Consider the following 862,296-nt stretch of genomic DNA (forward strand, 5'->3'; position numbering starts at 1 on the left):
ACTCTGAACTTAATGGATTGTAACACGGACCTATGTAATAAATTACAAATATGAACTCAGAGTTCAAAAGCAAAAAGCAAACTGCACTTAAAAAATTTAAGGGTAAACACATGTGCAGATTTTGAGGCCAGAAAACATGTCTAAATAAAACAAAGTAAGCACGGGAAACTCACTTTAAAATATTTCTCAGGGTCCACATTTGACAGCATAAATTCTCCAAGAAGCAGATAAGTGAACAAGGTCCAGTTAGCAACAGCTGTTGATGGACTCCAAGTGCCTAGGTTCCCCAACTAACCCACAACACACCGTAAGTACTGCTGACACTGGCTAAAACAACAACCACTTCGCGGGGCATTTGCTAGGCTTATACTGCCCACACCTCTCTCCAGAGAGCCCTTTTCTCTGTGCCAGATTACACCACTTCTTGCTCAAGTAGCAATCAACAACCAAAGATCAAAACGAGGCAAGGATCGATATCAGGAGAGATGCCATGGCTCAATTGTTTCATCAAAAACAACTTGTAACACTATTAGACACACTCACAATGTGTACTGTTGCCATTGTCCTGTATGAAATAACTGTAGGTCTTTTACTTAGTTGTTAGCTCTCTGAAAAAAAAAAGTCTTTTGTTCACTAATGTATCAAAATTTATGGTTTAGTATGAAGAGATCTGTCCAATAATTTTGTTGCACTAATTGCATATCACACTACTAGTAGTGTTTTTACATCATTCTGAGAGTCTTGGTCTTTGTGTAACTGATGAGGATTTTCAGAACTTCACTGTTGATTGTTCTGCAGTTTCACATACACTGATAAAGACTGTAATTCTTCATCGAAAAAGGAGCATTTTAGGATTAACCTCTCCATCATGAACAAACTGCAACAGCCAGTTGCTGTACTGATGTCAAACAACAGAATCTAAATTGTCAGTCAATGCACTACCATTCCTTTGTAAGTTTTTTTCTTTGAGGTTGTGCATAGCTCTGTGAGGAGATGGTGCTGAACAGCAGCCTGAAGTGATAAATGGTGTAATGATTTCAAAGTTTCTTTCCTAGACCTCTTGTGACCTACATGGATCCAGTCTCTCGAAATTTCTTTACTAATATGCGTACCATTGAATCTTCGGAAACATGTCCTGTGGAAAATTTTCATATGAAAGTAAGCTGACATTCCATATACAACTCTGTTCTTGCACAGTTTAAAGCAAGAAAAACGTGTCAACCCTTAGTGTATAGCAAATGGAAACTATACAACAACATAGTCGAAAAAAGTTCTCTTGGTCACTCAAGAACTGTTCACCAATATGTCACATGCCGCACTGTCCGAGTACTGGGCTGGATCAGTGCTCGGTGATCAGAGCTGGCCACTGCCTCTGGTGATATTGACTCCCATGCAATACCAGAGAAGGTGAAATCCTGTCTAAGAATACCTTGTGCATTCAGCATGCTGAAGAGGCTGTTCCGGTGGCCATTGAGGAAACAGGTTGTAACCTACTGCAGATTGTTGTGCATGTTGGAACAAAATGAGGTCTGTTGTCTGGTCTCTGAGGTTGTACTTGGATCATTCCAGCAACAGGCAGAGAAAGTTTATAAGACTGGCATTCCTCCCAAAGTTACGAGGAGGCTCATAGTTAGCAGCATTGTCTCTAGAACTGATCTATTTGTAGCTTTGAAACTTCACTTCTCCATTACACAACTGCACTGAATTCCATAACAAGTACTACTGAAACTCTTCTCTTGCATTCATTCTCTGCCACTACTCTCCTCTTTCTTTGTGGTTGTAGCTGCCGTCACTTATATAACATTTTGACAATATAAACGATCATAGGTAATATGTGAAATGGTATTTTAAGCACTTCACAGTAAAGAGCTGTAAAAAATCATTTAAACAAGACAGGACGCTCAATACAAATTCCATAAAATAAAGATTGTTTCATTGTTAAACATTACATGATGAGTATTTTTAACAATCAATTTTACAATATGCCAATTTTGTTCAGAATTATATTAATATTTCATTTGCCGAGAACAGGACTAGTTCGTCATCAACACTAATTAATCTGTACACAATTAGCTACCCCATCGTGTATTTAAAGCAAGTACTTCATGAACATTTGTCAGCATAATTTTATAAGGCGGAATAAAAATTCCATTAGACTATTTTCTACAGTATCTTAAATGTTGTTAAACAATAGAGGCACGGTAATAAATAGATAACCATGAAATAAAATTACAGTGTATCGTGATGTGTTGTAATTATATGTACTGTATACTACAACAAGTGGATCTCGATCAGTTACATTACAATCAATGGCAACAGATAGACCTGACCTCTGATAATTATGTCCAGACTGAAAATGGTATTAGTGACGATGAGCCAATTATAGTAAAATGACTTCGAAAACATAAAGGGCAATAAAACAAGTAGAAAAGTTTATTTGCTCGAATAATCAATGAGGAATTTTAAATGTTTAGCTCTAGAAAGGAGCACATAGAAGAACTATGGCTTAAGTTTGAAAGAAAAGTTGACTGTGTATTGATAGATATTTAGCAAGTAGAATGGTTCGTAATGAGAGGGATGCTCCACGATATAAAGTCACTACAAAGAAACTTCTAGAGAAACAGACTACTGCCAATAGGTGTAAAACTCAGATACAGCTACAAATAGAGAGATGCTGAAGGAAATATGTTTGACTGTCAAGAGGGTAATGTGTGAAGCCTTCAGTAACTACAGGCACAACATATTATTGAAAGAACTCTTAAAAAAATCTAGTAATATGTAAAGGCAGTTAGTGCCACCAGATCCAGACACTCATGCATTGTACAAGACTTGAGACTGAGGGTAGCAAAGAAAAACCATTCCTTGAAAGCCTACTAAGTAAGTTTCAAGAAGCCACTGTAAGTGATGAATCTAGGCAAGTACTTTCTCTCTACATAGCGCTCCTATAGGGATGCTGAAGACAAGGTTAGACTAATTACAGCACACAGAGATATTTAAGCAATTGTTCTTCCTGCAATACATATATGAATGTAATGGGGAAAAAGCCCTAATAATTTCTACAGAGAAAAGTACCATCTGCCATGCACTGCACAGCAGTTAGCAGAGAATGGATGCGAATTTAAATGTGTGAGGCCCAGTATGCTGCTGTGTTCACTCAGTTGTGGATGGAAAAAGTATCAAATATCATGAGATATTCTGGACAGTATTATTTGAAAATTGGTCAAAAGCAAGCATTTTTCAGATAACATAGTATGATGGAAGCTCATGGAATTTCATGAAGCTGCACAAGGAGAGTAGAGTACGCAATTTTTGTTGCTTTCAAGAGTAAGGCCAGTTTCGACTAGTAAAAATTACATTTGTGGCTGTCAGTCAGAAGAAAATCAATGTATCATGGTTTGAGACAAGTACTGATGTGAATATCCACAGGCAAGGTCATTAAAGTGTTATAATGCAGTGGCACATGACTCAGTGGTAGCTGATATAAATCCTGATGATTAAAGAAAGTTTCGTCACCAGTGTTTCACTTGGAAGAGAAGTACTCCAGAAATTCTTTATCACTACTCATGATTGCTTCGTTTGAATCCCAAATCTGAGCACATCATAGAGTGAGGCCATCTGACACAGTTGATGGTGATCTGTCTGTTTGAAAGAGAGACACTTTCACGAGTAAAATATGCCATTGTGTGCAGAGAAATAAAACTCTTCTGTTCACATACACAGTCCTTCTTCTTAGGACCATCCAACTAATAAGACAACATAAAACTACCTTTTGCAAAAATAACTCAAAACTATTTTGACAATAGCCTGCAAGCATGCTACATCCAATTCAAGTTGTCTTTCCGGTGGATAACTTATCCATATGTACTAAATGCTGATCATTATGAAGAGCTTCAAAGCAAACTTGGCTGGAGTACACTGCAAGATTTTTTTTCCTGAAATAAGGAACATTAATTGTGAATCATCTTACTAAGGCTCAAAGCTTCTCTTGTGGTTTGTCTGTGTTTGCGATTTAATATTTGGGTTGTTTTGAAAATCTGTCATATGCAAACACTATTTATTTCTTTTTATTCAGTCAGACATGTTTTGACACCTGTGTGCTGTCTTCTGAGGATCAAATTTTGTTTCTGTAAGGTACAATATAAAGTTTATAATAGATAAATGATTATAAACTTTATATTATACTTTATGGAAATAAAATTTGATCAACAGAGGATGATGCATAGGTGTCAAAACATATCTGGGTGAATAAAAAGAAAGAAATAATGTGTGCATTAATCGATTCTCATTATCATAGTATGACAGTTTATTTCACAGCTACTGAGAACAACAGTGTAGAAAATGTCCCCCAGAATATAGCCTTATTAGTGAGTCTGTCTGAGGACGTGTTGACATAAGGGGACGTTGACACAGCAAAAGAGCATTTCATTTTGATTGTACTAGAAGCACAACAAGAACAATCTTTCCTGTGAACTGATAAAAGAAATGACCTACTGCCAAGAAAGGTTCCAATCCATTCATAAAGTGATTAGAATTTTCACTTAAAAGTTTGAAAGGGGAAAAACAGAGAGAAAGGAGGAAATGAAGCCCTGCAAGGAGAGTGAATTTTGACACGGATCAAGTAAGGGTATTTTTCACGATTCAGAATGAAATGTTGAAGAAAATACACAAGTTACACTGGATTAACGTACGACAATGATTTGCTTACGTGTCGCATTTAGGCTGTTTTATGGATTTATGCTTAAGTGATGGATAGGCACTCTCAATGTGATCACTCCAAAACATGCGATAAAACTGTTACTTGAGAACAAACTACATGAAAGTGCATGCACTTGAGAATGAATGATTAGGAGGTAGCACAACTTGACATTTGTTAAACAGAGTGCAGGGATCCTTTCAGGGGTGAAGATGTGTGCAAATAATCTATTCATCATTGCTTCTCAATATGGCAAGAATTTCAATTGCAATAAAAAATTAATATTCCAGGTCAAGATCAAACTGTTTTATGTTAATTTTTGGGGATGTGTGAGATTTCATATTGACTTCTTCCCCAAAACACAAAATACACTGCCTTTAAAAATATTATGGGAAATAAAAAAAAGTTTACATTATAATTTTTTCAACAACGTTGTTGAAATAATTAATTCTCAGAACCCCACTCTAATTTAGGACCCCTGAAAAACATTTGATCCTAAAATTCAGAAATACAGATTCATCAAACAAATGGAAAAGATGTGGTAAAGAAGGAAATGCTTTGGGTGATGTGTAATTAAATGTTGGTACTTACTTAGCATTCACAGTTGAGTGAAATTTATTTTGTTTGTGTAACTGTCATCAGTAGTTTTATTGTTATAAACTTGTTAGTGTGCATAACTTTCTGCTATAGGCAATGGACTTTAAATGGTGCACCTTACCTGCGACTGGGTTGCCAAAGCCAGATGTAGTTTTCTTTCTGGATATGAACATGGAAGCAATGGAAAAGCGTGGTGGATTTGGTTCAGAGAGATATGAAACAACAAATTTCCAAAGATCAGTTTATAACAACTTCAAGAAGCTAATTGATAAGAGCTGGAAGGTAACCATTTCATTTTCACTCAATGATCCTAATTATGTAATTTATCATAAGGTATGTAAAACTTCAAAAGTTGTCATGTCTGTATTGCTAGTATGAACAGTTTTTGAAACTAGAAATATAAAAGATGTTCTATGTAATGACAGATACTCCAAATATTTTGTAAATTAAGTTGAGGTACCTAAGTGAGTTCCAGCTGTGATTGTATGCAACAGAATAAGTATTTAGCTGTATTGTTTGCTACTTACTTCTTTTCTGTCTCCTTTCTTAAACCCACAAGTGGAATGTCCTTTATTGTAATGACATTTTAGAGCTCTTGAAAACATGAATTAGTAATGTAATGCATATAAAATTTTTCACAAAAATCAGCAGAAAATAATCTCTGCGAGGGTCACAACATCAGTTCAGATCCTGTTATAGCAATGGAGATGAAACTGCACATTGCTTAATTTGTAAGATGTTTCACTGGAAAAATAGGCAAGTATTATGTGATTGGCTTTTTTGTACATCATTTCACAAAAAGAAAGAACATATTCATCAGTAGATTGGTAAATTAACAGGCGATGCATAACATTACTTTTTGGAAGCCTTGTTTCGAAATCTTGAATCATTTATGAATCACTTAACATGCAGTTGGGAAACACTTGATCTCCAAATGTCATCTTTCCCTATATAAGATAATGTCATCAACTGATGGGTGGTGAATGTTTTCTTGAAGCATGGATCCAGTTGAATTGGAATTAGTAGAAGTAGTGTATCTGAAAGTAAATGAAATGTTATATGTTTAAATAGTTGAAAAGGTCCTATGTTGTTTGACTACACAACAGGCAGTTGGCCATAAGCACCATGTGTAACTGTGTGTCTGAAGCATTTTAAGGTGGGATGACCATATAAATCTAGAAGTGGAGAAGTTTTATTGGCTGATTTCAGAGAAAAAGTAATTAAAATTCCTGATTATTTTGTGAATGTCTTGAGATTTTTTGAACTTGAATAAAAAACAGAAAAAAGGGGGGGGGGGAGGCTGCACACTTCCTTATGGGTTTGGGTTTATTCAGTTTGTAGTGGACTGACAAGGCAGCCAGTCCACAGTGACGGGTAACCGAAAGGCACGCGTACACACACGCCGACTGGCGTTAAGTCTGAAACAGGATACGTGATGAAAGCTATAAAGAAAAGAACGGAGCTTCTCGTATACTTAACTTTAATTCATTGTGGTACATTTCTCTTGATAATACAAGTGAGACTCTCTCCAGATATGGTTAATGCGCCTTGCTAGGTCGTAGCCATGGACTTAGCTGAAGGCTATTCTAACTGTCTCTCGGCAATTGAGAGAAAGGCTTCGTACGTGTAGTCGCTAGCAATGTCGTCCGTACAACTGGGGCGAGTGCTAGTAAGTCTCTCGAGACCTGCCGTGTGGTGGCGCTCGGTCTGCGATCAATGCCAGTGGCGACACGCGAGTCCGACATGTACTAATGGACCGCGGCCGATTTAAAGCTACCACCTAGCAAGTGTGGTGTCTGGCGGTGACACCACATTCCTCCACCGCAAATCGGCGGACAGTCGTGTGATAAGGCTTCCGCCCGCCGCGGGGAGGACCCCATGTTGACGTATGCGATGAGGTGGGGAGCCTAACAACAGGCGAGGCTGTGCCACCCGCACCCTGCCATTCGGTCCGAGGGGAGCTAGGAAACGCCTGAAAACCTAGTCCAGGGTGCACGTCAACATGCGGTGTATGCGCCCGTAATGAGACAGGAGGGGCCGAAGGGTCGACCTCCATTGCGTTGGGGCATCCGACGCGCGATGACGACATCTGGTTCGGAGCGGGCAAAAGTTCCATGGCGGAGGACATCTGGTCACGGGAAGCTATCGGCGGCGCGTGACCCAGGGAGGCGCCAGGCGGTTGCAGCGATGCGTCCACTGCGGGCGGCACCGGCGGGAGAACAGGCGGCGGCGGCGGCGGCGGCGGCGGCGCGTCGCCATGAGGCAAAATGGAAGGCAGCGTCGGTAACACCTGGGGATGAGGCGAGCCAGTAGATGGGTCCCCAGGGTGCTGACCGGACGGCACCGTCGCTGAAAGCAGACGGGGAGCGGCAGAACCCAGGCGACGACAGAGGCGCAGCTGATTGAGATGCCGACGCACCTCACCAGAGGCCCCCAAAACCAAATACATCGCGCGGCCGAGGCAGCGAAGAATGCGCCCTGCGAGCCAACGCCGTGAACCTCGATAGTTGCGATAGAATACAACGTCGCCCGGAGCTAAAGCAAGTGTCTGCCGCTGCACAGGAACCTGATGCGGCGGATGCAGCAAAGACATCAAGGTTCGATGAGGACGACCGTGGAGCAACTCAGCCGGCGAGCGACCATCTCGGGGCTGAGAGCGATACGAAGACAAAAAGAGCAACAACGCGTCCTCCCGAGAATGCGACTCTGTCAACTTCAACATCTGTGACTTGAAAGTCCGGACCAATCACTCAGCGGCACCGTTTGACTGAGGCGAAAATGCCGCGGATGTCAGATGTTGAATACCATTGGCCTTGCAGAATGACTGAAATTCTGCGGACATGAATTGTGGGCCATTGTCGGAAACAATAGTCTGCGGAAGACCTTCAATGCAAAAAATAGCGGATAACGCTTGGATGGTGGCAGAAGACGTCGTGGAAGACATCCGGACAACAAAAGGAAAATTACTGAAGGAATCTACCACAACCAACCATCGAGCATTCCAGAATGGACCAGGAATATCGATGTGTAAGCGTTGCCAAGGGGAAGTGGCTTTTGGCCATGCAAAGAATTTCCGCGGTGGTGCGGATTGTTGTTCGGCACACGCCATGCAAGAAGAGCACATATTCGTAATCGCAGCATCGATTCCGAACCAAGTACAGTGCTGACGAGCAAGTTGTTTCGTTCTCACTATACCCCAATGTCCTTGGTGGAGAAGCCGTAAGACAGAGGACTGTAACGAACGTGGGACCACAACCCTGGACTGATCATTATCAGAACGCAACAGCAAAACACCACGTCGTACAAAAAGTCTCTCCTTGTGAGCAAAAAATCGGCGAACCAACGGATTCTCGATCCGTGACTTCGACAAGGGCCATTGCGTAGCAACAAAACACAAAAAAGTATCAAGGACAGGGTCAGCAGCTGTGGCTGTAGCTACACGACGAAAATCAATCGGAAACGATTCGACCATGTCATCGGTTTCCGAGTCAATGAACATGCAAGCAAGTTCGTAAGAATCGAATGCTTTATCCTCAGCAACAGGCAAACGGGACAACGCATCAGCGTTTCCGTGCTGAGCAGTGGACCGATACAAGATATCGTAGCGGTACAGCGAGAGGAAAATAGACCAGCGAATGAATTTCTGCGCTGTACGTGGAGGTACAGGCTTGTTCGGATGAAAAAGCGATGTCAAAGGTTTGTGGTCTGTGATTACGGTAAAGTGACGACCATACAAGAAATCATGGAACTTAGTAACACCAAATACGAGAGCCATAGCTTCTTTCTCGATCTGTGAATAATTTCTTTGCGCAGATGAGAGCAATTTGGACGCAAAGGCAATAGGGCGATCATGCGATCCATCTTTGTGCGCAAGCACAGCACCGATCCCGAAATCCGATGCATCTACCATCAACAAAAGGGGTGTCTGGGGATCGAATGGCGTAAGGCAAGTATTAGAAAGCAACGCCGATTTCAACTGGCGAAAGGCGCGTTCGCATTCCGTCGTCCAGACAAACGGAACACCGTTACGGCGTAAGCGATGAAGCGGAGCTGAAATGGAAGAGGCATTGCGCAGAAAGCGGTGATAATAATTTATTTTACCCAACACACTCTGCAGCTGCTTCAAAGTCTGCGGCGAAGGCAATTCTTGTATGGCACGGAGGTGCTCTGGACTCGGATGGATGCCTTGGGCATTGATTACATGTCCCAGATATGGTAAGTCACGAGCAAAAAACACACATTTGTCCTTCCGCAAGCGAAGACCATTTTGTCGCAAGACCTGAAATAATGTGCGGAGGTTGGCTAAATGTTCGGCTTCTGTCTTTCCGGAGATCACAATATCGTCCAGATAGTTTGCTGCAGTAGGGACCGACGCACAAATAGTTTGTAAATATTGCTGAAACAATGCAGGGGCGGATGCACACCCGAATGGCAGTCTTTTGAATCGGTACAAACCAAGATGCGTGTTAACCACCAAGACGCGCTGGGATTCTTCGTCCACAGGTATTTGCAAGTACGCATCTGCTAGGTCCAACTTTGAAAAGTATTTACCCGGGCACAGTTTGTCAAAAAGATCTTCCGGGCGGGGCAAAGGAAAAGTTGCAGTCACAAGTTGTGGATTCACTGTAGCTTTGAAGTCCACGCAAAGTCTCAATTTTCCGGAAGGTTTTTGCAAAATTACTAAGGGTGAGGCCCAGAGAGAAGCCTGCACACGTTCAATGACACCTTGTGATTCTAAATCGTTTAATGTTCTGGCGACCTCATCACGCAATGCGTGGGGAACATTGCGCGCTCTGAAAAATTTCGGTTGCGCGTTCACTTTCAGTTCCAAATGTGCTTCATAGTTCTTAGCGCAACCAAGGCCCGGTGCAAAAATGTCTGCAAATTCTTCACATAGACTAGAAACACTGGCTGAAGGCACAGTCTGGTTCACTGATAGGACCTGATTGACTATAGACAAGTTAAACAACTGAAATAAATCTAAACCAAACACGTTCACTGCAGTAGAAGAACGAAGTACGTAAAATGACACAAGTTTTGTTTGTCCCTTGTATGTGGCAAGAAGAGTGCACCATCCTAACACAGGGATAGCTTGTCCTGAATAACTATTTAACTTAACATTTGCGGCACGCAACGGAGGTTTGCCCAGTTGTTTGTACGTGTCGTGATTGATCAGTGAAACAGCAGCTCCGGTATCAAGCTGGAATGGGATCACTTTGCCTTCAAATTCCAAGTCTACAAAAAGTTTATTGTCCTGCTGACGACAAGAGCGACTGTCTCGTGCAATTTGAACTGATACAGGTACAGAAGCACTTGCAACTTGACGGGATTTCCGGCGACGTCGACGCACACTGTTTGTGGGACGAACACAGTCACTGTTTGAGATAGTGGCACCGGACAGGGTGGAATTAACTACATGAATGTCCATGGGCGAAGGGTCACGAGCCTGAGTGTCCTTGGTTCGATTCCGGCGCGAAGCAAAGGGCCTGGAATGGTTGCGATTGTCTGATCTGAGCTTTTTCTGGCAAACACTTTGAACATGTCCTTTCTTATGACAGTAAAAGCAAATAGCTTGGCGTGACGGGCAATTGTCACACGAATGTCTAGTTGCACACTGCGGGCATGATTTCACTGCATTTGCTTGCCTATGCGGCACACGTGGAGAGCTAGGCGGCGGCTGTGCGGGCGAGTGCGAGGGCTGTTTAGCGTTCCGTGCAGCGGGCCCGGCAGGCCGGTTAATGTGACACACGGCCGGCGAAGTTTCAAATGATTCCTGAGCAAAGTCAAGTGTGTCTTGCCTGTCCAATATGTCTATCACTTGTTGAAGGGAGGGATTGACTAGTTTCAAAATCTGTTCCCGTATGCGAACATCAGAAACGTTCTGTGCAATTGCATCACGCACCATTGTATCTGAATAAGGGAGTCCACATTCACACTCAAAAGTACAATCCCTAGTAAGTCCTTGCAATGTTGCAACCCACTCCCTATTAGTCTGACCGGCCGTACGTTTTGTACGAAAGAACGTATACCGTTTTGCAACTACATTGACTGTGTCTTTGAAATAGGCATCTAAAGCAGACAAAATGTCTTCGTATGACAGAGTTGCTACGTCGCGCCGGGGAAACAATTTCACTATCACACGGTAGGTGGACACACCTACACACGAAAGCAAAAACGGCTGCCGCTCATTACCTTGAATTCTGTAGGCGGCGAGATGAAATCCAAATTGTCGTGACCATTCCGTCCAAGACTCCTCGTCCGCTTTATACGGACGAAACGGTGGTGCAACTGCGTGTTGTGGCTGCGGTAGCGATGAAGCGACGGCGGCCGCATCGGTTTGCAGCGCACGTTGACCCTGGACGAGCTGTCCAAGGGCATCCAATAACGCCTGCGTCTGCTGATTCTGCAAGCGATAAAATTCGGACAGTACATCTGGAGAATGTGGCGAAGCCATGACACAGGCAAATTAGTGCAAAGTAGAAAGAACACGTTTACACTCGTCGCCAATGTAGTGGACTGACAAGGCAGCCAGTCCACAGTGACGGGTAACCGAAAGGCACGCGTACACACACGCCGACTGGCGTTAAGTCTGAAACAGGATACGTGATGAAAGCTATAAAGAAAAGAACGGAGCTTCTCGTATACTTAACTTTAATTCATTGTGGTACATTTCTCTTGATAATACAAGTGAGACTCTCTCCAGATATGGTTAATGCGCCTTGCTAGGTCGTAGCCATGGACTTAGCTGAAGGCTATTCTAACTGTCTCTCGGCAATTGAGAGAAAGGCTTCGTACGTGAAGTCGCTAGCAATGTCGTCCGTACAACTGGGGCGAGTGCTAGTAAGTCTCTCGAGACCTGCCGTGTGGTGGTGCTCGGTCTGCGATCACTGCCAGTGGCGACATGTACTAATGGACCGCGGCCGATTTAAAGCTACCACCTAGCAAGTGTGGTGTCTGGCGGTGACACCACACAGTTAGTATAGGAATGCCACAGAATTGCTCAACAAATTTCTGTGGCAGTCAATACAAGGAAGATATTGAGCCTCACAGAAAACCGTACAGCATTTCGAGAGCCCACATTCCCAAATGAGTCAAGAAACAATATGGGCCCACGGTTGTTATGTTTAAATACTGTCACTGTCATGTAGGGAAATGGCATAGTGCCACATCAGAGGTGCACACAGTTGTTGGGTTATGACAGGTGTAGTGTGTTCATTCAGCTGTGACATGGAGGCAAGCAAAGAAGAGAAGAGATGAGTGGTTCACTCTATGGCGGCTGAGAGTGCTGGAGTATGCAAAATTTGTCATTACTTCTCCTCTGTGTATGGTGAACGCTGCATGCCCCTGATGTATGTGCACAAGTGGCAGAGGAGATTCCAGGAAGGGCGCCCATCATTGCAAGGCGATCCGCACCCAGGACAGGTCCATCGAGCCGTTAACCCTGATGTCTTGGGCGAATAGATGGCCTCATCAGGGGAGACTGACTGATCACGGAAGATAATATTCATGTTATGGCGAGCATTAGCCATGGCTCTGAGCATGCCTTCATCAAAGATCACATGCATTACTGCAAATTTGCACACAGTGGGTGCTGTATCACTGTACAGAGGGCCAAAAGATGGACAGAATGCTATAAAGTCTGAGTCATCTGCTGTAAAGCCATGAGAAAGAGCAAGCATTTGTGTTCTGTATTGTCACAGGGAATGTGGTGCCAACATTTCAAGCCTGGGGGTAAATGGCAAAACCAACAATGGAAACAGCCAGCATGTCCTCTGCCAAAGAAATCCACAGCTGTTCACACTAGTTCTGGTAGGGTCCTGATGAACTACTTCTTGGACTGGGGGCCCCTTTGCTCCTTGAGTTCCTTGAGTGTAGAACCACAATCAATGCGCAGCGCTATGAAGACACTTTGCAGAAATTGCAGCATGCCATAAAGTCAAAATACCCGGGAATGCTTTCGGGCAAAATCATCCTTTTGCACGATAATGCCTGCCCCCACATTGCCAATCACATGAAGGCTGATTTGGTTGCGAAACACTGCAACCTCCTCATTACAGCTTGGATATTTCACTGTATGATTTTCACATTTTTGGTGACTTGAAGAATGATGTGTGGACATCAGTTTTAGTCAGATGAGGAAGTGCAAGTGTGGATGTGGTTGTGGATCCGTCAGCGGCCGATTGCATTCTACAAAATGGGAATTGATCGTCTACCACTGGGATGAGTGTTTCAACGTATGTGATGGTTCCTTTTGAATGAAGCCATTCCATGGTACTGTAATGACGGGTGTAGACAGGCAAATTGAGTATGTGCCAGATTTCAAGGTAGATGTGTGTATCTTTCTTTCTTCATTTAGCTGTACACTCTAGCTCATTTCAGAGGTTTGTTATTTATTTCATCTAGAGTGCATTGATAGGTGAGGTAAGACGGCATAAAACAAGTCGTACGAGCCAAACATGCATTGTGGTAGCTGAATCCAATCAGTTGGAAGAGCCTTCAGAGATGTGGAACAAGTCATGTTCAACATCTACATCTACGTGATTATTCTACGAGTCACAATTAAGTGCTTGGCAGAGGGTTCATCAAAACCTCCAAACTGTTTCTCTATTGTTCCAAATGGTGCATGGGAAAAACGAGAAATTAAATCTCTCCCTGCTTTCCATTCTTTTATAAATTGACGGCCAGAAGCAGCCACTGCAGGTAAATTCTGTAAAGTATATTAACAACTAATTATAGCTGGTGCTATCATACTCACACTTTTAATTATGTGAGTCACATCTAAATTACTTAATGTATATTAGGATAAAAACTACTTTAGTGCTTTGGAAAAAGCCACTAATCCTCCTCCTCCTCCTCCTCCTCCTCCTCCTCCTTTTCCTTTTCCTTTTCAAATCAGTCAATGATTTTACTAATGATTCGGACAAAGCATTTATGTAACTTTATAGTCCATTATCAACATACAAATGTTAGGGGCATAAACTATGTGTAACTCTAATTCCAAATACTCTGATAAATTGTTGGAATGGATGTTGAGGTATTCTTTTATTCTCTTCTGGAATATTATCAGTTTTCTGCTGGTATGTGATACAGACTTTTGCTCCAGAATATAAAACTCCTTTCTCAACTTTCGATGAGAATGCAGAAGTCTATCTGAAAATTGATCAATCAGGTCTTAATAGTGTGCTAGAGTGCTTTTGTGTATTCAGCTGAATTGCCAATTCCATTTTTGTGCACGGTATTTCGATGACCAATCCAATTATCTTCTTCTGGTGCTGCAAGTTGAGTTGGTATGCATTCTTGCTGTCTGATTGGACTCCAACCAGGCAGCAGTTATGCATCATTATGCCGTTCATGGCACCTGAAGATAATGACTGGGTCAGTAATAAAAATGTTATGGAAAAACAAGGGAAACTGCAACTCCGCTGAACACTCAAAAGCAAACTGCTGTACCAAGGCTTAACACCTGCAGTGTCAGCAACCAGTGACACTTCAGTGCTCTGAAGATGCCTTACACACAGGGGAAAATTTTCTGGAAGATTGATGGCATGCTCTGATCGTCCACCATGAGGCAACCCAAGTGCCGCAAGAAGCCATGGGCCGCATGGAGCTATTCTCTTCCGTAAGACACGTGATCGAAAACAGGCCCAGCTGAACCTAGCGGCAAATGGTATTTAGGGCAACGTTTAGGCCAGAGGAGATGAGTTCACTCTGAGTAAGTTTCCCTCTGCCAGATGTCGATTCCACAAGGATTCCACCAATCCAATTTCTCACTTGAGAGCTGCCTCCATGACACTGCTGCCATTCATATCTGACTTTGTAAACCTGTGAGCTGTCATCTGTGGACTTAGGTTAGGTTAGATTAGGTTAGGTTAGAGTGTTCGTGGCCTCCTCATCAAAGAAGATGGAGCTCTGTCATCGTGGAAGATTGTGGACTTGTAAATACATTCCTGTTTAACTTTCAAATGGCTACTGATGAGCTTAGTTTATCTCCCTATGGGACTTAAACCTTATTCATTCAGTTTGTTCTGTAATACTGAGCATCCTAGGGGACTTTGACTTTTTGTTGTGTTCATTGAAATTAGACTCGGTGACAATCTAACCGGTCTTCAGCCGCCAGAAGTGTTGCTGTTATATATCAAGAAGTGCTCCACATCTTGGATAAATAAATGTGTTCGGTCATCACTACATGGATATTTTTTGTGCCACCTTTGGCAGACCCATGACAAACCAATATATGAAAATTGTGTTCATCCTCGATATTAACCACAAACACCATTAGGGACTGTATTTATTGGCATGTAAGTTTAAGAACTTTGTCAGTAGAGAACCCTTTACAGAAGCCAAATTGGGCTGCTGTTAAAATGTTATTCTCAGAGTGGTAGTTCAGTGTACTGTTGTGAGGTGCCTTCTCAAGAACTTTTCAGTATAGAGGAAGGACAAAGAAGTACCTGTAATAACATTACTTGCTTACATCCAATTTTACAATCACATGTTAGTACTGCACAGTTTAGTCTTTCAGGAAATACACTTTGATTCATTGACTGGTTACAAAGGTAACACAAGCAAATAATACCAGTGTTTTACTGTTTCAATTGAAATACCATAATAACCAGATGACTTACTGATTTTCAGTGACCTAGTGACTTTGTGACTTTCGTGATCTCTGTAACAGATGATTTGGAAAATCCAGCCATTGTTAGGAAAATTGACTAAATAAAGTCTAGAAAATTGTTTGGACTGGAGTGCATTGGCTGTTGTGTAGATTTTTCAACCAAACTATCCTGAAACAAGCATAAATATATTTACCAGCATTTTTATTTGGTAAAATAGTTTTAAGTTCAGTGCTTTTTGCAGATGTTTGATGTAAATATGGTACATCACCAACCTGATAAAATTATCGAGCTAGGACTAGTAATTTGTAGACAGTACAATTACAAAAAAAAAAAAAAATGAGCACACTGCATAGTTATCTGAGCAGCAGATAAGCACTTCAAAATTGCTGTTACTTTGCCAGAGACAAGGAACTTGTGTTATTAACTCCCCATCCCTTTCAACTCTACACACGCCCAGTTACTCTAAATATATGTCTATGTACATACGCCACAAGCCTCTACATAGTGCATGGCAGAGGGTTCCTTGTACCACAGCTGGTCTTTCCCTTTCATTGCAAATGGAGTGAGGAAAAAACAACTCTTCATGAGCCTTAATCTGTCTTGTCTTGTCTTCAAAGCCCTTTCACAAAAAGTATGTTCGTGGTTTTTCACCAGAAGAATGTCGCCTTACCTCCAGAACTTCCTATTTCAGTTCACAAAGCATCTTTGTTATACCTGCGTGTTGATCAGACCTACAAGTAACAAAAGTAACAAATCTAGGAGCACACCTACGAATTGCTTCAATGTCTGCCTTTAATCTGACCTCGTAGGGATCCCATAACACTCAAGCAGTACTCAAGAATAGATCACACTAGTGTTCTACACATGGTCTTCTTTCTTAAAATTCTCCCAATAAACTGTAGTTGAGCATTCACCTTCTGTACTATAATACCAATGCCCTTGTTCCATTTCATATCCCTTTGTAACATTATGCCAAGATATTTAATCAACATGACTGTATCAAGCAGCACACCACTGATACTGTATTCAAACATTACTGGATTCCTTTACCTAGTCATCTGAAATATCCTTCCATTTTTCTACTTTTAGAGCAAGCTGACATTCATCACACCAAATAGACATTCTAAGTCATCCTGCATCCTTCTGTCAACCTCTTCTGTCCCTTTTTCAACCCTTTACTTATTGGATAAAAATATTAAACTGGGAAGCAGAGTGATATTGATTTGTATAGTTACTACAAAACCAATTTGACACACAATATTTTTTCTTTTGTTTGCTACTCTTTTTAAAAATTAATTTATTTTTCAGGTTTTGAATGCTGACCAAAAGAAAGACGTTTTACATGAAGAAATACTTACAAATGCCCTAAGTATCACAGAAAATGTGAAAAATTCTGAAATTGGTTATCTGTGGTAGCTTTCAGTTCCAGAGAAGGGTGATTGTCATAGTTCTCCAGTTGCTGATAATGAGAATCTCACACAGTTAATATACGTGTAATGTAATTTGCTCATTTTTATATATTGTTATTGTTTGCCCTTTCTGCTGAAAGGCAAAGTGATTTTTAATATGTAAGTGTTGAATTAAAGAGAGAGAGAGTATGTGGCAGTGGAGACAGTACATCTAATAACAGGAATCATCTTCCAATTCTCCTCTGTGAGAACTTTTTTAAGTATTTTGTCACAGTTATGAAGCATGCGTAAAAAAAGAATAACAACAGTCACCTTTGTAAGTCTGTTGGTAAAAAACACCTGCTTCTAATTCTACGTACTTCATTGACAAATTTGCTCAAATTATTAACTAACATTTGCTCATCTTATGTGTGATGTCCCCCCATGAACCATGGACCTTGCCGTTCGTGGGGAGGCTTGTGTGCCTCAGCAATACAGAAAGCCATACCATAGGTGCAACCACAACGGAGGGTATCTGTTGAGAGGCCAGACAAATATGTGGTTCCTGAAGGGAGGCAGCAGCCTTTTCAGTAGTTGCAGGGGCAACATTCTGAATGATTGACTGATCTGACCTTGTAACATCAACCAAAACGACTTTCCTGTGCTGGTACTGTGAACGGCTGAAAGCAAGGGGAAACTACAGCTGTAATTTTTCCTAAAGGGCATGCAGCTTTACTGTATGATTAAATGATGATGGCGTCCTTCTGGGTAAAATATTCCAGAGGTAAAATAGTCCCCCATTCGGATCTCCGGGTGGGGACTACTCAGGAGGATGTTGTTATCGGAAAAAGAAAACTGGTGTTCTGTGGATCGGAGTGTGGAATGTCAGATTCCTTAATTGTGAAACAAATACTAACAAAGAGATGGAGGGGCTGGCCAGTACTTACCTCAGCTCAGTACAGCCGATAGATACACAAAAAACAGAACTGAAAATTTACGTTCCTAGCTTTCGGAACAAATGTTCCTTCAACAGGGAGGAGAGAGGGGAAAGAAGGGAAAGTGGATTCAGTTACTCATAACCCAGGTCATGAAGCAACAGGGAAAGGAAAACAGGGAGGGTTTCCTTTCCCTGTTGCTTTATGACCTGGGTCATGAGTAACTGAATCCACTTTCCCTTCTTCCCTTTCTTTCCCCTCTCTCCTCCCTGTTGAAGGAACATTTGTTCCGAAAGCTAGGAACGTAAATTTTCGGTTCTGTTTTTTGTGTATCTATCGGCTGTACTGAGCTAAGTACTGGCCAGCCACTCTATTTCTTTGTTAGTATTTGTTTCACATCTTTATATGAGATTTTCCATTAATCATTTAGATTCCTTAATTGGGCAGGTAGGTTAGAAAATTTAAAAAGAGAAATGAATAGGTCACAGTTCGATATAGTGGGAATTAGTGAAGTTCGGTGGCAGGAGGAACAAGACTTCTGGTCAGGTGAATACAGGGTTATAAATACAAAATCAAATAGGGGTAATGCAGGAGTTAGTTTAATAATGAATAAAAAAAAGTAGGAATGCAGATAAACTAGTATGAACAGCATAGTGAACACATTATGGTAGCCAAGATAGACCTGAAGCCCACGCCTACCACAGTAGAAAATGTTTCTATACCAACTAGCTCTGCAGATGAAGAGATTGAAGAAATGTATAATGTGATAAAAGAAGTTATTCAGATAGTTAAGGAAGAAGAACATTGAATAGTCATGGGGGATTGGAATTCAATAGTAGGAAAAGGAAGAGAAGGAAAAGTAGTAGGTGAATATGGACTGGGGTAATGAATGAAACAGGAAGGTGCCTGGTAGCACAGCATAACCTAATCATAGCTAACACTTGGTTTAAGAATCATGAAAGAAGGTTGTATACGTGGAAGAGGCCTGGAGACACTGGAAGGTTTCAGACAGATTATATAATGGTAAGACAGAGATGTAGGAACCAGGTTTTAAATTGTAAGACATTTCCAGGGGCAGATGTGGACTCTGACCATAATATATTGGTTATGAACTGTAGATTAAAACTGAAGAAATTGCAAAAAGGTGGGAATTTAAGGAGATGGGACCTGGATAAACTGAAAGAACCAGAGGTTGTACAGAGTTTCAGGGAGAGCATAAGGGAACAATTGACAGGAATGGGGGAAAGAAATACAGTAGAAGATGAATGGGTAGCTCTGAGGGATGAAGTAATGAAGGCAGCAGAGGATCAAGTAGGTAAAAAGACGAGGACTAGTAGAAATCCTTGGGTAACAGAAGAGATATTGAATTTAATTGATGAAAGGAGAAAATATGAAAATGCAGTAAATGAAGCAGGCAAAAAAGGAATACAAACTTCTCAAAAATGAGATTGACATGAAGTGCAAAATGGCTAAGCAGGGATGGCTAGAGGACAAATGTAAGGATGTAGAGGCTTATCTCACTAGGGGTAAGATAGATACTGCCTACAGGAAAATTAAAGAGACCTTTGGAGAAAAGAGAGCCACTTGTATGAATATCAAGAGCTCAGATGGAAACCCAGTTCTAAGCAAAGAAGGGAAAGCAGAAAGGTGGAAGGAGTATATAGAGGGTCTATACAAGGGCGAAGTACTTGAGGACAATATTATGGAAACTGAAGAGAATGTAGATGAAGATGGAATGGGAAATATGATACTGTGTGCAGAATTTGACAGAGCATTGAAAGACCTAAGTCTAAACAAGGCCCTGGGAGTAGATAATATTCCATTAGAATTACTGATAGCCTTGGGAGAGTGAGCCATGACAAAACTCTACATCTGGTGAATAAGGAGTATGAGACAGGCGAAATACCCTCAGGCTTCAAGAAGAATATAACAACTCCCATCCCAAAGAAAGCAGGTGTTGACAGGTGTGAAAATTAACGAACTATCAGTTTAATAAGTCATGGCTGCAAAATACTAACATGAAAATTTTACAGATGAATGGAAAAACTTGTAGAAGCCGACCTCGGGGAAGATCGGTTTTGATTCCGTAGAAATGTTGGAACATACGAGGAAATATTGACCCTATGACTTATCTTAGAAGATAGATTAGGGAAAAGCAAGCCTATGTTTTTAGCATTTGTAGACTTAGAGAAAGTTTTTGACAATGCTGACTGTGATACTCTCTTTCAAATTTTGAAGGTGGCAGGGGTAAAATACAGGGAGCGAAAAGCTATTTACAATTTGTACAGAAACCAAATGTCAGTTGTAAGAGCTGAGGGCCACGAAAGGGAAGCAGTGGTTGAGAAGGGAGTGAGGCAGGGTTGTAGCCTATCCTCGGTGTTATTCATTCTGTATATTGAGCAAGAAGTAAAGGAAAGAAAGAAAAAAAAAACTGGAGTAGGAATTAAAATCCATTGAGAAGAAATAAGAACTTTGAGGTTTGCTGAGGACATTGTAATTCTGTCAGAGACAGAGCAGTTGAACGGAATGGACAGTGTCTTGAAAGGTGGAGATAAGATGAACATCAATAAGAGTAAAATAAGGATAATGGAATGTAGTCGAATTAAATCAGGTGATATGGAAGGTATTAGGTTAGGAAATGAGACACTTAAAGTAGTAGATGAGTTTTGCTATTTGGGTAGCAAAGTAACTGATGTTGGTTGAAGTAGAGAGGATGTAAAATATAGACTGGCTATGGCATGAAAAGCATTTCTGAAGAAGAGAAATTTGTGAACATCAAGTATAGATTTAAGTGTCAGGAAGTCTTTTCTGAAAGTATTTGTATGGAATGTAGCTGTGTATGGATGTGAAACGTGGAAACAAATAGTTTAGCCAAAGAGAGTATAGAAGCTTTTGAAATGTGTTGTTACAGAAGAATGCTGAAGATTAGATGAGTAGATCACGTAACTGATGAGGAGGTATTGAATATAATTGGGGGCAAGAAGAATTTGTGGCAAACTCAACTAGGAGGAGGTCTCGTTTAGTAGGAGAGATTCTGAGGCATCAAGGGATCACCAGTTTAGTACTGGAGGAAAGCACGGAGAGAAAATCATAGAGGCGGACCAAGAGGTGACTACACTAAACAGATTCAGCAGGACATAGGCTGCAGTAGTTACTCAGAGATGAAGAAGCTTGCACAGTATAGAGTAGCATGGAGAGCTGCACCAAACCAGTTCTGGAATGAAGACCACCACCACAACAACAACGTGTGAGGTGGTGAATATTGTACATAAAATAATTAATAGCTAGTAGAGTTTTCACATGAGTCATTGAGAATGTATCGTGGGAAAAATATCCAAAAACAGAGATGATGTGACTTACCAAACGAAAGCGCTGGCAGGCGATAGACACACAAAATTCAAGCTTTCGCAACAAACTGTTGCCTCATCAGGAAAGAGGGAAGGAGAGGGAAAGACGAAAGGATGTGGGTTTTAAGGGAGAGGGTAAGGAGTCATTCCAATCCCGGGAGCGGAAAGACTTACCTTAGGGGGAAAAAAGGACGGGTGTCTGTATATGTGTGGATGGATATGTGTGTGTGTGCGCGAGTGTATACCTGTCCTTTTTTCCCCCTAAGGTAAGTCTTTCCGCTCCCGGGATTGGAATGACTCCTTACCCCCTCCCTTAAAACCCACATCCTTCGTCTTTCCCTCTCCTTCCCTCTTTCCTGATGAGGCAACAGTTTGTTGCGAAAGCTTGAATTTTGTGTGTATGTTTGTGTTTGTTTGTGTGTCTATCGACCTGCCAGCACTTTCGTTTGGTAAGTCACATCATCTTTGTTTTTGGATATATATATATATATATATAATAGAGGGAAACATTCCACGTGGGAAGAATATATCTAAAAACAAAGATAATGTGACTTACCGAACGAAAGCACTGGCAGGTCGATAGACACACAAACAAAAACAAACACACACACAAAATTCAAGCTTTCACAACAAACTGTTGCCTCATCAGGAAAGAGGGAAGGAGAGGGAAAGACGAAAGGATGTGGGTTTTAAGGGAGAGTGTAAGAAGTCATTCCAATCCCGGGAGCGGAAAGACTTACCTTAGGGGGAAAAAAGGACGGGTATACACTCGCGCACACACACACATATCCATCCACACATATACAGACACAAGCAGGGGGGGTGGGGGGGGGGGTGAGTGAAGGTTTGTTAGTTATCAGGAGCTCTAACTTCAGTTGCATTAAGCAGTCCCTTAGAGAAATAGTGTTCTGGGCCAGAAAGAAAGCAAGTGTGTACTCGATATGTCTGCTGAAGCCCCTTATCTGAGATGTGGAGGAGGCCGTCCTGCTGCTGTCAAGCGCTCAGGGTGCAGTCATCTGCAAGTTGTTGCTCAAACTGGCACCAATGATGCCTTTTGCATGGTTAATAAGGCTGTCTTCATTTCATATGAAGAGCTGTTGGAAGTGGTGATGCTGCTGGCTTTACAGGCGGGTTGCAAACAGAGCTCTTAGTTAGAAGCATTGTTTGATGGTTTGGGTCTTTTGGTTTTGAGGTTAGAGGAGGGTATCATCCAAAGGCTTTGTTAACACTATAATAGTCTTGGCTGCAGATTTCTGAGCCTACATTATAGAGAGGAGAATTGTAAGACTCCCCAGGATAGGTCACGGGTGCAATACACAAAAGAAGCAGCTGTTCATGTAGCTGAGCACTTGTGGAAGGCACACAGAGTGGATTGAGGTACTCTGATGAACACTCACCAGCCAACATGCAGATAGTGAAATTGGACTGTGTTCAGAGTAAAGATACTTTGACTGTCAAAATTTTTTCAAAAAATTGATGAACTGTTTGTAACAAAGTACCCTAATTTACTGCCGTCCAGGAAATTTCTTACACTCACATTACTATAGTGACTGAAAATGGCCAAAACCTGAAGTACAAAGTTCTGCAATATTTAGCGAGTCATGAAATATCTATCAGAAAGACAGATTAAATGCCATAGGAGAGGGAGTGTTCATTACAGGTGACAAACATATTGTCTTTATGGAGGTCAAATTTGATTCTGACAATAAATTTATCTGGTCACATATACCAAGTCTAGGTGAAACCGGGTTAATTGTTGGATGGTCTTACCAGCAACCCGATTGTGCTGTGATAGTTTTAGATCATACAAAGAAAGCCTACAGTCAGTAGTGCAGAAATACCCAGATCATGCAGTATTAGTTGGAGGCGACCGTAATCTACAGAGTATATACTGGGATGTCTATAGATTAACTGCAGGGGATGTAGACAGACAATCTTGCAAGGTACTTTTGAACATGTTTTCCAAAACCTGTCAGTAGCAGCTATTTCAGACATTGTAGCTACAAACAGGCCTGACCTTACCAATGGTGTCAGTACAGAGACAGAGATTAGTGATCATGATATCACCATAGTGATGATAGTTACTAAAGTTAATGAATCAGTCAAGAAGGCTAGGAGAGTATTTTCGCTAGAAAGGGCAGATAAGCAGCTTTTAACATCACACTCGGATGATTAATGGACATCGTTTAGTTCCATTATGATGAACTTAGAAGAATTATGGAAAAAGGTTAAACACATTGTAAATCATACCATGAAGAAGTATGTGCAGAGTAATTGGATTAAGGACAGAAAAGATCTCCCATGGTTTATCAACAACATTTGGAAAATGGTGAGGTTCAAAAGGGAACATGCAAATGATGACAGGCATAGTTAGTAGAGATTATTGTGTCAGTAAAAAGACAGATGCATGAAGCATATAACAACTTCCACTGTTATACCTTAGAAAAAGATCTCGCCAAGAACCTACGAAAATTATAGTCCTATGTAAAATAGCTAAATGGGTCAAAGGCTTCTGTCTAGTCACAAAATGATGAGTGTGGAGTGGCAGCAGAAGATATCAAAAGGAAAGCTGAAGTTTTAAATTTTGCATTTAATAAATGCAAGAGAATCAAACAAACATAACATTGTTTGACTTTTTCACAGACTACAGTAAGGAGGACATAGTGAAATGACTGAAAGAGTTGGAAACAAGTCACCAGGTTTATATGGAATCCCAATTCGATTTTACAAAGAGGACTCTGCAGTAATGGCCCCAACTTAGCTGCCATTTTTTACAAATCTCCAACCAGTGCAAAGTAAAGTGACTGTAAAAAAGGCAGGTGATTCCTGCATATAAGAATGGTAAAATAATAGATCCACAAAATTACCGACAGATATCCTCCTTAACATTGGTTTGCCGCAGGCTTCTTGAATATATTCCCAATTCGAATATAATACACTACTGGCCATTAAAATTGCTACACCACGAAGATGACGTGCTACAGACACAAAATTTAACCGACAGGAAGAAGATGCTGTGATATGCGAATGATTAGCTTTTCAGAGCATTCACACAAGGTTGTCGGCGATGGCGACACCTACAACGTGCTGACATGAGGGAAGTTTCCGACCGATTTCTCATACACAAATAGCAGTTGACCGGCGTTGCCTGGTGAAACGTTGTTGTGATGCCTCGTGTAAGGAGGAGAAATGCATACCATCACGTTTCCGACTTTGATAAAGGTTGGATTGTAGCCTATCACGATTGTGGTTTATCTTATCGCGACATTGCTGCTCGCGTTGGTCGAGATCCAATGATTGTTAGCAGGATATAGAATCGTTGGGTTCAGGAGGGTAATACGGAACACCGTGCTGGATCCCAACGGCCTTGTATCACTAGTAGTCGAGATGACAGGCATCTTATCCGCAAGGCTGTAACGGATCGTGCAGCCACGTCTCGATCCCTGAGTCAACAGATGGGGACGTTTGCAAGACAACAACCATCTGCATGAACAGTTCGACGACGTTTACAGCAGCATGGACTATCAGCTCGGAGGCCATGGCTGCGGTTACCCTTGAGTGTTTATGGAAAAAGTTCAAGGCAATCGTAAAATGCGTTTTAGACAGGTACGTGCCGAGTAAAACTGTGAGGGACGGGAAAAACCCACTGTGGTACAACAACAAAGTTAGGAAACTACTGCGAAAGCAAAGAGAGCTTCACTCCAAGTTTAAACGCAGCCAAAACCTCTCAGACAAACAGAAGCTAAGCGATGTCAAAGTTAGCGTAAGGAGGGCTATGCGAGAAGCGTTCAGTGAATTCGAAAGTAAAATTCTATGTACAGACTTGACAGAAAATCCTAGGAAGTTCTGGTCTTACGTTAAATCAGTAAGTGGCTCGAAACAGCATATCCAGACACTCCGGGATGATGATGGCATTGAAACAGAGGACGACACGCGTAAAGCTGAAATACTAAACACCTTTTTCCAAAGCTGTTTCACAGAGGAAGACCGCACTGCAGTTCCTTCTCTAAATCCTTGCACAAACAAAAAAATGGCTGACATCGAAATAAGTGTCCAAGGAATAGAAAAGCAACTGGAATCACTCAACAGAGGAAAGTCCACTGGACCTGACGGGATACCAATTCGATTCTACACAGAGTACGCGAAAGAACTTGCCCCCCTTCTAACAGCCGTGTACCGCAAGTCTCTAGAGGAACGGAGGGTTCCAAATGATTGGAAAAGAGCACAGGTAGTCCCAGTCTTCAAGAAGGGTCGTCGAGCAGATGCGCAAAACTATAGACCTATATCTCTGACGTCGATCTGTTGTAGAATTTTAGAACATGTTTTTTGCTCGAGTATCATGTCGTTTTTGGAAACCCAGAATCTACTATGTAGGAATCAACATGGATTCTGGAAACAGCGATCGTGTGAGACCCAACTCGCATTATTTGTTCATGAGACCCAGAAAATATTAGATACAGGCTCCCAGGTAGATGCTATTTTTCTTGACTTCCGGAAGGCGTTCGATACAGTTCCGCACTGTCGCCTGATAAACAAAGTAAGAGCCTACGGAATATCAGACCAGCTGTGTGGCTGGATTGAAGAGTTTTTAGCAAACAGAACACAGCATGTTGTTATCAATGGAGAGACATATACAGACGTTAAGGTAACCTCTGGCGTGCCACAGGGGAGTGTTATGGGACCATTGCTTTTCACAATATATATAAATGACCTAGTAGATAGTCTCGGAAGTTCCATGCGGCTTTTCGCGGATGATGCTGTAGTATACAGAGAAGTTGCAGCATTAGAAAATTGTAGCGAAATGCAGGAAGATCTGCAGCGGATAGGCACTTGGTGCAGGGAGTGGCAACTGTCCCTTAACATAGACAAATGTAATGTATTGCGAATACATAGAAAGAAGGATCCTTTATTGTATGATTATATGATAGCGGAACAAACACTGGTAGCAGTTACTTCTGTAAAATATCTGGGAGTATGCGTGCGGAACGATTTGAAGTGGAATGATCATATAAAATTAATTGTTGGTAAGGCAGGTGCCAGGTTGAGATTCATTGGGAGAGTGCTTAGAAAATGTAGTCCATCAACAAAGGAGGTGGCTTACAAAACACTCGTTCGACCTATACTTGAGTATTGCTCATCAGTGTGGGATCCGTACCAGATCGGGTTGACGGAGGAGATAGAGAAGATCCAAAGAAGAGCGGCGCGTTTCGTCACAGGGTTATTTGGTAACCGTGATAGCGTTACGGAGATGTTTAGCAAACTCAAGTGGCCGACTCTGCAAGAGAGGCGCTCTGCATCGCGGTGTAGCTTGCTCGCCAGGTTTCGAGAGGGTGCGTTTCTGGATGAGGTATCGAGTATATTGCTTCCCCCTACTTATACCTCCCGTGGAGATCACGAATGTAAAATTAGAGAGATTAGAGCGCGCACGGAGGCTTTCAGACAGTCGTTCTTCCCGCGAACCATAAGCGACTGGAACAGGAAAGGGAGGTAATGACAGTGGCACGTAAAGTGCCCTCCGCCACACACCGTTGGGTGGCTTGCGGAGTATGAATGTAGATGTAGATGTAGATGTAGACGCTGCATTACAGACAGGAGCGCCTGCAACGGTGTACTCAACGACAAACCTGGTGCATGAATGGCAAAACGTCATTTTTTCGGATGAATCCAGGTTCTGTTTACAGCATCATGATGGTCGCATCCGTGTTAGGTGACATCGCGGTGAACGCATATTGGAAGTGTGTATTCGTCATCGCCATACTGGCGTATCACCCGGCGTGATGGTATGGGGTGCCATTGTTTAAACGTCTCGGTCACCTCTTGTTCGCATTGATGGTACTTTGAACAGTGGCCGTTACATTTCAGATGTGTTACAACCTGTGGCTCTACCCTTCATTTGATCCCTGCAAAACCCTATGTTTCAGCAGGATGATGCACAGCCGCACTTTACAGGTCTTGTACGGGCCTTTCTGGATACAGAAAATATTCGACTGCTGCCCTGGCCAGCACATTCTCCAGATCTGTCACCAATTGAGAATGTCTGGTCAATGGTGGCCGAGTAACTGGTTCGTCACAATACGCCAGTCACTACTCTTGATGAACTGTGGAATCGTGTTGAAGCTGCATGGGCAGCTGTACCTGTACACACCATCCAAGCTCTGTTTGACTCAATGCCCAGTCGTATCAAGGCCATTATTACGGTCAGAGGTGGTTGTTCTGGGTACTGATTTCTCAGGATCTATGCACCCAAATTGCGTGAAAATGTAATCACATGTCAGTTCTAGTATAATATATTTGTCCAATGAATGCCCGTTTATCATCTGCATTTCTTCTTGGTGTAGCAATTTTAATGGCCAGTGGTGTAAATTTCCTTGAGATGGAAAAGATTCTGTGCACAAATCAGCAAGGTTTTAGAAAACATCACTGATGCGAAACTCAGATTGTCCTTCTCTCACATGATATACTGTGAACTATGAATGAGGGGCAACAGGAAAGATTCCAAAATCTTGGATTTCCAAAAAGCATTTGACATGGTGCCCCACTGTTAAATACAAGATGACTTAGACAAAATTTCTAATTGGTGTGAAGCGTGACAGCTAGCTCTAAATGTAAAAAAATATAAGTTAATGTAGATGAGTTGGAAAAACAATCCCAAAATGTTTGAATACGGGATTAGTAGTGTGCTACTTGACACAATGAAGTCAATTAAATATCTGTGCATAACATTGCAAAGCAATAAGAAATAGAATTAGCATGTAAAGATTGCAGTAGGGAAGCTGAATGGTTGACTTTGGTTTATTGGGAGAATTTCAGGAAATGTGGTTTATTTGTAAAAGGAGACCACATATAGGACACTAGTGTGACTCATTCTGGAGTATTGCTTGAGTGTTTGAGATCCGCACCAGGTCAAACTGAAGGAAGACATCAAAGCAATTCACAGGTAGGCTGCTGGATTTGTTACTGGTAGGTTTGAACAACACGCTGGCATTATGGAGACACTCAATTGGGAATCCTTGGAGGGAAGATGGCATTCTTCTCGAGGAACACTACTGAGAAAATTTAGTGAACCAGCATTTGAAGCTGACTGCGGAACGATTCTACTGCTGCCAATGTAAATTTCGCATAAAGACTGTGAAGTTAAGATTAGAGAGATTAGGGCTTGTATGGAGGCTTGTAGACTGTCATTTTCCTCTCTCTGTTTGTGAGATGAACAGGAAAGGAAATGACTAGTAGTGGCACACGGTACCCTCTGCTACGTACCGTACAGTGATTTGCAGAGTATGTATGTAGATGTATAAATAACACAACCAAGCAGCTGTACATCCAGTATGGGTTACAGGAAGACAACACTTAGCAAGTAACATCCTAGGGAGATACTAGAGGAGATATCACCAGGCTGGTAACTCCATTGAATGTGCATAATTCTATGAATCGGGGTCTGCCAAGAAAGAATTCATCAGATTGGCAAAGGTCAGTGCTGGTCAGGAGCTACTCCGAATGAGGAATTGCGGAGAGGTTGGTACAATTGCCCACCATAACTTCTGACAATATCTAACTTCTCGGAGTTCATGCACTGGTCTAAGTGCTGCTGAGGGAGAAATTGCCTTGTGCTGGCTGTGGCTCCTGTTGTCAATGGAAATGCCTCCAGACAGTGAGAGTAGCACTTGCAGTAGTGGCATTCTGAGTTTCCGGTGATAACTAGTCATGTTGTTGTTGTTGTTGTCATCACTGTCATCTTCGTCATAACTGGCTTGCAGAAGCCTCTACTTATAACTGGTGATAAATGAGGCTAAGCCACCCGTGAGACAAGAGCGTGTTTGCGAATGCGGCCCTGTCAGAGAGTAGCAGATACTGCACATGTCACCTTATGTTACATGGGATTGTCATTTTGCATTACATGGTCTTTTTCTGTGGCACTCATTCAAAGGTGTGAATTGTATTGTGAAGTAATTTTAATTGTTAGGTTTAATTTAACTAAATTTTGATTGGAAATTCAGTAGTTTGTTGCCATTCAGTATATTAAAAATGTTTTAAACAATCTATGTTTCTGTGTAAACTCTGAAATATTTGTAAAGATGCTCCCCCTAAACTACCCACCTTTTCACTGTTAGGATTTTTTCCACAATAAAGAACATCCTATTGTAAGACATGCCCATAAGGCATCCTCTATGCCTGCCATACCATTGTTACAGATGACTGCAGTCATTGTTTGTGATTCCCAACTGCTGTGAAGAGTGCTGTATGCCACCACAGCCCCTCTGCCCTGGAGTTCCATGGCCCATGTATGGCTCCACCACCCCCAGGAACAATCCACACCAGTTGCACCAAATTTTAAAGAGAAAGGAAAAAAAGGATTTTTTGTGACAACCATTGTAAATTTTGCTTAACTGGCTTGAAAATCTCAATACAGATGTTACCCATTAATACTAAACCCCCTTATAAACATTCTTGTATGTAATGTAATGTTCAGACTCCCATAGTTTTTAAGTTCCCTATCTGGACAACCTGCCTTTCCACAGAATTGTGTGGAACAACTAGACGTTTTGGACACAAGCCACCACCCACTGAACTGATTAACAGGAATTTGTTAGCAGTTTACTGGAAGTTGAGAATTATCTTCCCTGTTCAGTATAAACAACCATACTTGATACACTTTCCATGCTTACATGGCAGAGCCATCCTGTATTTCAGATCAGATATGATTAGAACCACAGACAGGCTCACTGTGTGAAGGGTGTCTTCAGCAACCAATAGGAAGTGTGGTAGAGTGCAGTGCTGGGGGTTGCAAGCTGGAGGAGCTGCCCTCTCTCTGTCTGCTCACATGCTCCAGACTTGCAGCATGCATTTCTCCTCCCTGCTCCTTCCCTACTTTTTGGACTTTGATCCACCTTGTATCAACCTGCAATGGCTCCTCTAGATGGTTTGTGGCATGTATGCCTGTTGCTAGGTTGCACCCCATGGAACCCATTTCAGAAAGTGTATTACAGTCTTACCCACTAAAATGTTTTCTTGTTTAAACAGTATACAGATGCTCCCCTAATTTTCTGCACTCTGGCATTATTATCCTTACTCAGCCTCCTTTTTACTGTACATAAGACTAAACGGGGATATTGAACATTTGCTGCCCTTTGGCAATGCAACCGCCCATCTTTCCCCCCACTGCTCTCCTCTTTTTTTCCCTCCACTCCTCCCTGCCCATCAACCTTCTATTGCTGAGGCTGTTGGCAGTCTAGTCCCTTCACCTGTACACTGCTATCCCTTCCGCTTCCCCTACCCTGCCTGCTTCAGACTGCTGCTTCCATTCCACATGATAGTTGCATTCTGGTCCAAGCTGCCAGAGTTGGCAGTCATGTTTGCATGAGGTATGCTTGCTTGTGTGAATGAATGGTGTGTTTTGAAGTCTGCAACCGAAAACTTACGTGTAAGTCTCTTTCAATTGTACCTGTCTGCAACTTAACTTGTCATCTTTACAGTAAGTAGCAACCTGTCTTTTCCTACATTGTGGATATTGAACATATACGGAAAAGGGGAGCACATACAGTCTCGGATTTGTTTCATCCGTGGGAGAGTACCATGGAGGTGCTGAAGAAACTTAACTGCAGATACTTCAAGATAGACAAAAAGAAGATGAGACTCAAATGTCTTGAGGAAAATTTAATTATATCCACCTTACAAAGCTTCAAGAACTAGAGATGGGGGATCCGCTCCTGAACTAATTCATAGAGTTGAATCTTTCAAAGGAGTGAACAATCAGTGATTCAGAAAAAAAGAACGGTAGCTCCAAACGTTTCCACAGCAGAGAGAGAGAGAGAGAGAGAGAGAGAGAGAGAGAGAGAGAGAGTCTGAGCAGACCAGTGGGGCCTCTGCTGGTCAGAGCACACTGCACGCCACACAACACAGCCAGCGCCGGCCTCTACCCTGCTTCTCCCTTGGCTGCCTGCATTGTGCAGTGCCCCATTGGATTTTGTGTTTCACATATGCCGTGCCCTCTCTGTGCTTCCTCTGCCGCGTGCAGCTAACTTAGCATCGCACTCCGTCGGCGATTGTTTCAGTCGCACGTCCTGCCCTCTGGGCGGTTGATGCGAGCAACAAGACAGAGAGCCTCCTAGCGGAGAACATAAGAACTACTTGCAACAACCTGCTCGCAAGAGAGCGGACGATTTGTCTCGGAGCGGGTGACTGGTGGCCGCTCACCGCTCCCCCCACCCTCGGAACTCGCCCGCTCAACGCTCACCCCACCGTTCTTGACTCTAGCCAGAGCGTTGAGCAAAGCAACTCAGGTGTCACTCTGGTCTCTGCGGTCTTAGCTCACGCAGTAATACAGCTCGCAGCTCGACCTGCTTGACTCAGCGCCTCTGCATCGGAGTTCGTCTCTACTGGATATTGTTCTTCGTAGTAATACCGTTATGTATATTACATAATTATGTTATGTATACATCATTTGTTTTTATTTTATTTTTATTTGTTTAAACTGATCAGATTAGGTTCCTGACGGTTCCTCTTACTATAGCATTTTTTATTGTGGTCACTCGAATTTACGCTTTAATTACGAGCGAACCGATAAACATATAGCAAAAGTGATACAACAATATTTTCCTTGTTTTATTCTGCGGAATGCTATATGCAGCACTTTGGTCTTACAGTCAAATTTAGATATTTTTTTCTTATTGTAGTACGGATTTTGCGATTTTAGGCGTCTTCGGAAGGAAACGTTCACTTTAAAAATATATGGCTTGCGATGTATTTGTACGAGGTTAATGAAATTTTAATACATTGTAGCCAAATATATTGTTAATGTAAATCTCTAGTTACAACATTTTCCGATCACCCAAAAAACCACGATAGTGCAAAATAAATCAATAATCAAAAACTTTGTCATATCGTGGAAATTTCAATCAACAATACAAAATTCTTACTCATTATCTGTGTTACTTCAAAATAGGATCAAATAAGATCAAAATACAGGTATAGTACTGGAATAAACCAAGTTTAAAGGGCAATGTGCCTTCCATTTATTTTCTATTGTGAATGAGTGGTGAGTCATGAAAAAGAGCTAGTTCATTTCAGGGAGTGAACAGTTCTGATCCGATCTCTGAAAAGAACAGTTTTTCCCATCTCTATCAAGAACCAGCTTTAAATGATGAATCTTGGGATACACTACAATTCCTGATTTATAGGTCCCATAGTGATTGCAGGACAGGATTTGATTAGATACAACATTCACAGAGTTGTTTAAACTGTCATTCTCCCCACAGTCCATTTGTGAATGGAACGGGAAGAAGCCCTAATAACTAGTACAATGGGAAGTATGGACGTAGATTAGTTTATCTGACTTTGCAATGTAGTTTGACGCTGACAAAGTGCCACATTCATTTGACTCAATTTGTATTGGTGGCCATTCCAGATAGTCAGTATTGCTCCAGTCCTTGACGAGTGACTGATAATGAAAAGCAATGTGTGAATACCACCAGAAGTAGATGGTATATAGTGATTGCTTGAGCTAGAAGTGCATTTCTTGTTGTGTAAATGAACATAGGTAAAGATGGATAGTGATTGCATCTGTTCTGAATGGGTGCAGTGGGAATTGGCTACTGTCTTAAACAGTTGAAAGCTGTTATGGTCGCAGTGGACAGACTACAGGCTGCTGCTGTAGATTTGCTGGTGTGACAACAATTGTGGTACCTCTGGTGCCTGTAGTGTCACTTGGGATACCTGATGTCACAGCACTTGCTGCTACAGCTGACTTGGCCAGTTTACACTCACCAGAGAGCTTACAGCAAACAGTGGTGTCGTAAATCTGTAGACAGAAAGCAAAAGTGGGTATTGGCTGCACAGTAGTTACCTTACACCTTCAAACGTATCTCAGAGAGGCAACTAGAAATTGGCATGTGCTATTCATGCATGACATGACTGAAGCTTTACAAACTCCACATTTTGCAATTGTTGACATAATACTTATCTTAATACTTGATATTGAACTCCAGGTTCTAATTTCCTCCACGTAATTCTTGCAAAAAATGGACCTGTCTTGTCATAAATAGAAGCACTGGCCATATAATTCAATTGAAGTCTTTTTTATTTATTAAATCAACCGGTTCACTCTAACTTAGTATGATAAATCATTCACCACAAAGGTACTGTTGTGCAGAAAATCATGTGACATAAACTCATGTTTGCACTATGTCACATGTGAACCACTACTGTCCCCCTTGCATCTCAGTGACAGACACGGCAGACATAGTCGAAAGCCAAATAAGCAATTACATTTTATGTCCTTATGCAGATGACAAAATGGAAGTCAATATATGTGATAAAACTAAACAAGTATAGGTTTTCTTTTATTGAATAATTCTACATTTATGTAATGTGCATTAATTCTAGAAACATAATTTGTAGTTCCTATGTTTAACTGTGTCGTGCATTTTGCAAATATCGCTGTCATTATGGTTCATTAAAAACTTCTTTTCTTTGCTAACTGTAAGACTATAATCTGAAAATTATGACATTGTACAAGTAAAGTTATCAAAGATAGTATTCCATGTTTAGCGTAATGTATCATTTTGGTCAAGTGATGGCATTGCACAACTGACTAATGATGATCGCCTCTATAAAAATTTCATTTTCTTCATGAATTAGCTGATCTACTGTTTGAATGTATATTTTATTTATATATCATGAAATGCTTGGATGTAGTGTATCTGCAGGCCTTGATGATGATAAACATCATGTCAAGTACCACATTTGTGGTACCTGGTGTTTGGGTGATTTATTCCGTGTCATCGGGTCCTGCATTGGAGATATGGTGCATGTGATAGACGAAGAGTGGCCACAACAATGCATATGGCATCGTGGGGACAAGAGAAAACTTAATATTCATTCCCTCATTTGGAATCTGTTAAATGAGACACACCGTCTGTGCACTTAATCCTTATCAATGCAATTGTCGTGTTCAAAATTTGTAACAGTTTTGTAAGTAATGGTGAATTGGTGACTGTACACACGAGGACAATGTATGAAATGCTGATTATCAGAAGCAATGTATTTATTTTGAGAATTGGACATTGTATTTGTACCATAACTTCAAGGAGTAAGTGCAGTACTTCGAGAAGTGAGGTTTGGCCGGAAGAGGTTGGTGAGTGTGCTGAACTAGTAAGGTGAGGAAGATTGAATGATAGGAGCTTTTATCTCCTGATCAGACTTTACTTTGCCATCCAGTATCACGATAAAGAACCAGCAGAAAATTGTACAAAGTTTATTATTAAAATTATGAATTTTATAGATCGAGAGCCGAGTGTGGAAAATAAGTAAAGGACCTTATCAACAGCAACAGGTAATGAATGCACTCTTCGATATCTGAGTGGATTCTTTATTGAAATAACTAATACCTAGCCTAAAACATTATGGCCTCAAAAACAGATCTGAGGTCATGAGCATTGCTGTGAGTACATTTGAGGCAGTACAAAACACCTCAGTTGGAGAGGCTAGGACCTATCCCCCTGAAGGCTCTGGAGAAATTCAGAGGGTAGGCTTTCTGGTCACTGGGAGCACCTGGTCGGTGACAGCCTGTACAATTATGGCTCATGTTGGTACAAATGAAGCCTCCATTGATAGTCCATCCTTAGTTCCTACAGGTAACAGGCTGAATTGGTGAAGACAGCTGGGCTCACTCACAGGGTCAAAGATATGTTAGCATTTTGCAGCATTGTTTCCATAACTGAGTGCAGTCATTTGGTTTGGAGCCAGGTGGAGGGCTTAAAACAGGATCAGGCTATACTGTGACAATTTTGGATGTTTAGTTTTTGACCTCTGCTATTGCATAAAGAATTGGAACCCCATCCCTGTGTGTCCCCCTTCCCTTAATAGGTCAGGTGTACACAAAGTGCAGGAAGTGGCTACTAGTGTAGCAGAGTACATGTGATAAGTACTTTTTTGAGGAAATAGAGAAATGCCCCTATAGATCTAGTAACAAATTGTATATTAATATTGAACTGAGTTAACTACAGAGGGCAGTATATATTATTTAGGTTTAGACTAAGGGAAAAATGTTGATATACTATCTGTTTACTTCAGAAGCATACATGTAAAACAGTCTGAAGGGAGAAGTGTATAGCGGTAGAATTATTGATGCCAATTGGATTGTGTATTGCACAATTAGGATGGACACCAGTTGTGGATGCATGTTTATAGCTGTAAATAATACAATAAAATCTGGTGAAGTTAGTACAGAATTTGAATGCAAAATAATGTGTGTGAAGTTAAGTTTTAAAGTTGGATCAAACATTGCCATAGAGTGGTTTTATAGGCTCACTGCCATTTCTAAAACCTGTAGAAGGTCCCGCATAAATTTCCTGTTCATATTATTATATTGGGGGAGCCTCCAAGTTACCAGCTATAGATTGGGAGATGCAGGTGGTAGAAGTCCGCCTGCTTAGCAGAGTGGTAACATGGTTGCCTACCAGATAGCGGCCCTGGGTTCAATTCCTGGCCAGGTCGGAGATTTTCTCCACTCATTGACTGGATGTTGTGTTGTCCTCATCATTACCGACATGCAAGTCACCCAGTGTGGCGTCACCTGAAATAAGACTTGCAACGCAGTGGCCGAACTTCCCCGGATGGGGCCTCCTGACCATCAGTGCCACATGATCATTTCTTCTTTTTTCCCCAGGTGGGAGAGATCAGTAGCAGATACATATGGGGGGCGCATGTCCCCCCCCCCCCCCCCCCCAATGCGGGGCTGCCCGCATTGCCGCTCGCGCCACCCTCGCCAGTCAGCCCACAACCTATTCGTTCGTTTCTTTCATCAGCAGACAAAGACACAGGGAAAACTGCAATCATAATGATGATGCTATGACATATTGGAAAAGAACTGTTTTTATTCCAACACTGGACCATGTTACGACTGACGTGGGAGAACGTTACACTGAAGAAAATATTTATCATTTAAAATTCAACATACTTTTGCTCTCACAACTACTGAAACGTGACTGTAATGATCTAGCACATAAATTGAATCAGTGCTTAACTGAACTACCGTTCATTGAAAAAGAATCACTCATTGTGATTAAAAAGAGATTCTTCAATACAAGCAAACAACCATAAACAGCCTCAGTGATCATGATTCTGTTATGCAAGTATTGTCTGTTTCTCCTAGATCTGACTAACTTACTTTGCACACACTGTACAAAATATTTGCTTGTCTACCTGCATCTATTGCTACAGTGGAAAGAAGTTTTTCAACATTGCAGCATACAAAAACATGGCTGAGGTCAACAATGGAGGAGGATCGACATAATGGCTTAACTCTGTTGAGCACTCACCCTGACATTGATTGTCCTATTGACGATGTAATTAACCAATTTGCCAGGAAGAATAGACACATAGAATTCATCATATAACTGGACATGAATGAGGTGAGACATTGTTACATCAGGTATGAGGTGGGTATGAGATACCCAATACACTGATGATGCATTTTTGATACTTTAACCCTGTATTAAGTATCATTTTACTTGGGAAATTAATAATGGTGTCTATTAAACAAGATGAGTATGTAAAATACTATATTTAAGATATAAAACCTTCTTTTTTGGGTGAAATAATGAAGTGTGTATATTTTCTCAGAAAAAGTACAAGTTTCAGAAGTTTAACAGTTTTTCATACAAAATTCGAACAAAATTAGTTTCTTTGATTAATTAACATAATGATATTATCTTATAATACCTTTTATGCCTGGAGAATTGGTAATAATATTCTCTGAACAAATACAAACTCTTTGGCTAGGACAATTCTTCATCCATTTTATACCATCTTTGGCTGTATAAAAAAATCACATGTACCTCAGGTGATCAACTAGGAGCCACTAACGTACATTGTGGCTCTTTCAAATCATACAATACGCTCTTGCACCAAATCACTTTCTTCACCTCCTTGAGAAACTGTGTCAGTCTCTTCTTGGCACTCGGAGTCACAGGAACTAATATTTGAACAATTTTCTAAAACTACTACTAGTAGTTCTTGTAGCTGATGTACATTTTCTTCACAAGGCTTCTTGAGAAATATAAAGTCTAAAAATAAATCAAAGAATACTATAAATCAGGGCTTCCCAACGTGTGGTCCGCGGACCTCTTAGGGGTCCGCCGGCTCTTTCTAGGGGGTCCGCGGCCACCTTCCACCAAATCGTGTGTAATAATGAGTAAAATTGTTGAATAAACATGTGAAAATCAAATTCATCACTATTTTTTTTGTGAAAAACATGTACTTTTACATCAGGTCGTATTCCCAAGCAGCCTTTGTGGTTCCTAAGTGAGAACACATACACAGTTTAGTGCCGGAGAATACGGCTTCACTGATCGACTGTTTCGCAACAATACGGGGAACGTTTGTGCGCCGGCTCACAGCGCTAGATGCGCTGAAACCTTTTACGCATGCGCGGAGCGAGCTTTGTCGACCAATTACAGTGCTTGCTGGCACGTATGCGGCCCCAGGCATCATCAAATGTTAAACTTGCTTTGTCAGTGCACTAACTATTTCATAAGTCGATTTTTGACCAGTTTATTACTTCTAACATGGATCGGTGGCTGAAGTCAGGATCATTGAAGAAGGGCACAGTTTCTCCATCGCCTTCACAACAAGGGAAGTTTCCAGTTGTAATGAATGAGGAGGGAGGACGACCAAAGGAAGAACATCACAAGAAGCTCCACAGCCAGATTTATTATGTGAAAAGGCTGCAAGTACTCCATTGGTTGCAATATCCTGTGGAAGTGGAATAACCAAGAAGCGTAAGTACAACGAAAACTATTTAGAAATGGGCTATGGAGACAAAGGAGGATAAAGCTCAGTGTGTAATTTGTGCTCGAGTCCTTCCGAAAAGTTCAATGGTTCCAGTTAAATTGCGCCGTCGTTTTTAAGGTACTCACCCGGATTTCCAGGCTAAAGACATTGATTTTTTCAAAAGGAGGGGTGCTGAACTAGCTGCTTCGCAGCATTGCATGACAACTCATGCAAAAACAATTAATGAAAATTCATTAAAAGCTTCTTTCTTGGTTAGTTATCGAGTGGCAAAAACAGGCAAAGTTCATACCGTTGCAGAAAATCTCATAAAGCCATGTGTTAATGATATTGTTTCTTGCATGCTAGACGAAAAGACAGTAAAGCTTGTATCTTTGGTGCTGTTATTAAACAGTACTGTCAAGAGACGCATTGTTGACATGTCAAATGATGTGAAAGACACTCTTGTTTCTCGCATCCAACACAATTCATTTTTGCTGCAGGTAGATGACTCCACTGATGTTGCAGGATTAGCGATTTTATTGGCTTTTGTCCGTTATGAATATTCTGGATGTTTTGAGGAGGATCTCTTATTGTGCAGACCACTACCTGCCAACACAACAGGTGCTGAAATATTCCGTCTATTGATTGGATGATTTTTTAAGGAGTAATGAAAGTTTCATGGTCTAATTGCATAGATGTGTGCACAGATGGTGCAAAAGCTATGACGGGTCCTACAGTCGGAGCAATAACGAAAATAAAAGAAAACGCCAAGAATTGCAGCAGTAGTCATTGTGCTCTCCACAGATACGCTTTAGCTACGAAACAAATGCCTGTTTCATTCAAGAAAGTTTTAGACGAATCCATTCAGATCATTAACTACGTAAAATCAAGGCCGTTGAAGTCAAGACTTTTCACAATACTGTATGAAGATGTGGGAAGCCTTCATCATTCCCTGCTTCTCCACACAGAATTGAGGTGGCTCTCTCATGTGGGAATGCACACTCTAGGTTGTACGAATTAAGATTGGAAGTCTTATCTTTCCTTTTGGAGCATAACACCAAAGTAGCAGACTTTGTTAATGATGAAAATTGGCAGTGTATCCTTGCCTAGTTGTCAGATATTTTCTCCAAAATGAACGAAATGAATATTTCACTCCAAGGGCAAAGTGAAACAAAGGTCACTGCTATCGATGAAGTTCGAGCATTCAAGCGGAAAATCAATTTTTGGGCAGAGAGTGTCGAGGAGGGGGAGGTCAAGTGTTTTCCTCTTCTCGAGGAGTTTTTGAAAAACAAAACATTGGCGCTTGGGAAGAATTTGTTTCATCAAATCCTGGAACATCTCCGAAGCTTGATGTCATTGTTGGAGCATTATTTCCCAACAGCTGAAGATGAGAAGCTACAGAAGTACAAATGGGTAGTCAAACCATTCACTGTATCCAAAAAGCCGAACATTCTATCCTCAAATGAATATGAGTTGTTGATAGAAATTGCCACAGACCCTACCTTGAAATGAAGTTTTGACATTGACGGTTACTCACAATTTTGGATCCTTTTGGATAACAAGAAATACTACCCCCGTGTTGAAAAGGCAAAACGTGTAGTTCTTCCGTTTGCCACAACATACATGTGTGAATCTGCATTCTCGATCCATGCTGCCCACAAAACTAAGTACCGAAGCTGTCTAGATGCAGAAGCAGACATCCGTCTCCAGTTGTCAAGAAATGAACCCAACTTTTCAAAATTGTGTCAGCAGAAGCACCCTCAACCATGAAATTAGGATTCCATTATTATTCCTACAGACTCATCCATAGTAGGTGCTCAGTGAACGTACCTGAAATGTAACTCTGTAGCAATTTTGTTTCTGTCTTCTATCATTTACAAAATAATTATAAATTGAATTCTGTTGGCATTGATATTTTTGTTACAAAAATTAAAATGATCTCTAAAGCTAATTTCTTTTCTTTATAATATATTCCATCCTCTCAATTAAAAATATGGCCTGCCTAAACTTCAATTACAATTACTTGCTATTACTTTGACACTATATTGTGGCAACTGGCTGCGAGCGTAAACAAATCAAGTCTTATGTTCTATGAAATGCTTTGTCTTCTTATATTGAAATAAGAGAGTCTGTTTGTTTGTTTTCCTAATTCGTTTACAGTTGAGGCTGACTGCCACGATATAGTGTCCAAGTAGTAGTTGAAGTTGTCAACTGTGGCTAAATTGTTGCCACGCCGCCTGCCAGTTGCCAGCTACTAACTGACAGTACACTGTTGCAACGCCGCCTGCTAGCTGCCGGCTGTGGACTGGCAGCTGCCGTTCAGTTGGTATGCAAAGACATAAAAATAACTAGACTTTCTGAGATGTTTACATGGGCATGAAAATCGATTCTGGAACTGGAAAACGGATTTATAAAAGCATATTTCCAGAATCGATTTTGAAGTATTTACCTGACCAACTGAAAGCGGAACTGGGACATCGGCTTACGAAACCCAGTTTTGGAAACGCATGTAAACTGGGTGAATGTACTCCAACACATTGCAAAACAGATGTCACAATAGTCCTTTAAAGGCAATTCCTTCGCCTCTTTTCTTTTGTGATGTGTTTGTATCCCGAATCATGGGTCTGCCTCTTTTCTTCACAGCCGCAAGGAATGGCCGCGCAGTCTAAGGCGCCATGTCGTCCCGCCGGAGGTTCGAGTCCTCCCTCGGGCGTGTGTGTGTGTGTGTGTGTGTGTGTGTGTGTGTGTGTGTGTGTTGTCCTTAGCAGAAGTTAAACTTAGGTTAATAGTGTGTAAGACTAGGGACTGATGACCTCAGCAGTGCGACTGTTAGGAAATATGCATGTTCCTTACACAACAGTAGCCAAACAGTGGAAGTGAACAGACCACAAGCGGCGGCTAGTCAACAGCGAACAGTTTGGACGTGACGTTGATTGCTCTTGGAGGAAGGCAACTCCAACGTGTGAAATGTCAATTACCAAGAAATTTTAATCAGGCTATAGTGTTTTGAACAAAGGGAGTAAATCCACTAGGAAGTGTCTGGATATAGTGGGAATTCAAATTCGATCATTAATTTCAAGTTAAGTTGTTTTCATTCATCTCTAAACCGAAGACTATTGCTAATTCTGGGGTGGGGGGGGGGGAGCTGAGGCCATTGGGAACACGGCACTTGCATTAAGAAGGTTTCAGTTCCCAATGGGTTTCGCTTTGAAATTTAAAGTTACTGTGCTCTTGACTGACTAGGGGTCCGCCATGTATTTTCGACTGAAGAAGGGGTCCGGCAGCTGAAAAGGTTGGGAAGCCCTGCTAAAAATATATATCATAAACTTGCTGACAGCCAAAAATGTAACACTGTGAGGTCAGGTATGACGTACCCTAGCCACCTCTGCATACGTGTATCTCCCTCTGATGCTGGCACAACAATAAACTCAACACTGCATGTTGCCCCATCTCCCTTACCTCCAGTTATGGTGACAGCAAGATTTGTGTGGCAACAACAACAGTCAATAATCAGCACTTCAAAACACCTTGGGTATGACATCAGAACTCACTCACACTGGAAGAGAACCACAATTGTAACTTTTGTTATTTCATAAGATGGCATTGTCTTGTATATGTGAATAATTAGTTTAAATAAAACTTTCTTCGACTTTGCATGTGACTTGATTATTTTTTATTATAGTAAAAGTAAAGGTAGCTCAAGATATCTTTAGCACTCCCTCCTTGAGGTTTTCCTGTATCCGCCAGGTTTCATGTGATATTGTTCTAAATGGTTTATCCAAAAATTACCTTGAGCAATGTTCAAAGAATGACTGCTGGAGACAAAGTCTTGGATCTCAAGGATACACACAGGCCAGAAGTCTTTGATTCACTAACCAAAGCAGGGAATCAGTTATAAAGGGGTTAAAGCATCACTGTGAGTGTCAGTATGAATGTTAAGAAAGGTAGGAAGAAACTTTTGCATAGTTAGTGTGACAAGAAACAGATTTCATTCTTTTTGAGATTAGAAATGTTGAGTACAGGTGGACAAAATTCAAGAGTACTGTACAATATGCCCCGGACAGGTGCATGTTTACGATGTTGTGAAGGATGGGAAAGGCCTGCTGCAGTTTAACAGCACTGTTAGACAGTTGCTCCGAAAACTGGGAGATTTAAACAGCCAAAGAACTGAATTAAGCCTGGATGAGTTCAAGGAGAGATCCATGATTTTTTTGTTCAACAAATTTGAAAGTAAGACCTAATCTGCTGGTTTGACAAACAATTCTAAGAAGTTTTGGTCTTACTTTAAGTGAGTAAACAGATATAAACCACATATGCAGTGACTCTTATATTACTGGCACAAGAATGGAGAATGACAGAAAACTGAAACACTAAATTCCTTTTCCCAAAATTGTTTTAGTGAGAAATGTGGTACCACAGGTCCCCCTTTCAGTCATGCATTAACACCAAAATACATATCTCAGAAATTAACAGTGGGATAGAACATGAATTAAAATTGTTCAGCAAAGGAAAGGGGTCTAAATCTGACAGGATACCATATGATTCTACATACAGAACACAAATGAAGCTGCTGCATTTTCAGCAACAGTTGCTGGAGGCTGCTGCCACCTTGTGAAACCCAACTCATTCTTTTTATCCAAGAGACTTTTTTAGTCATCAATCTTCTGACTGGTTCAACATGGCCCACCCCACATTCCTGTCTAGTGGCAACCTCTTCATCTCAGAACAAGTGTGTACAACTTCCCCAGTTATTTGTGTGATACGTTTCAGTCTCTGTCTTCCTTTAACATTATTGCCCTCTACAGCTTGTTCTCGTACCCTGATGTCTTAACACATATCTTACCATCCTGTCCCATCATGTAGTCAGTGTTTTCCACATGGTCCTTTCTTCTGTGATTCGGTGGAGAATCTCCTCATTTCTTATTTTATCAGTCTACCTAATTTTCAACATTCTTCTATAGCACCACATCTTAAACATTCAGATTCTTTTCTTTTTCAACTTTCCCACAGCCCATGTTTCACTACCATACAATGCCGTGCTCCAAGAATACCGTACAGTCTCGTAGATTTCTTCCTCAGATTAAGGCTAATAATGATATTTGCAGACTTCTCTTCTCCAGGAATGCCCTCTTCACTGGCACTAATCTGTTTTTTACGTCTTCCTTGCTTCGTCCGTCATGTTTTATTTTTCTTTGATGGTAGCAGAATTCCTTTATTTTGTCTACTGCATAGTCCTCAATTTTGATGTTAAGTTTATTGGCACTCTCATTTCTGTGCTACCCCTTTCATTAATTTCATATTTCTTCAGTTTACTCACCATATACTGTATTCATTAGACCGTTCATCCTATTCAACATATCCAGTAATTTTTCTTCACTCTGTGAGGATGTCAATGCCATCATTGATATCATTTTACCCTGAATTTTAATCCCACTCTTGAATCTTCCTTTTATATCTGTATTGCTTCTTCAGTGTACAGATTAAGAAATTTACGTCCCTAGCGTACACCATTTCTCATAAGAGCACATCGTTCTTTTTCTCTAATTCTTATTGTTCCCTCTTGTTCTTGTACATATTGTATTTTGTCCATCTCTCCCTGTAGCTTACTGCTGGTTTTCAAAGTCTTGCTTTCATTACTAGTTGAAATGTCATCTACATATGTGGTGCCCTTACCTTTCTGAAAGCCAAACTGATCATCATCTTACAGATCCTCAGTTTTATTTTCCATTATTCTGTATATTATTCTTGTCAGCAACTTGAATGCATGAGCCGTTAACCTGATTGTGCTGTCTTTGGGATTGAGGGGTTGATATTTTTCGGAAACTCTGATGGTATGTCCGCAGACGGAGATTCTACACACGAACTTGTATAGTTGCTTGATTCCCATTTCCTCCACGCCCCAGGGGGCTCACCACTCTTTGGTGGGTTTGTGCTTGGCTGCCAAGGGGCCCAGCCTTTGCAGCATCTTTTCCCTTCCGTGCTGCATGTCTATCCTCTCTTGTTATTCTCCCTACCTCCCCCCCCTCTCCCCTCCCCCCTCCCTTGGGGAACATGTCTGGAGTGTTACTGGGAATGTTCCGCATTGTCTGTCACTGACTTAAGAGCAGTCTCACCACTGTTTTTCGTTCTCTTTTCCTCTCTTTGTTTCCCTACTCCTCTTGTTCCTCCGCTCCTGTATTTGAGGTTCGTCTTTATCTTCTTTCTCCCTGTGTGCTCCTGATGGCTGGCCCATGCATCTGACATATAACAGGTGACTGGGTAACTCGTAATTCCCAGTCCCGGGTTGACAGGTAAGGTTAGCACACAACCCCTGGTACAGGCCAGGCACAGGGAGGGGTGATTGCCTGAGCTGTTACCTTCCCAAATTGCCGATTGGTCCCTCTGTCAGGAGATTGGGAGGTGTGACCTGAGGTGTGAAGAATCACCTACGGCCTCGTGAAGCCCCCCCCCCCCCTCCCCCAGTTGGAAGCAGTGCGCCATCGGAGATGCTGGCAATGGTGGGGGAGAGCCTTGCAATGAGCCAATCATCTTCCTAATCAACATGTACAAAATGTAAATGGAATGAGGCTAACAATTCAAAGACCCTTCCAGCTGCACCACAGTTCGTCATGGTTTTATTATTCAGAAAATTGTTGATGCCATTGCCGTCCCTGTGAAATCCTGCTCTCGTTTATGGAATGGCACTTTGCTTTTGGAGACTACTTCTGGTTTTCAATTGCAACAACTGCTTGCTGCCTCACTTCTCCATGGCTATCATGTTTGTGTTCATGTCAGCAACTTTGATGCATGAGCTGTTAAGCTGACTGTGCTGTCTTTGGGATTGTGGGGTTGATATTTTTCGAAAACTCTGATGGTATGTGTGCAGTCTGAGATTCTACACACGATCTTGAATAGTTGCTTGGTTCCCATTTCCTCCATTCTCAGGAGGATTGCAGCTCATTGGTGGTTTTGTGCTTGTGTACCACAGGGCCTCAGCCTTTGCATCATCTTTTCCCTTCCGACTGCATGTCTATCTTCTTGCTATTCTCCCTCCCCCCCCCCCTCCCCCCTCCATTGGGGAACATGTCTGGGGTGTTATTGGGAATTTCCACATTGTCTGTCACTGACATAAGAACAGTCTCACCACTTTTTTTGTTCACTTTTCCTTCCTTTGTTTCCCTACTTCTCTTGTTCCTCCACTCCGGTATTTGAGATTCCTCTTTTTCTTGTTCCTCCCTGTGCGAACCTGATGGCTGGCCCGCAAATCTGACGTATAAAAGGTGGCCTGAGGTGTGAAAAATCATCTATGGTGGGTGCGCTCCCTTGTGAAGGGGACCCCCAGTTGAAAGCAGTGCGCCATCGGAGATGCTGGCAATCATGGGGCATTTCCTCGCAATGAGCCAATCATCTTCCTAATCAACATTTACAAAAATGTTAGTGGAATGAGGCTAACAGTTCAAAGACCCTTGCAGCTGCACCACAGTTCCTCATGGTTTTATTATCCAGAAAGTTGTTGATGCCATTGCTGGCCCTGTGAAATCCTGCTCTCGTTTACGGAATGGCACTTTGCTTTTGGAGACTACTTCTGGCTCTCAAGCACGACAACTGCTTGCCGTCTCACTTCTCCATGGCTATCCTGTTCGTGTCGAGGCCCATACAACTCAGAATTCTTCCCAAGGTGTTATTTACACTAGGTTGCTTGACGGACTGACCGAGGCTGAAATCCAATCTTACCTCTGGTCAGAGTGTCATTGCCGTCCATCGGGTGATGAAGAAGGTAGATTCCTCCGTAGTGCCCACCCGCACTCTTTTTTTCTCACCTTTGATAGAGTGGTGCTTCCATCCAAGATCAAAGCAGGCTATGAAATTATCACAGTCTGACCATACATACTGACCTGATGCACTGCTACCTGTGTCATTGTTTCAATCACATGAGAATGTCTTGACAACACCCAGCCAAATGCAAACCTGTGGTGAGGATGAGCATGAGAGCAATTCTCTGCCTCCTTCTCCCCACTGTATCAATTGCAATGGCAGCCGTGCCGCCTCCTCATGGGATTTTTCCATGTAACTTGATGAGCGGCCTGTCCAGGAGATCTGGGTAAAGGAAAAAGTGCCTTACCCAGTCGCTTGCAAGTTATTGGCTAGTCGCAAATCTTGTGTTCTCACATCTGGCACTTGTAGTTCTGTTCTTGTTAACTCTCACTCCATGTAGGACAAGGCCACACAGACATGCAACCTCAAAATCAGCTCTGAGGTTGTGAAATCAACCAGTGTCTCAAGGTAGCATCGCCATCCTCCCCGTCCAGCTGTGCACCAAGTCATCAAACTCTCGCCACAAGGGGCGAAGCTACCAGCTACACAACTGGTAGGCTGGAAAAGACAAGACGAGCATTCCCCTGAACACTTCCTACGTCCCTCCAGCCAAACATCATCTGGGTCCTCCTCTGCTAACTGGAAAGGATGGAAGAAGTCCAGCAGAGGCAAATGGTCTTCTTCTTCTTCTTCTTCTTCTTCTTCTTCTTCGCCAACTCGTTGATCCTCTTCGACGGTTTTGCCATGTGATACCTTAGCCTTGTCAGCCTCTGTGTTGCTGGTGTGCACCACCAACCAGTTTTCTGTGTTGGACTCTACAGACTGGCAGCACAAGCAAGCCAATGCTTCTGTGGACCTTCTGCTTCTGTGCCCTGTAGCAGTGAGTCTTCACAGGCTCTCACTCGGCATCCGCTGAGGTGACACCCCTCCATTTCTTCCTCATCATGACTCTCCTCCAATGGGATGTTCGAGGCCTTTGGACCCACAAAGAGAATTTACAGCTGCTTTTTGCATTGCAGCATCCCTTTTTCCCGTTTTATTCTGCTTTCAGGAAACAAAATTGCGTCCTCAGGACCGTTTTGAGCTTCCACATTTCTTCCCGGTTCGCTTTGACCTCCCCCCTGAGATAGGCATTCCCTCTCACGGGGGCATCATGTATGTTGCTCATCAGGATGATGTTCATAGTCAGTCCATCTCCCTGACTACCCATCTTCAGGCAGTTGCAGTTCGTCTTTTCCTTCCTCACCTGACATTTTCCCTCTGTACCATTTATGTCCGTCCATCATTCGATGTCGCCAGAGCAGACCTCCTTCAGCTTATTGGGCAGCTACCTCCCTCATTTCTGCTACTCTGTGACTTTAATGTGCATCATCCCCTGTGGGGTTCCCCCACATCCTCTCAGAGAGTGATCTTAATCAATGCAACCTCTTCTGCCTTAACACTGGAACACCCACATTCCTTTCTGATTCCTTGCACGCCTATTCCAATTTGGACCTATCCTTCTGCACTGCCCTGCTTGCCCATCATCTTGAGTGGTCTGTTCTTTCTGACACCTACTCGAGTGACCATTTCCCATGTGCTATCCGTTTGCTGACACTCCTACCCCATCTGCGTGCGCTCCCAAATGGCAACTTATGAGGGTAAGTCAATTATTATCTGCAAAGTAGTTATAAAATTGTATTGCAATCAAATAGGAAACTTACAAGAACATCATTTTTCGACATAGTCTCCTTGCATTTCAACGCACTCGGTCCACTGTTGTACAAGCTTCGTGGTGCCCTCATAAAAGAAGGTTCTCGGTTGAGCTGCGAGCTAGGAATGCACCGCTTCTTTCACTGCTTCGTCCGAGACAAATCGACAGCCCCTTAATGCCTGTTTGAGTGGACCAAACAAGTGATAGTCAGAAGGGGCAAGATCAGGACTATATGGAGGATGATCCAGTACTTCAAATTTGAGTTTCTGGAGCGTTTCAGACGTGTGGGCAGCAGGTATGGACGGGAATTGTCGTGCAACAACACAACACCTTTTGACAGCAATCCTCAGCGTTTGCTTCGAACTGCAGGCTTTAGCATATCACTGTAAAGTACACTGTTTATTGTTGTGCCCCTTTCCCCATAACATTCCAGTACAGGACCTTGTGCATCCCAAAAAACCGTATTCTTCAGAATGGTAAAAAAGCTAGCTGGATTTCATTCACTGGAACTTTTAACAGTTCCACCCCTTCCTCTGTCTTGTGAGCCAACCTCCCGCAGCTCTCTGGGACAAAGATCCGTTCACCAGTTTCTGGCCTGACAGTAGCAGATGATATCATTGTTGACCCTAATGCTATCCGCAACACCTTGGGCTGCCATTTTGCGGAAATTTCGAGCTCTTCCCACTATCATCCTGCCTTCCTCCATCGGAAACAAGCGGAGGAGGTATGGGCAATACACTTTTCTTCTCAGAAAAATGAGTGCTACAATGCCGCGTTTACTATGAAGGAACTTGATCAAGCTCTCAGTTCATCCTGATCCTCCGCCTGAGGACCAGACACTGTCCACACTCAAATGTTGCAGCACCTTTTTCTTGTGGGCAAGCATTTTTTGCTTAACACATACGACCGCATCTGGGCAGTCATACCCATACCTAAGCCCAGCAAGGACAAAAACCTTCCTTCTAGTTACCACCCCATCTGTGGTGCAGGATGATGGAACGTATGATTCATGCCCGGCTGGTATGGTGGCTCTACTCTCGCAATTTACTAATGACTGCACAGTATGGATTTCAAAGGCACCGTTCTGCATTTGACCATCTTGTTACTTTGTCCACCCATGTCATGAATGGTTTTCTGCAGAAATTCCAGACTGTGGCCATGTTTTTCAATTTAGAGAAGGCCTACGACACCTGCTGGAGAACTGGTATCCTCTGTACTCTTTACACGTTGGGTTTCTGTGGCTGTCTGTCCTGTTTCCTTCAGGAATTTTTAAAAGACCGAGTTTTCAAGGTGCATGTGGGTTCTGCCTTGTCAGACACTTTTATCCGGGAAACCGGTGTACCTCATAGTTCCATCCTGAGTGTCGTCCTCTTTACTATCACCATTAACCCTATAATGGCCTGCCTTCTGCCGGGCATCTCCGGCTCCTTTTTGTTGATGATTTCACCATCTGTTGCAGTTCTCCACAGACCTGTCTCATTGAGTAGTGTTTTTAGCAGTGTCTCGATCATCTTTACTCTTGGAGCATCGATAATGGTTTTTGTTTTTCAGTTGAGAAAACTGTCCGTATGAATTTCTGGTGGCGCAATTGGTTTCTCCTACCATTTTTTAATGCTCTTCCATTTGTTGAAACTACAAAATTCCTGTGGCTCATGCTCGATAGGAAACTCTCATGGTCCTCCCATGTGTGTTACCTTGCAGCCCACTGTATGCAGTCCCTCAGTGTCCTAAATGTCCTCAATGGTGGGTTTATGTGTCTACACATCCTTCCATCTTATGCCATCTCAACACAATTCACCATTGTGGCATCTGTTTGGCCACTGGCGCCTTTTACACTAGCCCAGTTGAGAATCTGTGTGCTGAAGCTGCTGAACTACCACTGTCCTACTGCCGTGACTTTCTCCTCAGCAGGTATGCATGCTGTTTGTCTGTCATGTGTGACCACGCATCCTATGCGTGCTTCCTTCTTCGATGATTCCTTTGATCACCAGTATGGGGAATATTCTTTTCCTCTGTTACCTTCTGGAGTCCGCTTTTGGCACTTGCTCCAGCAGCTTAACTTATTTCACACTACCTGCAGCTTTCCTGGTGGGTGTGAACTCTTCACCACCTTGGCTTCGTGCAGTGGCTCGTGTTAACCTTAGCCTTCATTCGCTTCCTAAGGTCACTACTCCAGCCTTACTCTATCTCCTTCAGTGTCACAATCTTCATATGGAACTTTGCGATAGTGCCTTTTTTTACACCGATGGCTGTCATATTGACCGTGGTGTCGGGTGTGCCTTTGTAATTGGCACCCATGTCTTTCAATATCGGCTTCTGGCACACTGCTCGTTATTTACAGCCAAGATCTGCGCCCTGTATCAGGCCATGGAGTACATTCGGCAACACAGGCTTTCCAATTGTGTCCTCTGTTCAGACACTCTGTGTCCTTCAAAGTCTATGTGTACTGTACACTGCCCGTCCCTTAGTGCAACGGGTCCAGGAAAACTGTCGCTTGCTCATTCTTGATGGAACCACTGTGAAGTTTATGTGGGTTCCCGGTTTGTCGATCTGCCAGGAAACGAGGCCGCAGGCGCTGCTGCCAAGGCTGCAGTTCCGTACCTCAGACCACTGTTTCCTATATTCCCTCCCATGATATCTGTGTTGCCATCTGTTAGGAGGTGGTGTTCCTTTGGCGTTGCCATTGGCCCTCCCTTCATGGGAATAAACTCTGCATTATTAAGCCTCTCCCAGTGGCTTGGACAACCTCCTCTCAGCCCTACTCCTGGGAAGAGATCATTTTAACTAGATTGCATATTGGGCACTGCCTTTTTAGCCATTGTCATTTGTTAAGTGGCGCTCCCCCACCACTTTGTACGCATTGCGCCCAAGTTGTAACTGTGTGCCACTTCCTGACGGAATGCCCATTTTTTAACTATTTACTTTCCCTCTTGGGTTTGCCATCTGAGTTATCGACCGTTTTAGCAAATGACGCGGGGGCTGTTGACTGCGTTTTACTTTTTATCTGTCAAAGCAATATGGCGAAGGCCATTTAATTTTTAGTTTTGGATCTCTCTTTTTTTATGGTGTCCTTTGTAGCCCTTTCTCCACATCCCTGGTTTTAGCTGTCTACTCTTCTGCCAATTGGGACTGATGCATAGTCGTTTTTGTACTTCTCTCTGTCTTCATGTTTTGACTTGGGTGCGTTTGATGACCCCACTTGCTTTTGCGCCCTAAAACAAAACAAACAAACTCACTTTTGCCAGTGATTTTAGAAATTTCACAAGAGTGTTATCTATCCCTTTTGCCTTATTTGGTCGCAAGTCTTCCAGAGCTCTGTTAAATTCTGACTAATACTGGATCCTCTATTGTCTTATGTATTGTCTCCCATTTCTTCCTCAGTCACATCACCAAACAAGTCCTCTTCCTCATAAAAGCATTTAATGTACTCTTTTCATCTTTCTGCTCCCTCCTCTGCATGTAACATTGGAACTGCCATTGCACTCTTAATGCAGAGTCCCTTGTTTTTAATTTCATGGAAGGTTATTTTGACTTTTAGTATATAAGCTGAATCAGACCTTCCGACAACCATTTCTTTTTAGATTTCTTCACATTTTGGTGCAATCATTTTGCCTTGTTTTCCCTGATCTTCCTATTTATTTTATTACTAAGTGACTCATATTTCTGTATTCCTGAATTTTCTTGAACATTTCTGTACTTCTTTTGTTGATGAGTTGAAGTATTTCTTCTATTACCCAAGGTTTCTTTGCAGTTACCTTCCTTGTACCTATGTTTCTATCCCTGAATTCTGTGCTGGCCCTTTTTAGAGATGTCCATTCCTCTTCACCTGAACAGCCTTTCATAGTGTTAATCATTCAGTATCTAACTGCTTAAGAACTTCAGTACCCCACTTCTTTGCACAGTGATTCTTCTGGCTTTTGGATGACTTCATCATCTTGAACTATTGTTGCTGGTATTCTTTTGCTGTCTATTTTTATGAAGACAACTCTCTCACTGTCATATTAACTCAAGCTCTGCCCTACCTTCCTGTTAATAAAGAATCACACTTGTGTTATACAATTTGCTGCTGCCGCCACTGCTGCTGCTACTGATGTTGTTGATATTATCCTATATTCGCCTCACCAGAAATACTTACTTCTTTCCATTTCAGTTCACTGACCCCGACTATATCTAGACTGAGCCTTTGCATTTCACTTTTCAGATTTTCTAGCTCCCCTAACATGTTCAAACCTGTTACATTCCATGCTCCAACCATTTCATTGGTTGTTCAGTCTTTTTCTTGTGGTTATGTTCCATTGGGAAACACTTCATGGAGTTCTGAATTGAGGACTCATCCAGAGTATTTTGCCAATGGAAAGATCATTGTGACACTTTTCAATTACAAGCTCATGTCCTGTAAATACGCATTATGTATCTTTAATGCAGTTGTTTCCATTGCCTTTTCTATCCTTCATGTCATTGACCATTGCTGGTTCTTCCACCTTTTAGGGGCAGTTTCCCATACTAAATGCAAGATTTTACCATGAAACTCTTTCTGCTCCCTCTCTCTCTCTTTGACAAGGCCCTTGGCAGAATAAGGGTGACTTGTTATACTGGGTTAAGCTCCATTGCTATTTATTTTTATTCAAAATTTAAGTAGTGGACGGGTTCAAACCACAGGACCCAAGGTATTTTGATTACTAGTCAGAGATGCTGCTGCTACATCATGGATCTTATCCAAATCCAGAAGGCAGTAAATGCTACCACCCACATTGATGCCATGTTCCTTGCCTTCCAGAAGGTGTTTGATAGTTCTGTACTGATACATAATGAACAAGATAAAAGTGTACAGGGTATCAGACCAGCCTTGTGACTGGATTGTAGAATTCATGGTAGATATAGGGTTAGCAAGTTTGTCAGATTTCAAAGCTCTGTTTATTTACAAACATACAATGCACAAAGATGTATGATATATGAAAAGATAGACACACTTACCAAGTTTCTGATACATTATACAAATGTTCAATGTGCGCCCTTGGTTACCCGGCATGCATCCAAATAGTAATCCATTTCTGTCCATATATTCACCAGCGTGTTTCTGTCAGTGTCTGTCACAACAGCAGTGAGGTGTTCCTGCAGTTCTTGCAACATTGTTGGCACTGGGCATACAAGAATTTTGTCCTTAACATAACCCCACAGGAAGCAATCACATGGCATGACATATGGCAACCTGGAGGACCAAGAGTTTCAACTCTTTGCCTTTACATATGTCTGCTTGTGTCTGTATATGTGCGGATGGATATGTGTGTGTGTGTGAGAGTGTATACCTGTCCTTTTTTCCCCCTAAGGTAAGTCTTTCCTCTCCCGGGATTGGAATGACTCCTTACCCTCTCCCTTAAAACCCACATCCTTTCGTCTTTGGGTTGCGAAAGCTTGAAATTTGTGTGTGTGTTTGTGTGTTTGTTGTCTCTATCAACATACCAACGCTTTCGTTTGGTAATTTACAGCATCTTTGTTTTTAGATATATTTTTCCCACGTGGAATGTTTCCCTAAACAAAGATGATGTAACTTACCAAATGAAAGCATTGGTATGTTGATAGAGACACAAACACACACACAAAATTCAAGCTTTCGCAACCCACAGTTGCTTCATCAGGAAAGAGGGAAAGACAAAAGGATGTGGGTTTTAAGGGAGAGGGTAAGGAGTCACTCCAATCCCGGGAGCTGAAAGACTTACCTTAGGGGGAAAAAAGGACACGTACACACACACACACACACACACACACACACACACACACACACACACACATATACAGACACAAGCAGACATACCTGCTTGTGTCTTAAGGAGAAAACATTAAAACCTAGAACAGAAGTCATTATCTGTGGTGATTGCAGTATAGGAAGGCAGATATTGATAAACATGTTCCAAGAACATTTTTTCAATCTCACAAGATCATTGAATTTACTGTGTACAAACTGCAGCCCCATGTGGAGTAATGATTGTTCAGATAATATTAATCTTTGAAAGATATGTGTGATGTCAGACTTGCTGGTTGAGCTAGTGCATTTCATGTATCATTACTTTTCACTGTATACTGTGAACAACATTCTGAGTCGGACACATCATTTAACACCAAACCTAATGTGACATGGATAAGATGGCAGAAGGAAGAATATATTAATTAATTTATTGTCAGAGTAGCAGATGTAATCTGGGCTTTCTTTTGTAACATGGAAACTGGGACAGTTGGTGGTGCACACAGTTTTTTTGATAATTTCAATTTATTGCTCATAACATGTAATTTTTCACGCATGTGCATTTTCAGCTAAGTGTAAAGTTTTTACAATTACAATTTCTTTTAGTTTACATTATTTGTTATTGCATTACAATTCATGAGAAATTCAAGTTGTTATGGCATTTTTGGATATGCCACTGCTTGACTTGCTTTTTATAAGTATCCCCTGCCAATATATTAACTTCATTTGGTAACAAGTTATTAAAAACAGCTCCTTTTACATAGGGGATTTTCACTGTTAAAGTTAATCATCTTTTAATCATTTGAAAGTCTATTCTATGCCTTGTTTCATAGTTGTGAATATTCATGTTTCTCTTTGGGAACTTAGTGTCTTCTTTCAGTAGTATTATAGTTTCTAGTATATAAATGGCACAGATGGTAAGAATATTGTGCCTAATGAATAATGTTTTGCAAGACGTTCCTGCTCTTACTTTTGCCATGATCCTCAAGGCTTGCTTCTGCAGTATGGAAATCCTTTTCATATTAGTTTGGCATATCCCTCCCCACAGTACTATTCCATAAGACAAGAAAGGGTAAACTAATCCATAATATACAGTCCGTAGGGTTTCAGAATTAAGATTTGGTGATACCCTTCTTAATACATATAGGCTGGGTGTAATTTTTTTACAGACATAATCAGTTTGCTGGTTCCATGAAAATCGATCATCTATGTATAAATGCAAGAATTTACACTCTACAGGTTTTTGGTAGAATTTCATCAATCACAGTATTTTGTCTGTTTGGACCACTTGGTTTAAAATGAATAGTATTAGTTTTTTTTTCTATGTTTACTTTTAGCTTGTCTCTTTCAAAGTGAGCTCTTGCCTTTTCAATAAATTTATGTATCTGTTTAACTAGGCTGGGCTCACTTGCTGCATACCAGACACCAGATGTTTCATTTGCATACATAATAATCAATTGCTTACTGTCAAGAGAACTTGGGAGCTCATTTACGTAGCATATGAATAGGATTGGACCTCAAATGGAGCCATGACGAATAACAAAATGTATATTTCTTATACTTGACCTTCCCCTCTCCAGTAATTCTCCATTAGAGTTGCAACCTCCGTGCGCTGCTGTCTACCCTTTAAATATGTTTCTAGCAGTTGCACGAGTTTTCCAGTGCCACCACTCTTCGCAATTTTTGATAAGAGCACATCATGATGTATTCCATCAGAAACCCTTGAGAGGCCCAGAAATACTTCTGCTGCTTGGGATTTTTCATTTATTTTTTCAAGTACATGGTGGGCAAATTTTACTGCTGTTGACGACGTACTTCGACCTCTTCTGAAACCATGCTGGAAATAACCTAATATGTCCGCATTTTTGTAATGTTCCAGGATTTTTTTAAATACTATTTTCTCTGTCAGTTTGCTGAAAGTTGAGATTAGGGCAATGGGTCTGTAGTTCTGTACATGCTTTATTTCCCCCTTTTTGTGTATTGGTTTAAGTACAGCCATTTTCAGCTTGTCAGGAACACACTGTCTTCAAGAACACAGTTTATTAGATGAACTAGTGGTTTTATTAGTTGTTGTCTGCATATATTCAATAGATACGGAGAAATTTCATCTAATCTTGCTGATTTTTTTTGTTTCTGAGGCTATCAATAAGCTGCAGAATGTCATATGTGCTTACTGCGGGTAGTGTACTGCAGTTCTGTTTGTTACTGGAATCAAATGTGTGGTGTATACCCTGTTTTATTTTGCTGAAAACAGTCAGAAATGATCCTCTTGTTTGCCGTTAATTAAAACTTCCCTAAACAAAAACATAAATAAATAAATAAATAGATGGCTAAAATGGTATATTGATGGTTTGGATCACATGTAGAGGAGATGCTCAGACTATGCAGAATTTACAGGGTGTTCCAGGAAAAATGGTCAGTATTCAGGAATATGTCAGGAACGATTATTTGTGTGTGTGTGTGTGTGTGTGTGTGTGTGTGTGTGTGTGTGTGTGTGTGTGGAGGGGGCGGGTGATTTAGTAATCATGGTCTCTAAACTGCATACTTTTAAGAGCTATGACCATTTCTTCATCTTCAAAATCGTGAAACAAATCTCTTCTACTGCAAGCTCTTTGCTGTCCATATTCCTGCTTAAGGGAAGTCTCTCTAACAAAGAAACCACTTTCTACAAAGCTTGGGTATCCGATTAATGAGGGAATTAGTATATTTCATCAAAATATACAAGGTATTAGAGATAAAGTTAGTGAACTGCTTATAGATGTTGACTCTGAAATTATTGGTATATCTGAACACTTCTTAAATAAGGAGATAATTCAGAGGCTTCCTTTACCAGGATACAGGTTGGCTGGCAGCTTTTCTAGGAGCTCTTTGCGGTGTGGGGGAGTAGCCATGTATGTGAAAAACGGTATCCCATTTGAGTCAATTGATGTTTCAAAGTACTGCACTGAAAAGGTGTTTGAATGTTGTGCAGGTGTGGTTAAATTTAGTGGAGCTAAACTTCTTACTGTTGTTATTTATAGATCCCCAGACTCCGATTTCACAACATTTTTGCTAAAGCTAGAGGAGGTTCTTGGTTCACTTTATAGGAAATACAAAAAGTTAGTTATATGTGGTGACTTCAATATTAATTGTATAAGTGATTGTGCAAGGAAAAGGATGCGGGTAGACCTCCTTAATTCATATAATCTTATGCAAACCGTATTCTTTCCAACGAGAGTGCAAGGGAACAGTAGAACAACCATAGACAATATTTTTGTTCATTCGTCATTATTAGAAGGGCATTCTGTTAGCAAAAAGGTGAATGGCCTTTCAGATCATGATGCACAAATTTTAAGTCTAAAAGATTTTTGTGCTGCAACACATGTTAAATATAGTTACCAACTTTTTAGGAAAGCTGATCCAGTTGCTGTACAGACTTTGGTAAACCTTATCAAGGAACAAGAGTGGCAAGATGTTTATAGTGCTGATACAGTAGACGATAAATATAATGCTTTCCTCAAGACTTTTCTCGTGCTCTTTGAAAGTTGCTTTCCGTTAGAACGTTCAAAACAGGGTACTAGCACAAACAGGCAGCCTGGGTGGCTGACCAAAGGGATAAGAATATCTTGTAGAACAAAGTGGCAATTATATCAAAATGTTAGAAACAGTCACAATCTAAATGCAGCAGCCCATTACAAACAGTATTGTAAGGTGCTTAAAAAAGTTATTAGGAAGGCAAAAAGTATGTGGTATGCACTTAGCTATTCTAAGTCTCAGGATAAAATTAAAACCATATGGTCAGTCGTAAAGGAAGTGGCTGGTCTGCAGAGACAGGTCGAGAATATAGAATCAGTGCGTAGTGGGGATGTCCGTGTTACTGATAAGTCGCATATATGTACAGTACTTAATAATCACTTTCTGAATATAACAGGTGAACTAAATAGAAACCTAGTCCCAACAGGGAATCATATAGCGCTCTTAGAAAAAAGTGTTCCGAGACTGTTACCTGAAATGCTCCTCCATGATACTGACAAGAGGGAGATTGAGTTAACAATTAAATCACTAAAGACCAAGAACTCTCATGGATATGACGGGGTATCTAGCAGAATACTGAAGTATTGTTCCACATATGTTAGCTCAGTACTTAGCCATATCTGTAACTTTTCCTTTAGGAGTGGTCGGTTTCCTGACCGATTAAAGTACTCTGTAGTGAAGCCACTTTATAAAAAGGGAGACAGGGATAATGTTGACAATTATAGACCTATTTCTATGCCATCGGTGTTTGCTAAAGTTATCGAGAGGGTTGTATATACAAGGCTACTGCAGCATTTAAATTCACATAATTTGCTGTCAAATGTACAGTTTGGTTTTAGAAATGGCTTAACAACTGAAAATGCTATAGTCTCTTTTCTCTGTGAGGTTTTGGACGGATTAAATAAAAGGTTGCGAACGTTAGGTGTTTTCTTTGATTTAACAAAGGCTTTTGACTGTGTTGACCACAAAATATTACTGCAGAAGTTGGAACATTATGGAGTAAGGGGAGTAGCTTACAATTGGTTCGCCTCCTACGTTAAGAACAGAAAGCAGAAGGTAATCCTCCGCAATATTGAGAGTGGTAATGATGTTCAGTCCCAATGGGGCACTGTTAAATGGGGCGTTCCCCAGGGGTCGGTGCTGGGGCCACTGCTGTTTCTTGTTTATATAAATGATATGCCTTCTAGTATTACAGGTGATTCAAAGATATTTCTGTTTGCTGATGACACCACCTTGGTAGTGAAGGATCTTGTGTGTAATATTGAAACATTATCAAATAATGTAGTTCATGATATAAGTTCATGGCTTGTGGAAAATAATTTGATGCTAAATCACAGTAAGACTCAGTTTTTACAGTTTCTAACTCACAATTCAACAAGAACTGACATTTTAATCAGACAGAATGGGCATGTTATAAGCGAGACGGAACAGTTCAAGTTCCTAGGCGTACGGATAGATAGTAAGCTGTTGTGGAAAGCCCATGTTCAGGATCTTGTTCAGAAACTAAATGCCGCTTTATTTACCATTAGAACAGTATCTGAAATAAGTGACATTTCAACACGAAAAGTAGTATACTTCGCATATTTTCATACGCTTATGTCATATGGTATTATTTTTTGGGGTAATTCTTCTGATTCAAAAAGGGTATTTTTGGCTCAAAAACGGGTTGTTCGAGCTATGTATGGTGTAAGTTCGAAAACCTCTTGTCGACCCCTATTCAATAGTCTGGGAATTTTGACATTGCCCTCACAATATGTATTTTCTTTAATGTCGTTTGTTGTTAGCAATATTAGCTTATTCCCAAGAGTTAGCAGCTTTCACTCAGTTAATACTAGGCAGAAATCAAATCTGCATGTGGAATGCACTTCCTTGACTCTTGTGCAGAAAGGAGTGCAGTATTCTGCTGCATCCATTTTCAATAAGCTACCACAAGAACTCAAAAATCTTAGCAGTAGCCCAAACACTTTTAAGTCTAAACTGAAGAGTTTCCTCATGGCTCACTCCTTCTATTCTGTCGAGGAGCTCCTGGAAGAGCTAAAAAATTAAGCAAATTCCAGTGTTACATTCTTGATTTTCTTTATTTAAACTAACGACTTGTCGCCTGAATATGTTTCTTATATTTCATCTGTTTCTACAATCGTGTTATAATTTCATGTATTGACTCGTTCCATGACCATGGAGACTTCTCCTAAATGTGATCCCACGGAACAGTAAATAAATAAATAAAATATTGTGGACTAAAAGAAGAAGAAATTCTGTATATACATGGGTTCTAAAATGTGTACCTTAAGAGCTTTGAGCATGTATTCATTAGTAGAGATGTGTTTCACAGCAGTGAAGATGAACAATTACTCATAACTCTCAAGGTATGCATTTCAGACCCCATGTTTACTTTTTTTGTTTCAAATGGTCATTCCTGTCATATTCCTGATATTGACTGTTTCTTCTGGGACACTCTTTATTTTAAAAAAATCTTATAAACAAGAGCTTGAATTGGATGGCAGTGTTTAAAAAGCTTATTTAAAATGTAAAATAATCTACAGACAAACTGTTTCTGGAAAGAAGTTACACTTATTAACAGTACATAGAAGATGCTCCCAACAAATGAAAGGCAGCAGAGGACCCTACCAAAAAAGAAATCTTAAATCCACAAACAAGATGTAGTTCTGGACCGAGAACAAGCGAATGATTACTTCCTAACAACGGTAAGTGAGCTGAAAACAAAAGTGTTCCATGTCCCAAAGGCCAGCCGTTGTGGCCGAGCAGTTCTAGGCGCTTCACTCTGGAACCACACTGCCACTACGGTTGCAGGTTCGTATCTTGCCTCAGGCATGGATGTGTGTGATGTCCTTAGGTTAGTTACGCTTAAGTAGTTCTAAGTCTAGGGGACTGATGACCTCAGATGTTAAGTCCCATAGTGCTCAGAGCCATGTTCCAAAGAAAAGCTTTCACTCCCAGGAATATTATGAAAACTGTGTCCAACTTCAGAAGTGGAGTGTTATTGGTTCTCAAATTGTGTAATTAAAAAAAGAAAGAAACATGTTATTTGTCAATTACTTACTTTCATTTCTAATAAATGTTTAGAATGTGGAGTTTTCTCTGATGTACAAGACATCTAAAGTTATACCAATCTTCAAAACGGAGCTCACTTAAAAACTACTGACCACTTCGTCTTGTTTGTTTTCTCATACTTTGAGTTTCTTGAGTGCAGCCAGCTATAAGGAAATTTTATCTGTCCATTTAGTGATCTCAGTAAAGTATTTTTATTCACTTTAACAACCTACCTACAAGACTGGAATTTTATGGCATACACAACTCATCTTTAACTGTAATTAAGTTCTAAGTAAGCAACAATAGACAGTTTGTCTTACTTAAAACAGACACATACTGCTGATGGAAGTTTGAACCAGTGTGCCATAGAGCTCTGTCCTGGGTTCATTTCTTTTTATTGTTGCAACTACAGTTAAACCTCTTTATAATGTTCCTCCATATAATGTTTTCCTCTATATTACGTCCGTTTTTTTCGGTCCCATCTAAAAGCCCATATAAACAATGTTAAATTTTCCTCTTTACTGAGTTTCCTCTATATTACAATTTCCTCCATGTAATGCTCATATTTTTGGAACCCTGGTCAATTATTTATCTCTTTATAACGTTTAAGTGACTGGATGTAGACACACAGTTTTCCGTTCTGTGGATTCACAATTTTCACTGGCTCAGAAAGCCTGCGCTCAGCATGTTTCATATGTCAGTGGCAGAACCTGGTCACATGACATGTGACGCACATTCTGCTTGCGATCTTTGTGGTGCCATTTCAGTCGATGCTTTGTATTCATAGCGTGTTGTGTGAGCTGAGCAGCAAACAGTTTGTGTGTCTAGTGAGAGTGTGTCTTCGATATAACTTTTTTTTTCTTAAGCTTTCATCAGTGGACATGAGTGAAAAGTGGAAGAACATTTCTCTGGAAGAGAAGTTTTCTGTTATTAAAAAAGTGGAGGCATCTCCTGGTGTGAGTCACGTGGAGCTAGCGAAGCAGTTTGAACTGGCCCCCTCAACACTACTATGAAAAACAGATCGTCGATAATGGATGGGTTTGAGAATTGTGGAAATTCTAAATGTATGCGTGTGAAACCATCGACTTACGATGAAATGGAGGAAGTTTTAACAACTTGGTTTCAGCAAGCATGCGCTGCAAACTTTCCTATAAACTGAACTATTCTGAAGGAGAAGGTGCTTCAAATATCACTGCAGTTAGGAATGGAAAATTTTAAGGCATCCAATGGATGGATTGATAAATTTTGACAGCATCATGGTGTTGTATACAAAGCAGAATGTGGAGAAAGTAAAAGTGTGGATGAACCAACTGTAACTCAGTGGATGCAGCCTCTCCCTAATCTGATACATGGCTACAAAGTGCGTGACATTTATAACACTGACGAAACTGGCATGTTTTTCAATTTAATGCTGGAGAAAACATTTACTTTTTGTGGGGAAAATTGCCATGGCGGTACGAAGAGCAAGAAATGTCTTACCATTTTGTTGTGTACAAACGCCGATAGCAGTGAAAAACTGAAACCTTTGGTTATCGGGAAACCAAAAAATCCGAGGTGCTTCAAAAACATTTCCACATTTCTGTGCAAATATACAAACAATGCCAAGGCGTGGATGACAAGTGATATATTTTTACGTTTTCTCAGAGAATTTGTTGCCAAAATGGGGAGTGCTACAAGAAAAGTGCTGCTGTTTGTGGATAGATGTGTGACACATCCATCAGACGTATCCTTTCTGAGAAATGTGAAAGTAATTTTCCTGCCACCCAACTGCACCAGCCATCTGCAACCTTTGGACTTGGGAATAATACATGCCCTTAAGGTTAAATATAGGACAGCCCTTGTAAAAAAGGCCTTGAATTTGATGGACCAAAGAAAACCGAGAAGCCAGCAGAGCTCACAACTGAAGCTGAATATTTTACAGGCAATGAATTTAATTATGTACTCATGGAGGGAAGTCAGTGCTGAAACTATTAAAAACTGTTTCACAAAAGTGGATTCTTTGAGAACGAGATGGCAGCTCCTGTGGAAGATGTTGCAAGTGATTTGCAAGAGTTTCAGGAATTAATAGGCAGTGATTCTGTCACTTTTGAGGACGTTGTGGCTGTGGATGACAATGTGGCAACTACAGGAGTACAAAGTATTGAGGAGCTGACTGCAGAGAGAAGCGTGGAGAATAATAGTGGTAGTGAAAGTGATGGTGACAAGGAAGATGACCCTGTGCCCTCATATACTAAGGCAGCTGAAGCCTTTGAAACATTCAGGAGATATATGATGGCCCATAGACCTGGGGACAGAATGAGCAATAAATGATTACCTTACATTCAAGGAGAAATAGGAAACAAACATGCTTGCTTGAATATTTTAAAAAACCATAGGTATATGATTTTCAGATTGCATAGGTTCCTTGAGTTTTGTTCAAATTTAAGTTCCATTTCATAATTTTATTATTAAAGGAATTTTTTTGTAACTAATTCTTTTTTAATCTGTACCACTTACTGTGTTTTTATGTGATATGTGCAGTATATCATAAACAAAATTTGGCTCATATTCTATAATTGGGTCAACTGAAGAACAGAATACCACTTGTCAGCTTTGGACAATGATGTCATATCTTAAGAATCTGTTGTAACTTTTTACAGTACAAACTGATCCACTTACTTTCACCCATCCACCTACCAGGCCCCATGTTTTAATTACAAAAAACTAACCATTTGATACATTGATCATTTTGCAATGAATACCATATTACGGTATTGTGAAAATTTAAAATGTCATCTATGGCACCATTTGTCAAAGCTGATTTTAGTGGTATCCCTATCTTCAGTAATGCCCTATAATTATTATTTGGAAGCCTTCCTCTTTATAGTGTTTTCCTCTATACAGTGTTCAGAATTTGTGGTTCCTTGAAAAACATTATATAGAGGTTTCACTGTAATGGCATACCTTCCCATGTGGAAGTTAATTCAGTAGTATGTTATGCATACAACGCCAAGCGGTATAATACTCATGATAATACCTAACTACTGAGCACTACTAGACTTTTAAATTGTTTTATATTTTAATAGTTTTAACATCTGGTACACTGTATGGACTGGTCAATTGATTATGTTTAACTAAAGATGTACATAGTAAATCAGTAGAACTGTTAGGCTTTCACACTGATACCATGTTAAACTGGGACAAGTGTATTAATTATTTCTGCAAGAGAGCAGCTTGAGTGTGCTATCTGATGTGGACACTGACAGATCAGTATCATAAATGACATACTTTGGTCCCTTCCAGTTAAACATCTCCTGTGGTTTACTGGTATGGTGACATTCCTGTTACATCTGTAAAATTCTGAAAACTAAAATAAAAGACTGAGAATAATGAACAAAATCTATCCTAAAGAAAGCTGTCATCCCCCACCCCTCTCTGTCAACCTGAAAGAACAGACAGGCCTTTGGGAAACTTTGAGTGACTGGAACACACCATAGTTTTCAGCTCATATATCTTGGGGTCACTCTTTCCATACACTGACTATCAAGCAACTATGTCTAAATGTAAAAAAAAAAAAAAAAAAAAAAAAACACACACACACGTATCTGCAAGAAACTACACAAAATTATGGAAATGTCCTGAGGGTACAACAGCAAAAACAGTTAAAACTGCAGCTTTATATTACATTGCAGGTGAAGGTGCTAGCCCTGATCGGTATAATTCTGCCCATGTTAAACTAGTGAATATTGTTTCTAATGTAATGAGTCATGTAGACTCTGAAGCCTAAACCACAGGACAAGTGCTGCCATTTAGCTGGAATTTCCCACCAGAAATTAGCATGACATAGCTGCTTGCAGAGAGGGGCATAAAGTATCTACCTCCTATAAACCATCCTCCTCCTTCTTCACTGACATCAAGGAAAAGTTTCACAAGGATAACAGATAACACTGTCCAGTGATGTGTTCCTAATTATCTATGTGAATGGTGAGGTCTGAACACTGCTAGATGATACCATGCTGGTTTCACCAAAGAATAGCCTGTGTGGAAAATTCTGAACAGGCTTAGAACTGGAGTCACAAGTTCAAAACACAGTTTGCAGAAATGGGATCGCCCCACATCATCAACCCTTTGTTACTGTGGAGTTCAGCAAACTGCGAAGCACTTATACCAACGTAGAATATGTCCTCCAAGATACATTATTGATGACCTGATGTCTGCAAGCTCTGAATCATTGTGATTGGCAAATACTGGGCTAAAGTTGCTTAGATTGTCATATTTGTCTTTTTCCCTTTGTTTACCATTCTTTTAATGTATATCGGTATAGACTATGATCTATAAGATGTAATGTTAACTTCAATTTTTTAAATGAGCAATTAGTTTATAAATGTTATATATGTACATGTTTTTATCTTGTATTGTATGATCCTTTGACATGAATAAATAAAATAACCTGAAGATACTGAGTGTTGTAAACCTGTATATCTTTACAGCATTACTTTGGGCTGAAAGCAGCTTGAGAGAGATTAGTACCAAAGAAAACATACACCATTACAAATTAGAAGCAAACTGGACTTCATTATATCAGAACACAAACCAGCAAAGACTGGATCTCTCACAAAAAAATGTGAAAGTTTTTTTTAATATATAGGGTGAGTCATGAGATTTTTCCCCATTTGCTGGAGGCTATTCCTTAGGTTATTTGGGAAAAAAAGCATAAGTACAGTAATGTGATCAGATCCATAATTAAAGAGCTATAACAGAGTTCCGAAACATGCCACGGCGTATGGAGTGCTACATTTGTGTTCACAGGACACACGATCAGTCTTAGATAGACGTTCAATAATCTACCACTAAAATTCAAAAATCTTAGCACTAATCCACATGCTTTCAAATCTAAGCTGAAGAGTTTCCTCATGGGTTACTCCTTCTATTCTGTTGAGGAGTTCCTTGAAAAATAAAGCTGATTATTATTGTATTGTTGATTGTGTTTACTTAAACGTATGAAGTGACTTTTTTTGGTTTCATAAACATTTATTTTTTTATGTGTTATTACTTTTATGTTGCAAATTCATGTACTGACACGTTCCATGACCTCAGAGGTTTGCTCCTCAATTTGGTCCTACAGAACTTGACGTGTAAATAAAAAATAAAAAATCAAGTGCAGCGAGTGGTACATTTGCATAACAACCATGTTGTTGATACTGCAGTCAGTGTTTAATGTTATTGTTTCCAGTGTGCAGTACACTTTGCAATGCCACACAAGTTTTCATCATAGGAGTATGGAGAGATGGTGTAAATTTTGAACTTCTGTGATATTAATGTGAAACTGCTGTTGCTGAATATCACTGTTGGTATCCTAATTGTAGGATTCAGAGTGCCAAAACATTTAGTGGAACGTATTGAACGTTGCTAGAAACTGGTACTCTTCCCATTATTCATATTCACTTCAAAAGACATTGTGACGTTAAAGAAGAGGAAAACATTCTTAATTCAGTAGAGCACAGTTCTCGTTCAAGTACAAGACACCTAGCTATCCAACTGAACGTTTCACTGTCTAAGGTATGTAGGATTCTTCATGAGCGTGGACTGTATCCTTTTCATGTGCAGAAAGTTCACCACTTAGAGCCACATAATTGTGTCAACTGTTTGCACTTTTGTAACAGATTAAATGGAAATCGGCAGCTCTATCACTTCATAATGTTCAATGATGAGGCAACCGTTACAAGAAATGGTGTCAACAACATGCATGTCTGGGCAGACAAAAATCCCCATGCCACAGTAGTATCTCAATTTCAATGCAGATTCAGTGTCAATGTCTGGTGTGGTGTTGTGTTGTGTGTGACCAATTACCAGGGCCATATACTCTCCCGGGAAATTTAAATGGTCATATGTATGGTAACTAATTGCAAGAAGACTTACTGCAGCTTCTTGAAGATGTTCCTCTGGAAACAAGACACCACATGTACATCCAACATGACGGGGCACCTGCACACTTCCACCACGTGGTAACAGCTTATCTTAATCAGAAATTCCCTTATCGATGGATAGGTCGCTGGGGCCCTATCATCTTGCCTGCCAGATCCCCATTTAACACCCCTATATTACTGCATCTGGGGGTGGATGAAAGACATCATGTATGAAATTAAGATGGAAACACGAGAAAAATTGATGCTACGCATTTTCGATGTTGCAGCGTCAATAAGGAACGAGCATGTGAAATTACGAAATGCTTCTTGCGTGGTTTACTCCCATGTGAATATTTGCCTTCAAAATGCAAGGAGGAAATTTTGAACACTTGCTTTAAATCCACTGTGAATGCAAGAGACTGCTACAAAATTGTTTAATTATTATGCACATTTTTGAAAGTGAAATCCTACAATAAATTTTTTTTGCCATTTTCCTGAGACTTTCAATTGCTGTAGCTACTTAATTATGGATCTGATCCCATTACTTTATTCACATTTTCTGTTCCAAATAATGTAAGGAATACCCCCAGAAACCAGGGGGGAGGGGGGGGGGAATCTCATTACTCACCCTGTATTTCACAAAACTGCTTGATCATACCTCTACATTGTTTTTAAAGTTAAGATGCTACAAGGTAACAGAACTTTTTTGAAATGAAACGTCAATTTGAGATTTTATAGATACTGATAAAAATACTTTTGTTATCAATAGTAGATTAATGACTAAACTTTTCTGCTGTAAATGGTCTAAGGTTGATACAGAATTGGTTTCATGTTGATAAGTGTCACAGATAGAAAAGATCATATTTTCTTCAATCACTGTAATTACCTATGAAGGGCCTCTGGTAAAGGAAAAGCAAGATACAATGGTAGACAAATTAATATAAAGCCCACCCTATCTGGCAAACACTGACATCCAAAACTAGCAAAACAAGACATTGTGCACAAATTTTGGTTGCAAGCCCAGTGATATTTTCAATGTCTTTTTCAAAATTCTGCCCAAAAGTTGATCTTTCATTATCACTGCCAGTTACAGTAGGACAGCCTAGCTAACTTTCAGAGGTAGTTAATTTGATATGTTTGTTTGCTTATGCTAACTGCTCAAGATGTTTATGGACCTTCTGTAAGAACAACATGGATCAGCATGCGGAAAAACCACCTATGTTCCATCTAAATTTGTTCTGTTAAGTGCATTTCGTATCCAGTACAATAGTTCTTGCACTTCCTCTGCAACTTCAATAAAAGTCATTTATCATACTCAACTGCACCCAGTATTTGGTAAATTTGTATCAGAATTTAATGTCTTTGAAGGCCAACTAATATCTGTCACTGTTCCACATAGCAGTACAAACATATGAGTAGAGAGAATAAGGTGAGAGGAGGAGTTGCCATATATGTCAAAAATTATCACTGTAAAAAGCATAGATACAAAAAAGTTTTGTCTAAAGCAACATATAGAAGCATGTGCCTGTCAACTTAAACTGAAGGAGGGCTCTTTTATAATTGTAACAGTAATAGGTCCACTTCAGGAAACTTTCATTTATTCCTGGAAAAACTTGGATGCCTTGTTGTGCTGTCTGTCAGATAGGGGAAAGCAAATTATAATTTGTGGGGACTGATTCACTGAAAGAGTGTAATAGCAAGAATGACCTGGAAGTCTTGCTCGGTTCTTTCAATTTGACATCTGTCATTGATTTTCCTACTCAGGTAGTAAAGGACAGGAGCACATTGATAAATAACACTTTTATAGACCAAGATAAGTTTAAAAACAAATTCTTGTCCTGTTGAGAATAACCTTTCTGATCATGGTGCTCAGCTAGTTACAGTGTATGACATAGCTCCACTCAGTAATTCAAAACTACCCTCCAAAGCTGTGCGTTCAATTAATGACTCAGCAATTACAAATTTCAGGGAAAATCTTTGGCAGTTAGACTGGGATGAGGTGTACAAGGAACCCGATGCTGTTTTAAAATATAACTTATTTCATGATACACTTGTAAGAGAATTTGAAAACTGTTTCCCCGAGAAAGTAGTTAAATCTAATTATTAGAAACCATGCAAAAACCTTGGCTTACTAAAGGAATAAAAATATCTTGTAACCACAAAAGGGAACTGTATCTAACAACAAGAAAGGTTAATGACCCAGAAACAGCCAAATATTATAAAACCTACTGTGCTACATTAAGAAAGGTCGTTAAAAAGTCCAGAAGCATGTGCATCATGTCTGAGATTAATACCTCTGATAACAAAATCAAAACAATTTGGAACATTATTACAAGGGAGACAGGGCAACCAAGAGTACAGGATGATGGCATTACCGTCAAAGCAAATGGAAACTTGACAAACAACAAAAGGCGGAAGCCAAAAACATTTTGAATAATAATTTTTTAAATGTTGTAGAGAAAATAGGATCTAAATGTTCATTAGAAGAAACAAGGCAGTTAATGGAAGAGGCTTTACCCACACAATTTGATACAACTGAAATTCCACCCACCTCTCCTTCTGAAATTAGGAAGATAATAAGCTCACATGGAATTGATGGCATTTCCAGCAGGATAATAAAAGCTTGTTCCCAAGAGATAAGTGGGATTCTTAGCCACATATGTAATAGCTCTCTGAAGCAGGGTATTTCCAAGATAGACTGAAGTATGCCATTGTTAAACCATTGCATTAAAAAGGGGATATGTCTGATGTCAACAACTAACATCCAATCTCTTTTCTGACTGCCTTATCCAAAATACTTGAGAAAGTAATGTATTGTACAGTAGCTTCACACCTTTGTAAAAATAAAGTTTTAACAAAATGTCAGTTTGGTTTCCAGAAAGGTTTTTCTATGGAAAATGCTATATATACTTTCACTAATGAAATATTAAATGCTCTGAGCAACCGGAAGTCATCCGTAGGGATTTTTTGTGATCTCTCAAAGGCTTTTGATTGTGTAAATCATGGAATACTTCTAGATAAGCTCAAATACTGTGGTATGAATGGGACAGTGCTCAAATGGTTTAAATCATACCTAACTGGAAGAGTGCAGAAAGTTGAAATAAGCAGTTCACATAATATGCAAAAACTGGTGATTTCTCAAACTTGGGAACAATCAAGAATGGGGTGCTGAAAGGTTCGGTCTTGGGTCCTCTGCTGTTCTTAATATATGTTAATGACTTGCTATTCTATATCCATGAAGATGCAAAGCTGGTACTTTTTGCCGATGATACAAGTATAGCTATCACACCAAATCATTAAGTGGTTCTCTGCAAATGGGCTCTCATTAAACTTTGACAAAACACAGTACATACAGTTCCACACAGTAAATGGAATGACACCATTAATAAATATAGACTTCGATCAGAAATTGGTAGCTAAGGTAGAATATTCAAAATTTCTAGGTGTATGCACCAATGAGCAGTTGAACTGGAAAAAAACACACTGAAGATCTGCTGAAACATTTGAGTTCAGCTACTTATGCTATTAGGGTCATTGTAAATTTTGGCGATATACATCTCAGTAAATTAGCTTACCAAGCTTATTTTCATTCTCTGCTTTCGTATGGCATCATATTCTGGGGTAACTCATCATTGAGTAAAAGTGTGTTCATTGCACAAAAGTGTGTAATCAGAATAATTGCTGGAGCTCATCCAAGATCATGCTTCAGACACTTATTTAAAGAGCTAGGGATCTTCACTGTAGCCTCACAACATGTATATTCACTTATGAAACAATCTGAACAGATTCAAAAGTAATAGCAGTTATATGGCTACAACACTAAGAGAAAGGATGATCTTCACTACTCGACGTTAAATCTAACATTGGCTCAGAAGGGGGTAATTATGCTGCCACAAAAAGTCTTTGGCCACTTACCTAACAGCATCAAAAGTCTGACAGATAGCCATGTAGCATTTAAAAGGAAATTAAAAGAATTTCTGAATGGCAACTCCTACTCATTAGATGAATTTTTGGATGTAGTAAGTGGGTAATTTCCCCACCCCCACAAAAAAATAAAAATATTGAGTGTCATGTAATATGTTGTGTAATGTAATATCTTGTATAGACACCTTTTATTAACCTGACACGTCCCACATCATTACGAAGTGTCTTATTCATGATCTATGGAACAAGTACTAATCTAATCTACTGGCTCTTGCCCTGTTCTTTGACAGCACTCCCATTGCAGGTCATTTTTGTGATAATGTAAAAACTGGGCTGATGTATGAAACCATGTTTTCCTGAAGACTTTGTGCAGACCATCTGCAAGGCGAACTTAATGTGTAGTGTGTTTTCATGTACATCTTGTGAGTCGCGCGCGCACACACACACACACACACACACACACACACACACACACACACACACACACACACACACACACACACACACACACACACATATATATATATGCTTGTGTCTGTATATGTGTGGATGGATATGTGTGTGTGTGTGCGAGTGTATACCTGTCCTTTTTTCCCCCTAAGGTAAGTCTTTCCGCTCCCGGGATTGGAATGACTCCTTACCCTCTCCCTTAAAACCCACATCCTTTCGTCTTTCCCTCTCCTTCCCCTCTTTCCTGATGAGGCAACAGTTTGTTGCGAAAGCTTGAATTTTGTGTGTGTTTGTGTGTCTATCGACCTGCCAGCGCTTTCGTTTGGTAAGTCACATCATCTTGTATATATTATGCACATCGTTTTCTACCTACACTATTTCACCACAGGATCAACATAACCCAGCTCCAACCAACCCCTTTTCGCCTCTTTTCACACCAGATCTCCATTTGCTTTCTACTTCACCTTTATCTCTCCCCACATATTTTTATATTCATTTTCATTTCAGCCTCACGTTACACTTTCGACCTTCTAGTACCATGTCACCCGCACAACACCCCCACAACGACCCCATTAAGTTTTATTTACATTCCCTCCGCAGACATGCCTTCGCCCTAGCCAGATTACGCTCCCATATTCTATTTTCTCAGGCTTGTCTGACATTTGGCATTACCCCCAAAGGCCTCACACTTAAAGTTCCCATCTCTGGCTGCAACCCTTCCTTCCATCAGTCCCTATACCAGTTCCAAACTGAACAATCCATTGCCCTCACCCACCTAATCCTTCACCTACACATCAACTCAGCCAATGAACACACCCGTCAACTCCTATCCTTAAATCCCCAAACCACCTTCCCTACCCTCTGGCTCCTATCCTTGTAACCGCCCCCGGTGCAAAACCTGTCCCATGCACCCTCCCACCACCACCTACTCCAGTCCTGTAACCCGGAAGGTGTACACGATCAAAGGCAGAGCCACGTGTGAAAGCACCCACGTGATTTACCAACTGACCTGCCTACACTGTGATGCATTCTATGTGGGAATGACCAGCAACAAACTGTCCATTCGCATGAATGGACACAGGCAGACAGTGTTTGTTGGTAATGAGGATCACCCTGTGGCTAAACATGCCTTGGTGCACAGCCAGCACATCTTGGCACAGTGTTACACCGTCCGGGTTATCTGGATACTTCCCACCAACACCAACCTATCCGAACTCCGGAGATGGGAACTTGCCCTTCAGTATATCCTCTCTTCTCGTTATCCGCCAGGCCTCAATCTCCGCTAATTTCCAGTTGCCGCCACTCATACCTCACCTGTCTCTCAACAACTTCTTTGCCTCTACTCTTCCACCTCGACTGATGTCTGCTTGTGTCTGTATGTGTGGATGGATATGTGTGTGTGTGCGAATTTTGTGTGTATATTTGTGTTTGTTTGTGTGTCTATCGACCTGCCAGCGCTTTTGTTTGGTAAGTCTCATCATCTTTCTTTTTAGATATATTTTTTCCACGTGGAATGTTTCCCTCTGTTATATATATATAGTTTATTATTTTATGTGTACGTACTTCTACACATTGATCTTGCCAAAAGCCGAGAAGCGATTCTTGGTGTTTTAGCTCACTGGGGCACTCTGGGATGATCACTGGGGCACTCTGGGATGCCCTCTGGGGCACTCTGGGATGCTCTCTGTCTCATTGTTTATTTTATTATTTAGGTTAAAGTTGCGAACCATCCTTATCTATCCCGTGAGATTTTTTTTTTAAAAAGTATATCTCTAATTTTATTTAAAATTTTTATCTACGAGTTGCAAGTGTTGAGACCTAATTACCTTTGTTAATTTTTAATATTAGGTACACATTTCTTATTAATTAAAAAAACCTGTGATCAACAGTAATAAATGGTAAAAAGGACCACTTAAGCTGCACTGTACAGAAACTATGGTTCAGTAGTTTTGGTACTGTACACAGATGACGTAGTAAATGGTAGGATTACCGGCAATATTGGTAGCATTGGTAAGGAAATAAACATAAATGAATGTGTAAGAGAGAAACAGAGTCAATGGTTTCTTTTTTCCTTTTTCTTTTTTGCAGATAATTATGAGTAGAACTGCACATCATTCAATGTATTTTGTATCCTTACAACAATTGTATGTACTTTATAAGTAATAAAAATTAGTTGATCACATAATTTCTGAATTTTTATGTAGGTTGGTTAAAGCAGTTATCTTCCATGCAAGTACAGTTTACACGCACAAACAAAAAAAAAGTCTTTGTGATTAATGTTGTTATTTTGTCCTCAATAGAATGTTCATTGCCATGATCAAAGGCAATATGTTCCTGTTGATAATAATAATAATAATAATAATAATAATAATATTGTTATTATTATTGATGATAAGTATGAAAGTGTTTACGAGAAACAGAAACAAGTTTCATATAAGCTCGATGAAGTATTGAAGTGATGTTTGACATGTTTATATTTTGTGTGTTTCTTGACGAAATTGCATTTTCTAGTGCTATGTGATAATGTACTTCTAGTTTTCTATTTTTGCTACAGTATCCCTCTGTTTCACATTGAAATCAACAATTTTTGAATAAAACTTGAAGTAAACATCGAAATTGTCAATCTTACTATACATACAGTTTATTTTTATTAACAGATGGGAGGATAACTATGTAGAACAAAAATATTCCATAGGTTATAGAACTCTTTATATATCCTCACTCAGTTTCTACCCAGTTCACCACTTCCAGATTGTAGAGGGTTTACTTCAGTAGGCCACAGTAGTTTCACAGCTCTTATGATGACTGTTGTAACTATTAGGATTTATTTATTCACAAGTAGACCTGAGCTTCTCACTGATTAGGTAATTTATAGCAATAAAGTATCCTGGAAATTTTTGTACAGGTATTTTCCTGTAGCCTCTTTATTTCTTATAAAAATTAGTCCTTTTACTCTGAATAGTTTATAGTGAGTGGTAAATGTCTGTTCTACTACCAGCACAAATGTGACAAGAATAATATCTATTGACACAAAATTTCGTTTCTCTTTGGGGCGGGGGGGGGGGGGGGGGGGGAGGGGGGAGTGAACTGCTACACTCTTGTATGAATGAGAGTGCTTTTGAAGTGGAATGCGAAGGACTCCTATCTAGTGAAAGAGAGATCACAGGAATGGGCAAGGACACAAATCCTGTGGATACAACTTAGGGGAAAGTATGGAGCTTTTATTAATAAAAACATGGGCCATCACATTTTAAAATATGTGTCTTACGTTTTATAAGTGTTATTTGAAGTTGCGCAATGTTAAAATTGTGTTTGCGGGAAACAAACAGAATTGATTTTTTATTGTCCCTAAAATATTTTATTTTTCTGTTTAAAATACAAGCTTGAATATAAAAGTTGTTCACATAATAATGTAGTTTTTTCTGTTTACTTCATACACATTTTTATGCTACAATTAGGAACAAGACTGTTTCTGTCTAAAGTAAAAGTTATTGAACTACAATATGTATACCAACACCAGTATATATAATTTGTTTACACTGTCTGCAAAGATGCAGGTAAGTCTTTGACATCTTTCCTCTATTTTCAGTTACTGTTAAGAACCCTTCTCATGTTTCAGTATTTCAATAGTGATTTAAATGATTATTATTTAAGACATTTTACAATATATTCGGTTACAGATTTTATATAGGAGTCCTACTTCTTTATAGTAACAGAAACAAACATTGAGTCAAATTTATATGGTTTTTGTAAACATCTGGCTTTAAATGGCTCTTTTCTGTAGTTGTAAGCTACAATAAACTAATACTCTCAAATCATTAATGAAAAATTTGCCTCACAATAAGAAATAATCAAGACTTTAAAAAACTGATTAAGAATATATATGAATCATCTTCATGGTTATGCATATTTCATCTCCTCGTAACATTAGCTTTTGTGATTTTCATTTTTATCTGATTCCAATACTTTTGGACTTTTATATTTTGCATACCTTATTAGCTTTTAAGTTTACTGGCATGATCAGAATTGGTATTAGTTCTTCACATCCATACACTAAGCACAATTTTGTGTAAGTATATTATTCGTTAACCTCCATATTTACCATACATATTTATCTTTCTCTGTGAATATTAAATTAATCAGATAACTTATTTAAAATTACAGTAATATTCACTGTGGTTCTTATAAACATATACTCATGAAATACATCATCTCAAAACTCATTCTAAAAGTAGCTGAGATCATTTAAAAAAATAAAATGACTTTGTAATTCAAAGTTGGCAATACTTTGAAATCATTGTGAGAATTTTGTTGAAGCTAGTTTTCATGGTCGAAATAATCATTATGGCGCACACATGTTAATTTCACAATCACATTCAAGCTTTAAGCTACTATTACACTTGTCTCAGGTGTATTTTGGTGAGGGTATAGAACAAGGATTTTAATTTTATTACTGGTATTGCCACAGTTGCTTTCGATGAATATCAGGTGTGATACAGTAAATTATACTTTCACTCTACATATAGCGAAGAAAAAATAATTAAGTAATTGATCACATTTTAGATTAAACTGCAATAAAGTACAGAGTGAGGACAGTGGCTACTGAATAGACAAGAAAATTTTTTACACATCGAAGACAAAGCAACTATTTGGTTGGTGTGTGCTTAGATTATCGTCATAAATCACAGTCATACTCTGACTATGGAACAAGAGTCATCTAGCACATTTATTGTGGCTGCTTAGTAATGGTTGCACCCCTGCCAAGGTCTAGTCTGCAGTCTAAGGTTCCTAACTACATATTTAACATGTCAATTACCACCTGTAGATCTGAACATAATTTAACCACAGTATGAATAACTGCATGAATTTTTACAAAAAGGACATTATTTCATATAAATATGACATGTTAGATCAGAAAATGACAAGAAAATATGACAGTTTGAAGAGTCTAAGTTCACAGTCCTTTATATTAAATGTAGCTACAAAACTATGGGCCTGTAATTAAACATTTTAATGAAAATATGGTTTTACATTATTGGAGGTAATTATTATGTAGGAGCTATATCAGTATGAATCTTATACTGATGTAATTTTTTTCAGAGCTTGTATTTGTCATTTGTTTTAGTTAATGGATTTACCTGTAGATATTTCTGAATTCTGTTGCTTGAGTGTGTGAAACATTCAGTTTTAATCTAATAAGAATTCCTGCGACAATTGTGACACATCTGGTCAAAAAAAAAGTATTTTCATGCACCTAATCAAAATTTTTAGCCAATTATTAACAAAAGAATAAATTATGTTTTACAGATGTACTTGTTATAGAATTGCAGCCTTTTAATATTTTAGTACAGATAAGTTTACATGAGCTTTTAATGACATTTATCGACGCCGTGCCCCGACCTTCCCTGCACTGGTTCTAGCAGCAGGTGTAGGTTTCTTATTATGCTGCATGTTGGCACATCGGGGGATGTGCCGTTCAGCAGCAGCCTCATTAAACCGCCGCTGGCAGTGAGGGCACTGGATGTAGTCAGATGTGTCAAGCGGTGGTGGTGGAGGCAAATCTGACAGCTTCCCTCCAGCTGCCAAATGTGCCTTCATCTCCTTTGCTGCACGAATTGTTGCGATGAATTCCTCATGCTTTTTTCTCCAGTCTGGCTTTTTTGCTTGAGTTTCCTGAAAGAGAGGCATTTCCAAGTTGTTGTAGTCTAAGTAATTTATCATTTATCTGAATGAACCACACTTAAAAGTAAATAGAAAGAAAAGAGCAACCATAGCAAATGTTCAGTCAAGTCATATGAAGGGGTTAGTCATACTAAAAGTTAATCTAATGGTAGCAGGTAAGACAGTGGCACAAGAAGAATGCATTAAAAGTCCATCCTGTTTGCAAAACATTTGGAGGAGGAATGGTTATAAGGTAACAAAAAAGAAAATTAAAAAAAATTAGCATATATACAGGGTAGCAAGAAGCAATGTAGTGCAACACATGGGCAGAAGAGGATGGTTAAAATGTAGGAGTGGTTTACAAAATTCAGTACATCAACAATAAAGAAAGTGTAGTAAGAGAACACTATTTGGAGATGGGATGGTGTGGAGGGAGCAGAAGATAAGAATTGTGACAAGAAACCCTCACTTGTGAACTCCCAAAGCACTATGAAAACTGATTCAAAACTTTTCACTGACACAAAAAAGGGAAACCCCCCATCACACCCCCTCATATTTAGTAGTGAGATTTCCCAGTAGATAGCCCTTAAAAAACTGAACCGAGATCAAGCATTAAAACCGGAAGAATGTGTGCTGAACTGTGAAGAAAGAAGCAAAATAGAAACAGAGAATGGTCCAAGCTCAAGATATGCAACATTAAGGTAATAACAAGAACTAGGGCATTGTGGTAGTGTGGTCACTGTGTTGGACTACAAAGCCGGAGATCTGAACATGAATCTCCTTCATGCACCCCCGCCCCCCTTTTCCATGTGATCATTGACATATGTGTTCACTGTGTTCAAATTTGAGTGTGTAATGATGTAATGTCCATTTGGAACACCGAGATGTAACAAAGGGACCTCCAAAAGTATTTACCTCATATTTGTTCTACACAGGTACCACATGTTATGACTCGTGTGCTCTGTTTTGGAAGTTTTGACTCTTAAATCCCTTTGTTGTAACATAGTTCACACCCGTTTATGTGTTGTTTTCATTTCTGTGAGAGGTCTTGCCTGCTCTCACTTTTCATTACATTTACGTGCAGTGCTAATATATTCTTACCATATGACTCACATTCTATAATCAATTGACAATTGCCAAGATTACAGAAGGAGAACAGATATGTCAATGACTAAGTGGACAATTCATAAATTTGTGTGGAAAGGGGGGGGGGGGGAGGCATGAATTAGATTTGAACACGGATCTCCCAGTTTGCAGTCCAACACCATGACCACACAACCACGATGACATGGTTCTTGCTATTCTCTCAATGTTGCATATCTTGAGCTTGGACCATTCACTGTATTTTTCTTCTTTTTTCATCATTCAGTACACATTCTTCATGTTTTCATGCTTGATCTGTGTTCAGTTTTTGAGGGCTATCTGCTGGACCTTTCACCACTAAATCTGAGGGGGTGCAATGGGGAGTTTCCCTTTTAAGTATTCAGGCCATCAACAAAGTGTTGCACAACAAGGTAACCATTTGGAGTTTTAGAATATACAAAAGTAAACCATGACAATAAAAAGCTCTGACAAGAAGAGAATATTTAGAAATGTGGTGCTATGGAAGAATGGTGAAGATCAAATGCTTAGACTGAATAACTAATAATGATATACTGAACTGAATTTGAGAGAAAAGAAATTTATGGCACAGCTTGTCTAAAAGAAGAAACTGGTTGACAGGGTATATCCTGAGGCATCAAGGAATTGTGTTGGGTAATGACAGGAATTGTGGGGAGTACAAATTGTAGAGGGAGATTAAGGCCTGACTGCAGTAAACAAGCAGAAATGGATTCAGGTTGCAATTTAGTCTTGTACCTGTTAAGAGGTCTGCAAAGGATAGATTGCAGTGGAAGGCTATTCTTTGGAATGAAAACTATAAAAACAACAACAAATTCATTTTTTCAGTAGTTTAAAGATATTTTATTTTGCAAGAAATTCTACTTTGAATCCTCAACTCTCTGGAGACCAAGACTGAGCATAGCTCAGACCACAACTCTGTGTTAAAGAGACCATGTTGGAGTAAAGGTTGAGCTATGTTGTCTTGACGCACGGGTTACCTAATGCTCGAAAACTGGACTCATTTCATATGAGAACGATGTAGGGACATCTTGCTACCTGTCCCTTGACTGATGCTGCCATCTGTTGTCAATTTCTACAACTATTTTGAAAGAAACATTAGTGAATGTAACAGCTGCTGTTGCGAATGGCTGAGCCAATATCATTGGATTTCATGTGTGTACTTGTTAGGTTTTGCAGTTTACTATAATTCTGCTCCAAAAGCATCACATTTGGTTGAGCGAGAAAGAAAGTCAGGAAGCTCAAGAGTAGGAAACTGCTCGACAGCTGATCTTGCACTTTTATCTTGGGAAAATAATTATACTTCCTGTTATTATTTTAAAATTTATAATCTATCAAAGCACTAAAGTAAATATGAAAAATAAATCTTGAAGATTTGTCCTTTTTATTATGTATGTCTCTTGAAGATACATCAATTACATATCTGCCAATAATTATTTAAAGAACAGGATAAATGGCTGATTTCCTGGGTTCATTAGTCTTCTAATCGGCTGGTCTCCGAAATGTTAATCCTGCCCACTTCCATAAAACTTGTATGAAGTGCTTCTGACCAGGGCACAGTTTACCAGTCGTCAAGCGTCCGACCTATAAGGTCACGAGCCCAGGAGAGGTGCTGCAGGTGATGTCATGCTGTTAGCAAAGGCACCCGCGATGGTTGTCTGCCGCCATAGCCTATTAACACCAAATTTCTCCACACTGGCCTAATGGATACATTAGTCTTAAGCCCCACAGTTATTTATGTGGTTACTTCATGCAGTGTTGTTTGTCTGTTGGCACTGACAACTCTATGCAAATGCCGCTGCTCTCAGTTGTTTAGTGAAGACTGTTGCCTACTGCATAGTATGTTGTGAGAAGTAATACCTTAAATGCACCCTCTTGACACCATGGATCTCTGAATACGAATTCCATAATGATTTCAGAAATGGAATGTCTCATACACCTGCCTCCAACTACCATTCCGCATTCGAAGTCTTAATTCCAGTTGTGCAGTCATAATCACTTCGGTAACCTTTTCACATGTATCACCTGAAGACAAATAACAGCTTCACCACTGCACTACCCTCTTACTCTTTGTGTACATGATGCTACCACCAACTATATATATGCATATAGCTGTTGCAGGACTTCTGTCACCATAATATAAATGGGGTGTAGAATTTCTGTAAAATAAACTTTCTACATTTGCACACAGATTTTTTTCCTGCAAACCTTTGTAGCTGTTAGCAATGAACTGAGTTAAAGCTTCAAGCAAACATTCTTACTGTGGAACATTAGAATTTCTTGTTTAGAGAGACTGATGAGATACCTTACGAAAGAAAAGCATCCTCATACCATTTCAGCAAATAAAGTGACATAAAAATGGATTTGAAATATTTTTCAATGTAGTAATCGGATAAAAAGTTCTCAGTTAATGTGTTGCAACAATTTAACTGAGATTTTTTAATCAAAATGAATCAATTTTGTAATGTGTTATCATTTCTTTTATGATTATTGTTTTGATGAAAAAGTAATATGATTATTTTGATATTTGAAGCAAATGTTTGATTAATGTTACAGTGAGGTGAGAAAACTCATGAGACAGTTATAGGCACTTCCACAGGACAGGCAGTAGTACTGATGCTCAAGGTATAAATGGGCAGTGCATTAGTGGAGCTGTCATTTGTACTGAGGTGAGGTTTTCAACGTGACTATGGCCGCATGATGAAAATTAAGGAATGGTAGTTGGAGCTAGACACATAGGACATTCTAGTTTGGAAATTGATAGGGAATTCAATATTTTGAGATCCACTGGTGAGTGTGCTGTGAACACCAAATTTCAGGCATTACCTCTCACCACAGACAATGCACTGGCTGATGTCCTCCACTTAATGACCGAGAACACCGGCGTTTTCTTAGAGTATGGGGCATATGACAAATGTTCTGCTAGCATAGTGCAATGAAATTTGGCATTAACGGGTTACGGCAGCAGACGGCCGATGCAAGTGCTTTGCCAAGAGCAGGACATTGCCTGCAGTACCTCTCCTAGACTCTTGACATATCGGTTGGACTCTAGATGACTGGAAAACCGTGGCCCAGTCAGATGAGTCCCGATTTCAGTTGGTAAGAGCTAATGGTGCAGACCTCCCAAAAACCGTAGACTCAGGTTGTACTGAGCAAACTAGTGGTGGCTCCTTAATGGTGTTTACATGAAATGGACCGAGTCCTCCGGTCAAACTGAGCCAATTGTTGGCTGGAAATGGTTACGTTCAGCTACCTGGAGACCATTTACAGGGATTCGTGGAGTACACTTTCCCAAACTACAATGTTATGTCACCGGGCCACAATTATCTGTGATCGGTTTGAAGAACATTCCAGACACTTTGAGTGAACAACCAAATCACCCGACACGAATTCTGTCGAACATTTGCGGGGACATAATTGAGAGGTCAGTTCGTGCTCAAAATTCAAAATCTTGGACGTGCAACACTTTTACAATTACAGATGGCCGCAGAGGCGGCACGGCTCGACATTTCTGCAGGCACTTCTGACAACTCGTCGAGTCTGGGCCCCGTCGAGTTGCAGCACTGTGTTGCGGAAAATGAGGTCCGACACGACGTTAGGATGTTTCGGTTTTATTAATATTCACTACGTATTGAAAATAATATCATTAAGAGTTTATTATTATTTTGTATCTCGGAAATGCGACGTGGTAGAGAAAATCTCGTCGCATCTCTGAATTCGGCATCTGAGAATTAGGGAAATCCACCCACTTAGAAGTCTGATTCAGAAAAACGTTAGTTACCTTCTTTGTTGGCGGGCCCTTGAGCAGCATCTTCCTGACGAAAGTCTCTGCCTCGGTGCCCTTGACGCGCTGCTTGACCGGGTCGAACACCTTGCGCTTCTTGGTGGTGGTGCGCCGGCAGATCTCCTCGTGCTTGGCGACGCGGTCCGTGGCGAAGTGGCGGCCGCAGTTGGAGCACGCGACCAGGTCGTCCCGCGGCGGCGCCGACGCCACGGCGCGGAGGGACCCGCCGCCGCGCTGGCGGCCGCTGCCCGACGACGACGAGGCGGCCGACGGCGTCGGCGTCGGAGGCTTCTGCCGGCACAGGGAACAGGCCACTAGTCACTCGCGCCCGTCTGGCAGTCCCAGCTTTATTGTTCGAGCAAAGTCGGAATTTTCTGGAAACTGACATCTATAAACGTGCTCATTTCGTTAGTATTAGGTCGGCGCATAAGTTCGCAGCGATTTTGTACTGCATGTTGCTATGGGTTTATTTATCGATTCTCTTTTTTTGTGCTTCACAGTTGCTATTTGAATTTACATATTGTCATTTAGAGATAGTGAGTTGAGCTGTTAACGCTAGAAAATGGAGAGCTAAATGGAGAAATCGGAACATTTCCGACATATTCTTCTGTCTGAGTTCAGTAGAGGGGTGACAGCAGCGGAGGCAGCCGGAAACATTTGTGCATTGTATAGCAATGATGCCATTCGACAGAGCGCGACAGCAGAATGGTTTTCTCGTTTTAAGGACTCTCCACGTTCAGCAAGATCTCCTGGGAATGATGAAGATCCTTTAAATGTATTAATCCACAATGATCGACGCCATTGTACTCGAGAGCTGGCAAATGTGATGAACTGTGATCATTCCACCATCGTGCGACATTTGCATGCAGTGGGCAAGATTCAAAAATCAAGTACATGGGTACCGTAAGCTCCAAGCCAAAATCACAAAAATCTGCGGGTGGCCAAATGCGCATCTCAGATTGCTCGTCATCAATTGGCTCGTGGAAAACACCGACAATTCCTATACTATATCGTTACTGACGACGAGAAATGGAGTCTCTATGCTGACTTGAGGAAAAGAAAAGAATGGCTGAGCCCAAACAAAGCAGCAACTCCCCATACAAATACCTGTGCACATCTACAAAAAATAATAATATGTATCTGGTGGCACAGCGACGGTTTGGTGCTTCCCCGAGATGTAGCCATCATTGCTGACATTTATTCTCAAAAACTGAGACGTCTTGCAGACGCAGTCCAAGAACAACGACCAGGAAGGCTGCATGAAGTGGTTGCAGCTTAGTCGCATTCAACACACTTATACCAATGTTTACCAGAGGCAGTTCATCCATAGCACATGCTTGCTACGGGTCTCGTGCTGCCAGGAGCCTTTGCACCGTACTGCCTATTTTTTCTGGGGAACATTAAACCTAAGCAGTTTTAATTTGTATACAATATGTGAACAGAATTGTGCAGTGACCTTTGAAGCGCTGGAAACAATAGTCACTCACATGAAATTGCATATTTTCGAGCGTTTAAAGAATGCATTCGGAACAATTTTATTTTATCAAACCACACTTCACGTATTACAAACTGACTCAAGAGTTTTACTTACATATTTTGTTCCACCATAGTCTGCTGTGGATTATTACGGACTTGTGTCAAAATATTGCCATTACAGATTTTTTGCGTTACACTGTTAATGGACAGTCTCAAAATGTTTCTTTATATGTCCTCGCGCCATACTGCCACTCAGTGAAACAGTCTCACAGCCAACATACTGTCGAAGTCTGTCAGCTTTTCGTTTGAATTACAGATGATAATCTAGCTCACACTGTACTGTTTTTGTGGTCCTGTTTCATGTCCTTTTCATAAATTCTGAGTTCAGACCGAGTGTCTTTACGGTGACTTTGTTGGTGAGACTTATTACTGATAAACGGCGAGTTTTCTTATACGTAAGAAAGTAATAAGAGTCAACTGTGACGTGTAGTTTTAGTGTCCTCTGTGTTGATCATATTGCTCAGAGAACGGTTCAAAATTGATTGTGCATAAAATCTGTTACTGCTGAATTTAGTAAAATAAAATGTCGTTAGGCTATCCATTCATTCATACACACTATCAGTTCACGTGACATGTTCCCTGGTTATCTGCAACAGGTTTCTTAAACACGTTATAATGGTATTACATAAGTATTTGTGATGCTATGTTTAGATGGTTCAAATGGCTCTGAGCACTATGCGACTTAACTTCTTAGGTCATCAGTCGCCTAGAACTTAGACCTAATTAAACCTAACTAACCTAAGGACATCACACACATCCATGCCCGAGGCAGGATTCGAACCTGCGACCGTAGCGGTCGCTCGATTCCAGACTGCAGCGTCTAGAACCGCACGGCCAATCCGGCCGGCACTATGTTTAGAAATTTATGATATTTCAGCTTCGTATACTATACTATACTATACTATACTACTACTACTACTACTACTACTAATAATAATAATAATAGTAATAATAGATGAAAAAGGTATAATGACTGGAAGAAAAGATAAGAAATTCCAGCAATTATACGCAAATATAAAGTACGAGTATACTGTGTGTACCTCCTAAGAAGCGTTAGGCGCATTTTCTCTCATATTTCGGCAGATATTTACAACTTTGTTTTTGCAGTGAGTGGTTGGAATCAGTCCAAACAAATACTGCTCATCACGTCTTTCGTGCGACGCACAGTATCAACGGAAAGCGTCTTGTTTGTTTCATTTTGCAAAAAGATGTTTAAAAAATAAAGCGGTCCCAGATTAGTCTAGTGTTATATTCGTTTTATGTTATGTATTAACGGGGACAGAGAAACACAAAGAATAACCAGTACTCTGTCAGCGACAACACCGCCATGCAGCAGCGCTGGTCAGTGGCTGCTGGACTACTGGTTATTGTTGGTATTTTACTGTCGCTGTTCATACACATCGACAAAACGAATATTGCACTAGACTAAACTGGGTCTGCTCAATCGAATGGACACTTAAAATTTCGTTTAAAAAAAATCTTTTTGTAATGGAAAACAAAACGATGCTTTACGTTGACACTGGGTGTCGCGCGAAAGATTTGATGAGCAGAATTTGTTTGGACTGATTCCAACCACTCACTGCAAAAACAAAGGTGCAAATATCTGCCGAAATATAAGAGAACATACGCCTGACGACGCTTAGGAGGGACACGCAGTATACACACATCTTTATCATTTCTCACAGAATTCTGACTCTAACTGTATTATACATCAGATCCGTTCGGGTCTCAGTAAAACTCTAGCCACAGCACGCTCTGTGCGTGATAACAATTTCAATTGTCCACATGAAGTCCTATGCTTTTGTGGGACTCAGTAGGACTCGAGTCGCCGCCTCGCATGTTGGTTACCAGTTATTTAGTTATATGGTCTACAGCATGAACGAAATTTATGAAGTAAATAGGACTTATTGCGTCTTTTAAGTCTCTCTACAGTAAAAATAAACAACATCCATACGAACTAAAAAACGTAATATAAGATATAAAAGCCTGCTCAACGTATGTTCTTAATATATTAGGCAATAATGGTTGTTCTTACTGTTATCTGAAAATGTGACTACAGTAACTTTTGAGGTGCTTGACGCTTTAGCTGTATGCATTCTTTATGCCCTGAACCTCGGAAGTTCCCTGTCGGATTTTTGTTTAGAATATTTCTAGTTGCCCAGGAATCAGGGTTTCTTGATACAAGTCCATCTACAGCGATGTTGCCCCTGCTATCACTGTTTAGAAAACTATGTAGTACAATATCAGGTGAACAGATTTCTACATTCGCATCTGATTGACGTTTGCCTATTCTATGCAGCCAGCCGGGGTATGCTCCACGTCCAATTATGAGATGGATCATGCCTCTACTTGGGCTCATATAATGCAGTTTCTTCCTTTCTCGAATGTCATCGAACAATTGATACATACGACGTCAGTGCCATTGTCCCAGTTCCTCTGCCATGTACCGGTTCTGCAGGTCCTAAGTAGTTGGATTCCCCAGTGATCTGCCTTACTTGTCAAGGTCCACTTTCCGCAACCAGTAGCACGTAGCTCTGTAGCTGATGATTATTTTTGCAAATATGTTCGCAAAATTACTAAAAAGTGCTACTATTGGTGTTATACCAAGTGCTTCCGTAAGTCTTGGTTGCATGCTTTCCTGCATACGACTTAGGTTTGGTTTCAAACGATGAAAGCGTAGCGCGGCTGCTGGGCCCACACCCAACAATGCCACAAAGATGGCAATATTATACAGTTTCATTGCTGATAAAGATAATTACTAAGTCACAGCCCCAAGCCGGGTCAGCTTGTGCACGATTTTGCAGTCTTTCTCTACTGAGATGAGCTGAGAAATTTCGTTTTTCCGTCTAGGTTCGATCCTAAAGATCTACACACATGACTTCTGTGGATATAATTTGCTCCTAATTTGAGAGTAGCAGCAAAAAAGCTTTCTTGTGGGCAGCTGTTTTGAGTTCTTCGTTAACGCACCATAGCTGCAACCGTGATAGAACTCTTGATTTTGCCTCCGGTTTTGCCCAACTACTAGAACGTCGTCCGCATCGCTACGACACTATCTACATGAGAAGTAGTCAACCTTTTTTTACCTGCAGCTCGTTTTAGCTTCTCCGTTAGCAGTAAAATTTTCTAACCGCTCAATCCTTTCAAATAAGGGGAAATCCCCGTTGCACCCCATCTGATTTAATGGTAAGATGGCCCGATGGATATCCCGTCAGAAACTGAACATAGATCAAGCATGGAAACAAGGAGGCGGTGTACTGAACTGTGAAAAAAGAAGCAAACAGAAACAATGAACCGTCAAGCTCAAGATGTGCAACATCGAACGAAAATGAGTAGCCATGGCGTCGTGGTTATGTGATTAGGCTAATGGACTGCAAAGTGGGAGATCCAGGTTCCGATCTCCTTCGTGAGCCATATATATATATTCACAAAGTTATTAACTGTCCGTCCGGTTATTGACTTATCTGTTCGCTATGTTCAATTTTGTGTCGTGGTGTAACGTCCCTTTGCAACAGCGACGTGTAACGAAGGGACCTCCTTGCGTACGTACCTCCTATTTGTACTACACAAGTACCCCATGTTATGACACTTAACGTTACGTTTTGGAAGTTTTGACTCTTGAGTTCCTTTGTTGTAATATAGTTCACACCCGTTTATTTGTTGTTCGCATCTCGCCTGCTCTCACTATTCATCACATTTACTTGCGACGATAATACACTCTTACGACTTGACTCATTCTATAACGAATATATAGTATGACAACTGTAAAGACTACTATTGCCAGGATAATTTGTAGAAATAAAAAAAATATAATAATTCATTACACCTTCTTCCAGTTTTCATGCTTGATCTGTGTTCAGTTTTTGTCGTACTATCCACTTACCATTAAATTTGCGGGGGGTGTGGGGGGCGATGGGGGAATTTCCCTTGCAAGTAAAGGTGATTTAGTAAAGTAGGGAAGTAACTTTACCTTTCGAAGTTTATGAAGCAGAGTTGCAGCAAATTAAAGGTTATAATAATAATTAGTTACCACATACTTTACGTCAAATTTTATGGAAACTCAGTGGAAATGTTTTAAAAACCCTACCATTTGCCGCCCACCATGAAAGCTGGAACGCGCATTAGTGGGCGGTAGTGACCAGGCTGAATACCACTGATCTGCATCATCCTTCCTATCCATCACGGCTAGCAAGGGCACACTGGTTAGATTTAAAAAAAAATTGGGACTTATCTTCACATATTACAAGAAAGTATAATATATTTAAAATCTTACGTGCAATTACAATATATTTAAAACCTCAGTAAATATTGCTAAAATAACGGCTATGGGCCCCACGCTGCCTTAAACTGGCCCTATTGATCACAGAACAGAAGAACACTTTCGAGTTTCCGTGTTCTGATGAAGGTAGAACAAGTAACCATTTGGTAGCATTTGTACACAGTTGAGCAAGTCACACGCAGTGTTACTGTGAGTACACCAGCGTGGAATTATTGCTAGAAGGCTGGAGTGTTATTAAGTGATCGGGACAAACACTTTATGCAAAGACGCAGCCTGGTTGGCAAGTGAGAGTTATGATGGGACAGGTAAAGGGCTAGAAGTGGATGACTCAAGTAGGGCAAGGTCTTTCGTCCAACATATTTTGTACAGAGTGTAACGAAAATGATACCGACAATCTTCGAGTAATTGTAGAGGACGTCTTGAACAAATTGAAGACAGGAACCCATGTTCAGAAACGTTGCCCAATGACGCCGTACAGCTACTGGGAACCCGTACAAGACATGTCTGAGCTTGAACATATGATGGACGGCAAGCAGTGTCGTCGTTACAGGCGAGGATGCGTTCCAGTCCATCTAATATCCTGAGTGGCATCAGGCCTATCGCTAGGAGGTCAGTACTCAGTCCATTAGTGCAAAAAATTATGCGTGGTGACCTATCGGCAGGCGCCTACAGACGCTCGAAGTCCGTCGGCATCGCTTTGTACTATCCTGTGTTGTGACATGAGTCACGAAGGAGATTTGTGCGCTGAACTCCCACTTTGCAGTCCAATAGCGTAATCATACTGTATAACCACGAGGCCAGGGCTACACATTTTCGTTCGATGTTGTACATCTTGAGCTTGACGGTTCATTGTTTCTATTTGTTTCTCTTTTCACAGTGCAGTACACTACCTCCTCGTTTCCATGCTTGATCTATGTTCAGTTTCTGACGGGGTATCCACTGGGCCATCTTACCATTAAACCTGAGGGGGTGCAATGCGGATTTCCCCTTATTTGAAAGGATTGACCGGTTAGAAAATTTTACTGCTAACGGAGATACAAAACGAGCAGCAGATTAAAAAGGTTGATTACTCATGTAAACACTGTCGCAGCGATGCTGAAGACATTCTGGTAGTTGTCTCAGAAGACACTATGGCAAAACCGGAGTTCTTAATGTGCGACAAGAAGTCGCGCACGGGCCTGCGACCATGACATGAACTTGAAGAGACTTATGCCACTGCTGAATAGGTCACTGGAATAACTAGTCACTTGCTTTTCAAAAAGTCTTATTTATTGACGCGTTTCTCAAGTTGATTTCTGATATTGAAGGCTGATACATATGAATATGATCTGAACTAAGACCTTTATGATGTTCTCGCAATGGGCTGTGACTGAAACGCATCAATAAATAAGATTTTTTGTATAGCAAGTAACCTGTTATTCTAGCGACCTACTCCTAACGCGTATGAGTGAGTAGTTTCGGTGAGAATTTAAGTCGAATGGATGGCGTGAAAAATTAGGAGAGCAGAGACAAAAAGTGAAATATTAAGAAGGAAATGAAACTGGATAGGACAAATTAAGAAAGATGGAGGGGCTTATAAAATGTGTTAGAGGGGTTTGTGGAAGGGGAGACGAGGAAGAAAGATATATCAGATCCTTGACGATGTGCCGTAAGGCAGCACATACAGCAGCATTAAGAAGGAAGCGGGAGATAGCCCGAAATTGAGACCGAAAGGACTCGCTAACACAATAGCAAAGTTTTTTTTTACGGCCATCGTATTCACCGTTGCCTGTAGAAATTATTTATTTCACACTTACGGTCTCGGCTTTGGGCTATTATCAAGTAATAGTGATAGTTTTTGCTCCAGCACACGTCAAACTTTAAAATCTTTCGACATGTATACATGTCATCGCCTTCGATGAGTGTCGTCTTATACCAGCAGCAGAATTTGACAGTGCCTCATCATGTGTGCACCCCGATCCCCAACGTCGCATGTGATAAGGATGCACTTGGGTTTAATTTGAGGCCATTTTGATGGCCTGCTAGAGGAATGTTTATGTAGTACTTATATTAAAAGAAAAAACTCATTTTCACGATCACTAGATTTAATTTCAATGTTCTTGGCAAGAGTGCAGGAGTCAGAGGAAAGGGAATTAATGTCCGAGGGAAGCGAGGGGGGCGGGGGGCATCAAGTGCAATACCGCTATTGTGGAAGATATTCTGGAATCGGTCGTGGCGGTGGAAGCTCACCTTGGCTGCGGGCGTAGTCTTGCTGGCGGTGGAGGCGTTGGAGGCGGTGCGGGTGGCGGTGGTCTGGTGCTGGGGGCTGGTGACGCTGCCGCCGCTGGCCCGCGACGTCGAGGAACGCTTCGAGCCCGTCGAAGCGTTGGACGCGGCTGCCGGCGGACTCGCCTTCACCTGTACACAGCCGCCTCTTTCAGGGAACATCCACAAAACGTTCTATCATCGCGCGTTGTGAGACATTTTGTCGCAATTCGTGTAATTCCACGAGAGAACTCATTTTTCTGCGTAATCTGTTTCTGTTTTGAAATAATCACTTTATCTCACGATTTAGCTATTAGCTAAATTGCCCCCCTCCCCCACCGCCCCAGGGCATTGTCAAGCCACCTCTGTTGCTCGCGTCACAGTAAACATTTGTAATCAATCAAACAGCGTGTTTCAGGAGGAACGATCGGTTTTGAGAGATATGACAGGAATGATCATTCGAAGCATGTAAGTCTAGTAAACATGGGCTCAAAAATGTGTACCTTAAAAGCTAAGAGCACTACATCTTCGATACTGTGAAACAAATCTCTCTTAACTGCAAGCTCTTTGCTTTCCGAATTTTTAGAGGGGGTAGTATGGACAAAGAGAAGAAAAAATTGTACAGTAAACATTAGCGCTAAATGGGATGCCTTAAGATCAATAAGTATTTGTTCAGTGGAAGAGATGTGTTTCACAGTACCGAAGATGGCGTGCTCATAGCTTTTAAGGTATGCATTTTTGAGCCCATGTTTACTAAACTTTTTGGCTTCGAATGAGCTTTCCTGTCATATCCCTGAATGTTGACCATTCCTCTGTGACACCCTGTAAGGCATATTTTACACATCTATGTTGTACGCTAGCACTGATAAAACCCCGCACATGGGCCGCATTTTTGTCTTTTTACATACGAACTTTACATCTGAGACAGTTGTATCCGTAACTATCATGGTCGTAACCAACCGTTATTAAGGACGCCATCAGCTCTTGCTTCTTTCACACATCTGTGTGGAGTATTAGATGCTATATGACCACAAATTTTTACTGTGTGCAAGTAAGAAAGGTAGCTTGAAAAAGATCGAAGGAGGCGGAATTAGCTAAAAGTTAATCCTGAAATAATGTCATTATTTCAAAATAAAAGCAGCCTTACGCAGGAAAATAATTGCCCTCAAGAAAAGAATTCACAGCAGTTTTGGGAGCATGAATACAAAAGACTACTGATATTAATTCTTAGTGGCATCAGGCTGGAAGACTGACGTACAATTTGACACGTGCGAGCTCGGCCGCCACTTTTGACGGTAGCTCAGCCTCCAGAAGTAGGTGGCTTTGGTACAAGTAACAGCTAGTTGAGAGTTTTAGCCTAAGGAATGGAGTCAGCTAGCTTTAACTGAAATTACAATAAACTGTGAGATGGCTTTTCGAAAATTAATGTACTTCTGTTCATGTGATTGTGGGCTCTCTTGTTCCTGAAGATTATCTTGAGACTTCACAATCCAAACATTCAAGGTCGTTGACTGAAGTCAGTTAGCAGTTATCTGAAGTCGAGAAGAGGCATTTAACTCCCTGTCTAATAATCACATTACAGTGTTTGGGTGCAGTCACACAATAACAGCGCAAAAATCAGAGCTGCAGGTTAACGGAAGGCTGACGAAAAATGTGCATACTGGTCATCGTCTAGATAGTGGAGACTGTGGCAACGAGTGCTCTTTGTCGATCACGTGGAAGGAAGTGATATTTCCTACAAAATCGAAGAAATTATCAAATAAACATTTTCAGTTTCATGTATATACAGGAACTATCAGACGTGCCACTGTTATAATGAGATGTTTGTAATAGTTTTGTGGTACTGCTGATCACACTGTGGTCAGTATGATCTCCAATGCCGTTACGTACGTGAAGGTCCAATGTTCAATAGGACTGGTGTTTGATAAGTCTGGGGGGCACTCACGATGATGAAACCTAAAGCTTTATTCTTTCGAAGTGTTTTCTGCAGAAGACGTTCGCGAGGTGGGTAAACGTATTGTAGTCTTTCAAAATACCAACGTGTGTCTGCAAAAGTGCACATTGCCGCATGCACCCAGACTGCAGCCCTTTATTGATGCCAGTTTTGTGCGCAGTACCCTCCGTGAAAATGCTTATCATCTGTGAAGTACTTATAATTAGAACGAAACACCATTTCTGAAATTTAAGGACGGATACTGCCTCTATATTTGCGAAATTGTTACCGACATAACTAAAACAACGTAAGATTACGACAACTTATGCAGCAGAGCAATCATCGTTTGTTGACAACAGAAAGTTTTTTACTCACCCGACTATCTCAGTTTACAATAACTACATCACTGTAAACATTCGGGCTTGCCTTTGCACGCAAATGTTATTGCTACAGCTGCACGATCCTTCCTTCCTTTGCCATTTCAGTCATATTGCAGAATGCTGCATCAGAGATCGCTGTCTGCATTACCTTTGACTCAATATGTAATTTTGCTTGAGGTTTATTCATAATCTTCCACAATCTTGAAAATCAGTAACAACTTAATTTTAGTGACTCAAAATTTTAAACAAAAATAGACTACTGCCTCTGGCGTTGAGATTTTGATCAAAGAGTGTTAATATAACACGAATAAAATGAAAGAAATTTACATTTCTGCGGATCTTCCACTCAACATCGTTGATTTCCTTTTGTTTATGTAAATTAACACTTTTATGATGTAATACAATTCATTTGTGTTTTATTTCTGGCAAAGGTTTGGATACTGATTGCATCTACTCAAAACATCAGAAAAATATCGTACGTCAGTATCTGACAGCATGAATGTAACTGAGAATGGACAAAAAACTAATTTTATTTGGACTGCTGAGGTGGCATTGGGTCAGCTGGTTAACTTTCTATAGGCTACCACTAGATACGAAGCTATCAGAAATAAATATGTTGCAATCAGTTTAGAGCACATTCATCCTACAGTGATGGTTCATTCTGTTAAAAAATATAATTAAAAGTGACTACTTCAAAAAACTGTTACAGGTAAATGTTTTGAATAAGGTAAGGGAAAGATATCATCAAAAAGATGATTAGTTTATCTGTGTTAAATTATAACTCTGTATCAGTTTCTGACTAACTTTTATCTCTGCTTTGGACAGTTACACGATTGAAGAAGATAAGCCAGAATTAAGGCTAAGCCGTAGTCTGCAGAGGCAAAGATTCCGCATGCGCTCTTATTGATTTGTCTTCGTTTGAAAGCGTTATAATGCGCCTAACATTGTTAACCCAAATTAAATATATTCTATTGCCCACTGTGCCATATTGTTTACTGGTGTGTGATCCGAGACGTCGCTCTTAACTTACTATACAGAAAAAAACTGTAACTGCTTTCCCGGCTTGATAACTTCGCCGGATGTTCTGTTGGAACTCAAAGCTAACTGATATATTATTTCAGCGGTTCAACTGACCACCATCTTCGCCAAATTGATCGCCTCAACAATCTCAGCTGAACTTAGCTGTCTGCTGGATCGTTGATATATTAATTATTATTAATTATTATTATTATTATTAATATTATTTTTTAATTTTAAGGTCCATCTGTAAACCCAACAAAACTACACTTTCCCACAGGATAATTGTTCTTGAAGGTAAATATGAATAAACAACTATCGCAATCCGCACAAAGTGTCGCCATGACGTAAAATAAGAACAAATGACAGTTTTATCGCTTTCTGCTTAGTCGACACCTACTACTACATAAGTACAGGGTGCCCGGTGAAAGAGGTCTTACTTCAAAATTAAATACCTCGAAATCTAAGATCGAAAGACGAGTGCAACCATCGGTATGTCTATTGCGAAAGCTGTAAAAAAATTTATATGGAAGTTTCCAAATAGTTCGAAAAGATGTTAACAGATAGCGCTGTAATCGCAATACGTGTTGCCTATAAATAGTGCGCCGCAGCTCAGGGCGATCAGTACATCGATCACATTTGCAACACAGCCACCTTCCCGCTTCACCAGACCTGCCCGCATATCAAAAGTCGTTCTTACACCATCAGGACTAAACTTTGTATATACAAAGTTTTACTACTCCCCAAAATCACTTACGCCTCCGTAACCTGGTTCCTAGCAGCAAACACTAATTTCAAGAAAACACAAATCATCCGGAACAAATTTCTCCGAACTGCAATTAACGCGCCCCGTTCTCCATCAAACTCTGTCATTCATTTTTACCTTTAAATTCCGAAAATACGTAACATTATTCAACACCAAGTCCAAAAATTTTATGATAAAACTCATTCTCCGCCCTCTCTTCTCATTAGGTCAGCCCCCCCCCCTCCCCCCGATATCTCATTCAGATTTTCCCAGGATGATACTGGACCGCCAAATCGACTTCTAAGCCTCGCTCATTTCGACTTCTTACCATCCCCTCATTTCAAAGACGAATATTCGCGCCCCCGGTGCCGTAACTTGCTCGTTTCGAAACCCAAGACTCAGACATAAGGAACGGAACGTTATTGTTCCGGTCCTTTAACAAATTAGTTCTAGCGCCCTTCACAACGCGGCTCGGTTCGTCTTAGAGCGATCAGTTCTACCGTTGAAACGTGAAAGGAGGTTAGAGTACTGAAAAAGAAAGAGGTTGAAATCATGTATTCCATTGAACAACATGTTTTTCTTGTCTGGAATACCACAGGTCAGAACACAATTCCACTGCAACAAGGAGCAGTTTTCCTTTCTAAAAGGAATCGATGCGAAAACCATTCGCAAGCTCTTTGCCAAATATCAGCGTAAAGCCAGCGTCGCGTACGATGTAGCGGGGAGTGTTGGCCCCAAACGGTGGTTACTCCTGAAAATGTCGCCACGGTTTCTGGAATTATTCAGCAAAATCAAAGGAAATCCGCCCGAAGAATTGCAGCAGAGACTGATTTGAAACGTTCGAGAACCTAGAAAATGCTAAGACAGAGCCTACACGTTTCCACTCAAAATGTAAAGCCATCAGGCCACACCTGTACGAACTGTGCGACGGAGAACTGACTTTGCCGACAAGATTCCCACAATGATTGATGTAGAAGATTTTGTTGGCTTCATCTGGCCTGAATGGAATCGCGAATAAACAAAACTGGCTGTTTTGGGGTTCCGAAAATCCCATTTTGTGTGAAACGAAGAGTTTCTGTTTGGGCTGTAGTATTCAGCGTAGGCATTTATTGGTCCTTTTTTGATGCGAGAAACGATCACTAGTGAACGTTAAGTTGCAATTTTGGAACAATTTGTCGTCACACAGGACAAGGCACCGAGTTGTTCATGCAAGAGATCGCAGAGAACATGTGCTGGGCATTCTAGATAAATACATCGGGGGTAGAGTATCTGCGTTGGATTATTGCATATTTGCGCGACGTGACACCTCGTGACTTCTTTTTATGGGGCACGTAGAAAGAAACGTCTCCCGGAACCACTCCCCCCCCCCCCCCCTCCACGGTGGACAAACTTGAATTGGCGATCTGTGTGGTATCTGACCCATGTCCGTTGAGACACTTTAGGATGTGATGGAAAATGTCACTGTTCGTTTGCTCCATCTCTGTACTGCGAGTGTAGGACATTTCAAAAAGATTGCGTTGTGACTGAAAAACTGCTTGCAGAGGATGAGTTTAATTATGCACGCTGATACTGTACGAGCTGCACAGCTTAGAGCACCATCTGTTAGCAGCTTATCGAACTATTTCGAGACATCTGTATAACTTCTGTGTAAAATTCTTACAGCTTTCACAATAAACATACCTTTCGTTGCACTCGTCTATCGATCTTAGTTTTCGAGATATTTAATTTTGAAATAATTTATAATGAAACAGCATTAAAATTTTAACCGAAGGGTGTCACTTGACACACACACATCAAAAAAAGTGTTTCATCACCTCGGTTCCCCCGCCGGCCGCGGTGGTCTCGCGGTTCTAGGCGCGCAGTCAGGAACCGTGCGACTGCTACGGTCGCAGGTTCGAATCCTGCCTCGGGCATGGATGTGTGTGATGTCCTTAGGTTAGTTAGGTTTAAGTAGTTCTAAGTTCTAGGGGACTGATGACCACAGCAGTTGAGTCCCATAGTGCTCAGAGCCATTTGAACCATTTGAACCCCGGTTCCCCGAACTCCTCAAGATATTCGTTGACTGTGAATGTTGTATCACAGACACAGTCCCTTTGATTGTTCAGAGATGTCGCTAAACCTACCCAAAGATGTAAACAACCATACAAAAGCAGCGCCTATTAGACGGAGGGGATCCGATAGCCGATCAGTTCCAGTCATTCCACCAGGAAGAAGGCACACGGCTCATGTTGTCTGTAGTTCAACCATGCCTAGACGGTCAATACAGAGGTTCGATCGCGTCAGAATTGTTACTTTGTGCCAGGAAGAGCTCTTAACAAGGGAACTGTCCAGGCGTCTCGGAGAGAACCAAAGCGGTGTTGTTCGGACATGGAGGAGAAACAGAGAGACAGGAACTGTCGATAACATGCCTCCCTCAGGCCGCCCAAGGGCTACTACTGCAGTGGATGACCGCTACCTACGGATTATGGTTTGGAGAAACCCTGACAGCAACGCCACCATGTTGAATAATGCTTTTCGTGCAGCCACAGGACTTTCTGTTACGACTCAAACTCTGCGCAATAGGCTGCATGATGCGCAACTTCACTCCCGACATCCATGGTGAAGTCCATCTTTGTAACCACGACACTACGCAGCGCGGTACAAATGGGCCCAACAACATGCCGAATGGACCTCTCAGGATTGGCATCACCTTTTTTTCACCGATGAGTGTCGCATATGCTTTCAACCAGACAATCGTCGGCGACGTGTTTGGTGCCAACCCGGTCAGACTGAATGCCGTAGACACACTGTCCAGCGACTGCAGCAAGGTGGAGGTTCCCTGCTGTTTTGGAGTGGTATTATGTGGGGCCGACGTACGCTGCTGGTTGTTATGGAAAGCGCCGTAACGGCTGTACGATACGTGAAAACCATTCTCCGACCGCTAGTGCAAACACATCGGCAGCATATTGGCGAGGCATTCGTCTTCATGGACGACAATTCGCGCACCCATGGTGCACATCTTGTGAAAGACTTCCTTCGGGATAACGACATCGTTGGACTAAAGTGGCCAGCAAGTTCTCCAGACATGAACCCTATCGAACATGCCTGGGATGGTTTGAAAAGGGCTGTTTAAGGACGACGTGACCCACCAACCACTCAGGAATCTACACCGAATGGCCGTTGGTGAGTGGGACAATCTGGACCAATAGTGCCTTGATGAACTTGTGGATAGTATGCCATGACGAATATAGGCATGCATCAATGCAAGAGGAAATGCTACTAGATCTTAGAGGTACCGGTGTGTACAGCAATGTGGATTGCCACCTGTGAAGGTCTCGCTGTATGGTGGTACAACATGCAATGTGTGGTTTTCATGAGCAATGAAAGGGGCGGAAATGATTTTTATGTTGGTGTGTATTCCAATTTTCTGTACAGGTTCCGGAACTCTAACCGAGGCGATGCAAAACTTTTTTTGATGTGTGTAGAATAGTGTTCGATAATGAAGATTTTTGCTTTCCGTAGGCTCTGTGTGTAATATGCAGTTTACGTATCGAAGCGACACGAGTATGCAGCACTAGTGAGAACGGAATCAGTATGCGCAAGAGTTAATGGGGGCCAATAATACAGGTCTGCGAGATTTTTCCATCATAATTAGCTTATCGCCTTTTCATTTTATGAAAAACACATTGAATGTGTCTGTACACAGACATTTATATTTTGTTACTCCTATAGTTTCAGTTTATTGCATGTTTGCTGAAATTTTCTTTCAGTTTATCATGTAGTGTAATGCGCTGGAACGAGTCCACTTGCTGACTGAACTATCGTTACTCTTAGATACAGGCGAACTAGGGCTTGGTTTGTAGGCTACTTTTCACACTCTTATAGGTGACTAGCAGGTTATTCCTGACCCCAGTACACAAACGGTTGGTACATAAAACATAGAACAAATTGACAGAGTGACAGACTGACAGCGTGCACCTTAGAATAAAATGCGTTGTGCCGAGGAAGGGCATCGGGTCATAGAAACAATTTTCAGATCCACTGCGATGAAAGCAGACCAAAAAGTTGTAGTTGTTGTTTACGACAGTTGCCGAGAACTTAACTGAAGCAGTGAGGAAGAACTATGACTAACTCTTCTAGATCTCCTGAAACCGATAGACAATCAACACAGTCCGGAAAACGACCCGAAACATAGGTGGCGATTGGAGTCTGGCTTTCTGTTATCGGTACACGTATAACGTTGGACGTCACGAGAGAGAGAGAGAGAGAGAGAGAGAGAGAGAGAGAGAGAGAGAGTGCTTTGTACTTTATAATGGGATTATTAGCATTTAATTGCTCCCTTGAATTATTAACATAAGTAGGGCCGGTTTAAAGCTCAAGCAACACAAGTCGTCGCTTCAGGCACCAAACTGAGAGTGGTACCAGAGACGCCATAACTGTAAGATTTCTATGCAGGATGTTATCACAATAGTCTAATAGTACCGGCCGCTTGAGGGCGCCAGGAGCGCCCAAGCGGAAGACTTAAATACGGTACATATCACAATTACTAGCGAAAACTGAGGACGACGAAAGTGTACGAGGGAAATGGTTGGGGTGAGAGGTTGGGGAGGGGGGGGGGGGAGCGCTGCCAAATGATATATTGCTTTTGTGGAAAAATGTTCTCCAACCGGTTTTGACCATGACTGTCATTATCCCTCGCAGATAATTTTGTTAGAACACTTAAGCCGTAGGTTTTCTGTCCCGTGGTCCTATTTAAGAGGTCATATCCTACTCTACTGCATGTTTCAGTTATGCGTTGTACATATTTGTAGACTATTATTAAGATAAGTTTTAGTGTAGCATATGACTGACTTTTCACTGTACGTCTAGGCATTTCCTTTATGATGCAACGCAATTTACAAAAATTTTAAGCATGATTGTGCTAATAAATTTTCCTGGACTTTCATTTCTGTTGAATTTTAGGTAACTACTCAACTCTTCATGCGAAATTTTTGTTTGCTCCGGCCGTCAATGGGTTGTTTTGGATTTTGTTCAGTACTTTACTGTGAGTGTATTTTTTGCAACATATTAGACAGCTAAGAGAGATAATCCAAATTTTAACTATCGCATAGAAAAAAAGTAAAGTTCTGTTACTAATTAGGGTTCCGTGCCTCAATCTGTGAAAAACAGAAGTCTTCTAGGATCGCTTTGTTGCCCATCTGTTTATCTGTCTGTCTCTGTCTGTGCAGCTGTTAAGAACCCTTCTTCTCAGGAATTGGTATAGGTATCAAGTTCAGATTTATGTCACGTATTAAGGTCCATGGTCCCTTGGCAGTACAGATATTTTAAGCCTCTAAGTCAACGTGTTATAGTCGGCGCACGAGCGATGGGACACAGCATTTTTGAGGTAGCGAAGAAGTGGGAATTTTCCCATACGACTATTTCCCGAGTGTGCCGTGAATATCAAGAATCAGACTAAACATCAAATCCCCAACATCGCTGCGGTCGGATAAAGATCCTGCAAGAACGGGACCAATGACGACTGAAGAGAATCGTTCAACGTGACAGAAGTGCAACCCTTCCGTAAATTGCTGCGGATTTGAATGCTGGGCCATCAAAAAGTGTCATCGTGCGAACCATTCAGCGAAACATCATCGATATGGGCTTTCGGAGGCAAAGTACTTGATGACTGCATGACACAAAGCTTTACGCCTCGCGTGGGCCCGTCAACACGGACATTGGACTGTTGATGACTGGATACATGTTGTCTGGTCGGACGAGTCTCGTTTCAAATTGTATGGAGCGGATGGACGTGTATGGGTATAGAGACAACCTCATGAACCCATGGACCCTCCATGTCAGCAGGGGACTGTTCAAGCTGGCGGACGCTCTGTAATGGTGCGGGGCGTGAGCAGTTTGAGTGATATGGGACCCCTGATACGTCTAGATACGACTCTGACAGGTGACACGTACGTAAGCATCCAGCCTGATCACTAGCATCCATTCATGTCTACTTTGCATTCGGACAGACTTGGGCAATTCCAGCAGGACAATGCGACACCCCACACGTCCAGTATTGCTACAGAGGGGCTTCAAGAACACTCTTCTCCGTTTAAACACTTTCGCTGGCCACCGAATTCCCCAGCCATTAACATTTTTGAGCATATATGGGATGCCTTGCGTCGTGCTGTTCAGAAGAGATTTCCACCCGCTCGTACTCTTACTGATTTATGGACAGCTCTGCAGGATTCATGGTGTAAGTTCCCTCGAGCACTACTTCAGACATTAGTCGAGTCCATGCCATGTCGTGATCCGGCTCTTCTGCGCGCTCGCGGGGGCCCTACGCGATATTAGGTAGATGTACCAGTTTCTCTGGCTCGTACATCTACGTCTACATTTATACTCCGCAAGCCACCCTACGGTGTGTGGCGGAGGGCGCTTTACGTGCCACTGTCATTACCTCCCTTTCCTGTTCCAGTCGCATATGGTACGCGGGAAGAACGACTGCCGGAAAGTCTCCGTGCATGCTCGAATCTCCCTAATTTTACATGCGTTATCTCCTCGGGAGGTGTAAGTTGGGGGAAGCATATATTCGATACCTCATCCAGAAACGCACCTACTTGAAACCTGAACAGCAAGGTACACCGCGATGCAGAGCGCCTCTCTTGCAGAGTCTGCCACTTGAGTTTGTTAAACATCTCCGTAACGCTATCACGCTTACCAAATAACCCTGTGACGAAACGCGCCGCTCTTCTTTGGATCTACTCTATCTCCTCTGCCAACCCAACCTGTTACGGATCGCACACTGATGAGCAATACTCAAGTATAGGTCGAACGAGTGTTTTGTAAGCCACCTCCTTTGTTGATGGACTACATTTTCTAAGGACTCTCCCAATGAATCTCAACCTGGCACCCGCCTTACCAACAATTAATTTTATATGATCATTCCACTTCAAATCGTTCCGTACGCATACTTCCAGATATTTTACAGAAGGAACTGCTACCGGTGTTTGTTCTGCTATCACACACTACTGGCCATTAAAAGTGCTACACCACGAAGATGACGTGCTACAGACGCGAAATTTAACCGACAGGAAGAAGATGCTGTGATATGGAAATGATTAGCTTTTCAGAGCATTCACACAAGGTTGGCGCCGGTGGCGACACCTACAATGTGCTGACATGAGGAAAGTTTCCAACCGATTTCTCATACACAAACAGCAGTTGACCGGCGTTGTCTGGTGAAACGTTGTTGTGATGCCTCGTGTAAGGAGGAGAAATGCGTACCATCACGTTTCCGACTTTGATAAAGGAGGAGGAGGAGGAGGAGATTAGTGTTTAACGTCCCGTCGACAACGAGGTCATTAGAGACGGAGCGCAAGCTCGGGTGAGGGAAGGATGGGGAAGGAAATCGGCCGTGCCCTTTCAAAGGAACCATCCCGGCATTTGCCTGAAGCGATTTAGGGAAATCACGGAAAACCTAAATCAGGATGGCTGGAGACGGGATTGAACCGTCGTCCTCCCGAATGCGAGTCCAGTGTTTGATAAAGGTCGGATTGTAGCCTATCGCGATTGCGGTTTATCGTATCGCGACACTGCTGCTCGCGTTGGTCGAGATCCAATGACTGTTAACAAAATTTGGAATCGGTGGGTACAAGAGGGTAATACGGAACGCCGTGCTGCATCCCAACGGACTCGTATCACTAGCAGTCGAAATGACAGGCATCTTATCTGCATGGCTGTAACGGGTCGTACAGACACGTCTCGATCCGTGAGTCAACAGATGGGGACGTTTGCAAGACAACAACCATCTGCACGAACAGTTCGACGACGTTTGCAGCAGCATGGACTATCAGCTCGGAGACCACGGCTGCGGTTACCCTTGACGCTGCATCACAGACAGGAGCGCCTGCGATGGTGTACTCGACGACGAATCTGGGTGCACGAATAGCAAAACGTAATTTTTTTTTCGGACGAATCCAGGTTCTGCTGGTCGCATCCGTGTTTGGCGACATCGCGGTGGACGCACATTGGAAGCGTGTATTCGTCATCGCCATGCTGGTGTATCACCCGGCGTGACAGTACGGGGTGCCATTGGTTACACGTCTCGGTCACCTTTTGTTCGGACTGACGGCACTTTGAACAGTGGACGTTACATTTCAGATGTGTTGCGACCCGTGGCTTTACCGTTCATTCGATCCCTGCGAAACCCTACATTTCTGCACGATAATGCACGACCGCATGTCGCAGGCCTTCTACGGGCCTTTCTGGATACAGAAAATGTTCGACTGCTGCCCTGGCCAGCACTTTCTCCAGATCTGTCACCAATTGAAAACATCTGGCCGAGCAACTGGCTCGTCACAATACGCGAGTCACTACCCTTGATGAACTGTGGTATCGTGTTGAAACTGCATGGACAGCTGTACCTTTACACGCCATCCAAGCTCTGTTTGACTCAATGCCCATGTGTATCAAGGCCGTTATTACGGCCAGAGGTGGTTGTTCTGGGTACTGATTTCTGAGTATCTGTGCACCGAAATTGCGTGAAAATGTAATCACATGTCAGTTCTAGTATAATATATTTGTTCAATGAATACTCGTTTATCGTCTGCATTTCTTCTCGGTGTAGCAATTTTAATGGGCAGTAGCGCATAAGCATATAATAAAGGATAGTTCTTTCTATGTACTGCGAAAGCGAGCAGTAATGGGTGCTTTCGTACAGTGAGAGCCGCGGAGCGACAGAGTGCGGGGTGCGTACTGACCTCGGACCTGCGGACGGTGGTCTTGGCCGGCTGCGGCCTGCGCGCCGCTGGAGCCGCTGTGGGAGCCGCCCCCTTGGCCCTGGCCCCCGGCGCCGCCCCCGGCTTGCCCGCGGCGTACGTCTTGAAGCGGTCGGGCCGCTCCTCGGCGAGCTGCACCGGCGCACGCGCCGGGCCGCCCACGTTGGGCAGCTTCTGGAACACGAACGACGTGCTGGCGTCCACGGCGGCGTCCAGCTCCGCTCCGGCCTCGGGCTCTCCCTCGTCCGGCTCGTCGTCGAAGGGCGGCGGCGTCGCCGGCGGCGAGAAGTCGTCCAGGTAGCGCTGCAGCTCGGCGTCCTGCTCCTCCGCGGTGTCTGCGGCCTGTGGCTCGGGCTCCGGTTCTGGCTGTGGAGGGGGGCTGGGCGCCTGCGGTGGCGGCGGGGGCGGCCGCGCCTGGCTCTTGGCCCTGCGCAGCGGCTGGTGCGCCTGCGGGGGCGGCGCCGCGGCTCTGTGGCCCGAGCCGGCGCCGGCGCCGTTGCGGTCCAGGCTCACCGCGCCACGGGACTTGGACACCGTCTTGTGCGCTGCTGCGTTCCTGCCACGCAGTAATAATAATGAAAACCTCATATTAGGAACACCTCGTACACTTTAATATTACTGTCAAACAAAGACAGAAAAACAGGGTGACACACGGTTTTTAATGAAATAATACTCAGCCAACTTTAAAATTAATGCATGTTTATTTACACAAAATCAAAGCTCATTATTTGCCATTTTAGTTAACAAAGTTATTTGTGAAAAATAATGTCGTGCAGGTGATGTCTATCATTTTGAATGTAGGACTCAAGTATCTTCTCAAAATCCTCCATCACACAGACTAAACTCTCTGCAGGGATGGCAGCAATTTCTTGAATGATTTCACTCTTCAACTCGTCCATATTTCGTGGTTTGTGGTTATAGACAGAGTTCTTAAGGTACCCCCACAGAAAAAAGTCACATACTGACAAGTCGGGAGACCTGGGAGGCCAATGAACATTGCCAAAACGTGAGATAATCCGGCCAGGAAACATGCGTCTAAGAACTGTCATTGAAGTGTTTGCGGTGTGCGATGTTGCCCCATCCTGCTGGAACCAAACGTGTTTTAAAGGGATTCGTCGTCTTCTTAGTTCTGGTTTCAAGAATGTTTCAAGCATACGAATGTGACGAACCAAATTAACAGTAACTGTGGCCCCATTCTCTTCAAAAAAATTAGGGCCAATAATGCCAACAGAGCCAAGAGCACACCAGACTGTTACTTTTTCTGAGTGTAGAGGACGCTGGTGGATAAGGTGTGGATGCTCTGGAGCCCAGTAACGTAGGTTTTGCTTATTCACGGTCCCGTTTAAATGAAAATGAGCTTCATCGCTCATCAATAAAATTTCATTTTCATTCGATCCCAAAATCACTTGCATTCTGTAAGCGAAGTCTTCTCGTACAGCAAAATCAGTTTCCCTAAGTTGTTGGACAATGAGCATTTTGTAAGGATGGAATTTTAATTCTTTATGCAAAATTCGTCTAACCGATTCACGATTGATTCGTAACTCACTAGCATGACGTCTAGCTGACCGTCCTGGGCTTCCGACTGCCGCTTGCCTTACCCTTTCAACATTTTCTGCTGTCGTTATTCTGCGTCTCGGGCCAGGATGCTTCTTATCCAGTATGTTTCCAGTTGATCTGAAGTTTTCCACCGATCTGTGTTACGGCTCGGAACAGCTCCATGTCGACCGACATTAAACCGCGCACGAAACAATCGCTGCGTAGCAATAATAGACTCACCACTTTTCACGAAACTGTCATAGACAAACACTCGACGTTGCAAGTCCCACTGCTCCATAGTGACTGAGTAAATGAAATGGCGTCTTGTGTGGATCAGAACTATCATAACCACGACCACCTCCCACAACCGCGCCCTCAGTACTACGCAGTTCAAAATCGTCCGTCTCCCGTGTGTCACCCTGTACACCATGTGTCAGAAATTTAGTGTTGCACTGAAAAGATGGACAGCAAATAATGAAAATTTACATCCAGTTTAATTCAGGAGGAAAATCACACACACTGGTGTCCACAATTAAACAGATGTAAATAACTGCAACATGCATAACGGTAGACAGAAACTTTCTTTCTTTTTCTCCAACTTAACCGACGCGCGGTCCAAGGCGAATTGCCACGTATTGCGCGGCTCCCCCCGTTGCAAGTTCAAGTCCTCCCTCGGGCATGGGTATGTGTGGCGTCCTTAGCGTAAGTTAAGTAGTGCGTAAACCTAGGGACCAATGATCTCAGCAGTTTGGTTCCATAGGAACTTACCACCACCACCACCACCACCACCACCACCACCACCCATCTTAAGGGATTTGTACACAAATTCTGACAACTGGTTTGTGTGCCCACTATGGGTTGTGACCACCTCTGGCAGCAATGCAGGCCTGACAACGACGGGGCATACTGTGAATGATGTCATAAATCTCATGTTGAGGTAATAAGGCCCATTCTTCCTGCAGAACTGCTCCCAACTCTTAGAGAATGGCTGCTGACTGCTGACGTGATGGAAACCGTCTCCCCAGTGCATCCCATACATGCTCTATGGGATTCAAATTGGGAGAGCAAGTTTAATTCAGTAGGAACAGCACACACACTGGTGTCCAAAATTAAAGCGACTGACGGGAATTTTGCAGCGTTGCGTTTATTTTCACACAAAACAATATAAACATGTGATAGTAAAGTAGAAACAATGTGAAGTATACAGATGTAAACAACTGCAACATGCATAACGGTAGACAGAAACGTTCTTTGTTTTTCTCCAACTTAACGGACGCGTGATCCAAGGCGCCTTGCCACGGATCGCGCGGCTCTCCCCGTCGCAAGTTCAAGTCCTCCCGGGCATGGGTATGTGTGTCGTCCTTAGCGTAAGTTAGGTTAAGTAGTGTGTAAACCTAGGGACCGATGACTTCAGCAGTTTGGTTCCACAGGAACTTACCACCACCACCACCACCACCACCACCAGCCAACTTAACGGATTTGTACACAAATTCTGACAACTGTTTTGCGTGCTCAGTAAGGGTTGTGACCATCTTTGGCAGCAAGGCAGGCCTGACAACGACGGAGCATACTGTGAATGATGTCATAAATCTCATGTTGAGGCAATAACGCCCATTCTTCCTGCATAACTGCTCGCAACTCTTAGAGAATGGTTGCTGAGTGATGACGTGATGGAAACTGTCTCCCTAGTGCATCCCAGACATGCTCTATGGGATTCAAATTGGGAGAGCGAGCAGGCCACGCCATGCGTGCAGCTTCTTCCATTTTCAAGAAAACATCAACCAACCGTACTCATGAGGTCGATCATTATCGCCCATCAGTAAGAAGTCTGGGTCCACAGCACCTCGTGACAACCGCACGTCAGGTCCGAAGATCTCGTCACAATACCTGACAGCAGTTAAACCTTGCCAACTTGTACAGTTTCACGAAGAGGTGTTCGACCTGTCACCACAATCCCAGTCCACAACATTAGGGATTCTCCTCGATATTGGTGTCTTCCACAATGTCTGAGTCCCAAAATCGTGTTCCTTCGGATGTTAATCCGTCGAAAATCACTCTCCAGTCGAAATCGGGACTCATCTGTGAAAAAAACATTGGTCCACTGCTCGACCATCCAGGTGGCATATTGATGACTCCATTCTTAGACGTTCCCTTCTGTGAAGACGCGTCAGAGGTACACATACAGCATGTTTCCAACAATAAAGGCCACTCTGCCGGAGAGTTCTGTACACCATTTGGTTTTCTTGCGAGAAGCACGCAGAGGAGACTACGAAGCGGTCGTGGTCTCCTTAATTGTCCTCAGTTTGTTTGGGGAGATCGGGGCAGACCATTCTGATTTCCAGACTTCCAGCAATCTACTGCGTATAAACGACCAAAGGCCCGGTTCTGGGACCCCATTTCCAGAATCGGCATCCGAGTGGCCAGCTTTGCCAACTGGTCAGCTCGTTCATTTCCCGAAACATGTGCTAATAGACGTTTCTCCTTATTACAAGAGGCATAAAACGATATTCTCAGTAACAACAAATATTCGAATGAAGTTTTGAATGAGGAACTCACTGCATTATCTTTCCTCATACACAGAATGCAGATGACACAATTCCTATCTATATTGTGAGGCTGTGCTTGATTGCTAATCAATTGTTTATCCAAATATATAGTACAGTTCTTGCTAATTCGTTGCACGCTACCGTCATAGTGTACCGATTTCAGTAGCTATCAGTGTACTTTCAAAAGTTTATGGAAGGCATTTTGCACATCAAAATCGACAAACAGATATTAACGAAAGTGTATTTACCGTGCGTGCATGGGTACAAGTAAAATTTAGTCTTATGGCATGATTAACCGGTGCGGCGTAACAGAATACGTGAGCTGTCACAAAGATATTTTACCGACCAAGCGTATGTAGGTGACAAGAGACAAATTGTAAGTAAGTGATTGAAAAGTTGTTTATAATCTGTTTTAAATAATTGTGATCGTATATTGCATGAACGTTTGTTTTCTTTTGTTACACGTTGATATCTATGGCGACACAGTATACTGAAGGTGGTATCTTCGCTGCGACTGCCAAAGATGCTGCAGTGACCACTGCCACAACGGAAGGGGAAGGCGAGCGTTTTCAAGAAGATCCTGCCGCCGACTGTTGCCGCCCTCTGAAAATTGTCAAATGTTAACTGAACCCATACTAATTGAATAAAAAGGAACAAGATATGTTTGCAATTAAACGTATTGGTATATTAAGTTAGTCTGTCTTCTGACATCTGTCAGTTGATGTCTGTCCGTTGACATCTGTATGTTTTTATTTGACGAACATAAAATAGTTGTTAAATTAACGGTACTTCTAAGCGTGCTTACACAAGAAGTATAAAGTGTTAATAATTTGTCAAGAGAAAGTTTACCTGTTAAGACAAAGAAATTTTATAATATTAGCGGGAGAATTATTTCAATTTCTGAGTTGCTTTGAGGTCCATAACATATGATGATGATGATGAGGTCCCATACTCCGCGGAGCGTAGGGGACGATGCATGGGACCCACACCGCTGTACTAGGCAAGGTCCTAGTGCAGGTGGTTTGCCATTGCCTTCCTGCGACCGTAATGGGGATGAATGATGATGATGAAGACGACACAACATCCAGTCATCTCGAGGCCGGAAAAATCCCTGACCCCGCTGGGAATCGAACCCGGGACCCCGTGCGCGGGAAGCGAGAACGCTACCGCAAGACCACGAGCTGCGGACCCATAACGTATACAAAATGTAAAACAAAATATAAAACAAACATGGAGGTAAAAATTTTTATCTTAATGAAAACAAGCTTCAGAGAGATACATAACCCGTTGCCGCTTGTTGTGGAAAGTAGCAATTTTAGAAGAAGAACTGAAGGATATTTTTCCCAATACAGTGTCTTTCTGATAATAAGAATCTACTAATTGAAAAAAAAGAGAATTTAACGATAAAGCAATATTTAGTTGCGGCTTAAGTTTGGGCTGAAAGAAATCCGAACATGGCCGAACTGATTAATTGAAAATTCAATTATCTTAAAACTTGTAACTTCGTAGCCGGGCCACAACGCCGCACTGGGATATTCTGAAGGTTCGGTTCAGCCGCCCAAGTGGAAACGTTGTCTTCTTTAGTGCTCGCTGGAACGTTTCCTTCGAGAAATGAGTGTTGCGCAGTAAGTGCGTCTGTTGCGCGTAGGTGTTTAAAATGTGTGTACATATACTGTGGTGCAATCTCTGTGAAGTATGACAATGAGAGAAGGCAAAAGGGTGACACTTGGGAGGGGACACTAAGGGTTCGTCAGAGCTTTACATTCCTATCCGACGGATCGCCATTAACATTGCCACATCATTCAGTCCATGAGGCAGCGTACAAGAGTTTGTATTTTAACCCAGGATATGGTGTACAGCCCGTGACCGTCATACTTGGGCCCTAATAACTTTATTCTCTGACGCAACGATGGAAATTTCGTCCACCGCCAGGATATGAACTGGCTTTCGCGTAGTCGTAGGTGTGCGTTAGTGACCCCACTCTCCAAGGCGGGTGCGTTTGTACGCAAAATTCGTCAGCTTAAGTTTGTAACCTATAACTACTTTTCTTTCAATAAATAATCGCGTGATGTCTGACGTCTGCCGATTCACTCATTATATCGTCGATTGCGAAGTTTTTATGTAGAGACATATTTAATTTGACATTTGTGAACGCTTGACATTAGCCTACGTTGCATGCGTGTAGTAATTGTGAGTTAGCGTGAGAGAACATTCATTTCTTGAACAACAGATACAATTTTTATACACAGCCGCGTAAATGGTAATTGGTGGGGCGCTGTACGACTATCAAAACCAGTTTCCAGGTAGGAGACACTCGACTCACGCAATCTTTAATGTGATCGTGATATCTGTAGCACCGCGCACGATGGATAGAGGTAGACTACGATTCGCTTGTAACCTTGGACAGGAAGAACACACTATGTCCTTTGTCATTACAAGCGTAACATGTACATCATCTTATAGTAGGGCATGGAAAGTACTTTAAGGCCTTTCATGTTTCCGTATTATCTTCAAAATTTACGGGATGGTTTTGCCCGCCCACCATCGACAGTGGGAGAACTGTAGCTTATTGTTGGTTGCATATCTGCTATTTATGTCTTCAGTATTGTTTACAGAGGCGTCAGCATTCAGGAGAAATAGAACAGAAAATTTCCACAACTGGCGTATGTGGACAGATGATATTCCTTACGGCACAGTACTGGTAAGGCGCCATCTGTAGTATATGATTAACATGATGGCTGGCATCTTAGACGGAATAATTTTCTGGGGTAGCTTGTCACTTAGAAAGAAAGTAATGATTGCAGAAAAGCGTGTTCACTCAAGGGCGGCATGTAGATACCTCTTCAAGAAGCTCGACATTTTAACTGTGCCGTCACAATATATATTTTCGTTAATGAAATCCGTCATAAATAACCATCACAATTTGAGAATTATTCATCCATTGTGGACGCGGGACAGTGGTTGGTCAAATATTTAACAAAGAAATTCGTCAAACAGCCGCGCAAACTGAGAAGTTATTTTATTGTATTTGCATACCGGCGCCATCTGTTTATAGATGATGTGAATTCTCAAGTGCTTTCTTCGAAAACTTGACTCAAAGACTGACTCAAGGCACCACCTTGTACAACTTGTACAAGACTGAATCAAATCATCGAAGGAAACACTTGAGAGTCGACGACATTAGAAACAGATGGTCCAAGTATGACAATATCGATAATCTTTGAGAAGTGCATATGGGGCCTGAAGATGGCATATTGAATTGCCGAAACTGGTAGCGAAAATAACTTCTCAGTTTGCACGACTGTCTGGCTAATTTCTTTGTTAAATCACATAAAATGTCTGACAGAGAATCAAGTTTGAAACCCAATTTAAAATCATTTCTCGTGGACAATCCCTTCTATTCCACTGACGAATTTCTACTTAGAAACTGGTAGCCAGTAGCACTAACCATGTGTACATATCCTGCAAACGGACTCTTTCCACATCATTTCTATAACAGAATCGTCCAAATGTCTATGGAATATGTTGAAAGGGTACAGTACTGCCCGACATTATTTTTGTCAGAACAACACTTTTTTTTGTAAAATAACTCAATTTCAATTAATACAACGAAGCCGGATACCAGTGTGGGAAAGAATGACAATTTATTTATTTAATTGATCACATGTGCACTCCCACAAAGTAAATCCCTACATCCAATTTGGTGAGATCTGTGAAATGAATGAATGTATGGTCGTCTGCTAACTGCAGATAGTGAATGTGAATATATGATCATCTTTGAGTCGATCCTTTGGCCACCTTTGGTGGGACCAAAGAGATGAAATTTACCTGAGCTTTGAGCGCCTGAAATGTGGCTGACCAATACGGTAGCATGGTCTTCCCCCACCTCGACAGAGGTGCGAGATGACCTAGAGAACGGCCATGTTTCAGCACTCTGCCGCTGGATCTTGTGCTATTAAGACCTGTTTTAGTTGTGCTCCGTAATGACGAAAGAGTGGAGACATGGTATGCATGTGGAATATTTAAGAGTAGTTTGAAATAATAATATCTCTATTTCAGGAACTTTTGTGGGGAGAATTAAATGTCAGGCAGGTAATATTAATGGGATTGTAGTAATCTTCGGAAGTGACCAACGGTCACAATGAAACCACGTGTAGCAATAAGTTGAAATACTTCCGTGTGCTTAAGTTAAGCTGAATTACTAGCGTGTGTACAATAAGTTGAAATATTTAAGAAATAGCGTGTGTACCATAAGTTGAAATATTTAAGAAATGGCGTGTGCAGGACTTGAAATTAGAGACGAGTACTTCCACGTGGTGAGTACTGTGTGAGTCTCAAACTGTGTATGAGACAAAAGATAAAGAGAAGTACTCGTCCATGGTATCAGTTGAGGACTCGCGTGTGTGATGAATACGTTCTTAATATTACTTTGCGTGATATGATTCCGTGTGACGCTAGATTCAAACTCTGAGAGAGAAGCAAGGTGAGTCGGCCGTCTATCCAGCAACGCCACTTGGCTTGCATTGCACAGGAAGACGTGCATATATCTCCAGAGTTCATAGTAGGAAAGTAGAATTACGAAGTGGGGCAGTGTCGTGTGAAACTGGGATAAATATTAATTGAAGTGGGAAAGCTGAAAGTGATAGTGTTGTGACTATTTAGTGTTTTGTATTTCATGTCGTAGTGTGGTGTATGTCATGTAATTTGGGTATGTGTGGTTTGCGTGGGAGAGTAGCAAGGTAGTTTCAAAAGATTAGTAGGTTATGCCTGTTCCTTCTGTACCGCTCGGTCTGGAGGATAGTTTCGTGATGATGATTGTGTGAGTCGAAGTGTGAGAAATAATAAAAGATCCACCATCCTATCCAGAAAGTGCACTGTAGCGTTAAATAATTACGAGACCATAATATAGAGATTCACCAATGTAAAGCCATGCCCACTGGGCGGAATTTCTCATGTGTTATTGTTGTAGGTTATAGAATTTGTGTGTTTAGGTTAGAGAATTTATCGGAATAAATAAGATAGTGAAAAGAAAAAGATTGGTGGACTTTTCCTTCGAATTGTATGTTGTCATAATGTCCCAAATTTATAATGTGTGCGCCATTCATATTCAGTGCGGTGGCCACGTGTTGACAAAAAGCCGTTAAATAAAAAAAAGAAAGAAAATGTGGTATTGCCAGTGCGTAGTGTACAGTCAGAGTTCTGTAAATTACTGATAGTCAGATGCGTGTTTCCGTTGCGTATTAATCATATAGGAGGATAACTTGTAACTTAAGTGTGAGTACTAGAGTTCATGTTACTCGATAAATAAGAATGAATCCACTCGCTTGGCAGACCACTCATCTTGCAGGCCTGACTGCGTGATGCCACAGTATGAGCAAGGCATGTGGGTGCCTCTCAATGTAACGAATTAACTAACTAGCTATCCCTCTTCAAGGCGCGCAGTTCGACCGTAACGTCCATTTCCTTACCTTACCATACTGAATTACTCAGTTCCCTAAACCTAGAAGAAAGCTTGTCCAACCTGAAAAACAAGAAGACAGAAAAGAAGGAAAAAAGTAGATACTACAGCCTCCTCTCTGTGATTTACAAGATATTATTAAAATTATCATCAAATCTCATAAAAGATATATTGACTTAATCACACAAAAGAACAAAGTGGCGCCGCGCGAAGTGGACGCACTGTCTCTGGCGCCATGTCACGGACTGCGCGGCCCTTCCCGTCGGAGGTTCGGGTCCTCCCTCGGGCACGGGTATGTGTGTTGTTCTAATCATAAGTTAGATTAAGTAGTGTGTAAGTCTATGGACCGATGACCTCAGAAGTTTGGTCCCTTAGGAATTCACACACATTTGAACATTTGAACAAAGTGGCTTTAGAACTGCAGGTAGCACAATGGATCACTTGTAGATTGTGAATGACATTACAGAAGCGAGAAATGAGTGTCGATTACCTCTTTGTCTGGCATTCAAAGAGTTCGAGGAAGTTTTTAACTAATCTGCAACAAAATGCGTTGTTCAAATGGCTCTGAGCACTATGGGACTCAACTGCTGAGGTCATTAGTCCCCTAGAACTTAGAACTAGTTAAACCTAACTAACCTAAGGACATCACAAACATCCATGCCCCAGGCAGGATTCGAACCTGCGACCGTAGCGGTCTTGCGGTTCCAGACTGCAGCGCCTTTAACCGCACGGCCACTTCGGCCGGCAAAATGCGTTGTAACAGGCTTTGTGAAACAAGGCACTGACTCAGCTTACGTTAACATAGTGAAAAATATTTGCTGCCTGAGAAAGTGAACCATCCAGAAGACGAGGAAAAAACGAAACTTCACTGTTGAAAGGAAGTATCATGTTATCTAGTGCTTCAGCTCCTACATGTGACACTGGGAAAGATTTGACGTCCGAGCTGGTCCCACCCATGTTCAATCGGGGACAAATTTCAGTACCTCTCTAGCCACGGAAGTACCTCAACATCACGGAGATAGTTCACAGACTCGTGACGTGTAACATTGTTCTACTGAAAAATGGAACCACGATATTTTTGTATGAGAGGTAAAACATGGAGGAGAAGGAGGAGGAGGAGGAGGAGGAGGAGGATGAGGAGGATGTCAGTGACGTCAGAATTTGTTCGAACACAACCAGCATGAGCTGAAGTCATAGCAAACTGCTCCTCACACCACGTCAGGGGGAAAACGGCTGTGCCCTTTCAAAAGGTAGGAAATATGGGACCCCCCCCCCCCCCCCCAGGTCTCCTCCGTACTCGTTGAGGATGGTCATTTGGTGTCGTGCAGAACCGCGATTCATCTGAACACAATGCGACACCGTTCACCACCAGTCCACGCTTTCCAGTCACGGTACCACTTCAAACGCCGCCGTTTGTGTTCTCGGCTGCCTACACCTGGGACGGTAATCCACTGGTCTGGCTGCTGCTGATCTCCGACCAAATGGCAAAAAATGTTGCGGGGAGCCCATTAATTTTTCTCGTATCGCAGACACAGATGTGAGGGGGTTACGATGAGCCTAGTGCACAACACGGTAATCCTCCGTTGTGATGGTCATAAGTGGCCGACTGGAACCTTGACGATGATAATGCCCACCATCACGTTCCCATGCAGTCCAACGTTGGGCCACAGTCACAACCGAATGCCTCACAAACCTGGATATTACACAATTCGACCAGCGGGCGGAACAGGGAACCACAATGAGGCCCTGTTCAAACTGTCAGCTGCTGATAACGTTGTCTCATCTCAGTACGCGGCATTCCGTATCCTTCGCAGTCATCTGAGGCTGACCGTTATCAGGCCTGGTAACAACGCTAAACTCAAACAGCAATAATGTACTACGGTGGCCATTCTAGTTGTCATAGAGAACTGCAACTCTAATCATTTACATACTCGCTGATGGTGTGAACATGTACGAAGTTAACACTGACATGTGTCCATGTATTCTCGGTGCTTCACGTTTTCTTCTGTCAGGCGCAGTATTTGTCAAAAGCAAATCTTTCATCAGATTTCTTCAGGGTGGTGAGTAATTTCGGACTGAGTGAGGAGTTAAACAAGGAGACTACATAAAAACAAAACTAGTCAACAGCTCTAGTAGTAGTTTTCAGATCCTCTGACTAGAAACGAAGGTACATCCATAAATGGAACGTACACCTCGACCACTTTCGTTTTGCTGCTAACGCTTAGAAGAACTAAATAGAGAAAATTTGAATCTGGACATGGAAATAAGTTGTAGTGAGACTAACCTAAAGTATAAGTGATTAGGCCGGCCGCGGTGGTCTAGCGGTTCTGGCGCTGCAGTCCGGAACCGCGGGACTGCTACGGTCGCAGGTTCGAATCCTGCCTCGGGCATGGGTGTGTGTGATGTCCTTAGGTTAGTTAGGTTTAAGTAGTTCTAAGTTCTAGGGGACTTATGACCTAAGATGTTGAGTCCCATAGTGCTCAGAGCCATTTTTGAATAAGTGATTAGTAGTGACGACAGAGATAAATTATAAATGAAATCATGGAATAAATTGACGATTATTGTATGTAGCGCAGCGAGAAAAGTAAGCAGAGAAGTAATAATGACACTGGAAGCTTTTGATTACTTTTTCATGGCTTGGGTTCGCAACTGCGTAGAACTTTTTTTAAAGACATTTTCGCCATTGACTGTAGATTGCAATTTCGGCCTTATGGCCATTATCAGGTGGTCCACTGCAGACGACTGCTTCAGAACACGTCAGACTTTAAAAATCCTCCGACATGTACGCATGTCCTGGCACTCTTATCCTTAGCTATTTGCTCTTATACGATGAAACTGCAGCATTGTTATCAGGTTCAGGTACAACGATGAAGTGTGCCTCGGAAAGTTGTTAAACTTTGACATAGCCGCGCGGTCTGGGCACCTTGTCACGGTCCGAGTGGCTCCTCATGTCGAAGGTTCGAGTCCTCCCTTGGGCATGAGTGTGTGTGTTGTCCATAGAGTAACTTAGTTTATGTTAGATTAAGTAGTGTGTAGGCTTAGGGACCGATGACCTCAGCAGTTTGGTCCCATAAAACCTTACCACAAATATCCTTTGACATGTGATGAAGCACATTCGTTTGTAGCAGACCACCTGGTAATGGCTCTAAGGCCGAAATTGCATTTGTGAAAATAAATTCTACAGACAGTGGCGAAAATAATGTCATTAAAAAATGAGTGCTTTTGTTAAATTTAATTTTTGGAGGGTCAGCTTCTAATGTGTCTGAAAAGGAAGGTTTACAGTGGATATTACTGTTTATGACTCGTGAGAGTCAGACATGAACTTTCACTGGGAAAACCATTACAAAAGTTAGGGTTGTCGACACATGCTGAGAATGATTAAACTGGCAGGAAAACATGTGAATGGATCACAGAACAAACTGACTGCAGTTAAAATGAAAGTTAGGGTGGTAGGGCATGGAGCAGGAAGGAATGAAGGAGGAAAGGAAGAAAGGAAGAAAGAAGGAAAGAAAGGAAGAAAGAAGGAAAGAAAGAAGGAAAGAATGGAAGAAAGGAGGAAAGAATGGAAGAAAGGAGGAAAGAATGGAAGAAAGGAGGAAAGAATGGAAGAAAGGAGGAAAGAATGGAAGAAAGGAGGAAAGAATGGAACAAAAAAGGAAACAATGGAAGAAAAAAGAAAAGACTGGAAGAAAAAAGGAAAGACTGGAAGAAACAAGGAAAGAATGGAAGAAAAAAGGAAAGAATTGAAGAAAAAAGGAAAGAATGGAAGAGAAAAGGAAAGAATGGAAGAAAAAAGGAAAGAATGGAAGAAAAAAGGAAACAATGGAGGAAAGAAGGAAAAAATGGAGGAAAGAAGGAAACAATGGAGGAAAGAAGGAAACAGTGGAGGAAAGAAGGAAACAGTGGAGGAAAGAAGGAAACAATGGAGGAAAGAAGAAAAGGACAGAAGAAAGACGAAAAGCACGGAAGAACGAAGGAAAGAACAGAAGAAAGAAGGAAAGAACAGAAGAAAGAAGGAAAGAATGGAAGAAAGAAGGAAAAAATGGAAGAAGGAAGGAAAGAATGGAAGAAGGAAGAAATGGAAGAAGGAAGGAAAGAATGGAAGAAAGAAGGAAAGAATTGAAGAAAGAAGGAAAGAATGGAAGAAAGAAGGAAAGAAGAAAAGAACAGAAGAAAGACGAAAAGAACAGAAGAAAGAAGGAAAGAACAGAAGAAAGAAGGAAAAAATGGAAGAAGGAAGGAATGGAAGAAGGAAGGAAAGAATGGAAGAAAGAAGGAAAGAATGGGAGAAAAAAGGAAAGAATTGAAGAAAAAAGGAAAGAATTTTAGAAAAAAGGAAAGAATTGAAGAAAAAAGGAAAGAATTGAAGAAAAAAGGAAAGAATGGAAGAAAGAAGGAAACAATGGAGGAAAGAAGAAAAGAACGGAAGAAGGAAGGAAAGAATGGAAGAAAGAAGGAATAAATGGAAGAAGGAAGGAATGGAAGAAGGAAGGAATGGAAGAAGGAAGGAAAGAATGGAAGAAAGAAGGAAAGAAAGGAAGAAAAAAGAAAAGAATGGAAGAAAAAAGAAAAGAATGGAAGAAAAAAGAAAAGAATGGAACAAAAAAGGAAAAATGGAAGAATGAAGGAAAGAATGGAATAAAGAAGGAAAGAATGGAATAAAGAAGGAAGGAATGGAATAAAAAGGAAAAAATGGAAGAAAGAAGGAAAAAATGGAAAAAAAGGAAAAAATGGAAGAAAAAACGAAAGAATGGAAGAAAAAACAAAAGAATGGAAGAAAGAAGGAAACAATGGGGGAAAGCAGAAAAGAACAGAAGAAAGACGAAAAGAACAGAAGAAAGAAGAATGGAAGAAAGAAGGAAAAAATGGAAGAAGGAAGGAAAGAATGGAAGAAGGAAGGAATGGAAGAAGGAAGGAATGGAAGAAGGAAGGAAAGAAAGAAAAGGAAGAAAAGAAAGGAAGAATGGATGAATGTTTGTATTGACCGATTGATGCTGGATGGATGGATATTTTAATCGATTGATGCTGGACGGATATATTAAATGAAGAATGCTGGATGGATAGATGGATGATATGGTTGAATGATGATGGATCGATTGGATGATGGATCTTATAAAAATGGCGACCCTCATTAAGTCTTCTAGATACAGAATGTCTACAAATGATTGGATTTTTGAGACGTACTTGTTGATGGGCTCTAGCGGGTAGCTGCGGTCCCAGCCGGGTGCGGCGGGCGCCGAGTTGTTCGGCTTGCGGCGTTCGTCGAACATCTGGCGCACGCGGCCGCCGCCGACGGCGCCGTTATTGTTGTTGTTGATGCCGTTGCTGAGGCTGGTGCGTACGCTGTTGTTGTTGGTGGAGGTAAGCGTGCTGAAGGAGGCGGTGCTGAGGCTGGAGCTGAGCGAGGTGGAGCGCGTGACGACGCGGTCGAGGGCGCGCTGCTGCTGGCTCTCGTACAGCTGCAGCAGCTTCTGCTCCTTCTCCTGCAGCTGCCGCTGCTGGATGCGCGCCTGCGGACAGAGGGCAGTCGTCGTACAGCGTAACAAGAATACTCACAAACACACCACGGCTCTAAGCGTTTTATATTTCTTACATTTAAGTGGGATTAGTTGCGCGACAACGAGAGAACCAAATATATGATCATCTCACGCCGACACCATTTTCCTACCACTATCAATATAGATGGACACACTTTTAACAAAATTGAAGGAAGGTAATGTCTTCGGTGCTTGTGCTGACATGCGACTCATTGCTCTACAGTAGTAGCATCAAGCACATCAGTACGTAGCATCAACAGGTTAGTGTTCATCACGGCCGTGGTTCTGCAGTCAGTGCAATGTTTACAAATGCGGAGTTGGCAGATGCCCATTTGATGTAAGGATTAGCACGGGGCAATAGCCGGGACGCGGTACGTTTGTATCGAGACAGATTTCCAGTACGAAGGTGTCCCGACAGGAAGAAGTCCGAAGCAATTGATCGGCGTCTTAGGGAGCACGGAACATTCCAGCCTATGACTCGCGACTGGGGAAGACCTAGAACGACGAGGACACCTGCAATGGACGAGGCAATTCTTCGTGCAGTTGACGGTAACCCTAATGTCAGCATCAGAGAAGTTGCTGCTGTACAAGGTAACGTTGACCACGTCACTGTACGGAGAGAGCTACGGGAGAACCAGTTGTTTCCGTACCATGTACAGCGTGTGCAGGCACTATCAGCAGCTGATTGGCCTCCACGGGTACACTTCTGCGAATGGTTCATCCAACAATGTGTCAATCCTCATTTCAGTGCAAATGTTCTCTTTACGGATGAGGCTTCATTCCAACGTGATCAAATTATAAATTTTCACAATCAACATGTGTGGACTGACGAGATTCCGCACGCAATTGTACAATCACGTCATCAACACAGATTTTCTGTGAACGTTTGGGCAGGCATTGTTGGTGATGTCTTGATTGGGCCCCATGTTCTTCCACCTACGCTCAATGGAGCACGTTATCATGATTTCAAACGGGATATTCTACCTGTGCTGCTAGAACATGTGCCTTTACAAGTACGACACAACATGTGGTTCGTGCACGATGGAGCTCCCGCGCATTTCAGTCGAAGTGTTCGTACGCTTCTCAACAACAGATTCGGCGACCGATGGATTGGTAGAGGCGGCGGACCAATTCCATGGCCTCCACGCTCTCCTGACCTCAACCCTCTTGACTTTCATTTATGGGGCCATTTGAAAGCTCTTGTCTACGCAACCCCGGTACCAAATGTAGAGACTCTTCGTGCTCGTATTGTGGACGGCTGTGATACAATACGCCATTCTCCAGGGCTGCATCAGCTCATAAGGGATTCCATGCGACGGAGGGTAAATACATGTATCCTCGCTAACGGAGGACATTTTGAACATTTCCTGTAACAAAGTGTTTGAAGTCACGCTGGTACGTTCTGTTGCTGTGTGTTTCCATTCCATGATTAATGTGATTTGAAGAGAAGTAATAAAATGAGCTCTAACATGGAAAGTAAGCGTTTCCGGACACATGTCCACATAACATATTTTCTTTCTTTGTCTGTGAGGAATGTTTCCTGAAAGTTTGGCCGTACCTTTTTGTAACACCCTGTATATACTTTCACTAATGAAATATTAAATGCTCTGAGTAACCGGAAGTCACCCGTTGGGATTTTTTGTGATCTATCAGAGGCTTTTGATTGTGTAAATCGTGGAATACTTCTAGATAAGCTCAAGTACTGTGGTATGAATGGGACAGTGCTCAAATAGTTTAAATCATACCTAACTGGAAGAGTGCAGAAAGTTCAAATAAACAGTTCACGTAATATGCAAAAAACTGGTGATTTCTCAAACTGGGGAACAATCAAGAATGGGGTGCCGCAAGGTTCGGTCTTGGGTCCTCTGCTGTTCTTAATATACACTCCTGGAAATTGAAATAAGAACACCGTGAATTCATTGTCCCAGGAAGGGGAAACTTTATTGACACATTCCTGGGGTCAGATACATCACATGATCACACTGACAGAACCACAGGCACATAGACACAGGCAACAGAGCATGCACAATGTCGGCACTAGTACAGTGTATATCCACCTCTCGCAGCAATGCAGGCTGCTATTCTCCCATGGAGACGATCGTAGAGATGCTGGATGTAGTCCTGTGGAACGGCTTGCCATGCCATTTCCACCTGGCGCCTCAGTTGGACCAGCGTTCGTGCTGGACGTGCAGACCGCGTGAGACGACGCTTCATCCAGTCCCAAACATGCTCAATGGGGGACAGATCCGGAGATCTTGCTGGCCAGGGTAGTTGACTTACACCTTCTAGAGCACGTTGGGTGGCACGGGATACATGCGGACGTGCATTGTCCTGTTGGAACAGCATGTTCCCTTGCCGGGCTAGGAATGGTAGAACGATGGGTTCGATGACGGTTTGGATGTACCGTGCACTATTCAGTGTCCCCTCGACGATCACCACTGGTGTACGGCCAGTGTAGGAGATCGCTCCCCACACCATGATGGCGGGTGTTGGCCCTGTGTGCCTCGGTCGTATGCAGTCCTGATTGTGGCGCTCACCTGCACGGCGCCAAACACGCATACGACCATCATTGGCACCAAGGCAGAAGCGACTCTCATCGCTGAAGACGACACGTTTCTATTCGTCCCTCCATTCACGCCTGTCGCGACACCACTGGAGGCGGGCTGCACGATGTTGGGGCGTGAGCGGAAGACGGCCTAACGGTGTGCGGGACCGTAGCCCAGCTTCATAGAGACGGTTGCGAATGGTCCTCGCCGATACCCCAGGAGCAACAGTGTCCCTAATTTGCTGGGAAGTGGCGGTGCGGTCCCCTACGGCACTGCGTAGGATCCTACGGTCTTGGCGTGCATCCGTGCGTCGCTGCGGTCCGGTCCCAGGTCGACGGGCACGTGCACCTTCCGCCGACCACTGGCGACAACATCGTCGTACTGTGGAGACCTCACGCCCCACGTGTTGAGCAATTCGGCGGTACGTCCACCCGGCCTCCCGCATGCCCACTATACGCCCTCGCTCAAAGTCCGTCAACTGCACATACGGTTCACGTCCACGCTGTCGCGGCATGCTACGAGTGTTAAAGACTGCGATGGAGCTCCGTATGCCACGGCAAACTGGCTGACACTGACGGCGGCGGTGCACAAATGCTGCGCAGCTAGCGCCATTCGACGGCCAACACCGCGGTTCCTGGTGTGTCCGCTGTGCCGTGCGTGTGATCATTGCTTGTACAGCCCTCTCGCAGTGTCCGGAGCAAGTATGGTGGGTCTGACACACCGGTGTCAATGTGTTCTTTTTTCCATTTCCAGGAGTGTATATTAATGACTTGCCATTCTATATTCACGAAGATGCAAAGCTGGTACTTTTTGCCGATGATACAAGTATAGCTATCACACCCAACAGACAAGAATTAACTGGTGAAATTGTAAACGATGTTTTTCAGAAAATCATTAAGTGGTTCTCTGCAAATGGGCTCTCATTAAACTTTGACAAAACACAGTATATACAATTCCACGCAGTAAATGGAATGACACCATTAATAAATATAGACTTCGATCAGAAATCGGTAGCTAAGTTAGAATATTCGAAATTTCTAGGTGTATGCATTGATGAGGGGTTGAACTGGAAAAAACACACTGAGGATCTGCTGAAACGTTTGAGTTCATCTACTTATGCTATTAGGGTCATTGCAAATTTTGGTGATATACATCTGAGTAAATTAGCTTACCACGCCTATTTTCCTTCTCTGCTTTCGTATGGCATCATATTCTGGGGTAACTCATCATTGAGTAAAAGAGTATTCATTGCACAAAAGCGGGTAATCAGAATAATTGCTTGAACTCATCCAAGTCATCCTGCAGACACTTATTTAAAGAGCTACGGATCTTCACTGTAGCCTCACAATATATATATTCACTTATGAAATTTGTTATTAACAATCCGAACGGATTCAAAAGTAATAGCAGTTATATGGCTACAACACTAGGAGAAAGGATGGTCTTCACAACTCAAGGTTAAATCTAACATTGGCTCAGAAGGGGGTAAATTACGCTGCCACAAAAGCCTTTGGTCACTTACCTAATAGCATCAAAAGTCTGACAGATAGCCATATAGCATTTAAAAGGAAATTAAAAGAATTTCTGAATGGCAACTCCTTCTACTCATTAGATGTATTTTTGGATATAGTAAGTGGGTAATTTCCCCAACCCCCACAAAAAAAAATTAAAAATATTGAGTGTCATGTAATATTTTGTGTAATGTAATATCTTGTATAGACACCTATTATTAACCTGACACATTCCACATCATTATGAATTGTCGTATTCTTGATCTATGGAACAAGTACTAATCTAATCTAATCTAACGAGTAGAGAAATTTAAGTACTTGGGATCGATTCTATATAATGAAGGCGAGGTTGAGAAAGATATTCAATAGAGAATAATTAATGCTAATCGTCCCGTCTTTAGTCTCAATAACTTATTCAAGTCACGCTTGGTCTCACAAAACAGCAAGATCAAACTTTACATGGCACTGGTAAAACCGGTTCTGTTATGTGGCAGCGAGACATGGGCGACTTCACAAACACTTAAAGAGCGCATTTGCGCATTTGAAATAAAAGTGCTCAGAAAGATCTATGGGCCTACAGTCAACAGAGAAAATGGAAGATGAAAAAAGGAGGCAAAAAGAGGACTTGTACCAATGTTTTGGGAAAGCAGACGTTGGTAAGGCCATCAGGGGACGACGACTCCAGTGGTTGGGACATTTCTTAAGAGCTGGAGAATCTATCCCCAACGAGTGTTCAATCCCAGATGATTGGAAGACGCCAAATAGGTCGTCCAAGGACTAGGTGGAAAGATAGGGTGATGAGGAAGTTGCAGATGCTGCACAAAACATGCCATCCGCTTCCGAATTTATTAGGGGTGGTGGTTCCACTGAAAGTCCTGCACCCCCTGCAAACCCCCCCCCCCCCTGCCCCGCTCTGTCACTACTACCACCCCAAGAAACTTACCGAGCGAGGTGGTGCAGTGGTTAGCACACTGGACTCCCATTCTGGAGGAGGACGACGGCTCGAACCCGCGTCCGTCCATCCAGATTTAGGTTTTCCGTGTTTTCGCTAAACTGATCCAGGCAAATGCCGGGATGGCTCCTTTCAAAAGACACGGCCGATTTCCTTCCCCATCCTCGACACAATACGAGTTTGTGCTCCGTCTCTAATGAGCTCTATGTCGACGGGACGTTAAACCCAGTCTTCCTTGCTTCATTTTCCCAAGAAACTTTCGCCACAACTGGAAACCGCCGATACGTTGGGTGTAACAAATTAAAATTCTCGAAGTAGTTCTACAGCTACATTATTTTCTATTCTTATTTACGTCCGTTTCTTTGCTCTTAGTTTCGGGTAGCAGCTCCATTCTGAACAACGCCGTAAAATATAGAAACAGTTTCAGCATAAAGACACAAAGTTTGGTAAAATATAACAGCGTTATAGGTAATCATTTATGTAAAATACAAAAGAAATGTTCAAGAGTGGGATTAAAATTCAGGGTGAAAGAATATCAATGGTAAGATTCGGTGATGCCGTTGCTATCCTCAGTGAAAGTGAAGAAGAATTACAGGATCCGCTGAATGATATGAATCGTATAGTGAGTATAGAGTACGGATTAAAATCAAAGAAAGACGAAAGTAATGAGAAGCAGCAAAATGAGAACAGCGAGAAACTTAACATCAGAACCGGAGATCGCAAAGTAGACTAAGTTAAGGAATTCCGCTAACTAGACGGCAAAATAACCCATGAAGGACGGAACAAGGACATAAAACGCAGACAAGCAGAAGCAAAAAGAGGCATTCCTGATCAAGAGAAGTCTGCTCATATCAAACATAGGTCTTAATTTGAGGAAGACATTTCTGAGAATGTACGTTCGGAGTACAGCGTTGTATGGTAGTGAAAAAAGGAGTGCGGAAAAACCGGAACAGAAGAGAATCGACGCCTTCGAGATGTTATGCTACAGAAGAATGCTAAAAATTAGGCGGACTGATAAGGTAAGGAATGAGGAGATTCTCCGGTGAATGAGTGAGGAAAGGATATATGGAAAACACTAACAAGAAGAAGGGACAGAATGGGAGGACATCGGGTAAGAATTTACGGAATAACTTCCATGGTAGTAGAGGGAGCAGTAGAGGGTATAAACCGTAGAGGAAGACAGAGATTGGAATACATCCGGAGGTAATTGAGGACGTAGGTTGCAAGTGCTACTCTGAGACGAAGAGGTTGGCACAGGAGAGGAATTCGTGACGGGCCGCATCTAACCAGTCAGAAGACTTATGGAAAAAAGGTGCCAAGACGCAATAATTAGGAGGTTATGCATCCTAAATAAAATATATGACTAACATTTGTTGTTCAGAGCAGAAATGCTCTTGGAAACCTAATTTATACAACTATAAAAATCACGGAATACATCTTATGTCCAGGCTTAACATCTATTACAAGAATGCAATGATGGCGTGCTTATGCTGAACCGGTCAAGTAAATCTGTGAACATTGTTTGAGTAATTGGATCACGCAGAATGAAGAGAATGAAAATGAACAGAATAAAAATACGTACTTTATCAGTCACAGACCCACACATAAAAGAATGGAGAAGATAATGGAAAATGAAACAGAATAGTCCTCTGATGATTAACACGTCTGTTCGAAACCGTTAACGGTGTTATTTATTTGTAATAAATAGCATTATTACAGCGGGTGGTTGCTTGTTTTTACTTGTAATAATTAACCCATATTTTTACACAGCCATCGGCTCGCCACAAAACAGCACTTAAATTCATGTTCGCTGTCGACGTACGAGGGCAGTTCAATAAGTAATGCAACACATTTTTTTTCTGAAACAGGGGTTGTTTCATTCAGCATTGAAATACACCAGGTTATTCCCCAATCTTTTAGCTACACAACACTATTTTTCAACGTAATCTCCATTCAATGCTACGGCCTTACGCCACCTTGAAATGAGGGCCTGTATGCCTGCACGGTACCATTCCACTGGTCGATGTCGGAGCCAACGTCGTACTGCATCAATAACTTCTTCATCATCCGCGTAGTGCGTCCCACGGATTGCGTCCTTCATTGGGCCAAACATATGGAAATCCGACGGTGCGAGATCGGGGCTGTAGGGTGCATGAGCAAGAACAGTCCACTGAAGTTTTGTGAGCTCCTCTTGGGTGCGAAGACTTGTGTGAGGTCTTGCGTTGTCATGAAGAAGGAGAAGTTCGTTCTGATTTTTGTGCCTACAAACACGCTGAAGTCGTTTCTTCAATTTCTGAAGAGTAGCACAATACACTTCAGAATTGATCGTTTGACCATGGGGAAGGACATCGAACTGAATAACCCCTTCAGCGTCCCAGAAGACTGTAACTATGACTTTACCGGCTGAGGGTATGGCTTTAAACTTTTTCTTGGTAGGGGAGTGGGTGTGGCGCCACTCCATTGATTGCCGTTTTGTTTCAGCTTCGAAGTGATGAACCCATGTTTCATCGCCTGTAACAATCTTTGACAAGAAATTGTCACCCTCAGCCACATGACGAGCAAGCAATTCCGCACAGTGGTTCTCCTTTGCTCTTTATGGTGTTCGGTTAGACAACGAGGGACCCAGCGGGAACAAACCTTTGAATATCCCAACTGGTGAACAATTGTGACAGCACTACCAACAAAGATGTCAAGTTGAGCACTGAGTTGTTTGATGGTGATCCGTCGATCATCTCGAACGAGTGTGTTCGCACGCTCCGCCATTGCAGGAGTCACAGCTGTGCACGGCCGGCCCGCACGCAGGAGATCAGACAGTCTTGCTTGACCTTGCGGCGATGATGACACACGCTTTGCCCAACGACTCACCGTGCTTTTGTCCACTGCCAGATCACCGTAGACATTCTGCAAGTGCCTATGAATATCTGAGATGCCCTGGTTTTCCGCCAAAAGAAACTCGATCACTGCCCGTTGCTTGCAACGCACATCCGTTACAGACGCCATTTTAACAGCTCCGTACAGCGCTGCCACCTGTCGGAAGTCAATGAAACTATACGAGACGAAGCGGGAATGTTTGAAAATATTCCACAAGAAATTTCCGGTTTTTCCAACCAAAATTGGCCGAGAAAAAAAATGTGTTGCATTACTTATTGAACTGCCCTCGTATTTCTTTTTTGTTTCATGACAACTTTTCTTGCTGTTAGCAGTCCGCATTTTTATTCACTATTTCTGCACTGGTTTTCTACTGCAGCAGCAAATCTCAACACCTTGCCACAGCACGAAAACGATCTCGACTATTTTTTTGCGATTACAGATGCCGAATCTGTCCGTGTGTCTCTAGTCGTATTGCTGGTACTGCTGGTGCCGCTGCGCTTGACCTATATCGAGTAGTTTGGTTTGTGTCTCCTGGCGTCCCACGGTCGTCCCACACCTGAGACCTGCGCCAATAGGCTTCTCGCAACCGTAACGGGTTCGGCCCTAGACGGAGCAGGCAGCGTGGGCAACACCAGGACGTGGGACGGAAGCATCACCTTGAACCGACGGCTCCCCGAACTGCGGAGACCGAAGCGCTCCTGGAACGCCCGTCTATATTGCTTTATTGCTGACAGGGGGTCTCGCAGCCGCGAATCGCTTCACAAAACGGTGACCCACTTTCTATGTAGGGCAAGGCCCGACGTACAAATTCTAAATAAAACTCCGGACTGGCCGAATGGTGGTCGGCTGTTTCTCTTACGATTAAACGAAACTTCAAGTCACGAAAGAAACTGATTCATTAGCATCCATTAGCAAGTCAAAACTGAACGAAGAGACCTCCAAAATTTAGTACATTATTTATTTATTTACTACTATTTATGAGACACTCTCATGTTACGTTGAGACAGTTTCAGTCTTACGTAAGAGAGCTTTTTTTTTTTTAACGAGTCAAATCTGTCTAGTCATTTGTACCACCCATCTTCGTACACGCATTACGTTCACCCTTATTACAAGGTGATATATATCGTACATCCCCTAGCTGCAGTCTAGGAAAACTTGTGCAAGAGTTTTGGAAGCACTCGCTCGTGCAAAACTGCAGTTTCTCAGTATTCTACCAATGGGTCTAAGTCTTTACCTGCACCCGAGCCATCGTGAACGTTCCACCGCCCTCGGCCTCATGTATTGTTACTCGCAAGTACATGTCAAACATGTGTGATAGCAGTTGTAAATCTTGTAGCAGAAGCTGGTAAATCAATCTACAATCTGAATAAGCAACTGTACAGTGCATGCCGAAGGGTATTTTGTACCACTGTAAATCATTCCGTTTCTAGTTGCACAAACAAATGAAGAAACGTAAAAACAATCGCTTATGTGCCTTTGTGCAAGTCCTAATCCGCCTTGTTTGCTCATCGCAGTTCTTAAGCGAAACGAACTCTGGAGCAAATAAAATCTTTCAGCAGTCTGTCGGAAACTGTGGTACTCTGAACTTCATTAGTGTTTCGTGAAAAGATTATCTTTCGCCCTCTCTGTTCCCATCCAAGCTCAAGATGCATTTCCGTAACACTTTTTACCAGCCCAACCGACTGGTAACAAATCTAACTGTTGATTTTCTTCGATTTACTCCTTCACTCCGACCTAGTAGCGATCCAAACTATAGTGTAGCGCTCAGTACTGGGCCGCACAAAGGTTCTGTACGCCGTCTTTTTTTCAGTCTTTTATTTTTATAAGCGAACAGGTGCGGTCCTACCACACTTTCCTGGGGCTCCCCTCGCGTTACATTTTTACGTATCGTGAAATACACATATTTAAATTTGTATTGATTACCACCTATTCGAAAATCATTCACCAAGCTGGTGCTGCCGCAAGCTGTGATGCATGCAGTGTCGTATACTAATTAAGGCAACGCCAATTAGTTGGTGCTGGTTAGAGGCGCTAGCTGACGTGTGTGGGCCACCTGTTCAAATCCGACCACCAACTATTGTTTCTTATTTATCATTCATTATTTCTGGAAGATTCTTGTAATGTTTGTAATGTTTGTAGGAGGGTTGCCCAGAAAGTAGTGCACTATATTTTTTTTTCTCAGCTTGAAATAATGCTACGAATGCGAAACGTAACGTATGTATTATTTGAAGTCTCCTGAGTGAGCGCGCCAAGTTTCCGTCACTTCCGACAGATAGCGTAGCTGCAGGACAGTTACAAAATGGCGTCTGTAGGTGATGTACGTCACTAGCAACGTCCCGTCATTGAATTTCTCACTGCGGAGAAAGAAACTGTGGGGAACATTCACAAACGATTGTGCAAAGTCTATGGAGCGTCTGCTGTCGACAGAAGTTAGTCGCTGGGCACGGAAGGTGAGGTCATCAGAAGACGGTTCGGCGAATCTCAACGATTTTCAGCCATCGGGGAGACCATCCAAGGCTGTCACACATGACATGTTGCAACGAGCTGTTGATGTCACTCGCGAGGACAGACCCATTACGGCTCGGTTGTTGGCGCTACATCTGTCAATCAGCAAAGGAAATGTGGATGCAGTTATCCGCACTCTTGGATATTCAAAAGTGTGTGTAACATGGATCCCGCGGTGTCTAATGCTGGATCACAAATCGCACAGAAAAAGCATTTGTCTTGATTTGTTACAACGTTTTGAAGTTGAGGGGGAGGGCCCGTCTTGTCCCGGATTGTGACAGGTGATGAAACCTGGGTTCACCAGTTTGAGCCCGAAACGACAGTCGATGAAATGACGCCATACCCACTCCCCACAGAAGAAAAAATTCAAAGCAACTGCTTCCACCGGTAAGGTCACGATCACCGTGTTCTGGGACAGTAAAGGTGTGATTCTCATTGATGTGATGTCAAGAGGCGGTACCATTAATTCAGAAGCATATGTCAACACATTAACAAAACTCAAGACGCGCTTCCGGTGACTTCGGCGCCACAGCAACCCAGGAGATGTTTTGCTGCAACACGATAACGCTCGGCCCCACGCAAGTCTGAGGACAGCTCAACATGTCGCAAACCAAGGTTGGACAGCATTACTCCATCCACCCTACTGCCCTGACATAGATCCCTCGGACTTCCACTTGTTTGGGCCACTGGAGGATGCCATTCGTGGAAGACATTTTGAGGACGCCGAGGAGGTGATTCACACAGTGAAGCACTGGCTCCGCCACCAGGGCAACGATTGGTACCGACAGGGCATACACGCCCTTGTTTCGCGCTGGAGGAAGGCCATAGAACGGGATAGAGAATACGTGGATAAATAGAGTGGGTAGATGAAACACCATTCTTTCGTGTGTGTAATTCACCTTATGTTCAATAAAGAAATGTTGAAGGAAAAAATGCGGTGTATTACTTTCTGGGCGACCCTTGTATATTCTGGAGTAATAGGTGCTTCTATAAGTAACAGCATTCTGGAATATCCGATGTTTCTATAAATAGCTTCACCCTCCGTGCAGGAGGTCCGTTCTATTCTGGACGTAGGTTGGTGTCAATGATAAACGTTCTTTCAGTTCTAAGCGTTTTATTTCATTGGACGGCCCTGCTTTCGAATCTGGACTTTATTGTGGTTCCGACGTGAGAATATTCTATCACGATTTGATTCGATATCACTGTAATTTTTAATCGGATAGTACTGATTCCTAGGTAACTATCCCACGGTCGGAAACCCTTGAAATTGCAATTAATACGAGGGCCGTTCAGAAAGTAACCTCCGGTTGGTTTAAAAAAATACACCAAGTTAAATAAAAATATTTTAATATATACATCTTACAACTACATTTTGCACTATTTTTCTACATAGTCTCCATAGCGATTGAGGCACTTATCGTATCTCTTCATAAGCTTTGAAATTCTTTCTGCATAAAAATCACCCGCTTGTGCCTGGAGCCAGCCTGTGACCGCATCTTTGAGCTCTTCGTCGTCATCAAACCGCTGTGACCCGAGCCATTTCTTCAAATGCATGAAGAGGTGATAATACTTGGCGCCAGGTCTGGGCTGTAAGGTGGATTGTTGATAACGTCCCACTTGAAGGACTCAAGAAGGGCCGTTGTTCTGCGAGCAGAGTGAGGACGGGCGTTATCGTGCAAAAAAACGATACCGGAAGTCAGCATACCACGGCGTTTGTTCTGTATAGCCCGTCGTAACTTTTTTATTGTTTCACAGTACACGTCTTGATTAATGGTCGTACCACGTTCCATGAATTCAACCAACAACACCCCTTTGGCATCCCAAAACACCGTTGCCATCAGTTTTCTGTCAGAAAAATCTTGCGAGGCTTTTCTGGGTTTGGTAGGCGAATTTGAATGTGCCCACATCTTTGATTGTTCTTTTGTCTCAGGGTTCACGTACTTAATCCAGTAGACAAGTCCGACATTGAGAAACGTCGATTTTCACGAACTTTTGCATCAACTGTCTGAACGAGTTCGTCAGTCACCAATGATGGTCTACCACTCCTCTCTTCATCATGAACGTTTTCTCGTCCACTTTTAAATAAACGTACCCATTCACGGACAAATCCTTCACTCATAACTCTTGGTCCGTACACGGCACAAAGCTCACGATGAATAGCTGCTGCAGAATATCCTTTGGCTGTAAAAAACCTTATGACAGCACGCACTTCACATTTGGCGGGGTTTTCTATTGCAGCACACATTTCAGACTTGATGCCGACTGACCTGTTGAGTGCGTGAACGCACAGATGGCGTCGCTACTCCCCCCACAACCCGCACTGTGACCAATCGGAGGTTACTTTCTGAACCGCCCTCGTATATGCCCATACCATTAAATACTGAGTATGGTTGGGAGTCATTAGACGTTTATATGTTTATTGAAAACATTAGTTAAGCTCTATAGGTCAGAAACAGTTAGAACCCTAGCTGTGAGGAAGTCACGTACAGTATGGGATTTACTGCATTTTACAATGGTTCACAGCTTCTTGCGCAAAGTGTTCAAAGTCTGAATACAGGCTGCACCTCGTCGCCGCAAAGAGTTTACTTTTTCATTCTCTAGGTAGAGCGAGCTGTCCGAATAACTACATACTGAAGAGCCACAGACGTTTCAATCAAATGGCTGGCAAGCTGGCAGTGGGGCGTAGGTAGACGTGTGCGAGTCTATGGATACCATCCACAGTAACAATTACTTCATAGATAAAAGCCCACAACTATGAGCATATCTGAAGGTGTATCTCTCAGCAAAAGAAGTTCATTACTTTGTGGTTGAAAGTTAAATAATAGTGTCAACATTAAGATTTTCATCTTTTTAGATTATGTACGATCGAGAATGTAGTCATTGTTTTAAATCACTGTTATTACCCTTTCGTAGTCGAGTGTACCACTTTCTTGGCTGGAATGCACTGTGTCCTGGCAAGGACAGAGTTGTAGCTGATATCTGAAAGTACTAAAGATGGTCTTCCAGTCTTTTTTCTTTCCAACACAGTTACACATATATCCTATTTCGAATCCATTAACAGTTGTCACCTTACGTAATTACCGAGCGCTGCCACGAAGCAGCACGAAGGCTAATCTAGAATATTCTACACTCCTGGAAATTGAAATAAGAACACCGTGAATTCATTGTCCCAGGAAGGGGAAACTTTATTGACACATTCCTGGGGTCAGATACATCACATGATCACACTGACAGAACCACAGGCACATAGACACAGGCAACAGAGCATGCACAATGTCGGCACTAGTACAGTGTATATCATACCTTTCGCAGCAATGCAGGCTGCTATTCTCCCATGGAGACGATCGTAGAGATGCTGGATGTAGTCCTGTGGAACGGCTTGCCATGCCATTTCCACCTGGCGCCTCAGTTGGACCAGCGTTCGTGCTGGACGTGCAGACCGCGTGAGACGACGCTTCATCCAGTCCCAAACATGCTCAATGGGGGACAGATCCGGAGATCTTCCGGAGATCTTGCTGGCCAGGGTAGTTGACTTACACCTTCTAGAGCACGTTGGGTGGCACGGGATACATGCGGACGTGCATTGTCCTGTTGGAACAGCAAGTTCCCTTGCCGGTCTAGGAATGGTAGAACGATGGGTTCGATGACGGTTTGGAGGTACCGTGCACTATTCAGTGTCCCCTCGACGATCACCAGTGGTGTACGGCCAGTGTAGGAGATCGCTCCCCACACCATGATGCCGGGTGTTGGCCCTGTGTGCCTCGGTCGTATGCAGTCCTGATTGTGGCGCTCACCTGCACGGCGCCAAACACGCATACGACCATCATTGGCACCAAGGCAGAAGCGACTCTCATCGCTGAAGACAACACGTCTCCATTCGTCCCTCCATTCACGCCTGTCGCGACACCACTGGAGGCGGGCTGCACGATGTTGGGGCGTGAGCGGAAGACGGCCTAACGGTGTGCGGGACCGAAGCCCAGCTTCATGGAGACGGTTGCGAATGGTCCTCGCCGATACCCCAGGAGCAACAGTGTCCCTAATTTGCTGGGAAGTGGCGGTGCGGTCCCCTACGGCACTGCGTAGGATCCTACGGTCTTGGCGTGCATCCGTGCGTCGCTGCGGTCCGGTCCCAGGTCGACGGGCACGTGCACCTTCCGCCGACCACTGGCGACAACATCGATGTACTGTGGAGACCTCACGCCCCACGTGTTGAGCAATTCGGCGGTACGTCCACCCGGCCTCCCGCATGCCCACTATACGCCCTCGCTCAAAGTCCGTCAACTGCACATACGGTTCACGTCCACGCTGTCGCGGCATGCTACCAGTGTTAAAGACTGCGATGGAGCTCCGTATGCCACGGCAAACTGGCTGACACTGACGGCGGCGGTGCACAAATGCTGCGCAGCTAGCGCCATTCGACGGCCAACACCGCGGGTCCTGGTGTGTCCGCTGTGCCGTGCGTGTGATCATTGCTTGTACAGCCCTCTAGCAGTGTCCGGAGCAAGTATGGTGGGTCTGACACACCGGTGTCAATGTGTTCTTTTTTCCATTTCCAGGAGTGTATTATTTGGACCCTCCCCTCCGTGATCTGACTCACGTTTATGTTTCACACGCTACATAAATAATGTACAGTATAAAATCAGTGAATCAACATTTCCTCCTAAACATATTACTAAGTTCACACCGTATGTTACCAAGAAGATTAGAACGTTAATGTGATTTAATATCCTGTTGAATTACTGTTAATTTTATAGGCGAACTACAGTATGCAGCATGGGTCCGTATGCAACATGTGACACCTTTTAACGACGTCATTTGACTTCCCAGTGTTTTGGAAATGCTCCGCAGATAAAGCCACAAACTCAGTTTCAAGATTACGGACAGGAGGCACTAACTTACGTGAAGTATCCAGAATATGAGAGGCCGTATTGGCGCCTCTCCCGTCATCTTTAGTTGAGCTCCCATGTAACGTATTCACATCATCTGAGAAGCTGGTAGTAAGTCGAAACCGATAACTGTACTATTTGTATGACCTGAGGCAGAAATATATAACTAAAAAAATTAAAAGACTGTTTCCCTACGGCAGCATACTAAGTCTATGTTAGTGTCAAAGTAATTTCAGATGGGCAAATCACCATCCTTTCACCTCTCCCATGGGGTTCTATTGAATGTGCAAAGCTAAGAGAAAGCATAGTTCAAAGTTGTCTACGTTGAGAGTAGATCAGGTGGATCGTCAGCCAGCTGATTTTCAGGACGCACTGCAGCTAATGGTAACTAACTATCATGTCCCTCACTGTTTAGACGCCAACAAGCTCGATGTGTTCCCTTGAGAAGATCTAACTTGAATTGGTAATGATTGTGTACGATGGTCACGCGTAATTTGAGCGCCTTCCTCACAAAAGGAAGTCAGCACCATTTTGAAATGTATGCAGCTCTTTAACATGCTGATACTTTTTGCGGTATCCCGTACGTTGCCACGCTCTTTTTCTGAGTGTATCTAGCATAATAGATATTCGTGTTCACCTGCGGACTCCCAATTACACTATTAGTCCAAATCCCCGATTGATGGTCTTTCTTCTGTTCTTTACTAGTGGCACAAGTCGCGAAGGACAACTGGACACCACGCAGCCGACTTCCCTACAGTTCGTGCATGTACACAGACGACACCGGATGCCCTCGACGGTCATCTCAACTAGCTAACAGTCGAACCTGGTCTCCTCTGCACTGTTACAGGGATACCTCGTTCTTGGCGTGGCGTTTCACCCTCGGTCGAGCTGTCCTCGTATGGTCTGTCACATCAGTGTTCTCACTATACCTTTCCCATGCCCTGTGCATTGCTTTTTGGTTCACCCCAAGAATGCATAATGTTGCTCCCAAGGTACGTCCGCCCTGAATCAATGCCACAGTTCTGGTCAAATTAAGTAATACGTATTGCATATTAAACCTAAACACTAACTCTAAGTCTTACAGCACTCTATGCATTAATGTTAGATCAGCATGTGAAATTGTTATAGATGTGTCGCCATCCCCTCCCCCTCTCTTACTGTGTCACCTCCTGTACCGTAAACAAGAAGTTATATCACTTGTTTATAACCACCACCACCACCACCACCACTTACTATTTCCTTCTCCTCCTCCTCCTCCTCCTACACGCCTAGTCACGCAACACACCTAATCCCACAACATTACAAAAAATTCTTTGTGCTTAATTTGTAGGGTGTAATGGCTTCGTTTACAAAACAGCGGTTTCTCATTTGTTATCTGTGAGAAACTTTCAACATTTTCTGAATTTCAGTTACATTACACGACTTAATAATTCCTTCAACCAGTTTCAATAGGCTATTTCTCTGAAAGTTGACTTGAGACTTATAGTTTACATCAAATAGTGATGGGTACAAACATTTGCGACAAGTTATACATTCTTCGATGTTTTGCTCAGATTTTCGGGATATGGAACGACTGTGGTTTATCTGGAATGTAGCCGGCCGGAGTGGCCGAGCGGTTAAAGGCGCTACAGTCTGGAACCGCACGACCGCTACGGTCGCAGGTTCGAATCCTGCCTCGGGCATGGATGTGTGTGATGTCCTTAGGTTAGTTAGGTTAAAGTAGTTCTAAGTTCTAGGGGACTTATGACCACAGCAGTTGAGTCCCGTAGTGCTCAGAGCCATTTGAACCATCTGGAATGTATTATGTCCCGTCCAAGAGGGCAATTGTAAGATATTGATGTCACGGTGTGCTGCTTTGAATACCAATGCGCCACTTAAATCATCGCTACCATCTGAGGACGCTTCCGCAAGTCTTTAATTGACGATGCAACGAGCTGACCTTTCCATGAGATCAGCTGTGGTTGGCAATGTGTGTGTGCTGAATTACACTACGTGTTCTACGGGCACCCTACTAAATGCGACTTGTCTAATGTCAGATTACATATCAAAAGGTAACGCAGCAAGTATGGGTACATTCTGTCTATATCAGAGACATGTTTTCTGATAGCGAAGGCCGACGGAGAGACAAGAGGTACATGTCTCCTGGTCCACCGTTAGCGATTTTATTGTGAAGTAGAGATAACAAGAAAGAAGAAAACCGAGCAACGACTTTGACAGGACTAACAAATTAACAGATAAAACTGCTGAGCTCTAAAGTGTACTCTACCGGTACGAAACAATCATCGATGCACATTCTTCTCAAGTGTAGTAACCTTTGCAGAGAAGTCAGTAAGGGGCCGGTACGTCGACAAGTGACAGGGCTGTCGTCATGGTCATGCTGCCACCGAAGGAATGCACGAAGTCCTTTAGTGCTGCGACCAACGATGTGGTTCATTTTTAGAAACTATTGTGGAGAGACGAGTCGTCATACGTAACGCGGCAGCAGACGCTTGTACAGAAGTTGTGACACGGGGTGGGGGGGGGGGGGGGGGTCGGGGGCGGTGCTATGAGGTCATGATCCCCTCCCCCCACCAAAAAAATAAAAGTCACTGTATTAATAACTATGTAAACAAGTTATTACGATTATATTTTTAACATTTTATATAATTAGTTGTTAGGTATATCAAAATCTTAGACATCTCTGTCACGTTAAATGTGAGGGGACGACAGAGCGAAAAACTGGTACGCTGTGAGATCGCTCTATTCCATGCCGTGGAAGCTGCAGCGGTTCTTTAATCTGTTCCGTGCCTCTCCACGCAGCACAGTCGCCGAGGCTCGGGGGATTATCATTTCTTGGGAGAAAGGAGAAAAACGCTGTCAGCGCCCCCGCCCCCCTCCTGAACTCTTCATCAGAACAGATTAAAACAAATGTTTCCTTCTCTTTTCCTCAATGTTGCTCCTTCACGACTGTTATCCGCAAGTAACTTATTGCGCGAGATTGCAGTGTGGCAGTTTAAGGCTTCATTTTCCGCTGTTCTTATGTTTTGCAACATAACTATGTTTTATTATTATTCATTGGCCTAGACTTCCCCACAAAAGAATTTATAAGCTATATCGCTCGTTAAATCGTGAAAAACTCTCTTTAACGCCCTGTGAAAGGCAATGATAATGAATGCCCCTCGAGATTTCATCAACGTGACACAATCGCAAATTTATTTTGTTTTTGACATCAAGTTAAGTAGCCGAAAAATTCTCGATGCTTACATTTGACTGAGTTTTTCGATTTATAGCGCTTGCAACGCCTTTACACATACGTATACACTACGCAAACCATTATTAAGTGCACGACAGAGGGTAATTTTTATTTTACTGTATGCTAAAGCTTGCTGTGGGAAGAATGATCCCTCACACGCTTCTTTCCGAGCGGCCAGTTTCTTTATTTTACCTTAATTATATCTGCTAAAGTGATACATACGAGGTTTAAGGTTATTCGCAGATACAGCCGTGAAAAACGATTCTTGAAATTTTCTGATCTACACCTGTCTTCTAATGCCATTTCTGTTACACTCTCGTCAGCTAAACAAGCCTCTAATTATTCGCACTTCCTATTGTAATAGACTCTATATCTTTAGTTAGTCTGATCTGATAAAGATTCTGATAAAGATATCTTGTGCCTCAGCAATATCCCAGGGTGGACTGAGACAGTGTTTACATAGCGATGTCTTTTGTGGAGTAGAGAACTGCAGTTGCACAACGCTCTAACAACGAAGCGAGTACTAGTAATAGTTCAGCTTACCTAAGAATGGGTCTATAAGGTGGTGATAAATCCACTTCATATCTTCAGACACTTTCATTTCCAGATATTTGACATTATTGACTATGGTTGTGGGCGATTCGTTTAGTCAAAGGTTACTACACTTTTACATTTCGTGCAATGCAAATTTCACATGTTGTAAGGTGGCAGAATAAATGAAGATCAGTTTCGCACCCTACATAAGATCTTTATACATTGCACGGAAAGGTGATATGACACCTAACTTAATTCGGCGGTAATGAGAAAATTTGCCTTTCAGTATGTAATGCAAAAAGGGATGACACTCAATTGACGGTATTAACACACCAATCCTTTATAATGCATGTCTATGAGTAGAAGGTGGGACAAGCAGTGAGAGGAAACATTTTGGTTTGGAAGGAAGGGAGAGCAGTGGCAAATGCTGCACCACAGGGGTTACCATGGAAACCACTTAAGGGGCATCCCAGGTGGGAGTCAATGACCGAACGACCAGGTGACTCAGACGGGAGAGAGAGTAACGGGCCGGACCACAAGGAGGAGGACAGAAAAAGCTTTAGAAATCTGTGTTTCAGAAATCCAAATGGATATGAACAAAACCAGTGACGCATTCGATCACGTGGACTGTGAGTGGTACACACGTGATAGACACATGTAACTTTTTAGGCGTATGCAGTGGGCACAAAATGTCCGATTGGTGGAAACGCACTGGGAAGGAGTAAAGTGCCGAGATTTCGATGCAGTTTAATGGTAGGACCCTTGCGATTGGTAGAGAGAGTTTCCACAAAATAAGAGGAACGCTCCTATTGCTCGAAAAAAGGCGTGACGTGGAGAACGAAAGAACCCAGGTGGGGAGACAGTTCGGCTATGAGAAAGACAAGACGGAAATTTTCAGGGTGTTTTCTCTGAATGGGCGTCTAGTGCAGAACAGGACGCATAACGCTCTGTACGATGCAGAGGAGAAATTTGTGTGAACACTGTGCTCACAGCGACTGACATCCAGCTGGAAATTAGCTGTAGCTTCGTTGAGCTCCAACTGTGGAGAAACGAACCAGCCAGTTAGTTAATTGTTCTTGAGAGAACTGAGAGGGCATTATAATATGCATGCTGTTCCAGCCAAGTGCGTGTATATCGTCATAGTCTGACACTAGGGATGAGTTCATGTTTTCTCGCATATCGAGAAACATAGGGAGAGGACTGCTGGAAAATTCAGCAAAGGTTTAATTAGTTTTATAGAAATTTCAGAAGGCGAGAGGAGCCAGGCAGACGACAGCTCATCACAGCAAAGGTAAATACCGCGTGCAGAGGCGTAAACTTGTTGGTTCACCAGCTTGCGTCCACTGTAAACTCGAGCGACCTTGGGTAATCTTTTGCTCAGCTGGTCACAAAACTAACCATCCTCTGTAGACTTGACTGTTATTCTAAAAATAGTGCCAAACTTTGAACCGGAATCTGATGGTTTATCGTAGTACTGGCCAACATCATAATGTAATCGTAAGAATAATTTTGTAAAGAAACTTCTAGTTAAAATTTAATATTGTTGTTTTTAGGATTACTTAACTTTCTGAGAGTTTAAATTTAATATTGTTGTGTTTAGGATTAGTTCACTTTCAGAGCATGAAATGCGTCATTTTGACAACTATCTTAACATTGTCACCTTGTAAACTGTGTAAAAGCGTGTATTTCCGTAACAAGATTGCAATATTAAACAATATCATTACAGCTTACACAGTTGTGTTCAGTCATAGAATAAGAAACCACCTAACCATAACCTTACAATGTGTATACATTGTTATTTACCGCCGGCTGCGGTCGCAGGTTCGAATCCTGCCTCGGGCATGGATGTGTGTGATGTCCTTAGGTTAGTTAGGTTTAACTAGTTCTAAGTTCTAGGGGACTGATGACATCAGATGTTAAGTCCCATAGTGCTCAGAGCCATTTGAACCATTTGTTATTTACCAGTCTTGCCATCGGATGATTCTATGTTAAAATCTAACTTGGTATACTAGAGTTTTTCAAGAGCTAATTCTACTCATAGACAACTGTGTCGTATGTGTGAGGTCTACTGATACAGCTTATACTTATCGTTACTTAGTGGTAGCGAAGTAGATGAAGCAATTCTGTTAATTACGAAGCAAAATATTGCATGAATAAATATGGACAGCATAAAAAGAGGACTAGCATTGGTAGCGGATGCATTTTTCGCCAAAGGAAGTCACCTGGTATCAAATTAATTTGGGAAAGAAGTTTTTGGGAACGTACTTCTGGAGTACAGCATGTATGGAAGTGATTCATGAACAATTAGAAAATAAAAAAGGACTGAAACGTTTAGGATGTGGTGTTAGAGAAGGTTAAGATAAGAAATGAGGAGGTTCTCGACAGAACTGGCGAGGTAAGGGATGTGTGGAAACACGAACTAGAAGGAGTGATAAGAGGATAAGAGACGAATTAAAACAAATGGTTCAAAAGGTTCTGAGCGCTATGGGACTTCGGAGGTCATCGGTCCCCTAGAACTTAGAACTACTTAAACCTAACTAACATAAGGACATCACACACATCCATGCCCAAGGCAGGATTCGAACCTGCGACATTAGCAGTCGCGCGGTTCCGGACTGAAGCGCTTAGAACCGCTCGGCCACCACTGCCGGCCGTATTAAAACACCGGGGAATAACTGCCATGATGTAGAGAGAGGTGTAGGAAAATAATAATAACAACAATAATAATAATAAATAATAATAATAGAGGTAGATACAAAAAATACTTAAGGACATGATCAGGAATTAATGAACTAATGTGATAAATATAGGCGAAAATTCGTGACTGACGTTGAACGTTTTTGGTGACCATAAAGTTATTTGCATCTGGATTTGTACCTCGGAAAAATGCTTGGACTGTGCCGACTTTACGAGTGTACGTAAACTGTGGTAAAGCATATGGTGTAGTAAAGCGTATGATGTCTAGTGAACAGTATGCTTTATGGACAGCGCGGAGTGGCATTAAAAAAACGCTATATATATATGATGGCTCGCCGTAAAATTCTATAGCTGTTTTAAGAAAAGTGGAGGTCAACTGATACTTTGATGATAATATTCCTCGAATATCTCAGAACGACAAGATTTCAGTGTTGACCTGTGAAATTCGGTAGGCAGACTCTTCTGCGGGCAGTCAGGCAGTTTGTAAGTTTTTTCTAAAAAGTGGTTCAGCTTTGTAACACGAATGACAATAAATTATATTGCCGAAAATGATTACACGACTCATCTAGATTCTTCCATTGTGATATAGCACTTACGAGTCATGGTTATCGCATGACAGACGCGCTCTGATCCAGTAGCTAGCTGTAAGTGTTACGACTGTGGCCCAAAGGTGTTGGCTTCTTACGGACTATGAAATTATCAAGTAGTTAAAACATATTTTGGAAACATAACTAGTTATTGTGATTCTTACGATTGTCATTAATTATTGCTAATTTGTTTATTAATGTTAATGATGCTGTGAATGGAAAGTAAGATATTAAATGACCATTGTTATATCTATTAACTGAGTACACATTATCGTGAGAACTGTGACTGTACAGAAACAGTGAATTATACTCTCAGGGGAATTTTGGAATGTACAGTTAGCCAGTTTACAGGATAGGCAATACAATAAGCATTTTACGATAATTCTGTCATTAACAGAGAGAGTTAGAAATGGTTCAAATGGCTCTGAGAACTATGGGACCTAACATCTGAGGTCATCAGCCCCCTAGAACTTAGAACTACTTAAATCTAACTAACCTAAGGACATCACACACATCCATGCCCGAGGCAGGATTCCAGACTGAAGCGCCTAGAACCGCTCGGCCACACCGACCGGCCATAGAGAGTTATTTCGCTATTTGTTCATTTAGTAAGCTGTTCATGAAAGATATTAAAGTGCGATTGGGCAAATGTAAAAGACGCGGGATTACGCGGTTTAGTAGTAATATCGGCTTGGCTGTGATGTGTATCAGCTAATCAGAGGACAGTACGTTCGCGTATATTTTGTGGCTACAGGTTTGTTTTGTGAAGTCTGAGTTCATCCATCATTGTGTTCAGATGAGGATATAACGAGCTCTAAACAGATGTGATAATTTTACAAAATAATGATTAAAACTTGGCCGCGGAGTGCTGCAAGGTAGATGCGAACGTGAGAGGAAAACGAACACATGAAATTCCAATTTTAATATATATTTTTGAATAACGAACACGTGAAATTCCAATTTTAATATATATTTTGAATAACGAACACATGAAATTCCAATTTTAACGTGTTTTTCTGAATAATCAAAATTCGCGTGGCGCGTTATACAAGCTGTGACCATAAACTGAACATTTGTAGTGGTCAAATTGTGTAACATTTGAGCGAGCACTTTGTCGCAGATAATCTGTTTGGTACTCCTGCTGGTAATGGATTCCGTTAGTTACCATAAGCTGGCTATGATGAGTGACTGTGACTACATGTGAGTACTGACACTAGAACTTGTGATTAGCAACGTTTTTGTATCAAACAAGTTTCAAAATATCGAAGTTTTCACACACAAATTGACTTTCAATCAATCGCTCGGTTAATCTGATTCTGAAAAACACTTGTTGCAACTGTTGGATCCGTAAGACGATACTGCTTCCTGTACAGATTTTTCAGTATAGGAACATCGTTAGTTTTTAATAGGGAAGGCGTGTGGACCGGACTGCAGAAGAAGATATCATCGCAAGGTGAGTAAACATCATTCCTGTACGACGATCACAAAGCAAACGCAACATTCAACCATGGTCTACTTAGTATGTGTGACGGTATGGTCACCGTCACCAAAGGTTGACCTACTCAGAATTTAAACCTTAGTGCGTTTAGATTGTCTTTGTATCTGTAGGAACATGTTAAACAGGCTACGGAGAAAATCACGGAGAACGAAATGCAGTAGTGAGATAAGCCGTAGGTATATGGTAGAGGTACTGTGTGAAGGTGTCAACGCTGGCATCTGTGGGAAAGGGAGCCGACGCGACGGTCACTTGACTGTGTGATTCCCAGCTGCGCCACGCACGGGATACGCCCACGCAGTGCCTGGTACGCCACACGCCGTGGCGCAATCGATGAGGAGGGCCGCGTAATTAGAGCTTTTTACGCGCGACTTTGCGCCACCTTCATCTGATATCCCGAACTGTGACATTAGCAAAACGGTCAGACACCTCCGCCATCCAAATGTCCATGTGGAGACCAGATCTCAAACGTCCGTCACCGAACTTCAGTAAGTCAAAGTTGGGTTGGGTTGTTTGGGGAAGGAGACCAGACAGCGAGGTCATCGGTCTCATCGGATTAGGGAAGGACGGGGAAGGAAGTCGGCCGTGCCCTTTGAAAGGAACCATCCCGGCGTTGGCCTGAAGCGATGTAGGGAAACCACGGAAAACCTAGATCAGGATGGCCGGACGCGGTAAGTCAAAGTCATTTCGCGGGTGAAAATACACCAGTCTTTCAAAAAAAAAAAAAAAAAGATGCATTATCGTTATCTACAGACTTTTAAATGTGCATTTAGACATCGTGACGTCTCACGAGATCACAGTCTGTATTTACAAAGTGAGCGATTTTCCATTTCACCAGCGCGGAGTCGCTGAATTCCTCGTTAAAGAGGAAAATTTGCTGCTGTAATTCAGAGGAATCAGAGGACGACATGGATTGCAAGTGCTACTCTGAGATGAAGGGTTTTGCACAGGAGAGGAATTCGTGGCGGACTGCATCAAACCGGTCAGGAGACCGATGACCCAGAAAAAGAAACCTCGGAGACAAGTCTAGATGTATGCATGAGCACCATAAGTGTTAAGAGATAGGTAAAGCATTTCAAACAAGAGGATACGAATAACCAAGAAGAGCATCGCCCTGAAATTACCTCTACGTTAAGCAACAAGGAAGGAGTTGACGAGTTCATTAGAGAAGATGGATTTTTCATAGTAACCAAAATCTTATTAAATTTGCTATGGGGCGTAGTGCAGTGCAGGATATGATTAAAACCTTGCGATATCCAAAATTTTCTGCTAGGTGTATCCTACGTTTATTGACCAACACCACTAAGTTTAGGCAAGAACCATCACGCAAAGCCTTCTTGAGAGATTTCTTAATGTTTAATGTGTAATGTGAATAGCAATGAAGGCCTGTTTCATCATTATGAGTCTGAAACAATATGTCAGAGTCTAGAATGGCTCCAACTGAATTCACCATCAAAAAAGAAATCAAGGATAGATATCTTCTGGGAAATTTATGACAAGCATTTTCTGGTAAAGAAGGTTACTTTCTGGTGATTTTCTTTAAACTACACACTGCTCTTCACTACTTCCAAATACTGGGTAGCTCTGTCGTGCATTGCACAGTAAACGTCTTGCGAAGAATATCCCGCTGTACGATAACGAGCAGATACATACGACTCAAGTAAGTGTGGAGAAAATTTGGACTTTTGGATGGAAAAGTCTTCTGTATCTTTCTTGTTGCTCTGATTTGGCGCGCAATGACAACAGTATTTTCTGGTAGGTGAAAGAATTATTGTGAGTTCATCTCTACGGAATACTGAACGAAATAGAAACAGTGGTGCGTCAGAGTCCTCAGTCAGTAAGAACAGACTACACCTACAAAGTAAATTTAGGCTTATACACCGTCTGACAAAAAAGTGACTCACCCAGGAGGAGGGGGCGGGGGGAGGAAATGAAACGGAACTTCGTGTGTTCAGACAGCATGTGATGTTATTTCAGTGATTACAACATGCGGTCAAAATACAGAAAACTTGGCAGTATCAGCCCACTTATCAGCATGACGTTGCACCCCCTCCGGCATGAATACATCTACTGATTCGGCTGGGAAGAGTGTCAAAGCTATTGTATCCTCTCCTGAGGCCACTGTTTTAAGTAGTCCTTGATATCCTGGACATTGCCACTGGGGTGGACTTTATGTGCGAGCTGGTCCCATATCATTTCCATCGGAGACAGATCTGGGAATCTTGCTGGAATCTGAAGCACCTCAGTATCACGCAGACAGTTGATAGAAACTTGCGGCCTGTATAGACGAACATTATTCTGTTGGAAACTGGCATAAGAATAATATCACACGAGAGGTAACACATGAGGACGTAGGATGCCCGTGGCCTACTGTTGCGCCGTCACAATTCCTTAGGTCACTAACAGCCAAGATCTGAAGTCATACCTGATGGTTCTCCATGCCATGGCACCTATGTGTCTCTCTAAAATATTGGAAGAAGGGGGGCCTCTTTCGAAGTCCCCACCACACTAGTCATACGGGATAGTGCAGAACAGCTATTTACTGTTGAAGGAAACGCGACTCAACATTCGTCAGCAGCCCAGGCTTCTCGGCTGCGGCAACACTCCGAATGCAGCCGTTTGTGTTGCGATGTTATTGGCAGCCTAGTCATGAGATGGTAATGCTCTAGTCCGGCTGCTCCTAGTCTCCGACCAATAGTGCTGGATGCCACACAAAGTTGCAGGAAGTCCGAGACAGGATGGCAAGAGCAGGTGTGAAAGATTTACAATGTGCTTGGTGCACAATATGCCAATCTTCCCTTGTGTTGTGAGACGTGGTAGACCGGAACCATGACGACCATTATATCTCCCACGCAGTCCAACATCGGACTACTATCTCATCCAAATGCCCCACAAATGTGGATATTCGACCAGCCGGCCAAATGAAGACTCACAATGAGGCCCCGTTGAAATTCTGTTCGGTGCTGATAAAAGCTGTCTCACAAGAGCATGCGGCATCTCCATATATTTCAACAGTTTCCACTCAACATCTGACGCTGTCCACGCACATTACATGTCCTAGCAGGCCTGGTAACAACACTAAACGCCGACAACACTAATGCACTCTGGTGGCCGTTCAACTTGTCACAGAGAATTGGAAATTTAATAAATTACATACCAAGCCACGATGCGTGCGTGTACGAAGTTACATCGACATCCAGTCATATCCTCTGGGTGCTTGTCTTTTTTTTTTTTTTATCAAGCAGTGTGGAACGATGGGAAAAATGTGTGGACATAAGTGAAGACTATGTTGAAGTGACAGAGAAGTCGGTAGATGGTGTACAAGGTCTTCATACAAGATAAAAATTTATATCGACGTTGACTTGCTCAAGACTTACGGTATGATTCTCGTATATCAGGACCATCTCGCTGAAACATAATCTTGGTGGTGTATCCACTAGCCATAGTAATTGGGGCACGCAGTCGTCAAAATGTACGAAATATTCAGAGAGATTAAAACTGTGTGGTTGAAGTATAGACGTACACTGATCAGCCAGAATATGATGACCACCTACTTAATAGACGGTACGTCCACCTTTGGCACGGATAACAACGGCGACGCGTCGTGGCATGGAAGCGATGAGGCCTACATAGGTCACTGGTGGAAGCTGGCACCGCATCTGCACACCGAAGTCACCTAATTCCCGTAAATTTCAGGGAGGGAGGCCGACGGGCTCTAATGGCATGTTCAGTCACATCTAAATGTGTTCGATGCGGTTCATGTCTGCCGAGCCGGGGGACCAGCACATGAATTGGACCTCGCCACTGTGTTCCTCGAACAGCTCCATCGCACCCCTGGCTTTGTGACATGGCGCATTATCTTGTTTAAAAATGCCGCTGCCGTCGGGAAACATGATCGTCATGAAGGGTTGCCCCTTGACCGTCGTGGTGCCTTGCAGAGCTCCACTGGACCCATGGATGTCCATGTGAATGTTCCCAGAGCATAATGGAGCCGCCGCGCACACGGCAAAATGACCACTTTAGGCGGCCAAAAATCGATTTTCACACTTATAGATTAGGTCTAAACGTCCTTGTATTCTTCACCTCAGGTAACTGGTCAATCGCACTGCCGTAAAATATCCTTAGTTATGTTAATAATAAAGGCGTGTGAGAGTCTGACAGGCAAGTTACATTCGAAACTCGAAAGTATTATAACGTGAATTTTTTGATCACCTCATGTGAAAATCTCAATATTTATCATGGAGGCGGAAGCCACAGGTGTGTTCATTAAACAGACAACGTTACAATTCATTTTTTACCTTAAATGACGATTTTATAAAAAAATATTTTTCCTTAGACTTTAAAAAAAAGTTCCCCTTAGTACCGCTATATGTCCTAAATATTTACACTTGTGCATTTGTTGACTATTAGTATTGTAAACTCTAGGAACTCAAACCAACGCATTGTGACACCAGAATCTTTTTTTTACAGGTAGTCGGAGTGGACCAAGTCACTCGGAATTAAATATGAGGAAAATGGATCTAGTTTTAGTGTTAAAAAAGGAGAACTTTTACAAACAATCACAGTCTAAGTGTGTAGAACGATTAACGACACACATATTGGATAAATTCAGTGCATATAAACAGTCAAAAGACAGTGTATGTAAAATTAAGTCAATTTTAAAAGTGTTGTCTCAAAATTGCTAAGTGGAAAAAATCCAATTGGAATATGGAAAGATTTACCAAATCCAATTCAGAATGGTTAAAAAACGACTTGGTCTTGCCAGCTCTAAGCACTACAACCACAACCGAAGATTGACACGTGAAAAAACCCAGAGGAAGACCTGCAAAATCTTTTGAAGAGAGCTCTCAATGATCAAAACGAAGAATAGTGCAACCAACACGGATATTGTCCACTGGATGCTGATAGCTTCAGATCCTATCATTGCGTTCAAGAGGAGGAGGCACATTAAAAAAAGAAAACGCTTTCCTAAGGAGGTACTGTTAATGTTAGAAGAACCTGTTGTGAAAATGCTTGAAGATAATGGTGACGAAGAAACAATGGATGATGATGATGATGATGATGATGATGACGACGACGACGACGACGACGACGACGACGACGACGACGACGACGGAATAATGGATGATTTTGATGAGAGATACTAACTGGCTTACTGTCTGTAAGGCGGCCGATGTGGCCGAGCGGTTCTAGACGCTTCAGTCTGGAACCGCGCGACCCTACGGTCGCAGGTTCGAATCCTGCCTCGGGCATGGATGTATGTGATGTCCTTAGGTTAGTTAGGTTTAAGTAGTTCTAAGTTCTAGGGGACTGATGACCTCAGATGTTAAGTCCCATAGTGCTCAGAGCCATTTGAACCATTTGAACTGTCTGTAAACTTTAAGTAAAATATACTAATTTGATTTTCATTCTACGTTTTCATTTTTAGCTACCTATAAATCACCTTTTAGGTTGATAGAAACTTTCAGAATATTGTCAAGTCTGAAAACACATCAACCCTAAGGTCAGAAGCCTTTCTAAGTATAAATGGACATATTATTTAACATATTTGAATTTTGGCCGCCTAAAGTGGTCATTTTGCCGTGTGTGCGCCGCTACCTTGACTCAATCATACAGTACAGGTGTCAAGTAGCTCTCCTGGAAGACAATGCATTTATGCCCTCCCATCAGCATGATGTAGACATCGGAACTCACCAAACCATGCAACGCTCTGCCACTACGCCAACGTCCAGTACCGATGGTCACGTGTCCATTTGAGTCATAGCTGTCGATATCGTGGTGTTGACATTGGCACATCCATGGGGCGTCGGCTTTGAAGGTCCATCGTTAGGAATATTCGTTGCCTTGTGTGATCAGACACACTTTTACTCTGCTCAGGCCGGCCGGTTTGGCCGAGCGGCTCTAGGCGCTTCAGTCTGGAACTGCGCTGCTGCTACGGTCGCAGGTTCGAATCCTGCCTCGGGCATGGATGTGTGTGATGTCCTTAGGTTAGTTAGGTTTAAGTAGTTCTAAATTCTAGGGGAGTGATGACCTCAGATGTCAAGTACCATAGCGCTCAGAGCCAATTGAATTGAACTCTGCTCAGAATTAAAGTCTGATGTTAATTCCGCCACAGTTCACCGCCTGTCTTGTTTTACCAGTCTGCCCAGCCTACGACGTCAGACATCTGTAATGTGGGGTATCGCCCAATCCCACGACAGCCCGACGTTGTTTCACCTGGTTTCGCCACCTGTTGAAGTCACTCACCACAACACTCCTCGAATACCCAGTAAGTCGTGCACTTTCCGAATTGCTCGTGCCGAGCCTCCAGACCAACACAATCTGCTCTCAGTCAAACTCAGATAGATCACGCTTCTTTCCCATTCTACATGCGGACAGCACGCTCACTGATACTACAGGGTGTTTCAAAAATGACCGGTATATTTGAAACGGCAATAAAAACTAAACGAGCAGCGATAGAAATACACCGTTTGTTGCAATATGCTTGGGACAACAGTACATTTTCAGGCGGACAAACTTTCGAAATTACAGTAGTTACAATTTTCAACAACAGATGGCGCTGCAAGTGATGTGAAAGATATAGAAGACAACGCAGTCTGTGGGTGCGCCATTCTGTACGTCGTCTTTCTGCTGTAAGCGTGTGCTGTTCACAACGTGCAAGTGTGCTGTGGACAACATGGTTTATTCCTTAGAACAGAGGATTTTTCTGGTGTTGGAATTCCACCGCCTAGAACACAGTGTTGTTGCAACAAGACGAAGTTTTCAACGGAGGTTTAATGTAACCAAAGGACCGAAAAGCGATACAATAAAGGATCTGTTTGAAAAATTTCAACGGACTGGGAACGTGACGGATGAACGTGCTGGAAAGGTAGGGCGACCGCGTACGGCAACCACAGAGGGCAACGCGCAGCTAGTGCAGCAGGTGATCCAACAGCGGCCTCGGGTTTCCGTTCGCCGTGTTGCAGCTGCGGTCCAAATGACGCCAACGTCCACGTATCGTCTCATGCGCCAGAGTTGACACCTCTATCCATACAAAATTCAAACGCGGCAACCCCTCAGCGCCGCTACCATTGCTGCACGAGAGACATTCGCTAACGATATAGTGCACAGGATTGATGACGGCGATATGCATGTGGGCAGCATTTGGTTTACTGACGAAGCTTATTTTTACCTGGACGGCTTCGTCAATAAACAGAACTGGCGCATATGGGGAACCGAAAAGCCCCATGCAGTCCCATCGTCCCTGCATCCTCAAAAAGTACTGGTCTGGGCCGCCATTTCTTCCAAAGGAATCATTGGTCCATTTTTCAGATCCGAAACGATTACTGCATCACGCTATCTGGACATTCTTCGTGAATTTGTGGCGGTACAAACTGCCTTAGACGACACTGCGAACACCTCGTGGTTTATGCAAGATGGTGCCCGGCCACATCGCACGGACGACGTCTTTAATTTCCTGAATGAATATTTCGATGATCGTGTGATTGCTTTGGGCTATCCAAAACATACAGGAGGCGGCGTGGATTGGCCTCCCTATTCAAAAAAATGGTTCAAATGGCTCTGAGCACTATGGGACTCAACATCTTAGGTCATAAGTCCCCTAGAACTTAGAACTACTTAAACCTAACTAACCTAAGGACATCACACACACCCATGCCCGAGGCAGGATTCGAACCTGCGACCGTAGCAGTCCCGCGGCTCCGGACTGCAGCGCCAGAACCGCTAGACCACCGCGGCCGGCCCTCCCTATTCGCCAGACATGAACCCCTGTGACTTCTTTCTGTGGGGACACTTGAAAGACCAGGTGTACCGCCAGAATCCAGAAACAATTGAACAGCTGAAGCAGTACATCTCATCTGCATGTGAAGCCATTCCGCCAGACACGTTGTAAGTAGGCTGTTTAGGTTTTTTTATTGTTAACGCCACCTCTGTATGAAAATCACTGGCTGTGCTGTGTGCAGTCTGTGGCTGCTTTGCATTGTTGTAATACTCAACCATTGTAGTGTTAGGCAGCTGGCTGTGAACAGCGCGTAGCGCTGGGCAGTTGGAGGTGTGCCGCCAGCAGTGGTGGATGTGGGGAGAGAGATGGCGCAGTTTTGTAATTTGTCATGATATCAAGGTAAATACATTGTTTGTTCTCTATTAATATCTTTCATTTGCTAACTATCCCTATCAGTAGTTAGTGCCTTCCATAGTTTGAATCTTTTATTTAGCTGGCAGTAGTGGCGCTCGCTGTATTGCAGTAGCTTGAGCAGCGAAGATTTTTGTGAGGTAAGTGATTTGTGAAAGAGATAGTTTAATGTTAGTCAGGGCCATTCTCTTCTAGAGATTTTGAAAGTCAGATTGCGTTGCGCTAAAAAAAAAAAAAAAATATTGTGTGTCAGGTTAAGCACAGTTGTAAAAAAAAAATGTTAAAAGGGGACGTTTCATATGTCGACCCTTAGCCGAGGATACCTCACTGGAATCTTCTGATTTTTTCTTATAGTTTGTGTAATTAGTGTAGCTTTTGTTTATTGCTAGCGCGTAATTGTAGAGAGAATTTCCATTGTAGTTGTAGTTTTTCATTGTTGTACAGTAAAACAGTTGTGGTATGCATGTAGATTTGCACCAAGTATTTCGCAGCTGCAATTAACTAGATATTATTTTCAGTGTTATGTTAATGTGTTCTCTTATTTTTGCTCTTCAAATTGAGTTTTTCTGTGTTGTCGTGTGAAATACTGTGACAATAATGGCGTGTGAAAAACGTAACACTAGGCTCCAAAGTAAATTGAGAAATGACAGTGAAGACGAAAGCAATATGTTAGCGCCGCAGAATAATGAATTAACTAATGTTGATAGTAGTAATTTGGTAATTGCGCATAGGGAAATGGAGCGGGTTTCAAACAATGGCGTGGACAGTGAAACAATTAGTGAAGAGGGAAGCATTATCGATCGATCGGTCGGCAATAGCTCGGCTCAGGAATCCGAAATGACGCGACACGATCTCGCAAATACTGTAGATTCAGGTTTTGGATCCTCACCGTTTTCTCAAATAAGTCAAGACACATTTTCTGCTTGTCAAAATGTGAATGTTTCCGGTGCAAATTCACTGCCGAAAAGCACTGAGGAACATGTTCCAGACACCAGTGCATTGTTATTACAATTAATACAACAAATGGGACAAACACAACAAAAGCTTCAAAAGTTAGACACAATGGAACAAAATCTTCGAAAGTTAGACACAGTGGAACAAAATCTCAAAAAGTTAGACACCACACTTGAACAAACACGTGAGGATTTAACTAATGAGTTACATCACATTGAATCGAAATGTCAAAAAGTCTGTAATGACGTAAAAACACAAATTTGTGAGCATTTCCAACCTATTTTTTCGCGTCATGAAAATGCACTACAGAATCACGAAGCAGCCATAAAAGAACTGCAAACTATTGTTCATGAAAATCATGAGACCTTGCAAGCTAAATTTGACTCAGTTGCATCTACCGATTCGGTTACGCAACTTGCAAAAACTCAGGAAAACTTGAAGGACACAGTAGATTCGATTTCAACACAAATGGACACTCTGAAACTTGGTTCAGAAAAACACACTGAGGAAATGTGTTCACTATCGGAGAAAGTAGCCGAACTTTCGGATCAGGTCACTAATTTATCTACAAAGGTAGATGATGATCTGAATGACACAAAACCGGTAGTCTTTAATGACACAGAAGAGAGCGAACAAATTAGGAAACTGAAACAAAATCTGAATCAAATTAATACGCAACACCAAAGAGAAATCCGGGAAGTACAAGATCAGCTGACACAGATAATACAAGAATTACGTATTTCAGAGGACACTCGCGCTCCAACATGGGAAGAGGGACATAGAAATACGGAAAAGCCGCAACATAATAACACAGGGCATTTCGGAAGTTATGAAAGAAAATGGCAAGGTACAGCGAATTTTGAGATGAAACCGCCGAAACGACGTAACAATGACCGATATGCTACTCGCCGACACGATGATTTTTACTATAAGCTGTTCGTAAAAAAAAAAAAAAAAAAAAAAAAAAAAAAAAAAAAAAAAAAAAGGGAAGCAGAATAACTTCAGACGCAACAGTTCGGCGCACAGTGACGATTCAGGGAGAAATTCTCCACCACATGACCGACAAACAAGAAACTATGTAAACTACCGACACAACGACAGACCTGAATTGCATCAGAACTGGCGGGATTTAAACACGGCAGGGCCCTCTCGGCAAGGCGAATTTGTAGAAGTTCGGTCTCCGAATCCCATTAACGACGCGCGCCAACAAAGAGGCAGGCACTGACCCGCACAGCAGGCAGCCGCGTGCGCCAGCTGGCTCAGGGAAAAATAACATAGCGCTAACCTTGAGAAAAATTCCAGTATTCTTTACCGACTTATACCGCATTCTGCACCACATTTCACATGTAAAACCGTTCATTGAAAGATAATCTGCTTTTTTTTAACGCAACATTTTGGTTTATTTGAAAATACATTCTGAATTTAAAGTGCTTTCTGAGAGATACTAGATGACACAGTGGTTAGTTTATGTGACAGCTACACGATTTTATCACGACGCTACTAATGAGTGACAATTTACAATGTTGCTTTTGCGGTGTATCTGTTTTATATCTGTACAGTTTTCTGAATTCTTCAGGAAAGAAAAACATGTTTTAGTAGTAACTTTTGTGGTATGGCAACAATGAGACAGCCTTTTTCGTGGCACAACAATACGTTACAGCACAGTACTTTCTTCATCACAACAATAAGCGTAATAACTAAGATATCTATACGCAAAGCATTTCACTTTTGTTTAGCATGAGGTAAGTACATTGACTTCTGCAGAACTTAGCTTTCGGAGGACGATAACTACGACACTTCCACAGAGATTATGTTGCGACAAGACGCACAGTTTAGCGCTACAGTACACGCATTTGAGTGATTAATCTTATACTTAAAACACTTACTTTTAAAGATTTTTTTAATTACAAAGAAGGTTTTCCGTGATACATTTCATTCCATTGCTGTAATCTGTAACACCTGAGGGTATAATTACATTAATCCTCAGGGGGGTACACGCCTACTTTGTGTACCATGTGTTTGGCAAGCACAAGGAGCCCTAGCTAATATGGTATTTGCTTATACAACTTTACACTTCGGTACCATATTTCTCTAACACATAAATTACACAGCTATCTGATCATTTAACTGAGAGAGACAAACATTTTTCTTACTACATCAGAGACTCATGCTTACGCAATTACACAGTTGGATAACTTCACACTTATGAAATTGTATTTTGTCTGTACTTTGGGGAACTGTTCATAATTTTTCGGAACCATTGTGATACAATGTGAGCTTTGAATGATGTATTTGGTAAGGGAGCATGATTTTAAAGTACGTTTGAGGCAGATGACACTTTTGACATGAGCAGAGAATTTTTTTAGGTTTTGAAATTAGAAAGCTACGACGATTTTGAGAGTTGACTGAGGTGTTATGATGTTATTATTACGATGACTATGTGTATTATGCTGTTGCAGTATATTTATGATCAATAAGCTGATGCTATATGAGGAATTTGATTATGTGTCGACGATATGTATATGTATAATAAGGTAAGGAGTAATGAATAGTGATTAGGGCACTCTGATTTGTGGAAAACGTTGTTGGAAACCAAGATCGTACTTTAAAAGTTATGAAATGTGTGTAAATGCGTGAATGTATCACAATGCCGACGAAAATTTTTTTGGACACTGTTATATCAATAAGATTTTGTTTCTACAGATTTGCAACGCTAATTCTTGACCTGTGAAACATTTTTATATAAGACTGCCATTGTAGCAAACTGCTGTCGTAAATATTTCCGTACGAAAGTTAAGTGACCACCTGCACGTAATACGTCGTGGGAACACAGCTGTGTCAGACACCTGGGCGACGGCCGCCCGGGGAAAAAAAAAAAAAAAAAAAAAGCCATTAGCCTTCCAACAGCACAGAACGACACGGACGAACTTGAAAACGATGAGAAACATTTCACGGCTATTGTCGTGCTAATTGAGAGAAATGCCATATGGCTAGTGAATGACGTTTCACGCCTTGCTTTGCCCATTTTGTTTAATATCTAGTTTCTAGATGCACTGCAGCACTGGTTAAAATAAAATTTTATAGATGTACTAATATAAATATTTTCTGTCTGCAGATCTATTAAATAATAATTTTGTAATCCACATTCTTCGAAAAAGGAGCTCTTGGAATGGAAAGAACAATAAGAAGGGACTAATACCAGGAACTGCATACATAATTTTCTTTTCAACTACTAATTTTTTGTAGAATTAGTTTTTGTGGTGCACCACTTTAATTACATAGACATTAAGATGTGATTATACATTTCCCTTATCTGCATTGTTGTCTTTACTGTAATATTTTTCTGCTTGAGCGTTGTCATGTTTAGATATAATTTATTGCTTTTGCTTCTGCTGTTTGCCAGGCATAATGTTACTGAATTTGATTTTGTATTACGCTGTTAAGCCAGTTTTACTAATGATTATTTTATTGTTTGCTGCGCATTGCCTCATATTAGTTGTAATGTTGAATTGCTTGGTAATTTAGATTTACTGTAGCTTGCTTTGCCAGTTTGAAATATTTGTCATTGATGTTTATTGTTTTATGTGATGCTGCATTGCCTCGTCCCTTGGTATATATATCTGAGCTCAGTAGATTTAAGTTAGCTTAAGAGGGGGTAGACTATATAAGAGACTGCGTTGTGATGAATTGGAAGAAATGCATTTAGAAGTTATACGAAAAAAATACAGAAAAGAGGTACAGATAGGACTTTTTGGGAATAATGACGAACGAAGGGAGATCTCCAAGAACAAACAAAAGGTTTTGTTCGCAAAATACTGCAGTACCAAAAGTTACACTGAAAACGAACCCTGTCCTTTCCATTGTGTTATCCCCCTATGTGTTTGTGTTCCCTTGTGTATTTATGTTTTTCCTGTATTTATATGTATATCTGATAAGACTTATGTTGTTGAATTTTTCTAATACTAAGCTACATTCACTATGATGAGGAATACTGTTATCCTCAAATATAATTTGCATTGATAATATGTTATTTACTTTGTAAAGATGTTAGACATTAGTAATTCTGTTCTATTTTAATGCTCATGTGTAAAGTTGATGTTTCAAAAGCTATTCTGATCTTTTATGTATGTACTTATGTCATTATTTTTGTAACACTAATGTATATGTTTATTTCTATTCTTTTGTAAAGCCTGTTTTACTACAAATGTTATCTGTATTGTTATGTTCTTTACTAATGTATTTTGTACCTTTGTAATTGTATTCTTATGTTATAAAATTGTAATTGACACCAGTTCATCATATTGTTAACTTGTAAGTTACATTTCACTGCACACGTTTCTGTTGGTCATAGTATATGGACAATATGTGAGAAGTAGGGACTGTTAGTGTTTGTATGTGTGTTAATAATTCAGCAAGGGACTGGATAACAGCATTGCTGGTTCTAAGGACAATTCCAAAAACTTTGTGAGTGCACAAGTGGTGGTTATGGACATGCTATATTATCCGCAAGACTCTTCAATTGTGATTGTGCACCTGCACAGTCACAACGGATGGCTGCTGGCCGTCTCTACGAGGACTACAGTGGGTCTACGTCGTTGCTGACTCACCAGTACCATAATCTCTACAAGGACTACAGTGGGTCTACATCTTTGATGATCCATCAGTACCATTATTTCTACAAGGACTGCAGTGGGTCTGCGCCTCTGGTGGCCCACCAATACCGTAATCTCTACCAGGACTACAGTGGGTCTGCTCTGTGATGACCTACCCACCAATACTCTTCAAAACTTCGATTGACTCCGCTGTGGGTTTGCTCTGTTGTGGCCCATTACCTGTCTGCATGTCGAGTCAGCACTGTCTTTCCGTTGGAAGGACAACGCTACTTCTTCAAGACTGCATGGAAATCCACTACTTCCGTGTCCATTTTCTTTTACTGCTCAGACTTTGAGAAAAACACTGCAATGTGATGAATGATCAGGACTGTCTTTATGGACTGTGAGAAAATTTTAGCTTTTGACCAACATTGTATCAATAAGTGTGTGCATTTGATTTCTTTGTTATTGTAATTGTGAAAAAAAATTTTTACAAATATGTATTGGCCAGTGCCCAACAAAATTTGTAAAATTTTTTGTGGGGAGCATGGGGGCTATGTAAGTAGGCTGTTTAGGTTTTTTTATTGTTAACGCCACCTCTGTATGAAAATCACTGGCTGTGCTGTGTGCAGTCTGTGGCTGCTTTGCATTGTTGTAATACTCAACCATTTTAGTGTTAGGCAGCTGGCTGTGAACAGCGCGTAGCGCTGGGCAGTTGGAGGTGTGCCGCCAGCAGTGGTGGATGTGGGGAGAGAGATGGCGCAGTTTTGTGATTTGTCATGATATCAAGGTAAATACATTGTTTGTTCTCTATTAATATCTTTCATTTGCTAACTATCCCTATCAGTAGTTAGTGCCTTCCATAGTTTGAATCTTTTATTTAGCTGGCAGTAGTGGCGCTCGCTGTATTGCAGTAGCTTGAGCAGCGAAGATTTTTGTGAGGTAAGTGATTTGTGAAAGAGATAGTTTAATGTTAGTCAGGGCCATTCTCTTCTAGAGATTTTGAAAGTCAGATTGCGTTGCGCTAACAAAACATTGTGTGTTGAAAGTCAGATTGCGTTGCGCTATAAATATTGTGTGTCAGTTTAAGCACAGTTGTAAAAAATTGTTAAAAGGGGACGTTTCAACGTTGTCAAAGGTTTCGGGTAATTTCATTCAGAGACTACGCCATATTATTGCTACGCATGGTGGATATGTGGAAAATATCCTACTATAGAGTTTCCCAGACCGCAGCGCCATCTGTTGTTGACAATTGTAACTACTGTAATTTCGAAAGTTTGTCTGCCTGAAAATGTACTGTTGTCCCAAGCATATTGCAACAAACGGTGTATTTCTATCGCTGCTCGTTTAGTTTTTATTACCGTTTCAAATATACCGGTCATTTTTGAAACACCCTGTACATGCACCGTGCGTATGTCTCACTAGCAGTCATTTCTCGCCAGGTGGCGTTGCTATCGGCTGGACTGGTTTATATCGATAACGGGTCGGTAGTCATAGTGTTCTGGCTGATAAATATATACTCAGAAGTACAGTTATCATCATAAGCAAAAGCGAGTAGAGCTCTGGTGCAGCAGGAAAATGGCGTCAAGCTGGTTACCTCGCTCAGTACAGCGCTTTCCGCAGAACATGCTCGCTACGAGTTGTTTACATGGGTTCAGCGTATCAGTTTCGGTGCTGGGTCATGAGACGGCGCTGCCTTCGTGGTGTTGGTCGGCCGCTCCTTGTCCACCAGGCAGCCACGTCGCTGTGGAGTGGAGTGGGACGGCGCGACCGCAGGATCCGGCTCCACAAACTCGCCTGCGGTTTTCCGCGTCGCCTCCTTACGTCACGCGGGGCGCACAGTTTTGGTTTCAGTGTCACCGGACCAGCTCTGGATCCTCCGCTCTCATTCCCAGCAGCTCACGGAACACCGGCTACTGCTCTCCACCCCTTTCCAAATCCTTCACATCCCTCGCTTACGCCTTTTAACTACCGATGTTTTTGCTTTAGATATCTAACACACGTTAAACTGTGGCTATCGTCAAAATTAAGTCTGTGTGTTTTGCTCGAGAGAATGCTGCGGGGTATCTGAACCTCCGCATTTCTTAGCAATGAAATCTGCTGCTGTAAAAGGGCGCTGAATGTAGCGCATTGAAAGACATGGCAGCGGAATGAGTGCCTCGATACTTACAGCCCTAGATATGTCATGTGATTGTTCTCCTTATTGATGTTAATTGGAGGGCTAAACACAGTGTGATCAGGAAGTCCGAAAAGCTTGTAAGATTGTTGCAGGGTGAAGATGTGCTGAGAAATAATGGTTACGAAAAAAATTTGATACGTTTTGCTGTTTCCGAATTATTTAGCAATGAAGTTACCTGGCACGCAAATTTAAGCGGCTTGACAGAAACAGTCTCAGTGTAGATGATAGTTCAAGGGACTGCTCAGCCTTTGGCTCGGGTTCAATCCTTACTACCATCCCACGCCCAACGTTTGTATCCCTCACTTGTTCGGTTTTAGGAAATCAAACAAAGAACACGTTTGGAGACACCGTTTCTGGCGTGCCCCTAGAATTTACGCGCGCAACGGACTGATTGGCTAACTTCAATGTTAATTAACTCCGAAACCGTGCAACGAATCTAATTTTTTTCGTAAAAGTTATTTCTCAGCACAATCTACCCAGCAACACCCTTTAAAGCTTTTCACACTATTTTTGACCACCCCGTACGATATTGGATTTCGTAGGTATCAATTTCCACGTTGAAAACAATGTTTCGGTACGTTAATTTGCATAGTCAGTAGCTACTTGGCCACGAGAAACCTGCAACGAGACAATGAAAAAAGTGCACGTAGTAACGGGGACAAATTCCCGATAGACTTTCATGTGCCTTCCGACACCATTATAAATTAAAATTCCCCGAAGAGGATGTTAATGCACTATGTCAGAAATATCTCAGTCCAGTTTTATTTGTGATACGGACGGTGATTAATTTTTGAATACTAACCTTAAAAATTTTCGGGGCCATTAAATATATTAAAACATAATGTCCGAAAGTAATAATACGATTGCCCAGAATAAATTTTTCACTCTGCAGAGGAGAGTAGGCTGTTTTGAGACTGCTGGCAGATACATTTGACGAAATGGTGTAGACTGTAGTAGTTCTTCTGTGGTGATTTTGTTAGCAATTCTGTAATCACCAATACGGTTGTGATGCCCAAGACGGAAAACTACTGTCCTTATGCATTTAAGAAAATTTCGAGTAAGTGAAGCGGTGAAACACGATGTATGAACTTCCGTGGTTTATGATTTACTACACTAGCAAAGAGTAATCTCGCAGCTGCAAATTTCCAATGCTTTAAGCACGAGAGAGCAAATAGTAGCTTTGTAACTCATTCTTGTAATCACTTTCTTTCTAAAAACACTGTACCGGGTGATTAAAAAAGAAAGAGCAGATTCCAAGCGTTGATTACAAACTATGAAAGTTAGAAACACTTTGCGCATGTCACTGGATAGAGGGAGGTTTGAAGTATTGACACAGCTGCGACACAGCAACATGGCGACTGCACCACAAGAGAAATCATTTTGTGTTGGAATTTGGGCGAAGTCACTGTGTTGTTCAAATACAGCGTGCATCCCGCCGTCGGTTCAGCAAGCAGAATTATGACTGGCATACAAAATTCTTGGAAGTTGATGGCATATGCAAAATGAAGAGCACGGGTCACTTTCAAGTTGAGGTGCGGCGTTATCTCAACAGCACCATTGCAGAAAGTTGGATTTGGAAGACGTGGACAAAATCTTGTTCGTTGCTTTTGGCCTCCCAAGTCAACAGACCTCACACCTTTCAATTTTTTTCTGTGAGGAGTACATAAAAACCTTTGTCCCACCTACTGCAGATGCTATTCAAGAGCTGAGAAATCAGACGGATGAAGCTGTCGGTTCAATAAAGAGGGACTTGTCGATTCGTGTTTGGAATGAAATAGACTTACGTTTCAAAGTCTCTCGAGCAACGATTGGTGCTCATGTTGAGTGTGTATTATAACGTCTGTGTGGACATAAAACTCTGAACCTTCCTCTATGCAGTGATGTGCCGTCGTGTGATTCCGTCTTTCATTATTTGTCTGCGATAAAAAATTGAAATCTGTTCTTTTTGAGCCGGCCGCGGTGGTCTCGCGGTTCTAGGCGCGCAGTCCGGAACCGTGTGACTGCTACGGTCGCAGGTTCGAATCCTGCCTCGGGCATGGATGTGTGTGATGTCCTTAGGTTAGTTAGGTTTAAGTAGTTCTAAGTTCTAGGGGACTTATGACCACAGCAGTTGAGTCCCATAGTGCTCAGAGCCATTTGAACCATTTTTGTTCTTTTTGAATCACGCTGTAAGTGAATTCAATTGATGTCAGAACTGAACTGAAAAGCTGCAATTAATTTTTCTCACTCCAGATTTCATCTCCATGATCTGTCGTCCATCAGTAGGAAGCTATCTTTACTTTGGGAGATCCAAGTTATTTCTAGAGTATATCAGTGCCACGATCACTTTTAAGAGATCGCGGCCGTTCGCCTAATAAGTTGATTACTCGAGCCCGAATTTACCCCGACCCTCTGGCAGGAAGAACTCATACGTGTCCTGTGTTCTATTTGTCTTCGGGATATCCCAAAACTAGTCGCAGCCGAATAGCGCCTGAGCACCTTAGCGGAAGCAGAGCACGAGGCGCCACGAATACTGTGTAGGGCGTCTCTGTGTAGGGCGCTGCTATCCATCGGCAGGCGCTCTTTCTTTGTTCGCCTTCTGGAGGCGCCGAGTGTTGAACTTTGGTGGCGGCGCCGGATGTGGCGTAACGCCTCGGGCGGAAGCTGGCCCGGCCCCCGTTTCGCATGCGGCTGTGTCTCCTGCTTTCTAGGCGCTCCTGTGGTCCCCAGCCCCTCCTGTCACGTCCGTCATTGCTACCTAGATCGTGGCCCACTTAGGACGACAAGGAACTGCTTGCCACGCGAATGGCAGCTTTCCCATTACCCGATATGGAGCGTCTGCCTTCTACCGAATCTGTCACCGGCTGAGTTGTTGCCGTACACTAAGATGCAGCACCACACACTAGTCTAACCCGTGTAAGTTTCCATCTCTGATAACTACTGCAAACTAGGTCCACTTGGAAATGCTTACTGTAAGCAAGCGTCTCTACCCCCCTCCCCGCCCCCCCCCCACCCCAAACACAAACACACACCGTCAATTTCACAATTCTTTTAGACAAGTTCTGCAATGAGATTCCCCAGATGTATTCAATTCTTCTTGTTCCGTTATCTCATCTTATCAGCAGCACTGTTTTATAGCATCACATTTCAGATCCACTCTTGTCTTTTATGTACTGTTTATCATTTAAATTGCCTTGTATCAACTGTATATTGTATAAAATCACCATACGATTAAATAAATAAATCATTTACATTTCACTTCCTTATAAGGCTACACGACTAATTAGTCATAAAAATACTTCCAAGCAGTGAAATTTAAATTACTTTTCTCAAAAGTTTTTATGCTGTTGCCAGTCTACATTTTATTTTTTCTCATCCCCTAGTTATCCGCCCAAATAGCCAAACTCGTCTACGAAGGAACTTCAGAAAGGAAGTTATGGATTACTACGGCAAGCCAATTAAAATTTGTTGAGCGCTGCACTAGATTTTATAGTGACAGATATATGACACTATTTGTCAACATAACCACGAAGTCTCTCTGAATAGAAGTCGGAAAGTTCTATAACTTGTGCAATTCCTCGACGATAGAAATCCGCTCCTTGGTCACGTACTCGACTGAAATCCAATCTGCATTTGGATCGGACTTCCTTAACTGTTGTGCAGAAAGGTGTGCACTATACTGCTGCATCCATTTTCCCTAAGCTATCACTAGAATTCAAAAATCTTAGCAGTAATCCACGCGCTTTCAAATCGAAACTGAAGAGTTTCCTCTTATTCTCTTGAGGAGTTCCTTGAAATATTAAGCTGATTCTTATATTGTTGTTTGCGTTTACTTAAACTATTGCTTGACTTTTGTTGGGTTCACAAACATTTTATTTTTATCTGTTATTACTTTTATGTTGTAATTTCATGTAGGCTACTGAAACATTTCATGACCTTGGAGATTTGTTCCTCAATTTGGTCCTATGGAACTTTACGTGTAAATGAATAAAAAATAACATGCTTCGTACTGTCCCACAGATTTCAACTATGCAGTATATTACATTTACACGCGTCATTTCACTCCCACGCCGTGATCAAATTATTATCAGTAACACAGCAGAGCTGTGTGTGCAGAAAACTCAAAAGATGTACTCTCTCCATGCAATACACCATTCATATTGCGCAGTGGTCTTGAGCTAGAACAACATGTATAACTTACTTTTTGAAGTCCTCTCGTAGTACTTTCAGAGTCACTTCCTGATTTAACTCCCCCAGCATCACCTGATACATTTCGATTACATACCATTAAGCTTATTTACATTTTACGGTCTCTTTTAAAGTCACTGTTCATTCCTATCCATTCTATTGATGTTGCAAGTCATTTGTAATTTCTGGCAGAATTACGAGGGCCTGCTGAAAGTATGCCCCCGAATTTATATGAAAACTCTTATGGCTTTTTAAATAAAACAAACATTACAAACATTCTACGTCTTTATTCTTCATGTCTACATATTTGCAGCCCTCTGCCGCTACAAGGCTCCGAATTGTAGCGTGTTGCATGGCGGTGTGTAAAGTAACTATGTGGTGAGTGAGAAACAGCGATCTGTAATCGAGTTCCGAATTAGAAGAGCTTGTTCACACTTGGAGCACTGTCACCTCCAGCATGACAATGTCAGATCACACACGACTTCTGCAACAATCCAACGCCATGAGTTCACTGTCATCCATCATCATCCATACAGTACCGGCTTGGCTCCATGCTATTTTCATTTGTTTCACAAAATTAAATAACACCTTCGAGCACTTCATTTTGATAGTGATGAAACGGTGCAAGCAAGGGGATGGTTATGGTTCCGCCAACGAGGTTAAACATGAAACTTCCTGGCAGATTAAAACTGTGTGCCGGACCAAGACTCGAACTCGGGACTTTTGCCTTTCACGGGCAAGTGCTCTACCAACTGAGCTACCCAAGCACGACTCACGCCCCCTGCTCACAGCTTTACTTCTGCCAGTTCGCAGGAGAGCTTCTGTAAAGTTAGGAGTATCTTCCAAACTTTACAGAAGCTCTCCTGCGAACCTTGCAGAACTAGCACTCCTGAAAGAAAGGAAACATCCCCCAGGCTGTGGCTAAGCCATGCCTCCGCAATATCCTTTCTTTCAGGAGTGCTAGTTTTGCAAGGTTCGCAGGAGAGCTTCTGTAAAGTTTGGAAGGTAGGAGACAAGGTACTGGCAGAAGTAAAGCTGTGAGGACGGGGCGTGAGTCGTGCTTGGGTAGCTCAGTTGGTAGAGCACTTGCCCGCGAAAGACAATGGTCCCGAGTTCGAGTCTCGGTCCGGCACACAGTTTTAATCTTCCAGGAAGTTTTATATCAGCGCACATTCCGCTGCAAAGTGAAAATATCATTCTGGAGGTTAAACATTTTGCTCTGGCGGTATCGTTAGGAGAAATGTGAGAAGGTGACTAAGTTGAGAAATAAATATGTACACATGAAGAATGTTGTTGTTGTGGTCTTCAGTCCAGAGACTGGTTTGATGCAGCTCTCCATGCTAATCTACCCTGTGCAAGCTTCTTCATCTCTCAGTACCTACTGCAACCTACATCCTTCTGAATCTGCTTAATACATTCATCTCTTGGTCTCCCTCTACGATTTTGCCCTCCAATACATGAAGAATAAAGATGTAAAATATGAAAATCGTTCGTTTTATTTACGAAGCTTTAAGAGTTTTCATATAAAAAGTTCGGAGGCATTACCTTTCAACACGCCTACGTACAATGCCATCGGCAAAACTTCGAAAGTTAAGTATTTATTTTATCTCCCGGAACTTCAATCACCGTTGCAAATTTCTCCTAAATTTCCTTTACTGCTTGCTCAGCGTATAGAGGGATACGCTATAACCCTGCCTCATTCTCTTATCTATTCCTGCCTCTCATTCATATCCCTCGACTCTCGTAACTGCAGTCCATTTACTGTTCAGCGATTTCTTGTCAGTCTGGAACACGTATCTGATAGGATTTATAGCAGATATGGAGAAGATTCGAAGGAGGACGGCGCGTTTTGTCAAGGGTTACTCAGCACGCACGAGAGAGTCACTGAGCTGCTCGACAGACTAAAGAGTTAGACACGTGAAGGTTTACTTTTGAAATTTCGAGAACAGACAAGTCAGTGACGTATTAGTTTCTTTGATGCATTTCTCCGCGGAATAACCATGCAGTGAAAATCTTAGAAATTTGAGTTCATACAGAGAGATAGTCTTTCTTCCCGCACATCATTCGCAGTTTTAACCAAGAATGGGGTAAATAATACTCGCACATGAAGGTCGCTCTACACAACAGTAAATGTCAAATGGTTGTGGATGACAACGCCCTGTTCACATTTTATTCCATGTAAAGCACTTATATGTAGACCACAGGACGCCATTTTGCTACTGACATGGAAAACGCCAGTAATGTTAAGAAAGAACTGGCTCACGCAGAAAGTGTTACTTTGGTTTAGTGGAGCACTTAACCAACAGCTCTGATCCAGACTGGACTGTCTGTTCAGAGAAATTCCTGATACCATATGCATACCTACAGCAAGTACCATCCATCTGAGCACGCATGCTGAATTCGGACATTGGTTCCCCTATACAATATTTACCGCACAGTACTTCCCACCATTATCACACTATTACTTGATGACGCAGGACGTGTCCTACGAACGGATCCTTTCTTTTGATCAGTTTTGTTCATAAGATTCTTTTCTCGATATTTAGAGTTAATACTTCGTGATTATCTGAGCGATCTACGTCTACATTGTGATTCTTCAATTTCTCCAGGCGTATTTTATGACGAAATAAATCTCGGGTGAACAGCCTGGTATGAGCGTGCATAGGACACAATATTTCGGCAATCGACCACGTTGCCATCATCAGGTGCGCGGGACGTATATGGAGGAAGTAATATGCTGCCAGACTTCTTCGATTGTACACAATCGAATTTTCATTACTAAATCGGCGAAGGAGTTTTTTGAGCATCTCCTTGACGCTCTTGCGTTTACTAAACGATCCACTGACGAGACGTACTGCTCTCTATTTTATCTCATATCTCTTCCATTAATACAATTTGGTGGGGGCCCTAGACCGATGAGAAGCGCTCGAGAATCGGCTCACAAGTATGTTGTCAGCCACTCCTCTCCTGGATGAATTTCACTTCCGCAAGATTCTTGCAATGAGTCTCAGGCTGGTATCTGCTTTTTTTACTACTAGTTTAATATAGTTAATTCCACTTTTGGTCGCTCCGGACAGTCACTCCTACGTATTTTACGGTTGTTACGGTTTCCAATGATTTTTCGCCAATAGCGTAACCGAGCAACAATGCATTCTTCTCTCACGCTCAGTAGGCCACATTTATTTAAGTCCACGCTCAACTCTCAGTCCCTGCTTCAATGATCAATCCTCCATAGATGTTCCTGCATTTCGCTACGGTTTTCCGCTATTGCATGCTTTGCATAGACAGTGGCATTTCCTGTTAACAACCTCATGCAGATTCCGACGTTATCCACTAGAGCAGTTACGTATGTTACACGGTCCAGCCAGATTAATGTGATCACCTTCAACGTACAATAACCACTCACAGGATGCAGGTGGCAGCACTAGCTGCTGAGGGTACATAAAGCGAGTCGAGGGGATGATGAAAACAGCGCAGTCATTGTCGTAATACAGAAACAGGCGTCCAAAAGGTCATGACCACTGGCATTTGCGCCAAGGGCGGAAGCATTTCCGAGACGGATATGTTTGTAAACCGTTCGCATGGCTCTGAGCACTATGGGACTTAACTTCTGAGGTCATCAGTCCCCTAGAACTTAGAACTACTTAAACCTAACTAACCTAAGAACATCACAAACATCCATGCCCGAGGCAGGATTCGAACCTGCGACCGTTCGCATGGTGCCGTGGTTAAAGTACAAGGTGATTCTAAAGTCGCTACACATTTCAGTGATATAGTAACGGAACATTTGTTTCTTGCAGGTACTACGACAGAATGCTAATCAAAGAAGAACGAATCGCTGTTTTTTCTGCTCGTCTTCGTGGAATGATGTATGAACAGGTGCGGACAGACTTTGCCCGTCGATTCCGGAAAACAGGCTCCACCAGGCTTGCTATGAAGACCTTAGTCAGTAAATTCCAGCGTACTGGTTACTGGTAGTGTTGCAGATGAAGAACGTCCAGGGAGGCCGGCCATAACGCCAGACACCGTGCAAAGTGTGCAGGATGCGATCACACCTAGCCCTTCTACTTCTACCAGGAGACTTACTAGGGAGCTTGGTATTCCTCAAACCACTGTATGGAGAGTTCTTCGTTACAAGCTGCACAAACGTGCGTCCCATATCCAGGTCATACATAAGCTTGAAGCGTAGGACTACGCAGCCAGATAAGCTATGCGTCATGACCTGCTACAAGCTGTGGAAAATGATAATTTGATGCAAAATGTCTTGTTCAGTGATGAAGCTACATTTCATACCTGTGGACATGCGAACAGACACAACTGTAGGAGCCGGCCGTGGTAGTCTCGCGGTTCTAGGCGCGCAGTCCGGAACCGTGCGACTGCTACGGTCGCAGGTTCGAATCCTGCCTCGGGCATGGATGTGTGTGATGTCCTTAGGTTAGTTAGGTTTAAGTAGTTCTAAGTTCTAGGGGACTGATGACCACAGCAGTTGAGTCCCATAGTGCTCAGAGCCATTTTTGAACAACTGTAGGATCTCGACAGACGAACAACCAAGTGCGCTGCAGGAGTGGCAACGGGACACAGCAAAAGTAATTGTGTGGTTAGGAATAACGAGGTCAACAGTGTACGGGCCTTTCTTCTTCGCAGGACAAGCCGTTACTGGAACCACATACCTAGATATGTTGGAACAGTTTTTGGAGCCCCAGTTGATATCTGATGGGATTATGGATATTGTTGATTTTGAACAGGTTGGTGCGCCACCACATTTTGCCCTCGTTGTTGGGGATTATCTGAATCAAGCATTTCCCGGCAGATGGATTGGTCGTGGCTCTCCACGGATGTGGGCACCCCGCTCTCCTGACTTTGACACCCTTAGACTTTCTTGCATGGGGGTTTATCAAGTCTGAGGTATACCAGTTGAAGATCCGCAGCACTGAACACTTAACACAGCGGATATGCTCGGGCAGGTTTTTCGGTCTACAGTGGAGCGCAGGGGGGTTCTTCAAAAATGGTTCAAATGGCTCTGAGCACTATGGGACTTAACAGCTGTGGTCATCAGTCCCCTAGAACTTAGAACTACTTAAACCTAGCTAACCTAAGGACATCACACACATCCATGCCCGAGGCAGGATTCGAACCTGCGACTGTAGCAGTCGCGCGGTTCCGGACTGCGCGCCTAGAACCGCGAGACCACCGCGGCCGGCAGGAGGGTTGTGCCTAGCCATGGAATGAAGTCGCACTGAAATGTACTGAAATTATGTCCTATTGTAACATAAGTTACAGTGCCATTACATGTTGGTTAATAAAATTTGTTGAAGTACAAAATGTATAGTGACTTTAGAATCACCCTGCATACCGTGCATGACAAAATGGGCTCTATCCAAACCCGACGTCGACGTACCTGCGGCGCACCACGGGCCGTATAAGACAGGGGTGAACGACAGTTGAGGAGATGAGTCCCGGCAAATAGGACGTGAAACTCTTCAAGCAACTGACCTCCCAGATGAACCAAGGGGACTACCAACACTGTCTCAGCGACCGTTCAGCGAACGTTGCTGCTTATACGCGTCTACAACAGATGCCTGGTTCATGAACCCATAGTGACTGCTGTTCATCGGCAATGACAGCTATTGGACATCCACAAATTGCCGACAGATGGCCTTTGTTATGGTCTGGGGAATATTTTGCTGAAATTCCCTGGTCGATCTCTTCATTCTGAAAGACACCACGGATCAACACAAATATTCACCTATCCTTGGGGACCATGCCCACCACTACACGCAGTTTATTTTTCCTCGGCACGATGGCACCTACCAGCAAGAGAATGAAAGGTGTCACAGAGTTCGCAGTGTACGTGCGTGGTTCTAAGAGTACCAGCATGAGTTTGCCGTACGCCCCTGGACACAAAAAATCCCGGATTTAAACCCAACGGAGACCAGCTCGACCGGGATGTTCGCCTAATGGATTCTCAACCGAGAAACATGGTCACGGCTCCGGAGTCTGCATAGCTCCACATCCCTCTCGACACCTTCCAGAAACTCTGACACTAACAGCACGTTTCTAAGCGATCAGCGCCACGAAAGGTGGTTATTCAGGCTTTCGACACATGGTCGCATTGATGTGACTAGACAGTGTACAAGCAGTAACGGGCCTGTAACAATCCCTTGGAGTTCTTTCGATTTTATCTTTATGTCTATTTCGTCCCCCCACCTAATCTTCAGCATTCTTCTATGTCATATCGAAAAAATTTCCATTCTCTTCATATGCGTACCGTTCATCACCAACGTTTCACTTCCGTGTAAGACAACGCCGATGCCAAGTCCCTTAGGAACGAATCCTTTACACTTAAGGGGAGGTTCACTATCATTTGGTTAAAAAATTGATTTTTTTAAATTGCATTTTTGGATCCATAAAAGTGTCTAGAATCCACCCCTGAAACGGTTCTTCCGAATACGCAACGAAATGAAACTTTTTGGTAGATTAAAACTGTGTGCCGGACCGAGACTTGGACTTGGGACCTTCGCCTTTCGCGGGCAAGTGCTCTACCAACTGAGCTACCCAAGCACGACTCACGCCCGTCCTCACAGCTTTAATTCCGCCAATACCTTGTCTCCTACCTTCCAAACTTCACAGAAGCTCTCCCGCGAAACCTTGCAGAACTAGCACTCCTGGAAGAAAGGATATTGCGGAGACATGGCTTAGCCACAGCCTGGGGCATGTTTCTAGAATGACATTTTCACTCTACAGCGGAGAGTGCGCTGATATGAGAGGAGAGCTTCTGTGAAGTTTGGAAAGTAGGAGACGAGGTACTGGCGGAATTAAAGCTGTGAGGACGGGGCGTGAGTCGTGCTTGGGTAGCTCAGTTGGTAGAACACTTGCCCGCGAAAGGCAAAGGTCCCGAGTTTGAATCGCGGTCCGGTGCCACAGTTTTAATCTGTCAGAAAGTTTCATATCAGCGCACACTCCGCTGTAGAGTGAAAATTTCATTCTAAGGAACGAAATGTTTGCTATTCGCGGTTGAACAAAAAAAAATGCACCTGCCTGAAATCGGCATTTTTCACGCACCAGTTTTTTTTCTTTCGGAGGACGAGTTATTTTACCGGTGCTTGGGAGGAAACACAAAAAATTCAAATGAACGTTTGAACGCTTGTGTTTGGAAGTTAGCCCCCAAGCATTTGCATTCTGGTGCGAAGACTGTGGAGATTGCGACTTTCCTAGCAGTGAGCAGCTTCAACGAAGGGTATTCAGCAATTCTGAAGACCATAACAACGATGGACGTCACCCTGGGACTCTATTCGACGCAGTTCGCCAAGCATTCGGACGACTACCGGATTCAAGCGGCCGAAAACCGCTTGTCACCGGCCGTACGAGCGGCTCTGGAGCAGCGCAGGATGGCCCAGATCGAGCAGAACGTCCTCTATGAGGAAGAGGAAGGACTAGTTTATCGACCCGGAATAGCAGATTGAACGTAAGTTGCATAATATTGCATTTATATGTAGTCAAAATTTCAAACGCGTTTTCCTCGACACGATTTTTTTTTCGCGCAGTATGGTAACTTCAAATCTACTGAACCGATTGGCATTATTCTTTGTTTCCGACAAAGCTAATTAAATTGTCTAGGAGTTTTACCACATTTATTCCGATCCATCAATTATAAATATATTTACTTGCCCGACGAATCGAAAAATTGATGAGAAACCCCTATTTTTTTTTCTTCAAATGGCCGCCATTTTGTTTCCTATGGTCCAAATAACTTAAGCGAGGTACAACTCCTAAAGATTCTTATATACTGCGCTAACGTCAACTCAAGTTTGATTTGAGACGAGCCGGCTGACCTGTGGCATACCGCACGTGGAGGTCTACATCGAAATTTTGGCCGGCCGGTGTGGCCGAGCGGTTATAGGCGCTACAGTCTGGAGCCGCGCAACCGCTACCGTCGCAGGTTCGATTCCTGCCTCGGACATGGATGTGTGTGATGTCCTTAGGTTAGTTAGGTTTAATTAGTTCTAAGTTCTAGGGGACTGATGACCTCAAAAATGGTTCAAATGGCTCTGAGCACTATGGGACTTAACATCTATGGTCATCAGTCCCCTAGAACTTAGAACTACTTAAACCTAACTAACCTAAGGACAGCACACAACACCCAGCCATCACGAGGCAGAGAAAATCCCTGACCCCGCCGGGAATCGAACCTGGGAACCCGGGCATGGGAAGCGAGAACGCTACCGCACGACCACGAGATGCGGGCTGACCTCAAAAGTTAAGTCCAATAGTGCTCAGAGCCATTTGAACCATTCGAAATTTTGTTTCGTTCCGACGGCACTTCCGCCTTTCCTCTTCGACACTTCCGGTTTGTAGAGCAAATATCATTAAACATTTTGACCAAATTTGACATGAATATCTATAATACATCCAGAGAAAAACAAATTCTCAAAGAACATGATTTTTCGGGCCAAAGATAGTAAACCTCCCCTTAAGTTTATATTCGACGTAAACATATTTCTCTCGTCTACTGATTTTAGTGTCTCATTTGGTATCTAATTCCATCAGCTTCACCTGATTTAATCTGACTACATTCCATTACCCTTGTTGTACTATCTTCTTTGCAAGACACTGTCCATTTCGTTCAACCGCTCCTCCGAGTCTTATCACCTCTGATAATTACAATGTCATCGGCAAACCTCAGATTTTCACTACTACTCGCTGAATTTTAATTCACTTTGCAAATTTCTCCTTAGCGTCCCTTAATGCTTGCACTATGTACAGATTGAATACATGAAGGCACAGGCTACAACCCCTTCTCACCCCTTTAATTGTCACCTCCCTTTCATGCCTTGCCGGCTCTCAGAACTGCAGTCTGGTTTCTGGAGAATTCACAGCCAGCAGTAAAAGGCGGCTTCCCCGACGCGGCTGTTTCATTACTTTGGAAACGTCAGACGGCGATTAAGAGCGGACCCCCTGCCGTGCAGGGAGCTTTCGGGGAAGAAGCGAGCCGACCTTGCCAGTGTGCGGAGGCCCCGGTGGCTGTGGCGCGGCTGACCACAAATAGCCGCGTGGCGCCCCCAATGCGGGTATTAGCCTCGGGTCGGCCATCGACAGAATTATGGGCTCCGCTGGCCAGCCTTATGCTAATGGAGTCGCGCCCACCCACGGCCCCTCCTGCTTTCCCGACTTCTGGGTCACGGGGCGACACGCCCCCAGCTCAGCACTGCAGCCCAGTCTTTGCCAACAGTTCCGCATCGTCACCGAACAGGGTAAGCGCCATCTATGGAATTTGTATATCCCAGCAGTAAACTCGTGATTTAGAGAACACTACTGCTTAGCTACTTTAAGAAATTTTCCCATCTCTGTTCACCAGCTTCGCATCTCTTACTTGCAGCAGCACATACCCTTAATTCTCGTAATTTTTATTGTATCCCCGATGTGTTGCCTTCGAGGGCAAGTAGAAAATTTCTCAGCCTGGTTTTCGTCGTCAAAGAATCATTTATTTTTCATGTAGACTAGGCATCGATCCAAAGAGGGCTATGACCTACACCCCCCAAAAACAACACACATTTTAGTAAAAGTGTGTGTGGTTTTTACTTGTATGTTTCGATAATGACAGCTAAATTTAGAAGTGCGAAGTAACACGAAATTTAAGAGTCTCGTAAATTGTAAGGTAATCCAGACAATTTCGAGTGATTTTCAAAATTAAAGCGATGTTCTAAGAACTGGTGTAAACAATATATATCTACATTTCGTTTCGCCCTCTAAGGAGAATGTGGAAAAACTCCCTAGCACCAGCTTTCCTGTTGTTCTTATCTTCCCAAAATTCATCATCTTTTCACTTTGGGCATGTCTTCTTTCGTGCGTCCACGCGACTTCAAGCTTCAGATTCCTTCTTGTTGGGTTCTTGGGTATGAAGTTATGTATACCGATTTTCTGCCGGTAGGTAGTCCGCGTTGTCGCCAGTGGGCAACACAGATTTTTGTGACGTCACTTTGGGTGTCTATCAGGCAAGGTTTTTTGGATTCTCGCATTCCGCTGATGACGTGGAAGATTTTATTGGTCAAGCGAGAGCGGGTGGGGTCCCGGCAAGTTCAGTTTGTAGAGTAGGCGGGGGAGGACGGGATGGATCTAACAAACTGATTCCTCTACTCCCCCCCCCCCCCCAAAAAAAAAGAACTGCCTCCACACACGTTCTTATAAGGTAACATCACTGAATATTAGTGGTCTGCTATTTTCGTATGGTATTGCATTGATTGGAAATACATTTTGGGGCATAAGGTGGCGTGCTACGTATGTGTATATGTATGTAATGATCCAGACGTGGTTGGCGTGCAGTGGTATGCTGAACTGACTCACTGAAGGGGTTTTACATGGGGCAACTGCCACCTAGTTGCGTCTATCAAGCCCACAGCGGTAGCGGAAACGGTGACAGCGTACAAAACAACGTCAGTGCTAAGTGGTAGAGCAAGCAGGAAACTTACGAGAATTTTTCCGTTGAACCACGTGGCCAGTTGAATACTGATGTCAGAGTTTACTCAGCCTCGGTCACAATCTGACGAGTAACCACAGACAGACAAACTGCCTTAACTCAACATGCCCTCGCAGTCTACAATCTTGAAACATCTGATTGCCTGTCTTTTTCCGTGTGATAGCCCGTCGACATGTTGTTGTAGAGGTCGGAGGTGGACTAGCCACTTGCTCCAGAAAGTAGAAAAATATTTGCTAAACTCGGGCCACTGACTATCGGTCCTAGAAGCACACCCAGTAGCCTAATAACACGGGTAATTTCACCTTCATTTGATGATCGTGTTGTCGACACAGAAGTCAAGATATGCCTGAAATGGTACAGGTATAATAACAAAATGAATTCTTTTGAAAAAAATGTGCATTAGAAATCTTTGGTATAGTGGTTCTTCGAAGATACAGAGGGAACAAAGCGCAGTGTTAAGAACATAGTCGACGGCACAACAGTCACTTAATCTACTACGATAACCACGATTAGTATTCCTTACACGTGCTTTATTTGCCAAAAAACAATAGAACGTGTAGGAAAAATGAAAATATCAAACAAACGCGATTAAGACATTGCATGTGATGATACCACCTGGTCGTAAATGGAAAAAAATTCAAAATACTTTTACCCAAACAGTCTATGGATTTTTATCAGGGGAGAGCGAGAGAGAAATTACACTGGGCAACTGCAATATGTGCAACTAGTGTTTTCTTATCTGCCCATATTTGGTGTTGTGCCTGTTTATCTGTGTTCAACGACGGGATCTTCTCCTCCCTCGAATCAGCGATTAACTACACGAAATCATAGAGCTTTTTTTTTTCAAAATAATCTAAGCTTCTTATGAATTCAAGCCTTAGGCGCTAATCACGATGACCAGTGACAGCAACGTATTTGTTACTTAAGGTCTGCACTGAACTCAACTGGATCTATCACAGAGCTAGTAACATAGGACGAAGAAGTAGAATAAAGATGAATACACCGCGCCCGTCACTCACATGAGCCTCACAGTGAAAGTAAACAGCAGACAGACAATCCAAATATACCATTTCGTGTTACAAACATAACTGCTATCTACCCGAGAAACGTCGCCCTTGCTGAGTTCTCTCCTTTTCCAAGAGGAAAATAGTAAAAAGTTGCCACCCCTGTATTTCCTTGCCACTAACAGGCGACAGGGCAAAGAGTGTGACTGTGCCCAACTGGGATGACATACAGACTTTGTTTTAACGGATAACTGCTATTTTAATCAAAATAATGAATTGAAAAACTGAAATTAATATCATGAAGTAAATTACATCGTCTGCCAACACATTAATTAAATAATAATTTGTCTGTCTGTTATCTGTTTAAGATGAAAATCAATTAAAAAGCATTTTAAATCAGGAAGGAAACCAGTTTTATTCGTGGCAAAGACTAAACAATCAGTCTGAATTAAATCAGTACAAAAGTGATTAATCAGTCATGGTATATCATACAACTGTCTAGAGTGCAGCGTTACAAATAAGCTGCAAGAAACGGTGTAGAAACTCGCAAAATTGACCAGCTGCGATTGACGTAGGGTAATGTAGTCCGATGGGGGTGAAAGCTCAGCCTGTCTCCAACAAACGGCCAGACTGTGATACCAAAAGCGGCGTATGTATAGGATTAACTAACATTCTATCGTCAAAAATGCAGCGCTTCTGCTACAGCGTATGCCACATTCACGAAATCCATTGCTCCTGTTACTGATCTCCGAAGATGAATTATGGCCAAGGACAACGTGGACACTCCAGTTTAATTAAGTACGAGGGTGATTCGAACCAAAACCACCACCACCACAACCACCACCACCAACACCATGAAAATAAGGTAGTACGGAAAAATTACAGGTGCTTCATTTTTCGACATAGTCCTCATGACGTGAAATGCACGGATTCCACCGTTTCGGAAGCGCAGAGATACCGCGAGTCAAGAATTTTTTTAATTGTGAATGCAGCCTCTCTAGTACCGCGATTTTCCCCCTCTATTGCTTCTATACTATTTGTCTCCCAGCACTTTTTTGAGTCTTCCGAACACACGAAAGTCACTCGAGGAGAGGTCTGGTGAGTAATGTGTGTGTTCGTGACATTCCAGTTTCATATCCTGTACTGTAACTATAGATGAGCGGGCAGTGTGGGGTCGAATAGTCAGAAGTACTCGTCTTTTATTTCTGATTGCAGCGCGTAGCTGATTTTGTAGCAGACGTATGAATTACTTGTCAATAGTAAACCCATTTACATTTAATGCTCCTAACTTCCCGCATTTGGATCCCAAACAAGAGTGAACATGGCTTTTTCCTGCCAATATTTGACAGTGGATTTTTTTGTTTTTGTTTTGGCGAAGAGCTATGACGCCAATCCTTGATCGATTTTTTCGTTTTAGGTTGGTGACAGTGCATCCAGAACTTCCTCACGGGCATTGTATCTCAATTTCGCAGTCAGCTCACGTGACACCAATGTTGCTGACAATTAATTGAATTGCAGCTGATCGTGGAAAATTTTGTGTGCTGAACCAACAGTAATATCGAAAATGATGGCTTTTTTCTTTTTTACAGTAATACTCCTGTTTTCCTTCACAAGCTCTTCTACTGTAGCAAGGTTTTTTTTTTTTTTTTTTTTTTTTTTTTTTTTTTTTTTTTTTTTTTTTTTGTCAATACGTGGTGTGCCTGGTCCGGGTGTGGAGCATCTTCCAAGGAAGTTAATCTGTTCAAATTTCTTTTCCACTCCTACTCATGCTGCAGGGACGCACAAGAATTATCGTACTGTGATTTCATCCAGCGATGAATTTTCACAGTTTTAACAGCTTCACTACTCAAAAACGATATCACAGATAGCTGCTCCAAAGCGGTGCAAATCGACAATGACACTCATCTTTGCACGGACACTGCTTCCATTTCTGCGGTGCAAGAAAAGGCTGAAACTGTTTGTCGTTTGTAGAAGTGCAAGGATAACTCTTATCATCTACCAAATCAATAGCACAACTCTTAAGAATTTTATTGTACTTTTAAGGTTTTAATTCGGAGCACTCTCGTATACCATACAGGCACATTTGCCGTTTTTCAGCATAGAAATACCTCACTTTAGATAGCTCTGTTAAGGCGTGGGTCGAAGTGCAGATGAAATACATGGCTATTAAAAATGATTCATTCGTTTTCAGAGCTTTATATTTGCCAAAGTACTACATGTACAAATATGACATGCGTGAATAGAGCCGTAAAATCGCCAAATTTGGATTTTTCCCTTCATAAATGTTCTATGAATGCCCCTCTGACCATACGACACACGGTCGTCATGTTAGTTCCATACCTTATATAGCAACATCCTGTCAGTAGTCACCACAACAATGATGCATTCTCTGAACTGTTCCGTTGTTCTTGGCAGTGGGTTGGTTGGTTGGTTTTGGGGAAGGAGACCAAACAGCGAGGTCATCGGTCTCATCGGATTAGGGAAGGACGGGGAAGGAAGTCGGCCGTGCCCTTCGAAAGGAACCATCCCGGCATTTGCCTGGAGCGATTTAGGGAAATCACGGAAAACCTAAATCAGGATGGCCGGACGCGGGATTGAACCGTCGTCCTCCCGCTTGGCAGTGGGGGTACGTAAACAACATCATTAATGTACCGTCCCCTACCCTCCCCCAATGGAAAAAAAATCACAAGTCGTTATGTCAGATGACTTGAAGGGCCAAGGGAACAGAGCCAAATCTTCACCACTGCGCTCAGTCCAGCAACGCATAAGTTCATCGTTCAGTTAGTGACGCACATCGGTGCTCCAGTGAGTGGATGCCCTGTTGTTGGAAGATGAAATTCTCGGAATAACCAGTCAGTTAGTTGTGGAAACGACCATAAATATAACATATCAAGTTAACTGCTATTCGTCACAGTCTTCTCACAGAAGAAAAACGCACGTACAACTTCGGCTGTGACACAGCACAGAAAACATTAAACTTCGGTGAATCTCGTTCACGGCCACAATTTTTTGGGAACTTTCAGGGCTCCACACTCTCAGCGTGCGATTAACCTTACCATTTAAATGGAAGGTTGCTTCGTGGCTGAATATCAGCCTCGAGACGAAACGTTCATCCCTCAAGTGTTTTCTGTATTGTGATGCAAAATCCAAGGCGCTGGCCATAATCTCCAGATTGTAATTGTTGCACGAGCTGCGGGCGGTACAATTCGAAATGGAACAGCCGCCACAAAATCCTCCACAGAGTTTGCCCCGGAATTCTAAGTTCGTGGCTTGCGCGGACCGTTGATTTTTTTGGGCAGCGTACGAATCTTTCCCTTATCCTCTTCGCTGTGGTATCTGAAAACATGGTCGACAGGACTTATCTGAAACTTCCTGGCAGATTAAAACTGTGTGCCGGGCCGAGACTCGAACTCGGGACCTTTGCTTTTCGCGAGCAAGTGCTCTACCAAGCACTGCAGAAGTAAGGCTGTGATGACGGGGCGTGAGTCGTGCTTGGATAGCTCAGTTAGTAGAGCACTTGCCCGCGAAAGGCAAAGGTCCCGAGTTCGAGTCTCGGTCCGCCACACAGTTTTAATCTGCCAGGAAGTTTCATATCAGCGCACACTCCGCTGCAGAGTGAAAATCTCATTCAGGACTTACCTGCTTACAGAGATAATCAGTGTCCCAAAGTTGTCGATACCAACGCACAATGCTCCGTTTACATGGAGGATTATTTTCATAATTACTTCTGAATGCGCACTGCACTATTGTAGCAGATAAACATCTCGCATACTCCGACACACAAAAATTCTTCTCTTGCTTTGGCGCCATTTTGTCTTGGCACTGCATTCGAAACGCCAGTTGGTGGACACAACGCAAACTCGCCAAGTTTACGGTTCTATTCATGCACCAATCACACTTGTATCTGTAGTACTGTGGAAAATGCAGAACTCTAAAAACTTATTAATCATTCGTAGCACCCACGTACAACAGATGTCTTAGCACGTCCAACCTCTCGACTTTCACATTCTTGAAGAGCTGTGTTCGTTTTTATAGCAGGGAATCCTCCACTATCATTGCTGACAGAATTCATACCAATTCAAAAGTTGTAGTGTCCCGTTTCAATGCAAATGGCAGATGGGTGACAGGGTAGAGGCACTCCAGCGCGTGACAATGTTTGCTCATTCGTTTCGATTATTTTGAGAGAAATGCGTAACTCACTACGTATTAAAGAAGTTGTTCAAGAGGCAGAGACGCAGTACATGGACACAATACATGGACAATGTAACGGTCTCTGACAGCTGTCATGGTATCGGACCGCGGTATTGATGTTATAATGCGTGTTGCGTCACGCTGACCTAGAGACACGCCAAGGCTTTCCTCACCGTCGGTGGTTGATCATTTATTCAGACCTGCCGACACGTCCCAGAAGTATAACTCAATATTTCGAAGCACCACGAACCGTGCTTTTCTGTTTGTGTTAGGCCTCTGTAAAGTGTATTTACGACATAACTTCACGATAATGGTCTTTAAGGATGTGTTAAGTGTTCAGAGACAGGGCCAGTTTATTAAACGATTTCGTGTCTGTGCTGCACGATGTTTACGTTTGTCGCTAACTGAAATAAATTTAGTGGCTGAAAGTTTTGTTTGGATATTGATGATTCTTAATTCATATTAAAATTTCAGGGAACTACAAGACTGCTTAGTTTTTAAGAAGAAATTCTCTTAATTTCGCTGTCGCACACGCACACAAGAACAAATATTAATCCCTTAGTATTTGTCTAAATATCTCTGAACACGTCTAGATTATGGGTGAGTAAGTGGGACAGCGGGAAAGCAGTCAAGAAACAAAGCAATCACAAGCTTCTGTTCCCTATAAATATTCCGACAGAACCTTAAAATGAAAACGTAGGCAATCTTGTCCGGCCCCATCGGTTAATAAAGACTTAGCTTTATTTCTAGCCAATGCTTTTGCAGTTCCAGTATTAAGATCATGTTGAAGAGAAAGGTATATTTTATCTTATTACTGACCAGACTACTGTGGATTGTGGCAACTATTCTCGTATAAGCGGCTGTGGACTAGGGCAAATGTACAGTGACATACACTTTACGTCTGTGACATGTTGCTATCAACTATCTTCTGAATGATTTTTCCACAGACAATTACGTATCTCCATTGAAACTCTCTTTTTTTCCTTTCAACTCGCTACAGAGGGAACACAAACACACGTAGATACCCGGTGGTTATAATTAAACTGACGGGGTCCTGAGTACTGCACAACGCAGGACGCTGATACATCGTGGATATCTTCACTAACCGGTGTGCTAGTGCAGTATGCTGAAAAAATTACTAGTTCCACATTCTGCCACCAGGTGAAAATATGACACTTCAAGCAGTCAGAACGTGGCGTGGATGCAGGAAAAGGGGAGGAATGATCGGAAACATTATAACTGTGGTTTTGGCCAAGTTACAACATGGGATTCCCGACCCAGCAACGTGCTGCATCCGAACACGACATGGTCGAAAGTTCAAATGGGTCAAATGGCTCTGAGCACTATGGGACTTAAATTCTGAGGTCATCAGTCCCCTAGAACTTAGAACTACTTAAATCTAACTAATCTAAGGATATCACACACATCCATGCCCGAGGCAGGATTCGAACCTGCGACCGTAGCGGTCCCGCGGTTCCAGACTGTAGCGCCTAGAACCGCTCGGCCACACCCGCCGGCGTCGAAAGTTCCTTGCAGCATATTCAGAGTAATCAGATTGATATGTCATTATATACTATCTTTCAGATGAGGAAGAGACCGGCTACATCGCTGAACGACACGATTTTCCAGATATTCCCGCAACCAGAAGTTACATGGATTTAGGTCGGGGGATGTGGAAGGCCACTCATTTTGAAACCGCCTACAGATGGTGCGGTCGTCACCGAAAGTTTCTTGAAGCAAATCTTTGACCTGGGAAGCGACATGTAGTGTCGCACCAGCTTGCATGAAAATACTGCTGTGGACACGTTGCATTCTTGCAAAGCTGCAATCACATGTTAACCAGGGAGGTCCTTACAACGTGCAGATGTCAGTGCACATCTAACAGGACCACGAGGTATCATCTCCTCGAAGAAAAAAGGACCGAGAATGAAGGGGCTCTTGAAACACAATCACACAGTCACGTAAGCTGAGGGCGTTGGATGTTCCTGCTCAGAATCAGTTCTGCGCATTCACGCCACCGCACAGAGAAAGGTGTGCCTTGTTCATCCAAAGAATATTTCCGGGCCATATGTTATCTATTTCTGTGCGTGTCGAAAGACTAAGAGCAAAGTCACGGGGTTGGAGTATACCCCTTCAGGCTTCATTTACATTCTGAGTCTTTTAGGGATACCAATGTAAAATGCGGTGCAAAATCTTTTGAATTGTTGACCAGGGGAGAGAGAATCCCCGTGACACGGTTCGAGCACTGGATGCAGAATTTGAGTCATGTACGGCACGGTCAGCTGCAGCTATAGCAGCTTCAACCACAACTGTACGGGAAGGGAGCCTCCTCTCCCTCACTGCAGCACCACTTAATTCACCGGTCCCTTCAAATTTCTCGGTCATATTCTGTAACTCATTTAATGGGGGCCTCTTCGCAGCTGTTCTGTCGCCGATATTCCCGCAATACAGCGCTGTCATTACTGCTGTTCCGATAAAGCAACTTTACCGCCAGTACAGGGACTACTTCTCAATAGCCGTTACGTTTAGTACTGAAAACTTCGACCTTCTTAAGGGGCTCCGGAAAGGCTCAAAATCATGAAAAGTTCAATTTTTACTTTTTTGCGTTTTCAGAACCTTTTAATAGATATATAATTTATTCAATTCCGAAGACTACAACTATTTTTAAATTTTTTTTGAAATGTGTTCTACATGGGCGTGACCCACTGTGGCGCTGTTAAACTGCTGTCAAATGGTGTTATTATTAACGTCCATGTTCATCAGGTACATTTTAGTGATGTGAGATAAAGTATGTGTTGTGGCTAACCTGTGATGGTTCAATATATATCGCTGGTGTGATTGTCGATTGTTTCATGTTTATTTACTCTGTCGTTATCTCGAAAATATTCGTAATTAATTCTGTTTCTTGAGTCTCTGTTTTGTTGAAGTATAATAATGAGTAAAAGTAAAGTTATTAGAAATCCTCTGAAGGCTTTTAAGAAAAGGAGAAATGTTGGAAAGCCAAAGGTATGTGTTATTACTGTAAACAATAAAGACGATGAAAATCCCCAACATAGCTTGTGTCCCAAAGAAGAAGACAGTTGGTGTAAATATAACAAAGGATTGCTAACTGGTGAAGTGTACACTCATAAGCATAGTCTGCCTCATGCAATAATGGAGGTGATAAAACCTATTTTCAGAGACTTAGCAGCACCTGAACTGTTGAAAAAGTGTATTCACGGAAAAACTCAAAACCCCAATGAAAGTGTAAATAGTGTTATATGGTCGAGAATCCCCAAGACTGTATTTGTTGGAATAGAAACACTTCGCTTTGGTGTGTATGATGCTGTTGCGACTTTCAATGATGGCAACATTGTAAGGCGCAAGGTATTTAGAAATATGGGAATGAAGATAGGTTCTAACATGGTACGAGCGATGCTTGCTTTAGACAAGGAACGCCTTCGGGCTGCAGACAGGGCTGTAAAGAGTCTAGAAATGCAAGCAGGAGTAAACAGGAGGAGGAACAAGAGGAAGCTGGAGGAGGAGTTTGCAGAGGATGAAGATAATCCATCCTATGGACCTGGAATGCACTAAAAAGTTAATCCAATCTTTGTCGCTCGATTCCCAAAACTTTTATTTTCTCATACTAATTACATGTTTTCTAAGGATCTTCCAAACATATTTGTTTCAAACTTTCAGTAAATGTTACACAGTACCTTCTGCATAACTTAACACAGCCTTTTTCCAAAAAACTGTATATTTTTGAATATATAAATAAAAAATTGCAAAAAATGTTGTGAATTTTCATTACAATTGAAAAAAAATCATCTTTAATAACTGAACTAAAATTTTGTAAAATCCCTGTGTTTTGTAGCCCATATTCCAATAAATAATCTGTAAAAAGTTCAACTTCCTACCTCAAATACTTTGTGAGGAAAGATGTAATTTATAAGCGTTATCTTAACATTGCAAGTATAGGGCGTTCCGGAGCCCCTTAACCCGTTACACCAACAGTCACTTAGAAATCAGCATGCGTCGCCAAGCGACAAACTGTATACTGACGTGCAAACAGAAACATTTCACATTTTGATTGCTTACAGCACCATATTTTCGCCTGGTGGTAGAATGTGGAACCACTGCTTTCTTCAGCACACTCCGCAAGCGCACCAGTTAATGAACGTACCTATGATGTTTCAGCAGCGTGCTAGTACACAGCCCGCACTGCAACACTCAGAACACCGTTAATTTAATTATAACCAGCAGGCAAAACCGCACAATAGGACATCCAATGCTGCGTTCAGAAGTGCTCGTCCTCCCCCATAAGGTGCTTATGGAGTATATATGTACAGGGTGTAATCAAGAACTACGTGTATTAAATTTTAGATTGTTTAGAGGAGATAAAAAATTATTTTATCTGATACGAATGTCACAGGTGCATCCCTTCCCTGCTAGGGGTCCTTGAAAGATTTGATTCTGCACTTCCTTAGGTCAACTTTCGCAATTGTATTCGTTGCTTCGTACACAACAGGTTCACATTAGAGTGTGATATACGTGTAACACAATTACATCTTACTGCCAGGAAGGGTAAATTCTGTGTTAGCTCGCATTGTTCACGACTACCTGATCGTATCTTCCGTTAAACAAGCTCAGTGGAGGAAATAACCGTATGTTTCTCCGTGAAGTATTAACGGAAATGTTGAAGGATGTTCCTCTAGCAGTTGGGCAACGATCGTGGTTGCAGCCTGACGCGGCTCTACAATACTTCGCTGTTGATGTCAGGACATTTAGACAATGTGTTCCCCAACTGCTCGATTGGGAGAGGTGGACCAATACCGTGACCACCACATTCTTCCGAACTTACTCCCAAGAATTTCTTTTTACTGGGAAAGGAGAAGGGGGAGGGGAAAGGGAGGCGTAGATGAAGTGTTTGGTGTACGAGACATCGATAGACATTCCAGAAAATCTGCTTGCCCCTTTGACTGACTCTGAAGTTATTATTCGTGGAACACCTAAATCATTAATCGTGGAACACCTGATTGTTTCGGCCATATTAGACTATCATTAGCATGAAGATGCAGGGTGTGCATTAATGTAAATAGACGAATTTTAAGCAACATATCTAAAACTATATTAATCACAAGACAGTTTGAACACCGTCTCTGAACCTCACCGGCGTCAAAACCTTCACAGACAAACGGTAGAGAAATGGTGCACCTATAACACATGTCACAGGAAAAAGGTGTTTCCTTTTACCTCCTCTTAACACTCTAAAACTTTGTATCTGGCTTTTTTTTTCATCATGTACATTGCTCTAATCGATTGTTCCATCAGAGAAACCAAGATGTACAAAAAGCAAAATAATTGCAAAGAAAGAAAACTTTTGAGTCATGTCGCTAACATGTTTTTGGGTTTCATAACTGATATTAACAATTGCATGCATTGTTTGTTGCGTTACTTCACATGCACTAGTGTAAATACAAATTATATTTCTGTATAGTAACTAAAAATGAAAATATAATCACTCACTGAACAGACTTCTTTGGTTTCCTTTCAACAAATCAAGAACACGTAATTCAAAAATTTTGGAAGCGTAATTTACAGAACATTACAATACACACACACACACACACACACACACACACACACACACACACACTACTTCAAAGGGAAAACTAATCTTCGATGCTGTATCAGTAAAGACGATTGTACGTAAGAATTTTTCTCCTTCCTGGATTTAATGTTTGCTCTTTTTCGCTTGGAGATATATAAACAGTGATTCTTCGAACTTTTCATCCGTGAAAGGAACTTAAAGTAATTGTAATAAGCTGTACAAAACAGTACCTCCCCCCCCCCCTCATCATACATCTTACAGTTATCTGCAGAATACAGATGCGTACAGGTTCTAAATGCACTGAGTGTACATGCGGTGTTTTAAAACCTTAAAGGAACAAACTGGTCCTATGTAGAAGTTATTATAATAACATAATAGTGCATATTATGTACTGTATATATTATATAATGATATAATAAAATATAATAACATTATAAAACTTAATACATCATAACATTCCTTTTTCTAAATTAGAACTAGGCATGTCTTAAATTTCAGCTGCTTATGACAGAAGCACGACATAGATCGATGATTTCTTTGTGTTTTTCTTTCGGACGTTCAACAATGTGTTGATCACACAGCATGCTCAGATCGATATCAATCGAATGAAGATGACAGATATGAAGCGAAGGCGACGGAAGACCAATTAATAACAAAGCTATACACCTCTATTCATTATGATGAGTAGAAATTAAGTTACAAACACAGAGAAAACTTTTCGTCACCAATAATAATAATAACACTTTTGCCCGGATCTTTGATGATGATTTTGCTCTACAGTCTGCAAGTCTAACATGGGGGCGATGTAAATGTAGACCATAAAGGAAGTACCTAACAGAACAGGTTTAACAAATTCTACAGAAAAAAATGTGGATATAAATTCTCCAACACCTGTAGTAATAGATATTGGTCAAACAGAAAAAAAGTGGAAAACCTAAAATATTTGAGAGAAATAACTGAAGCAAATTTCAAGAAAACTATACTGCGGGGGATAGGACAAGCAAGATGGAAAAAGTCTGGTACCACGGAGTAATACTTACCACACAAGTATCTGTCACCTTAAAATAAAGAACTGCAACGCAATGTCGCCGAGTGACTGGAGTGGGATACAGTATGGCTTAGACAAAATTTCTAATTGGTGTGATGAATGGCAACTAGCTCTAAATGGAGAAAAAAATGTAAGTTAATGCAGATGAGTAGGATAAAGAAACCCATAATGTTCGAGTACAGCGTAAGTAGTGTTCTGCTTGACACAGTCACGTCGTTTAAGTATCTGGGCGTAACGTTGTAAAGCAATATGAAGTGGAATGATAATACAAGGATTGTAGTATGGAAGACGTATGATCGACTTCGGTTTATTGTGAGAATTTTAGGAAAGTGTGGTTCATCTTAAAGGAGACCGCATATAAGACACTGGTGCCACCCATTGTTGAGCACTGTTCGAGTGCTTAGATCGGTACCAGGTCGGATTAAAGACGTCGAAACAATTCAGAGGCGCCCTGCTTCATTTGTTACCAGTAGGTTCGAACAACACCCAAGTACTGCGAAGATGCTTCGGGAACTCAATGGGAATCACTGTAGCGGAAGGCGACGTTCTCTTCGAGGAACACTATTGAGAACATTTAGAAAACCAGCATTTGAGCCTTACTGCAGAACGATTCTAGTGCCGCCAACGTACGTGTCACGTAGGGGCCGTGAAGATTGGATTAGAGATATTAGGGCTCGCATATGTAGACAATCGTTTTTTCCTCGCTTTGTTTGCGAGTGGAAGAGGAAAGGAAACGATCAGTAGTGCTGGTGCACGGTACCCTCTGCCACGCAGTATACAGTGACTTGCGGAGTGTGGATGTAGATGTAGAATGGTGTAGCTAGAGTGTCTATATGCAAGTGAACATAAACAACTATACGTTAGTTAAAATACAAATACTATAACAAACAATTCTTGATCTACTGAAAATGGCTGTCTTGGAAATTGTGGTGTAATGTTTAAATATATCACAATCTAGAAAATATAAGATAAATAAAATGAAAGAGGTCCCAGACATATGTACCAAATGGATCAAACAGATAACAGATTAACCAAGCAGATCTGCAGAGAAAGAAGTGAACCAAGTGGTCAAGAAAAACTTACAAACAACGTAACAGAACAATGAAAAAAGGCAGAGAAACAGTTTTAGAATGAGTGTGGTATGAATGGATTCCTCTCAATCAAGAAAGGAAAAGAACCATCAGATTCAAAGTGGACCGGGGTGAGAAGGGAAAATATTAAACGATGAAAGAACAATGGATGTGAAAGAATGCAAGTTAATAGAATGTGAAGAACTGGCTTTGGTGAGTGGTCCTAACAAGACATCAAAGGGAGATTAAGATTACATTGTTGCCTTATTACAAGCGAAGTCTTTTCAGACACATATTTAGTCTTGCAAATACACATATAATGATACAGGGTGTAATAAACTCCGGGAACACTTTCAATTATTTATTGCACAATAACTAAACCTTGTACAGATGTAATACATAAACTCTTAATTTTCTTTTAAACATTCGATAAGCGACCCATGAGTGACCCGGCAGACGTCAATACGGTAGTCGAATTCTTGCCATACCCGTCCCAGCATGGCATCGTCGACTGTGGCACTGGCTTCCCGTATTCGCTCCCGGGCTCTGCTACATCACGTGGTTAGAGGCGGTACATACACCAGATCTTTTATGTGTTCCCACAGAAAAAAGTCACACGGAGTGAGATCTGGTGATCGGGGAAGCCATTTCATGAAACAGCTGTCCCCCTCCGTAGCACGGCCGATCCATCGATACGGCAGCTCCGTGTTCAGGTAATCACGAACTTCGCGATGAAAATGGTGTGGAGCCCCATCCTGCTGAGAGATGAACGGAGAGTCCGATTGCATTTGCAATATCAGCCATAGCTGCAACATGTCCAAGTAGAAATATCCATTGACAGTACTCTCGGCAAAGAACATTGGCCCGAACAGTTTTCGACGTGACAAGGCACAAAAAACATTTACCTTTGGGGAATCACGCTCAAATTCAGTGCATTCGAGTGAATGCTTTGTACCCCAGATTCGACAATTATGCCTGTTCACTTTCCCATTAATGTGAAAAGTGGCTTCGTCGCTAAAAATTAAGCAATCAACAATGCCATCCCCGCCCTCATTCAATTGTTGTGACTGCGAACAAAACTCAAAACGCTTCTCTTTGTCGTTGTCATTGAGCTTCTCCACTAGCTCCAATTTGAATGGTTTCATAGACAGCTTCTGTAGCAGGACTTTCCACACAGTCATTGGAGCCTTTTCGAGTTCACGGGATGCACGATGCATAGATTTCTTTGGACTTCTTATGAATGTGTCTCGTACACGCTCCATATTCACTTCACTCACACTGGGACGTCTGCTTCTCTGGCACAAGCAACCCATCGTAAAAAATTTGTTGACCCAGTGGTAAATGGCCTTCCTTGTTGGTGGCTTCTTACCGTACTTGGTTCTAAACATCCGTTGAATAGCTGTAGCACACTTGTTTTTGTCGAACTCCAACACACAGAAAGCTCGCTCCGCACCTGAACCCGCCTTGTTTGCGACTAGCGCTATCGGAAAATTATAAGTACCCTGGGCGGTATACATGAAAAAAAAAAAGAACTCCCTGCATTACGTCTATAATTCTCATCACTACATCTATTTTTAATTAGTCGAAAGTATTTCCCCTGGAAACATTTCATGGCGTAGGACTGGCGTCGATTCAGGTAGAGACCACGTCTGCGGAGAGTCGACCTCATTTTGAGCTTATTCGCCAGGATGATAAATTATGTAGAGGTTAATGCCCCAATGAGTTAAAGAGGGCGCGAAGGAAACGTTTCATTTGATTCCGCGCTGTCAAAGCAGGTTCTCTCTATCAAGTGCCAGTTATCGAGCCTCTAATTTTGTGGGAACGGCGCGTGATATTATACGCCAGGGTTCGCTGAATTTCCTTCGATAATGAACAGCTGCCGTGACACGGCCTGTGGTATGCTGTGCGCTGCAGAACATATCACCGTATCCTGCGAATAGCTTCCCCACGCCTACATGCTTGCCGAGGTGAGTACTGGACGCTGCAGTTCTCTGCCCTCCGTCTCAGCATATATACATCTTATATGAAAATCACTCATCCGATTTAAAAAAAATCATAACTATCATGTTATTTGACACATGTGCGTGAACAACGTACTGTTGGAAACAGCAGACTATCGAATTTTACATTTTTCTCGATAGGTAGCAGCAGTGTGCGTCCACTTCACTTCTGGTAAAAATAGTGTCAGGACAACAGAAAGCGTTTTGTGTTTTACGTTTTGCGCAATGCGGGTCAGTAATAACTGTTCAGCGTGACTCTCGTACTAGGTACGGTGTGGATCCTCCTACAGCACAGAGCATTAGACGATGGCATGAACAATTCGGAGAAATAAGTTGTTTGCGTAAAGGCAAATTTCCGATCGGTCCCCGAGTGCCTGACACAGATGTCGAACGCCTCCGCTATAGTTTCACAAGGAATCCGCAGAAATCTGTTCGCCGACCGGCTCTACCGCTCAACACGCTCCCGATATCCGTCAGGCGTGTGTTGCGTCAACGTTTACACATGAAACCATACAAAATTCAGCTACTGCAAATTCTTCGTGAAAGTGACAAACAACAACGCGTGGAGTTCTCTAATTTCGTTCTTGGCAAGATGGAGGATGACAGTTTTCTTCCACATTTAGTGTTTAGTGACGAAGCAACATTCCATTTAAACGGAATTATTGAAACTTTGTAAGGTTCAGTTTTTAGGTTGTATTTGGTACCGACAGATTTTGTCTCTGGTAACATACGATAGCAACAATTTTACCTATTGTTACGCTGTATTGCTGTAGGTGTGAAACTAAAATTTTACTGGTGAAGAGTAAAAATAAACTACGCAGCCTGAACAGTTTAATTTGGAAATTTACCGTGGTTTACTGGAAGTTCTGAAAGACTGTTGAACGAAATGTAACGTTTTACAGACTTACAAAATATGAAGTAGGCAAAGATAACATATTGCTGTACTTTCTACCTCTTTGTGTACAACGTAAAGAGATAGCGTATAAAAGAACGACACGTTTTCAAAATTTTAAAAGTTTGATTAAAGATAAATCATAACATACACATCTACTGAATATATATCAAAGATTACGGAAAACAATTTACGAAAGTCGAATAGTATTTTAGGAGCCGTGAAAACGAGGAACTGATCTCTGGTTAACGCTATAGAAACGAAAAGAAAAACGAATCCGATACTGTTAACCTCAAGGAGGTTCCTTGAGTTAAACCATGTCCTCGAGGAAGTTATAGTAGTCTCTGGCAACTAATAACAAATATTCCCGACGAGAACACATTTGCAAATGTAGTTACATGAAAAATGATGTTCACGGTAGGCGAGCACACGGTCATATAACAACGAGGCGTTTCATAACAATGTCTCTGAAATAGTGCGATGTATAATAACTAAGGACTACAGATCCCTACAATGAGTCTTTTAGAAGATTTGCACTTTGCTAGAATTCCCCCACCGTATGTCACAGTGTAACTCTGTTGGACAGTAAAGAAATTGGAAAATCAGCTAAATAGAATGAATAGCGTTTCGGAAAGAGTTTATACGATGGTTATCATCAAAAGTATATATATGTATAGGGTGGTCCATTGATAGTGACCGGGCCAAATATCTCACGAAATAAGCATCAAACGAAAAAACTACAAAGAACGAAACTCGTCTAGCTTGAAGGTGGAAACTAGATGGCGCTATGGTTGGCCCTCTAGATGGCGCTGCCATAGGTTCAAAATGGTTCAAATGGCTCTGAGCACTATGGGACTTCTTAACATCTGTGGTCATCAGTCCCCTAGAACTTAGAACTACTTAAACCTAACTAACCTAAGGACATCACACACATCCATGCCCGACGCAGGATTCGAACCTGTGACGGTAGCGGTCCCGCGGTTCCAGACTGAAGCGCCTAGAACCGCACGGCCACACCGGCCGGCCTGCCATAGGTCAAACGGATATCAACTGCGTTTTCGTAAATAGGAACCCCCAGTTTTTATTACATATTCGTGTAGTACATAAAGAAATATGAATCTTTTAGCTGGACCACTTTTTTCGCTTTGTGACAGACGGCGCTGTAATAGTCACAAACGTAGAAGTGCGTAGTATCACGTAACATTCCGCCAGTGCGGACGGTATTTGCTTCGTGATACATTATGTTAAAATGGACCGTTTACCAATTGCGGAAAAGGTCGATATCGTGTTGATGTATGGCTACTGTGATCAAAATGCCCAACTGGCGTGTGCTATGTATGCTGCTCGGTATCCTGGACGACATCATCCAAGTGTCCGGACCGTTCGCCGGATAGTTACGTTATTTAAGGAAACAGGAAGTGTTCAGCCACATGTGAAACGTCAACCACGACCTGAAACAAATGATGCCCAAGTAGGTGTTTTAGCTGCTGTCGCGGCTAATCCGCACATCAGTAGCAGACAAACTGCGCGAGAATCGGGAATCTCAAAAACGTCGGTGTTGAGAATGCTACATCAACATCGATTGCACCGGTACCGTATTTCTATGCACCAGGAATTGCATGGCGACGACTTTGAACGTCGTGTACTGTTCTGCCACTGGGCTCAAGAGAAATTACGGGACGATGACAGATTTTTTGCACGCGTTCTATTGAGCGACGAAGCGTCATTCACCAACAGCGGTAACGTAAACCGGCATAATATGCACTACTGGGAAACGGAAAATCCACGATGGCTGCGACAAGTGGAACATCAGCGACCTTGACGGGTTAATGTATGGTGCGGCGTTATGGGAGGAAGGATAATTGGCCCCCATTTTATCGATGGCAATCTAAATGGTGCAATGTGTGCTGATTTCCTACGTAATGTTCTACCGATGTTACTACAAGATGTTTCACTGCATGACAGAATGGCGATGTACTTAAAACATGATGAATGTCCGGCACATAGCTCGATTGCGGTTGAAGCGGTATTGAATAGCATATTTCATGGCAGGTGGATTGGTCGTCGAAGCACCATACCATGGCCTGCACGTTCACCGGATCTGACGTCCCCGGATTTATTTCTGTGGGGAAAGTTGAAGGATATTTGCTATCGGGATCCACCGACAACGCCTGACAACATGCGTCAGCGCATTGTCAATGCATGTGCGAACATATGGAAGGCGAACTACTCGCTGTTGAGAGGAATGTCTTTACACGTATTGCCAAATGCATTGAGGTTGACGGACATCATTTTGAGTATTTATTGCATTAATGTGGTATTTACAGGTAATCACGCTGCAACAGCATGCGTTCTCAGAAATAAGTTCACGAAGTTACATGAATCACATTGGAACAACAGAAATAAAATGTTCAAACGTACCTACGTTCCGTATTTTAATTTAAAAATCCTACCTGTTAGCAACTGTTCGTCTAAAATTGTGAGCCATATGTTTGTGACTATTACAGCGCCATCTATAACAAAGCGAAAAAAGTGGTCCAACTGAAACTTTCAAATTTCTTTACGTACTACACGAATATGTGATAACAAATGGGGGTTCATATTTAAAAAAACGCAGCTGATGTCCGTTTGACCTATGGCAGCGCCAACTAGCGGGCCAACCATAGCGCCATCTGGTTTCCCCCTCCATGCTAGACAAGTTTCGTCTTTGTAGTTTTTTCTTTTAACGCTTATTTCGTGAGATATTTGACCCGCCCCTGATCAATGGACCACCCCATATATAATATGAAAATTTGTACAAAGGCTAGAATTCGAATTCGGGTCTTCTGCTCACTAGGTTGGTTCAAATGGCTCTGAGCACTATGGGACTTAACTTCTGGGGTCATCAGCCCCCTAGAACTTAGAACTACTTAAACCTAACTAACCTAAGGGCATCACACACATCCATGCCCGAGGCAGGATTCGAACCTGCGACTGTAGCGGTCGCGCGGCTCCAGATTGTAGCACCTAGAGCCGTTCGGCCACTTCTGCCGGCTGTTCACTAGGCAGAGATGCGCTAACCACTACACCACCCAGGCACAGTGGCTTTACACAACTGCACGGACTATTCTAGAATGCCTCCCTCCTCAATCCAAATTCCCATTCACACCCGAGCCCACTTTTGGATTTTAGGGGGAATATCAAGTGGGCTGAGGCGTGAACGGGGGGTTTGAGGAGGAGGAGGAGGAGATTAGTGTTTAACGTCCCGTCGACAACGAGGTCATTAGAGACGGAGCGCAAGCTCGGGTGAGGGAAGGTTGGGGAAGGAAATCGGCCGTGCCCTTTCAAAGGAACCATCCCGGCATTTGCCTGAAGCGATTTAGGGAAATCACGGAAAACCTAAATCAGGATGGCCGGAGACGGGATTGAACCGTCGTTCTCCCGAATGCGAGTCCAGTGTGCTAACCACTGCGCCACCTCGCTCGGTACGGGGGGTTTGACTGAAGAGGGAGACGTACTAGGGTGGCCCGTGCAGTTGTGCAAAGCCCCTGTGCTAGAGAGGTGTAGTGTTTAGTGCATCCGCCTAGTCAGCAGGAGACCGGGTTCGAGACCCAGACTTGGTACAAATTTTCCATTAGTTGTTTCAGTCTGCATGCATACAACACTGATGTTTGAGATTTGGAAAGCCCTCTAGGTTAGCAACCGCAGCTTTACGTCCGAACGTTATGAGGCCATCACGTAACAGTCGAGGCACTTAGGAGTGGACATACAAGAAAACGAAAATCAGACTGAGCTTTACATCAGAGGGCTGTTTTCAATTTTGATAGGTTACGTTTAACGCGTAGCTTTACAGTTTGTTCTTCACGAGCCAATGACAGCGCCAACTGAGGCTTGCAAGCAACCCGAAATCACATTGTTGAAACCTGCTGCATGCTGATATTTTAGGAAATAATTCGAGTTGCGGTAATGTATTTTAATAATATTAATAATTTTTGTGGTCGGCGTTTAGCAGTTGCTAATTTTTTTTTATTTCATGGTTGTATCATTCAGTAGTTGTAAGATCCGTCCCTCCTTTTTGTGAAATAAAATTTACATTCTGTGCACCTCAGAAAAAGCAATTAGCTAAGTGTGGGGCAGATCTTATACAAATGATTTCGACTTGCGGAGTTGAAACGGGATCTGGGAACAACTTTTAATGGGCTAGCATGATTTATGAAATAATAATAACAGGAAGGCACTATATATTTGTTGTTTCCAAGACTAGCACCACAAAGTTTTGAGTAAGCAACGTCTAATCTTTTACCATAAAATTAATCAGTCTTAATTAATATCATGCAGGTCCGTTTAATTCTACATCTACATCTCCGTGATTACTCTGCTATTCGCAATAAGTGCCTGGCAGAGGGTTCAGTGAACCACCTTCATGCTGTCTTTCTACCGTTCCACTCTCGAGTGGCACGCGGGGAAAACGAGCACTTAAATTTTTCCGTGCGAGCCCTGATTTCTCTTATTTTATCGTGATGATCATTTCTCCCTATGTATGTGGGTGCCAACAGAATGTTTTCGCAATCGGAGGAGAAAACTGGTGATTGAAATTTCATGAGTAGATCACGTCGCAACGAAAAACGCCTTTGTTTTAATGATTGTCACTCCAATTCACGTATCATGTATGTGACACTATCTCTCCAATTTCGCGATAATACAAAACGAGCTGCCCTTCTTTGTACTTTTTCGATGTCATCCGTCAGTCCCACCTGTTGCGGATCCCACACCGCACAGCAGTACACCAGAATAGGACGGACAAGCGTAGTGTAATCAGTCTCTTTGGTAGACATGTTGCACCTTCTAAGTGTTCTGCCAATGAATCGCAGTTTTTGGTTTGCTCTGCCCACAATATTATCTATGTGATCGTTCCAATTTAGGTTATTTGTAATTCTAATCCCTAAGTATTAAGTTGAATTTACAGCCTTCAGATTTGTGTGACTTACCGCGTAAGGCTATTTACAATTTGTACAGAAACCAGATGGCAGTTAAAAGAGTCGAGGAGCATGAAAGAGAAGCAGCGGTTGGGAAGGGAGTGAGACAGGGTTTTAGCCTCTCCCCGATGGTATTCAATCTGTATATTGAGCAAGCAGTAAAGGAAACGAAAGAAAATTCGGAGTAGGTATTAAAATCCATGGAGAAGAAATAAAAACTTTGAGGTTCGCCGATGACATTGTAATTCTGTCAGAGACAGCAAAGGACTTGGGAAGAGCAGCTGAACGGAATGGACAGTGTCTTGGAAGGAGGATATAAGATGAACATCAACAAAAGCAAAACGAGAATAATGGAATGTAGTCAAATTAAGTCGGGTGATGCTGCGGGAATTAGATTATGAAATGAGACACTTAAAGTAGTAAAGGAGTTTTGCTATTTGGGGAGCAAAATAACTGATGATGGTCGAAGTAGAGAGGATATAAAATGTAGACTGGTAATGGCAAGGAAAGCTTTTCTGAAGAAGAGAAATTTGTTAACATCGAGTATAGATTTAAGTGTCAGGAAGTCGTTTCTGAAAGTATTTGTATGGAGTGTAGCCATGTATGGAAGTGAAACACGGACGATAAATAGTTTCGACAAGAAGAGAATAGAAGCTTTCGAAATGTGGTGCTACAGAAGAATGCTGAAGATTAGATGGGTAGATCACATAACTAATGAGGAGGTACTGAATAGAATTGGGGAGAAGAGGAGTTTGTGGCAGAACTTGGCAAGAAGAAGGGACCGGTTGGTAAGACATGTTCTGAGGCATCAAGAGATCACAAATTTAGCATTGGAGGGCAGCGTGGAGGGTAAAAATCGTAGAGGGAGTGCAAGAGACGAATACACTAAGCAGATTCAGAAGGATGTAGGTTACAGTAAGTACTGGGAGATGAAGAAGCTTGCACAGGATAGAGTAGCATGGAGAGCTGCATCAAGCCAGTCTCAGGACTGAAGACCACAACAACAACCGCGTAATCGAAATTTAGCTGATTTCTTTTAGTACTCATGTGAATAGCTTCGCACTTTTCTTTATTCAGGGTCAATTGCCACTTTTCGCTCCATACACATATCTTATCTAAATCATTTTGCAAGTCGTTTTGATCATCTGATGACTTTACAAGACAGTAAATGACAGCATCATCTGCAAACAATCTAAGACGGTTACTCAGATTGTCTCCTATGTCGTTAATATAGATCAGGAACAATAGAAGGACTATAACACTTCCTTGGGGAACGCCGGATATTACTTCTGTTTTACTCGATGACTTTCCGTCTATTACTACGAACTGTAACCTTTCTGACAGGAAATCACGAATCCAGTCGCACAACTGAGGCGATACTCCATAGGCAAGTAGTTTGATTAGAAGACGCTTGTGAGGAACGGTGTCGAAAACCTTCTGGAAATCTAAAAATATGGAATCAATTTGACATCCCCTGTCGATATCACTTATTACTTCATGAGTATAAAGAGCTAGTTGTGTTTCACAAGAACGATATTTTCTAAATCCGTGCTCACTATATTTCAATAAACCGTTTTCTTCGAAGTACTTCATAATGTTCGAATACAGTATATGTTCTAAAACCCTACTGCAAATCGACGTTAGTGATATAGGACTGTAATTCAGCGGATTACTCCTACTTCCATTTTTGGGTATTGGTGTGACTTGTGCAATTTTCCAGTCTTTAGGTACGTTTCTTTCTGTGAGCGAGTGGTTGTATATAACTGCTAAATATGAAGCTATTTTATCATCTTACTCTGAGAGGAACCTGACTGGTATACAGTCTGGACCGGAGGCCTTGCCTTTATTAAGTGATTCAAGCTGCTTTGTTACACCGAGGATATCTACTTCTATGTTTCTCATCTTGGCAGTTGTTCTCGATTGGAATTCAGGAATATTTGCTTCATCTTCTTTGGTGAAGGAGTTTCGAAAAACCGTGTTTAATAACTCTGCTTTAGTGGCACTGTCACCAGTGACTTCACCGTTGTTATCGCGCAGTGAAGGTATTGATTGCGTCTTGCCACTGGTGTCCTTTATGTATGACCAGAATCTCGTTGGGTTTTCTGCCTGATTTCGAGACAGAATTCCGTTGTGGAAATTATTAAAAGCATCTCGCATTGAAGTACGCGCCATTTTTCGAACTTCTGTAAAACTTTGATAATCTCGGAGATCTTGCGTTCTTTTAAATTTGGCATGATTTTTTCGTTGCTTCTGCAACGATCTGACCCGTTTTGTGTACCATGGGGGATCAGTACCATCACTTATTAATTTATGTGGTATATATCTCTCAATTGCTGTTGATACTATCTCTTTGAAAACATTCCACAACTTTTCTACACCTACATGATCAGATCGGAAGGAATGAAGACTGTCTCTTAAAAAGGCATTAAGAGCATTTTTATCAGCTTTTTTAAATAGATATAGTTTGCGTTTCTTTTTGATGGTTGTAGGTGTTACGGTATTCAGCCTAGCAGCAACTGCCTTGTGGTCGCTAATCCCTGTATTCGTCACAACACTCACTATTTGTCGTGGACTATTTGTTTCTAAAAGGTCAAGTATGCTTTCGCAACCATTTACGCTTCGAGTGGGCTCATGAACTAATTGTTCAAAATAATTTTCTGAGAAAGCATTCAGTGCAATTTCGGATGATGTTTTATGCAGTTCGATGCAGTGGCGACTACAGACCATTTGCATGCGCTTCTCTTTAGCGGCGGAATCTAACTTCCTGTCAAAAAATAAATTCACATCGTCATTACCTAGAAAAGAGAAAACTTCAGGTAACCAGAGACGGACATTTGATCTTTATCCGTAACTTTACTTAATATCAGGTCGTTGTTACTCACTGAATTTCTACCGACGATGAACGGCGGGAAACATACGCGATATTACAGTGTTCAGACGAAATGATCTTCATTACACAAGCGGTTGTGCAACAGGGACTGTTTCATCTGAAAAACAGTGTGATACAATCATGAAGTAAAAAAGAAATGTTTTAGTTACGTGCAAAATAAGTTGACTGCGTATTAGATTCCAAGTGCGATTAATTTTTACGACACGAAATATTAAACATGTGTTACGGATCAGGAAAGGTAGCGGAAAATAATCATCGTCGGAACCTTGATATATTCAGCAAAAAATGGTTCAAATGGCTCTGAGCACTATGGGACTCAACATCTTAGGTCATAAGTCCCCTAGAACTTAGAACTACTTAAACCTAACTAACCTAAGGACATCACACACACCCATGCCCGAGGCAGGGTTCGAACCTGCGACCGTAGCAGTCCCGCGGTTCCGGACAGCAGCACCAGAACCGCTAGACCACCGCGGCCGGCGATATATTCAGCACAACACATAGTACAATAGTTCACGAATACCGTGACTTAATGCTGACAAGTTTACACAGAGGTGGTATGAACATGGCATGATTTCTCTCACTTTTGTGATAGGCATAAGCTGTCATTGATGTGGACATCCAATACATATACGAAGTATATAAGACGTCTACAATTAAAGTCTTTGGTTTCAACGAATTGATAAAATTTCCTTTAAGTGTAATCTTTGAACTGCTTTGAACATGGATCCAAGTGTACACCAAATTTTCGTACTTCCTATACTTCACCATAGTTGTGCTGTAGATGGTTTATGCAGAACAACGCGAAGCTTTGTTCGGATTTCGGAGGTTACGGCATAGGAAATTTCATCGCTTGTATCAAAGGCAGCATCCAATAAAATATTACCAAACTATGGTTAATGAAACCTTGAGAGGACGCGATAGAAGGTCGCAAGTTTTGTTTCTGACAAGCAATAGAAGATCCTGGCGGGGCATTCAGTCGCTGAGTTTTCAGGAAATGTTGATATGACAAGTAACTTTTATGCAAACACGTTACACGGTCTGCAGAAGCTGGCAGACATGTTAATGCAGCTTTCTACGTGAGTAGAACCATGAATACTTGTGTGCGTTACTTCTGGAACATCCGTTTATTTGTTCATGTCAGAGCTTCACACGCCTAGTTAGGTTGGTTGTGGCCAGACACGTTACGTGAGTAACACACGCCACGTGTACTTCATCGGCTCCTTAGTGCGCATGCACCCAGTACCTCGGATGCGAGTTAAGTACCCATCATTTCACCATAAATCAAATACAAGGTCTCAGCTACCTAGTATCCTAGCTATAAGAAACTGAATCACCTCCTTCTATCACTCTCGTAAAGTTTTCTCAAAAATTAACGTCTATAACCAGCTGTCCCCTCTTCCAAACAGTAAAACAAATGCTCTCCAGTTACGTCACCTTCTCTCTTCATTTCTCAATCATTCACGTCCCTTTCTTTTCCCCTTTCCTCATTAATTGTGCTTTATCACTTCCGCATTCTCTCGCTCTTTACCATTTCTCACATATCCCCTGCTGCTAGCTCTCATAGTTTAAATCTATCTTCCTGTGATTTATGTTTATTGTTTTACCACTCATAAATGAATGTATTTGCTGTGTTTCTTCTCGTACTATAGTAATCTATAAATGTTGTATTGTACTTTAGATATAACTTATAACATGCTTATCGCAATGTATACGATGTAAAATTGAATGACGAAAGATAATCGCAACACCAGAAAATAATTAACGTAGAGTGATGAAATTGCATGAATACATTCGTCTAGATAATGTATGTAAGTAATTAACTTTAGAGAATTAAAGAGAGTAGTTGAAAGTATTCCAACAAGAAATATGAGAATTACCTTAGAGGAATTTAATGGAAAAATAGGTAAAGAGGATATGTTAATCGCCACAATAGGAAAACATAGCAAGCACTCGACCACAAACGAAATGGATTAAAAATGATCAACTTTGCACTGTCAAAGAATATAAGAATTTGCTCGACGATGTTCCCTCACAAAGATATACACAAAGGTACATGGTGCACACCAGATGGCAAAACAGTATCAGATTGACCATGTGATGACAGATCAACGTTTGACTTCATTTATAATATATGTCAGAACGTACAGAGGAGCTGAAATTGGCTCAGATCATTTCCTAGTAGTAGGAAAGATGAAAATCAAGATGATTTGGAATCAACAACCAAAAGCCACACCAAAATCTAATTTAGACATCGAACGACTGAAGGAACTGTCTATTAAAGAATCCTATGCGATTGAAATAAATAACCGATTTACAGCATTGCAAGAAGCTGAGGAGGAAAATAGTGTATAGAAGGCTTGGGAAAGAATAAAGACTGTAGTAACAGATGCAGCAGAAAAAAAAAAACACTGGGCAAGAGAAAGAAAACGAAGAAATATAATAGTTCAACGGAAAGTGTCAGAGAGCAGTAGAAAGGAGGAAAGAAGCCAGGATGCTGTGGCTGCATAATAAGGAGAGTGAGGACAGGAGAGAAACCTTCAGGGCGGTTAGAAGAGAAACAGCAAGAGTTCTACGAACAGAGAAAAGGAAATATCTAACTGGAATACTAGAATCTATAGAAGTGGAAAGCAGGAATGGAAACTCAAAGAAGTTGTTTCAGTATACAAAGAAAAGTAAGTGAGGTTATCAAAGTGAAAACCTATTCATAAAAGATAAAAATCAAAATATGCTAATGCATATCCTAGAAAGATGGAAAGAGTATTTCTCAAAAATGTTAAATTGCACTGATCCGCACATAATCTTCAATTACGCAATGTCAGAGTGACAGCAGTAATAATGACGAATGTAGAATCACAGAACAGGAAGTGATCCACACCATTCAAAAGCTCAAAAACAACGAGGCAGCAGGCGAGGACCAGATATCAGCAGAGATGTTCAAAGAGGGCGGAAGAAAAACTACACAAAGAAATTTATAACCTTATCACAATGATCTGGAAAACTGAAACACTGCCGGAAGATTGGAAAACTGCAATAATTTGTCCAGTACACAAGAAAGGAAACAGAATGGAATGTGGAAATTACAGAGGAATCAGTTTGCTGAACATAACATATAAAATCCTCTCAATGATCATTCTGGAAAAATTTAAACCTTACGCAGAAAACATTATTCAAGATTACCAGACCGGCTTTCGTACAAACCGTTCCACAACTGACAATTTGTTTACTATACGACAGATCTTTGAGAAATACTGGGAATTTAACAAAAACATTCACAGTCTCTTCATTGACTTCCAGCGAGCCTACGACATTATCCACGGAAGTAGCCTCTACAACACATTACGAGAATTTAGTGTGCCCAGTAAAATCATTAGGACGATACAACTGTGTATGGATGGCTCCCAGGCAGCAGTGAAGTTCAGAGGATCCATATCCCCCACCTTTCCAATTAAAACAGGCTTACGACAGGAAGACGCTCTTTCATGTGTCCTCTTCAACCTTGCATTAGAGGAAGTGGTTCGGGAGAGTAATTTACTTCTATAAAATGGTCTCCGATTCGAACACAGTGAAGTAAAACTCCTGGCTTATGCAGATGATATAGTGTTGCGGAGTGAAACTAAAGAAGAACTGGAAGACACGTACAGATCTCCCAGGCACAGTGCCAGCAAAATAGGGCTTTTGACTAACCAAGAGAAAACCGAATATATGGAAATAGGTCGAGTCATAAGCCCAAATCCTTACTTTGAAATTGACCAGCATTCTAAATTCAGAAAAGTTCTCCAGTTTAAATACCTTGGATCACGTTTCAACAGTAAAAATATCATAACAATGGATAGAAATGAAAGAATAGCCTCTGGGTCAAGATGTCTGTACTCACTAAGCAACCCACTCAAAAGTAAAGCTTTGTCAATCACCACAAAGATGAAGATAAACAAACACTATCATCTGCCCCATAGTACTGTACGGTTCAGAAAGCTGGGCGCTTACAAAGAATGAAAGAGAAAAACTGAATGCTTTCGAAAGAAAAGTAATGAGAAAAATTTGGGGACCTGTGTTGGAGAATTCGAAAGAACAATGAAATTTATCAGTTAATGAAGCAACCCACTATCATCCAGATATTAAAAATCAGGAGACTGCAATGGGCTGGACATGTGGCTAGAATGGAAAACAACAATCACCGAGAAAGCATTTGAAGGAACTTTCCAGGCAACAAGACCATTGGGCCGACCCCGTAGAAGGTGGAGGAATTTCCACAGGGTGGAGAGAGGTTGCGAGAGACAGAAGACGGTGAAAGCAGATCGTTGATGCAGCGCGTGGTCTACAGGGCCTGTGATCGCTGAGAAGAGAGAGAATTAACTTTGCAAGATCACAGGTTAATGTAAGCGAGAGATAACCCACCCCAAATGTGAAATACTGGTACATTAACGACCAGTATTGAATGCAAGAATGCAAATGCGCATGTATTCTGTTGTACGGGTGCCGGATATCAGTTTGTGTTGTGGAGTTCCATGACTGTTGCACTTGGTCGGTTAACACAGGGACGATTAATGCTGTATGTGGATAATGCTGGAGTTTTCGTCCGACGGTGTTCCTGTGCTCGATTGGAGACAGATCTGGTGATCGAGTAGGCCAAGGCGACATGTTGACATTGTGTATAGCATTTAGCGTTACAACAGCGCTACGTGGGAGAGCGTGATCCTAGAATGCTGTTCATGAATGGCGGCACAGAAGGTCGAATCACCGAACTGACGAACAAACTTGCAGTCATGGTGCGTGGGATAACCACGAGAGTGCTCCTGCTGTCATACGAAATCGCACTCCAGACCGTACCTCCAGGTGTAGGTCCAGTGTGTCCAGCACGCAGACAGGTTTTCTGCAGGCCCTCAACTGGCCTACTTCCAGCCAACCTACGGCCATCACTGGCACCAAGCTAGAAGCAGCTTTCATCAGAAAACACACGGAATACGATGGTCTTCCCTCTCGGTGGTGCCACGTGGCCGTACATTCGCGTGACCACTGCTACCAGCATGATGTGCAGTGGCTACATTCCTGCCAAGTCTCTCTGCATTATCGCAAAGGAACATACCAGCCCTATAACACGACCTTCTTCAAACGCCGTGAGGTGTTGATAATGTCGTTTTTGTCGCCTTAAAGGCATTCTTGACTAACATCAACTCACCAATCTTAGGTAACTAACGTTCGTGGCCGTTACATCGTGTACTTAAGGCAAGCGCTACTAGCGCCATTGTTTTGCGACTCGCGAGAAATTTTAACAGACTCGTTTCAAATGTAGAAACAAGCATAACAACTTTCGTTTATCTCGCAAAACTCCTTCTTCGTGTTCCGATTTGCGATTTTTTCCCCTCAGTGTATGTAGAATGCCTGGTTAGATGTAAGGGAGATACTAATGACAATAATCTTAAGTAATAAATAAATGTTATCGCAGCGAATCGCCTAGGAAGCAAATTAAGACAACGACGACGACGCTCCTCGTAACAATGGTTGGAACAGATTGCTCCACGTAGCTATTGCCACTTTACGTGGTATTTTCGAAATACCTGGAACTGAGACCGCGGCTATTCTTCAGATGACGCAATATGACCTATTTTCTTAGCTGACTGAAGGCCATGGACACTATTTGAACAGTTTCCCAGCGCTGTTCCGAACATCATCCGAACACTGACTTGTTTGAGTAGACATTTTCATCAATACATCAATACCCAATGATATGTGGCGGAGGGTGCTTTTGGTACTACTAACTGACCCCCTTCCCTTTCCCTATACCACTCGCGAATGACGCATGGGGAGAAGGTTGTCGATAAGCCACTGTATTAGCTCTGATTTCTCAGATTTTCTCGTCGTGGTCTTTTAGTGAGAGGTATGACATATCAACTAAATAGCAGAAACAGTTCTTGAAAAGAAACATTGCACCAACTATCAGACTCCTTCAACTGAATATTGAAAGCACTAGCAGGGCAAAGTGTGATTACCTGTCAAAATTTTTGTTGGACAACAATATCGATGTCGTCGCCATTTAGGAAACTCGTGTTTCCAGCGAAGAAATATTCCGAAGCCGAGTTCGAATTCCTGGATATTCTGCACTTGGTGTAACTTACCACGAGGTGTATGGAGTTGATACTTATGTCCGTAACAACATAAACGAAGCTTCACCGATTTCTGTAAGTGTGGAGGCAGATATACATACGGTTGTCATACAATTGCACGCTAATACTATTACAAATGTTTACAAACCACCCAAAACAACATGGCCCGATTTTGTCCGACACACAGCAGAACATCTTGCAATTTACATAGTGAGAGGTATGTGGAAGGAAGTAATGTGTTGTCTGGCTCTTCCCAGAAAGATCTCTCTCGAAATTTCGGTACACTGAGTGATGTACAACGCCACTATTGTAAAGTCTGCCACTGGAGCTTGTTAAGCATCTCTATAAGCCTTTCGCGCCAACTAAACGATCCCATGACGAAATCTGCCGCTCTTCGTATGATCTTCTCCATATCTTCTATCAATCCCACCTGGTAAGGATTCCAGATAAATCATTAATACTCAAGGATCAGTGGAACATGCGCCTTGTATGCCAGTTCCTTCATGGATGAGTTACATTTCTTTAAGATTCTTCCTATGAATCTCAGTCTGACTTCTGCTTTTCCTACCATTTGTTTTATTTGGTCATACCACTTAAGGTCGCTCTGGATAGCTACTCTTAGATATTTAACAGTAGATACGGTTTCCAACAATTTGTAATCGATAGTGTAACTGTGCAGTAGTGGACTTCTTTTCCTATGTGTGCGCAATTTGATACATTTATTGACGTACAGAGTCAACTAACAGAACCTGCACCGTTCATCAAACCTCCGCACGTCACTCTCTGTCTTCTGGTGTTGTTACTTTCTTATGGACAATCCAATCCTCTGCGAACAGTCTTAAAGAGCTTTCGACCCTTTCTACTACATCATTCATATACGTTGAAAACAGTAACGGTCATATTACACTCCATTGGAGTACTCCGGAAATTACGTTTACAGTTGTCGATTCTATTCCGTTAAGAGCGATATGTTGAGATCTGTCTACAAAGAAGTCTTGAATCCAGTCGCAAATCTATAGATAACTTGCACTACTACATCATTTACACTTGTGTAATTCCATTACTTCTGTGGCAGCTGCTTTCCTGACGATGATAGCGGTGGACATTGTCGAAATCTCTGACTTTTATAAGGAATTAATAAGAAAAATGCACTGTGAACTTGTAATACGAGGACAACACATTCGTCGCAAGGTGATTGTTTTACTGTGAAGATGTTAACGATAATTGCTCATACTGCAGATGCTAACAACTGTGTTAGTGATTTTGATACTGGTTTATTTTACTGCAGTTAGGCTTGTCGCTGAAAAGATCGTCACATTGCAAATCAGTGGCTACTAGAAAGAGAACTGGAACAAATGTAGGCTTGTTTTCATTCTCGTGGTGTACATCGCATGACCGATCGAATGTATGTGCTGATACGACTGCCAATGTGTTTGACACTTCATTTCAGTTTATTATTTTCATGTATATTCTCGTTCACATTTAATGAGTGGTATTATGAACAGCGTTTTCTTATTTTTTACTTTGTGTTGTCCTGAGTAATATGTAATGGTAAGTAACTAAAGATGTTGGTATACTGAGATTGTGACTATCCATTACTGATTCATTTTTCCACTGTAACACGTGCATCGTCCAATTTAACTGTAACGAATCTCACTGTGATACTCTTGATAACCTGAATGGTTACAAAATCTGTAGTGCCGTACGTCAAAGTGATTAATTACACAAATCTGTGTAGTAGTTGTGAAAAACATTCAATTTTGAAAGAAACGTGCGCCGAGGTCGGCATGATTTGGGGCGCTGTTATTAAGCAGTTTGAGCTTGAAGTCAGTCGTCTTGTTTTACAACTGAAGTGCGCCTGGTGCAGAGTTACCCAGTACGAATCCGGTAATGGAAGAAACTTATGTTACAATTATTTGTCGTAAGATAAAAAGACAGTTTCGCCAGACGGTGCACTAACGTCTTCGATTAGATTACTTATCGGCCCATTGCTTCTCATTGAGTAATACCATGTGAGGCTGCAGTGTTATCGGTCCGCAAGTTGGTGACGAACTCGATGGTTCCCTTCGGTTATGTGCTGCACGGGAAAAGCCTAAGTGCTGACAACGAGTTGGGATGCACACTTGACACTTGTAAGGCAAATGAAAATTACCTCCATCAGGACCTTGTCAGTGATAGCGTTGCATGGTTCCCAAATTATACTGGCGGGTCAGAGGGTTGTCTGATGTTTCCTGTCCCTGTCTAGCTGCAGCTCGAGGTGTTTGAGCTCCGAAACGAAATGGCGCCTTTACTTTGTCGATTTTCGTGGCAATTTGAAGAAGAGAGAACGTAAATGTTCGGGATAGATAGCAGGTATGAATACGTGTATATAGCGCGTGAGGATTCCTTTGTAGCTGTCAGCGAAAGTTTTAATAGTTTGAAGCAGTCCTGGTCGAGCAAGTTGGCTTCCGGCCAAATGAAGTTGCACAGATCAGCTTCTGTCATTCACCACGTACATCAAGGCAGGATTTCAAAGAAAACTTAAAACTGCAGGTACCTTCATTGAGCTATCAGCGGCCTTCGATGGTGTCTGGAAAAAGGCGTGACAGAAAGCTTCTTCGCATAATTCTTTGCAAACCACTCGACTAATGAACGGTATACGAAGCGACAGAGTGTTCCAAGTTGTCATGAGATCCTAAATCAGTTCCTCAAGAACATTAAAGAGCGGTCTACCACAGGGATAAGTTGTTTCTCCACTTCTCTTCAGCTTGTACATTGCAGACGCTGGAAGCAAAATTTAGGAACTTTTGTTACGCCGACGACTGGGGATTAGCAACAAGGTGTAGCTTAACTGAACTATCAGAAGAAATCCTAACGCTAGACCCGTATGCAGTGCGGAAGTACGTTCACAAGTGGAGACTTCAACCAAACGCCAAAAAACAATTATTTCCCGCTTCCAACTAAGCAATAAACTCACTGGAAGATAAGTAAACCCGTGCGACTGCTACGGTCGCAGGTTCGAATCCTGCCTCGGGAATGGGTGTGTGTGATGTCCTTAGGTTAGTTAGGTTTAAGTAGTTCCAAGTTCTAGGGGACTTATGACCACAGCAGTTGAGTCCCATAGCGCTCAGAGCCATTTGAACCATTTTTTGATAAGTAAACACACAGTTTGAAAACACTACACTTACTATAAAAGATCTTCCAATAACTGTGTCGTACAGCCTGGGGAGCATCGGGACGTACCCTACGTTCTTCTACTCTGGGTCTTGTCTTCTCAACCACTGAATATTTCGTCCCCTTTTGGCTTAGAAGGCCATAAGCACAAAAGGTAGACGTCAAGGTAAATACCACCGTAAGAATGACCGGAGGTGTCAATGCTAAACAGAATTAGAATCCAACATGGCAGGTATTTTATTTCTCTCAAATAGGGTAAGCAACCATTCGCACGACTCTGAAGTCGATCGACTACATAAATAACCTAGATGTTTGTGAAGTTTTTATATTGTCCTCTATAATCTATATATTCTTCAGTGTGTCATAAAACCATGCGATACATAAATAAATAAGTAAATAAATAAGCTGTGAAAGGTGAAGTTTAACATCAACATGTAGCTGCGTGATGTAGACGCTCCATTAGAGACACGAATCAGGGAGTATACGATCCGAAGTATCGTGTGGCTTTAGAACGATAGCCAACACATCTCCGTAGCTTAGGGACGTCAGACTCTGAAGTCGGAGAGAACGGACTTCACATAAAAGAATTTCTGAAAAGGTAATTAGCGACGGAGTAGGTGGTCAAACGAAGAGCTGGTAATCACGCCACTGGCGACCGCATGACGTCATCCTCCTGCACTGCCGGTAAAACACACTGTCGTCGGTTCGATACAGCAGCAGCGTGCTACGGGGACACACGTCCGGATATCGGAGCCCGCTGTCGCGAACTGCCCCACGCGTTGCGTGCCAGCCTAGCCAGGACCGAAGTGGGTCGTCGATAGCGCTTTGTGTGTGTCTGCCGCCCGCATCACTATGGCTACAACCGGCGCCATTCCCGTATCTCCGAGTCGTCACCGATGTCCGTTAGACTGGAGTGTTCGAGCCGACGACCCGTACCCTTCACAACAGGCATCTTGCAAAGTATACCTCACTCTAGGCTGTTGATACACTAGGCAGAAGACTTCTGTGACGTCGGACTAGAAAAGCTTCTATCAAAGCGGCGATGTTTATGTGAAAAAGATAACTAATAGTATTTCCTCAGACCAAATGAAGTTAATACGAAGAGATTCCAAAATATTTGATGTAGTTGGCACTTTTGTTTTGTGATTCAACCTGCTAATTTCACTTTACTGTATTCAAACAAACAGAACAACGGATCTTGTAATTATCAAAATTTATTTTAAAAAACGCTTCGTTCAGTTTGTCGATCACACTATGATTTCAAACTCACTGACTTCCAGCACTGTCGGCCATCTTCGGATTCGTAGTTACAGTAACGTGTCTTACAGAAACTCCAGTTGTTTCAGTTTTTATATAAAAAGTTGTATCAGTTTACAGCGAGAACTGAAACACGTGAAAGTACGTGGTAACAGCAGCAAAAACGTTCCAGTAAACTAGGGTCCGCAAATGAACCGTTTTCGACATAATTGTGAATTCGTGATTGCGAGATGTGTCTGATTTTAGTATCAAATACTGACCTAGTTAGTACAAATGTATTTGAAACATAAATCCATGTAACCGATCTAAAATCTAATGTAAACGCTAATGCTGTTTATGAGTTATCACACGAACAAAGTTTCTAATTGACTGAGTTGTTACACGGTACATACTAGGTGCTCGTCTCATTGGGCCATATATTCTTCCAAGTAAATCACATGGACGTAGGTATCTTCGGATTTTGCAGCAGGATCTTCCAGGACGGTTTGATGTTCCCCTTGCGCAGGGTTGGGGAATATACTCCGTGGATGACGCGGCGCAGGCGCATTTCACTGCTCGTATAAGACGGCATCTGTCGCACCATTCTGCTCCGTAGTGGACAGAGCAGATCCGTTTTCACCTTGGCCCGTGAGATCACTGAGGATTGATTTGCAGAGATACATATACTAGAGTGTTATTATTTCTAATATTTTATACTTTCACCCGTACCAGTTTGTGTTACTGTAAGACGGCTTACTGTGTAACTACGAATTACGAATGTGATATGAACATTGCCGACAGTGTCTGAAACAGGTAATGTTGAAATAATAAACAGCGGTCAGCCGGCTGAGAAAATGTTTTCTTTGGTAGAAATAGGGATCGCGGTTCACATCTTACCGCAGCGTATGAAAGTATATACAGTTCTCTGTTTCTCGAACCACTCCATCACACTCCCGCCTTGTGACATGGCGCACTATCTTGTTGAAGCGTGTGAAGCCACTACCATCGGGGAACATGATCGTCAGGAAGGGATGTAGGTGGTCTGCGACCAGTATACGATACTCCTTGGCCGTCATGCCGCCTTGCACGAGCTCCACTGGACCCCTGGGTGCCGAAGTATACGTTCTCCAGAGCATAATGGAGCCGCCGCCAGCTTGCCTCCATCCCGCATTACAGGCGTCAACGAGATGTTCCCCTGGATGACTACGTATTCCAGCCCTCCCATCAGCATGATGAAGATGATGTCGGGGTTCATGAGACCGTGCAAAGCTCTGAAACTGCGCCGACGTTCAGTGCCGGTGGTCACGTGCCCATTTCAGTCGTAGTTGCCGATGTCGTTTTGTGAACAATGACACATACATGGGTCGTCGGCTGCGGAAGCCCATCGTTAGGAGTGTTCGGTGCACTGCGTGTTCAGACACACCTTTAATCTGCCCCGCATTAAAGTCTGATGTTAGTTCCGCCACAGTTCGCCGACTGTTCTGTTTTACGTCTGCCCAGCCTACGTCGTCAGACATCTGTAGCGAGCGGTGACCACCCAACCCAATGATGTCTGGACGTGGTTTCATCTCTGTTCCGCCACGTGTTGCAGACACTCACCACAGCACTCCTCGAACACAAGTCGTGCAGTTTCCAAAATGCTCGTGCCGAGCCTGTGAGCCATCACAGTCTGCTCTTGGTCAAACTTAGATAGATCGTGCGCCTTTCCCATTCTACATACGGACTGGACGCTCACTGATACTACATGCACCGCATGTGTACCTGGCTGTCATCCCTCGCCAGGTAACGTTGCTAAGCCGGCCGCGGTGGCCGTGCGGTTCTAGGCACTTCAGTCCGGAACCGCGAGACTGCTACGGTCGCAGGTTCGAATCCTGCCTCGGGCATGGATGTGTGTGATGTCCTTAGGTTAGTTAGGTTTAAGTAGTTCTAAGTTCTAGGGGAATGATGACCTCAGATGTTAAGTCCCATAGTGCTCAGTCATTTTTTTTTCTTTTTTTGACGCTGCTATCGCCCGAACGGGTTTATATCTATACTGGGTTGGAGGTCATTATGCTCCGGCTGATCAGTGTAAGCAGTAATTTTCCCTCGCTCATTTTGCGGGTGGAACAGGAAGAAAATGACTAGTAGTGGTATAGGATACGCTCACCCATACACTGTGCGGTGGTTGGCGGAGTCTGCATGTAGATGTAGAAAAAGGGGGGGGGGATGAAAAGGCTGTTTCTCAGGTGAGAAGATCGTAGGTAATGTTGCTATGAGGGTGAGTTAAACGCAAACCTTAAATTTTGTTTTAATATTATTTATTGTGCAGATGTGGTACGAAGATGTATCAGTTTTCAACATAATCTTCCCCACGTTCAATGCAAGTCCTCGAGCGCTTACAAATTGCATAAATTCCTTTAGAAAAAAGTTCTTTTGGTAGTCTGCGCAACCACTCATGCACCACGTGGCGTACCTCTTCATCAGAACGGAACTTCTTTCCTCCCATTGCGTCTTTGAATGGTCCAGACATATGGAAATCACTTGGGGCAAGGTCTGGTGAGCATGGTGGATGAGGAAGACGCTCAAAATGCAGGTCTGTGATTGTTGCAACTGTTGTACGGGCAGTGTGGGGCCTTGCATTGTCATGTTGCAAAAGGATGCCTGCTGAGATGACAGCAATCCACGTCGCTTTGATTTGATTGCAGGCCGCAGATGATTTTTAGGAGATCTGTGTATGATACACTTGTGACAGTGGTCCCTCTAGCATGTAATGCTCCAAAATGACGCCTTTTTCGTCCCAAAAGAGAGTCAGCATACCCTTCCCTGCTGATGGTTCTGTTCGAAACTTCTTTGGTTTTGGTGATGAGGAATGGCGCCATTCCTTGCTCGCTCTCTTCGTTTCCGGTGCTGGAAGTGAACCCAGGTTTCATTCCCAGTAACGATTCTTGCAAGGAAGCCATCACCTTCTCGTTCAAAGCACCGAAGAAGTTTTTCAGAAGCATCAAAACGTCGTTCTCTCATTTCAGGAGTCAGCTGCCGTGGCACCCATCTTGTAGACACTTTCTGAAACTGGAGTACATCATGCACAATTTGGTGTGCTGAGCGATGACTAATCTGTAAACATGCTGCAATGTCATTCAGTGTCGCTCGGCGGTTTTCCTTCACTGTGGCTTCAACTGCTCCAATGTTCTGTGGAGTCAGAACTCGTTGTGCCTGACCTGGACGAGGAGCATCTTCCACTGAAATCACACCATTTGCGAACTTCCAACTCCATTCGTAGACTTGCTGCTGTGACAAACATGCATCACCGTATTTAACCTTCATTCGTCGATGAATTTCAATAGGTTTCACAGCTTCACAACGCAAAAATCGAATAACAGAACGCTGTTCTTCCCTGGTGCAAGTTGCAAGTGGGGCAGCCATCTCTCTACTGACGCTGCAACGGCATGTGTGCATCTGCACTATGCTGCCACCTACAGGGCATTCTGCACTCTGTTTGTAGCACGCTTACCATCTTACAGGATAACGGTGCGAAATTTCGATTTATTATTACAAATTTAAGATTTTCATTTGACTCACCCTCGTACTTTAGGAGGCAAAAAATATTCCCCTAGTTTGTTCAGGACTAGAAACGCGGGATATTATCAACTCCTTCGACAGAGCCACAAAACTGGTCTCTGAAGTTGGACCGGTATCGTTAGCGCGCCCTCACCGTTCTTAAGCAGCACAAAGGAAAATCCCGCGTTGGGTATAAACTGCGCCCTTGTCGCAAGTCGCCAGGTTCCTCGCTCATTATCTCGGCAGAGGCCCGCCGTAATTGCTCGCCTTTCCGGAGACTGCCTGCGCTGCGCTGCGCTGCTCAGCTCAGTAGACGCTCAAGCCGTGCCCTGCAGCTGTCTCCTCCCCGCCGTGACCTAGCATACTGCACGCCTCCGCCACACTACGCGGAGGTGTACTGGGGAGCAGCACCAGGCGCTACGGGAAATGGCTTCTTGCTTCAGTACACAGCATACAGTAGAACTACACTAAGTCGTCAGTGTGAAACCCTGGACCATCATTAAGCCCTGATTAGCATACGGAGCATAGAGTGTTTCCCGTACGGCAGCGCAGGAACCAGATCTGCCACAGGAAAGCTCCCATCGCGAGTGACTCTCCGGTTCGTTCTTCGGACTGTACGAGGTGGATTACCAATTTCGTCAGAAGACGAACTATACGAGTTAGGAGCGGCCTTGGAAAGAGGATCTACCGTAACTGCCCTACCTTCAAAGACACCTCTTACAAGGGGAAACTCCCCATCGGACCTCTGTCAGATTTAGTGGTAAAATGGTCCAGTGGACAGCCCAGCAAAAACTGAACACAACTCAGTCATGAAAACAGGAAGAAGCTGTACTGAAATGTGACAAAAGAAGCAAAATAGAGACAGTGAACGGTCCAAACTGAAGACATGCAACATCGAGCGACTGGAAAGAAACACGGCGTCGTGGTTGTGAGACCAGGGTGTTGGACTGCAAGGCGGGAGATTCGTGTTCAAATCTCCCTCGTGCCCCATTTTTTTCATAAAATTATTAACTTTCTGTCTGGTCGCTGACGTGTCTGATCTCCCCCTGTAGTCTTGGCAATTATGATACTATACATTGACTATGGAATATGAATCAAGTGGCAAGAATACAGGGTGGTCCATTGATCGTGACCGGGCTAAATATCTCACGAAATAAGCGTCAATCGAAAACACTACAAAGAACGAAACTTGTCTAGTTTGAAGGGGGAAACCAGATGGCGCTATGGTTGGCCCACTAGATGGCGCTGCCATAGATCAAACGGATATCAACTGCGTTTTTTTAAATAGCAACCCCCATTTTTCATTACATATTCAAGCAGTTCGTAAAGAAATATGAATGTTTTAGTTGGACCACTTTTTTCGCTTTGTGATAGATGGCGCTGTAATAGTCACCAACATATGGCTCACAAGTTTAGACGAATAGTTGGCAACAGGAAGATTTTTTAAATTAAAATACAGCCCGTAGGTACGTTTGAACATTTTATTTCGGTTGTTCCAATGTGATACATGTACCTTTGTGAACTTATCATTCCTAAGAACGCATGCTGTTACAGCGTGATTACCTGTAAATACCACATTAATGCAATAAATGCTCAAAATGATGTCCATCAACCTCAATGCATTTGGCAATACGTGTAACGACATTCCTCTCAACAGCGAGTTGTTCGCCTTCCGTAATGTTCGCACATGCATTGACAATGCTCTGACGCATGTTGTCAGGCGTTGTCGGTGGATCACGATAGAAAATATCCTTAATCTTTCGCCACAGAAAGTAATCCGGGGACATCAGATCCGGTAAACGTGCGGGCCATGATGTGGTGCTTCGACGACCAGTCCACCTGTCATGAAATATGCTATTCAATACCGCTTCAACCCCACGCAAGCTATGTGCCGGACATCCATCATGTTGGAAGTACATCGTCATTCTGTCATGCAGTGAAACATCTTGTAGTAACATCGGTAGAACATTACATAGTAAATCAGCATACATTGCACCATTTAGATTGCCATCGATAAAATAGGGGCCAATTATCCTGCCTCCCATAATGCTGCACCATACATTAACCCGCCAAGGTCTCTGATGTTCCACTTGTCGCAGCCATCGTGGATTTTCCGTTTCCCAGTAGTGCATATTATGCCGGTTTACGTTACCGCTGTTGGTAAATGACGCTTCGTCGCTAAATAGAACGCGTGCAAATAATTTGTCATCGTCCCTTAAATTCTCTTGTGCCCAGCGGCAGAACTGTACACGACGTTCATAGTCGTTGCCATGCAATTCCTGATGCATAGAACTATGGTACGGGAGCAATCGATGTTGATGTAACATTCTCAACACCGACGTTTTTGAGATTCCCGATTCCCGCGCAATTTGACTGCCACTGATATGCGGATTAGCTGCCACAGCAGTTAAAACACCTACTTGGGCATCATCATTTGTTGCAGGTCGTAGTTGACGTTTCACATGTGGCTGAACACTTCCTGTTTCCTAAAATAACGCAACAATCCGGCGAACGGTCCGGACACTTGGTTGATGTCGTCCAGGATACCGAGAAGCATGCATGGCACACGCCCGTTGGGCATTTTGATCACAATAGCCTTACATCAACACGATATCGACCTTTTCTGCAATTGGTAAACAGTCCATTTTAACACGGGTAAGGTATCACGAAGCAAATACCGTCTGCACTTTCGGAATGTTACGTGATACCACCGGCCGGAGTGGCCGTGCGGTTCTAGGCGCTATAGTCTGGAACCGCGGGACCGCTACGGTCGCAGGTGCGAATCCTGTCTCGGGCATGGATGTGTGTGATGTCCTTAGGTTAGTTAGGTTTAAGTAGTTCTAAGTTCTAGGGGACTGATGACCACAGCAGTTAAGTCCCATAGTGCTCAGAGCCATTTTTTTTTACGTGATACCACGCACTTATACGTTTGTGACTATTAAAGCACCATCTATCACAAAGCGAAAACAGTGGTCCAACTGAAACATTCATATTTATTTACGTACTACACGAATATGTAATAAAAATGGGAGTTCCTATTTTTAAAAAATGCAGTTTATATCCGTTTGACCTATGGCACCGCCATCTAGCGGGCCAACTATAGCGCCATCTGGTTTCCCCCTTCAAGCTAGACGAGTTTCGTTCTTTGTAGTTTTTTCGTTTGATGCTTATTTCGTGAGATATTTGGCCCGGTCACTATAAATGGACCACCCTGTATATTACCGTTGCAAGTAAATGTGATCAGTAGTGAGAAAAGGCGCGACGCAGCATAGACCTCTCACAGAAATGAAAACAAACAAACAGATGTGAACTTTGTTAAAACAAAAGAATCAGGACTCAAAACTTCCAAAACGGAACCCAAGAGTCATAACACGTGGTATCATAACATGTGGTACTTGTATAGAATAAATAGGAGATGCGTACGTCTGGATGTACCTTCCTTACTTCGCTGTTGCGAAAGGACATTATACACGACACAGACACAAATTTGAATACAGCGAACAGGCGCATCAGTGACCGGACAGACAGTTCTTAATTGTGTGGAAAAAAAAAAAAAATGGGGCACGAGGGCGAGTTGAACACGGATCTCCCCAGTCGCAATCCAACACCTGGACAACATAACCTCGACGCCACGGCTATTGGCAATCGCTCGCTGTGGCACATTTTGAGATTGGACCGTTCACTGATTCTATTTTGCTTCTTTTTTCACCTTCTTCGTGTTTTAATGCTTGGTCTGTGTTGAATTTTGATGGGCCATCTTACCACTAAATCTGAGAGGGATGCGATGCGGAGTTCCCCTCGTTAGTGCTCTAATACATGCATCGGTAGTGTGTGTTCTTGCTGGAGTCATGCTTTGGCGGAAAAAGATAGGAACAATAATTCCTGTCACACTAACTGCACATCACACTCCTGTTTTCACGTGGTACGGAGGCTCTTGATGCAATTGATGAGGATTTTCAAACCTTTAGCGCTATCTTATCTTCGACTCCACGTATTATGATAGATGAATCCATGCTTCACGAGGAATAAAAAATGGGATCAGTCTCAATCATGTACAGATGCAGTGGCCAACAGTGTCTGAATTGGTCAATCAGTGCACCCAGTCAGTGCACCACGGTTACTTTGTAATGTTTGTACACAGCTCAGTGAATAGATACTTCTGATACACCAGACAGGAGCGCTAAAAGGCGAAACGATTAACTCAGGACTTCTTTCCAAAACCGCTCCTATCTCGTCAAGTTTATTTTTCGGCCTAAACCCAGACATCATGTACCACAGCCAGAACAACGTTCCAGAAGGTCACCGAACACACCGCTCATATCGCATCTGATATAAAATTTAAAAAAAAAATGATTTGGAGATTTTAAAATTTTATTGTGAACAAAGTTAAACACTCAAATCATCAACATCTGCAGGAGACATTTGTGCCTATTGTGTATTTATTTGATGCACGAAAACCAAAAGCCATGAAATCTGCGGAAATATATGGCAAAAAAGGAAAAAAAACGTTTTGTGACTACTCCACGATGTCTACTCTTCCAAGTTTTTATATTATGATGCAAGAGAGGAAGATTAAACTTTCATCGACGACGAACTCATTGGAGACGGGGAACAAACAGGAAGAAACAAGTATGGGGAAGATACCGACGTGTCCCATGCCAAGAATCCATCCCGATAATGACCTTAATCGATTTAGAGAAACCCAAGGAAACCTTAATCCGGAGCGTCAAGCAGGGATTTGAACTCAAATCCTCCAGAATGAGAGTCCAGTGTCTTAACCACAGTTATACTTGCCTCGCTCCATTACATCATGGTGACTAATCTAATCTGATAGATGGAAAGCAATTGTGACGTAATATACGACCATCATTCCTTTTCCCGTCACCGTTCCAAATGGACCAGTGCTATAAACCGCACACACACTGCAGTTAAGCGGCAGCTATCCTAACATTTACAAAGTATAATGCAGCTTTTGAAGGTACGCTAAACAAGTGTTACGTGTGGTCCTACAACATTTTTTAAAATAATAAAAAAATGAAATCTGCTCTCCCTTTTAAACCTCCTTTATAAGTTCATGTTAGCTTTAGTGACTAATTTAGACATAACAGATACTGAAAAGAATGGAAACCTTATTAATAAAGCCTGTCTGCTGTCTTTTCAATAGTGAAGGACCTACAGTGTAATGTCAGTGATACAGGAACTTTCATCTTAGAATTTTGGTGCTGAAAGCAACCCAGTTTCTATCGTGTTGACACCACAATGAAGAAATGTGATAGTCTACACAGGGCCTGAAAATGAACCTGCGCTACAAAATGAAACTCCGGCGAATGAAATACTCTATTGAAAAGACAGCATTATCCACACCCTATAATGTTAGAAATGATCATTCTGAAGTGATTACAATCTGACGACTTTTCTGTCCACGTCCGACGCGAAAGCGGAAGCCACAAACAGAGTAATAGTCACCATAAGTATACCAATAGCGAAAGCAAGACAGTTCAGTAACTAAGCAGGGTTGTTGTAGTCGCAAGCACTTGCCCGCGAAAGGTAAAGGTCCCGAGTTCGAGTCTCGGTCCGGCAAACAGTTTTAATCTGCCAGGGAGTTTCATATCAGCGCACACTCCGCGGCAGAGTGAAAATCTCATTCTGAAAACAGCAGAATGCCGGCCGACAGCCTGCCCTAGCTCTGTGCGAGGTGCGCGGGCCAAGCGACACTCCGGCACCACCCCTTGTAGCTACAGGCAGCGATTGTCATAGCGAATAGTAGCATCTGCATCGCTACCGATACCTGCTGTAGGCAGAGCTACTAAAATGACGTTCTAGTCTTTTTCCATTTTGAAATTGCACAAGAGCTCTTTGTTCATAACCAGTGCTGTGGTGCAGTGGTTAAGAATCATGGGTTGCATTTGGAGCAGGTTTCAAAAATCCACATCCTGCCATTCAGATTTAGATCTCCAATGCTTTCTCTAACTTGATTAAGATATGAATTCTTTTGTGAAGGACACGATCCACTTCCTTCTCCATCATTCTCCAATGACGTCATCGTCAATGTGACGCTAATCCTCCTTTACTTCACCCGTGTTCTTTCACATTTAATTCCTCAAGATATATCTCGTCCCCCCCCCCCTCCCCGTCCTCTCCACCTCTCTCCTTGTTTTATGGTGGATAACGGCTAGGGAATGACATGTTCAAAAGTTTTTGAAAGCATCACGTGTCGAAGTTCGCGATCACGGGACACGGGACGGAGTTACGGCCAAGTTTACGGCTGGCATTGAAATTCACTGGAGTGTATCGACCCCACAGCGGTTGCTTCAATCGTGGAAGCCTTCTGCTAACATTTCTTTGTAGCGGCGTCGCTCCTTTGTTTCTTATGTGGCTTTCACGTACAGCAAATCCAGGGCGCTTTGAACGTGATGAATAACGCTGCGGAGAACTGCCTCTCAATAGCTTGTCCTACATGGTCCGCATAATAAAGAGTTATTTCCTGTCCCATTATTATGTGATTCTGACAACGATTTCTCATGAACATTGGACTTCTATGTGATTTTGCAGATAGCAGTTGCTCTAAACGCAACTACTGCTAATGATTTATGTAATAAAGTATTTCACCACTTACGAGTTTTCGAGCAATGTTCCCAGTTTAGAATTCTGTGAGAGGTTACAATAGTGTTGGATGTAATGTCTGCGTGTGTCTTGTTTCAGCCTCTCTTATCCTGCAGCGACTTTTTTTATGTTTTTACTGCATTCTAATAACAGATCTTTTCGTTTAGATGCTGATATTTTTGGATAGTATTTTTTTGTGTTCTGCTTACAGGAGTTGTGCCTCCCCCGTCACGCAAAAATTCACATATATCTACATCTACATGGATACTCTGAAAATCACATTTAAGTGCCTGGCAGAGGGTTCAACGAACCACCTTCACACTTCTCTATTATTCCAATCTCGTATAGCGTGCGGAAAGAATGAACACCAATATCTTTCAGTGCGAGCTCTGATTTCCCTTATTTTATCGTGGTGATCGCTCTGCCCTAAGTAGGTCGGTGTCAACAAAATTTTTTCGCATTCGGAGGAGAAAGTTGGTGATTGGAATTTCGTGAGAAGATTCCTTCGCAACGAAAAACGCCTTTCTTTTAACGATTTCCAGCCCAAATCCTGTATCATTTCTTTGACACTCTTTCCCATATTTCACGATATTACGAAACGTGATGCCTTTCTTTGAACTTTTTCGTCGTACTCCGTCAGTCTTATCTGGTAAGGACCCACACCGCGCAGCAGTATCCTAAAGAGGACGGACAAGCGTAGTGTAGGCAGTCTCCTTAGTAGGTCTGTTACATTTTCTAAGTGTCCTGCCCACAAAACGCAGTCTTTGGTTAGCCTTCCCCACAACATTTTCTACGTGCTCCTTCCAATTTAAGTTGTTCGTAATATGCACAAACAGTTCCCAGTACTCGTTTACGTTAAATCGTAACATGGTATAAATATATGGCTTCGGAGTTGCTGGCAAGTATCAACTTTTTGTCAAGCACTATGAACTCAGTACAGTAATTCTTATTACCGGTTAACATCACTGAATTAGAAACTAAGGATAAAGAACTGCAACAGAATTTTTAGTTCCTTTCTGGATATGAAAACTGAGGAAACCCGAATCGACGAAGTGAGAAGGGACCAGCAAGAGAGAGGATACTTATTGAAGACACACCCAGAGCGCAAAGCACAAATAAAGGCACTGCAATAATAGTAGAGTTTCCCGAAAAAGACTTAAAACTTGATAGCTGTAAACAAGGGAGATGGAAGTAAGGCACCAGCGAGGAAAACAATAACGCGGCCCTCCACTGACTGGGAACAATAAAGGGTACAATGACCTACGAGTTTTTCGAGGCGATATTCATCATATAACAACAATAGCATCCCCTTATGGCGACTGATGAAATTATGTATCTCTTTGGCTGTAACAATACTTACGTGACAAGGAAAGCGGTCCAAGAGTCCCAACTCCGACGCGAAAACAGGTTAACACGAGTCGTAAGTTCCAGATATCCATGTTGTATTTGGATTGTTTTCCTTTGTTTTCTTGTAAAAGATTATTTTGATCTGTCAGAGGAAGAATGAACTAATTTAAGCCTTGTTTGGAGCCACTATTTAGATACCCAGTAAAATTTTCTTATCTAGCTTCTGTTCAACTTACTTTATTATGCATTGTACTTAATGTCGTGTTAACTAACTTTGTGCGATTAGACCAGTGACTGATATCTGTTTTGACACGTAGTTCAGGTTTTAGACTATTTCAGTTCCTGACAGAACATTTGGATAACGATTTTTCTTTACCTCAAGAGCAGGCTGTAGCTAGAAATGGGTAGTGTTTTTTGTTGAAGAGCGGCATTTTTCACGGCCCTAGCTGACAAATACTCAGAACAAACGCAACAAATATTATGTTTGCGTCTACTGGCACATCTGATCGGGTAAACTGCATGCGGGTAAAACGTTTTCGACTGGTTTCAACCTCAAACTGCATGTGCTTTAAAACCCGACGAGTGTTTTGTTGAATGAGACGGCAATTTAAAATTGCAAAAGAGAATTCCAACTAGTAAGCACCACATTAGTTGTCTCATCTTCAAAGTGCGATTCTAATTTACTATTATTATTATTATGCCAATTTGGCATTAGGGTATAGCTTTCTGGCATTCATTCTTGGTTTACTGTGCTCTGAAAAGTTTTTTAATTTAAATTACAGATTCTTGGCTATTTGTCACGCATCCTGCCTATGCATATTTCTGTTCTTCCAGTATCTGCCTCACTTTTAAGAGTCCTCTACCGTTTGCTGTTGTGGGCAAGTACAGCCTGTCGACGTCACTGCACGGGTGGAGTGCTTGGTGAATTGTCGCGAGTTTTCTTGTTTTCATGTCCACACTATTCAATTTATTTGCGTCCAGCTCACAATGCCTACAGTGTAGATAATGAAGAGTGTGGCCCTTGCATTGAGTGCTTTTTCAGTTATTGCCACCTTTCAGTTTGCTTTTCAAAATTTTTCTGGTCCTCTGGGTGTACTCTTTGCTAACAAAATTTTTTGTATGTCCACTCTGCTCAACTGTAAAAGCCCTAGGTATTTGTAGGTTTCGGGCTGATGACACTTCTGGTTTGCCTATTTGGCGTTTCGACACCTTCACTTTCTGAGGTTTTGCCCTTCTCTAGTGCATAGAGTGCATTTGTCTAACAAGGGGAGGCCGCCAATTGTGAAATTCAGATTCGATTCATACTGCGCATAATAAAAGCTCATGGCCAGAGGTGTAACGTGGCAAAGCACCAAGATGCACTTCTCAGCCGTTGTCGAGAAAATCGACAGTTAAAAGAAACGGTTGCCGTGAAATACTCTCTACGATTAATAGCTTTCTACAGCGTCGTGGTGCAGCGGTAAGCGCTCGGCTTCGTAATCCAAAGGTCTCCGGATCGAATCTGGCGCCATGCAACCTTTTTTTTTTTTTAGTATTTGTTTTTTGTAATTCAAATGTTCATATATATATAATTCCCGGCAATCAGTTGCAACAATTATGCATATAATAAGTTGCTGAAAGTCGTTTGTCGTGGAAAAACTGGCGACTTCGAACATCATTATGTTTTTCGTAAACAAAGTTGTATTTCACAAATGTTATTAATTGTCTTCATAATGTTATCCACGTATAGTTAACGGAAGACGTAGAAACGATATTCCGAAACGAATACGTATAGCGTAAAGTCAAACGTTCGAATTAGAATAGACACCCCACGAACACAAATTTGCTGTGGCAGGTATGAAATATAAACTCCGTTACTCGCTCGTTACACTTGAAGAACAGACGTTGAATGGGCCGAAACGAGCCGCCGCATAACTAGCGTAGTTGCCTGCTAACTTCGAAAGAAGGTAGATGCGGTCCCTAGCGCAACTTATAACATTGTCGAAAATCAGTGCGGACGGGAGAGCTTTGGTACACCCTATTAAACAAACGGAAAAATGGAGGCGGTACAATTGAAGAGCGATCCACCTTCACCAACATGCATAAGCAATTCATTAATAGTGTATTTATATATTTATTTATTTATTTATTTGAATTACAAAAAACTAATTATAAAAAAAATTGCATGGCTCGAGATTCGATCCGGCGACCTTTGGATTACGAACCCGAGCGCTTACCGCTGCGCCACGACGCTCGAGAATGTTAGTAATCGTAGAGAGAAATTTGACCGCAACGGTTTCTTTTAACTGTCGATTTTCTCGACAACGGCTGAGAAGTGCATCTTGGTGCTTTGCCACATTACACCTCTGGCCATGAGCTTTTATTATGCGCAGTATGAATCGAATCTGAATTTCACAATTGGCGGCCTCTCCTTGTAAGTCGAATTCCACGATCATGTCATTGCTGAAGATTTTGACTATTCGTAAGAACCCAGATTTCAATTTCAGATTTCCCGTAGAGCTTCCAGCAACCCATGGACGGCAGGTGGGATATTTTCTGAGAAATTCTCTCTGTTTTATTGCCCACATTCCTTTCCTGTAAGACGCATCAGTGCAATGATGAACAAGATCATTCTCCTCCTCCTCCTCCTCCTCCTCCTCCTCCTCATTTGTGCCTACAGAAGACCACGGGGCTCTTTTTACACTTGTCGCCTGCCTGTTTCTTCTTAGGCAGGAAAGCTTTTATTTTCTAACTTGGAGAAGCTTCCTCTTTACTGTCCACTTCGATCTGTTGGTTCTTCTGTCCATTTGCTGGTAAGGGACAGTGGGAATTCCATAGCGATCTGAAGGTATTTGAACCGGTTTTGCAGGGCTTCTAGTATAGTTTCAAGTTACGCCGGGTCTGATTTCACTGTGGTGATCCTTTTGTTCTTGAAGTCTTTCGTTCCGCATGTCGTGGGGATGATCCTGTTCGTGAGTCTGCGAGGGTACATAGAACCGCTCAGTTTTACGTCGCAGATGCGATTATGCCTTCTTGGAGATGGTGCAGCTCACTGTTGTGTCTGATCCTGTTGGCGCCTTCGTCTTCTGTTTGGTCCTGGTATTTTCCTTAGTATTTTCCATTCCTTGAGCCCTTGACTCCTGAGTGGTCCCTTCCTGTTACTCGACAGCCGCAGAATACGGAATCCCTTATCACTGAATTGTAATGTTTGAGTTTAAGATTCTTGGGAAGGGAATTGGACATGTAAATGTTCTTGCATTAGTGGTAGACTCTCACCAACTTTCATGTAAATGGTGTCAAGTTCTCACTCTCATGTGCGGAAATCCGCTCGCTTAAGTACTTGACTGCAACGTAACGAATGATGCCTTCTAGTGGAAATGCAGATGGGCCTCACTATATGTTAATAACGAACTCAGTGTTTACTATACTGGTCCTCAAACCGGTCTTAGATGATATACTGCAGTGGCTCTGTAGTTGGTGAGTGGCTTCCTCTATATTGTTTGCTGACAAGACAAGGTCATATGCCTTAATTAGAAACTTCCATTGAGTATTGTGGGCGTTGTGTAAACAGCATGCTAGTAGCCACTCTTATCTGATGGAGTGGCAGCTCTTGCTAGCAACTTTGCATAAATATCCGTTACTGCAGAGTCAAAGATCAGCACTTATGTCAATTTCCGTTCTAAGTACAATGATTTTTAACGTGTTTTTCCTTGTACAGAAACAACACACATTGTTACTGTATGGTGATCTACGGAACTAGAGAAATACGTTTAAAAGTAGGTGTACCATGTTACATAAGTAATACAATAAAAACACCTTGAAATAACGAAATAAATTGTATAACTGAATATTTCAAACTTTCTGCAAGATAGAATTGAGTGCTGAACCAGGAACTCCAAGCCGATACACTTCGCATATAGCGGGCGATGCTCTTACCGATTAAGATACCCAACCGTGACTCACGACCTGTCGTCATAGCTCCAGTTCTGTCGGTGTACTTTTCACCTACTTCCCAAGTGAACGAGACATATAGGAAACAATCACTAGGCTATAGCTGAACTATTTCTCCACGACTTCCTTCATTTCAGGACTGCTAGCACAGTAGGTTTTGTACCTGAAGAGAGGGGAGACGAGAGAGAGAGAGAGAGAGAGAGAGAGCAGAGAGAGTGGGGGCGGGGGACAATACTAGAGCTGAAAACGAACCAAGAAACGTGATTGGATAGCTCAGACGGAAAGAAAATTCGAGTCCCAGCCCGGCACACACTTTTAATCTACCAGGAAGTTTGAAAGCAGCACACTCTCCACCACAGAGTAAAAGATTAATTCTGGAAACAGCGTTTTTTATTTCTTATGGAACGATTTGTCTTTTTAACAGAATTAGACAGACCCTATAAACAGTATGCAGTATACTGATTGTCAGCGAAATCTGTTAAACATTTCGCAAGAAACAGACAGGAAACTAGCTAAATGTGGAACAAAGCCTCAGGGGAAAAAGACAGGTTCTCCCCGTTACGCAATATTTGTTTGTCGATGTACACGTCATACCTACAGACTTTAGCGCGATACTTTGCATAGATTCCTGATATATCTGCGCCGGCCGGGGTGGCCGTGCGGTTCTAGGCACTACAGTCTGGAACCGCGAGACCGCTACGGTCGCAGGTTCGAATCCTGCCTCGGGCATGGATGTGTGTGATGTCCTTAGGTTAGTTAGGTTTAAGTAGTTCTAAGTTCTAGGGGACTGATGACCTCAGAAGTTAAGTCCCATAGTGCTCAGAGTCATTTGAACCATTTTGCTATATCGACAAATTTTCGCTTTTGTCTGCCTTGACTGCCTTGCAAGAACCATCGCCCTAGTCTTTCACATACTTATCTTCACTCTATATTCTTTGCAGTTGGTGTTCAGTTTTTGTAACATTTTATTAATTATCTTTTCATTTTCACATTTTAATTACATATCATCAGCATATCTCATACATGAGATTGTCTTTTCACCTATTACACCACTCTTTTGTTGGAAGAATTTTTATGTAAATTACGTAAGGAATTACAAACAGATTAGGTGAAAGACAACAGACTTGTCCTGCCGCTCTTCTAGTTTTAATTCCTTCTGGCATCTCACCTCCGTCAACATTTCGGTTCACGAAAACGATTACTAGAAAAGTTACGAATATTAACCACAAACAAAATATTCATCTCTTCGCTTACTATAGACAGAAAAAAATGCCTTTTTCATATATACAACCACTTGTGAAATTTAGGGGTGAATACTTTGTGACGGCAATATTGCGTGACCATGGGACTGGGTTGTTGGAGAGATAATTAATCATTTGATCCAGATTTCAGTCCCGGGAATAATTTTACGTGCTTTAACTACGGTGCGTCAATAGTTGTAGTCGATACGTGCGCGTAGCTCGGCGGCATTTGTGAAAATCGGTCCGAAACGCAAGAAAGCAGAAATACTCACTTTGTCGGTAGCCTTAGGACAATGATGATTAGTTGTTTAGGGGCTAAACGGCGAGGTCATCAGAGTCCAGCGACGGGAAGATATTTCCCAAATATGAGGTCACATCTAGCAGTGGGGAATACTTTCACTGCACAGTTTCCGGTAAACCCACACGACGTTCCTGTCCATTGGCTGAATGTCGTTACGAATTTGGTGCTATTAGCTATATAAGGGTCTGAAACAATGAAATTCCTGTGGAATCATATGTACAAGTATTCTGCATCTGCTGCGCTAATTGTCTAAGAAGAGTAAATGTTTAAAACATTTAGTATGTTTCCATGAACTCTCAAACTGTGCCAGTGACTGATGGAAGCAAGGAGATAGATCCAGCGAGACCGGGACGCGGGGCGATGTCCGTAGTTCCGAATTCCGCAGACATAACTATTTAAGCTCTGGCGTGTATGATTTTATGGAGGCAGCGTTGACTCAGAGTCGTGTGTACAGTGATCTAGGCCAAGCTGGTGACAGATCTATGTTTGCCCATTGAGCTAATAGTTCGAGGAAGCGCCGATAGAAGGTAAGTGCTGGACTATGTTTATTAAAGTAGGCCATAATTTTACTGTTTCCGTGGAAACTGGAGTGCTTGGTTTTGGTTTGAGATTGTCACCTGTTACCCTAAAACCTTCTTCTATGCTGAGATGGACTTGGACGTTGTAAAGAGCCAGTTGCAGAGCAAACGGAGATTGTTAGCATCGGGTGTGTTAAGTCCAGCGGTCAGATCTTGCAACTGATGTAAGTGCTACTGGAAGCGATCAGTCGTGTTAGAGTTGTGACTTTTTTTTGACTTGTCAAGCGGGTTAAAGTGAGAATATATATATATATATATATATATATATATATATATATATATATATATATATATATATATATATATATATATATTGTTTCGCTGCCATAATAGGGCAATGGGATGATTCGCTTCCGTCGGCTAACTGTTTCTTCGCCAACAGAATATTTGCGACGTTAAGGTGTTAGAGGGACCGCGTGTGTTGCATATACTTGGGGCCTTGGGGCGCCTGAACCGAAGCACGGATATGTTTCCGCGGCATCGCGCCTATAAAAAAAGAGAAGACTGTTGTTGTAGGTTTACAGTTTATGTACGAATCCTCCCCCAGGGGTGTAAGCGAGACATGATTCCAGCCACATGAACTCCAGGGAGAGTTACATTTGACCACCTCAACTTACAAACCCTGAGATAATGTTCGGAACAAGGTTCTTATCAGTCGGCAACACAAACCGAAACATTGCACCAAAACAAGTGTTCAGTTCCTAGTGCTGTGAAGTGTGAAGAACAAAAACCCCAAATGGCAATTATAAGAAGAGGAACAGCACCAAAAATGGATAAGAAATATGACATGTAGAAAATTGTCCACGTAACCAGCCACTGAAGATGACTTGCAGAGAAGAAAGGCGAAACGCATATGGCACGAAAACTGTGTTTCACTCGGTTGTAGTTAGACGGTCCAAAACTAAAAATTGTCAATATACCGTAAGAAAACTGTTATCTGTGTAAGTCACTTGTTTCGTTCCAGAACGTGTTTCGAAGACTTTGGATCAGTGGTTTACTAAGTTAGGCAGTAAAGAGCTTCTTCACTACAAAATAATAACTTTCTATTCAGCCAATATTTATGCAAGTAGTAATATCATATGCGATCGATTTCGTCGCAAATATAAAGCACCTTTGCTTTATTAAATCGTGACTCGCTTTCGTGTAAATCAGGGTTAACATGGGCAAACACATCGAACTTGTTTAATTCCCCAACTTCTAACAGTCTGGATATATTTGACTTTTTATTCCCCTGTAACTCAAAGTGTTGGACTAGAATGGTGTATTGAAAAATTAGCTGTGTGATGGAATAAGGGCTGCTAGTGGTGGGAAATTATTTTATGAATTGGTAATGGAAAATCTGTTACGTGCTAAGAACGTCCGATTCGGCACCCGAAGGCACACTCGACAGAAGGAAGGACCTAGACAGAGGGTGGGTAGACGGTGGAGGCGACGAACAATGAGTGAGAAGGTACACAGTCTACGGACGCTGTTTCCGTTTCCAAAGATTTCATTCCAACTACGTACACGCCAGTCTTTGTTTTGTATTCATTCCTGACTGACGTATGCCCCCATCTCGTGGTCGTGCGGTAGCGTTCTCGCTTCCCACGCCCGGGTTCCCGGGTTCGATTCCCGGCGGGGTCAGGGATTTTCTCTGCCTCGTGATGGCTGGGTGTTGTGTGCTGTCCTTAGGTTAGTTAGGTTTAAGTAGTTCTAAGTTCTAGGGGACTTATGACCACAGCAGTTGAGTCCCATAGTGCTCAGAGCCATTTTTTTTGACTGACGTATTATTTTATTTACATCAGGCCACAATTATTGCTATTAATATTGACTGATATCGTTTAAAAGCCGGTGGACGATCAGATATTACGAGGCGCAGAGACTACAAACGTTTTTGCGCAATATATGCAGAATATTTGTTTTCAACAATTGTATTTCTTTTTCGTACTGTCGGAATATGTGTGAGTACGCTATATTTATTTTCAATTGAGTGCAATGCGTTTCTTTCTCTTTTATTAAGTAACTGGGGCGTACAGCGTCAGAATTAATTACTGCTTCGAGTGAGTGCTGAAAAGTGATTCATCCGAATTTTTAATGTGGAAACTCTTCAAGTTCTTTAAAAAAAACAAACGTTATTCTTCGTATCTACATATCTGCAGTCCACTACTGCTAGAGGGCTCCGAATTGTAGCGTATAACATGGCGGTGTGTAACGCACCTGTGTCGATGTGTGAGAAATGGTGTGCTGAAATCGTTTCGAATTTGAAGAGTTCATTCACACAGAGCACCCTCTCCGGCAGCGCGAGAGTGCTGGACCACACACGAACGCTGCAACATCTGCAACAATCCGACGCCAGTCATCCACCATTCAGTCTCGACCTGCCCTCATCCGATTTTCATCTGTTTCCAAGACTTAAAGGACACCTTCGAGGACTTCACTTTGATGGTGATGAAGCAGTACAAGCAAAGGTGAGCGTGTGGTTCCGTCAAGAAAGCCAAATATTCAACAGTGACGGTATCAACAAACGGGTCTCTCGTTGAGAGAAATGCGTTCGTCACCAGGGTGACCACGTTGAAAAATAAATATGTAGACACGGAGAATAAAGGTGTAGAATGTTTATAAAGTTTGTTTTATTTAAAAAGTTTTAAGAGTTTTCGAATAAAATTTCGGAAGCATTACTTTTCAGCATGCCCTCGTAAAATTGACACGGAGTACACACTGCTCTTTTTTAACGCCCGGCACGGCGGAAATTAATTATATTAACCGTCAAAAGGAGATGGACTGTTGAAATCTCATTAATCTTTTAGGAACATCACGTATACAAGTGATTTAATGTGAAACTAGACACTTTTTCTTTGGGTGATTAAATCATGACCCCGTTCTCACGGCAAAACAGGTATACACGCATACACTTCAAACGTACACCTGCATTTCCACCAGTGAACGTCTAGATTCCATCAAGCACATTAAATTCGAATTGGACCGCATATAATATTTTTGCATCAATAAATACAGCTGAAAAAGTTATCATGAGCAGCTAAAGGCTGTATATCCTCCAGTGTAGCAGAAAGAAGAATTGGGGCACGTGCAGCCGGTGTCGTACATACGCACTACGCTACGGACGGGCGGCATTTAACAACTGTTAAAAGAACACTATTACTAAATCGTACCTAGCAATCAAATACGTTACATGCTGGACCATATTTACTTTTTGATAGGGTAGAGTTTACCAACAAAAACGAGTTTTGACGGTTCTCCTCGTTTTTGGACGGTAGCGATGAAACTGTTCAGCTTCCATTAGAATGTTTTTATTCCTGATATGAAAATTTCCGTAATTTTAAAGACATCAGTAGTGCTAGTGCCTTGTTACTGCGACTGTCAGCATCAGCGTTCCGTCTCGCAATGTACACTACATCACTACATGATCAGAAGTATCCGGACAACCATACGTAATGCTGAATGACCACTAGATGTCACGAGGGGTGGACCCATCAGTATAAAAGGAGGCGGGGAGTGTCGTGTTGTCAGCAGAGATGGAGCAACAGCTGAATGGGTCGGTCAAGAGGCTTTAGTGGCTTCGAACATGGATTAGTCATTGGATGTCACCTGAGTAACAGATCCATCGGCGATATTCCAGACCTTCTGAAGCTGCCCAAGTCAACTGTTGGTGATGTTATTGTGAAGCGGAAAGGCAAAGGAGCAACCACACCGAAACAACGACCAGGGATATCTGGTGTTCTGACGGACAGGGACCGCCGATGATTGCAGAGGGTGGTTGTAAAAAGTCGCACGAAATCGCCGCAAGGAATCACTGGTTAGTTCCAGAGTCCAGCTAGCACAATGACTGTGCATAGGGAGGTCAAAATACTGGGGTATAATGATCTAGAAGCTCTTTATAAGCCAAACATTTCTGTAATCTGCTAAGCGAAGCTTGAGGTGGTATAAAGAGCGACGGTAGCGAATGATGGATGACTGGAAACGAGTGACGTGAAGTGATGAATCACGCTATACGCCGTGGCAGCCCGATGGAAGGGTTTGGCTTTCAGGTATGCCTGGAGAATTTACCTGCCATTACGTGTACTACCAACAGTGTAGTACGGAGATGATAGTTACCATATGGAAGTATTTTGCGTGCGTAGGGCGTGGCCCCCTATATCGCTTGAGAAAATGCTAAACGCGGAAGGATATGAACACATTTTACAGCGCTGGGTGCTGGTGCAGTACAGGAACTCTACGGCGACGATACTGTTTCAGCGTGACAAAGGACCTTTTTATAAAGCAGCATCTGTGAGGCAATGATTTGCGAACAGTAAGATTCCTGAAATGTACTAGCATGCCCACGGTCTCGACCTGGACCCAACGGAACATTCTATGGGACGAGTTGGAACTTTCTTCTTCGCTCCTGACCCCGAGTCCAACATTACTAATTTCTCTGGTTTTGAGCCTTGAAGAAGAATAGATTGCCACTCCTCCACAGACATTCAGACACCTACTGAAAGTGTTCACAGCAGATTTCAAGCCGACATGAAGGAGATGGGTGGAGACACCCCACATTAATGTCCACTAATAGGCGTTCAGATACTTTCGATCAGACAGTGCATCACGCACAGATAGCACCGTGCGATCAGTGTGTTACGTGCGGCTGGGGCGTATTCATTTGTCTGATAGCTGTTATGTAACAGTGGCCTGCCGAACGCCGACTCGTCGCATTACACAAGCAGTGCCAGCATTCCAGCGCGGAAACTGAATCAGGTTTACTTCTCCTCTCCTTGTGTCTTGATCGTTCTTGATCGCAGTCCCCTATTTGCACTATCCAAGTATGACACGCTGCGTGAAAGTTACGTATGAACATCTTTCATTCACCTGTGTGTAGCTGCGTGTAGTTGTCAACAATGAATAAAAATGTAGTTAATTGTGGGGATATTTTTAGGTTAGAGAGACAAGTAACATAACAACAACGTGCGATATTTTTGATCCAATATTACGCTCCAAAACGGTTGTGGTTAACCTGAGAAAATACGAAGTGTTCAGAAATTCCCGTTACAGACTTCTAAGACTTGTAGAGCGGAGTGAGTAGATAATACTTTGAATTGGAGTTCATATCTGAAACGTTCCTTTCCCGTGCTACAACCATTTGAAAACATGTTGGTAACGCGGCCACTTTCACAAGTTAGGCGTGACCCAGTACAATTCCACTCATTAATAGCCAAAGATATTGCTCTTGTTCTCGTCGACGGGTTCTCTTCAGCGTGATGCAGTGCGGCCTCTTGCAATTCTGGTGTTTGGCGTCTTCTTGGAGCACCACAGTCACGACTGCTGACGGTGAAGATACCGTTTCTCGAAGTCGTTGCGTAATAGTGACGAAAAGGGCAAGTGATGGAGTCGGACGTTGTGGGAAATGATCTTGACAAAGGCGACGAGTAGCTCTTCCGTTACCGTGAAATTCGTCCGTCAAAAAGATCGTGTCTGCGTATTCTGCAAACGTCTACTTAACCATTGTCATATACTGACGACATAATAACTTGTACGTTGTTACGCTTGGGACAGTTTGGAGGCATCAAGGGCTCTCGAGAGACACAATACAGAGAGCAGGCAAAAGTGGTAGCATTTAGGTTACCATAGATAAATAGTAACACTAGAGCCGTTCAAATTGCAGACTGACCTTAAACCGCCTGTCTTCCCTCTAACCTACTTCAGGACGCGACACCAAGTCGCGTGATGTCGCTGTAACACTTGTAAGTAGGCTGTTTAGGTTCTTATGTTGGTAACGCCACGTAGCGCTCTGTATGAAAATCACTGACTGTGCTGTGTGCAGTCTGTGGCTGGTTGGACTCATTGTTGGTATATTCGCTTGTGTAGCGTTGGGCAGTTGGATGTGAGCCGCCAGCAGTGGTGGATGTGGGGAGAGAGATGCCAGAGTTTTGAGATCTGGACGTGTGTCCGCCAGAAATAGGCAATTTGTAAAGATGGATGTCATGAATTGATTATATATATATATATATATATATATATATATATATATATATATATATATATATATATATATGATGACTTTTGAACATTATTAAGGTAAATACATTGTTTGTTCTCTGTCAAAATTTTTCATTTGCTAAATATGTCTATCAGTAGTAAGTGCCTTCAGTTTGGTTTGTTGGTTTTGGGGAAGGAGACCAAACAGCGAGGTTATCAGTCTCATCGGATTAGGGAAGGACGGGGAAGGAAATCGGCCGTGCCCTTTGAAAGGAACCATCCCGGCATTTGCCTGGAGCGATTTAGGGAAATCACGGAAAACCTAAATCAGGATGGCCGGACGCGGGATTGAACCGTCGTCCTCCCGAATGCGAGTCCAGTGTCTAACCACTGCGCCACCTCGCTCGGTAAGTGCCTTCAGTAGTTAAGAGTCTTTTATTTAGCTGGCAGTATTGGCACTCGCTGTATTGCAGTAGTTCGAGTAACGAAGATTTTTGTGAGGTAAGTGATTCATTAAGGTATAGGTTATTGTTAGTCAGGGCCATTCTTTTGTAGGGATTATTGAAAGTCAGACTGCGTTGCGCTAAAAAAATATTGTGAGTCAGTTTGGTGATGATCAGAATAAATAAAGAGAGAACTGTCCGAGTACGTTCAGTTTTGCTCAGCTGTTTGAAAATCAAATAACGTAAGAGGTTCACCAGCACAGTAATTTAATAATTTTGCAAAGGGGACGTTTCACACTCACAGGCATTTGAATGGGGTTCGAACCATGTCAGAGAGATAGGGCCGACGTCAAATGACATCAGCTGATCCGACATAACTATCACCCAACATAACTACACTGTTGCGTACCTACCTAGCAAATATGTTTCCAAAAGGCTGTAGCGCGGGAACGTTAAGTTTCCAGACGTGGGTTCCTATTCAAAATAATATTTACTCACTGTCATCTATAAATCCTAGCAGTCTGTAACTGAAATTTCAGAATAACCTGTATATGGAATGAAGGAATTCAACGACTAGTTTATGAATTCACAGAGAGTTTCGTTTGTTCCTGTGTTGTCACGGCCAAATGAAACTTTGGTACTGGAACTTTGTTAACTGAATACTGGTAGTTAATACGGGGTGGCGCACGAAATGTGTTACCAATTGTTTCTTTCAGAATTTACGACGCACATTAGATATCCCGCTGGGATCTCTACAGCAGTACCAGCAGAGCTTGGAAAAACAAATGAGTTACGAAATGACGTGTAATTCACGATACTGCCGCTAGGAGACAAGTAAGCAGCAATGGCTGACAATGGAAGACTGACGACACAGCAACGATCGGCAGTTGTGTTACATTTTCATGAAACGAAAAGTCTTGTTGTGACTCAGAGGCATTTTCGACAACAGTTTAACACACGTTGGGTCCCTTGCAAGAAGACCAGGTTGTACGATAAATTTGTACAGGAAGGAACAGTATTGGAAGCGAAGCGACCTCGGCCTAAGCCTGTTTGTTCGCCGGAGAATATTGAAGCCGGCACGGGTTGCAGTACAGAGAAGTCCCGGGAAATCGTGTAGAAGGGCAGCAGTGCAACTGGGAATATTCAGACGCTCCGTTCAACCCATTCTTAAAAGTGACCACCATATGTACCCATACAAGACGACCTGTGCACAGAAGCTCACTGAAGAACACAAGCAGCACAGACTACTGTTTCGTCAGCGGGCGGAGGATAGGGAAGAAACTCTCAACAACGTTTGGTTTTCAGACGAGGCGCATTTTCATTTAGACGGTGTGGTTACCAAACAAAATGTACGCTTTTGGACCACTGAAAACCCACAAGTGTTTCACGAACGACAAGATTATGCTCCGAGGATTACAGCGTGGGCAGTAATTTCAAGTCACAGACATATTGGACCCTTTTTCTTTGAAGAAACAGCGAGCGTTATTTGAGCATGCTTCGCAATAGCTTCATTCCACAGCTTCTTGCTACTGCCTTGCCCTTCAACATGTAGTGGTTCATGCAAGATGGAGCAAGGCGTCTTGGGAGGTAGAAGAGGCTGGACGCAGAACTTTCCAGTTCATACCTGATGTAAGGGAACGCTTGGAATTGAAATACTTTGAGCACACACGAGGACTGATCCATTTTCTCACTGGCCATGGACCCTACCCGACATACTTACGTCGATTTGGGAAGAGGGCTACACCAGCGTGTGACCGTGGCGATCCGGAGGGTACATCCGAACATGTAGCTTACGAATGCCCCCTCTTCAACGATGTTGCGAACACACTACGAGACAGACTACCAAACTATGATACATATCAACTACTTAGACGAGAGGAAACTTTTCAGACCTTAAACACATTGGCTAACGAGGTACCGCGAAAAGTTTTAACTGAATACTTAAGAGAGATAAACTAAATAACCAAGACAACAACCACTGATTGCGTCCAGCTATTCCCATGCCGCCTGTGCGTGGACTGCCCGACTTTTCATCTTAGTTGGAATCCGCTACGCGCAGGATTAGGGGGAGTAGGGGTCAACACCACCGATAATGACACGCACCTGAAATGACGTAGGATAAGTTAGTTTGTAGGACTTAGTTTTTAGGAAACTACGTTAGGAACTGCAGCGAATTAACATCGAGGCCTGCCCAGTGCCAGGGGCACGCTCTTCAGGATTAGCTCGAAGAGCAAGGCACTTTAAAAGTAGGTTTATATCTTCCACTGGCACACATGTGACGCTGCAGAATATAGAAATTAGTTATAGGAATTAGATATAAACTGTAGATATCAGAAATTAGATGTCCATTGTATGTTAAAATCAACTGTAGCTCACTCAAAAACTGAAAATAGCTGCGAACTAAGTGTAAATGTGTAAGTATTATGACCCACTAATGAAATAAGGAAGTGGGTTAACTTTGTATAATTATAATGGTTTGTTAATATATAATTTAAAAAAAAAAAGATGGAGCAAGGCCACATACTGCAAATACTGTGTTGGAGTTTCCACACGAGCATTTCGACATGCGGATCATTTCACTCAGGTTTCCAGGTCGCTTCAATGACGGACAAAATTGGACCCCCAATAGTCCAGACCTCAATCCGTGTGACTTTTTTCTTTGGGGGTACCCAAAGGAAAAAATTTTCCCGAAACGTCCACGTGATTTAATGGAGCTCAGAAGACTTATTCTTCAAGCTTACAGTGAAATTACGGAAGACATGTGCCGTAGGGTAATCACTAACTTCAGTGTTCGTTTGAAGGAAGTTAGGAACCGAAATGGTGGACATATTGAGCATGTGCTGAGTTAGGACAAATCTCCATGGACGGCTCTTCATTGTAGTACATGTTCCTTTCAGATTGTATTGACAAAGTTTATATTCAAAAACAAAATGGTAACACATTTCGTGCGCCACCCTGTAGTTTAGGGCAGGCCACCCCCGGTACGCACCCAGGCGTGTCGCTCCTGCAGCGACTCGTTGAGGTAGTCCCTGTCCCGCTGCCCGTAGCAGCCGGCGGCCCACGTGGAGGCCAGGCCGTGGGCGGGCACGTGGACGGGGGGCACGGCTATGGGCATGCTGACGCTCATGCTCGAGGTGAGCGGCGGCCCGCGGTTCCTCCGCATGCCCCCTGCGAAGCGCCACGCCGACAAGACGCGCTGACGCGACGCACCGCCCGCACCAGCCACCGGCCACTGCGTCCGCACTGCGCGCCACTCGCGCGTCGGACGTCCGCCTTGTTGTGGCCGCTCTGCGCACGCGTCGCCCCGCGCCGCGCCCGCTACAAGTTCACTGCCACCCGTACGTTCGATCGGAACTCTGCAGAGGTGCCGAATGACCCCATTGACAAAGACTGCTCGTAAATTGTTCGGCTTCACAGTGCCCGTCGCATTTGACTCTTACCTCGGGTCGCCTTCCGTCACATCACCTGGGACCGGCAGCGGAATGCGCAAACGTAATAAAAAAATTAGTCGTCCTCAGAAGACATGAAGGTAACAGCGTGCAACACCGCATCTAACATTGATAATAGTCTCAGTTCGAGACCAGATGGATGGATGGCAGTTGACTAAAGTGCGCGTCATTTATGACGGCGGCCGAGTTTAGGTTCGTTCTGCGCATCTGACGTCACAAAACACTGTCAGCCAATGAACAGAGAACGACGTTGCCAGAGCTTGACTGCAGTACAGAGCACGGACGAGTGTCTTCAGTTTTAGAAACGTTCAGTCATAAATAAAGTAACTGAACGAAAGCAATGTCTTGATACCAGAATTTCTTGTATAGAAATTTGGAAAAAGCATTTTTTATACCATTGCTTCATATTCTATTAATTAATTAAACCAAACGAGCAATAAGCCTCCTAATTCAGGCGATAGCAAGGAAAGGCGTTCGTATCATTCTCGCTAACCGCTTTTTCGCAATAAAGAACAGCGGTAATGGTTTATTTCCTGTTGTACTTCGACGAAACGTGAGTAATTCATAGTCATACCAACAGTGTTTCTCGATATTTTGCGTCCTATTTTAAAGTCCTCCAGGAACTATATTGACTGATAAGCTGCGTTAGCGTAATGGCGAAAATGTTTGGCTGTTAAGTGAAAGGTTCCGAGTTCAAACCTTGTTCTGTGTGTAATATTTTCTTTATTTAAAAACAATATCGAAGTGTCTATTTCATGAATTTTATTCGTTTGAATGTAATTTTTTGAAATTTCTAGTGGCAACTCAGATCAACCATATGGAAAGTATACGCTATGGACTTTTACCTCTGAAAACTCTTCAAAATTTCGTTCAGTGGTTTACATTTAATGCTGCACAATAACTTCATTGAACATCGAAACAAAATTAAGTCATTTATGGGGGGGGGGGGGGGGGGAAGGTATCAGTCAAGAAGATGTGTAAAAATCAAATTTTTGGGCCAAATAGTTTTTGTGAAATCAAACGATAAGTATGTCAGAGCACTCGGAACACCAGTGTCTGCACAGGCGAGCAGCGAAATGATGACAAAATCGCGCACAGCGCGGAATGCGGGGAGCACGTCTCTGTAGCAGCGAAAGGGTTAATGCGGCCGTGGTGGCTTTACTTCATAAACTGCGCGCTCCCCCCTAAACGTAAGTTTGCTCGCCGCGTGCAACTGGCAACGCAGCAATCTCCCGCGTCTGGGCGGGCATGCGCGAACCGCCAAGATAAAAGAATTCAACTATAGTTTTCTAGGTATACGATGTACACCTGGAGCCATGCTATCGGCGACAAGTGTTAATAGAAATATGGTTCAAATGGCTCTGAAAACTATGGGACTTAACTTCTGAGGTCATCAGTCCCCTATAACTTAGACCTACTTAAACCTAACTAACCTAAGGACATCACACACATGCATGCCCGAGGCAGGATTCGAACCTGTGACCGCAGCGGTCGCGCGGTTCCAGCCTGTAGCGTTTAGAACCGCTCGACCACCCCGGCCGGCTAAATAGAAATATCGGATGGCATTGTTGGCTGAGAGATTTCACAGCGTGGGTTCAGTCGCCTAGCGGGAAGTGTGTTCTTCGTCCGCGCACATTGACCCATTTCCTTGCGAATATGAGAGCTTTGTATCGTACCTGTATTTGTAGAGAGCAGTTGAGTGTAAAGGATGCGTGTATATTGTAAAAGTCCGATCCCGGCGTATAGTCTATTACTCCCGAATAGCACCAAGTGGGCCTCCAAGCTTATCTTCCCATCCGAGGATGGATCACCATCAAAAACTTCACGTGCCACCAGTTCATCAGAGACTGCGGAGGGGCTTCGAATTTACTCCAGGACATCGGCGCAAAGGCTGGTCATGTCCTTGCGTTACCATCTCTCGTCCTTTCGCCGGACAGAACTAACAGTTATAAATTCATCCATCACCGGGATTCGAAACGGCATACTTCCAAGTAGAATGCAACCGTGCAGGCGACCTCGGCTACGAAAGCGGGTAACTGGTACCCCGTAGAAATACCAAACTGAGCAGATGTTGATGGCTAAGTTTCCTCATCTGTCCCAAATTATCACGGGCATTTTCTATAGCATTGAAAACAGGTGATTTAGCTGACCAGTCGAGGTTCGACAGGGTGTCTGGGTGCCGGCCGGAGTGGCCGTGCGGTTCTAGGCGCTACAGTCTGGAGCCGCGTGACCGCTACGGTCGCAGGTTCGAATCCTGCCTCGGGCATGGATGTGTGTGATGTCCTTAGGTTAGTTAGGTTCAAGTAGTTCTAAGTCTAGGGGACTGATGACCTCATATGTTAAGTCCCATAGTGCTCAGAGCCGTTTGAGGGTGTCTGGGTGTTTGTCAAACTAGCAGCGTTTTCATGGAGGAGCACTGTGAATATAATTATCTTGCAACAAGAGTGCCCACGGGATATTCATCATGAAGATGATGAACACTTGGACGCCGAAAATGTCGAAATAAGCATCTTCACAGGTGCTAACATCATTGGGCCGTCTATGTACTCATCGTCTTCCATAATTTGGAAAGAGACAAAACTACGTCTCATCAGACCACACTACACGCCTCCAACTTTCTACTAACCAGTTTCTGTGTTTTGATCTGTTGAGAAAACGGTACTTCACATGCCGCTGTGAGCAATAGTCTTCTGTGAGCTAAATTACAAATGTTCATTATGTACAGTTTCCGCCCCAATGTTTGCTTCGAAACTACTGCGATAGATCTCCATTCACTGGCACCGGTAGTTTATGTGGGATTTGAAACTGATCATCACTGACAGGGTATGGGACTCGTCTCTGGTCCCAGTCGCTTACGACATTGCTGCGACTACTCATATTACCCTTTGTTAAATTGTTGCGACTGGCGCACCACTTCTTCTTGACACGTTAGAGAGTCCGCGTTGATTAGAGTTTCCTCGTTGATACACTCTCAAATGGAGCAATTTCATTCAACAGTGTTGTTATGGGCATATCCAAAATCGACAGCCATTACGTCACATCTTCCATCTATCAATCTTAATGCACTGTTTCCTTACAACAGACCGCCACATACACACTGCTTCACTACCATGACCTACATCGGCGGTGTGAGGCCATGGTGTGTTATATACAGGGTGTCGCAGGAGGAATGGTCTATATTCAGTTGTATGACAGAAACAATCATTCGAAGCTGAAGTCTAGTAAAGATGATGTCTAAAATGCATAGGTATGAACTCTTGTTCAGTGGAAGAGACGTGTTTCACATACGCGAAGATGTAACTCTTTAGGTATGCACTGCAGAGCTCATGTTTACTTTTTTTTCTTGTTTTGGTCCGTACTACCATATATCAAAATACAGAAAGCAAAGAGCATGGACGAGAAGAGATTTCTTTCACAGTATCGAAGAGGAGATGCTCGTGGCCTTACCTTAAGAGGTATGCATTTCAAAGCCCATAATTACTACACTTTCTGCTGCGAATGGTTGCTCCTATCATGTGCTTGAATATTGACCACCTACATCTACATGCCTACTCTGCAAATCACATTTACAGGGTGTTTCAAAAATGACCGGTATATTTGAAACGGCAATAAAAAGTAAACGAGCAGCGATAGAAATACACCGTTTGTTGCAATATGCTTGGGACAACAGTACATTTTCAGGCAGACAAACTTTCGAAATTACAGTAGTAACGATTTTCAACAACAGATGGCGCTGCGGTCTGGGAAACTCTATAGTACGATATTTTCCACATATCCACCATGCGTAGCAATAATATGGCGTAGTCTCTGAATGAAATTACCCGAAACCTTTGACAACGTGTCTGGCGGAATGGCTTCACATGCAGATGAGATGTACTGCTTCAGCTGTTCAATTGTTTCTGGATTCTGGCGGTACACCTGGTCTTTCAAGTGTCTCCACAGAAAGAAGTCACAGGGGTTCATGTCTAGCGAATAGGGAGGCCAATCCACGCCGCCTCCTGTATGTTTCGGATAGCCCAAAGCAATCACACGATCATCGAAATATTCATTCAGGAAATTAAAGACGTCGGCCGTGCGATGTGGCCGGGCACCATCTTGCATAAACCACGAGGTGTTCGCAGTGTCGTCGAAGGCAGTTTGTACCGCCACAAATTCACGAAGAATGTCCAGATAGCGTGATGCAGTAATCGTTTCGGATCTGAAAAATGGGCCAATGATTCCTTTGGAAGAAATGGCGGCCCAGACCAGTACTTTTTGAGGATGCAGGGACGATGGGACTGCAACATGGGGCTTTTCGGTTCCCCATATGCGCCAGTTCTGTTTATTGACGAAGCCGTGCAGGTAAAAATAAGCTTCGTCAGTAAACCAAATGCTGCCCACATGCATATCGCCGTCATCAATCCTGTGCACTATATCGTTAACGAATGTCTCTCGTGCAGCAATGGTAGCGGCGCTGAGGGGTTGCCGCGTTTGAATTTTGTATGGATAGAGGTGTAAACTCTGGCGCATGAGACGATACGTGGACGTTGGCGTCATTTGGACCGCAGCTGCAACACGGCGAACGGAAACCCGAGGCCGCTGTTGGATCACCTGCTGCACTAGCTGCGCGTTGCCCTCTGTGGTTGCCGTATGCGGTCGCCCTACCTTTCCAGCACGTTCATCCGTCACGTTCCCAGTCCGTTGAAATTTTTCAAACAGATCCTTTATTGTATCGCTTTTCGGTCATTTGGTTACATTAAACCTCCGTTGAAAACTTCGTCTTGTTGCAACAACACTGTGTTCTAGGCGGTGGAATTCCAACACCAGAAAAATCCTCTGTTCTAAGGAATAAACCATGTTGTCTACAGCACACTTGCACGTTGTGAACAGCACACGCTTACAGCAGAAAGACGACGTACAGAATGGCGCACCCACAGACTGCGTTGTCTTCTATATCTTTCACATCACTTGCAGCGCCATCTGTTGTTGAAAATTGTAACTACTGTAATTTCGAAAGTTTGTCCGCCTGAAAATGTACTGTTGTCCCAAGCATATTGCAACAAACGGTGTATTTCTATCGCTGCTCGTTTAGTTTTTATTGCAGTTTCAAATATACCGGTCATTTTTGAAACACCCTGTAAGTGCCTGCCATCGAACCACCTTCCTCCTTGATAATTCTCTATTATTCCGCTCTCGAACAGCGCGTGGAAAAAACTAACACCTATATCTTTCCTTCAGAGCTCTGATTTCCCTTACTTTATTATAATGATCGTTTCTGCCTATGTAGATTGGCGTCAACAAAATATTTTCACATTGAAGGAAAAAGCTGGTGACTGAAATTTCGTGACAAGATCCCACCGCAATGAGAAACGCCTTTGTTTTAATAATGTCCACCCCAAGTCCTTTATCATGTCAGTGACTCTCTCTCCTCTATTTCTCGATAGTGAAAAACGTGCTGCTCTTCTTTGAACTTTCTCGATGTACTCCATTAATCCTACCTGGTAAGGATTCCACACCGTGCAGCAGTACTCCAAAAGAGGACGGACGGACGTAGTGTAGGCAGTCTCTTTAGCAGATCTGTTGCATCTTCTAAGTGTTATGCCAATAAAAAGCAATCTTTGGGTCGCCTTCCCCACAACATTTCCTATGTGTTCTTTCCAATTTATGTTATTAGTAATTTTAATTCCTAGATATTTATTGAATTTACTGCCTTCGGATTTGATTAATTTATCGTGTAATAGAAGTTTAACTGATTCCTTTTAGCACTCGTGTGGATGACCTCACACTTTTCATTATTTAGGGTCAATTGCCAATTTTTGCACAATACAGATATCTTTTCTAAATCGTTCTACATTTTTTGTCTACGGATGACTTAATGACACGATAAACGACAGCATCATGTGCATAGAACCTAAGACGGCTGCTCAGATTGTCTCGTAAGTCGTTTATATAGATAAGTAAAAGCAGAGAGCCTATAACACTAACTTGGTGTACGCCAGAAATCACTTCTATTTTACTCGATTACTTTTCGTTAATTACTACGAACTGTGGCCTCACTGACAAGAAATCACGAATCCAGTCGTAACTGAGCCGATATTCCATAAGCACGCAATTTGATTACGAGCCCCTTTTGTGGTTCAGTGTTAAAGCCTTCTGGAAATCTAGAAATACGGAATCAATTTGAAATCCCTTGTCAGTATCACTCAACCCTTCGTGTGAATGAAGAGCTAGTTGTGTTTCACATTCCTCCTGGGTCACCCTCCATAGCAGCACTAAGCGACAGTGAACTCATAAAGGGGTCTCCAGTATTCTGTAGTCGTATTTATTTCCTGTCTGAGGAAACTCCGCTGGACAATAACCCTCTACCCTGCTTAGCTGTCTAATGTATAAAATTCTACACTCACGCACGGCACTATCAGACTATCAGAGGCTGATGGGAATACATTCGCTAATTCTGTACACAGTGGTATGATATATTTTTTTAGTTTTGCTATTATTTACTTATTACTGAGTTTATTTCTGAATCATACAGCCAGCAGCTCGATACAAACACAGAACATATGTACAGAGAAATCACAACATAAAATGTTTAAACAAAGATTTCAAGTTATTTAACTCTACATAGGGACAATACTTACAGCTAAGGAAACTTAACTAACAGAGACAAAATCGAAATCAAAAAGAATCGGACAGCGCTGTGGAAGCGTACACCTTGAGCTTCGAATATTAATGCCACCATAGATAGAACCCCAAATTTCGGGTACACACGTTGCAGTCTCGTAGAACACAAAAGTGGGGCTTGTATATTTGAGGATCTTCACGACTTAATAAAATAGGAGCATTTGCTGAAACGGACACTTTCAATTTCACAAGGTTTTGCGGTAAACTGTTTTGCACTACTTCGAAGAAACTGTAGGAAAGCAGCAAGTGGGTGACATCACGTTCGTCTTTCTTCTTATAGAGGCAGAAAGAAATATCCTTAATACCTATGCGATACAAGCGGGAGGAAATTGAACCGTGCTTTGTGCGCACTCGTACAAAAGTACACTACTGGCCATTAAAATTGCTACACCAAGAAGAAATGCAGATGATAAACGGGTATTCATTGGACAAATATATTATACTAGAACTGACATGTGAATACATTTTCACGCAATTTGGCTGCATAGATCCTGAGAAATCAGTACCCAGAACAACCACTTCTGGCGTTAGTAACGGCCTTGATACGCCTGGGCATTGAGTCAGAGCTTGGATGGGAATGTACAGGTACAGCTGCCCATGCAGCTGGCCAGGGCAGCAGTCTAACATTTTCTGTGTCCAAAAAGGCCCGTACAGGACCTGCAACATCCGGTCGTGCATTATCCTGCTGAAATATGGGGTTTCGCAGGGATCGAATGAAGGGTAGAGACACGGGCCGTAACACATCTGAAATGTAACGTCCACTGTTCGAAGTGTCGTCTATGCGAACAAGAGGTGACCGAGACGTGTAACCAATGGCACCCCATACCATCACGCCGGGTGATACGCCAGTATGGCAATGACGAATACACGCTTCCAATGTGCGTTCACCGCGATATCGCCAAACATGGATGCGACCATCATGATGCTGTAAACAGAACCTGGATTCATCCGAAAGAATGACGTTTTGCCATTCGTGCACCCAGGTTCGTCGTTGAGTACACCTTCGCAGGCGCTCCTGTCTGTGATGCAGCGTCAAGAGTAACCACAACCATGGTCTCCGAGCTGATAGTCCATGCTGCTGCAAATGTCGTCGAACTGTTCGTGCAGATGGTTGTTGTCTTGCAAACGCCCCCATTTGTTGACTCAGGGATCCAGACGTGGCTGCACGATCCGTTACAGCCATGCGAATAAGGTGCCTGTCATCTCGACTACTAGTGATACGAGGCCGTTGGAATCCAGCACGGCGTTCTGTATTACCCTCCTGAACCCACCGATTCCATATTCTGCTAACAGTTATTGGATCTCGAGCAATGCGAGCAGCAATGTCGCGATACGATAAACCGCAATCGCGATAGGCTACAATCCGACCTTTAGCAAAGTCGGAAACGTGATGGTACGCATTTCTCCTCCTTACACGAGGCATCACAACAACGTTTCACCAGGCAACGCCGGTCAACTGCTGTTTGTGTATGAGAGATCGGTTGGAAACTTTCCTCATGTCAGCACGTTGTAGGTGTCGCCACCGGCGCCAACCTTGTGTGAATGCTCTGAAAAGCTAATCATTTGCATTTCACAGCATCTTCTTCCTGTCGGTTAAATTTCGCGTCTGTAGCACGTCATCTTCGTGGTGTAGCACTTTTAATGGCCAGTAGTGTAGATATCAGCTTCCTGTTTGCCTCAAATTTGAAACCAGAGAGTGCCTCTAGTTACTGGTTGGATCGCAGAATTGTACTGATCTTTACAGCAGACAAAGGCGCTTATACCTTGCCCATTCTTCCTGTGCCATTTGCCGCATCCATAACTTGAAACCGGAGGAGGAGACACTGACGTTCATCACACGACCAGAAATGCTGTCCTACATCGCCAACTGATCAACCTCGTAATTGTAGTTCTGTCCTACTTGAGCTGGGGTCCATATGAACATCTTTACTCATCCACAAGGGTTTTAGCCATTCCACTGCTGAAAATGTTGGAGTACAATATTGGTCAGCAATCATTGCACCTCTTTCCGGAACTCAAGTGGTCTAGATGGTTGTAATAAAACAGTTCCGCGCGCATTAATTGGCTTAGACAAAATTTTTAAACGTCTCTTCTTGAAAAATATCATTTTACCAGTTTACAGACATCCATAAGGGAATCTTTGTCACACATATTATGATAATGTGAGAACATCACTTCATCACGGAAAAGAAATTAAAGCTGATTTACAGACATCATACGAGCGAAGAACTACAGTATTAAAACAGATATTTGAAGCTGCTAGCAAAATCGATTCGTTTCGAACATCTAAACACAGTGAAAACCGTCTTTGGAAATTCGATGTTGGTGCTCCACATGTAGAGTCGCATGTAAACGTACACTACTGACCATTAAAATTGCTACACCACGAAGATGACGCGCTGCATACGCCAAAATTAACCGACAGAAAGAAGATGCTGTGAAATGCAAATGATTAGCTTTTCAGAGCATTCACACAAGGTTGGCGCCGGTGGCGACACCTACAACGTGCTGACGTGAGGAACGTTTCCAACCGATTTCTCATACACAAACAGCAGTTGACCGGCGTTGCCTGGTGAAACGTTGTTGTGATGCCTCGTGTAAGGAGGAGAAATGCGTACCATCACGATTCTGACTTTGATAAAGGTCGGATTGTAGCCTATCGCGATTGCGGTTTATCGTATCGCGACATTGCTGCTCGCGTTGGTCGAGATCCAATAACTGTTAGCAGAATATGGAATAGGAACGCCGTGCTGGATCCCAACGGCCTCGTATCACTAGCAGTCGAGATGACAGGCATCTTATCCGCATGGCTGTAACGGATCGTGCAGCCACGTCTGGATCCCTGAGTCAACAGATGGGGACGTTCGCAAGACAACAACCATCTGTACGAACAATTCGACGACGTTCGCAGCAGCATCGACTATCATCTAGTAGACCATGGCTGCAGTTACCTTTGACGCTGCATCACAGACAGGAGCGCCTGCGATGGTGTACTCAATGATGAACCTAGAGCGAGGTGGCGCAGTGGTTAGACACTGGACTCGCATTCGGGAGGACGACAGTTCAATCCCGCGTCCGGCCATCCTGATTTAGGTTTTCCATGATTTCCCTAAATCGCTCCAGGCAAATGCCGGGATGGTTCCTTTCAAAGGGCACGGCCGACTTCCTTCCCCGTCCTTCCCTAATCCGATGAGACCGATGACCTCGCTGTCTGGTCTCCTTCCCCCAAAACCAACCAACCAATGAAGAACCTGGGTACACGAATGGCAAAACGCCATATTTTCGGATGAATCCAGGTTCTGTTTACAGCATCATGATGGTCGCATCCGTGTTTGGCGACATAGCGGTGAACGCACATTGGAAGCGTGTATTCGTCATCGCCGTACTGGCGTATCACATGGCGTGATGGTATGGGGTGCCATTGGTTACACGTCTCGGTCACCTCTTGTTCGCATTGACGGCACTTTGAACAGTGGACGTTACATTTCAGATGTGTTACAAGCCGTGGCTCTACCCTTCATTCGATACCTGCAAAACCCTACATTTTAGCAGGATAATGCACGACCGCATGTTGCAGGTCCTGTACGGGCCCTTCTGGATACAGAAAGTGTCCGACTGCTGCCCTGGCCAGCACATTCTCCAGATCTCTCACCATTCTCAAGGGTGGCCGAGCAACTGGCTCGTCACAATACACCAGTCACTACTCTTGATGAACTGTGGTATCGTGTTGAAGTTGCATAGGAAGCTGTACCTGTACACGCCATCCAAGCTCTGTTTGACTCAATGCCCAGGCGTATCAAGGCCATTATTAGGGCCAGAGGTGGTTCTTCTGTGTACTGATTTCTCAGGCTCTATGCACCCAAATTGCGTGAAAATGTAATCATATGTCAGTTGTAGTATAATATATTTGTCCAATTAATACCCGTCTATCATCTGCATTTCTTCTTGGTGTAGCAATTTTAATGGCCAGTAGTGTAGTTTGCATGGTTCTCTCTCGTAACCGCTTCAGCGTACGTATCTGTAGGCGACAGGTCTTAGTTACTGGTGAGCTTTGTTTCTAATTTTGTTCTATAAAACGTGGTATGGTATTAGAGAGAGGAACAATTTCAGAAGGTAGTTATTCGATCGTAGAAGAGATAGACACTGATAAGCGAGACGTGTGAATATCTATGGACCTTGTTGTGATAAACACACTCGAACATGCGTAGAGTTCGTCAGGGAAGGCCAATGATGGCAAATATATTCCTTGAGTGCTTCACACGGTATAAAACTGTTCGTAAATTACAGATGTGGAAATCTCGTTAAGTAGTACAAGGTAAGGTGGGTTTTTATGAAGTCTTCAAGGATTCATCTGCTGTAACGGTAAAATCCTGCAATTTGTGCAGTAACTGCCTTTTCTCTGACCTACGGATGTTCCATTATATCACCCAAAGCGAAAGACAGAATTAAGGAATTTCTGTCGAATAACTTGCGATCATTCGAAGTCCTTAGAGAATAGTTACCAACATGGTGAAGGTTGCAATAAATGTGAATGCATTTTCTGCATCTGTCAGCACAAAGAAATTTCTGCTCCATCCATCAACAGTGTCTGGGACGTGCCTGAATAAGTACTGCTGTACGCCAACACTATTATAGCCTGAGCTGCGAAGTGCTTGAGCGGAAAAACTGCAGTGTCGGTCTTGTTGGGGCTTTCCATCAGAAGTAAAAGACTTGGTGCAACATGAATACATCCCAACTTTCTTACCACCATGTAACACTTCATATAGTCAGCCAAGATCTTGGGTACTTCGGTATACAGGGTGTCGCAGGAGGAATGGTCAATATTCAGAAATTTGACAGGAACGATCATTCAGAGCAAAGAAATCTAGTAAACATGGGTCTTAAAATGCATATCATGAGAGCTGAGAGCACTTGTTGAGTAGAAGAGATGTGTTTCACTACAGCGAAGATGAGCAAGTGCTCATAGCTCTTAAGGTATGCGTTTTAGATACCGTGTTTACTAGACTTTTTTTTTGCTTCGAATGACCTTTCGTGTCACATCCACGACTATTGACCATTCCTCCTGGGACACCCTGTGGATCCAAACCTGATCGCCTTTCCTGCTCCCTAGCTACAAGGGAAAAATAAGGACGATAAGGATATAGCGTCCCGTCGATGACGTTTTCGTTAAAGATAGTGCAGATGAGTATCTTTTGACAAAGGAATTAAAATGATCCCAGTGTTAAACAGTTTAACGAAACCACGATAAACCTATATTAGAGTGATTGGACGGTGAACGAACCCCAATTCTTACCAAATACGAAATCAATACCTATCAACCACGACACCTCTGTCACTAAGACTCAGATGAAAATAAATGAAAACATGTACAACAGTGAAAGTTCTCTCCTTCAAGTCATTGTTGAACAGGTACATATAAGTTCATAATATCTAAATAGTTGTCTGATAAATCAAAATCGGTCATCTTTGTACATGTTTGCGATCAACAAATATTTTTATATATGATGTCTGTGTTCTGTAAGCTTTTCTGTATTTGTGGAACATGTGCTGCTCTCTGGTACGATGAAAACTTTGGAGGCTGCACAACATCTCTGTAATAATCTGATACAACTAAAGTAACTGTGACATAATTATTATTTGCGATTCATTTAAATGACGTGGCAGGTAACGGGGAAGTAGGGGCTGGGGGAGGGGGGCGGCGGCGGCCCTGTTTGCTTATGAATGTCCTTAGAAAATTGTGCAATGCAAGTAATATCTGGAGATCTGTAATTTGTAATGTCTGGCAGCGAATCATGAACTTTTCACACCATTGCTACTGTATCGCTGGAATCGGTCATAATCGTTGAATACCTATCCGGACGCGATTTGAAGAGGAATAGGGTAAATATATTTATGGAGAATGAAGGTAACAGCTTTGGTGCTGTTCGTGTCTGGGATCCTTACCAAGTTTGTTCGACGAAGCAGACAAAGTGTCAGCTGTGTGATTCTTATCCACTTTGTTTAGCATCACAGAAATGCTGAACTATCTCTCATGAGAGATGCAGTTGAGATGACGTCCCTTACCATAGAAAAACAATCTTTGAACTAAGGCTAGAGGTAGACAGAGACTGATCTATGAAGTTAGAGCAGTTGTGTAAAAACAGTTCCATTTTGAACACCAAGATTTTTTTCATTGATCTCAGGCTACGGAATTTCTCCTTTACAGTGATATGATGGTGATCATCACTATCATCATACAGTGATATACAACACACATGTATTATTGCCTGATTTTTGGTTTATTTGCTCATTTAAACTAAACACTGTGCAGGCGTGACCATGTACAGGGCAATTCTTTAGGAGATGGGGACTCAAAAGCTTTCGGACCAATTGAGAAAGAGAAGCCACGTGGAGAAAATATAGCTATCAGTAAACTGGAGTGCATAGGCAATATACGAACAAATGTGTAGGAGGCTGTGACGTCTGAAAACTGCATACAAGGGAAAGGAATTTGAAGATGACAGAGGATCAGATGGCAAGGAATCTATCAGAAACAAAATTCAAAATTTTTATCGCATGGCCATCAGGCATAATGTTGGCAACGTAGAAGATATGAGGGAAGCTGTATGGGCAGTTTTGTTTCATTTCTCTTAAACAGACGATAAAACCATTGTAACCTATGGCCTCCAGAAAGTGATTCATGGTGCAAATACAACAGATCACAGCAAAACGGTGAGGAATATTTTCTCAAATCAGCTATACCGTTTGCCATTGTGGAGGTCTTCAAAGAAACTTTCAAAGATTTGTCAGATGTAAGATTATTGAAGAAATATCTTCACGGTCGCACCCAGAATCCTAACGAGTCCATCAACAGCGTAATCTGAAGGAAATTTTGCAAGATGTGAAATCCTGAAAAGACTGCTACAAATTGTTGGTCGTCTCACAGTAAAAAAAAAAAAAAAAAAAAAAAAAAAAAAAAAAAAAAAAAAAGACTTACGGCATCAGAGAGAGTTGTTAGAGATCTTAAAACAAGGGCAAGATAGTGCAGATGAGAAGGAAAAAGGAAACTGCAAGATGAGATGGATGCAGACAACCCATCATATGCACTGATAACTTAAAAGGTTGTTTTCCGCAAGCTGTAATTTTTAAGAATAGAGTTTACTTTTTCTCAGCATCTACGTGCCGGAATTAGTTCAGACTTACAGGATAAACTCTTTGGAGTACTGTGCATATTTTAACATAGGAGGATTTTTCTGATTTTGCAAATCTCAAAAAAAAAAAAAAAAGTGGACACTTTTTATTTTATGACAATTTCTTACAAAAAAATTATTATCTTGAAACTAATCAATATCCTTGTGTTAAAAGTGGTTAGGAAAGGGCAACCTACAAGTCATATATTTGTTCTATATTTTATTCCCAACAGTTTTTGAGAAAAGGTAGGTTTTATATGACTAAATTTTACATTTTTTAATAAGTGGATTTTCAAACCTGTCCGTAGCCCCTTTCCACTGCATTGCTTTTAGGCTTGATCCCATTGGAGGGGATGTACTTTCTCTTCGTCGCATTACAAACTGACATATCCAGTCCGTGAGAGTGCAATGCGAGTAGTGACAGAGAAAGGACCTAAAACCGATTGGGTATGATTATTCAAATTTTAAATTTATGGTTTCAAAATTGCCTCTGGAATGACGCAATATGTAATCTACTGTCTTTGTATTCTGTGAAACTGTCTACTTAGTACGGAATGGCGGTTTGTTCAATGACGAGTCGACATTGATGCTGAAAGGAAAATATAGATTGGGGTTTAACGTCCCGTTGACGACGAGATGAAGGTATGGAGCACAAGATCGGATTGACGAAAGGTGGGGTAAGAAATCGGTCGTGTCATTTCTACAAGAACCAATCTGACATTCACATCAAGCGATTTTAGAAAATCGGTATCTGGATGAGCGAATAGAGATTTAAACCGCTGTCCTTCAGAATAGGAGCCCAGTGTGATACTACTGCCCCATATCGCTCGGCGCCGTTAAATGTGTGCGCGCAGAATGGGTTGCAGCACCATTTTATTTTTACTCTGTGAAGAGCAAAGCAAACCTCCAACAAATAGTGCCTAAGGCAGGCTTGCACACGTCGTAGACGAAAATATGTGGGAAACTTATGACAGAATAACTATTAAGCTCAGCTAAAGATGGAATACAGGGTAACTTCACAAGGATCTTCCTCCACACACACTTTGGAGCGGTCATTTTGTTATCAAGGGCCCCTCATTCACAGAATAGTATGCAGAGTAGCATGGAGTTACTACAAAAAAGAGGTTTATCACCATTTTAACGAAGCAGTTATTGTACCTGAAGCTTTATACGTCTGAGAAACTATATCTCTTCAAAGTCAGTGGAAATTTCTAGAAACTGGGAATTAAGAACGGAAATTTCGCAGGAAAATACATACCCCGACCGAAAAAATGGACTATGAGCGAAACACAGTACAGGCCACTTTATTAGTTGCAATAACCGGTTTCGGTCCAGTTAAGCCATCTTCAAAATGTGAGTTATAAAGACGCGCATCAGCTAACTGCTGCAATAACAACCGCATATTAGATCTGAAGGTGGTCTAAACTTGACCGAAACCAATTATTACAGTTTTTAAAAAATGTGATATAAACTGTGTCATGTTCACAAAGCTGTAAAACAGACTATTTATCTTCTGCGGCACAGTGAAGACTTTCTCAAAAAAAGGAATTTGGTTCAGTACGAGAACAGCAGAAGGCCATAGTTTACTACAAAGTTTTTGGCTGTCGTGGATAAAATTAATTTATATGTACTTATCTACACAATAGACGACAACACGATCACCAAAAGGCTGTTTATGGTAAAGTGTTTCAAAAAAATAATAAAAGCAATTACCTATGAAAAGCTAATGAGGATTTACACGCAATCAACATCACAGAAGAGTTTGTAAGAAATAATACGGCCTTTGGAAAGTTACCATCAATAACATATTCACAGAACGACATAAAAATACTTATAAGGAACATTTGCAAGAGGATAAGAAATAAGTGAGTTTACGAAGATTTTAGAAGTATATGCTGTTTGCTGATGACGCTTTGGTGTACAGGCAGGTGTCGTCGTTGGGTGACTTAGTCGAAAGTTCTTCTCTAATTGTAGAAAACTAAGTTAGTACCGATGAGTAGGAAACATGGTCCTGTAACGTTCGAGTACGGCATTAATATCGATTAAATATCTAGGCGTAACGTTGCTCAGCGACATGAAATAGAATGAGCACGTCACGTTGGTAACAGAGAAGGCGAAACTTTCGACTTCAGTTTTATTGGGAGAATTTCGAGAAGGTGAAGATCATCGATAAAGAAGAGGGCGTATAGAACGCTGGTATGACCCATTCTCGAGTGCTGTTCGGGTGTTTGGGGTCCACACCAGATCGGATTACAGGAAGACAACGACGCAGTTAAGAGGCGGGCTCTAGATTTGTTACCGGTAGGTTCGATCAGCACGCAAGTATTACGGAGACGCTTCGTGAACTAAGATGGGAATACCTAGGGGGAAGACGATGCTCTTTCCGCAAGGCAATATTGTATAAATTTAGAGAAATGGCATCTGAGGCCGACTGCAGAACAATTCCACCGCCACCAACGTATATTTCACGTAAGGACAATGAAGATAAGGTGAGAGAGATTAGGGCTCTTACGGAGGCATATAGAGCGCCGCTTTTCCCTCGCTCTGTTTGCGAATGGAACTGCAAAAGAAATGACTAGTAGTGGTACAGGGTACCCTCTGCCACTCACCGTACAGTGCTTTGCCGAGTATGTATGTAGATGTAGATATAAACCATCAGATCACCTGGCACGTTCATCGCTTCGGTAGGAAGAACTTGAGTTGTAAATAATAAAGTAGGCTACATGGTAGCAAGAGAGGTCGTTCCTCCTAAGGTCCCAGTAGAGAGCAAAAACGAAATTTCTTCTGAAGTCCCTCTTCGCGCATTGGCATATTTCAGGAGAGCCTGCAGGGAACTGGAAACGGCGATCCGCAACGCGGGCGCCACTATCCCGTTGGAAAGACGGATGGCTTCCGCCGCATCGGCTCCGCTAGGGAGAGGAGGTCCAGCCGGTGTTGGCGCCGGGTCAGCGACCGATAAAAATGAAGGAGCAGAGCTAAGCGCCGGCGGAACAGGCGCCGTGGTGGGGGACGCGGAGGGCAGATAACTCCGTGCTGGAGGCCGGCCGCAACTGCTGTACCTCCTCAAAGCGAACACTGCACATGGTGGATCAGGACGCCGCCGACGAGGGACGGAAAGCATCCTTTTTATCCTGACATTTATTAGTTGCGCTCATGGGACTTCTGTAAGGACACAGTAGGCAGCACTCTCTTCAACAGTTCGGTTTTTGCATGGTATGAAGGAACTAATGCTAGTATGGAAGGGTTTTCCAGAGACTGTTTCTAGTCACAAAATTTGTTGACTTATTTAAATTATTTAACGAAGCAACACGTTTTGAGATACCTCATCTCCAGACTAAAATGGAAATACAAAAACATTTTGCTAAATCATACATGGACACTGAAGTTGTATTTTTTACCATGTGCTATGGTCGTCCTGCAGAGGAAGATAAGGAAAATCTAACACGAGGGAATATCCACATCGTTTCTTCGTCTGCTGTTCAAGTTAATTGAATAATCACTCCCTTCAATATTTCGTCCATAAAGAACGGCAGCGTGAGGTCTGCGACTGTTGGTAAATACTGGATTGGTGCATAAGTTCGTAGCGTTTTATCCACAAGTTTAATAAACACAACAGATACATATAACAAACACTTTAGTCACCAAAAATATATTCTCCTCCGCTGTTTATAAGAGTCTGCCAACGCTAGGCTAACTTTTCGATTCCGCGAGAGTAGAAATAAAGCGGTTTTCAGGCCAAGAACTGGTCCATCCATGTTCGGAACGCACTTTAATCCAGAATGGAAGTACCTTGAAGGTGAAAATTTGAAGGGGCAAGATCAGTTAAATAAGGTGGATGCGGAACGATTTCAACCTAATTCCTGCATAGTGTTTTTGTCAGTCCAGCAGAATGCGAACGGTCGTTACCGTTGAGTAACATAACTTCACACACATTTCCTGGTCGTAGTTCTCGGCCTGAGTCTGTAGGACGTCTCAGTTGTTGACAATAATATCACAAGTGATGGTTACAGCTCTAGGAAGTACACTACTGGCCATTAAAATTGCTGCAACCCGAAGCTGACGTGCTAAAGACGCGAAATTTAACCGACAGGAAGAAGATGCTGTGAAATGCAAATGATTAGCTTTTCAGAGCATTCACACAAGGTTGGCGGCGGTGCGACACCTAAAACGTGCTGACACGAGGGAAGTTTCCAACCGATTTCTCATACACAAACAGCAGTTGACCGGCGTTGCCTGGTGAAACGTTGTTGTGATGCCTCGTGCCAGAAGGAGGAATGCGTATCATCACGTTTCCGACTTTGGTAAAGGTCGGATTATAGCCTATCGCGATTGCGGCTTATCGTATCGACGTTTGCAGCAGCATGGACTATCAGCTCGGAGACCATGGCTGCGGTTACCCTTGACGCTGCATCAGAGACAGGAGCGCCTGCGATGGTGTACTCAACGACGAACCTGGGTGCACGAATGGCAAAAAGTAATTTTTTCGAATGAATCTATGTTCTGTTTACAGCATCTTGATGGTCGTATCCGTGTTTGGCGACATCGCGGTGAACGCACATTGGAAGCGTGTATTCGTCATCGCCATACGGGCGTATCACCCGGCTTGATGGTAAGGGGTGCCATTGGTTACACGTCTCGGTCACCTCTTGTTCGCATTGACGGCACTTTGAACAGTGCACGTTACATTTCAGATGTGTTACGACCCGTGGCTCTTCCCTTCATTCGATCCCTGCGAAATCCTACATTTCAAAGGGCTCAAATGGCTCTGAGCGCTATGGGACTTAACTTCTAAGGTCATCAGTCCCCTAGAACTTAGAACTAATTAAACCTAAATAACCTCAGGACATCACACACATCCATGCCCGAGGCAGGATTCGAAGCTGCGACCGTAGCGGTCGAGCGGTTCCAGAGTGTAGCGCCTAGAACCGCTCTGCCACCCCGGCTGGCAAACCCTACATTTCAGCAGAACAATGCACGACCGCATGTTGCAAGTCCTGTACGGGCCTTTCTGGATACAGAAAATGTTCGACTGGTGCCCTGGTCAGCACATTCTCCAGATCTCTCACCAATTGAAAACGTCTGGTAAATGGTGGCCGAGCATCTGGCTCGTCACAATACGCCAGTCACTACTCTTGATGAACTGTGGTATCGTGTTGAAGCTGCTTGGGCAGCTGTACCTGTACACGCCATCCAAGCTCTGTTTGACTCAATGCCCAGGCGTATCAAGGCCGTTATTACGGCCAGAGGTGGTTGTTCTGGGTACTGATTTCTCAGGATCTATGCACCCAAACTGCGTGAAAATGTAATCACATGTCAGTTCTAGTATAATATATTTGTCCAATGAATACCGGTTTATCATCTGCATTTCTTCTTGGTGTAGCAATTTTAATGGCCAGTAGTCTACATTTGTTACCGGTAGGTCCGAACAATACGTAAGTGTTATGGGGATGCTTTCAGAACTCCAATGGGAATCTCTGGAGGGAAGGCGACATTCTTTTCCAGAAACACTATTGAAAAATTTGGAGAATCGGCATGTGAAGCTGACTGCCACACGATTTTGCTGCCGCCAACATAAATTGCGCGTAAGGGCGATGAAGATAAGATACGAGAAATTAGTGATCATACGGAGGCATACAGATTGTCGTTTCTCCCTCTCTCCATTGGCGAGTGGAGAAGGAAAGGAAATGACTGGTAGTGGTACAGAGCATCCTCCGCTACGCACCGTACAGTGGCTTGCGGAGTATGTACGTAGATGTAGGTGTAGATGATACAGCTAAGCGAATCTCCAAACACAGCGTAGTAAGTAATTGGTGAACTGTACGAACCCACAGTGTATTACGCTACGAGTGAATGCACGCATACTAAACTCACGAGTTCATTCGTTGTGCGATACGGGCTTTCACTGTCTGATGCACTATGTTGACGTCTTGGGAGTAAGAAGTTTGGTTGGGGTTGATGGCACGGGGGGAGAGGATTTGTGGAGCGACAGGCGTCTAGAGCTGTGGAGCGTTGCAGGGTAAGCGGGTCCCGAGGGCGCCACGCTATGCAACACTGGGGCACAGGTTGTGCGAGACGTGCTCCGGATTAACAGAGCGAGACTGCGAGAAGTACTGGCGGTAGAAGTGGCGGCGGCGGGCTTCAGCGTGCAGACCCTCTGGTGTCTGCTGGGTTCCGCGTGGCGGACCGCGCGACGTTGCCGACTCTGCGGTACCACCCTGCCACCAGCACTGCCGTTTCTGCTTGACGCCACATTAAAGGGAACTGCAAGAAATGCCGTACTTGATGCTGGCGTTTCCAGCGATGTGGGCCGATGATAGTACACCTGACCGTAATACCGAACTCACCAATAAGAACACTGCTGAAAGTAGAGAGAGCCAGGGGAATCAACATGGGTTCAGGAAACAGCGATCGTGTGAGACCCAACTCGTTTATTTGTTCATGGGACCCAGAAAATATTACATACAGGTTCCCAGGTAGATGCCATTTTCCTTGGCTTCCGGAAGGTGTTCGATACAGTTCCGCACTGTCGCCTGATAAACATAGTAAGAGCCTACGGAATATCAGACCAGCTGAGTGGCTGGATTGAAGAGTTTTTAGCAAACAGAACACAGCATGTTATTCTCAATGGAGAGACGTCTACAGACGTTAAAGTAACCTCTAGCGTGCCACGGGGGAGTGTTATGGGACCATTGCTTTTCACAATATATATAAATGACCTAGTAGATAGTGTCGGAAGTTCCGTGCGGCTTTTCGCGGATGATGCTGTAGTATACAGAGAAGTTGCAGCATTAGAAAATTGCAGCGAAATGCAGGAAGATCTGCAGCGGATAGGCACTTGGTTCAGGGAGTGGCAACTGACCCTTAACATAGATAAATGTAATGTATTGCGAATACATAGAAAGAAGGATCCTTTATTGTATGATTATATGATAGCGGAACAAACACTGGTAGCAGTTGCTTCTGTAAAATATCTGGGAGTATGCGTACGGAACGATTTGAAGTGGAATGATCATGTAAAATTAATTGTTGGTAAGGTGGGTGCCAAGTTGAGATTCACTGGGAGAGTCCTCAGAAAATGTAGTTCATCAACAAAGGAGGTGGCTTACAAAACACTCGTTCGACCTATACTTGAGTATTGCTCATCAGTGTGGGATCCGTACCAGGTCGGGTTGACGGAGGAGATAGAGAAGATCCAAAGAAGAGCGGCGCGTTTCGTCACAGGGTTATTTGGTAAGCGTGATAGCGTTACGGAGATGTTTAATAAACTCAAGTGGCAGACTCTGCAAGAGATCTCGGTGTAGCTCGCAGTCCAGGTTTCCAGAGGTGGCGTTCCTGAATGAGGTATCGAATATATTGCTTCCCCCTACTTATACCTCCCGAGGAGATCACGAGTGTAAAATTAGAGAGATTCGAGCGTGCACGGAGGCTTTCCGGCAGTCGTTCTTCCCGCGAACCATACGCGACTGGAACAGGAAAGGGAGGTAATGACAGTGGCACGTAAAGTGCCCTCCGGCACACACCTTTGGGTGTCTTGCGGAGTATAAATGTAGATGTGGATGACGATGGTTGCTGATGGTGGTGACTTCAGAACTCTTCGAGTATCGATAACAAACGGTACGCTATTAAATTGTTTATAGGGGCAGCAGTCTAGTCAAATTGCAGAATTACTGGAAGTAAGATGGGTTCAAGTGGCTCTGAGCACTATGGGACCTAACTTCTATGGTCATCAGTCCCCTAGAACTTAGAACTACTTAAACCTAACTAACCTAAGGACAGCACACCCATCCATGCCCGAGGCAGGATTCGAACCTGCGAACGTAGCGGTCGCGCGGTTCCCGACTGTAGCGCCTAGAACCGCTCGGCCACTTCGGCTGGCTGGAAGGAAGATTTTCGCTGTTATTTAGATCTCTAAATTGTGGTAGTAACGGAAGTGATAATAATACCGAAAGCTGTTACGTAATAGACAAAACGGTGGTGGTGGTAGTGGTAGTGTAGGAACTCAGGGCAGAACGACATAGCGAAGGACAATGGGATTGCCCTGTTTTCTAAACTGGAGAGGGCTGCAACCTACTGTAGTGACGTGTAACGATGCTTCTGAATCGAAGGAAAGGTCCGACAGCCTTATGACATGGTTTGGACTACGACTTGTTAGGAGCGGTTGTCCTTCACGTTTACAGTTGGGTTTTTATAATGTTTGGTGAATTTTAACGAAAGATAAGCCGTTAAATGTTAATTGTAGGTCCTCAAGTGACATGTAATCTTAAAGTGAATGCCATTCACTGTATCCTAGTTTGAATGCGTCAGTTCTTATGCTCCACAAAAGTTATGAAGCTGAAACGTGCTCTTGGTGCAGAACGGGTCTGGGCAGAATGAGATAGTGTCCTGTTCTGCCCAGTCATTTTTTGATCCGAATAGATTTCAGACTATATATTTCTTTTCTCCCTTGCTTTTCCAGATGGTGTGAACTCACGTTAGAAAGACAGACAGCAATCGGATATCAAATCAATGGCAATGGGAGTTTCAGTCATTTTATCTTCTGAAATGGGATTTTTAGAAGCATCTAAGGAGTTCAACTTAACCCATCAGCGCTGGAAAGAAATGTTCATAAAGCTAAGAATAATACCAACTACAGAGCTCACAAATCGGATGGCTAGTTTAAAAGTGTGTTCGCTGCAGAACAAGAAAACAGGCTGGCAGTATACCTGTAGTCATTGAAGAGCAGACTCTTTAGTACAAAGGTGAAACATCTAATTTTCAGATCATTAACCAGTCAAATAGCAGAAGGAATGTGTTTATCACTCAGATTTGACAAAGAAACTTGTCTAGTTTGGCAGGACTGTGTTATAGGAATTACTACTAGGATCCTACGGTGTCTATTCGCAAGTCAGAAAATACATGTGCTGCAAGAGCGATGAGATTCAATGAAGTAACAGTAACTTGGTATTAAGCATTAAAAGTAGTAGTATTTTTCAAAATCACATTACAATATTTTCTTATCGTTAGCGATTTTTTGAAGACACCATATTCTTTAGTCTAAACTGTTCATTAAACAACTTTATGTCTTAGTTTTGAGATGACATTCGCAATAATTTCGACGTTTATGCAATAATTTTATGAAAAAATAGCCTTATCCCAGCGGGAAATATACAAGCATTTTTTTTAAAGTAAAAATATACGTAACGTACAGTTTTAAGTGATTTTCAAGTAACGTACTTATACTACAAGATGATTTTTTAGTACTTTTAAGTAATATTTTCTTGTTTCCATTTATTCTACAAAAATTGTGAAACATTAAGTATCCTTTTCTGCCCCGAGTTCCCGCAGCAGCAGTAGTAGTAGCAGAAGCAGCAATGTATTAATACTAGATTTTGCAAATGAAGCAATGACTATCGTACAAAAAATATAGACCACATCATTGTGATACATGTGAGGAAGAAGTAACATCAGTTCTCTTATGAAGTTCAACTATAACCAGTAGGCATCATACTCCCTATTTTACCAATGTTGATTATTAGCCTGTAATTGTGGAATGGTACATACAGGGTGGCGCAGTTAAAAGTGGCCCTGTTTCTCTTTGAATGCGAAAGTAATATTTCGACTTCCGTAATCGAGTAAACAGTTACAACGATGGGCAGTTTTATGCAGTTATCGATTGTTAGCATTCTTCTGTCAGAATTCCAGCTTATTTAATCAGTGACGTTAGATGTTTATCTTTGCGGTCTGTAAAAGACTTTTTCGATAGAAGAATTGAAATTGTGGAAGCATATCTGAAAACAGGTTCGATTAAGGAAATTCGCGAAATTTTCGGGGTCAAATATCCGGACAGAGGACTACCAGCAAAGAGAGCAATACAGATTCTGTATAAAAACTGGCGCACCTACGGATCTGTGCAAAATGTAAAACGACAAAGAATTCCTTCAGTTCGCACACCAGAAGTTACTGCAGACATTTGCCGAAGAACTATTCCGAGCCCAAAGAAGTCTACAAATAAAATGACCCAACAGGCGCATGTAAGTAGGAGGAGCTGCCAGCAGATACTGGAAAGTCTTAATCTGAAGCCATATCGTTTGACGGTTGTGCAGCAGTTACTGGAGGATGACATTCAGAAGTATGTGGATCACTGTCCATGGCTTTTGAATAACATCAGTTTGAATAACAATAATTTGTTAGATCCTTTCATGACATCATGAGCGATTAAGCATGGTTTCATCTTTCCGGTCAAGTGAATTCACAGAACACGAGGTACTTGGCAACGTTGTGTGTCAACAACCACTCCATGATGAAAAAATAAGCTTTTGGTGCGATGTAACAGTGACGCTACCCCCACCACTGTTGCATAAAAGGAAATTTTTGCTACCTTTTGTGTTCAGCCTACTGAATAAGGAAGACAATACTGCTTCTTCCAGCAAGACGGGGCTAGTAACACACGTGTGAAGTATCCTTGGAACGAGTTCGTGATGTCTTTACTGAGGAACGAACTGTCAGCAAACATTTATGGCCACCAAGTTCACCGGATCTAACAGCATGTGATTTTTTTCCCTGTGTGAACACTTGAAGAACGAGGCCTATGAAACACATCCACACAAAATACAGGAACTGAGAGACAACATCAGCCGTGAAGCTGCTACCATCGATGCCCGAACTTTACGCCGGGTGTCTCTGAAGATCCTTAGAGACGTGCACTGCTCTGTAGTGATGTTGCAGGGGAGCCACTTTCATCATCTTCTATACATGTATTTTTCACTGTATTTTTCATTGTAAACAAAAGGTAAGTCCCTTTCAGCTCCGTTTCTGTAATTTCGCTGCATTTCGGATACTTTTATTTGCACCACCCGTTGCAAACGACATTAGAAGCCATTCGATAGAGAACATACTCGTATGCCAGAATGTAAAGGAAATATGAATTGATAAGTTTCTAAAAGGCAGACAAGAATTTTCCATCAACACGTAAATGACTTCCATATCTTTCCATAAACCTGTGGTACGGCCACTTCTCTCAAATTTTTCGCGGATTTTGCATTGCCTGTGTTGAGTTATTCGATAAAAATTTCTGTAATATCCAGCTATCTCTCGACAGAATAGGAACGCAGGTGAAACGATGAAATAGTAACTCTCACCCCACAACAGTTCCGTAGAATTACGGACGTGAAATTTTCCAAGTAGAAACATTGGCCCCTCCGAAGAAAGACTGGGGTTTAAAACTCCGCCGACGACATCGTTGGAGAAGTCGTGCAAACTCCCAGGAAGGATGGGAGCGGATGAGGAAGGAAATCAGTCATTTCGTTTTCAAAGGAATCATCCCGGTATTCACTTTCAGCAATTTGTGGAAACCACGGAAAATCTAAATCTGATTAGGCTGATGAGGATTTGAGAGCTGCCGGCCGGAATGCGAGTGCAGCGTCTTACCTCTACGTCAGCTCGCTCGCTTCGATCCTTTGGAAATGTCAATGCATGACGCATACGATTTATGCACTGAAGCCACATTTGTTTCCATGAACTAAATACTGATCATTTGATTACCATACAATTTTTCCTCACATGCAATACCCTTGTTACCAACTCAGTTTATACTTTCCACTGCAATTGATCCATCAATCGTCCAAACAGGTTATACGTCGGAAAATTGTGCTGTTTGTTGTACCTGAAGTATGTAGCATGTGTTCTTGCATTAGCTTGTACAACTTTATGTCTGTTTCTTCTAGCTCTGTTCAACTTTTTTCGAGAGCCAACAAAATCCTCCTTTTATAATGATCGTTCCATATTCGAGAAAGTCCACAAAAATCACACCTACCTGTGACTGCAAAAGAATGCTGCCATCAATTTCTCGTGTGGCACAGTAAGTCGAAGCATCTTAGGAGGCAGAGATGCCGTATGTTTTTATTTACTTTCATTGACTGCCTTTTGCTTTCAGGATTGAAACGAAACAGCCAGTTTTCATCAAGGTCGATAACCAGTGTAGCATTGTGGATAACAACTTGATAAATTTCGCAGGATATTATCCCAAACTACTCTTTCCAATTTGTACCCTATGCTTTATAAAAACGCACGGATCTCTGCGAACACAAAACGTTGCGTGACCCAGCCGTTCGAGTAACGTCAACAAGGATCATTTTATCATACTTGTGTGCGGCACGATTGGTCTCAGTGATTTAAGTGTCATTTTTGACGACTCAGTTAGCGCCTGATGCTTTTTCACTGTTCGTGACTAGACCTAGAAGCTGTGGTCGCCATGCCTGAGTATCGGAACCCAACGAAAAATTACTTTGATTCACTTTGCTGTACCTACAGACTGGAAGCACTTTACTATAAATTGATATTTCGGTGGAATTCCATCACTGCATGTTGGCGTAGCAGGACGTCGGGATCATCGTCCACGGTGGTTTACCTGAAACAACAGAAAACAAAAATTAGATGCAGCTCGGAGACACAAAACGAATGTCTCTACAAATAAAATTTCCTTTACCTAGAGCTTGCCATTACAGTGTTGCAGTGGATTGTGTGTTACTTTTTGACCGACCTTTACGTGAGCCCAGTGCAAGGACTAGCAATTACTAACTCTTAATGGAGACGTGTGTAAAGCTGTGTACTTGACGAAACGCAAAAGTGCTATAGCCTTTGAATCTACAGTTCATCAGCCACAAAGAGAGGCAGCCATGGCATAGTATTCAGGACAACCATATGTACTTTGTTGTAAGTAAAGAAATGGAAAGATTTTATTAATTCGTTCGAATCTAGATAGCTGCAGTACTTCGAACAAAGATATGGCCTATAACACACTTGTTCGAGCAGTACTGGAAGCACTTTTACATTATATCGATGTCTGGCTCGCGTCTACAAACAGCACTGTCAATGCTAGAGTGTAATGTAACTCGTGGGAAGGGGGAAGTGGGAGGAACTGAGACATTCGATAAAAGCAGAATTTCTGACGCCAGGTGACGATAGACGCCTTTAACTGAGTGAATTATAAATTTCGGAGAGCTGATTATCAGGGCAGACCCACAAAAATTCTTCAGCTTCTCGAGCATACAAATGATTTGTATCGGCAATCTTTTCCAGACTGCATTTCTACTCTGCAGACGACTATGTAAAATTTTCCTGAGACACAAATGTGGGATCGAATCCGGACCATTTCATTTCGTGGGGAGCGCTCTTGTCGCATGAGCCGTCGAGAAATAAGCTGCCGTCACAGCTCTGATTCTGCACAGTGCCTGTTTCCTGCTTTCGAGAGTCACAGGAACTCTCCTGCATACCTCTCTGGACTAGGAGTCTGGGACAAATGTACCTGTAGGCTGTGGCTAAACTATTCTCCACGGTTCCTTTCTTCCGCGAGTGCCAGCTCTGCAAGGTTTCTTACGTGAAATCGGGAAAGTAGGAGCAGTAGTGACGGAACTGAAGCTGTACGACGGCGGTTAGTCATGACTGGACAGCTCAGGGAGTGCGGGCACTGTCCGCGAATGGCCAGGGCCTGGAGTCGAGTAGGGGTCCGATATACACACTACTTTATATGTAGGGCAACCACAGCCGGAATGTTCCACGATTTGAATAAACAAGGCCGCTGCGACTGTTAGAATTCTTTATTAGAAAACACGACCGGTTTCGCATATTAAATTTGCATCTTCGGGTTCTTCAAGTCGAAAGATTAAAGGTTCTGTTTAAACCGTACAAAACCATTCCCAACATTTATATCCAGGTATATAAAATTTGTGACTCACGAATGTGCGAGCTTCTATGATAAAACCGCTATCAGCGGTTAGTTGGCGCCGGTAACAGCAGCGCTTCCTCACCAGACTTCCAACAATAGAGGTTAGCCACCAATACCTTTTGTCATAGGCGCACGCACATTCGTTGAGTCATACCTTACGTTGGGAAAGGCTTTATCCGGTTTAAATAGACTCTTTAATCTTCTGACTTGAAGCACACGAAGATGCAAATTTTATTTGCGAAACCCGTCGTGTTCTCCAATAAAGAATTCTAACAGTCGCAGCGGTCTTGTTTATTAAAATCACCGATATACGGCCTCAATCTGTCAGCAATTCTCCTAAGCAGTCAGTCTTCGAATTATGAACCAGTGAATGGGACGAGTGTAGTCTTTAATGCGAGGTACACTGTCACGCATTTTCCAGTACGCCATTGAGACCGTGGACGCAGCTTTAGCAGAGTGATCGCCACGTAAATCTTTCACGATATTTTAAAGTTCTGGGATACTTCGTTTCAGCAGATCGTGCTCTTTCCGTTCGTGCATCTGAGGTGGCATCAGATATTGGTACATGCTCATAGATGTTGACTCTGAAACTGTAGGTATATCAGACCACCACTTAAATAATTTGACAATTCAGAGGCTTCCTTTACCAGGATACAGATTAGCTGGCTGTTTCTCAAGGAGTTCCTTGCAGGGTGGGGGAGTGGCTATGTACTAAAAAACAGTATTCCATTTGAGTCCACAGACGTATCACGGCACTGCACTGAACAGATATTTGAATGTTGTACAGGGGCAGTTGAATTTAGTGAAACTAAATTTCTAATTGTTGTTGTTTTTATGTCCCCTAACTCTGACTTAAGAGCATTTCTGCTCGAGCTAGAGAGGGTTCTTGATCACTTTGTAGGAGGTACCAGAAATTAGTTATCTGTGGTGACTTCAATATAAATTTGGTCTATGATGGTGTTAGAAAAAGGCTGTTGGTAGATCTCATAAATTCATATGATCTAATGCAGACTATGTTTTTTTCAACTAGTGTGCAAGGAAACTGTAGCACAGCCATAGACAGTATTTTTATTCATTCGTCATTACTAGATGCGCATTCTGTTAGCAAAAGGGTGAATGGCCTTTCAGACCATGATACACAAATTTCAACGTTAAAAGGCTTTTGTACTCAAACAAATGTCATATATAATTACAAGCTATGTAGGAGAGTTAATCCAACAGCAACAGAGAGTTTTTTCAACCTCGTCACGGAACAAGAGTGGCAGGATGTTTATAGTGCCGATAACATAGACAATAAATATAATGCTTTCCTTAACAGAACGTTCTAAACGGGGTATTAGCAGTAATGGGCAGCCCAGGTGGCTGACTAGTGGGATAAGGATATCATGTAGAACAAAGCGGGAATTATATAAAAATGTTAGAAATAGTCACAATCAAGCTACAGTTGCCCATTACAAACTGTTTTGTAAGATGCTTAAAAATGTTATTAGGAAGGCAAAGAGTATGTAGTATGCAAATAGAATAGTTAATTCACAGGATAAAATTAAAACCATATGGTCAGATGCGAAGGAAGTGTCCGGTCAGCAGCACAAGGTCGACGATATAAAGTTAGTTCGTAGTAAAAATATTTCGGTTACTGATAAATCAGATAATGTACGGTATTCAACAATCATTTTCTGAGCATTGCTGGTGAATTAAACAAAAATTTAGTTTCTACAGGGAATCATATAATTTTCTTGGCAAATGCCTTTCCGAGGTTGATGTCTGAAATACTCCTCTGTGACACAGACAAGTGGGAGATTGAGTCAATAGGTAAATCACTGAAGACTAAGGAGTCTCACGGATATGATGGAGTGCCTAGCAGAATATTAAAGTACTGTGCTGCACATGTTAGCCCTGTATTTAGCCATATTTGTAATTTTTACTTTAGGAATGGTCAGTTTCGTGAACGATTCAAGTACTCAGTAGTAAAGCCGCTTTATAAAAAGGGATAAAAGGGTAACGTAGACAATGTTAGACCTATTTCCATGCCATCAGTGTTTGCTGAAGTTATTGAAAAGGCTGTGTACTTAAGGATAATTGATCATTTTATGTCGCACGATTTGCTGTCAAATGTACAGTTCGGCTTTAAAAGTCGTTTAACAACTGAAAATACTATATTCTCTTTTCTCTGTGAGGTGCTGGATGGGTTAAACAAAATGTTTCGAAAGCTAGGCATATTTTTTGATTTAACTAAGGTACTTAATTGTTTTCATCACAAAATATTGCTCCAGAAGTTGGACCATTACGGAATACGGGGAGTAGCTCACAATTGGTTCACCTCTTACTTCAGCAACAGACAGAAAAAGGTCATTATTCAATATGTTGAGAATGGCTGTGATGTGGGGTCTGAGTGGGGTACAGTCAAGCGGTGGGTGCCCCAGGGATCAGTGTAGGGGCCACTCCTATTCCTTATTTATATAAATGATATGCCCTGTAGTATTACGGGTAACTGTAAAATATTTCTGTTTGCTGATGACACTAGCTAGATAGTAAAGGATGATGTGTGCAACATTGGCCCAGTTTCAAATAGTGCGGTTCATGACCTAAGTTCATGGCTTGTAGAAAATAAACTAATGCTAAATCACAGTAAGGCTCAGTGTTTACAGTTTCTAACACACAATTCAACAAAAACTGCCGTTTTAATTTCACAGAATGGGCATATGATTAGTGAAACTGAACACTTCAAATTTCTTGGTGTTCAGATAGATAGTAAACTGTCATGGAAAGCCCACGTTCAAGATCTTGTTCAAAGACTTAATGCTAGCATTTTGACTATTCGAACAGTATCTGAAGTGAGTGATCGTTCGGCACGAAAATTAGTCTACTTTGCTTATTTTCATTCGCTTATGTTGTGCGGTATTATATTATGGGGTAACTGACCCAGTCTAAAAGGATATTTTTGGCCTGGAAACTGGTGGTTCGGGCAATAAGTAGTGTTAGTTCACGAACCTCTTGTCGACCACTGTTCACGAGTCTGGGTGTTTTGACAGTGGCCTCTCGATATTCCTTACTGTCATTTCTTGTTAACAATATTAGCTTATTCCCAAAAATAAGCAGCTTTCACTGAGTTAATACTAGGCAGAAATCCAATCTGCATTTGGATCGCACTTCCTTGACTCTTGTGCAGAAATGTGTGCAGTATACTGCTGCATCCATTTTCAATAAGCTACCGCTCGAATTCATAAATCTTAGCAGTAATCCAAGCGCTTTCAAATCGAAATGAAGAGTTTTCTCATGGGTCACTCCTATTCTGTCGGGGAGTTCCTTGAGAAATTGAGCTGATCCTTGTCGTACTGTTGATTGCGTTTTCTTGAACTTATGGACTGACTTATTTTGGGTTCATAAACATTTTATTTTTATCTGTTATTATTTTTATACTGTAATTTCATGTACTGACATGTTCCATGACCTTGGATATTTGCTCCTCAATTCGGTCCTACGGAATTTGACGTGTAAATAAATAATAAATTAAACCGTGGTACTAGGGCCTTGGGCAGCGGGCGAAGCCATGCACTGTTAGCGAGGGAAATTAATCGACGTATTGGTCTGAGATTTACCTGGGAACATTTGTTACCTGACCCGGGTTAATTATCTGCACTGCTGCACTATTAAAAGCCAGTCGAAATAAGGGGCGCCGGTCTCGCCTTGACTTGCGAGACAGTATTGAGCTTCTCACTAATCCGAAGTCAGTAACTGAAGCCCTTCAGCTATTTAAGAAAGATTCCGAGACCACTCGAGTGCATGAACTATCAGTTCATACATTGTCTCCAGCTGGCTCCTAGCAGATTCCGCCAACAATCTAAAAAACCAGCTCGAAGTCAACAGATTAAAAAAAAATAAACACAAAAACACTGCACTCCAAGTTTCCACAGAAGCGACCACCACCACTTCTAGCCATGAAGCCATTTTTTGTTTTGCCTGTTACAGTACCTATTGCTTCCTCAGTCTTCCTTGACTACTTCTCCGAACTGGCTTAAATCTTACCTGGAGAGGTAATTCTTCTCCACTCATTCTTTGAAGATGTTCACTCTAGTTTCTTCTTCTTTCTTGAAGCTTATTGAGGATGTCACATATATTGAGCTCTTCCCTAATTTCCAAATTTCTAAATCTTTCGGCCCTTGTGTGTCCCTTTACTACTCTTAGAAACCTTGCTTGTATGCGACTTTCTTAACGTTTAGTTGAAATGCCAGTGTGTCGTAAAATCTCAATCTTGTTTCTTTCCTCGTTTTATTTTTTAGACATATTTTAACTGTTCCACATATATTCCCAAAATTTGCTGATTTCTTCTCTCTGTCTCCTTCATACTCGCATGTAACGTCACAACTTAAATAATTAAAATGTTTAACCTGTTCTACTGTTGAACAATTTTTGTCTGTACAGGATATTTCCCTTTGAAAGACAATGATTTTTTTCTTTTCTGAAATCGTCAAATGGTGCTCGTCCCCATTGTGAGTCGTCGTCCCCACAAAGTGGACACCGCCGTTACGGAGCGCTGTCCCTACGGGCTATGCTGGCGGTAGCTTAGCTGCCAGAAGGGTCACCGAAGCTGGAAAGGCCGAAGGGGAAGAACCACACCAAGTGTGTCCCACAACGGCCTACTAGTCCTTTTCTTCTAGTCTAAGCCTTTCTTTCCCATATCTCTTTTCCCGTCGTCTCCAGTTACGAATGTGTAGGGAGGACTCTTAGGTGGAGGGAAGCCACCTTCCCTAGGGGAGTAAACCCTTAAAAGAAATTGAGGCAGGTTGGAAGGCCGCGAAGTGATATCCCCATTCTCTAACTATACTTGCAAAGCCCTCGTAAGGCGGCAAGGTGAATTTTCCCAATTATTGCTAGTATCCACGGAAACAAATGTGACTTATTGGCTTCATTTGGACCAAAAAAAGTCGTCTTGTTCTTAAACTCCACCGACCAGCTAGGTAAAGATTGCTCGCTCTGATATGAGGCCACTTCCCACCCAGCGTGTGCACGTTCACCAAATCTCACACTCACCTGGAAAACGGGAACGTGACTAGCACAATTCTACGTTGCCTATTAGTAACGGTCACTAATTCCCGACTCGTGGGACGTCAGAGCCTTCAAAAAATCCGCTCTGCCCTGGGCGTACACGACTCGCCTCCTACACTAGCGAGGGCTGCCAGCTGACTCAACCTAGCGAGCTCCCAGCCGCCGTATTAACTTGTCTATCATTCAGCCCTTCCAGTCAATCAGCAGCAGGATGGAGACTTTTCATTGGCCATTTGCTGCCGCCAATAAAAGCTGTTCTCTGCATTGTGTTGTTTTATGCCTATATTATTCTGAACAGGAGTTGGAAAGCACCTACCTTCATGGCAAACGCACCAGCCTTTAAGCCAGCCAAGTGGGTTCCGAGCACAAACCACTCTAGAGGTCCAAATCGTCATTTGCAGCCTGGTCAAAGCCCCCCCCCCCCCTGCCACCCACCGCTCCATTACTGGATGCCGATATCTGGCTCTGAGGCTCTCAACTGTCAAGAGCATGACGCCACTGCATGGACAGGAATGATACTCTATATTACGAGGGCTATCCACTAAGTACATTACGTTTTGGAATTAAAAATAAATAAAGTATTGGAAATTTTTTTTACTATATACAGATGAAAGCCACACTTAAATACTACTTTTCTACATAGTTGCCATTTAAATTAAGGCACTTATCGTAGCGATGGACGAGCTTGGAAATTCCTTCGTCGTAAAATTCGGCCGCCTGCGCCTTCAGCCACGTGGTTACCTCTTTTGGGACAGAAAAGGTGTGATTTTTGTGGATTTCCTGGAAAGAGGCACTACAATAAACTCTCAAAGGTATTGCCAAGCTCTGCACAACCTCAGAAGAGCAGTACAAAACAAGCGCAGGGGAAAGTTGGGCTCAAATATCTTGCTGATTCACGACAACGCCCGGGCCCACACGGCAAATGCCACTCGTGAAGTTCTCGAATCTTTTAAGTGGGAGTTGTTTCCTCATCCGCCGTACAGTCCCGACCTGGCACCGAGCGACTTCCACTTATTCCCAGCAATGAAGAAGTGGTTGGCTATGCAGCGTTTTGATGACGACGCACAGCTTCAAGAAGAGGTAAGCACGTGGTTGAAGGCGCAGGCGGCCGAATTTTACGACGAAGGAATTTCCAAGCTCGTCCATCGCTACGATAAGTGCCTTAATTTAAATGGCAACTATGTAGAAAAGTAGTATTTAAGTGTGGCTTTCATCTGTATATAATAAAAAAATTCCAATACTTTATTTATTTTTAATTCCAAAACGTACTTTGTGGATAGCCCTCGTATAAATACTGCCTGAAGAGAAATTCGTTTCAGCAAATATTTTACACTGGCTTTAGTGGGAAGGCACTACAGAAGACCAGAAGTGGAGTGTGGGGATCCGCATTTTGTCTTTGTTACCCCTGTTACTGTTTGAAACTCCGAACGTTGCAGAGGTAAAATACAGTGAGCGAAGGGTTATAATAGCTTGTACAGAAGTCAGACTGCAGTTACAAGACGCTAAGGCCACAAAAGAGAAGAAGCAGTTGGGGAGGGAGTAAGACAGGGTTGTAGCCTATCTCCTACATTATTCCATCTCTACATTGAGCAAGCAGTAAATGAAAACAAAGAAAAATATAGAGAAGGAATTACAGTTGAGGAAAAAGAAATAGAAACTTTGAGACTTTCCACTGACATCTTAATTGTGCCAGAGACAGCAAAGGACTGTAGAGCAGCTGAACAGAACGGTCAGTGTTTTGAAAGGAGGGTATAACGAGTATCAACCAGAGCAAAACAAAGGTTTCAATCACGTTAAATCAGGAGGCACTGTGGGAATTAGATTACGAAATAATATGCTAAAAGTAGACGAGTTTTGCAATTCACGTAGCAAAAAACTGATCATGTCAGACGTAGAGGCGATATAAAATGTAGACTAGCAATAACGAGAAAAGAATTTCTGGAAAAAAAGGAATTTTAAATTTTAGAAAGTCTTTTCTGAAGGTATTTGTCGCAAGTGAAACGTGGTCGACAAGCAGTTGCGGCCAGAAAAGAGTAAAAGCTTTTGAAATGTGGGCTATAGAAAAATACTGAGGATTAAATGAGTAGATCGAATAATAAATCAGGAGATACTGAAGCGAATAGTGCGGAAATAAATTCATGGCAAAACTTGACTAAATGAAGGAATTGATAGGTATGAGCCATTCTAAGGCATCAAAGAATTGTCAGTCTGGTACAGATGGGAAGGTTTTACAGGAGTAGAATTGTCGATGACCGAAGGATGAATACAGTAAGCAGGTTCAAACGGATAAGTGTAACACATGGCGAGGATATAATAAATGGATGGAAACCTCAAAATTCTTGAAGTTCCATACTGACGAGAATTTAAACTGGAAGCAGCACATGTTGGAACTAAGACAACTTAGTTCAGCAACATTTACTCTTGGAATCATTGTAGATCTTGGGGAGAGACGAATCAGTAAGTTGACATACGCTCTAAAACAAAATAAACGACGCACCACTGAGTTATGCGAATTGGTCACAAATTGATATTCATACAGGTATTGATGGAAAATGCAAAATTGTAAATTTTGTGGCCGTTGAACGCTGCAGCGCAATTTCATCGCGCAGCTGGCAAGAATAGTAAACAGGGGTATGTTAATACCAGGAGATGACGTCTTTGCGTATTTCATTCTGTGTACTCAGTTGGACAGTAACTATGCGTCGAAAACAGGCGGGTGTACAGTATAAGCACACGTCCGCATTCGAGAGGGGACGTGTAGTTGAGCTCAAAGAAGCCTGTTGAAGCAATCTGCGAATCACTCGACATTTGAATAGGAGTGATCACTATTCGAGAATGTTGGCAGCAGTGGATGAACCATGGCCGAACACAGCATCAGGAAGGAAGCGGTCGGCCTGCAGAGAGGATAGCACTCAGAGCCCTGGATTCAGCATCGTCGCCGTCTTCGTTGTCATCTGCCTCATCATCGTCATCTGCATCATCGATCCGACGTGCAACTGTTGCTTCAGTGAGCGCATGGGCCATTAATAGGCGTCTCACAGAAAGGAGGCCGAGTGCACGGCGCCCATTGCCATTGACCTCTGTACGTCACTAACGAAGGGAGGCGACGACGTTTGGAACGCGGATTTACTGCAAACTTCGTACACTCGTACTACTCCATTAGGAGAACAAAATGTGTAAGCACTAGGGCGTACTTCTCAAGCGTTATTAAGAAAACTGCAAGATAATTTCGGTCGTCAAATATATACCTCTGCGTGGCCACTTTTTCGCCGGCAGAGTAGCTCAGCGTGTTCGGTCAGAGGGTCTAGCTACCCTCTGCAATAAAAAAACTGAGTAAACGGATCAACGAAGAACCTGAACGAGTGTCATCGGACGTCCGCCACGAACAAATTTAACGAACAATATACAACAAAATCAGATTTAAAAAAAAGTGGTTATCGTTCAAGCCCCGTAATCGCTGGGTCGCTGGATCTGGTCCCGCTCGTCAGTTTTTTTTTTTATTTCTAACACAGTCATTTTCTTTACTATTTATATTACAATTGATGTAATGGGAAAAATACGAATAATCGGATGAACTTTTATTAAATTTACAATGTTATTTGGCAGTCTACAAATTTTTATTATCAAAAATAATATAATATTCATAACTACCGACTAGTAAACGACCAAACGCATAAAGTGATACTGAAAATGTATGCTTGTCCGTGTCTTCAAAATAGTTCGTATTTAATCGAAAGAGAAATTGCTTCTCGTGAAGACGCTATTAAAATACACTCGATACTGCATGACCAAAGATCAGCGCCGATATTTAAGGAAATGCTGCGTTATGCATGGTTTGCTTCCAAATTACCGGCTGAAAGAGATGTTTTTGAAAAGTTAGCGAGGTTTGTTCTTCCACGGAAAAGTGCCGTTTAACAGTGTTTTTCATGTTTTTACGAAAAATACCATCCCACAACTTGTACTCGTAATGTCGAAAGCGACGATTAATTGTACATCTTTCGAAAGCCGTCTGTGCCTTTCAAAACTTGGAGGTAACAAGTCGTTTCGGGCTCCTTCCAGGTATAAGGGATTTCTCAAATCACGGACAAGCATTAGATCAATTGTAATACAAATAGTAAAGAAAATGACTGTGATAGAAATTTAAAAAAAAAGAAACTGACGAGCGGGACTCGATTCAACGACCCAGCGATTCCGGGGCTTGAACGCTAACCACTTTTTTTTTTCGTTGTCGATCGTTGTGTTTGGTTGTTGCGGACTTCACATGACATCTGTTGAAGTGCGTTGTTGATTCTTTCGCTTGAATTTTTTATCACACAGGCCAACTAGCTCTCTGGCCGAACAATCTGAGCTACTGTGCCGGCGACCACTCGGCTGCCGCCACTTCATGGTAATAATGCCACGCACAGGGATATATATTTGACGACCGAAATTCCGAAATTATCTTGCGATTTTCTCAATAACAGTTGAGAAGTACGCGCTACTGCTTACACATTTTGTTGTCCTCGTGGAGTACTACGAGTGTACGAAGTTTGCAGTAAATCCGCGTTGCAAACGTCGTGGCCTCCCCTTGTAACTCCGTTTGCAGTGGTGTCGCCCACATTCTGCCTGGAATCTCATTGACAGGAATAGAACTGTTTTCAGTGATGAATCCTGCTTCGAATGCGCCACGACGATCAGCGAAGAGCGTCTGGACTGGACGCGCCCCAGACGGTGGTGGGATACCAACCTAACTGTCGCCCGCCATACGACCCCACAACCAGGAGTGATGATCTGGAATGGCATTTCTTTTCATAGGAGGACCCCTCTGGATGTCATCTGCGGCACCCTTACAGCCAAGTGATACGTCGACGATATTCTACGCCCCGATTTGTTGCCCTTCACGGGAAGCCATCCTGGGCTTACTTTTCAGCAAGATAATGCCCGCCCGCACTGCTTGTCTTTGTTCTCGCCAAACCGTACTTTGGCCAGCGAAGTCGCCGCATCTCTTCCAAATGAGAATTTTTGTAGCATTACGGGCGGGGCCCTCCAACCAGCGCGGGATTTTAACGATCTAATGCGCCAGTTGGACAGAACTTGGCACAATATCCGCCAGGAGGACAGTCAACAACTATCTATCAATTACAAGCCGAATAGCTGCTTGCATAGAGGCCATAGGTGGACCAACGCGTTGTTCTCTTGCTAAATTTGTGAAGCCCTTTCTTCTGAGTAAATCAGCCAGTTTCCCTGAAATTGTAATGATTTGTGTGTTTGTACACGTACACTCCTGGAAATTGAAATAAGAACACCGTGAATTCATTGTCCCAGGAAGGGGAAACTTTATTGACACATTCCTGGGGTCAGATACATCACATGATCACACTGACAGAACCACAGGCACATAGACACAGGCAACAGAGCATGCACAATGTCGGCACTAGTACAGTGTATATCCACCTTTCGCAGCAATGCAGGCTGCTATTCTCCCATGGAGACGATCGTAGAGATGCTGGATGTAGTCCTGTGGAACGGCTTGCCATGCCATTTCCACCTGGCGCCTCAGTTGGACCAGCGTTCGTGCTGGACGTGCAGACCGCGTGAGATGGTGGTGGTGGTGGTGGTTAGTGTTTAACGTCCCGTCGACAACGAGGTCATTAGAGACGGAGTGCTAGCTCGGGTTAGGGAAGGATTGGGAAGGAAATCGGCCGTGCCCTTTCAAAGGAACCATCCCGGCATTTACCTGAAACGATTTAGGGAAATCACGGAAAACCTAAATCAGGATGGCCGGAGACGGGATTGAACCGTCGTCCTCCCGAATGCGAGTCCAGTCCGCGTGAGACGACGCTTCATCCAGTCCCAAACATGCTCAATGGGGGACAGATCCGGAGATCGTGCTGGCCAGGGTAGTTGACTTACACCTTCTAGAGCACGTTGGGTGGCACGGGATACATGCGGAGGTGCATTGTCCTGTTGGAACAGCAAGTTCCCTTGCCGGTCTAGGAATGGTAGAACGATGGGTTCGATGACGGTTTGGATGTATCGTGCACTATTCAGTGTCCCCTCGACGATCACCAGTGGTGTACGGCCAGTGTAGGAGATCGCTCCCCACACCATGATGCCGGGTGTTGGCCCTGTGTGCCTCGGTCGTATGCAGTCCTGATTGTGGCGCTCACCTGCACGGCGCCAAACACGCATACGACCATCATTGGCACCAAGGCAGAAGCGACTCTCATCGCTGAAGACGACACGTCTCCATTCGTCCCTCCATTCACGCCTGTCGCGACACCACTGGAGGCGGGCTGCACGATGTTGGGGCGTGAGCGGAAGACGGCCTAACGGTGTGCGGGACCGTAGCCCAGCTTCATGGAGACGGTTGCGAATGGTCCTCGCCGATACCCCAGGAGCAACAGTGTCCCTAATTTGCTGGGAAGTGGCGGTGCGGTCCCCTACGGCACTGCGTAGGATCCTACGGTCTTGGCGTGCATCCGTGCGTCGCTGCGGTCCGGTCCCAAGTCGACGGGCACGTGCACCTTCCGCCGACCACTGGCGACAACATCGATGTACTGTGGAGACCTCATGCCCCACGTGTTGAGCAATTCGGCGGTACGTCCACCCGGCCTCCCGCATGCCCACTATACGCCCTCGCTCAAAGTCCGTCAACTGCACATACGGTTCACGTCCACGCTGTCGCGGCATGCTACCAGTGTTAAAGACTGCGATGGAGTTCCGTATGCCACGGCAAACTGGCTGACACTGACGGCGGCGGTGCACAAATGCTGCGCAGCTAGCGCCATTCGACGGCCAACACCGCGGTTCCTGGTGTGTCCGCTGTGCCGTGCGTGTGATCATTGCTTGTACAGCCCTCTCGCAGTGTCCGGAGCAAGTATGGTGGGTCTGACACACCGGTGTCAATGTGTTCTTTTTTCCATTTCCAGGAGTGTATATCACATCTACCGATTTCGTACCACTCTGATAATTCCTTCGTGGTGCGCCTTTTTTGTCTTAATGTGTATTTAGCATGTTTTCTTTCAGTAATGTGATACAGAATTATGTTATGGGGTAACTCATCTTGTAGGAAGAAAGTTTTCATTGCTCTAAAACGTGCTGTAAGATCACTTGTAGACACCTGTTTAACGAATTGGACATTGTGATTTTTGCTTCACAATATATTTTTTTCTCTCATTAAGTTTATTGTTAATAGCCCACTGAAGCGCAAGAGGAACAATGATGTACATAATTACAATATCAGAAGGAAAAATTACATTCATTACCGCACATTAAGGTTGTCAAACACAAAAAGGGGTGCACAATGCTGCAACAAAAATTTTTGGTCACTTACCCGGCGATATAAAATTCCTGACAGCAAAGCAAAATTTGAAAAAAAAAACCCTGAAAAAGTTACTCACTGAAAAGTTATTCTCTTCCGCAGAAGAATTAATATGTAAAAGGTGGTGAGTAAAAAATTACTCTCACCTGTGTATTAAAATAAAATCGGCAAGGAGCGAGTAGGACTCGCGCACTGAGGTTTCCGTACAAACTTAATTGTGAATATAGGCTATTCATCTGTTACGGGAACGGAGGGTCTTGGCCATTTTTGTCTGTTATCGGCATTCATGCTGACAGGATACCGTTCCCATGGAAAAAAAATGGTTCAAATGGCTCGGAGCACTATGGGACTTAACATCTGAGGTCATCAGTACCCTAGACTTAGAACTACTTAAACCTAACTAACCTAAGGACATCACACACATCCATGCCCGAGGCAGGATTCGAACCTGCGACCGTAGCAATCGCGCGGTTCCCGACTGAGGCGCCTAGAACCGCTCGGACACACCGGCCGGCGTTCCCATGGATTCCAGGATTTCCGGGAACGTTTTAATTTCAAATTTGACGTCTGATAGCAAACGAAAAAAGACATTTGTTCGTGTGATATAATTGCAAATTTAAAATGTTGGGATTTTTTTCCTTTGGTTTTGATGTAAAAGCTTGTTATTGCCAATTTTCATGATTGTGGACCAAGGACAAGTATCCTGTATGTTTTGAGGACTGAGCTTGCGACTTTGAAAATGTGTTACACAAAGGGCCGTATCGTTTCATTGCATTTACCTAGAGCTTCAATTTTTTACGCTGCCAAAGGACCGTAGGCCTTAGTGCGTGACATAAATTTCAACTTGATACGTTCACTCATTCCTGATGAAAACGGACGGATAGACAGGCAGACAGCCAACAAAGTGATCCTTTAAGGGTTCCGTTTTTACCGACTGAGGAACGGAATCCTAAAAATAATGTAGCCATATTTACAAATTAATTTGCGATGTGAATGCAAAATGAATCGTTCCACATCATTATGATTTACCGTGCGAAATGATCCATGGAAGATGACACTAACAGATGTAGGTGGCAGCAGTTACTCGGGGATGAAGAAGCTTGCACAGCACAGGCTCGCGTCGGGAGTTGCATCAAACCAGTCTTCGGATCGAAGCCCACGACAACAAAAACAACACCCCCGCCGTAGCTGAGGTCACCGTTGCTCGGCCGAACCGGAGGTAACCGGTTCGAGCCCTGGACGCGGAGCGAATCACCATCATCAAAGGCTGGAGGGGAGGTAGAGTACAGTTTTTCGTCTTCTGGTTTTGTTCCAGCATCATAGATGTGTTCAAAATTTGTAATCAGTGTCTTTGTTGTTTGAGCCATGAGTTTATTATAGATGATTACTTATGGTGATACGTTTGCCTTAGGACTGCAGTTTCCCCGGCCCTCTTTTTGTTGTTCGAGGAGAGACTATATGACAGAACAGACTTTCAACTACCTTTCACTAACTCACCATCAACGCAAAGAAAACCACACATAAAACGCGTTCGTGGCAATGATAGTACATTGAGGTGACAAGTTGCGCCAAAGAGAAACAGACATACAGATGGCAGTAGTATCGATAGACAAGGTATAAAAGGGCACTGCATTGGACAAGCTGTCACTTGTACTGAAGTGATCCACCTGAAAATGTTTCCTACGCGATTATGGCTGCACGAAGGGAATTAACAGATTTTGAACGCGGAATGGTAGTTGGAGCGAGACGCACGGGGCATTCCATTTCGGAAATTGTTAGTGAATTCAATATTCCGCGATCCACAACGTCAAGAGCGTGCCGAGAATACCGAATTTCAGGCATTACTTCTCATCATGGCCAATGTAATTGCCTACGGCGTTCACTTGACGATCGTGAGCAGCGGCGTTCGCCTAGAGTTATCGGTGCTAACAGACATGCAGCACTGAGTGAAATAACCGCAGAAATCTGTGTAGCCGGCCGGAGTGGCCGAGCGGTTCTAGGCGCTTCAGTCTGGTACCGCGCGGACGCTACGGTGGCAGGTTCGAATCCTGCCTCGGGCATGGATGTGTGTGATGTCCTTAGGTTAGTTAGGTTTAACTAGTTCTAAGTTCTAGGCGACTGATGACCTCAGAAGTTAAGTCCCATCGTGCTCAGAGCCATTTCAATCAAATCTGTGTAGGATGTAGGAAGAATGCATGCGTTAAGGCAGTACGATGAAATACGGCGTTAATGGACATAGACAGCAGAGTGCGACTCGAGTGCCTTTGCTAACAGCACGACATCGTCTGTAGCGCCTCTCCTAGGTTCGGAGCGATATCGGTTGGACGATACACTGGAAAACCGTGGCTGGTCAGATCAGTACCGATTTCAATTGATAAGAGCTAATGGTAGGGTTCGAATGTGACGCAGACCCACGAAGCAATGAACCGAACAGATCAACACGGTAATGTGCAAGCTGGTGGTGGCTCCGTAATGGTGTGGGCTGTTTACATGGAATGGACTGGGTGCTCTGGTTAAACTGAACCGATAATTGACTGTAAATGGTTACGTTTGGCTACTTATTCCCAAAAAAATGATGGAATTTTTTGGATGACACTGCGTCATGTCACCGGGCCACAATTAGTGACTGGTTTGAAGAAAATTTTGGACAATTCGAGCAAATGATTTGGCCACCCGGATCGCCCGATGTGAGTCCCATAGAGCGTTTGTGGGACATGATCGAGAAGTCAGTTCGTGCACAATATCCTGCACTGCCAACACTTTCGCAGTTGTGGACAGCCAGAGAGACAACATGGTTCAGTATCTCTGTAGGGGACTTTCAAAGACTTATGTCCAAGGCGCGTCGGGCTGCTGCACTATGGCTGGTGAAAAGACGTCCGCCGGCCGTTGTGGCCGAGCGGTTCTAGGCGTTTCAGTCTGGTACCGCGCGAACGCTACGGTGGCAGGCTCGAATCCTGCCTCGGGCATGGATGTGAGTGATGTCCTTAGGTTAGTTAGGTTTAAGTAGTTCGAAGTTCTAGGGGACTGATGACCTCAGCAGTTAAGTCCAATAGTGCTCAGAGCCATTTGAACCATTTTTGAAAGGACGTCCGACACTACATTAATTTGTTACATTAAGCAGCTACAGTTAGAACATGACCCTCACTGCTCGCGGAAAAAAGATGCTAATGCGCAAGAAATGTCAATAGTTTTCCAATTAAGCGTCTGAATAACAACCTCAGTCTTTCTCAGCCAACAGTTGCCAACACGACGTGAGATTTTCTCCTCGGCAGACGTTAGTCTGGCAGACAATACCTTGAGACAGAGCCGTTATCACGTAAGGGAGACCACCTGGTTGTACCCAGACAGTCGCTGGTGGTGTGTCCGGCTTCTCCATTGGTCAGCTTTTCTGCACAAGGTGTCGTCACGGCTGAGCGGCACAATGGACCGCCAAGTGAGTGCGGAGGACGCCGGGTTGAACGACCCGGCCGCCGTTTCCGTGAGGAGCAAACAGGTTGGGCCGGTGATTCAGCGCGCGGACTCGCGGTGCATCCGCCGTCCAGCGGGAACTGCAGGCAGCCTCCGCGTCAGACCCAGACTCCCCGGGAACACACGAGCCACGCTCGGGAAATCGGAGGTCACGGGGAACAGTATCTCGGAGAGTCCCCTTGGGACGCTGTGGAGGAGCCGTAATTCTGACTGAACTCTATCTCTTATGAAAGTCTACCATATATTCCGTGTGACTTACACTGACAGAAAAAAACCGCAACGCCGAGGAGGAGTCGTGCGTCGTAAACGAAAGTTGGTAGGCGTATTTGTACGTCTGAAAGGTGATGTCTGTTTAAATTTCGCGCCAGTCGCATAAGAGTGGCGCTAATAGCTTTGTTTTAAATAAACGCTATAATGCTCGTGAGCGTTAGTTACCCTTGAAATTGGAAGTCACATCTACATCTACATACATAATCCGCAATCCACCATACGGTGCGTGGCGGAGGGTGCCTCGTACCACAACTAGCATCTTCTCTCGCTGTTCCACTCCCAAACAGAACGAGGGAAAAATGACTGCCTATATGCCTCTGTACGAGCCCTAATCTCTCTAATCTTATCTTTGTGGTCTTTTCGCGAAATGTAAGTTGGTGGCAGTAAAATTGTACTGCAGTCAGCCTCAAATGCTGGTTCTCTAAATTTCCTCAGTAGCGATTCACGAAAAGAACGCCTCCTTTCCTCTAGAGACTGCCACCCGAGTTCCTGAAACATTTCCGTAACACTCGCATGATGATCAAACCTACCAGTAACAAATCTAGCAGACACCCTTAGTCCGACCTGATAGGGATCCCAAAAGCTCGAGCAGTACTCAAGAATAGGTCGTATTAGTGTTTTATAAGCGGTCTCCTTTACAGATGAACCACATCTTCCCAAAATTCTACCAATGAACCGAAGACGGCTATCCGCCTTCCCCACAACTGCCGTTACATGCTTGTCCTACTTCATATCGCTCTGCAATGTTACGCCCAAATATTTAATCGACGTGACTGTGTCAAGCGCTACACTACTAATGGAGTATTCAAACATTACAGGATTCTTTTTCCTATTCATCTGCATTAAATTTCATTTATCTATATTTATAGAGTTAGCTGCCATTCTTTACACCAATCACAAATCCTGTCCAAGTCATCTTGTATCCTCCTACAGTCACTCAACGACGACACCTTCCCGTACACCACAGCAACATCAGCAAACAGCCGCACATTGCTATCCACCCTATACAAAAGATTATCTATGTAGATAGAAAACAACAGCAGACCTACCACACTTCCTTGGGGCACTCCAGATGAAACCATCACCTCCGATGAACACTCACCATCGAGGACAACGTACTGGGTCCTATTACTTAAGAAGTCTTCGAGCCACTCACATACTTGGGAACCAATCCCATATGCTCGTACCTTAGTTAGGAGTCTGCAGTGGGGCACCGAGTCAAACGCTTTCCGGAAGTCAAGGAATATGGCATCCGTCTGGACGTGGTGAACTGACGTTAGTCAAATGGTCTGCAAGGCGACGAAGAAGCCATTAGCAGACCTCACTGAGTTAAGGTCGTGTAATAGGGCTATGACAAGCTGGGTGTTCCTTCTGTGATATTGCAGAAAGACTTGACAGGAATGTAGTTACTGTATACGATGGCTGACAGCGGTGCCCACCAGAATGTATGATCGCAAGAAGATCGGACTCCAGACGGTACTATCGAGAGGGAAGACCATCGTGTTCTGAGTATGGCTCTGGTGCATCGTACCGCGCCTGCAGCAGCAATTTGATCAGCTGTTGGTACCATAGTGACACAACGAACTGTTACAAATCGGTTACTTCAAGCACAGATCAGAGTCAGACGCCGTGTAGTGTACATTACACTGATCGAAAATCAGAGTCGTTTTCAATATCAGCGGTGTGAAGTGAGAGCTCTTTGGAGGGCAAGGTGCTGCCTGTGTTTTCTGATTCAAATGGTTCAAATGGCTCTGACCACTATGGGACGTAACATCTATGGTCATCAGTCCCCTAGAACTTCGAACTACTTAAACCTAACTAACCTAAGGACATCACACAACACCCAGTCATCACGAGGCAGAGAAAATCCCTGACCCCGCCGGGAATCGAACCGAGGAACCCGGGCGCGTGTGTTTTCTGATTAAAGCTGGTTATACCTCGGTGTCAGCGATGGCCATGTGTTGGGATAGGAGGCCAGGTGAGCTCCTGCAACCAGCTTGTCTGCAAGCTAGACACACTGGAACTACATCTGGAGTTATGGTCTGGGGTGCGATTTCATGTGGCAGCAGGAGCTCTCTCGTGGTTATCCCACACACGCTGACTCCAAATTTGTCAGTCTGGTCATTCAACCTCTTGTGCTGAAATTCATGAAGAGAGTTTTTCTTCCAACGGGGCAATCCTACCCCACATAGCGCTGTTGTAAACCAGCATGCTCTACTAAGATCCGACATGTTCCCTTGGCGTACTCGGTTGCTCGGTTGCCAAACCTATCTCCAATCGAGCACATATGGGACATCATCGGACAACAACCCCAGCTTCATCCACAACCAGCATTAACCGTGCCTGTATTGACCGACCAAGTGCAACAGGCGCTTCAACCCACAAACTGACATCCAGCGACTGTACGACACAATGCAGGCACGTTTGCGTGCTTGAATTTCACATTCTGGCGGTTGCACCGGTTATTAATTTAGCAGCAGTTCATATTTGCAAAGGCTTATCTCGCGCTGACATTAACCTGCGATCTTGAACTATAATCATTTAAATATGTTACCCACACGAAATTTCATTACTGTACTAAATTATTTTTTGTGTTGCGTTTTTTTTTCTGTTCGTGTATTTTGGAGTTAGAGCCGATGCGCAGTGACCAATGTTCGTTCAATGCGCTGGGCGAGTTCATTCGTTTGTTCGGAAGAGGCGATCGACTATCTGCCACCATTTTATATGTCATGTTCATGATGGTGTTCCCTTCATTTCGTTAATGATCACAGTTATTGTCATATTTACGTGGATGTAAAACACTGTGAGAAATTCGAAATAGTTTTCAGTGAAAAATAGGGGGTCGCTATGATTTTGCGTTTGGTGCGTATTACTTAATATGTTTCTGTGTATGAAATTTAGCCAATATACTGAAGTTTTCTTTAGACTTGGGTCGAAGGAGGAGGAGGAGATTAGTGTTTAACGTCCCGTCGACAACGAGGTCATTAGAGACGGAGCGCAAGCTCGGGTGAGGGAAGGATGGGGAAGGAAATCGGCCGTGCCCTTTCAAAGGAACCATCCCGGCATTTGCCTGAAGCGATTTAGGGAAATCACGGAAAAACTAAATCAGGATGGCCGGAGACGGGATTGAACCGTCGTCCTCCTGAATGCGAGACTTGGATCGAAGTCTCTATCTGTCACCAACTTTGAGGAAATTGATCTGACATAGCACACTTATCTGCGATTGCGTCACTTCATCGAGAAAGCCAGAATGATACATCCACAACATTCCTCATGTTTCATAAACAGATTGAGATATCAAAATAAGATTTTGGAAAATGTTAGCAAGCAAAGAGGAGACTATTTTTCCATATGGTTATTATGAAAAACGTCATAATCTAACATGTTACCCACTAACTACAGACTTTTTCGATGAGAGAATGTAATTTTTAAGGGTAATCGATAGCTTGTGTTTTCGAACAACATAAGTGATTACCTCACACATTTAGTTAGTACCGAGGATGTGCTTTTTCATGAAATACTGACCTTACTTTTCCTCGGTTCCTCACTTAATAAACCACTGTCTCAGAATTCTCTCGCAACTGCATCTGCACAGCATTTTAGTGATGTGAGATTGTGTAAACTCCGCTGCATTTTGGCAAAAGGGGCAGATTTTAACATAGCAACAACAGACATGTGTAGATGTTACTCGAAATCCACATTCATGATGATTCTCTGAAAGTTAAAAATCGTTAACAAATCAGGCGAAAATAAATCGCTAGATTTTCGACTGAATTCTTTTTGGATACTAACCACAGCAGGGGTGACAAATCTTTTTTGAGTGGTCACCATGCAGACCTGTGCACTGAAGAGCCCCACTTAATATTTACAAAAAACGTAAGTGTAGGCTTCAGATTAGAACGGCACTTCCCCTCTAGCGCTCGGAATTTCCCCTGAAACGTCTTGCTGCAATCCCCACCACGTGTGCCCTGCCATCTGCCCATCTACTGGCCACGGTGTTGTGTGCAGACTACTATGGACACAGACTTCGCAGCAGTAAATTATCGAGTTGCTTTTTTAAACTAAGCAGTGGTTTTTACATACCGGTTGATTATAATTGAAGTGCAGCTACTGATGTTGGCTCAGTGTGGGGTGTAATTATCGTGTGGCAGCGAAATTTGGTAGATATGCTAATGCGTTAATGAGGAACAGATTTACGCTGGGACAAAATTAGTTCAAATTTTGACCACCAGGTGCAACTCTGGTGCTCCACCATGTTTGTATGATGGTATGACATCCACGGTGTAATCTGACAATCCGTGAAGTGAGTGAACTGTATTGCTACAGTGAGCAGAAACCGTGCACTGTTTGTGAAACTTTTATGTGAACGGCAGTTACTGTATTCCATTAACTGAGTACCGCCGACTGAAAAGTTTGAGGAGAGGCCTGATGTCACTGAATGGTTTAATGAAGATGATAATGAAATTCGAAATCAGGCATGCTTGGTGTGGGACCTGGGGGAGGAAGGCGTCCTGTCCCAGTGGAAGTTAATGGCGAGGTTGCTGTTGCTGTAACTGAACATGCAGCACGTGCCCCGACTAATGCTCGTGCTTGTGGAACGTCACGAGAATTTTGCATCCTATGGTGAACAGTATAGAAAGTTTTGCGGTCTAATTTACAATGGTACCCGCTCAAGACCCAGACGGTGCAGCAAGCGAAACCTCGTGATCCGCAGCAGTATTCTGAATTTTCTTTCTGGCACAGGTCGAAGATGGCTGGACAACATTCTATGGAGTGACGAGGCATGTTTTACACTACAGTGTCTAGTGAATAAACAGAACTGCCGAATTCATGACACTGTCAAACCATGTATTGTGCACGAAGAGCCATTGCACTCGCCGCATGAGAGACTGTGGTGTGAATTCACAAGTACCTTTATTCTCGGTACGTTCCTCTTTGAAGAATACACCCAGAGGGTCTGTCATGTGTACCGTGACGTTTTCGCGTTTTCGAGACCACTTTGTGCAGGATTCCTGCTTTGGAAGAGCGCAACTGTGTGGAAACTGTTTTCTTAGAAGATGGGGCAACACTTCATGTCGCTCGCCCAGTGAGATATATGCTTAATGTAACCTTCCACGAACGTGTTGTCTCTAGAGGTTTTCCAGATGCAAGATCACCTGATCTGAAGCCATTCGACTTTTGGCTTTGGGGATAATTAAAACGCACTGGTCACACCAATATTCAAGAAATGTAGTATGAGTAATCCACTAAATTACTGGCCCATATCGTAAACGTCGATATGTAGCAGGATTTTGGAACATATATTATGTTCGAACATTGTGAATTACCTCGAAGGAAACGGTCTATTGACACACAGTCAACATGGGTTTAGAAAACATCGTTCCTGTGAAACACAACTAACTCTTTATCCACATGAAGTGTTGAGTGTTATTGACAAGGGATTTCAAAAAAATGGTTCAAATGGCTCTGAGCACTATGGGACTTAACTTCTGAGGTCATCAGTCCCCTAGGACTTAGAACTACTTAAACCTAACTAACCTAAGGACATCACACACATCCATGCCCGAGGCAGGATTCGAACCTGCGACCGTAGCGGTCGCGCGGTGCCAGACTGTAGCGCCTAGGACCGCTCGGCCAAGGGATTTCAGATCGATTCCGTATTTCTGGATTTCCGGAAGGCTTTTGACACTCTACCACACAAGCGGCTCGTATTGAAATTGCGTGCTTATGGAATATCGTCTCAGTTATGTGACTGAATTTGTGATTTCCTGTCAGAGTGTTCACAGTTCGTAGTAATTGACGGAAAGTCATCGTGTAAAACAGATGTGATTTCTAGCGTTCCCCAAGGTAGTGTTATAGGCCCTTTGCTGTTCCTTATCTATATAAACGATTTGGGAGAGAATCTGAGCAGCCGTCTTCGGTTGTTTGTAGATGACGCTGTCGTTTATCGACTAATAAAGTCATCAGAAGATCAAAACAAACTGCAAAAAGATTTAGAAAAAATATCTGAATGGTGCGAAAAGTGGCAGTTGACCCTGAATAACGAAAAGTGTGAGGTCATCCACATGAGTGCTGAAAGGAACTCATTAAACTTCGGTTACATGATAAATCAGTCTAATCTAAAAGCCGTAAATTCAACTAAATACCTAGGTATTACAATTACGAACAACTTAAATTGGAAGGAACACATAGAAAATGTTGTGGGGAAGGCTAACCAAAGACTGCGTTTTATTGGCAGGACACATAGAAAATGTAACAGACCTATTAAGGAGATTGCCTACATTATGCTTGTCCGTCCTCTTTTAGAATACTGCTGTGCGGTGTGGAATCCTTACCAGATAGGACTGACGGAGTACATCCAAAAAGTTCAAAGAAAGGCAGTACGTTTTGTATTACCGCGAAATATGGGAGAGAATGTCACAGAAAGCATACAGCATTTGGGCTGGAAATGGCTAAAAGAAAGGCTTTTTTTTTGCGACGGAAACTTCTCACGATATTCCAATCACCAACTTTCTCCTCCGAATGCGAAAATATTTTGTTGACACCGACCTACATAGGGAGGAACGATCACCACGAAAAAATAAGGGAAATAAGAGCTCGTACGGAAAGATGTAGGTGTTCATTCTTTCCGCGCGCTATACGAGATTGGAATAATAGAGAATTGTGAACGTGGTTCCATGAACCCCCTTCCAGGCACTTAAATGTGATTTGCAGAGTATCCATGTAGATGTAGATGTAGATGTAGAAAGCGTTTCCCAGGGATACGTTCGGTATCCACGTGATCAGAAGACTCGTATCAGGACACGTTGCTCAGATTCCACCAGAAATGCTGCTAGCAATTGATGTTTACGTCGTTTTACAGATGCAGCATCTCGTCGACGTCTCCGGTGCTCATATTGAACAAACTGTGTAAGTGGCAGTTAATAATAAAATGAACTCTACGCCTTCCTCCCTTGTTTGGCCTTTTCTGCCCACGTACGGTTCCTAATCCATTAAATGTGGAAACAATTCTATACGTGTATCTTGCATCCACAGCGCCATATTTGCACTTGGTGGCCAAATTGGAACTGGTTTTTCCCAGTGTAAATCGGTTCCGCAGTAACGCATTAGAATATCTACCAAGTTTTGCTGCCATACCATAATTACAGGCCACACTGGACCTCTGCGAATAGCTGCACTTTAATTCTAACCACCAGCTGCATTACATATGGCGCCTTGAGGCCTCAGTAACCGGGACATGGGTTTTTACCGCCCGGAAGACAGCGACTAGTGGGTAAGGAGATTTTTCCGCCGAGTTTGCAGGAGTCGGCGCACCGTTATGACTGTCCTCCATTGTAGCCGTTGGCTAGTGAATGGATAAGCGACCTCTAGTCAGAGGAAGAAAGGAACGAAAATGAGGTCATAAGTGACTGAGTAAAAACTGATTGGTCGGAAACGGAAAACGTGCCTTTCTAAAAAAGTTCCGGAATTTACCTTCATCTATTTACATGTTGTTGTTGTGGATGATGATGATGATGAATGTTGTCGGCTGCATGAAATCCGTCTTTAGCGCCCTTACGAAAATATTTCAGGGACTAATCTATTTAAAAGAAACCCATAAAATCTTTGACATGAATGAAACATACCAGGTCCCTGTTCCACAGCCCGCAGTTGAGGCCTCCGTCCACTCCACTCATTGACACATGAATTTGTAGCCCAATAACGTTAAGGGAAGTGGCGCATTGTTCAGCTCTGACACCCATACAGGCCTCCTTGGCCGCTCCAGCAGCCAGCTCGTTTCCAGTTATTCGTAAACACCAAGGCACCCAGCAAAATACCTCCACCTTTGCATGTTGTTACAGAAAGAGAAGAGCATGTTGCACAGCTTGGCTGATGTTTGTGAAGTGGGAAAATAAACAAAACAGGACTGAAGTTTGAACAACCATGCTGGAGGTCGAGGGGTCAGGACTTACACTACTGGCCATTAAAATTGCTACACCAAGAAGAAATGCAGATGATAAACGGGTATTCATTGGACAAATATATTATACTAGAACTGACATGTGATTACATTTTCATGCAATTTGGGTGCATAGATCCTGAGAAATCAGTACCCAGAACAACCACCTCTGGCCGTAATAACTGCCTTGATACGCCTGGGCATTGAGTCAAACAGAGCTTGGATGGCGTGTACAGGTACAGCTGCCCATGCAGCTTTAACACGATACTACAGCTCATCAAGAGTAGTGACTGGCGTATTGTGACGAGCCAGTTGCTTGGCCACCAATGACCAGACGTTTTCAATTGGTGAGAGATCTGGAGAATGTGCTGGCCAGGACAGCAGTCGAACATTTTCTGTATCCAGAAGGGCCCGTACAGGACCTGCAACATCCGGTCGTGCATTATCCTGCTAAAATGTAGGGTTTTGCAGGTATCGAATGAAGGGTAGAGCCACGGCTTGTAACACATCTGAAATGTAACGTCCACTGTTCAAAGTGCCGTCAGTGCGAACAAGAGGTGACCGAGACGTGTAACCAATGGCACCCCATACCATCACGCCATGTGATACGCCAGTATGGCGATGACGAATACACGCTTCCAATGTGCGTTCACCGCGATGTCGCCAAACACGGATGCTGTAAACAGAACCTGGATTCATCCGAAAAAATGACGTTTTGCCATTCGTGCACCCAGGTTCGTCGTTGAGTACACTATCGCAGGCGCTCCTGTCTGTGATGCAGCGTCAAGGGTAACCGCAGCCATGGTCTCCGAGCTGATAGTCCATGCTGCTGCAAACGTCGTCGAACTGTTCGTGCAGACGGTTGTTGTCTTGCAAACGTCCCCATCTGTTGACTCGGGAATCGAGACGTGGCTACACGATCCGTTACAGCCGTGCAGATAAGATGCCTGTCATCTCGACTGCTAGTGATACGAGTCCGTTGGGATCCAGCACGGCGTTCCGTATTACCCTCCTGAACCCACCGATTCCATATTTTGCTAACAGTCATTGGATCTCTACCAACGCGAGCAGCAATGTCGCAATACGTAAACCGCAATCGCGATAGGCTACAATCCGACCTTTATCAATGTCGGAATCGTGATGGTACGCATTTCTCCCCCTTACACGAGGCATCACAACAACGTTTAACCGGGCAATGCCGGTTAACTGCTGTTTATGTATAAGAAATCGGTTGGAAACCTTCCTCATGTCAGCACGTTGTAGGTGTCGTCACCGGCGCCAACCTTGTGTGAATGCTCTGAAAAGCTAATCATTTGCAAATCACACCATCTTCTTCCTGTCGGTTAAATTTCGCGTCTGTAGCATGTCATTGTCGTGGTGTAGCAATTTTAATGGCCGGTAGTGTAATAGGTGGGCGCGATGTAGATTTTTAAAGGAAATAGGCAATCTGGTCAAAACAGTGTATACTTCAGTACAAGGGGAACATATACACTAAGTGATCAAAACTATCCGGACACATCCAAAAACATACGTTTTTCGTATTACATGCATTGTGCTGCCACCTACTGCCAGGTACTAAATATCAGCGAACCGAACAGTGATTAGACATTGGGAGAGAGCACAGTGAGGTGCTCCGCAGAACTCACGGACTTCCAGCGTGATCAGGTGATTGGGTGTCACTTGTGTCATACGTCTGTACGCGAGATTTCCACACTCCTAAACATCCCTAGGTCCATTGTTTCAGATGTGATAGTGAAGTGGAGACGTGAAGGGACACGTACAGCACAAAAGCGTAAAGGCCGACCTCGTCTGTTGACTGATAGGGATCGCCGACAGTTGAAAAGGGTCGATTGTGTAATAGGCAGACATCTATCGAGACCATCACACAGGAATTCTAAACTGCATCAGCATCCAGGCGGGATTTTGGCTTAAACTAGAGTTGCAGTTTTAGAGGGAGGCATGTTCTGTTGGCTGTGGTGCTCAGTCCAGTGGCTTAGCATTTCGTTCATACATTTCATCTGGTTACTAACTCAAACCTAAGTTAGTTGAACAACGAGCAATTTTCCGAAATGATTCCGCATTTACACGAGCAGTTGTCACAGTGGTTTCACTAACACCCAGACCACGCTAAATGTCAATAATGCATTGAAATGGAAAGTTCTCTATCTTATTTCTAATAAATACGACCATAAAACATGCTTCTCTTCCTCGACATGCACACTTACTTTCATTCTACCCCACATTTTCAATATACATCCTGTCAAGTGCGACTTCACAGCCCTACTAAACAGAACTGACAAATCACGTCTCGAGAAACACAACAGATGATGTGCTTTGCGATGTGCTAAAGAAGCATTACTGCTTCCGCTTGCTGCTAAGAGATGGTAGCAATAGGCTTAAAGCTAAAATCGCGTATATGCGAAAACGCAAATAACGAATCCGCATATAACAAGGTCTACCTATAGCCATGCGAGTCACGAAGATGGTGCAAAACATTTTTCTGAGCAATTAATGACATGAAAACGTCACTTAAGGACCTAATAGCAATTCAGGGCAGAAAAAATACAAGCTTTCGATAAAAATTTAGTTGCAAATGGTTCAAATGGCTCTGAGCACTATTAGACTTAACTTCTGGTCATCAGTCCCCTAGACTTAGAACTACTTAAACCTAACTAACCTAAGGACATCACACACATCCATGCCCGCGGCAGGATTCGAACCTGCGACCGTAGCGGTCGCGCGGCTCCAGACTGTAGCGCCTAGAACCGCTCGGCCACTCAGGCCGGTATTTAGTTGTATTTGTTGAAACATTTTGCAGCCACTAGGCATCCGAAGACACATATTTCATGTTTAATACTTGCTACAAAACAGTTCTCGCGCTGCAAGGATCAAGATACTTGTAAGTAGGCTGTTTAGGTTTTTATATTGGTAACGCCACGTAGCGCTCTGTATGAAAATCACTGGCTGTGCTGTGTGCAGTCTGTGGCTGGTTGGCATTGTTGGAATATTCGCTATTGTAGTGTTGGCCAGTTGGATGTGAACAGCGCGTAGCGTTGCGCAGTTGGAGGTGAGCCGCCAGCAGTTGTATATATAATGACTTTTGAACACTATTAAGGTAAATACATTGTTTGTTCTCTATCAAAATCTTTCATTTGATAACTATGCCTATCAGTAGTTTGTGCCTTCAGTAGTTAGAATCTTTTATTTAGCTGGCAGTATTGGCGCTCGCTGTATTGCAGTAGTTCGAGTAACGAAGATTTTTGTGAGGTAAGTGATTCATGAAAGGTATAGGTTATTGTTATTCAGGGCCATTGTTTTGTAGGGATTATTGAAAGTCAGATTACGTTGCGCTAAAAATATTGTGTGTCAGTTTAGTGATGATCAGAATAAGTAAAGAGAAAACTGTTTGAGTACGTTGAGTGTTGCTCAGCTGTTTGGAAATCAAATAACGTAAGAGGTTTTCCAGCACAGTGATTCATAAAATTTCCCTAAGGGGACGTTACATACTGATTGACCGAGGCGCTCGACTGTTTACCTCGCGCTTGTCTTCGGAAGTCGCGCAGAGCTTCCAGCAGTTTTGTAAGGCACCGCTTCACGCGGCTGTCGCCACTACGTTTCCATTCTCGGCGCGCCGACGACAGCGCCTTTCCCGGAAACCTGGAAGTGTCAGCACGTACCGAGTGGGAGGCCTGCGAAAACACGCGCCTCCAGCGCTAGAACATCCAAGCGGCGAGCTAGCGCTGCCGAAATTATACACCTCTTCTAAGCAGACACTCTAGTTCTCAGAAACCATTAAGAGGCACAGCAGGGCGTTGTTCTAAAAGGAGACTCATCAAACATAGAGAGAAGTATCTTTGGCTCTGCATCACGAAAGGTGCAGCCACTACTAATGCTTACTTTGTCTACATTGACAAAATAAAGTATTTCATACTACGAAAATGCAGTTCGGCTAGTACAATTAGGTCTGCACAGTCCGATCGGTTAGATTGAAGGATGTCCTGCGTATAAGCCACTGCAGTCTTATTCACCCTGGTATCTCTGAATGCGGGACCTCCCAGTAGCTACAGAGCACAGTGGCAAAACACTGGACTCTCATTCGGGAGGGTGGCGTTTCAAGTCCCCGACTGACTATCCAGATTTGGTTCAAAAAATGGTTCTGAGCAATATGGAACTTAACATCTATGGTCATCAGTCCCCTAGAACTTAGAACTACTTAAACCTAACTAACCTAAGGACAGCACACAACACCCAGTCATCACGAGGCAGAGAAAATCCCTGACCCCGCCGGGAATCGAACCCGGGCGCGGGAAGCGAGAACGCTACCGCACGACCACGACCTGCGGACCCAGATTTGGGTTTTCCATGATTTCCCCAAAACCGCTTAAGGCAAATACCAGGATGGATCCTGGCGGATTTCCTATCCTATCCTTTCACATCTGCCTTAAATCGTCGGCACACGGGACAAGTCTGCTAACCGTAACATGGCGTTCTACGAGTTTTGTGACGGCACTTCATTTCACTTTGAGGAGCCATTTCGTCACGCGAGACAAATTCTGCTATATCTCGGCGACGGGTCACAGTTAGTAGAAACAATAAGAGGGAAGAAAGTTGTCTACGTCACAAGCAGAAAGGTTGAGACCCACAGAAAGCAAGGCACCATAACGTGTTTCTTTGAATATCTCGAGAACGAAGTGTTACTGGTACTATTTGTTGTAAAACGATGGTAAACGCCGTATTGGCCAAAGAATTTTCGTATTTATTTATTATCGCGGTACAACTTGCGTGTCATGAGAGTAAGAAAGGCGACGCAGGCACGGAATACCTCGGACGAGGATAACAATCAGTAGGACGATCCATAAGAAGCGCGGCGCTGCAGGGATAGGACTAATTGCTGTGAAGAACCAGTTAGATATCTCGCTGCCAGTCTGACAGCTTAAGTACTCTAGGCTTGCTCAAATCACAATGGCCACCTTACTGATAATGGAAGTTTGCGTTTGAACAGCAACGAACGTTACCTACGCAGTGTCAATCGATACTTTCCTATTACGCTATCGCAACACTTACAGGAAAAGATAATCTTGTCGGCACAGCGACACCTCAAAGCAGCTGTGTTACAGATTCAAGTAGGCACTTAATTGATATACGAGCCAATTTTGTAACGATATATTACCAATAGATTCTTAAACCTTTCTTTGATAGCAAATTTATTTTCTCAGGTCCTGTGCCCTAAACATCTTTTAAATTACGTTTTTAAGGGTTGAATTTTAGTATCACTTTTACTATTTTTCGTTTCAAGGTACCACTGACAGTGTGATTACCCGAGCCAGACGTATAACATTTCGAAATGATGCGTGTTGAAACAAGCGCGAGATTGCTGACGAACTTAAGCCTTCATTCGTTTTAATATTTAGGAGAGCTACAGAAAATATCAATTAGAATGACATACGGCTCTGGACTTCTCCTCCTTGGACAGTAGATTCCTTATTTTACTACAATCTTCACTCGTTAGTGATACTGTACGTGCAGTGAAAGCAGGGAGCTGAAATAAAATTGTGGTTGGAATCATCATCTTGTGTGTGTCCCATTTGGCTCTACGTCTGGCGTCTCAGTACAAAATAGCAAAACTTTTAAGGAAATGTAGACAGGACACACAGGCACAGTTGTAATAACTCCGCGGCAATTTGTGACTGATTACTGAGCAGCGTACTGCATTGGTTAAGGCTCGGGAACTGTACTTGGGGGTCATGACCGCTTAACTGTATTCAAAACTCCTCCCACTCAACAGATCTTTGTTTCTTATATCCATTTAGATGAATGCTAGGACTGTTCGTTTTAAGAGTGTATGAGATGCATTCAAGTTCTAAGGCCTCCGATTTTTTTTCTCCGGATTGGGAAGAGATAGAAACATGCGCATTGTTTTAAAATGAGGCCGCGTTCATTGTCAATACGTCCCAGAGATGGCAGCACCGTACGGCAGATGGAATTTTACCGCCAGCAGCGAGAATGAGAACTGTTTTAAATACTTAAAATGGCAACGTTTTCCTTACTTGAACAGAGTGCAATCATTCGTTTTCTGAATTTGGGTGGTGTGAAACCAATTGAAATTCATCGACAGTTGAAGGAGACATGAGGTGATGGAGTTATGGATGTGTCGAAAGTGCATTCGTGGGTGCGACAGTTTAATGAAGGCAGAACATCGTGTGACAACAAACCAAAACAACCTCGGGTTCGCACAAGCCGGTCTGACGACATGATCAAGAAAGTGGAGAGAATTGTTTTGGGGGATCGCCGAATGACTGTTGAACAGATCGCCTCCAGAGTTGGCATTTCTGTGGGTTCTGTGCACACAATCCTGCATGACGACCTGAAAATGCGAAAAGTGTCATCCAGGTGGGTGCCACGAATGCTGACGGACGACCACACGGCTGCTCGTGTGGCGTGTTGCCAAGCAATGTTGACGCGCAACGACAGCATGAATGGGACTTTCTTTTCGTCGGTTGTGACAATGGATGAGACGTGGATGCCATTTTTCAATCCAGAAACAAAGCGCCAGTCAGCTTAATGGAAGCACACAGATTCACCGCCACCAAAAACATTTCGGGTAACCGCCAGTGCTGAAAAAATGATGGTGTCCATGTTCTGGGACAGCGAGGGCGTAATCCTTACCCATTGCGTTCCAAAGGGCACTACGGTAACAGGTGCATCCTACGAAAATGTTTTGAAGAACAAATTCCTTCCTGCACTGCAACAAAAACGTCCGGGAAGGGCTGCGCGTGTGCTGTTTCACCAAGACAACGCACCCGCACATCGAGCTAACGTTACGCAACATTTTCTTCATGATAACAACTTTGAAGTGATTCCTCATGCTCCCGACTCACCTGACCTGGCTCCTAGTGACTTTTGACTTTTTCCAACAATGAAAGACACTCTCCATGGCTGCACATTCACCAGCCGTGCTGCTATTGCCTCAGCGATTTTCCAGTGCTCAAAACAGACTCCTAAAGAAGCCTTCGCCGCTGCCATGGAATCATGGCGTCAGCGTTGTGAAAAATGTGTACGTCTGCAGGGCGATTACGTCGAGAAGTAACGCCAGTTTCATCGATTTCGGGTGAGTAGTTAATTAGAAAAAAAAAAAAAAAATCGGAGGCCTTAGAACTTGAATGCACCTCGTACTACTGGTTATCCTCTACATCCTCATCCAATACTAACTTTTGTTCTGTCGGTTGTGACCTCATTGCCGACGGGAATAATTTCCGCCATCTCCATTCCTTATACTTTAAAATAATAAACTCGTTTGCTTAAGTACATGCATGTTATGAAGCTACTATAAAAATCGACAAAATTACGATAAGAAAATGAAACACCTGCAGCCATCCTTATGATGTCATTTATTGTGTAGCTACCAGCTTCGGCGCTTCAGTGCACTATCTTGAGGCACTAGTTGATGCTAGAGGGATTATCACGATCCATATATACGATGCATCAGCGGTCAACATAACTGGTTTACGCAGACTACCTGTAACTGTGATGTCGTCTCCCAAACCGTCAACTGTCAGTTCAGCAACGATGTCAACAGAAACGAGCAACAAACACATGGCATTAGAATTGTTATAGCATTGCTGAGACAGTAACGTCTCCGTTGCCATGAGTCTTGACTTAAGATACGCGTGTACGTGTAGCGTGCAAGATATGCCCCCACCTGGTCTTCATGGTAGTTCCCGCTGTCGCCAGTCATCAGTTAACAGTTGATGGTTGGAGAGACGACATCTCAGTTACAGGTAGTCTGCGTAAACCAGTTATGTTGGCCGCTGATGCATCGCATATATGGATCGTGACAACCCCTTTAGCATGAACTAAGGCCTGAATATGGTGCAGTGAAGCGCCGAAACAGGAAGCGCCGAAACTGGAAGCGCCGAAACTTGGAAGCGCCGAAACTTGGAAGCGCCGAAACTTGGAAGCGCCGAAACTTGGAAGCGCCGAAACTTGGAAGCGCCGAAACTTGGAAGCGCCGAAACTGGAAGCCCCGAAATTGATAGCTACACAATAAATGACATCATAAGGACGGCTGTAGGAGTTTCGTTTTCTTACAACAGTGAACGACCGTATTGTCCCAGACCTCCAGTCAGAAGTATGGGCATACAAAAACTCGACGCAATTACGTCCACGTAACAGGGACGCGAAACCCTTCATGCTTGGCTGAAGGAAAGAGAAATGGACGAAAATCATAGACATATGTCTCTAGAATCTGTAAATTTGAACAATATTTAGGACAGAAAACGAGCTTGAAGAGAAGGGAATACAATATTTTACGTGAGTAATTGTTGAAAAATCTCGTAAGGATGGTCGCAATGAGATAACAAAGAGGGCCATTACAAATTATAATTTTTATTGCCTTTATAAACTGGTAGAAGTGGAAAGTAAAAGGACAGATAATGATGAAAGGATAATTTTGATTGATCAATAAGAGAGGCTTATTAGTGTAAGTCATCTAGATCCAAGTATAGTCGCCGGCATCTGACAAGACCGAGAACGACTGAAGAGTCCGCACAGACCGGCCGACCGGCCAAAGGCCGTCAGCATTGAGTCGAGTATGAACTGGAAGACAAGACAGAGATGGACAACGCTGATGACATGGCAGAAAACAACTCCAAACGAGTAAACCAAGAGCGAAAATCGAAGCCATAGCTATCCTGAATAGGGATGCGAAAAAATGCCCAGTTAAAACCGATACCAGTATTTTTTTCTGACATTTGTTTGATCTCGGTTGTAACAGGTGTTTATTTTTGACTAATAACTGAGTAAAAAAAACCGATATATCAATATTCTACAGCAGCAGTGACAAATTTTTTCGTTTACCAACACACGTTTTTAAAGAAAAACAGTAATTTTTATTCGTAAAATTTGAACTAGTTTAAAATGTTGCGGTATTATAGAAAATTGGAAAAGCGATCACTGCTATTTCAGCAATAATGCCAACAGAAACGAACGACAAACGCATGGCGTAAGAACTGTTAAAGCATTGCTGAGAAAATAGTGCCCTTGTCGCCGTGTGTCTTGAATTACTTCACGAGTGTACGTCTAGCGTGCAAGACTTGCCCCCACCTGGTTTGTGGGTAGTTCTCGCTGTCTTCGCTGAACATCCGTTGTACTGCAGAATGGCGCAAATTCTAGTCAGGAAATATTTTTACAAAGTGACGTAGCAATGAATTACAATGCTTCATCTGCTTTAAAAGATTAAAGATCTGTCTGCCATTTCTATGAAATAATGAAAGAGGAAGGAAGTTACGGTAACAGTAATAAGTTAAAATTGAACAACAATTCATTTGTAGTATACAATAAAAATGGAAAGTAGCTGATTTGCTGCCTTATAACATGCCTTTATCCGCTTGTAGCCCTTGAAAACGGACAAAGTAACACGAAAACAGTTCTTCAACGTCAATTTTGACCCTATGGCACCGACTGTTCCTAATCCTCTAACGATTGTGTTATCCCCGACTACATGATTTCTGAACAGAGTTTCAAAAAATTAAGATCTAAACATCTTGCTTAAGCGATAGTCAACAGCATGTACAAAATTTTACAAACTGACAACACTCTGCTGTTTGTGATAATGTTATCTATTCTGCTACAGGTTTCTGGTCTAACCATTAGCGGTAGAAAAGTTATCACAGATATATCACATGTCATACATGCTTTTCCATAAGTTACCACTGAAAACCATAATTGTGACAAGATTAAAATATGATGGTCACGAATGTTAACTGACCGAAAAGATGGACACGGCTGTGTTGCAAGCGCTGCGACTGTGCGGCCGATCCCGGCGGAGGTTCGAGTCCTCCCTCGGGCATGGGTGTGTGTGTTTGTCCTTAGGATAATTTAGGTTAAGTAGTGTGTAAGCTTAGGGACCGATGACCTTAGCAGTTAAGTTCCATAAGATGTCACACACATTTGAACATTTTTTGCAAGCGCTGCAGCGGCGATACTAGCGATCGCAGACCCGCCTAGCGGCAGTCATTGAGTGTCATGTCCTCCGGCAGGCTTTCGAAACAACCGGGCCTGTATATCAGACTGTTTATATGAATTATTCACATTGTAATGTGTAGGAATCCGGGTTTTGGCGAAATAAACCACTGATCCCTTTAAATCTGGTACTTTTTTTTTATTAATGTGTGTGAATTCCTAAGGGATCAAACTGCTGAGATCATCGGCCCCTAGACTTACACAATACTTAAACTAACTTATGATAACAACAATACACACACCCATGCCCGCGGGAGGACTCAAACCTCCACGCAGTCCGTGACATGGTGCCTCAAACTGCATGTCCTTTTGTAAATATTCTAATACAGTATGCCTGGAAACTACATAGTCTAATTCACAAATGACGACTCTTTTACTAGCGCATTTTTAATACTACATTCCAAAGTCAGAACAATATTTCTGATCTTACTTGCTAGTTTTGAAGTCTAGTTGTGTGCGACAAAAGCAGCGGGGCTTTCACAATGTTTATATTTTCTTGAAATGTTCGTAATATCGTATAAACTGCTGCGTAATAACAAATTAATCCACTTCGTGAATATGCACAACTTCGACTTACTCAGCTTAAACGTTTTGCTTGCACGTCCCTCCGCCTTCTCCGTTTGCGTTGGCACTGCTTTCTGTTCCACATCGTCACTAAAAATCTCATAAAGTCAGTAGAAAATATTTGCGACTGTCTGCGAAGACTTTTCTACACTTGCTGTGCTTGCACTGCGTGGTAACAACGGACACTGCTTTGCACTGGAACGCGGCTGCACCCAGTTTTCTTCCTCCTACGGCCGTATCTGCGGCTCGCTTTGTGAGTCGACAATGTGTTGTGGCTTCTAATGCCTTTCGAAATCCAGTAATGAAGAAGTTGCATGTTCGGTATGACAACATGCTGTGTGTACAAACACAAGACGTACTTGAAATAAATGACATAAATGTCCTCTAGGATCCTGCCGACAGAAAAGTTAATTTCATGCATCTATTTAATCTTTCTCATTCTCATTCTAAGCACTTTTGGGGTACTAGGGACTGCTCGCTGTGCGAGAAACTAGATATAAATTTAAACTACGAAAAGGCTTGATTCTGCAGCGCGTCCAGTGGAAAACCTGTCAAAATATCTACGATTCAGTTCGGTATTTGTGTGAGATCTGGGTCAAAATGAGGTTGTACAATTCAATCTTTCAGCTTGCATGTTTTGAATACAGAATCTAAAGTTTCGATTTTCTCTTTGGTCTCAAATGGTTCAAATGGCTCTGAGCACTATGCGACTTAACTTCTGAGGTCATCAGTCGCCTAGAACTTAGAACTAATTAAACCTAACTAACCTAAGCACATCACACACATCCATGCCCGAGGCAGGATTCGAAACTGCGACCGTAGTGGTCGCTCGGCTCCAGACTGTAGCTCCTAGAACCGCACGGCCACTCCGGCCGGCTCATTGGTCTCTTTCGACACTAAACACACCAACGAAAGATTACATAGAAGTTCCCGATCTGCTAAACGACTCTACATACCGTATCTTTTGCAAGGATATTGGACATGTCATGATATCACAATTTAAGAACAAGAAAAATAAAGTAATTCAAATATACATTTACATAATTAGAGGTCTAATATGACAAAAGTGGGACAGGTAGTCGACCGTGGCCCTATACTCGTAATATGAGCCATCCCGGCATTTAACTGTCGTAATTTAGGGAAACCACGGAAAACGTAAATCAGAATGGCCTGACGAAGACTAGAGCCTCCACCCTCCCGAAAACAAAGTCACTCTGTTTAAAACCGCGTTATCTTAGTGTATTTGTCCCTAGTATACAACACTGGTTTACAGATAAGTTATTTCATAATGCTGCACTGACTATCCATTCCTCACTCCAAGTCACAACGCACCCCATACACACATTGTTTCGCCACACTATACACACTATCAGTTGAAGTCAGGAACAATTTGTGCACCGCACCGCAACTTTCCATTAGCTAGCCTGAAAAGTGAGTCTTCATCCCTCTATACTGAGTGAGATGTTAGAACTTAGAGAGTGAGTTGTTGGTATTATACACCGCATAGCTTTTGGAGTACGTTTTTCCAGAAAAGAAAGAAAAACAAGGAAAAATATACTGTTGAAGTGTTACGTGGAATATTAGATGTTTCATTATCGTTACTATTATTTGTATTACATTTTTTACCAAATCGCTATTCTGTATTATCTAAGTAATGTTACACTTTACAGAGTATATTGCTTAAAAGGTATTTTTTTAACTGCCTTTTTAAGTGAGTGAGTTCTGACAATTTCTTTCATCTCCTTGTACGATATATCGTGAAGTTTATTCCTTTATAGAAAACGAGTTATGTTTATTCGTTCTTGGTAGATATAAGTTCAATATAGAGCCTGTTCCATGATCTGTACAGCGCTGTTTGTGCAGTAATTATCAATGCTATTTTTGATGTGTACAACTGACCGATAAATGCACAAGTATTCACATGGTACAGTTAAAATACCCAAGTTTTTAACGGATCTTTACAATCAGATCGACTACTATTTTTTGTTATTATTCTTAAGGCATTTTCTGCAGTGTGAAAGCTGTGTTCGTATTTTTTCCACTTGTTCCCCAGAAAAGAATGCCATAGCTAAGAACTTGGGTCAACTGAAGAGTGGGATACAACCCATCGCCTTTGACCAATGACGTCATCGTTTATTCAGAGATATTAATGTCTTTATTTTCGAGCCTTAGGTAGTACATCGGTTGTCTTCTGTGGCGAGGAGTCATCACTGTAAATTGGAGCAAATAAATGTGTTTTTAAAGGACAGGGCTAGGCATTCTGTACGATTTTTGTCGCTTGTAGTAATTTAAATCATTTGTTCATTTCAATTCATTCGGTACTTATTTTCATTCTTTGTGACTTTGAGGTATTTTGGAAGAACTGGTTTTCATTCTGGACAATTTTTACTTTTTGATTTTCATTTGTAGGTATGGATTTATTCATTCCTATGAATATGGAAGAGTTGAAGCAGAGTTCGTCAACTGCAGTACGGAATACAAATTTTACAGTTGTTGCTATTTTTCGACTTCGCTAGCGCATGTATTCTATTCTTCAACTGAAGTATGGGATACAAATTTTACGTATGTAGGTCTTTTCGTCTTCACCAATACTAGTATCAGTTCAAGAATAGGATGCTAGTAGTAGCGAAGGCGAAAAAAGTAACACCTGTAAAATTTGTATCTCGTACTTCAGTTGATCGACATAGATCAACTGAAGAATAGGATACTAGTGCTGACGAAGGCGAAAAAGTCGACTACGTTAAATTTGTATTCCGTATTGCAGTCAATCTATACAGATCAGCTAAAGTTCGGGATATAGCTCATATGTTAACTGAGGTATTCCATGCTAATATTACTACTTTTGTCCTTTATTTTTGGACTCAGAGAAGCGATACACTTAACGTTATGTTCGAAATTTGAATGTAGGTGATATATGTCTACCATCTGTTTTCTCTGTCCTGCATTCCTTTGTTTCTCAACATTTTGTCTTTGCTCTTAAATCAGTGCAATACATCATCTGTGGTATCTTCTGACCTCATTGGTCAACGCCGAAGGGTTGAATCCCATTCTTCAGTAATCCCCAGGACTTTAGGGGCATAACAGTCTGATGACATCATGTTTGTAGACATCTTTGTGTCTTTCGGTCTAGCTCCGTGCAGCTGCCAAGTTCGTGTACTGCATCTGTCCACATTCCACCCAGCAGTGTGTGAACGCTTCGCTTGTCCCTGGTGTGCAGACGTACGCCCACGCCTGTAGCGGAGGTTGTGACTCACCTAGTGCAGCGACTGTGCGTTCCGCGAACCCATCGACTTGTGGTGCCAAGTCTCGTGCACCGTATAAGGAATATCAGCCCTTTCCTCGCTTGGACGTGTCCAGCATGCCTCGTAGACTGCACAACGCATTCGTGGCGACGGTGACAGATAACGCGCACTCTCCGCGACATATACAAACCGTAGCAACGGAACAGACTTGGGACGAAGGCAACGCACTAAATAATCAGGAGCGCGTCCTGTAGTGTCAGTCAGTCAAAAAATGCTTTCTGCCAGAAAACTTGTATTATTTCGCAATTGAAAATATAGACCACTAATGTAATGTTCGCATTTCACTCATTTTTTTTATACATTTACTTCATCTTCACGGCACCCGCTCCTGTTGTTCTTGGCTTAAGATATCTTCGGTTTTCTATATCGTCATTATATAAATCCCCCTAATCGATGCAGAGACGATTAGCATACTAATGTGTAACAGACCATGGCCAGGGGACCTGAGATAATGAAGCGTATTATACCGATCTTATATTTCTAATAACGAACCCGATCCACGAAGCTAAAATGTCAAACTACGTAAATTTCATGTTTGCGTATGATATTTGACAACCAAACGTAAAGTCACCAGATAATATCCATCCTATTAATTGTACACTGAAACAGTCGAAGGAACATTAGCATGACAAAACAACTAATTTACTTTTAAGATAATAATATTTAGGTTCAAAGAAAACACGTGTGCTTATGGATTTCAAAATCTGTTCCGTAATGTTTCCAGTAATTCGATAGTTAAGATGAGATCATCTGATTGTAAAAACGTCCGTAACTTCACTAAAAATTTTGTCATACAAAAAATTTACTTTTTCAAAATTTAACCAAAATTTGAGTCAAATATCGTGAACATTCATTGGTACTCTGGTGTTGTGTAAACTTTTTACTATCACAAATATGATTTACAGACTTTTTAAGAACCAATTGTGTATTTTGTTCCTTTATTTTCACTGTTTGTAATTAATGGATATTAAATACGTAAATTAATTTGATAATATTATTCGAGAATATTCTACAACAAAGCAATTTATTATATAGACTAGCACTTGGCTCCAAAGAGTTAGTCCTAATCTTTGACAGTCATTATGCAGATCTCTGTTGTACTATGTATTCATCCGAATGAAAGGGTCTGTTAAACTGTGTTGTTACCTTCTATATGCTCTTGGAAAGCTGAGGAAATGCTTTGGAAAAGATGTTATGGAAAATGGCGGGAGTAATACTGTTGTGAGCCCGCATCTCGTGGTCGTGCGGTAGCGTTCTCGCTTCCCACGCCCGGGTTCCCGGGTTCGATTCCGGCGGGGCCAGGGATTTTCTCTGCCTCGTGATGGCTGGGTGTTGTGTGCTGTCCTTAGGTTAGTTAGGTTTAAGTAGTTCTAAGTTCTAGGGGACTTATGACCACAGCAGTTGAGTCCCATAGTGCTCAGAGCCATTTGAACCATTTTTTAATACTGTTGTGACGACGTTTTCATTTTCACGTCTGAATAATTCTTAAAATAATCACGTGATAGTTTTGTCATTTGCTGCCAGTATCACTTGAGGACCTCGTGAATTACGATGAAGTACGACTGTCACAAAAATATTCTAATGAGATGAATATTTTATTTTCTGCATTGGAATGGTACACTTCACCATGTCAATAGATGCACAAGATCTTAGTTGCTATACTGAGGAAGTGCATGATAAACATCGATTTAAACTTTCTGTATTCAAACAGCTGGTAAAGAGTGCATTTCAAGTGGTACACTTAAGACAGAACGTTGGTGAGCTGCCAACGCCGATCCGCCATATTCTGCAGCTGTCGTTTATTATTGTAATGAATGAAGTTAGTCAGATTGGCTTGTATGATACATTTTAGGATAAATTACCTAAGGACATAAAAGATTAATAAAACGAATCTATTTAAATAAACAGTTAAAAGTATCTGTTAACTAATATAGTCTATAGGTGAAGTATTACTTAGGTATCAAAGAGCAGCGGTTTGGTAAAAAATGTAACAAATAAAAAACAGTAATAATAAAACGTCCGTCATTTCACAGCAGACATTCGTACTATAAAGTTTCTTTTTCTTTCCCGAAAAATCTTTCTTCGAAGTTCTGCGATAGATAATAATAACACCTAATCCTCTTTCTGAGATGAAAATCTTACTCATTGTGGCGGGATGCTGAACTTTTGTTTCAGGCTAGCAACTGTAAAACTGCATTGCACAGACCTGAAGCCTGATATCGTCGCCGTGGTCCTGATTCCAGCTAATGGTGTGTATAGTGTTGTATTATGAAATAATGTATGTACAGTGTGTGTTGTGATCGGAACCTAGAAATTAATGAACAGAGTAGCCTTAGCTCTTCACATTATTAAACTATTTCATCGCAAAACAGTAATTTATACTAGGGATAAACCGAATGTAGTTAGGCTGATTTGCGCAGCCTGGCCTTGAAATCTGGAGAATGGACATGTCATGCTTTTTGTTCTTAAACTCTAATACGATGACATGTCCAGTGGCCAGTGGCCTCTTGAAAGTCATCCACAGGTAAATAAAAACAACAACAACAACTACTACTACTACTACTACTTCTACTACTACTACTATTTGGATCTTTAGGAGTCTCAGTCTGAACCCAACTCGGTGTCAAACTCGTTTCTGTCATGTATGCCAACTTCAAATATGCCGTTAGTGTCTGTGTACTCCATACTTGCACGACTTAACTATGTTTGCTTTTCATCACAGCTGAAATATGAACTGAAACAAAAAAATATTTATCAGTGTGAGGTATAAACAGAAAGGTGACAGCATGCAAAGTACTTGCAATGACTGCATGTCCTAACATTAAAATAAATAAAGTTCCTCAGCAGTAATGTATGAGAACCTGCTTACTCAGTTATTATCAGACTCCAGTTCAAATGACCAAACATGAATCGATTAATGGGATATCCAAAGCTCTTATCGTTACCAGAAACGCGTTAGGAAGGTTAGAGTTTATTCATCATATTTTCCTTAACAAAGATATTTGACGTGGCGCAATTGGGGGTATTACCACAGATATACATTCCTAAACTGGTAATACCATATACAATATCATTGGTGGCACTTCAGAGTAGCGATACGGCGGCGAGCGCAAAGGACGTATTATAAACAGCTGTTTACTTACTTATAAACCAGTCATAATAAACGGAAATAAACTGATGTAACTACGTTACGTTTCAAGTTTTGTCATAATGTGTCTTTTCTATAATTTTCCGTACAGCAAGGAAAGGAACAAGTCTCAACGCAAGCATTCCTAGAAACGTATTTTTGCTTTCGTACTGTATGTAAACCTAAATAATTACATTACAGATTGTCTTATCTGAAATACCGGCAGTGTTTAACTATTTTATGTACATTTAAAGTGGTTTAATAAATCGAGTGTTAACAGACGTAGCTTAATGATGGTATAACACTGTTCTACAATGTATGTGTTAAACATCACCTAGTATGCAAATATTTACTCAACAAGGACTTGGTTGAACCACCTCGTGAAGCTTACAGCGTTATTTAATTTGAGAAAATCGTATTTTACCACACACAAATTTTCTAACGAATCCGTCTTGCTTCACCAAACGTCTGGCTACTTTGCTAGTTTAGTAATTTACTACTATACGCGCAGACTTAGGTTGACATTCGGCACGGTGGTTGGTGGGTGCGACCATAAAGGCATTTCCCATTCATAGTCGCTCCCATCAGCCATTGCGTCGAGTGTCAACTTAATTTCCCCGCATATTAAGTCTGGTTATTACATTGTCATCACATTTTCTTTGATAAAGATCATTGCCGTCACAGTTTCTTCAGAGTGCCCGACGAAGACTTATTACTGCACTCTGCAGTTGTGTGTACCATCATTGCATTGCATTTAAATTTGGAAGAGCAGCAGAAGAAAAAAATTACTTGGTTGAAGCCGTGGCTTCCACGGTGAGATGCTGAAAGCATCCAAAAAAACCTGTTATGGTAGCTGCAAAGTCGGGGACATAGAGTTGTATAAAATTACTTGCGAATGGACGAGATATGTGCTCTATAAAGTGGCTCCTCATCTTACGAATCTTAACACTCACCTCAGAAATACACTCCTGGAAATTGAAATAAGAACACCGTGAATTCATTGTCCCAGGAAGGGGAAACTTTATTGACACATTCCTGGGGTCAGATACATCACATGATCACACTGACAGAACCACAGGCACATAGACACAGGCAACAGAGCATGCACAATGTCGGCACTAGTACAGTGTATATCCACCTTTCGCAGCAATGCAGGCTCCTATTCTCCCATGGAGACGATCGTAGAGATGCTGGATGTAGTCCTGTGGAACGGCTTGCCATGCCATTTCCACCTGGCGCCTCAGTTGGACCAGCGTTCGTGCTGGACGTGCAGACCGCGTGAGACGACGCTTCATCCAGTCCCAAACATGCTCAATGGGGGACAGATCCGGAGATCTTGCTGGCCAGGGTAGTTGACTTACACCTTCTAGAGCACGTTGGGTGGCACGGGATACATGCGGACGTGCATTGTCCTGTTGGAACAGCAAGTTCCCTTGCCGGTCTAGGAATGGTAGAACGATGGGTTCGATGACGGTTTGGATGTACCGTGCACTATTCAGTGTCCCCTCGACGATCACCAGTGGTGTACGGCCAGTGTAGGAGATCGCTCCCCACACCATGATGCCGGGTGTTGGCCCTGTGTGCCTCGGTCGTATGTAGTCCTGATTGTGGCGCTCACCTGCACGGCGCCAAACACGCATACGACCATCATTGGCACCAAGGCAGAAGCGACTCTCATCGCTGAAGACGACACGTCTCCATTCGTCCCTCCATTCACGCCTGTCGCGACACCACTGGAGGCGGGCTGCACGATGTTGGGGCGTGAGCGGAAGACGGCCTAACGGTGTGCGGGACCGTAGCCCAGCTTCATGGAGACGGTTGCGAATGGTCCTCGCCGATACCCCAGGAGTAACAGTGTCCCTAATTTGCTGGGAAGTGGCGGTGCGGTCCCCTACGGCACTGCGTAGGATCCTACGGTCTTGGCGTGCATCCGTGCGTCGCTGCGGTCCGGTCCCAGGTCGACGGGCACGTGCACCTTCCGCCGACCACTGGCGACAACATCGATGTACTGTGGAGACCTCACGCCCCACGTGTTGAGCAATTCGGCGGTACGTCCACCCGGCCTCCCGCATGCCCACTATACGCCCTCGCTCAAAGTCCGTCAACTGCACATACGGTTCACGTCCACGCTGTCGCGGCATGCTACCAGTATTAAAGACTGCGGTGGAGCTCCGTATGCCACGGCAAACTGGCTGACACTGACGGCGGCGGTGCACAAATGCTGCGCAGCTAGCGCCATTCGACGGCCAACACCGCGGTTCCTGGTGTGTCCGCTGTGCCGTGCGTGTGATCATTGCTTGTACAGCCCTCTCGCAGTGTCCGGAGCAAGTATGGTGGGTCTGACACACCTGTGTCAATGTGTTCTTTTTTCCATTTCCAGGAGTGTATTATATCCGCAAAAGACAGGCTTGCCATAACAATGCAATTTCTTGCAATAGGGGAAAGCTACCGCTGCTCTAGTTTACTGTGGAGCACCCAAATACCGCACTACACATTGTTGAAAATAATACCAGAAACGTTTGAAGCTCTTTATAAAGCACTGAAAGAGGAAAATCTGCAGCATGTAACTGTCTAGTACATACCATAGTCATTAAGAAGTTTTTTATTTCTACAAGAGTTGTAGATATTCTCCTTTACATGCTCTGGGGTACGTCCTGGCCCTACTTCATGGCTAATGGCTTCTGCATTTTTTTAAATAGCTCTCTCTTCTTCTTAGTCTATTTTTGTATTCGAGATGCCACAAGTTATACAGTGCTTCATCTGGTACGTACATTTCTACCAATTTCGTTGTAGATGCGACACACCATATAAATTTCGAAGCCATGTTGATAACAGTAATTATCAGATAGCTGTAGCGATGCTGGCGCTCCAAGCGGTGACATTTCTCCATGAAGTAAACTGAAGACGAACGCTTTCTTTGATCAACTTTGTCGAAGTAAATCTGATAGCGTAATATCGGCCAAAGCAACATTTACGTGACGTGATACAGGGGAAACCAAGAAAACCTAAATCACGACGGTAGGATAGGATTTAAACAAATGGTTTCCAAATACGATTCCAGTGCTTCAACGACCTTGTTACATCGCTCAGTAAGAAGGGATGTAGATGCTGCTGGTAAAATATGACACGAAAATACGATGGTTCTGAGACACACTTAGTCCGATGAGTCGTCCAAGCTCACTAATGTTATTCCTAAACAGATTATTATTTTCCAGTATGCAATGCCTTATTTCTGACGACTGTGTTTCGACGTCAGTACTATAACGCGCAATCTCCTGTCCCTCTTGCACTTCCCTTTACAGAAGATGTTGACCTACGGGGTGGACATGCAACAGGCGAACTCGACCGCCATTAATAATAATTTCCTTCAATGGCGCATGATGCGCAACAGAGACTCGCAAACTTTTCCTAACGATTCAGAATCAGAAAGTGATATAAATAATATTCTGTCCGTGCGAGTGGTATAGCAATCAGCAAGTAGTTTTATGTACGAGACTAAACGAACTGGAACACTAGTTAACCGCTAATATTAACCATATCCTAGGTCCAGATAATACGAACACTTACAAAATAACCACGGAATATTTAAGTGACTGGAATCACGCATGTAATTATGAGCTACTGCATAATCTGCACGTATTAACCATTTTTTTACAATCACTACTTCTAATGTACTATATGTAGAGCTGGCCGCGTGGTATGTACGTCAGATACCAACAAAATAAAACGGAAAAACTGCGACACACAAATAAATTCGACTCGTTATGAGATACTTTATGATTTTATAATAACGTATTCAGTGTATGATGATATGGACACTGGCAAAAGGAATGAAGTACTGAGTGGTGTAAAAAACAAAAAAAAAAAAGCAAAGACTCGTATTTCCTTCGAAACCAATTCAGGAGTTGCAGACCATCCATAACACTGGTGAATGCTACATTAAATACAAGACAGTGTCATACGGGGCAGAAGTAAGGACACTGATTAAGAAAATGAAAGAATTGGCTCGACTTGACGAAAATGATGCGATGGAGAAGCTGCTCGAAAACCATAATAATGGATAGGGTCAAATATGAAGACATCGGGCGAATCATGGATCAACATTAGTAAAGTGGTTGGAAAGGAAGCAGAACGGTGTGGCCACAAGAGACTTATGTTAGTAATAAGGATACCCCAGGAAGTACGAGCGTGGAAACCCTCAAGACGGCGGAATAAAAAGATCTAGCAAGGACTGGAGGGCAGGAATTGCAGCGCTCATACAGCTGGTAGAAGATACTTGCACACATAAAGAGGTATGGAGACTAGTTTTACGTGTTTTGGTAGAGGGCCAACGATGCTGTAAAACAATTGCTGCAACAAACGAGGAGTAAATTATCACCACGAAAAGCTAAACGTACATAATGAAATTTTAGTTTACTTACACCGGCTGGTTTTAATTAAAGTGCAGGTATTCAACAGAAGTCCAGTGTGGGCTGTTGTTATCGTACGGCAGTGAAACTTACATTACCGAGGAACCAATTTACACTGGAAAAACTTATATCCAATTTGGCCACCAGGTGCAAGATAGATGTATGGAAATGTTTGCAAATGGTTCAAATGGCTCTGAGCACTATGGGACTTAACATCTGAGGCCATGAGTCCCCTAGAACTTGGAACTACTTAAACCTAACTAACCTAAGGGCATTACACACATCCATGCCCGAGGCAGAATTCGAATCTGCGACGCAGCGGTCGCGCGGCTCCATACTGTAGCGCCTTGAACCCCTCGGCCACACCGGCCGGCCAAATGTTTCCACATGTAATGATTTAGGAACTGGAAGTGGGCACAAAAAGTCAAACGAGAAATGCGTAACTATTTTATTAGTAACTGAGCTTACACAGTTTGTTCAAATCGATATGAACACCAGAGACGTTGAGGAGTTGCTATACGGCGCCAGATTTGCACCTGGTGGCCAAAATTGGAACTATTATTTTATCAAGCGTATATCAGTTCCGCTTTAACTCATTAGCAAGTTTCGCTGCCATACGATAATTACAGCGCACACTGGACCTCCGTGAGTAATTGCACTTTAACTATAACCACCCAGGATGCATGGAGTGTTTTTGAAATTTTCGCTTCCCTTAGGTGAGACATAATAAAATGGAGCAGCCCATCTCCACTCTGTCGATGGGCTGCACAAATTTGTTTTTGCCCAGTAACGGCGCGCTGTTGTGGTTAGGAGATTTCAGCATGTACAAGGACAGCAGATATGTACCTGCAAACACATTAAAAAAATTAATTGGAAGGCTTGTACGTTTCCATTAGCGTAGTAACTGTTGGCAGCGTTACGAAAACTACTTGCTGAGATTCTTTCCGATCGATCGGTGGCTGAAAACCGTAGGTAGTGATGCGTTCTTCCCTTCTTCACGGCAGCTGGCGTGCCAGTAATGTGTGTACAGCCGCAGACGGCGACGCTTCGCTGGCTGGCAGGTGCTGGAGCGGCCAGGACACAAAAGAAAGTAATTACGGCTTCCTGCGGCCTTGGCGACGCGTCGCAGCAGACGCCGCCCGTGTCCGCCTTGCCTACATCCGCCACAGCCACAGACACCGCCCGGAGCCATCTTTCGCCACCGTCTTGTCCCAACGGACGTCGGCACAGCACCGAGCCGCAGAGGGTGGGACGATTGGTCCGAGGCTGGAAGAGGGGGGGGGGGGGGGACTGCATAAACAGCGCACAGCGCGTAGTCTTGCCGCTTGCTGCATCCGGCTAAACATTATATTTCAGCGGTCTGCATGGTCGTCTCTCTCAAATAAGTTTTTGTTATAAACTGATTATACAAAAGCAATCTTTAATTGTGAAAATGGAAAATAACTTACAGAAATGTTTCATACAGCACTGAATACAGTGTAGCTTCATGTCTTATTCCCACTTTTGTAGTTTCCGACGCTCCCTCTAGGTGGCGTCACGAATGAGTTACTCAAATGGTTCAAATGGCTCTGAGCACTATGGGACTTAACATCTGAGGTCATCAGTCCCGTAGAACTTAGAACTACCGGGTGATCAAAAAGTCAGTATAAATTTGAAAACTGAATAAATGATCACGATACACTTGCGACTTCAGATAACCACAAAGCAAATAATCGCACGGACTGAGGTCTGGGGACCTGGGAGGCCAAGCATGACGAAAGTGGCGGCTGAGCACACGATCTCACCAAACGACGCGCGCAAGAGATCGTTCACGCGTCTAGCAATATGGGGTGTTTTCTTTTGTTCTAATAAAACCCCATGTCATTCCAAGCATGTGTGTCAATTTTTACCTCTCTATGTACATTATTCCGTGGTTTATTATTTTTTCAAATTTATACGGACTTTTTGATCACCCGGTGTATTAAGCCATCACCTCAAAGACAAACTGTTGTAATTGGTACAACCGTTGCACCGAAACTGGCTGTGTACCACATATGGCCGACCAGCCGTCCCTCACGCAGCAATTGAACAAGTTCGGCAGTCTTATATTCGTAGTCCAGGTAAATCAACGAGACGTGCTAGCCCAGAATTGACATGCTTAGTGTTGCGAAGTGGAAGGTATTACAGAAACGCGGATCATTCAAACCTTACAAACTGGAACTGTAGCAAGCTTTAAGATAAAGTGACAATGAAAAGCGAGCTGTGTTGTGTAGAAACGTTTAACAAACTGCAGACTGAAGATGATTCTCTTAGTAAAATTGTGTTCAGTGACTAATCCACCTTCCATACCTTCAGTAAAGTGAATCGGCATAATGCTCGGATACGAAGTGAGCAGAAACCACGTAACGTAATCGAACATGTACAACACTTGCGTAAGGTGAATGTTTTTTTTAACAAGATTTACACTCCTTTCTTTTTTACCGAGTCATATTATACCTGGCATGTTACACCTGGACATGCCTGAACATTATCTAATGCTTCAGTTATAATAGGATATGGCGAAAGAATTTTTTTTCAAGATGGCGCGCCACCACATTATCATCATGAAGTTGTCGCGTATCTCCTTAGGAATGTGCCGTCCTGGATTGGATGTGGTGGAACAATGTCCTGGCCATCACAATCACCTGTTTCAACCCCAGTGGACTACTGTGTATGCGGTTACTTCAAGGACACCTACAGCGATACTCCGCAATCCAGTGTACGGCGCGTCGCGGAGGGTACCCCGTACCACAACAGTCATATCCTTTCCTGTCCACTTGCAAACTGAGCAAGGGTAAAACGACAGTCTGTATGCCTCCATATGAGCCCCAATTTCTCGTATGTTATCTTCGTAGTCCTTACGCGCAATATATGTTGGAGGCAATAGAGTCGTTTTGCAGTCAGTTTCAGATGCCGGTTCTCTAAATTTTCTCAATAGTGTTCCTCGAAAAGAATGTCGCCTTCCGACCAGGGATCCCCATTCGCGTTCCCAAAGCATGTCCGTAACACTTGCGTCTTGTTCGAACCTACTATTTACAAATCTAGGAGGTCGCCTCCGAGATTCTTCGATGTCTTCCTTTAATTTGACCTGTACGCATCCCAAACAAATCCCAACAAATAGGTCGTACTATCGTCCTATACGCGCAGAGTGTTTCTCCAGCCGCTTTCGGGAAACGTAGAAGAGCTGTGACAACGGATAACACAAGCAGTTGCCGCCATACATCAAGATTTACTTGATAGAATTTGGAAGGAAACTGATTACAGATGGGACATTTGTCGTGTTACGAAAGGTACCCGCAGTGAATATTTGTAAATAAAACTTGGAGATGTGCTGCATTCAGTGCTGTATGAAACATTTCTCTGAATTATATCCCTTTTTAACAATTTAGGGTTACTTTTCTATAACTAATTTATAAACACCCTCTACATTACGCTTTGTGGCACTGAACTAATGCCACACAGTTGTTTTCCCAATCATAATTTCATTTCCTCGTTCAAATGTGTGTGAACTGCTATGGGACCAAACTGCTGAGGTCATCGGACCCTAGACGTACACACTACTTAAACTAACTTACACTAAGAACAACACACACACACATCCATGCCCGACGGACGACTCGAACCTACGGCGGGAACGGCCGCGCAATCCGTGACATGGCGCGTCAAACCGCGCGGCGTTTGCTCGTTCCAGTGGGCGAAGGTAAGCTGGCACGAAGAACATATTAAAATACTCACTCCTAACTTTTTACCTCTACATTTACAACAACATATTCTGCAAGACACCATACGGCATAGGGCGGAGAGTACAGGGTTATTACAAATGATTGAAGCGATTTCACAGCTCTACAACAACTTTATTATTTGAGATATTTTCACAATGCTTTGCACCCACATACAAAAACTCAAAAAGTTTTTTTAGGCATTCACAAATGTTCGATATTTGCCCCTTTAGTGATCCAGCAGACATCAAGCCGATAATCAAGTTCCGCCAACACTCTGCGCAGCATGTCCCCATCAATGAGTTCGAAAGCATCGTTGATGCGAGCTCGCAGTTCTGACACGTTTCTTGGTAGAGGAGGTTTAAACACTGAATCTTTCACATAACCCCACAGCAAGAAATCGCGTGGAGCTAAGTCGGGAGAGCGTGGAGGCCATGACATGAATTGCTGATCATGATCTCCACCACGACCGATCCATCGGTTTTCCAATCTCCTGTTTAAGAAATGCCGAACATCATGATGGAAGTGCGGTGGAGCACCATCCTGTTGAAAGATGAAGTCGGCGCTGTCGGTCTCTAGTTGTGGCATGAGCCAATTTTCCAGCATCTCCAGATACACGTGTCCTGTAACGTTTTTTTCGCAGAAGAAAAAGGGGCCGTAAACTTTAAACCGTGAGATTGCACAAAAGACATTAACTTTTGGTGAATTGCGAATTTGCTGCACGAATACGTAAGGATTCTCTACCGCCCAGATTCGCACATTGTGTCTGTTCACTTCACCATTAAGAAAAAATGTTGCTTCATCACTGAAAACAAGTTTCGCACTGAACGCATCCTCTTCCATGAGCTGTTGCAACCGCGCCGAAAATTCAAAGCGTTTGACTTTGTCATCGGGTGTCAGGGCTTGCAGCAATTGTAAACGGTAAGGCTTCTGCTTTAGCGTTTTCCGTAAGATTTTCCAAACCGTCGGCTGTGGTACGTTTAGCTCCCTGCTTGCTTTATTCGTCGACTTCCGCGGGCTACGCGTGAAACTTGCCCGCACGCGTTCAACCGTTTCTTCGCTCACTGCAGGCCGACCCGTTGATTTCCCCTTACAGAGGCATCCAGAAGCTTTACACTGCGCATACCATCGCCGAATGGAGTTAGCAGTTGGTGGATCTTTGTTGAACTTCGTCCTGAAGCGTCGTTGCACTGTTATGACTGACTGATGTGAGTGCATTTCAAGCACGACATACGCTTTCTCGGCTCCTGCCGCCATTTTGTCTCACTGCGCTCTCGAGCGCTCTGGCGGCAGAAATCTGAAGTGCGGCTTCAGCCGAACAAAACTTTATGAGTTTTTCTACGTATCTGTAGTGTGTCGTGACCATATGTCAATGAATGGAGCTACAGTGAATTTATGAAATCGCTTCAATCATTTGTAATAGCCCTGTACCTTCTACCACCTCTAATTATTCCCTCTCTTGTTCCACACACGAATGTAGCGAAGGAAACACGACAGTCCACTTGCTTCCATACGCGCCCTGATTTCTCTTACCTTGTAATTGCGGTCCTTAGTGAGCTGTATGATGTTGGAAGCAGGGTAGTTCTGCAGTCTGTCGCAAACGCCGGTACTCTGAGTTTTCTCAATTTCGCGTAAAAAAGTCTTCATTTCTCTTGACATTACCATTTGAGCTCACGAATCATCTTCGTAAACTCACGTTTTGATCGAACCTACCTGTAACAAATCTAGCAACACACCTCTGAATTGCTTCGATGTCTTTCCTTTAATCCGAACTTTTGGGAATACCAAACATTCTGGCAGCACTCAAAAATAGGTCCGACAAGAATTTTCTATCCGGTCTCCTTTACAGATCAGCTGCGCTTTCCTAAAATTCTCTCAGTAAACCGTTGTCTGCAATTCAGCCTTACATGAGGGTACATGTTCGTTTCATTTCGTCTCTCTTTGTTCGTGTGTTAAATCTTATGGTACTTAACTGCTAAAGTCATCAGTCCCTAAGCTTACACACTACTTAACCCAAATAATCCTAAGAACAAACACGCACACCCATGCCCGAGGGAGGACTCGAACCTCCGCCGGGACCAGCCGCACAGTCCATGACTGCAGCGCCTGAGACCGCTCGGCTAATCCCGCGCTCTCTCTTTGTAACGTTGGACCTAGATATTCAAATACGTGGCTGTATCAACTACCACACCACTATTACTGTATTAAAAATTACAAGATTTTTACTGCTTATCTCCATTAACTTACATATTTCCCTTTTTAGTGCTAGCTGCCATTAATCACACCAAATAGAAATTCTGTCCCAGTCATCTTGCATCCTCCTACAGTCACGACACTTTCCGGCACTCTACAGAGTCATCAGCAAACAGCGGCAGACTGCTGCTCACACTAGGCGTCAGATCGTTTATAATGATTAAATATTTACACGTTGTTTTTAATTATTAAAAAGGGACGATTAGACATTGATAGCAAAATTCTGATGGAAGTCCTTATGCTCAGTATGAGGCACTGTACCGCACTAAAAGCTGTAGGATATGCACCGAGAGACGATAAGTCAGGAATAAGACGGTTGGGTGGTGCTGTAACGGAGTTGTTGGCTTTGTACGTGAGAATATCTGGCGTAGGATACTGGGTAGTGGAAGATGTGTGGGAGAGGGGTAATTACGATGAAAGTCAAGCTAATGAGTGGTAAGGAAAGACAATATGCGAAGGACGAGAGAAACCCTGATTTGGTAAAGTATAGGAAGGAATGTGTGAGACTTGATAGGAAAGGTAGATGCCAGGGCGGATTTTATGGTTTTGGAGTGGGAGGTTGTTGAAGTTACTTTGGAGGAGGACATGGAAGGTATTTGGATGTGTATTCTTATCGCCTGGACAGTGTGTCTGGATTGATAACTATGGAGAAATATACAGGATGGTTGTTGAGTTCTCGGTATGTGTACGATGTACTGAGATACTCAGGGGGAAGGGCTAGCAGAACTTGTAAACGAGACGGAGATGTCAGGCCAGAGTCGGCCCTCGTCTACAGGCTCCCTCCAGACACAGAATACCCCGAAATCTGTATCAATGTCGCCCGTTACCCATAGTGTAATCTAGTCACGCACATATGCAGCGCCAGTCTGAAACGTGTACAATGACGGATTACTTCGGGAAACCTTATGTCTCGTGAGTGATCAGGCAGCCACATTTTCCCATTTATTATTTTGGCATCGTTTGTTGTAGTGATAGTATTTCAACAGCGGATTTTAAAAGACTAGTATATGCATAAATTTTGACTTAAGAGGATAACATGGCAAGTGCCATAACCTGACTTCCCGGCAACTACGCTCAGAGCAAGAGGGGTCAAAATAAGCGAACAAGTGCCTCGGCTTACCCGTCGATACTCCACCGTTTCCGAGAAAACGACGCTCAAAATTTTAGAGTAATTTTATGTGCCTTTTAGCGTGTAAATGGTTCAACCGAAGCGGTGGCACAGTGGCTTCACACTTTTGCGCCTCATGTTCGAAACCCGATCATTATTTTTATTTTTGTTTTTCATTTATCTACCCATGTCCGAGAAGATTGCTACACAAACGTTTCCGAGTGTATATTGGAAAGACGTTCTCCTTACTCGTCTACTACACTGATGAAAAAAAATCGCAACACTAAAAAACAATGTAGGGTAATAAAATTTCGGATTACATTCATCTAGGAAACATATTTAAGTGATTAACATTGCAAGATCGCAGGTTCATGTAAGCGCGAGATAAGCTATAGCAAATGGGAAATGCTGGTACATTAGTAACCTGTGTAACCGCCAAAATGTTGAATGAGCCTGCAAACGTGCATGCATTGTGTTGTAAGATACCGGATGTCAGTTCGTGGGATCGAGTTACATGCCTGTTGCATTTGATCGGTCAGTATTGGGACGGTTGATACTGTTTGTGGATGACGCTGGAATTGTCCGATGATGTCCCATATGCGTTCGATTGGAGATACATCTGGTGATCGAACAGGCCAAGACAACAAGTCGACACTCGGTAGAGTATGTTGGATTACAACAGCGGCGTGCGGGCGAGCTTATCCTGTTGGAAAACCCCCTGGGTATGGTGTTCATGAATGACAGGACAATAGGTCGAATCACTAGACTGACGTATAAATTTGCAATCACAGTATGTGGGATAACCACGAAAGTGCTCTTGCCGTCCTACGAAATCTCATCCCAGACCATAATCTTCAGTTCTAGGTCCAGTGCGTCTAATACGCAGACAGATTGACTGCGGGCCTTAACTGGCCTCCCCCTACCCAACACACGTCCATCACAGGCATCGAGGCAGAAACAGCTTTCATAGAAAACAACAACAGACCGCCACCATGTCCTACAATGAGCTCTCACATGACACGACTGAAGTTGCAAATGGTGGTGGCTTGGGGTCAGTGGGATGCACGCTACAGGGAGTCTGGCTCGGAGTAACCGGTTTGTAACAGTTCGTTGTGTCACTATGGTGACAACTGCTGCTCAAATTGCTGTCACAGTAAAAGTGTCACGCTGGAATTCATTCGTGAGAGAGAGAGAGAGAGAGAGAGAGCGCTAGCTCTTCATCCCAGCAGACAGCAACAGGTTTCTCGTAAAGGGCAGATTGCGGACACCACGCAGCGGCCCAGAAATGTCTGTCTGGTGTTTGCTCGCCTCTATTCCAACACTTAGCGAATCCTACATGTAGGCAAGTTCGTCATATAATGTATGCTGGACGAAAGCAAAGTGGCAGCCCCTAAAGACACACAGACAACAAACTTGTATGGGGTCTGATAAACAGACGGCGAAGGTCTTGGATTTTTACGCGCTGTGTTGTAGACGGAGAAAGCGTCTTTAGCATGAAAAAGCTACGCCGAGCCCGTAACAACTGCGTTTTGAAATTTTAACAGCTGTAGTTTCCCTTAACTTTCAGCCCCCTCTCATATTTCTATCTTACGATTCTCCTCTCTAGTTGCATGCGGTGGAGGGTTGCTTTTCCTTAACACGCGTACTTCCCACGCAGCGTCTCTCGTCACCCGGGTGGGCCGGTGACAGGCGGGCTCTGTGGAACTGGAGAGAGTTAAGCCGACGTGTGTGAGGCAGTCGAGTGAATGCTTTTCAGACGCCGACATTGTCAAGAGACACGCCCGCTGGGGTGTGAAGTAGCGGCTGGGCTAGAGGTTCCGTTACTTCAGAGAAACTTTGCGAAAACACTTTCTGGCGGGCTACCAGCGAGGCGTGGGAATGACTTGTGTACCCACGCAGTTGTGGCGGGAAAATTCCCGCACTTTCTGCAAAATCAGCACAGAAATTGGCGCCAAGAATCTCCATTGGTGGAATGGTAGTGCTCCGGCAATGGAGTGGAATTTCCGCCGGTTTTCGAGTTGCTGATTGGAACGTAACCACGGCCACTGTCGTGGGGGCGGGAATGTTCGGTGTTCGGCCTGTGCGGGTGCTCTGGGTAGTCGGCAGTCGCCTTTCGGTCGAGGACGTCGGAGCAACCAGCCCTCGCCTGCGGTACGCCAGATCGTGTTCTGGGAGATAAGAAGACTGTTGGTAATGTACGTCCGCAGCACCGGCAGATAGGGATTTTCCTAGGTGATAATCAGAGCTCAGCAGAGCGCGCCTGTTCATCCTTTTCTAACTTTGTTCAGTTTCGAGTAGCAGCAATTACTATTGGGTTAGCTGTGTGTCTCTCTTGAGATTTGAGTGGAAAGGAATTGGCTCCACATACCACTTCGTCTTAAACCTCACGATCTAAGTTAGGGACAACTTCACCTTTACTGTGTTTGTATGAATCTCCAATTTTAGCCAATTTGATGTTTTATATTTCCTGTGTCTCTTTTACTATTCTGCGTTTAATCTTAATAAATCATATTGTTATTTTGGACAGAACTTTCTTTCTGTTAATCAATAGAGCAACCCTATCATTCCTCACTATGCTAATGAAACCTTTGTTTATTTAACTTATTTATCAAATTAAATTATTGCAGATGCCAAACTCTCTTCTACTCCATTAGCAGGGTTGATTAGAGTCAGTTCGCGTATTTGTTTTATCCTTGTGCAACAGCAAAAGTCGGAGTTAGAATAGGGGGGGCTTAGAGCATGATTTACACATGTGGATTCTAGTAGAATTTAGTGATAAATACACTACTAGCCCCGGCACCTCGCATAATATGGCGACCCTGCCAGGATCTTTCCTGTGAATCTCTGATAAACAAACAGGATTCTTAGTAGGAACATTCAATTTTTTTTTCTCTCTATTTTTTTTAATGATTAATACCCAAGTTTTTTTTGGTAGTTCCGCGTTTAGTTTTAAGTAGCGGCGCATGACTACAGTTTTTGTTTTCAGTGTATATATTTTTTGTTCATTGTTTTTTTTGTGTTTCGCTGATGTGGTGTCTGTACCGCATCGCACTTCGTCGGATTTGTGTGCGGTTTCTGTACCACATCAAATTGTGTTTGTGATTACAGCGTTGGAACAGCGTTGTTGAAATTTTATGTTTATGTGTAAAAAATATATGGAGTAGATTAATTTTATTGTGCATTTTAGATGAATTTGTTTTTATGAATGATAACGAGAAGTAAGGCACGACTATTATCGGGCGAAGCTAAAACAAAAGAGGATAGCATAATGGATAAGGGGCAGTTTACTGACGGGAATAGGTTCGGAGATGAGATGGGCACATTTTTAGCAGGACAGGACGCCAGGGGCATTGATGAGGAAGGTGATTTGGACGCGATCTCAGAGCAGCGTTGCGGCCGTGATTATGATAGTGAAGTAGAGGATGAAACAGAGACAGGCACACAGGTCGAGACGGTAGCAGAAGTTTATAGTCAAACGAACGAGTGCAGACAGAGGCCAGCTCGGTCACGTCAGAGCTCTAGCGCCCAGGTGTCCAGAGTTACATCGCCCATGTTTGAAGAGGATCAAGAAGATGACGTAAACCCAATACTGAGCTTCCTACGATCGATGAAAGAAGAAGCTGACGAACAACGTAAGAAGGAGAAGGAAGAAGCTGACGAACAGCGTAAGAGGGAGAAGGAAGAAGAGGAGAAACAACGTAAGAAGGAGAAGGAAGAAGCTGACGAACAGCGTAAGAAGGAGAAGGAAGAAGAGGAGAAACAACGTAAGAAGGAGAAGGAAGAAGAGGAGAAACAACGTAAGAAGGAGAAGGAAGAAGCTGACGAACAGCGTAAGAAGGACACGGAGGCAATAATTTCGCATATAGGGGAAATTCGTGGGGAATTATTAACAATAAAGAAAGAATGTGGAGAAGCAAAACAAATGTCAACGGTAGCACAAAAAGTAGCAGGCCTTGCCAAAACTGCAGCAACAGGGGCAATGAAAGTCGCGGAAGCAACTTCTAAACTCGCAGGGCGCTTGCGACGTACAACACAATCCCACTCAAAATCCCTAGCATTCTTAAAAACTCAAGGTAATATCGCGGTTGCGAACTCCACGAAACGAATGGAAGAAGTAGAGAGTCGGATAGCAAAACTAGAGCAAAACGGGCACACGAGCACTGCGCGTTCGGATACCCATGATGGAGTACACAGAATTGTGTCTCCGAGGAAAAGCCCGCCGTGCTCTAGCCCAGTGACAGAGTGCGGAACTAACAATGCACACGCAGAAACAGCAAGTAATAGCTCCAATAATTATAGCCCACTTAGGAGAGTGAATTCTGAGTGCCACTTCCACTGTGATACAGAGGTTGCACATCACAGTTATCAGCAAGATAGAACAGGACACTCAGCAGACGTGCAAGTATCGGAAACGAGTGACAACACCAGTGCGAGGATCAGACAGGATTTTGATCACAATCACTTCCTGTCGATACTGAAATTCCAGAAGTTCAAAGAAAATGGAGGGTCGATGCATCCGAAGAGCTGGGTGATGCAGTTTACAAATTCATTACCGGCATCATGGCCAACCCAGGCAAAATTAGAATTCATGTGTGGACACATCGAAGGCCAAGCCGCGGAAAAGATGCGGGGTGTGGCAGTGACGTGTCGGACTTATCAGGAATTTGTTGGTGCATTCCTGCGGACCTACTGGTCAAAGGAAACGCAAGATAGGATTAAAGAGGAAATAATATTTTGTCCTGAACTGGAAGTGTCCGGGCATAGGAGCGCAACCAAATTTCTTGATGATTTACTCAAGAAGAATCAATTTTTAGATAGTCCATATAGTAACGGAGAAATCATTAAATTTTGCTTTTCCAAATTGCCAGTTAGGTACCAACAGACACTTGTCGGCAAGTGTGGAGCTGACATAGAAGCATTCAAGATTCTATTGCGCGAACTCGAAGTAGTCTTTGATAAACAAGACGCAAAGGACAGGAAGAAGGGGCAAAGTAACAAATACCACCGGCCAGGAACAGAAGACGACAGCAGATTGCATAAACGCACTGGTCAGTTAGGAAACCAGGGTTACGGAAGTCAAGGTTACGCTATTCAAGGTTATGGAAACCAAAGACACGGAAACCAGAACGTCAGGGAGCAGGGTCAATCTAGACAAGGAATCTGGGATAGAAGGAATAACGAACGGCAAAGCGACCGTAATTGGAGAGAGCGAAACCAAGGACAACGGTGGAACCAGGAGATTGAAACCAGACCCGCAAATCCTAATGCACGTCAGAGGAGGGGGAGCCTAACTAGGGATTGACGCCAGACTAGTGCGAACACAGGCCGCCGGAATTTCGCACGTAATCTCGGACCTGGCCAACTACGGATGATACATTACGAAGATTTATCAGAAATCCTGCTCGAGGAACATAAAGCAACTCCTCGACATGATCGGCAGCCTCTTATCACAGTAGCAATAGCTGAAAAGAGTCTGAATGCGATAATAGATAGTGGAAGCTACATAACAGCAATATCTGAGGCAGCATACAAGAGGTGCTCTCAAGAGATGGACTGGCCTGTCCTATCGGTTAAGAAAACCAAAATAAAAGGGGCATTAGCGGGTAAATGTACGGAGGTCACCCAACAAACAAGACTGGAATTCTCCTGCCAAGGACACAAAATAGAGTCTAACTTCTGGATCGTGCCAAATCTGGCGATCGACATGATAATAGGAACGGACTTCCTAAATGAACATGAAGCGATAGTTGATCTAGGACGAGGTGAAGTGGTTTTGAGGAAAGGGAATCCCGTCCACATTAAGTTCGACGATCAGCTGATCCCAGCTCAACTACCGTCTAACTGTGTTCGGATAAACTATGCGTGTCTGAAAGACAGAAAGGAAGAACAGGACGACGTTGCGGATAGGGGAGAGGACACGGATGAGAATGAAGTCGGAATAATGGGAGAAATAAAGGAGAAAATAGGAGAGAAAGTGGAAGCAATAAAGAATATAAGGGGCGAACACCGCAAAGAACTTCATAAATTACTAGTAGAACATGCGGAGGTCTTCCTTCCCAAGACAGGATCAATAAAGAACTTCCAATATGAATTTCGTGTACGTCCGCACAACCAGTTTCGTGTGCCACCCTATCCAATCCCCTTGGCATATCGACAGAAAGTAGCAGCTGAAATTACGCGAATGCTGAGTGAAGGAATAATAGAACCTACGGCTTCAGCCTATAATAACCCGTTAAGAGTAGTCGAGAAGGCAGATGGTAGTATTCGTTTAGTCTTGGACTCGCGACAAATTAATACCATAATAGAACCCGAAACAGACAGACCGGAACGATTAGAGGAACTCTTACAAAACTTCCATGGAATATCAATCTTCTCATCAGTTGATCTAAAATCGAGTTTCTGGCAGATCGAGCTCCATCCAAATTGCAGACAGTACACAGCCTTTTTAGCATTTGGAAGATGTTACCGGTTTCGTCGTCTACCATTTGGTTTGAACGTTTCATCTGCCGCATTCATTCGGGGGCTGGACGGCATACTAAGCGATAATTTGAAACGTCATGTCACCAGCTATGTGGACGATTTGCTGATCGCGGAGAAATCTTGGGGAGAGCACAATGCGGTCCTCGGTGAACTCCTAGCGACATTCAAGGAATACGGTGTGACTATCAATATCGAAAAATCGAATTTTGGGACGTCCTCTGTGAAATTTCTAGGACATATCATCACGGGTGAGGGCATTGCGCCAAATCCCGAAAAGATCGAAGCGATTGAAAAGTTTCCCATTCCTACGACAAAGAAGCAGTTAAGGGGGTTCTTGGGGATCATAAATTTTTACAACCGCTTTATACATGTCAAAACTCAGAGCAGTCCTCGGTTGCATCAACTTACAGGAAAGAAGATTCCTTGGGAATGGGATGAGGCGGCCGAATCCGAATGGAAAACATTAAAATTCGCATTATTACAAGCACCCATCCTATCACACCCTAATTTAGCTGAAGAGCTTTGCATAGTAACGGACAGTTCATACTCCGGTCTGGGTGTCATGGTGTTCCAAGACTATGTACATGAAGGAAACAGGGTGTGGAAGACAATTGCGTTTGCTAGCAGAGTACTAGCCAAGAGTGAGAGGAATTACTCAGTAACCGAGTTAGAGGCGCTGGCTATTGTATGGGCGTTTGAAAAATTCAGATACCTTCTGTTTGGTCGCCAGACGAAAGTCTACACAGACCACAAGGCACTCGAGTTCTTGATGACTGCAAAGCTTAATCACAGGCGGCTCATTAGGTGGGCATCATATCTACAGCAGTACAACTTTTCGATAGAATATATCCCCGGCAGTCAGAACATTATTGCAGACGCCTTATCACGGTCACCGATCGGATTTGAGCACAACATGGAAGAAGATCTAGAGGAAAATCACTACTGCCTTTACTATATGCAGAAAGTAGCCTTTGAGAATTTTATTACCTGTAGTATGCAGGACATCAAGAAGGAGCAAGACAAGGACCCTGCCCTAGTGTTATTGAAGCAGAAATGGATAGACAGAAGACACGCCACCATCAGGCAGTTCTACCTCTTGCGTAAAGGCATAATTTTCCACCGAAATTATACCAATGACACTGAATGGGGGGTATGCATCCCTGAACACCTAATAAACAAGGTTATATGGCATACTCACCTTAGCTATGGACACTTCGGACCACGCAAGTGCAATCTCAAGCTAAGGACCATGTGTTACTTTCGAAACATGGAGCGTCGAATTCGGAGGGTACTGTCGGTGTGTAAAGACTGCCAAAAGGCTAAGCACACTACTGTGAGCATGCAGGCACCATTATACCCAATCGTACCGACCAAATTAAGACAATTAGCAGCAACAGATTTGATGGGACCTTTGCCAAGAACAAGAAGAGGATATACTTACGTATTAGTGTTTGTTGAACTAACGTCCAAATACGTTACCTTTACGCCACTGAAGAGGGCGACAGGACGAACTGTATCACGAGCCCTCATCCGGGATTTCCTACCACAGGTTGGTCATGTGAGTAGAATCATTTCTGATAACGGGCCACAGTTTAAGTCAAAAACATGGAAGGAGATGTTGCGTCGATGTAAAATTGATCCCATTTTTATATCTTCACACCATCCGAGCTCGAATGCTGCAGAACGGGTTATCAAAGAACTCGGAAACTTGTGCCGGTTGTACTGTAACAAACAGCACACGACATGGGACGTTTTCCTTAAAGACTTCCAGGAGGTGATCAATGAGGCACCCCATGGGATAACAAAATTGGCACCCATTACAGTACTGAAAAACCGGATTCCTAAGGACTTGATAACCAAGGTCGTAAACTTCCCACCAAGGGCGCGAACGCAGCACCAAGCCATAGTGGATTTGGCTCTCAAGAGGATACGGGCTGCAGCAGAGGTCAGGAAGAGACGTGCCGACAGGGGAGCTCGTCTACGACACTTCCAAATTGGACAAAAGGTGCTCGTTAAGTCTTTCCGACTTTCGAACAAACAAAAAATGAAATGCCAAAAATTCTATTCTGTTTACAACGGCCCGTACCGTATAAGGAGAGCAGCTCACCACAATGCTTATGAATTGGAGACGCTGAAAGGAAAGAAGTCCATAGGACTCCACCACATATCTCACATAAAGGAGTTCGTAGAATAGTAGTAGTGTAAGAAATGTACATAGTAGAATAGGCAAATATATGAACCTTTGTTCGGGGAACAATAATCGTTACATTAATAGATTAAGATTGCTAAAGTATTAACACGCTGCGTTGTCTTGCATAAGAATTTACTGCTGCTATCCTCTTTTTGTTTATGTTTGCGATCTCCAATGTCGATGGAGTAGGAGACACTACCTTTTCATGAGCAATGTTTTTGTCCTTTCCTATCTGGTGTCCATGTTAAGGGATAAGGATGAGTGACGAGACGTCGCACAAACGGGCGCATACAAGAACGTGCTCTTAGAAGCGTTCTGAGAGGTCGTGATACGCTCCATAGCGGCCACAACCAGTTCGTGAGACGTTCATACCAATGCTTGCAGGCACGCGTCAGTGCACTGCACGATTGTGGTATATTGCGCGATTTCGAGGGTGAATATGGGCAGTATAGTTTTTGCAGAGCTGCGCCGGTATCGTTGTCTTGCAAGTCGGGGTGAACCTGTGAGCATTTGACTCTAATGGTGCCCTAGACGAGAGAAATGAGGGCATAAAAGCCTACCATGCTAATGTGCTGGTTGGGGATTTAGCGTGCTGCTCGTTTTTGTCACAGATGAATCACCAAGGAATTGTACTTGGATATTCGTGACATACTGTGTAGCTGGCGTGTGTTGGGTGTCTGAATCCTCAACAGGAACCAGTCCTGGCTTGGTCATATTACATTGCTTCTGGAAAGGTGTACTTCGATCGCGAAAACCGCTTCACATAGAGAAGGAAGTTGCAACTATAAATTTATTGTCGTGTATAGCCATGGCTAACCCAGTCTCTGGAGTTTCAGTGAGGCGCAATGAAAACTCGGAGGTCATGTCGTACGGCGCGCACATCACTGTCGTCAATAGCGGCGAGCAGCAAGACATCTCAGCGTAACAGGAACTATGTAAGGGTATTGTATAAGGTAAATAAAAAATAAATAAATAAATAAATAAATAAATAAATAAATAAATAAAATAAAATAAATAAATAAATAAAGGGAAAGTACGATACTAGGATAAGTTAAACTGTAGGATTTAACAATAACTAGATTAATATTGTGGGGGTTTTCTACCACAAGTGTGGCGCGCGCCTGTTGAGTTGCTATGTTTCAGGTCACCAAACCACAGACCCGAGATGGAGGGACGACGGGCGAGCGAAAGTAGCGTAGTTGCATGTTCTTTATAGCACAGTAAAACTTAGACCTGCATAACAACATAATTTAATTAAAAGACGTAGAATGTAGATCGTTGGGATATGGTAGTTAATTCTTGAAGCATGTCTACTGTCGATCTATATAATTAATAGTAATATTAGTGCGGGCCCGCACATTTAGTTGTTCATCCATTACAAAGCATCAGTTATCACACACCATGTACTTACTGAGATCGGTCTCTACACGTATATCAAAATAAATTATTTCCATGTCTAGATTAGATGTTATAATGATTGCCATAGATTAATAACTATAAAAGTAAAATAAGAGTGTCTGAAATGACAGACCATCAATGTTTCATTAGGTAAATTTATTATAACATAGAAGGTCATGGGAAAAAGTTAGGCATAAGACGTTTGTAAGAATTGTACAGATGACGAGGAACGTGGCAATGCAGAGGCCAGCCAGCGCAAAAACAAGAGGTCTTCGGCTACCTGCTAGAGGGCGAGCGTCCCGTCCTACACGCTGACAGTCACCCGGCTGCCTACCTGAGGGATTACACGGGACCCTTGCCCCGCCACAAGCGAAAGTGGGGCTGGCCGTTGACCCTGACACGCGACAGCCTGCTAGCTCTCCGGACGCGGCAGCCGCTTGGAGGGATTCCCTGCGGCAGACCACGTTGTCGTGAGTACACGAAGAAGATCACATATCGTGTCAGAACCTGCGCCTCATGTGCCTCAGGACAGAAAGGGACGCTCTATACTCACCTGTTTGGGTTTTTACAACTCACTAGCATTGGCCGATCTGCATACACAAAGCAGTATCGTGCCACACTAACAAATGTATGGTCTCATGTCTTACTTCTCCTCTCTATTAGAGAGCAGTTTTTAACAATAGTCGCTCCTAGTTCGATCCTGTATGGATGACCTCACACACTTGTGGAGTCACTCCACGTGCCATCATCCCTCGTCGAACTGCAATATTGGGAAACGTAAAGTTCTGTCCAGCGAGAGAAGAGACCTAGACTAGTGATGTATCCCAACAAGGAGATCTCAGAGACAATTAATCGACGTGAGGAGAACCTATCACTGTGTCTTCCTACCGTACTGCCGTGATCATATGCGTGGGTCTGACTACAATCTCAACAGCGTACTGCAGACACTCCAGAACTCCCTATTGCTGTTGCCACAACGTAGCAACTACACCCGACGTTTAGCCTTATGTGATGTCAGTACGGTGGAATTTGTGAAGTGCCACGGATATTTCTAACAATGTGATTTAGTGCCTCATTCTCAGCACAGTCGTGAACTTTGTGCAATGTGCACGCACAATTTGATGCCCCATGAACCTTGTTTTTTTGTTTTTCTTAAATTTCTTTCTCTTATGTTGTTTCTGTAATGTATGTTATACCTTGTATGCGTTTGTGTTTTACACTGTAATTCTTATTACAGATTACTGTATTGTTCTCCACATCATGTTTTTTTTGTATTTTGTGTTTATTGTTGTGTGTATGCTAACAGTGTGCCTGAAGTCCCCATAAACTGAAGCAGATACCACCACTGTCATTGTGAATGGACCATCAGTTCAGGGAACATTTTGTAAAGGTTATTCTTGCTGCAGGGAGACAGAATGAATCGGAGGTTGTAACTAGATTCTGAAAACTCACAAAGAGATTGTTAACTTAAATATTATCATGTGTGAGTGAGGTCAGGTTAGTTTAATGATTAAAATTGTTGTAACATCTTGGGCATTTAATTGCGGAGCACTCCAACTCTGATTGTAAAGAATAAACTGCTCCATATTTGGCTCAGATGCCCGGGCCATGTTTAGAGCGTGAATGTCTGCGTGAATCGGTGTTTGGAAGGGGCTCCCTGGGTATGGATGTGTGATGTGAGTGTTAGTGTTCCATATTAAGAAGGTGAAGTTGGCTACATCATAAATAATCCTCCCTCTATGAGTTGCATTTTTCAGTTGCAATGATCTTTTTTATAGAGTGCGGTATGTGGAGTCACTTTGTAAGATTGTTCTTGGGCGATTGACTCACTACCTTGCTCCTAAGTGAGCCAACCGCTCACCAATTACAATCTAAAATGGCGTAGGGGCAATGAGAGGTGGCATGAGCCCCCTCTCATATTTCTATCTTACGATTCTCCTCTCTAGTTGCATGCGGTGGAGGGTTGCTTTTCCTTAACACGCGTACTTCCCACGCAGCGTCTCTCGTCACCCGGGTGGGCCGGTGACAGGCGGGCTCTGTGGAACTGGAGAGAGTTAAGCCGACGTGTGTGAGGCAGTCGAGTGAATGCTTTTCAGACGCCGACATTGTCAAGAGACACGCCCGCTGGGGTGTGAAGTAGCGGCTGGGCTAGAGGTTCCGTTACTTCAGAGAAACTTTGCGAAAACACTTTCTGGCGGGCTACCAGCGAGGCGTGGGAATGACTTGTGTACCCACGCAGTTGTGGCGGGAAAATTCCCGCACTTTCTGCAAAATCAGCACAGAAATTGGCGCCAAGAATCTCCATTGGTGGAATGGTAGTGCTCCGGCAATGGAGTGGAATTTCCGCCGGTTTTCGAGTTGCTGATTGGAACGTAACCACGGCCACTGTCGTGGGGGCGGGAATGTTCGGTGTTCGGCCTGTGCGGGTGCTCTGGGTAGTCGGCAGTCGCCTTTCGGTCGAGGACGTCGGAGCAACCAGCCCTCGCCTGCGGTACGCCAGATCGTGTTCTGGGAGATAAGAAGACTGTTGGTAATGTACGTCCGCAGCACCGGCAGATAGGGATTTTCCTAGGTGATAATCAGAGCTCAGCAGAGCGCGCCTGTTCATCCTTTTCTAACTTTGTTCAGTTTCGAGTAGCAGCAATTACTATTGGGTTAGCTGTGTGTCTCTCTTGAGATTTGAGTGGAAAGGAATTGGCTCCACATACCACTTCGTCTTAAACCTCACGATCTAAGTTAGGGACAACTTCACCTTTACTGTGTTTGTATGAATCTCCAATTTTAGCCAATTTGATGTTTTATATTTCCTGTGTCTCTTTTACTATTCTGCGTTTAATCTTAATAAATCATATTGTTATTTTGGACAGAACTTTCTTTCTGTTAATCAATAGAGCAACCCTATCATTCCTCACTATGCTAATGAAACCTTTGTTTATTTAACTTATTTATCAAATTAAATTATTGCAGGTGCCAAACTCTCTTCTACTCCATTAGCAGGGTTGATTAGAGTCAGTTCGCGTATTTGTTTTATCCTTGTGCAACAGCAAAAGTCGGAGTTAGAATAGGGGGGGCTTAGAGCATGATTTACACATGTGGATTCTAGTAGAATTTAGTGATAAATACACTACTAGCCCCGGCACCTCGCAAACCAACACGCCAAAGCCAGATATGTCAATCATCCAGACTGTTGCTCTTTCAACTACTGTCTGTAGGTATATGATCCTATGACAAGAAACGTGTTCAATGCACGTCCTGTCTGAGACCTTTCATATGAAATAACTGACATCTAAGGCTGATTTTTCATTTTCCACTATTGTAATAGAGATGAAGTTAAGAATTTTTTTTTTTACTTTTGAGACAGGTGGGGTGTGCAAAAAGTGTCGTGGAACTTCTTTTTAAAATCTAGCTTCATCACCACGAGAAAAATATATAATTTATTCGAGAATTCTTTGACGCGATTTGAAGATAGCCTTTGTCCCAAAAGTGGGTAAATGAATTGTTTCTTAAAGGATATCATTTAAAAATCATGAGCTGCACTTAAAATGTTTAATAGCCAATGCGGTATTTGGGTGTATAACCCATCGTCAGTAGCAACTGATGTAGAGGGCAACAAACAATTTAATGAATGTCGATATCTACAACACGATAGTTTCATACATAACAGCAGGAACGTAAGTTTACTTGCATTATGTATCTCCATATCAAAAACATGCATGTCACTTATAAATTTTTTGCAATGTTCAACTTTATGTTCATTTAGAAAGCAAACAACCATGTGGACACCTTGAACCCAATTACAACTACGTCTATGTTAATATGTTAGGATATGAAATCCATCCTATCTCAAACAACACAGGTTGTCCTTTATGTCACTGCTCTCAGTTCTTAAGCAGCGACATTTCTTGGCCACATTTGACACAATTGTCACATTGTGTAAACATAGAGCTGACAGAAAGGCCAAAGGGTCAGTGTCCTTTGTTATTTCTGAGATCAAATTGATATGCATCTCCAAAATACATTCATATGTTTCAAGTACCATATTTAGACAATTAGTATGTAATTGTAGAATTTCTTTTTCTTCTTCTTCTTCTTCTTCTTCTTCCTTTGTCCCGCATCGGCATAGGGTCTGTTATGGGGTAAAGTCAAGCGCCGACACGCCAGTCGGAAATGAGGGAGCAGAGAGGGCTGTGAAGAAGAGGTCAGCCAATTGCATGCGGGCTGACCCCTCTCAAGGACGACGATGCGACGGTAGCGGCCTCTATATGAAGAGGACATAAGTGCCGCGCCGACTGGTCGCGGACCAGTTCAGCAGAAGCCTCAAGACTAGCGACCTGAATAGAAGTGTCAACTGTATTATTTCACTCATATTAAGAGTTGTATATACTGAAGAGATTTCTTCTTTTGCGTGTCGCCCTTTGCTTGCAACACATCTATGTACTTCTCAAAGATTAAGTATTGTCATTTATCTTATTGTAGTAAAAACTCTTTTATACGATTTTTTTTAATGTTGTCTAGTGATCCGAGAAAGCAGGTTTCCTAGGCTCCCAGTAGTTGACGACTTGACAGGATTCAACAGACAGATTTGGCATGGTTAATTTAAAGGGCGACAGATGACCTTCCTGTTTTCATCCTGTTACTCCTGGAATATATCCATATCCCAACCGCCTGCGTTTAATGTTATTCGTGAAAGTGAACGAAAATTTTCTAAACGTTTGCGAATTGCGTAACGGTGTGGGAATCAAGTGTCAACCCGGTATTCACCTTGTGGGATGTGGAAAACTGCCTAAAAACCACATCCAGGCTGTCTAGTACACCGACTGTCGTCGTTAAACCTCTGGGCCGATTCCATCCGGTGCCGGCGCACTTCCCCGTCCCGGGAACTGTGTTTTCTGGCGCACGGCTATTCAGGCCGGTATCTAAGTGTAGAACATACAAAATTATAAAAGTATACAATACTGGGATCTCATTTCCGATAAAATAAGTCGTTCGTTTCGAAAAACTAGGCTGCAGATTGGCTTCAGGACAGAACACATTGTAACATCACGCATTATACGCAACACAGATGAGAGCCAAGCATATAACATTTCCGGGTATATAAAAATAACACGGTGGATGTGATAATTTTAATGTTGGATAAATAGGGAGAAACTTCGAAACGAGGTTTAGAGAACATATTAATGTTAGTGAAGCCAATCCCTCAGCATTCAGTGTGAAACACTCCCAATTAGTAGGATGTCGATTGTTATTAATCGAAGCAGCAGACTAGCTTCAGTTTTGATGTGAGCATGGCCTAATAGAAAAATGCTAATCGGATTTAGCTGCTTCGGACTTCAGGTGTCTTTTATAATCAGGGTGCGGCTGCTCAATAACGTTCTCCCAATGATAATGGATGTGCAATAACCATTGCCAAAATGTTTTTTACACTGTTTGAGTGAGACAATCTGATTAAACAGAATATGAGGCAGAAACTGCTTTCATCTCAAATTTCTAATTACATTTAATCTCATCACAGGTTAGTATTTTTGGTACTGCGTCACACGTTATAACAACGGAGAATACACATACAAGCCTCGCTGCAATCCAATTTGCGGCTGACGCGAATACGGATCTTCGCCGCACCGTAAGCATTTAAGAAATTTGTCAAAATATAATTTTTCACGAATTTCCAACGTTTTGCTGAGAGTCGATCACTCAGTTGGTTTGACACGGCGTGTGGCTCACGGCTCTGCCCGCAATCGACGGACTCTAGACACTATGGACTGACTGACTAACCAATTCATTGCCGAAGCGCTAGCGGTGCTTGGCACTCTATTTTGCCTACCATCGACCTGTGTGAGGCAAATATGTATTTATTGTAGGGTAAGAGATAGGGGACCCCTTACAAGACAATATAACAATTCTGCTAATGGCATTAATAAAGAAATCGCCATTCTTCATAAAGCACGGAAAGGTAAATTATTAAAAGCTCCACAAGAAATTGCGACGCACAGTAATATGACGGAACACCATGACAACATACTTAATGAACGAAAATAATTACAAAGTGAGATGTCTATACTAAACTTCAACATTGAAACTTCCTGACAGATTAAAACTGTGTGCCGGACCGAGACTCGAACTCGGGACCTTTGCCTTTCGCGGGCAAGTACTCTACCATCTGAGCTACCCAAGCACAACTCACGCCCCGTTATCACAGCTTTACTTCTGCCAGTACCTCGTCTCCTAACTTCCAGACATCACAGAATCTGTTGCATTCTGGAAACATTCCCCAGGTTGTGGTTAAGCCATGTCTCCACAATATTCTTTCTTCCAGGCGTGTTAGTTCTGCAAGGTTCGTAGGAGAGCTTCTGTGAAGTTTGGAAGGTAGGAGACGAGATACTGGCAGAAGCAAAGCTGCGATGAGGGGGCGTGAATCGTGCTCTGGTAGCTCAGTTGGTAGAGCACTTGCCCGCGAAAGGCAAAGGTCCCGATTTCGAGTCTAGGTCCGGCACACAGTTTTAATCTGCCAGGAAGTTTCATATAAGTTCGGTTTGGAGTGTCTCCATCTCCTGAATGAAAACTTGTCTATTTTAATATGATATGTTGGATCACCATTGAATCCAAGTCCGAACTGACAACCCATGTTATACGACAGACACAGATTTTCCATTAAGGGCAGTTTACTCAACGTGTAGTTCGTGACAATTAACATCAGTTCTGTTTTTGTATGTACACTCAAGAGTCAGAGAAACTGGTACACTTGCCAAATATCGTGTACGGCCCTCGCTAGCATGCAGAAGTGTCGCAACACGAAGTGGCATGGACTCGACTAATGTCTGAAGTAGTGCTGGAGGGAATTAACGCTATGAATCCTGCAGGCCAGAGTACGAGGGGGTGGAGTTCTCTTCTGAAAAGCACGTTGCAAGGCATCGCAGATATGCTCAGTGATCATATCTGGAGAGTCTGATGGCCTGTGGAAGTGTTTAAACTCAGAAGTGTGCTCCTGGAGCCACTCTATAGCAATCCTGGACGAGTGGGGTGTCGTATTGTCCTGCTGGAATTGCCAAGTCCGTCGGAATGCACAACGGACATGAATGGATGCATGTGATCAGACAGGATGCTTACGTACGTGTCACCTGTCAGAGTCGTATCTAGGCATATCAGGGGTCCCATATCACTCCAACTGCACACGCCCCACACCATTACAGAGCCTCCACCAGCTTGAATAGTCCCCTGCTGACATGCAGCGTCCATGGATTCATAATGTTATCCCCATACCCGTACACGTTCAACCACTCGATACAATTTGAGATGAAACTCGTCCGACAAGGTAACCTGTTTCCAGTTGTCAACTGTCCAGTGTCGTTGTTGACAAGACCCGGCGAGGCGTAAAGCTTTGCGCCGTGCAGTCATCAAGCGTACGTGTCCGAAAGCCCATATAGATGTTGTAAGTAGGCTGTTTAGGTTTTTTTATTGGTAACTCCACCTCTGTATAAAAATCACTGGCTGTGCCGTGTGCAGTCTGTGGCTGCTTTGCATTGTTGTAATACTCAACCATTGTAGTGTTAGGCAGCTGGCTGTGAACAGCGCGTAGCGTTGGGCAGTTGGAGGTGAGCCGCCAGCAGTGGTGGATGTGGGGAGAGAGATGGCGGAGCTTTGTAATTTGTCATGAACTGCTACATTTATAAATGATGATATAAAGGTAAATACATTGTTTGTTCTCTATTAATATCTTTCATTTGCTAACTATCCCTATCAGTAGTTAGTGCCTTCCATAGTTTGAATCTTTTATTTAGCTGGCAGTAGTGGCGCTCGCTGTATTGCAGTAGCTTGAGCAGCGAAGATTTTTGTGAGGTAAGTGATTTGTGAAAGGTATAGTTTAATGTCAGTCAGGGCCATTCTTTTGTAGGGAATTTTGAAAGTCAGATTGCGTTGCGCTATAAATATTGTATGTCAGGTTAAGCACAGTCGTGTAAAATTGTTAAAAGGGGACGTTTCAATGTTTCTTTGAATAGTTCGCACGCTGACACTTGTTGATGGCCAAGCACTGAAATCTGCAGCAATTTTGGGAAGGGTTGCACTTCTGTCACGTTGAACGATTCTCTTCAGTCATTGTTGGTCCCGTTCTTGCAGGAACTTTTTCCGGCCGCAGCGATGTCGGAGATTAGATGTTTTACCGGATTCCCAATATTCGCGGTACACTCGTGAAATGGTCGTATGAGGAAATCCCAACTTCATCGCTACCTCGGAGATGCTGTGTCCCAACTCTAGTACACCGACCATAACGCCACTTTCAAACTCACTTAAATCTTGATAACCTGCCATTGTAGCAGCAGTAACCGATCTAGTAACTGCGCCAGACACTCGTGTTATATAGGCGTTGCCGACCGCAGCGCCGTACTGAGCCTGTTTACATACCTCTGCATTTGAATATGCATGCCTATACCATTTTCTTTGGCGCTTCAGTGTATTTTACAATGTTATACTTTTGGTATATTCTACACTTTCATACAGACTGTCCGTATACAGTGTCTGACATATGTAAGTGCACCTCATGCTGTTCAGAAGCCGTCCTTTAACAAATATTTACAAACCACAGATCATCATGCATTCAAGGTTTTTAAATAAATTGTTCATTCAACGAAATTGTGACTAACTGAAATTTTCTTCTTTTTCCTAGTCATTACAATCTCGGACAGTCAGTTCTTCGATGACCACCAACAAACAAATTCAGTATAATTATTGCAATAGCCAGTATATATGCGTCTTTACATTGCCAACCGGAAGACCTCCGAAGGCCAGCCGGTGACAAAGGAAATCAATTCACGCGATACCTTGGGGAAAGGAGTCTCGGGATTGTCTGCGCATTGTTAGAGAGCTCTTTCTTCCGTGTCAGATGGACACTTAGCAGGCCAGCAATTACTGGAATGAGGATAACAGCCGCCAACTGCTGCTATCGTGTCTCCGCTCCCTGCCGGAGGGACAGGCAAACCGGCAATTATGTGAGCGTCAGGAAACCGCACGAAACCTCGGCCGCCTAGAGGTACCATCTCTGCTGCTTTATGATGCGTACAGCAGCCAGACCGCCGATGACAAAGAAAGACATTGCACGTGAGCAGCTCTGTACCTAAGCTCAGCGCTGTCTGTTGTCACCGTGTGCACGAAACAGGGAACAGGAGGCTGAAGAAGGTAGCGACGACAACGACTAAAACTAAACAAGGCTGAGTTCATTTGGAAATAACTCTGAAACGTGCCAGATTATTGGATTACAAATTTTGAGGTTTATTCCACAAGATTTCGGGATTGCAGCCGGATCTCATCGACTTCTTTCCACGATATTTCGGCTGACAACCTTACAGCCATCTTCAGGCGAGTGTTTGACACTTTTATATGGAAGACTTTGACGAGAGGGCTCTCGATTCGGCGATGTTGAAACCAACAGTCTTCTGGCGGTACGTCGACGATACCTTTGTAGTGTGGCCTCACGGTGAAGAAGAGCTTTCACGGTTTTTACAACATCTGAATTCCATCCACACAAACATTCAGTTTACGATGGAAGTTGAAAAGGATGGTTGCCTACCATTTCTGGACGTCATGGTTAAACGCAGGGTGGATGGGTCATTGGGGCATTCTGTCTATCGAAAACCCACGCATACGGACCTGTACCTGCAGGCGTCAAGCTGTCATCACCCGTCACAAACTATGGGCGTCCTTCGAACGTTGGTGCATAGGGCACATGTCGTGTCTGATAAAGACAGCCTTTCAGACGAATTAGAGCACTTGAAATCTGTATTTCAACATAATGGATATTCTGCACATCAGGTCAGTACTGCTTTAAGGAGGAAAAAACGTGACCACCCACAAGATCAAGAGGAAAAGGAGGTGTTTAAGTCCAGAGCATTTCTCCCATATGTCGGGAACATTTCATCGAAAGTAGGCAGAATTTTAAAGAAACATCGTGTGAAAGCAATCTTCCGGCCACCTACAAAGGCTCGTGCTCTTCTGGGCTCAGCCAAGGATAATCTGGGATTACGGAATGCTGGAATTTATAAAATACCTTGCGAGTGTGGGAAAGCCTACATTGGTCAGACCACACGCACAGTACACGACCGCTGCCTTGAACATGAGCGCCACACTCGCCTTTTACAGCCCAGTAAGTCGGCCATAGCCGAACATTGTATTTCCACAGGACATACTATGGATTATTCGGCCACGAAAATCTTGGCCCCATCGAGATCTTTCTGGGATTCAGTTGTGAAGGAATCCGTGGAAATACGTTTAGCGGAAAATCTCATTAAGCGTGATGGCGGCTTTTTATTGAATAAGGCCTGGGACCCGTTGATCTCTTTAATTTCAACCAAAAGAAAACTTTTTATGGCTTCTGACATGTCGAGCGACAAGTAATTTTAATTTTAATATTGAAATTTCGCATTTTATTGTTTTGGACACATCTGCGTGCATGTTTTACTTTTTTCACGCATTCGTTTGTGCTCCATAGATGCAGTAATATTGTAGAGGGCCTTGGAATCGACAGGTGGCGCGCATGCTACGGTAACTTGCGCATGCGCGCCGGCGTCACTTTTACGTGTAAATAGAGCGACTTGCACTAGCAATCTCAGGCTGAAGAGCGGCATACTAAGCTGCTGCCAGCCCGCCCCCTTCGGGGGGAATTGAAATTCAATAAAGGAAAAAAACAAAAATAGCAATCTCCAGTGTCGAACACTCGCCTGAAGATGGCTGTAAGGTTGTCAGCCGAAATATCGTGGAAAGAAGTCGATGAGATCCGGCTGCAATCCCGAAATCTTGTGGAATATTCGATACGCCGGGAAAATTTCAAGAGTCACAATTTTGAGGTTAATATGAAAAAATGAGAGTTTATTATAAAGCCCTGTAAAAGAACTGCAAGTTCAAACTTTACATCAGTTAAAGAGCTGAGCTGAATCTTCCTAGCAGATTAACACAGTTTCTCAAACCTGGTTCTTAGCCAGCGCGGATAATGCTCCATGGCCTTGGCCTGAACAGCCTGTGTGTGCCGTACTAACCGACTCGGCACAACTCCCCTGATTACAGTGGTTGAATGACTAAGCAGTGTTCTTCTGGTTAGCCATGTCATCCTTTGGTTGGCTATACCATCAATTCCATAAAACGTCAGTTTATATAGGAGTATTTACTAAAGATGATGATGTTGCTGAGTTGGGATCCTATTCGGATACATGAGCTTCTCAAAAAATTTTGGAAATGTCAGTAGCGGAACAGGTCGATAGTTATTGACATCTCCTTTATCACCTTTCTTATAGAGTGGTGTAACAGTGGCGTATTTCGGTCTCTCTGAAAAAATGCCTTGAATAAGTGGTGCACTACGTACTTCAGATAAGACATGGCTTATTACACCGGAACAAATCTTTAGTACTCTGTTGGAAACACAATCAATCCCACATGAGCTTTTATTTTTTATTTTTTCTTAATTCCGAGGGAGAAGTTGGTGATATTTTCTTATGACAGGATTTTATGAAAACTGCTTTTTCAGCAAACTGCTCTGCTTTGCCGCTATGTTTTCTACTATATTCAACAAATAATTATTAAATGCATTTTCTACCTGTGACTCATCATTTATAACCCTTCCATTAATGGCAACAGTGATATTATTCTGTTCTTTGGCTGGTTGCTCTGTGTTGTTTCATTGCGTTCCATATAGCCTTAAGTCTTTTATTGGAATTACCGACTAGTGACATAATCTGCATATTCCTTTTATTTAACAACTTTTCTTAGTAATTCTGATTAGTTTTTGCGGTATGCAGCTACTGCAGAATCTTTACTTGTTATTGCCAACAGAAACAATCCCCTTTTCCTTTCACAACATACTTTAATCCGTCTAGAGAACCACAGTTTTTTACATGTCCATTCGACGTCCTTTCTGATTAGTTTATGGGGAAAGCTATTTTTCAAATAATGATATGGATTTATCATGGTACAGTTTCATTTTTATGTCAGCATTTGGTTCATTATAAATTTAATCGCAGGCCGTCTCTTCTAAATTATTCTTAAAAACATTTGTTCTCCACGTAGAGGTATGTTATATGTGAGTGCAGGCTTTCTCGGCGAATTTCATATATGAAGTCTTCACGGGTTGTAATCCGAGTAGCGTTGTCGTCTCGTAGAAACGTTTCGATGGAATGCGTCTCCATCATCTTCAGACGAAGATGATGGAGACGCATTCCATCGAAACGTTGCTACGAAACGACGACGCTACTCGGCTGACAACCCGTGAAGAGTTCATATATTTATTCTCCAGTCAATTATTCCAACTCATTTCCACCATCTCATTTATCCTAATGGTGTATCATGGTCAAAGAGCATTTGTTACTGAATATATAGTTATTTCCTTGCTTCGAGCTTCATCAGACAAAGTATTATCTGTTATGGTCCTACTGGCTTTATCCGCTCGCGTTGGAAAGTTAAAGAAAATCTTCATTGAAATCACCACATACTACTAACTGCTTGGTGCTGTCTGACAGATGGCACAGTCAGGAATCCAGATTTCTCATAAACGGTTCAAAATTTATCAGTGGGGATTTATATACAGTTACAATCAAAAATGAATTATTTCTGAGTATTAATTCATATGCACACATTCTGTGTGCTGATCGCCAAAAATTTACTTGTCTCGGCATTTTTGGACCTGTGTTCCATCTTAATACAGGATTATTCAAAATGATCTAGGCACATTCAGGTGATTGTAATTTTTTTGTGATGAGTTATTATATGTATAAATACAACAACTCAAGAAGTTTTTTGGTTACAGTGATTTTATAGCAACACCGCTGCCGGACCAACGGAGGAGACGATTCTGTAACTGCACTGCGTTGGAAATTCAGGACCACATCTAACAAGATTCCACCTAACAGATATTCCATTTACGAATGGGTACAGAAGTTTAAGGAAACAGGACGTCTCTGTAAAGGCGGACGTACCAGGGCAGCTGTGACTCACATCGATACGAATATCTTGGGGTAAGTATGAGCCGAACAGAACGATAGACTGGATGTGTACCGTGCGACTAACGATTCATACATTGAATATTTGTGAACATGATACAAAAATCTCCTTGAATTGCTGTTTCTATACCGATAATCATGTTTAATATCTTACCTGAACACAAACATTTTTACAGTCTGTTGAAAGTATCTCTTATTTTGAATAACCCTGTATATGTAACAACTCCTTTTCCCATGTTAGTTCTACACGAGTAAGTGCTAGAGTGTAATTTTTTATATTTAAATTCTCTAATCCTGTGGTTATTTGGCGATCAAGTAGGTACAGGATGCCTCTTGTTTCCAGAGAACTCTACATTTTCTAAACAGGCAAGGAGCTGTTCTACCTTGTTATTCACTCCGCTAATATTCTGATGAAATAAGCTGACGTTACTTTTCCGTGCATGTAGCACGTAATTCGAAATATGAAGGCAGGGGTAAACTTTCCTTTATTGCGCAATTTTGAGACAATTTTTACTGAATCCTTGACATTATAGTATCGAGGGAAACGAGGAAGGCATTGGTGCTTTCGCATTGAACTATATACGAGAATTCTGAAGAGTGAGCAGAAGTTTTACGTAGGAGGCTTTGAAGTTCCAGTCTGTTCTGTTACATACACTCCTGGAAATTGAAATAAGAACACCGTGAATTCATTGTCCCAGGAAGGGGAAACTTTATTGACACATTCCTGGGGTCAGATACATCACATGATCACACTGACAGAACCACAGGCACATAGACACAGGCAACAGAGCATGCACAATGTCGGCACTAGTACAGTGTATATCCACCTTTCGCAGCAATGCAGGCTGCTATTCTCCCATGGAGACGATCGTAGAGATGCTGGATGTAGTCCTGTGGAACGGCTTGCCATGCCATTTCCACCTGGCGCCTCAGTTGGACCAGCGTTCGTGCTGGACGTGCAGACCGCGTGAGACGACGCTTCATCCAGTCCCAAACATGCTCAATGGGGGACAGATCCGGAGATCTTGCTGGCCAGGGTAGTTGACTTACACCTTCTAGAGCACGTTGGGTGGCACGGGATACATGCGGACGTGCATTGTCCTGTTGGAACAGCAAGTTCCCTTGCCGGTCTAGGAATGGTAGAACGATGGGTTCGATGACGGTTTGGATGTACCGTGCACTATTCAGTGTCCCCTCGACGATCACCAGTGGTGTACGGCCAGTGTAGGAGATCGCTCCCCACACTATGATGCCGGGTGTTGGCCCTGTGTGCCTCGGTCGTATGCAGTCCTGATTGTGGCGCTCACCTGCACGGCGCCAAACAGGCATACGACCATCATTGGCACCAAGGCAGAAGCGACTCTCATCGCTGAAGACGACACGTCTCCATTCGTCCCTCCATTCACGCCTGTCGCGACACCACTGGAGGCGGGCTGCACGATGTTGAGGCGTGAGGGGAAGACGGCCTAACGGTGTGCGGGACCGTAGCCCAGCTTCATGGAGACGGTTGCGAATGGTCCTCGCCGATACCCCAGGAGCAACAGCGTCCCTAATTTGCTGGGAAGTGGCGGTGCGGTCCCCTACGGCACTGCGTAGGATCCTACGGTCTTGGCGTGCATCCGTGCGTCGCTGCGGTCCGGTCCCAGGTCGACGGGCACGTGCACCTTCCGCCGACCACTGGCGACAACATCGATGTACTGTGGAGACCTCACGCCCCACGTGTTGAGGAATTCTGCGGTACGTCCACCCGGCCTCCCGCATGCCCACTATACGCCCTCGCTCAAAGTCCGTCAACTGCACGTACGGTTCACGTCCACGCTGTCACGGCATGCTACCAGTGTTAAAGACTCCGATGGAGCTCCGTATGCCACGGCAAACTGGCTGACACTGACGGCGGCGGTGCACAAATGCTGCGCAGCTAGCGCCATTCGACGGCCAACACCGCGGTTCCTGGTGTGTCCGCTGTGCCGTGCGTGTGATCATTGCTTGTACAGCCCTCTCGCAGTGTCCGGAGCAAGTATGGTGGGTCTGACACACCGGTGTCAATGTGTTCTTTTTTCCATTTCCAGGAGTGTATATCACTCACACTTGTAGCTCGTGGCAAGTGGAGGAGGACGAGGACGAAGGTTTAAGTGAGAACGTATTCAACTCCATGCGTCATTACTATCTAAAACGTGATGCCGTGGGCTGATCGTCACAGCCAAATATTTCACACGGCTGTTACAGGTGGACATGTGTGCTTGATGTACGTGTTCTGTCAGCTCACCTTGTGTCTTCAAAAGTTGGATCCCTTCGGTAGAAGATATCGCAAGGTCTTAGGTGCGATGACAGCACTCACCTTGACAGTCAAGAGGATCGCTGTAAGTTTCAAGGGCTGCTGATTCAAATGGCTCTAAGCACTATGGGACTTGACATCTGTGGTCATCAGTCCCCTACAACTTCGAACTACTTAAACCTAACTAAGCTAAGGACATCACACATATCCATGCCCGAGGCAGGATTCAAACCTGCGACGGTAGAGGTCGCGCGGTTCCAGTCTGAAGCGCCTAGGACTACCGGGCACAGCGGCCGGCCAAGGGCTGCTGGGCTTTAGATAATGTGCATATAAGTGATTCTTTAGGGATGCCACGATAGTTTTTATTTGCCCTAAGAATTATCCTTGCGGAATGTGTAGCACTCGTAATCATAAGAACATTGAAAATAATGACACGCACAAATGAAGTAGAATAAAGCACACACTCGCACTAAGTATTTTTTCTCCATGCATGTTCACGCTCTGACTGACGCCACGCCATTGTTCTGGAGTCTCTGATTTCGAAAACTAGCAAATCAGAAAAGGAAACGCTTCTTTACACGTACGTGCTCTGGACAGCCATTGCGAAACGAGAAAACTTATTTGCAGTCGTTTCACATGACCGAGTGCTCAACCAGAGCGTGATCACGACGCAGTGTGTCTCACTCAGGTAATTTAATACTGTGATGTACAAAATTATTGTGTCCCGCATTGATTGGCTGACATAACTGTCTTCCAGTAAATCAACATGATTGAGATTTGGAACATCTCTGAATAGGGACACAAGGAAGACTTAATTCATTTTTGCCTGTCTCCTAGGAATCGGAAGAGAGTATCCGATTGTTTGCGTTACGTTGTGAACCAAAGACAAGCGTCCATTTGTTCCAATACAAACTCCTTGTTAAAAGTTTCTTTGGCGTTCTTAATAATACCAGGATGCGTCAGATGACGAGAACGCTGAAAGGCAGTTTAGCGGTGCCTGGAGACCCGGAATCTGTGGCCGCGGTCTCGTAATTGGCTGGGCGCGGTAACTGGCCCACGAAAGAGGAGCAAGGCTGGGAGCAGCCTCACAGCCCACTTACCGACAGGGCAGGGCCCCGTATCCTCTGCTAGCGGACATCCACGGAAAGCGAGACTACGGCATTCGTTCCAGTGTTCCGAAGACTGAGCCAGAAATGCACGTCGGTAAACAATTCATGACCGAATTACAGACGTGGACAGGTAGATTTCTTTGTTGTTGTTGTTGTTGTTTCAAACCAGTAGCCCCATATGTGCAGTTGGGGATGGGGGGCGAGGGAAGGGGGGGGGCTGTCAGCGATACTGATTTTCCGCTTTGCAGCCTGTAACGGAACTGGCCAGTGGACTTTTTTTTTATACACAGTGTTCATTTTAACTGAGAACATAAAAATATCTCGAAAACTACACATAGGATCTAAAACGTTATAATTCTAGTTTGTTTGTCTCGGAGGGAGACATCCAACGATACCATACTTGACCCGCCACCCCATCCTTTGCATGGTTGGCGGGTGGGGTGGCAGGGGGCAACTTTGAAATCTTCAATAAGAACACCCGTTTTTCACTGCAGATAGCGATTCCACGGCAAAATCTACAAACATACGTTTTGTCTGAAGCATTTTTTTCTTTTCGCCACAGACGGCGCTGTAATCGGAGGAACAGAAATGGGTACACAATCGTAATTTACGGCGTCTACTCAATGGCCCTTTAATATTCAATGGCACGTGGGACCCCACCTCTACGCTGCGAGGACAGGACACGCCAGTATTTCATAACTTTTAATTGGAATTTTATTCCCCCGACATGTCGAACAAGGGACTAGTCGACGCGCCACCGTGGCCATGTAGCGAACTACGGACTATCGAAACAGGCACTACACTGCGACCGGAGCTCACGTATCAGGCAGACGTAGAACAGACAGCGGCTCTAAACACTACAATATTTGCGCAGTGTTTATTGACTGCACCCCTATGTATGATTTTGAGACTAGACGTGCAAGTGGACGATGGATGTTGCAACCACAGAAGAAAAAATTGAAATGATCCTGATTTACGGAGGATGTAGGAGAAATGTTGAGGCTGCTGTTGTCTGGTATTCCGAGCGTTTTCCTAGAAAGTTCTCTCTCCTTCGTTCGCTTTTACAACTAAGATCCTCAATATCGGAGGCTGCCAATACGGGAAAAAACGCAAAGGAAAGACATAACGACAAGGGCAGATGAAGAAAAGGATTGAGCGGTGAGAAGTTGAAGGGATTACCGAAAAAAGTGAACAAACAAAATACGAACTGAAATCTCTACGTGAACCCCATTGGTGAGTACGAAGGTAAGACGAAAAAGTAAAAGAATGCTATTTACGTTCGTGTGTGCCACTGACGTTTACAGATGATATAGGCGCCTCAAAAACTGCTACGAATGAGCGAAACCTGCCCCTCTCTGGTGACCAGTCGCCCTCCAGCCTGGTGTCCGTCTACGGTACAACAATCGGCGGAAGGCCTAGCGAGAAGGCAGCGAAGCGACTGTTCGGTAGCAAGTAATTCCAGAAACGCGCTCGGACTGCAGCGTTTAATTTAAAGGGAGTGCGACAAACAATGGCGGCGACTCGTGTCCCTGGGAATACGGTGGGCGCGCCTACCTGTGCCTCCGTCAGCCACGCCCCCTCAACGCCCTCGCAGGCAGACACCAGAGACGGACAGACTGCTGTTTACGTGGCCGCTGGAGCGGATAATGGTCCGACAGGTGCGTGTCATGGCTGTGGCTGGCCCCGGAAAGAGTTTCTCACAGCCTGACATAGGTTGGAGGTGGCTCCTTTGTCTTCTCCAGAGCCCTCTCCTTTGTGTCTGCGACCCATATTTAAGAACGTGTCTGAGTGCAATCTCACTTTTTTTGGTTTGTCAACTCATCCATCATGTAGGACAAAATCATATCAGACGTACTCAACGAAATCTCTAGCTCATTTTCGCCACTAGACGTGTACATTTATAACTGAAAATTTTTAAAAAATGCGTTAACCTCTTCATGAATCATTATCCGTGTTTTTAACATCTGTAGATGGTCTTCTCTGTCATATGACCAGTAAATGGAAAGTTCTGCGATCATATGAACTGATCTGCAAAATTCAAGAGCGGAAGTAACTTTTGCATGCTGTGTCTTTTTCAAGTAACATAGCTCGACGATCGACCATACATTAAAAGAACTGCTGCAGTATATACGAGGGTAAGTCAATTATTATCCACAGTTTAGTTATATTCTTGTTTATTTTGGTAGTACTGTCGTTTTACGTTGACGACGCATGCTTTGTTGGTATATCTTTGCAATTTTCAAGCTTCTAGGTTAGTTTCGTTATCGCTGCCGTGCTGTTAATCATGGCTGCTCCGCTGCCTATTTGCACCAAAGAAGAAGAACGTTCACTGATCTATTTTTTGTGGTCAGAAGGCGTATCAGGGGCCGAAATTCATCGAAGACTTTGGATACAGTACGGGAACAGTGTTTCGCCACAATGGAGTGCCTACGTATGAATTGAAAAATTCCGAAATGGTCGCGTAAGTGTTACGCACAATGAAGGAGCCAGACGACCGCTTACCGCCACAAATGAAAAAACCATTGAGCGTTCACGTGAAATGATTCTCTTAGACAGACAATTAACTATTGACGAAGGGGCACATCGTCTGCAAAATAGTCACGGTTCTGCCTACGAAATCATCCGGAACGGACTTGGGTTTCATAAAATTTGTGCAAGATGGGTCCCAAAACAGCTCACACAGTTGCATAAACAAACGCGCTTGGACATCTGCAAAAAACATTGGATCGCTATGGTAACGAAGGGGACAACCTCTTAGCCAGGATCATTACTGGTGACAGAACATGGATCCATCATTACGAGCCGGAGAGTTCAAAAATGGCTCTGAGCACTGTGGGACTTAACATCTATGGTCATCAGTCCCCTAGAACTTAGAACTACTTAAACCTAACTAACCTAAGGACAGCACACAACACCCAGTCATCACGAGGCAGAGAAAATCCCTGACCCCGCCGGGAATCGAACCCGGGAACCCGGGCGTGGGAAGCGAGGGACGCACTACCACAAGAATTCTTTGCCAAGCTAGTGTCCAGCAGGAGAGCACGTAGCAGAGCATGCATTACTGTCTGTGGTGATCACACATCCTACTGAAAAGTATGTCCGTCTGTTATAAGCAGGGGGCTCTCATGGATCGGACCATCACGAATCACGCTGACTTCAGCGTAAGCACCATCTTTGAATGAAAGTGTCATTTCTGTTTACCTCATTACGTATTTCTTTCAGTTACTTTCTGTGTCACACCGTAACATCTCTTCCTATACGAGGGGAGTTTGAAAAGTCCGTGCAAAGTGCGAGAGATGGTACCACCGGCGCGTATCGAGGTCATGTTTAGTTAGAAGCTTCTTTGGAAAGAACGCACACCAAGTTCCAGCCATATTGGTCTATTTCTTTGTGTTTGACATTCGTGTGAATCAAGCAAGTCGAGTGATTGTCAAAAAATACACGAAAAAGAATTTCGTGTGGTGATTAAACATTACTTTATGAAAGGCAAAACGCCTCAGGAGACTAAAAGCAGCTTGATAAACATTACAGTGATTACAACAGTTTATAAGTGGTTTCAAAACTCACGGAGTGGCCATATGGGAACAAGTGATGCTGAACGTTCTGGACGCCCTGTGGAGGTTACGACTCCAGAAATCATCGATAAAATCCATGATCTGCTGATGGACGACAGAAGAATTAAGGTGCGTGAGGTTGCTAGTGCTGTGGGAATCTCGAATGAATGGGTACATAATATTTTGCATAAACATTTGGACATGAGAAAGCTATCCGCAAGATGCTGAACGTTCTGGACGCCCTGTGGAGGTTACGACTCCAGAAATCATTGATAAAATCCATGATATCGTGATGGGCGACAGAAGAATTAAGGTGCGTGAGATTGCTAGTGCTGTGGGAATCTCGAATGAACGCGTACGTAATATTTTGCATAAACATTTGGACATGAGAAAGCTATCCGCAAGATGGGCTCCGCGATTGCTCACGCTTGACCAAAAACGGAATAGTTTGAGGCGTTGCAAGGATGGTTTGCAGCTGTTTAGGAAGAAGCCGCAGGACTTTAAGCGTCGTTTCGTCATTGTGGATGAAACATGGAGACATTAATACACTCCTGAGACCAAAGAACAATCTAAACAATGGGTTACCAAGGGAGAATCTACACCAAAAAAGGCGAAGACCACTCCTTCGTTCGGAAAGGTTATGGCGACTGTCTTTTGGGATTCGCAAGGGATAATCCTCGCCGACTATCTGGAAAAGGATAAAAACTATTACAAGTGCATATTATTCATCGTTATTACACCTTTTGAAAACCGAGCTGCAAGAAAAACGCCGGCGATTGGACCGCAAAAAATACCTTTTCCATCACAATGCACCAGCACACACCTCAGTAGTTGTGGTCGCAAAATTAATGGAAATAGGATTCTAGCTCATTTCACACCTCCCTATTCTCCAGACTTGGTTCCCTCGGACTACTATTTGTTCCCCAATTTGAAGAAATGGCTGACTGGACAAAGATTTTATTCAAACGAGGAGGTGTTGCAGCAAATAATAGCTATTTTGCAGACTTGGACAATTCCTATTATTAGAAAGGGATCAACAAATTAGATCAGCGTTGGACGAAGTGTATAAGTCTAAAAGGAGACTATGTCGAAAAATAAAAAAGGTTTTCCCCAAACACGTAAGTAGTTTTATTTTTGCACGGACTTTTCAAACGCCCCTCGAATATGGTGCAAGTTCCATCGAGCAATGTTATCGGCAGTGACAGATCATGCCAAAGTTACGAGTACTTTCGTCCTTAAGTTTTACACACCAGCGGATTAATGTTGTTGCTGTCGTTTTCAGTCCAAAGACTGGTTTCATGCAGCTCTCCATGCTAGTCTATGCTGTGCAAGCCCTCTTCATCTCCGTGTAAATACTCCAACTTACACCCTTCTGAATCTGCTTACTCTGTTCATCTCTGGGTCTCCGCCTACGACTTTTACCCCCCATACTTGACTCCATACTTGATTTCTCAGAATGTGTCTTATCAACGATTTCTTCTTCCAGTCAGGGTGTGTCACAAATTCTTCTCTCCCCAATTCTATTCAGTACCTCCTCATTAGTTATGTGATCTACCGATCTAATCTTCAGCATTCTTCTGTAACACCACATTTCAAAAGCTTCTATTCTCTTCTTGTCTATTCTGTTTATCGTCCATGTTTCACTTCCATACATGGCTACACTCCTGTACATATTTTAGAAGGCTTCCTGACAAATCTGTATTCGAAGTTAACAACTTTCTCTCCTTCAGAAACACCTGTCTTGTCATTGTCAGTCTATGTTTTATATCCTCTCTACTTCGGCCATCATCAGTTATTTTGCTGCCCAAATAGCAAAACACATCTACTACTTTAAGTGTCCCGTTTCCTAATCTAATTCCCTAGTCATCGCCTGATTTAATCTGACTACTTTCCATTATCCTTGTTTTGCTTTTGTTGACGTTCACCTTATATCCTCCATTCAAGACACTGTCGATTCAGTTCAGTTGCTCTTCCAAGTCCTTTGCTGTCTCTGACACAATTACAATGTCATCGTCAAACAAAGTTTTTATTTCTTCTCCCTGAACTTTAATTCCTTCTCCAAATATTTCTTTGGTTTCCTTTAATGCTTTCTCATTGTATGAGTTGAATAAAATAGGGAATTGGCTGCAACTCTGCCTCACTCCCTCATGAATCACTGCTTCCCTTTCATGCCCCTCAACTCTCATAACTGCCGTCTGGTGAATTAATATACTGAATATTTCAAGAAGATTAAAATGATATCACAAAATTGTCTTCTAAATAAATGAAAATAAAAACTTGTGATGAATTTTAACGTATGGAGACTAAAGGTTTACCTTGGCCTCAGTTTTAAGGTGACGGTTCAAGTCGTTGCTCGCTCTCTCATTACCCAATGAGCATCGAATCGACATGGCAACAACACAGCAAAGAAATGCGTTTCGCGTTCTCCGTTTCAACAACTGCAATTCAGTTGCAACTGTGCGTCGTGGTTTTCACCAAGAATACGGAACTGCACGTCCCACAGCGAAAGGGCGCATGAATCTCGCACTGGATCATTTAACTTCAAGATCACCTGATATCATGGTACGGAACTTTTTTTTGTGTTGGTCTGTGAAAGACTCCGTCATTGTGTTTCCCCTTCCGTGAACTGTGACGTCGCAACATGCTCGTAAATGTATGGGGCGAGTTTGGAGTATTGACTGGATGAAACTTCCTCACAGATTAAAATTGTGTGCCACACCAAGACTCGAACTCGGGAACTTTGCTTTTCGTGGGCAAGTGCTCTACCGGCTGAGCTATCCACACATGACTCACGACACGGAGGATATGAGGTACTGGAGGACGTACAGCTATGAAGACGGGTCCTAAGTCGTGCTTAGGTAGTACAGTCGGTGGAGCACTTGCCCACGAAAGGCAAAGGTCCTGAAATCCAGTCTCGGTCTGGCACAAAGTTTTAATCTGCCAGGAAGTTTCACATCAGTGCACATTCCGCTGCAGGCGAAAGTGTCACTATTGTTTACATATTTGTCTTGTGTCTGATGGAGGTCACAGTGAACATTTCTGAATGATAAAATAAAAATTTGATCTTAAACCTAATTGTAATACGTACCCCTACGTTATATCTGCATACACGTGAAAGATATATCCTTGTAAACTGGAATTATTGTTATGACAAAAATAATTTTGGTTAAAATTTACCGGAGTTCCAATCTTCATTCACATGCAAGATTTTTTCTTGTGAAATCGGAAGAAGCACACTGTATACGTAAAATCTAGAAAGGAAACAGTCAGTTGTTGCAGTTTGATGTAAAAAAGTGGACTGTAAATCTGATGAGAAGTTATTCCTTCTCCATGAGGTGGGTTAGGCTATGTGTGGTAAAAAAGGCTTAGATGAGTGAGTGTTCGTTTGTCAGTTACTTGAATTTGCGAAAGTCAGAAAAATACGGCTGAACTGTTCAGGCGCCTGTTTGCTAAAATACCCAATGTGTTCAAAAATGGCTCTGAGCACTATGGGACTCAACATCTTAGGTCATAAGTCCCCTAGAACTTAGAACTACTTAAACCTAACTAACCTAAGGACATCACACACACCCATGCCCGAGGCAGGATTCGAACCTGCGACCGTAGCAGTCCCGCGGTTCCGGACTGCAGCGCCAGAACCGCTAGACCACCGCGGCCGGCTACCCAATGTGTGCCATGGTCTCGTTTGGCGAAGCAGCAGACTCTGTTGGCTGAGCGAGAAGAGGTCGTAGAACGAGTGACACTGGACACCTTAACATTTAGGTGTTCTTTCACAAGAAGACTTATTCAGCACACTGACATTGCCGAAATCTCTGCCCGAAGCTACTGAAAGAAGTTGCGACACCATTACAGTTGAAAACATTCGTAATTATTTAAAATACATAAGGAAATATATGACGTTGCATCTGTAACAGTAATAGAATTCTGATTGAGAACAAAAAGAAACAAATTTATTACTCTTCCTACAAATCAAAGTAATCAATTCTCAAGTATCTGATTGCGAATTTTAAAATATTTTCTTATAATTCTTAAAAACTGTTCTGCAATGCCCCTGCACGCAACGGACAACTTACCTTGTCTTGCCGCTACAACTGCATAATCAATCCTGCGATCTACAGAGAGTGCAATGCATGGTCGTAATAATTGCAGTAACTACGGCCATATACTTTTTTAACAGAAATTGAATGATCAGGAGGGGCGTAAAGAAAATGAAAGAAACCAATACAGATTTTAATTCACTATACTCGCAAAATAGATTATTTAAACACTGACGAACTTTACGCAGATCTTAATTATTCCCCAGTATCTATACTCAATAAACAAGTCTCTGGCGACGACAAAGATACGAATATTACTCTCAGTGTATGCATACACAAATCTGACAAAATCCCCCCCAGTGCACAAGCAAGCAAGCAATTAACAACTACGTGCAACAAGAAGGCAAATTACCATAAATCCTCAAATAATACCCAAGTCTCCTCTAGCGCTACTAGCAAGATCACGGCAGGCTGCGATGTCTCATGTCGTGCGGCTTCTCTCCACCGCAGTCTGCGTCCAACCACTTCAGACTTCCCTCAACAACTGTTCGCTCGTACTACTCGCGATAATAATATCTCACAGTCTGAGTTTGTGTATGCACACCAAAGCAGAATATTTGGTCAACTCTGTAAAGAAGTATTTACGTCCAACTTTTACAGTACTGCCAAGGCTGTAACGTTGCTAATAGGAGGGGAAAGCTGGGGGGCAATGATGTCACGGTTGCTCAGCAGTCGCACTTTGGGCCTCGATTTTTGTTTTTTGTTTTTGTGAGTTAGAGGGCGAAACTGCTACCCTTTCAAAAACAGCAGCAGGCCAGTCTCGCATATATACCGTTAGTTCCAGACAAGCAGCTAGCTACGAGGTGAGGTCCAGGCTGGTCTACGATTCGACATGGATCAGGAAGCTGCCACTGTCTGACCGTGCCTCCGTTACCAGCAGGGCTGCTGTCTGCACTAAGTCTAAATACTGCCGACTTGGCGGATGAAAACCGATGGCCACTCGCTGGTTAAATTTCATCTCTGTTGGACACTGATTCCGGAGGTACACGGTTCATGGCCGTGCTGTTCTAGGCGCTACAGTCTGGAGCCGAGCGACCACTACGGTCGCAGGTTCGAATCCTGCCTCGGGCATGGATGTGTGTGATGTCCTTAGGTTAGTTAGGTTTAATTAGTTCTAAGTTCTAGGCGACTGATGACCTCAGATGTTAAGTCTCATAGTGCTTAGAACCATCTGAACCATTTTTGAGTCTATGAAATTGCTGTTTCCATGATGAAATGCTGGACAGCTACCCAGTAATCATCTGTCACACCACTGCCACAGCATCTGCATGATGTGTTGCAGGCTGTCCTGACAACTAGCAGCCCAGTTCAACCAACTACCATAGAGGTCATTCACTGAAGACAGCTGCACTGAGAATTTTGAAACTTATCATTCTTAGCTCTTTTTGCTGCACATTCAAAACTAATGTTTCCTAATAAAGTTATACAACGACACTAAGAACAATATAATATACAATAATAGTATACAATAAAAATGATAGTGACTGGAAGTTAGGGCAAACGTTTTCCCTTCTTGGTTCGCATACAATGCTCAGTGTAACAGAAAATCACAAATTCATAACTTACTGAAACTGCAAGACAATGATTGACAAATGGATCCGTGGCTGTAAATGTGAAGCAAAAATGGGCAAGAAATCTGAGGAAATCACCTTCATTATAGGCATCGCCATATCCAACAAAATTTTCGAGCAACCTGCAGTAACAAGAAGGCCCAATATAGTGGTCTCACAAATCAAAGAAAAGCTAAAAGGACACAAAAGCGTTGCACATCATACCAATAGACAGGTCATAAATCATTGGCCCAGAACCCTCTACGCTCCACTACTGAGGGAGACCTAGGTATGAATACATACAAGGACGTTCAAATGGGCCGGCCGCGGTGGTCTAGCGGTTCTAGGCGCGCAGTCCGGAACCGCGCGACTGCTACGGTCGCAGGTTCGAATCCTGCCTCGGGCATGGATGTGTGTGATGTCCTTAGGTTAGTTAGTTTTAAGTAGTTCTAAGTTATAGGGGACTGATGACCACAGATGTTAAGTCCCATAGTGCTCAGAACCATCTGAACGTTCAAATGGGTGTAGATTGCAATAATTATTCAGAGATGAAGAGGCTTGCACAGCATGGACCAGAATGGAGAGCTAACTGCTCTTCCTCCACTACATTTTTTTCGCATGAGCATGGAAATTTTACGACATTTAGTTTACTCAGTTTATACCATTTATAACTTTACAATGTTGGTAACTAATGAAGGTAGGTAATGTCTGGTGTTACGGCTTTGCTTTCGTGTACGATTGTAGTAAACAAAGGAACGTCATGTCCGACATCTCTGAAGAAAAAAACAAAGTAAATTGCTTAACAGACGCAGCACTAGTGAAAGTATCTCATGCTCTTTCATAAAATTCTGTGGGCACGATCGGGATTTAACTTCTGACATTAGCGATTAATGTAGCGATAAGTAAGTGGGATTTGGATAGTCTAGTTCTTGTTCTAGCGTCATTTAGGGGTGGTTGTCTGGAAGCTAGTCAAATTTATTCACAATATATTTTAAGAGGAACAAATAATAAAAAAAGAAATGCAAAGACTCAGTAAATGTTGCGGACTTTACAGCGAATGCATGAAAGCATAACGTTCATTTCAACTTTAGAGGACTTGCTAAACGCAAAGGAAAATGTGTTCCTTAACAGATCGCACTCTCCTTCGTGGGGGTATTCACTGTTTACAACTCTGCACGCTACTCTGTGCGAGAGATGGAGATGGCGCATGGAAGCTGAGTGCGTTCGTCGTTCCGCTGCAGTGAAGCCGCAGCAGAGTTTTAATTACCGTGGGCACCGCTGCCGCTGCCGCTGATGAAACAGTCGAGTGGTGCACAAAAAGCACAGTCGTTGGGCATCGGTTTTTGCGTAGCAGAGGACTGACTCACGGGGACGACATCTTAACTCCGCCCTCAGCGGCCTGGGAGATAGGGCTGCGCTCTCGCGGCCACAACGGAACAGTCACCAATGTGGTGGTTACCGAAAAGGTTCCGGTTGTGAGCACTACCTTAGAACAACTACGGCGATCATCGGCGATCGTTTCGTGGGTGTAGGTTCACTTCAAATAGAAGGGTTCATATAACTAGCCATACCGAAAATTTTTACCGTTTTTTAATGTTGTTTTATCAAGCTTTTGTTAACTTGACACTATTGTAGAAAACTGCATGCTGTAATACCATAATAATAAATATTTATGCTGTATTATGAAACAACAAAGTAAAACAAAATTATTTTTTCTTCAACAGCCTGAAGTGTTTACGTCTCTTATGATTCTCGTTTTACTATACGCGAGCTGACTGGCGTTCAGCGGTCGGTTGTGCAAGCTGCCTGCCACACTCACGAACTCAGCACGCAGATAACTAAACAAGCGAAGATAGAATCTTAACACAATTGTACAAATATTAAATTGATAAGTATTCACGCTGGTAAGCGCTAAAGCAGCAGAGGTTTCGTTATCCAAAGAACAATTTTTAATTCAATCCATGTAATTAAAAAGAATGCAGCTAACTTTACAGATTAAAATAAAAGAATATGTTTCTCGTAATGGCGCCCATATTACAATGGAAACACTGTCACAGGGAGTCTGCAGTTCAGTGGGCAAGAATTCTCTGATGATATTTATTTTTCGCGGAAAGGGCCACCTCATCAGAACGTTGTGGGAGGAAATGACGGAATGAGAAAAAATGATCTCAAAAATACTAATTTGTTTGCTCTCAGTCAACGTTGTTAAAGTTGCATTGATTTACAATTAGTTTCATCAAATGGTTCAAATGGCTCTGAGCACTATGGGACTCAACTGCTGAGGTCATTAGTCCCCTAGAACTTAGAACTAGTTAAACCTAACTAACCTAAGGACATCACAAACATCCATGCCCGAGGCAGGATTCGAACCTGCGACCGTAGCGGTCTTGCGGTTCCAGGCTGCAGCGCCTTTAACCGCACGGCCACTTCGGCCGGCCACAGTTTCATCAAAAAGTGTAAATAGCAATATATGTACAATGTTAAGATTTTTATGAATTACCAACGTGATAATATCCAGACTTATAAACAATGTATCTGTGCAGAAGGCATCAAAATGCTCTCTAAAGGACCGTAAATTGAGATGCAAGTCACTTTCCAAAGTCTGGAAACTTACAAAAGGGACATATACTTGGTAGCATCGACTGTTGATCCCAGTGTAATAGAGAGCTAATGATAAAAAGCAGTTCCAAGTTGTGAAACAGACTCGGAAACCGTGTGTTATGCATTGCAGGGTACCGAAGAGAGACTCTCCAAAAATATGACATGAACCGCCACCTTGTGCCCATCTCAAAATCGACTGCTGGCTGCCTGTCCTGACACACTACAATTACCGTAGGAGGAGACGAAATCAAAAGGTCTGCCACAGTGACAACTGAAAATTTCCCTCTCTCTTTCTGCACGCAGGGAAAACTTCCAGAGTTTGCTCTGTCAGACGGAAATCTGGCAGTGTACTGGCCCTCGCCAGAACGATGTCTGGGCATATAAATGCGGCTCCCTTCCCGTGCTGTTTACAGAAACGTAGCAGTGGCTGTGTTCTCTGCTTCTGCTGTTTCGACAAGCTATGGGCTTTTGTTGACGTCCCTTGGGAGCTGACATGACTCGCACTGCTCTGAAGGGCGGTTTTGAAGTACTGCAGTTAAGAGGCACCCAAAGCGGCTTACTCGCACAACTGCCTTTGGGAGCTCCTGGTGGAAAATCACCCGAGTTTCTGCCATTGTTTACCCACGGCCAAAAACTTGCAGGTGGTGCGTCTCACCATTCCAATATTGGGAGGAACGTTACATTCAGAAAGTTTGCGAGATTGTAACATAAAATGGTTATATATTTTGTCTCTTAGTGACATGACCCAAACCAGTGTCATCACAAGCCTTTTGGCTGGTCTAATGCAATCCACTATGATGACCTCTCACCTGCCAATATCTTTACTTCGAATAGTACCATCATATCCCTACGAAGACAACGTTAAAATTTCTCTTCTTCTGTAAGGCTTAATAATGGCCAAGGAAAGGCGAAACGAAGCGCGAACAATCCTGCCATTCACATCAAATGATTTCTGAAGCTCCACACCGTAATGAGTGGATCACGTAATCATACCCGAATCGTCGTTACAGGAACTACTTTTCTTACACGACAACTCATTTTAGTAGATCGCTTTAACCCAACCAACTCAATGTAAACTGCTTATACAGAGTGATTCTGTGATGATGTTACAAACTTTCAGTGATGTTAGAGAAGGGAAAATGTATTAATTTACGGTAAGGGACCCTGGTCCTGAAACGACTAAGTGGAAAGTTATAAGCGAAAATCGTTCTGGTACCTCTGATGGTGCTAGCGCTGTTGACGCTAACTTTGCAGAGTGGGTAACTTCGAAACGTGGTACTATGGACCAAAACAAGAAAAAAAGTCTGGTGAACACGGGCTGTAACATGCATAACTTGAGAGCTATGAGCAACATTTTTTTTCTTGTTTTGGTTCATCGTAACATCTCTCAAAGTTAGCCGGCCGAAGTGGCCGTGCGGTTAAAGGCGCTGCAGTCTGGAACCGCAAGACCGCTACGGTCGCAGGTTCGAATCCTGCCTCGGGCATGGATGTTTGTGATGTCCTTAGGTTTAACTAGTTCTAAGTTCTAGGGGACTAATGACCTCAGCAGTTGAGTCCCATAGTGCTCAGAGCCATTTGAACCATTTCTCTCAAAGTTGCTTACCTTACAATATTAGTGAGAACAGTACCAGTACTGTAAGAGGTATCAGAACGATAACTTTCGACTCTGTCGTTTGTGGGCCAGGGCCCCTTCTCTTAAATTGGCACATTTACGTTTCTCCGTCATCCCTGAAAGTTTTTATCATTATCACGTCATCACCCTCAATATAAACACTATTAGTTACTATAGCATTAATTTTTCGCGCAACGGAGTTCAATACACTTACGATTATAGAAGAGGCAGTCAAATGAAAACCGGATACCCAACATAACAGGGCCATAGAATTTTTCCATTCAAAAGTAATCACTACACGCGTTAAGACATTCAGCCCACTGGTACAGACGAGACGGTCAGTTCCTGTTTCGTAGAACGCGGTCGGCCGCTGGCGGATCCACAACCGCATCATTCTTGCTCTGCCTCGTCCGACGGAAACCTAAGTCCATCGTTGTCTTTCTTCTGGTCGCTAAACATGTGAAAATTACACAGTTAAGGAACCAGGCTATACGCAGCTGCTACGGTCGCAGGTTCGAATCCTGCCTCGGGCATGGATGTGTGTGATGTCCTTTGGTTAGTTAGGTTTAATTAGTTCTAAGTTCTAGGGGACTGATGACCTCAGATGTTAAGTCCCATAGTACTTAGAGCCATTTGAACTCCAGAAATTACGTTTACATCTGTCGATTTCATCCCAATAAGAATGTGTCGTCCAGCCACAGATCTGGGCTGTTACATGCTAGGCTGTTATTATGCTGACCTAGCGACAGAGCAAAATTGTATCTAATGTCTTCCAGAAGTGACCAAGCGACAGAGCAAAATTGTATCGAATGTCTTCCGGAAGTTAAAGAACTCGGTATCAAGCTCGGCGCTCTTATCTCGTGTTGTAAATATTCCTTCCAGATGTAATATTCTTACTGTGTATTACAGTTAGGTTTCCGACCACCTGTGATTGTAATATTTAATAGAAATTGACTTCGAAATATGTACACTGACGCTTACGCTGGCGTGACTAAAGCTGCTCTGGTGTTATAATGCTGATAAAGTTACTATGAGTATAGGTGTTATACATGAACTTTCAAATGTCACGCCGCGTGTGATTAGCCGAGCGGTCTAAGGCGCTGCAGTCATGGACTGTGCGGCTGATCCCAGCGGAGGTTCGAGTCCTCCCTCGGGTGTGGGTGTGTATGTTTACCCTTAGGATAATTTAGGTTAAGTAGTGTGTAAGCTTAGGGAATGATGACCTTAGCAGTTAAGGCCCATAAGATTTCACACACATCTGAACATCTAATGTCACATTAGAACCAATTATTTAAACTATTTTGGAACATGTGCTATGCCCAGTCCGCCAGAGATACACCAAATATACGATATGCACTTTTCAGTTTTTGTCATATAGTTTATAAATTATGTAAGCCAAAAAATTGATGTAATTTCATTTCTGTTAAATTACCCGATCATAGATGACATTTCGCCACCTAGCCTAACTGACATAACCAGAAAAAAAAATATTGCTTCTGGAAAGAACGTGTGCAAAATATGCCGGCCGGTGTGGCCGTGCGGTTCTAGGCGCTTCAGTCTGGAACCGCGTGACCGCTACGGTCGCAGGTTCGAATCCTGCCTCGGGCATGGATGTGTGTGATGTCCTTAGGTTAGTTAGGTTTAAGTAGTTCTAAGTTCTAGGGGACTGATGACCATGGATGTTAAGTCCCATAGTGCTCAGAGCCATTTTTGCAAAATATGGTAAAATAGTGCAAAAAAATGGTTCAAATGGCTCTGAGCACTATGGGACTCAACTGCTGTGGTCATAAGTCCCCTAGAACTTAGAACTACTTAAACCTAACTAACCTAAGGACAGCACACAACACCCAGCCATCACGAGGCAGAGAAAATCCCTGACCCCGCCGGGAATCGAACCCGGGAACCCGGGCGTGGGAAGCGAGAACGCTACCGCACGACCACGAGATGCGGGCTAAAATAGTGCAGTTATTTCTTTGTTGCTGAAGAAGGCAGCATGGAACCTAAACATGTCGTGAAGGCTAATTTTGCACAAAAAATATAAGAAAGTAACTTAAGTTGGAAAGTTGCATGTTCAAAGAAATATCGGATATCTCTAACAAATTGCAGACAGTCTTCAACAATTTGTGCGGAAGATTGCAGAGAACAATGACGTTGTCAGTTGGAATTGCAGTTTCAGCCCCAAAGGCATTCTGAACACTGCAGTGCATTACTAGTCATGGACCTATGGAGGGTGCCTTTCTGCCACTTAAAAGGATAGCCTACAGTTTAAAATCTTTTTTCAGGCAGTGTTTTTTTTTCCTTTTTTTCTTTATTGTTATTTTAAAACCTGTACAACAGGCAGGCTGTCAGCAGCATTCTACGCTGTTCTTCAGCCAGCAGTGTGTAACTAGATCTGCATTTTTCAAATACACAAAAGCGTGACTGAGTTAAATTGACAGTCTGAAACAAATCCTCAGACCGACAGGAAACTGATTCCTAAACATCGAAAGTTGTGTAGTCATCAAGCAACCGACAAATGTATTTGCTTAAATAACCTTGATGTTCTTTGAAGTGTCTTCTGCGACCTAGCGCCACACTCAACTCTCCAGAGCTGAGGAACTTCTCGATAATCAGCTACTGGCAGCGGTAGTTCGCTCTTCTGCCGCCAGGCAGCGTCCACTGCCACTGGGCTGGCTGAATAGCCTCTGCCTCTCCGGTTTGCAGGGCGCTTCGGAAGTTCCACAGTGGAAGGCCGCTGGCTGTAGTCTACGCGTACTCTTCACGCTCCCTGGTCTTCACACCTCAACTGCACCCTCCAGTTCTTAGTTCGTCTTTCGTGAAACTAATTTGTCCATCGCATAGCACTGCCGCAATGCACGAGTTTTAAACATATTCCTCAGTTCCTAAGAATTATTTCTCCACATAAGGGATGTAATGATATCAGTGATTTAGAGAGCTATAGAATTGAGCTGTGTATCGATTCTTCCGCTCATCTGCAAGTGGTAACCTAGTGGACTGCAGAAATATTCAAATTTTATCTGATTTTACGAAGGTCAGTCAAAAATATGCTACAGCTCCGAAAGGGAAAGAACTGTTGTTGTTGTTGTGGTCTACAGTACTGAGACTGGTTTGATGCAGCTCTCCATGCTACTCTATCCTGTGCAAGCCTCTTCATCTCCCAGTACCTACTGCAGCCTACATCCTTCTGAATCTGCGTAGTGTATTCATCTCTTGGTATCCCTCTTCGATTTTTACCCCCGCATGCTGCCCTCCAGTACTAAATTGGTGATCCATTGATGCCTCAGAACATGTCCTACCAACCGGTCCCTTCTTCTAGTCAAGGTGTGCCACAAATTTCTCTTCTCTCCAATTCTATTAAATACCTCCTCATTAGTTATGTGATCTACTCATCTAATCTTCAGCATTCTTCTGTAGCACCACATTTCGAAAGCTTCTATTGTCTTCTTGTCCAAACTATTTATCGTCCATGTTTCACTTCCATACATGGCGACACTCCACACAAATACTTTTAGAAACGACTTCCTGACACTTAAATCAATATCGATGTTAACAAATGTCTCTTCTTCAGAAACGCTTTCCTTGCCATTGCCAGTCTACATTTTATATCCTCTCTACTTCGACCATAATCAGTTATTTTGCTCCCCAAATAGCAAAACTCCTTTACTACTTTAAGTGTCTCATTTCCTAATCTAATTCCCGCAACATCACCCGACTTAATTCGACTACATTCCATTATCCTCGTTTTGCTTTTGTTGATGTTCATCTTATACCCTCCTTTCAAGACACTGTCCATTCCGTTCAACTGCTCTTCCAAGTCCTTTGCTGTCTCTGACAGAATTACAATGTCATCGGCGAACCTCAAAGTTTTTATTTCTTCTCCATGGATTTTAATACCTACTCCGAACTTTTCTTTCGTTGCCTTTACTCCTTGCTCAATATACAGATTGAATAGCATCGGGGAGAGGCTACAACCCTGTCTCACTCCCTTCCCAACCACTGCTTCCCTTTCATATCCCTCGACTCTTATAACTGCCATCTGCTTTCTGTACAAATTGTAAATAGCCTTTCGCTCCCTGTATTTTACCCCTGCCACCTTCAGAATTTGAAAGAGAGTACAAATGCTAGAAAGAAAAAGCAAAATAAAATCTGGAAAAAAACCATTTGGTAATGGAGAACTGACATTTTTATTGTACATTTAAAACTTTGTTTGGCTCAATCACAGAAAATATTTTATATTATTCACCAGTATGGACAACCATCAGAACTGTAAAATGAATAGAATATGTATTTCACTTTGTCAACTTTACGAATACGGGCCAACTTAAAAAAGTAGGACGAAAATTACTTTTCATACCGGTTCAAAGCACCGTCAGATAGTTGCCAAGTGACGTTTTGTCAGATTGTATAAATCGAGGGTCGCAAGAAGTACATGTGCCCCAGTTCTACACTTCTTATGCGCATCAGTTTCACTTCATGTTGTGCCATATGAGTTGTAGCCGCCCCTGGTAGCGGAGTGGTCAGCGCGACGGAATGTCATACCTAACGGCCCGGGTTCGATTGCCAGCTGGGTCGGAGATTTTCTCCGCTCAGGGACTGGGTGTTGTGTTGTCATCATCATTTCATCCCCATCAACACGCAAGTCGCCGAAGTGGCGTCAACTCGAAAGACTTGCACCAGGCAAACGGTCTACCCGGCGGGAGGCCCTAGCCACACGGCATTTACATTTAGTTAAATTGTCAAAGTGAAGTAAATGTTTTTTTTTCTTTTATAGTTCTGATGAACTACAATGGCGGAATAGTGAAATTCACGTAATGTGACACCCATTTGATTCAACTGATCTACCTTTGTTTCATGACAGCCCGTAATACTATTGACACACCAGGTACGATCTCTAGTTTTTCCTCTCAAGCAACTGCACATTTGTCCCAGGTTCGAAATGAATCAGTTGGGTTTCGTAATATACTGACAGAAAAGAAAAAAAAATTGTAACACCAAGAAGGAACTGTGCGACGTAAACATAAGTTGGTACGCGTGTATCTACATCTGAAAGACGATGTGTACTCTGATTTCGCGCCATTCGCATGAGAGTGGTGCTAGTAGAGGATGCAATCAAGTTTGATTTAAATACACGCTATAACGGTCGTGAGCGTTAGTGTCTTTCAGACTGGACGCAATGAGCTGATGTTAGTCAACAAAGTCTTTAAGGCGACAATGAGGACTGCTCACCGAAGTTGAATGAGGTCGTGTAATGGGGCAACAAGAAACTGCGTGTTTCTTCTACGATATTACAGAGAGACTTGGAAGGAATTTAGCCTCTGTACGTGACTGATGACGGCGATGATCACCAGAATGGACGGTTGCAAGAAGACCGGTCGCCTGACGGCCACGTGGCACTACCGAGAGGGAAGACAATCTACATTCGGCCTGTCTCTGTCGCGTAGTACTGCATTTGCAACAGTAATATGAACAGCAGTTGCCAACACTGTGACACAACTAACTGTTACAAATCGGTCACTTGAAGGACAGCTCGCCGGCCGGTGTGGTTCAAATGGCTCTGAGCACTATGGGACTCAACTGCTGAGGTCATTAGACCCCTAGAACTTAGAACTAGTTAAACCTAACTAACCTAAGGACATCACAAACATCCATGCCCGAGGCAGGATTCGAACCTGCGACCGTAGCGGTCTTGCGGTTCCAGACTGCAGCGCCTTTAACCGCACGGCCACTTCGGCCGGCCGGCCGGTGTGGCCGAGCGGTTCTAGGCGCTTCAGTCCGTAACCGTGCAACTGCTACGGTCGCAGGTTCGAATCCTGCCTAGGGGATGGATGTGTCTGATGTCTTTAGGTTAGCTAAGTTTAAGTAGTTCTAAGTTCTAGGGGACTGATGACCTCAGATTTTAAGTCCCATAGTGCTCAGAGCCATTTAAACCATTTGAACGTAGGGCAGCTCAGAGCCAGACGCCATGTAGTGTGCATTCCACTGACCTCAAACCACCGCCGTTTGCTACAGCAGCGGTGTCAAGCGAGATCTCACTGGAAGGCGGAATGGAGGTCTGTTGTGTTTCCTGGTGGAAACCAGCTCTGCCTCGGTGCCACTGATGGCCCTGTGTTTGTTAGGAGGCGGCCAGGTGAGCGCCTGCAACCAACCCGTCTCCGTGCTAGACACTCTGGACCTACACCTGGAGTTAGGGTCTGTGGTGCGATTTCATATGACAGCAGGAGCACCCTCGCAATTATCCTACACTTCCTGACTGCCAATTTGTACCTCAGTCTGGTAATTCGACCTGTTGTGCTGCCATTCATGAGCACCATTCAAGGGGGTGTTTTCCAACAAGATTACGTTCGCTCACACACCGCTGTTGCAACCCAGCATGCTCTACAGAGTGTCGACATGTTGCCCTGGCCTCCTCGGTCACCAGATCTGTCTCCAGTCGAGCACATATGAGATATCTGCGGACGACAACCCCAACGTCATTCACAGCCAGCATTAATTGTCTCTGTGTTGGCAGACCAAGTGGAACAGGCATGGAACTCCAAAAAAAATGGTTCAAATGGCTCTGAGCACTATGGGACTTAACATCTGAGGTCATCAGTTCCCTAGAACTTAGAACTACTTAAACCTAACTAACCTAAGGACATCACACACATCCATGCCCGAGGCAGGATTCGAACCCGCGACCGTAGCGGTCGCGCGGTTCCAGACTGAAGCGCCTAGAACCGCTCGGCCACACCGGCCGGCTGCTGGAACTCCATCCAGCAAACTGACATCCGTCACCTGTATAAGACGATGCGTGCGCTTTTGCATTGTTTGCATTCAACACTCTGGAGGTTACACCGGTTGTTAGTGTACCAGTATTTCACATTTGCGTTGGCTTATCTCGCGCTTACTTTAACCTGTCATCTTGCAATGTTAATCACTTAAATATGTTGCTCAGACAATCGCAAAAATTCCATTACCCTACATTAATTATTTTTTGGTACTCCGATTTTTTCGTCAGTGTACTTAGCTAATTAATGGAAACATTGCAGATAATCCCCACAGAAACTTTTCAGAACATCGCCACAAACATTTAACTAGAGCCGTTGGATCAAGAGAGAACTAATGTTTCAAAATCGTTGTAATTAAATTAATAGTGTTGATACAAATCTATTTGACAGACCTGCGTGTGCCATGATGTGTTATTTTGGTCAGTTCATTAGTTACAGAAATGTTTTCATCAGTTCTCCTGCATTTTCCTGTCATTTACTTCCGTTAAGTCGTCATACCGCTCTATTTCTGAGCCCACCAAAGTCTATTCACCTGGCTACGTGTCTCGTTCACTTTCATTTCACGATCATTAAATCACTCCAGTTTTCTACCTGAGCCATTAATTTGTTTTATTTTTTCCTTAGTAATTCCTGTTGTTTCCCCATTGCTACATGAGCTGCCTTCGATTCTTAAAAAGTTTTTCATTGAATGTCCATGTCTCATTACCGTAACTCAAAACTGACAAAGCACCCTAATCGTTAACTATCTGTATTTAGCATAATGGAAGTCTTTAAAGTTGAACTGTTTACCATATTATCCATGGATTTACAGAGGAAACAGATCACTGCAGTTAGCGTCAACGGCGGCTTACCTGAAACAATAGAAAAGAGACATTAAAAATAGGATAGGTAGCAGGGACACGCACTACTTCCTACAAAAACATTACTTTTGTCAGAGTTTATTATTACTGGAGTGTGGCACGTTAAGCATTACTGATATTGGTATTTCCAACAACAAATGAACTAAGCAGTAGAGTTTCATGTATAGAAAAACTTGAAAAGAAACATTCGAACCAGATCTGTAAATAATACCATACCAAGGAACACGCAGTGCTTTATTTTTTATTACTTCTTTTAAGAAATTTCCTTTAAGCGTAAACTGCAGAGGTTTATTTCTTTCTTTGAGCTGATTGATCGTATGTAGGCTTACCTAACAAAAGATATCCCTCTTAAATGAGAACTGGAACACATTGAAAAGTATTTCTAATTGTACTGAATACAACTTAATGCAATGGTTTACAAGCTGAAACAGACAATGCTAAAATGTAATTAACACTGAGATTAAATTGACCGACAACACAAAAATCAACAATTTGCAATTTTATACATTTAATATACAATAATTCAATTTACTGAATAAATGATGACTAACTGACAACCTCAGCTGCCGACAGGTGTTGTTGATATACCTCGATGTGGACAGCTGAAAATGTGTGCCGCGACCGGGACTCGAACCCGGGATCTCCTGCTTACATGGCAGACGCTCTATCCATCTGAGCCACCGAGGACACAGATGAATAGCGCGACTGCAGGGACTTATCCCTTGCACGCCTCCCGTGAGACTCACACTTCCAACCGTCCACAATTCTACATATGTATTGTACCTTATAGACATTTGCCCACCCACTCATTACTCGCACACGCTTTGGTGATTCCCGTAAGAGTTTGGGCAACCTGTGCGCATTCGCACAGACGAAGGTCAATGGCTGGTTAGCCTATAACTATATATACGAAGACAGTAACTTGTTCTCGAAAGAACAGTTACTGTTAGTCATCATTTATTCCAGGGAAAAGCTGCACGGTCATCAACAGTAACTGTTCTTTCGAGAACAAGTTACTGTCTCCGTATATATCAATTTACTGAGGCTGCATTTTGAATACGCTTGGTCACAATGTTCAAGAAAGGCAGCTTTAAAACTGCCACGCAAATTCGCTTGGCTAACAATATTAAAATTACAAGAATAAATTAAGTATGGTTTATTTAATTTATGCCATCTTTAGATAGCTGGGCACAATCTTAACCAAATTTTTCTAAAATTAACAAAAATTCTTTAACAGTTACCACAATGAGTACTTGCAAATATTTGCAAATTTTATTATTGAAAAACGATTTTTAGCCACTGTTTTTTGTAGAGTAGATTATATACACGTGCCACACATGCAGTTCGAGGCAGCCGTGTTTTGGAAGTGACACTCTGAGCATCTCGTGGATGATGTTCCACCTACACTTTTTTGCTGATAGCTGGGTAGTAGAAGGCGACCTTTTAGGCACTCGTCTCGTGCTGTTATTGTGGTCAATAAAACACTGAACACCATCATGTAAATCCGTTTCGAAACACACGCGCTATCTGATCGAAAGTATCAGGACACCAATTAGTGGTCCACACTTCGCCTTTATGACAGCTTTAACTCTGCTGCAGACGCTTTCAGTTCTGTGTCCGAACAGCTGGAGGAACGGCAGTTCGTTCCTCCTCGCGTGCTGAAACCAGGGAAGTAATAATGTTGGACACTGCGGCCTGGAATGAAGTCGACGATTGAAGCCATTCCAGAGGTGTTCTATTGGTTTTACGGCGGGACTCTGGGCAGAGCAGTACTTTTCAGGAATGCTATTGTCCACAGGCCATTGCCTCAAACACGCTGCTTTATGACAAGATGCTTCGTCCTGATACGAACATTATCTCCGATCTATTCCTCTATGCACGCAGTACACAGAGCTGTAAAATGTATTTATATCCTTGCGCATTTAGTGTCTTCTTAAGTGCAATAAGTGGGCTACATCCTAGCCACGAAGAACATCCCTATAATATAACAGCACCTCCTCCATACTTCGCTTTGGACACTTCGTATGACGGCAGGTAACGTTCTCGAGGCATTCGCCAAAGCCAAACCCTTCCATCTAATTCTGACAGGGTGTAGTGTGATTCCACTCCAGATCACTCGTTTCCAGCCATCCACTGACCAGTGGCGTCACTATTTACATCGCCATAAGCATCGCTTAGCTCTGACTACAAAAATGTGTGGCTTATGCAGAGCTGCTCGAGCAACGTACCTCAGTATTTTTAACTTGCTTCGCTCCATCACTGTGCTAGCTGGACAGCTGGTAGCACTTTGGAACTCACGAGTGATTCCTTCCGCTGATATCACGCGATTTCGCGTCCTCCCATTTCACAGTCACACCATCAACAGTAAATCTGACTACTTTAAACGTGTTTATATGTCCCTGATTGACTCGTTACTCAATTGACGTCTAATGACTAGTCCACGTTCGAAGTCACTAAGCTCTGCTGACCGCTGTTGTTGCTTCTCTGCTAACACACTACTCCTCGCCTCCTTTTATAGCTGCAGGTCCGCCTCTCGTGACATCTAGTAGTCAATTCAGCATTGCATAGGGGTGCCCTGCTAATTTTGATCGTATAGCGTACATAAAGCTGTACGAGGTATAGCAGTGGTACAATACTGGACTGTTACTCGAAATGACGGCGCTTTAAATACTTGTCCGTCAAAAATGTTCAAATTATCCTAAGGACAAACACACACACCCATGTCCGAGGGAGGATTCGAACTTCCGCCGGGACCAGCCGCACAGTCCGTGACTGCAGCGCCCCAGACCGCTCGGCTAATCCCGCGCGGCACTTGTCCGTCCACCCAGATTCAGAAATTCCGTAATTTCGAGAAAATGCTTAAGGCGAATGCCGAGACAGTTCTCCAGTCCGAGCTAGTCCTCCATCTCTAATAACCTCGTCATCGACGAGAGGTTAAGCCCCTCTCTTACTTCCATCAACCAAGCCCCCTATAGGATGGCGACAAGACGTATATAGACACAGGTTGATACTCGTTCCAGCGAAGAACATCTTTACTCTTAGAACGACAGTTTTCTATTTATTCACACTTGGGCATCTGACGTTGTTTAGGGGAAAATATTAGAAACCTAAACCAAAATGTTGATACTAGGTTAGAGCTATTAGGAGGGAAGGCTTCTTGTCTTCAGTGTTACGCCAGCGGTGGCGAATTATCTTCTTACGAAAGTCAGACCACAATGCTATCCTTTTCTCATTCAGAACAGATTTGTTTTGCCAGGTTCTGCACTAACCTAATGTTCAGATGTAAAAAATGGTTCAAATGGCTCTAAGCACTATGGGACTTAACATCTGAAGTCATCAGTCCCCTAGACTTAGAACTACTTAAATCTAACTAACCTAAGGAATCACACACATACATGCCCGAGGCAGGATTCGAACCTGCGACCGCAGCAGCACCGCAGTTCCGGACTGAAGGTCCTAGAACCGCTCTGCCACAGCGGCCGACTGTTCAGATGTCACTTCGCGATGTGTCGTCACTTTAACATCATTCAGGTTTTCCTGGCTGTCTCGATTCTCACTTGTAGTGCTACGCTATGAGCATAAATGGTGACCAACAAGGAAGTATGACTGCTGATTCGATATCTACTGGTGGCTAAAAGTTACTCTGTACTCAAAACTGCATGAGACTGCCTCATTAGGGTGTCTCATGAGATGAAATCAAAGAATGTTGTGTATTTATAGAATTCTGCTGGAAGAAAAGACAGTTTGCTGATAGTTAAAAAGTACTACTCACTCTTTGCGCAAGTCGTAATACCCGTCGATTGATTTGCAATGAAAATGTAAAATATTATCCTCGTAGACGCTTCGACCTTATAGCAATGATACATAATTTATATGAATATTGCGACCCGACGTTTTATACTGTAATTGTCCTCTGGCGTAAATAAACAAAAAAAGTAACATTAGTTTAGGTTTTAAAACATTTACTTGCCTGCTGACCAACTTTCGAGTCGCCGCAGGCTCATAATACGAGCTGATGAGTATTTACAGATACTTTCATCCGTAAGAATTTCATCGTTGTTTCGGAACATGAAGTCCATGAATGGCTGCAACTGTTCTCCAGATAGCCGAACATAACCATTTCCAATCGATGATCCGTTCTGTTGTACTAGAGGACCCAGTTCATTCCATGTAAACACAGTCCACACCATTTGGAGCCACGACCAGCTTGTACAGTGCCTTGTTGACAACTTCGGTTTGTAAAATATACTGGCGCTTCTGACACCAATTGTAAATGTATACAAGGTTTGGGAAAGGGGGAGGCGGTTGTTACATGTGCCTCGTGGCGGCAGTGTGCAGGAGGTCGAGCGGTCAGGATTAGAGAGTGGGCATCCAGGGCTGCCGTTAAATGACAAAACAGGAAATTAAGTACAATAAAGAGGATATATTTCAATATACGGAGTACAAAAGGCGTGCCTAGGGTCGGAAGTTAGCAGGTTTAGGCCAGTCTAGGAGGTCGAACAATTACATGAAATGGGCAACGGAAGGGCAAGCGGTTCATGTTGACTTACGTTGGTAGCTGGTCGCGAAGAGCAAAGCCAGAGGCTCTGCCTTCCGAGAAGACGTCTGTGCTCCTCGAAGTCTGGATTCCAAGAGAGAGAAGCAAGTGTGTTCTGCACCGCGGAACACTCCAGCGTCCACACACGTGATCGGTATCCCGCGCACGCTATTGGCTAAAACCAATGGCGTGAATTCGCTAGCAGTTTCAGCAGAGGGCTCAGGGCGTCTCCTGTCAGCAGCTTTAACTGGACAGAACCGCCTCGGTTTTGAAAGAAAAGCGACTTATGTCACGTGGACACGGTGTGAATTACACTTGGAGAAAACTTGTAGAGATTACACTGGGCCTTTGAAATCAGTTTTTTAAACTAATTCCCTAAAGTATTCCTTGACTGGCTGCCATCCTGTACAGGTTCATGTCTCTGTCGGATCTGCTCCACCAGATCTTAAATCGGGACTCATCTGACCAGGCCACTGTTTTCCAGTCGTCTGGGGTCCAACGGGTATGATCACGAGCGCAGAAGAGACGCTGCAGGGGATGCCATGCTGTTAGCAGAGACACTCGCGTCGCTCGTCTGCTGCCACATCTCGTTAAAGCCAAATTTCGAAGCACTCTCCTAACTGATACCTTCGTCGTACATCCCACATCGATATCTGTGGTTATTTCACGCGGTGTTGCTTGTCTGTCAGCACTGACAAGTCTACACAAACGCCACTACTCTAGGTCTTTAAGTGAAGGCCATCGGCCACTGCGTTGCCGTGGTGAGAGGCAATGCCTAAAATCTGGTATTCCCGGCACGCTCTCGACACTGTGGATCTCGGAGTATTGAATTCTCTAACGATTTCAGAGATGGAATGTGCCATGCGTCTAGCTCCAACTACCATTCTTAATTCCCGACGTGCGGCCATAATCATGTCGGAAACCTTTTCATATGAATCACCTGAGTACAACTGACAGCTCCGACAATGCACTGCCCTTTTATATAGGGCTATTACAAATGATTGAAGCGTTTTCATAAATTCACTGTAGCTCCATTCATTGACATATGGTCACGACACACTACAGATACGTAGAAAAACTCATAAAGTTTTGTTCGGCTGAAGCCGCACTTCAGGTTTCTGCCGTCAGAGCGCTCGAGAGCGCAGTGAGACAAAATGGCGACAGGAGCCGAGAAAGCGTATGTCGTGCTTGAAATGCACTCACATCAGTCAGTCATAACAGTGCAACGACACTTCAGGACGAAGTTCAACAAAGATCCACCAACTGCTAACTCCATTCGGCGATGGTATGCGCAGTTTAAAGCTTCTGGATGCCTCTGTAAGGGGAAATCAACGGGTCGGCCTGCAGTGAGCGAAGAAACGGTTGAACGCGTGCGGGCAAGTTTCACGCGTAGCCCGCGGAAAATTGGCTCATGCCACAACTGGAGACCGACAGCGCCGATTTCATCTTTCAACAGGATGGTGCTCCACCGCACTTCCATCATGATGTTCGGCATTTCTTAAACAGGAGATGGGAAAACCGATGGATCGGTCGTGGTGGAGATCATGATCAGCAATTCATGTCATGGCCTCCACGCTCTCCCAACTTAACCCCATGCGATTTCTTTCTGTGGGGGGTATGTGAAAGATTCAGTGTTTAAACCTCCTCTACCAAGAAACGTGCCAGAACTGCGAGCTCGCATCAACGATGCTTTCGAACTCATTGATGGGGACATGCTGCGCCGAGTGTGGGAGGAACTTGATTATCGGCTTGATGTCTGCCGAATCACTAAAGGGGCACATATCGAACATTAGTGATCGCCTAAAAAAACTTTTTGAGTTTTTGTATGTGTGTGCAAAGCATTTTGAAAATATCTCAAATAATAAAGTTATTGTAGAGCTGTGAAATCGCTTCAATCATTTGTAATAACCCTGTACTACCGCCATCTGTATATGTGCGTATCGCTATCGCGTAACCTGTCTCACTTCAATGTGTATTTTGTACCTGGTGCAGCCAGGCGCCGGGAGGTACAAGTTGCCACTTGTTGCGGTTTCCATACCACTCAGACAACATTTTAACCACTGTCGCCGTGTTCCTCGAGCCAATTGGTAAGACAAAGATAGAAAGTAGTGTTCAGTGCTGTAGACTATTTGTAGCTACTACAGTTCAGTTACTTAATAGAATGACGAGAAGTACACTACTGGCCATTAAAATTGCTACACCACGAAGATAACGTGCTACAGACGCGAAATTTAACCGACAGGAAGAAGATGCCGTGATATGCAAATGATTAACTTTTCAGAGCATTCACACAAGGTTGGCGCCGGTGGCGACACCTACTACGTGCTGACATGAGGAAAGTTTCCAACTGATTGCTCATACACAAACAGCAGTTGACCGGCGTTCCCTGGTGAAACGTTGTTGTGATGCCTCGTGTAAGGAGAAGAAATGCGTACCACCACGTTTCCGACATTGATAAAGGTCGGATTGTAGCCTATCGCGATTGCGGTTTATCGTATCGCGACATTGCTGCTCGCGTTGGTCGAGATACAATGACTGTTAGCAGAATATGAAATCGGTGGGTTCAGGAGGGTAATACGGAACGCCGTGCTAGATCCCAACGGTCTCGTATCACTAGCAGTCGAGATGACAGGCATCTTATCCGCATGGCTGTAACTGATCGTGCAGCCACGTCTCGATCCCTGAGTCGACAGATGGGGACGTTTGCAAGACAACGACCACCTGCACGAAGAGTTCGACGACGTTTGCAGCAGCATGGACTATCTGCTCGGAGACCATGGCTGCGGTTACCCTTGACGCTGCATCACTGACAGGAGCGCCTGCGATGGTGTACTCAACGACGAACCTGGCTGCACGAATGGCAAAACATTTTTTCGGATGAATCCAGGCTGTGTTTACAGCATGATGATGGTCGCAACCGTGTTTGACGACATCGCGGTGAACGCACATTGGAATCGTGTATTACTACATACTGGCGTATGACCCGGCGTGATGTTATGGAGTGCCATTGGTTACACGTCTCGGTCACATCTTGTTCGCATTCACGGCACTTTGAACAGTGGGCGTTACATTTCAGATGTGTTACGACCCGTGGCTCTATCCTTCATTCGATCCCTGCGAAACCCTACATTCCAGCAGGATAATGCACGACCGCACGTTGCAGGTCCTGTACGAGCCTTTCTGGATACGGGAAATGTTCGACTGCTGCCCTCACCGGCACATTCTCCAGATCTCTCACCAACTGAAAACATCTTGTCAATGGTGGCCGAGCAACTGGCTCGTCACAATACGCCAGTCACTACTCTTGATGAACTGTGGTATCGTGTTGAAGCTGCATGGGGAGCTGTACCTGTACACGCCATCCAAGCTCTGTTTGACTCAATGCCCAGGCGTATCAAGGCAGTTATTACGGCCAGAGATGGTTGTTCTGGGTACTGATTTCTCAGGATCTATGCACCCAAATTGCATGAAAATGTAATTACATTTCAGTTCTAGTGTAATATATTTGTCCAATGTATACCCGTTTATCATCTGCATTTCTTGTAGGTGTAGCAATTTTAATGGCCAGTAGTGTATATGCTAAAAGACTATGGCGACGGTTTCAAGGAAGACGTAGGATGTTGTAGAGACTGTAATCACCGAGCAGGACGGCCAGAAGAAGACTGGGAGATTTCCGTACTGCGTGCTCTCAGCTTAACACTGCCTACACAGGGGCTCATTGTGTGCAAGAAGGCCCATTCACACTCCACAACGAAAGGAGCTCCTTGTCTACAACCTCTCCTGGTCGGGGAGCGGCGAGACTACATTATTCTTCTCCCGAGCTGGCCTACATTTTCCTGGGATAGGCAATAAGGAGCAAGTACCGTCTAAGAATGGTCTTCTTGAAATTAATGTAGGACATTCAGAGAAACGCCTCTGGTCCAAAATACCCAGTTTTTTATCGGCAAGAGCGATTCTGTAATAATATGACAGAGAAAGCATCTGTATTTGATTGCTATGCTTCAAACGAAACCAGCAGATGTACATTATGAAGTTCGCAAGATGCGCAATATCTTCGATACTTATGAAATGGTATGTACCTTACTGGACTGCAATATTTAAGATTCCATTCCTGGTTCAGCGCACAACTTTAACTTTCCACATTCTGTTACAACAAAGCATTCCTCTACTATAACACAAAGATTTACGAAATGCAGATAGACATGGCCATCACAAAATTTGAACTATTTCATAAAACTACAGTATTATAATTTTCCACTTCAATGTATGGATGTTACCACTGCATCAAAGTGTACAGTTCGAAGGGTCGATGTTTGCATGTGAATGGGTATCATTTAGTGGGAAAAATAGCAGATAGTTTCGTAAGAATATGGCGACTTTCCTCACCAATTGTAACTCGTGTGAGCTCGAATACCCACAGAGACAATGTTGTTGCGGTTAGAGGGATATGCAGAAAACTTTTGTCAGTTTGTATATCCTGTGACGCAAGTCCGAAGGCGGTATGAATAAGTTTGAGGGTGACGCTTGTGGTGTAACATATAACTTCGTTAAAGTGATGCGTTACCCAACGTCTACTTAACCGACGAATGATGATCCCACCTGTGCGACACACTTTTATTAGTTAAATAGTTTAGAACTGCTAACTGTTTATAGATTTTTGTGATAGATTGCGCATGTGAACGGATACTGCTGAATGAAGTGCGTCTTCAAGGGGGGGAGGGGGGGGGGGCAGCGTGATTACGATTTACCACGAGTGCTTTTGCTTTTGCGCATGGCGTTTGTTCCACGCTTTCACGTCTCGGCTTTGAGAAGCAGAATGCATCACCGAATAAAGGGTGCGCTGTGACAATGATCATTATGATTACGTCACTGCCGACACAAATCTAGAGTTAAGCGACTATTGCAGTCTTCCTTCTGAGGAAATATTAATATGAAGTTTACTATATTTGAGAGCAAGAATACGTGTCACATTAACTGAAGAAGTGTCGTATTTACGATATTGCGTATTATGCTAAACTGTATACTTCCAGCGACTACTGCGGAATCTGGAGGTGATGTCCGAGCTTTTTGGTATTTACGGTCAAGAAGAAATAAAAAGGTGAGTTAAGAAATATTTAGTAATAATAGCTCATGAGAAAATTATTCATCTACGTTGGGGAACACAGCATGCTATATCAGTCATTAAGAAACAGGGAGAGTTGGTAATCTACGAACAGCTGAAGATACAGTGGACAAGTGCGTTTTTCTTTTTATTGCAGAAAACCTTGTGAAATCTAATTTATCCAATGCGAATGGAAGCAAATACAATCTGACAATTTCATGACATTCACTACGTTTTGCTTCTATCTATGAACGTGTTTACTGTAGAGGAAAGGGAAGAACACAAGACACGAGATAACGAGTATAGCCTGTGATTACTACGTTACTGATTTTTAGCGCTACTAATCGGCATACAGGATACAGCACTATATAGCCACAACGCAAAACTTTCATATATATTCAGAAAGGATTATTTTACATAGAGCACACACTATTTTTGACAAGTAGGCAAACTAGTGTAGGAAAACAAGAATATAGGTGCCTGAATTTGTAAGCAAGCCTGAAGCGTATGGAAGTGTTGCACGTAACACTAAATTGCAACTCCAGCTTTTCTTAACATTATTCCAAAATTTTGAACCTATGTCAGATGATTCTTTTGGCTGGATTTTCATTACAATTGAGGAAAAAATTACGAGTAAAGTCAGAACACTGATTACCGATGATAGCATAACTGAAAAAAGGCTGACATTTACAGGTATGCTCTGGTTATTAGCAACCAGCTGAATGCTACTTGATAAAATCTGCCATATAGTTTGTTAGAGGTCAGATATCGCGATCGTCAGTAAAACACTTTTAAATTTCATCAAAAATCTTTAACACAACAGTGATACATCAGCCATGTTATACAGCTACCATGAACGTAAGCTAAGAGAATTATCAAGTTTTTTACACCATCATCATCATCATCATTTAAGACTGATTGTGCCTTTCAGCGTTCAGTCTGGAGCATAGCTCCCCTTGTAAAATTCTTCCATGATCCCCTATTCAGTGCTAACATTGGTGCCTCTTCTGATGTTAAACCTATTACTTCAAAATCATTCTTAACCGAATCCAGGTACCTTCTCCTTGGTCTGCCCCGACTCCTCCTATCCTCTACTGCTGAACCCATGAGTCTCTTGGGTAACCTTGCTTCTCCCATGCGTGTAACATGACCCCACCATCTAAGCCTGTTCGCCATGACTGCTACATCTATAGAGTTCTTTCCCAGTTTTTCTTTGTTTTCCTCATTGTGGACACCCTCCTGCCATTGTTCCCATCTACTAGTACCTGCAATCATCCTAGCTACTTTCATATCCGTAACCTCAACCTTGTTGATAAGGTAACCTGAATCCACCCAGCTTTCGCTCCCATACAACAAGGTTGGTCGAAAGACTGAACGGTGCACAGATAGCTTAGTCTTGGTACTGACTTCCTTCTTGCAGAAGAGAGTAGATCGTAGCTGAGCGCTCACTGCATTAGCCTTGCTACACCTCGCTTCCAGTTCTTTCACTATGTTGCCATCCTGTGAGAATATGCATCCTAAGTACTTGAAACCGTCCACCTGTTCTAACTTTGTTCCTCCTATTTGGCACTCAATCCGTTTATATCTCTTTCCCACTGACATTACTTTTGTTTTGGAGATGCTAATCTTCATACCATAGTCCTTACATTTCTGATCTAGCTCTGAAATATTACTTTGCAAACTTTCAATAGAATCTGCCATCACAACTAAGTCATCCGCATATGCGAGACTGCTTATTTTGTGTTCACCTATCTTAATCTCACCCAGCCAGTCTATTGTTTTCAACATATGATCCATAAATAATATGAACAACAGTGGAGACAGGTTGCAGCCTTGTCTTTCCCCTGAAACTACTCTGAACCATGAACTCAATTTACCGTTAACTCTAACTGCTGTCTGACTATCTATGTAAAGACCTTTAATTGCTTGCAAAAGTTTGCCTCCTATTCCATAATATCGTAGAACAGACAATAACTTCCTCCTAGGAACCCGGTCATATGCCTTTTCTAGATCTATAAAGCATAGATACAATTCCCTGTTCCACTCATAACACTTCTCCATTATTTGTCGTAAGCTAAAGATCTGGTCCTGACAACCTCTAAGAGGCCTAAACCCACACTGATTTTCATCCAATTGCTCCTCAACTAATACTCGCACTTTCCTTTCAAGAATACCTGAGAAGATTTTACCCACAACGCTGATTAAAGAGATACCTCTGTAGCTGTTACAATCTTTTCTGCTTCCATGTTTAAAGATTGGTGTGATTACTGCTTTTGTCCAGTCTGATGGAACCTGTCCCGACTCCCAGGCCATTTCAATCATCCTGTGTAGCCATTTAAGACCTGACATTCCACTGTATTTGATGAGTTCCGACTTAATTTCATCCACCCCAGCTGCTTTATTGCACAGCAATCTACACTCCTGGAAATGGAAAAAAGAACACATTGACACCGGTGTGTCAGACACACCATACTTACTCCGGACACTGCGAGAGGGCTGTACAAGCAATGATCACACGCACGGCACAGCGGACACACCAGGAACCGCGGTGTTGGCCGTCGAATGGCGCTAGCTGCGCAGCATTTGTGCACCGCCGCCGTCAGTGTCAGCCAGTTTGCCGTGGCATACGGAGCTCCATCGCAGTCTTTAACACTGGTAGCATGCCGCGACAGCGTGGACGTGAACCGTATGTGCAGTTGACGGACTTTGAGCGAGGGCGTATAGTGGGCAAGCGGGAGGCCGGGTAGACGTACCGCCGAATTGCTCAACACGTGGGGCGTGAGGTCTCCACAGTACATCGATGTTGTCGCCAGTGGTCGGCGGAAGGTGCACGTGCCCGTCGACCTGGGACCGGACCGCAGCGACGCACGGATGCACGCCAAGACCGTAGGATCCTACGCAGTGCCGTAGGGGACCGCACCGCCACTTCCCAGCAAATTAGGGACACTGTTGCTCCTGGGGTATCGGCGAGGACCATTCGCAACCGTCTCCCTGAAGCTGGGCTACGGTCCCGCACACCGTTAGGCCGTCTTCCGCTCACGCCCCAACATCGTGCAGCCCGCCTCCAGTGGTGTCGCGACAGGCGTGAATGGAGGGACGAATGGAGACGTGTCGTCTTCAGCGATGAGAGTCGCTTCTGCCTTGGTGCCAATGATGGTCGTATGCGTGTTTGGCGCCGTGCAGGTGAGCGCCACAATCAGGACTGCATACGACCGAGGCACACAGGGCCAACACCCGGCATCATGGTGTGGGGAGCGATCTCCTACACTGGCCGTACACCACTGGTGATCGTCGAGGGGACACTGAATAGTGCACGGTACATCCAAACCGTCATCGAACCCATCGTTCTACCATTCCTAGACCGGCAAGGGAACTTGCTGTTCCAACAGGACAATGCACGTCCGCATGTATCCCGTGCCACCCAACGTGCTCTAGAAGGTGTAAGTCAACTACCCTGGCCAGCAAGATCTCCGGATCTGTCCCCCATTGAGCATGTTTGGGACTGGATGAAGCGTCGTCTCACGCGGTCTGCACGTCCAGCACGAACGCTGGTCCAACTGAGGCGCCAGGTGGAAATGGCATGGCAAGCCGTTCCACAGGACTACATCCAGCATCTCTACGATCGTCTCCATGGGAGAATAGCAGCCTGCATTGCTGCGAAAGGTGGATATACACTGTACTAGTGCCGACATTGTGCATGCTCTGTTGCCTGTGTCTATGTGCCTGTGGTTCTGTCAGTGTGATCATGTGATGTATCTGACCCCAGGAATGTGTCAATAAAGTTTCCCCTTCCTGGGACAATGAATTCACGGTGTTCTTATTTCAATTTCCAGGAGTGTATTTTTACACAATATTTTTAATTTCAGTCAGCAGAGTACATACATAATTGCACTTGTTTACATTCAAGATATTTTAATGAGTTTTTACTTTGTGGCAAAAAGAAATACAAGGCTTGTGCTTATCTACCATGTTACCTGTCTGATGCAAGCAACTAATGAATTTATCATCTTTCTCACGTTCCCAGTTGGACCTTTGAATGCTTCAGCGAATTTCTACCAGTCATATATATTTTCCTTTGGAATTTGTGCAGTGAATCTCTTGGATCCCAGAAGCACCTATGGTAATCTACATTCTTCTGTCAGCAGTCTACCACTCTCCACTCTCTTCATACCACTTTATTACCTACACATTTCATGTCAATAACAAAGTAGACAAGACAGCAGATTGGCTGGTTGGTTGAAAAGAGGGGGGAAGGGATCAAATTACGAGGTCACCGCTCCTTCTCCTAATAAAAAAAGGCCGAAGGTGTGAGAATAAAACAGACGAGAGCAATAACACAAAACGGAAAGAAAGGAAAAACCAGAAGAACGAAGGAAAGGCAACGAACACTAAGAGGAACAAAAGATGACAAGAAAACAACAGAGAGTCGCTAGAAACAAAAGGGAGTAACACAAGAAAGCAGGTTACAGTGGCTGGCCGACCACGAGAATAAAAAGGAAAATCCAGCCACTGTGCAACACATTAAAAACCTCCACCCTAAAAGCACTAGGGTGGAGGACACAGAGGGACAAAGGAGATGCGCTAAAACTTAGAACAAATGATAAAACCCTCCCTCACGAATAAAACGTAAAAGTAAGTGAGCCAATGAGGTGTTGTCAGATAAAATGAGCGGCAACGGGTCCGGTAACCCAAGATTTCGTCGCTGGGCAGTCAGAGTGGGACAGTGCGCCAGAATATGGGCCACTGTCAACCGGGCGCCGCACGACACTGAGGTGGGTCTTCACGGCGCACGAGGTAGCCGTGGCTCGCCCAAGCGTGGCCAATGCGGAGACGGCAGAGGACAACTGATTCCCTACGAGAGGCCCGGAATGAAGACAGACAGCAGACCAAAGCATTCTGTAGTGCTAGCACTGAAGCGTGGTTGGCTCGCTTGCCTAATAGATCGACAACCAGAGGAACGCTTGCCGGACTCCGGCGAATGCAGCTTGCTCATGCTCGTCTACCATTAACGCCGGTGAGAAATCTCGTTCACCTGTGTCTACTTCGTTATAAAGCAGGCGTGGCAGTAACGTTAACGGTGTGGTTGGAGTCTAGGAAAATGATTACAATGGGTTCTGTAACGGGTAAAACTGCAGGTTAATGATTTTGAAAAAGCCGGCCGAAGTGGCCGCGCGGTTCTGGCGCTGCAGTCTGGAACCGCGAGACCGCTACGGTCGCAGGTTCGAATCCTGCCTCGGGCATGGATGTGTGTGATGTCCTTAGGTTAGTTAGGTTTAACTAGTTCTAAGTTCTAGGGGACTAATGACCTCAGCAGTTGAGTCCCATAGTGCTCAGAGCCATTTGAACCATTTGATTTTGAAAAAGGACATTACATGTGATAATTTAATGCCAATTAAATTAAGGTTTGTGAGAAATAATTATGTGCTATAGTTACACGTTTAATTTACTGAAAAACCAATAAGCAAGTATGACACGCATTTCTTTTCAAAAGAGAATTTCACAGAATGCATATATCTGTCCAATGGAAATTGTTCATTTCACGGCATCACAGCCGCAATGTACGTGTCTACCCATGCTCTCGACGCTGTACCAGTCTGCTGAGAGCTGCATTTTGAAGCGCAACGGAAGGGCAGCCAAATGATGTTGCGTTGGAGACGTGATAGCCGCAAAAAAATTTAACATTTAACTGCTCATAGACCTGGTGAATCAAATCAGCTTTTCCGTACCCTACTTAGTATAAAAATGAAAATTTGAATTAACTTGTTTTCAGTTTCTCTCTATCCCACTGTCATTGATCCACTCCTAGCTTTTCTTGAATGTTAGTGTTTTAATCGATATGAGAATACTGATATAAGAGTAAATATTTAAATCTCACTAAAAGAAAAAGGCGACAGAATATGCAATAGTGGTTTGCTATTACTAATAGCACCATATTAATATGTCCAGTTTTCTTTCTTTCATAGAGATGGCAACGATATGTTGTGTTAATAACCACTGCTGCAGAAAAAATAGACTAAACAGATCACACAGTGACCGGTAACCAGTCTACATTTATCAGAGCTACTTATCTTTGCCACAGACTAGTGTGATATAACTGGCTTGATTAGAAAGTTCATTTCATACAGTAGGCTAAACCCAGTTATATGTTGCTAACGTAATTTGTTGACAATAAGAAGTGTAGTTATCTATGTATACGTAGATTAAAGTATATATCCTTTGCAGTTATGATTTCCGATCAAATTAATCTTATCACTATGTAAAAAACCTAACATTGTAATTACGCTGTAATTTTATCGATGAAACCACCTTCTCGATAACATTAGCTTCACAGCCATTTATTACAACCTCTTGCTTTATTTTTGACAATAATTTTCTATATCGATTGAAAATTACTTATTTCTGCCTCAAAGGTTATTTCTAGATGTGCTACTAACAAGTATTGGAAAAGCAGAAAATCTTTGTGATATATTAGTTGGTTTTATGAAAAACTGGGGTTTAGAATTATTTGCATATTATAATAGGGGATTATCAGGTAACCAGACAGCTGCGTTATAATATGGCATCATATTTTATTTGACTGCATAAACGCTTTATAAAGTAACTATTGTTTATATATTTTACAATTTTTTTAAATGTGGAAAATGCACCAGTTAAAAAATCTGCATCCAGATTTGAAGCAGTTCTTAAATTCAGTAAGGCCAGCATCTCTCGTCCAAGCCGAACTATAATAAGTAATGTTAGTTCTTGGAGAGGTTAACTTTATCTAAATTTTATCAAATAATGTATATAAAAAACTCAATACATGTAAGGAACAATTTATTGTAACTCAATTCGGCAAAATCTCAAGTACCTAAATTCAGATAAACAGGAGAAATCACCCAGTCCTCAGTATTAAATTGTGAAAAAAACGGAGATAGTCTCTTAATTAAAAAAAGATTATAGAATGACCGCGAACAGATAACAAAAAATCAGGGTCCAGGGTCACACAAACTCAGTATTTAAACTGCAAACATTATGTGCATCGTAACCCTTTGTAATTGGGCGTAGGTCTAATTTAAGAGTTACAGAGACACGAAATAAAAATTCTAAGGAAAAGCTGATGCCTCAATTCGCATACTTGAATTTGAATGAAAAGGAAATTTCAGGAGCTGTATTGGAATCTTAAGAAAATCTAACACTTTCGGAAGATTAAAATTTATTTTTATAGTGTCAGAACACATGAGAGGGGGTTGACCAAACAACATTTATCTCGTCATTTTATAAAAATTAAGAATAACTGGATGCTTGAAATTAAACATCTTGAGGAAATTGGGATCACAAACGACACGGTGCAGGATGGACTTACATTCAAAGCATTTCTTGAGAATTATAAATTTGCAGACAATCCGAGAACTGGAACCAACAGGATTTCGACGGAAGAACGGAAGAGAAACTTCGGCAATAGCATGGGATTTTCATAGATGGAGAAAACTAACTTGTCAGGTAAACGAGTTCGATAGCCGTGCCAACAAAAGTAGAACAAGGGTAAGGAAATATTTTAGAATTAAATCGGTTAATGCTGCAGGAATTAGATTAGGAATTAAATGTCATGTGACTAGGGCCTTCCGTCGAGTAGACCGTTCTCCGGGTGCAAGTCTTTCGATTTGACGCCACTTCGGCGACTTGCGCGTCGATGGGGATGAAATGATAATGATTAGGACAACACAACACCCAGTCCCTGAGCGGAGAAAATCTCCGACCGGGAATCGAACCCGGGCCCTTAGGATTGACATTCTGCCGCGCTGACCACTCAGTTACCGGGGGCGAACAGATTAGGAATTGAGAAGGTAGAAGTAATCAATGAGTTGTTATTTGAGTAGCAAAATAACTATAGATGACTGTATTAATGAGGATATAAAATGCATAGTAGCAACAACAAGGAAAACATTTATGAAATAGAAACTTGTTAAGGTCTATTAGAAATTTAACCGCTAGGAAGTCTTTTTTGTGAAAGTATTTGTCTGTGGGGTATCCTTGTACGAAAGTGAAAAGTATACGACATACAGCAGACACCAGAAGGAAATAGCAGATTTCAAATTAGGTGCTACAGAAGAATGTTGAAAATTAAATAGGTAGATCGAGTAGCTAATGAGATGGTACTGAATCGAATTGGGAGAAATAAGAAATTTTTGACACGGAAGTAACGGATTTGTTAATAGACCACGTCCAGAGGCATCAGGGAGTCGTCAGTTTGTAGGGGAAGGGGGGGGGGATGGGGTACAAAGTATAGAAGGAAACAACAGGGCTTGAAAATAGCTAGCATCTTCGAATAGGTGTAGGAGGCAATTGTTAAGCAGAGATGAACAGCCTTGCAGCAAATGGACTGTAGGCAAGAACCGCATTGAATGTCTCCGGACTGAAGGTAACAACATCAACATCCCTCAGTTGAGCGTAACGATTCAGCATATAATGTATTTTAAAATTCTCTTCATTGCAACTTCCGCCTTTTTGGGTAGTTTGTTATGGGCATCATATCACCTTCAGAGTGGTAGTGTGCTCTCAGGTATAAGTTATTGTATAAATTTATTTGCTGGTTGAAGATGGAATGGTAAGTCACACAGGCGATCTCTCCGTGGCTGCTGCATTTCCATGAGAAGCGGCAGCTGCAGGCTGCAGCATCGACCGGCCTGCAGCATCCCCGCCCCCTTGCCACCTGCACCCACCCCGCATTTCCCACCCCCTTCACCAAAGCAAAGCCAGAAAGCAGAGAGGAGCAGAGGCGCGTCCCTCGTCAGCAGTAATTAGTGAGCCCTCGCGGCCGCCACTCGAGAACCGGCGAGTACTTCCCCACCGCCGCAATCTCCGCTTTACTGCCGCTGCCCTCGCCTGTTAGCGCTTCATTTCGCTACGGCGGGTTAAACGATCCCCCCTCCTATTTCAAACGAGATGGAAGGCGAACCGCTGTAGCTCTCCTGTCTGTATCAGACAGGGGAAAAAGTCGATTTTCGTTTCAGTCTGCTAGTGCTCCGGGGACTGGAATTCGGAATCTTGAACGAATATGTGTGAGCACAGCCCAGGTACACCGCAACCGCTGATATTTTAATAGGCGGATCTGATTTATTCTATCACTTCGCAACGCCTACCCCTTTTGACGCGCATAACTGTTTACTTGAAACAGAAATTTCATTGAAGTGTCTTGTTAAATGAAACAACAAGTTTACTGTTACCAGTCACCTTTTTATTTATTTCCACGACGCGTTTCAAAGGTTTAAACCTCCATCATCGGGTGGATTTAAATTAGTTAGTATGACATTTGTGTGTATGTTGTGTTACGAGTTTTTTGGAGGAACTTGTGGCACTGTCTCCAGTGGTCACAGGTTCCTTTCACTGTCGTAACACATCACATGTGTACTGTCATATTTTTAGACAAATATGGCGTCTGGAATCCAAGTTTTTTAGAAGTAAAATAGGTCGGACGGAGCAATGGTCTTCCCACGCCGTACACAGTCACGTCATACGGACCTTTCTTTCTTTTTTTCCTTCCTGTGTTTAATTGCTGACACTTACCTTCTGTTTCTGTACGTACGTACTCTATTTTAATTAGCGACTATCACGTTTCGATCCATATCCATAATGAGATACAAACTGAAGACAGTGCTCTTGTTTAGCTTGAGACTCATTTGTGACAATTATAGCAACGTCTTCACTTGAGAGAATGTAATGTGCACTCTTTCAATACGTATTTGATAATGACTAGGCCAAAATATGTCATGTGGCGGGTATTAAGTTAAAGGGGATACTCTAGAAGGAAATCGACCAGAAAAATGTTCGCCGACTCGTATCGGTTTTATTTCATTCATTGTACATATGTAAGTTACACTCCTGGAAATGGAAAAAAGAACACATTGACACCGGTGTGTCAGACCCACCATACTTGCTCCGGACACTGCGAGAGGGCTGTACAAGCAATGATCACACGCACGGCACAGCGGACACACCAGGAACCGCGGTGTTGGCCGTCGAATGGCGCTAGCTGCGCAGCATTTGTGCACCGCCGCCGTCAGTGTCAGCCAGTTTGCCGTGGCATACGGAGCTCCATCGCAGTCTAACACTGGTAGCATGCCGCGACAGCGTGGACGTGAACCGTATGTGCAGTTGACGGACTTTGAGCGAGGGCGTATAGTGGGCATGCGGGAGGCCGGGTGGACGTACCGCCGAATTGCTCAACACGTGGGGCGTGAGGTCTCCACAGTACATCGATGTTGTCGCCAGTGGTCGGCGGAAGGTGCACGTGCCCGTCGACCTGGGACCGGACCGCAGCGACGCACGGATGCACGCCAAGACCGTAGGATCCTACGCAGTGCCGTAGGGGACCGCACCGCCACTTCCCAGCAAATTAGGGACACTGTTGCTCCTGGGGTATCGGCGAGGACCATTCGCAACCGTCTCCATGAAGCTGGGCTACGGTCCCGCACACCGTTAGGCCGTCTTCCGCTCACGCCCCAACATCGTGCAGCCCGCCTCCAGTGGTGTCGCGACAGGCGTGAATGGAGGGACGAATGGAGACGTGTCGTCTTCAGCGATGAGAGTCGCTTCTGCCTTGGTGCCAATGATGGTCGTATGCGTGTTTGGCGCCGTGCAGGTGAGCGCCACAATCAGGACTGCATACGACCGAGGCACACAGGGCCAACACCCGGCATCATGGTGTGGGGAGCGATCTCCTACACTGGCCGTACACCACTGGTGATCGTCGAGGGGACACTGAATAGTGCACGGTACATCCAAACCGTCATCGAACCCATCGTTCTACCATTCCTAGACCGGCAAGGGAACTTGCTGTTCCAACAGGACAATGCACGTCCGCATGTATCCCGTGCCACCCAACGTGCTCTAGAAGGTGTAAGTCAACTACCCTGGCCAGCAAGATCTCTGGATCTGTCCCCCATTGAGCATGTTTGGGACTGGATGAAGCGTCGTCTCACGCGGTCTGCACGTCCAGCACGAACGCTGGTCCAACTGAGGCGCCAGGTGGAAATGGCGTGGCAAGCCGTTCCACAGGACTACATCCAGCATCTCTACGATCGTCTCCATGGGAGAATAGCAGCCTGCATTGCTGCGAAAGGTGGATATACACTGTACTAGTGCCGACATTGTGCATGCTCTGTTGCCTGTGTCTATGTGCCTGTGGTTCTGTCAGTGTGATCATGTGATGTATCTGACCCCAGGAATGTGTCAATAAAGTTTCCCCTTCCTGGGACAATGAATTCACGGTGTTCTTATTTCAATTTCCAGGAGTGTATATGGCTCTGAGCACTACGGGACTTAACTCCTGAGGTCATCAGTCCCCTAGAACTTAGAACTACTTAAACCTAACTAACCTAAGGACATCATACACATCCATGCCCGAGGCAGGATTCGAACCTGCGACCGATGCGGCCGCGCGGCTCCAGACTGTGTAAGTTATATCTTTCGAATAAACAAAGTTGGGCGTATTTCAAAACCAAGTCTTTGCTCTATCCCTCACTTTATCCTACGAGGGAACAAAGAGCCGATTCAAGAGTGCCAACAGTACAGCAGTAAGTTGATACTTAAACTCCTAATGTTCCTTCTTTGTCTGTATTCTAGGCGAATACCAGGCATGGTTCCACTGATGAAAATCCAAACAATCCAAGAAGAAAAATACAATTTGTATCATACAGGTCTAACGCAAAAAGGAAACAAATGAAACGCTAGGTAAATGTCTGTGGCACATCCAGTAACCCCTACTGGTACAGCAAGACATCGATCGAGACGTGTCTGCATCTACGTAAATATTGTACAAGATACTGTGTAGCGCATGGCGGAGGGCACATGGCGCCAATTTATCAGTTTTATTTCCTATTCTATTCGCTTATTGAGAAACTGAAGAACGACTGTCTAAATTCCTCCATACATGCCCTAATCTCACTCATACTTTCCTTATGATCCCAACGCGAATTGTTGGCAGAGTAAAGGACACGCAGTCAGCATCGAAACTGCTTTTGTAAATTTGCGAAACAGTTTTTGCAAGATCCGTCACCTTTCTTCCAAGGATTGTCTTACGTAGTAACCTGAAGCCAAGCGTTACGGCCAGAAGACGATGTGAACAGTGTTATGCCTCAAGAACGGTTCTCCAAAACACATGAGACATAACGAGAACTAGATGACTGCCGCCAAGAACCGAAAAAGCTGCGCCCCAACGCCACTGCAGCTAACACAACTGGAAGAGTGGTAGGAAAGTGTCATACAACTCAACTTCAATAAATAAGTACACTACTACATGTTCAACATGTAACATCCCTATCTACATGGAGTGGACAAAAATATGGTAACACCAAATACATAATGCATTACCATGGCTAATACCGTATATACACTACTGGCCATTAAAATTGCTACACCACGAAGATGACGTGGTACAGACGCGAAATTTAACCGACCGGAAGAAGATGCCGTGATACGCAAATGATTAGCTTTTCAGAGCATTCACACAACGTTGGCGCCGGTGGTGACACCTACAAAGTGCTGACATGAGGAAAGTTTCCAACCGATTTCTCACACACAAACAGCAGCTGACCGGCGTTGCCTGGTGAAACGTTGTTGTGATGCCTCGTGTAAGGTGGAGAAATGCGTACCATCACGTTTTCGACTTTGATAAAGGTCGGATTGTAGCCTATCGCGATTGCGGTTTATCGTATCGCGACATTGCTGCTCACGTTGGTCGAGATCCAATGACTATTAGCAGAATATGGAATCGGTGGTTTCAGTAGGGTAATACGGAACGCCGTTCTGGATCCCAACGGCCTACCAGTCGAGATGACAGGCATCTTATCCGCATGGCTCTAACGGATCGTGCAGCCACGTCTCGATCCCTGAGTCAACAGATGGGGACGTTTGCAAGACAACAACAATTTGCACCAACAGTTCGACGACGTTTGCAGCAGCACGGACTATCAGCTCGGAGACCACGGCTGCGGTTACCATTGACGCTGCATCACAGACAGGAGCGCCTGCGTTGGTGTACTCAACGACGAACCTGGGTACACGAATGGCAAAACGTCATATTTTCGGATGAATCCAGGTTCTGTTTACAGCATCATGATGGTCGCATGCTCTAGTTTACTAGAGCAGCAGTTTATTATTTCGTTAATGCTCTGTAGACTTACACTAGTTACGCTTGGTTATAGCCCTATATGCTTGAGTAACGGAGCCGTCCGGAGTGGCCGTGCGGTTCTAGGCGCTACAGTCTGGAACCGCGCGACCGCTACGGTCGCAGGTTCGAATCCTGCCTCGGGCATGGATGTGTGTGATGTCCTTAGGTTAGTTAGGTTTAATTAGTTCTAAGTTCTAGGCGACTGATGACCTCAGAAGTTAAGTCGCATAGTGCTCAGAGCCATTTGAACCATTTTCTGAGTAACGGAGGTCGACCCTTCAGACCGACGGGAGAAAGCCGCAATTGAAATCTTACTTTTCCGTCTACTTCTTTGATAGGGATTATCATCTGGTTGATATCGGATAATAATGTGTCCACACAGAGTATGGTGGCGACCCTTTACAGTTGCCGAGTGCTACCGCGTTTTATTTTCAAGGACTGGTTTCTGTCTCAATCCGTTGCGTTACAGGGACGGGTGACGGCTCTAAGAGGAGTATGTGGGACAGAGGCACAAACAAAATGGTTCAAATGGCTCTGAGCACTATCGGACTCAACTTCTGCGGTCATTAGTCCCCTAGAACTTAGAAATAGTTAAACCTAACTAACGTACGGACATCACAAACATCCATGCCCGAGGCAGGATTCGAACCTGCGACCGTAGCGGTCTTGCGATTCCAGACTGCAGCGCCTTTAACCGCACGGCCACTTCGGCCGGCCAGGCACAAACAACTCACATACAAAGTTTCGTAACAGCGGACAGTGGTTTGAGAATGTAAGAAATGCGATGGTACACATTGATTTGGAGTCACTCTTGTAACTAGCTGGGTAAGTCAATATAAGGGCTACAGAAAGCGAAGGACATATCGCCTCCAATAGAGCCGTGTTAGTAAAGCACTTCTACACTGAAGAGCCAAAGAAACTGGTACACCTGCCTAATATCGTGTAGGGCCCCCGTGAGCATGTGGAAGTGCTGCAACACGACGTGACGGACTCGACTAACGTCTGAAGTAGTGCTGGAGGGAATTGATACTATGAATCCTGATGGACTGTCCATAAAGCCGTAAGAGTACGAGGGGGTAGAGATCTTTTCTGGACAGCAAGTTGCAATGTATCCCAGATATGCTCAGTAATGTTCGTATCTGGGGAGTCTGATGGCCAGCGGAAGTGTTTGAAGTCAGAAGAGTGATCCTGGAGCCACTCTGTAGCAATTCTGTACGTATGGGGTACCGCATTGTCCTGCTGGAATTGCCCAAGTCCGTCAGAATGCACAATGCACATGAATGGATGCAGGTGATCAGACAAGATGCTTACGTACGTGTCAGAGTCGTATCTAGACGCATCAGGAGTCCACATCACTCCAACTGCACACGTCGCACACCATTACAGAGCCTCCACCAGCTTGGACAGTTCCTTGCTGACATGAAGGGTCCATGGATTCATGAGGTTGTCTCCATACCCGTATATGTTCATCCACTCGATACAATTTGAAACGAGACTCGTCGGACCAGGCATCATGTTTCAAGTCATCAACAGTCCAATGTCGGTGTTGACAGGCCCAGACGAGGCGTAAAACAGTGTCGTGCAGTCATCAAGGGTACACGAGTGGTCCTTGGTCCTTCGGTTCCGAAAGCCCATACCGATGATGTATCGTTGAGTGGTTTGCACGCTGACACTTGATGGCCTCCGGGTAGTGATCTGTCATGACTAATTCCGAAGTCCGACAAAATAAGGTAAAAGAAATGAGTAGGACATTGCCCACATCAGTGAAGCATTGAACCTGCCGCTCACTGTCTCGTATGCGATAGTGTCGGTGGGGATGGCAGTGACGAACACAGCGGCTAGTACACAGGTTAGAGATCCCGCAGCTGTGGGGCGGCATCGCAGCGGTATGCCCGTGACCGCTCCGCGTATGGGCATGTGTGCCAAGAGCCGAGGCGAGGACAAGCTAGGCTGGCTTTCTGGCTTTCCCTGGCGGCGCGGAAGCTGCCTCTGCAGAGTGCCTACATACACTCCGCTCCCTCCTCGGGACTCGAGCCGTGTGCTCCGTGAGTCACCAGCTGCAGCAGCCTTCCTCGCTTAACAACCAATGAAATTCAGTTTAAGAGAAGCCTAAAGGATTTATTGGTGGCCAACTCCTTCTACTCCATTGATGAATTTCTTAGTAAAACCAACTGATTTGTATATAAGTACAACATAACTTCTGCACAATTTCAGTGCAGTAATGTGTTCATTGAAAATTTGTGTGTGTGTGTGTGTGTGTGTGTGTGTGTGTGTGTGTGTGTGTTTTAGTATAATCTAACTTCTGCACCATTTCAGTGCAGTAATGTGTTCATTGTAAATAAGTATTACAGTAGTTGTATTACCTTATAAATAAATAAAAAACTTTTTTATTTTAAATTCAGTGCATTAGTATTTGTAAAATGACTCTTAGTGTTCATTAAAAAATGACGATCATTCCACTTGGGACCTGTGGAATGGTACATTAGCTTATTTGTTCTAGTTGTAAATATTTGTCATGTATTGTTGTTTTTCTGACATGTTCCACATCCTGGAGGACCTCCTCACTACGGATCAATTGGAATGAAAGTAAATCTAATCTAATCTAATCTAATATAGCAGAGTGTCCGTGCGGATCAAGTACTAAGTCAGCTTTTTGCGTGGCATCTCACATAAATTTCGCTAACCGCAAAACGGCCTCCTATTCCTTCAAGGGGACCGCGCCTACTATTCGCCAACGATTACGTACAAGTTTACGGTATATGAGGGTTTGGCCAGAAGTGAAAGTGGCAAGTGGGATCTCCAGATGGCGAAGCGCTTAGAAAAATAAAAATAATATTTTTGTCTCGGGTCGGACAAGGCATGATCTATCTATATTATCGTAGTTTCCAGGCAGCGGTTGGTGCAGCGGAAAGAGTATAGACGGGTAATCTGAGGGTCATGGGGTCATGTTCCTATGTGGAACACTTTTTCCTTTCTTTTATTTTAAATTTTGACATTACGTACACTTGCAATAAACCGAAGCAGTGCACAATACACTGTATTTATTAATGTTTTAATAAAAGGTTTGAAAACGCAAAGGAAAATTTGAGCTTGCAAATATTTTCCCGGGCAGGAATTGTAAGGAGCGCAGGAGAAAATTATGTATAAAATTACACACTTATTATTTTACAATTGATTTAAACGTGCTATGGTGATATTCATCGTGAAACAGGTAAGCAGTAATTTTCTTGGCATGTTGCGCACGTTAGATTCGCCGCATTTTTACAAGTAAAGCTCGTTTTAAGAGGGGATCTTCATGAAAATGATCAAAAATGTCAATTTTCAATTTGTCTTTTGTTTATTAAAGTTCCCAAAGTTTCAATGATGAAATCGCATCCGAAGTGCCTGAAACATACTTAAATGTGTTAAGTGACCTTATAGCCACGCTCACTCTTTGAAGCAACATTTCAATACTAACACTGTGAACAACGATTCCATGGTTTTGAAAGCAAAATTGCACGGGATACATCTAGAAGACTGTCATACATACCCTTTGGTTTTATAACTTCCAACTTCCAAAAAGGTGTGTTTTAGTAAAATCAAGAATCCAAATGAGTAATTTCACTTATATGGAAACGAAGCCCTAAAACTACTGCTACAGTTGTCAGAATTGCAACTTAAGATACAGTTCTTGTATTTAATGATGAGAATGTAAGGCGGATGAAGGTATGAGAGAGAAGGTGCTTTAAGATAGGAAATATCAGTGAAGTCATCTTGAGAAAAATAGATTTACAGCGCCTCTCTGTAGCTGAAAAGTCAGTTGAAGAACTGGTAAAGGAAAGATGGCAGAAAACAAGGAGACAGAAGAGAACCTCGAAAGGAAAGAGGACCATGAGTACAAATCAAAGGTCTACTGAAGAGGTGACATTAGAAAAAGCGTTAGGCAGAAGTTTAAAAAAAATTCGGGAAATGCAATTCAAACTTTATGTTCCTTTATCTCAGAATCTTTGAAGGCTAGAATTATGCAATTCTGTACGCTTATTTTTATGAATGCAATAAATGTTGCCTCAAGAGTAAATTTTGTTCTGATTGTGAGCTGAGATGTGAGGCATAGTGCATGGAATTTTTCATGAATTTTACGTTGTATGTACAGAATTATAAATAAAAGTTATTAAAATTCTTCTTTCCGATATATTAAACAAACCTCATGAGAGAAGTTTACTATGTGCAAAGAGATTAATCTGATAACTTTTGTAGAAATATCTTTAACAGTTTCTGAGGAGAAGGTACATTATTATTTTTCCAAAATGCAAAAAAGTAACTTAACAGTAAATGCGTTTATTTCATTAAGCACGATACAAAATTTCGTTGGCGTATATTCAAAATTGTGAATTTGGTGCATCTTTTGAACAGTATATGTCTTTCATGAACATCCCCCCCCCCCCCTTAAAGTTTCTATAGAAATAAAAACTTTGTTTACATTCATTAAAATTTTTCTCTCATCACACGTTTAACGCATCATATTAGTGATAGTAGCTTGAGATGTACAATGGAATGTATTTTGATGCAGTCTTCTTCGACTGTGATTTCTTTTTCTCTCTAGATAAGAGCAAATTTGAAGCTTTTTGGTCAAATTCTTTAAAATCTAAAAAACAAACGATAAAAACAGACATCGCGGGATTGCACTAGCGGGCCAGTCTGGGGCACTCACATGAATACTGTACCATGGAAATCCTCCATATTCAGAAATCTCGTTGTATAATTGTGGATTTGTTTGTCCTCCGCACGAATAAATTAAGAGATTTGTTGTTCTGCACGTGCGGCTTCATCACATCATTCAAAAAATTCGTTTTCATACCTTTTATGAAAATATTAATAAATGCAGAGTACTGGGAAGAACTGCAACAAGCCCTGGTCAGAACAGCAAAGGAAACTGTTCCGCTTCTGAAACCGAAAAAGCATGCTTGGTGGAGCAGTGATTGTGAGCCAGCGGTGAAGCAGAGACAGCATGTGTGGCAGAGATGGAATGCCAAGAAAAATGAAGCTAACAAAACTAACTTCCAGGATGTTAGAAAACACGCTGCAAAAATCATACGGGGAGTGAAGCGAACATTTGAGAAAATGCAGTTGGCACAAATTGAACAAGACTTCCAGAAGACAAATACACGAAACTTCTATAGCACTTTTAAGGCCAATCTCATTAACTACAATGTTCCAAGCCTACACTCCTAAGCTCCAAACGGGAAGCTACCTCACAATGATAAAGACAACTGCCAGGTATTAGCGAATTACTTTACAGCTCTTCTGAGTTGTGAACCTCCAAACTCCTTATTTCCCTTTACCGAATATGTAGAAGTACATCCAAATTAATCACTACCCACGAAAGAGGAAATCAAGCTAAATATTCACTCGCTTAAAAACAACAAAGCATCAGGAGAAGATTCTGTAATTGCTGAGCTTTGGAAGTATGCAGGGGATAAGGCAGTAGATAAACTAACAGAAATTATCAGCCACATTTGGGAAACTGAAAGACTCCAGCATGGCTGGACTTCTGCTCTAATTCATCCTCTTCATAAGAAAGGCGACAGAACAGATGTAAATAACAACCGTGGTATCTCTCTCCTATCACAACCTGTAATATTCTGTCGAAAGCTCTGCAAACTTGGACAGAAGAACTGCTAGACCCACAGCTAGGAGAGTATCAAGGAGGTTTCATGTGTCGAACAGATAATGAACTTCAAATCCATCCTTTCCTACCTGAAGCTCAGGAATAAGAATTTTGTTGTGACCTTTCTGGATTTCAAAAAGGCATACGACTCGATTAATCGTAAAACCCTGATCAGAATTCTAGAAGAACTTGGCCTAGACAAGAAGACCAAAGCGATAATCCAGCAAACACTAGCCAACACAACCTCAAAAGTGAAATTTAGAGGAGAAACATCAGAAGCTTTTGAAATAAAGGCTGGAGTGAGGCAAGGAGATGTGCTCTCACCTCTGCTCTTCAACTGTGCCCTCGATAAGGTGATTCGTGAGTGGCGCAAAGAACTCGAAAACCAAGGAATTACAAATGGTGTCAGGTTGGGTTACAAGAAACCTAACCTTGAAATCGATTGTCTCGCTTTTGCAGACGATCTTGCAATTTTTTCTGATTCTATGGAAACAGCTGAGAACCAGATTAATGAGCTTAACGTGCAAGCACAGAAGACTGGCCTCCAAATTTCATTTGAGAAAACCGAGTTTATAACGAACATAAATTCACCACCAAGGAAGCTTGTAGTGGGTCAAGCCAAAATTAAGCGAGTTGAAAAGTTTAAATTTCTCGGAGAATGGACAACAGCCACCTTATCAGAGAGAGAAGCCTTCATATCACGCATGAACAAAATGGAAATGGCATTCCATTTAACCAAAAACATCTACAACAAAAGGTCAGTATCATTTAATGCAAAATTAAGGCATTACTGCAGTGTTATTCGTCCGGAGGTCTTGTACGCTTCTGAATGCCTAGAAAGTGAACAAAAAAGGCCTAATCGAAAAACTGGAGGCCAAGAAAAGGAAGATTTTGAAAAAGATCTTAGGTCCCATCAAAGAGAATGGGGAATATAAAAGACGTCATAATCATGAACTGTATTCCCCCATAGAGAAGACGACCGTTACCATCCGATTGTGTTTTATGGACATATGACCCGAATGAGCCCTGGAAGACTCACCAATCGTATGATCACCTATTTTCAGGAGAAGAAAACAAAATGGGCCTGGTTCACAGAGGTGGAGAAAGACCTTAAAGAAGTGGGGATGACATGGTGGAGGGTGTCCCCATCAAGGAGAAACTTATGGCGTGGCAGGGTTTCCAAGAAAAGCTAAAACTAAAAACAAGAAAGGCTTGGACCTAGGAGAGGAAGTAGCAACACCGAGAACGAATGCGGGAGCACTGGGCAAACATCAGAACACGTAAAGCAAGGTAGCTGAAATAATGTGGTCGAAAGATGGCCTATATGAAATGAATGAAATGCAGTATATTGAGCATTATTCCAGTTCATTTGCGGCGTAAGTGACGTAAGAATTAACAGAAAGAAAACAAATTTCCACATAAGAACTCGACCGCATGACCCTCGGATTACAATTCTGTACTCTTACCTCTACGCCAGCCGTTGCCTGGAAACTACGCTAGCAAACATCTCGTACCTCGCCCGACCCGTGCTGAAATTGCTGCTCTTTTTTTCCTAAAAGCTTGATCGTCTGGAGCTCCCTGTTCTCTCATTTTCATCTCTGGCCAAGCCCTGCCACTTCATAAATTTGGGTAAAATCGGTGGTTACGAATAGATACCGTCCCCTTGTTACCAGTGGTTGAGATGGACGCAGTTAGTAATCAACGTCTGTGCAAAATTTAGCCAGTGTCAGTGCCACAGTTAATGAGCACAATGTATGAGGAAGTTTCCCTCTCAAGAGGAGCTGTTATTTGATATAATTTTGAAAAGGCTTCGTTTCAAGTGGCACGTTAAGCGATTTTAAACTTGCAGGTGTGTGTGTCTGGTACACTGTTTGCCACTGAACACATGAGAGAGTAACACATCTCTCCTGACCTCACCCGTCATCTCTGTCCCCCGGCTCTTGTGTACGCCAGGGCTTGTTTCCGGTGCCAACGAAATGGATTTTGTCCTTTTGTCCAGTCTGGAGGTGATGGCTCAGTCTTTCTGTAATCGTTCTGAATGGGTTGTGACTGCAACCTGACATTCAAGTGATTTTTCCGGGATGGACAGTGTACTCCAGCACCTGTTGCAAATAAACTTTGAAAAGCCCCGACAGGAAGCAGCTCTTTGCTGAAGAGCATTGTTAGTGGGAGCAGGAGACGGCCCTGAGGCTGACAGCCTGAAAGGGCTGAATATTGAACCAAATTTCATGGATATGTTCGGAGCTCACGAAATCTAGAGTGAGCCGTCCGACAATCTCCACGAGAGTATGGGCAAATAGTGGGTAATGTAAGAGACTTCAGTATAACGAGTCGGGAGTGCGAGTTGAGTGACGTTGGTCAGCCAGTACGAGAGGCTTTGAAAGAGCTGGCATGTGCGTTCCAGTGCAAGGGCGTTGGAATTCTGCTTTTGCCTCCGTCTTCTCGGTGAGTGTTTAGCGAAGTTAGTGAACAGGCCCGTTCTTGGTAGAAAGAGACCTCATGGCGTAGCTTGGTGGTGGTTATTGATGAAAGTGACGGACTTGATGGTGTTTAATTGAAGCCAGTAATTTACCCATTTTCCATGCATACTACAAATGTGGCGTTTTTATCGAGTTAGAACTACTGTCCTACTTCTGTGGAGGTTATTGGCGACGTTTGTAAGTAGCCAGCAGTTACGGTTGTGACGACACTCGTTTGTCACAAGTCGCTAAGCAACAATATCTCTCGTAAACCTTGAGAGGAAGAGCAGGGCTGTGAATTCTGAAGTTTATTTAGTGTTTTTCCCACTTATTTGGATGTGGCCAAAGGGACAGCTGCAAGCTTTAGGCATTGGGTAGACAATAGCAGAAATCCGAGAAGTTTCCCACCCTCAACTCCCACGGGTAGTGGGTACTTTGCGTATCTCCTAAAGTAGATTACTTCAAAAGCCGTTTCAAAGCAGTGCAAGCCACGTGAGTTCCGATGAGACTTTCAAAAAAGCCCACAGGTTTTTCTAGGAGTGGATGCAGAGAGAGAGCCACCGCAGTGTTTCCAAAAACAGCATGATAAGTGAACTGCATTTTAGTGTCCAGTCATCTTTCCTCCAATCATGAGAGCCAACACACCGCTATCCTTTAGTTCGTTAACAGAGAATACAAGCCCTTGAGGAGTAAATTCTGAAGGGTTTCCTTGCATGCAGGACGAGAGAGGGAAACTTTCAGTCATCACTGTGGCAAACCTCGCAACTTCCTCCCTTCCTGCCATAATTCCGGCCGGTGTGGCCGAGCGGTTCTAGGCACTACAGTCTGGAACCGCGTGACCGCTACGGTCGCAGGTTCGAATCCTGCCTCGGGCATGGATGTGTGTGATGTCCTTAGGTTAGTTAGGTGTAAGTAGTTCTAAGTTCTAGGAGACTGATGACCTCAGAAGTTAAGTCCGATAGTGCTCAGAGCCATTTGAACCATTTGAACCTGCCATAATTATGAGAAGTGTGCGAGAGTCGGCGGCCCATGAGTAGTCGCTTTGAGGCGAATACACTGCGACTGTTCGCGTCTCGGCGTTGGAGAGTAGGTGTTCGGTGCCCGGTTTCAGCGTGGTGCTTCTGCAACTGTTTTAGAATAAGTGTGGCGTATGGCACTTACGTTGTCTTTGCAGTGCATACCTCACAATTTGCGAGTCTACTTGGCAACTTGTAACTGCTTTTTCTCAATAGTCCTCTATCATACCGAGAGCAAGAGTCGATGCTATCCAATATACGCACCTTTTGCGCGTTTTCAGACTTTGGAACGTGATTTTCGTCTCAGTTTACAGTCTTCCCGAGAATCTTCAGGTGCCTCCTGCACAGATATAGTGTGTCTGAATTAGAGCAGCATCACGCTGGTGATTCAAAAGAAATCGTGTTACGCATACTAATATTTACCTTTTTGATGAAAGTAATTATAAATTACTCAAACCTCAACTTGAACAATATTGATTGAGGGCAAATAAATTAGTATTTTGAAGATAAATTTTTCTCACTCCGTCATTTCGTCACACAACATTCTGATGAGGCTACCCTTTCCATTATAATAAATACCGTCAGAGGCTTCTACCTCACTGAATTTTAGTTTCACTGTGACGGAGTTGCCAATGGAATACAGGTGCCATTACGAGAAACGTTCTTTGCTTTTAATCTGGAAAATTAGCTGTGTTATTTTCTATTATAAGAGTTAAATTAAATTCTATTTTGTTGATTATGAAACTAGAGCTGCATGAGCACTTAAAAGCGTGAATAATTATCATTGCAAGAGGTGTACGACTGTTGGGTAGTTCGATGGATGATTAAAAAGGACCGAACTACTAGGTCGCCGGCCGCGGTGGTCTAGCGGTTCTGGCGCTGCAGTCCGGAACCGCGGGACTGCTACGGTCGCAGGTTCGAATCCTGCCTCGGGCATGGGTGTGTGTGGTGTCCTTAGGTTAGTTAGGTTTAAGTAGTTCTAAGTTCTAGGGGACTTATGACCTAAGATGTTGAGTCCCATAGTGCTCAGAGCCATTTGAACCATTTTTTGAACTACTAGGTCAACAGTCTCTATTTCCTCGAACAGACAGGTCTAAATGACTGTGGATAAGAGAGAGCCTACCGCGCAAAACCCAAGGGAAGAAAACCCCAACTGGCCGAAGTGGCCGAGTGGTTCTAGGCGCTTCAGTCTGGAACCGCGCGACCGCTACGGTCGCAGGTTCGAATCCTGCCTCGGGCATGGATGTGTGTGATGTCCTTAGGTTAGTTAGGTTTAAGTAGTTCTAAGTTCTAGAGGACTGATGACCTCAGAAGTTAAGTCCCATAGTGCTCAGAGCCATTTGAACCATTTTGAACCAAGAAAACGCCAAGGTCTACGAAAGGTCAACTAAGGCGAGATAAGGGACGAAAAGAAGAAGAAGAAGAAGGAGAGAGAGAGAGAGAAAGACAGATAAGGTGTCCTATCTAGGGAGCAGCCGGAGCCACCAAAAGCACAGTACAATGAGGGGACATACCAGTACTTCGCACAGTCTCCGCCACTTATCAGAGGTACCTGCAAGACGGACAGGGCAAGAGAAGCACAGAGAGACAAAAGATGAACCAGTGCAACAGACCACGTGAGGGGGGGAGGGGACTGTACGATTGTGGTGTTTCCTATCAAAGCATATAATTGCTTGTTTAGTCATTTGTTTGTTGAGTTCGCAACTGTGGCATGCAGCTTACACGAACGATTGCTGAATCCCGGTCGACTCGCATATCGCACAAGACAAACGTACAGAGAGACAATATTTAACATTACATGTTGTATATTTTCCTGCATTTTACAGTGCAGTGTTTGGAACTCGGTATCTTTTCGAAAGTAGGATGTTGCAGGACGTTTTAGTGGTAAGGGTTTAGTGACAGTATTAACCCTGCCTAGCCGGCCAAAGCGAGACTGGCGACCGTTGTTTAGGCTTATTTTGCAGGTGTAGCAGAGCGGGAGATTAAGCCAAGCCCACCACCAAACGTTTCCGCGAAAATCTGCGCTGTAGTACGCCGTGTCTAACTATAGCTAACAGCCCCTTCAACAAATCTCGCTTGTTATTAATTGTGTGCGCATGACAGCATAAGCCACTATCTACGACGATTTCGACTGCAGCTAAATGCATACGAGATAACTTTACACGCTTCATTACTTAGGAACAAAATCGTCTAGGTCACAGGATTATACAGATACACAAGGACACAGACAGTGTTACCTGCGTCTTGATGTCACTTAATGCAACGAGAACCGTTGTATCAAAACAAGCGAGCAAGCGAGGAAGCGAGGAAAACGAGGAGCTGTGCCAACCTGCTGCTTGTTATTCACATAAATTATCCGTTTTGCTCTGACGGTCGAGGGTAGCAGGTTCCATACATTTGCCGGCCGGAGTGGCCGAGCGGTTAAAGGCGCTACAGTCTGGAACCGCCCGACCGCTACGGTCGCAGGTTCGAATCCTGCCTTGGGCATGGATGTGTGTGATGTCCTTAGGTTGGTTAGGTTTAAGTAGTTCTAAGTTCTAGGGGACTTATGACCACAGCAGTTGAGTCCCATAGTGCTCAGAGCCATTTGAACCATTTGAACCGTACATTTCCATTATCGAAAATTTGGTCGCGACTAGTAATCATGTGGCGACCACAATCAGCGGCCAACAAAGAAGTAGTCGATGTAACGAAGCAGAGGCTCTCAGTTTTATTACTTCGACAAGCTGCTTAAGAACTGACAATTTCAGAAAAGGGCTACGCTGCCAAAAACGTTCTTTATTTACGTTGATAAAATTTTCAGGAAAGTGTTTAACTCGATGCACCGTCGCCTTAAATGTTGACAAGATGGGTATCATAAGCTTTCTCCAAGCACACTTCAATGCAAGCTAGGTTGTGCCTTCTGTCCAACAGGGACATGAGTCAAAAAAACAACAACATTGAAAAGAATACACAGAATATTCCCACAATATGGTAGTTCACAAAACGGCAGGCACAGCTATTTCCTTGGCTGATATAATTTAAAAGTAAGGGCAATGATGGTGATTAACATAAGACTGGGGTGAAAGAGAAGAGAGAATAGGAAGGAAGAGAGATGAGCGTTTCCCGTACCGTCGACAACTTCATTAGAGAAGGAGCATACACACCCGTGTTAGACAGTCGGCCGCTGCTTCTTTCAAGAAACCATGCCATCATTTGATTTATGAGATTTATGGAAACCACGAAAACTTAAAGCTGGATGGACGGACGGGGATCTGAAACGCAGAGAATGGAGTGCGTTGTCCCAAAACGCAGGAGAAGAGTTGGAAGTTTATTCTGGAGAAAACATGGAAGGAATGATCCTGTATAATGTTTCAGTGACAGCAAGTCATCAGAGCTGCAGCACTAGCTCATTCGGATAAAGATAGAAGGAAATCGGCCGTGAACTTGTTTGACGAAACTTGACGACCCATCCTGGGATTAATTGTAGTCATGGATTTGAATCCCAGCCCTCCAGAAAACCAGTCGAATTTCTTACGCCCTGCGTAATCATACTAGAGGAGATGTGCTTTTGTCTTCCTTTGCTCTTAGAAGCAGGTAAGGCATTTAGTAAATTGGGTTGCTATTTGACATGTGATCTAACCCACAGTGGTTCTCGGAATTTTTCACATTTACATCTACATCTACACGATTACTCTGTAATTCAGAATTAAGTTCCTCGCAGAGGGTTCACGGTATTTCCTTCAAGCTATTTCTGCACTGTTCCACTCTATAACGTGGCGCGGGAAAAACCAGCGCTTAAATCTTTTTGTGCAAGCTCTGATTTCTCTTATTTTATGGCGCTGATCATTTCTGCCTATGTAGGTGGGCGCGAATAGAACCTTTTCTTACTCAGAGGAGGAAGTAGGTGATTGAAATTTCACGAGAAGATCCTGCCGCAACGAAAAACGCCTTTGTTTTCATGATTGCCACACCAATTCACGCAGCATGTCTGTGGCACACTTTCCCCATTTCGCGATAATACAAACAAAAAGAGCTGCTCTTCTTTGAACTTTTTCTATGTCCTCTGTCAGTTCCATCTAATGCGGATCCCACATCGTACAGCAATACTCCAGAAGATGGCGATAAGCGTAGTGAAAGCAGTCTCTGTGGTAGAACTGTTGCACTGTCTGTGTGTTCTGCCAATAAATGGCAGTCTTTGGTTTGCTTTCCCTAAAACGTTATCAATGTGATCGTTCCCGTTTAAATTGTTTGCAATTGTAATCCCAAAGTATTTAGTTGAATTTATGATCTTTAGATTTGTGTGATTTGTCGGGTAACAGAAATTTAATGGACTTCTTTAAGTACTCATATGGATGACTTCACACTTTTCATTGTTTAGAGTGAACGGCCACATTTCGCGCCATATAGATATCATGTCTAAATCATTTAGTAAATTTATCAGATGATCAAAACCGATTACAAGACAGTAAATGACAGCTTCACAGATTGTTTCATATGTCGCTTATGTGGAACAGGAACAGCAGAGGGCGTACAAAACTTCCTTGGAGAACGACAAGTGTTACTTCTGTTTCACTCGATGACTTTCCGTGAATTACTACAAACGGTGACTTTTCTGGCAGAAACTCACGAACCCAGTCATATAACTCAGGTGATACTCCATAGGCACGCAATTTAATTAGAAGACGCTTGTGAGGAACGGTGTCAAAAGCCTTCCAGAAATCTAAAAATATGGAATCTATTTGACATTCCATGTCATAGGAGTCATTACTTAGTGCAAGACACAAGCGCAAGTGTGACAGCTCTGAAACACCAGAAAAAAGAGAACTAACCTACGACCCTGTATTATGACTGACGAGTACACAGGGTAACGTATTTGAATTTGAGAGTTTGAGCTTGTGTGTGAGCCCAGTTAACCAACTGTATATCTTATGTTGACTTCCAATCAGCTGGTGTACATAGTCCCTGTACTTAGGGTATATTTATGGATTTATTTTTGAACGAGAGCCTTGTGGCTGTTTAATGCAATAGCATGGTTCCTACAGCGCACTATGAGATGACCACATATTCGAAAGTCACCATATCATTCACAGTGTTATTAATCGCAAAATAAACTGCTGTATACGTCAAAAACACACACTGAACCCAACGCCATTTTATATAGCAGTTTGATAAGATAAACCACTTGTAAGAAAAGGAAATTGTTTAGAAGAATGTTGTACTCATCGGTGCATCATATGAAGCCCGGTGGTGCAATCGATGGAAAGCAGAACGATGGACAAAAGGAAGATAAATCGCTGGGCAGGGGACGCCAGGGCAACGTCGGTAGCAATAGAACAGACCAGAGAGGCGAGGAACAGAGGGACGAACATGGCGGGCGAAAGAGTGACGACAGTGAAACATAAGGGATTACTGTAGCTGTAGTGACACATCTAACTGTTTTAGAGAGAATACTCAGGGCATAAGATCGGAGGAGTACTGAATAACAAAATTAAGGAGCAAATTTTCTTTTTACGAAGTGAGGAACAGAATAAAATAATATGGTGCAACCAGTGGTAAGGGTGTACGACAAAAACTGATACTAAGAAACAAACTAGAAATAAAATGTCATAGCTCAAAAGGTATAACTGTAGGTCTATTTTTTACGTAATCATCTGCCTACAAACCACCTTCAAGATAAAATCGACACAATCTGAGCTCATCATCATCTTAAAGGTAATACAAAGATTATACATGCTTGCAGCAGAGTAACCCTTCCAAGATACTGACTCGGTAATTACAGTGAACAGAATTAAAAGTATGCACGCAGCAGATTCTTTTAGTAATATTGCACAACAGATTACATCGTTCAAACAAATGTAAAAATCTGTTGCACAAATAAGCATTTAAAGGAAAAGTCCGCGAACAGTTTAATAAAGTACCTGACATGATGTCTGGCTTCCCATGCCAGGAGGGATAAAACCCAAACGCCTTACTTGGTTTCATACGCCAGGGTTGAGAGAGAAACAGTGTGAACGGTTTGCACTGAGGTGACAATGGTCGTGGGATACCTCCTAATATTGTTTCGGACCACCTTTTGTCTGGCATAGTGCAGCAGCTCGATGTGGCATGGACTCAACAAGTCCCCTACAGAAATATGGAGCCATGTTTCAGCTAAAGCCGCCCAAGTGCTGCCCAAGTGCTGCCCAAGTGCTGCCCAAGTGCTGCCCAAGTGCTGCCCAAGTGCTGCCCAAGTGTTGACCAAGTGTTACCAGTGTAGGATTTTGTGGATGACCTGGCCTCTCGATTATGTCCCATAAATGTTCGATGGGATTCATGTCGAGCGATCTGGACAGCCAAACCATTCGCTTGATTTGTCCACAATGTCCTTCGAACCAAACGCTAACAATTGTGGTACTGTGACATGGCGCATTGTCATCCATAAAAATTCCATCATTGTTCATGCACCTGAAGTACGTGAATGGTGCAAATGGTCTCCAAGCAACCGAACATAATCACTTCGAGCCAATGATTGGTTTTGTTGAACCAGGGGACACAGTCCGCACTATTGCACAATGTCTTGTTGACAAACTGGGTCCATGGCTTCGTAGGGTCTGCGCTACACTAACCCCACTATCAGCTCCTAGCAAGGAAATCGGGACTTACCTGACCAAGTCACAGTATTCCAGTCGTCTAGGATCAAACCGGTATGTTCTCGAGCACAGGAGAGTGGGTGCGGGCAATGTCATGCTGTCAGCAAAGGCAGTCGCGTCGGTCGTTTTCGACCGTCGCCCATTAACGCCAAATTTCTCTGAATTGTCTTGAAGGAGACCTTCATCGTAATTCCCACATGTATTTCTGCGGTTGTTTCACGCAGTACAACTTGTCTGTTAGCACTCCCAGCTCTACGCAAACGCCGTCGCTCTCGGTCGTTAAGTGAAGGTCGTCGGCCACTGCGTTGTCCGTGGTGAGACGTAATGACTGAATTCTACGAGTAGTATTCTCGTCACACTCTTGACACTGTGGGTCTCCGAATATTGAATCCCCTAAAGTTTTCTGAAATGGAAAGTCGCATGCGTCTAGCTCCAACTACCATTCCGCGTTGAAAGCCCGTTAATTGCCGTCGTGAGGCCATAAATACGTCGAAAACCTTTTCACATGAATCAGCCGAATAGAAATGACAGCTCCGCCAATGCACTGCCCTTTTGTAACTTGCCATACGCGATACTACCGCCATCTGTACATGTCCATATTGCTACCCCATGACTTCCGCTACCGCAAGGTATAATTAAAGGGCCCGTCGGAATCTGGCGTTTTCTGTTTCAGAATGATAATGAACAAAGTAAAGAACATTGTACTGTGCACTGAAGATAAACAAGTAGATTAAGTGAAGTTAGGTGCGTAACGTCACGAGCTGACCCCCATAAAACATTTTTGTGCTGAATCAAAGTAACTGTTGCGACTCAGATGAATCTTACAATTAACTTAGCAACAAGTATTCTATGTGCTCTAGGAAGAATGAAAGAAGGAAGATTTGGGTTTAATGTCCCACTGGTCCGCCTCCATAGCTGAATGGTCAGCGGCTGCAGAATGCCATGGGAGGGGCCTGCATTTGATTCCTCGACAGATCGTAGATTTCCTCTGCTCGGAGACTAAGTTCTGTGTTGTCTCCATCATGACTTCATCTTCACCGACACGCGAGTCGAAGTTTTGTCAACTAAAAAGACAAGACCAGGCGGCTGGGTTCCCCGCGTGTGTGGCTCCCAGCCTCGCCACTCAACACCACCACCACAATCACCCACACCACCACCATGTCCCAAATGGTTCAAATGGCTCTAAGCATTATGGGACGTAACATCTGATGTCATCAGTCCCCTAGACTTAGAACTACTTAAACATAACTGACCTAAGAACATCACACACATCCATGCCCAAGGCAGGATTCGAATCTGCGACCGTAGCAGCAGCGCGGTTCCGGACTGAAGCTCCTAGAACCGCTCTGCCACAGCAGCCGGCACCAATGTCCTATCGATGGAGAACTCAATGGAGATGGAGTTCAAGTTCAGACAGGCAATATGGGGAGGGAAATCGGTCCTAGACATTCGCCTTCATCGATTGCCCGTCACTGGAACAGGTTGGCCGTCTTTGGAAGAGACAGTATTGGTGATCGAGAGAACTTTCACCACACAGAGAGAGATCTTTTTATAACAGGAAAGTGTCTGCGGCTAGGTGAGTGAGCGCGCAGAGGTCGGCTGAAGGCCAGCCAGCAGCGAGCAGCCAGCCTGGCCAGGTGGGCCGCTCCGCCGCCGCCGCCGCCGCCGCCGGCCTTGTTGGGCGCCGGGCGCCGCGCTGCGCTGCAGGCTGACTCACGGCGGGGTCGCAGCCACCTCCGCGCTGACTCACCAGCCGCCTCCAGTTCCACCTCCAGCTCCAGCCCAGTCCAGCCCAGCCCAGGACCCTCGCCAACTGACACGCGCTTGCCCACAGCGCGCCTCCCCTCCCACTGCGCCGCCATCGTACCGTCCGCTGTTACGCTCTCCACCTCCCTCTCTCCAAAAATGGGAAGGCAAAGCTCCGCGCCTCTGCTTTGTTGACTTTCTGACAGCGCGCTTTCGTTGTCAGCTATTTAAAATCGAAGCCGACTGATCTCTGGAGAGCCGCGCGGGATTAGCCGAGCGGTCTTAGGCGCTGCAGCCATGGCCTGTGCTACTGATCCCGGCGGAGGTTCGAGTCCTCCGTCGGGCATGGGTGTGTGTGTTTATCCTTAGGATAATTTAAGTTAAGTAGTGTGTAAGCTTAGGGACTGATGACCTTAGCAGTTTAGTCCCATAAGATTTCACACACATTTGAACATTTTTGATATCCGGAGAGCATCTTCCACTAGTAAGTTAAGTTCTACATGAGATGAGATTTCCTGACTGCTAGCCAGATTTGAACTCTAAACCAAACCCTTGGGCACCATTGCCTGGAAACATCTGATGATTCTGCTTCGTTCTTCTCGGCATAATAGTGTCTTCCACGAGGTTTACAGTGAACAAGGATTCCTGAAGAGCCTTAAGTTTGGAAAGCAAGAGAGGGAATGGCGGAGCAGTTGTGTAGAAGACCTTAAGATGTGCCTCGATAGGTCAGCCGATATGAGCACCTACGAGCGATAGATAACAGTCCAAGACAGTGATCCAGTCCAAAAAAGGATTTAATCTGTCGAAGTATTAGTGCAATGTGCACATCATAGCAGAACAGAAAATTATTCTGGAAAGAACATATGCTCCATAAATAAAGCATTCTCAGTCATATATTTGCTCCCAGGGATACTAGATTGGCAAGCTAACCAAGACAACCACTGTAAGTAGGTTGATTGATTGATTGATTGATTGATTGGGGATTAAGGGAATAAACCACAAGGTTATCAGTCCCTCGTCCGCCCCTGGTAGTTGAGTAGTCAGCGCGATGGAATGCCATACCTAACGGCCCGGGTTCGATTCCCGGCTAGGTCGGAGATTTTCTCCGCTCAGGGACTGGGTGTTGTGTTGTCCTTATCATCACCATTTCACCCTCATCGACACGCGAGTCGCCGAAGTGGCGTCAACTCGAAAGACTTGCACCAGGTGAACGGTCTGCCCGACGGGAGGCCCTAGTCGCACGGCATCAGTCCCTCGATCCATCGGTAGTTCGTCCAAAATAAGTGATGTCCGCTAAGTACATTGATGATGGAAGTACTTAGGAGTGGTAACACCTAGCCACTGAAGGCAATACTGATGCCAGAGCTGAGAAAACATTAATGGAGAGGAATCTGTATCAGGCTGGTATGTAGGTCAGAGCAGACAAGGGGTCTCTCAGGGCTCATCCAATGGCGAGAGAAGTCCCACCCCCGCCAGCCCAATGAAGGGCAAAGGCAGTTGCACAGCAAAGAATGTCTTCTAGCTGGCAGATTTAGAACAGTGAAAGTGAGGAGGCTAAAAGTGCAATCGTCATCAGTTGTCTGTCAATAATAAAAACATGATGAGTAAAATAGGTGAGTCAGTGGGTGAGATTCACTGGTGCTCTTCATGTGAGAACAGGTGTCCCAGCTCTATTGTAGTCAAGCCATTAAAGAGCAACCACTGTAAATAGAGTGCTACCCTTAAATCGAAAATACGGCATGGCAGAAAAGGAGGGAAATCGCATCTAAAAACAATTGAAACCGAGTAAAAGGGAGATGAGAGATGAGCGCCCTGCTCAAGGAGGTAGGGTCAGGGATCCCCCAGACCAGCACGCAGTGTGTGACACCCACACCAACCCAAAACACCTCACCACTGCCCCAAAGGTAAAACTTTATATCCGAAAATAAAAACCACCTTAATGGAGAACCAGTTCAAACGTCCATGAATCGCCTGCCAACGTTTGAGGCAAAGAATTCAGAAAATCATGCTTAGAATGGAGAGGCAGGAGGAGGTCGCATTCCATCAAGATATGAGCAACTGTCTGTAAGGTTCCACAGCTACAATGTGGACGTGGAGAACCACTTTGTAGAGTTTAGAAGAGAGGAGCTGTTGAGACACTGTAGCTTTGACACGTGCGACCAGTCACATTGAGATGCCTTGTCACACGCATCAGAGCTCTAGCGTCTCAAAAGCAGATAAACGCATTACCTGTAGAAGCCTTGTATTCTGTTGAGTCGATGCGTTTATCGTATTCGAAGATTGTAAAATGCCGGTCAAGCCCATAGCTGCCGGGACATGGTGCACTTGGTGAATGAGGAAGCCGCCACAGGAGAGGCTTCAAGTGCCACTGTCGGAGTGAATGAGGAAGCTGCGCATTCAGCACGTGTTTCAGCTGTCTACAAGGATGCACACATCTGAAGAATACGTGCTGGTCGAACAGGGCTGACAAACGGGCACGCAGCGCGAAGTTTGTAGCTACAGGAGAAATAAAACCTGAATCGCGATGCTGAAAAATGATTTCAGAGATGAAATTTCATGAAATGGACGTCTGTCCATGTGCATGTTATTTAGTCTTCGGGTAGAATGTGTTATAGAACAAAGCTTTTTTCAAATAATTCTGGAGGCGAAACAAAGAACCCGAGATGGTCAATCAGATGGATGGATACATTCACAGAAAACTTTACTCAGCACTAGGGCGAGACTTCAGTGCGAGTTCTCATGGGAGCCATTGCTAGGACTTTAAACTTAAACTAATGCTCAGGGGTCGCTCAGGACTTTCCCTCGGTGCCCATCGACAGTCAGTAGGAGTCACAGCTGCTACACCGGCAGTCGCTCCACACAGGAACGTGAACGCGCTGGCGCTACCACGCAGCACGCAGGCGCCATCTTCGCGCAGCCAGCTGACACTATCAAGAGAGCAATCACGGCCTGCCAATGACAACACATTCGGCATACTCCACCTGCCAATATTCCATCTGTTCCCTAATAATAAATCTAGAATTTTTTTATTAATGTGCAAGAGTAATTTTTGGTTTGTTTTAATCCTCATGATAGAAAAATATTGTTTGGTAATTATGGTTTGAGTAGGATAACTGGAAGTAATTAGCCATGGTCTGAATAGGATATTTTATGAAAATGAAACAATAGTAATATATTTACGCTACTGCAAGCTGTTTATTGAAATAATTACAAATGACGCACTCTTTACGTTACATTAGTCTTATTCCACAGGTACCACAGAGAATGATCTCTGGAATGGTAAACAACTTAAACATGTAAATTTCACTTAATATAAGTGTAATTATTTTACATTGCTCTATTATAATGCGAATTATAATTAAACAATAAACCTCGTAAACGGAAAAATTAAGTTTCAGAGTTGGTGTGAAGATACTCCCCTCAGTGGAGTAAGAGAAATTGAGCAAAAGAAAGTGCAGTAATTCAATCTTAAACTCCAGTACGTTATTTACACGGCACTTAGTGTGCTCTGGTAGGTTGTTGAATACATGTGTACCGAAGTACTATATCTGTCTCCTTTTTGTACCAATATTAATTCCTTGAAGTCTTTGTAGAGGTTGTTTGTGATCCTAGTGTTATATCCATGTTTCCGCTATTGGTAACGACAAAGGACACTGCAAAACAAATCTATTCTACTACAAGGTCTTTAGTTTCGATATTTTGGGGGGAGGTAGTGTGGACCAAAACAAGAAAAAAAAATTGGAAACATGGGCTCTAAAATGCATTCCTTAAGAGTTATGAGCACTCTTTTAATAGACGATATGCTTCACAGTAATGAAGATGAACAATTGCCGGCCGCGGTGGCCGTGCGGTTCTGGCGCTGCAGTCCGGAACCGCGAGGCTGCTACGGTCGCAGGTTCGAATCCTGCCTCGGGCATGGGTGTGTGTGATGTCCTTAGGTTAGTTAGGTTTAAGTAGGTCTAAGTTCTAGGGGACTTATGACCTAAGATGTTGAGTCCCATAGTGCTCAGAGCCATCTGAACCATTTTTGAAGATGAACAATTGGTCATACCTCCCAAGGCATGCTGTTTAGGGCCCGAGTTTACTAGACTTTTTTGATTCGAACTATCGTTCCTGTCACATCTCTGAACACGGACCACTCCTCTGGGATACCTGTATGTATAGAGTATTGATATACCACCCGTCCAAAAAGTTCCGTGAATTATTTTATTTCTGGTATACAAGCAACGTCATCGCAGTAACTATGACGATAACTTGAACTAACAAGTACCGTAAAGAAACGTGTGCATTTGACTAGACTCTTGTGAACAGGCAGTGTACGTGTGACAGAAGTGTAAGACCGTTGTGTCACAAATTGCAACGAAGCAACATCTCTAAAGCAAGGGTTCAAGAAATTTTTTAGAATGTTTTGAAGAAGAGAAACGTGTTGTGCCAAGTTTTTCCCGCACCCCTTGACTCTCGAACGAGAACAAAGACGCGTGAACGCCTGCCACTACATGACTGAAATGGAAAACGCGGACAGCTCTTTCCTGGAAAAAATCATCAGAGGTGATGAGACTGTGTGTTATCAATACGAACCTGCCACAACACGTCACAGTGCAGAATGGGTATCTGTTTTTCCGCAAAGACCGAACAAGTGCCAATGTGACGGGCGAGTTGAACAACATACCAAAGTAGGACCGTTCTGGTAGTTTCGGATGGTTGTATGTAAGTAACAATAATCAAGCGCACTACGAACATGCAGATTCAACTGCTGTCGTGTAATAATCGATAGCTTTAATCCACATTAGTTATCTTCACAATGTGAGGCTAATAAAATCCATCGCTACAATAAATGGCGCCCATCTGGGGGCTATCAAATTCCACCACCATAAAGACGATTAACGGGTAGTCCTTTTTGAAAACTTTTTTGGCTTAAAATCTAATCTATTGTAGTGTTCATCCCAAGTTCGCCAGAAATTCACTTATCGACTTACAAGGCTATTTGTGAAAAAGTGCCTCCGAAAACCATTCACAGCGCAAAAAGAAAAAAAAAAAATAGTCGACATCGCGGCTAATGTTCAAGCATATAATTTCGGCGACAACGTAACGGGCATTGCGAAAATTGAACGTGCTCGAGTTTGAGATCAGACCAGCCTGTTAAGCTTCTGCACAAAAGCGGACGAAAAGCCTATCGAGCTAACAGAACAGCAGATGACAGAAGCTACCACAGAGGCCCACAGGACCACCATGACCACGAAGAAGAAGGAGAATGACCTCCTTTGGGATGTGGAAGGATTGCTGTATGGTTCAGGGATCGCTGACTAGAGGTATGGTTAACTCAACTAAAAATAATAAAACCCAAAAGTTTAAAAGCGTTTTTCTCGAAACCATATTTTTCAAACTGACGGGAAACACAACTTGCGAACGGTACATACGCTTTTGATCTGAATTCGCTTACAGTATTCTAAACTGAATACTCTTTCAGCGTACGAAACTATTTTACTGTATCTTCAAAAGTCTATTTTCGGTGCACGCTTTTACCTCGATTTTGAGAGCGAAGAAAATTACTTTTGTTTCAAAATGTTACCATTTTGTTAGAACTCAATATTTTTCAAATATCCTATGTACGCTGATAGAAAATATATTGGGAAAGGCTTTTATAAAATTATTTTGTTACAGGTCGCCGGCCGGGGTGGCCGAGTGGTTCTAGGCGCCACAGTCTGTAACCACGCGACCGCTACAGTCGCAGGTTCGAATCCTGCCTCGGTCATGGATGTGTGTGATGTCCTTAGGTTAGTAAGGTTTAAGTAGTTCTAAGTTCTAGGGGACTGATGACCTCAGACGTTAAGTCCCATAGTGCTCAGAGCCATTTGAACCATTTGTTACAGGTCCAATAGGAGGGCTTCGGGAATTCCTACCGATGACCAGTGTTCCAGTTACAAAGGAGGTCAGATTTGGACAAAAAAGTGTAAAGAATAAAACTGTATCATCAGATGTAGCGTTACTTTTTATTTTACTTGAAAAAATTACGAAAATCAGCTGTTTTTCGTGTTTTCCAAGAGAGCAACCTCCTTAAGCTATGAAACGTGCGTATCAGTGCCGGGGTGCGTTGTACAAAACCTTTGCTGGAGGCTATGTAAACTACTGGTGTCGTATAAAAGGAGGCCACAGGAGCACGGTCTTGGCCCTAGCGAAAGCGGACCACTTGTGGTGGGCGCACCCAGCAACGCAGCGCGTGTGCGTCGCCTGGCGACGTCGAGCCGGCGCACGGCCGCGGCTCTGCAGGAGGAATAGCGGCCTTGAACTTGGCGTGCAGACCGGCCTCGGCCCGTCACGCGACGCCACTCACTCACCTCGCTGCAGGGCAAAGCCAATAAGTCTTCCGCAGGACAACGATTATCCCTCTTCCCCGTTTCCAGGAACCCACTTATTTACGAAATGCCAGAACTCTGTGCTGCACCGTCCGATGGCAAATACCGGCACTTGGCCAGTAGGGCTTCAAATCTCACCTGCGTTCACCAGTAGATCTCGAGCCTATCTTCCATCTAACAGACTTGCGGTAAACAACGTTCAGTATTGTAATTTGCTCCGAGACGAATAATAAATCCACCATCTTTGTTCATTAATTCCTCTGCCCGAAACCGTCCAAGTTACTAGAACTCGTTAGGGACCTTATTTTCAATACTTAAAGTAACGTGCAACACAGAGGATCACTTTTCGAAATTTCGTAATTTCCCCCTGTTGCGACGCTTAAGTTTTATAAAAATGGTTCAAATGGCTCTGAGCACTATGGGACTCAACTGCTGAGGTCATTAGTCCCCTAGAACTTAGAACTAGTTAAACCTAACTAACCTAAGGACATCACAAACATCCATGCCCGAGGCAGGATTCGAACCTGCGACCGTAGCGGTCTTGCGGTTCCAGACTGCAGCGCCTTTAACCGCACGGCCACTTCGGCCGGCTTAAGTTTGAAATTTGGTTCAAAGGTGCGTAGAACTTTCCTCTGTAACAGAGCAAAAGCGTGGTGTCCTGTGCCAATACCCTCGGGCTCGACGGCGCTTCAAACAACCAGGCGTCGATATATGCAAGGGGAAAAAAAGAAAAAAAAACACAGCTCGGAAGTAGATACGATGTGCAAGGGTGGGGGTTAATGATGTCACGTTGGCAACAAACTTCACATGGGAAGGTCGTCACAGCCCTGTCACCCATATTTCAAAAAAATGGTTCAAATGGCTCTGAGCACTATGGGATTTAACTTCTGAGGTCATCAGTCCCCTAGAACTTAGAACTACTTAAACCTAACTAACCTAAGGACATCACACACATCCATGCCCGAGGCAGGATTCGAACCTGCGACCGTAGCGGTCGCGCGGTTCCAGACTGTAGCGCCTAGAACCGCTCGGCCATCCCGGCCGGCGTCACCCATATTTCACCACTTCCTTTGTCACCTCAGCGGTGGAGGTCAGAGTATCGACGCCCAGTGTTGAAATCACGCAGCTTTCTTATAAATGGCCGAGGAAAACATTCCAGACACACCGCCGCTCAGAACTGACTCGAAAAAGCCGCCAGGTAGTCAATGAAACCACGCGTTTCCCTGGGGCGTTGATTGCCGCACATTTTGCGGTCGAGAACTACAGTTCACAATGCGAAAAGAGCAGCAGGAAGACGCTCTTGACAGCCTTTGACGCTGCTAACACTCTCTGACGTTTCAACATTTTTCTAAGAACATAGTGTGTCTGCATCCCCGTCGAACGTCATCGCATCTATTTGGACCAATGCGACGCAATTTTTGCTCTCGTGTACTGGTGGCAACCACTACGGACCGTTTAAGACCATTCGACATTTTGTTTTTGGATCATAGTCCAATATTCTATGTACTGCCTCCTGCTCCAGCTACACACTTTTGATTTTACCTTCAGTTTAGTGATAATTGGGACAAGTTCTGATCCATTAAATGCATTCATCGCACCTAACCTGACCAGTCTATCAGCTTCTCAGGTTCTTCTTTGTCACTGATTTCTGGGTGACGAAGACCCACAGCATGTTTACCCTGTTGCATTCCCCTACTCTCTCAAAGGCTTCATGGCACTCTGCTGGTGCTGTCGCTATTACTGATCTCTGTAAGTTTGAAGGTCATCTGAAGCAGCTAAGGGTACTTACGCTTTTTCAGCGCTCCTATTTTTTGTCGTCATGTCGCATGATCACTGGGCGGGGGGTATGAGATATTGAAACATCCATGAAAAGGCAAAGGGTCTCTTTTGATCGCTCAGTCTGGCAAAAACCTCGTTGCTACTCGTCCCCCTTTATTGAGGATTTTGAAGGGCGAGGCGCTTGCAGACCGGCAACCCCTTCCACATACTCCGATTGCGGAAGGACTACTATCAGACGCAAGAATAGCAGTTTAGCCTACCTGCAGGTGCCTGGTACTTTCGCTACAGTTATGCTCCTACAAGTATATTCTTAAGGTGCTCAACAAATGCAGGTGGGTGGCACCGGCGGTTTAGTCGAACTGGGGGGGGAGGGGTATTACGCATAAGTTAATGCCTCATCAACACCCCCACCCCCTCCCCCTGTGACCACGCCACAGGACGTCAGACAAAAGGAGCGCCGCAAAAGTGTAAGTACCCTTAGCTGCTTAGGAAAACGTTCAAATTTCGTCGAATGATTTTGAATGGTTCCTAGCGGTTCCAACCTGTACACGAGAGCAAAAGCTGCGGTCATTCCGCGCTCCAAACGCGTGCGATCACGTTCGGTGGGGATGCAGCCCCACAATGTCCTCGGAGAAGAGATGATAAGCCCGAGGGTGTCAGTAGTGTCAAAGGTTGTGAAGAACGTCCTGTTGCCCACAGCACTAAAAACCATCTCTTTCGACCGCGGAGTGTGCGGGAATCAACGACCCAGGGAAAGGAGTGGTTTCATTAACGCCTTTTACGCGACCTCGTGCGGTCTGATTGTGCCGATTGTGAGCGGCTGTGTGTCTGGAATGTTTTTCTTTCTCACTCATAAGAAAACTACAGGATTCCAACAGTGAGCGGAGCGGTTCTGACCTATATCGCAGAAGCGTCAAAAGAAGGCGTGAAGTGAGGTTAAGGGGAAGCGTGACGACCTCCGATCCTGTGACACGTCCGCGGTGGTATTGTGAAGAACTTTGGTGCAATTTTGTGCCAGTATGACATCATTAACCCACCGTACGAGTCACATGAACTTCTGAGGTGTGGCCTATCTCTAGCATGTGTCGATACCTTGCTGTTTGAAGCGCCATCGACCCTGAGGCGGTAAGTCGCAGGGCGCCACGCCTTTGCCCCATTACAGAGGAAGGTTTTACGCCTCTTTGAGCCAAACTGGATGGAAATTTTAGGATTTCCAAAACGCAATCCTTCACTTGTGTTGGGGAGTGTAGTTGTCACACAAGGAAACACGTAAACAGGGTGTTCATTTTAATTGAAAACAATGGAATATCTCTAAAACTACACACTAAAAGTTATAATTCCAATTTGTTTGTCTCGGAGGGGTACTTCCAGTGATACCACACTCGACCCCCCACTCCACGCCACGTGGGTGGCGGGAAGGGGGGCGGCAACTTTCAAATGTTCAGTGGGAACCCAGTTTTTTTATTGCAAATTACGATTCTACGGCAAGATGTACATAGTTTTGCCTGAAGCATTTTCTTCGTTTCGCCACAGATGGCTCTGTAATCTGAGGAATAGAAACGGGTGCACAATCGTAGTTTACGACATGCTACTCAATGGCCGTGGAACCCCACTTCCATGCTGCGAGGATAGGGCAAGCCAGAGTTTCATAACATCTAATTGGAAACCCCATTCGCAACGATATACTCCTCCGACACATCGAACAGGGGACTACTCGACGCGCCATTGTGGCCATGGCTCAAGGCGAACTGCACTTTCCCAATTAGAGTAAGTGTTCAGATATAGTACCGTTAACTTCTATAGACTTAGTGGTCTGTTTTTCAAAAGACCGTACACTGGACAGAAGCATATCTGCGGGAATGTCAGCAAAGGTGTTTATCATGCGGTCGACTACGTCTTCACGGCCTCTTCGCACTTGTTGGTACACCTTATCTTCTAAAAATCCCCACAGAAATAAACCCAGCGACATCAAATTTGGGATCCTAGCGGGCCAATTAACAGGGCGACATCTGCCGATTCACCGACCGATGTAGACACGGTCTAATACCTCCCATGTTTCAGTTGCTTAAGGCGCTGGGCAACAGTCATGCTGAAACCACATACGTTATCGAATGTGCAGGGCAACATGCTGCAGTAGTACCGGTAGTTCCTGTTTCAAATACGTTAGATATTTACGTCCATTTAACGTGCCGTCGATAAAATACGAACCAATGAGTTTGTTCTCCATTATGCCACACCATACGTTAACCGATCAAGGGCGTTGATGGACAAACTGCCGTAACCAGGTGAGGGGGTTGTCTACACTCCAATAATGTATGTTATGCCGGTTAACGCTATCATGGTTTGTGGATGTAGACTTATCGGGAAATAGTACCTCGGCAAAGAAGGTGGATGTCATTTGCAGTTGTTGACATGCCCATTCACGAAACACTAGTCGGTTATGGAACTCGGCGCCATGAAGTAGTTCATCGTGTCGCACGTGGTTTGAACGATACTTACGACGATAGATACTATATCAATTCAACATACGGACATACCAGAATGGCGGTGTTATTGCCGGGCTCTTATCTTTGGGTTGCGGTGTACTGTCGGTATCACAGCTATTGCATTAGCTTCTCCTGTAACTTGGTTGCTTCGTTATTGTTTGCTTCGTTTCCTTTTAGCGATTGTAGGCTGCTATCAGACACAAAGGCGATCACAACCTTGCAAAAGAACGAACGTACAAGAACTAGTTTTCTCTGGAAAATGCTAGTCCTACAAGGCAACAGCAGACTCAACGTTTCTCCTACATTATCCGTAAATCAGGATCGTTTAAATTATTTCTTTTATGGTTGCAACACCGATCGTATAGTTGCATGATGTTCTCCAAATGATAGATAGGTGTGCAGACAATAAGCAGTGAGCAAATATTATAATGTTTAGAGCTGCTATCTGTTTTACGTCTGCACGATACGCGAGCTCCGTTCGTAGTGTACTGCCTGTTACGGTATGTCGTAGTTAGCCACCGTGGCATGTCGAGTAGTCTCCTGTTCGATATGTAGGAGGAATACAACGTTACCAATGGAGTTTCCAGTCAGAAGTTATGAAATACTGGCCTGTGCCACTGGATATTCAAGAGCCATTGAGTATGATGTCAAATTAAGATTGTGTACTTATTCCTATTCCTCCGATTACAGCGCATCTATGGCGAAACGAAGAAACTGCTTCAGACAAAACGTTTATAGGTTTTGCCGTAGAATCGTAATCCGCAATAAAAAGCGGGGGTTCAACTTGAAGACTTCAAAGTTACTCCCGCCACGAACGCACGGAGTGGGATGGTGGGTCGAGTGTTACATCTGGATGTCCCCATCCGAGACAAAAGAATCTGAATTACAATTTTTTGACATATTTCAATGTCTTCACTTAAAATGAACTCTCTGTATAGTCGTCTCAGCTTAAGTTCTTGCACCGCTTTTGTCACTGGTACTCATACTTTCGCTGTTCGATAGCACTACATATTTAGAAGTTCAACAATATACCCTCTTTTGCAAAACTATACTTTTTTACCAGTTAACTCAGTCAGTCACATCATCGCTACTAACGTCTTTTGTAATAGTCACACTTTCGGTCACTTAGCGTCAACGCCTCTGTAAAAAGAGAAGCACTTTACCCGAGGGTTTTCTCCCAGCTTTATACGCACTCGATAGCGAAATAGTTGTGTAAGCTTCACGATGAGGCGAAAATTTGCGCACTGTACGAAAAAACGAAAAAATCTGCAATGAAACTAGCTTATTCTTGAAGTTGAAAATTAAATAGCACACTTCTTTCGTAGGAACATAACAGTCTGCTCAAACGAATACAGAGCAACCTCATCTATAGTTGACAGATCCTCGCAACATTAAAGGCAAATCCAGAGCAAATCTCCCACTCCGTACAGATTAAAACATACTGCGGGACCAGCGCAACTGGTGCGTTAATAACTTTATTACTAGTCATTTGGTATTGTTTATTATTGTGTAAGTATTGATATAATGCAAGTATGTTTTTGCATAATTACAAATAAACGTCGATATCATCGGACGCAATCAAGATTTAAACGATTTGGTGAAATTAATGGGCAACATAGTTTGCAAAGAATATGGCTTAAAAATAATCAAAGCAAAGACGACAGTGGTGAATAGTAGTAGAAAGGAGAATGAGAAGTTACTTAATGTCAGATGTGGTAATGGCAGAGTAGTCGAAGAAATATGTTTAGGAATCAAATTTACACAGAACGCGAGAAGCAAGGAATTATCAAAAATAGACTGGGAGAGTTGCAATAAAGCTTTCTTTAGTAAATGAACATCACAGTTACAGGATATTGATATGGAAATGATGAAGTTATTGGAAATGTACGTCAGTAGTACAGTACTGAGTGAAAGTGTGTCCCTGAGCATCAGAAATCCGGAGAGGGAGAAACTGGAAGAATCGAGCACATAAAGCGCGAAATTAAGAACTCCTAAAAAGAACAGTTGAGCGAAGTCTATTGGACACCCTTGCCAGAGGAAGGTAAAGGTTAGTGGGCCATTCTGCTGTGCCATCCACTAATAGAGTTAACCTATTATTGGAAAGAGTAGTAGGCCTACTGTACGTAAACTGAAGGGCGATGAGGAGGGGGAGGGGGGGGGGCACAATAGCGACAACGTCAAACGAGGATTAGAATATGTTAAACAGATCATAGAGGATGTTGGATGTGGTAGTTGCGTACAGATGAGAAGATTACCACAAAATAGGAAAACATGAAGGAGAGAGTAAAACATGGTCGACTTGATAATATGGGCAACGTTGGTAGCGCGAAAGAAAGGGAAGACAGTGTTTTTCGTCTCGTTGACAGCCGAATAGTTAAAGACGGTGCGCTGTCTCATTTGGAGTCTGAATCACGAAGGAATCGGCTGTGGTTTGTAGAAAAACCAAACCGGTGTTTTCATGAAGTGGCTTCCAAAAACTGCCGGTACCACAGTTCACGGTGGCCAAATGGAGGTTTGAACTCTACTAGTGAGAGACATTTATTTTCCTTATTCGGACTATTTCGGACATAATCGACAACTTTCATTATCTTTTCGCTTATACTGTACAATACAGAACCTTCAGAAAGAACACTGTTCTTTATAGGTTCAGAGAAAAAGTAAGCCACTAACGATTGAATAGGATCTGGAAGCGTTGGCGCAGTATAGGCCCTTCTCCACGAATCTAAAGAATTTGTTAACGAAATAGAACCTGAAAGAGAGAAATTAGGCATTCTGTTAACAATTACCTCTCCCAATTTTGGAAAAGCCAACTTTTCTGTGTGCAGGTAGTTACAATTATGTTTTCTACAGGCAAAAATAACTAAGATTTTTGAAACATTCTTCAAAACACCATACTTTATCTTTTAAGGGAATTACGGTGGAACTGAGATACCGCATTTGTTTGGTCTAAACTCCAAATGTAGCGATTTACTCATATTAACACTAAAGCTGTTAACTCTTTGAAAATCTCTTCTTGAAAACGGATCATTCATCTTCCGTAACATATTCCCAAATTCGGCGCGATTGATGCGGTCAGTTTCTCTGATTCCGTCACAGAGCCGAAACTGATTTCGTGTAATTGCAGTCTCTTTCGCATAACATTGAGGCAGTTGATTTATTTAGGGAGTGAAATATCTAGGGATGGAAGAATAACTGACGAAATTAATAGGAGGTTACAGAAGGGAGGCAATTTCTACCAAACAATAAAACGCCTGATTTGGAATAAGGAAGTTTCAGAAAAAGTTCAAAATGGTTCAAATGGCTCTGAGCACTATGGGATTTAACAGCTGTGGTCATCAGTCCCCTAGAACTTAGAACTACTTAAACCTAACTAACCTAAGGACATCACACACATCCATGCCCGAGGCAGGATTCGAACCTGCGACCGTAGCAGTCGCACGGTTCCGGACTGCGCCCCTAGAACCGCGAGACCACCGCGGCCGGCTCAGAAAAAGTAAAACTCCTTATATATAAGAATAATTACTTCCCTATTGTCACCTATGGTGGAGAAACATGGACAATGACAGAAAGGGACTGGAACAGACTGCAAGCAGGGAAAATTAAAGTTCTCAGAGCAGTTAAGGGAAAAACAAGAATGGACAGAGTGAGGAATGTACAGATTAGAAAGGACCTTAATCAAGAAAGTATGAGAGAAGAAATTGAAAAAAAAAGAGATTAAGATGGTATGTGCATGTTAAGAGGATACATGGGCAGAGACTCCCCAAAATTGTGGAACAACTGAAGATGGAAGAAAAAAGACCTAGGGGTGCCCAAGAACACGGTGGAAAATGGGAGTCAGAATATCTGTGGAAAGGAGAGGTGTGACCTGGCAGCAAGTAGAGGAAGAAAAGTGGTGGGAGGACCGAGCCAAGTGGAGAGGACTCGTCAGCACCCAGACCAGGCAGTAGCTGGAGCGGGATTCGGATATAGATAGATAGATAGATTTCACGCTGGAAACAACTGAGGGTAGTGGATTCATTTGGATTCTAAATGCATGACACCCTCTTGATTCAGACCGATTACGTATTATCGACAGTCCAGATTTGCTTAAACGTGCGAAACCATGTTCTTATGTTAGTGCTGTTCGACTATTCATTTTTCTGATCGCAAACTGGACTGCTACGAAAATATAAGTTTAGCTAAATTTAACTCATATCCGGTTTACTTGTAGAAAACATTAGCAATTGCCAGTGGCAATGACACCGTACATGGGTAACTACATGGCACCGATATCAATTTCATAATCTCCAACACAAAAACCCCGCATATTCCTCAGATTTCTACTGAAGAGGTTGTAGTTCTCTTTTGGAACCCCTGTACATGGGCCGCCCAATGATGAGAGCGGCAGGACTTTGTGTGTGGACAGAGGGGCGCCTGAGTGAGTCAGGAGCCATCTAATCAGCGGCCGTTCTTTGTGCAACAGAGTCGTGCAAGTATTGATCGACGTCCGTGACATTATGGGGACACGCCCATCGTCGCTGCTGGAGGCCGTCCGTACAGAGTACGTGGTAAAAGTTTAACCAGGCGACGGCCACCAGAGAAGTTATGGCTTCGATGACGGGAACACGAAATTCTCGAGGTCATCGTCAGCTGACAACAGCAAGCTTCTCTTCAAATATTTGGGCGCGTTCGACCCTGAGTTACGACAGCACAACTGTGATATTCATAGGGTTATGCCGAACTTCAGCTCAAGCAGACAGGCGCTCTTCCACGAGATTCTAGACATGCAACGTAAGTGATATCTACCACACGTTAGAGACTGCTATGGATCTAGGCAGTAATTACACAGCAACACACACTGATTGATAAGGAAGTTATTCGTATGTAATAATCTTAATCTCTGTATCTGAAAGTCAGTGCTCTGACTGACTGACTCATCTTCGCCTAGCTCAAAACGCTAAGGGTAGAAATTGAAATTTGGAGACGGTGTGGATCTTATGCTACAAACATCGTTTGAGAAGGGACGTGAAATAGGGAATGAAAGGCTTTTTGAAGGTATGTCGCTACTAAGGGAATTTTGAAGCTAGAACTATGAAAACTGGTATTTGGTTTCTCAGCCAGAAAATTAAAAAAATACATGTTTCATAATTTTCGGAAATTCAGCCACTAAGGATGCAAAATAGTGCGTGAAAGTTGAAACTAAATTATTACTAAAGAACTACTGAAGGACTTTTAAGGCTACATCTATGACAACTGGTATCTGGCTTCTCGGTTGGAAATAAAAAAAAAGGAAAAATGTGTTTCATTGTTTCTGGAAATTCGACCCCAAAGGGAATGCAATAGGAGTGAAATTTAAGAAAGTTAAAGCTAAATTTATGAAAATTGGTATTTCACTCCTCTGTTAGACACACTATGTGATCAAAAGTATCCAGACACCCCAAAAACGTACGTTTTTCATAATAGGTGTATTGTGCTGCCATCTACTGCCAGGTACTCCATATCAGCGACCTCAGTGGCCATTAGACATCGTAAGAGCAGAATGGGGCGCTCCGCGGAACTCACGGACTTCGAACGTGGTCAGGTGTTTGGGTATCACTTGTGTCATACGTCTGTACGTGAGATTTCCACACTCTTAAACATCCATAGGTCTACTGTTCCCGATGTGATAGCGAAATGGAAACGTGAAGGGACACGTACAGCACAAAAGCGTACAGGCCGATCTCGTCTGTTGACTGACAGAGACCGCCGACAGTTGTAGAGGGTTATAATATGTAATAGGCAGACATCTGTCCAAACCATCACACACAAATTCCAAACTGCATCGCCCTTTGTTTTTAGATCATATAAAATGATAATTTTACTGTGTATTTTAATTTTGACAAGTACAGATTTTAACCTTGACATCTACAGTTTTTATTTCAGTATTTTTAGAGATAAAAGTAAATTACAAAAATCTACTTAATACAGTATGTGCATATGTAATGTAACTTATGTACAAGATGCCAGCCGCCGGCCGCGGTGGTCTAGCGGTTATAGGCGCTGAGTCCGGAACCGCGCTACTGCTACTGTCGCAGGTTCGAATCCTGCCTCGGGCATGGATGTGTGTGATGTTCTTAGGTTAGTTAGGTTTAACTAGTTCTAAGTTCTAGGGGACTAATGACCTCAGAAGTTGAGTCCCATAGTGCTCAGAGCCATTTGAACCATTTTTGAAGATGCCACCTGTGGGTAATAGTGTTATAATTACTATAAATGACGTGTATTCTGCCAACCATTTTTATGTGACGCAGCATGTGAAGGTTGCTGTGTGTGGACGGGTTACTCCTGTAACCGAAATTGCAGGTATGTTCTGGTACATTTGGTGTTGATGGGATAGGATGAAAAAGGTTTACATTCGTGAAATAGTAAATTAGTATCATTATCGTTACAGATTTGGAGATGGTTCTAGAGGAACCGAAACCGGTCATGTGAATAAACATTTTTGCACTCAAGACGGATTGTAAGTAACATTGCAAACCCCATTTGTTTCCGTGAAAATTCGTGTGTTGTGTTTTTGTTTGTCTTTTCTCCAACAGGCTGAACAGTATTTGTTACGTTACTCATATTTAGGCGAGCTAACCGGCCGCCTAGTAATGGTACGTGATGAGATGAATTTGTTGTACACCTGAACGCGAGTGTGTCCAGCGGCTCAGGGCAGGCCGCGGCAGGTCCGTCTGTAGAGACCGCCCCGGGCGTGACCACGTGCAGAGCCGAGCAGCGTCACCGGAAACCGGTAAATACCGACGCTGGGAATTTGGACGGCAGTCGCTCGCATGGCCTTTGTGGAGGAGACAATGCTCCAAGAAATGGGGAGATGTCAGACAATCTTAAAGATGGTGAAGTTACAGCTCTTTGACATTCGACATTAACTCACATCAATATCAATGCAAATTTGAGTACATCTGCGATCTCAGAAAAATAACGCGCATCCAATGACAACAATATCTCAATAACTTTAAAACTACAGAAGTTAATATTTCACAATGAATAAACATTTACTCAATGAACCTCTGAATTAAAAGCTTTTAACACTACATGCGATTTCAACAAACGGTATCTCAGATGATAGCATTGCGTTATAGCTATCATCTATGAAAGCTATGTATCTGTATCTATTTTATTTCTTGATTTATGATGACTTACGATTTTTTTTACACAAATGGTTGTCAGAACATCATATTATCCACATTTACACAGTAAATGAACACATCATCAATATCTCATATTTTGTCATACTTGTGTATTTATTCAATTAACAATTTATTATTTTGCCAGCAACTTTATTGAAGTGTTGCTTGCAAGTGCTGTTAAAAACTATGCTAAGTGGTCAGTCGCATGTGTTAGCGGTCGCCACTACTAAAAAGAGAACCAAAAGAAGCTTATGTCAAGAAGGCGTAAATAATTGTTTCAATGATATTTAACGACAAAACGTTGTCATTTAAGGCGAGCGCACATGCACAAAACACTAACATATTTATTTATGAACAATCATTTACTTGTAATTTTATTGTGTATGATCTGAGTCCGACTGAATATTTACGACCTTTTTGATTTGAATATTGTTGTAATATATTAATTTAGTCCAGGAAGTGGTCAACTTGAATCTAATAATGTCTGTAGAGTGTAAGGATGATTTATTTGTGTGTGTGTGTGGGGGGGGGAGTGCAATCAGTGGAGAAGCAAACAGTAGCAGAACACTACGGAAGTCAAGTGGAGACTGGGACTTGACGAGTGAAGAGCTCAAGGGAGGTATTTTGCACTTTCACGTTCGTTCTTGAAGAAGGCAAACCTGCCTGTGGTACAGTGCTTTATTCGGTCGAGTGGCTGATAAATTCTGGGTGATGAACGGCCGCTATGAGACAAACTTTCGGACACTTTTATGCGAGTTCTTGTAAAAGGGAGACCTGGGTCGAGTAAAAGGCGCGATTCCGTCGTCTAAGTGATTGATTCTGGGCTGTTAATGGCGTCAACCATACTTTTACTCCTGTAGGGACTTTACATTTCGAGAGGTCCGGATGGCGGGCTAACTATTTTTGCTTTTATTAAGGAACTGAGAGTAGAGTATGAGTTACCATTCTGTGCATTGTATGTGTTAATTTGTGAATGATCATGTTCAGCCGGCCGCGGTGGTCTAGCGGTTCTGGCGCTGCAGTCCGGAACCGTGGGACTGCTACGGTCGCAGGTTCGAATCTTGCCTCGGGCATGGGTGTGTGTGATGTCCTTAGGTTAGTTAGGTTTAAGTAGTTCTAAGTTCTAGGGGACTTATGACCTAAGATGTTGAGTCCCATAGTGCTCAGAGCCATTTGAACCATTTGATCATGTTCAACTCTGAAGTTTTTTCAGCTGGTGAATATTGTGTGTACTGTGATTACGAAATTGACTTAATTTTAGCGTATCTTCGATGACTATTTAGTTTGGGGATTTTGCTATTATTCTCTTAACGCTCTCGGCTTAACTTTACTGCATTGGCTATGGGCATTTTCTGTCTGTATTTTAAGTGAATGTCTTAAAACCACTTTCCGTTTATTTGAGATGACCTTTCTAGGATAAACATTGTCCACCGTAATTCTGTGTCGTCTGCATCAATTAAAGACATTAGAATAGAGCCCTTGTTCTTAAATTATTCATTTACGTTCCATTTCAAATTTCTGTGTATTTTATTAACTCGCAATTCTTGCCAATGCATAGATGATGTGACTGCTGGATCACAGGTTCAGGTTATTATTTGCAGCGAATTAGCTGCAGGGCATGAAAGCAGACGCGCGCGGCTGACCCTACGACTAGACCGAGCTATTCTTTTTAAAGAAAGCCATGCATAGTCCAAGTACCTAAACTACGAGCAATATCAAAGTCGCAAAGGATTTGCTCATATGGGATGCTGTTTGGGGAGTGTAACTACTCAGCAGTAACCGTTAGCTACCGCCGCATATTTCTGTTTTTGTTGTTGTGGAGATTACTGGTATATGTTGTTAGGAGCCTTATGGTGGTGATGTATGAAGTATAACGTTGTGCATTTTCCAGTCCAGTGGCCAGTTGGGTCTTAGAATCTTTCCGAAAGTAGTTAGATTGCTACAGACTTTTAACGACTGATTTTATAACCGGGAGAGGGTTAATCCTGTCACAGGGGTCAAAGCGAGGCTGATGACGCTTATTTGGAGTGATATAAGAGTGTAGAAATGCCCAGAATTAATCTTGGTCCGCCAATAACCGTTTACGAATAAATGGTATGTGCAAAACGTCACATAATTTGTCTAGCGTTCAGGACACAGAAAATCGTGTGGGAATACTGAGAGTGGGCGCTATTGTGACTTCGCACAATGTCACGTGAACTCCGAGGACGGACGACAGTAACTTTCCACCTGGCAACCCTGCCAGGATTTGACCGTATAGTGTACAAGAAGCTAACGCGCAAATGTTTAAACTTTTGTTGGTATTTAGTGGTGGCACATTGCTTTCGCTCCATTTTGACTTTGATGTAATTGAAACTTTGTGTGTGTGACGTGAAAGTAGCGACAGGCGCGTTCCAAAACGTCGCTATCGCCTTGTCATACGGCCTGAAGCTTTCCAGTCCGCCGCCAGCTGCTGTGTGGCGGAGCCTCCAACTTTTTGAAATAAAAGCCACGCCCGCAGGCGACGCTGGTCCGCCGCCGCAGGTGCGCGCGCTGTTGGGGCCGGCTTCCACAGCAGTCCAGGCAGAAGCCGGCAATAAAAGCGGACTTCTTTAAGCTTCGGCTCTGACAGAGTGGTCATAAACTAAACAAAGCGAGCGCACTCGCAATGCAAGTCTCCGCCGCCATACAAAGCACCGCCTGGCAACCACCGTTCTCTGAAACACAGAATTTTCTGGAGAAACTCCTCGTAAAAATGATCGTGCAACAGAGACCTGAGGGATGGAGGAACAATTCCGGTACATGCTGCCCTCTGCGTCGCTAGCGGTACAGAACGACTGCGGCGGGTTCTTGGTACCGGAACTGTTTAGAATCTGCAGTAACACACAACAGGGGTACCCGAGGAAACTGCTGCAACCAGTCAAAAAGCAATAAATCAGCTCGGATCAACGCGTTTCACTAGACAGAACATCATTAGGAATACATTTTTATCCGCAATGTTCGAACTTAGCACCCTTTTTTAGAAATTGGTTCGGTAAGTAGTCAAACAAATAGGTAAAGAGAGGAAAAGTTTTTGGAGATGCTGTTTCACTGGAAGTGAGTACGGAGAAGTAATACAAATGGAGGTTGCAAAATCATTTAAAGGAAGTCTAATGAGTAAAATAGTTCTTCAAAACTGGAACAACGCTGTTATTGGTTTTTTTCACACGAAGAGAAATACGCTCTACAAGGCCTATCAGGCTCCTCTGCTTCTACATGGACATTCTTACTCCACAAGTCATCATTCGGTGTCTGGTGGAACTATTTATTTATTTATTTATTTATTTATTTATTGTCTCTTTCAGACCTACTCCCTCTCTGTGTGTATATGTAACTGGCCGCATTTTTTAAAAAAAAGTTGTTACACGTTTTTATTGATTCCAAAGATGTCTCAGCATAAAAATACGAATAATAACAATAAATAGTATTTACATATCAAGTTTAAAATATCAGACTTTCTTAGCGCCCTTATCAAAAATAGACATTATTTTCTTTCTGAAATGCAATTTAAAACAACCCCACAACAACACAGCAAAATTATTTTCAGTATGTCCATCTACATTCTAAATAGCCTCTGAGTCATCTGAATCAGAAGAATCTGATGGTGTTATAGTAAGTTCAGTTTCCGTGACTGATTTCCTTACATGAAAATCCTTTATAGGTGAAGTTTTCTCGCTAGGCGCTTGATATTAATTTGAAGTGCCATACCGTTTTGCAATGTAGCCATTTCCTGCCACAATTTCTTTAAACGTCGTCTTAAATTCCTCGGCTCCAAATTCAACTACTGCAGCTGTTTCTCTTGTCATTTTAATGTAACGAAGCCACAACGATGCTTGAAGCGATCAAACCAATCTGAACTGGCAGAGAAACATATTCGTTCGTCGTCATCTTCTGTTAAGGGGGGAAACCACATTAAGAGGTTCAAAAAATCCGATTTTTGTATTGTATAAATCGTTAGCTTAACTGTCCAAGAATAAGCTGCCAAATTTCAACGCGAAATTCGCATTCGTTTAGATTTCATGAGCATAGATTTGAATCGTTATGTTGATCATCATCAAGTTATAAAAAGCGAATGCATAGGTCACGTCCAGGAGAGAAGGGTGACTCGACTGCGAAACATTCGAAAAACTAAAAAGCTTGGTGGAAAAGGCAAACTCACAGAGTCATTAGTGAAAAAGCTTAGCTCTTATTATGGACCAGCGATTGGAAAACACATAGATAGTGTGCAAGACATGAAAAAAGCAATTATGGTGACATACTATCATATGATTTCCACGGATGAAAACCCTCGACACGAATATTGCCCAGAGGGAGAATATAGCTGGTGAGAGTGGCAGAAACGAACAACCCCTGAAATGGAACGTGAACCGCACCCTACTCCCTTGTACCCCGACTTCAGAAGGAAATTCTTCCAATATATGAAGATTTATCAAGGGATGAAATACTGGAGAGATGTTTACGTGGCCGCACACAAAATGCGAGTGAAAGTTTTAATTCCACTATTTGGCGATTAGCTCCTAAACCCTTGCACTCCAGACTAAAAGTCGTTGAATTGGCATCGTATTTAGCAGCGGGTTTATTCAATGAAGGAAATTCATCCCTTCTGTTGGTCATGAACGAGGCAGGAATTTTGGTAGGCACGCAAAGCTTCAATTATGCCGAACAAATGAATAACCAGTGCATGGGCAGGCAGAATCGACGTAGTTCATTGGAATCGAAGAAAGGTCGGAAGGCCGGAAGGCACTGCTGCAAGCGCAAAATGAAGCCTATGAGGAAGGAGGATTACTATACGGTGCTCGAATCGCAGATTAATCGGTAAGCATTTTACATTATTGTTACTTTCAATGTATTTCTTCAGAGAATTTCTTTTTCAGACGCGTTTATATCGAAATGACTTTCTTCACATTTGGGTGCAGTCTAATTCAAAATGTACAGAACCGATCATTATGAAAATTGATAGTATGATTCTTTATAAAATTACGAATTATATGAACCAACTTGTGAGATGATAGGATTTTAAGGGTATTTTTCTTTGCGTAATTAGAGAAAAAAATCGTGAAAATCGAAGTAAATTGTCCCAACGCCTGAAAAATTTTTATTTTCATTATTTTCACCTGTATTGACGTTCATATTCGTAGAATATAAGTTGTTAACGTAAAATCAAAACCTTTTTGATTTCAGATGAAAATCTGAATGGCTACACTGCACGCAATTGGAGAACTATACTCACAACCTTCAGCGGACATCACAGTGTAACTTAGTAATTTTTGGCTTAAATTATTCAAAAAATTCACAAAAACTGTTCGAAATATGAAAGAAATGTCAACATTTGATTAAATTCTCATTAATTCTTCCTACCCAAAAAATCTCAAAACATTAGCGTCAAACAGCCTCCTAATGTGGTGTCCCTCCTTATATCTGCTTGCAGGCTCTTAGCTTTAGGTTGAATAGCAGCTCCAGAAAGAGGCATGTGATGTTGGTTGTGGTACTCAATCCTATGTTTTAGCATTTATTCCATTATTGCCATCGCATCCATGCGACGTTTAGTCACTCTAGTCTTGCTTCAGACTGTTAAAGGCTGAACAGTTTTTCGAACTAATTCCGCACTTGTGTGATATAATTAAATATGGTGATACCGCAGTCAGGAGCAGTTCTCACAGTGGATTCACAAAGTCTCAACGTACTCTGAATCTTAACAGTGTTTTCTCATAGTGATCCCAAAATTTCGTTGGTTTCTTTTCTTTTATCCGACATTTTTAGTACAAATCCTGTCAAGCGCAAGTTCACAACTCTACTGACCTGAACTGACGATTCACGGCAAACATGACAGAAGATGCACGTCGTAATACGTTAACGCTTTACTGCTTCCGCTGCTATTAACTAAAATAGTTTATGTGCGAAATCGCGGATAAAGAAGCTGTGTATACTCGGGTAAGTGAGAGTGTGAGTGCAGCAATGTAAAGGGATGGATGGTACAGTGGAGCAGCGAGTGTTCGTTGTGGAAAGTTATGTGCCAACAAACTCATGGCATCAGTGTGGTCAGTTGTTTGCTGAGATGTTTAATGGTGTCAAAGTGCCAGCAGAGAGCGTCATGCAACACTTAGTCCGAAAACACCCTCAGATGTGATCTGTTTTTAGCAAATCAAATTCCGAAAAGTGCCCGCATACCAGAAAATGCGGCCGCAGTTCACCAGAAAATGCTTCAGAGCTCTGCCAGAAATACCCGACGCCTGTCGCAAGAGACCGGCATATCTCGTCGACCATGCGAATGAATATTCCACCTGGACCTGCACATGCGTCCCTACCGAGTGTTTGTTGTTCGTGCATTGAAACCAGCAGACGTTCCTCAGCGCCTCCAGTTTTGAGAGTCACTGTTGACTGAGATGACAATGAATGGCTTGGACATGGATCCGTTCTTTATGTCTGATGAAGCTCGGTTTCACATGAGTGGTTGCATCAACTCACAGAATCGCAGATTTTGGGTAGCGGAGAATCCGCGTAACTTCCACGAAAAACCATTCCATGATCATAAAGTTGGGGTTTGACATGCAGTGTCTGCACGTCGCATTATTGGTCCCACCTTGACATTTTGAAACCATTTGTGGCAGCATTTACGGAGGAGAGAAACACCTACTGCTATTTACAAGAGGATGGAGCAACTGCCCATACAGTCGGCCGAAACTTGGAGCACATTTACATAATCTTTACGCCTTACAGAGCCGTTAGCAGAGGTCAGCCTGGTAGCAGTCTTAGCTGGCCAACCAGGTCATCTGGTCTGACAGTCTAGGTGTATCGCAACAACGCTCAGTCTTCAAAAACAGCAGCAGAACATTTCGGATGAGTCTGCACCAATTCCAGCAGTTTAGCTTCCGTTCGTCTTCAGCAACTTACTGACCAAGTCTAAAAGTGCCAAGTGATGACTGGTGATTACCTTCAACATCTAGTATAGTCAGGTTAGTACTGTATTTCCTTTCCTCTGCTTTGTTTCTTTGTACCCTGGAACTCTATTTATACATATCTCCTGGCAGACTAAAACTGTGTGCCGGATCGAGACTAGAATCCTGGACCTTTGCCTTCCGCGGGCAAGTGCTCCACCGACCGCGCTATCTAACGACGAGTCACGAGCCTCCCTCGCAACTTTATTTCTTCCGCTACCTCATCTCCCACCTTCCAAACTACACAGATGTTATTCTGCATACCTTGCCGGACTAGCGCTCTTGAAACAACGTATATTGTGGAGACATCGCTTGGTCACAGCCCGGGACATTTTTTCCAGAATGCAATATACCTTCTTCCAGGAGTCCTAAAAAATGGCTCAAATGGCTCTGAGCATTATGGGACTTAACATCTATGGTCATCAGTCCCCTAGAACTTAGAACTACTTAAACCTAACTAACCTAAGGACATCACACAACACCCAGCCATCACGAGGCAGAGAAAATCCCTGACCCCGCCGGAAATCGAACCCGGGAACCCGGGCGTGGGAAGCGAGAACGCTACCGCACGACCACGAGCTGCGGGCTCCAGGAATCCTAGTCCTGCAAGGTGCACATGAGAATTTCTAAGATTTGGAAGGTAGGAGATCAGGTACTGACAGAAGCAAAGCTGTGAGGATGGGTGATGAGTCTTGTTCGGTTATAGCTTTTGCCAGCGGAAGGCAAAGGTCACAGGTTCGAGTCGCTGTCCGACACACACACTTAATCTGACAGGAAGTTTCACTTCAGCGGACTCTCCACTGCAGAATGAAAACTCATTCTGCACCACTATGGCTTTGCCCTTTCCCGTAGGAGTTGCGTATAAGACTGTCGTACGCCTCTGTATTTGTCTAATTTCCGCATCGCGGTCTTTACGCGAGATCAATACTGGAGGGAGGCAGTATGTGCGGCTTTTGCCTCCTTTGAGTAATGCTCTTCGCTATGCAAATCGTCCCTCTTCTAGCGCCGTCCACTGCAATTTAGCATTTCAGACCGCTCATGTCGACCAAATCTGTGATGATTCGTGCCGTTGATTTTTGAAAGTGAGATTTCAGTTTTTTTGTAAGAATGCATTTTACATTTGATTCAGTTTAAACAGTTTCCGCGCATTGCGTTCACGTAGGAACGAATTTTACGTGTTACATTTAGTTCGACTTTAAACCATGGTACCTCGACAACGAATAAAGATTATTGGATAAAAATTTCGTTTTGACTTTATCCATTATCTACACGTTCGTGCAAAGTTTGAACCGATTCGTACAAGTTTAAAGTAATAGAAATGGAGCGCTTTGAAACCTCCCAGGAAAACGCTTTTTGCAATTAAAATTTAGAGGAAGCAAGATTTTTTTCAAACCGTCAAAACCTATCTTAGACCAGGGTTTGATACACCGATGGACCAAATTTGAAGCATCAGCCTCGCTCCATTCCGGAGTTATATAAGGACGACTGTTTTTGCATGTAAAATTCGAAAGGTACGCATGCTAATGGTGCCGTTAGGTGTGCATTAAATTCACCCCAGTTAAAATCTTTTGCGAAAGGAATTAATGGATTCGGACAGTTTGCCTGTGAGCCAGCTCCGGTTTGTCGTTCAAACCTTGCTTACCACACTATAACATAGCCACAGTAAGACAGATGATCAAATGCTATACAAATGGCTACTGGTCTGCACAAAACGAAAAGCTTTTTATCCGCATCTTCCTAGCTCAAACAGGTACGAGCACCAAGAAGCCAACCGCAATTCTGCGCGCGGCCTTTTCATACACTACTGGCCATTAAAATTGTTACACCAAGAAGAAATGCAGATAATAAACGGGTATTCATTGGACAGATATATTATACTAGAACTGACATGTGATTACATTTTCATGCAATTTGGGTGCATGGATCCTGACAAATCAGTTCCCAGAACAACCACCTCTAGCTGTAATAACGGCCTTGATACGCCTGGGCCTTGAGTCAAACAGAGCTTGGATGGTGTGTACAGGTACAGCTGCCCATGCAGCTTCAACACGATACCACAGTTCATCAAGAGAAGTGACTGGCGTATTGTGACGAGCCAGTTGCTCGGCCACCATTGACCAGACGTTTTCAGTTGGTGATAGATCTGGAGAATGTTCTGGCCAGGGCAGCAGTCGAACATTTTCTGTATCCAAAAAGGCCCGTACAGGTCCTGCAACATGCAGTCGTGCATAATCCTGCTGAAACGTAGGGTTTCGCAGGCATCGAATGAAGGGTAGAGCCACGGGTCGTAACACATCTGAAATGCAAAGTCCACTGTTCAAAGTGTCGTCAATGCGAACAAGAGGTGACCGAGACGTGTAACCAATGGCACCACATACCATCACACCGCGTGATACGCCAGTATGGAGATGACGAATACACGCTTCCAATGTGCGTCCACCGCTATGTCGCCAAACACGGATGCGACCATCATGATGCTGAAAACAGAACCTGGATTCGTCCGAAAAAATGACGTTTTGCCATTCGTGCACCCAGGTTCGTCGTTGAGTACTCCATCGCAGGCGCTCCTGTCTGTGATGCAACGTCAAGGGTACCACAGCCATGGTCTACGAGCTGATAGTCCATGCTGCTGCAGACGTCGTCGATCTGTTGGTGCAGATGGTTGTTGTCTTGCAGACGTCCCCATCTGTTGACTCAGGGGTCGAGACGTGGCTGCACGATCCGTTACAGCCATGCGGATAAGATGCCTGTCATCTCGACTGCTAGTGATTACGAGGCCGTTGGCATCCAGCACGGCGTTCCGTATTACCTTCCTGAACCCACCGATTCCATATTCTGCTAACAGTCATTGGATATCGACCAACGCGAGCAGCAATGTCGCGATACGATAAACCGCAATCGCGATAGGCTACAATCCGACCTTTATCAAAGTCGGAAACGTGATGGTACGCATTTGTCCTCCTTACACGAGGCATCACAACAACGTTTCACCAGGCAACGCCGGTCAACTGCTGCTTGTGTATGAGAAATCGGTTGGAAACTTTCCTCATGTCAGCACGTTGTAGGTGTCGCCACCGGCACCAATCTTGTGTGAATGCTCTGAAAAGCTAATCATTTACATATCACAGCATCTTCTTCCTGTCGGTTAAATTTCGCGTCTGTAGCACGTCATCTTCGTGGTGTAGCAATTTTAATGGCCAGTAGTGTATATATTTGTTATAGCGGTTTCACGCTGTACCGATATGTAAATTTATATATTAAATATATTAAAACATACATCCTATGCCTTTCTCAATGTTTATTAGAGCACCGTGCAAAAAATTTGAAGTTAATCGGTCAATAACTTTTCGTGATATTTGGTAACAACGTTGAACAACGTCTTGTTTTTATATAGTAGTATAGATAATTGGCACATTGCTCAATGTGTTTGTTATGCATTTACGAATCCAAATCTTAATATATAAGGCTACCTAGACTATGTCAATGAAGAGCATTTTTATTCAGAGAAGCGTCCTAAACATCAGCAAAGTTTCCAGAGATATTTAATTATCCTTTTAAATCCAGAAAGATATTTCAGTTTATGATTTTTTTTGTCAAAGCAGCACTGCTTCTTAAGTACGAGTCTTTACCAAAATTATTTTTCACTTTTCCTTCATGTGTATATTAAATTTTTCACTTTGACGGGAACATAATTATTTTTGGTTTCACGAACGTATAATAGTTACACTGCAAATGTAGCTCAGTCGGTGAGATCACTGTCTGCGAAGCGTCAGGGTGTGGATTCGCGTGCTGGTCCGGTACACTGCTTTTAGCTACCAGGATGTTTCAAAACACAGGATACGGCAAAGCTCACACAAAGGAATAACCTGGTTTTGGGAGTGGGTATAACACAACTGACCATTATTAAGTCCTGAACAGAATTTTAGAACGGAACGCGAATTACGTTTCACAATTCCGATTTCCAGAAAGCTTTAGACACAATCTTAACAAAATCAGTGCTGAGAGTCGCTCAGAGACAAACTGATTACTCCTGTGCCAATATGCTAAATAATACGTAAATTGCTGCTGCAGGTTCCATTACCCTTCAAAAGGATAGTGGGAAATTCAGATTTGAAAGAGAAATCAGGTAATGAGTTGTCACTCAAACTATGCTCAGATGCCCCAGAAGTAGTTTTCAGATTTATAAACTAAAAAAAGGGAGTACTAATTAATGGAAGATCTCGACCATAATCTTTATCTGTGGTATCGTCAACTAATGGAAGAATTTAATTGGGCATGTTTGAAAGTAGGATTGAAAATCGGCTGCAGTCAGACTAAAAATCTATGGTCAACACATCAAATTAAAAAACTGTACATATAGAAAGTATTACTTTTGAATGCATTACGGGAACAGCAGTGATCAATGTCTTATAAATAATTACTGTTAAAAACAATCTTGATCACGATTTATTTAACAAGGTGACCGGTTTCGACCACTACTGTGGTCATCTTCAGACCTATAAGTTGTATACAAAGCTCTAATTAGAGGGTTACATACATTAAATAAAATACATAAAGTTATAAAGCTATAAAACGTTGAATTACCATTGAGTAGGAACCTCTTTCTGTTGGAGAATCACTACTTAATTATAAAGACTTTTAGCAATTTACATTGTAATTGTCTTTTACCAAACATTATTTTATGATTGACTATCTGTTTTAGAATTTTTGCTTTTATGCTTTTAGACTGCATATTGCTAATTCACATCGTTTTATTTTTGACACTGGCTCATAATTTTATAATTTTAAATTCTTTCATTTTTATTTGCTTATATGACTGGCATATAACTTGAGGAATAGCAATGCCTTAAAAAAAAGAAAAGCACATGTAATCTACATATCAACTACATAGATAATATTTCATATATACGGACAACTACTTCGTATCGTATTTGGGCAGCATGTAGTATACATGTCAGCTACAGATTATTGTAGCTTACTCTTTTCGTTTCAATAAAGACAAGTTGCTGCTCAATAATATATCGTCTGACGCCACAGTCTTTGCCATTCTACTTCGCAACAACTTCGTTGGAAAGAAGCCTGCTGCCACATCTTTGCACTGGCGTTTGTCCTCACCATGGCAACCACTAGTTCGACTATCGACTTTACAACAACTTCAGTGAAAAAAGCCTGCTGCTTCATTTTTGCAACGGCGTCTAACTTCACCATAGCAACCACTGGTTCCAAATGGTTCACTGACAGGGCAACCCATGTACTGCCAAACCGAAGTTCATTTTCCTACATATTTAAATATTTTTAACGCTTCTTAATTGACAATAGCTGTTTAATAAGCTAAGTTTAGTGTGTATTTATTTCTAATTCTTGACAATGTTCTTTTAACTAAGAAATTTTAAATTGTAATTCGACTTATAAGTCATTGGTTAATAATGACATCATGCAGTCAGAAGTGGGTGGAGCCCCATTATATATAGTAAGACGTGCACTGGTTTCTCCAGTAGTGATCCTCCAACAGAAAGAGGTTCCTACTCAATGGTAATTCAACGTTTTATAGCTTTATAACTTTATGTATTTTGTTTAATGTATGTAGCCCTCTAATTAGAGCTTTGTATACAAGTTATAGGTCTGAAGATGACCACAGTAGTGGTCGAAACTGGTCACCTTGTTAAATAAATCGTGATCAAGATTGTTTTTAATAGTAATTATATAGAAAGTAGTCACCGAATCAGTTGTTGATATTCTGTGTTTAAGGCAGCTGACTGAAGGGAAAGAAATACAGACAAGGGCAAAATTGGCCCAGAGGGCTTTTGGCAAGATAAACAGTTTTTAATCGCCAGTTTTGACTAATGGCTGTGAGACGTGGGAACAGAACGGTGAACAGTCTAGAGGACACGTTTATCCAGCAATTGATGATGGACGACATCGTAATGTTTGCAAACCAAAAATATTGGGGCAAATTTGTTTTAGTTTTGGGGGCGCTAAGCACGAGTATATTATTTCACTCTGTTCTAGAACGCTTTAACATACGAATATAGAGATGACACTTGTGATAATTTTAGAGACAATTCTCGCAAAGCTTGCCAGTCGGTGCGATAATAGTCAAGCTGAAGGTCATACGTGAAACCCAGATTCTCTAACGTTGGCACGTAAATAGACAACAAAGCTGAAACTGCTGAATAGCAGATACGGTTTCCACTCTTAACAATTCGGAGGGCTACTCTCTTAAAACTTTACGCTTCAAGAATTAACAAGCTCCTCTTCTCAATAGCTTTCGACTGCTGTTAGCTACAGAACATTATTTTTCTCGGTTACAATGTAATAATCTCACTAACTCTGCAAAGGAAACAGTTACGAGTTACCTATGGAGAAACTCAATTGTTGCTTTGGATAGCACCCCTCGTCAAGTACATTGTTTATCCTTAACCGTCTGTAAAACGTCTGGTTACACCGAAGCTACCGTCAGAGAGTACCATGCCATCTGCTTTAAGGGGAGACTATGCGTGCCGCATGAATGAAGAACGTGACTCAACGCAGAATATACGCAGATAAGAATCTCTCGTGCGAGATGAAACTGAGTGACTGACGTAAATAGAACACAGGGTGTGGTTGCAACAGCACCACTTCATTCATGGGAGCGAATACGGCCAGCGCAAACCCCAACGCTCGGTTAGTAGCTTCTGTCTCCATCTTCGCTTTTTTTTTTTAAATCGGAATAGCCAACAATGTGATTTGTTCAAGCCACGTTCCATAACAGTTTTTGGAATCAGGGCAGGGGTAGAGAGAGAGAGAGAGAAACATTACAATGAAGCGTACTTTTCGTTTACAGTATTTCGTTTTAGAGGTGTATGCGATCCAAGAAGAGAAGGCATAACATTAATAACAGACAACAACAGGCCTTTCTGAGCGTTGGGAAAACGCCTAAACACACGCCCATCATTTCTTCATGCGATACAGTGAAACAGAAGCTATCTCCACTTCCCTACGATAGTCCGAATAAACACTCTTACAGGGAAAACTCTGAAGCTGTAGTACATTATTCGTAAAATTAATTTGCAAATGAGTGGACTTTTGAGTATTTAGACCTTCACCGAATGGAAAAATAAAATTTTGCTTATAAGGTATTCCTCGTAGGTGCTTAGCCTTGTAAAAACCATTTTACATCTGACAGGACAATCTAGTCTCAAATCTCCGCCCATTCAGTCTTGCTGTAATCGATTGTGCCAAAAGAATACTAATGGCCAGTTAGCACGCGAGTTTTATTAGCAGTCTCTTTCAGGGACAGTTTTTGCTGCGATTTTAATATAGCGAGGCTAAATTTTGACCTTCGCTACTGAATTTATGAGTGTCACTTCTGAACACACAGAAGCTTAAGCGACATTACGGGCTGCAATGGCGTGTAGTGCAACCATTACCATCACAAGTTTTCCGGCATTACACTTCGGCATTCTTGTCAAACTATTCTAGAAACAGCACCGGTGCTTCGCTCTTCCACGAGACAGACAGAGAGCGGAGCGTCAGGATCCAACGTCTATATCGAGAACTCTTCCAGACCCTATATCGCTAGAAGCAAGTTATGGAGTAATTTCACTGTACTGCTTTACTGGCCAGCAATCGAGACACAGCTTACAGTGACGGCCGTGAATATCTTATGACCAAAGGAGACAGTCATCGATGTAACCGGTGAAAAATAAATCGTCCATAATTTCTACGTCATGTTCACCCCACTTGGTCGTAATTTCAAACTATAGTCTAAAAGGTGATACGCAAAAAGCAATGTCTTCTAATAAGCAATGTTTGTTGAAAACAAACTAAAATCTACTGGAATTTTTTGGAACAAAATATTTTCAAGATTTGTTAAAATATTGTATACTCTAAATTTTTGTAAGTAACGATAAGCCAAACGTTTCCTCTGTTGGTTTAATTTTATTTCCAAGTAATTCTGCTACAGAATACTTAAAAGTTGTCAGTTTCCTCGTTTCTGCAACTTCCACTTATTTAACAAAAAAATTTAGTGGAATAACGAAATAATTAGTAGAAATGAAAATCATTAATATGTTAAAATAAGAGCAAAATACAGAGAAATTGTGGAAATTAGAAATTAGTTTAAACTACAATAGTTTCAAGCGCAGCAATGTGATTCTTCTTACTTATATGAGGCTGTTTTGGAAAATATGAAATATTGCTGATTTTTCGCATGTTCTGATGTTTTTAATTTGTGAACTTTTAATGCAGGACTATTCAGACTTTTTGAGGATTGTTTAGAATTTGGGAAAAAATGTATGCAATCTAGTTCTGTTTTCAGAGTACAGGGGCAGTTTTTAATGAAACGAGTAAAAACTCAACTTAAGTGCGCTACGTCTCTAAGACACGCGTCTGGTATATGTACACTGGGTATAACCAGTTTAACGACGCAAATATTCGTAAATGTATAACCAGAATGAAAATAATGAAACAATCTGAGTAACTCGCCATAACAGATTTTTCACTTCTGTTCAGTGCATACTGATTCTGGAAACTAGCAGTTCAGAATGTTGACCAGAATATACGTGCCCGTCAGCAAATCAGATAATCCTACATAAGCAGAATGATATTTTAGGTGGTGCCTAGGCTAACCACGTATAGGAACACCATGACTGGAACTTTTTTCCCCAAGTTTCGCATAAAGGAAATTATAGAAACTTTAGGTATTCAAAATTAATTTTGCCAATTTTTTGCACCGATATGCCGGCTGCGTATCTTCCTGTCAGTTTCGAAGACTATTACCGGCGCATTATGGCGAATGTAAAATACTGAAGTGTACCCTACAGCGGCAGTTTCAGATTGGCTCAGGAGAGAGAGTAGTGGAAGCATGTCAGAAACATTCGAGATCACTCAGTACATTCGAGAAACGTGATAACTGACAGCTACACAAGTATGTGATCTAGCAACTACTGAGATGTCTACCTCGGATGCGTCAGCTCACAAACTCGTATGCAAGAATTGGTTTAGTTCGTGTAACGAAACAAATTTTATTTAATTGAAGGAAACGGCAGCTGTTCCACAAGACAAAGGAAACAAGATAATAAGAATTAAACTTATCAGTTACAAATTCGGCATGAAGCTACGCAAGTGGTATCATAATTGGTTTCAGGTTATTACCAAGTCTTCACCAAATCTGTTTAAACACCGACGTTACAATATTCTCAAGAGCGAGCATCGAAACGTCTGCTCGTGTGGTCTACATAAAATTTCAGGCAGGAGTCACATTTTGATGTACGTTTACGAGAACATTCCAGGTTTAGTTATAATAACACAGCTTTTGGTTCCCTTTCAAAAACAGACGTAAGCATGGACAACACTTTGATTTCTGTCGTTATATACCTAAAGAATGCCATTTGGACACACTTTAAGATTCTGAAATTTTTACAGATTAAAAAATGTTAAATGAAAGAAGGATTTCCGTAACCACCTTTCCTGTTGTGTTTTCTGATCAGTGATGATGTCTCTTTTCCCTATTTTTTGTCCTTTCCCTTTGTGTGGCTTCCTTTTACGTGGCAGCTCGCACGTATCAATACTCTCATTTTGATTTTTTTGTGTGCACTTTCGACAAGCAGCTAATGGTTTTCTCTACTCGACGGTCGCGTCTGCAGGTGGGAATAAACTATCCCGCTATAATAATGCACGTCTAGTTGAACTACACCAGTGGTATAGTCATTTTTAAAACTAATTTTTACTTAGAGAAACGCTTCTCTCAGTATCAGTTTTACGTCGCAAATATACTTAACCTTATATTTGCGATTTAAGAGTTGGAAAATTATGCTCTCTCGCAGCTCAGTCTAGCACTCAGTTCCGGCAATCAGAATGCAGATGCCTTGACGTTGTGGAAAAAAAATGGCTCGGAGCACTATGGGACTCAACATCTGTGGTCATAAGACCTCTAGAACTTAGAACTACTTAAACCTAACTAACCTAAGGACATCACACACATCCATGCCCGAGGCAGGATTCGAACCTGCGACCGTAGCAGTCGCGCGGTTCCTGACTGAGCGCCTAGAACAGCTAGACCACCGCGGCCGGCGACGTTGTGGACATCTACACAGACCTCTTCTGTTCAAGTGCGTATTGCTGTGCACAGAGCTAGTGTCTACATCTGTATTCACATGATTACTCTGCAAGCCACTATTAAGTTTTTGGCCAGTGGTTCACAGAACAGTTTTCAAACTATTTCCCTACAGTTTCGCTCTGGATTAGCGCTTGGAAATAATGAACACTTAAATCTTTCCATGTGAGTTCCTATTTATCTTATTTTATTAACATGGTCATTTCTCCCTGTGTAGGTGGGAGCCAATAAAATACACTCCTGGAAATGGAAAAAAGAACACATTGACACCGGTGTGTCAGACCCACCATACTTGCTCCGGACACTGCGAGAGGGCTGTACAAGCAATGATCACACGCACGGCACAGCGGACACACCAGGAACCGCGGTGTTGGCCGTCGAATGGCGCTAGCTGCGCAGCATTTGTGCACCGCCGCCGTCAGTGTCAGCCAGTTTGCCGTGGCATACGGAGCTCCATCGCAGTCTTTAACACTGGTAGCATGCCGCGACAGCGTGGACGTGAACCGTATGTGCAGTTGACGGACTTTGAGCGAGGGCGTATAGTGGGCATGCGGGAGGCCGGGTGGACGTACCGCCGAATTGCTCAACACGTGGGGCGTGAGGTCTCCACAGTACATCGATGTTGTCGCCAGTGGTCGGCGGAAGGTGCACGTGCCCGTCGACCTGGGACCGGACCGCAGCGACGCACGGATGCACGCCAAGACAGTAGGATACTACGCAGTGCCGTAGGGGACCGCACCGCCACTTCCCAGCAAATTAGGGACACTGTTGCTCCTGGGGTATCGGCGAGGACCATTCGCAACCGTCTCCATGAAGCTGGGCTACGGTCCCGCACACCGTTAGGCCGTCTTCCGCTCACGCCCCAACATCGTGCAGCCCGCCTCCAGTGGTGTCGCGACAGGCGTGAATGGAGGGACGAATGGAGACGTGTCGTCTTCAGCGATGAGAGTCGCTTCTGCCTTGGTGCCAATGATGGTCGTATGCGTGTTTGGCGCCGTGCAGGTGAGCGCCACAATCAGGACTGCATACGACCGAGGCACACAGGGCCAACACCCGGCATCATGGTGTGGGGAGCGATCTCCTACACTGGCCGTACACCACTGGCGATCGTCGAAGGGACACTGAATAGTGCACGGTACATCCAAACCGTCATCGAACCCATCGTTCTACCATTCCTAGACCGGCAAGGGAACTTGCTGTTCCAACAGGACAATGCACGTCCGCATGTATCCCGTGCCACCCAACGTGCTCTAGAAGGTGTAAGTCAACTGCCCTGGCCAGCAAGATCTCCGGATCTGTCCCCCATTGAGCATGTTTGGGACTGGATGAAGCGTCGTCTCACGCGGTCTGCACGTCCAGCACGAACGCTGGTCCAACTGAGGCGCCAGGTGGAAATGGCATGGCAAGCCGTTCCACAGGACTACATCCAGCATCTCTACGATCGTCTCCATGGGAGAATAGCAGCCTGCATTGCTGCGAAAGGTGGATATACACTGTACTAGTGCCGACATTGTGCATGCTCTGTTGCCTGTGTCTATGTGCCTGTGGTTCTGTCAGTGTGATCATGTGATGTATCTGACCCCAGGAATGTGTCAATAAAGTTTCCCCTTCCTGGGACAATGAATTCACGGTGTTCTTATTTCAATTTCCAGGAGTGTATATCGGCATTCGGAGGAGAAAGTTGGCAATTGAAACTTCATGAAAAGATCTTGCCGATATGAAAAACGCCCATTTTTAACGATTACTGCCTCACGCACTACCTACACACTCTCCCCTATTCCGCGACAATACACAACGGGCTGCCTTTCTTTGAATTCTCTTGATGTTCTCCGTCATTACTATGTAGTAAGGATCCTACAACACGCAGCAGTACCCAAAGAGGACGGACAAGCGTAGTGCAGACAGTCTTTTAAGTAGACTTGTTGCATCTTGTAAGTGTTCCGGCAATAAATCGCAACCTTTGGTTGCCTTTCTTCGAGATCTCCTAAGTTGTGGTTCCAATTGAAGTAGTTCGTTATTGTAATACCTAGATATTTAGTTGAATCTACAACCCTTAAATTTGTGCCATTTATTGTGTAAACGAAATTTAAAGAAATTTGTTGTACTTTTGTTGAGTATCCTGCTCATTTCATTGTTTAGTGTCTATTGCCACCTTCCGCACCTTGTGGATATCTTGTCTTACTTTGCATTTCGTTTTAATCTGTTTTTTTTTTTTTTACTTGAAAGTGCCAGGTGCAAATAATGTAAGAGGGCTGCTCAGATCCTCTCCTAATTAATTTATAAAGACTGAGAGCAGATAGGGCCTCTAATGCTTCCTCGAGGAAACCGAATTATAACTTCAGTTCTTCTAGATAACATCCCATCAGTTAACATCGAATTATGACGTTTCTGACAGGGAATCACTAATTCAGTACACAGGTCAGACAATATTTCCGTAAGAACACAATTATATTGTTGATTTACACTACTGGATATTAAAATTGCTACACCAAGAAGAAATGCAGATGATAAACGGGTATTCATTGGCTAAATATATTATACTAGAACTGACATGTGATTACATTTTCACGCAAAAATGGTTCAAATGGTTCAAATGGCTCTGAGCACTATGGGACTCAACTGCTGAGGTCATTAGTCCCCTAGAACTTAGAACTAGTTAAACCTAACTAACCTAAGGACATCACAAACACCCATGCCCGAGGCAGGATTCGAACCTGCGACCGTAGCGGTCTTGCGGTTCCAGACTGCAGCGCCTTTAACCGCACGGCCACTTCGGCCGGCATTTTCACGCAAATTGGGTGCATATATCCTGAGAAATCAGTACCCAGAACAACCACCTCTGGCCGTAATAACGGCCTTGATACGCCTGGGCATTGAGTCAAACAGAGCTTGGATGGCGTGTACAGGTACAGCTGCCCAAGCAGCTTCAACACGATACCACAGTTCATCAAAAGTTGTGACTGGCGTATTGTCACGAGCCAGTTGCTCGGCCACCATTGACCAGACGTTTTCATTTGGTGAGAGATCTGGAGAATGTGCTGGCCAGGGCAGCAGTCTAACATTTTCTGTATCCAGAAAGGCCTGTACAGGACCTGCAACACGCGGTCGTGCATTATCCTGCTGAAATGTAGAGTTTCGCAGGGATCGAATGAAGGGTAGAGCCACGGGTCGTAACACATCTGAAATGTAACGTCCACTGTTCCAAGTGCCGTCAATGCGAACAAGATGTGACCGAGACATACCATCACGCCGGTTGATACGCCAGTACGGCGATGACGAATACACACTTCCAATGAGCGTTCACCGCTATGTCGCCAAACACGGATGCGACCATCATGATGCTGTAAACAGAACCTGGATTCATCCTAAAAAATGACGTTTTGCCATTCGTGCACCCAGGCTCGTCGTTGAGTACGCCATCGCAGGCGCTCCTGTCTGTGATGCAGCGTCAAGGGTAACCGCAGCCATGGTCTCCGAGCTGATAGGCCATGCTGCTGCAAACGTCGTCGAACTGTTGGTGCAGATGGTTGTTGTCTTGCAAACGTCCCCATCAGTTGACTCAGGGATCGAGACGTGGCTGCACGATCCGTTACAGCTATGCGAATAAGATGCCCGTCATCTCGACTGGTAGTGATACGAGGCCATTGGCATCCAGCACGGCGTTCCGTATTACCCTCCTGAACCCACCGATTCCATATTCTGCTAACAGTCATTGGATCTCGACCAACGCGAGCAGCAATGTCGCGATACGATAAACCGCAATTGCGATAGGCTACAATCCGACCTTTATCAAAGTCGGAAACGTGATGGTACGCATTTCTCCTCCTTACACGAGGCATCACAACAACGTTTCACCAGGCAACGCCGGTGAACTGCTGTTTGTGTATGAGAAATCGGTTGGAAACTTTCCTCATGTCAGTACGATGTAGGTGTCGCCACCGGCGCCAACGTTGTGTGAATGCTCTGAAAAGCTAATCATTGCATATCACAGCATCTTCTTCCACTCGGTTAACTTTCGGGTCTGTAGCACGTCATCTTCGTGGTGTAGCAATTTTAGTGGCCATTAGTGTACTTTCCCAACATTTTACTATCTCTTTTTCGTTCCTTTTTAAACAAAGCATCTGATGACGATTTGGCAATAATTCGAAAGCGTTGTGTGACCTGCGGTTGAAGTATGAAATTAAAAAATTACAAGGTCGTCATTGTTTCGGTAAAGTAGTGTATAAAAAAAGCCACGGTTCAGTAGCAAGTGAGCAAAACACTGGCTGACGTTGTTGCTAGGAGCAGCAGCAGCGGCGGCGGCGGCACGGCCCGCCAGGTGCGCGGCGTGGCGTTGCGGAAGGCCGGCTCGCTGGCACGTGGGCGGCGCCGCCCAGCCACTCGCTGCTGCGGCTGTCGCAGCCCACGTGCTCCGCGGCCCACGGCCCAGCCAGGCTTGTTTTGACAGATAGCGAGAACCGGCCGCCGCCCAGCGCCCAGAACGCCGCCCACGCCTGCGTCACTATTCCGCAACTTGCGCAGCCACTGCTGGAAACTGACTGACTCACGTACTGCGCGCCGTCTCTCCGTTCCACCACCTCAACGCAGCCAACACGTCGCCTTTTAGCCGCCCTCGACCCTCTTAGATGTTGATCTCTCCATTGTTGTTACCTTTGTTTGGCTCCTCTGAGGCATGCAGCTGCAGTGTATTTTACTTTTGTTGATATTAGAGACTTCTTCAGGCTCGAAACTGAAAAGCTGCCATTTATCAACAAGACAATGCACGACCACACGTGTCTTCTTGGTGTCACAAGATGTCAGCCCTTTTCCCTGGCCCGCCATGTTACCAGACTTGTAGCCAACTGACAATATGCGGGATATGGTGAAATGGGTGCAGCGCTGTGACCCAATGCCAACCACTACACATTAACTTTGTAACCAGGTGACTGCAGCATGGACGGCTGTATCACAGGACGCCATTCGCGCCTTATACGCATCGATGCCGTCATGTTATCAGTGCCCATGGCACGCCCTGTGCCTACTAGCCAAGAACACACATGCTGATCGAGGTGACTGAAACGCGAATTATTTCTGCGGAACATACCAATGTACAGGTCCTGTGAATATGAACGTCCTGTCTCTGGTTATTCAAGCTGTTCTGTTTTTTTTCTGAAAGTGAACGTAGTTGCACAGTAGCTGATCTGTGCCCGTTATTTATTTCTCACTGGCATGCGTAACAAGACATCGTCATGGCACTAGATCGCTGAGGTTGCTGACAGTGAAAACAAAAGTCGTTATGCGCCGTTCACCGTGAGAGAGAGGTCCCATGCCTCTGCCCATAGCATCACGTTGGTGACCTACTGTCTTTCAAGACACTATCCATGACGTTCAAGAGAGCTTCCCAGTCTCTAACAGGATTAGAATGTCATCCTTAGCTGAATATAATTGCCTTGGGGCATTTACAGTCTGCGTGGACATTCCCATAGCCAAAGGTGTATGTGTGGGCCAAAGAAGGAACGTATTTCTACGTCATCAACGTAAAAATTGCCATTTGGGCCAGTGCTAATACAAGTTGCTGTCATGAGAGAAAGGAGTGACATCTTTGTGGAGTCTGAGGTATGGATGGGCAGTAGGTTACTATTGCACAATCAATTTTTTGTAGTAACGATAATGACGAAACAACGAAAGAATTGTAATTAACATTCCATGAACGATGCCATCATTAGAGAAAGAACACAATCTCGCTTTGAAGGAGTGCTCGATTGAATCAGCCTTATCCTTTTCGAAGAATCCTTGCCATTAGCCTTACGCGATTGAGAGAGAAGAGGCAAAACCTAAATCTTGCTGGCAGGACGCGGTTTCGATTCCTCTCTTTCCGAATGGGAGTTTAGTAACTTAAGGTATGAATTGCCTCACTTGTCGGTAATGGTTGGAAGACTGTTAGAATACAAGAGGTGTTATGACAGGAGGCAGTTTTGGGTGACCTTCTACATGCTCCATCGATGAATAGTTTTAAGAAGTAATGAACTTCCATTGAGATTTATCATACCTTTCACGACTAGGTCATTAGCGACTAAGCGCAGTCCGTGAGTTGTCGAAGATGGCGTAGGAGATAGGAAGTAGCCCAGCCTTACCTTTAAGCGATCTAGGAAAACCATAGGTGACAAATTTGGGCAGCGTGGAGATTTGAATGTTGAGCCTCTAGATATGCTCGAATTTTTTTTGACATACTTACTGCGACAGTATAGCCGCCTATACTGTCGCAGTAAATAAAAACTAAATTTACATCCATATCGACAGATAAGCTATAGTCATGGCGATACACTAAAGTGTGATCCATCTTTCTGCCATAGAGCCAGCACCCAGCATTATGCTACTACCAGTAATGATGTAACTTCCCGAAACCATCTGAAGATAAATCTGAATAGGTTCGAAAACCGGTTCATGGAATAAAACGTTATTATACATTAAGTGACTGGTTGCAGTTCTGCATAACTTATTTACATTCAATATACAGTCACGGTTCTAAAATATCCGTAATGGATAAGTATAATAATAAAAGCTTTGAGGTTTGCCGCGACATTGTAATTATGAAAGAGACTGCAAATGACATGGAAGAGGAGTTTAATGGAATGGATGTCTTGAAATGGGGATATGAGATGAACATCAAAAAGGCAAAACAAGGATAATGGAATGTTGTCACATTAAATCAGGTGTTGCTGAGAGAATTACATCAGGAAACGAGACAAAAAATGGTTCAAATGGCTCTGAGCACTATGGGACTTAACTGCTGAGGTCATCAGTCCCCTAGAACTTAGAACTACTTAAACCTAACTAACCTAAGGACACCACACACATCCATGCCCGAGGCAGGATTCGAACCTGCGACCGTAGCGTAGCGCGGTTCCAGACTGTAGCGCCTAGAACCGCTCGGCCACAATGGCCGGCGAAACGAGACACCCGAAGTATTAAATGAGTTTTACTATTTGGACACTAAAATAACTGATGACTGCCGAAGCAGAGAGGTTATAAAATGTAATGTGCCAATGGCAAGAAGAGCGTTTCTGAAGAAGAGAAATTTGTTAACACTGAATATGAATTTGAGTGGAGCTTTTTACGGAAGTGAAACGTGGACGATTAACAGTTCAAACAAGACGAGAACAGAAGCTTTTAAAATGTGTTGCCACAGAAGAATGCTGGAGATTAGTTGGATAGATCGCTTAACTAATGAGGGGGTATTGAATAGAATTTAGGAGGGAAGAACTTTTTGGGGTAACTTAACTAAAAGAAGAGATCAATTGATAGAACACATTCTGGGATGTCAAGGAATCGTCAGTTTAGTATTGGGGGAAGAGTGGAGGTAAAAACTGCAGAGGTAGGTCAAGACACGAGTGCAGTAAGCAGGTTCAAATGGATATGAGTTGCAATAGTTGTTCGGAGACGAAAAGGCTTGCGCAGGACAGAACAGCTTGGGGGAGCTACATCAAACCAGTGTTCGGACAGAAGACCATGGCAACATTACCGCGATAATGAAACCTCCTGGCAGATTAAAACTGTGTGCCGGACCCAGACTCGAACTCGGGACCTTTGCCTTTCGCGGGCAAGGCAAAGGTCACGAGTTCGAGTCTGGGTCCGGCACACAGTTTTAATCTGCCAGGAAGTTTCATTATCGCGGTTGTGTAACGCAATTTTTGATTAGTACAGTATTTTGCAGACAAAACATGTCCACAAAACATTTGTATATTGAACACGATTATATTTCTGACTTCCGGAACTACGATTATACTGATGTCTGGAACCCACATCACGTCGTTATAGCAGTAGGCAATGACAGTATAGAAATAAGAGATCAGCGGAAGGTCGCTGGTTTATTAGCCGAAAGTAACAGAGAAATTGTTAAACCTGAAAGCTTCCGAAAATTTCGAGAAACTAAACTTATCTGTTAAATCAGTTACCCTAGAAGTTTCATAATCCCATTAATACGTTAAGATAATAAACTGAAATACAGAGACAGTGCTGGAGGAAGACAATCGACATACTCTACATTAGGTGCAATATTTCTAACAAATGTGGTTTAATTTTTGCTAATTTATGGAGAACGTGAACGACCGTTTGTTTATTCTAATATTTAGATAAAATACTGTTTTTACGTAAAATATCCATTTTTCTACAGTCAATGGTCGTAATTTCTGCCTACAAGATCGCTACGAAGTTGACATACGCAAAGAAATGATTGGCTCACCCGCTCGGAAGTTCATAGGTTTTGGCGAATGCCTGTCGCATCCTCAAAAAATCTTGCGAGCAGCTTATCATGAGTATTGACGTCCGCGCACTCATCGCTGATTGGCTACCGTTTTAGGTCTGTCGTTACCTGAAGGCATATTTCCGGCCCGTTGTTATGTGTTAAGTTTTTCTCCATCCGGCGTCCCTTATGCTGATCTGAAATATATATATATTTTTTTAATCCGGTACCTTGAAACCTAGTAGCTGGTGTACGTATTTAATGAAACATACTTTCCGAGAGTAACATATAAGCATAATCTTGTGGGAAATGGCTGTCAGAAATGTGGCGAATTTAATTGAGAAGGAGACTCAATGGACGGTACGACTCAAATGATGAAACTGTGCAAACGTGTAATCCTTTGAATTAAGCTTTAATGGTTAAAATTTATTTTACATACATTTGAAAAGAAAATGTCCAAAACTATCTTCCGTTATGGTAAACAATACAGTTCTGCAATAAAAATTTTTTTTAGTTTCTGGTTTTGAAAATCGGGGAGGTGGGACACATGCGTCCCATGACCATACCCGGGTTCCCGGGTTCGATTCCCGGCGGGGTCAGGGATTTTCTCTGCCTCGTGATGGCTGGGTGTTGTGTGCTGTCCTTAGGTTAGTTAGGTTTAAGTAGTTCTAAGTTCTAGGGGACTTATGACCACAGCAGTTGAGTCCCATAGTGCTCAGAGCCGTTTGAACCATTTTGAGCCATGACCATAACAGTGTCCATATAATGGTGTGAACCTAGATTTTCTACGTTAGATATTTGTTCCTAGAGTGATTTTATCAGGACGGCAAGTATGGAAAAACTTTAACAGACCAGTACTAAACTTTTATTTTTGTGACAGCAAAAACATGAAATATCATAAATGTTCAACATAAAATTTGAAAATGGTTTCGACGTATCACATACCAACATTTTCTACATTCTATGGAGTTTGCTGGGGGACTTACAGATTATGTACATACAAGCAGAATTACGGAGGAGTGTAATAATGTTTCAAGAACATGTTCATGGAAAAATAGTTAGTTACTTCAGTAATGCTTGGGACGGAGAAGATGGCGATTTGACCCAATTTTCGTGAAAGAGTCCATTGTTCCAGTTGTAAACATACCAATGTGATCGCTCGCAGCCTTCTGTATGCCCATCCCTTGGTCCGTCCTGTTTTTACCAAATTCCGACACTTGGATGGTAACGTTAGACAGATATGGGATACAGACGTTTCAACGCTCAAAACTGCGGATAACGTTAGTAGGACAAGTGCCCTATCAACCATTAAATGTTCAACATTTGTGGCAGTAATCTGAACACTGTTTCCGTAAAATTGTTCCTATCTTCACATTTGAATCTCTACGTGGAGGACAATGCAATCAGCTGCAAGGCCACTTTTCTTAGCAGGTTTACTAGACTACTGTGAATGATAAACCGATTCACCAAGTTTAAGTGATGTTTTTTGCCGTGACAGGCAGTGCATATAGTCTGTCAAATAATGAAACTTACAGTATCACACTGACGTAAGTTACCTACATCTCATTCTGCATAGCCACCAATACGATTACAACGTCTGTACACACACGAAAACATCTTAAGAATAGAAGCATGCCATTACGCTGATGGAGGTTTCGTAGCTTCAACAATCTATTATTATGTAATGTCATACATTTCGGTTATCTCATACAGAAATAGTCAGCTACTTGCATTTGGTGGGTGTAATTTTCTTAAGAGCTTTGGGATAACTTGCGTTTATCTGTTTTGGACTTTTCTCGGACGAGGTAAGTATGGAACTACCTCGCACACTATCGATTTCCGTTCCATAAATGTCTGCAAGGTGGAGGGCGGTTCCATGTGGAGTCAAGGTCTCGGGTGACGTATGCTGCAGCGGTTGGCGAAATCCGCGCACTTACGTACGCGTTTCTGTCCCCTGTTCACAGTGACGAGTGGAGCAATATTAATGAAACTCATCAGCAATCTATTTTATACGTCGTTTTACTTTCATTCGTGACAAATTTGTAGGAAACTGTTGTTCAATGAAAATTAGCCAGTTACGAAAAGCACGCGCGTTTCAGTGATTGGTGTATTGCGTAGCATATGCGTTCAAAGTAAGTGTAAAGGAATTTCTTGTTTGGGTCGACTTTAACAGGGGAAGCTGCATAACTAAATATTCTTCTGTAAGGTTGGCGTAAAAAATACCACAGGAACTGAAATTTATATAGAATTCTTCGCCTGAGAGTGGTGAAGGGGGGATAGTGGACAGATGAGACTGTTTCAAACTGTTGAATTAACTGACCACTCATCATCCGCGTCGAAGCATCAAATAGATCTAAATGCCTTTTTTCGTGAACATTGTTTTATTTGTTCGGCGATATTGCAGTTGCTGGCGTAATACAATAATGTGATAACTTCAAGCTTTTGTCAGAATACTGTTACCAAGTGTTGTCCCTACCGAAGACAGCATAACAGGTTACAACTGACGTTAAAACAATATTTTCTTTGACATAAAGTGGATGGATTGCGATGAATTTGTTCCATAATGCACCACAGTTATCCAACATTGCTATATTGTAAAGTGGAAGTCAATTTATAAGGGCCAGTGGAAAAAAAAAAGTTTGTACTGTGGCGATCGAAAAAGTGGCTACTCCACGACGATAACACTACCAGATTACACGACGTTGTGTTTAGAAGGTTCTGGAAAAAAACAATGGTTTTGCAAACACCCTACACATTCTGTCTGGTCCTTCTGTGAATTAGGCCTGTTGCGCTGAATGAGAACAGACCTAAAATACAACAGTATTATGACACAGGAGCTCAGTCGAAACCGAGAAACACCGTTTACGAAAACAAATACTACGGCCCAACTGTCTCCTCAGCGTGAATGCAAGATGACCAATTGTTTCAAAACCGAGTAGGAAAGGCAACTACGAGAAAAACCCCTCAATAACACCGGTCTGCCCAGAGGAAAGAAACTCTAATTACTATTGGAGTTCCTATCGTAATTATTTCAGTTTATCGAATTGTATACTGGGACAAACAGAGTTCGATCTTTTCAACTGCTGAAGGGGGTGGCAAAAACATTGGAGGAGTGAGGGCAGACAGACATAGGAAACGGAATTTGGTGTAGCACTTTCTGGTGAGAAAAAGCGATAATGGTTGGGAGACGCTTGACAAACAAATTGTCGAGCCACCTAATCGAAAAGTCTCTTATTCAGGTTAAACGTCACCTTTTGTCCGCAGCTCGTGGTCGTGCGGTAGCGTTCTCGCTTCCCGCGCCCGGGTTCCCGGGTTCGATTCCCGGCGGGGTCAGGGATTTTCTCTGCCTCGTGATGACTGGGTGTTGTGTGATGTCCTTAGGTTAGTTAGGTTTAAGTAGTTCTAAGTTCTAGGGGACTGATGACCATAGATGTTAAGTCCCACAGTGCTCAGAGCCATTTGAACCATTTTGAAACGTCACCTTTTCCTTTACAAAGAGCGCGCGCGTGCGTGTAACTATCATGAATGAGAGTAGAGTGGCGATAAAAAAATTTCCATTACGAGGAGTCGAGTTTGTTGCGCCCGAATCAAGCGCTATCGCAATGTGCATCAGCGAACTCTGTTACCCTGGCAGGTTTCTTGCAGATGCTCAACCTATAACTAAACATCCACTATTCGTCTGAAATATGCGGGTTCGCCTATGTGTCTGTAATATCAATATCGTTTACTGTAACAGCCCTAGAACCTGGACACTTGGCTTGGAGAGCTCAACAATGGAGGCCATCGCTTTAATTTCACTTCGAAGAGTAAACATCCGCGTCGCTCATTGTCTTTCCATTCAGATTGCACGAAAACCCTCGCAGCAAGCTTTGAGACTAGCACTTTAATTATTCATTTATTTTATTGTTTTATATTTTCAGTCTCTACTTTGAAATGTTGACCCAGGCTCTTAGATATCTGGGCCATTGTATAGCTTTTTTATTTTCAGTCAGCTCGCTCAGCATAGGGGCAGAGGGCCCCAATTGGAAATAATTTGGAGAGGTTACAAGTTCCGGTATTTGCCTTGCAATGAAAGGAGACCTTCTAAATATCTTAGAATCGGAGTTTGAACAATTTTTGTTTTGATTCTGGGACCATACCTGCCAGATAAAAATTTGAAAGTTATGCGGCGTAGCGTTCGGAAACAATTTATAACAACTCTTTCTGTATAGTAACGTACACTTGTGTCGCTCTTCATCCAAGATGGTTCAACTTCGCGCTGAAATCGACAAAACGAGAGGTGAGAATGAATAGTTGCTGTTGTTGTGTGAGGTGTTACTTGTGGATATTAAGCTAATACAGGACCTGTCCTTGCAGCTTTTTAGCGCCAGGCTGGGGAATATTCGGGATGACGCGGGCTGCGATAAGCGAGGAACATTAAGCAGCTGGGGAATGTGGCGGGCACCCGCTAAAGCAGTTAGTTAGAGCGTGACGTCAAGAGCAGCCGGAGCTTGCGCTGTGACTCATTTGCCGTGTCTTCTTCACAGTGCACCCAACTCCCAAAGTGGGGAACAGCAAATATGCTGTCAACATTGTGGTACGTCTTTATCTACTCACACTCTCCGTTCTGAGTAACGACATGGGAAATACGGCCTGGCGTGTTTTATTCCGGTAGACGGCCGCGGTGGTCTAGCGGTTCTAGGCGCTCAGTCCGGAACCGCGCGACTGCTACGGTCGCAGGTTCGAATCCTGCCTCGGGCATGGATGTGTGTGATGTCCTTAGGTTAGGTAGGTTTAAGTAGTTCTAAGTTCTAGGGGACTGATGACCACAGATGTTAAGTCCCATAGTGCTCAGAGCCATTTGGGCCATTTATTCCGGTACTTGAACAAAGTAGCAAACCTTGTAAAAACTCAACTTGTCAAATGAGTTTAATTTCTTTCTGAATGACCAACAGAGCAACGATCGTTGTTGATAGTGTGGGCATTCTTCCTATTGCATCTCATTCGCATCTAAAAAAAGTTCAATGATTTCAGAATAAAACTGACTTGTAAAGTTTTTATTATTCACGAGCCGTAGTAATTTAATACCACCACCACTTCTGTGGTGCCTGCCTGTACCTGACAGAAGTGGTTCATAGTTCGGAAACAAAGGCCAGAACATACGTAATTTGCGCTTGCTCAAAATGATCACGTCGCTGTTAAATGATCTGCGAGTAATCCCAGGGAGGCGCTTTACTCGTAGCAGAATGAAATCAATGATTGGGCGCGAACTGCATTCGGCTCATTGTCTCTTTGTGTCATGATCTGCTGAGTTCGCGGTTCCACCTAGTTATTCTGGAACAACTATTACGAAAACCATAATTAATGTACAACTCAATAATTGCGAGGAGAACTAATAGTTATAATAAGATTAAAACTCGTTTTAACATAATTACAAATCTAATCTATATCTACTACACAGACACGTACACAAATTGCGTCTGCTCAGTTAGATGGAGACAAGAAAAGTGGGGAAAATTCACTTTGCTCAGAGAAGATTCGCAATGGCCTTTTTTTAACTCATGAGAATACAATTCCTTCGATTTGTTTCAGCCACGGGCCCATTTCTGTGATATCGTTGATTTGAATTTACAGTTAAGACACGTTTTACTGCATTTTTCATAGACAACCTGAAACAAATTTACAGTTAATGTCCCTTTTATTCTATTTTTACAGACTACATCAAATATTTCTATAATAAAAGAACGCACATTACTCTGAAATACTTTACACATAAAAAGAGAGGGCATTCTTCAAGTAATGCTTTAAGCCATATAAGTATGCAGAGATGTGTACTTATATCACTTCAGACCGCGACTTTGCACTTTTCACAGTTGCAAGTCCTTCTCAGAAGTTTAAGAAACGATAATACTGCAGAGATAAATGCAGAGAACATTTTTCTTTTTGGTCCTCAGTCCCCTGACATGTTTGATGCGGCCCACCGCGAATTTCTCTCCTGTGTCAACCTCTTTATCTCACAGTAGCATTTGCACTTCAATTACTTCAGTTACTTGTTATATTCCAATGTGTTCCCTTACAATTTTTACCCTCTACAGCTACCTCAGGTACCATGGAAATTATTCCCTGATGTTTCAACAAACTTCCTGTCACGCTGCCCCTTCTTGTCAGTGTTTCCCACGTGTCCTTTCTTTGCCGATTCTTGCATAGCTCCGCACATCAAACACTTCTATTCTCCTTTTTTTCACCGAGCGGAGTAGCGCAGTGATCGGCACACTGGGCTCGCATTCGGGAGGACGTCGGGTCAAACCCGCGTTCAGCCATCCTGATTTAGGTTTCCGTAAGTCGCTTAATGCAAATGCTGGGATGGTTCCTTCGAAAAAGCACGGCCGCTTTCCTTCTCCGTCCTTTCCTATTCCGAGCTTGTGCTCCGTCTCTAATGACCTAGCTGTCGACGGGACTTTAAACACTGGTCTCCTCCTCTTCTTTTTCGGTTTTCCCACAGCCCTCAAGTCATTTCGATGCGGTGTTGTGCTGCAAACCTAGACTCTCAAATATATCTTCCTCCAATGAAAGCCTATGTTCGATACGACAAGACTGCTTTTGGCCAGGAATGCCGCATTTGCCTTCTGCTTCGGCCATGTGTAATTTTACTTTCAAAGCAGCAGAATTCATTCACTTCCTCTGCCTCGTGGTCCCTTATTCTCATGTAAAATTTATTGGTAACTTGCTTTCTGCTGCTGGTAATTACCTTAGTCTTTCTTTGGTTCTCTCTCGGCCCTTAATGTGTATTCATTAGACTGTCCACATTTATGCAGAGAATGCAGACAGCCCAACCAACGCCACCCCCTAGCTGGCTGTGTGTACATCAGTTTTAATAAGGAAGTACAGCAGTTTGTAAAGTCCTTGGTCGGACATTTGATGCTGAGAAGTTCTTGTAGTTTTGAGAAACAGGATGCTGATTACGGAGCGGCAAGACGGCGGCATTTGTTCAAACATTCCATACGAGTAAACAGTTTGTTCCGGCTGATCGAACAGATTGAGAATCGTCGCCTCTGAAAACAAACCGCGCTTACGTGGCTAAATTAGCGAGTGAAACATCCGCGCTGCCATATGCCATACACAAATTATCACAACATTGGGCAGCGCGCAAAATTTCGAGCCATCGCCTTTTTATATGTAGAACAAAGTTGTCTGCTACAACACTTTCAGACTCTGCTTGAAAAGTGTCAGAAAGGGACGGAATACACAGTCTGCGGAGTGGTGCACAGTGAAAACGAGAAGAGCCGTGACTGGGAGGCGCGAAACAAGGGTGGCAGTGTGTGAACGAGAGGGCGATGGTCGCGGTCACAGCAAGGAGCATCATATTCGGTTACAATAAAAAGTTCAGAAGATTGGCTATGATCGAAAACTGCCACGAGATGTATGTGGTTTTTGTACGCAACTTATTTTCTGTGGAAAGTTTCTAAACACAGAAGTCTTTGATGAATTGCTGCCACGTCCTGTTTGTTTATTTATTAAAATGTTCAGTGAGACCCTGCTTTTTTCGGGACGACCGACATCATTTGCTCAACTTATTCGCTTAGCGATTTAGCAGCAGATTAAGGTATGTGCGCCAAACAAGGCTATAGTCCCCAGTAAGGGTACACCCCTTTACTTTACAAACATACTGTCAAATCCGTCAGATAGCAGCACCTACATTACCGTAAATGGCGTCCTGGTTACAAAAGACAAGTCGAGGCGCCACGTTTCACGTTTCTCAATTGCAGACATGAGTCTTTGGTTTTGAAGGCTTTTAGCTAAGCAACTAAATAAGTTTTTACTTAACTCTTGAGTAATTAATTTTTGTGGGTGCTTTACAGACTGCTGATTCTTTTGAAGTACTCTCGTAGCAGATTTGAAACCGTTGAGTAATTTTAAGATGAGTTTTAGAAATGACAGAGTGCACGGGAAGGATGAAAAGTTGTGCGCAGACAAGTAAGACCACTTCCAGGGAAAGTCCTTAAGCAGGCCCCAGCACCTCAAAATCAGATGAATCTACGACTTGGTATTGCTTCATCGGCACTGAGAACTTGTCAGAAAATACGATTCTTTGTCCACTCTGAACTATAAGTTCACAAGCTCTGTACCAGGATCGACAAAAGAGACAGTGTAAGAATTATTTATGCCCCTACTGTGAAATAGTGTGGTTCAAATATCAATGTGAAAATCTCAATTTTTCTTACAGCTTTTCTCTTGACTCTTTATTCAGCATTTGATTGTCTCAAACAAATAATTTCCTAGACATGCCTTATTGTGATACATGGGGTGGCTTATTGGGCACCCAGCTTACCCCAAATAGGCCATTTACAACGTTTTTGAAATTTCAGTTTAGAACATCAACTGATTTGAAGACCAGATTTTTTCCCTTATTAGCTCGAGAGCTATTCAAAAGGCAAGCAAAGTTTCTAGTTAACTTGCTGTGAAGTTTGACGATGAGAAATCGTTAAACGTTAGTAAGGTGGCCTTATTTGGCGCACCTACCTTATAATGAATCTAGCAACAGCAAAGAAACGAAAGTAAAGAAGGAAGCGAGTTTAGGTTTTAACGTGTCATCAACAATGGGTCATCAGAGACGGAGCACAAAATCCGTTTCGATAAGAAATGTAAATAAAATCGGTGGTGCCCTTTCAGAGGAACTATCCTGACATTCGTCTTAAATAGTTTGTAAAAATGGTGGAACACCTTAATCTGGATGTCCAGACATGGATCTGAACCGTCGTCCTCCGGAATGCGAGTCCATTGTGTCTGAACACTGTGCAACCTCGCTCGGGTTAAGCAACAGCAGTGGCTTCGACTTGACCACACGAATTCATGACCTCAGAAAGTCAACACAGCCTCCAGCTGCATCTGTAGGTCACGCTTGTTTCTGCGGATTGGCAAAATTCTCCGTATAGTCTCCTCTCCTATATAGGATGGTCAGAAACAGTCTGCAAAGCTTTCAGGGTGTGGGAGGAGAGGTTGTGCAGAGAAATAATCGCTAAGAAAAAATTCTATACGTTGTGCCATTTCTGACTTATTTAGCAATGACGTTAGTCAATCAAATCGTTGTGCACGAAAATTCAAGTATTTGCACGCATTAAATTGCGGTAATTCACAGACATACCTGAGTCTGTGAGTTAGCATTTGTCGAAATGCTTGTTACCAGTTAAAAGGTGCCTTTTTCGGAAGTGATAGGTTTAAGCTAGGTTAGCAAATGCTCCGTTTTTTCTGTCTGAGGAAACCAAACAGAGAACAAGTTTGGCGACACCGTCTCTGGCAAGCTGCTTGAATTTGCGCGGGCGACGGCCTGATTGGCTTCATTGCCGGAGTATGGTGAAAGTTATGGTGATTCTCGTGTATGACTGTGATGGTGTTATCCTGACGCATTACGTTCCTCCACGGCAGACCGTCAATGTACAGTATTACTGTTCGTATTTGGAGCATCACGTGCGACCAGCTTTGCGAAAGAAGCGGCGACACTTTCTGCACAACCCATCCATCATTTTGCACGACAATGCGCGGGCGCCTAGAGCGCAAGCTGTGGCTGCTCTGTTCGGTCGATGGGACTGGGAAGTACTGTACCATCCACCATACTTCCCTGACTTAAGTCCTTGTGACTTTGATTTGATTCAGAAGATGAAGGAACCACTACGTGGCATTCGCCTCAGATTTGTTCCACAGGCAGTAGACCTTTCCACTCGCACCATCAACAGAACAGGCTCTGTTAACGCTATACTACGCCTTCCACATCGCTGACAACGGGTTCTACCCAATACTGGTGACTCCTTTGAAGGACAGTAACAGGTGCAAACATGTAACTCTTTTGCATCGGTTGTGAATAAATAGTTGCCACTATTTAAGTTCCAATCCTCGTATAATAGCCGTTACTCGTCTTAAGTCAAGGGAGTTTAAAAACAGGAGTCGCAAAATTCAGAGTGAACGTGGTTAAGTGGGGTTACTCTGAAAATGACCAGTGTGAATTCGGAAAATCACAAACTATCGAACATACGCTTTTATGCCCACGATGGAATTTGCTTGCACAGTGGACGTATGCTCGTACTTTTATGGAATGACAAGACCATTAAAGCTACAGAATTTTAGATGTTCTCGCCCGGACACAGAAAGTAAAGTAAGCAAATATGGACTCTAATCTTTCATTTTCCAGTTGTGGTCCTCTCTCGCGATGTGTGTGTAAGGAAATATTTTGTACGTCTCTTCTTGGATTGTATGCTCTCTAAATTTTAACAGTTATTCTCTCTGTGGTGCTCAACCAACCAGTCACTGGACTGGTAAATGAATCGGCGACGAAAGGCGCCGCCCTTCATTGGGGTTCTTACTTCGTGAGGGTCGTAGGTTGACGGGCAATACTCAATAATTTGCCGACTAAAGATTTTGTATGCTACCTCTTTCGGACAGTCACATTAATGTGACCACCTGCCAAAAGCCTGAATAAACACTGGACTACTGCGTGATGTGCGGGAAGAGAATCAGTGAGGTTCTGGAAGGTACAGACAGGGATGTGCAGCCATGCCGGCGCCAGTGCGCTAGGTTTCTCGGTCGATGATTTATGGCGCGAACAGCCTGATCGAAGTGGTCCCGCAGATTCTCTACTGGGTTTAAATCCGGGGAGTTTGTTGGCGGAGGGAGTGAGATAAGCTCATCCTGCCGCTCTTCCAACCACATACGTACACGGCCAACTGTGTGATATGTTTCATTGCCCTGGTGGTAGATGCCGGCCGCCGGTGGCCGAGCGGTTCTAGGCGCTTCATTCTGGAACCGCGCGATCGCTACGGTCGCAGGTTCGAATCCTGCCTCGGGCGCGGATGTGTATGATGTACTTAGGTTAGTTAGGTTTAAGAAGTTCTAAGTTCTAGGTACTGATGACCTCAGATGTTAAGTCCCATAGTGCTCAGAGCCATTTGAACTGATGGTAGAGGCTATAGTGGCGAAATGCATGTAGGGTTGTACAGTGTCCCCTAGGATAGAGTCATACTTGTGTAGATCCATTATACCTTCCACAAAGATGAAAACGTTCCCCATGCCTTAACGCTTCTTCCTCCAGTCTGGATCCTTTCGACGTTTGTTGTAAGGTGTTTGCTTTAAGGCCTTTCACGTAGTATTCGTCAACGACCATCTGTCGGGTGGAGGATAAAACGTGATTCATCTGAAAAGGCCGCCTGTCACCACTCAGTGGACGTCTAGTTGCGGTACTGGCGTGCAAATCAGCCTTCATCACCGATGAAGGACAGTCAGCATTGGTGCATGAACCAGGCGTCTGCTGAACTGCCATTGATTGAAGTGACACTGTTGGTAGACCCTTCGTTCATCTGGGCGGTTTGTTGCTCACCGCTGCACGTTTGTTCGCCCATTCAGATCTCCACAGCCGTCTTTCACCCTGTCATCAATGGCCCGTAGTGATATACGTTTGCCTTGACCCCGGGTTTGGACAGCACACGAACGGTTTATAGACTTATTCGTTTCGGAAATGGTTCCGCCCTTGGGCCCGAAAGCAAATGATCATGCTCTTTTGGATATCAGATAAATCGCCCCATTTCCGCTTTGCGACAACGACTGCACTGTTTTCCGCGCCTCCCCGACACGCCTTATATATCTTCCACTGATAGTAATGCCACCTGCCGTCTGTGAGTGGTTACTGCACGTTGATGTCGAACATAAGCGGTAGTGACGTTAATGTGACTGGACCGCATATTTTCTTGTACTCTTCCAATGAATTTCCTTTCTAACCTCGGCATCTTCTCTTCCTCTTTTGCGCGATCGTTCCACTTTACGTCGCTTCGGCCAGCTACTTCCAGATGTTTTACAACTGTTACTGTTTCATGTGATGTATCACAAGTCGTGTAACTTAACAATAAGGGGGTCTTTCTCCCTATTTATGAATAAAACATTATACATTTACTTACACTGAGGATCAACTGCCAGTTCCTGGACTACATGTCGATCCGCCCTCGTTCATCCTGGTTTGCGCTTTCTCGTATATAACAGTATTATCCGCGAACAGCCTCGAGAAGTTTCCGACGTTGCCCACCAGTTCGTTTGTATACACCTGTATCTTGAACAGCAAGGAATCCGTCAAGATAGGCGAGCGCGTTAAGTCGTCGCTTCCGGGATACAGGGAGGCGAGCCTGCCCAGGATCAAATCCACTCCGCGGATCGATGACGAGAGCTGGTGAGCCGGTCAGCTTGGATGTGGTTTAGAGGTGCTTTCTGGCATCCGACTAGATGGATACCAGGATGGCGCCAACGTCCCATCTCTGACACACGCCACGTTAATGTTCAGAAAACGTCCTCCCTCTTGTACACGGATTTACCCTAGACACAGACATTTGGGGTAAACTAAATCATGCTCCGCGGTGAGTGGTGGCGTCAGGAAAAGCATCCGGTCACCAACACTAACATTGCCTCTTCTGACATGACGCTGATCACATGTAAGAAACGGGAAGGGGAAGAGGAGGAGGAGGAGGAGGAGGAGGAGAAGAAGAAGAAGAAGAAGAAAACTATGAACAGCAAGTGCCGTGTAAGACTCCACGGGCCTACACCACAAAATGTTTCCCATCGAGACCTTCACCCCGTTGTGATGCCACAATTTTTTTTATTACTTTTTTTTGTTTTGTTTCAGTGGTTGCTCTCAAAAGTGCGAAAGTTGTAGGAAAGGGCATTAAGGACCCTGTACTCGAGTGCTCTAAAACCAAATTCCAGTCTTTCATCATAGAGGGTGACAATTATTGAGCTATATGAAAAAAACCGTAAATTAGTTACAAATTATGGGGTACACACTCTTTATTCATCATGTAAACGTCTCTACAGATATTCGGATTTAGGTTGTGAAATATTCGATATGCTCACCATCATTGGCAATGACGTGGCTCAGACGAATAGCGAAATTCTGCTTGACCCGCTGAAGCGCCGGAATATCGATGCTGTCGATGTCCTGAATCGCTGTTTTCCGCTCACAATGGTTTTGGAGTTATTGCTGTACACCTTGTCTTTAATATAACCCCCACAAAAACGAGTCGCATGTGTTCATATCCGGGGAATATGATGGCCAATCTAGGCCCATGCCAGTGGCCTCTGGTTACCCCAGAGCCAGAATGCGGTCCCCAGAGTGTTCGTCCAGGACATCAAACACTCTCCTGCTTCGTCTTGCATGAACCATACCTTGTCGAAATCAGGGTCACTTTGGATAATGGGGATGAAATCATCTTCCAAAACCTTCGCGTAGCGTTCGGTAGTCACCGTGCCATCAAGGAATATCGCACCGATTATTCCGTGACTGGACAATGCACGCCACAAAGTCACCTGTTGAGGGTGAAGAGACTTCTCGGTTGCGAAATGTGGATTCTCAGTCCCCCTGAAACATCCCCTTAGAAAAATTAAGAATGACTGTGCTGGTAAACCTCTACGTTATTTTATTTTCAAACGGCTGAGCAAAACTGAACGTACTCAGACATTTCTCTCTTTACTTATTCTGATCAACACTAAACTGACACACAATATTTTTTTAGCGCAACGCAGTCTGACTTTCAATAATGCCTACAAAAGAAAAGCCCTGACTAACAATAACCTATACCTTTCACGAATCACTTACCTCACAAAAATCTTCACTAAAAGATTCTAACTACTGAAGGCCCTAACTACTGATAGGCATAGTTAGCAAAAGAAAGATTTTGACGGAGAACAATGTATTTACCTTAATAGTGTTCAAAAGTCATTATACATATATATCAGTTCATGACAGCCAGTCTTACAAATTTCCTTTTTCTGATGGACACACGTCCAGATCGTCCGCTCTCAAAACTCTCCCATCTCTCTCCCTACATCCTTCACTGCTGGCGGCTCACCTCCAACTGCACAACGCTACGCGCTGTTCCCATCCAACTGCCCAACACTACAATAGCGAACATTCCAACAATGTCAACCAGTCATAGACTGCACACAGCACAGTGATTTTCATACAGAGCGCTACGTGGCGTTACCAACATAAAAACCTAAACAGCCTATATACATAACAGCACAGTCAGTGATTTTCATACAGAGCGCTACGTGGCGTTACCAACATAAAAACCTAAACAGCCTACTTACACCCCTAACGGGCCAATTTTGCCTATTCTCGAATCCATCCAAATGAAAGTGGGCTTCATCAGTAAACCAAACCGCGCATGCCCATACTAATTCCTATCATGCCCTGCGGCCAAACGTGCAGTTTGAACGTCATAACGCAAACCGTTCAGAAGTTTTAACTATTTTATTTCATGTGGTTCAATAATTGTCATCCCGCAAATGAAATACAGATTTTGGACTTCTCGTTATTTTAGTAGTTTTTGCTTGAGTAATCCAAATTAGAATATAATGGAGTCAGTTGTGCGGAATGAAGTGCAGTCAGCTCCAGAAAACAATGTGTGATAGAATTGTGAATACATGAGGGAGTTATTGCCGATCGCAGTGTCGCGAGGATTTTACACAAGTTTAACGTAATGTTCATGTTCAGAGTCGAATACCGAAATGTACACTACTGTCCATTAAAATTGCTACACCACGAAGATGACGTGCTACAGACGCGAAACTTAACCGATAGGAAGAAGATGCTGTGATATGTAAATGATTAGCTTTTCAGAGCATTCACACAAGGTTGGCGCCGGTGGCGACACCTACAACGTGCTCACATGAGGAAAGTTTCCAACCGATTTCTCTTACACAAACAGCAGTTGTGATGCCTCGTGTAAGGAGGAGAAATGCGTACCATCACGTTTCCGACTTTGATAAAGGTCGGATTGTAGCCTATCACGATTGCGGTTTATCGTATCGCGAAATTGCTGCTCGTGTTCGTCGAGATCCAATGACTGTTAGCAGAATATGGAATCGGTGGGTTCAGGAGGGTAATACGGAACGCCGTGCTGGATCCGAACGGCCTCGTATCACTAGCAGTCGAGATGACAGGCATCTTATCCGCATGGCTGTACCGGATCGTGCAGCCACGTCTCCATCCCTGAGTCAACAGATGGGGACGTTTGCAAGACAACAACCATTTGTACGAACAGTTCGACGACATTTGCAGCAGTATGGACTATCAGCTCGGAGACCATGGCTGCGGTTACCCTTGACGCTGCATCACAGACAGGAGCGCATGCGATGGCGTACTCAACGACGAACCTGGGCGCACGAATGGCAAATCGTCATTTGTTCGGATGAATAGAGGTTCTGTTTACAGCATCATGATGGTCGCATCCGTGTTTGGCGACATCGCGGTGATCACATATTGGAATCGCGTATTCGTCATCGCCATACTGGCGTATCACCCGGCGTGACGGGATGGGGTGCCATTGGTTACACGTCTCGGTCACCTCTTGGTCGCATTGACGGCACTTTGAACAGTGGACGTTACATTTCAGATGTGATACGACCCGTGTCTCTACCCTTCATTCGATCCCTGCGAAACCCTACATTTCAGCAGGATAATGCACGACCGCATGTTGCAGGTCCTGTACGGGCCTTTCTGGATACAGAAAATGTTCGACTGCTGCCCTGGCCAGCACATTCTCCAGATCTCTCACCAAATGAAAACGTCTGGTCAATGGTGGCCGAGCAACTGGCTCATCACAATACGCCAGTCACTACTCTCGATGAAGTGTGGTATCGTGTTGAAGCTGCAAGGGCAGCTGTACCTGTACACGCCACCCAAGCTGTGTTTGACTCAATGCCCAGGCGTATCAAGGCCGTTATTACGGCCAGAGGTGGTTGTTCTGGGTACTGGTTTCTCAGGATCTATGCACCCAAATTGCGTGAAAATGTAATCACATGTCAGTTCTAGTATAATATATTTGTCCAATGAATACCCATTTATCATCTGCATTTCTTCTTGGTGTAGCAATTTTAATGGCCAGTAGTGAATTTCAGCTGCAACGAAGCGCTACGCGGCTCCCCGTGGCTGGGGCGTCGCCAGGGCCCCTGCGGCTCGAGTGCCCAACCGCCTCCCAATAAGGCAAGGCCGTGGCTCAGGGCGAGGGTCCGGCTGCCGACAGCGCGCAGTCTGCGCACCGGACGTCATTGGCTGCCGAGAAAGGCGTGTTGCTGTGCGCAAGGTTCTCCCCATTCTATTTACATTCGCCCGAGCGCGATTTATGGGACATCTCGACGAGAAACGTACGTATCTATGAAAGGACACTCGGTTTCTGCGCGTCACGTCAGAAAGCAGCGAGTGGCGGTCTAAGATAGGTCAGTGCTTTCAGGAAAAAAATTGTAAGGATTACTTCTTTATCATTTTTCTAAATAGTCACCAACATCCAAAAACCACTTTCGATACCGTGGAGCAGTCTTAACTCATCCACGCAGAAAATTCGACTTTTGTGACCAGCATAGGATCTCCTGGGTTCGCAGCTTCGATGTTTCTGTGTCGCAACGGTCGCTGCTGCGGCCTACCGTCTTTTTTCACTGGCTCGTTCACCGATCTCTTGAGGACGCGAGCGATCGCGCTAACACCTTGACCTTGAAGTGGCGTCTGGTTTTCAGTGCAGACAGAAGCCGAGACACTATCACCCGTCGGAGCATCCCAACAGACTACAGTCCGTACACGTAAACTGAAGTCTAGTGCGAAGCAGCAGAACTGCGCGTTACCTCTGCCTCTTGTTGGTGACCGCACGTCCAGTAAGTGCGACAGAAGGCTCTGGGTATCCTCAAATGCCTTTAGCCGCTACTAAAACATCAACGATAAAAGAAAGCCTTGGCTTCACAGGGTAATGAGAAGAGAGATGACGCATTTTTCGAAAACACTGTATAACTGCCGTAAAAGTCTATATGTAAAAGTATATGTTCGCCACAGATTTCTCATCTATGTAAAAACATCAATGAAATTGTGAACCGTAGCTACAATAGACTATTTTACCAACTCTCCTCCTAGTATAGGTAAGATGACGCACCGTGTGTAGGGGAGATGCCTCATGATTGTACTTTGGGACTGGTTCGCTTAATTATAAAGACAAGTCTAGCTTAATGGTTTACAACTGGCGTAAGAAGCTTTTATCACAATTTCAAACCAATGGAAACAATGAAGGAGTCAGAATAGCGTTTAACTATGATAAAAGCATATCATTAAAAAGAATGGTCGTCTTCAGGCCACGAGTGGCCTACCGGGACCATCCGACCGCCGCGTCATCCTCAAGAGGGATGCGGATAGGAGGGGCGTGTGGTCAGCACACCGCTCACCTGGTCGACATGATGGTATTCTTGACCGAAGCCGCTACTATTCGGTCGAGTAGCTCCTCAATTGACATCACGAGGCTGAGTGCACCCCGAAAAATGGCAACAGCGCATGGCGGCCCGGATGGTCACCCATCCAAGTGCCGACCACGCCCGATAGCGCTCAACTTCGGTGATCTCACGGGAACCGATGTATCCACTGCGGCAAGGCCTTTGCCTAAAAAGCATGTCATAACTGATACAAAAGTAAAAACTAAATGAAACTGTTCCTATATAGGTAACAAGAGACCAACAAAGAAATTACAAGATAGGAAGTATTATTCTTCTTTTGTACAACTAATTTTTGCCACTTTTTCTTTACATTTCTTCCACAAAGGGCACAGATGTCGTAAATTGAGCAATTTACATGTAAACGCCGTTTACACCCTACACGTTATAACTAACCAGCTGTATTGAATTTTCTCATTTTGATGGAAATGAAGGGCGAAATGCCTAATTGTCAAAACCCAAAAAAATGGCTCTGACCACTATGGGACTTAACTTCTAAGGTCATCAGTCCCCTAGAACTTAGAACTACTTAAACCTAACTAACCTAAGGACATCACACACATCCATGCCCGAGGCAGGATTCGAACCTGCGACCGTAGCGGTCACGTGGTTCCAGACTGTAGCGCCTAGAACCGCACGGCCACTGTCAAAACACATTCAGCAGCCAAGATCGCATAAAATATCTTTATTTAAGACAACCGGTTTCAACAGACTACGGTGTTATCTTCAGTTCTGTAAGAAAACGCATATACGTGGAATATGTCTCGTAGCAGAGAAGACATATCTCATGTATATGCACTTACTTTCCAGACCCGAAAATGACAGCATAGTCTGTTGAAACCGGTTGTCTTGAATAAAAAATATTTTATGCCATCTTGGCTGTTGAATGGTTTTTAACAGCCAGCTTTAGACGGATTTCAGACTAATGTTCCACAAATTCTGCACAATCGTCTTCATTGTATTCCTCTGAGTCATTACAGGTTTGGCAGCATTCCTCAAATCATCTTAACACCAAGAAGCTTGATTCATTATCCGATTATACATATTCGGCGTATTGCATTTAACCTTCTAGCATAGTACTGGTGATTTAGACGAACTATAGTACACTGTAAGCGCGAAATTTCCGTACTATAAACTGACAACCGTTATAGGTTTGCGTCTTTTCTGCTTCTGCTTTCAGGTATCAGCTGTGCTAAAGCTGTAGTGAAGAAGACGCACCTTGTCTTTCAGGTGTAAAAACGTCTGACTAGCATTCAGCGGCAATTACCATTATCCTGTCTAAGGTCTTTACGGGTCACATGCAAATCTTCGTGTTGCTTAATACGCGTGCACAAACTCGCGAGAGAGGAGGTAAGGCAGCTCCGAATAAAAAGTAACTTCGGAGTGAATAACGGCAGGAGCCCCAAGACGCTGAAAGCGGATGGTGCTGCTATCTATAGAGAAGTCGCAATGTTACAAAACCATAGCGAAATGCAGGGAGACGTGCAAGGACCGGGCTTGACGCTCAACGGAATCAAATTAACGTGCATCATTGGAAGCATTTACATGTATTAGTATCTGGAATTCTGTGTACGGAGAAATTTCATTTGCAATGGCCACCTAAAACCGGTTTTAGAAACAGCAATGCCAGACTGGTTTATTGGAAGAATCCTTAGAGTGTACTACCTACGAATGAGACGGTTTACAAAAGACTCGTTTGATCGATACTTTGTTCGTCAGCCTTGGACCCATACCGTGAAGGGTTGATGCAGGAAATAGAAGAAATCCAACGACGAGCAGCGCGTTTCGTCACAGGTTCGTTTAGCGAGCGTGAAAACGTCTTGGAAATATTATCCAGGTCCTGTAGGAGATGCTACAAAAGCGTGCGTTCCAAGGAGTCAACCAAAACATGGCTTCCTCGTAAGCATATCTCGCATAGTGACTATGAATGTAAAATTAGAAATACTCCGGCTCATTCGAAGGCTTATCAACAATCATCTTCCCGCGCACCATTCGCGACTGGAACGGGAAAGGGCGTAAGTGACAGTAAACACGAAAGTACCTCCAGGCGCCACATGATGGCTTGCGGAATGAATATCTAGACTGGATACCACGCCGCGGATTGTAGGTAACTGGTGCGTCACACCGGGTAGCCTGCGTGGTTTCTAGACTTTCCTCAAACACAGACGCTGCTTTGCTACTCAAACTGCGTCTCAGAAAAGAAACCGCAAACAGTTAAAGTAGATATTCATCATTTGGTTTTGCTGCTCTTGCGCTGGCCGTGTTTACAGATAAAACTACTGGAGGTAGGGCGCGCCTCTAATGCCAAACACTGTTTTTTCATGTAGATCCAAACATGTTTCAGCACCTTTCTGCCACTGTTAGTTAATTTTCGATATTCAAATTTGTAAAATGTGAACATGTTTTAACTAATACTTGATCTACGAAAATTAAGCCTAAGAACAGCTTTTTTGTTTGCTCTTTAGAAAAATTAAGGTAATGACGATCCAAACAAACACTTTTCTATTTCTAATTTTCGTATATTAATCGCCACTTAAAACACGTTCACACTTTACACATTTGAGAAAAGAAAATCCACTGACGGTGGCACAAAGACGCAGAAACATGTTTGGATCTACACGAAAAAAAAAACAGTGTTTTGCGTAACAACTAAACACCGTCCGAAAAAGGCCTCGGAAAGCCTAACGGTATCGACCGACCGCCGTGTCATCCTCAGCTGTAGTCGTCAATGGCTGCTGACATGGAGGGGAATGTGGTCGGAAACTGCTCTCCTGGCCGTTCTCGGTTTTCGTAACCAAATCCAATACTTTCCAGTCAAGTAGTTCCTTAATTGGACTCCCAAGGACTGAGTGTACCCCGCTTGCCAACAGCATTCGAAAGGCCCGTACGGAGCCGGCCGCGGTGGCCAAGCGGTTCTAGAAGCTTCAGTCCGGAACCTCGCGACTGCTACGGTCGCAGGTTCGAATCCTGCCTCGGGCATGGATGTGTGTTATGTCCTTAGGTTAGTTAGGTTTAAGTAGTTCTAAGTTCTAGGGGACTGATGACCGCAGATGTTAAGTCCCATAGTGCTCAGAGACATTTGAAACTTTTTTTTTTTTTTGCTTTCTATTCTTACTCTGACGGTCACTGTCGATTGTGGCGCCAAGAAGGGCAGTCAGCCACATAACTAAACAAGTGAAAGTTGCCAAGCTGCCAAGTAGTGGATGGCTGGTTGCCCACAACCAAAACACCCTACCGTGGTGGGACAAGAAAGATAAGTACGTTCCCGTCCACTTATTAAGGACCATTACGCTAGAAGTTCGAAGAAAATCATTTAAAGCCTCGCTTAATTTTGTCGACCATACGTGGAATGAAGTTGGTCGTCAACTGCACATGACCTAGTAGCAAAAAAACCTAGACACCATTCATTGCATGACTCGTCTCAAACTACCTACGAATGAGACGGTTTACAAAAGACTCGTTTGATCGATACTTTGTTCGTCAGCCTTGGACCCATACCGTGAAGGGTTGATGCAGGAAATAGAAGAAATCCAACGACGAGCAGCGCGTTTCGTCACAGGTTCGTTTAGCGAGCGTGAAAACGTCTTGGAAATATTATCCAGGTCCTGTAGGAGATGCTACAAAAGCGTGCGTTCCAAGGAGTCAACCAAAACATGGCTTCCTCGTAAGCATATCTCGCATAGTGACTATGAATGTAAAATTAGAAATACTCCGGCTCATTCGAAGGCTTATCAACAATCATCTTTCGATTCCCGGCGGGGTCAGGGATTTTCTCTGCCTCGTGATGGCTGGGTGTTGTGTGCTGTCCTTAGGTTAGTTAGGTTTAAGTAGTTCTAAGTTCTAGGGGACTGATGACCATAGATGTTAAGTCCCATAGTGCTCAGAGCCATTTGAACCATTTGAACAATCATCTTCCCGCGCACCATTCGCGACTGGAACGGGAAAGGGCGTAAGTGACAGTAAACACGAAAGTACCTCCAGGCGCCACATGATGGCTTGCGGAATGAATATCTAGACTGGATACCACGCCGCGGATTGTAGGTAACTGGTGCGTCACACCGGGTAGCCTGCGTGGTTTCTAGACTTTCCTCAAACACAGACGCTGCTTTGCTACTCAAACTGCGTCTCAGAAAAGAAACCGCAAACAGTTAAAGTAGATATTCATCATTTGGTTTTGCTGCTCTTGCGCTGGCCGTGTTTACAGATAAAACTACTGGAGGTAGGGCGCGCCTCTAATGCCAAACACTGTTTTTTCATGTAGATCCAAACATGTTTCAGCACCTTTCTGCCACTGTTAGTTAATTTTCGATATTCAAATTTGTAAAATGTGAACATGTTTTAACTAATACTTGATCTACGAAAATTAAGCCTAAGAACAGCTTTTTTGTTTGCTCTTTAGAAAAATTAAGGTAATGACGATCCAAACAAACACTTTTCTATTTCTAATTTTCGTATATTAATCGCCACTTAAAACACGTTCACACTTTACACATTTGAGAAAAGAAAATCCACTGACGGTGGCACAAAGACGCAGAAACATGTTTGGATCTACACGAAAAAAAAACAGTGTTTTGCGTAACAACTAAACACCGTCCGAAAAAGGCCTCGGAAAGCCTAACGGTATCGACCGACCGCCGTGTCATCCTCAGCTGTAGTCGTCAATGGCTGCTGACATGGAGGGGAATGTGGTCGGAAACTGCTCTCCTGGCCGTTCTCGGTTTTCGTAACCAAATCCAATACTTTCCAGTCAAGTAGTTCCTTAATTGGACTCCCAAGGACTGAGTGTACCCCGCTTGCCAACAGCATTCGAAAGGCCCGTACGGAGCCGGCCGCGGTGGCCAAGCGGTTCTAGAAGCTTCAGTCCGGAACCTCGCGACTGCTACGGTCGCAGGTTCGAATCCTGCCTCGGGCATGGATGTGTGTTATGTCCTTAGGTTAGTTAGGTTTAAGTAGTTCTAAGTTCTAGGGGACTGATGACCGCAGATGTTAAGTCCCATAGTGCTCAGAGACATTTGAAACTTTTTTTTTTTTTTGCTTTCTATTCTTACTCTGACGGTCACTGTCGATTGTGGCGCCAAGAAGGGCAGTCAGCCACATAACTAAACAAGTGAAAGTTGCCAAGCTGCCAAGTAGTGGATGGCTGGTTGCCCACAACCAAAACACCCTACCGTGGTGGGACAAGAAAGATAAGTACGTTCCCGTCCACTTATTAAGGACCATTACGCTAGAAGTTCGAAGAAAATCATTTAAAGCCTCGCTTAATTTTGTCGACCATACGTGGAATGAAGTTGGTCGTCAACTGCACATGACCTAGTAGCAAAAAAACCTAGACACCATTCATTGCATGACTCGTCTCAAACTAACACCGTAAGTGTCTGAAATCTTTGGGTCTTACAAAAAAAGCAAAGACGCGCCACGAAAGAATCCGAATCGGACAGAAATCGGTAGATCTGATTTACTTATACAGACAAACAGCTGATTACAGTTTCAGAAAAAATTGGATGATTTATTCAAGAGAAAGAGCTAAATTAATTGAACATATCAGTAATGTGTAGGTCCGCCGCTGGCCCTTATCCAAACAGTTATTCGTCTTTGTATTGACTGATACAGTTGTTTAATGTCCTCCTGAGGGATATTGTGCCAAATTGTGTCTAACTGGCGCTTTAGGTCGTCAGAATTCAGAGCTGGTTGGAGAGCCCTGACCATAAAGCTCCAAACTTTATCTATTTCGGAGGGATTCGGCGACCTTACTGGTCAAATTAGGGTTGGCAAACACGAAGACAAGCAGTAGAAACTCTCGCCGTGTGCGGGCGGTCATTCTCTTGCTGAAATTTAAGCCCAGGATGGCTTTCCATGAAGGGCAACAAAACGGGGTGTAGAATATCGTCTCATGGACTGCGCGGCTGGTCCCGGTGGAGGTTCGAGTCCTCCCTCGGGCATGGGTGTGTGTGTTTGTCCTTAGGATAATTTAGGTTAAGTAGTGTGTAAGCTTAGCGACTGATGACCTTAGCAGTTAAGTCCCATAAGATTTCACACACATTTCAACAATTTTTTTAGAATGTCGTCGACGGACCGCTGTGCTGTAAGGGTGCCGCGAATGAGAAGCAAGGAGCCCTGCTATGAAAAGAAAAGGGCAGCTAGACCGTTGTCGGACCACATGAAGGGCGACAGTCAGGTTGGTATCCCACCAGTGTCCAGGGGCGGCTGCAGACACGTCCTCGCTGGTTATAAGCGGTCAGCTCGAAGCGGTACTTATCACTGGAGAAAATCCTACTCCAGTCAAGGAGATTCCAGCCCGAAATCGTGCCTTGAGATGCCCCGGACAGCAGTGGAATAACAACTTCACTGTCGCCCACCATACGGTCCGACAACCAGGAATCATGGTCTGCGGTGCCATTTCTTTTCACAGTAGTGTTCCTTTTGTTGTCATCCGTGGGACCCCTACAGCACAGCGGCACGTAGACAATGCGCTACGCCCCGTTTCGTTGCCCTTTCTGGAGAGACCATCCTGGGCTTACATTTCAGCGAGATAATGTCCATCCGCAAACGGCAACAGTTTCTTCTGCTTATCTTCATGCTGGCCATACCCTACCTTGGCCAACAAGGTCACCGGATTTCTGGCTAAATGAGATCGTTTGGCGCATAATGGGCAGTGCCCTCGACTCAGCTCACGATCTATCGCCCTAATTGGATAGAATATGGCACGCTATCCCTCAGGAGGACATCCAAGAACTATGAGGCAATGCCAAGCCGAATAACTGCTTGCACAAGGGCCAGATGTGGGTCAACGTTTTATGGACTTGCTCAATTTGTGGATCTCTTTCTCTTGAATGAAACGTACAATTTTTATGAAATTGTAATTATTTGTTTGTTTATGTACATCACATCTACTGATTCCCGTTTCATTCGGGCGATTCCTTGGTGGTGCGTTGTATTTTTTATTTTTTGCCTTAGAGTGTATTGCGAATTTTATGCATTCAAAAGCTAGACTACAGACGCAGAAGTCTGGGGTTCGGCCGCCGGTAGGATTTTTATACATTACTTATCACTTTCTCTCATATGGAACTGTTTGTCAATGTGCCGAATCGCACAGAGGTTCAGTGTAAATCTTCAACCTCATCGGTTGCGTAAGTCACTTCAGAGGTCCTGAGGGGGCAACGGCGCACAACCTCCACGAGTACAATACCTAGTAAAGATTACTGACAGCGTTACCTATGATAGTACTGGGATACTTTTTTAAACACATTTCATTCTCTGTCCAATGTACAGCTCAGTTCCTTTCAGGCAAATTCCTGGCTAGCCGGTAGTGGCTCACAGGGTTTCCTAAATGGCTTCTGATGTCATTAGTCCCCTAGAACTTAGAACTAGTTAAACCTAAATAACCTAAGGACATCACACACATCCATGCCCGAGGCAGGATTCGAACCTGCGACCGTAGCGGTCTCGCGGTTCCAGACTGCAGCGCCTAGAACCGCACCGCCACTTCGGCCGGCCAGGGTTTCCTAGTTGGGAATATTTAGGAAGGGATTTACCTCACCACCAAGAGAAACTTCCGTGGCACATTGGTTGGAACCGGGCGACTAGAACGTTTTCATTTCTGGGACAATGTGATCCAGATAAAAATATTAAGGCTCCGTACATATATGACTTTGTGGGTGTAAGACAACAAAGCCGTTTATTTGTTTCACATTTGCTGCGTCCCTTTCCGCTCGTGCCTTTTGTATCTTCTTTAAGTTCCCTACAGCGCCTGGATCTCGGTATCTAATTGCGGGTTACAGTATCCGCATGGTCGACGCGATCGCCTAGGATGTTCGGAGGAACACTGCGCTCTGCCAGCCCCAGTCTTGCTGATGTCGACATTTGACAATCACGACGTACTCCCGCATTTCACTGCACAAAGTGTGCGGTCGCGGGCCCTTTCGGTAGCCTGCAGCTGCTGGACTCTGGTTGGCCTTTATTGGATTCGCCAGGCAGCACTCCGCTAGAGAGAGACTGCAGATGTGTTGGCGCTATGCCCGCGAACCACTGTGGACTGGGACAGGCTCTGTTATTTGAATTGAATGAGCGACGAAACTGTACAAAGAACCTCATGAATCTGACAGCATTCCTCCGCAGGGTTGCAATGAATATTAAATGAGCGCAGGTACATTTGCGGCGGCGGCAGCAACAATACCACTGCGTCGTGGGATTATGGTGTGTGGTATATTAATAAGACTCCTCTTACAGGGCAGTAGACATCTAGTGCTGCTAGCTGAGTTGGCGTAATATAAATGATGAAGACGTATAGAGAAGTGGGTAGGCTGCTTCCAGTTTGTACACTCTCCGCCTACAATATGACATGTCGGGAAAATTTAGTCCCACATGAATACATAGAGCGGCCTTCCTGGTGCTTGTACAACGATGCCGTATCTGGATTGAAAATTAATGATACCTGGACAGACTGAGGGTACAGGGGAAATATGTAGTTATGGCTGTAGATAATTAAAATGGCGATAAATGGGTTATACAGGGTGGTCCATTGATAGTGACCGGGCCAAATATCTCACGAAATAAGCATCAAACGAAACAACTACAAAGAACGAAACTCGTCCAGCTTGAAGGGTGAAACCAGATGGCGCTATGGTTGGCCCGCTAGATGGCGGCGCCATACGTCAAACGGGGTATCAACTGCGTTTTTATTAAATAGGACCCCCCATTTTTTATTACATATTCGTGTAGTACGTAAAGAAATATGAAGGTTTATTTGGACCACTTTTTTCACTTTGTGATAGATGGCGCTGTAGTAGTCACAAACGTAGAAGTACGTGGTATCACGTAACAGTCCGCTAGTGGGGACGGTATTTGCTTCGTGATACATTACCCGTGTTAAAATGGACCGTTTACCAATTGCGGAAAAGGTCGATATCGTGTTGATGTATGGCTATTGTGATCAAAATGCCCAACGAGTGTGTGCTATGTATGCTGCTCGGTATCCTGAACTACATCATCCAAGTGTCCGGACCGTTCGCCGGATAGTTACGTTATTTAAGGAAACAGGAAGTGTTCATCCACATGTGAAACGTCAACCACGACCTGCAAAAAAAGATGATGATGCCGAAGTAGGTGTTTTAGCTGCTGTCGCGGCTAATCCGCACATCAGTAGCAGACAAACTGGGCGAGAGTCGGGAATCTCAAAAACGTCGGTATTGAGAAAGCTACATCACCATCAGTTGCACCCGTACCATATTTCTATGCACCAGCAGTTGCATGGCGACGACTTTGAACGTCGTGTAGTCGTCCTGCCACGGGACACAAGAGAAATTATGGGACGATGATAGGTTTTTGTACGCGTTCTATTTAGCGACGAAGCGTCAGTCACCAACAGCGGTAACGTAAACCGGCATAATATGCACTATTGGGCAATGGAAAATCCACGATGGCTGCGACAAGTGGAACATCAGCGACCTTGGCGGGTTAATGTATGGTCCGGTATTACGGGAGAAAGGATTATTGGCCCCCATTTTATCGATGGCAATCTAAATGGTGCAATGTGTGCTGATTTCCTACGTAATGTTCTACCGATGTTACTACAAGATGTTTCACTGCATGACAGAATGGCGATGTACTTCCAACATGATGGATGTCTGGCACATAGCTCGCGTGCGGTTGAAGCGGTATTGAATAGTATATTTCATGACAGGTGGATTGGTCGTCGAAGCGCCATACCGTGGCCCGCACGTTCACCGGATCTGACGTCCCCGAATTTCTTTCTGTGGGGAAAGTTGAAGGATATTTGCTATCGTGATCCACCGACAACGCCTGACAACATGCGTCAACGCATTGTCAATGCATGTGCGAACATTACGGAAGGCGAACTACTCGCTGTTGAGAGGAATGTCGTTACACGTATTGCCAAATGCATTGAGGTTGACGGACATCATTTTGAGCATTTATTGCATTAATGTGGTATTTACAGGTAATGACGCGGTAACAGCATGCGTTCTCAGAAATGATAAGGTCACCGAAATAAAATGTTCAAACGTACCTACGTTCTGTATTTTAATTTAAAAAACCTACCTCTTACCAACTGTTCGTCTAAAATTGTGAGCCATATGCTTATGTCTATTACAGCGCCATCTATCACAAAGTGAAAAAAGTGGTCCAACTAAAACATTCATATTTCTTTACGTACTACACGAATATCTAATAAGAAGTAGGGGTTCCTATTTAAAAAAAAACGCAGTTGATATCCGTTTGACCTATGGCAGCGCCATCTAGCGGCCCAGACATAGCGCCATCTGGTTTCCCCCTTCAAGCTAGGCATGTTTCGTTCTTTGTAGTTTTTTTCTTTTGACGCTTATTTCGTGAGATATTTGTCCCGGTCACGATCAATGGACCACCCTGTATACTGAGAAGCTGCGAGAGATAGAACAGCCATCAGTAACCTTTTTTCTATAGGGCATGTACATAATTGCGCGCACCAACGTTTGATGACGTACTAGCTACTCTAACATTACATAAATAGTTCAATGCATCTTAAAATTACGTAAAGTCGCTAAGATATGAACAAAATGTGAAGCCTTTTGCCAGGACGTATGGTTTCAGTCCTATTTTTGCGTGTATTTGAAACTGGGATTGCAGGCTTTTCATACCAAACACTAGCCAAATCTCCACAACGATGTATCGATCGTTGATGTAGAGACAATTCTGGAGTAAAAAGGAAGCTTCCAATTTCTGAACGGAAAAGAGAAACGTCAACAGTTAACGGTTTGTACCATAAACGACATCCGTATTCTTACTAGCGTTAGAAACTAGTTTTACTTACGCTAAATCGATTAAACGATTAAAGTTATTAGAATAGTTAGCCACAAGACATTTCAGTCCATTTCAGTTAGCAAATCGAATAGACACACTAGTTCTAACGAGAAGATGAAACCTGAAATTGGGAAAAGAGTGGCAGCAGGAGTCTGCTTCATTGACGGAAATTGGTGAAACATAGTAACACTACATAGTAACGCGAGAAATTGAAAATGATTTTATGTAAATTTGCCTGTATCTCGAATCTGAGCCGTAGATGAGACTCCCGCGCAGTAAGAAAAGAAAAAAACCAAATTTAAGTAGCAGAGAAGACAAACCTCCCGGAATTAAATACTTGGAGAGGAAGGTCGACGGAACTGTCATCTGTGGACAATAAGCGAAAAATCTCAATAGAAGACGAAAGACCAGCAGCTAAAAGGACATGTCTGAAGCTCTCTTGTTGGCTTAAAGTGATAAGGAAGTGACAAAGCCGAGGAAGTCGTGAGAAGATCGAATTGAAGTAACAATAGTCGGAACTATAAACGGGAATAGGTTGAAATACTTCACTCTTTCTACACCGAGAGAGATGTGTCCTGATTAAAGTGAAGTTCTGAAATGGATAGCTCTCACTACACTTACAATTACTAATGTTGCCACTATAAAAATGGCTGATTTTCCGATACCATTATTTAGTTGCTGTTCACGTCGAAGTTTCAAGTTTCTGTATATATATGTGCCTGTGGCTACATTTATGTGAGGTACATTAGCAGCTTATTTTACTGAGTACATTACCATATTGGTTTCTAACGGACGCAATTCGTATTTAGAACGCCATTTAACCTACAGAAGGAATAGTAGCATAGGTTGTAGTAGCCTATGATTAACGTACGACCCACGTTTCTTACAAGTTCACGATTCAACAACCGTTGGCGGCTTGTTAATGACTTCTGCACACAAATAAAGAATTCTGTTTGATCATTGTAGCAGTAGCAGAACATCTGGAAATGTGACAGCTGCACTTCCCACCCCCAATCCCTGAAACTGATATCATGGAAAGAAGATACACTGGTGAGCAAGCGTGAACAACAAATGAATATTGCTATTTAGCTATCGAGTTGACCTAAGATTCTAGTTATTAACTTAGATATCATAACTTTTCTAAGCCTTTTTGGTTACCTTACGATAGAGCGACGTCTCTTCCTCTGACATTTTTGTGCCAAAGAATATGCGTCTTTTGATTATATTTATGATGCATCTGCACCGAAACGGAATATTTACTTCCTATACACGATTACATACAAAAACTAGCAATTACGGGACTTTTGTCCCACAAACATGTAAATCAATACATCGTCTGTTCGGTTTGCTTGTATCAGTCAAACACAGCACAGTGAGTGTGAATCCACACAAACCAGCGTCCATCGATAAAACAGTTTTATCTCAATCTGTAATCGTTATTTCTTACTATTTCGTGAAATGATGTTAAAAAAATTAGTAGCAAGTTACATGTCCATTCACTTATTATTGTGGATGTGCGTGGAGTCGCATATTATTCTGACGAAAGCTTGAGTAGATTTTTACATCTAAATGGACGTGTTGGCCAGTTGGCGTTGTTTCTGTCACTTAATCCGTGTTGATTTGGTGCGAGCAATTCTTTCAAGAAATGTCAATAACTAGCCTTCCAGCGGTGCCCCAGGGAAACTGTTACGATACTATTACCTGTTTCTGAAGTATAGCGCAAGTCCAGTCTGTTTGCTGGTGGTAACGTAAAACAGTTATCACTTAGTGACAACGAGAGGAAATACCGAGCTCATACTACGATCCGCGCGGCTCCAAAATGGTTCAAATGGCTCTAAGCACTACGGGACTTAACATCTGAGGTCATCAGTCCCCTAGACTTAGAACTACCTAAACCTAACTAACCTAAGGACATCACACACATCCATGCCCGAGGCAGGATTAGAACCTGTGACAGTAGCAGCAGCGCGTCTCCCTCCGTCGGAGGTTCGAGTCCTCCCTCGGGCATGGGTGTGTGTGTTGTCCTTGGCGTAAGTGCGTCTCCTGGGCTCGTGACCATATCGTTTGGATCCTAGACAACCGGAAAACTGAGGCCCGATCAGATGAGCCCCGATTTCAGTTGGCGAGAGCTGGTGGTAGGGATCGAGTGTGGCGCGGACCCCATGAAGCCCTGGGCCCTTGTTGTCAATAAGGCACTGTGCAAGCTGGTGTGTGCCGTGTTTACATGGCTGGACTAAGTCCTCTTGTTCAACTGAACCGATCACTGACTGGAAATGGTTACGTTCGGCTACTTGCAGACCTGCAGCCTTTCATGGACATGTTCCCAAGCATGTGCCATGTCAGGACATTCTGGACAATTCAAGCGAATGATTTGGCCCCACATGAATCTCATAGAACATTTGTGGGACATAATCGAGAGGTCAGTTCGTGCACTAATTTCTGCACTAGCAACACTTTCGAAATTATTGACAGCTATAGAGGCAGGCACGATTCAGTATTTCTGCAGGGGTCTTCTGAAGACTTGTTGAGTCCATGCCTCGTCCAGCTGCTACACGATATTATGAGGTATCCCATAAGTTTTGTCACATCTGTGTATACGAGATTTTTTTCTTTTTTCGGCAAACGTCACTCTCGAAATTTTCTAGGTATCAGTGGAGTAACAGCGTTATCTTTAAGCGACCTTTCGAAACTGAAGATGACAAGCAGAAAATTTGTTGACATTCAGGATATTGCAGTTTGTCAGCCGATGACAAACCGTGACTTTTCTTCCCCTTTCTGAATTATAATCCACTTGTAAAGTTGATACGCCAATGGAAGAACCCGTCATTATGTGGTTACTCACAGAGGAACTGGCAACAGAAAGTGTCGGAGGCGAGTTTCACTTTCAAACGGTCACCAGCACGGGGAGAGCAGCCGCGTCGTGCCTGCTTTGTTTAATCGCCACGAGCGGCCGGCCGTTACTGATTGTGAGTCACACACAGCAGTCGCCGTCCACCTGTGACGTCACGAGGCGGGCCGCTGAGCGCGCATTCGGCATTCCTCGCTCGTCTACTGCTGCGGTGTTGTCGCCGTTCCAGCAACATCCATCCCTTCCCAGACTTCCAGCAGGGCCTTATTTGACTTATCTCGGGAACATGAGGCAGACATTGGCTGCTCTACCCAGGACGCCCTTTAACGTGCCGTCGACGACGAGGTCATTAATGAATAAGCTCGATCTCGGAATGGGAGATCTAAACTAGCTGCATCGTTTTCATAGGAAGCAACCTAGCATTTAGCTTAAGTGTTTTAAGAAACCACGGGATCATGTCTAACGTAGAGCACTCTTTTTCCATTTATTTTGTGCTCTGTGATTTATAACATAGTTGCGTACAATATTGGTGGAACGACCACGGTTTTATTAAAATTTCAGTTGTTATGGAACGGAGGCAATATTTGGAAAAACAAAAATGGGACGCTGTTTGTCTGATTATCTATGGCTGATGAAATGCGTAACTAACGGTTGTGCTTGATGCAGAGAACTGGGTTCAAAATGGCTCTGAGCACTATCTGACATAGCTTCTGAGGTCATCAGTCGCCTAGAACTTAGAACTAATTAAACCTAACTAACCTAAGGACATCACACACATCCATGCCCGAGGCAGGATTCGAACCTGCGACCGTAGCGGCCACTCGGTTCCAGACTGTAGCGCCTAGAACCGCACGGCCACTCCGGTTGGCCATGCAGAGGACTGAATCTTAAGTTTCTAGCCTGAGCATACGGTTACACTAAGGTACTGGGACGTTCCTTTCGTCCCTACCTGGAAACTACCGTAGCGTCGCGTGATATCACACTCGCGGCATTGGCTAGAAACCACATCCTCTTTAGTGTAGGTTTTGCTGCACCTCGATTCACACTGCTGTCACATGGCACCTAACGGCTTGACGGGCGCCTCGTTCATTTACGCTGCAGCCTCGCTACTCGCTGCCTGCCGGGAGTAATTACCCCGCAAGCCGTTCACGTACCGAGTACAGTGCTAGCAGTCCAACGCGGCGCCGCTGCAATAACCTTGTAGCAGCTTGTCAGCTTTAGGACATGCGGCGATGGTCGCAGCGCGAAATACAAACCAGCTAGATATCATAGCCTGTCGACAATCACAGCGAGCAACGGCGGTGTTAGGCTCGATGCACGCGAGCAACAGCAGCGCTTGCTCGCAGCGAGACAGCGGCGGCGTCGCAGCGGTAATCGCGAGCAGCAGTGCTGAGTCGGAAGCCAACGAGTTGGCACGTGGGCGGAAGAAAGCAGGCACTGTTCGCTTATTTCATTTATGAATACAGTGAGGAACGCAACAGAAGGTTTTGTATTCACCCTGCAGTTATTTCATGTCTGCTAAAAGGAGCGTTTGCGACACTGTTCAAAAATGTATGTGACATCTTATGGGACTTAACAGCTAAGGTCATCAGTCCCTAAGCTTACACACTACTTAACCTAAATTATCCTAAGGACAAACACACACACCCGTGCCCGAGGGAGGACTCGAACCTCCGCCGGGACCAACCGCACAGTCCATGACTACAGCGCCTCAGACCGCTCGGCTAATCCCGCGCGGCTGTTTGCAGCACTGTTTACGGGTTTGAGATGAAAGTAAATCCCTTATTTTCGAAAGCAGGTACAGTCGTTTGATGAATTACCAGTAAAATAACAGTGTAGCCTCACCTTCTCATCTTTTCCAGATATCCGGGTAATGGCTGCACTCTAATCCGCATTATCAATACAGAATCGGCCACACAACACGGCAAAATAGGAATGCTTGTAAATCTGTGTAGGAACTCTTGCACATACCGAAATTCACAAAAGGAATGTGGCTGAAATGCTACGGTATTTGAAAAGCATGTTATGTGATTCTATCGCTATCGCTTGCGCCTGTGTCCCGCATTGTCCGTGGGGTTGGTGTGCTTAAATCGGATTTGGCATGTTAATGTGAAGGGTGGCCGGATACCCTTCAAAAATGGTTCAAATGGCTCTGAGCACTATGGGACTTAACATCTATGGTCATCAGTCCCCTAGAACTTAGAACTACTTAAACCTAACTAACCTAAGGACAGCACACAACACCCAGCCATCACGAGGCAGAGAAAATCCCTGACCCCGCCGGGAATCGAACCCGGGAACCCGGGCGTGGGAAGCGAGAACGCTACCGCACGACCACGAGATGCGGATACCCTTCCTGCCGCCACCCCGTACCCCCCAGGACGGAATCGGAGTACGCCATCTGTCTGCGTCCACTGTAAATCGTGGAAAAGTGTCGATGTGTTGCTAATGTCCGTGGGTCGTGTAACTGAGGCGGGACGTGGAGACCAGGCCGGTATTCACCTAGGGGATGTGGAAAACCGCCTAAAAACCACATCCAGGCTGGCCAGCACACCGGCCCTCGTCGTTAATCCGGCGGGCGGATTCGATCCGGGGCCGGCGTGCCTACCCGAGTCCAGGAAGCAGCACATTAGCACTCTCGGCTAACCTGGCGGGTCAAAAGCATGCTATGTGATCTGGACAATGAAATCCCATATCCCACAGATGCAGTTCACCCGACAGCAGAAGAATTGTTTTCCCCGATTACTTTATAGACAATGCTAGAAATGTACCACGGCAAGACAAATGTATCTAAATCAGATCCATAATAATCTTCGTGAACGCTGAATTAATTTATTCCCGACCCTCAAAGACTTTTCATTTTATAAAACTACTGAAACGTGAGCAATTATACATTTTGTGGTTGCAATAGAATAAAGCCTTTATTTCATTGAAACAGCTCAGGTAACAGAATTTATTTTAAATTGTTATTGTTAATTTCAGATGAAAGGGTCCTCGCCAGGGAGCAGAGCTTTTGCTGCTTACCGCTACTTCATGTTTTAAATGGCCATATTCAAATAACTACGCCACCTCTTGAACACGAAAACAACATAGTTCAACAGTGATGTTTAACTACATCATTACTCCTCTGATTTTCGAAAGAAAACCCTCACAAAACTTTGGACACACTTTAAACCATGTGGGTCTCTTCTTAACCCTTTCTTGACACTGCTCTCGAGGTGTGTCCCATATTTCATGGTATTTTTTCACCGCTTCAATGAACTATTCCACGTCCAAAGCGGCCGAATCCATGGCAGGCTGACGGCAGCAGCTGCAGCTGGTGCTACGAACGTGTGTGTATTGACGCATTCATTTAGCCTGCTACGACTGCTGCTTTACGGCGATCGGCGAGACCGTTGCCATGCAGCAGCGGCTGCGAACACTATCCTTCCGCCGCGTTCACGTGGCGCAGCATCACCGTAGTGTGCGCGGCTCCATTGGTTCACACGCTGTGCTGAAACGCGCGACCAAGTCTCTGCAAGCTCGCGACAATAAATCGCTTGTATGCATCGAGCCTTAAGCGGTGCCAGGCGCACGCGAGACAAATTACGCAGCGTCCTGCTCCGCAGATGTAATGGGAAATGTTTATTGGTGGACCTGAATTAATTCTCTGCACTGCTGCACGCGTCCAACCAATCAAAATAAGGGTCTTCAGCCCCGTTTTGACCAGCGTGACCGGGTTTAATGTCTCAATACTCCAAAGTCGACATTTAATGGCCCAGTAGTTTTCTAACTACTTTCAGGAAAGATTCGGAGGTCCGAACACTCTAGTGAAAGATGTTCTAGTGAACAGTTCGGAACACTGCCCCCAACTATACACTAGCAACTCCAGCCGATCACCACAACAACAAACCAGGAATACGTCCAAAGTCAGTAGCCAAAGGTCACACGAAACACCGCACTCCAATTTGCAAGAAAACAATTTTATTTGTTTCTGTTAAGTTTCGTCAAGTCCGTCGCTTTTTCTCAAACACCATCTGGAGCTAGCTAACACCACCACGCTCTGCTCAGAGACATTTCTATCGAACAAGTCCACGTTCAGCAATCCGCGACATTTGGCGAGCAAAATAGCGTAGTTCCTGAGCAGAATTCGACGCCTAAGCAATGGAACACACTGTAGGCTTTCCTTACCGAAAACGCAACGTAACTGATAGCGAAAGATCACCAACTCCACACTTCCCAAACGATAACCGCTTCAAAACAGAAGAAAACATGCATCACATGGTCAACGACTCTCACGTGAATCCAAGCAAGACACCGTCACAGGACTTCACTCTAAAAGACACTAACTTTATCGACCCCTTCTGTGGCGGCAGGTACAATCGCTCACCAGTAATGCCACAAGCTCAGCCGCACTCTTGTATTATTTAACACAAGTCACTTGTTTACGGCCTTCCATCTTTCTGAAAAGGGTCCTTTCACTCAGATATACTAAGGATTAAATTATAAATGTTCACAAATGCCAAGTCAGCTCAGTATCAGACAACGTGTTAAAAGCACTCAGCATTCCGTCTTCAGGCCACAAGTGGCCCATTGGGACCATCCGACCGCCGTGTCATCCTCGACTGAGGATGCGGATAGGAGGGGCGTGTGGTCAGCACACCGCTCTCCCGGTCGTTACGATGGTTTTCTTTGATCGGAGCCGCTACCATACGGTCGAGTAGCTCCTCAATTTACATCACGAGGCTGAGTGCACCCCGAAAAATGCCAACAGCACATGGCGGACCGGATGGTCACCCATCCAAGTGCCGGCCACGCCCGACAGCGCTTAACTTCGGTGATCTGACGGGAGCGTGTTAAAAGAAGTTCGATATTTTGATAGGCTGTAGTGTGGACCAAAGCAACACAAAAGTTTCTGTACAAATGAACTGTAAAATGTGTATCTTAAGAGCTATGAGCACTTGTTCATCTTCACTATTATGAAACATTTTTTCTACTGCAAGCTCTTTGCTATTATGAACGATCTACAGAACGCAGTAGACAAATGTGGACACATTCCTTTGCTACTGTCCGTGGATACAAAAAAAATGGTTCAAATGGCTCTGAGCACTATGCGACTTACCTTCTGAGGTCATCAGTCGCCTAGAACTTAAAACTAATTAAACCTAACTAACCTAAGGACATCACACACATCCATGCCTGAGGCAGGATTCGAACCTGCGACCGTAGCGGTCGCTCGGCTCCAAACTGTAGCGCCTATAACCGCACGGCCACTCCGGCCGGCTCCGTGGATACAGCATGCAGTAAACATCTGTTAGTGTTGTTACTTAAAACTGTATTCGCAGATCTGGGTAAGTGCAGCGCATATGTCAGTTTTAATGGAACCATACCGTACTTTAATAGATTTGTCGAATGACTTTACCTCTTAGTCTTGTAAGAGGCGATCAAAAAGTTTCCGTTCGAAAGCAGGACAGTCCAGAATCTGTATGCCAGTCACTCAAAATCGCAGCCATCCCGCCAACGCACCAGGCTAATGATATCCGTTTGATAGAAGACCGTGGGAAGTGGTCCGTAAGTGCCTGCTATACGTTCTCGTCCGACAGGGATGGTCGACCCTTCAAGGCCTTTTTTAAGGGACCGAAGGCGTGATAGTCCCATGGGGAAACATCAGGGCTATAGGGCGGGTGCTCGATTGCGTCTCACTTGAATTGGCGTAACTTTTACGTTATGACATTTGCGATTTGGGGACGTGCGTTATCATGAAGCAGCAACACCCCTTGGTGCAGTTTTTGATAGACATTCCGTCCCATATACATTCTTCATTCTCCGAGGTATGTCTACCGGTGTTTGTCCTTCGACAGCTAAGAAAAGAATAACAGCACATTGCTCTTGTTTGGGCACATTTGGTATTAATGACGTCCTAGTTCACATTTCCGCATTTACCGCACGCATGTCGGAAAGACACGAATGCCACACTAATCCATTGCCTATATGTCATTGCTTATATACCCGCATCGAAGTCGCGCATTATATGGTAAATGCACTTACCACCAGAATGGAAGCGTATTATTATTTTCCAGAATGCAGGACATGGGATCGATAGCTGCCTCAGTTTGTCATACCATAAAATAAGATCGCCAACGGCGTCGCTGCATGGTAGCACCGGTTCCCGTCAGATGACCGAAGTTAAGGGCTGTGGAGCTTGGATAACACTTGGCTAGATCACCGGCCGGGTCTGCCGAGAGCTGTTGGCAAGCGGGGTGCACTCAGACCTTGTGAAGGCAGTTGAGGAGCTACTTGACTGAGAACTAGCGACACCGGTCACTGACAGCTGCCGGGAAAGCGGTGTGCTGACCACGTGCCCCGCCGTATCCGCGTCCGGAGAGGCGTGAGGGCTGCGGATGACACGGCGGTCGATCGGTTCCAGTGGGCCTTCATGGCCTGTTCAGATGGTGTTCGTATAATATCATAACTGCAATTTCCAGTGTGGAATAATACGCATCCATTATGGTGCTAAATACAAAGACAGGACCACAATGTGAACCTATTTAAAAAGTAATGAAAACACAGACTGGTTCCATTAGAAGCAACGTATGCGCTGCATGTATTCAGAGCTGTTAACAAGGTTTACAGTAACTGAGTGCTGTATCCATGGACAACAGAGGAATGAATCCTCATTTGTTTACCGCATTCTGTAGTTCGTTTGTAATCGTAAACAGCTCGCAGTAAAAGATATGTTTCACAGTATCGAAGAACTCATAGCTCTGAAGGCATACATTTTAGTGACCATGTTTACGGGAGTTTTTTTCTTGTTGTGGACCATACTCAGGACCGTTGCCAGGTGTTTTGAGTCCCTAGGAGAAAACTGAAAAAAAAAAAAAATGACGTCGCCCTCCACCACCAAGACCACCACCACCACCACCACCACCACCACCACCACCACCACCAAGAACAACAAAATCCAATGGCACAGCAATACAAATCTCCTATTACAATTTTAATCATTAAACTAAAGCGACCAGACGTCCTCATGTTGTGGGGACAGTCCTCATTTTGCCGGCCGGAGTGACCGAGCGGTTCTAGGCGCTACAGTCGGGAACCGCGCGACCGCTACGGTCGCAGGTTCGAATCCTGCCTCGGGTATGGATGTGTATGATGTCCTTAGCTTAGTTAGGTTTAAGTAGTTCTAAGTTCTAGGGGACTGATGACCTCAGATGTTAAGTCCCATAGTGCTCAGAGCCATTTGAACCATTTTTTTGAATATGCCTTCATTAATGACAAGTTGCGCCAGACCACGGTCGAACCCAGAATAGCTGCTTTTAGCGGGCGGTTTCCTATTGAGTTGAGTACGTCTCCAGGGTTGACTCAAAACTTCGTCATTGTTTTCAGGTTCGAGCCGCAGCCTGGCACAAATTTTCAACAGTCGTAACGTATATCTCACTCCAGTTTCAGCACTTGTGACCTCCTTTCGCTTATGTCATTTCTTGTGATTGTGTCTTTTTGATTTAACCCCCAGCCATCCGTTTGATTTAAGAGACTCTGACGCCCCTGTTGGATCGACAGCAGAGCCCGGCATCCCCCGCCGTGTCACTGCCCCGTGCCTCGCCCTTGAGGCCAGCGGTAAGCGGACCTGTCTCTGGTGTCACATGGAGGCGACGCCCGGCTGCCACGCCGCCACAGAGGCACGTCCCCACGTTCGCGCGGCCCGCAGCTGCTGCAGTGTCAGCATCGCTTCCGGGAACGGCGCGGCCGCAAACGGAGACCGCAAGCATCCGCAGGCCGCAGCCGCGCCTGTTGCCCACGCTCACACACACAGCTGTTCCTGCCGACTAGATTCGGTCTGGTGTCACGCGCGCGTGGTAGTTGTGGTGTGGTGGTGGTGTTGGCACCATGCCCACTCCCCATCCCTGCCACCCCAATATATATATATATATATATATATATATATATATATATATATATATATATATATATATATATATGGTGAGTCACCTAACATTGCCGCTGGATATATTTCGTAAACCACATCAAATACTGACGAATCGATTACACAGACAGAACGTCAGGAGAGGGGCTAGTGTAATTGATTAATACAAACCATAAAAAAATGCACGGAAGTATGTTTAACACAAACCTACGTTTTTTTAAATGGAACCCCGTTAGTTTTGTTAGCACATTTGATCATACAAACGAATACGTAATCAGAGCCGTTTGTTGCATTGTAAAATGTTAATTACATCCGGAGATATTGTAACCTAAAGATGACGCTTGAGTACCACTCCTCCGCTGTTCGATCGTGTTTATCGGGGAGCACCGAATTACGTAGGGATCCAAAGGGAACGGTGATGGACCTTAGGTGCAGAAGAGACTGGAACAGCACATTACGTCCACATGCTAACACCTTTTTATTGGTCTTTTTCACTGACGCACATGTACATTATCATGAGGGGTGAGGTACACGTACACACGTGGTTTCCGTTTTCAATTACGGAGTGGAATAGAGTGTGTCCCGACAGGTCAGGCCAATAGATGTTCAATGTGGTGGCCATCATTTGCTGCACACAATTGCAATCTCTGGCGTAATGAATGTCGTACACGCCGCAGTACATCTGGTGTAATGTCGCCGCAGGCTGCCACAATACGTTGTTTCATATCCTCTGGGGTTGTAAGCACATCACGGTACACATTCTCCTTTAACGTACCCCACAGAAAGAAGTCCAGAGGTGTAAGATCAGGAGAACGGGCTGGCCAATTGATGCGTCCTCCACGTCCTATGAAACGCCCGTCGGACATCCTGTCAAGGGTCAGCCTAGTGTTAATTGCGGAATGTGCAGGTGCACCATCATGCTGATACTACATACGTCTACGCGTTTCCAGTGGGACATTTTCGAGCAACGTTGGCAGATCATTCTGTAGAAAAGCGATGTATGTTGCAGCTGTTTGGGCCCCTGCAATGAAGTGAGGACCAATGAGGTGGTCGCCAATGATTCCGCACCATACATTTACAGTTCACGGTCGCTGTCGCTCTACCTGTCTGAGCCAGCGAGGATTGTCCACGGACCAGTAATGCATGTTCCGTAGATTCACTGCCCCATGGTTTGTGAAACCCGCTTCATCGGTTAACAGGTAGAACTGCAACGCATTCTCTGTTAATGCTCATTGACAGAATTGCACTCGATGATTAAAGTCATCACCATGTAATTGCTGATGTAGCGACACATGAAACGGGTGAAAGCGGTGACGATGCAGTATGCGCATGACACTACTTTGACTCAGTCCACCGGCTCTCGCAATGTCCCGTGTACTCATGTGTGGGTTCATGGCAACAGCAGCTAACATACCAACTGCACCCACTTCTCCTGTGACGGGCCTGTTACGGACCCGTTTGCGTGCTACGACCATACCTGTTGCATACAGTTGGCGGTAGATGTTTTGCAATGTGCGGCACGTTGGATGCTCTCTGTCCGGGTACCGTTCTGCATACACCCTGCAGGCTTCAGCTGCATTTCGTCGACACTCGCCATAGATGAGTATCATCTCCGCCTTTTCAGAGTTCGAATACACCATGGTCACAGTTCCTACAACACTACACTATCACAGACGTCTGGTAACACGGTGTACTACAGTTGGTCTGCGTGCGGAGACGAATGCAGAATAACAATAGCAGCAAGCGCTACATGCGGACACTGCGACAGCTAGACCAAACCACAACAGTGCAGTACAGCCACACTCGTAAACACGGTCGTCATCGTAAACATGTCCCTGCAGATGCTGCTCGCCGACCGTGGCCCGTGTTTGTTACAACACGCAACTGAACGTCGGAGGTTTCAAGCGTCAACTTTAGGTTCCAATATCTCCGGATGTAATTAACATTTTACAATGCAACAAACGGCACTGATTACGTATTTGTTTATATGTTCAGATGTGCTAACAAAACTAACGTGGTTCCATTTAAAGAAACGTAGGTTTGTGTTAAAAAACATACTTCCGTGCATTTTTGTATGGTTTGTATTAAACAATTACATTGGCCCCTCTCCTCACGTTCGGTCTGTGGAATCGGTTCGTCAGTATTTGATGTGGTTTACGAAATATATCCAGCGGTAACGTTAGGTGACTCACCCTATATATATATATATATATATATATATATATATATATATATATATATATATATATATATATGGTGTTACAAAAGGTACGGCAAAACTTTCAGGAAACATTCCTTACACACAAAGAAAGAAAATATGTTATGTGGACATGTGTCCGGAAACGCTTACTTTCCATGTCAGAGCTCATTTTATTATTTCTCTTCAAATCACATTAACCATGGAATGGAAACACACAGCAACAGAACGTATCAGAGTGACTTCAAACACTTTGTTACAGGAAATGTTCAAAATGTCCTCCGTTAGCGAGGATACATGCATCCACCCTCCGTCTCATGGAATCCCTGATGCGCTGATGCAGCCCTGGAGAATGGCGTATTGTATCACAGCCGTCCACAATACGAGCACGAAGAGTCTCTACATTTGGTACCGGGGTTGCGTAGACAACAGCTTTCAAATGCCCCCATAAATGAAAGTCAAGAGGGTTGAGGTCAGGAGAGCGTGGAGGCCATGGAATTGGTCCGCCTCTACCAATCCATCGGTCACCGAATCTGTTGTTGAGAAGCGTACCAACACTTCGACTGAAATGTACAGGAGCTTCATCGTGCATGAACCACATGTTGTGTCGTACTTGTAAAGGCACATGTTCTAGCAGCACAGGTAGAGTTCAAATGGTTCAAATGGCTCTGAGCACTATGGGACTCAACTGCTGAGGTCATTAGTCCCCTAGAACTTAGAACTAGTTAAACCTAACTAACCTAAGGACATCACACACATCCATGCCCGAGGCAGGATTCGAACCTGCGACCGTAGCGGTCTCGCGGTTCCAGACTGCAGCGCCAGAACCGCGCGGCCACTTCGGCCGGCGCACAGGTAGAGTATCCCGTATGAAATCATGATAACGTGCTCCATTGATCGTAGGTGGAAGAACATGGGGCCCAATCAAGACATCACCAACAATGCCTGCCCAAACGTTCACAGAAAATCTGTGTTGATGACGTGATTGCACAATTGCGTGCGGATTCTCGTCAGCCCACACATGTTGATTGTGAAAATATACAATTTGATCACGTTGGAATGAAGCCTTATCCGTAAAGAGAACATTTGCACTGAAATGAGGATTGACACATTGTTGGATGAACCATTCGCAGAAGTGTACCCGTGGAGGCAAATCAGCTGCTGATAGTGCCTGCACACGCTGTACATGGTACGGAAACAACTGGTTCTCCCATAGCACTTTCCATACAGTGACGTGGTCAACGTTACCTTGTCCGAGTTATGGTTCAAATGGTTCTGAGCACTATGGGACTCAACTGCTGAGGTCATTAGTCCCCTAGAACTTAGAACTAGTTAAACCTAACTAACCTAAGGACATCACAAACATCCATGCCCGAGGCAGGATTCGAACCTGCGACCGTAGCGGTCTTGCGGTTCCAGACTGCAGTGCCTTTAACCGCACGGCCACTTCGGCCGGCTCCAACGTTACCTTGTACAGCAGCAACTTCTCTGACGCTGACATTAGGGTTATCGTCAACTGCACGAAGAATTGCCTCGTCCATTGCAGGTGTCCTCGTCGTTCTAGGCCTTCTCCAGTCGCGAGTCATAGGCTGGAATGTTCCGTGCTCCCTAAGACGCCGATCAATTGCTTCGAACGTCTTCCTGTCGGGACACCTTCGTTCTGGAAATCTGTCTCGATACAAACGTACCGCGCCACGGCTATTGCCCCGTGCTAATCCATACATCAAATGGGCATCTGCCAACACCGCATTTGTAAACATTGCACTGACTGCAAAACCACGTTCGTGATGAACACTAACCTGTTGATGTTACGTACTGATGTGCTTGATGCTAGTACTGTAGAGCAATGAGTCGCATGTCAACACAAGCACCGAAGTCAACATTACCTTCCTTCAATTGGGGCAACTGGTGGTGAATCGAGGAAGTACAGTACATACAGACGAAATTAAAATGAGTTCTAACATGGAAATTAAGCGTTTCCGGACACATCTCCACATAACGTCTTTTCTTTATTTGTGTGTGAGGAATGTTTCCTGAAAGTTTGGCCGTACCTTTTTGTAACAGCCTATATATATATATATATATATATATATATATATATATATATATATATATATATATATATATATATACTCTACACCTGGGGTTCCCAAAACAATTTTCTCGAGGGCCCCTCATCGACCATGATTGGTACCTTGTCGAATCACAATATCAAGTACCTAAAAAAGCCAAATTAAGAGTCTTTTTTACGTTTTCTATTTTTGGTACTTAGAAAAAACATTGACATATTCTTTATTGAAAAAATATTGAGGTTAAAACTCTTCCAATTTAGCCATCATTGTTACTGTTAAATTGTTGATTATTGCCCAAAAGCTTTGTCTTCAAATCTGGGTGTTTAGTATAATAAACTACTTGAAAAAATAAAAATTGAGTATGAACTGAAAAGGGACAGGAAAGAATTAAAACTGAGCGTACTGGTCTTTCAAGTGTACTACACTTGAGATTGCATTGAGTTGACATGTGTGAAAAATAAGAAAACACTCATTTCATACAAGGTATTATTTATTTGAAAAATACAGTTACAACAGACTACTTCATCAGTATACAGTTAGTTTTAATTTTCAGTTCTTAATGAGATGAGTTCAATCTGACCTTGGAGTCCATTATTTCTGAAATATTAGGTTCTAAACTTGAAACTTTCACTCTGAAATCCGACCGCATGTTGAGCCAGTCCATTTTTAACGACACGACTGTAGCTTCCGCGAAAAACAACGCTTCACAAACACTATTGTTTTAATACAGAATATTGAATATGTAAACAACACGGCCTGTGAAAGCACTGACAATAAATTAACAATGGCCGATTGTCGTCTGAAATGTGAGTTTCTGTGTAAAGTGACTGTCAATTGTCAGCTGCAAAGAGGCAGCACGCGCAGTATAACGGCATACAGCAGAACTATTTGCCTCTATCTAATTCTAGTTTTGCGCTAGTGTGTGCTAGTGTCAGCTGGCTCTAGGAAGACGCTAGGCGCAGAAGCTAGCGTTCGCTAAAGCTCTGCTCAGGAAGCGTCCAAAACAAAAAATCTGTTATCATACGAAATATATTTAATATATATGTTTTATTCTAATAGCATCTTGCGGACCCCTCTGGCGTAGCTCGCGGACCTCTGGGGGTCCGCGGACCACCTGTTGGGAACCACTTAGCCGGCCGGAGTGGCCGAGAGGCTCTAGGCGCTACAGTCCGGAACCGCGCTACCGCTACGGTCGCAGGTTCGAATCCTGCCTCGGGCATGGATGTGTGTGATGTCCCTAAGTTAGTTAGGTTTAAGTAGTTCTAAGTTCTAGGGGTCTGATGACCTCAGAAGTTGTTCCATAGTGCTCAGAGCCATCTGAATCATTTGAACCACTGTATACACTACCGGGAAAAATTAGTATACCCTTATAGAGGCTTCAAATTCACACAAGGTTACTACAACAGTGCATGTGCACTACATGAAATCATCACATTTACTGATCAATAGCACAAGCGATTCTGAGGTACCAGGTGTCGACCCGTGCTGAAATACCCATATTAGTACGTGTTGTAGCCTCCATGTGCGACAATGCAGGGGCTGACACTGACATCCAGTCGATCGTGCGGATGGCGAGTACTGTCCCGGGATACGTTTGCCATGCCTATGCGATCAGTTCAAGTAATTCTCTAGGACTTGGTGGTTGACGAGTCGCACGAATCACTTTTCGTCCCATCGTATCCCACTCGTGTTGGATTGGAGCCAGGTCTGGAGATCGTGCTGGCCAGTGAAGTTGCTGCACGTCTCCAAGAGCACGTTCAGTTTCACGGGCAGTGTGTGGGCGAGCATTATCCTGTTGGAACAACACATCACCTTCCCGTTGCAAGAGCGGCAAAGGAACGGGTGTGACAACATTCTGCATGTACCGAGAGCTGGTTAGCGTCCCTTCCAAAATCACCGAAGGTGAGTGAGTGTTGTAGCTTGTCGCACACCAGACCATTAGATCTGGGGTGGCGCTATTGTGTCTTGAATGAATGGACTAAGAGACAGTGCTCACTAGGCCTACGTTGGACGCGAAAATGACCATCACTTGCGTGCAGTCAGCTTTCACTGCTGGAAACCATAGCGCGCCATTGCATCTTCCAAGTGATTCTCTGACGGGACCAGTCGATCTGTGCATGTCGATGCTGTCGCGTGATTGGAGGACGGGCTAGAGGGGTGCGAGGCCGTAGTCCCACTGCTAATAACCGATTCGCAACGGTTCGCGTTGACAGGTCTGGACTCGCAAATCCTCTTATCTGTGCTGTGGTAACTGTACGATTTGCCACTGCTGCCCTTACAATACGACGATGCTGGAGAACTTCCGTGCTGCGTGTATGTTCAGAACCCGTCTACGGGTGTGTAGATGTTCATGTGACCACCGACAACAGCATCGCTGTGTACCTGACACCGCACGTCCAACTTTGTGGCAATTCTCCGAAAGGCCCATCCCCTCCAATGGGAAAGCCACAGTTTGACCTCTTCCAAGTACGCTCAGTTGGCTGTAGAAAACACGAGTGCGACCCCGTGGCACGGTTGCCTGCTTGCTTCGCACGTTTGCACCACACTGAGCGAGCGAGGTGGCGCAGTGGTTAGCACACTGGACTCGCATTCGGGAGGACGACGGTTCAATCCCGTCTCCGGCCATCCTGATTTAGGTTTTCCGTGATTTCCCTAAATCGTTTCAGGCAAATGCCGGGATGGTTCCTTTGAAAGGGCACGGCCGATTTCCTTCCCAATCCCTCGTTAACCCGAGCTTACGCTCCGTCTCTAATGACCTCGTTGTCGACGGGACGTTAAACACTAACCACCACCACCACCACACTGAGCCTTCTCGCTGTGAGCATTCCCTGTTAAAGGGTAGACACAGATGGCGCTCTGGTAGTTATGTCACTATGCTATCTGTTGGCGAACGAGGTTGAAACTATTATCAGTGCATCTACCATACCCCAGGCAGCATATGCTCGTCATCGGATCAAAATGGCAGTGAGTTATATTAACTACAAGCTACGCGTAACGCGGTATACTCTTCAGTAGGCTGCGTGAGCACCTGTTCACGGGGATGGGCTTGCGGCGTGATCCGTAACATTGTAGTCAGGTAAAGGCGAATATTCACAGGCTGACCGCATCTGCTAGCAACAACAAATCCGGTTGTTCGTAGGTCCACAAGTGGAACGGGCAAACGACGGAAAGTTGAGGAAGGAAAGACGAAGGGGAAAACCCTCCACTAAGGAAAAAAGTAACGGAAATACTGGCTTCCCAGACGACTGAAAGAAACAGTATTTCTCTCTATAAGCAGATGTGTGTTTATACTCGTAGTGCTAAGTGAAATACTGATAGTAATGGGCCAAAAATTCTCTTTTACGCTGTGTAAATTATGACGTCGAAGTTTTGAAAGTTCGTTAGTATTATTTTCTTCTTTTATTGAGTATTAATTCTGCTTTTAGTGCGGGGTCCGCTGTACTCGAGTTTTGGTAAATTTATATCATTGACCGTTGAAGCCGGATGCTCTTCCCGTCGACGAGTCGTCAGTTACCTAAAGGGAGCGAAGTCGTGCGCACCACCTGTTTCTTAAAGTCAAAGTAGTCCCACGATGAGGGAACGAGCGCAAGGAAGCAGACGCCCTTCTATACAAGCCACCTGTGTGAATCGTGTAAACTTTGTTCCGTGTATACTAATATTTTAACTATTTGCATATCGTCTTTTCTGAGTCAGAAATTGGGGACCAGCTCAGCATTGGCCTAAATGAGCGAGGGAAGCCGCCTAAAATCCCACATTCATGTTGACCGGTGCACCAGCCACAGTCGTTAATCTGTAGCGCTGATTCGATCTTGGTCTGAGTTCCCCTCCTCACTCGCAAGCTAGCGTGGTGTGCGTTAGGCAGTATGAACAAGTAGTTTGTTACCAGTACAGTTTCTAAATGAACTGCACGACACATTTTCAATTTGTGGACGAACGCTTTTCAAATATTTCTCTAAATTTCACTTTTTTGGAAGTTGCGCCAAACCGACATATTGAGTACTGATATATACACATTATTATTGCCATATTAAAATAGTTCAGTTTTTAATAATAATAACAATAAAATATACGAAGTATCTGTGGCAAGTAAAAAGTGTGGGTGATCGCAAGTAACACTTTCAGGGAACAGGAAGGGGGTAGTGGAGGGTCACAAGAAATTTCCTTAATCACCAGTGATAACGAGACTTCCTGATCTTCAAACTGCATCAATGCATATACCAAATCTTCAACGTCTCTGTCATTTGTGACACCTGTGAAGCCGTCGATAGTGTTGCGTCCACTAGAAGGGGGGGGGGGGGGGGCGGGGGCAAGTTCGGCGATTCCCTTGATGCCGCTGGCTGCGCAGTAGCGTCGGATTACACTCTCCTTCACTCTCCCCCTCTTTTTTATTCTTTACACTGCACTATTCTCCAAATGCACTCATGACGTATTTGGACGAGTTAAATTTAAGACTTTTCTCACGCACTTCGAAATAAATGAGAGTCAGATGTTTGCAAATAAAGAAAGTATTCGTGATGTAGGTTACTGAACTCCGAGAAAAACATTCTAGTGAGCACTGCTGTACGTCAATTCTAAAGTGATCACACAGTCATAACTTCACGCAGCTCAGTCATTCATCACAATTACTCACTCCAGACATCGTCACACCTGACTCTGAAGAAGTAGGAAGGGCCTCATCATTTTAATACGTCCCACGAACGCTTGCGAGAATGAAAGAACTTCAGGCTTCGAAAGAAGGAATGGGTGTCTACTGGAAAATACTTAACGTATGAAGAGAGGCACAACTCCTCGGTTTGGCAGAATAATTTTCAGCGAATAATTATAGCGTTAATGCAAACCACATTAAATAGAATACTATGTCGACTTAGACAGTAGTCTACAGTACTTTAACATTCACTTCTATCCGAGATACTAAGCCAATAGATTACAGGAGATATATTAATGAGCTGCTGACGCTCCATTGCTAGTGCAAGCAAAATTCCTTCCAGTCCACCTGTGTGAATTCGTATATTAAATTACAATATCACTTATGCAGACACAAAATACTACAGATAATGTTTTGCCTTAATCGCTACGGTCGCAGGCTCGAATCCTGCCTCGGGCATGGATGTGTGTGATGTCCTTAGGTTCGTTAGGTTTAAGTAGTTCTAAGTTCTAGGGGACTTATGACCACAGCAGTTGAGTCCCATAGTGCTCAGAGCCATTTGAACCAATTTTTGCCTTAATCCATTATGAAACCTATTTTCTTCAAAGCCAAAGAATACATTGTGGCACAAAATTCGCCTTTCTCTCAATAACGATTTTCATCTATTCAACACATGACAAGTATCGGAAAATTACACATATTTTCACAGTTCGGCATCTTAAATGGCATACTTGCTACGCGTAAACGATATAGCAGACCACTTAAAGCGGGCATAGCATTTGAAATATTTTAGTGTAATTTTTAAGAATGTTAGACATCAGATGAACCGGTGTAGTAGATAGGAATGACGTACTAGAATGAATAGATAACTAGCCCCTGGAAAACACTAGGCGCGGACACGCAGTAGTTGGAGATGTACCAATGACTCCAGGAATGATAAACCTGTTACTGGAGGAAGCTGTAGGAGACAAATAGTGCCGAGCCAGCCAAACATTATAAGATGTAAGGCAGATTGTCGGGGCCCTGATTAAAACAGCACTCATCCTCAAACGAAGGAATCCGTGTTCTGGTCGCGGTGTGACACAGTATAAACCCACCAGAGATAATCAGTATTGCTTATTTTTCTCCTCAAGTAAACGCAGTCAAAGATAATTTCAACGGCAGTCTTAATACTGCATTTAATGTTACTGCGACATTTAAGAAGATTTATTGTGCTAAACACACCACTCTCTTAAATTCCCTGACAGCTGAAAGGAAACATGCAATTGGAGGTAAGACAGCTTTTCTCTTATCTCTTACTAGTTGTTTCCGGTCGCTGTATAACCGGCAACATGGGCGTCGGCCGTTACGAGGCAGACAGACGGTCAGCGGCTATCACGGCCAACCATCTCCACCACTTTACGTGCACTCCACTCAGCAGAAAGAAGCCTTTCTCAGGGTATAAACAACAGATTCAGATCTAGCGCTCTTCATATGCAGCGTGTATTTGAAGAAAATAGGGACAGCTTAGAGGCACTCGTTGATCTGAATAATTATTAAGGTAATTCACAATATAAATATAAACTATTGTGTCAAAGGCTGTAGACAGACAGACAGTTACCGAAAAGGACGTGTTTGCCATTTCGGTCATTGCTGTAATCGACTGACGATTACTGTGTAGTTAAAGCCTGAAGTCTACACATGCAAAAAAGTATGAATCGGAGAACACTTTACGTGTTGTCTGTTAGCCATCGGGTTTTCAGTACTATATTCTGACGTCTCGCCAGCAAGAGTGGCTAACAATATGAGAGATTCACATCTATTACAGCAGATTATTACTAAGCAGAGTGAGCCGGCCGCAGTGGCTGAGCGGTTCTAGGCGCTACAGTCCGGAACCGTGCGACCGCTACGGTCGCAGGTTCGAATCCTGCCTCGGGCATGGATGTGTGTGATGTCCTTAGGTTAGTTAGGTTTAAGTAGTTCTAATTTCTAGGGGACTGATGACCTCGGAAGTTAAGTCCCATAGTGCTCAGAGCCATTTTGAACTAAGCAGAGCCTTTGAAACAAGTATCTCCAAAACGGAGAAGCTGTTCGAATGTTCACGTGCTACTGTCGTGAACAGCTACGGAAAGAGAGAGACGGACAGTGAAACGACCACTAGGCGCAAAATGGTTGGACGTCTACAACTCTTCATGGCGTTCGGAGGCATGTCTGCTCTGTAAAATAGGATAGTTAGTCATCAGTACCATCTCTGCCGAAAGAGCGCATTGCTGGTGCACCCGTAAGTGTTTCGGAGCACACCATTCATCGCACATTTCTGAACATGGAGCTCCACAGCCGGCCACCAGTATGTGTTCACATATTGACCCTATCATCAATACGATTATAATGGACACGGGACCATGGGGATTCGACCGTCGATCAACGTAAACTTCTCGGCTCTTCCGGTGAATGACATTTTTGTTACACTAGGTCGCTGGTCGTCTCCACAAACGCCGCCATCGAAGTGAACAGCGACTCGAAACGAGCAGCTGGTGAGAGCAGTATTATGCTGTGGGAGACATTCTCCTGTACTTGAAAGCGACCTGCGGTAGTTATCGAAGACACGCTGACAGCTGCGAACTATCTGCATCCCTTCATGCTTGATGTCTTTCAGCAACAGAATTATCCATATGTCTGAGGCAGAACCGCGCTAAAGTTTTTTGAGGAGCATTACAGTGAGCTCACGTTGATATGTCGGCAACCAAATTCGCCTGATGTGAATGCTATGGAATCCATCTGGGTCGCTATCGGGTGCCATTACCGCGTACGCAGATCAGCGGCCCGTTGTTTACCGAATTACATGACCTGTGCGTAGATATCTAATGCCACATGCCACCACAAACATATCAACAAAATGTCGGATCCCTGATACACAGAATCGGTGATGTACAGTATTTTGTCCCAAAGACGGACAAACAAGCTATTGAGCTGGTGGTCATAATGATTTGGCTCAGTGTATACAGATGGCAGCAGTATCGCGTTTACAAGGTATAAAGGGGCAATGTATTAGTGGGGCTGTCAGCTGTACTCAGGTGATACACGTGGAAAGGTTTCCTACGTGATTATGGCCGCACGACGAGAACTAACAAATTTTAAAGTGGAATAGTAGTTGGAGCTAGACGCATGGGACATTTCGTTTCGTAAATCGTTAGGGAATTCAATATTCAGATACCTACAGTGTCAAGAATGTGACGAGACATTACCTCTCACCGCGGACAACTCAGCGCTCGACGACCTTCAGTTAACGACATAGAGCAGCAGATTTGCATTGTGCCGTCAGTACTAACAGACAACCAACAATGCATGACATACAGCGATCGTATCCCTAAGGACAATGCTACGAAATTTGGCGTTAACAGGCTATGTCAACAGACGATTCACTCGAGTGCCTTTGCTAACAGGACCTGGTCAAATGAATCCCGATTCCATTTGGTAAGAGCTGATTAGGGTTCGAGTGTGACGCAGACTCCACGACGCCATTGACCCAAGTTGTCAACAAGGCACTGTGCAAGCTGTTGGTGGCTCTATAATGGTGTGGGCCATGTTCACATGGAATGGAGTGGTCCTCTCGTCCAGCTGGACCGGTTATTGACTGGAAATGGCTACGTTTGTCTACTTGGAGGCCATCAGCAGCCATTCCCGAACAATGATGACATTTTTGTGGATGACAATACGCCATGTCAGAAGATTGTGAACAATTAGAGCGAATGATCTGGTCAGCCAGATCGCCCTCCATGAATCCCTTCGAACATCTCTCGATCATAATCGAGAGGTGAGTTGGTGCACAATATCCTGCAACGGTCACACTTTCGCAATTATGGCTGGCTATAGAGGCAGCATAGCTCAATATTTCCGCAGGGGACTTCCAACAACTTGTTGAGTCCACGTCACGTGGAGTTGCTGCACAACTCCGGGCAAAAGGAGGTCGACATATTAGGATGTATCCCATCAGGTGGGACTGACGGATGACATCAAAAAAGTACAAAGAAGGGCAGCTCGTTTTGTAGTATCGCGAAATACTGGAGAGAAAGTCACAAACGTGATACGTGAATTGGAGTGGCAATAATTAAAACAAAGGCGGTTTTCGTTACGACGGGATCTTCTCACGAAATTTCAATCACCAATTTTCTCCACCGATTGCGAAAACATTCTGTTGGCACCCACATACATAGGGAGAAACGATCATCACGATAAAATAAGAGAAATCAGGGCTCGCACAGAAAAATTTAAGTGCTCGTTTTTCCCGCGTGCCGTTCGAGAGTGGAACGGTAGAGAAACAGCTTGAAGGTGGTTCGTTGAATCCTCTGCCAGGCACTTTACTGTGAATAGCAGAGTAATCACGTAGATGTAGATCCCATGACTTTTGTCACCTCAGTCTACACCCACGGTGAGGCACACACCAAGTGTTTCTCAACTTATATATGAAAATCCCGGTTTTCTCAGTCATTTCTAACTTCCAGAAGCCGACTAAAAATCATTCACATGCAAATGTTTTCTCTCACTTTTAGTGCCGTGCGGGGTAGCCACGCGGTCTGAGGCGCCTTGTCACGGTCCGCGCGGCTTCCACCCTTCGGAGTTTCGAGTCCTCCCTCGGCATGGGTGTGTGTGTTGTCCTTAGTGTAAGTTAGAATAAGCTAGATTAAGTAGGGTGTAAGCCTAGGGACCGATTACCTCATCAGTTTGGTCCCATAGTCCTTACCACAAATTTCCAAATTCTCTTTCAGCGTCAAGAGTGAATTCTTCAGTTCCACTTGAATCAGACTATATTATAAGAGACAGATCCCATTACGAAGTATATTCACAGCGATAACTAAGATAGAATCCCGAGATGCTTTTTCAGCGTTGCCTCGTTTGCTGATTAGTTCAAATGTGTGTGAAATCTTATGGGACTTAACTGCTAAGGTCATCAGTCCCTAAGCTTACACACTACTTAACCTGAATTATCCTAAGGACCGAGGGAGGACTCGAACCTCCGCCGGGACCTTGCTGATTAGTGGATCGCCATCTAAACAACAATAGGAATTAATGACGTGAATAAATAACCAAAGTATAGAGGCTTCACACAGTGTCAGAGAGTGGAGGTAATTCTTCTGCTCAAGACAGCAGCAACCAGAATTTTTATTTGATACTTTTAAAGCTTCTTGGATGCTTTTAACCACAGGAAATTAAAATTAGAATGTTTTCTTCCTTCTGCTATATTGATAAGCTCGACAAACTGCAGTGAAGGACGACGTAAGAGAGATTTTGCATTGCAGGAAGACTTACTCAGATAATCCCAAGAATCCACTTTCGAAAATGACTCAGGAAATATCTACCTCCTCCATAATACAGCTTTTGTAGTTACCATGACGATATGAGTATAATTATGGTCTATGTGGGAGGATAATAGCTGTATAGATCATCTGAGTGGAATGAGATGAGTCAGGTACACTATGTAACCGTCGCCAAACACCACATCGTGGCTTGAGGAGTACTTACCTAGGGCTTTACGTTCTAGACGTTTTTATAATCTTTTAAGCAACAACTTCTTAGACATATTAGAATACACTGGCCTAGCAAGAAACTGGACTTCGATCTTCGCTGTTATCGTTCAGAAGCTGCTGAAAGCAGTTTATTTCTTCCGCAGTTGTGGAGGAAGTGTTACGAAGCAGTGCATTTCATTTATGAAGCCTTGTGAATACAAAGAGTGTTTCATTTTTTGCTAAAATGAACCATAATTATTACAATAATGGTCGAATGTGTTAGGGACAGTTAGTGTTCACAATTATGAAATGCACGCCATTAACGTTGATACATTGCAAGCATTCTCTGCCCTGCTGGTAGGGCGCGGTAAGGCTAGAGCGTTAAAGCTGAGTTGCTGCTCACCTGCATCTGCGCCAGCCTCGACACGGGGGCGGCGGGGGCGGTGGTGGTGGCGGCACCTGGCAGACCGGGCTGCACCAGCGCCATTTCACGTCCTCTCGTCCTGCAACACGACATCATGGTAGGTAAAGAAAGTAGCTGCAACCAAGTAAACTGCAGTTTCAGCACGTGCCTTTACATTAGCCAGGCACCCTTTCTAACAGTGCCTAAAATCGTGGAATGCCTGAGGATGGGCAGCGTCAGCACCAGTCGGGGAAATGAGCGTTTTTGATAGGACACACGCGCACGTCTCTTAACCACAATGAGAGCGTGTGCACGTTTTCCTAGAGCACGGTGCTATCGTGTGTTGCGAAATAGAATTGGTTACATGGTGTGATTTACACTATTACGTGGGTTTGGTGTTCGGGTATGTACTTTACGGTAGCATGCAGGTCACTGTCTGTGTCAATGCGTTTTCCAAAGCACAGTGATATTAAGTCTTACGAAATCCAGTTATTTGAGTGTGTTATTTCCACAACGACGTGAGCTGTGGTTTGGTGCTGTACATTTAGTGTCGCGTACAATCAGCCTGATAACCCAGTTGCTAGTTGCATTGTCGGTTAGTTGCATTTGTCTGTGTGAACTCTCCACTATTAATTGATGATGATTTATCATTGAAATTGGCGTCAGAGAATGATGGTATTTTTTTGTGGTAGTTGTGAGTTCTGTGGAGGCTGTCTGTCGGTGAAGAGGTCTCCTGCATGCTGTGCAAGGGGAACGTCATGATCTGTTGGCTGTTACTATTTTGAGAAACTAACAGCGTTCCGACTGTTGTCACACAACCGTTGCTCTTCAGTGCAAGTGGTCCCTGCCTGTTATCTGAGAGAGGCGCATTGTGAATGCTACGTCTGAGGGACGTGAGGTTTTAAGTGGCTTGGTTTCTTCTTTCGACTTGTTTTATCTACTTTGTCATGAGAAACTATATACCTGTGGCTGGAAAAAATTATTATTGTCTGGATGTGACTGCTTAGTTTGCTGCAGTCAGTCCGTTCTTAGAAAAATTTTCTCGAACTGTACTCGCCGGTTTGTTACACATGGCATATATTAGTTGCCGTGGTTAGTTCCTATTGGATGTCATGAAACAGGTGCTGTAGCACAAATGGTTTGCTGACTAGTGTCTAGTTCCAATGAAGGTTATACTTCAAGAATTATTTGAATCATACTAAGGTCTGTGTGGGAAGAGAGAAGCTAATCCCCACCGTTAACAAAAGTAAAATTAGTATCGCACACTAGAATAAATGGGTTAGTGCCCGATAACATAAGTAAAACTATTAACGGCTAGTGCCGTATGATTAGAGATATTTAGTATTAAGCTTAGAACTATTTTAAGCGGGCTATAGGTTTTGTTTCAGCTATGTTACGATTACGCAATAATTAATTGTGTGAGCTCGGTACACTTTGCTGGGAGCCCTGGATCTGGAGGCCTCGGCAGTCCTGTACTGTCGGCAGACGGCTTTTCACGGCTCTTAAAAGTAGGGAACAGCTTCTCCTCGAAGACAGCTAATTTTCCCGGAAACTGGTGCTGTTTCCCGCAATGCTTATTGTAAATAGTTCCTGGCGCTAATTCGCTTGCTACGGGCAAGGTGTGGCTGATCGCCACAGTTTTCCCCTGAAGGCACTTGAGGGTGAAATTTGCTTCTCTCACCGGACATGAAACACGAGGTCGTCTACCAGTGCCTCCCTGACGTGAGGAAGCTCGTTTCTTCCCTCCAAAATTACAGACTGTTGGATCCAAAGTAACGCCCCTGCCATCAGGCACGGCGAGAGCAGTGCTGATCAATGCAGAGAAACTGTTCGAAACAAGTACCAACTATATTAATCATTTTGAAGCATTTTGCAAGGTTTGAATGAGAAGTTTCTCGCGCTTTCCCCGGTTTTTTAGTAAAATAGGGAACATTTTGTCCATCAGACTGGCAGCAGCTATCAATCTCCCCTCCAAGTGGAGCTTGGGGATTACGAGAATTGAAATGAGAAATTAAGAGTGGAGAGGATTCGCTTCCCAGCTAAAATCTAGTACAGACTGGACTCATCTCTCTGTAGTTTGACGTATGTTCAGCTCCGGCAATAGCGTAAACCATTTTCTGTGCAGCTCACATTTAATTCATTTGGTTGTACATCTTTAATACTAAGTTATCTAGATAAATATTTGTCTCATTTACCTTGTTTTTGCGAGCTGCTCAGACGCGGAAGTCTTATTTTTACCTTGCAGTCTTACAATTAAACACGAGTCCAAAGAGGTTTAGAGTTATTTTATTTTAGTTTGCTACAGTTTTCAGAACATTGCTCTGTATTATTCATTGTCAGTTCTTCACTAGATTAGGTTAAATAAAAGTTCTGTCTTCTCGATATGAGTTACATTTTGTGATCCCTAATGTCCTGCAACTTCCCTGTGGTTAGGAGACCCTTAAATGATAAATATAATCAGCTATATTTCTAGAATGTCTGCGTCAGTGTGACGAGTTTCCGCTGTGTACAGTCGCCAAGCACTCTTTTTAAAGACATAAGAGATAGCAACGAATGTCGAACACTCGCTTGTTTTTGTAACGGGAGTAGTTGGTGCAAAAGCTACTGACCCCTATTTCTGTCTCTTTCAGGTCTGTTTATTTGTGTCATGCATCCTATATACAATTTTTTTTCGCATTTAATTTCTATAAACACTAAATCAGCTAACTATACGATGATATATGTCTTCTTTACAACGTGAGGTACGCCATTTTCAATATAATTCTAAAATCGAGAACATATCGCACATATGAACAGCAAAAATAAAGACAGCCGATTGGAACATGTCAAACACATTCTAAACTTTTTTATGTCAACCCTGTCCAATGGTAGCCTACTCCTAGATATTAAACGTCGTCAGGAATGTCACCGAGCAGGACAGCACCCCTCAACACCATGGACTTGACGCTAATATTACTAGTTTTCGATTACTTACCTTCTCTTCACTCAAATGCTGCGCCCCTAAAGGGTGCCAGGAATGTATTATACTAACAGCATTTTTTTTTAGTAAGCTGTGTCGTATCTTGTATATATTTATATCGTCAGGTGAGATAAGGCGTTCATAAGTATGTAAATGAACCAGAAGTAAGAAACGTAAAGAAGGATCTACGATTTATAACACAGCATTTACTTAAAATATTTAGCAACTGTTAGTCTGAGACGAAAACAGAATTATTGTTTTTAACTATTTATTGCGTCGCAACTATTATATGGGCAGTAAGTCTTTTAGTGCTTTCACTGTTACAGTTTACCCCGATCATACCTGAAACTGGATATTAAAAAGGAGAAAATACGACAATACTACAAAGCCTGCACGAAGCAGGGCAGAGAAACAGCCTCGTTTGGGAAGAACCCCGTGGCTACCCCGTTGGCCGTGAGAGCTCAAGCCGATAGTCCTTGGGCAGGTTCTCGGCCCACGTCACACCTACGTTGAACGAGACAGGAAAATGTCGCATTAATAAGCGGTTATGGACTGACACCATTCTCAGCCCACGCTCGCCTCCGGCGGCAGGTAGAACGATTTTCCGTTACATTTCTCGCTGCGCACCAGTGTCTCTAATCTGCAGTGCGCGCATTTTTTTTTTTTTTCTGTTTCTGTTAGACGCGCTCGTCGTCCCACTGCGTAGAGTAAAACCTCCAGTATTACGATTTCTCCCCTCACAGAGAGAAAGCTTTTACGACAGTATCCGTGACAGCTGAACATCGACAATAACCCTGTTTACGACGACTGTTGTATGTAAGCTCTGCATCACTCACGCCCCGCTCGAAACTGACGACATCCAGTAGCCGTTCTGCGAGGTTTCACCTGCAGAAGCTGCATCGTTATTAAAATCTGCGGTGCGTAGCCGGTTCTAATTGCTTTAGACGAGGTCGCAGTGACATTTTCGCTGCCGCCTCCTGTCGTTCCTCTGAGCGCACCTCGCCGGGACGCAAACAACACACCGGCGTCACGTTACGTGCTGCCTTTCCCATCCTCTGTTGTTGCTGTCCTCTGCTGAACGTAGTGCTCATCACAGATTCCTTTATTTATAACTTAATTTAGTTTTGTTGGGACTCGCTGCATTCCTAAAGAGTTTAACTCCTCTTTACAACATACGAGGGTAAGCCAATTATTATCCGCAAAGTAGTTATAAAATTTTATTGTAATCAAGAATGAGATTTTCACTCTGCAGCGGAGTGTGCGCTGATATGAAACTTCCTGGCAGATTAAAACTGTGTGCCCGACCGAGACTCAAATAGGAAACTTACAATAACAACATTTTTCGACTCAGTCTATTTGCGTATCAACGCACTTGGTCCATCGTTGTACAAGCTTCCTGTTGCCCTCATAAAAGAAGGTTCTCGGTTCTTTCACTGTTTCGTCCGAGGCAAATTGACGGCTCTTTAATGCCTGTTTGAGTGGACCAAACAAGTGATAGTCAGAAGGAGCAAGATCGGGACAATATGGAGGACGATCCAGTACTTCAAATTTGAGTTTCTGGAGCGTTTCAGCAGTGTGGGCAGCAGCATGCGGACGGGCATTGTCGTGCAACAACACACCTTTTGACAGCAATCCTCGGCGTTTGCTTCGAATTGCAGGCTTTAGCCTGGCAGTAAGCATCTCTCTGTAACGTACACTGTTTATTGTTGTGTCCCTTTCCCCGCAACGTTCCAGTGCTGGACCTTGTGCGTCGCAAAAAACCGTAAGCATCAGTTTTCTTGCGGGTGGTTGGGACTTGAACTTTTTCTTGCACGGCGAATTTTGATGTTTCCATTCCATACTCTGCCGTTTATTCTCCAGCTCGTAATGATGGATCCATGTTTAGTCACCAGTAATTATCCTGTCTAAGAAGATGCCCTTTCGTTAATATAGCGATCCAAATGTTTTTTGCAGATGTCCAAGCGCGTTTGTCTATGCAACTGTGTGAGTTGTTTTGGGACCCATCTTACACAAACTTTATCAAACACAAGTCTGTTGTGGATGATTTCGTAGGCAGAACCGTGACTAATTTGCAGGCGATGTGCCAATTCGTCAATAGTTAATCGTCTGCCTAAGAGAATCATTTCACGTAAACGCTCAATGGTTTCTTCACTTGTGGCGCTAAACGGTCGTCAGGCTCCTTCATTGTGCGCAACACTTGTGTGAACATTTCGGAATTTTTCAATCAAAAATGTTCAAATGTGTGTGAAATCTTATGGGACTTAACTGCTAAGGTCATCAGTCCCTAAGCTTACACACTACTTAACCTAAATTATCCTAAGGACAAATACACACACCCATGCCCGAGGGAGGACTCGAACCTCCGCCGGGACCAGCCGCACAGTCCATGACTGCAGCGCCTAAGACCGCTAGGCTAATCCCGCGCGGCTTTTTCAATCCATTTGTAGACACTCCGTTGTGCAAAACACAGTCACCGTACTGTACCGAAAGTCTTAGATTAATTTTGGCCCCTGATACGCCTACTGACCACAAGAAACGGATCACTGAACGTTGCTCTTCTTTGCTGCAAATAGACAGCGGAGCAGCCATGGTTAACAGCACGGCAGCGCTAACGAAACTAACCTAGCAGCTTGAAAATTGTAAAGATATAACAACAAATAAACAAAGCATGAGTCATCGCCGGCCGCGGTGGCCGAGCGGTTCTATGTGCTTCAGTCCCGAACCGCGCGACTGCTACGGTCGCAGGTTCGAATCTTGCCTCGGGCATGGATGAGTGTGTTGGTTAGCTTTAAGTTCTAGGGGACTGATGACCTCAGATGTTGAGTCCCATAGTGCTCAGAGCCATTTGAACCATTTTTGAGCCATTCGTCATCAACGTAAACGACAGTACCAACAAAATAAAAATATAAGTAAATTGCGGATAATAATTGACTTACCCTCGTATGTATTGATACGAATCCCGACACTATCTTTTTCCTTTCTCTCCAAGGTAGCTTTTAGCTCATTAGTATCGGTTTGAAATGGCCCCTAAGGCGCTAAATATCAAGTTTTCAACAAAAAGCCTGCAGGACCGGAGGAACCGTAGTTTCAAGGTTTAAAACGTTAGTGGCGTCTATGGAGTCTAACGTAAAGAAGTTTGTTAAATCTAAGAGTGTTTATCGACGTAAATTACATGGTACCAGCACTTCACATAAATACGGTACCGCCTCATCAACCAATGTCACTGACCGTTATAAACAATGTGTTTATCCAGTGTAGCTGCTGTAGTCATGTCGTTTAGTCATTCTGCTCAAAACATTTAGTAGGCAAGTTTCTAGATCGAGTTCACCCATCGAGCATTCCGATCAGTTCAAACCACGTTAGTTCGTTGTTATTCGGCCATTTATACCCCTCGCCAGCCACCAGCTCGCCAGATTAAATGCAGCAATATTGTGCTATAGTAGACCGTTTAAAAATATACACTCTAGACGTAATGTGTAAAGGTAACATTCGCCGTCACGTAAAAAAATATTGTAGTGTATTTTTCGAGCTTGAAAATCACAAACAGCATTGCAACCCGTTCAAATCATCTGACGACGACTCGTAAAAAGGATTGAAAAATGTAATAAAAGAATTTAATTTCAAAATAGTTTCCAACTAACGGGGAAAAAACGGCAAGTGCCATAACCCGATTTTCCAGAAACTTTCCTCAGTGGAAGGAGAGCCATAATAAGCGAACACGAGTTTTTGCTTATCCGTAGCCACACGGCCGTTTCCGAGAGAACGACCGTCAAACTTTTCGAAGTAATTTAGATGCCTTTTGTCGTGCCACCTGCTCAGCTGAACCGGTGGCGAGTAGCCAGCGTCATAGCCTGTCACCTTAGCGCTCAGTGTTCGTAAGTCGATTACTGTTTTTAATTTTTTTTTCATTTATCTTCCGGTGTCCTTAGAAGGTTACTACACGAATGTTTTTATCAAGTTAGGGGATACAAGAGCGTTATATTAATTGTAAAATTACAGTTGGGTTTCACAGTAAGTGTCATATATTTATCGTATATTATATGTGTGTATGGTATTTTCAGAGGTTACAGTCTTTTTTAAATTCTCACATTCCTGTATTTCAGTCTCGCATCAGCTCATATATTTTATTCTTATGTTTATTCTTCAGGAAGATTTGATGCAATTCCTTGGATGATACCAAACATAGAAACATTTGAAACGTAGAAATTCCGAACACTACGAACGTTTCACGAAAGCATTTTTTTCACAGTGACATTTGTTGGTATGAATCTCGCCCGGCAAAAAATGTCGTTAACACTGCTGAAGATTTCATGTTGGCAATAATTTCACGGCATACCACAGATAACGGATCACTTTTCCGAAAACTGATGTTTGCAACTGATTGTGAATCAAGATACAAACTAAAGGAATTTCACCAAAAACAACTTCAAAAAATTTTTACATTAATTTATTGTTTCTTTAATTCATTCAGAAGACACCCAGTTAGTAGACGAATGAGGGAAACGTTATTTGAATATACATTTGAAACCATTGTTTAATATTATTCTACGGAAATAGGTAGATCAATGAAAAATAATACAATAACAATAATAATAATAATAATAATAATAATAATAGGGTTTCGAACACGGGGCGCAAAAGTGTGAAGCTGCGACGCTAGCCACTGGGCGATCGCTTCAGCTGAACTAACTGTTCGCTAAAAAGCACACATTACCTCGAAGACGTTGATCGTCGTTTTCTCAAAAATGGTGGAATATCTGCGGAGAAGCCGGAATACGCGTTCGCTTATTCTGGCCGCTTTTCCACTGAACGAAGTTTCTGGGAAATCGGGTTATGGCACCGTCGTACAAAATTCCATATGAAGGTCATAGAAATAGGCATCCCTAGATTTGAAAAACAGCTCAAAGAGCTTGAAACAAAGAAGTCGCCAGGTCCAGACGGAACTCCATTTTTCGGCACTGGTCCCTTACGTAGGTCGGATTTCTCGCGAATCTCTTGCCCAGCGGAACGTCCTAAGAGACTGGATGATGGTATTATAGGGACTAAGCATGTTGGCTATCAGTCCCTCTTTCCACCGGAAATTCATGGAAAATGTGTAGTAACGCGAAGAGAATAACGGTCACTTCAAGGATCTTTGACCTTGTGGTCCAGGTTGAAAATTTGCGTAGCAGTATCTTAAGTCGATGGTTAGAAGTGAGTGGAGTTGTACACTGCCGCAGACTACCGTACACTACCATAAGTAAACACAGACCATGCAGATTTCCTAGTAGCTTTGGTCAGTTACGGTTGTACCTGCGCTACCTGTACATTGAGTCTGCAGCATACATATTGGACGTTACCTCGTAACTATCGCTTTCTTATGTGTGCGATCAGTGTATTACTGGATTCCAGGAGCAGTGAACGGTCTAGTAACTGAGCGAGGTTATATAAACGGCTGGATAACCTATGGAACATTTTTCTTCTACATAGTTATCTTCCTGTCTGTTGTGTATTGTGGGTGTATTGAATCGGGGACCTAGGAACGACGGAGAGGCTTCGTCACGCCGTAGCCCTCAATGGTTCACAACCCCACAACAGGCCACAGCAGTCCACCCACCCCACCGCCGCCTCACACCGAAACCTGGATTACTGTGCGGTTCGGACGGACCCCAGTGGATTTCCCCCCCCCCCCCCCCCCCCGATAACGTCTCATACCAGACGAAGACGAGTGTAACCAATGATGGTGTACGCGTACGTGAAGACAGTGTTTGCACAGCAATCGCCGACATAGTGTAACTAAGGCGGAATAAGGGGAACCAGCCCGCATTCCCCGAGACAGGTGGAAGACAACCTTAAATACCATCCACAGGCTGGCCGGCACACCGGACCTCGACACTAATCCGCCGGACGGATTCGTGCCGGGCACCGGCACGCCTTCACGCTCGGGAAGCAGCGCTTGAGACCGCGCGGCTAGCCGGTCGGGCTTCCTGTCTGTTACTTAAGAATAAACAGTATTTGTAGCAAAACTGAAATTGTCAATGTTTAATTCAGATTTTCATCGAATTTGTTGATTTATAACATGAGAGGGACGGTGTTGTAAAAACAACAAAAAAGTAAAATAAAAAAACCTCAGTCTAAAAATATATCAAACCGTTTTAATACTTTGTCGAACTTACATAAAACGACTACCATAGGCTTCCGCGATCGTATTCTAATTATAACATCCACTTGCAAACTTCTAAAAATCTTTTTCAGTGGAGAAATGAGTATTCTTCAGTCCCTTGCGTATAGTAATACCAGCTCACACAGAGGCATATCGAGTAATAATAGTAATAACAAAATAATAAAAAATTAATTCCCACGCTCAACCTACATGCATATCTAACCTCTGCAACCAACAGAAGGTCATGACAGAACAGCGTCCATTGAACAGCGTGTTTGGGCTTCTTCCCGTTGTATTCGTGTATGGAGCCTGGAAGATGACTGCCAAATGACTGAGCACGTTGTAATTAGTCTAATACTGTTTTTGCGATCCCTCCCACAGTGATATGTAAGGAGTTTTTGTATATTCCTCGATTCATCCTTTATAACTGGTTGTCGAATCTTAGTGAGTCGGTTTTCTGCTGACAGTTTGCGTCATCTTCAAGTACCTTCCAGTTCAGCTTCGTCAGCATCATTGTTATGTTCTGCGTCGGTGAAACAAACCTGTGTCCACCATTTATGCTGCCCATCTTTGTATACGTTCAATATCCACTCAATCTTATCTAGTACTGATCTTTCTCACACTTTGGTAATATTCTAGGATGGGTCGAACGAGAATTTTATAAGTAAATCCTGTGTAGACTGGCTGTATTTTCCTAGTATCCTGACAACGAACCGATGTCTGTCGCCTGCTTTACTTATGACTGAACTTGCGTGATAATTCCATTTCATATTTGTTCAAAATGTTACACTCACGTATTTGAAATGGCCGACTGCAACTGGGACTCATATTTTAGTGATGGGACACTATTTTTTGTTTCAGGTCCCATGAATGTAACCGACTCAAAGTGTGGCTCTGAGCACTATGGGACTCAACTGCTGTGGTCACAAGTCCCCTAGAACTTAGAACTACTTAAACCTAACTAACCTAAGGACAGCACACAACACCCAGCCATCACGAGGCAGAGAAAATCCCTGACCCCGCCGGGAATCGAACCCGGGAACCCGGGCGTGGGAAGCGAGAACGCTACCGCACGACCACGAGATGCGGGCGACTCAAAGTGTAACATATGATTTAGAGAAAAGTAATTTTCGCACTTTTAGCGTTTCGTGCCTTAATCTGTGAAAACGAAACCGCAAATAGAATTGCTTTGTTGTCCGTACGTTCGACTATTAAGTTTATGTCACATATTTTGATACTTGCAAACTCGCTCATCAAAACGTATAGGGTACTTCCAGTTGAGTAGAATAATGAAATTTAGTAGAAACCAACGTTTCACAGTACAAGCAAAGTAAAAAAAACTCAATTGTTATACTGTAATTATATCACATAAAAATATCTTCTTTTCCATTAGAATGTACATTGAATTCTTCGTCCGTCAAAAGCATAACTGCTTGCAAACATAAAATGTAAGTAAAAATAAAAATATTTTATTAAATCTTCTATATCTACGTATATGAACTGAATTCCTCTGCTAACTTCTTTTTCTATGTCCGGGCTAGTCTGAGGAACCACTGTAGAGATTTTGATACAGTCTTGGAATATCCCGTACCGATATCGTGCCAGCATTTATATGGAAAACGGGCAAAAATCGTTCAGATTCTCTATTTCCAGGATGTATGAACTACACATATGAACAATTAAGTTTGCACGGAGCTCTCAGTGCGCGAGTGCTACTCGCACCTGGCCAATTTTTTGGTCATTGAGAGAATATAGTATTCGATGTGGATGAAGTTAGTAACGCTTAAAACATATTTATCGGAAAGTAGTGGGCTGAGGATGATTTAGGTGTACAGCTGCTCTTCTGGTTTGTTTTCCGAGGAAATTATGACCACTTTTTCTACAAAGTACGTCTTTACTCACGTAGTAAACGACTGGACTCAAACTCAACAAATGCTATAAATGGACATCACAAAAATCAGTTCGCTCTTCTACACGCCATCCAGCTAAAATACATCTCCTTTATTTGTATTCGCTGTATTATTATTGAGCAGTCAAGCCGCACATTTACCACTTCTGTTTTAGCCGGTAAATGACCGGTATTCTGTGCGCACGAAAGCGATATTGCGCTTTGGCAATATTAGCAACACCAGTGTACCCGTTATAAACGTAAAATTAATAGACACATATAATAATCACGCTAAGATTTTAATAGTATGAACATGTAAGGTCATCCTTGGACGCCAGCTGCGAAGGAATAGCTTGGAACATTCTCGGTATGTTACGACCTAATCGTTCAAGTGCGCATCCATCGGCGCAGCTTGTGGAGGTATGCTTATGTAGGTCAGCTGCATCGACCGCCGTGCGTTCGCGAGGTGTGAAGTGTTTCCTTGAGCCTAACGATTACCGAACCCTCGAGAAGATAGGTAGAGGCGTGGGAAATCTGGCGTGTAGCCGGGGAGTGGGACAAGCCTTCGACGCGCCGCTGGCGGACGGGTTGCATCTCCAGCATACTCAGAGGTCCTCCCTTGATATCTGCTGCAGAGAAGCAAGGACTGATCGGCTGCTAGCGTGCCTCTCTGAGTCTAGCACTGCTGTCGTCTAACCCAGCTATATAGTTCTCTTCACTTTTGAGATCCACGAAAATGTTACACCTTTTTTGAAGCCTTACCACTGTACACACACATTTTAGCGCAAATAGCAGCAAATTAGAACTACTCTGTGGACATTCTCTGACAGCTGATACACAAGGAAATGTAAAAAGATTGGCTGCGACACAAACTTTTCTGAATCGTCGGTCCTTAAGAGTGAGGACTTGAGAACATCTTTCTGAGCCAATAACACAAAGCCAGCAAGTGTGTGTGTTTTTTTTAGACTGGTTCTCGAGCTCTGTTAAGGGATTATACGAATATTTCAGATTAACGTGCTATACAGAGTACTTTCTGTTATTTAAAATGGATGCTAGGTATCTTATGATCGACAAAATAATTTTAGCCCCAACCTCTCTCTCTCTCTCTCAAAAATAAGGGGAGGGTAGACAGAAGTTTGGGAATAAGTTTCTTGGGAGACAGTGGAAATGGCTTTAAAGAGAAAATTGAGGAAAACAGTTCTGGCCTAAAAAGAAGAGGAACATAATGGCTTTAGGAGGGATCGTGTACCGACTATTCTATATTCACAAAAAGAAAGAAAGCGGAAAATTGAGATCTTCAGAACAATCTAGAAATCATATTCTCTGACAAATAAAAATATTATTTCAGAATTAATAGAGAACGATATGTACAATAAGACTTGACCGATAAAAATTAAGATGCTACGAAATAAATCCTACAGTTGTTTCCAAACAGAAAATTGTCAGTCAGAATAGTCAAAGAAAGATAGCGCTAGAAACTGCACTTTCGTTCAAAACAGCTACAGATCACATTAAAGAAAGTATATAAAAATTGTTAATGGGTGAAAAACCATAGTATGAGAGCAAGAAAAATTACAAGACTCCCTTGATATTTGCAACAATACATCCGAAGATTAAATGAAACAGCAAATCTAAAGCATTATTGACGACTATCGAAAATCACGTACGATTTGAACATCCATTAGTCTCTTATCTTCGAAGGGTCCCATCAAAGCACAATGCGAGAAGACAGAAGAATCTCACGAATGTAATTCACAAAGCATTAAACTTAAATATTTTCGGAAAACACATAAGACATCAAAATACCACGAGACGGAAAGTGAGGTTTGTGACGCTCAACCCATGAACGGGCTTCCGGCTTGCCTGCATGTAGAGTACAGCCTTCGGTTCACCGCGGCGGGCCGGCCGAGGTGGCCGAGCGGTTCTAGGCGCTACAGTCTGGATCCGCGCGACCGCTACGGTCGCAGGTTCGAATCCTGCCTCGGGCATGGATGTGTGTGATGTCCTTAGGTTAGTTAGGTTTAAGTAGTTCTAAGTTCTAGGGGACTGATGACCTTAGAAGTTAAGTCCCATAGTACTCACAAGGGAACCTCCCCATCGCACCCACCTCAGACTTAGTTATAAATTGGCACAGTGGATAGGCCTTGATAAACTGAACACAGATCAATTAAGAAAACAGGAAGAAGTTGTGTGGAACTGTGAAAAAATAAGCAAAATATACAAACTGCGTAGTCCATGGGCCACATAGGCAATACCACGGAGAATGTGAGCTCAGGAGCGCCGTGGTCCCGTGGTAGCGTGAGCAGCTGCGGAACGAGAGGTCCTTGGTTCAAGTCTTCCCTCGGGTGAAAATTTTACTTTCTTTATTTTTGCATAGTTATTATCTGACCGTTCGTTCATTGACGTCTCTGTTCACTGTATAAGTTTAGTGTCTGTGTTTTGCGACCGCATCGCAAAACCGTGCGATTAGTAGACGAAAGGACGTGCCTCTTCAATGGGAACCGAAAACATTTGATCGCCAGGTCATAGGTCAACCGATTCCCCCACAGGAAAACACATCTGATATATTCTATACGACACTGGTGACGGCATGTGCGTCACATGACAGGAATATGTTGTCGACCCACCTAGCTTGTACACTTGGCGAATGGATAAAAAGATTCTTCTACCTTGCCCGATTTAGGTTTTCTTGTGGATCTGATAATCATTCCCAAAAAGTGATGAAAACATAAGAGTTTGTCACGTAAACTAAAAATAAAAAATTAAACTTTTTACTCGATGGAAGATTTGAACCAAGGACCGTTCGTTCCGCAGCTGCTGACGCTACCACGAGACCGCGGCGCTCCAGCGTTCCCAGTGTCCTTGATGTTACTTATCGTCTCATGAACTATTCAGTTTGAATATTTTGCTTATTTTTTCACAGTTCCACACAACTTCTTCCTGTTTTCTCAATTGATCTGTGTTCAGTTTTTCAAGGCCTATCCACTGTGCCAACTTATAACTAAATCTGAGGGGGGTGCGATGGGGAGGTTCCCTTGTCAGAGCCGTTTGAACCATTTTTCACCGTGGCGGTTGGAGGGGAGGGTGGCGAGACCAATAGCCCTATCGCCATTTACCCCCGATAAGGATCGCCTGTACTCAGATTGATAGCGTGCCGAGTTCAACTGAGGCCATCCTGGAGGGACTAGAAAGAGGGAAAATACTAGCCCCTGCCCGGATTGAACCCACGACCTCAACTGCCACAGTCTATGGTTCTACCCGACAGACCATCAAAACCAAAAAATACTACGAGAAGCAGAAACTAATGCTGCTGGAAACTCATTCCGCCTCGCCTAGTTTTCTTCTACCAGTTTGTCCAATCAGAGGTTTTGGTCCTTCCCCAGCTAACTCTCAGTCTAAGAGGGCGACAGACATTAACCTACCTTCCTTTGTAGCTGTCACGGCAAAATAAAAGTCTGTAGCTGCTTTTCGCTCCAGTATCGCAGTCAGCAAGTGCGACAGCCCGACTTCGTCGTGAACGCAGCAAAGGAATTTAGTTTTCGCTGCCGGACCGGTAACGGATATGACGCAGCACAGCTGCCTACCACTCACAGCCAAGGTGCCACTGTTCGCTGTCCCAGATGACGTCAGGACTTCCAAGATTCTCACGGGCGGTCCTATTACTGCGTGATGTTCACACAGCTGGGCGGGTGCACTGAAGTTATTTCGACATCATCCCTCACAAAAACTGCAACCTAGAAAGTATAAATGAGTCGAACGCCAAACTGATATTTCATAGTAAAGAGAAACATCGACCATTTGACGAATATATTTGCTGACGTCATAAAAATTGCATTTATGTTTTTTAATGAAGGGCTTTATCAGGAGCTATAGTCATAAATACATATCTCCACATTATCGTTATTGTTAGTCGAGATTAGTAATACTGAAAATGTACTTGATAAAGAACTGTGTCATTTGAAACTTCCTGGCAGATTAAAACTGTGTGCCGGACCGAGACTCGAACTCGGGATCTTTGCCTTTCGCGGGCAAGTGCTCTACCAACTGAGCTACCCAAGCACGACTCACGCCCCGTCCTCACAGCTTTACTTCTGCCAGTACCTCGTCTCCTACCTTCCAAACTTTACAGAAGCTCTCCTGCGAAAATTGCAGAACTAGCACTCCTGGAAGAAAGGATATTGTGGGGACATGGCTTTGCCACAGCCTGTAGTTCACAGTATCTACTTGAGCACTTGCCCGCGAAAGGCAAAGGTCCCGAGTTCGAGTCTCGGTCCGGCACACAGTTTTAATCTGCCAGGAAGTTTCATATCGGCGCACACTCCGCTGCAGAGTGAAAATCTCATTCCGGAAACATCCCCAAGGCTGTGGCTAAGCCATGTCTCCGCAATCTCCTTTCTTTCAGTAGTGCTAGTTCTGCAAGGTTCGCAGGAGAGCTTCTGTAAAGTTTGGAAGGTAGGAGACGAGGTACTGGCAGAAGTAAAGCTATGAGGAGGTGGTGTGAGTTGTGCTTGGGTAGCTCACTTGGTAGAGCACTTGCCCGCGAAAGGCAAAGTTCCCGATTTCGAGTCTCGGTCCGACACACAGTTTTAGTCTGCCAGGAAGTTTCATATCTTCATTATATGGTATCAGGTATACAATAACTACAGGTATGCGTGTGACCCCAGTAATAAAGCGCTATAAGAACTGAGAAACACCGAATATGAGAGACAAGATTTTTGTAAGGTGGATGAAAGTCCGGCTCTTTTAGTTCTTTTCGACCGTCCAGCTCATTGCGCCAGAACCCCAGTGTGTTCAGTTTTTGACTGGATAACTGTTTAAAATGATGAAGCTCTTATGATCCATTCCCTCGTATTGTACTTCTTTTGATGCGAAAAAGGTTTTTCGAAAAATGGCACTCATCTGTTGCAGGTTTCTTCGGCTGCAATTACTTTCGAGAGTCAGTGCTTGTCTCAACTTTAATTTAACGCGGAAAAAAAATAATACTTGTGAAATTATGGTATAGAAACAGCTTAGTTTCATGGAGCATAGATATACAGCGGCAGAAAAAAAAGACAGAGAGGTGGCGCAGCGGTTAGCACATTGGAATCTCATTCGGAAGAACTCCTGTTCAACTTCCCGTCCGACTACCCAGATACAGATTTTCTGAGGTCTTCCTAAATGGCTTCAGCCTGGTTCCGGGATGAATCGCTGCCGACGTTTTCTCTTCCTTCACCCGATCGCAGCCTGTGCTTAATCTGTAATGACACTGTTAACGAGACGTTAAATTCTAACGTTTCTCCCTTCCTTTTCACGGCTGTGCGTCCGCAGAGCGAATGACGGAATGCTGACTGTAACGTAACAACAGCATTCACTTGCGGAAAGACAAATTGTAGATCTTTGCCCGCAAATCACAAAATGAGAAGTAGTACCCACGGATAATTTTGCGATATAACAAAGTGTGGTTTCATTTATAGTTTCTGTAAAATGTTGAAGACTGCGTTTAAAGATATAGGGACACGTTTGTCATCACAAATCTTTCAAGAGACGTATACAAAAGAATTGATGAAAAATGTAATCTTATCGCCTTGAGCTGCTGGTAAAATACTTATACAACCACTTTCAGTCGTCTGATATCATTAGGTTCACATATACCAAATGAAATAATACATAAGTAACATTACAGGCTCTGACTGTCACGAATCTGTTAACTGATGTAAATTTTAACACCAACACACGTAATGGACTTTCACATTCTTACATAAATGTATTTAAAGCGAAATATAAAATCCATGAACAATATACTGTAACATTCATTACGAGAACCACACATCATGAAGACGTAAATAATTCACATTTGAACACAATCACCTATCGTCACATCGTAATGTAAATTAAGTCTTATTAAGTCTTCAATTTATAAAAACTGTGTTATGGTATGTACACATTCATATTGGAACTGTAATCGGCGTTAACTCTGAACCGATTCATACTACGCAGAGGCGACTCAGCGGCTGATCACTGGATCGAATATGTACGAGAGCTCTCTACACATCCTTAGTGAGTAGAATTTTGCGATTACTAAGCTGCGTGTCGTCTGCTACGATAAGTAGATGTGACAGTCCTAACAGATGTTCTATATGTTGCATCTAATAGCAGTTTGCACTTGTTACAATCACAATTACAGTGACAGAAAACAAAATGCATAGACGTAATGGCTTACACGTACTCATAGGCACTAATGTGAAACATTCATACGTGCACTACTTTCATCGTGCAGAAACTTTTATGGACCAGGCCGTACAGATACATACAACGTACGCCTAGCCGACTCATCTAAATGTATACAGTATAACATTGTAACAAGCTCGATTTCATGGACAAATAGTTATGTCAGCATCTCACATAACACACTAAAGCGGCAGTTGCGGTAATGCATCACCAATTGAAGATTTTTACAGAGACATATGTGGACTGAAGTCTGTTGTATGAAGTGTTCAGCTGCTGTAGGTTCACAATTATAATATTTCATATTACAACATATACACTGAAGAGCCAAAGAAACTGGTACACCTGAGTGACATCGTATGGGGCCCCCGCGAAGACGCGGAAGTGCCGCAACACGACGTGACATGGACTCGACTAATGTACGAAGTAGTGCTGAAGGGAACTGACAGCATGAAACCTGTTGGGCTGTCCCCTCTTCTACGAGGGGGTTGAGATCTCTTCTGAACAGCAAGTTGCAAGGCATCCCGGATATGACCAATAATGTTCATATGTGGGGAGTTTGGTGGGCAGCAGAAGTGTTTAAACGGAAAAGAGTGTTCCTGGAGCCACTATGTAGCAATTATGGACGTGTGGGGTGTCGCATGTCCTCTTGGAATTACCCAAGTCCGGCGAAATGCACAATGGACATGAACGGATGCAGTTGATCAGACTAGATGCTTATGTACGCGTCACGTGTCAGAATCGTATGTATCAGAGGTCTCATATCACTCCAAATGCACACGCCCCACACCATTACAGAGCCTCCACCGGCCGTAACAGTCCGCTGCTGACATGCAGAGTCCATGGATTCATGAGTTTGTTTCCATACCCGTACACGTCCATAAGCTCGATACGATTTGAAACGAGACTCGTCCGACCAGGCAATATGTTTCCAGTCATCAACAGTCTAATGTCAGAGTTGATGGACCCAGGCGAGGCGTAAAGCTTTGTGTTGTGCAGTTAGCAACGGTACACGAATGGGCCTTCCGCTCCGAAAGCCCATATCGATGATGTTTCGTTGAATGGTTTGCATGCTGACACTTGATGGCCCAGCACTGAAATCTGCAGCAATCTGCGGGAGGGTTGCACTTCTGTAACGTCGAAGTATTCTCTTCAGTCTTCACGGTACACTCATAAAATGATCGTACGGGAAAATCCCCACTTCATTGCTACTTGTGATATGCTGTGTGCCACTGCTCATGCGTCGACTATAACTCACTTAAATCTTGATAACCTGCCATTGTAGCAGCAGTAACTGATGTAACAACTGCGCCAGACACATGTTTCTTATATAGGCATTGCTGACCGCAGTGCCGAGTTCTGCCTGCTTTCATATCTCTGTATTTGAATTAACATGCCCATACCAGTTTCTTTGGCGCTTCAGTTTGTAAGCTCTTATGTAGACAGAAATATCAGCAGGGCGTTAGACACAACAAGCTTATTAGCCTAACTAGGTTTATCTTGTATACAGTGAGGTAACGTAGTGTTACACATATAGCAGCTTCGTTTACAGACGTATAAAAAGGATAAATAACAGTACTGCCGCTATTTAACAGACATCAGCTATTTACAAACTTTAGAACGTAGGTGAAAGCAAAGATATATTATTTATTGTTCTTACAATAGCTCATTGAGCATACCGCGTGGAAAAATAGTTGAGTAATTTGGTACAAATATATAAATAAGGTCAAACATATTGATATCTCTATAGGAACAATTACATGGTCTGTAAAATTTTGATGAAATTCCAATTTTTTGGGTCAGTCTTATCAATTAAAATAGTACAAGGAATTTTTAAAGAAAAATATGCGTAAATTTCCCGTTCTTCTAGTAGTATTGTACAATGGCTGCAGTGAACGTATGAATCTGACTATAACTCGTTCCACAATAGTGGCTGTGATACGTACAACCCATTACTTCTATGCACTGTTTTCTGTTACTGCAACTGCGATTGTAACAAGTGCAGGTTACTATTAGATCCAGCATATAGAACATATGTTAGAACTGCCAAATGTACTTATCGTCGCAGACGACACATAGTACCTTAAGATTCTAGTAACTATCGATGTACACTATGTGAGCAAAAGTATCCGGACACCTGGCTGAAAATGACTTACAAGTTCGTGGCGCCCGCCATCTGCAATGCTGGAGTTCAATATGGTGTTGGCCCACCCTTAGCCTTGATGACAGCTTCCACTCTCGCAGGCATACGTTCAATCAGGTGCTGGAAGGTTTCTTGGCAGCCCATTCTTCATGGCATGCTGCACTGCGGAGAGGTATCAATGACGGTCGGTGATGCCTGGCACGAAGTCGGCATTCCAAAACATCTCAAAGGCGTTCTATAGGATTCAAGTCAGGACTCTGTGCAGGCCAGTCCATTACAGGGATATTATTGTGCATTATGAACAGGTGCTAGATCGTGTTGAACGATGCAATCGCCCTCCTCGAATTGCTTTTCAACAGTGGGAAGCAAGAAGGTGCTTAAAACATCAGTGAAGGCCTATGCTGTGATAGTGCCACACAAAACAAGAAGGGGTGCAAGCCCCCCCCCCCCATGAAAAACATGACCACACCATAACACCACCGCCTCCGAATTTTACTGTTATCACTATACACCGTGGCACATAACGTTCAGCCGGCATTCGCCATAACCACACCCTGCCATCGGATCTCCACATTGTGTACCGTGATTCGTCATTCCACACGTTTTTCCACTGTTCAATCGTCCAATGTTTACACTCCTTACACCAAGCTAGGTGTCGTTTGGCATTTACTGGCGTGATGTATGGCTTATGAGCAGCCGCTCGACCACGAAATCAAGTTCTCACACCTCCCGCCTAACTGTCATAGTACTTGCAGAGGTTCCTGTTGCAGTTTGGAATTCCTGTGTGATGATCTGGACAGGTGTCTGCCTATTACACATTACGACCCTCTTCAACTCTCTGCGGTCTGTGTCAGTCAACAGACGAGGTCGGCCTGTACGCTTTTGTGCCGTACGTGTCCCTCCACGTTTCCACTTCACTATCACATCGGAATCAGTGGACCTAGGGATGTTTAGGAGTGTGGAAATCTCGCGTACAGATGCATGACACAAGTGACACCCAATCACCCGACCACGTTCAAAGTCCGTGAATTCCGCGGAGCGCCCCGTTCTGCCCTCTCACGATGTCTAATGACTACTGATGTCGCTGACATGGAGTACCTGGCAGTAGGTGGCAGCACAATGCACCTAATATGAAAAACGTATGTTTTTGGGAGTGTCCGGATACTTTTGATTACATAGTGTATGTAGCTCTCTATGACCATCTTTGGCCCTGCCAGTAAATGGTGGTCATCTGTTGAGTCGCCTCTGCGTAATATGAATCTGTCCACAGCGTTAACGCTGATTAAAGTTTTAACATAAATGATGTTTTGGAGGTTCCATGGTACTATAACTGCACGCAATAACTGGTAGCAGAATATGTTAGGAGCTCCTTAACACAGTTTTTATAGAGTGACGAATTAAAATTAATTCGATATGATGACAGGTAACTCCGTACAAATATGAACCATTTACTTCAGTCTGTTACGTAGTTTTCGAACTGAATCAGATCACATAAATGTATAATGGTATACTTTAATTTTTAATGTGTTGTTCATGGTTTTATCACCTGACGATAACTTTTTTATATTTCGCCTAACATGATGCTGTGAATACTTTTATGTATGTAACATTCCATTGCGTAGGTCTTTGTTTTAACATGTACATCAGTTAACAGATTTGTGACAGTCTGAGCTTCTAATATTATTTGTGTACCAGCTGAGAAGCCCGGCGTGCCCCGGGTATTTATTTATTCCAGTCTTATTAGTCCATCTCGTCCTCCCTCCTCTCTTTGTCTGTCTCCTCCTATCCCCTTTCTCTGTCCACCTCCTCCTACCCCTTCTCTACCAATCCCCTCTCTCTCTATGCACCTCTCAACTCTCCTCTCTGTATCCATCCCCCCTGTCCCTGTCTATCACCTCCACCCCTCCCTCTCTCTATCCATCTGAACCACCACCACCTCCTGTCTTTCTCCACCTAAATAAATCCCCAATCTCTGTCCATCTCCTGCTGCCCCCCTCTCTGTCCATCTTCTCCTCCCTCCTCTAATTCCATTTCCTCCTCTCACTCTCTGTCAATCACTACCTCCTCTTCTTCGCCTCTCTCTCTGTTCATCTTCTCCCCTTTCCGTACTGTGTCTATCTCCTCCTCTCTCTCTGCCTTTCTCTTTCCTTTCTCTGTTCTTTCCCCCTCCTCTATTTGTCTATCTCCTCCCCCTCCTCCTCCTCCTCCTATCTGTGCCTATCTCCTTCGTCCCCCTCGCTTTCTTAACAATATCCTTGTCCTCCCTTCTTTCTCCACGTTATCACACTCAATGAGTAAGACGCTGGCGGTTCTTACCCTTACACTATTTTTTTCCAGACAAACTGATATGTGTACCAAATTTGACTGAAATCGTTCCAGAAATTTAGGATGAGTTTCTTACCCGTGGCTTTGCTCGCATACAAAAATAAAGACCATTGTCGAATTCCAGAACATAAAGGCTTCGAATGGTCCACAATGTTCCAGGATTCCAAAACATTCAGTTGTGTTCTGGAATGTTCCAAAATGACCTGGGATGTGCCGCGATTTTCCCGAACATTCTGGAATCTTCCCGAACTTTCCACACTATTCCCGAGCATTCCAGAACATCCCGGATCATTGTAAAACATTCCGGTACATTCTGGAATGCTGTCGAATACACTCGAATGTTCTGGAATTTTCTCGAACAGTCTAGAATACTCTGGAACATTCTAGAAATTTCTAGTGGGCGAAACTTCCCAGCCCTTGCGTCTTCAAAAGCATGCCCTTCATGTAAAAACGGGGAACCTCCTTCATGGATGGGGGATAGAGGGCTACCACACCATATAACTCTCTTTATAATACCGGGACTCGTTTCTGAATTTTAGCAACACGCACATTGTACATTCAGCTTTAGAATATAATATTGGTTATTTTATTTGGCGTATATGAACCTAATGATAAACGACTGGAAGTGCTTGTGCAAAAAGTGTTTTACCAACAGCTCAAGGCGGTAACATGACTTTTTTTCAAATATTTAATATATGTGGGGCACTACCTTCAGAAAATAAGGTTAGATGTTAACATCGAAACTACACATGAGTTCCTTTCCAAAAAGAGCTAAGAAGGATGTATAAATGAAAAAGTGGAAATAGAACAAAATTTGGTATTTTCTCCCTATTCTGCCCATTCGCACTTATCTAGCAAAGTACCGTCTCTGTCGGCGAGATTAATGTTTGGGATATTTGTATATCTGGTTGACATAATTAGCTCGGGTAGAGCGAGGATATTCGTGCCAAGTATCTCAATTTCCTCGATTGGCCTACAGAATATTGGCTTGGCGAGGTTCCATGGCGCTGTAACTGCACGCAATAACTGGTAGCAGTGTATTTTACGAGACCATTTTTGCGGAGCTGCTGCAGAGCCCTAATCGTTCCACCGAATGGAAATCTGCCGCTTGTCTTGCCTTTAATTCGACTCTCCTTGCCTTTGCACTTCCTACGGCACATGTCCTATTGGAAGATCTGACTTCCTGCTAGGAACAATTAACGTCCTACTGAATGGACACAGCCACTTAAATTCCTTTCCTATATAGTTGACAGCAGTTACCTTATTCTTTCAGTACGTCCATACAGCTAGGCTGGTAACCTGGATGTATGACCATCCGAACCATTCTAGAAAGTGCACCATGTTTTATTGTTTGAAGTACGGCAGAGAACAAAGACTTGTGGGCTGATATTACGTTTCCATAAGTCTGTTTTTTGATTCTTGTCGGAAGCTAGAGCACACTTTTAATCATTCAATTCGCGCGAATTAAAAGACATTTGATTATAAAAGTTTCACTATGTTTTATTCACGCAGCCCCTACTTACCCTATTTCTGCGTGTGTATTTTAAACCTAACATTTGTGGAACCGCTCTTCTTAGATGGTGTTAAATGTTTATTTGTCGTTTAGCTCCCACATCGATGCCAACCTTTATAATCAAACCATTTTAGCGACTGACCCGTCATTGTCACTGAGTTACTTATTTGAGTCATTTCCCATTTGCTCTCATGAAGTTGAGCAGAACGCACTCCGGAACTTAACAGATAAAATAAGGGGTACGGGGATGACCACTTTCGATAGAACCCAGGACCGTCGCAACAATCGATAATCAATAACGCAAATCACCGGGCCATGGAGATAATCTCTTACACCGTCTTCTATCACGAAGTTTAGCGTTCTTGCTGCTATAATGTACAGTGAAGCCGGTCGGCGTAGTGGAGCAGTTCTAGGCGCTACAGTCTGGAACCGCGCGACCGCTACGGTCGCAGGTTCGAATCTTGCCTCGGTCATGGATGTGTGTGACGTCCTTAGGTTAGTTAGGTTTAAGTAGTTCTAAGTTCTAGTGGAGTGATGACCTCAGAAGTTGAGTCCCATAGTGCTCAGAGCCCTTTGAACCATTTTTGTACAGTAAACATAATTCTCCCATTATCACAGTACGAGTATGTGGTCATGACACTAACATCAGTACGAGGGCTATCCAGAAAGTAACAGACGTTTTGGTCTCTCGCGGCCCTGGGCGGGGCTACAGCTGTTATCTTGGTGTCATAACGTTCCCACACTCAGTACGCATCCAGCGGTGGTAGCGTGTGGTATTTTTCTGCTACTTTGCATTCTGTGACATGATAAAATTTGCGTTGCATAGAAAATCCCGCCATTTGTGAGTTGCGTTTTGTGATTAGGTTTCTGTTGGCAAAAAAATGGCAAACCAGTTGAAATTTTTAGCGGGTTTTGATAGGAATACGGGAAATGAATAAAGAGTGAAATCCGAATGAGGCAATGGTACACTGATTTTAAGAATGGTCGTACTAATCACGATGGGGACAGCCTGGCCTAGTGACTGACGAACTGGTGACGAAAATCAGCGACAAAATTCGTGAAAATCGCCGTTTCACGATTACGGAACTTTCGGAACATTTTTCCCAAATTTTATGTAGTTTGGTGCATGAAACTGTGGCGAAGAAGCTCGGTTACCACAAATTTTGTGCCAGGTGATTTATCAAAATCCTCATGGAAGACCACAAAAAGCAGACTGGCTGTAGCACTGACCTTCCTCGAAGATTAGGAGAAAAACGGTAACAAAATTATCGGTGGTCTTAACTGGGGACGAGATTTGGGTGAAGCATGACGGATGTGAAAGAAAAAGGCAGTTGGTGAAATGGGGACACACAAATTCCCCCAAGAAATCAAAACATGGCTCGCTACACAATGCTTTGATACTGACGTCCAACTGCATGCCAGTATAAACAAGTGATTGCAATCGTTGGCGAAAAATTTCTACAGAGACGGTATTGAAAAACTTGTGCCACAATATGACAAATGCCTCAATCTGAAGGGCTGTTATGTAGAAAAATAGCTTAGGAGTGTACCTTTAAGATATGTGTAATAAAATTTGGTTTTGCCATATTGTCAATTTTTTATTTCAAAACGTCTGTTACTTTCTGGATAGCCTTCGTACAGGGTTTCAAATTTTAGAGTACAATGGAGCAATTAAATGCTGGATATTTACACTAGAGCGTTTATGTTATTTTGCCCAACTCTTGTAAGATTGAGTGTTTCTCATATCCCACATCACCCGTGAGTCATCTCTAATTTCGTTGGAGCGCCTCATTGATGACTACACTTTTGTCGAGATGGTGTTTAGAGAGAGCAGTGTAAGGCTGTTTACTCATGCTGACCACTGCGTCACATGTGTAGAAGGACTACGAGGCCATCCTCACTTCGTTATGAAAACAACAAAAGAAGAACACTTCTTTGGTACAAATCCTTTACTTCTTTTTCTCAAGTATTCACCTGCAAAATTCATATACTTTTGAATGTGTTCGAACCAATTCTGGAAACATTTTCCATGCCGTAAAATCGTTGTCCACGCATATTTCTTTCTTTATTTTTTTTAAACATACGGAAACAAAGATGTCGTTAGCCAGTAAGTAAGGCGGACACGTGGAATGAGTGTGGCTCGGCTGGTTAGTGGTAAAGCGCCAGACTACGGATCCAAAGGTCTCAGGTGCGATTACCGGTCTGTCCCAGGATTTTTATCTGTCACTTATCACTTATCAGTTCTTTAACATGTGTCAATGTTTGTTAACATGAAAAATGTCTAGCTGCACTGTGGTTTGGAGTCCACACTAAATCGTGGCCCCTCCCCCCCCCCCCCTCCCTATAACTATTTGGGTAAGTCAGTTCAAAGGTCGGATGAAGACGACAGCATACCACCTGTAACAGGACCATGCTTCACGCTAAGCTACCGTGCCGGCGTAGTGTTAGATATTATTCAGCATAAAACGTACTTCGCTCTTCTAAAGCTATACATTGACAAGTCGAGTATAGTCACAGAAACAAGTTATTTTCTTGGATGTTCTTCACGAACAAACTATTTTTGGTTTTGATTTTTGCTTAGTTCTGGCTCGTACAAATATACGGAAATTTCATCTCCTGTTATGGTGTTTTCTACGGATTGTGTTTTGTCTGGAGACCTTTGAGCATTTCCTTACACCAAATGGTAAGATCCTGTTTCTGAGGTTCCGCCAAATTATGCGAAATCCGACGGGTCCAAATCTTTCCCGTACATAAATGTCCATGGAAAATCTAAATGTACTGCAGTGTTGTGTCCGCCTAACGCTGCCAATCTCACGGAAAACAACATGCGGATGCACTTCAGTTATGTTGCGCAGTCCATATACTATTTTGGTCTATTCTGAGAAACTTACAGCTGACAGGAGCAGAACCACGATGATATTCAGCAAACCAGTTTTAAACAGTGTTTTTCGTAAGTGACTGATTACTAAAAGCTGAACGAAATTATGTGACTATTTTTGTTATGCTTCATGAAAATCGTAAAAATTCGCCAACTTAAACATTCATGTGAAATTTCCATATATAAACTCGCAGATTCTCAAACTCTCACTGCAACCAAAATGCGCCAGATTCTGAGCTATCTTCAACAGTAAGAAATGCCAAGCTGTAAAATAGTAATTTCACATCTCAATAGTGCCAGGTAGGAGTGCGTTTGCCAAAAATCGAATAGTCATCTCCTTGTAAGGGATCTTATACTATCTGCTGGTGCGTTGCGTTTCCGTATTATCCACCTGCCATACAAGTCGGAGAAACCACCGGGCAGAGCTACAACATGCAGCGTGACTCGAAAGAGATGCAGCAAGCGTGAGTTAATTACGAGGCGCGTCAGTGAGTCACCCTGTAGTGACGTGGAGCAGACAACAGACCACAACCGCCTGCCACCCGCATGTGGGGCACTGTGGTACGTCGTTAACGCCAGACAGCGGGTGACCGAAAAGCGGTCTCTTATGTAGTATATACGATACCCCGAAACACCAGCCAAGCCAGAAGATGACGCTGGACTTGAGTGTCACCGGTGAAAGGCAGCGGTCAGTGCGCTTCCGTACGTGAACGGTCACCTGTCTCACTGTCCGATGCGCTGTGCCCGCTTCTGGCCACGTTTTGGCCTTGGTGGGAAGTCGGAAACGCAGCTCACGCATCCTTGTGGCAGTAGTTGAGCTACTTTAACGCCAAGTAGCATATGCAGTTCCAAAACCTGAATTAACGGCTGCGGGAGCCGTGTGTGACCCGGCGCCTTTCCAGTATTTTCGTCAGTGATTCCAATGCCAGAGGATGGAGCATGCCTGCAGCGGACGCGCTATGGATTTTGTCTAAAAAAAGTCAAATATCTGATTCAGATTGCGTGTGCCCATCCGATTCATTTTGATTTTTTAAAATAGCCTGCCTACTTATTCTCTTAATATTAGTAAGTAATCACAACGGTCCGGTCTCAATTCGTAAATTTCATGTCAGTTATCTCTCTCAATACTCATAATTACGTTACTTCTCTTAGAAGTTTCACTTTCTCATTCTTACTTTATGACGTATCTTCTTGTCAATGACCTCGCTAGACACAAGTATATCATACTCAGTCCTGTCTAAGAACCTGCATTTATTTCCCACTATCATATGAAATAAGCTCTTGAACGCTTGTGTATTGTGTTTTTGTTTGAGCTTACGGGCACTCACGCCGAGGTTATCAGGGCGCCCTTACATATATTACAAGAAATGAATGTGGATAAAACGTCTAAATTTTCTGCCACACAATGAAAAGGAAACCTATAAAATAACGGACATTCATTCACTTCCACCCCACTCACTTTGATCCTGACAATCGCTATCTCACGGGCCTTAACACAACGCAGAAGGGTGAAGGGTTCTATGTTTCGGAGTTAAAACAGAAGTAAAACCGCAGAAGAGCTAAAAGAAAAGCACAGGGATATGTGACTGGCTGACCACTTACAAAAAGCATGGGTGAGCCAGTCACTAAACACATATCCCCCTAAAATTTTTGGAGATCAGTTGGACACATCACAAAATCTTAAAACTATAACCACACTCGTTTCAGTGTCACTTAAAAGAGAGGGCAGATCAGGCGGCAAATTTGCCGCTGCCCTCCAGTCCGGAAATAAAACACTAAAACACAGTTTAGTAAAATGTGGTGCATACTTATTTGTACGCCACAGGCACCACGCATTGGAAAATCCTATCGCCGGAACAATAAACCACGCGTCATAGGACTGTGGCCTGTACGAAGACGAGTAAGCAGAACCTCATCCAGCTTCGTGGCCGAAAGGAGGCAAGCCACGGCCGCCTTGTGGGCTCTACTATACACAACTCATCATCAGTCACTTTCAACCACTCGTCTTCCCACTCACGCATGATTCTGTACGTCAACAGCGACACGAGTGCATGCAGGGGAATAGTACATTGAGACTCAAGATAAGCCTCCTTGGCTGCTATATCTGCCCATTCGTTCCCCGCAGTACCCATGTGTCCTGACACCCAGCGGCACACCAACTGCCCCAGCTGTTGAAGCCGGGGGAGGGCATCCTGGATATCCTGAACCACTGTATCAGTTGGTTACAAGGTTTGCAGAGACTCAACGGCACTCAGAGAGTCTGAACAGATACAATGAATTCTGGAGGCAACAGAATCTTGATGACACGATCAGGAAAAACAATGGAGCAACCAACAGTCCCCATGTTTCGACCCATCCGCAAAGACAGCTGAGTAGTCGTGGTGCTCATTTTAAATGTTATAAATCCATGTTTTAAAAACATATGCTGGAGTGCAGTCTATCCTGTACTGCACCAAATATAAAATTATCCTGGGCCTCTGCAGTAACCAGGGCGGCAGACGGTAAAGACACTGGATTTGGGGTGGCTGTTGCTCCAGCACATGTTACACGGGGATCCCAAATGGCCTTGTTGCTCATGAACGATTGGAAAAAAGGCGTCTCAGAGGCGAACGAGCAACAATATGGTACGCAGGTGAATTCGGAGCTGCCTGAGGCACTATGAGGACTTGCCGTCGGAACGCAAGTGACGGTTCACTAGCCTCCGCACAGAAAATGTGTATGCGGCTGGTCCTATAAATACCCATGGCCGGCCTAATCCCCTCATGGTGGGCAGTGTGAATGATCTTCAGATATGAAGGCCTCGCTGATCCGTAAACCGTAGCCTAGCCGCCAACGCAATAAAACCCTACAAAATTGGAGCAAATGTGTCCTCTCTGCTCCCCAGCAGCCGTGGCTAATACACTTTACGATGTTCAGTGCCTCCAGGGTTCTGGCTTCGAGGTCCCGCAGGACTGTGTGGACGCGCCCGCTGCATCAGTACCGAGACTCGAGAAACAGCGCAGACTAAGACCCGCTATCGGACGCGATGCATGAAATTGAGTGCACGTCGTAACGCATTGCGAGGCATTGTCTGAACCACAAGTACTTTTGTTCTATGTACAAACCATTAGCAAAGGTAAGAAAGCGCTCCTTCCATATACACTGGGAAAAACTAAATTAACTTTCGAAAGATGTAAATCTTTTGTTAGACTTATCGTATGATGTGTGACTAGCATTTAGGATGGATGTGAGTAAAATGAACAGTGTACTAGCGTGGGAGAAACCACTCATTCAGACAACTGCTGCATGACAGGCGAGGAAGCAGGAGACTTAATTACATTTTATTCTGATGAAGTGTAATCTTCTGCTTGTTTTATACACCAACAATCATTCTTTGACCAACCATTTAATACTAACAAGCTACACTTAGTAACGATATTATAGTGGTCAACATTGAACTTAGATATCAATTCTCGTCCAAGCAAAACCTGAGGATGGATGGTAGGCTACCTACACCAGTAAGCATCAGATTGTAATACAAACAGCTTTGTCTCCCACACCCTACGATGTCAGGTGCCACAAAAAGCTGACAAGATCAGAGGATGGAAAGTAACGTCGAAACGAGGAAAAGTCTGTCAACTGATCAAGATAGGGAAATGCACCTTGTTAGGTGTCCGGACATTTGCCACACCGGACATTTGCCACGGTTTTACCTGCTCCGAAGGGTCGGGTCCCTTGTCCCCCCCCCCCCCTCCTCATCCTCCTCCTCCTCCTCCTCCTCCTCACCCGGCCGCCCAGTTTGCTTTCGAAGTTCCGAACGTGACATCCGTATGGAAGATATTACAACAAACAAGGGCAGGCCTCCTGCTCATTACAAAGGTTACGCGTATCTTAAACAGAGGGAATCTAAAGAAGGTGTTGTTACATGGATGTGTTTACCCCGAAAAGCGGATCATTGCACGGGAAAGCCTCTTTCGAGGAACGCAGAAGTTTTGAGCGTGGACCACCTGACGATGCAGCTCTGAAAGTGAGAAAGCAAGTGGAAAGGGCGGAGAGAAGGTCTCGAGAAGAAACTACACAGTTATCGGAGATATACGCGGATGAAATGGGAAATCTACATAATACAGTTTGTGACTTTGTTACAGTGATGCCTAATTCAGAATCTATGCGGGGGAACCAACAACAGCCTAAGAACTCTTATTAAATTGATCTTCATGAAGATCTATTAAAAATGGGTGATGGCAGTAGTTTTCTTCTGGAAGACGATCGATTAGAGGCGAGAATAATGATTTTTAGTGGAAGCAAAGGAAAAGAAATTTTAAAAACATGTGCCCATTTTTTTATGGATGGAACATTTAAGAGATGCAGCAAGCAGTTTGTACAGACCTCCACCATACACGTAGACTTAGGACGCCCGATTAAAGAAACAAACATTCTTCCTATTGTATTTGCACTGCTCCCTAATAAGAAGAAAGACACATACGTTCGTCTGTTTCGTCTGATAAAACAGGCAGTGTCTGAGTGGTGTCCTAAACAAGTAAAGGTGGACTTTGAGGCAGCTGCGATATCGACCATTCGTCAAGTTTTTCCCACAACTGAAATATATGGATTCTATTTCCATATGAAGAAGAGTTTATGGAGAAGAATTAAAGTTCTCAGTCTAACTGAGGAGTACCGCTAGAACGAGGATTTAAGACTTCACGTCAGCGTGTGTGCAGCGCTGGCAGTTGTAAAACCGGAGGACGTAAGCAATGGATGGATTGAGATTCATGCAGAAGCTCCTGATAACGGAAGGTTCTCTCATTTCCTTGACTACTTTGTGGATAACTGGCTATAGAATGAGGATATCGCAATAGAAATGTGGGACTGTTACGGAAAAAGGCACGAACGACGAATGCTGTTGAAGGGTGGCAAAACAAAATAAATAGTATTATTGGAAACCCTCACCCTAGAATCAACTATTTGGTGGAGTGCTTGAAAAAGAAAGCAGAGCTCACAAACTGCATGTACATGAAATTGGAAATGAATCTTGAAGGTAAGAAGAGGAAGAAGAAGTACTTGGAGCTGGACGACAGGATAGAGAGAATCGTAAAGAATTATGAAGAGACTGGCAACATTAGGCCTTGCTTGAAAGCCATTGCCCATATTCAGAAACTGGACTAAAATACGTTAAAAATGTATTAAAAGCTATGAAGACCACTGAGTCCTCGCAGATTACTAAGATAAAATTATTAAAACATTGAAGCAGCATTATCGGAGATAATATTAAGTTGTAATTGTAAATAGAGTGTACATTAGTTCAGCGTGTTTAGGCTGATTTTACACACGCCAGAATGGTAGATGGTCATTTATCATTTTCACGGTCCAAAGCCTGTGCAAAGTGTGATGCGAATCAGCCTTCAAAGTAAAAATTAAAAAGTGTTTCAAGCCTCACAAAAGTATCCCTATTGTTGTCCCGTTAAGATAACTTTTTTCTACCTTCCAATATTATGGCCATACTATTAAATAATTGTGAGTTCTAAAATAATTTTCTGAAGCTTCAGAATCGCAACTATCACCTAAAATATCATGGCTTGTTAAACTGATAGTATACGCTTTTGTGAAAGAAAATGGGAACTTAACCTTTGAATTGCACCTAAAATTGACATCCCAAAACTGATCTGATCCTAAGGTTGACAATTTGGCACCTCAAATATTTTTTATTTACGTTTAGCTGTAAACATTTATAGTAGATGTAAATCTACTTAAGTACATTTAAATATAGTCCTTTAAAAATTAAAATTTCTTACTAAATTGTTGATTATCTTTAAACAGGTCAGAAAAGTAAGGAGCTTACTACTGAAAATTAATTGTTACTAAAAAACATCAGAATCAAATGTATTAGACCTACTTTTCTTATACATTACAGACTTTTTGAAAAGATATTTGATCATTTCCTCTGTCAGTGTAATTTCAGTTGCTTTGCAACACCAGGGATATCTACTCCTAAATTATGTTTCCAGCTGTTCTCATTTCAAATTCTGGAATATTTACTTCGTCTTCTTTGGTGAAGGAATTTCGGAAAATGCATTTACTAACTCCACTTTAGTGGCACTGTCTACAGTAACATTACCATCGCTGTCGCGCAGTAAAGGTACTTACTGAGCCTTTCCGCTGGTTTACTTAACATGGGACCAGTATCTCTTTGGATTTTCCGCCACATTTCTAGAGCGAATTTCGTTGTGGAAGCTATTAAATGCATCTCGCATTGAAATCCGCACCAAATTTCGAGCCTCAGTAAAACTTCACCAATCTTGGAGATTTTGCGTTCGTCTAAATTATACGTGCCTTTTGCGGTGCTCCTGCAACAGCTTTCTGTCGTGTTTTGTGTACCATGGGGGATCAGTTCCGTCTCTTATTAATTTATTTCGTATGAATATCTCGAGTGCTGTTGATACTATTTCTTTGAACTTAAGCCACATATGCTCTTAAATTACATAGTTTGGAAGGATTGGAGACTACCTCTTGGAAAGACGTCACCCGAATGTTTAGCTGCTTTTGTAAATAGATATATTTCGCGTTTAGTTTTGGTGAATTTTTTTGTTACGGAAGTGAGCCTCGCTACGACTGCGTGTTCACTAATTCCTGTATCCGTCGTGATGCTCAGGATTATTTGTGGCTAAGAGTTCAAGTGTGTTTTCGTAACCATTTACAAATGGTTCAAATGGCTCTGAGCACTATAGGACTTAACATCTGTGGTCATCAGTCCCCTAGAACTTAGAACTACTTAAACCTAACTAACCTAAGGACATCACACACATCCATGCCCGAGGCAGGATTCGAACCTGCGACCGTAGCAGTCGCGCGGTTCCGGACTGAGCGCCTAGAACCGCGAGACCACCGCCGCCGGCGTAACCATTTACAATTTGAATGGCCTCGTCAACTAATTGTTAAAAATAATTTTAAATAAAGCATTTAGAACAATTACGGAAGTTGTTTTCTATTTACAATAGGGTATGAAAATGTATTTTTGTCGGTCCGGAGCTCGTGATCGTGCGGTAGCGTTCTCGCTTCCCGCGCCCGGGTTCCCGGGTTCGATTCCCGGCGGGGTCAGGGATTTTCTCTGCCTCGTGATGACCGGGTGTTGTGTGATGTCTTTAGGTTAGTTAGGTTTAAGTAGTTCTAAGTTCTAGGGGACTGATGACCATAGATGTTAAGTCCCATAGTGCTCAGAGCCATTTTGTATTTTTGTCAACATGCGGAAGGTAGATTGAAGTAACTGTCAACTATAATTGTATGAGTAGGGTACCTATTTGTGATGAGACTCAAGTTTTCCTTTCTTTGAACTGTTCAGCAAGTGTTTCATGTGAGACAGTGGGTCGGTAAAAGGAGCCAGTTATTAATTTATTCCGGTTGTCGAATATAACCTCTGCCCATACTAAGTAACAGGAACTATCTGCTTCAAAATCGATTGTGAGCTTACATTATTTTTCCTTAAGTTGTCCTTCTTGTTTCTGTTGTAGTGCAGATAATTACAATTACGGCTTTTCCCTCCAGAACCTAAGATGCTTTCTCTGTGACCCTGTGAATACCAGAGCTAAACAATGTAGAACAACAATATACGTTACAAGCGTAGCATTCTGTATTACTTCATTTCCTTATTTCTAACATTTTAAAATTGTAAGTCGACTTTAGATGACATGTCAATCATAGATGTTCTTATCTCTATTTAGTGAACGTGTTTTCAGTTACATTTTGAACATTGTCCCGCTACACTTCACTAACTAATGTCTTTAGAGAGTAAATTAATAAGGAGTACGTCGTTCTTCTTTTCAAACATTCACAAACCCATTTATTCTTTCCCTATTGTCTTTTGCGTATGCAGTTGTACTAATTAAAGTAGGCACAAATGCAGTGATCAGAAAGAAATGATTAGCGTACATTCGCATTCTCCTTTCATCGTGAAAGGAAGCTACCGTATAGACAGAGGAATCTATATTTATACTGGGCAGAACTAATTACATACTGACATAATCGTCGGTATTGCTTTCGTTTCCCAAAAGTTATAAATATTTCGATTTCGGAAAAGAAGCTCTGTATTTGGCCAAGATGTCGAAGAAGAAGGTCCCTTACGTACTGGTTGTATCGAGTAAGATGTGGAGACGGCGGTTTGAAAGCGGACAGAGGTAGTGCGGCGAAGGGCGTCCCTTACCTGAGGGATCGCTACTCAAGCTACATGGCGAAGGGGCAAGTGTGGCAAATGTCCGGCGTGGCAAATGTCCGGTGTGGCAAATGTCAGGCATTCCCTTGATAATATGTGCATTTAACACATCTTCTCTGCTAATGCATGTCATGTTGAAGATCGCAATTGATAGTTCAGTTACTCAAAGAAATTATTTAAAGTCAGTAGTTAACCCATTGTTACAGGCTTTTCTGTAGCAATGTCCGATATACCGGGTGATCAAAAAGTCAGTATAAATTTGAAAACTGAATGAATCACGAAATAATGTAGATAGAGAGGTACAAATTGACACACATGCTTGGAATAACATGGGGTTTGTGATTCCTAGGTATTTAGGTGTTTTGGTTAGATGAATTGCACGGTTATAGATTTTTTAGGTGCAAGTTTGGGGAAAAAGCATCCGTGGTTTATCCTATAACTATTGACTGACTTATCAGTCTTGATGGAGAGGTACCAACGGTTACACCAGCAGTTCAAATTGTTGAGAAGGTGTTAGAGGGATCGTTGGGATGAATGCAAGACGTGGTGGATGGCAAGGAAGTCTGTATAGTCAGTTTCTTGGAGTAGGTGCACAGGAGTCATCAGCTGCGTACAGGGGAAAAAAAAAGGAGCGGTGACAGGACGAATACTTGGCGAACGCCAGCAGATGGATGGGAAATGCGGAAGTGGATGTATGCAGTTAGGCGGATGCAATTGTCTGAAAGCGCATTCCAGTAGAGTTTTATAAAGGATGACAGAATGCCATAGGTTTTGTTTTGTTATTTGCGTAGGGGATTGACTAGGTGTAGCAGATCATTGGGGGAAAATTTCGGAAGAAATCCACATTAATCGTGAGAAAGAGGACTATGTAGCAAACTATTTATATGTATGTATTTCTCTATGCGTTTGTAGAGCAAGTATCCGCTACAGCGCACAACACACAAATGTAGTTGTGATGTGGATAGCGAACATGAAACCTGATTCAGTTTCTGCGTAAGGTGCAGTTTAGGTGCCTCTTCTCACGTTCGTTTCTTGAATAAAGCCTCTAGGCCACTTCGTTCGGTGATTTATGGAACAAAAACATACGTATAGGTCCACTCACCGCAGTGAGCGTGTCTGCGGCGGTAACTCGCCTTTAAAGGCGCCCTTGACACAGCTAGTGCGACAACAAAGATTATGCATTTCATTTACAGATGGTACTGGAACTTGTTTCCTGCGTAACGACGGTATCAGAGAGATTATCTATCTGTGAGGACCTTGCCCTCGATGGGACGTAAACGCAAATGGAGACTCGGCTTTCACAGCCCAGGTTCCGTGTTGGCGTTATAAGCACGCGATGAGCTGAACATCTGCCGCTGTGGTCACGAGAGAAGCGACGGTGCACTAATCAGTGGGTAGTCTTTCTTTGTGCACGACGGCAATGTACCAGGGTCCTTCAATAAGTAATGCCCCACATTTTTTTTAAAAAAAAGTCATTAATATACATAGACAAACGTCCTTGTTGGTGCTTCACATCTGATGTTTGCCCTGTGCGCCGGTGAAGTATCGAACCGTTCTGGCAGATGGCAGAGCCATAGTACGGCGTCAAAATGGCGTCTACATACGACTCAAAAGCAGCGTGCTATTATCGAATTCTTGTGTGCAGATAAAGAAACCGTGGTGAACATCCATAAACGTTTGTATGCAGTGTTTGGCGATGCTGCAGTTGATAAGAGTACAGTTGGGAGGTGGGTAAAGAAAGTTACAGCCTCAGGAAATGCAGAAACAGAGCTCCACGATCAGCCACGCTCGGGACGTCCTGCCACAACCACTGCTCCAGACATACTGAATCGTGTGGATGCCATTATTCGTGCCGACCGGCGCATCACAACTCAACAATTGGCTCTACAGTTGTCGGTCATGATTGGAAGTGCGTCTGCAATGATCGAGACTCTTGGATGTTCAAAGAGGTGCTCACGGTGGCTTCCACGGATGTTCACAGCGGACCACAAAGAAGGCCATTTCTTCTGAATTGTTGGAGCGTTTTGAGATCGATGGAGAGGCCTTTCTGTCACGGATCGTTATGGAGGACGAAAGCTGGGTGCACCATTTCGCGCCGAAAACAAGTGACATGGAGTGACATCACCCTCATTCACCACAAAAGAAGAAATTCAAGACAACCCCTTCTGCTGGAAAAAGTCATGGTAACAGTCTTCCGGGATTGTGATGGCGTCAGTCTCGTGGATGTGATGCCAAGAGGGTGGTCAACCATCAATTCAGAGGTGTACATGGATAAACTCAAGAACCATTTCAGACCTGTTCGATCGGACAAGAATCCAGCAGAAATCTTGCTCGAACACGATAATACACGATCCCACACAAGTCTGAGAACTCGGGAACGCATCGCCAAATTGGGTTGGACATCATTGCCTCACCCACCCTACAGTCCAGACCTGGCACCCTCTGACTTCCATCTCTTTGTGCCGCTTAAAGATTCTCTGCGGGGAACACACTTTGAAGATGACGAGAGTGTCAGTCATGCAGTGAAAACATGGTTATGCCTACAGGACAGGAGCTTTTACCAGCAGGGAATACATGCTCTTCCACATCGTTGGCGTACGGCCATAGAACGTGATGGAGACTACGTAGGAAAATAGGACATGGACAAGACATGTTGATATATATTGCCACCAAATTCTGACTCTTAACAATAATATGTTCTGAAAAAAAAAAAAAAGTGGGGCATTACTTATTGAACGACCCTCGTGCCCTACGACTGGCGACACTCATTCTAAATTACTTTCTATCTTTCCCAAACAGATTTTAACTTACCTGATAGTTGTAAATTTTCAGTATTTGAGAGGAATGTCGCGCAAAATACCCTTATTATGACAAATTATGCCAGGACTAGTGATCAGTCGTGGAATGATGTGCGACTGCATTGAAAGGAAATAAGCAAGAAGCTGGTCCTATGAGGCCATTTTAGGTTAATGACACGAATGAGTGAAATGATGCAGCGGTCGAAAACTGTACTCATAAGGAGGAAAATTGCAAATCAAATGTCGGTGCTTCCATACCACGCTATTTTTCTCGTGGTATCACTCTACTATTTGTCCCGAGAGCCAATGCGTGAGGGACCTTTATGGCATCACCTAGAAAGAGGATTTGTTTGACGCATTAACACTGGTTATTGCTGTTACATGAATGTTTATGTTCCTTTGGCATGCAGACCAGAGCTAGTATATATCTCATTAAGCTTACCCATTACGGATATTTTAGAACCCGTGAATAACTGAATGTAGATAGGTCTACATGAAACTGCAACCAGTCACTTTTTTGAATAGTTATTCATTATTCCATGAATCGGTTTTCGAACCTTTTCAAGTTGATCTACCGATGATTTTCTGGAAGTTACATCACTACTTCTAGCACAATGCTGGGTGTTGGCTTGCCACAGTATGGGCCGCTTTTTTCTGTTAGTGTCCATCTGTCTGCTTCCATTTTGATGGCCAGCTGGTAAATCACTTCACACACTTTTACACAATCTGTATGCATTGACACTGTGATAGCGAAACTTTGCCAGCATCCAGCATGACTTGTTTGTTACGAAAATCTTGGAAAAAAGAAGCAGAAAACTTTGTAATAAGCAACAGTTGTGTAGCACATGCTAGATGCTGGCAATGTTTCGCTATCCCAATGTCAATGCATACAGATTGTGTAAAAGTGTGTGAAGTGATGTAGCAACTGGCCATCAAAATGGAGCAGGCAGATGGACACTAACGGAAAAAAGCCGCTCATACTGTCGCAAGCCAACACCCAGCATTGTGCTAGAAATAGTGATGTAACTTCCAGAAAACCATCTCAAGACGATCCTCAAAAGGTTCGAAAATAGGTTCATGGAATAATAAATAACTGTTCAAAAAACTAACTGGTTGCAGTTTTATGTATCTGCGTAATATATATCTGATACTGTGAAATTATTATCGACCGTTGTTTCTTAGGATTTACGTACTTTCATCGGTCCCACCTACTGTAAAGTACGAGTTCAGTTGCAGCTGTTATATGAAGTACTTTCATTTAAGTGCTTACTCCTCTGCAGCAGAGACAACGCACGCTTAGACCGTGGCGCTCTCCCTGGAGGGAGATGATTCAAATCCTGGGTTTGAAAGTAATTTCCATGGATAGACAATGTCGTCGTCTCAGAGATGACACTAACAACTCGTAAAAAGCACTAAACTCAGCCACCTACACTCAACAGCTATATTTAAACACACATCGCGAAGGTAACCCCACAGGAAAACAATATTCTCGTTGTAGTCTCCCAGCCAACAGTGCTAAAAGAATAATTGTAGAGCAAATTCTTAAAAGTGATCTTTTCTCGGGGGATGTATGTGTGCGCAATTGCACGTGAATAACGTAACACTTGCGTCTAGCTTGTGTTAAACTACGAATATAAAACTTAGTAGTTCGACAGCCATTTATCCACACACGTCACACACGCGAGGGCTTTTTCTTTTGCGTTCTCCGATCGTTCGCGAAACTAAAACGACAGTGTAAATCCCTTGAAGCTTTGCGCAGACGTGTTGCGCAGCATGTGTAGTACGACCGTCGATTGCGTCATGACGCATTTTTCATCTCTCTGTGCACAGAGAATACATAAAGATGTCTCCCGCCAAGTATGAAATGCCTGCTAAGGCTATTTTCATGCAGCCCACATTACGTAAGTGTCATGTGTTTCCTTCTTCACGACAGTGCTCGGCTCGGCCGCACACTGCAAGTGCGACGAAGACGCTGCTGTAGAGTTTTCGGTGGGAAATGTTTGATCACCCGCCATGCGCCCCAGACTTGGCTCTGTTTGATTTTAATCTCTTTGTTCCCATGAACCGCTGAGTATGAAGACAGCAGTTTGGCGCAGAAAAAGAGCTGCAGACAAGAACAGGATATTGGCGGTAAGCAAAGGCGGTTTTCTTGAGGATATTTAGAAAATTGGTATCACGCTACGACATATGTCTACTTGGGAGCAGCGACTATGTAGAGAATTAGCTGGAAGACGTAGCTGATATTCCAAAGAAAACGTTTTTGATTTCATTCTGGTTTCCATTTCGCAATCGATCAGAGGTTGGGAAAAAAAAGTAAAAATACAGACCTCGTATGTTTTAAAACCTACAAAATAGTTAACATAATAAGTCAAACTGGTGTGACTTATTCTAACCATGTTCGTTCTTTTTCCGTCCCCTGTATCCCATCGACGGAAAAAGACGACATTATAAGCCTTATTGAGGAAACTAATACTGTGTTAAGCGAGACTGAGGCGCAGTATTCCTGTAAGGTTAGAACGAGACGCGCCTACTTCCGTGCCTTCGATGTAAAATAAGCAGGATACCCTTAGCCCCGAGGCGCACTGCAGAATACGTCTGCTGGAAGACGAAACCGGTTGTGGGGTCCTCGTATGGACGTATGTAGGTGGAAGGCGAACAGACGCTACCACTCAGTCCAAATGAGGGCTGCGCAGAATACGGCTGGCCCGGGAAAAGGAAGCGATGCGCTCTGGCAGCGAACCCACGCCCGCCTCTGCTAGAAATGCCAGGAAAGCATCAGCCTAATGGATGCTGCAGCGCTCCGACAACGAGGTAACAGTCCACGTTCACGTATTGTCAGTTCTGTGCTGGCCTTCTGTTAGTCTTCCAGTGCTCCGCTGTCAGGACCAGTAAAATGGAGAAGCGGCAGAATGAACTGGGCATCTTGCACGCTCTTTTAGGCATTTCTTGAAGTATGAGGATAATAAATGACTTGTTCTAGTATATTGGCGGTAGAAATAACACGATCTCCACACCATTCGTCACGCCATTTTCTGTTGGACATTCAAACAATTTAAATAACTTTAAAGATTCAGTTTTTGGAAGTATAGGGAAGGAAAGCGCAGTTTTATGCATAGTGTGCGTGAAAACGTCTTTATAACCGGACATAAAATGTAATACAAGCCGGCCGCGGTGGCAGAGAGGTTCTAAGCGCTCAGTCCGGAACCGCGCGACTGCTACGGTCGCAGGTTCGAATCCTGCCTCGGGCATGGATGTGTGTGATGTCCTTAGGTTAGTTAGGTTTAAGTAGTTCTAAGTTCTAGGGGACTGATGACCACAGATGTTAAGTCCCATAGTGCACAGAGCCATTTGAACCATTTTTTTCCTGTAATACAAATTTCAAGAGGTTTCATTATTTTTTAAATCCATTTTCTGTCATTCTGAACTATTCTGTGTGTAATAAGTTTCCTGTAATTTACGTCTATGGTCACAAACTTTTTGTTAACAAATTGCGGGTTTCGGTCTTTAATGATCATCATCAGATCTGCAGCAAAAATGACATAGACCATAATGAAAAGGAGTACTGACAAAAATTACATATGTGCGCTTTAAATCTGAAGAGGCATACCTGTTTCATAAAAACAAAGTCCTAGTGTACTGCAGCCATAGTGGCATCGTCAAATGTCAAATGCGGAATTAGCACCAGCATCGTCAAATACATATAAATAACATCACATGCACGAGTCATGTTGTCAGTAGTACAACTGTTTAAAACAAGCTGCCGTACAGTAGCCACAAGATGTTCGTGTCGTAATTTCACCAGATGTCGCTAATGTCGACATACACTAGTTTTCAGTAATTAATTGACACGGCGAAAATAAAGAGGGATACAATAGTTGAAGTCTGTAATAAGCTTATAACGTATAAAAGGCATTACAGTAATAAAAAACAATAAACGACAAAAGTAATATTGTTAAAAAGAGGAAGAGTTAAGAAACAGAGGTTGACATGTGCTCTAGTGCCACGTCACCTCAATCGAAACGATTGCAACTAAGAACGTGAGAATACTAAGTAAGGGGAGTATAATAGTTTTCCTTTACTCTAGCATTATCATAGCCATAACATTCTTTTTTTCACGGACGACGCAGATAAATCGACATCTATAGTCAGCGAGCTACTTTGCGGTGTGTGGCGGAGCGTGCTTCTCGTGCCACTCATTTCTCCCTTTTTCTGTTTCATTCGCGGATGATACACCGTGAGGGCGGCGATTGATAAACCCCCGTATGAGCTCTCATCTCCCTGATTCTATCGGTGACATCTGTTCGTGAGATATATTACAAAAAAATAGTACACCGTTTTAGAAGTTTCCAATTCACTCGGGATTTTTTTAAAGAATAAACCGGCATTTGACCTTGTATTACCGTATTTATCTTTTGTACTAGCTAGATTTCGGCTTTTATATCATAATCTAGTGCAATGCTAAAAGTTCTTATACTTTGAACACGTCATATCTGTTAAGGCAGTCCAAAGCGTATAAACAAGACGTGTTAATGGTCTAAGAACTTCTTGCACTGTACTCGATAATGGCATAAAAGCCAAAATCTTTGTGGAACAGAAGATAAATACATTAATAGACGCTCAAATGGCGATTTGTTCTTCCCAAAACTATTGCATGACTGTGGCTCGACACACAGATCACTGATGATTTCAAATGGTTCAGATGGCTCTGAGCACTATGGGACTTAACTTCTGAGGTCATCAGTCCCCTAGAACTTAGAACTACTTAAATTTAACTAACCTAAGGACATCACGCACATCCATGCCCGAGGCAGGATTCGAACCTGCGACCGTAGCGATCGCGCGGTTCCAGACTGCAGCGCCTAGAACCGCTCGGCCACCCTGTCCGGCACTGAAGATTAATTGTTGCTACAGTGCATATGGAGTACACGAAATGATTACATTTACAGGTCAGTAGCACGACCTGTTCTGAAGTACCAGGTATCAACCCATGCTGAAACACGCATATTGGTACGTAGTGTAACCTCCACGGGCGGCAATGCAGCCGACTCTGCTGCCATCCACTCGATCATACAGATGGCGACACTGCCCCGGAATACGTTATTCAGTGCCTTCTCGAACTGTTCACGTGGTTCTGTAAGAGTTGCTGATTGACGGGTCGCACGAGTCATTTCTCGTCTCATAATATCCCACATGGGCCGCGATTTGAGCGAAGTCTGGAGATCGTACTGTCCAGTAAAGTTGTTACATGCCTTGCAGAGCACGTTGAGTTTGAAGGGCAGTGTGCGGGCAAGCATTTTCCAGTCGGAACAACACATCACCGAGAACGGCAAAATAAAGGGATTAACAACATTCTGCAGGTACCGAGCGCTGGTTAACGACCTCTTTAAAAACACCCAAGGTGAACGAGAGTCACAGCTTATCGCTCAAGGCCTGAGGTGCGGCCAGAGCGTCTTGGACGGATGCACTTTCCGAGACAGCGCTCACAAGGGCTAAGTCGTACATACACTTGCGTGCAGGCAGAATCTGCTTTCATTGCCGAAGACCACGGGCCGCCATTCCATCTTCCAAGAAATCCTCTGGTGGCACCAGTCGAGCCGTGCGCCGGCCGGGGTGGCCGAGCGGTTCTAGGCGCTTCAGTCCGGAACCGCGCTGGTGCTACGGTCGCAGGTTTGAATCCTGCCTCGGGCATGGATGTGTGTGATGTCCTCAGGTTAGTTAGGTTTAAGTAGTTCTAAGCTCTAGGGGACTGATGACCTCCGATGTTAAGTCCCATAGTGCTTAGAGCCATTTGAACCATTTCGAGCAGTGCACGACGATGCTGAGGAGTGAGCGAAAGACGGGTTAGTGGTGTGCGTGCCCGTAGTCTCACTACTAATAACCGGTTTGCAACAGTCCGTGTTGACACGTCTGGACTCACAAGCCCTCTGAACTGTCCTGTGGTAGCTGTACGGTCTGCCACTGCTGCCTCTACAATACGACACCGTCTCTAATGACCTCGTTGTCGACGGGACGTTAAACACTAACCACCACCACAATACGACGATCCTGGCGGGCGTCCGTGCTGCGTGGACGTCCAGACCCTCGCCTACTGATGTGCGACAATGTTCACGTGACAACTGATATCATCGACGCACAACTGACGCAGCACGTCAAACTTGCGTGGCAGTTCTCCGAAAGGACCATCCCGCCACTCGGAATACCACAACCTGACCCCTTTCAAACTCGCTCAGTCGGCTGTCGGAAGCTCGAGTGCGTCTCTGTCGCATGGTCTCCTGTTCGCTTCACACTTTTGCATTATGCTGAGGCTTCTGGCTGTGAGCATTCCCTGTTAAAGGATAGACACAGATGGCGCTCTGTTGGTGGACGACGGTGAAACTATAATTATATCTACCATCCCCAGGTGGTACATGCCGCCATCGGATCAAAATCTGCGTCTTCCGGGGTGCATAGTTTTTTTTTTTTTTTTTTTTTTTTTTAATACATGCCGGCTCCTTCTTCAAACGTGTAGTCTCAGAATTTTAACAGTAAACAACTCGACGATGTTCTGTGCCTGGCTTCCAGCGCCCAACAGTGGTGTGTTCAAATGGTTCAAATGGCTCTGAGCACTATGGGACTCAACTTCTCAGGTCATTAGTCCCCTAGAACTTAGAACTACTTAAACCTAACTAACCTAAGGACATCACACACATCCATGCCCGAGGCAGGATTCGAACCTGCGACCGTAGCGGTCTCGCGGTTCCAGACTGCAGCGCCTAGAACCGCACGGCCACTTCGGCCGGCCGCGGCGGCAGTTACATCAGTGCGTCCGAGGCACCTTCCGCCCTGGTGACCACCAGCACAGCAGGCTGTAGCAGAGCCGGGAAGTGTCCGTTATTTGAACTCTCAGAATTAGTTCTGGCTTCCTCGCTGCAATTAACGAAGCGTGAACTTTAAAAGACGAGGCGAGGAGTACCGCTGCGGCCTACAGCAGCCGCGTGTGAAGGAGCTGCTGGCTACTCTGCACGAGACCAAGGGCAAGCGGAACGGACTGCGTCTACTCAAGCCACGCTGACTGCCCGTCTCATGTCCTCCTACGCAAACAATTTCTTTCCAATAAAATTTAGTGTACTGTGTGGAATGTGGATTAGAGAGAATAAACTATAATTAGTAAGACTTGGTATTATCGGGTGATGGCGATAAGCGATCTTAAGTATATTTATGTCTAACTTTTAAAAAATGTTATAAAAATTTTTAATTATCTTGATCGTAAAAATGTTTCATTAAAACTGAATACTACCCGCATTTGCAAAATAACCTTCTTCAGATCTGTAGAAGTAACAAGAAACAGAAACATGACCTATGTTATATAGACTTCAACACTCTTAAAGAATATACATTATTTCAAAGTAATGAATATATTCACGATAAAGACTGTGTCTACGTACAATGCAGGCTAGAATGCCATCGTCCGATAGTATGTCTTGGAGCTTTGTAAATAAATGGAAAATGCCTATCACGTCGATGTGAACAAATAAACAGTATTGAGGTATTATGGAAATATACAAATAGAAATACTGACAAGATACTATGCTCACTGATGAGCTAGGTTTCAGTACAGTGTTGGTTGTATCAGCTGTGTATACACTGTTATGTTATAATACACTGTTGGTTATTCAGTCATGTTTATTCAGTCACGATCGTAGCAGTAATGTACACACATATCTTCTGATGAAGCACTGTAATTTTCAAGACTGGATTCACCGAAAACCCATCACACTGACAATCCGAAATAGTCAACGTACAGTGTAGTTCAACATTTCATCATACATTGGTAGATTTGATACAGACAGCTAAAGCGAAATGAAATGAAATAATTACAATTGTTACAGTAAGAATGCAGTTCATAATACGGAGGAAGACGAGGGGGGAGGGGAGGGAGGGGAGGGGAATAGTTCCTGGGAATCGTCTGGAGAGACAGTGAAAGGCAGCATTTTCGTAGCGACCGCGTTTCATAAATCGCGGAACTGTGATCAGTGAAAGTCGCTTGCTGGTTCAGTCAAGAGGCCCCTCTGTCCGCGAGCGAGACGTATCCTTGCAAAAACAAAGCTTGGGCCTGAACCGGCCAATCAGATCGCTAGGGGCACATTGTACTTTTAATTCCGTCTTACGTTTGAAATACAAAGCACTTTCGTCTGACCCTTCGTCATGTTTAGTTGGCAGTAGCAAGCAGCATTCAGACGTTTGTCTTGTGTTTGATATGGACCAGCAACTTTTGGTGTAATGGTGAGATTGCAGCAAGCAGCGAGCATTTCATCTGTCCTCATCAGTAAGCTCCATGATGATATTCAAGACCGGTAAAATCGTGTCTTTTTCGCACGATGCGGACTTCATATACAGAATCCTGCGTTTTCGTTCCTATTTTCAATTGGTCGAACATGTACCTATCGGAACTCATCTCTCTGCTAGGGATCTGTAAATTGAAATGACTTACCAACAGTTTTTCTCACTCGCTATTATGATTCTAAACCACTTGTACATCTTTTTTTTATTCTGTGATATGATGTTTGGAAGTGATGTTACATATGCTGACTTTGTTCATTAAAAGCCATTACATCTAACCTGTACATCTAATCTGCTTCTTTGTTACACTGAGTTTCTTATACATTTCGAATTTACATATTCATTCTATTATAACTTTTTCCTTAAACTACCAGTTCCACCACATGTAATTTGCTTCCATAATTTAATCTTTAAGTTTGGTTTCACGATAAACGTGTTCCATATTCTTAAGTTGCATTCTGAATAGGGCTCACATAGCACACCCGTGTCCCTATTTTATACATCTTTCGTAAGAAATTTTCAACAACTCAGGTAAGCTGATACTGATGCAGTTCTCCGAGATATCCTGCGGCGAAGATGACGAAATTGCAAATCATTATATTCACCATACAAGCCTTACCTTTTCACGTTACTAGGCAGTGTAAATAACAGATGACAAAAATACTTGACTGACAAACGCATAAATTGCATCTCTAAGGTGTTATTCGTTATATTTTGAGGTGTGTAGTATGTGCTTTACATGTTCGATGTTCACTTCTGTTATTTCTGAGTAACTCCCTCCTCACTATCCCTCCCTCTAAACGCGTTTTGCATAAACCCTGCCATTTTCTATTGTTGTTCAAAATTTAGATCACATTATCAGTCTGCCATAGTCATTGTCTGGTGGTGTATTTCAGGGTATAATTCGTATTTATAAACACTCGAGGGCAGTTTTGAAACGACCGGCAACTTTCAACTTCGTGGTATTAACTACTTAAGCACCAGTAACTTTGTTGTCCAGACCAGCTAAAGAGGGTACTGTATAAGAGAGACTGGATACAACCTGACCAAGATGAGGACTCTAAACTGGCCGTGCTGAAACGACGCCCCTCCATAGAGATGATGCACAAAGAGGACTAAGAAACTTCCATATTATTGAGAGACATGTCAACCAGGCATAGAACAATACAACGCCACCCATTGAACTGAATGGAAGGACTATAAGTCACTGGTAGCAAATGCATTTAATAATCATTTATTAATTATAGTAGATAGCATTGCGACAAGCAATTTAAGAGAAAAATCACAGCAGTATGTTGAAAATGCAACTCTCACAAAATTCAATCATATGACTGTATCACCGACTTCTCATACTGAAATTAAGAAAATTATATATTCTCTCAAAAATAAAAGCTCTTCTCGTTTTGATTGTATTTCCAGTAGAGTAATAAACATTTGTTCCAATGTAATAAGCCCTGTCGTATATGAAATATGTAATGCATCACTGACTAGAGGCATTTTCCCAGAGACTGAAATATACTATTTTTAAACCCATCTTTAAGAAAAGCGATAGAGATGTCAATAACTACTGACCTGTTTCACTGCTAATATAAGTCTCCAAAGTTTTTGAGAAGATGATTTACTCTAAAATAGTATCTCATCTTAGTAACAAAAGCATCCTTAGCAAATTACAGATTGGGCTTCAAAAAGGTTGCTCTACTGAGAATGCTATTTGCATGTTCACTCACCAGATTTTACAAGCATTTAATAATAAAATAGTACCGGCTGGTATTTTCTGCAACTTCCCTAAGGCATTTGACTGTGTGAATCACAGTACTCTCCTAGATAAATTGACGTTCACGGGATTGATGGTGTAGCCAACCAATGGATGTCATATGTAACCAAAAGAATGCAGAAAGTTGTACTTAGTAATTCAACCAATATAGTCCTGGATCATAATTCTGACTGGGGAGAAATCAAGTATGAGGTTCTCCAAGGTTCAATCTTAGGTCCATTACTGTTCCTCACACATGTAAACGATCTTCCGTCTAGTATACAACAAGCAGAATTATTCTTTTAGCAGGTGACATCAGTTTTGTAATCAATCCAAGCATACATACAGAAACAGAAGAAATGGTAAACAAAGTTCTTAAATGTATCATTGACTAGTTTTCTGCGCATGGTCTCACCCTCGATTTTAAAGAGAGAACATACTCAGTTCTGCACATCTGGATGTGCTACACCAATGATAAGTGTAACACATGGTGAGAAAACAATAAAAAGGGTGGAAATTTCAAAATTCTTAGGGGTTCATATTGACAATAATTTAAATAGGAAAAAACAAACTTTCAATTCACAAAATAATTTAGTTCCACCACACTTCGCGCTAAGAATCATTGCAAATCTTGGGGTGAAAGAAATCTCTTAAGTTGATATATTTTGCATATTTTCATTCAATAGCGTCTGGTGGAATATGGAATCATCTTTAAGAAAGAGTCTTCATTGCGCAAAATGCTGCCGTAAGAATAATATGTGGTGCTCACCCACGATCATCTTGTAGGAGTCTGTTTAAGGAGTTGGACATTCTGACTACTGCTTCACAATATATTTATTCCCTCATGAAGTTTGTTGTTAATAAACCACTACAGTTCAAAAGAAACAATGAGGTACATAATTACAGAACGAGAAGAAAAAATGACATTCATTACTCCATATTAAGGTTCTCTTTAGCACACAAAGAAATGCACAGTACTGGAACAAAAATTTTTAATCATTTATCCAGTAATGTCAAATGTCTAACACAGCACAGTAAAATCTGATAAACTGAGAAAGTTTCTCCCTGACAACTCCTATTCCGTAGAAGAATTTCTGTTACTATAATGTGTAAAAGGTGGTGGGTAGGAATTACTAACGGCATCCCAGATATACCCAATATGTTCATGCCTGGGGAGTTTGGGGACCAGCAGAAGTATTTAAACTCAGAAGAATGTTCCTGGAGCTACTCTGTAGCTATTCTGGACGTGTGGGGTGTCGCATTGTGCTATTGGAATTGCCCAATTCCATCGGAATGCACAATGGACATGAATGGATGCAGGTGATCAGACAGGATAGTCACCTGTCAGACTCGTATTTAAAAGTATCAGGGATCCCATATTACTATAACTGCAAACGCCCAACACTATTACAGAGCCTCCACCAGCTTGAACAGTCCTCTGCTGACATGCAGAGTCTACGGATTCATGAGGTGGTCTCCATACCCATACACGTCCATCTGCTCGATACAATCTGAAACTAGACTCGTCCGACCTGGCAATATGTTTCCAGTCATCAACAGTCCAATGTCGGTATTGACAGGCCCAGGCGACGCGTAAAGCATTGTGTCGTGCAGTCATCAAGGGTACAAGAGTGGGTCTTCGGCTCCGAAAGCCCATATCGATGATGTTTCTTTGAATGGTTCGCAGGCTGACACTTGTTGATGGTCCAGCATTGAAATCTGCAGCAATTTTCGGAAGGGTTGTACTTCCGTCGCGTTGAACGATTCTCTTCAGTCGTCGTTGGTCCCGTTCTTGCAGGAACTTTTTCTGGCAGCAGTGACGTCGGAAATGTGAGGGATGGTACAATGATAGACAGTATAGTATAAGAAGACAATATCACGCTGTTTGCTAGTGATTCTGAAACAGCAATGGAAAGAACGTAAGAGCGCCAAACGATAGAAAAATCACAGGATACGAATTTCGAACGATAAGAGTTCATGATCAACATCAGAGATGGAGTTAGGAGAGGGGAGAGCTAGGAGATTAAATAACTATAAGCTCTTAGGGTGCTACCTAAGGACATCTATAGCAAATAGATGCTGTAAGGGTGTAACAAACAGTATGCGTTACCTGAGCGCGTGTACACATTTGAAATAGGGAAAGAGTACGGAATGAGAGGTGTAAAGACGTTAGGCAAGAAAGAGAACATTACTTCCAAACATGAAATGTGAAAACAGCAGCTTTAGACTTCTGAGAACTTCACCAAGACGACAAAAGGAGCGGCTGAACTGGTGGAACATTGAAAACTAGTTTTACAACGTTAAGTAAGAATGAACGATTCCAGAATAACGAAGAGATATTCGTGCTTTTTTGCCGAAACTTTAAGGGAGGCAAAATAGTTTCAGAAAGATAGAACTTATCTCCTTGAGTTAAGAATAGAAAAGACAACAAACTAAACAGAAGTAAATTTAGACATAGGTGAACAAGTTCGGGAGTTTCCAGGAGAATGATGAACTGGCAAAGTTGGAAAGATCCTAAACGTATAACTGAAGGCCGGAACAACTGAAGAGAGAATGAAGAAATACTAGCAGGAGTGGTGATAAACGATGTTACAACTATCAAACTCGGACTACATACGGCATGCACGAAACGTCAATGGAAGTATACAGTTTTGAATAGTGCAATTTACAGGTGAACTAATATTGTAGGAAAAGTATTTCACCTATTCTAATTATTTACAGCAAAGTAAATTTCTCTTTCTACAGCCTCCAGAGACGAGCCTGCTGTTTGAATAGGGACTTGAGTTGGAAGTCCGGTGTAGGCTCCAATAGAACCAAGATCTGTTATGTGTGTCAATGAAATTCGTTGTTTAATAATTAAAATTGTGACACACGAGCTTTTCGTGTATGAATGGCAGTACCTAACTGGATAAAACCTACCACAATTAAAATATTAGTATGTTATTTTTATAGTAAATAATTATTCCTCTTATTTGAAAAGTCAGCCATAAACAGCAGCATACCACCAGTTTAGAAGTTAACTTGTCTTCAGGAGAGCCAATATTTTACACCTTGAGACTCGGTGAACTGGCAACACATATACGTGATTCACTTGTCGAGGACCTGCTCCGTCGCCGATACGCGACCTACATAAGACAATGCGAAGGATGCCTTTCTCGTCCAAGGTTTCCTTGCTCCAACTTATCTTTGCGTGAGGTCACCGCGATATGCCTCGTCTGCAGTTCGAATAAAAGAGGCAGATGAGATACCTAAGATACTGTCAATAAGTGGTCGTGGTCTTGCCTATAAACATATTGCCCCTCTTTATCAAAACTCATAGTATGGGTTTTGACACATTACTACGAAATATATTCTATGAACAGATTCCACACACATTTGCTAACGCAATCGACAGGTTTTATTTCGTTTACCGGTCGGATGCTTTTGCAGGTACAGTGGGCTTTAGACGTAACTAAATTGCTCTATTTCTCTGGGTACCATTCCCTGCAAGAAAGTTAGCTAGTATTGTGGAATATTTTTCCAAATTGTGATCTTTCTAATTAATCCGATAACATTGGAAACACTGCTACCAACGAAGTCTTACTCAGCCATTTTTATGTTTCTCTTCTGCTTTTCCGTCTATGATAGCTGCATGATATCTGTAATGTACCACCTGAAAAATGTTCTCAAACGTCAAGTCAAATCTTGATAACATTTCGAAGTGGTGCAGATACTGTCAATGTGCTTTAAATGTTCGAAAGCGTAAAACTGTGCACTGTACAGAATGCAGAAAAGAATTATCGTATGAATAAGGTGTCAATGTCTGACAACAGGATTCAGTCAACTCGTACATTTACTTTGGGGATTTGAAATGGAGTAAAAACGTAGGCTCAGTAATAGGTAAAGCAGATGGCAGAGTTCGGTTAATTGGTAGGAAACTGGGAAAATGCAGTCACTCTACAAAGGAGACAGCTTACAAAACGCTCGTGAGACGTATCCTGCAAGTGTATGAGACTTAGACCTAACAGCGGATACTGAATGTAAGCAAAGGAGAGAATTATTAATGGTCGCAGGTTTCCTTGAAGTAGGGGAGTGTGTTACGGAAATGCCTAATATGTGAACTGGCAGACGCCTTAAGATACGCGTCAACTATCCCGAAAAAAAGCCTAATTACATAGTTTGAAGAACAAGTATTAAGTGAAGAATCTAGGAATACACTTCAGCCCCTATACGTATGGTCGCATAGTGAGTTATAGACAAGATTAGATTGATACAGTGCGCACAGATACGTTTAAGCAGTCATTCTTGCCGTGTTCCAAACGTGAATGAAAAGGTAAAAATCCATAACATGTGGTACAGTGCTATGTACTCATTGTCATGGGTTTCAATGATTTGAACATTGTAGACACAGCAGTACCGCTAACGCATACCACTTTACGACTTGCCAGCATGTGCTCAGCAACGCATCGAACATCACATTAAAAAATAAATTTTATTCATTTCAGATATTTCTGATAATTATCCGATGTAGCTGCCCTACCTTGTGTGGGCTTGCGCCTACAGAACACTTTGCCATCCGCTTCCAACTGATGAATGGGATTCCTTTGTCTCGTCGCCTCGTGTCAACGTGCGCTGCTTCAAATTAAAACTGAATCACGTCACTCTCATGTTACCGCAGCTTTTTCCAGTCATTCTTCCTTATCTAAATTGATGTGATGAAACTAAAAATCAGAATAATAATTTCTGAAGGGAGATGAGCTGATCTCTTCCATGTGTGACTGCATTACAGCGTGGGTTTCAGTCACACTTGCAAGGCCTTTCGTTGTGGCTAGAATCCCTGTGGAATTCTGGGGATGAGCATCCGCTATTTCTGTCTAATGGACTCACTTGTGTATAATGTTGGTGTTCTGATGACCATTGTTATTGCAGCCGAGCCTGATTCTAGTTGGCGAAGTGTGTCAAAAGGTGAACGCTGACAATATTGCCCAACCTCTCACTACGTAACATACATCACAATGGCTCTGTGGATCCGGGTCGCAAGTTTCCTTACAAGAAAACAGACCTTGGGAAAAATATGTACAAAACAGTCAACGCGAAGGCTGAGTAGGCTTTCCATCTTATTTTGCTTCCTAGTGGACGACGTTTTACGTTCGCCGAAAAGCCATAAACTAAGGTACACACGTGGCTGGCAGCCGGTTATGGACTGTCTCGCCAAATACTCCAAGTACTGGTCCCTGGCAACACGAACGCCGCTCGTGCCGAGAAGCAGAGAGAGGCAATTTCATTAGTGTAGCCAGAAGAGTGACACGTTGGTGACGGTGACAAAGAGTTCGCCCTGGCCGCTAAGGTGACTATCTCAGCGCCTGCCTCACTAGCGAGCATTGTGCTCTTCGAGACATTTTACGTGGGTAACTCGAGAATCTATCGTTCAGTCCATAATAAAGCTGCTCTGTCGAAGTAGAATGTTTTTTTGTAAAGTGTTAATTATAAGAAACCCGCAAAGGAAGCCTAGGGTAGCTCCTGGGGCCTGTAATCTACCCTACAAAAATTAGAAATCCTGTAATTCGCTCACATTCTGCAGCTAGGTAATAAAGAATGACCAGTAACAAATTTTGCGCAGTTATGGATTTCTGTAGATCTACATTTTACTTCATGACTTTCTCCTCGAAATTCTCGAATTGAAATTTATGCAGAAAAACTTCCGTGCTATTTCCTCGATTATCACAGGGATGGTGCCGGCAGGTTTGAGGCTACCAGCGATGAATGCTCATATAGCTCCATTCGTAGGATGTTGTTATTGAAAGTAAAGTGTTCGAAACCGGTCAAGTTTCGAAGTCAGTCGAGGGTTGGTGACATCACAGTCACATTCCATGTTGATCTGATCAGACAGCTGTAGTGATAAGAGCATATTTCCATCATGACAGCCATCTATAGCTAAGTTGTTCATTAATGTGATTTCAACACGAAATACTAAAATTAAACAAGAACGTACGTATGAGTAGTATCGTCACTATCTTTTAAAATTATTTTTCTTTTTAAACTTGAATAAAAGTATGATTCTGAAAGGTTTCTAAATAATGAGAAGCGGGAGTTTTATTTGTTACATTTGTCAAATAGAACGTCTTTAGACATCTGAACACCTAGGTCAGAGACATACATTACTAGATGTAGCTTTTACCGAAGCCTGACGTTTGGTGAGGTAAGATGGCGGCCTCAGGAAGTTCGTGTGCAGTATTAACAATATTTTCAAAGACGAAATGACGTTCTAAGCTTTATGGCGTGGTTTGAAGAATTTCTGCAGTTTTGCAAAAATTTGAGTACTAGTTGTGTTTAACACATACAATGTAGAATCGTGTTAGGAGAAGTGCATCAAGTTACATAAACACACACTTAAAGCAGGCTATAGTTTCCGTGAGAACACTCAAATGACACTTTATCATCGACAAATCGCACGTTCTCCTTATAGGAGCACTTTCATAACGCGTATACTATTCAAAGAAAAGTCGAAGTTGGCCAGAACTGCTTACGAGCAAAGCATCAAGCTAAGTCTATTAATACTAAATTATTAAACTCCCTAAAATATACGTGAACTATTTAAATACTGCTAATATTTCGGGTAAGACAAACTAATGTAATTATTTAGGCTTATATAAAGCACAAAAGCAAAAATAAGTAAGATGTTTATAGTTATGCTTGTATTGAGACATGTTCCTTTCCTTGCGTCTTCCGTCTGCTGTACTAAAAATTACAGTCAAACACGACGTATGTTTTGCCCATTATGTCAAAAGTCCAAAGGTAACGTAGTTATATCAGTTTATTCCCATTTCTTACGAGTATTTAATCAGCAAATAAACACCTGTTTACACGTCCTTCTCGCTTCCCGCGCCCGGGTTCCCGGGTTCGATTCCCGGCGGGGTCAGGGATTTTCTCTGCCTCGTGATGACTGGGTGTTGTGTGATGTCCTTAGGTTAGTTAGGTTTAAGTAGTTCTAAGTTCTAGGGGACTGATGACCATAGATGTTAAGTCCCATAGTGCTCAGAGCCAACTACACGTTCTTTACGCTCGCCGCCACATAGCTATTTTAAACTACTAGCTTCAGTGACACCAATGATATAGTATACGGTATTGCCAGTCTAGTAATGTATGTCTGTGACCTAGGTGATATATAACTTTCTGTTTACCACAGAGTGTGCTAGTAGCACTTTACGTCACTGTCTTTCTGTAGCGAACAGGAGTCTGTTGTCGGTGATTGATGACAGGACATCGCGGATGGCTGACATGATGGACAGAAGGTCACTTTTGGGGTAATTTCTGGTATGACTTTGTCCGGAATGAGGTACTATGAGCAAAGTTTTTATTTGCTGCGATCGCAAAGCATAACACTGCTTAATTATCAATATTCATTCTGCAAACTGTTACATTAATGTAAAAGACGGAATTCTGATTAACAGTCTGTACTTCGGTAACCATTCCAAAACCATCAACCATGCGTTCAGGGTGATGATGACTACTACCCACCTCTTACCTTTAAAAACTTTTCGAAAGGTAACCATAAAATTTTATGTACAGAATGTTATTTAGCGTTTGCATGAATTAGTTTCATTGCTTGCGACAGTGCCTCAGGAAGACTTTCGCTTTCATGTTAATGTTATTCAGATTGTGTGTGTTTAGAAGTCGCAATACAATTTCAGTTTGAAACAACCTCTTCATTTATTTGCCATCAGTTGGTTAAGCTTGTTTACCACTATATTTTTTTCCCATCCATTGCTCCTTCCGGAGCCAAAATACCTATTCCTGGGTACTGCAGCAGCAACGCACAGACCTGTCTCATCTGCTAGTGGGCGTCTCTCACAGACTTCTTTCCTCACCTGTTCTGTTTAGCATTTCATTTCGCACTTTATATGACGGTTTCATTTTTAGCAATCTTTGTTCGTACCTCGTTTCAGATGCTTCTAAAGTTTCTTCTCTGAATTACTTATGACCCATGAATCATTTCGATACAATGCTGTTTGGAACTTACACTTCCAGTAACTTCATTTTCATGTAAATAACTGGTACCGGTAGAGTTCTTTCGTTGAACATAGCTTTCTGCATCTGTGCCAATCTACTTCTGGTTTCTTCTTTGCTTCTACCGTCCTGTATAATCTCACTTACTACGTAGCAGAATTCTTTTTCTTCCACACTACTGTATATCGTTCCCTGCAAGTCGTCGTCCTTCATGGTCGTCTCTGCTGTATTTACCCTTACGTCTTATTCAGTTTTAAGTATACTGTCTTCTCCTGTCAGTAGGTCTTGTAAGTGTTGCTTACATCCGGCACGAAGGGCTCTGTTGTTTGCTAAACTTTACGTCGACATTGTTCCACTTTAACTTTTATACCTGTTTCGAAAATTTCTTTCGCTTCTTTATTCGACTTGAAAGTTGAAAAACGGTGTTACTACGACATAACAGCCTTCTAAATACGAATTTGGTTTACGTGGCGTTTCATTTTTATCACTTCCACTTCTTTTTTATTTTGATTTTACTTTAACGCACAGTTTACAGTTTAATGGGTTTGACAATAATATTCAGTACCCATAGGTATGGACTCATACAAATGTGTTTGTTATGATGCCATCTTCGTATTAATCTTTTTAAATAAAATCAGACTATTTCACTATCAGAATCGATTTAGACCTTGCGCTAGTTTCCTGAGAGCCTAGCGCTGGGCATTGCTCCATTTCGGTCATCATTTTCATAGGAAGCTGTCTCGTTTCACGAAAGTTCACCCAGGGTAATCTCGTAGTCTGAAATTTGTCGCCTCCCTGACTCCAGACAAAGTGATAGTAGAGAAATAATTTCCGCTTGGCCCCATATAAATGTACCATCCTGTATGGGCGACACTGCCAGTCTCCAGATTTTGAAGATTGCAGCGGAGTTATTGTTAATTTCCAAATACCTTTTCAATATGCTTTCCCAGAATAATCGAAAAATTAGGCTTCAAAAGTACATTTTTCTCTGGAATGAAACTAGAAGATTTTCTTGTTGTGTAATTCTAAAGGGAACCGTGCGCACCATGGCCGTAGTATTGTCAATATTTATTTTTGGATAAATGGCAGTCTCGTAAGTACTGAAATCGCTTAATTTACAGATCGATTTCGGTCATTGGGTGACCATCTTAAGTGCAAATTATTCGAACCATTTAGGCCCGTATCATAATAGCACAACATTTGCGATGAGGTGTAAATGTACGGTGATAATTACTTCCAACAGATATCTTCAGTTTTACTGCATACAATATTTTTTTTTTTAATTTAGCAGTTGGTGATCCAACGTACAGCAAGCACTGCTGAGGTTAGTAAAAGGGCGCATAGTTCAAAAATATACATCCGATGTAAGTACCCTAAGAAATCAGTTGTCTCCATGCTCTGCCTCGGCTGTTAATACTATATGGGGAGCGCGAACTTTAGTTCTGGTGCAATAGTGGCAGCTTGCTTTACATGTGAGAGAATGTTACTTGTTTAGGATGGATAGGAGAAACGTTCTAAATTTGAATGCAGTGTTAATAGTATGGTGCTATTAAATATATGGGCGTAATGACATGAAATGGAAGGAGCACAGATCTTAGCCGTAGGGAGAGCGAATGGCACACTACAGTTTGTTGCGAAAGTTATACGAAAGTGTAGCGGACCTATACACATCAAAAAAACTTTCGCATCGCCCCGGTTCCCAGAACTCCTGAAGATAGACGTTGAATGGATATTGTATCACAGACAGTCCCTTTGACTGTCCATAGACGTCACTAAACTCGCGCAAAGATGCAAACAACCATGCTTGAGCAGCAACTTTTAGACGGGGGGGGGGGGGGGGGGGAGAGGCGACAACGATGAGTTCCAGTCATTCCATCAGGAAGGAGGCACACGGCTCGTGTTGTCTGCAGTAGTTCAACTATGCCTAGACGGTCAGTACCGTGGTTCGATAGCGCCAGCATTCTTACTTGGTGCCAGGAAGGGCTCTCAACAAGGGAAGTGTCCAGGCATCTCGGAGTGAACCAAAGCGATGTTGTTCGGACATGGAGGAGATACAGAAACTGTGGTTGACATGCCTCTCTCAGGCCGCCCAAGGTCTACTACTGCCGTGGGTGACCGCTACCTACGGACTATCCCTCGGAGGAACCCTGGCAGCAAAGCCACCATGTTGAACAATGCTTTTTGTGCAGCCACAGGACGTCGGGTTACGACTCAAACTGTGTGCAGTAGGCTGCATGATGAGCAACTTCACTCCCGAAGTCCATCGCGAGGTCCATCTTTGCAACCACGACACCGTGCAGCGCGGTACAGATGGGCCCAACAACATGCCGAATGGACCGCTCAGGATTGGCATCACGGTCTCTCCGCTGATGAGCGTCGCATATGCCTTCAACCAAACAATCGTCGGAGACGTGTTTGGAGTCAACCCGGACAGGCTGAAAGCCTCAGGCACACTGTCCAGCGAGTGCAGCAAGGAGTAAGATGGAGGTTCCCTGCTGTTTTGGGGTGGCATTATACGGGGCCGCTGGTGGTCATGGAAGGCGCCGTAATAGCTGTACGATACGTGAATGCCGTCCTCCGACCGATAGTGCAACCATATTGGCAGCATATTGGCGAGGCATTCCTCTTCATGCTCTCATCGTGCACATCTTGTGAATGACTTGGTTCAGGATAACGACATCTCTCGACTAGATGGCCAGCATGTTCTCCAGATCGAACATGTCTGGGATAGACTGAAAAGGGCTGATTATCGACGACTTGACCCACCAACCACTCGGAGGGCTCTACGCTGAATCGCAGTTGAGGAGTGGAACAATCTGGACCAACAGTGCCTTGATGAACTTGTGGACAGTATGCCACGGCGAATATAGGCATGCATCAGTGCAAGAGGATGTGCTATTGGGTGTTAGAGGTACCGGTGTGTACAGAAATCTGGAACACCACCTCTGAAGGTCTCGCTGTATGGTGGTACAACATGCAATGTGTTGTGGTTTTCATGAGCAATAAAAAGGGCGGAAGTGATTATGTTGATCTCTATTCCAATTTTCTGTATAGGTTCCGGAACTCTCGCAACCGATGTGATACAAAACTTTTTTTGATGTGTGTATAAAGGAAATCACATACGTGACGCTGGTGCGTCCTTTTCTTGAGTTCTTTTTGAGTGTTTGGGACCCCTGTCACGCCTAATTGAAGGAAGACTTCGAAGCAGTACGGAGGTTCGCTGCTACATTTTTTTTACCGACCGGTTCGATCACTATGACAGTTACGGAAATTCTCCGTGATGTTGGATGGAAATGTTTGGAGGATAACATTTCCGAGAAGCGCTGTTGGGGATGTTTAAAGAACAATAATTTGCCGCTGCACCGTTCACCTCGCTTAAGGGCCGTAAGGACGAAACAAGAGAGCCTGCTAGTGCGGAAGGAAAGGAAACGAGTAACGTCTGTACATAATACCCTCCGCCATTCTCTGTTCACTGGATTGCGGAATATGTTTATAGATGACTTCGAAGCGGAATGCGTGACAACAGCTCTGAACTTGCGAGACAAATGAGTTAAAATTTGATGACTAAATAGTGAGTTTTTAATTTTGGTGAAGTGTTGGTTCCGGCACTGGATTTGGTTAGAACTCGTCGGAAATCTTCTCAGTTCAGTACGAAGAACTTCCCGGAACACCACTGTCGGTGATAGAAAAAGTAACTAATATAAAAGGTGACATCTGAGTTCTAACCTCCGTGAAACTAGAGGCACCTCAGAGCAGTTAGAAGGTACAGCAAGTCTAGATCAGATTTGTTACGAGTCCAAGCAGCCCGAAATGGAGATCTGAGCTCGACACACTTGCGCCAGTCAACCAGTGAGTATCTCGTACATATTTTTCAAATGCAATGGGAGCAAAAGACCGAGTTTAATGAATACACCAGAGCATCATTTTCATATGTGTGGTTTGCAATCCTGATGTTAATGGACGTGACGGAAGCGTAGTATTTACTGACAGTCTAAAGTTTTCTATATTTCCTCGATCGGCGGTCATAGAAAACACGGATTTAATTGTAGACGATAGGTTAACTTTGTTAGCATTCCTCATAATCTAGTTCCGCTTGGACTGTGCGTCTTTCTCTTTTTTAAAAATGTACTGGTTATTACGGGACACATTACTTTGCAACCTTTGTGTCTGAACACAGAACAGCTGAACATACTTCACACAGAGTGGGAAATAGCTTCAGAGCCTCACTCAATATTATTCTGAAGTTTACTTCGTCTCTTGGTTCCCCTGCCTGTTGAACTGTCACTTAGAGGACTTCAGTCCCCCACAATTTGCTACAGCTGTTTTGCCTGTTAACTTGAGAAGTGAAATGCGGACATACTGATCATTGGACAACGATACTGCGCAACCGATACCGAACCCGACACCGCTTGTCTCGGGTTAGGTTATTGTGAGCTCGATGCGGTACTTCCAAACCGTGACGATTCGGATCACGACACATTACTGTTCGTAGAGGGCGCACTCAGGCACACCAGAGTTTTTTACTTTAATCTTGTCTAATAATCCAAACTGCTTCTCAATATACAATTCACAACCACTGTAACTTAATGCACATTGCATTAGTGCACAGCTAGGAGGAGATCCTAGGTTGCATTTCTACAATAACGGCGAAATGTATGAAAACTTTAATGAATAGAAGTAGAACTGATGGGCCAGAGCTGATTTCCAATAAAGCTGTATTGATCAATCATAGTCCCAGTCTTCTTTGCACTACTGTTAGCGATATCGACAGAAGCTCGATCTTACTGCAGCCTTTAACTCCACTGGTTTCACAAAAATCAGACTTGTATTACGATCACGTGGAAGTAAAGATCCAGATTTAGCTGAAATCAGCGGAATGAACTAAGCCAACGGCTTTGCCGCTGTGTTAACACCGGTTCCCCGTCAGATCACCGAAGTTAGGGACTATCGGGCTGGGCGCCTGGATAGGTGACCATCCGGTCTTCGCTGTTAGCAAGCGGTGTGCACTCAGCCTTATGAGGCAAACTGAGGAGCTACTTGATTGAGAAGTAGCGGCTCCGGTCTCTGAAACTGACATATGGCCGGGAGAGCGGGGTACTGACCACATGCCCCTCCATATCCGCCTGTGGGCTGAGGATGACCCACCGACCGGTCGGTACCGTTGGGCCTTCCAAGGCCTGTTCGGACGGAGTTTTACTTTTTTAGCGGAGTAAACAAAGGCTCCTTAAAGAAGTAATTTCCCTGCGTGAAGCTGTTTTTTTTATATTTTAAATAACGCCTGCTGTGTTTGCGACTAATTTCTCCCAGTTCAGCATTATCAGACGAGAGCCCTCAAAAATTGCGTTGTATTCTTCCATTTGTCAAGATCTCGCGGCTCACGCAATAGTATCGAAAGAGCTACGTTTGATGACGTACACAACTGATTGTTAAAAGAAGAGACAAAGGAGTCCAGACATTGGCTGCGAGTGAGCATAGATTTAAATTAATGGGGAAAGTCGAAAATTCGTGCCGGACGAGGATTCGAACCCGGGTATCCTGCTTACTACGCAGATGCGCTGACCACTGCGCCATCCGACACAGTGGTCATAGAAACTGCACAGACTACACTAGCACGCCTTCCGTCAGACCCGAATTCTCAACTTATCTCCATACAGCCAATTTTGTGCCACTTGCCCATTATTCTGATTACTTGCGGCATTTCTCCGATTCCTGTAAGAGTTCGAGTCCAATATGCATCCGCACTGACGACATCATTGTCCGTCCTCGCCTTAATTATAGGTACGTGGTGTCTGTTCTTTCAGACATGTCCGAAGTGAGCAGGAGAACAAGTTCAGATATTGGACAGTGCAGTGGTTAAGACCCCAGATTCCTATTCGTGATGAGTGCATTTCATAATCCCTGTCCAGTCACCTTGTTTTGTCCTTACGTAATTTCCGTAACTTGATACAGATTTTCCCGTCCTGACTACTCTTTCGTTAATTGTTTTTATAAATTGTTAGTCTCTTTGGTTCATTTATTTATTTTTTAATTATTATTATTAGCGTAACAACGCATATATGGAAAGAGTGACGAGAAATTCTTTTAACAATGCTGTGCCTTTAATTTCTTTATCATCGTTACCTTTTAGTAAAATAAAATGTATCTATGGAAGTCTTATTGTTCTGGATCTGGCCTACAATTTAAAGAACGATTTTTAGTAACTGCAACTCATGCTAAGGATCAATATATCTTTCCTACTTCATAGTTATTCAAAGTTGAAATTACTGTTTTATGATCACTGATGTTACAGTTCGTACAATCGTTCAAAAACACAAGTTTGCAGTGGATTTTATTTCTTACTAGAATGCTGTTTCATACCACGACTAGCCCAAGAACATGAGACTCTCATTAAAGAAAATTACGTTATCACTATAAAATTTAGCCAGATCAGAACGGAGCACAGCAAGATTCCTATCAGATTCGGTAAGTACATTAAATTATTTGCACTGTAATTTATATCCTGTCAGCAGCCCGCGTCAACCTGCAACACATCATAAAATCTGCTGATCTTCACTGCCAGTCTGGGAGCTAAAAGAAATAATATTATTCTACTATTATTTTACCGCTTCCTTGCGGTATACTCGACGATATTGTAAGTCGTTTAAATACGCCGCGGCAGCGGCTCTTCTTTCTCCACACAGCTCAGCTCCACAGATAATAATTTTTTTTATATAACTGAAAAATATCTTAACAGGATGGGATAATAGGCAAGCAAGCTTTAACAATTAAATAATACACGTTTTCATTTAAACAACTCTATTGAAACATTTAAATATCTCAACAATTACAGACCTGTGTAAATGCACACGTAATGGCGTACAATTCCCAATCTCGACAAAAGAGTGCTACCTTCTCGCTCTCTACGACAACAACAGGAGATCTTACTCTCACAGCTTCCAGATTAAGAAGACAAAGACTTTACTTTACATCATGCATTATATACTAATTCATTTTGTGATCTCTGTACAACATTTATCTTCTGTGTCGGTCTTATTACTCGCCGACGCAGACGTTCTCAGAAATAAATAATAAAGAAAAAATACATAATTTTACACAATGACACAATATGACACATCTAATATTCTCATTATTACACAATATATTGTCTTTGTTTATTACTAGACGTTACAAGATGGCAGTATTGTTTCAGACAGTCCTGCATTGTATCTTCTGCGTCCACGTTGACCCCGACGGTTCGTGCAACAATTGGCTTCCTTTCTTCGATAGACAGGCGCTAAAGTCGAGTGCAGGGACGGGAACGGGTGAGAAGTGACGAAACACTTGCTCTGTGCGCGCCCTGACCTTGGCAGAGTTGAGGACGGCACAAAAAAGGAAGCGAACTGCGCTCTCACCTGGCGACGCGACGCGACTGGTCTGCTTCGCGCCTGGACCCAGGGTCTCGCTGGCAAGAGACGGAGAGAGAGAGAGAGAGAGAGAGAGAGAGAGGCGTTTAGCTCGGGGCGCTGCCTGCCCCGTCTGATCTGCCAACTGCCGGCCGTTTCCTGCACTGCACTGCACTGATGCAAAACCAGCTCTCTGAATCTTATTGTCTACGTTCGAAACCATAGTATTTTTCCCTATTTACATGAAGATGCTGCCTGGAGATTTAGTAAAGAGGTTACAGTTCTGAGTAAACCTGTTGGGCGACTAAACTGTGCACCAAAACAATCTTAACATTATGCAACGGCTATTCAACGTACTGGTGAGGATTTCCTGACGAGTAAGGCTGTGTGTTATCGAAGTTCACACGCGCCTGAACGGGCTGAACCTGGCTTCTGAGAGACGGGAACGTGAGCATCCGAATGTTCCGACGTTGCTACTATGGAAGATTCCACTCAAGAGCAAGAGAAAATCTGTATACGTGAAAGTGTAGGCCCTGTTTAGAGTGCAGAACCTCAACTGTTAAAAACGGAACCCCTATAGGATCACTTTGTCTGTCCGTCCGTCTGTGTGTGTGCGTGTGTGTGTGTGTGTGTGTGTGTGTTTGTCTGACTTTTAAAAAGCCTTTTTCTCAGGAACGGCTGGATGTATAGTAAGGCCTACCGTCCCTTGGCGGTGCAGTAAATGTAAGCTAAGTCAATGCAATCAAAATGTCAAATATTTTGACACTCGCAAACTCATTCATCAAAACGTATAGGGTACTTCCTGTTGACTTAGAATCATGAAATCTGGCAGCAAGCAAGGTTCCATGGTACAACTAAAGGAAAAAAAAAACAGAATTTTTTGCTTTGTATTTATATAACACAAAAAATATTTTTTGTCATTCTCAGAAGTCTTTGAATTCCCAGGAGCAATATCTTTCCAGTATCGATACCAACAGAGGGCAAAAACAGTAGAAATTCTCGATTCCCAGGATGCACGGAATCCTCGGTGTGCGAGGATTTTCATTAATATTGTTCTGACATGAACTTTTAATTTCCACTTCCACGGCTAACCAAAGTTGCGATGGTAGAATTGTCCTGCATTCTGTCTTTCAGTTAAACAGTGTTTCATGGCGTATGGACACATTTTCAGTAATTTTTCGATGATCTGTGTTATCTACATTATACAGGTTGTAATGGATCTAAGTGCAAATATTTCTATTGGTGGATGAGGACGGTGTTCTGAACAACGTTATGTAGACAAACTGCATATTAGCTTCTGTCTCGGGTTCTTCGACCGACGTTAATCTGACGATTTTACTGACGTTTCGCCAGCACGAGTGGCTGGCATTGTCAAAGCTCCACCCTCAGGAGAACCCTTTCCAGGATCAAAGAACATAAGCGACATTGCAGTTAGGGGCAGGTGGAGAAATCGGCCGTGGCAGAGCGCGTACTGAGTGAGACCCACCACGTAATAAAATTCACGCAAACACGGCGTATAGACGATTTTCACACCGACAAGGAAGATCAAAGAGTGTCTTAGATCGGCAAAGGAGAAAAGGGATCCACTTGCAATGTTGGGAATATACCGTATACCATGCACATGCGGAAAAGTTAATGTCGGAATGACTGGACGATCAATCAACACCAGGATGAAAGAAGGTAAGCAGGCAGGTAGCTCTAGTGGGAGGGAGTCTAGCTCAAACTGTAACCCACACGGGGAAGTTGAAATGTTAACGAGTCTACGTGTATGCACGTGTAAACATCAGCTGACCATCTTACTGTTACATAAAATAAATGTAGGCTGTTGGTAACTTTGCTTTATGTTGCTTGTTTTTTTTTACGTTTACTGGCTTTATAAGTTGTTTATCAAAAAATATCATAGATACGTTCCGCTTTAAACTAAGGCGGTCTAATTTTTGCGAAATGTTCTCTACGTTTCGGGCGATATCATCATTATTCATTAGAGAATGAGCAATGGATCTCATTCACGTGCTGAATTCATGAGACTTAAGAATTCATATCTCTTCGATTACGGGTTCATCAGAGCTGAAAAACACTATCAGTTTCCGCAAGTAGTATACTGGCTTCACTTAAAACATTAACAAAATTTGCTTTGAACTATTTAGAGAAACTGCTGAAAACCTTTTCCAGAGTGACCGAATATGGTCCTAATATTCACTCTTTCGGAACAACTCCATCGCTCCAGATACGAATTGCTCATTCTCTCATCAGCTTTTCTGTCTAAAAGCGAATTTCAGGACGAGGATCAAGTGGAGTCAGAAAATACTAACCTCAGCTACTGCTCTATATGACGGGAATCAAGTAGCTAGCCAGATAAAGATAAATGGATCCGGCCGAAAAGTGCGTCGAAGAGGTCATAGCACTACAATATCTTAAGGAACAAAGTAGTTTACGTAAGTGATGTCGCTGATGTCCGCCCCCTCAGGGGATTTCTAGGAACTGCTGTAATATCAACCTGGTAGAAAATTGTTAACATATGTATCGGAAATTGGGAAATGCAGAGAGTGTAATCTTATTGAGGTCCTGTAACATAGATACCTTTGTGAACAGAACAGAATGCTGTACAAAGAACCTATTTCCTTTTGATATGCTGTAGAGCAAGACAGCCCCTCTCACTTACATTGCTGCTACAGTAGCAGTAGGACGAAAACTACCATCTCACAACCGATAAAAATACCTAGCGGTGATTGGCGGGACATACTCTGCATTACTTAACCAGTGAGCAGATAGAGCGATCGTATCCGGGCAATAAAGTGTACACTGAACCCAGGCACAGTTACTTGTACTAACAAAAGATGCTAAATATAGGCAAAACTATATCTCAGCCCTGGAAAGAATGTAAATATGAAGTGGAAGAAAAGAACAAGATGAAGACATAGAAATCAGAATGCTGCTATTGCAGTTTTTATCTGGTTGGCTGCTACGGTAGTTTCCTCGAACGAATTTGGTGTTCTTGCCCCAGCTAATGGACACAGTGTCTCCAACGATATGCTGCGCGGGAAAACAAATGAAGCGTCTGAGGTGCCTAGTCACTTTCAGAAGTTAAGGTATCTTCTCCGTAACCCAGTGGCACCGATAACTACGAGCAGCTATTCATTGAAACTGGGATGAGGACAAGGGTCCATGTTCTTCAACATTACATAGTGAACCGATAAAAATCAGAAGAGATGTCTGAGAGAAACGTCATCTCACAAACTGTGCCGCTTGATGGTAACGTATATTATGTCGGGAAATTATTTACTTTTAATAAATATTTTAAAGATGGCTATTCACCTAGAAGAATGAAACACGATCAGCGTTGGGTCGATGAAGAAGGAAAAGGATGTGGTATCGTTTCCTGAACAGAATGTGCCTGAGTGCCCCGGATTAAATTCCAAACCCCTCTGGGTAGCCTCCATGGGTAATAAAAATAACAAAAATTTTATTGTCATTCGGCTGATTGCAGCAATAGACAAAGATTTCATCCGTAAATAGAGATATTAAGAAAGGTAGGAAAATTTTTCTGTTTAGCAAAAGTGACAAAAAGCAGATTACAGAGTACCTGATGGCGCAACACAAAAATTTTGTCTCAAGTACAGATAGTGTTGATGATCAGTGGACAAAGTTCAAAACCATCGTACAATATGCGTTAGATGAATATGTGCCAAGCAAGATCGTAAGAGATGGAAAAGAGCCACCGTGGTACAACAACCGAATTAGAAAACTGCTGCGGATGCAAAGGGAACTTCACAGCAATCATAAACATAGCCAAAGCGTTGCAGACAAACAAAAGTTACGCGAAGCGAAATGTAGTGTGAGGAGGGCTATGCGAGAGGCGTTCAATGAATTCAAAAGTAAAGTTCTGTGTACTGACTTGGCAGAAAATCGTAAGAAATTTTGGTCTTACGTCAAAGCGGTAGGTGGATCAAAACAAAATGTCCACACACTCTGTGACCAAAATGGTTCTGAAACAGAGGATGACAGACTAAAGGCCGAAATACTAAATGTGTTTTTCCAAAGCTGTTTCACAGAGGAAGACTGCACTGTAGTTCCTTCTCTAGATTGTCGCACAGATGACAAAATGGTAGATATCGAAATAGACGACAGAGGGATGGAGAAACAATTAAAATCGCTCAAAAGAGGAAAGGCCGCTGGACCTGATGGGATACCAGTTCGATTTTACACGGAGTACGCGAAGGAACTTGCCCCCCTTCTTGCAGCGGTGTACCGTAGGTCTCTAGAAGAGCGTAGCGTTCCAAAGGATTGGAAAAGAGCACAGGTCATCCCCGTTTTCAAGAAGGGACGTCGAACAGATGTGCAGAACTATAGACCTATATCTCTAATGTCGATCAGTTGTAGAATTTTGGAACACGTATTATGTTCGAGTATAATGACTTTTCTGGAGACTAGAAATCTACTCTGTAGGAATCAGCATGGGTTTCGAAAAAGACGGTCGTGTGAAACCCAGCTCGCGCTATTCGTCCACGAGACTCAGAGGGCCATAGACACGGGTTCACAGGTAGATGCCGTGTTTCTTGACTTCCGCAAGGCGTTCGATACAGTTCCCCACAGTCGTTTAATTAACAAAGTAAGAGCATATGGACTATCAGACCAATTGTGTGATTGGATTGAAGAGTTCCTAGATAACAGAACGCAGCATGTCATTCTCAATGGAGAGAAGTCTTTCGAAGTAAGAGTGATTTCAGGTGTGCCGCAGGGGAGTGTCGTAGGACCGTTGCTATTCACAATATACATAAATGACCTTGTGGATGACATCGGAAGTTCACTGAGGCTTTTTGCGGGTGATGCTGTGGTATATCGAGAGGTTGTAACAATGGAAAATTGTACTGAAATGCAGGAGGATCTATAGCGAATTGACGCATGGTACAGGGAATGGCATTATAATCTTAATGTAGAAAAGTGTAATGTGCTGCGAATACATAGAAAGATAGATCCCTTATCATTTAGCTACAAAATATCAGGTCAGCAACTGGAAGCAGTTAATTCCATAAATTATCTGGGAGTATGCATTAGGAGTGATTTAAAATGGAATGATCATATACAGTTGATCGTTGGTAAAGCGGATGCCAGACTGAGATTCATTGGAAGAATCCTAAGGAAATGCAATCCGAAAACAAAGGAAGTAGGTTACAGTACGCTTGTTCGCCCACTGCTTGAATACTGCTCAGCAGTGTGGGATCCGTACCAGATAGGGTTGATAGAAGATATAGAGAAGATCCAACGGAGAGCAGCGCGCTTCGTTACAGGATCATTTAGTAATCGCGAAAGCGTCACGGAGATGATAGATAAACTCCAGTGAAAGACTCTGCAGGAGAGACGCTCAGGAGCTCGGTACGGGCTTTTCTTGAAGTTTCGAGAACATACCTTCACCGAGGTGTCAAGCAGTATATTGCTCCCTCCTACGTATATCTCGCGAAGAGACCATGAGGATAAAATCAGAGAGATTAGAGTCCACACCGAAGCATACCGACAATCCTTCTTTCCACAAACAATACGAGACTGGAATAGAGGGGAGAACCGATAGAGGTACTCAAGGTACCCTCCGCCACACACCGTCAGGTGGCTTGCGGAGTATGGATGTAGATGTATATGTAGAAAGTCAAGAGCATATATTTTTACATAAACTACTATATCGCTGTAAATTGGTTTACATACAATAGATACACGTTAGAATACAGTATTTCCATCTTCAAAAAATTCGTCAGTGATGTAAAACTGATTGTTCACTAGTAGCTTGTATAATTTAGCTATAAAAATACTTACAGGCAGTTCTTTAAAGTCAGCACTTAGTCTATTAAACATCCTATAGTCCAAGAACTACGTAGGAGTTCTGCGATTTTGATAATCTATGATACGGCAAGTCTACAGATGTTCTGTTTCTAGTATTATGGCTATGAATATCACTTCTCAGCACAAAATTAGAGACATTATTTCTAATGTACAATAAAACATTGTAGATGAATAAGTTTACTACTGCAAGACACTACAATTTAATAAACAGACGTTTACAATGTTCTGTTTTATCAGAATCCGTTATTATTTTTATTACTTCCTTCTGTAAAAGTAAAATGTCATTTATATGACAGCTACTACCCCACAGTAAGATTCCATAACAGATTATGCTTTGGAAGAACGTAAAATATGCTAATCTCACATAGACATTGGGAACATGTCTTTAAATTTCTAGGGCCGGCCGAAGTGGCCGCGTGGTTCTGGCGCTGCAGTCTGGAACCGCGAGACCGCTACGGTCGCAGGTTCGAATCCTGCCTCGGGCATGGATGTGTGTGATGTCCTTAGGTTGGTTAGGTTTAACTAGTTCTAAGTTCTAGGGGACTAATGACCTCAGCAGTTGAGTCCCATAGTGCTCAGAGCCATTTGAACCATTTTTTAAATTTCTAATTAGATAAATAACTCTTGAAAGCCTAGCCAATATATTTTTAATGTGTGGTTCCCATGTCAATTTATTGTCAATAGTAACACCTAAAAGTCGGCCGCGGTGGCCGAGCGGTTCTAGGCTCTTCAGTCCGGAACCGCGCTGCTGCTACGGTCGCAGGTTCGAATGCTGCCTCGGTCATGGATGTGTGTGATGTCCTTAGGTTAGTTAGGTTTAAGTAGTTCTAAGTTCTAGGGGACTGATGACCTCAGATGTTAAGTCCCATAGTGCTCAGAGCCATTTGAACCATTTTTGGACACCAAAAATTTTACAGTTTATAATTTAAATGTGATTTGAGACTTTCTCGGCGTATTCCATTCGTGAAATCTTCTCGGGTGATCAGCCGAGTAAAGGCGTCGTCTTCTCGCAACGTTTCGAAGGGTTTCGTACCCATCATCTTCAAGCGAAGTGTCGAGATGCTGTGTTGCGCGGTCCTATAAAGGCTGCTGGACTGATTCCGGGCGCCGACCAATCAGGTACCTGCGGAATCGGCCGCCGCGCCAGTGGTGGGGGGTTCGCGGCGCGGACCGGGCGTCGAGTCCCTGCCGGTTCCTAATACGTCTGTGGCCGCTACCGTCTTCGTGCCGGAGCGTTCTCTTCTAATTTTAGTTATTGCGGGATTCCACGCTGTACTAAGTTGGAAACCAGTGTCTCGATTGATCAGGTTGCTGTTCAACCGAATTTCTACAGCCTCTTTGAAAACTGAATCCCAAAATCCTTTAGCGTCACACAGCTTCTTCGTACCCTCAAAGAGGAAGGTGTGTCCTTCGTTAAGGCTATGTTCCGCTACCGCCGATTTTTCTGTCTGACCAAGGCGTACATTTCTAATGTGTTCCGAGCGCCTCTGCGTGATGCAGCGCTGCGTTTGTCCGATGTATTTCGTACCACATTCACATTCAATACTGTATACACCCGGAGTCTGCAGTCCTAGGTGGTCTTTGACTGAGCCAAGTATGTCCTTAATTTTACTTGGGGCATGAAAAATAGTCTTGATGTTGTGTTTCTCCAGAATGCGGGCAATCTTGGCTGTTGGCGGTCCCGCGTATGGTAGAAATGCCAGGCATCTGGTCTCATCTTCTTCTTCTGGTGTGTCTACCTTCCTGCTCTTGTGTAGGGCGCGCGAGATTTGCGTCTCATTATAACCGTTGCTGCGGAAGGTCTTCCTTAGGTGTTGTAACTCTGCAGGTAGGCTGTCATCATCACAGATAGACTTGGCCCTGTGCACAAGTGTGTTAAGCACTGAGTTGCGTTGTGCTGGGTGGTGGCAACTCTGTGCATGAAGGTATAAATCCGTATGTGTCTTCTTCCTATACACAGCGTGACCCAAGGTGCCATCAGGGTGCCTCTTGATTAGAATGTCAAGGAAGGGCAAGCTTCCGTTTTCTTCCACCTCCATGGTGAATTGTATGTTGCTGTGTATGCTGTTGAGATGTCGCAGGAAGTCTTGCAGGTTCTCTCTGCCATGTGGCCACACGACAAAAGTGTCATCCACAAATCTGTAAAAGGCTTTAGGTTTCAATGGGGCGGTGTCCAGGGCTATGTCTTCAAAGTGCTCCATGTAAAGATTAGCGATGCCTGGAGCTAAGGGGGACCCCATGGCTACACCATCCACTTGTTCATAAAATTTTCCTCCACACTTGAAGTAGGTGTTTGTTAACACATGCCGGAACAGCTTTATTGTGTCCTCACTAAAGCGTGTTTCGAGCAGCGCTAGGGAGTCTTCCAGCGGTACTCGTGTGAAGAGTGAGGTGACGTCAAAGCTGACAAGAAGATCTTCTTTATCCAGGCGAAAGCCTTGTAGTACCTTCACAAACTCCGCCGAGTTCTTGACATGGTGCTCACAGTGACCCACGATCGGTTTGAGCAGTTGTGCTAGGTACTTGGCTAAACCATATGTCGGTGAGTTGATGGTGCTCACTATGGGTCGCAATGGAACTCCGTCTTTGTGGATCTTAGGGAGCCCATATAGCCGTGGTGGTGCCGGTGCTCTGGGGTACAGCTTCCTGATGACGTCCTTTTCCAGTCCAGAGTCATTGAGCAAGGCGATGGTCTTGCGAGTCACGGAAGCTGTCGTGTCCTTGTCCAGTAGCTTGTAGGCAGTATCTTGTAGCAGTGAGTTTATCTTCTGCCAATAATCTTCTTTCCTCAGTATCACCGTGGCATTGCCTTTGTCAGCAGCTAGAACGACAGTGTCCTCATCCTCACGTAGGGCCTTAAGAGCCTTCCATTCAGCAGACGTTATGTTGTTCTTGGGCATTTTTGCCTTCTCCAGGACCCTGCACGTCTCTCTCCTAACTTCCTCAGCTGCCTCCGTAGGGAGGCCGCGCACGGCTTGCTCGATGCTGCTGATAATGTCTCGCTTAGGTAGTGTCCTGGGTACTGGAGCAAAGTTTATAATTTTTGGTAGTTAGGAATCTCTTTGAGGCTAAAGTAAAGTGTCTGGTTTTTGTTTTAATTTAGTAAGAAGCCATTAGCTTTGAACCATAATAAGGACTGAGGAAGGGTATTTTCGGTCAGTGTTTTCAGTGTACCTAGATTCAAAAATGGTTCAAATGGCTCTGAGCACTATGGGACTCAACTGATGTGGTCATAAGTCCGCTAGAACTTAGAACTACTTAAACCTAACTAACCTAAGGACAGCACACAACACCCAGCCATCACGAGGCAGAGAAAATCCCTGACCCCGCCGGGAATCGAACCCAGGAACTCGGGCGTGGGAAGCGAGATCGCTACCGCACGACCACGAGATGCGGGCTGTACCTAGATCAGAGCTTTTATGTAGAAAAGTTGTATCATCAGCATACAATATTGTTTGAGAATTTATGAATAAGGGCAGGTCATTAATCATTAGTATAAACAGTAAAGGTCCAAGCACCCACCCTTGTGGCACTCTGTACCTAACATAAACCAAATTTGATTTCTCCCACAATGCACACAACTTGTTGACGGTTCTCTAGAAAAGACCTGAAGATATTTATACTGTTGTCATCAGAACCATAGTAAACTGGCTTATTCAGCATAGTGTCATGCTCTACACAGTCAAAAACTCTGCTCAGGTCACAAAATGTAGCCTGGGCATAGTCCCTAGCCTCGAACACGTCTCGGACTAATTTTACGAGAGAGTCCATTGCACCCGTTGTGGATTTAACTTTCCTAAATCCAAACTGTTTATCACTAACTATATTTAGTTTACCCAAGTAGACACTAACTTGGCTCTGAGCACTATGGGACTTAACTACTGTGGTCATCAGTCCCCTAGAACTTAGAACTACTTAAACCTAACTAACCTAAGGACATCACACACATCCATGCCCGAGGCAGGATTCAACCTGCGACCGTAACGGTCACGCGGTTCCAAACTGAAGCGCTTAGAACCGCACAGCCACACCGGCCGGCTAGACACTAACTTGCTCATACATAATTGTTTCTAAAATTTTTGAAAAAACTGGAGTTATGGATATAGGTCTGTAACTAGCGGGACAGTTCTTTTTCCCTTTTTTATATATGTGACACTTTGTTCCTCATCTGGGCTGTCCAGCGGTGTGGATCATGTTTCAGTCTCATCGTTCTCCTACAGTCCTCGATACAAGGCATGCAACACGCGCCATCACCACAGTCACGAAACTCCAAACAGGCCTCGGGAGACCTAGTGGTACCGGCCGACCGCCGTGTCTTCCCCAGGCGATAAACGTTACTGGATGCGGATACGGAGCGTCAGCTCGCCGGGCTGTTGTCAGTTTTCGTGACCGGAACCGCTACTTCTCAACCTCACGAGGGCTGAGTGCTCCTCGCTTCCCAACAGCGCTAGTCAGACCCGGACGGTCAATCATCCAAGTGGTAGCCACGCCCGACAGCGCTCAACTTCCACGATCTGACAAAGGAATGTGCCAATTCCTGCGTGTACGACGGACTGTGTTGGTTAATTTCTACGCTACCTCCTCCTTATTGTCTTCTAGCTGATGTCTTAAAACTTCTTTATTAAATTTTCAGCTCAAGCATACGTCTTTCTAGTGCACAATAAATGTGAAGTTAAACGAATATACTCTTCTACTCAAAAGTAGGTTCTCGTTAGTTAATTATCTCGTCGGAAGAATAAGGAACTGGCCCTTCTAGGGAATTAAAACTATTGTTTCGGAGACTGCCATGTCTTTGTAGTCCCGAAACACATTACGCTAAATCAGTCACACATTTTGCACAACTGATGCGTGATAATCTCCGTACTGGAGTCACGTCTGTGTGAGTAATAGTATATTTAGCATAGATCAGATAATAGGCAACTTACAGGCAAAGTGAAAAGCAGAGATAGATTCCAATGCAATGTGTGATGGTGGTTACTATGGAGCGCCAACCACCAACTAACCATGTACTTCCTTCCATTATCACAGTTTTAACTGTGGTGCGTGCTGTACTTAAAATTAAAGGTAATCTGTTCCAATATTTTTTCTAAACCCGTGTAAGATACTGTGAACTACAGGCTGTGGCAAAGCCACGTCCCCGAAATAGCCTTTCTTCCAGGAGTGCTAGTTCTGCAAGGTTCGCAGGAGAGCTTCTGTGAAGTTTGGAAGGTAGGAGACGAGGTACTGGCGGAAGTAAAACTGTGATCACGGGTCGTGAGTCGTGCTTGGGTAGCTCAGTTGGTAGAGCAATTGCCCGCGAAAGGCAAAGGTCCCCAGTTCGAGTCTCGGTCCGGAACACAGTTTTAATCTGCCAGGAAGTTACAGAATTCTGTTTTAAAATATGGAATGTATTCGCAGTTGCGAATATGAACCACCTACAGCTGTACAATAGAATGAAGACAATGAAGACTTGTGACCGACTGGGACTCGAACCCATAATTCTCTCTTTAGGCGAGCAGTCGCCTTAAGAGCTTTGGCTATCCAAGCACGACCCACGATCAAAACCAAACTTCCAGATGTCGTCTTCCATGTGTCATACCTGTACTCGTACATCCCGTTAATGTCACTCCCGTACAGGGGAGATATTTTATTTGCAAGTCGCAAACCCGGCATCGGCCGTTAAATACGAAGTTGCAGTGCCTGCGTTTTGAAGAAGTACGCTGCAATATCCCTTCGGACACATTTTAAGACGGTTTTATTATGTGCCACATGCCGCAGACTGATATCCGTAACAGATAACCGCATTTTCAATTTCCAAGTAAAAGTTCAATGTCACATTACTAAAATATGAGCTGCCTCAGCCACTAAATGTCAAGCTACCTAATAGGTCGCTAATTTTTATCGAAATAACACTTCAGAAATAGCTTACAGCGCATAGACAGTAAAAGTAACTGCTGCAATCACAAATTTGTATTGATAAAAACACGCCACACTTGAGTTGAACACTGGTCACATGAATATAAACATTGCGCTTAGTTCTTATGCCGCCCACGTATTTACATGCTGACATGTGGCTTTATGTATATATTTAGCGATATTTTGGCAAAATCCAGCAGCGTAATGCGCTTAGTACAATGCACTTTACAAGGCAATAGTTATTCAGTGGAGACAGCTCTCTATCAACAATCTGCTGGAATGAAGTTTAAACATGCACCTGTAATTAACAGTTTAATTTTCAAATCTTGTTGCTTTTTGTATTGCTCCTGATCAATTCAAATGTAAGTACTGGTTAATTTACTATGTAGTCAGAACACTAAGGAGCCGGTACCCCCAGTGCAGTTCAGACTCCACTGTTTTTATCAATTTTAATTTGCGGCTGAACTGCTTATTTTTGCTCTTCAGTAAATTTAGTGAGTGACGGAGCGCTCTCTACCACACTCGTTACCGTTTAATGACGGATAAACGTAAACAATCTTGCATCTCTGAAAGCAAACCTTGGCGAGCAAAGTTTGTTTGGGGAGGCATCGCTTACCTGTCTGGTGTGCGGTAGGGTGTAGCGCTGCGCTGCGTTGGCGGCTCAGAAGCGCATGCCGGGCCCGGGCGGGCTGCGAGCTTTGCGGTGCTGTGTGGACGGGACGAGCGCGGAGCTGCGGCTTGCAATACGGAGTGGTCGATGCGCGCGACGCGGGAGGCGGGCGGCTACTGGCGTTGCCGGGCAGCGGGCGGCAGAGGGGCGCCGGCTCCCCACCACCACACTCCACACACGCGCTGCAGCCACCTGCACCGCGGCCGGCTGCACTGTACTGTAGTTTATACAGGGTGTTACAAAAAGGTACGGCCAAACTTTCAGGAAACATTCCTCACACACAAATAAGGAAAAGATGTTATGAGGACATGTGTACGGAAACGCTTAATTTCCATGTTAGAGCTCATTTTAGTTTCGTCAGTATGTACTGTACTTCCTCGATTCACCGCCAGTTGGCCCAATTGACTTCGGTGCTTGTGTTGACATGCGACTCATCGCTCTACAGTACTAGCATCAAGCACATCAGTAAGTAGCATCAACAGGTTAGTGTTCATCACGAACGTAGTTTTGCAGTCAGTGCAATATTTACAAATGCGGAGTTGGCAGATGCCCATTTGATGTATGGATTAGCACGGGGCAATAGCCGTGGCGCGATACGTTTGTATCGAGACAGATTTCCAGAACGAAGGTGTCCCTACAGGAAGACGTTCGAAGCAATTGATCGGCGTCTCAGGGAGCACGGAACATTCCAGCCTATGACTCGCGACTGGAGAAGGCCTAGAACGACGAGGACACCTGCAATGGACGAGGCAATTCTTCGTGCAGTTGACGATAACCCTAACGTCGGCGTCAGAGAAGTTGCTGCTGTACAAGGTAACGCCGACCACGTCACTGTATGGAGAGTGCTACGGGAGAACCAGTTGTTTCCGTACCATGTACAGCGTGTGCAGGCACTATCAGCAGTTGATTGACCTCCACGGGTACACTTCTGCGAATGGTTCGTCCAACAATGTGTCATCCTCATTTCAGTGCAAATGTTTTCTTTACGGATAAGGCTTCATTCCAACATGATCAAATTGTAAATTTTCAGAATCAACATGTGTGGGCTGACGAGAATCCGCACGCAATTGTGCAATCACGTCATCAACACAGATTTTCTGTGAACGTTTGGGGCCCTCATCCCGTGGTCGTGCGGTAGCGTTCTCGCTTCCCACGCCCGGGTTCCCGGGTTCGATTCCCGGCGAGGTCAGCGATTTTCTCTGCCTCGTGATGGCTGGGTGTTGTGTGCTGTCCTTAGGTTAGTTAGGTTTAAGTAGTTCTAAGTTCTAGGGGACTTATGACCACAGCAGTTGAGTCCCATAGTGCTCAGAGCCATTTGAACCATTTTTTTGAACGTTTGGGCAGGCATTGTTGGTGATGTCTTGATTGGGCCCCATGTTCTTCCACCTACGCTCAATGGAGCACGTTATCGTGATTTCATACAGGATACTCTACCCGTGCTGCTAGAACATGTGCCTTTACAAGTACGACACAACGTGTGGTTCATGCACGATGGAGCTCCCGCACATTTCGGTCCAAGTGTTCGTACGCTTCTCAACAACAGATTCGGTGACCGATGGATTGGTAGAGGCGGACCAATTCCATCCCTCCACGCTCTCCTGACCTCAACCCTCTTGACTATCATTTATGGGGACATTTGAAAGCTCTTGTCTACGCAACCCCGGTACCAAATGTAGAGGCTCTTCGTGCTCGTATTGTGGACGGCTGTGATACAATACGCCATTCTCCAGGGCTGTTTCCTGAAAGTTTGGCCGTACCTTTTTGTAACACCCCGTATACAGGTCCTCTACACTCCAATCGTACGTGATCGCACCAACTTATTGGCCGGCCGACCGACCAATTTCGTGGCAAGCCTTCATACGTCCCGATCGACTGCACTCTGCCATTACAGCGCCGCCCTGTTGCTGTAATTTGTTCAAGTTCACTGTTTACGTTCTACGAGATCCCGCTTGGTTTTACACAAACAATAACGCGGGGTTTGCCTTGCCTGTTTTTATAGGTAACAAGAGCAAAAAGAGCCGAGAGAAGGCTGCGAGCAAACAATCGCCTAAGCAAGGAAAGAAATTTACGCACGTTCTGTTACTTAAGCAGCTGGGAGCCGATGGTTCAAATGGCTCTGAGCACTATGGGACTCAACATCTGAGGTCATCAGTCCCCTAGAACTTATAACTACTTAAACCTAACTAACCTAAGGACATCACCGATAGATCCGTACCTACAGATTGGAAAATTGCGCAGGTCGCACCAGTGTTTAGGAAGGGTAGTAGGAGTAATCCATCGAACTACAAACCTATATCATTGACGTCGGTTTCCAGTAGGGTTTTGGAGCATATATTGTATTCAAACATTATGAATCACCTCGAAGGGAACGATCTATTGATACGTAATCAGCATGGTTTCAGAAAACATCGTTCTTGTGCAACGCAGCTAGGTCTTTATTCGCACGGAGTAATGGCCGCTATCGACAAGGGATCTCAAGTTGATTCCGTATTTCTAGATTTCCGGAAAGCTTTTGACACCGTTCCTCACAAGCGACTTCTAATCAAGCTGCGGACCTATGGGGTATCGTCTCAGTTGTGCGACTGGATTCGTCATTTCCTGTTAGGAAGGTCGCAGTTCGTAGTATTAGACGGCAAATCATCGAGTAAAATTGAAGTGATATCAGGTGTTCCCCAGGGAAGCGTCCTGGTACCTCTGCTGTTCCTGATCTATATAAATGACCTGGGTGACAATCTGAGAAGTTCTCTTAGGTTGTTCGCAGATGGTGCTGTAATTTACCTTCTAGTAATGGTCATCCAAAGACCAGCATCAGTTGCAAAGTGATTTAGAAAAGATTGCTGTATGTGTGGCAGGTGGCAGTTGACGCTAAATAACGAAAAGTGTGAGGTGATCCCTATGAGTTCCAAAAGAAATCCGTTAGAATTCTATTACTCGATAAATAGTACAGTTCTCAAGGCTGTCAATTCAACTAAGTACCTGGGTGTTAAAATTACGAACAACTTCAGTTGGAAAGACCACATAGACAATATTGTGGGGAAGGCGAGCCAAAGGTTGCGTTTCATTGGCAGAACACTTAGAAGATGCAACAAGTCCACTAAAGAGACAACTTACACTACACTCGTTCGTCCTCCGTTAGAATATTGCTGCGCGGTGTACGATCCTTACCAGGTGGGATTGACGGAGGACATCGAAAGGGTGCAAAAAAGGGCAGCTCGTTTTGTATTACCACGTAATAGGGGAGAGAGTGTGGCAGATACGATACGCGAGTTGAGATGGAAGTCATTAAAGCAAAGACGCTTTTCGTCGCGGCGAGATCTATTTACGAAAGTTCAGTCACCAACTTTCTCTTCCGAATGCGAAAATATTTTGTTGAGCCCAACCTACATAGGTAGGAATGATCAGCAAACTAAAATAAGAGAAATCAGAGTTCGAACAGAAAGGTTTAGGTGTTCGTTTTTCCCGCGCGCTGTTCGGGAGTGGAATGGTAGAGAGATAGTATGATTGTGGTTCGATGAACCCTCTGCCAAACACTTAAATGTGAATTGCAGAGTAATCATGTAGATGTAGATGTAGATGTAGATCACACACATCCACGCCCGAGGCAGGATTCGAACCTACGACCGTAGCAGTAGCGCGGTTCCGCACTGAAGCACCTAGAACCGCTCGGCCACCACGGCCGGCGGGAGCCGATTATATCCGTAATTATCTAAGAATGGATGGAACATGCATTTCTTAGCTTCTGAAAATCATCAAACCATTCTTAACGAGAAAGAATACAGAAATGAGGGAGGCTGCAAGCTGCAAAGAGTGGCTGCTAGCTACATTACAACTTCTAGCCACTAGCAGAAGTTAAGAGGACCTCAAATTCAGTGCTGTTGCATCCCCACAGTTATTATCTAAAATCATTCCTGAAACCTGCAGTGTGATTTATAGTTGCCTGAGAAAATACATCCTGGTAAAGCAAAATAAATAAAACAAAACATGTCCATGTAAACTCATTTCAAATGAGAAGAAGAAAGCCTACAGGTGGTGATGGCGCACATTATCTAATAAATAGAACAGACATATAAGAAATGAAGTATTTAGCAACTGTAACTGGCCTGTAACAACATTCATTTTGTACGTAAAAAGCCGGCCAGAGTGGCCGAGCGGTTCTAGGTGCTACAGTCTGGAACCGCACGACCGCTACGGTCGCAGGTTCGAATCCTGCCACGGGCATGGATGTGTGTGATGTCCTTAGGTTAGTTAGGTTTAAGTAGTTCTAAGTTCTAGGGGACTGATGACCTCAACAGTTAAGTCCCATAGTGCTCAGAGCCATTGGAACTATTTTTTTTTACCTAAAAATAACCTTTCATTGCTGCAATATATTTTATTTTTTTTCCAGATGCGTTTCGTATTTTGCTTTAAGGCATCTTCAGTGGACTTTAGAATGATACAGTTTTGTTTTGATATGCGATATTCGTAGATTATAAAACAGTTCATGTCTTCTCAAGCATATCAAAACAAAACTATATCACTCTAGATTCCACTGAAGATACCTTAAAATGAAATGCGAAACGCGTCTGGAAGAAATAAAATACATTGCAGCGAGAAAAGGAGGTTTTTATTTACAAAACGAATATTTCAGTGCTTGCATTGGATGATGGCCACGCAGACAAACTTACTGCCCCACACTTTGCTCTTCATAACAGAATGCTTGCATATAGACTGGACTTTTATAACACTTAAAACAATGAACCAAGTATGTTTTGTGAATAAACATCTACTGACTGTCTACATTTCGGTTTTTAGGCTTTACTTCCGCCACGTTTAGGAAATGAAATCTAAGATCTAATCTTTCAGCATTTCGGATTTTAGATTTTATTTCCGATAGGTACCAGAAATGAAACTTAAAAATCGAAATAATGAAGGGCGAAGAACACTTGCTCAAAAAAAAAAAACTTTTATTCTATGTGCCACGTAAACCATTGCGGAAGGTTTTAAAGAATGAAACGAGTGCTTCATTTCTTGCATCTCTATCACTATACTCCTCGAACGAAAACATCTACAAGCTTTAAATTTCTACAGAAACTGCGTCAAAATTTCGTCTTCGCGCTCTGTAGAACAGCATTTGATCCAGCGCGCAGTGACAAAGGACGAACTTTTGTTGGGCGGATGGCGCGACGTAGCTATACACGGTACAGTTTGTTGGATGGGATGCATGGGGTGCGGATCGGCTGCCGGGTGGTCCTACCCGCCCGATATCTTGACAACGAAATTCGTCGGTCGTTCAAAACGCCTATATACGAGGGTCACTCCAAAAGAAATGCACACTATTTTTTTTTTAAATCCATCTTTTATTCTACATGATTACAAGTTTTACAGTGTGCAGATACATCCTTTAGGAACAATATTTTCATTTCTCCACATAATTTCCATCCCTCTCAACTGCCTTACGCCATCTTGGAACCAGAACCTGTATACCTGCACGGTAAAATTCTGGACCAATGTGTTGGAACCACTGTTCGGCAGCGTGCACAAGGGAGTCATCATCTTCAAACCTTGTTCCACGAAGAGAGCCTTTCAGTTTCCCAGAGAGATCATAGTCACATGGAGCCAGGTCAGGACTGTATGGCGGGTGTTTCAGTGTTGTCCATCCGAGTTTTGTAATCGCTTCCATGGTTTTTTGACTGACATGTGGCCGTGCATTGTCGTGCAACAGCAAAACATCCTACTTTTGCGATGTGGTCGAACGCGACTCAGTCGAGCTTGAATTTTCTTCAGTGTTGTCACATATGCATCAGAATTTATGGTGATTCCACTCGGCATGATGTCCACAAGCAAGGGTCCTTAAGAATCGAAAAACACCGAAGCCATAATTTTTTCAACAGAAGGTGTGGTTTTGGATATTTTTCTTGGGTGAATTTGCATGATGCCACTCCACTGATTGCCTCTTCGTCTCTGGTGAAAAATGATGAAGCCATGTTTCATCACCTGTCACAATTCTTCCAAGGAACTCATTTCCACCATTTTCGTACTGTTCCAAAAGCTCGATGCAAACCGTTTTTCTTGTTTCTTTGTGAGCCACTGTCAACATCCTGGGAACCCACCTGGCACAAACCTTTTGTAACGCCAACACTTTCAGTATTCTGCAAACACTTCCTTCCCTTATCCCAACGTAGCGGGACAATTCGTTCACTGTGATGCGTCTGTCAGCAGTCACCAATTCGTTAACTCTCTGCACATTGCCTGGAGGGTGTGCAGTACGAGGCCTGCTGCTGCGAGGACAATCCTCAATATTGCCGTGCCCGCTTTCATCACGTAACCTGCTTGCCCATCGACTAACTGTACTGCGATCGACAGCAGCCTCTCCATACACCTTTTTCAACCTCTTGTGGATGTTTCCCACAGTCTCGTTTTCACAGCACAGGAATTCTATGACAGCACGTTGCTTCTGACGAACGTCAAGTGTAGCAGCCATCTTGAAGACATGCTGTGACGGCGCCACTTACGGGAACAGGTTGAACTAAGTTTGAAAACAAGCGGGAAGGATGTATCTACACACTGTAAAACTTTAACACATACAGAATGAAAACTGTATTTTTACAAAAATAGTTTGCATTTCTTTTGGGGTGAATCTCGTACGTCCAATTTGTTGGTCCGTCGGTCGGTCGGTTGGTGAGTGTATAGGATCCATAAGTACTGTGAACTCATAGTGTCAACTGCCGGCCGCGGTAGCGTGGAAAAAGAAAGTTGGGAGGTGTGAGTCTGCGCGTGGGCAACCAGCAAACTGACCCCGTACATGTCTATTTACACCTGTCCTCATTCTACCGGGTACTGTCACCAGAGGGCTTTACAGCTACGACCGTCGTAGAGTCGGGCAGTCTGAGAAGTGAGAACTTCTCTAATTCAATAAGTCCTCGAGATCTGAGGTAGGGCCCTACATACGGACCGGCTGACTGACCGACAAACTGGGTGTGTATCGGCGTTTTGAGCGAGCGACCGACGAACAACCCTTGTCGGGATGATGGGCGCGTAGGACCATCCGACAGCCGAGCCCCCTTCCCCACTAAACCCAACAAACTGTGCGGAGTGTAGCGCTGTCGAGCACTGCGTGCGGGATTAAATGCCGTTCTAATATAAAAGACAGGGTGCGAGGCCGACGCAATTGTAAGGAAAGAGTTTCTGGAGAAATTTAAAGACTGCAGATGTTTGTGGGACACGTCATTCGAGGAGTAGAGCAATATAAATGCACGAAATGAAGCACTTTTTTCATTTTTCAAACGAATCAATAGTGGTTTCGGTGGAACTTGGAGAGAATAAAAGTCTGTCGACCTTCTATATTTCTGTTTTTGGGTTTTATTTCACATTCTTATTGGAAATGAAATGTAAAAATCAATATATCGAGATTCAATGGATGTTAATTCTTAAAATATACTTGCTTCATTGCTATAAGTGCTAAAAGAAGTCCATCCTTCATCCAAGCCCTGTGCTATGAAGAGCGAAGTGTGGAATTTTTTTTCACAGGTCTAACCGCTGCTAAGTGCTTCATTTCTTATGTACCTTTTGTTGTATATATTGGATGATGTGCCCCACAGCCGTATATAGGCTTTCTTGTTCGAATTTGAAATGAGTTTCTTAAACTTGCAGGTCATCTTTTATGTTATGTATATAAATGAATTAATAACATTTACGTTAATGTCTTTTGTTTTATTTATTTTGCTTTAGCATGCTGTATTGCCTCAGTCAACTATAAATAACGTTGCAGGTTTCAGGAATTATTTTAGTTAATAGTTGTGGGTCTACAACAGCACTGAATTTGAGGTCGACTTAACTTCTGCCAGATGCTAAAAATCTAAACTAACAGCCTCTCCTCCCAGACGACAGCCTCCCTCATGACTGCATTCTTTTCGTTAAGAATGATTTGACAACGTTCAGTAGCTCCGGAGTGCATGTCTCGTCCATTCTTCAAAAACTGAGATCCCAGCTGCTTAAGTAACAGAACGTGGGTGAATTTCTTTCCTTGCATTAAGCACTTCTTTTTCCAAAGCTTTCTCTATACTTTTTTTGGCCTTCTCACCTGCAAAACAGCCAAGGCAAACACCCGTTTCTGTTTCTTTGTGAAACAAAGCGCTACGTCATAAAACATAAGCAAAATAAACTTAAGAAAACATATCATGGCAACATGGTGGCGCTGTAATCGCTGAGTGCAGTCGGACGAGACGTGTGTAGGCCGCCATGAATTTGATCGATCGGTCGGTTGGTCGGTCGGTTGGCAGATAAACTGGTGTGTTTGTAGGGGCCTTTAGTTTGCCGGCCGGAGTGGCCGTGCGGTTCTAGGCGCTACAGTCTGGAACCGCGTGACCGCTACGGTCGCAGGTTCGAATCCTGCCTCGGGTATGGATGTGTGTGATGTCCTTAGGTTAGTTAGGTTTAAGTAGCTCTAAGTTCTAGGGGACTGATGACCTCAGCAGTTAAGTCCCATAGTGCTCAGAGCCATTTGAACCATTTTGAACCAGCCTTTAGTTTTCGAACAACTAATCCGAGAGCTGAACCTGCCGTTTCACGTCGTGGATCGGGTTGTGTCAGGCACGGGAACAACCACTGTTGGTAGTTCTCGTGAAAATTCTCGACTCTCTGACGTGAATTTGTGTTCGTTTGTTTCCAGCTGCCTGTTACTATGGTGTTGCCCGCCCGATTAGCCGTGCACCCTAACGCACTGCTATCCGCGCGGGAAGGCGTGCCGGTCCGCGGCACGAATACGCCCGACGGGTTAGTGTCGAGGTCTCGTGTGCCGGCCAGTGTGTGGATGGTTTTTAATGCGGTTTTCCATCTGCCTCGGTGAATGCGGGCTGGTTCCCCTTATTCTGCCTCAGTTACACTATGTCGGCGATTGCTGGCAAACACTTTCTCCACGTACGCTTACACCATAATTACGCCACCAAGAAAACATAGGTGTTACACTCGTGTGGTGTGAGATGTTCCCGGGGAGGTCCACAGGGGTCCGAACCGCACAAAAACCCTGGGTTCGTTGTGGGGCGGCGGTGGGGTGAGTGGACTGCTGTAGCCTGTTGTGGAGTTGTGTACCACTGCGCGCTACGGCCGGGGCGAAGCCTCTCCGTCGTTTCTAGGTCCCCAGTTCCATACAGTACAATACAAATACTATGGTGTTTCGGGCAATAGTTTTCACGTCTTGTTCTCTTCTTATATAAAGGAAACTTTAGATGTATTTAAAAAAGCAATTGTACCGCTATAACATACGTACTTTATATTAGCATATAGATGACCCAGTATAATTTCGCTAAGGATTGTTACAGTAATTTTCAAAAACGATTGTGTAAGCAATAGAGAGTAAAATAATTTGAGGACAAGTGCTGTACAAAATATTGGCATTGCTTAAGTTTGAATTTAAGTGTAGAGTTACATTGTCAGTTCTGTGATGTTGCCCTATAATGTGAGAAAGACGCTTCTTTTTTTACCAAGCAGTATCTAACATTCTGCGTGGTGTCTGTTTGTTCTAAGTCGTGTCTCCCTACCATGGGCTGGGGGGTGGGTTTGGCGGTCAGCTGGCGACGTGGGCGTCCGTCCCTTATCGTAGGGCCTCCTAGCCTACACGATTCTGCTCTCGTTTCTCCCCTCGGAACTGCGTCTGTCTCACGGTGGGAAGGTATGACATGCATTTAGGCGTTCTTGTGTTAGTCTGTGGTATTCCATTTGCTCACTCGTTGATCGTATTACTTTGGTTAATTTAATGTCAGGATTTATTTGGAGCTATGTGACGTACTGCCGGATTTGCTATCATGTCAGGGTTTTCATGGAAGGTGTTGGATTTGCCTGACACCTTACAAGTATCTTTAAAATCGCATCTGAAACACGGCACAGCCAAAAATATATCATATAGCTCTGCTTCATTTACGTAAGACATTTTTCTTTGAAGGTGCAGCAAATGATACGATATCCCAATGTATGAAAGCAGGCATGTTACAGCTGTCATTTTTTTCAGTCTTCATGCTGATTTGATGCGACTAGCTACGGCTTCCTTTCCAACGCCAACGCATTCATCTCAGAGTAGCACCTACACCCAATGTCCTCGAAGATTTGTAGGACAAATTCCAGTCTATGTCTTTCTATACAGTTTTTGCTCTCTATCGCTTTCCCTTTGTACCATGGAAGTTACTACTTGATGTCTCGTGTTCTACCGCCTTGACTTTCCTGCTTGTCAGTGTTTTGAACATATTTCTTTCCTCGTCCATTATATGGCGAATAGGTCTACATAATTTTCAGCATGCGTCTGCAGTAACTCATCTTTCTCTTCCATTATTCCCAAAAAATGGCTCTGAGCACTATGGGACTCAACTGCTGTGGTCATAAGTCCCCTAGAACTTAGAACTACTTAAACCGAACTAACCTAAGGACATCACACACATCCATGCCCGAGGCAGGATTCGAACCTGCGACCGTAGCGGTCGTGCGGTTCCAGACTGTAGCGCCTTTAACCGCTCGGCCACTCCGGCCGGCCATTATTCCCACATTTCGTTATTTTCTTCCATACAGTTCTATGCTCCAGACGTACGTTCTCCCCTTAAGTTAAGGTTTATGTTGATACTACTAGATTTCCTGTGCTATTCTGCTTCTTATATTGTTCTGACTTCGTCTATCATGCGTTATTTTACTTCCAAGGTATGAGAATGCGTTCTCGTAGTCTACCATGCCCCAAATTTTTATGTTAAGTTTACCGCTAATCTTATTTCTGTTACTCTTCACTTCTTTCGTATTTCTTTAGTTTACTGTCAGGTGCTCTTATGTCTTATTAGACTGTTTATTCCATTCAATAGGTTCTGTAAAATGTAAGTGTCGTATGGCATTGTTGAGTGAAATATCCCACGGGTTGGGTTCAGACCGTTGTCCGATAGTGTGTTCTTCCTCCATGCATATGAGTCCGTTTCATTGCGGATGTGTGACAGTTGTATCTTATGCTTAACGTATCCATCCGACGGGCAGACCTGCATCAACAGTGCCACATTCTCTCACTTCATGATGTACTGCGCAAAGGTTTAATCCGGGACGGAAGGAAAGACTGGGGATCAGGAAATTTTCGCGACCACCTCTCCTCCTCCCACCAGTCAAATACTGCAAAAGAAAATTTCGTCCAACACCAGGATTCGAATCAGCTTAGTTCCCAGTCTAGCGCCACAGCACGGGCTTGCGTCAGCGACCTAGGTTACGACGCCGAGTAACGGGTCTTGTAATTCTTCCTCACTTTCAGTGTCGATACCAGTGTTAGCAGCGAATATTATCTTTGAGATCTTTCCAACCTAAATCAATATCCCGCTCCTGGAACTTCCTTCTTGCTGTCATTATTTCAGTGATGTGACGGTTGAGCAATACGAAACTAGAGCTAATACGGAGACTTACCGACAATAATTCTTCCACGCACACGAGTGAAACAGCGAATGGGGCATCAGTTTGTGGTAACGGACGTTCCCTCCATCGCACACCGCCAGCTAACTTGCGGAGTACTGATCTAGATGCAGATGTAGAAAGACTGCTTTCTTAGCTCACTCCCTTTTTAATCCGGGCACTTTCCTCTTGTCTTTCCATTATTATTGTTTCCTCTTGGTTCTTGTACATATTGCACATCAGCAGTCTTTCCCAGTAGCTTATAACTATTTTTTTAAGATTCACAAACATCTTCACCCATTTTACGTCGTCGAACGATTTTTATAGGTCGACGCATTAGATGCACGTTCCTTGATTTTTCTGAAGTCTTGCCCTCGTTATTAAGCGGAACGCTAGAACCGCTACTCCGGTGTCCTGACCTTTCTTAAAGCCAAACTAACGGTTCATCAGTTTTCCTTCTGCTGTATATTATTCTCGTCAGTAGGTTGGATGCATGAGATGTTAAGCTGATTGTGCGATAGTTCTCTCATTTATCCGCTTTTGATATTTTCTTGATAGTGTGGATCATATTCTTCTGAAAACCCGCTGGTATGTTTCCAGTGTCATACATTTTACATTCTGACTTGAATAATCGTTTGGTTGTCACTTCTCCTCTAAGACTTTTTTAAATTCCGAAGAAATGTTACCCATGCCTTCTGTCTTCTTTGCTAGTGTGTCTACCAAAGCTATGTTAAAAATCTGACACCAATATTGAAAGTCCTATGCATTCTAAAGCGACATCCATTTCTTCTTCCGTCAGCAGACAGTACCTCCCTCGTCTCCCCTCTCCACTCCCCCTCCTCTCCCATCCCCACCACGCCGTCCGCATATGTAAAAACCTTCAATGTGCTGTTTCACTCTCCCTTATGCATTTAAAAGTCAAATTCCTCTCCACTCCCATTGCTGACGCCTGTGCTTTTAATTTGACCAAATGTTATTTTTATTTTTTTGTATGGTGAATCTTTCTTAATTTCTTTACATTTTTCCTGGAGCCATTTAACATTCGATTTTCTGGCCGTACTATCGATTTTATTCCGATGTAACTTATTTTGCTGTATTCCTTCTTTTTCCTGTATATTTTTGTATATCCGGCTTTCGTCGATTTGTTAAAGTTTTTCTTCTGTTACCTAAAATTTTTTCGCAATTTTCTTCGTTATAGCTACATATGTCCTCCCAGCTTCTATGATTGCCTTGTTTTAGGAGTGTCGATTCGTCTTCAGCTGAAATGCCTACTGTAGCATTTATTATCGTGCTATCTATAGCCTTAGAGAACTACAAAAGTTTCTTACTCTTCATCAATACTTCAGTATCCACTTCTGTACACTTTCTTCCTGATGGTTCTCTTACACTTCAGCATATTCTTCATCATTACTAAACTGTGAGTCCTGGTACGCCTTACCAAACAGATATCTGATTTCAAAATTTCTGTCCCACCATGATGACGTAATCCGGCAGGTATCTTTCTATCTACAGATCTCTTGCAAGAATATTTCCTTCTCTTGCTATTCTTCAACAGTGTTTTTGCTATTATTAGCTGAAATTTATTGCAGATCTCGCGAAGTCCTTCCCCTCTCTCATTCGTACCACATGGCCCGTTTTCTTATTTTCTGTAACGGTGTCTCCTCTTACTACAGCGTTCGAAACCTCCAAGATTGTTAGATTAGGATCGAAGAAATAAAGTAATTGACAGTTAAGCATGGAAGAGGTTGTCGGTTGAGCGTTACCCGTGATTGCAACGTGGCTGCGGCACCAACACTTTTGCGATTCGGAACTGAATCCGTTCACACCTTTCCCTTTGACGACTAGTATGGAGTTCGCTTTACAGGGTTTTAATGGATTAATGCCTTTCCTGGTCACTTCTCGTCCACTGGTACCTTCAAATATTTTGTCGGCTAAAACAATAATAAAGAAAGAGGAGTACAGTGAAACAAAGTAGACACGGAAAAAAATCACAGCAGTTTTCTTAGTGGCCGCATTTATCTTTTGCAGTTGTCGATAAATGGGAGCTGAGGTAGCACAGCAAAATGACAAACAGGCGCGAATGCAGGAGAAGCCAGGGTTCTGGTTATTGGGAGGCAAAATTTGTTACTGTCTTCTCCTTTTCACTACTTAATATGATTTAGATCATTCCCACTCTGAGTGCCGCAGATGCCTAGGATTTTAATAATGATATATATATATATATATATATATATATATATATATATATATATATATATATATATATATATATATAGTCTTCTGACTGGTTTGATGCGGGCCGCCACGAATTCCTCTCCTGTGGCAACCTTTTCATCTCAGCGTAGCTACTTGCAACCTACATCCTCAGTTACTTGACAGGTGTATTCGAGTTTCTTTCTCTACAATTTTTACCCTCTATTATCCTATACAGCTCCCCCTGGTACCATGGAAGTTATTCCCTGAAATCTTAGCAGATGTCCTATCACCCTGCCCCTGTCTTTTCTTCTTGTCAGTGTTTTCCATATATTCTTTTCCTCGCCGATTATGCGGAGTACTTCCTTATTTTTTACCTTATCAGTGCAACTAATTTTCAACATTCGTCTGTACAAGTACTCATGCAATTGATTTAAGAGCTGTGCTAGCAACAGACTCATACATCTTTCTCAACTTCATAATTTACACAATTTAAAATCTAAGCATGTGCTGGTAATTACGAGTATTTCACTTGGCCCTAAGATTGTCGACACAGGTCTGAAGAGTATGCCTATCAGAGCTTGTAAATGGGATAGTGCTATTTCTTTCTGTATTTTCCGCTTGTGTTCGGGAAAGTCAGACTTTCTGCAAGATTTTTCCTCAAGTTGAGGGTCTTTCCCTGTCTGTGTTGTTCTGTCCAAGTTCTGTTGGTTTCCCGGTTCTGCATGTTGACTCACAAACCGTTTCGAATTTGTCGCCGGCAGCTTGTGCACTCGGCAAGCGAATGTTTCCTGGCCGCGGTCAGGTGGCATAAGGCAACCCACGTGGTTTAATACTCAAGCAAGCAACTGAAAAGTATCCTCTGTTAAACATGGCTCTTAGTTTTTTTTAGAATTCTCGACTGTGTTTGAAACTCTCAGTTTCCATGTTATTTTAGTCTTCGAAAGTTATCTGAGGAACTTGAAAACTGATGCTCTTTAAAATATAAAAGCTTCTACTGGTAAAATGTGATTTCTGTGTGTGTGTGTGCGTGTTGGGGGTGGGGAGGGGGCTTGATATGTAAGCAATGTCCTCTGTAAACTGACTGCATTTCCCTAGTAAGTCGAAGTGTGTCATCAGTTTACCTACGACTGACCCTGTGTGACCTATCCGTTTCGTGTTACATCCAAGTATTCGTAAGAGTTGACAGATTCTAGCTGTGACTTGTTGATACTATAGTCATAGGATGCTATATTTTTCCGTTTTGTTAAGTGCACAGTTTTACATTTGTGAACATTTAAAGTAAGTGGAGTTACACGATATTAGCGTGACGCCTCCTGGGGTGACGAATATACTCTAAGACAAAAATAAATAAAAATAACAACGCACCACTAAGGAATTCTCATCGGGACGGAAACCGCTAGGTGTGATGTACAGGTACAGACAGATAAATGGTTACAATTTCAGGAAAATTGGATGATTTATCCGTGAGAAAGAGCTTCACAAATTGAGTAAATCCATAAAGCGTTGGTCCGCCTCTGGCCCTAACACAAGCAGCTTAGCACTGATTGATAGAGCTGTTAGATGTCCTTCTGAGGGATGTGGTTCCAAATTCCGTCCAACTACCACGTTAACTCCTCCCGCACAGGCCACGAAGGCCCAAAGGTACGACTGGCCGTCGTGTCATCCTCAGCCCACAGGCGTCACTGGATGCGGATATGGAGGGGCATGTGGTAAGCACACCGCTCTCCCGGCCATATGTCAGTTTCCGAGGCCGGAGTCGCTACTTCTCAGTCAAGTAGCTCCTCAGTTTGCCTCACAAGGGATGAGTGCACCCCGCTTGCCAACAGCGCTCGGCAGACCGGATAGTTACCCATGCAAGTGCTAGCCCAGCTCGACAACCCTTAACTTCGGTGATCTGACGGGAACCGGTGTTACCACTGCGGCAAGGCCGTTGGCAACTACCACGTTAGATCATCGAACTTCCGAGCTGGTTGGAGAGCCACGCCCATAATGCTGCAAACATTCTTAACTGGGGAGACATCCGGTGACTTTGCTGTCCAAGGTAGGGTTTGGTAAGCACTAAGGCAAGGAGTAGCGACTCTCGCCGTGTGCGGACGCGCATTATCTTGCTGAAATGTAAGCTCAGGATGGCTTGCCTTGAAGAGTAACAAAACGGGACGTAGAATACCGTCGATACCATCGACGTACCGCTGTGGTGTAAGGATGCCGCGGGTGACAACCAAAGGGGTCCTGCTATGAAACGAGATGGCACTACAGACCATCATTCCAGGTTGTCGGGGCGTATGGCAGGGGACAGTGAGGTTGGTATCCCTGCGCTATCCAGGCCGTCTCGAGACGCGTCTTCGGTCCGGAATCTCACTGACTGGAGCAGAATGGTCTTCAGTGATGAGTCCTGCTTCGAATTGATCTCAGATGACCAGCGGTAACCTCACAGCACAGTGGTATATCGCCGATATTCTGCGCTCCGTTTTGTTACCCTTCATGGCAATCATCCTGGACTTAATTTTCAGCAAGATAACGACTTCCAGCACAGGGTGAGAATTTCTACTGTTTGTCTTCGTGCTTATCAAACCCCACCTTGCCCAGCAAGGTCGCCGGATCTCTCTCCAGTTGAGAACGTTTGGAGAATTGTGGGCAGGGCAGTCCAAAAAGTTCGCTCCAGTTGGACAGCATTTTGCACGCTATCTCTCAGAAGGACATCCAACAACTCAATCAATAAGTCAATGCTAATGTTTCCAAAATGAGATTTTCACTCCGCAGCGGAGTGTGCGCTGATATGAAACTTCCTGGCAGATTAAAACTGTGTGCCCGACCGAGACTCGAACTCGGGACCTTTGCGGGCAAGTGCTCTACCATCTGAGCTACCGAAGCACGACTCTCGCCTGGTCCTCACAGCTTTACTTCTGCCAGTATCTCGTCTCCTACCTTCCAAACTTTACAGAAGCTCTCCTGCGAACCTAGATTTAACCTAAAAAGGCAAGTCTGACGAGAAGAGAGTGTCAGAGGGTAGGAATCCGCTTTAAACCTAGGTCCCGAGTTCGAGTCTCGTTCGGGCACACAGTTTTAATCTGCCAGGAAGTTTCAATGCTAATGATCCAATTTTTTTCTGAAATTGTAATCATTCGTTTGTCTGTACGTGTACATCACACCTACCGACTTCCGTCCCATTTGGAAAATGCCTTCGTGGCGTGTCATTTTCTTTGCCTTGTATACTGTACTTGTTGGTAATACAATCTGTCCCTTGCTAGTGGCTTAGGACGCGCTGTGACAGTGTCGAAGAGCCACGCGGCTGTCTGGAGCTGCCCTGTGGCGGAACCCGTGGGCAGGCGCGGCGTGGTCGGCGCTCAGCGACAGACGGCGTGGGAAAACCAGTCCCAGCTCCGCGCAACGCAACTCCAACTGTGTCTGGCGGCGGCGAGGCGGCGAGGCGGCGAGGCGGCGAGGCCGCGAGCTGGCTGCGACTTTCCTACCAGCCAGCAGGCTCGCTGCTGCCTGCAGCGAGCTAGTGGCTGTGTAACGTAGCAAGGAATGCTGGGTGCAAGTGCAAGTCTGAGGAGAAGAGAGTGTCACAGGGTAGGAAGCTGCTTTTAACGAACCACAAGACTGATACCAAAAAAGTGTGTCATCTAGAACCCCGTATCTTTTTTTACTATCTTGCGACATCATCACTACTCCGAGAAAAGGAGGATGCTTGATGAAATTCCACCTGTATGCAGTGGTGTGTGCACATCGAGCAAGGATGCCACTTAACGTTCCTACTACTGCACTTGAAAGAACAATGGCGGCCAAAAGATAGTTCAGAACAGGGGTGACTAAGTAAGGCCCCGGGGGTAGACAACATTCCATTAGAACTACTGACGGCCTTGGGAGAGCCAGTCCTGACAAAACTCTACCATCTGGTGAGCATGATGTATGAGACAGGCGAAATACCCTCAGACTTCAAGAAGAATATAATAATTCCAATCCCAAAGAAAGCAGGTGTTGACAGATGTGAAAATTACCGAACTATCAGTTTAATAAGTCACAGCTGCAAAATACTAACGCGAATTATTTACAGACGAATGGAAAAACTGGTAGAAGCGGACCTCGGGGAAGATCAGTTTGGATTCCGTAGAAATGTTGGAACACGTGAGGCAATACTGAACTTACGACTTATCTTAGAAGCTAGATTAAGGAAAGGCAAACCTACGTTTCTAGCATTTGTAGACTTAGAGAAAGCTTTTGACAATGTTGACTGGAATACTCTCTTTCAAATTCTGAAGGTGGCAGGGGTGAAATACAGGGAGCGAAAGGCTATTTACAATTTGTACAGAAACCAAATGGCAGTTATAAGAGTCGAGGGGCACGAAAGGGAAGCAGTGGTTGGGAAGGGAGTGAGACAGGTTTGTAGCCTACCTCGATGTTATTCAATTTGTATATTGAGCAAGCAGTAAAGGAAACAAAAGAAAAATTCGGAGTAGGTATTAAAATCCACGGAAAAGAAATAAGAACTTTGAGGTTCGCCGATGACATTGTAATTCTGTCAGAGACAGCAAGGGACTTGGAAGAGTAGTTGAACGGAATGGACAGTGTCTTGAAAGAAGGATATAAGATGAACGTCAACAAAAGCAAAACGAGGACAATGGAATGTAGTCGAATTAATTCGGGTGATGCTGAGGGAATTATATTTGGAAATAAGAAGCTTAAAGTAGTAAATGAGTTTTGCTATTTGGGGAGCAAAATAACTGACGATGGTCGAAGAAGAGAGGATTTAAAATGTAGACAGGCAATGGCAAGGAAAGCGTTTCTGAAGAAAGTTTGTTAACATCGAGTATAGATTTAAGTGTCAGGAGGTCGTTTGTCAAAGTATTTGTGTGGAGTGTAGCCATGTATGGAAGTGAAACATGGACAATAAATAGTTTCGACAAGAAGAGAATAGAAGCTTTCGAAATGCGGTGCTACAGAAGAATGCTGAAGATTAGATGGGTAGATCACATAACTAATGAGGAGGTACTGAATAGAATTGGGGAGAAGAGGAGTTTGTGGCACAACTTGACAAGAAGAAGGGACCGGTTGGTAGGACATGTTCTGAGGCATCAGCGGATCACAAATTTAGCATTGGAGGGCAGCTTGGAGGGTAAAAATCGTAGAGGGAGACCAAGAGATGAATACACTAAGCATATTCAGAAAGATGTAGGTTGCAGTAGGTACTGGGAGATGAAGAAGCTTGCACAGGATAGAGTAGCATGGAGAGCTGCATCAAACCAGTCTCTGCACTGAAGACCACCACACACACAAGTAAGACGAAAGGATATCGAAGACATGGAAATCCTGACTGGCAGTAAGACAGGGATGGAAACTCTATGAAATCAAACAGACAGGTTATTTGGCCCAAGCTTCTCCTTGAAGTAATTTAGTAAAGCCTCTCCCACCATTCCTCGTTTTTGCCCGCATTCTCTTCGTTTCCTCATGGATTCATATCCGGTAGCAGAACTTGTGTATTCTTCCCTTTTTAGGGTCCGTTCCTCAATCGATAAAAACGGAACCCTTCTAGGGCTCATTCAGCTGTCCGTCCGTCCGTCTGTCTCTCCGACACATAAAAACGCTTTTCCTTAAGAGGGGGTAGTCGTATCAAGTTGAAATTTATCTCACATATTAAGGTCTACGATTCCTGGGTGGTGTAAAAAATCAAAGCTTCTAAGTCAGTGGAATCAAAAGGTATAGCCATTTATGTCATATATTTTGATTCTCGCTAACTCATCATCAAACCTATAGGGTGTTTCCCGGTGACCGAGAATCATGAAACTTGGCAAGAAACATTGTTTATAGGTACAATTAAAGAGAAAAATCCGAAAAGAGATGATTTGTAATTATATTACACGAAAAGAATTCTTTTGTCATTTGTTATTCTGCTATCTGTCTGTCCCGCCGTCTGTTAAGAAGCCTTTTTTCTCAGGAAAGAATAGACGTGTCAAGTTCAAAATTATGTCGCATACTAAGGTCTATGGTCCGCTGGTGTTGTAAAAGCGTTAAGGTTATAGGTCAATGCAATGAAAAGGTACAGCCATTTAGATCAGATATTTTGATACTCACAGTACTTCATGTTGACCTAGGAACATGAAATTTGGCAAGAAGCAGGGTTTCACAGAACAAGTAAAGGAAAAAAATCAGAAAACTGTTAATTTGTTATTATATCACAGGAATAAAATATTTCTTCTGACATTTCTTATCCGCGTTCAAACTTAAAATTAAAATAATGTCGAAAGTCTTCGAATTCCTCGTCCGACATCTTGTCAATGTCAATATCAACATCAATAAAAGGCAAAAATTTCCGAATTTCTCGATACCTGTGATGAATGAACTGTCTATATACATAATTAAGTTTGTACGGAACCCTCAGAGTGCAGTCCTACACGCGCCTGGCCAATTTTTGTTTTTCATTTTTCTTTCCGTACAAGAATTTCTCCTTTTGGGATACTTTTAGGAAATTTGTGATGCATTCTGATGTGTATGAAAGCAATGACACTCTTCCCTCAGTTATGTTTGGCGTCATCTATGCGTACATATTTCTTTCATTTTGATGTGTGATCTCGCATCATTCCCCACGATTGGTTTTGGGTCAGTCTCCTCCATAGACATAAACAACCGCCCGCCGCCCCCGCCCTGACTCTATGTGTTAGCGTAATCGCTTAGACAGTTGAATTCACATTTCACATATCAACACATTCCAGATGGTTATTCTTGGATGTTAAAACAGAAGTGACAGGATAAAGCAAGAAATGAAAAAATCTACACTCATGCTCATAAATTAAGGATAGTTGCATAATGTGGTGCCACACAACGTGGCACTACACAAAACTGGCGCTAATAGCATAGGCACATAGGGAACACGCACGACACAGATCTGTAAGTCCACGGTATTGGTGATAAGTTGAGAAAACCGTCCCGAAACACATGTGCTACAAAACGCCACTGTTTCCTGCGCGTGTACCCCGACATCAATAAGGGATATGATCACCATGCACACGTACACAGGCCGCACAACGGGTTGGCATACTATGGATCAGGTGGTCAAGCAGCAGCAGCTCCTGAAGTGACGTAGGTGTTTAAACACGTGCAGCGATACGTCGACAGAGAGCATTCCAGACGTGCTCGATGGGGTTTAGGTCTGGAGAACAGGCAGGCTACTCCACTCGCCTGATATCTTCTGTTTCAAGGTACTCCTCCACGATGGCTGCTCGGTGGGGCCGTGCATTATCATCCATCAATAGGAAGGTGGGACCCACTGCACCCCTGTAAAGGCGGACATACGGGTGAAAAATGAAGTCCCGATACACCTCACTTGTTACAGTTCCTCTGTCAAAGACATGCAGGGGTGTATGTGCACCAATCATAATCCCACCCCACACCATCAAACCACGATCTCCATACAGATCCCTTTCAAGGACATTAAGGGGTAGGTATCTGGCTCCTGGTTCACGCCAGATGAAAACCCGGCGAGAATCACTGTTCAGACTATACCTGGACTCGTCCGTGAATATAACCTGGAACCACTGTTCCAATGACCATGTACTGTGTTCATGTTGTTGTGTTCTTCAGTCCTGAGACTGGTTTGATGCAGCTTTCCATGCTACTCTATCCTGTGCAAGCTTCTTCATCTCCCAGTACCTACTGCACCCTACATCCTTCTGTATCTGTTTAGTGTATTCATCTCTTGGTCTCCCTCTACGATTTTTACACTCCAAGCTGCCCTCCAATACTAAATTGGTGATCCCTTGATGCCTCAGAACATGTCCTACCAACCGATCCCTTCTTCTAGTCAAGTTGTGCCACAAACTCCTCTTCTCCCCAATTCTATTCAATACCTCCTCATTAGTTATATGATCAACCCATCTAATCTTCAGCATTCTTCTGTAGCACCACATTTCGAAAGCTTCTATTCTCTTCTTGTCCAAACTAGTTATCGTCCATGTTTCACTTCCATACATGGCTACACTCCATAGAAATACTTTCAGAAACGACTTCCTGACACTTAAATCTATACTCGATGTTAACAAATTTCTCTTCTTCAGAAACGCTTTCCTTGTCGTTGACAGTCTACATTTTATATCCTCCCTACTTCGACCATCTTCAGTTATTTTACTCCCCAAATAGCTAAACTCATTTACTACTTTAATCGTCTTATTTCCAAATCTAATTCCCTCAGCATCACCCGAATTAATTCGACTACATTCCATTGTCCTCGTTTTGCTTTTGTTGACGTTCATCTTATATCCTTCTTTCAAGACACTGTCCATTCCGTTCAACTACTCTTCCAAGTCCTTTGCTGTCTCTGACAGAATTACAATGTCATCGGCGAACCTCAAAGTTCGTATTTCTTCTCCGTGGATTTTAATACCTACTCCGAATTTTTCTTTTGTTTCCTTTACTGCTTGCTCAATATACAAATTGAATAACATCGGAGTAAGCTACAACCCTGTCTCACTCCCTTCCCAACTACTGCTTCCCTTTCGTGCCCCTCGACTCTTATAACTGCCATTTGGTTTCTGTACAAATTGTAAATAGCCTTTCGCTCCCTGTACTTCACCCCTGCCACCTTCAGAATTTGAAAGAGAGTATTCCAGTCAACATTGTCAAAAGCTTTCTCTAAGTCTACAAATGCTAGAAACGTAGGTTTGCCTTTCCTTAATCTAGCTTCTAAGATAAGTCGTAGGGTCAGTATTGCCTCACGTGTTCCAATATTTCTACGGAATCCAAACTGATCTTCCTCGAGGTCCGCTTCTACCAGTTTTTCCATTCGTCTGTAAATAATTCGCGTTAGTATTTTGCAGCTGTGACTTATTAAACTGATAGTTCGGTAATTTTCACATCTGTCAACACCTGCTTTCTTTGGGATTGGAATTATTATATTCTTCTTGAAGTCTGAGGGTATTTCGCCTGTTTCATACATCTTGCTCACCAGATGGTAGAGTTTTGTCATGAATGGCTCTCCCAAGGCCATCAGTAGTTCTAATGGAATGTTGTCTACTGCCGGTGCCTTGTTTCGACTCAGGTCTTTCAGTGCTCTGTCAAACTCTTCACGCAGTATCGGATCTCCCATCTCATCTTCATCTACATCCTCTTCCATTTCCATAATATTGTTCTCAAGTACATCGCCCTTGTATAGACCCTATAAATATGCCTCCCACCTTTCTGCTTTCCCTTCTTTTCTTAGAACTGGGTTTCTATCTGAGCTCTTGATATTCATACAAGTCGTTCTCTTTTCTCCAAAGGTCTGTTTAATTTTCCTGTAGGCAGTATCTATCTTACCCCTAGTAAGATAAGCCTCTACATCCTTACATCTGTCCTGTAGCCATCCCTGCTGAGCAGTTTTGCACTTCTCGTCGATCTCATTTTTGAGACGTTTGTATTCCTTTTTGCCTGCTTCATTTAGTGCATTTTTATATTTTCTCCTTTCTTCAATTAAATTCAATATTTCTTCTGTTACCCAAGGATTTATACTAGCCCTCGTCTTTTTACCTACTTGATCCTCTGCTGCCTTCACTACTTCATCCCTCAAAGCTACCCATTCTTCTTCTACTGTATTTCTTTTCCCCCATTGCTGTCAATTGTTCCCTTAAGCTCTCACTGAAACGCAGTACAACCACCGGTTTATTCAGTTTATCCAGGTCCCATCTCCTTAAATTCCCACCTTTTTGCAGTTTCTTCAGTTTTAATGTACAGTTAATAACCAATAGATTGTGGTCAGAGTCAACATCTGCCACTGGAAATGTCTTACAATTTAAAACCTGGTTCCTAAATCTCTGTCTAACCATTATATAATCAATCTGAAACCTGTCAGTATCTCCAGGCTTCTTCCATGTATACAACCTTCTTTCATGATTCTTGAACCAAGTGTTAGCTTTGATTAAGTTGTACTCTGTGCAAAATTCTGCCAGGCGGCTTCCTCTTTCATTCCATAGCCCCAGTCCATATTGACCTACTACGTTTCCTTCTCTACCTTTTCCTACTATCGAATTCCAGTCACCAATGACTATTAAATTTTCGTCTCCCTTCACTATCTGAATAATTTCTTTTATTTCATCATACATTTCTTCAATTTCTTCGTCATCTGCAGAGCTAGTTGGCATATAAACTTGTACTACTGTAGTAGGTGTGGGCTTCGTATCTATCTTTGCCACAATAATGCGTTCACTATGCTGTTTGTAGTAGCTTACCCGCACTCCTATTTTTTTATTCATTGTTAAACCGACTCCTGCATTACCCCTATTTGATTTTGTATTTATAACCCTGTACTCGTCAGACCAGAAGTCTTGTTCCTCCTGCCACCGAACTTCACTAATTCCCACTCTATCTAACATTAACCTATCCATTTCCCTTTTTAAATTTTCTAACCTACCTGCCCGATTAAGGGATCTGACATTCCACGTTCCGATCCGTAGAACGCCAGTTATCTTTCTCCTGATAACGACGTCCTCCTGAGTAGTCCCCGTCCGGAGATCCGAATGGGGAACTATTTTACCTCCGGAATATTTTACCCAAGAGGACGCCATCATCATTTAATCATACAGTAAAGCTTCATGCCCTCGGGAAAAATTACGGCTGTAGTTTCCCCTTGCTTTCAGCCGTTCGCAGTACCAGCACAGCAAGGCCGTTTTGGTTAGTGTTACAAGGCCAAATCAGTCAATCATCCAGACTGTTGCCCCTGCAACTACTGAAAAGGCTGCTGCCCCTCTTTAGGAACCACACGTTTATCCGGCCTCTCAACAGATACCCCTCCGTTGTGGTTGCACCTACGGTACGGCTATCTGTATCGCTGAGGCACGCAAGCCTCCCCAGCAACGGCAATGTCCATGGTTCTTGGGGGGGACTGTGTTCTTGACACCTGGCTTTTCTGGCTCTCTTGTGACCAGGGGTTAGTGGAATGCACCTTGCAGGTCTCCGGGCGAATCAACCATGTCTGTTCAATCGTCTGTAAACTGTGTGTCTGGAGACAACTGTTCCAGTGGCTGCGGTAAGTTCCCGAGCAAGGCTACCTGCAGTACCCCGTGGCCATCTGCGGGCACTGATGGTGAGATATCAGTCATGGTGTTGTACGCTGTGGACGTCCCGTACTGTAGCGCCTGGACACGTTTCCTGTCTGCTGAAATCGTTGCCATAATCTTGAGATCACACTTTGTGGCACACGGACCTGCTGTGTTTGACCGGTCTCTAGTCGTCCTAGTATTCTACCCCTTATAACGTCATCAATATGTGTTCTTTGAGCCATTTTCAAAACACAGTCCCCATTAGCACGTCTGAAAACGTCTGCACACTTACTCGCTGCACCGTACTTTGATATGCACCAACACACCTCTGCGTATGTAGACTGCTGCCAGCGCCACCGTGCGACGACCGCAGGTCAAATGTACCGCATGGTCATACCCCGAGGTGATTTAAACCCGCAAACCGCCCACCAGAGCGTTGTTTCACCATGTATCAGCGTTATCCTTAATTTATGAGGATGAGTGTAGTTGGAACAGGTGACGAAATATATCAATGAAAAACTGTTACCATCGGAATAGTTTTCTGGTAAACCAGATTTCAGGGCTACTTAGTTGAAACGGAAGTTGTATAGTTCCATGATTTTTCTCAATAAATTCCTGTACAGAAGAATTAATAGCGAGAGTGTTTTTAGCCTGCAGAAATGACTCCGAGGGTAACAAGCAGAAGAGAATGGACCAACGGTGTTAATTAATTTATTGATTTTTGTTTTGTGTGTGCCACGTTTCCCCTGCATCATTTCCCTTGTGCGACCTGGGCTGTATGAATGAGAAATTATGTGAAGTAGCAGAAAGCTTCAGTCAGAGGTTGTAGCATTGTATGAGTAGAGTGGTTCTGTGGTAGGATAGTACCAACCCCTAAATGCAAACAGGTTTGGCAAAGAAAGTGTGCAAGCCAGGTCAGAGAGGTCGCGAAGGTACGAGTATAGCCTCTGTTAGGTCGGCGAACCGCCCCCTCCACCACCTTTTTGAACGAGCAACGGTTAGGCGATGTGGCCGCAGGTCCACTTGTTCCTGAGTAGCCGCGCTGGACAGACATGGAGACGTAGCTCTCGACTTATGGTGATATTAACAAAGGAATTATAATGTTTCACATCTGTTCGTCACTAAAGTCCAGATGTTGAAATCAGGTGTGAGATTGCCACGAAACCCCCACAAGGAAGTTTATTTTGGTAATTTGGTGAAATTTCAATGAGAACTTTGCGTTTGTGCCTTGGTCAGGCCACGCCTTAAGTTCACGGTCGTAATATTGCTCTGTGTGTAACAGAAGTTAACTCTTTTAATGTATTTTAATGTGGTGTTTCTTTCACAGTAATATTTTGGGGGAATTTTTTATTTCTCATATGTTTGCTTTGTGTACTTGGTTTCCCGTCACTTGGTCGTTTGGAGCAACCGCCACATTGGTAAAGTGCAGTTTCGGTCTGAAAATGTACAGTAGGCGAGTGAATAACTATACGGTAGTGCGTGAGTGTAAGATATGGAAGGAATAAGCTTGTGTGTCGGTATTTTTGCATTTCTGTTGGTTACCACAAATTGGCCACGTGTGTGGAATAGTATCAAGGTGATAATTAGTAAATGTTACTTGTGCTCCCCATAACTATTTAATTAGCCCGCATCTCGTGGTCGTGCGGTAGCGTTCTCGCTTCCCACACCCGGGTTCCCGGGTTCGATTCCCGGCGGGGTCAGGGATTTTCTCTGCCTCGTGATGGCTGGGTGTTGTGTGCTGTCCTTAGGTTAGTTAGGTTTAAGTAGTTCTAAGTTCTAGGGGACTGATGACCATAGATGTTAAGTCCCATAGTGCTCAGAGCCATTTGAACCATTTTTGAACTATTTAATTTGCTTACAATGAACTGTGTTCATTACATAAAATTTCCGGCTTAAACTCTTGTATCTAGGAAGAGTTCAGATTTCAATGCCCGTTGATGCGATAAAGACTTGCGAAATTTTCGCGCCGTATTATAGTAAATGTTCTCCTCCCCCCCCCCCCCCCCCCAACTCAGTAACGTGGTGTTGTTTCAGAACGCAGGATTAAACCAAAATTGGCAGTCATAGTCAAGTGCACCACTTGGCTACACCCTCTTCAGCGTACGTTTTAATTAAAATTGAAATATTTAGGCAGATACTCTTCCGCCCTGACGGAGTTCGCTTGTTAGTCTCTTTGCTGAACTTGTTCTGCGTGACCTGTACTAATTAAACGTAATATCAATAAAAGGCATGGGTTTAAGTATAATTGTGTGCCTGCATAAAATTCCACTAAAGCCAGGTCTGAGCTCCCCTCTCCCTTTCCATAATTACGTGGCGGAAGAAAATCATGTTAACTAGAAAGACCAGTTGTCTCTTGACAATGTATAATATGAGACCCCCTGCTGTTGCATAAGAATGGGTAGTAACTATTCCTACAGATACATGGCTAGTTGTTGAAATGCTATAGGTATTAAATAAATGTCAATTAAAACTTTCTGGCAGATTAAAACTGTGTGCCGGACCGAGACTCGAACTCGGGATCTTTGCCTTTCGCGGGCAAGTGCTCTACCACCTGAGCTACCCGTCCTCACAGCTTCAATTCTGCCAGTACCTCGTCTCCTACCTTCCAAACTTCACAGAAGCTCTTCTGCGAACCTTGCAGAACTAGCACTCCTGGAAGAAAGGGTATTGCGGAGACATGGCTTAGCCACAGCCTGGGAGATGTTTCAAGAATGAGATTTTCACTCTGCAGCGGAGTGTGCGCTGGTGTGAAACTTCCTGGCAGATTAAAACTGTGTGCCGGACCAACTCGGGACCTATGCCTTCCGCGGGCAAGTGCTCTACCAACTGAGTTCGAGTCTCGGTCCAGCACAGAGTTTTAATCTGCCAGGAAGTTTCATATCAGAACACACTCCGCCGCAGAGTGAAATCTCGTTCGGGAAATGTCAATTAATCTATATCCTCGACTGATTTTCTCGCTTCACCATGAAGAATAGGTAAAAACTAAAGTTGTTCACTACCTCAGTCGCATGCTGGGTGGACAAATGAAAGTAAATAAAAACTCGTTGCTGCCTATTAAGCCCTGCATAGGTGACTTCTGTAGTGGTTCTAAAGATTGCGTTATCCGTTGCCTTCAAATTTTTACCGATTGGTTAAAACCACCCGCTAGAAATTATTAATATCCCAGCGGTAACTAGCAGGAGCTGCAGGACATGATAAGCGACGGTAATCTTTCCACCAGGCTGAGTTTTACCAGTACCACCGGTAGTATGGTTGCGTTGCAAAGCATAGACAACTTCTTACACTTGCTTAAGTTGGATGATATTAGCAGGAATATAATGCTGAATAGCAAAATAAAAAAACACTTAAGTTACAAAAGAAAGTCATGAAAAACGCGGTAAAGAAGCTGAAGAAGTGCTGCTTTCCGAGTTGCTGCCGGGGTTCACAAGAAACACCGCTCAGACAAGACTCCAATCTAATACATTATCGGAAACAAGTTCCATTATCAGCTCAGTAATCTTATTAAAAACACTAATTAACGCAATTTACTAATAATTTACACTTCTAACAATTAAAATTGCAATATCAGAAGGAGGCCAAATAACGAAATTTTGCGTATGCAGTACAGTAGGAAGAGTACACGATTACATTTCTGATTTGGGGCTATACAGGGTATGAGACTTTGTGCAAAGAGCTACCTACCTGGCAGCGACAACGGCTCTAAGCCGGCATTGCATCGCGTCGAACTGAGATTGGTTGGTATGCCAATCCAGGCTGGTTCAACTCCATGCGGAGTTCATAAACTGTAGGACATGACCAGATGTTTTCTGGAGCATCCTTAGCGTGTGACGCACGCTACTAATGAACAAAGGAACATTATTAATGTTCTGAATACATACAGTAACAGTTTCTTATAAGGTAAAAGCCGTATAGTTTATGCTGGCATAGTGTCCGAGGTTGCCTAATCTGTTCTTGTAGCATATCGCCGACGTAGCCGAAAAATGTTGGTGCGTGGACATAGTCTGTGGATGACGCATTTGCGATGACTCGGCGGTTTGGACGCGGTATGCGAAGCGGCAGGTACTGGCTTGTGGGCCACGGCATGGCCAGTGTAAACCCTACAGGCTACAGCGCGTTCGGCGAATGGAACACTGACTGAGCGACCACTTGGCGTGGTCGACGTCAAGCACAGAGAACCGTGAACTGTGAACTCTCGATGTCGACTGCCCAGAATGTGGCTGGGCGGCGACCTATAAAATTCTCTAACGGAAGTATACCGGTAAGGCTTTGTGGTTGCACATGGCTCACGGAAGGGAGATAGTACGAACAATATCAATGCTGCGTGTGGCGAACGTAGTCCCACCTTGTACTGTGGCGGCTCCTTTTTTTATATAAGTATACATCTATACATATTTTCCATGTATTTATTTAGTTTTATATTATATAAATATACACATATATAACGGGATCCTACTACCGCCACCAGAAGCTTCCAAGTCGTCTTCGCGTAATGAATGTGAGGGGGACTCCCTCTAAACCGTTTGCTCTGAGGATCAATCCTGTGCCGTGAATCATTTTTAAGTGTGCCTTCTAGTACTCGAAACGCCCCAATGGGCAGGAGTATCCTCGAATAATGCGCCTAAATAGTTCGATAGTCGTGTGCGGTACAATGCATGGTGGCGGAACGCCTCATGAGTCGTTGTCAGGTGGACCCACAAGTCCAGAGCGTTTTCGGGAGCGGCTTGCAAAATGTAATACAATACCATGCCCTTCAACCAGTTGACGGCGTTCGTTCTTGTAGTGGGAAAATAAGTGGTATCTGGGTATAGGAGTTCGTCTGGCGTGACAGACTCTGGCTGCGGTCGCAACAGGAGCGCCAGCATACGACGTACAAGATCCCAGCAGCTGCCTGTCACAGCACATGTCAGGCGGTGCGCATCCGAATCGACGAAAGCACAGTGCGGACACAAAGGGTCGTCGGTGAGATGGATGGAATGGAGGCGCTGGCGTGTGGCTAATTTGTCGTTCACCACCATATACCACAGGGAACGAGCGTACGTGGGCAGGTATGGGATGTGGACGGCTCGCCACACCCTGGTCCAGCAGATGGTTGGATGTTGTTGTTCGACGTTGTTACAGGGTTGTCGTGCCTGATAGATGCGGTAGTAATCTCTCGTGCTCGGCGTCCTCGTCGCCGGTAGATCCTCGGTCATGTAACTTAGTTCGACCATAAAATCGCGGATGTGGGCAAGAGACGGAGCTATATGGCCCACGGCGACTGGTGGACGAAGATCTTGCATCACGACGATCTGTTGCAGCGTCCCCGTCAAACTGTTGTTGGTCGCGGTCCATGCGAGACGCATCGTCCATAGGTACAATGCCCACGCGCGGTGGACGTGAGTCAACCCCAGGCCCCCTGCCAGTGGAGGCCTCCTTAAAGTAGTGTAGCGAACTTTGAATATATGACTTTCTCTCACAAATTGTCCGTACGCCGCCTGGAAAGTTCGGGCCGTGGCGGCTGTTAGCGGAAGAAGTGCGCAAAATAATTAAGTTTGGACGCTAGGTAAGTGTTGACGTAAAGCGTTCGAAGAATGATATCCATATTGCGGTATCTGCTATCACAGAGCAGCGCCCGTGTCCTTTGTAGTAGCTGGCGATAAGTGGCTGTCGTGATTCGGCGAGCGGTACTAGAGAACTGCACCCCCAGTGCCTTCAGTGAGGGAACCTGAGCGTGTGATCACCCGCTGTTGTGTTGCTGGTATACTGGAAGTGCTGCAACCCGCGTTACATTACAGTGCAGCCGGTGGCTGGGCCGCAGGCGACAGCCAAAGGCACAGCAGGATGAGATGGCAGAGCCATCTCGAAGCGGTTGGCGGCTGTGGCGCAGGCGTCAGACGAGGATACAGCATTTTCAGCGGATGAGAGACCCGAAGAACGTGCTGACCAGGAAATCAGTTGAAAACCTTCTGAATCCAGCTAGATCAGGACAGCACAGGCAATAATGTGGTCTTTTGTTACGGTGTTGAAAGATATCTTCGTGGGAACTTTAAAGATAGGACGCAGCCAGCTGGCTTCCTACGTCAGAAATGAGACAGGTGCTGTGTAAATTACCGGTTATGCGAAACAGACATGATCTTGCTGCCTACCCAATAGTACTCCGTACCAGCAATCCATTGGGAGCACCACTGCCGCCACACCTCGCTCTGTTGCATCAAGGGAAGACGCAGCAGTGGTCTCCATGCTGACAGTGAGTCATGCTCCAGACGTGGTTGCACTTTCCCAGCGGATACTAGCCCTACTGTAACCAAGGCTTTGACAAAATGTAGTTAGCGATCCTGGTACATATTTTGGGGTTATTCTGAAGTGCTATCGTCTGAATATCCAACACCCCAGTACACTTCAAGCCAGTTTGACATTCGTTGCATGCCACACTCGTGGTGTTGCAATTTTAGTGTCACCACTGTAAATATCAAGACTTCATAACTTTCTTAATATGGTAATACAGGATAGCTACGGCTTGTGCAGTCTGTTTATACCGATTTGGAGATGGTAATTACTTGTTCGTAATAAAATATATCACTTTACAAACCACACAGACCCTGCTGCAGTGTGGTGGCTTGCCTGTCTCAACGCTGCATATAGTCGTACCATAGATTTAACCATGGCTAGGTATCTGTTTCAAAGCCAGACAACATCTGACATAAGGTTCCTGAGGAAGGTGCAAGGCTACTGATATCGATTTTGTACTTGACGGATCGAATCCACCCCCACGCTTCTTTGTTACATCCCAGCGGCATCGCTGGCGGGGATGGCTCTTAGTTCTATAAGAGACACATTGGTGCCTGTAGATCGTTTGACGCAAAGAACTGCGTCTGTCACGTCAGAGAAATCACGCGAATGGGTCGCGTATGCCTGTGATAAAAGCGATCATGGTTAAAATAACGATTTTGAAGCACAGATTAATTTCGTAAGGGGGAATTTTTTTATAATTAAAAGGCTATCGCACGGTAAGGAATCAGCACTGGTAAACTCATATACGCTCGTGAAGATGAGTGACTGTAATTCTGTAATTATAGTGAGAGTACGATCAGAATAAGCTGGGACGTGACACTTGAATGTAAAGTTCACTGAATTAACTGTGTCATACAAAAGTGTTCATATATTACAATTTTTTCATTATTAGTAGAATATTTTGAAAGGGAATGAATTATAGAACAGTGTGGGAGAGTAGATAGGGTTTGCGTCGTAAGCTCACGGCCAGAACTTTATTTATCAGCACACGTACCTTGGGAGTAAGTTCGCTCTCCAAAACTGGCTACTTATGAATGTCCTATGCCTAATTTTCCAATCATCTAGGCTATATCAAGTGATAATAAAAACCAAATAAATACTACTGTTTGGCAGCTTAAAGGGGCAGCAATCTTTTCAATTGTTGTAGAGGCAACAGTTCATATGACTGACTGGTCTGGCCTTGTAACATTAACCAGTATGACTCTGCTACGTTGGTACTACAAATGTCTGAAAGCAACGGGAAACTACAGTCATTACAGTCCCCTATGACATGCAGCTGTATTGTACATCTTGGGACAAATATTCCGGTAGTAAAGTAGTCTCCGAAACGGATATGGAAATGCTTCCCGTCGGGTAGACAGTTCGCCTGGTGCAAGTCTTTAGTGTTGACGCCACTTCGGCGACTTGCGTGTCGATGGGGATGAAATGATGATGATAAGGACAAGCCAACACCCAGTCCCTGAGAGGAGAAAATCTCCGACCCAGCCAAGAATCGAACCCGGGCCGTTAGATATGATAGTCCGTCGCGCCGACCATTTTTTTAAAATCTCATTTTGTTCGATATTGCTCGTTGAATTTGTTCGTGGCGGACGTCCGATGACACTCGTTCAGGTTGTTCGCTGATCCGTCCACTTAGTTTGTTTTTTTTTTTTTTTTTTTTTTTTTTTTTTTTTTTTTTTTTTTTTTTTACAGGAGGTGCTAACTCTCTGGCCGAACACGCTGAGCTACCGTGCTGGCTCCACTCAGCTACCAGGGGCGGACGAAACGGATATTCTGACAGGGGACTACCCAGGAGGATGTTACCATCAGTAGAAATAAAACTTGCGTTCTGTGGGTCGGAGCTTGCAATGTTACAAGCAGATCCCTTAATCGGGCAGCATATAGGTTAGAGAATTTAAAAAGGGAATGGATAGGCTGAAGTTAGCTGGGGGGGGGGGGGGGGGGGAAATTAGTGAACTGCACTGGCAGGAAAAATATGATTTCTGGTCAGCTGAGTACAGGAATGGCAATACCAAATCTGATACGTGTAATGCAGGAGTAGGACTAATGACTAATAAGAACATACGAATATGAATAAACACTACGAACAGCGTAGTGAACGCATTATTGTAGCCTAATACAAAAACAAATTCAAGGCCCACAACTGTACTACTAGTGTATCTACTAGCTTCGCAGACGAAGAAGAGATTGAAAGAGTGTATGATAATACAAAAAACAAATTATTCAGACGGTGAAGGGAGATACAAATTTAATTGTGACGTGCGACTGGAATTCGATACCAGGAAAACTAAAACAGACTGTGGGAAAGGAGTCAGAGATGAAGCCGGCCGGTAAAATTTTGCTCAGAGAACATTTTAATCATTGGTAACAATTGGTTTAAGAATCATAATAGAAGCTTGTAATCGTGGAAGAGACCGGAGATTCTGAAAGGTTTCAGATAGATCAAATAATGTTATGACAAATATTTAGAAATCCTACTCTAAACCACAGGAGCAGATGGGGCTCTGACAGTAATTTACGGGTTATGCACTGGAGATTAAAAGTAAAAGAATTACAGAATGATAGTAAATTAAATTGAAAGAACCAGAGGTTCTTGTGAGTTTCAAAGGGAGCGTTAAACAACTTTAGACTGGAACAATGTAAGTGACAGAATAAAAGATGAATGGGTGGATTTGACAAATAGGATAGTGAAGGCAACCATGGATCAAATAAGTAAAAAGAAAGATCTAGAAGAAATCTTTGAAAATAGACAATAAGTAGAATTTAATTAATGAATGGAGAAAACATCAAACGCAGAAAATTAATTAGGCAATATGGAATACACACAACTAAAAGTGAGACTAAAAGAAAGTACAAAATGGCAAAGGAAGGAATGGTTAATGGACAAAGATGGAGAAGCATGCACGACTATGGACAAGATGATGCCACATATAAAAAAATTAAAGAAACTTTTAGAGAAAAGAGAAGTATCTTTATGAAAGAAAGAAATCGGATGGCAAGCCTATACGAAGCAAAGAATGAAGGGTGAAAGCTGGAAGGTATATAGAGAAAGGTTGTACAAAGGATATAAACTGATGACTAATTATGGAAACCGAAGAGAAATAGACGGGAGATACGATACTGCTAGAAAAATTTGAACGAGCACAGAAAGATCTAAGCCGAAACAAGGGGCCCGGACCTAGGCACCATTCCCTCAGAATTATTGAGATTTTTGAGAAAGCCAACCACGACAAAATTGTTCCAGTTGGTGTGCAAGATACATGAGGCAAGCGAAATACCTCAGACTTGAGTACGAATGAAATAATGTCAATTACAAAGAACTCAGACGCTGACAGATGTGAATATTACCGAACTACCAGTTTCATAAATCTTGATAGCCAAATCCTGACACAAATTATTTACAGAAGAACAGAAAAACTAGTAGAAACTATCCTTGGGAAAGATCTGTTTGGGTTCAGGAGAAATATACGAACACATAAGGTGATACTGACCCTATGACTTATTTATTAGATGATTGGAGAAAGCCAAACCTACAATTACAACATTTTTTATTTTCAGAGAAAGCTTCCGTCACTGTTGAGCTGCAGCAGCAATAAAATACAGAAAGGGGAAGGTTGTCTATAACTTGTATAGAAACCTGACAGCAGTTATAAGAATCGAACATGAAAGGGAGGCAGCACTTGAGAAGGGAATGAGAAAGGCTTGTATCCTAACCCACGTGCCATTCAGTTTGTATCTTGAACAGGCAGTGAGGGAAAGAAAAGAGAAACTTCCAAAAGGAGCTTAAGTTCAGGAAGAGGAAGTAAAACAGTAACGTTGGGCGATGGCATTGTAATTCCGTGAGAGACGCCAATGGGTCAGAATGATCAGTTCAATGGAATAGATACTGTATAAAAGAGATTATAAGAGAACAACAACAAAAATAAAACAAGGGCAATGGAGTATACTAAAATTAAGTCAGAGCGTGCAGTATTGTATTAGGAAATGAACCATTAAAAATAGATGAATTTTACTATTTGAGCAGCAAAACAGCTAACAATAAACGAAGCTGAGATCAGATTAGTAATTGCAAAAAACACTATTTGAAAACGAAGTATTTTAACATCTAATATAAATTGAATTGTCAGGAAGTCTCTTTTTAAAGTATTCATCTGGAATGTAGCCTTTTACGGGAGTGAAAAGTGGGCGACAAGCAATCTGGAAAAGAATACGATAGAAACTTCTGTAATGTGGTGCTACAGAAGAATGCTGAAGATTAAATGGGTAGTTGGAATAATCAACGAACAATTACTGAATCGAATCGGGGAGAAAATAAATTTGTAGCACAAGATGGAATCGTTTGATAGGATACTACAAGAGGCCTGAATGAACAGTTAGTTTGGTTACGGAGAGGAGTTTGGTGCGTAAAAATTTTACAGGAAGGCGAAAGCTCGAACACAGAAAGAGATTCAGGTAGCTATGCTGATATAAAGGGGTTTGCACGGGAGAGATGTGCACAGAGAATTGCTTCAACCGGATCTTCGTTTTCAAGACCGTGACGGCTAAAGAGAACATAGCGAGTGCTATTCTGACCAGTCACTATCATTTTATTGTGAAAAATTGGGGAAAAGATGTAAATATGGATTGAAGATCTGTATATCTCAATATCTTAAATGTTGTTTTACAGAGGAAAACATGCTGGACTTCGCTAAGAAGCCTGCGTTCGTGTGTGAGTAATGTTCCAGTTCGCCCCCGGGGTCCGGTTGCCAATACAATCTAGCTGCACTGCAGGCTGCCTGTTCCTGACGCGTAGGCGCACTGGTGGCTCGTCTTGTGTAGCGGCGGTCGTTGCGGCTATGCGATTAGACTGCCAGTCGTCTCGCGAAAATCAGAATGTTTTATTTTCCTTGGGGTTGTGAAAGTAGCCGCCGGCATCAAAATGGTCCAGTAGAGCGTTGGGAAATGTGGGTGCTTGGCGAGGGTGAGCACAAAAGCCGTGTATGTCGCATTTCGTACCTGGAATGAAACGAAATACTTTAAAAATTAAATATTCTGAAAGATCAGTCCCTAGGATACTGTGTCAATAATAATTGTTTCCGAAAATAAATAAGGTGAATTAGCTGTTCACTAATGTACTGAGCAGTGAAGTTAAGATCTGTGGTTAACGAGAAATGCCCTTTTGCTTTCAGAACTGCAATTGCGACTTTATAGTGGAACAAGCTGCAGTCCGCAGATTGCATAAGCAAGTATGTATCCCAGTTTTGAAAAACGTTGTAGCATCTCCGACGTTACATGCTGGGAGGCTACGGCTACTACACACGTACAGAAGAATTTGAATGTCGGAGCACACACACTCTCTCTACTCTCTTCGCGAGTGTCAATGAACAACATTGATGAAACTTGATGGGTGTGCAGAAGGGATAAAATGGTGAAATAATTTGTTTTGTTTGTGCCAGTTTCGCTCTGAACGGGAAAAACACACCCCGAAAGGTAATTAGGCATTTTAGGTTTAGAGAGAATATCTTAGAAACAATGCTATATAAAAAAATGCTTTTCATATAAATGATGATATGTAGTTAATGTTCTTGAACTGTGTAATCATCTTTTGTAGTAAACTGAAATTTTGCAAAATATGCCACTACCACTAAACAAATGTGAAAAATAAAAACTTTTGTTACAACATAAATTAAAGAAACTGGCAAGCCAAGTACATCCCTGTGTAGTAGAGCTGGTTGCTGAAATACCATTTTTGGAAAAAAATGCACGCAGTGAGCTATCGGAATATTTTCAACATACCTAGTTAAAATATCGAAACATTAATTACAATTCTAACTATCTTATTTATATTTTTTCTATGTTTTAGATTATTATCTTACGTTTTACATTCATGGATTTTTTGTTTTTATTTTACCGTTTATTATACGTGTATTTCATTAGTTTAAAATAGTAATTAACTTATTATTATGATTGAAAATAATTACAATAATGATAACCAACTTGTAAAGAAATGCTTAAGATATAACTTTTTTTACACCATACATGTACAATTAACGAAATTTCTCCACTTAATATACACGACGGAGAAGCTAATATAAAACAAAATTCAGCAGGATTTCAAATTGTTACGGGTGATCCTTTAAATATCCTGGTCTGTATCAGGCATATTCCAGTACTTTGGTAAATCTTGGCGAAGAGAATTGATTATGTACTAGCGGCTGCAGATTGATTTTATTGTTTCTCAAGTGGAGGTTGACACCATAATCATTCAACAGAACTAGATCTGACAACCTTCTCACAAAGTTCTCCCAACATCGAGATCCGTATACGTTCCAAGACTGTACTTGCGCCACCGAGCCGTTTGGGGTCACCAGATGTTTCTTGTCCTCGGGTACGACGCTCAAAACTTTTTTTTACACTAACCACACGCCTTTTCTAGTTCTAAAAAGAAACTAGTGGTGAGTTTGGACCGAGGATTCGATCTCTTTTTGAAGCCCCACATGTCCTTGCGAGAGCATGGAAATTTTGTAAATAAACTTCTGACCACGTCAAAAGATATTTGAAAAATGTTTTCTTTCCCAGTGAGGGAGAAATATCTGCATTATTGTTAGGTTCCTGCAGTGGTCAATGTGAAAGATCCCTTTAGCACATCGTCCCTGATGACAAGGAACTTGTTCATCCGATGATCCCAAAGGGCTCGAAGGCACAGGTACAGCTGTGCGACGTATTTTGATGTTGGAAGAATTTATGAGACGATTTTCAGGTCTAGCTCTGTTGAATGATTATGATGTCAATCTCCACTTGAGAAATGATACAATTAAGCTGCAGTCGCTAGTACATAATCAGTTCTCTTCACCAAGGCTTACCAATGTGCTGAAATATGCCCGCTACAAATCTGGATATTTAGAGGACCACCCGTGAAAGTTTGAAATCCTGCTGAATTTTGTTTTGTATTGGGTTCTTCGTAGTGTATATTACGCGGAAAAATTCGTTCATTTTATATTCATTGTGTAAAAAAATTATTTTTTTAAGAATTTCCTTACAGATTATCATTCCTGCAATTATTTTGTATCAAAATCATGAGTTACTTATAATTTCCAGTTAACGAAATACACGTACATGAACGAATAACTAAAAACAAAAAGTCATGCATTGAAAACGTAAAATAACAGTTTAAAATATAAAACAGACAAGTAAAATAAATAATTAGAACAGTGTTGAATGTTTGGATGTTTTAATTAGGTATGTTGGAAATATTCCGATGGCACACTGCGCACAGCTTATTTTCCAGAAATGGTATTTCAGAAACCAGCTTTATTACACAGCAACGTACGTGGCTTGAAATCTTCTTTAGTTTTTCTTGTAATAGAAGTTTTCGTTTTTCAGAATTATGTAATGGTAGTAGGGTATATTGAAAAATTATAGAATATTACAAAAGTTGTTTTCTAGAACACCAATAACTTGCCAACTTTTATATGAAAAGCATTTTTTGTGTAGCATCGTTTCGAAGATAGTCCCTCTAAACCTAAAATGCCAAATTACCTTTCGGAGAATATTTCACCATTCAGAGTGAAACTGAACACAAACAAAGAATAAGTATTGCACTATTTTACCCCCTCTACACAACCGCCAAGTTTCACCAAGAATGTTTATTGGTATTTGGAAGTACTACCTTTTGAAACACGACAACTCGTTGGCTGATTCGATTATGCCAGTACAAATGTACTCGCCACCCATCCAAGAGAGCACCCTTAGCGCCACTGAACGACCCCAAACGCTGTACTGATGTTGTGTCATTACTTGACTACATCTTTCCCACACTCGCTTCATTACCCAAAGCTTTTACTCGCATGTGATTTCGATTGTCCAATCATTGGAGCAATATTTACTGGATTCATTCTGGTATTCAGTTTCTGTGCATTGGGTACGATTTTTTACTTAATTCAGGTCATTTAAACAATCTAATCGGTGTAGTACATTTGTCTGTGCTTTACAAATGACGGTGTATTTGTTTCATTGAAGGTTGTGTAGTGTTGTAAGCTTCCGTCCTGTGCTATAATTCTAAGTCTGAAATTAACTATGTCAGCTGTTGCTGAGCAAAAAGGCTGGGGTTAATTCCACCCTACCAGTAGGAAACTAAATTTAATGTTAGGATCTGGATCAGGACAGTAACCATCGTGCAGTTCCCATGTTTAGCAGGACTTAGCTGAGATCAAGCGGAGACAACTGCGGCTATTCTGAAAAAAAAAAGATGGTCAAATGGCTCTGAGCACTATGGGACTTAACATCTGAGGTCATCAGTCCCCTAGAACTTAGAACTACTTAAACCTAACTAACCTAAGGACATCACACACATCCTTGTCCGAGGCAGGATTCGAACCTGCGACCGTAGCGGTTGCGCAGTTCCACACTGAAGCGCCTAGAACCGCTCGGCCACTCCGTCTGGCGGCTATTCTGACAAAGTGGAAACTGCATTTTTTCTGGTAGGGACGGAAGCAGGTACTATTTGATACACTCATGCTCATAAATTAAGGATAATTGCAGAATATGGTGCCACACAACGTGGCACTACACAAAACTGGCGCTAATAGCACAGGCACATAGGGAACACACACGACATAGATCTGTAAGTCCACGGTATTGGTGATAAGTCGAGAAAAACAGTCCCGAAACATAGGTACTACAAAACGCCGCTGTTTCCTGCGCATGTACCCCAACATCAATATGGTATATGATCACCATGCACACTTACACAGGCCGCACAACGCGTTGGCATACTCTGGACCAGCTGCTGGGGTATAGCCTCCCATTCTTGCACCAGTGCCTGTCGAAGCTCCTGAAGTGTTCTCGGGGTTTGAAAACGTGCAGCAATACGTCGACCGAGAGCATCCCAGACGTGCTCGATGGGGTTTAGGTCTGGAGAACAGGCAGGCAACTCAATTCGCCTCATATCTTCTGTTTCAAGGTATTCCTCTACTATGGCAGCTCGGTGGGGCCGTGCGCTATCATCCATCAGGAGGAAGGTGGGACCCACAGCACCCCTGAAAAGACGGACATACTGGTGCAAAATGACGTCCCGATACTCCTGACCTGCCACAGTTCCTCTGTCAAAGACATGCAGGAGTGTACGTGCACCAATCATAATCCCACCCCACACCATAAACCATGACCTCCATACAGGTCCCTTTCAAGGACATTAAGGGGTTGGTATCTGGTTCCTGGTTCACGCCAGATGAAAACCCGGCGAGAATCACTGTTCAGTCTATACCTGGACTCGTCCGTGAACATAATCTGGGACCACTGTTCCAATAACCGTGTACTGTGTTCTTGACACCAAGCTTTACGAGGTCTCCTATGACCAGGGGTCAGTGGAATGCACCTTGCAGGTCTCCGGGCGAATAAACCATGTCTGTTCAGACGTCTGTAGACTGTGTGTCTGGAGACAACTGTTCCAGTGGCTGCGGTAAGGTCCCGAGCAAGGCTACCTGCAGTACTCCGTGGCCGTCTGCGGGCACTGATGATGAGATATCGGTCTTCTTGTGGTGTTGTACACTGTGGACATCCCGTACTGTAGCGCCTGGACACGGTTTCTGTCTGCTGGGATCGTTGCCATAATCTTGAGATCACACTTTGTGGCACACGGAGGCCTGTGCTACGATCTGCTGTGTTTGACCAGCCTCCAGTCGTCCTAGTATTCTACCCCTCATAACGTCATCAATAAGTTTTCTTTGAGCCATTTCCAACACGCAGTCACCATTAGCACGTCTGATAACGTCTGCACACTTACTCGCTGCACCGTACTCTGACATGCACCAACACACCTCCGCGTATGTGAACTGCTGTCAGCGCCACCGTGCGACGACCTCAGGTCAAATGCACCGCATGGTCATACCCCGAGGTGATTTAAACCCGCAAACCGCCCACCAGAGCGTTGTTGCACCATGTATCAGCATTATCCTTGATTTATGGGCATGAGTGTAGATTAAGCCGTAGAAAACGCGCAATATTTACATCAATACGTATCAAAATTTTTATGAACTCGCTTAGCTCAGCGTTTTTGCTAATGTTGATCATTACAACTACGATTTTTGACAGGTTTTCTGGCGTGTATCATTTCTGTGCTTTCTACAGAGTATCACTTTTATTATCAAAAGATACTGGACACAGCAAATGTACCAATCACTGTACGTTTGTACATCCGTTATTCGAGGAGTTCGTTTCTCGTTTAGCAAAAGCAATCTATTACTGATCTGTAGCACCTTGCACTCCATGTCTATTTGTTATTTTCTTTTATTAAAGACGATGTTTGTAGTCATTAAATAGCTCATACAGAAAAATTGTCTGTGTTCATTATTTTTAGACCATGTCTTTTATTGGAGTGCTTCTTACCTGTGCAATGAGATCTCCTCAAACAATAAGCTGGTCATTGTTATTGGTTTTATCAATCTTTCGTTGCGGCTGTTCACAGAATTGTCCAATTACATGTTACTTACTTCCTTCAGGAACGTATGTGCCTTGGATAGTCAAGTTCCTGCTAATCTTCACTCTTCTCAGTCTTACTATCATACGCCATCCACCAATATGTCTGTAGTTACCTATGCCTCATTATCAAGTTTTATGAATTACTGTTCCTATTTTGCCTTCTGCCTACAGAGCTTTAAACACAAAGCTTAATATTTATTTTTACACATTTTGGTCATATTCCTAAGAATTTCAAACGCTTACAGAACTACGACTGACATGCTTGTATTTTCACCCACATAGATTCGTTTTATTTATGATAAGAACTAAAAGTATAACTGAGCTCCCAGGTCTCGTGTCGAAGCCAATAGTTCTCACGTCGTCGCTGTTATCAATTATATCTTCCTTGTCCTATTATCGACCGCAAGATGGCATGAGCATGCACACTGCTGTTTACATTACCTCGACGCCGAGAAAGGCGTTTCCCAAGTATGTAACTCACTTTGACTTGAATAGTAAAATGCAGTGTTAGGTCAATGATACGTTACATTAACACCATCTATACCACAAAAACACCCCTGCTGTACAGAGATTCCAAAGGGTTTTTGTGCCCCTGAAATTAAGTATACTGTTCTAAAAATCGACTGATCCATCCATACAACTAATCCATCGTGTGTTCTTTTCTGTTTCTCTCTTCCGTGGTTATAGTATGACAGAGTATTGTTTCTCTTTTGTTTCTGCTTCTCTTGAATCTAAACACGTCTTGACTGAGCAGCCCCTTTGTTTTATTCGCTTTCTTAGTACAACACTAACGTTGTTATTAATTTAGGTTTTTTAAAAACTAAGATACCATTCACTTTGATTTCGTTATGGATGAGTGGCATTTGGATTTGTCCTATTAGTGTTCTTATTACTGATGGCAGCCCACCCGGCTAGTTGCGCGGTCTAAAGCGCTGCTTCCCGAGCGGGAAGGTGTACCGATCCCTGACACGAATCAGTGCAGGGGATTAGTGTCACGGTCCGGTGTGCCGGCCAGCCCGTGGATGGTTTTAAGGCGGTTTTCCATCTGCCTAGGAGAATGCAGACTGGTTCCCCTTATTCCGCCTCAGTTACACTATGTCGGCGATTACTGCGCAAACACTGTCTCCATGTACGCTTACACCATAATTACTCTGCCACCCAAACACTGGGATTATATTCGTCTGGTATGAGGCGTTCCTGGGGGGGGGGGGGGAGAGGTTCGGTGTGGGGCGACGGTAAGATGGGTGGCCTGCTGTGGCCTGTTGTGGGGTTGTGAACCACTGAGGGATATGACGGGACAAAGCTTCTCCGTCGTTTCTCGGTGCTCGGTTCAATTCACTCACTGGTTGCAACATTTCTCCAATTTATTTTTTCTGTTTTCTAACTTGAACCTTTCGATCCTTCATGACTCTCGTGTGAATGGAAATTTCTTTTTGTTCCCAATTAGTTCAGCGTCCTCCTTAGCACGGCACTATGTTCAGTTACAAGGGTGCAGGATATGAAGAACAGTCCTTGTCTCTGCCTCAGAGAATTTCCGCTTGAACTTATCCTCTCTTGAATGTTCAGTATTCCATTTCAGCGCACACTCCTTTCTCTTTTTCCCCTTGAATTTCAACCTTCTGCCCAAACATTATAATGCGGTGTAGAAACAGGAGTTTGCCTGAAGCTGCAAAGCCGCTACCCGGCGATGCGGCGCGTACTGCTGGCTGCCTATGTCACAGGCGGAGGAGGGCGTGGCCCTCCTTGTCGCGTCACGGCGTCTGACGGCCGCAGTGTGCGACACGACGCGACGTGGTGTGACGTAACTGGAGAGGGGGCGGCAAACGCACTATCACTCCGGTTGCATTCATCAGACCACCGCTGCTAGCGCAATTGTAACCTCATACCTCGGTTAAAACATTTTAGTAATATTTGTAGACATTATACCTCAGTTGTGAAGTACTTCAAAGCTGTTTGTCTTGTAGAACAGAAAAACTCTTATAAGTTCGTTCTCTTTCAGCGCCCGAACCAGTTTGAATACATTCATTTTGGACATTTGGCTGAGTCATTTTGAAATCAGAAAGTTGTATTTAAAATGACATTTCGACTTCTAACAAGAGAAATAATATAAAGAACAGAAAATATACAGGTTCAAAAAGGGAATCGAATTTCCCTGTTAACCTTTAATCTTTACTACTATACCATGTGTAGAATTTCCCAATAGATGGTGCTAGCCGTCAGTGTGAGCCCCTGAGACCGCGTCTGCAGCGCCAGATGCTTCCTGTAACAGCTGACGACGAACGTCAACACACAGTAACCCAATTTCCATAAATCGATATCTGTTTCGAATCCTGAAATATGTCGAGTTTTGTGCCTACGAACTAAGATTTCCGGACAGCATCGGTTTTCTGTTATTATTTAAAGAAAACTGCTGCAGAAGCGCATAGAGTGCTTGTCGAAGCTTTCGGCTAACTTGCTCTTTGGAAAATACAGTGTTTGGAGTTGTTCAAAAACTTCAAAAGTGGTGATTTTGACGTGGGAACGACGAGCTTGGGAAAACACCGAAAAAGTTCGAAGACAATGAATTGCAGTCCTTATTGGATGAAGATGATCCTCAACAGGAACTCGCGGAACAACTGAATGTGACGCAGAAAGCAGTTTCTCTTCGGCTGAAAGCTATAGGAAAAGTGCAGAAAGTGGGAAAATGAATTCTGCATGAACTTAATGAAAGACAGCAAGCAAATCGAAGGACCACTTCTGAAATCCTGCTCGCCACATACAAAAGAAAGTTGTTTCTCCATCAAATAGTGACAGGTGATGAGAAATGGATCTATTATGAGAATCCTAAGGGTCGTAAATCATGGGTAAATGCAGGAAAACCATCGACATCCACTGCAAGACCAAATCGCTTTGGAAGGAAGACATGATCTGTTTTCGGTGGGATCATAAGGGTGTCTTCTATTATGAGCTGCTAAAACCAGGTGAAACTGTTAACACTGATCCCTACCAACAGCAAATGATCGATTTAAATCCAGCATTACGTGAAAAACTACTGGAATATGGAAAAAGGCAACACAGTCCTATTGCTCCATTATGAAGCCCCATCACACACAACAAAACAGGTCAGGGAAACGATTGAGGCGTTCAGTTGGGAAATACTAGGGCATGCAGCTTATTCTGCAGACTTCCTTCCGTCCGATTATCATCTATTTGCACCACTGGGACACGCTGGCGCTGAACGACGCTTCAATTCGTATGAAAATGCACGAAAATGGATCACTGACTTGTTCGCTTCGAAAGAAGAACTGTTTTTTCGGTGTGGTCTTCATATCCTGCCGGAGAGGTGGGTGAAATGTATAAATAGCAATGGAGATTATTTTGAATAAAATGTTATTTATCAGTTTCAAACAACAGACGTGTAATTATGCAACCAAATTTCGGTCTCATATTTCTATATCTGGTATAAGAACAACAATTTGCTACCAAAAATCTCGAAAAGTTATTGGCCGATTTACTTCAAAGTTTTACTCGATACTCTAATACATATTTGGACGGACATATGACATATATTTTTGAAAACAACAACGTACACGGTTCCTATTAAAACCGACCACGAGAAAAAAAAATGCTGCGCTGAGTTGTGGTGTGAATATGTGCAGTTTCGTTTTCTTTCTCGCAGTCTATTTTAACTAAGATATCAAGACATTTAAACCCTTAGCAAAATTGTCTCTCCCGTATAAACTGTCCAGCCACCCTAATGACCGATCGAAGTGGTCCCACAGATTCTCCATTGGGCTTAAATCCCGTGAGTTAGGTGGCCAGGGGAGTACGGCAAATTCATGGTGTTGCTCTTCGAATCACGAAAGTGCACTGTGAGCTGGGTGACATGTTCATTGTCCTGCTGGTAGATGCCATCGCACCGAGAAGATAAAAACTGCGCGCAGGAGTGGACATGGTCCCCGAGGATATACGCATACTTGTGTTGATCAGTTGTGGCTTCCAGAATGACGAGACCAGCCTGAGAACGCCACGAAAACATTCCCGAGGCCATAACGCTCCGACGACTGTTGAAGGGTATCTGCCCTCAGACGTTTTAAGTCTTACATGCCAGCGGTCATCTGTCCGATGTAGCATAAAACGTGATTGTCCGAAAAGGCCACCTGTAAATTGTGGCCTCCGTCGCCGACGAACAGCACTCAGCACTGGTGCATGAACGAGGCGCCTGCTGCGGAGGCCCATAAGCAGCAACGTTCGCTGAACGCTCGTTGAGACGCCGTCGGTAGCCCCTTGGTTCATCTGGGCAGTCAGGCCAACAGTTGCACACCTGTTCGCTTGTACAAATCTCCGCAATCGCCCTTCACCGCTGTGGTCTATGACACATGGTGCACCATGGTTGCCTCGGCCCCAGTTTTGGATAGTGTCATTTTGCCGTGCACGGTATACTTTAAATACGGCGGCACGCGAACTTAAGCGCTCGGAAATGCTTGCAGCCTTGGGTCGAAAGGCAATGATCATCAACTTTTGGACGTCAGGTAAATTGCCCCTGGCTATGTAAAGACAACGACTGCACTGTTTCCGTGTCCCCGTAACACGCTTTATATACCCTCCACTGCTAATGCTGCCATCCGTGATTGGTTACTGCACGTTGACTTCGAACATAGGCGGTGGTCACATTGCGGTGACTGGGCCATGTATATCCTTTCTGCTTAAATATAATTTTAAATAAAAAGCGTATACACAGCAATGTGCTGCATTGTTTTCTTCCTCGTAGTCGCGTTTAATTGAAAACAGGAAAGTTGTATTTATGGCTTACTGTTTATGATCAGAATACTACTATGAAATCTGAACGGTCCAACATTAGTAACCTCACGCTTTCGGAGATTAAAAGTATGCGAAGTATTGCCGTTGAAGCTACTATCCACATACCTCCAGAAGTTGAAGCGGTATCTTCCACAGCCCGTATACCAACGATCTCATTGATTTACCCTTCCATTTTAAGCAACTTCAGTTCCAGTAACGTTTCTTTCGAAATATCAATAAACAAGGCTCAAGGTCAAAGAGACGGCGGAAGCGGTGGTGGAGAGATGGGGAGAAATGGATATAGAGAGGGGGGGGGGGAGCAGGAGATGGAAAGAGAGAGGGGAAGGACGAGGTGGACAGAGAGAGGGGCAAGACGGAGATTAGGACGTACATCCAATTCCCATACATGCTTAGCAATTGCGAAGCCTACATAAATGCAACACACTAAAAAGAAAGACATTCTGTAGTGCAAGAAATATTTCGAAAATTGGGTTATGAAAAATTTTGAGCACACTGGATCCGACGATTAATTAGAGAAGACCTCATAAGTCTTCTTGAAAAATCGAAACGAAGGAGACGACTTTTTGACGAGTGTAGCGATTAGCGATGAAAGCTAGTACCATCGTTACGAGCCTGAAAGTGAACAACAAAGTATGGAATGACACGACTTGGATTCTCTATGAGAAAATAAAGCAAGTACAATGCTATCATTTGTGAAAGTGTATGGCAGCGTCTTCTGAGATGCAAAGGTTTGCATTTTCATTTATTTTCTTGAATCTGGAAAAAATTTGGAAAATTGTGGTAAGGTCTTATGGGACCGAACTGCTGAGGTCATCGGTCCCTAAGCTTACACACTATTTAATCTAACTTAAACTAACTTACGCTAAGGACGACACACACACACCCATGCCCGAGGGAGGATTCGAACCTCCGACGGGGGAATCTTGAATCTGGAGAGGCCACAGATACCATCCTCTATATCCACATACTTTTGAAGCTGTGACGTACATTCCACGACTAACAACCTCACGTCATACAGCAGTACTATAACGCAAAGCCTCATAATGCTCTTGTCACTGAAGAGTAATTCAGAATATTTGAATGGAGGCATCGAAAAACTCGTCCTGGGAATACGAGTAAAAAGCCTATTTTCCGATCTCCTAACAAATTTACAGAAAGTGCTGCACCCGTTTATGGATAGGCTGGAACTCCGGGTCCCTGGAATGTATAAGACTCCTTGTGAATGTGAGAGCAACGACGGCGGTCAGTCCATCCCCGTCGTTTCCGATTTCTGTGCACGACATCAGAGGCACATTATAAACAGAGAATCTGAGAAATCAGCAGTTGCTGAGCACAGTCTCACAAATAAAAACAAAATAATGTTTGAAGAAACTGAAATATTATATCACGCTTCTACGCACTGCGCGATGCTACGGTATTAATACAGAGGCACTAGGATTGAGAATGAGCGAGAACAACTTCAACGAGGATAGCGGATATAATTTTAGTGGTGCGTGCAAACGAGCTCTTCACACTGAGAAGAAACAGAGATGTTCGCCTACGAGAGTAGTAGCGCCAGCAGCACATACCTACATCGATATAATCTCTGGCAGCATGACGTAATGATGTCGTTCGCCAGCCAGTCACAAACAGCCTTTGCGCTACAAAAATTGCATCCACGACGGTCAGTTGCTCCTGCTGAAGACGATGGAGGTTATTGTTGAAAGCTTCATATTTTTTACTCCGATTTTGCGCATCCATAAATCCAATTTTTTTATATAAGAATGTCATAGCGACAGACTTCGTTCTCATGACAACGAAGAGCTCATGCTCTTCAGTACGTTCCTCGTCTCATTTGGTCCGATTTCTGCACAGCAGTTGTGGAGAGTTGTGCGCTGACCGAGGTAATACTTGCAGCTGGGTGTACTTTTAAAGAGCTGGCGTTTTACGCGTCGCAAAAGGCCAGCTGAGCAGGTAGGCGGGAGCGTGGCCTGTTCGCCCACCACCAGCTGTGCTGGCAGCTGCTGCTCTCGGAACCAACACTGCTGTGGCCCCACGGGACAACGCGTGAGTCACCGGCAGGCCTTTCCCACACGCAGACAAGTTTCCGCAATCCAAGCGAAAGTGAAGGAATGTGGCTGGCTCTGAGCACTATGGGACTCAACTGCTGAGGTCATTAGTCCCCTAGAACTTAGAACTAGTTAAACCTAACTAACCTAAGGACATCACAAACATCCATGCCCGAGGCAGGATTCGAACCTGCGACCGTAGCGGTCTTGCGGTTCCAGACTGCAGCGCCTTTAACCGCACGGCCACTTCGGCCGGCTGAAGGAATGTAAAGTTGTCCACAACTAGATGGTTGGTCTAAACACCGCAGTGCTTTATTAGGCACGGTCCTCTAAGTATGCTATTGCCTTCCTCCGGCCAGGGCCGGATCTAAAGGGAGGGGGCAGGGGCAAACCTGGGTATCTGGCCCGGACGGCGCCAAATTCATATTGTTGAAGAAAAAAACCTTGTTTCGCAAAGCGCCTAGCATCCAGCGAACGTTGGTCTATCGATTATTCACATAATTTTGAAACTCATCCCTGTTGGTTTTTGAACATTTTTGAACACACTCTAAGTTGATTTCTGAACGGTTCATAAGTTGGTTTTTGAATGCGCGCGATGTGTACCTGATGTCTCTGCCAGCAGAATCCTCGTCGCATCTACTGTAGAAACAATAAGTGTTCGCGCAGACAAACGTGGAGAGCTGTACAAGTTGCGCCGAATAAACCCGAACGGGTGAATGCCAATCGCTTTTCTTTATGTGGTTGACTGGGTGTGCGAATGATAAGCCTTATTATAATCATTAGCGAAATCCTTAGATTCAGACTACCAGAGTGGAAAAAAACGACTAACAGGTCTAATAGGTAAGAAAGATTACATACTGTCTTCTCGGTGTATCCAAGAAAATGAAACTTTGACAGAAAATTGTTACTAGATCGCTACACTACTAAGGTCCAGTTTTACAGTCCCAGGTTAGCAACCGCTTAAGATTATTCTCGGAATAACGGGAAAACGCGTTATACAAACACGTAATAACGTCTAACTAAAGAATAAACACGGGATAACTGAACCGGTGATTCTGGCAAGGTTAGCGAAGTTAACCAGAGAATAAGTTTCGACAATGGCAGGTATAGTTACAGAACTAATGATGACAAGATTCTTTGTTAGAATGAGGAAGGAAAAGAAACGGGGGCATCACACAAATTATATGAAGAATATGACGATTCCAAATTTGTATAAGAATTTCGTACTAATACTACTACTTTTCGATCTCATGTTTGAGAAATTGGAATATATGAGTAAAATGTGAAACTATTTCCTAACATAAAACTTTTTGCTTGTAGTAAGCCTAATAGGATTTTGTTTTTGGTACTTCGTGAAATGTATCCTGTCGTGTTATTTACGTAAATGAAATAGATAAACATGACCATTTGTGCCAAAACAGTCTCGCTTGTTTGGCGTATGTTACAATTGCTGCAATATTATAAAGGCTTATTTCGTGTTATCTAGCAGCAGTGAGAAAATACAAATATTCAGATCGAGAAATCACACCAGTCTTGGGTACTATTCGCATTAACAACTTTTTCAGTATTAGACAACGACATTTTGATTTGTCGAACTTTGATGAGGTACTTGCGCAGAAAGGAAAGCACGCCATGTAAAACTGTAGCAAGATTAGTGAGCAAAAACACTGGGACCTAAGGATTGAAGAAATATGTACTGTCTTGCTTGTATCTTGTTTTTATTGGTTTTATGTTTCCCATGTTTAATTTTATGTCACACAAAAGAGAACCTAAGCACTAATTGACATCTGTGGTCATCAGTCGCATTGACTTAAAACTACTTAAACCTAACTATCCTAAGGACATCACACACATCCATGCCCGAGGCAGGATTCGAACCTGCGACCGTAGCAGCAGCGCAGTTCCGGACTGAAGCGCCTAGAACCGCTCGGCCCCAACGGCCGACGGTAACAGGTCACTAACCCACCGAGCCACCGAGCTATTAACGTACCGGTCCTGCAGAATTTGGAGACACTGCAAGTTTAATACTTATTTTTGAATTTAAAAAAGTTTTGTAAATGTTTGCAAGGAGGAAACTAGGAAAATTTCGACAAAATACCAGTTGAAGTTGTACGGACGTGAAGCAAAGGGTTCGAACAAGAACTATACGAGCTAGTGATTGAAATTTATGAAACTGGAGAAGTTCTATCAGATTTTGAAAAAGAACGTAAATTGTATGTTTCTAAAAACTATAAGAGCAAGTACATTTGAAACTTACAGCATTAGCAGTCTAGTATCACATATATCAGAAATATAAGAATATCTTACCGACGAATGGAAAGGAAAACTCAAAGTACATTAGTGGAGAACTGGCGTGATTTTAGGAGAAATACTCGAGAGAGACGCTTAATAATAGAGGACGGATTTAGGAACTAGGTAACATAAATTTCAATCGCGGATTTGGAGAATAATTTTGTTTATGTAATGCTGAATGAAATATTTTTCATTCTTAGTTTATGTCGTATTAACCACAGGAATATAAGTGTAATTTACTCTCTTTATGTGAAGCAGACTGGAGTAATCAGCCTTCTCGTAGGCTCAATCGTACGTAGAGTGGATAGAACCTTTTGGGTCGTTGATTAATATTTGGTAAATGTAGTCAATCTACAAGGGAAACTGCCTATAAATCATTCGTCTGCCGCACCCAAGAATGTTGCACAAGTGTGTGGAACCCATACCAAGAACGACTGGCTGGGGATATTGAACGAACACAAAGGAGAGTAGCACGATTGATAACAGGTGTTTCCTCAGAATATAATTGCATAGGATCCTATTTGATGAAAAATGATATAATTTTCTACTCAGCTATATCAACATGTAACTCTTCAATGAATCTCGATTTTTACTCACTCTCTATTAGGAGTAGTCGAGAATGGACGTATCGTCTGAAAGAGATGCTACGCAGTTAGTAGTTAATACCACACAACCTAACGATAGAAAATATTTTATTCTGCATTAAATTACCAAAATTATTCTCAAATTCCACGAATGAAATTTTCGTTACCTCGTTCCTAAATCTGCCCCCTTTTACTAACCATCATTCTCGAGCACATTTATCCTCTTCTAATCTACTTTGAGTATTCCTTTCCTTTCGTCGGTATGTTATCTTTGTAATTTTGATGTATGTGATACTAGACTGATACTGCTTTAATTTTTAAATCTAGTTGCTCTTGTAGTTAGGTAGGTTGCCTGCTTACCGCAACCGGCAGTCACATGAAATCAATATGAGTGCTCCATGAAAACTTGACGGGAACCTCAAGTTGTGGAAAAGTTAAGCTAATTACTAAATATTTTGAGCTGTGACCTGCGATCAGTTTACTATCGATGTTCGTCACATACACTGAACTGGACTTACTATTCTTCCCTCAGAGTGTAATTAATATGTGAAACTGATTTACGCAACAGGTAACAGCTTTCCTAGTAACCAGCGAGAAGTACAAAATTCGGTGAACACGCGAAACAACCAGACAGTAAGTTAAATGTAGTGTTTTCTATTAATCATTAGACGCTACAAACTCCGACAACCTCATTACAGCCTGGCCGCAGAAAAGTATGGATCTGTACCGAGAGATTTGCAGCACACAGTAGCGAACATTACTTCAACTTAAGTACTTCCTATTCTATTTCCACATCTTAATCGATACCCTCCATATAAACTATATGGTATATGGCAGAAGGTACTTGCCGCTGTACACTGTTCTATTCGCGTATGCGGCGGGGAAAGAATGGCTGCTGAAATGCATCTGTGCGCGCTATAATCAGAATAATAATGTCTTAGACGTTCCTTCGGGAGCGATTGTAGGGGCTTATAGCATTTTCCTAGATTCCTCAATCAATATTGCCTCTTGCAACTTTGTAAGCAGCCTTTGGAGGAATAGTTCACGTCTAACTTCAAGCGACTGCCAGTTCACGTTTAGTCAGGATTTCCGTGACGCTGTGACCATAGTGCTGCCTTCCTTTTATATGATCAACGCCTCGTGTTAGCCCTATTTGGTATGGGTTCCATACATTTGAGCAATATTCTAGGATGAGTCGCTCAAATGTTTTGTAAGCAATGTCCTTTGCATACCGATCGCAGTTTCCAAGTATGCTATAGCGAACCAAATTCTGCCACTTGATTTACTTACGATTGGGTCTGTCTGGTCATATCGTTTCACTTTCCTAAAAAATGCTGCATATGAGATGACTGATTCCAGCTGCGACTCACTGACATTGTAACCATAGGGTAATAGTTTTGCGGTTTGTGAAGTAAACTGTTTTACATATCAGAACATTTAAAGCAAGTTTACACCACTCTAAAATCTTAAGATCCGACTGGCTTTTTGTGCAACAATTTATTAGACTGTGTTTCATTATAGTCAACGACATCACCTGAAAAACTTCTGAGATTACTGTTAATATTGTCTGCCAAGTTATTAATATTTAACATGAACAGCAAGGGTACCAACATTTCCCAGGGACACAGCTGAAGATACCACATCTGTAAATGACTCTCCGTCAGTATACTCACAAATTCCGTTTGATAAGTCGTATGACCGTACTTTCATCAATAAGCGTTGGTCTTCACCCTACTGCCGGCCGGAGTGGCCGAGCGGTTCTAGGCGCTACAGTGTGGAACCGCGAGACCGCTGCGGTCGCAGGTTCGAATCCTGCCTCGGGCATGGATGTGTGTGGTGTCCCTAGGTTAGTTAGGTTTAAGTAGTTCTAAGTTCTAGGGTACTGATGACCTCAGAAGTTGAGTCCCATAGTGCTCAGAGCCATTTGAACCATATTTTTCTTCTCCCTACTGCCTTGATGCATAGATTACATGATATTATGTATATGAAGTCCATGTTTCAGAAATAAACCCTTTTCAGCTGTATATGAACTTTCATTTAGAGGAGAACGACCAGTTTCAAGACATCAAATCACATCCTCCGGAGTACACACGTCAGTAAAACATTAAGCTCATGATTTTTCTCAAAATAAAATACTGTTACCCGCAGCAAGCAGGGCGTCATAGATCATACTCGTATATGACCAGTTGCCAAACTGCCACGTTAAAAGCGCGTTAACCAGGAAGCAGAGGACATCAACACTCCAACCACCTTGCCATGGAGGGCCACTCGGGAGGCGGTTGGATGGTTGCTATCTGCTGCTTCCTGGTTAAGGCGCTTTTATTATGTCACTTCTTCAGCTGCTCAATTTGATCTGTGACGATCATGGGCTTAATGTTTTACTGAAGTATGTATACCTGGAGATGTGGTTTGGTATCATGAAACCATTCGGGCTCCTGTAAATAAAAGTTCATATACAGCTGAAAGCGGTTAGTTTCTGAAACATGGATTACTTCATCTGTGGCTGCCCTCGACAAGAAACTATTTGTAATGTATAAGAAGAATGACGCGTTTCATGTGACCCATATTTCCGGAATCCATGCTGTTTGGCATGGGGACGTCTTCTATTCGAGATACCTCATTACGTCTGATATCAGGTTCGCAGGAGAGCTTCTGTGAAGTTTGGAAGGTAGGAGACGAGGTACTGGCGGAATTAAAGCTGTGAGGGCGGGGCGTGAGTCGTGCTTGGGTAGCTCAGTTGGTAGAGCACTTGCCCGCGAAAGGCAAAGGTCCCGAGTTCGATTCTCGGCCCGGCACACTGTTTTAATCCGCCAGGAAGTTTCACATCAGAATATGTTCTAACATTCTGTAACAGATGGGTGCGAAAGATATTGGACACTAGATCCGTGGGTTACTTCTGCTGAACTTCTTGTAGATGGATGTGACCTGTGCTTTCTTCCAATAACTGGGAACAGTTTTATGTTCGAGGGCACAATGGACGCTGCATCACTGAGTGTCCTCTTGGCAGTCTTGATGCTGCGTACTGACATAGGCTGATAACAGGACGCTAGACGGGAACTGCAGTAAGGAATACTGAATATTTTTTTAACAAACCAACAAGTTAAGACTCTATGTGGAGACGGTTAGAGGAGTCTGTGTTGTTCTCAAAAACTGGCAGTAAATGGACAAGCAGAGACACTGTACGGAGAGGAACTTGTAGTAACGTCATATGTGAACGGATGATGATGATGATGATGATGATGATACCTGGTTTGTGGGGCGCTCAACTGCGCGGTTATCAGCGCCCATAAAAAATCCCAATCTTCACACAGTCCAGACTCGCCACTTTCACTAATGATGATGAAATGATGCGGACAACAAAAATATAGTCTCCGAGCGGAGAAAATCCCCGACCAGGTCGGGAATCGAACCCGGGACCCGGTGATCCAGAGGCAGCAACGCTAGCCACTAATATGTGAATAGAGCCCACAGAAAATGATACAAGATGCCTGGAGAGGAAGAGATGGTTACTGTGAAAAAAAGCAGCAGTGTGAAAAAAAGAGAATGATTGGGACGTTTTATTTTTGTCACGTGACTAGAGAGAAGAAGTAGCTGTTGACACACAAAACATCTCGAGACACATTCCCTTTACTCTGGTAGAATAAAAGTTCTGGGCTGTGTGCACTCTCCTGGAACTTAATGATCGGATGCACACACACCTATTGTTACTTTTAGCTGTTCACTCGCCAGTAGTGTGTTTATCTACGCGTCAGACTTGCTATGACAATCTACTTCCGGCCACTACCCGTTGCTGCTACCAGAATCACGCTGCAGTGGTTTGAGGAGCCAGATAGTAAGATCCCCTTGCTACTGTCCCCACCCGTTGGAACACATATGAGACGCTATTGGTTGCCAGTCCGGTTCCACAAACCATCGTCCCGTAATTTACGGGAATTGCGTGGCAAATGCGTGGGCATCAGGTTAGCCATCCCTCTAGAAACCTGCTAAGGACTTGTCTATTCCATGTCAAGCAGAATCAGTGCTGTATTGCGTTCTGAAGATGATCCAATAAGCTTTTAAGCGGGTGGTCATAATGTTTTGGCACATAAGTGTGAGCAATTCTATCATCAGTTATTTATATTATTTAAATTAATTGAAATGAACGTGATACTTAAATTTTAAATACGTACATCCCTAAAAAGATGTTCTGTTATTCATGCAAGTGATCGCAGAATTATTTTTCTTTCCGAAAATCGCTTTATATTGATTGTTGACAACAAAGTGGTGAGCTACCCAGAAGAAACCGTTGTCATCTCATCTCATTTATCAAAAGCCACCTATCATTACAGTATCGTGTGGATGACTGTGACGAGTGCGTGTGCAGTATAATCTTGTGTTTTTGCTTTACAGGTTGTTTTCGAACTTAAAGGGATGGAGCTCACTGCTTGCAAATAAAGGTTGTGGGCGCCACAGAGTTGAAAGTCTCCATCTGACAAATTGGTCATCATCGACGGTGTCACATACATTCACTCCGTCAACTATGCTGAGAATCGGTATTATTGGGGACTGTGCGCCACCTTCTCATTCTCGCCGATTACTGGTTGCTACGATGCTCCAGTTTTTTCAGGTCTCCCTGTGTCCAGATGTCGGGACAATGTGTGGTCAAAATTGGTTCACCATCCACGAAGCGGGAGACCACTCACCGCCGCGTTACGTCCCTGAAATTCTGTTAGCCTTATGCTCCTGCTGGTTAAAATGCTGACTAATACAGGACTACAGAGTAATATTTTTAAGTGGTAGTTGTCGACGGTTTTAAATCATTGTTTATTGGTGGGTCGCAACAATATGTGCCGGAGGAGCGCGAAAAATAAGCGAGATATAATTTAACTCGGCTCACCGTACCTGAAAAATACTCGAAGCTTCAAACACGGCTAAATTCATATAGTTTACGGTATGTCTCAGGAAACAATGATCTCCGTTGGCGTAATGATTAACAACACCGTATGGGTCACTATTTTTTTATTTTTATTTTTTTCAAATGGTTCAAAATGGCTCTGAGCACTATGGGACTTAACTTCTGAGGTCATCAGTCCCCTAGAACTTAGAACTACTTAAACCTAACTAACCTAAGGACATCACACACATCCATGCCCGAGGCAGGATTCGAACCTGCGACCGTAGCGGTCGCGCGGTTCCAGACTGAAGCGCCTAGAACCGCTCGGCCATAAATCGTTCTGGTACCTTTGACAATGTAATATACTGGACGGAAAAAATTGCAACACCAAAAAATAGTTAAAGTACAATAATAATGTTCCGAAACTATATTCGTCTAGATAACACATATAAGTGATTCACAATTAATAGCCTGTGAAATCGTCAAAACGTCGAATGCAAGCATGTAAACATACAGGCAATGTGTTGTACAGGTGTCGGATGTCAGTCTGTGTTACGGAGTTCCATACCTGTTGCAGTTGGTTGGTCAATACAGGAACGATTATACTGTTTGCGGATGACGCTGGAGTTGTCATCCGATGATGTCCGTTATCCTATTGGAAAACATCTTGGAATGATGTTCATGAATTACAGTACAACAGGGCGAATCACCAGATTAACGTTCAAATTTGCAGTCGTGGTGCGTTGGACAAGCACGAGAGTACTCGTGCTGTCATACGAAATCGCACCCCAGACCAGGTGTAGGTCTTGTGTGTCTAGCACGCAGACGGGTTGGTTGCAGGCCCTCAAATGGTCTCCTCCTAACCAACACAGGGCCATCCGTGGCACCGAGGCAGAACCAGCTTTCATCAGAAAACACGACATACACCATGCTCTTGCTTGGCGGTCAGTGGAATGAACGCTTCAGGGCATCTGGTTCGGAGTTGTCCGTGAAGTAACCGATTTGTAACGACTCGTTGTGTCACCTTATTGCCAACTACTGCTCAAACTGCTGCTGCAGCTGCAGTACAGTGCGCCAGAGCACGATGGTCTTCCCACCACTTCCAGTGGCTGTGTTCCTGCCAAGTCATTCTGTAGTATCCCAGATGGAACATCCAGCTTGTCGTAGCCCCATTACGCGACTTCGTTCAAACTCAGTGAGGTATTGATAATGGCGTCTTTGTCACCTTAAAGGCATTCTTGACTGACATCAACTCACCACGTCCAATCTCAAAGGTATCTAATGCTCACGACCGCTACAGCGTCTGTTTAAAACAAACCTGATTTGCATCCTCATAGTGGCCCTTATGCGACTGGCGCGAGATTTTAATAGACATCATCTTTCAGAGAAGAAACACGCCTACCAACTTTCGCTTATGTCGCACAACTCCTTCTTCGTGTCGTAATTTTTTTTCCGTCAGTGTACATTATTGTTGCTAAGACTGTACGGCAGGAAACTTTCAGAGGTGGTAGTAGGGACAAAAACAAAAAAAAGAGGCTCCTAAGATCATACCTTAAGGGCTATGGGCACTCATTCAGTAGAAGAGATGTGTTTCACACTAGCGAAGATGAAGAAGAGCTCATAGCTCTTAAGGTATGCTCATTTAGAGCCCATGTTTATTTGTCATTTTTGTTCTTGTTTTTGCTCCACTCTACCTACACCCACAATATGTAAAGCCATGAGCTTAGTGTAGGTCCATTGTCAGAGGCGTCAGAACGGGTTTCCTTATAGCTTTCGACTCGATCGTTTCCGTCAGGGGTACCTCACCTCAAACTGACAAATTTACGCATCTCCATCATTTCTGAAATTTTGTAACATCATCACAGAATCATCCTGTATATCAAAATACGCGTCATTCTACGTCATTTCTGGTCATACTTCGATCTTATTTCAATGAAACATATTACCTTATTACTATATTGCAGTGCCTGTATTGGCAACAAGTAGAATGGAATGTCCATTTGGACATGATGATAGTTCTCTTATCAAAAAATTGCAAATATTATTAACCTGGTGAAAGATGTCCGAAAATGTGTAAAGCTCTATCCCTTACGATATTATCGTTACCTATACTTTTTCTCTACAAATTTCGAGACAGTCTAGTGAAACTTTATTGTCGTTATCGTAAAATTTGATATGTAGCTGTACAACTTGTGTTATAAAATCCCTTGTTCCGACATGTCAGTATTCAAACATTTTCTAAAACCTCCTACTATCAGATATGTCAGTATTCTGATAGAGAACAAAATCAAGAAAAATCTATTCTCTAGTATAGTACTGCGATTTTTAAAATATTATTTAGCGTCTCCTAACAAATACACCGCAATGCTCCTGCACGCAGCAGACAACTTACCTCGTCTTGCCGCTGCAACTGCATAAATATTCTCAGTAACGTGCTGAAATAATTCAAAAGAAATACTGCGATCCATGCAGAGTGCAATGCAAGATCACACCTATTGGTGCGACTACTCCTTTGTTTATTTTTTATATAGAAATTAAATGATCAGGGGGGTGGGTTAGTCAACAAGCGTTAAGCTGTGTAAAAAATGAAAGAAATCAATAAAAACTTTCAGTTTACTGTGTTCTGAAAATTGAAGATTCATACACTCACAAACTTTACTCAAACCTTTCTTCTCCTTGGGCAGTCTGACTAGCAAAAACTTTAATTATCCACAATGTCTAAAATCAATAATCACGTATCTGGTCACAACAAAGATATGAACATTACTTCCAATGAATGCACGCACAAATCTGACAAAATCCCTCCTGTGCGCGAGCAAGCAACAACTACGTGCAGCAAAAAAGGTAAATTACCAAAAATTATTAATACCAAAATCTCCGCTGGCGCTCCTAGCAAGGGTCAAAGAAAGCTGCGACCTCCCCCTATGCGGCTTCTGTCTATGCCACTCTGCGTCCGACTACTCTCAACAACTGTTCGCTCGCTACCACTCGCGAGAATAATATCTCAGACTCAGAGTTTGTGTATGCACGCAATGGCAAAATCAGTAGCCAACTTTCCAAAAAAAGTATATGAACGTCCAACTTTCAATGCATGCGTGTCCGAAGGAAAAGGCACTGCGGTGACTACTGCCGTGATGAATTACACGAAATTTACTCTCAGTAGCGAATACAGACAAGCTTCAGCCGTGTAATGGACTGACGACAATGAAACTTTGTGCCGGACCGGGACTCGAATCTAGACTTCTCGCTTTGCGCGGGGGATCGATTTAACCGCTACGCCTATCCGAGCAAACTGCCGTATGTCGTCGTCCATGTATTTCAAACTTGCATAATACAATTCCCGCACAGAGGAGACATTTTAATTGAAAGGCGCTGGCCTTTTAATGGCCGGTAAATACGATATTAGTATAATGCCTATGTTGGCAAGAAGTGCGATGCAACTTTCCTTCGGAGATGCATGCACATGTATCGTATCGTGGTGAAGAGAAAACATTGCTCGTGAAGTCATCTACGGAAACCAGGCGCAAATATTGGTTCCCTGTTGCATACATGTACGACTGGATGCTTTTTGTCGTTCTCGCTTCAGGGCCTGAAGATAACTCTATTGAGGAGTCGAAATTACTAGCCTAAATAAAAAGCTATAAAAATAATGGATGTTGCAACATTACTTTTACAATTTTCATTGTCGTCATTGCATTACACAGCTGAAGTTTGTATTCGCAACGGCGAATACATTTCATGTATTTATCCACGGCAGTAGTCACCGCAGTGCCTACTCCTTCGGAGACGCATGCATATCCAAAGGAACATTGCATTCCCAAACTCAGGCACTGCAATATCATATTTACCGGAAGCGCAAAGTTTTCGATTCAATGTTGCGTTTGGATACTGCGTATCACTATTGGCCATATGTGTATAATCCGACGATGTTTCATTTTTGAGAGCTCAACTGAGTCGGCCGTTATGGCTACGCACTATGATACTTAGGAAGGAATTCCACAGAATTCTCGTCCGATTCGCTCGCCTCCATGCAGCGATAGTTCGGTGGTTGCTGGTTCAGTGTAATTGCCAGTTCCGTCCCCAACTGCATGCAGGGTTCGCGCTCTGAAGCACAACCACCCATTGCGTCACATGAAGACAAATGCTTTTCCCACTTCCAGGAGCAGGAGTGCCTACTTTTATATCAAATGTATGAAGACCTAGGTTTCACTACACTGCCCAACACAATTAAAGGGTCAGGTTTTTAAAACCCTTAATTGTCTTCCATTGTGACGCAGTAGTTTTGAAATTTGGCTCAAACGTGCCTATAACCTTCCTCAGCAACAGAGCAAAAGCTTGGCGCCCGGTGAGGTCACCTTTGTGTTGGCTACTCTCCAGACAGCAAAGTGTCGACGATTAAGGGGTTTCAGAGAAGTGACCCTTCAATTGTGTTGCACATTATACATAATAGCCCTGGCTGCAGTAAGCTTCACGCGGGCAGCCCTACCTACAGCCAGGTGACTTACCTGGTGTAGCAGTAATGCTTCATGTACACATACCTACCAGTGAAAATTGTATGAAAATCGCTACAGTAGTTCCTGAGATTAGTTTTCAAATACAGATAGGAAACCACATAAGGGAATTTTATTTCAATAATATGTATAGATTTCAAAAGTATGAAATCTATTTTCCAAGTACCTTGCGTTTGTAGCAGGTTGTGCCCGCCAAGAGAGTTGGCGACCGTGACAGGACAGTGGCTTCAGCCAGAAGAACTTGCCGTCGTCGGGTGTGGCTTCTGGGCCCACTCGTGACTCAGCCACAGCGGTGACCCACGCTGCTATTACTGTATAACGCAGCAGCAGCCGATATGGTCGGTAGTCGGACTGCAACAGGAGGAGACAGGTGCACACCAAACACAGGGCGGTGCTCTGGCCGAGTCTGTCCCGCTATTGTGCATTTCCTGTCCGCAGCTCCTGGTCGTGCGGTAGCGTTCTCGCTTCCCGCGCCCGGGTTCCCGGGTTCGATTCCCGGCGGGGTCAGGGATTTTCTCTGCCTCGTGATGACTGGGTGTTGTGTGATGTCCTTAGGTTAGTTAGGTTTAAGTAGTTCTAAGTTCTAGGGGACTGATGACCAAAGATGTTAAGTCCCATAGTGCTCAGAGCCATTAAAAACCATTTGTGCATTTCCTACAGCCTGCTTCGCAGCCACGGCTTCGTTGCACAGATGAACTATTCATTCTATAGTGTTATTAGACTGTCCATACTGAAGGCATCACAAGGAAACAGATGTTATCAGTTCTCACTGAATTCAAGGTAAATGAGAATTTAAATTTTTGTTTTGTAGGGCTCCACAACCTCTAAATGCGTAATAAAGGAAAACATGGTCCATAACAGACTCTTACTTCGACGGCTTTCAAGCTTTTTGAGCACATGTGCAATAGTGGATATTTTATATCGTAATTATAAAATCATTTATTTGTCAAGTAAATGTCAAATGAAATATAATTTTACAATTGTTGTTGTTGTGTCTTCAGTCCTGACACTGTTTTGATGCTACTCTATCCTGTGCAAGCTTCTTCATCTCCCAGTACCTACTGCAACCTACATCCTTCTGAATCTGCTTAGTGAATTCATCTCTTGGTCTCCCTCCACGATTTTTACCCTCCACGCTGCCCTCAAATACTAAATTTGTGATCCCTTGATGCCTCAGAACATGTCCTACCAACCCATCCCTTCTTCTAGTCAAGTTGTGCCACAAACTCCTTTTTCCCCAATCCTATTCAATATCTCCTCATTAGTTATGTGATCTACCCATCTGATCTTCAGCATTCTTCTGTAGCACCACATTTCGAAAGCTTCTATTCTCTTCTTGTCTAAACTATTTATCGTCTACGTTTCACTTCCATACATGGCCACACTACATACAAATACTTTCAGAAACGATTTCCTGGCACTTAAATCTATATTCCATGTTAAAAAATTACTCTTCTTCAGTAACGCTTTCCTTGCCATTGCCAGTCTACATGTTATATCCTCTCTACTTCGACCATCATCAGTTATTTTACTCCCCAAATAGCAAAACTCCTTTACTACTTTAAGTGTCTCATTTCCTAATCTAATTCCCTCAGCATCACCAGAATTAATTCGACTATATTCCATTATTCTCGTTTTCCTTTTGTTGATGTTCATCTTATATACTCCTTTCAAGACACTGTCCACTCCGTTCAACTGCTCTTCCAAGTCATTTGCTGTCTCTGACAGAATTACAATGTCATCGGCGAAACTCAAAGTTTTTATTTCTTCTCCATGGATTTTAATACCTACTCCGAATTTTTCTTTTGTTTCCTTTACTGCTTGCTCAATATACAGATTGAATAACATCGGGGAGAGGCTACAACCCTGTCTCACTCCCTTCCCAACCACTGCATCCCTTTCGTCCCCCTCGACTCTTATAACTGTCATCTGGTTTCTGTACAAATTGTAAATAGCCTTTCGCTCCCTGTATTTTACCCCTGACACCTTTAGAATTTGAAAGAGAGTATTCCAGTCAACATTGTCAAAAGCTTTCTCTAAGTCTACAAGTGCTAGGAACGTAGGTTTGCCTTTCCTTAATCTTTCTTCTAAGGTGAGTCGTAAGGTCAGTATTGCCTCACGTGTTCCAATATTTCTACGGAATCCAAACTGATCTTCCCCGAGGTCCGCTTCTACCAGTTTTCCATTTGTCTGTAATGAATTCGCGTTAGTATTTTGGAGCTGTGACTTATTAACTGATAGTTCGGTAATTTTCACATCTGTCAACACCTGCTTTCTTTGGGATTGGAATAATTATATTCTTCTTGAAGTCTGAGGGTATTTCTCCGGTCTCATACATCTTGCTCACCAGATGGTAGAGTTTTGTCAGGACTGGCTCTCCCAAGACTGTCAGTAGTTCTAATGGAATGTTGTTTACTCCTGGGGACTTGTTTCGAATCAGGTCTTTCAATGCTCTGTCAAACTCTTCACGCAGTATCATATCTCCCATTTCATCTTCATCTACATCCTCTTCCATTTCCACAATATTGTCCTCAAGTACATCGCCCTTGTATAGACCCTCTAAATACGCCTTCCACCTTTCTCCTTTCCCTTCTTTGCTTAGAACTGGGTTTGCATCTGAGCTCTTGATATTCATTGAAGTGGTTTTCTTTTCTCCAAAGGTCTCTTTAATTTTCCTGTGGGCAGTATCTATCTAACCCCTAGTGAGATAAGCCTCTACATCCTAACATTTGTCCTCTAGCCATCCCTGCTTAGCCATTTTGCACTTCCTGTCGATCTCATTTTTGAGACGTTTGTATTCCTTTTTGTCTGCTTCATTTATTGCATTTTTATACTTTCTCCTTTCATCAATTAAGTTCAATATTTCTTCTGTTACCCAAGGATTTCTACTAGCTCTCGTCTTTTTACCTACTTGATCCTCAGCTGCCTTCACTAGTTCATCCCTCAATGCTACCCATTCTTCTTCTACTGTACTTATTTCCCCCATTCCTGTCAATTTTCCCCTTATACTCTCCCTGAAACTCTGTACAACCTCTGGTTTAGTCAGTTTATCCAGGTCCCATCTCCTTAAATTCCCATCTTTTTGCAGTTTCTTCAGTTTTAATCTACAGTTCATAACCAATAGATTGTGGTCAGAGTCCACATCTGCCCCTGGAAGTGTCTTACAATTTAAAACCTGGTTCCTAAATCTCTGTCTTACCATTACATAATCTATCTGAAACCTGTCAGTATCTCCAGGCTTCGTCCATGTATACAATCTTCTTTTATGATTCTTGAACCAAGTGTTAGCTATGATCAGGTTGTGCTCTGTGCAAAATTCTACCAGGCGGCTTCCTCTTTCGTTTCTTATCCCCAATCCATATTCACCTACTACGTGACGAATTCCAGTCACCCATGACTATTAAATTTTCATCTCCCTTCACTATCTGAATAATTTTTCATCATACATTTCTTCAATTTCTTCTTCATCTACATACCTAGCTGGCATATAAACTTGTACTACTGTGGTAGGCGTGGGCTTCGTATCTATCTTTGCCACAATAATGCGTTCACTATGCTGTTTGTGGTAGCTTACCCGCATTCCTATTTTCCTATTCATTATTAAACCTACTCCTGCATTACCCCTATTTGATTTTGTGTTTATAACCCTGTAGTCACCTGACCAGATGTCTTGTCCCTCCTGCCACCGAACTTCACTACTTCCCACTATATCTAACTTTAACCTATCCATTTCCCTTTTAAAATTTTGTAACCTACCTACCCGATTAAGGGATCTGACATTCCACGTTCCGATCCGTAGAACGCCAGTTATCTTTCTCCTGGTAACGACATGCTCTTGAGTAGTCCCCGCCCGGAGATCCGAATGGGGGACTATTTTATCTCCGGTATATTTTACCCAAGAGGACGCCATCATCATTTAATCATACAGTGCAGCTGCATGCCCTCGGGAAAAATTACGGCTGTAGTTTCCCCTTGCTTTCAGCCGTTCGCAGTACCAGCACAGCAAGGCCGTTTAGGTTAGTGCTACAAGGCCAGATCAGTCAATCATCCAGACTGTTGCCCCTGCAACTACTGAAAAGGCAGCTGCCCCTCTTCAGGGATTTTACAATTATGACACGTAAAATCAAATATTTCACATGTGCTTGAAAATAACAATTTGTCGGAATTAGCTAATTGCACAATTTAAATACATGTAGTCTGTACTACATCCTACCACGGATCATGTTTTCTTCTATTAAACAAGAAATGCTTTGGTAGCTTGCGAGAGCGGGAAGTGAGCCAGACCTGATGAGGGTCTGCATGGCAGATTAATGACTCTGGCCTTGTAAGATGACCAGCCTCAGTGGGTTTTTAGGCAGTTTCCCGTGGTCATTTAGGTAAATACTGGCTTTGTACCAAGTTTTTGTCTCATATATATATATATATATATATATATATATATATATATATATATATATATATATATATATATATATATATATATACTCCTGGAAATGGAAAAAAGAACACATTGACACCGGTGTGTCAGACCCACCATACTTGCTCCTGACACTGCGAGAGGGCTGTACAAGCAATGATCACACGCACGGCACAGCGGACACACCAGGAACCGCGGTGTTGGCCGTCGAATGGCGCTAGCTGCGCAGCATTTGTGCACCGCCGCCGTCAGTGTCAGCCAGTTTGCCGTGGCATACGGAGCTCCATCGCAGTCTTTAACACTGGTAGCATCCCGCGACAGCGTGGACGTGAACCGTATGTGCAGTTGACGGACTTTGAGCGAGGGCGTATAGTGGGCATGCGGGAGGCCCGGTGGACGTACCGCCGAATTGCTCAACACGTGGGGCGTGAGGTCTCCACAGTACATCGATGTTGTCGCCAGTGGTCGGCGGAAGGTGCACGTGCCCGTCGACCTGGGACCGGACCGCAGCGACGCACGGATGCACGCCACGACCGTAGGATCCTACGCAGTGCCGTAGGGGACCGCACCGCCACTTCCCAGCAAATTAGGGACACTGTTGCTCCTGGGGTATCGGCGAGGACCATTCGCAACCGTCTCCATGAAGCTGGGCTACGGTCCCGCACACCGTTAGGCCGTCTTCCGCTCACGCCCCAACATCGTGCAGCCCGCCTCCAGTGGTGTCGCGACAGGCGTGAATGGAGGGACGAATGGAGACGTGTCGTCTTCAGCGATGAGAGTCGCTTCTGCCTTGGTGCCAATGATGGTCGTATGCGTGTTTGGCGCCGTGCAGGTGAGCGCCACAATCAGGACTGCATACGACCGAGGCGCACAGGGCCAACACCCGGCATCATGGTGTGGGGAGCGATCTCCTACACTGGCCGTACACCACTGGTGATCGTCGAGGGGACACTGAATAGTGCACGGTACATCCAAACCGTCATCGAACCCATCGTTCTACCATTCCTAGACCGGCAAGGGAACTTGCTGTTCCAACAGGACAATGCACGTCCGCATGTATCCCGTGCCACCCAACGTGCTCTAGAAGGTGTAAGTCAACTACCCTGGCCAGCAAGATCTCCGGATCTGTCCCCCATTGAGCATGTTTGGGACTGGATGAAGCGTCGTCTCACGCGGTCTGCACGTCCAGCACGAACGCTGGTCCAACTGAGGCGCCAGGTGGAAATGGCATGGCAAGCCGTTCCACAGGACTACATCCAGCATCTCTACGATCGTCTCCATGGGAGAATAGCAGCCTGCATTGCTGCGAAAGGTGGATATACACTGTACTAGTGCCGACATTGTGCATGCTCTGTTGCCTGTGTCTATGTGCCTGTGGTTCTGTCAGTGTGATCATGTGATGTATCTGACCCCATAAATGTGTCAATAAAGTTTCCCCTTCCTGGGACAATGAATTCACGGTGTTCTTATTTCAATTTCCAGGAGTGTATATGAGACAAAAACGTGGTACAAAGCCAGTATTTACCAAAGATTCACCCTGATATATATATATATATATATATATATATATATATATATATATATATATATATATATCATGGTGAATCTTTGGCATCTCCTTCCAAACCGCAGGATTGATGTCAACGAAATTTGGCACAGAAATAGCAGGCCTTGCACATATCAGCATTGCGAGGCTTATAATCTCCTACCTCCAATAGGAGTAGAGACGTGGGCAAAAATGTGTTTTTCCATCCTTTACCATACAGACTGCCCTGCGTAACAGGCATATTGCTTGACAACAGTATCGATCTGCTAAATGAACTTGCTTTGTAGGGCAGCCTTCATGTCAAGCGCAAGGACATGCATGACAGATGTGCTGTTCAAAAATTGTTCAAATGGCTCTGAGTACTATGGGACTTAACATCTGAGGTCATCAGTCCCCTAGAACCTACAACTACTTAAACCTAACCAACCTGAGGATATCACACACATCCATGCCCGAGGCAGGATTCGAACCTGCGCGGTTCTGGACTGAAGCACCTAGAACCGCTCGGCCATATGTGCTGTGCTGAAGTAGTATCAGCCTGCTATATCGACTCTCTTTGCATGACTGCCTGTACATCATGGATAAATAAATGATTTACAAGCCCATAATGTTTAGCCTGCCCTGCATAACAGGCATGTTGTGGGAGTAGAATCAGGCTGCTGTATTGAACTGTTTTGCAAGCGGCTACATGTGCCAGTGAGCATGGCTGGGGACAGGTTGAAATGGACAGAGGAGGAGACGGATAGAGTGAGAGGAAGGAGGAAATGAATGGAGAGAGGGGTGGAGGGGGAGGTGCAAGAGCCAGGTGGAAGATGTAGAGGCGTGGGGGGCAATTGGAAAAGGAAAAGGGGGAGGCAGAGTTGGAAAGAAAGAGGGGGAGGAAGATATTGTAATTGTGAAGGGGGAGGAACATATCGTCAGAGAGAGGGGTGGAAGAAATGGACAGTCACAGGAGAAGAAGGAGACAGAAAGGTAAAAGTGAGAGTACGAGGTGGACAGACAGAGGGAGGACGAGTTCTGTTCAGTAAATGTGTCGAATGCAAACGCAGGCAAAGAAACAGCGAAAAGGTTAGAAATAAAATTAAATTTACAAATCCTGGAAAAAGCGGATCCCATACTAGACAGTATAAACGCTAGGGAAAAGCAGAAGAATAAGAAGACAGTCTAGAAATTTGCCACCAAGTATTTACTTGCAGAAAAACAGCAAACATCTCAGATTACATTGATGGAGTATTTTAAACTTCATTATGTTATGTTAACATCTAGTTTTAGACCTCTCACATCACCTAAAACAAAAACATGTCTCAAGAAATCAAATTACAGCTAAAGCCAGCTTTGAAGGATTTTCAACGAGCGACTGTATACTAGAGGTATAAGAAAAGACCTCAGTGCAATGAAAAGCGTGAGAATACTCTTTTCGATAGTGCTGCGAGATTGACATGTTAAAAGAAATTTATTTTTGGAACGTCTGCTTCTATATTTGAATTGATATAAGTGTGAAGTCATAATTTAAAGTTTCCACCTGGTTTGATGTTTGTAATGTTTTAGAATCTACGATGACTTTCGCCCCCCATACGAGATACAAAGCAAAGCGGACAAAGACAACGGAATATCCTTTTATATCTTTGAATGTAATGATATTTACGTGATCACCTTGTATGTCTTACTGTAGCACGAGCGCTGCAGAAAAGTAATGCCTCCCAATATTTCACGCAAAAACTCTTCAAGTTTCTAAATAAAACAAACTTCGTTAACATTCTACATCTTTATTCTTCATGTCTACACAGTTATTTATCAAATTGTCATCCTGACAACGAACACATTTCTCCCAACAAGAGACCAGTTTGTTGATACAGTCGCTGTATGATGTTTGGCTTTATTGACGGAGCCACTACCACACCTCTGCTTGCACCACTTCGTTACTATCGAAGTGATGTTCTCGAAAGTGTTCATTAAATTTTGCAAACGGGTAAAACTCGTTTGTCGCCAAGTCTGGACTGCGCGGAGGATGATCTATGAGAGAACCCAAGGCGCTGGATTGCTGCAGATGTAGCATTGCTTGTGTGTGGTCTGGCTTTTCCACGCTGAAAGAGAGGGTGCTCCATGTGTGAAAGAACTATTCCAGTTCGTGCTTTCAGTTTTCTGAGGGTCTCGCAGTACCTTACAGAGTTTATGGTGGTGCCTTTAGGCATGAATTTCAAATGTATCACACCTTTAACGTCCCGAAAAACTGTGAGCATGTCTTTGCTTGCTGATGGCATGGTCTTGACCTTCAATGGAGTCGGTGATCCTTTGTGGTGAACTCTATCGATGGTCTCTTGTTTTCGCAGTCAAAATGCTGAGCACGAACAACACAACGTAGCACATTAATGAATTCGGTAAATCATCACCACACGCAGCATTCATTCTTCTATAGATTTCAGTTGGAGGCATGTTATCTCTGATTAGAAACTCGATTACAGCACACTGTTTCTCTCGCACAGACATAATTATGCTTAACACCACTATGATGCATGCTACAGTTCGAAACCCTCTAGTAGCACAGGGTTGCAGCTTGCGTCAGAGAAGCGGGAAAGTCAAAAGCGTCATATGCACGACATTTAATACCGCTACTGAGAACAGAGTAAGAAATTCGGAGGCATTACTTTTAGCACGCCCTCGTCTAATGACTAAACTGTGCCTGCCCGTACTTATGCATACGTTGTATTGTGCCTGTGAAACTCTTGTTTATTTTTATGTTTCTCTGTTGCGAACGTCGACCTGAGAATGGAATTATGATCAGAAGCAGTCGTCAATAAATATTGTATTTATAAAGCAGATTATTGGAAATCATCGTGCTAGGATTGGAAGCCTCCGCTCCAAGTAAGTGACTTTCCAGAAATAAATATCTTTCAGTAGCAGTAAAATCTACGAAACTTTTGACCATCACATAGCAACACGGATTTAGAAAACATCGTTCTTGTGAAACACAACAAGCTCTTTACTCATACGAAGTGCTGAGTGCTATCGACAAGGGATTTCAGATTGACTCCGTATTTCTATATTTCGAGAAGGCTTTTGACGCCATACCTCACAAGTGGGTTGAAATCAAATTGCCTGATTATGGAATATCACCTTAGTTATGCGACTGGATTCGTGATTTCCTGTCAGAGAGGTCGCAGTTCGTAGTAAATGACGGAAAGTCTCCGGGTAGAACAGAAGTGATTTCTGGCATTCCCCAGACGTAGTGTTATAATCCTCTGCTATTCCTTATCTTTACAAACGATTTAGGAGACAATCTGAACAGGCGTCTTAGGTTGTTTGCAGATGATGCAATAGTTTATCGTCTAGTAACGTCACCAGAAGATCAAAACCAACTGCAAAACGATTTAGATAAGATATTTGTTCGGTGCGAAAATTGAGCCTAAATAATGAAAAGTGTGAGATCATCCACACGAGTGCTAAAAGGAATCCGTTAAACTTCGGTTACACTATAAATCAGTCAAATCTAAAGCCTGTAAATTCAACTAAATATCTAGGTATTACAATTACGAACAACTTAAACTGAAAAGAACACACAGAAACTGTTGAGAGGAAGGCGAACCAATGACTGCGTTTTATTGGTAGACTGCTTAGAAGACGCAACGAAGAGACTGCCTAGACTGCACTTGTCTGTCCTCTTTTGGAGTATTACTGCTAGTGTGGGACTCTTACCAGATATGATTACCGGAGTACATCGAGAAAGTTCAAAGAAGAGCAGTGCTTTTTGCATTATCGAGAAATAGGGGAAAGAGTGTCACGGACGTGATACAGCAAGGGCGGCCAAGATTCCGACTCGCGAGCCGTGCCCGGGCCTGAGTGCCAAAGCGCTAAGCCTGGCTGGCACGTTTCCCCCATCGCCACGCCACGCTATCTGAGCCTGAGGAGGGGGAAGAGGGGAAATCTGAGAATGTGTCACATGCAGTCGCTCTGCACACGACTTTGTTTTGTATTTCACATCTGTCAACATCATAGATCACAAACGAACCAAATTTTCAGTATTATTTAATAATTTTTGACCCACTGAAGACAATGTAATTTTTATTTGGTACAAATTGTTGGCATTTGGACAGACGCAGGAACTTACACAGGGTTTCAAGCTCAATTTGCCACGTAATTGGACAAACGAGTCGTAGCCAAGTAGCCATATTCTCAAACGTCGCATGCGATTCATTAAGCTAAATGGGAGGGACTTCCATGCAACCAGTGATCGATCACTGCAATCTGCGATTTACCCACACACGTGCCATCTGCGGACAGATCCCACAGTCTGGCAACGGTTAGCTGCGATCTGTCACTCGTCTGTGGGACCCCTAGTGGGATATATATGTTCTTCAGTACTCTAAGAAAAGATTGAATCAATTATTTGTTTCTCAATGGGTGTTAGTCAGGTTTTATAGCAACTTAGTCAAACGGTTTCCCAAAGTCTAAGAAATGTAGATAAATTGGAAGTTCTTATTTCTTTTTATTATTTTGAACAGAAGATAACGAGCTTACATTCCTGATTAGCCAGAACTTAAACACTATCTTTGGTTTCCATAGTAAGCAGAGTAAACGATTACAATTTGCGTGATTTGGAATTTATCAATGCGTCTTCCTTTTGCCAATTATTTTTTTCTGAAACGAGAGCGATCCTGAACGTAATGATATTTATACTATTCACTGAATAATAATACACTCCTGGAAATGGAAAAAAGAACACATTGACACCGGTGTGTCAGACCCACCATACTTGCTCCGGACACTGCGAGAGGGCTGTACAAGCAATGATCACACGCACGGCACAGCGGACACACCAGGAACCGCGGTGTTGGCCGTCGAATGGCGCTAGCTGCGCAGCATTTGTGCACCGCCGCCGTCAGTGTCAGCCAGTTTGCCGTGGCATACGGAGCTCCATCGCAGTCTTTAACACTGGTAGCATCCCGCGACAGCGTGGACGTGAACCGTATGTGCAGTTGACGGACTTTGAGCGAGGGCGTATAGTGGGCATGCGGGAGGCCGGGTGGACGTACCGCCGAATTGCTCAACACGTGGGGCGTGAGGTCTCCACAGTACATCGATGTTGTCGCCAGTGGTCGGCGGAAGGTGCACGTGCCCGTCGACCTGGGACCGGACCGCAGCGACGCACGGATGCACGCCAAGACCGTAGGATCCTACGCAGTGCCGTAGGGGACCGCACCGCCACTTCCCAGCAAAAAAATGGCTCTGAGCACTATGCGACTCAACTTCTGAGGTCATTAGTCGCCTAGAACTTAGAACTAATTAAACCTAACTAACCTAAGCACATCACACACACCCATGCCCGAGGCAGGATTCGAACCTGCGACCGTAGCGGTCGCTCGGTTCCAGGCTGTAGCGCCCAGAACCGCACGGCCACTCCGGCCGGCCCACTTCCCAGCAAATTAGGGACACTGTTGCTCCTGGGGTATCGGCGAGGACCATTCGCAACCGTCTCCATGAAGCTGGCCTACGGTCCCGCACACCGTTAGGCCGTCTTCCGCTCACGTCCCAACATCGTGCAGCCCGCCTCCAGTGGTGTCGCGACAGGCGTGAATGGAGGGACGAATGGAGACGTGTCGTCTTCAGCGATGAGAGTCGCTTCTGCCTTGGTGCCAATGATGGTCGTATGCGTGTTTGGCGCCGTGCAGGTGAGCGCCACAATCAGGACTGCATACGACCGAGGCACACAGGGCCAACACCCGGCATCATGGTGTGAGGAGCGATCTTCTACACTGGCCGTACACCACTGGTGATCGTCGAGGGGACACTGAATAGTGCACGGTACATCCAAACCGTCATCGAACCCATCGTTCTACCATTCCTAGACCGGCAAGGGAACTTGCTGTTCCAACAGGACAATGCACGTCCGCATGTATCCCGTGCCACCCAACGTGCTCTAGAAGGTGTAAGTCAACTACCCTGGCCAGCAAGATCTCCGGATCTGTCCCCCATTGAGCATGTTTGGGACTGGATGAAGCGTCGTCTCACGCGGTCTGCACGTCCAGCACGAACGCTGGTCCAACTGAGGCGCCAGGTGGAAATGGCATGGCAAGCCGTTCCACAGGACTACATCCAGCATCTCTACGATCGTCTCCATGGGAGAATAGCAGCCTGCATTGCTGCGAAAGGTGGATATACACTGTACTAGTGCCGACATTGTGCATGCTCTGTTGCCTGTGTCTATGTGCCTGTGGTTCTGTCAGTGTGATCATGTGATGTATCTGACCCCATAAATGTGTCAATAAAGTTTCCCCTTCCTGGGACAATGAATTCACTGTGTTCTTATTTCAATTTCCAGGAGTGTATTAATATCACAGAAATAAGAAAAACGGAAATTTTGACGATGTCGAAATATGCAAGTCTGCAGATATTTAATTGCAAATGGAGGCTGAATCCTTTGTGTAAATGGTAGGGAAAGTAATATTAATAATTAAAAGTAATGTTCTAAGGTTTATAAGAATTAGTTGACCTGGGGGCGGACAACATAGTGCAGAGCAGTGGATTAAAGCAAATCAATGTCGATAGGTCCCCCTTAGTGAGTGCCATCTCACGTGTAAGTGATATCAAGTATTTTCGTGATTTTGGTTTTCTGTACTCGTATCGAAATCTACGACTGAGATACACACGTTAATTGATGTTTTCGATAACATTTATATTTGATTCGCGCTATATTATATTTTTTGTATTTTTGATATGAAATGTCGTACTGTGTTTTCCTGTTGCTCTTGGTTTGTGTAGTTTAGCATTTTCGTGATTTTGTGATTGTTATTTGAGACTGTATTTTGTACTCACCCAAGACCTTCCCCTTACAGTAGTTGTCACGTAGACTCAATATTTGTTGTTAAGAATTTGTACTATTCCTTAATCTGTCTTTACGCGCCATGGGGACAGGTGAGTATGATGTCATGGTCGCCATTTTGAAATCATGTTGCGTTGCATTTCTGTCATTGGTTCAAATGGACCGATTGTAAGTAATGTCAGATCTTGACTTATTCTGGCTTTATATAAATATCCCCCTTCCTCTTACACGAGATTTTAATTCTCTTAGTTATCCATGGCACCCTTGTTTTTTAATGGATTTTTCTGGATTACTTTTACTTTCCAATATTGACACAAATTTATTATTGAATAAATTGAATGTGACGTTAGAGTCTCTTTCTGTATGTACCTCTTCCTATTCCTATCTTTTTTACTTACACTTTTTAAACAATTACTCCCGTTCTCATTCATGGAGTTTATTTTTGCTGCCCGTATCCTTTACGAAATCTGCATTGAAATCTCCACAAATTGGTGTTTCTTTCTGTCTGACAGGTAGCTCAATAATGCAGCTAGGTTTCTCATAAACAACTGAAAGTTTCCTAGAGTGGTTCTTTAAACTGTTACAATTGTGCAGTAACAGCTCGCATGTACATGATTCTAGGATCTGATCTACACAAACACTGTTTGTATCAATATTTTTGACTTTCTGACGAACGTTTACATATGTTGCAACTCCTTTTTACCATGTTAACACGAAAATTATACCAGTCTATAACAACTGATATTTAATTTCTCCATCCCTATTGGTTACATAGTGTTCAGAGAGCCACAGAACATATATTATCTCAGAATTATGCACGTCTTCCAGACAAACAAGAAGCTCATTTATCTTGTTTTCCAGTCCCCTAATGCTCCGATGGAAACAAATTAATTTTAAGCATCAGGAAACTCTTTCGTCTATTATGGTCTTGTTCTGCTCTAATTTTTTTGAGGACTGTGGCTCTGTGAACTGATTCTAACCTACAGAATGTGCTGCTGTGGCTCCAGTAAACACAGGGATTTTGTTTCGTGTGCTTGTGGCCCCCATTACACTTTCTGCAAGATGCTCAACTAATTTGTCCCTCACCACCTCCTCAGGTGCAGGCCGTTATTTGTATTTCCCCATCTCCCACTCCCAACTGCAGTAACAGGTACAGCAGAGGTATGAGACTTTGTTTCAGTCAAAATCAATCCACTCTCCTCTTTATTTACAAGGCGGGCACCTGGTATTAACTCAAGAACTTTGCCCAGACCACGTCACAGTCGGTTACAGGTGTTAAGTAGCTTAGTAGAGCTGTAATGCATTATTATGTCGATGATCGCCTCTTCTTTGACATATGTGGTAAAGTTATTGGTGTAAATGTTGGAGCAAAGTGCTAGGGTGGTGTAATGGCTAAGTAACTCGCAGCTTTGTCGAGATTTAAGCGTCGCTGTTAAATTATGGACTCTAAGATCATCTCGCTATATTCCAAAAGGTTTCTTTCATAAACGTGCTGAAGATGTCACAACATTGCAGGTCTTATTATGAAGGAAAAAAGAACTTCTTTCTTTAAAGAAAAGGTACATGCGATATTGTTTGCAAATTATATCTCTTTATAGTACATTGTGTTGTTAAGTATCAATGTAATGGTTCTGACTGCAGTAAATCTTCTCAGATATCAATTAAGAAGTAGAAATAAATAAATACGTCACCGTTGTGAAATTGGGACTATATTTCAGCTCATTAATCAAGAAACATATACTCTTCGGCAGCACTAGAGGGAACTCATGTAACAGCTACTGACAGCTGCCAATTACAGCGTTGGCCCGCATCTCGTGGTCGTGCGGTAGCGTTCTCGCTTCCCACGCCCGGGTTCCCGGGTTCGATTCCCGGCGGGGTCAGGGATTTTCTCTGCCTCGTGATGGCTGGGTGTTGTGTGCTGTCCTTAGGTTAGTTAGGTTTAAGTAGTTCTAAGTTCTAGGGGACTGATGACCATAGCTGTTAAGTCCCATAGTGCTCAGAGCCATTTTTGAAATTACAGCGTTGAGTGGAATCTACTTGAGATACCACAAAACAAAAAAGAATCGTTACATGAATTCTTTTACCAGCACTGGAGCAGTTCAAAAAATTATCTCGAACTTATAATGAAATCAGCAAGATTTATTGATTTGCATTTTCATATTCCCCAGTTATTGTGTAAAGCAACTTACAGTTAACTTACTGCACTTCCAAATGCTTTGGTAATTCCTGTTTCAGATTGTCGTCACACAACTTATCCATATTTAAACTTACGTGTAAGCGTTAATCACATTTAATTTTTATTATTCAGTCTTTGTTTATCATACGGCAGCCATACACTAATTTAAAGTGCGCGACGCCTTCAGAATATGGAATACTTATGTTCATCCATTCGTTGAACAAATCTGTCATCCAGTACATTTTAAATTTTTCCTTTTTGAATACTGTATATTAACGTCATAAGTCTGAGGTCTGGTATATTACATGAGCTATGGGTTAATACCCATCAGTTAGTATCTTCCTCGGTAAAATCTACAACCACAAAGGTTGGCAACATTTTAGTAACTTCGGGCCTGGGTGTCTTGTTATGTTTTGAATAAAAAATATGATAAATTATTGTTTGTATTGGTGGTAAGATTTTTAGAAATAGATGAGAACGATACATATACAGAATTTTAGTGAAATAAACGTGTTGAATGTTTTTAGTGAAGAATTTTATTTAAGAAGAAACAAATTTAATAACTACTTACCTAAGTTTTAATGTCAGTGTTAATGCAGTTTAAAGCGAAACGCAGAATTTGAAGTTAAAGAGAAAGTTTGGTCGTGCTCTCCAACATCTGGGTTTGTGATCCATAATTATAGGAAAAAGATGTTCCAATTTGGCATTTCCTGATCACAGTGGGGAGTGAGTACCAGGTGAGTGAGTACCAGGTCACCAGCATTGTGAAGCCTAATGCAGGATTGGCTCAGGTGACTTTTAACATAGGGGGGTTATGTAGGGATTTTACTAAAGAGGATCAGGTAGTGATTGTGGGTGGGGCTGGTAATAGTATTGATAGGGATGGGGAGTATGACATAGATGGTGACCTGGAAAAGATAGCCACTCAGACTGGCAACACGAATGTGCATTTCGTGGAACTGTTTCAGCGTCACGATCGGCCTCATCTTAATACAGCCGTCAGGCGTAATAACATGAGACTTGGGGGTGCGCTGATGACAGAAGGCATGAGTCACATTTCAGTGGTGTCGGTGGAGTCTATCAGCAGGACGGGTTTCACTAGACATGGCCTGCACCTCAACAGGTATGGGAAAGGGAGGTTGGCAAAACTTATAGGTGATAGCATAGGTGGGGGTGGTGGGATCACTCATGGGAAAATTCCGGTAGTTGTGGGTGTTAGAGCTGTACCTTTTTTAGAATGAAGTCAGCTGATAGGTATTCCTGCTTAAGGGAAGTCTCTCTAACAAAGAAACCACTTTCTACAAAGCTTGGGTATCCGATTAATGAGGGAATTAGTATATTTCATCAAAATATACAGGGTATTAGAGATAAAGTTAGTGAACTGCTTATAGATGTTGACTCTGAAATTATTGGTATATCTGAACACTTCTTAAATAAGGAGATAATTCAGAGGATTCCTTTACCAGGATACAGGTTGGCTGGCAGCTTTTCTAGGAGCTCTTTGCGGTGTGGGGGAGTAGCCATGTATGTGAAAAACGGTATCCCATTTGAGTCAATTGATGTTCCAAAGTACTGCACTGAAAAGGTGTTTGAATGTTGTGCAGGTGTGGTTAAATTTAGTGGAGCTAAACTTCTTACTGTTGTTATTTATAGATCCCCAGACTCCGATTTCACAACATTTTTGCTAAAGCTAGAGGAGGTTCTTGGTTCACTTTATAGGAAATACAAAAAGTTAATTATATGTGGTGACTTCAATATTAATTGTATAAGTGATTGTGCAAGGAAAAGGATGCTGGTAGACCTCCTTAATTCATATAATCTTATGCAAACCGTATTCTTTCCAACGAGAGTGCAAGGGAACAGTAGAACAACCATAGACAATATTTTTGTTCATTCGTCATTATTAGAAGGGCATTCTGTTAGCAAAAAGGTGAATGGCCTTTCAGATCATGATGCACAAATTTTAAGTCTAAAAGATTTTTGTGCTGCAACACATGTTAAATATAGTTACCAACTTTTTAGGAAAGCTGATCCAGTTGCTGTACAGACTTTTGTAAACCTTATCAAGGAACAAGAGTGGCAAGATGTTTATAGTGCTGATACAGTAGACGATAAATATAATGCTTTCCTCAAGACTTTTTTCGTGCTCTTTGAAAGTTGCTTTCCGTTAGAACGTTCAAAACAGGGTACTAGCACAAACAGGCAGCCTGGGTGGCTGACCAAAGGGATAAGAATATCTTGTAGAACAAAGTGGCAATTATATCAAAACGTTAGAAACAGTCACAATCTAAATGCAGCAGCCCATTACAAACAGTATTGTAAGGTGCTTAAAAAAGTTATTAGGAAGGCAAAAAGTATGTGGTATGCAGATAGAATAGCTAAGTCTCAGGATAAAATTAAAACCATATGGTCAGTCGTAAAGGAAGTGGCTGGTCTGCAGAGACAGGTCGAGAATATAGAATCAGTGCGTAGTGGGGATGTCCGTGTTACTGATAAGTCGCATATATGTACAGTACTTAATAATCACTTTCTGAATATAACAGGTGAACTAAATAGAAACCTAGTCCCAACAGGGAATCATATAGCGCTCTTAGAAAAAAGTGTTCCGAGACTGTTACCTGAAATGCTCCTCCATGATACTGACAAGAGGGAGATTGAGTTAACAATTAAATCACTAAAGACCAAGAACTCTCATGGATATGACGGGGTATCTAGCAGAATACTGAAGTATTGTTCCACATATGTTAGCTCAGTACTTAGCCATATCTGTAACTTTTCCTTTAGGAGTGGTCGGTTTCCTGACCGATTAAAGTACTCGATAGTGAAGCCACTTTATAAAAAGGGAGACAGGGATAACGTTGACAATTATAGACCTATTTCTATGCCATCGGTGTTTGCTAAAGTTATCGAGAGGGTTGTATATACAAGGCTACTGCAGCATTTAAATTCACATAATTTGCTGTCAAATGTACAGTTTGGTTTTAGAAATGGCTTAACAACTGAAAATGCTATAGTCTCTTTTCTCTGTGAGGTTTTGGACGGATTAAATAAAAAGTTGCGAACGTTAGGTGTTTTCTTTGATTTAACGAAGGATTTTGACTGTGTTGACCACAAAATATTACTGCAGAAGTTGGAACATTATGGAGTAAGGGGAGTAGCTTACAATTGGTTCGCATCCTACGTTAAGAACAGAAAGCAGAAGGTAATCCTCTGCAATATTGAGAGTGGTAATGATGTTCAGTCCCAATGGGGCACTGTTAAATGGGGCGTTCCCCAGGGGTCGGTGCTGGGGCCACTGCTGTTTCTTGTTTATATAAATGATATGCCTTCTAGTATTACAGGTGATTCAAAGATATTTCTGTTTGCTGATGACACCACCTTGGTAGTGAAGGATCTTGTGTGTAATATTGAAACATTATCAAATAATGTAGTTCATGATATAAGTTCGTGGCTTGTGGAAAATAATTTGATGCTAAATCACAGTAAGACTCAGTTTTTACAGTTTCTAACTCACAATTCAACAAGAACTGACATTTTAATCAGACAGAATGGGCATATTATAAGCGAGACGGAACAGTTCAAGTTCCTAGGCGTACGGATAGATAGTAAGCTGTTGTGGAAAGCCCATGTTCAGGATCTTGTTCAGAAACTAAATGCCGCTTTATTTACCATTAGAACAGTATCTGAAATAAGTGACATTTCAACACGAAAAGTAGTATACTTCGCATATTTTCATACGCTTATGTCATATGGTATTATTTTTTGGGGTAATTCTTCTGATTCAAAAAGGGTATTTGTGGCTCAAAAACGGGCTGTTCGAGCTATGTATGGTGTAAGTTCGAAAACCTCTTGTCGACCCCTATTCAATAGTCTGGGAATTTTGACATTGCCCTCACAGTATGTATTTTCTTTAATGTCGTTTGTTGTTAGCAATATTAGCTTATTCCCAAGAGTTAGCAGCTTTCACTCAGTTAATACTAGGCAGAAATCAAATCTGCATGTGGAATGCACTTCCTTGACTCTTGTGCAGAAAGGAGTGCAGTATTCTGCTGCATCCATTTTCAATAAGCTACCACAAGAACTCAAAAATCTTAGCAGTACCCCAAACACTTTTAAGTCTAAACTGAAGAGTTTCCTCATGGCTCACTCCTTCTATTCTGTCGAGGAGCTCCTGGAAGAGCTAAAAAATTAAGCAAATTCCAGTGTTACATTCTTGATTTTCTTTATTTAAACTAACGACTTGTCGCCTGAATATGTTTCTTATATTTCATTTTATCTGTTTCTACAATCGTGTTATAATTTCATGTATTGACTCGTTCCATGACCATGGAGACTTCTCCTAAATGTGGTCCCACGGAACAATAAATAAATAAAAATAAATAAATAAACAAAAAATTTGTTAAACTCTGAAAGTTATTTACAAAACTGGGATGAATGCGGTTCACACTAAAAGTTCAGTATTATGTGAACATATTTTAGGATGAACAATTACATTTTTTCCAGTATCTATAAAATATCAACTGCAGTATTGAACTGCCTAACACTTTGACATTATGTCGCATAATTCTCGTCTTTTTTGTTGTAGATGGGTACTTATTCTCCAAAATTTAGATTTTTTTATACATTCCTTCCATATGTTAGCAGCTACTTTGGACTCATTACTAGTTTTAAGTCAGAACTCGTGATGTCGACATATGTGCTATGCCCTACAAGCCTACACTGTATCATTTTCCCTTATTTGATGTTTCTTTTATTGTTTCGTACAAAAGTAAGTTATTTGTCACTATTTCTTAACGAAAGAGGTATAATAGCTTAAAATATCCTAAACTTAACAGTTTTTGTAGAATCACTGTGTCAATTCTTTTTAAGTTGCAGTTACTTGTATAGCCATAAAGATTATGAAATACTTGAAATGGCCACAATATCCACACGTGAAGATGATCTGGATGCATAAGCTACAGCTCCCACAAATCCGCCTCATGACTCTATAACGTCTGGCGAAAAAACAGAATAAAATGTAAAAAAGTGTCTCCTGTGACAGTTTCTTTTCTCCAAAACACTAGTATGTTTCCCAAAGTAGATGTCATTGTTATTAAAAGTTCACTGGGTGAAGGTTACGCCTTAAAAAGGATCTCCCGCAGTATAAGGAGTAGTGGTTATAAAGCAGAGCGTACATTCGTAGCATTAGTCCCTTCATTTAGTTGTTTGGGGTTGTATCTATATGCTGATCAATTGTAATTCGCACAGTAAAGTACAGTGAAGTGCGGCATCAGTTGCATTACATTAAGAGCACATTAATCTGTTTTTGCTAGATACACACACACTCGTCATGATTCTGTTATGGTTGGTTGCTCAGTGAACTCACATACCTAGATTTCACACTCATTTAGGATGCTGCGCATGAGTGAACGTAGTCGTTAATGAGGAATGGTTAAACGAGTTGCGGTGAAGATTATATCCTGAGTGTGCCAAATGTTGATTTGATTGATTGTTTGGTTCCTGCATAGTTTAGGATTATATTAATGTGGCTCGCTGATTAAAAAAGTGCAAGAATTACAAATTACAAATACAAGGATCAGGGGTTCAGTTGTCAGTGCTCATTGTATGTAGTCGGCACTAGAAATTTAACACGTATATCGTCTCTCTCTCTCTCTCTCTCTCTCTCTCTCTCTCTCTCTCTGTGTGTGTGTGTGTGTTGTAGTGTTTCGATTTTATTGACACCGTCATATTTCCCGTCTGAGCTGTCAGGTAGTCAAGTAAACTGATGTTATCTGTTTTTAAGTATGTTGTAGTATTTCGAACGTTGTGTTAAAGCCCTATGTTTTTTCTGTCTGTTGCACATGTGCAACGCACGAGTACCTGACAGGGTGGTCCAGTGCGGTGAGAGGCAGTGAGGGTCACTCACTAAACGAGGCCAGCCCATATTCAGCGCGCTGAAGACATACTGGAAGACATAATAATGAATTCTCTGAAATATTATTGTGTAAAAACGAAGTGAATGTATGCTGAAATTGTAAGACTTCATTATGAGAGCTCGAATGTACACACTAAGCTTGTGTCAAGATTAGGTGCTGCCATGGAGGTTACTGAATGTCTGTCTGTGTGAAATATGAACGCCAATAAATGCTGAACGGAAAGTTAATCAGTGGCTAAAGAAATGTTCTGAATTTAAATTTTTTTCATACATTCGTTTGTTATGGGTGAGTTTCATATTCTATTTTGACTTCTATAAGTAATAACTGAAGCTAAATCCATCGAGAACTTCGCGATAAATAATTAAGAAAATTCGTGAACAGTAACATCTTTGGAAGTTATCGATATTGAAGACGACATTTGTTTGTTTCTCAAATACGCGTAATTTTTGGCTGAACATTTTAGAAGTTACAAAACTAGTGTCCATTCTTTTCGCACTTCAGGGAAAAGAGCTTTCTGTTGAATTATATTTCATTGGAAAATTAAGAGTTAAACCCTGGTAAACATCAAGAGAGATAAGATACAGGGAAAACTATCATGAATGTGGTGTCGCTGCCTGACGACACACAGTCAACCATCTAATTGTTTTTAATTCAAGATAACCTTATTTGCTCCCTCTGACCCAAAAAATTCGTAGTAATACCGCTTCGTGGCGATTGTGACAGAACACCAAAAGAAGAGACTTGGACACAAGTGAATGAAGCATTGGACATCGCAGGAAGACTGAGTACGCTGAAATTTTGTTCGTGGATGCCGAAAAACTTAGCATATCCGCACCAGTTTTAGTTCTATACAGGTGCAGAATTACCGCCTACGTACGAGGTCGGCATTCCAGCATCTGTGGGCACATCAAAACAGGCGATGGACAAACTTGCACCATCACCAACCAACGGCGGACGCCACCCATCAAGACGTTAGTGGAGCAGCCAGCTGAGCCCTGCGGCGACGAGAGGGAACTGCAGCCGTTGCTGTCGTTAACACCGAAACCACATCCTCACCAAATTAAAACATAAACTGTCTTCAGAACGACAGTGACGTTGTAGCAGGGAATATTTTTGATAAATAATTATGAGTGATTATTACGAACAGTGATTTGATTGTGGGAATTTTAATAAATGGAGGAGAATTCATTATATACTAATACGATTTTCAGGACGTATAGTTAGATAAAAGTGGTGTGTGATATAGTACAGAGCACTTAAAGAATTAAAAGAGCATGTAAGACGAATAAGGAAGGATATCATAAAAATAAAATATAATAGCCAGGCCATGAGATTAGAAGTAACTGAAAAAATGTAGGAAGTAAAATAATAATCAGGCACTAATATTACAGAAAACTGAACAAATAAAAAACGATAATAAGGCAATAGGACGAGATGTACCTGAACAAATGACAGGATCTGTCGACTCAGGATGCATATTTGTCGACGCAGGATGCATATTCGTGAATGAACTCAAAAAATTAAGGTAAATTCGTTCAGACACCTTGATAATAGTGGTGGAAACATTATAAAAGAAACATACGATATAAAGATTTGGCTAGAAAAGAATTTATCGAAACTATTAAAAGAGTCAAAGTAGACCTATATTAAAAACTTGAATAATGAGACTCAGTGAAACGATCCCCAGTGAACCAAGGGTACACGAACTTTCATACTACTATAACGGAGGTGACCAACAGGTAGAGCCGCTTTTCCTTGTCGAGGAGGAAGTTGCTTGGTGAGTGGTGTTTTTGTGCTGTTTATTGCACGGGTCTACTTAGGACGGCTGAGTTAAAAGCATTTGCAACTGAGGCTGACGTGTTACATGTTCAATTATCACAGTTGCTGACAGGGCTGCACATTGTTAAAAATCCTTAAAAGCATTCCTTCGGGAGGAAGGAACTCTGACAGCGGTAGGTAGGCACAAGGACCATGTTTAGAGAAATACTTCAGCAGATAAACACCTCCTGGCTTTCCAAAACACGTGGAAAAGAAGCTCTGACGTACTAAAGTTTCTGAAGTTGCAGCAGTCAGCGACTAGCCTCGTGGACAGTTTCTTAGCATTTCTCAGGACCTATAGTGTGAGGCTAGCTGGTGATTGAGAGAGAGCACCAACTGGTGTGACAGAAATAACGTCAGGAGGCCGTAACACTTAGCGGGAAGTTTTTTTTAGAAAAGAGTGGAGGAAATTCAGTTCATTGGTTTGCGACGTTTTGCCATTTCTTGGCAAAATACTTTGTTAAAGAAACACTTACGCCATTGGTGGCCTGCAGTGACTTCAGAGAGAATTGCTCGTGGAGTTTCGTTGGTGGGAAGAAGAGACTCGAAAAGTGAGACTTCGTCATCGGGCCTGGATCTGAACAAATCGGAGCTTTTCGGGCTGTTCTCTCGTCAGGAGGAGCCGACTGAGATTCGGTGTTCAAGTCCTCAGCAGACCGATCGTAGCGTCGAACTTCGTGGCAACAAGACATGGCGTCTCCACTCTGTTTTTATTGCGGCGACGATTATTGCTAGCATAATTTTCAGATCTGGCATATCAGGACAAGCAAACGTTTGTAGTATAGACTCATGTTAGGTATCACTGTCTTATGTTTATCAGTGCTTCCTCAGATTTTTTTGGGATTCTTCGGTTCTTTATTCAGACAAACAGTCATGTAATATTTATGTTGTCAGGTTGCAATACATTTGACAGAGTCAGATGTGAGATTATTAAGCAACTCCATTACATAGAGTACCTTTGCCAACTGACAGTCTTAGTTCCTCAATTCTCATGGGAAAGTGAGTTATAGTAACTTTGATAATTTCATAATTGTTTATAATTCCAGTGTTTTTCATAATAAAGTACAGAGTCCACTTAAACCGAGATTTTTACTACATTTAACCCTTTTCAATGATAAATATTATGTCAGTTTCCCACCTTAACATTCACTGCTAGAGCCAAAATAATTTATAGCTTTAGTAAATCCGTTGCGTATATTGATTTCAGCACGAGATGTCAAGGCTTACCTGTTTCACGATTATTTCTGATTCAGTTGAACTCACTTGCAGACATGGAGATTTGCAGTTTTCCATCCTGAATTCGTCCCACCAGTCTTTGGCAGTCGGGATCAGAATTCGTTCAGATTATATTTGCATAAATATATATTGGCATAAATAAAACGCATTATAAAGTGGCTGGTTGCTGTATTTTTACAGTGAAATATCATTATCCACGGCCACGGAGCTCAACAGTCCAAATAAAATAGACAAATTGTTATTTCAACGAGTGTTTCTGGTGCTGAAGTATGCAAAAATAGAATCGTAAGTGGAATGTCGGCTTGAATTCATATGAAACCTTCCCGGTGTGCATGTTCCCAAGGATTCGACGATACGCTGATTAATGAAGAAATTTCAAGAGAATGGATCTGTGCTACACAAACGAAAACCTAGTGAATTTACTATGTTAACCGAAAATAAAATAGACGAGACATGGGAGGCCTTGGAAAGAAGTCCGAGAAAATCTCTGCGCCGTTTGGCACTTGAAACTGGTGTGTCAAGAGCATCTGCTCACAGAGCAGAAACAGCAAACAGAAATTGAAACCATACAAAATAACGGTAGTGCATCAACTGAGGAACTCAGATACTGTTGTTCGACTTCGTTATTGCAACTGGCTGTTACAGTCTGTGCACGATGAAAAAATTGATCTTGAGATGCTTTTTTTCTGATGAAACGTGGCTGAATTTGTCGGCGTGCGTAAATTCTCAGAACAAGCGACGTTGGAGATCTGAAAATCCTCAAGAATTACATCAACAACCTCTGCATGATGCTACAACAAAGTGTGGTGTGCAGTTAGTGCAAGACGAATTACTGGACCAATCTTTTTCCACGCAGCAATACGTTGTGACAGGTATGTGAACAATATACTGCATCATTTTTTCTCGAGAACTAACACCTAACGAAAGGATGTACAGTTATTTCATGCAAGACCACAGATCGCTAATGCTTCTATGACAGCGATACGAAGTGTTTTTGATGACTGAATTCTTAACTGGCCTCCTCGTTCTCCAGATGTAAATGCTCGTGTGTGTGGTTTTTACCCTTGCGGAATGTTAAAAGACAATATGTATGCAACCAATCCCCACACGATCGAAGAGTTGGAAGACAGGGTTCGGCTAGTCATTTCCCACATTCTGGGGCCCGCAATTCGTCGGGTGTTTGGTAACGAGTTCAGGAGATGTCAGGCTGCTCTTACCGCAGAGGGACATCATTTTGAGCGCGTACTGTAAGTAAAGGTTGTTGGCCGTGAATCGGTCGTGGCGGCGGCCGGCGGATGCGTTGGAAGCGGCCGGTCGCAGTCCAGCGCGACCCGCTGACACCTGCCGGGCGTCTTTCGTGAGACACACTAGTTTCAGAAAAAACTTCCTAACACTTATATCTACATTCGATGTTAACAAATTTCTCGTCTTCAGTCTACATTTTATATCTTCTCTACTTCGGCCATCAGCAGTTATATTGCTGCCGAAGCAGCTACCACTTTAAGTGTCTCGTTTCCTAATCTAATTCCCTTAGCACCACCCGATTTAATTCTACTACACTCCATTATCCTCGTTTTGCTTTTGTTGATGTTCATCTTATATCCTCCTTTCAAGACACTACCCATTCCGTTCAACTGATCTTCCAAGTCCTTTACTGTCTCTTACAGAATTACAATGTCATTGGCAAACCTCAAGGTTTTTATCTCTTTCCGCTGAACTTTAAATCCTTCTCCAAATATTTCTTTGGTTCCCTTTACTGCTTGTTCAACGTGCATATTGAATACACTACTGGCCATTAAAATTGCTACACCACGAAGATGACGTGCTACAGACGAGAAATTTTACCGACAGGAAGAAGATGCTGTGATATGCAAATGATTAGCTTTTCAGAGCATTCACACAAGGTTGGTGCCGATGGCGACACCTACAATGTGCTGACTTGAGGAAAGTTTCCCACCGATTCCTCATACACAAACAGCAGTTGACCGGCGTTGCCTGGTGAAACGTTGTTGCGATGCCTCTTGTAAGGAGGAGAAATGCGTACCATCACGTTTCCGACTTTGATAAAGGTCGGATTATAGCCTATTGCGATTTCGGTTTACCGTATCGCGACATTGCTGCTCGCTTTGGTCGAGATCCAATGACTGTTAGCAGAATATGGAATCGGTGGGTTCAGGAGGGTAATACGGAACGCCGTGCTGGATCCCAACGCCCTCGTATCACTAGCAGTCGAGATGACAGGCATTTTATACGCGTGGCTGTAACGGATCGTGCAACCACGTCTCGATCCCTCAGTCAACAGATGGGGACGTTTGCAGGCCGACAACGATCTGCACGAACAGTTCGACGACGTTTGTAGCAGCATGGCCTATCAGCTCGGAGACCATGGATGCGGTTACCCTTGACGCTGCATCACAGACAGGAGCGCCTGCGTTGGTGTACTCAACGACGAACCTGGGTGCACGAATGGCAAAACGTCATTTTTTTTATGAATCCAGGTTCTGTTTACAGCATCATGATGGTCGCATCCGTGTTTGACGACATCGCGGTGAACGCACATAGGAAGCGTGTATTCGTCATCGCCATACTGGCGTATCACCCGGCGTGATGGTATGGGGTGCCATTGGTTACACGTATCGGTCACCTCTTGTTCGCATTGACGACACTTTGAACAGTGGACGGTACTCAGATGTGTTACGACCCGTGGCTCTACCCTTCATTCGATCCCTGCGAAACCCTACATTTCAGCAGGATAATGCACGACCGCATGTTGCAGGTCCTGTTCGGGCGTTTCTGGATACAGAAAATGTTCGACTGCTGCCCTGGCCAGCACATTCTCCAGATGTCTCACCAATTGAAAACGTCTGGTCAATGGTCTCCGAGCAACTGGCTCGTCGCAATACGCCAGTCACTACTCTTGTTGAACTGTGGTATCGTGTTGAAGCTGCATGGGCAGCTGTACCTGTACACGCCATTCAAGCTCTGTTTGACTCAATGCCCAGGCGTATCAAGGCCGTTATTACGGCCAGAGGTGGTTGTTCTGGGTACTGATTTCTCACGATCTATGCATCCAATATGCGTGAAAATGTAATCACGTGTCAGTTCTAGTATAATATATTTGTCCAATGAATACCTGTTTATCATCTGCATTTCTTCTTGGTGTAGCAATTTTAATGGCCAGTAGTGTAACATCTAGGATAGGCCACAACCCTGTCTCATTCCCTTCTCAACCACTGTTTCCCTTTCATGCCTCTCGACTCTTATAACTGCCAACTGGTTTGTAAATATCCTTGCAATCCCTGTGTTTTACCCTCAACTTTCTCAAAAGCTTTCTCTTAGTCTACACATGCTATAAAAGTAGGTTTGCCTTTCTTTAACCTACCTTTTAAGATAAGTCATAGGGTCAGTATCGCCTCGCGCGTCCCTATATTTTTCCGGAATCCAAACTGATCTCCCCTGAGGTGGGCTTCTGGCAGTTTTTCCATTCTTGTGTAAACAGTTCGCCTTAGTGTACTGCAGCCATGACTTTCGAAACTGATAGTTCGGTAATTTTCACACCTGTCAGCTACTGCTTTCTTTGGAACTGGAATTATTACATTCTTCTTAATGTCTAAGGGTATTTCGCCTGTCTCGTACGTCTTGCACACCAAATGGAAGAGTTTTGGCATGGCTGGCTTGCCTAAGAGTATCAGTAATTCTAACGGAATATCGTATAATCCCGTGCCCTTGTTTCGGTCTCGATCTTTCAGTGCTTTGTCAAATTCTTCTTGCAGTATCATATCTCCATCTCATCTTCATCTACGGCCACTTCCCTTTCCATGATATTGCCTTCTAGTTTTTCTCCCTTGCATAGACCCTTATATACCTCCTCCACCTCTCAGCTTTCCCTTCTTTTGTTAGTTCCGTTTTCCCACCTGAGCTCTTGATATTCCTACATCTGCATTCTCCAAAGGCCTCCTTATTTCTTCTGTAGGTTGTATCTATCTTTCCTCTAGAGAAACGTGCTTCTAAATTCCTATATCTGTTCTCTACCTATGCCAGCTTAGCTATTACGCACTTCCTGTCAATCTCATGATTTACACATTTTTATTCCCTTCGCCTGTTTTATTTGCTGCCTTTTTTATATTTTCTCCTTTCATCAGTTAAATTCAGTATCCCCTGTGTTATCCAAGCATTTCAAATACGCCCTGTCTTTTTACCTATTTAATCCTCTGCTACCTTCACTAATTCGTCTCTCGAAGCTATCCAAACATCTTCTACTGTATTCCTTTCCCCTGTTGTAGACAAACGTTGCTTAATGCTCCATCTGAAACTCTCGATTACCTTTGGTTCTTTCAACCTATTCAGGTCCCATGTCCTTAATTTACTACCCTTTTGTAATTTCTTCACTTTTGATCTACAGTTCAAAATCAATAAATTGTGATCCGAGGTCACACCTGCCCCTGTAAATGTCTTACAAATTAATACCTGGTTCCGAAAATCTGTCTTTCCATTCCATAATCAATCTGAAATCTTTCGGAGTCTCCCGGTCTCTTCCACGTATACAACCTTCTTTTATGATTCTTAGGCAAAGTACTACCGACGATTAAATCAACAACAAATTTGAAGCAAAAGTGTGTAAATTGCAGGATTTTGAGTGAGTTATGTTTAATTCAGTATAAAATGATCCAAAATCATCATCTTCGTAAATTTTGGGTCTAGTTTTTTTAAAAAAAACGGAATCTACATTTTTGTATTAATAAAATAATAAACAATGTTGTTATCAGGAGAAAGAAAACTAGCATTCTACGGATCGGAGCGTGGACTGTCAGATCCCTTAATCGGGCAGGTGGGTTAGAAAATTTAAAAAGGGAAATGGAAAGGTTAAAGTTAGATATAGTGGGAAGTAGTGAAGTTCGGTGGCAGGAGGAACAAGACTTCTGGTCAGGTGACTACAGGGTTATAATCACAAAATCAAATAGGGGTAATGCAGGAGTAGGTTTAATAATGAATAGGAAAATAGGAATGCGGGTAAGCTACTACAAACAGCATAGTGAACGCATTATTGTGGCCAAGATAGATACGAAGCCCACGCCGACCACAGTAGTACAAGTTTATTAGCCAACTAGCTATGCAGATGACGAAGAAATTGAAGAAATGTATGATGAAATAAAAGAAATTATTCAGATAGTGAAAGGAGATGAAAATTTAAGTCATGGGTGACTGGTATTCGTCAGTAGGAAAAGAGAGAAGGAAACGTAGTAGGTGAATATGGATTGGGGATAAGAAAGGAAAGAGGAAGCCGCCTGGTAGAATTTTGCACAGAGCACAACCTAATCATAGCTAAAACTTGGTTCAAGAATCATAAAAGAAGACTGTATACATGGAAGAAACCTGGAGATACTGACAGGTTTCAGATAGATTATATAATGGTAAGACAGAGATTTAGGAACCAGGTTTTAAATTGTAAGACATTTCCAGGGGCAGATGTGGACTCTGACCACAATCTATTGGTTGTGAACTGTAGATTAAAACTGAAGAAACCGCAAAAAGGTGGGACTTTAAGGAGATGGGGCCTGGATAAACTGACTAAACCGGAGGTTGTACTGAGTTTCAGGGAGAGCAGAAGGGAACAATTGACAAGGATGGGGGAAAGAAATACAGCAGAAGAAGAATGAGTAGTTTTGAGGGATGAAGTGGTGAAGGCAGCAGAGGATCAAGTAGGTAAAAAGACGAGGGCTAGTAGAAATCCTTGGGTAACAGAAGAAATATTGAATTTAATTGATGAAAGGAGAAAATATAAAAATGCAGTACATGAAGCAGGCAAAAAGGAATACAAACGTCTCAAAAATGAGATCGACAGGAAGTGCAAAATGGCTAGGCAGGGATGGCTAGACGACAAATGTAAGGATGTAGAGGCTTATCTCACTAGGGGTAAGATAGATACTGCCTGCAGGAAAATTAAAGAGACCTTTGGAGAAAAGAGAACCACTTGCATGAATATCAAGAGCTCAAATGGAAACCCAGTTCTAAGCAAAGAAGGAAAAGCAGAAAGGTGGAAGGAGTATATAGAGGGTCTATACAAGGGCGATGGACTTGAGGACAATATTATGGAAATGGAATAGGATGTAGATGAAGATGAAATGGGAGATATGATACTGCGTGAAGAGTTTGACAGAGCACTGAAAGACCTGAGTCGCAACAAAGCTCCGGGAGTAGACAACATTCCATTAGAATTACTGACAGCCTTGGGAGAGCCAATCCTGACAAATCTCTACCATTTGGTGAGCAAGATGTATGAGACAGGCGAAATACCCTCAGACTTCAAGAAGAATATAATTATTCCAATCCCAAAGAAAGCAGGTGTTGCCAGATGTGACAATTACCGAACTATCAGTGTAATAAGTCACGGCTGCAAAATACTAACACGAATTCTTTACAGACGTATGGAAAAACTAGTAGAAGCGGACCTCGGGGAAGTTCAATTTGGATTCCGTAGAAATATTGGAACACGTGAGGAAATACTGACCCTACGACTTATCTTAGAAGCTAGATTAATGAAACGCAAACCTACGTTCCTAGGATTTGTAGATTTAGAGAAAGCTCTTGACAATGTTGACTGGAATGCTCTCTTTCAAATTCTAAAGGTGGCTGGGGTAAAATACAGAGAGCGAAAAGCTATGTACAATTTATACAGAAAGCAGATGGCAGTTATAAGAGTCGAGGGACATCAAAGGGAAGCAGTGGTTGGAAATGGAGTGAGACAGGGTTGTAGCCTCTCCCCGATGTTGTTCAATCTGTATATTGAGCAAGCACTAAAGGAAACAAAAGAAAAATTCGGAGTAGGTATTAAAATCCATGGAGAAGAAATAAAAACTTTCTGAAAGTATTTGTATGGAGTGTAGCCATGAATGGAAGTGAAACATGGACGATAAATAGTTTGGACAAGAAGAGAATAGAAGCTTTCGAAATGTGGTGCTACAGAAGAATGCTGAAGATTAGATGGGTAGGTCACATAACTAATGAGGAGGTATTGAATAGAATTGGGTAGAAGAGGAGTTTGTGACACAACTTGATAAGAAGAAGTGACCAGTTGGTAGGACATGTTCTGTGGCATCAAGGGATCACAAATGTGGCATTGGAGGGCAGTGTGGAGGGTAAAAATCGTAGAGGGAGACCAAGAGATGAATACACTAAGCAGATTCAAAAGGATGTAGGTTGTAGTAAGTACTGGGAGATGAAAAAGCTTGCACAGGATAGAGTAGCATGGAGAGCTGCATCAAACCAGTCTCAGGACTGAAGACCACAACAACAACAACTCACTAACTAAACATGCATTCATGTTCCTAGATTCAGCATAACAAATTTTAAGTGTATAATTACTTGAATTATGTTACCTTTTATGCATTAATAAATTTCAGTGGCATTCTGGAAGTACAAAAGTAACCTATTAAGAAAAAAGGAGATAATATTACATGAATGAAAATACTTTGTAAGTCTACTTTGTACCAGAACTATGTAAAGCACAAATGAAAATAATAAATTAACTGGTCGCAAATGTATACCAAGGATTACAAGTGTTAAATGCCCTTATGTAGAGTATATACAAGTACATATTTTGTTCAGAGATAAATTCAGAAGATGACCGTCTTCGCTTGACTTGACGTTTATACACATACTCGGGGACATCCCTTATGACAGTCCAGCAGTAATCTGCTAAAATAGTAGGGCTCCACTTTCCAGCATACCTCTTCTCAAATATGGCAATATCTTGATGAAACCGCTCCCCATGTTCATCAATTACTGCACCACAATCTTTCGGGAAAAATTCAAGGTGACTATGTAAGAAATGCATTTTCAATGCCATACTGCAACCAAGTTTTTCATAAGACGGCAATATGTTATCTACAATCTCCTTGCAATTTATTGCTCGTTTGTTCCCTAAGAACTGTAAACACACTGTCCTAAAACATTCCCATGCATGATTCTCATCACCTTGTATGAGTCCATCAAAAGTATGGTCTGCAAAAAGCTCTCGAATCTGTGGGCCCACAAAGATACCCTCCTTTACTTTGGGATCACTTAAGTAAGAGAATTTAGGCCTTAAGTACTTCAACGCGTCACCACCTTTGTTCATTCCCTTAACAAAGTTTTTCGTGAGACCTAACTTGATGTGCAATGGCGGGAGCAGAATCTTTTTAGGGTCTACTAGAGATTCACTCTTAATGTTCTTTATACCTGTTTGAAGAGATTTTCTGGTGGACCATTCATGTTTACTGTAATGAGAAGCACGAGCTCGGCTATCCCATTCACAGAGAAAGCAGCCCTAACTGCATACCTAATAGTAGTGCAACCACTTTCAATTCACCACAAATCTGCCTTTGAGAGTCATTGTACTTGATGGTTTCTAGTAAAATTTTCATGCTTTGATATGACTCTTTCATATGCACACTATGCCCAACTGGAATAGAAGGAAGCTCATTACCAATATGTCAAAGTACTGCTTTTAAGCTCAACTTTGACGACTCAATATAGAGTCTCCACTCATCAGGGTTGTAATTAATTCTGAGAGCCTTCATTAGGCCATTTATGTCTACACATACCGCAAGACTATCTTGGATTTTAAAAAAAGGAGTGCACTGTAGCTCTTTTCTGCGGTAGAATGAAACATTTACATTGCTTTCCAGAAAACTGAGCTGCTACAATCTTGATGCTAAAATATCAGCCTTAGCTTTATTGAGCTCCAAATCTCTAGTGAGACCGCTTAATTCATTTCGAGACAATTTTTGTGGATCATCACTTGATGATATATTTGGAAGAAACTCTCGATCTTGTGATGTCCATGGTTCAGGACATTCAGAATCCCCATCAGAAGTAATCTCGTACTCTGTCGGTGGTTCAGGTATTGGCAATCTTTCCCCATGTAAAACTGGACGCATGGCAGATGGAATGTTAGGATAGATCACTTTCTGCTTCTTCTTCTTAGATGTTCCCCTCTTGATAGGAGGAACCATACAAAAGTAGCAGTCACTGACATGGTTAATTGGCTCAGGCCAGATAATGGGCACTGCAAAGCGCATTGAACGTCCTTTCCCATGCGTCCAATTCCTGAGGTTACTAGCACAAGTGTTGCAGATCACACGTGGAGCTCAGGGTTTTTCCTGATCACCTATTCTGCAACCAAAATAACTACTGTATGTTTTCTAAACAATGGAGTTATTTGCTGTTTTTGTGAAGCAAATGTCACTTCTCCAAACACATAGCAAAATGTTCAGCACTGTTAACACAAATTCGTGGCATTTTTGTTCACTTCAATAGCTGTCAACTTAAACAATTGGTAGTTAATCTGGAAACAAACGTACAAAAATTATTACATGCATTAATGAAGCCACTGACTTTGAAGATGAGGGAGACAAAAAAATAATTAAAATTGGTATCAAAATGTTTATATCCAAAATACTGCACGCAAGAAAGACCAGGGACAATAATATAATCCATTGTTACTAGTTTTTATGACTCTGACAAACCATTATAATATTTGATTTTAAACTTAACATAAAAATCCGCACATAATTATCTCACCGTAGTAAAACAGTGTAAAATGAAAACTAGAGCTAATTTTGAATTGTCTTTGTGATACTCGCGGTCAGCACATTATAACTGATTGGAATTGGCTATTTTCGTTCGATTTAAATTTTCATTGTTACGAGTGTTATGCTCTGTGCAAAATTCTGCCAGGCAGCTTCCTCTTTCATCCCTTTTCCCGAGTCCAGATTCACCTACTATTTTTTCTTTCTCTTCCTTTTCCTACTACCGAATTTCAGCCACCATCACAATTAAATTTTCTTCTCCTAGAACTATCTGACAATTTCTTTGATCTCGTCATACATTTCCTCAATCTCTTCATCATCTGTGGATCTAGTTGGGATATAAACTTGTACTTCCGTGGTGGGTCTTGGCTTTGTATCTGTTTTGGCTACAATAATACGTTCATTATGCTGTTCATAATAGGTTACCAGTATTCCTATTTTCCTATTCATTATTAAACCCATTCCTCTATTACTACTATTTGATATTGTGTTTATAACTCTGTATTCAACCGACCAGATATCGCGTTCCTCCTGCCACCGAACTTCACGAATTCCCACTGTATCTAACTTCAACCCATCCATTGTCCTTTTTAAGTTCTCTACCATATCTGCTCGATTAAGGGATCTAGCATTCCACGTTCCGAACTCTAGAACGCCAGTTTTGTTTCTCCGGATGACGACATCCTCCTGAGTGCGCAGTGATCCACTTAAACGTTTCAACGCAGACATCTCTAGAACAACAATAGATGTTGAAAAACGACTTTCTCGGGTATGAATGGTAAATGTAAGGCAGCGACTCATGAAAGTAAACACTATGAAACATTATAAAACGTGACCAAGTATTATTTTCAACACAAACTAGATTTTATGGACACCCTGTATTATTTCTTACCCGATCAGTAATGTGAAAAATCACTAAAAGAATGAAACTGGTTGCATCGCAATACGTCAGTTGCACCCCGAGAAGTTGCAAAGCGACGTTGATGCTTGAAACAAACGAAACGCGCCACTATTGCTCATCCCGAGATGAAAGCGTGAACCACACGTTTCTCATAATCTCGATGTAAGTTGTAACGGAACATATTAAAGGCTTTACTTTAATGAAGTATGCGATCCCTTCCAAATTCAACCAGTTTAACGAGTATTTATGATTATAGAAAAGTTATTGTGTATGTTAACAATGATTGCATAACATGTCTCCATAAACAGTCAACCCATTAAATTATACTGAATAACTGACCCACACAAAAGTTAATATCACTTGATCACTGATACAGCAAATGTCATCATGTAAAAACACTAAGTTCATCTTAAATAATTAATATGAAGTACGAAAAATAGTGGCCAACTTAAGTATTTTGGATCTCCTTAAATAAAAATTACCCAGTGAAACCTATTTGTTCACTAGGAGCGTTTTCACTCAGTATTCACGTAATCAATCCTATTTTAGACGAAAACCAATGTAATTCTTAATAATTCATGTTACTTACTTATTTATGCAAATTAGAGAAGTCAGTTGACAAACTTCTAAAAAACGGCCTTTTTGTAACAAAGAATTATTCTGTCAAGTCAACAAATCTGTCTGTCATTTTAATAACATGTTAAATTATGTCACTCGATGCAAATTAATAACTTTTCTGCACAAATTATGATAACAGATGTACATGTGACTTATAAACTATATCTCTTTTTAGTAGTTCTTTGACAATGTTATAAATACAAGCAGCAAGAAGGGTCGAAAGACCAGTCGGAGGCAGTCGGGGGCAGTCGGAATGTCACTTTGGTGAAGTGTGTTTCTGTGTTATTGTTTGGCAAAACAAGGCAAAGAACATGTAAAGGAAGTACTACTTTGTGTTGTGTTATGGTCTTTGGTGGACAGTGGAATTAATATGGCCACTAAAGTAATAAATATTTGATGTTTACATACGTGTTGGTTTCGCTCGTTCTTTATCATCAAAAGCACATGAAAAACACGGGACCTCATGTTTTTTAACCCTAGACAACCAGATTTAGAGCCAGCATCAGCATCGAGACACAGCAGCGATCCAGCAAGCAGCAGCGATTACTACAATACAATACATTGTAATGGCGCCAACCTAACATCAAGTGCTAACAAGCTCCGTAAATTGGAGTGAAATAGTGCGTTTACAGCAATTAGCAAGATATCAACGACTTAGGCGGACCATTTACAAAAGTGGGGGCTCGTCCGGGATGTTTAAGTGCATCGATGATAATAGTGCAGCGATAAATTTCGTAAGTGCTTGGCACTCCAAAAAAATTTTATTTGTGCATTGTGGCTACAGTGAAAATATGTCAAAAATAAATAAATAAATAAAGTGTGTTTGTGCGACTACGAAAAACTACCATCACACCGCTCGGAAGATTAACGTCTGGATTATGTCAATGGATTTCATCAATCAAGACTTCAGCTTCAATAAAACCGAATATAAGTGAAGAAAGCCAACAAGAACACCGACCACGACATCATAGCATAGACATAAAGCAAGGTATTTTGTTGTTGTCATTTAAAATAATTAATTGTTAACATGTCTCTACCTGAGAGTGATGAGATCGTAGGAAATGTAAAAATTGAACCAGGGGATGGTGAACAATTAAACTTAACAGAGTGGCTAGCAGAGTTTGCAACTCAAATAAGCTCGCAACTTAAACAATCGAGTGAACAAGTAAGTTTGAAACTTAAGGAAAACACAGATAGACTGGATAAGTTAAGTTTGAATTTTGATCTATTAAATACTCATCTCAATGAGAAGTGTGAGGAAATTAAAACTACCCTCAGTAAGGACACTAGAGAACAGTTGATACACTTCAGAAAAGAATTTCAAGTTAAAGTTGAAAGTTTAAATGAAAACATACAAGCTAACACAGACAGCATTGCTGTCATCTACAACAGAGTAGATGCTGAAGCTAAAAGATTAGATCAAAGAATAGACAAAACATCAGAAGACCTTAAACAAGAATACAACCTGTACACCACTAATGTAGATACAAAAGTAGAAAATATGCACACTAAATATTCACAATTGGAAGATGCATTAATGTCAAAACAAATGTTTTACAATCAAAATACAATGAATGGGCACATCCAAGTGAAATGCTTTCCTGGTGAAAATCTGCACCCTATTGACTTTATTCACCAATGTAAGGATATGTTTGTTGTAGGAATGTCTGATAACATAAAAATTAAGTTAGTAAAACGGTTTCTAGAAGGGGAGGCCCTATCCTGGGCAAATGAGAATAATGATTCTTGGAATACTTTTGAAGAGTTTGAAGCTAAATTTATTTGCAAATTTTGGTCACAATCCATACAAGCCAGATTAAAGTCAGAATTTCTAAATGGACCAGTGTATAGAGGGAAAGTAGGGGGAATGCAAAAATTTTGCAGAGATCAACTGAAAAAACTTGCTCATTTAAATAACTCTTTTGATATTATGACACAAATTGATGTTTTAAAAAGAAGATTACCAGAGAGACTGCAGTGGGAATTGGTCCATGGACCAGACGATTCAATGGAAGAGTTCCTGAAATTTGTAGATAGATTAGATAGGGCCTTGGAAAGAGAAAGTAACCAAAGTTTTGGCTCTGGCAACAACCAGTATGGGGGGTGGAACAGGAATGTAAATAGAGATTATTATTGGAGGAGAGACTTTGAAAATTCTGGAAATAATGCTCCAAATAGGGGAGATAGGAGATATGAAAATGATTTCAGAAACAATACGCAGGAGGGAGGATGGAGGAGAGATAACAGGAATGATAGAAATAGGTATTGGGGAAGAGAACAAGATAGAAGGGGGTTTGTTGAAACTAGTGAACAAAACGACAGCTACAAACGGACAGACCGAGGAAACCAGCCGGGAAACGGTGGACAGTCCCACTAGATGTCCGTAGTTTTGGGGCTAGACAATATTATGACAGGACAACACATAACCGAAACTGGAAAAGGAGAGGATACAATGTAAAGAGTAATTACCATGAAAATACTGAAGTTGTTAGAATGAATAAATTAGAATTTAATAAAAGGTTTTGGGATACTATGAGTAAAAGTGATACAGTTAATAAAAACTGTGTTCAAGCACAGGTAGTTAGTGAAAGTGCAGAAGTTGAAGGTATTGCAGAGTTCCATAGTTGGGCTGAAAAGGATACTGGTGTGAATAACAAGTCAGACACACCACAAGTAGAATCTATTTTGGGGGGTTTATTTGATAAGAAGGGGGATGACGAAGTGTTTAATGGAGCCAAAGACTCAATTGCTGAGATTCAGATACATAGGGGGGAAACTGCAGATGGGGTTGTTGTTGAGGAGGAGGAAGAAGTAATAGAGGGACATTTAAATAATGATCCTAAATCAAGTGATGTTATTGATGAGAGTGTGGAGGAAGAAATAAAAGTATTTGTAGAATTGAAAAGTGATGTGGTAAAGGTAAGTGATGTGACAAACATGGGTAATAATGAGGTTAATTTAAGTGAAATGCAGACTAGGGAATGTGTATCTGAGGACAAGCTATTGCCTATTGGGAACTATGAAACGCTAATCTATGAGAATGGTAATAATAATAATATTAAAGAAAATATAAACGGATGGAATGTAAATGTGTGTTTTCAAGAAAAAGGGGAAAATTTTTTAGAAGTTTTGTGGAACAACTATGGAAACTGTATAAACAAAGATGCCTTTTGGAAAGAATTAGCAAAGGTAAGTGCAACTTTGTATCCTACATGGTGGACAAGAATCCGTAGTGGACTTTATAAAAAAGGGGGTGAAAACAGTAGGTTGTTAAGTGACAACACAGTGTTAAAAGGAACAGATGAAAACAAAGGTTTATGTTTAAATGCCAATGCTTTGCAAACAGAGAGGGATGTGTCTAAGTGTAGGAAAGAGGAAATAGACTTAGGAATTAAAGGAATTGAAAATGATCTATTGTTTGAAAATACTGAAGTAGACAAAGATGTTGAGCTAGGTTATCCATATGTTAAAGTAAACATTGACATTTGTCCATTTGAAATAAAAGAAAGCCCACATCCTAATGCGTGTAGACTTATCTTTCCCAGATCAAGAAGGTTATTTGGATTAAGAAACATCACTGAATTGAAACCATATAAACATGATTAAGCACATTTCCCTATTTGAATACAATTACTTCCCCAGTTTCCATAAAGCATGTTATCAGCAAAGTTTTTACTGGGTGTGTCAAATAGCAACTACCACTCATGCGACAGACCCTGGAAAAGTTCCAGATTTCTGAGAGAATGTTTTTATATTTTTATTGTCACCATTGAATATTAAATTTGGAGACATCTTCTTTACTTGCAATGGGCAAGAAGGTGACAAACATTTATTACTTTCTTTTTGTATTGTTGAATATGGGACATACTTGCACCAAATATAAAAGACAATGAAAAAAATTGTTGTGCAAGACCCATCATTTTGTTACTATTCTTTTCTTAGGCATAAGATTGGTGTACAATTTTCTACAGCTAATCAGATGTTCACCAAGTTTGATGTTTATGTTATGTTGTGACCAAATTGAAGTGTGCAATTTTGGTATTAATATGTTCTTGTACTATCTTGACTATGTGTCTCAATGGAAGACAAGTTTTTTTTAAATATTTTTTTTTAAATGCATACTACATTCATACATGTGACTTCTCTAGTGTTTGTGTTTATATATATATATCATGTCCATACTTATAATTATGTTCTTTGTTTTCATTTCCTTTATGTGGCTCAAAACGAGCAGACAGTTGCATTGTTTTTCCTATGGACATCTGACCTGTCCATCTATGTAATATATTTATGTTCCTTCTAGTATCTTGATTATTCTGTGACTCAATGAGAGCTGACTTTGAAATAATTTACATATATTTTTTATATATCTTAACATCGCATGTGATACATTTGTGTCTGTTTTTGATCATTTTCCATGTGGCTCACTGGGAGCAAAGATTAACAATTCTTTTACTTTCATATATTACTAAATATTTTTATGATGCTGTCATACTGAAAGCCATAACACAAAGTGCATTTGAAACAACACAACTAAAATATTTGCAGGAAAAAGTCATTTTGAAACGGTGTAACGGTTGTTGTATACATACACATTATGCATAGAAATTGACACATTTGTCCTAGTCGGCTAATATCATTAACATTCTGTAAATGATATTACCCGAGGGGGGTATTGTAACAGAACATATTAAAGGCTTTACTTTAATGAAGTATGCGATCCCTTCCAAATTCAACCAGTTTAACGAGTATTTATGATTATAGAAAAGTTATTGTGTATGTTAACAATGATTGCATAACATGTCTCCATAAACAGTCAACCCATTAAATTATACTGAATAACTGACCCACACAAAAGTTAATATCACTTGATCACTGATACAGCAAATGTCATCATGTAAAAACACTAAGTTCATCTTAAATAATTAATATGAAGTACGAAAAATAGTGGCCAACTTAAGTATTTTGGATCTCCTTAAATAAAAATCACCCAGTGAAACCTATTTGTTCACTAGGAGCGTTTTCACTCAGTATTCACGTAATCAATCCTATTTTAGACGAAAACCAATGTAATTCTTAATAATTCATGTTACTTACTTATTTATGCAAATTAGAGAAGTCAGTTGACAAACTTCTAAAAAACGGCCTTTTTGTAACAAAGAATTATTCTGTCAAGTCAACAAATCTGTCTGTCATTTTAATAACATGTTAAATTATGTCACTCGATGCAAATTAATAACTTTTCTGCACAAATTATGATAACAGATGTACATGTGACTTATAAACTATATCTCTTTTTAGTAGTTCTTTGACAATGTTATAAATACAAGCAGCAAGAAGGGTCGAAAGACCAGTCGGAGGCAGTCGGGGGCAGTCGGAATGTCACTTTGGTGAAGTGTGTTTCTGTGTTATTGTTTGGCAAAACAAGGCAAAGAACATGTAAAGGAAGTACTACTTTGTGTTGTGTTATGGTCTTTGGTGGACAGTGGAATTAATATGGCCACTAAAGTAATAAATATTTGATGTTTACATACGTGTTGGTTTCGTTCGTTCTTTATCATCAAAAGCACATGAAAAACACGGGACCTCATGTTTTTTAACCCTAGACAACCAGATTTAGAGCCAGCATCAGCATCGAGACACAGCAGCGATCCAGCAAGCAGCAGCGATTACTACAATACAATACATTGTAATGGCGCCAACCTAACATCAAGTGCTAACAAGCTCCGTAAATTGGAGTGAAATAGTGCGTTTACAGCAATTAGCAAGATATCAACGACTTAGGCGGACCATTTACAAAGTGATGTACGTAATCTTACTTTCACTGTTGTCATAAGGGCCGAAAGTAATAATAGAGTTCCCTGCCACAGACACCGATGTATTTCCCTCTTGCGTGTATAATTTATCTACGTGCACGCTAAGGAGTACTACTGGCCAGTGTACTAAACCAACAATTCCTAAATTGATGGATAGGTTGGGGCTGTCCAGTTCAGAGATTTCCAGCACGGTCGGCGAACTTCATCCCCATGAACTTTTTTTGTCTGGGGACGTGTGAAAAATCTAGTGTATCAAAAGTTTCAAACAACAGTGGCCAACATGAAAGCCCTTATTACCCCTGCGTGTGCCACAATAACAGCAGAAACACTAACAGCAGTGAGTCGATCGGTGTTGCAGCGCGCACGGCGGTGTTTACTTGTAAATGGTGATCTCTCTGAACACACTTGCGTAGCATTTCCGTTGTGAGAAATGTGATTGCATACCGGCGTACATGTTGTGATGTTATATGTTTCTTAGAAGACGTATGTTTGTTTTGTTGGTACGATTGTACATTTGTGTAATCGTTTCACCGTGTGCAAATGTTTAATTCTAACGTAATTATCAAAAACGTTCGGTGATATATTCTGTACGTGTCATGTACAATTATGTAATTGATGTACAGCTACGTATAACTAGCACTTACCCCTCTCTTAGTTCCTTCGTCAGCCATTAATTATATTTACTCTGGCCGGTGATATTCGGTATTTCATCTCCGTTATGTCCATTGTAGTACTGTGGTAAAGATCAATAAAGCACGAACGAGTAAACCATTTCCTTATTTTTCATTATGTGTGACGGGACATGCCCTCCTTTACTTTGTCATCACTTAAGTAAGGGAATTTTTGCCTTAAGTACTTCAGCGCATCACCATCTTTGTTCATTCCTTTAACAAAGTTTTTCGTGAGACCCAACTTGATGTGCAAGGACGGGAGCAGAATCTTTTTAGGCTCTACTAGAGAGGTTCACTCTTAATGTTCTTTATACCTGTTTGAAGAGATTTTCTGGTGTGCCATTCATGTTTACCGTAATGAGATGCACGTGCTCGGCTATCCCATTTACAGAGAAAACAGCAATATTTAGCATACCCTAACGGCATACCTAATAGCAGTCACCACAAATCTGCCATTGAGAGTCATTATACTTGATGGCTTCTAGTAAAATTTTCATGTTTTGGTATGACTTTCATATGGACACTGTACAGTTTACAGTAAATAGTGATAAGTACCGCGTTTGTCACATCGCAGTATGTCAATCACATAGCTATTGCGGGCGACGTGCTGTTCACGGCTGCGTCTCGGGATGTAAAATTGCGGCACCTTTCGTTTATTTCAGGCGTCAACTTCGCTTTGCAGTTTTTCGGGGTGTAAATGACCTATTGCGATGCAACCAACACCATTCTTTTTGTGATGTTTCACGCTACTGACTCTGTAAGAAAAAATACGGAGTGTCCATTAAAAAAAAAAAAAACAACAACAAAAGTCTGTGTTGCAAATAATATTTGCTTACGTTTTATAAAGTCTCATAGTATTTACTTTCATGAGTCCCTACCTCACATTCATCATTTATAACCGCGAAAGTCGTTTTTTAATATCCATTTTTTTCCAGAGATATCTTCACTGAAACGTTTAAATGCGTTATTTTGTATATATATTTAGATATACCAACAACTAAAAACTTCATCATATATACGTGTGTGTGTGTGTGTGTTTGTGTGTGTGTTTAGGGAAGCATAATGTAGACTGTAAAGGTGTTGAGATCGAGACTATTGATACTGTTTATCAATGGACTGCAGTAAAGATTTAGATATACGAATAACTAAAACTTTCAGTCATCAGTAAACGACAGTGTAGAATTAAGTAGGTCAGCTACAAATGTGGATATTCCACTGTTATTAATAGAAATGTATGGGCTGTCCAGGCTGTCCAGGCTGGAAACCGCTACTGTTTTGTCAGGATGCAGACCGAAGACCTGTGTGGCGTTAGACGCAAGAAAACAATATTCAAGATCACTCCATTTGTTGTTGTTGTTGTTGTTGTTGTTGTGGTCTTCAGTCCTGAGACTGGTTTGACCCAGCTCTCCATGCTACTCTTGTAACCTCCCCAGAGAAATTTAAAAAGGACAATATTTTTAAATGACAATTAGAATCGTGCTAAGTGTAACCTTCCCGCAAAATTTCGAAAGACAATATTTAAATGTTAACGAGAATAGAACCTCGTGTAACCTCCCAGCAATGGAATTTAATGACAATGACAATAAATGAAAAATAGCAATCTGAACCATGTGTAAGCTCCCCACAAAAATGAAAGACAATTCAATGATAATGAAGTCTCAGTGACAATGTAAACGCAAATAGACCGAAATGTCGATCTTAGGCCCTGTGAAATAATTAAACTCAAATTCTTACCTCAGTAAAACTGCATCTGCACTTTTTTTTTTTTGCCGTAGCTTGGAGGAAATGCATCGCAAATTCTTTGAACTTAAGTAAATTTTTCTTTTAAGGAAATGCAAGGGAAATATTCTTTCAAAAAAGGATTCTTTGTTAAAAATTGTAGGTTTAAAAACAAAATTATTATTGGGGCAATTCTTGAACAAATTAGTTACAGTTAATTTACATTACATTATCAAATGTGCGCAATGCTGCTTCATTACCTTATTTAAAAATATACCTTGTCCCGAATCTTGACCAGAGCGCCCATGTCGAGGCCCGCCGACTCCTCACATAACTCCCACTGTCTCTCGCGCGGTACTAGCACAGACTGAGTGCTACTAGCAACTGCCATTACTGACTCCCTACATACAACTGAACTCTCTCGCAACTCGACCGCAACTGAACTCTCGCGCGATCGAGCGCAGACTAGGAACGACAAACAGCTCTCTGGTCAGAGACTCTGCAATGCCTCGCCATCGCCGCCACACGACATACGTGTTTCACTCTATCCTGTGCAAGTTGCTTCATCTCCCAGTTCGTATTGCAGCCTACATGCTTCTGAATCTGCTTAGTGTATTCATCTCTTGGTCTCCCTCTACGATTTTTACCCTCCACGCTGCCCTCCAATACTAAATTGGTGATCCTTTGATGCCTCAGAACATGTCCTACCAACCGACCCCTCCTTCTAGTCAAGATGTGCCACAAACTCCTCTTCTCCCCAATTCTATTCAATATCTCCTCCATTTATTACACAGAATATAAGCCTTGCCGTATCTTCTGCGACGGCTGGTGGATATTCAACAGGGAGAGGAATTCGCCGAAACTCTCAGCCGTCTCAGGGCTGCCGAAGACGCCGCATCAGCTCGTAGTGGAAGTCGATGACAACCTGGTGCGGCAGTTTGCCGTCCGCTGGCTAGGTGGGTAGTCCTGCTTAGAGATGGCGGCGACCGAGATGTGTGTGTTTTATTCACACGCCGTTTCGGGGAGTATTCAGTCCCTCCCAGATCACTACCTGCGTTGTCCCATCAGATGGACCGCGATGTCGGGAGCTGTGATGTGAATATTGAACCTGGCCCACCGGTAAGTTCGACGTCAGACTCATGCGACGCTAGGGTTTTAGGGCAGCTTATGCCCTGGACTAGAGTGCTGGACGATCCGCCAGTGCTAGCTGCTGTCTGCCTTCAGACTGGATGCTGGATTTCATTATTCGTGGCTGCTGACTGCTGATGTTCTCGAAAAGCAGCAAGTATAAGACCGACCGTAGAACAATCTCAAAAGATGCTACATACAATAACCAGAGAATCGAGTGCGAACGACATGAACGCAATCGATCCAACTGGTAGAGTGCCAAAAGCAAATGGGGGGGGGGGGGGGGGTGGAGATGCTGCACGCACTCTGAATGACCGAAGCTGCTCTGTTCTTCACGAGTCGTCAGCGGTCATCAGTTCCGCTACATTTGCTTAAAGAATTTGTTACAGTGCCTTTACTGCTTAGTCAAATAATGCTAAGCTATGCTGCGTCCTACCTAACTTCTCTTACATAATATTACGAAGCAGTTCGATCTGCACTTTTCCAGCGATTTGGTGCTGAGCTCACGCGCAGTTTCGCTCAAGAGTGCTGTTGCTGTCTGCCTGGCCGAGTAACGGGTTTGAAATGTTTACGTTTCCTAGATAGCAGCTGTTGATACTTTTGCGTGACTGAAAACCGCTGGTTATTCGAACTTAGAAAATTTTACCCTTCTGTTTCCATACTACTCGCAATTTGTCAAGTAACAGACGACGAAACTAAAAATAGACAACTCCTCTGCGGAAGTCATGCATATACACTCTCCACTTATAAAACTCGCGAGCGAGAGAAATAACTGGAAGATTACGTGTACAATCTGTATGCTGGTGCATATTATGCTGTAATAGCTACAAGAAGTAGATTTAATGTAATTTCACGCACACACCTCACTGCATTGTTAAGATTCCTGCTACAGTCCACATCACAAGTAATACGAAGGGAGTTTGAAACGACCGTGCGAAGTCCGAGAGATGGCACCACCGGCGCGTACCGAAGTCATGTTTAGTCAGGAGCATCTTTGTAAAGAAAGCACACCAAGTTTCAGCCATATTGGTCTATTTCTTTGTGTTTGGCATTCGTGTGAATCAAGGAAGTCGAGTGACTGTCAAAAAATGGACGAAGAAGAATTTCGTGTGGTGATTAAACATAACTTTATGAAAGGCAAAACGCCTCAGGAGACTAAAGAGAAGCTTGATAAACATTGTAGTGACTCTGCACCTTCGATTAGAACAGTTTATAAGTGGTTTCAAAATTTTCGGGGTGGCCATATGGGCACAAGTGATGCTGAACGTTCTGGACGCCCTCTGGAGGTTACGACTCCAGCAATCGTTGATAAAATTCATGATATATGGTGATGGATGACACAAGAATTACGGCGCGTGAGATTGCTAGTGCTGTGGGCATCTCGAATGGATGGGTACGTAATACACTCCTGGAAATTGAAATAAGAACACCGTGAATTCATTGTTCCAGGAAGGGGAAACTTTATTGACACATTCCTGGGGTCAGATACATCACATGATCACACTGACAGAACCACAGACACATAGACACAGGCAACAGAGCATGCACAATGTCGGCACTAGTACAGTGTATATCCACCTTTCGCAGCAATGCAAGCTGCTATTCTCCCATGGAGACGATCGTAGAGATGCTGGATGTAGTCCTGCGGAACGGCTTGCCATGCCATTTCCACCTGGCGCCTCAGTTGGACCAGCGTTCGTGCTGGACGTGCAGACCGCGTGAGACGACGCTTCATCCAGTCCCAAACATGCTCAATGGGGGACAGATCCGGAGATCTTGCTGGCCAGGGTAGTTGACTTACACCTTCTAGAGCACGTTGGGTGGCACGGGATACATGCGGACGTGCATTGTCCTGTTGGAACAGCAAGTTCCCTTGCCGGTCTAGGAATGGTAGAACGATGGGTTCGATGACGGTTTGGATGTACCGTGCACTATTCAGTGTCCCCTCGACGATCACCAGTGGTGTACGGCCAGTGTAGGAGATCGCTCCCCACACCATGATGCCGGGTGTTGGCCCTGTGTGCCTCGGTCGTATGCAGTCCTGATTGTGGCGCTCACCTGCACGGCGCCAAACACGCATACGACCATCATTGGCACCAAGGCAGAAGCGACTCTCATCGCTGAAGACGACACGTCTCCATTCGTCCCTCCATTCACGCCTGTCGCGACACCACTGGAGGCGGGCTGCACGATGTTGGGGCGTGAGCGGAAGACGGCCTAACGGTGTGCGGGACCGTAGCCCAGCTTCATGGAGACGGTTGCGAATGGTCCTCGCCGATACCCCAGGAGCAACAGTGTCCCTAATTTGCTGGGAAGTGGCGGTGCGGTCCCCTACGGCACTGCGTAGGATCCTACGGTCTTGGCGTGCATCCCTGCGTCGCTGCGGTCCGGTCCCAGGTCGACGGGCACGTGCACCTTCCGCCGACCACTGGCGACAACATCGATGTACTGTGGAGACCTCACGCCCCACGTGTTGAGCAATTCGGCGGTACGTCCACCCGGCCTCCCGCATGCCCACTATACGCCCTCGCTCAAAGTCCGTCAACTGCACATACGGTTCACGTCCACGCTGTCGCGGCATGCTACCAGTGTTAAAGACTGCGATGGAGCTCCGTATGCCACAGCAAACTGGCTGACACTAACGGCGGCGGTGCACAAATGCTGCGCAGCTAGCGCCATTCGACGGCCAACACCGCGGTTCCTGGTGTGTCCGCTGTGCCGTGCGTGTGATCATTGCTTGTACAGCCCTCTCGCAGTGTCCGGAGCAAGTATGGTGGGTCTGACACGCCGGTGTCAATGTGTTCTTTTTTCCATTTCCAGGAGTGTAGTTTGCATAAAAATTTGGACATGAGATAGCTATCCGCAACATGGGTTCCGCGATTGCTCACGCTTGACAAAAAACGGAATCGTGTGAAGTGTTGCAAGGACGGTTTGCAGCTGTTCAGGAAGAATCCGCAGGACTTTAAGCATCGTTTCGTCACTGTGGATGAAACATGGATACATTACTATACTCCTGAGACGAAACAACCATCTGAACAATGGGTCACCAAGGAAGAATCTGCACCAAAAAAGGCGAAGACCAGTCCTTCGGCGAGAAAGGTTATGGCGACTGTCTTTTGGGATTCGCAAGGGATAATCCTCAGCGACTATCTGGAAAAGGGTAAAACTATTACAGGTGTATATTATTCATCGTTATTGGACCGTTTGAAAACCGAGCTGCAAGAAAAACGCCGGCGTCTGGACCGCAAGAAAGTCCTTTTCCATCACGTCAATGCACTAGCACACACCTCAGCACTTGTGGTAACAAAATTAATGGAAATAGGATTACAACTCGTTTCACATCCCCCCCCCCCCCCCTATTCTCCAGACTTGGCTCCCTCGGACTACTATTTGTTCCCCAATTTGAAGAAATGGCTGGCAGAACAAAGATTTTATTCAAACGAGGAGGTGATTGCAGCAACTAATAGGTATGCAGCAACTAACAGATATTTTGCGGACTTGGACAATTCCTATTATTCGGAAGGGATCAACAAATTAGAACAGCGTTGGACGAAGTGTACAAGTCTGAAAGGAGACTATGTCGAAAAATAAAAGAAGTTTACCCCAAACACGTAAATAGTTTTTATTTTTGCACGGACTTTTCAAACACCCGTCGTATATGTCTGTGTAGTTTTTTTACGTTCCTGGCGAAATTCTGTGACTTGAAGGGTGTGGTTCAACGAAGAGATGTGTTAACTTTTCCGCGTAAACATGGTTGTTATACACGTGTGTCTTGTGGGAGAAATACACGGAAAACCGTGTACAATTTGTGCGCAGTGAACCACACCCACCAAGGAAATCGAAACCTTACACCGTGAAACAGAAACTGTAATAAACACAGTAGAGGAAAGGGTAAGGACAAGTTTGGTTTGCATATTTAGATCTGAAAATGGCTGCTAATCGTAGATGAAGCCTGTCAGGTATAATAAAGGAATGCTGCTGGTGGAATACTCTTTTTATTTTACTGTTAAGGTAGGAACTGATTTTATTACAAGTTTGCAGAGACAGTACAGAACGTGGAGCCGGCTCGCGGTCATACGTCCGAGGAGGCGGCGGCGGCGGCGGCGGCCCCGATGTCGACGTCGACCAGGTCCTGCGTGTCGACGCGGCTCTGCAGCTCCGTGTACGTCGTGGCGGCCGACAGCGCCGACTTGCGCTCCTCCTGCCGGGTAACAACACCTTCGTCATACACCTCACCACGCGGAATGGGTCAAGCCTGCAGGGACAACTGACGAATATGTGTTCGTCTGGCTACATGCTAATCATTTACAAGTTGTAGCTGTTTCTGTATTCCTATACAGCAATTTCTACACGGCATAGAAACAGTTGTCGAGCAAAAATAACTTTAAATTCATACGCATATTACTATCTGGCAAAGATAGACACGAAGCCCACACCTACTACATTAGTACAAGTTTACATGCCAACTAGCTCTTCAGATGACGGAGAAATTGATGAAATGTATGATGAGATAAAAGAAATTATTCAGATAGTGAAGGGAGACGAAACTTTAATAGCCATGGGTGACTGGAATTCGATAGTAGGAAAAGGGAGACAAGGGTAGAAGGACGGATCCTCAAAATTACACACCAATATCCTTAACATCGGTTTGTTGCAGGATTCTCGAACACATTCTCAGTTCGAATATAATGAATTTCCTTGAGACAGAGAAGTTGATGTCCATGCATCAGCACGGCTTTAGAAAGCATCGCTCTTGCGGAACGAACCTCGCCCTTTTTTCACATGATATCTTGCGAACCATGGATGAAGGGTATCAGACGGATGCCATATTCCTTGACTTCCGGAAAGCGTTTGACTCGGTGCCCCACTGCAGACTCCCAACTAAGGTACGAGCATATGGGATTGGTTCCCAAGTATGTGAGTGGCTCTAAGACTTTTTAAGTAATAAAACCCAGTGCGTTGTCCTCGATGGCGAGTGTTCATCGGAGGTGAGGGTATCATCTGGAGTGCCCCAGGGAAGTGTGGTAGGTCCGCTGTTGTTTTCTACCTACATAAATGATCTTTTGGATAGGGTGGATAGCATTGTGCGGCTATTTGCTGATGATGCTGTGGTGTACGGGAAGGTGTCGTCGTTGAGTGACTGTAGGAGGATACAAGATGACTTGGACAGGATTTGTGATTGGTGTGAAGAATGGCAGCTAACTCTAAATATAGATAAATGTAAATTAATGCAGATGAATAGGAAAAAGAATCCGGTAATGTTTGAATACTCCATTACTAGTGTAGCGCTTGACACGTCGATTAAATATTTGGGCGTAACATTGCAGAGCGATATGAAGTGGGACAAGCATGTAATGGCAATTGTGGGGAAGGCGGATAGTCGTCTTCGGTTCATTGGTAGAATTTTGGGAAGATGTGGTTCATCTGTAAAGGAGACTGCTTATAAAACACTAACACGACCTATTCTTGAGTACTGCTCGAGCGTTTGGGATCCGTATCAGGTCGGATTGAGGGAGGACATAGACGCAATTCAGAGCCGGGCTGCTAGACTTGTTACTGGTAGGTTTGATCATCACGCGAGTGTTACGGAAATGCTTCAGGAACTCGGGTGGGAGAGTCTGGAGGAAAGGAGGCGTCCTTTTCGTGAATCGCTACTGAGGAAATTTAGAGAACCAGCATTTGAGGCTGACTGCAGTACAACTTTACTGCCGCCAACTTATATTTCGCGGAAAAACCACAAAGATAAGATAAGAGAGATTATGACTCGTACAGAGGCATATAGGCAGTCATTTTTCCCTCGTTCTGTTTGGGAGTGGAACAGGGAGAGAAGATGCTAGTTGTGGTACGAGGTACCCTCCATCACGCACCATATGATGGATTGCGGAGTATGTATGTAGATGTAGATTTAGATGAAATGTAGTAGGTGAATATGGAATGGGAGTAAGGAATGACAGAGGAAGCCGCCTGGTAGAATTTTGAACAGAGCATAGCTTAATCACAGCCAACACTTGGTTCAAGAATCATGAAAGAAGGTTGTATACATGGAAGGAGCCTGGAGATACTAGAAGGTATCAGGTAGATTACATAATGGAAAGACAGAGATTTAGGAACCAGGTTTTAAATTGTAAGACATTTCTAGGGGCAGATGTGGACTCTGACCACAATCTATTGGTTGTGAACTGTAGATTAAAACTGAAGAAACTGCAAAAAGGTGGGAATTTAAGGATATGGGACCCGATTAAACTGACTTAACCAGAGGTTGTACAGAGTTTCAGGGAGAGCATAAGGAAACAATTTACAAGAATGGGGGAAAGAAATACAGTAGAAGAAGAATGGGATGAAGTAGTGAAGGCAGCGGAGGATCAAGTAGGTAAAAAGACGAGGGCTAGAAGAAATCCTTGGGTAACAGAAGAAATACTGAGTTTAATTGATGAAAGGAGAAAATATAAAAATTTAGTAAATGAAGCAGGCAAAAAGGAATACAAACGTCTCATGTATCGAAGTGAAACATAGACGATAAATAGTTTGGACAATAAGAGTATAGAAGCTTTCGAAATGTGGTGCTACAGAAGAATACTGAAGATTAGATGGGTAGATCACATAACTAATGAGGAGGTACTGAACAGAATTGGGGAGAAGAGGAGTTTGTGGCACAACTTGACTAGAAGAAGGGATCGGTTGGTAGGACATGTTCTGAGGCATCAAGGAATCACCAATTTAGTATTGGAGGGCAGCGTGGAGGGTAAAAATCGTAGAGGGAGACGAAGAGATGAATACACTAAGCAGATTCGGAAGGATGTAGGTTGCAGTAGGTACTGGGAGATGAAGAGTCTTGCACAGGATAGAGTAGCATGGAGAGCTGCATCAAACCAGTCTCAGGATTGAAGACCACAACAACAACATGCATATTACGAACGACTGCCATGGGTGTGTACTTCATTCCGTTCTGTGTAAAAGTTAAATTCCGTATAGGTAACCAACTTCTGTGGTTTTGTGTTTATAAATATTTGTGTTGCTTTAAAACTGCAATAGACTATTGACTAAATATTCCATCAATGCATAAATGTACTTCGAGGCTGTGATTAATATTCAGAGTCGCTTTTACGGGCGCCTGCAAAATGTACATGTGTGAACCTCACACATAACTCTGCTACATTTTGTGCAACGAATGCTTTTTGCCTAGTTCAGGAGTTAGCCGAGAGTACTGTCCTGTCGAACATCATTGAATGAAAGTCAGTTCAATCTGAAATAGGAAGGATCAGGATTACCTTAGTAACTGATACGGCTGATAAGAATGTGCATTGACGAGGCTAAATTTAAAATAAGGATTAATCCTTTGAGTAGCAGTGGTCTCTGTCTGAAACCACCTTTTCATTAATTTTTTTTAAAAGTACCAGTGCCTTTCACATGAAACTACCGATGATATTTCGAGGCAGAGACATCCTGTGGTACACCGAAGTACTCCTATGAATGTAGTGTGTTGTAGCAGTCACTTAAAGCGTTCAAAACAACAGTCGTCGAGGAGATTGTGCTACGTGATTGTAGGAGATATTGAGATGTCTTTTTTTATAGTGATCATATTTAGTGGATTATTGACAGTAAAAAGAAACTATATCTCAAGGTATTGCAACGAATTTTGTGTTTATACTCGTGCTTTTATGACTGATTTAGAAAAATTAAAAATATAAATTTATTAAACTTTAGACTCATTTTTGCTTGTTACTTACGTTTATTATTTGTTTTAGCCATTATGAGTTCATGGAAGTTTCGAGATGTGAAACTATGTCTAGGAACACAGAGAAATCGTTTTCAAATATATCTCATGAAATGATGAGTAGTTGAAAAATGTATGTCCCAGTGTTGTTTTAGCCATTATGAGCTCATGGAAGTTTCGAGATGTGGAACTGCGTCTAGGAAAACAGAGAAATCGTTTTCAAATATATCTCATGAAATGATGAGTAGTTGAAAACTGTATGTCCCAGTGGTTCCAAAGTGAAACTGACTCCTTAAAACAATTCAATTTTTAATTCTTGTCAGTTCCTTCAAATAATCGTTTCTTACTATGATGATGTACATAAATTTTGTGAAACATTTTAAAATGAAATTTTTCTTTATATTATTGGGACTCGGAGGGTTAAAGGTAAGGAATCGGAATGTTTTACGTTAGAAAGACGGTTGCAAAGGAGAAGATTACATCCAAACGAGCTATTTTTACCCTCTCGCGTTGGAGGAGACACTAAAAAAGGCGTAGTCGTCTGGCAGAGGTGTGAGCATACTATACGCGCGATGTAACTTGGTCCTTTACCAGGGCCGGCCGCTGTGGCCGAGCGGTTCTAGGCGCTTCAGTCCGGAACCGCGCTGCTGCTACGGTCGTAGGTTCGAATCCTGCCTCGGGTATGGGCGTGTGTGATGTCCTTATGTTAGTACGGTTTAAGTATATCTAAGTCTAGGGTTCTGATGACCTCAGATGTTAAGTCCGATAGTGCTTAGAGCCATTTGAACCATCTGAATTTAGTATTTAAGGTTGAGAACAGGTGGCCCTTCCCTCCCAGCAAAGAGCTTTTCCGTCGTGACCTGGTGAAGCAGTCGAACCTGCATATTGCAAGAATCTGCTTCACTGGCAGTCCATATCGAAATTCCTCGTTATTGTTTGATTTTCATTGTATGCATGTCGTCATTACACTATGTCTGAAAGCACTGGAGTGTAACGTCCAACTAGACGCCACGTCTGTAAAGTGTAGTTGATGATATGTACCACGCGATGAATGCTGTTGACGCAGGTAAGACTGCCTACACACATCCCGTGTCGTGGATACAGAGGGCGATTCATTCGAGTTGCGAAAACGTCTGATCAACGGGTATTCGGACCAAGGGCCGAATGGAGACTATGCCTGAAACTGCTCATTTGCCATTCTTGCAAACGTTTGTCGTCAACGTATATCGTGATCGTATTTCACGACTGGACTAAATGATATCGCTGTCAACAACAGTTGAGGAAACAACGGATCTCAGCATGTCATTAACGTCGAAGATGAACTTAGTCTACGACAGTGCATGAATTACAACATTAATTAATTAATTAATTTACACATCGTGTTCCGTAAATCCCGTTATGAGTCACAGCCTTCAGTAGTGTGAAACAGATCAGATTATACTCGTACATTACTTCGCACTGAAAGCGCTAAGTGCCTACGGCTGGGCGACTTGTCTGACGTAGCGGTCATAAGTTATACAGGGTGTAAACGGTATAGCTTCCAAAATTAAACAGAAGATACATCTCGGTGTGTTTCACAAAAAAGTGTAATGAAATACCGTTACACCGTGTTCTTTATTTTTGTATTCCGAAAAGAAAGATATTTGTAGGATTGATAATAGACGCATTTCTATTCACGTTGTCAACTGGTCGTACACGACCTTCTTTGTGTATTACTGACATCGACGCGGCGGTCAGAGAAAGGTAACGGACGAATCACAGCAATGTAAACACTGAACGTTTATAACGACGCGGTGCGGTGGTCGGGTACTACCTAAACAAGCAATGTCAAGTCATTGGGTTGCCAACAACGTGTAATTCGTTTTACGTAAGCAATGAATTACGTACAATCAGATGCTTTCTCTTTTACAACATTATCATAAAGAAGGTTGTGGTAGCAATGAAAAGCTAACACAAATAAAATGTGTTTCCCATAGTACAAAATCAACCAATTAGCACGTAATTCGTTGTGCATTAATTAAAATCAACTTTTTCCTCTTTTTACAACAATACAATAACGAAAAGTAAATTCAGATTATTTTCCTTTTGTACAACAGTACCGTAACGAAAATGAAACCCACATTATATTGTTTTGCCGCGTGGGATTAGCCGAGCGGTCTAGGCGCTGCAGTCATGGACTGTGCGGCTGGTCCCGGCGGAGGTTCGAGTCCCCCCCCCCCCCCTCTTGCATGGGTGTGTGTGTTTGTCCTTAGGATAATTTACGTTAAGTAGTGTGTAAGCTTAGGGACTGATGACCTTAGCAGTTCTGTCCCATAAGATTTCTCTCACATTTGAACATTTTTTATATTGTTTCCTCTTGTACTAATACTACAGAATGCCTATCATTCGATTTGATACATGATTCATTATGACGAACCCAGTTTCGTGAAACTAGTTCGCACACATGCACATTTGCCTTTATGGTACTGGCAGCATCCTGTGTAAGTTGGTCCACATTATTTACTTGCTGAGGATGAAGAAGTTCCCCCAAAAGCAAAACTCCAGTGGATTTAAATCAGGACTGCGTGCTGAACATCGATGTCGACCAAAACGTGCTATCTATCGTCCTGGAAATCGTCTAATCAAAAACCTTCGTACTCTGAATAATGTGGGATTGAACACCATAGAGGAGGAACCACATTTTATGACGTACGGCCAACGGAATATCTTCTAATACAGTTGGTAATAATGTTTCCTCTAGAGAGGTTCGGTAGTTGTTGCCAATCAATCGTTCAGGTAAAACGTAACACCCAGTAATGTAATAATCGATTATACTAATCATCGGTTATACCTTCCCATATATTTACGAAAAAGCGGCGCTGAAAATGTGTTGTTACCACTGGGTGGCGGATTGTGTATATTCCACGTACGCATTTTATAGAAATTAGTTATTCCGCCGCGAGTGAAACATGCTTCATCTGTGATGGATATTTTATTTACAAAATTATGCTACGCTCCTTCTGACAGAAAGCAATCTGACAATTGCCGGCAGCTGTGGACGAGCGGTTCTAGGTGCTTCAGTCTGGAACCGTGCGACCGCTAGGGTCGCAGGTTCGAATCCTGCCTCGGGCATGGCTGTGTGTGATGTCCGTAGGTTAGTTAGGTTTAAGTAGTTCTAAGTTATAGGGGACTGATGACCTCAGATATTAAGTCCCATAGTGCTCAGAGACATTTGAACTTTTAACTCTGAGAATTCTCGTCGCGGAGCGAAATCTTTCTCTTGGAACGCTTGTACGCTTCTAGTGTGATAAAGTCATTAGCGCTCCTCTTCCAAAGTGCGATGAACGACACTGTGCGATACACCCACTTGGCGGGAGATGCTTCTAGAACTTGTATGCGGTCCAGAATTTGTTGCTCAGCTTCGAACGTACGTTCTTCGCGTTGTGGGCCTCAGTCTTCTGCGTGGCGCAGTAAAGAGACAGTATGTCTCAATCTACGCAAATTAAATACGTAGGGTACTCGTAAGTCGTATTATGTCATGATTTATTTAATAATAAAATGAAAGCATATCAGAACAGAGAATCCATTTCGTATACAGAATTAAATGCAAAAAGATAAAGATAACTACTCTGCTTCGTTACGAATGAATTCCAAAATAATCGATTGAAAAGAGATAAATACGATGATACAAACATATGGTGTACAGCAGCAAACGTCGATCGTATAGGAAGTCTTCGTTGTGGAAAACGTTCTCGATAAATTCGTAGAGCTACTCTTACAACACCTTTTGCCTCGCCGTAAATTAAGTGAATATCGCATAGTTTAGCGATAGTAAGTTTCCCTTTCATCATAACGTTTAACAGAATTGCAAGAATGTTTGCACAGGTAACTCGACGACTGTCAACGACAGGCATGTTAACAATGACTCAAGCACGCATGCCTTAGTTGTCTGTGTGTTTGCGTCTCACGTTCGTGATATCAGTACAGGCAGCGGTAAATAACACGAACCGATTGCTTACGTAAGTGCACCTCTTTTTGGTAGAGGAGATGGAGCAAGACCCCGTTGTGTTTTGGTCCTTTGTAATGAATTCTCCTGGTCTGCTGTGCAGAAGTCAATTTAATCTGGGTGCACTGTGCAGGGACTACTTATCCGAAAATATTGTCCCAAAGTGAACTGTTTTGTTTCTGGGACAACCGTAGGAAATGGACAAACATGGTATTAGCCTTTCTAAATCAATTACTTGTGTTCTACCGTTTACACCCTGCATATACAAACCATCCTCGTGAATCAGTCTGTTAGTGAAAATTGTGAAAACTGTATCAAAATCCCTACCCAATTAGCTCGAAAGTATTCTTTTATTCGTTTTTAAATATCCGAGGATTTTCACTTTCCTGCCTAATTCGACTGGCAAGCTGATATAGATATTTGCACCAGATTATAAAACACCATTCTGAGTGTTAGATGTGGTTGCAAAATCTATTAAACAAATCAGTCTTCAAATTTTTAATTTAAGTCGGCTGAAGGCCTTATTTAAAATTAAAACAAACTAAATTAATAGACAGCTGAAGGCCTCGCACGGTACTTCAGACTAAATTGAAAATCACAATGTAAAGCCAACAGAACAGTGGTGCCCAGAAGTGTCCCAAGGGTCGGCCTGAGGAGGTAGCTCTAACGTAAGGTGAGATGTGACAGGCAGCCAAGAGTAACGTTAAATAATCGGATGGCAAACCGACCCAGGGACGGCTGAAGGACCGACCAACAACCTAATCAATTTCGTTCCGCCCGACCAACGGCACGACAACGGAAAGTATCAGCCGAGGACGAAGATACCAGCAGCACTATGTCTTCAAAATTGGCTTCTAAAAACAGCCAAGGCACAATAACCACTCTAAGAAAAAAATATGAACAAACAACTAAAAGGCTGTCGAACTACACACCGTGCCGGACAGCATCAACACGGCGAGGAGAAACAGACTGCCGGAAAACTACGCTAACGACCAAGGCAGGTGACTGGGGCGTTAACGGCCACAAGGCAGAAGATACTGCTGGTGCACTTCAAAAAATGGCTCTGAGCACTATGGGACTCAACTGCTGAGGTCATTAGTCCCCTAGAACTTAGAACTAGTTAAACCTAACTAACCTAAGGACATCACAAACATCCATGCCCGAGGCAGGATTCGAACCTGCGACCGTAGTGGTCTTGCGGTTCCAGACTGCAGCGCCTTTAACCGCACGGCCACTTCGGCCGGCTGGTGCACTTCACTGATAAGTAACAAAAAATGGTTCAAATGGCTCTGAGCACTATGGGACTTAACTTCTGAGGTCATCAGTCCCCTATAACTTAGAACTAATTAAACCTACCTAACCTAAGGACATCATCTACATCCATGCCAGAGGCAGGTTTCGAACCTGCGACTGTAGCGGTCTCGCGGTCCCAGACTGTAGCGCCTAGAACCGCTCGGCCACCCCGGCCGGCGATAAGTAACAAACCAATTTAACAGTTAAAGACCAGACAGTAAGACGGCTGCAAAATTTCGCTGACTCCAACACACCATACATTGCTGCTAGCTGGAATCGCCCAGGAAGCAACAACTGGCAATGAACGAAGAGATGTCACAGCAGTTGAGATTTCGTAGCAGGTTAACTGATCATCCAACTTCAGCGTCCAGGTTCGGTGAGCAACGAACTTTATAGCTCTCACAGTTAGCGCCTCACAATCCGACCTCGCGTCCACTCTGCCAGCGGTCCCAACCCGCGGAGACTTCCTCGTTGTTCTGTCGCAACCGATCTACTGCCAGTGACTGTGGAACAACAGGGGCGAATCACAAGTCGACACACATGGAGAACCCAGAAGTGGTCGGCGACCAAATATAAGTCGTCCGATGAGACGACCGACCGAACGACCAACCAAGGTCGTCCCCACTTAAATCGTATGTCAGCAACGGTCGGGCGAGTCATGGCTGTCGGGACCTCACTGTTGCTCCGTCCCGAATGAACTCCCGACACATGACGACCCGGAAATACTAGCGGTCGCTCCAAAGATAGTATGACAGTGCCCTTATCGATAAGCGCTGCTGCTGCCACTCACGGGAAGGCAAGCCAGCAACTTAGTGACGCCAGTAAATGGAATAAGAAACGGAACGGCAGTACGGCAAAGTCAAGATGTCAAGCAATAAACTGCACGAACACGAGCCGCGCACAGCTCAGAGTATGTGCAAATTATTTTTACTTATAATATTGTGGTTTTGAATTTCACAGTTCATCTTAAATGTACTCTTATGATATTGCACAAATACAATTAGAGGGACAATATATTGGCACGTAAATGTAACGATTCCAACGTTCCCGAAGAGGCTTCGGGTTATGAACTTACTCCACTCATCTGTAGAACAAGTTCTTTCTTGACCTTAACTACATTGCCTCAGAAGATTATACCATGGGATAAAATGTAAATGCCGTGTGGCTAGGGCCTCCCGTCGGGTAGCCCGGTCGCATGGTGCAAGTCATTCGAGTTGACGGCACCTCGGCGACTTGCGTGTCAGTAGGGATGAAATGATGATGATAAGGAAAACACAACACCCAGTCCCTGAGCGGAGAAAACCTCCGACCCAGCCGGAAATCGAACCCGGGCCATTAGGCATGACACTCCGTCGCGCTGACCACTCAGCTACCAGGGGCGGACATACCATGGGATAGTTCTGAGTGAACCGGCATGCTACGGGCCTAGTAAAATAAGTAGAACCAAACTAGTGTGTTGAAAAACAGTTCAGCCAACTTCTTGGATGGGACTCTGAAGAAGATCGGTAGTTGTCCTCAAGTGAACATCGGTGTAGCAACGGAAAAGCATCAGTGCCCATACTAGCACCAAAATGGAAGCCGACGTAGAGAAGGCTGACATGGTGAATTCTGCCATAAGACACTGTTTACCTTAGGAAGATAGTGCTAAGGTTCCTCCTTCCTGTCGGGTCACATGACACATACTGAAACAAGTAGCCAAAGAGAAGAAAATCAGCTAAAACCGCTCAAAAGGGGAAAGGCTACTGAATTTATGGACTATCTGTAGTATTTTAAATAATATTATGCGAAAGAACTTGTTCCCTTTCTAGCGCCAGTTTATTGTAGATTGATAGAGTACAGAAGCGCTCCAAGCGACTGGCAAGACGAGTCATTCGCGTTTGCAACATGTGGGAGATCCTTACCAGGTAGTAATAATAATGGAGACAAGATTCAATGGAGAATGGAACGTTTCGTAAGGGTTCGTTTAGTAAGCGCGGGAATGTCACGGAAATGGTCATGAAACTTAAGTAAAAAACGCTATAAGAGAGACCTAGTCCATTACGGATAGATTTACTACTGAAAATCTGAGAGGAGACGTTCCAAGACGATTTAGGCAATATCTTGTTTCCTCCTACATACATTACGCAAAACGACCATGGCGGAAAAATCAGAGATAATTGAGCTCATACAAAGTCTTAGCAATAGTCGTTCCTGCAACGATAGATTCGCAAATAGAACGAGAATTGGGGATGTTCGTCTCTAAAGAGTCGTACTAGTTACCGTATCGGACGGATGGACATCGAATGTCCACCGAGAAATGTTGATGAACACTCAGCAACAATTGTCGATAGAACACAAGACGTTCGGTAGCGATATGTTCCGAAAAACCCGCCGCCTAAACCTACGTAGAACGAGATCTGGTTATGAATCCGTTCTGGGCGATCCCTTTCGATTGCAACGACTGTTGCTTTTTTAGGGGAAAGGGCGCTTTGCCTCACTGCTAGAAGAGTCTTCAAATAATTGGAAAAACACTGTACAGACTTCTCTGGCCTGAGAATCCTCTAGATTGTAAAGTAATTAAACATCTGTGTGAACGTCTCGATTATAGTCTCCACTGCATGTATCATTCTCCGCGCATCCTTGAACGAGTTTCGTTAGCGAGTAGCTTTGTCAACGTTGTAGCTCCCGAGACGTGAGATGTATCATTAGCCGCCAATACCACCAGCCGGTCTAGTTGCTGAGTGTGCTGCAAACGATAGTCACTCTTGACACTTGTCGCGTAACATAGAAATGTGAGTGCATAAGATATCAGAAAAAGTAAGAGCGGTGTTCTTAATCCTCGCAGAACGATGTATCAACATTTCAAAGTTGCATCAGGTTTTCTCAATGCGTTTCTGACGTCTTGGAATCTCAAGGACTACAGAGGTGTGAAATCGTTAGCAGTGGCAAAAACGCAATCTTCACGCGCGACTATTCTACACTCCTGGAAATTGAAATAAGAACACCGTGAATTCATTGTCCCAGGAAGGGGAAACTTTATTGACACATTCCTGGGGTCAGATACATCACATGATCACACTGACAGAACCACAGTCACATAGACACAGGCAACAGAGCATGCACAATGTCGGCACTAGTACAGTGTATATCCACCTTTCGCAGCAATGGAGGCTGCTATTCTCCCATGGAGACGATCGTAGAGATGCTGGATGTAGTCCTGTGGAACGGCTTGCCATGCCATTTCCACCTGGAGCCTCAGTTGGACCAGCGTTCGTGCTGGACGTGCAGACCGCGTGAGACGACGCTTCATCCAGTCCCAAACATGCTCAATGGGGGACAGATCCGGAGATCTTGCTGGCCAGGGTAGTTGACTTACACCTTCTAGAGCACGTTGGGTGGCACGGGATACATGCGGACGTGCATTGTCCTGTTGGAACAGCAAGTTCCCTTGCCGGTCTAGGAATGGTAGAACGATGGGTTCGATGACGGTTTGGATGTACCGTGCACTATTCAGTGTCCCCTCGACGATCACCAGTGGTGTACGGCCAGTGTAGGAGATCGCTCCCCACACCATGATGCCGGGTGTTGGCCCTGTGTGCCTCGGTCGTATGCAGTCCTGATTGTGGCGCTCACCTGCACGGCGCCAAACACGCATACGACCATCATTGGCACCAAGGCAGAAGCGACTCTCATCGCTGAAGACGACACGTCTCCATTCGTCCCTCCATTCACGCCTGTCGCGACACCACTGGAGGCGGGCTGCACGATGTTGGGGCGTGAGCGGAAGACGGCCTAACGGTGTGCGGGACCGTAGCCCAGCTTCATGGAGACGGTTGCGAATGGTCCTCGCCGATACCTCAGGAGCAACAGTGTCCCTAATTTGCTGGGAAGTGGCGGTGCGGTCCCCTACGGCACTGCGTAGGATCCTACGGTCTTGGCGTGCATCCCTGCGTCGCTGCGGTCCGGTCCCAGGTCGACGGGCACGTGCACCTTCCGCCGACCACTGGCGACAACATCGATGTACTGTGGAGACCTCACGCCCCACGTGTTGAGCAATTCGGCGGTACGTCCACCCGGCCTCCCGCATGCCCACTATACGCCCTCGCTCAAAGTCCGTCAACTGCACATACGGTTCACGTCCACGCTGTCGCGGCATGCTACCAGTGTTAAAGACTGCGATGGAGCTCCGTATGCCACAGCAAACTGGCTGACACTAACGGCGGCGGTGCACAAATGCTGCGCAGCTAGCGCCATTCGACGGCCAACACCGCGGTTCCTGGTGTGTCCGCTGTGCCGTGCGTGTGATCATTGCTCATTGCTTGTACAGCCCTCTCGCAGTGTCCGGAGCAAGTATGGTGGGTCTGACACGCCGGTGTCAATGTGTTCTTTTTTCCATTTCCAGGAGTGTAGTTTGCATAAAAATTTGGACATGAGATAGCTATCCGCAACATGGGTTCCGCGATTGCTCACGCTTGACAAAAAACGGAATCGTGTGAAGTGTTGCAAGGACGGTTTGCAGCTGTTCAGGAAGAATCCGCAGGACTTTAAGCATCGTTTCGTCACTGTGGATGAAACATGGATACATTACTATACTCCTGAGACGAAACAACCATCTGAACAATGGGTCACCAAGGAAGAATCTGCACCAAAAAAGGCGAAGACCAGTCCTTCGGCGAGAAAGGTTATGGCGACTGTCTTTTGGGATTCGCAAGGGATAATCCTCAGCGACTATCTGGAAAAGGGTAAAACTATTACAGGTGTATATTATTCATCGTTATTGGACCGTTTGAAAACCGAGCTGCAAGAAAAACGCCGGCGTCTGGACCGCAAGAAAGTCCTTTTCCATCACGTCAATGCACTAGCACACACCTCAGCACTTGTGGTAACAAAATTAATGGAAATAGGATTACAACTCGTTTCACATCCCCCCCCCCCCTATTCTCCAGACTTGGCTCCCTCGGACTACTATTTGTTCCCCAATTTGAAGAAATGGCTGGCAGAACAAAGATTTTATTCAAACGAGGAGGTGATTGCAGCAACTAATAGGTATGCAGCAACTAACAGATATTTTGCGGACTTGGACAATTCCTATTATTCGGAAGGGATCAACAAATTAGAACAGCGTTGGACGAAGTGTACAAGTCTGAAAGGAGACTATGTCGAAAAATAAAAGAAGTTTACCCCAAACACGTAAATAGTTTTTATTTTTGCACGGACTTTTCAAACACCCGTCGTATATGTCTGTGTAGTTTTTTTACGTTCCTGGCGAAATTCTGTGACTTGAAGGGTGTGATTCAACGAAGAGATGTGTTAACTTTTCCGCGTAAACATGGTTGTTATACACGTGTGTCTTGTGGGAGAAATACACGGAAAACCGTGTACAATTTGTGCGCAGTGAACCACACCCACCAAGGAAATCGAAACCTTACACCGTGAAACAGAAACTGTAATAAACACAGTAGAGGAAAGGGTAAGGACAAGTTTGGTTTGCATATTTAGATCTGAAAATGGCTGCTAATCGTAGATGAAGCCTGTCAGGTATAATAAAGGAATGCTGCTGGTGGAATACTCTTTTTATTTTACTGTTAAGGTAGGAACTGATTTTATTACAAGTTTGCAGAGACAGTACAGAACGTGGAGCCGGCTCGCGGTCATACGTCCGAGGAGGCGGCGGCGGCGGCGGCGGCCCCGATGTCGACGTCGACCAGGTCCTGCGTGTCGACGCGGCTCTGCAGCTCCGTGTACGTCGTGGCGGCCGACAGCGCCGACTTGCGCTCCTCCTGCCGGGTAACAACACCTTCGTCATACACCTCACCACGCGGAATGGGTCAAGCCTGCAGGGACAACTGACGAATATGTGTTCGTCTGGCTACATGCTAATCATTTACAAGTTGTAGCTGTTTCTGTATTCCTATACAGCAATTTCTACACGGCATAGAAACAGTTGTCGAGCAAAAATAACTTTAAATTCATACGCATATTACTATCTGGCAAAGATAGACACGAAGCCCACACCTACTACATTAGTACAAGTTTACATGCCAACTAGCTCTTCAGATGACGGAGAAATTGATGAAATGTATGATGAGATAAAAGAAATTATTCAGATAGTGAAGGGAGACGAAACTTTAATAGCCATGGGTGACTGGAATTCGATAGTAGGAAAAGGGAGACAAGGGTAGAAGGACGGATCCTCAAAATTACACACCAATATCCTTAACATCGGTTTGTTGCAGGATTCTCGAACACATTCTCAGTTCGAATATAATGAATTTCCTTGAGACAGAGAAGTTGATGTCCATGCATCAGCACGGCTTTAGAAAGCATCGCTCTTGCGGAACGAACCTCGCCCTTTTTTCACATGATATCTTGCGAACCATGGATGAAGGGTATCAGACGGATGCCATATTCCTTGACTTCCGGAAAGCGTTTGACTCGGTGCCCCACTGCAGACTCCCAACTAAGGTACGAGCATATGGGATTGGTTCCCAAGTATGTGAGTGGCTCTAAGACTTTTTAAGTAATAAAACCCAGTGCGTTGTCCTCGATGGCGAGTGTTCATCGGAGGTGAGGGTATCATCTGGAGTGCCCCAGGGAAGTGTGGTAGGTCCGCTGTTGTTTTCTACCTACATAAATGATCTTTTGGATAGGGTGGATAGCATTGTGCGGCTATTTGCTGATGATGCTGTGGTGTACGGGAAGGTGTCGTCGTTGAGTGACTGTAGGAGGATACAAGATGACTTGGACAGGATTTGTGATTGGTGTGAAGAATGGCAGCTAACTCTAAATATAGATAAATGTAAATTAATGCAGATGAATAGGAAAAAGAATCCGGTAATGTTTGAATACTCCATTACTAGTGTAGCGCTTGACACGTCGATTAAATATTTGGGCGTAACATTGCAGAGCGATATGAAGTGGGACAAGCATGTAATGGCAATTGTGGGGAAGGCGGATAGTCGTCTTCGGTTCATTGGTAGAATTTTGGGAAGATGTGGTTCATCTGTAAAGGAGACTGCTTATAAAACACTAACACGACCTATTCTTGAGTACTGCTCGAGCGTTTGGGATCCGTATCAGGTCGGATTGAGGGAGGACATAGACGCAATTCAGAGCCGGGCTGCTAGACTTGTTACTGGTAGGTTTGATCATCACGCGAGTGTTACGGAAATGCTTCAGGAACTCGGGTGGGAGAGTCTGGAGGAAAGGAGGCGTCCTTTTCGTGAATCGCTACTGAGGAAATTTAGAGAACCAGCATTTGAGGCTGACTGCAGTACAACTTTACTGCCGCCAACTTATATTTCGCGGAAAAACCACAAAGATAAGATAAGAGAGATTATGACTCGTACAGAGGCATATAGGCAGTCATTTTTCCCTCGTTCTGTTTGGGAGTGGAACAGGGAGAGAAGATGCTAGTTGTGGTACGAGGTACCCTCCATCACGCACCATATGATGGATTGTGGAGTATGTATGTAGATGTAGATTTAGATGAAATGTAGTAGGTGAATATGGAATGGGAGTAAGGAATGACAGAGGAAGCCGCCTGGTAGAATTTTGAACAGAGCATAGCTTAATCACAGCCAACACTTGGTTCAAGAATCATGAAAGAAGGTTGTATACATGGAAGGAGCCTGGAGATACTAGAAGGTATCAGGTAGATTACATAATGGAAAGACAGAGATTTAGGAACCAGGTTTTAAATTGTAAGACATTTCTAGGGGCAGATGTGGACTCTGACCACAATCTATTGGTTGTGAACTGTAGATTAAAACTGAAGAAACTGCAAAAAGGTGGGAATTTAAGGATATGGGACCCGATTAAACTGACTTAACCAGAGGTTGTACAGAGTTTCAGGGAGAGCATAAGGAAACAATTTACAAGAATGGGGGAAAGAAATACAGTAGAAGAAGAATGGGATGAAGTAGTGAAGGCAGCGGAGGATCAAGTAGGTAAAAAGACGAGGGCTAGAAGAAATCCTTGGGTAACAGAAGAAATACTGAGTTTAATTGATGAAAGGAGAAAATATAAAAATTTAGTAAATGAAGCAGGCAAAAAGGAATACAAACGTCTCATGTATCGAAGTGAAACATAGACGATAAATAGTTTGGACAATAAGAGTATAGAAGCTTTCGAAATGTGGTGCTACAGAAGAATACTGAAGATTAGATGGGTAGATCACATAACTAATGAGGAGGTACTGAACAGAATTGGGGAGAAGAGGAGTTTGTGGCACAACTTGACTAGAAGAAGGGATCGGTTGGTAGGACATGTTCTGAGGCATCAAGGAATCACCAATTTAGTATTGGAGGGCAGCGTGGAGGGTAAAAATCGTAGAGGGAGACGAAGAGATGAATACACTAAGCAGATTCGGAAGGATGTAGGTTGCAGTAGGTACTGGGAGATGAAGAGTCTTGCACAGGATAGAGTAGCATGGAGAGCTGCATCAAACCAGTCTCAGGATTGAAGACCACAACAACAACATGCATATTACGAACGACTGCCATGGGTGTGTACTTCATTCCGTTCTGTGTAAAAGTTAAATTCCGTATAGGTAACCAACTTCTGTGGTTTTGTGTTTATAAATATTTGTGTTGCTTTAAAACTGCAATAGACTATTGACTAAATATTCCATCAATGCATAAATGTACTTCGAGGCTGTGATTAATATTCAGAGTCGCTTTTACGGGCGCCTGCAAAATGTACATGTGTGAACCTCACACATAACTCTGCTACATTTTGTGCAACGAATGCTTTTTGCCTAGTTCAGGAGTTAGCCGAGAGTACTGTCCTGTCGAACATCATTGAATGAAAGTCAGTTCAATCTGAAATAGGAAGGATCAGGATTACCTTAGTAACTGATACGGCTGATAAGAATGTGCATTGACGAGGCTAAATTTAAAATAAGGATTAATCCTTTGAGTAGCAGTGGTCTCTGTCTGAAACCACCTTTTCATTAATTTTTTTTAAAAGTACCAGTGCCTTTCACATGAAACTACCGATGATATTTCGAGGCAGAGACATCCTGTGGTACACCGAAGTACTCCTATGAATGTAGTGTGTTGTAGCAGTCACTTAAAGCGTTCAAAACAACAGTCGTCGAGGAGATTGTGCTACGTGATTGTAGGAGATATTGAGATGTCTTTTTTTATAGTGATCATATTTAGTGGATTATTGACAGTAAAAAGAAACTATATCTCAAGGTATTGCAACGAATTTTGTGTTTATACTCGTGCTTTTATGACTGATTTAGAAAAATTAAAAATATAAATTTATTAAACTTTAGACTCATTTTTGCTTGTTACTTACGTTTATTATTTGTTTTAGCCATTATGAGTTCATGGAAGTTTCGAGATGTGAAACTATGTCTAGGAACACAGAGAAATCGTTTTCAAATATATCTCATGAAATGATGAGTAGTTGAAAAATGTATGTCCCAGTGTTGTTTTAGCCATTATGAGCTCATGGAAGTTTCGAGATGTGGAACTGCGTCTAGGAAAACAGAGAAATCGTTTTCAAATATATCTCATGAAATGATGAGTAGTTGAAAACTGTATGTCCCAGTGGTTCCAAAGTGAAACTGACTCCTTAAAACAATTCAATTTTTAATTCTTGTCAGTTCCTTCAAATAATCGTTTCTTACTATGATGATGTACATAAATTTTGTGAAACATTTTAAAATGAAATTTTTCTTTATATTATTGGGACTCGGAGGGTTAAAGGTAAGGAATCGGAATGTTTTACGTTAGAAAGACGGTTGCAAAGGAGAAGATTACATCCAAACGAGCTATTTTTACCCTCTCGCGTTGGAGGAGACACTAAAAAAGGCGTAGTCGTCTGGCAGAGGTGTGAGCATACTATACGCGCGATGTAACTTGGTCCTTTACCAGGGCCGGCCGCTGTGGCCGAGCGGTTCTAGGCGCTTCAGTCCGGAACCGCGCTGCTGCTACGGTCGTAGGTTCGAATCCTGCCTCGGGTATGGGCGTGTGTGATGTCCTTATGTTAGTACGGTTTAAGTATATCTAAGTCTAGGGTTCTGATGACCTCAGATGTTAAGTCCGATAGTGCTTAGAGCCATTTGAACCATCTGAATTTAGTATTTAAGGTTGAGAACAGGTGGCCCTTCCCTCCCAGCAAAGAGCTTTTCCGTCGTGACCTGGTGAAGCAGTCGAACCTGCATATTGCAAGAATCTGCTTCACTGGCAGTCCATATCGAAATTCCTCGTTATTGTTTGATTTTCATTGTATGCATGTCGTCATTACACTATGTCTGAAAGCACTGGAGTGTAACGTCCAACTAGACGCCACGTCTGTAAAGTGTAGTTGATGATATGTACCACGCGATGAATGCTGTTGACGCAGGTAAGACTGCCTACACACATCCCGTGTCGTGGATACAGAGGGCGATTCATTCGAGTTGCGAAAACGTCTGATCAACGGGTATTCGGACCAAGGGCCGAATGGAGACTATGCCTGAAACTGCTCATTTGCCATTCTTGCAAACGTTTGTCGTCAACGTATATCGTGATCGTATTTCACGACTGGACTAAATGATATCGCTGTCAACAACAGTTGAGGAAACAACGGATCTCAGCATGTCATTAACGTCGAAGATGAACTTAGTCTACGACAGTGCATGAATTACAACATTAATTAATTAATTAATTTACACATCGTGTTCCGTAAATCCCGTTATGAGTCACAGCCTTCAGTAGTGTGAAACAGATCAGATTATACTCGTACATTACTTCGCACTGAAAGCGCTAAGTGCCTACGGCTGGGCGACTTGTCTGACGTAGCGGTCATAAGTTATACAGGGTGTAAACGGTATAGCTTCCAAAATTAAACAGAAGATACATCTCGGTGTGTTTCACAAAAAAGTGTAATGAAATACCGTTACACCGTGTTCTTTATTTTTGTATTCCGAAAAGAAAGATATTTGTAGGATTGATAATAGACGCATTTCTATTCACGTTGTCAACTGGTCGTACACGACCTTCTTTGTGTATTACTGACATCGACGCGGCGGTCAGAGAAAGGTAACGGACGAATCACAGCAATGTAAACACTGAACGTTTATAACGACGCGGTGCGGTGGTCGGGTACTACCTAAACAAGCAATGTCAAGTCATTGGGTTGCCAACAACGTGTAATTCGTTTTACGTAAGCAATGAATTACGTACAATCAGATGCTTTCTCTTTTACAACATTATCATAAAGAAGGTTGTGGTAGCAATGAAAAGCTAACACAAATAAAATGTGTTTCCCATAGTACAAAATCAACCAATTAGCACGTAATTCGTTGTGCATTAATTAAAATCAACTTTTTCCTCTTTTTACAACAATACAATAACGAAAAGTAAATTCAGATTATTTTCCTTTTGTACAACAGTACCGTAACGAAAATGAAACCCACATTATATTGTTTTGCCGCGTGGGATTAGCCGAGCGGTCTAGGCGCTGCAGTCATGGACTGTGCGGCTGGTCCCGGCGGAGGTTCGAGTCCCCCCCCCCCCCCTCTTGCATGGGTGTGTGTGTTTGTCCTTAGGATAATTTACGTTAAGTAGTGTGTAAGCTTAGGGACTGATGACCTTAGCAGTTCTGTCCCATAAGATTTCTCTCACATTTGAACATTTTTTATATTGTTTCCTCTTGTACTAATACTACAGAATGCCTATCATTCGATTTGATACATGATTCATTATGACGAACCCAGTTTCGTGAAACTAGTTCGCACACATGCACATTTGCCTTTATGGTACTGGCAGCATCCTGTGTAAGTTGGTCCACATTATTTACTTGCTGAGGATGAAGAAGTTCCCCCAAAAGCAAAACTCCAGTGGATTTAAATCAGGACTGCGTGCTGAACATCGATGTCGACCAAAACGTGCTATCTATCGTCCTGGAAATCGTCTAATCAAAAACCTTCGTACTCTGAATAATGTGGGATTGAACACCATAGAGGAGGAACCACATTTTATGACGTACGGCCAACGGAATATCTTCTAATACAGTTGGTAATAATGTTTCCTCTAGAGAGGTTCGGTAGTTGTTGCCAATCAATCGTTCAGGTAAAACGTAACACCCAGTAATGTAATAATCGATTATACTAATCATCGGTTATACCTTCCCATATATTTACGAAAAAGCGGCGCTGAAAATGTGTTGTTACCACTGGGTGGCGGATTGTGTATATTCCACGTACGCATTTTATAGAAATTAGTTATTCCGCCGCGAGTGAAACATGCTTCATCTGTGATGGATATTTTATTTACAAAATTATGCTACGCTCCTTCTGACAGAAAGCAATCTGACAATTGCCGGCAGCTGTGGACGAGCGGTTCTAGGTGCTTCAGTCTGGAACCGTGCGACCGCTAGGGTCGCAGGTTCGAATCCTGCCTCGGGCATGGCTGTGTGTGATGTCCGTAGGTTAGTTAGGTTTAAGTAGTTCTAAGTTATAGGGGACTGATGACCTCAGATATTAAGTCCCATAGTGCTCAGAGACATTTGAACTTTTAACTCTGAGAATTCTCGTCGCGGAGCGAAATCTTTCTCTTGGAACGCTTGTACGCTTCTAGTGTGATAAAGTCATTAGCGCTCCTCTTCCAAAGTGCGATGAACGACACTGTGCGATACACCCACTTGGCGGGAGATGCTTCTAGAACTTGTATGCGGTCCAGAATTTGTTGCTCAGCTTCGAACGTACGTTCTTCGCGTTGTGGGCCTCAGTCTTCTGCGTGGCGCAGTAAAGAGACAGTATGTCTCAATCTACGCAAATTAAATACGTAGGGTACTCGTAAGTCGTATTATGTCATGATTTATTTAATAATAAAATGAAAGCATATCAGAACAGAGAATCCATTTCGTATACAGAATTAAATGCAAAAAGATAAAGATAACTACTCTGCTTCGTTACGAATGAATTCCAAAATAATCGATTGAAAAGAGATAAATACGATGATACAAACATATGGTGTACAGCAGCAAACGTCGATCGTATAGGAAGTCTTCGTTGTGGAAAACGTTCTCGATAAATTCGTAGAGCTACTCTTACAACACCTTTTGCCTCGCCGTAAATTAAGTGAATATCGCATAGTTTAGCGATAGTAAGTTTCCCTTTCATCATAACGTTTAACAGAATTGCAAGAATGTTTGCACAGGTAACTCGACGACTGTCAACGACAGGCATGTTAACAATGACTCAAGCACGCATGCCTTAGTTGTCTGTGTGTTTGCGTCTCACGTTCGTGATATCAGTACAGGCAGCGGTAAATAACACGAACCGATTGCTTACGTAAGTGCACCTCTTTTTGGTAGAGGAGATGGAGCAAGACCCCGTTGTGTTTTGGTCCTTTGTAATGAATTCTCCTGGTCTGCTGTGCAGAAGTCAATTTAATCTGGGTGCACTGTGCAGGGACTACTTATCCGAAAATATTGTCCCAAAGTGAACTGTTTTGTTTCTGGGACAACCGTAGGAAATGGACAAACATGGTATTAGCCTTTCTAAATCAATTACTTGTGTTCTACCGTTTACACCCTGCATATACAAACCATCCTCGTGAATCAGTCTGTTAGTGAAAATTGTGAAAACTGTATCAAAATCCCTACCCAATTAGCTCGAAAGTATTCTTTTATTCGTTTTTAAATATCCGAGGATTTTCACTTTCCTGCCTAATTCGACTGGCAAGCTGATATAGATATTTGCACCAGATTATAAAACACCATTCTGAGTGTTAGATGTGGTTGCAAAATCTATTAAACAAATCAGTCTTCAAATTTTTAATTTAAGTCGGCTGAAGGCCTTATTTAAAATTAAAACAAACTAAATTAATAGACAGCTGAAGGCCTCGCACGGTACTTCAGACTAAATTGAAAATCACAATGTAAAGCCAACAGAACAGTGGTGCCCAGAAGTGTCCCAAGGGTCGGCCTGAGGAGGTAGCTCTAACGTAAGGTAAGATGTGACAGGCAGCCAAGAGCAACGTTAAATAATCGGGTGGCAAACCGACCCAGGGACGGCTGAAGGACCGACCAACAACCTAATCAATTTCGTTCCGCCCGACCAACGGCACGACAACGGAAAGTATCAGCCGAGGACGAAGATACCAGCAGCACTATGTCTTCAAAATTGGCTTCTAAAAACAGCCAAGGCACAATAACCACTCTAAGAAAAAAATATGAACAAACAACTAAAAGGCTGTCGAACTACACACCGTGCCGGACAGCATCAACACGGCGAGGAGAAACAGACTGCCGGAAAACTACGCTAACGACCAAGGCAGGTGACTGGGGCGTTAACGGCCACAAGGCAGAAGATACTGCTGGTGCACTTCACTGATAAGTAACAAAAAATGGTTCAAATGGCTCTGAGCACTATGGGACTTAACTTCTGAGGTCATCAGTCCCCTATAACTTAGAACTAATTAAACCTACCTAACCTAAGGACATCATCTACATCCATGCCAGAGGCAGGTTTCGAACCTGCGACTGTAGCGGTCTCGCGGTCCCAGACTGTAGCGCCTAGAACCGCTCGGCCACCCCGGCCGGCGATAAGTAACAAACCAATTTAACAGTTAAAGACCAGACAGTAAGACGGCTGCAAAATTTCGCTGACTCCAACACACCATACATTGCTGCTAGCTGGAATCGCCCAGGAAGCAACAACTGGCAATGAACGAAGAGATGTCACAGCAGTTGAGATTTCGTAGCAGGTTAACTGATCATCCAACTTCAGCGTCCAGGTTCGGTGAGCAACGAACTTTATAGCTCTCACAGTTAGCGCCTCACAATCCGACCTCGCGTCCACTCTGCCAGCGGTCCCAACCCGCGGAGACTTCCTCGTTGTTCTGTCGCAACCGATCTACTGCCAGTGACTGTGGAACAACAGGGGCGAATCACAAGTCGACACACATGGAGAACCCAGAAGTGGTCGGCGACCAAATATAAGTCGTCCGATGAGACGACCGACCGAACGACCAACCAAGGTCGTCCCCACTTAAATCGTATGTCAGCAACGGTCGGGCGAGTCATGGCTGTCGGGACCTCACTGTTGCTCCGTCCCGAATGAACTCCCGACACATGACGACCCGGAAATACTAGCGGTCGCTCCAAAGATAGTATGACAGTGCCCTTATCGATAAGCGCTGCTGCTGCCACTCACGGGAAGGCAAGCCAGCAACTTAGTGACGCCAGTAAATGGAATAAGAAACGGAACGGCAGTACGGCAAAGTCAAGATGTCAAGCAATAAACTGCACGAACACGAGCCGCGCACAGCTCAGAGTATGTGCAAATTATTTTTACTTATAATATTGTGGTTTTGAATTTCACAGTTCATCTTAAATGTACTCTTATGATATTGCACAAATACAATTAGAGGGACAATATATTGGCACGTAAATGTAACGATTCCAACGTTCCCGAAGAGGCTTCGGGTTATGAACTTACTCCACTCATCTGTAGAACAAGTTCTTTCTTGACCTTAACTACATTGCCTCAGAAGATTATACCATGGGATAAAATGTAAATGCCGTGTGGCTAGGGCCTCCCGTCGGGTAGACCGGTCGCATGGTGCAAGTCATTCGAGTTGACGGCACCTCGGCGACTTGCGTGTCAGTAGGGATGAAATGATGATGATAGGGAAAACACAACACCCAGTCCCTGAGCGGAGAAAACCTCCGACCCAGCCGGAAATCGAACCCGGGCCATTAGGCATGACACTCCGTCGCGCTGACCACTCAGCTACCAGGGGCGGACATACCATGGGATAGTTCTGAGTGAACCGGCATGCTACGGGCCTAGTAAAATAAGTAGAACCAAACTAGTGTGTTGAAAAACAGTTCAGCCAACTTCTTGGATGGGACTCTGAAGAAGATCGGTAGTTGTCCTCAAGTGAACATCGGTGTAGCAACGGAAAAGCATCAGTGCCCATACTAGCACCAAAATGGAAGCCGACGTAGAGAAGGCTGACATGGTGAATTCTGCCATAAGACACTGTTTACCTTAGGAAGATAGTGCTAAGGTTCCTCCTTCCTGTCGGGTCACATGACACATACTGAAACAAGTAGCCAAAGAGAAGAAAATCAGCTAAAACCGCTCAAAAGGGGAAAGGCTACTGAATTTATGGACTATCTGTAGTATTTTAAATAATATTATGCGAAAGAACTTGTTCCCTTTCTAGCGCCAGTTTATTGTAGATTGATAGAGTACAGAAGCGCTCCAAGCGACTGGCAAGACGAGTCATTCGCGTTTGCAACATGTGGGAGATCCTTACCAGGTAGTAATAATAATGGAGACAAGATTCAATGGAGAATGGAACGTTTCGTAAGGGTTCGTTTAGTAAGCGCGGGAATGTCACGGAAATGGTCATGAAACTTAAGTAAAAAACGCTATAAGAGAGACCTAGTCCATTACGGATAGATTTACTACTGAAAATCTGAGAGGAGACGTTCCAAGACGATTTAGGCAATATCTTGTTTCCTCCTACATACATTACGCAAAACGACCATGGCGGAAAAATCAGAGATAATTGAGCTCATACAAAGTCTTAGCAATAGTCGTTCCTGCAACGATAGATTCGCAAATAGAACGAGAATTGGGGATGTTCGTCTCTAAAGAGTCGTACTAGTTACCGTATCGGACGGATGGACATCGAATGTCCACCGAGAAATGTTGATGAACACTCAGCAACAATTGTCGATAGAACACAAGACGTTCGGTAGCGATATGTTCCGAAAAACCCGCCGCCTAAACCTACGTAGAACGAGATCTGGTTATGAATCCGTTCTGGGCGATCCCTTTCGATTGTAACGACTGTTGCTTTTTTAGGGGAAAGGGCGCTTTGCCTCACTGCTAGAAGAGTCTTCAAATAATTGGAAAAATACTGTACAGACTTCTCTGGCCTGAGAATCCTCTAGATTGTAAAGTAATTAAACATCTGTGTGAACGTCTCGATTATAGTCTCCACTGCATGTATCATTCTCCGCGCATCCTTGAACGAGTTTCGTTAGCGAGTAGCTTTGTCAACGTTGTAGCTCCCGAGACGTGAGATGTATCATTAGCCGCCAATACCACCAGCCGGTCTAGTTGCTGAGTGTGCTGCAAACGATAGTCACTCTTGACACTTGTCGCGTAACATAGAAATGTGAGTGCATAAAATATCAGAAAAAGTAAGAGCGGTGTTCTTAATCCTCGCAGAACGATGTATCAACATTTCAAAGTTGCATCAGGTTTTCTCAATGCGTTTCTGACGTCTTGGAATCTCAAGGACTACGGAGGTGTGAAATCGTTAGCAGTGGCAAAAAACGCAATCTTCACGCGCGACTATTCTATATCAGCAGCCTTTAGATCCTCTACAAGGTCTTGTACAGAATGATAACCAAATGCATCCCTCTAGCGTCTTTAGTAGAATTATAACTAACACCACCTCTTAAGATACTGACCAGACTCTTTAAAGGATCACTGTGAATTCCATCTAGGAAAGTTGTACTCTGTTCACATATTTATCCTGACACAACATATATTTTGTGCCTGGCAGTCATTTACGTTTGGCTCTCAGCCGCGGCCAGGGATCCTCGGGCTGTGTGACAACGGAGCTGGCGCACGATCCCGTGCAGGGTCAAGCCGGCACGTGAGGTGGGTGTAGCCGCTGACGTCATACCGCTGATAAGTACCACAGCTGGCCGCTGGCAGCCGCTGTCTCGTTTGTTCTATGAAGATTTCTGTCCACGCGCCACGCGATTACTCTGAACTCAGCGTTGTCTTATTTACGTTTCTCGACTCTCTGGGTAGATTTATCACGATTGACGACAACCTTCTCTGTATTTTGGATTTTGCTTCTAATCAGCATGTGAAGTCTGACGTCAACAACCAAACACAATTGCCCTTTGCATCCACTAGTATCTGTGACACCGTGCAAGAGGCCACAAATTTTGTTCTTACACTAGTGTACAAAATTAAGGACGAAAGTTACTTTCACATGATGAATCACTGCCAAATAACACAGCTCGATGAAATTTGGACCGTACATAGAAAGAGTGTCTGATCACCTCGGGCGGCTATGCATACTCTGCTACGTGCTCGCATCACGTTCGATATTGCTCCTTGATGCATTCGGTGTTCCCACCTCTCGCCTTATGAGGGTACGTCCAGCACTGTCGAAAATAGTCATTTCGGTGGTCCAGATTTTATGGTGTGTGGAGGCATAATGTTGTGTGGGCGCACTGACCTCCAAATCATTGAACACGGTACATTCACCGGTCAACGCTACTGTAAGACTGTACTCCTTCCCATGTGCGTCTTTTCAGGGTCCAATTCGTCCTTGACTTCATTTTTATGAAAGACAATGCGCGACCGCATCGAACAGCTCAGGAAGATGGGCTCTCGGAACAAGATGATATTTCGCGATCTGACTGACCTGCCCGCTCCTCCGACTTAAATCGGATTGAAAAAGTGTGGGATGACGTACTGGAGCACGTCCACATGCATCATCCACCATCCAGCAGTTGGCCACCGCACTGGTGGAAGAGTGGGGCGCCCTACCACATCTCCTTACCAACTTTGTCCACAACGCCAGGCCGCATTTCAGAGCATGCGTTGCTGTCTGTGGTATTTACACACCCTACTAAGAACCACGTCCCGCCGTTTGTAATGTCCAGGGGACCATCTCAAAACTACGCTGACTTCAGAGCAATTATTGCTTTTGAATGGAAGTTTATTTCCGTTCGTCTCACTGCGTATTTCTTTCGATGACCTTCTGTATTACACTCCAGCAGTTCTTTCTATGTACGGTCCAAGTTTCATCGATCCACGAGTATGTTACTTGGCAGGGATACTACATGCGAAAATCACGAGGGTGAGTCAAATGAAAACCTTAAATTTGTAATAACAAATCGAAATTTCGCGCCGGTACCCCGTAAGTTGGTAAGCGTGCTACAAACAGTGTGCAGAATGGCCTGTAGGTGGCAGCATAGTGCAGATGCACACATACCGTCGCAGTATTAGTATAAAGATAGCCGCCCCACTTGCGACTTGCACCAGGGAAGAACATCGTTCTGTTATTCGGTTTTTGCGTAGTGAAGGTGTGAAATCTATTGAAATTCATCGACGAATGAAGGTTCAGTACGGTGATGCATGTTTGTCACAGCATCAAGTCTACGAATGGAGTAGGAAGTTCGCAAATAGTGTGACTTCAGTGGAAGATGCTCCTCGTCCAGGTCAGTCACAACGAGTTGTGACTCCACAGAACATTGCAGCAGTTGAAGCCATAGTGAAGGAAAACCGCCGAGTGACACTGAATGACATTGCAGCATGTTTACAGATTAGCCATGGGTCAGCACACCACATTGTGCACGATGTGCTCCAGTTTCACAAAGTGTCTACAAGATAGGTGCTACAGCAGCCAATTTTGAAGACATAGTGGTGCTGGTATCTTCGTCCTCAGCTGATACTTTCCGTTGTCGTGCCGTTGGTCGGGCGGAACGAAATTGATTAGGTTGTTGGTCGGTCCTTCAGCCGTCCCTGGGTCGGTTTGCCATCCGATTATTTAACCTTACTCGTGGCTGCCTGTCTCACCTCCCCTTACGTTAGAGCTACCTCCTCAGGCCGACCCTTGGGACACTTCTGGGCACCACTGTTCTGTTGGTTTTAGATTGTGATTTTCAATTTAGTCTGAAGTACTGTGCGAGGCCTTCAGCTGTCTATTAATTTAGTTTGTTTTAATTTTAAATAAGGCCTTCGGCCGACTTAAATTAAAAATTTGAAGGCTGATTTGTTTAATAGATTTTGCAACCACATCTAACACTCAGAATGGTGTTGATGCTTGTGAAGAACTTCTTCGGCGCTTCGAACGAAGAGGTGATGGCTTCCTTGCAAGAATCGTTACTGGGGACAAAACCTGGGAAGAGAGCGAGCGAGGAATGGCGCCATTCCTCGTCACCAAAACCAAAGAAGGTTCAAACAGAACCATCAGCAGGGAAGGTTATGCTGACTCTCTTTTGGGACGAAAAAGGCGTCATTTTGGAGCATTACGTCCCTAGAGGGACCACTGTCACCAGTGCATCATACACAGGTCTCCTAAAAAATCATCTGCGGCCTGCAATCAAATCAAAACGACGTGGATTGCTGCCGGCAGGTGTCCTTTCACAACATGACAATGCATGGCCCCACACTGCCCGTACAGCAGTTGCAACGACCACAGACCTGCATTTTGAGTGTCTTCCTCATCCACCATACTCACCAGACCTTGCCCCAAGTGATTTCCATATCTTTGGACCACTCAGAGACGCAATGGGAGGAAAGAAGTTCCGTTCTGATGAAGAGGTACGCTACGCGCTGCATGAGTGGTTGTACGGACTACCAAAAGAGTTTTTTTTTCTAAAGGAATTTATGCACTTTGTAAGCGCTGGAGGACTTGCATTGAGCGTGGGGGAGATTATGTCGAAAAGTGATACGGCTTTGTACCATTTCTGCACAATAAATAACATTAAAAAAATATTTAAGGTTTTCATTTGACTCACCCTCGTACATTTGTCATTTAGTTCTGCATCCCAGAGCAGTTACGTCCGAGTAGGATACATAAATATTGAGGATGGATCGGAAAGAGCCCAGATCATAGGCTTGACCGAAAGACGGCGTTACTGGCAGCCATAGAAAATTGGTTGGGAAGTTATATGCAACCACATGAAATTGCCTTTTAACACATTCGTCCAATGGTTGCAACAAAATAAGAGATTGTAAGCCACTTTGAACATCAAAAGGAGTTTCTAAGGGACTCAGAAAAACGCCCTTCCTCGAGGCGATACTCCATCCTCACCGTTGTGTAACATCTACATGAGCGGCCATCCAGTGGGAGTCAGCACAAGATCCTCTCACCTACGCAGATGCTGCAGCAGTTGCTCCCTCAGCTACCAATTTTGAGAAAACGTAAATATAGTTGTCAACAGTACTTGAAGATGAGTAAAAGTATCATGATGTGAATCACCGAAGCCCAACCCCAGCATAACACAAATCTACACATATCAATTGAGAAACAAAAGGTAGTAGAAGCTGAAGATAATTTGAGGAGATCAACTGCTTCTTGGCTATGACGCATCAAAGTACGTGAGAGTGAAGCGTGATCGCAGCCTCAACTCCGAAGCCCACGAAAATTATCGTGTAATCCCGAAATAACATCATTCGCAATGCAGCTAGTAGCACCTGAGTTGCCCACCCTGTTGCTCTCCACAAGTTAACCTCTGCTCCGCAGCGGAATACTCTGTACGTTTGGGGAGGAATTTCGCTCATTAGAAAGATTTACACTGTTCTGAATAAGGCAGAGCGAATTGTATTGGGTTGGTGCATACGTTCGTAGCGCTATTCCATTAGTTTAATAAACAAAACATATACACATAATAGAGACTTTAGTCATCAATAATATATTCTCCTTCACTATTTCAACGGTCTGTCAATGCTGTGGTAACTTTTCGATTTCGTGAAATTGAGGCGAAGAGCTCATAGAGCCATATTCGGAGCGTATTTTCATCTGGAATGGAGGTTTCTTGAAGTTTGTTTTATAGAGAGCGGAAAAGGGGAAAATTTGAGGGTGCAAGATCAGGTGAATACGAGGTGCGACAATAAAGTAATGAGACTGATGTGAAAAAAATGTTGCTTACCGTTTTAGTCAAGTTTAGTGTTGCCTCCTTCAAAGTAGTTCCCGTCTGATTGCACACACTTTTTCCAGCGCTTCTGCCATTGATGGTAACATTTCTAGAACTCATCTTCTGTAATATCCTCCAAGACCCTCATCACAGCTTTTTCGACATCTTGTGTTGTTTGAAAATGGTGTCCCTTGACCGCCATTTTGACTCTTGGAAATAGGAAAAAGTCGCACAGAGCGATATCTGGTGAATAAGGTGGCTGTGGTAGTACTGAAATTTGTTTTGAGGTTAAAAATTGCTGTAATGACATAGCAGTATGGGATGGCGCATTATCGTGATGCAGAATCTTTTACGAAGTATTTTTTAAAATTTCTTTGTAGTAATAGTGGTTAACTGTTTGTCCAGGAGGCACCCACTCTTTATGAACAATTCCCTTCGAAACAAAGAAGCACACAAGCATGCATTTTACTTTTGACTTTGACATGCAGGCTGCCTTCACTAAACATTTTATGCCAACGAAAAACTTGAGCTCTTGACTTAACCTCCTCTCCAAAAGCATTCTGAAGCTTACCGTAAATTGTCGTCGCATTTTCACCCAATTTAACGTAAAAGGAAATGGCATACCATTGCTCAATATTATGCAGTTCCATTTCCGTGACGAGAGACACAAACACATCTTAACTTATTACAGCACAAGTCACGACTGAACAGTTGCATCGATGTGCCGCTTGGACTAAAAGCAACTTATAGACCAAATTCAAAGATATTGTGCCTACGCAAGCCTGCAGGGTTGCCACATCTTGCAAAGAAAATCAGTCTCATTACTTTATTGTCGCACCTCGTAAGGTAGGTGAGTGATGACTTCCCAACCCAACTCCTGTATAGTGTTTTCTTGGAAGTCTGGCAGAATGCAGGTGTCCGTTATCGTGGAGTTGCTCTTGGATTGCGTCTCAGTTGTTGACAATAAATGTCAACTATGATGATTACACCTCGGGGAAGCAATTCGTATTACACCGCACTATCGTCGTTCCACCAGAAGCACATTTTCTTTTGTGGATGCATGTAGGTCTTTGTACAGGGAGTTGCTGCTTTGTTTGGGCTCAACCATTCCTTTCTTTTCCTTATGTTAGCATAAAGACGCAATTTCTCGTCACCAGTAACTATACAGGATAGGAATGATCGTTGTTTTTCACGAGCCAATTGATGACGATCAAGCAGAGATGCACCCATTGATTTTGTGATTTTGGCTCAGAGCTTGTGATACCCATACACCCGAATTTTGGATCTTCTCCATTGCATGCAAATGTCGCACGATGGTGGAATGGTCACAGTTCATCACATTTTCCAGTTCTCGAGTACACTGACGTGCAGTATTGTGGATTAATGCGTTTAAACGATCTTCATCAAGCCCAGAAGGTCTTCCTTAACTTGTAGGGTCACTAATGTCAAAACGATCCTCCTCAAAACGAGAAAACCATTTTCTTACTGTGCTCTGTCCAATGACTTCATCCTCGTACACGGTGCAAATGTTTCTGGCTGCTTCCACTGCTGTTAACCCTCCACTGAACTCAAACAGAAGAATATGTCGGAAATGTTCCGATTTCTCTACTTGGAACTCCATTTTCTAGCATCCACAGCTCCACTCACAATCTCCAAGTGACAGCATGTGCACTCAAATAATAACGGTGTACTATGAATAAGAAATGACAATAGATGCATAAACCCATAGCAACCGGAATAACAACATGCGAAACAAAAGCGCTACGAATTCATGCACTAACATAATAATATGACGCCTGCGGCAACTGCCTCATGAAAATAATACCCCAAGGAGAACAATGCGAGAGATCGACATGAAAAAGCAGAAAAACTTACTCTAGGGATCCACCTAGGTTCTGAAAAAGAAATCCTGCAGACTGCGGAGGCTATTCCTTTACATCACAGATTTCGTTGCATCGAGCTGTGGTGAAATATAGCTACTGGATGTTGGTCTGAGGATATCAATGGGAACTTCATGCTGGCCACGATATACCCTATGGGACGTGGATGACACTGAACGTACGGAGTGCTGGAGTGGCATGTTCCAAGGAAAACCTGGAGCAGCGGACAAACATCACTGAAGAGTCACCCGGTGGTTGTCGGGGGCATCAAAGCGCACCCCACCTTGTCTACCGCAGGCTGCACAAACCTTATACAATCAACCATCTGCTGAAAGAGGATGAAAGGGCTATCCATGCACCAAAATTCAGTGCTGTACTGTCAGTTTGAAATCTGATTTCAAAATGGTTCAAATGGCTCTGAGCACTATGGGACTCAACTGCTGTGGTCATAAGTCCCCTAGAACTTAGAACTACTTAAACCTAACTAACCTAAGGACAGCACACAACACCCAGCCATCACGAGGCAGAGAAAATCCCTGACCCCGCCGGGAATCGAACCCGGGAACCCGGGCGTGGGAAGCGAAATCTAATTTTTCTCATCTTTTATTTCCGATGTTTGTGTATTCCGTTTCGTTAGTTCATATTTTTTTCATCTACAATGACTTGTGATTGTATCTGTGATCTCCTTCGCTTGTACTACTGATCCGTGGGGCCAATGCACTTGGCGTTCCATGGACGTTATCGGAGACACGCGGTGACGTTACAGTAAATAAAAACCGTACCCGTTTTTTGGACTGTCGTATACACTTTCCGGCGGGGTCATGGATTTTCTCTGCCTCGTGATGACTGGGTGTTGTGTGATATCCTTAGGTTAGTTAGGTTTAAGTAGTTCTAAGTTCTAGGGGACTGATGACCATAGATGTTAAGTCCCATAGTGCTGAGAGCCATTTGAACCATTTTGTATACACTTTGGAAACCCGAATAGCTTCACGAGAAAGTTGTCTGATTGTTAGAATAGTAGACGTCAATCTGATGGACTTCAAGTGCACTGGAAAACACATGAGCAGACTTAAGTAACCTCACTCCTAGATGCAAAAGGATTGTGGCCGACTGGTATAGTCGTGTGATCATCATTCATCTTACATCCCCTGCTGTATATAAGTTCCTCTAGACTCTTTCACTCATTAGCATGAGCTCTAAGCTCCATGTAGCCTCTAAATGTTTTCCAAGGTATCTGCCCATCTTCTGTTAGCTCTTTTGCCTTTGATGCCTTGTGGTCATGGTTCCTTCTGCTGCCCGACCAAATAGTCTGCAAACCACACTCATTGTAAACGTCCCTTTTGAGGCATACCGGAAGCTCACATTTCAAAATCGTATTTAGTTTACCAAAAACAATACTAACTAGTTTTATTCTTGTGTTTATTTCTTTAGCTGTCAGTTTTAGTTTTCTTAGCTGTTCCGCGTACACAAAATCAACCACTGGTGCTACGACTTCATTGTAAACTTGTGCTGTTTCATTTTCGATATATTTGTTATACATTATGTGCAATGAATTTAAGATTCGCGGCACGCTGTACTTCTTGCTCGTTCAGCCGATCACAGTGGTGGTGATCTGGCGCACGTCTTTGGCCGAGGGGTGGGGTCGGCAGCGTTTTGAGCTGCAGCTACTGCCATTCCGGGCTGACGTCGGGCGGCGGGAGACGGAGGTACTCTGGACACAACGAGAAAACATCATCCGGAAGTCAGAGCCGTGGCCGCAGGGAGCGGTCGGGCAGCCAACAGTCAACGCCGGGCGTGCCTGTGCTGGGTGACGGCGACCGGGGTTCATGAAGCGGGCTGTGCCCGGAGATGTGGGCGGCAGAGGGGGCGATACGGAGACTTCAAGGTAAACCTCCACTGGCAGCCGTGCTACGATGGGCTGACGAGTCGAGTGATGGAGCTGCGTCTGTGTTGGGACATTGACCCGACTCGTCTGAAGCAGCGTGGCAAGCCGAAGCCATTGCTGTGGCCGAGTAGCAGCGGTGAGAGAGGAAGTACATACAATCATTCGGTGGACAGCCAACGAATGCCGGCCGCCGTGACCGAGCGGTTCTAGGCGCTACACTCTGGAACCGCGCGACCGCTACGGTCGCAGGTTCGAATCCTGCCTCGGGCATGGATGTGTGTGATGTCCTTGGGTTAGTTAGGTTTAAGTAGTTCTAAGTTCTAGGGGACTGATGACCTCAGAAGTTAAGTCCCATAGTGCTCAGAGCCATTTGAACCATTTTTGAAGCCAGCGAATACGCAGCCTACTGCACAGCGGGTGTGCCGAGGAGCCGAGACTGGGACTCCACTAATGATTGACGTGGGGCTCGGCAGCAGAATGCGGACTCAACAGGCCAGGGGGCCTGCAGTCGCGCTATTCATCTGTGTCCTCGGTGGCTCAGATGGATAGAGCGTCTGCCATGTAAGCAGGAGATCTCGGGTTCGAGTCCCGGTCGGGGCACACATTTTCAGCTGTCCACATCGAGGTATATCAACAACACCTGTCGGCAGTTGTGGGTTTCAGTTAGTCATTATTTATTCCAGGGGAAAGCTGAACGGTCAACAACAGTAATCTGTTCTTTCGAGAATAGTTGCTGTCTTCATATATATAGTTACAGGCTACCCAGCCATTGACCTTCGTCTGTGCGAATGTGCACAGCTTGTTCAAACTCTTACGGGAATCGCCAAAGCGTGCGCGAGTAATGAGTGAATGGGCAAATGTCTATAAGGTACATTACATGGCTCTGAGCACTATGGGACTCAACTGCTGAGGTCATTAGTCCCCTAGAACTTAGAACTAGTTAAACCTAACTAACCTAAGGACATCACAAACATCCATGCCCGAGGCAGGATTCGAACCTGCGACCGTAGCGGTCTTGCGGTTCCAGACTGCAGCGCCTTTAACCGCACGGCCACTTCGGCCGGCTGTACATTACATATGTAGAATTGTGGACAGTTGAGAATGTGAGTCTCACGGGAAGCGTGCAAGGGATAAGTCCCTGCAGTCGCGCTATTCATGTGTGTCCTCGGTGGCTCAGATGGATAGAGTGTCTGCCATGTAAGCAGGAGATCCCGGGTTCGAGTTCCGTTCGGGGCACACATTTTCAGCTGTCCACATCGAGGTATATCAACAACACCTATCGGCAGCTGTGGGTTTCAATTAGTCATTATTTATTCCAGGGGAAAGCTGCACGGTCAACAACAGTAATCTGTTCTTTCGAGAATAGTTACTGTCTTCATATATATAGGCCAGGGGGCGGTTGGTGTCCTTCCCGGGCGAGAGGACGGCGATTCCAGAAGATAAGCAGACAGGGGCTTTCCGTATTACAAGAGGAACATTGACAGTGTAATTTGGTGACCGACAGTCGAATATTGGTCGGTTGAGTTCATGCACGCTGTGTTTAGTGTACATTGAAGGGTACAAGCAGAGTACACCGGGTGTAACGATTTGCCAGTCACGTTCCACAGGACAGAGCCGTGTGCTCAGTGTGGTGTGCTGAGGTTACTGTGCTTGCTTGCGCACTGCGTGTGCGGTTGTTTCCTCGGAACGAAAGTTTTGTTCACCCGTCTGTCATCATTATGATGTGAGTGTAACCAGAATTCTATACGCTGTTGTACGGAGAATTGTAATTGTTAACTTTGCCTTGGTAATATTCAGTTGGTTGGTAGTAGTGTTGCTAATAGTGACAGCGGTGAAGGTCGTGGTTCGTAGATCTAGTACTTAGTTCAAGTCTTAACGTATGTAACCCCAATTAAATCTGAGGGCTGTTTTTATGATCTACGGTTTTTTTAGTAATTGGTTCTATTTGGAAGCTGTTTTCATTTCGTGATCATTTCATTTTTTCTTTTTTTTGCCAAAAGGGCGAATATTGAGAACTGTTTGAGTTCTTGTTGTTGGCACACAATTTAGTATTATTGGGGCGGTGCTAATGTCAAACAGTTTCATCACTGTGCTAAAGAAATACTTATTCGTTTGTTGTGTTAATCTGTCGCCCATGTTTCAGAAACTATGACTAGGCCACATTTTAAAATTCAGTTTGTCAAATTACTTTTTTGTTAATTGCCGAGGAAGGTATTTTAGGTTTAATAAGTATTGTTTGTCAAAATAAGTCCACATCTGCACAACCCCGCGTACGAACCCAACCCCACTAGAACCCTACACTACAATTATTTTTATCTTTCTACTGTTTGAGGTCTACTACCAAACTTGATTTGTTAGAAATTTGTTCTAGAAATTTATCTGCGCTACAGGCAAATCACACAATACCATCAGGAAGCGTAAGATGGTATATGGTACACCAGATGCATTGCTTTTTCGTTTTCTTTCCTGTAATAATGCTGAGAATAGTTCTCGTGATATGAGATCTCATTTACTGAATCATCTTCAGTTTTGAATTTTTCACTATCCTGATGGATTCAGATAGAAAATGTAGCTCAGATGTAGATATAATTTAGTATGTTATCGTAGGCCTCATCAGTGCAGTCTTTCTTAAACGCTGTTAGTGTAGATTTTGGCGTATCCAAGTCAAAAGCTTTCTTAGAAGCTACCACAAAGTGGTAATGCATACTCGTCACTTCGTTATATAATTTTATCCACAACTTACAAATGGTCCATTGTAAAGTCTTCTTTACCTTTACCTTTGCCTGTTTAAAATCTAATGTTTGCTGTATGGGACGTAACTGTATAATCCTCGCCGTGTTATTGCACAATCTTGTAAATCGATATCTTGGCCACGAAAGTACCTGTGACACGGCAGTGTCCCCGCCGGCGGCGCCCTTGCCGTACATGGGGTTGTCGAAGGCCTTCTCAGGGGGTGGCGGCGCCACCACAGACACGTGGCTGTCCTCCTGGTCCGTATTCTCGAAGCGAGCGAACACGAATGGCCGGCCGTCTCCTTGCAGCGACCTGCAACAGCGCGAGTCCTCTTTAAACAGCTCGTCGCAGACGTACTGAGGGATAGGCGCTCATGACGTCCTCATCCCTATCTGATGAGGTACAAACATGAACTTTTGTTTGGGGTAAGAAAGTGTAAACACGAAGAAAGCAGTAAGAAACGTAGTCACTCAAATGAGATATCATCATGAAAATAGTGAGAGGCATGTATGTGAACCATTGCCCTCCGGTCTACCAGAACACACCATGTGCACAATAATAACGTTGGCATTAAACATTCGGAATATCTGTATATTATAAAACATGTATGTACTTATACACTGGGTTTGCTGCTGACAGCGCTTGTGTGCGTCTCTTTGGCTATGGTCCATGTGTCACTTTACAATATAAGGTGAAATAACGTGTGTACATCATCCACACAATGTGTTCCATAAAGCCCATCACAAAGGACAACTTTACAATGTAGGACAATTCAAATTATGCATCAATTCGTAGAACCAACCACTGCAGGCTACTTCTACACTACTGGCCACTAAAATTGCTACAGCACGAAGTTGACGTGCGAAATTTAACCGACAGGAAGAAGTTGCTGTGATATGCAAATGATTAGCTTTTCAGAGCATTCACATAAGGTTGGCGCCGGTGGCGACACCTACCACGTGCTGACATGAGGAAAGTTCCCAACCGATTTCTCATACACAAACAGCAGTTGACCGGCGTTGCCTGGTGAAACGTTGTTGTGATGCCTCATGTAAGGAGGAGAAATGCGTACCATCACGTTTCCGACTTTGATAAAGGTCGGATTGTAGCCTATCGCGATTGCGGTTTATCGTATCGCGACATTGCTGCTCGCATTCGTCGAGATACAATGACTGTTACCAGAACATGGAATCGGTGGGTTCAGGAGGGTAATACGGAACGCCGTGCTGGATCCCAACGGCCTCGTATCACTAGCAGTCGAAATGACAGGTATCTTATCCGCATGGCTGTAACGGATCGTGCAGCCACGTCTCGATCCCTGAGTCAACAGATGGGGACGATTGCAAGACAACAACCATCTGGACGTACAGTTCGACGACGTTTGCAGCAGCATGGACTATCACCTCGGAGACCATGGCTGCGGTTACCCTTGACGCTGCATCATAGACAGGAGCGCCTGCGATGGTCTACAAAACGACGAACCTGGGTGCACGAATGGCAAAACGTCATTTTTTCGGATGAATCCATGTTCTGTTTACAGCATCATGATGGTCGCATCCGTGTTTGGCGACATCGCGGTGAACGCACATTGGAAGCGTGTATTCGTCATCACCATACTGGCGTATCACCCGGCGTGATGGTATGGGGTGCCATTGGTTACACGTCTCGGTCACCTTTTGTTTGCATTGACGGCACTTTCAATACTGGACGTTACATTTCAGATGTGTTACGACCCGTGGCTCAACCCTTCATTCGATCCCAGCGAAACCCTACATTTCAGCAGGATAATGCACGACCGTATGTTGCAGGTCCTGTACGGGCCTTTCTGGATACAGAAAATGTTCGACTGCTGCCCTGTCCAGAACATTCTCCAGATCTCTCACCAATTGAAAACGTCTGGTCAATGGTGGCCGAGCAACTGGGTCGTCACAATACGCCAGTCACTACTCTTGATGAACTTTGGTATTGTGTTGAAGCTGCATGGGCAGCTGTACCTGTACACGCCATCCAAGCTCTGTTTGACTCAATGCCAAGGCGTATCAAGGCCGTTATTACGGCCAGAGGTGGTTGTTCTGGGTACTGATTTCTCAAGGTCTATGCACCCAAATTGCGTGAAATGTAATCACATCTCAGTTCTAGAATAATATATTTGTTCAATGAATACCCGTTTATCATCTGCATTTCTTCTTGGTGTAGCAATTTTAATGACCAGTAGCGTATAAATATTGCAACAAGAACATACAGGGTGTAACGATTATAAGTTCAAATATTTTATATTCGATACCTTAATATGTACACACATCGGTGTGGTTGTTTTTCCGCTGTATCGAACACTCTTACCACAAGCACGACACATAATTTCCTACCTGATATTTTCTGCACGCTTGTAACTGCAGCACAATATGTACCACACCTCTCAGTATAGGCTATCCGTTTTGCGTCCACTCATCCACACTTCAGAATATGACATGCTGCCCAAGGGAAAATAAACATTAATGGTTTGCTCTCGCCATATGTACTTGGAAGTACTAACCAATCTAAAAACATACTACTGCTAATAACTACATTTACTCGTTCAGAAATGAAGTGAATACTGATGTAATTTTGTTCAGTACACTGTTCTCAGTCACCCATAAAAATGTCTGCGGTTATACCCATTACACCCTGTAGAAATAAATAATTATAAGAATTGTATCTACTTTTTAAGCACCCAGAAGACATGGCCAGATGTCAATCTCACTTTCTATTCATGCACTTAGTCGGCTAGTATGTAAATGATTACATTCCGTGACCAGCATGTGGAACATCTTGGTGATGATTCCGCAACTGGGATTATAATTTTAAAGAAAATGTCAGAAGCTTTTGCGCTTTTATTTCCAACCACGGCGAGTTTCGGTGTCTGAGGCAATTATTAGTGGTATCTACATAGTAACAAACAACAAGGTACAACAGAATCAGTCAAATGGCGAAGAATGTAGCAATAAGCGTCAACAACAAATTAAATATATAAATTTTCAAAAGAACTCGCCCGTACACTCCATAAAAGAAATAAATTAAAAACTAATGTGTTGTGAACTCGTCTACTATTAAAATGAATATATGTTATGTAAACTAAATAATGTCGAAAACTACTTGTAGCAAACACCATAAAAACACGATAGTTATCTAGGAAATCGACATATGTCAGTCGTCCTCAGAGGACAGAGGAAGACGAAAGTTATTAGCAGGGACAGAAGGGGACAGGTAGCCAAGCAGCCAGAAGCAAATAATGAGATAAAAACTGACATGATGCTTTAAAAGTTAAATAAAAAACAAAACGAACTGGAATTTAAAATACTGGCAAGGATCAAGGATGCATAATAAAGAGACGTGTAAAAATATTATTACGAAAAGAGAAAGCACAACAGATGACGCTCAGAGAAGCTATGATGAATGAAACCTCCATTCGGAAACTAACGATAGTAAACAAATGGAAACAGCAGATGATATCTCTACATGCAGACATGATGTTGATACAACATGTGGCCATAAGGAACTGAACTAGTTATTCATACTTGGTTACATTTGTGCCAGGTTTATGTATTTTTACAAGTATTACCGCCGACTTATCCTACAGAACTCTCATAGGGGTCAACTCGTCATTTACTCTTTGTGCTCTTCGGTCAGACGTGTCATCGAAACGTAACATGCTTGAGATGCAAGCGACGTAAGGGTAGGTAAGATAGCTCTACCTGTTTCTGTATCCTACAGATTCTTTGTTGATTCACCATATTATTTGTACACACTAGCCAGTAATAACAGTAATTTGATCTAATGCTCCCCAGCCATCACTACGAATTCTTAGACCCTCAATTTCAGTTATTTTGACCACAATATCCTGAGTATTATCGTCAATCGTTTATCGCTTACTCTGGCGATATAGTGTCTCGTGAGAGCAGGGATCAGTTTTATAACGTTTGCGGTAGTTGCTTTTCCAGTGTGCAGAAAATGTCCTAATTTCCACATGATTGGTTTTTGTTTTTAGACTGAATTATCTGATCAGCTTGCACATGGTTATTTGACGTATCAGTACCTGAAACGCTTACTGAATTAGTTTATGGAAGAACTTTGTCGTCACTGGTGTGATTTTCTTCTTCAAAAATATTATCTCCGCTGTCAGATACATTTGCTAACGATTCCAGTTGCTCATCAAGATTGCCAGATAAAAATTGCTACTATAGATACATGAATGTACGGCGTCTGCAGATAACATTTGTTAAAACGTAACACTTAGTGATAATGTGCTATAGTAATGTGGTCCGCCCCCGGTAGCTGAGTGGTTAGCGCGACTGACTGTCAATCCAAAGGGCCCGGGTTCGATTCCCGACTGGGTCGGAGAGTTTCTCCGCTCAGGGACTGGGTGTTGTGTTGTCCTAATCATCATCATTTCATCCCCATCGACGCGCAAGTCGCCGAAGTGGCGTCAAATCGAAATACTTGCACCAGACGAACGGTCTACCCGACGGGAGGCCCTCGTCACACGACATTTCATTTCATAGTAATGTGGACGCAATCAGCGACTTGCATTATTGTGTAACATTCGTACTGTGCAAACAGTCTGAAAGGTATTCAGAATACAATGTTTTAGGCATTTTTGTTCATTAAGAATATCGTTCTTATTGCGGTACACATGATTGTTGATTTCAATTTCCTCAAAAATGTACTTATCTGTACCTTTTCCCATTTTATGCGAAATCGTGAGGTTATTGGCAATATGTTTTTAAATTAAGTGTGAAGCGAAGTAGATTTGTCTCCCACATTTTTCCTCCCTACTTCTGTATACTTTGTGAATCTAGTTATAAAGTTTCTGCCTATTTGGCCAATATAAAAGGCGTTACGGATCAGTGCCGCAGGTTTCATAAATGTCTTCAGTTGCAAATTTCTTGTTTTCAGTATTAACGTTGGGTACAACCTGAACTAGTGTGTTACCGGTTTCGAAGGCAATTCTAACATTAACATTGCGAATCAATGCACTGAGTTTATAAGAAACATTCCCGAAAAGGGAAACGAGATGAATTTTCCCTTGCGTACTGCATCGTCACTAACTATGTTGCCTCGATTTTGAATAACCTCAAGTTTAGAATTACATAATTGCATATCTTACCAAAACTGCTACGGAAAAATGATAGTCGTTATGGGAGGCAATTTGACGCAGTTCTTTATAGTTTCTGAATTATTAAGGTCTAGTTTAAGTCAGCTGCTTATCATTTCTTGGAAAAATGCTTTGTTTTAATGTTCTGGGTGGCAAGAGTTCTGAGAAATAATGACATCAGTTGTTGTAGGTTTGCGATAAATTCAAAACGATTGATTTCTTGTGACTTTAGCAGTGCATAAATAAAGAAAATGTATGTGCATATTGTGCTGATGTTCTACGGTGAAGTGAATGTTAGGATAAAGTTCGTTCATCGTAAGAGCTAACAGATCAGTGTCGTCATTAGATCCTAGCTGCAACATATTATATACATATCTTTTGTAATAGCTATGTTGCAGCCACATGTAGTAAGCGTTGCTTCACGCAGTGGAGAGTGGCAAAACAGAGGCAGCCGGCGATCGCAGCATTGCGAAGTATGTGCGGCACAGATAGCCTTGCTGACAGTTGCAGTCTACCAACCAGCTGACGCAAGGACGCACACAGACCGAGCGCCGAGCGAAGCCTGGAGAGTGTGAGTAAGGGGAAGTTAGGCCAGCACGCTAAGTTACGCTGCAATATACTGCGGGAGTAATAACAACAGCTACCACCGACGGTAAAAAACGTCCTCCTGCCGGACATAAATAGTGGAGCGCAGGCAGCAACAGACAGAAGCCATTAGGAAGCAGTTCGGATCTGAGGACGGACGTGGTCCGTGTCCGAATGCTCAATCTTCGTAGGTGACGATTCCGGAAGTCTGTTCCAGCTCGCAGGAGTCATCCGTTCGCCGCCAGATGCCAACTTCAGCTCTGGGGGTCGGCCCGAGTCCGGTCGGCACCATGGCTGAAAAACTACAGCGAGAACGTCCAGCAGGAGCGGCCGCAGCGCGGTCTCGGTCACAGGCGCCGCCGGGGACTGACGCCCGGACTTCACGACAACCCGGCACCACGGCGCGTGGTCCGTCCATGACGGGACCTCACGGACATCGCGACTGACGGCTTCCCAGCCGCCGGTGCAGCAGGCGTCGGCAGCTGACATCATGGTGATGCGGTTGCCGAGCGGCGACGAGTTCATCTCAACCACAGGGCATCCTGGCTTCAGCGGAGCACTGGTGGCCTGAGGCCCCCGAGTGCGATCAGCAGCGCGCGTTGCGCGCATTGTCGGAGAATCTACACAGCAGCAGTCAGGCGGAGGGATCCGCAGGGCTGGGCAGCGACGACGAGGGAGAAATTGTAAAGAAAGTTCAATAAAAATTGTAAAACTCCACGCCGACTCAGTCTTTGGAGCAGCCACTGTGTCTGCTGCTAACAAATGGCGAGAAGGCGTAACGGCTAAATCATTTTCTGCCTTTCTCGTAAGTGATATGAGTTGCACTTCTCTGTAACAGATGGAACGGTCACTGGAGTGCGTTAGTGTTATTCGTGCTTAGTGTTGTTACCGAGGTTGATAGGGTACGTCAGGGCCTTGAAGAGCGTCAGTTGTGGCGTCATCACTGAGGAGGACACGTTGGCGTCACGTGCTCGTTTGAGTGTTGTCAGCACCTGACAGAGTTTGAAAGTGAGCTCATTGTGGGTCTCCATTTGGCCCGCTAGTCTAACATTGCAATATCCAGACTTGTGGTGCAATCGGGTATAACAGTGGCCAGATTTAGACTGCATGGGAACGTCAGGGCAGGCGTTGTAGTCGTCAAGGTTTTGGTCGAGCACGTCTGATCCCTACAAGGGAGGATCGCCGTACTATGCTCTAAGCTCATCGTAGCCCCTTGATTTTTGGAGGGACAATCCTGGTGTCACGATGTGGGGACGCTTGACTTAAGGTCATGTCTGGTGGTGCCTGTGGGTACGATGACGGCACAACCGTACGTCACGGATATCCTGAGTCCTCACATGTTACCTATCGTGCGGCAGTGCCACGATCGGTTTTTCCACTGGACAATGCTAGGCCACACAAGGAACGTACCTCTACGAATTGTCTGTTGGTTGTTAAGGTACTCCAGCGGACAGCGAGATCATATCGAGGACCAGCTACAACAGCTGTGGGATAGCTTACTTCGCGAGAGCATGCAGTGCAAAGAGGGTGTTAGGAGTATATGCGGCGGTACTCACTGTCCGTGTCGGTAGACGAAGAGGAAGAAGAGTCCGGCCATGAGCAGCAGCACGGCGGCGAGCGCGCCCACCATGAAGGCGAACAGAGCCAGGGCGGCGCCGCCGCGCAGCTCGGGGCCCGACGCCTGCACAGACGCCGCCAGCACTCCCAGATTCGGATCTGCAACACGCGAAGCCCCCACAGTTTGTCAGGTCACGAACACCCCACCTTCCCAGCAGGAGGCTGACCGTATGCTAAGACTATCAGTCGCACTTTTTTTAAACAGAGGTAACTGATCCTGTTTAGTTCTCGCTTCACCACATGTCGCTGATGACCTCACTTGTCGTGTCGGAGAGGCTGCTCCGCAGTATTACTGAAAGAACAGGGTACAACCAATGACGATTTCTGGTGCACTTTGAACGAACGATACCTGCCTTCCGGACTCCAAGTTCATACTTCATCCATTCCAGCGATTGGCAGAGAAGGTTGAGAATACCGTTCTTATAAATATATAGCCTTTCTTGGCCGATTTCAGTCTCATAAATATCCTTCCGTGTCAACTGCCGTGACGACAGAATGGCTGGATGCAAACCGAAGGGGCCGCGATTCGCTTCCTGGATGGGTCGGGGATTTTCTTCGATCAACTAAAAAGACTTGCATCTTGCCGGAAACAGCCACGACACAAACCGCTCTCTCTCTCTCTGTCTCTCTCTCTCTCTCTCTCTCTCTCTCTCTCTCTCTCTCTCTCTCTCACACACACACACACACACACACACACGCACAGAGAGAGAGAGAGAGAGAGAGAGAGAGAGAGAGAGAGAGTGGGGGGAGAGTAGGATGGGAGGGAGGAAGAGACAGAGACAGAGACTGTCGTAACTTCTTATAAAATACTTACAATGCTAATATTAAAATAAGTGACGTTCCGGCCACGTTGCATTTGCATTCCTCGGGGCAGTGACTAACTAGCTGGGATGTAACGACTTCAGTCCACTGCATTCCTAACGACAAGACCGCCAGCGTCACAGTTCTTGTACTTTATTGGCTATAAAATATCATTGATCGGCCTTACGAGACAGCACAGAGGTGGCACACGCGGGCTGTTGCTATTGATTGCCCGAGGCGAATTGGCGATAAGCTTGTGTAGACCGCGTTTCCCTGCTGTTAGCAGAGGAGAAACGACGCTCGTTCCGCCTATGCTGTTTGGCCGGTCACAGCGGCGTCTGGTGACACGACTGCCCTGCGATCACACACGGCCTGTCATTTTGGAAGCACCGGCAACCAGGAGGTCGGCAGCCTGTAGCATACTCTCTGTCGATGTTGTTAAGCTGCTTAAACATTTCTGTTGTCTCTCTTAATTAGCACGAGCGCAACCAGTGCCATCATGCAGGTACCCTTCCCTTCTACTGCTCCTTCCTGAAAACTAATAGGCTGTCCACAATCGTGGTAGTGCTCTGGTAATGCCACTATAATGTGCTACCAAGCGATTTCAATTGCCTCTCTTAATCTCCACGTGCACAACCACTGCTATCTAGCAAGTACAAGTTGTAACACCCCACCCGTCACTTAGCTGGTTTTGGCATGTGTTCTCCCCAACTAATTGACTAACAGATCAACAGAGAGTGCAAAAACTGCCGCAATATCGGATAACGCAAAAAAGTAACATGGCCCTGTGACTCCTGATTGAACTGCGGTGGCAGTGTTGACATTAATTTATTCAGAATTGATCACTTTTAATTAAAAAGGGGTGCACATTGATGTTATATTCAGCTATTGAACACCAGATGCAACTGTTGAACATAAAATTAATTAAGAAAGCGACTAGGGATTTCAACTACTTGATTGAAAACAGATGCAGTCGATTAGCACAAATTTATTTTAACTCCCGACCTTCAGTCATCACATTAAAGAGTCTCCTATCAGGCAGTGATAATAAATTGCGTTTGCGTGGAGCAAAGCGCGATAACTCAAAAGTAATTCCTATCGACTGACCCAAGCGTAATGTGAAGTGCGAGAAGAATTCTACAATACACGGCCCATGAAACCCTCGTGGAAATTTTGCCGACGTGATCCAACAAATTAATCAGTGGCCGGAGACGGCGCGATATCACCGAATACAGCGTGGCGGAGCGGCGTCGTTGTGCAGACGTCAGCCGACCTCGTGGTGCTGCAAGGCTGCGCTCATCTATTCACTCCTAGCTATCTTGCTCAGTATATAGCTGAACCAAAACTTCCTATCTCCAAGCTCAATCGTTCCATTTGCTAGGTCCTAAACTGCAGAGATGCTCACTCTTTCCCAGGCAAGCTGAGTAAAGAATGCCACGTCCTCACTCTAGGCAAGCTGGGAACGGAAGACTTCTATGGAGGCTTCTCACAGTCCGCTCTTCGCCTCAGTTTCCCCTCCAGCAGAATCACTTACGCCAATTGCAGCAGAAGTCGCGTTAATTATGCATCGCTTCACAGCGCCGACCAATGCCTGCTCTGGGAAGTGAACAAATTCCCACAAAATTTCCCTTCCTCTCAACTTCTGCTATTTCGCTTCTCCCAGGGCAGCCATCAAGGTTAGCGTCTGCACAAACACCAATTTTTCCGGAATTCTGCATCCCAGGAGAGTACTTCAAATTCCTTGGTCCTACGTTCCCATCAGAGGATGACGTATTTCATGCTGTCGCTCTTCACCTGGTTTACTTCAGGCACTGTGGACCGTGAATTCACCATGAAGTTGCTATAGTCACGAACACACATATTTTGACCTCTGTTGACCGCTCCACCGTAGCTTTGCGCGGCTTTCTCGCATGTTTCACAGAAAACGGGATGACGGACATTTATCAACAGGCATAAAGTTCTCCGTCTGTTTCCCGGTACACCAGCATGGAGTCGGAGTCAACCACCCACTCACTGTCACTCATCTTAAGGCGGCTGGAGGCGGCGCCGCGCTACCGCTTTCTCAGAGCTTGAGCCGCCCTAAGCTGCCTATTGTCGCTTCCCTTCGCCGTTCCCCAGCCGGCCACGGTCGACTCTAAATGCTTCCCTGTGGTAAACTAGAGTCCAGTAAATCGACTCGTTTCCACAAAGTTTTCATGTCGTGTGAATTACTTTAAAACCATCACCCGACATTAATTATTCCATTATGTCCATACTATACCCTCTACAAGACGCATTGTGCCTTGTCAGTCATTTTTTGTTCAGCCCTACTGTTCGCTCAACGTGAGTTAGGTGATCTTTAATGACTTCATGTAAGGGGCATAGTTCTTGCCATCTTACAAAGTCCTCTGTACTCATCCTCTCTGAAAATGAATAGGCTGCCAACAATCGTGACAGTGCTCTAGTACCGCTCTTTTCTGTTCCCTAACGATTACAATTGCCTCTCCTAATCTCCATGAGCACAACTTCTGCTATCTACCAAGCACAGTTTCTTTGTACCCACAATCTCTGAAAATTAACAAGTTGTCCACAACAGCAGCAGTGCTCCGCACAACCACTGCTATGGAGGAAGTACAGGACTTCTGTACTCATCCTCTGTTAATAGGCTGCCCACAATCGTTGCAGAGCTCTGATAATGACGCTCTTTTCCGATCCCTAACGATTTCAATTGCCTCTCCTAATTTACACGTGCCCAACCACTGTTAACTAGCAAGTACAGGTACTCTGTACTCATCCTCTATGAAAATTAATAGGCTGCCCACAAGCGTGGCATTTCTGTGGTATTTCCACTATGTTGTGCTGCCTAACTATTTCAATTGCCTATCTTAATTTGCCCGTGCACAACCACTGCTTACTAGTAAGTACAAGTACTCTGATCTCATCCTCTCTGAAAATTAATTGGCCGCCAACAATCGGAGCAGTGCCCTAATAATGCCACTCTGTTGCCCTACCTAACGATTTCAATTGCCTAATTAATTTGCATGTGCACAACCACTGCTATCTACCACATACAGATCCAGTCTACTCATCATCTCTGAAAATTAATAGGCTACCCACAATCGCAGCAGTGCTCCGGTAATGCCGTTCTGTTGTGCTGCCCCAATCCAACATAGCGTTCGTAGTCTCTTGCGTGGAAGCTAACAGCCCTGCAACACATCAGTAGTCTTCCTGATGTCCCCGCCCTCTTTCCTAGCATCGGCCAGTGTTATTTTACGACTAATGAAATCAAAGAACTGTTTCGTCGGTGTTCTTACGACACCGATAGAAATACCGTGATAAAAACTGCATCACTGAACTGAAAATAAATTTGCGGACTGCATCGTAAAGCGATGGACAGTGCATGTTCCCGTAATACTGCTATCTGATTATGAGCCTGCTGTGGCTAGAACACTAGTTAGTGGTGCGATAAATCTTATCGAGTTCGAAAAGCGACTGGCTGCATATCGTACCTACATAAACTGCCAATTTAAAGTACTGTTGCAGTTCTAGATCCGGAATGAATATAATGAGCTTACGGTTTTATCTTGGAATACTGCATATTCCACCAGTGCTTCATATGCTTTAAATCACGTAGCAAAGCAATGAGTAAGAGAAACAGAAGCAGTTGCAAAAAAGTAAATGTTATATAATAGCGTCCTTAAGGAATATACCTTTACGTAAAGGAAAAATAGGTCTTGAAGTTTGTGCAGTAACTACCCGACCTACATGTTTCCCATAGGAAAGAGGAATGATAAGCTGTGTGCATACTGCAATAAATGTAGGCGTGTCTTCTCGACCTATGAGTACAAAAGAAACCCCCCTTCCCCCATAGCACAACGGCGTATAGGACACTGGCTGGCTAGTACCGGTTTACGGCGATACTTGTGGGATCTGTGTAGAGCAAAAATGGGAACACTGCACAGGTGCTGCCAACGCTGTGGATGAGAAGAAATTTTGGTCTTATGTCAAAGTGGTCGGTGGATCAAAACAAAATGTCCAGACACTCTGTGACCAAAATGGTACTGAAACAGAGGATGACAGACTAAAGGCCGAAATACTAAATGTCTTTTTTCAAAGCTGTTTCACAGAGGAAGACTGCACTGTAGTTCCTTCTGTAGATTGTCGCACAGATGACAAAATGGTAGATATCGAAATAGATGTCAGAGGGGTAGAAAAACAATTAAAATCGCTCAAAAGAGGAAAGGCCGCAGAACCTGATGGGATACCAGTTCGATTTTACACAGAGTACGCGAAGGAACTTGCTCCCCCCCCCCCCCCCCCCCCCCCGTTCTTACAGCGGTGTACTGTAGGTCTCTAGAAAAGCGTAGCGTTCCAAAAGATTGGAAAAGGGCTCAGGTCATCCCCGTTTTCAAGAAGGGACGTGGAACAGATGTGCAGAACTATAGACCTATATCTCTAACGTCGATCAGTTGTAGAATTTTGGAACACGTATTATGTTCGAGTATAATGACTTTTGTGGAGACCAGAAATCTACTCTGTAAGAATCAACATGGGTTTCGAAAAAGACGATCGTGTGAAACCCAGCTCGCGCTATTCGTCCACGGGACTCAGAGGGCCATAGACACGGGTTTCCAGATAGATGCCGTGTTTCTTGACTTCCGCAAGGCGTTCGATACAGTTCCCCACAGTCGTTTAATGAACAAAGTAAGAGCATATGGACTATCAGACCAATTCTGTGATTGGACTGATGATGGTGTAGAATATCGAGAGGTTGTAGCAATGGAAAATTGTACTGAAATGTAGGAGGATCTGCAACGAATTGACCCATGGTGCAGGGAATGGCAATGAATCTCAATGTAGACAAGTGTAATGTGCTGCGAATACATAGAAAGAAAGATCCTTTATCACTTAGCTACAATATAGCAGGTCAGCAACTGGAAACAGTTAATTCCATAAATTATCTGGGAGTAGGCATTAGGAGTGATTTAAAATGGAATGACCATATAAAATTAATCGTCAGTAAAGCAGATGCCAGACTGAGATTCATTGGAAGAATCCTAAGGAAATGCAGTCCGAAAACAAAGGAAGTAGGTTACAGTACACTTGTTCGCCCACTGCTTGAATATGGCTAACCGGTGTGGGATCCGTACCAGATACGGTTGATAGAAGAGATAGAGAAGATCCAACGGAGGGCAGCGCGCTTCGTTACAGGATCATTTAGTAATCGCTAAAGTGTTACGGAGATGATAGATAAACTCCAGTGGAAGACTCTGTAAGAGAGATGCTCAGTAGCTCGGTACGGGCTTTTGTTGAAGTTTAGAGAACATACGTTCACCGAGGAGTCAAGCAGTATATTGCTCCCTCCTACGTACATCTCGCGAAGAGACCATGAGGGTAAAATCAGAGAGATTAGAGCCCACACAGAGGCATGCCGACAATCTTTCTTTCCACGAACAATACGAGACTGGAACAGAAGGGAGAACCAATAGAGATACTCAAGGTACCCTCCGCCACACACCGTCACGTGGCTTGCGGAGTATGGATGTAGATGCAGATGTCTTTCTTTCGACGAACAATACGAGACTGGAATAGAAGGGAGAACCGATAGAGGTACTCAAGGTACCCTCCACCACGCACTGTCGGGTGGCTTGCAGAGTACGGATGTAGATGTAGATGTAGATGTAGATGTAGACGGCACTCAGAGGGGACTTATCTTGCTGACCAATGATGATTATTTATTACAGGTCCGTTTAGAAAAGGAGTTTATTACATCACTTTTTACACCCAAAATGGAGCAGACACGTATAAAAAATGTAAGCCGGCTACTTCGAATAGCCTAGCCGTTGTATGTCAAGTCTAGGGATACAGTACGTGACTGTCACAAGGAAATGTCAGATCAGTCTAGAACAGTAAACCATGCAAGTCTAGGCACGAAATGAGGTGATTCTCCCGGTTCTGTATATACGAAAGATTTACGGGCAGAGAGGCTGCTTGTTGGTGACTTAAGAGCTGGGACGCTGACCACGGGATCTGACCACGTTACGAGATGCCATGGGCGTGGCTGCGTATGTGTCTGTAGGGTGCAGAGTTCCACGTGTACAGGTAGCCTGCCTGACTGTCGGATTTGAAATAGCCAGCATAGGCTGACCAAGCAAAGTGTGTCCTACAAAGATTACAGGGTATTTTTGAACCACATGAAGTGCAGGATCTCATCGTTCCATCCGTCTGTATATTCCTTCTCTGGAGAATATATACTCTGGTGACAAAAGTCATGGAGTAACAATTTGCACATATATAGAGGGCGGTAGTATCGCGTACACAACGTATATAAGGGCAGTGGATTGGCAGAGCTGTCATTGGTACTCAGCTGATTCATATGAAAAGGTTTTTGATCTGATTTAGGCCGACAGGCGAGAGTTAACAGACTTTGAACTCGGAATGCTAAGTTAGAGCTAGACCCATGGGACATTCCATTTCGGAAATCGTTAAGGAATTCAACATTTCGAGATATACAATGTCAAGAGTGTGCCTAGAATACCAAATCTCAGGCATTACCTCTCACCACAGACAACGCAGTGGCTGACGACCTTCACTTAACGACCGAGAGCAGCGGTGTTTGCCTGGAGTTGTCAGCATTAATAGACAAGCAACACCGTGTGAAATTACAGCAGAAATCAATGTGGGATGTACGACGAATGTATCCGTTAGACCAGAGCGGCGAAACTTGGGTTTAATGGGCTATGACAGCAGACGACGGATGCGAGTGCCTTTGCTAACAGCACGATATCACCTACAGCGCCACTCCTGGGCTCGTCGCCATATCGACTGGCCGCTGGACGATTGGAAAACCATCGTCTGTCAGATGTGTCCTGTTTTCAATTGGTAAGAGCTGATCGTAGGGTTCGAGTATGGCGTGTACCCCGCGAAGCCATAGACCCAAGTTGTCAACAAGGCACTGTGCAAGCTGGTGGTGGCTCCATAATGGTGTGGGCGTGCTTACATGAAATGTACTGGGTCACTGACTGGACATGGTTATGATCGGCTACTTGGAGATCACTTGTAGCCGTTCATGGTCTTCATGTTCTCAAACAATGGAACTTTTATGGATGACTGTGCGCCACGTCACCAGGCCACAAGTGTCCGCAATTGCTTGAAGAACATTCTGGACAGTTCGAGCAAATGGACTGGTCATCGAGATCGCCCAACGTGAATCCCATCGAACATTCATGGGACATAATCGAGAGGTCATTTCGTGTACAAAATCCTGCACCGGTAACACGTTCGCAATTATGGACAGTTACGGGGGCAGCATGGCTCAATATTTCTGCAGGTCACTTCCAACGACTTGTTGAGTCCATGCCACGTCGAGTTGCTGCACTTCGCCGAGCAAAAAGAGGTCCGACATGATATTAGGTGGTGTTCAATGTCTTTTGTCACCTCGGTGTATACAGGCTCTTTTTACGACGTGTCCAGAAACGACGTCACAAGAAAGTACAGATAATTTACAGACGATACTGCCCTATGGTTTAGTCAATAAATCACGTCAAAGATTTTTTATTAACAAGCGCAACCTATGAAAGTCGCCTGTAGCCTGAACGTGCAGCCATGAGCGGACGACGAAACAAGCAACCGCTTGGAAGACTTATTGGTTGGTGTTTACAGTAGGTGGCAGACAGGTCCAAGCAAAGCTGCGCCACAATCGCATAGAAGCTCTGCTCACCAAACCCGGGAGAGTACACTATCCAAACCTATGACGGGTTTTTTCTCGATGCAGTTACCGGAACTTGCGACCAACATGCTTCGTTTGGACGAAGCAACTCCATGAAATCTCAACAATGTAAACATTATATGTATGAATGAATTATTGTCATGTTCTTCTGACTTGTCATTTATGAGCTACGGAAAAGTAGCCATAGCCCTATAAATATTGATTTACCTGAAAAAAATGGCTCTAAGCACTACGGAACTTCATCTGGGATCATCAGTCCCCTAGACTTAGAACTACTTAAACCTAACTAACCTAAGGACATCACACACATCCATGCCCGAGGCAGGATTCGAACCTGCGACCGTAGCAGCAGCGCGACTCCGGACTGAAACGCCTAGAACCGCTCGGCCACCGCGGCCGGCGATTTCCGTGAAAAAATTTTCATAACTTTTCGGTACCTTTAAGTTTTGTCTGTACATCGTTTGACATTCTGTAACATTGTAAAATCATCCTCTACAGTTTAGTTCCATAAACTGCAGGTTTTCTGAATCTTTTAGATCATACTTGGTGGGTGGAGACAACATGGGACCTCAGGGGTGTCGGCGGCAGGCGCGGTGGTACGAGATATGGCAGCGGTGGATGTTGGACTACCAGATGAGTATGAGCGTGTGTAGCGAAACCTTGTGCGCAGGTAAAAAGTTTTCACCGAAGTGTGCAGTAGACATAGAAACAATACCAGAATAATGGTACTCCTCTCTTTGCTGGTGAGGTGGCAGAAATACAGCGAGAGTAGCAGAGGTGTTACGTGTATAACATTGGAAGAATATGTTTCTGGTCACGTGGTCAATTGGTTCAAATGGCTCTGAGTACTATGCGACTTAACTTCTGAGGTCATCAGTCGCCTAGAACTTAGAACTAATTAAATCTAACTAACCTAAGAACATCACACACATCCATGCCAGAGGCAAGATTCGAACCTGTGACCGTAGCGGTCGCTCGGTTCCAGACTGTAGCGCCTAGAACCGCACGGCCACTCCGGCCGGCCCATGTGGTCCTGTTCACATTTTTTATTACTTGGCCATCTGTGCTAGCTCTTAAAGTGCGTAAAAGGACTTAAGAAACCCTGCGTAACGGTTTCCCATGGTCGGACGGAAGGCATCTAAAGTATGTCGGAGCCGTAAATATGGGGGAGCTGACGGTACAAAGTCAGTCGACTTGTTTGACAACATGTAAGTATAATGTTTAAGAAAGCTGCCTGGTAAGCAACCCCCGCCGATCGTTGTGGCCCATCGATTCTAGGCGCTTCAGTCTGGAACCGCGCGACCACTACGGTCGCAGGTTCGAATCCTGCCTCGGGCATGGATGTGTGTGATTTCAGGTTCGTTAGGTTTAAGTAGTTCTAAGTTCTAGGGGACTGATGACCTCAGATGTCAAGTCCCATAGTGCTCAGAGCTATTTCAACTTTTTTTGTTGTTGTGAGCAATCCCCATTAGGCTATAAAAGAAACATCCGCACATGATGTTGCCCCAGACCACGACAGAGTCACCTCCCCGCTGAACCCTTAGTCCTGCTTGTCTGTTATGTACGATGATGCCTTCATTACACATTCATCATCAGGCGACAGAGAAGTGTTGCACTCAACGGTGAAGAGGACCCGGTACCATTAATCACGTTCCATTCTGGTTTTTCTTCAACTCAAACCCTATCCGCACCGTAGAACTAAACGGTACCGTTGCTCGTAATGGACGCCTAGACGCCAAACTTCAGGTCTGGCGGCGGTTAGTTGTTGTTTGAGTAACAGCCCTCCCAGCTGACTCTAAAAAGGAAACGTGCATTCTCCTCAGGGTACTTACAAGCCATGATTTGTAGGCATAGGAAATCGGCTCATGCTGACCGCGCATTATCGCTAAGAGGAAGCTCTTCAACGTTTTGGTGTCTCAAGGTATAGGTCGAAATTTTGGTGACGTCGCTCAGATGTACGTCGCTTTGGCGGTCATCTTACCCTTACCGCGCTGGCAGCCCTTCTTGCCGTTAAGTGAGAATGCACCAAAGTCTGAGCTTGTAATGACCCTTCGGGCATGTTGACAGATTGGAGAACATATGCAAACAGCATTGTCCAGCTCACAAATGGAGACACAGCGTCGTCTATCTGTCTACACCATGTGATCAAAAGTATCCGGAAACCTATCTGAAAATGACTTACAAGTTCGTGGCGCCCTCCATCGGTAATGCTGGAATTAAGTATGGTGTTGGCCCACCCTTAGCCTTGATGACAGCTTCCACTCTCGCAGGCATACGTTCAATCAGGTGCTGAAAGGTTTATTGGGGAATGGCACCCGATTCTTCACGGACTGCTGCACTGAGGAGAGGTATAGATGTCAGTCGGTGAGGCCTGGCACGAAGTCGGCGTTCCAAAACATCCCAAGGGTGTTCTATTGGATTCAGGTCAGGACTCTGTGCAGTCAGTCCATTACAGGGATGTTATTGTCGTGTAACCACTCCTCCACAGGCCGTGCATTATGAACAGGTGCTCGATGTTGTTGAAAGATGCAATAGCCATCCCCAAATTGCTCTTCAGTGCAAGAAGGTGCTTAAAACATCAATGTAGGCCTGTGCTGTGATCGTGCCACGCAAAACAACAAGGGGTCCACCCCCTCCATGACAAATACGACCACACCATAACACCACCACCTCCGAATTTTACTGCTGGGACTACACAGTGGCACTACTCTACTTGCAATGGCTCCTGATGCAGCTTGGAATTCCTGTGTGATGGTCTGGATAGATGTCTGCCTATTACACATTAAGACCCTCTTCAACGGTTGGCGGTCACCGTCAGTCAACAGATGAGGTCGTCCTGTACGCTTTTGTGCTGTACGTGTCCCTTCACGTTTCCACTTCACCATCACATCGGAAACAGTGGACCTAGGGATGTTTTGGAATGTGGAAATCTCGCGTACAGACGTGTGACACAAGTGACACCCAATCACCCGACCACGTTCGAAGTCCGTGATTTCCGCGGAGCCCCCCATTCTGCTCTCTCAGGGTGTCTAATGGCTACTGAGGTCGCTGATATGGAGCACTGGCAGCAGGTGGCAGCACAATGCACCTAATATGAAAAACGTACGTTTTTGGGGGTGTCCGAATACTTTTGATCAAATAGTGTATATGTATTGTATAAAAGGCAATGTATGACTGACTCAACACTGCCCAGCCCAAACCGCCAAGGATAAAAACTTGAAATTTGCAGCGGATGTGAATCTTACACTGTAAGCATCGTTTAAGAAAGGATTATTCGAAATTCCACTCCCAAGGGGGTGAAATAGGGGGATGAAAATATGTCGCTATTAAGCGAAGTTTGAAGCGAAAACCACGAAAATTGGTATCTGGTTCCTCTGTCAGAAATAAAAAAATACGTGTTTCAGGATCTTTGGAAATTCAGCCACTAAGGAGTACAATAGTAGTTGAAAGTTTTTTTGAAAATAAATCGTTATTAAAGAATTACTAAGGCATTTTTACGGCTACATCTATGAAAATTGGTATTTGACTTCTCGGTTAGAAATAGAAAATACTTGTTTCAGTGGTTTTGGAAATTCAGCTCCCTTTCCGAGTGGAATAGAGGATGAAATTCTTTGTGAAATTATTTCATTATGAAAGCATTTTCAACGCTAAATCTATGAAAATTTGCTATCCCGATCAGGAAAAAATACACGTTTGACTGTTTTTGTAAATTCAGCCCCTGAGGGTGTGAAATAGAGGATGAAAATTTTTAAGAAAGTACTTCCTTAAATTAAAAAAATAGCGCTAGATCTATGAAACATGGTATTTCACTTCTCAGTTAAATATACAGAAATTTGAGTTAGGGGATGAAAATTTAAATAGTAATACACTGCTGGCCATTAAAATTGCTGCACCACGAAGATGACGTGCTACAGACGCGAAATTTAATCGACAGGAAGAAGATGCTGTGATATGCAAATGATTAGCTTTTCAGAGCATTCAAACAAAATTGGCGCCGGTGGCGACACCTACAACGTGCTGACACGAGGAAAGTTTCCAACCGATCTTTCATACACAAACAGCAGTTAACCGGCGTTGCCTGGTGAAATGTTGTTGTGATGCCTCGTGTAAGGAGGAGAAATGCGTACCTTCACGTTTTCGACTTTGATACAGGTCGGATTGTAGCCTATCGCGATTGCGGGTTATCGTATCGCGATATTGCTGCTCGCGTTGGTCGAGATCCAATGACTGTTAGCATAATATGGAATCGGTGGGTTCAGGAGGTTAATACGGGACGCCGTGCTGGATACCAACGGCCTCGTATCACTAGCAGTCGAGATGACAGGCAACTTATCCGTGTGGCTGTAACGTATCATACAGCCACGTCTCGATCCCTGAGTCAACAGATGGGGATATTTGCAAGACAACCACCATCTGTACGAATAGTTCGACGACGTTTTCAGCAGCATGGACTATCAGGTCGGAGACCATGGCTGCGATTACCCTTGACCCTGCATCACAGACAGGAGCGTCTGCGATGGTGTACTCAACGACGAACCTGGGTGCACGAATGGCAAAACCTCATTTTTTCGGATGAATCCAGTTTCTGTTTACAGCATCATGATAGTCGCATCTGTGTTTGGCGACATCGCGGTGCACGCACACTGGAAGCGTGTATTCGTCATCGCCATGCTGGCGTATCACCCGGCGTGATGGTATGGGGTGCCATTGGTTACACGTCTCGGTCACCTCTTGTTCGCATTGACGGCACTTTGAACAGTGGACGCTACATTTTAGATGTGTTACGACGCGTGGCTGTACCCTGCATTCGATCCCGGCGAAACCCTACATTTCAGCAGGATAATGCATGACCACCGGTTGCAGGTGCTTACGGGCCTTTCTGGATACAGTAAATGTTTGAGAGCTGTCGTGGCCAGCACATTCTCCAGATCTCTCACCAATTGAAAACGTCTGGTCAATGGTGGCCGATCAACTGGCTCGTCACAATACGCTAGTCACTACTCTTGATGAACTGTCCTATCGTGTTGAAGCTGCATGGGCAGCTGTACCTGTACACGCCATCCAAGCTCTGTTTGACTCAATGCCCAGGCGTATCAAGGCCGTTATTACGACCAGTGGTGGTTTTTCTGGGTACTGATTTCTCAGGATCTATGCACCCAAATTGCGTAATAATGCAATCACATGTCAGTTCTAGTATAATATATTTGTCCAATGAATACCCGTTTATCATCTGCATCTGTTCTTGGTGTAGCAATTTTAATGGCCAGTAGTGTATCACCACAAGAACGCAAAAGTTATGATTAACAAAAACCTTGGGCTCCAGCTACCAGAATCGCCATTTGGACAGAATTACATTTGGAAAAGACTACACTTTTATGGCCTTAATTAGAGTGAAGGTGTAGCAATTTGTGAACAACACAAAAAATCGAATAGAGCAACATAAAAAGATTTGTGCAGACCATGCGAAGCAGCGGGCGTTAAGCTGGTTGGTTTACAGTGAGAATGCAAGTTTACTTCTATCTCTGATACGAAGTTGGCCGTACGTAACGAATTCCTGTATTTCCTGGGGAAGAGGCTTCCGGCCAAAAACAACAGGAAGCGTGGCGAGCAGTTAGTTTGTACGGGCACCTGCGAGCAGGGCGTCGGCCAGGTCCTCGGCGGCGTCGGCGCTGGCGCCGGCGAACCCCTGAGCGTCGGCCAGCACGACCTGCACGAGGAGGCTGTGGGCGTCCACGTCCACGTTGGACGCCCAGGGCACCACGCCCTCCGGCAGCAAGCGCGGCAGCGTGCGCCGCAGCCGCTGCAGCCAGAACGTATCGATGTCCACGTCCAGCAGCAGGTATGCCCCTGCAAACACAGTCGAACTCACAATATGCCCGGAATTCTCTTCTGCCAGGGGGAAAACTAATACGAAAATCCACCTATACTGAGGTGAGAAAAGTCGTGGGGTAGCGACAAGCTCATATACACATGGTGGTAGTATCGCGTACACAAGGTATAAAACGGCAAAAAATGGTTCAAATGGCTCTGAGCACTATGGGTCTTAACATCTTAGGTCATCAGTCCCCTAGAACTTAGAACTACTTAAACCTAACTAACCTAAGGACATCACACACATCCATGCCCGAGGCAGGATTCGAACCTGCGACCGTAGCGGTCGCACGGTTCCAGCTTGTAGCGCCTAGAACCGCTCGGCCACACCGGCTGGCATAAAAGGGCAATGCATTGGCGTAGCTGCCATTTTTACGAGAGTCACTCCAAAAGAAATGCACACTATTTTTTATAGATCCATCTTTTATTCTACATGTTTGAACGTTTTACAGTGTGTAGATACATCCTTTAGAAACAATATTTTCATTTCTCCACATAATTTCCATCCCTCTCAACTGCCTTACGCCATCTTGGAACCAGCGTCTGTGTGGCCGCACACTAAAATTCTGGACCAACCTGTTGGAGCCACTGTTTGGCAGCGTGCACAAGGTAGTCATCATCTTTAAACCTTGTTCCACGAAGAGAGTCTTTCCGTTTCGCAAAGAGATGATAGTCACATGGAGCCAGGTCAGGTTGTAAGGCGGATGTTTCAGTGTTGTCCATCCGAGTTTTTTAATCGCTTCCATGGTTTTTGGACTGATATGTGGCCGTGCATTGTAGTGCAACAGCAAAACATCCTGCTTTTGCCGATGTGGTCGAACACGACCCAGTCGAGCTTGAAGTTTCTTCAGTGTCGTCACATATGCATCAGAATTTATGGTGGTTCCACTTGGCATGATGTCCACAAGCAAGAGTCCTTCGGAATCGAAAAACACCGTAGCCATAACTTTTCCAGCAAAAGTTGTGGTTTTGACTTTTTTTTCCTTGGGTGAATTTGTATGATGCCACTCCATTGATTGCCTCTCCATCTCTGGTGAAAAATGATGGAGCCATGTTTCATCACCTGTCACAATTCTTCCAAGAAATTCATCTCCACCATTCTCGTACTGTTCCAAAAGTTCGCTGCATACCATCTTTCTTTTTTCTTTGCGAGCCACTGTCAGCGTCCTGGGAACCCACCTGGCACAAACCTTTTTTAACGTCAACACTTTCAGTATGCTGCAAACACTTCCTTCCCCGATCCCAACATAGCGTGGCAATTCGTTCACTGTGATGCGTCTGGCAGCAGTCACCAATTCTTTAACCCTCTGCACATTGTCTGGAGTGTGTGCAGTACGAGGCCTGCCGTTGCCAGGACAATCCTCAATATTGCCGTGCCCGCTTTCATCACGTAACCTGCTTGCCCACCGACTAACTGTACTGCGATCGACAGCAGCATTTCCATACACCTTTTTCAACCTCTTGTGGATGTTTCCCACTGTCTCGTTTTCGGAGCACAGGAATTCAACGACAGCACGTTGTTTATGACGAACGTAAAAGTGTAGCAGCCATCTTGAAGACATGCTGTGACGGCGCCACTCACGGGAACAGGTTGAACTAAGTTTGAAAACAAGCGGGAAGGATGTATCTAAACACTGTAAAACTTTCACACATGCAGAATGAAAACTGTATTTTTACAAAAATAGTGTGCTTTTCTTTTGGAGTGACCCTCGTACTCACGAGATTCACGTGAAAAGGTTTCAGACGTGATTAAGGCCGCACAACAGGAATTAAAAGACAATGCATGCAGAGCAGCACTTCGAGCTAGACGCATAGGATATTCCATTTTGAAAATCGTCGGGGAATTCAGTATTCCGCTATCCACAGTGTCAACAGTGTGCTGAGAATACCGTACTTCAGGCATTACCGCTCACCACAGACAATGCAGTGCCCGAAGGCTTTCACTTAACGGCCGAGAGCAGCGGTTTTTGCCTAGAGCTGTCAGTCACAACAAACACGCAACACTGCATGAAATAAACCACAGAAATCAATATGGGACGTACGATGAACGTATCTGTTAGACAGTCTGACGCTTTCTTGGACGACACGAGACTGCTGTGTTGGGTTGCACGACTCACACGTCTCTTCCAGTTGACTCATACGTTGTGCCTGCAGCCGATCCTCTTCTCTGGGTCATCAGCTACGTCACTCTCACCGTTTAATTCATCTCTGAAGACTGTATCAGGTTAAAGGCAATAATATTAACAAACTCTCTATTCTTGAAATAAATCATGTACTCGTAGAATCTTTTCAGTTAAACAACAATATATTTTCAACTCTCATCCCTAAAGTAACAATTATTCTGTACAAGCTCCAGCAAGCCAACTGATTCCAAGGTAAATGTCAGAATCGCCGAAACACCCATACAATTACATGCGTGCTGCCTCATGCCAAGACATGAAGTAAGAATCTCTGTAACAATTCTCATGACACCACAAACCACGGAACATTATAAAAACACTCTGTGACTTTTTTGATATAGATTACAAGGCGCTGCTGGTAACCACTTGTCGGGGCCGCTCGTCTGAAGCTCCTGGCTTCTGGTGACAGCTGTCCCTCCTGCACACACTGATAAGTGTGGCGCAATAAAAAGGCTCACTGACCCTCGTCATTAATATATCGGGTGTTCGAGACGGCGGAGAGCCAAGTGTTTCTAGAATTTACCCCGAAATTCTCGAAGCGCTACAACAGTGCGGCGAAATGCGGCGTTAATGGGCTATGGCAGCAGAAGACCGACGCGAGTGCCCTTGCTAATAGCGCGACAACACCTGCACCACCTCTCCCGGGCTCGTGGCTATATTGGTTGGCCGGCCGGAGTGGCCGAGCGCTTCTAGGCGCTACAGTCTGGAACCGCGCGACCGCTACGGTCTCAGGTTCGAATCCTGCCTCGGGCATGAATGTGTGTGATGTCCTTAGGTTAGTTAGGTTTAAGTAGTTCTAAGTTCTGGGGGACTGATGACCTCAGAAATTAAGTCCCATAGTGCTCAGAGCCATTTGAGCCATATTGGTTGGACCGTAGACGACTGGAAAGCAGTGGTCTGGTCAGATGAGTCACGATTTCAGTTGGCAAGAGCTGATGGTTGTGTTCTAGAATGGCGCAGACCTCACGACGCCATGACTCACGCTGCCAACAAGGCACCATGTAAGTTGGTGGTGGTTCCATAATGGTGTGGACCGTGCTTACATGAAATGGACTGAGTTCTCTGGTCCAACTCAACTCCTTGAAGACCATTTGCAGCCATTCATGGTCTTCATGATCCCAATGCGCAGTGTCATCGGGCCACAATTGTTCACAATTGGTTTGAAGAACATTCTGGGCAATTGTAGCGAATGATTTGCAGATCGTACGACGTAAATCCCACCGAACACTGACGGGACATAATCGAGAGATCTGTTCGTGCACAACTTCCTGCATCAGCAACACTTCCGCTATTATGGACGGCTATGAAGGCAGCAAGGCTCAGTATTTGTGCAGAGGACTTCCATCGAGTTTCTGAATCCGTGCCACGTCGAGTTGCAGCACTACACCAGGCTAAAGAAGGACCGAAACGACGTTAGGAGGTAGCCCATGACTTTTGTCACATTGTAATACGAGGTAAGCACATCTGAAAAAAAAGGAGTCACCCTAATATCGTCTAACGTCGCCTTTAACCTTGACAAGGATCTCAGTTTCGTGGGGCAGAGAGTCGTCAAGTTCCTTTAAGTATGTCATGTCCAGCTGAAGCCATTCCTTGATGATATAGACCTACCAAACTGCGGGGATAGTAACTCCTACATTTCACCCCCTGTTCCAAAATCGTAGGATCGGATGGCTTAGCGAGGCTGTCGAGGTACGATAGAATGCTTTAGTGTTTGTCATACTAAGAACCTATGTATCTAGTTCTGCGAACCTGGCTTTTGTAGTTTTGGAAGACGAGAGTATCCACAGCATGCTCATCATGAAAATATAAAGGAAATGGCCATCTTTGGTCACCGAGATTGTTGTAATAAACATCCTGGTTCATTTTCACGAGTGAGTGAGCCGAACTCACGCTACGAAAACCAATCCCAGTGCTTCACACAACCACCGACAGCCCGAAATACGACCTCAGCACACCGCAGGTTACTCGCCTCATTCGATTGTCGGTACACTCGCCGCCTTGCATCAGATGAAAATAAGCAAAAATCATTATTTGTCAGACCACACTGCACTCCAAATTTTGTATTGTTTGGAACATTGACAAAAATGGTTCAAATGGCTCTGAGCACTATGGGACTTAACTTCTGAGGTCATCAGTCCCCTAGAATTTAGAACTACTTAAACCTAAGTAACCTAAGGACATCACACACATCCATGCCCGACGCAGGATTCGAACCTGCGACCGTAGCGGTCGCGCGGTTCCAGACTGTAGGGCCTAGAACCGCTCGGCCACTGCGGCCGGCTGGAACATTGACAGCGTGCAGCTTTATGTGTTGCTGTGAGCAACTGCCTTTTGCGAAATGCCTGACTCCAAATGTCCACTACACAAAGTTTCTATCCATATTTTCACTTGGAAATCGGTTGAGGTTGGCTTTTACTAATAGTAGCAACTACTGTCGGGTTTGAAACCCATTGTCACAGGCAAGGCGTGACACTCGTCTCTGTTCCATGTCAGTTAGGATCTTTATACGAACACCGTTGTTACGCCATGTTAGATGGTTGCGATAGCTACACCATTCATTGTATACAAATTGCATAAACTCCATCGACACACCAACAAATTGGGCACTTTCATTCATCGTGTCGTGAGGGGCAGCTCCAAGCACGATAGCTTCTGCCTGCCATTCTGCCATGTCTTCACGCCGACCTTCATCGTCATGGTGATTCCATTCAACCAGCTGGCATATACGCACACTTCAGTGCAATGACGTACGCACAAGAAGGACGGTCACGTGACTGTTATCTACCAGTTGTCGTCTACAGAGCTCCAAAACGACCAATGTGCTCTTTTCACGAGGTGACATCACTCCGTGGTCGACGACGGAGCCAGTCCCTTGGTGCAACAACCTTATTGTTGCACTAAGGGATTGGCACATTGGTCGTTTTGGAGCTCTGTAGACGAGAACTGGTAGATAACAGTCATGTGACCGTCCTTCATGTACGTACGTCATTGCACTGAAGTGTGGGTATATGCCAGTTGGTAGTATGGAATCACCGTGACGTATCACGGATGCTCAACTAGACATCTCTCTTGGCAGTGCTGACACACTCGTCCACCAGTTGGGGTACTCAAAGGTGTATGGCCGCTGGATTCCTCACCACCTGACAGAAGACCATAAAGGGCAACAGAGGGCCATTTGCGCGGAGCTGCTTGAGCGTTACGAGACTGATCGTGACAATTTTTGTCGAACATCGTCAGAGGCGATGAAACATGGGTTCATCACTTCAAACCGGAAACAGAGCGACAATCCATGGAGTGGCGCCACACAACCTCTCCTCTGAAGAAAAAGTTCGGAGCCGCACCGTCAGCTGGTAAAGTCAAGACAACGATCTTCTGGGACTCTGAAGGGCTTAATCTGTTTGATGCCCTCTCTCATGGTGCAACGATCAACTCTGAAGTGTATTGTGCTGCATTGAGGACACTGAAGAAGCGACTTCAGTTTGTTCGTCGCCACAAAAATGTAAACGAACTCCTCCTTCATGACAATGCAAAGGCTCGTACAAGCCTGCGTACAAGAGAGGAGCTCACAACATTTCATTGGACTGTTCTTCCTCGTGTATCCTACACTTTGCAGTCTACGGTGCCATGACGCTTTGTAAACCTGTAGCACCAACCAACTGTTAAGTTCCATTGAAGCGTTAGCTTACGAACGTGTATTTGAATGATTTTTGTATTAATTCCTATGCCATTTTGGCGGAGCCTTTGAGTCCATTTCAATGCGTCATCTTCTAGTTTTGGTCATTTTGCATTCAGTCCTATATTCCCCCATTTATTTTTCCTCATTTTTTTTCAGTTTTTCCTTTCTAGCCCGCCAATCGGGAATTGCCTATTGGCTTCTGTCTCGGGTTCTTCGGCCGACGTTCATCTAATGATTTTTCTGACATTTCGCCAGCACGAGTGGCTGGCATTGTCAAAGCTTCACCCTCCATTGCCAATGGAGGGTGAAGCTTTGACAATGCCAGCCACTCGTGCTGGCGAAACGTCAGAAAAATCATTAGATGAACATCGGCCGAAGAACCCGAGACAGAAGCCAATAGGCAGTTTGTCAACAAGTGGCTACGAAAGCCTTAATTTTGTAATCGGGAATTCTTTTTTCTGTTGGTGGGCAGCCGCAATGCCTCTGAACTGCTCTGTTTCCATGTTCTTCTGCATATGCTATTACTTTCAATTTATACCAGCATCATACGAATACCTTTTATTTTTTTCCATTGCGGAAGTAGCTACTAACAAAAATATTGTACTGTTACCGATAACACAAATCGCTTTCAATTAAAGTTCACTGGCACCGTAGACTGCAATGAGACATCGGGGGATAGACAGTTTGTAGGTTTACACCAGCGTCATACGAATACCTGTTATTTTTTCCATTGCGAAACTAGCTACTAACAAAAATACTGTACTGTTACCGATAACACAAATCACTTTCAATTCAAGTTCACTGGCACCGTAGACTGCAATGACGCATCGCAGGCAAGACAGTGTTCCAGGTTTGTGATGACAGGGTGGGAGGGAGACAGTGTTAGCAAGCTTGTGAATCCCCGCAACTCACGTTCGTCGCATCGGTGCACTGCTGCTGCCAGTTGAATCCAGTGTTGCCAGATAGAGATATGTTTCCCGCAGTATCGAATTTATGCCCATTCTTAAGACTGGCGGGAATTTTAAATCAAACGCTGGACATTTTTGTAGTAATTCCGAGTGTAAGACGCACCTGATGTTTGGAGGCAATTTTTCGAAGAAAAAATTGCGTCTTATGGTTCGTAAAATACGGCACACAGCGGATTTCTCATCTAGAAACCACATTTCAGTGTTGTTTGTGAGAAGATCGTGTTAAGCCTCCTATAAGAAGGAAAAACATTTACCAGCACTTCCTGACATTCGATAGTGGTAGAATCGACGCCTGTTAAGACTGAGGTTTATGGAATCAGTGGGATCAGGAGAGCCTTGCTCAACGCTACGCGGAACTTCATTTGCCCCATGCGACGTGCAGCTGAGAGGACACACACATTGTTTGATCAGCCATGGAAGGTAGAAGAGTCGCGTTACGTATCTCGTGTCAGAAAATTCACTTTGCTACAGAAAGACAAGTTCCAACAGGGACAGTGCGAAGACGTCCGCGGATTCTCAGCTCAGCGACTCAGTTGCCACCTGCCCTTACTTGGCAGAGGAGAGCAGCGCTTCCAACGACGCCACTGTACATCGGGCACTTGGTTCTACGAGGGTGAGTCAAGTGAAAAACTTAAATATTTTTTAAATATTATTTATTGTGCAAAAGTTGTACAAAGATGTATCACTTTTCAACATAATCTCCCCCACGCTCAATGCAAGTCCTCCGGCGCTTACAAAGTGCATAAATTCCTTTAGAAAAAGTTCTTTTGGTAGCCCGCCCAACCACTCATGTACCGCGTGGCGTACCTCTTCATCAGAACGGAACTTCTTTCCTCCCATTGCGTCTTTGAGTGATCCAAACATATGGAAATCACTTGGGGCAAGGTCTGGTAAGTATGGTGGATGAGGAAGACACTCAAAATGCAGGTCTGTGATTGTTACAGCTGTTCTACGGGCAGTGTGGGGCCTTGCATTGTCATGTTGCAAAAGGACACCTGCTGACAGCAATCCACGTCGCTTTGATTTGATTGCAGGCCGCAGATGATATTTAGGACATCCGTGTATGATGCGCTGGTGCGAGTGGTCCCTCTAGGCATATAATGCTCCAAAATGACGCCTTTTTCGTCCCAAAAGAGAGTCAGCATAACCTTCCCTAATGATGGTTCTGTTCGAAACTTCTTTGGTTTTGGTGATGAGGAATGGCGCCATTCCTCGCTCGCTCTCGTCGTTTCCGTTTGGTGGAAGTGAACCCAGTTTTCGTCCCCAGTAACGATTCTTGCAAGGAAGCCATCACCTTCTCGTTCAAAGCGCCGAAGAAGTTCTTCACAAGCATCAACACGTCGTTCTCTCATTTCATGAGTCAGCTGCCGTGGCACCCATCTTGCAGACACTTTGAAAACTGGAGCACATAATGCACAATGTGGCGTGCTGACCCATGACTAATCTGTAAACATGCTGCAATGTCATTCAGTGTCACTCGGTGGTTTATCTTCACTATGGCTTCAACTGCTGCAATGTTCTGTGGAGTCACAACTCGTTGTGCCTGACCTGGACGAGGAGCATCTTCCACTGAAGTCACACCATTTGCGAACTTCCTACTCCATTCGTAGACTTGCTGCTGTGACGAACATGCATCACCGTACTGAAACTTCATTCTTCGATGAATTTCAATACGTTTCACACCTTCACTACGCAAAAACCTAATAACAGAAAGCTGTTCTTACCTGGTGCAAATCGCAAGTGGGCGGCCATCTTTATACTGATACTGCGACAGTATGTGTGCATCTGCATTATTCTGTCCCTACAGGCCATTCTGCACGCTCTTTGTAGCACGCTTACCAACTTACAGGATAACGGCGCGAAATTTCGATTTGTTATTACAAATTTAAGGTTTTCATTTAACTCACCCTCGTACAAACAGCATCACGAGCTTGTGGCTCGAAGACTTCTTAATTTATGGAATGCAGTACTTTGTCCTCGATACAAAGGTATCGTCAGGACTGTCCCAGGGAAGTGAGATGGACGGCTTTTATTTTCTATGTACATAAATGAACTGGCGGACAGGGTGGGCAACAATCTACGGCTGTTTGCTTATGATTTTTTGGTGTGCGGGAAGGTGTCGAAGTTTGGTGACTGTAGAAGCACACAAGATTACTTAGACGAAATTTCTATTTGGTGTAGCGAATGGCAGCTAGCTCTAAATGTAGAACAAAGTAAGTCAATGAGGATAGTAGGAAAAACAATCCGTAATATTCGAATACAGCATTAGTAGTGTTGTGCTTGAGTCGGTTATGTCGTTTAAATATCTGGAAGTCACTTTGCAAAGCGATATGAAATGGAACGAGCGTGTAAGGATAGTGGTAGGGAAGGCGAATGATCGACTTCGGCTTATTGGGAGAATTTTAGGAAAGTGTGGTTCATCTGTAAAGGATAGCTACTGCTACGCTGAGTATTGCCCCAGTGCTTGGTGTCTGGCACCAGGCTAGATTAAAGGAAGACCTCAAAGCAATTCAGGGGTGGGCTGTTACATTTGTTACAGTAGGTTCGAGCAACACTCTGGTACCACAGAAATGCTTCGGGAACTCAAATGGGAATCCCTGGAGGGAAGGCAACGTTCTTTTCGAGGAATGCTATTGAGCGAATTTAGACAACCGTCATTTGAAGGTGACTGGTGAAAGATTCTATTGCGATTAGCATACATTTCTATTAAGGACAACGAAGGTAAGGTACGAGAAATGAGAACTCAGACGCAGGCATACAGACAGATATTTTTCTCTCGCTCTATTCGCGACTAGAACAGGAAAGGAAATGACTAGTAGTTGTATGGGGTACCCTCTGCCACGTACCCTACGATGACTTGCGAAGTATTTGTGTAGATGAGGATGGACGTGTGGGGGCCGCGAGGAGGACGAACGTTGCCACACAGCATTCGTCATCGTCGTACTGGCCCGTCACCTGGCGTGATGGTATCGATCACACAACACAGTCACCTTTGATTCACAGGGCCGCTAATTTAGAGAGCAGACGTGTTGAGGCCAGAGGCCGTGCCTCATATTCCAGGTCTCTGTGACGTGATCTTTCAAGTAGGTAAGGCAACACAACATGTTGCCCGTGTCGTTATGAGTTATCTCGAAACACAGACTGATCGACAGTTGGCTTGGTCAGGACGTTCCCTAGTTCTCCCACACAGTGAAAATATTTTGTCACAGGTTGTCGAGAATACAAGCTGAGCTATAGATGGGGGGGGGGGGGGTCCTTCCCCACGTGACCCGTGTATATGTTTCGTGTCTTCGTAATATTGTTGGTCTCTTCGTTTACAGCTCCCGCGTCAAATGAAATCAAAACAGATTTCTGTGGCCGGGAGCCATCAAGTGAATTAATATACATTCTCATAACCATGAAAGACCAAAATAAGTTAGTAGTTTCAATTTTCTGATTTTATATTATTTCCACGTTATTAGCAATCAACCATTAATGTCTTAATGAAGGTATTTCTGTCTGTTTTATAGAGAAGTTTGATTCTATTATTTTTTTTCCGCTGAGGCAGTTAGTTTATTTTAAACGAAGTGTTTCATTCCGCACTATTGGCTACTTTCAATTCCGTTCAATTTCAAGTGCAAATTTTCATTTTCTGGGACGAATGACATTATACCATAGTAAAGAACCAAACATGAGAATACAGTACTAGACCTCCAAGAAAATTGGTATCACGAAAACCACATGAAAAGCTGAATATCAGGTACTTCAGAGTGCATCTGGACATAGAAATGTGCAGTTAGAGCGGAATGAAGCATTTTAGTATGGTTTATGAAATTCCGATGCTGCTGGAGTAGTCTCTGATGTCCTGTTCCTTTTATGACACTGTAAGATCTCTTAATGCTATATACACACGAACATACGTAAACATTTACTTGAAACTGACTAAGTAAGCAAATTTGGTCGGTAGTTTTGAACTAAAATTTTGTTTCAAATATAATGACAGCCCGCCGGCCGCGGTGGCCAGCGGTTCTAGGCGCTTCAGTCCGGAACCGCGCGACTGCCACGGTCGCAGGTTCGAATCCTGCCTCGGGCATGGATGTGTGTGATGTCCTTAGGTTAGTTAGGTTTAATTAGTTCTAAGTTCTAGGGGATTGATGACCTCAGATGTTAAGTCCCACAGTGCTCAGAGCCAGCCATATAATGACAGCTGTAGCAGAATTTTACAAATCTGCCTTCTGTGAAAGTGTTTTTCGATCACAAGGCACTTGTCTAGTACTCCCTCTAGGCCTGAAGTTATTTCTTAATTTGTGTTTACGTCTTAAATTGATAGAATGCCATTCCGTGGTAAATTGTAGACTGGCAGCATACCGTGTTTTATCGTTTTAACTCCCCACATGGCTTCATATTTATTCCTAGAGTAGAATATAAACTGTCAGTTGTACAGTTTCTTTGCCTCACAGACAACCTCGTTAATTTTTTACACATTTTGAAATATTCATGAAATTTTATTGTCCTTTATTCCGGTGTAAGCTACACAAGAAACTGTTTCTTTTTTTTTTTTTTTGGCAAGAAAATTGTATTCTATCCTACTAGCTTTTTTGCAGTGCTGTGTAGATGTAAACCTGTTGGAAATGCTACGTAACAATACTGCAGACTACGAATTAAATAAAAATCTGTCCAAGTCACCCCATAGCAAAATGTTATGGTACTTCGAGCTGTGGAGTCTAATTTTGAAACGATATTTTGCCAAGAACTGCTTCCTTATGTGCATCCTTTATCTGGGTGGGATATGATAAAACAATTGCTCTAAGTGCAACTCTGTATGTCCTCTCAACAACATGCCGCAGGGCTGCACAGGGTCACGTGATGCCCCACCACGCACGAAATTCCACCGGAAATGCGACGAAAAGCGTATGAGCAGAGCAAGCACCGAGCACGGACTGCCTACGTCATCGTAGCTGCGCATGCGCAGTACAGCCTGTTGTCTGGCGCTGTCTGGTAACTGCTCAAACGAACCTTTTCGTGACGAGTAGTACGTGGGATAGGGTGTGGGGTGGTACGTACCGCACATGGGGCAGCAGTGCCCGCGCGGCGTGACGGGCTGCAGGCAGGGCAGCAGGTGCGGCGGCGTGCAGGGCGCGACGTGGCGGCACACGGCGGGCAGCACCAGCGGCCGCTGGCAGGGGCAACCCGCGGCCAGCCGGCACGAGTCGCCAGCCACGCTCACCGCCTCCGACAGCCAGCCCTCGGGGCTGCGGAACTGCCGCCGGCCCGGCTCGCTCTCCACCAGCAAGCGCCACCACTCCTGGTCCACCTCCTGCCGACACACGCGCTTCGTGTAGCCAGACACAATACCTGCGTCCTCCGTCCAGCACTAGGGGCTGACGAACCACAACCGGCCACGTCCACGCAGATTGCCATCAGGCGCAACGAAAATACTGCGGCTGACCAGCGTGTTACTACGCACCAGATCAGGGTGGGGCAGTTATCGCCAACCACACTGACCGTGGAGAACTGCTGCCAACCTGACTTACTCTCTAGCAACTCGTGAAAACCCACAGGTGTATAGTCCACACATACACTACTGGCCATTAAAATTGCTACACCACGAAGATGACGTGCTACAGAGGCGAAATTTAACCGACGGGAAGAAGATGCTGTGAAATGCAAATGATTAGCTTTTCAGAGCATTCAAACAAAATTGGCGCCGGTGGCGACACCTACAACGTGCTGACGTGAGGAAAGTTTCCAACCGATTTCTTGTACACAAACAGCAGTTGACCGGCGTTGCCTGGTGAAACGTTGTTGTGATGCCTCGTGTAAGGAGGAGAAATGCGTACCATCACGTTTCCGACTTTGATAAAGGTCAGATTGTAGCCTATCGCGATTGCGGTTTGCCGTATCGCGACATTCCTGCTCGCGTTGGTCGAGATCCAATGACTGTTACCAGAACATGGAATCGGTGGGTTCAGGAGGGTAATACGGAACACCGCGCTGGATCCCAACGGCCTCGTATCACTAGCAGTCGAGATGACAGGCATCTTATCCGCATGGCTGTAACGGGGCGTGCAGCCACGTCTCGATCCCTGAGTCAACAGATGGGGACGTTTGCAAGACAACAACCATCTGCACGAACAGTTCGACGACGTTTGCAGCAGCATGGTCTATCAGCTCGAAGACCATGGCTGCGGTTACGCTTGACGCTGCATCACAGACAGGAGCGCCTGCGATGGTGCACGAATCGCAAAACGTCATTTTTTTAGGATGAATCCAGGTTCTGTTTACAGCATCATGATGGTCACATCCGTGTTTGGCGACATCGCGGTCAACGCACATTGGAAGCGTGTGTTCGTCATCGCCATACTGGCGTACCACCCGGCGTGATGGTATGTGGTGCCATTGGTTACACGTCCGGTCACCTCTTGTTCGCATTGACGGCACTTTGAACAGTGGACGTTACATTTCAGATGTGTTACGACCCGTGGCTCTACCCTTCATTCGATGCCTGCGAAACCCTACATTTCCGCAGGATATTGCACGACCGTATGTTGCAGGTCCCGTACGGGACTTTCTGGATACAGAGAATGTTCGACTGCTGCCCTGGCCAGCACATTCTCCAGATCTCTCACCAATTGAAATCGTCTGGTCAATTATGTCTGAGCAACTGGCTCGTCACAATACGCCCGTCACTACTCTTGATAAACTGTGGTATCGTGTTGAAGCTACATGGGCAGCGGTACCTGTACACACCATCCAAGCTCTGTTTGACTCAATGGCCAGGCGTATCAAGGCCGTTATTACGGCCAGAGGTGGTTGTTCTGGGTGTTCATTTGTCAGGATCTATGCACCCAAATTGCGTGAAAATGTAATCACATGTCAGTTCTAGTATAATATATTTGTCCAATGAATATCCGTTTATCATCTGCATTTCTTCCTAGTGTAGCAATTTTAATGTCCAGTAGTCTATTATAAAAATGGATGCGTGTATACAGAGTGAACTTGAATAAAACCGACAAACTGCAGGGACGGATTTCTGTCAGGAAATACAAGAAAATAGGTCCAATGAACGTGTGTCTGTGAATGTACAGTGAGCATGCAAAAGCAAAAAATCGGCCTTGTGCTAAAACCATAGACAAAACCCTTCCCGTAGAGAGAAATCCTCTGCTGACAATCCTTGCACTCGTTGCACGTGATAGGGATGGTACCCGTTGAACTGTGTGTCCCTCACAGTTCGATTCTTCTCTCTCTTAATGTCGCTTGCAGAGTTAATTTCAATTCCCGCCAAGCGCCATCTTTAGTTTGCTAGCGATTCCAAGGGGGCGCTGTGTGCTCTGCGCGGGGCGGTTCCTCGTGGCACGTGCAGCACGGGGGAGCGGAGGGCGGCCGGAGTGACGAGAGTCGTCGCGAGTAGTGCGACGGTTGTCGACGCTTGATGCCCAGTGTGGACGTGGCCTCGATAACGTCACTGGCTTCGGGTCGTAATAGAGGTGTCTGATTCACGACGTTATGGAAATTCTATCAGTTCTGTTTCCTCTGTGTTCCCGGTGTGGAAGCAAGACTGTTTCTCGGTACAGGTAAGCTATTCGTCGGAGTGTGCATCAATTGAAGTAAGACCTATCACACACCTTTGTTCAGCGGTGGTTGACATTGACATTCCGCTAAAACGGTGATTCAGTAACCTGGCCATATTGCCGAAGTTATTCGTCGTGACTACTGTTGACTGTTCCTGTCAGGCGCTTTAGTATTCTCGTCCGTTTCTTCCGCTGTGTGCTGTTGGGTTCATTTCAGTGTTAATATTCATCCCAATGTGTTAGAAATGAATTCTTGTTGTCTTGTGGTTGAGTCCTGGGTTTGTCTGAATCGATAACCAGGACGTTCCATACCACTCACGACGCACCCCAAGCATCCAAGATAAATGTAACTTAAATTTGCATCTGTGTAACTTGTTTATCCAGTTTTCTATGAGGTCTTAGTTAATTAGTTAACTAACTGTTTTATATTTTAAATTATGTAAAACTTGTCCGGCCCGTGAAATGGGGTTTTGACATGTGATGTTCTCTTTTTTGGGTTCTGGCCAAGTCCACGTTATGTCATCTTAATGGTCTGTTAAGTGCCTCAGCACTCGCATAGTTCAAATGGCTCTGAGAACTATGGGACTTAACATGTGAGGTGATCAGTCCCCTAGCCTTGGAACTACTGAAACCTAACTAACCTAAGGACATCACACACATCCATGCCCGAGGCAGGATTCGAACCTGCGACAGTAGCATTCATGCGGTTCCAGACTGAATCGGCTAGAACCGCTCGGCCACCGCGGCTGCCCACTCGCATAGTCATATGGGGTATATCTAATTCATTACTTCTTGGTTTGCTGTCAAGTTGTTCCCTGAGTTAGGTTAATTAATAGTAATTTTACTCGGCTCATTCCAGGCCTCTGAGTTCTTGAGTGACTACAAGTCTTGTATTTTCTACCCTTATTCTGGAAGTGTGAATGCCCGTAATCTGCAAATATTTATTGGCGGGTTTCTTCCTAAATGCCGTTACACTTGCCCGGCTTATGGTGGCTGTTACGATTTCTATCGTGACCTGTTTTTTCTTCAGCCAATCGCTTCAATTAATGACTTTAGCACCTTGTGGAGGCCAATCTTACCCTTTCTTTACCAGCCTCAGCCTTAGGCAGGGGTTTAATTCCCCAAACTAGCTTTACGCCAGGGCTGGTCCATTAGGATTCCTTTGATCTTATATACAGTTTTATATAGCTCTATAGCGTAACTTATTGTGGTCGGGTTTATTAAGTTGGTTTTACACAGCCAATGTGATCCCAAAGCGATGGTTTTTAAGAGTAATTTGTAGCCCCTTTTATATGCTGAATTATTTAGGGTGAAACAGAGTTGTGTTATAAGACTGTTTATATATATTTATGATATCTTTAAATTTATTGTGCTATTTCCATGATTTAATGTATATGCCCCTTTTAATGGGTGCTAGATTTATCCTGTCTTATATAGTGTTTAAGTAAGCCCACTGAAATATCGCTCTCAAACTAACTGGTCCGGTTTTCTATAAGACGTGAATTTGGTTAGTTCTCCGTGTTCCACGATTTACCTCGTCGAAAAGTGTTTCAGTGCTATAACGTATACCAGTCTATTGGGGAATTTAAAATTGCTGAATTTACAAGCCTTAATCTGTTTGAAGAAGGGATCGGTTGGTAGGACATGTTTTGAGGCATCAAGGGATCACCAATTTAGTATTGGAGGGCAGCGTGGAGGGTAAAAATCGTAGAGGGAGACCAAGAGATGAATAAACTAAACAGATTCAGAAGGATGTAGGCTGCAGTACGTATTAGGAGATGAAGAAGCTTGCACAGGATAGAGTAGCATGGAGAGCTGCATCAAACCAGTCTCAGGACTGAAGACCACAACAACAACAATCTGTTTTCTGTAAATTGTTGTCAGTATAGCTGTGACCTACCTAATCAATTGCAACACGTAACTGTTGGTGCTTTAACTGGTTGTGTTGCAATAAATGCAAATTTAAAGTGAAGCTTGTGGGTGATTCATATTCCCCGGTTCCTCATCCTCAGTAAAGCTAGAATTAATTTTTTTTATTAAAGCTTGTGTTAAGATTTTTCGGTGAGTTACTGGGAGGAAAGAAAAGGAGGCGCTACACCGGTTGTCACGCAGGATGTTCATAATTGTGCTTTGGCTTACACCATGTTGTTGGGCCACTTGCCTCAAGCCTCTACTAGGGTTTGTCTCAATATCCTGTAGAACTCGGTCCTCAAAATCTGGTGTACGCACAGTCCGCCGCTTCCCTACACGTTTGTCCGTCTGAAAGGACCCATGATCACACAAAGGCCCAAAAAAGGGTTTGAAATGTGTGATGTGGTTGGTGTCTGCGAGGGTACTCTTTTTTGGTATTGTATTGTATGGAACTGGTGATCTAGTAACGATGGAGAGGCTTCCTCCCCGCCGTAGCCCTCAGTGGTTCACAACCCCACAACAGGCTACAGCAGTCCACACACCACACCGCCGCCCCACGTCGAACCCAGGGTTTTTGTGCGGTTCGGTCCCCAGTGGACCCCCTGCCGCCCCTTCCCCCCTCCCCCCTCCCCGCGGGAACGTCTCACAGCAGACGAGTGTAACCCGAAAGTTTGCACATTCCGCCGCTTCCCTAAACGTTCGTCTGTCTGAAAGGACCCATGATCACACAAAAGCCCAAAAAAAGGTTATGGTGTACGCGTACGTGGACAAGCTGTGTGCGCAGCAATCGCCGACATAGTGTAACTGAGGCAGAATAAGGGGAACCAGCCCGCATTCGCCGAGGCAGATGGAAAACCGCCTTACAAACCATCCACAGACTGGCCGGCACACCAGGCACCGACACTAATCCGCCGGTCGGGTTCGTGCCGGGGACAGGCACGCCTTCACGCCCGGAAAGCAGTGCGTTAGACCGCACGGCTAACCGGGCGGACCTTTTTTGGTATTGTCGTACTGCTTCTCGACCACTTCCATCTGCTTGGTTGTACACAGACACTATTTCGGTTAGTTCCCGATGTGAATAACGAACCATTCTGCTTGCTTACAGTACGCTGCGTCAATCGCACAGTTTGCAACACAGAAGGAACACACGCCACATTGTCAAAGAAACTTTCATTCGTCAGCACCATCTACCATGACAACAATGCATTTCCGGACACATGTTCGTAGGACGTTCTTTCCTCCATTTCCAGTCAGGAATCCGTCCCTGCAGTTCATCGGTTTTATTAATGTTCTACCTGTATACACTCCTGGAAATGGAAAAAAGAACACATTGACACCGGTGTGTCAGACCCACCATACTTGCTCCGGACACTGCGAGAGGGCTGTACAAGCAATGATCACACGCACGGCACAGCGGACACACCAGGAACCGCGGTGTTGGCCGTCGAATGGCGCTAGCTGCGAGGCATTTGTGCACCGCCGCCGTCAGTGTCAGCCAGTTTGCCGTGGCATACGGAGCTCCATCGCAGTCTTTAACACTGGTAGCATGCCGCGACAGCGTGGACGTGAACCGTATGTGCAGTTGACGGACTTTGAGCGAGGGCGTATAGTGGGCATGCGGGAGGCCGGGTGGACGTACCGCCGAATTGCTCAACACGTGGGGCGTGAGGTCTCCACAGTACATCGATGTTGTCGCCAGTGGTCGGCGGAAGGTGCACGTGCCCGTCGACCTGGGACCGGACCGCAGCGACGCACGGATGCACGCCAAGACCGTAGGATCCTACGCAGTGCCGTAGGGGACCGCACCGCCACTTCCCAGCAAATTAGGGACACTGTTGCTCCTGGGGTATCGGCGAGGACCATTCGCAACCGTCTCCATGAAGCTGGGCTACGGTCCCGCACACCGTTAGGCCGTCTTCCGCTCACGCCCCAACATCGTGCAGCCCGCTTCCAGTGGTGTCGCGACAGGCGTGAATGGAGGGACGAATGGAGACGTGTCGTCTTCAGCGATGAGAGTCGCTTCTGCCTTGGTGCCAATGATGGTCGTATGCGTGTTTGGCGCCGTGCAGGTGAGCGCCACAATCAGGACTGCATACGACCGAGGCACACAGGGCTAACACCCGGCATCATGGTGTGGGGACCGATCTCCTACACTGGCCGTACACCACTGGTGATCGTCGAGGGGACACTGAATAGTGCACGGTACATCCAAACCGTCATCGAACACATCGTTCTACCATTCCTAGACCGGCAAGGGAACTTGCTGTTCCAACAGGACAATGCACGTCCGCATGTATCCCGTGCCACCCAACGTGCTCTAGAAGGTGTAAGTCAACTACCCTGGCCAGTAAGATCTCCGGATCTGTCCCCCATTGAGCATGTTTGGGACTGGATGAAGCGTCGTCTCACGCGGTCTGCACGTCCAGCACGAACGCTGGTCCAACTGAGGCGCCAGGTGGAAATGGCATGGCAAGCCGTTCCACAGGACTACATCCAGCATCTCTACGATAGTCTCCATGGGAGAATAGCAGCCTGCATTGCTGCGAAAGGTGGATATACACTGTACTGGTGCCGACATTGTGCATGCTCTGTTGCCTGTGTCTATGTGCCTGTGGTTCTGTCAGTGTGATCATGTGATGTATCTGACCCCAGGAATGTGTCAATAAAGTTTCCCCTTCCTGGGACAATGAATTCACGGTGTTCTTATTTCAATTTCCAGGAGTGTATGTACTCTATGTATATATGTTCCACATCTCCTCATAAAGCAGAGGACTGATTTCAACCAAACTTTGTACACCTATCACTTAATGTCTGGAAGAATCAGCATGGTAGTAAAAACCACGTCACTCTCAAAGGGGTGAAGGTGGGGATGAAAGGATATGCACAATGCAATACCCACATTGTAGTCATCCAGTATTTGAGAATGAGAGCATTCAGTGACATGCAACATACTTTACACATAATTTCAAATCTTTACGAAACTTTTTCTCGCTGACAAACCCTACAGAAGTTTATCGCTTGCCATATTTTCGCTCGCTATATGTTCGCTATTCATGCAGTAAAACTGCCGCATGAAGCAGGGCGTTTCAATGTATTACTTCTTTACTACTAACCGTGTTCGCAGCACATTTTTCAGGCGATATTCACGTATATCACCGAATGTGCCAGCATAATTATGTTAATGAACAGCAGATAGTTCAGGAGATATGACGTCATAAACTCTGAGATGTGTGAAAAACTGCCGCATCGTGCAAGACGTTTAAATTTGTTACTTCGTTGCCATTAACTTCATTCATATTTCGCAGCAGTAACCACATACACTGCTGGATGTACCTGCAAAATTATATCGTTGTACAGCGTATAATTCAGTGGATAAAACGTTATAAACATTGAGCTACCTGAAAAGAAAACTGAAGGGAGAAATTTGCTAGAAACTCCGGTGAAATATGTGCATAAATACGTGTTAAATGTGAGTGAAATACATTTATCATTTGTGTACGTGAACAAAGCCAAGGGTAAAAAGCACATCCTAAACACCTGGAACGATTTCAATCAAATTTGGTACACATATTAGTTACGATCTGGAAAGAAATACTGTGGGGATAAGAACCACCAGCCTCCTACAGGGGTGATCGTGATAAAGTGGAGAGAGACGGCCAGAGGAGAAGATGAACAGCCAGTGAGGGAGACAGATGCACACAGATTAGGGAAGGAGGGGGTCGACTGAAGGAGGGGAAGGGGAAATGGATGGAGAGAGGGTGAGTAGGAGATGGACGGAGAAGGGAGAGGAAGAGGTAGGCAAAGAGAGAGGGAAGAGGAGGAAATGGACAGACAGGGAGAGGAAGAGATATGCAGAGAGGGTAGAAGATGATGAACAGAGAAAGGGGAGGGAGAAATGGACACAGAAATGGAAAGGGGGGAGATGGACAGACAAAGGGGAGAGGAGGAGATGGACAGAAGCAGGAGAGAGGAGGAGATGGACAGTGAGAGAGGGATGGACAGTGAGAGAGGGAGAAGAAGATGGACAAAGGAGTATGGAGCAGGTGTAGAGAGGGTAGAGAAGCAAATGGACAGAAAGAGGGGGGATGAACAGAGATGGGGCAGGAGGAGCTGGAGAGAAAATAGGGGGGTGGAGCAGGTGAACAAAGAGAGGGGATGGAGGAGGTGGACAGAGAGGGGGTGAAGATGGAGATCCACAGAGAAAGGGGAAGAAGCAGATGGACCGATAGAAGACTGAAATAAATACATAACCGGGCAACGCCGGGTATTTACACTACTGGCCATTAAAATTGCTACACCAAGAAGAAATGCAGATGATAAACAGGTATTTATTGGACAAATATATTATACTAAACTGACATGTCATTACATTTTCACGCAATTTGGGTGCATAGATCCTGAGAAATCAGTACCCAGAACAACCACCTCTGGCCGTAATAACGGCCTTGATACGCCTGGGCATTGAGTCAAACAGAGCTTGGATGGCGTGTACAGGTACAGCTGCCCATGCAGCTTCAACACGATACCACAGTTCATCAAGAGTGGTGACTGGCGTATTGTGACGAGCCAGTCGCTCGGTCACCATTGACTAGACGTTTTCAATTGGTGAGAGATGTGGAGAATGTGCTGGCCAGGGCAGCAGTCGAACATTCTCTGTATCCAGAAAGGCCCGTACAGGACCTGCAACATGCGGTCGTGCGTTATCCAGCTGAAATGTAGGATTTCGCAGGGATCTAATAAAGGGTAGAGCTACGGGTCGTAACACATCTGTAATGTGACGTCCACTGTACAAAGTGCCGTCAACGTGAACAAGAGGCGACCGAGACGTGTAACCAATGGCACCCCATACCATCACTTTGGGTGATACGCCAGTACGGCGATGACGAATACACGCTTCCAATGTGCGTCCACCGCGATGTCGCCAAACACGGATGCGACTATCATGATGCTGTAAACAGAACCTGGATTCATCCGAAAAAATGACGTTTTGCCATTCGTGCACCCAGGTTCGTCGTTGAGTACACCATCGCAGGCGCTCCTGTCTGTGATGCAGCGTCAACGGTAACCGCAGCCACGGTCTCCGAGCTGATAGTCCATGTTGCTGCAAACGTCGTCGAACTGTTCGTGCAGATGGTTGTTGTCTTGCAAACGTCCCCATCTGTTGACTCAGGGATCGAGACGTGGCTGCGCGATCCGTTACAGCCATGCGAATAAGATGCCTGTCATCTCGACTGCTAGTGATACGAGGCCGTTGGGATCGAGCACGGTGTTCCCTATTACCCTCCTGAACCCACCGGTTCCATATTCTGCTAACAGTCATTGGATCTCGACCAACGCGAGCAGGAATGTCGCGATACGATAAACCGCAATCGCGATAGGCTACAATCCGACCTTATTCAAAGTTGGAAACGTGATGGTACGCATTTCTCCTCCTTACACGAGGCATCACAACAACGTTTCACCAGGCAACGCCAGTCAACTGCTATTTATGTATGAGAAATACACATATACATAAATGACCTGGTGGATGACATCGGAAGTTCACTGAGGCATTTTTGCAGATGATGCTGTGGTGTATCGAGAGGTTGTAACAATGGAAAATTGTACTGAAATGCAGGGGGATCTGCAGCGAATTGACGCATGATGCAGGGAATGGCAATTGAATCTCAATGTAGACAAGTGTAATGTGCTGCGAATACATAGAAAGATAGATCCCTTGTCATTTAGCTACAAAATAGCAGGTCAGCAACTGGAAGCAGTTAATTCCATAAATTATCTGGGAGTACGCAATAGGAGTGATTTAAAATGGAATTATCATATAAAGTTGATCGTCGGTAAAGCAGATGCCAGACTGAGATTCATTGGAAGAATCCTAAGGAAATGCAATCCGAAAACAAAGTAAGTAGGCTACAGTACGCTTGTTCGCCCACTGCTTGAATACTGCTCAGCAGTGTGGGATCCGTACCAGATAGGGTTGACAGAAGAGATAGAGAAGATCCAACGGAGGGCAGCGCGCTTCGTTACAGGATCATTTAGTAATCGCGAAAGCGGTACGGAGGTGATAGATAAACTCCAGTGGAAGACTCTGCAGGAGAGATGCTCAGTAGCTCGGTACGGGCTTTTATTAAAGTTTCGAGAACATACCTTCACCGAAGAGTCCAGCAGTATATTGCTCCCTCCTACGTATATCTCGCGAAGAGACCATGAGGATAAAATCAGAAAGATTAGAGCCCACACAGAAGCATACAGACAATCCTTCTTTCCACGAACAATACGAGACTGGAATAGAATGGAGAACCGATAGAGGTACTCAGGGTACCCTCCGCCACACACCGTCAGGTGGCTTGCGGAGTATGGATGTAGATGTAGAAATCGGTTGGAAACTTTCCACATGTCAGCACGTTGTAGGTGTCGCCACCGGCGCCAACCTTGTGTGAATGCCCTGAAAAGCTAATCATTTGCACATCACAGCATCTTCTTCCTGTCGGTTAAATTTCGCGTCTGTAGCGCGTCATCTTCGTGGTGTAGCAATTTTAATGGCCAGTAGTGTAGCTAATTATCAAATAAAAAAAGCTGTGGTATCTATCGTATAAGGCAAATTCTGCTAAGAATATACAACGTGTAAGTTTTTATAAGGATAGGTAAAATTCCTTGTCGGGTCTGATCGACCTTCGTGTCACCCTTTGCCAATGGCGCCGTCAGATGCGGTATATAGGCGCATGTTGTCAGCACATCGCTCTGCCGGTCGTCGTCGGGTTTCTTGAACTCGTAATCGGTAGAGTAACCCTTCATTTGGCCTGACGAGACTCAGTACAATACGTCCAGCCCTCCCACCAAGGAAAAGTCTCTGGTTATACCAGGAACCGAATCTATGACCTCCGCATGGCAGTCAGCCGTGCAGACCACTCAGCTGCGGAGGCGGAACGATGTCTATAACTACGCGCTTTAAATTTTTCTGTGTTGTACTTCGCAGGAAACTGGCCGCTGTAAAAGAGATTAGTGACATAAAGCCAAGAAGCATTCTGTTGCTTCTCTGTTCTTCATTGGTATTTAGCTAAGAAACCGTTTTGTTGCGACTAGAAGCAACATATATACTTCGCTTTTGCCCAAAAAATCACTGCAGTAGAATTTATTGCATTAGCTGTTAAGTCTGTATGGTATTCTCCTTTGTCAACACAGTAACAGGTGTGTGGCTGTCAAATGGTGGCAGCTAACGATACATGTGTCAAGTAGTGAACTTTCGGGCAGGATTACCCATCAATGCGACGGCAGAGTCTGCCCATAAGCCACCACCCCAACATATAGTTGCCGCAGAGTGTGCCTGTAACTCACCACCCCAAAGTATAGTACGAGGGTGAGTCAAATGAAAACCTTAAATATTTTTTAAAATATTATTTATTGTGCAGAAGTGGTACAAAGCTGTACCACGTTTCAACATAATCTCCCCCAAGCTCAATGCAAGTCCTCCAGGACTTACGAAGTGCATAAATTGCTTTAGAAAAAAAAAAATCTTTTGGTAGTCCGCGCAACCACTCATGCACCGCGTGGCGTAGCTCTTCATCAGAACGGAATATCTTTCCTCCCATTGCGTCTTTGAATGGTCCCAACATATGGAAATCACTTGGTGATGAGGAATGGCGCCATTCCTTGCTCGCTCTCTTCGTTTCCGGTTGGTGGAAGTGAACCCAGGTTTCGTCCCCAGTAACGATTCTTGCAAGGAAGCCATCACCTTCTCGTTCAAAGCGCCGAAGAAGTTCTTCACAAGCATCAACACGTCGTTCTCTCATTTCATGAGTCAGCTGCCATGGCACCCATCTTGCAGACACTTTGTAAAACTAGAGCACATCATGCACAATGTGGTGTTCTGACCCATGGCTAATCTGTAAACATGCTTCAATATCATTCAGTGTTACTCGACGATTTTCCTTCACTATTGCTTCAACTGCTGCAATGTTTTGTGGAGTCACAACTCGTTGTGCCTGACCTGGACGAGGAGCATCTTCCACTGAAGTCACACAGTTTGCGAACTTGCTACTCCATTCGGAGACTTGCTGCTGTGACAAACATGCATTACCGTACTGAACCTTCATTCGTTGATGAATTTCAATAGGTTTCACATCTTCACTACGCAAAAACAGAATAACAGAACGCTGTTCTTCCCTGGTGCAAGTCGCATGTGGGGCGGCCATCTTTATACTGATACTGCGACAGTATGTGTGCATCTGCACTATGCTACCACCTACAGGCCATTCTGCACGTTGTTTGTAGCACGCTTGCCAACTTACAGGATAACGGCGCGAAATTTCGATTCGTTATTACAAATTTAAGGTTTTCATTTGACTCACCCTCGTATATTTACACACTGTAAATGCCCACCCTAAGAAAAAACTGAATGGCAGAGTTAATAGTATAAATACTGCGAACTATTTGTTGCAACAATGTCTCTAGCAGTTCATATGAGACAAATATCTGCATGTCGTTATAATCAGAGGAACAGGACTAAGGCTCAGGATAGGCTCTATTGGAGAGTCAGACAAGTCGACTGTAATTCCCTTGTGTTCAGCATTGTGCACAAGGAGCGCCCTGTTCTTATCTGTTTTGTGCTAACATACCTATGAATTTGTCGATATTGGACCGAGGCGAGCTTGCTAAACAGCAATTCAGGTCGGCGGCAGTTTCATTGCACTGTAGCTTGGTTGAGTGCATTTTTATATGTACTGACGAAAAAGAAGATCGTGACATCAAAAAATAATTAACGTAGACTGATGAACTTTCGGGAATACATTTGTCTAGGTAACATATTTAACTAATTAACATTACAAGATAAGAGGTTAATGTAAGCGCGAGATAAGTAATTGCAAATGTGAAATGCTGGTACATTAATAACTGGTGTAACCGTCAGAATATTGAATGCAAGCACGCAAGCGTGCATGCATTGTGTTGTACAGCTGCCAGATGTCAATTTGTGTGACGGAGTTCCATGTCTGTCGCACTCGGTCGGTCAGTACAGGGACGGTTACTGCTAGTTGTCGATGACGCTGCAGTTGTCCCCATATGATGTCCCATATGTGCTTGATTTGAGACAGATCTGGTGATCGAGCAGGCCGAGGCAACATGTCTACACACTGTAGAGCATGTTGCGTTGCAGCACTGGTATGTGGGAGAGCGCCCCGGGAAAGCTGTCCATAAATGGCAGCACAACAGGTCGGATCACCAGGTTGACATATAGATTTGCAGTCAGAGTGCGCGGGATAACCACCAGAGTGCTCTTGCTGTCAACTGAAATCACAGCCGGGTGTAGGTCCAGTGTGTCTGGCATGCAGATAGGTTGAAACTTCCTGGCAGTTTAAAACTGTGTGCCGGACCGAGACTCGAACTCGGGACCTCTGCCGTTCGCGGGCAAGTGCTCTTCCAACTGAGCTACCCAAGCACGACTCACGCCCCGTCCTCACAGCTTTTCTTCCGCCATACCTCGTCTCCTACCTTCCAAACTTTACAGAAGCTCTCCTGCGAACCTTGCAGAACTAGCACTCCTGAAAGAAAGGATATTGCGGAGACATGGCTTAGCCACAGCCTGGGGGATGTTTCCAGAGTGGGATTTTCACTCTGCAGCGGAGTGTGCGCTGATATGAAACTTCCTGGCAGATTAAAACTGTGTGCCTGACCGAGACTCGAACTCGGGACCTTTGCCTTTCGCGGGCAAGTGTTCTACCAACTGAGCTACCCAAGCAACGGGGCGTGAGTCGTGCTTGGGTAGCTCAGTTGGTAGAGCACTTGCCCGCGAAAGGCAAAGGTCCCGAGTTCGAGTCTCGGTCAGGCACACAGTTTTAATCTGCCAGGAAGTTTCATATCAGCGCACACTCCGCTGCAGAGTGAAAATATCATTCTGGATGCAGATAGGTTGGTTGCACACACTCAGCTAGCCTCCTCCTTCCCAACAAAGGGCCGTCACTGTCACTGAGACAGATACAGCTTTCATTAGAAAAAACAACAGACCTCCACTCTACCATCCAATGAGCTCTCCCTTGACACCACTTTAGTCGCAAATGGCGGTGGTTTGGGGTCAGTGGAAAGCACACTACGGGGCGTCTGGCTCGGAGCTGTCCCTGAAGTAACAGATGTGACACAGTTCGTTGTGTCACTGTGGTGCCAGCTGCTGTTCAGATTGGTGTTACAGACGCAGTACGATGCGCCAGAATTATTCGCCTCTCGGTATTGCCACGTGGCCACCCCGAGCCCAGTCTTCTTGCGACCATACATTCTCGTGATCGCTGCAGCCAGTAATCATGTACAGTGGCTACATTCCTGCGAAGTCTTTCTGCAGTATCGCAGAAGAAACATCCACCTTCTCGCAGCCATGTTACACGACTTTATTCAAAGTCAGTGAGGTGCTGGTAATGACGTCTTTGTCACCTATAAGGCATTCTTGACTAACATCAGCTTACCACGTCCACTCTGAAAGGTAACTAAAGCTCACGACCGGTTACAGCGTGTATTTAAAGTAAACTTGATTATGCACCCTCGAAGTGGCGCTATTAGCGCCACTCTTACGCGATTGACGCGCAATTTGAATATACACCATCTTTCAAGCGTGGAAACACGCCTACTAACTTTCGTTCACGTCGCACAACTGCTTGGTGTTGCGATTTTTTTTTCCATCGGTGTATATTCGACATGTACTTTGCTTTGTAGTTGAAATTCTAAGTCTGCACTGTTGATTATTCTTTTTAAAAGATTTATTAACATGATTTCATCCAAAATATGTTGTAAAACTGCAGCAAAAGTCTGTTACCTCGGTTCCAACTGAGTCCCTTCCTGCAATGATTCGTTTAATATTTTAAATATTGAGATCTGTGTTTGAAACACTTCGTCCTTCTTATAGTGCACAGTTAAACAGTAAAAGTGATAAGCAATCTTCGTATATCACAACAATTTTGAAACTGAAAATGGCCGATATATTGGTTGCTGGAGGTACAGGCACAGTTATTGTGATAATTGGTACCTTAACATGTACCCACTTTAATGTGTAAGTTGTTTTTTCTCCGCCTCTTACATTCTTCCTGCAAATACGTAATTTACTATTTTATGTTTTTTACACGGTCGTAACTGCGATTCAAAGTGGACTATGCCTGTCAGTGTAGACAATCCATCTGGCGTCTACGCATCCACAAATCGACATATGACCTGCTGACCCGGGGAAAACAGACATTAATGGCTTGCTGTTCCACGTGCACTTGGAGTATTAACCAACCTAAAAACATTATCAGTCTGTAAATTAAGTAAATATTGATGTAACGTTGTTCAGTACACTGTCCTCAGTCATCAGTAGAAACATCTGCACTTATAAACCTAACACCCTGTAAATCTCTCATAAACTTTTCTTTTTGATATGCAATTTGTTATAATTTCCAAGATAATGATTCTTACTGTAGCTGTTACTTTGCATTACTATTTTCAAGCTTTTATTCACTTTGGAACCGCCAATAGGGTGGAAAGGACAACAACAACAACAAGCACCGGAAGGGGAGTACCAACATGAAGAAACGCAAAACGAAGGAAATGAACAGGCGGAACAGCCATGGGAAACAGTCACATGGAAAAGAAGACAAGAAGGAAGAAATACGAACCACAAGAACACCATAAAAGTGACGAAAAAAGACCAGGATATGCAAGCAGCAGACAAAACTGCATGGTTATACATCGGCTATCTCAAGGAAAGCACTACAAACGAAATAGTGATGAAATATATGTTAAAGAAAGAAATAACGGGACCTTTACAATGCGAGGAACTACACACATTAGGAAACAAAAAAGCCTTCAAGGTGGGAATTCCCTTTGGGGACCTAGAAATCACACAAAACTCAGATTCCTAGCCTGAGGGCACATTAACACGCCGATTTCCCTTCCTTTGATCCACAAGAAGAGCAACAAGAGAGGGTCTGGAATTACACTAAACAAAGAACAAAACAAGAAAGGAACACGCTGACACGGAGCCCAGAAGACTGTAAAAACACACACACCACCGGGCAAGAATCTAATACACTCCTGGAAATGGAAAAAAGAACACATTGACACCGGTGTGTCAGACCCACCATACTTGCTCCGGACACTGCGAGAGGGCTGTACAAGCGATGATCACACGCACGGCACAGCGGACACACCAGGAACCGCGGTGTTGGCCGTCGAATGGCGCTAGCTGCGCAGCATTTGTGCACCGCCGCCGTCAGTGTCAGCCAGTTTGCCGTGGCATACGGAGCTCCATCGCAGTCTTTAACACTGGTAGCATGCCGCGACAGCGTGGACGTGAACCGTATGTGCAGTTAACGGACTTTGAGCGAGGGCGTATAGTGGGCATGCGGGAGGCCGGGTGGACGTACCGCCGAATTGCTCAACACGTGGGGCGTGAGGTCTCCACAGTACATCGATGTTGTCGCCAGTGGTCGGCGGAAGGTGCACGTGCCCGTCGACCTGGGACCGGACCGCAGCGACGCACGGATGCACGCCAAGACCGTAGGATCCTACGCAGTGCCGTAGGGGACCGCACCGCCACTTCCCAGCAAATTAGGGACACTGTTGCTCCTGGGGTATCGGCGAGGACCATTCGCAACCGTCTCCATGAAGCTGGGCTACGGTCCCGCACACCGTTAGGCCGTCTTCCGCTCACGCCCCAACATCGTGCAGCCCGCCTCCAGTGGTGTCGCGACAGGCGTGAATGGAGGGACGAATGGAGACGTGTCGTCTTCAGCGATGAGAGTCGCTTCTGCCTTGGTGCCAATGATGGTCGTATGCGTGTTTGGCGCCATGCAGGTGAGCGCCACAATCAGGACTGCATACGACCGAGGCACACAGGGCCAACACCCGGCATCATGGTGTGGGGACCGATCTCCTACACTGGCCGTACACCACTGGTGATCGTCGAGGGGACACTGAATAGTGCACGGTACATCCAAACCGTCATCGAACCCATCGTTCTACCATTCCTAGACCGGCAAGGGAACTTGCTGTTCCAACAGGACAATGCACGTCCGCATGTATCCCGTGCCACCCAACGTGCTCTAGAAGGTGTAAGTCAACTACCCTGGCCAGCAAGATCTCCGGATCTGTCCCCCATTGAGCATGTTTGGGACTGGATGAAGCGTCGTCTCACGCGGTCTGCACGTCCAGTACGAACACTGGTCCAACTGAGGCGCCAGGTGGAAATGGCATGGCAAGCCGTTCCACAGGACTACATCCAGCATCTCTACGATCGTCTCCATGGGAGAATAGCAGCCTGCATTGCTGCGAAAGGTGGATATACACTGTACTAGTGCCGACATTGTGCATGCTCTGTTGCCTGTGTCTATGTGCCTGTGGTTCTGTCAGTGTGATCATGTGATGTATCTGACCCCAGGAATGTGTCAATAAAGTTTCCCCTTCCTGGGACAATGAATTCACGGTGTTCTTATTTCAATTTCCAGGAGTGTATAATCACAACAGAAAACATAGAAGAAACGACAGTCAAGAGCACCAGACTAACAAGGAGCAATAATGACGAATTAATAGTAGGAACATTGAACGTACAAACGCTGAGAACCATACAGAGAGAAGAAGAGCTCGAAAATGCACTAAAAGAAAGAAAATTCGATATACTCGGACTATGCGAAGTAAGGAAAACAGGGGAAGCCATCGTAGAGAAATCAAACGGCGATCTGCTGTATTATAAGGGATCAATCCCAGAACAAAGAGGGGCAGGCTTCATCATCAAAAGCGACTTAAAATCATCCATACAAGAATTAGTGGGAGTGTCAGAAAGAATAGCAGCTTTGAAACTTACCACATAAAATCATCAAATAACAATCACACAAATATACGACCCAATAAAAAAGGAATACCGACGAAGAATTAGAAGATTTCTATGAGAAACTAGATGACATCTTAGAGAGATATCAATCACCAATAAACCTAATAACTGGAGATTTAAACATTAAAGTCAGCCCCCGCAGTGACGATGACGAAGAACCAGTCAGACCACAGGGCTTTGGAACAAGGAACAAGAGGAGAGAAAGAATGGCACAATTTGCTCAAGAACACAAACTGAAAATAACAGACACCTTCTTCAGGAAAAATCAAAACCAAATATGGACTTGGCGCTTGCCAGATGGCAAGACGGAAAACGAAATAGTTTTTCATTCTAACGGACAAACAAAACATAATAAAGAACGACCAAATAATAACCCAATTAAAATTTAGCACTGGCCATAGAATGGTGAGGGCAAAAATAAAAATTCTAAAGAAATGAAGAAACGTAGGAATAGCAAGCAAACCAGAAATATAAAAACTGAAAATAGACAAATTTAAAAAAGAGCCACAGAAGCAACTGCAACAAACAAATATCAGTACAAAACAAAGGACTCAATAAATGTATAACGCACTAGAAAAGTGCATATACCAAGCCCACAAGGAGACAAGCAAAGACGAGCAAATGAAGAAAAGTCGAAGCAAATTAAGCCAGACAACCATACAGCTAATCGACCACAGATCGATAAATGTTAAAAACTAAAGATATTTCAGACAGGAATAAAGAAGAATTTTCAGAACTAGACAAAATAACGAAAAGGGAAATATGGAAAGATATCCGCGAGCACCGATCAGCAACAACGAGACATACTAGCAACAAACAAATCAGTTAGAAAAGCGAGGATAAGCGCCCAGGGAGGTAAACAGTGGATACTAGCAACGAAGAATCAGGCGGAAGAACATCTAAACACAAGAGGATATAATCAAATCAGCAACGGAATACTACAAAGCAATATACACCAGTTCTCTACCAAACAAAGACACAGACCGCAACCCTGTCGATCCAGACCCAAACACCACTGAAACCATACCCGCTATAATACACAGTGAGGTTAGAACAACCATCACTGAATTGAAAAATGTCACCTGGAGAAGACAACATATACAATGAGATATTAAAAGAAGCCCAAGACCTCCCAACACCAATAATCACAGAAGTGTTCAACAATATCATACAAGACATTCCCGACCAGTGGAAAACAAGTACGACTGTACTTTTGCACAAAAAAGGTGCGAAAGATGACATGAACAATTCTAGACCCATAAGTCTGATGTCTAACCCATATAAGCTGTTCACGAAAATACTAACAAGCCGATTAACAAAAACACTAGACGACAACCAGCCCTCAGAACAAGCAGGATTCCGCAAAGAATTTAGCACAGTGGACCATGTTGTTGTTGTTGTTGTTGTCTTCAGTCCTGAGACTGGTTTGATGCAACTCTCCATGTACTACTCCATCCTGTGCAAGCTACTTCATCTCCCAGTACTTACTGCAACCTACATCCTTCTGAATCTGCTTAGTTTATTCATCTCTTGGTCTCCCTCTACGATTTTTACCCTCCACGCTGCCCTCCAATGCTAAATTTGTGATCTCTTGATGCCTCAGAACATGTCCTACCAATCGGTCCCTTCTTCTTGTCAAGTTGTGCCACAAACTCCTCTTCTCCCAAATTCTATTCAATTCCTCCTCATTAGTTATGTGATCTACCCATCTAATCTTCAGTATTCTTCTGTAGCAACACATTACTAAAGCTTCAATTCTCTTCTTGTCCAAACCATTTATCGTCCATGTTTCACTTCCATATATGGCTACACTCCATACAAATACTTTCAGAAACGACTTACTGACACTTAAATCTATACTCGATGTTAACAAATTTCTCTTCTTCAGAAACGCTTTCCTTGCCATTGCCAGTCTACATTTTATATCCTCTCTACTTCGACCATCACCAGTTATTTTGCTCCCCAAATAGCAAAACTCGTTTACTACTTTGTCTCATTTACTAATATAATTCCGTCAGCATCACCCGACTTAATTCGACTACATTCCATTATCCTCGTTTTGATTTTGTTGATGTTCATCTTATATCATCCTTTCAAGACACTGTCCATTCCGTTCAACTGCTCTTCCAAGTCCTTTGCTGTCTCTGACAGAATTACAATGTCATCGGCGAACCTCAACGTTTTTATTTCTTCTCCATGGACTTTAATACCTACTCCGAATTTTTCTTTTGTTTCCTTTACTGCTTGCTCAATATACAGATTGATTAACATCGGGGACAGGCTACAACCCTGTCTCACTCCCTTCCCAACCGCTGTTTCCCTTTCATGCCCCTCGACTCTTATAACTGCCATCTGGTTTCTGTACAAATTGAAAATAGCCTTTCGCTCCCTGTATTTTACCCCTGCCACCTTTAGAATTTGAAAGAGAGTATTCCAGTCAACATTGTCAAAAGCTTTCTCTAAGTCTACAAATGCTAGAAATGTAGCTTTTCCTTTCCTTAATCTATTTTCTAAGTTAAGTCGTAGGGTCAGTATTGCCTCACGTGTTCCAACATTTCAGCGGAATCCAAACTGATCTTCCTCGAGGTGGGCTTCTACCAGTTTTTCCATTCGTCTGTAAAGAATTCGCGTTAGTATTTTGCAGCTGTGACTTATTAAACTGATAGTTCGGTAATTTTCACATCTGTCAACACATGCTTTCTTTGGGATTGGAATTATTTTATTTTTTCTTGAAGTCTGAGGGTATTTCGCCTGTCTCATACATCTTCCTCACCAGAAGGTAGAGTTTTGTCGGGACTGGCTCTCCCAAGGCCGTCAGTAGTTCTAATGGAATGTTGTCTACTCCCGGGGCCTTGTTTCGACTCAGGTCTTTCAGTGCTCTGTCAAATTCTTCACGCAGTATAGTATCTCCCATTTCATCTTCATCTACATCCTCTTCTATTTCCATAATATTGTCCTCAAGTACACCGCCCTTGTAAGGACCCTCTATATACTCCTTCCACCTTTCTGCCTTCCCTTCTTTGCTAAGAACTGGGTTTCCATCAAAGCTCTTGATATTCATGCAAGTGGCTCTCTTTTCTCCAAAGGTCTCTTTAATTTTCCTGTAGGCAGTATCTGTCTTACCCCTAGTGATATAAGCCTCTACATCCTTACATTTGTCTTCTAGCCATGCCTGCTTAGCCATTTTGCACTTCCTGTCGATCTCATTTTTGAGACGTTTGTATTCCCTTTTGCCTGCTTCATTTACTGCGTTTTTATATTTTCCCCTTTCATCAATTAAATTCAATATTTCTTCTGTTACCCAAGGATTTCTACTAGCCCTCGTCGTTTTACCTACTTGATCCTCTGCTGCCTTCACTACTTCATCCCTCAGAGCTACCCATTCTTCTTCTACTGTATTTCTTTCCCCCATTCCTGTCAATCGTTCCCTTATGCTCTCCCTGAAACTCTGTACTATCTCTGGTTTTTTCAGTCTATCCAGGTCCCATCTCCTTAAATGCCCACCTTTTTGCAGTTTCTTCACCTTTAATCTACAATTCATAACCAATAGATTGTTGTCAGAGTCCACATCTGCCCCTGGAAATGTCTTACAATTTAAAACCTGGTTCCTAAATCTCTGTCTTACTATTATATAATCTATCTGATACCTTTTAGTGTCTCCAAGATTCTTCCATGTATACAACCTTCTTTTATGATTCTTGGACCAAGTGTTAGCTATGATTAAGTTATGCTCTGTGCAAAATTCTACCAGACGGCTTCCTCTTTCACTTCTCTCCCCCAATCCATATTCACCCACTATGTTTCCTTCTCTCCCTTTTCCTACTCTCGAATTCCAGTCACCCATGACTATTAAATTTTCGTCTCCCTTCACTACCTAAATAATTTCTTTTATCTCATCATACATTTCATTAATTTCTTCATCATCTGCAGAGCTAGTTGGCATATAAACTTGTACTACTGTAATAGGCATGGGCTTTGTGTCTATCTTGGCCACAATAATGCGTTCACTATGCTGTTGGTAGTAGCTTACCCGCACTCCTATTTTTTTATTCATTATTAAACCTACTCCTGCATTACCCCTATTTGATTTTGTATTTATAACCCTGTAGTCACCTAACCAAAAGTCTTGTTCCTCCTGCCACCGAACTTCACTAATTCACACTATATCTAACTTTAACCTATCCATTTCCCTTTTTAAATTTTCTAACCTACCTGCCCGATTAAGGGATCTGACATTCCACGCTCCGATCCGCAGAACGCCAGTTTTCTTTCTCCTGATAACGACGTCCTCCTGTGTAGTCCCCGGCCTGAGATCGGAATGGGGGACTATTTTACCTCCGGAATATTTTACCCAAGAGGACGCCATCATCATTTAACCATACAGTAAAACTGCATGCCCTCGGGAAAAATTACGGCTGTAGTTTCCCCTTGCTTTCAGCCGTTCGCAGTACCAGCACAGAAAGGCCGTTTTGGTTAATGTTACAAGGCCAGATCAGTCAATCATCCAGACTGTTGCCCCTGCAACTACTGAAAAGGCTGCTGCCCCTCTTCAGGAACCACATGTTTGTCTGGCCTCTCAACAGATACCCCTCCGTTGTGGTTGCACCTACGGTACGGCCATCTGTATCGCTGAGGGACGCAAGCCTCCCCACCAACGGCAAGGTCCATGGTTCATGGGGGTAGGCAGTGGACCATATTCACACCATTAATCAGATAATAGAAAAATCGGAAGACCGGCAATTCAAAATATACCTTGATTATGTTGATTACAGCAAAGCATTCGGTACCATCGAATACCCAAACATATTTCAAGCACTAAGAAATCAAGGAGTGGAAGCAAAATACATCCAATTGCTGAGAAACATTCAAAACAACAGCTTTGCTAGAGTTAAAACCGAAAAGACAGGCCAACCTTTCCGCGTGGAAAGAAGAGTTAGACAAGGGTATCCCATCTCCCCAAAACTATTTACCTGCATACTGGAGGGCTTATTCAGGAAACTAAAATGGTATAGGGAAGATGGAATATCCCTCAACGGCAAGAGTAACAAATTTGAGGTTTCCGTAAAACTGCAAGGGAACTGCAATCAATGCTCCAAGAGCTTAACACACAAAGCAAGATGGCAGGACTCACAATGAACAAATCTAAAACGCGAGTAATGACAAATGAATTAGAAACCCCAATATATCTTGAAGAAACGAAACTAATGTATACATCACAATACATATACCTAGGACAAATAGTTTCCTTTAACAACAAAATGGAAAAAGAAATGATACGAATAGTTTCCTTAGCGTGGAAAGCTTTCTGGGCCTTAAAGTTCATATTGCTAGACAGAATCCTGAATAGGAGGCTCAAAATGGCGACACTCGAAAGTTGCGTTGTCCCAGTGTTATTATATGGATGTCAGACATGGGCTCTCAAAGCCAAAGTGAGATACACTCTACAGGTATGCCAAAGGAAAATGCAGAGGAAGATCCTTGGCATCTCTCTGAAAGACAGAATTCGAAGACCTCGATACACATGATGTCAGCAACTAGATACATAGCACAACAGGCTATGAAGACCAAATGGAAATGGGGCGGCCATGTGGCGAGGCTGCAAGACGACAGATGGACGGCACGAGCTACTACATGGGACCCTTACATCGGCAAGAAACTGTGAGGTAACGGGCGAATTGTGGCGCCCTGAAAATATTCCAAGTTGGCGTGGCCGCACACGACGATCGTCAAAGCCGGGGCCCGGCAGCAAACAACGTGGTGGCAAACGTTAGCCGGACGAAAGGGGTAGCCCCAGCGCATGGTCCAGACGCGTGGCTGGGAATTCAGCTGTGACGAGGACGGTGCTTTGTGTCGATGAAAGAGACTAGTATGTCGAGAGTGCCAAAGATGGCGGACTTTGTGAAACCATCATGGCAGACATTTCACAGTTCATATAGAAATTAATAGTAGTCGGAAGGATCATGATACCTCAAAAAGAAACATTTTCATTACCATTATTTGCACGACGATTCTGATGGTGTAATCCGATTTTCAATATCTTTATTAGTTTAAAGTTTAGTATCTGACTCTAAATTATACAAGTAACACGCAGCAACGAATTTCCAAAATATAAACGCTTCATCCGATTTTGTAGATCGCCGTGTCTTTAGAAAGCTATTAGTGTAAACCTAAATTGGTATACACTACAGGCATGTAACTAGAATAGTACATGAGTTATTGGAGGTCAAAGTGGCCGAATACTATCGATCGCGTCAGGCCATAAGTACTCCACAGTTAAACGAAGAAACGGTAGCAGCATGCTTATAAATACACTCCTGGAAATTGAAATAAGAACACCGTGAATTCATTGTCCCAGGAAGGGGAAACTTTATTGACACATTCCTGGGGTCAGATACATCACATGATCACACTGACAGAACCACAGGCACATAGACACAGGCAACAGAGCATGCACAATGTCGGCACTAGTACAGTGTATATCCACCTTTCGCAGCAATGCAGGCTGCTATTCTCCCATGGAGACGATCGTAGAGATGCTGGATGTAGTCCTGTGGAACGGCTTGCCATGCCATTTCCACCTGGCGCCTCAGTTGGACCAGCGTTCGTGCTGGACGTGCAGACCGCGTGAGACGACGCTTCATCCAGTCCCAAACATGCTCAATGGGGGACAGATCCGGAGATCTTGCTGGCCAGGGTAGTTGACTTACACCTTCTAGAGCACGTTGGGTGGCACGGGATACATGCGGACGTGCATTGTCCTGTTGGAACAGCAAGTTCCCTTGCCGGTCTAGGAATGGTAGAACGATGGGTTCGATGACGGTTTGGATGTACCGTGCACTATTCAGTGTCCCCTCGACGATCACCAGTGGTGTACGGCCAGTGTAGGAGATCGCTCCCCACACCATGATGCCGGGTGTTGGCCCTGTGTGCCTCGGTCGTATGCAGTCCTGATTGTGGCGCTCACCTGCACGGCGCCAAACACGCATACGACCATCATTGGCACCAAGGCAGAAGCGACTCTCATCGCTGAAGACGACACGTCTCCATTCGTCCCTCCATTCACGCCTGTCGCGACACCACTGGAGGCGGGCTGCACGATGCTGGGGCGTGAGCGGAAGACGGCCTAACGGTGTGCGGGACCGTAGCCCAGCTTCATGGAGACGGTTGCGAGTGGTCCTCGCCGATACCCCAGGAGCAACAGTGTCCCTAATTTGCTGGGAAGTGGCGGTGCGGTCCCCTACGGCACTGCGTAGGATCCTACGGTCTTGGCGTGCATCCGTGCGTCGCTGCGGTCCGGTCCCAGGTCGACGGGCACGTGCACCTTCCGCCGACCACTGGCGACAACATCGATGGACTGTGGAGACCTCACGCCCCACGTGTTGAGCAATTCGGCGGTACGTCCACCCGGCCTCCCGCATGCCCACTATACGCCCTCGCTCAAAGTCCGTCAACTGCACATACGGTTCACGTCCAGTGCACAAATGCTGCGCAGCTAGCGCCATTCGACGGCCAACACCGCGGTTCCTGGTGTGTCCGCTGTGCCGTGCGTGTGATCATTGCTTGTACAGCCCTCTCGCAGTGTCCGGAGCAAGTATGGTGGGTCTGACACACCGGTGTCAATGTGTTCTTTTTTCCATTTCCAGGAGTGTATATTTATTCATCTATGTGTTTGTTTATATCGGATATACACTATTCATGAAGAAACTGGTTAAATATTTACTGTTTTTTAGAAAGCACAGAGACATTAGGCTACTGCCCTACCTATTGCTTCTTTTCTTTTGATATATGTTTATTTAATTGTTTATGTATTTAATAATGTGTGTTAGAGCGTGTTTATGGTCCAGCCGTAGGAATATTTATTTAATTTACAGTATTTAAATGTAGATCCAGTATTTCTTATGTGCTTAAACATGTTTGTGGGTGCGTTAGCTTGAAGACATAGCGCGAGCGCTCTAGCCAATCACAGCGCTCGTGAAGCGGGAGAAGAGCATCGTTTCGAGAGAGGACAGGGTAGTTCTGGAGGGTACGGCGCACGACACGGGAGTCGCGGGAAAGACTTGGAGTGGAGCGCTTCGCGCGTGGTCGCGGGAGATAGAAACACTTCGTAGTGCCGACTTGTGTACTTGTGAGATTTCCGTGGCTTCTGCAGTGAAGACGTAGTAATCGTTTAGAAGTGAATATCTCGCGAGCTATGTGTTGTTCATGACTAATTACGTGCAGAAGGAATCTATTGTTTCCCTGTGATTCAACTTGTTTTTTATTTAATTGCTGGACCATCGACACCAATAAGAGTTTTGCGGAAATATACCGCATTCTCAAAAGTACTTCTACTGTCGTACTCATCATTTAAAGTCGTTAAAATAGTACCCGCAGATTTTATTTAATTGCAATCTTTCATTTATAAATTTCTATATTAATTCGCAATTGCCGAGTGATAGAATCCTTCGACCATTCGATTCATGTGTGTATTCATATTGTATACTGTAGACTCAGCAGTATTTAGCCTGTAATGCGGATACTACGCATCCCAGCCCCTAGACAACGAAACCAGCCAAAACTTTTAATATTCCAACTCTGAGTCTGAGAGTGCGTAGTTACTTTGAAAGCCCGTAAGAGTTCCGGGAAGACCAAGACGCAAATGGTCGGACTTATTCAGAAAACAAGCAGAATACAGTGGATCAGCATAGCCAGAAACAGAAAGAAGTGGAAAGAACTAGAACAACAACTACGTGATCCATTGTAATTCAACTAGTAGTGTGCATTACGTGCGGTAGCCTCTTACGCGGTCTAGATCACCGCGTGAGTCTTTAAAAGCAGCTACTCCTACTTGTAGGAGGCCTTTGCCCTCAATGGGACAGAACATGCTATTTTCATTCATTCATTCATTTCATGGAATTTATTTGCTGCAGCTTTGTAACTGTAATGACAATTAAGAGTCAAAGCAGAATTTTTCACTCCAAGATGTTTTCTTCAGTTTCACATCTAATGGCGCCAGCTTTGCTGAACCTATGAGTAATATGAAACTAGAGTCTATAAAGAAACAGGGAGCACTAGGACAGCCAAAACCAAGTGAACTGTAACTCCAGACAAAAGCATTCTAAGTAAATCTGGAATCGGTTGCCCTCCAAGTAGGAAATTTCTCTGAGTTTAGCGGAAAGAGGATTCTAAGACATACCGTAATTAATACTGTCATAACTAATCGAGAATACTCCCACCTCAAAAACTAGTCTAATTCAGAGAGGAGAAGCACATGGAACTCAAGAACAGTGCACGTTACCGTTAAACATTGCCAACAAATCACTCCATTAAAAAACGATCTGCACGCAACAGGGAGAGAGTGTTTTTAGAAGGCTTATGGGAAGCGTCCCATCACCACTGAGGAAGACGAGGAGATTGCAGCTGACACTTAATTCGTGGTACGAGATGTGAACTCAGATTACAGACAAAGGGTATGTATAAAAGTCTCCAATACTCATTAAAACTGGAATCCCTCTGAACAGTAGACAGCATTTTGTCGAAGATCGAAGTTAATTACTTAAAACTTCCCATCACTGACTATTTCTGAATTATATTCAGAATGAGTTGCCAGTCACCCCCTGTTCCTGAAAAGATATCCGAGTTAGAGTTTGACTTAATACAGAAAAGAGGCAATTATGCTGTCTGTCTTCATACACGTCAGGAATAAAGTTTGCTTGCTCTGAGAAATCGAGAAGTATATTCTAGGGAAAAGAAACTGCACCTTCTCTGAAGAAGTACATTACGTTAGAGCTAGTCTGACTTTGGAAGAGGTATATGCAAGTATTAATTGCTTACTTGAATAAAAGTGTGATAACCAAGGTCTGCAGAAGCCATTACACCTAATAAAATCAAGGATTTCAGTAAAAGAGGAGACTCTCCACTTAATCTCATCACCGGAAACTTGACTGAAGTATTATCCTCCAGAACACTGCTGCCCAATCATAAACCTATATTAAGTGTAGTATTACATAAGCTCAGATGGAAACCCAGTTCTAAGCAAAGAAGGGAAAGCAGAAAGGTGGAAGGAGTATATAGAGGGTCTATACAAGGGCGATGGACTTGAGGACAATATTCTGGAAATGGAAGAGGATGTAGATGAAGAAGAAATAGGAGATATGATACTGCGTGTAGAGTTTGACAGAGCACTGAAAGACCTGAGTCGAAAAAAGGCCCCGGGAGTAGACAACATTGCATTAGAACTACTGACAGCCTTGGGAGAGCCAGTCCTGACAAAGCTCTACCATCTGGTGAACAAGATGTATGAGACAGGCGAAATTCCCTCAGACTTCAAGAACAATATAATAATTCCAATCCCAAAGAAAGCAGGTGTTGACAGATGTGAAAATTACCGAACTATCAGTTTAATAATTCACTGCTGCAAAATACTAACGCGAATTCTTTACAGACGAATGGAAAAACTGATAGAAGCCGACCTCGAGGAAGATCAGTTACGATTCCGTAGAAATATTGGAACACGTGAGGCAATACTGACCCTACGACTTACCTTAGAAGATAGATTAAGGAAAGGCAAACCTACGTTTCTAGCATTTGTAGACTTAGAGAAAGCTTTTGACAATGTTGACTGGAATACTCTCTTTCAAATTCTGAAGGTGGCAGGGGTAAAATACAGGGAGCGAAAGGCTATTTTCAATTTGTACAGAAACCAGATGGTAGTTATAAGAGACGAGGGACATGAAAGGGAAGCAGTGGTTGGGGAGGGAGTGAGACAGGGTTGTAGCCTCTCCCCGATGTTAATCAATCTGTATATTGAGCAAGCACTAAAGGAAACAAAAGAAAAATTCGGAGTAGGTATTAAAATCCATGGAGAAGAAATAAAAATTTTGAGGTTCGCCGATGACATTGTAATTCTGTCAGAGACACCAAAGGACCCGGGAGAGCAACTGGACGGAATGACAGTGACTTGAAAGGAGGATATAAGATGAACATCAACAAAAGCAAAACGAGGATAATGGAATGTAGTCGAATTAAATCGGGTGATGCTGAGGGCATTAGAGTAGGAAATGAGACACTTAAAGTAGTAAAGGAGTTTTGCTATTTGGGGAGCAAAATAACTGATTATGGTCGAAGTAGAGAGGATATAAAATGTAGACTGGCAATGGCAAAGAAAGCGTTTCTGAAGAAGAGAAATTTGTTAACATCGAGTATAGATTTAAGCGTCAGGAAGTCGTTTCTGAGAGTATTTGTATGGAGTGTAGCCATGTATGGAAGTGAGACATGGACGATAAATAGTTTGGACAAGAAGAGAATTGAAGCTTTCGAAATGTGGTGCTACAGAAGAATACTGAAGATTAGATGGGTAGATCACATAACTAATGAGGAGGAATTGAACAGAATTGGGGAGAAGAGGAGTTTGTGGCACAACTTGACTAGAAGAAGGGATCGGTTGGTAGGACATGTTCTAAGGCATCAAGGGATCACCAATTTAGTATTGGAGGGCAGCGTGGAGGGTAAAAATCGTAGAGGGAGACTAAGAGATGAATACAATAAGCATATTCAGAATGCTGTAGGTTGCAGTACGTACTGGGAGATGAAGAAGCTTGCATAGGATAGAGTAGCATTGAGAGCTGCATCAAACGAGTCTCAGGACTGAAGGCCACAACAAGAACATAGTGATTCGTAGCAGAGGGTCACAATATTAAAAAAATGGTCACAGGAATGTGGGATTTTGGTGAAATGAAGAGTTAATATTGAAACGATATAAAATTAAAACAGACATAGGAATCCGAATCACTATCAGATAAAGTGGAAGGAAACGCTAAATTAACTACCTTAACGGGAGACTACGCGGAACGATGTGCAGCGTCAAAGGACTACTGTATACCGTGTTGCCGACCAGTCTACAACCCGCACACGCTAGAAGCCGTTCGATCGTACCGCGTGAAGACAACGTTGAGCAGCCCCCTCAGTCAAGAAGAATAGAGAACGTAAGAAATCATTAAGAGTTGTTACATTTAAAAGTATTTAAAATCCCTCTTCGCCAACAAGTAGCAAACGGCACTTTCGTAGAAATTATTAAAGTCAGTGCGAAAAAAGTCGCAGTGCTTTTTTATATACCTTTTGAGGGCAGAAAAACGGATTTAACAGAATTTATTGATTTATGTCATTGTGGCATTTGATGCAATATGAGGAGAGGAGAAGTCTCTACCACACATCTACATTTGTACTCTGCAAACATCCGTAAAGCGTATGGCAGAGGCTATCTCATATTGTACCATTTATTAGAGACTTCTCCCATTCCATTCAAGTATGGATAGCGTGAAGACTAAGTGCTTAAATGCCTCCGTGTGTGCTGTAATTCGTCTAATCTTGACTTCGCGATCCTTATGAAAACGATTTGAAAGGGGTTGTAATGTACTCCTAGATTCATCACTTTGAAATATATCTGTAATTGTGGGGGAGCATGTAAGGGGGTGGGGGAGGGGGAATATGTGGACACCACGGAATTATCACGAGAAACAATGCCCCTCACATGAATGCGAAACGACTCTACTTTGACCACAAGATTCCCAAACGTCACACGACTCCGATCTCAATTAAATCCTAAAACTGCAGCGCGAATATTCACCATTCTAGTAGTCACTTCAGATGTCGAACGAAGACCTACAGCTCCCCATCAACCATAGAAACAGGAAGCCGCTGTCCGCGGCCCTCTGACTCAGAATCTTCTCTGTTATTTTATTATTAGTTTTGGGACAGGAGCCAGCGAGCCTGGATCTCCAACGTTAATCAGAGAAGTGTACAGCTCGGTGCATTCCGGCGAGAACGTACCTTGACGAATCCCTACTGGCTTGTAAAGTGACCATCCTGGGCAGCGTCAGAGCCCTCTCAATTTAAAGTTCGTTCAAGAAACTTTCTAAGGAGGTTTTCAAGGGATAGTTTGCATCTACCGTTAAGCATCTGTCAGTTCAGTTCTTGCAGCATCTTCGTGACTCCCTACGGTGAGTCGAACGAACCTGTAACCATTCGCGCTCTCTTCTTTCTATCCGTTCAGTATTTCCTGTTAGTCTTATTTGGTATGGACAACGGCCTTACCGCAGTGGATCCACCGGTTCCCGTGAGATCACCGAAGTTAAGCGCTGTCGGGCGTGGTCGGCACTTAGATGGGTGACCATCCAGGACGCCATGTGCTGTTGCTATTTTTTGGGGTGCATTCAGTCTCGTGATGCCAATTGAGGAGCTACTCGACCGAATAGTAGCGGCTCCGGTCACAGAAAACCATCATAACGACCGGGAGAGCGGTGTGCTGACCCCACGCCCCTCCTATCCGCGCCGGCCGCGGTGGTCTCGCGGTTCTAGGCGCGCAGTTCGGAACCGTGCGACTGCTACGGTCGCAGGTTCGAATCCTGCCTCGGTCATGGATGTTTGTGATGTCCTTAGGTTAGTTAGGTTTAAGTAGTTCTAAGTTCTAGGGGACTTATGACCACAGCAGTTGAGTCCCATAGTGCTCAGAGCCATTTGAACCCTCCTATCCGCATCCTCCACTAAGGATGACACGGCGGTCGGATGGTCCCGGTAGGCCACTCGTGGCCTGAAGACGGAGTGGTATGGGTCCCACACACTGGAGCAATACTAAGGAAGGGTCGCATGAGATTTCCATCTGCAGTCCCTTCGTAGATGATTCACATTGGGGAAATAGAATCGATGACGTATCGACAGCACTCCAGAAAGCAGTTATGAGAGTCTCTGTTGTGAAGCCCAGTATACCAAACAGTAAAAGGCCGGACATGGTCTTTACATACCGGCATATGGCAGTGGCCGAGCGAAAGCACGAATGTACCAGGAGAGGTATCCTCGCTGATACAAGCTGCTTCATAAAAGTGCTTCATCGTTTGTGTGAGACAGGCCCATTTACGGAAACGGGTAACCGTGAAAGGCGGGCGTGCCCAGTACATATAAAGGCCTAGGAGAAGCTGGCTGAACGTAGAATCCGATACCGACACCAGCACCAGGTACGTGGCCTGCCAGGACTGTATAAGCCAGACGAGCACGTGGAACACTCTCCACGATGACTGCCACTATTCATACCACTTACGATGCATACCGGCCTTATTATCTATGTACTTGCCTATGTGACAGTCTTCCATTCTGTAACAGAGTTTGCCCTGTTTGGGAACTTAATGGTAAATCGCAATTATCGGTCGAATCGAGACTCGAACCGAGAATCGTACCCTTCGCACGCTTGGTCTTTCCGATTGAGCTACCCAGCTACAAATCACAGCCCTCCCTCAGAGCCTAGATAGCTGAGTCATTAACATTGTAGCTCACGAAAGGGTGCGCTCTGGTTTCGAGTTCCAGTGCAGCACACAGTTTCACTCTGTCAGGAGGTTCCCAAATAGTGCGCACTCGGCTGGAAAATTTATTCCGGACACAGTGTACTGTTTGCCTCCAGCGCGTCGGAGAACTTAATAGAGCGAGTGTGAGGACGGGGATTGGGGAGCTGGCCCCTGCGCTCACCTCGCCGTCGATCTCCAGGACGCCGACGCCGACGGGCACCTCCGGCAGGCGCACGAGGAAGCTGCTGCCCGCGGGGAAGACGGCGCGCTCCAGCATGCACGGCACGCGCTCCAGGTGCGGCAGCGCACCCGCCTCCAGCGCCGCCGCCACGCTCGCCTCCTGCCTCCAGCTCTTCTCGTCCAGCCACGCCGCCGCCTCCACCCGCGAGAACACCACGTCTGCCACCGACACGACTAACTATAAACACTAACAGCAACAGAGGCTACGTTCTCAGGAGGATCCAGCAAGTTCCACAATGGACCAGAATTGAAGGGTTTGGTGCAAGAAGGAGGCAGCTCCACTTTTTCCAGTTTGTGGCAAATTAAAAAAAAAATTAAAAATTCAGTTTTCACCAAAACGAAAAAATTGTCAGCCTTGTTTTAGGCTATGGTGTATCTAATACTACTGACGAGAATACACACAGACGCATGCACTCAGGTACGTGCAATAGAGTTTTGAATTTTGGAGCTGCCTCCGTTTTGCTCCAAAGTGAATGAAACACTTTGTAGGACCATTTTCTTCATAATTAATCATATTTCAGTTTAAGAAACATTTATTAATAAAGAAAGTACAACATTATGGCATAATACATTAATTCTACAGTTCTTCTTCAGTCTTCTAGCTCCCCTTCAGTCACATCAGGATCGTTTGAAGCATCTGACGTCAACTGGTCGTAAAATAACATTTCGTTTCGCCCAACATACTTTCTGGCCAGCCATTTGACATCTTTAAACTTTTGCCTCCGTTTTCCTCCAAAGTGAATGAAAAACTCTTTGTAGGACCATTTTCTTCATAATTAATCATATTTCAGTTTAAAAACATTTATTAATAAAGAAAGTACAACATTATGGCATAATATATTAATTCTACAGTTCTTCTTCAGTCTTATAGCTCCCCTTCAGTCACCTCAGGATCGTTTGAAGCATCTGACGTCAACTGGTCGTAAAACCATATTTCGTTTTGCCCAACATACTCTTTGACATCTTTAAACTTTCGGCCTTTAAGCGGGAGGAGACAATCATAAGCTTGATGAAGGTGGTCCATTGTTATGAGATTCGCAGGTCCTTGGTTGCAAATTTGCGCATTATCGAAGACAGTCATCCCTACGGTCGCACTTCATCGAATAATCTCTTTACCGATGTATGGCTGTTCATAGAGGAACATTTTGTACTTAGTGATTAAATATTTTCCTCTTTTATTGTTCGATAATGATACGTAAGGGTCCTTTACAAACAATTTCTTCAACGTGTCAACAAAATGGAAAATAAATCTCTGGTCCACTTCAGTGACACGAAATTTGGGGCTGGTTCTTCTGATAATGCGAGCATAGTCCACTGGAAGAAAAACTCTTTCCATCTTCCTCAAACACTTTTCTGTATTACCGAACGCTCTGTCGCATGGCATAAAGCTGTGGCCCGGTTTTGGGAATCGATGAACGATCTTCGTAAAGCGGCCACTTTGCGCAAGGTAAAGCAGGTACTGTGTTAACGAATGATTTTTATTTTGTGAGCCACAGTTATCGGATAATAGGTAAAGTATTTTGATATAATCTCTTAGAACGTGGTTGATGTAATAATGTATAAAACTTATTGGCTCATTGGGCGCCTTTTTTCCGATGGTTTCATCATAGAGATCAAAATGATGTTTTCCAGTCTTACCAGACGAAATCGCAAAGTTACAGACCCACAACTGGCGTTTATAAAATGCGTCCCCAGAAGGAACTCTGGGGAGAGGCATATTTTGTTGGTAGTCGAAGCACAACATCTCGGTGTCATTATTACATTGTGCAAGTGCCATCTTGTCTTTAATATCTTGATAAAATGAATCCGCCCGACTTTGATGAAGTAGCTTGGCATCCTGGAGCTCCTTACGTCTCTCATCCGAGATAGGAGAGGCACTGAGTTCCTTTTGTATGTTGTCACACTTTTGTCACATGTCCGATCTTGGGTGCCCGAATCGGATGTTAAAGTGTGTCTTGCAGTACCGAAAGTAAAAATCATATTCCACTGGAGATTCAGGGTGCTTCTCCATGTAAAACGATGCATTGATTTGATAGTAAGGTCGGCAGGCAAGTATTGTCTATTGCCATTGTCTCGTCGACTGTAATGCGATTCTCGCCTAGGTTCAAATGGCTCTGAGCACTATGGGACTTAACAGCTGAGGTCATCAGTCCCCTATAACTTAGAACTACTTAAACCTAACTAACCTAAAGACAAGACACACATCCATGCCCGGGGCAGGATTCGAACCTGCGACCGCAGCGGTCGCGCGGTTCCAGACTGAAGCGCCTAGAACCGCTCGGTCACTTCGGCCGGCTTCTCGCCTAGGAAAACTGCCAATGTGACAATGGACCTTTCGCACAGTTTCATTTGGAATTTTGTTGGGTCTTGTATTATGCTTTCCCCTACCATCTGGTTTTGGTGTGATAGATCCGTCAAAAGAAAGTTACTTTGCGATGTTTTCCACTCGCTTTCTGGACACACCATGTAGTGACGCAAATGCTATTTTACAGACACTTGGATTACTCTCACCGACTCGAACAGTATAAACATTTGAAAACGCCCTGGGCTTTCCTATTCCACTTTTTGGCCTATACCTTTTAACAGGTAAAACTTTTATTGCAACCAGCCGAAGACACATCTTGGGTATGCTTAGTCGTTAGGCCATTAAAAGCATTGATGCCTTGCTTCAACGTCAAATTTAGTAAAACACTTGTATTTGCAATTGCAATCATTACCTGTAGTCCGGCGAGGCATGTTTTTTCCATTCGTGTTCTTGTACTTCTTTCCGTCAACCTTCCGCTGTTTTCTTATGTTCCATTCCCATTGTTCCTTGTGCGATCCATTTTTCGTCTTCAGTGGTCCAACAACTGCGTCTCTGCTTCTTGAATCTTCTTCTGAATCAGTAGAAGTCTCATCTCCACCAGGCTCGTAGTTTTCTGAAGAGTCACAATTAAACGCTCCTTCCTCTTCTGATTCACTCACACTGAGAGAAACCGTAAAATCAAATGCCGATGAAGTCACAAAACAGATCGCAAATCTGATAAAAAATATCCCTCACAAAGAACGCGCGATGTTTACACCGGTCTGCTGAACAATACGTAACAAAACCTCCTTCCTGCTATTGTTCGGGGGAAGAACGAGGCAGCTCCCGGAGCTGTCTCTGTTTTCATGAAAATTCGGAGTACAGGCAGCTTCATCTGTTGGATTTCTCTGAAACTAGTTGGTGGAGCTGCCTCTTTCTTGCACCAAACGAAGGGGCTTTTTTTGTATGTGATAGAATGTTCAACTCAATAGAGCCAAAAAGTGGAGCTGCCTCCTTCTTGCGCCAAACCAATCAATTGCGAAAATATGCCAAAACTTCAAAACAAACGTGACCAGAAGTCGTTATAATTGTGATCTTAACCTTACTGATAACAAATCTAATAGAAAAATTGAAAAATTAAGAATGGCAAAGCCAATATGGTGCAAAAAATCCGAAAGAAATATGATTATTTTAAAGAGAACTTGAAACACGGAAGGCAATTCTGCACGCCGTTTTCATCAAAATTAGAGTGTGATTTTGTGATTCAGAGACTGACAACAGGGCAAATCGGAGTGAGAACGTTTTACTGATGATGTGGAATCACAGTGGCTGGCAGTAGGGTGCTCTGTGTAATTTTTATTTCTTTCCTTTATTAACACAGTGACAGGGTCACTGATTTGTGAATGTTTTTAGTGTGCTTGCCAGTATACAGGGTGAACCTTAATAAAAGCGACAAACTGCAGGGACGAATTCCTGACTAGAAATTGAGGGAAAAAAAGTATTTGTCCGGAAATGGACGGTGTGCATGCAATGACAACAAATCGTCGCGGTGCAGAAACTATCGACAAAATCCTTCCCGTAGAAATCCGCTGCTGACAATCCTTGCACTCGTTGCAGGCGAGAGGATAGTAGCAGTTGTCATGGAGGATACAAATAATGGCAGTTTCGCTTACAACATGTTGGTGGGCCACTTGCTACGAGCTTGTGCTAGTATTCGTCTCGCTGGCCGGGGTGGCCGAGCGGTTCTAGGCACTTCAGTCTGGAACCGCGCGACCTCTACGGTCGCAGGTTCGAATCCTGCCTTGGGCATGGATGTGTGTGATGTCCTTAGGTTAATTAGGTTTAAGTAGTTCTAAGTTCTAGGGGACTGATGACCTCAGAAGTTAAGTCCCATAGTACTCAGAGCCATTTGAACCATTTTTTAGGATTCGTCTCAATATCCCGTAGAACGCAGACCTCTAAATCTGCTGTTCGAACAGTTCGCCACCTCCCTGGGCGTACATTTGTCTGAAAAGACCCGAACACAAACGCCCAAAAAGGGCTTGAAATGGTGTGTGACGTGGTTGGTGTTTGTGGGGGTTACTCGTTTTGGTGTTGCTGTGCTGCCTCTCGACCTTTTTCTGTTTGACCATACACAAACACCATCTAGGCTTGTTCCCTACACGAAAACTGGACTATTCTACTGCTTACAATACGCTGCGCCAATCACACAGCCCTCAACACACGAGGTACACAAGGCACGTGGTCAGACCAACTGTCATTTATCAGCGCCATCTACCATAGCAACGATGCATTTCCGCACACTTGCCCATAGGACATTTTTCCCTCCGTTTCCAGCCAGGAGTCCGTCGCTGCAGTTTGTCGATTTTATTAATGTTCTCTCCGTATAGTGTGTTGTATTTTAGACGGGCGAACAGGGAACGCTACGACCGAACGGGACTGGATGGGAGCAAAGAGCGACGACCCAGGTGGTGGATTCTTAGAACTGAGGCCGGCTCGACCACCCCAGTGCAGAAAGCTTTCATCCACATATACTGCTGCACAGCCTAAGGTCCAGCTTGAGAACAGTGTGGCGCCGACTGCAGGACCCGGCGACGCCTTTCCTTGTTTGCGGACCACCTTGAAGATAACCATCTCTCACTTGTGGAAAGCGTGGACTACAGGAAACTAAGTCTTGGCTCATAGCGGCTCTTTCTTAATTTCTCAAGCTTCATTTGCGAGGCTAACAGCGTAGGCGGAAAAGGCGCAACTGGTGTAATTGTGTGTGAAGTCAAGAGCGCAGCACTGGAGTCAATGTTTTTTGCAGTAGAGGAGATTTTCACGTTGTGATAGGCGTCTGAAGGAGAGGCGCTATTTTGTGGGGTTTCTCTAGTTGGAGGGAAACCTCGCGATTGGCCCCTCAGTGCTTCTTAATTCTGCTATTGCCAACTGACACGCTTTCGCGGTAAGAAATCAGCAGGTTGTAACTGACTGCCACAACAAAGACACTTCGGGTTTGGTCACGGAGGTGTACGCATCGACTTGACGTTAGGACGTGAAGGTATCCGCATCGACTTGTGCTTTGATCGCGGAGGTGTCCACATCGAATCCGGGTACAGTAGCAATAGAGGACAGATCGACTTGCCATTGCATCGCGGTTGAGCCCGCAACATCTACGAGTCGCTACAAGGTGCTGTCGACAACGCCTTCTCGAAAGGGCCAACACATCTGCAGTGTACAGCTCGGAGCACCACTGTCTATTTACGATGAGCATAAAGCGTAGCTACGGCAGAGTAGCTCAATTCGATTTTGCATTTCTGAAAGCCAGGACAATCACCTGTCTCAGGTTCATCGCACTAGTATGAATGTGTGAACTTCTGGCGATAGTCAACAACTTTCAGGTAGGAATTTTCTGGATTATATAGATTACAATTATCGTTGTACTTTAATAGAGTGTAAATTCCCAAGTGGGCAGGCAGTAAATACACAGATGCGGGAGGAACACGGCTATCCATTTAATCTTCCACATGAATTTCGCTAAACAAAATTGTCACATTTTTCGTTGTTGAATTTGATATTGTTTTTATAGACGTGCTTTTGAATAAATTTGAGTACTTAACTAATCAATGTTTCTATTTGCTGCTTTCACTTACATTAAGTTACACGCAGTCAACCAGTTTTCAGCAGATGCTTTCAGTCACATTATACCATACGCAGATAATTGTAATTCTGGTCAGATAGCGTCAATCAGACTAAGCTTTTATGCATATTCCCTGCTTTAGGATCTGTACCTAGGGCCGTAATTTCGCGTTATCCACATAATTTGGCTCACAATTAAAATTTAAAAGGTAGATCTTAAAGACGTGGCCTGCCCATAATTAGTTTTGAGAGACAGGAAATTTAACCACGAGGGGGTTTCACATAGCATATACACTCATGCTCATAAATTAAGGATAATTGCCGAATGTGGTGCCACACAACGTGGCACTACACAAAACTGGCGCTAATAGCGTAGGCACATAGGGAACACAACGACACAAATCTGTAAGTCCACGGTATTGGTGATAAGTTGAGAAAACCGTCCCGAAACACATGTGCTACAAAACGCCACTGTTTCCTGCGCATGTACCCCGACGTCAATATGGGATATGATCACCATACACACGTACACAGTCCGCACAACGGGTTGGCATACTCTGGATCAGGTGGTCGAGCAACTGCTGGGGTATAGCCTCCCATTTTTGTACCAGTGCCTGTCGGAGCTCCCGAAGTGTCTTAGAGGTTTGAAGACGTGCAGCGATATGTCGACCGAGAGCATCCCAGAAGTGCTCGATGGGATTTAGGTCTGGAGAACAGGCTGGCCACTCCATTCGCTTGATATCTTCTGTTTCAAGGTACTCCTCCACGATGGCAGCTCGGTGGGGCCGTGCGTTATCATCCATCAGGAGGAAGGTGGGACCCACTGCACCCCTGAAAAGGCGAACATACTGGTGCAAAATGACGTCCAGATACACCTGACCTGTTACAGTTCCTCTGTCAAAGACGTGCAGGGGTGTACGTGCACCAATCATAACCCCACCCCACATCATCAAATCACGACCTCCATATACACTCCTGGAAATTGAAATAAGAACACCGTGAATTCATTGTCCCAGGAAGGGGAAACTTTATTGACACATTCCTGGGGTCAGATACATCACATGATCACACTGACAGAACCACAGGCACATAGACACAGGCAACAGAGCATGCACAATGTCGGCACTAGTATAGTGTATATCCACCTTTCGCAGCAATGCAGGCTGCTATTCTCCCATGGAGACGATCGTAGAGATGCTGGATGTAGTCCTGTGGAACGGCTTGCCATGCCATTTCCACCTGGCGCCTCAGTTGGACCAGCGTTCGTGCTGGACGTGCAGACCGCGTGAGACGACGCTTCATCCAGTCCCAAACATGCTCAATGGGGGACAGATCCGGAGATCTTGCTGGCCAGGGTAGTTGACTTACACCTTCTAGAGCACGTTGGGTGGCACGGGATACATGTGGACGTGCATTGTCCTGTTGGAACAGCAAGTTCCCTTGCCGGTCTAGGAATGGTAGAACGATGGGTTCGATGACGGTTTGGATGTACCGTGCACTATTCAGTGTCCCCTCGACGATCACCAGTGGTGTACGGCCAGTGTAGGAGATCGCTCCCCACACCATGATGCCGGGTGTTGGCCCTGTGTGCCTCGGTCGTATGCAGTCCTGAAAAAAATGGCTCTGAGCACTATGGGACTCAACTGCTGTGGTCATAAGTCCCCTAGAACTTAGAACTACTTAAACCTAACTAACCTAAGGACAGCACACAACACCCAGCCATCACGAGGCAGAGAAAATCCCTGACCCCGCCGGGAATCGAACCCGGGAACCCGGGCGTGGGAAGCGAGAACGCTACCGCACGACCACGAGATGCGGGCTGCAGTCCTGATTGTGGCGCTCACCTGCACGGCGCCAAACACGCATACGACCATCATTGGCACCAAGGCAGAAGCGACTCTCATCGCTGAAGACGACACGTCTCCATTCGTCCCTCCATTCACGCCTGTCGCGACACCACTGGAGGCGGGCTGCACGATGTTGGGGCGTGAGCGAAAGACGGCCTAACGGTGTGCGGGACCGTAGCCCAGCTTCATGGAGACGGTTGCGAATGGTCCTCGCCGATACCCCAGGAGCAACAGTGTCCCTAATTTGCTGGGAAGTGGCGGTGCGGTCCCCTACGGCACTGCGTAGGATCCTACGGTCTTGACGTGCATCCGTGCGTCGCTGCGGTCCGGTCCCAGGTCGACGGGCACGTGCACCTTCCGCCGACCACTGGCGACAACATCGATGTACTGTGGAGACCTCACGCCCCACGTGTTGAGCAATTCGGCGGTACGTCCACCCGGCCTCCCGCATGCCCACTATACGCCCTCGCTCAAAGTCCGTCAACTGCACATACGGTTCACGTCCACGCTGTCGCGGCATGCTACCAGTGTTAAAGACTGCGATGGAGCTCCGTATGCCACGGCAAACTGGCTGACACTGACGGCGGCGGTGCACAAATGCTGCGCAGCTAGCGCCATTCGACGGCCAACACCGCGGTTCCTGGTGTGTCCGCTGTGCCGTGCGTGTGATCATTGCTTGTACAGCCCTCTCGCAGTGTCCGGAGCAAGTATGGTGGGTCTGACACACCGGTGTCAATGTGTTCTTTTTTCCATTCCAGGAGTGTAGGTCCCTTTCAAGGACATTAAGGGGTTGGCATCTGGTTCCTGGTTCATACCAGATGAAAACCCGGCGAGAATCACTGTTCACACTTATACCTGGACTCGTCCGTGAAGATAACCTGGGACCACTGTTCCAATGACCATGTACTGTGTTCTTGGCATCAGGCTCTGCAGGCTCTCCTGTGACCAGGGGTCAGTGGAATGCACATTGCAGATCTTCGGGCGAATAAACCATGTCTGTTCAGTCGTCTGTAGACTGTGTGTCTGGAAACAACTGTTCCAGTAGCTGCGGTAAGATCCCGAGCAAGGCTACCTGCAGTACTCCGTGGCCGTCTGCAAGCACTGATGGTGAGGTATCGGACTTCTTGTGGCGTTGTATACTGTGGACGTCCCATACTGTAGCGCCTGGACACGTTTCCTGTCTGCTGGAATCGTTGCCATAATCTTGAGATCACACTTCGTGGTACACTGAGGGCCGTGCTACGACCTGCTGTGTCTGACCAGCCTCCAGTCGCCATAGTATTCTACCCCTCATAACGCCATCAACATGTGTTGTTTGAGCCATTTTCAACACACAGTCACCAAGGTCTGAAAACGTCTGCACACTTACTCGCTGCACCGTATTCTGACATGCACCAACGCACCTCTGTGTATGTGGACTGCTGCCAGCGCCACCGTGAGACGACCGCAGGTCAAATGCAGCGCACGGTCATACCCCGAGGTGATTTAAACCCGCAAACTGCCCACCAGAGCGTTGTTTCACCAGTTATCAGCATTATCCTTAATTTATGAGCATGAAAGTATCTCGTAATTTTTGACCCTGCTGTTTACGAGCGACAAGGGTAAGCCAATAAGTATCTGTAATCGATTTTTATAATTTATTACACCCAGATTACACAGTTTTTATTGATATTATTCAATAGTCACCCTGCTTTTCAATGCATTTGGCTCATCGTTGCACAAGCTTTCCGAAGCCCTCTGTAAAAAAGTTTTCGGATGCGCAACAAGCCACGTATGCATCGCATTCTTCACATGTCGATTGAAGCTTAATCGACGGCCCTTGAAGCATCTTTAAGTGTACCGAAGAGATGGTAAACTCACGGGACGATATCTTGACTGAGTACAAGATGCTCCAACACCTCGCAACTCAACGTCTGAAGAGTTTGAACGGAGTGGGCGGCGGAATGCGGACGCGCATTGTCATGTAACAAAAGGACGCCTTCCGCCAACGGATTTCTGCGTTTATTGCGAATTGAAGGTTTCAACTTGTTTAAAAGTATTTCACTATAACGTTCAATGTTGACTAATGACAGCCGGCCGGAGTGGCCGAGCGGTTCTAGGGGCTTCAGTCTAGAACCGCGCGACTGCTACGGTCGCAGATTCGAATCCTGCCTCGAGCATGGATGTGTGTGATGTCCTTAGGTTAGTTAGATTTAAGTAGTTCTAAGTTCTAGGGGACTGATGACCTCATATTTTAAGTCCCATAGTGCTCAGCCGGCCGCGGTGGTCTCGCGGTTCTAGGCGCGCAGTCCGGAACCGTGCGACTGCTGCGGTCGCAGGTTCGAATCCTGCCTCGGGCATGATTGTGTGTGATGTCCTTAGGTTAGTTCGGTTTAAGTAGTTCTAAGTTCTAGGGGACTGATGACCACAGCAGTTGAGTCCCATAGTGCTCAGAGCCATTTGAACCATTTGAACCCATAGTGCTCAGAGGCATTTGAACCATTTGACTAATGACCCCTTTTCCAGTTAACGTTCCAGAAGTGGCCCTTTTGAGGTCAAAGAAATGCGAACATCACTTGGTTAGCATGATATTCCAGTAAGTGCTGACAGATTTTCATCGTTACGCTTGTGCTCTTCACCGAGTTGTTTTGGAACCCATATCGCACAGACTTTGTGAAAGTCTGATATGCGTGATTTCATATTCACAACCACGACTAATCTGCACATTCTTTGCCACATCATCAGCAGTGTCTCGTCCGTTATTTATAATTAAGTTACGGACTTACACGGTGTTGGCGTCAGTTGTGGCTGTAGTTTTCCTCTTCCTTCACTCTCGTTGGACCACTTTGGAACCCTTCAATCCGCTGGTAAACAATTTGCTGTGACATTACATTATACCCGTATTCTGCTGAAAGTCTTCTATGAATTACCGCTCCTGGTACACCTTCAAACCACTAAAAACGAATTCTTCTATGGTATAAACAGAGAGTAGTACGGCCATCCTTATATCGCAAAAGCACAAAGCGAATGGATGTGATAACGTTGCAACCTGCCACAGACGGAGATAAACTAACTCCGCCTGAACAGGCCATGAAGGCCCAACGGTACCGACCGGCCACCGTGTCATCCTCAGCCCTCACTGGATGCGGATATGGAGGGGCACGTGACCAGCATGCCGCTCTCCCGGCCGTATGACAGTTTACGAGACCGGAGCCGCTACTTTCTCGATCAAGTAACTTCTCAGTTTGCCTCACAAGGGCTGAGTGCAATCCGCTTGCCAACAGCGCTTGGCAGACTGGCTGGTCACCCATCCAAGTGCTAGCCCAACCCGACAGCGCTTAACTTCGGTGGTCTGACGGAAACCGGTGTTACCACAGCGGCAAGGCCGTTGGCACAGGCAAATACAACGATGCCATCTAGAGGCTGTTGAGCACACAAAACCGTAGAGCCAACCAGAGCAAGACAATTAGCGTAAAACTGCAGATACTTATCGATTTACCTACGTAGATACAAAAGTGGGAAACGAGAATGAAATTGATCAGACAAAATCTAAAAACAATGCGATTTTTTTCTGTTGGCTCAGTCTCCTAGTCGTTCATACTTTTCTTTTGATAATCTAGTGTTAACTGCCGTCAAATTTTGAACTGCTAAATTTAAACCACCTCTATGGCTTATTGGCTTTGATGGGCTCGAGGATTAAAAATTTTCTGTTACCTTGGAAGTGTGCAGTCTTCCCAAGATCGGAAACTCATCTGCGCAGCGTAAGGTAAATCAGCAGAGCTATAACTTAGACCAAGAGCCTTGGTTGTCCTCCTTTTGAAGTGCCGAAAAATACATCAAATTTTTTCTGAGGTCGATGTGCTAATTTATTTCCCGTTTTCGCACAATACGAAAGAAGATTTTACTCTTCAACTACTACTCTTCACTATAAGGGAATGGCCACACTTGAAAGTTTACGGTTTACTTCCCACCTAACTTGCCAGCAAGACGATATAATATCTACTGTCGGAAAGTCGACCGACACACGAGGCAAAAGAGTATTCATCCTAGAAGACCTTGTGCTAATACGTCTAACACTGACTCTAGCTATGATAATGTCCTCGGTTCTGCGAGAAAGAGAGTCCACATGTTTCTCCAGGCATCACATATCCAGCTAAAGTCACTCATGGTTGGTTATATCCCATATAGCTACCAATTAGCAGAGATGTTGATGGCTACGTTTTACCTGCTGCTCCAAATAACGGCGCTAATTTTGTATGAGATTAAGATTGGACGACTTATTTGGCATGTCGAGGTCCTAGAAGTTATCTGAGTGTTCATCATACCATGGACGTGTGCATCCAACCCATGAACATTGCTATTGTCATTTTGGAAGACAGGAGCGTCCACAAATTACTCATGAAGATGTACATACAAGAAAGGCGAACACTTAGGTCACCGAGAATTTTGAAATAACCATCCTCGGTTACGTCTACAGTAACCTTGAATGAGTGGGCCGAAGTCATGGAACGAAAAATACCCTTAAAATATTGTAAGTAGGCTGTTTAGGTTTTTATGTTGGTAACGCCACGTAGCGCTCTGTACGAAAATCACTGAGTATGCTGTGTGCAGTCTGTGGGTGGTTTGCATTGTTGTAATATTTGCTATTGTAGTGTTGGGCAGTTGGCTGTTAATAGCGCGTAGCGTTGCGCAGTTGGAGGTGAGCCGCCAGCAGTGGTGGATGTGGGGAGATAGATGGCAGAATTTTGAGAGCGGACGATCTGGACGTGTGTCCATCAGAAAGAGTAAATTTGTAATATTGTATATCTGGAACTGATATATATATATGATGACTTTTGAATATTATTAAGGTAAATACATTGTTTGTTCTCTATCAAAATCTTTCATTTGCTAACTATGCCTATCAGTAGTTAGTGCCTTCAGTAGTTAGAATCTTTAATTTAGCTGGCAGTATTGGCGCTCGCTGTATTGCAGTAGTTCGAGTAACGAAGATTTTTGAGAGGTAAGTGATTCATGAAAGGTATAGGTTATTGTTAGTCAGGGCCATTCTTTTGTAGGGACTATTGAAAGTCAGATTGCGTTGCGCTAAAAATATTGTGTGTCAGTTTAGTGATGATCAGAGTAAGTAAAGAGAGAAATGTCTGACTACGTTCAGTGCTGCTCAGCTGTTTGAAAATCAAATAACGTAAGAGGTTTATCAGCACAGTAATTCATTAATTTTTGTAAGGGGATGTTTCAATATCACAGAGCCATGTACGGCTTGAGTTACCCCCCCCCCCCCCCCCACACACACACACACAAACACACACACACACACACTGCAGGTTAAACGCGTTATTGGTGGGCCATCACATCAGACGACTGCTCGCATCACTTAAAAAGTGTCAGAATTACAACTCGTCAGACCGCACTACGCGCCTGTCATCTACTGTCTGGTTTTTACGTTATTTGCCCCATTTAAGACGTGCAACGTTCTGTCCCGCTGTGGGCAGTGGTCTTTTAGAAAGTACCTGACCTCAAATGTCCATTGCTTGAAGTTCTATTAGCAGTATTCGCGTGGGAAATGCTCGAAATGGACCTGCATTCGCCGACAGGATCAATTCCTGTCGGGTTCGAAAGTGAATGGCAAGACAGTAAACGCGAACAACACCAAAGCCTTTTGATTGCAGTTCTACCTATCACAGACAACTCTAATCATTTCAATACCGGTCGATGGTGTGTTCATTTACGAAGTTACGTTGATACCCGACCATTTCTCCTGTGTGCCTCAGCGATTTTTTTTTTTTTCAAGCAATGCAAATTTCGCCTTTTTACATGACATACGGTGTCTGATAACCCGGCTTTCACCGTTAAGTACTGGTCTAAGCGAAGTGGCTTGTCGCCTATTGTGAACACACCTGCGCACGATGACAGCGACGTACCTTTTGCTACGGCGGTTGCAGTCGGGCGCTCACCCTGGCCGGGGCAGTCCGGCGCGGCGTGCGCGTCGCCGGCGAGCAGGAGCGCGCCGTCGGCGGGCAGCAGCAGCTCTCCGGAGCGCGGCAGCAGCAGCTCGGCCACGGCGGTGTCGCCCTCCGGCAGGCGCACGGCCGCCGACAGCCAGCCGGGCAGCACGGCGCGGTCCCGCGAGCAGGGCACGCGCCCGCCCTCCCAGTTGGCCGCGTTCGCCCAGTCCGTGTTGCGCAGCCACGTCTTCGTCGCCGACACCGGCGCCGCCACCACCATCACTACCACCAGCAAGCCTGTGGACAGACAATTTAAAACATGGGCGGGATACGCTATTAATTAGGAGTAAAAGGTTACGACATCTGTACTTCACTTTGCTACAGTACATGACATCTGCGTAATACGCTAGTACAGGACAGTAGTCAAGAACGCACAACACACTCGGAACTAAAAATGCTTCACAGCATTCGTGTCGGATGCGCCTTCGTCACTGGCAACAAACATTTTAATAACCGCAGCGCGTCAGCAATCGTCGGTTAATACACTCCTGGAAATTGAAATAAGAACACCGTGAATTCATTGTCCCAGGAAGGGGAAACTTTATTGACACATTCCTGGGGTCAGATACATCACATGATCACACTGACAGAACCACAGGCACATAGACACAGGCAACAGAGCATGCACAATGTCGGCACTAGTACAGTGTATATCCACCTTTCGCAGCAATGCAGGCTGCTATTCTCCCATGGAGACGATCGTAGAGATGCTGGATGTAGTCCTGTGGAACGGCTTGCCATGCTATTTCCACCTGGCGCCTCAGTTGGACCAGCATTCGTACTGGACGTGCAGACCGCGTGAGACGACGCTTCATCCAGTCCCAAACATGCTCAATGGGGGACAGATCCGGAGATCTTGCTGGCCAGGGTAGTTGACTTACACCTTCTAGAGCACGTTGGGTGGCACGGGATACATGCGGACGTGCATTGTCCTGTTGGAACAGCAAGTTCCCTTGCCGGTCTAGGAATGGTAGAACGATGGGTTCGATGACGGTTTGGATGTACCGTGCACTATTCAGTGTCCCCTCGACGATCACCAGTGGTGTACGGCCAGTGTAGGAGATCGCTCCCCACACCATGATGCCGGGTGTTGGCCCTGTGTGCCTCGGTCGTATGCAGTCCTGATTGTGGCGCTCACCTGCACGGCGCCAAACACGCATACGACCATCATTGGCACCAAGGCAGAAGCGACTCTCATCGCTGAAGACGACACGTCTCCATTCGTCCCTCCATTCACGCCTGTCGCGACACCACTGGAGGCGGGCTGCACGATGTTGGGGCGTGAGTGGAAGACGGCCTAACGGTGTGCGGGACCGTAGCCCAGCTTCATGGAGATGGTTGCGAATGGTCCTCGCCGATACCCCAGGAGCAACAGTGTCCCTAATTTGCTGGGAAGTGGCGGTGCGGTCCCCTACGGCACTGCGTAGGATCCTACGGTCTTGGCGTGTATCCGTGCGTCGCTGCGGTCCGGTCCCAGGTCGACGGGCACGTGCACCTTCCGCCGACCACTGGCGACAACATCGATGTACTGTGGAGACCTCACGCCCCACGTGTTGAGCAATTCGGCGATACGTCCACCCGGCCTCCCGCATGCCCACTATACGCCCTCGCTCAAAGTCCGTCAACTGCACATACGGTTCACGTCCACGCTGTCGCAGCATGCTACCAGTGTTAAAGACTGCGATGGAGCTCCGTATGCCACGGCAAACTGGCTGACACTGACGGCGGCGGTGCACAAATGCTGCGCAGCTAGCGCCATTCGACGGCCAACACCGCGGTTCCTGGTGTGTCCGCTGTGCCGTGCGTGTGATCATTGCTTGTACAGCCCTCTCGCAGTGTCCGGAGCAAGTATGGTGGGTCTGACACACCGGTGTCAATGTGTTCTTTTTTCCATTTCCAGGAGTGTATATTAAAAAACTAAAAACCCGCCTCGATTGCGAAAAAAGCACCTAGTGTTAAGTGTTAACCCAGGTTTCGGCGTAGATAACTACACCTTCTTCAGAACAACAATAAAACCCACAAGTGCCTAAGAAGACCTATGTCAATGATTAAAAGAACACCATAGCTATACATTTATAAACGAAAAAGGAAGGAAAACACAAACAGCACATATGTACCAAGTCAAAACCACTACTTAATGGTGTACGCTCCACCTCACACCGGCCTATGTTCGATGGGCCATGACCCGCCATAAACTGCAGCTACAAACGGTTGCTCACTTACAGGCTATTGCACCATTTTCTGTCCCAATGCCGAAGTTATAATCGTTTGAGTTTTAATGTACGTTTGCCATCTGAGTTTTCAGATATTTTAGCAGATACAGCACGAGCTGTAGATCGCGTTTCACTCTTTATTCGTCGTAGTAATACGGCGAAGAAAATTCCACTTTCAACCGTTTGAGTAACCTCCTCAAAAGGGAAGTGATCATTTTTAGCTATCCGTTTGCTCCATTCGATTAGACTCTGAGTATTATCGACTTCAAATTCATTCGTTAATTGACCATTTTAAGTTATAACATGGGCGCTTATGACCTCAGCTGTTTTGCTCCCTGAAGCAACAACAAACACAGCGTTCTCCTTTAAACCGTGGCACTGGTTGCGGAGTGAAAAGACTGTGCACTCGACGACCCATCATTTTAACCTTTACTGAAGAAACGAATACATTCCAGTGCCGACTTACACCCTTACCGACCGGAGATATTAGTGACTCATGGTTGGCCCCGCAACATCTGTGCTGGAACACACAGTTAATATCGATGCACTGAGATACACTTTACTGTCCTTCTCGCTTTTCTCAGCTTTAACATAACTTAGTTTGAAATATCAATTTTCTTTTCATCGTGTCTGAACGCAGTACCACCAGAATTATTAGTCTGACTGGATTCGTATGTGGTTGTTGTCTTATTGCATTCACTGGATCATGTTCTGTATTCCTTGCCACGCTTCGGTGGTGATGGTTTCATTATCTCAATATATGGTTCTATGTGTCTTAGAAGTAACAGTCAGTGGTGGTGGTGGTTAGTGTTTAACGTCCCGTCGACAACGAGGTCATTAGAGACGGAGCGCAGGCTCGGGTTAGGGAAGGATTGGGAAGGAAATCGGCCGTGCCCTTTCAAAGGAACCATCCCGGAATTTGCCTGAAACGATTTAGGGAAATCACGGAAAACCTAAATCAGGATGGCCGGAGACGGGATTGAACCGTCGTCCTCCCGAATGCGAGTCCAGTGTGCTAACCACTGCGCCACCTCGCTCGGTAACAGTCAGTGTCACTTGTTAGTGAGATGTAGAACGCTTTCAGTTTTTGAACTGTCTGTGTGAAATTGTAATTTGACTGTTTTTCAATGATAATTTTTTTTAAATATTTAAATACTGTCCAAATAATAGAATGTATTTCGTGGAAGATACTATTTATTTCTGTACATTTTGTTAAAATTTGGAAGAGAGCTGCACTAGGGAGGGCAAAGACAATATTTGTTGTTCAGCAAAGGAACGTGATGTGACCAGAAGTAGAACAACAAATGCTAACTGATATTCCCAGGAAGCGAGCACAAAACAAACATTTTATTAATGTCACTGTAAATACTGTTAATCACAACGCAAAAATTACTTTGGATGCAAAGTCCACACAACTTAATATTGATTCACTCAAGAAATTAATCTTCTTACTATGCGTTTTCAGGAGAAATACAGAGTTCATTTGAAACGTCAAATCTGAATAATAGTTAATGAACCACTATTCAACTACGTTCAGTAGATAGTTAATCACTGAGGTTATGTCCAACTGAGGAGTTACTCCCTGAGATGCTAAGTCGAATTTGTAATTGACTGTCCATCAGAGGGAGAGTCCAACTAGCCAGTGGTCACAGGTGACAGCGACGGCATTACACATTTAGATATCTTGGCTGCTCATTGGAGTGGAGTCTCCTGGACTGCGCTGCACACATAATTAGTTAACTGCGTGACAGGCGGCTCCTGAGAAAAAGGGTACTTGTTCTGTCTTCCCATGGGCGTACACTGCCAAAGAAGAAATAATCCGTACTGCATTGCATGCAGACGCCTTGGTTGGTAATACTGGCACCGCGCGTTTTGCGCAGAACCTTCCACAGGCCTTCCGGTAAACACGTTGTTGTTTACTGCTGGTGGAATGTGGCTGGTATTGTTATTTACTAGTGGTCTACATTGACCGGGACTATTATTATGGCTGTTTACGCCTGCTGGTGCGGCAAGCCATCAGTACTAGGTGTGCTGCAGTGTAGCTGACACCCTGCGACACCGCGGTCAGCAGCCTACAAAGTCTGTGAGCAACCGGGGTATGTAATGGCAGCGTTCAGCAGAAGAGACGTGGCTTGCCGTCAATCAAGTGTCAGCACGGCGAGAGGATGGTTGAACCCGTTTAAAGCCGTGCAGTATTAGGCACAAAACTTCACCAGAGAGAAGAAATACCTGTCTGCCACTAAAATTACTAAACCTACTTCGGAAATATACACTGAAGAGCCATATAAACTGGTACACCTACCCATTATCGTGAAGGGCTCCCGCGAGCAAGCAGAAGTGCCGCAGCACGACGTGGCATGGACTCGACTAATGTCTGAAGTAGTGCTGGAAGGAACTGACACCACGAATCTTGCAGGGCTGTCCATAATTCGTAAGAGTACGGGGGTGGATATCTCTTCTGAACAGCACATTGCAAGCCATCCCAGATATGCTCAAAAATGTTAATGTCTGGGGAATTCGGTGGCCAGCGTAAAAGTTTACTCAGAAGAGTGTTCTTCAAGCCACTCTGTAGTAATTCTGAACGTGTGGCTTGTCGGATTGCACTGCTGGAATTGCCCAAGACCATCGGAATGCACAATGGACAATAATGGATGCAGGTGATCAGACAGGTTGCTTACGTGCGTGTTATCTGTCAGAGTCGTAACAAGACGTATCAGGGGTCCCACATTACTCCAACTGTTCACGCCCTATACCATTGCAGAGCCTCCACCAGCCTGAACAGTCCCCTGCTCACATGTGGGGTCCATTGATTCGTGAGGTTGTATCCATACCCGTACTCGTCCATCCGCTCGATACAACCTGAAATGAGACTCGTCCGACCAGGCAACACGTTTCCAGTCATCAACAGTCCAATGTCGGTGTTGACAGGCCCAGGCGAGGCGTAAAGCTTTGTAGCTTTGTGTCGAGCAGTCATATAGGGAACGTGAGAGGGCCTTCGGCTCCAAAAACCCCTATCGACGATGTTTCGTTGAACAGTTCGCACGTTGACACTTGTTGATGGCCCAGCACTGAATTCTGCAACAATTTGCGGAAGGGTTGCACTTCTGTCACGTTGAACGATTCTCTTCAGTCGTCGTTGGTCCCGTTCTTGCAGTATCTTTTTACGGCCGCAGCGATGTCGGAGATTTAATGTTTTACTTGACCCTTGATATTCACGGTACAGGCCCGCATCTCGTGGTCGTGCGGTAGCGTTCTCGCTTCCCACGCCCGGGTTCCCGGGTTCGATTCCCGGCGGGGTCAGGGATTTTCTCTGCCTCGTGATGGCTGGGTGTTGTGTGATGTCCTTAGGTTAGTTAGGTTTAAGTAGTTCTAAGTTCTAGGGGACTGATGACCATAGATGTTAAGTCCCATAGTGCTCAGAGCCATTCACGGTACACTCGGGAAATGGTCGTATGGAAAAATCCCCACTTCATCGCTACCTCGGAGATGCTGTGTCCCATCGTGGTGCGCCGACTCTAACACCAAGCTCAAACTCACTTAAATCTTGATACCCTGCCATTGTAGCAGCAGTAACCGATCTAACAATTGCGCCAGACACTTTTCGTCTTATATAGGCGTTGCCGTCCGCAGAGGCCTGTTCCGCCTGTTTACATATCTCTGTGTTTGAATACGGATATCTATACCAGTTTCTTTGGCCTTCAGTGTATACGACCAGCTGTACAGATTAAGTGCAAGAGCCATTCTAAAGTGCAGCTCTCAACATTTCTTGAACAATGTGAATTTTTAAAATAAAATGTTGTGAGTAATAAAAGAATAAATCAGGATTTTTATGACTGTGTTAACCGTCATGATAAAATTTGATGTGTGGTGAAATATTAGAACTATGACTGAAATAACTAACTGTTACGTTACAATGAAATGATTTTGAATAGCTTAATTTAAGCTCGTTAATACTATTTGACAATGCAATCCATTTTAGAGATACCATGTTTTCGCTTCTTGAAATAGATTAGATAGCATTTTGGATTTAAAACTTACCACAGTCATTTCACAATATTGTACTGGCTGCATAAAATATTCATTATTATGTTATTTGCAGAACTTGCAATGTTACTTTCGTGCATGCTTAGTAATAATGTAATGTGCATGAGTATAAGTGCGATTGTTTGTCTGTGGCTGTGTATTTGTTAAGTAAAATTTGTGTTCAAAAGTCACATTATAAATCATAGACCACACCTCCATTAACCTTGTTAATATCTTTTTACTCCATTCTACTTTTTTAATTTCAATAATGTACACATAGAAGTTCAGACGTCACACTAAGTGTGCTCGAAATTTTTTTGTAGTAACACGACGTTGTGTACACGATTCACCTCAGGGCAATAGTCTTTACTAATAGTAGTGTTTAAATAGCAAAACGCGACGGCCGCGTTACAAGTTCCGGAAATTCGAGCCGAGCCTGTTACCCTCGCACGGCTACAGCGTGGAGCAGCTGTGACGGAACTTTCCGAAGCAGCAAAGGAGTTGCAGGGTGCGCCATTAACACTGACCGAACGGAGCTACCTGGGGTAGTAGGTTGCGAGAGGAAATTCAGAGGCGGCCTATTACATTTATACAGCACTGAAATTTTAGTAGCAAGAATATATGCATGTTTTATGATTGCTGTCCAAATCGAGGTAAATGGCGAAAACGCAGTGTTCTGGTGGTTTATCATATCCTATTATAGGATGAGTCAAAGAAGACTTTACCATTTTGGGTTGGGTTGGTTCGTTTGGAGGAAGAGACCAAACAGCGAGGTCACCGGTCTCATCGGATTAGGGAAAGACGGGAAAAGGAAGTCGGCCGTGCCCTTTCAAAGGAACCATTCCGGCATTTTCCTGGAGCGATTTAAGGAAATCACGGAAAACCTAACTCAGGATGGCCGGACGCGGGATCGAACCGTTGTACTCCTGAATGCGAATCCAGTTTGCTAACCACTGCGCCACCTCGCTCGGCACCATTTTGGAATGGTACAGAAATTTATTCAGATAACTTCATTTTGTAGGAGACAACCTCAAGTTTGATTCACATAATGCATCAGCACCCCATTCCATCACTAGGAACGCCAACGCAGCGCACGGTAAAAATGGCCACTTTCACTGGTGCGGATCGTGGTCGCTGTGTGTTTTGGGTTCAGCAATGAATCGACATTTCATATCGGTGCATGGTGAACACACACAGCTGCAGAAACTGAAGCGGCTAAAATGCACATGCAGTCTCGAAACACGTTTATGACGGCCCCAAATTCGATGTGTTTTCCGCCCTTGGCAAATTGAAAGTGTACGACCCTTTCCTCTTCATGGAGTAAACTGTCGCTGGGATTGTGTATCTACCCATATGTTTGAAAATGACCGAGATGGGACCGTTTACTACGAGCAGGATGGTGTACCACCTGATTTCTCCGCTGAAGTATAACAGACACAGTCCCTTTGACTGTTCAAAAGTGTCACTAAACCCGCTCAAAGATGTAAACAACCATGCATGAACAGCGCCTATTAGATGGAGGGGGTCCGACAGCCGATCAGTTCCAGTCATTCCACCACGAAGGAGATACACGGCTCTTGTTGGCTGTAGTTCAATCATGCCTAGGCGGTCAATACCACTGTTCGATCGCGTCCGCATTGTTACCTTGTGCCAGGAAGGGCTCTCAACAAGGAAAGTGTCCAGGCGTCTCGGAGTGAACCAATGCGATATTGTTCGGACATGGAGGAGGTACAGAGAGACAGGAACTGTCGATGACATGCCTCGCTCAGGCCGCCCAAGGGCTATTACTGCAGTGGATGACCGCTACCTGCGGATTATGGTTTGGAGAAACCCTGACAGCAACGCCACCATGTTGAGCAGTGCTTTTCGTGCAGCCACAGGACGTTGTGACGCCTCAAACTGTGCGCAATAGGCTGCAAGATGCGCAACTTCACTCCCGACGTCCACGGCGAGGTCCATCTTCACAACCACGATACCATGCAGCGTAGTGCAGATGGGCCCAACAACATGCCTAATGGACCACTCAGGATTGGCATCACGTTCTCTTCACCGATGAGTGTCGTATATGCCTTCAACCAGACAATCGTCGGAGACGTGTTTGGAGGCAACCCGGTCAGGCTGAACGCCGTAGACGCACTGTCCAACGAGTGCAGCAAGGTGGAGGTTCCCTGCTGTTTTGGGGTGGCATTATGTGGGGCCGACGTACGCCGCTGGTGGTCATGGAAGGCGCCGTAACGGCTGTGCGATACGTGAATGCCATCCTCCGAGCGATAGTCCAACCATACCGGCAGCATATTGGCGAGGCATTCGTCGTCATGGACGACAATTCGCGACCCCGTCGTGCACATCTTGTGAATGACTTCCTTCAAGATAACGTGTGGATAGAATGCCACGACGAATACAGGCATGCATCAATGCAAGAGGACGTGCTACTAGGTATTAGAGGTACTGGTGTTTACAGCAATCTGGACCACCACTTGTGAAGGTCTCGCTGTATGGTGGTACAACACGCAATGTGTGGTTTTCATGAGCAATAAAAAGGACGGAAATGATGTTTATGTTGATCTCTGTTCCAATTTCTGAACAGTTTCCGGAACTCCCGGAAGCGAGGTGATGATGCAAACCTTTTTTTGGTGTGTGTATACGCGCTTTTGGAACGGTTGAAGAATATATTCGACGTAGTTCTACTTTATTAAACCACATTTTAAGTATTACAAATTCGCACAAGAATTTTACTTACATGTTCTGTTCCACTATGATCTGACGGTTGTTCGTTTGAATTAAGGTTGGTGATGATCTAACTCAGTCAGAGTTGGTTTTACTTTCCTGTCTTACGTTCGTACAACTAGTTTTGAAATCAGCGACGATGCACCTTCATTTTGTGTTTGTCTAAAAGTTTTCAACATATTTAACTAAATGTTCCGTGGATGTTTTACGCTTAACCATATGCCGATGTGCCCATTCACTCCCATCGAATGCCGTAGTGTTAAGTTTCCGGTGTCCATCACTGCGCAAAACGTATACCATGCGTCCCTTACTGATTTTACTGTTTGGAGCAGTCCAATGGAATGCGTCGCTAAATTTGTTCTATCCAGAGAACCGAATATATGAGTGTAAAATACATTGCATTTTACTTTTTAATGCAAGCCATATTAATTCGTTTTTGATATAGAGACAGTAGGCACAAGTCACTGCCCCCAACGGCGGACAACTGTCAGTTCTTTTTAACACTAACTCGAACGGTGATAAATATCTGGAAACCACTACCGTACCTTTCTCCTTAGTTACAAGAAGACTATGAACACCCTAGTCAGTTACTAGCAGAAAAAAGGGGGGGGGGCGAGAAAGTAGGGTCCGCAGCTCGTGGTCGTGCGGTAGCGTTCTCGCTTCCCACGCCCGGGTTCCCGGGTTCGATTCCCGGCGGGGTCAGGGATTTTCTCTGCCTCGTGATGACTGGGTGTTGTGTGATGTCCTTAGGTTAGTTAGGTTTAAGTAGTTCTAAGTTCTAGGGGACTGATGACCATAGATGTTAAGTCCCATAGTGCTCAGAGCCATTTGAACCATTTTTTGAGAAAGTAGGAGTCGGTAGGAAGAAGTAGTAGTACACTAAAGTGCCAAAGAAACTGGTACAGGCATGCGGATTGAAATGCTGAGAAGATACGTAAACAAGCAGAATACGACGCTGCGGTCTGCAACGCCTATATAAGACGAAAGGTGCCTGGCGCAGTTATTAGATCGGTTACTGCTGCTGCAGTGGCAGGTTATCAAGATTTAAGTGAGTTTGAACGTGATGTTACAGTCGGCGTCGGCGCACAAGAGATGGGACACAGCATCCAAGAAGTAGCGGTGAAGTGGGGATTTTCCCATACGACCATTTCACGAGTGTACCGTGAGTAATTTGCAGTCGAGCAGCCGACCCGAGCGGACCGCTGCTCTCTGCACCTGGCGTAGCTGCCCGCTGATAGCTCTCCGGAGTGGTCTGTAACAAGCTGCAACAGGCGTAGCTGCCGGTGACGCTCTTCTGAGTGCCGCGAATCAGCGCAAGCCGCTTAACGCTTCCGAACGCTAAGCGGCAAGAGCTTCGGCTCAGCTCTCCACAACCTCGGTTGCAAACCCCCCAGCGGGACTCTCCCGTTCTTTGGTAGGGTTTTGTCAGTGTCAGGGGCCCTTTCACGTCGGATAACCCCGCGCACTGTACCCGCGCTCTCTTGCGCCGCGCATTGCACTTCGCGCAGACAGGTACACAATATACTGCACTCTCGCCGAAAAAACGAAAGTTGTCGTATCGAAAAGAGCAAAATTGTCGTACACCCCTCCCTTTAACCTATCCAAATAAAACGTCCCTATGCAGGAAAGATGTCCGATGCTTCCTGCATATCCCCCCCCAGAAACCGGCAGCAAAGCTGCAGCACAACAAACATAAACATAGCCAAAGCCTTGCAGACAAACAAAAATTATGCGAATCGAAATGTAGTGTGAGGAGGGCTATGCGAGAGGCGTTCAATGAATTCGAAAGTAAAGTTCTATGTACAGACTTGGCACAAAATCCTAAGAAATTTTGGTCTTATGTCAAAGCAGTAGGTGGATCAAAACAAAATGTCCAGACACTCTGTGACCAAAATGGTACTGAAACAGATGATGACAGACTAAAGGCCGAAATACTAAATATCTTTTCCCAAAGCTGTTTCACAGAGGAAGACTGCACTGTAGTTCCTTCTCTAGATTGTCGCACAGATGACAGAATGGTAGATATCGAAATAGACGAGGGAGGGATAGAGAAACAATTAAAATCGCTCAAAAGAGGAAAGGCCGCTGGGCCTGATGGGATACCAGTTCGATTTTACACAGAGTACGCGAAGGACCTTGCCCCCCCTTCTTGCAGCGGTGTACCGTAGGTCTCTAGAAAAGCGTAGCGTTCCAAAGGATTGGAAAAGGGCACAGGTCATCCCCGTTTTCAAGAAGGGACGTCGAACAGATGTGCAGAACTATTGACCTATATCTCTAACGTCGATCAGTTGTAGAATTTTGGAACACGTATTATGTTCAAGTATAATGACTTTTCTGGAGACTAGAAATCTACTCTGTAGGAATCAGCATGGGTTTCGAAAAAAACGATGGTGTGAAACCCAGCTCGCGCTATTCGTCCACGAGACTCAGAGAGCCATAGACACGGGTTCCCAGGTAGATGCCGTGTTTCTTGACTTCCGCAAGTCGTTGGATACAGTTCCCCACAGTCGTTTAATGAACAAAGTAAGAGCATATCGACTATCAGACCAATTGTGTGATTGGATTGAAGAGTTCCTAGATAACAGAACGCAGCATGTCATTCTCAATGGAGAGAAGTCTTCCGAAGTAAGAGTGATTTCAGGTGTGCCGCAGGGGAGTGTCGTAGGACCGTTGCTATTCACAACATACATAAATGACCTTGTGGATGACATCGGAAGTTCACTGAGGCTTTTTGCGGATGATGCTGTGGTACATCGAGAGGTTGTAACAATGGAAAATTGTACTGAAATGCAGGAGGATCTGCAGCGAATTGACACATGTTGCAGGGAATGGCAATTGAATCTCAATGTAGACAAGTGTAATGTGCTGCGAATACATAGAAAGAAAGATCCCTTATCATTTAGCAGTTAATTCCATAAATTATCTGGGAGTACGCATTAGGAGTGATTATAACTGGAATGATCATATAAAGTTGATCGTCGGTAAAGCAGATGCCAGACTGATTCATTGGAAGAATCCTAAGGAAATGCAATCCGAAAACAAAGGAAGTAGGTTACAGCACGCTTGTTCACCCACGCTTGAATACTGCTCAGCAGTGTGGAATCCGTACCAGATAGGGCTGATAGAAGAGATAGAGAAGATCCAACGGAGAGCAGCGCGCTTCGTTACAGGATCATTTAGTAATCGTGAAAGCGTTACGGAGATGATAGATAAACTCCAGTGGAAGACTCTTCAGGAGAGACGCTCAGTAGCTCGGTACGGGCTTTTGTTGAAGTTTTGAGAACATACCTTCACCGAGGAGTCAAGCAGTATACTGCTCCCTCCTACGTATATCTCGCGAAGAGATCATGAGGATAAAATCAGAGAGATTAGAGCCCACACAGAGGCATACCGACAATCCTTCTTTCCACGAACAATACGAGACTGGAATAGAAGGGAGAACCGATAGAGGTACTCAAGGTACCCTCCGCCACACAGCCTCAGGTGGCATGCGGAATATGGATGTAGCTGTAGATGTAGCACAAGAGGCGGGAGTGCCGACTGTTCCCGCCAGCATCTCCGTGCCACTCTCCGCGTTCCAAGGAGCAGTTGCCTCGAAGGACCAGCAGATCGCCGATCAGCAAGAGCTGAGCGAGATGCTAATGGGGGGTGAACACACACGAACACAGACACAAGCGCCTGCCGCAAACACGAGAGATGTGCCCTCGCTCTCACCTCCGGCGGGTCAGGCACCGACCGAACCAGAGACAGAGCAGACAGAAGACACTAATAAATCCGAAGACGGACCGTGGCAGCAGGTCGGTCCACGACGCAAACCGCTCCAAAGCACACAAACAAGTGAGTCCACAAACTCGGCGATTGCTGTTGCCAACTCCAACTACATCGCTGAATTGCAACACCAGCAACACAGGGAACAATACGAACAACCCTGCGACTGCAGCACACATAAATACACAAGCAGCTACGCAGAGTCGGAAAAAGTCCTCGGCTGGCTTCCCACCAGTACTACGCAGACCTTAGTCTCCTAAACAAAGAATTTAATAAGAAACACAAACCAACAACATTCTACTCCAAATCCACCGGGGACCACGCCGCGCTGTACGTGCCGAACAAATCAGACTACACGAATCTGCTGGACTTCCCTAAAGAAAGAAATTTAGAACATTTCACGTATAGAACAGTCCTGGAAGAAGCACAGCAGTACGAGATCAAGGGGATAGATTCACGAACCCCCATCGAGACAGTACAGAGGAACTCACGGCCCTCGGATGGGAGTGCAATGACAGCGATACCATCTCACAACTACATGGCGGAGTTGGTCGACACGGCCATGTCCCGCGACTTTCACAGGGGCTTCAATGTAGGAATCTACAACACGCCGCGCACCCCTCAACAATGCCACAACTGTCAGCGCTTTGCTCACACATTAAGATTAAATTGCCATTCCCTGCACCATGTGTCAATTCGCTGCAGATCCTCCTGCATTTCAGTACAATTTTCCATTGTTACAACCTCTCGATATACCACAGCATCATGCGGTCTCGCTCCCCGCTGCCGCAACGCTGGTGGCCACACAACACAACATTGCGAACTCCCCAACACAGCACCACGCAAATGCGCCAATTGTGGTACGGCCCATCCGGCCAACTACAGGGGGCGTATTGTGTACAAAGAAGCCCTGAGGCGCAAAATAGCAAAACTCACAAAAACTACCGCCTTCACAATTACGAAACCGCCCTCTCGCCCAGTAAGGGGTGGAATATCCTTTGCTAAAGTGATCGCTGGCAGCCCAGCAGCGCAGGGTGGTCAGAGTAACCTCAGGGCACAGCACGCACACAACAAATATCCCCAGCAACAGACACACAACCAATACACACAACACCCAGCACCACACTCGCACCAGATATACCACACAAAACAAATAACAACAACACCCTACCCCTTGAGATCGCGGACTGCAGCCCACCACAGACTACAGAAGACGCCAGAGAAGGACAAGGAGAAACAACAGGAACAGGAGAGACACGACCACACCACAACAAGCACACAGTCAACAGGACAGCAATACGCACGAACGCAATTCGAACACCAACATAAGGACCCACGCAACACACCCACTCACCACAGAGACCACTCAGGCGCCCACAGCCGTCACTCAAACAGCTGACACAGAAGCCAGCCGGCCCGCATCTCGTGGTCGTGCGGTAGCGTTCTCGCTTCCCACGCCCGGGTTCCCGGGTTCGATTCCCGGCGGGATCAGGGATTTTCTCTGCCTCGTGATGGCTGGGTGTTGTGTGCTGTCCTTAGGTTAGTTAGGTTTAAGTAGTTCTAGGGGACTTATGACCACAGCAGTTGAGTCCCATAGTGCTCAGAGCCATTTGAACCATTTTTGAACCAGAAGCCAGCCCACACCAGACGTCAACACAAGCAACGGCGGCCGCCAACACAAGCAACAACCCACAGGCCGACACATCCAACATTACCTCAACAGTCCCAAGGATAATGGAGACATTATTCCCAGGACTCACGACCACCGAAGTAGTCATGAAGATTATGGGGTGTGTCTCACAACTCTTCATGCAGTTCATGTTGGAATCGCTCAACTGGACTAGCATACAAGCCATTATCACGCCACTATTTACTCCAATACAGAGATAATACGCCACACCAGCCCTGAAACGCTGACGCCAACACAAATTCACAGATCCTGTTTTGGAATTCCAACGGGATTGCAAACAAAAGAGCAGAAATGGTTGCGTTCATGGAGCGAAAGGGTATCCGAATCGCCCTAGTGAACAAACACTGCTTACGCATCGCAAACAGCTAAACATCCCAGGCTATTGCGTTTATCGTACCAACCGAGCGGATGGCAGGAAGGGAGCCGGCACGGCAATCATCATACACAGAGACATAGAACACACGAACTTTGAGCTCCCTGCGCTTGAGGGATTAGAGGCCACGACCGTCGGGGTCAAGATCAACGGAGCCAACACCGCACTGGTATCGCTGTACAATCCTCCTAGAAACATAGTAACGCGATATCAGCACAGTTCTCAACATAGCACCGCGGGCAATCGCCACTGGTGATCTAAACCCTAAACGCGAAACACCCCGACTGGAACTCACGAATACGTACCTCCAACGGCAAGAAACTATACGAGCACGCACTAGGCCGAAGCTACATTATACTTGGGCCGCACGTCCCCACGTTCGTTCCTACACAGGCCCGACACAGGCCGGACGTGCTAGACACAGCCCTCATCAAAGGCATCACACGCACTCTCAACCTCATGGTTGAAAACGATCTGGACTCACATGTCTGTAATACTGCACACAGAAGAAACACTGCAGGACACAAAACCACGCAGGATACTGAACTACAAGCGCGCGAATTGGGCACTGTTCAAGGAAACGGTTGATAGTCATATTCCGGACACCCACAAAATTAACAACACGCAACAAATTGACGAGGATGTGAAGGCTCTTACTACTGCCGTCCAAGACGCAAAGACTGACGCCATTCCATATACAACACCAAAACAACACTCGACGGCCCTGCCCCGTGAAATCCTGGGCCTTATCTCAACGAGGAACCGCCTCAGGAGATACTGGCAGCGTACCAGGCGCCCGGTCTTTAAACTGCACGTCAACAGACTCCAGGGTATAATACGGGACAAAATCCAAACATTTCGAAACGAACAATGGGGACAGAAACTCGCAGGGCTAGATACCCCACGCTCTGGAATGTGGAAGCTAGCCAGACACTTCACCAGGGAGAAACATTACATTCGCACTCTACAAAGACCAGACGGCTCAGCTTACTCCGCGACGGAGAAGGCAGAGCTTATGGCCACAACACTTGCAGCGTCTTTCATGCCGAATCTGGCTCCTTCATATCCAGAATTCACACTTGAAGTGGACCAGGAGGTTACGTGACTTGTATCCCAGCCCACGCGCGACGAAATTAGACACACTAGTACAAATGAAATTACATGGGTTATCAAGCATACCAAAGCTAGGAAAGCGCGTGAGCCTGATGGCATTCAGAACCGTGTCCTGCAGGGGTTCACGGAGGGAGCCGCAGAATACCTTGCACACATAACGAATGCCATCCTAAAACACCAACACTTCCCTGACTTTTGGAAGGGGCCAAGGTCCTGATGTTCAGGAAGCCAGGGAAAGGCCACTCCCTCTCACAGAATTACCGACCCATCAGTCTACTATACACGCTTAGAAAGATTGTTGAGAAGGTAATACTAAAACGCATCACTAGGCACTGCATCGCCAATGACGTCCTATGACAGGAGCAATTCGGCTTTAGGAATCACCACTCAACAAAACAATAGCTCCTCAGTATAGTCGAACATATAACACACGGCTGCAACACGAAGAAAACCACAGGGGCCGTGCTCCTGGACATCGAAAAAGCTTTCGACCGTCTTTGACACAATGGCCTTACACGCAGACCAAGCGAAGCTGGTTTCTCGGACGGACTCGAATGTCTCATATACTAATATCTCACGCAAAGATGTTTCAACACTGACGTGCAGGGCAAACAATCAACACAACACGGTATCGAAAGTCAAGTACCCCAGAGAAGCATCATGGGGCCCATCTTTTTCAGTCTGCACATTAACGACTTCCCAGCAACACAGAACACGACGTTAGCCATCTACGGGGATGACACAGCCATCCTTGCGCAAGATTGGAAACCGTCGAACATTAATTCACGAATACAAAAAATGGTTCAAATGGCTCTGAGCACTATGGGACTTAACTTCTGAGGTCATCAGTCCCCTAGACTTAGAACTACATAAACCTAACTAACCTAAGGACATCACACACATCCATGCCCGAGGCAGGATTCGAACCTGCGACGGTAGCGGTCTAGCGGTTCCAGACTGAAGCGCCTAGAACCGCTCGGCCACACCGGCCGGCTTCACGAATACAGACGGCAGTCAGAATTGCCGAGCCTTGGTTGGAACGATGGCGTATTAAAGTAAACGTCGACAAGTGCGAAGCAGTTCTGTTCACACGCAGACCGAAACTACTGCGCAAACATCAACACTGTAGACAGATAACACTATATACACGCCCATTATGTTTCCGAGGGAAAGTCAGATATTTAGCTGGACCGGAAACTTACATGTGAGGGCCACATCGAATACGTTGCCAACAGATCGCACGCGAGGCTCAAACTACTCTACCCAATGCTCAACAGGGAAAGCACACTGAATAAGAGGGTGTCGAGGTCCATATACACGACACTGATTCGATCTCTGATGACGTACGCAGCTCCCGCCTGGGGATATGCAGCTTCTACACGCCTGCGCCGCCTGCAGATCATACAGAACAAAGTGCTACGCATCATTAGCAACGCTCCACGTCACACACACACCGTGGATCTACACGATGAATACCGCCTTGAAACCCTCAAGGAAGAATCCATAGCCGGCCGAAGTGGCCGTGCGGTTAAAGGCGCTGCAATCTGGAACCGCAAGACCGCTACGGTCGCAGGTTCGAATCCTGCCTCGGGCATGGATGTTTGTGATGTCCTTAGGTTAGTTAGGTTTAACTAGTTCTAAGTTCTAGGGGACTAATGACCTCAGCAGTTGCGTCCCATAGTGCTCAGAGCCATTTGAACCATTTAGCCAAGAATCCATAAAACACCCCACATGACTATACAGGAACTCGAGACACTCGAACAATCAAACTGCCTATTGGCTTCTGTCTCGGGATCTTCGGCAGACGTTCGTCTGCTGATTTTACTGTTTCGCTAGCACGTGTGGCTGGCGTTGTCAAAGACATATAGTCTGCAGCCGCGAGCTCGGCCCCAGTTCACCACCGGCAATAGAGGGTGAAGCTTTGACAATGCCAGCCACTCGTGCTGGAGAAGCGTCAGTAAAATCATCAGACGAACGTCGGCCGAAGAACCCTAGACAGAAGTCAATAAGCGGTTTGTCAACAGGTGGACACGAAAGCCTCAACAATTTTGTACTCGAACAATCCTTTCATCCTTACTCTGGGAAACTATGATCACAAACATAGGTGAGAGCATAAGCGGCCAGACACTACTAGCTAGGGCATAACCACATATGGCAAGCTAACATACACCAACAAGCGACAAACGTCGGAAAGCCGCTGCATATCAGCAACGTTGACTGGATGTGCCAGCTGCTATTAAAACTGACCAACAGGCTACAGCAGGGAAACCGACGAACTCGCCCACTGACGCACGAACAAATCGCCACCATCACCCTACACTGTGCATCTGGTATATGACCTATCGGACACAAAACGATGATGAACCTAACTGTTACAGGTATGCTGACGCTGACCGAGAGATCAACACCGGCACCCAAAGTCGAAGTTTGGTCATGGTGATTTCTCCTTCCTGAATCAATAAAGTTATTATCACGGGTAGTTTTAGTGTATTGAATACTATTAACTATGACGCTCAGATAACAGTTTAAAAATGAAGGTGGCTAGCACATGTTAGTGCGTAAATTAGTGAAATTAAATTTGATTAGGCGTTACCTTCAATTTTAAGAGGCAGTGATGCTATGGACGAGGAATAAAAAGAAACTACATATTCAGGGATCGACTTACTACTGAGAAAATGTCAGGATCCGTGTCAAGACAAAAAAATAATAACCGTTGTACCGCTGTGGCTTATTAAGGTTTGAAATCAATATAGTAGTCATACGAACAGCCGTATCTAGAGGGAGTGTAGCAAAAATAGTACAGGAGAAGAAATATGATACATACGCTCGAGGGCCATACTGAAAGTCATGAACAACCGTTTGTTACAACAGCAAATTCCAATAATGTAATGAAAATGGCAACTTTAACATAATCTGCAGGCTTGACACCGTGTGTTGACGCATTCTACACTGCATATATACGTCACGAGTCATTGTAGGGTGCACCAATAGTATAGATTTTCTCTCCTAATCCAGTTGCGTACTGAGCGTGGAAAAAAGACTGCGCATACTCGTCTTTAGGTGCGCTAACCTCTTTCATCTTATATACTTCCCGTAAACTTACACAACAGGATTTCGCGAGAACTATGTTGTTTTTCTACAAAGGATTCCCGTATAAGTTTCCCGAACAATTCAGTTACACACTTGTGTGATCTACACCGACCTGTTAGGATCTAGCATCGTAGTTCAAAATTCTTTCGACGTGAGTTGTCATTCCTTGTAACGCCATAAATGTCTATGGCGTAACGACAGGCCACATTTTCAAAATGACAGACAGCAAGGTTTCTTTTGGACAGCGTGCAGTCGTCGAATACCTTGTGAAGGAGGAGATTCATCTCAGTGTTTATCGTGCATGTAGAGATGTGGTCGTTGGCCAACTGTACTGTTGGGAGACCGGTGACCACCTCCACTGTGGAAACTCGAGCACTCAAGGTAAGCTTTACGTAGATCGCCTTCGAACTGCCTCCACGGTGCACAAGGGAAAGGTCGACGAGCTCATTAGGAAAGACATACGTGTTACTGTGAATTAAATTTTTTATAGTGGGAATATTGTAAGTTTGTTGCCCGCAGAACTGATCGTCGATCTATTCCCAATGGCAAAAAAACAATTAACAATGCGCTGTTGTAGTTCCTCGATAAACGTTATGACATACGTAAAAGTAAAAGTGGTATGACATGGTTGGCTGGGTAATCCCAAGCTCTGCCACTTAATTGGAAAGATTTTTCCTTTCCTTCGCGAAGTGTAAAAATTGAGTTTTAAGGGTATCTGATAAATGTAAATGACTATAATGGAAGCGTCTGTAGTGTAGTGTCACGTTTGCGTTACATGATTGCTACTCCTCTCGAATAGTACCAAGGAGGTCGCCAAGCTTAAGTCGCCATCCAACGGACGGATCACCATCAGCAGCGTAATATGCCGTCGCTCCACGAGACACTGCAAAGAGGTTTGGAATTTAATCCAGGGCTTGCTGCCAAGTCTGGTGATCGGGAACTTTACGCCACCACCACTCCTCTGCTTGGCCGGAAAGGTAAAGGGAAAGCTGCCAACAACGCGTGGCGTACCGAGACGGTTACCCATCCAACTACCGGCCATGCCCATAGGAATGGGAAAAACCGACCGGTAAAAAACCGATACCGGTATTTTAGTTCCGATTAAATGTTATTTTTCGATATTCGTTTGATCTCAACTGTAACAGGATTTTTTTTCATTTTTTACCTACAACCAGTTTAAAAAAATCAGTAGATCAATTTGCTATTGCAGCAGTACTATAATGTTTTAAATAAAACGTTTCTTTTTTAAAATGGGCAATATTTATTTGTAAAGTTGTATTTGCTTTGGAATATTAAACTGTTGCAGAAAATAGGAAAAGCGATCAGTGTAGTTTTTATAACAACGCCGACAGTTAGCAACTACAGCATTGCTGAGACAATATGTATGTACTGCCGGGTAGCGTCGCCTATTAGACGCTAGACTGCACATGCAGAGTGCAAAACTTCCCCGCACCTGGTCTATACGGTAGTTTCTCGTTGTCCTGAGATATCTGTTGTTTGCGGAATGGAATCATTCCTAGTTTTGGATTATTTTACTACATGAACCAACAATAAAGCACAATACACTTGCTTCAAAAATTTAAAAACAAGGAGGAGGCACAAGAAATTTGCGACATCAGGAGAAAATATCCACAAGTTCCATGAAAGAGAAACCAACTTTGATCGATGTACCTATAATTCTACTGACGTGCTATAAACATGGTATAATAACTGAAGTCTTAATTTTGTGACTTCTTCAGAGTGAAACACCGATACCATAAAAAATTGGTGATGCGCGAAGGTCATCAGCTTGTGACCTTTCCCTCTCGCCGTCGCCGCGCCCGTCTTCTTCACGTTCGCCGACAGTGCTGCAGAAACTAAGACCGATTTCTACCACAGCCTAAATCCCATACTGATCGAGAGCTCCTATTCCTTCACCTTCTTAGAATTTTTCAGTCTTTGATCGAAGACAACGTTTATTACTGGAAATAACGGCAGCAAAAAATCGAAAATCGGTTATTTCGGAAACCATTATTTTGAACGGTTTTAATAGTCAGGTTAAAATACGGACGGAAAAAAATGGTTGTTTCAGCGATAGCGGCCAGCTTATCTTCGCTGGTTTGACGAGAACAGTGTGTTCAACGAACCAAGGCCGTAGGCATCGCGACATATGTTTAAGAACATTTATTCCGTTATGCGAATCGCAAAATAGGGACCACTTTCGATAACTTTTGCAAATTACTCATTTTCCCATAAGGTTTCGTTACTTTTGGAAGACGCTGTATAAAACTTCCTGGCAGATTAAAACTGTGTGCCGGAGCGAGACTCGAACTCTGGACCTTTGCCTTTCGCGGGAAAGTGCTCTACCATCTGAGCTACCCAAGCACGACTCACGCCCCGTCCTCGCAGCTTTACTTCTGACAGTACCTCGTCTCCTACTTTCCAAGCCTTACAGAAAGTTTCCTGCGAACCTTGCAGAACTAGCACTGCTGAAAGAAAGGATACTGCGGAGACGTCTATGCTATAAACAAGCCGTTATATCATTCATATCGAGTGTTGATCTTAAATTAAGTTTTGTTGTTGCACTATTAATCAGCATGACTTCTTAACAGCAGGTTCCAGACGTTTTCTGACCTGCATTTGTCACATCGCATATATCGCATGCATTTTCCATTGTGTGAACAAAATACGTGTGTTTTCGGTGTGTAGTGTTGCCAACCGAAAACACACGTACGTTGATCACAAAATGAAAAGTGCGATGTGACAAATGTAGGTGAAAGAGCGCCAGAAATCAGCCAGCTGGAGAATGGAAACCAACCAATACATCTACAGGACCACTCACATGAGTTAACAGCACTGGAAATCGTAAGTAACACCGAGCGATGGGCAACAAACTGCCATTACTTAGTTGCATAGACGGCATATACCTCCACAAATCTAGAGCGACTAAGGGAAAGACGGGAAACAGAAAAAAATGACCACCAATTTTCGTAATTCTAGCTTCAAAATTGCCTTAGCAGCGATATGTGTTCAAAAAACCTTTTACCCTCTCACCCGCTGAGCGGTGGAATTTAGAAACATCCCTTCTTAACGACGCCTACAGTATGAGATAAACACCCTCACCGAATATGAAGTTTCTGTCCTTAGCCACTTGCGCTGGGCGGTGACGAGTCAGTCAGTCAACACATTCCCTTTTACGAGTACATTTAGAAATAAATGGCCTTATCTTTTGATTGCAGTGACTCAGAAGCTTAATTTGTTTATACCGTCAAGGAACCGTAGAACTTTGTATTTGATATAAATATCTCTAGCCGCTCCTGAGAGAAAGAGGTCTCAACAGACGGACAGACAGGCAGACACACCTTCAACAAAGCAATCCTATCAGGGACCCGTTTTTACCGACTGAGGTGCGAACCCCTAAAAACGACAGGAACATCTGTCGAGTAAGATTCTGTGCACGGTTTGCTGGAGATTTCTCAGTGACTGGTGTGTAACGCTCGCTCCTGCCACCCACGCTCACTCACCGGCGGTCCCCGGCAGCGGAGCTCGCCGTGTTGTCGCCATGCCGGATGCAGACTGCAGACTGGCCGTTACGGTTGGCCCCCAAACCGACGGCGCCAGATGTGGCCTGCGGTGTCCGGTGTCACACGTCACCGTACCACTCAACTCACTGCACGATTACACAGCTGCACTTCTCCCTGTTCGCCCTACACGTCTTTAATCTTCTAACCACAAAACAATACAATTATACTTATATTGATATAGTGTCTATTCTTTCGGACACCAAGAAAAATTGCAAATGATAAACGGGTATTCGTTGGACAAATATACACTGCTGGCCACCGTAAATGCAACACCAAGAAAGACAAGAGGTAGCACAACAAGATTTATTTTGTAGATAACATGATGACCAAGTATCAAATGATTACGTTTACAGACGTCTGTGACATGTGGTTCCTGCCAGAATCAGTAGCCAGAGTAGCCGCCATTGTTGGAGATCACCGCTGCCACACGTCTCGGCATTGAGTCAAAGAGACGTTGGATGTGTTCCTGGGGTACAGCAGCCCAAGCAGCTTCCACAGCTGCTAAAGATCATCTGGTGTGGCAGCTGGGGATGTAATCTGGGTCACTCGTTGAGCAACCATGGACCACATGTTTTCTATCGGCGAAAGATCCGGAGAGCGAGCCGGCCAGGGAAGCGATTCAATCTGGTTATTGACGAAGAACCTTTGGACAATGCGTGCCACGTGTGGTCGCGCATTATCCTGTTGAAATATGGCTGTGGCCGAGCCCTGAAGGTAAGGAAGGACAACTGGCTCCAGCACCTCGGATATGTAGCGCCGGCTGTTTAAAGTACCGGCAATGCGTACTAGAGGCGTGCGAGAGTAATATCCAATACCGCCCCATACCATAATACCCGGTGCAAGACCAGTGTGGCGGTGCATAATGCAGCTGTCCAGCATCCTCTCTCCGCGGTGTCTCCACACTCGAATCCGACCATCGTGGTGCTGCAGACAGAAGCGTGCCTCGTCAGTAAAGACAACGTCATTCCATTCTGCCGTCCACATCCGTCTGTCATCACACCATTGGCGACGGAGACGTCTGTGGTTCTGCGTCAGTGGTAGACGAAGCAATGGACGTCTTGCGGACAGACCACTCTGCTGTAAACGGCGTAGCATGGTACGCGCAGACACTGGATGATGCGTTACAGACGCAATGTGCTGTGCTATGGTTCGGGATGTCACTGAGCGATCCGTCTCTGCCATGCGCACAATTTGCCTATCAGCACGTGCAGTGGTGCACCGAGGTGAATGCGATCGACCACGTCGGTCCGTCGTACCCTCCTGCATCCAACGGTCACATATCCGCATTACAGTTGTTTGGTTTCGTCCAACACGACTAGCGATTTCTCTGTATGATAATCCACAATCTCGGTAAGCCACTATCCTTCCTCTGTGTAACTCGGATACTTGATCAAACGATGTTCGCTGTTGTCTACGAGGCATAACTGATCGTCTTGTGAAACAACCACAAGGTAAACACACGTGCCGAACGTACACTCGTCGAAATCGCCAAGCCTTAAATGGCGCTATGAGGTGGCGCCACAGGCGCGCGTGATGTGCGTCTGCGCTGAAATTCTAATCAGTTGCATATCTCATCGATGCAAACCCATGGTGTAAATTTCACTTGATTCGGATGCTTCCTTCAGGGTGTTGCATTTACGGTGGCCAGCAGTGTATTATACTAGAATTGACATATGATTACCTTTTCACGCAATTTGGGTGCATAGATCCTGAGAAATCAGTACCCAGAACAACCAACTCTGGCCGTAATAACGGCCTTGATACGCCTGGGCATTGAGTCAAACAGAGCTTGGATAGCGTGTACAGGTACAGCTACCCATGCAGCTTCAACACAATACCACAGTTCATCAAGAGTAGTGACTGGCGTATTGTTCAGCCACTATTGACCAGACGTTTTCAACTGGTGAGAGATCTGAAGAATGTGCTAGCCAGGGCAGCAGTCGAACATTTTCTGTATCCAGAAAGGACCGTACAGGACCTGCAACATGCGGTCGTGCATTATGCTGCTGAAATGTAGGGTTTCGCAGGGATCGAATGAAGGGTAGAGCCACGGGTCGTAACACATCTGAAATGTAACGTCCACTGTTCAAAGTGCCGTCAATGCGAACAAGAGGTGACCCAGATGTGTAACCAATGGCACCCCATTCCATCACGCCGGGTGATACGCCAGTATGGGGATGACGAATACACGCTTCCAATGTGCGTTCACCGCGACGTCGCCAAACACGGATGCGACCATCATCATAAACAGAATCTGGATTCATTCGAAAAAATGACGTTTTGCCATTCGTGCACCCGGGTTCGTCGTTGAGTACACCATTGCAGGCGCTCCTGTCTGTGATGCAGCGTCAAGGATAACCGCAGCCATGGTCTCCGAGCTGATAATCCATGCTGCTGCAGACGCCGTAGAACTGCTCGTGCAGATGGTTGTTTTCTTGCAAACGCCCCCATCTGATGACTCAGGGATCGAGACGTGGCTGCACGATCCGTTACAGCCATGAGGATAAGATGCCTGTCATCTCGACTGCTAGTGATACGAGGCCGTTGGGATCCAGCACGGCGTTCCGTATTACCCTCCTGAACCCACTGATTCCATATGCTGCTAACAGTCACTGGATCTCGACCAACGCGAGCAGCAGTGTCGCGATACGATAAACCGTATATTCTAGAATATTTCTTCTTTTACTTCGCTATCTGTAGTTTGCAAGGTGCAAAGATAGGTGAACTGAATCACTGTTTCGATTTACTCTGCATCTGCTTTAGTTTGCCGCGAGACAATTAAGAATTTTGTGTTACTGTTAATAATTTGTAGACCTATATCATATAAGCTTTTGCACAATATTGTGGTGGATTTCTTGTTTATTTTCTCCTAAGATTACGATATTATCTGCAATTTCCAGTATGTTCAAACTGTGCTCTTGTTTTGTTTCAAGTTGCGATGATTTTATTTTCCTGATGATCTGCTCCGCAATGGGGTCCAAGAGTGATGATAGCAAAACAGGTCCTTGTTTGGTTGCGGAAGTAACATGATACATTTTGCGACAGACTGTTTTGTATTTTAACTCTAAGGTTTGAATTTTGAATGCACATTTTTACTAGCTGTATAAATTTGATGAGATGCTACGTTATTTCATAGTCATCCAAAGATGGTTTCAGTTAATACTATCATATGCTTCCTTAATGTCTATGAAAAGCACGTCCATATTCGAAGCACATTCGAATTTATTTTCATATAGGACTCGTAAAATAAAAATATTGCTCACTGTCTATTTATTTCTTCTAAAACCAGCATGTTCAAATGGTTGAAATGGCTCTGAGCACTATGCGACTCAACTTCTGCGGTCATGAGTCGCCTAGAACTTAGAACTAATTAAACCTAACTAACCTAAGGACATCACACACATCCATGCCCGAGGCAGGATTCGAACCTGCGACCGTAGCGGCCGCGCGGTTCCAGACTGTAGCGCCTTTAACCGCTTGGCCACCACGGCCGGCCCAGCATGTTCATCATCAATTGAGAGTGTTATGTTTATGGAGGGTGTAATGCGGCATCCAATAATTTCAGTTCCAAGCTGAAAGGCGTAATGTTATTGTATCATTAGTTTTATATGTCTTGTTTGCAAAATACTAAAGAAAATTATTTACGGAACAATGGAAAACTGGTGTAGCCACCTTCGGGGGAGACCAGTTTCACTTTCGGAGAACTGCAGGAACACATGAGTCAATACTAACACTGCAACGTATCTTAATAGGTTGATAAAGGTGGGATTATGGCATTTATAGAGTTAGATAAAGAGTTTGAAAACGTTGGTTGGAATACGGCTTTCGAAATTCTTAACGCAGCTGAGATAAAATACAGAGAGGGAAATGTTTTTATTACTTGAACGAAAACCAGACTGTAGCTATAACCGTGAAATGGCACGAAAGGAAATCAGTAGCTAAGGAGAGAGTAAGACAGGATTATAGTATGTTCCTCGTGTTATTCAATCTCTACACTGAGAATGCAATAAAGAAAAGCAAGTAGAAATTTGGAAACGGGATTAAAGTTCAGGAAAAATAACTGAAAGATCTGAGAACTCCGCCATAGCCAGTCCCAAGCCCGGTTGAAAAAGGAAAATGGGGAGGAGTAACACCTCGTAAAAAAACCCTCAACGGCAGTGAAGACGGAGATGAAGATCATCGATACGGCGGAACTGGCGGAAGAGGCAGCCTTGCTTTTTTGGGATATTATAAAAGCTATCGTCCAAGGTTATTTGGACAAAGGGCACGACGGTTCCACAGGTTAGTGGCGGTACCCCTACAGCGTCTGTTCCACATGTTAATGGCGGCTGATCTATAAAACTCAGAAGTGTAACCCTGAGCTTAACCAGGCTTAAATCTCAATTTCAGTCACAAACCCAGTCCAAATAAATCAACATGGACACAGCACCTTCAAAGACAAATTACCCCAGTGGGTAATGCGGCTGAAAACCCGCAAGTGGTCTATTCGGATTCTGGAGAGACCATAGAAGTGTGCTTGGAGGTAAATCGGAGTGCCTCAAAACCCCTTAATAATAAAATCAAACCAAAATCGAGAATTTGGCTAATGACATTTAATGTAAATTCTCTCTTAAAAATGAGAAAGCTAAAAAACATCCTGGACAAATCTGGAGAACGTAAAATCAAAATTATCGCATTTCAGGAATCACGATATACAGATGAAAATCCTTTTGATTCAGAAGGATACAGGATATACAAAGGAAAACCTGGAAAACGAGCCATAGCAAACTGTCCACAATTTGGAACTGGATTTATAGTAGATAAATCAACACTTGATTCAGTCACGACTTTCAAATCTTACTCGGGTCGGCTCTCCACGATGACAATAAAATCAGCTAATAAAATATACACTCTAATCAACGGACATGCACCAACTAACATCACTAACAAAAACAAAGTAGAAGAAGTAGAAGAATTCTGGAACCAATTAGATAATATTCTCCAAAAAATTTCAAATAACCCCGTCAAAATCCTTATGGGCCATTTCAATGCAAAAATTGGTAAAGAAAAGAAATATCGATATTGGGTTGGTAAATGGGCAGGACATACATAGACCAACCGGAATGGCATGCGACTCATCGAAATCTGCAAAAACAACGATCTATTTTTCAAATTGACATTTTTCAAGAAAAGAGCCTCGAAAACCAAAACTTGGATCTTACCTAATCCATTACTAGGTGGATATCAGTTGGATCATGTAATGATCTCCCGCATAAATACAGTAGAAATCATAAAACTTAAGTCCTTAACGGGCTAGACCTAGATTACCCAATGAAATTCTCCCTAGATGTCATTCCAGAAAAAAGAAAATTCACTAAGAAATCTCCACACCGTATATATGATGTACAAAAGATAAATGGTAATGAACAATTTACAAAAGAAACACAAAATTTAAAACCACAAAATTGGCAACAGCTGCAAGCAGGACTTTTAAAAGCAGCTAAAACTGTAGCACCGCAAACAAGAACACGTAAACACCCATGGTGGACAGATGAGTGTGACCAACTGATAAATGTCAGACAACAGGCATGGCAAAATTGGTTGTGCAACAAAAATCAAAAGACCCTGGAAGATCTCAAAGACACCAGGAAAGCAGTCACAAGAGCAATACAAACAGTCTGTAAACAACATGAAGACACAAAATTGCGAGACATGGAAGATGATTTCAAGAAAAACAACTCCCGAAATTTCTACAGAGTATTCAAACAAAAATTAACAAAGTACTCTCCTCGATAACTCCAATTCAGAAATGAACATGGAGAAATTGCCCATATCAACACCGAAAACTGTGAAATTCTTGCACAATCCTTCTCTAAATTACTGAATTGTGGAAAGCCTGTAGAAACATTTGAGTTCCGTCATACACAACGAAACCCAGACTCAAAGCCACCAAGTTTAAAGGAGATTAAAGAGATAATTCAGTCACTGACAAATAAGAAAGCATCAGGAGAAGACCAAATCACCGCAGAATTATGGAAAAATGCAGGAGAAAATCGTATTGCAAAACTCAACGAAATTGTAGATCAAATCTGGAAAACTGAAAAAAATCCCCACAGATTGGAAGACAGCAATCATACATACATCCTCTGTACAAAAAAGGATGTAAAAAAGACCCCAACAACTATCGTGGAATCTCTTTATTGCCAATAACATACAACATTCTGTCTAAAGCCCTACTAAACCGAGCAGAACCTCAGCTGGATTCAAAAGTAGGTGAATACCAAAGTGGATTCAGAACAGGTCGATCATGCGTAGAACAAATCATTAACTTGAAAAATTCGATGAAGTATTTGCATAGTACTTCAAACAAAAGTTATGTCATCACGTTTGTTGACTTTAAAAAAGCGTATGACGGTATAGACCGAGAATCCCTTTTGCAAGTGTCAGCAGAACTTGGACTAGATCAAAAGACGGCAAACATCATAAAAGAAACACTCACCGAGACCAAATCCAAAGTAAAATTTATGGGAGAATTGAGCACAGAATTTGAAATAGACAAAGGAGTACGACAAGGGGATGGACTGTCCCCAGTGCTCTTCAATTGCGCTCTTGAAAAAGTTGTTCGAGAATGGGGAAAAGAAGGTGTACCAGCACACAGACTGGGATCAAAACGTAAGGGCATAGAATTAGACTGTTTAGCATTTGCTGACGACATGGCACTGATAACCCAAGACATTACCGATGCACAGAAACAGCTAGAATTATTACAAGAGCAGGCAGCAAAAATAGGATTAGAAATTTCATTTGAAAAAACAAAATTTATGACTGACATCAAAGATCTACCTTCTGATCTCAAAATTGGTAATAACTACATTTCTCGAGTAAAAGAATTTAAATATTTAGCTGAATGGATTGCAGAAAACTGTAATAAAAGAAATCTGTCAGATCAAGAGTCCAGAAAATGGAGGCGGCGTTTCAATTAACAAAAAACGTTTACAACAAAAAGAGTCTCTCGTCGAACTGCAAAATACGACATTACACAACGGTAATTAAACCCGAAGCTCTCTACGCATCTGAGACACTAAATCTTCAACACAGAACACTAAAAGGGGAATTAGAAGTGAAAGAACGTAAAATAATGAGGAAAATCTTAGGACCAAGAATTATAGATGGTGTGCATTATACAAAACCCAATGCAGAAATATATAAAAATATCTCAAAAATAACAGACCCAATGCGCATGAGAAGAATTCAATTCAGGGGGCATTTAGAAAGAATGGACTTAAATAGGTTAACGCACAAAATCTATACATTTTTAAAGAACAAAACTACAAGACCGAACTGGTACAAACAGACGGAAAAAGACCGAAGGGAATTAGGGTTTCCAAATCTACATGACAGAAATTAAATCAGAAAAATCACAAACACTCGGGGTTTTGAGGAAGAAGAGAGAAAAACTAACCGACTAACCGACATACGTGGTCTGCGTAAACGAAAACTAGCCCATTCGTTGCGTATGAAGAAATACTGGGCGAAAAGGAAGGCCAACAAATGTTGATTACGCGTGGTCCTAAGTGATCCATCCGCGAAGAAGAAGAAGAAGAAGAAGAAAGATCTGAGGTTTTTCAGTGACATTGTAATTCTGCCAAAGGACTTTGAAAAGCAGTTGAATGGAATGGACAGTGTTTTGAAAAGAGATTGTAAGACAGATACCAATAAAAGTAAATTTGGGAACTAGATTCGGAAATAAGACACTGAAAGTAGTGATTGAGTTGTACTGTTAAGGGAGAAAAATAGCTGACGCTGGCCGCAATGCAGTGGATACATGCTATGCTTGTCGGGTTAGCAGCCGGATCCAAAATTCAAATTGAAATGATATTTCGGCGCTTCAAGAAACCGCCGCCTTCAGCTGAGAGACGCCAGAGCCACTGCACGTGTCTCAGGTAGCACACGGCGGGTGCGTCAGAAACCTCAGAGCCGCCCCTTAGCAGGGACGGAGGTGAATGTTGGCAGAAGTGACACACCAAAATCAAGAAAACTGCCACTAAGTGTGTTGGGAACCACATCACAAGCGTTGTGACAGGATACGCGTTAAAAGGGGTTCCGCGCCTTTCTTAATGCAAACCCCTCGTCTGAGTTGAAAATCTAATCTCTGTCCCCTCCCTAAGGACACCGTCCCAACACCGGGACATGTCAGCAGCTGCCTATGATTCCTTATACTTCATCCAGTGCTCGGTGACGTTCCGTGAGGCGACGATGTCCCACGCATGCACCATGTGCCCCACAAGCTGTCTGGCCTACGTAATCTTTGCCACAGGAACACGGCATTTCATACACGTCTGGATTCCTTAGTTCCAAATTATCATTAATAGAGCCAAGGAGGCCTCTAGTCTTGGACGGGTGACTGAAAAAAGTCTTCATGTTCATTCTTTTTAAAATTCTCCCGGTTTTGCAGACACGTTCGTAGTATAAGAAAGGAATGCAACTATTTCACATCCATCTTCCTGTACTTCCTGCGATGGTTCAAATTCCAAGACGAGGCAAATCTACTTATCGGAAGAGCCATTCTGTTTGAATACAGACTTCAGATGTTAAATTTTTTTTGGCAAGCGGCCAACGTTAGAAATGGCCTGTGCTTTTCGTGCCAGAGCCCTATGGACATTACTGCAGTTGACAGCTCATTGCTTGTAGACGCCGGCCAGTGCGTGCGGGTTTACAGTAGAAGCTGTGACCTGTTCTCCCATTGCGCCTTTTATAAACAGCACATAGAAGGAAAGGAGTTTTCCATCGCTTTCAACTTCTGTTTATTATGTGACGACGAGCACAAATCCGTATCCGACCGCTATGATACATCGAATACATCCTGAAAATAAAGAACTTTTAGAGTCAATGACGGCGTGCGTTTTTCTTGTTTCTTTTTTTTCCCTTAATTGAGACAACTTACAGTTATATCCAGACTGTATACAACTTGCCTTGTTGTCTCCTGGTGACTTCCTGTGGAAGATGTAGGTCTTCTGTTCTATGGGATCAGTATTAATCCAAGTGTTGCTAGACTAGTTTTGGATTTGCTGTAGTTCAACAAACCAAACTTAGAATAACTGTTTTTTGGTTTAATAACGCTTATACTTTTTATGTAAACGCTCTGAATGGTTTAAGATGCAGATATGGGCACTATAATTTGAGAAAAGCATTTTTTTCATTTCTGGTACATCACGAATGAAGAGTTTATACCCTCGATAGAAGACAATAATATTGCCTTAGCTGGTTACCGGAGAACTTTAATTCACTTCACCCTGACATTAATTTCACAATGGATGAAGTGAGTTAAAGTATTCCAGAAAAAAATTAAGAACATCCACTCCATGTGCCTAGACTATGAATGTGTCACACACATACCTCTAAAAACAGGTATCGAGGCTGCTATTCTCACCACCCATCATCAGAATCTTCCACAAATTAGTTTACAACCATGGGAGATAGCCACTCCGATGGTTAGATTGGAAACCCAATGATTAACTAAAAAGTACATCAAATTCAGCAAATGACAGAAGAGCTTCATCACTTCCAGATCCAATTTTTCGTTAAATAAAATTATTGACTGTTCAATTAGAATGTGCATAAAAAGAGACATAATATCACAGATAAGCAGAGGATATGATAGATCCAGGCCTAATGACGTTAGTCGCTGTATAAACTCCACAGGGTTATAAATGTGGTGATCACATTTTCCAACGAAAGGCCGAAGAACTCCCGCTAAATTCTGTGGCAAGATATGGGTGGGTGCATATAGGCTATTGACGAACTGACAGTGTGACATATTGGAGCCCCTTCTTTGTGGATTTTTCGGCACAACACACAATCTCGATGGAACAGCCGCACCCGATGAATTTTCTTCATCACATTTTCAGGCAACAACAACGACAACAACCTGTTTTACAAAAGCGAGATGGTCTTACTCTTTATCCTATTAATGGGGTCTCTCTGTAATTTTCCGTAATGTGGACCATCAGGTAAAGAATTCATTTTGAGCTTGTCTATTATATAGCAAAATGAAAGAATTAAATTAGTATAGCAAATAGTCACAGTGGCTGATCGCTGGAATAAAAATGGATGAGCCAACCACTCTACGACGCACTAAAATTTCCAGCCTAAAAGCGTTGCTGTGCGCAAATGCATATAGCTACAAATTGGGTCTAAATGGTGACTGATAGCAGATAGTTGCAGCAATGGCTACTAGAAGTGTATCTGCATGATGTCCAGTTACTGAGTGAAAGCCATTTAATAACCATCTATGTCTAAATTTCATCCTCACATATCCGAATAGCAGCTCTAAGTTAGTATTATTAATGAAATTATTGATGAATTAATTATTCAATAATAATAACACTGCTCGTTATTTAAATCTGTTGCCACAAAGAACAAATATGATGGCAGGAGCGGGTGCGGTTGAGAAAGATGCACAAGCTGATGGGACCATGTATGTCGTAAAGTGTTTGTTATTTGCTTTTTTGTGTCTCTTGCGATATTGTGAGAGTTGCCCTTTTTATGCTTATTTAAACGTCGGGTATAGTACGTAGATTTGAAAGGTCGGTGGGTGGCCAATGTTAAAAGACGTGCATGTTTTGAGGAATATTACTCACACGTTTCGAGTGATGAATTTAAATAGTGTTTAAAAATTACGTATCTGTGAAACGCTAGAGAGAATTCTTGGGCTACGAGGCTGTATAAGTAGCGGGAAACCAGCGCGCGTCGTCAGCCGGGCACTCTGGGTCACTCTTGGTGGTCAGTTTTACGGTAGCAGCCAGCAGTAGTCAGTCTGTGCGACGCATATCTGACGTGCGAAAGCCGCGATAGTAGTAGTTAATAAAAACATCATAGTAATACAGATCACCCCGTTGTGCTTTGAACACATCGTGTGGCGGTTTTGCGTATCATCAACATGGACAAATGTAATGAATATGGATGATATGATACTCTATGATATACTGCAGTTTGAATTCACTCTGATATATAGCAGTTGCATTGATTTGATTTTGTAAATGATACTGACAATATTATACACATGTATAATACAATATTCATACTATAACTTCTCCCAGATAATTATTTTGTTCAAATTGCACAAGAATTCCACCTTACGTAGTGTAATAATGTTGACTGTAAGTTGTTTTCATATCAACTAAAATTACAGTTCGTATATCAGAGCTTTTATAAATTTTGTCTTCGATGGATTTAATTATTCTTAGCAAATTGATCATAAAAAGGAGTCACAGAATACCACCCGCACACAACACTGACGTATGCTACCAGAAATATTTTTCTCTGGGATTCGTGCGTATTTTAATTTTGGCCTCATACATCAGCAATGAAATCTTGTTCAACAATAAATACCATCAGCACTGTTCTTATACGATGCAGTCTGATTCGATTAATTTATTTTTTTTATTTTTATTTTTATTTTTTTTTTATATATATAAATAGAGTTCAGTACCACCGGTGCACATTTATTTCTTACACATCGGAATATTGTTTGCAGTTTCAAGTAATTTAAATTTGCCGCTGAGATAAAAGTTAAGATGGCGGCCAACAAAAGATAGAGGATTTCTTTTTTAATTAAGATTTTCCTTTGCTCAATAAATAATTAATCATTTTGATGCCACCAAAAAAATTATTAATACTGTTTTGCAAATTAGTTTAACACAAACCCTTGATATTTCGACCAGAAGTACAGACGAAGTTCCTATATAAACGCAACTAACAATGGCTGCGCTTCTTGCAGCTATGATACAACAATTAATACAAAATTATAATTAAAAGAGGAAGTGATTTTTCAATAATTAATCATAAATAGTTTTAACTCATTTGGCTCTATTTGTTTTTTACCAGCAAATGAACATAAAACTACAATAATTTTATGTTAAATGTTTTTCATTCAACAGACCTCAAATCGATTCGCGTCTTGCGTCGGTGACGTACATTAGAAGAAGACGACAAAAGTGTACAAAGCAATAGAAAAGAATGACATAGATTCACAAAGAGTGTGAGACAAATATTGTCTCTGTTTTACATAATTATCATCTTTTTAAGAAATAATTACATAATTGAATGAATATTATTGGTTTACGTAGTTTTCCACACGTTCATATTCCACTCGTCACATAATAAGTATATACAGGGTGTTACAAAAAGGTACGGCCAAACTTTCAGGAAATATTCCTCACACACAAATAAAGAAAAGATGTTATGTGGACATGTGTCCGGAAACGCTTGATTTCCATGTTAGAGCTCATTTTAGTTTCGTCAATATGTACTGTACTTCCTCGATTCACCGCCATGATTTCATAAGGGATACTCTACCTATCCTCCTATAACATATGCTTTTACAAGTACGACACAACATGTGGTTCATGCACGATGGAGCTCTTGCACATTTCAGTCGAAGTGTTCGTACGCTTCTCAACAACAGATTCGGTGACCGATGGATTGGTAGAGGCGGACCAATTCCATGGCCTCCACGCTCTCCTGACCTCAACCCTCTTGACTTTCATTTATGGGGCATTTGAAAGCTCTTGTCTTCGCAACCCCGGTACCAAATGTAGAGACCCTTCGTGCTCGTATTGTGAACGGCTGTGATACAATACGCCATTCTCCAGGGCTGCATCAGCGCATCAGGGATTCCATGCGACGGAGGGTGGCTGCTTGTATCCTCGCTAACGGAGGATATTTTGAACATTTCCTGTAACAAAGTGTTTGAAGTCAAGCTGGTGCGTTCTGTTGCTGTGTGTTTCCATTCCATGATTAATGTGATTTGAAGAGAAGTAATAAAATGAGCTCTAACATGGAAAGTAAGCGTTTCCGGACACATGTCCACATAACATATTTTCTTTCTTTGTGTGTGAGGAATGTTTCCTGAAAGTTTGGCTACCTTTTTGTAACACCCTGTATATATATACAGGGTGAGTAACCTAACATTACCGCTGGATATATTTCGTAAACCACATCAAATACTGACGAATCGATTCCACAGACCGAACGTGAGGAGAGGGGCTAGTGTAATTGGTTAATACAAACCATTAAAAATGCACGGAAGTATGTTTTTAACACAAACCTACGTTTTTTAAATGGAACCCCGTTAGTTTTGTTAGCACATCTGAACATATAAACAAATACGTAATCAGTGCCGTTTGTTGCTTTGTAAAATGTTAATTACATCCGGAGATATTGTAACCTAAAGTTGACGCTTGAGTACCACTCCTCCGCTGTTCGATCGTGTGTATCGGAGAGCACCGAATTACGTAGGGATCCAAAGGGAACGGTGATGGACCTTGGGTACAGAAGAGACTGGAACAGCACATTACGTCTACATGCTAACACCTTTTTATTGGTCTTTTTCACTGACGCACATGTACATTACCATGAGGGGTGAGGTACACGTACACACGTGGTTTCCGTTTTCAATTACGGAGTGGAATAGAGTGTGTCCCGACAGGTCAGGCCAATAGATGTTCAATGTGGTGGCCATCATTTGCTGCACACAATTGCAATCTCTGGCGTAATGAATGTCGTACACGCCGCAGTACATCTGGTGTAATGACGCCGCAGGCTGCCACAATACGTTGTTTCATATCCTCTGGGGTTGTAGGCACATCAGGGTACACATTCTCCTTTAACGTACCCCACAGAAAGAAGCCCAGAGGTGTAAGATCAGGAGAACGGGCTGGCCAATTGATGCGTCCTCCACGTCCTATGAAACGCCCGTCGAACATCCTGTCAAGGGCCAGCCTAGTGTTAATTGCGGTATGTGCAGGTGCACCATCATGCTGATACCACACACGTCGACGCGTTTCCAGTGGGACATTTTCGAGCAACGTTGGCAGATCGTTCTGTAGAAACGCGATGTATGTTGCAGCTGTTTGAGCCCCTGCAATGAAGTGAGGACCAATGAGGTGGTCGCCAATGATTCCGCACCCTACATTTACAGTCCACGGTCGCTGTCGCTCTGCCTGTCTGAGCCAGCGAGGATTGTCCACGGACCAGTAATGCATGTTCCGTAGATTCACTGCCCCGTGGTTTGTGAAACCCGCTTCATCGGTAAACAGGTAGAACTGCAACGCATTCTCTGTTAATGCCCATTGACAGAATTGCACTCGATGATTAAAGTCATCAACATGTAATTGCTGATGTAGCGACACATGAAATGGGTGAAAGCGGTGACGATGCAGTATGCGCATGACACTACTTTGACTCAGTCCACCGGCTCTCGTAATGTCCCGTGTACTCATGTGTGGGTTCATGGCAACAGCAGCTAACACACCAGCTGCACCCGCTTCTCCTGTGACGGGCCTGTTACGTACCCGTTTGCGTGCTACGACCATACCTGTTGCATATAGTTGGCAGTAGATGTTTTGCAATGTGCGGCACGTTGGATGCTCTCTGTCCGGGTACCGTTCTGCATACACCCTGCAGGCTTCAGCTGCATTTCGTCGACACTCGCCATAGATGAGTATCATCTCCGCCTTTTCAGAGTTCGAATACACCATAGTCACAGTTCCTACAACACTACACTATCACAGACGTCTGGTAACACGGTGTACTGCAGTTGGTCTGCGTGCGGAGACGAATGCAGAATAACAATAGCAGCAAGCGCTACATGCGGACACTGCGACAGCTAGACCAAACCACAACAGTGCATTACAGTCACACTCGTAAACACGGTCGTCATCGTAAACATGTCCCTGCAGATGCTGCTCGCCGACCGTGGCCCGTGTTTGTTACAACACGCAACTGAACGTCGGAGGTTTCAAGCGTCATCTTTAGGTTACAATATCTCCGGATGTAATTAACATTTTACAATGCAACAAACGGCACTGATTGCGTATTTGTTTATATGTTCAGATGTGCTAACAAAACTAACGTGGTTCCATTTAAAAAATCGTAGGTTTGTGTTAAAAACCTGGATGTTATAATCGCCAGAGCAGAAATAACAGACGGACAGGATATTTGGCTTTTGTCGTCCATATACGCTCAGTACTCGTATGATATAGAACCTTTCCTAGACAAAATAAAAGACATTGCATGACACTCAGAAAGAAAGGGGCAGCTCATTCTAACCGATATCAACACAAAATTCCCTTTGTGGAACTGAGATAGAATTGACGCCAGAGGACAGCTAGTGCTTGACGTGGTAAATGAATGCAACCTCTCCAAACTGAATAGGAAGGGACAGCCACCTACCTACCGCGGAGAGGCCGGTGCCGTAAGTAACATAGATCTTTCTCTAGGGAACGCAAAATCTCTTCCACTAGTGAACACAAGGAGGGTATTAGATAGAGCCACACACAGCGAGCACAACGCAGTCGTCATAACCACCGACAGATATGTAAATACACATAAGACAGACCATGGACACAGGCATTTACTAGTAGGAAGGGCCGACTGGCAAAAAGTTCGAGATATTGTTGAGGCGTCGTCACTATACATTGTTTAAGGCAGTATAGATTACAAAACTCATGTACTGACATAAGTCCTACAAAGAGCACAGGAAGCAACAATACCACGGGAAAAAATGGGGGTGGGGGTGGGGGGGGGGGGACAGAAACAACTGTGGTCGACAGAACTGGCAAGATTAACGAAGGATTCACAGGACCAAAGAAAGTACTACCAACAGGCAACGACAGTTCCTGAAAGACAGATAAGCCTCGACATGTATAGTGACGCCAAACAGAAATAGCAAAAACAACTAAAGACAACAAGGCAAGATTACTGGATCAATTTCGTCAAATCCAGCTACAGAACGACATCTGGGGACAACCATTCAAGATAGAAACAGAACGACTTAAGACACCGACAGTTCTGCCAACACTGAAACCAGCTGATGGCACAATGACCAGAGGATAGAGAAGCACAGCAGACTATCTCCTGAACAGGCTCCTCCCAGATGACGACCCCACACAAGACGAATGCTGACCTAAGAGAGAGGACAAGGCAACCATACATCAGTGACAGTGTAACCATACCATTCTCACAAGAAGAAGTGGCGACGGCAATCAGCAGGCTTAAAAGCAAAAAAGCACACAGCCCACACAAAATAATTTCAGAAACAGTAACATAAATCACATCTTTCCTTATTAACATATTCAACATGGCAGAATTCCAAACCTCTGGAGAAATGCTAATGTAGTAACAATCAGGATACCACAAGACAAAGAGCCAACAGATCCCAAAGTGCACCGACCTATCTACCTCTTAAAAAACATTCGCCAAGGTACAGGAAAGGCTCCTGTGTGACCGATTACAATCGCGCAGAGGCATCCTCGGCCTAACGCCCCATCTATTAGGCTTCACGAAAGGTAGATCAATAGAAGAAGCCGTCAACTAAGCACTGACAGTAACTAAAAGCATCAGCGAGAAATACTTGGCCGCCATACGAACTGACATAGCAGGGGCTTTTGACAACCTTTGGTGGCCGTCCCTCTTCGCAAGGTTAAGGGAAATGAGGCTGTCAGCTTCCCTCTACAATAGCCTCCTCGACTATTGCAGAGGCAGATTGGCGGAGTGGAGGGCTGGTACACGGAAGGTTGTCAAGAGAATAGCAAAGGGATGTCCACAGGGCTCGATCCGAGGACCAGTGTTTTGGATTATCGCAATTGTGAACACCCTGGACGGTGGCGACAGGGTAAGAGGTGTTGTGGCGCACGCAGATGACCCGCTAATAGTGGTTTCAGCCAACTCGAGAGCAGCATTAGAGACAAAAGACACGCAATTGCTTCAGAAAATTAACAATTGGTGCAAATAAGCAGCCAATAAAACTGTAAATTTACTGCTCGGATGGACACTACAGAGGGACCCAATTCTAAAATTAAATAATACTAGCATACAGAGAAAACAAGCTACACGTTATCTAGGTCTGCATCTTGACGAAAAACAGACTTTCAACTATCATATCAAACTGACAATTGACAAAGCCTCCAAAATTATGCACAAGCTAACAAGACTCAACACAACTCAGTACAAATTACCTATTAAGATGCGAAGGGCCTACTACATTGCGATATTTGAATCCATCGCATGGTTTGTTACAAGTGCTTAGGCTCACAGACTGAATATACACACTAACAAGACAGTTGCAAGACGAGGTCAACGTAGTGTACTCCTGAGAATGAGCGGAGCCTTCAACGCCACATCGCTAGAGGCACTTTGCGTTGCGATGGGAAGCTGACCTACAGAAGTAACAATACGTTATGGAGCTGCACTTTACTGGCATAAGAGTGACAGGCTCGGTAAAGTCACCGAAATTACAGGAACCAACATTATAAACAAAACAAAAATGAAACAATGGTGGATTCAGACATGGCTGAGAGAGTGGACGTATCCGACAAGACTAGCCCAGTACACTCTTTCTTTCCCGACGTACGCGAAAGATTACAACTGAAATATGTCAACCCAAGCCGGAGGATGGTCCATTTCCTGACAAGCCACGGGCCGTACCCGGTACACTTAAACAGCGTGGGACTAACTAACGATGAAATATGCTTTTGCGGAGAAACTGGGACACCAAAACATGGCCGGCCGGAGTGGCAGTGCGGTTCTAGGCGCTACAGTCTGGAGCCGAGCGACCGCAACGGTCGCAGGTTCGAATCCTGCCTCGGGCATGGATGTGTGTGATGTCCTTAGGTTAGTTAGGTTTAAGTAGTTCTAAGTTCTAGGCGGCTGATGACCTCAGATGTTAAAACGCATAGTGCTCAGAGCCATTTGAACCAATCAAAACATGTCACACTGCTACGCAACACGCTAGAACACGTGAGACCTAAACAGAACGGCAGTGACATCGCCAGAATAATATGTAATCCCAACGATCTGAACACAATAAATAGTGTAGCTGATGTTGTACCGAACACACTACATGAAGAACACAAGCGCCAAAACCCCTATGAAAGGAGGCGTAGACAAGCACAACATCACAACAAGGCTCATGCAAGGACGCAAGCACGCCCACAGATTCCGAAACCAGCACACTAAGTAAACATGACTTAACACGTAAGAGACCCAAACCGACAACACATGACACTACACGCCATAACGCAGTCAAAAACAACACAACAGGCATCACAATCATAAAACAAATAACCACCGACACCACATACTAAGACTGCGGTAATAAGGTAACGTCGCTTGGGAGAAGGCTCGAAGAACATTTATTCCGAGGCAACTCCTCCCCAACGACATTCTGCATACAGTTTAAAGAATACTGCACGCAAGCAATAGCGTACTATTCATACTGACAGGTTTCAGATAGATTATATAATGGTACGACAGAAATTTAGGAACCAGGTTTTAAACTGTAAGACATTTCCAGGGGCAGATGTGGACTCTGACCACAATCTATTGGTTATGAACTGTACATTAAAACTGAAGAAACTGCAAAAAGGTGGGAAATTGAAGAGATGGGACCTGGATAAACTGACTAAACCAGAGGTTGTAGAGAGATTCAGGGAGAGCATTAGGGAACGATTGACAAGAACAGGGGAAAGAAATACAGTAGAAGAAGAATGGGTAGCTCTGAGAGATGAAATAGTGAAGGCAGCAGAGGATCAAGTAGGTAAAAAGATGAGGGCTAGTAGAAATCCTTGGGTAACAGAAGAAATACTGAATTTAATTGATGAAAGGAGAAAATATAAAAATGCAGTAAATGAAGCAGGCAAAAAGAAATACAAACGTCTCAAAAATGAGATCGACAGGAAGTGCAAAATGGCTAAGCAGGGATGGCTAGAGGACAAATGTAAGGATGTAGAGGCTTATCTCACTAGGGGCAAGATAGATACTGCCTACAGGAAAATTAAAGAGTCCTTAGGAGAAAAAAGAGCCACTTGTATGAATATCAAGAGCTCAGATGGAAACCCAGTTCAAAGTAAAGAAGGGAAAGCAGAAAGGTGTAAGGAGTATATAGAGGGTCTATACAAGGGCGATGTACTTGAGGACAATATTATGGAAATGGAAGAGGATGTAAATGAAGATGAAATGGGAGATATGATACTGCGTGAATAGTTTGACAGAGCACTGAAAGATCTGAGTCGAAAAAAGGCGCCGGGTGTAGACAACATTCCATTAGAACTATTGACAGCCTTGGGAGAGCCAGTCCTGACAAAACTCTACCACCTGGTGAGCAAGATGTATGAGACAAGCGAAATACCCTCAGACTTCAAGAAGAATGTAATAATTCCAATACCAAAGAAAGCAGGTGTTGACAGATGTGAAAATTACCGAACTATCAGTTTAATAAGTCACGGCTGCAAAATACTAACGCGAATTCTTTACATCCGAATGGAAAAACTGGTAGAAGCCGACCTCGGGGAAGATCAGTTTGGATTCCGCAGAAATATTGGAACACGTGAGGCAATACTGACCCTACGACTTATCTTAGAAGAAAGATTAAGGAAAGGCAAGCCTACGTTCTAGCATTTGTAGACTTAGAGAAAGCTTTTGATAATGTTGACTGGAATACTCTTTTTCAAATTCTAAAGGTGGCAGGGGTAAAATACAGGGAGCGAAATGCTATTTACAATTTTTACAGAAACCAGATGGCAGTTATAAGACTCGAGGGACACGAAAGGGAAGCAGTGGTTGGGAAGGGAGTGAGACAGGGTTGTAGCTTCTCCCCGATGTTATTCAATCTGTATATTGAGCAAGCAGTAAAGGAAACAAAAGAAAAATTCGGAGTAGGTATTAAAATCCATGGAGCAGAAATTAAAAAACCCTGAGGTTCGCCGATGACATTGTAACTCTGTCAGAGACAGCAAACGACTTGGAAGAGCAGTTGAACGGAATGGATAGTGTCTTGAAAGGAGGATATAAGATGAACATCAACAAAAGCAAAACGAGGATAATGGAACGTAGTCGAGTTAACTTGGGTGATGCTGAGGGAATTAGATTAGGAAATGAGACACTTAAAGTAGTAAAGGAGTTTTGCTATTTGGGGAGCAAAATAACTGGTAATGGCAAGGAAAGCGTTTCTGAAGAAGAGAAATTTGTTAACATCGAGTATAGATTTAAGTGTCAGGAAGTCGTTTCTGAAAGTATTTGTATGGAGTGTAGCCATGTATGGAAGTGAAACGTGGACGATAAATAGTTTGGACAAGAAGAGAATAGAAGCTTTTGAAATGTGGTGCTACAGAAGAATGCTGAAGATTAGATGGGTAGATCACATAAGTAATGTGGAGGTATTGAAAAGGATTGGGGAGAAGAGAGGTTTGTGGCACAACTTGACTAGAAGAAGGGATCGGTTGGTAGGACATGTTCTGGGGCATCAATGTATCACCAATTTAGTATTTGGGGGCAGCGTGGAGGGTAAAAATCGTAGAGGGTGACCAAGAGATGAATACACTACGCAGATTCAGAAGGATGTAGGTTGCAGAAGTTACTCAGAGATGAAGAAGGTTGCACAGGATAGAGTAGCGTGGAGAGCTGCATCAAACCAGTCTCAGGACTGAAGACCACAACAACAACATCGATTATTGACCTTAAATTAAGTTTTGTTGTTGCACTATTAATCAGCATGACTTCATAACAGCAGAAGCCAGTAGAAGATGCAGTTCTCGTTAGTACGGACACGCCCAGCTGCGAGTTAATACGTTCAGAAACTCATTTTGTCTGCTGAGCTGAGCGAGCGAGCGAGTTCAGGCCTACTTTCATGATCTATGCGCCGCGGCCTGTCTTTCTCGTGGGCCTCGGATCAGAAGGTATGACGTGAAAAACTGCCGCAATTGCTAGACTTTTAAATTTATTACTCTTTTGCTACTAACTTTATTCGCAACATGTTACGCAGACAGTATCCACACATATCGCTGTACCTACACAAATACGTCATAGCATAACACATAGTTCAAGAGATAAGACGTCATAAACACTGCATCATGTATCAAGTTTCAATACATTTATTCTTTACTCTTAAGACATTGTAGAGTCCAGTCAAATTAAGGAAGTCCCCGACATTTGGCAGCGTGTGGCAACTTTCAATTGTGAAGCGCAAATGTCTGTAGGCGTAAACAGTAGCCGTCTATAGTGCTATGAAGAGGTGTTTACAAAGTCGCAGTGTATAGAGATGTTGCTATAGAAACGTTTAAAATATGGCGTTGTAGAATCGCGAAGCAGCTGCGCCCAGCGTACAGGAACTTTTTGGGATCAATGTCGGGTTCGTCAGCTATTTTCATTATAAAAATCGGCCGCTGAACATTATTTTGCTTATGGACTAAGTTTCTTCTTCATGTTTCAACGTTTTGTAGGCAGAGAGTGCAGTTGACATAGCTAGTCAGATTTGCTGATAAGAACGCATCCGGACGAAGTATTAGTGGACCCCTTAACAGAGCACTTTCATTACATTGGCGAACTTTAGATGGTGCAGTATTGGTACCAGGAGGTCATGTCATGCTCCACTCCTGACAGTAGGGTGGTGTGTATGTGCTAGTCGGTTGTAGGGAATCAGCAAAGTAAGCTAGGACGAGGTGGAAACGTTGCAGAATAACAGAAAGGAACTTCTGTTTTTGGATATGCCTATGATCATACCGTGAATGAAGTTACCCGATTGATTGGTGTACCAGTGCAGTCTGTACAACGCATGTAGAAGGAATGGTGTACGAGTCGCAGTGACGCAACACGGCGTAAGAACAGTGGTTGTAAAAAGAAAAAAAAGTGAGAGGGGCCGGTGACGAGTGTCAATGACGATCGGTTTCAAGCCTGAAAGGATTCCGTGCTGTCAGTGAATGCAGTTTTATGTCAACCAGATTCCGAGGAAACATTGCTAGTGGAACTGAATGTAACAGGCATTTGGAGTGAGGTACTTCGCAAAGGACATTGTTCGCAGTGGCACACAAAACTCTAAGTCCTCAGTGGACCGAACAACAGGAAAGCAAACACTGCTAGACTGGAGGCGTGTAGTGTGATACGACAAGTCACGACTTTGCATCTTTTCAAGTACCGCTAGGCGCCGAGTGCATCGAGACCATTTACCAGAGTGTGTGTAGGTGAAATTACAAGTCGGAGGTTTCTGTGCGTGTGTGTGTGTGTGGGGGGGGGGGGGGGGGTAATTTTTTTTCTTACCTTGACAAATTTCATCCTATTCTTTACATCTCCATCACGGGTATGCTATAGAACTTCCGTCTTACAAGCTGACAACGGCACTGTTGACACAGCTGCACGGATACGTTCCTGCGACGAACGCTCAGACATCCTATCGCACTCGACTGGCCCGCTAAATCACCCGATGTTATCCCACAGAAAAAAATCCGAGACTATTTGGAAAAGCAGGTGAAAAGCGGCAATAGAAATACTAGCAGTCTGGTAGTTGTAAGGGACATAATCGTCACATGTATCTTTTGGTCTCTCTTCCTCGCCGACATGCGAACATTATCAAAGCCAGAGACGGAGTTCAAGCCGGCCGCTGTGGCCGAGCGGCTCTAGGCGCTGCAGTCCGGGACCGCGCTGCTGCTACGGTCTCAGGTTCGAATCCTGCCTCGGGCATGGATGTGTGTGATGTCCTTAGGTTAGTTAGGTTTAAGTAGTTCTAAGTCTACCTCAGATGTTAGGCCCCATAGTGCTTAGAGCCTTTTGAACCATGTTTGAGCGGAGTTCAACGGTACTAGCGTGACGCCTCCTGCGGGTGTGCTCGCCATGTCGAGCTAAGACTGCTATGAGTGGTGCAGCGGACCCGGAAACTGCGCTGGCAACGTTTCGCTAGCACAGTGCCCAGCGCAGCGTCGGCGGCTCCGGCGCGTGCGCACTCGACGCTTATCGTGAGCGACGCGTCTCCGGTTGCGGCGGGCAAGGTGTCGGGTCTCTGCAGCGGCAATGTGAGCGGCAGCTGTACCACAGATGAAAACTTCTGGGGGAAGAAGAGCGCGCTAATACCGTGGTAGTAAATTAGTTAGTGACATGTTCCGTAGATAAGATGAACGATTTTTGCTGTCGAAATTATGTGGAACGAGTCAGTTTACAGGCATTCTATACATGTTTACTTTTAATACTAATGAAAATGTTATTTTTAGCCTATTTATGTAAAACACTTAAAAACTAGGTTATTTTTTAACAGGCTACCAGCTATTAAATGATATTTCCCCTGTGGAACAGAGGGAGTTGTGCAGAAGAAATGGTTTTAGGATGTACACTACTGGCCATTAAAATTGCTACACCACGAACATGACGTGCTACAGACGCGAACTTTAACCGACAGGAAGATGATGCTGTGATATGCGAATGATTAGCTTTTCAGAGCATTCACACAAGGTTGGCACCAGTGGCGACACGTACAATGTACTGACATGAGGAAAGTTTCCAACCGATTTCTCATACACAAACAGCAGTTGACCGGCGTTGCCTGGTGAAACGTTGTTGTGATGCCTCGTGTAAGGAGGAGAAATGCGTACCATCACGATTCCGACTTTGATAAAGGTCGGATTGTAGCTTATCGCGATTGCGGTTTATCGTATCGCGACATTGCTGCTCGCGTTGGTCGAGATCCAATGACTGTTAGCAGAATATAGAATCGTCGGGTTCAGGAGGGTAATACGGAACACCGTGCTGGATCCCAACGGCCTCGTATCACTAGCAGTCGAGATGACAGGCATCTTATCCGCATGGCTGTAACGGATCGCGCAGCCACGTCTCGATCCCTGAGTCAACAGATGGGGACGTTTGCAGCAGCATGGACTATCAGCTCGGAGACCGTGGCTGCGGTTACCCTTGACGCTGCATCACAGACAGGAGCGCCTGCAATGGTGTACTCAACGACGAACCTGGGTGCACGAATGGCAAAACGTCATTTTTTCGGATGAATCCAGGTTCTGTTTACAGCATCATGATGGTCGCATCCGTGTTTGGCGACATCGCGGTGAACGCACATTGGAAGCGTGTATTCGTCATCGCCATACTGGCGTATCACCCGGCGTGATGGTATGGGGTGCCATTGGTTACACGTCTCGGTCACCTCTTGTTCGCATTGACGGCACTTTGAACAATGGACGTTACATTTCAGATGTGTTACGACCTGTGGCTCTACCCTTCATTCGATCCCTGCGAAACCCCACATTTCAGCAGGATAATGCACGACCGCATGTTGCAGGTCCTGTAGAGGCCTTTCTGGATGCGGAAAATGTTCGACTGTTGCCCTGGCAAGCATATTCTCCAGATCTCTCGCCAACTGAAAACGTCTGGTCAATGGTGGCCGAGCAACTGGCTCGTCACAATACACCAGTCACTACTCTTGATGAACTGTGGTATCGTGTTGAAGCTGCATGGGCAGCTGTACCTGTACACGCCATCCAAGCTCTGTTTGACTCAATGCCCAGGCGTATCAAGGCCGTTATTACGGCCAGAGGTGGTTCTTCTGGGTATTGACTTCTCAGGATCTATGCACCCAAATTGCGTGAAACTGTAATCACATGTCATTTCTAGTATAACATAATTGTCCAATGAATACCCGTTTATCATCTACATTTCTTCTTGCTGTAGCAATTGTAATGGCCAGTAGTGTATTTTCAGAAGGTGGAGCTCCACAGCTCGTAAATATTCGAAGAACGTCATCATTACTGCCAAGAACTGCTCAGAAAATTTCTTTATTTTACAACTAGTTTCGGTCCAAGAACCACCATCGGTTCATAAAATCATTTACAACATAATATTAGGTGGTATACAACCAGATAATAAAATCCATGAAGTCGTCACTGCATACTAATACACTGATGGAAAAAAAATCGCGACACCAAGAAGGAGTTGTCGCGACATAAACGAAAGTCGATGGGCGTGCTTTTTACGTGTGAAAGATCATGTGTATTCAAATTTCAAGCACATTTCATAAGATAAATGGCAATAGTAGCCCCACTATGAGATGCAATGAGGTTTGCTTTAACCACACGCTGTAACCGTCGTGAGCGTTAGTTACCTTTTAGACTGACCGTTCTGAGTTGATGTTAGCCAAAGGCGACATAAATGCCATTATCAGCACCTCACTAAGTTTGAAATAAGTCGTATAATACGGCTACAAGAAACTGGATGTTCCTTTAGCAATACTGCAGAAAGACTTGGCAGTAATGCAGTCACTGTACATGACTGCTGGCAACGGTGATCACGAGAATGTACTGTCCAAGAAGATAGGGCCTGGAGGGCCAAGTGGCACTACCGGGAGTGACGACCATCCTGTTTGGCACAGTGACACAATGAACCGTTACAAATCGGTTACTTCAAGAACAGTTCCGAGCCAGACGCCCTGTAGCGTGCATTCCACTGACCTCAAACCATCGCCATTTGCGACTGCAGTGGTGTCAAGCGAGAGCTCATTGGAGGGCACGATGGAGGTCTGCTTTGTTTTCTGATGAAAGCGGGTTCTGCCTCAGTGCCAGTGATGGCAGAGTGTTGGTTAGGAAGAGGCCAGTTGTGGGCCTGCAACCAACCTGTCTACGTGCTAGATACACTGGACCTACTCACAGAGTTATGGTCCGGTTATCCCACCCATCCTGACTGCCAATCTCTACGACAATCTGGCGATTCGACCTGTTGTGCTCCCATTATGAACAGCAGTCCAGGGTGTCTTTGCCAACAAGTTAATTCTCGCCCACACACCGCTGTTGTAACCCAACATGCCCTACAGAGTGTCGACATGTTGCCTTAGTCTGCTAGATCACAAGATCTGTCTCCAGTCGAGCACATATGAGACGTCATCGGACGACAACTCTGGAACTCTACCCCACAAACTGAGATCTGGTACCTGCACAACACAATGAATGCACATTTACATGCCTGCATTCAAAATTCTGGCTGTTACACCGGTTATAGATGTACGAGTATTTCACATTTTCAATGGCTTCTCCCACTTCATTTATCTGTGATCTTGCAATGTTAATCACTTAAATGTGTTACCTAGACAATTGTGTTCCAAAAATTCGATTACTCTACATGAAATGTTTTTTGGTGTTGCGATTTTTTTTTCGCTAGTTTATAAATTACATCATCAGTAATAAACTGTACCAGACAGTACATTCATTCATGCTACATCAAACGTCAGCACTGAATTCTAGTTTTTTAATAATACTGACTTTTAGAAACAGTGTTTCCACAAACACTTTAAATAATGTAACTGGCAAACTAATGCTGCCAGACTCATAAACGATTTGTCAAACTGGAGCTGAACTGTTGATGTAGCATGAATGAGTGGACTTTCTCGCACAGTTTAGACTGACGACGTAATTTATATTGATGTGTGACAACAATGACGAATTCATGTCTTTCATTCTCTGACACGAATGATTTTATGTCGTCTAATACGGTGACGTAAATACTTCTATGAACATTATGAAGTATGTGGACTGAAACTGGTTGTTCAATAAAGAAATTTTATCAGCTGCCCTTGGAGGCAAATCATAAAGTTTTTAGGATATATTTAAAACTTGATTTGCTACATATCAGACATTTTATGTTGTTAGACATTTGGTCAAAAATTTTAATTTACGCCTAATGAGCCACTGATAGTTTTAGTGATCGGTAACAAAGTTCATTTTTTCTTCTAGTGCAGGTATGGACATGATTGTTCTCTTCATCTTATGAAGTATCATTTATGACAAAGTACATTAGCGAATATATCCATCCTGGTCCGGGCTGACTGCTACAGCCATGCAGCAACGCTGGTCATTCACTGCTGGAGTACTGTTTATTCTTCGTGTTTTACTGTACCTGTTAATAGATGTCGATAAAACAAATATCGCACTAGACTAATTTCGGCCCGCTCTATCACATGGGCACGTAAAATTCCGCTTTAAAAATTATTTGTTTGGAACGGGAAACGATGTAATTGTTTATTTTACGCAAACGTCAGTTTTACAATTTGTAAGCGCTCGAGTAAGCCGGTGGCGTAATAAGGCCAGTCAATGAAGAGCAAAATGACGAATGTGGGAAATGATTCGTGCAGTCGCAAATATTTGTATAGTGATGAGAAGGAGTGCCGTGAACAACATGTTAGAAATCCTGACTGGTGGGGGCTGAGTGTGGGAGCGAGCGTTCGTTTCAAGGTCACTTTTGTACGTTTTTCTTGACTTCAAAACTACGGCCTCTAGCGAAGACATATCCCAGTACAAAATTTAACTAAATTAAATTTCCTACAATAAGGTCCTATCCATTTTTTCTATAGGACCAATAGTCTGCACGTGGCGAGCGGGAGATAATGAAAATCTCACAGTGGTTTGTGAAGGCCAGCTATAACATTGCGGGTTGCATAAAACGACCAGGGCAGGGGTAGCTGAATTACTGTGTACACCAGATGTCCCTTCCAAGAGTCGTCAGGCACATTTTCTCTCGTATTTCGGCAGATACTCGCAATTCCGTTTTTGCTGTGTGCAGCTGGAATTGTACCAAACAAATGCTGCTCCATCACGTCTTCCATACGACGCCCAGTGTAGAGAGCGAGACAGTATGAAAGGCTCGCGAGTGGTTTACGAAGGCCAACACTAACATTGCGGTCTGCATAAATCGACAGCTATAGCTGCAGCTGAATCACCGTGTATATTGTGAAGATGCAGTGACACGCAAAATGCCTAATTCCTTGAAGATGACTGAAAGTGAACACCACATATTATTGTTAGTCCTCTCTTTTGTGCAGTCAGTACTTTTGAGTGGAAATATGCAAAATGCATTAGAAAGTTCATTCATTTTGTTAGTTTAAAAGCCCGGCTGGGTGTTGACTAGGGCTGGGAGAATAATGCAGTGACGAAGTAGACCTTCAAAAGCGTGGGCAGTGCCGAGCACAATGGCGGGCGAACACAGATAAAGGATTTGGTTTCCCGGAGATGATCTTCAAAGTAAATGAAGATATCAAATTGTTCTTCTTCACGGCGCTAATTCAATGCAGAATAGCACGTCGCTGTGCGAACTCTAATTTCTTTATGAACACTGTTATTTATAAACAATATTTGAACAAACACTAAATTATACAACTGGCAAAACCAGTGCTGCCATGTGCATAAACGATATGTTAAACTGGAGCTGAACTGTACAGTAAACGCGTACGAACCTAGTTCATCTGGAACTTAACTTGATCCAGAGTAGCAAAGATTTCGATTAACACTATTCAATTAAATTGACCAGAGCTCAAAGTACTGAACAAAATTATCCTATACCTATACCCTTCTCCTAAATATATTCATATTTAAATATGTAAGATATTTATGTGCCAAATTGCAAAACCCCACGTATGTCTGAAATGGTTACCATGACCCAGAAAATTAAGAGCAGGACATACCTTTAAGACCCAAGCTGAAAATACTGTGCGCAAGGGAATGACCAATGCGAATTCATGACCCTAGCTTTGGATTCTAAGGTGGAGGAATGCATACCATTAACAACGATATTAAGTGAAGATGTTAACATAATGAACACATTAATTTATTCAACTAAAACACAAACCGCAACTGACTATGAAGAACTTCAGTAGATATTGCACATCTATTCTGCAAGAATTACGACAAGTGAACCTACTGGTTTTCAGAGATGCTTGAAGGTGAATGAATTTGTGCCATTTAGATGCAACTGACAGGGAAAAAAAATATTCGCGGACTTCTAAGTAGACAAATGCAGTAACTTCAAATGGTTGAAATGGCTCTAAGCACTACGGGACTTAACATCAGTCCCCTAGACTTGGAACTACTTAAACCAACTAACCTAAGGACATCACACACATTCATGCCCTGGGCAGGATTCGAACCTGCGACCGTAGCAGCAGCGCGGTTCCGGACTGAAGCGCCTAGAACCGCTCGGCCACAGCGGCCGGCTCAGTAACTGTTAGCCTGACAGACGGAATTGAGAAACACATGCATCTGCTGAAGCGATGCTGGACTTGAGACATATAACTGCAGTGATCTGACTAAATACGGATCAAGAGTTGTCCTAAGATGCCGGTGCTGCTAATAATTCTCAGCGTAAGTAATCAGCATGAGAGGTGCAGAAGACTGCCGACGTGCCTGTCTCTGGAGCACTGGGCGAGGGCCGTACTACTGCCGAGAGCAACTCTGGCCCTGATCGGCTGCTAAGATGCACACCAGATCTGCCCTCGTCTCCGTCTCCGGACAAACTTCAGATTTTTTAACTGACCTGTACGGCCTACTCTTTCCTTCCCACCTAACGAGACATGACCGCCAAAAGCTGAGTAATAACACTCAAGATAGTCAATGGCTTGATAGCTTCTTCCGCAAATATCCCGCCAAGAAAAACACATCGCCTTAAAACTCCAATGGCTTTCCGATCCAGCCCTCTTTTTTTAAAAAAAAAGAAACAAAAAAAAAAAACTACTGCTTATGCTCTGACTTCCTGATGTCGCAAGCATCGTAATGAAAGAATCCCTGGTCATTTTCATCTTCCTACAGTATTGTCAACACTTGCATCACCACGTTGGCGACTGCTCCTTACATACTACATTAGACTCACTAAATTAGTAAGAGGGCAATCCCAAAAGTAAGGTCTCCTATTTTTTTTTTATAATTACATAGACCTGCTTATTTCTAAAATGGTTTAAATCAGTTTACAGCTTGAACATTTAGTTATTTTTCGACATAATCACCATTTCTGTCGATGCATTTTTGTAGACGCTGTGGCAGTTTTTGTATGCCCATGTCATACCAGCTCGCCGCGATGCTGTTTAGAAAGTTATGAACCTCTTCTTTCACCTCGTCGTCGGAGCTGAATCGCTGGGACCACAATTAACGCTGACAGGTACTGTGAGACTCTGAAAAAACTCAATCGGGCAATTCAGAACCGGGAAAGACGAATGTGTGCACATTCTCCATGCCAACGCTCACCCAAACATCGCTCGGCAAACCGTTGCTCTCCTGCAACAGTTTCAGTGGAACATAAGCACCCACCCACCCTATAGTCCTGACTTCGCGCCCAGAGACTATCACCGGTTCCCTAAGTTAAAAGAACATTTGGCCGGAAAGCGATTCAGCTACGACGACGAGGTGAAAGAAGAGGTTCATAACTTTATGAACAGCATGGTGGCAAGTTGGTATGACATGGGCATACAAAAACTGCCACAAAAATGCATCGACAGAAATGGTGATTATGTCGAAAAATAGCTAAATGTTCAAGATGTAAACTGATGTAAACTATTGTAGAAATAAACAGGTCTATGTATTTATAAAAAAATAGGAGACATTACTTTTGGGATTACCCTCGTACTTCCCCGTAACACGGAATAAAATGTATTTCATTGGTCAGATGACGAAGACAATGTGCCTTGTCATTGATCACAAGGATACTTCACTATCCCAAATTTTGACATTAGCTCCTCACTTGTCTTTATTCTTCAGTCTCCTCATTTATAAATACATGACTATCCTGCATGTCGAACATTCTCCTTATCTTCCCAATAGTGGATCTGGCCAACACCATTGTCTTAGGATGTTGCATACTAATAACTACACAGGGTCCATCATGCAATGGATAGAAGTTTTCAACTACTTTCTCTAGCCACGGTTTGATTTAATTGCTAAGGCCTTCCAACATTTCTAGTTGTGACTTCTTCTAGATTAATTTTTGTCTGTATTAACTGTTTTTCTAATACGTGCACTCTATTTGCTTCAGCATCCTGTATTGATTTTCTATATGTACATGTTCATCTTTGTTTTCACGTTTACTTCCACCATTCTAAACAATCAACTAAGTCCTGTACACGCCTGAATCCTAATTCTACTCTCTTTTCTATTTTTTCTATTCTCCCATTTATCTGAGAACCTAAAGCAAACAATTTATCATCTATTTGAGAAAATACTTCATCCATTTGAGAAAATTTTTCATTCGTTTGTTTAATTTTTAATGCTATGCATGGCCAGGTGTGTGTAAATGCTTTCGCTACACTGAAAGCCATGTTTGTGAATCCCGCCACAATAATTAAAATCCTCACAAAATTGAGATAAGGACAAAAGTTAAGAAGGTGATAACAGTTAACAATATATTGAAGTTGTACCATCAAACCGACTTCAAAAACACACTGTATGAATTTGACAGCACGGTAACAATACACCCCTAAAAATTGCTTTCCTATCTAAATTTAAAACCACGTGTTTTGAATTAGGGAGTCCAATGTCGAGTTCATTCGGGCTATGTCTGCTGTCCATCTATACACCCTGTGTCAGCTGAACCAGAGATAGTTGGCAGCCGCACCAGCTGTATACAGATAGCGTTGCATATCGCCGCTGCATCAGTGTTGAAAGCCACTACACCATGTCCTTGAACATCACAATTTGTTTTTCTCGGATCAGATTAACCCTGTCCTTGAACATCACAATTTGTTTTTCTCGGATCAGATTAATCAGAGCTCCAGAAAATCTCCTTTTTATGTTAATTCGACTGAAAAATATTGCGGAATAATTACTGTAACATTTTACTCTGATGTTGAATGTCTTGATGACTCCTTGTTTATTGTTATAGCTATAAAAAATATCATGCATATATTTTACATGCATACATTACTAATTTTTTCAGATGTGCTTAAAGTTCAAATCAGTATTCATAGAACAACTTTTGATGCAGAAATTAAACATGAATCTGACTTTTGATGCATGTTACAAAATTCATATTGTACATGAAATTTCATACAACTCAGAACCATGGTACTTACTCCTTGGTTGCACTGAATGTAGAAATATTGTTATTGGCACCCTTTGTACTCCCAGAACGAAAACATTTTCCAAAATGCAGTCAAACCGCACTCTGTATGGCGAAAGAAACTGGTAAGGCAAGCGAAACAGACGAAATAATTCCCCAATAAATACGACTAAACGAATTTCTGCTTGTTATAATACAGCGACAGTTTTTACATCACGTATACTTAGCTGTTGGGCGTCTAACTGAAGAACTTCACAGCATCAGGATGGCAACACTTAATAAGGCTTTGCAAATCTTTATATTTTAGCCTGGAAATTGGAAGAATAAAGAACAGAATTGGTCGAGTTAAATAACGTCGAACAGAAGATAACTGCGAAGCTATTGTGGATTAGACAAGAAAGGGATTCTGAAGTAAAAAATACCATTATAAGCAGGTGTGGGCTGTTCAAAGAGCCCATCCATAGGTTGAAAATGACATTTTGTCCTTATGATGCCAGTCTGCATAAGTTGTATAATATTTCAACATATGACACATTCAAGTAAACTGGTCAATATTAGCACTAAAGGGGGTGATACTACATCCTACTCTACACCAATGGCAGCAATACGTGCAAACTCTTACAGTAAAATAAATAATACTACTTAAAACAGAAATATAAACAGTTACTGTACAATTCTATGCAAATGTAATTATGACTACTTAATTAATCAATGTATATAAGAACAATGTGACTAACACAAAAATTCATTCCTTTGAGTCCTTCAATTAATTCTCATTGTTAGTTGGATAGAAGACGTGTTTATTTTATTTGCGCAGTATAAGATAATTACTTCGGCAGCTACAACCTTTCCTCATTTTTCAGGTACGAAATTGATTTGTGATAAAAAAAATCAGTTTTTTTTTTTTTTTAAAGAGAGCCACTCACGGAGCAAGTTTTTAAGAGTATTAAAGGATGTGACATGCTGTTCAGAAAGACCATACTTAATGCACTGAAATAATTGGTAATTAGAAGTTGCATTGTCTGTCAAAAAACGCGTGTGGAGTAAGGCATCTGTATTCAGTCGTATTATTTTTCTTTCTTTTCTTATATATAAGCTATATGCAAACTGAATGAGCTATAAACCAAAGACACCGCCAAAAGTAAATTAACGAGTTGTTTTGCAAGGGCAATGTTTTGATACATTGTTAAATATCTGTATTAAACACAGTAAGAAATTCGCTCTTCAATTTATTAACGCATGTATCTTCACCCTTTTGTTTCGGGAGTGGTAGCTTACGGACGTATGCTTGAATCTGTCGTACCAGCATTGTTAAAAGTGGGTATTTAACCGCTTATTAACAGAATTATAAAAAGTTATTAGAAAAGGAATATTTATTCGCGGGTTTATAAGTTCAACTCCTATCTGTCCATCATTTCACTCGCCGTCGAAATCATGCACCGAGAGTTACGTTGCTGACAAGAATAATAACGCCGTATCTGGAGAAGCGTTCTTGCACCGACTTGTCACATTCAAGATTAACACAGTGAAATTAATGAGGAGGTAATGACTCAGATTTGATAGGCGCCTATTGAACTTGATTTACTTATACTAAAAATATTGTGCTTCGTGTGTTTAAGAAATTATAGACAGATCGACAATTTCATTGGTTGCGGTGATTATTTGGTACCGCACACTACTGGAAGCAGCAGTACGAAATGCAAATTATGTTTATTGACCTTGAATGTCATGATATACAAGGTCTGTTGATATTGGTATCAGTTCAAGTTCACACAAAATTGTGCACAGATTCATAAATTACCTTAAAGGAACTAATGGAACTTTCATTGTATTTATTACATGTCCACGAGATTGGGAAGGATAAAGCCGTTGAAAGAGCAAATTAAAATTAAATTCTTACTGCAAACGAGACGAGTTGGGAATGCTGATTTCTGCGGTAAAGGTAGGAAGCTACTACACTGTTGTGCGTATATGGCCGTGCTTGGCGCCTTCTCTCTGGCAGTAGATAACCACTTTTCCTTCCAATTAATATCCTTTAAGGATAGTGCATTTCTACAAAAAAGACGAAATTTTGTACAAAGTCATTAAAGTGCAAGATAAGTAGTTTAAACTCTATAAGACTGTGTCAGATAATAACCATGTTCATTAGTGAATAAGCAGCTAAACCTACTTTAATTGAAAAGTACCGACAAAGACAAAATTTCGTTCATAATTTTGTTTTCACAATGGAGTCACAGAAAATGATCATTGTTGAAAATTCATTACAAAATGCAATACCAGTATGCCAAGATGTCGGAAATCCGAGCTTGGCAGCAGGTGAAGGTAACGCGCCAACTCTGGAACTGGCCGATGGCTGCCAAAACAACGAGTTTGGCGTCCCACTATCAATAAATGACGACACTAGTAATATGGTTTGTTGGTTGGATGGTTTAAAGGCGGGACAAGAGACCAACTATGAGGTCATTGGTCCCTTATTCCTAATAAAACAATGCCACAAGTGTGAGAATAAAACGGATGAAACATATAACACAAAACGGAAAGAAAGGAAAAGTCACAAGAACGAAGGGAAGGCAACGGACACTAAAAGGAACAAAAGAGGACAAAAAAACAACAGAGAGACGCTAGAAACAGAAGAGAGTAAAACATGAACGCAGATTATAGTGGCTGGCCAACCACGAGAATAAAAAGGGAAAGCCAGCCACTCTGAAATACATTAAAAAAAAAAAAATGATTCAAATGGCTCTGAGCACTATGGGACTCAACTGCTGAGGTCATTAGTCCCCTAGAACTTAGAACTAGTTAAACCTAACTAACCTAAGGACATCACAAACATCCATGCCCGAGGCAGGATTCGAACCTGCGACCGTAGTGGTCTTGCGGTTCCAGACTGCAGCGCCTTTAACCGCACGGCCACTTCGGCCGGCTGCAATACATTAAAACCTCCACCCTAAAAGTACTAGAGTAGAGGACACAGAGGGACAAAGGACATGCGCTAAAAACTACACAGAAGTATAAAACCCACTCTCACGGATAAAACGTAAAACTAAAGCTGCTGTGGACGCATTGTCGCCCAACACCAAGGCAGGGTGCTGGGAAAAGTTAAAAGTCTGCCGCAGAGCAAAAGTGGGCAGTCCAACAAGAGGTGGACGACTGCCATTTGGGAGCCACAGCAACACTGAGGTGGGTCCTCGCGATGGAGTAGGTAACCATGGGTTAGCCACGATGGCCAATGCGGAGCCGGCAGAGGACAACTGATTCCCTGCGAGAGGCCTGCATGGAAGACTTTCAAACATTTATAGTCTCCTTAATGACACGCAGTTTGTTGTGCGTGCTGTTATGCCATTCCATCTCCCGAAGCCGGAAAACCCTGCGGTGTAAGACAGAACGCAGGTCAGCTTCGGAGATGCCTATCTTCAGAAGCGGTTTCCGTGTCGCCTGTTTGGCCAGCCTGTCGGCAAATTCGTTGCCGGGGATTCCGACGTGTCCTGGGGTCCACACAAACACCACAGAACGGCGAGACTTTCCAGGGCATAGATGGATTCCTGAATGGACACTACCAGAGGGTGGCGAGGGTAGCACTGGTCGATAGCTTGTAGGCTGCTCAATGAGTCAGTACACAGGAGAAATGACTCGCCAGGGCATGAGCGGATGTACTCAAGAGCACGAGATATGGCCGCCAGCTCTGCAGTGAAAACACTGCAGTCAACTGGCAAGGAGTGCTGCTCAGTGTGTCCTCCATGAACATATGCGAAGCCTACCTGGCCATCAGCCATTGAGCCGTCGCTGTAAACCACTTCAGAGCCCCGGAACATGTCAAGAATCGAGAGGAAGTGACAGCAGAGAGCGGTGGGGTTAACAGAGTCCTTAGGGCCATGCAAAAGATCCAGGCAAAGCTGCGGCCAAGGCATACACCATGGAGGCGTACGTGAACGGACCACAAGTAGAGGTGGTAAAGGGAAGGAATCCAGTTCGGAGAGAAAGGACCGCACGCGAACCACAATTGTTAGCCCCGATCTGGGCTGCCGATGCGGGAGATGGACTGCCGTGGGCGGGAAAAGGAGACGGTAATTCGGATGCTCAGGGAAACTATGAATGTGTGCTGCGTAACTGGCGAGCAGTTGGGCACATCTGATCTGCAGTGGAGGGACACCAGCCTCCACCAGTACGCTGGTCACCGGACTCGCCCTAAAAGCTCCTGTCGCTAATCGAACCCCACAGTGGTGCACACGGTCGAGTAAATGCAATGGTGAAGGCGTTACCAAACCATAAACCACACTCCCATAGTCAATTCGGGATTGGACAAGGGCTCTGTAGAGCTGCAGCAGTGTACAGCGATATGCACCCCAATTGGTGTTGCTCAGGCAACGGAGGGCATTGAGGTGCTACCAGCACTTCTGCTTAAGCTGACGAAGAGGAGGGAGCCAAGTCAATCGAGCGTCGAAAATCAGTCCTAGGAACTGATATGTCTCCACTACAGTGAGTGGATCGTCATTAAGGTAAATTGCGTGTTCTGGATGAACGGTTCGACGCCGACAGAAGTGCATGACACACGACTTTGCAGCTGAAAACTGGAAGCCGTGGGCTAGAGCCCATTACTGCGCCTTGTGGATGGCTCCCTGGAGGCGCTGCTCAGCAACAACAGTACTGGAGCAGCAGTACGAAATGCAGAAGTCGTCTGCATACAGAGAAGGTGAGACAGAGGGCCCAACAGCTGCTGCTAGACCGTTAATGGCCACTAAAAATAGAGAAACACTCAATACAGAGCCCTGCAGGACTCCATTCTCCTGGATATGGATGGAACTATGAGAGTCGCCAACTTGGACACGGAAGGTACGGAGCGACAGGAAGTTTTGGTTAAAAATCGGGAGTGGTTCCCGGAGAGGCCACTTATACAATGTGGCAAAGATATGATGTCACCAAGTCGTGTCGTATGCTTTACATAAGTCAAAAAAGACGGCAATCAGGTGTTGCCGTCTGGAAAAGGCTGTTCGGATGGCAGACACGATGGACACAAGATTGTCTGTGGTAGAGTGACCCTGGCGGAAGCTGCCCTGACATGAAGCCAACAAGCCACTTGACTCCAGGACCCAACCCAATCGCCGACATACCATACGTTCCAGCAACTTACAAAGAACGTTGGTGAGGCTGATGGGTCGATAGCTATCCACATCAAGTGGGTTTTTACTGGGTTTGAGCATCGGAATGGTGGTGCTCTCCCGCCATTGTTATGGAAAGATGCCATCGCGCCAGATCCGGTTGAAGATGACGAGAAGATGTCGCTTGTAGTCAGATGAGAGATGTTTAATCGTCTGGCTGTGGATGCGATCAGGCACAGGAGCTGTTTCGGGTCAATGTGCAAGGGCACTGAGGAACTCCCACTCTGTATATGGGGCTTTATAGGATTCACTGCAGCGAGTAGTGAACGAAAGGACGTTCGCTTCCAGCCGCTGTTTGAGTGTGCGAAAGGCTGGAGGGTAATTCTTCGATGCAGAGGCTCAAGCAAAGTGCTCAGCAACGTGCTTGGCAATCGCGTTTGCGTCAGTACATAACACGCCATTTATGGTAACACAGGAAACAGCTGTTGGGGCTTGGTACCCGAAAAGACGTTTGATCTTTGCTCAGACTTGGAAGGTGACGTGTGGCACCCAATGGTGGAGACGTATCTCTCCCAACACTCCTCCTTCAGTTTTTTGATAAGGTAGCGAACAGGGCATGGAGCCGTTTAAAGGCTATGAGGTGCTCCAGGGAAGGGTGCCGCTTTATAGCTTGCCGACGCTCCTTAATTGCTTCAGCGACTACCAAGGGACTGCCTTACGCCTCGGGAACCCTAAAGAGCGAGGGATCGCGTTTTATGCCGCAGGAACAATTGTGCTAATCACCTGCTCAACCATCACATCAATGTTACCGTGTGGGGGAGATTCAGTGGTGACAGCAGAGGTGAAAGTTATCCAGTCCGCCTTGTTCAAAGCCCATCTGGGCAGGTATACGTGCGCCTGAGGCCGGGGCAGTGACAGGAAGATGGGAAAGTGGTCACTACCACACAAGTCGTCATGTGCTCTCCAGTGGATAGACGGGAGAAGTTCTGGGCTGCAGACTGATAAATCAATGTCCGAGTAACTACAATGAGCCACACTGAAATGTGTGGCGACCCTAGAATATAAGAGGCAGAGGTCGAATTGCGACAGTAAAGTTTCGACATCTCTGCCTTTGCCAGTAAGCGTGGTACCACCCCACAAGGGGTTATGGGCATTAAAATCTCCCAGAAGTAGGAACGGTTTAGGGAGTTGATCAATCAGTGCAGCTAATACAGTCAGGGGTACTGTACCATCTAGAGGAAGATATACATTGCAGACAGTTATTTCCTGCGTCGTCCTTATTCTGACAGCCACAGCTTCAAGAGGAGTTTGAAGGGTCATATGTTCACTAAAGACCGAGTTTAGGACATAAACGCAAACTCCACCTGACACTCGATTATAGTCGCTAGAGTTCCTGCAATATCCCTTATAGCCGTGGAGGGTAGGGGTCCGCATTGCTGGGAACCATGTTTCCTGGAGCGCAATGTAGATAGCAGGTGTAAAGCTTAACAGTTTCCGTAGCTCAGCCAGGCGGTGGAAAAAACCGCCGCAATTCCACTGGAGGATGACATCGTGAGACTGGGAAGGCATGGAACATTCAATGAGGCAGTTTACGCCTCAGAGTCACCTGCTTCCACCGATTTATTGCCTGAGCAATCTATATCCATTGTGTCTGAGAGTCTGGCGAGATCTAGGTCCTAAGCGGACGCCAAAATCTCCACCCCATCCTCAGAGTTTGTAGGTAGCGGTGGTGTGGGCGCCAACGCAATTTCCTTGGTCTTAGGGGTTTTCTTTTTGGATTTCTCTTGCTGCTCCTTGGGTTTCCCAGGCTGGAAGGAGTTCACTGGCTCAATCTCTGGGACTGAGGATGAGGGTGAAGTCCTACGACCAGCTGCTTTTGGGCTCTTCAACCACTGGCGGGTGTCGTCTTTCCTACTAGAAGAAACCTGGGAAGGGAGTGACCCAAGGGACCCCTTCCTAGCGAGAGAAGCCAAACAAGACCCATGCTTCTCTGGCGTAGAAGTGGGGACGGACGTCCCCGATAGTTGGGGGTTTGTTGCTCCCAAAGTAGATGGTGCAGGAGCAACAGGGGGCGGGCGGGGGAGGGGGGGGGGAATGCCCCCACCATCAAGGAGGCAGGTGTAGTCTTCCAGCTCTGAGAGGTGACCTGGGTTGGCGGAGCTGGTGGTGCCAGAACTGTTGTAGTGGCGGCGTAAGATGATGTCATACGCACAGGATGCAGGTGTTCAAATTTTCTCTTAGCCTCAGTGTAGGTCAGTCTGTCCAGGGTCTTGTAATCCACGATTTTCCTTTCTTTCTGGAGAATCTTGTAGTCAGGCGAGCAAGGCGAATGGTGCTCTCTGCAGTTGACACAGATGGGAGGCGGGGCACACAGAGCATTGAGATATGATGGGCATCCACAGTATTGGCATGTGACACTGGAAGTACAGCAGGAAGACATATGGCCGAACTTCCAGCACTTAAAGCACCGCATCAGGATATAGGGCTTTACATCACACCGGTAGACCATCACCTTGACCTTCTCAGGCAATGTATCACCCTCAAAGGCCAAGATGAAGGCACTGGTGGCAACCTGATTATCCTTTGGACCTCGGTGGACACGCTGGATGAAATGTACACCTCGCTGCTCTAAATTGGCGCGCAGCTCATAGTCGGACTGCAAAAGAAGGTCTCTGTGAAATATGATACCCTGGACCATATTTAAGCTCTTATGGGATGTGATGGTTACAGAAACATCCCCCAGCTTGTCACAAGTGAGTAACTCCTGTAACTGGGCAGAGGAAGCTGTTTTGATCAAGACTGACCCAGATCTCATTTTGGACAAGCCCTCAACCTCCCCGAACTTGTCCTCTAAATGCTCAACAAAAAACTACGGCTTCATTGTCATGAAAGATTCCCCATCAGCTCTCCAACATACAAGGTAGTGGGCGAATAAGATCTGCTGCCATCCTTAGCCTGACATTCCTCCCATGGTGTGGCCAGGGAGGGGAACAATTTGAGGTTGTACTTCTGTGCGTTGAATTGAGCTCATGAACGCTTAGAGACTGCTGGTGTTTCACCACCAGCAAGAGATGATGAACTACACTTCATCGTGTGTCATCTGCCCTGATGCCACCCACTCCGACCAGGGGCCCTCTCCACGGGTGCCACCTAGCCGCAGTAAAGGCCACCTGGCACAATGGAATTGCCTGGAGTCCCGATGCCCCAGGGGGAAGGGTATCTACCCCTTGGCATATGTGGAGAGTTAATGGTGCAGGCATCAGTTGAGCGATCCGTATGTGATCAGGGGGCTACAACCAACATGGTACATGGCAGCCCTACCACAACGGACTGGCTACCTTGCTGGATATCAGGTGCAAAGAAGTTCATGGTCATCGTCAACGCAGAAATCGACACAGCATAGTGCATGGTGGAAAACACACCAAGGAAGGTGTCCTCGCCCAAGAGATGGAGAATGGGCACACTGCAATGCAACGACAAGAAAGTGGGCTAAAGATCTCAATGCACAATGGACATGATGCACCATGTAAGGTGCCTTTCCCCACTGGCTCGCTCTTCGGGAAAATTTTGAAGTATGAAGGTCAAACCCTACAGGGGACCATCACATAAAGGCCGAAATGTGTGAAACTCCTTTTAGTCGCCACGTATGACAGGCAGGAATACCTCGGGCCTATTCTAACACCCGGACCCGCAGGGGGGACCGGTAATATAACCAATTATGATGTCAATTTTATGACGCTTGATGAGGGAATTTCTCTGTTCTTACCAGGAAACATTTTGTCAAATAGTGAAACTGAAGGGCATGACAGCGAAAATTCCTTTGATTACTGGCTCACAACATTGCGAACGCAAGAACAGGAAACAGTTTGTAAAATCAATGTAAATACTAGTGAGTTACACAATTGACACAACTCACGCAACAAATAACACAACAGTTTACAAAACAACAGCAACTTCAGGAAAGTGTAACATAACTTAAAGGGTATGACACAGCAGTTCACAAAACATCAGGAAAGTATAGGACAACGGTTTACACAGCAAGATCAGGCATTTAACGATTTCAAGAATAGTATTAGTCAACAGTTCAGTGAGATGAGAAAAACTATACACACTTCATTATCTGACGAACTATCTGGGAAGTTGACAAGAGCTAGGCAAACAACTGAAACAAGAAATAATTACCAACATATCCCGCAATATAAATATGTTAACGCAAAGAGTATCATCCGTAGGTGATAAACATGTGCAACTTGCAGATGAGTTACAAAGCCTTAGTGAAGCATATTCCCAAATTCCGGAGACGCTATCCCATGTGGATGCGCCGGTGAAAAATGTGATGGACGCACTCAGCGAACTGCAAGACGTGTGCAAAAACTTACCTACAGAAGTACAAAAGTTAAGTCTAAGAGTGGACCAGTTATGTTTCGAGTCGAAATTTGCCAAAAAACAAAGGGATATGTGCAGATATAAAGGAAATAACCAAAAAAGTTGAAGCCGGGATGCTGGATAAGGGCAGCACCCTTGCTGAAAAGATAGTGTCAGAGTGCAAGATTTATGCAGATACAGTAGAAGCAGCTCTAAAAGAGAAAAAAGTCAATTTCTAGCTACAATAGATTCAGGTTTGAAGGAAGCAGAGGAAAGGTTACGAGGCAGTATTCCTAAAACTGCTGACATTCCAAAACAATTGACAGAAAACAAACCCATGCTTTTAGAGAAGTTACATACTTTCACTGCTTACCCACAATACGTGGCTGGCCCATCGAAGAAAAACAGCGACGGTTTCAGAATGCAAAAACAGTTGCCAGCAGCTGTACCTGTCGACCAAGTGCAGTTGCCGTGCGCTAGGTCACAAATGAACATATACACACCTGTCACTGACAATGCGGCGTATTTGTCAACATTACTTGTAGACGAAGGATTACTTAGGCATCAACAATTTCCGTTATTTACCTCTAGAGGGAAAACAACAAGTCTTGTTGTCTGGAGCATTTTGAAATGTTTTAC

At 43.6% G+C, this 862,296-nt stretch overlaps 3 protein-coding genes, 1 non-coding gene and 2 pseudogenes across 13 annotated transcripts in view; 3 read left to right on the forward strand and 3 right to left on the reverse strand.

The window, feature by feature from the left end:
* LOC126259425 (thymidylate kinase) overlaps positions 1 to 17,532 on the forward strand; it is a 63,935-nt gene extending 46,403 nt beyond the window's left edge. For all 6 annotated transcript variants that reach the window (XM_049956219.1, XM_049956220.1, XM_049956222.1 and 3 more), the window contains 2 exons: positions 5,384 to 5,572; positions 17,212 to 17,532. In XM_049956219.1, coding sequence (XP_049812176.1) covers positions 5,384 to 5,572; positions 17,212 to 17,319 — 297 coding nt within the window. In that variant the 3' untranslated portion in view covers positions 17,320 to 17,532. The remainder of the gene's footprint in view (positions 1 to 5,383; positions 5,573 to 17,211) is intronic.
* A 56,208-nt stretch (positions 17,533 to 73,740) lies between these two features.
* On the reverse strand, positions 73,741 to 572,143 carry LOC126259574 (serine/arginine repetitive matrix protein 1-like). Of its 2 annotated transcripts, XM_049956481.1 has the most exons (7): positions 571,986 to 572,143; positions 497,174 to 497,273; positions 116,548 to 116,873; positions 101,806 to 102,379; positions 88,996 to 89,163; positions 80,952 to 81,245; positions 73,741 to 76,063 (listed from the first exon to the last, which is right to left on the reverse strand). In XM_049956481.1, the coding sequence occupies exons 2-7, from the start codon at positions 497,255 to 497,257 to the stop codon at positions 75,770 to 75,772; spliced, it is 1,740 nt and encodes a 579-aa protein (XP_049812438.1). In that variant the 5' UTR covers positions 497,258 to 497,273; positions 571,986 to 572,143; the 3' UTR covers positions 73,741 to 75,769. The 2 variants fall into 2 exon arrangements, with proteins under 2 accessions (XP_049812438.1, XP_049812436.1); XM_049956479.1 differs by lacking the exons at positions 497,174 to 497,273; positions 571,986 to 572,143 and adding an exon at positions 232,265 to 232,391.
* Positions 572,144 to 625,793: 53,650 nt separating this feature from the next.
* On the forward strand, positions 625,794 to 625,868 carry Trnas-cga (transfer RNA serine (anticodon CGA)). The gene has a single exon. It is a non-coding gene; the product is annotated as a tRNA-Ser (tRNA).
* A 54,916-nt stretch (positions 625,869 to 680,784) lies between these two features.
* LOC126259744 (protein amnionless) lies at positions 680,785 to 820,580 on the reverse strand. Of its 4 annotated transcripts, XM_049956733.1 has the most exons (9): positions 820,526 to 820,580; positions 797,942 to 798,262; positions 784,234 to 784,451; positions 751,483 to 751,735; positions 739,373 to 739,591; positions 725,175 to 725,334; positions 718,052 to 718,214; positions 695,444 to 695,554; positions 680,785 to 680,890 (listed from the first exon to the last, which is right to left on the reverse strand). In XM_049956733.1, the coding sequence occupies exons 1-9, from the start codon at positions 820,563 to 820,565 to the stop codon at positions 680,876 to 680,878; spliced, it is 1,500 nt and encodes a 499-aa protein (XP_049812690.1). In that variant the 5' UTR covers positions 820,566 to 820,580; the 3' UTR covers positions 680,785 to 680,875. The 4 variants fall into 4 exon arrangements, with proteins under 4 accessions (XP_049812690.1, XP_049812691.1, XP_049812687.1 ...); XM_049956734.1 differs by lacking the exon at positions 695,444 to 695,554 and having other exon boundaries at positions 680,789 to 681,004; positions 797,975 to 798,262; XM_049956730.1 differs by lacking the exon at positions 695,444 to 695,554 and having other exon boundaries at positions 680,789 to 681,004.
* Positions 782,798 to 782,915, forward strand: LOC126261000 (5S ribosomal RNA; annotated as a pseudogene).
* LOC126261441 (5S ribosomal RNA) lies at positions 795,296 to 795,413 on the reverse strand (annotated as a pseudogene).
* Positions 820,581 to 862,296: the final 41,716 nt, after the last annotated feature.

Source organism: Schistocerca nitens, chromosome 5 (assembly GCF_023898315.1).
Source record: "Schistocerca nitens isolate TAMUIC-IGC-003100 chromosome 5, iqSchNite1.1, whole genome shotgun sequence".
NCBI classification, from domain to species: domain Eukaryota; kingdom Metazoa; phylum Arthropoda; class Insecta; order Orthoptera; family Acrididae; genus Schistocerca; species Schistocerca nitens.

Bases quoted from the DNA above. Each gene is read 5' to 3' on its own strand.
- LOC126259574 (XM_049956479.1), bottom strand. From the start codon at position 232,390: ATGCCCATAGCCGTGCCCCCCGTCCACGTGCCCGCCCACGGCCTGGCC. The intron at 116,874-232,264 runs GTGCGTACCGGG...CTCTGTCCGCAG, and splicing joins TGCAGGAGCGACACGCCTGG to GCGCGCATCCAGCAGCGGCA. The intron at 102,380-116,547 runs GTACGTCTCAAA...ACTGCGTGGCAG, and splicing joins CCGCTAGAGCCCATCAACAA to GAACGCAGCAGCGCACAAGA.
- LOC126259744 (XM_049956730.1), bottom strand. From the start codon at position 820,565: ATGGCGACAACACGGCGAGCTCCGCTGCCGGGGACCGCCG. The intron at 784,452-797,941 runs GTACGTCGCTGT...TGTCGGTGGCAG, and splicing joins TGCAACCGCCGTAGCAAAAG to ACGTGGTGTTCTCGCGGGTG. The intron at 681,005-718,051 runs GTACTTTCGTGG...GTTACCCGGCAG, and splicing joins GGGACACTGCCGTGTCACAG to GAGGAGCGCAAGTCGGCGCT.